The sequence below is a fragment of the Heteronotia binoei genome, chromosome 7 (genome assembly GCF_032191835.1).
Source record: "Heteronotia binoei isolate CCM8104 ecotype False Entrance Well chromosome 7, APGP_CSIRO_Hbin_v1, whole genome shotgun sequence".
In the NCBI taxonomy this organism is placed as follows: domain Eukaryota; kingdom Metazoa; phylum Chordata; class Lepidosauria; order Squamata; family Gekkonidae; genus Heteronotia; species Heteronotia binoei.
In genome coordinates, this window is record NC_083229.1 from 37,856,267 (window position 1) to 38,919,558 (window position 1,063,292).

General features: G+C 41.9%; 9 protein-coding genes across 16 annotated transcripts; 5 read left to right on the forward strand and 4 right to left on the reverse strand.

Moving 5' to 3' along the window:
- Window positions 1–51,812: 51,812 nt before the first annotated feature.
- On the forward strand, window positions 51,813–111,144 carry RNF19A (ring finger protein 19A, RBR E3 ubiquitin protein ligase). Of its 2 annotated transcripts, none has more exons than XM_060243431.1 (11): window positions 51,813–51,999; window positions 56,210–56,359; window positions 85,589–86,339; window positions 97,338–97,546; window positions 100,505–100,649; window positions 101,861–102,023; window positions 103,854–103,968; window positions 104,577–104,738; window positions 105,260–105,473; window positions 106,310–106,453; window positions 108,935–111,144. In XM_060243431.1, exons 3-11 carry the CDS (start codon window positions 85,744–85,746, stop codon window positions 109,623–109,625), a joined length of 2,439 nt encoding a protein of 812 aa, XP_060099414.1. In that variant the 5' UTR covers window positions 51,813–51,999; window positions 56,210–56,359; window positions 85,589–85,743; the 3' UTR covers window positions 109,626–111,144. The 2 variants fall into 2 exon arrangements, with proteins under 2 accessions (XP_060099414.1, XP_060099415.1); XM_060243432.1 differs by lacking the exon at window positions 51,813–51,999 and adding an exon at window positions 52,211–52,380.
- A 4,043-nt stretch (window positions 111,145–115,187) lies between these two features.
- Window positions 115,188–166,327, reverse strand: SPAG1 (sperm associated antigen 1). The gene is made up of 19 exons (XM_060243433.1): window positions 166,045–166,327; window positions 162,363–162,504; window positions 153,616–153,775; window positions 152,340–152,465; window positions 150,714–150,778; window positions 149,382–149,491; window positions 148,329–148,434; window positions 145,941–146,071; window positions 144,219–144,325; window positions 143,082–143,244; window positions 138,451–138,870; window positions 137,999–138,098; window positions 134,939–135,091; window positions 123,097–123,272; window positions 122,056–122,197; window positions 121,511–121,637; window positions 118,714–118,878; window positions 116,817–117,191; window positions 115,188–116,668 (listed from the first exon to the last, which is right to left on the reverse strand). Exons 2-19 carry the CDS (start codon window positions 162,500–162,502, stop codon window positions 116,537–116,539), a joined length of 2,898 nt encoding a protein of 965 aa, XP_060099416.1. The 5' UTR covers window positions 162,503–162,504; window positions 166,045–166,327; the 3' UTR covers window positions 115,188–116,536.
- Window positions 166,328–169,423: 3,096 nt separating this feature from the next.
- Window positions 169,424–172,277, reverse strand: POLR2K (RNA polymerase II, I and III subunit K). Its single transcript, XM_060243439.1, has 4 exons — window positions 172,164–172,277; window positions 171,864–171,927; window positions 170,546–170,638; window positions 169,424–169,576 (listed from the first exon to the last, which is right to left on the reverse strand). The coding sequence occupies exons 2-4, from the start codon at window positions 171,922–171,924 to the stop codon at window positions 169,554–169,556; spliced, it is 177 nt and encodes a 58-aa protein (XP_060099422.1). The 5' UTR covers window positions 171,925–171,927; window positions 172,164–172,277; the 3' UTR covers window positions 169,424–169,553.
- Window positions 172,278–174,600: 2,323 nt separating this feature from the next.
- Window positions 174,601–190,832, forward strand: FBXO43 (F-box protein 43). Of its 4 annotated transcripts, none has more exons than XM_060243436.1 (7): window positions 174,601–174,776; window positions 175,320–175,393; window positions 178,783–178,860; window positions 183,359–184,890; window positions 185,376–185,478; window positions 189,063–189,248; window positions 190,333–190,832. In XM_060243436.1, the coding sequence occupies exons 4-7, from the start codon at window positions 183,380–183,382 to the stop codon at window positions 190,579–190,581; spliced, it is 2,049 nt and encodes a 682-aa protein (XP_060099419.1). In that variant the 5' UTR covers window positions 174,601–174,776; window positions 175,320–175,393; window positions 178,783–178,860; window positions 183,359–183,379; the 3' UTR covers window positions 190,582–190,832. The 4 variants fall into 4 exon arrangements, with proteins under 4 accessions (XP_060099419.1, XP_060099421.1, XP_060099418.1 ...); XM_060243438.1 differs by having other exon boundaries at window positions 174,775–175,128; XM_060243435.1 differs by lacking the exon at window positions 174,601–174,776 and adding an exon at window positions 174,797–174,985.
- Window positions 190,833–199,802: 8,970 nt separating this feature from the next.
- Window positions 199,803–280,639, forward strand: RGS22 (regulator of G protein signaling 22). The gene is made up of 26 exons (XM_060244327.1): window positions 199,803–199,832; window positions 203,759–203,787; window positions 207,417–207,479; window positions 211,995–212,216; window positions 213,617–213,702; window positions 215,042–215,207; window positions 218,353–218,494; window positions 220,602–220,685; window positions 221,207–221,855; window positions 223,581–223,742; window positions 225,903–226,077; window positions 228,553–228,716; window positions 231,392–231,500; window positions 233,393–233,518; window positions 236,746–236,847; window positions 247,504–247,698; window positions 251,288–251,380; window positions 253,346–253,512; window positions 255,948–256,110; window positions 257,900–258,058; window positions 259,345–259,413; window positions 266,786–266,947; window positions 271,016–271,195; window positions 275,504–275,656; window positions 277,931–278,041; window positions 280,427–280,639. The coding sequence occupies exons 1-26, from the start codon at window positions 199,808–199,810 to the stop codon at window positions 280,637–280,639; spliced, it is 3,969 nt and encodes a 1,322-aa protein (XP_060100310.1). The 5' UTR covers window positions 199,803–199,807.
- Window positions 280,640–297,586: 16,947 nt separating this feature from the next.
- LOC132575039 (cytochrome c oxidase subunit 6C) lies at window positions 297,587–302,199 on the forward strand. Of its 2 annotated transcripts, none has more exons than XM_060243440.1 (4): window positions 297,587–297,787; window positions 298,919–299,047; window positions 299,284–299,423; window positions 302,082–302,199. In XM_060243440.1, the coding sequence occupies exons 2-3, from the start codon at window positions 298,934–298,936 to the stop codon at window positions 299,407–299,409; spliced, it is 240 nt and encodes a 79-aa protein (XP_060099423.1). In that variant the 5' UTR covers window positions 297,587–297,787; window positions 298,919–298,933; the 3' UTR covers window positions 299,410–299,423; window positions 302,082–302,199. The 2 variants fall into 2 exon arrangements, with proteins under 2 accessions (XP_060099423.1, XP_060099424.1); XM_060243441.1 differs by having other exon boundaries at window positions 297,654–297,782.
- A 14,276-nt stretch (window positions 302,200–316,475) lies between these two features.
- VPS13B (vacuolar protein sorting 13 homolog B) lies at window positions 316,476–888,833 on the reverse strand. 2 transcript variants are annotated; one of them, XM_060243442.1, is made up of 62 exons: window positions 888,595–888,833; window positions 887,424–887,590; window positions 884,652–884,795; window positions 833,077–833,194; window positions 832,111–832,278; window positions 830,769–830,950; window positions 823,101–823,275; window positions 810,003–810,259; window positions 807,401–807,496; window positions 806,880–807,002; window positions 806,460–806,597; window positions 804,485–804,572; window positions 795,947–796,138; window positions 794,301–794,470; window positions 793,494–793,688; window positions 793,005–793,129; window positions 765,405–765,586; window positions 721,226–721,360; window positions 719,823–719,996; window positions 644,991–645,100; window positions 629,569–629,710; window positions 619,939–620,069; window positions 607,824–608,058; window positions 601,568–601,788; window positions 587,816–588,022; window positions 575,127–575,298; window positions 574,219–574,333; window positions 568,815–568,956; window positions 565,793–566,201; window positions 562,355–562,457; window positions 538,557–538,760; window positions 523,710–523,836; window positions 517,261–517,404; window positions 479,127–479,829; window positions 466,594–466,731; window positions 448,882–449,289; window positions 420,231–420,433; window positions 415,897–416,104; window positions 415,390–415,574; window positions 392,753–392,949; window positions 389,948–390,129; window positions 387,705–388,054; window positions 378,069–378,230; window positions 362,522–362,677; window positions 360,739–361,002; window positions 358,121–358,204; window positions 357,776–357,951; window positions 357,388–357,558; window positions 356,008–356,209; window positions 354,074–354,262; window positions 351,458–351,604; window positions 349,915–350,195; window positions 345,225–345,352; window positions 344,518–344,717; window positions 336,898–337,013; window positions 334,970–335,793; window positions 331,785–331,961; window positions 330,261–330,431; window positions 322,683–322,859; window positions 317,945–318,047; window positions 317,099–317,348; window positions 316,476–316,975 (listed from the first exon to the last, which is right to left on the reverse strand). In XM_060243442.1, exons 2-62 carry the CDS (start codon window positions 887,568–887,570, stop codon window positions 316,727–316,729), a joined length of 12,072 nt encoding a protein of 4,023 aa, XP_060099425.1. In that variant the 5' UTR covers window positions 887,571–887,590; window positions 888,595–888,833; the 3' UTR covers window positions 316,476–316,726. The 2 variants fall into 2 exon arrangements, with proteins under 2 accessions (XP_060099425.1, XP_060099427.1); XM_060243444.1 differs by lacking the exon at window positions 568,815–568,956 and adding an exon at window positions 569,504–569,570 and having other exon boundaries at window positions 888,595–888,825.
- Window positions 888,834–1,016,585: 127,752 nt separating this feature from the next.
- Window positions 1,016,586–1,021,494, reverse strand: OSR2 (odd-skipped related transciption factor 2). Of its 2 annotated transcripts, none has more exons than XM_060243446.1 (3): window positions 1,020,744–1,021,494; window positions 1,019,212–1,019,311; window positions 1,016,586–1,017,056 (listed from the first exon to the last, which is right to left on the reverse strand). In XM_060243446.1, exons 1-3 carry the CDS (start codon window positions 1,021,469–1,021,471, stop codon window positions 1,016,982–1,016,984), a joined length of 903 nt encoding a protein of 300 aa, XP_060099429.1. In that variant the 5' UTR covers window positions 1,021,472–1,021,494; the 3' UTR covers window positions 1,016,586–1,016,981. The 2 variants fall into 2 exon arrangements, with proteins under 2 accessions (XP_060099429.1, XP_060099428.1); XM_060243445.1 differs by having other exon boundaries at window positions 1,016,586–1,017,138.
- A 29,414-nt stretch (window positions 1,021,495–1,050,908) lies between these two features.
- LOC132575513 (uncharacterized protein F54H12.2-like) lies at window positions 1,050,909–1,052,177 on the forward strand. Its single transcript, XM_060244328.1, has one exon. The coding sequence runs from the start codon at window positions 1,050,909–1,050,911 to the stop codon at window positions 1,052,175–1,052,177; it is 1,269 nt and encodes a 422-aa protein (XP_060100311.1).
- Window positions 1,052,178–1,063,292: the final 11,115 nt, after the last annotated feature.

Sequence of the window (1,063,292 nt, forward strand, 5' to 3'; positions counted from 1 at the left end):
CAATTTAAAACTACAGTCTAAAAACAAAACAAAACCAAGCCGCCAAAAAACCAAGCCCCTAAAAACACAAACCATTATATATAAACAAAATGTAAACTATCTTTAAACAGAAATGGTCCAGTAGCATGTTTAAGACTAACAAATTTTAATATAGCATAACCTTTCAAGGAACACAGCTCTCTTCATCAGATGCATTGCATCTGACAAAGAGAGCTATGTTTCTTGAAAGCTTATGCATCTGACAAAGAGAGCTGTGTTTCTTGAAAGCTTATGCTACAATAAAATGTGTTAGTCTTAAAGGTGCTACTGGACTCATTATTTTGCAGCAACAGATGAACATGGCTAGCTCCTCTGGATCTATACACTTAAAATAGAAAACAGAAAGACCATTCAAACGCTGAAAAAAAACTAATTAAAAGCTTGGGTAAAGAGATACACTTTAGTCTGGCGCCTTAAAGAAAGCAAAGCAAGTTGCCAGGCAAGCCTCAAGGGGGAGGGCTTCCTGGAGGTGAAGTGCTGCCATAGCAAATGCCTCTGAAGATGGGGTCACAAAGAGCAGGCCTTGAAAGGCTGATCTTAACTGGTGGGCTGGATAGTAAGGAGGAGGCAGTCCTTAAGGCATCCGGATCCCAAGCTGCTTAGGGCCTTAAAGGAAAGAATCAGCACTTTGAATTGTGCTTGGAAACAGATGGGTAACCAGTGCATATCTTGCAGCACAGGGATGTGATGATTGCTGTAACTAATCCCTCACAGTAGTCTGGCTGCTGAATTTTAGACCAGCTGAAGTTTTCAAAGGCAGCCCCACACAGAGTGCACGCCAATAATCTAGCCTGGATGTGATCCAAGCATGGATCACTGTGGTCACATCACGCTTTTTGAGGAATGGCCATTGCTGGCAAAACAGCCAGAAGTAGGGTTGGCAGCCTCCAGGTGGGGCCTGGAGATCTCCTGCTTTTACAACTGATCTCCAGCTGGCAGAGATCAGCTCCCCCAGAGAAAATGGCTGCTTTGAAGGGTGGACTCTATGGCATAATACCATGCTGAGGCCCCTCTCCTCCCCAACCCCCAAAGTCTCCAGGTATTTTCCAACACAGACCTGGCAACCCTAGCCAGAACTCATAAAAAGTGTTACGTGCCACAGAGGAGACCTGTGTCTCTAACCGCAGGCCAAGATCTAGTAGCACCCACACACTACAAACCTGCTCCTTCAGGAGTGCAACCCCTCCCTAGGACAGACTGACTCTGTCCCTGAGCAGCTTCTCTGTTGACCAAGTGCACCTCTGTCTTGTCTGGGCTGAGCTTAAGTTTATCGGCAGCAGTTTCATATAGATGTTAAATAGCATGGGGACACACAGGGACATGCTCCCTCATCACTTTCCCAGTGGAGGTTATCAGTCAAGGCAAGGTTATTTCCATGTACTAAAGACAGCTTGAATCCATATTGAAATACATCTAGATAATCTATCTCCTCTAAGATCAGTTAAAGTTGACCAACCACTTCAGCACCTTACCCAATAACGGAATATTAGCCTCTGAACAGTAGTTTCTATGGCTGCCAAGCTTCTGGAGGCTGCAGGGCATCCATATCCCCTGGTTCCACTGCTTGCCACCACTCTGAGCAATGGCAGAAGAAAAATTGGGGGTAGGAATATTCTTGTGTTCATCTTAGAAGTTGGTATAGGAAGTGATAAAAGTAGTTTTCAGAATCTCTGGAAACTTTATGGTTTACCATAGATTTTTTGGTAATTCCTAAAAATGGGAAGCCTGAGTGCAGAAGAATAGATGCTTTTGAATTGTGGTGCTGCAGAAGACTCTTGAGAGTCCCTTGGGACTTCAAGAAAATCAAATCAGTCAGTCCTAAGGGAAATCAACCCTGACTGTTCCCTGGAAGGTCAGATGCTCAAGCTGAAGCTCAAATACTTTGGCCACCAAATGAGAAGGCAGCACTCACTGGAGAAGAGCCTGATGCTGGGAAAGGCAGAAGGCAAAAGAAGGGGATGGCAAAAGATGAGATGGCTGGACAGCGTTACCGATGTAACTAACATGAATTTGAGCAGACTTCAGAGGAGGGCCTAGTGTTGATAGAATAAATATAAGATTCATTAATTCAATGAAGAAGGAGATATAAAGCCTAAAGAAGCCCCCACCCTTCCCCAGTTTTTGGCAGCTGAAGGGTGGGGGCTTCTTTAGGCTTTATATCTCCTTCTTCATTGAATTAATGAATCTTATATTTATTCTATCAGTGTGACTTGGTCCATGGGGTCGCAAAGAGTCGGACTCGACTGTGCAACTGAACAAAGAGATACTCTTGCTACTTCCTGTATCAAATTCCAGTAAGTACATGAGACTGTATTTAAAAAAAAAATTTCCTGCGAACACTAGTTTTCAGGCATTGCTTAGCAACCCAAAGTTGTTTAGGTCACTCGGGTTCAGAGATACCATCTTCAGGAGGGGTCTCATAACTGCCACTTTCAAAGCAGTCAGAACCATACACCCGTGATACAACTAAGTAACATCCTGAGATCAAATCATTCTAACTGCGATATCTCTGTCATGGGGGATATGAACAATTTTATCTGCAAAATGCATTGTAAAGGACTCATAGTGCACTTGTGTGAAATCAGGGGTTTTTTTTAGCAGGAATGCACAGGAACACAGTTCTGGCTGGCTTGGCGTGGCCTAATATGCAAATGAATTCCTGCTGGGCTTTTTCTACAAAGAAAGCCCTGTGTGAAACAATGGTATCAGCAGGGGGCATGGCCTAATATGCAAATGAGTTCCTGCTGGACTTTTATACAAAAAAGCCCTGTATGAAATAAATGTGTAGCAGAGTAGATATGGCCCTAAGGGTTGTGATTCAGATAGACTTGCCAATTATTTTTTATTTTCTGACAGGATTCCCACATCTTTCATAATACTTTAGGCAGTGAATGAGTTAAGGTGAGGGAAATCCTTCAGCTGCTCAGTGGCTGCCTGCCCTGTCAGGAAAAAAAACAGTTGGTGATCTTAATCACAAACTGTATAGCTCCCCCAGCTTGATGCCCTGTGCCAGCTAGACCTGCCAGGATGTTAGAGTTCAGGGTGCTGTGTGTTGAACAGCTGCATAACAAGCAGCAATCAAGGGGTGATGTATTGCTAGGGAATGTGGCACCTGGTCACTGTGGCACCTCTTAAAGTGTGATCCTCTCAACAGGCATAGGCATGATACTTTGGCCTCCGTGGGACAACACAGCTAACAAGGCACCATTCAGAGTATTCACTGCTGGCTTCCCAGTATGACCAGAATGGTGTCCAGAGAGAAAACACCTGCTTTTTCCTATAATGCATGCTAACAGTCATGCTACATGGTGCAGATTGGGACCTTAGGTTTTGAATCAAGCTGAACCACAGAAACTGTTTGCTCTTGGCCACCAGTGGTCTTTCAGGGCAGTGGCCGAACAGGGACCTTTCTAGTAAGCTAAAGCACCACTGAGAGGGAAGATGGTATGATCTCTCTCTCTCTCTCGTGGGATGGTACTATACTAGAGTACATGGACTATATGCTATGGGAACTCCTGGTTCAAATCCTCGCTTAGCTATGAAGCTGTCTCCAACTCTGATCTCCTCTGAGATCAAAACTGACAAAGGAGAAGGTAGTAGTCACCTGGTGCTTTACCAAGCCCTTGATCTTCCAAGACAAAGGAGCAGGGTTTAGTTAATGCAGTTGGTGAGTTAATGTATAAAACCTCCCTTCTATGTATCCAATATTCTTCCATCATTCCTCCTTGGATACAAGCTGTTCTGAAATGCTCATCGGACTTAGAAATAGATTTCTCTTTCTCTTGGTTTGATTTTTGAGCATGTGAGTTACTGGCAAGAGGATTCCCCTGGCTTAGAGTCAGATGTGAGAAGCAGCCTTCAAAAGCCCCGTATAACAGTCCTGGAGACTGGTTGTGGCATCCAGCTGAGCAGAGAATTCTTGGTTACCAGCACGAAACCAAATATACTGGAGAAGGAAGTGAAAAAAGTAAGGAACTTTGGCACAGTGAGTTACATTCTCTATCTCATTATATAACATTCATAGTACACACACTACACCTGCCTTGGGTCCTGAAATGCTTAGGAGAAAGGTGGACATATAAATATTTGAAATAAATAAACACATGACAACAGTTTACCTCTTATGGACATTCTGAATTCCACCTAAGCTGAACAACACTCCATTTGATAGTAGATAAATGGGACTTCCAGAGGCATTATACTTCTGAATGCCACATGCTCAGACTAGTAGCAGGACAGAAATGTGTTATGGAGGTATCCAAGTGGCTGTTGTGGGGAACAGGATACTGGGAGAGATGACTTCTTGGTTGAATACAACAGAGCTGTTCTTAATTTAATGTAAGAGGGCACCAAGAGGCACTTCTCATATTGGAGACAAATATTAGAAACCAAACCAGTACTTACTCTGCATGCTTGTGCAGTGGGGAACCACAGTCAATCCCTGAAGTTCCCTGCTGTGCATACCTTTTGCAATATACACAGTGCTAAATGCACTGAGTCATTCACTCATTCAAGCAATCTATATTAACTACAAAGAGCTACATGTTTCCTAGTTCAGCGCAGTTACAAAAACAAATAAAAACCCCAAACAGGTTTTCCAGGTTAAAATAAGGAAGAATCTGCATGCAAAAGGGAAGTCTTGCTGCTTTACTAATCATTTAGAATGGTTGGTTTTTAAGAAGTCTCAGACTCAATATTCCTAAGGCAATTTAGCAGTCGTGGAGCAGGAAACCCACTGATCACTATACATATCTACACAACTCCAGTAATCTCTCAGAACACACCACATGCCCCATTGTATGTGATCTTGGCTACATATGCCCACATGTGTTCCAGTTTCTTTGACAGACCTGAAGGATTTACAACCAGTGTCATGTAGTGGTTAAGAGCCATGAACTCTAATGTGAAGAGCTAGGTTTGAGTCCCTCCTCCTCCACATGTAGCCTGCTGGGTGCAGGGCCGGCCCTCCCACTTGGCAAACTAGGCAGTTGCCTAGGGCGCTGGGAGGGTGGGGGCAACAAATTGGGCTTCCCCACTCCCCCTCCCGGTGCCCCAGGCAAGCACCTAGTTTTCCTGTCTGCCTCCCTCGTGGCTACCACCGCCTGCCACCATCGCTGCAGCTGCCTGCCCCTCCATTCCCCTCACCTCCCCCCCTGTGACTCCATGCCTCCCCCCTCCCTGCCATGGCTCTGTGCCCCCCTGCCTCCGCCCCAGTTGCGCCTCCTCCCCCCTCCCTTCGGAGTTCGGACCCTTCCCCCCCCCCCCCGTGTCATTTTCAATGTCGGAACTGGCTCTAGCGCTGCGTTCCAGCTCTTTAAAGCCCGCCCCTCCCTGGCTGAACACTCGAAATGCGGCTAAAACCGCGCCGTGCGGGCAGGGTGCGCTCACCAGCTCTCAGGAAGAGCGTGCTGAAAGGATGACCCCCACTGCTACTGATTCCTCCCGAGAGGAGTCAGTAGCAGCGGGGGTCGTCTTTTCAGCACGCTCTTCTTGAGAGTCAGTGAGTGCGCCCCGCCCCCACAGTGCGGTTTTAGTCGCGTTTCGAGTGTTCGGACGGGGGGGGGGCTTTAAAGAGCTGGAACGCAGCGCTAGAGCCAGTTCCGACATTGAAAATGACATGGGGGGAAGGGTCCTAAGGGATAGAGGAGGAGGTGCAGGGGGGAGGGGGGCGCGGTGGGGGGAGGAGCGGGGGTGCTTGGGGGGCGCCAAACAGCGAGTCTGCCTAGGGTGCCATGGGGTGTTGGGCCGCCCCTGGCTGGGTGACCTTGGGCCAATCACAGTTCTCTCAGAACTCTCAACCCAACCTATCTCACAAGGTGCTTGTTGTGGGGAGAGGAAAGGAATGAGGGTCCTTAGGACAGAAAATTTATTTATTTATTTATTACATTAAATTTCTGTCCCGCCCTCTCTGAAGCAGACTCAGGGTGGCTAACAACATTCATTTTCACAAGTTAAAAACCAATAAAACCATTAAAACATAATTACAATTTTAAATTTTTAAAAAACCATTTCATGGTGCTGTATCGCCACAATGTACAATATAGGCGAGTTCTTCTTTTCAGACGGTGATCACCAAGTACTCTATATGATGTCAGGTGACAGCTCTCTCCCGGTTAGATATCAAAGGCCTGTCGAAACAATTTGGTCTTACAGGCCCTGCGGAAAGTAGAGAGATCCCGCAGGGCCCTTATGGCCTCTGGCACAGCATTCCACAATTCTGGTTTTGAGAATATTAAAAAAACTAACAGAAACCAACCAACAACTTCAGTCATTTTTAAAACTAGAATGAAATTAAAAAAACAGATGAGTAAGGCCAAACCGGTACCCAGGAACAGCCTACTATGGGACACACCCCAAAGAAAAAAGTAATAGAATGCCATTTGGCATATATTGCTCTAGATTAAATTACTATAACATGGTGGTGGTGGTGGTGGTGGTGGAGGTAGGAAGAGCCATCAGGTCTCATCTGACTTATGGCGACCCTGTAGGGTTTTCAAGGCAAGAGATGAGCAGAGGTGATTTTTCCATTGCCTGCCTCTGAGTAACAACCATGGAGTTCCAACCCGGTTTAACTTTCAAGATCTGATGAGGTCAGGCTAGCCCGGGTTACAACTTACCATCAACAATTGATTGGCAGTACTTCAGGTAGGGCCCGGATCTCCACAGGGAGCTGATTCCACCAGGCAGGGGCCAGGGTCGAAAATTCACTCCCTCATCCTCCAACATGGCCCTGTAGTCATCTGCCAGAGTTGTGCTTTGGCTGTCTACAAAAGACTAGCAGATCAGTCTCAATTTTAAAAAGGAAAAAATGAATATGACTCTTACATTTTGTTAAAAAAATTACAACATTCAGAAACCAGTAGAAATTAATCCACAAAACTCTTAGGCCACATAAATCTGAGGTGTCACAACCCTGTTTGTTTTGGCTGCAACACAACAGCAAGGCAGTTACGCTGAAGGAATTAAGCCATGACGGAGGATTCTTTTACAACAGCAGGCTTGCCTCTAAGCTCCTGCGAAACACTTCCACATTCTCCGGCTGAGTCATCTCTTGTTGCTTTATTTGAAAGGGGAATTCGTTTTCAAAGTGAGTCCCAGGGACAAGGGCCAGTCACATTGCTTGGCTCCGTCTTGTCAGGCAGGCAGAGCAGAATGCTTCCATTGTCCTGTCAGTCAAGAAAAGGATCCCCTTTAACCTGTGAGGGGAGCTTCTGATGTGTGGATGTTAAATACTTCAGAGTAGGGTCATAATTTTGATGACAACTAAAAAGCAAAAAGGCCGTGGTGCCTGTTCAAGAGAAGAAGGTGCTGGAAGGGACTGGGTTCATTCTCAGCCAAGGAGGATCAGTGCCCTGATCCTGACACTGGAAATAAAATGCCCTTGTAGTGTTGAAACTTAAAAACTGTACAAGTGTCTTCATAAAGTTACTCGGATATATTATGGGGAACTGTGGCCTATACTACAGTATATATTTTGCTGTAGGTTTGACCCTATTGTGCAAGTTTGCATTATGTGCCACGTCAGCACTACGCTTTGCTTCAGTTCTTTTTTTTTTTTTTTAGACTTCTGGTTGGTTTTACAACCCAAATTCTATTTCGCTGTTTATTGAATGTCACATTGTGTTGATTGTATTGATGCACTCCGTGCAGGACTTTTTTTGGAGAAGGAACACACAGGAATGCAATTCCAGCTGGATTGGCATCGGGGGGTGTGGCCTAATATGCAAATGAGTTCCTGCTGGCTTTTTATACAAAAAAGCCCTGTGGGAAACAATGGTGGTGTCGGGTGTGACATAATATGCAAATGAGTTCCTGCTGGACTTTTTCTAAATAAAAAAGCCCTGCCTCTGTGTGATCCGCCTTGAGTCCAAATGAGAAAGGTGGGCTATAAATAATGTAAATAAATAAACCTTCCAAAATATAACAAGGAGAGTGCTGCAGTGCCCATGTGTCAGAAGCAAGTGAAAAATTAAATAATACTTAGCATTTAGATCAGCACCTGCTGACATTTACTGTGGGCACAGATTCCCCCTCTTCCTGCTGCAGCCTGAAACGCCTCTTGAATGCTGCTCCTTGGGAGACATGGGACCATCCAGGAACATCAAGAGAAAATAACACTCATACCTCAGCTGTGAATGCAGGTTCAATGGGATCCAATCCATAGTACACAGGGCTTTTTTTTTTAGAAGGAACTCCTTTGCATATTAGGCTACCCCTCCACCCCCCCACCCCGATGTAGCCAATCCTCCAAGAGCTTACAGGGCTCTTAGTATAGGATTTGCTACATCTGGAGTATGTAGCCTAATATTCAAATGAGTTCCTGCTACAAAAAAAGCCCTCATAGTACATACACTGTTTTGTGATTTCTTGATTGTCCTAATAAAAGCTATTCCATAACATTTGTTTTTCAGAGAATGTATCTCATGTAGGGTTACCAGCTCTAGGCTGGGAAATTCCTGGAGATTTTGGGGGGAGGAGCCAAGGGAGAGCAGAATGTGTGGAGCAACCTCAGCAAGATATACTGCTAATACAGTCCTCCATCCAAGCAGTCATTTTCTCCAGGGGAACCAATCCCTGTGATCTCGATATTAGTTGTAATTTCAGGAGAGTTCCAGGCTTCAGCTGGAGGCTGACAACCACAGGGTGTTCAAAGTGGCTTCAGATGTTTTACCTCAGTAAATGATATGACAATTCCACAGAATAAGGAAGGATTATTATCCCCACATTGTGGATGGAAGGAGGTTGAAGAAACGGTGGTTGTTCAAAGCTAATGGCTACAGTGTGATTTTAAATTATGACTTCTTGGATTTAGGTTTGCCAATCCCTAGCTGGGGTCAGGGGACCCCCTGGTTTGGAGGCCCTCCCCGCAGCGGGGGTTATCAGAAAGTAGGGAGAGGTGTCCATTATACCCTATAATGGAGAATCAATCCATGAGTATCTGGAGTTCAGTGTGTGTGTGTGTTAGAGGCACCAAAGTCTCAGTATAGCATCTGGAGCCTCTCCTCAAACCCCAACCCTCCAAGTTTCAAAAAGATTGGACCGGGGGGGTCCAATTTTATGAGCCCCCAAAGAAGGTGCCCCATGTCCCATCCTTCATTAATTCCAAAGGAGTGGAAGGAATGGAGGCAACTGATATTGCCAACTGCAGAATTGGAGTTTGTTTTTAGATTGTTATATTGTTTTTAGATTGTATATTGTTTTATTATATATATTGGATTTTAATTTTGTATTACTGATTGTTGTTACCCGCCCAGAGCCCATTCGGGAAAGGGCGGGCTATAAAAAGGAAGGAAGGAAGGAAGGAAGGAAGGAAGGAAGGAAGGAAGGAAGGAAGGAAGGAAGGAAGGAAGGAAGGAAGGAAGGAAGGAAGGAAGGAAGGAAGTTCAATTGTGCTTCTCACAACTTTGCTCCTGGCTCCACCTCCAAAGTCCCTAAATATTTCCTGAGTCAGATCTGGCAACCCTATTCCTGGTTTGTACTCTCCTGGCCAACCTACACATGTTGAGCTTCCATAATAGAGTTGCTGTCTCTATCTTGAGAAATTTTCCAAATTTGGGGGTGGTACCATTTGGGAAGGGAACTCAGAGGTGATATGCCACGGAGTCCACCTTACAAAGCTGCCATTTCTACCAAAGGAACTGATCTCTGTAGTCTGGACAGGAACTGTAATTCCAGGAGCACTCCAAGCCCCACCTGGAGACTGGCAATGCCAATCTATGATCAAATATCCTGACATTCAATTTAAACTCAAAAAGCAGCTGCTATTGGGGGGCGGGGGGCGGTTAGTGATATCAACTGGTTCTGCAGGACTGGTCAAGGGGGGATTAGCTTCCGACCAATGCTGTTTCCTTAAGATAGAATCATAGAGTTGGAAGGAACCTCCAGGATCATCAAGTCCAACCCCCTGCATACATCCTGGAAGACTGCAGAGCCACCAGACAGAGCAATCAAACTGCCTTCCTAATTTAATTAACAAAAAGTAGGGCCATCTCCTGCCACTGACCTAAAGGTGCTTTTCAGTTACATTATCCGTACCCGTCCTCTCTATCTCAAAAAAAAAATGGAGATTTTAAAAGGGGAGTTCAGAATAGGGTTGCCAGGTCTGTGTTGGAAAACACCTAGAGACTTTGGGGGGTGGATCTGGGGAAAAGGCAGGGTTTGGGGTGGGGAGGGGCTTCAGCATGGTACATTGCCATAGAGTCCACCCTTCAAAGCAGTCATTTTCTCCAGGGTCTCTGGTCAGCTGGAGAGCAGTTGTAAAAGTGGGAGATGTCTAGGCTCCATCTAGAGGCTGGCAACCCTGATTCAGAACCTCAACATTAAGCCAGTTTCCCCTCATAATTGCCTTCTACAACAACTGCATTGAATCACAACACTGGAGATCCAACTCATGCTAAAAGAAAGGCAGGGCACATATGTCCTTTAACTCCACTGTCAGAGGTGGATTGGCTGTCAAGGCCTTTAAGGAAAGTCCCAGAGGGCTAATGGTCTAGGGGCTGCATCCATGCCAGGGTCATCCCAGTCCCAAGAAGGCAAGTGGCAGATGTTGACGCCATGAGTTGGCTGCCTGAGCTCCAAGTTGTGTAAGGGAAGGAGGTATGAAGCCTGGCTAAACCTCATGTCAGGCAGGGAAGGAGGCACCCAGCTAGGGTTGCGAACTTCCAGGTGGTGGCTGGAGATCTCCCACTATTACAACAGAGATCAGTTTCCATGGAGATAATGGACGCTTTGGAAGGTAGAATCGATGGCATTATACTTCACAGAATTCCTTCCCTCCCCAAACCCCTCCTTGCTCACCCCTCCAAATCTCCAGGAATTTCCCAACCCAGAGTTGGCAGCCCAACATCAAGCCAAACTCTATGCCAAGCTGGGGAAGGAGGCATCTGGCTGTCTCGCCCCCTCACCATGGCAAGTGAGACACCTAGGCAAGGCAGCCAGGGCAGGTTCTTTCTCCTTCCCTCTCTCCCTTTATGATGGGGCAGGGCTGTGGCAGGTTCCTTTCCCCAGGGGCTGTTCCCCCCCCCCCGCCCATCATCCATTCTTTCTCTCCTGCCCTGCCTCTGAACTCTACCTGTCTGCTTTTTCACCAGTTCTTACTGTACCCACCACCCCAACCTGACTTCCTCCTTGGTAACAATAGCTTTTCCCCCCTCCAACTCAACCTGATTTACCTAAAGGCTCTCCCATCAATAGCCTTCACCCTTGGAAACTCTTCACCCTCCTTACCCAATTCATTTGCTTTGGGGCACCCTGGGAGGGCTTTGTTAAGTTCCAAGCATAACAAGAAGTGTCTGCTTGGGCTGGGCCCAAGGGAGCAGTTTTGCTGCCTATACTGTGAATCACTGCATTGCTGACATTGCTGTTTAATTGCATTTTTGTCTTCTCTACCCTACTTCTATCCTTTGTAGCCAATAAATCTTAAACCTAATGACTGTAGAAGTCCCTCCTTTCTATTTCCCTAAATACCACTTCCAAACACACTTACACAGACTTAAAGATCCTAATGGCATACACTTGTGAATGCTTACACACCTGCGAGGCCGGCCTGCCACTAGGCAAACTAGGCAATTACCTAGGGTGCTGGCCTTCTAGGGGTGTGAAATTGGGTACCCCCCCATGTGACTCAGTGATATTATCGGTGCAGGGGAAGAGGCGCATCAGAAGTTAGCCTTGCCTAGGGTGCCAGACAGTCTAGAACCACTCTGCAACCTCTCCTCCCTCATTCTGTGATAACAGCCCTGGGGGAGCTGTGTCTTTTGTATAAACCTTCTTGCAACAAGGTTCTGTCATGTTGTTCTCAGAATCAAAACATTGCCCTTTGCTTCTTCCTCCTAAGTACAGAATGCAAAGAGAGAGACCTGTTCTTGGCATCCTGTCTCAATCAAAGACTTGTCTGTCTTTCTTCTCCCATGCCAGGCTGAGGTCAAATTATGCTATGACACAGCAAGAGCTTCTCTGGTAAGGTTGCCAAATTGCCAGCCACCTGCTGGAAAGATAATTAACTGAAAAAGATAACATTAACATTGTAGGTCATGAAGAGGAGGCTGCAAAAACTGTTATCAAAATGTATGCTGGTGACATTGTACCAGCTGTCTGAGAGGGCATGTGACTGCCGCTCAAGGAACAGACGCTATCTTTATGGAAATGGCACTGCTCTTTACCTTGCCTGCTGGCTGAAACCCCTCAGACAGATGCATTGTCAATCTGACTACTTCCTTCCCCCTCCCCATCAACAAGGATAGATTTTAAATAGTGGTTTTGTCAGGTTTATTTTTTACTTCATTTATACCATGGCTTTCTCCTCAGCAAGGATCCAAAGCAGCTTATGTCCTCCTCCTCTCTTACATGTTTATCCTGACAACAATCCTGTGAGGTAGGTTAAGCTGAGAGTGTTTGTGAGGGGTCCAAGATCACCGAGTGAGCTTCCAAGGCAGAATAGGGATTTGAATAGGGTTCTCCCAGACCCTAGTCTGACATTCCAACCACTACAGACCCATTGTCATTGCTGCAGGCCTGGGCTGAGGAAGAAGTATTGGGCTCCAGTTTTACAAGGAGTGTGATAACAAACCTTCCTCTAAAAGGCCTGGTCTGTGCATGCAGCAGATCCTGAGGTGGCAAAAATGACTGAACAACTTCAAATGACAGGTGGAGGGAGTCAAATTTTTAATTTCCCCTCATGTAAAGACAAAAAAAAAATATTGCTATTCCAACCTTTTGCATGTTGTACTTGTTTTCCACTGATAAGAGAATAATTAATGTAAAGGAATTTTGAACAGTGTGCCCTCTGCAGTTTGAAGTGATGCAGTCCCTTGTATCAAGACAGCTTTCGGCCATCTCACCTCACAATTTTTTTCTGCATGCTATAGGTTTGCCACTCTCCAAGTAAGGCTTGGAATTTTCCTGGAATTACAAGTGATCTCCAAACTACAGGTATTGGCTCCTGCAATACAAGCTCCTTTCTCCTTTTGAGAGCCACTATGATGTAGTGGTTAAGTGCACGGACTCTTATCTGGGAGAACTGGGTTTGATTCCCCACTCCTTCACTTACAGCTGCTGGAATGGCCTTGGGTCAGCCATAGCTATCGCAGGAGTTGTCCTTGAAAGGGCAGCTTCTGTGAGAGCCCTCTCAGCTCCACCCACCTCACAGGGTACCTGTTGTGAGGGGAGAAGATATAGGAGATTGTAAGCCGCTCTGAGTCTCTGATTCAGAAAGAAGGGCGGGGTATAAATCTGCAGTCTTCTTCTTCTCCTCCTCCTCCCCCCCAGACTCCCGTCTCTGCAAGCACCTCCTCCAGGACTTTCCCAAGCTGCACATGGCAGCCCTATCAGCAAGCATGTATAGTTCTGGCAAAAGCAAAGGGGAAGCACATGATTTTTCTTAATTCTTTCTTGTATCTTGGCTCTGTTAGGGTCTGGCGGTACCTCACATGACTGGAAAGCTACGACAGGAACTTGTAAACATTGATGGTCCTGGTTTCTCCCTAGGGTTGCCAACTTTGGGTTGGGAAATTCATGGAGATTTCCCGTGAGCAGGAGCCTGGGCAGGATGCAAGTAGGGCAGAGTTTGGGGAGGAGAGGGACCACATGTATAATGCCATGGAACCCACCTTCCAAAGCAAGCATTTTCTCCAGGGGAACTGGCCTCTTTGCCCTGGAAGTCGGCAACCCTCTTTCTCCACCTGACGAGTGAGACATCCAGGACTGGCCTCAGAGGTTTTTTGGCACCATAAGCAAAATATAGCTTTGGTGCTTCTCCTTTCCTTGCAATCTATAGAAAAATAAAACATCTCAAACAATTTCTGCTCATGGATCAATCCTACTCTGCTGTAGGACTAAAGCAAATGCTTGGGCCCAGTGGCATTCCAGAGGAAGCAAGGGTCCCAGTTGGGTACAAAATACCTTTGCAACTGGCCAGCCCATGTGGTTATGATATCCATGCACCCCACAGAAGTACAGGATCATACTACAACACACAGGCTTTGTGCAGCTGTGTATATGTGAAGAGAGAATCTGATCTCTCTCAGATCCATAAAATGCATCACTCGTCAAAGCAAGACTTTGCATTAGACCAACATCTGTTGGCTACAGCTGAAACTTGATCTAACAAGCAGTATCACCTTGCTTTTCATTTTCTGGGATCCAGATTGCAAACAGCTCCTTATACGGAGAAGTAGATGCTGCAAATTTAGCTTTCTCTTTTCCTAGACCTTTTTTAGTACAGAGCACCAAACATATTAGCTAATGATAAATGTCATCAAGTTCAGATTTCAAGAATGCATTAAAAAAAAAACATTTCCTGCAAAGCAACAGATGACCTGGATCATTTGTTGGATTTATTCCGTGAGCTTCCAAAACACCAATATAAATTACTGTTACTAAGCACAAGCAGCATTTATTGCATGGAAAGCAGCCACATATCTGATCAAGCATTTACAAAGTGTCAGCAAACAATCCTGTAGTCATTGTTAGAGATGTGTGTTTGTGGTCAGCTAAAGAGCTTAAAATGGGGGGGGGGGGAGGAGACACTCATGACTGCACTTGTCCACTTTGTTGATTGGCCAGGAGTCAAAATCTCTGCCCTTTTACTTTGCTTGTTTTTTAAAAATCAGCTCAATGGACTTTACGTAGGCGTGATGTGCAAAGTAAATACAGAACAAAAATGTAAATAGTTTTTACAAAAAAAGAGAAACCACTTTTTTTTGGCTACCCTGAAAGAACACTTTCTAGAAGGAAAAGAAATAAAGCAGGTATCCAGTCCCGGGTGTTGAAAAAAGCAGGATCATTTCCACTTCATTCCAGGATATCAGAATGGGCAACTTTTAGTCTTAGTTTCATTCCCATACCTTAAGAGCAACTTGAAGTATAGACATTAACAGGAGGCAATGCTTACCTGCATGGGGTGCAGAACTTCTCCCTCTGAGTCCTGCATACCAAGCCAGCAGTTAAAGACACACAAGCAGGCCAGGCCAGTTTTTCTGACTGACTACCTTGTACATAACATCCCTGTGCATTTACCTCTTTTCCTGTGTTTTCAAAGCAGTCTGACACCTAATAATGAAGCAGGAGATATTTCTACATCGTTTTATTATACCAGGAAAAGTGTTACCAGAACTGCTTCTGCTCAAGGTTTTTCCTCACATAGAATGCAGGAAGTCCCTGGATTTAAAGGGAACAGACGTCATAATGTCATGCTCCTTGTGAGCATGACTCATAGCATTTGACAGCCCCGCCCTTTAAGGTAGAAGAAGAACAAAACCTGTTTCCCCCCCCCCCTCCAGTTCAAAGGGGAAACTGTGGGTGGACTATCCAGCAGGATGTATTACCTGTAACCATTATGGGCAGGGTGCAGAGCTAAGCTTCACTTTCAACTTGGGGAAACCATATACCTCCTCCCCTTTATTTCTTTTCCGAGTTACACTACAGTGTTGCAGGGAGAAAGCAAATGAAGGGGGAGGATCATGGGAGGCCCAATCCAAATTGCAATTGCCATTCCACCAGGGTTGCCAGCCAGGTCCAACTCAAGACATATCTGGGTGGACTTTGGGGGTGGAGCAAAGTGTGACAAGCATGACTCCAAAGGGAGTTCTGAGAATCATATTTAAAGGGACCACATACCTTTTAAATGCCTTTCCACCATTTGGAAATAATGAAGGATAGCATAACCTTCTTTTGGAGCTCATAGAATTGGAGCCCCTGGCCCAAACTTTTTGAAACTTAGAGGGTGTTTTGAGGAGAGGCATCGGATGCTATGCTGAAAATATTTTGCTTCTCCCTCTAAAAACATCCTTCCAGAGCCACAGATACCCACAGATCAATTCTCCATACCCTATAGGAATTTGTCTCCATGGGGTACAATGGAGTGCCCAGAAGACATTCCCCTCCACCGCTTTCTGCTAACCCTGAAGTGGGGGGAGGCCTCCAAACTGGGGGGTCACCTGCCCCCAGCTGGGGATTGGCAACCCTAATTCTATCTGCCATTTTATGCAGGCATGATGGGGGTGAAGGAGAAGAGCAGGAGTTCGGGGTGGTGGCAGCAATGAACAGCCTGAGAAAGGGTGTGTGTGGCTGCTGTTTACAATCCCCACCCTGTGCTCCTTGCTGCTACCACTATGACCAGGGTGTATTTTCATGCCCAATATAAAACCAGCCTTGCTAGATTTATTTGTATCATGCTCTTAGTAAAGGCATAGGAATAAACCCAGAATGGCTAGGTTATAGCCCTAACTATTGATTAGGGCTGCCAATGTGGGGACAATTTTTGAAAATGCAGACTTTTTCATCTAGATGGCATGCTGACATGGTTGGAGGGCATTCTTTCCAGACAGAATGCAATAAATCATATTTGAGAAGGAGAACCCCAAGGACAGAGTTAACCTGGAAAGTGGAAAATTAGAAGATGATGCCATGTGAATGTTCCATTTTGGATGCAAAGGTAGAGAAAGTTGATAAAGGCTTTAAAGCAAGTCCATTTGGACACACAGGGCTTTTTTTGAGCAGGAACACCCAGCAACGCAGTTCTGGCTAGCTTGGGGTCAGAGGGTGTGGCCTAATATACAAATTAGTTCCTGCTGGGCTTTTTCTACAAAAAAAAGCCGTGTGGACAAACAAATGTTCTTTCTCAGGCGTGAGTAATCCTTGAAATAAATTCATGGCATTTTCTAAAAGGGTAGAACACATGTGTAATTAGTAGGCTGTGGTCACATGATCGTGTGTAGACTGTGGTCACATGATCATGAAAAATAATCAGCCTGTCCAGTCCACAGGCTATCAGAAGGCGGAAATAAGAAGGAAATAAGAAGTCTTCCTCTGGCCTGCTGAGACCCACTGTTGTTTCAGGGTTCTTCTATTAGCTTCCTTGTGTTTTCCCCCCAGAAAAGAAATGAAGACATTAATGTGAAACATTAACAACTACAAATAATTCAGCTATTAAAGCCTAAATGTTACTTATTTTAATACTACTTCACAGTACTTCAGCACAATCAGCACCAAGTTACATGATAAGCAGATGAGCAAGAAGTCTGCAGAACGGGGAATCTAATATTTGAACGCTCCTGACACATAGAAAGTCCTGATTTGGATGGTTCAGGCTAGTCATCTTGTAAAGTCTCATAGCTCATAGGCAGGATCTGTGAAGGACATGGTTTGTAACTGGATGGGAGACCACAAGGGTGTCCAGAGTGACTACACAAAGGCAGGCAACAGCAAACCACCTCTGTTGTCTCTTGTCTTGAAAACCCTATGGGGGTCACCAAAAATCTGCTGCATCTTTATGGCACTATACACATGCACACACAACTAAAGAGTATGTCAGGCTAAAGGCTAGGGTGGAACCATTTTCCTTGACTTGCTGGTTTTATGTGCAGGAATATTCATACATATAGGCTGGATCTGGCCAGCTTTTGCTCTCAGTCCTGCCCGGTTTCCCTCTTTATCACAGTCCCAATCCCACATGAGTTTTATTCCATGACTCCCCAGTGTAGCATTTTTGGGTGATCAAAGATCCCTCACTCCTTTTTTACTAGCTCAAAAGCTGGTTGGATGCCACCCGATGAATCTCACTCTATTGCTGAGATATGGTCCAGTAACAGGTCCTATGAAAATTCCTCACTGCATTAGCACAGACCAAACCCCAATAGCCCAGCTGTGTGGAGATTAGCTACTAGCAGAGAGGTCAGATCTGTCACTTTGGCGGGCAAGTTCCCATCCCCTGCTGGCTCCCCCTCCACCATTCAGCTGGGTGGTGGAGGGGGAATTGCTGGGGAAATGGGAAGGGTAATTGGCATCACCAGCCACAGCATGACATCACTTCTGGCATGACCTGGAAGTGATGTCATTGCATCAGGCATTGCCCTAGCATTCCCCAGACTCTAGTTTATGGAAGTGCTAGAGTGTCTTCCCCATGCTATGGCATCACTTCCAGGTCATGCTGGAAGTGACTTCACCACGTTGCTGTTGATGAAACAGTGTAACTAGCTAGACACACACCACCCCCCAAAAAAGAGAGGAAATCTTTTGCTGGTTGCCAACTTCAGCCAGGCAAACCTAACACCAGCCCACTACAAAACATGCTTTGTTTGAAAGTAAACACACTGGAGGACTTGAAACAAAGCATCTTTCACATTTTGCCCAGGGAGCAATTTTAACATCTTAAAAATGTTACAAGAAGCAACCATTTTTAATTGGTACATGCCAAATATGTAAGATCAGGAGTGAACCAACTAAAAGCTGTCCCTCATGAGTGAGACAGAAGATTACGTATTGTGGCAGAGCAGAGAGTACTGGGAGACAGACAAATTCAAAAAAATCTTGCTCTGGGGCAAGAAATTTACTGGCTGGAAATGTCTTTCCCTGGCAACATCAGTGCTTCGCTGATGTGTTTTTAATACCAAAGTCTGCAGCACAATAAAAAGCAATTAAAAATGCAGGAGAGTCATAGAGATAGATTTAAGTACTAACTAAATTGCATCAGGAATGTCTGGATCCTGTTTAGCTGCTATTTGTTTGTAGTATGTAGGTCCCCTCATGCAGATTTCAACAAACACATGTCTGTTAGCCCTGAACTGTGAGAACAGATTATATCCCCAATGGCATGTTTCATTTCCTTTTGTACCATTTTACATTAATGCTGTTAAAGTATTTATACAATCAGATGGATTCTTGCCATGGAGAGTTAAACATTTGTATCAGCTTCTACGTCCCAATTTTAAATCTGAAGCAGAAAGCTTTTTTATCTTCTTGGCTATTTTTCCTCTCAAGTACATCAAGTAAGCACTTTTTATTTAGGAAAAAGTTTGCACTAATTTGTTTCGCTTTCTATAGCGCTAGTCATTTGCTGACAACTGTCATGCTCAAAACGGCTTTTGGTTTCAGCTTACTTCAGGTTCATTTCCCCTTCCATGTCCTAATAGCAGCATCTAATGATCCTTGATAGAAGAGGCAGTTTGTACCATTGAATAAAAAGCCTTTTCAGTTTAGGATTTACAGACAAATTCACATATTATGTTAATACCACAGCTACTAGGCACATTATTCTCTTCTTAGATCTAATGGGTGTCACCCATTATCACAAATCTGTCCCTGGATGGATTATGGAACAAGTACCATGTGATTAGGCAAACATGTGGTTTCCATATGTTTATTTTGACATCTGAGCTGATTTAGTACTTGGGCATTACCACTCCAGGGCCCATTTCCTCTGAAGTGTCAACAGAAAACTGCAAATAATACAGGAACTGAATGTACAAATGGATTCATGACAGGAACATTGGGGTGCCAATCCCCAGGTGGGGGCAGGGGATCCCCTGGTTTGGAGGCCCTCCCCCCTTTCAGGGTCATCAGAAAATGGGGTGGGGGGATGTTTTCTGGGCACTCCATTATCCCCTATTAGTGTAATTTTGGGTGTAATGAAGAATTGATCTGCAGGTATCTGGGGCTCCGTGGGGGCTGTTTTTTTAGATAGAGGCACCAAATTTGCAGCATAGCATCTGATGCCTCTCCTGGCTTTACCCCCATGGCTCCACCCCCAAAATCCTCAAATATTTCTTGAATTGGACTTAGCAACCCTACAGGAGCAACATGAGCAGGAGATGGAGGGGCCCATAAAATAGGTGACTTAGGAGGAAAGTACAGACTACATACATTTGCACTTATTGAGACCCACCTTTTATTAAAATTAAAAGTAGTGATAGGAAGTTATGATTTTGTGTGGGAGAGTTACAGGTGCGTTAACTCACAAACACATGCATGCTCATAACTAACCCTTTCCCTGCTGGCCATTTTTTTCTGCTTTAAAATCACTCTACTTCATTTTAGCAGCCTCCAGATATGAAATTTCAGAGGTGCCGGTGTTATGTATTGAGCCTTGCTCTTAAACTGTTCAGTGTTCTTGTCACATAATGTTCTGATTGTTAGTAACTGAAGCATGCTTCTACCCTCCAGGATCCAAATGCCTACATTCCGATTGGCTGTTCTCTGTGAACCGGCCAATCGGGGCACAAGGCATGTATCAATGCACACGCAAATGAAGGATCCTCGAGGGACCAATAGGGTGGATTCCCACCAACTACAAGGGGTGTGTCTTGCCTTTCCCAACTGTATATATTGCCTGTTTTGCCTGTTTGTTCCCCAGTTCTGTGTTCTCAATAAAGAAGTTATGTTATCCATGGCTGAACACACTATTTAACAGCCAGTATCCAAACTGTCAGCCTGTGATTTCTGAACAGTGTCCATGTTCTGTTCTTAAACAAAAGTTGGTTTCAGATTTTTATCCATTTTTATCTCAATGTGAGCCATGCTTGGTCCCCATTGGAAAGGACAGCAGGGCATTAATTAAATAAACAAACAACTTGCCTTTTCGTTTTTTCTGACTAAAAACATCCTCCTCCTCCTCCGCTTCTATTAGTCCAAGAGGTGAGAAAAAGGCAAATTCCCTCCTTTCGAAAATTACCAACAGTACGGGGAAGTAGGGGTTATTCTCATTTGGCATAAGTGAATGCGGGGGTGGGGGGAGGTTTAAACCACATTTCTTTTGTATAAGGTCTTGTGTTTAAAAAATGCCTTAACAAAAAAAAAGTATAAGGTCTTGTGCAGATGCTGTTTACCTTTAGAGAAACCACTGGGAAGATCATTTCATGGATCTTCTCAAGTCGCATCTAATTTGGCCCTAAGAATGATTCTTTCATGATAATCAAAGCCACTGGTAAGTATAGTTATTACACATGCATTTTGAACATTGTGAGCAGCTTATGAAAGACATTTGCATTCTTATATGGCAACGGGAACTATGTTGGGACACATTTTAAAAATGCCTCCTTGGCTTCGTCCTCTCTCCTTTTTTAACATAGTGTTGCTATATGTGTTCTGTGAAGAAAGGATACCCTCTTTCATTTCCAGCTCCAGAGAGTGACATGATCGAGCAGGGGGCTCCAAGGCCAAAAGCGGGCATTCTGAAGAGACCAAAAAGCAGCTGGCTGAAAAGAGAAGGTAGGGTTGCCAGCCTCCAGGTGGGGCCTGGAGATCTCCTGCTTTGGCAACTGATCTCGAGCTGGCAGAGATCAGCTCCCCTGGAGAAAATGGCTGCTTGAAGGGTGAATTCTGTGGCCTTGTACCATGCTGAGGCCTCTCCCTTCTCCAAACCCACCCTCTCCTGGATCCACCCCCAAAGTCTCCAGGTGTTTTCTAAGAGAAGACAACACAGGAAAATTTGAAGTCCTTATTGCTGCTGGTTCTTTACATACCTTTTCTCCACACTGGGCACCCCTGAGGATATTCTGCTGCTAAGAGAAGGGTGGTTGACAACTTATACATGTATCTGAACACTTACATCTTATTTCCACACTCCTAAGTAAAACACGCCAAGCACTACCCATGAAACTGTCACCAGAGAATGGACCCTTTAAAAATTACCAGGAGAAAATACCCAATGCCTTTGAAACATTTTTTAAAAATCTACCACTGCTTAGAGATTAGATACATGCAATTTCTGTTGGTTGCCAGCCAATTAACTCATATTGAGAGTTTCACTTTTGGTACACAACGGCCAGTGATAGAAATCTGGCTACCATATACTGGAGGGGTCATGTACATACCATCTTTGTTCTTAATAGATATGAGTGAAAAACATTACCAGGCCAGCTGAGAACACACCCTGTGTTACCAAATCATTGGCCTTACAGATCCTCATTTTCCACCAGTGCAAGCAGTTACATAGGAACAACAACAACAACTTTATTGAGGAGGGAGGAAAGTACCGTGAACTTTGAAATGAGAGCAGGAAGCAATGAAGAATACTGTAGTCAACTAAAATAACATTTCAAAATGACTGTAATCATACCCTTAATCAAAAGTTCAGCTGCCATCAGGACTAAGTACAATTTCAGTTATTTCACTGCCTCTACACTAGAAAGAAGCAATCCTGAAAACAGTCGTAATAGACAAAAATAGACTATTTAGATGAGTATCACACCAACATGGTGCAAGTGTGTAATTCTTCATCCCAACCATTTTCTCTGCAGTATCTGTTTTTACCTCACAAATACATTATTTTATATGGTTGCTGAGTGCTTTTGGAAGGGGAGGGAGTGTTTTATTGGCTTAGGTTTATCATTTGTATTTAAGTTTAAATTAGACCTGTAATGTGAACATGGCTTATTGTACTTATTTTTGGAACATTTTACTTGTTGACATGCGGCTGATTTTTATAGAGGAAGTTTGCACAGCAATTAATAGAAGAGGCTTTGGCCAAATACATATTTCTTCTCTCTATGCTGCACCAAAAATTCTGAAAATCTACTGACATGCCCCATGTGACTTATTATTTTGAGCACTCTGCTAGGAAGCAGTTGTCATGGGGAGCAATTGTTTAAACAATTAAAAAAAAAGATTTATGCAGCCATGAACATTCATTTTATCTGGGTGATGACATTGCTTTTACATTGCTTTTTTTACCTCAGTATTTTCCACCAGGCTTCCCACCCTTTTCCTAACCTTAAAATATTGCCCAGAAATGAGTTTTAATTATGCTCATTCCATTCCAAGCGTTTCTGCTCTGAATATGGAAACATATCCAGCCTCCACAAGCATGATCATTGCAAGAACTGGATGTTGTCTTCATAGCAGTATATTTAAGTATTTCTGAAATGTTTTGAAGTGAGACCCACTGAAGGGGGACCCCTGAATAATTAATGAATACCTCTATAATAATAATAAATGAAAATATGTTTTTTGTGCCTTCAGAAGAGAATGTCTGATGCAACATTTAGAGTGACTGTTGGAGGCCACACCAGCCCAAAATGGGCCCCTTGTTAAAACTGATAAATGCATGAAGGCAGAGGGACTGTGGAAAACTACAAGAAATTACTGGAAGGAAAGCAGGAAGTGGGGCATTTGAATAGGTAAGGCTGGCGGGCTTGTCTGCTTGTTTTGGGGATGAATAAAAATGGTCAGAAGTCTGATGATTTTAACTTTGTCATTTTGGGCTTATGCCGACAAGTTCTACTTTGATATCGAAGTAAAATACCTCATTTCAAACCAAGCAATGTGTGGGGCTTCGTTATTTTCCTGCTACATCACTTCTATACCTACTGTACTTTCTGGGACCCACTTGCAAATTATCTCCACCTCCCCGAACACAAATTGCAGGAGTTTCACATACATTAACAATTAATTAACACATTTATGGATACTTTCTAATTTAGTAAAGATTACCAAGCAGCATTCTGAGTTTGATGGTCATTTAACTAATTACACAGGGGAAAACCCAAATTTGCCATCAAGCCTCACAGAACCAGTTCACCTTGTTCCATCCTACTAGGTGTATCACATAAGTACGGTAGGTGCAGAACCCCAACAGGAAACAGACACCCCTCAGGATTGTTGTACAGATCTGCACATCTGAATGTCCTTGGCTAATAAAAATATATATAGCCAGAGTCCAGGTGAAGGAGGAAGGAGGAAGGGGGGTGGAGTTTATTGCAATAATTGGAGAGCAGAGCCAAGTCAAAGGCCTGTATACCAAGCTGCTCTGAACTTTTCAAAATGGTCACAGACTTATATACCCTTGATGACACATTGGCACATGTTAGCATATACACAAACTTATTGGTTGCAACATCCAGCATAATTTCATCCCTACCAGCTTTTGACGGTGCGTCACTGATACCAGTGCGCAGGGTCAAAAGCCTGGGAGTGCTTCTGAAGCCTTCCTTGACAATGGAGGCACAGATAGCTGCCACTGCTAAAGCTGCCTTTTTCCATCTTAGGAGGGCGAAGCAGCTGGCCCCTTTCCTGGAACGCGGCGACCTGGCAACAGTGATCCATGCAATGGTCACCTCGAGGTTGGACCACTGTAATGCCCTCTACATGGGGCTGCCCCTGTACTGAACTCGGAAACTGCAGCTGGTGCAGAATGCAGCAGCCAGGCTGTTAGTGGGACTACCTCGGTGGGAGCATGTGCAGCCTAGGTTGCGGGAACTGCATTGGCTGCCAATTGTGTTCCGAGTTCGTTACAAGGTGCTGGTTATTACCTTTAAAGCCCTATATGGCTGAGGACCTGTCTACCTTAGGGACCGCCTCTCTCCATATATTCCCCAGAGAGCACTAAGATCTAGCTCCCAAAATCTTTTAAAAATCCCTGGATCAAGGGAGGTCAAACTGAAAATAACTCGGGAGCAGGCCTTCTCAGTAACGGCCCCTCATTGGTGGAACCAATTACCAGTGGAGGTTCGAGCCCTGCGGGACTATAATCAGTTCCACAGGGCCTGTAAAACTAGCCTTTTTCAAATGGCCTATAAGATTGAATCCTGAAATGACACCTAGCCATCTGATATACATCCAATATGTCCGCATTGTAGCACCTGAACTGAAACGGTTTTAACTAATTATTTATTAATTATTTATTCAATGTATTTTAATGTATTTTACCGTACAATGTATTAAATGTAATCATGGTACTTCCACGTCTGTGAGCCGCCCTGAGCCTGCTTCGTCGGGGAGGGCGGGATACAAATAAAAATTATTATTATTATTATTACATACTACTGATGCATTCAGCTAGGTTGGCAACAGCTCACAGACAGGGAAAAATTCTATTTTGCATGTGTCTTGACCAGATAAATCCAGTTTGGAGCTCTAAGAGCCCCCTACTTCCATTGTTGCCTAGGAACACAGTAGGAATTCAGTGAGACATAATGCAAGGTTATAGATTAGACTGGAATGTTGGTAACTCTTCTGTTTTTTCTCCTCAGTCGGGCCTACCTGTGTGTTAACCCTTCAAGATGTTACTTAAGCATGCTTGTGGCCTTCCCAACTAAAGCTGTGTCCCACAGGATCATTTCAAACCAGGAAGGCATAAGCACTCTCTTTCCTTATGCTGCAGTCCTAGGCACGCACATCTTAATGAAGATTTCAAAGCAGTAAGCCTTTAATCTTGACTTCAGATTCTGCGCCCCCCTATTTACCATTTCCCCCCCTCTGGGGTACTTATTCTGTAGCTAGAATTTTTTTAATGAACTTTTTAATATCAGGGTGGAATGTCACTTGTGATGTGTTGGGGGAGGTGTGCAAAGTTTTATTTAAAAATTACTCAGTTGTCCTATCACAGCTGCGCAGTAGCATCCAGCAAGCGCCTTCTATTTAAATCCTTGTTCAGGTTTTGTGCATGCATTTTAGTGGTGATTGGTTGAATGAAAGGGAACAGAAAGTAAGGCAGGCAAAGAGGGAAAAACCTATGCTGAAACTGACCAGATTTTTTTGAAACAGTGAAGTCCCATTTTCCATATTGCCAAGCACTAGGGGATTCTCTCCTGCCACTGTGAAAAATGGGAAAGAGTCACACAATCTCATAATATGGGGGAATGCATGGTAATCCACTGACACTAAAGCTGTGATCATTGTCAGCAGAAGACTCCCATCTCCACCAGGAGGTCTGGCAACCCTAGTGCTCAGAGAGATGAAGGTCCTTTTGCCCTCAGTCCTGATTGCAATCTGGTGCTTTTCCTGAGCTAACAGAAATCAATGGCAACCACATGTTTATTTATGTATTTCACTGATACCCTGACCTTTTCCATAATGGGGACCCAAAGCAGCTTGCATTGTTCTCTCCTTCAGTGAGGTAGGTTAAGTTGAGGGTATGTTCTAGGGGAGTCCACCATTCTAGAAGCAGGCTTCATACATGTTATATGTTCCCCTGGGTTCTCCCTGGATCCACATATCTGACTGCTTCAGTTCCCAGGCACACACAGGCCCTAATTCAGATTAGGTCCTATTATGCACAGGTTTTTTCCATTGCTTTCACTGTGCATGTCCGTTGGGTTTTCCTCATCATTCTGCATTGATTTGCCTCCTGTCAGTGTTCAGTTTGCTTTCTGGTCGCTGCTTCCTGAGAGTACTTTTGTGCTGATTTCCCCCTTGTTTTGCTTCCAAGTCAATTCAAAAGCGAACAGATTCCCTTTGCCTTTTTGCCACTCTTCAAAGGTCATTCTCCCTCTCCAGACTCCACTCCCAAAATCTCTGCCCACATTGAGGTCGTTCCACCCACTCTGCTCCTTCTGGCATCTTCCCCCCTTCATTGATGTACAAGCCTAAATTTTCCCTATTTGTTTTAAATTTTTAATTTTTTTACAAGTGGCATGAATCTAGCAATATGAGACTAACCCTAGTCTCAGATCGTTGAATTAAAAAAATTAAAACCGGGGGCAGAGTTTAAAAGGAGCTGCATGAGGTTTAGTATCCTGCAGCTATTGACTTGAAAGGGGGATTGGAGAGGAGGCAAACAGCAGCATCACCAGTGCAAAAAACCCCCCAAACCCCAGTGCTGCATGCAAACAGGAGGAGGAGATTGGATTTATACTTCTGTTAATTTTATTAAATATTTTAATCCTGCCTTTTGCCTCAAAAGCAGCTCACAACACAACTAAAAATATTCCTTACAATAAAAACAATAAGGTGATAAAACTGGCAAATATTTGCAAACAAGAGTGGATTTCTAAAAAGTTTAATGTGAACCTTTAAATTTACAGTAAATATAAATAAATTGATCTATAGAAATCCATACAAATGTTTTTCTTGCTTGCTTGAGAGACTTCAATTTGTAAGACCCAGAATGCTGTCAAATAATAGTTGGGTTGCCAGCCTCCAGGTGGGGCCTGGAGATCTCCTGCTTTTACAGCAAATATCCAGCTGGCAGAGATCAGCTCCCCTGGAGAAATGACTGCAGTGAAGGGTGGACTCTATGGCACTGTACCATGCTGAGACCCCTCTCCTCTCCTCCCCAACCCCATCCTCTCCCAGATCCACCCCCAAAGTCTCCAGGTATTTTCCAACACACACCTGGCAACCCTAAATAGTAAAGTATAATCTTCTGAAACTGTGGATACACTTGCTAGATCAGGGTTGAGAGATTCCCGGAGATTTGTAGCTGGAGCCTGGGGAGGGTGGCATTTTGGGAGGGGAGGGACCTCAGTGAGGTATAATGCCATAAAGTCCACCCTCCAAAGCAGCCATTTTTCCAGGGGAATTGATCTCTGTCATCTGGACAGGAGCTCTCCAGGCCACATCAGGAGGCTGGCAACCCCTGTAATAATGTAATGGGAAGTGACCTTTTGAGCCAGCCAATTCACATTATTTGGCATTGTTATATGTTAACAATGAGACATGAGTATTAGGTAGGGTTGCCAATCCCCAGGTGGGGGCAGGGGATCCCCCGGTTTGAAGACCCTCCCCCCGCTTCAGGGTCGTCAGAAAGCGGGGGGAGGGAAATGTCTGCTGGGAACTCTATTATTCCCTATGGAGATTTATTCCCATAGAAAATCATGGAGAATTGATCTGTGGGTATCTGGGGCTCTGGGGGGGGGCTGGTTTTTGGGGTAGAGGCACCAAATTTTCAGTATAGAATCTAATGCCTCTCCCCAAAATACCCCCCAAGTTTCAAAAAGATTGGACCAGGGGGTCCAATTCTATGAGCCCCAAAAGAAGCTGTCCCTATCCTTCATTATTTCCTATGGAAGGAAGGAATTGAAAAGGAGTGCCGTCCCTTGAAATGTGATGGCCAGAACTCCCTTTGGAGTTCAATTATGCTTGTCACAGCCTTGATTTTGGCTCCACCCCTAATGTCTCCTGGCTCCACCCCCAAGGTCTCCTGGCTCCACCCCCAAAGTCCCCAGATATTTCTTGAATTGGACTTGGCAACCCTAGCATTAGGCCATTTGGGGGGTTTTTTTGCTACCACAAAGTAATTAACTGGGTCTCAGTTTCATTGTCATATTCATAATCACATCAGTCTTACATGTCTCAGCTTAGCTACAGATCAATGGATTTCTGATACACAATCATCTCATGATTTGGTGTGGATTATAAGAGTTCTGAGCTTTGGCACTCAGCTCTCCTCAGGACAGTTTCAATGTTTCGAGCAGGTGCAGACAGGGCCTAAGAGCACTAATCCATGTTGTTCACAGTGAGAGCTGTTCTGGAGGATAGTCAAAACTGTCACTGTCCAGGCCCCGTTGCTCCATACCCAGAGAATAAGCGCCCCCCCCCATTTTTTAATTGTTCTTCACAACTTTTATTACATCCCTGTTGCTGAGTTTACTGATACAGTAGATGAAATCTCCCTGTTTCTCTTTTAGCGCTACTGTTAATAATAATAGGTCTTTAATACTGGAGTTTATTTTGGCATTTCCTCAACATGGAAGACAACATTTTAAAATGCATTTAAATGGGAAAACACAGATGATGTGTGTGGAGGGGGGCTGTTATTATCATACCATTCTGTCATCTATGTGGAAAATTGCTAGGGTGTGCTGTTACATATACATTTATATTAAAGCTGAGACTTGTGGTATTTAATGTGTTACCTTTTTTAACCCAATGTTTTTCTTCCACTATTTCTCCTTCAAAGTAATGCTTTTTAATACTCTGGTAGCTTGGCATTTCTCTCTCTCTCGGCTTGGCTTCGCGAACGAAGATTTAAGAAGGGTGCAATAGTCCACGTTTGCTGCAGGCTCGCTGGTGGCTGACAAGACCAATGTGGGAAAGGCAGGTCCGGCCACAGCGGCTGCAGGGAAAAGTCTGATTTAGGGTTGGTCCTGTAGCAGTGCGATTCTTCCTCAATCTCCTTTTGTCCTCAAGACCAGCTATGCATGCGTTCTCAAAGGAAGAGACAGCCTGGTGGATGGTGTGCCTCCATGCTTTGCGATCTGAGGCTAGGTCAGACCACTGGTGATGGTTGATGTGACAGGTGCTAAGGGATTTCTTCAAGGAGTCCTTGTACCTCTTCTTTGGTGCCCCTCTATTTCGATGGCCGGTGGAGAGTTCGCTTGGCATTTATTACACATAGAATAGACAGATATTGAAATTAAGGGGTAACAAGAACCAACATATTTACTACGAAATTAATTATTTAATGGATAACATGATTATTTCATTAGACATTTATTTAGTATTTCATTAGACATTTATTTAGTAGGTACACTTTTGTCATAAATTAACTTTATCTAAGGGAGATGGCAAGCATTGTGATGATTATCCTCCCTAACTAATTTTGAATGGCCAGTCTATGTATATGTCTTGAGTCAGACCCAGCAACCCTATCCTGTGCATTTCTGCTCCAAAAAAGCCCTGCAAATAATAAAAGATCTGGTTTCTAGTCAATTAGTTGGTCTTCTGTTTGCTACTGCATAAACTGGGGCCCTTGATAACAAAGAAGACAGATGTAATGTCATAAAATTCAGAGCCAGTAAAGGTGGTTGAGGGAAAACTCAGCAGTTAAGCAATTTTAAAGCTTTTGATATAAAGCAATTGTCAGAACTTCTTCTCACATTAGTAGCTCAATCATAGCAAGCAAACTGCTATGTTCATTCAGACGAAGGGGATATCTGGCAGTGTCAACATTTTATCTTGATTCCAGTCCAGAAGAACTTTAGAGGCTAACAAGATGTTGGGGATATGGCCTTTCAAGAGTCAAAACTCCCTTTGTCAGATTGATACCTGACAAAAGGAGCTTTGGCTCTTGAAAGCTTATACCTTCCAAAATGTTGCTGGTTTCTAACTGGACTGGCTACTGCAGACTAACAGAGCTACCCTCTAAAACTGTCAACATTCTGTCTGTGTGGCCAAATACCTCAGTAGACCTAACTACATGAGACACCGGCATTCTGTGGATGATTTCCCAAGCAGGGCATTTTTTAAAAAGCTGATAGGCAGTGCCCCTATTGGGAATTTAAAGTGCAAAAGGAGAAGGGTTAAACCTCTTCCCTATGCTTACGGTTGCCAACCTCCAGGTAGTAGCTAGAGATCAGCTACAGGGAGAAAATGGCCACTTTGGAAGGTGGACTATGGCATTATACCCTACTAAAGTCTCTCCCTTCCCCAAACTCCATCCTCCATAGGCTTCAGTTTGATATAGTGCCAGTTTGGTGTAGTGGTTAGGCTTCCCAAATCCCCCGCCTTGCCTTGGGACCCCTGATTTGGAGCCCTCTTCCCCCGCTAGCCAAAAATCTGGAAAGCGGGGGGGGGGGGGAATGGCGGCCCTTCCCACCCAGCCCCGATATCAGCAGCTTCTCCTTGCCCTGCCCTTCCCACCCAGCCCCGATCGCAGCAGCCTTTCTTCAGTTTTCCCAGGCTGCTTCCCGCCCCAGTCAGCTGGCTGGCGGGGGCGGGGGGAGAGGGAGCCCCGCCCGCAAAGGACCATGTGCCTTTGCACCTCCAGAGGCTTGACTTCAATTTAGGATGGTGTGTCTGTGAAGAAGCTGGCAGCAAATGGTGAGTAGAGAGGCTGATCCGCTGCTTCAGACTGGCCAGAAAGGTAGGGGAGAGAGGGAAACGTCTTCATTATTCCCTATTCCCGATTCTCATAGGGTATAATGGGGAATTGTTCTGGAGGTTTCGGGGGCTCTGGGGGAGCTGTTTTTTGAGGTAGAGGCACCAAATTTTCAATATAGTATCTAGTGCCTCTCCCAAAAGTACCCCCCAAGTTTCAAAACGATTGGACCAGGGGGTCCAATTCTATGAGCCCCAAAAGAAGGTGTCCCTATCCTTCATTATTTCCTATGGAAGGAAGACATTTAAAAAGGCGTGCTGTCCCTTTAAATGTGATGGCCAGAACTCTCTTGGAGTTCAATTATGCTTGCCACACCCTTGTTCCTGGCTCTGCCCCCAGTGTCTCCTGGCTCCACCCCCCAAAGTCCCCAGATATTTCTTGAATTGGACTTGGCAACCCTAGGTTAAGTGTGCGGACTCTTATCTGGGAGAATCAGGTTTGATTCCCCACTCCTCCACTTGCACCTACTGGAATGGCCTTGGGTCAGCCATAGCTCTGGCAGAGGTTGTCCTTGAAAGGGCAGCTGCTGTGAGAGCCTTCTCCAGCCCCACCAACCTCACAGGGTGTATGTTGTCGGGGAGGAAGGTAAAGGAGATTGTGAGCCGCTCTGAGACTCTGAGATTCAGAGTGGAGGGCAGGATATAAATCCAATATCTTCTTCATCTTCTTCCCCAAAATCTCCAGCGCAGAGCTGCCAACCCTACATATGCTATTTTCCTTACCAAAAATTGCCATGGGAATAGGGTTGCCAAGTCCAATTTAAGAAATATCTGGGGACTTTGGGGGTGGAGCCAGGAGACTTTGGAATGGAGCCAGGAGACATTAGGGGTGGAGCCAAGATTAAGGCTGTGACAAGCATAATTGAACTCCAAAGGGAGTCCTGGCCATCACATTTAGAGGGACTGTACACCTTTTCAATGCCTTCCTTCCCTAGGAAATAATGGATAGGGGCACCTTCTTTTGGGGCTCATAGAACTGGACCCCCTGGTCCAATTTGGGGGATATTTTGGGGAGAGGCACTAGATGCTGTACTGAAAATTTGGTGCCTCTACCTCAAAAAACAGCCCCCCTCAGAGCCCCAGATACCCACGGATCAATTCTCCATTATTTTCTATGGGAATAAATCTCCATAGGGAATAATAGTTCCCAGCAGACATTTCCCTCCCCTCCCCCCGCTTTCTGACGACCCTGAAGCGGGAAGAGGGCCTCCAAACCGCGGGATCCCCTGCCCCCACCTGGGGATTGGCAACCCTACATGGGAGTAGCAATTTGTCTCCTTGGGGCAGATATGTAGGTCTAATGAGGTCCTTATAATAACTTGCACGTTGTGTCCACCAGCTCCGCAGGTTTATCTCATGTAAGGAAAACAGTGTGTGTGGGGGGGTAAGAATTAACCCATCTCACCAGGACCTTAGTCCTTATGTGAATCAGGGCCTTCCATTAGCTTCCCAATCCCCAGGTCCCCACCCCCACAGTCACCATGTAGTTTTAGAACTCCTGCAGGTTTAGAAACCCGCAAACAGGTCCGTTTTTAAAATGTGTTCCTTTAAGGCTGAGCAGGAAGCAGGAAACAGGAAGAGCTTCATGGGAAAGGGTCAGTAACAGTTTAGTTGGAGAACGGCCCCTCCCTTTGTTTTGCTTTCAGTTTTCAGAGCAAGTAAAGTTCTGCAGGAACAAGACCCAGTAGGTATTTGTGTGTGAGAGAGAGGGAGGGGGGCAGGGGATTCCCTGGTTTGGAGGCCCTCCCCCCCCGCTTTAGAAAGCATTGGGGGGGGAAGGAAATGTCTACTGGGCACTCTATTATTCCCTATAGAGAACAATTCCCATAGGGAATAATGGGGAATTGATCCGCAGGTATTGGGGGCTGTGGGGGGGCTATTTTTTGAGGTAGAGGCACCAAATTTTTAGTATAGCATCTAGTGCCTCTCCCCAAAATACCCCCCAAGTTTCAAAACGATTGGACCAGGGGGTCCAATTCTATGATCCCCAAAAGATCCTTCATTATTTCCTATGAAAGAAAGGCATTTAAAAAGGTGTGCTGACCCTTTAAATGTGATGGCCAGAACTTCCTTGGAGTTCAGTTATGCTTGTCACACCCTTGTTCCTGGCTCCACCCCCAATGTCTCCTGACTCCACCCCCAGTCTCTTGGCTCCGCCCCCAAAGTCCCCAGATATTTCTTGAATTGGACTTGGCAACCCTACCTTCCATGTCTACTTTTTTTTTTTAACTACCAATTTAGGAGCTAATTAGAACTACCAGAGTTTTGTGTAGTTTGCTTCTGAGCAAAGTTCACAAGGTGGATAGGGCATGTAGTTACATCTGTTGTAAGAAGAAACAAAGGGGGAAGAAACACAACCATGGAAACAGTGTGGGTACTCAGAAGGCTGAGTTTAACAAACTTAAAAATAACGAAGTAAAAATAACAAACTAAAAAATAACAAAGTTCTTCAGTGTTACAATTGACAATTAAAAACAAGCTAAATTATAGATACATAGAAATGCTAAAATCCAACCTATAGAAATTGCACATCAATGGAACATGAATCACATAACAAAATATCTCATAAAAAGCCACTAGACCAGACGCATTTCAGCTATAAGAGCATTCTTCGGTGGCCTAAGATCAAGCAGTGCACACTTAAAACAAATTGTAAAACTTAAGGGCCATGAGGGTGGGTCTCACATGAAAATCAGACCTGTATATAATTCTGAGCCAACCCACAAAGAGGACAGTGTCTCTCTCCAATTTTTCTGTCTCTGGACAAGTATCCAACATCTCTGTTGTTCTAGTGTAAAAATCATGTTCAGTTGATCTGTAATTTCTATAGGTTACATCTGCTGTACCTTATGGTCAGAGGCATACTAACTCTGGAGGAGGTTATATTTCTGGCTTTCATGTTGTACTTGCCTAACCTTTTATTCAGGGCTTTTTTTGTAGGAAAAAACCATCAGGAATTCATTTGCATATTAGGCCACACCACTGACGGTGCCATTGTTTCACAAAGAGGTTTTCCATAGAGAAAGCCCAGCAGGAACTCATTTGCATATTAGGTCACACCCTGAAGCCAAGCCAGCCAGAATCGTGTTCTTGCTAAAAAAAAAAAAAAAGCCCTACTTTTAAATCCCCGATGCCAGTGGTTATCACATCTTGACAGTTATTTCTATAGGTCCATTGTTGCTATTGTTTTAAAGCTCTTGTGAAACAAGTGTCTGCTCCTCTTGCTTTTACTGTTCATATATCTCAGGCAGAATGAAAAGTGGGAGTTGTCCCTGGAAAAGGGAATGCTGAGAAGAAATGTCCCAACAATTCTGCCCATTTCCATGATCCTACTCTTAGCGGTTACTTCACTTCCATCATATGCATACTGACACAGAAGAACAAACGCCACCAAGTCGAATGGGACTTCCTTCCAAGTGTGTATGTGTCCCTAGGACTGCAGCCTTTAATTCCTCCAGTTTAAGAAACAGAATTTCATGTGGAGGGATGAAACCTGATGCTATACTGACTTGCAGCCTGATCCGATCCCTTTGCTTCAGCTATTGCAGTACAAGCAGAGGCTTATGCTGCGACAGCTAAAACTGAGCAGCAGCCACTGAGGACGTGTCTTGATAAGCACAGTCTCCCCACTTGCACTTCTGGCTGATTTTAATTATGGGGCTTGAAGGCGAAACCCTTCTGTCCAGCACATGGGGGAAGCTATTCTGGGCTTAATGGGAAGTTATAGCACTCTGTGTAAGAACTCTGATTTCCTGGTGATAAGAGTTTTAGAAGCAGGTGAAGAAGAGAAAGTACAGATGTTGAAGATGCTGATGCATTAGCAGCACCCAGCAATGGCTTAGACTTCATATTGGAAAGATAACAGCATTTGATGATGGCTACAAAGATGTTTTGAAGAGCCTTATATGTACCATAGTTTGAGTGACAGGACCTAATCACAAAACCTTTTAGAGGGATTGTTTCAGACTGGCTTGGCTTTCTGTTTTTAATCAGCCTGTTCCATTTTAGCACATGATGACTAGTCATGTGAACAGGCTTGCAGATGCTATTGCATCAGCACATCCATCTGTGAGTGTACAGTGAAAAATTGCAGCTGATAATAAATGCATTGCACTCCTCTTTATATGAACATGAACATATGAAGCTGCCTTATACGGAATCAGACCCTGGGTCCATTAAAGTCAGTATTGTCTACTCAGACTGGCAGCGGCTCTCCAGAGTCTCAAGCTGAGGTTTTTCATGCCTACTTGCCTGGACCCTTTTTAGTTGGAGATGCCAGGGATCTTCTGCTTACCAAGCAGATGCTCTACCACTGAGCCACTGTACATCTGATTAGTGCTATTTATTGGAAAAAGATTGTTACATTAATATTCTGTCCATCCTCCCAGAAGCCTAGAAATTAGTAAAGTAATAGAACAATGTAACCTATGTGTCCACAATATTAATTGCCAGAATTACATCATATTGACTCTTGTTGCAATCAGGTAGGTATAAGTCCCTTTAATCTTGAAGTTGCCAGTTCTCAAATAGGTGATTATCACTGGCTCATAAAAGGTTTATTTTTTTTTTAAAAAAATGCTTATTAAAAAGTCACATTAACAAAACATGTTTTCTGTGTATGGCATCAAGTTTTAAAGTAATTTATTTTAATTTGTTTCTATACTTACTTTCTGTACTAAAAAAGTGCACCCAGGACTATTTATAATAATAACAAACAATTTATAAAATGCAGGAGGGAAATCCTAAACAAATAAATACCACAAGGCAGCAGCAAAGCTTATCAATAAAAGCTGCACATCCACAGGAAAACAATAACGACAGCATCAGATTAAAACAAAACAAAAGAAAAGATAGCCATTCATTAGAACAGAGAAGTAGTAAAATAATCATTAAACATCCTCAAAGGCCTTCCAGAATAAAAGTGCCTGTAATCTATTCCAAAAAGTGCAAAATGATGGTGCACATCTCCCTGCTTGGAGAACTGTTCAATAACCTGGGAGCCAACGAACTACAGAAAATGCCCTCCCATGGGTCTCTGCAGACTAGGGTTATCAACCTCCAGGTGATGGCTGGAGATTTCTTGGGATTTCAGCTGATCTCGAGGTGACAGAGATCAGTTCACCTGGAGAAAATAGCTGCTTTGCGAGGTGGACTCTGTGCCATCATATCCATCAAAATATCTCCTCTCCCCAAACCCCTCCTTGGATTCCACCCGCAAAATCTTCAGGTATTTCCTAACCTGGAGCTGGCAACATACTGCAGGCATGTGATACAGGTGGAATCATTCCTTCTTCAGTGTTTCAGTGAAAGTACATTTAGCTGCAACCATGTTGACGATGTTTTCTATGCAGAAATGAAAGTTGAAACCTCTCCCCCACCCCCAATTCTGTATTCCCTACTTTCTTTCATAAGAATATAAGAACATAAGAGAAGCCATGTTGGATCAGGCCAATTGCCCATCCAGTCCAACACTCTGTGTCACACAGTGGCCAAAAAAATCAAGTGCCATCAAGAGGTCTACCAGTGGGGCTAGAAGCCCTGCCACTGTGCCCCCCCAAGCACAAGAATACAGAGCATCACTGCCCCAGACAGAGAGTTCCAACAATAAACTGTGGCTAATAGCCACTGATGGACCTCTGTTCCATATGCTTATCCATTCCCCACTTGAAGCTATCTATGCTTGTAGCTGCCACCACCTCCTGTGGCAGTGAATTCCACATGTTAATCACCCTTTGGGTGAAGAAGTACTTCCTTTTATCCATTCTAACCCGACTGCTCAGCAATTTAATTGAATGCCCACGAGTTCTGAGTTCTTGTATCGTAAGAAAGGGAGACAAGTACTTCTTTCTCTAGCTTCTCAGTCCCATGCATAATCTTGTAAACCTCTATCATATCACCCCGCAGTCGATGTTTCTCCAAGCTAAAGAGCCCCAAGTGTTTTAACCTTTTTTCATAGGGAGAGTGTTCCAAACCTTTAATCATTCTAGTTGCCCTTTTCTGCACTATTTCCAGTGCTATAATATCTTTTTTGAGGTGTAGTGACCAGAATTGTACACAGTATGCCAAATGAGGCCGCACCATCGATTTATACAGGGGCATTATGATACTGGCTGATTTTTCAATTCCGTTTTTAATAATTCCCAGCATGGTGTTGGCCTTTTTTATTGCAATTGCACACTGTCTTGACATTTTCAGTGAGTTATCTACCACGACCCCAAGATCTCTCTCTTGGTCAGTCTCTGCCAGTTCACACCCCATCAACTTGTATTTATAGCTGGGATTTTTGACCCCAATGTGCATTACTTTGCACTTGGCCACATTGAACCTCATCTGCCCACTCACCCAGCCTCGACAGATCCCTTTGGAGTGCCTCACAATCCTCTCTGGTTCTCACCACCCTGAACAATTTAGTGTCATCCACAAACTTAGCCGCTTCACTGCTTACTCCCAACTCCAAATCGTTAATGAACAAGTTGAAGAGCATGGGACCCAGTACTGAGCCCTGCATCTCCCCACTGCTTACCATCTTCCACTGCGAAAATTGCCCATTTATACTCACTCTCTGTTTCCTATTAATTAGCCAGTTTTTGATCCACAAGAGGACTTGTCCTTTTACTCCAGAGACTTCAGGTCTGTCTCATGATGCCTGAGGGTGGACACCATCAGTGTCACCTGGATGGCAGACAAATATGCACCCCACCGTTATTTCTTTCTCTCCCCTCTTCTCTGTCTATTTCTGCTCACCTGTGGAGCAGACCGGCGATAATTCACTGTCACCACTCCAGTAATCAGGGCTCAGCTTGGTGGAGCCAGAAGCTTCACCCCCCCCCCCCTTTCTTGTTAGCCCCCTGGCAGTGCTTTCTTTAGTACAACAATACTGACAGGACTAGAAAGCAAGTCTGAGATGTTAAATGCCTTGGGAGAGTTTAGTTTGACTAAAAGACTGCATTTAAAACAGGAAAAACAAATGGAGCATGAAGTTGTTAGTACGTCCAAAAGTCAGCGCCAGGGCAGGGTTGCCAACTCTGGGTTGGGAAATTCCTGGAGATTTTACAGGCAAAGCCTGGAAAGAGTGGGGTTTGGGGAAGGAAGGGATCTTAGTGTGGGAATAATGAAATAGAATCCAGCCTGCAAATCTGCCATTTTCTTTAGGGGAACTATACTCTGTTATCTGCAGATCAGTTGTAATTCTGGGACATCTCCAGGCCCCACCTGGAGGTTGGCAACTCTAAAAGTGCTTTATAGTTTCCTCAGATTGTGTGTCCCTCACACAAGATTGGACTGTTCTTTGGATTGGCAAGGGGCTGAACCTGAGGTCTGAATTCCACTGGAGAGATAGAGGGCAGGAATTAACACCTCATCCTGAGAGAGAGAAATATTCACTGTTAAACACACAGCTCCTTGGCTGTGATTAAAATGCCCAGGAAGGCACTCTGAATGTGTGAGATGCAAATTCCATGAAGGAAAGGAGTCAGAAAGTTCTGCAAAAGTAGGGGCAAATGTATGAATCCATACTCACAATTCATTACATTTATGATATTGGGTGAGTATAATCAATTATGATGCTTTCCAGAAGATAGTGTTATGGTTCAGGATCTGACCTGCTTCCTGATCAGCCATTTCTGTGGTTCTTGAGCCGACCTTCTTATCCATTCACTTTCTACCTTGGCTCAGGATATCCTTCCTTCCATTTATTAGCCAGTTTTGGACTCCTTGGCAAGTCAATAAAAGAATAATCCAGACCAATTATCCTTCAAAATGTTTCGCCACCATCAGCCCCTGCAGTTCACTTTGACAACACCCAGATTCATAGAAACCTAACACTCCTCAGAGAACACTTTTCCTAACTATGTTTAAGCACTAGAACAAAGTTTGAGTAAAGTGGCACCTTTAAGACCAACAAAGTTGAATTTCTGAAGTTTGTATTTTTGAATCTGGTATGTAAATTTTAGGTTTACCAGCCTCCAGGTGGGACCTGGAGATCTCTCGCTTTTACAACTGATCTCCATCTGGCAGAGATCAGCTTTCCTGGCAAAAATGGTTGCTTTGAAGGGTGGACTCTAATAGTCACTCTATGGTATTGTACCATGCTGAGGCCCCTCCCCTCCCAAAACTCTGCCCTCTCCCAGATCCACCCCCAAAGTCTCCACGTATTTTCCAACACAGATCTGGCAATCCTATATGTAATATGTTGTTTAATCTTCTGAAGTTTATTCTCTGTTCGAATTAGGGTTGCCAAGTCCAACTCAAGAAATATCTGGGGACTTTGGGGATGGAGCCAGGAGACATTAGGGCGGAACCAGGAGCAAGAGTGTGACAAGCCTAATTGAACTCCAAAGGGAGTTCTGGCCATCCATCAAATTTAAAGGGTCCCCACACCTCTGAAATGCCTTTCCTCCATTGGAAATAATGAAGAATAGGGGCACCTTCTTTGGGGGCTCACAGAATTGGACCCTCTAAAAAGACCAACAAAGATTAATTCTAGGTATAAGCTTTCGTGTGCATGCAGACTTCTTAAAATATGGCACACAAAACCTTATACCCAAAATAACACTTTGCTGAGCCACTGGATTCCAGCTTTGTTCTATTGCTTCAGACCAACATGGCTACCCACCTGAATCTATATTTAAGTACACAAAGGTCCGAGATTCCCTTCTCTACAGCTTCTCTGTCCTACTATCAAACACTTATTTCAGACAAGGTGTCTGTGAGGGCCTCTGCTAACACATTAAGTGGTACTCAAGAGGCTGAGTTTTTGTATTCAGAGCTTCAGATAAGCAGTCGCAGTAACATGAAGTGAACTCTTACATTTAGACCTGTTTCAAATGGCACTTAGGCTTTAGAGATTCCTTTCTACAATAGGTACATTACCTTGTCCAGGGCTTTTTTTGAGCAGGAACGCACAGGAACACAATTTCGACTGGCTTGGCATCTGGGTGTGTGGCCTAATATGCAAATGAGTTCCTGGTGGGCTTTTTCTACCAAAAAGCCTTCTGTGAAACAATGATGATGTTGGGGTGTGTGGCCTAATATGCAAATGAGTTCCTGCTGGACGTTTTCTACAAAAAAAGCCCTGACATTGTCAGATCTTAAGGAAACTTTAACCTACCACATGCAAGATTATACTGAGACCCCCTATTTAAACACAAGTATAAAATTATCAATTTAACTCAATTGAATAAAAATTATTTATAGATCGCTGCAAGCCCTCTAAGAAGCTTATTATACTGAGGTATAATAAAGTTGCCACTCACAGTCCCAAACATACAGCTAGATTCAAATCAACAACATTGGGTGGGTGGGGAGGATAAACTAATGAAGGGAGCTCTGACTCTTGAAAGCTAATTCTCCAAAAATCTTTTTGGTCTCTGAGATGCTACTGGAAGCACTATGGGACGTGAATCTAGCAGCTAGATTCTAGCTGTTCTACTGTAGACCAACATAGATCCAAGTGGGCAGCAGTGTTCCCTCTAAGCTGAGTTAGTGTGAGCTAGTTCACAGATTTTTAGCCTGCAGCTCACACATTTTTGTCTTACCTCAAAAAGGATGACCCAGAGCACAATAATCTATGCAGTAGCTCACAATTTTATACCAGTAGCTCATAAAGTAGAATTTTTGCTCACAAGACTCTGCAGCTTAGAGGAAACATTGGTGGGCAGCCGTGTTGATCTGAAGCAGTAGAACAAAGCAGGAATCAAACATGTAGTTGGTAGGTCACATGGCAAAACAGCATAACAAATTAGAGGACATACTCAAATATTGGCTGTTTATCTCATTACATATACTTAACCCATTTTCATTTTATGTATTCTTTTTTTTCTAATGGCAAACCAGAATGATGTTTATAATGTACAGGATGATGTTGAAAACTAAATCAGGTGGACAAGAACAAGGAAATACATGTCCTTTTGTTTTACCTAGACTTGCAGCAACACCAATTGGCAGGCGGCTTTTATTGCCTTTTATGGCTATCTAGACCAAATGGCCCTCTAGTTTGTTGCACTGTTTTGCCATGTGATCCAAGCTTTGTATCAGTTTGCAGTCTTAACCCACCAACTATGTGCATTTCAGCCCACTGTACCTTATCCCCTTGTCTGAAGAAGTATGCTTTTAGCACACGAAAGCTTACGTTCTAAATAAAACTTTGTTGCTTTTAAAGGTGCTACTTGACTCCTACTTTGTAGACCAACATGGCTTCTCTCAGAATCAAGTCCCCAGTATTGTATTGTTCTGTATACAAATGCCTGTACACACAATTTATTCATGGCACAGATTTACCAGTGTACATAACATGAGTTTTCTCAAGCACCAACACTGAACCTTTAGAGGTTTCCTGTTTGGCTGCTGCACTGGGGTTCTCTTTACAAATGCTTCTGGCTCAGGATTTGCTCATAGGCTGAAGGACAACAATAGTACTGGGATGACACAGAGAGGCATGACCAAAAAATTTGCACATTATGAAAAATGCAAGTTAAAATGCCAGTCAAAGGAACAGTTCTATTTTAGCAAGGCAGCCACTCAGCAGAGTGACTCAAACACATTAATAAGATTGTGGACTCAGTTTGTTTTCTTCTTCATGCGCCTTAAATAATCAGGATTTTCAAGGGAGGGTGCTGCTGTCATCATCAATGGCATCAAGGACCCTGCCTTTTCTAAATATTTCTAAATATTCCGCCAAAGCTTATATCAATATCATGGCTGCATTTCCCCCCCAAAAAGCACTAAAATATTGATATATCAATATACTGCTGTAATGATAAGTCAAGCAGGTTCTCTGAATTCTCAGCTTTAATTTTTTTTTAAAGTGTCTCTAACCCTTTGCCAAGGTATGCCATTTTCCATGTAGCTCTATGAGGGAATCACCTAGAGGTCCACTTTTTTAAAAAAATGAAAGCTGGGAATTCAGAGAACCTGTTTGACCTATCATTACAGCAGTATATTGGTATATTAATATTTATTGCTGCTTTAAAAAAATCAGAATTGAACCCATTTGTCTTTAGGGGAGGAGTGAGAGCAGTTTGACTATGACAATAGTCCAGTCATCTAACAGTGGGCTGGAGATGTGTGGGAGTGGACAGGACAAAGAAAAGTGACAGAAAGATTATGCTTGAGGGAAAACGTGACTCAAAATCAGCCTCCAGAAAAAAGAATCAGGGTAAAAATGGTCTCAAAAGAATTGGGTAGGGAGGGGTAAAAATTAAAGGCACAAAAATGCATACAGGAATCATGGGATAAACCAAACTAGTATGGGGCCACAAACACACACACAATGTGTAAAAGCCCTGGGTTGGATCCAGACTAAATTTTCCAGTGGCAAGATGAAAACTTTCCTGCCTCCCCCCCTGCCCCGCCCCTACACTTGATCTCCACAAATACTGCTCCCAAGGGACAGAGGATTCTAAGGAATTAGATGTGGGGGAGTCTCAGTGGGATGTGAAAACTGGTGGGAACTGCCATCTTTGTCTCGATCTCACCTACTGATTGAAAGTACTAAATTCTGTTTTATAAATTGCCATTAGAAAGAGTTGGTAGTCATGGATTTCCTCTTTATTCTCCCTTCCCCCAGAAGTCCATTTTGGCTCCCAGAAAATATATGCCTCAGATTGTGGTATCCCTGGGGGTTGGGGGGGGGGGGACAGGCAGACCAGGGGCTTGCAGTGTGAAGGGTATGTGCGGATGAAGTGAAATTGCTCCTCCTCAGTCTTCTGCCTGTGGAATTCTACAAGAAGAAGAGGGAGGAAAATAATTTTACCCAATCTTTCCAAGAGTCAAAAGGGACTACTAGAAGGAAGTGGAATGTAGGGAAAATCTGACTTAATACAATCTAGTATTTCCTAACCACTAAGTTAAATGTATGGTTCTTGCTTGCATAACATACTTCCTGTAGTGAAGCCAGCAATGACACAGCAAAAGTGTACCATAATTATATTTTAAAAACTAAGGTTGAATCTAATTTAATGCTTTTCCTCCACAGATGTATAAGGGTAAATGTAAACAATAATTTGTAATGCAAAATCCAATAGATTTTTCATTCTTGTACAACTGATTTTTTTTATGACTTGTGAAACCTTGAGAACAATATGCCTCCAACAATGTCTCTGGGTCAACTCGAGACGTGTTTTGGAGCTCCACACTTCCCTGGCTTATGCAGGCATTATTTGGATGGGAGGGACCATCCTGTGGTTTGGGTGAGAAGGAATTTACAACTTTCCTTCTGCCATTTTCCTGGCCTGAAATGCTTCGATGGGGGCTTCCAATGTAGTGGTGGGCTACATGTGTGGTCTAATGGTTAGACTGCTGGACTTGGATCTTGGAGACTAAGGTTTGAATCCCCACTCTGCTGCGAAAACTTGCTGTGTGACCTTGGACCAGTCACATCTCATCCAAATCTATTGCAAGAGCTGTGGTAAGGACTGTGGTAAATTTAGGCCCTAACTGATTTATTGTAGCATCAAGTTTCCTTTTTGTTTTGTTCACATGGCTTTCTCAGTAGAATTTCAGAATTAAGGAGATCACGTATATTTTCTTTTGTTGTTGTTGTTGAAGGATGGAATACACAGGAAGCTGCCTTACATTGAGTCAGACCCATGGTCTCTAAAGGTCAGTACCGTCTACTAGGGTTTTCAACCTCCAGGTGGGGCCTGGAGAGCTCCTGCTTTTACCTCCAGCCAGCAGAGATCAGCTCCCCTGGAGAAAATGGCTGCTTTGAAGGGCAGACTCTGTGGCATTGTACCCTGCTGAGGCCCCTCCCCTCCCCAAACCCCACCCTTTCCCAGATCCACCCCCAAAGTCTCCAGGTATTTTCCAACACAGATCTGGCAACCCTCATCTATTCTGACCAGTAGGGTCTCTTTCATGGTCTTTGCACAGAGGTCTTTCATATACCTACTACATGATCCTGGCAACTGAAAATGCTGGGGACTAGATCTGGGCATGCAAAGGAGAGACTCTATCATAGAGTTGCCTTTAGCTGCAAGCAGAATTCTGTCCAGGATTTAAATAGCAGCATATTTACCCTGAAAAATCTCCTAAGGCCCATCTCCAACAGTAAGATTTGATTTTTGATCACTTTAAAGTAATCTAGTTCAGCAAATTCTTACTCCCTTCATCAAACTTCCCAACAGTTTTGTTGCTCTGAGTTAGTTAGTTAATTGCTCCTTGTTCATTTCAGATGGCCCAGCTTCACTGAGGAGGCAGCAGAGAGGGCAGTGGCGAACTGGCCAGGGTGTCAGCTTGCCTGATGGCAAGTGGGTCCCTGATGAAGTGGGCCCCCTTAAACATTAGACAATTTGTTAAAAATGTTAATGTCCTTTTAGTAGCTTGAAAATATAATAGACGTTCCAATATTATTACTGTAATGCAACTGAAATTCACATTGTATTTAGGGTTGCCCGCCTCCAGGTGGGGCCTGGGGATCTCCTGCTTTTACAACTGATCTCCAGCTGCCAGAGATCAGCTCCCCTGGAGAAAATGCAATCTGTATTTACATTTAATATCTATTGCATACTGCCAGTAAAATGTACAATATATATACACTGTAATTACTAAAAATATATATACATTTATTTCACAAAAGTTTTAATTGTACCTTTTTCACTCATGTATTTTTTGAAAATTTTATTTATTTCTTATAGAAATTAAATGATAGCCTTATAGTTGTGGATGGGCCCCCTTTGTCTCCTGGCAAGCAATATTTTTAGACCCAGTCTGCCACAGACGGAGGGTATATGTATCATGCAATTTTTCATAATTGGGAGTTGTGCATTAATGAGCCTGTTCAAATAAACAAACAAAATGAAAGAAACATTGCAACCAAGACAAATGCAGTAGTGGAAACCTCTCTCCTCTGTAAAGGGAAGTACTTAAAATGCATTCAGGAAGTAATCAGTTAAGCACCACAAGGAAACTGCTTTAAAACAACAGAGACAATGATGATTTAAAAGGGGGCAGCTTTAAAACCTGTGTCTGTTGTTTTGGAAATAGACTCAGATCCACCATTATGCTTAATTAGTTACTTCCAGTTCACTGGTGGCACCCCAGCTTAGCTGAATGCATTCTTAATCAGTTGAGGGGGGGGTGCGGGGGGGGGACTTCAACTGGTAAAATTTCTTGGTTACAACATGTATGCATTCAAAATGTTTTCATTTATGAATTGTGCGAATTGGGGGGAAATTAATAATCATATTTACTGCAAAGATAAAAAGGACTGCTTACATATTTTCTTCATTTAAAAACGAGGAAGTAATTGGGCAATCAGATGCTTTAATTTTAAAGGCAATAATAGGATTTAAAGAGACAGTAACCCACAAATGCCTGAATAACACTGTGTCAAACCACAGGTCTGGAGCAGCACTTACATTTCAAGTTTAAAAGAAAATTCACAAAAATTAGTTCAGAAAAAAATGAGAAAACAATACAGATGAAAATAAACATAATAATATTATCTGAATGATCCATAAAAACAGTGAAAAAATCATATCAGTAACAGATTAAACTACTAGTGTGGAAACAGCCATAGAGAAGTAAAAATCTTTACATTTTAAAGCTAGATGCACTTATGAAGGATGAAGAATTACAAGTAATTATAGAGTGGAATGCAATCAGGACCATTTTAGCAGTGGAAGAAGTACACAACAGTGTTGTTTCACTGAAGTACTTCAGTAGTTTAATCTCATTTCTACACTTTTACAGAGATCAGCTCTGCTGAAGAAAATGGCTGTTTTGAAGGGTGGACTCTATGGCTGTTACTTGGCACATGTGGTCCTGCTGGAGAATAGGTTGTAAGAAGGTGATGGTTGAAGATGCTGCTCAGCCCCTTGGCTTTTGGGGACCCACAAAGTGTTATCGTCCCCCTTATGCTCTTTGACATCTACTTGAAAGCGCTGGGTGAGGTAATCAGGAGGTTTGGGTGGCACAACTGTATTTCGCATTTCTGGCTGATCCCAGGGAGGCTGTAGAAACTCTGAGCCAGAGCCTGGAGGCAGTTTTGGAGCAAATGTGGGCTAATAAATTGAAGCTTAATCCTGACAAGTTAGAAGTGCTACTAATGGGTGGAAGGTCTGATGTGGTGGGATTCAAGATGTCACCTGCATGCCCCTTGAAGGAACAGGTCCACAGTCAGATGGTGATCTTGGGCCTAGGCCTACTATTGGATAAGCAGGTGATAGCTGTGGCCAAGAGTGCTTTTTACTAGCTTTGACTGGTTAGCCAGTTGTGGTCTTTCCTGGACAAAAAAGATCTGGCCACTGTGGTACATGCCCAGGTTATTTCTTGATTAGGTTACTGCAGTGTGTTCTATGTGGGGCTGCCCTTGAAAAGTGTTTGGAAACGTCAACTGGTACTAGGGTTGTCAATCCCCAGTTGGGGTCAGGGGATCCCCCGATTTGGAGCCCCTCACCCTGCTTCAGGGTTATCAGAAAGTGGGAAGGGGAAAAGTGGGAAACACTCCATTATTCCCTATGGAGCCTGATCTCCATAGGGTATAATGGAGAATCAATCCGTGAGTATCTGGGGCTCTGGAGGGGCTGTTTTTTTAGGTAGAGGCACCAAAGTTTCAGCAAAGCATCTGGTGCCTCTCCTCAACCCTCCCCCTCCCCGCAAATTTAAAAAAGCTTGGACCTGGGGTCCAATTCTATGAACCCCTAAAGAAGGTGGCCCTTCCATTATTTCCAGTGGAAGGAAGGCATTTAATAAGAATGCAGTCCCTTTAAAATATGATGGCCAGAACTCCCTTCAGAGTTCAATCGTGCTTGTCATGATCTTGCTCCTGCCTTCACCCCCAAAGTCCCCATATATTTTCTGAATCAGACCTGACAACCCTAACTGGTACGGAATGCTGCAGCCTGGAATGAGCTGTAGGGACTATATCCTTCTGATCGTCACCCACCTACACTGGCTTCCAGACACAATTCAAGGTGCTGATCTTGATCTTCAAAGCGCTGTTTGGTTTGGGACCAACATATCTGAAGGACTACCTAATCCCTTATGAACCCACATGATCATTACTGTCATCTTTGGACACCTACTTCAAGTGAACTCCCTCTGAAATGAGGTGGGTTGCAGACTGGGAGAGGGCCTTCTTGGTCATGGCACCAAAGCTCTGGAGCTCTCTCCCCAGGGGACTTCATCTGTCCCCTTCTTTTGGCTTCTTCTGCCGTCAGGTGAAGACTTTTTAAATCTCACTCGGTATTCTTTCTATTATCCCTCCTTTCTAACCAGTGTTTTAATGTTTTGTATGTATTTTAACTGTTTTGTACATACTTAACTTTTTCAAAACCCTTTTTTATTGTTTTAATGATGCATGTTTTAAATGTTTTTATTATAATGGTTTTATAACATAGATTTTAATTATAGGTTTTATAATGTATATTTTTAATGTAATGATTTTATAATATATTTCTATTATGTATCTTTTAAAATTGTCAGCTGCCTTGGCAGCCCTTGTAAGGGCAGAAAGGCAGGATATAAATTTTGTAAATAAATATATAATCAATATAAAGCATTTTAGTACATGCCACCAGGGCCTGCCACTAGGCAAACTAGGCCTAGGGCTGTGGTCCCCAACCTTTTTGGCACCAGGGACCGATTTTGTGGAAGACAATTTTTCTAGGGATGGGGGTGGGGGTAGGGAGGTGATGTTTTGGGGATGATTTAATTGTGCACTTTATTTCTATTAGTTTGGCATGGTGGTTTAAGTGTGCAGACTCTTATCTGGGATAACTGGATTTGATTCCCCACTCCTCTACTTGCAGCTGCTGGAATGGCCTTGGGTCAGCCATAGCTCTGGCAGAGGTTGTCCTTGAAAGGGCAGCTTCAGTCAGATCTCTCTCAGTCCCACCCACCTCACAGGGTATCTGTTGTGGGAGAGGAAGGTAAAGGAGATTGTGAACCACTCTGAGACTCTGAAATTTGGAGTGAAGGGCAGGATATAGATCCAATGTCGCCGTCTTCTTCTTCTTATTATTCCTACTACTACTACAACTACATTGTAATATATAATGAAATAATTATACAACTCATGGCCCAGTTGCTAACAGGCCACGGACTGATACCGATCCATGGCCTGGGGGTTGGGGACCCCTGGCCTAGGGCACTGGCCTTCTGGGGATGCCAAATTGGGAGCCTCCCCATGTGACTTGGTAACATTATCAATGTGGGGGGGGGGGGGGTGTGTGCCAAAAGTTAGCCTTGCCTAGGGTGCCAAACACTGAGAAATCAGGGCCTATACTAACAGTCAGACAGGAAGTCCTGAAATAATCTGAGCCAGACACAACCAGACACAATCAATGGATCCTACATTGATTTTAAGAATTCTTGTTAAGTGGAGATAAGTGGAAAAGATAATTGGATCCATATAAAGGCACGAGGCTTCAGTGTAGCCTCTGTTTCCACTATTGTGAGGGATTGTATACCCCCAACCCAACTAAATACCACTATATCTGAATTGGGATTCCTCTATACAATTTAGAGCATATTTATCTCAAAAAATCTTTTTGATTCATAACACTTTTTTGCAAACTTGCAAATATAATCAATGTAACATATAACCAGGGGATTTTTTAAAATTCAGTGATAGCTGCAAAGAAGTGACTATTTAAGTCTTTTCTATGGTAGACATTTATTTCAAGTTCATATAAAGCTAATACTCATCTTGATCAGTCATGCTACAGAGCATGGCATATGGTCCCTCCTTTTGGTGACTGTGGTTTTTCTTGTAGGACAAAATGATGCAGTGGTATTTTTAAGAGCACAAAAGCATTACATTTGGACATGCAGAAAAACAGGGTCACAGTGTGATGTCACCCTGCAAATGCATGAAATACAAAAGGTAATCTGCAGCCTAATCCTGTGCACATGTTGTCAGAAGGATATCCTGCTGAGCTCAACAGGACTTACTCATGAATTGTATGTGCAAGATCATCCTATTAGATCTTTAGTTAAAAGATTTATACTCTGAGTTGGATCCAGCCAGCTTTTCCAGCCCTCTTTCTTTTCAGTACTGGTTCTCAAAGGGGCAGAGATTCAAAATTAAAACCATGTAAGAATAAAATATATAATAAAATAAAACTGAACTCAAGAATAAAAACAGAAATGGGCATGCACAATTATGTGATTATGTCCAAGCAAAACTCTTGAGAATAAGGCAAGTTTCACCCTAAAGGACAGCGAGGGAGACAAATAGGCTTAGGAGGGAAGGGCATTCTATAATTGGGATGCCACAACAGAGAAGACCTTGTTCCTAGTGGGTAATTATTTAACCTATGAAGATGATGAGAGTTTCCTAGAGTCATATTTCAGAACATACATATTTAATATGGGAGAAGGCAGTTCTTTACATATCCTGATCTCAAGCCATTTAGAGCTTTTTAGCTGAAAATTTGCACTTTGCATTCTGGCTAGAAACAAACTGAAGGCTTCTGAGGTCTTTCAGTATCAGCAAAATCTGGTCATCCCAGGTACTGTCTGCTAGTTTTCAAATCACTTAAATTTCAAAATAGTTTTTCATAGGCAACCCCATTCCTAAACCATGGATGATACTTGCATATCCATAAACAAGGCTAAAAACCAACCCAGCCTACAAACTAACCTTTAAGGGGGAGGCCAAGTCATCTAAATATCCTCTTTGCAGCCAACTACACCTGCCAATAGCATATCAATCCTTCACTTTATTAGCCTTCATCCAACTCATTCTTGACTCTAGGAAACCATTAAAGATAATTACAATCACACGAGTTTGAGGAGAAAGATTGTGTCATTCTGAACTATATCCCTGGACAACCTTACCCATATAGATGTTAAATAGTTAGTGGACAGGACTGAACTAGGACTAGCATCTTGCAGCATAAATACTGTATGGCTGAGTAATAGTCATAGTGCCACATTCTGGAACTGATCCACCTTCTGGAATATGGTACCCCCCTCCTGCTCCCTCCAAAATTTTGGAACACCATTCCCAGGTGAATCTTTCTTCCTCTTTCATTGTCTTCCATCAGCAGGTGAAGACATTTGTTTTGTTTGGCATGCCTTTGTTAACTCTTACTAGCCTTCCTCACTCTTTGTGTGCATATCAGTTTAAAGATTTTTAAAAAATATTTTAAATATTATATATTTTTAAATGCTATTTTAAGAAATGTTTGCTGCCTTGGCACCCTGAGTTGGGTGGAAAAGTGGCAAATAAATGTTTTAAATAAATAATCTTGAAGATTATCCAGAAGAATATAACAAAGAGCAATCCTAAACCAGTCTCTAGAAGTAAGTCCCATTTTATCCAATGACGTTTGCTCTCAGGAGAGCGTTCTGAGGAGTGCTGCCATAGCCAATAGAATGGAAAGACATAACAACATCCAGGAAAATCAATAGAACAGCAACCTGTCCTGGCAAAGATCACTGGCAACCAAGCAGTTTCAGTTCCAAAATCAAACTGCAAGTCACAAAGCAAGAATTGTTCTAGATTATTTGTTTCATAAATCATTCTGATGAGTATGTACGGTAGGTGTTTTCAACTTTTATTCTGCTTTCAGTGTTGGTAGTTGAGACTTTAATTTATAAATGGAAGATTTCCACACATCTGAGATGACTGAGAAAATATTATTTTTAAATTATAAAAGGTCAAAAATTAAGGAAGATTTTTTTAAAATTCTGGCGGCACAATTTGTGTGTGGGTGAGGGTGTGAAGTGGCATGTTCTACTTGCTTTGGAGTGGTGTCTAAATGAAAGAGTTCTAGCACCCTGATGTTTACAGAGAAGTTATGAAAGTAAGAACAAATAATGAATAAAATTAAAAACTAAAATATACTTCTTCAGAAAATGGTGGGGGAAGTGGTATTTGCATAACCTATTACAGTATGTGTTGGCTTCATCCATATGGTGGACCAGCCATGGGGAGAAGTAAAATAATGGGCAAAAAGGCCAGATTAGGCTCAAGCATGCCAGTATTTCCTATATACCATTAAAAATTCAGAAGAGTGTTCCTTGACATTTTCCAGAAGCTGTAACCCATAGTTTATACATAGTAGAATCCAATGATAAAGCATTTCCTGGACTATACTACACTTCTGACTATTGGTAGAGGCTGACTGATTCCATATAGTTGTTTGTTCTTCTGTGACTTCCAAATAGGAGTGGTCTTTTCCCCAGCAGCCGCACAGCTTCATTGTACATATCCGCCTGCTTTGCTGCAGTATTACCTAGATATGCTTTGGGACAGCTATTTTGAAAGACTGCAGCCAAAGCATGTTTGGGCAAGGAATGTATGCATTGTTTGAGTTTCCAGCTGACACTGGAATAATTTTATTTGCCCCAGTGCCCTGCAGTTACCGTAGCACATCTCCACCACACCCCAGTCCACTGGATAGGTTTAAAAATTGACCTAAAGCAATACTGTTATAATGCTATTGTGATTTGTCAATTAGGAGGGTTTTTTAAAAAGCCCCATCAGTGGCTTGTGAGGAATGACAGCCGCAGGGAGCTGAAAATGGCAGGGGAAACCATCAAGTAGATACTCCATTGCCAGTCCTAATGCCTCTCCACATTATGATAATGTGGAAGCACCATGTTTGAATACTTCCCTCCAAACCTTGTTTATAGAAAGCCAGTACCTCAGTAAGCAATGTTCTGTATCTCTACTGCACTTTTATCTCACCTTTCCACTAAGCAACACAGAGAAACAAATGAGGCTGGAAATGCATATTTAGTCCAGTGAGCTTCATGGCTGAGTAGCAACTTGAACCCTGGTCTGATATTGTAAGTGGTACAGCATATATGTATACTGTCACTGATTAACCACTACAGGGCATTTTTTTTCCTGGCATGCCATCCTTCCAGAAGCCTAGATTCCACGCCCCACCCTGCCCCTAAAGGAGTAGCTACTGAGAGGATCTCAGCTCCTACCTGCAGTCTGAAACAGTACACCCCAGATAAATTTATTCTGCTACTCCTATATTTATTGTTTGATTAAAGCCAGGATCTGTATTTATACTCCAGCACACTAGAAGGAATTTTATATTTTATCGAACCTCTTTATTGTAAATAAGGCTTCCTAGAATTGTTTCCCTCGCTCCCTGGGAAGGCAGCTAGTTGTGGTTGCGTGTGTGCCTGACAGGCAGAACTCCAGCAGGTGAAGCTTCCTCTGTCCCTGAAAACAAGTACTGATTTCCTGCTTCTTCATTAGTACACAGAAAGTAAGCAAAAAAACAAAACAAAACAGATCACTCCAGCGTAGTCACCTTAACCAAGAAAAGTGTTTCCATTTTCAGCTGACACACGCTGGAAAAGATGATGCATCCAGGAGCCAAGCGGGGAGACTAAAACGACACAGGTAACTTGGACAAGCAGCCTGAAACCGCCTCCTTCTCCCCCCCCCCCCCCATCGGGGCTTCGCCGCCTGGCAGGCCAGCCCGGGCACCGGGTTCAACTAGCAGGCGGCCCCGCCTCGACTGTGATCTCAGCGCGGGAGGAGGAAGCCTCCCTCGGCCGGGTAAAGCCCAGCCCAGCCCAACCTGCCTGGGGCCTGTAGCGTCTTGGCCCTTCCCCCGCCCGCCTCGCACGCTCGCTCGCTCTCTTTTTCCCCTCACAGGGACTTCCTGCGCGGCGCCGGGCCCAGCTGGGCGAAGCGAGCGGGCTGTCTGGCGGAGCTCTGCCGAGTTGAAGGTAGCGGGGCAGGGGAGGAATTGCTCGGGCAGGCTTGGAGGCCTCGGGGGCGGCGAGGAGCTGCCTGGCGGCGGCGGGCACTAGTAGCCAGGAGCCCCGGGAGAAGCCAGCCGTCGGGGGGGCGGCGGCGGCGAAGGGGGGGGGGGTTTGGCGGGAGAATCTCCTCGAGGGGCTGAAAGGGGGGAAGAGCCCCTCGGAGCGCCCTGCCCGTCGCCGCCCCTTCGAGGGGATTAGGCGGCGGCCGCGACTCCTCACATTGCTGGAGGGTGAAGTCATCGTGGCCATTGTCTCCCCTCAGCTCCCCGGCTGGGCCGCTAGAGGGGGAGCCCAGAAGACGCGACGCGGGGCCCCTCCTGCTTTTCAGCTCTCCGGAACCACCCGGTAAAATCTCCCCCCCCCCGGACAATCTCGGGAAAGACTGAAGACCCCCCTCCCCCCAATTCTGCCCAGACAGATTTCTGCCTCCTCTACCGCCAGTCTTTGGGGAGAGACCCACCCCCGGCTCCTAGACCCCACTGGATTTTCTCTTTCTGGCCTCTTTGCCCTCCTCCTTTTCTCTCAAACAGCCTCTGTTCTTGCACCTCCCTCTGGCAAAAAAAAGGGGAGGTTATTGCTAGGAAATATAGACGAAAACTTCTACAAAGAAAGGGAGGGTGAAGTTAGTAACAGCTGAAAAATATGAGGCTTCCTATGGCACTAGTACAACTCATGAGAAACGTATATACACACAACCCGGACTGAAAGGAAGTCCAGTCCCAGGAGAAGAAGGGTAGGAACTTTTCAACTCCGCCACAGTTTCACTTTGCTGTAATCTCTTTCCAGATCTGCTGGCTAAAGTCGACTGGGCTTCTCTTTCTCTTCCAAATTGCAACATTTAACCGCTCCCCCCTCCCCTTGTCTCATGGAGAATTTGTAATAGCTATATAACATTGAATGTAGCAGTTTTCGGGAAACTGCTCTCAAGGGCAAATAGAAACATTTTCAAATTTTCAAATAGTTTTAGTCGAAGGAATGTTTGAAATAGTTTCTTTTTTAAAAAATATGCACAACACTGATGACCAAATAAGCATCAACACAGTTGGCCATAGGGGTGTCCACTAAATTTCACTCTACCACGGTCTAAAACTGTGCATCTGTTCTGTTGATATTTGGTCCTGACTGTACACAGGCTAACATTTTCAAGGCAAAACCAAGAGACTTTATAGTAAACACACATAAGTAATAATTCTGGATGGGTAGCTGTGTTAGTCTGTTGCAGAGCAATTAAACAGAAGTCCAGAGGCACTTTAACAAACAAGGGCATATACTTCTGCTTAAATTTTCATGAGTCACAGCTGCATCTGATGAACTGGTCTCTGACTCATGAAATCTTATGCTGAATTTGTTGAAATAAATTTTGTTAGTCTTTAAAGTTCAATCCTGACTAGAACAGATCAAACAGGAAGCATCTATATGTAAATGGCATGAAGTAATGCTGAATTTTCTTATTAGTATTTCAACATCAAACAAGTTTGGCTGTTCTGTAGGAGGGTTTTGTCTTGGTTTTTCAGTTAGAAACCAAAATAAAAGGGCATGCCTTCATTTACTTCACTGGAATACTGTTCTTTTTGAAATCAGGGAAGAAAGTTGATGGGGAATCCTTTTTGATTGACAATATTGTAACTGACTATAATTAACTCTTTTCAATGTAGGAGACACTGCAGTAGTTGCTACTGTTAAACTTTGTAGGCAGTGGTGTTTGATTTCAGCTCTTCAACATACAGTCACTAAAAGACAATGTAAAAGTCAAAAGAGTATTAGTGTAGTGAGTGTTGTGTCTTATTTTATTTCTTATTCAAATCTTTATAAATGTATTTTAAAAATATTGTTGCAGTTGTAAGTAGATGATCTGGTGTTTGAAATTTAGCCTTCACAATTAATTTAACTGATTATAAAGGGTTTAGTATTTATGATACTTGAGGACAAAATGTTTCCATTATCTACTTTAGCAAGTGTATCTCAAGGAATATAGCCACAGTTCAGAGGTCCATATTGTTATGATTTTGAAACTGATCGAAGGCAGTGATTTTAAACACTAGTTTAATATTGTAAAACTTGACGTTTAGGGTGAAACTCTAATAATGGATTTAGTACTATAGTTGTGGGTCAACAAATATGCATATTTTTAATATATAAACCTCAGAATTAAGCTTGTGAAACTTAACTTAGTTTCTTACGTTGAGTAGGTTAGAAAGTCTATAAAGAAAAGTTGTGCTGGAAAAATACATGATGTTAATGATAGTTTTTTCATAAATGAGTTTATCCATTAAAAGATCTAAATACAAGGGCTGACTATTTTTAGTTATGTGTAGTGTGACTGTGGTCTGTTTATGGAATAGCTTAATGTTGTATGAGTTGGGGGTTGGTTTAATCATTAAGCCTCAAAACAGTTTTTGTGTAACTTTCAAGCCAGGGGGAAAAAATTGTGGGGTTTTTAAAAAGTTTATTAGGGGGACAGGTATTACCAGTCATCTCTGTTTTTATGTTTGTTTAAAGCGAGGCCTGGTTTTCATTCTGTCAGTAGTAAGAAGTGAAAGAGGATGGGTGAAAACGACAGATTTGCTGCTTCAAGTGATAACTTTGGGTTACATTTTAAATGATGCCAGTAATCCTTAATTAATGTGGAGACCACATCTAGCAGTGACTCATTGTGTGAGACATAAGAACGCTATGATAAGAAATGAAGCCAAGTCTGCACAGTTCTTCATTTCCATCATCCTGTTCTTTACATGCTTGTACATTCTTTCTGTAATACTTCCTGTAATACCCATGGTTTTTGCCTTGTCCTTGTTACCTGCTCAAAGCCCATTTGGGAAAGGGAGGGCTATAAATTGAAAATAATTAATAATAAATAAAAGATACTTGAATTATAAACAGAGTGGTATTTTGACTTGGCCTAATCCTTTGTATATTTGATTTAAATCTATATCAGATTAACCATAATTACAATACTAATCCTGTCTTCCCACCCCACCCCCATCTAAATCAATTGACCTGATAGTGGCAGGTGTTTTCAACCAAGTGAGGCTGGTTAATCCATTTGGGTACAACTGTGTATGACTTAAGAGATATGATCATTAGTGGTTTACTTGAACTAAAGTTTTCAACCAGAATAGCAAACATTTCCATTTACAAAAAATGGAACACTAGATTTTGAATTTGAGGTTATAGAAAATGGGAAACTGGTCACTGACAAGCCCAGGTTATTTGGCTCTAGGTGTAGGGTTTTGTAAATTGCAAAATGTGTTCTGATATGTGTATGGGTTGGGGGGGGGTTGGATGTTGACACTGACATTTACTTCTAAAAATGTGGGGAAGGAATGATGTAAAAGGGATGTAGCTCAGTGACTTTTCAAGATTTTTCTTTTGGCTTTCCTTAGTAAATACGCTTAGGCTTTAGAATGACCTCTCCCCTCCCTTGAATCTAGCATATACAATATAAATTTGGCACTCTCAAAGAAGTGTCCCAAAGTAGACTAAGGAGAAAGTTCAGTCTGTGCAGGTCCTATGCATGTGCAAACTCAGAACTTTGTGGTCATGGCTCACATTATTTGCTTCTGAGAAGTCAGCAGGTGTAGCATGCCAAAAGCAAACCCGTCTTGACACTTGTTAACCCACGTAGCCTTCATATTTTTTTCATTTGACTCAAATGTAAGTGACTTCTGTTTAATATTTAGGATAGGGATGTTAAACATACAGCCCACAGGCCCCGTCCAGGGCTCCTATCCAGTCTGTGAGCAATTGGTGCTGTTCTCAGACCATGGGCGGGGGAAGGGTCATGAGAGAACAAAAAACACCCCCTTGAGGTTTTGGAAACAGCGTCTTTGTCAGGCCTTCTCCTTCTCATGCAGGAGGATGAGAGCTGGGGTTGGGGGCATCTGGGAGAGCCAGGCTTTTGTGGATTCTCCAGTAAATCAGCTGCTTTCATTGCTAGGAATCAGTTGCTTTTCTTTTTCTTTTTAGTAAAAAATAATATAATTAATCGAGTTTGCCTGTGTCCTTTGTAGAGTTTTTATCTCCTGTACCTAGCATTACTTTTTTATGGCATGCGGGGTTCAGTCATGTCAGAAGAAATGAGTTTGACACCTCTGATTTAGAAGATTGTTTCTATTTTCTGTGCCAATGTATTCATAAACAGCTAAGCAGAATTCTCTCTGTGTCTATATTTTAGGTGCAAGTTTCCATTTTCATCTCAGCTAACAAATATGCAACTCATTAATTCAGCTGATGGCTGCCTTACAAAACTGAGCGTGGTATTTGATATTCCGTTGCTGAAAATGTATTCCTGAGAAGCGCATGGAAGTAGACTTCCTCCAAGAAGGTAATAATGAGTTCCTTTGCAATGACAGTGACTGTTTTTCTTTTAATTCATACACTTTTTGTTTTCTGTGGAAAAACAGAGGAACAGAGTAAAATGTTGAACTTATTGTGTGATTCTTTTTTTATGAAGATGTAAATCTTTCTGAGTGTAAAAAATGACCAACAGTTTTATCTTTCTCATGCTTTGTTTTTTGTGCTTTTATGAATTAACAAAACTACAGTCAGACATTGCAAATGCACTGGAGTTTGCTCATGTCAAGCATGGGGCTTATGTATTCTGCTCCCACCTTACCCTCATTATCACTGTTGAAGATTTCCTGGCTTAAAAAATCTCCACTTTGTTGTACCCTCTCAGTTCAGGCACTTCACCAAAGTAGAACTTATTGCAGTTTAAACAATTGCAGTTTAAAATGTTTACTTATGGGTGTTACAAATTGGAGTTTGGAGATTTTCTAAACTAGGAATTCTTCAGTCATGATGTGAGATGAAGGAAGATGTGATCCTGAAAAACAGGTTTATAGTTGTCACAAATTCATTACTAGAGCCAGATACTGACCATTGTCTCATCTAATTTAATCTGTTTAATGATAGCTCTCCAGGATGTCATACAAAAAATGGTCTTTCCCATTGCTTGCGGTATAAGCTCCTTTGACTGGGGATGTTAGGGACTGAATGTAGTTTTACATTTGCCAGTAGAAAAATCATGTCTTTGTATGTCACTTAGTTCACATTGTCATGCAGCACATACATGTTATTTAAATTATAAATGTTGTTATTCACTTTGGATCATTTTAAAATACCACAAATTACCATATTAAAAAGAAGTGGTTGGTTTTTGTGTTGCAGCAATGTAGAATAATAGGGTAGAAGACTTGAAGACCATAAACTCACTGCCCTGACTTTTACACACAAACTCAGATGGTGCATACAGTAACATAATGCAAAAAGAGATCTAGCATGAACTCAGTACTTGCAGAACAACTAACTGTTAAACATGTAAGCTGTGTTAGATACATGGGGAGGACCATTGTCATTGATCAGTCAGACCTGACACAGGTTTTTTTCCACAGCTTCTGCATATATAAAAGTCGAACCTTAACGTGAACCAAACCTAGTGTACCATATCTCTCACAAGAAAGTTATTAAAGATGTGTGCATGTATGTAAAATGTGTAAATACATGATCTATAAACACTGTGGTTTGACCAGTGGAATAATCCATTTCCTCCAGAGGTCACTGGGCAATTATTTCTGTGTCTCCTTCGTGTAGTCCTAAAATATAATTCAAAGTCTAACAAACTCACAGTGGTCCTGCTTTGCTGCCACTTTACAGGTGGAAGTGGACATGTTGATGGTAGAAATGGCAGCATAGTAGACTTGTAAGAGAATGTTAGCTTTGAATAGAGGGAGAAACAGGTAAATCTTGTAGTAGAACAAGCACTCTCTTGCTTCCTTCTAATTCAGAAGCAATAAAAGATATATGCTTAGTTATTCAACTGTTACCTATATTTCTGCCTGTTTTCTTTCCTTTGCCATTAAAGGCTAGCCATATCTCAGCTCAGCCAGCATGAAGCTGACTGGGAAGTTATGCTGCAACATCTGTTCTTGTTGACCCAACATCATGTTGTAAGACAGAGGTGGGAGCACCCTGCTTGGTGCCATCTGGCAGCCCTCCATGAACTGAATTCTGCTTGTGGGCTGCTAAAGTCCTATTCTGTCAATACTGCTGATACACAGAATTTGTTCTAAAAAACAAACCCAAAGTCCATTATGTACTCATTAAATCTTTTTAAAAGATTTATGCATTCATTTGTTAGAAGCTGTCTAAATCACCTGTCTTAGGTAATAGACATAGGCATTTTTAACTGTTCTGCAAGGGTGTTCCATTACATTTTTAAAAGCATAAAATATCCCAACAAACTGAATTGTTTTATGGTATAGGCCACCTCTCTAGGACCTGCTATTTAAACATCCTACTGATGGTGGTGACTCGTTAGTGGTTTTCCCTCCACAAGGGAGATCATAGCAGTCATTCAGCAATATTCTATAGTTGTTTGGATCAGTCTAGTCAATTTTAGGCCTACAGTCTTGCCTTTACAAGGCATTCTTCTTTATTTATTTGTTATTTATTAGACTTTTTTCTTGGGGTATTTTTATATATTTTGTGTGTGTGTCTGCACCTGGAAATTATGTCCTTAGGTGACTGATCCAAAGAGTCTATTCAGGGAGGTGGCTGAATAAGCCTGCCTCTGCCTCTCAACTGGGTATTTCAAGGACGGTCTCCCATTCAAAGTACTAACCATAGTTGACCCTTCTTAGCTTCTGAGATCTGACAAGATTGGACTTACCTGGGCTATCCAGATCAAGATTCTTCATTAGACTTTTAGATCGTCCTCCTCTATACACACACAGAGCTCAGAATGGTGAACAACGATATAAAAGGACATTCATAAATCAATAAACCAGTTAAAAACAAAAACAATTTAAGACAATTTCAAAGCAGTTTCAGGTGGTGCTAAAATAATCAGTTACATTATCAAAATAGATCTTGAGAGATTCCCAAAGCATTAATGGGAGAAAATCTACATCTTACATGTTTTCCTTGCATGTTCTCACATATGGATCATTCCCTGCAGAGGTTAGTTTCAGAACTCACTCTTTATATGAATACATGCAGCATTTTACAGATAGAACTCTCCCTTAAATCTGTCATGTTTTTATTCTGCCTTTCCTACAAGGATTATATTACCACCTTCTCAGTATTATCTTCAACAACTGTAGGAGGTAGGTTGGACCTAGGTCACCCAGCAACTTTCATCACACGATTTGAACTTGGGTGTCCCAGATCTTAGTCTGAATGTTGCCTGACCTTGGAAATAGATGCAATAATGGTCTAGTAGAGGCTTTACCAAGAGCTCTTGTTTCATCTAATGTACACAGCTGCTTCCTTTATGCTTCAGAACTTCCTTCCTCCAGTTCTCAGAAGAGAGCCTCATCAACAAAGGCCTCTTAGGAACTGGGAAGTGGCAAACAGCTCAGTTGATCATACCTAACTTTCCTGTACATTTCCCTAGTGAAAATTCCTGGATGGCTGATTGTTTATCCAAGAATAAAAGGAACTACTCTACCAAATTTTTGTGGCTTTTAGTAGCTGTAACACAACTGATTTCTTTCTTTGCTGAAAAACTGTAAGTTAGTATTATGGCCACCTTAATATTGGCCCTGTGGATATGTAGGCTCTCTGAGGAAGTAGATTTTCTTTAAAACGGAAGCTCCTGTTCTATCCCTTCAGTAGTTCTGTACATTTTTGAGGATAAACTTAGCCGTGCCCTGGAGGCTGCTGCAGAGAGAAGCTTTATTTTTTCATATCATTGCTCAGTAAAAGCTGCTTACGTCAACAGAGGAACTTTGATTGCAAAATTTGATACATCTGTATCAGTTCAGATAAATTGCTACCTCCTGCCTTTGCATATAATTCATTTTATACAGGAAAATGTTACAAGGCTTCTACTGTTAATTATTTCCTAGCCCTAGCATATTGGACAGGCATAATTGTCTGTTTTATAAACATAGATTACTTTGGATAAAATTCTTTCTCTTTGGAGGGGAAAATACTGGATAGACTTCTTTTTAAACAGACATCAGTACACCTAACTTGTTTCTCCTACATTGCTGCTGTCTGGTTATCAGCTTTTTCTTCATGTAAAGCATGATAAAGGGAGAGAGTGGATGGGTGAATGAACTAAAGTCCCAGACCAGTGCTTTCCAAATCGGTGTCTGTCAGTAGGTTTCATGACTTCTTGGACAAAATATATCTTTTTCAAAGCAAAGAGCCCATCTTGGCTTTCCTGCTCACTGGAGAAGTTGCTTTGGAAGAACTCAGTCATCACCTATGTATCTGCAGGTAGCCACCTATTCAGAAGCAGTTGTCTCCATTATAAGAGGATGCTTGGCTTACAATCTCCCAAAATTGTAGGATTGTACCTTGTATCCAGCTTCCCTGTTAGGCCCAGGCTAGCCCAATATTGTCAGATTCCTGAAGCTAAGCAAGGTTGGCCCTATTTAGTATTTGGATGGGAGACCACCAAGAAAATCCAGGGTCCCTATGCTAGGCAATGACAAACCACCCCTGGGTGTCTCTTGCCTTGAAAACCCAATGAGGTTGCCATAAGTTGACTGAGACTTGGTAACACTTTCCATCACCACACATTATTTGTCCAATTATTTTTTCTTCTGTCTTCCAAGGAGGACTGGAAAATGTAAAGCAAACATGTTCAATTTATTCAGCATATTGAACTTTTAAGTTTAATGTCCACTGATTGTAGTTCATGACTCCTCTTTTTTTTTGTACACATAGTACCAGAAAGTCTCAGTTGTAGACACCTGGAAAAGTATATTGATCTAGGAATACCGTAGTGGTTTGTACCGTGCCTTCCAAAAATGGAAGGGCATTTATGCCTTTGGAAGGAGGTGGCAATTTTAATCTGTTCTCCTCTTCCACAGAAGACCTTGACTTTGAAGGGTCTGCTGACCCCAGAATGAAAATGGTGGGGGGAGTGCTTGGTGGGGTGCAGTGTAAAGCAGGTAGGACCCATTAAGTGCTGTATGTTGTCTTCAGCAGTATCCAACTTCTGGAAGCATTTCAGTTGAAGTATTCAATTAATAATAAGATGATATTGGATTTATATCCCACCCTATACTCTGAATCTCAGAGTCTCAGAATGGTCACAATCTCCTTTACCTTCCCACCCCCCACCATAATAGACATCCTGTGAAGTAGGTGGGACTGAGAAAGCTCTTACAGCAGCTGCCCTTTCAAGGACAACTCCTACGAGAGCTATGGCTGACCCAAGGCCATTCCAGCAGCTGCAAGTGGAGGAGTGGGGAATCAAACCCGGTTCTCCTAGATAAGAGTCTGTGCACTTAATCACTACACCACTCTGTGTTGAAGTTAGAATTCAATGGCACCTTTAAGACCAATTTTTTTTTTTATTCAGGATATAAGCTTTTGTGTGCATTCACACTTTGTTAGACAATGAAATGGGATACAGTGAACAGTGCTACATTTAGGCAGTGGGCATTGAATAAACATGCAAAATGGTGAAATTGTTTTTTTTTTTAACAAATTAAAAGTTAGCTAACCTTTACCTTTTTAACATGTTGGCTGCAGTGGCTTTTATTAAATATATGCAGATAATAGGAAGACACATGGTGGTACTAGCATAGCCAGCAGTGTTTGTACTGTAAGATATTCTGAAGATATCTGAAGAAGGGTGCTTGCACACAAAAGCTTATACCTAGAATAAAACTTTGTTTGTCTTAAAGGTGCCACTGGACTCAAACTTGGTTCTGCTGCTTCAGATCAACACAGCTATTCAACTGAATCTGTGAAATATTCTGTGTGTCATGTAGTTCTGAATTTGATTTTTAAATATAATGCTTAAATCTTTAATAATTATTTGTCTCCCTGTTTTTATGCCTTGGATATGAGGTGTTGTTGTGTTTATACATTTGAAAGTATGGTGGAGTTTGTTTGGGCTCACCTTACAGGTAAATAAAATTGAAACAATGTAATGAGAATGTTTTGCATCATGGGAGATGAAGGAAGTAGCCTGATCTTGTCAGACCTCAGAAGCTAAACAGGGTCAGTCCTGGCTGGTATTTGGATGAGAGACCTTCGAGGAATACCAGGGTCATGATGTGGAGGAAGGCAATGGCAAGCCACCTCTGAATGCCTCTTGTCTTGAAAGCCCCATGGGTTCACCATAAGTCAGTTGTGACGTGATGGTTTTTTTTAAAAAAAAGGGTTGAAGGAGGGATGGGACATTGGTTGGCTAAACAGGTAACAATTGTAATGGCACAATTGCAGAGTTAGTCTGAGGATTTTGAGATAGAATTCTATATGGCAGCACTCAGATGAGAGTGAGCTGAGAAGTTCCAAGCCTCATAGACTCCCACTCATCTCCCCATTAAGTCTTAACACCTTCCTGGTTTGAAACCAAGTGTATGTCATCATGACATCAGAATTAAGAGAAACAACAGACTGGTTTGTTTCCCCCCTTTTTTCTTCTTCTTCATAGTGTGGTTTTGATTCCCGGTTTGGCTTGGTGAGAATGCCAGAGGCAAAATGCATGTTATGTTAACACTGATGTGTAGCAAAGCAACTGTGTAGATACATTTAAATGCTACTAAAGTAAGCATTGGCTGTTCTGGTTCTTGTAGAAGCTTTCCTGCCTCTGTAAAAGTATTATGAATGTTGCCAAATTGCCAAGGAGACTGAAAAAGAGTTCTCTTGAGAGGAGGTTCTATTTCATTATACTGGAAAGCCCTCCCCCTTCCTTTTCTGTTGCACATGTTCACACTGCTGTGAGATTTAGCTGCTGGATGTACAAGTGCAGCTGTAATAGGCATCTTTCATGAGCTGAGGCCTTGACTGATACATAACATTGTAGAAACATTTTGTGTACAGAGAATGACATTGACTTTTAAATTTTATCTTGATAGCCCTGTGGGTGTTATACAAGTGAGGGACTTGCAAACAATTATGGAAGCAGTCTCAGTTCTCACTCCCAATTCTTTGCCTTCCCTGAAAGCCCCTTAGCCTGTCTACTTTCCCTGCTTCCTTCTCTTTCCCACTCTCTAGCCAAGCTACCATTATGTCCCACCCCTGTCTTTGCCTTTCTCTCCTTCCCTTCTTTGGTAGGCTTTTGCTCCCCACACTATTTCCTCCTTTCTCCTTCAGTCAACCCCCTATCCTCACCTTTTCCTGCTTCCTTCTCTCTTTCCCACCTACCAACCAACCTACCTTTTACCTGTCCGCTCCAACTATATTTGTTATTAATTTACTTCATTTATACCCCACCTTTCTCCACAGTAGGAACCCAGAGCAGTTTACATAATTTTCCTCCATTTTATCCTCACAACAACCCTTTGAGGTAGGTTAGGCTGAATGTGTGTTCACTGGCTGCCCAGTGACCTTCAGTGGGAGGTAGGAAACTTGAACCTGGATCTTCTGGATCCTAGTTTGGGACTCTAATCACTACACACTATGCATGGGCACAGACCAAATTACAAACCGAAATTTGTCACAAGCCAGGCTCGGTTCATAGTTTGTGAGCCTCAGTTCATGCTTATCTCTATATGAACCTCCCAGGACCATCAACGTGGTTTTGGAAGTTTGTAGTGGGAATTGTGAGGGATGGGGGGGGGGGGATGAGATAGCTCATTGAAAGGGTGTGCATCTATTTCAGCCTAACAGGCTGAAATAGATGCAAGGCATTTCAATGATCCTTCATGCTCTCCCCCCCCCTGCTTCTGTGTTCCCTTTAAATGGGTTTTTAAAGGGAGAGCCAGTTTGGTGTAGTGGTTAAGTGTGCGGACTCTTATCTGGAAGAACCGGGTTTGATTCCCCACTCCTCCACTAGCACCTGCTAGCATGGCCTTGGGTCAGCCATAGCTCTGGTAGAGGTTGTCCTTGAAAGGGCAGCTGCTGTGAGAGCCCTCTCCAGCCCCACCCACCTCACAGGGTGTCTGTTGTGGGGGAGGAAGGTAAAGGAGATTGTGAGCCGCTCTGAGACTCTTCGAGAGTGGAGGGCGGGATATAAATCCAATATCATCTTCTTCTTTTGAAAGATCTACTGCCCTTTCATTCTGCTGGCCTCAGGAAACTGCTGCCAGCAGAAAAGAGGGAGGGAAGATCCACAAACCTCACAAACCCAGACTGGTTCACAAGGCATGGGATGTTCATCCCAGTTTGTGGAACCTCATGAACCACAAACTGACATGAACCTCCATTTTCCCAGTTCATGTCCATCCCACACTGCTTTTTGAGGGTGCGTGTGTGTGTGTTGAGCAGTAGTGAGCCTGGGAGAGTCATGCAAGTTGTGTGGTAGCAAGTCTCCTGGTGGTTGCTGTTGGGCCTGGCCTAGATATGTCTTCCTCCAATGACTAAAAAGGCCCTGCCCCCTTTCGCTGTCTTTTATCAACCAAGGCTTTAACGGGCAGTGTTGTTGTAGTTGTTTAGTGACAGCCACAGAGGGAATTTCTTTCATAAAGGTACGTGTACTGCTTTTATTAACATGATTTTTAAAAAAAACAACAACAACAACCCTTCTCCCATCTCCATTTCAACCTTTTCAGATTTTTCTGCAAACCTGGAACTTTTCTTAGGCTTGTGGGAATATCTGTCTTTGGTTTGACCAGGTTGAAAATTAGGTACATTGTTATGCTGTTAGCTTATTTAGAAAAATTGTATTTACTTGACTCTTAAGTGTTTGTCTCAGTTGCAAATTGTATATTTGTCTGTTCTGTTCTCTCATTAATTGGAGAAGATGGTAAGCAGTACTGGATCCAGTGTCATGTCCTACAGAATTACTGTATCTAAGAATATCTCGTGGTGTGTTCATGGATTTCTCAAAATTATGTCTATACTGCTTACAATAGGTCAGTAGACTTTCTGCATTATTTTCAGGATGAGGCCAGCTCTTTGTGTGTTCTTAAAGAGCCAGATATGATAGTATGGTGGTTTGTGGCTTAAAACAGGATAACTGTGTGTATGTAGCTCTGAACTCTTTGAATGAAAGGCAGGTTACAAATGTGATAAGTTGTGTTTCTGAAATGTAAGTCCTTCAGAGCCCTTGAAGGAATATCAGTGTACTGATTTGAATTCCTTAATATTATCCAAATGTCATTATCCTTCTACGCTGTCAGGTCAGACTTAGGACTTTGTGGCCAGCAGACAGCCATGGGACTGTCTCACATTTTGATGTGCTAAGGGCATGAAAAAAGGATGTACTTTTGATAGCTGTTTGACAGTGGTCTAATTAGGACAAGGTTCTGACCACCACAGGCAGTTGGTTCCACCAATGGAGGGCAATGATTGAGAAGGCTCTTTCTCTAGTTGTTTTCAGTCTTGTCTCTCTCTCAGCCCAGGGATTGATAGTAAATTTTGCGTTCCAGACCTGAGTACCCTCTGAGGAACATGTGGGGAGAGACGGTCCCTAAAGTAGAATGATGAGCTGTCTAGGGGCATAGCCGTGGTTCCTCCTTGGTATCCCCTTGCACTGTCCAATAGGACACCCAGTACATGGCTCAAAAGGGAACTGAAGGATATGAAGTGAATCATAGAATCATAGTGTTGAAAGATACTCTCAGGTCATCTAGTCCAGTCTCCTGCACAATGCAGGAAATTCAGAAATACCTCTCCCCCTTTGCACCTCAGTGACACCTGCTCCATGCCCAGAGGAGGTCTTAAGTAAATAACCTCCAGAATTGGTAGTTAAAGCACTAGTAGCAGAAGACTTGGAACGAATGGACAAAGCACATTAAATGAATCATTTGCAGGTCTATGAGGTGGTAGTGATGTGTGTGTGTGCGTTTGTCTACTGAATCTTGTCCAGCTCAGTTGTTTAAGATGGTTTGTGATTTGGTAACACCAGAGTCCAGCCAGACTAATGGTGTTAATCGGATATCTTTGTTGGTTCCTTGTTCTTAAAATCATTCTGATAGTTCTGACTTGTAGGCCATGCTGAGAGTATGTCTCAAGTGTCACAAGCACCTGCTTATCTTTTCTATGGAAATGTTCAGATTGGTCTTGCCAATAGATGGTGCAAAGTTCTTGTGGGTATGAGAGCTACCACTTATGCTCATGATCCACGCTAGTCCTGGCTGTTGAAATTTATGGGGAAAAGGTATTAGAGCTTTGATTAAGTTGTTAATGTCTTGTTAAGCAAATGAGTTTTGTCCAGATCTCTGAAGGAAGCAGTTATTAGACCTCGCTTAAAAAACTTTAACTGCATAAGTGTGAGGTGGCCAGCTACAGGCTGGTCTCTAGTTTCTGGGGAAAGTGACCCCCATATAAAATATGGAGCAGAGCAGCTTTAAGGATTTCTGTCTGATATTAACTGGAACCATTGTCTGGTTTCATACCTGAATTTGGGAGGGGCTGTGGCTTAGTAGAAGAAAGGTTTTTGAACAAAGGTTTTGTATGCTGGAGGTTCCCGGTTCAATCCCCAGCATCTCCAGTTAAAAGGATCAGTTAGTAGATGAAAGACTAGACCCTGGAGAGCCACTTCCAGTCTGAGTAGGCAGTACTGACCTTGATGACTCAATGCTATGATTCATTGTAAGGTAGCTTAATGTGTCTTCATGGTTTGTAACCAAGATAACTTTTATTACATTTAGTTTAAAGTTGGACACAGGACAATCTTAACTGTTAATATTGTTACATCTATCAGCAGCCTTTGACAAAGATGTGACTACTCCATTTTTATCTGTTGGCAGGAAATATGGAGTTGACACTGGAGCAGTAGCCCTTTGGTTTTTTTTTTAAATAATTGGACAGTTTCTACTGTAGGAACAGTATCGGTGGGCTGGGACCGCACTTGTGGAGTACCCCGAGGCTCCATTTTTTCATATCTGCACCTCAATATTTATATGAGGCTGCTGAATTAGATTGTCTGGGGCTTTGAGGCTGTATGCTATCATTATGTACATGACACCCAACACTATATTTCGTTACCTGAGCCTTCAGATGTTTCTGCCCTGATTCTGAACTAATGTTGAAGCTGTGGCCATCTGGTAAGGTAGAACAAGCTGAATCTAAATCCAAACAAGATGGAGATAATGTTGTTTGGGAAGGCTTCTATACATTTTTACCTGAAAAGTACATACGATTGATTTCTGTGAAATTTTTTAAGACTAGAGTTTGAAGCAAAGTGGATATTAAATAGTTTGGCCATTTCTTTATCTTCTTGTCAATGTATCTCATAATTAGATTATAGAGCCAGTATATCAGCACTGTGTTTCCTTTTTTTTTCTTAAGTTCTCCCGCTAACAGAATTATTTTTGCTTGTGGAACATATCAATGAAAGACAGATCATCAAAAATAAAACATACAAAACATCTCTCAAAGCTTAATCTGCATGAAGTGAAAGGTGCAAAAGATCTAATTTTTTGTTTCTGTTTCTTCCAAGGTCATTAATTCATCAATGAATATTTCTACCTGTTTTGTGATCTCTCTTTCTTTCTCTTTTTGGATGTTATATAAATGAATGTGAAAATGGCTTGTGCTTCTATCTCTTGTTTAAAGTACAGTGAGATGTGTGTGTTTAACCAGGCACAGAAAATTGGTGAGCAAAAGAAGAAAGAATGAGCATTTTTGTGTTTGATCGTATAATTGTATGGTTTCTGATATAACAGTTGCCCGGTCTTGGGAAGGCAGAACAGAAAGTGTGACAGCTTTAAATGAGAAAAAGTATTATAGTCTTAAATGAGAGAAATACAACACAGGTCCAGCTATACTTTTAAAGACTAACATTTCTTTCAGACTAACATTTCTTTCATGAATCATAGCTCACTTCTTTGGAGTTTCTATGTTAATAATTAAAGGATAACATCTACATGGCATCATAGGCTAACTTTCCCCGAGTTAAAATGGGCAAAAAGCAGGATATACAAATTATTGTTATCTACAGATGATGAAACTGTCTTCAACAGACCTTCAGTGAGATGTAATCAAAAGATAGTACCTACAAATGAATTCCATATATTTTTCCGGTAGTGGTGATTACAGAAGGGCAGCCTTTTAATATCTGCAGAAGTTAATAACTTTCCTTTTTATACATGCATATTGTGTGTCTGTCACTTGCAAAGCTTGTCTGTTGACTGCTTGGAAGCAATTCTTTAATCTGACCATTTGAACTTGATTTGCTTTTTTCTATTTTAAATGTGTGACATTTCTTATAACATCTTAAAGAGTGTTGCTCTATAGCATTGGTCTGTGTTATTGTCTTTTAACAAAACTAAGACACCAGTAAACCCCAGCTTTCTAATTGGAAAATATTTCCTTGCAAAATGTTTGGCAAGACTATGTATGCAAGTAACAACTAATTATAAGGACAATGTTTGTATGATTAAGGAATCAACTGAATTTAGGCTAAAATGCCTTCTTTTGGCATAACATTAATGAATGTATTGGTGGCATGCCAGTAGAATATTTGGTCAATGAGTCATGCTTTTGTTTTAATGTCTTAAACCACCGGAGAAGTGCAGTAATAGGCATGAAATATGTGTATTTGTGTTTTGTCTTTTGTGCTGAAGTACTCTATGAAATACAGAAAGAACATCTATTTAGTACTTTATTTGTCTTTTGTGTTATATTACTCCACGGAATAGAGAAAGGGCATCTACTTAGTACTTTATTTGTGGAGACAATAATAAAGGGATAGTTTATGCACTCTTACACCAAAGTAGTACTATCTGTTCAATTTACATTAAATTTTAAACAGAATATATGTGTATCTTGCCAATTCATCAGGAAAACTATGCTGTAGGCGTCCAAAACTGCTTGTTGTTCAGTTGCACAATCGAGTCCGACTCTTTGCGACCCCATGGACAAAGTCACATCAGGCCCTCCTGTCTTCTATCATCCTCTGAAGTCTGTTCAGATTCGTGTTAGTTACATCAGTAACACTGTCCAGCCATCTCATCTTTTGCCGTCCCCTTCTTCTTTTGCCTTCGGTCTTTCCCAGTATCAGGGTCTTCTCCAGTGAGTGCTCCCTTCTCATTTGGTGGCCAAAGTATTTGAGCTTCAGAACGATCATATTGTAATATGGTGTTTCTGACTTTGTACTATTTAAGCCAGAGGTGTTGAACTCATTTGTTACAAGGGACAGAACTGACATAAATTAGACTTTCTGGGGCCAGGCCATGCATATCATAAAATGTAATGTGAAGTAGTGGAGATACAAACTTTATAAAGGATACAGAGAAACACAATTAAAGATATTATTTTTCACTTAAAATACGAACATGTTTAAAACTCTTGCGATGTTTTGTTTAAAATGGAAAGGTGGGGGAATAGTGGGATTTTGCAGTGCACTTTTAAAAATAAAATGTCAAGAAAAAGCACAAGGATCACAGCAGAAAATAAAAATATAAACAAAAAATATAAAATCCTCTGGGCTTAGGAAAACATGAAATGGCTGGGCATTGCAAGCTTCTCCCCCTACCCCCAGGTCTACTTAGATTGGCAATGGCTCTTCAGTGTAATATCCCCTTTGATTGTGGGTTCCCAGGTTAAAGTACTTACTAGGCACCAGTTCTCAGGTCCATTCAGCAGAGACATGCTGGCTCAAAGCATCAACCCTTTATTTGCAAGGTCACACAGCTCCAGGAAGAAACAGCTTCTAACTGGCCATATAAACGCTAAAAAATGAAACTGAGCTCCACTCCATTAAAATACATTGCAACACAGACAAAGGTGTAAGGAAAACATGGAATGTATTTTCCATTAAATTCTCTGGGAGTAGTCTGTCTGGGCACAGACCTTACTGGAAAGCCCATTCTGCATTTTCTTTGAAGCTTTGCAAGCCCAGAATTGCTTCCTGCTTCAGCCTGCAAAGACAAAGCAGAAGGAGCTGGGAACTTTGGCAGCCTTGGAGCTTCAAATGGTGAGGACAGGAGGGGGGAGAAAAGATCCACGTGGGCCTGATTAATGCCCGGAGTGGGCTGCCTCTGGTCTGTGAGCCAGGCATTTGACACCCCTGATTGATACCCATGTACAGCTTCTCTGTTTTGCATATGCTTGCTCTTTATTTTTCTTTGTCTCTTCATTTCTCTTATCTGAGATGCATGAGCATAGATTTGTCATCTTTTGTCATCCCCCCATTAAAACACTGTCAACCCTGTTTGCTTGTTTGTTAATCCTCATCTCACAATAAAGCCCAAGTATCCATAATTATGTTTGTTTACATTCATTTCTTGAGAGCCAGTTTGGTGTAGTGGTTAAGTGCGCAGACTCTTATCTGGGAGAACCGGGTTTGATTCCCCACTCCTCCACTTGCAGCTGCTGGAATGGCCTTGGGTCAGCCAGGAGTTGTCCAGCAGCTGCTGTAAAAAGCTCTCTCAGCCCCACCTACCTCACAGGGTGTCTGTTGTCGGGGGAGGGGAAGGTAGAGGAGATTGTGACCGCTCTGAGATTCAGAGTATGGGGTGGGATATAAATCCAATATCTTCTTCTTCTTAATCGCTATTTTCCTTGCTGTTTTAAATTTAGGGTGTAAGGTCTTCAGGGCAGAGAGCTGCCTCTTTTGTTTATAATAACTGGACCATTTTGTTATTTTTATGAACAGTATTGTTAAAGGAGGGCAAAGAAGGAAGAGAGACTGAGGACACAAGGATCACAGTTTTTTTCCTTTATTCCCCTCTCCTCAGACAGTACCTTGCAAAAGTTTTTCTCCTGGGAGTGTAGAACTAATATAGCCATGAAGGTTTGGCAGCTGTATTGGGGAGGAGTAAAGGGGAAGATTGCATTCTCTTTCCTCTTCCATCAGTGCAGTGCCATAACAAAAGAGGTAGTTTCCTTCCCTTCCCCTTGAGACCTCCCAATTTAAATGGCTATTAATCTCTCTGGGTCCTGCAGTCCTGGGAATAGACTTTCCTGGGATTGGAAAGGATTTAGGAGAGAGGAACATGGGAGAGATCCCTATCAGTGCCTTCAACTGAGAGATTACTGACTTCAGCCTAGGGACTGGACCTTTTTGTTCCTGGGTCCAACCTGGTGGAACTCTCTGCCAAATGACATCAGGGTCCTGTGGGACAATACAATTCTTCAGGGCCTGCAAGGCAGGGGTGTTCCACCAGGCTTTTTGGTTGAAGACAGTGAATGGCTTTATTATGGCTGTCACCCTCCTCCTCTCTCCCATCTTTTCTCTTTTTTTCACTTCCTCGTTGTCTTGCCTGCAAAGCAGCAACACAGTCTGGAACTGTTTTAAGATAAAGTTACATGCCATCTGGGGACTGTGTTTATGAACATAATGAGTGACCTGTTTATATGATTTTAACATCTACAATGTATTTTATTTTACTGTTGTTCATTGCCCGGAGCCCTTGGAGTGCAGGGTTTGGGCAATCCATAAATCTATATAATAAATAAGAACCGCAAGCGAAGCTGTGCCCACAGAATGCATTTTTCCTGCCTTCCCTTGTCTTATTCAGATCTCCCACCTTCCAAATGGAAAAACTGTTCGTGAGGGGCAGGAGTCCATTGGATCAGTGTGAGATGTAGTGTTTATGGGGGTGGGGGCTTCAGCTCAGCTGGGAAATGTGTAAAATTGTGATATTTCCTCCACTGTGCACAGAAGTAACTTGCATGGGTGCAAGAGCGCCACAATTTTAAATTCTTAAGACTCTGTTTGTGTCATTTTATGTTTTTGTGGTTTGCATCCTAACTGCATTTTTAAAAGGCAGAACCTAAGTTCTTTTGGGCTAACAGAGACCTGATCTTTTGGGCAAGGCCAAATTCTCTGCAGTTAGTTTTACTTAAATGGGAGAATTTATGGGGGTATCCATATCCAGACAGGATAGATTCCTAGAGATCTGACTTTTCAGAGGGATCCTTCTCTGTGGTCCTTACCTCCATCAAACATCCATTTCCCTACAGAGAAAACTGACTCTGCAGGCTGGAACCCTTGCAGGAATTCCAAGAGATCTCCAGGTCTCCCCTGGAGAACTGGTCTTGTCTAATTTTAGTCCCAATCCTTTACTTTTCTGTTTCTGTTTAGCTAAGGGGAGAGAATTTCTGTCAGTTACAAAGACAAATTTCTCTTCCCTTAATTTCTCTTTTTAAATGGACTGTTGCTGTTTGGAGCAAAGTAAGAAGTTACTTGGTTTTCCTGCATGTTGTTTAATATTTGCAGGGTCTAGACATATCCATATGGAGCTGTCTCTTTGTCTTGTCAACGTTTTAGTGTTAGTGATAGGAAATTTCTTTTGCTTTCTTGTGCAGCATTTGTTGGTATAACTGATTTTGCTTCACTTCTGTGTACCTCCCATGGAGTACTTGTCTACATTTTTTGTTGTATAACAATCAGAGATGACCATTTATAGTGCTGCCATAATAAAAGAATTACTCCTTTTTCATGGCTAAATCAGATGCTTTCCAATGCATGTGTTTTAACTTTAAGAGTTATTACTGTAGTCTGAACCATTTCCTGTTTTTCTGCTATTGCACTGCCAAAAGTAGAAACCAGCTATTTTCAGCCATTTTTAAAAACTTTGAAAGTAGTTATAAAGGACTACTAATTGTGAAAAAAAATTTCTAAAGTTTTTTCCAGTCTTTAAATGCAGCATAACATGTGATATGGTAAATTTGAGGATACATGAAAATAGAATAAAAGAGATAACTGAAAGAAAGTCCTGTATTGTTTTCAAGTATTTTTGTAATAACCTCTTTGCTTTGTTTTGTTCTTTGAATGCTGTTCTTGAAATGTTAGGGTTTTAAAAATTAATGCTACACAGTACCCACCTCTTTGTCACCAGTAATCTGTTCCATAGGGGAATGTGCAGAGATGGTGGCATGCAGGCCTTCATTTACTTGTGACAATCAATGGATTGGGATGATAATTATTTATTGGTGGATGGGGGGGAACCACATGAGATCTCTGACTTCCTGCGAAAGCCATGCATAAGAACATAAGGGAGGCCATGTTGGATCAGGCCAGTGGCCCATCCAGTCCAACACTCTGTGTCACACAGTGGCCAAAAATATATATGTATACACACACACATATATATATACACACTGTGGCTAATAGCCACTGATGGACTTCTGCTCCATATATTTATCTAACCCCCTCTTGAAGCTGGCTATGCTTGTAGCCGCCACTACCTCCTGTGGCAGTGAATTCCACATGTTAATCGCCCTTCACATAAGTACTAACAAAACTTAAGAACAAAGCAGCTTTTTAAAATACTGTGGGAAAATTGTTAAACTTGTCATATCATGATCCTGTTTCAGTCTTGCATTGCAGATAGGTCTAGTATGATTTTTGCTGCTGCTGTCTTTTTATTGGCAAACAAGGCATTTGATTGTAAGTGTTAATTTCTGGTGGATTACTCTGTTTGCTTTTTATAGTTTGGATGGTATTACCTATAGGTTGGTTGCTGTTGGATATCTTTCCTGTTTCTGTTCCTTTTTACTCTCTACTGATAAGTCTTAGCTGAAGCTTTCTTAACATGTCATTTAAAAAATTTATCCTTTCTGGAAGGTTGCATTTTATTCTTTGGAAGTTTGCTTTTCCACCTCTATTTAAAGCAGTTTTTATTTAATGCCGATAGTTTTGAAGGCTGCTACTGTGGCATGCTTACTGGGAATGGCTGCTAAATAACAAATGAATCTCTTCTTCTTGTACAACAGACTTGCAGTAACTTTTAAACACAAATAATTCAGGTCCTGCCAAGACCTGAAAAGCTGTTAGGCCCTTGGCATCTTTTGGGAAATGTGAGGAGAGTTCAGATTAATACAAAATGAAAGGATTGGCTTCTCTGTTGCTGACTCAATGCCTTTTTTCACTTTGAAATAAATACGAAGGTCTGAGCTGTATATTCTGCAGCAGACATGAGTGTCAAGGACTTTTTGGGCATAGACACATTCAGGAAGGCTCTGTTTAAGGGCAGGAGAGTGAAAATGTGCTTGTTACACAGCTAAATCCTTCTTTATTAAAAGGAACTATATTAACAGTAGCATGGAAGATCTAGAAATAAATTCTTTGTGAGTGTTAACAATAACTTTAATGGCATAAATAATATCCCCTCTACTCATTTGGGAATTTTATAGCACCATTTTTAAGTTTTAAATTATGAATTGTTTATATGTGTTTGATTTTATAATCATAAAGTATTGTTATTGTTGTATTATGATTGTGAGCCTCCCAGAGTCCATATGTGGACTGGGCAGCATACAAATTTAATGTAAATAAAAAAAGAATAGTCAGTAAGGATATTCCTGCATTTTATAGGCAAAGTAAAGTAGCTGTTTTGACACCAGAAGTATGGTTTTCTTCGTTGTTTAAAGTTACTTTCTAAGTACTCTGCACTGGTTTCCAACAAGCATTTTGGCTAAGCCCTTTTGTTATTGAAGTAACCTGGTTAATTCGAACTGCCTAAATATTAGGCTTGAATTCCACAAAATACATATAAATTATTAGCCAGAGAATCCAAAACCTTCCCTGGTGTCTTCTGGGGATAGTCTTTTCAGCAGGTGTTTGATTTTATTAAGGCAGAGCATGATCTTCTGGGACTTTCAGGAATGCCAGAATGTTGTTCCTGTTAAGAACATAAGAGAAGCCATGTTAGATCAGGCCAATGGCCCATCCAGTCCAACACTCTGTGTCACACAGTGGCGACACACACACACACACACACACACACACACACACACACACACTGTGGCTAATAGCCACTGATGGACCTCTGCTCCATATTTTTATCTAAACCCCTCTTGAAGGTGGCTATGCTTTTGGCCACCACCACCTCCTGTGGCAGTGAATTCCACATGTTAATCACCCTTTGGGTGAAGAAGTACTTCCTTTTATCCGTTTTAACCTGTCTGCTCAGCAATTTCACAGCTGTTTGCAGCTGTGATACTCTGCAGCATTGGTGCCAAAAGTGGCAGGTTTGGTGGTGGTGTTGCTATTAACTAGGAAGAATTTCTTTTCAAAGGGGGAAAAATTGGACTGAAGCAGCAGCTGATTGAGGTTGTAAAAGCGAACTGTGAAGAGCAGCTACCTGAATGCCAGATTTTTAGGGGACATGTTGTGGGTGATGGGTATCAGAAAGTGTTATGGGATGTGTTCCAGCTTTACAAACTTTTCCTCACCCTTTGGCACCATCTTGGCGAAGGCACCCAAAAGAAGTACCGGTTCATTTCACGTGGAGAATGTTTACAACTGTTGTTCTCTGCATACATGTAGCTTTATTTAATATTGTTCGGTATTGGGGGGAGGGGGAGAAGTAGTTCTAGTTTAAAGAAGCAAGAAGTCTGCAGTTTGTCTAGGTGCCACTTCATATGCTGGGTTCTGTTTTTCTTTACTTCAGTAAGAGGCAATATATAGAAGTTCCACACCCCTTCCAGAAGACTTAGACATCTTCCACCTTAGTGTGTAAAGGGTGGGCTGTTTGTTTCAACAGGCTTCATACTCACTTGGAGGAAGAAACAGAAGTCATCTAGATCACTAGAGGAGAATGTTAGAAAGGTGAGCCTTTTCAATCCTCAAGCCAATGCTTACTTCATCTTATGAGAGGCTGACACCAGTATGTGGCTTCCCTGCAGATGGCTTTTCTCACTCACATTAATTAACACTATCAGTTGCTCTCACCATTGTGCCTTGAGCCTGTTTGGAGGATCGGGCAACACACCATGATGACTGCAAGATATCATATAAGCATTATCCCATGACTTATTGGGAGGACAGATCCCTGACTGGAAAGGAAAACTGGTAACAGAATTGAGCAGGATAGTTCTGAAGTTGCATGGGAGGTGGAAAGGCCATTCTAAGAAGCAGGATCCAAACAGGTGGTCACTCAGTTGGAATATTTTTGTCCTCGTGATTAATCTCTTAAGAGTTCTGACAATAGATTTGTCTGTGTCCCTACAAAACAGGAGTGTTAAATGCTTCAGAAACAAGGGATGTGTTATGAGTAGCTATTTTCAGTAGATAACATCAAAATTATTCTCATTTATGTCTATTCTGAATGTCCACCTATCAACTTCACTGGGCACCAAGGAGAAAAAGCGCTCTCTCCATTTTTTCTACCTCCTGCATAATTTTTATAAACCTCCTTCATATTCCCTTTTTGGAGAGCAAACCTAGGCAAGTCTACTCAGAAGCAAGCCCAAGTCCACTATTATTCTGTTGGGCATACCCCCAGGAAATTAAACAACCCCACATGTCTTTAGTCTTTCCGCTTGATCATTTGTGACTGACTTTTTCTGAACTTTTTCCAGCGCTACAGTAACTTTTTTTAGCATTTGGCAAGCAGACCTTTAAACAATATTTGACATGTACCTGCTTACTGTGTTTAAACAGAACAATTAAAACAACATATAAAGAGTTAAAGTATCTAGCATTATAAATCTACTAAAATAGCAGCAGTTAAAATACCATTAAAGAAGCAGTTAAAATACTATTAAAGAAGCAGATTGAAACAGACAGTTGAAAAACACCAATAATAAAATTAATGATATTTAAACAATGGGGTGGCTCCTATCCCAATCCTACCACTCCGCAGAGCAAAGTATATTTATTCAAATTCTTACACTCTGTCTTTCCTTTTGGGTTCTTTTGGTTTGAAGCCCTGCTTCAAATTAATGACTCTTCCATTGGAGGAAGAACCACTTAAGTTAAAGGAAGGCTCTAGGCTGGAGAATAACTGCGTCTAACCCAGTCATAGTGCTGTAAAGACATCCATGTACTCTAAATTGGTGAAAAGAAAGGTCGAGTAGGAAAAAAGCAAACTGAATAAATGGCCTGAGCAAACAAAAAAGGGTTAGATGGTACCAAAAATATAACTGACTATATTAGAATAACTCTGGGAAGGGTATTCAGCAGTCATGGTAGGCACTTCAGCAGAAAACTGTGAGTAGAATGGCTGTCCACCTTTTTTTTTTTAGGAAGTCAGGTGTCTGTTCAACCAAAACATTCTGATTCTTAGTCCCTTAAAATTGCTTGTAACACCCTCAGTACTACTAGGTCTTTGACAGCTAGTCCTACAGCTTTCTATTAGTCATTATGAGTCTCAGATCTCTTTAATTAGCCCACACATACATTGATTCACCCTCATCTCCCTGGCCTTAAACATGGTTCATCATTTTGGATGAAAAAAGGAGGCTGGCTGTATGGTCGGCACTGCAAACATACTACAGTCAGACTTTTTTTTGGCAGCTGATTTATCGCAAATTTAAACTATAGTTCTTGAAGTTCAGAAGGTGAACTTGGATGGAATTCATAATTCATTTTAGGTTTGTGTTTTGAATGAAAATGGAGTATTCTCACTACTCTGTTGCTAGTGTCAAGCGTTTCATCTGCTCTGATGGTTTCCTAAATTCATTTACCCTCTGTATACTATTTATTCTATCTGCGGCTATTTCTTGTTGCCTTGGGCTTTAGATCTGTTATATAAAAACCTTTTCTTTTGTCTGTTGCCTGGAACATATAGTGACTTGGAAGGCTTCTTCATATATCTGACATATGCCCTGTCCTGTGATAGTTGAATCAATTTGTTAGTCACTATGGAGTCATATTGAAGGGTACTTTTCAGTTTTTGTTTGGAGCCAGAACATACAGTCTGTCCTGAGTTTCAGCAAGAAAGCCTGTTATAAATTAAGTAAATAAATGTCTGTCACTGAGGGGGGCATATTAAACATTAGGGAAACCTCTGATGCATCTATGCATGGAATAAGGAATTTTGCATCTGATCCTATTAGTGTCCTGAAAGATGGTTAATAACCGTTCATGTGCTCCCATGTTTAAAACTAACATAGATGGTAAAACATTTATGCTGCATTTGTTGAAACATCAGCAGTTGGAACAAATGTTGTATCCATAGTACTGTAATTTGTGTGCATACATCTTTGAGCTAAATTGCTGTGTCAGATGTGCTAGCCACATTTATTTCAGCCTTATTGCTAAATGCAGGAAGAAGTGCCAGATGGTATAGGCAGCAAAAAACTTTGAGATGGAAACATTTCACTTTTTCAGAAACACTAGCAGAAAATGTTAATATAAAATTAAAGAAAGAAGCTACCAATTAGAAAGCTTATGTTTAATTTGTCTGTAGATGGAACATAATTAATTTATTTAAGTGTCAAAAGTGAATCATTTGGATTGCTTTAAATCTTTTCCAAGTTTGAACTTGGGTCTTCCCTGATCAGGAGACCCTAGCCTTTCTGAGCCTGTAGGCACAAGGTATGAGCACAGCGACATAATGGCTGCCATGGGAGGTTATCTCACAGGAAATCCAAATTCAGGGCAGAAGACAGGTAATTTTTAAAAGATACAAGACCAAAAGTGCGAGAGGGAAACAACCCAATACAGGAAAGATAACCAAGGAGGTTAGGGCAGGGATTCCTAACAGGATGCCCATGGGCACAGTGTTTCCCACCAGCACCTTACCTGACACCCACCAAGTGTTTTTGGGAAGTAGGTAGAGCCAGATGGGGCTCTTACCCAGTACAGCATCTGATATGCAACTGGAGATCTGATTGGTTGTGCAGATGAAAGTAATGTTGTTTCAGCTGCAACAACTATCAGTGTTAAAATCTGTCTCTCACTCCTTTTTCCTGGGGTATTATATATGGTTTTGTATATAAGTACCTATACTTTACATCTGGACAAATGTCAGAATATATAAATACATGCTGAAAAGTACAAAATGTGTCCAAATAAAAGAACCAGATGCGTTTCAGCTAAAAAGCCTTCCTCATTGATAAAACACAAGTTGAGCTCACCATAAGTTAAACATCAGTATATTTAAAACATCATATACTGAATGGCTGTAAAAAAACCCAAACAATGATCAAATACAATGTAGAGATCTTACTCAGACAGAGATGTTCACCTATTGAGTAAGTAAGAATAAATATTCTTAAGATGCAACATGAGCCACTCATCCAAGTGTGTTTTATTTCATATGCCTTTGGAGCTAAAAACCCCCAACTGTTTAGGCACAATCTACAGTATTGAAAATCCAGATTCTTTTTACATTGTACCTGAGCTGCAATCTGGATTTTCAATATTGCAGATTGGCCCTAAACACTTGTTTATATTTTTACACCTCTCAAGCACAGACTGCTCTGTTTCTGTGTGGTGGTTGCCCACAGAGAAAAACCTGATTTCCTTTCATGGTTCAAAGAAGAAATATACCATATATTCGAGAAGCATAGCACATTAGAAGGATTGCCTCCAAGTTTGGTTGTTTCAGAAAATGGAGCAAGGGTGGCAATGAGGGATTCCACTGGTGCTGACTGATTCTAAAAGGTTCAGGCTTATATTACCTTTGGAGCGGCAACTGAAAAGCACACTAGAAGGCATTATTGTTTCAAGTGGAGTTACTGCATGGATTGGTAGAGATAGTCCTTGTGGTTATGATGGCTCCAGTTCATACACACATACACAAAGCTACCTTATACTGAGTAAGACTGTTTGTCCATATTGTCTTCTAAGACTGGCAGTGGCTTTCCAGAGTCTCAGGCAGAGGTCCCTCACATGACCTATCTGGCATTTTTAACTGGAGATGCCAGGAATTGAACCTGGAACCTTCTGCATGCCAAGCACATGTTCTGTCACTGAGTTCAGCCCCTCCCAACATCATTAAAGACTTAAATGGTAAGCATGAACACCTTCAATTAGCCTTGGAAACCAGTATCATAACCATGAAATAGGTATAATGTGATCCCTGTAGCCAGATCACGATATCAAGTAAGCTGCTGCATTTTGCACTAATTGCAGTTTCTGAATTGCCTTCAAGGGCATAAAGTTGTCATAACCTCAGAGTTATTGTTGTTTGGGTAAATGTGGCAAATCAGCAGTCTCCAAGAAGGGAGAAAGTTTACATGCCAAATGTAGTTGGCAAAAAAGCACACTTAGCTACCACAGCTACTAGTTCCTCTAATAATATAGCTGAGTCCAGAAGGACGCCACAGCTCTCCAGTGTCTGTCAGAGAAATTTGAACCCCATCCAACATGAGGAGTAAAACATCCTTCAGCACCTTATCAACCAGCCTCACCTCTGTCTTGTGAGGAATAAGTTTCTGTTTATTCTGTCTTAACTACTTGACCAAACGTGTTCTGTTTTTCTGGAACGGCTTTAATCTGCTTTCAGGTCACCATTTGTGTAAGACTAAGCAGTACATTTTGTTCTTGGAGGCCAGAAATAGTAGGTGGAAAATGACACGTTTTGGAAAAATGTCCATATTTTTAGAACTTTTTTTTTTAAACTGGAAAAGGGTATTTTAGTTCAGTGGTTCCCAGCTTTTTTGGTATGGTGGTGTACAAGTCCAAATTTACTTGGTACGATGACTACTTAAAACAACACTAGCAAATCACTGAAACTGCAAAAGCCTGAGACCCCCTCTCACAGCCTTTGCAACAGTTTTTGGAACTGGGGCCCAGTTTGGGAAACACTGTTTTAGTTGTACCTATTACGTTCACTTTCCCAGTACCTCGGTCTTGTTTCTACATACATTGTTGCTTCTAATATGACCTATTAGGACTACAAATGCTAATCAGTAGATTAAACACATTTAAGCTTACACATCCTTCAGAGTCTCAGAAAGCAGGCAAGTTATTTTACATTTTATCATAACAGGCTAATCAATTAGTTATAGATATAATATATTTTAGTCATGTAGTTCTAGTCTTTTTTTTTTTTTGCATCTTTCACCTTGGTGATTCAGGGTAAAACATCTTTCGCTATACAGCAGTTTGTGCATTTTTCCTTTTTTCTTCTTTGATGGGAATGCATAGATCTTTTGATTTGAATCCTACTGGACTAAGCTGTGCTTGTACACCAGTAACCCTGGCTGTGATCCCAGAGGCTTCAGAAGCAGCATTGCAATGAAGTGCAGAGAGGTCTGGTTTTGCTGAAAAAGGAAAATAGGCTTGCACTTCCTTTGTATGTATATAAATGGGCTCTCTGGATCACAGCCACTGTGTTGTGTTTTTGTGCTGACTTCATTCATATTATTGCTTCAATATGGCGATCTTTTTGTTCTTTTGTTTAAGATAAGCTTTCTATAGTGTTGTTCTAGGAATGGGCTCTTAAATACTGAGCCAGATTAGAGCAGAGTAGTTGTTTTCAGTGGCTGCCTTGAAATATGAAGATTTGTGTTCCAAAATCAATGGCAAAGTTGCAGTTAAGAGTAAAGTCTTGGTCAGAAGACTTAAAATGCTTAGTCCCTGCAGTTACACTAGGTGCAGAGAGGCTCTGAGCACTTTTCAAGCTAGTCAGTAAGGATTGGTTCCTTTGACTGTTCTTTTAAGAACCCAAAAGACATCTAAATTGAGCTTTTGCAGTACATACATTTTATTTAAATTGTGGTGCCTAAAAGCCAGGTGATAAACTGATTTATAAGTCTTTTGGCAGTGTGTTTTACTTTTCAGTGGAGAATAGTATCCAGATTCATAAGTAAGCCTAATCTTAAATGAGAGATCACGGAAAAGGTTATTTGAAAACAAAATACTGAAATTTCATAAAAGCCAGCAAAAGAGCAAAGTAAGTTACTTTCTTGTTCGTGTGTTTAAAGATAGGCCAAGAATAATTCTGTTAGGGTGGCATTCACTGTGATATTTACAATGCACTGATTTTACTTCCCGTCATTCTCAAATTATAGTTCCCTGGTGGTGGTTAAATAAAATTAAAACATAGCATGCAGCTTAATTATGATGGCCTTTGAGGTGTTGTAAAACACAACTTTGTTTTAAAAACAATTGCATAAACAACAGTTGTCTCGTGTTGCTTATGATTTATAGACAGGCACTTTTTCACACTCTATATCTAATGCTAGATAAAACATATATAAGAAACAAACCAGACTTCATATTATTTCAATTGAAATGAGCAGCCAGAACACCTCAGGCTACAGTTGGCTTGACAAAATATGCCAGCTAAAATATAGGTCAGTAGGTTTTTAAAAATTCTATTAAATGAGATTTCTTTGTTTGAGTTTGTGTAATGTGAAAGCTCAGTGGAAAAATTCTAAGAAATATTGCAGACTTTTTAAAAAAATGGAAGCTGGATTTCTGAAATTCAAATCCTAATTACTAAATTTAGATGTCATATTGTCTTCCAGTCATCAGAGAATGGAATTATGCTGTAGGCTGTCTCTCTCTTAAGCATCATTCACCCCTAAGTGATAGATTCACACCTCCATTTCCTTGTTTTGCTCTAAGTATTGTTTGCTGTTGTTTCCAAGTATAGTGAGCTATTATGACTAGCTGTGGCTTGCAAAGCCACTTTGTACTGTTGTGATTTGTGAGCTCCATCAGACCCGGTTTGAATAGGGCTGCATTGCTGCATCTGCAGGAGAAGGTATCTGCTGCTGTGTGCCTTCCCTGCTGCGATCATTCCCCCTTTCTTAACCCTTTGGAGGATCAGTGGCAGCGGAGACTGGTGCCAATGAAGTCGTCATGCCCAGATACTCCCCAGGAGAGTCCACTGCTGTTGGGAAGTATGGGGAATGCATGGGAAAACAATGTTAGTGTTTTCTAATTCAGTGGAACCATTGAGGACCCCATTTTCTGTGCTTCCCACCAGAAGTGGACACCCCCATTCTTATTTCAATAACAAAAAAAATTCCTGGAACACCAGTTCAGTCTGCAAAGAGAGAAGAATGCTCAATGAATCATCCATGTTTAAGGAAACTGTATACAACCTTAATGTAACAAAATGACCAAAACAAATTAATTCAGCATCCAGCATGTCTGCTTAAATTGGATACTTTTATTATAATAAAGCTAATGTTTCAAAATACTTGTGATTAATATTGCACAATGTTTGATTAGTTGACTGACCAAATTATTTGACAGGTAAAATGTACAACTGACTACCATTCAAAGAAATGTCCTGTGCATGGAAAACTAGCATATTTGGGTCAACTAAAACCTTTCTGGTGACTTACTGGTTTTCAGTAGGAGAGGCATGAGTGGTGTGAAGGAGCCATTCAATGATGTGAACCTTCATCTGAAGCAGTACAGCAAAGGTCCAGACTTACCAATTTAGTAAGAAGTAGATTTTGGTAACTGTCCTGAATTAGCTTACATTCATATAACCCCATCTTAGACTGTAGCCATAACTGATTATACCTCACTCAGATAGTTTGATGGACTTCAGCCCCCCATCCTCAGGAAGTAGAAAAGCCATATTTAAAGAACTGTCTCATGGATCTGAACTTCTTGAGTTTGTGTGTCATTTGTTGATTCTCAAAATACGTGATCAAATATATGGGGAGACAGCCAAACTTAAGTATTTTTCTATTTCCTTTTTATCATAGCCACAGTAACTTTAATTATACTGTTTTAAAAGTGTCAGCTTTGTTAAAGTGCTTGTGAGAGAAATGGGGTAGGTTTACATATGTTTTTAGTTATTAATTTATTTCCACTTATGGGCTTTTTTGTTTTATAGGAGATAGATGTGTGCTGCTTTTAAGATCTGTTTATTTTAAAGGTTCATACCTCACATCTCAAATGAAAGTTTCCTTATCTAGTATTTCTGCTATTGGGACATGGATAGATGCTAGGGATCTGTGCTTTGCCATGTTCCATGTGATAGAACCTTGAGGAAAAGAGCTTGTCATAGATTTAATATAATTCTTAGCATTTATTGGTGGAGCACTTAACATACATTGTTTTTAGCGTTCTTTACAACAGTGGTCCCCAATCTTTTTGGACCCAGCGACTGGCGCTAGGGCTGGCCTGCCAACCACGGCCCAGGAGCCGGCAGGGTGGGGGCACCCAATTCGGCCTCCCTCCCACGGCTCCTCCCTCCTTCACCCCCTGCGCAGCCTCGCTTCCCCCTCCTCCCCGCGTTTCCTCCTCCCTCCTTTGCTGCCCCCCCATGCAGCCTCACCGCATCCTCCCCCCATTTTCACCATTTTAAGGCTGGGGAAGGGGCAGTGATGTGACTCCAAGGCTGCCTCCTCTCCCGCTGATCAGCTGATGGGTGGGAAAACCGCTGCTGCAGTAGCAGCAGCGAGCAACGCTGCCCTTGCCTCCTTCCCTTCCCCAGCCTTAAAATGGTAAAAGCAGGGGGAAGAGGAGGCGCCGCGGGGGGGGAGGCTGCGGGGGGCAGCGAGGCTGCATGGCCCGTTTCAGACAGGCCGCGGACTGGTACTGGGCCCCAGCCCAGGGGTTGGGGACCCCTGCTTTACAACAGCCCTATAAGATAGGTTGCTGGAAAGTTCATATTCCATGTGGGAATGCAAAACAGTGACTTGCTAAAGACCATCTAAAGCTTTGGTGCCGGAAAGGTCTGAACTGGAGGATTCTTGATTCATAGTTTGTACTTCGGCCCCTACAATGCACCAGTTGAATTTTATTGGAATTGCATGTAATGATTCACTTGTTATAGTCTGTTTGTGCCTAACTTTCAGTATGAATCTTGCACAGACTATTCACCTCTCTTTCTATTCTTTAGAAGTGCCAACGTCAAAAATAAGGTCTCATCCATACTGAATGATGGGTTTGGGAAATAGATTGTTTTGCTTACTTTTGAGTATTCTGAAAACTTTTTTCTATGTTTCATAGAATCAGTATCTCCAGGGTCATCTAGTCCAACCCCATGCACAATGCAGGAGATTCACAATTACCATCCCCCACCATCCCCAGTGACCCCCTGTTCCATGCCCAGAAGACTGTAAAAAAAACCTTCTAGGATCCCTGGCCAAACTGACCTGGAGGAAATTGCTTCCTGACCCCAAAGTGGTGATTGGCATTTCCCTGGACTTGTAAGAAAGCGCCATGATAACCCTTCCTGCCCTCCCTTTCATGATCTGCCAAAGTTCACAGAATCAGCATTGCTGTCAGATGGCCATCTAGCCTCTGTTTAAAAAACCTCCAAAGAAGAACCCACCACCTTCCAAGGAAGCCTGCTTCACTGGGGAACCGCTCTGTCAGGAAGTTCTTCCCAGTGCTTGTGATAAATTACTAAATTTAGATGTCACATTATTGGTTCTGATCCAGCCTTCTGGGGCAACAGAAAACAGCTATGCACCATCTTCTATATGGCAGCCCTTCAAGTTATATCACCTCTCAGTTGTCTCCTCTCCAGGCTAAACATCTCCAGCTCCTTCAGCTTTTCTTCATAGGACTTGGTCTCCATACCCCTCACCATCTTCATTGTGTTTCTTTGGACATTTGTCTGTATCCTTAAATTACGATGCCCAAAAGTTTCAAAGAATTTAGAAATTGTTCTTTTGCTTGTCCCGTCTCCTCAGTTTCCATTTGCAGCATGTGCATATTGATGGGGATCTTTATCCCATTGTGTAAACCATATGAAATGCATAAAAGACAGTCTTGTCTGTTGATGATATTAACTTAATTACCATCAAGGCACAGCCAACTTATGGTGACTCAGTAGGGTTTTCAAAGCAAGATATGAACAGAGGTACTTTATCTTTGCCCACTTTTGTGTAGCAGCCCTGGACTCTTATCCAAGTACTAACCAGGCTTGACCCTGCTCAGCTTTTGAGATATGGCAAGATCAGATCGCCTGAGCCATCCAGGTCAGGGCTGATCAACAGCTGTGCAAAAATAGTTGGAGGCAGAGAAGATGGAGTGAGCTGATGAGGAAGCAGTAGTGCAAATTAAAGTAATATAAATCCTTTGAAAATTATAAGCAAATCATGTCCTTTGTCACACTAATCTCTTGTTTATTTCCCCCTTTTCCTAATTTAGGGTCTCTGAAGAATTTTCTGGAGTTACATGTTGGGAAGAATTTTCTGCATGAACAAGACTTGACCCTACACAACATGACTTAAGTGTGCTGCTACTTAATACCTACTTCATCCTTAAAATGGTTAGAGTTGTGTGTATTCTTTGATTCCTTTCTGATGAATATTTTAGCCATGAGTTTACATCGGCAAATGGGATCCGATAGAGACCTCCAATCTTCTGCCTCCTCCGTCAGCTTGCCTTCAATTAAAAAGGCACCAAAGAAGAGAAGAATTTCACTGGGATCTCTCTTTCGAAGAAAAAGGGATACAAAGCGCAAATCCAGGGATATAAATGGAGGGGTCGATGGGATTGCAAGTATTGAAAGTATACACTCAGAAATGTGTACAGATAAAAACTCTGTGTTCTCTACATATGCGTTATCTGACAATGGAACAACTGTTAGCAGCAAACAAAGTGGCGACTTCATGGAGTGTCCCCTGTGCCTTCTGCGGCACTCGAAGGAGAGGTTCCCAGAAATAATGACTTGTCATCATAGGTCTTGTGTGGATTGTTTACGTCAGTATCTCCGGATAGAAATTTCTGAAAGCAGAGTTAATATCAGCTGTCCAGAGTGCTCGGAACGATTTAATCCCCATGATATTCGATTGATATTAAATGATGACATCTTGATGGAAAAATATGAAGAATTTATGCTTAGACGCTGGCTTGTTGCAGACCCTGATTGTAGGTGGTGTCCTGCTCCTGATTGTGGGTAAGTGTATTGTTTTTGTTGTTTTCTCACCTAAGTTCCAATAGTTCTGTAAAGTGCACAACACTTTCCTTAGAACTTGGTAGCTAGAATCTACTGATATTTTTCTCCTTAAGTAATAGATAATGTTTTTGAACTATATTTCCGGTAATCGGATTTTTTTAATTAGCCATTTTAATAGTGGCATTTGAAGAGGGAGGGGTTTGTGATATGCCTTGGAATGTAGCAACTAGGTTTTCTGGTTGATGAGTAACAGGTAAAACAAATGGAGAGAACAAAAGGAGACACGATAAAGTGTACACCACACTATGTAGTGCTGCTGCTTCATGTATCAGAGAGTTAGTTTTGAGAGAAGGCTTTACTTTCTTTAAGATCAAATATAAATGGTCACAGGTTTTTTTGCAAGGTATTTTTAGAAATAAAACTTCCTTGAATATAAAGTTGGTTTTTAAAAGTCTTTAATTTAGGGTTGCCAGGACTGACTCAAGAAATATCTGGGGACTTTGGGGATGGAGCCAGGAGCAAGGTTGTGACAAGTACAACTGAACTCTGAAGGGAGTTCTGGCCATCACATTTAAAGGGGCTGCTACCCTTTTAAATGTCTTCCCTCCATTTGAAATAATGGAGAATGGGGCACCTTCTTCTGGGGCGCATAGAATTGGAGTCCCTGGTCCAATCTTTTTGAAACTTGGGGGGGGGGGTTTGAGGAGAGGCACCAGATGCTATGCTAAAATGGAGGATAGGGGAACCTTCTTTGGGGGCTCATAGAATTGGACCCCCGGTCCAGTATTTTTTAAACTTTTTTTGGGGGGGGGTGAGGAGAGGCACCAGATGCTGTGCTGAAAATCTGATGACTCTTCCTCAAAAAACCCAGCCCCCCCACCCTCCCGAGCACCAGATACCCACAGATGGTTTCTCCACAGGGTATAATGGAGACTGGTCTCCACAGGGTATAATAGAGTGCCAAGTGGACATCCCCCCCACTTTCTGATAACACTGAAGCAGCAGGAGGGCCTCCAGACCAGGGGATCCCCCACCCCCAACTGGGGATTGGCAACCCTACTTTAATTATGCTTCCTGTCATCAGCAGTTTTAATGCTGAGAACACCAGCTGTTGGATGCCAACAGGAACTCTGTGTATTAGATCTGGAAACAACTTGCTGTTGTTTGATGTTAGGATCATTTTTTCAAAAATTTTTAAATGATTTATTGGAATATCAAACATCTTCTGAACGTTGTTATTAAGATTTATGGTTTCCTACCTGGACTGTGCAATAAACTTTCATCATCAGCGAGATTAGCTTCATGTTACAGGAGTACACTTGTGTGTGTTACTCTGTGATAGTGCCTGTAGATCACATCTGTATCACAAAAACCATTAAAAAAAGTATATCCTATTTTAAAAGCGCAAAGTAAGGCAGTAACTTTAAGAACCACATATCACATTGGCAGATTGTGGATGGAGAAGGTGCTTGGTGGGGGACCATGTAGATGCTTTGGAAGCAGATGTGAATGAAGTAGGTGCAGGTGACATAAGGATAAAATAAAGGCTTAAATTTGGCACAGAAGAAGCTTAATGAGAATAAATTTGTGACTACCTAAGAATTTGTCTTGTAGATAAACAAGATGTTTTATTCCCATTTTCTTTTTCAAATAAAATGTTTGTGCCTTGCATTTATCCATTTGTCCTGCTGTGTTTCACTCTGTATTTTAGTTTCTGCAGTCATATAAAATCCGAAGTCATGAGAGTTCTGTTTACTTATGTTACAGAACTGGTATTGTATTTTTAAAACACCTTGTTGTCTATGGCTTCCAAACACATGGTTTCAGAGCATGCTGTAGTTGTTTGACTTGCTGATTCAATGAATTGTATCAAAGCTGTTCTTCACAGTCCTCAAACAAAGAAGCTTCAAGGGAAAACTACAATGCAAGATTATGGAACTTGAGTTCATTCACAGAAACACACACACATACACATACACACACACACACACACACACACACGGGCTGAATAGGGACATAGAATTCTTATCTCACTATAGATTCTAAGTTTTTGCTCCCAAATATTTCCCCTCTAATCAAGTTGATTACAATATGCATTGTACCTAAGCATTGTTTACAAGCATTCTTTACAACACCCCTTCCACCTTCTGGCTAGGATACCCCCCCACTCCATTTCTACTTCTGTTTGATGGTATGAATTTGGTAGGGATGATGGTCATGTGGGGTTATGGGAGTAGGATGACAAGATCATAGAGGACTTCAGACAAGAATTTGTGTGGAAATGTAAGAGGGTACAGGAAACTGGTGGGGTGAGCATTAAGAGGTGGATGATTTTGGCCCTGAGTGTGAGTTACAGGTGAGGGGATTGACTTTTATCCTTCTGAGAAGGAGGCTGCAGTAATCAAGGTGCAAGACGACAAGAGCACTAATGTGGGGTGGTGGGTGTCAGGGAGCGATGTAGTTTTTGTATTTGAGTTAAGTGGGAAGTGACCTATTTTAGCCACAAAGATATAAAGAAACTTGGTAGATCAGAATGTATACTAGTTAGCTGGCACATAATCAGAGAAGCACTTGTAATGGAATTACTCCCTGAAATGTCTAACTATTTCACATTAATGAAACTCCAGTCCTTCTCTGGATTGGGCATGTTTCTGTTGAGAGGCATAAACCAGTTTGGAGAGCCAGTTTGTTATAGTAGTTAAGTGCATGGACTCTTATCTGGGAGAATCGGGTTTGATTCCCCACTCCTTTGGATGCACTTGCTGGTGTGACTTTGAGTAAGTCACATGTTCTCATAGAGCTGTTCCTCTCAAGAGCAGTTTCTGTCAGAGCTTTCTCAGATCCACCTACCTTGCAGGGTGTCTGTTGTGGGGAGGGGAGGGGAGGGGAAAGGAGATTGTAAACCGCTCTGAGACTCCGTTGGGTAGTGAAGGGTGGGGTATAAATCCAATCTCTTCTAAAAAATTGCCATGAAATCAGAAAACTCCTTCCCAGCTGATCCCAATCTGCTCAGCATTAGCTATGTATTTTTCCTTGCCCTTCTATTAAAGTAGTATCATGCTATGAGTCTTCTTTTTAATAGTTTTTGTCCCTAGCTATGAATCTGGTGTGGCCCTCTCAAGGTTCTTGTTATGTACCCCCACTCTTAACTTTTTTTCCCATCCATCTCACCTTTTTTGTTTATACTTTCTAACATCTTTCAGATTCTAAATATATCATGGGAGTAAGTCCTCCATATTCTTGTTTTTGTTAGTATTTCATTGGAATTTGATTTAAAAAAAAAATCATTTATATCCCACCTCTCTCCTCAGTTGGGACTGAAAGCAGCATACATCATTCTCTTCACCTCCTGACAACAAGCCTGTAAAGTAGGTTAGGCTGAGAATGTATAATTGGCCCAAGGCCACCCAGCAAGCTTCCGTGGCAGAGCTGGGATTTGAACCTGTTCAGTGCTGTAACCATTTCACTTGAAGAAATGTTCCGGTCTATCTGCTTGGGCTGGGCAGTATTTTTTTTTTTAGATTATGAGACCAAGGACTGCTGTTGACCTCATGTTTCCATATGTATGTGCCTGGTTAATTGATCTTCCACATCCAATTCAAACGGTTGCTGCAGCAGCAGCAAAGCTATAGGAGCAGACATGGGAAGTGGGCCAGGCATCCCTTAAAGAACTGGGTGCTGTTTAGTACTGAGTACTCTTGAAGAATGTCTGCAGTTAGAGGGGAAAGCTGTGAGGCTGTCTTCTGAGATTGGCCTGTTACCTTCTAAGATTAGTGTCCGAAGCATTAGGAAAGTAGTTGCATAGTGTCTGTTGTATGCAGATTAGCTGTAAATCCCTTTAAATGTAATCAAGTCTAAATGAATTCCAGCTTGTTTAGAAGAAGAAAATCTCTTCTGAGAATACAGGCATATATATATTGCTAATGTTTGTCTGTACAGAAGGCATAATTGGCGATCAGTAAAACTCTCACCACCACCACACAGATGTTTTCAAATACTTTCATGCTGGCTTGAAATATTTTTGGAACAATTGCATCATAGATGATGAATATAAACTGCTAAATATTTTAAATACAGTTGTGTTAATGGGGAATAGATCACAACGCTTGTGTCCCCTTAAACACTCTGTCTTGTTCTTGATGGTTGGAAAAGAATAAAAGGGAATCAAGAGTAACAACCTTCTGGACTCTCTTTAGAAGTGTTCAGTTGTTCCATTCTCAGTCTGTGCTTTTTGAGAAAGGAGTCTGCTACAGTGTTCCACACATATGTTAACTGAGCATGGAATCTCAGACTAATTAATGGACCAGCACAAATCAGACTGCAAGGTTTTGATACCACAATAAGTGCCTGTCCTGTCCCATTCTCCAGTTTTAGTCCTGCTGTGTAAAACCCTAAGGGTAGAAAGGTTGCTAAGATAGGAAGAAAACTGTTGGTGTGGTCCTGCATTGCTTGCAAGGAGAACATATATGTACTACTTTCCTATCAAACCCAAACTTGGGGCATTTTTTTGAACAGGAACACACAGGAATGCAGTTCTGGCTGGCTTGGCATCAGGGTGTGTAGCTATGCAAATGAGTTTCTGCTGGGTTTTTTCTACAAAAAAGCCCTGTGTGAAACAGGAAGAAGAAGATGATCATAGAGTTATACCTTATCCTTCTCTCTGAATCAGAGTCTGAGAGCATCTTACAATCTCCTTTATCTTCTTCCCCCACAACAGACACCCTGTGAGGTGGGCAGGGCTGAGAGAGCTCTCATAGAAGCTGCCCTTTCAAGGACAACTCTTGCAAGAACTAATGCTGACCCAAGGCCATTTCAGCAGCTGCAAGTGGAGGAGTGGGGAATCAAACCTGGTTCTCCCAGATAAGAGTCTGCACTCTTAACCACTAAACCAAACTGGTGACATCAGGGTGTGTGGCCTAATATACAAATGAGTTCCTGCTGAGCTTTTTCTACCAAAAAAAGCTCTGCCCAAACTTATTTTACTGATTTAACATAAAATGCATATTTTATAATTGAGCATATGAAGTTAGACTGTTGGGCATATTGATGTTAAAAATACTAATGTATTAATTTTCTACAAGCAAATTTGCAAATTTGCAGTTTGAGAGACAGTTGCAAACTATGCTGCCTAATTACCTACATTTTTGCCATTGAAGAAACAGGAAAAAATAAAAGCTGAAATTTGGAAAAAAAAAACCCCATAATAAACAAAAATAGATTACTTAGGCAGAAATGGGCCTATAGAGTCACAATAATATTTGGATATCAAGTTAAATTTTATAAGATTGAGAACACTGAACTCTAATAACATGTTCATATTAGACACATTACAACATACCAATTATTGCCAGAATTCTTCACATAAACAATAAAAATACCCTTGAAATTTTAATGTCCATATTATGCATAGGAATTACATAAGAGAACATAAGAGAAGCCATGTTGGATCAGGCCAACGGCCCATCAAGTCCAACACTCTGTGTCACACAGTGGCAAAAAATGTTATATACACACATACACTGTGGCTAATAGCCACTGATGGACCTGTGCTCCATACACTGTGGCTAATAGCCACTGATGGACCTGTGCTCCATATTTTTATCTAAACCCCTCTTGAAGGTGGCTATACTTGTGGCCGCCACCACCTCCTGTGGCAGTGAATTCCACATGTTAATCACCCTTTGGGTGAAGAAGTACTTCCTTTTATCCGTCTTAACCTGTCTGCTCAGCAATTTCATCGAATGCCCACGAGTTCTTGTATTGTGAGAAAGGGAGAAAAGTACTTCTTTCTCTACTTTCTCCATTCCATGCATTATCTTGTAAACCTCTATCATGTCACCCCGCAGTCGACGTTTCTCCAAGCTAAAGAGTCCCAAGCGTTTCAACCTTTCTTCATAGGGAAAGTGCTCCAGCCCTTTAATCATTCTAGTTGCCCTTCTCTGCACCTTCTCTAAAGCTATAATATCCTTTTTGAGGTGCGGCGACCAGAACTGCACACAGTACTCCAAATGAGACCGCACCATCGATTTATACAGGGGCATTATGATACTGGCTGATTTGTTTTCAATTCCCTTCCTAATAATTCCCAGCATGGCATTGGCCTTTTTTATTGCAAACGCACACTGTCTTGACACTTTCAGTGAGTTATCTATCATGACCCCAAGATCTCTCTCTTGATCAGTCTCTGCCAGTTCACACCCCATCAACTTGTATTTGTAGCTGGGATTCTTAGCCCCAATGTGCATTACTTTGCACTTGGCCACATTGAACCGCATCTGCCACGTTGACGCCCACTCACCCAGCCTCAACAGATCCCTTTGGAGTTCCTCACAATCCTCTCTGGTTCTCACCACCCTGAACAATTTAGTGTCATCCGCAAACTTGGCCACTTCACTGCTCACTCCGAACTCTAAATCATTTATGAACAAGTTAAAAAGCATGGGACCCAGTACCGAGCCCTGCGGCACCCCACTGCTTACCGTCCTCCACTGCGAAGACTGCCCATTTATACTCACTCTCTGCTTCCTATTACTCAGCCAGTTTTTGATCCACAAGAGGACCTGTCCTTTTACTCCATGATTCTCAAGCTTTCTAAGTAGCCTTTGATGAGGAACTTTATCAAAAGCTTTCTGGAAGTCAAGGTAAACAACATCTATCGGATCTCCTTTGTCCACATGTTTGTTCACCCCCTCAAAGAAATGCAACAGGTTAGTGAGGCAAGATCTTCCCTTGCAGAACCCATGCTGAGTCTTCCTCAATAACCCGTGTTCATCAATGTGCCTACTCATTCTGTCCTTGATAATGGTTTCTACCAACTTTCCCGGTATTGAATTATTAGCTAATACAGCAGATGGTCTTACATAAAAATGTTCATACTATTCATTTTGAGTGAATTCAACTTTGCATTAAGAAAGCATTTAACTCATTCCAAAAGGAAGAATATTTAATGGGATATTTTATTGTCACTCAGAGCCTTCAAGTGTTAAAAATAAATCCCTAAATGTTTCTCCTCCTTTATGTCCTCCGCCCCTCCCCCCTCCCCTGTACATAGCATCTTAAACTGACTTGTGCTGTTCAAAGCAAACATTCATGGGTCCTGAACAGGCCTGAGGAGCTGCAAATGCAAACATTGTGTAGTTAGGTCTTTTGTTATATTAGCTGCTGGCTGCATTTCTAGCAAACAGCTTCAGGTAAGATAAAGAGAAGTTGGACTGTTCCCTGAAAGGTGAAATTGAAAACTTATTGATTTTTCTAATACTGTTCTTAATTTTTGTAGCAATGATGATGATGTACATTGTCAAAGGAAAACAAGCTCATTTCCATGTCTGTGTGAAGTTTTGCTCAGTATCAGCCAAGAGGCTCTTCTGATGAATGAAGAAAAAACTTTTATTGAGAGATCAGTAGCAAACACTCAGCAAGGTCATCCTTGCCAGAACTGACACAATGAAAACTAAATGAAATTTTATAGATGTTCCAAACCATTACCATTGCACACCCAATCTTTCGCATACATAACACTTTTTAAAAGATTCTCAAGCCTGGTATCATTTACGTCTGCTCCAAGGTTAAGTACAAACAAGGGCAGCCTCTGGTGGTACTGAGTCTGTCTCCTAGAAGATTAGATAAATGCATTCCATTGAGGTAACTCACAAAGCCCTTCGTTCCCACCAAGCGCCCCCCTTTTATAACAGCGCTAAAATAATATCCAACTACAATAAATTATTATCTGTAAGTAGGTTACATTAAAAGGGAATAAGATTACGTGATATAAATGTCATAAAGAATCAGAAGGTATGAATACAATACAGAATATGTGATTAATGAGCAAGGAAAATGATACAAAATACAGAACATGTTATAGAACATGTGATTAATGAGTAAGGAAAACAGTACTGGAAACTAAGAACTCAAGTCAGGTGGCCATTGACAGTCTAGCGTTAGTATTGTGATGCTTCTGCCCTAGCATTTGACAGGCTGCTATCAGAAACCAGTAGAGGGAGAGTTGATTTGTCTGAGGGTAACCCACTCTTCTCAATAAAAATCCCTCATCATTCCTACCCTTTCCTAAGAGGTTTGGGGGTTCGTTCCATCATCAGCTGCTATCACCTTGATCTGGGTGATAATGTTCACCAGAGCCAAGGCACACAGGAAGTAAACCAGTCAGACTTTTAATATATCTTAAAAAAATACAAGCAACATTCTACTGGTACACCTCTAGAGTAGGGATGTGCGGTCAAATATAAATGAGCCAAATATATATAAAAAATGCCTTATTTTTTAAATATTCTCATCTCTCAAACGTATCTGGGATTTTTCTGGATGTTGAAAAATGGGTTCCATAAAATCCTGGAAGATTTGGAGTTAACTGGGAATATTGGGAATATTGGTAGCTGGTGCTGTAGACTCCCCAGGACTGTTTTTCCTCCCCCCACCCAATGATTCTGTGTCTTTTGGAGGTTGGTATGGGCTTCTCAGGCTGCTTAAGTAAAATTCTGTCCATTTCAAGTGCTTTTGTTGTTTTTACAGTTGGATCTTTGCTGGAGTTTGTCTGTGTCTAGTTCAGTTTTTCATGGATTCTTGGGTTTTACATTGGTTGTATAAAAAGGCCTTGGCCAATCTGGATCTTGGGTTCTGACTGCCTGGACCGTCCAGAACTCATGCAGCTGATAGTCAAGTGCTGGTATATTAGAGAAATCTAGTGCTTTCACTCCTGGCTGTGAAAACCATTCCAACTGGCAAGGTTTCTCAGCCTCACTGTTGCCACAAACACTGGCCAATCTCAAATGTCAGCCTTTTCTATGATGAAATGGGTCCCCTTCTGCTGTCATCCATGATTAGCGTAACTCAAGAGTCTGTCTGATAGTTTTAGGTCCCAAGTTTCAGTTCCACACGTTGATAATGTCATGGAAGGAATCCCTGTATTTCAGAAAGAAATGTCTGTTTAAGTTTTCGGTTGAGTCAAAAACCCCATTTTACACTGCTGAATGCAACAAATAAGTCTCCCATATTGGGTATGTGGGAGGAGGGACAATCAGTATACAAACATCATACTTGTCCTGGCACAATATCATTGTCAACTATTCAACTCAGGGAGAGTTAGTGGAGAATTCAATGTCTCTGACATATATTTCTTCTTTTCTGTACCACGCACCGTTTCACACTGCACCACTTTAGAGTTACGTGCAAGTCTTCCTAGGATCCTCAAATAACAGTTCAGTGGTCATAGCATCTTTTGGCAAGAAATTTGAAAGCTTATCTCATTTTTCTTATTGGTTCAGCAAGAAGGAACTCCCTGATCTTAAGAAACCCATTAAATTATGGGTCAGAAAGAACCCAGCTGTTTGTGGGTGGAAGAGGGTAAAGAAGATCCATTTCTGAGATGGGGAAAAGTCAGAAAAGCATGAGAGTTAGCAAGAAACTGTATTTCCCTTTTCATTTTCTGTAGTTAATCTTCTTGAATTTCCCAATAGTTGGTTGTACGTCCATACAATAAACTTTTTACAGCTTATGCTTTGGCTTTGAGGTTTATTATTCTTGTGAGCCTGCTGCTCTAAACTCACACTACCAAACAGACTTGAGAAAGGGGTGGGGTGTGGATCCCAGCCTTTTCTCACACAGGCATGCAGACCTGCCCTTAAAGGGTAAAGAGTGACTGGCCTGGAACAATCTATCTGATAAACCTAAAACTCCAGGTGGTGGGAGGGACTATTGATTGATATTTCTGGGATCCAAGAAGCTAGGGGATGTAAAGATGTATGTGCATGTGCTATGGGGCTTAAGAGAAGCATCTGGCAATTTATATGCTGCTCTTTGATTCTTCAAGAAGTGGAAAATTTCTTTTTTTTTAAAAGGCACTGTTTTATTACAATTGGGATATAGAAGATTTGAGGAGAAAATCTAGGGTTAACAACTTAATTTCAGAGTCAAACTCCTGCCTGTTATAAGAGAGCAAATGTTGTGTATTCATTCTCCTGGCTGATTTCCAGTTACATCTGTACTATGTCAGTTGGATACAGTATTTCCCTGTTGCCTCTTGATGTCCTATTGGGATGTACAATTATGACTGTCATCACACTGCACTTTGTATTCCTTACAGTGATACATTATAGCTGAATTTGGGCCCTAATGGCTACCTGGCCTATAGACCATAGTGCTCTCCTCCTGAGCCATGGGAGGAGGTAATGAGTGCACTAAGAGATCCCAGATTTGTATGAATGTATGATTTCGGGGGGCGGGACTATGCCTACATGTAGGTATAGTGGGTTTTCCTGGCTTGGCTATCCATGCTTGCCTTCATCATGGGAATAGTGTTGGGGAGCTTTTATGAGTTAAATCATCATTACACCATAATTATAATCTTTGAAGACTCAAGACACATACATATGTTTCAATTGTTTTGTTTTGTTTTTAAAAAATTGATTTGTATCTTCTCTTTTTGAACAACTAAGCTTAAGGAGTTTTTATGATGTTTTAGCATTGTATACCTTTCTAGAAAGCACCTATCCATAAGTAGCTCTTCTATTAGGTTTCTAGCTTTGGCTGCTCTCAATGATTTCTATATCACCTGGGATGTGGATTTTCTAGGTAGGTTTTTGTGACTGGCAACATCTGTTGATATTGTATATACAGTATACATTTTATAGGCTTGGGAAAAGCCACGTAGCAAAAATGAGGTTAGGGTGTGCTACCCGTGCTATTTGTACCTGACTATACAATTGGCCTTTTGTTGTATTTTGCAGTGTTGTAGTTGTTAAATGGTTTAAGAGATTCAAAGGGGAATTAATAAAAATAAAACCTTATGTATTTATGCAACTATGTAGCATCACTTTAAGAACTTGCTAGCTACTGCCTTTTACTTCAAATCTTGATAAATATGGTAGTGTTTCCAGTTACATAAGGAACAGTATTTTAAAATTTCCCCACAGAATGAACTATTCTGTGTAATATTGAGAATAACAACTTTTCTTCTTGTTCCTCACCTACTCTTCAATATTCAAGGTATGCTGTGATCGCGTTCGGCTGTGCAAGCTGCCCGAAACTTACATGTGGGCGTGAAGGCTGTGGTACGGAGTTTTGCTACCACTGTAAACAGATTTGGCATCCAAACCAGACCTGTGATGCTGCTCGCCAGGAGAGGGCTCAGAGTCTGCGTCTGCGAACAATTCGTTCTTCATCCATTAGCTACAGTCAGGAGTCTGGAGCAGCAGGTACTTAGAATCTAAATTCTAGATGTCTTCAAAATGTTGTTGCATGATCTCTTGACTCAGATTACTAGTGCTATAAGCAAAGGACAAACCAGTTAATAATCAGTGTTTCTATAATTTGTTGCTGTTGTATTTCTATACTGCCCTCCGCCAAAGGCTTCGGGGTGGTGTACAATATTGTTTAAAACACAGTTTTACAGGTATATATAAAATTAGCCTAAAACCCATTTAAATTAAATCTTAAGAACTTTCAGATGACGTAGGAAAGTATTAATTTCTCTTATTTGGGGGGGAGGGGGACATCAGGCCAGATGGTAAACCGTTGCTATCCTCATCCATAGGCCCTGCAGAACTTTCTCAAGTTCAACAGGGCATGGATGTCATCAGGTAGAGAGTTCCACTAGGCAGGAGCCAGGATCGAGGAGGTCCTGGCTCTGGTCAAGAATAGCTGGATGTCCTGTGGGCCAGAGAACCACCAGTAGATTCTGAGCACAAGACTTTCCAGGGGGCATACTAAGAGAGGTAGTACCAAAGGTACACTGGTCCCAGACTGTGTAGAGCTTGTTGATGACAGGATTTAAAAATGAGATGTTCTGATACAGAATGATTATAGCTGACCTTGATGGGAATATAGAAGGCAATGCAATGGTGAAAACTATACAACTTTGTGTTCTGTCTGTTGCTAGAACTCTCAGTTTAAAGCTTCCAGAATGGACTATAATGTTTCTGATCGAGCTTCAGGTTCTAAGTAATTCTTTATGCTGAGAAGGCAGAGCCTCCCTAGACTTTTTTCTTTTCTTTTAAAAAAGCCTTTGTGGTGGTAACACATCTGCAGCACAACAATGACTGTCCACCTCTGTTCGTTCATTCATGATAATAATGCATTGTTATCTTTGCATGCGATGTACCTGCATTTTTTTATTTTTTTTTGCCAGTGAAACACTTTCTCACTGAACAGCAGAAAATCCCTTTGGAGCGTTATTGGGGTAATACTTGGCTATCACTTTAGTGTAGAATGATTTGTTTGATATATAGAAGAGTAGTTTGTTTGATAGATAGAAGAGTGGGAAAGCATTGGTGTACTCTTCTTTCCCATGAATGTTTACTTAGATATAGGTTGGTAGTTTAAACTTCTAGATTTGAGTACAGATGCTGGATTATAGCAACATTATGGGACAAACCCGAACCCCTGTCTGTTTTCTGTGTGAGTAGAACACACTTCTGGATTGGGGGGGGGCAGTGTTTAGTAATTTTTACTTCTCTCTGCTTTATACACCCCTCTGAGCCACTTATCTCACTCTCTGTGGACTTCTTTCCTTTGAATCATTGCTCTACCTCAAAAAGGATATTGTAGCATTGGAAAAAGTCCAGAAAAGGGCAACTAGAATAATTAAAGGTTTGGAACACTTTCCCTATGAAGAAAGGTTAAAACACTTGGGGGCTCTTTAGCTTGGAGAAACATCGACTGTGGAGTGACATGCTAGAGGTTTACAGGATTATGCATGGGATGGAGAAAGTAGAGTAAGAAGTACTTTTCTCCCTTTCTCACAATACAAGAACTTGTGGGCATTCAATAAAATTGCTGAGCAGTAGGGTTAGAACAGATAAAAGGAAATACTTCTTCACCCAAAGGGTGATAAACATGTGGAATTCACTGCCACAGGAGGTGGTGGTGGCTACAAGCATAGCCAGCTTCAAGAGGGGTTTGGATAAAAATATGGAGCAGAGGTCCATCAGTAGTTATTAGCCACAGAATATTATTGGAACTGTCTGGGGCAGTGATGCTCTGTATTCTTGGTGCTTGGGGTGGGGGGCAAAGTGAAAGGGCTTCTAGCCCCACTTGTGAACCTCCTTTTTTTTTGGCTTCTGTGTGACACAGAGTGTTGGACTGGATGGGCCATTGGCCTGATCCAACATGGCTTTTCTTATGTTCTTATGTTATGTTTCTGAAGCTGCTTTGCTGAGAAAAAGCAGATTCCTCAGTTTAGTTATACATTTGTGCATAATATATAATTAGACCCTAAGTTGGGAGAGAACTGGAGAGAGGACAGGATTGAAACTGCAAGATATTTTGGGGGGAAATACAGAGATGGTCAAATTTTTAAATATGTATCTCTCAGTTCAGGGGGGGATATGAATACCTCAAGTTTTATTTGTGAGACATGTTCATTTGTTTTGTTTTGTTTTCTTTTGTGGCCTGAAAGTGAAAATCCACTTAGTTGTAAGCTGCTAATAAGGATTTTTATAGCAGACAATATTTAGGCCTCAGATTTACATAATCTTCCACGGTCAGTAGGGATTTCATGTGGGAATAGGGTTGCCAAGTCCAATTCAAGAAATATCTGGGGACTTTGGGGGTGGAGTCAGGAGAAAGGTTGTGACAGGCATAATTGAATTCCAAAGGGAGTTCTGGCCATCACATTTAAAGGGACTGTATTCCTTTTAAATGCCTTCCCTCCATTGGAAATAATGAATGACGGGGGTACCTTCTTTGGGGGGGCTCATAGAATTGGACCCCCTGGCCCAATCTTTTTGAAACCTGGAAGGTGTTTTGAAGAGATGCACTGGATGCTATGCTGCAAATTCAGTGCCTCTACCTCAAAAAGCAGCTTCCCCAGAGCCCTAGATACTCATGGATCAATTTTCCATTATACCCTATGGGAATTCGGTCTCCATAAGGCATAATGGAGTATTCAGCAGACATTTCCATCCCCCCCGCTTCCTAATGACCCTGAAGCGGGGAGAGGGCCTCCAGCCCGGGGAATCCTCTGCCCTCACCTGGGGTTTGGCAACCCTATGTGGGAACAAACTAAGGGCTTTTATACCATATTATGATAGTTTGCAAGCAGCTCTGCAGTTAAAGTTCAGAAATGTTTCCAACCATATTTCGTTTAATGTTGTTTGAACACAGAAGCAATAAGGCCATTATTTTTCCCTCGTGTTCTTTTTTTTTAAACACAGCTGATGACATAAAGCCATGCCCACGCTGTGCAGCTTATATAATAAAGATGAATGATGGTAGCTGCAATCACATGACATGTGCTGTCTGTGGCTGTGAATTCTGTTGGCTGTGTATGAAGGAGATTTCAGACTTGCATTATTTAAGGTATGTATGAGAACTGTAAAAAGTTATGGAAAGTGTATTTGATTTGACGTGGAATTCTGATCCTGTACCCAGCTAAGCCTGTTTTAGAATGACTTGATACAAGAAAGAACTTTCTGAGATAAGACAAAGGACCTTTCTTTGAATGAAAATATGTAATTAAAGGAGCACCCTACTCCAAAGCCTGCTTTTGTACCAGCATTTACTGTGCGAAGTGCACATGTATACATGTCCATGCAAGTTTTTTATCCTCTGGGGAGACAAAGTAATTCAGGAAGCAACAGGAGTTATTTTATTGTAGAGCATGGACAAATGTACTTTCTGTAATAAGCTGCAAGGGGATGCATCCCAGCAACCCCTTTCCTTGCTAGGGGTCTCGGCTGCTGGGAGGAATCTCTTACTATCATTAAATAGAATTGGTTGTTTGGAAACTGGTTGCTTGGTTTCTTGTAATTCCTGGCAGTGTTAGGGAATAGTGGAACATCTTGTGTTCTCATTCTCTCCACTTCACTTTAATATCAGTCATGGAGTTTTTGATGAAGCAGTGTTAAAGCACATCTGTAGTTGTCCTCCCAATTTTTTTTCTTTTGTTCTGTATGTTCTTATGCCCTAGAGGTACACAGAACACAACTTTTACAATGTTTATCTTGGTTATGTTGTCTCTGTTCTTTCCTCCCCATAGAGGTTCATAGAGGCCTGGAATTCTCATGACAAACCTGAGTGGTTGGAAAAAAAAATCCTAGTCATTTGATTTTTTTTTTTTTTTACCATGGAAAGGCATGGCACAGTCTGATACAACCAAAGTGAATGATGCGTCTTGACCACTCATTCAGATATTTGTTTGTTTGAAATAATAAAAGGGTTTTTTTTCTTTTATTTATTTTCACCCCTGTCAAGTCACAGCAGACTTATGGCAACCCTGTGGGGTTTTCAAGGCAAGATATGTCCATAGGTGGATTGCTGTTGCCGACCTCTGGGTCACAACTTTGTTATTCCTTGGTGATCTCCCTTTTAAATCCTGACCAGGGCCTGACCCTACTTAGCTTCCAAGATCTGACAGGATCAGACTCACCTGGGCTATTGCCCCCGCAATGCTGTTTTAAAACTAATAGTTGTATAGTTATAAAGTTAAAGATTCAGGTGTGTTAGAAAAGGATTTACTTGGTACTGTGACTCATTGGTTAGTCTTACTTATGGAAAATTTCTTCTCCTAGCCCATCAGGCTGTACATTCTGGGGGAAAAAGCCATGGAGTCGGAAGAAGAAAATATTGTGGCAGCTGGGGACACTTGTAGGTGCACCTGTAGGAATTGCCTTAATAGCTGGTATTGCTATTCCAGCTATGATTATTGGAATCCCTGTGTATGTGGGACGCAAGGTAAGGTGGCTGTGGTTGCAGAATCAGGCTTAATTTGCATGCACATTAAGAGCATATTTGCAGAACAGTTTTGTATTTAATATTTAGTTTTGTTTTGTTTTAAACTTGCTTATTCAATTTGGCCTGTTCTGTCTTTTCTTACTTCATGCAGCCCTGGTATGTTACCTGTGTTCTCTCTGTTGCTGTCAGGAGAGGCTGAACTTTAGAATGCAACAAACAGGTTGTTGACAGGAACTAATGAGAGGGAGATTATTGCATCAGTCCTGAAAGAGCTGCTCAGTTTATCAGTTAGTTCCAAGTATAATTCAAAGTGCAGGATTTGACTTTTCAAGCCATTAAAGACGTACTTTGATTATCTGATGCCTTGTTTGTCTTGTGCCCCCTTCCCTTCCTCTTGTAATCTAAGAACATATGAGGAAGCTGTCACGGGCATATATGAGAGATCATGGTAGCATCCAGGATCTTTCTTGGCAAAGGTTTCAGTTTTTTAGATTTCTCTAGGCCAAGGAGACCTATCTTTCCAGCTCAACGCTGTTGTTCAGATGGGCCTTCTGATTTGAGATTATCCAGAAATGAGTTTTTAAAATAATTACAGACAATTGGTTTTATAATTCTTGCTGTTTGCATTTGTTGATCAATATTTTTGTCTTTTTAGATGAATTTTTTTTGTAGTAGTTTTATTTTGTGTAAGCCCAGACCAAAGCCTCAAAATATTCAGCAATTCATGCCATGTTATATTCTGTTTATCTAGCTGAACCATAATTTGTTTTCAGTTCCATTCTGTCTTCTCTTTGTGGGCTACTCTGTTTACATATTGCAGCCTCTGAAACAGAGAAAATGAGTGTGTACTCTTGGCAGTGACAGTGCAGTGACCAAGAGAAATTTGAAGTGTTTCACCCTCTAAAGTTATTGCCTTGCTTGCAAGTCTTTGTCTGATACAGCAAGTTAATTATCCATTACCCTTTGGCTGAGGCATTTTTGTTAATCTGGTGACTGTATCTTTACTGCATGGCTTCAATATGGCCTGTGCTTGGTAGGCTAATGGTCTAAACAGAACAATGATAGTTTGGAAAATGATGACACTGGGTGAGGAGGGTTCGGGTTCATTAATATGCACCTGACAGAGGACAAGAAATAAGTATGTGGTGTGTAGAAATAACTCTGTAGAAGTCTACCACATTTTTTACCTCAGCAGTTGTATATGCTATGCAATAAGCAACTGGAGAGATTGTCATGACAGTTGCAGACAGCTGTTAAACATTTCCATGTTAAAATATTGAAAAGATCCCCAATCTGCTTGAGCCAGTGGCCACTGGAATTTTGACAAACAAAATGGCTGCCATGAGAGGGAGGAGCCTCTCACAAAATTACTGCTATTAGGAAGGCTGTCACAAAATGAAGGGAAGGTTCAAGGTAATGGGGAATACCTGTTTCTGTTTGGGTGCTCCCTACAGAACTGAAAGTGAACCCTCTTACTTCCAATGAGTTTGAGGAAAGCCAGGATTGGCTGTTTGCTTTAGGAAAGAATTGCTTTTGGAAAGAAACAAGCATGCACCACTGTGTCTGTGGGTGCCATGCTGGAGATCACTGAAGTAGAGGTTTCCCAGATCATGAGAAAATCTCCATGCATACAACTGATGAAATAACTGGACCCTTTATATGAAGCCTTTTCCAAAGTTTTAGGGTGTAATCAAAGATACTTTAAACTCATTGGTTTTAAAATGTTACGGCTATACAAAGTACACCTGCTACTTCTCACCTTAGTTTTGCAGCATGCTGATTGTGGTGAGTAACACATCCTGAAGTATCTTTCTTTTTCTTCTCCGTCAGATTCACAATCGCTATGAAGGCAAGGACATATCAAAGCATAAGAGGAACTTGGCCATTGCAGGTGGTGTAACCTTGTCTGTAATAGTTTCACCAGTTGTAGCTGCAGTGACTGTAGGTAAGTAAGAATGTTTACAAGGAAAGTTTTGGAAAAGCTCTTATAATGAATTAAAACCATTTGCAGCACTTTTACTGTAAAAGTGGGGCATAAAATAATGGCCGTTACTGGTGATATTAGTAGTCCAGGTTCTGACACAATGAACCAAAGTTGTATTAAATGTTTTAACAGAAAACGGTGTAACGTAATTCCTTCTCCAGCCTTCCCCAGTTATTTTTTCTAAAAGTAGCTTTTGTAGTTTCCTCTTGGAGAATCAGAACTCTAAGAGATTCACATATGCTCAGATATATACAAAAGCCTTTTGTGTTCACTGGTCCAATAATTTCATTGAAAGAATGAGATCATAAACAAAAAAGAGCTACGTGAAAACCTGCTTCCTCCATTGAATTGGATGGGGAAAGCATTAGAAGCAGAGGATCTTCCTGGGGATAGGGATCCTCTTCTCCCCAAATGGTGCTGGCAGGGATGGGGGCAAGCAGCTTTTGCATTTCTTTTTCTGTGACATTATGTAGTGATTACAAGAAATATGTGCTGGTTTATTTGGAAGACATATGGAAAGTGGTTCTCAATCTGTATTGACTGTAGTATCCTACATTTTTTCCCTGCAGGTATTGGTGTCCCTATTATGTTGGCTTATGTGTATGGAGTAGTTCCTATCTCCCTCTGCCGAAGTGGAGGCTGTGGTGTGTCTGCCGGCAATGGAAAGGGTGTCAGAATAGAATTTGATGATGAAAATGATATAACTGTTGGTGGAACACATGCAGCAGTAGGTAAGGAAGAGGGGTTTTTTGGATGAGGAGCTGGAATGGTAATATATAGCATTCAGTGGATTAGTTAGTTCTAGATTTGTGCATAATATGCAGACAGTCAAAGTGTAGGACACTTTGCTCACATGCATGCTTGAATATCTGAACTGTGGACTGTCTGGAAAACTGAGGAAACCACCATGCATAAACAGACTCTACTCTTGCATTGTGTGTCTGGGAGTGATTCCCTTCTGACCCAAGATGGTGGCTGCACCTATTTGAGTTCTTGAAAGTTCTCAACAATTTTGACTGAAGGCCAGTTTGTGTGTCTCTTTCAAAGGAACTTAAAATCTGTAAGTACTGAATTTTAGGTACCTTTGCTGTAAAGTGAGCCAGTTGGAAAAGCTTACCACTAGCTAGCACAGCAATTACTGCTATAATTTTTCCAAGAGCAAAGTCTTCCTCTACTTCCAAAGAAGGTTGAATGTAATATTTTTGCCACTGTGAGCTTGAAGCACCACCTTTTAATTTTTTTTTAAATACAGATACCACGTCAGTAGCAGAGGCACGTCACAACCCTAGCATAGGGGAAGAAAGTGTGGGCGGAATGACCGGAAGCCTGAGTGCAAGTGGCAGCCATATGGACAGAATAGGAGCCATTCGAGACAACCTCAGTGAAACAGCTAGCACAATGGCTCTTGCAGGAGCTAGTATAACAGGAAGCCTGTCGGGAAGCGCAATGGTCAACTGCTTTAACAGGTAAGAAAGTCCACTCCCTGCCTTAAAACATAGCTTCTAGTTTTTTATGTGGCTGCAGTTGGGTTTTGGTATTTGCAGCATTTCAGCATTGTGTTAGATCAAGATGGGTAGCTGTGTTAGTCTGTTTGTAGCAGTATAAATCGAATAAAATAAATAAAATAAATAAGTAGGAAAGAGTTAAGAACATCAGCAGCTTAAAGACTCTGTGGTAGTATATGTGGTAGAATATGGTTTTTATTTAGTACTTGTGGGCCTTCTAGGGTATCTTGTTGACCACTGCAGAAGAAGAAGATGATATTGGATTTATATCCCGCCCTCCACTCCGAAGAGTCTCAGAGCGGCTCACAATCTCCTTTACCTTCCTCCCCCACAACAGACACCCTGTGAGGTGGGTGGGGCTGGAGAGGGCTCTCACAGCAGCTGCCCTTTCAAGGACAACCTCTGCCAGAGCTATGGCTAACCCAAGGCCATTCCAGCAGGTGTATGTGGAGGAGTTGGGAATCAAACCCGGTTCTCCCAGATAAGAGTCCGCACACTTAACCACTACACCAAACTGGCTCTCCAAACTGCAGGAGGAGGATTGTAGACTAGTTACAATATTAGTCTGAGCCAGCAGAGTTTCTACCTTCTTAACTAATGGGGAAGTATTGCTTGAATTTACTACATATGAAGATTGATTTCTGTTGCTAACAAAACAGGGGTAACACAAGAGTGTTCCACCTCGAAGCCATTGAGTGTTAGAAGTTCCCAAAAATCTGTCAATTGTAGGAAATTGGCTGGTCAGTATCCAAATGCGTATATAATTACTAAAATTAACTTTTCATTTTCTCCTTTAGGTTGGAGGTCCAAGCAGATGTGCAGAAGGAGAGATGCAGTTTGAGTGGAGAATCAGGCACTGTTAGCTTAGGGACAGCTAGTGACAATGCCAGCACCAAAGCAATGGCTGGATCCATTCTCAATTCCTATATCCCATTGGACAGGTAAGACTAAAGCAAGGAAAAGGGTGTGTGTGGTGGTGGTAGGAGGAGAATCTAGCTCAGTTCTAGTAATTGGGGGGGCAGTGAGAATCACTGGGGGGAAATTCTGATCCCTCCCCCCCCCTTAAAAAAAAACCCTTTAGGAGATCTTAAGGGACATCTCCCTCCATTTTGTTTTCTTTGTTGTCCTTTGGCAAACTTGCCACTGCTTCAAGAGCAACAGGCACATTCAGTCATTGGGGGTTCTTTTAAATTTACTTTTTTTCATCTTGGGAGGCCTTGTCTGCAGATATCCCACTCTTTCTCTGCCTTTGCAAACTTGACTGCACTATCATTCTCTTCAGTAGTCAACTTCACACTTGCTACTTTGAACTGCTGCTGCGTTGATAGGTCTGTTATGACTATGGTCAGGTTTGTGAATAGCCACTTGCTAAGTCATGTAAGTCAAATAAGAACTGTTCCCAACTAAGCAGGATTGGGAAGTTCATGCCCAATGTCAGCATCTGAGAGAGTGGTCATTTTCCAGAACTCAGAGCCTAGACAGCACTACCATGTTGTTTCCACTAGTAATCATAATTTATGTACTGACCAGCAACTCTCTTTCATTCCTCTGCCATTCCTGCAGTGTATCCAGTGAGTGGTGGGAAGCAGGGAGGGGACATAGCATGGTGGCAGCATCTGTGGAGACTGCAGCAGAAGAGGGGTTCTGACTAACTGCCTAGCACTGTAGCTCCCCATCCCTCTGCTTGGCTCACTTAGCTTCTACCTGCCAAGCAAGGCCTAAAAGCCAGCTAGTAGTTATTGCCCACTCTTATCACTGTAAGGACTGCAAGCAACAGCACAACTCTGCCATTACATCCCTGTGCAAGGAGGTTCTTGCCTTCTCATACTGAGGATATAAAGAGGGCGGGGTGGGCAGTTTGCAGCTGTCTAGTGGGCTTGCTCCAGAAGTGCCTTCCAATTTATACAAGCAGGAACCCCAAGACTCACGGAGGAATTCTACACCCTGCCTCCCCTCCCCCCATGTTTACTGGCCAGCCTGCTTGCCTCACTCACACAGAGGTGGAGGCAGCAGTAGCACCAGCAGCTCCTGCTTCTCCTCTCCTGCCTGTAGCAGTGGCAGCTCCCACTTCTCACCCAGGACCTGACTTACTGGTGGCAGCTTCCACTTCTGCCCACAGCATCCTCTCCTCTGCCTGAGGACTACTTGATGGCAGTGGATGTTGCCAGACCAAGAAAATTCAGAGAAAGGTGCAATCCAGGCAATATTGCCATGTCAGCAATTTAGGAATCAATTGCACCTTTAAGACCAACTTAGTTTTATTCAGAACGTAAGCTTTTGTGTGCATGCACACTTCTTCAGTGTACAGTTAGCAGAGATACATATAGCTGGTGGGGTTTGCAATGCCAAGTGGTACAAAGTTAAAAACCAATAGCAATAGCAGAATAGTAAAATTAACAAATTCAGAAAACCTTTGTTCTGGGTTGTCAGAATGTGAGAATGCCTGTTAATTATTCTGTTGCTAATAAACCTTGGTCTTCTTTCTTTCCCAGAAGTTTTTCCTGTCCAACTAATTTACCTTTTAACATGTAACATAAATATACACATCATTCTAGTTTGCCATTAGGAAAAAATAGTGGAAGATGGGTTTAGTATATGTAATGAGATAAACAACCAATATCCCTTGTTTGAGTATGTTAATACAAAAGCATTATTCTGATACACTATCCTAAAAGAGAAATACATTGGAATACTGTGGATATATTGCCATACTTGGTGAAAGTGGGTTTAGCATATGTAATGAGATAAAAAAACAAAACAACACCTCTGTTCAGTCCTGGGGAGGTGTTTGTTCCAAGTTTCATAATAATTTGTAATTCAGCAATTTCTCTCTCCATTCTGTTCTTGACGTTCCTTTGCAGTACAACAGCTACTTTGAGGTCACCCATTGAATGCTTTGGAAGGTTGAAGTGTTCCCCCACAGGTTTTTCAGTTCTGTAATTCCTGATGTCAGATTTGTGTCCATTTATCCTTTGGCGGAGGGTTTGTCCTGTTTGCCCTATGTAAAGAATTGAAGGGCATTGTTGGCATTTAATGGCATATATAATGTTGGAAGGTGAGCAAGTGAATGAACCTGAGATGGTGTAGTTAATGCTGTTAGGTCCAGTGATTGTGTTGTCTGGGTGTATGTGGCAGCAAAGTTGGCACTTGGGTTTATTGCAAGTTCTGGTAACAGTGTCCATGCTCAGATGAGATGTTGTATTGTTGTGGGTGAGGAGTTGTTTGAGATTAAGGGGCTGTCTGTGTGCAAGGCACACAGCATTAACTACACCGTCTCAAGATTAACTACACCGTTACCAGCGTTTCTAAACCACCTACTCATTTTGTTCTAAACAACTTTGATTATCTTCACAATAAGCAAAGACGAGTCCATAATTTGCATTTTGCTACATTTTAAATGATTTCCTCCCCTTTCTGTCTAGAGAGGGCAGCAGTATGGAGGTGCAAGTAGACATTGAATCGAAGCCATCGAAATTCAGACACCACAGTGGAAGCAGCAGTGTTGAGGATGGCAGTGCTCCGTGCCGTAGTAATGCCGGTTGTTCATCGACCTGCTTGTCGGAAAACAAGTCTAGCTCCACCAAGTGGTGCAAAGATGCAACAGCAGGGAAAAAATGTAAAGGTAAACTAAGAAAAAAAGGTAGCATGAAGATAAATGAGACCCGAGAGGACATGGATGCTCAGTTATTGGAACAGCAAAGCACAAACTCCAGTGAATTTGACTCTCCCTCTCTCAGTGACAGTATCCCGTCTGTAGCTGATTCCCACTCCAGTCACTTTTCAGAGTTTAGTTGCTCTGACATGGAGAGTATGAAAACCTCATGTAGCCATGGCTCCAGTGATTACCATACTCGCTTTACTACAGTTAGCATTCTCCCAGAGGTAGAAAATGACCGCTTAGAAAACTCTCCACACCAAAGTGGCAATTCTTTGCTCTTTCCAGTTACTCCAAACTCGGAAGTTCCACAGTTGAGTTACATTGCTGAAGAATGTGTTTATAATGGGACCTCCAGCAGTGTGGACATGGGTACTAGTGAAACATTGAAAGAAACAAACAACAACCATTCACAGCATCCTGTGGAGTTAAACACTGCAATTCAGACTGAGATTTAAGCCTGTTAAATGCTGCAGAAGCTTATGTACCACTAATGAGCCTTTGTCTGATAGCTGGCTGGGTAATTTTTCAAGTGGCCAGCAGAAGCAAGGCTTCAATGCAATTTACATTTTATATGTCTCTATAAAGATAGAATGTTTTCTATGGAACTCTGTTTCAGAACTATGTGAAGTGACATGAAGGTTTTAACAAGTGCATTACAATGAAACTTTGTGGATCTTTTGTATTCTTGCCATAACTTTGCTTGAAGATCTGTGGTAGTGTACTTGGGGGGAGGAGATGAAGGGTCACTACCATTTATCAAACAAGTTGCTATTTCGTAGAATCTTCATGTAAAACTTCTGCCAGTGAACTTGTAGGTGCACAGCTGTAATTTAACATTGTGCTACAGAGAACAGAACATACCTGAAGGAGTTGCAGTAACCATGCCAAATAAATTTTAGTAATAATTTTGCCTTCTACCTGGGGAAAGATGTAATTATTATTTGCATTGGAATGAACCAGCTTTCTGGAGTGGAATGTAATCTGTTAATGCTGAGGCACATTCTTTGAGCAAGGTTATGGCATTTATTATAACTTTAAATACAAAAAAAATGGTACTTGATATATGGTAGGTAGCAAGGTGACGTCTCCTTTTCAAGAGAGCAGGGGAAATGAATTATATTTGCAACTGACAGCAGCAGGTAAGGTAATTATATGCTGTATAAAGTTTTTGTAAAATTTAAATCATTTAATTTGTAATCATTGTAGAGAAGCTGATACAGTCACCTTTTACTAGGGGACATCAGTTATGCTGTTTAATTCTTGGTGCCTTTGGAGGAGACTGGGGTCTTAAACGCCTGGTCTGTTGATGATTTCACTGTATGGTTTTCCAGAATGTCCTTTTTTTGCCACCTCTTTGGAATCTGAAGGAAAACTACAGAAAATCAACCGACTATGGTAGATTTAATGGGTATCATAATACTGAAGTATTAGCCTACCAAAGACTCACTCAGGCTTTTAGTCGATAACTTTTCTCACATCCCTTTGGGAGTCACATGCACAGAAATAAAGCACAGTGCAGAGCTTGCACAAACACAGCTGATGGGCTTCAAAAAATCACTGGCTTTGGGGTGGGGCGGTGTCTCCCTCCTCTTGCTTATGGAAAATGTTCAGCTGAATGAAGCTAGCTCAGGCACCTGCACTGTTAGATGTCAGCTATACAATTCATAATGAAGCGTGCCCCCTCTCCCTCTTTCTGTGTGAGAGAGAGGTGGATCTTCGCATAACAGTCTCCAATATTGTTTGTGTTACTCGTATGTATAGCCATAATGGTGCTACTGAAAAGTTTTTGATTTTGTGAGAAGAATGCCGCTGTGAGCTGCAGTTCTTTTTCCCCTCACCAGTTTCTTCAATCTGCTTATAACACTAGTGCCAGAGATGTTATTTGGTAACGCTTATGATATTTGTATATTTGCTGTTCCATTTTGCTCAAAGATGAGTGTAAACTGCATACCTGAAATAAATGTCTGAGTACTACTTGAGTTGTGCTTTGTCTATTAAAGAAAGAGGCCTTTATTGATGGTACAAGTAATTCTCAAGAGGCTCTAAATTATCCTGGAGTGTGCTGGGCTCATCCCTCCCATCGAGCTTATCTGCATCCATCTGATTAGTCTGAATGAAAAACCTTTTCAGAAGATGATACTTGAAAGCAGCATGTGTTAACTGTTATTAAATTCTTATTTATTATTCCTCCCTTTTTCTGCCAGATTAACCTCCTATGAGGTTGGTTCCATTAAGTAAAAATATCCTAATTTCAGTGCTGATTATTGAAAAGAACACACACTCAAGGTATTCTAAGTGGGGTATTGCTTGTGAAAACAAAAATTCTAGAGTGGAGATGATCCTGAGTAATGGGACGGGAAGGTACTTGGAGTAGATTCAGAGTACACGTCACACAGTGCATAATTTAAATAAGAAATTTGCTGCCACACCTCGCACTGAGGACTACTGGTGTGGATCCCCTTTTGAATGGACTTTATACAAGTTCATGAAGGATATGCCTATCCATGGCTATTTAGCCATGCTTAGATAACTTCCAGAGAAAACCTATCACATGCCGAGGTGCTGCTGGGGAGGGTTGTTGCCTTCTTGTAGACAGCAAGGAAACAGCTGTTGGCCCTGTTGCCAGTAAGATCCGTGACCAGATGGATCTTCTGGTCTGATTTAAGCAGGGCTTTTCCTGTAAACCGCCTACTATATCAGTTCCATGGATCACGATAGTGGGGGAAAGGACCTTTCCATGAGCTTTGTAGAGCATAGATGTCAACTTTATTGTGAAAGTCCTTGACTTTGTTTGCTCACTCGTAACTTTATGTGACTACAGGTCTACAGCTAAGACAGAAGCAGCTACCGCAGCAGAAAACTGATAAGCGCTCTTCGTACTCCATACCCAACTAAGTGCAAGTAGTCGTGGATTTGCCTTTGAAGTGCCCTATGCATGAGTCTCTTTCTGGCAATGATGAAAGCTTGGCATTTCCCTCACTTGCGTTTCAAAATTACACCATTAAAATTGCAGTTATGGAAATATTGTTCAGAAATGGTAGAAAAGTGTCATCTGGGATTCATTTGCACTATCCTTTCAAACGTTACAGCTTCCTTATAATCCCTGATTGAGTGGCCCACGTTGACGCTTTCCCTTCTTCATGTTCTAGAATCTGTGCACTTTAATGAAAACACAGCTGCATGGCTAGGATAGTCAACCCAAGGAGTAGATTTGTGTGTCCTCTTGAGAAAGCAGCATCATTGTGAAAATCAGACCTACAGTCAGATCTAAATGTAGTGGAGTACCTAAACAAAATGCTGTCCTCTGGGGTTCAAATTTGTTTGCTGAACTAAAATGTTGTACAAGTATGTGTTTTTTTTATTTTTATCTGTGCAGTCCTGCAAAGAATGGTATAGCAACTGGTGCTAAACAGACTAATAACATTAGTTTTCTGCTCAAAATCAATTGGGAAATTCTTATTGATGCAGAACACCACAGCTTGACTATTATTGGGCGCTAAATGGAGCATGCATATTACTCCCAGACGACAGTCACTCCACTGGCTGCCCATCAGTTTACCAGGATCAATTTAAGGTATTGGCTATCACATACAAAGCCCCTTATGGCTCTGGACCCTCACATCTGCAAGATCACCTCTCCCTCTGTGCTCCATCATGAGAGCTTTGCTCATCTGAGCAAGGCATTCTATAGGTGCCAACCTGTGGTCTCCTCCTGTTCCTGGTGGAACAGCCTACCTGAGGGGATCATGAAGGCTCCCACTCTCCTGGCTTTCTGCAAACTATGCAAAACTGAAGTATTCAAAAGGGCTTTTTAATGTAGTTAATATTTTAGTTGCACTGTGGTAAATGATTCATAGAATTACTTAGATAAATTGTTAAGGACTGTGGTCTGCACGACTGTTTAGATTGCCAAAACTGTTTCCTATGGTGTACTTTTTGCATTATGTGTCATATTAACATCTATGCTTTGCTTTTGTTTAGATTTTTGATTGCTTCTACAACCGTAGTCCTCGTTTATTGAATGTTCTAGCTTGTTGATTGTATTGACTAATCTGCTTTGAGTCCAAGTGAGAAAGGCAGACTATAAATAACATCAATAAAATAAAAATAAAATAAAGCAAGGTGCAGTCGAGGACACTTGAATTATCCTGTACCTCAGATATAAATAGTATTTAGATATTTGTACTGTTTTTCTCCCCAGTGGCAACATAAAGTGGTTTACAATGTTGTTGTTAGTTTTCTTCTTGCAAAAAACTTGTGAGGGAAGCTGGGCTGCAAAAGAGTAACTAACCCCAAGGCCACCCAATGATATCAAAGAATGGAGATTTGATTGACCATCTCCCAGATCCTAGAACAATACTAACCACCAGACCTTTTTTTTGAATAGGAACACAGTTCCAGCTGGCTGTGTCAGGTGTGGCCTAATATGCAAATGAGTTCCTGCTGGGCTTTTCTACAAAAAAGCCCAGCTTACCACTAAGTATCAAGCAGCTGTTTCCAAGTTTTTCTCTAATGTTACAAGACCAAGATGCTTATTTTTGATTTAAAAAGCAGCTAAACTGCTTAATTATTCATGAAGTTTTTATAGTGAAAGAGCTCATGTTGGAGAACTGGACTTCACACTAACTTATTGTAACCTCAGACATCTGCTAAGCAACAACAGTTGAGCCTCTGGTGTAGCATCCTCATGCATATAGTCTCCTGGTGGTCCTGTTAAAACTTCATTTTCTGACATTATGCCATCGAAGTGACCTAAACCTTTGTAAACCCACATTCTGCCTGGGCAGCTGGCTCTTCACACTGCTAATTTCATATTACTAGTTCTATTGCCTTATCTATTTGATGTTCTATAACATCGTTTTCTCTTCTCTGCACTCTGTAATCCACCCTGAATCTAAGTGAGAAAAGTAGGCATCAATAAGTTATAGATCACTGGTTAGAAGATACTGTGCAAAACACAACTTTGTACATTCTCCATTTGTGGGTAGGTTTTATACCCTGCTACTAAATTTTGTTTTAAGCTATAAGAAAATATAAATTCATGCAAAGCTGCTCAATTACTTAGACTGTGGTAAATTTGTTTAAATAATACACTGCCTCATATCTTTTGTGTACTGCAAGCTGAGTCCTTCACAGAATCTCCTTAATGTGTTTAAAGTTCAAAGGGAATACCATGCCCAAGCAGCTTTGCACTTACACAGATGCTGCTTCATATGCTACAGAGCCACAAGGGAAACATCAGAGCATCTCATCATCATGACTCATAACAAAAGAGTCACACAGCTACATGGGAAACAGAACGTCTTCTTTCCAAAAACTACTACTCCCATGAAGCAGTGTAATAACACAGTTTGAGAATATTTTCTGATCTGAACAGCATGCTTGTTTTCTGTATTTACAAACAAAGCTCATGTAGGCATGATGGGTAAAGAATATAATTGGAAAGCACCACAGCCCAGCAACTTCTTGGTCAAGTAAAATAAGACTGTAGGGCAGGGCTTTTCTTTGAGCAGGAACACACTAGGATGTAGTTCCAGCTAGCTTGGTGTTGGGGTGTGGCCTAATATGCAAATATGTTCCTGCTGGGCTTTTTCTACCAAAAAAGCCCTGCTGTAGGGGGTAGTAAACTATAGCTCCAATGAGGCTGTGGGAAAATGCACATATGCAAATAGATCCCAGTCCACCTATTTAGGAAAGTAATGAGACAGGCTGACTCCTCACAACACTAACTGAGAAATATTACATTTTTGTTAACAATGTGGCAAGTAGACACAGAGCTAATGGTAGCACTGGATTGATAGAAGCTACAGGAAGCAACATGATATGCAATAAAGACATTCTACATGATCAAACGTGAACAGCTTAGGCACAGGCAAACAGTTTATCAAATGTTCAACATCAGTGATCACAACCGATCAATTAGCAGGTGTCAGAGCATCCCAAAATGAGTTCATTTAATACAGTGAGAAATAAATATGGAACTGACCAAACAAATGATTAGGCGACAAACCAAAAGGTTTGATGCACATAATATGCCAAATATCTTTATTTTTAAATAGGAAAAGAACTACAAGTAGGTAAGCTCTTTACCTAAACAGAACATAAAATTTTTAAAATTCTTACCTTTGTTAAAGGAAAAATAGCCACTGATAAATTATACCACCTTCAAAATAGTGCAAGTACCTGAGCGACCCCTCCATAATAAAATGTGGTATGCACACTAATAATAAATTACTATTTTCCAGTTTATTTAAAAATGTTCTATTGCTTCAAAACATTTAACACCATAGCTTGTTCTGCTTCTCAACTCTGCTGTTCATAAGAATTGCACAGGAAGCAGAAAAGGGTCTTTGCACAGCCAGACAAGTAAAACATCGTTCACACAGCTGGCTGTAACATGGGTTGAATTATCCCTTGTTACAGCTCCTCCCCCCGCCCCCCCCCAAAGGCTGATGTAGCCATACATATTCAGACCTCTCAAACACAAAACGGCATATGTTTCAGTTAGCAGCACTGATACAGGATAAGAATAAAATAATTAGTGTTGTCCTCTAAAGACAACATAGCAGTGCACTCAACAGGAGCTGGATGGGAGTGCCTACACAATGCACTGGTGGCAGATGGGAAAAAGGGTGGTTTCATCTGTGCTGCAGCTAGATACACAGAGTAGTCATTTTATCTGTCAAGAAACAAAAAGCAAAAGCCTGTGTGCATAATGCCCTGGGAATGGCTTTCCATAGAAGTCCCAGGAAAATAAAAGCAGCACAGAATGCCCATTCATGCCAATGGGGCTTGTATGAGAGATTCCCACCCCCCCAGAACACTAAAACAGAACTAAAAATGGTTTCTGAAAAGCAACTTTAGAGTGTTGTTCAGAATAGCAAGAACAAAGCAATACGGCCAAAAAATATATTAACAAATGGGTGGCCACATATAGCCTCCTGAATACACTTCAATGTAGTTGAAAATATTCTGAAGATCAATATAGGTATAGGAGCTACATTGCTAGGGGTTGTTTGCTTCATTAGGAATGGTTTCATCTCTTGCACCTTCATGGTTCACATGCCCCTTGCCTCATATTAGGGTCTCATCGATTCAATCCATTTTTTGTCACTGAATGAACAGCCCATAAATATTTTTTTAAACAATGCATGTGTACTCTGTAGGATAAAAATATATGTTACCATAGGATGGAAGAGCATATTTTCAATGTGCATGAACAGTTAAAAAATAAACATAAAATTGCAGCATACGCAAAAGTCCAAGTGAAACTGACCATACCTCATGCAGATCTGCATAGTTTATATGCCCATCCAACAGGCATCAAGGGAATGCATGCAAGAGGCAGTTCCAAAACAAAGTTGTTTTAAAGTTCAAAGTCTCTTTTAAGGCTTTCCAGATCATGTAAAGAAAATTGTTCATTTTGCTCTTTGGAAAGAGATTCAAACAGCTGCTGAACAGGTTCCATTGCATTCTTACTAAGAAGTTTCAGCACCAGCTGAAAAGAAAAAAACATTTTTGTGACATCAGTATTTATAACCAGCATTTTCTAAACATCCAGAGACTACTAGTGTTAGCAAGCATTTTATTAACTCACTATTGGTACATTTTCACAAAGACATTAAACGGAAGAAATAGTTGCTCACCTTAAACCTTTCAGCTTTGCTCAGGTAGAGAAGGTATTGATAAACCAGCCCAGGATCTTGACAAAATGCATCAGATTGCAGAGCTTGGATAAATAACAGGAAATTGTCGCCATCAAGTTTGTTGCTAAGCAGCACTGGCAAATCTTTTGGTACAATAACTGTTAAGAGCTCTGCACACACAGTGATGTCTTTATTGGCATTCACAGCATTTATCATCTGGCCAAACTCATAGGCATTTGATGGCTTAGAAATTACCAGCTTTTCTGGGGTTTTCAGTGGCACTGAAGTTTCAAGCACTCCTTTTGACCTTTGGTTGTTAATTGCAGTGTTCTCTGAAGTACAAGTCTGAGTTTCTTCTTCTTCACACTCATTCACCTTAATAAGGAACAACCACAAACTTATTTCCAGCAATATGTATGCAACACAAAGCATTTCATAACTGACAGAATTTCTTCTACACAAGCCCCAGTGAAATTAATGTGAGCTGTTCAAGAACACAGTAGGAAATACTACACTGATTTAATACCTCATCACAACAAGCTAATATTTACAGTCTCTGGGGAAAGATCTTCCCCAGTCCCCCCCCTCAGATTTTCATTTTATTCTCTTTTGGGCCTTCCTAAATTTATTGTCTGTAGCTCCCTTCACACATACAGCCAGCAGCAGGAAACTTCTGAGTGATGCACTCCAGTAGTGCATAGTAAACAACATGATGACATAGAAGGGCCAAATGCATGCAACTGACATGCACTAAAAGAGAGGGGCCAAGCAACCAGGAAAGACTCATTCCATCAAACCCACCCATGAGGTCATGCACAGCCAAGCATCACACTATACGGAAGCTATTTGTTACTTGGCAATGTATGAGCAATGATTTATCATCTGGCACACTCAAGAAATCGGAAAAATAGCAAAAACAAAGTCAACTTCACTAATATAAATGAATAGAGGCTGTGCCTAAACCTGATGACAACTATCTGTGTTCGGAAACCAAGTTGGCCTGTACAAGCAGCTTGGAGCAGAAGCACAAAAAGATGCCACAGGGGACAGGAAGAAGCCCTCACATTGAGCAATAACTTATGAACTTGCAACTGATCTAATTCCTGTGTAGGCATTATTTTCAGCTCCCATTCTGTCCAACAGCTGATCAGGAATTCTGCTTTCAGTTTCCATAGCTTGCCAATAACCTGCAGACTACTAACAGGTCCAAAAAATATTCTGCTGAACTCTCTTCTCTGGACCAAGTCCAGAGACTCTATTTTCACATTCCAGCAATAGTTTCTATACTTAGATGTGTGTGGACCTAGCCTGGCCTACACAATTTTTATGTGTGTGTGTGTAAACATCCACCCACAGGAAGGTCTTAAGTTATTCCAGGGTTTTCTTCCCTTTGGGCTATTCGGATTGTCTCCCTGCCATGAAACAACTTGAGATGTTTCCATAGGCTGGAGTACATATGTGGAGATTCTAGCCGATTCCCTCTTCTCACTGCAGCCCTCCATGCCACCCAGCATCAGAGTTCCAGAGTGTAATCCAACATTTCCAGAAAAAAGACCCACTTATCAGTTCATAAGAGAGAGAGAGAGAGAGATAGCCACAATCTATATCTTAATGTATATCTTAATGGAACACCAAATCAGAAGCTCTAAAATATGATCAACCAACATGCAGGCTATTGAGATTCACAGCTCTGCACTGATTTGTCCAAAATGGACCCCTGAATTCCCAGATCAACAACCCCCAGGTCTTGCAACTTGAAAGCTCAAGTAACTTGTCAAACAGCATTTGGGGCCTATTATCCCAATTTAGAGTACTTTTTAAAATGTTCATGCAGTGCTCTGAAGCTCAAACTGTTCAGGCCCCTGCAGTTTTAATACAAAACAAAACCAAGGAATACCTCTTGGATTTCAATTTTTTTCCTTTGCTTTTGCTGGCTGCTGTCTGTACCATCACCTTTCAATTTAAGCAATTGGGTTGTCTCCTGTAGCTCCTTCTTTGCTTCATCAATACTTGGATCTTTTAGAAGAATTTTATTTAGATCATCAATGCTAGCTTTGTAGTTCTGAAAGTTAGAAAAGTATTGATCATCAAAATTGAATGAGTATGAAATCTCACTATCTTCATAAACACACACAGAACTGTGTGATGGCAGGACTTTAGTGGGAAGAACTGGAATTGAGATGACTTCTTTATGCAGACTGATAGACACAGAGCTTGTGATATGATCCTGCAAGGAAATTACTACATTCCTAGGAATCCATCAGAGTAGCGAGAGATGGAACTCGCTTCTGACTGTCAGGAATTGGTAGCAAAACACCACCTATTGGGTCCCCTCTACAAAGCTCCTGAAATCCTATAAATATATAGTACTCAGCCCAGTTCCCAGAGAAACATGGAAGGTGGTTTATTGAGCATCCTGATAGTAAACCCCCAGGAATGCTGCAGTATGAAAAGTAAAGCACAATAAAGGCTGGAGCAATTGTTTACACAAAGACAGGAAGATTCAGCAGGGATACAGCGTGGAATACAGATTTTTATTCCATATGTTTTTTATTCCTCCAGTTCTTTTTATGCCTGACAGTAAGAACGTGGTAAAGGCAGCATAAATTCTGAATGATATTTTATGTTTGCCTAAAGTGGGAGGCATATTCTGTATCTTATACTGAACCTGACTCCATGCAGACTGATAGACACAGAGAATGGGGCCAGGTTCAGGTGGGGAATATTCTCGTGCAACTCCTTGGGTTTGGATGCAAATGCACCCCTCACCCCCCCCCCCAAAAAAATAACACTGTCTTCACTTGTGCACAGAATATAATGGAGCATTCCTTTACACGATGGCTGTGGGGAGGGTGGAGGAGCAGGAGCTGCCCCTGCCACCTAAGCCGGATGGACAAGAAAGAAAGAAAGAGAGCTGGAGCCACTGTCTCATGTGTCAAGCAGGCAAAAGGGGCAACCGGAGCCGTTCCTGCTGCTGCCTATGCTAGAGAGGTGGACAGCTAGGAGGAGGGGAAAGCAAGAGTTGCTGGGAAAGCCACCACCTTATGTGCCAGGGAGAGAGGCAGGTGGATGGAGAAGAAGGGGAGCTAGAATCGTTTCCCCCCCCCCCAATCCCTGCCATTGCCACATGAGACAGGGAAGCACTGATGGTAGCTCTGTTGTGAGTGGGCTGGCTGTTGAGTGGGTGACCCAGTCAGGTATATGAGACAAAAAAGATGGAATCCCCCTGCATGATCTTATACAGATTGCATGATATTTATTCCCAGGGTCAACTGCAGATGTCTTATATTGCCTAGATAATGTGAGGATGCATTCTTTATCATCTTGTATTGCACTACTAAGGGCAGGCATGGAATCTGCACAGCTCACTCTGATTTATCCAGGCAATATGAAGGCCCAATTTCTTTCTCCTTCCCTCCTTCCCACAAGACTGTGGCTTTATTCACCTTCAGTGCCTACACTACAATAGCCAAATCAGACTGGCTAAACTGCATTGCGATATCTAACTCACTACATGATGCCTGACTTGCTAGAATCATGCAATCAGTAAAATGATAAAATAGTACCATAGCAGAAGAAAGGGGGAAAATGTATGCGTGTTTTTTTGTAGGGGGCACTCATTTTTTCAGGCAATAAGTCAGATTGGCCCTGCGTGAAATCTCAGAAACAACATTCACAAGAAAATACTGAAGATATTGTCCAAATTAGCCTAGTTCCAGTTATTCTTTCACATTACTGCCAAATATCACAAGAAAAGGAGTCCTGGGGTAAAGAGTAGCATGACAGAGGTATTTCCCCAATAACAGCTTCCTCATCAGGGCCTCCTCTCTGGGACAGTAGTGGTTGCCATAACTCCCACTTTCTTTGCTACTTGGCATGGCTTTAGTTGGCCTCAACGCCAGTCTTCTGCTGCTGGACAAACTCTTCAAAGGCAGTCAATCAATCTCCTAGTTACTGTTTTCTTCTATTACTCTATCCCCTTTTCTTCCAGCCTCTGTGACTCTTCCAAACCTTCTATAGGTGTCACAAGGTCTGTTAACCACTTCTGGCATTGCTGCTCAGTGACATCTTTTTTTGACTACCATTCAGAGTGACTTCCTTGCCATATGGAGTATGAGGCAGGGCTGTAACTTCCCCTCTTAGCCCTGATAGCAACCAACTACCCCACTTAGTTTGTATCCAAGTCCCATACTGGGTGTCTCCAAACCAGCAATAACTTTCAAGCCCCATTTATTTCTTTAAGTAATAGGAATATAAACCTGTCACTAATGGTAAGGGTAGTCCCCTGTGCAAGTACCAGTCATTTCCAACTCTGGGGTGACATCGCATCACAACATTTTCACGGTAGACATTTTACAGGGTGGTTTGCCATTGCCTTCCCCAGTCATCTGCACTTTACCCCCAGCAAGCTGGGTACTCATTTTACCAACCTTGAAAGGATGGAAGGTTGAGTCAACCTTGAGTTGGCTACCTGAACCCAGCTTCTGCTGGGATTAAACTCAGGTCATGAGCAGAGCTTGGACTGCAGTCCAAGCTCTGCTCACCACTCTGCACCATGGAGCACTAAATTGCAGCTAAGGTTTATAATGATTAGGGGGTTTTTTTATACTGCTCTTACATTCCATGCCATGTATTACTGCTATTAAACTGAACACCTGTAAATTAATGACAACTTTGCTCTTGTCCTTCCTTACCTGTAGTCCTTTGTATGCTAGAGCTCTCCTATACAACGCTTTTATATTGGAGTCATCCATACGAAGAACATAATCACAGTCCTTTCTAGCCTCTTCATATTTAGATAGCTTCAAGTAACAGAGGGCTCTAATACAAAATAGTTAAAAACAGAACTGCATAAAAACACACTGAAACACAGGATCCCAGGGAAGACTCTCATATTATAGTTTTCTGCATACTTAGCTGCCCTGAGCCTGCTTTGGCAGGGAGGGTGGGATATAAATTGAAATAAATACTAGTTTGACCCTATTTGGAATCTAATACAGGGATCAATCAGCCTTAATGTTCATCAGAATGTGGGGGAAACCAACACTGGCATAGATCTTTGCTACAAAATATTCATTTTTTCACACTTTCCTAAGAACCTTTGTAAGCTCTTGCTTACAATCATAGTCTTGTAATAGATAATCTACTTTCTACAAAAATCAAAGGCAGAATCTTACCGGGTTTTTTAAATGAAGCTGGCTAGCATGCAAAGCAGGCATTGTTATAGATCCCGACTTACCTGTTAGTGTAGATGGTACATTCCTTAGGATTTAATTCCATACACTCATTGTACTTTCTCAATGCTTCTTCATATTTACCCATCTTCACAAATTCATTCCCTTTATTCTTAAGAGTTTTGAACATCTCCTCTGTTTTTTCACCTGTTTCACAAAAAGGACAGAAAAGATTCACTAACCACAACTTTGGCCAGAGAAGAAATTATTGTACTGCTTCTGTAGCACTGACAAAGCAACAATGAAATTCATGGAGTAGCTGTCTTTTCATTCTTCAGGGAATCTCTCTTTACAAGGTCGTTTTTTCAACAGTACAATCTATAGTGTGAACTGTATTGGCAGTGGAAGTTATTGAGCATGCAAATAGTTTTCTACTATCAGCCAAGATTAAAACTGGAAACTGGAGATCTTATTGAATGGGATATAGAAAATACATTTTATCACCAAACTATTAAATTCCAAGTAACAGTTACAATTAATCAATACTGTATGCACATTCAAGGGCTTCTCTGTACACAATGAGTTTTCCCCCAATTTTAATTCTGACTGAAGCTCTTTGGATTCTGCTAGAGATCTTCAGAAGATCCCCTGACTTTTGGAATGGCTTCAGGGGGACGGGGGTAAAGACCTCTGGTACATGCAAGCATACTACAGAAATCACATGGAAACAGCTCTTCAGATAATATTCAGTATTCTAGAACACATTTGTTTTACTTCATTTATACCAATCTTTCTTCACAACAGAGACCCAAAGTGGTGTATACTGTTTTCATCTCCATTTTATCCTCACCACAACCTTGTGAAATAGATTAGGTTGAGAGTATGTGACTTGCCTTGGGACACACAGCAAGCTTCCATGGCAGAACGGGGCTTCAAACCTGGGTCTCCCAGATCCTAACCTGACATTCTAACCACTTTGCAACATGACTCTTAATATTCTAACCACTTTGCAACATGACTCTTAATATTATTTATAATAATGCCTAATTCTTTTTAAAAATAATTTGTCTGCTATATTGATACACACTAAAATACATTAAACGTACCAGAAAGCTTTGGGTTTTGATCCTCACGACTGGATGCCATTTTGTTTTGCTTTGTCTCTGAAACAAAGTTTTCTCCATCCCACCAGTGTAACTGAGCAGAAACAGGAACAACTGGTATTGGGGGTAGCTTCTCTCTCCAACTTGGACCATCTTGATCTATTAACGTTCTTGTTATCCTAGAGAGAAAAAAATATTTTTTTCCAAAGATATGAATGATGTCTTTTAAAAAACCCTTAGTAAATTAATCACATGATTATTCTCAAGGAAAGCAAATTAAAAAGACTTAATTTAAAACCGCAGTCCCAAGTTTTTAAAAGACTTGTTTTGGTCTTTATTTATGAAATGTATATCCCATTCTTCAAAAACCCTCACATTTACACTCTGTGGGCTGATTGCACACAAGTGGGGGGTTCTATGGTGGTCATGTTGTGGGTGTGATTATTGTTCAATTCACATATGCAATAGAGATTTTCCACACAGCACAAGGCAATCCTTCTTTCACCTTTTATATCAATGTGGAATGCATCACACACACACAGGCACATCCTGTTGCCATGCTACTGTCATGGTACTCTGCCCACTGTTTGATTTTTGGGATGCAAGCGTGCTGCTCAAGAACAGCACAATGCTACACTTTAAAAAAACCAACCCCTGGAAAACAATGCAAAATTTGAATCCTTTTGTAACACTAATTTCTAGAAAGGACTTGGTGTCCCATTAGGGTCATCTACACTGAAAAGACTAATTCAGCTCCTATTGTTTGGGTGAAGCAGGGCAGAGAGAGCACAGCAGGAAATTTTCAAATGGTAATTGAGAAAACGATGTGCTGCTTGTATTCCTGTAATGTAATAACAGCAGGTACTATGTTGCCCTGAGCCCTCCAGAATAGAAAAATCACAATTTTGTTGGTGTCAACAATGACACCAAGGCAGTTCATAATAAATGCAGTGAAAAGGGGTGAAGGGGGCAACTCTTTTAAGCATACCTTCCTTTCCATGCACATGAAAAAGACTGTCCCAACAATGCCACAACAGAAAAGATCTTTTCCCTCAGGGTTTTTTTTTTAAGCATAGGGTGGGTGGGAAGATTGGGCTGTTTACATTTTGTGCAGGAATGAAGAATGGCAACATGTGGGGGGAAAAAATAAAAGGTGTACAGTTAGAACTGCTGAAACAGAGAAAACCCTCCGTGTGGAATCAGCCTTGGTTGAGGTTGGAGTGGGGTGTTGAATCCAACCCAGCAAAGTGCACACTTTAAAGGACAAGCTGAATTCTGTATCTCTTTCAGGCCCAGCACTAGTGCCAGACTGCCAACCCAAAGCAACTGCCCATAGTACCAATGCACAAGAACCCATGAGGACTATCAGGGACGCCATGGTTGGATGTGTCGGGTAACTAAATTCTATAGCTATGACTAGGCTACACGATTACTTCCTCTTTTAAGCGATGCAGCTTTCCCAATACAGGGTGACATAAAGGGTTAAGAGCTCTAAGTGCAGGCATTAGTCAGCATGACCAGCAGATTGAGCATCACCAAGAATCATAAGTCCTGGGAGGCCGAACACCTACCATGCTGAGGGGAGTATAAAGAAGGAAAAGGAAGTAGTATTAAGGGGGCTTCATCAGAGACCAGAAGGAACAAACTAGGCTCAAAGGCATGTTCATTGCTGTAGGAAGCTCCCAACAACTAAAAGGGACAAAAGAAACTGTTTGTTTTGTGGTCTGTTTTTGATTAAACCACATCCACAGAAACAAGTTATCTTGTCTGTGTGAGATAGTTTTGGGAGGGCAGCTGTGCTGGACTGCAGCAGAACAACTGGAGCTTTGATTCTCAAGAGCTTATGCCCTGAAAATCTTGTTGGCCCCTATGGTGCTTCTAGACACAAATCTAGCTCCGGCCTCTTAAGTTTTCTTGACCATCACAATCCCTTAAAGGACCCTCAGGCAAACTAGTGCCACTTAGGCTACACTATGCCTCCTTCCTTCCCAGGCCAACATTATCCTCTCCCTTCCAAATGTGGAAGTAGCTACAATTAGTGCAACATCTGCACTGATGTTTTTAAATGAAACACAGTCAGCACTAAAACACAGTTTGAAGTTCTGGTCAGAAGACAGTTTTCAAGAGTGGTTTGGGTTATAATTAGCCAAATTTAAATTGCGCCATTTCAGACCGAAGCCCATTCCTGCTTGGTGAGTCATCACCAGCAAAGAGGGAAGGACACAGAAAGAAGGCAGAAGAAAGGAGGGAGTGCCCTGAGAAAGCCGGACCTGTTGGTTTGTTCTTTTCCCTTTGTGCAACGGAGGCTACATGGGGTGCTGCATTCAGGTTTCATAAGAAACCAGAGTTACTACAAACTTCACTTTAACAAGCCAGGCACATGCTTGAGAATCCCAGTTCAGCACCAAGCAGCAAACCAGGTTGTTTGGCAGCCTGCATTCAGATATCATGCTAGACCTGGGCTTAATCAAAGCATGATACTGATGCCCCACTTTTCCTCAATGAAGACCACAACGCAGCTTACAGCACTCTGCTCTTCCAATTTATCTGAACAACCACCTTGTGGGGTAGGCCACGCTTATTGAACTAGAGAGGCACTAGAGTCTTATCATATCTGTGGTTCATCATGATAGCCAAATGTAGCCATGTCACAACAGCATATTTCTATTTGCCGGTGTGTGTGTGGAGAAATACAACTATTCTGAAGAATGTCCTACACAGCATCTCACCTTAATATACAGCTTCCAGTGTACAGTCAGATTTGTACTTTGGCAAGCTTCTAAGGGAAGAAGCAGCCATGCTTGGTATTCAAGCCTGAGACATGGATAGTGCTATTATAAAACAGCTCAGAGTTCATCTTAATAACCAGAAAGCATGGCAGTGTCTATTTTACATACATAGGATCCAAGTTTAGGATCTAAGTAGTCACATTTAATTGTGCCCTGGCAGAGTATGAAAAATGCCTGAAGTGATGGTTTGAGGCATTCCCAGAGATGGGCCACTGCTTTTTGTTCTAGATGCAGCTTTCTGGTCACCTGAGATTAAATTCCATAAACAGATATTACTATTCCCCTCATGTTACAGGGCCCGAGGAACATTACTACTTCAGTTTAGTCTAGATTTCATATTTCAGCAACATACCTGCATTGGTCCCTAGCGCTAATGAATACATGCCTTCTTAGCAGGGTAAATCATGGAGAATCAAGGAGAATCCAGATTCAAGTAAATGTGGGATCTCCCAGTTTAATAATTTTTCATCTACTCAGCAAAGGGAATGTGCAATTCCAAGTCCAATCTCACTTGAAGTACAGGTACAATGTGGATTTTCAGCTGGATACAAAGTATCCATCCAGCTTTTCCACTGGAGGGAAGAGGTGGAGGGGATCCCCTTCGACCACTCACCTACACTATGCTGGGGATCATGGAATGTGCTTGGATACAAACCAAGGGGGTTCAGGGGGCTGTGGTAAGGAGGAGAATTAGGTAAGATTGAATGAAAAAGTTGGCTGGATCCAACCCAAAAGAAACTCAAGCTGAATGAATCCTCTGAATACTAACCAAAATTCATATCAGAACTTGGCACAGCCTCATAAGATATCGAACTAATGAGAATCGAAAGAGAATCACAATGTATTTTGTTCACAAGATCAACTTTGTAAAACTTTACTGACAACTCACATAACCAAGGCCACAGAATCAGTAACGATAACTCTGCTAAATCCCAAACACACAACTGGAGGGTAAAATACAATTCAGTAATTTTTCTATAAGATGACATACATATGCTGGACATAGAGATAACATAGAGAAATTCAACCTCAAAGCTTTCTTTTCGGGTAGTTCACATTACTGCAACAGCAACCATGCCATCCTATACCCCAGCCTCCAAGTATTAACCAAGCAATGTCATCCCTTCTGGAGTTGGTGTCAGTATGGAAGGAACTGTACCAACTCACATGGGGAATTTAAATATAAGTTTCTGGAGTTAACACTTGGGTGATGCATGTATCAACACAAAGATACTGAAACTCCCCTTTAATTTTGCATTGCTGGGATGATTTCAATAGGGTTCTTTACATTAGTTTATTTATTATTTATTGAATTTTGTTTCTAGACTACCCTCCCCTGTGAGACAGGGCTCAGGGCAGTGTACAACAATAAAACAAAATTAATATATACCGTAATTTCATTGTTAAAAACAATAAATACAATAAATAGAGGAAGTCAGTATGTTACGGGAAACCAATTCTCATCAGCCCCTGAAAGGAGATTTCCCCTAAGCCCCACGATTCATATATTTCAGTTCTATTTCATATACTCCAAACAAATACTTTGCAAGCTGAAAATGAATTACCAGCAGGAGGAGGAAGAAGAAGCTGCTGAAATAAGGAGATGGATTGTCAGGAAGGAAGCAGGAATAAGCAGTGAAGCAAAAAGCATAAATGAGGCCTAGAGAGGGGGGAAAAGGTCAAAGTGTTAAGAATTAACACAACAGAAGCAATCTTAAAGAACTGAGCAAAGAAGCAGAAGGCAAATTTGAATGTGGCTATATGCAAGTGTAAAGAGCCCCCTGGCGCAGAGTGGTAAAGCTGCAGTACTGGTCGGAGCCCTCTGCTCACGACCTGAGTTCGATCCCAGCGGAAGCTGGTTCAGGTAGCTGGCTCCAGGCTGACTCAGCCTTCCATCCTTCCCATGTCGGTAAAATGAGTACCCAGCGTGGGGAAGGCAATGGCAAACCGCCCCGTAAAAAGTCTGCCATGAAAACATGAAAGCAACGTCACCCCAGAGTTGAAAACGACTGGTGCTTGCACAGGGGACTTCCTTTATATGCAAGCGTACAGTCAAAAGCATGGGACGAGAATAGTTTCAGGCTATTTCACATGACAGAAAGTCACCTGATTCCATACAATGAAGCATAACACAGATAAAAGGCATCCTTTCTCATAACCAATGTTAAATAAAAATGTTCTCCATTCATCTTCATATCTTAAAGCAAGAGTAAAAAGACAAACAAACCATAATGAACTTTCCAAAAAGCAATGAGCATCAATCTCTAACAATCAAACCAACCAGACCAACAATTCAAAACATTTTGAAAACATAAAAGATCCTTGACCCCAAAGATTAATCCTTGACCCCAAAGGGGAAAGAATTGCTTTAATCAGAAACCCACTGGTAGGAAGTTCCCCATCGGTGAATCTACAGCTGGTCCATTTCTGGGGGAGCATCTATAATTTCAGAATCCTACTGCTGGTCTAGATAGACCTTGACAGGACCCTGAAAAGCAGTTTCTTAGCTATGCCTCAGCTGCTCAGAGACTGGACAGGCATCCTCACTTTATACATTTAACATCCTTTGGATTAAAGCAAAATTGTGGGGTTGGATCCCAAAGATACTCTTCTGCTCAAAGTGCACTTTTGGATTTAAACAAATTTGTAAAACCCTACAATTTGTTGTTGTTTTAAATGTAGACAATAGTAGTCTAAAGCCATCCCAGTACACTAACCACAGTTCTGAATGGCTTAGTATAATTCTACAAGTTAAAAAGCCATTATATGGCAGCAAAATGCATACATGGATGAACATTAGATTAGGCATGTTGCAAAGTGATAAAGACAAGGTAAAATTGAAGTGTAGCACCCATGATTTATTCCCAAAGTTTTAAACTCAACTCAACCTCAAATGTAAGTTTCTCATAAAAATCCTAAAGTGTTTGGAATCTACAACTATCCTGACAGCAATATATTTTACAAAACTTAACACATGCATTGAAATAGACAGCTAATTATAGAATGAAGATCAAGGAGGAGGAACATGCTACTTACAGGATTCATATGTAATCATCATAGGAAAAGAAACACCTTAGCAGGGAATGAGTTGCTTCTTATGAGAACCAACTGCATATTTTGAAAACCGCACTTTTTTTTTAACATTTCCCCCCAGATCTTTTATAATGACTGAACTGATATAAGAGTTTAACAACATCCAGGTTTTAATGGACAGCAACTGTTTGCTGATGAGAACTGGGAATTAATTCAAGTCAGTTGCACAGAAGAATGATGTTAATAAGGTGGTTCAATGAAATATTGGCTGGGGGTACCAGAATGTTGTAGCAGTCAGAATGTCAGACAAGGGCCTGGGAGACCCACCTTCAAATCCCCATTTAACTATGAAGGCTCACTATCCGCCTAACCTACCTCACAGGGTTCCTGTTGGGAGGATAAAATGAAGGTGGGGAAGAATGACACTTTAAGCTGCTTTGGGTCCCCCACTGGGAAAAAACAGGACAGAAATATCTAAATGAATAAATACCAGGCCCAACACTAATACAAAGCTTTCACTGCTGGCAAGTAGGCATGTTATGCACACCTTTGGTCTTCAGTACAGCAGCACTTAAAATTGCACAGTCAGTAACAGACTGCCTGTCTTGAACACTCATCTTGCAATGTGTAAGATTATCTGGAGAATAATTTATTTATTTATTTATTTGGGATTTATATCCCGCCCTTCCCACGGATGGCTCAGGGCGGCTTCCAACAATTAATCAAACTTAAAAGTAAACAATTTCAAATGTAAAACAATTAAATAATTTAAGCAGTTAAAACATTAAAACAGAGTAATTCAGTTTCCTGTGAACAGATGGCTGGCCAGTTTCCTCCGGTTGTTGTCCTAGCTAAATGTAGGCTAGGTATAGGCTAGCCGGAAGAGGGTCGTCTTACAGGCCCTGCGGAACTGCGCTAAGTCCCGCAGGGCCCTCACCTCTTCCGGCAGCTGATTCCACCATACGGGGGCCATAACGGAGAAAGCCCTTTCCCTGGTGGCTTTCAGGCGGGCTTCTTTTGGTCCGGGGATAGTGAGGAGATTTTGTGTTTCTGACCTCAGTGCTCTCTGGGGAACATGTGGGGAGAGACGGTCCTTCAGGTAGGCAGGTCCCAGGCCATATAGGGCTTTAAAGGTAATAACCAGCACCTTGTACCGGACTCGGTATATCACTGGAAGCCAGTGCAGGGTCCGAAGACCCGGCTGAATGTGTTCCCACTTTGGGAGACCCAATAACAGCCGGGCCGCGGCATTCTGCACCAGCTGCAGTTTCCGGGTCCAAGACAAGGGCAGCCCCATGTAGAGGGCGTTGCAGTAGTCCAACCTTGAGGTGACCGTAGCATGGATCACTGTTGCTAGGTCGTCGCGCTCCAGAAAGGGGGCCAGCTGCCTTGCCCGTCTAAGATGAAAAAATGCGGACTTGGCAGCGGCTGCTATCTGAGCCTCCATCTTTAAAGAAGGCTCCAATAGCACCCCCAAGCTCCTGACCCTGTCCGCCGCCATAAGCGGCGCACCATCAAAAGCCGGCAGGGGGATCCCCCTCCCCGGGCCGCGGCGGCCCAAGCAAAGGACCTCTGTCTTCGTAGGATTTAACTTCAGCCCACTCAGTCTGAGCCACTCAGCCACGGCCTGTAGTGCCTGGTCAAGGTTTTCCGGGGCGCAGACAGGTTGGCCATCCATCAGCAGATAGAGCTGGGTGTCATCAGCATACTGGTGACACCCCAACCCATACCTTCGGGCAATCTGGGCAAGGGGCCGCATGTAGATGTTAAATAACATCGGGGAGAGAACCGCCCCTTGGGGCACACCACAATCAAGTGGGCGCCTCCGAGACAGCTCCCCCCCAATTGCGACCCTTTGTCCCCGACCTTCCAGGAAAGAGGAAAGCCACTGTAAGGCCAACCCCTGAATCCCTGCGTCAGCGAGGCGGCACGTCAGTAGCCGATGGTCGACCGTGTCGAACGCCGCCGACAGGTCTAACAACATCAGCACCGCCGAGCCACCCCGATCCAGATGCCGTTGAAGGTCATCCACTAAGGCAACCAACACTGTCTCCGTCCCGTGTCCCGGGCGAAAGCCGGACTGAAATGGGTCGAGGACGGAAGTGTCATCCAGGAAGGTCTGTAACTGCTTCGCCACTGCCCTCTCAATAAGTTTACCCAGAAAGGGCAAATTTGAAACCGGCCAATAGTGTGTCAATTGGGCCGGATCTAGAGATGGCTTTTTTAAGAGGGGTCGGACCACAGCCTCTTTAAGTGGCGTTGGAAAGTGCCCTTCCGTTAGGGATCTATTTATGATATCCCGCACGGGATATCTAAGGTCCCCCTTGCAAGATTTAATAAGCCAGGAAGGGCATGGGTCTAATTTACAAGTTGTTGGGCGAGCAGATACAAGAATCCTGTCAACTTCCTCCAGACTGAGGGGGTCAAAGCCATCCAGTATATAATCCGAGGACAGGCTCGGGGCCTCAGGTTCGCTAACTGTCTCCAAACTGACAGGGGAGTCGGGGCGGAGTGATGCGACTTTATCCGCAAAAAATTTCGCAAAAGCCTCACAGCCTATTTCCAATTCAGTAGAATTTAACCTGCCTTGCGGCAGCGTAGTAAGTCCTCTAATTACGTCAAATAATTGTGCCGGGCGCGAAGTTGCGGATGCAATCTTAGCCGCAAAGAATGCCCTCTTTGCGGATTTGATTGCCATCTCATAGGCCTTCAAACTCTCTCTATAAGATGCTCGGGTCACTTCGTCTCGAGTACGCCGCCATTGCCTCTCTAGTCGTCTGAGCCCCCGCTTTTGTTGCCGCAGCTCCCGGTTAAACCAGGGCGACGGTTTCGGGCGGGGGCGCAGAGGGCGCCTGGGTGCGATCTCCTCGATGGCCCTGGAGAGCCCACTGTTCCAGGACTCTACCAGACCATCCAGGGAATCACCAGTGGGCCAGGTATCCCGTAGAGCCGTTAGGAACCGTTCCGGGTCCATCAGGCTCCGCGGGTGAGCTAAAATACGCTCTCCGCCTAAACGGGTTTTAGGTGATACCTCCATACGGGCCTTGAGGGCAAAGTGATCTGACCATGGCACTGCTTCCATAGCAATATCAGTCACTGATATTCCGGCCGCAAAGACCAGGTCTAACATGTGTCCCGCCTGATGGGTGGGTGTTGTAACAACTTGGGAGAGTCCTAGTGTCGCCATGGATGACACCAGGTCCATCGCCTGGCTGGATGCCGCGTCATCGGCATGGACATTGAAGTCACCCAAGACCAAAAGCCTTGGGTGCTCCAACGCCCAGCCCGCCGCGGCCTCCACCAGGGATGGTAAGGCGCCGGCCGGTGCGTTAGGCGGTCGGTACACCAGCCAGATCGCCAACCCCTCCCCAACATCCCACATCAGGCCAACACATTCCACACCCGGGATCTCTGGAGCCGAAAGAGCCCTAAAGGAGTAAGCCTCTCGTATGAAGAGTGCCACCCCGCCCCCCCCGCCCGCTAGTCCGTGACTGGTGAAAGACCGAGTATCCCGGGGGAACGGTCTGGGAGAGAGCTACCGTCTCCCCTTCGCGCACCCAGGTCTCGGTCACGCAAGCCAGGTCCATATCCTGTTCAATCAGGAACTCCTGCAGGACAGAGGTCTTATTATTAATGGACCTGGCGTTGCATAACACCAGTGACGGAGGCGAGTAATTCAACCTGGCCCCACTACCTGTCACCGTCGGGATGGGACGAAGGCTGGAAGGGGGTCGAGCACTGTTGCGTCTCGATCTCCTTCCTTTATAGTGCTGCCTCGTCCCACCGTCATATCTTCCCCTCCCCAGGAGCACTGGAATCCCCAGGCCGTTCATCTCCAATTAATGTCCCCTTAAATTGATGGAACCGTCCAGCTACCCTCTCTTCCGCCCCCTCCTCCCAGCTGATCTATCTATTTTAACTAATCTGCCATTTACTAATCAGCTATTTTAACTAAATCCGCTCTAAACTTCTCAACAATTATTAGCTAAATTTAAATTAATTTAATCTACAGGCTTATTAATTATAAAACCCTCCCCAATAATTATCTTCCCTAATCAATTTGCCACAGATCAATTTTTAATATCAGAAGCTCCTTAATCATAAAAAACCCTCCCAATAAATTCTTCCTTAATTAATTCGCTATAATCAACTCTCACTTTAGCCAATAAATAATTTCCAATTTAAATAGCCTATAACCACAACTAATAATAAATAATATCTCTCAATTGGCAGTTCAGATCTGATGGGACAGGGGTTGGGGGGACAGAGGGATGTAAACAGTTGAGTAACAAGCAATGATTTTAAAGTGCTAATGCCTTTGAGCAATGGTTTTAAAGTGCTAATGCCTATGAGTGCAATGTTCTTATTTTTGCCGTGTTCTTATCCTTTTCCTTCTGGCGTACTGGTATCCATATGGAGCCTGCTTCTTGTCGAGCGGTAGGGGGGGGGGGTTTTGCCGAAAAATAGATAGCTGGGTAAGGGTCATTGGAATGTTCTTATGTTGGTCAAATGGCCGACTGGCCGACCGGCAGACTTGGGCAACTCTCCGTGCAGACTCAGGGGGCCATCCAGGGAATTAAACTACTGTCGAAAGCTACGCTCACAGTACTGATATTCCACTCCCTCAATAAGCCCAAAGGCTCTGGCCCCTTCATAAACCTACAGCAAAGGCATAGGGGGCCACTCCCACAGTTGGGAAACAAACAGCTGTTCATTGCGTGACAACCATGCTCTGAGTTTATGGCCAAAGCATTCAGCACTGGGAAGGATAGCAAGCATAAAGAAAGCTTAAATTTAAGATGAATGGGTTGGATACCACCAAACAAAGGAAAGTGAATCTTTGCCATGTTCTCCTCCACTCTTGCCATCTTTCCCAACACTCAGAAAAGTATGTTTCTGGGGATGTGGGACCTGTGTAGATCCACAGCAGAGTTCAACTGCCAGAATAAGAAGTACAATTTTTCCACCTTCCTCCTTTCCAGTGCACCTCCCCCCCCCCAATTAATTCATGCAGGTCTCACAGCCCTGGGAATCTATTTTCTGGGGGTCACCACTGTGGGGCATGGAACACAGTAAAGATCCACACTTCTGCTGGTGATAGGCAAGATCTAACCCAGTCCAGGGTAACAGAGCCCAGAAAAGAGATTTTTCTTGTATGTTGCTCAGCTTTCTATCTTTGGTTACTGCAAGCGATTTTCTGTATAAAAGGACACTTTCTCTTTCCACATCCCACCTGCTGCCTGGTTATATGGGCTGATTTTGGAGGAAGTTAGCAAGCTGTTGGTACCACCATTAACCCAAAAATTTGCTCATATAACCTGTGTGGTCTCTAACTTCCTAGTAACAAAAGGGTATCTTGCTATAAGGATTAGCAATTTAATAAGGAAGCAACTCCCACAGAATATTGATCCCAAATCCCAACTAATTAGGAATTCTTATTCTTATGTAAATAGCAGTGATCAAGTATGAACTTGGGTGTTCTACCAGTAAGATAATTTTCCCACCGCAGCCTCCCAGTTCTGACATGGAACAGCAAACTAAAATCAGACCTATTCTTCCTGATAAAACTAAGCCCATACAAGTTTGATCCACAGTTCACTTTACTCCTGAGTAAAATACTCTAAAGAAACATGGAAATGCTCATGAGCAGGCCTAGCACCTTGAAAAATAATATATTCATGTAAAAAGAATGCATGGTAGTTTTGCAATAACAAACATCATGACTGTATAAACAATCACTTCTACTGACTCAACTAGATAAAGCAGTAGTTATTATACCAGGTATTCATTTACTGTTGACCAAGTGCTAGAAATCGTATAAATACAAATATATCACAGGCCCTATTCCAAGTATCTTAATTACAATTACTAATAAAAAGCAAAGAGTAAATTATTTTTTCTACAAATAATCAACAATTTTTTTCCAAGTAATAAATGCTTAGATGGGCATTGCAACCAATGCAATGACATATCACAAAAGAGAATGTTACATTACTGTTTACAATAATTTTAGAAATACCTACCTGTTAACACTGTCATTAGCTGCCTGGATCCCACTGTCTATTTGCAATAACGTCTTGTAATCCACATATGCCTGCCTGTATCGCTCCATGGACTCGTAGGCCATTGCTCGACGCATAAGTGGTTTGAGAGAATACGGATGAAGTTCCAGGGCTCTAAAGAAAAATGGCCAAAATCTGTTAGCAGAGCAATACTCAAGAAGGCTGTGAGCACCAAAATCCTATTAGCATAGATATGAACATATACAAAGTATATCTCAGGTTTTTCAAATCATGGCTCTATCTTAAAATAAAACTGGAGGGAGGAAAACAGGACTGATTTATTCATGTGGACTATTATTGTTACACGCTTCTTGTATCCCGGCAGTATTCTGAAAAGCCTATTAATCAGATGGCCAAGGAACAGATTTAAGCCAAGTGATACTTAGTAACAGAGCAGTACTATAGAGGATTAATGCTTATTCTGCTTAAGTACTACCTGTGAATGTACCTTTTAGTATAGCTGTTGTATCTGCCGAGCATTCGATACATGTAAAAAACCTATCTAGTTGATAATGGCTATCAGTTGTCTCCTTGCAACCTATCTCAACTGCAAACTGTATTTATAGGTAGTAGGGCTTCCCAAATGCATTGTCCTACTTCAAGATGTATAAGAATTCCACAGAAGACTTTTAAATGCCACAGTTAAGTATCCAAATATTTGATGAACTCTATTGCTACCAAGAAAAGTACCATTTGCTTTTAACAATTAAAACTTGATATTCATGCCTAGCATTCTGAGAATTCTGATCACTTCATAAGGAAGGCAACTCAATTCCTGTGTAAATTATGCAGGTTAAGGATATTTGACAATATTTGCTCACTTTGCATAATTTATATTATGTCAGTTGGTCATAATTTATACTTAGTCACATTGAAGGTAATCAAACCTCAGTCTTGAACACTTCCTGTACAGACCACATTCTTCTAAGATGTCACCAAACACTATCCACACCAAGCCAGCATATCCTCATAATTTAAAAAGTTCATTTATCTCAGATGAGGACAGAGGTTCCCATGCTGAATGCTGAATTCAAAGGACTGCAGAATTTCACACATCCCTTACCCTGCTCTTTCAGGCTCTCTATAACAGGAGGGATCCCAGGAAATGAGTGTTTTCCTCCTGGTAGCTCCACACTCTCTCTCTCATAATAGTAATTAGCAGCACACTGCAAGTCACTTGTACAAAAACACTTCAGATATGGTGTGGTGTAAGGGCTTAGAGTGCTGGACTAGGACTTGAGATGACCAGGTTTGAATCCCTTGCTGGACCACAGAAGCCTGCCAGGTGACCTTGGGCCAGTCACAATTTCTCAGCCTATCCTACCCTCTCACAGGGGTGTTGTGGGAATTAAGTGGAGGGAACAATGCAAAACAACATTTTTGAGAGCCAGGGTAGCATAATGGTTAGTGTGTCAGACTAGTATCCGGGTGACCCAGGCCTGAATCCCAGCTCATGCCATAGAAACTTGCCATGTAACCTTGGGCCAGTCACACTCTTTCAGCCTAAACTACCTCACAGTTGTGTTGTGAGGATAAAATGGAGGAGAGGAGAGAACGATCTTAGCCACTATGGATCTCCACTGGGGAGAAAGGTGAGATATAAATGAGTTAAATAAAAACAAAATAAATAGCTTTTATTGACAGAGTTTCAAGTATTAAAGTAGAAAGAAAATGAAAACCAGAATGTTTCAATATGCAAAAAAAATATGAACAGCTAACTCACTGAAGTGACAGAACTCATTTTCAACAAAATTTGCAGCATTGTTAAGGTTTACTGTCTGCCCCATCCTGAAAGCTTGGGAGAGGTAATGCTAGCAAAAATCTGAAAACCAGAATACTGTCATTATTCCATATGATCATTTACCCTTTCCTGATTTAGTCCTGAGTCTCAAAGACCAATCCAAATAGTCTGATCTTACTTTCAAGGAAGATTAAACTACCTGTCCATACCTCTTGATGCTCTTTGTAATTCAAAAATCAGGCAGCTCTTCTAAACCAAAACAGAAGATGGTCCAGTAACCTGGGCTTTTTCTGTAGAAAAAGCCCAGCAGGTACTCATTTGCCTATTAGGCCACAGCACCTGATACCAAGCCAGTCAGAACTGAGTTCGTGCTAAAAAAAGAAAAGCCCTGCCGATAACAACAAATAATGCTGATCAATTACTATTTTAATAAAGATTCTGACATTTCTGATTCTGAAATACTCCTGTGTTTTTGAATATTTAGTTTTCTGGGACCAAACTAACAAGGCAGTTGTCTAAGACTATGAAACGTAAAAGCTCATAAGCAGTCGCCAACTAATTATGAAGAACAGTTTATTATTAAGAGAAAGTTAGAGAAGTAAGAAGAAATAATTTGACTTGAAAAAAATTCTTAATTCAGATGAAGGTTTAGCATTCTAACATGCTAATATCCGAGAATCTACTATCCTGTTATTTTTACAATTTGGAAAACAAGGTCAGCAAAGCTATGACTTTACCACAAATCTCATACTCTTAAAGACTAACTCAGATACTAGCTAAAATAATTAACAGAAGACTTTTTAATATGCTAGTTACACTTAAAACACCACATTATAGAGAGAAGGGACTGAAAGTACTACTATGCCCCACACTATACCAGTTAGAAACCAATGTTCATCTCAGTTTCTGGTAAGGACTGCAATGTAACTTTGAAACTATTTCTTGATACGATGCAACTACTTGTAAATATTCCAGATCACACGCAATTCTAGGTTCTGTTATCAAAGGAAAGTTTATGCAAAAATATCTATAAAAATTGGTCACTGGTTGTGAAAAGAACCTACTTAAATTTTACATTCAAACATGTTTACATAAACTGGAGAAATATGAGCTGTCTTCTTCCTCCCCCGCCCCTTATTGAGGAAGTGATTTGCAACATGTCTTACAAAACACATAAAATAGGTGTTATATCTTCCAAGCTATTTAAATACTAAAAAACAGTTAAAATACTACTATAATTATAGGGAATTATGTCTCCTTGCAAGAAGGGTGCTATTTACCTGTTACAGTCCTGAACGCAGTCAACACAGTTGCCTTCTTTTAGGTAACATGCTGCTCTATTAGAATACAAAATACTTATATCCTCTGGACTCTGAATTCCTAAAATTATATAAAATTAAAACAAAAGTTGATTACTGAAGTAAAATTTTGTTAGTATTTTCCAAAAGCATTCTTTGGGTTCCAAGTTGTACTGCAGTAATGCAGTTATGCTGATGAAGCAAAGCTTCAAGGACCTTTTGTTTAATCCAGCAACCTATAAATATATCATTACTTTAATATGCAACCATATTGATCTGAAACCTACATGAAAGATCTGTTTTACTTCACCAATGTATACGAAATAATTTTTCACCACTGCTTATGTATTCCAGGAACAAATCTGAAAATATTATACACTCACAAATTACCCTTTAAAGTTACCAAAAAATCACTCTGAAGGATTTGCACTTACCTGAATTGCTGACATTTTCAACTGCCTCTGAATACTTGAGAATTGCCTCTCCAAACTGCCCATTCTTAAACAATGCATTTCCTTCAGCTTTCAATGCTGCTGCAGTAGGGGGGAGCAGAGTGGAACTCCTTTCTCCCGCTAAGGAAGATTCTACATCCTTTGGTTTAGCATTACTGTCTTCAATATTATTTTTACCAGTGCTGAGATAGCCATTTACTTCACTCCCACAGTCATGCGGAACTTTAGCTGTCCTTTTTTCAGGGGTGCCTTTTTTAATGCTCGTTTCAGAAGGATCTCTGTTCTTCTGTGCTTCCTTATATTCTGATTTACAGCCATCTCCTTTGCCAGGGAACTTCTTTTGCGCATTCCCCATTTCAGTCTTCTCACTTGTGATCTGTCCTCCCACTAGCACAGCAGTTTCTATAAGGAAGTTAATCGGCTAGGTTATAGTCTGCATCATCAGAAGGAACTATTGTAAAAACAAGAGGGGAGGACTAGAACAATCTATTGGCAGATTCTTAAGGCACCCTAGCTTATTTAAATTAGCTTACTCCCAAACAAATATGCATTCTCAAAGACAAGCATAAAATATTACATATAAACAATATGCTACAGCCCGGTAATGTTGTCAAATCAGTTTCCCCTCTTAATAATGTACAGTACCCTGTTCTAAATGGTATTTAAGCTTCTTGAAATTAACCTTTTAAATGCTGTATGCTCACAACTATGTGCCAAGCCAGATTTAATGTTTACTATTATCACTATAAAAATGTTGAAAAATATTTTGAAATTCTACTATATTGTAAAATGGTACATACAAATACCCTTTTTTAGATTATTGTTTCAAGTCCACTGAAGAACTAGCCTTTAAAAAGCGTATTATTTAGATCTAAACACATTAAAGATATTCAGCAGTTTTTAAAAATTATTTTTTTATATCCCACCTTTCTCCACCCCAATAAAGACCTGAAGTGGCTTACATCATTATACTTCCCTCCATTTTATTTTCACAACAGCCCTGTCAGGCAGGTTAAGCCATGTGATTGGCTCAAGATCACCCAGTGAACTTTCATGGCAACTACAGGGATTTGAACCTAGGTCTTCCAGATCTCCTGTGGGGCAGAGTGGTAAAGCTGCAGTACTGCAATCCGAACTCTCTGCTCATGACCTGAGTTCAATCCCGGCGGAAGCTGGGTTCAGGTAGCCGGCTCAAGGTTGACTCAGCCTTTCATCCTTCCGAAGTCGGCTGGGGGAAAAGATGACTGGGAAAGGCAATGGCAAAGCACTCCATTAAAAAGTCTGTCATGAAAACGTCGTGATGCGACGTCACCCTAGAGTCAGAAACGAGTAGTGCTTGCACAGGGGACTGACTACCTTTACCTTTTTTACTCCCAGATCCTAGTCTAACATGCAATATAAGTTACTGAACTAACCAAGCACAGATAATTTATATCCTTCATCTACAAAGCTAGCAACTAAAATATTAACAGGATTGCTTCAGTCAGCAATCTGCAAGTCAGAATTTTTACTGCTAGATTAATAAATGCCAAATATATGGGGGGGGGGGGGACAGGTAGTATATGGTTTGTCTCAGTTAAGCTTCTACCAGAACCAAAAATAATCCTAAAGAGAAGAAAAAGAAATTTTTGGAGGAAAAAAATGCTAAAAGGATAAATGCAGTGTCCCCTTCAGAAATAATAAATTCTGCTGAATGTTCTGAGTTTGACAAGGCAAAATTCCATACAATCATAATTAAAAGGGGCATTTCCCTACTCTATAGGTCCTTTTAGAAACTGTCCCTCAGTAACTTCAGATTGTTATTTAAAATTATTTTAAGAAGCTGCTTGGGTTTTTGTTTGGAAAACTTTTAAAGTGAAAAATTGGGGTTGTGAAGAAAAAATATGCATATACAAATAGCAAATTTATTATGGATAAAAATTACAGATTAGATTCCACAAGCACCAAGGCAGGTAGTCCAACCTTTCACTTCCTCCTAGCCCCTAAGATTATCCCTTGCCCCATAAATAGCTGATGCTGAGAGTCAGGGGACCCTAGAGGACATAAGAAGGTTATAATGAAGAATGGGAATCAGATAAAATCCCTCCTCATTCTTCTTGAAAAGCAGAATTCTTACTCTGCCAAATTTCCTTTGCTAATGGCAGTAGGAGACGATTTTACCCTATTAGCTCTCTTTTAACTGCAGCCCCACGCCCCATCACTTAGCATTCCATCCACAAAGGTGTCTCCTGACTCTTAGCGTTAGCTTTTCAGTGATCACACAGGGTGGCTAGGAGAAAGAAAATAAGAGCCCCTTTGTTCTTAGAATGTGTGTTTCCTAATACAAGTAAGCATCTTAAGCAGTAAGAGAAAGAAATCCTGATAGTCATTTTCTCAAACTTCATGTCAATAACACAGCTGCCCACCTGGGTCTAACTTCATGTCAATGAGAATAATATAAGAATATAAGGGGAAAAAAGGCTTTTTTTGAGCAGGAACACAGTTCTGGCTGGCTTGGCATCAGGGGTGTGACCTAATATGCAAATGAGTTCATGCTGGGATTGTTCCTTTGTGAAACAATGGTGACATCAGGGGGTGAGACCTAATATGCAAATTAGTTCATCCTGAGCTTTTTCTACAAAGGCCCTGAGAAAAACTTGCTGGATCACACCAGTGGTCCACCTAGATCAGCATCCTGCCTCACACAATGGCCAAACAATTACTCTGGAGGGCCAACAACAGGGCATACAGGCTGAGGCTATCTCCTGATGTTGCCTCCTTGACTGGTATTCTGTGGTTTACTGCCTCTGAGTGTGGAGGTTCCCTTTTGTCACTACGGCTAATATCTGCTAACAGACCTATCCTCCATGAATCTGTCAAAACCCATTTTAAAGCAATTTAAAAGAAGAGATTGGATTTATACCCCACACTTCACTTGGGGGTCTCAGAGAGGCTTAAAATCTCCTTTCCTTTCCACTCCCCACAATCGACACCCTGTGAAATAACTGACCTCTCACCCTGACAGAGCTCTTTCAAGAACTGTTCTTTTGCGAACTGTGGCAGACCCAAGGTCACTCAGCAGATGCATGCGAAGGAGTTGGGAATCAAACCCAGTTCTCCCAGATTAGAGTCAATGCACTTATCCAGTACTCCAAACTGGCTCTCTATGTCTTGTGCCATCTCTTTCTATATAATTCTCCTATGCTGGTGGCCAAATGGAGCACTCCCACTGGCATTCTATGCACTCGACAAATAATTGTTCCATCATGCATCAGTCACCACCTCTGGGTTCTTATTGGCTGACTACCCTATCCCCTGCCTACTGCAGGCCCGGGAACACTGAACAGACCGCTGAAACAGTCTTACCTCAGACAGACACATCTCAGACACTTCTCTGTGTCCTGTCCATCAACCCACCTCAGAAAGGGCTGCTACTCTACTGCAGCCTCACAGAGAATTTCCTCAGGGACCATGGCGACCACCTCTTTCTTGTCACTCCCTTCCTTCCTCCCTCCTTCCCACTGGGGAAGTTGCTAGCCAGAGGCTGTTGCTAGGCAACCTATGTTGTCCTCAGCTGAATATAATGCCATAGAGTCCACCCTCCAAAGCAGTTATTTTCTCCAGGGGAAGAGAGTTCTGTTGTGATTCCTGGAGATCTTCAGCTTCCACCTGGAAGTTGGCTACACTGGAGAGCCAGTTTGGTGTAGTGGTTAAGTGTGTGGACTCTTATCTGGGAGAACCAGGTTTGATTCCCCACTCCTCCACTTGCACCTGCTGGCATAGCCTTGGGTCAGCCATAGCTCTGGCAGAGGTTGTCCTTGAAAGGGCAGCTGCTGTGAGAGTCCTCTCAGCCCCACCCACCTCACAGGGTGTCTGTTGTGGGGGAGGGAGATAAAGGAGATTGTGAGCTGCTCTGAGACTCTTGAGTGGAGGGCGGAATATAAATCCAATGTCTTCTACACTAGTTCTGGCAGCACCCTCTGGGTGACTTGATGCCACCTGACTGGCATGGCTTAATCAGGCCTGGCTACTTGCTCCTGTTCAGCACCAGTGTGACTTAGCAGTTGCTAAGAGATTCCTGGAGATCTGAGGGGTGGAGCCCTGAGAGGGTACAGTTTGAGGAGGGATGGGACCTCCCATAGGTACAAGGCCTTAGATTCCATTCTCCAAACCAGTAATTTCCTTCTGGGCAAACACTGCTGCCAATCTCCAGGTGAGTGATCAAAGCAACTTGGTGGTTTTGATCAGTCTACTAATTACACTCAAGTGCCTTTCAAACAGCAGTCTCCAGGTGAGGGCTGAAGATCATTCAGAATTACAACTGCTCTCCAGATGGCAAAGATAAGCTCTCCTTGAGGTGGGGGGGAGTGAATGTCTTCACTTGGGTGGGTGGAAAAACAGCAAGGGGGGGGGCACTCGCCCAGAGCCTCTAGAGTCTATTGTATTTTCTTCACAACAGGCCTTATTCCTAGTAATTTTATAAACTTCTATTATGTCCCCTTGGCCATCTATTTCTAAATTGAAAAGCCCCAGCCTCCTCAGCCTTTCCTCATACAACAGGTGCTCCAATTCCTTTATCATCTTGGGTGATGCCATCTCTATGATCCAAAAAAAGCAATTAAAAGTAATGTTACTTTTGTCTCCACTTCCATTTTCATGCTCTACAGCATTTTCTGCTTGTTCTTCAACACTTTCTGATTCTTCTATGTCCTGAATAAGAATTCTTTTTCCTTTGATCTTTGTCTGAGATACGGGTTCCAAATCTTTCAGAGTCTTTTCAATATCGGAGAGATTTTTCTGACGTACAAGAAAACATTTTTTGTAAACATGAAACATACAAAGGACTGGATTCAAAAATTTAATTCCACTAACAGCAGAGCCCTTCACTGAGGGCTCTGGCACATGAATTACTCTAGTAGAAAACTTCACCATTATCAAAAGGTTTTACATAGCTTTGATTTTTAAATTCAGGATGGTAATTTTCCTACTAGAACAGTAAATAATTGTACAAGGATTATCTCTCTCCCCAGACTATGTAGGCCAGGTCCAGAATGGTATATGAGCTTCAACTGTTAGTGTAAAATGATATACATTTGGAAAAACATCTTAACTTTCTTGTACTCTGATAGGGTGTGAATTGAATCTAAGAACCAAAACACAAATCTTGATTCATAATATCATTGCCTAAATCTATGATGTACTTGGAATATTGTATGCACTACTTTCTGCCCCATCTCATTAACAAGAAATGGAGAAGGTAGAGGAGATGAATAAATTGCAATGAAAAAAAGGAATGTCATCTCTTCTGAAAGAAGCGTTATGTTTAAAGACCTCATAAGAAAATTATAAATAAAATAATTTTATTTTTAGATTGTGACTAGATCAAAACCTGAGCCATAGTTACAATTAGAAACAGATTCTGATGATTTTTTTAACCATGGGAAGATGAACCATTTGCTTGAACAGTCAATGGAAAGTATTTGATTTCCAATACGAAAGTTTAGAATTTCAGTCTGAAATTCGAAACCTACTAATTCTAAACAGTTCTACCAAAAGAAATGGACTTATTTTGGCACTGGTTGGTTGCTGTACACAGCATTCTTAAGAGAGAATTTGAAATTGAGACCCTTATGGTTATAATTGCATACTATGCCTGAAAATAACTATTTTCAAACACAAGCAACACAACATTTTGCAAACATAATTTACGCTACAAACAGGAAGTCAGCAACTGGTGCTTACCTTTGCTACAGCATTTTGCTACAGCTTACCTTTGCTACAGCATTTTGGGGCTCAGTATGTAATACTTTTTGCAGATCTTCTGCAGCTGCCCTGTAATTCTGAAGATTCTTGTATACAGTGGCACGGCGCATAAGAGCTGCAATAAAGAAAGGGCACATTAAGGCAGTTATTTCAGTTATATAGTACATAATAAATCTTCCTTAGCAACCTATACAATAGAATTGTAAGACAGTTTTCAAATTATCACTAGTTAGAATTATCTATTGCAAGGATATGTAATATTAACAGCTTAAAAATTAATTTAATTGGATGTGAAACAGATAATCTTTGTAGGACAAAGAAAAGGGGAAAAGTTTACATTTTGGTAGTATTGTGATTTTACTATGTTTACAGCAGAGAGAAAGTCAACTTTCTTTTGGCCCAAGTATCCAACAAATGCCTGTGAAGATGTTGATGTGCTGAAGGATAACCCACTAAAATATATGTAATTATAGCTGCACAAATGTGTATATATATTTTTAAGAAATGCATAATGCACATGAAAACCTGAAAAGAGGTTTTAGTTATGTGATTTACAACATCATCTGTCCTGGGAGAGGGGGCAGAAAACCTTGCCCAGTTCCGCAAGGCCTGTAAGACCACACTCTTCTGGTTGGCCTTCAACTGATTCTGAGTCACCGTTATTGTCGGAGAAAATTTAAGAAATAATAAAGTCATTAGAAGTGAAACAACACCAAATGATGTTAGCACCAGATTGTTTTTAACTGTTGAATTTTAAATTATGATGTATTAATGTTGTGAAATTTTAATTGTTTATTGTGATATTATTGTTGTGAGCCGCCCTAAACCTGCTTTGGTGGGGAGGGCAGGATATAAATTGAACGAAAATAAATAAAAAGAGAGCAAGTGAGCATGTGTGCATGGGAAGAGAAAAGAGATCAAATTTCTGTGTAACAAGGATCATTTACTATCTCCTTCTCTTCCTGGTAAAAACGTATTGTCTTGCCGTGTAGGAACTTTCCAGAAGATTTCACATGTGCTAAGACAGTATGAACCTGCACAAACAGTAGGTGTTTTTCTCTCATTCAAAGGGGAACATCTTTGCTCTTTAGAGTGAATTTTCCTCCATCTTTTCATGGCTTGCTTGTATCTCAGACCCTACATTAAGTTAAGAGGAATGAGTTTTTGGAGTAACGTAGGTGGGTGGAGGTTTCCCTCTAAGCTGAGTTAGCATGAGCTAGCTCACAGATTTTTAGCCTCCAGCTCAAACATTTTGGTCTTAGCTCAGGAAGGATGACCTCAGAGCACACTAATTTATACAGTTCTAACAATGTCAAAAATTAACAACTTTAATGCCAGTAGCTCATAAAGTAGAATTTTTGCTCACAAGACTGTAGCTTAGAGGGAACATTGGTGAGTAGTGGAGAAAGTTTCAACAGTCTGTTAGTACAACACAAACACTAGGCGGCTACAGGCTTCCTTCAACACAAGACTTAATCAGTGTCTTAGAGTAAACAACTTGTTTCTCACTGTAACAAAGGCAGAACAAATATATTTGGGACTTGCTGTTCCACACTACTTTTGATCCTTTGTACTCTGAAGATATATGTTACATGGCCTGAACCAGTGGTTGTTAAAATAGGGTGCATTCCATAAAGCATTTAAATTAGTGCACTTTGTCAGTTACATTCCATTCATTTTAAATGGGTGGTGTCAGAACTATGTTTTCAGAAATAAGTATCTAAATTTACCTTTTATATTTCCAGGGTCCATTTTTAATACAGTCTCACAATCCTGCAGAGCAGCTTGCCAGTTCTGAAGTTTTATTTCTGCCTGAGCTTTGTTATTGTACGCAGCCACACTGGGGTACACGGATATGCTTCTACAAAACAGGAAACCTATTAGGCAGCCTGAAATTAACAATAAACTTCAGTAAGCTCGATGTTTCAAAGATCACTGAGAAGCTAATTGTATAAAATATGGAACAATGAATAAAAGAGCCCTAGATTTTTATTATTAAAGAAAAGCAACTTTGGAATGGGGGAGTTTGGAACACAAAAGGAACAGAGGAATGCTCCTCCTTTCACTAACAGTAATTGCTCCTCTCCCAATGATCCCTCCAGCCCACAAACTGCTTTCCTTTCCTGTGAAGTTACAGAATGTGTGTTTTTCTTTGCTAACACATGTTCTGCATTAGCTAGGATGGGGAGCAATTTAGGAAGGAGGACAGTGTTAAATATTGCCCCCATTATTCCTGTGTTCTCAATTCCTACAATCTCCCCTCCCAGCTGCTTGTCTTTTGAACACCTGTAAAAAAAAAAAAAGATACACTGGGCTCTCCTATTTCTGTATAATGTGTAGTTAGCTTCTGGTAAATTGGGAAAATAAGAGTTGTTAGTAAGGCAATTTCAAATATGAGCCTGAAGAATTCTGAGAAAATCCCTCATCATTTAAAGAACTCTAATTCTGTGCTATAAAACACACAGAAGTTAAGAGGATAATAATTCAAACTATCAATCAATCAGATTTATTAGGCCAATGACCAGCACAAATCACAGATTACATACATAAGAAGAAAACCCATACAAAGCTAAGTTGAACATAATAACCAACATACAACAAAGTATCAAATTATAAAATTAGCTAAAATTAGTAAGCAAGATATCCTGGCAGATTTTACAGATTGCTACTGTAAAATTTTGCACTACAGATTGTAATCTGAAGGTTGTTACTCATAAGAAACATCCTTAAAATATCATAGCCAGAATGGTCAAGAAACCTTCTAACCAATGGAAAAATATTTTAGGTGAATTTCCTGGTAAAACAACAATAAAGCAGAACATGTTCGAATGTTTCCACTTTACTGACACCACCTCTTCTGGAAAAAGTTGACCTCCTTTGGAACCAACGGTTATAATAAATAAAGGACACACCAAATCAAATTTGATTGTCTCTCCAAATGACCCAGAATTTTGTATAATCCAAACTATAATTTAAAAAAAAAGAGGAATGGGAATCATGTCATTTTCAGGACTCTCGCAGCTGTATTTGATTTCATTTCATTTTTGTCCTCAATATCTTGAAATTAATCTCTATACTTTTTACTGTAATTATACCCTTCTCCTGGAATTGCTGGTTTAGATTTATAATTTCTTTCTTGTTGTATATGGGAACAGAAGCACCCACATACACCCTGCTATATATGATTCAGGATATGCTGAACAGGGAGGGTGGAACCTCAGGAGAAGATCATGAAATAAATGGATACTGGGAGGAAACAGCCTCTACTGGAAAAAAAATGCAAATAAAATTAACAAGGACTGCAATCCTAAGAAATCCTTCCTAGGAGTAAGACCCACTGAATAATAAGCTTAGGTTTGCTCTCAACAGCCGAGGTCAGACGCACATAAACTGACAAGATGGGCATGGATGAAAGCCAGATGCAGGTGTCTCAAGTATCACTGTGGTGACAAGGCTAAAGAGCTGGTTTTGGATTTGGCAAATCCAGATTCCAATCCTTGCTCAGCTAATGATGAACATTAGATAGAATGGAGCATCACTCTGTGAAGTCCTGCAAGACCTGTCTGACTAGACACCACGGCAGAAAGCGGGGTGGGGGGGGGGAGAGTGATTCCCTCCCCTTTTTGCTACAGACAGGATTTTCGCAAGGCTTTACAAGAAGTAGACATGTATACATTTAAACTTCTACTAGCTGCCTTGTCCTCAGGCTAGAGCAATATATAAATCAGACTAAATCATGTTACTTCAAGCTTCTGAGAGGCTATTGTCTGCATAAAACCTTAGCCCAACCTATATCACAAGGCTGTTGTGAAATTAAAATACTGCACAATTTTTAAAACACACATACATATATTGAATATATGGCTGCATACCTACAATAGCCCAAATCCTCTAATACAATTCAAAAGAAAAATCTTTATTAGTTTTCTAACATGTGACTTCTTTTAAATAGAGACAATCACTTTAAGGCTGCATATCAACTCTGAAATTAAACACTCTGAAATTAAACACTATTTTCAAAATCAACTTACTCCATTCATTCTACAACACTTCATGAAAAATAAAGTAGTAAGTGCCATCAAAAATGGAAAACAAAGGCTCAAATTGTGTCTGCTCACCTAATATAGTAGGCCGTTGCTTCTTTATAGTCACCTGTGACAAAAGCTTCATTGCCTTTCTCTTTTTCACGATTTGCAATAAAAGTCTTCTCTTTTCTGGTCATACCTGGAAATAGCCAGTAAATATTGAACGAACAAAATGTACTGGCCAGACCACAATATCTAGTCATATTACTGGTGCCATTCCGTTGAAGGTTGCTATAGAGAGCAAGCTGCAATAGATCTCTCCCACACAGGCATGAGCTTCCTTTCTTCCTTGCTCTAGAAGTGCAAGCAGCAAGCCCCAGCTTTAAGCAAGAAGCCAGACCTCAGTCACAGAAAACATGCTTTGCATGCAGAAATACACCAGTTCTATCTCTATCTCTGGCATCTCCAGCTTAAAGCATTTCCGGCTGCAAAGCTGGTAAATATCCCTGGCTTGATACCTTGGAAAGCTACCGCCAGTCAGCACAGTGAGAGCAGGGCAAGACAGATCAATGGCCTGACTCAATGCAAGACAGCTTCATATAATCATCTCAATAAGGAATAAGCTGACTGCTGTTCATACATTTTTGCTTTCTTTTATAGAATATGCTGTTTTCACAGGGTTTTAAAAATTATCCTTGTAAAATGTTGTTTGCCAGTTGTCACACTGATTTCTTCAGCTTTTCCAGCAGGTAAAAAAAGTACACAACAAAAGATGCATTTTTATACTTCACCCTTAGGTGTTAAGACACCTAAGAATATTTGGATCAGAAAGCACCGGAATAACCTCACCCTTCCTACGGCAGCCCTCTGTATTTCCTGAAAAGGTGCTCCCATGGCCACTGTAGAACAGGTGAGGGACTCCAGTAGCAATCTTGTGGACCCAAGCCACCTTTACAAGTGCAGCGAATAGGTGACAAGGAAACTCAACGGAACTCAAGAAGTAAAATACAGATAACCAAGTTTGTACAAAAATCTCATTATTTTATAGGGTCACCATTCAATCCTATTTCTGAAAACAGGATTCCTTTTCTTTTTTTAATGAGATTCCACACTCACTGCAGTCAGTAGGCAATCAGTCACAGGTACCTGTTGTGTCTATGTTAGTTTTTGGTAAACACCTGCTAACACCACAGGCTTCTAACTTTTCTTCTTCATGGCATTCATCAATTTCGGAACACTCCTTCTCCACATCAAACCTTAAATTGAAGAAGAAAATATTCCAGATATCATTATAACAAAAGCTTTCTAGAACACAGCTTAAGTGTATGAACAAACCTACATGAACATGCCATGTAGAGAAACTTCCTAGTTGAAAGCAAACTGCACTATGCTCTAATAGAAACTGGCAAAATATTATTTGGTATCTTGCCTTCAAAGCAGAACTCAAAACCACTGCATCATCCTGATTTACAACCTTGCTTTGAATACAAGACAGCAAACTGCAGTGTTCCATTTTGCCAGATGAAGTGTCTTCAACCTACACTCTGCAAGCAAAGGGAGGCAGGAAGGAGTGCATGGGCCTGAGGACTTCCTGGCTTGTTCTCTCATATCTACCCATCATATTTTTATCCTGCCCTTTCTCCAAAGAGTTCAAGGCGGCACACATCCTGTGGAGATTAAGACGAAAGAGTGGACCAGTTAACCAAGGACATTCAGGAAGAATGGGGATTTGTTTGGGGGAAACATAGATTTTTTCATGATATCTGAATGCTTTATTAACAGTATAATCCTATGCAGAGTTACTCCAGCCTAAGCCCATTGAAATAAAAAAGATGAAGACTACTTCATAGGATTGTAGTATGGGTTCATCTTTACAAGTGCAGCGAATCTTATGTGCAGAAGAAAACATGCTTCTGTTGCATTCCTGCTGAAAACATCAGCACAGATGTGATTTGAGAGGAAACTTAAACAGACTACTATTTGACAACAGTTGCCAAACAGTACTGTATAGAAGCTGGGGGAAAACACAATGCAGTTGGGAGTCCAAGTCACAGTGAAACCACACAACAGAAATAGTCAGCTGTGAAAATATAGTTTATAAGAGAGTTTGTAGTTGATTCAAGACAACCAGGATTATACCCATAATTTTTTCAGAATACATACATAACCTTGGATCCTGCAAACATTGCGCCTATTCAGGATTCATATATGAATGTTGACAGCTGAAACTGTGATGTCTTATCCTAAGACCACAGATTTAATGTTCTCTTAAGTTTGGTTCTACAGTGATCACCAGAGCATATACAATAGTGAACTGGGCTTTAACTATAAACAAACCATGCAAATCTTATTATGCCTATTTTTCCTGCTACAGGAAATAATTATAATAAATATAATATCATCAATTTAAAAACTATCTACATAATAAAATATGTATATAGCTGACTTTCAAAAATTAGTTAATAGTATCTGACATACTTGTCCCACTCGCTGTAATCCCTTGGTATGTTTTTCTTCGTTTTTCTCTTTTTTGAAGCTTTGTCCTACAATAAAGAAACAGTTGCTGTTCTACAAAATAAAGAAGCTGTTACATTTGATCCACAATTTAAATTGCAAAAAGAGAGGGAAAAATAATCCTATGTTGACCAAGAACACTTGAATTAAAATTGTCTTCAGATGCGTTCTGGCCTTCTAGTTTTCTTCAATAAAAACATGGTGGAATAGCATTGATTCACTGTGTTTCTTCCAAGGATTAGGCTTACAGCATTACAGCAGTGCAGGTCACCTGAATACAGTTTTTATTTCCTCATCCTCTTTTTTGTCTTCAAAGGGTTCCCCAGAAGCTGCACTTCCACTAAATGAAAGGAAATTTGTCATATCCCCACAAGTCCCTTGTCAGGCTTTGGTAGCACTTCCAAGCATGGCTTTATTAAGGGACAGACACTCACAAAGCAGCCAAAATAAATACAGTTTGCAAGTCCACACTTTTGTGATCTCACTGGGGCAATGGTATAAATAGCTTTATTCACAGGAATTGCTGAATGTAACTATCTGCTGTATTTCAACCAACTTCTTCAGACTAACACAGGAAAATGAAAGTAAGGAAGAGAGCTGTCTAGGGGATGCAGACTTCCTCCATATCATAATCAGGATCTAGTTAACTCTTTACTATTCTTTTTACTATACAAATGACTTCTGAAATGAATGCAAAACAGAGGGACTGCTCTTCATTTCTCACACATGTCACTCACTCACTGCAAAGAGCTACATGGCTTTGCCTGCTTACCGTCCCCCCATGCAGCTTTCATCCTGCTGAGCTTTAAAGGCACACACACATTCCAAAATACAAACAGTTTGCAATCTTCTTCTAAATCTGTTGAGATTTAAAGGCACATCATGGTTGTTGGGGCCGTACTTCCCCCTGCCAGCCAGCTGGCTGGTGGTAGGGAGGCGCCTGCAAAACTGGGGGATCCCCTGCCCAGACCCGGGGGCTGGTAAGCCTAACTGGAGCCCATTCCTTCTCTATAGTGTAGGGGTGGCCAACAGTAGCTCTCCAGTTGTTTTTTGCCTACAACTCCCATCAGCCCCAGCCAGCATGGCCAATGGCTGAGGTTGATGGGAGTAGTAGGCAAAAAACATCTGGAGAGCTACCGCTGGCCACTCCTGCTATAGTGGAACAAACCTCTGGAGGGGGGGCACTGTTTTTAAAAGTGTTCAGGAGGCAATGTAAGGCCCTTTTTTTCTTCGGGCTTTTAAACTGCAGTCAATTGGGGGGGGATTAATGGAGTTTTATTGTGGTTTTGTACATTTTTAATCTCACAACTGTAAGCCACATGGGCAAGACAAAGTATAAACATTTTAATAAATAAATAAATAAAAGCAAGTCAAACTGAACACAGACTTACTTCTAAATATATATTCACAACTCGGTGGTGCATATCTAAAAGACCCTTCTGAATTAATTTGTAGATGGTCATTATATCATTTGCAAATATTTCAATGGGAAAAATCCTAGCAAAGACAAACACTGGAAATAAGTGTCTATTAGGCAGAATAAAATTCACATATAGATACTGAACAGGAAGTATAGAAGTCAAATCACACCTGGCTAATAGGCCCAAAGCTATCTGAATGACGAACTGGTGGCATGTTTTCCAGGTTCTCTTTGAATACTTCAGTTGTAGCATACCGCATTTTATATTCCTCTTCTTTCATATCTGTTAACCAGTTCTGAAGCATGAAGACAATATTACTGCATTTCAAGATCTGAAACACATATTTTCTCAGTAACCTTTATTTTTAATATGCATCTCTGGTTCTAAATTTTTTAATTGCAGAAAAAATGCTGGAAGCAAAAAGGTAAAATATCATCAAAATCGATCAGTGTCCAAACAACTACAACAAAGGATCTACATTAGGCAGGGGTGTTTTTTTTTTTTGCTTTAAGTGACATTCTTCTATCCAATCTTACAAGTTAAGAACTGCTTTTGAAATTCCCTTCACTTTCAAAAGTCATATGACACCCATGATGAATGAGGATAGTGCTAGTCAAGAAAAACATCTTAAATTGTCTTAGGTACATTGAACTAATTGTGCAGTTTGGACAGAACCAAAATGATATGTTGTTATTATATATAGATACAGATATACACACTATATTAACTGCATTCATACTTTTTTCTTAGTTTGTATACATTAAACACAACAGTGGGGGGTTTTTTCATTTCCAAGAATTGAAGTTTCTCCCTCCAACTAAACTTTTGATCTATATAGTAGATCTATAATTTTAAAAAATTATTGGCCAAAGTGATGATTTAACACAAGCTTCATAGTACATTTCAACTGCAAGGATCCAAAATAAAGCATGACAACAAAGAAGTAGCGAGATGAAGATAAAATTCAAGCAACACACTACTAAAAACAATATTGATCTGTCCCTTCATGACACTTAAGAACCAAATTGATACCATAATGAAATGTTTATGCAAAGTACATTAAACTCCTATTCCTGGATCTACTATAAAGGTCTGTTACTCACTAACAGTGTAATCCTAAAAAGAGTTACACCCTTCTAAGCCAGCTGACTTCAGTGAATTTATAACTCTGTTTAGGATTTGCATTATAAGGATCTGTGACCAGAAATCCAGTCTGTGACCTAAAGGAGAAGAGGTTGGCAAGAGTGAACCAATGCTGCATTGTTTTTATAATAAATTTTTTAAGTATGCTGTAAAATGCCTTGAGAGCTTTGTGCTACAAAGCAATATAGAAATAAACAAAGGATTTTGCACAGTATGTTAAGATGAGGACAGGATTCATGGGGTTACCTAACTAGATACTAAATAAGCACTTTAACACAATACAGAATGCAGCTATAAAATACCTTCATTTCATCATTTATTTTTTCCCATTCCTCAGCAGTAAAATCAGAAGCAGTAGCTGCTGGTTTCTCTTTTCGTAGAGCTCTGCTGTTTGGAGCCAACGATTCAATGCGTTTTTCACAAAATAACGTAAGATCAGGATAACAGCCTTCCTCACCAGACCTTGAAATAAAGACATGCCACATCACTGCATGATCTGAGCCTATACATATCAGTGTTTCATGTTTTTAAAGAATAAATAGTAATACTCACCTGCACTCATCTCTTACTTTTCAGAAGTACATAAGAACATAAGAGAAGCCATGTTGGATCAGCCCAATGGCCCATCCAGTCCAACACTCTGTGTCACACAGTGGCCAATATATATATATATATATATATATATATATATATATATATATATATATATATATATACACACACACACACACACACACACACACACACACACACTGTGGCTAATAGCCACTGATGGACCTCTGCTCCATATTTTTATGTAACCTCCTTTTGCAGCTGGCTATGCTTGTAGCCACTGCCACATCCCGTGGCTATGAATTCCACATGTCAATCACCCTTTGGGTGAAGAAGTACTTCCTTCCATCTGTTTTAACCCAGCTGCTCAGCAATTTCATTGAATGCCCACAAGTTCTTGTAGTGTGAGAAAGGGAGAAAAGTACTTCTTTCTTTGCTTTCTCCATCCCATGCATAATCTTGTAAACCTCTATCATGTCACCCTGCAGTCGACGTTTCTCCAAGCTAAAGAGCCCCAAGCGTTTTAACCTATCTTCTTCGTGGTCTCTGTGCATCACACTTGTGGGATACTGCGCCTGCGCCGGTCCCCAATAGGTATCTGTAAGAAAGCCTGGGAATTTTCTGCGGTCGGCGCCACTGGGCATGCGCAGGCGTCCCATTGCGCACGCCCAACAGCGCCATCGCGGTAATCCTGCCCGTTCCTTTCTGACCGCTGCACGAAGAAGCTGCGTTTCCTCGTGTTCCCGGTCGGTGAGCTTCGGGTTTTACCCTTTTTTCCCCAGCCTCTGTATATATAGCCTGTTTGTTGTTTTCCTTAGAGTAGTAGTTAGTTTCTTAGTTAGTTAGTAAAAAAAAAAGACTTTGTATTTTTCCGGGTGCGTGTTGTGGCGGGTCGCCCTCCGGGGCCTTCCCCCTGTTGTTCCCTAGCTTTTTTCCCCCTCTCAGAGGACTCTGAGAGGATCTTCCCAGTGACGATTGTCTATGGACAGTCGCTGGGGTTTTTTTAAGAGGTGCCAGGCCTGCGGGAAGAAGATTGCCCCTCCCGACGGCCATTCCCTGTGTCTTCTCTGCTTGGGTGAAGCGCACCGTGTGGAGGCCTGCCCACACTGCCTCCGCTTCTCCAAGCAAACCAGGAAGAACAGGGCAGCAAGGCTCTCGGCCGCACTGACTGCCTCGGCACTTCGTCCTCCGAAACCAACGGCGGGTCCTTCGGCATCAGTACCGAAAATGGCGGCCGCCCAACCCCCGACGGTCCCATCCACCGATGTGACTTTGGTCGAGGCGGAAGCTCCGAGGGAGCAACAGCCCGCGAAACGAGCCCTTGAGGCGTCGGTCGAGAGGCCTGCGAAGAAGCGACGGGAGGAGGCGGGCCGAGAATCCTCCAAGAAGGCGAAGAGCAAGGAGAAGCGAAAGCGACCACGCTCCACTTCACCTTCCCCCGACGTGTCGGCACCGATCGCCATCGAGCCGCCGAGAAGGGTTCCTCCCTCTCCGCTGCGCAGCTCGCCGACTCCAGGGGCCGGCGCGCATCGGCCGCATAGCCCTTCAACTCCAAGGGCTAGCGTCCATCGGCCACGCAGCCCTCTGACTCCAAGGGCTAGCGCTCATCGGCATCGCAGCCCGCCAATCCTCGGGCCCAGCACTCATCGGCCGCGACCCCCAGCATCGGAAGTGGAGATCGACCTAACCCGTCGATCTCCATCGGTGGCATCCCGTCGACGGAGCGTCGGCTCGGCATCCGATGTTGAAGCAACGACATCGGCCGATGTGGCGACGCCCACAGCGCCTAAGCGCGTGAGAGAGAGGGAGCCGTCGGTCGAGCCTCGCCGCTTCCCACCGATACCCCCCTGGGAGCAGCATAGATAGCAGTCGACCTACCCCTGCTGCCTGCAGTACCATTGGTACCAGCCAGCGGAGCACCCGGAGTGGGAGCATCGGTCCGAAATGTCCTCGTTCTCCAGGACATCGCACCGATCCAGACGACCATCGGTCTCGATCCCACCGGAGCGACGCGTCGCACCGACAGAGCCCCCGCACCGACCACCGACGCCGATCCAGTCGCCACGGAGGGAGCCAACATCACCCCTGTCGGCGCGCTCGGAGCACAGAGAGTCTTCGCCATCGGGGTCGGAGAGCGACGAGGAGAGAACCTGGGAACCCTCGCCGGATCCCAACACAGCGGAGGACCTCCCAGTCTCGCCCTCTGAAGACCTGCGGTCCTATGCGGAGATGGTTAAAAGGATGGCAACCACCATTTCCCTACCCATCTCCCAGCCCAAGCCAGTTGTGGACGATAACGTTTTTGATATCATCCAACGGGACACCTCCGCGGCTGTAGCCCTGCCAGTGACCAGGGTCATACTACAGGCACTCAAGGACCCATGGAAGAAGCCATCCTCGGCATCGGTGTCCTCGAGGAAGCTGGACCATATGTACAAGGTCCAGGAGACGGGGGCTGAGTTTCTCTTCACGCACCCAAAACCGAACTCAGCCATCGTCTCGTCTTCCTCGAGGTCGCGCAGGGTGCATTCTGCCCCCCCCTGACAAGGAGGGGAAGAAATTGGATACCATGGGCAGGAAGATCTACTCGGCGGGATCCCTGGGCACGAAGGTATCGAACTATGCGGCCTGCATGGCGAGATACCAGTACGCCATGTGGGAACAGCTGTCCCCCCTCCTGTCCTCCCTACCCGAGGACAAGAAAATGGCTGCCAAGAGACTGCAAATGGAAGGCCTGACGGTAGCCAAGCAGCAGCTAGCAGCAGCGAGGCACATGGTGGACGTGTCTGCCTCGGCCATCATGTCCGCCGTCTCCATCCGTAGACACTCCTGGCTGAGGTCTACCGCCCTACAGCAAGACACCAGGGCGCTCATCGAGGACTTACCCTTTGAAGGGGACGGTCTCTTTAGTACCACCACGGACAACGCCCTGCAGGAACTGGATAAAAACCTGAAGATCTCCAGGAGCCTGGGGGTTCAGGCACCCTCCAGACAACCCAGGGCCAGGCAGTGGAGCAGATCCTGGACCAGGAAACCTACCCACAAGCCACCCTCAGACCAGCAGTGGCGCCCTCGCTCCTCACAACCCGACAAGCCTGCCTACTCGGGTAACAACAGAGGTCGCTACAGCACCCAGCCCTCAGGCAAGCCTAAGGGGGCCCGCCCCTCCAAGCAGGGACTTTGACTTCTTTGTCCCACGCATCGTTGCCCCCACCCATTCCACTATCCGCCTCCGCCCCTTCCTGCCTGCCTGGGATCGGGTCTCCTCAGACAGGTGGGCCCTTTCCATCATCAGAGAGGGCTACAAAATAGACTTTGCTCAGATTCCAAACCAGTCCATAGTGATTACCACCCCTCCCTCCCCGCCTCTGCTGGCGGAGGTGGCCAACCTCCTACAGAAACAAGCCATAGAGATGGTTCCCTCAGGGGACATGGCGGGTGGTTTCTACTCCCGCTACTTCCTTGTTCCCAAGAGGGATGGAGGCCTGAGACCCATCATGGACCTTCGGAATCTGAACAAATTCATCCTGTACCAGAAGTTCAGGATGTCCACACTACAATCTATCCTGCCCCTCATCAACCAAGGAGATTGGATGGCCACCATAGATCTCAAGGATGCTTACTTCCATATCAGCATCCACCCAGAGTTCAGAAGGTTTTTGAGGTTTGCTGTGGGCCCGCAACACTTCCAGTTCACGGCCCTACCATTCGGACTCTCCACAGCACCCAGGGTGTTTACAAAAATGATGAGCGTAGTAGCTGCCCACCTCCGGTTGCAGGGAGTGATAGTCTTCCCATATATAGACGACTGGCTCCTGGTGGCCAGATCAAGGGAAGATCTGTCTGCTCGCATCACATCCACACTACGCCTTCTCGAGGCCCTGGGTTTGCAGGTCAACCTAGAGAAATCAAAACTCACTCCATCAAGGACAGTGCAGTTCATTGGGGCAGTACTGGACACAAACCTACATCGGGCGTTCCTGCCCGCCCAGAGGGCAGAGGACATCATCAACACAGTGCAGTTGCTTCAAAGACAAGGGTGGGGCACAGTACAACAGCTTCAGTGGATGCTGGGACTGATGGCGGCGACGACAAGCGTGCTACTCTTCGCGAAACTGAGGATGAGAGACCTGCAGCTATGGTTTCTCTGTCAGTTCCGCCCAACCAAAGACTCACCTCGAAAGAGGTTCACTATTCCTCCTACGACGCTCCAATCGCTCCAGTGGTGGGAGTCGAAGGACAATATCTGCCAAGGAGCGCCCTTCCATCTCCCGGCCCCCACAGTGACCATCACCATGGACGCTTCCCTGTGGGGTTGGGGGGCCCACATGGACGGACTGTGCGTGGGGGGCCAGTGGCCTCCCAAGCTGGCCCTGCACCACATAAATTACCTGGAACTGCTGGCGGTACACTTTGCCCTTCGTTCATTCCGCCCGAAGCTGGCGGGAAAGACAGTGGCACTGCTCACAGACAATACCACCGCCCTAGCTTACATCAACAGGCAAGGTGGGACGGTGTCCCGTCGGCTCTGTGCACTCGCGATGGACTTGTGGACGAAATGCATCCAGCACGACATCTTTGTGAAGGCCGCACATCTCCCAGGGGTCCTCAACATACAGGCGGACTCCCTGAGCAGAAGGGGGGCCTCACCACACGAGTGGGAACTTCAGTGGCGCTTCCTGCAACCAGTCTTCCAGCTTTGGGGGTACCCACAGCTGGATGCCTTCGCCACAGCAGACAACAAGAAGTGCCCCATGTTCTGCTCCAGAGGGGGGGCCGACCCAGCATCCCTGGGGGACAGACTCCTCATCCCCTGGGAGGGCCGTTTTCTTTACCTGTTCCCGCCCCTCCCCCTGTTGACGAGAGTAGTCAGCAAGATAGCAACGGAAAAGCCACGTTGCATCCTGGTAACCCCCTGGTGGCCTCGCCAGAACTGGTTCTCCTCCCTACTACAGCTGTCGGGGGGGAACTTCTACCACTTCCCAGCGGAACCAGACCTCTTGTCGTCTCAGGGGGGGCACGTGCTGCACCACAACGTGCCACACCTGAAACTGACAGCGTGGCTTATAGACCCATAGAGTTCTCGGGCAGGGTCCAAGAGGTCCTCCTAAATAGCAGAAAACCCTCCACCAGAGCGTCCTACGATAGGAAGTGGAGGAAGTTCTCGAACTTTATGGCTGACCGGTCAGGCACACCAAGGGAGGCAGGCCTGCCGGCAATCTTTGACTTTTTGCTGTCCCTAGTCGATGCAGGCCTAGTCTTCTCTTCCATTAAAGTTTACCTGGCAGCCATTTCTGCCTTTCACGAACCTGTGGGCGGATACTCCATTTTCGCCCACCCCCAGTCCAAAAAGTTTATGAGGGGGCTGTTTAGACTGCATCCACCATCTAAGCCTTTCACTCAGTTGTGGGACTTGACACTGGTCCTAGACATACTAACCAGGCGTCCCTTCGAGCCTATGGCCACATGCTCCCTGCAGCTCCTGTCCTGGAAGACTGCCTTTTTGGTGGCCATCACTTCCGCACGTAGGGTGGGGGAGCTCACGGCGATGCGTTGTGACTACCCTTACCTAGCCTTTAGAGAATCTGGTGTCTCCCTGGCCCCAGACATCAACTTCCTCCCTAAGGTGGCCTCCCAATTCCATCTCAACCTAGAGGTTTGGCTACCAAGCTTTTTCCCTAACCCCTCCTCGGACGAGGAGCGTAGGTTGCACGCCTTAGACGTCAAGCGTGCCTTGCTCTTTTACCTAAAGCGCTCTAAAGCCTTCCGCAGGGACCAGCAGCTATTCGTCTCATACACTGCGCCCAGACTGGGCTCCAGGATCTCGTCACAGAGATTCTCGAAGTGGCTGACAGAGACCATCAAGATCTGCTATCTCCTAGCAAAGAGGCCGCTGCCGGGACCTGTCCGTGGACACTCCACAAGAGCGATGGCGACATCGGTGGCGTTCCTGAAGGGCGTGCCCTTGACGGATGTCTGCAAAGCTGCTACCTGGTCTTCCCCGCATGCCTTCATGAAGCACTACTCGCTGGACGTGCATGCTCAACAGAGGACTCGGTTGGGGACTGCGGTTCTACAATCTGCTGTTTCCGGTTGACCGTCTTCCCACCTCCAGGTATGCCTTGCTTGCTAATCTCCCACATGTGTGATGCACAGAGACCACGAAGAAGATAGACAGGTTGCTTACCTGTAACTGTAGATCTTCGAATGGTCATCTGTGCATTCACACTACCCGCCCTCCTTCCCCACTGCTGACGGTCTCCCTTTAATAGGAGCTTTCAGCGGTTATGAAGGAACTGGCGGGATTACCGCGATGGCGCCGTTGGGCGTGCGCAATGGGACGCCTGCGCATGCCCAGTGGCGCCGACCGCGGAAAATTCCCGGGCTTTCTTACAGATACCGATCGGGGTCCGGCGCAGGCGCAGTATCCCACAAGTGTGAATGCACAGATGACCACTCGAAGATCTACAGTTACAGGTAAGCAACCTGTCTTTCTTCATAGGGAAAGTGTTCCAAACCTTTAACCATTCTAGTTGCCCTTTTCTGGACTTTTTCCAGTGCTGTAATATCCTTTTTGAGGTTCAGTGACCAGAATTGTACACAGTATTCCAAATGATACTGGCTTATTTGTTTTCAGTTCCCTTCCTAATAATTCCCAGCATGGCATTGATCTTTTTTATTGCACTCGCAAACTGTCTTGACAATTTCAGTGAGTTATCTACTATGACCCCAAGATCTCTCTCTTGATCAGTCTCTGTCAGTTCACACCCCATCAACTTGTATTTGTAGCTGGGGTTTTTGGCCCCAATGTGCATTACTTTGCACTTGGCCACATTGAACCTCATCCGCCACGCTGACGCCCACTCACCCAGCCTCAACAAATCCCTTCAGAGTGCTTCACAATCCTCTCTGGTTCTCACCACCCTGAACAATTTAGTGTCATCTGCAAACTTGGCCACTTCGCTGCTTACTCCCAACTCCAAATCATTTATGAACAAGTTAAAGAGCATGGGACCCAGTACTGAGCCCTGCGGCACCCCACTGCTTACTGTCCTCCACTGCAAAGACTGCCCATTTATACGCACTCTCTGCTTCCTATTAATGAGCCAGTTTTTGATCCACAAGAGGACCTGCCCTTTTACTCCATGACTCTCGAGCTTACTAAGGAGCCTTTGATGAGGAACTTTATCAAAAGCTTTCTGGAAGTCAAGGTAAACAACATCTATTGGGTCCCCTTTGTCCACATGTTTGTTCACCCCCTCAAAGAAATGTAACAGGTTAGTGAGGCAAGATCTTCCCTTACAGAACCCATGCTGAGTCTTCCTCAATAACCTGTGTTCATCAATGTCCTTGATAATGGTTTCTACCAACTTTCCCGGTGTTGAAGTCAGACTGACTGGCCTGTAATTTCCCGGATCTCCTCTGAAATCCTTTTTAAAGATGGGGGTGACATTTGCTACCTTCCAGTTCTCAGGAACGGAGGCAGATTTCAATGAAAGATTACATATTTTTGTCAGGAGATCCACAAGTTCAACTTTGAGTTCTTTCAGAACTCCTGGATGTATGCCATCCAGATCTGGTGACTTATTAGTTTTTAATTCGTCAATCAGTTGTAGGACCTCCTCTCTTGTCACCTCAATCTGACTCAGGTCTTTCAACACCCCTTCCAAAATTAGTGGTTCTGGAGCGGGCAAACACTTCTCATCTTCCACAGTGAAGATGGGGGCAAAAAATGCATTCAGCTTCTCAGCCATTTCCCTATCCTCCTTCAGTAATCCTTTTACCCCTTGGTCATCCAAGGGCCCCACTACCATCTATTAAAAAAAAGTTAACTGAGCAATTTTCCTCTCATACTTCCACCATAATCCCTATTTCTCTTTCAATGATTGTTGTTTGATTTTAAATTAGCTTACAGTTGGTATGACTATACATTTAGCATTCCCCTTAATCTTAGAAGCTGAAGAGATGTAAGTATTCATTTTAACGTATTTTACTGTTATACCTTAGGCCAAGGATGGCCAAACCTGCTTAATGTAAGAGCCACCTAGAATAAATGTCAGAAGTTTGAGTGTTGAAAGACATGAACATCAGATGTTTGGGAGGGAAGGAAGGAAGTCAAATAGATGGGGCAGGGAGGAGGGGGAGAGAGGTGGAAAGAAAGCAACTTTAACTTTAAATGCATTCTCCAAGCTGGATTGACTTGGATAAATGATTTAGAGAGAAATGCCTTCTCCAAGCCAGATGACAGGGCACTGGGAGCTTCGAGAGCCACACAATATGTGTGAAAGAGACACATGTGGCTCCCGAGCTGCAGTTTGGCCTCCCCTGCCCTAGGCACAAGGCTGTATAATCATGCTGCTGGTGTATGGCAACAGCTATGAAGAGATAGATGATCTGTTGGCTTCTCATATCCAAAACATCTTTTACATCTACATGTTAATCATCTTAGTCCGAGTTAACCAAAATTATTTTTTTAAAAAACATTTAAAACATTTACCGTAATATCCTGAGAATCTTTTCCAAGTGTTTAACATCTGTGCATTTTTCAATGAATTTGTAGTCCAGATGTTCAATGGGAATGTGATATGTTTTTGTTGTCCCTTGGCCCAGTAAATGTGAAACTTCTTCAGCACTCATAACTAGAATTGTGAAATATAATTTTACACCAGATTTTCCCAGTGTTTTTGAAGTATATAATTTATTTTATATATTTATATGCCCAACTTTCTATCAAGCAACTTAGGACCCAAGGCAGGTACAACAATACAAATATTAAAACAACAAATATAAAATACAATAAAATCACATTGAATACCAGTCTGACTCTAAAAAACATCTTATGTCCCACTAGCAGGATGTTCCTCCTTTGCCCAGGCTATCCCAAAACTCCTCAAAATATTTCTGTTTTACAGAAAGCCAGGAGCTCCACTGATCTCTTTCTTCACAGAAGTGGTTTCACAAGCATGGGGCAATTACTGGGCCCAAATTGTCCCAGAATATGCCTTAGGCAAAGGGAACGCCAATAGATTTCGCTGAGAAGCTGCCATATGGGGAAAGGATTTCTGTTGGAAGACAACATTAATAAAGAAACAAAAGTAGTCTGTAATATTATTTAGATATTTATACTCCACTTTTGTCCCTGAGACCCAAAGTGTTTATAAAATCATTTTGTGCGCATGTTAAAAGCTTATACCCAGAATTAAACTTTGTTGATCTTAAGGGTACTACTGGACTCAAACAAAAATCCTGTGAAGTAGGCCAAACCAAGGTAGAATCACTAGCATAAGGTCATCCAGCAAGCTTCTATGACAGACTAGAAACTGGAACTTGGATTTCCCTGACACTGTAACCATGTTACCATTCTGGATCTTAGAACAGTTGTGCCAAAAACATGCATTTAACTGGGTGGGCTGACTTCACACAGTATGGAATGCTATGGGCACACAACCTAGCCAGTTTTTGCCACCACAGCAAAAAATTCCATAGCCTCTTCAGCCTTCTACACAGCAAATTTTAATATTAAAATTTCTATAATATTTTCACATAAGGATTTATTCAATTCTGTCTTTATAACAACAATGAACTGTTAAGACAAATAATTATTTAATGTGCCACAGTTTTTGTTATTATCAGAAGAATCAGGACAAACGCCCTCTTCAGGTTAAAAAAGTTAAAGCAGCAACTTTTTCAACTGTTAGCAATTATTGCTTGGTACTCCAATGACCACGGTTCCTTGAGATCTCAGAAGGCGTTAGAGGTCAGGCCCAAACTCAAAAAACTCCCCCAAATGGTGGGTACTGCTTTCCTTTCCTTTTCACTGTGTGCTGCCAGCCCCAAGATAACATTTCAAAACCTTCCATCTTTGTTCAGCTCTAGAAGCTTAAAATGATTTCTACACTTTGCCCTCAAGATTAAGACAGATGCCAGCCACAGGCAAGGACTGGGATTAACTGCAGACACTTCCAAGAGAAATCATTCTCTTCCATCAGTCCCCATCCCCTTTAGCAACCCACAGCAGCTGGTTTCCACTGCAGTTTCTGCCCCATGGCTGTGACGGACACTGGACTGGAATGGGTCCAGCACTGATGTGTCTTCTAGGAAATTCTGGAGCTGTTCTGCCACCACTCTCTCAATTACTTTACCTAGAAATGAAAGATTTGAGACTGAGTGGTAACTGGAAGAATCCATAGGATCCAGAGATGGCTCCTTTAAGAGCAGTACTACCGCAGCCTCTTTTAATCCCTCTGAGTAGATCCCCAGATCGAGGAACAGATTGATAATGTCTACCAGGAGATTCTGTATTCCCTCACCACTGGCTTTCACCAGTCCTGAGGAACATGGGTCTAAGAGGCATATGGTTGGCCTAACAGCACCCAAGATCCTCTCAACATCAGCCCAGTAGAATTAGCTAAAGGTCAAATAAGCAGGAGTGGCCAACGGTAGCTCTCCAGATGTTTTTTGCCTACAACTCCCATCAGCCATTGGCCATGCTGGCTGGGGCTGATGGGAGTTGTAGGCAAAAAACATCTGGAGAGCTACCGTTGGCCACCCCTGAAATACTGAATCCAAGATGATTATGAAGATGAGGAGGAAGAGATTGGATTTATACCCTGCCCTTCACTACCTGAAGGAGTCTCAGAGTGGCTTACGATCTCTTTTCTCTTCCCCTTCCAACAACAGGTAAGTGGAGCTGAGAGAGTTCTAACAGAAACTGCTCAAGAGGAATAGCTCTGCAAGAACTTGTGACTGATTCAAGGTCAGATCAACAGGTGTATGTGGACTCCCAAGATAAGAGTCCACGCACTTAACCAAACACCAATTGTGCTGGGTGAGAGCTAGCAGCAGTTGCGATGGAAGCTGCATAAAATTCCTTTTTAGCAGCCTTCACTGCCACCTCATAGGAGTTCATAAATGTCATAAAAGAAGTTCTTGCAGCTTTATCATAAGTATGCTGCCACAATCTTTCCAGTTGTCTAAGTTCATCTCCCTGAGTTCTGTACTGTACCGGGGGAATAATTCAGATCAGGAGTGGCTAGGATATGGGGGAGCAATTTCATCAATGGCTTCAGAGAGATGAGAGTTCCAGTCCTCTATCAGCACAAATGACGTACTGTAAATTTCAAAACTTGCATAAGCCACTATTACAACTGTAATGAAAATGAGCACCCAATGCTACTGTTATTAGGAAAAGGCCAGACGAACACCTTAAGCATATATTCTGGACTGTACATCATGACTTGAGGAGGTCTGACAACAGTCCTGTCCTGCACTGGAGGATTTGTCTGGATAGTTTTGATCTTTTTGACTCAATAATTCCATGTACTATAATCTTTTCTGAATTCATCTCCAACAATTTGATTTCCAATATGGTCAACATTTCTCTGATCAGTTGCTGTTTTATGTGTCTTCTGTGCTTCCATGTTACTCATGCACTTATTGAAGACCTGGCAAATAGTACAGAATTCATCTTTTCAAGAACTTCCCCCAACTTTCTTAATTTTAAATAGTTTCAGTTTTTGAATATGAGGATTGGTTACGTTTTTATGGACAACACCTGATGAAGTATCAGAGTATCACCTACCATTTTGACTGTCACATACACTTTAAGTAGGTTAGCAACTTTAGGTAGGCCTCACTGCAAATATGAAGGTTACAGAGTAAGGCATATCAGGATACCTAATAACTTTTGTTATGCAAGCAAGCAGATGGAATGTACTATGCAAAGGTTTGAGTGCCAATATATACTTTGCTGGAGACCACTTTATAAATCCACCCACTCCCACCACTAAGTAGGTTTTTGGAGGAAAACATGGAATCTTTGAAAGAGGTTTCTTTGAAAGAGAGGGGAGGGGTGGCTCAAGGGTGCAAGTACTTTACATTTATTAGCGGTACCATGGGGGAGAGTGGGAGTGGGAGGGGTACCCAGAGTAAATCTGCAGTCTTCTTCTTCTAGATGGGGAGTTCAACTTCAGTCGCTTTCTGCACCAACCCATATTGGTTTATTTCAGGAGCAGGGCAGGGAGTGCTTTAAAGACAGTAAAAGTAGATTTTTGAAACAGAAAGGGGCAGTATTAAGTATCAAAATTGAAAGGACTTTGAAAAAAGAGTGGTAAAGCGGAAGTTCGGGACGACAAGGCTGATTTGAAAGAGTTAGAAAGGGTGCAGCTATCGGGCCTCACCTTCGCTTGCTCAGTGGGACCTGGGGCAGCAGTGTTGACGCCTTTCTCCTGAACTGGGTCTGTGGGCGGTGAAGACGCACCTGCTGGCTCCTGAAGCCCGACTGGCTGCCGACCTGGGACTGCAGAGGACCCGCTCCTGCCAGGCCTAGCTCCGAGAGACGCTTCCACCCACCTACTCAACATCAGCAGCAACAGAGCGGGAGAAGTGCTGGTTCACCGCGGTCTGGTTTCTATAGCAACGTAGAGCGCACACATGCGCAGTCCATTAAAATTCTGCTTGGGCGATTTCCCCCCCCCCCGCCCTCCCTCCATATGAGGGTGCAGGGCAGGGGGGACTGTTTCATTTTGTGTGCTTGAAGTTTTTCCCTCCGCAAGTGTGCACTGACCTCCCTCCCCTTCATGCCCGGCCTCGTGGAGCTGTTTTCATTATTGGCTCAGTATGCGAAGGGGTTGGAGCCCTTTGAAAACGATACAGAAATGCCCGCTACTGCTGTCGTTGCTTCTGCTCGCAACATTGTGCGCTACTGCCGCTATGCTCAGCTTCCTAACTTGTTCCCTCCATCCTAGAGTTTCGTTGCAAGCCCCAGAGCTGCTTCCCTCAATAGCTCTCATTGCTTCCATCGCCTCCCACAGCCACCGCATCCCTGAAAGAAACTCTCCCCCGCCTTTTTTAAAATTTCCCAACAATCTGTGATACGATACAACAAAGTTTGACTCCGATTGGCACCTTTTAAGGTTTAATTCTGGGTATAAGTTTTCGTGTGCGTGCACGCTTCCTCAGATACAAGGCAAGCTTATCTCCACGTCGTCTGAAGTGCACTGAAATGTAACGGGGAGGAGCAAGTATGTAGAATAGACAAGTATGTAGAAAGTATCTCGACACAGCGCTTAGGCCTTGGATGAGGCAAAAAAACCCCAAAACCCTGCGCCTGCAAGAACCACGCTTCACTTAAAGTCACGTCAAATTGCACTTTTTTGCTCTCTTCTGCACAGCGTAGAGCTTTCGAGCGCATGCGCGGAAAGCGAGACGCTAATTATAGCCGCCCCTGCTGACACTGGACAAAAGGGAAACGAGAAACAATTGCGAAGAGCGGTTGCCGGGGCGACGCTAGGTCGCTCTTAGACCTCTTGAGAAGGAGCATCACCTCCCTCTCCTATAAAGCGCTTACGAAGACCATCTCACACTGCAGAAGCGGATTTGATGTTAACTTTTAAAATCCACTTCACCAGTATAATGCTTAGGGTGGCTAACTAAAGCGATAAAGAACAATCCTGTGGCACCTTAAGGGCTAACATTTATTTCATGTGGGCAGCCATGTTGATCTGAAGCAACAGAATGAAGGAGTCCAGTAGCATCTTTAAGACCAACAAAGTTTTATTCAGAATGTAAGCTTTCGTATGCATGTGTACTTCGTCAGACAAGGAATGAGGTACAGCGAGCAAAGCTACATAAAGCTGGTGAGCAGTGGTTTAGAATGCAAAATGGTACAAAGTTAAACTCCAATGGCAAAATAGTGTAATTAAGAAATTGAAAGAACATTTGGTCTGGATAGCATTTGCATGGGAAACCAATAAAATGTAATAAAAGCTGACCGTTAATTGCCCTATTGCTAGCAAGTAGGGTTAACTAAAGACACATTTTTCTTAAAGATGTTCTTGTCCACATAATTTACTTTTTAAAGTATAACATGCATTATAAACATCATTCTAATTTATCATAAGAAAATGCTATCCAGACCAAATGTCAATTTGTTAACTATATTATTTTGCCATTGGATTTTAACTTTGTACAATTTTGCATTCTAAACCACTACCCACCAGCTATATGTATGCTCACTGAACCTCATTCCTTGTCTGAAGAAGTATGCATGCACATAACAAAAGTTTACATTCTGAATAAATTTTGTTGGACTTAAAGGTGCTACTGGACTCTGACATTATTCTGACATTTATTTCAATATAGGGTTAGGGTTAGTTCCTGGTTGGGAAATATCAGGAAATTTAGGGGGTGATCTGAAGATGGGGAGATCCGGAGCATAGTGCCTCGATCCAACTTCCCAAACAACAATCTTCTGTCACCTGAAGATCAGTTGTAAGCCTGAGATCCCTAGTCATCACCTGGAGGTTGGTAATCCTAGTCACAGCTCGCTTTCTCAGATACATTAAAATAAATGTTAGTAGTTAAGGTGCCACTGTATTTATACTGTAACAGCCTAAGACTTCTCAATCATCACAAAAGTAACTAAAGGAATTTATGCTATGCAACATAAGCATGTCCCCTTCACCTGCTGCTGAAAACAGATCAAGCGGCTCCAGCAGGCAGAGCAGATAGAGGAAAATCTTGGAAAAAACTTTTCTCTGTAGGAACTTTTTGAGGCTGAGCTCACATTCTGAAGCACAGAAGTCAAGTGTGCTGAAGGTTCCTGTCCTACGCACGTGTTCATGAATATTCATGAATATGAATCTTGCTGGATGAAGGCTAGATCAAGGCAGGCAACCTTCTGGGCCAAATGGAGGCTCAAAGAATGATTAAGCCACTGTGGGTCCTCATTGGAGAGAAAGGTGCATTATGAATATAATAAATTAATGATTTAAAGACTGAATATAGCTGAAGACATATGTAAGATAAAACTGGGATCTTAGTGCAGTTCATTAATAGCAAACTGGGGATGGACAAACTTAAAAGCTAAGCATTTGGTGAAGTCTGACACAAGTTATAGGCCTAAAGGAACATTAACTCATGTTATTTCTAGGCACTCAAACAGACAATGAATGGACAAGGCCATCCCCGAAGGCTTACAATCTCAAAGAATTTTTTTTAAATAAATCTTCATTTTACACTGTTAGCAGGCTTCAGTGGAGGATTTAGAGAAAAATATGTTATACCTAAACTAAACAATACTGTGAAAAATATTAGATAATCTGAAAACATTGACCAAACTTAGCCTTACTCTAAAGTGGGGCTGGTCAAACATGCTTAACGTAACAGCCACATAGAGTAAACATCAGATGTTTGAGAGCTGCAAGACATGAACATCAGAGGTTTGAGGAGAGATGGAGGGAGGCAAATTGATGAGGGATAGATGGAAAGAAAGCAACTTTAAATGCATTCTCCAAGCCACTGGCTGGCTTGATAAAGTGATTTAAAGAGACAAATGCCTTCTCCAAGCCAGCCAACAGGATGATGGGGACTTTAAGAGCCACACAATATGTGTGAAAGAGCTATATGTGGCTCCCAAGCCACAGTTTGGCTACCCCTGCTTTAAAGTATACTTTTAATTCGAAACAGAAAAAATATACCCACACTTGCCCCTAATGTGGTGGTGGGGAATTAAAACCAATCAGAAATCACTATTGGAGGAAAAAAGGAAACAAAATGTTTGAATAGAATTTTATTATGATTACTGAATAATTTACACTATCAGGATATGCTTTCTCATAACAAACACAGCAATAAATTTAGCATGTAAAGAACACATTGCGAGAAATCAGAAGCATCTTCAACTTCTTCATCGGGCATCAAATACAACCACTATAGGAGAGTTAAGGAAAAAAGTCGGAAAGCATCTACAAAAAATTGACTCTAACATATGTGGTGGACAATACAGACAGCAGATGTGCCTGTGCATATGGAAACTGATAAGCACAGAGCTTAATGGAGCCCACTTCCTTGCCTGTCTGGCCACTGGTCAATGCAATACATCAGCCATTCAGTAGTAAACCAATACATACCTCCCATACGCTTATGTATCGCAACTACTGCTGTCCTCTCCACTATTAAGATCAATGATAACCTACAGTAAACAACTAGAAGACTTCAGTGTGCACATAGGTGACATGTAGCTAGTGAGGGAGAAGACTTCTTTAAGCCAATTTCCTTATCTAGGTACTACATATTTTGTGCTTATACAAAGGAATTGAAATATGTCCTGCGCACATGTCTTAACAAACCAAAAAAGAAGCAAATGTGAAAATCCAATTTCTTGCAACAGCTTTTTTTGGAACAACAGCCTTCTGCCTTGGTGGTTCAATAGTTTATACTTTTATGTTCCTAATGCCTAAAATAGCTCCTCTCCCCTTTCAAGTTAAATACACTGGTTACACTTCATTTAAACTAAACAGCTCAATCAACACTTTAAATGTGACTTTACACAGCAAAGATGTGGGGTGAATAAGACAATAAACTAGGCATAAGCATTTATGTTTCTCTTCCTCACACATGTCCAACAGAACTTCTGCATCATCTTTAACCATGTCTTGTTCAAGATATATTGAATTTAATAGTGCTTATTTGCAAAGTAATGCATTTAGAATTAGTATATAGGTTTCACTGACTTCAAGGGGAGTTAAGCATTCTTAAAAAACCTTATGAGAAATAATTTTATCACCAATCATCAGATTCAGTTCAGAAATTACAATTTTCATTGGGGAGAAAAAAATGCTGAAAGCTCAAGCAGTCAAAACAGCATGTTAGAATTAAGATGGTTATTTAAAAGGATACATCTTTTTGTTCTCTTCTTGTACATTATTCTGTAACCACACTCTCTGCATCGGATGGTCTCTTTTGCATTTATTTCATTTTCTCTATGACACTCTGAAAATTAAGAAAAAATCAATAATTTGCTAGACCAACATTAGAAGAAATATAGGAAAGTCAAGTTTAATCAAGAACAAAACCATGGCAAAGTAAGAATGTAGTTAGTACTTTATGCTATGACACCTTCCCATTTGTATGGCTGCACAAAATGTTAGGGAATTTTAGTATAGGAACCTTTCCTAGGACTCCCATCCTACCTGGCTGGACGTGGGGAGGGGTTTGAAACTGGCAGAAATCCCATAATTTGAGATAGAAAGAGAAACCTATTCCAAAGTATTTATGATTTATTGAAAGAAAACCATATTGCACAAATTTAAAGCAAGAAACAAATTCAGTATTCATCTTACAGAAGGGAAAAGACAAATCAAGATTTACAAACAGAACCAAATCAGAGAGGACTAAGCAAATTCAGGTTGCCTTACAAAACTGCTCCATCTTGCCTATAATTCCACCACACAAAATATTAAAAATAGCCCAAAAATCTATCACAGAACAAAACACTGGCTGGATATTAGGAAAAACATTTTAACAGTAAGTTCTTCAACAACTGAATCAGTCACCTAGGGAGGTGGTGAGCGCCCCCTCATTGGCAGTCTTTAAGCAGTGGGCTGGACTAGATGGTCTGTATGGCTCCTTCTGTGAACTTTATGTTACTAAAATTCAACTCCTTGCTGTATTTTTGTAAACTGTGATAGCATTTCAACAGCTGGGACTTGTGACAGCAAACTCAATACTTCTTGTGAGTAAGCTCCAATGAATAAAATGGGACTTACTTCTCAGTAGACCTGCTTAGGATTGCTTCCATAGTTGTTGATGTAGTATCCAAATTCAAAATTTAAACTGGTCAGTCACTGAGGTATATTTCAAAAATGTACAAGATTCATGAGTACAGAAGAAAACTGCATTTCATTGACATTATCAGTGTTCCCTCTAAGCTGCAGAATCTTGCGAGCAAAAATTCTATTGACATTAAAGTTGTGAGCTAATGGCATTAAAGTTGTGAGCTACTGCATAAATTAGTGTGCTTCGGGGTCATCCTTCCTGAGCTAAGGCAAAAATATGTGACCTGCAGGCTAAAAATCTGTGAGCTTGCTCACACTAACTCATCTTAGAGGGAACACTGGACACCGTATAATACAGTCAACATGACTAGCAAGCTTACATTACACATCCCAACTACCAGTGACACATGGATTTTAGAACAATTATACAGTGAGCTTACCTCCACAGATGTATATCATGGGCTGCTGCTTGGGAGGTGGTGCATCTTTCTGGGTGTCCATATTCTGTTAGTAAAGTAAAGACATAATACTCACATTAGCTACGTTTTTAAAACAAGGCTTTCCTCATAAATCTTACTCCTAATGAAATGGGAGGCGGGGATGAAAAAATATTCTCGAGAACGCTGCGCCTGTTCTATTCAGTCTTTACTGGGTGAGAGCAGGTAACTCAAGAGGGCATTCAAAAACAGAGTATGCCGACAAAGAAAAAGAGCAGGCCACAGAAAGAAGCAGTAGCATACCCCGCCTCCAATACTAGCCTCATGGAGAGGACTAGAAAGTCTCACACCTCACCAAAAAATACAAGAGAAAGTATGATGACATACACAACAGAACACAGCCGACGCCCGCTTAACAGAAACAGCTCCGCGACAACAGAATAATTCTCCAGAACCAGCAAAACCCCGCTACCGGATCGCATCACACACGTCCGTGTGGCGCAGTGTGATGACGTTACACAGGATCCCGAAACAGCCAATCGGGCTCCACCTTCCCTGTAGGCGGCTTTTCAGTGTATCGAGATGCATGTATTTGTCTGCTGTATCGCCTCTTTCTGTTTGAGAATCTGATATCATATCTGCTCAAGAAGTTCCGTTCAGCATCTGAAATAATCGAAATATTTGTTTATATTTCCACTTAACAAAGAACCCTGAGGAGAGTGTGGAAGCTAATGATATTTTAGCAACATCTTTAGAGAAGAATGGTCCAAATATTACTTTCACGATATTGATTTCTAATTTTACTTCACAATAATCCTTTTTTAAAGCAGATATTACACATCTATATTTTATGTTCCTACCACATAGAGCTTTCAAAATATTAGGATGTTCCGAATTTGGAAAACCAGAAGGTACCATGCAAGACTTACAGTGAGATTTACAGAGCAATTATAATCTGTGTAGGTTTGCACTGTCATTTTCCAAATGAGGCTATTACAGAGCCCTCTAGAGCTTTAAATTAGATGGGACTGGGAATTACGTAACCATTTCTAAACCGTGTTATTTACTACTAAAAGGTACGAATCAGTATTTATATACTGTATAATTTCTTAAAACTTATTGGCTCATTGATTGAAAAATATATTGTATTCCATCATAACCCTGTAAAATAAAATTATCACCATCTGTGAAAAATGCTTAACTGAGGAAGCGATCGTAAATAAGTCTTCTCCGAGGTCCCATGTTATTTCGGGTTTACTGCCAGGAAGGCGTCATTGAGGACTGGAGCGTGAAAGTGAAAGTAACAGGTTTCGAACGCTGTGGAGCTGTCAGCTCTGGTACTGATATGCTGAGCGGTTTACTGCAATTTGTCAAATACAAGTACACACACAAACTTCTCAGTTTAAGGCTGCGTTTTTACATTAATTGAACGTGTGAGTTAATTGGAAAAGGCAGGACCAGATGCAAGAGTGCTATTTAAACTGGGGGTCATTAAGGTTTAGCACAAAGGTCCTACCTCATTAATTTTTTTACACTTGCAGGAAAGAAAAGTGGGTTTGTTGTGCAGTGTGCATCTCGCCCCCAGTCTCAACAAATCTAGGATGATGAAGTAGGAGACACAGCCTTCAGCCACGCTTGTCCTTTGCATTCTGGATCACACAAAATAGCTTGAGGTTACTGTTTGGTACTAGAACATCGGATTCAGCTCCCCACGCTTACTAACACCTTGGACCAATTACGCCCTCAGCCTCACCTACCTCAAAGGATTGATGTGAACATAAAATGCGGGAGGACTACCTGAGCTTCATATGGGAAAGATGGGATAACAAGGTACTAGGTTAAATAGCAATACTTTAGACAATAACCCTACGCTCACTTAACCGAGAATGTCCCATTGAACAAAGTGGGATTTATATGCGAACAGACATAGACTTGGGTGGCAGAAGCCTTTAATCATGTCATTCGGTGAAAGTAGTAAGACTGCTAATATTGACTAACTCTGCAGCCTATTGTGGGCTTACTGCAGCCTTAAATCCATTGAAATCACTGAAACTCTGCATAAGATCGCACTGTTGGGGTTCCATGGTTTTTTTTTTTTAACTGACATGACTATTTGACAGCAGTATTATAGGATTAGTGAGTATTATGACCCCCAATTTATAAAATGGGGATAAGACCCTGAACAACCTAACTCACAGACAGGGCAAAAAGTTTCAAGCAGGGACGTCCTAGCTCTGACTCTTACACCAGTTCTCTCTGTGTTGGTAGAATACATTCAGGTGGGAAGTCGTGTTGGTCTGAACAGATGATCAAAGTTTGAGTCCAATGGCCCCTTTAAGACCGACGAAGTTTAATTCTGAGTATAAGCTTTGGTGTGCAAGTTTATAGGTTACACAAGCACACTTCAGATAAGAGTGTGCACTTAAGCAAGAATTCTAATTCACTACAATAATGTCGAGTTAAAGGATCAGGCTGAGAGTCCTTGGGATTAACCACCACGTACTGTACAGCGTATCTCTCTGTTTTAAAAAATGGAGGAAGGAAAGAAATATGGAGTAGTGTTGTTAAGGCAGCCTGGAAGCAACTTGCAGAGATAACCAAAAGCAAAATAAATAAAGAAGCAAGCAGGTAGAAGTGAAATGGAGTAGAGCGGGATGATAAGAAGAGTGCGTCTGAAAAAAAAAGCCTAAATAAGAAGAAGCAAACCCAGACGGGAATGCCTTGAGATTAAGCCCCTCAGTAGCGAGCTCTAGAAAGAGCTCCTCTTCTGGCCCTTCTAACATCTAAGCACACAGTTGCAGTTTCTCCGCCTCCTCCTCGGCTATGCTTTTGCGCTTGGCGTTGCCCGGGGCTCCTCTCCGAGGAAGCCGCGCCGAAGGGGGAGGAAGCGAAGCTACAGCAGTTGGGAAAAGGCGGGTAGTTCAAAACCGAGCGAGGGAAACCTTCAAGCCAGTGCACGCGGGCAGCCGCTGCTTGGCCAGGGGGAGGCGGCTCTTCGTCCTTAGTAGGGCAACGCTTCAGGGCTGAGGCGAGAAGGAAGTTGCGGTGGCTGCCCCCCCCCCCGGTTTCGCTAGCAGAGAGCAGCGCCCCTTAATCTTTCGTTCAGAGCTTGTCTTCAACTTCTCGTCAGTTTGGGGAATAGTCTGATTTTTTTTTTTCACCTGACCTTATTTGCTTCTCTGAAGCAAATTTATCGCCCTTCCCACGTTTTGGGGTAATCTGTTTTCATCCCCTCCTCACCAGCTTGCAGGAAGATAATTCAAGACAGGTGACTGAACCCCTCAAGGGGTGATTAAGTTCATCCAGCTAAGAATGGGGTTTTATTGAATAATTAAGACACCAACTGATTTGTTTAAGCATACTTTTGACTATGTTCTCTAAGATAACTAAATGATACTCTAATGTATCTTGGATATTTCTCCCTTGCCCCCACCCCTGCATTTTACCCTGACCCTCTAGGTTAAAAGGACATTTTGATTTTAGCTGTATGGAAAACTTCATGCGAAGCATCTCCTGACCTTCAAGTTAAACAGGTAAGTTGGGTTACACCTGTCTTCCAGGTGGAGGAAATTTAACTATTGCCAGCAGCCTGTGTATCATCAGCTCAGGGTATGCTAGGCCAAACTGCAGCTCAGGAGCCACATGTGGCTTTCGAAGCCCCCACTGCCCCGTTGGCCAGCTTAGAGATGGTAGTTGTCTCTTTAAATCACTTTGCCAAGCCAGCAGGTGGCTTGGAGAATGCATTTAAAATTACTATTGTTTCTTTCTACCTCCATCTCCCCCATCTATTTTCCTCCCTCCCTCCTCTCAAACATCTGACATTCATGTCTTATGACTCTCAAACATCTGATGTTTATTCTTTGTGGCTCTTATGTTAAGCAAGTATATGCTAATTGGAGGAGAGTAATTGAGAGAGTAGGTACAGAGTAAGCAGTTTGAATAGGCACATGTATATTCCCAATGAACCACCACCTGAAGGTGACCATCTCCTTTAAAAAATTACTAAAACAATTTTGTCATTTCTTAAAACACACTCTGTTTTATGTTTTCTCTTAGTATAATAAGTAAATTCTCATGTACAAGTTATTTAAACAAGAAAGAAAGGCTGAGGATTGTATTCTTAAATTAAGATTGTTCTCCAAGGAATTGTGGAAAATGAAACTTGACATAGTCATGTCTCATGCCTTTTTCCTCAGCTTGTATAGTTCCCCCTCAACTTTTTCAGGGCATATACCTATTCTCTTAATTACTCCCCTCCAATTAGCATAGGCCAGGGGTGGCCAAACTTACTTAACATAAGAGCCACAAAGTGATAATCTGGTTGCTTATTCCTGACAGTATCATGTTTTCTCCCTCACAGGGTGTCTGTTGTGGGAAAAGATTGTAAAGGAGATTGTAAACCACCCTGAAATTCAGAGTGAAGGGTGGGGTATAAATTCAGCCGCCCTGAGCCTGCCTCGGCGGGGAGGGCGGGGTATAAATAAAATTTTATTATTATTATAATATAATTTTATTTTCAAAGTATAGATGGAATCTCCAGGCTTCAGCCTGACAACATAAAGTCTCTTGTGAATGTGGCCATTGCAACATAATTGTAACAATTAATTCTCTTAATTCTTCACCACCACCCCCAAATTTGCTAATTTTCATTTTTTCAGCTTGAAATCTACTGTTTTGTAAATAACTTATTTATGTTGGTGCTCTTTCTATATAATCCACAGCTATACAATTCTTCTTTCAGTAACATTTACTTTAAGGTTTAAAAAGATGCTCTAGCCTTTATTCAGGAAGATGACCAATAGTTTCAGTTCTTTGTTGTATTTCATGAAATTAGCACTTCAAGCAGATATCTAAATAGGAATATAACATAGATCTAAAGAAATGTGCATGCACACAAAAGTTTAAAGCCAGAATTAAACTTTGTTGGTTTTAAAGGTGCAACTGGACTCAAACTTTGTTCTGTAGATTAATATAAATATGGTAAGGGCAAGTATCATTTTCCTTCCCTTTCAACTCCCATTTGTATAAAATAGTTATATTAATATATTTTTATAGGAATAGGTCTCTCTCTCTCTGTGCCCTCATTGGAAAATATAGCATACAGATGGTTTAATAAACATGATGAACTCTTGCCTTACAGACCATGATAGGGCAGAGAACATGATAGAGTAGAGGTGAGAGTGAACTCCCTTACTTAGTCCAGCACACTTTAAAGAAGTCTGTAGGGGCCTTGGTGTAATGAAGCTGAATCCAGATAAGACATAGGTGATGCTTGCTGGAAGAACCACTGCTTTGAATGGGATTGTTCTTCCTATTGTTGATGGTGTGCAGCTTTCACTTAGTGATAAAAGCTGGGGAGTCTTGCTGGATTCTGATTTCTTATTGGCAGAGGTTGTTTTGTAGAAAAACAGGTGGTGGAGCTCATTAGCATAACTCATTAGCATATGCTTCCCCCCCAGCCAAAAGCAACCAGATGCAAGAAAGGAGAGTCCTGGGTGAGCGAGGCCTGCTTGGGCTGGCTAGAGATCCACCCCCCCCCCTCAAAAGGCCATCAAGCCATCCACTACCCAAAATCATATAAGAAGTGGAAAAAGTGTGGCATGGGCTTCTCCAGGGGTTAGTGAGGGCTGCTTGGGGCGTGACAAAGCTTCTGGTGGCTGGCTGGCTGCCTGCTCTCCTAACCCAGGGATTGTTATGCAGCTGCACCTACTATTCAATGGACAAGATAAGTGGGGAGGAAGAGGGGGAACCCTCAGAAAGGTTCAGGAGCTGTGCTCCTGTGAGCTCCCGCTGAATCGGAGGCCTGGTTATTTGAATAACAAGTGTCCATAACAGCAAAAAATGCTTTTTGCCAGCAACATCTAGATTGGAAACTGGTTCCATTTGCAGATAACTAATCTGGCCACACTACTCCATAAATGGGACTAGATTGCTGTAACAAATTCTACCTGGGGCTTCCCTTGAGGACAGTCCAGGAGTTGCAGCTGTTACAAAATGTGGCAGCTTGTTTGTTATCTGGGGCTAGATGACAGGACCATATTACTTCTAAAAATTATTATTAAAGAAATATTCCTACTCTTGAGGTCCCATCATGGGTTACAAATTATTCCCTGGTCTAATTCAAGGTGTTGGTACTCACCTTTCAACATCTTCATGATCTGGGGCCTGTATATTTGAAAGACTGTTTCTCCCTTCATCTTCCCATGTGTCAACTTTGTTTAACTCACTAATATCTGCTATCAGTTCCTCCACTGTAAGGCATGTTTTCCCACAGCCCAGATCAGGCTTTTTCAGTGGCTACCCCATGTGTCTGGAGCAGACTCCCCAAAGGGTTTCTGCCCTCCTGACTTGCCAGCAACAATGCAAAACAGAGCAGTTCCAGAGAGCTTTGGGGGCAGCCTAAGCTTATTAGTTGGGGTAGTTGTTTTTAGTCTTTTTTTAATGCTTTATTTTATTATGCTGTGTTGTGTTGTTTTTACACTGATGCTATTATCCTTGAATGCCTGGTAGAAAGATAGTATGTAACTGTTCAAAATAAATAAAAGAATTTTTGCCTACTGGTCTGGTCCCCTTTCTGCGGTTGGCAGAATGCTGCTGCAGCCAGTCAGGAAGATCACGATCAGGCATTTTTTTTTTGAGCAGGAACGCAGTTCCGGCTGGCTTGGCATCAGTGGGTGTGGCCTAATATGCAAATATGTTCCTGCTGGGCTTCTAAAAAAAGCCCTACGTAAAACAATGGTGATGTTGGGGTGTGGCCTAATATGCAAATGAGTTCCTGCTGGGATTTTTCTACAAAAAAGGCCCTGATCATGATACAGACAGTGCTCATTGCTGAAGTATAATCTCAGGTTTCAAAGTAATGAACATAACTTTCTATGCTTAACTTTGGTATGTTTTAATGTCACCTGTTTCTGTCCCTCAGCAAAGAATCACAATTGGGCAATGCCCACACAGTTCTGGAATGCTTCTTATTTAACTGCAATCTTCTTGTAAATCCAAGGCAAGTATAACATATTACTTTTTGTTAAGATTTGCTAAAGATGCTGCCTAGGGTTCAAAGAATGGTTCAACTAATTCTGTGATATCATGTGACCCCTCCCAAAACCCCTCCTGTTATTAGTGCTTCTGCCTCATATCCACCATTACTGAATGGCAAACTGCTTTTGAAATGAGTGGGAGTCTCAAAAACAATGTGCAATGTGGCACTATTCAGTATCTTTGTAAGTAAAAACTTCCTTTGGCTAGGAAGCTTAAAACAGGATGGATTTATTTAGGTTACCTCTAAAAAAGATCATTTTGAAACACTGATATAAAGCAAGTTTTCTGTTTTGAAATTTGTATGGAGGAAGGGAAAATGATGTAAGCTTCTTTGGGTCCTCAATGAAGAGAAAAGTATAAATGCCCTGCACAAGTATTATTTTGTTATTAAACAGAACTTTCAACCAATCTAAGGACATAATCTAAAATATTTAATCATGCATCTCATGTGTCTTGACAGCTAAGCACAGTTGCTTAGTTGAAGGCTCAGGCTGCAATTCTATGCATGTTTATATCAAAACAAATCCTAAAATACAGCATATTTCTGACCAAATATGCATACAATTGGTCTGTAAGTATGCAGAGATTCTGGATTTTGGTAGTTATAGAACCCTCCTCCTCATGAGATAGAAAGGAAAGCATAGAATCACAATTTGAAAACTATATTATGGACTTTGCCTAGTTGGGGGGGCATAGAATAGTAGCTTAATCCAAGGATCTCTTGGATCCTTGCACTTTCAGTGGCTTGATATAGTTGCTGGCTTCAGTAAAAAGTCCATAGCAATAAATACATGACAGACTGTGTAATTTCAGAATCCTGTCCCATTATTCCTTTTTCTACACGAAAACGCTTTTAAATGTGTGTTAGAGAAGTACAGGCTTTTACTTGTTTTCATTTTTGTTTAAATGAAAATGTTTACTTGTTTTCAGTTTTCATTTAAAATAGTTTCATTTACTTGTTTTCAGTTTTTGTTTAAAATCAGGTTACTGAAATTTGTAGGGGAGGGGAGAGCTTTGATTTTTTTTATCCACCTTGGTCTAAAGTAGTTCTTTGGATCCTAATAACTGTAGTCTTTAATGTTTCATCCAATCTGCCAGCAAGATTGTAATTAATCACTTCTGTCTGCTTAGAAGGCAGGGAGATTTTATACTATACACAACTTCCCATTAGAAATTTCAGTCCCATTATAAGAAATTGGAAAACTAGAAGTCAAAGCATTGTTATATATAAACAATTTTGCATTAGCAGAGAAACAAACAATATGTTGCAGTGAGTTTTAGAACTCCAAGGAATTTATGCCGATGCTTCTGAGTGTGATGGTTCTACAATAACTGTTTGTGAGAACACGCCTTTCACCTTGTGTCACTGACAACATGTGGCTTAAGTATATGTTGTTTCATCTGTGAGCAATGACAAATGCCAATACACAAAATTGTGTGCTAGCTTCAGTTTCAGCTTTGGGATTATGGAGCCCCCACCAGGTAGGTTATGAAATTCATAGCAAGCTGCCATTTTCAGTATGGTTTATGGAAGGACCTGCTGCTAGTATATAGCCATAAAGAACAAAGGTGTTGTGCTTTCTGTCATGCTAAAAAGAGTGGCAGGATGGATGTTCCTTTTTGGTACAGACAAGTTCAGAGATAAACTCCCCCTCTGCAGAAGCTCTCTTTTCTCTCTTGTTCACCATGGCCTGGCCATCTCCACTAATTAATTTTCTAGTTCTCTGTGAACTTGCACACCCCCCTCTCCAGTGAGGTCCAGCTCTTCTGCCTGTCATGTGACTTCCAGCTTGGTATGTCTTATGCCATTGGGAGGACAGTGAAAGATGGATCCTTGGAAAGATTGAAGACTACTGGTCTGAAGTTCCAGGATATGGTTTGAGAGAGCAGTCTTGTTGAAGTTGAGCGGTTATAAATCTGGGGCATAAACTATGGGGGGCAGCAAGGCTCAAGCCTCCTTCTTTGGGCTGTCAGGTCATCTGGGATTTCCCCGCAGGAGCAATGTCTTTCCCACCCACTGCAAGATAGCATAATGAAGTTAATCAGGCTGTCAGGTTCTCAAGTTCAGTCAGTCCTTGTCTTTGTAGCAAGTTAACAAGTTCATAGGAGGCATAGGGCTGGTTTTGTTTGGTTAGAGGAGATGTCCTTCAGTGGATAATACTGTCTGCAAAGAAACAATAGAAAGAGAAAACTAGCATAGAAGGGGAAAAGGAAAGATAAATCCATCTAGCAATCAGGAGGCCTTAGTGGCTGGACTGAAGAATGTAGATCCTGTAGCTTGCAACACAAACTGATGTAAATACAGCTAGCTTTGACTTCTATGGCACCCTAGAGACCAACAAGATTTTGGGGGTATTAGCCTTTTTTGTGAGTCAAAGTTTCATTGTTGGTATTTGATGAAGAAATCATGGACTCTCAAAATCTTATACCCATAATATCTCGATGGTCTGTAAGGTGCTACTGGACTTGAATCTAGCAGTTCTACTGTAGGCCAACACAGCTACTCTCTGAAACTATCTGCTATAAGTTATGTATCAAGAAAATTATGGTTTACTTTATAGATGAGATACTACTAAACATATTATTACTGTGCCCTGGTGGCCCTACCTTAGAGAAAGAAATAGTCTCATCTCTACTTTAGCTATAGGTATGGGGGAGTGCTACCAAGAAACCTCTTTCTACCTTGATATGTGCTCTTTGTCCTAATTCCTTCCTGGCTGGATTTGCCTTGGCAGCCATATTAGGAGATAACAATACCTTGCTTTGGAGAAAGGGAGGTCAAAACTCTCCTCAGGCTATGCTAATGAATGGCCAAATCCTTGGGTGGAAGACTGATTCACTGATAGGGCTTGCAAAGCCAGGAACTCACCTTGTTCTATCAAGGTAATTTTATCAGTAAATGTGAGCCTGAGTGCAAAATCTAATTATTGTCAAGCAGACAGGTGAGCTGATTACATTTTGCTGACCTTCTCTGAATGTCTCCTAACTTACCACCCTCCTCCAGGCATGAGGGAAGCCAATCTTTTTGTCTACCCTGCCTGGATGCAATCTCCTTTTGTCAACTTTGTGGGAAGCTCCTCCCTCTTTAACTCAGTCACAGCCATGAAATCCATAGATTCTCATCCTGGACTCACTGTGAATTCCTGGATCTTATGTCTTTGAAAGTCTTTTGTGTTGCTCTGCCAGCCAAAACTGCAGTCTCATCCTCTGCGCTTTCACAGAGGTTGCCAACACCACTTTTCTTTCTCTTGGTCTTTGAGAAGTTCTGCCAAAAGCCCTTATTCTCAACCTGTGGATCATCGAAGCAGACAAGGTACTTTAAATTAAGGTGATTTTGATACCACAGGGCCTGCAGCTTTTGAGAAAATGAAATGGAGGAAATGGGAATATGTCTTTCTTTAGCCATGTGTGTTTGCAGGTGGACAGAGGCCTGTAACTCAAATGGTGAAAGTTAAGGTGATTTTGGTATCCTGTGGCTTGTAGCTTTCGAGAAAAATAAATTGATGAGATAGGAATATTTCTCTTTTGCTGTTTTTTTCCTGTATGGAGGCAGGGAGATAAAGCTGGCTTCTCAAATATGGAAAGTGAGGTGATTCTGCTGTCATGTACCCTAATTTGACAAAAAAAAAAAATGCTCCCATATTTTCAGGCCAGGGTATTTGAGACACCAGTATTTACTGTGGATCCTGAGATGCATTTGGAGATTCATACTGAGTATCCAGTATGTGAGCAATGTACTTGTTAGAGTGTTGATCTAAGATTGGGGAGATCAGAGTTCTAATCCCCATTGAACCATAAAGCTCACTATGTGACTGAGGTCAGTCAGACACTCTCAGTCTAACCTACCTTGTAGTGTAGTTGTGAGAAAAAAGGGGGGAAGTATTTCCTTTCATACACAAATGAAATATTTATTCTAATTGTCTTACTGAAGGAGTTAATGGAATCTTTCCTCTCCTAACAGAGCCCTCATTCTTTGACTGAAATTCAGACTATTTTGAGTTCAAAAACTACACTTTTAAAACCATATGATTAATTGTTGATGGCATATGGTTTTTGGAAATATAAATAATATCACCTGAAATATTTCTGAATAAAAGCCTGGACCAGGTTTAGCTCATCCCCGTCCCCCAGGAAACTCAGAAGTTTACTTTGCTGATAATGAAGCATAACCAGAGTGACATCTTGTTAGGAACATGGTTAAGTCTCTATCATGCAACTTTATGCATATAACATTAAAGAACTGATTAAACTGGGGTGAATAAGAGGGATATGGGGGGCTTGATTCTGTATGCTTAAATTGTTATCTGTAAGCCTCCTTGAGTCACAAGGAAAGGTAGGGTAGGGATGCTAAATAAATAATCTCAAAGAATCTGTCTATACATGTATAGTAGTGTAGTTTACCACAGGATACTGGTTTCCTGAAGTAAATAAAACTTTATAATGCTGTCTTTATTTTACAGAACCTAACAAGCTCCATAGAGATGTCAGAAAGTCACTCGGTTCTATCTAATATTCTTAAAAGAGGCAGACTGATCTCTCCTGGCAACAGTGCAAGATATTGCAGCTTTAAAGAGTCTTGCTCTCCTTCCATATTTCATGACAGTGGATACAATGGATCATTAAAAGATCCCAGCTTTCATTATACCAGTGTAGAATATAAGGGAGAGCAGAATGAAAGAGGTCTACCTGAACATTCAAAATACTCGCATTCTAGTTTATGTACTTCAGTATCGTCTCCTGCTGAGCATGAAAATGTTATATTTTTATCAGAAAGAAGGGATCTTGGCCTGTGTACAGACTTCTTTGAAACACCCAAAGTTGCTAAAAAAGACTTGTCACTCCGCAGAAGACTGCTTGTGTCTAAAGCAGCTTCTGTTGGTGCTATAGGATGGTCTGAGAAACAAACTTGTTTGGGGAGCAGCCAGAAAAAAAAATCTGTACCTCACTTTCTTAGTTTTGATGAAAGAGTTTCAAAGTGTGCCTTGGATTCTCCGAGGGTGATGAGCTATAAGCCTTTGGCGACTAGTACCTTAAAAATTGAAGATCCTTCTCCTAGTTGTCAAAAATTAAGGCATGTATTTTCACAGCAGAGAACTTCCACAGTAGATGATTCAAACTCTCAGGGCAGCCTATTGTCAGAATCAGTCTGTTTATCTCCAATCCAGCCTAAATCTCCCATAAACTCTTTTGTTGCAAACACACCTTATAGCTTTGCTGACAGTGCTCTTACCAGTTTTAACCATCAAAGCACCTACTCAGAGTTAGTTAGGACTCCTAAACGTGTGTTGCCTGAGACCAGTGTAGATGGATTTGTCACACCCATCAATAGACTTATAGAAGGCTTTCATTTTAATACATCTGAGATAAACACTTCCCCAGCTAAAGCGCTAAGTGACTCCGACCTCTTAGCTTCTGATAGTAGCTGCAGTAGTTTACTTGGCTTAGATAAATCAGAAGATTCCTTGACAGATCAGGAGGGATCTTTCCAAGAACTACTTCAAAAACATAATGAATCACCTGTTGTTCTGAACTCTGGAAGAAAGGTAAGAATAAGAAAGCTGCAGCGTTCAAGAAGGCTATCCACTCTTTCAGAATGTGGCTCACAATCAGAAAAAGAAGAAGACTGTGCTAATGCTAATCCAAAATGCAAGCGGAAAACAGTAGATGGTTCTATCAATGAAGAAAGTAAATTGTTTTTTAATAAGGAAGACAAACACACAGTTTTGAATCTTGAAGATTTAACAAGAACCCCTGCTTTGCAAATGATTCATGAGGTCTTTATGCAAAGCAGAAGTAAAAATACAAAGCAAAATGACCTATCTAGGAATATAGATGGAACTGACATATCTGTTCTGAAGTGTATCATCGCTAGACTCATTGGCAAGAAAATGGGACTTGAGAAACTAGACATATTAACAGAATTAAAAGAGAGAGACTTAAAACATGTTCTTGGTATGATTTTAGGTATCATGACTGTGGAAGGCCTATGCAGGTAAGAGAGAAAATGGTAGATTATACATAGTCCTAGATTCTCCCCCACCTTACACCCCTGCCCCAGTCTTGGTATAAACAAATTGAAATTTACTTAATATATTGCTTAATGTAATTTTTTTCAAATTGACATTTGACAAATAACCATGACAATATTGTTTTGTTTGTTTGTCTCATAAATTGAAAGATTATGTATGTCATCAAAGTTTGAGAAATTGCTAGAGCTGGCTCTTAAAACACTTATAAATACTGGCATATGTCCTGACATCATTCAAAAGTATCTGAATTAGCATGTTCAGTTTGTCTTGTTTTGCTGTTTAGCAGCCCCAAAGCATGGTGTGATATAAGTGTTTTCCCCATCAGGCCCAATACTGCATTTATTATTGGCATGGCTTCTGCAGGCTTGCTAGTGTAGCCAAAGCAGTCCCATCCCTTGAACTGTGGCATTATGTTTAAATAGTGGCTGATGGTGGTTCTTTATTTCAGTATGTGGGAAGTAAGCAAAAACTGGCGAGAAATTGTTGGACAAGATAAACATGCAAATCAACGAAGGAAACTATACATAAAGCAGTTGAGAACAGGAACTAAGGTAACAAACCTCTACATGGGCAATTATTGAATGGTGTTCTGAAGAGATGGAATAAAGCTCCAGATTTACAATGGAAAGCTTCCCTCATAATGAGTCTTTCTGTATATATATGCTTACTGATTGAAACATACCATCTTGATGAGTCCAGCCATACTCAAGTTTATGTTAAAATTGTTTTTTGTGTACATAATTTGGAGATGCCCTTCTGACCCAGAAACAGGTTCTGAAGGCAGATTTGGGGGATATAGGATTTTTGGGTCTCTTGGCTCCTGTTCCATGCTCTGTCAAGAATCAGTGGCAGACTCTAATCTGGAATCCAGTTTGGTGTAGTGGTTAAGTTCATGGATTCTTATCTGGGAGAAATGGGTTTGACTCCCCACTCCTCCACCTGCACCTGCTGGAATGGCCTTGGGTCAGCCACACCTCTTGTAGAAGTTGTCCTTGAAAGGGCTGCAAGAGCTCTCAGCCCCACCCACCTCACAGGGTGTCTGCTACTGGGGGAGGTAAAGGAGATTGTGACTGCTGAGACACTGAGATTCTGAGTATAGGGCGAGATATAAATCCAGTTTTTATATAATTTTTATCGGTTTTAAGTACAAAAGAAAAAGCATAAGCACAGATACAAAAAGGAAAAACAAAAGGGGAGAGGGGGAGGACATATACAGAATGGGAAAGGCAGGGTGGGGGGGGGGGAAGGAAGAATACAAGTATATCTATTTTAAGTCTACCTCCAAATAAAATATCCAATTCGTTCTACCTGCAAGTATAAAATTCTTCATATATTTTGCCATCTTTATCTTCCATTATAAAACATTTTTACCAAACTGTTATTTGCAATTCAAGTCTAAACAGTTCTTCTTCAACACATATAAATCTGAACAAGTCAGAGCAGTCTCAGCACAAAACTTACTACTTTGGTTAACCTTGTTAAAAAAAACAAACTAATTTATCAGTTTATCACTATCATTAACAGAGACATGAAAAATTCATATCTTTATCCTTAAAACCCCCCCTAAAAATACAACCTGGTATAATGTCTATTTCAATATAAGCAGTTTCTCCTGAGAGACATTATTAACAAAAAAAAATCTAGCAGTTTACATAACATCTTATTGTCTACCTTTTTAACATTTAATCCACCTCTTGTATACCTATTGGGCTAGGAAAAACAGCTTTTTATGACCCAAAAATGAAAATCTCAAACCTGTTCTTATTGAGCGTTACCTACCCAACTATCCAAAATAAAAACATTTCAGGAAATCCTCTTTACTAGAAAGAAATTAATCTCCTAAATTATAGATTAACTTGTAAAATTACCCATATCTATAACAAACATGGAAACTAATATTATCTATTGAAAACAAGTTCAACAATTTGTCAAGAAATTATGTTATCTGTCTTCTTAAAAATTAAAAAGATTATTTTTACATAAAATTCTTTTCAAAAACTTTTTGGGCCTTTAACTTTTAAATTCATATTGTTTTAAGCAAGACAGCTTATTCTAGCCCAAAAACAAAAGGAAAAAAAAAGAAATTTCACAACCTAATTTCACATATCAGAATTTTTTACAGAGTCCCATGTCCAGCTCTCCACTGAGAAAAGTCTAATTCAGGAGAGTCTTCTTTTTTAAAGATTTCCACATCATGATTTTCTAAATGAAATACAGTATTTTTTGCACCATAAGACTCACTTTTCCCCCCAAAAAAAGTGGAGGGAAAAGTGTGTGCGTCTTAAGGAGCGAATACTGCAAAAAATTCACACAAATGCCTCTAAATTCTCTTACTTCTTAAAGCAGTCATCCTTCTTGAAGGAGATAAGAAAAATTGCACAGCCTTTGTTCCTCTCAACCTAGCCTGAGGCAATCTCCATTTCCGGTCCTATTTTTTTAAATGCGCCACAAGATTCCATTTTAATTTTCTTTTGTTGATTTCCCAACAGCTCACTCTCCCATTTCGATTCCACAGACATCACCAGGTTCTCTTCAGCACTCTGCTCATGTAGAGCTGAGATTTTGCTAGCTTTTAGCAAAAAAGCTGCCATTTGCTTCTCAACCAAATCAGCCAATAAACCAAGATCTTGCCTCAGAGATTTTAAACTGCTCAAAATGTCTTTATAAGGAATTTCACTTGGCAAAGCCATTTTTTTGTCAGCAAACTCAGTCCATTAATCCTGATTAAACAGTAGCTCAGAGTCCCAGATAGCCCGCCTTCTCAGACTCCTCCAACTGAAGTCTTAGATGTTAATGTATGAATTTCAGATCAGACAACAAGGAAAAATCCCTCTAACAGGTATCTCATTTTGTTCAGACCATATTGCAGCTAAATAATAGTCTCTTTAACAGATATCCAATTATGATCTGGGTCAATTTAAATGTCCGTATTCTGATTAATTCAAATTGTTTCCAGTGTTTAAAGATGTTCTTTGACTTTCCACGGCCTCATTCACAGGGAAATTAGAGACATCAATCTCTTTCCCTTCCTTTGAACTACTAAGTCATTAGACTATAAAAAAGACCCATTAACGTTTGGCAATTGAAAGCAAACTTACTTGCATTGCAGATTTGTCGTGCTTGAGATAGAGGGTTGATAGATCAAAAGCTTGTTAGAGAAAAGAAAGGCAAGCAGTCGAGCGTTCGTCTCTTGTTGCTGTATTAGCGGTCGCGACGGGAAGAGAAGGTACAGGAGCAACAGCCATTGCGCCCGTTCCGCTGTGAAAGCCCCATGCCCAAGAGACCCTCCTAGAGTCTCTTTGGGGGTGTCAGATCCGTGACACCCCTCCCCCTGCCCGATCAGGGGGAGTCACAAGCAGGAGAGCTCGCGATTCCACCTGCTAGCAAGACGTGGCCCAGAAGTCAGGGATATAAATTCAATGTCATCTTCTATCTAATCATCTGGCAGGTCACATCCCGTCAATTTCTTTTACTTGCCAGTTGCCACACATATATGTGTCATTTCTTTACTATAGAATTTTACATGGCTTCCTGAGGGTCCTTCTCACTGAGAACTCCCTCCAAAATATACTGATGCTCAGTAACAGCAGGCAGACTTCCCTGCAGTGGCCAGCACTGAATTCCTGTAATATGCAGCCTTAAATGAGAAGTTGGTCTGCACAGTTGAACAGCATTGTGAAGCCCCCAAAGGCCCAGACATTGTTCTGGATCAGGTTCAGGCTAAGACAACAGGAAATCCAATCAGGGATCTGCAACTCTTAACATTTCTATTAATTAATAGCAGCTATTGTGGGGCAGGAGAATTGAATTAGGGCTAACATTTTTTGTTTAAAACATTATCTGGGTACTCAGTTTTCCTGAAGACTACTGCTTTCCTTCCTTATGTTGCTCTTTGCCCCAACAGGAAAAACACATGGAATGCATGGTAGAATCCTCCCTCCCCCCCCGCCCCCCCGGAAATCTTCTGCATTGTTCTGTGGTTCCATGGCAGATGTATGCATTCTTTTTGTTATTGCTTATGTGATCTGCACAAGATTTATATAAAGTTTAAAGAACATGGCTGATGTAAAATTGTACACTGAGCCTTAAATAGATGGATGAAATAAAGTAAAGTAAGATGCTGGCAACTTAACAGGGGCGCATGCCAGAAGCTGAAGATGTTTCCACAAGACTTATGATGGCTAGATTTGCGCTTAGACCGGTCCAGGCTCAAGCAAAACCTGCAGTATTACAGATGGAGTCGTCTTGGATTGAGTTTTTGACACCCAGGGGATGCAGTCCTCTTCATCAATCAGCTAGTAAGCAAGAAGCATATGTAAAGGTAGGAATCTGCATCCAGCAGCTTAAAACAAAAAAGGAGGGAGGTAAAAAGGTAAAAAAGAGGTAAAAAAAAGTAAAGCACTATAGATGGGACAAATGTTGGGCAATCAATTTTAGTGGGCTATAAAAGGACAAAGAGCTCTGTGGCGCAGAGTGGTAAAGCTGCGCTACTGTAGTCAAACTCTCTGCTCATGACCTGAGTTCAATCCCTGCGGAAGCTGGGTTCAGGTAGCCGGCTCAAGGTTGACTTAGCCTTCCATGGTCGGTTAAAATGAGTACCCAGCTTGCTGGGGGTAAAGTGTAGATGACTGGGGAAGGCAATGGCAAGGAAATGAAAGGTCCCCTGTGCAAGCACCAGTTGTTTCCAACTCTGGGGTGATGTTGCTCTCACAATGTTTTCACGGCAGACTTTTTACGGGGTGGTTTGCCATTGCCTTCCCCAGTCATACTCGTTTTACCAACCTCGGAAGGATGGAAGGCTTGAGCTGGCTACCTGAAAACCCAGCTTCCACTGGGGATTGAACTCAAGTCGTGAGCAGAGAGTTTGACTACAGTACCGCAGCTTTACCACTCTGCGCCACAGAGCTCTTTGTCCAGTACTGCAGTTTTAACACTCTGCTGCGAAAACAGCTGTAATGTGATGTCACCCCAGAATCAGAAACAACTGGTCCTTGCACAGGGGACTATCTTTCCCTTTTTAAATGAGGACAGTGGTATCCTATATGTTTCGGGAAAGTGATAGACCTTCATCATTGCTCAACAGTTGCTTCTTGCTTTTATTTCTTCTGCAAATAAAAATGTCTTGATTATTTGTTCTTACTGGGTTGAACCCAGACTAACTATTCCATCCCTTTTCTTGCCTCCCGTCTCCTACCAGTCTCCATAAAATGCTGCTCCTGAGTGATAGGCACCTTGAGGAATGATGTGAAGGAGAGAATGGGTGGAAATTGCCTATTTGGTCAAGACTCAACCTATTGATTTTTATGTAAACAACATTTATGTTAATTCCACTGCAAATCTCTAGGAAGTATAATATGGGATTGATGAAATAACCTATAAAATGCCTGACTATTCTTCCCCTATAGGTTGCTAAAAGTCTCTTGAGTGATGAAGCTTTAAAGCCTTGTCCAAGGTGTCAGTGCCCAGCTAAATACCAGCCCTTAAAGAAACGTGGGCTCTGTAGCCAAGAAGACTGTGCATTTGACTTCTGCATTTCATGTCTATGTGCTTTCCATGGATCAAAAGATTGTTACAGTTCATCTGCTAAATGGAAAAACAGAAAAGATGCTCTGCCAGGAAGTGCCAAAAGCAAAAGAAACTTAAAACGTCTCTAAACATACTGGAATCAATGGAATGCATTCTCCTACCCCTATTCCCAAATCTGTATGATAGCATTTTAACAATTATGCATTTTGAAAGTATTAAGTTATTGTGCCCGTAAATCAAGCAAATAATTTCCCATATAAATATCCCAAATAACTTTTGATACATTTTTGAAAAAAGTGAAAAAATTTTAAACTTTGCCTTGTGTTTGTCACTTTGCTAGTTGCACTGAGTGATATTTCAATAAAGTACTTTCAATACAGTTTTGTGTCATTTAATCCCATTTGGGAATTTTAATTACACTGGCAAAGATGCTGTGGTACATTTTTTCCTGGGATGGTCATCCACAGGCAATATAGCAAAGATTAAAGTGTATTAGATCCAAGCAGGCAGCCGTGTTGGTCTGAAGCAGCTGAACAAAGCAGGAGTCAAGTTGCACCTTTAAGACCAACCAATTTTTATTTAGAACGTAAGCTTAAGCACACTTCATCAGACGAGGAATCCAGCACAGTGAACAAAGCCATACATAGCTGAGCAGAGTAGTAGCTGAGCATAGTAGATACGTTTAACTACTATGCACTGACTGAAAATGAGGCTACGCTAAGCCTTTCCTTAATGGGAAAAAAATTCCAAAGGTGCATGGGTGTTATGCCCTCACCTGCTCAGGCTAGCCCACTCTTGTAAGATTTTGGGAGTTAAGCAGGGTTGGCCTGGTTAGTGTTTAGACGGGAGACCACCAAGGAAGACCAGAGTTGTGATGCAGAGGGAGGCAATAGCAAACTACTTCTGAATGTCTTGAAAACCCTACAGGGTTGCCATAAGTCAGCTGTAATTTGATGGTAAAAAAAAGGTGGTAGTATCACTTTATTATTTTATCTAACTGGCTAACCTTTTAAATATTTTTTCTTTAATTTATTCTTGCACTATGGGCACTTGGTGGAATAACTGAATTAAAATTATACCTGGCCATGAATCACTGCAGCTGTTGCAGCAGATGTTTTATGGTAGGTTGTCATGTGTAATATATTCAGTATAAAAATGGGGCTTTAGGCAGCTGCTCTTCTGACAGACTAAAGATCTGGTAAAATAGCATCTTGCCTACAATTTGGTAGGCAGGAACCTTTGGATGAGGGCTACAGTACTTAAGAATTTCATCCCAAGTGGATGGAGTAGGGGGAGATCCAAAAAGATCTTATACCCTCCACTGGTCCCAGAATGGAGAGGCTTCAGCCTACTTGCTTGAAATTTTGGAGGGAGGTTTTTCTTTGCTGAAAGTCAGATTCTTGAAACACCTTGAATAACAAATTTCTGGCTACAAAAGTGTCTGGAAACTTGAGCTCACTTTGTCAAAGGCATGAAGTGACTGCTCTATCAGCAAGTTTATTTTACTAAACTGTAAGGAAAGCAAAATGGTTAATGATGGGTTTAAGAGGCTTTAAGTGGTGTTTTTCTTCTCTCTGATAGAAAGGTGACTTACCAGGAAGGTTATTATACCACAGAGAGAAGGGTGATGGGGAAGAACTATAATATTGCTGTAATGTTAATCCTTAAGATGCTTTAAGACTCTTGTTTTATGCTTCTTTGATACAATTACCTCATTAAAATCTGTATTTTTTGCACAATTCCAGTTCTTGAAAATCTCATTTAAGGGAGGGAATGAGGGGAGCTGATTACCCATTAAAATGATTACCAAACTGATTAAGAATTGAAACATGTGACACATATTACAAAATGCAAAGTCTTTTTACTAAACAAAACAACCTGAATCCAAATAAAAATGTAAATGTTTCCATTCCTGTTGGTGTTGGGAAATAATATCTGATACCTCATTGGAATAACATTCTATCTGCAAGGTCCCTTACTGCCTTTAAATTTTGCTTTGAAACATATTAAAAATCCTCTTTTCAAGCTTTAGGTCCCTTGAGTGTCACTAAGATTGTTTAGAAGGACCCACCTTGGCAATGCTGTTTTTCTATAGCTGCAGATGTATTGATATGTCACATAAAAGCTCTATGGACACTGCTGCACTAAGGGACTCTAGTGTGCATTCTAGGAACTTGAATTGTTTTGATTGCTTTTTGAAAAATACCACTTGGCATTTGCACAATTTACAGCTTGTCATGAAAAGGGGGCAAGCAGAATAAATCAACACATGTTTAAATGTTCTGCCTTTCTTGAGGCATCATGAACAAGACTTCCAAAAGGTCTCCCATCCAGAGCTTGAGCAGACTTCAAACTGCTTAGCTTCAGCCATATTGCCATAGGATGTGCCTTCCAGTAGCACACAAGAGTTCTGCTTGAAAGGAAAAACCTTTCAAATGCATAAAAGGGTTTTACCCCACTTTTTACTACAACTTTTTTTGTTTTATGTGAAGCTAAGTATTCGCCACGGAATGTTCTGGTAACACAGCTGTGTGGAAACATCCAGAATACTTCATACTTTTTTTGTTTTATTGAATTTCCCTTGTAGAGCAGCTGTCATCATCCCTGATCTGTTTAAGGTGCAGGAAGCTGAAAGGGCTCAAGCCTGTCTAATTCCTTTTTAGCCGACAGGAACGGGGGAGCTCACAGAAGACAGTCCAAGTAATAAATTATATCTGCTTCTAGTATGGCACTCCTTGGGGATGGCTTGTAACTCTAAGTGACAGAATGTGGCAGCGTTCTTGAAAAACACATTGTCAGGTTGGCTTTATTCCAGCAGTATGTTAGTTAGGCTTCTGGGTGCTGGATGTTTCAATGAATTTATTCAAGGTATTTTTGTGCGAGAGGGGGAAATGAGAGGAAATCAAATGTGAAAGAGTAATCAACAGTTTTTTTAAATCAAGTGTATTTACAGCCCACCTTGGTGAGACTCAAGGCAGATTACAGAACAAACAGCAGAGCCATCCAATTAACAGGGCAGCAGGAGTATGATTACAGAACTGGACACAGTGCAAACAACTGAACTAACAAACTGTTTAAGGCATGACACTATAAAACAAAGCAGGTAGCAAAGATAGAACACAGTGCAGTAAAAGGAAGGTTAGCTGCATACAAAAACATTGCAGTAGACTGAATTTATCCCTTATAAAGCAATTTCCCATGCTGTTTCCATTATTCTACAGTTCTAATCCCATTATAAAAATGCCTTCTTCAATACTTCTGTTTTGCACATACGGTGGAATTAGAAGCCGGGGAGGGGGGCTGACAACCTCAAGCAAGCTGTTCCACAAGGTGGGAACCACAACCAGGAATGCATGTGCCAAACGTACCCATTACCAGAGTGATAGGTTTTACTCACATTAATGAAGCTGTCACAGGGAAACATAATAGGAGAGGCGCCCCTGAAAATATGTGGGCCCAAGGCTATTAAGGATTACCAGAAACTTGAACTGGGTCTGGTAACTAACTGGTAACAATTAAGTGTCTGCAGCATGAGTGTGATATGCACATTCTGCCTACTGCCTGACAGCTGTGGTGTTTTGTGCCAATTAAGAGTTCCTGAATTGCTTTTAAGGGCAAACCCAGTGTATTGCAGTAGTCCAGCTGTGTAGTCATAGCACAGATTCAGGATGGCCAAACTGTGTCTTAGGAGCCACAAGTGGCTCATTTACACATATTGTGAGCCGGCTTGGAGGAGGCATTTGTCTAGCTAAATCACTTGTCCATGCCAAGCCAGCTGGTAGTTTAGAGAATGCATTTAAAGCTGCTTTCATTCCATCTTTACCTCCCTCCTCCATCAATTTGCCTGCCTGCCTTCTCTCAAACACAACATTAATTCTATGTGGCTTTTAGATTAAGCAAGTTTGGCTACCCCTGGCATAGATCAATGTGGCCAGATCAACGGAGTAAAGATAAAGGGCCGTCTTCAAGATCAGGGGTGGCCAAATTTGCTCAATTTAAGAGCCACATGGAATAAATGTCAGATGTTTGAGAGCTGCAAGACATGAATGTCAGATGTTTGAGAGCAGGTAGGAAGGGAGGGAAGAAAACAAATAGATGAGGGAAAGGAGGTAGAGGTGGAAAGAAAGCAACTTTAACTTTAAATGCATCCTCCGAGCTTCCAGCAGACTTGGCTCAGAAAAGTGATTTAAAGAGAGAAATGCCTTCTCCAAGCTGGCTGACAGGGTGGTGAGGGCTTTGAGAGTCAAACAATATGTGTGAAAGAGCCACCTGTGGCTCCTGAGCCACAGTTTGGACATCCCTGTTCTAGATTAAATGAAGCTAGAATGCCTTTTTTGCAGCTACATTAACTTGCTTCTCTAGCAATATTGCAGAGTCAAGTATAACTTCTGGACTTTAACTGAGTCAGTGAGTGTCAGCTGGACTCCTTTAAAAGTGGGAAGCACAATGTCCTTCAAGGCCCCGGCCTTCCCAGCCTCCATTACCTGTCTTGTCAGGATTCCCTTTCAAGGTGCTCTTATTTAAACCATTTGACAACAGTAGAAAGGCACTAGTTGAGGACCTCTACAGCAGCATCACCAGGTCATCTGGACAAAGAGATATAGAGCTAGTTAAGAACAGCAAGTGTATTGTGTACACAAACTATAAAATATTATAATTTGCTAAATTTGTTAGTAAAACTGCCCATAATGAATTCTAGAAAATTGCAAATATCAGCTTTCCTTCCTGCAGGAGGTATGCTAGTTCCTTTAGTTTGTATAAACTGTGACTAATCCCTCCATCTGAATAACTCATGTACTATTGAGTTAGGAGTAGATTGGTATGACAGCACCAGATATGTGTGTTCAAGCATGTGTTGTGTAGAGTATACATATCACGTTCCTGCTGGTATCAGGAAACACTGCAACTCCCAATGGATCATGTATCCAGGCATATCTGGGTTTTGTTGCCATTTAATATGTGCGAATATCTTCAAGTAACATCACAAAGCAGGAGTCCAATGGCATCTTGAAGACTAACATCATTTATTCTAATATCAGCCTTCATGAGTCAGAGCTCACAACCTCAGATACAATAAAGAAAATCAAGTGGCATGCCATGTGAACAGAGAGGTTACCTTCCAGAAATGTATTTTACATGACATTTCCCCCACATCAAAATTAGTCTTTTTTAAAAACCCAAACCCTGTATGCAAGCATTCTGTAGTTTAGTGGTAAGAGTTGTCAGATTAGGATCCGGAGACCCGGTTCAAATCCCTATTCTGCCATAGAAGTTCACTAGGTGACCTTAGGTTTGTCACACTCACTCAGCCTAACCGACCTCACAGCGTTGTTGTGAGGATAAAATGGAAGAATTATGCAGGCTGCTTTGAGTTCCAATAAGGGAGAAAAGTGTATTATAAAAGAAGTAAATAAATAGGACCAAGTGGCAGGATGCTGAAAACGCTGTGCTTCTTAAACTGTCATGGGAGGAGCAGCTTCTCCATTCTCTCCTTCTGAAGGTGCCAATATACTAAACAGAAAGCCTTTGAGGCAAAGAAGAATGACTGATCTCAGTGCTAAATGAGGAGAGGCAAAGGAAGTTTTAGGGTATTTCTAGGAACTGCACATATTCTGAAATTAAGCAGTGGATCCTATTTCTCTCTTGTAGGTAAGAACAGAGAAATTGCCTCTGTCTTCCTGCTTCTCCCCCTCCCACCAACAGCCCTCTGTTGCTGCTTGGTCTATGGCAACTTTCCCAGAAGCCAGTTGTGTAGGGGGGAAGAGATTTGGGCAGGGGAAGCTGGAGTGCTTTACAGATCATATTTTGCCTGCTTCTGATTTACAGTGAAAGTTGACATGGGAGTCAGCCTTACCCCTGTGTCTCATACAAACAGAGAATCTGGAATGGTACAGATGTTTATTCAAGATGACAGTATGTGTTATGCATGAAGTCGGTTCCAGTGCTTACAAAATGCATACAAAAGAAGACTGTTACCTTAGCACTAGGTATGCTAAAATAGATGATGATAAAATTAATAGTGGATGCCAGAGTCTGGGATGCACACGAAGCATGCCAGAGAAAATCCTCTCCAAAAACACTCTATCACAGCATGGAAATGTCTTGGTTCCAATTGCTTGTGTTATTCCATGACTAGAATGAAATTAATTACAGGAGAATCTATGCCATACAGAGCAAAGTGATATAAACCAGACAACTCAACGCCCACTCTCTCCCTCTGAGTACTTTAAGCTGCTGCCAGATGATCTGGTGAGAAATGGAGGGCATTCTTTCATTGTTGTATTTGGATCTTCGGGGGAGCTCTGTGCTGAGAAGCATGTAGGAGACTTTGGAGCAGAGGTAAAAACATCTACTGTTCCTGCTGCAGTTGACATCCACAGCTTTACTGTTCACATTGTTCATTGACAAATACTGGGTTCCACCACTAGGGGCCACTAAGGATTCATCTTCAAAATCTACAGATCTTTGAAAAACCCATTTTGTTACTTTTAGGTTCTGCTCCCAGGCTATGCAGTACATTTGTAAATGAACATAAAGGCTTCATGCTCATCTTCCCTGCCAAGTATAGCCAATGCATATTTAATGTTGAAAATATGTTTCATTTAACTAAAAATAAAAAGGTAAAACAAGCACCAGTCATTTCCGACTATTGACGTTGCTTTCACAATGTTTTCAAGGTAGACTTTTTATGGAGTGGTTTGCTATTGCCTTCCCCAGTCATCTACACTTTACCCTCAGCAAGCTGGGTACTCATTTTACTGACCTCGGAAGGATGGAAGGCTGAGTCAACCTTGAGCTGGTTACCAGAACCCAGCTTCCACCAGGATCGAACTCAGGTTATGAGCAGAGCTTGGACTGCAGTACTGTAGCTTACCACTCTGCACCACAGGGCTCCTTTAACTAAGAATAGCAACTGAGAAATGTGGGTTTATTTCAGTGATAACATTAAAATCTAAGTTTTATTATTTTTTTTTTAATTAACCTGTCTTTCACCTCTCTAGGAAGGCATGCAAGAATGTAGGTGGACAACTTTGGAGCATAAAGAGTCTGTTTCAGAGGAACATCTGCCCTGAAGGCAGCCAGACCTTTGAATATCCTGAAGGGAATTTTGAAAACCCCAACTAACTGGCCTATTTCAAGTAGCAAGGCTTAGGTTGGGCCTGAATAATTTCTCTAGTGTTTGCAGGTATTGATACATTTGTTTGAAGGGGACAAATCTTTGCTCTGTATCTTCCTTGGGATGATGGAATAATCAAGCATAAATCTACCCATTGATGCCCATGGACTGGATTCCAGAAACCTTTGGAATGCACCCCCTAGTTTCAGTGCCTATTTGGCTGATCAAGTGGTTGAGACATACAATAGTAAATGACCATGCTATCAAGGGTACAGTTATAGGTGAGTACTGTGCCATTGTTTGGGCATAGGATTTTTCTTTCTTTTGCCGTTGCTGTTAAGAGAACAAGTGATCAATGGGTGACTCACCCCGACTGCCCTGAGACTACGTTGTACTTGGCTTGACTGTCATGTGATTTTTCTTTCAAAGTACGCCATCTTGAACTCACAAGGGGAAAAAGGGCAGAACTGATGTATTGTCATAAGCAACGTTTGTAGATTTTTTTAAAAAAAAAAAGCTTATATTTGGCTTGATTTTTAATTGTCAGACTGATTTAAATTGAGCCAGAGACCAAGGCATTAGGAGTTTTAAGTACTTTGATCAATTTCTGTTCATCTCTTCCACAGATCTGGAGACAATGTTGGTGAGTGTTTAAGTGCTGCTTAGCCATGCTGGGGCAGCTAGCATTTTTTTCTCTTGCAAAGACAGGGTGCCAGAAAACACCCACTTAAAAAAAAATCAAATCCAACGTTTATGGTTGTTAACATAGGAGTTAGATTTTAGTCCTTTGGGACCAACAAGATATATAAGGTTTAAGCTTTTGAGAGTCAGAGCTCCCTTCGTCATACAAGCAGCAATGGGGTCCCAAGTATCTCCACTCCTACTTGTATCTGACGAAGGGAGCTCTGACTCTCAGAAGCTTAAAGCTTGGAAACTTTGTTGGCTCCTAAGTACTACTGGACTGAAATCTAGCTCTTTTACTACAGACCAACACAGTTATCCTCTGAAAGTTTCTTGACATAGTTGAGTCTGAGGTGATTCTGGACTCAAATCGATTCTACTTCTACTGCAGACCAACAGGGTTACCCCCTCTGAAATGCTCTTAACATAAATTACCTAGAAGAATTCACAAGAATTTTACATTCCTTGCAAGTAGGTAGAATTCCAGGGACACACAACTCACTCACGTTTACTCTGGGTCAGGAAATCTGGAGTAATGACCGCTTGCTAGTTTTGTCCTTAGAACAGAAAGAAGAAAACATTATCACATTAATTAGCCCTAATTTTGTTTACAAAGAGTAACAGCAGCTCCACCATAGGAACTGAACTCCCTCCCACCTCGACCTACTGTCTTTTGAAACTAGATCAGCTCTGCCAAAAGGCGGTTCATCTAAACGGGGGAAAGGGCTACTTACGTTCTTCCGGATAAGCCCAGATGAGCTTTCCCCCACAATATACTAGTCTCCAAGGCGGCATTATGTGTAACTGTTACTTGTGGCGCATCACAATAGAGGCTGCCTGTATTGAAGAAGCAGCAACTGCATCGCCCCCGGTGCAGACGTCAAACCAGCCTGCTTGAACGCGGGGAGAAAAGTGTGAACAAAGCCCCAGCGGGAACATACGTCTTGGCAGCCACCAATTACGGCCCAACCCCGGTTGTGAAGTTTGCAAAGCCATTTCAGACTATTCCCGCTGGTTAAACTTTTCCGCCATACAGACACGGGGCTGCAGAGGGCGCCGCCGCTTTCGCCAAACGGGAGGAAGGCTCTCGCGCCGCCTAGAGGCTGAAAGACGCACAAAGCCTCGCCAACAAGGTTATCGGCTGCGATAACGTTTATAAAAGGGATTCTTCTCCGATTAACTCACTGTTGTTTTTGGGTTTTTGCGCGCCCAGAATTTTTACGCCAAGCCGAGAGAACCCCCCTCAGTAGCCAAGAAGAAGACAAATGGTCGTTCATGGAGTCAGGAAAGCTGGTTCCCGTGCATCGTCTGTAGCAGCTCCATAGCAACCCGACTTTGCTGTGAGACCACACAAAACTGACCCACGCCAAGTTTTGTAGCAATTCCTGCGCGCCAAAGCCCGGTCGTGGTTTTTGTTTTTTCTTTGCAGCCTCTCTGCCCGGGTCCCAACGGAGGCAGCTGCGCTGAGGAGAATGCGTCTCTAACTCACTCAGCACTGGCAGGGATAAGCGTGTCTTTTAAACGCCGGGCAAGCAGGGACTCCATGCGCCCTCGCCATGCGAGAAAAGAGGCTGACCACCGGTATGTACTGAGACAGCAGAGAAATGAAGAGGCTCGCATGCCCTGCCCCCCTCAGTCATCCCACCGCCATAGCGAGAGGCTAAAGGGCAGTGGATGGAGCACGTGCTGCGTTTGTTCTCACCCTTTCTTCCATTAGGGAACTCAAGGCGGCGTACATAGGAGTGTTTCCCATCTGGTCACTGACCAGACCGCTTCTTACCCAAGGTTGCTGGTTTAAAGGCCGTCCACCTAGTCCTCTCTAACCTCTCTAGTTAGGGTTACTAGACTCCAGGTAGCACCTGGAGATGTTACAGTTGATCTCCAGACTACCAGGATCACTTCCCCTGGAGAAAATGGCTGCTTTGGGGGATGGTTTCTATGGCACTGTATCATTGCTGAGGTCCCTCCCCTCCTCAAAACCCACCCTCTCCAGATTCCACCCCCAAAATCTCCAGGTATTTTCCAACTCAGATTAGCCAGTTTTATCCCTAGCTAAAAGAGTCCTAGTTCAGGCCAGGTTCTTGCATTTCACCATCCCATAACTCATTAGCACTGGAACAGAATGCATAGCCTCTGTCATCTGGCAATAATAGCATGCTGCTCCAGACTACTGGTGGAGGGATCCCTTTCTTGATACACCTATGTTCAAAAGTCCCTTATGTTAAAAATGCCCTGACCTGGATAGTCCAGCCTAGCCCAATCCCATCAGATCTGGGAAACTAAACAGTGTTGGTTGGCCCTGTTTAGCATTTGGATGGGAGAGCACCAAGGTAGTCCAGGTTCTCCTACACAGAGGCAGGCAATGGCAAACCACCTCTGAACATCTCTTGCCTTGAAACTCCCCCCCCCCCGAGTTGTTAAACTCATTTGTTATGAGGGCTAAATCTGACATAAGTGTCACTTTGTCAGGCCAGGCCATGCATGCTATAAAATGTAATACTAGGCACCTGAGATATAAACCTTATAAAGGACACAAGAAAACCCAGTTAACATTTTTCTTTACTCCAAATACAAACATGCTTAAAACATGAACACTCGTACAGTATTTTCTTAATATATCTCCCTGATGCCCATCCTTCCACTTTCACCAGCCATTGCTCATTATTTATTTATCACTTCACATTTCTATCCCATCCTTCCCAAATGGTACACTGGGACAGTGTACAGGGACATAATGCACAGCCTCTGTCATCTGGCAATAAAGGTAATGACCAGTTGCTTTGGGGCTTGTTCTGGCTTGTGGGCTGTATGTTTGACATCCCTGCCCTAAGGGGTTGCCATAAGTGAGCTGTGACTTGACAGCAAAAAAAAAAAAGGAGGGGGGAGTGAAAAACTGCTTACAAGTGAAGAGAGTAGACCAAACATTTATCCTAGTCTGTGCTATTTTCTTATTTAGTATGCTGTTATTCTACATTGCTTGTAGAAACAGTATTTGTTGCATGCAGCGTTTAAGCTGTGTTCCAAATGTGTCTCACCTTTGGCAATTAAATACATAGTGTGGTGTAGCAGTCAAAGAGATTTAGCTTGCTTGATTCACAGGCTAGGTTCAGCCCTGGAACATGTGAAATAATAAAAAAGTTTGGACAGAATGTTCAGCTCATCAAGTAACCCCACAAATCTCACATGTATTCAATTAAGGGTAAGGGGTTTTTTTTTAGTGGGCCAGAATTCTAAGTATGCTTCAAGCCATCATCTCTCTTGAGTAATTAAGTACTTATCTGTAGAGTCAGTGCAGAATCCCCAAAAGTTGCTTTAGATTAATCTTTGTATTGAATGTTGGAAGAGAGAATCTTTTTTCCTTCTTGGAAATGGCAACATGAAGGAGACTTGATTGCAAGTATTATCTCATTAAGAGGATAACTTGTAAATGGGCATGAAGTTCCACAGGAGAAACACCATGTTTTAAATGCATGAAGGTCTGCAAATCTTCAAGACCCCAGGATCTCCAATTAAAAGGATTAGGTAGGAGGTGAAAGACCTTTACTAGAGTAGACAGTTACTAACTGCTTGCAAAGCAGATGCTCAGTCCCTCCTTCTTTATAGCTAATTGAAATCAGTGGCATTGTATCCAGGCCACACTTCAGTGCCCTTTATTTTGTTTTGGATCATAAGAACACAACATTTGCTACTTTTTCACTGAGCAAAATGCTTATTTTCTGCTTTACAACAGACTTTAGCTATGTAGCTTCTGACTTTAGGATTGAAAACTAAATCTGAAAGATAGTGGTTTGCAGCATGTGAAACAATGATTTAGTGTAATTGTCTGAATACAGAAGCCCACATTACCTGCAATGTTAGGGTACTCCAAACCAGGATCTGAAACTATGATTTGAAGTTTATTTATTTATTCTGGTTTTATTTTATGAATGAATATGGACATCTTGGCTTAGTCCTGGCTTGTTGCAGTGTCCAGTGCTGGATCTTATCACAGGGGCGGTCAAATAGTGGCTCGAGAGCCACTTGTGGCTCTTTCACACACATTATGTGACTCTCAAAGCCCCCACCACCCTGTTGGCCGGCTCTGAGAAGGCATTGTTTCTTTAAATCACTTCTCCAAGTCAGCTGGTGGCTTGGATAATGCACTTAAAGTTAGTTGCTTTCTTTCTACCCCTCCCTCCCTCCCTTCGTTCTTTCCTTCCTTCCTCTTGTTGCTCTCAAACATCTGATGTTTATTCTTTGTGGCTCTTATGTTAAGCAAGTCTGGCCACCCCTGCCTTATCACAGCGTAGGCCAAGAGGCCAGTTGGATCTCTTGGAGAGAAGGACAAAGGTGATCAAACCAGCCTTTATCAAGGCCAACCTGGATTTGAATTATTGTCTGTAACCTGAAACTTGGTATCCTAAACTAACAGCATTTAAAATTAATAATGATTCTGTGTTATGCCTGAATTGAACCATTGGCGTTACTCAAAGCTAGATGGATAGGGTTGCCCACGCTAGGTTGGGAAATTCCTGGACTCTTGGAGGAGTGGAGCTTATGGAAGTTAGGGCTTGGGGAGGAGGGAGAGGGACCATAGTGGGTTATAATGTCATAGAGTCCACCCTCCAAAGCTGACATTTTCTCCAGAGGAACTGATCTTGGTCATCTGGAGATCACTCGTAGTTTGGGAGACGGGCCTTACACTAACTGTTCCTTGTTCCAAGCCCAATTTTCTATCCTTTGGTTTAACAAGGTCAGTATTGTGTACTCTGACAGGCAGCAGTTCCACAGAGTATCGGGTTGGGGTGTTTCACATTGCCTACTATCTGATCCTTTTAGCTAGAGGTACCAGAGATTGAACTTGGGGATCTCTGCATGTAAAGCAAATGTTCTGCTTTTGGGCCATGGCCCCTCCCTAGGCTGTGATTTTTTGGGGGTGGGAATTAGCTCAGGAAGAAAGGGCTAAACATGCACATGTGCTACAATCCTGATCCACCAAATCCCTTGCTACGTGTGCCCACACTCAATGTGGCCTGCATCCAAATCACACTCATGTGGCTGCTTGTTAGGATTAAAGTACATGGCAATAGATCCAGTCATGGATCCCCAAGGCACTATGCCATTTTATTTATTTACTTGGTGTAGGTGGCAAACCATCAAATCCATTCAAACAGATTTTTAAAATTAGGTATTATAAACTAATTAAAATCCATAAATAAGACATATAAACAATTGTGTTTGGGCCTAATAAGTTATAGTAGGAAGCTGATACAGGAAACAAAACATCTGGAGAAGAGCTTTAGTAGTGATACTTTTACTTTAGATACTTTTATATTACTTTTCTCAATGAATTCTGCTTATTTCCCTCTCATTTAGCAAATCAATAAAACAGGAATTCTGTGTGTGTGTAATGTTTTTGTATTTTTATTGCTATACAATACTGTGAAATATATAATAAAATAATAACTGAGAAGTAATTAAGCTGATTAATTGTTCATGGTTCTGCTTTGTTTTTGTGTCTGTTTCAGTGCCTCCCTGTATCAGAGAAAACGAATTTGTAAGTAACCTATTTTCCCCTGTCTTCAGAAGAAGCAGGCAATCATTGAACATTATTTACTTCAGTAAACATTATGGTTGGCAATCATGTGCCTGCCATCTAATTTCTTCTTCATTTTTAATCTACTGTTTTTTATTTTCCACTTTTAAAATAACAACTTGTTTCACAAGGAGGATATGAACTAGTCAGGCACAGAAATTGAAAAGGACTGTTTGTATCTTTGCATTGTTTAATTGTAACAAGAATACACTTGCTTCTGTATCTTTGCAAGGCATAGGTGGTCTCTCAAGGGACCAAGTGTAAACAAATCCCACACAACAATTTTTGTTGTTCACCATTTGCCCCACCACCAGAGAACAATATCTCCGAGTGCTTTCCAGAAACGTTGCTTTTCTCAGACTCAGTTCAGGGCTCAGAAAGAATACACTGAATGATTTATGAACTTGTGGTTCACTGGCTTTGTTGATGAACTACCCCAGCTGCAAAGAGTCAAGATGAGCTCCCTGTAAGCACTGTCTGTGCTGATCTAGAATATACTATATGGTGTATCAACAAAAGGGCCAAATCAATTAATCATAAAACTTTTGGGGCATTCTTCCTAAGGAGAAGAAAGAAATATAGATAGGTTTGAGGCAATAGAGAAGAGAAGTGGAAGGCAAGATCTCAGCTGATGCCAAGGTAACATATATCCTAAATTGAATTCCAGTAACTGTCTCCTTCCCTACAATTCAAGATTTCCTCCACTGACTTCAGTTTATTGCCCCAGTAGCATGCCTTCCAGCTGGGGATGTTCTGGATCTTTTATAATTCCAAAGCAATCCAGGCTCTTCCGATGTTTAAACACAAAATAACTGAAAGCTAATTTGGCCTCTCTAATTGGGCAATTTAGTTATTCCAGGTTGATTACTGATTAAAAGGAAGTTGTCTTAGTAGATTCTTTGCCTCCCTTTCACTTCATGTTTAACTCTCCTGCTTTTTCTTTTTTACCTCTATGCTGTTTGTAGATTGTTTTGTCAAACCAAGCACAATTTTTTCCTTTCTGTGGCTGTCACTTTTTTTCTGCTAGGGCTCTGCCTCCACCTCTAACAGCTGCAAAACAGACAGAAACTCAACATGTGTTGAACTGTCAATGCACCTAATAAGCTGTGGAAAGGCTTCTCTTGTTAAGTCTGTTAAAGCAGAACTTTCTACCTGCACAACACCTTTTTCTACAAGATAATTTTGGAAAGCCCCCCCTCCCACATTGTTTTCCATTCAGAAAAAAATGTGCATTTTAGTAGTATACAGAGAACAAAGCTAAATATATTTTAAAACGAATTTTGAGTAAGGCTTCAGTACTAAACATATAATTACTTGGATATACTTTTTATGAATTCAGTATAACTTCTGAATAAATGTGTTTAGAATTAAGGGAAATAGAGAGATGATGTTTCTGGGAGCTGGTATAATGAAGTAGCTAAGATAATGATCTGTGATCCATGATCACAGTTTAGATTTCGCGTCTCTACCATAGACTTGATACATGGCGTTCAGCAAGCCGTTCTTTCTGAGCACCTCATCTACAACAGAAAGGATAATAATATTGGCCAATCGCACAAGATTGTTGTGCAAAATATAAAGTGCTTTGAACTTTGTGAAGTGCTTTCAACATATGAAAATACTGTACAAATACCAGATGTATTAGTTTCTGATAGGAAAGTTTAAAATCTGGGAGAAAGCCTGCGCAGAATCTGTTTTACTTTTTTTTGTTTGTCCTTCCCCATTTCATTTTCTGATGCTGCTATCACTGTTACAAAAATAATAAAAGTGGATTAAGAAATGAAAGTCCTATAGGGAATTTTCACTGTATTAAAAGTTAAGATAAAAGTGCAACAAGAAATCATATACAAATAATGCAATAAAACATATTGATAAAAGATGCAATTTTAAAACATATATTCTTTCTTTTTGCTACTTTAGTCTATAAATGACACCATTAGAGCACATAAAAGCAATTCTGAAAAAAAAGGTTAAGTTAGTTCCCTGTGCAAGCACCAGTCGTTTTCAGAAACATCAAGTAGGTTCACCGATAGGAATATGATGACCCAGTTATATTTCTTTGAGCAGAACTGATATTCAAGGATTTCTAGTAAGTTTCTGTGCCCACTTAAAAGTATTGGTCATTGAAGTCCTAAACAGTTAGGACTCCAGTTATCTGAAAGAAAGCCTCCTCCCATATTGACTTGCTTGAGTCGCTGAGATCTGTCAGATACACTAGAGATGTGAACTGGGCAAAAATTCATTATAACTTCGGCTCTGGGCTTTACGGGAGAAATTTTTTAACATGATTGTTTATTTTGAAGTAGGGCATCATTATTCTAGGATTTGAATCAATGTTATTTCAAAGGTAAAAAGGTAAAGGTAGTCTCCTGTGCAAGCACCAATCGTTTTTGACTCTGGGGTGATGTTGCTTTCACAACATTTTCACAGCAGACTTTTTACAGGGTGGTTTGCCATTGCCTTCCCCAGTCATCTACACTTTCCCCCCAGCAAGCTGGGTACTCATTTTACTGACCTCGGAAGGATGGAAGGCTGAGTCAACCTGGAGCCGGTTACCTGAACCCAGCTTCCGCTGGGATCAAACTCAGGTCGTGAGCAGAGGGCTTCGACTACAGCTTTACCACTGAGCCACGGGGCTCTTAAAAGAAATTCTACCTGTATATATTCACAGAATTTCTAATTTCTGCAGTGAAAAGTGATTTGTTTGACAGACTTTTCTATGGACAGAAAAGTATTAATGTTCCTTGTTAATTTTTTGTACCAGATCATCTACAAAACAACAGTTTTAAAGCAATTTGCATGCTATGAATAAGTGTGAAATATGTTGCATTTATGCACTAGCCTATTAGTAATGAAGCTTTTCACACAAAGTACTTCCAAATGTTTAAAACTCTGCTTGTCGTTTCTGCCACTGGGAATCTTTCACTTTCTTTCAGCAGTACCGTTGTGCAACCCCCACTGATTTCAAATGTTTACACAGAAACCACAAACTTTTGACATCATCATTATCTTGCAGGCTAATGCAGGCACTGTGATTTTCTTCATGGTGGCATTGGAGGGGACAGCTGTACCAAGATCCTGTCCTTGCTTTAAATGTAATAAGAGTAACATTTGCTTCCATGTCTTTGCAAGGCATAGATGGTATCACTGAGGAAACCCTAAAGCAGGAGTCTGCATGCAATCTAGGGCTCCAGAGCCAAATGTGGTTCCATACAGAACTTAATATAGGTATTTGAAAATGAAAATAAGATCTTTAAGTTGATGTACATACAGCTCTAAAATAGTATTCTTTATATGAAGATTTGAGTTTGGCCATGTCACTGAATAACGTGACCAGAGAGGTGTCCATTTTTAGCAGCGAACAGTGCCTATATTGCCCAGCATGGTAGCATCTTATTGCCTGACAAGGGAGAGCTGCAAAAGATGCCATTTTGTGGGCCATGTCTTGGAGCTCTATTCCATGGGGGAGGGGGGACCGGTCAGGGTACAGTTGATTATTTTCAGAAGAGTGATGCAGCAAAGTGGCCACCCGTATTCTGAAAAAGCAGTATTCTTATTCAACCATGTGACATGTTTTTTTTAACCTTCAGGAGGAGTACCTAGCAACTGATGACGTCCTTGTAGACTTCTTTAATGAATTCTTGAGCCTCCCAGTAAGTAGTTTGATCCAGGTTCTTCTTCAAATGCTTATTCTGAAATTTAAGAAAATAAACTTGATTTGCAAGATTGTATGGGTTAAGGTGGTAACAACTGTGCCCTTAAAAAGTAGAATAGGTTGTTTGTATAGTCGCTCCAGTTTGCCTCCATGTCACTGTGGATATAAAGCCACACATCTGAAGCATTCGCCCTTGAAACTCACACAAAACAAAATCCAGTGTTGACTGTGTGAGAAGAATTATCTCATACAGAAGACCCCAGAGGATTTTTAGGCTGAGAGAATAATGCAGCACTCCATGCCAAAGCACCAAAATGAAGTGTCTGTTGAGAAATCCTGATCTCATCATAATTTGATTTTCTCAGGAGAATTTTCTCTCCTCAGCATCACTACAGTAATGTGAACATTTTCTATTTCCAGTCTGCTGCTGCTCTTACAAGTTATTCAGTAAGAATGTGACACCCCTGTTAAAAACACTATTACAATTTTGGCCTTTTATTTTTTGTTTGTGCTTGTCCTGTTGTTGCCTAGAGACAGGACCCAGGTGTATGCATTAGTATGTAGGCAAGAGGTTAAATTAAAGAGTAGCATGTGACTGGTTGTTACCAACTGCAGGAAACATGGATGAAAGTCTGTTTCTCTGTTGATTTATGGAACTTAATTCAGCTAGTGTACACTGAGGCTCGATGTTATGGAAGCCTCAGGGATGTCACCAAAAGCAGCAGCCCTGCGTCTCTCCCTCTTTTTCCCAGTGATGTTTAGTCATACCAAACGTTTAACATTATTTTACTATGCTGCACATAAAGAGTTTTAATTTGAGCCACTCTTTAGCTTTGGAGCCCATTTTTGTTATATTTTTATCTCACCTCCTTCCTCCAAGGCATTCACACTGGAATACAATGGTTCCCATCCCTCCTTTTCTCCCTCAGAACAATTGTGTGAGGTAGATTAAGCAGAGGGATAATAACTGGCCTAAGGTCTTCCAGACAGCTTCATGGCTAAGATGGAGGCTGAACCCAAGTTTCACCAGTCCTTGAGTCCAACTTGCTAACATACTACACCAAATGACTTATGGTATGGATTAATTCTATGAAGTAATTAAAAGAGGGTGTATGAGCATGTTACACTGTGAGGTATCATATGGTTATTATGTAGTAGTGAATTTGTTTGCAGCGGCCTAGCAGGAACTGAGGGAAAAGGGGACACTGACCTCCAGAACATGTGGTTGCTTGGGTGGAAAACACTGTTGTGCATCAGCTCCAGAGGGGGGAGGGGTGCCCTTCAGATAGCTTTTAGCTGGAAGAATCTTGTCTGTGGCTAGTCTGCACAGGCGCAATCCCAATATGTCTGTACAGAAGATGTTGATCAACAACAGTTACAGGTAAGTTCAACCCTGTTTTTCTTGGAATTGTTTCAAGTGAGCTGTTGTGTTTTGTCTGCAGTAGAAGTGCAAGATTCATATGCATTAACACCATAAAGATCCACAAGATTTCCAGTACATAAGTGTTCAAATATCAAAGCTCACTTAGTCAGATAACAGCTTGTTGGTGTCTAAGGTGCTACTGGACTCGAATCTTGCATTTCTTTGGATTAAGTCACATTGAGTATGATCCTGAATAGACTTATTTAGGATTGCTCTTTTTGATTTATATCCCTGCCCCTCAAACCTGTGGTCAGAACTGTTACTCCAATCATTTGTTCACCAGCCCATGTGCAGTGCTGTGGGATGCTGGATGTAACCTTTCCCCTACTGCCCCACCATGCCTTATTTTTTATGTGTGGGGCCCAATTTAGAAGGGTGACCTACACACAGAAGCCAGTTGGACTGCGGCATGTGCCTTTCATTAACGTGACTAATCACTCTGGGGTGTTGTCATTGGTTTCCATTCCATTCCTGTATATACCTTGTAAATGACTGGTGGTCAAGCATTCAAAATGACAATACAATTTATATTTAAAACATTGTTATTGGCATCTGTTTTACTGCATAAAAGGAGCCAGATGTTTTCAGTTTAGCTAATTGGAATGCCTATTGGAAAACGGGTCCTAGAGCTCCATTGCTTGGGGCTGAATTAAAAATAGATACAAGTGATTAATTAATGTTATCCTTGGTTAGTTTTCTGTGTAAATATTATAGAGCTGAAATTTTCTGGTGTCTGTTCAAATAGTTCCAGATTTTGGAATTTACGTGCTTCATTTGCATGTTCATATAAGCTAGCAAGGGTTCAGTGATTTGGAATTAGGAGCTCATTCCATGCACGTTTAAATTTGTACATGTTGCTAAAGCTGCAGTTATTTTTTCCAAAGTTAAGGAAAACATCTGTATTAAATGTATGTGAACCATGTATATATTAAGTTAAAAGGAGTGCTCTGTCAGCATATGTTACACTCAAGTATCATCTTAGTGGAGCATGGTATGTTAGGAATGGATCAGAACATTTTTCAAGTCTTATTGGCAGAAATCATACAATTAGTCAACATTCAGTGTTTCAAGAAGTGGGGATATTGTTATTGTTGAAAAGGCTACCAATTGAGTACTGGATCAGTGGCTACCAATTGAGTACCGGATCTGTTTCAAGGTTTTAGTTTTAAGTTTCAAAGCCTTACACGGCCTGGGACCGACATATCTTTGGGACCGCTTCTCCCCATATATGCCTCTGAGAACACTGCAATCTGGCACTCAACATCTGCTGACCGTCCCTGGCCCAAAGGACGTCCGACTAGCCTCAACCAGGGCCAGGGCCTTTTCAGCCTTGGCCCCAGCCAGGTGGAATCAGCTCCCCTCAGAGATCTGGGCCCTTACTGAATTGTTACCTTTTTGTAGGGCCTGTAAGATGGAGCTATTCCATCAGGCATTTGGTTGAGGCAGCGGGCATCCTATCCCATCCATTGACCCTATGCTGCGGTACCACCTCTGCTGCAATACTGATTTTATACTATCTGATATTCAGTATATTATGATGTGCTCAACTGAGCCTCCAGATTGTATTGTCTACTTTTTTTGGTTTTAATTGCTGTTTAACTGTTTTAAAATGTTATTAACCACCCTGAGCCCGTCTAGGAAAGGGCAGAATATAAATTATCTAAATAAAATAAAATAAATAATAAATTAAATAATAAATAAAGTAGTTCTTCACTGTTGTGAGACTCTTTATGTGAAGCTCATTGGGTAACCAGTCACTCCCTTTCAGCATAACCTACTTTCACAAGGCTGTTCTGAGGATGAATGGGAGGATCATTGCTTGGATCTGCTGGTGCACTTTGGTGGACAGATTGATTTCTGCCTGCAGAGTGTGACTTCTTTGTCACCCTATTTCCACTGCCTCCCAAAATGCTGCTTCTAGACATCCAGGGGGAGCATTTATCAGTGCCTTTTGACTGTGGTAGGAGGCAAGAAAATTGCTCTCCATGGTTGGAAATTCTTGTGCCCAGAAAAAAAACTCTGGTGGACCCAAGGTGACATAAGTCTCACCAAGCTCCTTGGTGGGTAAGTACAAAAACAGATCTGATAGAAATTTTATCTGAAGAAGTGTGCTTGCACACAAAATCTCATACCTTGAATAAAACTTTTGTTAGTCTTAAAGGTGCCACTGGACTCTAACTTTATTCTGTTGCTTCAGACCAACATGGCTACCTACCTGGATCTAAAAAAAAAAAAAAAAAGTAGTCCCCTGTGCAAGCACCAGTCATTTCCAACTCTGGGGTGACGTTGCATCATGATGTTTTCACGGCAGACTTTTTATGGGGTGGTTTGCCATTGCCTTCCCCAGTCATCTACATTTCCCCCCCCAGCAAACTGGGTACTCATTTTACCAACCTCAGAAGGATGGAAGGCTGAGTCAACCTTGAGCCAGCTACCTGAACTCAGGCCGTGAGGGAGCTTAGGACTGCAGTACTGCACAAGCAATGTAGGAGCTTAGAGGGCAAGTTGTTGAACCCATGAATTCATGAAGCTGCCTTATACTAAATCAGACCATCAGTCCCTCAAAGTCAGTATTGTCTACTCTTACTGGCAGCTGCTTCCCAGAGTCTTCCCATAGTCTCTGGTAGAGGTCTTTCATATCACCTCCACTTTGATCCTTTTAACTGGAGATGCCAGGAATTGAACCTGGGACTTTCTGCCAGCCAAGCAGATCTCTACCACTGAGCCATGCCCTCTTGCCAAGTTCCTGCATTGAGGTATGTACTGAAGATTTAGCAAATTTAAAAAGAAAGCATTTACTTTTGGAAAATTAGAAAAAAATACAGCCTTATGCTTTAGATGCAAAAGACATAATTAGGGACACCCCTCCCTGATCCTTTAACTCTCAGAAGCTTATTCCCCCAAAATCTTGTCTGTCTCTAAGGTGCTACTGGACTAGAATCTAGCCCCCCCCATGGAAATTCTTACATCAGATTAATTGGAGAGAGAAAGTGAAATTCAGAATTATGAACCAATCCCTAAAACAGATTAATATACTACAACAAAGTGCTGTAATAGTGGGTGATCTTACTCTTTCAAACTTTTTAATAGGCCTTTTCAGAGAGAATTAAATTTAATCCTGATTATGGAATTTTTGAAGTTGTTAATGATGATCCTCAGAATTTGGAAGTTCAGCTGAAAAAGATGCTAGCAGAACAGAAACCTCGGAATCCCATTTACAGTGTTACAAGACCAAAATCAGAAGCTCCAGTTTTTAAAGACACCAGCCCTCCACCTCCAGACTTAAATTTTGACCCAAGTTACATAGCGAAGGTAAGAGTACATTTTCTAAATATGTTGATGTAAAAAGGTAAAGGTAGTCCCCTGTGCAAGCATCAGTCGTTTCCGACTCTGGGGTGACGTCGCATCACAATGTTTTTGCAACAGACTTTTTTATGGGGTGGTTTGCCTTCCCCAGTCATCTACTTTCCCCCCAGCAAGCTGAGTACTCATTTTACCAACTTCGGAAGGATGGAAGGCTGAGTGAACCTTGAACCAGCTACCTGAAGCCAGCTTCCACCGGGATCAAACTCAGGTCGTGTGCAGAGATGTTGCTGTAGTTATTCCATATTTAAGTAGCATTTTCATGTTGTGATGTATTTTATACCAGTAGTGTCAGAATTGGATCTAATATTAGGTTGACTTGCTGTGTTTATTTGATTAATTGGTTACAAACTTCTGGTGAAGGATAAAGATGGCTCCAGTTAACTGGAAAGCAGACTTGCGCGCGCACGCACACAACAGTGTCATAGAAGAGACATTGTCTTTCAGTCTCATATTGAAAAAAGAATATTTTCCAATCAGGATTATCATCTTATTCATTTTCTTACTGTTCCAGGAAACAAGAAGTGGTTTTGTCCCTAAGCTAAAACCAGTGGTGTTCAAATGTATTTTCAAGGAGCTGTTTTCACAATGGCTCACATGAAGAACCTCCTGCCTATCTGCCATAGAAAGAACCCTAGAGTGTTACGGTGGATTTTGGGACAAGTTCTAGAGTATACCCTTGGTTCATGCAGGACACAGGTCAGGCCCACTGAACCTCACTGTCTGTTACCCATGTGAATTTATTGCATTATAAAAATTTTCAACTGTTTAGTTCCAAAAAGTATTAAAGAGATATACAGCAGAATTGTGGAAATTCACAGCACTAAGAAATACACATGGGATTTTTTTAAAAAAAGCATAAAACACCACTATCATTGAAAAAGCAGAGTAAATAATTCTAAAGCAAAGAGGCGCCGTGGCTCAATGCCTTGAATGCAGAGGTCCCTGGTTCTATCCCTGGTATCTCCAGTTAAAAGAACCAGGCAGTAGAGCTATGTGAAAAACTTCAGCTTGAGAGCCAGGACAGCGGCTGCCAGTCTAAGTATACAATACCAATCTTGATGGACCAGTCTGATACAATATAAGGCAACTTTATGTGTGTTCAATATAGACAGTTGACAAAAGAGAAGATAGCACTGGAAGTGTGACCTAACATACTGCCGCAAAGCTTCATTTTGCTACATAGCAGATTGGAATGGGTTGGAATGAGAAACAGTAATGACTTCTTTGCCATTCAGTACTGATGCCTTGAAAAACTTCCATGAAGCCCTGTGGTTCTTGGAAACACAAATTGAAAACCTCTGGCTCATACTTATTTGGAGGGTTAATTTTAGATTTTCTTTTCATAGTGTCTGGATCGAGAGCAGGCCATTAAATGGATTAAGAAAGAAAGATTTCCAGCATTTCTAGAAAGTGATTGTTACTTTGAATACAGGTAACTACAGAATGTAGGTCTTAAAATTGTAAACACTAAAAATAAATTAATTTCAGACTTCTTTTTGCCTTGGTTACATAATTTAAATGGCTTCTGTGAATGATCACAATTAAACTGATGCTATTTTTATAGCCTCTCTGTAATTTCTAAGGCAATAATAATTTATTGCCTGTACATGATGTTCCATGTTCAATCATTACCAAACTTTACTGGTATGTATGTGTTTAATCAATTAATCTCCCCCACAGCATTCCCATGATGGATTATTTTACCAACGCTAATCCTTATGCCTATGTCTTTCTTAAAAGCAGGGTTGCAATCTTTAGTTAATTTTATGTATGTATATATTTATTTATTTTCCAGATTTATATTCTGCCCTCCCTGCAAGCATGTTCAGGGCAGATTGCAATTGATAATTAGACTGTTTGGCTTACAATAATACATTAATAAATAGTTAAAACATATTAAAACAACAAAGTTAAAAACAGGTTGCACCATTTTTCCTGTGAACAGTCTCCCAGACTGGTGCTGGTGGCCTCTAAAATTCATTTGATTTATTTGATCTGGGCAGCATAGAGTGATTGGTTACCATATTTTGATCTATTAAAAATGTACCTTCAATTGATCAGACAGTAGATTTAATTTAAAAAAAATAAAATTATCTTTAATATTGTTACAAATCCCTGGGTGGCATATGCCATTTTAGAAGAGGCATTTCCTCCTTCTAAGGATTGTGGTGCCTGCTGTGACACATCAGTGTATCTAAACAAATAAATAAATTATTTTCTTTCCAAACTATTGTTTTATTTCTATGCAGATTTAATCAATAGGCTGTATCCAGCCAGCTTTTTAGCTTTGGAAAAAAGAATGAAGGGTCCTCTTTCACTACCAAACAGTGCTACGCTGGGGATTCTGGGTTATGCTTGAACAAAAGACATAAGGGATGAGGAAAGGGAGGAAGGCAAAATTGAATGGAAAGGCTAGCTGGGTTCAACCCAGATGAACTATTCAAACTTGGATTTCAAATCTTGGTTAAGAATGAACTCTGTGGGACAGGTGTGTGTGTGTGGGGGGGGACCTTGCACAAGGGGAGCCCATGGTCCCTCATCTAAGAGAACATGGTTTTCCCTTCTCAGACTTTAGTTAAGAGATTTGGGAGTGTTACTTCTGCACCAGTTCTAAGAGGCACACATGAGACTTGGATTGTGCTTTGGTTTAAATCAAGCGGTTATCACTACTGTAAAACCTATACTGGCTGAAATGCAGACTTGAATTCTGTTCCTACGTGAATAACATTAACATGGATTTCTTAAATTATTTTTTTGTCATCCAACTGTAGGCTAGCTAAACTTATATCGCAGGTGGAATGGAGCAAAACTGGCATCAATTTTATTATAGATGAAAGATATTATCCTTGGTTCCAGAAAAGCCCACCACCATCTGAAGGCCCTGATGAAGATGCAGATGACTTAATTATGAAAAAATTCTACGTCTCTCTTGGTGAGGTAAAATAAGCTTAGATGTTTGAGAGAGCAGAAATATATTCATGTTGAATGGGATCTTGCACTTTGAAACAGTTGTAGGACAGGCCAAAATGCTAGGAATAACTTTTCCCAGTGTCAGGATGCGGCTATAGGGGAAAGCTTCATTTGGGCCACGGTCACACTCACCATTAAATCCATCCCTAACCTGTCACTATTATACCCCACAGCTTTTTTACAACGAATTTCCTGATCAGACTTCCCTCCATCCTTCAGTTCTAAGCAGCGTTGGTCCCGTCGTTGGTTGATCAGAGGTCTCAACCGGACCTCATTTTTTGAGATGGCATTCCACACTTGCGCAAGCGCAGTACCGTGGGATATTGTGCTTGGCTTTTTTTTTTTTAAGGTGCCAGAAAAGGTAGGCGATCTGTCCCCCCCCCCCATTTAAACACCCGGAAAGGAAGGGGAAGCCCAGGAGTTCTCTTTGCTGTCTCTCCGCCTGGCAGGGAGACAGCAAGGTGGGTCATCTTCCTCCCCCCCATTTAAACACCCCGTCGTGGTGTTTAAATGGGGGGGGGAGCACGGCAACTCTCTTTGCTGTCTCTCCAACTGGCGGGGAGACAGCAAATGTGGGGGATCTTCCTCCCCCCCCATTTAAACACCCCGCCGTGGTGTTTAAATGGGGTGGGGAGCATGGCAACTCTCTTTGCTGTCTCTCTGCCTGGCTGGGAGACGGCAGAGGTGGGTCATCTTCCTCCCCTGACAGGGAGACAGCAAAGGTGGGCGATCTGCCTCCCGCCCCATTTAGGAAAGGTCCCCTGTGCAAGCACCAGTTATTTTCGACTCTGGGGTGAAGCTACTTTTACAAAGTTTTCACGGCAGACCTTTTACGGGGTGGTTTGCCATTGCCTTCCCCGGTCATTACACTTCCCCCCCCCCCAGCAAGCTGGGTACATATCTTACTGACCTCGGAAGGTTGGAAGGCTGAGTCAACAATTGCTGGCGCAATGTTATCATTTGGAGTGGGCTCTCGCAGGGAAGCGGATGTGCGCTTGCGACGAGTCGGCTACAATGGAGCGTTCAAACATAGAAAGTACGCATGGGAGTTGTAGGAAGCATTCTTATTCCGGATTTAATGTACTATCAAAAAAATCCGCGTCTCAGTCGTGGCAGTTCGGGACACGAACGAGCCAACGTCCATTGCCAGATGCTGATGTTTGGACAACGCATAAAATCGACATGCATCTGGCTTTCATCCATGCCCATCTTGTCAGTTTATGTGTGTCTGACCTCAGCCTTGTAGAGTTTTTTTTTTCTTAACAAGCAGATGTTAAAGGAAGTGAGCCTCACCCTAAATGGTGTCATCCTCCATCTGGATTGTAGACATGGGTTTGGAAATGTTTATCATTGGTGCTCATAGTGTGTGACTGTGCAGGTAAGAAGATGAATATGGAATTATGGGATCATACAAAAATATTGAAGCACCTTTTCAGATAACATTCATGCAGTTGAACTTTTGCATGCTGTGAGAGGAGGATCAAATTACAGGTTTGCATTGTTCTTCTTCCACCCTCTCATTGTGCATATAGTGTAACACCTGAATCAGAGAATATTTCAGCATATGCTCTACTTCATGATGCAGCAGATCTGATGTAAAAGAGGGTTTGGACTGCAGGGTCAAGTACCTCCAGCTCTCAGATCAGCTCATTCAGTTGGATCTAGCTAGCTTTTCCATTGGTGGAAAAGGGCGGGAAGGCCCCCTTGGGCCACTCAAATAGGTTATGCTGAGGATCATGGGACCAATGTGGACAAAAGCCATGTGAGACAGGGGAAGTAGTAAGGAGGGGGAGTTGGACAGCATTGAGTGAAAAAATTGGCTAGATCCAGCCCAGTATCTTCCAGTTCATACGTTACACTTTATACATGATGACTGGGTATGGAATAAGACAGAAAACTGGAGAACTTATTGGTTGCTCAAAGAGGCTCTGGAAGTGAGCATCATTTGTACAGGAGGTGCCGCTTTATCCTACATATTGGATACTTATTTTTTCCTGAACATTTATGGAAGCAAGTTAGGTAGATGAGCTAGTATTGTTTCCAGGGTGGTGGTGGAAAGTACCATCAAGCCACAGTTAACTTATGGTGACCCCATAGGGTTTCCAAGGCAAGAGACACTGAAAAGTGGGTTGCAATTGTCTGCTTGTGTGTAGCAACTCTGGACTTCCTTCTTGGTCTCCTATACAAGTACTAAACAGGGCCAACTTTACTTAGGATCTGAGATCTGACAAGATTGGGCCCACCTAGGCCATCCATATCAGGGCCTCATGACCAGTGTACCCATGCACGAATAGGCAAGATCGTTAGGCCTCTAGAACAGAAAATGTGTGAGCAGCAATCTGCATGCCCAGTTTATGCAAACTTCAAAGGCAGCAAGTTCTTACAGTGAAATTCTGCACACAGTTACTTTGCTTGAACTCCACTGAAGTGAATGGAGTATCAGCTGTTTGACTGATTAAATAATACTAATTAATTGTGACTTAAATAGCATATCTCAGAGACTGAGAAAAGCCAGATTGGAAGATGTAAAGTTGCTGCAGAAAACAGCAGTCCTGAGGCTCATTGACTTCCTGGTGACATCTAGTAATATAAAATTTGTGGTAAGATGTCACATATTGAGTTTCTCTATCTCCAGAAGAAGCAGCCAATGAAGAGGAGCACTGGACTATAATGATGCCACATTATATGCTTTGTTTTTAGACATTTCTGTAGAGAGAGTAGAAGGAAGCGATTTGGGGCTGCTGCTTTGATGAAGAGCATAATGTTTATATAACATTTTTGCTGTAGCCAGGGGTAGAATTCTAGCAGGAGCTCCTTTGCATATTAGTCCACACACCCCTGGTGGCATTAATAACTGATTTTTGTGTGTGTGTAGCTTAGGAGGGATGTAGTTTATTTACATGACTTGACAAATGTACATTCGCATACTGTATTGTGTTGTTGGATTCTACACTGTGACCCCTGTGTTCTACAGATTCTCCGTTAGGATATTCCACAAAATTCCAAAGGAATGGAGAGGAAAGGCCTCTCTTCAAATCCAGAGCCCCAATAAGAACAAGAGCAAAAACTTAAACTGTAAGAAACTTAAATGATTGGCTGTTTCTTTTAATAGGCTACCGTCACCCAGACAAAGGACTGGTTTACACTAGCCAAGCAAAATCAACGCATGATTACTACAGATTCTATTACTCAGCCTGTATCATCTTCCCACGTTCGTTTTTCTCTGAGGCCTCCAAAGTTTTTTTCATATCTAGGTAATCTCAACAACAAAATGTTAGTATCAAGCAACACATATTGTCATGCATAATACTGCCGTCTCTCCCTCCCCTCTCCTATACCCCATGGAATAGCAGGGGATACATACAGGGGCATCTCTCTATCCTTGTATGACTGTGGTGAGAACCAGATGTGCCTGACATGGGCAGTTACAAGGGCTACCGGTTTAGTTTAATACCCAAAATGCATTTCAAGGGAAGTTACATGTGGTTGGGTGCTCCTTATGGAACAAATTAAGCAAGGCCTGAAATGTCTGCAAATCAATGTTAAATTACTCTCTGTAAGAGAGGTTGTATGATTCTTGGGATGTATTGCCTCTTCTACTTGGCCATGATAACAGGTGGTAAGTTTGAGTTTATTAAATTTATACCCCGCCCTCCCCGCCAAGGCAGGCTCAGGGCGGCTAACCAGCATGGGCTGTTTCCATTCTTTTTGATTGTTTTAATATTTACAATGTTCTATGAAGGGTGGTGCTCCAGTTAAAAGACTAGACACCAAACTAAGCATGATATAGCAGGGTGATGATCAGATCTTTAGATGTGTGATTTAACTTTTAAAAGCAATGGTGGGCCCCTCCCAATATGGATTGGAGCCATGGCACTGGGGAAGGGAGGCTCACTCTTTGTTCCTGTATTATTTCCCTGATTGGAATGGCCCTCTGGACTATTTTTAGCTCTGGTATTGAAAAAAAGGAAGGGATGGTAGGGATGTTTGTGTTTATTTCCTCTCCCCCACCAATATTACAGCTTAATGCAGCCTAGGAAAGCTGTTTCCAATCATGGAGATTGCATGCAAAAGCATTAACACCATTTCCTCCCAATGCCATGTCCCTGGTCTAGATTTCCCCTCCTTCGGGGCTTTTGTGGCTCAGTTCATAGAATCACAGAATAATAGAGTTGGAAGGGACCTCCAGGGTCATCTAGTCCAATGCCCTGTGCAGTGCAGGAAATTCACAAATACCTCCCCCTAAATTCACAGGATCCACATTGCTATCAGATGGTCACTAGCCTCTGTTTAAAAACCTCCAAAGAAGGGAGCTCACCATCTCCCAAAGAAGTTTTGTATTTAAATTATATGTCTAGGCAATGTGATATGGCTGATATGTGTACTTTGGCACAGGTTGGAGGACCCACTGGATGGAGGCTAATAATTTAAGTCAGGGGTGTCAAATGTCTGGCCCACAGGCCACACTCAGCCCACCCAGGGCTTTAATCAGGCCTGCGGGGCTCTTTTTTCTCCACTCCTCCCCCTCCTGTCCTAATCCTTTGAAGTTCCTAGGCTGACAAAATTCCCTGCTCTTTCTGCCTTGTCTTTGCCAGCAGCAACATGAACCAAAGCTGCAAGGAAAACTTGGAATGGATTTTATATTAAGGTCTCTGTGCCCAGATAGATAGGGCCCAGAGACCTTAATGGAAAATCCATTCCATGTTTTCCTTGCAACTTTGTTTGTGCTGCAATGTGTTTCAAAGGAGTGGAGATAGTTTCATTTTCAGCATTCCTATAAGCTGGCTGAAAAATTCATGCTTCCTGGAGTTGTGTCCTTGCAAATATAGTGTTGATACTTCAAGCCAGCTTGCCTCTGCTGAATGGACCTGACCTAATGGGTACTCTAACATGGGGACACACAGCCAAACAGGAATATTACACTGGAGAGCCATTGCCTTTGCCAATCTGAGTAGACCCCAAGGTGGTGGTAGGGAAAGCTTGCAATGCCATTTCATGGTTTTCTCAGGCTCAGAGCATTTTATATTTTTATTTTCTGCTGTGATCCTTGTGCTTTTTCTTGATGCTTTGTTTTAAAAATTGCATTGGCAAATCCCACTATTTCCCCACCTTTGCATTTTAAACAAAATATTGCAAGAGTTTTAAACATGTTTGCATTTTAAGTTAAAAAAAAGTTTGTTTTTGTCTGTGTCCGTTATAAAATTTATATCTCCACTACTTCATATTAAATTTTATGGCATGCATGGCCTGGCCCCACAGTCTCATTTGTGTCGTCTCCAGTCCACCTAACAAATGAGTTCAAAACCCCTGGTTTAAGCCTTTATTACCCAGATCTTTAATATCAAGTTTGTTTTAATCTAGATTTCAGGCAGCATCCAGGACTACATAGTAATTCTTCTACAATTCTTAGTGGACATCTTGATACCGTTTATGGTGGACATTTAGGTAAGTGGTATTTATAGTAGAGAACTTTTCTTTGACATTTGGTGTATGGGGGTGAAAAGGTTTCATACACACTGCTTCTCAAGTGGCTGGGATTCCCAGAGGCAGCCAGTCATAGTATCAACTCCCTCTTTTTTTGTAAATATTCAGGATGAGACTATTGGGATGAGATAAATATGCGAGAGGTGTTACTAGTGTGCTGAAGAAAATTACATCCAGCACTATTTTGCAAAGCTGTTGCAGACTGCCAGAAACCTCTTAGCAATTTTTTTTACAACAAGCTGCAAATGGATTCTGTTTTTTTCTCTCTCTTTTGTCACTCATGTACTGCAAAAACTGTTTCTTTCTGCCCTGACTAGGGCAGGTGGGGTGGTTCCCTGATTGGAGTATGCACTGGCCATTAAAGGCAGTTAATAATAAGAACTCTATAAAAGTCATATGCTCAATTGTAAACATTTTGTATGACTAGAGAGCACTTTATGCCAGTATCTTGCAGGGCTTTTGATTACTGATCTTGTTTGGTTTTCATGCAGAACTGTATCCCAGGGTTAAGCAGCGTTATTCTTCTCTGGCGTTTCTTGAGAAGGCAGAGACCTGGAACATTGTAGATGAAGGCAATTCAGTGTCACTTCCAGAGACTCCTTCACGCACTGTGCTAACAGCGTACCTGGGGCAGGACTGGAGCGCTGCTCCTCAGGAAGGACACAAGGCAGACTTGAAAAGTTGTGAAGAGGTTGTTACCTTTCAGACAGTGGATGACTTTTCATTAGCCTACATTAATTACGTAGTGAAAAACTCTGTTGCGATGCTCAGTGGGAAGCTGCCCGATGCCAGCCCATCATATATCGATTTTGGGAAAAGAACCAGAGTGTTTATACGGGAGATAGCAGATAGTCAGCCTTACATAGAACCATCCCTGGAGAAATCTGCACTTCTTGGGGATAATTTAGAAGATAAGAAAAGTGATACAGACATCAGCTTAAAATCTGAAAAAGAGCACTCAGAAGCCAGGGCTTCTTGGTGCCTCAGCCACAAGACCTATGACATTGGCAGCAGAAATGAATTTGAAAGGTTCAAGAAGTTCATCAAAGGAAGTGTGGGAGAAAGGTATTGGTTGCTCTGGATAGACATTGAAAGACTGAAAGTTCTGAAGGATCCCAGGAGGCAGAAAAGGTATTCTTGTTCTGTTACTTATAAACAAGCAAGTCTGTTAAAAAATGAAGCTGTAAGATCAGTGAAACAATGCATTAAAACTTTAATGCAGCATTTAGGCTGAAGGCAGTTTACAGTTTTTAAAGAGTGATAACTAGGGCTGATTTGTAAGATAATATTTTACCAGATTATTTCAGCAAATAAAGACAGTTTTAATACACAGCAGAGGCAAATACTTTTACCATTACCTTCTGAACATCCTTATAATACTATATTACGAGGTGATATAGATAAGATCAGGAAGGCTTCCCCTCTCCTGGCATTGCACAAACTATGCAAAATTGAATTATTCAGGAGTGCATTCTTAAAAAGCTAATAGGGTTTCTTATATTGGAATTGATTCAGGAAGAATGCTTTAAAAAGGGGAAATGGCCTATACTACTATGTACTATCTGTTGCTGTATGTATTATGCTGTTATGTAATAGTGCAACAAGACAAGTTATTACTTAGGCTTTGTTTCAGGTTTTTCACTTGGGTTTAATTGCCACATCCTAATCTTTTTTCCCCAATAATTTTTATTGGTCATTTTCTTATGTAGCAATACAAACGTATGTATTATTTAACAGTATTAATAACCACATCCTAATCTTAATATATCCTGGCTGGGATGGCCCAGGCTAGTCCAGTCCCATCAGATCTCAGAAGCCAAGCAGGGTCAGCTTTGGTTAGTACTTGGATGGGAGACCTCCAAGGTAGTCCAGGGTCTCTATGCAAAGGTAGGCAATGGCAAACCACTTCTGAATGTCTTTTGCCTTGAAAATCCTACCAGGTTGCCATAAATTGGCTACTTCTTAATGGTACTTTCCACCACCAGTCTTATTACATTGTTTATTAGATGTCCCATCCTATTGACTATGTTGACTTATACAATGCAGTCTGTCTTGACTCACAGTGAGAAAGATGACTTATAAATAGTGTAAATGAACACTAGCTAAAAGACCATGCAAGTTTGGCAGATGGGACAGAGGGTGGGATCTGTGTATGGAGATTTCTAGTAATTTTTTCCTATCCCCACCTCCCTGCTTCACCAGTACCCCTCCACCATCCAGCCATCTGGGAGCTATTGCCCCTTGCAGAAAGAATCTAGTCCTACCCCTCCCATGCTTCCAATCCAACATGGTCTCCATGTTCTGAAGTCAGCTGCATTCAGTGTAGGGTAAGGAAAGGACAGCCTAGGGACTGACCTTTTTTACCTCAAATAAATTAAAAAATGGGTTTAGTGAGAATCATTGAACAACTCTCCTCATAATTAAGGTTACATATACTTACAGTGCTGTCCTAAGGGAAGAATTGTACCTTTGTCAAAATTAGAATTCTTTTTAGGAAAGGTTTCACAGAAGTGCTGTCTCTTCTTCCTCTTATATTCTTTGTTGGTGTGCAGTTTAGCACCCCAGGAACAGCAAAAGTGTATCTGGTGATCAGCTACCTCATTAAGGTACAATGTGGGGGTTATTTTCTCAGGGATACTTCTCTGCACATAACCCATGTTCTGTGGTTTACTGTTCAAAAGGCTTGATTTCAATTTTTAGAACAGAGCTATTCTACCTTCTTCTGCTGTAAGGAATTTGATTCAAAAATGTTGTTTTGCTAATGGCCATTTCTTGATTTGTTGGGATGAATCCTTCTGAATGATTAACCTGTGTGTGTACATGCATGTTCTGTGTGTATATTTTTCTTCATTCAAGACAGCTTGATAGAATGAAAAAAATCTACTTGGTGAGCAATGGAGATCATTATCTTACCTCTGAGGTTTTGTTCAAACTAAACCTGCTGGATGGAGATCAGTGGCAAATGTATAACCTAAGACGTATCCAGACTGAAGTACTGAAACCCTTGCTTCTTTACTGGTAAGATGTGGAATAGGGGTTTGTTTGATAAGTCTGTTTCCCCCACTCATTGTAATAGAAACTGCAGTGGAAAGGAAGGAGAAAAAAGAAATTTATGCTACTTAAGAGCTTTTCAATTACTGACTAAATTACTGAAGTTTCACAACTCATATGCTAATGCACCATTGCCAACTGTGATATTTTATATGTCTGTCTGCCTCTCTCTCTCCCTACCTCCCCCTTTGGGTCCAAAGTGGCTTATGTAATTCTCCTCTCCTCCATTTTGGTCCTCATAACAATCCTGTGAAGTTGGTTAGACCGAGAATCTGTGACTGCCCCAAGGTCACCCAGCAAGCCTCTGTGGTAGAGTGGGGATTTGAACCCAGGTCTCTCATACAGAAGTCTGACACTAACCTCTTGGAAATACTGGTGATCTATGCTTTTTGTTACCTTGTAAAAAAGGGTCCTTAGATTTTTCAGGTTTCAGATGTTATAGAAGGTGTTTCAGATCCAAATGCTAATGTTTACAATTGCCTTCTGTCTTTTTTGTGTGTAATATTAGCAGTGGGCGCAAATAAAGTCTGCAAATACAACAATGTTGTTGGGTTGTTTGATATAATACTATATTTACCCCAAAGGAAGTCTAGTTTTCCCCCCTCAGAAGTGTCAACAAGAAAAAGTGGGGAGGCGTCCTGTGTTCACAGACAAATTATAAGTATGTGCTGTAACAAACAGTACAAGTATGTACTGTAACATTTTTAGGGTGTTGTCTTCCTTTTGGATAAATATGCTAATTCAGTACATAAGCACCAGTAGATGATAGCTTCCTCAAGAAAATAGAACCAACACTGTGTTGGAGGCATTGACTGTCTTTAGCTAAATTTGAGTCTGGTAACACTTAGAGGCAACAAGATTTTTGGAGTATAAGCTTTGAGTCTCAAAATCTTATACCCTTCAATATCTTATTGGTCTCTAAGGTGCTACTGGGCTCAAATCTAGCTTTTCTTCTGTAGACAACATGGCTTCCCTCCCCAAACTGTCTTTTGCTAAGTTTCTATCTGGTGGAGAAAGATTCTGAAATAGCATTACTGGATCCAACCTTTTGTCCTAACTGCAAAGAAGAGGAAAAAGAACTTTACTGATGAAAGGAAGAATCCCAACAGACAAAGCCGATAGGGAGCAATTGCTTCATGTTTTAATGTTAAGTCACTCTGTAGACTGGTAAGCCAAAGGAAGAACATTAATTTTTATAGTCAATAAGAAATATAATTACAATTAGTGAATAAATCCTCAGTTGTCCTCTGCAGTTTAGGCTTTGAAAGTCTGGCTTACGCAAGGCTTAATATTCAGTGAACATTATGGCTGAGTATGGATTTGAACTGGGGCTTCCATGTTCCCAGTACTACTGCCGCTCTGAAAACAAATAATGCTTTTGCCTGATACAATAAATGAGACAGTAAATGCCACTATGAAGTATTGACCTTGCCACAAGATCATGTGACATTCCTCTTCCATTTCCCTGTCTCTAACCTCCATCTATCTGTCAGTTCTTGAAAAAGTTGCCAACCAGAAAAACAAAGGCCTGACTGTTTTGGTTTTTGCTTTCAGTCAGTAGCCACAAGAACAGATGTAAGGTTGGGTATGTCCCCCAGCCCTGTTGCAGCCTTTTTTCAAAAAATCTGCAAATCTTAATTCTACATCTGGCCCTGCTGAAAACCTCTGTGATTCACCATTGGACCTATCCAAACCTACTGGGCTTCTTCCCTCGACCCATCAAAATCTGCCCTGGCTCAGTTAGTGGGTCTGCTCTGGACCCAGCCTGAGTAGCAGAATTCCACCCATCCCTCCGCCCAGCATTGGCAGCCAACTCATTAGATGGATCGTCTTTCTAAATGAAAATACTGATCACCTGAAAGCCCAAATGTTTTGGGCAGATCCGTCTTCTGATTACTGCTAGCCCAAAGCAGCGGTGTTTGCTTTAAACCCTTGCAGCAGGCAGAATCTTTGTACCAAATTATTTCCTATTAAACTTCATTTTCCCTGGTACCTTCGCCAGCCAGGGCAGTGTATAGAAGTGCCCCAAGGCTGGCCCTGTCAGTGAGACACAAAAGACTATTTTTGTGTTACTAAACTGCAAAACCTGTTGCTGACCTTCTTCCTTGCATGTTCTGCTCTCTCCAGGGGTCCCAGGTTTTGCGTCACTCACACAGCTGCCATAGAGGCTGCCAGTGCCAAGCTGAAGATCTGGCATTCTCGACAACAGAAACCACGGCTGGATGTCGATCCTTTCCCACAGATGGTCTCCCTGTTGCCCCTGCGAGCTAAATCATGCATGCCAAGAAGGTCCCATGAACAGGTATTGCTGTTGCCACTGTTATGGTTTATTGCTGTGTCATCAACATAGGTGGTGATTTACAGAGTAAGAGGCAGTGCTCGGCTGTGTAAACTGAGCCCTGAGAAACCCTGATAGCGGAAAGGCAGGTCAAGTGAGCACATGGGGAGCATAAGATTTAAAAGCTGGGAAGGGAACTAGCCAAGAGCAGAACTAAATATTGAGGTAGGAATAACAAAAGCACCTTAGCAACACATTTTAAATGTATAACAGTGGTTAGCTACAGGTTTGTCCAGCAGGCCAGTCTGGGACAGATCACAATGGTAAAGTGCAAAGACTTCCTCTCTGCTTTCTAGGCCATTCATTGTCAATGCACTCAAAGCTGGTACAAGAGCCCATCCAGGTCAGCATCCTCTTTCCCTCAATAGATAGCCAGATTCTTCTGGGAATCACACAGAGCACAGCATGGAGACCATATTATACCCCTATCTGCTCTTCCCGCCTCTGCAGTGGGTCTTTAAAGTGCTTTAAAGTGGCTAGCAGCTCCCAGCAGTTTTTCCAACTTAATTATGAGGCACACTGATTTGGGACAGGGGCACAAGGGAGTGGGGCTTTTAAGCCCCCACCTACATTGTTTTGTTGACCTAAAATAACACTGGGAAGCCATTATTCGTCCACTGTGGGAACTACATTTTCTGATAGAGGTGCACATAAGTTTCCAAAGCAGGGCAAATATTCTCTGGTATTAATTTAGATATACATCCTTAATGAATTAAAATCAGATTTTGTTAATCTGAAGTTCCTAAGCTCAGTATCTTTGTTTATATTAATGTCCGACAGAACTAATTTACAGGTATTTGGCTTGGTTCTACCTTTATGGTTAGATATTATGAGTGTAAACAGACATGCAGAAATAGTAGGTGAAAAAATGCCCTTTTTTGAATGGTGTGCTGATGCATTTGGTGTTTACAAACTCTCTATTCAGCTTTTCAGCCAGCACTCCTAAAGTGGTGTGCAGTCCCTTAAAACAATTACTTGTTCATTTCAATTGACCACATTCCTTTGGATGGTGACATCCTGCCTGTGAGGAGGGGGCAAGCCCCCCTTACCTGCCTACCAGGAGGTGCAATGAAAAGGAACACCAGAGGGAACACTAGACAGAGCATGGTGGAGTGGTTAGACTGTTGGACTGTGATCTGAGAGACCCAGATTCCTCAGTCTGCCTTGGAAGCTTGCTGGGTGACCTTTGGTCAGTCACTGTCTCTCAGCCTATAACTTACCTTACAGGGTTGTTGTGAGGATAAAATGGAGGACAGCCATGCAAGCCACTTTGGAGACCTTACTGGGGAGAAAGGCAGGGTATAAATGAAAGAAATAAAATTAATTTCTCAGAGATGGGGCTTCTCCTCTCTTGGGCCAAATAGAACACAGCTCTCAATTTGCTTCTGTGGATCAGGCAGTTATGACATGGTGCTGGAGAGACACAACATTAAAATTTCGTCCCATTTCTTTGGTGTTACTGCTGTTGCTATCCTTATGGGACCCTAGCCCCCCTCCTCAGAAGTGTCCTGCCTAGCAGCAATGTATGTATGTAACTGTGAACAGGGGCTTCTCCTTACGTGGGCAATCTCACTGCTTATTTGAATATTTCCCTGTACGAAAGAGAGAGTGTTCCACCTTGTTTCCACCCTGTTTGGTACCTTTCCATATTTAATGGGAACCCAGCGTGCAACCTGCATCTGAAAAGGACTGTAACACATGCCTTTTCTCTGTATTTGAATTGGTCATTAGATGGAGCTCCAGTTCTTGTGAGTAACCACTTTGGCAGAGCTGCAATGTTTTGGCAGGTGCCCTCCTTGTCAAATGCAACAAAGCAGTGTTGCTCAAAGCTGTTGCATGACATAGAATTATGGACACAGATGTTACGGCTCTGCTATGCAGTGACTCATTTGTGCACCACCTACTGGTTTGTGGTCTCCCACAAAGTTTGCTGTGTTGGCACAAACCTGCAGTCCTAATAATTGGTAAATCGCTTCTTTATAAATGGATTGCATTATAAAGCAAACATAACATCTGCGCATTTATACTTCTTCATATACACTAGTACAGTTTGTTTTAAAGTATGTGTTCACTTGTGTGTGCTCATCAAGTGATGCTTTCACATACGTAAAATAGCCATTGCTAGTCAGATGCTTTATAGAAAGGGTTTTCATATCAGTTGAGGCCAGAAATTTCATTTTTTTTAATTGAGACAATTCCAGATGGTCAACTTTGAGTCTTGCAGTTTGATACAACCATCTCTGAATGCCTCTTGCCTTGAAAACACTATAATTCAGCTGCAACTTGATGGTACTTTCCACCACAACTGCAATGCTGAAGTGGTCTTTAATTTTGGATTGATATAAAGGAAAACTATTGACCATTTGATGTATTTTGTTGTGTGCATGACAGAACAAAAATTATTTCTGAGACGTTCTCTACTCCCATTATTTTTATTAGAAAGGCGAAATCAGCTCACCATTACCTTTGTCAAGAGCTGTGGTACCTGATACATTTTACCAAAGGCCTCCTAGGTTATTATCAGCAATCTTGCCGCGGAGTCAAAGTCCCATCAGAGAGAATCCTGATGCCTGGTTCTCTTTAGGAGACACTAGTATAAAGAGGTAAGCACTCAAATTTTACATAGAAAAGAGAAAATGTAAAGGTAGTCCCCTGTGCAAGCACTGAGTCATTACTGACCCTTGGGGTGGCATCACATCACAACATTTTCTAGGCAGACTTTTGTCACAGGGTGATTTGCCATTGCCTTCGCCAGTCATATACACTTTACCTACAGCAAGCTGGATGCTCATTTTACTGATCTTGGAATGGTAGAAGGCTGAATCAACCTTGAGCCATGAGCAAAGCTTAGACTGCAGTATTGCAGCTTACCACTCTGTGCCACGGGGCTCCTACACAGAATATCTATTAAGGGAGATAGGCCATCTTCTCAGTCACAGATACTGTTGAGACAGAAGAGTGCATGTATATACAAAGGGAAAAGCTAGATTTGGCTCTTTTTTTGTTTTAAAAATTTGAGCTGGATTCTTTAAAATGGTAATCAAAGCTAGTTGTTATATTAAAAGATTAATCTTAATTACTGAAGTATTTTCTGTTGTTTTTAAACTTTGAAACATTTCTGAGTGTAAATGGGATGGAATTAGATGCTTTCTCTCATTATACATTTCCAACTCTTTTGTTGTCTTCTAGTTTTGTAAACTGGCTGTTCTTGTTAGTCAAAGAAGCATTTCATACCCCTGTGGTACACAGCTCAGCCCTCCAGCCGCACATACAGAAGCCATACTTCAGAGTCTCCCCTAGATCCACTGGCCTTGCACAGCCAGGGGTACAGAGAGTCCATGGTTTCATATCAAACCAGAAAATCATGATCAGACAAAACAGTATCTTGGGCTGGTTTCCCACCCTTGTCAAGACCCTTTTCTGTGACTTTCCAAGCCTTCTTATATTCAGGTCATGATTAACAACTCATGTTTGTAGGACTGGCCTTTCAGAACCCTCAGAAATAGCCCTAGCAATGTAGATTTCTACAGAACCCTAATCAAATTCCTTGCCTCCTGTCCAGGGCTTGTTTTGTAGAAAAAAATCCAACAGGAACTTATTTGCTTATTAGGGCACAACCCCTAACATCACCATTGTTTTGCACAGGGCTTTTTTTTTTAATAGAAAAAGCCCAGCAGGAACTCATTTGCACATTAGGCCATGTCACCTGATGCCAAGCCAGCCAGAACTGCATTCCTGTGATTGCTGCTAAAAAGAAAAGCCCTGCTCTTGTCCCATCAGCCTTCCCTGGGCCAACCATGAGCCACACCATTACCTCACCAGAGTCCCAATGCCTACCATCGTCGATTACCTCAGCCACCCTATGGGGCATTAGTCCTGCAGTACCTCATGCAGGTCCTCCTGACCTCTTCCAGATGTACCCACCTTCTACTAGTCAGGCAAGAAAGCGTAAAAGCTCTCCCCAAACCCCACCATTTGGAGCGGATTTTGCCCTCCAGACCCTTTTCCACCCTCCAAACCCTTGCTCCACACACAGAAAAATTGGGTCCCTTCTTCAGGGCAGGCAAAATATGACCTAATTTTTCCCTTTCTACCACCCTCTTCTGAACTTTCCCTCCATGTCCATTAGCCTAAGTATTACCTGATTTCCATCCTGCTGTTGAGCTGACTGGCTCTACAGCCCACCAGTTCCTCATGGCCTTCCCTAGCCTTCTTGTCCCAGCAAAGAACTCCCTTCTTCTCTCCAAGCCTCCTTTCTCACCTGCTAGCCACATCTTTGCACCCTGTTGGGAACAACTCAACACCTTTCTTTGCTTCTGGATGGTAGTTACCTTGGGATAGTCATGTGGGGGCAACATGTTACTTCAAGTTAAAAATAATACTAACTGAACATTAGGATTATGCACACTAAATGGTTGTATTGGATCGCCACAAATGAATATCTAGTTATTGAAGTGCCTAAAATTGCCACCTTGTTTGTTAAGTTGTAGTTTTTCTTTTTCATTCTGTATTTTGGTTAGGACAATAAAGTTATAGTCTATTTAAGCTTCTGTCTTTCTTCTTCCTTTTGATGGTATATCAATTCTTGGCATATCTGTGTATACAAATACCTAAAAGATACCACAAAAACTAGTGTCTAAATCTTCTAACGGATGAAGACTTACATATGTACTTTCACATAGATCTCCTTTGGGTAACTTGTCTGTGGCAGTTGAATACTGAGTCCTTTGGTTCAGCTCCCATTGTAGTTCATCTCCACAAATGAACTGAATTCAAAGCAATAGTTGTGTAATACACAAAAAGTGTTTTTTTCTGTTTTTTCATAATATATTTTGTAGCCTTTTAGTTCCATTTGTTGTCTACCAACTTCTTCTCTTGATGTCGTCTTTATTATTTTGTTGATGTACATCTGGCATAAAGAAAGTTGCCAGATCCTATCCCCATGCTTTTAATACTCTCTAGGCACCAAAGGAGCATGTGGCTGACTTGTTCCACCAAGTCCTGTTGCCTGCTCTTATCTGTCTTCTGCTGCTAGCAGGACACTAATTGTGATCATAGCAGGTAAGTGGAATTTGCTGAAGGCACAACTTCTCTTGATCTTTTGGAGCAGTTGAAGATAAAGACACCACTTCTGAGCATAGTTGTAGCATTCCTAGTCATGTGCTATTTATTTTAGTTAGGACAATAACATTATCATCTGTGCACCTCTGCAGTACTTTGCATAATCTCTAGCTATTCTCCAGCAACTTTTAAATATATTTGTTCTTTGTGAATGCAGGCCAACAACAGCGTGTAGCAACCTGACTCATTTGACCATGATTTCTGACAAAATGGACTATCTGAAACCACAGTTGGATAGAAAATACACTTATGCAGAAGTGATCCCTGTGAGTAATAAATGAACTTCTTGGATCTGCTGAAAATGGCTTGAGGGCCTAAGCTTCTGTGACTTTATGCTACAAGATGGGCTTGTATCTTTCACAGTCTTGCCTTGGGTGGCCATATTTGTTCTCATTATGAAATTAAATCTGGCCTTGCTAGGGGAGGGATGGTCAGCTTTCCTATTCTTGGTGGCCAGGTAGTAGTTTGGGGCCTGGAAATATAATGTGCTGTTTCAGGAGCAGCATTTCCTAGAATTTGCTTCTTAATTGTTGAGGAATACTTATGGTAGAGCATGGATGTCTGCAACAAGACAACGTTACAGGGCTACCTCACACTAGAATACCAGAGGAAGGGGAACTCCTGCACTCTTAAGTTGCTTCTGCCAACTCAAGCCAAATATCTTCCTATGATGAAGGCAGGTTTATGAATTATGAATGGGTGCTCCCTGCAGACATAAAGATAATTGTTCATGAAGTACTTCCTGTTCCAATGAGGAGGAAAGTCAGGATTGGCTCTTTGCTTTGGGGGAAGGAGGAAATGGGCACTAGGAAGCATATTGGTGGGCACCATATTGGGGATCACTGCTGTATGCTATACCCTAAACCACTTTCAAGTCTGCTTAAGAGTTAAAGTTGGACACAGATGTTTGTACAAAGCCTCAGCAGTTTTTTTTTAATGAAAGCAGCCTTACAAAGGAGGAACTTAGGAAAGGGGGGGTGAGAGATGTTTAACTCTTGCATCTGTATTGGTGTTTCAATCCCTTCCCCGCTGCTTTTCATTCCTCAGAGTTCTAGATGTGTAAATGTCATTGCAAACAAATACCTGGAACTCTAAAGCAGATGGATGGAGGAACCATTCTAGCAAAACAGCATGCAAAATCCCCAAGTGTAGGGGCCTGTGGATACTCTAAGTAGCTCTCTCAGACCTATTATGAAGTAGTGAACATTTATTTATGAAGTGCCACTGAACAAGAGCAAAAAACCAAAAACCCCACCCGTTCCTGCACCAAGGAGCATAAAATCTTATAATTTTACAGTGAGAAGAGTCCAGGGAGAGAGGAGAAGATGGGAAGACAAGTGCCAACTTTCAAAATTAGAGATTTTTTCTTTAAAAAGCACAGCTTGAATCAAGACTAGTGTTTCATGGGCACAGGAATATCCAGTTTTCCCACCTCCTGTAGCACCCCAGAATGTCCCAGGCTTTTCAGTCTCCAATTGGAGGGGGAAGGCACAAAAGCCATGTTCCACTGATAGAAGTTCCTTGTTCCTGCAGAAATGTTAGTTTGAATCCAACCCCTAACAATCTAACTATCTCACAATAAGACATCAGATGCCAGCCAATGTGGAGTAAGGATTAGAATGGCAGACAAGGACCTCGTAGCCCCCAGGTTCAACCACTTGGCCATAAAGCTTACTGGGTAACTGTTGGCCAGTTCCATTCTCTCAGCTTAACTTACTTCATAGGGTAGCTATAGGAGAATATGGGGAAGTGTTTGGAATAAGGGTGGGGTAAAAATGTGCTAGATTAATATGTTTTATTTATCATATAGAGCACCATACAGAGTACCGATGGTCACCATCGAACTTTCAGAACCGCTATACTGTACTGTATTAATACAGCACCATGAAATGTTTTAAATAATTTAAATATGTAATTATGTTTTATATGTTTTATTGGTTTTTAATGGAAGTAATGTGATGTTGTGAGCCGCCCTGAGTCCGTTTGCGGAGAGGGCGGGATATAAGTTTAACGTACTAAATAAATAAATAAATAAATTATTTGACCTCCACACTTTTTTTTTGTTATGTGAGAGAAGTAACAGCAGTTTTAAAGCAGTTATAAATCTAAGGCTCAACATAATGTAATGTTTTGCAGAACTGTGCTTTTCATTGTCTAGGGTAAAATGTCCCCAAATTTTTGTGAGCTGGGGAGTTCTAAAATGGAAAGAATGCTGCAGTCCCTATACACAGAGAGTAGAGCTGGCTATGTTTTCACTGAGTTCTGTGAGAAATCAGGAAATAAGGTATGAGGTTTTTCTTACCAATTGATGTATTGTTTCCATTGGTACCTTCTTTTCCTTTTGTCATAGGAATTTGGCACATTTTTTAACCTGTTGGAGAAGGTAAGTTAGATATGGTTGATCATGGTGCTCCTAGTTCGGCACCTAGGGACATTATGCTTCCCCACCACTGCTTCCCTGATGCCCCCCAAACTTTTCAGAAAATGAGTGTGGCCATTGTTATTGGCTGCCCTCATTCAAATGAAAGAGTCTTTACAGTTGCAATAGCCACCATATTCAATTTAGCTTTGCCTCCTGTGGTACCCATTCCTTTCAACATCCTAAAGGTGCCCATAAGCAACTCAACTGAGAAGCACCACAGGGACCTGATTCAGATTGGAACTACAAAAAAAGTTGTGTGGGGGGAGAAGGGAGAAGCCCCTTCTCTTACTTTGTACCGCTGTCCCAGCTAGAATTAGACCCTCCTGTGGTGCTGCTAAGTTGTCATGGGCAACTCTCAACTCAAATTCTTCTGTTGAGTCATGTGTTACCATGTTGTTTGGCTCTCAGATTAGGCTGAGAAAGTGGCAATACAGATTACAGTTACCTCCTGCACCATCAGTGGTTATAAGAAAGCCAAGCCCCTATAGGGCATTAACACCTTTCTTTGTTGTTCTTCCCTATGCAATCACTTGGGTGGCTTGGGTTGAAAACGACCTGAATGTTGCTGAAGAGGAACTGACTGGAAAAGGAAGGTTTAATGACTTGATTAATAGTCCTGGGAATTTAATCCATGTATCTTGGAAAAAATAGGCCTTATATGAAGCGCTAAAAATGACCCCTCCATTGCAAGAATCAAAATGCCCTTTGTAATCCATCAGATGTGTCATTTATCACTCATTGTTTCTATAAGATCCAGATGTATTCTGTCAGTGAAGGCTTTGGGGTGTAACACATCTCCCTGATGTTCAAACAGCTAGCTGTTGCTAGAAAAAGATTTTTCCACCAGCTAGCAAAGCCCTTTTGAAATGAGAGTAGTATGTGAAATGTGATTACACAAGTGTTACTTGCATCTATTGGCTAGTGCTCATGACATCACTGGTGATGATGCCATGGTTTCCCACTCCCTGTATATGCCATGCCATGACTCTGATATCAGGGCTTTCAAAAAATCTGAAACTGACTAGTCTCAAGGTGGTGTGTAGAACTCCTTACAAATTTGCTTTCCCCCTGCCCCCACGTTTTTAGACTTGAGCTTCACTACCTGCCAATATAAAATCTACTTGTGTGTGAAGGTGGGGGTGTATTCATTTTCAGAGGCAATTAACTATCTTGGTTCTTGTCACATTAAAAATATGAAGAAACCACCAGCATTTATTCAAAGGGATCTCTTTGGGGTATTGGGAAACACAACCACATTCCTTCTCTGAAGTCAACCAGGATGAGTTTCACAGTGGGATGCATATGGCAAAAACAGGATGAAGTGATTAATCACTTAGAGTCTTTGTTCAGAACTTTTGCAGAAGATTCCATTTTTGGGATGGGCTGAATATGAAAAGAGAGATGACTTGCCTTGATGGTATTTTGGCTACTAAGTTGGAAATGTGTCTCTGATTGCAATGGATCTTGCTTCCAAGTAAGAGAGGGTAGAACTGGTTCACCAATTTAACTGCCACTTGGAGTGCCAAAGGGTAGCTCATAGGACAAGGTGATAGCCATGGCTTGCTCCTTTCTTCTACTCCCAGATCCATGCTTTTGCCACCAGGTTCACAATGGTTTGCAAGGTGCTTCTGCAGCCCACGTAGGAGCCAGTGGGGGCATCACAAGAGGAAGGTACTTGGGCAGCGATATGTGTTGCAGCAGTGCTTTTTTGTAGAAAAAGCCCAGGAGCCCATTTGCCTATTAGGCCACACTGCTTGACCTGGGAGCATGTGGCTGCCGCATGGTGGGTCAGGCCAGTCAGAGTCCTGGCCAGGACAGGCGGAGCTCTGCTCCTGTGGGCTCCGGCAGAATGTTATGGAAAGATCATACTAATCATGATTTGGAAAATCCATGACTAGGATTTTACCTCTTCTGTTTTGACTTCAAAGCATCTGTATGGGTCTAATTGTGGAATTAACTAATTTGATTGTAGCAGCGTCACTGGGGTGCTTAACCTTTTGCTATCTTGCTGTTTTAGGATATAAATAACATCTGTCCATCCTGAAGATACTATTAGTTCCACTGTGGACAAAGAGCAGATATTGTATTCTGACATTTCCCCCCGCTTTTTTGGGGGGGGTGGTGGTTCTGGTGGTATTTAAGCAGGTCAGCCCTGGTTAGTACTTGGATGGGAGACCATCAAGGAAATCCAGAGTTGCAGAGACAGGCAATTGCAAACCACCTTTGAATGCCTCTTGCCTTGAATACCTCATGAGGAATCAGCATAAACTGGCAGCAACAACAGCACTCTGCCCACACACATGTACCTTTGGAGCTCAAAGCAGCTTCAGGGGGCCATTTAGATCACTTTAGTTCAATTAATTTTTCTGGATTACATCTACGTATGATAGGAGCTAGCTAACATGCAGAATCTCTAAAGAATCTCTCTCCAGAATTCACACAGTGTACAGTCTTATGGTTAAAATGGACATTTGTCTCATCTTTGAGTGGATAAAATGTTCTGTCTTGAATGCCTAAACTTCAGACCTGGCTCTTTTTTAAAATTTAAAACTAAAATCTCTTGATTTTTGTAGGAGAGCTTCTGAATTAATGGGGTTCAGGAAATGCTGCATCCCTCTGGAAGTATTTAGTTCTATGCAGCTTAACCAAACTGTAATGAAGGGTGGTTGAGAGATATGTCATAAAAAAGTAATGATAAGTCAGGTTGAAAACATTTAATGATCTCAGCAATTGCTGAAATAAAAAGAATGCTGTCCAAACACAGCGTAAATTTTAGTTGTGCATTATGAACTACTGGCTTAATTCCATCCAAATGTGGCTAATCTTCACATGTTAGCAATTTTAATAGCCAATTATGTGCAAAAGGGATACCATAAAAGATACAGAATGTATTACAGTGGCAGCATCTTTACAGATGCTGTCTTCCTGCCAGTATAGAACACATGAGTCAAGCTATTTTAAATGAAGTGTGATTTACAGTGGCCCCCAAGGAGCTGAGCAATTACTCACACTGGAAATTCAAACTTTAAAAAATAAATAAATCTGAACACTGTATAGCTTTAACTTTACTTCTCCCTCCCCATCTGTAGCTGTGGAAGAACAGCACGTACTTTTGGTTTGACCTGCAGGATTATCATCATCTTTTCTACCAAGAAACCCTTCATCCTTATAAACTATGCAAGCAAGCGCAAGTAAGTCTTAAGTCCTATTACAAGATTCTCTAACCCCAAGGAAAATTGCTTTGTGGAATGTGATCAACAAAAGAGACTTTAAATGGTTTCCATGGAGAGAGATGATTTAAGCATTTACCAGGCATGTTTTCCCCTTCGAACACTTTCATTTCAGCTCCCATTCCCATTTTACATAGTGCATACAGGGCTGCTTTGTTGCCTCTGCTCTTTGTTATTTTGAACAAGCATCCTCTTATTTTTCATAGCAATTATACTTTTGTTTAAATGGAATGGTGGAATTGTTACTAGGTTATACTTTTCTTATAAGTTATATTCAAGCCCGTATCCAAAATCCCATAGGGTCAGTAAAAAGCACATAACGCAGTATGCATCTTATCCCGCTCTAGAGAGCTATTCAGACTGAATAGATTGACACATCTAAGGTGGAATTTGCTCTTGTTTGTGTTATATAACAGGGCCAGGAAGAATTTATTTATTTACTTTGGATTTATATCCCGCACTCTCCACGAATGAACTCAGGATGGCTACCAATCAACCAGAAGAACAGTATTAAATTACAGTATTAAAATCAATAAACTTAACAATATTAAAATCAATTAAAACAACATTGTGGTGCTACTCAGAAAAAATTAAATAGATGGGATCACAACCTTCTTTGGCAGGCAATTTAGTTCATATTGGTTTTACAAGTACTTTTACAAGTACTTTTACCATCATATGCACCACTGTACTTTTATCTGACAGTGGTCCCAGTTCCTCATAGATGATGTTGCTCAGCCTATATTAAAGTGTCAGTCCCTCTCCCATTTAGCTATTATAGGCCAGTTGAAATCATTCTGTCTTGACAAATGCCCAAGTAAAATATCAGTCTGTAGACTGAAAGAGTATTTCCTTTAGTATGAGATGAATAATTTACACAAAGCATTCAAAGAAATGAATTAAAATGTTGAATTGTTTGCTAATAACTATACACCAACTATTAGAGAATTTCTTAGGACTGATTTACACATTGCAAAGGCCTCATATCCCCCATGAGTCTGCCCTAGTCCTTTCAATCATGCAAGCACTGGGAATTCCATGCTCTGAACTTAATTCTCTGTGGTAACAGAGGTCTGATTCATATTGGGAACATTTTGCGATTTGAGATGGCCTTAAGTTTTTCCTTTCCACAATGTTTTCCTGACCTGCAATGGCCCCAGGGGTCTTCTTTTTTTCCCCATTAGAGAAATTTATGTGTAGCCAATATAACTTTCCCTAACAGGGCAAATAGTGGCTCTTTGGGGCTGTTTCAGATGCAGAAAACAGTGTATGTGTGTGTGTTGCAGAGGAGACCAAATGTGGCATAATTCCAAACCAAACTGGGCTCACGCACACCTGGGAATTTAGTTATTGAGCATGGAACTCCCAGGAATGGAGACAGACATGAGGACTTTGTAATGTGCAAATCTTGTGCAGGTGATAGATACAGTTCCTTTGAAGATTGTTTTTGCCCATCTTGGAATAATGACCAATTGCATTGCACCTGATTCCTCTGCAAGAAAAGCAAATAGAAAGCATAATTAAAAACATGAGTCCAAGGAAAGCACCATGACCAAGGGTTTTTCCTGAGACCAGGTACAAAAAAATGTATGTTGATTTGGTTTCTGAGGGCCAGATTTAAGATGCTGCACCTGAAACCGACCCTATTATGACTGATAGTGATTACTTCACCCAGAGATCAGTGCTGCACTTCCCGCAGTTTTAGGGACTATTGGGATTTGTACTCCTGGAGGTGTCACTGTTCAGCTTAGTACTGATTGAGGTCCCCCGCTTCCCAGACTCCTGAAAATGAGCATGACTTGCCCTCTCAAGAATATGATTACTTTGGTGTTGGCTGTCAACTTGCTAAGAGTAACCTCCAGCATTGTTCTGCAGCTACACCTCAGACAAACATTCTTGTCCTTTGCAGAACCCTCCCTTTGGAACTGACTACAACTGTCTCATGCCCTCCAGGGATTTTCTCATTTATTTTTTAGAGTTTATTGCAAACAGTCCTGGAGGTTTTAAGTGCTGCTGCTACTTTGAGTGTATGCTGCTGCTTTTTGGAATGCATCGTTTTAAATTTGTTTTTAATTATGAGCCACCTTATTTACTGATTTTCATTTACTGTCCACCATTCTCAGCTGGGACTCGAGGCAGATTGCAAGTGCAGTAGAACTATTCGATCAATCAGTAAACTGAATTCAAAATCTGATAACATTTGAAGGATAACTTTAGAATCTAAGAGCAAAGATTCCTCGTAAAACAACATAATGCGCTGGGGCTGAAGAGCTGGAAGAACTGACTGTCTAGTGAGGCGAAATGGCAACAGCATGGCTGGCTCTAGAAAGGATTGTCAGCTGCTCCAGCTGCTGGGTGAGGGATGGATGACGGTAGTCAGTTTTTCACGCAGTCAGGGATGCTGGAATGAAGTGGCACCCTTTGCTGATCTGCCATGGGGCATGCAAATTTCTAAAAAAATTACATAGATACAAAACAAAGCAAAAAATTACAATGGCTATATTAGGTGAGAAAACTTCATTTCTGATATTCAGTATTTTATTTATTAAATTATTTCTATGCCATTTTTCTTCCCAAAGGGATCACTTATATTCCTCTTTTCTTTTGTAGGTTATCGCAGTTCAGATATTTTGCACATATCTAGGGCTATCTATAAGAGTCCCATGGTGCAGAGTGGTAAAGCTGCAGTACAGCAGTTGGAGCCCTCTGCTCACTACCTGAGTTCGATTCCAGCGAAAGCTGGTTAAGGTAGCTGCTCAAGGTTGACTCAGCCTTCCATCCTTCCGAAGTTGGTAAAATGAGTACCCAGCTTGCTGGGGGGAAAGTGTAGATGACTGGGAAAGGCAATGGCAAACCACTTCCTAGCCTCCCAGCACATTTTTTTATGAACAAAAACAAATTGTGCCAAAACAACCTTATTACAAAATGCTGGGTTGGGTGAATTTTTAGGTGTACTTCTTAAGTTCTTAGGTAAAGCTGCAAACTCTGAAATACTTAACACCAATGATGTATGCCTTAATAGTAAAGAGATCTTGATTATGGCCTTTTGCATTGTAGATTTAAAACACAATACACTACAGAGGTCCTAGATTTTTTTAAAATATACTGTTAGTTCTTTACTTTCTAGGAACACCTAGCAACCCATATCTGAGGAACTCTTAGCTCTTGAATTCAAGTTTCCCAAGTGTGCGTTTTTATATATGAAAAATTTATTAAAAACTATTCAGTCCTTCACATAGGATATCCTGTCAGAACAGAGGTAAATGCACATGTTGATTTACATATATATATTTGTTTCAGGACAAAATGTTCAAATTTTATGTTGTCTTGTAATGAAAAATTCCCAGGAAGAAATAGGGGCAAAAATGGCTGAAAGTCTAGAACTTCCTTTCATATTGAAAAATTACTTCCATTCCAACCCCGTCTTTAATCTGTTCCTCAAAGAAAGAAACATACAGTTAATTTTTAGAGTATGTTGAGCTCTGTCCATTATCCAAAGGTAACACAGTATGTGCTTGGGATAGTCTGCTGAATGCTCTAGGCTTCAGGAAAGATTGAGGAAGTATTTGTACTATAGAGCTAAATTGATTTAATACCAGTTTAACTGTTATGGGTTCTCTAAAATGGGAACTATCTTGTAAGAGATGTGTGACTCCTTTTTTAAAGGTTTCTAGCTTTCCTTAGAGCTACAACTCCCAGAATTCCACAGAGCTAGGAAATGGCGGTTAACATGTTTGTCACATAAATATTCCCTGAGGTACTAATTAAAACTGATATTTTAATGCCGACTACATTGATATATGGAGTTGGATCCCACAGAAGATTTCCTGCCATTCCCATAGACAGAAGAGATTTCTTGCTCATAGATCAGTTTTTTCTCCTCAAGATCCATCTAGTCTGGTGTGGTGTTTTCAACAACAGACAGTAAGCAAGGCATTAAGGAGAATGGTTTTTCCTAGTGTTTCCCCACAGTGGCTGGTATTTAGAGATATTCTGCTTTTATACATGGAGGTTCTATTTAGCCATCATCGCTGTTGAAAGACCTGTCTTTCATTTATTTGTGTAGGTCTTTTTAAAAAGCCATATAAACTAGATAATAGATACTATTAGATACAACTAAATATTAGTACAATTTCAATGCTAATTGAAATTTACAAAGTTGGGGCCTGTTCCCTGGGAGAAAAACTGCTTGCCCATGGCTTGTGTTATGACATTCAGTGGGCGGGACCATGGGTGGGTTATTTGCCCTCAGTTACAGTGGAGTAGTCCTATCAAGATCAACGCAATTACTTAAATATAAGTAGCCTATGACTTTTCTCCAGTCTTTTCTCCCTTTTTAATCTTATTTCCAGGCTGAGCCTGGTGGTGACAGCAGAGCATTGTCCAAGGAGTATAAGTAGGAAATTGCAAAAAGTGATATCTGCACAATCATTAAAAGCAAATACATCAAAATGCAATATGTGAAACTGTTCCATTAGCATAACTAACAGCCAAAAATGTGACATAACAAATCAACACATGTGCAGTAAATTTTGAGATCATGCTTGAGGGTTTTTTTCAATAGCCATACAGGTATTTTTCAAAAAATTCATTGGGACATGGATAAGACCAACTAGAGAGGTGTCTTGTTATGTCCATTGTGCTTTTCCAAATTCTACATTCACCTTTGGCACAAAAAAGAATGGGCATATTCTGATTACAGAGCAGACAAGGAGATTCTTGCAGCATGTTCTACATTAACATGTTCACTGTTTATATGCAACACTGTGATTAGATGCAGAATTCAGTAATCTGGAATGTTCTGTTTTCATTTAATCAAAAGCAAATTTCTAGTCTCTTTTGGTGAAGGGACAATTGATAGGGTATGGATGAGGTCTGGGTCAAATTTCAGAAACCAGAGGAGTAGGTGAGTACAGTTTTCAGTAGTCAGGAGACACAGCCTGGTAGTATGCATAGCTTCATAGTGTGCTCCTATCTTTCCCCATAACTATGCAAAGCTGAATAAATTATGTGTAATGAGCACACCTATGTAAGTCTCCTGAAAGAATCTAAAATATGTGAGTTACAGAATTCAGCTAATTCTGATGCAGACTTTTGCCTACTTCAGGGTTCATTTTTTTATTGGAGAGTAGTGGCAATCTTAATGTCATTTGCTCCTTTGTTCTGTAAGTGTTGAATTCTAGGGGAGCACTTCTGTGTTTCGTTTTATTTCAGTGTGTGAACGTGTATAGGTTGCCTTTGTAATCGTGCTTTATTTACAAATATATAAGCAGAGCATAAGTGGAAGCAAACCGATGTGCCCTCAAGGTGACAAATTCCCTACAACCTGGGCGCTACCCACTCTAAAAACCAGCTCTCTGGGTAACATAAGAATTATTGGGTAATTGTAACAATATGGTAGTATTTATGTTGGGACCTTTAAACTAGAAACGTTGAGACCTGGACATGATAGACTGACTTCTCCTATTTTCACTTTGTGTCAAGTGCTACACAATCTCCATCAATGGTCACCTCTGTGATGTAGTCAAATAAATTTTATTCCTTAATGAGAAGCTGTTACAGTTCCAAGATGAAGTCTTGGCAAAATGGAGGCCCCCCCCACCTCAATACATAGAGATATAACCTTGGGTCCCTGTCGTTACATTAAACTCAAAATGCCTTTTTTCTTTACCAATAAAAAGCATCCCTCTCCCCCTTCCACCTGAGCTAGCTGATGCAGGTTTCTCTCAAAAGTGAAAATAGGAGTCTCTGGGTAGCAGATAATGGCCGTGCCATATTACCAGGATAGAACAGGTTACTTATGTTTGCTACAGACAGAACAGGATAGATTAGCAAGCAAGCAAACCTATCTAAGACAAGTCATAATGATTCACATAAGCCTGGACCAAGATAGATACACCCACGGCAAGAGCCATTCTTGACACTTTGAAGCAGTACTGTTTCATCAGAGCCCTGTACAGTCTTTGTGATTGTTGTGTGAATAGGGCTTACACATAGTTTCCAGCTTTCCAGGAACGAGTCACACAATGGCTGCTGACTAGAAGCCATGAGCCAAGATCCCTTTGGCTCACATCAAAAGGCTCATGCCTCTAGCTTTGCCCACGTTTTTATACCCACAGATAAGGAGGAGTCACCTATATGTTATGAAGCTGGCAAGATGTTTCCCAAATCTCCCTCCCTCTTCTTGTCACCTTGTGCAAGTACAATAGACATGAAGAAGTCTCCTGTAATCTGCCATGGGGGATTACTCAGGAGAACATCATGGCAGCTTGTATCCAACATTTTTCTTTCACGTCACCTTAGCTCATTGTGCCACTGAAAAAAAGACTTCAATGTGATTATTCTTAAACATTTCTCATTTCTTAGGTATTTCTGTAATAGCTTGTTGATAGCTAAAGAAACAACAACACATTCCAGGAGGTGTGTCACTTATGTGCATTGTGAAAGGAATGCATGTGGTTATTTTGTTCTGAGTACATATGCTAAAGTGTAAAATGAATTGGAATAGGAAAACAACAAACACATGTGGCAACTGGCTATGAGGGGAGCCCTAGCTATTGAGGGGGGTGGGGGAATGGAAGAATGTTATAAGAAAAATACTGCTGTTATAACAGATATGGATTAGATGGAAGAGCTACCTTGTTTCGGCATGCACAAATTAAATTGCTCAGGAACAATACCAATGATCTAAGTAGCATGTATAGTATATATGATTTAACTTTCTGATGTCTAAACATGTGTTTTTACTCTGTCCCACTGAATTCTGTAACACTTAATGTTCAACAATACTTTCTGCTATTTTGGAGTTAGAAAATACAGACTTGAAGAGCATTTCTGACTTTACTGAGCAAGACAATGTCAATTTATCCAACTAGAACCAGGATTTAATGCCTACATATTAAACTGGTTTTGGATTGGGGGAAGGATTTGGATTTACTATCTCCAGATTTTGCCTTTATAAATTATATAAAGATGCAGACCCTGAGCGGAGTCAACATCTGGAGTTTGCTTTAGGACCATCTCTAATACAATATTATATTGAAATATATAGAGGTAATATAGGGAAATGCATTCTTCTTTTTACTGAAGGGAAGAAAATTGCTGAATAAATGAAAGTCTGGTATACTTGAGTTATAACATGTACTGTGACTTTTGTTTGAACTTTCCAGCAATTTATAGACACTCAGTTGAAAGTTTCTTTTTCATGTAATGGACAGTATTATACTTTAATTCTTTGGAGCACTGTCATATACAAGGGTCATTTAGGAGCTTTGCTACTCCATCAGACATCTGGAATGTACCAATAGGGCAGGAAGCAACCTTTAACACAAAAAGTGGATAACTTTCTTTCCCATGAAAAACTGCACTGGGGATTTTTATCATCGTGTGCTTTAAACTCATCTTTGTGACTATGAGGATAATGGGATTTTTAACAGACCTGAAAGTGGTATGATCATTGTCCTTATGTGTTTCATCCCACTTCCATCTCTGTTCATGGATTTTGTGGCTTTTTGTAGAGGGCTGCAAACCACCATGGCCTCTAGTTGACAGTGGGATAACAGAAACGAGTGTACTTAATGCTTGTATCACTCCACTTCCAACTCTCTTAAAGGCCCTGTAAGCTCTTGGAGGATTGGCTACATCAGGGGTGTGTGGCCTAAAATGCAAAGGAGCTCCTGCTGCAAAATGAGCCCTGGTTAAAATAGAACAACTGAGAGTAGTTGCCAGAATTCTGATGAGATCCTACAGATTTAAAGAAGTAACTTGTATGTCCCTCTGCTAAAAGAGCATGCAAAAAAGATGATTTCATGTGTCACTTTAATGTCATGGCAGAGGGTGCTCAGTGTATGGCTGGGGGGGGGGCGGGCTGCATTCAGATTCTGGACACCCATCACACTCCACTTCTCCTTGTGCTGAGATCAGGTAATGGACCCAACTCTAAATCAAAATGATGAGTGCTGTCAAGTCACAACCAACTTATGGTGACCCCTCATGGGGTCAGTTTTGCAAAGCCCAGATGGTTTGCCATTGTCGTTCTCTGCATAGCAAACCTGATCTTCCTTAGTGGTCTGTGGACCTTGGCCCGACTTCAGACTATTACAAGCTTGCAATTTCTGACAGTCTCAGGCTAGTCTGGGTTATTCAGGCTGCAAATCCAAGTCCAGCGATTACTTTTTTGTGCTGTAATGACAAAATTATGTATTTACTTACATTATTGATACCTTGCATTTCTCCCAAATGGGGACCTAAAGTAACTTATTTGTCTCTCTTTCACTTTATCCTTTGTAATGCTGGTTAGGCTGACACTGTGTAACTGGCCCAAAGTCACTCAGCAAGATTCCATGGCAGATCTCCAGGCCCCACCTGGGGACTGGCAATCCTAACTCTCTGGTGGCTCCTAAATCCACATCAAAGTAAAGTTATAAAGGCCTTTTTCTAGCTCAGACAAAACTCAACTCTTTTGGAACTCTGATTCAGTTGTACTGAATGAGTGAGATAGTGGATATGTGTACACACTTGGTGCTTCTGGGGCCTAGCTGCATAGAAATGGAGAAGGAAGTTTTTGAATTCAGTAGTCTTTCCAACAGCTCGCATATGGCTGTTGCAGTGTGAGAGAACACAGCGGCCTGCATAGAGCCATCAAGCCAGACATTGATCTGTAGAGAAGGTCTGAACTCAATGGCCATGCTACTTTCCCAGCGTGTAAAACAAGAAGATGATAACTGAGCCACTAAAAACACAATTTGGTAAGAGAACATTTCCAGCAAGGAAAACTTTTTTCTTTGCCCTTTCATCCTTTCCTATTCTCTCTGCTTATGCGTTGGTTTATGAGTCACTGGAGGGCAATCAGTTTAGCTTTGAAGCTGCCTTGCTTATAGCCTGAATAAAATGGCTAATCCTTTTCTAAGAAAAGCAGTTTTTTCCCCAGAGATGTTGTATTGATTAATATCTGGCCACTTTTTTACTAGCCTAGCTTCTTGCATGTAAAAAGCTTGGACCACATTAAAAGGTGACATAAGCGTAGCCTTATTAGTATTTAGGATCCTTCCATATGAACTTCTAGGTTTGGTACCATTCTGTGCCTAATTAGAACTGTATTTGCTCACTTTTTTATTTAATAATCTGTTAAGTAAGTTAGGAGATCTCATACATTTGATTCAGTATGGCTCCTTTAAGCTCTGTATTGATTTAATTCACTGCCACTTCTGTACAAAGTTTGTGCACATGCAAGTTGCGCGCATATAGACTTTGTCAAAAGGTCAGATGAATGCGTAGAGGCCAGGACAGTGAACATGATCTCACTGACCCTTCCCTTAAAGACCTATTTTGATTATCATTTGAAACCAACCTGGTTCCTATGCACTTAATAGCTATAGGGTCTCCAGCTTCAATTGGTGCCTGAAGGTCTCCTGATATTACAACTGATTTCTGGATTAGAGAGCACAATTCCCTGGAGAAAATGGCTGCTTTGGAGGGAGGACATTACATACCCTGTGGACATCCTTCCTGACCACAAATTCCACCCTTCCCAGACTCCACACCCCAAATCTCCATGAATTTCCCAAACCAGAGCTGGCAACCCTGTCAGTATATGTCATAGAAAGATATGGCAAGCTGAGGTTGTAGACTAGACTGTAATTTCTGGCTTAATGCAGACAAGGAGACAACACCAGACAAGATCCTTAGGGCTACATTTTATTCTTCTGTCTGTTTTATAGCCCCTGATTTCTTTCCTCCCTCCCTCCCCCCCCCTTCCCCCTTCCTCCCATAAAGAAGACTAGGGTTTCCCTAACGGGACACACTTCTAAACTTCAGCAATGATATAATTTGCAAAACTGCTATTACCCATTGCACCACTTAATAAAGCCAGAAGAACATTTTTAATTCTTTAGTATATGATAAAACTCTTTGCAAGTAACCCCCGCCCCAACTAACGAAACAGATTCTAGCTGAGCCTGTTTCTTGTTGTGCTGTTATTTCCTCTTTTGCAGTCTACTCCAGGTCTCCTCAACCTTTTTGATCCACAGGCACTTTTGGAATTCTGACACAAAATGTCTGCTTCAGGAGACAGAAGCAGCCACAAAATGGCTCTTCATTCACACAGTGAAGATCCTTGTGCTGTGGTGGCAACTGCTGCCAAAGCAACTTATTTAAAAATCTGCACAGCCAATCAGAAGCCTTGCTGGTCAAAAGTCTCCCCCACTTTCTAAAAGTGTTTGGTAGGCATTAAGAAAGGTGTTGGTGGGCACCGTGACACCCATGGGCACCATGTTGGAAACTTCTGGTCTACTCTGTCACCTTCATACTCTGCCATCTCATTCTGATTTCATTTTGCTGTATGTGATGTTCAACAAGCTTAGATGCACTGATGGTCTCCATTAAAAAGCATTGTGTTTCCATGATGAGAAGTTCGGTCTGTGGTGTGGCTCATTCATCCATGTCAGCACTTGCTACTATGGTCTTCAGGCTGACATCTACAGTGGATCCTGTCATTTAGAATAATTAAGAGTAGAAAACTAGAGCCGATGCAGCATAAAATGCATCCCCCCTTTGATTTATGTGTTCACTGTGGGGCAGATCATTAAGCAGCTGTTTGCTTCTCTTCCACTTAACCAGTTCCTTTATGCCACTTATATTGCTCCTTCTGCCAGTATGGATATTGGACTACATCATATAAAGAAAGATGAGATTTATCAGAAAATTGAGCCACCCTTTGAGGATCTGTTTGATCCAGCAGAAGAATATATCCTCAGCCTTCTTTTGGTTCCATGGACGAAGATGTTAGAACAAGACAGAATTACATATGAAAAGGTAATTAAAGAGCAGATGATGCCAGGCAAGAATGGTGGAAGCTGCATTGGTGTGAATTCTTTATCAGTCCTTTTGATGTGTCAGTTATTGCATTTGAAGTCCCTGAATTTTGAGGTAATTTACAGTGCATTCCTAAGGAATGATGCACCTACTGAATGAGCCCGGGAGGGTATACCCCTGTTTAGGATTGTACTTGCAATGCTGAACCATGCAAGGAGAATGTCCAAGAGTAACAGTCCTTTGCATTTCACCAAGTACTCAACATAAGTTCAGAGTCTGTGTTTAGCTATTTTCAATTCAGAATTGATTGTTGAGCCTGTAAGTTAGTCATAACTATTTAACAAAAGCAACCACTACCACAATTGTAAAAAAAAGAATGTTGTTAATTTCTAATATAACTGTCAACTATATTTCTGTTAAAATATTTTGGTGTAGTGGCAAGAGAGGTAACCCTTAGGGCTTACATCTTCATCTCTAACAGCAAGTAATAACTAGTAATTCAAGCCAGTAAGTATCTAGGCCAGATTATAGTTCTGAATATATTCATATATGGAACAGATATGCAAATTGTAAAGGTAAAGTTACTACAAACTCCTGGCCAATCCCATGAAGCAGGGAATGTATTTTACTACTCTGTCTCCCAAAATGCAGATTCTGTGGTCAACAGATATTTTCAGAAACTGACCTTTTAGTGATGGCAGCTGTTTTCCAGTGCCTTTATTTTGTGAGGTTAAATACTTTGGCCACCAAATGAGAAGGGAGCACTTACTGGAGAAGATCCTGATGCTGGGAAAGACAGAAGGCAAAAGAAGGGGATTGCAAAAGATGAGATGACTGGACAGTGTTACTGATGTAACAAACACGAATTTGAGCAGACTTCGGAGGATGGTGGAAGACAGGAGGGCCTGGCATGACTTTGTCCATGGGGTCGCAAAGAGTCAGACTCTACTGTAGACCTGAACAACAACAAAAGGCTAGGCATGGGCACAAATCACGAACCATGAATCACTATTAATGCACAAAGTGGGCTGTTTTGTGGATTGTTTCAAACCACTTCTGACCATGGTGCTTCATTTGTTTCATGTTTGCAGTCTGTTTTCCCAGATAGCCTCACACTGATTCAATCAATTGCTAGGCAATGCTGGGGGTGGACTTCCAGGAGCCCTAGATGTACCCATAGCAGTTGTCCATAGCTTGATTGGCAGCTCTGGGAGCCAGTCACAGAGCTCCCGTTCCGCAGTATGATGAGCTGTCAGAGCTGAAGCTGAGTTTTCCTGGGGGCACATGCTTTGGGGCGGCGGGCGGGGGGGGGGGGTAGAACTCAGACATTCCAAATCTAATCTTTGTCAAACTTGGAGGGTGGGTGGAGGAGTGTCTGCTGAAGGCTCCCAGTGAGTTTAACACCCCATACCAACAAACCATGAACTGAATCAGAAAATCGAATGAATCATGAAACAAACCACCATTTCCCTTGGTTCATGCCCATCCCTAGTTAAGACCAACTAGTTTGTATGGCCTCCAATATATGGTGGAGTGATAGGGTCTACTCAACACATATATGGTCACTTGGTTTTCTCCTACACTATGTAGCGTGTCATTATTTATTGTTGGGGGAACTGGAGACACAGCCATCCAGTGCATGATTAGAGACATAATTGGTGTGGAGTATGTAGTTGCTTGAAAAGCCAATATTTAGCCTCCTATTCTGCTGTCTACCTTCAAGTGTTCTGGTCAGATTGAAGCCTGCAGGAGTTCCATAAGTCTAGAACTGGAACTTCCAGGATCTCTTCAATCCCCAAGTTGAAAAATATTCACTAGGAAGAGTGTCTTGTGTCAGGGGAGGGCCCCTTCTACTGGAGGAAAACACTTCCATTAGTAGAACAAATCTGAAGGCTCCAACCCTTTGTTTAACTGGCTAGTATAACATGAAAGATAGAAAGAGGCTGTGTGTATGTGTGTGTGTTTTGGCAAAGGCTGAATAAGCTCAGGACAGGATGAGGATGCTTGGTTGCCTTTATAAAGCTAATAGGGATCAGGTCAAGAAGAGAGGAATGGAGACAGAGGAAGGGGAAAATGGAAAGATGCTCTCCAGGAGTCCAAGAAGAATAAAAGTTGGAACACAGCATCGCATGTCAATATTTTATCCTTGCTACGCAGAGGAAGGCAATGGCAAACTACCTCTGCTCAGCTCTTGCCTTGAAAACCCCGTGGTCATGGGGTTGCCACTGAGTGAGTTTTGACTTGGTGGCACACAGTTATTTCTTCTTTTTAACCCCAGACACCTGCAGGAGATTACAGTGTAGATAGGAAGTGAATGCCAGGTTGGGAAGAGGAGCTTATCTCTTTCCTAGCAGGTCATATTTTCTGAACAAAATCACTTCAGAAGGATACAGGTGCTCATTTCCATATAGGCAGAAAGCTACCAGAAGGGGAAATTTTGGCGACAAAAAGACTTGCATGGTAAAAAATATGACTTTTCTCTACCCATTGCTTGAACTTTTGATACAGATTGCAACTTCTGAAAGCTGCTTTGGCTGCAAAATGTCTCGAGAACAGTCTCATGACTGAGCATCACCTGTAGGAAACAGTTGTTAGAGGCTGACATCCCCTCGCCTCCATATCTGTGATGCCGCTTCTGTCCACAGCCATTCTCAGCCATTGGGTGTTTAATTCCTGGCTGCTGGGCATGAAGTTCCATCCACTGCTGCAGTCAGGGTGAAGTGAATCTTCTTAGCACACTGTAGAAGAGCAGTTTTTTGAAATGTTGTCAAAGTCTGCTCCTAGTTGGATGCTGTCTTCATGTTCATTCTAGTATTTTCAAGCATGCTAGATATTCATTGAGCATACAGGGGCATTTACAGGTAATTTTAAAGAAGAGTTTTGTCATTAGTGCCATGTTTGTGCTACCTTAGTGCATGGTAGGAAGATGCATGAAACAGCATCCTTACTGAAATTAAGCAGGTTGAATGTGGTCCATGGCTGAATGGGAGGATCCTTGTGCATTTTGCCTTGTGCTCCATGGAAGAAAGGCATGATATGAATATAATAAAAATAAATATCTTGCCCCACTACAATGGATGTGCCTCTCCTTAGAGATGCTTAGGCGATTTGACAGACTGTGCTAAATTAATATTGACCTGTGCTCTTTTCACTGATGTTAAAATCAGGAGAACTCCCTCTCTACTTTCTTTTGTTTCAATGTAAAACAGTCCTTTGGCTAAGGTTATATTAAATTATTAGATGTTCCTTTTGAACACAAGTCTTTTATCTGTTCTTCAGTTTGTGCAAAGCCCTAGTGTCTTTTCAATGTTTCCTTTTTGTATTGTAAATGACCCCCCCCCCCTTAAATTAAGAGTCTGTTCCACTTTGAGAGGAAATTTTGGTTCAGCCATTTCAGCAAATCTTCTGCTTGAATCATCTACTCCAGGGATGCAACTTCCAGAGATAGGCCTTCTAAACATCTGTCTTGTTATTGGCAAACGTCTTTCTTTTCTACCCACTGTCACTGGCAGCCTGCCGCTCCTGCCCCCTTCATCTCTCTTTCTATAATGTGTGCTGTGTGGATGACATAAGATATTATTTTTATTAGGTGGAGCTGGTGGAAGAAACTCGACAGCTGGACTCAGTGTACTTTAGAAAGCTGCAGGCTTTGCATGAGGAGAGCATTTCCAAGAAGGATGAGGTAAGACAAGCACCTATTAACAAAAACAAACTCTTTCTTTCTCTCCCTCTTGCCGAGCACACCAGGAGGTTAACACTTCTGTGTCTTAATTGTGGCCAAATTCTGAGGAACTTGTAGAACTTTACAGACCGCTCCTCAGCATGATTGGTTTTTAACGGACAATCATGAAGACCCAGTTCAGACAAACTACCACATAACAGCTGCTTGAAGGCCTTTAATGCAAATGCTGGTGTTGGGGGAGAGAACATAATCTGGTTAGTATTAAAGAAATTCACTGGCTGCCATTTTGTTGTCAGGCATAAGAATCTAAGAAGATCCCTACTGAATCAGACCCAATATGCCATGTATAGGCCTGTATCCTGTTTCCCACAATGACCATCAGATTCCCTTGGAAAACTACAAATTAGGAGAGGGGTTTCCAGTGTGGTGCTTGGGGGTACCATGATGCTTGCAGACACCTTTCCTGGTGCCTGCCAATCTTTTTAAGAAAGTGGATGAGGCCAGGTGGGGCTTTTCCCCAGCAGGACTTCTGATTGGCCACCAGAAATCTGATTGGCTGTGCAAATTTTTTGTGCACAAGGATCAAGTCACTGTGTGACTTGAAGGTATATGCAAGAAAATATTTTTGAACAATATATTCATTTTTAAAGGCATCCTGTGAAAACAGAGTTTTAGCTAGAAATGCTGAAGAAGTTACTATTAGAGTTAGGCATGACCTCATTGCCTACATTTTTTAGCTGGCTCTGCCCCTTGCAGTAGCCATTTTGTGGTTGCTCCCATCACTTTGTGCTAAAATTCTGAGGGTATCCATAGGCTGAAAAGTGTTAGAGACCCCAAGTTAGGTCATAGAATTGATCAGTTGTTGTCCACTGTAGTAACTGGTGTTTGGAAATACATTGTCTCTATTTAATCAACATAGCTAATAGCAGTTCCAGTGGCCCAGTCTTCCATGAATCTGCCTAATCTTCTTTTCGAAGCCTTCTGTTCCAGTGACCACCAGTACATCTTGTGGCAACGACTTCAATAACTTATTGATATTGTGTGCAGAAGTTATTTCTTTTGCTTGTGTTGAATCTTCTGCCTACCCATTTTATTGGGTGATCCCATGTTCTAATATTCAGGGCTTTTTTTGAGCGGAAATGCACAGGAATGCAGTTCTGACTGGCTTGGCCAGGGCTCTGGCTCAAGAAATGGTCACCAGCAAAGGGAAGGCACTAGGCAGCTACGCACTCCCAGACCATGTGCTCCGTCCTCTCTGCTGCTTCCAGCCCCCAATGGGCTTGCAAACAGAGTGAGAGACAGGGAGCCGCTCATGAGCGCCCCCTCCTGGGAGAAGCTAGGCCTGCTGCTGCCTGCTCCACCACACATGGCTTTCTCTCCTGCACACGACATGATGTCACTTCGGGGGGGGGGGGGGTCAGAAGTGATATCATGCTATGCCCAGCTCCAGCAATTTTAAAAATTATAGCTTAAGACCCAGCATGAATGGTAGGATCTCTGTGGCCTTCAGATGGGCGTGAGCATGTCTTAAGAAATGCAGTTGATTTGTATGTTGTTGATTCAAAGTGATGATGCTATAAATATAAATACCCAATTTGGTTGATTTGTCTTCTTTCTTAGTCTCTAAAGATGGGGGCTAGACTTGGACCTCTTTATAGTCATATATAGTCATCTCAGGGCCCAGAATGCTTTGAATTTCAACACATTTCCTCTCCTGCTCATTAGTTATTTGAGTCCCACAAGCCATCTCGTAATGTCAGGGAGTTGTGTAGCAGCAGTTCTTGGCAGAGTGTTCCCTGTCCTAGATCTTTGTACTGGTGACCTGGCCTTTAAGTTTGGCCCTGAAAGACAGTCCTGTAAAAGCAGAGAAGGTGCCAACAATCTGTAGGAAGAAGAGGTATCAATGGGGATTATGAAAAGGGTTACTCATTTTATTTAGATTGCCTTGTGCAATTCCTTCATTAGGAATTGGCTGTTGAAAAGAAGGTCCCAACGCATGCTGATTCTGCTAAAAGCACAAAGCTTCCAATCGAAGCCCCTGAAGAAGTTGGGCCAAGCAAGCTTGCCGACTTGACACGCAACAGACTAGATTTGGAACAGTTCCGATTCTTCCTCCAACAACACTCTTCAAGGTATTTCCTCTGCATGAGCCTGGGCCTTGTCTTGCTGAGATAAGTTTGTGTTACTGATATTTCTATCTCACCATATATTTCTTCTTTCAGAATGAGATAGGTGCAGAGAAGCAAGGCTTTTTTACTTTTATCAGCAAAGATCTCCCAGCTGTTTTGTGAAGCACTGTGTTCACTAATGGGTCTCAGCAGCGGGGAAGGAATGTCACACTGACACAGATGTGTTCTGCACTCCAAAGTCCCACTTACCAGAGCAAACGTGGAGCATCTTCCCTCCCTTTCGGGCCTGTTCATTTCATTCTCATCAATGGAAGAAGTGTGAGATATTCCACTTTTCAAGCTGAAAATATTAGAGTGGTTCTGGCCCAAGACATTCTGCTGTCCCAAACAGCTGCATCACTCAGTCCAAAAAGCCCCTCCTTCCTGTCCTACTTACCACAGCAGATCCTGGAATGCATCTCTTGTACTCTACAGCTGCTGCCCAGTCCACAACAGGTGGTGTGGCAGTATATAGGAGCAGAGCTTTTTTTGTAGAAAAAGCTCAGCAGGAACTCATGTGGATATTAGGCCATACCCCATGATGCCAAGCCAGCATTCCTGTAGAATCATGCATTCCGGTAGGATCATGCTCAAAAAAAGCCCTGCATAGGAACTTGGGGAGCATCTTGTAGGTCACATGCAGCTTCTGTTCCCTTGATTTTGTACTAAAGAGTGAATGTCACCCTCCACCACTAACTTAGAGACAGATTTCCACTCACCTTATGCCACTCTCACGTTCGTCTTCTCAGCGGGGCTTCCTTCCGATTTCACGCTGTCTGCCCCGAGGCTGCAGCAAAAGTCGGGGTTTTGCACAGCAAACAGAAACTGGGTTTTTAGCAGTTTTTGTTTGCTCCACGAAGACGCTGGCACTTGCTGCATTCCCAGGGCAGATAGTGTGAAATTGGAAGGAAGCCCTGCTGAGAAGACGAACATGAGAGCAACGTAAGGTGAGTGGGAAATCGATCACAGTGACCCTGTGTGGTTTTTAAGGCAAGAGATGTTCAAAAGAGGATTGCTTTTGCTTTCCTCTATGTAACAGCCCTGGTATTCTTTTGTGATCTCCCATCCAAATACTAACCACAGCCAATCCTGCTTAACTTCTGAGATCTGATGCGACTGAGTTAGCCTGGCCTATTTAGGTCAGGGCTATAGCTTTATATAGCTTTATTTTTTTAATATAGCATTACTAGCGTAAATGATGAGTTGTAATGTGAGTTGCTCCACTAATGATGGGAAGTAATGACAGATCCTTGCCCCAAGAAGCTTACAAATATCAGTTCAAATGGGAGGGGTGTGTGCAAACTGAGGTGACAGCTGTGGGATTGGACCAAAAGATTTATGAAATCTGGGCAGCTACTGCTGTCATGAAAAGGCGTCAGCATCCAGTCCAGAAATATAATGGGATGTGAATTTCTTCTTATGGGCAATTAAAGGCCCCTGGACATTTTATAGCTGTAGACGCCTCTTTAGTTCATTCCAGGTGGTGTTAGTTTCCATGCAGTGAACAGTCAGTGTGCATCTGCTTGCCACACAGATCAGGTCACTTTCACCACACAAGTGTGCATGCTGTCCTCTGACCTGCTGCAAGAGTGTGGTAAAAAACCACCCAGCCTGTGTAGTGAATTGCTTGCTTACACATAGAATGAGGTTAAAGTGATGGGCCTGTCTATAGAATCACTGTCCATGCTTACATTTACTGCTGCATTCCAACAGATCAAAAACAGAATGTTAGACATTGAGCGCCAGAAGTTAAGCAGCCTGGCTAACAAAATCTGCTCCCCTCTGAACTTTGAGATTCCTCTCAGCACAGGGAAGATGGCCTCTTACCTATCGTCTTTGCAGGTGCCACAACAATGCAGAGCGTTTTCTCTTGCTAGGTGCAATGCTATGCCCTCTGCCATTCTTGATGGCAGATTCAATAGAATAGCCTATTCAGCTAGGTATTGCCCTTGTAAACAAAAATGTGTTGAGTCAATGACTCATGTTTTCCTGCACTGCCATCTGTATACAGATCTACATTATACGTATTTATACCCTGTTTTAGCCAATATGATTGACTGCTCTGATGCACTTAAGGTCCATACTCTTGAATGATTTTTCTATCGATGTTACTGAGAGGACAGCCAAGTTTCTGTACTCTACTCTAAAGTTGCACCGAAGGATATCACAGAACTAATTTCTGTTTATACAAGTGTACATGAAAGTTGTGTTTCTATCCTGTTTTACACTATATTAATTTTGTACTGTTCTTTTTATGCCAATAAAGGCTGACTTGACTTGACTTGAATTGCTTGCTGCACACTAACAATTCTCCAGGTGATCATAGCTGCGTGTTTGGGTTAAAATCTTAATTTGTTCAAAATGCCAAGACAAAAGTTTTTTCTGTGATTTCTTTGCAGCATCGACCTCATGTGCTGGATTGACATCGAGCAGTTCAGGAGGATGCTCCACAAGGACAAAAGACAAAGAGACGAAAAAGCTAAGGAGATCAAAAATAAGTATCTAAATAAAATGTATTTCTTTGGACCCAACAGTCCAGCTACAAAAGAGGAACAAGAGCAGGTCAGTGGTTGCTTTTAAAGCCTTCACAAATGGTTATGGTGGTGTGTTCCTTCTCGCATTGCTTTAAAACTTTAAAAAGAGATTTACATTAGCCAGATGCTAGCCGGTGCATAATATGTTTTAAGTTGGAGCTGCTATATGCTGAGTCTCATTATTGGTCCATCTAGCTCAGTACTGCTCACTCCAATTTAATGGGAGCTAGCTGGGGTCCCAGGCAGAGAAAGATCTTTCCATACATCTGTTCTGATGTTTCAAGTCACACATTACAAAGAGCTCTGTGGCACACACAGGCAGGCTCAATGGCACACAGAAAGAGGGTGCTTAAACCTCCCCCCCCACCAATGGGGAGGGACGGTGGCTCAGTGGTAGAGCATCTGCTTGGGAAGCAGAAGGTCCCAGGTTTAATCCCTGGCATCTACAATAAAGGGTCCAGGCAAATAGGCGTGAAAAACCTCAGCTTGAGACCCTGGAGAGCCGCTGCCAGTCTGAGAAGACAATACTGACTTTGATGGACCAAGGGTCTGATTTCGTATAAGGCAGCTTCATATGTTCATATGTACTTAAGCTTTCCCAACCTTAAAGAGCCCAGAGCCACTATTTGCAGGCTGGCTGCGAGAAGTAGGAAGACAAAGTGAGCAGGATGGAAGGGCAAGGGGGGTGGGTGTCCTCCTACTTTGAAGTCAGCTGTGAAAGCAGAAAGACTTGCCCCAGGAAGGCCACCTCTCAAGGGCATAGCCGGGATTTTTTAGGTTGGAGGGCTTTTAAAAAACTCAAGCCCCCCCCTCCCCCCTTTTTAAAAAGCTCCCCAACCAAAAAAATCGTGGCTATGCCCCTGAGGTTCCTTAGCTGATACATTGATTTGGAAAAGGTTCTCTCTTGGCAGGACATTTGAAAAGTACTGCCTTAAACTTCTGTTAGCCAGTCATCTGAGGTCTTGGCTTAGTGTTATTTCTCTGAAGCTGGTTAGATTGATCTTTCAGTTGGAGAGATCTGTTCTTCTGCAGCCAAAGCAACATTTCACACTTGGTAAATGGGGAGGATTGGCTGTGTCCCCTGTCCCTGGAGTTCTGTAAAGTTCCTTGACATATAACTGGCCTCATCTGGTGACTGATGATAATTAAAATTCCAGTGGGAGGCTTCATTCTCAATCATTATCTCTGATGTGGTTAATATCACCTACTGCCCTGCGGGGAGACTTTGGTTAGAAATACCCACAAGGTGAAATTGCAGTGGTGAAATAATCATGCAGTGACTTTAACCACATCCAAAATAAATGAGGAAATAGGGCTTCATGTTTATGGCCTTGAGACAGGGGACCCTAAGAAAATCCTCGCCAAAATATTTTGCGAAAACTGCCAAGACATTCCCTGTTGCCTGATGAGTTTACATCTCGTAGCCAAGATGTACAATCAATTTAATTATATATTTTTAAAAATCACATAAAGTATAGCCCATAAAGAAACCAAGGCTTCTTTTGAGCTCTTTCTATTATGTACAACATTGGAATAAAACTACTGAAGGAAAAAAATGACTGCTAAAATTGTTCCTCCATTGTATGCCTTCACTACTGTGACATTAGCTATAACCAGTGTGAGTTATTATCTGAATATACTTTTGAGAAAGTGTACTATTTTAGGATAAGGTGAATCCAGCTTCATTTTTCACAGAGGGCACACACAAGGTCAGAAACTCAGCAGCATCAAGACTATGTTCAATCTTTCTGGGTTGTTTTATTTATTTATTGGCCATAAAGTTTCTCCGGTCTGCTGTTGTGTTTGCAATTCTTTAGGTAATGAAAGTAGGTGGAGGCTGGGGAAGTGTACTTCATGATCAGGTTCCTCCCTTGATCCTGCTGGAGGTTCAAAAGTATGTCCAGATGAGACTTGAGAGAAAGTGGTTGCCACTTTTTCTGAGAAGTGAAGAATCTGGGCCACAGAAAAAAATGAAGGTAAACTTTTAGCATATCCACCCTGCAGCATTTTTGGGGGGCGGGGGGGGCTTTTTGTGGCACCCATAGAGAAGTGTCATAGAGAAGTGATGACTATGGTATTTTGGGGGTCTAATTGATCCCCACCCACCTCCCATCTTGCTGGTATTTGTGTTGAAGACTTAAGAGGCAGTAGAAGTTTGATTTCACATCTGACTTGTTTCCTGGAGTGGGAGGCAGGGGGTTCAGAGAGCCTGATCTTAGCTGCAGAATTCCATTTTCCATACGCAGTCGTTCCCCTCTGCGGAGCACACAAATGAAATCCAGCCTCACATAGAAGCTGGAAGTTGCTGACTAGCTGAGAAGAAAATGAGCCCAAAGAAAATGAGCTGGGTTCCCCCAACACTCTGCCTCGTCTGTTTCTCACACTGCCCACTCCACAATTTCCCCCATCTGGAGCTGCCTGTTCTGTTAGGAATGGTTCTGAGTTCTGCTTCATCCACACAATGGCTAAACAGGCAGAAGTCAGGGACTGGCTATCGGCCAGGCCCTTGCCTGACTATATGAAAGAATTATTATTTGTTATGCCGTTCAATGAGTCTTCTGGGTGGGAAGAGTGTTGAGCCTGGTGCCACATCAGAGAGGAAAAACTGGTGAGTTAGCAGAGTCGTCAGGTCATTGATTTTTATGGCAGGGGAGCTGGGAGAAAATGGGCTGTTCACAGGCTGCCAAAGGGAGAAACAATAAAATCCTGTTATTTTTTTAAAAAAAGATTTCTTACAGCTTTTCTTATGTTTGCCTTCCCCCCTCTTTTTGCCCCTGAAGGCACCTGTATGTTTTGCTTGAAAGCTTGAACGGGCATGTAAATTGAGAATCTGCACAAGAGGAAGGTTACTGTCCTCTGCTCTCAGCACTACCAACACCCCACCCCCTTTAATTTCAGTTTTTAAAACCCCATGGGAATTCCTTACTATGGATTTCCTGTGTATTCTCTATTTTGACTGTGGAAATGACCCAGTTAAGATATTTCAGGAAGCAAACCAATGTATTTTCGCAACACACTTTTCTTTAAGGTCACTGGTGCCAGCAATCTGGCCAGCCAGACCGTATGCTTCTTGGACTTTGGTGGAAATAGTAATATCCTTTCCTAGGGATGATGCAATCAATCCAAATTTTGTAGAGTACACAACTAAAGAGCAGAGCAGCCCACTGCTGTATGTAACAATGCTTAGTATTCAAATACAGAGGTCTGGATTTTGCCTTGAGCATATTAAAAATAAGCATACTGCTTTTCTCCCCCCATTCAGCCACACCTGCAAGATGCTGCAGAAGATATCTTGATTCAGAAACGTGAGAAGAAAATGGAAGCATGGAAGGCAAGCTGTATTTGTTATATTTTCCTCTTGGCTCTATTCTGGGCTTGCACTTCTCTAGATGATAGGTGATCCAGCCATTTTTACAAACATTTGAGACCTAAGGGTGCTCTTCATCAGTGCAAGGGCAGACATCGTTATGTACATAATCCTATAAACCAGAGAATCAGATTGTAATTGATAGTAAAAACAGTATGAACTACCCACCAAGAGGTTCATCCAGATAGATTAGTTCTTTTTGGACCCTTAGCACCAAGTTGGGACTTAGTGGATTTTGTGTAATTGTGAAAACTAACCTCTAAGTGCTTTCATTCTTAAGTACTAAAGTTTTTAGTCCTTATAGGCATGATGGAGGATTTGAAAGTAGATGGTCAATATCTTATGAAATCTTCAGAACCTGTGAGGGATTCCAGTAAATTTTCAGAGCCAGTTTGGTGTAGTGGTTATGAGTGGCAGACTCTAATCTGGAGAACCAGATTCAATTCCCCATTCCTCTGCATGAAGCCAGCTGGGTGACCTTGGGCCAGTCACAGTTCTCTCAGAGCTCTCTCTCAGCCCCTGAAAACAAGTCTAGTTCACCACTAGCATAATGCTATGAGGTAGAACTTGTAGCTGCCAGACAGGGTCTCCTGGCTGTTCTATGCACAATGACATATGACAATTAATTAATTTCCTGTGGGTATAGCTTCTTTCCCCTCCCAGTGGCTACCATAAACAAAATACCTAAGTCAATATAGGCAAATATGCTTGTTTTGCATAATTTCACTGAGTTCGTTTGGCTGTAGCTGCTTGCTGTATTCTAAATTAGTCAGCTTTTAGTTTAATTTCAGGCTATCATGGAACTACTGCCAGAAAACATTCCAAGAATATCATCCAGGGCTTTTTTGTAGAAAAATTCCAGCAGGAATTCATTTGCATATTAGGCCACACCCCTTGATGTCACCTTTGTTTCACACAAAGCTTTTTCCCTGTGAATTAACATTTTAGTGAATTTTATTTTTTAAAAAGAACCATATACCAACACAAAACCAGATTTTTAAATAGTTTAGCATAACAACATCAAGAATTGAAACCAAATATAAAAAATAATAGCATGCAAGAATGCATAAAGCCCAGCATGAACTCATTTGCATATTAAGCCACACCTCCCAACACCAAGCCAACCAGAACTGCATTCCTATGCATACCTGTGCAAAAAAAGCCCTGGTATCATCTATCTGCCTAATGAAACCAACTACCCAAGGACAGATATTTGGAAGCAACAGGTAGCGCAGGTAATATTTAAAAGAGAATTAAAAATCTAAAATTGAAGGCAAGTTGCAGATGTGGTGCAGAGTTGTAAGCTGCAGTACTATAGTCCAAGCTCTGCTAACAACCTGAGTTTGATCCTGGGGGAAGCTGGGTTCAGACAGCTGGCTCAAGGCTGACTCAGCCTTCCATCCCTCTAAGGTCGGTAGAATAAGTACCCAGCTTGCTGGGATAAAGTGTACATGGCTGGGGAATGCAATGGCAAACCCATAAAAAATCCTGCCATGAAAACATCGTGATGCAACATCACCCCAGAGTCAGAAACGACTGGTGCTTGCACAGGGGACTACCTTTACCTTTTTAGCAGATACCTTTTTGCTGTACTCTGCTCTGAACCCCCAATGGGGGAATGGGTGGAATATAAATAAACTAATAATAATAATAATTATGGATACCATCATCACTTGTTGAGTATTAGTCCTCACAAGCTGGGCTATCCAGATTTATCAGACTGTGAATATACTTATGGCCGTTAAGACCATAGAGAGGCCATAATGGTTTAATTCTTCAGATTAATCATAGTTGATAAATTAATTGTCCTTTACTTGCTTTTGTTCATTACACTACATATGGCTCCCATGCTGCTACTGGTGAACCATGCCCCAGAGAGCCAAGCAAAGGAGAGAGGCATTTCAGCTACTCCTCTGACTCTCTTGCTCCTTGCCTGGCTGCCTGATTTACCAATCTCTGCCCCATACATGCAGTGCCAATCTCTTGCTGAAGTCTGCAAGTAATTGGCTTCACTCCAGTGCATTCTAAGGTAGGGGTGGACAGCTAGCATGCCAGGTTTGGACCCAGGGTGCCTTTTTGTATGCCCTGCACTACCAACCATGTGGCAGTGTTATGTATCTGAGAGTTCTTCCATGGGCAAGAAAGCAGCTGGGCTCCAGGCCGCGCAGCCAAGATTGTCACAGCTTCAGCCTTTCATGAAATTTAATTGCTCACTGCTGCTGTAAAGTTAAGGCTGAATGCGATATCCATATTGCACATTTAGCTGTACTTTGCATTGAGTAGACTCATTGGGACAAGCTGTTCACCCCAGCATCTGGAAGATAATTTATTACGGAGTGCAGATTAAACTCAGTCACCCCAAAAGAATCTGTACTATGCAGCAAAATGGGCAGGCTTCATCGTATCTCACAGTATCTGTTTCATTTAGTGCTGTGTTCTAATGTGAAGATCGTATCGACTGCTAAACATCTTTGTAGCATGACATTGCGGGAGGGTTTTTTTTTTGTCTGTCTTGTTCCATTCTCAAAGAACAGTACACTCTTTATAAGACACGTTGTATACATTTATGCCAGGTTTGAGAAATATTGGCATGGGGGAACAAATGTCTGTGCTCCATATTGCTGGTTTGTTAGGACCAGAAGCCAGCTGAGATGAGAATGATTTGTCAGATGAGAGTTGGAGAGATAGGCAAGGGCAGACGAAGATACAACTTCAGTAGAAGCAGCAAAGGGAAAGGTTGAAAGGAAACAAGGCTAGAAGAGTGGACAAATAAGGTATGTCCAAGCTATAAAGTGGTCAGGGCGTGCGTTCAGACGTACCATTAGTAGCGACACAGCTCCATCTCGCTGACGGATTAAATATGTTCATCCAGACATCCACATCTGGCAATCGAGTGTCATCCGGGGTCATCCTGGCTTGCTGCGGATCAATGCCGCGTTAATTTGATAGCGCAGAAAGTCCGGCCCTTTTTCACAGAAGCGGGCCACGATCGGTTTTTTCCTGTTTGGACAGCTCATGCGTGATACTGCCCCTTGGAATGTTTACCGCCCCTCCCACCTTTTTTTTTTAAAAAAAGCCCCAGCAGACATGCGCATTGCCAGATCATCCGGGAATCTGAGGTGATGCTTCTGCTTCTCCGATCAACACAGGATTGGAGGGGGAGGGGAACATTATCCCACTATTCAGAACAGGAAAAAAATATTTTTTTTCAATGTGGAGGATTTCCAGATATCATCGTCACTGCCAATTTCTAGGAAAGTAGTTCCTGGCAATTCCCTGGTTTGAATCGGCAACGTTAATTCTGGAAACTCCCTCCCCCCCGGTCTGATCGGCCCTGCATCGAATCAATATTCCGCGGTTCAAATTTGAGCACTACACACCCGCTTTTAATGTAACGTGTGACCTCACCCAGGATGATCTGAGCAAGCCCTATCCTATCTGCAGCAGCTCTGCTTCTTGTGGAGGCCAAGATGACTGAGCTGAGAAGTAATTTCTTGACATATGTGGACTTCACCCACAAGATAACAGACATTTCCTTTCCTACACACAGGTAGCCGTAGGTAGCCTTGTTGGTCTGAAGCAACTGAACAAAGATTGAGTCCAGTTGGCCCCTGTAAGACCAACAAAGTTTTATTCTGGGTATAAGCATGCACAAATCTGAAGAAGTGTGCATGCACACAAAAGCTTATACCCAGAATAAAACTTTGTTGGTCTTAAAGCTGCCACTGAACTCAAACTTTGTTCTACTGAACACACACAGTTAGTGTACTTCTAGGTCTTGGGAGAGAGGAAGGAAACGAGAAGCTGGGAGTTTCATGATTGGATCCCCTGTTGTTGTTTTTAAATGCAGCTGTTGGCCCTGTAGGTCCCAGTTCTTATTGGAACTATGCTGGTGGGGATTTGCCTTCTCTGCATGATTTTCTCAAACCAAAACTATTCCCGCAGGAGCTGCTTATGGATACAGATATATGGGATTGCTGAAACATCATACTGGAATAATTTCCATGCCTTCTGTCATGATGTGACACATATAATCTTAGTAGATTCAACCATGGTGTGACAACAAGAGGACATTTAAGTGGCTTTCCCCAGGATTCAGATGCATACATGGGGGAAGGCTTCATCTGCTAAATTCTGCCCCCATGCAAGGAAATCTCTTATTCTCACACTCTCTGTTCACTTCCTTTAGCATAAACACAAATGGTCCATCCCTCACACCCGGAACATCCATTTATGAATCTGCATAATATTTGATATATAAAGGTTCTAAAATTCACCCACTCACTTTCTGTTTCACAACTCCTGTACTTTTCATTTTTTCAGCAGTATGGTAAACGGCGGCAGAACAGGTAAAGGAATCAATCTGCCCTGTGCACTGCTGTGTCTGTTGTGTATTTGTTATCTACCACTTGATTACCCAGAATGCTCAGTTAACTGGCATCATCCAGAGGGCAAGCTTCTCCCCCTCAGCCACCAGACTCCTGTAACTTCAGATGTGTGCATGCACCCCACTCTGCCACCTGGCCAGCTTGATGCCTTTGGTCACTGCTGAACTTTTGATAACTAGTGTTGCTAGCTGATGTCGTCCTTGGGCATCTCTTTTCCTATCAGCCTGCCAAAGCTTTTGGGAGTAAACTCTGTACGAGGGACTCCCAGGCACCTGATCTGCTTGTCTATCTGTTATGAAGGATAGCTCTGTGGCTTGGGAGGAAGGGGAAGCTATGGGAGCTATTGGTATGGTATTTTCAGTAGGGTGGGGTTTGGTGTCTGGACCTTTGGGTAGGAGCAAGGACAGAGCAGTAATCATAAGAATCCAGCACTTTTGATAAGCTGGCAAACCACATTCCCCTCAAGTGCCCGATAATAAAACTTTTACTGTATATATGTGTGATAGATGTGCTAAAATAAAATGCAGCATCTGCTACAGATATAAGTGATGTAGTCTCAAAAGCCAGAGATCAGGACTTGCATGAGTTTCAGCGCTCTGCTCAGCTCTTCCAGTGTCTTGTGGGATGATTGTAGGAAATGGCCTCCCACCCAGCAGCACCATAGAACTCAATCCAATGACTTGAGCTTTTTCAGAGGAAGTTCTAGGAAAAAACTTATCCAGCTCAGAGATCTGGGATAGGAGAGGGGAAACAGGGAGCCCTTTTGCCTATTGCTGGAAATGCCAAAATAGGAGGCACAAATTATATGCAGGTATTGTTTTTGGGGTGCAAAGTGGAAATCTACACGTCTCTTCTGTGTAAGGTGGAGGTGCTCCAGATGCAGATATCACATACATTTGCACATTAAAAAGGAGGGCAAGAACGAAAGTTCCATAAAGACCTTCTCTAGAGTAAAGATGGAACTCTACCATATTACGTAATATTGATCTAATATTTTCTTAAAGTGTAGAAGCAGAAAGAGTGAGCGAAACCCAGACCACAGGTCTATGAAACAAATGATGTTCCTGCTCCATCTATATTTGTTTCTTTGCAACTGTTATTTATGTATTTATTCATTCATTCATTCAGTTTCTAACACACCTTCCCCACAAGTGGGGTCAGGGTGGGTAACAACAAATCCAACATTCCATGATCTTCCATTATCTTTGCTTGTTTGGCATTATCCTGTCATTTTATTTGGTGCTACCCAATTGTCAGTCCCACAAGATGTATCAGCAGGTGTGATGTTTGTAAAAACAACAGCTACTACTGCTATTGAAACATTTTGGCTTCAGACATTTCTTGTGGAAGATGAAAGCAGTTATGAAAACAACTGAGTCTATTCCTGTAACAACTTCTTATCTTAAAGATTTTCTACAGGTAGCTGAAGGAAGGTAGCTGTGTGTTATTGATATTGTTGTTATTATCATCTTCAATTATAGCCCAGCTTTCTCACTGTGACTCAAAGTGGCTTACAAAACAGGTGTTTAGGTAGATGTTCAAAGGCTGAGATTCATCTCTGCATTTTACAGTGCAAGGAATTGCTGATGATGTGTTAACTGCTATCGGGTTGCTTCTGACTTACAACGACCCTAGGAATTAATAACCTCCAACATGTCCTATTGTTAACAGTCTTTTGAACGGAAGGCCGTGGCTTCCTTTATTGGTTCAATAATCCACCTCATGTTGGGGCTTCCTCTTTTCCTGCTGCCTTCAACTTTTCCTAGTTATTGCCTTTTCCATTGAGTCCTGTCTTCTCATAATGTGATCAAAGTATAATAACAATTTTAGTTTCTAGGAGGAGTTCAGGCTTGATTTGATTTAGAACCTGCTTATTTGTCTTTTTTTGGTGGTCCAACATCACATTTCCAATGAATCAGCCTTCTTCCTGTCAACTTTCTTCATTGTCCAACTTTCATGCCCATACATAGCAGTGGGGAATATTATAGTATGACCTATCTCTTGAATTTCACAATGCAAAGAACTTCTGATGGTCTGGCCCCCAAAGCTGACATATTTCACTGGACTCTTAGGATTTGCATTCTATTTAGTCAGATACTTGACCAGAAAGAAGGCACACTCAGGGACTTCTTTGATAGGAATTAAATGATTTATTACAGGACAGTGTTGTGAAGAGTACAGAGTTGAGGAATGAAATCTATCTTGTTAAAGAGAGCATGCAAAACTCAAAGCTTTTTGGCCTTCTAATTCCAAGGTATCATAGAGCCACATTAATAGAATGCACTGCCTTCCATACTTAATTTCTTTTCCTTACCTTTTGTTCTTTCTACTCATTCTCACCTGCCTTCCACACTGCCCTTTTCTCAGCTTGAGGATCTCCTACATGCTTTGATGGCATGAAACCACTTTTTATTGTTGGCAAAACTTTGTTCCAGAAACAACAAACTTTTCAGCTTCTGTTGATGATCATGGCAATGGATTTCAAAGTGGCTCTTGTTAGCAAGACTGCTGTCAAAGGGAGTTTTAGATTTCTAAGCTTGTCTGTCCCTTCCTTTCTGTTGTTTGTTTTACAAAATCTTAAGCTGATCTTCTTTCCCTATTGTTCCAATCACCCCCCCACACACACACACACCAAGAACTCTCTTGCCATAATCAACAGTAATGGCTGTTTCCATACTTATTCTACGGAGTCATATGTTCTAAATCATTGTTAGTTATTTCCTTTTCCCCTTTGTCCCTTCCAAAGGAATGTTGCCCAAATCAAACAGGAGAGTGGGAGAGAGAAAATGGCTGCCAAGTTCTATTGTGTCCACGTAATAAACTACTGAAAGTTGGGGTCAGTGCAAAGATAAGCATCAGACAGTTCAGCCTAACATGCTTTTGTTATTGCTTTTGGAAATGCAGTTTACTCAGTGTGCTTTCTTCTTCCTCCCCTCTTTTTTTGACAGCATTTGGACAATAAGTGGGTTATTTCATCTAGGGAAGTAATTACTTTCCGCAAAGCCTTGTTGAATCCAATCACGGCCTTTCAGTTCCGACGCTTCGTGTCTTTGAAAGGAGATTTACTGGAGAATGGAGTGCTCTTCTGGCAGGAGGTGCAGAAATACAAGGTACAGCAACTATCCAAGTCCAGAAATGATATGGCCTCTCACAGACTGTGACACTTCTTTCTAGAATGACTGCAGACCTTTGGGATCCTAGAGGAAGGAGAAGTGGAGGAATGGTGGGCTTATTGGAGTAAGTAGATCTCCACGTTAGGGTGAAGGATAAGATAGAGGGCCTCTGCTCTGGACCCAGTGCTTAGAAAGCACACTGCAAGATTGCCAGATTCAATGTGATATTCGGACCAAGGCTATCTGCTGTATCTTTGATAAGCCACACCAAGAGTAGATATTTAACAAGATTCAGGAATCTTGGCTCTGTGCAGAATTCCTGAACTCATAACCTTCTGGCGGATTATAATTACATTGGTGCTAGTCATGATTAAGCACTGAACTGGATTGACCCCATAACTAGAGTTTTAGCACAATTGAAGACCTGGTCTAAAACTCTAGTCATACACAATTCAAGATCTGGTTTCAATCCTGGTTAGCATTAACCAAAGTATCTGCAATGGCATGCCATGGTTAAACCAAATGATGAGAACTAGGGAGCTATATAAGAGAGGAGAGAGGGCTGCAAACCCATGCCATGCTTATAACCAGGGTTAGGAGGTTGAGCACATTTTACCTGCTTTTGACCACTGAAATGAATAACCTTGCCGGTTGTATTTGCTGATGAGTCTATGGTATTTTATCTGGTGCGTGATGTACATTTCAGCCAGATAGCTCACTCTGTGCTCTGAGCCTAATCTACAGCAGGATGGGAGAACAGGAACTAAAATAACAGTATCTATTCTATTTGAGAAAAGGATAGCTAACTAGCACTAAACTTGTTTTGTTACTTACCTGAACATGTACTAGAACTGGCATGCTGGGTCTAGCATCTTGGAGACCTAAGGTGCATTCACACTACACTAACTAATGCATTTTACATCCGGATTTTTACTGTGTAAGAATAGCAAAAATCTGAATGTAAAACGCATTAGATAATGTAGTGTGAACACACCCCCAGATTCAAATCTCCACTGTGCCATGGGAACTCACTGGGTGACCTTGAACCAGTTACACACTCTCAGCCTAACCTACCTTTCGGAGTTGTTGTGAGGATAAAATGAAGGGGCAGAGAATAACATAAGCTGCTGAGAAAGGCAGAGTATAAAATGAAATAAACAATTACAGGTCACAACTCAACAGCTAGTTAGGTGTGCTGAACAGCCAACTGTAATAAAATCAGCTTAAGTGTCCTAACTCCATGTTGAATTTGACCATCAGATAAATTCTATAAAATTCAAACACAAACTATATATAAAATGACATATGACTGGGAGGGACCAGTGGTGGCTCAGTGGTAGAGCATCTGCTTGGTAAGCAGAAGGTCCCAGGTTCAATCCCCGGCATCTACAACTAAAAAGGGTCCAGGGAAGTAGGCGTGAAAAACCTCAGCTTGAGACCCTGGAGAGCCGCTGCCAGTCTGAGTAGACAATACTGACTTTGATGGACCAAGGGTCTGATTCAGTATAAAGCAGCTTCATATGTTCATATGTTCAAAATCAAACTTGAAGAGAAGAAACCACTGCAGTTTTTTTTAAAGTCTTCTACAGGAAATGTACATTGTCTCTCACAGTCCAGGGATAACAGCAATCTCCCAAGGAGGAGAGTTCCACAGAATCAGGTTAGTGATTCAGAAAGTTGTTCTTTGCATCCCTGCTAGTCTTTTCAGGGAGGAAGATGCTTAAACAAAGAGACTCCTGATTTTAGAGGGCAGATGGGGTCTTATGGAAATATAATTATATTCCTTACTTCCTGCTTTATTTCTTCTTTTTGCCATTGACTAGGCTGCTTTAGCAAAGCTTGTACACAGCAGCTTATGTCTTCTCTGCAGGCAGGTCACAGCTCCACAATGATCATAACAGAGCTGCCGTATTTTTTCTGCTACCATCATAACAGCACTTTGGTGTGCTTTGCTCAGCTTCTGTTTTTCCCCACACAGTCTCCATCCTCCACTGTGATGCTATGATTCTTGCTAGTGCAGTTGTTTACCTGTGTGTCCAAGTGTTAGGCTCTTATGTTTGAGAAATCTGATATGTCCACTGGAGTCTGAGCGTGTGAGCGGTTACTGTCCCCAGCCTGAGAGGTATCTGGCTGTCCTCAACCAGCCTGGTGAAACTCTGCCGAATAATGTTCATGCCCTGCAAGACATAATGCAGTTCTGCAGGGCTTGTAAAGCAGAGATGTTCTGCCAGGCATTTGGCTGAGGGCAGCAATGGCTCCATCAAGCTGGCACTCTTGTCTCTCCCCTGGTCTCTCATTCACTGGGCAGTGGCATATTTTGGGCAGTTTATCACCATCTATTGGAGGCCCATGGCGCAGAGTGGTAAGTTGCAGTACTGTAGTCTGAGCTCTCTGCTCATGACCTGAGTTCGATCCCGGAGGAAGCTGGGTTCAGGTAGCCGGCTCAAGGTTGACTCAGCCTTCCATCCTTCCGAGGTCGGTAAAATGAGTATTCAGCTTTCTGGGGGGGAAGTGTAGATGACTGGGGAAGGCAGTGGCAAACCACCCCATAAAAAGTCTGCCGTGAAAACGTGATGCGACATCACCAGAAATGACTGGTGCCTGCACAGGGGACTACCTTTACCTTTATTGGTTACATACAGGGCTTTTTAAAAGCAGGAACACACAGGAATGCAGTTCCGGCTGACTTGGCATCAGGGGATGTGGCCTAATATGCAAATGAAATTCTGCAGGCCCTGGTTACATATATTGTTGATTTAAGCTGTAAGTTAAACTATGTTCTTGGAAATTGTGAACTTGTAAATGGCTTTGAGGTACGCTTCTCTGAGCCCTTTTTATAGGAGAGGGCAGTTTAAAAATGTAATTGCATAAATAAATAAATAATCTACCCACGGCTGTATTTAAGCTGAAAGTGATGCAAATACAGCCTGCTAGGAAGCTTCATTCCCTTTTCTCCATGAAGATGGTTCCTCAAGCAGAGCTGAGGAAGAATGTTTGTGCAAGCCAGAGGCCTGCGGCTAATGTTCGCAACTTGTGCATGGAAATCGCCTTACATCCATAAGACTTGCACAACTGTGCCAAAGATCTTGTATTCTTCTGCAATGACAAATTGTGTGGTTCCTAATGAGGGCCAGCCAGCTGTATTGAACAAGGAGCCCATATTTGCTGACCACAAATATTTCTCGTTAAGAGATCACTTGCTCAGCATCAGTTTACAAGCAAGCTATGGAATTCTGAGGCTTGAAAAATACTAAGTATGAGGTCCTTGAATGTATCTCAAGAATCTCCCTTACTGCTAAGTAACAGTGGCCACACATGCAGTTGGTCTCGTGGCCACGATCCACAACTATGCAAGCTTCTGGTGAACACTTGAAATAGCTTGCCATGCTTCCTTCACTACTGGAGAATGTGCCATGCATGAAATTGTGTGTATAGAGTATTTGTCAGTATTGAAATGAATGTTGTATGAAAGTCCATGTGCTCGTTGATGCTCCTTGCTTGTGTTCCAGAGCCACTGCATTAGATTGGGTAACAGTCATGTGCTTTGCAGAAATTAGAGAACATAGAAAGGGGAGATAATACTACATCCCTCAATACTACTATGAATTCCTTGTGTCATCAAGTCCTGTGTTCATTCAGCAGCATAGTCATAGATGGGCACTGTGAAAGGAGAATTTATCTGTTGGTACTACACAGTGGCTTGGATCCAGTGGAGATTCTTCTTTTTTTTCTTCTCCTCCTCCTCCTCCTCCCATATGGGACAATTTATTATCTCCTGGTAGATATGTGATGATGCTTGATAGTCAACATTAAGGCACAAAATACGGTTAAGCTGTATATCTTGACAAGTTCTAAAAGGTTGAAGGCTGAACAGAAGCTATAATAAAGTCTAATTCAGAGCGGTCTTCTGACATCTTAAAAAGCAGTGATACTTTTGAATGCCAGAGCCCACTTTGTTGAATGCCATCTCTTTTTTTATAGAAGGCAGAGGATAAGAGCTTCCTTCTCTGCATGTTGATTATATTATGCATGAATTCCCTATGTATTGTACTTTCCTCTTTTCAGGACATGTGCCATTCCCATTGTGATGATGCCATGCTCCAAAATAAGATCACAGCCATCATCAACTGCTTCATTCATTCCTCCATTCCACCGGCTCTGCAGATTGACATTCCCAAAGAACAGGCCCAGAAGATTATTGAGCAGAGGAAAGAGCTGGGTCCTTATGTATTCAGAGAAGCACAGGTACAAGAATGCACACATTCATTTTGGTAGGGAGGTCATGAGCCTGAGTATTAGAAAGAAAAAAACACTGGAGTTGTAGGGTAAGATGCATGCAGTTATGTGGTTGCAAAGTTGCATTAAGTCTTGGATTGGCCAAGGCCAGATTCTAAATTGTAAAAAGTAACTAATTTGAACATGAAGAATTGGATCTTAAGAGCCATGTGCAGATTTCTCACCTGTGTGTCAGATGACCTGCCTGTGCTCTGGGATTTCAGGCTCTCACCTTCCCACCCCTTTGATCTTGAGAAGCTGTTCCAGAAAGTCAGGAGACCCTCTACACTAGTCCTCTAACGGAGACAAAAAGCTGCACTTGGAATGGAAATCCAGTTTATACTCAGGCCATCCTATGGTAACTGCAGGACCTAGTATCAGCTAGAAGATTTTGGGTTCATCGACTTGCCCATTCTCTAATGTGATACATGCCATTAAAAGCTTAGCAATACCTTTTTTTCTCTCTACTTAGGTCAACCCAGTTGATCTCTGGACAAAACAAGAAATTGACACAAATCTGACATTAAAATTTGCAGTGTTCAGTGAAAATTTCAGTCTTCCAAGAGATTCTGTTGTTAATTTAAGCCAGTGGTATCAAACTCATTTGTTATGAGGGCCGGATCTGACATAAATGAGACCTTGGAGGGCTGGGCCATGTTGGGCCGGGCCAGGCTGTGTGTGCTCCCATTTAAAATTAGGCAGCAGAGATAGAAACTTTATAAAGGACACAGACAATTAAAGATTTTTTTAAAAAAAACTGAAAAACATGCTTAAAATATTAGCACTCATTCAACTTAAAGGTGTTTTCTTTATATTTCTCCCATGGAATCCAAAGAACTGGGCAAAGGAAGCTCTGGCTCTTTCCTTCCTTCCCCATAGGACCAAAGGGGGAGGAGCCTCAGCCAATAGAAGGAAGAGAGGCTTGGCTCAGTAGCTCCAATGTGCAATTGAAAGAACCTAACAAAGCAAGCTCTGCCTTCCTCCTCCTCCCTCCCCAAAGAAGGAGCCTCAGCCAATGGAGAAAACAAAGGTTTTACTCTGTAGCTCCTGTGTGATTGAGCAAACCTGGCAAAGCAAACTATGATGCAGAAAGAAACAAGAGAGAGGGAGAAGGAAGCAGATGACAGCCAATTGCTCGGGGGCCTGATAGGAACCCTTTGAGGGCCTGATTTGGCCCCCAGGCCAGATGTTTGACACCCCTGATTTAAGCCACATTTTTCCTTGTAAAAGATCTTCAGAGGGAGAAACCATCATGAAAGTGCTGAATTAGAATTTGTTATGAAGTTTTATACTCTTTTCCCATCACCCAGTGCTGAACTTGGTCACTATAGGTGTCAGTTTCTTTAGCAAAATTTGGGACTCCTAATTGATTACAAGGGTAAACTAGCTTAACATAACTACTGAGCAATTTCTGTATTTTTTCTGAAGTTTACATAATTACATTTTACCCTGTCTTTCTTGCATTACATATCTCCTTGACTCTACTGTGCATGTGTTCTTTTTTTATACAAAAGGTAGCCATTCCAGTCTTATGGATGATTGCCTGTAAAGTAAAACAAGTCTCTCAGGCTGGAGGATTATGAATCACCTCACCTTGACTTTTAAAAGATTCCTCTTCAGCTTTTGGAGTGTCAGACATAGTATATTTTCTCCTGTTTTTTTCTTTTCCTTCATACAGGATCACTTATTCCTTGTAAAAGAGAATGGTGCTGATATGAAATAAGGGGCTTTCTTCCTAGCTTTCATAAAGTTGGTGGGCATGAGTTATATAAGTTTGACAACACTAGCTAACAAATGCCCTTTAGTGTGTAAGCGTAGCACTTAGTAGGGCCAGCATAGGTAGTGGAGAGGACCGTGATTTGGGTCCAGGGGGTCTGGATTAAAATGTCTCCTCAACAATGAATTCACACACAAACCACTGAGCATATTCACAAGCATTTTCCCCTCAGTATCCCATATTTAAAGTGCCCTTACATCATTATGGTGAGCTACAGACCAGTGGCTTCTCCACCAGGCCATGAAACACCTTTTCAGTCTTCCTCCCATTTCTTGCTAATTTTTACTGAACATCCAGCCTCTATGAAGGATTCTGAAGGAACTGCACTGCCTACCGTTTTGTGACATTTTGGTTGGTCCTACTAAAAATATGTGCTACTGTGATTTGTGGAGATTTTTCTAATGGACTGACACAGCTGCCTATAATCTTGTAATATAAAGAAGGACACTGACTGTAAAATATTTGCTGCATTGCTTCAAAAGTGTAATGGACCTAAACTTGCGGCCTGATGGTTGCTGGAGAAGTTCAAGGGAACATGGCATTCTCCCATCCACTGGATCTCATGGCCGCTCTGCTTAATATGAATTAATTGTGCAATTTGAGAAGTACCCATTTGATTCAGTGCACCAGAACTCATTTCATTCTGATTCCTTTGAAAGACACATGGAGTTCCCATATACTGAATCAGACCATTTGTCCATCAAGGTCCGTATTGTCTGCTTCAGGGGTGGGGAACCTCCATCCTGAGGGCCATATGTGGCCCTCGAGGTCACTTGGTGTGGCCCTTGGGGATTGCTGGGCCGAACCGAGCCATGTGGCAGCCTCTCTGGGGCCTGGCTGGTCAGCGAGGATTGTGGGGCCCAGCCACAGTGTGCAGCAGCCTCGCCAAGGCCAAGCAGGGATCACAGGGCCCAGATGTACTGTGCGACAGCCTCCCTGGAGCCTGACCGGCCGGCCAGAATTGCTGCAGGGCCTGGAAAAATTACTGTCACCGTTTGCACTTGATTATCCCAGGTGGTGTGGCCTAATATGCTAATGAATGTGTGACCTAAAATGCTAATATGCTACTGAGTTCCTGCTGGGCTTTTTCTGGGCTTGGGATGGGGGGCATTTGCCTAGGGCAGCAGGCCGTGTGTGTGTGTGTGCCAGATTAGGCTCTCCCCACATGACTTCAAATAGAAAAACAATTATTTGCATTAATTTTACTGGCCTGAATCATTCTCTCTCAGTGGAGCACTGTTTTTTAAGTTGATAATTTTTATGGCCTGCGAATGATGTTATAAATATCCGTATGACCCTTGGCAGAAAAAGGATTCCCCACCCCTGGTCTACTTAGACTATGGGTGTGCATTTGGATATTCCTGAGCTGAAAGTAGACCAAAGGTTAGCTGCTTTGTGTCAGCTTAGAGCTATCCAAAACTATCCAAAACACTCCTGTAATCACAGGAGTAACAATTTATCCCCCAGAATTTCTGGAATGTTTCAGGTTTTGGGAGGCATAGGAGTGGGAAGAGAAAGAGAAGTAGTGCTGTGGCAAACTGGGTAGCCCCAGAAATTTTTCTCTTGCCCTATAAACACAGGTGACGTGAACACTGATCTGGCTACATTTGCCTCATAATGGTTATCAGAACTGTAGAGTGGAGATTGGCTCTAAACGTTTCTTTAGAACTTTGCATGAGATGAGATTTATGGCCTCACTGGAGATCCAACATGAACATCATTTGACTCTCTGCCATTGCTTTAGAAAGGGTTGTTCTTCTTCTAGTTCAAAGCAGACACTGCAAGAGATTGTATCTCTTAAAATTTACCCTCTCCCAATTGTTATATTGTTTAGAAGCTTGTCCAGAGGCAAAAAATCCCAAAGGGTTTCAAAACAAATCCTATCATCTTTGTAAATGGAATGTATTGGATAACAATGAAGGAACAAGCACATGATCATGACTTGTACTGAATCAGACTCTTGGTCCATCAAGGCCAATATTGTCTGCTTGGGGTGGCAGCTGCTTTCCAGGGTCTCAGGCAGAGATCTTTCACATCACCTTCTAACTGGTCCTTTTAACTGGAGATGGCAGGGATTTGGCCTGGGACCTTCTGCACTCAAAGCAGATACTCTACTACTGAGCCATAGCCCCTCCCCAAAATCCTGATGTGTATTTACTTAAGGGGAAAAGGGGTTTTATAAAGACCAATTCTGTGTTTTTATTAATGCAAGAAATTATTTAGGGAAATATTGTGGGTTTTGTTTTTTAAAAAAAGGAGGAAGGGATTTGAAAGTGTGGTTTGGGCAGATTTCTCATCAGCAATAAACACATGCTGATGAGAAGCATGTGCAAGTCTGGACTAAGCTGCTAGAAGACAGTGCAGGGGATGGCTGGTGCTACACATGAGAAAATAAATGTTTGCTGCATTATGATGGCCAAACACTCTGATAGTCGCCAGTCTTGTTTTGTTTCCATGCAACATTGCATGTGACACTTCCTTTCTTCTTCCTTCTGCTCCAGATGACTATTTTCGCTCTTCTGTTTAAATTTTGGCCAAAATTTTGCGAGTTCCGAAGTAATTTGACGGATGAAGACATTTTGGCTCTTTTGGAAAGCCAAAGAGGAAGGAACCTAGAGAAGCAGAAAAAAGCAAGAGCAGAGGAGGTAGAGAAGGTGAGCAAAGGACAGCAGCCACACAAACAAAATAGGAACCTCTGATAGGAATCTGATCTGAATTCTGCCGGGGCCACTGAAGCCAGAACAATCCTGTTTCATTTATTACGTTTGATTTCAGCTCCCTAAAAGCTTGTGGCAGATAACAATGCTGTAATATAAAACATACATGGAAATGTTGATGAAATCTAGCATGCAGGCTAAAGCGTACACAAAGAACCCCCCAAGGGAGAAACATCTTCCAGGAATGCTTTAGCTTTGATGGGTCTCCAAAGAAAAAGGAGTTCTGTACTTGCAGAAAGTTGATTCCTTATGTTTATGGGTCCAGTAATTTGTCTATCTGTTAATGAAGGGAGTGTTCCATAGGCTGCAAGCTCAACTTGGGATGGGGGGCAGCATAGACCTGGTGTGTAGTAGATGGAGCGCTGGATTAGGACCAGGGAGATCCAGCTTCTAATTCCCAGAAAGCTTCCTGAATGGCCTTGGGTCACTCACTCTTTTCCTGCCTAGCCCCCCCGCCCTGCTTTGAGGAGAAAGTAGTCAGGGAAGACTCCTGTAGGCCACCTTGAACCCCTTGGAAGGACGTAGGCCACCTTGAACCCCTCAGAAGGATGAAAAGGTAATATGATAGCTAATTAGAGATTACATGCCCTTGCAGGGAAATATGGGGGAGGGGCAGAAGTGGCCTCCACTCCTGCTTCCCCCTCCCACCTTTCCTCTAGAGTTGCCACCTCCAGGTTGTGTCTGTAGATCTTCTAGGATTACAACTGATCTTAAGGCCACAGAGATTAGTTCAGCAGGAGAAAATGGCTGCTTTGGAAGGTGAACTCTGGGGCTTTATACCCCACTGAAGTCCCTGCCCTTCCTGTACTCCATCCCCTCCCCGCTCCCAGTCTCAACCCAGAGTATTTCTCAACCCAGAGCTGGTAACCCTATTGCCCTCCCAGTGTGATTTGGCACTGGGCAGCAGATGAACATTCAGGCTCTGAGGAATATTCCTGAGAGCAGACAGCAGTTGCCAAGCTACGCAGGTTGGGGAAATTAATTGTGTTGACTGAGATGTTGGCACAGCTCACTTTGCTCAGCCATTCTGAGCAGCAAATCCCTCCCCCATCTCCCCGCTCCAGCCCACACGGTACTTTCAAGGGCAAAAGAAGGAAGGCTTGTGCCTCTTTCTCTTTCCTAAGCAGCTGCAGGGCAGAGTGGAACAGGCTCTGAGGATGCACCTTCTGCTGCTTATGAAGCCTGCTTACTTTGTGTAGATGTAATTTCCAGTCTCTCCTCAAACACAAGTGCAGTCATTTCCAGTGTTGTTTTGTAGGTTTTTAGAAAAATTACACGAGCTGGATCCTAGATTTCGGTAATTTTCAGGGCTATGAGTTCCATGGCTTAGGGGCAGTGGCCTCTGTAGCCATCCCAGATGCCTCCAAGGGCTTCAGATGGTATTATTGAGGCATTGCCCTTGACTGACCTTTGATGAAAGAAGCATGAAGTGACAGAGCAAAGGTCCTCAGTAGGCTTGCCAATCCCTAGGTCCCAGCGGGGGTTCTTCTGCTTTCCCAGGCTCCTTCCCGCCCCCAGTCAGCTGGCCGGTGGGGGGGGAAGCCCTACCCCCAGATGCCATGTGCCTTCCCACCTCCGGAGGCTTCAGTCTCCCATTGAAAGGCTTCCTCTTGGAATGGGGTGTTTGTGTTACTTTGAAGAAGTTAGCAGCAACTCATGAGTAGAGAGGCCAATCCCTCACTTCAGAGTCACCAAAACGAGGTGGGAGGGAAACGTCTGCTGAGCACTTCATTATTCCCTATGTGGAGATTGATTCTCATAGGGTATAATGGGGAATTGATCTGGAGGTTTCGAAGGCTCTGGGGGGAGCTGTTTTTTTAGGTAGGAGCACCAAATTTTCAGTACAGTATCTAGTGCCTCTCCCCAAAGTACCCCCCAAGTTTCAAAACGATTGGACCAGGGGGTCCAATTCTATGAGCCCCAAAAGAAGATGCCGCATCTTTCATTATTTCCTATGGAAGGAAGACATTTAAAAAGGTGTAATGTCCCTTTAAATGTGATGGCCAGAACTCCCTTGGAGTTCAATTATGGTTGTCACATCCTTGTTCCTGGCTCCGCCCCAATGTCTCCTGGCTCCACCCCCAAAGTCCCCAGATATTTCTTGAATTGGACTTGGCAACCCTAGTCCTCAGAAATGTCTGGCATTTTCTTTCCTTTATTTTCAAGCAACCTTGAGCAGCATATAATCAAAATTTTATTTTTTACTGTTAGATACAAAGGAGGAGATCTATCACACCTGTGAAGTCACTTTCCACTCCTGAGGGTAAAGCAGATAAAAGTGATCTTTCATCTACACCAAGCTTTACAGGATACGGCCGACAGGTGAATAATCAAGCACTGACCATATAAAAATGACGGTTTCTATAACAAGCAAGAGACCGTCTTCCTTGATGCTGCTGTGCCAGTGTTCCCCAAACCAGCACTGGTACAAACCAGGTTTCCATGCACGCAACCATGCACATGTATTTAACTCCTCTCTTTGTTCTTATCAGTGAAGTGATACAATTGCCTAGACCAGATTATGGACTATTTAGGATGTAATAAATTTCAGTTCTGCAATGCAGGCAATTGAAATGAAAGCTGACAGTACAATCCTAAACAGAGTTGTATAATGTGTATGTTAAGTACCATCAAGTCGCTTCTGATTTATGGCGACCCTCTACATTAATGACCTCAAAAATGTCTTATCATTAACAGTCGTGCTCAGGTCTTGCAAACAGAGGGCTGTGACTTCCTTCATTGAATCAATCTATCTCATGTTGAGTCTTCCTCTTTTACTGTTGCCTTCAGCTTTTCCTACCATGATTGTCTTTTCCAGTGACTCTTGTCTTCTCATAATGTTTTAAAAGTGGTAAAGTACTGTTATAACAAATGTGTAACAAATTTTTGACTTACTAGCTTTCATTTTGTATGAAGTTGGTCTCTATCTGCTTCTGTTGCAGAAATACAAGGGGGAAAGAGATATCTCTGCAATGGAAGAGGCTAGAAACTTTCTATTTTTAAAAAGGAGAGCTGAGAATTCAGAGAACTTGTTACACACATTGCTATAATAAAGATGTTCAGCTGATAAAGATGTTCAGCTGCCAATTTTTAAAACAATTGAAGAAACCCCCATGTCCAGGGGAGGGGGATGGCCACTGCTGGGGGACTGGAGTGGGGAAATAGTGGAAAACTTGCTACGTGAAAATCCTGTTGTTTCTCCACTGTACTAGTGGCAGCAACAGGGAAACCACAAGAGCCTCCCACTGTGGAGAAGCCACCATAACAGTAGTGGTCAAACTGTGACTCAGGAGCTACATGCAGCTCTTGCACACATATTGTGTGGCTCCCAGAGGTCAAGGAGGAACTTAATGCAAGCTTACTCTGAAGTAAGCATGCTTAGCATAAGGACCTCAGTCAGCTGATTAGTGCTGACCCTATAGGGAGTCAACGAGTTCTGCTGTCCATGAAGCAGAGGAGGAGGGGGAAATAGGCAGGCTTGCAAGCTCTTCTTCACCACAGAGGCTGCCCGGAGACCTAGAGCTGGGAAAGAGAGTGCAAGAGCTGAGGGAGCCGCTGGATGGAGGGACAGAATTAAAGAGGGCAGTGGAGGATTCCCCCTTAGTTTCATAGCTCTTGTAGGAGCTGTATTTACTAACCCTAGTGTCAAGGCAAGAGAGGTGCATAGTGATCCAATGGTGGTCAATGATTTATATGGTACATGTGTGTTTCCTTCTTCCACTGATACTAAAAAATAATTCCCTAACCTTTTCCTGTGCTGGTTTTATGGAGACTTTATTTGTAGCTTTTGTTTTTTAAAAAGTCTCCTTCTAGCATAGTTATGTTGTAAAATTCATACATATGTATTTTATCTTTCAGGGCAAAGAAAGTATTAAGAGTTCAAATAAAGGTGTGCGGTGTGTGTGATATTTGTCCATGTCACACGGCTCTCAAACATTTGATGTTTATTCTATGTGGCTGTTATGTTAAGCAAGTTTGGCCACCCCTGCATTGTAATAACCTTATTTTCTTTGGCAGCTTCAGAAGTAAAGGCCTTTCTTTTAAAGGACTGCTTCCATTGAGAAAATGTTGACATTGGGTGCTTTTACATTGACAGTTTGTGACTCTCTATCACCGCATTGGAAACTCACCTTTTACATTACCTAATGTTCTTACAACTGTTTTACATCGTTGCTGCCCAAAGCATCTACATTTGTTTTGGTGAGATGCGTTTTGGAGCTGCTCCTGCAATGTTTTTCTCAACATTAGTTTTGATCTGGTCTTTTCTCTACAGGTGTTTCAAACTTGTATTGTAGAAGTTTTCATGCGTTTTAAAAAACTCCTCCAAAAGCCACAAGGTGCAGTAATTTGCATGAGAACTGACAGTACTTGAAATTTTTACATATCATTGCTTGCCTCATCTAGTAATTTAAATTTGTATTGTTTTTGCAGTGTTGACACGATTTCCAAGCAATCGTATACATTTAACTAAGCATTGGTATTCTGGCTGCTCTCTGATCAGAGACCCTCCCCCCCAAATTGAAAAGGCTTAAATGCAAAAGGAAAATAATTAAAGCGTAACAGTGGCAGGCGATTTGAAAACTCTAAAACTGGATCAAATTGAATGTAAAAATACCCATTGTTTATTAGGAAAACCTCCTGTGGGCTCTTTCTTACCAAAAACCCCCCAGAACACAGTGACTAATTCTTTTGCTGTTTAATTTTCAGCAACTTTCCTGGTCATATTCAAAGTACTTGGAAGCTCTCCATCAGGAAAGAGTACTCCTGAAGATACAAGACGATCTAGAGAAAAGATCATTAGCATCATCACTTTATACAGGCAAGTTTTTCATTGGATTTTGTGACTGGAGATATATGGTTATGGGTCCAGTTACAGTTCTCTCTCTCTCTCTCTTTGCAAATGCACAAAGCACCATTTAGGTTTTCCATATTTTTTCACTTTTATCCAGACTCTGTTACTTAAGATGTATACAGATATACATCATTTCAGCAGTAGGTTTTCTGTGAAAAAACGTTCACAATATATTACACACACATAAAGCCTGCCTCTAAGGATTAAGTTTAGGAGAACCTGCTCTTCAAGCATAAAAGACAGGATGAGTAACAACAGGCATCCTATATTTTGCCTGTCATCTCCTTCTCTAGGCTTAATAAGAAGCTGGGAGTGGTTTCGATTAGCAATGCTACATGTAGGACTGTAGAGTTAAAAAACGAGAATGGTGGATCCACAATAACTTCACAAAAACCAGAGTGCTAAAAGGATTTTTCACAAGTTTTAGTTTATTTAACTCAGCATTGGCCTGTACCCCTGTTTGTTGGCCCTCCAGGGCAACTGGTTGGCCACTGTGTGAAACAGTATGCTGAATGATATCAACCACTGGTCTGAGCCAACAGGGCTGTTCTTATGTTCCCATGTTTATAGTTCCTCCTGAGTCATGAAATCAGCTCTGTGGTCTGCTATTGAACCTGTCTCAAAAGGATTTCAGACCTTTGGATTGTGTCTACTTGTCTCTTTATACTGGAAGATTGATTGAACCTTTCTCACTGCCCTTCATAAGCTGTCTACAAGTCAGCTTACTCAGAGAGCCAGTTTGGTGTAGTGGTTAAGTTCACGGACTCTTGTCTGGGAGAACTGGGTTTGATTCCCCACTCCTCCACTTGCAGCTGCTGGAATGACCTTGAGTCATCATCCTCTTCCTCTTCTTCCTTCTCTCCTTCCTGGGTAGCCACTGTCTTCCTCTCCTGTGCTGTACATGTTCCACATTACAATGCTTGCACCCTTTGTTATTTATTACATTTTTATTCCATCTTCTTTCCTGGGAGTTTAGGATACATGTACATGTTCTCTCCCCTTCTTGTCTTCACAACAGGCAGATTAGGCTGTGAAATAACGAATGGGCAAAGCTCACGGAATAGGCTTCATGGCAAAGTGGGGCTTGTGAAGCAAGGGTGTAACTGTGTATGGTCAGAAGATGTGTATACCTTGGGAATACATCAGTGTAGATACATCTTGCTTTCCAGTTTGAACAGGGCTGCTGAGACCCCATGATCAAAGATTCCATCTGGGGCTCCCCCCATATGACCCTGGTCCAAACCTCGTGTCTAATTTTGTATTTTTTAAAATTTGTTCACACATATATATATACAAAAGCAGGAGGAAACTTATGTAGTGGTGCTAGATGAGAAGTACTGGTATCGTTGGGATTGATTTTGCTGACATTTTTGTTCTAAAAGAAGATCTGTTGTATAATATGAAGCTTACAGTAGCATTTACAAAGTGCTTAAAATGTAATTAAACCTAATGTGGGAGTGGGAGAAGAAGGAGTTCTAACCTCTGTTCTACACGTGTAACACATTAACATTCCATTACAGTTCTTGTAAAGGGAGGAGAAAAGCATCTTTTACTATTTTGGTCATGGGGAAATATTAACACCCCCGCCTCTTCTGTACATAATATTAAGGGTTTGCTGCTATTCTACTATTAAGTACATTCTAAGTTGCCAACCAAGAATGGGAAGGAGTTGAAACCAAGACTGACTAATAAAATTGCAGGTGGGGAAGAATAGAAGAAATAGGAGAGAAAGGAAGGCATATCTTAAGGTTGCAACTTGCCAGGTTTGTGTTGGGCTACTCAGTCCTAGTCTAACCACTGTGCAAAGCTGCTGCTTGTACATCATTGTGGTACTGCTTTCCAGATCTTACTGTCAATTATAATCATTATATTGGGCTGAATGTGCAAGTCTGCAGCATCTCCTAAAGCTTTGAGCTTCTCTGTGGTTCTCAGATGTGTTTGTTTGTTTTGAAATCCAGGTGTCTCATCTGTATTCACTCTGAAGAGCAATCCGCCATGGGGACCAGAAAAACGAAGTGCCTCATCCACCTTCACGCCTGCTTTTGTGAAACAACGCAGCTTTCACTGAGACCCTGGAAGTATGTCACAAAGAGATTCATTGTGTTTCAGTTTGGTATTTTTGCATTACGTCACCAGTTTCTTGGTGGTCTTTATTTTTGTATTGCAAACGCATTACAAACACATTAGGTTTGGCAGCTCTGGGTTGTGAAATACCTGGAGATTTTGGGGGTGGAGCCTGGGGAGGGTGGGGTTTTGGGAGAGGAGGGACCTCAGCAGGGTATAATGCCACAGAGTCCACCCTCCAAAGCATCCATTTTCTCCAGGGGGACTGATCTTGGCCGCCTGGAGATTAATTGTAATAGTGGGAGATTGGCAACTGTAAATACATTCCCTTGGAGTATTATTGATATTGTTATTCAGTATTCAATATGGAACTGCAGTGCTTTGCATCTGGGGCTGCTTTCCCATTAATGCTTTGCTTACTGACCGCAGCATTGTTTTGTGGTGTATCTATAAGACTTGGTTGTCTGTCCTTCTTTTCCCCTGCAGTTCCCCCCAACTTTGCTGCAATCTTTCTTAAAGCTGGTTTGGTACAATTGTTTAGGAAAGATCAGAGTTAAAGGGCCTTGGGATGCCATGTAGATGGTGTGCATTTTTGTATGTCCCACCCATATTGGTGCCATTTTCATTGCCTCAACCTCTGTGGCATCCGTTGTCTCCCTTGAAAGGATTGGGCAGGGCTTTTCAAAATTCAGTAACTGACAGATTGCTGTAGTATTATAGCACTATATCAATCTATTGCCACAATCTACTCGTTCCCAGCGTTCATTTTTAAAAAGAGTATGTCCCTAGCCTTTTTTGTTGGTTGTTGTGGAGTAGTAATGTGAAAAGTGCAGGCGGTGCATTTCCTCTTATAACTTTGCAAAAAAAAAGGTGCTAGAGAGTTACCTTAAAAATTAAAGATGGGAATTAATATATCATAGCAATAGATCATTTTAATGCTATAGGTATCTAGCAAGTCCCAATTTTTTTTTTTTTAAAACAAAGTTGTTGTAGGGCAAGGAAGGGAGGCTACAGGGGGCTGAGGCAAGGGAAGCATCAGGGAAACTGTGGTATGGATGCTCCACTGCTCTTGCAAAAGCGATGTGGAAGCAGCCTGGATTCAAATAAATACCTAATACCTTAATTATGCATTTTCTGCTGGCTTGATGCACTGTTAAGTTTTGATGCCTTAGTCACATCCTTCTTCTTGGGTGTATAAATCTGTCCAGGTGTGTTTGCTGATTGGCAGCAGCAGGCCAGCTTTGCTCCTGCCTGTCAGCTACAACTCTCTTCTGTGTTCCCATCTGTGCAGCTCTGACTTCATTCTCTTGAGTTTCTGCCTGCAGTGTGGAAGCGCTGCTCCTGCTGGGCTTGCTGCTTCCTTTCTCTCTCTTGCTTTGCCAAAGTCTGCTTTCCCTAGAATAACTGACATTGGTTTTGTTTTTTCTCCCCATCTGCACAGTGACGTCACACCAACACCACCAACTTCTTGGTCCAGTATTAATATTGTTCATGCTCTCATCCAAAGCGAAGTACGTCTAAGCTGCACATGATTCAGTTAAGCTTGTTCCTGATATGCCTAATGTTTATAAATTTTGGCTCAGACTTGCAACTGTGTCCACGTTTGTTGTGTGTAAAGTCGCAGCCAAGTTATGGCAACCCTGTGGTGTTTTCCACGCAAGAGACATTCAGAGGTTGATTCCTGTTGTCTGCCCCTCTGCACAGCAGCCCTAGACTTCCTTGGAGGTCTCCCATCCAAGCACTAACCAGGGCTGACCCTTCTTAGCTTCTGAGATCTGATTAGATCGAACTAGCCTGGTCCATCCTGGTTTGAGTATTATGCACATTTATTTATAATTCAGTTAAGTGGAACCTATTCATGAGTAAATATATATAGGATTCCACTATTTTCGCTGTTGCAATATTTGCTTTTTTAAGATTCCCCAAACCATCTTGGTTCAATGAAGGCTGAAATCCTATGTCTGTTTACTGTGTCCCATTGAATAATGTGGAATTTCTTCTGAGTAACCACACATAGACTTAAGCTATTCCTTCACACAATCTTTAGGGCCAGGAAATGCCATTTTTTCAATAATAAACACAGCAACCAGCACCCATTAGCACTATGTGTCTGTTTGCAAGAAAAATACAATGTGCCCCCCATGGTTCTTTTCAGCTTGAAAAAGACATTTATGAGGATTATTCTTCAAATTAAATACCGGTTCATACTCTTGAATGTGTGTTGTTAAATTACATCCCTGAAATTCCAAAGAAGTTCCAATCAATAATATTGATTGATTATGGCTGCACATTTAACATTTGCACACTATTAGAAGTCAAAGGAGATTCTGGAAATCAGTAGGTGGATTGTTAAAATGAAAAAGGTTTATGGATCAAAGATTAAACTTGCAGCTTTTCAAATAAATGGGAATTTTGATGAAATGCAGTCCAAATGGTGTAAGAATGGTTAATTTTATTAAGTTGAAATTTGATGAACTGTGAAAATGTATTTTGTTTGCATTTTTTGATAAAGTTGTACATTTGATGTTCAAATAAAGTGCTAGAATAATTTTAAAACAATAAATAATATGTAATGTACATTTGATGTTTGATAAAGTGCTAAAATTATTTTAAAATAATAAATAGTATGTAAAAAATTAAACACTTGTTTAGTTGTTTGTGGTAGTGGTGTTCTATGCAGTACTGTGAAACATTCATGCTTTTACATTTCAAGACTAATATGTAGTATTAAAGTAGGATGATGTATTTGAAAACCAGGCCAGCAGCCAAACAAGTACATACCTATAGCTGAAGGACAGCCTTTTCCCATTCTGTCTAGCCTGGTGGTGAAGATCCTTTTCCCAGGCTCTCTGTGAAGAAATGAAGAGGATGGTAAGCAAAGACAGGGCTTTCTCAGTGGTGACACCTTGCTTTTGGAATGCCCTTTCTCTTTAGGCTGTCTTGGCCCCTACCTTACTGTCATTCAGGTGCTGCCCAAAATGTTTCTTTTAACCCAAGCTCAGGGGTTCCATCTTCTTTTTATGCTGTGCTGCTAATCTAAGGACTGTTTCATGGTTGTTTTCATGCCCCTGGCTTGTTTTTATAGCTTGATTTATTATCGATAATTCTTTAAAAAACTATTTTAGTATACTTTTTTTCCTTTGTGAGCTACTTTGAGCAAGGCTTTAGGTGGCATATAAATTTTCTAAATAAATAAACCAAATAAACCTTGGCATTTTTGTTTCCCAAACAGCTGTCTTCAGTTTTGATACAGGCCAGACCACAGTGCCAGCCTTCCCAAGATCTTTTCATGAGCTCTCTCAAGCCTGACCAAAACATTCATATTCATTGAATTTAACTGCTCATAACTTTAAAAAGGTTTATTTCTGATATTACATGTCTCATTAGCATATAATGGGAATGGGAAGGTTGGGAAGCATATAAGATGTTTAAAAAGGCGTTTTTGCATGAATAGAATAAAAATGTAATCGCTTGGTATTTTTTAAAATCATAGCTTGAGAAAGTTTTTTTCCTGTTTGACGCATTAATGCATGTATGTTAACATGCATTGTTTTGTCTTATTAGGAATCTTTGCTGTTAGATTCAAATGTACTGTATCTTGTTTGACTGGTATGTTACTGTATTTTCTAATCTACATAACTGAAAGTTTAAAAAAAAATTTGCTTTGTCTCCCAGTGAAAAATGAAAATAAGAATAACAGTAATAACGACAACAATTGATTTTTGTTTCAGGTCTTAAGTAAGGAATTTGATGATGGAATTGTGGATTTACAGCCGCTCGTGGGAGCAGTCTACAGTAGAAATAAACAAATGTAGGCAATGGACTGCTGTTTTTCACAGGACATCAAGAGACATCTAACAAAACCAGCAATGGAGAAGCCACCTACTCCTGGTCATTCAGTGGTAGTTGGAGTGCTCTTATTTAGCTGAATTTTGCAAATTCAAATAGGTACCATTTATCTGGAGATCAGGAGCTGTGCATCAACAGCCTGCATACACACACACTGTGAAGTTCAGATCTGAAGTGGCAGTAGTGGTCCAGATGGAGGAGTTTGCTAGTGAGATTGAGCTGCTGGGATCTTGAGAGCCAGTTTGGTGTAGTGGTTAAGTGTGCAGACTCTTATCTGGGAGAACCAGGTTTGATTCCCCACTCCTTCACTTGCACCTGCTGGAATGCCCTTGGGACAGCCATAGCTCTGGCAGAGGTTGTCCTTGAAAGGGCAGCTGCTGTGAGAGTCCTCTCAGCCCCACCCACCTCATAGGTTGTCTGTTGTGGGGGAGGAAGATAAAGGAGATTGTGAGCCACTCTGAGATTCGGAGTGGAGGGTGAGATATAAATCCAATATCTTCTTCTTTCCAGGATACAAAACACCTCCTCTCACTGTCTGGCATATTGAAGCATCAGCAGGAGTTGTTTTGTATCTTGGAAAGCTAGAACAGACTGTGCTGAAGCATCATGAATATAGCTCAGTGGCAGAGGCCATCCTGAGGCAGTAGCTCAGTGGTAGAGCACTCAATCATTAATTCCTAGTTTTTAAAGGATCTTGAGTACAAGGCTGGGAAAGATTCTCACTTGAGACTTCAGGGCATCAATCAAACCATACTAGGACACTTGAACCATCCATGCCAATCTGCTGATGGTGGACTTCCTGCACAGTTCTGAACTTTTGTTTGTTTCTCGTTCATTGCACCCAGTCTTCACATTTTCCCTCTGCAATTGTGGTGAGGGGATATTGCATTTTCCTTTAAATGTAGGAGAGCATGATGTTTCATGGTGAGAACCTGTTTGTTGCTTTTATCACTGCTGTGTGGAACATGGTTGCATAAGTGTTGCAAACTCAGATGCTGGGTAAATATGTCTTGCAGCTATCAGATTGTTTTTGTCTTTTCCACTGTTTTCTGGCTCGGATGGAGAAAGGATTATCAGTTATTTCAGAAAGTAGAGGAAAGCACGGTCCTGTCACTTTGTCAGCCTTTGGGGTTTCTTACTTATTCAATTACCAGCAAAAGGCTTTTCATTATGAGGATAGGTTATGAGTGAAGGTAAGGCTTATGTACTGTAATGCCTCTGGGGAAATACAATCCTGTTCCTGAGTAATATAACTGTAGGCTGGGATGCCCTCTGTCAGGTGTGAGGGGAAAGTTTTATCCTCACCCAATAGCATAGCACTTTTCCTGCTCCCCACAAGTGAATGGCAACTATATACCCTTATATGGGCTGATGTGGAAAAGATTAATTAATCTCAATTAATGCTGTGAATTAAATTTATATTCTCTCCTGTTGCCTGCAGCCATTGAGAATCAAACCTGCTCTTATCCCTATAGCTTGATTCTGGGCTTGGGAGTGGGGTTGGTCACAGCTGTGTGCGACGACATGTTAAGGAAATGAACACATGGATCTCTTTATACTGAATCAGACCATTGGTCTATCAAGGTCAGTATTGTCTACTTAGACTGGCAGCAGATTTCCCTGGGTCCCAGGCAGTGGTCTTTCACATCACCTGCTACCTGGTCATTTTAATTGGAGATGTTGGGGATTGAATCTGGGACCTTTTGCATGCCAAGCAGATGCTCTGCCCTTGAACCACAGTCCCTCCCAACTGGCTTTTATGTAGAAAAATGTTATTTATTTGGTTCCATATGCTTATATTCTGCTGCACTGGAGGATGCATCTACCCAAGCTTTAAAAAAAAATTTTAAAGGAAGGGTACAACAGCAATTATTGACACCTCTTCATTGAATGCCAAGGGATTATTGCACTTTTGTTCTTTGAAAAGGAATTGCTGGGATACTAGGCATGCTTGCGTTTATTGCACAGAAAACTTCTTAGTCTCTATCCATGATCAGGCCATGGCCAAATGTGGCCTCTACCCTAAAAAGCTTTGGGATCAAGATCCTTTTTGTTGCTGAGTATTGGCAAGATGGGGGTGCAGCAAGATTCAAGTGTCTTAGATCTTCCTTCCCTTTTTCACCATTCCAATTAAATGATGGAGAACTTGAGTGCTGATAATTAGTTCCAAATTTGTCTGTTGGCACATTCTTTTTCTTTGCCTTACGATAAACACTTGCGGTCTGAATGGTTTCCTGGTTTCTTTAGTAGCAGAAGGGATTCAGAATGGGTAGCCAAGTTGGTCTGAAGCAATAGAACAAAGGTTGAATCCAGTGGCACCTATAAGACCAACAAAGTTTAATTCTGGGTATAAGCTTTATGTGCATGCATACTTTATCAGATACATGTTCATGCATATGAAAGCTTATCCAAAATTAAACTTAGTTGGTCTTAAAGGTGCCACTGGACTCAAACTTTGTTTTATTAGCAGAAGATAGCATACCAGTGGATCAGTTTGGTGTAGTGGTTAAGTGTGCGGACTCTTATCTGGGAGAACCAGGTTTGATTCCCCACTCCTCCACTTGCAGCTGCTGGAATGGCCTTGGGTCAGCCATAGCTCTTGTAGGAGTTGTCCTTGAAAGGGCAGCTTCTGAGAGAGCTCTCTCAGCCCCACCTGCCTCACAGGGTGTTTGTTGTGAGGGGAGAAGATATAGGAGAGTGTAAGTCACTCTGTCTCTGATTCAGAGAGAAGGGCGGGGTATAAATCTGCAGGCTTCTTCTTCTATATGAGTAGCTTTCTTCCCCCCTGCCAAATTTAATGAGGAAGTACGCTGCAAAGTCAATGTATACCCATTTTTTACAGTTGGGTTCCCCCCACTGCCATCATACATGTCAGAGTGTTCTTCCTTTGTCCCCTACCATATTCTCAAGCAGCTAATAGCTAACATCTCTGTTTATCTTATTTGGTGTCTCTGCTCTGCGTCATCCTTGTTATACTTGTTTCTAGGAAAGATATTGTCCAGAGATCTGTCAGAGAGGATAAAACTTTACATGAATACTCTCCAGTCTTGTGGAGTTATATCTGCCCTTGCAGTAAAACTACTGTTTCCCTCATGGCCCTGATGGAGGTGGTGTAAGTGAATGTCTTATTCGCTTGTCATAAAATTTGCTTTGGAATCTTTGCTTTGGTGCATGGCCATAATTCATTAATTGCCTTTTTTTAAAACACAAAAAAAATCAGCAATGAGACTTTCGGAGTTCAGCTGAATGTTGATTTTCCTAAGGATGTCCAGTTTTTAGGCTAAGTGGGTCTGCACTGAGTTCAATATGGCTTATTTTTGGGTAAGTGTGTGAAGGACTGGGACCTAAGACTGCACTAAGCTCTGTGGGACTTATTTCTGAGTAACTATTTTTAGGGTTGTGCTGCAGATTTAGCTGAAAGGTACATATATTATGACCCTGATCTGGGCAGCCCAGACTAGCCTGATCTTGTCTGATCTCAGAAGCTAAGCAGGGCCAGCCCTGGCCAGTATTTGAATGGGAGACCCTTCCAAGGAGAACTAGGGGTGTGACGTGGAGGCAGGCAATGGCAAACCACCTCTGAAGGTCTCTTGCCTTGAAAACCCCATGGGGTTGCCATAAATCAGCTGTGACTTGACAGCACTTTGCATGATCACATTTATTACCTTGTGACCAATGTTCCCTCTAAGCTGCAGAGTCTTGTGAGCAAAAATTCTACTTCGTGAGCTACTGGCATTAGTGAGCTACTGCATAAATTAGTGTGCTCTGGGGCCATTTTTCCTGAGCTAAGAGAAAAATGTGTGAGCTGGAGGCTAAAAATCTGTGAGCTAGCTAATGCTAACTCAGCTTAGAGGGAACACAGCTTGTGACCAATTAAAAATACAGATTTTTAATACAACTTTTCTGCTGTCTCATAGATCCAACATAAAGTTAAGCATGCTTTGAAGATACTTAGTAGTATTCTGATAAGAACTGCAGAGTTTTATTTTTGTGGCATAAATGGGTTGCCTGGCTGGCTTGGTGTCAGAGGGTATGGCCTAATATGCAAATAAGTTCCTGTGCAAAATAATTGTGATATCAGAGGTTGTAGCCTGATATGCAAATGAGTTCCTGCTGAGCCTTTTCTACAAAAAAACCCTGTCTTTGTGTATTGGAGTGGGCTATGAAGATTATTGCTGCACATTCCTTTAAAATAATGGAATGGTAATAAAAATAGCTTTAAAACTCCTCCATCCTTATTTCCTCCCTCCCTTTAAATTCCATTGTGGTCAGAGCTCTCGGCTGTGTTGGCAAGGCTGAGGAACACAGAGCTCCTTCTATCACATGTGCGAACCTGTGAGATAATCTGAAATTTTGCTATCAGACATACCCAAGAAATCTACAAAAGGAGGAGGCCAAACCATTAGCCTAGATCCTGAGGCCATCTCTGCTGGGCATCTTCCCAGAGGAATTAAAAGTTCCCTCTTTTCTGGAAACATTGCTCAGCCTTGCTGCATGTATGGAAAATGCTAGGCAATGTGAAAGCAAGAGCCCATTCATGTTATGTGTGCTATCAATGCACATGGAATCTAACAGCAGGATTTAATAGCAAAATTGACTCACCAGATATGCATGTTAAGTGCCATCAAGTTGCTTCCGCTTTATGACAACCCCATGAATTGTCCCCCAGTCAGCATTAGGGAGTTGTGGTGTTGGTGGTTTTTTGTGGGGTTTTTTTGTCAATTGGTTTTGCTGTTCATGACCAGTTCAGTCTTTCTGTTGGGTTACTTTTCATGTATTCATACAGCACAGTGGAATGTAATCAACTGTGTTTCACGTATGCATATTTTCACAGAGCCCAGTGGGAGTTCCTTCTCTCCCACCAACCTGTTGATGTTGCACAGTGCTCAGAAGCTAATCATGTAAATATACAGTGAACAGTTAGTCAAATATTATAAACATCTTAAGTCTTATAGTCTGGTTTTGCTTACATCCATGCTATCAACATAATTTCATGTATTATGTTTGTCTCAAAGTCATATTTCCCTAATCATGTTATTGAAGTCCACAAAGCACCCAACTATGACTCTAGATAGGGTCCTCTCACCTCCTGTCCTGAAGCAAAAAACCCACTCAAGGGAAGAAAATAAACTCAATCGCCACAATTACTGTACAGCTGTTTGACAGCCATTCAAGACAGATGACAAACAGATCAGAGGTGATCATGGGTGTTGAACACACACAAAGTTCACTTGTCAAACATGTTTGCCACAAAGTTTGCATCATCCCCTAGAAAGTGGGAATGGCATCATTCAAAGCCATTCGTGGGCCCACTGAATGGCTTGAGAACACCAAACACTGCACTGTTATTAAAGTTAACCAGATATGGAACTGAATGAAAGACCGCTGGGAATCCCATATAAGGATGGGTTAGACACATAATAAATAAATGCATACATACATACATAAAAACATCATAGATTAGAGATGGGCAGTGGGTCACTTGAAAGAAACCAGGCCAAGCAATTAAAAGTAGCTCTCCACCTCCTCCAACTATCACTTTCTTATCATTCCCTTTGAAGCTACCCTTTTCCTCTTTTGTGTGAAGAAGGCTGTTCTGGATGGGAAAAATTACAGTGCCAGCATTCTTTCCTATGAGACTACCCTCCTCTTTCTTTGTGCATATGCATACAGCATTGCTCGGGATGAGAAAGGAGCATGTGCTGTTGGCTGCAGCCCTCTGCATCAAAGCTGCAGTTTGCCTCATCCCCAGAAAAAGAGCTCTCAGTGTATTAAATACACTGTATTTCCATCTTGCAGAGGATGCTTCAGAAAAAAAAGCAGAGGGAAGGTTTACTCATCCAAGCATAGCAGACCTCCCCTGAAGCACTGTAATTTTTGTACAAGCCCACATTTTGTGACCAGTTTGACACACCAAGCTGCCATTTTGTGACTGGTAGCTGCCAAGGATCTTTTAAAAATTAAGTAGGACCCAAAAGCATATAATCTGCCTTCTCCTCTCATAAGTAATGGTGGTGGAAAGTACGATCAAATTGCAGCCAATTTATGGCAACCAATTTTAACCAATTTTAAGGCAAGCGATGTTCAGAGGTGGTTTGCCATTGCCTGCCTCTGTGTTACAACCCTGGACTTAATTGGGTGTCTCCCATCCAAATACTAATCAGGGCTGACTGTTTAGCTTAAGAGATCTTACCAGATTGGGCTAGCATGGGCCATATCCAGTTAGGTGTCTGTGACATTTTCATAACTATATTTTGTATTATGATTGCAGTAGCCATGATTTTGCTATGTTGGAAGAATACTGCAGTTTTCCATGTACAGAATGTTTTGATTTGCCTAATAGGCACGAAAGAAATCACTTTTAAAGAAATACCAAAGGATTCTATGCAACAAATGAGTAACATTTACTGCATGAGAACATTCATGTAGAGGAGACAGCTTGCATTCCATCTTGGGTTGGATCCAACCAACTTTTCCACTGGAGAAAAAGGGAGAAGAAAGTCCTCTTTGCCACCAAAAATCTACAGGGGGGGGGGTCATGGGATCGGTATGGACAAAAGGCATGTGTGATGGGGCCTTGGAGTGAAGAGGGGAATCTGGTGAGATGGAATGAAAAAGCTGCATCCAAACTCTTATTTGTAAAAGCTGATGAAGGTTGAACAATCACGATCAAACAAGCAGGCCCTAAACATCCTGGAATATGTGAATGTTTAAACTCCACATCACATGAATTCTGTATAGCAATACACCTTGCCATTATGGAGGGGAGATAGGAATCTTGGCACTATAGACTGATTATATGTGAAAGAGATAATTCATAGCAGTTACAGCAAATAAACTGGTATTACCCATAATGTGCTCACAATTTATTGTCATGGTAACAAAAGCATCAAATTCTGTACAACCCAAACGAGACCCATCAAGGTGAAACCACTGTGTATATAAAATCCACATTTATTATTATTTTCCATACTACTAAGAGCATTTGGTTTATTTGGGATTCTATGAATCTTACTGCTTGAACCCCATAAAAAATACTGGCATGGGAAACTTGCATTCCCTCCTTGCTCACAAATCTTATTCAAGCTGATGATTAAAAATCTTGCTTAATAACAACTAATGCATTCAATAGCTGTGGTAATAACTGGTAACCATCAACAAGTTGATTCATCTCCAGTTGGTCCAAAAATTACAAAAGCTGTTCCTGCATTTCTTGCTTCTATCTATCGTCATATGATTACCCCAAAATTAAACCATGCAGTACTTGAAACAACTTCAAAGGCCAAGCTTGCACTACTCCTCGTTCAGCCTTTTTATTGGTTAATGTTTTAATGTTTTCCATTTGGCTTCAACATTGTGCTCTTGCTGATGGCTTTCTAGAGTTTCATTTATTTATATATATATATATATATATAAAACACACACACAAACTCTAGTTGGTGAGACAAGCTAATTAATATCAGGACGGGCTATGGATCTCATGCCTCATGTTTGGGGGGGCGGGTGCTGCATTTTTTTCTGTTCCGTATACATCTCATGCTATTTTGAGTGTGCTCCAATGTGCCTTGCAAAAACTCCCCACCAAATTTCATTTAATCAAAATACATTTCACAGGGATTGTTTACACTGTTATCTATTGCCAGCTTTGTTAATCACTAAGCTTAAACATGTCAACACAGAGGAAACATGAGATCCACTATTTCTTAATTAGATTCTTTTCTAACAAAACAATAAAGTAGAAACAGGCCATGTTACAATGAAAAAAATGATGCTAAGTGTAGTCTAAGCTTTTAAAAGCTTGATTCCCTGGAGGTTTGCAAATGGTGCTGACTAGGACCCCTGGATTCTAGGCCCAAGGTCACTGTGGTATGGATCCCATTAATTTCCATAATACCTCCCTACCCTCTCTCTTGTTTAAGGTCAAGAATCAGGCAAGATGGCATTCTAAGCAGCTAACTGTACTAAAAAGGGAAGAATGCCCCATTCAAATGATCTGAGACCACTTAAGACATTTCATGCAGTGACGGTCAAGAAATAGGCTTAAACCAGATAAAACACTGAACCAAGAAATGGCAGTGAAGTTGAACGTACTTTTAATTCAGTCAACATTTGTTGCAAAGGTTAAAATTCTATCTCCCGTTAATAGGAACGGGAGTGGGGGAGAGAGTCTCTTTGCAAGATCAGAATCTATGTCCATTTCATAAATATAGAGTTATATTTTGAATTAGGTTGGAAGGACCAAAGAATGTGAATTCCAGTCTCTAATTCCTTTTTTCCCTACATGGTAACAAACTTGGTTAAAAGTGTCTTTACTAAAGGTCAGTCCTGTTGAATCTATGGCAAATGTTAAAGGGTAGGTTTATGTGTATGCCAAGGCTACAGGCATGGATGAACAGTAAAGACTGGGGCTCAAATGTGTCTAAACTACAATCCGTATACTTGTGCTCGGAAGTAAGATCCATTGGACACAGTGGAGCTTATTTCTGAGTAAATATGCATAGGATAAGGATTTAATTGTAATAAATTTTTAAAAGCTTTGAACAGAATTATGAGTTTATTTAGACTAGAACAAAGTGGATGTCCAATGGCACCATTAAGACCAACCAAGTTCTATTCAAAGTGTGAGCTTTCGCACAAATAAAACTTGGTTGGTCTTAAGGGTGCCACTAGACTCCCACTTTGTTCTATTGCTTCAGACCAACATGGCTGCCCATCTGGACTTATTTAAACTAGTTTTTGCTTGTTGATACCGTCTCAAGTATAGTTGCTCCATGTTCTGGCCAGATTTTTGTGATCTAACACTGGAAACCTTATTTTTTTTCTTTATTGTTGAGATGTCATGATAAAACTATGGGTTGTGCCCTACCACTGGGATCAGCTACCGGTGATACCTACTCCACTATCAGGAGTAGGAAGTTCTTTGAAAGAGCTTCATACCCTGGAGGAAGGCTCCGTGCTCTGAAGGAATGGACTGAGAGCAGTGGTAGGATACAACCCAGACCCCTAAAAGCCACAGATGTCACCAAGAATATGGTTGTGGACATAGTAAGTTAATAAATGCAGCAGTGAACTTAGGATGTAATTGGAAGAGAGGAACCATTTAATGGGTATGCATCTCACAGGTTTACAGCGGCAATCCTAACTATTGCTCTCATTTTACTTTTGTACTTTGGTATTTAATAACTAATTTTATGTGTATGTATGGCATCAGTAAACAAAATGCAACACTTGTGGTGCACACAATGCAAAACATCTTATAGAACAAAAAGAACAGACTGTGATGTAAATTTCTTATTTCCTTCCTCTACAACAATCAATTACCCCCTACCATTTTCTCTGAATAACATAATAAGAAATAACCTTTGCTCCTTTTTTCTGCATTGTGTAGGGTGAGTTTAATATTATGTTGCATCAGATTTGAATAATTTGCCAACTAAAGAATCATCTATTCACTCTGGTTACTGCGGGTTTGTAATGCATGAGATGAACATGGCTGTTTTATGGAGCTACCAGCTTTCATATAGTGCCATGAACAGTTGGCCCTGATGTTAGCTCCAAGGCAATAGTTTTTAATAAATTTGGTTTTGGCTTATGCTAGAAGAGGAGTAAATCTGATTTTGCAAAGCTGGCAAATGGATGTCTTTGTAGTTAACAGTACAGTGTAAACTGCTGGGAAACTTACTAGGGCAGGGCCTTCTGAAGTAATCCAGTTTCAGACTTCTAAAATGTTATTCACATTGTATTATTGCGGCAACAGGTAAGTACGCTGTGGTTCTCTGCAGTATTCTCATACAACATCAGTACTCTGGTTGCCTAAATACTGGGAGGATCCAAAGTCTCTTCTCTGCCCATGCACCACACAGGAGAACCTAACGCATGGGGCAGGTGCTGGTAGTGTCAGCGGCACTTGCTACGTGAACAGAAATAATATCATACCTTTAGTAGAACAGCTTTGAAATATAACAGAACAATGTTTTTAATTCTAATAAATATATTACTGTTCCGGTATGGATCCCCCTCCAAGGAATAATACATCTTTAAAATAAATAAATAAACATAATGGAAAGACAAAGACAGCTTTATTATACAGTCAGCACACAGCCCTTTCAGTAATACAATCATTAAAACAAAGGAATTATGAATGTTTTAACATATTTTTCAAAATTCAAGAATGGATTTGGTCACTGCTTTGCAGAGACGTGTGTAAATATAATGGAGTTCCTTTCTTTTTTTTCAAATTTTGAAAAGCTTTATTAATATAAAGTTCAAGGTACAATAGTGATGAGACAGAGTTCCTTTCTACCTCAGATTCTCTCAGACAAGAATGTCAGCCTGTCTTGATTCGGCTAAGCAAGGCATTTTCCCTGTTCCCAGACAGCTGTAATCACTTCAGCAAGAGACTGTGCCTTCCAGGCTGCTAGAAAACGTCACAGGTGGCTGTGGTGTACTCAGCCCCTCCACTCCAGGGAAGATGTGGGTGCGGATCTTACATTTAAACAGTAAAATCTTGGCACCTATCCCGGTCAAGTTAGTCATGACAAGATTAATGGAACAAGTGAAACGGAATCAATTGAGCAACTCTCATTTCTTTCACTGTGACTGTAGTAATGACTAACTTTAACTGCAATTATTGGTTCATTTTAATTAGATTTTTAAAAAGATGCTTCGCTCACAGATTTAATTTGAATTACTTTACTACAAGTGTACATGAATAGTCCTGCAAAGAAGTTAACGCTGTCTCTGCTGCCAATTTCATGCAGCATAGTATTTCTATTAGAAATCGCAGTTTGCTTTGTGCTGGCACAAGCAAGAGGTGCAGAGTGCGTCCCTTTCTAGTTCACGGCGAGGCTTCTAGCTAGGATTTCCAGAGACTTGCTCCCCTGCCCCGCTTTCTCGAAGTGTTAGCATGGGGAATCATCTACACGGCCCAGATGTTCTTCAGACTGGTTATACTGTATACATCTCATCTGTTTAAAAACAGACACTGGCTTTATGCATCTGATAAAAAATGCGGCTCAACTTCCTCAGAAAATTTTCCCGCTGTTTTACTCTGCACTGCTTAACAAGCAACTGATACGACCCGCGCACGCGCCGGCCCTTTCAAGCGATCTGTTGCGCTAGACGCCTAACGCTGCTCTCTGTCCTGTTTGATCCAAGCGCCCTGCCGTATCCGAGTGGAAGCAGTGCTATCGAGCATGCGCAGAGCTCAGCTGCGCCTTGAAAGGTGAAAAAGGAGGAAGGGCAGCGGCATCTTCTCGGGAGGGTCTCGGGGTTGTTTTTGCCAACAACCTTTGCTGGGTGAGGTGAGGCCCCCTCGACGTCGTCGCGCCTTCTTCATCCCCGCCTTTTGCCGCGCTCGAAAAAGTGCGCTCGCTCGCGCGCGCTGTCTCGTGACCTGCGGGCCGTTATTGGCCCCTGCGAGGGAGGGGGGCACCTGGAGGGCGCTGGGCCACCCATGGTTGAAGGCCAAGGTCACCCAAGGGGGGAGGCGGAATTTCTATACTGGGGGCAGGGTTATTCTCTATAGGCCCGTAGATTGGCTGCGGAGTTACTTCTAAACCCCGCAAGCTATACGTACTTCTGCTTACTATGCCTCATTCCTCGTCTGAAGAAGTGTGCACGTAGCACACGAAAGCTTACATTCTGAATAAAAGTTTGTTGGTCTTAAAGGTGCTACTGGACTCCTGCTCTTTCTGTGGTAACTCTATAGTGGAAATTCTCCACGCCTTGCCTCGTTAATGGCTAACTGAATGCTGGAAGTGCCAAGCGGGAAGGAAGTCCAGTAGCAGCCTAAAGAGAAACATTTACTCCATTGTAAGCTTTCCCGAGGCGAGCTGTGTGTTACGGAAGCTCATACTGGAATACATGCTTGTCTTGGTTCAACATTACGGTGTTCATGTGTGGCCGCCTCGCTGGTAGGCCGGCCTGCCCAGGACCAAAGAACTGCCTTATTGGCAGAAGTGTTTGTGGGCTCTGTGGCACAAGTCAGCCGGGTTTTTTTTTTAAGTAGTAGGGTCCCCGTGCTTGGGAAGAGGCCTCCCTGGCAGTTTAAAACAGCGCGCAGAAGTTATTTGTTTGCATGGGGATGTTGGGGTGGCATATGCTCTCCCAAGCATTTGACGTTTGAAATAACTGTACTTCTGCAGTAGATACCGTAGCTTTCCTGCAAACTTTATAGCATGTAGGAAGCTGTCATACACCATCTGTTTAGCACAATATTGTGACTTCAAGTCACTCCTCAGGGTTTAAGCCAGAGATCTTTCTCAGTACCTGAAATCCTTTAACTGGTAATCTGCTGTGTGTGTGTTGTGCTGTTTGAAAGAAAGGGAAAAAATACAATGATAAGAAAATGATTACATATGTTGAAGAGATGTGTGTTGGTTCTTAATATCAGGTGAGCAGATGTGGTTCAAGTGCATGTTTTGTTTCTTTAGGGAAAGCTATCAACCATGTCATCTGCTTTGTTGCCCAAACCGCAGATGAGAGGCCTGTTGGCTAGCCGTCTAAGGAAACACCTTATAGCAGTGTCTCTCATGTCTCTTGGAATTATACTTGGATTCAAGGTCAGATTTTTGTCAGTTTTTTACAGATCTGTCTACCAAAGCTTCTTTCCAACAATGTAGTAACCAGTTAATTTTCTGTAAGCAGCCCCCCCCCAGCCGCTAACTAGTTTACGCTGCACACATTTGTGTAATTTTTTTTGTTTACAGAAATTAGACTAAAGGATCTTCCAAAAAACCCACTTTATTTTGCCAGTTTAAACCTAGTTTGGGGCCTTCAGTCTTCTCTTTCATTTCAGTTTGGTGTGTCTGAACCCAGGAAGCGAGCATATGCAGAGTTCTATAAGAACTATGATGCCACAAAGGAGTTCGAGGCCATGAGAGACGCAGGCATATTTCAGAGTGCACCGCCTAAAAAAAAATAAGCCAGCATCTCCAGGTAACTTTTGAAAACCTTGTGTTGCCAAACTTGGGGTGGGGAGGGGGATACTGCTGCTTCCCTTTGGCCAGCTGGTAGGCTCCATAGTGTGTATTCCTTAAGGATTCATAGTACATAACAGCAGTTTTTAAAATGTTTCTTGTGTAGCAAAACTCTTAAGGCTGTTTCCGCACAGCCACCAACTCCGACGCAGCCCAGTAAAGTAATTCGGGGTTAGGAAATGATTCCCCACATGCTGAACAGGGTCAAGGTTTTGGTGCGGTTTTATTGCTTCTACCTCACAGTTGTAAGTGGGGAATTCCTCCATTTGTGCCTAAATTCTATTTGCATAAAAGACAATCAGTCTCATTATTATGTTAAAAAATGCAAATACATGTTTGTAATACATGTTTGCCAAGTTTCAAGAAGCTCCTTGAACAGAGCAGAATGTTGTTGTAAACACAAGTTTTGAAACTAGGAGATGCACCAGAAAGCTTACATTCCCCTCCCACCTTGCTCTTTCACTAGGAAAAGTGCTGCCATAAAAGACTCGCTTTAGAAAAATAAATATTTATTGGATAACAACCCAGTGCCAAGCAACACAATAAAGTTACATGGTTTTCTATAGGAGGGAAAAAACAATACTGAACTGGTTCACTTGCAGTACACAGGAAAACTTATTTACAGACATGTGCTAGAGCTTTTGTGGTGGTGTAGGTAGCAAGTCTGTCTAGTAACCAGAGGGTCCTGTTTAAGCCTGAAGGTGGTCAGTTTTCCCCCTCTCTTTAAATGGACAGTTTTTAGAAGATTAGAAGAAGATATTGGATTTATATCCCGCCCTCCACTCCGAAGAGTCTCAGAGCGGCTCACAATCTCCTTTACCTTCCTCCCCCACAACAGACACCCTGTAAGGTGGGTGGGGCTGGAGAGGGCTCTCACAGCAGCTGCCCTTTCAGGGACAACCTCTGCCAGAGCTATGGCTGACCCAAGGCCATGCCAGCAGGTGCAAGTGGGGGATCAAACCCGGTTCTCCCAGATAAGAGCCCGCACACTTAACCACTACACCAAACTGGCTCTCCAAGCTGGGCAGTTTTTAAAAGGTAAATATTATAAGTATTATGATACTTATTATAATACTTTAAAATAACTATAAATACTTTTAAAATAAATATAAAGAAGTTATTAAGCAACTAGACATTTAGAGCTAAGCGGTGAGGGGAGGAGAGGAGAGACAGAAAATGCAACTTCAGTCTTGGTGCCTTGTTGACAGGAAAGGTTATTCATGTTTAGTAGTATAAATAAGGCACCGAAGTTGAAGCTTTTTAAAAACTGCCCATTTAAAGAGGAAAAAAAATTGACCTTCAGGCTTGAACCCAGGACCTTCTGGTTGTTAGATTGGCTTGCTACTCACTACAGAAACTTCAGTATTTACCTCTGAATAAATTTTCCTGTGTATTGCAAGTGAACCAGTCCAGTGACACCCCACCCCCAATAGAGAACCACGTTGCTTTATTGTGTTGCTTGACATTTGGTTGTTACCGAATAAATATTTATTTTTCTAAAAAGAGAGTCTTTTATGGTGGCACTATTCCTAGTGAAAGACTAAAGTGGGGGGATGTAAGCTGTCTGATGCATCTCCTAGCTTCATAACCTGTGTTTACAACAGCATTCTGCTCTGCTCAAGGAACTTGAATCTTGGAGTTCCAACATGAACACACAAGCATTAAAGCGTTTTTTTTTAGTCACTGGGGAGGGATTAATGAGCCTGATGGGAAGGGGGTGTGGTAAGAAATCTTGCTAACACTAGAATTGTGGAACTCAATATGTAGAGCAAGACATGACAAAAGTAACTATTGTGGAATCAGTGATTCAGGTCCGGGCTCTATGAAGTGCTGGGAATGAGAGCTAAGTTCCAGGTGCAGAAAGAGCCTAAATGTCTGGTAATGCTTGAGGTTGCAACAGTGTATAAAATGCTGTGGTTCTAAAGCCATACTTAATGTGCTGCTGTCCCATAAAGTCATGCATGGGAGAACTGTGTAAAGAAATATTTCAAGTAATAAAAGGGAGCTGGTGTAAGGAGAATAGGAATTACGGTAGCTCCAGAAGTTAAAACAGCATAATATAATGTTAACAGTAGCATTTTGGAAGCCCTGTTTCTGAGCAAATAGGGTTTATGTCTTTGGCTATGTGTACATCCGGATAGTAAAACCTTACTGTCAAACTGTCTTGTGGTTTTCAACTACCCTACCTTTAGCTTTTATTTTTTATTATGTCCTAACAAAGGCTTTCACTTATGCAGGCATAGTGCTCTCTGGCCTTCTCTCTTCTCTTCCTGATCGCTTCCTTTTTATCTTGACTCATTTGCCTTGGCTGCTTTAATAGAATGCCTATGCTGCACTTGCCTTTCCAGATCCTTTTCACAAGTCCAATGCATGGCTTTAGTTCTTCTCTTTCCTTTAGATCCTCATGATACTGCATTAATTGTGCACTTTCATGTGCATTGCTAGTTCATATCTTGCTTGCCCAGCTGTAGTCTGTAGGTTCCCAGGAAAAGGTGTTACTTTGCTTATCTTGGAGAAAGCATTTTGTTTCTTGGTTTTAATGCAAACATATATGTATTCTGCGTATGCAAGAACAGATTTTTTTTTTTGCTTTTATAACTCCTGTTTCTCTTTTCAGATCCTTTTCCTTAGCAACCTGAAACTGAACATTGCTGTTTCTGTGAACTAAACTTTTGGGTCACTTCGGTACTGGTCATGCTACGATTTTGCTCATTAAATGAAATACTTATGTCAAATGATGCTTTGACTCTTTGTTGGTGGCAGAGCAGGATTTCAAGCCTGCATGGGGGAGGGATTAAGTATTTATGCAGCCATGCTATTGGACCAGACGTTGCAGATATTGGAGATGGAGACCCTCCTTTTGTGCATCCTTTCTAAGCTTTATGCAAGAAAATCTTGGTAGGAAGGGGGTGAACAGAGGAGAGAGAGGGAATTATTGCTTCCACTGAAGCTGGGCTGGCAGGAACAGAATTCTCCTCTTAAGTCAGTCTGCTTTGTCTTGTCTCATATTGGCCTCTAAGAAAGCCAGGAAGAAAGTGAATCAAGGCTGTGCTGTTAGGTGAGACCTAATTTTAAAAGTACTAAGAGCTGGACAAGTGGCCTTTTCATATAGTGGAGCATCTGAAAACCCATTAACAGTGTTCTTAGACCATATAAGTGGGGTCTGCAACAAAAGAGAAAGTTTGGCTCTGGGTTGGGAGAAGAATCTTAGTGTAGCACTCATTCTCAAGATTGCCAAAATATTCTGTGAAGTCCATAGGCACATGAAAGGTAGGCATGTGAAAGCTCCCTTGCAATTGAGGCTGAAGTTAGTTGTGACTAGAGCAGGGGTGGCCAACGGTAGCTCTCCAGATGTTTTTTTGCCTACAACTCCCATCAGCCCCAGCCAAACATCTGGAGAGCTACCGTTGGCCACCCCTGGACTAGAGGCATGTGAACTCTGTCCCTATCTTTGTGCTGAAGTTTTTCTGTATTCCTCTCCATAGTATAGCCTTGAATCTCTACAGAAATTCCCAGAAGGGTTAGAAGGCCTCTCTCAACAACTTCAAAATGAAAAGTTCTTAATCTTTCCTGTTGTGTGAACCTGTTACACATGTACCAGTAATACATGCTGATTGTTTATAATGCTTGAAAAGATATAACCAGTGTTGCTAGTTATGTCACCATTTAATGCCTATATGCTGCCCTGGCTTTATGAGTAAGCAATTGTCCCACTGGAAAAGGGTAGAAGAACAAATTTGGATCTACAGGTACATGTGCCATCTCAGACATTTCTTGTACATCCATTATCCCAAAGCTTGACTGGCAAATTATATGGTGTCCTCAGTCAGGACTTTTACTATAAATTGCACCAGAGTGGGGAGCAGGCACATTAGACTAAGACCTGATCGCTGTCCATACTCCTGTTGCCTCCAGCTGCACACAGGACTCCAGCTGGTGTCTAACAGAGAGAATGTGTGTGAGTTTGGCTATTAGAAGGCCTTTCCACTATTTAAGTTAAAAGGCCAATAAAAATGTATTTCCTAACTAAAGGGAAAGACTTTGTGCCTGGAAAGTCTGAAGATCCCTGTTACTGTATCTTGTGTTTTGAATCAACTGAGAGGTTACTAAGTAGCTTCAGAATAGTGAATGGTTTGGGATGGTGCTTATATGAATTCCAAGTGGTGAGATGTTAATATGGTGCATTTGAAGATGTTTGGCTATCAAGATTTGAACTTACAAACCTGAAGCAGATGGCTTATTTTGGCACTGTGCTTTATGTGAAGACTTTATAGCTACCTTACTATTAGGATTACAAGCCATCATCTTTTGATTGGTGATTGTGCTAGTCTTTAGCTGTATAGTTATGCTGGAGCTGTTGGAATTAACTATTCACATACTTGATTCTGAAGAAAAGGTGCAGTTTCTTCATCAGTCCAGTATACAGTTGTTGCATTTTAAAGCTCTTATTTAAAAGCTGGAATGGATTTCTAGAACCATGAAGGTATCTCCTCCCCCCATATAGTAGGTATTCACAAATAAATTGAGCAGAATCCAGGACTGACCAAGTTAAAAGTGTTGGTCCAAGACTAACACACAATTAAAATGTAAGCCTGGCTGGCGAAAGTGTCCAGTTGTTTTTATGCATAATGTACAGACAGCTCAAACCCAATGAAAACATTCTACCATTAGCAAATAAGTAGGTTAGAACTTGTTAAATAAATTTTTGATAGGGTCAAGAAAGATACAGGTAATGTGGACTATAATGTGGATTTCATACTTCCCTTCTGCTTGTGCAGAGTAGTTCTGCTGATCTTGAATGAGAGGAAAGTGCCTAGCTCTAAACAAATATGCCCTACAATGGATCCTAAGGCTAAATTACTGGTTCTTGAATAGTCTCATTTGCAGTATCTGGACTGAAATGGCTTTTTAGTTATGGAACTGTAGAGTTCAAGTTGCACCACAAATAAAATGAGCTTTTCCTAAAATTTATTAAAACTAGCTGAAACTAAAAATCCCCCATTAATATGTCTGTTTTGATGGTCAGTAGGTGTAGATTCTACATAAACTGGTTGACTTTCTCTGCTGGTGGTATTGTAGTATAGTAGAAACTTCTTGTTCTAGAACTTCAGCAACATTGGTAGTCAACCAGACTTTCCAGCTGAGTTAGGCTTCAGTCAGCTGAAGTTCTTAGACTAATTTCTGTAGTCCAGTATTCTGCTGTGTGAGAGTACTCTCGATCATCATTATCCAACTGCAGAGCAAATGGCCTGGCAAATGCTGTAACTGTATTAACTTATGACAAAATATAACTGAAATGCACCCCCATACGCACTGTAATATAAAATGAATGGTAATATACACAAAAGACTGATAGGTGCTGGATGTTTTGGTCAGTATGTCCAGAACAGTATAATCCTTGTGTTTTCCACATCCCATACACTGTAACATGCAAAGGAATGACATTGACAGCAGAGTCATTGTGTTTTGCTAATATGATTTGTATGTCAGACAAACAATGACAAGTAGAAGGCTTGTTTTCTTTCAGCCATTGGATTACTGGCCAAAACATTCTGTGGGAAGTAAAGACAACACCTGGCTTTTTTCAAGATATCTGACACAAGCAGTATCAAACTGATCTGTGAATGTGTTTGAGCTATTGTGGCCAATTGTGGGGAAGTGGATACAGTTTTTACTAAAGTTTTCTCAGCCCCATATTAGTCCCCTGTCTTACCGTTCAGGAAGAGAAAGCTATTAGAGTCTACGTATTTCTTTTTGTAGATCAATAAGCTTCAGATTCCTTTCCTACTAAAAGGCACATAATCAAGGCATGGCAAACTTTGTTAGCTGCTGTGGCCCTCTCATACCATGCATCTTACAACATTCTTAAGTTTCTTTTATGGCAACATTCCTTCACTCTGTCCCCATGTGACCTTGAGCGGTTGGCCTTACCTCTCTGTAACAGTTATGTACAATATCATATAGAAGGAAACCACTCTGACACATAAGAGGGGAGTGGCTTTCCTCAGTGGACTCCAGCTGACTCCACTACTGTGTTATCCCAGAGTAATCAATCATATTTTAATGATGTTAGAAAAACAAAGTTTTTAAAAAAAATAAAATCCCTTGAACAAGGAACAAACAGAAAGATGGATTGGAGGTTGTGACCCTTCCAGTCTCAATGAATAGTGTGAGAACAGGTAAGTTTCAAAAGTAGAATCTGAACAGTTTTTGTCACGTTCCAAGGAAAGCTGTAAAATCACAGGTCCCAAATGGCTGCATCTGGGAATGGCAGACTTCCATCTGGCACAAAAGGCAGTAACTACTTTCTGCTGCTTAGAGTCTCACATAAGGCTTCAGAATTGCCTTGCCAGAGCATAGCAAGGTCGGTCTAAGCCCCAAACACTTTCTAATGAGCTGCCCAGCTGCCTGTGGAAACCCTAATTAGAAGGACTCAAAGGTGATTGACATCCTTTGTAACTCTAAGCTGGTATTTAGTGGTATACTGGCTTCTGTCCAGAGGTACTCAATTTAGCTATCAACTACCCCACTGCCATACACTTCTTTGGAATACCCTAAAAACCACTACTGTTCTAGAAAAGAGCGTTTTTAAAAAGTTGGGTGGCAAACCACTTAATGCCTATGTGTTCTGTTCCAGGTCTCTGTGTTTTACATGTGCTCCTTGGGTCTACTAACTGCAGTTTGTGAATATTTGGAAGTGCCGCTCGATACCTGTAAGCTACCAAGCAACAACGCAAACTGCCCCTACATGCGTTGTTGCTGTGGGTAGCCCAGTCTAAGCACAGGATTAGCACAAAGCACTAGAGAACATGATACAGCTTCCTCTTTGAGGTACACAGGTTCACAGCATTATGTGCCAGTACGTGACTAAGAGGCATGGCAGAAGTTCCCATCTGAGTGCCTCTTATGCCCCTCTCAAACACCATTCTCCATTAAGTGCATTTTAATGCAATTAGGAATGCATACCTTGAAGAAAAACAGGTTGCTTACCTGTAACTGATGATCTTCGAGTGGTCATCTGTGCAGTCCCACACATGGGTCTTGCCGCAGGCAACGGATCCATACCTCGGAGCTCCAATAGCTCGTTTATAACGTCTTTTGGTGCGCTTTCCTCCCGCCCTGGGGAGCAGGCAGCGACTGCGCATGCCTGGAGCGGGGGGAGAGCGCCCATTCCACTCAGTTTCTTCCAGCCGCCACTGGCAAGACTAGAAAGGTTAAAGCAAGAAGTACCAGAGGCCAGCAGCGGGGAAGGCTGGGTGGGCGTGTGTGACTGCACAGATGACCATTCGAAGATCATCAGTTACAGGTAAGCAACCTGTTTATCTTCTTCGTGGTCTCTGTGCAGTCCCACACATGGGTGACTAGCCAGCTAAGAGTCCTGGAGGAGGGTGCTGGAAAATAAAAAGTTAGTCACCTGACCCATACCAAAGACTGTGTGGTATAGGAGTATAAGCGGATGCACTCACCTCCATTTCAGTGAAAGATGGATCTGAGGACCGCTTGTCCGAAGGAGGCGTCACGTCTCGCACGAACGTCCAACGCGTAATGGGAGACGAACGTGGAGGGAGAGGACCAGGATGCGGCTGCACAGATGTCCTCCATGGAGACGCCGTGCAAGAAGGCCGAAGACGTCGAGACCGCTCTAGTGGAGTGCGCCTTAAGGCCTTCGGGCAGAGCCTGCTTAGCCAGTTCGTAGCACAGCCTAATAGCACTCACTACCCATTTTGAAAGTCTCTGGGTAGAGATCTTGTGTCCCCTGCAAGGGTTTCCGTATGCCACAAATAAATTAGGGTCCTTACGGAAAGGCCGTGTACGATGGAGGTAGAAGGATAATGCTCTTCTTGCGTCCAGAGAATGCAAGGCCCGTTGTCCCTGGTCAGTTGGGTTGGGAAAAAAAGTCGGCAGAGAGGTTGCAGTCGACAAGTGGAACTGGGAGACAACTTTAGGAAGGAACGCAGGGTCCGGTCTCAGGACAACCTTTTCCTTGTGGAAAATGGTGTAAGGAGGATCGTGGCGGAAAGCGCATAGGTCACTTGCCCGCTTACCAGAGGTGAGGGCAACGAGCAACGCTGTCTTCCAGGAAAGAAGGTTGAGGTCTATGGTGGCCATGGGTTCGAATGGTGCCTTCATAAGCGAGGAAAGAACTAGGGATAAACTCCAAGTTGGAACAAGAGGTTTAACAGGGGGATTGAGGTGCAACATGCCCTTGAGAAAGGACTTGGACAAGGGATGAGAAAAAACTGTCTTGCCGTCTACCGGATTGTGGAACGCGGAGATGGCGGACAGATGAACCTTGAGGGATGAGTAACAGAGTCCTGATTTCTTCAGTGAAAGCAAATAGTCCAGGATCATATTGAGAGGTACCGATTCAGGAAGTAGATGGTTAGTAGCCGCGAACGAGGAGAAGCGTTTCCACTTCCTTCGGTACGAAAGCCTTGTGGAGGGCTTCCTGGCATTAAGAATAACGTGAGCTACCTCTGCGGAGAGGTGGGAGGTCGAATTCTCCATGCCGTAAGGGCCAGAACCTGAGGGTTGTGGTGCAATATCTGACCGTTGGCTTGGGAGAGGAGGTCGATCGCGAACGGGAGACGACGGTAAGTGTGATGAGATAACTGGAGAAGTCTCGTGAACCATGGTTGCCGTGGCCACCAGGGGGCTACCAGGATGCAGTCCGTGCCGTCTCGTGTTATCTTCATCAACACCCGAGTTAGTAGAGGGGTTGGTGGGAAGATATAGTGGAGAGGACCTGTCCATCTGTGTAGGAAGGCGTCGTTCCGCCTCCTGGAAAAGTAGCGTGGACACTTGGCATTGTCCTCGGAAGCAAAAACATCCACCTTGGGTGTTCCGAAGCACCTGAAAATGGCTCGAAGGTAGGTCGGATTGAGGGACCATTCGTGGTCGTCCAGACGAAACCTGCTCAGCGAGTCGGCCAGAACATTGTCGACACCTGGGAGGTGAATCGCGGTCAGGTAAATGTTGTGCTCCAGGCACCATTCCCAGAGTGAGACGGCTATACGGCAGAGCCGGAGCGACCTGGTGCCTCCCTGCTTGTTGATATAGTACACCGTTGCCATGTTGTCCGTTGAAATTTGGACATGGCTCTTGTTGATCAGTGGGAGAAAGGATAAGAGGGCCCTGTGCACGGCAATCAGTTCTAAGCAGTTTATGTGCATGGCCCTCTCGGAGGGGGTCCAAAGGCCTCTGACGGTTTTGTCCTCTAAGTGGGCTCCCCATCCCCACTTTGAGGCGTCCGTTGTCACAACAGCCACTGGGGGTGCCGGTAAAAATGGCATGCCCGCGAGGAGGTTGCTGGGTATCGTCCACCACGTTAGGGATGAAAGTACTCTCTGGGGGACCATAAGTAGGACATTCTGCGGTTGCAACTGAGGATGGTAAGCTCTTACAAACCAAAGCTGTAGTTGTCGCATCCGTAGCTTGGCAAAGAGGATGACGGAAGTCGTGGCAGCCATGAGGCCCAGCAAGCGTTGTATGATGAATGCCGACTGGTAAGGCTGATGCTGAATCGACTTGGCTAAGGTGATGATAGTAAGTGCTCGATCCCCTGGGAGGAAGGCACGGTGGAGAGAAGTGCGGAGGAGAGCCCCTATAAACTTGATGTCTTGGGTGGGCTCGAGATGGGATTTGGATGCATTCACCCGAAGCCCTAAGGAATCGAGAAGAGAGAGTGTTGTGCTGATGTTGGCCTGCAACCGACGCTGGCTTGGTGCTATGAGGAGCCAGTCGTCGATATACGGGAAAACTGTGATGTTTCGAAGTCTGAGAGCCGCTGCCACCACCGCCATGCACTTGGTGAATACCCTTGGCGCAGTGGAGAGGCCAAAGGGCAGGGAGACGTACTGGAAGTGGTCTCTCCCCACAGCGAATCGCAGGTACTTCCGGTGCTGAGGTCGAATTGTCACATGGAAGTAAGCGTCCTGAAGATCTAGGGAAGCCATCCAGGAATCCCTGGGGATAAGAGGCAGGATGCCCTGTAGGGAGATCATTCTGAACTTCCTGTATTCTATGAATTTGTTCAGCTTCCGAAGATCGAGGATAGGGCGCTTCCCTCCATCCCGTTTGGGGACCAGGAAGTATCTTGAGTAGAATCCCGTCCCTCGGTGTTGAGGAGGAACGGGTTCTATGGCATTCTTCTGGAGCAAGTCCAGGATTTCCTGCTGGAGGAGTGCAGATGGAGGGGTGGCTATGAAGTGGTGGTGGTGTGGTGGCGAAACGAACTCTATTGCGTAACCTAAACGCACGATGGTAAGGACCCAAGAGTCGGTGGTGATGGAACTCCAACGAGGGTAAAAGGGGAATAGTCTGGTCTGCCCCTTGGGAGAGTCAAAGAGACTGTTTGCCTGTCTGGGACTGCTTCTTAGAGGGCTGAGTCCGTGGCCGCTGATGAAAGGGCTGTTTAGGCAGGGGTTTCCTTTTCCAGAACTCCTGAGATTTAGGCGATCGTTGACGACGCTGAAAGGATGGCTTCCAGGGTCTCTGCCTGTTAGAGGGCAGGGAGGTAGGTTGTGTGACGCCGAGGCGTTTGGCTCCCTTACGGCCGTCATCGACCGAAGCTAGGACCTCGTCCGTTGACGCATGGAATAGACCCAGGCCATCGAAAGGAAGGTCCTCTATACGCTGCTTGATATCTGGTTGAAGGTTGGTAGAGCGGAGCCAGGCATGGCGACGTAAGGCTACAGATGTCGCAAACACTCGGGAGGAACAGGAGACCGCATGGCGAATGGAGTTGATCTGTTGTTTGGAGACACGGGAAAGCTCAGAGACGAGAGACGAGACCGCTTTCTGAGAAGAGTCAGGCATGGATGTGATATGCGGGGTGATCTGGTTCGCCAGGTTGAAGGTGTAGGCAGCAAAATAGGCCAAGTAATTGTTCAGCTTGGAATTAGTCGAGGAGAAGCTATAGATCTTTTTAGCCAGAGTGTCCAGTTTACGGCCCTCGCGGTCAGGAGGAACAGGGTGGCGAGATTGTTTGTTCTTGGTGGCCGAATGAACAACGATGGAGTTGGGCGCCGGGTGGGAGGCGAGGAATTTGCAGTCAGCTGCTTGAACCCTGTAAAGGGAATCCAGGCGTCGGGAAAGCGTAGGGATCGAGGCCGGCTTATCCCAGGCTTCTTGGAGGCCCTCCAAGTGTACAGGGAGCATAGGAAGCGAAGAGCTGTCAGGGAAGTCTGAACGGACTAGGTCATGTACCACATCCGAGATCTTGGGTGAGTCAGAGGACATAGGAATGTTTAGTGCGGAAGCCATAGTTGTGATGAGATTAAGGTAGGCCTTTGAACTGTCAGATGGTGAGAGCCTAGGAGGTTGGTCCGATGCGGGGGAGGCTGGGGCCTCCTCGGAGTCGGAGTGATCAGAAGTGTCTCTGTCAGAAGTCGAGAGTGGATGCTGTGGTGACTTGGGCTCGACAGGTGAAGGGTCCCGAGGGCGTTTGAGAGGCGAAGCAGTCGGTTTAGAAACCGATGCGGATGCGGTTCTAGGAGAAACCCGGTCCCGAGGACGGACAGGAGGCTGCAGAACATCGTGTGGATCGGGTGCAGTCTGGGAGTCGAAAGTGTCTCGGTTCCGAAGGGCTGCCGTATCATCTCGGGTGCGGGGAGTAGGCTCCCGTCGGGGGGAATAGTAATGTTGGTAATCCCCATAGCGATCCGGAGACAGGTGACGGTGCAAAGGAGATCGCTGATCGCGTGCACGATAGTAGTCGCGGGGTCCGAGAGAATAATAGTCCCTGAGTCGAGGCATATAGACATCTCTGTGAAAGGAGTCCGGATCGAAGTCAGAGAGATGCCTGTAGCTGTGGCGCGAAGGCGAACTCTGGTACCGATGGTAACGTGAGTAAAGGTGAGGTGACGGAGACCGGGATGGAGAGCGGTCTTGTCGATAGTCGCGATAGTAGTCGCCGTACCGGGACCGAGAGCGGTCGCGTCGAAAGTCATGGTAGTCCTCCCGATGTGGAGAATTGGGAGGATGTCGGATCGGAGACCTGGGACGGAGCGGAGGATCTCGGATCGGAGACCTAGGACGAAGCGGAGGATCCCGGAGCGGAGACCTTGGGCGAAGCGGAGACCGCGAGCGAGAGCGGGGCCGCGGAGATCGAGATCGGAGCCGATGCGAAGAGACTTGAGTAGAAGATTCGACAAGCAGTGGGGTAGAATTGTCCTTAAGCAATGGCGCTGTGGAATCCTTGAGTACCGGAGTTGTAACGTCCTTCAGGACTGGCGTAGTGATGTCGAGGAAGGATTCCGGTCTGAGAGGTGGAGCCTCGGAGTCGAGGATATCGCTGGGAGGAAGGCTGTGCACCGAGGGCGATCTAGAGCCAATCGGGATAACTTCAAGAGAAGTTTGAGTGAGGCTAGGCATTTCCGAGATGACGTCAGAAGGAGCCGAAAGTTCGATAGGTAGAATCGGAGTCGACTGCGCAGAAGCCGCTTGTGCCGCCGAAGCAACTGATTGCGATTGCGCAGCCGCCGAGGCCGATTGCGCAGCCGTAGCAAAAGCAGAAGTAGTAGGGCGCGCGGAGGTAGAAGCTGACGGGTCGTGCTTCTTAGGCGCCAAGGTGCTCGGACTGGAGGTTTTCGGAGCCGAGTATTCGCCCTGACGGGCTTGTTTAGGCGCCTTATGCCCCTCAGAGTGTTTAGAGGCCTTTTTGTCGGACTTATGTTTCCTAGGAGCGGTAGGAAGGGCCGACGCTGCCGAATCTCCCGCTCTAAGTGGGGGAGGCGGCGGATCTGAAGTAGACATCCCGCGGAGAGAAGACTCAATGAGGAAGCTACGAAGACGAGCCGCTCTGTTCTTACGCGCCTGCTTACCGAAGCAAGCGCAGTGGTGACAGTTATCGGTTCTATGGGATTCCCCCAAGCAAAAAAGGCAGAGCGAGTGACCGTCGGATGACGGGATTTTAGCAGCACACTGCCTGCACCTTTTGAAGGTGATTTTCCCTTCCATCCGTTCCGGACAGGGGAAGGAGGGAAGGGAGAGACGGGGTTGGGGGGGGGGGGGGTAGAAAGGAAAAAAGGCAAAAGCGCAGAAGTCGGATCTACCTTTTTTTTTTTTTTTTTTTTTTTTATATATTAAAGGGACGAAGAAAATAGAAAAGGAGAAGTAAGAGAGATAGTACGATACCAAGAGACGAGCCAGAGGAGGAACGCAACGAGGTAGGTGTTGTCCGGGCGGCGGAAGGGAAGAAACTGAGTGGAATGGGCGCTCTCCCCCCGCTCCAGGCATGCGCAGTCGCTGCCTGCTCCCCAGGGCGGGAGGAAAGCGCGCCAAAAGACGTTATAAACGAGCTATTGGAGCTCCGAGGTATGGATCCGTTGCCTGCGGCAAGACCCATGTGTGGGACTGCACAGAGACCACGAAGAAGATCCAAGAAATTCTGGGTATTGTTTAGCTGGTTACAAAGGTTCATAACTCAATCCTTTCTTAGTTGGAGAGCAGCAAAGAAGTCTGTTAGAAGGTTTGCAAAGATGTGTTGATTTAATTAGACAGTTGCTTCAAGTTGCATAAAACAATCACCAATAAAATGGTTCTGTGAACAGATATGTGCTAGTCTCTGCAGTTACAACAAAGTGTACATAATAGAATATAGAACTTTTATTTTTCTTGTACATAATTATTCATAATATACCCAATCCATATGTAAAACTAGCAAAATAACTCTGTATTTACCTTAAAAGATTCATGAATGAATTTTAAATAGTTTTTCCCAAGGTAATGACCATTTTGACAGATGAATATATGAAATGTTAACCATGGGAAATGTTCACTTTACACAAGAAACTTGGTTTCCAGGGACAACTTTAAGAAGGGGGGGGGGATATAAAAAGCATACCAAAAGCAATATATCCTTCATTTCCTGTATTTGACTGCCAAGGAGACACAGGAGACATAGATGAAAAAAAGGGGCTTGAGTTAATTTCAGTTCCTTAGCATACTTTGAGTGTATCTTGCATAGGATTCTAAATAGTACTATGCAAAGTAAAGGTTGTTTTCTGCTATTATAAGTCAATTAACTCCAGCAAAGGGGGAGGTTCCACTAATCACCACACAGCCCTCTAAAATCTTCCTCAGGAATAACATGGATGGTGAAGTGGGGGTCTGCAGCGGGTTGGGGGAACTGTAAAGAATATTCCTTTCCTCTTCCCTTTTCCACTGTTGGATAATAGCCTTTTGACTGTCTGCCACTGAGCTCCTGCCCTGGAACCTGAGCATGGTGAAGAACTGTTTGGAACAAGAGTTGTCATGCAGAAGCAGGCAATATCCAAGAATCCATATCAAGTGCCTTTTCCCAAATTGACACCTGCTGAGTCCGTTTCTATCACCAATAAATCTAATAGCTGTTATGGCAACAGAGTTCAGGCTGCACAACAGAATTTAAAGTTCCTGTTATAAAAGCATAGTCATCAGAAAACACCCAGTATTGGTCTAAAATATTAAGTGCAGTGGCGCCAATGTGGAACACTGAAGGCACCCAAGGTGAGAAGCCACTGGATTAGACTGATAACAGATCCAGTGACATATCTGCATGCAGAAGGTGGGAGTGAGTCTCTCATCAATTTATGATGGGGTTTTGTTCTGTGCGGGGTCTTAAATGGGACTGGTAGGAGCTGTAATGAATGAGGGCAAAGATTGTTCTCCCCCCTTCCTGTCCTCAAGTAACACTTTGTGACTTTTTAATGTATGGGTCTTCATTATAGGAAGAAAAACCTTTAAAGAAAGCCACAAAGCAGCACCAGGAAAGAGCCACAAAGTTGCTGGAATGCAATGTTAGGGTTAGTAAGTCCTTTCTGATTTCTGTCCTCACGGCAGCAGCCAACATTGTAAAAAGGAGTGGGAGGCTGGGTTCTTGCTGGGCTGCTCAATGAAGTACAGGGTTTCTCAAACTCCCCCCCCCCCCCGTGGCCTGGTTATTTTTACACTTCTCCTTCGTGGCCCACTAATATTGGGGTGGAGCCGGGAGACAGGAAATGATGTACAAACAAGCCTAAAACTCTTGCAATATTTTGTTTAGGAAAGGTAGGATAATGGTGGGATTTTGCAATGCAGTTTTAAAAATAAAAAAATCAAGAAAAAGGACAAGGATCATACAGCAGAAAACTAAAAATATAAAATGCTCTCATCCTGGGAAAACATGAAATAGCAGGGCATTTCAAGCTTCTCCCCCCCACTCCCAGGTCTACTCAGATTAGCAATGGCAAGGAAGGAAGGAGAGAGAGACGGGAAAAGTCTGACGAGAGAAAGAAAGAAAAAGAAAAAAAGACACGAAATGGCAGTGCTGAGAAAACATGAAATGGCAGGGCATCCCCCCTCCCCCAGGTCTACTCAGATTAGCAAATGGGAAGGAAGGAAGGAAAGAGAGACAAGGGAAAAGTCTGACAGAAAGAGAGAGAAATGAAATGGCAGTGCTGGGAAAACATGAAATGGCAGGGCATCCCCCCCCCCCCAGGTCTACTCAGATTTGCAATGGGAAGGAAGGAAGCAGACAAGATAAAAGACTGACAGAAAGAGAGAGAGGAAGACGGGAAAAGACTGACTGACAGAGAGAAAGAGAAGATGGGAAAAGACTGACAGAAAGAAAGGGAGGGAGGGAGGGGGAAAGAGTTGGAAACAAATAGGAAAAAAGAAAGAGGAAGAAAATAGGAAGGAAGGAAAAGGGAGGGAAAGAGTGAAAGAAAGGAGGGATGAAAGGAAGAAAGAAAAGAAAGGAAAAGGAAAAAAAATGGTATGGGAGCAACTCACCTTTAAAACTGCTGACTCTCCCTGTGCAAGCACCTCCTTCTCCCTCCCTTCTCCACACTTCCTGGATGGGAAGGAAGTGTGGGGGAAGGATTAGCTGCGTGGTCGTTCTAAGCATGGTCCCTTTGAAGTGCCGGCAGCCTGCCCCAGCGCTGAGTTAGCTCAGTGCCGTTTTCCTCGCTGAGGAGGTGGTCGGGGGAGCTTTACAAAGCCTGAAATTTACCAGCGGTGGAGAAGGGAGGGAAAAGGAGGCTGGGGGCGTGATGCCGTGGGGGGGAGGTGCGGGGGTGGCAGCCAGGGGATGGGAGGCCCCAGGGCCCAGCATTGAGCCCCGCATGGCCCAGTGCCGGGTCCCGACCCTGCAATTAGGAAATGCCGAAGTACAGGATGGAGCTGCCTTCAAATCTGCACAGATTTGGCAAGAGAGACTTCTGCTTGCTCTCCACTGAGTATCCTCCCATAGAGAATGACAAGTAATGCAGGCTGCAGAAGTTAATGGTGAAGATTAACACGACTAAGCACAAGCATACAATGCCACTTTCATTGGGACTGGCTTCCAAGTAATGCACCTCAGGTACAAGACTGCATTTCATCTAGATTTGGTGCATCTGAGTGAGAACTCTACTCCACAAGATTTTTAAAAGGAACATTGCTGGTCCCCAAATAAAATAAAGAACTGATTACATTTCTTGCATAATTATGTATTGCCAGTCCCCCTCGCCCTGCATATACTTTAGACAGTTGTGAGAAAAAAAATTGACAGGGAAGTAAGATTACTACAGGCAGGAAGTTTCAAAAATAAATTAATGCTGTAGTTACCATTTTGCTCTCCAAACTACACAAAGGCACTAGTTTATATTAAGGACTAAAGTCCTGCAAAATTTCAGTCAAATAAAGAAAGCTCTTATAAGATCCAAGCAGTGCTAAAACCCAGCTGTCACTAGTAACTTAAAACAGTCACTTCAAGGCTTGCAGAATGAGTGGGAGGAAATGTTTTGCTATAGGATGGAGCACTTGGAGTAAAAGTTTCAGCCCTGAGCAAGTTTTTACAGCTGAGTTATAAACCTTGCTTATAACAGAAACTGGCAGGCCTTAAAATAGGATACAGCAAACAGGAATATTCTTTGTGGGGCGAGAACACCTCAGTGTGCCATGCTTCTCCAATCCCCACATGGCTGATCTTCTAGTGATAAAGGATTCTCACAATCGTCTCACAGAGCTCTCCATTTCCCTTTACTTGACAGCTTAGCCTATTACAAGATTTGACACAACACTTTAATATTTCCTGCAGGTTTGCCTCTTGAGTGGAGATCAGGCATCACCACATTCCAGAGAGGCTATGCATAAAGTGTACTCCTGTGTTACAAAATATTGTGCTACTCCACTCTACCAGCCCACAAAGTTTAAAAAGGTCTTTTTTGTGGGATGTGGAATTAAAAATTCACATTAGGCAACTGCATGGAAGACACTACACTTTTAAAGTGGAAACACAAGTCTTGCTAAAGGCTTTTCTCAGTGAAACCCTTTTCTTAAAGCTTTATTTTTTACTGTAATAAATTTACTGATGAACACTTGGGCAAAAAGAGGATCCACAAGGTATTGGTATGTCTTAACTGTTGTAGGAATGGGCTCTGCAGCTACAACATGTGCTGGAGTTTGCACAGATACAGTGCTGGGGACAAAATGGCAGGAAGATTTTGTGATGTAATCCACAAGTCTGTTGTACTGTTGTTCAGACAATCTTTCTCTGCCTCCATCGGCCTAAAATTAAACACAGATTTACTAAAATTAGCAAAATATTCACTCTGCCAACTCAAGAGAAAAAAAATTAAAGCTTTCTCAGTATGTGTTAAAGGCTACAAATCAGCATTTAATTAGGTTTACCTCCAAGTCACAAGGGACTCTCTGCTGTCTGAGCTGCACCTTCAGCAAGTTGTTTTGTTGACTATCTTGTAGACACTCGATTTCGGTCACTGGAAATGCTTGTTGCTGCGTGTCTTCACTGACACTGACCACAAACAGCACCTCTGAAGTAAGCAGCAGACATCCTTCATGTTCCTGGCCTGATCCACTCACAATTATCACATCCAGGGCCATGTGGGCCTCTGGTCTCCCTAGAGACTGAAGCATTTTCCTGTTTAAAGAATGTCAAGATTAGGAACTTGAACTCAAAAAATATTGTCAATTTCACCATGTTTCTCAGTAAAGCTGCCCTAAAAAAATACAGCAAGCTGGAGGGAGATTCTGCACCACAGTTTCTGCAAATCCCATTTCAGCTTTAGATGAAAAGGATGTCATGCTTCTCTTGTAACACTATCAAAACAGATGATTAATCTGCTGCAAAGCTGACCTAATAATCACATTCCCTTCATCCAACTCATTTCTCATCCCAATGGAGAATCCACCCCAAAAAGCTGGAACCAAATACAGAAAAGAAACCAGCGGCTATTTCTGGGAGAGATGCTTTTTCATGGGCTCTGGGCAGAGGTAGCTAGCTAAGGAAGGCATTTGTTCAAGCAACACAGACTAGCCTCAGAGTTCCAAAGCTGGAAGGAGCTCATCACTGTGAAGTTGTGCCTCAGTGCTGTAGTTTTGAATTTAGTATCACTAAACAAACTTGTAAACCCAGCCTTTCTTCAAGCAAAAGCCTGTTAACTTGACCTCAGGCCAAAATCTATTATAAAACATTGTGGGTATTAAAAAAATGAGCAAGTGTCTCAATAACTTTACCAGACGTATTTGACATGACTGTTTGGAGCCTGTTCTGCATGTTGATCACTCGGAGGATAGCGCTGTTTGGGATGCTGAGAAAGTCCAGCTCCGTGCAAAATACCTGTGGTAAAAGAAGTTAGGGCTTTTTACTAGTTGTTCTTTTTGGAAAACAATAACATGTTGCAGTGATGTCATCTTCTTAGAGCAGTCCATAAAACAGTGCAGATCCCAAAGTGATGTCACATCTTTGGATGGCTGGAGCAGAGATAATTCGTTCAACATTACAATATAATAATTGTGCACTTAACCCCTAGCAGTGCTTAACATTAGCTAGAAATAAACAAAAGACAGGACGTCAGTCACATACCAGCAATTAGGGGGAAACACAATGCTCTCGAGAGCTATCATTCCAGAATGGGATTGAAGACGTCATTTAACAATGTATGCATAAAAATTCAAGACCACTGGTTAACTTTCTTGCTTCATATTCAAATACTTTTATGTCTATGTCACGATTAGTAAACATTAGAAGGAAGGCAAGCTTGCCCTGGATACTGCATTTCAACATATAAGTTACTTTGGTCCAGCTGTTAAACATGGATCCCAAATGTTTACGAGCTCTCCTGGGGCACCCAGAATATGAGGAGTACTTCTTGGTGCCAAGGTAGAGCTCTGCTGAGCTGCTTCTTTTCCTGTTTGTTCGAAGCAGGATTGCCAGAGCTGACGGGTGACCTGGCATATGTGCTTTTTGATGGCTTGTAAATTTTTATAAATGAAGGCATGGTCATTAGACTGAGAATTAGCAGGGTGTAAAAACTTCACAGATATAATAAAAATTTTACAAGACTGATCGAAACTAGGGTAAGCCTGATGCTGCATGGAACTGGAGCACTACTATGTAAGGGATGGGGGTGGGGTGGGGTGGGGAGGAGAATGGCTTTAGCAATTGCACACTCCAGTGACACTGTAGGCATTTCTCCACCAGGGTGTCAGCAATTCAGAAGCCTTTTAAAAAATACAATGAATACCAAATTAAATAATGCATTGGTTTTGTGGGGGGAAATACAGCTTAATATTTAGCACACAGGCTGATGGTAATGCTTAAGAAAATGCATTCCAATTGTAACAATTAGCCTACTGAGGTTTTTTTTTGACGTTATGCGAATGAAAATGTCATTTGCAGATGGAGAAAGAGAGAACATGTGTTGACTTCTGTGTGGTCTCCCACCCTCTAGTTCCCACCCTTGGGCATAATCCGCAGTCTAGATGGAGCTAAATTACTCACCCATGCGCTGTCATGTATTATTGACAAAGCTTGTGCATCTTTTCTATGGCTCTCTTGTCCAATGGACATAGAAAGCACCATGTGTTGCATGCATTGGGTAGGATCCAAAAAAATTGTGCCACTATTTGGTTAGTCCAAGGTGGCTTTGGGGAAGTTTTCTTAGCTTCATTGCATTGCATTTCTAGCTAATACTGCATTACAAACCATTTTTCAGAGACAGAGGTGTCTCAAAAGCAGTCTGGGACAGGTTATGGGGTCTACAATTTGAGAAATGTCAAAATTCCCATGGCGTACTGCACACTATACAAAGCTTGCCTAAAATAATTCCCTGGATCCCAGCCACTGCTTACACTGGGCTGTTTCTCTGAATGATTAAGACTATCTTCCCTCCCTCATTGATAGACAATGTATAACCCATAATCATATAGAAAGCTTGCAACATATAGAATCTTCCTGAGTCTTGCTACTTGTAGATTTCAGAGGGACTGGTTTACCTCACTTTATCTTTGGTTTAAATTGTTATTAGAATCAAGCTGAAAAATAATCTTTGCACTGGGCTTCTAATCACCCAACGGGGCTGAAAATTATTTTACACACACAGACACATAAATACATTTTTCCCAGATATACTTAGTGGAAAATATTAGGGAGATGCAGAGACATGGTTGCTGCCCCTCCAGTGCTTAAAAAGGCATATAAGAGACCAGTGGATAGATGGTGTGGTTAGTCTTTGTACAACCTTTTGGGTGCAATGGTGTCCAAAGATTTAGTTAATGGAAATCTAAAAGCTTAACTGGGACTAAGCCAGTGTAAGTGGTCAGTGAGTCACATTTTAAGGAGGAAAATATTGACCCCATTAAAAGTAATGGAACTCCTGCATTAGGCAAGTAGAACTTAAAAGTATTTGCAAGTCTTTGGATTCCTTAATTTAATGATTCTCTGTTAAATCATTACTGGAACAATTATGTCCACAGGGCTACAACAGAGTAAGTGGTTAGCTTGGTACACTATGAATCAGCTATCTGACACAGGAAAAATCAAGAGCATTCCTCACTGTGTTCCTCCCATCCCCACCCACCCTTTGGAGCAGATGCTGCAGTTTGCATTCTCGCTTAGCTTAGCTATGGAAATTCTGAACAATTTAGGTAGGGAGAGCCAGCTTGGTGATCCCTATGTTAGCAGCTGCCCCCTTCCTACCTGAATCGTTGAGAGTTTAGAAGCCCAGTGAAGAGATTATACAATTTGCAATCCATGTTGGTACAGCAGCACTGAAAGAAGCTATCTTTGGCAGCTTCAAACTTATGAAACCATCTATCTGCTGGAGAACTGCTAACATCTAACCATCTTGAAGACATGTTAAATTTCCTCTTTGGATTAACTCTTAGTGGCTAGCAGCAAGGAGGTATTTAATAGTTTTATAATTAAATGTTATATATTTTAACAATTTAGTTGAGCTGTGAGAAATTCCCAACAGACATGCTGCTACTGAATCTGTTAACTGTGTAATCCATTATGGTTTTTGCAAAATATTTGCCTTGCCCATCCAGTTTTCTTGGGTCCTACTTACACAACAGTTGATGATTCTGTTGTATTTCTTTCATGTACTCTTAACTTTCTTTGCAAATGCATACTGTGCTCAGCCATGCAGCATCATGTGTTTTGCAGCATTTAATTACTGCTTACATCAGGCAACTTAAAAGGGGTCTGACCAGAATCCCAAAACTTCGACCCCCCCCCCATTTTAGAAACTGATTTTGCATAATGTACATCCAAATTTTCCCATGATTCTGTTTCGCATAAAAACCAGTAGCAACACATGTTTTATTGTATACACAACTCCTTTTAGCAGTATTGTTACTCAAACAAACTTTGTCATAAAAAAGGCTAAAAACGTTAAGTAAATAAATCTTTGGACTGGCTTGAAAGAATCTGCAAGGTGGATCTTTTCTTCCTTGCCATAGTAGTCCCCTGCCCCTCCCCCCGAGTAAAGCTGCTAAAGAGGGCTAGAGAAACCTCATCAGCAACAGGACATACCGAAGGCTGCAGCAAGAAGAGGGAATCGTACAAAATCCCCCTCCCTCTCTTGTGTGAGCTTTGGCTTTATTCATTGAGCTTGCTGCACTTGTACAAGGCATACATGCATGATTTTGACCAGTGCCTTGTTCCTCAAGCTGCATGGCATTCTGCCTGATCATCAGGGCTGGGGAAGTAAGGAGCGCAGGAACCTTTTCAAGGACTCCCATCCCCACTGAGTTCACTGGAGAGGGAGAGAAACTGGCTTCCCAGTTGTTTCAAAACACCTCTTATTTAACTTCAAGCCCAAATGTAAAACCCTTTAAAACATATAAGAATCTGGTATGCAGTATACAAAATTAAATACCTAATTAAGAATGCACTGTAATTTTACAAAGCATATATCCTTGTTGCCTGCCAAGAGCCATAACACAGGGTGGCTGGCATACAACCCTGAACAAGACTGAATTGAGACAATTAAGTACCTTTCCCCATCTACAGGAGTTAATGTAACTGTCAAGTCAGATCTGTTGCTAAGCATCTGATATACCTGGCATACATGACAAAGCTCAGCCCTTTCTTTCTATCTGTCTCTGGGATCAGGAAAGTAAGAGAAAGCTAGGGTGACTCAGAGAGTCCAGAAAACTAGTTTCAGATACTCTATCTATTTAGAATTTTGATAGTGGCATCACTAATTCCTAGAATGTATAAAAATCCTCTCAGGCAAAAATAATGTAAAGGGTTATCAGTACCAGAAAGCCATAGTGCCAACAGAGTTCTGCAGCACCCTGAGAAACAGAATCAAAGATTCAACAATGGAGGTTAATTTACTATAGAAATTAAAGCAACAGGTTTAGCAGGAATGAAGCTCAATCCAGGCCCTAATTCTGCGACCACCAGCAGTGACCTTCCAGCTTGGCTGTGATCACACACTCTAAAAAAATCCATGTTCAATCCACTTTCATTGCACCTTCCAACTGGATATTGCCTGTTTACACAGTAAAATCCAGTTGGAAAGTGCATTATTTAGTATGCGTGATCACAGCCCTTGTGTATGCGGAGAGGCCAGGTCTCTTACTTTGGCAGGAGACCTCCCACTCTTTGCTGCTGCCAACCAGTTGAGCAGTGGAGGAAGATGATAGAGGTGATCAGTGTTTTGCCAACACCATGATGTTACTTCCAACATCACCTGTAAGTGATTATGTTGAGTGACACTCTAGCATTCTCCCCAAACTCTGTGGTTAAACCATAGATCCTGGGGCATAAGTTACAATGTCACCCCTATGCAATGATGCCATTTGAGGGTTGCAGCAGAAGTGATGTCATGGGGGTCACTGGTGATGGCACGACATCACTGGTGAGGGCCATTCCCATGTTAAGTCTCCTACCAATCAGCAGCCTCAAGCAATGATTCCTGAAAACAGTTCATATTGCATTTCTAGAGTCAGGAAAACCTACCATAGCCAGTCTGTGAGACCAGTTCAGCTGCTCCTCCAATGGGTTTCACCAGAACTCCCATTATTCCTTTTCCGACACCAGAGATAACACCTTTGGCCTTATGTCCAGCTGAAGCCTGAGCCTCTGACGTTTTCTGGAAGTTCTGCATTGGCTGATCTACAATACCAGCGATTGCACCTGTAACAAGAGTTTTCAAGTATGACAGAAGCATACAAAATCTAGAACAAGAGGAAAACTTAGTCTTGAAACAGGGAGTTTTGTTTGGAGTGAAAGCTGAACACTAAAAAGCCCAATATAGCTATAACAGAATAACTCAGCGAATGGTCTTATCTTCTGCTTATTCAGCCTTATGTTTCTCAGTCATATAAATGTTTAAACTTTCTGTCTTCATAATGCAATCTCTTCTCTGAGGTGCTTGCTTGCTTAAGAAGGTTTGTTGACTTGGTAGAATTGTATATTTTAGATTGGAATGAATGTCTGCTAGCGGAGAGACTTTTGGCTGTTATGAAAATGAGATTTTGTATGTAAGCCTAAGATTGACTTTCTAAGAAAAAAATCGTCTGTGTTCCATATATCATTTTAATATCCCCTTCCATTGCCAGAAATGCTCATAAACTAATGCGACCTCTGATATATTACTAAGCTTAGCAGAATTAGGCTTTGGAACTTTTTGTTACTGTCTTTGTGAACACAACCATATTTTACTTTAATGTGCATGGGTCAAACTTTTACAAGTGCCTTAATGACCCCTCCGGCTTTTAGTATCAACGCAGGACTGCAGCTTAAATCTTCCTAAATGTAAACAGGTATGTAAGGTGGGATCTCTCTTTGATCTTAAGTTTACTCAAGCCACTTACCACAGACATGTCTCTAGTTGTTGTAACTTTGATGAATAAGCTATTTGGAACTCACTAAAAGGACAATGATTGAACAAAGTGACAAGGTGTTATGTGACAGCAACTGGAATCTGAACTGCCTGGGCTCAAGGTCGTTATTCAGCACAGAGGAAATCACTGAGTAAAGTCTGCCGACCTCACCAATTTGCAGGGTCTTTACACAAACACTGAGATCAAATAGCTTGTCTGGAAGGGACATTTATTTGGTCCTGACCTAAGTGGACAAGAGAAAACGGTGTACTTGCAGGGCTGCAATTCAACACACACACTCAAATCAAATGGAATTTTGATTTCAGCTTTGAAATGATAGAACATAGTTGCTATTGAGAAATTCTGGCTGCCCTTGAACATCATGAACAGTATTTTGGGAGAGGGAGACAGCCAGGTTTAAAAACAAATATCTCTGCTCAGCCATGAAGCTCATGAGGTAGTCTTGGGCATGCTTAATAACTTCTTTCACACATGGGTTGTGACTATGAAATAAAACTAGATATATACTGGAGTTGTAACCCCTCCTAAACACTTCAGATAGGATGGGAAAAACACACTCTAGCATATTGGTGGCTACAATACTAGAACATTCCCTTAATTGGTCCAATGTTCAAAAGCCTGTGAACAAATAAAAGAGTAAGCATAGACTGAAGTAGTACTCTGTGTAAGCACAGACCGCAGTGGTACTCTGGTGAAATACTAATAGTTAGCCTGGAGAGGAGACAACTAAGTGGTGATATGATAACTATTTTCAAGTACTTAAAGGGTTGTCATATGGAGGATGGTGCAAAACCAATGGGTTGAAATTAAATCAAAAGAGTTTTTGGCTAAACATCAGGAAGAACTTCCTGACAGAGAAGTTCCTCAGTGGAACAGGCTTCCTCAGGAGGTGGTGGGCTCTCCTTCTTTAGAGGTTTTCAAACAGAGGCTAGATGGCCATCTGACAGTGATGCTGATTCTATGAACTTAGGAAGATCATGAGAAGGAGGGCAGGAAGGGTTGCATCAGTTGTTAGTTCTTGTGGCCCTGTCTTATACAGCCAGGGAAATGCTGATTGCCACTTTGGGGTCAGGAAACAATTTTCTCCAGGCCCATTCAGTTAGCAAATTTGAAACTTAATCCCCATAATAACTGCTTTTACTCCTTATCTTCAGTGTGCCAGCTTAATGTTTACTTCACAAACCAGATCTAGACCCTACAAAAGCTGCTAAAATGGGATTTTCTCCCCAGACAAACTCTGGCTGCTGAAACTCAAATTCATTCTGGTGCAGTCCATTAGGGCCACAAAGAGTTAATGCCTTGATGAAGGCAGTTCTACCCAACAGCAGATGACCCAAAGGATGGAGTGTGGTTCTTAACGCCTCTTTAAATGCATGCACTCCACAGTGAATCCTGCCCTTATTTTCATGGCTTTCATAGGGCTCAGATCTTTGAGGTAAGTGTTAATCTGGAACACTGACGAGAAGGATAAAAGCAATTATGGGAATTAGTTTCAGAGGAAAAGCCTAAACACAAATTTCCTAAACTTCTCCAAAAAGCACTTTGCAAAGGAGATGCACTGCAGAGTAAGAGAAGAGGCCGGCAGGGATTCATTACATGGCTCCAGACATTATTTTGTTGGGGGGGGGGATTACTTTTCACTGACATTCTGCCTCTTCTGCAGTTAATCGTTCCTATTGTCTGCCAGTTTTAAATTGATAAGTAAATCAGCTCTTCCTTGCAGAACAAAACACCATCATCTTTCCAGGGGCTTTGCTACCACCGCAATCTATCTGAAGACCCAAACAGCCCATTCTGTGCCCTTCTCTGTGGCAAAATTATGTTACTCTGCTGTCATCTTTCATTCTATCAGCCACAGAGACTGCACAGAATTTATTACCTTATTAAATATATTTAAACATCCTTAATGCTGCAACAAGGACATTCTTTCTCTGGAAAGCACTCAAATTGTATTATTGTGTACTAATAAATGCCTTCTGTTGACTCCAGGCTCTTCTTTCCTATTAGAAAGCCTGGAGGGAGAAGGCTAGAGAAGGCTCGTGTGACTGGCAAAGGGATAGAGGGCCATTTATATTTTTATAGGATGCTTCCACTTCGCTAGTAGCTTGTTATGATGTGCTGTCCCCTCCCAAGCTCAACCACACAATGTTGCCACATGGAGAGAGAATGGCTGTCAGTCTCAAGAACTTCTTCATTCAGAGTTCTGTGCCACATGGGCTGCTTTGATGATGCCCATAAGAAACTGCAGTACTGGGCTACTGCTAACTTGGGCAAGAGGGAGAGAAAAATTCAACTCAAGCCATGCATGCGCTATAAATAAAGTTGTAAAAACACTGGGTTGGATACCATGGATCCCCCTTCCACCGTTGAAGGTACTTCCCACTGATGTGTGTGTTAAGTGTAGCCCTTTCCTTACGCAATCCTAAGGAATCTGGAGTCTAAGAAAGGCTTGGGGGAAATGCCATTTAGAATCCATTTAAGGTTGCAACAATCCACTGAGTATGTTTCCCCCACCAAAATTTTCTATGGAAAAACATTGTCTTCCTGCAATTTGTGGAAGCTGGAAAGGGGCAAAGAATAGTAACAGACATTCCCCTCTTCCTTCTAGAATCACAGGATGGGGCATGTTTTCTGTTTTCATGTAATGCAACATCAGGACAAACATCAGTGCACAGATCCTGAACTCTCCCTGCACCCCCAGAAGCTTTTCTTCCTCAGCACCTTGCTTCTAACCTCATGTCAAGACTTTCCTCTTTGGGAGGGTATTTGGGAATGGAGAAGCCTTGAATATTAATGATTCTGCTGTTTGGGTTCTTTTGCCTAATTTTTTAAAATTTCCATTGCCACTGGTTTTATTGCTGATTTTATTCTGCAGCACATTTGAATTTTTAAAAATCCAGTGAACACCTTGGTTTTATTTTATATACTAGAAGAAGCATGATAAGAATGCTCTAAAACCAAATAATGAAACAAATATGGCCAGGCAAAGGAGCCTTCTGTAATGTACCTCCACTGCCCAGACATGACTTTGATTTGCCCACAAATACTACAGAGCCTTCTTTGGGGAGACGGCTGTATGCTTTGGTTCCCTGCAAAGAATGCTAGGCACTTGGAACTTTTCCAGACCCCATTTGAGCAAGCTTCTTTGTGACATCAGAACAAACAAGTGAAGGCACCTACATGATCATGGTGACAAATCAACATGTTCAGTGTCACGGTGATATTCGAATGCATTAGCCATCAAGAGAGGCATAGAGTGGTGCAGATATGACTAGATCGTATGGGGAAGTTTCATGGCCTCTTATACCAATGGCCAATTGTTTATATAACTTCATAAGCATGCAGGGTTTGCACTGGAATGAGATGTTCCAATTGTTTTTATGCTATCAAATGTTAATAAAGCTTGATGTCCATAATCAACGGTGACTGCCCCTCCCTCAGATGTAATATACAAGCTGGGCACTTGCTCATTCACATTACAGTGAAGTTGCAGATATTTATTTAGGTGGTTAATTCTTTTTTCCCCCTGTGATTCAGAACAGTGGGCGTTATTTCAGCAAAAAAGAATTTGTAAACAGAATCAGAGAGACTGGGGATAAGTTCCTCACTGTTTTAAGTAAAACAGTGCAGGCAATTGCAGTCATGGCCAACTTGTAAATGAATGTTCTTCTGTATCTTGAGTAAAGGCAGCAACTAAGAACAAGAAGCAATCTGGTATGCTTAAACAGAAGAGCAATAACTTCAGATTCCCAGCCCAACGTCTGACCTCTTGAAGAATGGAGGAGGCTCCAGTGTTCTATTTCATGTCACTTCCACAAGCCAAAGTCAAGAGTGCTCAAATAATGAGAAGCTTTGAGGAAATCTCCAGAGCAAGATAAATTAAGCAGCTCTTCTGTATGCCAGTGCTCAAATATCGAGAGCTTGGGCCCTAACTCTGGCACCACTCCCACCATACAGAGGACATGCAGAGAAGCTGGTTCCATTCAGTTCTCTGGAACTGTGGAGTGCATTCTGGTAGTGTAAGCAGGGTGTGCATTAATATATACAAAATTCCTCTTGTGCTCCCTGTTATTAATGCTTAAACAGAAATCTGTGCTGTTTTAAATACCAGAGTTATTTCATATGATCTTTGCAGTTGCATACATGCCAAGGCAACCACCGAACTAAGCAACTAACTACTCTACTGATTCCATTAACTTCAGTAAGGCTTGTACAGAAGAACCTCCCAGAGTATGGGGGTCTTTAGGCATTTCAGATCATCATAACTTGGGGCCATAGGTATTTTCTTTTACAGCTGCATCTTCTTCTAGGACATCTGCTTTCTAGTATACGGGCATTTTTCAAAGGAAGACACTCCAAGTTATATCATTCTATGAAACATCTTCCCAAAAGAGCAACCCAGTTTCTAATGCCATCAATCTGCTGCAGGGCAGAACAACATGCTAAGAGAAATTTGGGGTTGTTGTGGAGGGCGACATCCCTGCGTTCAGTTCTCATCCCATAACATATGATGCCACTTAACATGTGTCCTGCTATACTTCCTCCCTCCAGCCCTGCTCCATATCTCTGGCTGGAAGGGAATGAAACGGAACCATATGATACTAGAGGGAGGGAGGATTTCACACATACTACTCTTCTGGACAGTAGTCCCTTTGCTTCTGTATCACATTTTTCTGCCATTAGCCTGAATTGTGTGTGGCATTGAAAATTAACATTTTTTTTGGAAAAAAAATTTAAGCTCTCATCTCTTCTAAATGTTTATATCGAGGCATTTGAAATGCATAGGATGTTACACTGCTAGTTTAAGAAATAGATGCATTTCTCAAACAGAGTGGCTTCTCACATAGTCTGAAATCCTACTTTTCTTTCAGTGATTCTTTCAATCTGGTTAGTTCTAAAACTTGATTGTTAAATATCAGTAGAGATTTTCTCTCCCAGCCAAACCTCTTGGCTGCTGCCAAGTATTGTGTGACTGTTTTTGCTACAGAAATGTTATAAACCCAAAGTTTGTCCTGTCCTCCGGTGTGCTTAAAAAGCAAACTCAATCATCTAAGTACAAAAATCTTTTCCCCATACATATGACATACAGATGGACACAGACCTCCTACATTTCCATAATTATTATTAACAAGAATAAAAAAATCAGACCTTTATAATTGTTGCTATATAGGCAGTTTGCTTTTGTTGTCTGTACTGTGTGTCCGACTCAATGATAGTATTATACTTGTTTTAGTTAATTGATTTAATGGGTTTTAAGGTTAATTAATGCTTAATTTTAATGTTTATAACGTAACTGTTCATAATGTAACTGTTTTATTGCTTGGTGCACCATTGGTTACCGCACTGTTAGCCGCCCTGAGCCTGCTTCGGCAGGGGAGGGCGGGGTACAAATAAAATTTATTATTATTATTATTATTATTTTCATTTAATGATTAGTGAACAATTATTCTTGCAGAGCATGGAATGGTATTAACAGTGCCTTAAAAATTAGGACACAATCTCTTCTGTCAGACTGGCAATGGGTCCTTAATTTGGGCACCTGAATACGATGGGAGAAGGCTCAGCCCCTGCACACATCAGAAACTACAAGATGGAAGGATAAAACAAGATGGAAGATGTACAGGGTGGATGGCCAGACTTGCAGGAAAATGACTGAACAATGAAAGTGCTGTTAGAAAACCCAACTGCCTTCTTTTCTGTTGATTTCCATCTTTGGCCTGAGCCCATTTCTGTCAAGCCTTTTAACCATCACCCCTCTGAATTTACTCTACCTTCTGCCTTCCATCCTCATCCCAACATAAATAATCTGTTCCACAGGTGTGGAGATGCTCAAATGACATTGCGAGAAGTCTTTTGGGACAGCCTTTCTATGATTCTATAATTTAAGAGGAGGTGTTTGTGAGTTTCCTGCATTGTGCAGGGGGTTGGACTAGATGACCCTGGAGGTCCCTTCCAACTCTATGATTCTATGTGATTATTAGTAGATTAGGACACTAATCTGGCACTGACTTTTAAAAAGGATTATTAGAATAGGACATCTCTGGTCCCTTCATAAAGACACACACTGATAAGTTATTTAAGTGATGGGTCTTCTAGCCTCAAGCTGCTGTTTCCAAATCAGGATGGGATAACAGAATAGTGAATTTGCAGTCCCCTTCATGTCCAGTATGGATGTGTGAGAGTTCTATGTCTACAGGGCATTTGATTAGTGGAAGGTTCTACCTGCTTCAGTACTTCAGCCTTCACTGGAACAGTGTCTGCCCTACATCTTCAGATGTCCTGCAATCCCATGTGGAGTCCCCACCCCACAGTTTGAGCCTACCACTAGTCTAATGAACAAGCAGATTGCTGCTATTCCTGCTATAGGTTCACTTTTTGCCTTTTCCCTCATTTCATCTTCATTTTGCCTGGTCACAACAGCTGGTTTTGTTTCCTGGAGTCCATTCCCTTAACATGGCAACAGTTAAGACTTGAATGAGCATGCATTTGAAAAAGTTCCTGGACCCCAAGAATTTGGAATTGGCGGGGGGGAGGCGGGGAACAAACTGTACAAACTGTGATACAACTCTGAGATCTTCACAGCCTAAAAACAAGAAGATACACTTGGAAGCCACAATAACTTGGGGCTCAGTTTTCCCTGTCCACTTCTTCCCAAACACCAGGGTCAGTGCCATTTCAGACGTTTCGTTACCTAGAAGGCTGATGCCTAATCGAGAGAGGCCCTGTCTCAGTCCTTCACCCAGATTCTCAGGGAGCTGTCTTCTCCATTCTTCTTGCCTGTTATAGTGCTCCTCATCCAGTGACAGCCTGTCCATGTTTCGAGCAAGGCTGGTAGCCAGGTTGGTAATTGATGTCAGTGTGCCTAAATACAAAAAGGTTGGAAATGCATAACATTCATTGGTTTAAGACTTTGCATGTTACAGCTTATTTGAAACAATACACTAGTAAATTCATCTGTACAAGCTAGTCCTCTGAAACAGAAATGCATCATAAAGTTCAAGACTCATCAGTTATGTTCAGTGGTGCAGTGTGGCTTTTACACAGCCATCCAGCCTTACGTCTTAAAGGAGAGTCAGTAGTGGAAGTGGTTAGAGTGTCGGACTAGGATCTTGAAGACCCAGGTTTGAACTCCCACTCTGCCATGACAGCTTGCTGGGAGACTCTGGGCCAGTTATACACTCTTAACCTGACTTACTTCACAGGGTTGTTGCAAGGATAAAATCAAAGAGAGGAAAATAATATAAGCCGCCTTGGTCCCCCACCAAAATTTTCACCAGTAATGTTTTATTGTTTGTCCAGCAGCTGACACCAAACAGACAGACATGCTAATCACAGAAACAGAGAAAAGCAGATGCAACTTCACAAAACGTGTCCTCACTAAAACTTCCTTCTTTCCTCTAAGGAAAGGAAAGGTCCCCTGTGCAAGCACCAGTCATTTCCGACTCTGGGGTGACGTTGCTTTCACAACATTTTCATGGCAGACTTTTTACGGGGTGGTTTGCCATTGCCTTCCCCAGTCATCTACACTTTCCCCCCAGCAAGCTGGGTACTCATTTTACTGACCTCGGAAGGATGGAAGGCTGAGTCAACCTTGGGCCGGCTATCTGAATCCAGCTTCCGCCGGAATCGAACTCAGGTCGTGAGCAGAGAGTTCAGACCACAGTACTGTAGTATTGCTGCTTTACCACTCTGTGCCATGGGGCCATTTCTTTTCTCTAAAGTGCTGGTTAAATATTATTTTCTCCCATTTGGACATTCTGCATCTTGCTGTGGGACTCTGAAGCCACAAGATGGCACTGTGAATGTATCTATGTCCAGGAAAATCCAGCTGTATGCTTGCTCCAAAAACATGTTTGGCAATACTTGCAACAGCACCTACTTTTTGCTTTTAAAGATTACATATGATGAGACAGTATGGGGTAGACTTGCTGAGTACAGCACAAGTACTAAACTTCTTTAAGGTCTCCGTTCATCTGTATGCGAGCATGCAGAAAAGCTTAAATTGCCAGTGTACCTACATTGCTGCTGTTAAAGAAATTACCAGTTTTTAAACATAGAGGGTAGATTGAGGTTTGCTACCCTCCCAACGTTTCACTAAAAGGTAACAAGTTGTGACATATTTGAGGACAGCAAGTTGACATTTAAAAAGTTAACACCTTCTTCAGAAAACTTTAACAAGTGGGCAGCAGGATAAGTAGCAGAAGGAAATATCTACCTTTGGAAATGTGTTTTACAAAGGATGTGGTTCCTCGGGAAACGCCACTCACAAATGCTCCTGGCCCACGAGTTAGTCCTTCATATGGGAGCCTGAAGAAATCAGCTATCCCATTTCCTATGCTTCTTACCAAGCTGGCGGGGCTTCCAAGGATTTCCAGAGATCCTACGACCCATCCTATGGAAGAGAAAGGGGGTGGGGAAGACGCTTTTCAAAAATAACAAAAAACCCCCACAGTTGCAGGAAAGAAGAACAACAACCATCTACTCTCCTTCTCCCCTACTTTTATACTCAAATTTATCACCTCATGAATTTCCTTTGAGAAAAACACGGGAAATAGCTCATCCACTATGGACTGAGTCACTGCAATCTTTCATGCTTTCTAAATCAAAGAAATCCCGCTGGCAAAAACACAAATAGCTTTAAAATGACTTCCTTCCATGAGCCTCCTGAATTTCTGCTAAAACTTTTGTGTGGAGAGATGGATGCTGCATGAAAATGGCTGGAAGTCATAGGAGCGGAGGCTGATTCCTGCTTTGGAGGCTTTACATCTTGCAAAGCAACTTTGTTATTTCACATCCTCATGGCGAAAGAATCATGACAGCTAGTTTACAGTGATACAGTGTGCAGCCTTGGGGGAGTGTGAAGGTCAACTGCTTGATGGGGTGTTGGGAAAGGGGATGCAGGTTTTTGACAAGTGCATAAGGAATTATTTTAATGCATCTCAACAGCTCTGGGCTGATCGCTTTCTTGTAGCGTCTAATTACAGCCAGATAAATGGCTTCTGCTCAGTGTGGCTGCATAAACAGTAATGGCATCTGCAAGATGATTAATACTCACAGGGGAGGATCCCTTATGAGCATCCCCCTTAGAGAATGAGGGTGGAGGAGTCCTTGGATTTAGTTTTCTACATTAATTTATGGTTGCCAGAAGATAGCCTGCATGTCCAAGTGCACTGCCCTTTTGTTTTTTGCATGACTGGTTTGGAAGCCAGTGCTATTAACAGGACTGTAGGCTCATAACAGTTGCAGCATGAATTTGGGAAGGCTACCTGGAAAGAACCCACGATCCTGGCCCAAAAAGCACTAAACTATGGATTACAGCAGGTGCAGGCACCACCTATTGGAAGCTTATGTGTGAAATAAATCACAATGTGGAAAGGATTCCTACCAATTTCTACTCATGAGCCAAGCTTGGCTATGTGGGAAATCCAGAAACAATCTGAGATTACTGACTGATGTACAAGTGGACAAGTATAAATCATTTCCAACTACTGATCCCTACAGGAGTTGCTCCTACAAACAAAAATCACAGAAAGAAGAAAAACAAAAACTATTGTGGTATCTTGAAATTTAATTAAATATATTGTGACATAAGTGAAAGTCACCTTGTTGGGTGCATCAGTGCAGACACTGTTTATTCCATCTTGCAGCTGGCCATGGTGGGCTCCTAATGTGCCAGTAGCCACAGAAGGGATCTGAGGTGTCGTGGATGCTGTTCCAGCCTGTTCCCATACAGCTTGCTGCTGCTGTTTTCATACCCACATGTGGCAGCAAGCCCCATTGTGTGCAATAAAACCGGCTGGTTCTAACACAGTGCACATACTGTAAATGAAAATGGTATATGGCCCAACAGCCATAGGTATAGAACAGGTGTTTTAAGTAAAAGCAACACTTTGTGGTGGGTGATCTAAGAACTCTCCCTCTGCACTGTGACATACGTGTTCTTGTGCAGGCAAAGTTTCAGCAAGTCACCTTCTGAATGCACATGTATGGAAATCAGAGAAGGTATCCATTAATCTAATAGTTTGCTCACTATTGATCTTGTATGGGAAAGAATCAGTAAAACAAACACACTACTCAGATCAAAGAGCAGTAAACATCTGCGTGCCAGTCTAGCATGAGGATTCTATGAAGAAAGACAGATTGCTAATCATAAACGGCAGCCAAAAAGAGATTGAACAAGAAAACAGTGTTCAGTGGCATAATTTGCTTCAAATGTAGAGACATACTGAACAATTTCACAAAAAACTCCCTTTGTCGAGTTCATGTTAGGAATTAGCTGTTTGCTTCTACACAGTACATGCTAGGATAGCAAAGAACAACAACAACAATGGATATGTTTTCTCTGCTTTTTGCAATCTTTAGGAACATCCTACAACAGTCCAACCGTTGTTCTCCACTGCATACTGTTTATGGCGCTTTCAGTTCACCACTGTAGTCAACTCTTGCCACATCTTGCTTCCAAAGACAGTGGGTTAGAGCAAGTTTGTAAAAATGTTATTTATTGCCTTTCCTCCCTGCAGAGCCCCCTACACCTTGGGGAAATAGTGGCTGAGGGCTAGGGAACCTACCCGAACAGGATGCCACATGGCATGAAAGGGGAATTAGCAAAAACCACCCCCTCATAAGAACATATGAAGAGCCCTGCTGGATCAGACAAGTGGTCCATCTAGTCCAGCTTCGTGGTTCACACAATGGTCAATCAAGTTGCTCTGGAGGGCCAACAAACAAGGCTCAATGCTTTCCTCCTAGCACTGGGTTCCCTCCTAGCACATTGCCTCCTAGCACTGGATTTCAGTGCTATGGAGGTTCTCTTTGCTCACCATGGCTAGTAGCTATTAATAGATTAATCTGACTCACCCCATTTCAAAGCCATCTATCCTCGCACTGTTGAATAGTTTTGAGGGTGACTTTAACTAACTCCTCCTTGGGGCAGACTCCCATGCTACATACTGTTCTGGAGGGTCTCCAGTTCTTACTGGCATACAAAGCCAGGCAGGAAAGAAGGAAAATGTGCTTAAAACTGCATCTGTGAATGTACTCCTATTCATCAGAGCTTTAGATTCAACCCAGTATATTTCTTCAGACACAACAGTCACCATGCAGCACCACAGCAATAAGGGAGAAGTGTTAGGCTGTCAAGTGGTCATTTTGGAATGAACCAAAGGCTCAGTTCCAGTGGTCTTGGCCGGTGTAATGAGCCCACACTAAAATTCTGGTTTACAATGATGACACACCTCTGCATCCCAAAGCATCTGGTTATGCTTGTAGCAGTTGTGTATGCTGGGAGCTGGTTGGTCATTATGAAAGTGTAACCCGAACTGCAGAAACAGTCAAAGACTTCCAATACGTGGCCACTTCATCTCAACACCTACAGAACAGTAATAAAACAGATCAACATACCTGCTCTGAATAATGCTCCTGCAGCATAGTGCATGGCCAACGCATGAATCAGCTGCCTGGCTGTTGTGAAAATGGGTCCACGCTCAAAGACAGAGAAGGAGAGGGGTGTGTGATCTGAAGCAATATATAGCTTCAGTGAAGCATGGATGCTGACCAAGAGGCTAACCGGCTGAATTGCTAACTTCCTTAATTTCACTGGATTGAGCAAAGCGTCTGCATGCTGCCTAACCCTTTCAGGCAGTATCTGGTTTATGGCATTAGCTTTTGTGGAACTGCAAATTCCTCTGTTGTCTGGCAGGTATGTCTCAAATAAAGTCTTAATGTAATAAACAAATGTGTCTTCCACATACAATCGTGCTGGTTTCATTTCAAAATTGAGGTCATTCACATGAAACAGCAAATTCTGCTCTTCGGACAAAGTGAAGCAGAGTTTGAGGAAGGAGTTCTCACTGTACTCTTCCAAGTCTTTGTTGGAGGCCATGAGGTTATATACTTTAGTCCACTGTGTGGATTCATTTTTCTCTCCCTGGCAGAGCAGGACCGGAAAATGGAAATTGGATTTGTTGTAAAGCTGGTTGTCCACCTGCAAGTCTCCGCAAAAGATCTGGAGAGTATAAAACTGCTGAAGGTCGCTGGTGGTCTCCCCATGAAATTCATGAGACAGGGGCCTGAGATAGCTGGCAACTGGAACCATACGAAGGTAAACATTGTCCAATGTGAACCGCACAAGTTCAGATGATGTTCTGGGGTTTGTGATATCATCGTAAACAGCAAGGCTGAGCTGGTTGATGAACATTTGAAACATGAGGCTCTGCTCCTGAGCTCTGTAGAAGAGAACACAATAACTAGGTTCCTCCCATTTCAAGCAGCAAAAGGAGCAAAAATGATGCAGTAATTCAATGTTCATATCTTATTAATATGAATTAGATAGATTCAGGCATCAAAATCCCTATGGCCAGTAAATTAAGAGGCATTATTGATAGAATGTAACAAATTCAATCTTTGCTATCCATTTTTCACATCAATTTATATTTGAACTTCACTCTAACATTTTATGCACAGTAGTTCTCTGTTATGCTTGCAATGTAGCATGAAGCTGAAGCAGACAATGGAAAATATCCTCACACATTGTCAGATGTTATGTTTCTGGCTGTTTTGCTAGAGACAATATGGAGTGTTTCTATTATGGATCATTAACTTCACATTATGGAAGCAATATATTCCTCTATTAAATCATCGCAACTATTTTAAACTGATGATGGGTTGCTTGCTTTATAACATTAACTGCTCTTGGCCAAACTGAACTAACAAGTGGGCTATTAAGCACCAAGAACTGCCATTTTCACAGGGATTAATACTTCATTATAGGGCATGGTGTCTCCCCCCACTCCAAATCTGCACTCACATGCATTCTACTGTCTTTGGAAGTTAAGCACTTTGATGACTGTAAAGAGGTAAGATTACAGTCCAAGTTGAGTGATGCTTGCAGCAAAGATTTCACAACAGTAGGGTGCATGGAAAGAGCATAAGGAAATGTCATAAAGATGATCGACTGCATAGTTTGTATGGGACCATTCTCCTGCCCTTTATCATGAGAACTCCCACAGACTTCAATGGGTGTTCTGTGTGAGGAAGGACCGCCAGTCTGGCCAAATAAACTTTAAACTTGTGAGTCCTCTCTGAGTTTTGTTTATTGTACCAGACATTTTCTGTTTATCCTAGGGTGACATGACCTTAGATGTTAGATTGTCATGTTTTACTGTGATATACCAAATGTTAACATGTGGTCTAAACACACGCCACACATACGCAGCTACACTAGACAAAACAAACAGTTATGCCAGATTTAATAAGTCACTTCACACCTAGAAGGATGAGCAGCCATATGGGACAGTTTTTGTTATGGCTTCCCATGAATTTTAATATACCTGTTCAGGTTGATCTGATGTCCAGGTTTCCCTTCAGGGGCTAAAGTTATCACTATTGTTCCACATTGATGAGCAATATCCACGTAAACATATCCAAAGCCAGTTAAGAAGATGATCTGGAGAAGGGGGAAAATCCCATTTAGAAATTTACAATGGCTGTAAAATTAACTTTGGCTCTCAAATACTTCCTTCCACAGTAATCCTAGTGACATCCATTCAACTATGCTAAAATGAGTGGTTTCAGGATTGAAACCTCTGGGTTTAACTCTCCATTTCAAATGAAATAAAACAGGACTGTGGTATCAACCAAAAGTTCCACCAAACCCAACATGCAGTCTCTCTGAAAGTCATCAGCACTGGATGCTTGAAATATAACTCCTATGGGCACATTTCACCCCAATTCACTCTTGTTCTCTTACTCACATTGCCATATCATTTATAATTCCCCCATTTCTGCAATGTTTCAGAGACAGAAAACACAGAATGTCTGTCATGCACAAGGTAGGTCACATACACGTTATCTGCATTTCTCATACACAGCTAGATTTCCAATAGCCAGGAATGGAGGTGAGGAGGGCAACAGAAGAAGCCAACTCTTTTAAAGGAAGCCAATTCATTTCAGTGAGGCAGAAAACAGACTGCTGTGTAACTTAATTAATTTGACATGGAACCCTCACTTCAGAAATCCTATTGAAATTCTCCTTGACTGCCCATTCACAGGTTATTATTAGTATTCCCATTTATGTTAGCAGAACACTTCTCAAATGAATACACTACAGCAGTCCTCTGTCTTGCTGGCACTGTTCAAAATCATTTATGCGCAACATCTCTCACAATAAAGGATAGAGTTCTGTTTGAGAGGATAAACCTTTCATTTTTTTGCTTGGTGGGCTGCCTAACACAAATTATTCCACATACGAAACTGAGGTGGTTCAATCCCTGCTTGAGGACTGAAACACTAAAGGAGTTAATGTAAAGTTTGGCTTTACTGTGAAGGCACAGGAAAATGCTGTCCTCCCACAGGTAAAAACTGGCCCCCAGGGACAGGCAATCTTCCAGGTCTGACTGGTTTTTTCAGGAAGCCACTCCATCCCCGACACTGTGTTCATTGCAACAACAGGGCTTTTGCAGATCTGATGTTGGGCTAGGGATGCCAGCCTCCAGGTGGGCCCTGGGGACCCCCCCCCCCCCCATTCATCTCAAGACTACAGAGATCAGTTCCCCTGGAGAAAATGGCTGCTTTGGAGAGAGGGAGGGCACTGTACCTTACTGAGGTCCCTATCCTCCTCAGGTTCCAGCCCCAAATCTCCAGGGGTTTTCCAACCTGAAGTTGTTGATCCTTGCCCTCCACCACCTCGCCGATGGTCAGAGAAGGCCTGACAACTCAGTGTTGGGCATAGGCTTGCCAATCCCCAGGTCCCAGCGGGGGTTCTCCTGCTTTCCCAGGCTCCTTCCTGCTCCCAGTCAGCTGGCCGGCGGGGGGAAGCCCCATCCCCACAGCCCCCATGTGCCTTTCCATCTCCGGAGGCTTCAGGCTCAGCTCGGAAAGGCTTCCTCTTGTGTCTCTAAGGCTGAATGGATGGTGTGCCTGTGTCTTTAAGGCTGAATGGGGGCGGGGGGGGGGGAGTAAGCAGAAGAACAAGGCTGCTCCCAGTGGCTGTGGTTGCACAATCTTTTCAGAGGTCCTTTGCATAGGAAAGGTAAACTTGAACCTTTGGTTGCTCTGTATTACTTTGAAGAAGTTGGAAGTTCAGCAACTTGTGAGTAGAGATGCCAATCCCCCGCTTCAGAGTCGTCAGAAATGGGGTGGGGGGGGGAAGGGAAATGTCTGCCGGGCACTTCATTATTCCCTATGGAGATCGATTCTCATAGGGTATAATGGAGAATTGATCTGGGGTTTTCTGGGGCTCTAGAGGGGCTGTTTTTTGAGGTGGAGGCACCAAATTTTCAGCGTCCACTGCCCTTCCTCAAAACGCCCTCCAAGTTTCAAAAAGATTGGATCAGGGGGTCCAATTCTATGAGTCCCAAAAGAAGGTGCCCCTATCCTTCATTATTTCTAATGTAGGGAAGTGTGCGGTTCCTTTAAATGTGATGGCCAGAACTCCCTTTGGAGTTCAATTGTTCTTGTTACAACTTTGCTTATGGCTCCACCCCCAGTGTCTCCTGGCTCCACCTCCAAAGTCCCCAGATATTTCTTGAATTGGACTTGGCAACCCTAGTTGGGCATGGCTGTACATTGTCAGTAAGTGTGGCATTATGTTAATCCAACCCCCTCTTCCCAGTTCTCAGTGGCTGAAAATAAATCCAGTTATCAAACACTTATTTAGGTTATGCAACAATTTCACTCTGATCATTGCTATGCTGGCACAAGCTTCACACTCCTCTCACCTCCCATTGTGCACAGAGCTTTATATAAAATGGAATGCAGATGCCTCAGTGGTGTTTCTTTATTTTTCGTACAATGAGATTCTAAAGTGGATTGATATGAGGCTCAAAAATTTGGTTTGGGGAATAAACTAACTCTGCATTCACTGAGATGCCTGCATTTGAACATCATGGTGAGTTTGATCTAAAACGCCTCATGTGGAGGAAAGGAGAGAGACAGAAGAGAGGATTGTGCATAAGCATAAACTGTGCTCATGCACAACTGAAATTTAATTATGGTTTGTTGTGGTTTCTCAATCCAGCCTTAGAGAAACCAAAAACAGGTATATGAGGGGACACTCCTCGATAAACTTCTCAAACAGAGAATGTGTGACTGTCATCTTGGGACAAGACACTTTCCTCAAAACAAGCTGGGATATGAGTTTGAATCAATACGTAGTTCTTAAGGCATATTTTAAGGGTTTACTTCTCTTTTTGTTTATTTGGCTATTTTTGTTGCTGCTCTCCTTTTTGTCTGAAGAAGCAGGCAAGTAGGTCCTGGATGTTCACAATTTTATTTGAACTATGTATTATTTAAAATCAGGAATTTTCTTTGTGTCTGGAGAAAGCAATCATAGCTATCTTCTTGGTTTAAAAAAAAACAGCAGCAGAGGAGGAAGAAAAAAATCAAGAAAAATAGCAGAACTTGGATAGCAGCATATCTATGAACAGGGCAGTCATTTGCCTGATAGAATCTGGGATTGCTGGTGATGCTGCTTGGGAAAAGAAGAACTCAGAATGACTCATTAACACCTCAGATATAGGATTTCAGGATTAGCACTGAGGGGAAAGCTTGTTTTCTTAGAAAATTACGAAGATAATATTCAACAAAGAACAATTTCAATTTTCTCAGTGTTATTCTTGAGCAATAAAAGAAGCCAATAGCTTGGAGTGGGGGAAAAACTGAGAAACTTTACAAATACAAAAGAAACTTTAACAAAAATTGAATCAGGAGAACTGCTTGATATAAAACACAAGTATTTATTTCAAAGACTTTGGAGAAATTATTTTGTATGCAGAAAACCTCTGTATGAGTTTCAAAGAGCATTTGCTGGGGAAAGTTAACATTAAAAGCAAGCAGGAAACTCAGCAGGCATCTCTGTTGAACGCATGGCCTGACTACTGACAAGTCAACAGCAAGAACATCATATAAAACAGAGAAGTTCACAAGACAGAAAACTTTACAGTTGGCCCTTTCATTTGCATTATGGTTGCTATAGCTGTAGTCCTATTTACTTTTTTCACCAGTGAAGTATAAAATGTGTTTTTATGGAACAAGAAACCAAACAGTAGGATGCAGAGCAAATATCATCTGCAGCTACACAGTTTCAGGGAGGACATTGGTGGGATGAACATTTTCTGGATGCGAGTTTTACAATACTTGCACAATTATCTTTTCCTGATAAAATAATGCAATATCATGCCCACCAAAAACTTCTAGGGTATGGGCTTTTAAGAGACAAGTAAAGGGTAATCATACATAAAGCTGCCTTATACTCGTCAGACCACTGATCCAGTATTGTCCATTCAGACTGGCAGCAGCTTGCCAGGGTATCAGGCAGAGGTCTTTCACATCAGCTTTCCACTGAACCTTTCCGCTGGAGATGCTGGGGGTTGAAACTGGGGCTGTTTGTATGCCAAGCAGATGCTCTGCCACTGAGCCACAGCCCCCTCCCAGGTACACTGGAAAATTCTGTCACTCTTTAAAGTATTACTGGACTCAGTTTTTGTTCTAGTGCTACAGACTAACTGGCTACCCACCTGAAAGTATCCTGACCACATAATCTAAGTCTGTGGTAAACAAGGTTTTTTTTGTTGTTTTTTTCATGAGGGGGAAAATGCAATGTGCACCTGTGAAGATGTTGTACTAACAGGGGTAGGGCTGTACTTGGTCAGATGCATGTGGAGCAAGCTGAACCCTAGGGGTATCACAGGTACTACAGAGGGCTCATCTCAGACCCAGATGTCATCTGTACAGATCCAGGAAGTGATGTCAAGCATAAGGCCTATTGCTTTCCTCCATGTTGCCAGCCAGGGAACAGAAAGATGATCTTAAAAAGGAATGGATGAAGTGCCTTTGTGGGCCCTGAGAGTATGGGATATAAATACCACACACAAACAAATAGCTAGCCTGGCCCACAGCCATAGTTCTCTCAAGGATATTGTAGGTATCTTCCCTTAATATTCTACTTGCATTTTTTAAAAAGTTAGTCTCTTAACTATTTTATTTGTGGAGATATAATGAAAGAATCCAGCAGAATTCAACTCAACTATTTATCAAGAAGTAACTTTGCCCTCTCCTTCTAAGGTTCTAGCAAGTGAGCATAATGATAGAATGATACCCAAAAAATGCTATCATATCCAAACTGGCACACTATAGTTTGCACTTCCCCTCAACACCAAAGTTACTAGGCAACACTGGGGGTGGACTTATGAAGAGACACAGAAACACCCAAGCAGTTGTCCATAGCTTAACTGGCAGGTCTGGGAGTCAACCATGGAGCTTTTATTCTGCTGTATGGGAGCATATTATATATCAGTATAATATCACACTCTGACTCAGCTGCTTTCAGTTTGCAGCATAAAGAGAGAAGAGTTAGTTGTCATGAGAGCAGAAGAACTGTTTGCTGTGTGGCTGATTTAGGGGAGACTTTGAAAGACTCCTTTCCCCCACCACACACAAATCTCCCAGCTGGGAAGGTGTTTCTTGCCATGGTTTCAGGGACCAAACTTGAAGCTAGAGTTGAGCTTTCCTGGGGACACCTGCTTTGGGGGCCTATAACTTGGGTATCCCAAATCCAATCTTCACCAAACGTGGAGGGCGGGTGGAGGTGCTGAAGACTCCCCGTACGTTGGTATATCTAACTTGTGAGGGGGCTGTTCTACCACCTCCTGAACCAAATGAACCATTAACTGGTTCGGGAAACAAAAAAAGATTGTGCAAGTTGATGGTTTGTTCAATCAAATGAACAATGAACTGACACAAACCACCACTTTCCTGGTTTGTGCCCATCTCTACTGGGAACCAACTCTGGGTCTCTTGGAAGATTTTAAAATGCACTTTGTGGGCTAACATAGGTAAGAGGTTCTGCATGGAAAACTTTCCAAAAATGTAGGTGTTCATGAACAGTGTAAGCACAGCCTGCTGGATCATGGCCAATACTTTTGGCATCTGAGTAAAATTAGCTGTGCTCATTCACTTTTTGAGGTTTCCTCTGGTGTGGAAGAATTTGCCAACTCCACTAAAGAACTTTCTTTTGTTCTTCAACAGCCATGGCTCACATTAGAGTTTATAGAATTGTACTGGCAATGAAAAAGTTGCTATATTTAAATACAAAATTCCTGATACAGAAATTCACTAATCAATTGTCCCACTTTATTGCATAATTATGCTATTGGCAGCTCTAGCTCATCTCTGGTTTGCTTCTACCAGTGTCCAATTATCATTTACTTCTGGAGTCAGCTGAATAACCCTGCAATGAACTAACTTTGCTATGTAGAGAAAGGCTCTTTTCCAAAGGCAACCATGTTACTAAGAGCTGGATGAATTAGTTTTCATTTCCAGACTACCCTTATCTTAGCTTACAAATGTTATTAGTGGTCACAGAACAGGTCTGATATATTAACAAACATCTTGCTAAATTATTTCTTTGAAGCTTTCCTGAAGGCAGTTAATTCCACAGGTCAAATAAACATGCTGGAGGAAGTATTTCTATCTATTTTCTTTACATTTACAAATACTCTCTTACCAAATATTCTTTTAATCTAGTAATGTGAAAGCAGAAAAAGCATTTCAATGCCCTCTTCCCTTCAACTCCTGCTTCTTTCTGAACACTTCAATCCAATAACTTTGGAATCTTAGCCAAGGGTGTCTCTGATAGCGGATGGCAGATGTGGATTTCAGTAAATACATACAGAACTGTTTTGTGAGTCAAAGTACAAGGACCTCACTCAAATTAATACTGGGACTGAAAAAGCAAATGATCCATGATCCTCTAAGATATGTATCCAGTGCCAAAACAACAACTGCAACCTCAACATTTGTGTTCACAGAGACGGCTCTCACGCTCCAAAGAGAACATAAAGTCCATTAGAAGTCTCGGAGCTGTGTCTTCTCTGACGAACAACTCATTTTTAATATGTTCTGTTGGATGCTTCTATTTTTCCTTCTTCTTGACAGGAGACCAAAGAGGCAATCAGACACCAGCTCCATACGACACCATTTTATCTGTGCAAACCCCCTCAGGAGTCTATGAAGGATACTTACAAGACTTTAACACATTGACATATGCACCCCACCTCTTTAACATTCAGCCTGATGAAGAAGTCGGGAGAACTTGAAAGCTTGCAAACCATTTATTAAGAAAAAAGACCACAACTAGCCTTAGATTAATGCTGAGGACTTTAAATAACATGTTACTGGAACACCTCATCGAACTACCTATTAATACTACATTGTCCCCAAAAGGATGAGTAACAATCACATTTTTAAAACCAAAAGTTGTTTCTTATGCCCCTACTGATGACCTCCCAAAAGAAAAAGTCCCCTTTAATTTAAAAAAACACTATTTAAGTGAATAGTGTTAAAGAGTTTCTACAATTACCATATTTACTCAAAAGGAAAATGGCCCTGATATCTCTCTGTCTGTCTAACTTGTATCCAAATGTAAGATGACTCTCTCTTTTTTTGTGATGGCATATTTGGGATAAACCTAATCCTACATTTGAATAAATATTGTATAAACAAGAATGACTTGCTTTAATATAATTAAAAGCAGAAGAGGTAAGAGTAAAAATGATGATCCTGCCAGAGATATGCCACAAAGAAGAAAAAGAATTCCACTAAGTGCTGATTAAAGAGTTTGAAAGCAATGCTGGAACAATCGGGAAACTTCACCTTCCCTGGTTTTAATCCAAGTCTCTGCAAATGGGGTGAGTTAATGGAAGTGGATCTTTCTTGCCTTGGCCCAACAGCTCCATGTATCACCAATGTACCATATTTACTCAAAAGGAAAATGGCCCTGATATCTGTCTTCCCAGTAAGTTTTCACAATGGATTGGACCCTAAGTCTCATCATCATGTTTATGATGCAGCTTTTAAATATGCATTTGCCTCTGTGTTCATGTTATCTTCTTATAGCGCTGGTTCAAAAAAGGTTTACACTGTAAAATTAGAAGTTAAAAAAAATCACCAACCTGTGTGCCTTGATTATTAACATCCACAAAATCACTCCATTCATTTGTTAATTCTTCTGTTGAGATCACTTTCAAAATGATGCTGGGAAGCATGTCTCTGGTTTTGCAGTCTGGATAGCTGATAACTTGATGATAAAGTTCATGGTGCACTGAACTGTCTGCTGGGATATGTTTGCAGTAAACATCAAACCTTGGTGTATCTGAAATGCAATAAAACATCCAGCAGCCTCTTTAAAAGAAGGGAGGGACTGTGGCTCAGTGGTAAAGCATCTGCTTGGGAAGCAGAAGGTCCCAGGTTCAATCCCTGGCATCTCCAAAGAAAGGGTCCAGGCAAATAGGTATGAAAAACCTCAGCTTGAGACCCTGGAGAGCCTCTGCCAGTCTGAGAAGACAATACTGACTTTGATGGACCAAGGGTCTGATTCAGTATAAGGCAGCTTCAAATGTTCATATGCTTGCACTTACAGCACAGTTCCATGTTATATCGAAGGAGAATACACAAGCCAGCTTCTAAGGAACTTTGTCCAGTATACTATGAGCCCATATAATTATTACTTTTCATTTTACAGATTCCCTTTCACCATCTGCATGCAACAATGTGCTACCTGGCTTACTATATGTTAGTTTCTAATAAGTTTACTGAAATGAACATTTTAGATGCTCTACTTTGATATACAAGCTTAAAAGTTAAAGCAGAAGTTAAATACCTTTGATGTTTTCTTTTAAAAGCAAAGAGACAGGACACCTGTTGTGGATAATTATGCGAGGACTCGGATCTTCTGATAGAGTTAAATACGTCACCCCAAGATGCTCCTGATAAGTTAGCACTATAGCTCTGAAGTGAACAACAAAGTAACATTAAGCACAAGTTAAGTTAACTTCATTTACTGTAACAAGCATCCATCTACATTTAAACCAATATAGTAAGAATAGCCACACAATTTTTTTTTTAAAAAGAAATCAACTGTGGCCGATAATGGAAAGCTTAAAATATGAAAAAGAATGCTAGAAAAGGAAGCAACTAAGTTCAGACTTTGTAAGAGATTGCACAGTGGATGTCTTGGTTTTCATAGACACTGTTTTCCAATAAACAGTTTGAGAATACTTCTGTTAAATAGCTTTCTTGAAGCATACCTAAGAATTAAGGTACATGCTTTTAAAAGTACACAACTCCTAACAGACAGCTGGCACAAAAGAAATACTAGGAAATATGGTAATCAAACAAACTAGAAAGTCAGCATCTAGGGCTAGAGCCTATGCAGTGCAAGTAAAAACCATTCCCTCACATCTTCCTTCCTCCAGCAGTTGTCTGTGTGCCTTGAAAAGGCTGTACTGAGGACAGGGGAATTACACAGATGAAAAGTCATGCAACACAGGAATCTGCACTAAGAAACTGACCTCCTGTTTGTTCTGCCTGTGGCACTTCTGAGACAGAGAAAAGCAATTTCACTCGTCTTTCTCTCCTTTAGAATGTTGTGTGGATTTTCATCCTTGTGAGTCCCCCAAGCTTCAGCATTGCCTTCCTGAGGCTCACAGGCAGCAGTTGACAAATGGGGAGATGGGGAAATCTACCCTCACCACTACCTTCTTGCACAGAATCCATCCCAGAGACATGGTTGAGGCAGCGAGTGTCCTATTCCAGTATCTATTCCATCAGTTGACCTCCCTTGTTGTGACATCATGCTTTACAACTTTGTGGTGCTGTATCTTACTTATTATCACCATTTTCTTGGGCCGAAAACTGCTGTATTCTGTGAAATGTGCCCTTCCTGCCTGTGATGCCCTTTATTTCATCCTATTGTTCTATTGTCTTTGGTTTCTAATTTTATTATATTGTTTTTAAATTTAAATTGTAGGTTTTTATTGTTGTTCAGTTCATGTTGTGATCCACCCTGAGCCCTTTATGGGAAAGGGCAGAATAAAAGCCTACTAAACAAACTTACAAGCACACCCATGATGGCGAGTGACAGCAAAACTGGGCTTGATCATTTAAGGCAACATCTGAATGCTTAAAAAGAAAAAAAGAAAAACCCTTAATGTATGCTCTAGTACAGTGTTTCCCATTTGCAGGGTTGTGACCCAGTACCGGGCCACGGAAGCCTCACTACCGGGTCACAAGAAAAGCCAAAGCTAGCCCCGCCCCCAGCAAAGCATGACCTCTGCTCTGCTTCCTTCCTTCCTCCATCTCTCTGTTGTGCAGAGAAAAGCCAGTCTTGAAGCTGGACGCAGGCTGCAAAGCCTGCGCTCCATTTAGCTTCCTTCCTTCCCCATCTCTCTGTTGTGCAGAGAAAAGCTAGCCTTGAAGACTGACACAGGCTGCAAAGCCTGTGCTCCGTTTGGCTTCCTTCCTTCCCCTGTCTCTGTGTTGTGCAGAGAGGAGCTGGGCTGCCTCTCCTTCCTTCTCCCCCCCTCCCAGTGTTTGAGAGAAAAGCTGGAATCCACTGGAATTTTAGACCCATGAAGTGTTCTTCAAGGTATGAGCTTTCCTGTGCCTTGCAGTATGTTCTTTTGAGGAGATTTCCCCCGGAGGCCTGGGCTGCAAAGAAGGGTGTGTATGTTTTTTTCAGCCGGGAGAGGCGGGGAATGGGCATGCCAGTAGCTATTTTTTTTTTTTTACCAAACAACCCCTGAGCAGAATTGTTGCTGGTTGAGGTCATCTGATGGTGAGGAAGGCTTTTTTTCCCTTGCCCCCCCTCTTTCTTTCCCTGCAAGTGATGCTCTGTCTGTATTCTTGGTGGTGGGAGGGGGGGAAGCAACAGGGGAAGGGCTTCTAGTGTCCTGGCCCCACTGGTGGACATTCTGGAAGCGACATCACAGGAAAAGGTGGAGTTTTGGTTCAGTGTGCCTCAGAAGTGACATCACTTGGCCCTTGACACCACAGGAAATGACATAATTTCTGTCTCCCAACTCCAGCCCCAAAGTCTCCTGGCTCCACCCCCAAATTTTAGTGGGTCACAAAGGAGAAGTGTAAAAATAACAGGGCCATGGGAAAGAAAAGTTTGGGAAACCCTGCTCTAGTATATGGTTTCCCTACTTGTTCATGCAAACATCTGAGCACCTATTCTGAGCTGACATTTTTTAAAGCTGCCTTTTCACATATATTCAATTCAAACAGTTTCCATAAAAACCATGTCAGTTTGGAAGATGAAATCTTTTACCTCTTTTTCTCGAAACACCTGAGGATAATCTGCTATGTCTCCTGTTCTCTCTTAGCTTTTAGGATCCCTGTATTTTGACAGCATCCTTTCTTCTAAGGCCAAAACTGGAACCTCTTTGAGCCCAGCCACACCATTCATCAGTCATCCAGAAGAGTTACTGATGAACGACTGAAGTAATATAAGGTATTCCTCCCCTCAATGCTCAAGGATTGAAACACTTCTCAAAGCATCTACTAACAGGCTCGCTACAAGGGCAACTCCACATTGCTGAATTTGAGCTCACTGAGGTTGCAATTGCTCCTTATTTATATCTAAGAACAAAATCAGTTGGAACCAGGTAATGGAAATAATACCTATTATGACACAATGTATGTTTCATTTTACAGGGCTATGTATTTTCAGAGGAGAACACACCACTGGATACAGCCAGCCTTTTTAGACTTGGTAAGTTTGTCCCTTCTATATTCTCAACATCACTGCTTCTTGGACTGTGTTCTCCCCTGTTCTTTCCATTTGATCTTATTTTCAAACACATTATGCAATTCTGAATAGTTCACATTCTTCCTAAAATGCTGTATTGGACAGAGTCACCAAACTGAATTATTAAAATGAAATTGTTCACAAAATCTCTGTGAGCAATGGGTGTCTCAAGTTAGCTAAATATTACTGAAACATCTGGATGGAGAACAAAAACATTTACTACGTCAATAATTAATGAATCAATATATCAAATTCTCAACATGGCCCCATGTATAGATACTTAAATCTGTATATTGGAGCTATGGACAAACATAACAGATCTTTCTACAAACCATAGAAAAGACCCAGTTTGCAGAAAACCCAGAAATCTAAAACAAATAAACAAGTAAACAAAAACAATCATTGGGGGAGTTAACCCCACAAATAATAGGAGCAGTACCACTGGCTTTAAGGAAAATGGGGCTGCACTTACCTGTAACTATTGTTCATCTGGCGGCCTTCTGTTCAAACACATATAGGACTGTGCTTTCACAGACCTGCCATGAAGAGGAGCTATCAAGCTTTAAAAAGAAATTAATAGAGCCCAAGAGTGCTCCCCCTCCCTTCAATCCTCCTCATAGAGTTTCCTGTCCAAAGGGTCACATGATACAGGAGGGAGAGCACTCTTCATTCAGTTCTCCCTTCGCTCTCTGTGGCAGGCATGTGAAAGTTCAGTGCCATGTGTACCTGCCCAGAAGCAACAATGATGAACCAATGTTCTCAGTGGCTGTTGCTAGACCACAACGGTATTGTCAAGCCTTCCAGCCTTGGCTTTTGTAAGCAAAAGGAAGGAGGAGGGGCAAGGCCCTTTTCAGGGCTGTTTCGGCCTTTGAGGGAGGACTCATTGGGTCAGGACTGATAGCAACTACTGGGCAGCTTGCTATTGCCATGACTTTCATGACTTATCCAGGCCATGGCTGCTTGCTACTGTTTAACAGCAGCCACACCATGAAAGCCAGTTTTGGGCTAGAATCTGTAAGGCTCAGATTCAAATACCCATTCTACCATGGATGCTCACTGGATGACCTTGAGCCAGTTACACATTCTCAACTTAATCCATCTCACAGGACTCTTCTGAGGAAAACATGGACAAGAGGAGAATGCTGTAAACAGCTTTGAGACTCCACTGGGGAGAAAGATGGAGTATAAATTAATTAAGCAAATAATAAAAATAGCTGAAGATGGAGGTACAGATAAAAGGTTGGATGGTGTATGGAAAGGAAATATGAAACATGCAGAAGTGAAGATACGGAGGTTGCCAAGAGGAGGGAAATAAGAAATAGTGTGGGGAAGGGTATATAGTGGAAAATGAAGTGCCCTAAGCAAGTGCTTGCGTATTCTCCACTGTGCATATGGACCTGGCCTGGCAGCCAGCACTGTGCAACTGGGGTGGCAGCCAGCACCGCACAGCAACTGGAACCTAGTAGAGTTTTCCCAGGGAGTGGCAGCTAGGATGAGGGAAAACTAAATGCAGGGGGCAGATGAAAGTAGGTTGATTGGTGGGTGGGAATCAGGAAAAGAGAAAGGCTATGGGGATTTTCAGAGAAGAGAAAGAAGAAATCGGGGGGTGGGGGGCAGAATGAAATGCCCCTCCTCTGTAAGTCTTGGTGGGCCCTCTGCTTGTGCTAATATAATTCCAGCCAACCTGTCCCATTTATTTTGATCTGAGCTTTATATTGGCAGTCAGCATGTAGTACTTTTTCACACACATTCCACATACCTGGTGCAGAAGTCATTTCCATTTTTATCTCCAACAGGAATGGCTATACTCTGCCTTGGAAATTCCTGCCTGATGATGGCCGGTGGACTCCAGCATAAAGTATTGGGACCATTTATGCCAGGTTTGAAGCTTAGCAACATATACTTTTGAAGAGGCAGCACATCAGAGCTTGATGGGCTAATGTCAGGCATCAGGTCCCAGAAAAGAATGGAGCTTGTTTTGGCAGTGTCTGACTCCGTTGCAGAGCATATACTAAATATACTACCTGGAATAGGCAGATACTGGAAAGCAAAAAAAGAAAAGCACACAATTATTGTCTTAAATTGTTTAATGTATGCTAGTTGCAGGTTCTGAGTTTCTACAGGATCAGTAAGATGCAGAAGATTATTAATCATGGTGAAGTAACATTAGATTTAACACCACCCCCCTCCAGAGAACTTGCTTGAGGCTTCTACCCACTATCATGTAAAAATATGATATTAGTGACATTTTCCAGTAATAGTTCTCTGACAGTTGTAAACAGACTCCATTACTGCACTCAGTAGAAATGCCTCCTAGGCCTGTCATGAAGAACACATATCCTAAGCAATGATTCATGACTTTCATAGAAGCTCACATAACTCTTTGAGATGAAACTTGTATTGAGCTATGGTGGGACAAGATCGTCTGCTAGGGTGTTACGAGAGAGGTAACATGTTGGGGCCAATGGAATACATGCAGATGTCTCTGCTTTAATATAAAATAAGTGCAGCTGATATACAGCGTTAAAATTTTACCCTAAGGCATTTTATCCTATGACATTTTGCTGGTAACAGGAAGCAATGATTGTTGAATTGCTTTAAGGCCTCTGAAGCAACAATGAGCTTGGGAGTGCTGATAAAACTTGGGCCGAATCCAAAGGTACTTACTTTTCTGCCAGTGGAAGGGGAGTGGGTTTTCACTGATTCTCCCTTCCACTGCAGTCCGTCACTTTGCTCCCACACTGTTCTTGAGGAGCTCCCGTCTCTCCCGGAGCAGCATTCTGGGAAGCTCAACAGCCAAAACAAGGAGAGGAAGCAGGAAAATCCTATTCTAAAATAAGTGCTTACTGTTGGTGGAAAACAACCTTTGGATCCAACCCTTTTTGCTCTAAGTTTAGGTGTGGTAACACGATTTTGGCCTTCCAGGAGGATGATGCACATCTTCTACACAAGAACTTTGTACAAATTCTCAGAACTGTTTCGACAGCTATTACAGATTATGTTGCCTCCGTTACGGCAGCAGCAGTCTCCAGCTTCTGAACAGATGGGGACCAGGCAGAACTAATTCTACAGAGTATCTGGATCTGCCACTTTGCAGAGATCACAGTTAATTACTATGATTGACTATATTGTGGCATCCATGTTTTTAATTAAAACAAGCTAAAATAAGTGACTTGTTTTAACTCTTGACTAGTTTTTTTCCTTTCAATTAGAAGTTTAAACTCACAAGCAGTTTCAACTTTGTACACATTACAGAAGTTATATAAAACCCCCCCCAAAACACTCCACAGTTAATATTTTACCTCCTCTTTCAACTGGGGCTTCATGACAGAGAGCTGGGGCTTATAATATATTTGGTATGGAGTGTTATTGACAATGATGCTCTTATCTTCAATTTGCAGGATTTGAATACCACGTTGAACAATGGAAGAAATGCAGAACTGACACAACTGCAGGACAAAGTAGGGGGGAAGTTAGCAGGAAAAGAGCATTCCTTCACAAACACATCAAAAATGAATAAATTGTGTACATCATCCAAAACAACTTGATTTCTACCACCTCCCTATCCTAACATAGTATGTTTATATATGACAGTTACAGCCCTCTAATCTCCAAAACATCTCAGAGCTTTGATGGCCAGGGTAGTGTAGTGGTTAAGAGTGTCAGGCTAGTATCTGGAACATCCAGGTTCAAATCCCAACTCATGTCAAGGAAGCACACAAGGTGACCTTGGGCCAATCACTGTCTCTCAGCCTAATCTACCCCAAAGGGTTGTTGTGAGGATAAAATGGGGGAGAGGAAAATGACTTTTGACTCCCAACCCTGGATGATACATCTCTTGTGTTGGCTCAGAAGGTAAAGAGTCTGGGAGTGATACTGGATGCCTCACTTGCCATGAAGGCCCAGGTCACAGCAGTTGCTCGAAACACCTTTTACTATCCTTGGCAGGGCAGACAGCTGGCGCCCTATCTATCCCCCCAGGACTTAGCTACAGTGATCCATGCTACAGTCACTTCCAGGTTGGATTACTGTAATTTGCTCTACACAGGCTTGTCCTTGGGGCTGATCTGGAAACTCCAGTTGGTGCAAAATGCAGCAGCATGGCTGTTAAATGTATTGCCTTTCCAGGCAAGCATTTGGCTGATGCTGCACCAACTGCACTGGCTACCAACTGAGTACCGGATCCGCTTCAAGGTTTTGGTACTGACATTTAAAGCCTTACACGGCCTGGGACCGACATACCTGTGGGACTGACTTTCCCCATATATGCCCCAGAGGTCATTGTTATTTGCTACACAACACCTTCTGACCACCCCTGGCCCGAAGGATGTCTGACTTGTCTTAACCAGGGCCAGGGCTTTCTAGGTCCTGGCCCCAGCCAGGTGGAATCAGCTCCCTATGGTGATCTGGGCCCTGCCTGAGCTATTACCATTCTGTAGGGCTTGCAAGATGCAGCTATTCTACTGGCCTTTGGCTGAGGCAGCGGGCATCCCATTCCAGCTACTATTCCATCAGTTGGCCTCCTCTGTTGTGACATCATGCTGTACTATTGTGCTATCTTATTTATAATTATCATCATTTTATTCTTGGACCAATAGTTGTTTATTCTGTAAAATGTGCCCTTCCTGGCTGTGATACACTAATTATTGTTTCTGGTTTTGTTAATTTTATTGCATTGTTTTTAGTCTTGATTTGTGGATTTTTATTGTTACTTAAATTATGTTGTGATCTGCTCTGAGCCCACTTACAGGAAAGGGTGGGATATAAGCCTACAATAAATAAATGAATAAAATAAAAAATAATGTAAGCAGCTTTGGGCCCCTATGTGAAAGCAACAAAATTCACTGTTGAAGTCTGAAATTGACTTCTGACATACACTCCAAATTGGAAGTGGTGATTTCTTTGGATATCAGGTATGTAGAGCAGAAATCCATGAGCTGATGGACAAACGGCAACAGTAGGGCACATCCCTCCAGACTGAAGAGAGTTTCGTTAATACTCTTTTCCAATTTTCTCCCATAGATGGGTTTGAATTCACAAAATACTTCCTCAGAACCCAATGTGAATGGACGCAATTTTAACAATTTAGACTCAGCTTGCAGTCAGCTCTCAACATGCTTCTCACAAAGGCTGTCCACCAGCATTGCTTGAGCTGGTTACTTTGTATGAAACTATTTTGCCTATAATATAAACTGGAACCAAATATGCTGTTCTGAATATTTCTATGCAGTCATTTGATTTTGTTAAGAAATTAACAAAATAAACCATGTTTAATGGTTCATTATTTCAGTGTGCAGTTTATTTCCTTACCATTGCTTTATTACACTAAAATGCCCTTTATTTTGTTGACTTACCGTCATGAGCACTAGCATAGCAGAATCAATACAGGGGCTGTGTGTACTCTGTAGTGTCATAGTGCTTAGCATTAAGAGTGCACTTTCAATATTGTGCATTTCATACATATTATCACATTAATCCATACAACACCTGTGTAAAATAGGCCATAATTATTATCCCTCCACATGGCTTATTCTTCTAGTTGCTATGCTACACCGGCTCCTATCCAACATTTTATATATTTAGCAGACCATTCCAAGTGATTATTTTCTTTTGAATAGCTTAAATTTTAAACAAACTCAGGTGGGAGGTATTGGTCTGAAGCAGCAGAAGTTTGAGTCCAGTGGCACCTTTAAGACCAACAAAGTTTTATTCAAAGGATAAACTTTCATATGAATGCACACTTCTTCAGATAAAATGAAATGGAAATTACCAGTCCACACATATAGATAGAGGATGAGTAGTAAGTTAAAGGTAGGATATAAATAAATAATGTTGCAAATATTTTTGAGTTTGATGGCAGATGTGTGTGATTTAATGATTGCCTTGTAAACATTAAGAAATAATAAGCAACTTCTAACCTTCTGATGCCCTGGGAAGGCTCCAAGTCTTATCTCAGCTTCCACAAACCCTTCTTCATCCAGTGTTACCACCTCCTCATTGTCTCCATCTTTCCATTTGGGTGATGTCACATTGTGGACGAGTTTAATTGCTACTGACTTGTGCACAGTGTTTGTGTTTGCCCAATATATTCCAATTTGGAAGGCTTCCTAAAACAAAGCAAAAAACATGCTCAGTGGTTGCTAGTTTTATTTACATGCCCTATTCAGATGAGAGAAGCATGCAAGTTTAAATCTGCTCACAATAGCTACATGGCTGGTCCCCTCACCGATCATGAATGCCTGCAGAAAATACAGGCTGCTCACAGTCAAGGTAAAGGTTCCCATACAGTTGGGCAGCTTTCCAGATATGCAGAAAATATATATTTTCAAATTTAATTTGTTAATTAATGAAAAAGATCTCCCTTCCAAAATGACCTGATGAAGAATGATTACACACCAAGAGAAGGATGGTAAGAACAGCTGCAGGTCAGTTAAAGTAGAAGAATGGCTCAGCCTGGTCACCTTATAACAGTCTGAAGAATCCCAATATGGGAGATTTGGGAGGTGTGGTGGGGTAAAGTTTCAAATAGGCCCCAACCATGTTCATCCTGTGATTCTTTACAAGTCCCCAGATTCTCTAAATTGTATAACTGCTGTTTAAGTAACTTTTTTGTGGTTTAGACTTTGTTATCTATCATAGCAATTTTGCCGGCTGTGCATGCCAAACATCATTTCACCATAAGATTTTATAGTCCTGTTAAGGTATGAACCCCTGGCCATTCATTCAGTATGAGCAGGGCCACGAGAACATTATGGAGGTACAGTGAAAGCCCCTTCTTTCCACATGCAGATATTCTCCAGTGTAGTCCTGGCCCTCTACAAGAACACTTGATCATGTAGACAGCTGGCTTCTATTATCCCCTCCCCCCCATAAGAAAAAGTGGGGAAAGATCATGGACTGGGCCTCCATGTGACTGTCCTGAGACTGGAAACAATCTGAGCAGGCAGAGGAGAGAGGCTCCCACCACTCATTGCCACATTATTACTATGCTGCCCAAGCGAAGGGTTTAGATTATTCTTGCATTTCCAATATAACACAACCTAAAAATGCCTCCTGCAAGCCAACAAACCAATAATAAACATACTTATCTTCAATACTTGGCTATATCAGTTGCTGCATACTTACAGATGGAGCAATTCTACCAAAGAATCTTAGTACCCACATATTTAAAACTTCCCCAACATTGTCTGTAATTTTAAAATTCTCCACAGCTCAGAACACGATGGGGGCTCACATATTACATAGGGGGAAAAAGTTAGACTGCTTCTAGAAGGAATTTAGAACATTTATTTATTTACAAAGCTTATACCCAATTACCTATCCTATACTCAGATTTTAGGTAGAGTAGGTGGGAAGAAGTCAGCCTGTGTGTGTGTGTGTGAGATGGAGAGATACAGAGAGAGAGACCGATTGGCTTATCCAGCTTACCCCGCAGTCATGTTCCTCTTCTCTGCACAGCGTCCGTCGGATTTTCCACTATCTGCGCTGGAGTTACAGGAAGCATTGCAGCTTTTGTGCAGCAAATGGAAACTGCTAAAAACCAGTTTCCATTTGCTGTGCGAAAGCCGTGACACTTCCTGCAACTCTGGTGCAGATAGTGGGAAATCCAACAGATGCTGCGCAGAGAAGAGGAACGTGACCATGGGGTAAGCTGAGTGCGAAATCGGTCATAGAGAGAGAGCGCATACATGTTTGCAACTAACAAAAAAGAAAAGACATGCAATCATGGTTCAGCCACTGTACTCGTTGACTTAGTCCCACCTGCCCACACCTATATATGGACTACACACACAGAATGGAAAAATAATGCTTAAAAGAAAACAGTGCTTGTTGATCTGAATAATATGCCTACCTGAAAGTTTGGAGGTATCATTGTTTTCCCAGCAGGTATCTGCAGAACAATCTTCTCACCTTCAAAGAGCCAAAGATCCCATTTGGAGTGATTGATCAGCAGAGCCCATGGCAGGAGTTCTATCAGCAGAGTTTTCACACATGGCTTCCACACTGACAGCTTCACCCGCATGGGGCTATCCCACTGAGTGAGCTGTTCGCTGCTGTTCCAAGTAACGTATCAAAGGAGAGATAAAAGAAAATTGTTAATTCATTGTTAAGATTTGCAGTTTATCATCCTAGTCATTCATAAAGCTTTTGTTACATCTCAGTGCCTCTCGATAACAGATTCAATTCTGAAATACAAAGAGATTCTGCCATGGCCAATCTGTCCCTGATTTTGGATGGTTTTCTTCTTTTATAGAAATAGGCATTCACTAAAGGATCAAACAGCCAGTCACATTTTTAAATAATTGAAATAAAAGCACACCACCTGGAAGGAGAATCTTTGCCAGTTTTATGTCATTGCAAATTTAATACTGTGCACCTATTTTTTTTAAATGAATTTCCATGTTACCATATTAAAAAAACCCACAGCACTTGCATTGGAATTAATGTAAGATATAAAAGAAAGATGAGGGTGTTCTGTCCAAGGAGGCAGAATGGACCTGATCTACTTGGAGAAGCTTTCCAGTAAAGTATCAGGGCACATCTACAATTTAGCAATAGGAATAATCTCAGAACTGGGAGAGTTTGGAAAGACTTCCATTAGGAGTTGGGCTACTACTTTAAAATGTATTGTGTTTCCTACTAACGATGGTGTAAGATGAAAAGATTGTAGAGTCTTGTTGGATCTTTATCTCCTACTGGAGAAACTGCTGTCCATAATAGTGAAAAATGCTTTTTTCTGGTTACCTCTAGTTAGCAAGCTGACTCCCTATTTGTAAATGCCTGATCTGGCGATGCTAATCCATGCTTCACAAGTGGCAGTTCAAGTGTCATAGAAGGGTCCTGAGTGAAGGGGAAAGCACCAAAAAATTCATTCTGTGAATCAGCAACCCTACATTCTCCTACAAATGGACCTTGAGCTTGTTTGGAGGTTCTAGCAGAGATCACAGCTATTTTATACCCTTTGACTGAAGAACAGTACACTCTTTTGAACTGAGATGGTCATCCTCTTCCACTGCACGTGCAGTCTCAGGAGGGATGCACTTGAAATGGTGAGGGAGGTAGGAGACACCTGCCTAGCCAGCCAGATCAGCCAATCAATCCTGTTGATCAGTGGGATAACAGTTGTCACAGCCAGATCGTCCTCACATCCAAATTTGCAAACTCATTCTTTCAGGATCACAGATCCTTTGCAAACATACTTCTTTCACTGCATTTTAATAAGACACAGTACCTGACACAATCCTTTTTTGAATAAGGCCATGCCGACTGAGGGGAACTACAACACCCATAGAAGTCAGAAAGTATTTCATTTGCAGTGCCTCCAGTGTTTGATTTTGTAGCTATCTGCTTAATAAGTGCTGTGGAGATGGGGACAGCACATTCAGATGGATCATCTTCTTCCCTGTCATCAGAAATCAACATATACCAGACATGACATTCAATGCATGCATTTTAGAACAAGCTACATACATATGGCTCTATGGAATGGAATTCTGAACTATCATTTCAACACAGAGATGACTCTGTGAAATTTCATAGTCACACTTCAATCACGCTGCATTTCAACATGCATAGAAATTCTTTAAGGCGTGTGTGGCCGGGGTGAGGGGGAGTTATACCTAGCTTGGAAGGTCAGATGATGGGTTAGATCAGGTTCTATGTTTTGCAGTGATTTCTCTTGCCCTCCTCCTGGAATCACTTGTATTTCATTTAGTCCCAGACTCCTTTTCTCTAAATGTATGATGATGGGATCTGGAAGATGGCTTCTCATGATAAAAAGAGGGCTGAAAACAATCTATAAAATCAAAAGAACAGAACAGCTTCAGTTTTAGTTTTGGATACAGCATTCCAGCTGCAGCAACAAACTGTCGATAAATCTACTCAGGGTCAATCTGACCTTAATTTATTTTATAACATGAGAGGTCATATCCATTAGCAACTTGGATAATGGTGAATGTACTCACAATTCGTTGCTGTACTTGCGAGTTGGGCTCCAATGTCAAAACCATGCACCATACAAAAATAATAGAACTCTTTGAAGATGGCACCTGCAGACAAGAAGACAGATAGCTATTACTGAAGTTACTGTATGCTCATAAAGCTGAGTGTTTTTAGGTCAACAAGTGTACCAAGACATTGCAAGTCTCAAAGAAAATCAACTTTCAGAAAACACTGTGTGTGTGAATTCAAGACAATGAACTGTTAGCCACTGGATTTTGAGGCTTGCAATTTATTGTATGTGGTGCTTCCTTTGAAAACTCTTCAGAAACATCAAGTAGGTTCACCGATAGGAATATGATGACCCAATTATATTTCTTTGAGCAGAACTGATATTCAAGGATTTCTAGTAAGTTTCTGTGCCCACTTAAAAGTACTGGTCATTGAAGTCCTAAACAGCTAGGACTCCAGTTATCTGAAGGAAAGCCTCCTCCCATATTGACTTGCTTGAGTCGCTGAGATCTGTCAGGTACACTAGAGATGTGAACTGGGCAAAAATTCATTATAACTTCGGCTCTGGGCTTTACGGGAGAAATTTTTTACCATGATTGTTTATATTTGAAGTAGGGCATCCTTATTCTAGGATTTGAATCAATGTTATTTCAGAGGTAAAAAGGTAAAGGTAGTCCCCTGTGCAAGCACCAGTCGTTTTCGACTCTGGGGTGATGTTGATTTCACAACATTTTCATGGCAGACTTTTTACAGGGTTGTTTGCCATTGCCTTCCCCAGCCATCTACACTTTCCCCCCAGCAAGCTGGGTACTCATTTTACTGACCTTGGAAAGATGGAAGGCTGAGTCAACCTGGAGCCGGCTACCTGAACCAGCTTCTGCTGGGATCGAACTAAGGTCATGAGCAGAGGGCTCCAACTGCAGTACTGCAGTTTTACCATGCTGCACCACGGGGCTCTCTATTTCAGAGGTGGTATAGCAGAAACTGCTGTCAAGTCACAGCTGACATGGCAATGCTGAAGGGTTTTGAAGGCAAGAGATGTTCAGAGATGGTTTGCCATTACCTGCCTCTGTATCACAACCCTGATATTCCTTGGAGGTCTGCCATCCAAATACTGGCTAGGGATGACCCTGTTTAGCTTCCAAGGTCTGATTAAACTGAGCTAGCCTGGACTATCCAGGTTTCAGAGTTAGGGGCCACTGTTTTCAATGGGAAATGTATATGATATCTGGGGCAAGTGTTTATAAAGATAATGGCATCAAATTTACACAGAACATATTCCGCCTTGTAATCTAAAGACCTCCCCCCCCTTCCCCCCCGCCATTACAAGTGAACTGGACCAAGAGGCTCAGCTTTATAGATCCTCAGAGTAGATGCCTCTTGGCACAGACCTCTCCATTGATTCCTAAATTGGTGACTAAGCATAAGAACATAAGAGAAGCCATGTTGGATCAGACCAATGGCCCATCCAGTCCAACACGCTGTGTCACATAGTGGCCAAAAACATGGGAACCATCAGATCATCATCAGTGGGCCAGGAAACTAGAAGCCCTCCCACTGTTGCCCCTCCCCCAAGCACCATGAATACAGAGCATCACTGCCCCAGACAAAGAGTTCCATCAATATGCTGTGGCTAATAGCCACTGATGGACCTCTGCTCCATATATTTGTCCAATCACCTCTTAAAGCTGTCTATACTGGCAACTGTCACCACCTCCTGTGGCAGTGAATTCCATGTGTTAATCACCCTTTGGGTGAAGAATTACTTCCTTTTATCTATTCTAACCTCACTGCTCAGCAATTCCATTGAATATCCACAAGTTCTTGTAGCTTATCGTTGGAACTCTCTGTCTGGGGCAGTGATGCTCTGTAGTCTTGGTGCTTGGGGGCGGCACAGTGGGTGGACCTCCTGAAGGCACTTGGCTTTCTTTTTGGCCACTGTGTGACACAGAGTGTTGGAGTGGATGGGCCATTGGCCTGATCCAGCATGGCTTCTCTTATGTTCTTATGTTTCACTTAGAATACTGGATTCCTAATACTATTCTGGAACATCATGGTAATGACCAGAAATAGAAATTTCCATATATCTCTTTGGCTCACGTATTTTGTTATAAACACCCCTAGTTTGCTCCATGAGACGTTAGATAAGCAGTGATAAGAATGGGAGCCTTTATGGTGGTAGCACTTTCTCTATGGAATATCCTTCCTGAATAGATACATGAGATTTCTAATTCCGCCCCCCCCCCCCCCCGGATGTCCAATTAGGACATTTTTGTTCTACAGAGTTTTTTGGATGGATGCTTCTGTATGTCCCCCCCCCCCTCCAATTTTGATTCCATGTCGAATTTATTGTCTTTCCCCCTCAATTGTTTTGAATTGTTTAAATATTTGTTTGAATTTGATTTGGAGAATAACAATACAAAAGAGGCCGTAGCTGTTTTAAATAAATAAACTGTAAATCAGCTGACAGGATAATTGTAATATGATGTTTCCAAGCAATTGGTTTTTTTAGAGTGTTTAGTGACTCAGCATTGGTCACTGGTAATCTACACATTTAGAAGGCCTTTGACTTGGAAATGCTTTCTTATTTAATTAAAATATTTCTAAACCTTGGTTTTTTAAACTTACATACCTGAATGACTGTGCTGTATTCACTGTGCTTGGGCTCAAGAGTGACATCTCTTGACCAGTCTTCATCTCCTTTAGCTTTCACACTCAGTTCTGTTAACTCATTGTTTTCTAGGACATATGAAGGTAGCTTCTGTTTTGGTGCAAGGCAGTCAAAATGTTCCTTCACAACTGCCTGTCCATCCTGCCCAATATAATGCTGAATGACTTTCAATTCAATGCTTTCAGAGAGATAGCTGCACACAGTCTGTCTCCCACAAATAATGATCTAAGTTAAAAACACACAGAGGGGAATATTCCATATTAGTCACTTCCTATAAACATCTATATTTTTGTCTAAGTTAAGGAACCATTCCTGAAATGCATTAATTCACAAATGTACCCATTCACAGAATAACCATTATGGATAGGGTTGCCAACTTCAGGTTAGGGGTGTGGCCTGGAGAGGGTGAGGTTTGAGAAGGGATAGGACCTCAGACAGGTACAATGCCATTTCCTTCTGGGGAGGCAGGTCACTGAAAAAGTGTCCAAGGCTTTACTGAAAAAGTTCAATTTGGACAAAATACCAATAATTCCATATTTAAACAAAATTCCAAGATCAGTGTTCTGAATGTTAAACCTAAATGTATTATGCCAGTTTTTGTAGTATAATGAATAATTCATTAACAAAAGTCAAATCTTGTATAATAATATTGGTCCTGAGGATCAGAATGTAACTTAGCAGAACAAGTTTCTCAGCTGTACCTCATCAAGCCCAGTGTGGGGCTTCTGTTTACCACTCCTTCTTAATGGTGTCATCATCACAGATTTCTTCTTGCCATGATCCCCCTTCACTTAAAGAACTCAGGGGGGGGGGCATTTGATTTTTTGCTGATTCATCCTTCCTCAGTCCCCCCCTAACCCTAACCCTCATGTTGTTCTACTGGGTCCCCTGTCCCCAAAGAAAAACATTTCAAGGAGCATTCTGGGCTACAGGAAATTGGGGAAGGTGAGAAAGTCCCATTTTATTGACAGAAATACTCTCAACTTCTCGAAATTTCTTTATCTGCACAATAATGTTAATATTGTGGAGTAAAACTGTCAAAAGGAAAAAAAACCTGACTTGGGTTGTAACATTCTGGCTTTTAAATATAAACACAAAAAAGTCAAGGTTATGGCTGGAGTGCAACCTTAGCTCTTCTACTCTCTAGAGGAATTTCCCTACTATCCTCCATCTTCAGAGTTAACCTTAACTCAGAGTTATCTTTGCAATGATGCTGACAAGAGCTAACACAACCCATGGTTCCTATACAAAGTGAACTTGAATTGACTCAGCGAAGCTCATATAAGGGATTCCTGGTTTGCTTTAACGATGGGTTTACATTCCTGCATGCAATACTAAACTATGGTAAACAATGAGATAGGAAAGGAAAAGAGGAACAAACTCTGAAGACGGGAGGATGAAGCATGCATTCAAAGGCTGAGTTGACAATAGTTTTACTAGAAATCAGCATTATGTCTCCACTGGGACAAATGTTTTAAATGGTGCTAAAATATGTTAAATTAACCTACCATCAAACTGCAGACTAGATTCTAACTATAGGTATAGCTTTCAGAGTAATTTTGTTAGGCTCTCTGTATGCATATGTGAGAGAAAAAATTCTTCCATGTCCCAATCTGATCCTAAGGTATCAATATCTCTTAGGCAATATATGGTATTAATGGTGCCCTTAGTCAACGTAATGTTTCACAAAGAATCAATCTCTGTATAAAAAATCCCCACGGACTGCCCATGTAAGGACACTTACTTGTTTTTGCACCCCATTTAGCTGCTGGACCTTGATGATAAGAGATGCTGTCCTTCCCTTGTACTGAATGGTTCTGATAAATGTTCCCGGGTTATCTACACTGAATGGCTCAGACCACCGCCAGTTTCCCCAACCTTCAATACAGATATGCAGCAGCTGGAAAGGATAAAAAAAAATTCAGAGCAATAAGCACAGTAGTGATGACCTGTAAGAACAGCAAAATCCAGGTTCTATTCAGGTTGAAAAATTTCTCATTAAAGCAGTCTAATGTGGTTTTTTTGGGAAAAGAAACATCTGATCCAGTGAACAAATTTACTACAGAACTTGATAACAAATGTATCATACTTAATCAAAGGCTTGAAAGGTAAATTCCTGAGCATACTTCTCTGTTTTACTATAGGCCAACACAAATGAAGTAGATCTACTGTATTTGCTAACCAAAACCAAAACATATAAATATTATGCCCTTCAAATACTGGGGAAAAAAATAGATCAAGGTCCAGAGGAATGAGATATAGCAACCTCAACACATGAAGGACAAGAAACCAAGGCTATTGGATTTAATACCTTTAAATTATGTTTTCCCCACTGAAGTCTGACTTTGACCCAAGAATAAACTATGATAAAAAACTGCTAAGATGTCACAACTCAGTAGCCTCCTGGCAATTTTTGTCCCTTCAGCACATGTAAAGCAAACATGTTCCGGACTGTGGGTGGCTTTTGAGTCAAGCCTTAACTACCAGCACAAATATACAAGATGATGTTTTCCCTTGAGGGAAAATGTACTCCATGACTTAAAACCTTCTAATGGCTTTGATATTTAAATCTAAGTTACAGAACAAAGGAAAACAATACCTGGCAGAAACCAAGTTGCTTAAAAGTGCAATGGAGGGAAAACACCACACCAAAAGAGAAAACTGCCAATCTGCAGAGAGAAGCGTAGCTCAAAACACACACAAACTGAAAATAATCCATGATGTTATACCAAAATCAATCCCATTTAAAAACATATTTAAAAAAAAACTTTGCCCCCCCAAACACAAAATGCTATGTGTTGACTTGCCCCTGATAATAATTAGTCTGATAACAGAAACTCTGTCCTGCCAAGTTCTTCCACCTTGTATAAACTGCTAGACTAAAAAGCATTAAGGACTATATTGCCAGTTTTCACTGAGCAGCCATTAGCTATAAAAAATGTTAACGTAATAATTTATAACTCTGCACTAAAAAAAAAAATCTGACATTAAGACTTACCAACAAAAATCATGAAAGAATCATGTTGGGGTAAATATCTCTCCACAGTTATATGAAACTATTGAAATTATATTCAACTAGCAGTAAAGCCCATTGTAAGAAGAAATACAATGGGCCCTAGAAAAAAATATTTGGGAGGGGGTGATGAAAGTGTAGGTGGCAGGAAGGAAAGAAGATAAAGAGAATGAAAGAAAGAGAGAGAGAGAGAGAGAGAGAGAATGGTAGGGAAAAGATGGGGAGAAAAGAGTGGAAGGAAGGTAGACAGAGGTTGCAATCACACACGTTAAATAATGCCGTTTCAATCCAGTTTCAAAGCACTTTCTATCTGGATTTTGCCAATTCACACAGCAAAATCCAGTTGGAAAGTGCATTGGAAGTGGATTGAAAGTAGGGTTGCCAATTCTGAGGTGGGGACAGGGGATCCCCCAGTTTGGAGGCCCTACCCTCGTTTCAGGGCCATCAGAAAGCGGGGCGGGGGGATGTCTGCTGGGTACTCCATTATTTCCTATGGAGACCAATTCCCGTAGAGTATAATGGATAATTGATCTATGGGTATCTGGGGCTCTAGGGGAGTTGTTTTTTGAGTTAGTGGCACCAAATTTGCATCATAGCATCTGATGCCTCTCCTCAAAAAACTGTCCAAGTTTCAAAAAGATTCAACCAGAACGTCCAATTGTCTGAGCCCCCCCCCCAAAGGTGCCCCTTTCATTATTTCCAATGAAGGGAAGGCATTTAAAAGGTGTATGGTCCCTTTAAATGTGATGGCCTGAACTCCCTTTACAGTTCAATTTTACAGTGTCACATCATTGCTCATGGCTCCACCCCAATGCCTCCTGGCTCATCCTCCAAAGTCTCCTAGCTCCACACCTCAAGTCCCCAGATATTTCTCAAATTGGACCTGGCAACCCTAATTGAAAGTGCATTATTTAGTGTGTGTGATTGCAGCCAGAATGAAATAAGACACACAGAAAGACAGATACAGAGAAAGAATGAGAGAAAGAACAGAAGGGAGGTAGAAAAATGAGGGAGGAGGGGAAAGGAGTGAGAGCAGGGGTCATTTTGTAGGAGAAGAGATGCCAGAGCTCATTAGCACAACTCATTTGCATAACTCTTTCCATATACCACATCTCCCTGAGATCTCCTGAAGGTGTCCTTAATTATATGAGCTCAGCATCTCCTTTAACATGTTTCTTGAATTATAATTGTCACCTTACTCACCATCATACTTTTAACATTACTTTCTCCTATGTGGCTACAGTGTCATGATGAAGATTTCCATCTGTCTGCTTTATATGTTTTGGTTATTTCCCCATTTTTTGTGGGGGAAAATATTAGGAAGTTTGTCAAATCTTAAGAGTTCCACAAAATTCTCATAGGGGGTTTGAGCAATGGAGCCCAGAAACAAGATTTTTTTTTGGGGGGGGGGTGTTAAGAAATTTAGAGGTTCTGGAACTCCACTCCTGTGAGCTCTGGCTCAAAATGAAAGAAATAAAAAGGAGAAGGAAGATAGACAGAATGAAAGAAAAAAGACAAAGACAGAGAAAGAACGAGAGGAATGAAGGAAGCGAGAGTTATGTTAAAGTTGGGGAGAAAGGAATAAAATAAAGGAAAAGGAAGGATGGAAGACAGGGAGACAGATAAATGACAGGAAGACAGGCAAGCAGGCAGGAAGGTAGGCAGCCATTAGAAGTCTGCCTTTCACCCCCTCCCACTTGCAGGTGGGGGGAGGAACAAAAGGGAACCTTCAAATGGCTTCCTGCCTTTTAAAGCAAGCAGTCCACTGTAGCCTAATTTGAATAGAAAGAGTGAAGACTATTTGCAGGTGGAAAGGGGGCTTGAGTATAGAGACTATAGAATATAGAGAGTTTATTTCTCTGGTACTGAACTTCCACCTCCCCCCATTGTGATGGAACATTCCTTTTCTGTCCGTTGACGATATTTAACTGTTTTCTGTCAGAGTTTCCTTCAGTGTATATAGTTATTAAATGATGTTCAATGTTACTTAAGCAAGTATGTCTGCCACATGATATTAGTTCACACTGGATTCAAGCACATACTGTGCTGTAAATGAAGAGGTGGAATATTGCCCCATAAGGAGGAGTTTCTGGCATATTTATAAATAGAATATACATACCTCACCTCCTGAACAGTAGGGGTGGGAGGTGCACTTGGCAAGTGCAACTTTGGCAGGAAGTGTTAGTTGGAGGTGGCAAAATGGTAGCAGTGTTGTTGGGGGGGGGGGAGAGATGGACTGAGGAGGGGCAGTAGTAATCAGTAAGACTCCAGGAGAATCTCTCAGCAGAGAATTGTCTCGTTCAAAGGTCAGTGGCCTTCTGATGAGGTTCTGGCCTGACAGGGTTGGCAGTAGGGGGGTCACAGAGAGACTACCCAATGACAGGGGGGAGTGGTGACAGACAGAGTGTCAGCCAATACTTGGTGCAGTACAGTCCCAGTGACTGCAACGAATCAGGATGCCAGAAATTGCCACCATGGCTTTGGTTTATGACTAAAGGATTCTCTTGTAAAACTTTTATAACTTAGAGATTATATACAAAGGAAAGCAGTTAAGTTGCTTTTGAGGGGGGACTCCACAATTGAGGGGAGGATTTATATTTGGCTTTCCAGTTTATGAGGAGCTCACTTCCACCATACTGTTCTCTCACTGTTGCCTCATCCCCACCCACCCCTGTCCAGTGATGCTTGCTACTCCTCCACTTGCCCGCCTGGCCTGAAGCCACTTGCTTTACATTGTTGCTAGGGTTGCCAACTTCCAGGTAGAATGTATTAAAAACTCACCAATGTTCTACAGTTCCAGAAATACAATGCCACCAATCCAATATGGACAGCACTCAAGACTTAATTAAGCTTTTTGGTGGGGAAAAGTGATTACATGCATCCCCAGTATGTTCAATCCAAACCTTCTTCCTGGCCACAGAAATATACACTTTAACTGGAACCAGTGATCAGAAATGCAATTTACATGAGGAGTAGCTGGCATCAACTTCCATAGGCAAAGAGGTTCTCATCTTTGAACACACTGGACTTTGAAGAACTGGACTGATTGAGATATTGTAATAACTTTGGAAGTACTCAATGACGTTTGTGTTGTATACTAAGGATACTGTTGTATGTATGCAATAATAACACATTAGTAGTTGTTGTACTGCAGTGTTGGCTTCTGTTTTGGTTCATACTATATACTGTGGTTCACCCAGTTTTGTTGCTGAACTTCCAGGTGGGCCCTGGAATTACAACTGATTTCCAGGTTACAGAGATCAGTTTCCCTGAAGAAAATGGTAATGTTGTAAGGTAGACTCTATGGGTCTGTTTCTTTCCCAAATGTTGTCCTCCCCAGGCTCCATACACAAATTTCCAGGTATTTCCCAACCTGGACTTTGCAACCCTAATTGCTGCTAGGGACTATCTCCATCCTACCATTTTAAAAATATGAACATTCATTCACGTTATGTTTAAAACAGCCTCTGTAGAAATCAAACCTGGTAACACTCTTTTAACACCAGAATCAGGAATTTTAACAAGCACAAATAGGTAACATACTCAGTCAATAAAGTTTAAAATTTCTTTTAACGGATTTCCCCCTGGCTTTGAAGTTTTCTTTCCAAAGTTAAAGGAAATAGCCCCCTCCCCATTTGTACAGCTATAACTTCCAATGCATTCCTTCACTAAGATCTAGATTTACAGTTATTTTCTGGTATCTTTATCCATTCTATCAGAATTCTATTATTTACTCAATTAATATTGATATTGCTTTATTCAGTATGGACAAGAGTGGTAACACATTCCTGGCCAGAGGACAGAACAATTTATTAATAAAAGAGGAATGGGTTTGTGTCACAAATAGTGGGGCTGTGGGAACTGTCAAGTAATACTGAAGAAATGGCTAGAGTGAGGCTAGAATGATTCAGGAAAACTTTATTAGTAAAATATCACTGGGAAATGTATTCTCCAGTGGAACGGGTAGAGGAGGCAGCATGTCATAAGACACAAACACAAGAATAAGAGGAGGAAATAGAAGATTAGGTTGTGGATCAACAAACTATATCAAGGGGGAGATAAAAACTGATGGCATGGTGCGGAAGAATGGCTTTGTATGCTACAGAGAAACAGAGAAAAGGATATGTGAGGGCTTTGCTATGCCTCCAAAGTAATGTCTGAAGGGGAAAATGAACACCAGAAGCCAGTACGACGCATGCATCTCTGCAGGAAAAATTTGCAAGCTTCCCTTTGGTGTATTACACCAGTAATATGCAAAACAGATGTGTATGTCACGCCTCTAACATCTGAAACTGTCCTCAGGCTGACATTCACCCTGACTGGAAATAAATGAGATAGGATTACTAACTACTGTACTGGTACACCATCAAGAATCTGGTATTATCCTGGATCTGCAGGCAAACACTCTGGAACAAATGTTTCACCATAGATTGCCAGAGTGGAAAACATGATGAACAGTTCTTTTGGTCTTGAATGTAAGATCCATAGAATCTCTTACAGATTGTTCTCGCAGTTCCTATTTAATTGTAATCTGCTGTGTATGTTCTATTCTAAACTACAAAATTTAGATTTAAACTAATGATTGTCTAGTCTGCTTACAGATCATTTTGCCCCAGTTACTGTAATGGATGCCGATGTGATTCTGGAATCTGTAAAAATGGCCATTTAAACTTTGGATGCTGGTTCATCCTGGTTGCCAAAATCATGTAAGGACCACATGGATGTCTGTCAGAAATCAGTCACTCACTCAGGACACCTTCTTCAGCCACCCAAAGTGGTAGTAACCTGTCCTCTACTTAAAAACCAGCCCTTCACAAAAGTGATGAGGCCAATAATCTCTCTTTCTCTAATTTATCCTTTCTGGGCAAGGTAGTTGAGACAGCAGTAAATGACCAGACCTTCCTAGATAAATTATATTCTCTAGACTCTTTTCAGTCTAGCTGCAGGACAAGCTATGGGATAGAGAAACCACTGGTGGCTATACACCATGAGTCTCAGTAAGATAGTAAACAAATTAACATAAATAATGACATGGTATCTGGCATTTGTGCCAATAGTGCAAAATGAGAAGCTGTGATTGCAGAGAAATGGAACAAATAATAGAAAGAAAAGGACTCCACCTCGGATCAGCGGAATGGACATGGCTGGCCTGCCCACTAGGCAAATTAGGCATTTGCCTAGGGCGCCGGACCGGGGGGGGGTGCTAAATCAGGCATCCCCCAAGTGAATTTACTTTTTAAAAATCTTTGTTTCCCCCCAATTCTCCCATCACTGGCCAGCGCCATATTGAGAAGGGCTGATTGTGCTGGCACCATCTTTAGGAGGGCTTGTGTGGTTGTGCAGGGCTTTTTTTGAGCAGGAAGCACAGGAACAGAGTTCCTGCTGGCTTTCAGAGCATTCCTGCAGGCTTGAAGAGAAGGCAAGACACATAGAGGACTATCTCATAAAGTGTCTGCATCTCCAAACCTGCTTTCTCCAGTCATTTGGCTTGGAGAAAGCAAGCAGGCACTTAGAAAGGCTGCCTGCCTGCCTGCCTGCCTGCCTGCCTCTTAGGCTTGCCAGGACCCCAGGCCCTTTTTTGCAGGCTCCTCCCCGCTGCCAGCCTGCTGGCTGACAGAGAGAAGCTCCAGCCCCAACAGCCACCATGTGCATCCTTTCCAGGCTGAGGCGTTAAATCCTTAAGAGCCAGTCTGAATGGAGTGGGGAACAATAGCTAATAACCAGTGCTGGGAGTAAGAAACTAGCCCAGTCCCTGTGTTTTTTATTTTTGCATTCCTTTTAGTTAGAAGTCATTGCACATTACAATAGAGAGACAAGAGTAAGCTAGAACCTTTGCTTTCCCTGTGTTGGTCTGGAGAACTTGGTTGCATTCAACAGCTTTCCTGTGTGTGTGCTGTGTTTATCTTGGCTGCTCTGTGTGTGTCTTAATTCCTAGAGCTATCCTCAGAAGTTTATTCTATATTATTTCTTTTTTGAAATTATTAGTATTGTTATTTTCTTCCCTCTTCAGAGTTCTATCCACAGCCCGTTGTGTCACTCTGCTTTAAATGGTTCTTAATAACTAGGGTGACTTCATTTGAATAGAACATGGTTATTTCTCCTTTGTCACAGTCATTACTCTATGTTTCTTCCTTTTGCTTTGGGGAGGGGGGAGCTGAACAACTCTTTGGATGATTTGTAGCCTGCTTGTGAATGTTTTCTCTTTTAAAATGTTATAATTTGATATCTCCTTCAGGTACCATAGGGCTTTTAGTCTCTTTGAACATGAATCTTATTTGACTCTGTACTAAATCTGGAGTCACAGACAGAAGACCCTGATTCCAGAGTATTCCCAGCAAGCAATCCTGACTGATAGAACAGATGACAAGACTAGTGTGAATAAAGTTGGAGTCCAGTGGCACCTTTAAGACCGACAAAGTTTTATTCAAAATGTAAGCTTTAGTGCACTAAAAGCACACTTCATCTGCCTCTTATGTGTGTTGGTCAGCTGTAGAAGAGCTGGATTCAAATCCAGGAGCAAATCATAGAACCACATAGTTTGCATTTCTGTTCTTCCTAAGGCATTATGTGTGTTTCAGTAGAAAAATAAAACAACTCTAGTCTTCAGTCTTGCAGCATTTATAGCTATTGCATAGCTTTTGGATTCAGTATCGGAGTGCTTCTGTATGTTCCAATTGCAACATGCTGTAGTGCTTGGGGGGGGGCAACAGTGGGAGGGCTTCTACTGTCCTGGCTCCACTGGTGGACCTTCTGATGGCACCTTTTTTTTTTACCAATATGTGATAACAGAATGTTGAACTGGACAGGCCACTGGCCTGATCCAACACTGCTTCTCTTGTATTCTTAGGGACCCTGCCTCTTAAGTATGTTGGTCAGCTGTAGAAGAGCAGGATTCTACTATTATATTCATCTCTATAATATATTATCTCTATATTATGTTTAGAAAGAAAATGAAGGATTGTTGTATTATTTTTTCTCACTTTAAAAAAAAGAAATTTCAAGTTGGTTAATTTGCTATTTGTGTGCGTTTGTGTGTGTGTGCACCTAGAAGTCATGGTGATAATTCATCTTTTTTTCAGAAATTGGTAATGGGGGGGCAGTAGTTAGCCTTGCCTAGGTCACCAGATAGGTTAGGGCTGGCCCTGGGAATAGAGATAATGGAGAGGGGAGGTTTAGAGCTAGCAATTATTTGACTGCCACAAAAGTTATTTTAAATGTAGACCTGAAAGGAGGGGTACTACCTCCTTGATTACATTATAGCAGTAATTGCTCAAAAAAGTATCTAAAGGAAGAAAAGGTTCATGAATGTCTCTCTTCCCTTTAAGCCTGGATCATAAGGTTCTTTTGCAGAGGGTACCAAAATTATTGGACCTAACAAGAATGCAGTTTGCAGAGTGCATTTGCCTCTTCTTGATATGGAGCAATTGGTGGATAGGGTTGCAGTTTCCTGTCATGTCCTTTGATTGGTTGTCTGATCATAGCATAAACGTTCCAGCATTTGAGACAAAAGAGAGGCTCCTGCATCACCCCTCAGATGAGAAAAGAATGCATTTGTGCTGACATCAAGTGAACCTTTTACATCTGCATTGACATCAAGTGACAGAAGTGTCTTCCCACTCAAATACGTATTGCCATGATGGAATGCAGCAGCAGCAGCAGCAGAAGAATTTTTATATCACCCTTTACTTGGAGTCTCAGGGTGGCTTATGATCGACTTTCCTTCCTCTCCCTATGAGGTAAGCGGGATTGAGAGAGCTCTGTTACTGACCCAAGGTCACCCAGCTGGCTGCATGTGGAGGAGTGGAAAATCAAACCTGGTCCTCCAGATTAGAGTCCACCACTCTTAACCACTACACCAAACTGGTGACATAGCCTTCTCTACTTTTTTGATTGTTAGTCATCTTCATGATTTAGAATATCACTACATGCACCTGTCCCTCCCCACATGTTTATGAATGTAGCTGCAGGTTGAAAGTCACCTTTAGGGCCAGCAGGGTATATTGCCATACAGTCCACCCTCCAAAGCATCCCTTTTCTCCAGGGGAACTGATCTCTGTTGTCTGGAGATCAGTTGTAATTCTAGGAGTTCTCCAGGCCACATCTGAACGTTAACAACTCTACATATAGGCAAGCAGTTAATCTCAAGATACTGCAACCAATACCTTACCTGCTACTTCAAGTTACAGTGTGATTAAATGCTTCTCTGACCTCTTTATATCTTAGCAATGGCTATGCTGTTGTTTATTTCATAGTCATTTAATCAAAGCTGAAGCAGCAGCAAGTTCAGAATCTCCAAAACCCCAAGGCCTCCTTTTCTCACTATCAAGTTACTGCTGCCTTGAATTAACCCAATAAATCTAGACATTTGAGTATGTGAAGAAATTAGAAACTGATAAGAACTAAAACACTGCATTTTTAGGATTATGAGTCATGTAACCAAGCTCCTAAAAAGCAAGGCAGGAAAGAATTACAAACAGAAAAACATGCAAGGAATGGACATGCTGGCCTTCCCACACAACCAGGATTTTTTTTTTTTTTTGTTATTCTGTTATCCTGGATATTTTGATGACAGCAGGATGGATCTTAGCTTACTATACAACACATATTTATGTGCAAAAAGATCCTTGGTGTTTCCAAGCATATTCTGTAACAGACTTCTAGCTGAGACCTTGCTGAAGCCCTGTCAGCCAGAGTAGACAGTACTGGGCTACAGGTGGTCTGACATAGTAGGTGTACAAACAGTCCACCTTCAAACCTTACCACAGAAAACTGCTTGTCTTTTGAGTAATACAAACATATATTAAAAAGCAAAATACAAATTAGTCTACCACTTCGTTCAGTGATGAAATCATGGATGAAGAATTTCAGGAGATTAAGCTGGAATTTTTACATTGCAAAAGGGAATGATAGACTGTATATTCTTTTGTAATGCTCCTCTATTTCAGGGAAGTGATTTGGGGTGTCTGACATTCCTCCCCCCTTGATTATGTTTCTGATGCAGGACATGGCAGCTTTTATGCTGCATTCTGAAAACAAAGCTCCTTGATGAATCAATTGTGTTGCCATGATCATTCAGTCTCAGTTTTCCTGCCATTCACCTCCACTGTTTAGCCTGTTACCAGCCCATCTGCCTGGTAAGCTCAAGATGATCTGGCAACTTAGGAAGGCGGATAAGGGTAAAGGTAGTCCCCTGTGCAAGCAGAGTCATTACCGACCCATGGGGTGACGTCACATCACAGACAGGAGCAAATCCACATTTCATGGCTGAAATTTTAGCCATGAAGTACAATAGCTAATTACCTTAGATGTAAACAGATATACTCCTGGCATGAAAGAAAAGCTCAGAAAGTAATGATCCAGTCAGTCTCTGCAAGTATTATTCTGTTTCATCAAAACATGGCACTCTTTGGCACAATAGTCTCTTGCTGTCCTAGGAGGACAGGGAATCATATGCCCAGAGTTGCTCCCCTTTAAAGGAACACTACCACCTCAACAACTCAGCAGCAGCAACTGGAGGTGACCTGGAGTGAGGTGGGGAAAGTGCCATGTCTGACCTTTGCAAGGGAGAGAGACTCATGAGTAATCAGAAGCAGTGAGAGGGCATGCACAGGTTGTCATGACGGCTTCAAAGAGGGCTGAAAAACAGGTCAAGGAGGTGGCGTCCAGCTTCTCTCCATTGGCAGCACTGGAGAGAGTTGGGACGGTCAAGAAGAATACAGTACCTTAAAACTCCCATTTCTCATTCTAACGCCTTGCAGACCAATGGAGATTGGACAGATGGAAGGGCAAGACTCTGACACTTCCCAGTCCCACTCTAGTCTTTGGGTTTGCCTCCCAACTAATACTTCCAAAATAATAAACTTTATTCCCAAAACTAATCTCTTCCCTGTTCCACTCTTTTACCTCCAGATAACTTTCCTACCATAATAGGCTGTCCCAGGCACACCTTCATTTTCATTCAAACCTCCCTCCCACCAATAAAAAGGCAAGCTTCTGACTTCACCCAGGGCCAGTGCATGGGAGTAGGCGAGGTAGGCAGCTGCCTAGGGTGCCACCTCACCACAGGGATGGGCGCCCCCTCCCTGTTTGCGCTGACCCTAATACTGTGCAGCATTCTTTCTACACTCAGATCGCTCGGAGTGAAGAAAGGATGCTGCACCCCCTGCCCAGCAGCCCTCCTGCTTTGGAGGGAGCTAAGCCGGGGCTGCGGGGGGCGGTTTCTTTGTTCTGAGCAATCTGAGTAAAGAACATTGCCCCCGCGGCCCCTGCTCAGCTTCCTCCAAAGCGGGAGCGGGCTGCTGGGCACAAGCTCATACCTTGAATAAACTTTTGTTTGTCTTAAAGGTGCCACTGGACTCAAAATTTGTTTTACCAATAATGTGAAATCTTAGCAAAAGTTAATACAGTTTGTTAAGAATCAGTCTTTTAAGGAGTACGGAGCAAAGAAGGAGGGTTAAAAGGATAACTTTGAGAAATTCTAGGTTAAAAATAAAACTAAATTGCTCCATAATCATCAAGATTTTTAGAAGACCACTAAAAAAAGGTAATTAAGTTTTAAAAAATAAGTAACAAATTTAAAAAGTTTTCTTTTAATCCAATGATTCAGTTTTCATGTAGATTTACATCTGAAACAAATGTGTTTTGAGGTCTTAGCTTCATCCTTCCACAGCAAAACCAAAAGAATTTAAGACTGCTTTCATTTATTTTTATTATATATTTTAAACAGGCAATTACAACACCTCTCCCTAAACTTTAATCAGTAAAAGAAAAATTAAGACTTTAGCTGATATGAATGTTAAAGAAACCCAATCCTTTGAAAACTATTTATTTTCATTTAACTGAACTGCTTTGCCATAGGTTTTTTAAAAACATTTTTGCAAAGGTTAAATAAAGTATTTTATGGCAACCGCTGCTGCTTAGTGCCTGTGTAACAAGAAACATGAGCCAGCCAAAGTTGTGCAAGTTGGTTTTCTTTCCCAGTAAGAGAATGTGGTATCTGAGACCTTGTCCTAACTCATTTTATCCCCAAGTGTGAGTCAAGTAAGTCAAGTATGAACTAATGCCTAGAGGAAAGTCCCTGACTCCAAAAGTATGGATTATTTCATATTTCACATTTATCTTACAATCTGCTCTCAGAGTTCTTAAAATTCACTAACTTGGCAAGACGAGAATTATCATGAGAAATGAAATAACTTCAAAACTATGAAGTCATCTAGCATTCCATTAACCTGACACTCACATGGCCTGTCCAGGATTGGGCAGTATTCTGACCTTTGGATAACAAGTTCCTCGAGAACCACTCCAGCTCTGAAACAATTTGGCATGCACCACACCATAACAGGCACATTAACCCCAAATTCAGATTAAATTGTATTAATACCTTTGAACACTACAGCGTGTGTTAAAAACAAAACTTTGCTTACCTAGGAATATCACGTTACTTATGGCCCTTCTCAAACACATCCACATGACTTCTTGTTTAAAAGTAAGCAGACAAATGACAGCCACACTTGGATGTAGGGTTCTCCCCACCCTCAAAGCAACAGCACTTGTGTGTAGAAAGCATCCTAAATCTCTGGTATGTAAAACTACTCAGATGGTTCATTTCCATCGCTAAATTCTGGTGTCATGGGAGAGGCAATAAAATGTCAGTAGAAAAATAATCATCCAGAGAGTATTACAAGACTTGGGCATTCAACAGCGTTACTCATTTAGCACAGTTCTTGCCAGAAAGCATTCATGGAATCCATCGTTTCAGAGAGCCAAGAGCTCCTGCCTGGCCAGTGACAGAATCTACTCTACTACTAACCTGCTTTCCCTCATCTGTTTCTATCTCTGCTTCATACTATATGCCCCTTCTGGCTGTTTCCTGGCACATCAGATATTCTTTAAGCACTAATGACAAATAGGGTTGTCAGCCTCCAGGTGGAGGTCTAGAGTTCTCCCAGAATTACAACTGATCTCCAAACTTCAGAGATCAGTTCCTCTGAAGAACATGGCAGCTTTGGGGAGTGGGGTCTATGGCATTATACTCTGCTGAGATTCCTTCCCTCCGCAAATCTGGTTTTCCCCAAGCTCTACCTGCCAAATCGCCAGGAATTTTCCAACCTGGAGCTGGCAACTCTGATAAATGTAGTCAATTGACAGAATAAAGTCAAAAGCCCAAGAACAACACAGCAGATTTCAGATCTCATAATGTCCATTGACCAAGAATAAAGAAAACTCACTCAGCTCTTAACTAAATCTTACTATATACACTTTTATTATCTGAAAAGCCTTATGGTCTTTATTGTGGGGTGTTTTGTTTTTGGTCAAAATCACCATGCAAGAAAGGCCAGAAACTCACACTTATAATGGAGGATCAAAGTAATTTCCTAGGGCTACAAAATCAAATCTAGAGCAGCAGTGGGATTTGAACTCAGATTTCCAATATCTTAGCCCAGACCTCTTTATCCACTAGACCTTCTTTATCTATACTGGCTCCTAACCAGATTCTACAGGTGTATCCCACAAGTAACAAGTTGAGAAATTTTAAACTCAACAGGACAATACGAATAATCATATACTTATAAGTTAAAATTACTTGTGAAGTGCCTGCCTATGTGCTCATAAAGTTTCAGAGTCAAAAAGTGCATCTAATCCAGGTTCTTGTTTCCTGCAGTGACTCTGGAAAGCCCACAAATACGGCATGAAGGCAACAATCTTCCCTTTGAACAAGAAGCATTCCCAGGCACAGTTCCTCTTGGAGATTCCATTTCCCCATCCTGGCTAACAGACCTTCATAGACCTCTAGTGGCCATCACTATATCTTGTAGCAGTTAATTCCAAAAACTGATTATGCACTACTTTCCTAAGAAACTCAGGAAGAAATGCTGGCCCTGACTAGGATTTTTGGGAAATGATGAGCCACCTGCTTCCATGGATGTTAATGATCTCTGGTCTTGGCAGCTAGCAGTATTATGGGGTTTCTGGGTGTGATGAAATGCACATATAGAAGACCCTTCTGCGTAGCATATAAGGTAGCCTGTGTGCAGATGGCAATGTTTGACAATCACACTCTTGTGTTGTTCTGCAGATACAAGTGCTCATTTATAGCTTGCCATAATGTGTGCAGTGCAATGAATAGACACAGTGCTATATATACTAGTGTTTGTAAGGCACCAATTATCTATATGCAGGTTACCTATTGGAAGTGCTCTCTTGGTGCGCATTTCATCATGGCTGTGGCCACCTATGAGTTAGTAAAAGGTTTCCAATTCTGATTCCAGCACGTGCAATAAACTGACATCTCTTTATAGAATAAGTTCTAGTAGGTGAAAAACTTAAAGTGAGACTAATTTTCAGATCACTGCCTCTGCAAGTTGGCTCTGCCACAGAAGCTGAAAAGAAAAACATGCATGCTAGCAAAAGCACCCATACAACTGTCAGCAGTAGGATTAGTCACTTCCTAGAAGGGACTTAAAAACCAATTCTGATATTTTTTCATAGGAAAAGACATGAATCAGAATGAGTTTGCACTCTTACAATGCTTTCCATGTGCATGTTCTCGTTACTGCTTCTCAGTTGTAGAAAAACACTTTGTTGGAAGGAACTAATACAATACGCATTGGTAAATTTTAAGGTGTGGCAATTCCACATGAAGCATTTTTAATGCATGTATACCCACACACTATGAAGCCCAACACAGAGGCAACTGTAGTTCAAATCACATGTAGACATCTTATGTAATATCTATGTGAAGAATTCATATGAATTACATAGAAATTTTTAAACGGCTTAGTCAGGGGACAGCATCAGTGTTTGTAAGGATGAAAGGAGTAGATCATCCAAATTATACTAATTTGGCAGTTCCCCTACCACTTTGACATTGGCACTTCCTATCAATGTATAGTCTAATTTCAGCAGGAATTTGTGCCCACAATGTTAAGAGTCAACTTCCAAAAGTGGGAGACAAAAAAGGGAAGTTTTTTAAAAACCTGGAAAGTTATTATTGTACTTTGGTTCAGAAGCCTGACGTTCTAAGAATGTTTTATTTTTCAAATTGGAAACGGTGAGGGTGTTCAGTTCCAAACTTGAATTAAATCTAAACACTTCTGGGTTTCCTCATCCTTTCTGTTTATCTCTAATGTCTGTTGTAGCTAAAGCGTGTGACTCCAGCTGGAATCTGGAAAGCTAAAGATAGCTGAATGCATGAATAAAAAAACAGAATCAATGATTAAAACACCACCCAGCTTTAACAATCACTGCACTTGTAGGGTTCCCCCCCTTCCTGACATACCTGCGGGGACTTGTGAGAGCGCCAGCTGTACTGGTGACTGTGGAGGCTAGCCAGCAAAACATTTTCGTCAGTATCCACCTGGCCAAACCGCAGTGTCTCCTGTGTGTCATTACAGATTACAAAATGGCTGAAGACCAATTCTTCTGCCTCGGGGCACTGGTTCTGAAAGGAAAAGAATATGAAAGCCAAATAAGCGTCAGATTAATTGCAAGATGTTTGGCAGCTGTCTGCCCAGTGGCAAATGTTTCTACACCAAAAAAACTCTCCTGTTGCAAGCTTTGCCTACAAAGTTTTCCGTATCATAAATGGCAAAGGAATTTATGGATCCCAAACATGTATTTTCATTTATGGTCCTTCAACTGTAAACCACAAACAACCCAAAGCTAAAGAAGACAATGAAATTTTGACTTTTAAAGATTTGTTTGAGACAAAATAACATGTGTTGGAAACAAGGCATCGTTCACTACAGATGAGTGTACTGGAGACCAGCTTGAGGAGTAAAATACAACATAGACATGCTCCATCAGGATACTAAAATCATCATTTGAACCACAGCTGAATTGAAATTTCAAAATTTAGCACAAAGTCTTATAAAAATAAAATGCCATTCTTAGAACCTCTTTTGAGTTCAAAGGAAACAATGATATCAACATTTGCATTTAGCCACTGACCTTTAATTACACACAAAAATATCTCTGAAGTACAAAAGCATCAACAGTGTCCTCTAAGACTGAGAGCCGATCTAACAAGGCCACTGAGGCATAACATTCCCCTCTATAATCCTCCTACAATATTCTAAAACACTTCAGTGGCCTGGAACTACATTCTTATTTCAACATATTTACCTAGCAGGACATGTGGGGGTGAAACTTGGACAGCAGTTATGAAAATCCACACGGGTATTCTTAAAGTACATCATGAACTTCTGACAAGATTACACTATCCAGCTCACTTTCAAAATTCATCTTAAAATGGTGCAAAAACACCCTTCTTTACTGTAGTGATCATCCCACCCCCTTTCTACTTGTATTTGGCCTCTTTACTGTTCTGAGGGATCAGAATGGAGCAAAGAGCATTCTGGGCATCTTTCCACCAGTAACAATGTATGAATGATGAGTTTGACAGTTGTATAACTCTCCTAAAGCCTTGGGGATTCATTCATCCCTATAATAATGTGTATTTGGAGAATGATTTGGTGCCAGTGGAAGACCGGGTGGCTCTGTCAAGATACAGTTCTTACAAATTATTTAAAAGAATTTTTTGTCCAGTCTCTCAGTTCAAGCCTGCTAACTACCATTTCACGACAATCACTTTTCAACAAAGTGACATAATTACATTTTTTTCTTGCCCCTTTCAAGGAGCTCACGGCAGTTGACATAGTTCTTTTCTCCAGTTCATAAGAATCCTAAAGTTCTTCATGTGGGAGAATAACTAACACAAAAGTAAGCTTCATGGGATAATGGTGTCCTAGTCTAATACCATACTGGTTTGCTTACAAAACTCTTGTTTTCGTCCACCCCTTAAATTTGAGTCAGCAGTTCCAACAGCTGAGCTCTACATTTTCTTCTTTGCTCCCACTGTCCACATTTCCCTTTTCCTTTGTTGTCTTCCCTCCCATCCACAGCATCTTACATCTGCTTTGAATGCTTTCCCCCATGTAGGATTGCTTGGCAGCTTCAAGATGGCCTTCTGTCTGCCTGAAAGCTCTATTTATTTATCGGTATTGTTTTATTTCCACCGCATCTTCTCTAAGCACCACCAACAAGACGGGTTCTTCCCTTGTTGTTTACAGATATACTTCAAGGTTCTGTCAGCAAAATGCCTGAGAACTCATACAAGCATATAAAAGCAAGGAAGATGGCCAGGTCTCTCTAGCCAGCCAACTCACCCTTGGCCACCAGTTTTCCACAGAGCACAGTCTGGTAGCTGCTGCTGTCAACACTTCATTTAGGCAAAAACAGAAGGCCAAATTTTCAGTTCTTAGGTGTGTGTATATATGTGATCCATTAATTTTCAGCTTTGCAAAATATGAACATCGGTAGGATGCCTATGCATCCCTAAGCACAACTTGGTTTCTGTGGTGATGGCATACTCTAATGTGTATACTTTCTTATCCATTATGCATAACGTTTTTTACTGCATTCCTGTGGTTCTCTTTTATAACTTTCCCCCTTGGCTTCATTATTTTTTTAAAAAGCCAGAATTAGGAATTCATAGAAAGGGTAAGGAGCCACGTGAACATGCAACTTACAAAATTCTCACCTAACCCACTTAATACTTGTATGCATGTGATGTACTATTAAGTCACTTTCCAACTTTTGGTGCTTCTATGAATTAATGACCTCCACATCCTATCTTTGACAGCCTTGCACAGATTTGCAAACTGAGGGCTACGGTTTCTTTGATTGAGTCAACCCATCTCATGCTGGGTCCTCCTCTTTTCTCTGCTGCCCTCAACTTTTCCTTGCATTATGTTGTCCAGTGAGTCTTGCCTTCTCATAATATGACCAAAGTACAGTAGCCATAAAAAGTCTGCTGTGAAAACATCATGATGCGACATCACACCAGAGTCGGAAAAAACTGGTGCTTGCACAGGGGACTACTTTACCTTACAATAGCCTCAGGTTATTTTAGCTTCTAGGGAGAGTTCAAACTTGATTTGATCTAGGACCCACTTATTTGTCTTTTTGACAGTCCATAGTATCTTTAAAACTCTCCTCCAACACCATATTTCAAATGAATCAACTCTTTTCCTGTCAGCTTTCTTCATTGTTCAGTACGTAAGACTTACTCTTGTGTTTTCTGCCAAATGTATTTATAGAAATACACTCATTCTCTTCTACTTGCTGAAGTCACTTGCACACAGTGACATCTATAAAAGCCAGTTAAAATTATCCTCTAGTTCTAAAGCTTATAAAGATGATGAGTGAACATCTGTCCTTGAAGGCCGAATGAGAGATATAGGCCTAGTAAATATGATCAAAGTCTATGTGTGCAGAAGAAATTGATAAGGATAACTGGAACAGTGCTGGATTTAAGGACTCCCCAAGGTCACAGGTTTTTTCCTTTAGGACTCCCCAAGGTCACAGGTTTAAGGCTATACTATATATCTCCTTAAATCCAGCAACATTGGTTTTTATAAGTAGAAAATATTACTGCAGAGAATCTGTATGTACTGTATACCAGAGTATCTGTAGAAAGCAAGGCAGACATTCCTTCAGCTATTTCAGAATACAGAGTTTGTTTTGGCATTCTCTAATGGCAGATCTATGACTTCACGCTGTCAAACTGCCATACCCACATGCCCACAGATCTATCCAAAAACATGGATTTTCTTGTTCTGTATTTATGAAGTACTCTTCTTTAAAGGAAGGATTTAAAATCTAGAGGAACTTAGTATGCTACAATAACACTTAGAAAAGAATTTTCTGAATGAAAGAAAGTATTTTCCACCCTAAAGAAATATCAGCTGGATTTTCTTGTTAAGTCTATAGCTAGCAATACTGCTAGAATAATATCTAAGGCTGCTAGCCTAGAATTCTCCCAGAATTACAACCCATCTCCAAACTACAGAGACTAGTTCTGGAGAAAATGGCTGTTTTGGAGGGTGGGCTCCATGGCCTTAGACCCCACTGAGGTCCCTCCCCTGTTTCTTGAAATCCTGTTTTCCACAAATCCACAGGGATTTCCCAGCCTGGATTTAGCAACTCTAATAGCATTACAAGATGCTGTTACTGGGATGTGTTAATGGTTTTTCTTGTAGAATACTGAAGTGAAGAATACAGAAGCTATAATAAATAATAAAATTATATAAATAATAACATGATATTTGCAGGGTTATGGGCCTATGATTACAAGTAAGGTTGCAAGCTCCAGACTGGGAAATACCTGGAGATTTTGGGGTTGAGGGCGGGATTTGGGGAATAATGCCATAGAATCCACCTTCCAAAGTTGCCATTTTCTCCAGGTGAAGTAATCTCTGTTGTCTAGAGATCAGTTGTAATAGCAAGAGATCTCCAGCAGCCATCACAATTCAACTGCCCCTTTTCAATGGTATTGCTGGGTCATCTGCTAAGGATCCCTTTTTCAGTTTGTTTATGTTCCTGTCCCCACTTGTCAGTGGATTCTCTTGTACATATTCTCCTGCAATGTCCTTATATGCTCCGTATAGGCTAAAATGGATTATACCATGCCTTGATAAATGGACTATGCTTCCTCTAGTGACATTAGAGCAAAAGGTTCATTTCTTCTTAGAAGATTCCCAACATACTTATTTTGTTGCTCGATTTCTAGGGGCTGCAGAGAAATATTGAAAAGAGGTGTCTTTCAATACTGGTTTTAAGTTTTTTGTTTTTACTCTTCAAGACTTTAGTCTAAAACCAGGAGATGTCAGAAAGAAAGAAGAGAAAGGAGAAGCTAAGCCAGCAGCTGATGTCTCCTCCTGATTCCCAGCAGGAGGTACAGTCAAGGGCCTCCAGATCGCTCAGATGTCAGATGTGGAAGGGAGGGGGGTTGTGCTCATCTGGGTCCTTCTATCAGGGTGCTCCCTGTTTCTCTCTTCAGAATTATACCCTCCTAAATCCATTACAGTCAGTGGCCTTAGAAAGTTGTAGGTCCACTTAGGATGCCATTGCAAAATATTAAATAACTGAAGTAGGGATGGAGAACAAGCCTGAGAGGTAATAACTTGATGGTAAAACCCCTGCTTTTCATGCAGGTCCCAGATTCAGTTTCTGAATCTCCAGTAAAAGGAACCTAGGTGCTAGTACATGCTAGAAGAGGAGATAAAGCACCTCCTACAAATGACTGAAACAAGCAAGAATACTCATTTAATCGATCAAAAAATCAATATGCAGATGATTCCACATAGCTTTGCAGGTGTTGGAAATTCCAATTCTCAAAAAATTACTTTGCTTAAATGACAAAATGTGAATCTTATTGTGAATCCAATAATTCAATAAGTAAAAGATTATGAACCAGATGATACATTTTTGCAGGAGTCCTAAATTTTAATTTGTTATGTTCTCAAATAGTGACTATGTTGAATGCTGTATTTTTGGGTACTCCCTCTAAAATGTTTATTTATGCTAGGGGATTTGCCATTTGGAGATTGTTCCTAAAGATTCTCTTTAAGCAGCCAATCATTTTTGCTTTCATGTGCAGTTATTCAGAAAAACCAGTGCATTCCAGTTTGCTTACCCTTAATATCAGAGCAGAAAAGATTGGAATCCCATTTATATTTACACAAAATATACAAGCCTTCCACTGAAGATAGGAACACTTGGCAAATAGGTGAAACAGATTTTAAAAAGGGGTGAGAAAATAAGAAAGAATTGTGGTCAAGATGTGAAGGTGGGGGAATGGTGCGTCTCACCTTGTTTGTATCTTGCATCCATCTTGTGTGTGCATGTGCACACACAACACACATGGGTAAGGTTACCAGGGCTTAGTGTTCAACACTTTGGTCATTAGGCAAAAACCTTGCTTGAATATAGCTCCCTTTCCTATATGCTATTTCTGTTGCCAATAACAGCGGATTGAACAAGCAAAGGACAGAGTGAAAAGCCTGGCTACTCCTCCCTCCCTTCCAAGTAGCCTTCCAGATTATTAGATTGCAAGGTAAGGCAGATTGCAAGGTTTGATTACTGATCTGCAGGTCTTTGTGAAATTGTTCGCTTTGGCAAACTGCTCATATCCCTACAGTATAACCCACAAAGCTATGAATGTAACATCACTCTCCACTAGGCTTCCCAACCCCTCCGCCCTGCCGGGGGACCCCTGAATTAGCAACTTCCTCCCCCGCTCTCCAAAAATGCTTCACGAGGTGCATGCTGGGACTCGTAGTCCTTGCGTCCTCTCTGGCTGCCACAGGTGTCTCCTCGGGCAGTCTGGCCGGCGAAGGGGGGGGAGCTCCGCCCCCAGAGGACCATGTGCATTCCAGAGGCTTCAGTCTCTGATTGAAAGGCTTCCTCTTGGGATGGGGTGTCTGTGTTACTTTGAAGAAGTTGGCAGCAACTCGTGAGTAGAGAGGCCAATCCCCCTTCAGTGTTGCCAGAAATTGGGGGGGGGGGGGCAAGTCTGCTGAGTACTTCATTATTCTCTATGTGGAGATCGATTCTCATAGGGTATAATGGGGAATTGATCTGGAGGTTTCAGGGGCTCTGGGGGCGCTGTTTTTTGAGGTAGAGGCACCAAATTTTCAGTATAGTATCTAGTGACTCTCCCCAAAGTATCCTCCAAGTTTCAAAATGATTGGACCATGGGGTCCAATTCTATGAGCCCCCAAATAAGGTGCCCCTATCCTTCATTATTTCCTATGGAAGGAAGACATTTAAAAAGGTGTGCAGTCCCTTTAAATGTGATGGCCAGAACTCCCTTGGAGTTCAATTATGCTTGTCACACCCTTGTTCCTGGCTCCGCCCTGATGTCTCTTGGCTCCACCCCCAAAGTCCCCAGATATTTCTTGAATTGGACTTGGCAGCTCTACTCTCCACCCTCAGAAAGGTATATGACGGCATGGTTTCCAGGTTGTTCTAAAGGCAAATCCTTTCTTGCCTGTGCCATCTATCTATTCATGAAACTACATTTTAGATGTGGTCAAGATCAGGTTGACCAAAAATAATGCTTGAAGCAGCCTTCCAGTCGGACCAGGAAGAACTAAACCACTGTAAACAAAGAAATACAATGTTCCAAGAGTCCTGTTTATTCTGGCATATATTTTTTCCACACTATCTTAACCTTCCTGGAAGATAACTGATAATTTGATAATTGGTATTATGTGATTCATTAGTGTTTCCTTAATTAAAATGGGATTAACGTGCTAATCACAAAAGAAGTTAAACCACAGCGTGAACCATGGCAGGAACAAATCTTTGGATTCCCTTTGAAGAGGATACTTCCTGTGGCTTTTTAGGAACCATTTTTTCAAGACAGCGTGTGCTGGGATGATTTACAATGTATTCATGATGTACACTGCCCTGAGCCCTTCAGGGGAGGGCAATTTAGAAATTAAATAAATAAATATCATCCAAAGAGAAAAGACTCTGAAGGTCTTTCATTCTACTCATCTATTTTCCACAGCTTTTAGTTTCTCATAATTTGAAAAAAATAAGTCATTTTGAATGGTAAAATATACTGGAAAATTCTGTATAACTGTAGATGTACGGTCTTCTTATCTATTTTCATTTTATTTGATCTTATGGAATTAAAAATCTCCAATGCATCAACACTGGATTTAATCAAAAATTTAACCATAGCTCAAAGTACGCAGCTCTGGTGACTGGACAGTTTTATTAGGCCAACAGTCTGTTGGCAATGAGATGCAAGCTCTCAACCATTCTACAACTCTTTTCTGTAGTAACATTTGGCCTTTAAATATGCCATTATCACTACTTGGGCAAAATCTTGCTAACGTTCAGCACTTTGATGCTCACTTACTTCAATGTGTCATGAACTTAATCTTTCCCATAGATGTTACTGGGACACAAAGCTTAGCTTTGGCTGGATTATGTCCTTTCCATTTAAGAGAAGTGTTTTCTGTTATAATGTATCAGACTTTGAACTGGTTGCCTACATAAGGGAAATAAGTGGCTTTTAAAAAAATCCATTTTCTTGAATTTCAAACATGTGATCCGGAGTTAAAAAGCAAACAGCCTTATGGTGTCTTTAATGCCTAATCTACTTTTGCAATTGCCATCATTACTTAAGAAAAAAATTAGCCCACATATTGGGAGAAACAAATACTGACAGAGGCTTCTGTTAATCTTGAACTCTTGACCTAAAGGTGCAAGGCCAAATTGCTTTATGCTTCCTATGTCAGCTCCCATCTGCACTGTGCGCAAAATTACTTGTCCTAGATACTCAGTTTAAAATGTTAAGAATGCAAGTAACTGCAGCACCCATGATTTTGTCAGGCAGAATACTATACTGAGAGTCAGCCATATGCACCAAAGAATGTTTACCAGTGGGGAGCTAATTTTCTGTATGTGGCAGAGAGGAAGCCACTTAAGGTACACGTTGCTAACAATTAATTATAATGAGCAGTTCTGAGCCCACTTCTAGGTCTGGTGTCTCCTAATTTAAAAGTAGGGCAAGTTTTTAATCTAGTACACTCTGGGCTAGAGACCCACCTACCACATCAGAAGATGGTGGCAAGAGCTCCTGACCTGAGAGGAAATGAGAAAATTACAGCAACAATTACGGAAGCATATCCTCCTGTGGGTCATTTGAGCATTGCTATCTACATGTATAAATCAGACCAAACTATTCATAGAATGTACCTGTCAGGACCATGCAGCTATGAAACATGTGGCTCTACTTAATCAAATATACAATTCTGTTGTTTGCAAAGCAGAGGGTTCCTCTAAGGAACCCTGTAGTCCAAGTTAGTCATTCGCATTCTGAAGTGGGCAAGAACATTTAAATATTTATACAGTGTATTTTATTTATGTGCATATGCTGTCGGAGAAACTTTTTAACTGCACAAATCAACTGACCTTTCTGAAGGCCATTTTGCAGTAGTTGCTACCCCACCAGCTCATGCGGAACGGGCCTCATCCAAAGCTCTCTTTTCTGTTTGCTTGTTTTCTGCTAAGCACATTGCTCAAAAATATGACAAAAAGCAGAAATTGGAGCTACAAAGACTCTTTTTTCACAGTGATATTTGAACCAGCTGTAAAGATTTAAATCACACTAGCTCTTGTTTTATGAACGTCCTTTTACAATAAGAAAGCCATGGAATGCCTTGAAAAAAGAAACTCTGATATGAAACAGATGTTTTATCTTTTCTAACTTTAGTATTGTAGTTTTGTGATGGGTAATTAATGCACAGACTCGGTTTAGGCATTTGGACTGATAAGGAGAATGGGTTTTTTTTTTGCAGGACAGGATAGCTTGAGCTAGCTCAAGATGTTCTCAGTCCTTATTGCAGAAAGGAGAATCTGCACATGTTCAGACTCTTTTGAACTATCAATTTTCCATGTAATGAATGCAATGAAAAATATAGCAAACACCTTCAGTGATATAAAAAGGAGAAGTAGGTAGGCATATCACCAATGGAATAAACAAATCTAAGTTGCCTATCACATATTACTGATCTGTTATAATATATTAAATTTAAATGCTGCATATTACAACAATTCACCGTGTCGGATTCTGATCTTATTTCTAAAGGTTTAAATTAAGAAAAATTAAGAAAATTAAATTAAGAAAAAAAGCCTTATTAAACCCAGATTCCCTTCAAAATCATGTTGCAAGGCAATTTTTAGTAGGCTTTCCTGACAAAATTTATCCTTTATTAGCAAAAATCAATAATAAAATGATTTTAGATTAGACTTCCTGAAGCTATTGCCAAGCTTCCTTCAGACCTGTACAGGATGTCAGCTGTCTGCTACTCTGGGAGAGAAAGCCTACCAGCATAAACCCCAACCATTCTGCCATCAGTTACTCTATGTACCTATTTGTATCTGACCACTGTTTATATATTTTCAATCATGAGGGAGTGGGCAACCACTTTGGAACATCCTATCTCTGTCCGTTCCCCTGAGTCAGTTTTCTACTTCTTCCAGACTTTTAAAAATGTGAATAATTTAAAAAATAAGGCTTAGGATTTTTTCATTCATGTCCTGGTTATCCTACCTGTTGCCAAGCTTGTATTGCTTTGTGAAGAGAGTGAACTGCATGTTGACCAAAGCTGACAAATATGGGATCCATCATCACATTGCAGTCCAGTAACTTTTCCACTAAATTGCCAGAAACAGCAATCTGTCCGAACATCCCAAAGGGCTTCACGATGGGCTGCATTGTTACATTCCGATACTCCAAAAGTTTGCAGTCAATAGTGGTGGAGAACTGGATCTCTTTGAAGACTGAGCTGTCACTCCACTGCCGTAGATAGATATTTGGTTCTTTGAATGAGATAATCAAGTGTTCGAGCTCATTTGGCACATTTTTATCAGAGATAAATGGATGAAGGAACTTTGGTGTCACTGAAACAATAAAATTCAGCAGTATTTCTCAAGATGTATTTTCAGTACTGAACAAGTGTTAACTTAATCAGATCACTGAATGTATATATGCATTTCCTAAATTTATATATATTTTCTTTACTACAGATTATGTTCTATCAGTAACAGCAATCATTCTTGTCTGTTCCAAGAAGCTTATCTCCAAGCACTGGAACAGTACCATAGAAATCTTTATTATTTATTTCCCTCCAAATCATGAGAAAAAAATTATACATCAACATTTGAATCCACACATTACTAGACTGATTCCAACTGTTCTTCAAAACAATTTTCCTTTTGTATACATGTAAGCATCTAGTGCACAATATGCAAAAGTGAGCATAATTTGGATCCAGAGCCAATAAATATTACTGGCAGACGCTACTAAATTGTGGTGACATGGACAGCTGCAGATAAATTACTGCCAACATCAAACAGTACAACAAATACAGTCAATCAAAAATTAGCTAAGTAGCTCTTACTATATATTAGAGCCACCAAAAGATGCTAGAAAGTAAAAATGAGAAACTACATTAGAGCTGAGGGAGAAACAACCACCATCTATGGGTCAACATTCTCCAAAAAGAACTCCATTTTTAATATTATTTATTTATTTTTGCTGGCTTGTATTCTTCCCTTTCCCACGAGTGGGCTTAGGGCAGATAACAACACCTAGGGTGGTCACCACCACTATTATTTATCGTATAGCAACCATTAACTAAATGCATGGCAAACTAGGTAGCAAAACTATTTAAAATGTATGCAATTTTCAAGTCCCAGAGAGAGAGGGAGAGAGAAAGATGAGAGGGGGGGCGGCGGCGGGAGAGAGAGGGAGAAGCCTCAAGACTACTCCAGCACAGTTATCAATAACTGGAATTATTCTGTATACAAAAGTGTATTTTATGGAACAAGTACACAGATAATTTTCGATCTGAAGAAAACCATATCCCTAGAAAGGCCAGGTATTATCCAACTTATATGCAAGTCTTTTCGTATACATAATTGCCCCACTGTGCATAAACCAGCAAAGAAAACAACTATAATTAATAGCAGCCTAAGCAAAATTCTTTTATAGAAAGATTATATATGCTACCACAGCTGTGTTTGGTTCAAACTATGTTTGCTTTTATCATAGCTTATCATTTGAAATCCTAAAATATGGAAGTATTTCATATTTTTACAATATTAGCTGTTGTGAGGAGCTAAAGAAGGCATGGGATTTTCAAGAATGTATTAAACCAGACAAATTCGTCATTAATTATATTCAATTGTTAATAAAAAAATATGAAGTGACTTTAGTAAAAAAAAGTTCTGTCTTTGAAAAAGTTATGTCTGTGAGAAGTGCTTAGATATTTCCTTATCTTTCCTGGAAAGCATTATTTGAAATCACACAATCTAACTTTTTTTGGAAATAAATTTGACATTCATGCTATGGCAGAGACTACTGAACAAAAACAGATGGATTTTTCTTCTCTTTGGAATAACAACTAAGGTCTCAGTGCTTACAGTTTCCTTTAGAATCCGTCTCTGAAAAAATTGCAAAAACCTTTGGAAACAAGGATGTATATTAGAAAATTTGAAGAGCTGAATTTGCTCAGGTAGCCTAGAACATAGGGAAGAGGCACTTGTGGCCACCAGACAGAAAATGCAACACCTTCTGTAGTTAGTGAGTCTTGCCAGAAACAAATAGCGGGACTGATTAGCCAAGCACACGATCTTTCCTATGCATTCTTGCTACCGATAAGTAGATGGAAGTTATCTGAGCATATGGTTCCATGAACCAAGAAACTGCAAATGTAAAGCAGGTGGCGTGATGAAGAGCAAATGTAAAAACTATGTTTTTAGTTGTATTATTGAGAAGTGTAAGATACATACCTGTGCCTAGCTGATCAAGATGGTGGCAAAGGTGAAGTTCCAAATGAGCAAACTGGACCGAAACCCCAAGGGCAGGCACAAACCAAGGGGTAAAGCATGAGTCCACCCTGGTGCAGGCTGCTAATGCAGTAGGAGTTACGAGCTGATCACACACACTTTGAGAGCCCGATTCACTTTCAGAGCTGCAGGAGGGAAATGCAGTGGCAGTGTTACTTCTATGTATCCAGGCGTTTTTCACAGGATTTGACCATTTGCTATTATAGGACTCTTGCTATGGGCATAAGCATCGAGCGAAACAGGATTTCTTTGGTTAACAAAAATGAATGGTGCCCATATTTCTTCCAGGCATAGTTTGTGAGACAGTTATTACAACTTGCTGAATTTTTTATATTTGAAGAGAGTGAATTCAGTCGTTTTCAAAAACATTAGCATGTTTCAACCAGAATGAACCGACAGAGCAAAATCAACTGTGCATATTTAAAAACTTTAAATAAGCTGCAGGGTAAGTACTGTCTAATCATCTGACAAAGAAAATACAGATTTTTTTAAAAAGTGCAATCATCAAGTGAAAGAAAATATACACTTTCCCCAGAAATACTCTCCATTTTCATGTTTGTACCTATATTGGACTGTGCTGCATGGTCATTAATTTTTTAAAAAAATCTCTTACCAAGCTTTGGTAAAACAGACATTTTAAGAAATCTAAAGCTGTAACTTCACCATTATTATGCTACCTAGTCTGTCAGTAAAAATGCTTGTGCCGTTAAATTCATAAAAGATTTACATGGCAATTATTTTCATAGAGCTCTAAATTTTATATCAACCAATGCTGTGTGCTGTGTGTATGTATACTTTTAATTTAAGACAATTCTTCCTGCATTTGTTTGTTTTGGAACTTATAATTGTGACTTTAAAAAAAACACCAGAGGCTCTCCTCCATCCATAAATATTATATTTACAGCCTAACTGTTAAGGGCGAGCACAATGCCACTGAGTATGGCTGGGGAGGCCCCCCTCCTCAACAGCCAGGCAATGCCATACAAGTCCAATCATGAAATAATGGCAAAAGAGGATATGGGGTCATTGACATCTGTGGTATATGGACATCTCTCCAGTCTTGTATTCCCATCGGCTATACAAGCAGGTACAAACTTGAACCTTCCTTACAACAGAAGCAGAGGTTGTATATTCAGGGTGCAGAGAGAGGTGTGCCAAGCACAGGATATTTCGTCTTAAGTCACAAAAAGGCAAAGGAAAATCAGCAACTGCTAGCAACCAGCACTAAATGCTTACCACTGTGTTTCACAGCTTGAAGAGGAACATTAGGGGAACTTTCACACATGCTAAATAATGCAGTTCCAATCCAGTTCACTGACTATTTGCAAGTGGATTTTGTCATTTCACACAGCAAAATCCAATTGCAAAGTGCAATGAAAGCAGATTGAAAGTGCATTATTTAGTGTGCGTGAAAGAGAACAGCATAATGTTATGGGAAGAGAAACAGAGAAAAATATAGTATCTCTTGAATTTCATAATGGATCATTAGCTAATGAGGCTACATGCTAAGATGTAGAAATCATACTGATAGCTAAACCCATGGATTTTGAGGTCTGAGACTCTGGACACACAGCTAAGCAAATGCACAGAAATGAAGTGCAATTTCTTAATGCGTGCAAGTAGCTTCCAAGTTATATTATCCTTTGGTCCACAGAAAGAAATACTGAAACTTTTTTTACATTTTAAGTAACACTAAATATTTTTCATATAATAGGATCCCACATAAAAAGGTTAGTACATTAGAATTGCCATTGACAAGACTTTTACAGAAAACACTTTTTATGAAATATTAGATAACAGCTAACAGCCGCAAATGAACAGATAACAAAAATTCTGACTGTAGTTCTAAATGCTTTGATGAAAAAAAATCTCCTGAATTCCATAAGCTTTCTGCTTAATTCCCAGAGAGTTCACATTTCTGTGGTACTAAGCTGACCATTGAGGTAATTTTGTGACGGTCCCCACATTCAAAGGAATTAACCTTGTCTAAAACACTTAACTTCTAAATGATGAAAATGCATTCCTTCACAATTAACATCAAGAAATAATTTCAACCTGATATGATTAATGGAAACCAGATGTTCAATTTTTTGTATTGATTTGTTATCCATTTTCTGTCTCTAGCTTCTGCCTGAATTATATAACTTCTGAAGCATGTAAAGTGGCTATTGAAACATACAAACAGATACAACCGAGTTATGCACAAAGTTCAGTCTCCAGATACATCAGCTGTTTTTGAGAAGTGTTTCTATGTACATTTTTAACAGCACTGCATCCCCACCATATGTCCAAACTCTTTCTTTTTCCTGTATGTAGAGGGAGAAAGAGCCACATGAGCACATGCTAGGGTTCCAATGCCTTCAAAAACTAACCACCCATATTATGTTGGTCAGGTCAACTAGGTAACTACACAACACCTTCTAGTGGTTACTGTGCTTTTGGAAGAAAAGACTACAGGACTTCTTTTCTTTGTGGTCACATCAGATAGTCACTACACTTGACAGAAGCTGGTCAGGCACAATTTAAGCATAGTGTACTTCCCTGCAATACTAGTGATTGGATTAGATTTTATGTCTACACATTCTAGTGACAAACTGGAGCACTTTGTCGTGGTAGATAATTGCCCAACAAAATATATGGATTGGATAAGTTATATATTCCTTCCCAAAATGCTTTAGCAATCGACCTCTGTGTGTGAAGAAACACCTAAATGATCTGTGACTCTGAAGCAATAGTAGCAATGATTACCTTTGGTCATCTCCTGAATTCTGGTTGCTGTTCAGGACAATCCTCCAAAGATCTGACGCTACAAGCTCTTTCTGGTCAGTCATTAAGTCAATATTAGGCAGTGGAAGTTCACAGACTTTACTTTCTGATAGGCTGAATTCTCTGAATGCTACAAACGATTTCTGGAGTTCATCCCAGTATTCCAAGCTGCAAGGAATCTGTAAGATTAACAAGCAAAATCATAGTTGCCTGGCATTTCTAAACAAATATAAAATCATGTGCACTTTAGAACTACTACAATTCTGAATTTTTTTAAAAAATGGGACAAAGTTGAGATTTTCACTCGTCATCTTTCAAGTCTTAATATCTTATACTTAATTCCCCAAATGACTCCCTGTGTGCAGGTACTTATTCCCATAGATTGGGAGCACATGGAGGGTACAGAGATTTTCCTGCACACTTGGGGCACTCCCCAGGTTTTCAGAAAAATATAAATGGGCTGGGATCTGTGCACCACCTGGCAGCTGGGCTTGCATGGGCCCAGGGGGAAAGAGAGCTTCTGACGCTTTCAGGAATGGCTCTCTCCACCCTCCGCATCCATCCCTCTTCCATGGATTGTGTTGGTCTGGGTAAGGAGAGAAAAAGAAGGGGGGAAGGAAAGTGAAAGTGAAATGTGATCATATTTGCTTGGGGGGAGAGAAAAAAGGGGAGATTGATTGGGGGAGAGAAAGAGAAATATGGGGTGATTGGCTTGGAGGGATAAAAAGAAGGGGCTTGGGGGGAACACAGAAAGAGAATAGAGAGACTGGATGGAGGGGAGGAGAGAAAGAAGGGGTGTGACGGTAATGAATGGGTTAACAAGAAAGCTGAGGATGCATAGAGCTTGCGTCAGGTGACCTGAGGGTGGGGGCCAGAGTGCTCGGAACTCTCAGAGGTGATTGACAGCTAACGGCTGAGGGCAGTTAGTGTCAGACGGAGTCTGAGGGAGACTGCTGAAGAAAGCAGTTGGTCTGAGAAGGAGCTGAGACAGGAGCTGAGGAGAGTCTTTGAGAGAAGCAGAGCTCACTGTTCACTCTAGAAAGACAGCCAAGGGGCTGTGTGTGACTAGAGAAGAGTCACAGTAAAAGAGCTGAGAGGTCACAGACACAGAGACACTTCTCTTAAGGTGGTTGAGGGAAAGAGGTAGTTGAGGGAAAGATGTGGGTCTAGAAGTCTGAAGGGCTGGGAGAAGAGACACCAGTCGACTTAAAGGACTTGGCACATTATACCCAAGAGGCCAACCCAGAATAGTGTTGGAGAGTGAAATCTATATGATCTGTGAAACCTGAAAGACCTAAGCGAAATTGATATTATAAAGCCTGAACTACGAAGAAACTGTTAACTGCTTGAGATACAATATAGCCCATGTATATATTTTCCATTCCCCAGTTGAAGACGGTTTACTTTCTGTGGTTTACTTTAAAGTTCTCTGGTGCCAGTATATTGGGAAAGCTATAAAAGCTGCTGTGGTCCCCTACCTACAAACTGAGTTTATATCCATCTGAAAGCAAACCAAAAGCCCCGAAGAAACTAGTAGTGAGAAATCCATATTACACCCACCCCTTGAGTTTCATAGTCGTGAGGTAAAATTCAAAAGGAAGAACTGAGGTGGAAGAGGGGCTGGGGTAGCCATAAGCCGCATATAGAAGCGATCCAGTGAGACCGCGAGGCGTGCTGTTACAGAACACAGAAAGAGAATGGAGAGACTGGATGGAGGGGAGGAGAGAAAGAAAGGGGATTGGCTGGAGAGAGAATGGAAATATGGGAGTATTGGTTAGGCGATAGAGAAGGAAGAGGATTAGCTTGGGAGAGAGAAAGACAAAGATGGAGAAATCGGCATGGCGGAGACAGAAAATATAAGAAGGGGATATTGGCTTGGTGTGGGGAGGAGAAGAGAGAAAAAGAGAAATTGGCTTGGAGGGAGAGTGAAAGAGAAAAAAAGACAATTTTGGGTTGGGGAGAGAAAGAAAGGGAAAGGAGGGGAAGGGAAAAGACACAAAGTTGGGAGAATGCCTCCTCCCTGCAGGTTTCTTGTGAGTCTCCACTTTTATTTATTTTAAAGGTTAAATATTAATCAAATTGACACTAACAGGGTTTTCTATTCACTTCAGGGGGTCAAGATATATAATCAGTTATTACTACAAATGTCAATAAGCACAAAGATACAAATATATAATGAATAGGTTTATTAATGAGTCAAAAGCTTCATGGGATGTGGCTACACCACAGCATCAAAAGTCATTTTCTAAAAACTTTAATTGGCTAAAGTTTTTTATATAGTAAATACATGTAAAAATAAAAGTTAAAGTGGTATATATGGATTGTAACACTTCCATTACCTTTTATATGATCTGAAATATCTGTACTGCTGCCCATCTGTTTCTGGGCATCTTTCAAGGTGCTGGTTATCTTTGCCCTAAAGGGCTTGGGACTAAGGTACTTGAAGGACTGCCTCCTTTCATACTCCACCAACTAAGATTCTCCTCACATTCTCTGCTGTATGTGCCTTCTGTTCAGAGGTGAGGCAGGTGGTGACCAGACAGGGCTTTTCAGTGGCGGCACCTCACCTGTGCAGTGCCCTTCCACTTGAGACTCACCTAGTCCTACACTATTTTTCTTTAGATGCCAGGCCCAAATATATCTGTTTACCCAAACTTTTAATTAAGAGGTTTATTTATTCATTCGTTTTATTTATAAACTACCCTTTTCCTAGAGGGCTAAGAGTGGTGTACACCATAGATAAAAATACAATAAATTAAATCATACATAATAATCCAATTAAAAGAATAAAACAATTAAAACACAATCTAAATCATTGATGGCATTTAGTATATCTTTGTCTCCCTCCAGGGGAGGGGGGATGGAACAAGGGTCAAATATGATAGGGACCATTGCTGTCCACAACCATAAGCCTGGCAGAACATCTATGTCTTGCAAGCTCTGTGGAACTACACTAGATTCTGCAGGGCATGTCACCAGGTAGAGAGTTCCACCAGGCAGATCCAGCTGTCCTTTGGTTGAGGACAGCTGGACATTAGGGATGGGCATGAACTGGGAAAATGGTGGTTTCTGTTGGTTCATGGTTTGTTTGACTGTCTGAACCAGTGGTTCGTTGGTTTGTGGTTTGTTTGATTTCCCAAACCGGTTTGAGGTTTGTTTGGTTCAGGAGGTGGCAGAATAGCCCCCTTGCAAGTTAGAGATGCCAAACTCATGGGAAATCTTCAGCAGGCTTTCTTCCACCTGCCCTTCAAGTTTGGTGGAGATTAGATTTGTCTGAACTAAAAAAGAACCACATTTTTTCCATGGCGGTTCATTAGATTCATTTTTGAGGTTCCTTCTCCAGACAGCCTGGTGCTGATTCCATCAATTCCTAGGCAACGCTGAGGGAGAACTTGTGGAGAGCCCTAGAAGAGCCCAAAGCAGTTGTCCATAGTTTGATTGGCAGCTCTGGGAGCCAACCAAATTCTGCTCCCATAGTCTCCCATTCTACTCTATAGAAGCAGCCTATATCTATAATAATAATTCCCCTATAGTGGTGGCCAAATGGAGCTCTGCCATTGGCTTATGGGTACATTCCATGCACTCGACAAATAATTGGCCTATCATGGCTCACTTAGCATCTTTGGCCTCCCACTGGCTGATTCCTCTGCCCCTGCCTACTGCAGGCCCGGGAATGTTGAACAAACCACTAAAGCAGTTTTACCTTGGCGACACACATCTCCAACTCTTCTGTGTCCTCTCTGTTAACAGACCTCAAGAAAAGCATTGCCAGCAACAGACCTCTGCCACCCCATCAACGGCCCACACAGGCCACCGAAATAACCAAGGAGCCACTGCCGTCATAATGTGAATAGGCAGCAAGGCCCGGCCCCACTGGAAGCATTTCCTCAGAAGCCGCTTAAGAGCTGAGTTCAGTTGTGATCCCAGGAGATATTCAGGTTCCACCTGAAGGTTGACTACCCTAAGCCTGGCAGCAGTCTCTGGGTGACTTGATGCCACTTGACTGGCATGACTTAACTAGGCCTGACTTCTTGCTCCTGTTCAGCAGCAGCCCCCCTAGGACAGCCAGTGTGACAGTTGCCAGCTCCAGGTTGGCAAATTCCTGAAGATTTGAGGGGTGGAGTATGGGAGTGGGGTTTGAGGACAGGTAAGACCTAAGACAGGTACAATGCCAGAGACTCCACCCTCCAAACCAGCCATTTCCTCCTGGGGAACCTTTGTTGCCAATGTCCAGGTGAGGGCTGGAGATCACTCATAATTACAACTGCTCCCCAGATGGCAGAGATCAGCTTCCTTGAGGTTGACAGGGGGGTGAATGCCTTCACTTGAATGGGTGGGAAGACAGCAAGTGGGGGCACTCACCCAGAGCCTCTTTCCAGAGCCATTGTATTTTTCTCCACAATAGACCTTATTCCTAGTACCAGTATAATATCACACCCTGCTTTCACTTTGCAGCACTCAGACAGAAGAGTTTGTTCAGTTGTCGTTCCTGTGTGGCTGATTTAGGAGAGGCTTTGAATGACTTCTTTCTTCTCCACACAGTGGGACAATTTTTTAAACATCTCTCCTGGCTGGGAAAGTACTCCTTACAGCAGTTTCAGGAACCAAACCTGAAGCTAGAGCTGAGCTTTCCTGGGGGCACCTGCTTTGGGGAGCTATAACTTGGACATCTCTTGTATATTGTTTTATGGCATTATGCTTCTGTACATTGCTCAGGGCCTGGCATAAGCCGGGATGGGGCGATTAACAAACAATAATAATATTAGGTCGCACCCCCCTGATGTAGCCAATTCTCCTGGAGCTTACAGTAGGCCCTGTACTAAGAGCCCTGTAAACTGTAAGAGAGCCAGTTTGGTATAAGAGAGCCAGTTTGGTATAGTGGTTAAGTGTGAGAACTCTTACCTAGGTGAACTGGGTTTGATTTCCCACTCCTCCACTTGCAATTGCTGGAATGGCCATGGGTCAGCCACAGCTCTCATAGGAGTTGTCCTTGAAAGGCAGCTGCTGTAAGAGTTCTCTCAGCCCCACCTACCTCATAGGGTGTCTGTTGTGGGGGGGGGGGGAGGTAAAGGAGATTGTGACCACTCTGAGACTCTTGAGATTCATAGTATAGGGCAGGATATAAATCCAATATCATCTTCTTCTCTTGGAGGATTGGCTACATCAGGGGTGTGTGGCCTAATATGTAAAGGAGTTCCTGCTACAAAAAAGCCCTGCCTAAGGAGATGGCACAGAAATTTTCCAAATAAATATAGAAAATATATCCTCAGTGTGCAGCCGTTAGAGATCAGTAACTATTACAGTAAGTGGATAAATAATCCCCTTGGACATATTTCAGGCTCGGTGTCTGGAACCCCGGAAGACTTTGGGTTGTAGGACATGTGGGGAATCTATAATTGACACAGTGTCACTTCTTGCTAAATCCCAATAGTGATGTAACACTCTAAAGTAAACCACTGATCACTATGGTAGAGAGTATTGACATCCCCCCATTTCTTCTCTCTGCTCATTTGAGAATAGGGGTCAGGAGACTGATGGAGATTACCCACTATAGCAAGAAAGTTGGCAATCCTTAATAATACTCCTCATATCAGCAGTTACAGAAGATACATTGAAAACATAATTTACATTGAAAAATAAAAACTGCATTTTCATGAAAGCTTTCAGTAGTTATATTTTGGAAGCTACCAAAATACCAGATTTCATAAAGTGAAATATTCAAAGCAGCTAGAAACAAAGTGAAGGCCAAGAAAGGGGGGAAACCCCTATTGCAGTTCATGGGGCATACAGTGGCATAGAGATTTTGTGAATTAGATTGCCCCATGATTTAAAAGACAGGTTGCTTACCTGTAACTGTAGATCTTTGAGTGGTCATGGGTGTGAAGCACAGAGACCACGAAGAAGATCTGTATGTTTTGAAATATGTGGCTTTATTCTTGGAGGCAGATGAGGGTTATTACTAATCTTTGTAAATTTAAGGGAGACTATCATTCTGTGCAGTAGCAGTTGCCAAAAATAACAGCTCAAAACTTAGATATCAAGTGTATACCGCAAAATGACTCATGGGCAAGGGAAGTGAGGATATTAGTTGTGCTAGAAAGAGTCTCAAGAGTAAAATCAAACTGTAGTCTTGAAAAAAAAATTGATTGATACTCCACCAAAATTGCAGATACTCCACCAAAATTTCCTGCCACTTTTACAGTATGTGCAAGGAAAGTGCACTGGCATAGGGTAATAAGCCATAATAAAACATGTCTCATTTTTCCATATTTGTGCTGACTGAGGTATAAAAGAAGGCTCAAACGGAGTAGAGCCAGTCAAGGTGGAGCAATGATAATGGGAATTTGGTCTCTCACTGCCAAGAGGGACCAAGCTGCAGCTGCTGCAGTGAATGAAGAGCAACAGGCTAGAGAGAGTTGAGATCCAGCAAGTCTCGGTGTCCAGAGTGTACTGACTGGGTCCTGCTCACAGGGGACTACCTTTACCTTTAATGAGGATTGCTGGCTAGTACAACCCATAGCCTAATGATTCACAAGTCAGGTATTGGCTTCATTCATTTATAGAGGTGACACCTTAGCGTATAGAGCTGAATCCTCACCATGGTAGAGGTGGGTATACATTACTATTTAATCACACATCTGCACCCAGTATTTAATCACACGTCTACTTAGTAAAACAATCACAAAATAATCAAATTCATGGATCTTGTCATGAATGGCTATTGCAAAAATGTGGAAGGAAAATACAATATAAAAATTCTGTTCACATAGACTGTAATGTAAATTGCAATGGCACATTCAAAAAGCTACTAAACTTGTGTCTGATCATGACTACAGCATGAGACAAGGCAGGATTCAAGCCTCCTCCATTCCTACCACATCAGTCCTGAAGAGAAACATACATACAGCAATGAAGATCCTGTGAATTTAGGGGGAGGTATTTGTGAGTTTCCTGCATTGTGCAGGGGGTTGGACTAGATGCAGGTCTTGGATTCAGCAGAAGCTCACAGGAGCACAGCTCCTGAACCTTTCTGAGAGTTCCACCTCCTCCTTCCCACCTTGTCCATTGAATAGTAGGTGCAGCTGCACAGCAATCCCTGGATTAACTCCACCACCTATTTTTCTACAAAATGACCCCTGACTAGAAGACCCTGGAGGTCCCTTCCAACTCTATGATTCTGTGTTTGCTGCAAGAGACACCAGTGGATTCACGGATACATTTCATGAAGTTATACCGAAAACCATTATGGTGAAGTTGTAAGAGTGTCAGACTAGGGTCTGGGAGACCCAGGTTCAAATCCTCACTCTGCCATGCTGGGACAGTCACATATTCTTAGCCTAACCTACCTCACTGGATGGTTTGTAAGGATAAAATGGGGGAGAGGAGAATGATGCAAGATGCTTTAGGTCCCAATTGGGGAGAAAAGTGTGGCATATCAATGAAGTAAATAAATATGTATATTTTAGGTCAAGAAAGTGGGTGAGGTTAGGAATTACTTCTCATCTTGTTCTGTTATCTTAATAGAAATAGGGACCCCACACAACTGATTTTTTTTTTTTTTTCAGAAAAAGCATCTTGTGTAATGCTGCATTTAGGCTCCTTGCAAAAATACAATACTTCTGAGCAACTACTTCATGGCAAATGCCTCCTACGGCAGCCTACATGTCACCATCTGCTGAAACCTAAATGTATTCTTGTTCTGAATAATACAACAGCTGAACATCACTTGTGTAAATCAGTGGGGTTTCAAAAGGACAGTAAGGATAAACACAGAAGGCAAATCTTAACATACCACACCATCAGTGATCAATTTGTAAAATGAGGTGCCCGTGACTGCATGGAATTTGGGCCTCTAATCTGAAAGCTTCACTCTCTAATCCTTAATGTGCACATGGAAGTTTAGTGGGGAAAAGAGAGTCTTGTCTAATGCACTGCAAATAAACATTCCACATCTTGATGTTAAATTTCTGAAACAAGTTCTGGATACCAACAGAGATGTTCAGCCAAACAACATATATTCTGTTACAGTTATAAAAGTGACCAAGCCGAAACAAGAATGTTTAATTTGTTGCAGTTGGGTGTATGATGAACCATGTTTCTATGGGCCACTAACTAGCAGTTTTCATAATTTCCACTGCAGCCGCTAGACTGCATTATATTTTGTCTAGGAACATCCCCAGCTTGCTTTTAACAGGTCACAGGGTGTTGCTAGAGAAGCCTCTGCAAACTCCTTTCATAAGGAAGTTGGCTATTTAGCTGGACTTAGAAATCATTTTTATGTTTTGAATTACAAGATTTCCTAATGAAAGTATCTTATGGATTTGAACCTCTGTGCCAGGCTACATGTTGAAATGCTCTGCTGTCTTAACTATTTTCAGCGTATATTTTGGTTTGATGTAGGAAAAGAAAACACCATATGCTTGGTGGAAAGACTGAAAGTATCAAGGCCCTTTTCAAAGGATGGCAGTTTAGAAGTACATTTTTTGAGATTAAAAAAAAAATGATCAGGGATGGACTGAATGCGCCGAGATTAAGGTATCGGAGGGTGGAACTCAAAGCTCCACAAAGAAAAAAACCTGTAATTGTTTCCAGTTCTTATGGAACAGGAGAAACAGTGCCTGGCGAAGATCCTAGAAGATAGTTCCTCCTATGTTAGAAGATATCCCTGTAAATTTGTAAAACTACATGTCACATTTCAGTGACAGTTCTGGCAGGTAAGCTCAAGTAAGCCCTTGTTGACAGCTCTGGTGACTAGTACATCATACAATGTTCTCATCTCCCCTTCTCTGCCCCAATCAGGTTCATTCCAGGCTGTGAAGAGAATGATGTGAGACAGTTCCCTGATGTTTCAGAACCTTACTGCAGCTTATGTATATTGCCACATATGTGCACGTACAGAGACCAAAGGCTGTTGTTTTGAGTTATCTAAGGAAGGCAGTATAAAATAATGATTTGATATAAAAACACACCAGAACTGAAAGGAAGGAACAATAAACCCTCAATCCTTGCCCATCTTGCCTCTGCTGTGAGGGCACACCTAGTCTATAAATTTTTTAAAAGTTCCCTGTGAGAGGTGAGAATGTCTGTTAGGAGACATTAACCCACTTCATAAAAAAAGTATAGTTCCCTGGGTTGGGAACCATACATGTTAAGCAGATCTGAAACAAACTTAAATATTTTAAATACATAATAGTAGAGTGTGCATTTGTAGATAGACAGCGATAGTTATTTTGGATATGGTGTTGTCAGGATCTGGGAAACCCAGGATTGAATCCCTAATCTCCATGAAAGCTTGCTGGTTGACCTTGGGACAGTTACTCACTCTCTCTCTCAGCTTAATCTAAATCACGGGGCTGTTGTTCAGAGAATAAAATGGAAGACAGGAAAATTGTAACATAAGAGAAGCCATATTGGATCAGGCCAATGGCCCATCCAGTCCATCACTCTGTGTCACACAGTGGCAAAAAAAATTATATACACACACACACACTGTGGCTAATAGCCACTGATGGACCTCTGCTCCATATTTTTATCTAACCCCCTCTTGAAGATGGCTATGTTTGTAGTCGCCACCACCTCCTGTGGCAGTGAATTCCACATGTTAATCACCCTTTGGGTGAAGAAGTACTTCCTTTTATCCATTTTAACCCGACTGCTCAGCAATTTCATCGAATGCCCATGAGTTCTTGTATTGTGAGAAAGGGAGAAAAGTACTTCTTTCTCTACTTTCTCCATCCCATGCATAATCTTGTAAACCTCTATCATGCCACCCCGCAGTCGACGTTTCTCCAAGCTAAAGAGCCCCAAGCGTATTAACCTTTCTTCATAGGGAAAGTGTTCCAACCCTTTAATCATTCTAGTTGCCCTTTTCTGCCCTTTTTCCAATGCTATAATATCCTTTTTGAGGTGCGGTGACCAGAATTGTACACAGTATTCCAAATGAGACCGCACCATCAATTTATACAGGGGCATCATGATACTGGCTGATTTGTTTTCAATTCCCTTCCTAATAATTCCCAGCATGGTGTTGGCCTTTTTTTATTGCAATCGCAGACTGTCTTGACATTTTCAGTGAGTTATCTACCACGACCCCAAGATCTCTCTCTTGGTCAGTCCCTGCCAGTTCACATCCCATCAACTTGTATTTGTAGCTGGGATTCTTGGCCCTAATGTGCATTATTTTGCACTTGGCCACATTGAACCGCATCTGCCACATTGACGCCCACTCACCCAGCCTCAAAAGATCCCTTTGGAGTTCCTCACAATCCTCTCTGGTTCTCACCACCCTGAGCAATTTAGTGTCATCCGCAAACTTGACCACTTCACTGCTCACTCCCAACTCTAAATCATTTATGAACAAGTTAAAGAGCATGGGACCCAGTACCGAGCCCTGCGGCACCCCACTGCTTACCGTCCTCCACTGCGAAGACTGCCCATTTATACTCACTCTCAGCTTCCTATTACTCAGCCAGTTTTTGATCTACAAGAGGACCTGTCCTTTTACTCCATGCCTCTCAAGCTTTCTAAGGAGCCTTTGATGAGGAACTTTATCAAAAGCTTTCTGGAAGTCAAGGTAAACAACATCTATAGGGTCTCCTTTGTCCATCCCCTCAAAGAAATGTAACTGGTTAGTGAGGCAAGATCTTCCCTACAGAACCCATGCTAAGTTCCTTTGGGTTCCCATCAGGGAGAAAAGCTGGGTGTAAATGTCTAAATAAATAATGTTCATCTTAATGACTTCAATAAGAGTTCTTTACATTAAATACAAACCTGCAGTTTTGGTCTACTTGAAATTGATTTGTACTGCTTCACTGTTAGTAAAAACTAAATTAAAGTTGAAAGGTAAGCTGCAATTATATTGCACAAGAAATTAGCTTATTGTCTATACATTTTAACACCACTTTGACACACTACGTTCTACAAAAGGAACAACAGATCTGAACTGTCCAGCTGAAATGATTGAAAAAAGTAAAATTTGCTTGTAAAATATAAAGTTCTCCTTTTACATAACTCTCTGCCTTTTTAAATGACTTCAGAAAGAGGCTCTATACATCTTCAACTAATATAAGCCATAAAACCTCCTTTGTAATATTGGAACGGTTGAGAAACCACAAGTATTCAAATGCAGGAAATCATGATTTTATAACATTTTAATGTGATCTACTCTTGGGAAACAAAAGTTAACCAATCCCTATTTCTGTATAGGAAATATTTCACTGTACAGTTGTAATACATTGTGGTACGGGGTACAGCTGCGTGTTTTTCACCTGTAATGCCCCACTGGTATTGTGGCTTGCTGCATTGCATCAAGATTGCCTTCCTGTCCGGAAAGCCCTCTAAGTACAAACAAGACTCTAAGCTGAGGTTTTATTTTCCCTTGGTATCAGAATATGGTAATTCAAGAGCCCTGAGAAATACTTTTTAACCTTTAGGAAGAAATATGTAGCATTCCTTTATTTTTAGGAAAGCATGTGGCTGGCTTATCTTATCAATTCATCAAGCTACTAGGTTTAGAGCAAATGCAGGTGTGCTGAGTGGAACTGTGGATCTGTAATGTGCCACAGAGTCTGGTTTTATACTCATTAACAAGCAGAAAAAGAGAACATTAAAAAAAGTTTCAGGGAAAAAACAGAAAGGCAACTGGGTAGAATACTGCATGGTATATTATTATGCCTCCCTCTCTCTGTATATCTATATGAACCAAAATATGCTAATATGTTGATAAGAACCAAACAAATTTCATATGACAAATGCCTGTTTTTGTTCTTTACTGACACACATCCTTAGAGACAGCCGGAAAATCTGATTACAAATACAACCAGCACACTCTTGGTATTATCTGACTTTGCAAATGTACTGATCTGTAACTGCTACAATGTATTTCCTATTGAATGGCTTGCATTAATATTCTATATTTCGGTTCAAGTTGACTGGCGAGGTATTTTGGCTCACAACCACTTCTGAGGGCAATCGCATTGAATGCAAAAAAAAAAAAAAAAGGAACAGTGGGTTCAGAAAGACAAATTGATGTGTAATGAATACAGGTCAAGAAGCAACAGTGCTTTGTAGACAGTACTTAGGAATACCTGATGCTGCTTTGTGCTGAGCCACACCGTTGGATCATCTAGGTCAGTGCTGTCCACCCTAATGGGCAGTGGCTCTCCAGTGAGACAGGTCTTCCCCATAAGTTATTTTTGCATTGTTTCCTGAGCTCAGGGAATTTGCCATGTATGTATCAGTATTTAGGAGGATTTCACTTAACACAGAACAAAACCTGTTTTTCACATTTTTAATCAGAGCAGAGCACATTTTACAAATGACAAATGTAATAAAAGAAGAACTGCAGATTTATACCCCACCCTTCTTTCTGAATCAGAGACTCAGAGTGGCTTACCATCTCCCATATCTTCTCCCCCCACAACAGACATCCCATGAGGTGGGTGGGGCTGAAAGGGCTCTCACAGCACCTGCCCTTTCAAGGACAACTCCTGCGATAGCTATGGCTGACCCAAGGCCATTCCAGCAGCTGCAAGTGGAGGAGTGGGGAATCAAAGCCGGTTCTCCCAGATAAGAGTCCGCACACTTAACCACTACACCAAACTGGCAAAAATGTTAACACTGTTCCCCTCTTATCCACAGTTAAATCAGGAGCCAACCTCAAGAATGTGTCTTGACTCTTCTCAATTAACTATGGCCCTCCAGGGCAACTGGCTGTCCACTATGTGAAACTAGATGGACCACTGGTCTGATCCAGCAGACACCACTTATGTTCTTAACCACAGTTAAGCATAAACACCAACATTAATTGTAATTAAAGCTATTCAATCTTCCCTCAGTGCAGCATCACCCTGCATTTTGTACACATTTCCTTTAAACACAAGAATCTCAGAGCTACAAAATCATGGTTTTTGAAACTAAATGACAACACCCCAAATGAGGTGAGAATGTAATTGTTTCTGAGCTTGGGTCCAGGTGAATATTTCCACTGTTAGCAGAACATGACTTCATGGCCTCCCTCTTCTGCTGCAGCCCAAAATGTCCCCTGAAATGCACTGTTCATGGGAGTCAGGGGATCTCCCCCAGTAATAGCATGAAAGGGGAGAAGGAGGTCTGGCAAGGAAGGGGAACATGAACAGAAATCACTCCTCTTTAATCCATGGAAATAATCTATGGTATTCAACCCATACCTTTGACTATTTCACACATAAACTTCAAGCCAGTAATCCTTGCAGGCAAAGGAGCACCAGTGAGTCCATATGGGCTTTCCCGTTCATTCCAATAAACCTCTGTGCATGCAAAACCACAACTTTGCACAGCAATCTCCCAGGGTTCAAAATTTGCAACAGTTAATATGTAAGGTCTAATGCATTCATTTCATTTACCAATCACATATTCAAAAATGTCTCCTCAATTAAATTACAAGTACTTTGATATGACTGCAGGTTTTTTAAGCAGGCAGGCATTACCACTTGCTGTTGATAACTGTGGCAGATCTTTTACAGCTTCCTGTGCTAATGCTATGAACTTAAATCACTACCTTGTCATACACAAATTATTTGGACTTCCAAAATACTTGCTTCTGAAATGTGAGAAATGAGTCAAACATCAGTGAAATTTGTGGTTTTCCAAAAAGCCCTTTTCCCAGACTCTCAAATGCCAGCTCAACATTGCAGTCTCAGTGGGGAATGCAAAACAAAAAGGAAATGGAGTCAGCCAAAAATGAGGTATTCTCTGTTAAAAGGAAAAATGAATGCCTCTGACGTTGATCATAATTAGTTTCCTGTTGACTTGTCATGTCAAATCGTTTCTAAAGTTATAACTTGGAGCAAATCTCAAGTCAATTGCTCTAAAGCCCACACTTCCCTTAGCCACTGTTTAAGGCACTGTTAAAATTGACCTACTTAAAGGTTAACATTGTGTTGAAAACAGCAAGCATGCAAAGTCTTAGTCCAATGAAGTTTTACTTAAAGCATGCATAAAATTAATGAAACAAAGATAATTCATCCAATTCTCCAAATTTCAGGGATAACAAGTATATCTATATAAATGATATTGCTTTTATAGTCCTTATCCAACTTCTGTTCTTTTATACAGAGATCTTCTTCTGCCTCCCTGAATATTATGAACACGATTCATTTTCAAGGAATGGGTTGATTAACATGGTTTTTCTTTGCTGATGCCCAGTTACAATTGAGACTGGCAGATCCAAAATTGGATCTTACATCATTTTATAAAGAGAAATAGTAGCCTTATTAGGCCCAGATTTGGATCAGGGCTGGTGGCAGAAGGGGTTCAGCTCTCCCAACCTTGCATGGTTTTGTCCATTAAAACCATCACCACTACTCTGTGCTAACTCACAGAGTCAAACAAAAACCAGGCATTTTCTCTTTTTCCATCTTCCCCCCATCCAAGTATAACAGTAGCATGTGTACTGGTCCAGCCCTGCTTGAAGCCAAGTAAGCAGGGCAGATCAAAGGTAGGGGTTACAGCATTTGATCAGCACCAAATACAGTCCAAAGTCAGGAGTTTAGAAAGCAAGTTGTTCACGTCCAGTCCAGGGTCAGAGATTCCAGGCAACAAGAAGTCAAAGAACAGTCCAGGGTCAGTGGTTCCTGAAAGCCAAGTGTCTATGCCCAGTCCAGGGTCAGAGGTTCCAGAGATCAAGTAATCAAGCAAGGTCAGTGGCAAGTGTACTTGTTGTGTCCACACCCAGTAGCTGCTCTTGGCTGGTTTTGTAACTAGGCCTTAATGAGATGTGCTTACAGCCAGCTACTTGGCAGTCATCCAGCAAGTATTTATCTGCCTAATCTGTTGACATCTGGCTTTGGCCCAGGAGATGCACACTCATCTTCTTAGCTGCAACTCCATATGCCACTGACATCTCCAGCATTCCAAGGGTGTAGGGGGAATCAGGTGACCTGGGAACTGCCTCTGGAGGCTTGTTTGCTGATTCAGACCTGCAGGGTATTGGATCAGCCACAGCTGTGGATTTTGAGTCATAATCTGCTGGCATCTCAATCCCTTGTCGATCACCTGCTGACTTTGGGCTCGCTACAGCTGGCTCCTCTTCTTCTGCTATTCATGCCTTACCAAATCTAAAATGTCAAGTGATCTGGGTGGAAAGGATCAACTTGAACCCCCACCTTTTGCAAGCCTGATTGTACAAAATGCCTACAGAGAACTAATTGCCAGCCAGTCAGTAGGACTCACTCCCAAATTAAGTATATAAAATATTACAATTTTCATATGGCATTTAGATCGGTCTTCATTTTTCCAAAGTCAGTAATTCCAATGTAAAGCCAATATTGATGGAATTACTTAATTCAGTTTTAAAAATGGCTTTCCTCTTTTTCTGCACCCAGAAGTGGCTGATATTCTGGTTGAGTCTAGGCATGAGAAAGTGCCCTGTCTGAAGACTGAGAAACTAGCGTCCTCAGCTGTTGCTGCACCTTCTCAGCTTCCCTTCTCACATTTGAGATGGGATTAAATTAATTTAAACAGTCCTCTAAAGCAAAACCTAATAAAACAATACAAAACCAATAGATAAGGATACAGCACACTTTTAAAAAAACATATTTCCTACACTCTATGACTAGCACCACATAAAAACAGCTTCTGTGTACAATTCCTAAACTTCCTAAGCATCTTTTGATGACAAAAATAATGTTATAGGACCTATTAGATACAAATCTTGCCAAGCAGTTTTCTGAAACAAGACCATAGTCCACTTACTTCAGACTTGTAAATATGTCCACAAAGTTGGTCCACAGTTCTTTTCCCTGCCACCTTACACAATTTGTGTATGGCCTAAAAGGTTAAAACAAACAAACAAACAGCATCTGGAATACTTCCCTGCCTGGAAGCAACTGCTACAGGCCAGGAATAATTAGACCAGTAACCAATAATTAAGACTCACTTACACAGACCTTTCCATCCACTTTCCAAGCTAACCCTACCAGACACTGATTCTAGATTCAGTGTAGGGTTGCCAGCCTCCAGATGTGGGGTGGGGAATCTCCTGAAATTACAACTGACTGTCGTTCCCCCCACCCCGGAGAAAATGGCTGATTTGAAGAATCTACAGGAATTTCTCAACCTGGAGTGGGCAACCATAATTTTTAGCGTCAGTACACATATATTTATACCTGATGTACAAATAACAAGACGTGACTGGTAAGTAACGAATTAACTTTCTTCTTTATATAGTGCCAGTTTGACATCTTAAGTGCGGAAACTTTACTATAACACAAAATTAGTACAAGTTGTCTGAGGGAGAAGTTCTATACAGCTGAACTGCATGTCCTAGATACCTCCTATAATTCTAGGCAATTAAAAGGAAAATTCCATTTAAAAAAAATTCTCTGCAAGAACAGTGAAAAGGAGTCAAGAGGCCTGAGGTTAGCCAATTGCTATTGTATGTCATATTTACCATCGAAATAAAAAGCTAAAGACATTTCTAATAATTCTGCACAGCAAATATAAACAGCATTCTAGTCTTGACACAAAGAAAAAAAGGTTCATGTTCACTATACCAGATTCTAACGTGGCTGATCACTACAGCTTTGATAAAAGATCCGAAATATCAGTTGCCCACTGATGAGGAAACATAAAAACTTTTCTCCTTAATATATATGCGTATCATTTCTTATTTTAGTGGACAGATCCAGAGATTATCCCTTGCTATAAAAGGACATACTCTTGAGGTTTAGCATTAATGTTGAGAGGTATATTTGATAGGATATCGTATTTCTGCCTATTAGAACACCAAACTGCTGTTGCTGTATGTTATGTCAATTCTTTGTAGTTTTTCTTTTACGAAGATAATTATGTCTGCAACTGGGATTTTAATCACCAAAGAACTTTAAAAAATGTTACTCTATTGTGTAAACAAAAATTAACATTAGATGAGATTATTGCCTCTCTTATGGAAAATGAGGAGTAGAAAGACCATTTGTCTTGCTCAACGTACAAGGGATCATACAAATAACTACTTCCTCTAAGTCAGCTAATTAGGGTTACCAGGTCAACTTATCTGGCCAGCAGGTATCTTCTGATATCCTCCCGGGAGACATCAATGATGTTAGGCATTTTTAGACCTACTTCCAGTCAGAGGTGGGGGGTGACACTGATTTTTGGGCAAAACTCTGTGGTGAATTCAGTTTCAAACCATGAGTGTTATTATCCCCAACTGAAAGTAAGCCTGAAACCGGAAGTAGGCCCAAAACTGGAAGTAGGCCAGAAAAGGTCAATTGGGGGTGGGATTTTCCACCATTGGCCAGTGGGCAAAAGCCTGTGAAAGCGGGGATTCCCACACTCCCACTGGGGGACTGGCAATCTTGCAACTAATCAAAGGAGACGTGAGAGGGGGCAGAAAAGCATTAAGTATTTCTTTAAGACAAATATACAAAGAGAGAAATAAAAGAGTTTACCACACATATATACAAAAAAATCAGATAAGAAAAAGAGACATAAAGAGGCAAGGGAGAAAAATGTTTGTAAATTTGTAAAAAGTATATATATATAAAATTTCAATTTATATACCACCCCTCCCCCACAAAGTAGGGCTTAGACCACAGTAGCATAAAACCAGAAGTAATAAATATAGAAACGGTATAAAATAGAGAGCATAAAAAGCAAAAAGTTTACAATTGATAGTGGTAAATCCAGCATTAAAAGCCCCCCAAATTAACTTCACTGGGGACAGTCTAAGCTCAGCCTTACAGCCCTGTGGAACCTAGAGTGGCCCTGCAGGGCCCAGGTCTCATCTAAGAGGGCATTCCACCAGGAGATGGAGCTACAATTGAAAAAGACCTTGCCCTGGTGGATGCCAAATGTGTGACTTGAGGGCTCCCAAACCACCAGTAGACTGCAGTTATAAAGGGAGAGGTGGTCCTTCAGGTCTGATGGTTCCAGATCATTTAAGGCTTTAAAGATTCTAAAAAGCATCTTGAATTTGACCCAGAAACCAATAGGTAGCCAATGTAGCTGCTTCAGGATGGCCTCTATATAGAATCATAGAATCATAGAGTTGGAAGGGACCTCTAGGGTCATCTAGTCCAACCCCCAGCACAATGCAGGAAACTCACCCTAAATTCACAGGATCTTCATTGCTGTCAGATGGCCATCTAGCCTCTGTCTAAATTCACAGGATCTTCATTGCTGTCAGATGGCCATCTAGCCTCTGTTTAAAAATCTCCAAGGAAGGAGAGCCCACCACTTCTCGAGAAAGCCAGAATCGCTCTAACGGTCAGAAAGTTCTTCCTAATGTTGAGCCAGAAACTCTTTTGATTTAATTTCAACGCGTTGGTTCTGGTCCTACCTTCCGGGGCCACAGAAAACAATTCCACATCATCCTCTATATGACAGCCCTTCAAGTACTTGAAGATGGTGATCATATCACCTCTCAGCCACCTCATCTCCAGGCTAAACATCCCCAGCTCCTTCAACCTTTCCTCATAGGACTTGGTCTCCAGACCCCTCACCATCTTCGTCGCCCTCCTCTGGACCTGTATGTATGTATGTATATATATATATATATATATATATATATATATATATATATATATATATATATATATATATACATACATACACACACACACACATACACACTGTGGCTAATAGCCACTGATGGACCTCTGCTCCATATTTTTATCTAACCCCCTCTTGAAGGTGGCCATGCTTGTGGCCACCACCACCTCCTGTGGCAGTGAATTCCACATGTTAATCACCCTTTGGGTGAAGAAGTACTTCCTTTTATCCGTTTTAACCTGTCTGCTCAGCAATTTCATCGAATGCCCACGAGTTCTCGTATTGTGAGAAAGGGAGAAAAGTACTTCTTTCTCTACTTTCTCCATCCCATGCATTATCTTGTAAACCTCTATCATGTCACCCCTCAGTCGACGTTTCTCCAAGCTAAAGAGCCCTAAGCGTTTCAACCTTTCTTCATAGGGAAGGTGTTCCAGCCCTTTAATCATTCTAGTTGCCCTTTTCTGAACTTTCTCCAATGCTATAATATCCTTTTTGAGGTGCGGCGACCAGAACTGCACACAGTGCCCAAAACTGAACACAATACTCCAGATGAGGTCTTACCAGAGCAAAGTAAAGCCATACCATCACATCATGTGATCTGGACACTATACTTCTGTTGATACAGCCCAAAATTGCATTTGCCTTTTTAGCCACCGCACCACACTGTTGACTCACGTTCAGTGTATGATCCACTAAGACCCCTAGATCCTTTCTGCACATACTACTTCTAAGACAAGTCTCCCCCATTCTATAACCATGCATTGGATTTTTCCTACCAAAATGCTGATCTTTACATTTATCCTCGTTAAAATTCATTTTATTGATTTTAGCCCAGTTTTCCAGCCTGTCAAGGTCATCCTGTATCCTGTTTCTGTCTTCTTCTGTGTTTGCAACCCCTCCCAATTTAGTATCATCTGCAAATTTAATAAGCATTCCCTCTATTCCTTCATCTAAATCATTGATAAAAATGTTGAACAAAACAGGTCTCAGGAGAGATCCCTGAGGCAGTCCACTTGCCACTCCTCTCCAAGAGGATGAGGAACCATTCACAAGCACTCTTTGGGTGCGATCTGTCAACCAGTTACAGATCCACCTAACAGTAACAGTATCCAAACCACATTTTACCAACTTGTCAACAAGGATAGTGTGGAACCTTATCAAAAGCCTTACTGAAATCAATATAAATGATGTCTACAGCATTCCCCCAATCCAGCAAGGTAGTCACTTTCTCAAAAAAGAGAGATCAGGTTAGTCTGACATGACTTGTTCTTGAGAAAACCATGTTGGCGCTTAGTAATCGTATCCATTCTTTCTAAATGTTCCAGGACCGACTGTTTGATGATTTATTCTAAAACTTTTCCAGGTATAGACATCAAGCTGACGGGTCGGTAGTTACCCGGATCCTCTTTTTCCCCCTTCTTGAAGATGGGGACAACGTTCGCCTGCCTCCAATCTTCCGGCACCTCTCCTGTTCCCCAAGAATTTTCAAAAATAATAGCCAGAGGCTCAGAAATTACATCCGCAAGCTCTTTTAGAACTCTTGGATGCAATTCATCCGGCCCTTAGTTTCATTTAAAGAAACTAGGTGTTTAGGTGTTTATGTACTACCCCTATGCTGATCCTAGGTTGGAACTTCATACCCTCCATATTGTTCTGTTTTTGCCATGCTGAGCACCGTTCCCCTCAGAAGAGAAAAGTAGGAATTGAGCAGTTCTGCCCTCTCTTCATTACCTGTTACAATTTCACTTTCTTGCCCTCGCAATGGGCCTACCATGTCCTTGCTCTTTTTCTTACTCTGAACATAAGAAAAGAACCTTTTTTTGTTATTTTTAGCATCTTTGGCCAGCCTAAGCTCATATTGAGCTTTAGCTTTCCTAACTTTTTCTCTACAAGCACTGGTGATTTGTTTATATTCATCCTTGGTTATAAGGCTCTCCTTCCAATTCCTAAAGGAGTCTTTTTTATTTCTCAAGTCTTCAGAGAGCTGTTTATGGAGCCACTTCGGCTTCTTTAGGCTTTTTCCATTTTTTCTTCTAATAGGAATCGTCTGTAATTGCACTTTCAGTATTTCGCTTTTAAGAAACTCCCACCCCTCCTGAACCCCCTTCCTCCTAAGTATTTCTGGCCATGGGATTTTACTCAGCATAGTTCTAAGTTTATCAATGTTTGCCTTTCTGAAATCCAACCTATAGGTCTGACTACGTATAGCTTTTCCCTTCCCTAAGACTATAAATTCCAAAATCACATGGTCACTATATGAAGACCAAGATGGTCTAGTCAGAAGCCTGGTAGACAACCTGAAGTTTCCAAACTATCTTCTAGTTCAACTCTGTGTAGAGTGAATTGCAACAGTCTACTCTGGAGGTGCATGAATCACTTTGGCCAGGTCCAGCTGAGATAGACAGGGAGCCAACTAATGGACTTGGTGTGGGTACAAAAAAGCTTGCCTGACAGCTGTGGACACCTGCTTTTCAAAAATAAAAGAGGCATCCAGCCAGACCTCCAGACTCTTTACTGAGTTTACTGATGAGAGTTGGACCCTATCCAGAGATGAAAGCTGCAATCCCACCATTGGCCCAGTCTTACCCAGCCACTTGACTTCAGTCTTGGATGGAATAAGTTACAACCAGCTCTGCCTCAACCATTGCATCCAGGTTGTTTATCCAATAGGAGGAAGAGCTGGGTGTCATCAGCATACTGGTGGTGACCAACCACAAACCTCTTGACGAGATCTATTAGAAGGTACATAGCTGTTAAACAACACTGGGGATAGGACCAATCACTGGGGTACCCCACAACCAAGGGCTGCCCAGAAGGTCCCCTGCCCCTGAAGAGCATCCTCTGACTGTGTACCTGGAGAAATGAGCCAAACAAATATAAGGCCATGCCACAAATCCCAAGGGAGGCCAAATGGTTGAGCAAAATCAAATGAGCCACTGTATCAAATGCTGCAGAAAGACCCAACAGGATCAGAAGCACTGAACTGCATGGAGTGCGGAAGACTCATCTAAAAAATCCTGAAGCTGTTCAGCAACTGCTCTCTCAATCACCTTTCCCAGGAATGGAAATTTGACACTGGGTGGTAATTGGCTAGTTCCTTTTTATCCAAGGAAGGCTTTTTCAAGAATGGTCTAACTATAGCCTCCTTTAAGAAACTAGGAAGCAACTCTGACAGGCTAATTAATGATCTCTCTCAAGAAGCCTCCTGTCACCTCCTGGTTAGATTTTAATCAGCCAAGAGGGACAAGGATTCAAAGCACAAGTTGTTGCTTTCACAGCATTCAGAACCCTGTCCTCTTTCCAACTTTACGAGCTGGCTGAACTGGTGTAGAATGGATGTCTGTTATAATTTTTATGCTGTAACCTGCCCTGAGCCCACTGTTGGGAGGGTGGGATAGAAATTAATTAATTATATACATAATAAACATGAATAATGCATCAGATGAACAATATGCTGAATTATTTCACGGTGGGGATACTTACTAGCTACAAATGCTACTCCCAAACAGAATAAAACCAATCTGTAATAGCTAGGAAATTAGAATATGGGGCTGGTTTAGCTTGCATGTGTTAAAGTTACAGTTGAGGGAGGAAGTCTTTAGTGACTCTTTGAGAAGTCCCATGAATAAGGACAAAGTACTCAATTAATCCATTTTATTGGTAACAATCATACAAACGGAGATTGCAATCTCATCCCTGGTATCCATTCAGAGAGCAGAATGGGTTTCTGTCATCACTTTGAACTGGCTTTATGATGACGCATTAAACTGGAGATAATTTAATTTGGATTAGTTAACATTCTCAGGTTAACAAACACAACACTTTTAGAACAGATTTTGATTAGGTGTATTCCAAATGCACATCCTTGTCTCACGGCCTTGCTCAGATCCCTTAACCTTGGGCAGCATTATATATGCATAGACTTAGCCAAATAAAAAGCTAAACATAGTTTTGAAGCAATCCAAAATCAATAGCTTTATTCATTATAAGGCCCTTACTAATTCTTTATAAAACATTAATCAATTTCTGTTTTTAATTGCTTTAAAAAAAAAAGAGATATCTTTTAAAGTTAACAAACTGCTTCCTACCTGAAGAACATCACCAAGGTCTGCAGTGCTAATATCTGGATCTTCTGTGGTGTTAAAAGGAACTGGAGTAATTCTTACAAGGGTGAGCACTCTGGGCTCTGGGTATCTCCATAACATCATTCCCGGATTATCCTCCGTTTCATTGTAAAACACAACTTCATAGGTATTGGGCAGTTTCTGTGCCTCTATCAAATTAGGAAGAAAAAGGCCATAATTGGTTATATAATTTCTAAAAGGGAGCATGCTGGTTTATGAGACCAAAGCAGTTAAAAACAAATCCCTTGTGATCAAAAGGGTGGAAAATAAAAAAGCAATTTCCCCGGGTTTTAAAAGGTCACAGTAAAATGGAAAGAAATCAAAATAGTATTTTTCTAACAGATGCTTTCTTAATTACTGGGGGGGAAAGTTAAACAGGGAAGTGATATTTAATAGGCTACTACTGAATTTATTTTGTAACAGAAGTGGATTTTAATAACATTTAGTGCATTTTAATAATATTTTCTCTACCTGCATCTTGTATGTATTGAAACAGGCCTGTTCTTAGATCATCTGAATTATGTTCTGTTTTAGAACCCTGGTTCCCGTCTGCAGGACGTGGTGCTGTATATATATGATCAGAGTTCTGCCTCTCCATTCTCTCTTCTTGCAGAAGGTAACCTTGCAGAAGTTCATGTATAAGAACTAAGCAGTTCAAATGCTCTTGACCCCAGAAAACCTTATAAAAAACCAAATATTTTAAGTTCAGACATTATGTGTTGCCAATAAGTTTATGCTATGAATTCAGATAACCAGGAATATGCTTCTTGAAGGGCTTGAAAGATCCTGGCCCTGAAACACCGAAATGGTCACAGTAAACCTCATTAAACCATGAAAAGGAACTTTTTTTGCCAGAATAGTAAGAATAGAAAAGCCAAAATATTTTATCACTTCACTACACAACAAGCATTAAATTAAAGGAGATGATGAAGGGGTTGCAGTATCCACTAAAGTTCATTAGAGGCACTGCAGAAGTGGGGAAAGGCATAGCCCACAGCATTGCCAATCAGCAAAATAGGATGTAGAATTTGCAGGGCAGATAGGCATCCTCTGGTTGGGAACAGAAGAGTAGGAACAAGCCAGCAGGAGCAAGTACGGTACTTGGCTCCTGCTGGCTTGCTCCTATTCTTCTGCACCCAACCAGAGGAAGTACCCTGTTACTTGTCCAAACAACCAGTATTTTGCTTCCACTGCCTTGGGAAGACTTGCCCTGTTCCTTTCACTGAAAATCATTGGTTACTGCTGTAGCAGTTCTTATTATAGGAGCATTACAAACATAACACTTACCATAATATCAGTATGTAATGTGGTTCAGTCAAGGCTACTCTGATGCTGGGGATTTTCTGAACCAGTCACTTTCACTTATCTAATGACCTAAGGATTTGAGTAGAGGATATGGAGCATCTGCTGGTTTACCTTGTGTTGAAACAGTAAAAACTGAATGTTCACTGTGCAAACATCCTGAATTTGTATGACAGGGACACACTGTGTCTAGAAATGCAATCTCCCCCCGCCCTGAAATGATTCTGAAAATGAAATAAATAATTTAATAGGAAAAATAAGTAATGTGGAAAAGGATAAAGTGCTCAATGAATCCATTTTATTGGTAACAGCGGTACAAATTAAGACTGCAATCTCGTTCTCATCCCTGAAACTCAGTCAGAGAGCAGCAATGCTTTCTGTCATCACTTTGAACTGGCTTTATGGAGGGGCATCATCACAAAGCCAATTCAGAATGAAGGTTTCAGGACATGAAATTATCAGTATGAGCTAGAAGTGTTGGTTGCCTTTACTGGATGGAAGTTTAAATTATTCCAAGATTAAATGGGGCTAATCTATCTAGATCCAGAGAATGCCATGTGTGGAAGTGGTAGTTTATTCCCCCCTCCTCACATAAAAACATGATTTTTAACATCTTTAAAACTGTAAAAATAATAAATGGAATCCTACGCATGGAGCCCACATTAGCAGCAGAAGTACTAATTATTCCATAATCACTTACTTCTGGGTCTTCTGTAGACACCTTGCTGCTCACATGCAAGGACAGGCAAAGTTGAATGATTTGCACTTTAAAATTATGTTACTTTTATGACCTGACCTTGATTCTCCCTGTGAAGAAAGTTTAACTTCCCCCGACTGGGTAGGTGCAAAAGCTGCAAAACAGCAGTGAGAAAAGCAGCCACAAAGCTGCTCAGCTAATTATTTGGGTCAGGCAACAAATAATGATGCAGGTTATGCCTATCTGAAGCTTGTGTAGGTCACAACATTCAAATGAGGATAAATTACACTGGTGAACAAGCTTGCTGTAAGCTCTCAGCATGCCTGCGACCCTAGGTGTTTGTATAGCCCTTTCTTAACCTTGAAAGTTTGCTGCCTTCCCTTGCTTGGCTTGCTTACTTGAATCATCTGGTGTGACTTGCTTATTAATCACCTTTTAACAATGCACCAACTCTGGGGACATAATACACTGGCTTGGCTTGCACAAGTTGATATATAGGGGTACTGACCTGCCGTTATGGCAGAGGATTAGATTTACAGCAGGTGTCCCCAACCTTTCTGAGCCCTTGGGCACCTTTGAAATTCTGACACAGTGTACTGGGATCAGCCACAAAATGGCTATTGCAGTTGAGTTATCCTTCAGTCAAACAGTGAATATTCTTGTGCTGTGATGAGAGCTGCTGCTGCCAAAGCAATGTTTTTACAAATCTGCACAGTCAACCCAATCTCCAATGGTCAATCAGACGCCTTGCTGGGCAAAAGCCCCACTTAGCTCCCCCTTTCTAAAAACAGTGGGCATCAATAAAGGTGCTGACAGGGACCAAGGTGTCCACGAGGACCACACTGGGTACCCCTGCTTTACTGCATCTGGCCCATTTCTTATCATTCACTTTTATTTGTTTATTTAAAGCCTTGCTCCTGAGAATCTCATTTAAAATGGCAGATCTATATCTAATCAAAACAGAATGAACAGTGCTAAAAGTATTGGGATAAGCAATGTTGATCTCTGTGGGACTCCACTGCCTACTTCCTTCCATTGAGAGAACTGTCCATTTATTTTCTACTCTCCATTTCCTGTTGTTTAACCAATTTTTAATCCAGAACAGGACATGTCCTCTTATCCAACAAGCGTCAAAGTTTATTCACGAGCTGTTGGTAAGGGACCTTTTCAACAGCCTTTTGGAAGCCCAAATATATCATACATTCTTATTTATGTGCTGGTTAACTGTGTCAAAGAAGCTATGCAGATTTTCCTTCAGCAGGCATTGTTCCACTTAATAATTTTCTCTTTACTAATAGTTTCCACTAATTTGCCGGAAACAGAAGCAATGTTCATTTATGAAAGGTGTCTTAAGGCAGTATCATGTACACATATGACAGAGTAGGTAGATGGTATTTGCTACTAATCTGATACAAGGGGATATGCAAACCTTTATGCCGTAGGGTTGCCAAGTCCAATTAAAGAAATATCTGAGGAATGTGGGGGTGGAGCCAGGAGACACTGGGGGTGGAGCAAGGAGCAAGGATGCGAAAAGCATAATTGAACTCCAAGGGAGTTCTGGTCATCACATTTAAAGGGATAGCACACCTTTTTAAATGCCTTCCTTCCATAGTAAATAATGAAGGATAGGGGCACCTTCTTTTGGGGCTCATAGAATTGGACCCCCTGGTCTAATCTTTTTGAAACTTGGGGGGTGTTTTGTGGAGAGGCACTGGATGCTATACTGAAAATTTGGTGCCTCTAACTCAATAAACAGCCCCCCCCCAGATCAATTCTCCATTACTTCCTATGGGAATAATACTCCATAGGGAATAATAGTGTTCCCAGCAGACATTTCCTTCCCTTCCCCTCGCTTTCTGATGACCCTGAAGTGGGGGGAGGGCCTCCAACCCGGGGAATTCCCTGCCCCCACCTGGGGATTGGCAGCCCTAGCTACGCTGCGCTCTTTCTCACACTCACACCCACCCATTTACTTGCTGTAAAACAAAAGCAAAACAAACGGAGGGGCTGCCTCCGAAAAGCTTCTGCTACTGACCCTTCTCCATGAAGTACTTCCTACTCAACTTTAAAGGCACACATACACACAGGCATTTTGAAACCGCACCTGTTTGCAGGTTTCTAAGTCTGCCTGAGATCTAGAGGTACATGGTGGCTGTGGGGCGGGGTTTCCCCCGCCAGCCAGCTGGCTGGGGGGTGGGGGGAAGCCTGTAAAACCGGGGGACCTGGGGATTGGGAAGCCTATTATGCCAGGATGTCTAATTCACGAGGGCTGGATCTGACATAAGAGGGACTTTGTGGGGCCAGGCCATGTGTATCATAAAATGTAATGCCAGGTAGTGGAGATATAAACTTTATAAAGGATACAGAGAAAAACATGGAATGGATTTTCCATTAAGATCTCTGTGCCCAGATAGACTACTCCCAGTCTGGGCAGAGAACCTAATGGAAAGCCCATTCTGCATTTTTTTTGGGGGGGGGAGCTTTGCAAGCTCAGAATTGCTTTCTGCCTACAAAGACAAGGCAGGAGGAGCTGGGAACTTCAGCAGCCTTGCAGCTTCAAAGGGTGAGGACAGGAGGGGGGGAAGGGGGGGAAGAGCCCAGAGGGCCTGATTAAGCCCTGGGTGGGTCGGATCTAGCCCATGGGCTGGACATTTGACACCCCTGCTTTATACCATTCAACCATTTTGAGAAAATTCATACAGTTTTTTTTTAAAAATCCTCAAATCACGTGAATTTTCTCACATTGCAGAATTTATGCTGCTCAGACAGACAACCAGAATTAATGAATGCAATTTCAGTTACAGACCTGCATCAGTCCACCTCTCACATCAACATGAACTTTTGGAACTGACAACTCCGGACCAGGATTACCACTGTGCTTACACCATTTAGCGTCCACAGCGACAGAACAACAGACAGGTCCAACCAGTGTTTTGCTTTTTTCCTTGAGACTCGTTTTAATGAGGAAATCATTGATATCAAGCATAAAAGATGCACCATTAATGATACCTGATATATAAAAGAGAAAAATGTCATTCAGCAGAATTGAGTATAGAGGTGTTTTTCCAAAATAAATCTATAGCACAGGGATGGCCAAACTTGCTTAACAGAAGAGCTACATCAAATAAATGTGGGATGTTTGAGAACTTCAAGACATGAACAAATATTACACACACATCTTTATTAAAACTCTTAATACTTTTTTTGCACAGAAAGATAAAATACATATGTATACACTTAACAACATGACTATGTGTCTCAGGGATCCTGTTAACTAGTTTAAGAAAATAGTTTTAAGTTGACTTCTAAGCAAACATTAATTTAGTTAGACTATAAAAATGTTTCTGACCTGCATGGGCTAGGCTAGCTTCCTAAGCTGAGTGGGGTTGGCCATGGAGAATATGTTGATGGGAGACAACCAAGGAAGTCCAGGGATCCTACACAGAGGCAGGCAATGGCTTGAAAACACTACCATAAGTTGGTTGGGACTTAACAGCACTTCACACCATGATAAAAATATAAAAATGGATACAGTGATTTCATTTTGCCTCTGTATACAAATACACAACCACATTAGGACAGTAGGAACCACATGCTTCAATGGCCATATATATGCATCAACATGTGCATACTTTCAGTTTTGCACATGTTGTAGACTGGGCAAAAAACAATCTTTGGTGTGCAACACTGAAACACATGTTTGAGTCTGTAAATAATTAGAGCTCTGAAAATCAAATGTGTCCCACTGCTCAGCCACAGCCTCCAGTGTTTGTGGACAGGAATGCTGCTAATCTATAGAAGAGGATTGGAAAAGGAACACTGGAAGTAGTTTTTTCCCTTCTCAAATGGAAAAGAGATGGTGTGAAGGACACACATTTAACAGAAACAAGAAGGGCTTCATTTTATTCAGCTATAAGAGTCCAAATCCTTTCAGTTTAGAAGAAAAAACCTGTATTGCTGGTTCTGTCTATATTGGATTTCTCTTTCCACTACTGTTTTTTCTTCTGCTACCCTAGTTCACTTGCACCAAGAGTGTTTTTGTCTTTACTTTCACAAGACAATGACTTCCCTTTGGCTGCATTCTAGCCAAACATCCCCACCCTATCTAACAAATAAAAACCCACAACAGCACCAGCCAGGGCCGGATCGGAGGGGGGGGCAGAGGGGGGGTGCTTGTGTGGGTATAGAGTGCATTGTGTTCTATGGGACCATAAGACAGAATGGCCCATAAGGGGGTGCCGTTTTTAAATTTTGCGCCCCCCTCAAAAAACATGTAAATCCGGTCCTGGCACCAGCCATACCACATTTCCCTTTATAGGCAGCACTGTACTCACACTTCATATACATATACAATTCTGAATGTGGCTTTGGAATCATAAGCATACCAATGGTCATCTAAAGGCTTACAGAAAATCATCTCACATTGCAATTGCAGCACAGACTACCACTTTACCACATCTTTATGTAGCTACACCTTTGTCACTCTGTTGTTTTAAGTTGCTGATGATCCATGAGAACACATCAAGACATTTATATGGTGCTTTAAATCAGGGTCAACAACCTTTTATAATTTAAAGAGCCAAACTACATGGGAGTTATGAGCAAGAGCTCTACAAAATCAGTGTAAGAAAGGCTATTTGCACAACTGAAAATACAGAACAACATCAGTGATAATTGGCCTGGATAAATTGGAGGAGAGGTGAGTGATGGAAGAATTAGGACTTGGGGTTCTTTAACTTGGAGAAATGTCAACTGAGGGGTGACATGATAGAGGCTTACAAGATTATGCATGGGATAGAGAAGGCAGAGAAAGAAGTACTTTTCTCTCTTTCTCACAATAGGAGAACTCATGGACATTCAATGAAATTGCTGAGCAGTCAGGTTAGAACTGGTAAAAGGAAGTACTTCTTCACCCAAAGGGTGATTAACACATGGAATTCACTGCCACAGGAGGTGGTGGTGGCCACAAGCATAGACAGCTTTAAGAGAGGATTGGATAAGCATATGGAACAGAGGTCCATCAGTGGCTATTAGCCACAGCGTATTGTTGGAACTCTGTCTGGGGCAGTGATGCTCTGTATTCTTGGTGCTTGGGGGGGGGCACAGTGGGAGGGCTTCTATTGTCCTAGCCCCACTGCTGGATCTCCTGATGGCACCTGTTTCTTTTTTTTGGCCACTGTGTGACAGTGTTGGACTGGATGGGCCATTGGCCTGATCCAACATGGCTTCTCTTATGTTCTTAAGAAGCCTTGGGTCCCCACTGGGGAGAAAGCTGGGGTATAAATGAAGTAAATAAACGTTAATCTATAAATTTTCTGTAGCCCAAACATGGGTTGTTGTGAGCTCTTTATTAGGAAGTGACACACCTCAGGTCTCATGATAAGTCATATACTGGAGCACCCTGCATGACTGTTTCAGTGCATTTATCTGCACATGGTTCACACTAGCAGCTGTTTCACCTCTATCATTTCCCTTTTAGTAAAGGATCTCCAAGGAGCTATCTAGTCCTATAAAAATCTTACTCTGCTATTTTCTTCACATACTGTTTGTTTTAGCATCCCATCTAGCCTTCCAACACAGTGCTGGTGGTGGTGATAGAAATTGCCGTCAAGTTGGAGCCAACTATGGTAACCCTGTAGGGTTTTCAAGGCAAGAGACAGTCAGTGATTGTTTGCCAATGTCTGCCTCTGCATAGCAACCCTGACTTCCTTGGTGGTGTCCCATCTAAAATACTAACTAGGGCCGTTCCCACTTAGCTTCTGAGATCTAATGACATCAGATAGCTTGGCCAACCAGGCCATGGCCCTCTCCAATATACCTTAAATTAATGATCTGACTTTCTTATTAAAAGAGCCATATTTGGTTCCCTACCTGAGCAACATTTGGCTCTAGAGCCACATGTTGCAGACACTTACCCTACACAGCTACTCTGCATGATGTGACAAATGTGCCTCAGGACCAACAAATGCTCCAGAAAAAACTCAGACTTTGCATTACACATCTTCTCCAGTACTGAAAGGGATCTTATGCCACACCTCTTGGGCCATGTGCTGCTTCATCAGCACATCTAAAACACTTCTGCTTGAGATAATTGGTCCAACAACATGCTTTAAAGCCAGAAGTTAGACACTGCTTGGCATTTTGTACCTCTGACAGATGAGTCACGTTCAGAAGCTTGCAAATAGCACAAATGCTGGGAAACATTCTATTCAATTCCATACAGGGGGATAAGGGATGGTGTTGAAAAGACAGAACTTTCTTTCCAAGCGGTATGAATTTCATTCAAGCCCCTGTGATCCATAGCAGATGAAGCCGCCATGAATTTCAAATGAAGATGATTTACACTGTGGAAGGCTTCAGCGCTGGGATGCAAGGCAATTTTAGAACACACTATTTTCTTTTTTAAAACCTCAGTAAGAGCCAGCATTTTCCTCAAGGACATTATAACGCTCTTTTTCAGCTGTTCTGCTCCCTCCTTGGGAAGAAATAAATCTTCTTGTATAAATCATGGTGCACCTAATGAAAGGGGGGATCCTTAAAGGAATATGTAGTCAGAAGTCACACAAAGTGCAATCATGAGGGAACTAAACGAATCAGTACTTTAAAAGTAGCTGAAGACAGACACCTATGGACTCACTACAAGAGTAATGGTGAGTGAAATAAGACATGGGCTTTTCGGCAAAGCCTCTTTTCATTGGAGCACCATGTACAGAGTAATCCCAGGAGACTGACACTTGTGGATACTTGGAATCTGCATCTAAAAGAAGCGAGTGCTGAAACATCATTGGACCATATCAGAATGCCCTGGAGTCTTATTTTAGGATTTCTATGCACCTGGTTGAATTACCAAGTACAAGCCAAGTTCATAAGGTTATGGGGATGGTTTAGGTTGGAACAAAAAAATATAGAGAGTTAATCACCTCCCCCTTTCTTCCCCACACAGGTCTCTACACACTCCCCTAGGCCTCTAAAATTTACAGTAGAGTTCTGTTCCACTTAAACAAATTAAATCATAGTAACTGTTTAAACTCAAATTGCTATTAGCAGGTCCCAGAATCAATGCATCATCATAAACGATTGTTGGGATATGCAGATCATGACACACTCAGCTGAGAACGCTGCTTGCCAAGCACTCACATAATTTCTTGGGGGCAGCAATAACTTAGCACCAAGAGCAAACCATTTCATGACTTTTAAAAATAGTAGCCCTTCAGGAGACTAATAAAAATGAACCTCTTCTTTGGATGATGTTTACAAAATGCTGCCAGTCTTACTTTGTCAGGCTTTGCTTTGATCTATAATGGTGCTCGGATGCACCACCATGCCGATGGAGTGAAAGGCAATCAGGATTCTCTGCAATGAGGGCTTCTGTATGTCATTATAGAGATTAGGCTGGGATGACTTATGCAAGCAAGGAATATACAGGTATTCCCTATACAGCTGGAAACGATCTATGACTCCTTTTTTGGGGGGGGGGGAACTCAACTGCAAGCATATGGGGAAACTGCCCAGAAGCTTGTTTGTATAACAAGGCTGTTGCTAAACTTTCATAAAAACCAAAGGCAGTCTCCTACTTTGATGTTACCCGTATTTTTCAAATGGAATTTATCTTTCAGCAAATAGTGAAGGGGGACCCCTGAATAATTAATGAATACCCCTATAATAATGAATGAAAGCATGCTTCTGCCTTCAAAAAGAGGGTGTCTGAAGCAATGTTTGTTAGACACACAGACAGGGTGTGTATTCACAGATGTGTATTAGGATAAGACAAAGGGGCCTCATTGAGAAGCTTCTTGCTGGAGCTGATAAAGGAAGCAGACAGGAGGAATGGAAAAGTACTAGAAGGAGTTGCAAGGGGCTGGAGAATGTTGAATCAGATAAACTTGTGAGCCTGCCTGCTAAGCTTGTTTTGTGCTTAAAAAGACGGTCTGAGGATTGGGGGGGGGGGGAGGTTCAGTATTTTGGAGCTATGCTGCTCAATTGGACCCTGCTTTTGGTACCAGAAGTAAAAAACCTCGCTTCATACCAGTAATGTGTGCGGCTCCGTTATTTTCCTGCTACAATAGCACAGAGATAACTGACAAAGTCAAATAAGTAAAGTACTACAAATAAGTAAAGTACTAGAAGGAGTTGCAAGGGGGTGGGGAATGTTGAATCAGATAAACTTGTGAGCCTGCCTGCTAAGCTTGCTTTGTGCTTAAAAAGACGGTCTGAGGATCGGGGGGGGGGGAGGGAGTTCAGTATTTTGGAGCTATGCTGCTCAACTGGACCCTGCTTTTGGAACCAGAAGTAAAAAACCTTGCTTCATACCAGTAATGTGAGCGGCTCCGTTATTTTCCTGCTACATTAACCTGGTGCGATTGGCCAGGAAATTACGGGGCAGGATTTTTCCTTCCCCTTGGGCTGGTTGCATAACCGTTCGCCTTCCACCCTTGTGGCAGGAAGAACAGACTAGGCGCCACAGTCACATTTTTGATCGAGTCCAGCTCTCTTCGCCCCGGTGGGGGAAGGTGCCCGGCCAGCCGACCAAGATCCTGCACCTGGTTGAACCAACATGTGCAGGGAATCGGAAGATCTTCAGGATTGTGAGTATGAACTGTCTGGGAATCTGGATTACCTCTCCTTAGGAGAGAAAAAGGGTCTGATCACCCCTTAAGCCCTGTTCAGTAGGCTCTGTTCTGGCACTGAAGCACAAAGGCTAGGATCTGGGAGGATTTCTGTGATGTTTGTGTGTGTGAATGAGAGGAGGCGCAGCCTCTAAGCGATTTTTGTATCCACCGGTACCAAAGTTCTCAGCCACGCGAGTGCGTCTGAGCCGGGGAAGTGAGGAATTGATTGGGTAAGGTTTCCATTGTGTCTGGAGCTGTCAGAATCTCACTGGCAGCTCACCCTCCCTATCCTCTGTGTTTTAAAGTGTGTCTTGTCTAAACGTCTGGTGCCATGGGTGGAATTCAGTCAAAAACTCCACTAGAATATATGTGTAAGAATTTTAAGGAACATTTCTGTGATGATTATGGAGTCAAGCTGACTCCTGAAACTCTGAAAGCATTATGTCAGAAAGACTGGGTGACCTTACATGTAGAATGGCCGCCCAAAGGTAGCTTTGACCAAGGCTTGATTCAGCGAGTTGATAAGAGTGTGGCACAGTTTCCAACTCATGAAAGTCAGTTTCCCTATATTGATAGTTGGGCAGCTACGGTGCAGAAGTCTTACTGGTGGCCAGAGAAGTTACAGACCATGAAGAAAAAGTGGGCTCAGAGGGCCGCTGATAAAGCTGCAAGTCAAGTTATGGCTTTGTGTTGGGATGTGTTAGTAAAAACAATGATCCCTCCAAAGAAGGAAAAGCCTCCAGTGTTAGATGCCGATCCCGAAGACCCCTTGGCTAGTCCCCCGCCATATGTTTCAGTATACCCTCTTCTCCCAATGCAGCCAGCAGAAGGAGGTACTGATGGCAAGGATCAAGTGCAGCAAGCTAAGGGCGCTTTACAATCTTTGATGAAGAGAGCCAGGAAATAGAGATGAATGAGGGAGTTAGAGCTGGAAAAAGGCGAGTGACACCCCTGCGAACTCTAAATTCGGTTCAGCAGTTGTTTTCAGAGCAACCCTTTTTTGCAACAGCTCCTCGTTACTCTACCCCTGTGTTTAATAGTCAGAGGTTGGCTGCAAGTTTTAATTCACCTCCTGAGCCTCCCCTGCATACAGAACTTTCATTAAATACTGAGAAAACTTCCAGTTCTTCTATGGCTTCACCCACAACTTCTCCAGGTTTTACATCCAGCACAGAGGACTACACATGGCTGAAGCTTTGAGGCAGCAGCCTTGTCCCAGTCACACCCGGAAGCTGGCTCGTCTACGCACCACCGAAGCTTGAGAAAGTCTTCTGGAGCCATACAGAGTTAGATATTCCTTTGTATTAGTTTGCTGAACTTCTTGAATTGCTTATTTTTCTGTATTGAATATATTATTACAAAAGTGCTATTTCGCTATAAGCATTTGCTGTAGGACTTAAAAATCATGCATGCTTCAAAAGCACTTATTGCTGTGCTTTCTTGCTATATTTTTGCTAGTGTGCCAATGTGCTGTACTCAAGCAGTGAGATTTACTAGAAGGAAAGGATTCTAAACGTATGTTGCGTGTCCAATCTAGGGAAGTGCATAAAACCTAACACTCAGATAGTTTGTGTAGAACATGGAGTGTTTTATTATCAAGCAAAAATAGAATATCCTGGATCAAGCAGGACAATAGCTTTTAGAGGAAGTTTCCGCTGCACAACGTCACAGTGGGTATGCTGGCCGGTTGATTTAAAGTCTAACCAGGTGAAAAAGCCCAAGCCTAAGCTACTTGTCCAGGAGAATAAGAAAATTTTGTATAAGACTGTGTTTAATGATGCTCAGGACGAGAAATTTGTCATTCCTGAACCTGGGAGTAATTTTTTAATAGCCTTAGCTGAGCAAATAGCCGCGTCCCTAAATATTTCAAACTGTTGGGTGTGCGGAGGTCCACTAATGAGTGAGAGATGGCCTTGGGTTGGCACTGAGGTCTTGCCTTCTGACCTAATCTGATGGAATAAACCTAGATCAGAGTCAAGGCCAGAAGAGAGAAAGATCTGAGAATTGCAGACAGTGGTCAATGGAAAATTATGGATTTCCCGGGCTGTGCTGTGGATGAAAGGAAAACATGTGAACTTTGTAAGTCAGCTCCACTAAGGAAAAACCGAAATGGGTAGAGGCGAATGGCACTGTTATTGAGGATTTTCAGCCATGGGGAAATGTTAGCAGTATAAATAAATATTCTAATGCTGTTTCAGATTCCTCTGAGCAATGGATGACTCCTGAATGGTTATATTGGATCTGTGGTAAAAGGGCTTATACACTCCTGCCCAGGAGATGGCATGGGATTTGCATTATTGGAACAATACGTCCCAGCTTCTTTCTTTTGCTATTAAATGTTGGTTCTGCTTTGGGAACCCCAGGGTTTGATGATTATGTTAGATCAAAACGTTCCTTGGACATCAGAGGTATGCAGTGAGGAGATGAATGGCCCCCACAGAGGATCATTGAATACTATGGCCCAGCTACTTGGGCACAAAATGGGTCTTGAGGTTACAGAACGTCTGTGTATATGCTTAACCATATTATTAGATTGCAAGCTATGGTAGAAATTATTACGAATATAACAGCCATGGCTTTAGAACTGTTGGCTAGACAGCAGACCCAGATGCATGCAGCCATATATCAGAACTGTTTGGCTCTGGATTATTTGCTGGCTGAAGAAGGTGATGTCTGTGGGAAGTTTAATCTTTCAAATTGCTGTCTTAATATAGATGATAATGGAGAGGCTGTGCAGAATATAGCATCTAAATTCGTAAAATTGCTCATGTACCAGTGCAAACATGGAAAAATTTGGATGCATCACGGTTTGGACAAATTACGGGAGATTGGGAGCATATTTTATTCTTAAATGGTATTTCCATAGGAGGTTTAATGCTATTGCCATGTTTAATTCCTGTTATAATTATTAATATTATAAAATTATAAGTATTAATAATGCTGTAAAGGCACTCCATTTGAAAAAAATGTCAGCATCTTGTACATGTCTCCAGAGGAAAGGAAACAATATTTCATTAATTTGTGTGATGATGGTCAGACTCTTTCAGACTTAAATTAGCTTTCAGAGGCTGAAAGGGGGGAATGAAGAGGGACCCCTGAATAAAACCCCTATAATAATGAATGAAAACATGCTTCTGCCTTCGAAAAGAGGGTGTCTGATGCAATGTTTGTTAGATGCACAGACAGCCTTCAGTGGGTGTGTGTTCACAGACAAAGGGGCCTCATTGAGAAGCTTCTTGCTGGAGCTGATAAAGGAAGCAGACAGGAGGAATGGAAAAGTACTAGAATGAGTTGCAAGGGGGTGGGGAATGTTGAATCAGATAACCTTGTGACTCTGCCTGCTAAGCTTGTTTTGTGCTTAAAAAGACGGTCTGAGGATTGGGGGGGGGGGAGGTTCAGTATTTTGGAGCTATGCTGCTCAATTGGACCCTGCTTTTGGTACCAGAAGTAAAAAACCTCGCTTCATACCAGTAATGTGTGCGGCTCCGTTATTTTCCTGCTACAATAGCACAGAGATAACTGACAAAGTCAAATAAGTAAAGGCTAATATAGTAGAGTCTTCTATTAGTGAATCCATATCAATATAAGTGCAAAACTCCACTGATCCATACTTTTAGTTTTGTATTTTTCCAAGAGCATTAGCGCCATCCTGCTTTTTATTTAGTGCCCTTGCAACTACCTCACAATCTACAATTTAGCAATATTCTGCTTTTCAGCACTGCTATTACTGAGAAGGTGTGGTATTCTGAAGGACACAAGCAGGTCACAAAAGATACATTTGCTTCATTCAACAGTCAACAGCAACTTCCCTGGAGAGGCTCCCATTGGTGTCGAACTCATTTGTTATGAGGGCCTGATGTGATATAAATGGGATTTTGGGGAGCCAGGCCATGCATATCATAAAATGTAATGCCAGGTAGTAGAGAAATAAACTTTATAAAGGATACAGAAAAACACAATTAAAGATATCGTTCCATCCCAGTGCTGTAGGACCTGCTGGACCTGGACAATAGGCCATGTTTGTAAGGCAGAATTTGCCATTTTAGTCTCTACTGTTACTATGTAATTTTAGATTTTATATATTTTAAATTGGTTTTTAACTGTTGATTGCTTTTATGATGTAACCAGTCCTGAGCCTGTTCTATGGAAAGGGTGGGCTAAAAATTAAATAAATAAATATTTTTTTTAAAAAAAACTTAAAATACAAACATACTTAAAACTCTTGTGATATTTTGTTTAAAATGGAAAGGTGGGGGAATAGTGGGATTCAGAAATGCAATTTTAAAAATAAAACATAAAGAAAAAGCACAAGGATCGCAGCAGAAAATAAAAATATAAACCAAAAATATAAAATTCTCTGGACTTAGGAAAACATGAAATGCCTGGGCATGGCAAGCTTCTCCCCCTGCCCCCAGGTCTACTCAGCTTGACAATAGCTCTTCAGTGTAATATCTCCCTTTGGCTGTAGGTTCCCAGGTTAAAGTACTCTCTAGGTACCAGTTCTCAGGTCCATTCAGCAGAGACATGCTGGCTCAAAGCATCAACCCTTTATTTGCAAGGTCACACAACTCCAGCAAAGAACAGCTTCTAACTGGTCATATAAATGCTGAAAAATGAAACTGAGCTCCACTCCATTAAAATACATTGCAGCACAGACAATGCTGCAAGGAAAACATGGAATGGATTTTCCATTAAGGAAAGAGACCTTGGAAAGCCCAGTCCATATTTTCTTTGCAGGTTTGCAAGCCCAGAATTATTTCCGGCTTCAGCCCACAAAGACAAGGCAGAAGGAGCTGGGAACTTTGGAGCTTCAAAGGGTGAGGACAGGAAGGGGGAGAAAAGAGCTCTGCAAGACTGATTAAAGCCCTGGGTGGGCCAATTCTGGCCTTTGGGCTGGATATTTGACACCCCTACTCTATACAACTTCCAAACAACTGGTGCAGATAGGAAAGGGTGTGCATGTGTATCAGAGAAACCTGTCATTTGTGGGTTAGGAATACAGAATGTATAAGATTGGGAGAGAGTCAGAGGTAGAATCAGTGTTCAAGAATGTACTTGAACGGGGCCTAGCTCATAATATCCTTCCATCACACTAATGGGAAGCTACTTCCCTTTGATATTACCCTACAGTGACTGTGAATCGTGCACAAATATCACAACCAAATGGGAATAACCACCAGGAGGTTATTATTATAAAATACTTTGGCTCAAATACTTTGGCCACCAAATGAGATGGGAGCACTCCCTGGAGAAGATCCTGATGCTAGGAAAGACAGAAGGCAAAAGAAGAAGGGGACAGCAAAAGATGAGATGGCTGGACAGTGTTACTGATGTAACAAACACGAATTTGAGCAGACTTCAGAGGATGGTGGAAGACAGGAGGGCCTGGTGTGACTTTATCCATGGGGTCGCAAAGAGTTGGACTCGACTGTGCAACTGAACAACAACATCAGAAGGGAGAACAACAACTGGATAGGAAAGAATGCATGAGATTGGCCCATAGGATAATGATGCTAGTACATGACCAGTCAATATGACAAACATAGTGATTACAATCAGGTGCAACACAGGGAAGCACCCCCCCACATGGCTTGTGTGCATGTCTGTGTAATTCTCACCTCTGTGGATCTGCTTCTGGCCTGTTACTCCCCACTCATCTGTACTAATACTGTCAGCTGCTTTCTCCATTGTCTACACTTTGTCCTTTTTTGCAGGTTCAGATATAATCAGAGAGGAGTCACTAACTGTGATTTGGGAAATGGCAAAAAGTAGAAAGCGAAGAGACTGTGAAGCTGGCTTTCCTCAAAGGTTCACTGGCCTGTACAAATTTCTGAAGGAAAAAGGTAGCCCAACATAGCATGTTCCTTTCTAGATTCTCCCCTTATCCCTCAAGTGCCTAACTGAAAATTGGCAATGTGGTCCTAGACAGAAGAAAAATGCAGTGCCATACACATGAAGATTAAAAGATGGAAAAACACAGCTATTGGACAGGTACTTCAGTTAATAAAAACTGCCATGCTAGATGCAATGAACAGACCCACACCATCAGCAATGAAACAAGACATCTAGTTAAGTGAAAAATCCAAGGAATGACTGAGTTGAATGAATTGGACTACTGGATTTCTCATTAGTATGGAACAAAGACTATTGATGGTTCATTGTCCCCAGGAGTACTATATTTTTTACATTACCAATTAACCATTCTTCATTGAGATTTTTTTCAGCATTGTATATGGCCACATGTGGGCTCTGTAAAAACACAAGATGTGTTACCAATGGTAAACAGAAATTAATGACCTTGAACAGACCAACTGTTTGAATTCATTGTTAATGAACATCCCAGCCTTCATTACAGCAGCACTGACAGCCTGAGAGTATGTTTCGGTTGAGTACTTCAAAGATTAAAATTTCAGAGACATCCATTACTTTTAATTTGTTGAAGACTGTGCTTGATTTTACTTTATTGGCTATCCTGGTGGTAATGGACATATATATTTGGGAGGGAGGGAAGAAGCAATCCTCTCTTACGCATCTTTTCAAAAGAACTTAATTATATTTTATAGCCTGGGCCAAGAGTCCTGCTTGTTTTGCGGTCTAACAAGGTTCAAATGGAGTTCAGGCCAGCGATGAATCAGAGGGGCAGTCAGAGATGGTTATCTCTAAGAGATGAGCTCATCTCCATTTAAGAAAGGCTAAGCAGGTACACCACGTTCAATTCAAAATGCCACAAGAGCCTAGAAAAAAACCCTACATTGTCATTTAATTCTTTTTCACTTTTGGTTAACTACTATATTATGCACACTGTTTTATGTATACAACTGCTATGCTGGATCAGCCAACAGTGTATTTTATTTGTTGAACTCTAATACTAGTTTAGCATCCAGCTATACAGTAAAGAAACAAACAGGAAATTCATCCTTAAAAACAGATATGCATATAAAATATCCAAATATTATAAGTACTTTCTACTTCTTGTTACACAAGCTTCAATAAAGCTTGTCTCCTGAGTCCTTCCCACATCTTCTATTTACTAGATTCCAGCTGCTCCAGAAAATGCTAACAGCTAACAGTATTTCAATAGTAGTATTACTATAGCAAAATATAAGGTGTGAGATCTAGGACTCCGACATACTGCTATCATGCACTGCACATACATCAATTTAATAAACAAAATGTTCCTTTCTCAGAGGATATGTGATTACATCCATTATGAATGTAGCAGTAGGGGGAAAAGTTTAGAAAGAAACAAAATAGTTTGGGTCAGTTCCATCTGAATGTCATGCCTGCTCTGCACTTTCCTAAATGACCTGGCAGGTGGAACTACATTAATGGACTCTCTCTATATATATTTTGAAAATATTCTTGCTCAGTATCAGCATGCTACAGTTAATTTGTTTTTTGTTTTTTTTAAAGGACATGCCAGTTTACCAGTAGCAACTCTGAACTCTATTATAAAGTAACAGTAGGGAACCTGACCAGGATTAATAGTGGTACTCAGTCCTGGGATTAGGGGTGTCTTATTTCATGGATTTTTAGGCCATCTGTTCTTCCCTCCTACATTTAGTCTTGCAGAACTATAAACGCACCTCTACCTCAGGGACTATAGAAAGGAATTAGAATTGTTCTGCTTTTCATTATCACAAGATTCAGTAACTCATTTCATTGTCAGGATAATCCCCTTTTACTCTTTCTTTTGCGCTTGTAGGGTATGCCAAAATGACAAATAAAATCCCAGATGTTAGAGACCTGATGAGGTCTCCACCTTTCCTTGAGTGTTGTGTTTAAGCTACTTGGGACACAGTGTCAAAACTGACAGGACCCTGATGCCCACACCCAATATTCATTATGGTTTGTTAGTGATTTGTATAGTTGTCTACAGCCTGAACTTCCACTTCAATCCTTAGTGGCCATTAAAATGTTTAGTTTGTCCTCTGGCTTTTACTGACAAAGAATTCATTTCCTATTGTTCAAGTGTTGGAAAGAGTTTACGGTTCATTCTAAAAGTAACAAAGGTCTTCTGGGTGCTGTAAATGGATTGATACTCTAGCATATTATTTTAGGTAGTCAAAACTAATTTGAAGTTTTATTTCTCCTTAGGCAGATCTTTAGCATCCCATCCCATGGTGACACCTTGGCAGACTTTTCTCAAGACATCAAGTTAATTCTGAAAGGGAAAAAGTGGTTTCTGCTTAACAACCATCATTATCCTGTATTTCTTTCTAGTATATAATTGAAACCTCTAGCATATTGCTTTTTGAAAAAACTTGTGACTAGTTAAATTTATACAATTTATAGGCATCACTGTGGCATATTTAAAGAAGACAGTAATATCACAAACAACAAGAACAACAATGGAAGTGTTTCTGAACTGCATCTGCACAGTTCATTGCATTTCTTTCTCTAGCCTGAGCCCCTATGGGGGAATGGGCGGAATATAAATAAACTAATAATAATAATATCGTAGGTTCTCTTCTTAGCTAAACAGAGTGATTGTAAAAATTAAATTTCCTCCTTTTATTTTGGAAATTGCATATATTATTCCCTTTTCTTTCTTCCCTCATCTCAGGTACATAGCACACTGTTCAGAACTATTCTAAAATTATCTTAGGGGCTAAATGAACTGTCACAAAATATGTTTCCAAATTTGCTCACATCATTAGGGTTGCCAATCCCCAGGTGGGGGCAGGGGATCCCCTGGTTTGGAGGCCCTCCCCCCGCTTCAGGGTCATCAGAAAGTGGGGGGAGGGGAGGGAAATGTCTGCTGGGAACTCTGTTATTCCCTATGGAGATTTATTCCCATAGAAAATAATGGAGAATTGATCCACGGGTATCTGGGGCTCTGGGGGGGGGGATGTTTTTTGAGGTAGAGGCACCAAATTTTCCGTACAGCATCTAATGCCTGTCCCCAAAATATACCCCAAGTTTCAAAACGATTGGACCAGGGGGTCCAATTCTATGAGTCCCAAAAGAAGGTGCCCCTATCCTTCACTATTTCCTATGGAAGGAAGGCATTGAAAAGGTGTGCCGTCCCTTTAAATGTGATGGCCAGAACTCCCTTTGGAGTTCAATTATGCTTGTCACAGCCTTGATCTTGACTCCATCCCTGTCTCCTGGCTCCACCCTCAAAGTCTCCTGTCTCCACGCCCAAAGTCCCCAGATATTTCTTAAATTGGATTTGGCAACCCTACACATCACGCAGGGATACAACTTCTGGAGTTGGCAACCTTTGAGAACTAGTAGTGTATATACTATGAGGGGGAGCCAACAGAAAATTATCTGCCACAGAGCTGAAGCCTGGTTCCTGGTCTTCATGGTCAAGACCTTCATCTGGATTAATGGCTGGTTCCTAAAAATATCCCTAGGGGCTTGAAGGCCAGCAGCTGATCTGTTGATGTAGAGTTTTAAGTCTCTTAATCATTCTCTGAATCAGACCCAATCCTGACAACATTGTCCTTGGGAGGATCTGACAAGAGAGCATTCTGAATGTCTATATGGAAGACAGGTCGACCTTCTTGCCCAACATAAATGCATGTATTTCCAGTAGAGGCATTCAAGGCTGACTATGGTTATGGAAGATTACTGAAACTGAAGTAAATGTGTTTCTATAATTATTAGATAGTTTGTTATTAAAACAAAACGCCACCATGAACTGAAAAGACGACATGAGGACTGAAACAAAAGCATCATTTATGTGAATAAAGCACCCCCCTGGAAAACATGTCCTACACTAGAACCAGCAGCTTGGGATCTCTATGACTGTTCTGTCTTTGTAGTTCAGCAAGTCTCATATGCACGGTAGAATGTGGAACACACAAGTGAAGCATTCCAGAACTGTAATTTGAAATTGTACAATGCATACATTTCATTCTTTAATATGCATAGCAGATTCTTCTCTATTAATTCAATCTCTTTTCAATTCAATCTGAATTTAAGCAGAGTATACTTTTTCCAGAAAATGATAGAGTATTAAATGTCTTTAAAACATTAGAGTTTTTCAGTGTCGATGTCAAAGGAAAACAAATGAGGGACATTCAAATGTTAGGAAGACTTCAAAGGAAAGTACTGAAAGGTAAGTGTTTTTGGTACTATATGCACCACAAAAATGAGTAAGATGAGCTGGAGTTGCTTTCAGTTGTCTACAAGTCAATCAATCTTAAAATTAAGATCAGTCCTATACCTTAACTTAATAAATATAGTTTAACTCTATAAGCTTGTATCTACCTTTTAAAAGTCAACTTTGGCCTCAACAGAGAGCTGAAGAGCAAACGAGCAGACTTTGATGAGATACATATCCACTTTGTGTTAAAATATGGATAAACTAGAACAGACATGATCCTCACTGCCATGCCTGTTTTTGATGTGGAAAGATCTATCAAGTCTGCCAGGCCAGATGAGATTCTTGTATTACCTGCAAAATATGGATTGGGTTTCTCTATACAGAGAATGCTGAGTAGAGGATCTACTCCTCTATCATTTCTGTACATGTAGCTTCCCTATTAATGATAGAAGTGGATTAAGGCAAATATATTTTTAATGATATAAACTGCTATTAGCAAAAGAAAACCACTTTCCCCAGAATTCCTAAAGTGTAGAAAGTAGTAGTAGACTAAAAGTAGTAGAAAGACTATTAGAATTGCTGGTTACAAGGTCCTAATTAACAGTATCTGGAACTCTGAAAAAGACTTCACTTTAATACAAGGTTATCAGTTAATTAAAAGTCATTAAATGTCATTAAGCAAGGTCATAGGCTCTTGTTTTGCCTCCACAAGGGAAGAAACATGCCCACAACACATTCCCAAGTGAGTAAAAAAAACCCTATTCTCAGCACACAAGATTCCTCTTACATTACAAACCAACTTCCATCTCTTACACAAAGACTCATCTGGAAAAGGGGCCGTTTACACTGTTTATAAAATACTGTCACATAAAATTTGTAAAAAAACATATTTCACTAAAAATAGCTTGCGTAAGTATGGGATTAGAGTAGTTTCTGCTGCTATAATTGTTCCTTTGTAGTTTTTTCCATGATGTTTTTTGAAAGTGCCTTTTGACTATGTTTATTAAAGTCAGCACATCAAAAAAGATCAAAGCCACTGCTAGTGAGAAGTAAAAAACCCCTTCAAAAACCCCAAGTGTGTTGTGTTGTCTCATGGGGGAATTATGCAGATTCAAGTAAACAAGTGCAAATTGTTGAGGTTTTAATGAAAATTTTCTACAATTATTGAATCTGAAGTCATTCGGTATTATAACATCTGTACAGCAGATGGCCATTCTGTATAAAAGGCAAGCAATGCTACTTTGTCTGTTTTAACAGTACATCTGAGATGACTACTTTTTGTCATTGTATGCCGTTTGCTTCAGAAAATAATTCGTAAAACACAGCTGCTGCAGATGGTCACCATAGTTATGTGATTGTAAAAATCCGAAACACACAGTGAAGTATTTGCGTATTAGTTTCATTTGCCAACATCAACTCTGTTCAGCTCGAAAGGTATATCCATAAAATTTTTAAAATAAAAAGAGACCAATTCTGACGTGTTTTTTTTTAAAAACTCACACCTGAATTCCCTTTTGTTACACAGCTACTGCAATTTTATGTTCAAACTATACCTACCTGTGGAATCTCTGTGAAGAAAAATGAATTCTAAATTAGTGCTTTAACAAAAATATGTTTTGCAGTAACCTATTAGTGTTTTAACTGATAAAAATTAAATGTGAGAATAATAAATTGATGCAGTTGTGTTATATTTTTACCAAAATCTTCTTTTGAAATATAATCATGCAAAACACTTGAGAATAATGCATACCATAAAACATACACTTGCTTAATTATTGCACTCAGAGGGAAAAAGTTTGTGTGCCTATTGCTATTTAGGGGTAGAGCAGTTATTGAGTGTAGTGGAATGAGATTACTCTCTGAAGTACTGATCTTGTATTTAGATTATTTAGACTTATGATGAAATACAAAACCATTTTCTCCATATAGAAAACTAGCATATAAACTGTTAGATTTTGTCCACTCTTTCACAGCTAGCTTTCTGTGTGGAGGGATCATCATCATCAGTTGTCATCGTTGTCGTCATCATCATCAAGCATTCAGCTATGCAAACACTACTGTTACCATCTGAAGTTGTATTATTAGATGTAGGGCTATTATCTCTGTGAGGCGAGGTTGCCAAATCCGCATTGCAATATTCCTGGAGATCTGTGGGTGGAGCTTGGGACACTTTATCAAGGTATAATACCACCAAGCCTACACTCCAATGCTGCTGTTTCCCAAAGGAGAACTGACCTCTGCAGTCTGGAGATCAATCATAATTCTGGGAGATCTCCAGGTCCCACCTGGTTGCTGGTATCCCCACTGTGAAGGTTCAAGCAGACTGTAGAGTGGGTGAGATATGACTGAATCCCCATTTTTTTAAAATTCTAACTGAAAGGAATTTTTGGATTGGGTTAATCTTCCTGCCTCCAGCTGTGTTTCCCCCAATGTATACTGCTCTCCCTTGTGGGGCAAAACATGTAGGCACTGATCATGGAACTCCCAGTATTTCATCAGTTTGCACTATCTCTGAATTTGCTGGAATAAATTGATTAAGCCAGCAACAGTATGTGATATGTACTGCTGTGTCTGCCAAATTGCTCTTTTCTGTCCCATATGTCAGAGGAAAGACGTTCGGATTTGACATATAGGAACATGCTGTAACATTTCAGTGAAAGAATACTGTAAGAGTAGCTTACAGCAGAGGAAAAGGGAAAAAAAAGATTAAAGTAGACAAAATAGGCTCATAACTATGCAAAAAGAGTTAGAAATGTCTTGTATTAAACTCTTGCTGCTGGTTTTTCCATGCTGTAACTGAAGTATGACTAGAAAAGCATAGGAATGCATTTGTTGTATGTACAGCAGTTTATTTATAGATAAAAATGATTTCCGCCTCCAGCATTTCCACAGTCTTTCATGTTCTATGAACCTTAAATTTTTCATTTTTAACTTTTAAAACAATAAAAAAGCACTAAGATTTATTAGCCCAAGTAGGAATATTCCTGATGAAAAAGCAATAAGTCACCTAGCTTGGCCTGGAACTTATACTTCTCAGCTACAAATTGCTATCTTTATCTCTTAAGCTACTTATGCCAGCTCACTAAAACTTGGCTAACATCCAGTCAGGAAGAATGCAGTTTAAATGACTTTTACTGAGAGACTTCCGAACACAGCAAACACACATATAAATGTAAAAAGTAGAGCAGAAGATTATTTATGACTATTATTTATGATACTTTCAAGTTAAGCTTTAGGCTGGTCTTCATTTTTGAAGTGGTAAAAATAGTCATACAACAAAATACTTTTTATTTCTTTTTGGTTGCTTCTGATGATGAATTTAGGTGTGAAAATTTGGAACATAATAGTTTTAATTTACAGATGAAAGTCTTCCAGCCCAAATTTGAACTCTGAAAGTTTCCAACCTAAATCTATAATTTATTTAATTACCACACAAACTTTGTGCTATGTTTTTTTTCTGTGATTAAGTCCTATGAGGTTCTGTCACTCTAATTTTGGACTAAAGGTACACAAGATGGATGCCAGGATGGCAGGCCTCACATACATGGGACCCTGGGAAGGTGAAAAAAAACATGTCTGAACAAGCACTATGGTTCCCTTCACTCCAAGATATGTATAATAATAATAATAATAATAAATTTTATTTGTATCCCGCCCTCCCCGCCTAGGCGGCTCAGGGCGGCTAACAACATTTCATACATTTACATAGATAGGTAAAACTTTAAATGTAACAATTAAAAATTAAACATATAAAAACCCGTCAATAGAATTAAAATACATAATTTAAGTTAAGTTAAATGTATCTGGCAGCAATAAAAATATTCTGGTGCTGGTTCTGCCAGTTTAAATATTTCCATAATAATATTATAGATGGCGGTTCCTTTATTCCTAGCAACTCAGCAGTCGATATCAATGTAAGCTTGTCTGAAAAGGATAGTCTTGCAGGCCCTGCGGAACTGGTCAAGGTTCCGCAGGGCCCGCACTTCCTCCGGAAGGTGGTTCCACAGTGCAGGGGCCGCAGCTGAAAAGGCCCGTGCTCTGGTGTTTTGGAGCTTGACCTCTCTCGGTCCGGGGATGGTCATTTTATCTTTTCCCATTGACCTCAGTGCCCTCTGGGGTTCATATGGGGAGAGACGGTCCCTTAGGTAGGCTGGTCCTCGGCCATATAGGGCTTTAAAGGTAATGACCAACACTTTGTACTGGACTCGGTAGATAATTGGCAGCCAGTGCAGTCCGCGCAGCCCCGGCCGTATGTGCTCCCGTTTCGAGAGCCCCAATAATAGCCTGACCGACGCGTTCTGCACCAGCTGCAGCTTCCGGGTCCAGCACAGAGGTAGCCCCGTGTACATGGAATGTATCAGCTGGAACAATACACGTGCCTCTCCCCAGAGCTAATACAGTGCACCTGGATCTACGATTGCCAGGTCCAACTCAGGAAATATCTAGGGACTTTGGGGGTGGAGCCAGAAGCATGGTTGTAACAAGCATGACTGAACTCCAAAGAGAGTTCTGGCTGTCACATTTAAAGGGACTGTGATCCTTTTAAATGCCTTCCCTTCACTGGAAATAATGGATGATGGGGACACCTTTTAGGGCCCATAGAATTGGATCCCCTAGTCCAACCGTTTTGAACTGGTCTCCATAAAGTATAATGGAATGTCTAGAAGACATTCAAACCACCACCATCCCTGCTTTCTGATAGCTCTGAAGTGAAGGGAGGGCCTCCAAACCAGGGGATCTTCTGACCCCAATTGTGGATTGGCAACCCTACTTGGATAATTAATCCTTTCAGCCTCCCATCACCATCCTTTTACCCACACTTTCCCTCAGAAAATAAGCCCCTAACATAGGCTTTCCATCTAACACAAAAGAGGGGTCATCAAGCAATGTTTTACATTTTGATTAGTTTAATTAGACAGCCATTAGCACCCTAATTCAACTGGAAGAAGCAATCAGAATCTCAAGTCAAACTTTGTTTTTCATTAGGAGATCCTCCAAACCATCTTCTGCAAAAAGTCACAAGTTTTCTAGGTCTTCATTTATCATGGGAAAGCCATTTTTGGTATAATTTTAAGGCACAAATATCAGACTGCCTCAGTTCATATTTTCCCTACAAAAATAGCACCCACAGCTCAGACTCTGCATACCCAAGATGCTGGATGTCTTGCTCTTCTCCTGGATCTGACCTCTCCTGAACAGGTGCTATAGCTTTTAAAACCCCTGCAATTTTATGCTTGCAGACTGCAGTATAGCTGCTAGGCTGCATGAGCAGAGTTTGCTTCCCTGGATGGGAAGGGTCAGGGGGTGCCCGTTTCGGCGCACAGAGAAAAAGGCTCCTCGTCGGTTCCTTCATCTTGGCAGACGATCGGCTGAGGCTTTTCTTTTGTTTTTGGTTGGACATCGGGGGTTTTGGGGGCAGTCAACTGGGCAGCGGTGGGTGAAGCGTTGGCTGGAGCATCGGCTGCAGTGCTACAGGCTGGCGGCGGCATCGGAGGCGGTGGAGGATGTGGCGTTGTCCTTCTTGTTAGCTAAGTCTGCTTAGGGTTTGGGGTCTGCTGGAGCAGGGGTGGTGGAGCCCAGGGGTTGGTCTTTCCCCTTTTTTTGAGGGTGTGGGCCTGTGGGGCAACCTGGGTTTTTTATTATTGCCCTTGAGGTTGGCAGGGGACCATTTTGGAGAGCCTCCCCCTCCCCCCCATTTTTCTCCTACTGGGGACATTGGTGTGCAGCAGAGGCTTTTGTGGCCATTTTGAGTTCCCTTTCTTCTTCCAGGGGGAAGCCATTTTAGAGTGGAGCTGCAGGAGGCCATTTTGTGGTCTTGTGCTTGCTATTTAGATGGCTGGTGGAAAAGGGTCGGGCAAGCCCAAAGAAAAAAAGCCAGCGCCTAAGGCGCCCAAGGCTCCTGCAAAAAGGCCACCACCACCGTTATCCTCTTCTGATGAGGAGGGTGATATGGTGGTTGATTCCAATATTGCTTGTAGATTGAGAGCATTGGAACAGGCAGCGGGCATCCTTTCTCCAGGTGGGGAGGATGGTGTGAGGCAATCTAAGAAGAGTAAGCAGGCGAGTATTCTCACCAGGCTGTCTATTCTTGAGGGCAGGTCTGGAGGAGTTGTGCCTGGCAGGGATGCTGGCCTTTGCAGTCCGGATGTGGGTTTGATGGCGGCGGCTGGAGCATTGGGGGTCGGTTTGCCATTGGTTCCTGCTGGATTCGGAGGTAGGTCGGGTGATAATTTACAGGCGGGGCCTGGGCAGGTTTGGCCATGGGGAGCATGGATGCCTGCTTTGGTGGCCGGGCAGGGCGCTTCCATGTCAAGCACGGAGGCGCCTGCCTCCTCTGCATTGGGCACATTTCAGAATTGGGCTTGGCCATGTGGGCAAGGCGTTCATAGTGTGTATCCGGGCGCAGGGCATCCTGGCATGGCTGGTACCTTTATTGGGGCACCCTCAACATATGGGATAATAATAATAATAATTATTATTATTATTATTTTTATTTATATCCCGCCCTCCCCGCCAAGGCAGGCTCAGGGCGGCTCACAGACATGGAAAGTGCCATGATTACAGCAATACATTATACAATAAAACACATTAAAATACATTTCATTAATTAATTACAATTACAATTAAGGTGCTATTTTGAAAAACATATCAGGTGGTACCTTTTGCTGCTTTGCTGTTTGGGGAGGTTGCCTTGCCGCTGGGGGACCACTTGCTTCCCGTTACTAGGAAAAAAATATTAAAAGGGGAGTACGTGGATATTTTTTTTCTTCTCTTTCGGGAGGTTGAAAAAAAAGACAAGGAAGAATTGGATGAGAAAGAGAAGGAAAAATTGAAAAAATGGAAGGTGGACAGGACCTGGGCTAATTGGCTTCCTAGGTTCTGTATTTATGCCGGGGTAATTGCGAGGCCACAGCCATGGCAGGCAGCATCCCTGTTCCAGTATTTGGACATAATTTATAAAGGCTATACAGCCTTTAGTGGACCAGCCTGGTAACAATATGATCAGGAATTTAGGATGAGGGCTGCTCTGTATCCATCCCTTCAGTGGGATCGGATCCATCAGCAGCTTTGGCTGCAGGTTATGTCCCCGGCTAGGCCTAATCTGGGTGATCGCTCTGATAGTGGTCACTTGGTGAGTAGGTCATCCACATCCGCTGCTGGTTCATTAGGCTCTCCCTGAGGTGCAGCGGGGCAGGCGGTTCAACCCCGCATGCTCTGCTGGGAATTTGGATCCCTTGGGGTATGTAATAGGAAGGCATGCCAGTTCAAGCATGAGTGCCCCATGTGTGGTGGTTCCCACTCATTTGACAATTGCCCTAGAGTCCGTGGGCATAAAAATACGAAGAAGCCTGGTGGGAGCGGAGGTGCCTTTCCAGCTAAGAAAGGGGCCCAGCCCAATAAGGGTGGGACCTCTTGAGCAGTGGCTGTTGAGGTACCCTTGAAGGGTTGATAGTTTGTATTTGTTAGAAGGTTTTAAAGTTGGGTTTAGGATCCCTTTTTAGGGTCCTCGAGTTCCGTTTATGTCAGGAAACCTTAAGTCAGTTCAGGGCTTGGAGCAGGTCGTTAGGGACAAGATTGCAAAAGAGCTGGCTGAGGGAAGGATACTGGGTCCTTTTTCACATCTTCCAGTGAGTACTCTTAGAGTCTCACCTTTGGGTGTGGTGCCTAAAAAGGCACCTGGTGAATTTCATTTGATTCACCATTTGTCTTTTCCTAAGGGGAAGTCCGTGAATGATGGGATCCCGGAGCACTTATGCTCTGTTAGGTACACCAGCTTTGACCAGGCTATTGCCGTGGTGAGGCGTTGCGGGGTGGGGGCAGAATTGGCAAAATGCGACATTAAGTCTGCGTTTCGCCTTTTACCTGTCCATCCCGATGATTTTAAACTTCTAGGGTTTTCTTTTGAGGGTCAATTTTACATGGATAGAGCATTGCCAATGGGCTGCTCTGTGTCATGTTCGGCTTTCGAGCGTTTCAGCACATTTTTGGAATGGGCTGTGCAGGAGAAAGTGGGTTTGCAGGATGTCGTTCATTATTTGGATGACTATCTTTTTGTGGGTCCCAAGGGGACTGGGCGTTGTGGGCAGTTGCTGTCTGGCTTTGTTGAGCTGGCGGCGGAGCTTGGGGTTCCTTTAGCGCCTCAGAAAACTAAAGGTCTGACCCAGAGGTTGACCTTTTGGGGGATTGAGATTGACACTATTGCGCAGTTGTCTAGGGTGCCTCTTCAGAAAATAGTGGAGCTGAGGGCTAAGATTTCTACCTTCTTAAAAGGAAGGTTACTTTGTTGGAGTTGCAGCAGCTAGTTGGGCACCTCAACTTTGCTTGCAAAGTGGTTGTTCCTGGGAGGGCTTTTCTTAGAAGGCTGTGCGATGCTATGGCAGGGTTACGCTTGCCTCAGCATAGAACTAGGGTCACCTGCAGCATGATGGATGATTTGAGGGTTTGGCAGGAATTTTTGGAGTCCTTTAATGGAGTCTCTTTTTGGAGGGACGACATGAAGCTCGAAGCTGAGCTTCAAGTCATGTCTGATGCTGCTGGTTCCTTGGGTTTTGGAGTCTATTTCCGTGGACACTGGTGCGCAGATAGTTGGCCTGACTCCTGGGTAAAGGTTGGTGTGAACCGGGATATTACGTTTCTTGAGTTCTTTCCTATTTTAGTTACGGTTTGGCTGTGGGGGAAGGATATGGCCAATCACACTGTCCATTTTTGGTGTGATAATATGGCAGTGGTCCACGTCATTAATTCCCTTTCATCCAAATATGGCTTGGTTATGAGATTGGTGAGGGCCTTCACTCTGCACTGTTTGCGGCTTAACATTTTGTTTTTAGCCAAACATGTTCCTGGGGTGAGTAACGGGGTGGCTGACGCTCTATCTCGTAAACAGATGGAGAGGTTTCATCAGCTGGCCCCCGATGCCGACAGAGAGCCTGTGCCAATGCCCCAGGAGCTATGGCTGATCGGAGAGCCGAGGCCTGCAGAGCAATAGGTCTAGCCATTGCGCCCTGCACCAGGAAGTCTTACGAACGGGCTGTGTGGCAGTTTGAAGACTTTAGGGCTGAGATAGGGTATTGTGGGGTTTGGCTCATCCCGGTGGAGCATTTGCTCTATTACTGTGTTTCGCTGCGAGGTAAGGGGTTGGCCGTGCAATCCATTAGGGGGCGCCTGTCTGCATTGGCTTTTGTCAGTAAGGCGCTGGGTTATAGGGCTGACTTTCGTATTCGAAAGATGCTGGAGGGGTGGGCCAGAGAGGCCGGTCCCAGGGTTGATACGCAGAATCCTGTGTCTCCTTTGATTCTGCGGGGTTTGAAGAGGGTTTGGGACATGGTGTGTGCTTCGTCATTTGAAGCATGTTTGTTTCACGCTGCGTCTTTGTTAGCTTTTTGGGGGGCTCTTAGAGTAAGTGAGCTGGTGGCACAGTCTAGAAACGATGTTTCTGGTAAGGCTCTGTTGTTAAGGGATCTGCAGCTATTTGTGGGTAAGGCAGTCATCACTGTCCATCACTCTAAGATGGATCAGTTGCAGAAGGGTACGGTGCTCGAGTTGGGTAGTTGTTCAGAGCTTGAGCTGTGTCCAGTTACTGCATTGGCTGCTTATTTGGCAGTTAGGGGGCCCATGAAGGAGTTTTTGTTTATACATTCGAATGGTTGCCCGTTGACGAAGCATCAGTTTTGGGCAGTAACGTCATTGGCTTTGGGTGAGTTGGGGTTGTCTGGGGTGCGGTTTGGGACCCACTCGTTTAGAATTGGGGCAGCCTCAACAGCGGCTGTCATGGGGTATCCTTCCACTTCCATTCAGAGATTGAGCAGGTGGCGTTCTTCGGCCTATAAGGCTTATGTGCAACCTTTTATTAGGCCGTGAGTGACTTGGTGTCTGTTTATTGTTGGTTCTGTTCTTGTTTAACTGTTTTTTAACTGTTGGACCTCCCGGTGGGCGCTAAGCCCTAAGTAGAGACTTGGCCTTAGTAGTGGCAGGTTTTTGGGGTTTAGGGGCACTATGCGGCCAGGGGAGGACTGTGAAGCATCCCCTTTTTGGGGAATTTGGGGTCTGGCATGATCAGCCTTCGGGTCTGAAGACTCGGGTTTGGAGAATGCAGACTGTCCGGGAGGCTCGGCTAGAGGGTGCCTTTCTGGCAAGACGTGCATCTGGGTTTGGGCCCTCTGGTGCGTGCCTCCCTGCTGAGCCTGCCTGGAGGGAGCTGAGTAACACTCAGCTCCGACTGGGGGGCTGGGTCTCTCGCCCGTTAATGGCAGGGGAGCGGTCGCGGTAACCCCTAGCCCTGGCCAGGCCACTGGTGGGGTACCCTTGCTGTTTATTAGAATATTGAATAAAGTGGCCCAATTTTATACCAATACTCTGTGTCTGACTCTTTATTCCATCCTTGGGGAGCAATATTACTTCTCACCCCTATATTTCTGCTAGTTTGTGTGCTTGTTTTCAGTGTGCATTTATCTTCTCTATGTATGTTATTTTGATACCATTTTCCTTCTTTCAATAAAACAATCTTACTTGGTTAAGCAACAAATTGGTTATTTCTGAAAGTTCTCAAAGGGAAAAAATCCATGGAAAACATAGGTGGAGAATCTTACTAGTTATCCCCCTCTCACAAGCTCTCTGTCTCCTGGCCAATTCTCCCAAGAAAATAGGAGACAGTGCCCACTTTTGGGCGACTAATAGCATTTGGGGTAACAGCAGAAAGTGCTGAGAAGTTGCTGCTGACTTATGGTGACCCTCATGGGGCTTTCATGACAAGAGGTGATTTGCCATTGCCTGCCTCTATGCAGAGACCTTGGACTTCGTTGGTGGTCTCCCGTCCAAATACTAATCAGGCCAACCTTGCTTAGCTTCCAAGATCTGATGAGATCAGCTAGCCTGGGCTATCCAGGTCAGAGCATACATATATTATAAAAGCAACTAATTATCCCATATTATTGGATGACAACCACACATTACTCACAAGGCCTTGGGGATTTTAGGGTTTGTGCAGACCACAGATACATACACACACATACTCCTTTTATCTTTCTTATTACTCCCATCTTTCTGTATCCAGTTTTGTTAATGATCACTGAGTGAAAATCAGGAGTGCTCTTAAATTCACAGCCTCATTTTAAGCTTTCACATGTAATGCCAAACAGATACAGGGAAGTAAAGGCAGTATGTGCAACAAGGGAGATCCTGGTGTGATAGTGTAAGCCATCTGACCTTTAAATCTTGAACCTCTTGTTCAACTGAACTCATTTGGTGAAATGCGTTCTACTATTGTGAGCATTAAATATGCCACAATGTTGTTGTTTTAAAAGAACATTGATATAGGTATTACTGATTCAAATGTAGAAGCATATTATTTGAGGTTGAATTCATTGTTTGGCACTTTTACATGCATTACTGAGCCAGTTCTTCTCTCACTATGACAATTAATACGAACACACTGCATTATTAATGAGAGCCTAGAAAATATTATAATCCCTATTTCAAACATATTAAAGACATTTTTCTTCATTTAATTGCTATAAACAAGTCACCACAACTGTGTTTTAATACACAAAGTTCAAACGCAAGCACAACACTGAAGTCCTTCTTTCAGTCCCCAATTGCACAACTGTTTGGAAATCCCAGGCTTGAATACAGTTATTGGCAATGTAGGTACTTGGGAATCCCACAACCAGGTAAAGCACATTACTGATCATACACTGGCTGGATATCACTGGTGAAGAATTTCCTTTTTCTTTCGAATACATTAACCATGAAAAAAAGTATCACGTGGATGACACGATGTAAGGGTCAGCCTTAGCTCACTTGTTGACACAGCCCAAAAGACTGAGTGTACCCCATCCTAGAAGGTCACATGGTCAGACTTTTAAGGTGAGGAGGAACCACATGCAAGGTAGCATTGGGCATGCATAGGTCTTGCTAAAGTAGCGGCTCTCGAATTTGGCCCGTAGCCATGGAAGAGGGCCGGGGGGCATGGCCCCTCTATTAACCCCCGCTTCGCCCTGTAGGGTCCCTCCATTCAGTACCTCCTCTGCCGGCCCGCCATCACTCACCCCTTCCCTTTGCACACACACCCCCAGCACGCCGCCCACTCACCCGCCACCGCAGCCTGTGCCTCCTTTGCTGGCTCGCCGTGGCCGCTACTGCTGCCCACCCCTCTTTTCCCCATCCCTTCCTTTCGCCTCCCCCTCCACACGATCACAGCAGGGGAGGCGAAGGGAAGGGATGGGAAATGAGGGGTGTGAGGCGGCAGCAGCCGTGGCAAGCCGGTGAAGGACGCACAGGTCATGGCAGCGGACGAGTGGGTGGTATGCTGGGGGGGTGTGCCAAGGGAAGGGAAGGGGTGGGTGGCGGTGGGCCAGCAGAGGAGTTACAGGCCGCAGCTGGGGGGGTGCAAAGGGAAAGGAGGTTTTTAGTGGGTGGGCAGAGGAGGCAGGGAAACTTGTGGAGTTTGTGCGAAGGGTTCCTCAAGAGAAGCCCTCCATGCAAATGGGGCCATCGGGCCCCGTGGCCCCCCCCACCAAATTTCTTACCTCGGGGGCCCCTCCACCCAAAATTTTCTGGCTACGGGCCTGTCTCAGACAGCAGGCATTAGACACAATGCCTCTCTTTGACCAACTACTCTAGGAAGCCTACATGCATTCCCTTTTCTTCTATGGGATGAACTAAAAGTCTAAAACCCCATATCCACTCTTTGGTTCTGCTAGATAGCTTGTATTAACTTCAACAAAGCACTCAGGTTCATGAAACATTATTGTCATCTTAATGCTACTGTCACAAAAAGTAGGAAAATCTCTTACCTTTACTTTTAGAGTTAGCTTTCACATTCAAATGTCCACTGAGGTTTGATAAAGATGCCAGTAAGCAGGGTTTACTGGGATTTGGATGAGGTTCCATAGAGACCACCATCTGAGTGGTGTGGACAGAAATTTTCTGACAACAGGAAATACCCCTCCACAAGTTTTCTTGAGTTGAAATATTTTGAGTTCCATCACCATGATCTTCCAAGCCAGAAACCCTGCTTTTGTAACATTGGGATATTAAGGTGACACTCTTCTTTGGAAGGCTATCAGCTGCTGAAGCATTTTTCTCCTGGGTTTCATAATCACATTTGCTTTTGATCTTTTTCATAAATTGTTTTATTTGATCTAGTTTAACAAAGCTGAAATTGACTTTCAAAGGCTTTGATATATCCACATTTATGTCAGCTGTGGGACAAGTATGAAAGAAAAACAAAAAGGAAAGAAAAGAATATATTCCATCAATAATTTCTTCATTTATGGAAAGTAAAATATTAATCAAATTGCAAATTGTTTCTCATAGTTTTAGTGCAGAAAAAGAAGTTTCATAATCTTACACATTTAAAAATAAAGCACTAGGATGCTAATAATGTAACTCATTTTTGACAACTGAAAAACAGCTAACATTTTAACTTTTGCAGATTCAGGATCCCAGCCATGGTTAGATTAGGAATGTGTTGTGGACTCCCTCACTCCACCCTACATGAACTGAATTCTCCCATTAATTGCAAAATCCCATTGTTGTTCAGCACCACATATTTTCAAACACATGTGCACAGACAGGAGTGTAGTCCTTATCTGATCACTAATGAGCTGGAGCCAGTGGCATCCCTCGCCAATGGAAAAAATATTCTTCCAACAGAAGATTCCTCAAAGAAGAAGGGAGCCATTAAATACTTCTCTATATCCAGCTGACAAATATGTCAAATGAATAGTTATGTTAAGGATTGTTCTACTGGTACAAGATTGATGCACTAATGTTGCAAATGTAAATTTTTACCTTTCCCCTCTTTTTCTTATTACTGCTTAGGAGGTTTTCTTTAGAATTTGGGGACAGAAGCTGATTAAAGACAACTCCCTATCACCCATCCTGCTTTATTAGAAACATGCATTGTCTATCAATTTTCAGTTCTACTAATAACACTACAGAAGTCAAACAAACTAGGCTAAATAGATAGTTCCCTGTTTTCTACAGTAAAACTTCCCACCACAAAAAATTCATTGCGCTTGATAAACAAGTTCTTGGGTAGGCTTTTCTTGGCTAATTATATGTATAACTGCATAAATATTCAGACTGGAGCCTTCACAGCAAATGTTTCAACAATCACATAATGACAGAAGGATTATTTTTACACATGAGAAAAATTAGGTAATAAATTCATTTGGCATTTTTAAAGAAAAACATATGAAGCAGAAATAACATTGTGCAACTAATGTGCTTTCAGGGCACAATGATATTCTTACAGAACTCAACAGTAAACTTTTCATTGGATTTAATGGAGCAGGATAGCAGCTTTAAACTATCTAATCCTTTTATCCACTGTCATTTGCTTTGAGAACCCCGCGCCCCCATAGACAGCAGGCTGAATACAGGATTTACAGACGATGCCACAAGAAGAAACAGCAGCATTTAAGATTGTATATTTCTGTATTGCTTTGATTAATAAAGTTCATGTTAAAGGAATATCTGCAACCACCTTATTAGCATACCAACCCTGATTACATGATGTGGAAGTACCATCACCATTTTTGTGGCACTTACTTCCATGTTATGGCCACAATCCTAAAACACCACAGAACCCAGGTGGCATATTTAATGTTACTATTGTAGCTCCTGCCCACAAAGGAGGTTTTCAGGTTGGAATGGCAGGAACATACTGCTTTTATGAGAAAGAGACAAAGAGAATTTCTACTAAGTTCTGCTTATATTTTAACAAAATATCTCACAAATACAAATTTTCTTCTTTTTTACTGTTCATTAATTTGCTTTCTTTATAGTACTTCTCTATTTTTAGTGCTAATATTTCTCTTACCAAAACAACATGAATTTCAAATTATGTTTGTTTATTTATTTAATGGTCTTTAATCTACTTCTCCCAAAACTTGAAGCAACCAATAATTTAAAAGCACAATACCTAATCTACTTCTTCAAAAACTTGAAGCAACCAACAGGTTAAAAACACAATACCTACAATAATGATCTACAACAGACTATACTACAAATTAAAAACAGCAGCAAAACAACACCCTTTCTCTTTCATATGTACTCTGAAGGATGATACAAACAACCTGAACAGGGGAAATGCATTCAACACCCTCTGGTATAGAATTGACTATTAACCTGACTTTAATACAGAATATTTGAGAAAGATTTAATCTGTAAGAATCTAGCACAAGTGTTGAAGTAAGCAACAGCAGCAACTTCCTTGGAAAGGCTGGAGTTTGTGCCTAAGGCTACCAATCTGAACAAGATCAGCTAGACATTATACAATTACAGTTTGGGGGGGGGGGGACTTGTATGTCACTTCCTCCTCATAGGCCTACAAATGGCCCATATGGTCTGCCCTATTACTTCATGATGTTCAAGTCACCTTCCCATGTGATTCAAATCTGCCAAATCCTCTGCATGGTAGTTATGAAGCAATGGAAGAGGACACTGGAAAGCACCCCTGTCTATCACCCCAGATCAAGAGCTTTACAGAGGCAATCTGAAAATCCCCACTAGAACTCCAGGAAATCATCAGTACACACAAGTTTCCTAGGGCAGAGTTGTATCTGAAGAGGGTAATGTTTTTATTTGACTAGTACCTTTTGGTTAGTCTGTTTTAACATTGATGTTTGCAGGGCTTTTTTATATATATAGCAGGAATGCACAGGAACGCAGTTTCGGTTGGCTTGGTGTCAGGGAGTGTGGCCTAATATGCAAATGAGTAGCTGCTGGGCTTTCTAAAAAATAGCCCTGCATGAAACAAATAGCCCTGCATGAAACAATGATGATGTCATGAGGTACAGCCTAATATGCATATGAGTTCCTGCTGGGCTATTTCTACAAAAAAAGCCCTGGATGTTTGTAATCATGTCACATGTTATATCCCAGATAACAACACGTTTATTGCCTTTGCTATTTTCTCATGCAACTAATACTATCAAGACCAAACCTGTTAGGGTGAGGGCCCTGCGGGACCTTGTCCAGTTCCGCAGGGCCTGTAAGACGACCCTCTTCCGGCTAGCCTATACCTAGCTTGAGAATTTAATGCACTTGCCAGATCTCTTTTATATATATTTGGAATATTTATTAATCTTTAAGGTTTTATCTGTTTTACCTGTTTTAAATGTTTAATCCTTTACATGTTTAAATATTGTTTAATTTTATGTCGGATCTATTATTGGAAGTTGCCCTGAGCCACTCGTGGGAAGGGCGGGATATAAATTCTAAATAAATAAATTCTTTCAATTTGTTAATTTAACTATTTTGCCAGTGAATTCTAACTTTGTACTATTTTGCATGCTTAACCACTACCCACAAGCTATATGTAGCACGGCTAACTTTACCCCATTTCATTGTCTGATGAAGTGTGCATGCATACGAAAGCTTACACTCTCAATACAACTTTGTTAGTCTTAAATGTGCTACTGGACTCCAATTTTGTTCAATTGCTTCAGATCAACATAGCTGCCCACCTGGGCAAAATGTATGATCAATGCTAACTGGGGCACAAACAGAAGGCTTTTAATTACTACTCACAATTTTCCAACATCTGCTAGAACACAGAACAATAAAATATCAAAAGAGATCATACAAATACACTCTCATTTACTGTACACTCCCTGATAGTGATTTAATAGTGAAAAGGCAGAGACTCACATTTCAGTAACAAAATCAGAAAGGGATTTTGTATCCTAAACATACACATACACACATCCTGTGGGAGACAAAAAATCAGAGTAGAGAGGCCTTTCAATGATTTCACTTCATTTTTAAAGTTTCAACTTCATTTGACTCACCAGTTATTAAATTACTTACATTTACAATGTATTTTGAAATCTATTATAAACACTGATAGATTCAATATGCCTAGTTTTAAGAAAATCATAACATCAATAAAGAAAAATTATATTCCTCACTCTTGAGAATTCTGTCTCAAATGTCGTGTTCTGCCTTTTTAATCTAATGAAATAATATCCATCAGATAACTCAATGCACTGTGACTACTCTTAGCCAAGCAATATTGGATTCTTTGACTCTTTGATTTTCTAAGTACAACTCAAGAAAATGTGAGAAAGCTGCCAGATATGTTTATGGAAACAATTCACAGGACAGTTATTCCTCTGCCCCCTTAATATCATTTTTTCAGATATCCTGACTGCGATTACGTTTACTGTGCACAATTTGTGTGTGATCCAAAGCCATACTAAGCAAATACCCTTTTGCTAGTTCTTATCAAATTCTAACACTTAAAAACAAAACTCTCCTGAGAGACTGCTCAGAAAGTCTTAAAAACTTCAGTTCTCTGAATTCTTCCTGGATTAGAAAAGTTGTTCACTTTTATCTATCAGCTTCAAAATACCAGATATTTGTTGCTAACCCATAAACATATTTCCTTGGAAGTAGTGGCTTGCTTACAATGAAGTGCCCTTACAAAAGTTCAACTAAAGTTGTCTGATAAGTAAGCTCCTTAAAACATTTGAAAAACTGCAATGGGAAAGCTTGTGGTTTATTTTATATATGAATTGTAAAGGCTGAAGATGGACAAATTACTTTACCTATTTTCTGAGATTATACTGGAACTAGGAATAATGTTCAGTGTGGAAATATATACAAGTGGCCCTAGAAAGAGGTTGTGGGCGAGTGTCCTGGCCTCGGGTACTCAGGGTTATTTGCTGTGGCATCACAGTATGACCACGATCACGCAGACACTTAAGCTCAGGATTCCTTTTGTCCGCAGTGTGTTCTTGTTGCTTTTTCCTGTTGTATATAGCCTTGCAGCTTTTAGCATCAGTGTGTGCTTGTGGTGTGATCTGGGGTTTGGGGTTTTTTTTGGCTTGGCATGGTTGTGTTATGGTATACCATAGAGTATGTGCCTCAAGGCTGCCATTTTCTGTAAGGGAATTTATCTGACTTCTGCTTTTTATATCCTCCCCATTCCCTGCAGCCTCTCCTAAGAAAAGTACAGTCTTTCTGCACAGTGTGGACCAAAGCAGTAGGAAAGTGACCTCAGCAGAGTATAATGACAACCTGCAAAGCAGCCATTTTGTCCAGGGAAAGTGATCTCTGCCATCTGGAGAGCAGCTGTAATTTTGAGTGATCTCCAGCCCTCACCAGGAAATTGGCAACAATGGTTCTCCAGGAAGAAATGGCTGGTTTGGAGGGTGGAGACTATGACATTGCACCTGTCTGAGGTTCCACTCCTCAAACCCCACCCTTTCCAGGCTCCACCCCTCAAATCTCCAGGAATTTCCCAACCTGGAATTGGCAACCATATCTTCTTCCCAGACAACCATCAACCTATCTTTCTCTACCCCTCTGACTTCAGATTTCTATCATCTCCCCCCTCTCTGCAGCCTCTACCAAGGAAAAAGACAGTCTTTCTCTGCATTGAGAACCAAAGCAGGTTACATTATTCTCCTCTCCCCCTTTTGATCTGCACAACAGCCCTGCGAGGGAGGGTAGGCTGAAAGGCCTAACTGCTTCGCCACACTGGCTGTCATAGGGAGATTAGGTGTTGAACAGTAGCAAGCACCCAGACCTACTTTAGCCAACCTCCAGGTGAAGCCGGAAGATCTCCTGGTATCACAACTGAACTCCAGACAACAGATCTCTCTCTCTCTCTCTGGAAAAAATAACTGCTTTGGAGGGTGAACTTTACAGCATTATATTCAGCTGAAGTATACTCTTATGTTAGTTTTTATATGTTGTAAGCCGCCCTGAGCCACCTGGTGGGAAGGGCGGGATATAAATTACAAATAAATAAAAATAAAATAAATAAAAGTCTCTCCCCTCCCTGAACTCTGGCTTCCTTAGACTCAACCACAAAATCGCCACAAATCTCCCACCAACTTGGAGCTGGCAACCCTAGCCAGAACTGGCCCCAGTGAATCCTCCCGCAAAGGCCAAATTAGGCCTGAAAAAGGCTTCCTCCTTTTACTAACATAATCAAGCTTGGAATACTATGGTTGCCTAGCAACAGCCACTGAGGGAAAATGGAGGACCTGGAGGGATGGGTCAATAGGATGCAAAGACAGCTTCCCAGTGGCTCAATCCTTGTCTGTCTTGGGGCTGGAGGGATTGCATGACAGTGGCTCACCAAAGGGAGGGTATGTGAATCCTCATCAGCACGGCTTGGCTTTTATATCTATTGAATAATGATATGATGGAAGAAAACGAAATTTCAGATCCTATACTTTCACCTCTGCTTCTGCCCATGAATCTTCTCATCAAGCTTTCATCCATTGCCCAGATTTATTTATTTATTTATTTATTTATTTATTTATTTATTTATTTATTTATTTATTTATTTATTTATTTATTTATTTATTTTCACAGGGACTCAAGGTAGATTACACAGACTGAGTCAATACAATCAACAGAATGGAACATTCAATAAACAATGCATTAGGATCATAGAGGCCTAAAACCAACAAGAAATTGAAAAGACAGAACTGAAACATAGCTTAAAAGTATTAACATGACAGACTGTTAACTTTTAATTTACTTTCTATTGTTTTACTAAGTCTTGAGAATAAATTCACCTTCTGTTCTATTGTTTTACTAAGTGCTAAGAACTAATATTTTGTATCCAAGATTTGCCCCTTAAATTCCATTCACCGGTCCCATACTTCTTCCCTGCAGTGTCTTTAAAATTCTACAAATGTAGACATGACTTGAATGTTATTTAAAAAATTATTCCCTGCATTTGTGTTTAATAACTAATATTATCACAGGATTGGATCCTAAACAACCACAAATGGAGCAACCACAAATGGAGCAAACTCTCCAGAGCTGCTATCTGCACCACCACCTATTCTTGAGGTCCAAGGGACCCTCAGGAACAGTGTAGTATGCAAGTGGGAGAAAGACATAAGGTAGAAGTGGAAGAAGTAATGTGGGGGCAATTTCCAAAATATCATTGCACAAATAGGAACTGGGCTTGTGCACAACAGCAGCAGGGATTTCCCTGCTGCAACATCTACAACTTGGACACATGGAAGGTTGCTTCATTATGACAACAATGGAAGTAAAATCAGCTTTTGCAGTTCCAGATGCAGAAGCCCCAAGTTTGGTTACCTCCCACCCAGTAAAGGGAAAGAAGGAGACTTTATTAGTTTGACTCTTTTGCCCCAAATTGTGGCAACTTGGCCCTGGAAGGGAATCTGTTTTGCTCCTTGCTGCGAATTTGGTATCCTTGGCCTCAGGAATGGACAAGTTGCCATGCCTTTCTTTCCAGAACATAAGAGAAGCCATGTTGGATCAGGCCAATGACCCATCCAAGTCCAACACTCTCTGTCACAAAGTGACCAAAAAAACGAGGTCTATTAATGGGGCCAGGACACTAGAAGTCCTCATACTGTTGCCCCTCCCAACAGGAATACAGAGCATCACTTGCCCCAGATTCTAATCCCGGTACAAATGGGAATCAAGAGAAGAAAAAACAGAAAAAAATAAGCTAATCAAAAACCCACAGGAAATTTGTAAAAAAATTTCCTGGATGAGAAAGACTGCACCTTGCAACCAGTTTGTTCTAACTAATCCATCACCGACAGGGGATACTACTGTTATGGTTTTTTTGTTACTGCTGTTTTTCAGGTTTCTCCAAATCACTGACCTCTCAAATGGGTATAACTGCTGTTTTTCAATGGAAAACAACAGGGAAAATGTTTTTCAATGGAAATATGTTTTTATGAACAGTGGATGTATGTTTGAGGTGATGGAAGACAAAGTGAGCGAAGTACAGAGCAATGTGCTAGCTAAATTTGGTAAGAGTCCCAAAACTAGAAGCTGATAAGCTTCTAGTTGATAAAACTAGAAGCTGACCAGTTTAAGCAAAGAATAGAAACTAGTGTTTTGAGTAGCAAAAGATACATATGATTAACTTATTATGCAACTAGATGCTACGAAAATTATGGAACTGAATTTAGCCCCAATCATCGCTAGGATGTGGATATAGAGAAACAGGTGGATGCATGCAACTGCATAAACCAGTTACAATAATACCAGGGAAATGATTTATTGATTAGTCTAACCTGATTCAGAATATTAATAGTAAAGATGAAGCATGCAATCAGTACTCTTATTCCAGATCCATGGACCAGCTATATGTAATTAATCCTAAATTAATACAAAATGCAAAAAAAGGTAAAAACTTATGGGGAAGGGGAGAATAACAGTAGAAATCAAAAATAGAAAAAGAAGTCAAATGAACAGATTTGTAACCCTAACTTCCTAGAATTGTGCTCTGAAATAGATGAGGCAGTACCTGTCTTAATACATATTATACCTCTTTGAAACCCACTAGAGACATCTGCTACATTTATCTTCCTTCTATTAAGAAATGCAGTTATATAGCTATGTCACTATTTTAAAAACCTATTTGTAAAACAGCAATGAAAAAATAACCCTACCGGAGCGTTCAAGTGTTTTTGCAAATGACCTTAAGTTAATTAGAAAAGTCTGCACCCCGGTCAGTTCCCCTTCTCACATGTCAGTTCTCATTAAATCAAAAAATTCTCATTTCAAAGTTAACCAACACCATGGTTAACAAAACTGTTAAACTGGGATCAAATGGGCACATTCCTAGGTTTATATATGATGTCATGCTAAGCAGCCCACAGCTGAACTCGCAAAAAGTATGAATGATTTTTCAATATAATAAGTATCTGATCTAATGCTAATTCTCTTTCCATAGGCTAACTATGCTGGGAACAGGTGGCCCTGCTTTCAATTATGGAGGGCTAGCATGCCAGTGTGAGGCCTGGATTAGTTCACCTTCTCACAGGGAATTTGCCTCGGTTGGGAATGGATTTATTATGGCTTCACACATGGAATGGAGCTCATGTCAACTGAGGGCAGTGACACATCATATGATTCAAATTAACCTGCTGTGGACTGTTCCACAGGGCTGAGATTGTGTATTAAAATGACGACATTTTAAAACAGCTTGAAAGAAACCAGGATTGTCGAAGTGCAATGGTTCCAATTTGTTCCAACTAATCTATCACCTGCTGGAGATATTATTGTAGTGGGTTTCTGGTAGCTGCTATTTTCCAGGTTTCTCCAAACCACTGACCTTGCTAATGGGTACAATTGTTGCCTTTGGAGGTAAAGGCAGACACACCTCCCCCCCCCCCCAACACAAAGTGCCTTTTTATGTACAACTGGATGAATGTTATTCGTCACAACATGAAAGCACAGAAAAATGAAAAAAAAAATCAGACAAACATAACTTTTGTAGCCCTGTTTGCTGAATGATAAAACACTGATCAGCACACTCCTTAATCTGATTGGATAAAATATTCCACTGAAAATCATTCCAAATGGCAAAAAAATTCAACATTAATAATTTCATACACAAAGCTGTTTTTAAAATATGACAAAGGATGAGGACTGTGGCACAGAAGGGTATGTATTCTTGTTAGGATTGTAATTATTAGGTATGCTACATTTTATAACTCACTGGAGCTTTTTGTAAAATATTTTGATAAAGACTGGTAAAATATATTGAAAATAAAAACTCCCACATTTGATGGTTTTATCTTTGAAAACAGAAGTTATAGACTAGAAATAACACTAAAGTAATAAAAGAATATCATCATCTTTTGGATGGCCAGTACCACTTACAAAATCCTGTATGTAATCAAATATATGACATTATGATCAGTTTTAAAACCAATAAAATTATGGTGAATGTTCACCTAATCAAAATTAAAGAAACTTGTCCATTCACACAGAAAAACAAAAACAGCACTTGTGGCGTTGATCATACAAGTTTATGAAATGGCTTCCTAACCTGGAGATTTTTTCTCAGGTTCTTCACACTCAAGAGGGAGTGTGAAGATTTCACACCCCCTCTTTCTTACATGAACATATATTTCTTACATGAGAAACTCCCTTGCCTTGACTCCACATCATTAGGGGAAGTTGTTATCATGTTAGCGGGCCTTTGACACCCCCCCTTGAGGAAGGATGCCAATCAGGTGGAAAGACCCACATGAATGGACCCACTCATATGGTCAGAAGATTCACATGCACATTTGAGTGTCATGGGATCATGCTATGAGAAAGAAAGTGTATGAAAATGTGTGTTGAGAAGGCACCTCAGGGCAGCTTCAGTCATGTGCTTACCTACCTATGACCAATAGGCAACATCAGTTTAAAGAAAAAAATGCTAGCATAAATCCTGGACTGTATTGCTTCAGACTGCAGGTGGTAAAGGGTTGCATATTTGAATTAAATAGAAGCTATATTCAAGCCTAGTTTATCAAAACTGAAATCTGAAACTAATTTCTTCTTAACTTTTTACATATGAATGGAAGAAAATGTTTAAACACACAGAATAGCTGACATTTATTTACTCAGTATATTTTGAAGAAGTGGAATAGTTCTATTTTGCTAGCTTTGGTGGAGTTTAAACAAATATGCTGTAAAACAAATTTAGTTCTGTTGCCTACATAGCCATCAGTAATGAACACACACACTTCGGAGTATTTATAGTTGCAATATAATCTTTAATGATTGTTTAATGCCAGCCATCAGCCCACATATTTATAGCCTGACATATATTATAATCATGAGCATTTGTTATCAGCATATTTATTTATTCTCTTTTTGGCATGCATCTCTAATGGCTCCTGCTGTCTAAGTGCTGTACATTGGTTTTGATGCAGCCATTTGAAACTAAACAATCAAGCAGTTTTGTTGAGATAAAGCACAGAATTTTGCATTCTTGTTTGTTGTGAGTCATTACTGACACTACATTATCTGAAACTATTCTGAGAGTACAGGTAAAAAATTGCACAGGCTTTCTTTCAAAAATATGAACCTATGTGATAGCTTATAGGGTTTCCTTCTAGTGGAGCTCTCTTTAAGAGCTATTCGTTTGACAACATGTAGGCTAACTGATTTACAGCAGCAACCTCAGCCATCTAGAACAGTTTGCCAGAAGCGTCTCAGTTCTACTGAAGGAAATCTGGATGGGTTTTTAAGGGACACTGAGTGGGGGATGTATTACGCCTGTCAAGGATGGAGGGTTGTTTGTGGGTGTTAATGTTATGTTTGTTCTGCTTTTGGTTATTAAAATTCTGCTTTTAATTTTAATAACTAGCTTGGCTCCCCTGACCTGGATAGTGCAACACTAGCCCAAACTTGTCAAACCTTGGAATCTAAGTGTAGTTGGCCCTTGTCAGTATTAGGGTGCAAGACCACCAAGGATTTCTATGCAAAGGCAGGCAATGGCAAACCACCTTGAATGTATCTTGCCTTGAACCCCCCCCCCCCGAGTCACCATAAATCAGCTATAATTTAGAATCATAGAATTGGAAGGGACCTCAGGGGTCATCTAGTCCAAACCCCTGCACAATGCAGGAAATTCACAAACACCTCCCCCCACAGCAGATACACCTAGTGACCTTTGCTTCATGCCCAGATGGCAAATAAAACCTCCAGGATTCCTGCCCAAACTGGCCAGGATAAAATTGCTTCCTGATCCCAAAGTGGCAATCTGCATTCCCCTCGCGTGTAAGAAAGAGCCACAAGAATTAAGCACTGATGTAACCCTTCCTGCCCTCCCTCTAATGATCTGCTGAAGTTCACAGAATCAGTACAAGAATCCACAGTTAAATCTATAAATACAAATGGGATAAAAACCTGTGTAGCACTACAGTACAAAATTTCAATAGGCATTTACTTAATAAACATTTGGATACAGTTCCAATGTGTCTTTGCTTATTTTTCCAAGGTACACAAAAATCCTGATAGCAACAACAAATTATACAAAAACACTCTAGTCAATATGGCTTATTTCATGGGTCATAATAAACAGTCTCTTACAAACACCCCAGAGTGCACTATTGCAAATCAGTAGGAGTTCACAGAATTAGCATTGCTGTCAGATGGCCATCTAGTCTCCAAAGAAGGAGAGCCCACTACTCTCGAGGAAGCCTGTTCTCCTGAGGAACTGGTCTAACTGTCAGGAAGTTTGTTCTAACGTTTAGCTGAAAACTCTTTTTATTTAATTTCAACCAGCTGGTTCTGGTCCAAACAGCTGGGGCAATGGAAAACAATTCTGCACCATCTCTGTATGACAGCCCTTCAAGTATTTGAAGGTGGTGATCATATCACCTTTCAGTCATTTCCTCTCCAGGCTAAATATACCCAGCTCCTTCAACCTTTCCTCAAAGAACTGTCTCCAGACGCCTCACCATCTTTGTTGCCCTCTTCTAGACACATTTCAGCTTGTCTATATTCTTCTTAAATTGTGGTGCCCAAAACTGAACACAATACTCCAGGTGAGGTCTAACCAGAGCAGAGTAAAGCGATGCCATCGCTTCACATGAACTAGACACTATGCCTCTGTTGATATAGCCCAAAATCGCATTTGCTTTTTTAGCCACTGCAACACACTGCTGACGTGTTCAGTGTATGATCCACTAAGAGTCCTTGATAATTTTCGCACATTCTACTGCCAAGACAAGTCTCCCTCACCCCATAATGATGCATTTGATTTTTCCTACCTAAATGCAGAACTTTACATTTATCCCTGTTGAAATTCATTTGTAAAGATATTGAACAAAACATATCCCAAGACAGATCCTTGAGACATGCCACTTGTCATTCTTCTCCAAGAGGATGAGGAACCATTCACAAGCAATCTTTGGATGCAATTTGTCAAGTAGTTACAGATCCACCTAACAGTAATAGAATCAAAACCACATTTTACCAACTTGTCAACAAGCATAGTATATGGAACCTTATCAGAAGCCTTACTGAAATCAAAATAAACTATGTCTACAGCATTCCCTTGATTCCACAAGGTAGTAACTTTCTAGAAAAAGGAGAGAAGGTTAGCCTGACGTGACTAGATCTTGAGAAGTCCATGATGGCTCTTAGCAATCACAGCCATCCTTTCTAAATGCTCGAGGATTGACTGATTTGTTCTAAAACTTTCCAGGTATAGACATCAAGTTGACAGATCAGTAGTTACCCTGATCCTCCTTTTCCCCTTTCTTGAAGATGGGGCAACATTTGCTCACATTCAGTCTTCTGGCACCACATCTATTCTCCAAGAATTCTCAAAAATAATGGACTTAGAAATTACATCAGCAGGTACTTTTAGTATCCTTGAATGCAATTCATCTGTCCCTTAGTTTCATTTAAATAAACTAGGTGTTTATGTACTACCCCAATGCCAATCCTAGGCTGCAACTCCCTTCCTTCATCATGTGTTCTGTTTTTGCCATGTTGAGCACTGTTTCCCTTGCAAAAGAAGATTGAGGAAAAATAGGAATTGAACAGGTCTGCCCTCTCTTCGTCACCTGTTACAATTTTACTTTCCTGTCCCCACAGGATACTTGATGACAAAAGAAAAAAAACCCTAGCTTGGCTAGTACTGTAAGCTTCCTTGATTCACTGTTCTACAGTGAGAAAGGCTGGTTACAAAAATATCAATAAATAAAATAAAGTGTTCTTATTGTTCTCATAATTTATTATGTGCTTGTGCAATTTCCACCTGCATATTAATATTAATGACTGCATTTCCTCCTTCACAATAATCTCTGGAATCAGAAACACCCAAATTGTCCCTTGTAAGCATTCTAAAAGAACTGCAGTGTTATTAGACATATTAGTCATACACATACAGTCTCTGTTACTGAAGGACAATCTTTACAAGGGTTTAGATAAAAATATGGAGCACAGGTCCATCAGTGGCTATTAGCCACAGTGTATGTGTGTATATAAATTTTTTTGCCACTGTGTGACACAGAGTGTTGGACTTGATGGGCCGTTGGCCTGATCCAACATGGCTTCTCTTATGTTCTCTTTACAAGGATAAATTCACATCATATTCAACACATCAAATTATTGAACAGTTTTTTCAATATCACAGGCGAACAAAAAAACAACAACACCTGGGGTGGATCCCAATCATCCTCCAAGTAGCACTTCTCCATCTTAAGGAGCCTTCCTCCAATTTAAGTGGCTCTTCCTTTTCTGGTGGTCTGGTTCAGTGCGTCTGAGTAGGCCAGGTAGGTGACTGCCTACAGGTGCCACCTGGCTTACAGGGGCGCCAGGCACTCCTCCCGCCCCCACCCTCTCCCTGCAGGTTGCCAAGCTGCCAGTGTGGCTTCCCTGGCTGTGCCAAGGAACCTGCAAATAAAAGCAGCTGGCTAGCAAGACAAGATGCAGGGCAGAAGGAAGGAGCTTTCAGCTCCTTTCCGCTGTCGCTCTACCCCTTCCTGCCTTGGTTGGATGCCATTGGCAGCTAGAGGAGCTTCCTCCTGCTGCTGCTGAGAGAGAGAGGGAGGCTGGAGAGGAGCCAGCCAGCCCTTCCTGACAGGGGCTTGATGTGGCAGGGGGTGGGGGGAGGGGGTGTGGTGGGCAGGAAGTCAGGGGTGAGGGGCACCTTGCCTGGGGTGGCATGAGGCTGCCGGCACCCTAGCGCTGGCACTGCTGGTAGTAGGATAGGGGAGGCAGGATAAGGATAGGACCCACCCTATTTTTTCTGCTGTTTTTGATCATTACTTGCATGACTCACCCAGAACTGGCTGTTTGCTATTGTTTAACACCAGCCATCTCATGAAAGGCAGTGTGCTATAGTGGCTGGAGTTTCAGACTAGGATCTGGGTGATCCAGGTTCAAATCATCACTCTGCTATAACAGTGGATAACCTTGGAGTAGTTGAACATTCCCATCTTGAACTACCATACTGGGTTCCTGTGATAATAAAATGGATGAGAATGTTGTAAGCTGTTTTGGCTCCCAATGTGGAGAAAGCAGGGCATAAATCTATTAAAAATAATAAATACAGCTGAAGATGGAGGACAGATCAAAAGTACATTGGTTGGTGGGTGGGAAGGATGGAAAGAAGCAGAGAAAAGTGAACATATGCAGTTTGCCTGAAGAAAAGAAAGAGGAAATAGCATGCAGAAGGGGATACAGAGGAAAGCGAGGTGTCCCAGCAATGCTTGAAGGTTCACCATTGCGCAACTTGGTCTGGCCTGTCAGGCAATCAGCATTATGTATTTGGCTGGAGTGACAGCATACACTGTGCAACTGCCATAATTTTTATATGTACAGGCTGCTGGTGGAAAGAAATGAGGTAAAGCTCAAGACAGGCAGCAGATAAAGGTGGCTTTGGTGGTTATCGGGAAAGAGAGAAGGAAGCAAAAAAAGGGGGGCGGGTATGGGGGCTTCCAGGGCAGGGAAAGGAGACAGTGGGAGAGGGGAAAATGAGATGCCTCTGAAAATTACCCACTTGTTTACATTTAATGATTAAATCTATTTTGTCAATAATTTGTCTATTACAAAACAAGTTCCCTCTAAGCTGAGTTATAGTATGAGCAAGCTCATGGTTTTTTAGCCTCCAGCTTATACATTTTTTATCTTAGCTCAGGAAGGATGGCTCCAGAGAAAACAAATTTATGCAGTGGCCAAATCACCAGGGCCATCCATAGGGTGCATGGCGCCCCAGGCAGACTCACCGGCCACTGCATCCCACCCCCCATGGTGCCTCCCCCCTTCCCTTCTGCACCGCCTCTTTAAAGCCTCCCCCCGCCAATCAGCTGATCAGCTGCCACCACCTCCTCCCCTTCCCTTCTGCAGCGCCCGCTCCACCGCCCCCCTGGCACGCTCAGAGGAGTGCAGCTAGAATTGGCCCTACCCGCTTAGACTCAGCCCGGGCCTCTCAGCACTCTCACGTCTGGCAGAAGTGACGGAGGAGTGAAATTTCATCCAGCACTCTCTTAAGAGAGAGTGCTGAGGGGCCTGGGCTGAATCTAAGCAGGTAGGGCCGATTCTAACTGTGCTCCTCTGAGCACACAGGGGTGAGGGGTTGGCAGAGCACAGCACTGCAGGGGAGAGAGAGAGGGGCGGTGACAGTGTTTTACTCTCTGATCATCTGATCAGCGGGGGGCTTTAAAGAGGCTGGGAAGGCACTCCACTGCCCCTTCCTGGGTGGTACAGAAGGGAAGGGGGGGAGGGAGGAGATGGTGCAGTGAGGTGATAGCGGGGGGAGGTAAACTAGGCATTTGCCTTGGGTTCAGGGAGGGAAGGAGAGCCCAATTCAGCACCTCCCTCCCAGTGCTCTAGACAAATGCCTAGTTTGCCTAGTGGGCGAGCCAGCCCTGCAAATCACTCATTTATAACTTTAATGCCAGTAGCTCACGAAGTGGAATTTTTGCTCACAAGACTCCACAACTTAGAGGAAATATTGTTTGGTATGGGTTGCATTTTGTATTTTGGGTTTTTTATAAGATTTTTTTTATTTTATTAAACTTTAAACTTTTTAATAAGCTGCTTCAGTCTTTGGATAGGCAGAATATCAACAGTTCTTTCTTTGCCATTATTCTCCTTTGTAGATTCTAATAAGTAATGAGCTATGCACTATATTCAGCAAGGCACTTTCATAAATGGAACAGGACTTTCATCTATGTCACTGTTTATTATATGTATTAGCTTGCTTTTATTGCATTGTTTTCTACTTTTATAGTGTCTTTTTTAGCACTATTTGACATATCTTGTTGAATATTTTGTTTCATTTTTTCTATCCTAGTTCTATTGCATCATTTATTAGAGGTCTCATGCTATTTGATTGCATTGTTGGATAGGAATATACTCCCTTTGAAGATCAGATAACACTCTGGGGGTACGTCTGAATTCTTCGATGTCCTTACATGAACAGATACCTGAATTTGCCAAGAGTGCCTTTTCAACTAATCTAGCCTCATACTCAGCATACTTTGTTACCATGTATACCATCCTACTAGAGAAGGCAGAGCTAGTTCGGAAAGTAACAACAAATGTCTGAGACTTGTTTTCATTATCAAACTGATAAAGTTATTAACTGCACTGTTCACCAATTTCTTTCCTGCCATAAGTAAAAAAGCAGTTATTGAGATGCTTTGTGGTCCATAACATCAAGAATGAGAGGTGGCAAGCACAAGGCAGAACATAGCATGGCAAGTGGGCTGCATTTGTTGGGTCACAAGCTGAACAGACTTAGACTAGGTAGAAAATTCAAAACATCAGTTTTTACTTTACTCTCATTTAAGCTATAGTTTTCAACTCATTAAGAGATATAATGCACATATTAGTACATTAAATCACTCATTTGGAGCTAACATTGTTCAGTTTTGCAGAGCTTCAAGTATGAGAAATGCCTGGTAATCGCAACTTGTCAACGAGTCTCACCAATTTCAAGAAAATATTTTGGGCTTCCTCAAAATTCATAGAGACTTCCCTGTAATATTTCTGTCTTGTACATGAGAGCAAGAAAGTAGGAAGTTGGTGTCAAGGTTTCTAACACCTTCCAAGGGGTAAGATCTCTAATAAATAAAAGAAAAATTACAGAAGCCTTTCCCAATGAACTGCGATTTCTATGGTAATGGGGAAAGATTTGTATGTTCTTTAATAAACGCCGGCACCTCTTGCTTTGAGACTCTTTGGTATATAATAAACTAAATGTAAAATGTTCCTTCACATCTAATGATGGTATTCTTTACCTGGTCCATTGAGAAAGTCTTTTATCTTGAATGTGACGAGAGGAGGTGGGATGCCGTTTTTAGGATCTATTTCTCCTGCCACCGTCTGCAGCCATGTCCTGCAGTAGTCAAGAGTTTCTGGTAGAGTTTTTCCAGGATCTACAAGTGATAAATCCCAATTATGACATGTAATTAATACAACAGCTAAGAGTGTACTGGAAAAAATATATTTCATACTTAAATATTTTAAGTGTTTATGACTGATATTCACATACCATTTACTCTGTACAAATACAGAAAGACAGAATAAATGTACATTGTAAATTCTTCATTATGGTAACTTCACATACTTTGTAATAGCTGCAAGTCACCAAACACTATCACTATCAAATGTATAAGGGCACCATATATGGACAATTAATCTTAGTTTACATAATCTGATAACTGTACACACCATTTCTAAAACAGGTCTATGATCTCAGTTTGAAAGTAACAGTAATGCAATTTAATTGTTCATAGACATCCTTTAAAGAGATCGGCACAAAAATAAAAGCAAGCTAATAAGAGAATGCAAGAGAGAGAATAAACCATAAACAAGTCTTAAAGATCAGAAAACCACATGCCTGGAGATGCAGTAGAGTGGTTTTACTTATGGGATATTTGATACAGTTTGCATTTTCACTGACATTGCAATCACTTTTTACAGCTAGGCTTTTGAAGTTAACTTCAGTAGCTTTTCCTCATGGCCCTCTTTAATGGAACCCCTTTTCTCAATCCTTAATATTCCCAATTGTGACTAAAAGTTCACATTTGGTACTTCTCAATTCCGTGTCTTTCTTCAGGTCCTGGACAATGTATATGAGACATCATCACTGCATAAAACCTTTTTAATCTTTGGCAATCCATAGCCTTTGTTATAATCTCTCTTTCTTTCATAGCTGCAGTCCTTGAGCATTCAAAAATATTTTTTAAGAATTTAAACAACCACATTTTCGGCTATAGGTTTATTTTGGGATGATGATCATAAAATCCATTACCATCATAACCCTTAATCCTTATAGTGATGTTTACAGAGACTGCCCTCCCTAACAGTCAGATAATTTCACTGTGTTACCAGCTGTGCTTTTCACCTTTAAAAAAGATTGGCCATTTTCTTTTCGAAAACAGTAGTTTCATGCTTTCACTTACAGTCAGCATATGGCAGTGTGGTATAAACTAGGTGCATAAAGTCTGTCTTGGAATGTCTTTCTTAACCTAATCCCATGATTTATATAAAAACCTAGCATATATGGACCCTTGTGCAATTTCAAAGAACATACTGAAACCAAATGATTGTGACTTCAGAGCTGTATGGAAAAAGATTAAAAGTTAGCAGTTCTGAGGGGTTTTTTATTTGATCAATTTTCAGTAACTGATTTTAGAGGAGCATATGTACCGTTAGCGGTATACATTACGTTTTCCTCTTTTCATTTTTCTCTTCCTTAGACTAGTGCATTTCTGTGGTAACTACAAAACAATATAGTATGGAAGAGTATAAATTTTTTTGCACATTTTCATATTGTAATAGCAAGCTCTTCATTTCTATTACTGGGTTTCTGTAAAGGTAACACTTGAAGTTGCCTCTTTAATAAATATCAGAATTTATTTTGGCACGCTAATAGTAATAGAGAAAGTAGTCAGAGCAATGCACAACAAAGTGATAAACAAAAACAAATTAGTTATATACTGTTATAATACATTATTTTTAATGGACCCAAATCATTAACTTAAGTATAATACAGTTGTGGGTGAAAACTACTAGAAAGTTGACATATATTCATTTTTGAACTAAATAAATCAGCAGCACCAAATTACATGAAGGCTCATCTTTAGGAACTCAAATGTAAGACTTAATTTTTAAAAAAATACTAGGTAATAGTCAGCCTCCTTCTTAGAGAATCAGAATGCAGTCGATTTTTAAGAAAGGCACCAGAAAATTACAAATCTGCCATTCTAATGGCTGTCTCAAGTTGGCAGAAAGCATGATTAAAACAAGAATTATTAGATGTCTCAAAGAACAAGACTTGTTGATAAATTGATCAGTAAGCATTGTTCATAGAGAAGATTTGCCTCACCAAACTTTTAGGTCAGTATACAACTATCAACACAGGCACACATTGTACAAATTGGCAGCTGTTTTAGTGTTCAAAAGGATCTGGAATTGTGGCCAAGTGTGCAGATGAACATATGAAGCTGCCTTATACGGAATCAGACCCTCAGTCCATCAAGGTCAGTATTGTCTTCTCAGACTGGCAGCGGCTCTCCAGGGTCTCAAGCAGAGGCTTTTCACACCTATTTGCCTGGACCCTTTTTTGGAGATGCCAGGGATTGAAGCTGGGACCTTCTGCTTCCCAAGCAGATGCTCTACCACTGAGCCACCGTCCCTCCCCCCACTGATGATTCAGAATTATTCAGGATAGTGAAAACCAAGACTGACTGTTAAGAGCTCCAAAAGGATCTTCCACAAACTGGGTGCCAGAGCAACAATGTGGCAATGAAGTTCACTGTAGGCAGGTGTAAGATGATGCACACTGGAACAAAAACTCCCGACTTCACATATGCGCTAACGCAGCCTGACTTGCTGAAAATGAAAGGGAAAGAGAACTTGGGGTTGTAGTGGTAGCTCTATGAAAGTGTCAACCCAGTGTGCTGCAAAAGTGAAGAAGGTCAACTTTATGCTGGGAATTATTAGAAAAGGATTTAAATAAAACAGAAAATATTATAGTGCCCCTGTGTAATTCCATGGTATAGCCTCATTTGGAATACTGTTTGTGGTTTTGGTCACTATATCTCAAAAACAACTCTGCAGAGCTGGACAAAGTACAGAAGAGGGCAAACAAAATGATTAAAGGATTGGAGTACCCCTCCTATGATGGGTCTGGGACTTTTCAGTTTAGAAAAGAGAAGACTAAGGGGGGGACATGACAGAGGTTTATTAAATTACATAAGTTGTGGAGAGTGCTGATAAAGACAATGTTTTCTCCCTCTCTCAAAATACTAGAATTCACGGGCATCCAATTAATTTGATATGCAGTAGATTCAGGATAGACAAAAGGAAATTCTTCTTTATACAATGTGCAATTAAAATGTATAATTCACAGTATGTAGCAATGGTCACAGGCACATACAGCTTTAAAAGAAGATCTGACAGATTTATTGAGGATAAGTCTTTCAGGATACGTCAGCCATGGTGACTAAAGGGAACATCAACGTTCAGAGGCAGTAAACCAGAAGACAACATCAGGGGAATGCGTTGGCCACTATATCCTGCTGTTGGCCCTCAGAATAACTGGCTGGCTGGTCACTATGTGAGACAAGATGCTGGACTAGATGGACCATTTATTTGATCCAGCAAGGCTCTTCTTATGTTTTTACACAGACAGATAAAAAGTTTCTCACAAAGCCATTCACCAAAGATTTTCAAGAAAATTTAGCAATCTGAGACTGGGATGACAGACTCTCTCAGGGATGTTAACTGGCTAAGAAACAGGACAGTTTTCAAAACAGAGGAAAGGAGTATTTGTCAGAACAAGGCACAGAGATAGGAAAAGAAATGTCATCCTCTAACATCTCAATGTTTCCACAGATCAAGGATAAAACAATTCTGGGTCATGAGTTATAACTTCACATGACAAGCTTCCTTAGCAGCTTCAGCATCAAGAAGCTCTGCACGTATAAGAGGGAAGTACTACACTCTATTTTTTCTTTTAGAACCCTGCATTTTATTTGGAAGACACAGCTTTATTTGGAAGACACAAAGTATTAGCAGATGGTCCATCAAACTCAGTTGCAGAAATTGGCCTGAATATTAATGTTACAAATAGAATTAAATAGTTCAAACACTGTGCATGGTTCCCATCATTGTATTTTCTGGTAATAAATAATGCAGTACATGGCAAATGGCCTTGAGATATTGTGGCAAATCTAAAAAACTACTTTGCCAAACTACTATGCTACCACAATGGGATGACCACACTACTAATGACTGATGGAATGATGAGTTTTGAGTACATGTTTTCCAAACCAAAAAGCAATAAAAGCACACTGTAGCCTCATCATTGCTTATTTGGTTAAACCCACATATTTGTTTTATTTTCTTAGCATTTTGTGTTTTATGAGTTGAAGCTGTAAAAAGAAGTGACATTTTTTTTTTTTGCTATTTAAATTTCAATTATGGCTTTTTATGTGATCCGTTATTTGATCAAATGTCCTGAACTTGCTTGAATCTTGGATTTGTTTATATGTTTGAGGGGTTAAGAAGAAGCCAAAACACACTGAAAAAAGTGAGAATAAGATACTCTAGTTAATTATGGGCTATTGACCTGCTTCTGCTTCATCTCAAGAGAAGCAATCATACAAACAAGAGCACAGTCCCAAGCACACAGAGGAGAGGGAATGTCAGGGCTCTCTTTCTAGAGGCAAAGCAGGCTCTGTATGGGCAAGCAGCCAAGTCAGTAAACAGACAGTCAATTTGGTTAGAAGGTAAGCAATCAAACCAGGAATCAGGTAAGAAGGGCCAGGCACTAAGAACAGCTTTGTAAGAGTGGATTGAGCAGCTAGTCAGATTCAGAGGTTCAAAGGACCACATGGAGACCCACTGGCTTCTTGTGTAACCTGCCCCCTACTGAGATGGCAGCTGTGAACAGCCGCAGTACCAGTCTCTATCCACCTGTGGCACCAAGGCACAAAATAAATAATCCAGTAGCTCTCACTTCCACCAAAACATAATTGTGGCATCTCTGTGCTGAGAATCTAGTAACTTCTAAGATCAGAAAATGATCTAAAAATAGAATGCTGGTTAAAATAAACTAAGGTTTTAGAATGAAATCTGAACCGAAACACAGAGATAAAGATCCAATATTCAAACAGAGAGTAAAACATTTGGAAGTATTAGTAAAGCAGATCTTGGCATTGCCCGGGCAACAATGATACTAACAGGTCAAAATAAGAAACTAGACTGCTCTGAGACTATGATGTTAAACAATCGCAACAGAAACGTCAGCTAAGAGCAGAAAGATTTTCAGTTGAATCCTGCATGAATAAACCACACCTGAAACCATTTTGGACATCTCTACATAAGCCCTTATTGTCAGTAATAAATGCGTACATTCACTCCCATGGCTCACTGAAAATACCAGTAAGAAGGGCTATCCACAAATCACTGAGATTGCAGTAGTCAAAACTATCCCCTGCACTTTAATGCAGTTTCTAGGATACTTCAAAAGTCAAGTATTGGTGGATTACAGCCAAGAGCTAACTGCTTCTTTCAAAGAACCGGGCCCAACTTTCCTTGAAGTCAAAACATACATTAGTATCTGAAAAAAATGACATAAAACTAAGCCATGTACTGATAGGATTTTATAAGGAAAAATTAATAGCCATGTCAGTTTATATTTGTTTTTTTTTATCATTGCTTTATCCCACTTAGGCAACCTTTCTTCTAGAAGATCACTTATTAACTTAATGTAGGCTGTGGCTAGAATCCAAAGAAACACACAACACAATTGGATTCACCAATGATGGCCTCACGTGTCACCTGGCAAAACTAAATTTGAAACTGAAGGGAATTTCAAAGCAGTTTGTGAATTGAAGTAGGAGGTCTGCTGGTCAAAGGGCACTGGAAGAAATCCCTGGATAGTCCTGAAGACCTTGAGTACCTTAAAGCAGTTCTGTCTTTTACTACAGGTGGAATTTATTCTTACAGCTTCATATATTTTATTTTTGCTAACAACATTTATAAAATTAACTGTGTGCGATTTTTTTTTAGGGAAATGAAAATTAGGTTAATTATAATATAGATCAGACGGTCCGAAGTTCAGTCTCCAGTATTTCCAGCTGTAGGGCTGCCAGATCACTGGGGGTTCCCCCCATTTTGGAGGCTCCAAGGGGAAGCCCCAACCCCAAGTAGCCCCCTTCAATGTCAATATCATTACAATGATGTCACACGGAAGTGACATCATCATGACAGGCATGTTGCATGGCAGCGCTCTAGCATTTTGGCCCAAACTCTCATTTTGACCAAAATGCTAGACTAGAGCATCACCATGCAATGTGCCCAGTGTGATGACATTACTTTTGTGCCCAGTGTGATGCTGCCACACACAGTGACATTGCCCAGTCTTCCCCATTCCTGGAAGGCTCCCTCCCTCCCACTCACCACCCACCAGTCAGGTAAGTAGACCTGACAGCCCTAAGCTAAAGGATCTTGGATAGCGAGTGCTTTGCAAAAGCCTTTTCTTTGCCTGAAACTCTGACTTGATCTGACTTGGTATATGGCACCTCCACATGTTCAACTTGCCCCATTTTATTCTTGTTTCTAGCAATGCCTTTCACAGATTTCATTGAAATGATATACAGACTTGCTGAACCATTCCAGTTAACTCTCTATAATATTATTAGTATTCATAAAAGGAAACATAGGCTGTGGCAAATAAAATGCAAGTCTGTGATCAGGCAGGCAAAAAGGGACTATGAGGAGCATATTGCAAAAAACATAAAGACCAACAATAAACATTTCTTCAAATACATTAGAAGCAGGAAACCAGCCAGGGAGGCAGTGGGGACCTTAGATGACCAAGGAATAAAAGGATTGCTGAAGGACGATAGGGAAATGGTTGAGAAGCTGAATGCATTTTTTGCCTCCGTCTTCATTGTGGAAGATGAGAAGTGCTTGCCCACTCCAGAACTGCTGATTTCAGGAGGGGTGTTGAAAGACCTGAGTCAGATTGAGCTGATGAGAGAGAAGGTCCTATAACTGATAGACAATTTGAAAACTGATAAATCACCAGGCCTGGATGTCATACATTCAAGAGTTCTGAAAGAACTCAAATGTGAACTTGTGGATCTCCTGACAAAAATACGTAATCTTTCATTAAATCTGCCTCCATTTCTGAGGACTGGAAGGTAGCTAATGTCACCCCCATCTTTAAAAAGAGTTCTAGAGGAGACAGGGAAATTACAGGCTAGTCAGTCTGACATCAATGCTGGGAAAGTTGGTGAAAACTGTTATTAAAGAGAGAATTAGTAGGCACATTGATGAATAAAAGCTATCAAGGAAGACTTAACATGGGTTCTGTAAGGGAAAATCTTGTCTCACTAACCTGTTAGTGGACACGTAGACAAGGTGGACCGAATAGATGTTGTTTACCTTGACTTCTAGAAAGCTTTTGATAAAGTTCCTTATCAAAGGCTCCTAAGTAAGTTCAATAGTCATGGGGTAAAAGGACAAGTCCTTTCACAGATCAAAAATGGCTAATTAATAGGAAACAAAGAGTGAGTATAAATAGGCAATGGGGGTGGTATAAACAGTGGAGGGTGATAAACAATGGGTTAGCTCAGGGCTCAGTATTGGGTCCAATGTTTTTAACTTGTTCATTAACCATTTGGAGTTCAGAGTAAGCAGTGAAGTGGCTAAGTTTGTGTATGACACTAGATCGTTCAGCGTAGTGAGAGCCAAGGAGGATTGTGAGGCACTCCAAAGGGAGCTGCTGAGGCTGGGCAAGTGGGTGTCAATGCAGCAAATGAGGTTTAATGTGGCCAAGTGCAAACTAATGCACATTGGGGTCAAAAATCCTAACTATAAATACAAGTTGATGGGGTCTGAACTGGTAGAGATTGACCAAGCGAGAGATCTTGGAGTCATGGTATAAAACTTACTGAAAATGTTGAGGCAGTGTGCGACTGCAATAAAAAAGGCCAATGCTATGCTGGGGATTATTACGAAGGGAAATGAAAACAAATCAGCCAGTATCATAATGCCCCTGTATAAATCGATGGTGTGGCCTCATTTGGAGTACTGTGTACAATTCTGGTCACCACACCTCAAAAAAGAGCATTGAAAAAAGAACAAAAAAGGGCAACTAGGATGATTAAAGGGTTGGAACACTTTCCTTATGAAGAAAGGTTAAAGCACCTGGGGTTCTTTAGCTTGGAAAAAAAGATGACTGAGGGGTGACATGATAGAGGTTTACAAGATTATGCAAGAGGTAGAGAAGGTAGAGAAAGCAGTACTTTTCTCCCTTTCTCACAATACAAGAACTTGTAGGCACTTGCTGTTGGATTAGAATGGATAAAAGGAAGTACTTCTTCACCCAGAGAGTGATGTGGAATTCACTGCCACTGGAGGTGGCAGCGGCTAAATGCATAGACAGCTTCAAGAGGAGACTGGATAAACTTATGGAGCAGAGGTCCATCAGTGGCTATTAGCCACAGGGCATTGATGGAACTCTCTGTCTGGGGCAAGTAATGCTCTGTATTCTTGGTGCTTTGGGGGGGACAACAATGGGAGGGCTTCTAGTGTCCTGGGTCCACTGATGGACCTCCTGAGGGCACCTGGGTTTTTTGGTCACTTTGTGACAAAATTGTGTGAGTGTTGGACTGGATGGGCCATTGGCCTGATCCAACATGGCTTCTCTTATGTTCTTATATTTTCTTATGTTCTTAGTTATATTTCAACCTTTGTTTGCCAATAGCATATACCTTCTTAGCTAGGGCTGTCAACCTCCAGGTGGTGGCTGCATATCTCCCACTATTATAACATTTCCAGGCAACACATCAGTTCACCTGGAGAATATGGCTGCTTTGGAAGGTGGACTCTAATTGAAGTCCCTTCCCTCCTCAAACCCTGCCACCCCTGAAATCTCCCAGTAATTCCCAGAACTGGCAACCTTAATCTTAGTACCTCTTACCACCATTTCCCTCTGGATTCTGTTTTCATCCTTTTCACACAATAGCTCTAAAAATTTCCATGTACACAAAGGCTAAAGTGAAGTCAGAGTGAAATCAATCCTTAAATAAAATCAACATGCTTTATAGGAAGCTGACAATGTCATGTTCTCAGTAGCAATTAACCATGCTAAGAACTTCTTTTGGAATTCCGGTATGTTTGATTCACAAATAGGAACAGAAAGGAAAAAACTCTAAGCCTTTGAAGCCAGGCCATGAAAGCCTCTCTCTCTCTTCTGGGATTCTGTCACCTGGCCATCCTTCATATTGTCTCCACCTTAACAGTTTTCTCCATCACCTGACTGGCATGACTGGCACTTACAGTTTTAGATGTAGTTATGACTTGTGGGAGGCAATGTTATAATTGAAAAAAATGAAACGCAACACAGCTTTTAAAAAGAAATTAGCAGCAGAATAATAATCCCAAATAACCAATAAAGGTAGAAAAGCAGGGAAGTCAAGATGGAATTAATGCCTTTTTCAATGTAGCACCATCTAATAAATTACTAATACTCAAGCAGCAAGACTAGAAGAATGAACAGTGGAACATTTGCGAGGATGTTCCCATTCAATTGCAGTTACTCTACCCTGGGAAGGAGGGTGCAATGGAAGTTTGGTAAGTGAATTTTCCTTCTTAAACAAAGCATTGTTTGTTGATGGAGAAAACTATTAAGGTGGAGACAATATGAAGGGTGGCCAGGTGACAGAATCCCAGAAGAGAGCGCGCAGAAAAAAAAATCAAAGGTTTTATAATAATAATAATAATAATAATAATAATAATAATAATAATAATAATAATAATAATAATAATAAGAAGAAGAAGAAGAAGAAGAAGAAGAAGAAGTTTATTTTTGTATCCCACCCTCCCCCGCCAAAGGCAGGCTCAGAGCGGCTCACGGAGCATGGTGTATACCATGTTTACAGTTTTATGGGATGAACCTGGGAAATTAACAATTGAAAAGAACAGAGGTAGAGAACAGCAAATGGACTGAAGGAGAGAGAAAAGTGTCTGACTTAAAATGGAGGATTAATGGAGGATAGGTCCCCATCAATGGCTTCTAGCCACGGTAAGTAAAGAGAACCTCCATATTCAGTGGGAGTAAGCCTCTGAAACTCAGTGTTGGGAGGCAATACTGGGGAAGATATTAATCTCTGTGCATGGTTGGGTGGGCCTCCAAAGTTCCTCTCTTCGTGTGAAAGAGGATGTTGGACTCCATAGACCACTTATCTGATGCAGCAGGGCTTCTCTTATGTTTTTCTGTTTCAACAAAAAAGGGCACCAGCATGGAAATGGAATATTGAATTTAAAAAAAATATATCCATACTCATCTTTGAAAAATAGCTAACAACGCATAGCAAGAGAATGCTTCTTCTCAGGGATGCCACCAAGAGAAAAACTGAACAATTTATATTTGATTTGAGTAGGCCACTAAAAACTATAGTCTGCTTCCAGTTTTTTAAAAATGCAATTGTGAGTGCCTTCAAGCAACAATACTCCTTTAAAGCTGACAGAATTCTCTCCACTGTGCGCCCAACAACGTGTAATTTGGACCCTTGCCTATCCTGGCTGATTAAAGCGTGCCGGATGGAGCTTCGATATCCTATACGGGATATTGTAAATAGGTCCTTTCTGAGGGGCTTTTCCCAAGGCCCCTCAAAGAGGCAATAGTCCATCCCCTCTTGAAAAAACCGACATTAGACCCGGCCGAATTGGCACACTATCGGCTGGTCTTGATTTTACCCTTTTTGGGTAAAATCATTGAGAGGGCTGCAGCGCTGCAGTTACAGAGCTTTCTGGAGGATACTTCCGTCTTAGACCCATACCAATCTGGCTTTTGCCCAGGCCATGGAATGGAGACAGTGCTGGTTGCCCTGGTAGATGATCTTCAGCGGCATCTGGATCAAGGCGGGTCGGCAATGCTGATGTTGTTGGATCTGTTGGCGGCGTTCAACACGGTCGACCATCAGTTGCTGGTCCACCGCCTTGCTGATGCAGGGATTCAGGGGTTGGCCTTGCAATGGCTCTCCTCTTTTCTCCTTGGTCGGGGACAAAGGATGGTGATCGGGGGACAATCGTCCCAGAGACATCCGCTTAATTGTGGGGTGCCTCAAGGGGCAGTGCTCTCCCCGATGTTGTTTAATATCTATATGCGCCCCCTTGCCCAGATTGTCTGGAGATTTGGGCTGGGTTGCCATCAGTACGCTGATGACACCCAGCTCTATCTGCTGATGGATGGCCGGCCGGCCTCTGCCCCATAAAAACTAGTCCTGGCATTGCAAGCTGTGGCAGGGTGGCTCAGGCTGAGTCATCTGAAGCTGAATCTGATGAAGACAGAGGTCCTTTGTCTGAGTCGTTGCGGTCCGGGAAGCGAAATCCCTCTACCAGCTTTTGATGGGGCACCATTAATATCGGCACCCAAAGTCAGAAGCTTGGGGGTGCTACTGGAGCCCACATTGGCTATGGAGGCCCAGATAGCCACCACTGCGAAATCCACCTTTTCCCACCTTAGGCGGGCACATCAGTTGGTCCCCTTCCTGGAGCGCAGCGATTTATCAACTGTGATCCATGCAATGGTCACCTCGAGACTAGACTACTGCAATGCCCTCTACATGGGGCTGCCGGATTCGCTACAAGGTGCTGGTTATCACCTTTAAAGCCCTATATGGCCGAGGACCTGTCTACCTTAGGGACTGTCTCTCCCCACATGTTCCCCAGAGGGTACTTAGATCTGGATCGCAGAATTTACTGTCAATCCCCTGGCCGAGGGAGGCGAGATGGAAGGCTACCACAGAAACAGCCTTCTCAATTGCTGCCCCCCACTGGTGGAACCAACTCCCAGAAGATGTAAGGGCCTTGCGGGACCTTGTCCAGTTCCTCAAGGCCTGCAAAACAGCTCTATTTCGACTTGCCTTTAGTTGAACTACAGTATAAGTAGATGCCCAACATCGCTGAACATAACTGAATGTATGGTACCAACTCTAGCACCAAAAATTGTTTTAATTAATTTAAACTGTTTTAAATTGTTTAACTGGTAATTGATTGTTAATTTTAATTGTTTGCTCACTGTTTTATTGTTTGGTGTTCAATTGTTGTTAGCCGCCCTGAGCCTGTTTCGGCGGGGAGGGCGGGATATAAATGCGAAGAATAAATAACAGCTTTTAATTTATTTATTTATTTAAACATTTCTATCCCACCTTTCATCTTGGTTAAAGGTAGCTTGCAATATTAGATTAAGAACAAAGCAGTAGACAAATGCACCTTTAAGACCAACTAAGTTTTATTCAGAATGTAAGCTTTCGTATGCTCTAAGAATACGAAAGCTTACATTCTGAATAAAACTTAGTCTTAAAGGTACACTTGTCTACTGCTTTGTTCTATTGCTTCAGACCAACACGGCTGCCTACTGGGATCTAATATTAGATTAAAACATCCCCAGCAAAAAGAAGCATCAAATCCACCCCCCCCCCCCAAAAAAAACTATACAAAACAGAACACTCAAATTTAAAAAAGATTTTAAGTGCATTTGTTGGGTTGGGAGCGTGGTAAGGAGAGAAATCAACAAAAGGAAAATTCTACATGTTCATTATATTGAGATAGTGGTTTGTTTTTCTTTCTGAAATTTAGTGGTAAAGAGACTGTGCACACAAATGGAATATTCCCATGTTAATGAGAAAGTAAAGGTCAATTATTTGGTTTGGATAAATAATTGTCTATTTTTGGTCATCTTTGAGCAGCAGAATGATTGCTCTGCCCATCAGTATACTATTTCAAGGATGCTAAACAGACTTACCTGTACACTTGTAGTCCGATGTTACGCCTTTGAGGACAGCATCAAATACAGATACTTCTACTTTCTGTTTTCTGTGATGACAGCTTAAGATCAAAGAAGGTTGGGAGACAACAAGGTGCAAAAATGGCTCTAACTGCAGGTCACCAGTTCCCCTGCGACCAGGCTGCCGAACAATAGTTATACCCAGGGCTTGTCTTGCAGATGATCTTGTAGAAGCATGAAGGCTTTCCAGGGACAGAACACCTGCCTTTTTAGCAGAGGTTAAGGAACTATTACTGTTCAGGAGATCATCTGCTGTTACTGATGAAATGCCTGCTCCAATGGGCTTCTTGCAGTCATGATCCATGCCCATATCTGTTTCTGGATGCTTTAATGAACTTTTGCTTGTTTTTTCACCATCCTTCTGATCCTCTAGTGCTTTTGATTTAGCTAGTGTGGTACATGAATAAGTCATGAAGGAAATTCGGCTGGCTGTAATAAAAATGTCAAAAGGAATAAAGTTCAGGTTCTTCACAATAGAAGATTGCCGGGAAGGGCGGGCAATGCGGTGGTGGCTGGTGCCACTATGTTGTTCTATTTGAACTATTCGTATTTTAACACTGTCACTGCCAATACCGCTGTCCTGGGCGCCACTATAACGTGAAGATGTTTCAGCAACACCTCCATCAGAAGTATCCATTTTTTTCTGCTCCTGTTTGGTAACCTGCAAAGGGAAATTAAAATCTATTTAAAAAGGCATATCCCCAAGTTTTATATATGATTATTTATACAGAAGAGAGGTCAAAACAGAGAAATATATAAGTTCCTTTGTTAAGTTTTTAAAGCAGGAATCACTCATGGAAGCTCAGCAGGTGTCTGCTCTGCAGAAATGATGACTCACATTTAATTACATGCTAGAGAATGGTGTGACTGGAATTCCACATGGAGAGAATGTTTCCTATGTTCAAACTAATTTTTCTACTACAACTGCAGATGTTACAGTTTATTTAGGAAATAATAAAGCTGAAATTAGCACATATTCAGCTATCAGCCAATTAAAAAAGTGTATTGATCATCTGCAGTTTAACTGATTAATCAAATTTAAATAAATGTCCATTTATTTATGTCCTGTAATTTATGCAAACTACTGAAACCTTAATATAGATGCTTTTTAAAGATGTTTGACATAGCTTTCGGTTATTTTTTTTTAAAGCTGCCACTGTTTGAAGGAAAAAAACCCCATTTTTGATAATTTTTTCATTCAATACCTAATTTGATAAATACAGGAACTCTACAAACTCAAATGATACATAAATGTGTCCTTAACTACCAGCCATACTGATGAATATTTGCACACTGGTTAAAATTGATCCTTGCCACTACCAGTTAAATAAACCAAGAGCACAGCACCATACATATTTTGGCAATTTTAAATCCATTTGTTTAAATGGGTTTATGCACCTCATTTTGGGTTAATTTACAAGTTAAAGCAAATGATGCTTGTATCTTAAATGTATGATTATCTACAAAACTGACTGCTAGATAGGCTGGATTCTAGACAGTAATAGCTAATGACTTAACAGAAATTTAACTTCAAAGGACTTAAAGAGTATGTTTAGAAATGCACAGTAATTCTCCTGGATTTTTAAACATTGCCAAATAAAAATAAGCAGCACTACAAAGACGGGGATCCACACTCTATTTAAGTTAATGGTAAAACTCACATAGGCTTTAACTATTCTAGATTACATTTTCTATGGAATGGAAGGCTGTAATAGGTGTCTTAGTTGATTTGTGCGTCAACAAATTTTCTGCAATGAAGGGGAAACTTCCAAAATGGACATCTGGTAACATTACAGTCTTACCCAAGTAATTGTAAATGTTTACTGGAGAACATTTAGACATCACCAGTAAAATGTAAACATTTTTATTTTATTAAAATATTTATCCCCATACTCTCTGCACACAGGATCCCAAGGCAGCATCCAATCTTATTTAGTTAAACAATAAAACAGCAACAAAAATATGAAAAGAAAATATATTAATTTGATAGTATCTTATATCACCAGAGAAAAGTCTATGAATATATATATATATATATATATATTCATAGGGATCAAACAGTCCATAAAGACTGGGGGTTAAAAAAATAGCTGTGGGATGGGTGTCACAAAGCTGAGTCATCACAGTGAAGATCTCATTTCAAGGTCCTAAATTGTTGGTGGATGTGTATAGGTCACAACTTCTGAAGATTATCTAAAATTGTGGGCAGGTGCATATGGGAGTCCTTTAAATACTTTGTTACCAGGCCATTTAGGATTTTAAAAGAACAAGCACTTTGAATTATGCCCATAAACAGTTTAAATTATTAAGTTTGAAAGACAGTTTCTCCATGTTTTGTAACTATCAAAACAAATACTTAACACATGCTGTTGTGTTCTCAAGTTTGTGTGATAATGAGATAGCCCAATCCAGATCTTTGGGAGGAACAAAGTCTTGCTTGTGCTATTCATATAACTTGCCCTTTGGAAGTGGTCTTAGAAAGCAGATGGATGTACAACTTTTTTAGAAACTTTATTCCATAGACCTGAAACTTACAGCACAATCTTAAAATAGCATTACATTCTTCTAAGTAGGATTGCCAGATCCAATCGTCACACCAGCAGAAGAGGGAGGATGCTTTCAGGGAGTGGGGAAAAACGTTACAATGTGCCTATGAAAATCAAAAATGACAGAAGCATGTCAGGGACATTAAGGAGCAATGCTCTGGGTTTTGGACAAAACTCCATGGTAGATTTCGCTTCAAATCATAATGTTTTGCCACAAAACCAGAGTATCACCCCTGGTATCCCTGATGTGCCTACGTCATTTCTGGTTTTTGTAGGCACATCACAAGCGATTATTTCCAGGCTCCTATTGGAAAGAGGGAGTGATATGGGGAGGAAAGGAGTGCCTGAAACCAGGAGACTCCCGCCTGCACCAGGGGGTCTGGCAACACTGCTTCTAAATCCTCTGAGATTAATGGGTTTAGAAATATGTAACTCTGATTAAGACTGCATTGTTAAAGTTTTTTACTTTAAATAAATAGTTTTGATTATATTTAACCTAAACCTACCTTCTTGTAATTTAATGCCATTGCGTTTCAATTTACCTAGAGTGGAGAGAATGAACATCCATTCTGATAACCAATTAAAGGGCATAAAAAAGACGAACCATCTCATAATTCCCATAAATTAACTCTTTTTTTGTGTTGTCAGTTTTAGTTACAGACCATTCCTCTAATCTTCCCAGATAATACAGTTGTCTCCCCCCTCCAGCATGTGCACATGTACATGACTCCAGTGGTATGCAATAGCATAACTTGGGGAGGAGCTGTGGTTTACTGGTAGAGCATCTGCTAGGCATGCAGAAGATCCCAAATTCAATCCCCAGCATCTCCTCTTAAAAGGATCAGGTAGGAGGTGATGTGAAAGAACTCAGCTTGAGACCCTCAGCTTGAGACCATGCTGCTGCCTGTCTGAGTAGACAATACTGCCTTTAATGGACCAAGAGTCTGATTCAGTATAAGGCAGCTTCAAAAACAATGCCAGCCCCTCCTAACAGGGCAGGAGATACAGAAGGAACTATACACTTAAGTAAATGCTGCACATCAAGTATGTATTTTAAGAAAAATAGTCCTTATACCCTTGAAATGTGTCCATAATGTGGTACGTATGAGTCAAAGGGAACAATACTATATTTCTTTAGAAGAATAAATCTACTGAAGCATAGCCATTACTAAGGAACTCTGAAATAGAAACATTATAATGATGAGTTTTGTTTTTCTGGTTTTGACATTTTCCAGTTTGGATGTTTTACATATTTTTGAAACTACCACTAGACTGTGACAGTGAAAAGATTTAAATATGGTATGAATTTTGAAGCAGGCTGTGTAATAACCCAGTTCTCCAATCCACTGTCCTCTCCTTGCCCAAGAGAACTCAAAAGGTGGACAGGGATGGTTGCATATATGTGAGAGGGTTTGCCTGATTGTCCCCCTCCCTTCCTGCTGTAAAGAGTACTGCCACCACTCCAGCTCTGCCCTTTTTCTCACTATTCACAGGCACAAATAAGCATACATGGGCACTGCTTCACACACCTCTTCCTCCTGGCCAGCTAGGAATTTCTGGTCTATTTGTGGATAAGCAGCCAGGCTGCCTGGGTGAGATATTTTGAAAGTAGTCTGAGATATAATCTTTATGTACTAAATTAAAATATCAATTAATTAGAGCACAAAAACACCATATCAAAACACCATGTTGCATTACAGAAGCAAGAAAAGAAATAAAATGTGAGACTAAGTTGTATGGTCACTGCTTAGCATTCTCTTTCGTGGAATGGACACAATCCAGTTTGTTTCCATAAAGGAAAACTCATCTCCTCTCAGTCTGAAATATAAAAATTTTATTGGTTTGATGCCAGGGAAGAATGCTTTATCTGACATCACGGCCTCCCTGAGCAGCAGGGATTTTTTTTTGTAGAAAAAGTCCAGCAGAAACTCATTTGCATATTAAGCCACACACCCTGACACCAAGCCAGCTGGAACTGTTCCTGTGCATGCCGGCTTTTAAAAAAAAAAAAGCCCTGCTCAGTGCTAATGAAGGCATGCTGCATTACCTTACCATCACAGTACAAATAAATGATATGGAGGCTTAATTTAGTATAACTAACCTGTCATAGATTGGATATGCTTGTCAATTTGGCAACATCCGCCAGTGATAGAACAACATGGCTCCTTGTTTTGCTTTCATTGTTCAATTTATCCCTGACATTGCACAGACAAGATGGAAGTAATGCTTGGTGGAAAACCTAAGGCTTAAATGACATCATGCTTTCCACTTTCAGTGGGGTTTAGCTGACCCTTTCTGACTTGATTGAGAGCCTAGGGATTACACTGGACCCAGTATTACTACTGGAGAAGACAGTTAATGCAGCCACAGAAAAAAATGTTTTATCCAGCTTAGTTTAGTACACAAAACGGATGCCTACCTTGACTCATCCGATCAGGCTACCTGGATTTATGCCACAGTAGTATTGAGACTATGCTACTGTAATGTATTCTATGTTAAGTCTCCTCTCAAAATCCACTCAGATGCTCCAGATGGTGCAAATACAAGTTGATGGGGTGTGAACTGGCAGAGACTGACCAAGAGAGAGATCTTGGGGTCGTGGTAGATAACTCACTGAAAATGTCAAGACAGTGTGCGATTGCAATAAAAAAGGCCAATGTCATGCTGGGCATTATTAGGAAGGGAATTGAAAACAAATCAGCCAGTATCATAATGCCCCTGTATAAATCGATGGTGCGGTCTCATTTGAATACTGTGTGCAATTCTGGTCACTGCACCTCAAAAAGGATACTATAGCATTGGAAAAAGTGCAGAAAAGGGCAACTAGAATGATTACAGGTTTGGAACACTTTCCCTATGAAGAAAGGTTAAAACGCTTGGGGCTCTTTAGCTTGGAGAAATGTCGACTGCGGGGTGACATGATAGAGGTTTACAAGATTATGCATAGGATGGAGAAGGTAGAGAAAGAAGTACTTTTCTCCCTTTCTCACAATACAAGAACTCGTAGGCATTCAATGAAATTGCTGAGCAGTCGGGTTAGAACGGATAAAAGGAGGTACTTCTTCACCCAAAGGGTGATTAACATGTGGAATTCACTGCCACAGGAGGTGGTGGCGGCTACAAGCATAGCCAGCTTCAAGAGGGGGTTAGATAAAAATATGGAGCAGAGGTCCATCAGTGGCTATTAGCCACAGTGTGTATATATATATATATATATATGTGTGTGTGTGTGTGTGTGTGTGTGTATATATATATATATATAAATTTTTGGCCACTGTGTGATACAGAGTGTTGGACTGGATGGGCCATTGGCCTGATCCAACATGGCTTCTCTTATGTTCTTAACACTGCAGCTCTGTTAATGTTGGAAGCTAGGTGAAACATCCCTGACCTATATGGCCCAGGCTAGCCTGATCTCATCAGATCAGGCTAAGCAGGGTCAGCCCTGCTAGTAACTGGATGGGTGACCACCAAGTCCATAGCTGTTACACAAAGGCAGACAATGGCAAACCACCTCTGAACATCTCTTGCCTTGAAATAATACAATAAAAATATAAATGTTAAGTTATAACAATAAGACATTAAAAACTAGTATGCAAACAACGGAAGAGAGAGTTTGAGCTCTCTCAGATGGGGCAAATACTGTCTCCAGATACAGCTAGGCTGGGGCTCGGTCTTTTAAAGGGACAGAATGCTATAGCTTGGAAGCTACCAGCACTGGATCCCTCATCTCATGTTCTAAACTTAATGCAGGCAACATTTGCAGCAGATCTCAAATGTTATGGAAAGATACCATTCTCCTTTAGACCTGTTGGGAATGCTCTCCTGGAGTATATATATCATTGCATGTCATATAACTGGTTACCGAGTTAGGATTTGCAGCTATTAACTTTAAAAAGCAAGCTTGGTAATAAATCTGGGCATCAAATGAATATCCCTTTACACTAGTGAACAATTCCAAATGCAAGAACTCTAAAAAAATGTCTCTTGCTTTGTTATGGAAGAAATGGGCCAATACTTTAAAAATGTCAAAAACACCAATATCAGCTTCCTGATAGCAAATGTAATGGTAACGTTTATCATTGAACTGCATTTATATCAGTTCACTTACTCTTTACATAACCCATTTAAAATGAACAATAAAAGTTTTCTTTAATTAGCTACTGGTGTGCATTAACATGATCATGATTAAACCATAAAAACCAACTGTACATTACTCAGGTCCCCTATCACATGTGTTTTATATTATTTTAGTTGAAAATGTACTTTGAGTCCCTTTTAAAAGTTCGACCTTCTGCTTTCAGAGAATTAAATGCATATTACTGCAGTGGAGAAGATAATGTTTCAGACCTCCAGGCATATATTAAACACATTGGCAGCACATTAGACAAAATGCTTTACTTATTAGATACTTCCTATTCTAAACAGTGTCATCAAAGGCTAAAAACAAAATCCATATAAAAGCTGCACAATGCTTCCACACAGAACCTGTGCCAAAATCCCTGTACTTTCCAACTAATGAGGAAAGGATGTGCACTCTTAACATATGAATGTAAGATTTTCCAAGCATTTACTTTAGGAAACAGCACTATTGATTCCATATGGCTTATGTTAAATGAAACTGTATTGGTAAAATAACCTTTAAGATATCTGGCATGATAACCATAATTAAACAGTATTCAAAGGAATAAAACAAAAGGGAATTTGGTTTCACAATGGCTAATTAAAAGAAAATGAAAAAACACAGCATGTCAGCTATCAAGATAAATTGGTATTTTTTTAAAAAAGAAAACTACTTAAAATACTGTTAAAATATACTTTTTAGATAAAATCAAAATGTACTGGAAAAATATTTGTGGCTTAAAAACTGATAGTTTGGCGAAGAAAAGTAGTACAGGACTCTGAAATTTTTTATGTTAAGAGAATACTTTTAAAGCTTTGAACATAACCAGATGGGTCTTAAATCAGAGGAATTTCTACAGTTTCTCTGTCTGTAGGAATTGTGTTGGGGGAAAAAAGTTTTCAGTCGCTAAAAAATGTCAAGCTGTTAGTTTACTTATTAAATCGCTTCAATGCATTTTCTCCGTCTTTTCACATCGCAGTAACCACCACTGAGAAGGTGATGAAAGCTATGCTGGTAGCTGGGGGACTGTGGCAAATTCTTCCCTGTCATGTGTTGAGATAAGTGACTTTATAGCTTAACCTCTCAAATTCAAAAGCATTTAGGGAAGATAAAGAGATAAGAGCTATAGAGTGTGTCCACCCTTGTGAATACACAATGTTGCTGGGTATTCTAGACCATCAATGTAAATGTGCTCAGGTGCCTTTTATTACTAGAACCACGCTATGGCATGAATCAACCTGTTTGCTTAGGCAGCTATATGATCCCAATCATTTAAAGAACCGTCATTTAGATAGGCTTTGGGAGGGGGGGTGGGTTGCTAGAGAGATTTTATTTCGAAGACTAAACCAAAACAGGGAAACAGACCCAAGCCAAGATAGCAAATTAATTGTAAGCCAAGCTGGATTCTTAAACTACTTCACAAGCACATGTTGTAATTTTTTAAAAAATAATACAATTATATTTCATTTAATTACCATGAATTTACAAACAAGAGGCAGAGTAAAAAAATCTGTTTTGTGAAAAGCAGAGCAGTGAAGCCAAGAGCATGCAAACTGGACATGCAGTTTTTATAACAATTCTTCTGCTAGTTCTCTGATGAAAAGCACTTGAACATAAACCATAGCAAGCAACAAATCCAAAGCATACTGCTATACAAAGAATATTTATAAACTTGCAGTGTTCAGCAGTACCCAGTTACATTGGAGGAGTCATCATAAATTAATGTTTTTCAGTTAATGCTTCTCTTCCATCAAGAAACATGGTGGACTATTGCTCCTTCAGTGAGATATGCATGGGACTGATGTAACCATTATATTCCATTCAAGCACTAGCCATTTCAACAAGTTATAATTAACTGGACCAACAGAAATAGATTATTTATTATTTATTCAGAAAATTTATATTCTGTGTCTCCAGAAATCTGTTTAAGATTGCTAACCTCCAAGTAGAGGCTGGAGATCTCTTGGAATTACAACTGATCCCTAGACTATGCAGATCAGTTCCCATGGAAGTACTTCACCCAAAGGGTGATTAACATGTGAAATTCACTGCCACAGGAGGTGGCGGCTACAAGCATAGACCGTTACAAGAGGGGATTGGATAAGCATATGGAGCAGAGGTCCATCAGTGGCTACTAACCACAGCGTATTGCTGGAACTCTGTCCGGGAAAGTGATGCTCTGTATCCTTGGTGCTGGGGGGGGGGGGTACAGTGGGAGGGCTTCTAGCCCCACTGGTGGACCTCCTGATGGCACTTGGGTGTTTTTGGCCACTGTGTGACACAGAGTGTTGGACAGGATGAGCCATTACCCTGATCCAACGTGGCTTCTCTTATGTTCTTCTCTTATGTTCTTATGGCCGCTTCAACAGATGGATTCTATGACATTACAGCCCACTGAGATCCCTCCCTTCTCCAAACCTAGGGCTGCCAAGCTCCTGGGCCAGGCAGGGGTTCTCCCGCTTGGCAGGTTCCCAACGCACAGGCTTGCATTGGGCCAGTGTGGGGGATCCTCCCCTGATGTCACCGGCATGATGACGTCTCTCACAAGTGTCATTGAGCCAGCAACATTGTGCGCCGGCTGCTCTAGGAGCTTCCGGGAAAAATCTATGGTTTTCCCGGATGCTCTACCTATTTGGGAGGAAAATATGAGTTTCCCTCCCAAACTGCTAGAGCATCCGGGAAAACCATAGAGTTTCCCCAAAAAGTGGCCAGTATGCGGCATTGCCATCATGATGACATCACTTGCGATTGACATCTGCATGCAAAAACTATCCTGTGCCAGAGGCCGCAGGGGACTTGGAAACCCTATCCAAACCCCATCTTCCCCAAGCTCCACCCCTGAATTTCCTAACAAGAAGTTGGAACCCTAGACTTGTGGGACGCAGTTTTCAACTAAAATGAGTCAGGATAAGGCTGAGAGATAATTAATCAAGACTACCAAGTAAATTTTTACAGATCAGTGAAAATCTGTATTTAGGTCTCCCACCTCTAACATTCAATCCCTAACTTGCTCTCCTCTTCACTTCTCTCTTCTCTTCTGCTCCAGCATCCTTCCTGGGGAACCACTGTTGCCAATCTCTAGATGAAGGCTGGAGATCATGCAGAATTCCAACTGCTTTCAGATGGCAGAAATCAGCTCCCCTTGAGGGGGAGTGAATGCTTTCACTTGGGTGGGTGAGAAGACAGCAAGAGTGGAGGGGGACACTCATCCAGAGCCTCCTTCTAAAGCCCATTTTTTCTTCACAATGGGGGCCTTACTCCTAGTATTTTATAATTTTCTGACTGGTAACAGCAGCCTGATATCAAAGACAGTGCTTTGCACATGATTAGTGAACTCAGCTCATTACTCCCAGAGAGGAGGCTGGCTTAGATCAGATTTCATTGAACATAAATATCCAAACACTGGGTATTTTCCTTGTCTTCAGCAAAAACTGGGGTCCACAGGAGGCTGGGTAAGGGTTAAAAACTCCATCTAGTTACTGCAATGAACTCTACACATATGGTGTGTAATCTGCTACAACTCAAGTAGCATGTACTTAGCTAATTCAACTTTATTGATGTTTATTTAAATATTGCTGTGCTGTATTGTTACGGTAGCAAGTCAGCCGGTGGTTGTTGCTTGACCTGGCTCCAATTAGTCCTCCCTCAAACACCAAAACAGCTCTTTCCCCTGCCGTTTAATGGCAGAAACCAAGACTTGAAGGCTGATAATAGTTTTGTTGTTGCCTAACAAAGACATTTGTTTCTTAAAGCTGTAGGCACCACTTATATCATTTTGGGTGATTTTAAACCCCTGGTTTTGTTTTCTTTAAAGTTTTAGATTATTCTGCAAACCTCAGGGTTCTCTCAGGTTTGTAAAAAGATATAGCTTGTCTGTTCATGGACCCAGTCTCTGGATTTAAGTATCCACAGATTGGGCCATGCTGAGAATTAGTTATATTGATTTTTCTCAGCATATATTTCCCAATTTGAGGGCTAAGCCCTACAACACTTTAGAATATATTTATTTCTCCTCATTTTATATCTCTGTATTTTCATAAAACTAAAAACAATTTACTGTCTCCCTCTGCCTCCTTCTATAATTCTGCCCAATGTAACATTTGGAGTTTGTTGTATAAACAAAGACTTACAGATCCCTCAACCTGGGACTGGGAGGTGCATACGTGAAGGTCACATCTGTGAAATCCCCTCACTACCTTGGTAACAGCCAGCCTGCCAAGAGCACCTCAAAAACAAAACAGCTCTTGCCTTCTGCCAGCTCTTGTTAACAAAACAACCCAAAGGTTATAGGGATCAAATTACTAAGATATAATTCAAAATTTAAAAAGAATACATTCAATACAAGGATTAAAGGCACAAGACCCAATAAATATAGTTCCAACAAAGGAGTCCTGACGAATAAATATAGTTCCAACACAGGAGACCTGACATACAGGAGGTTGACTTGAATGTTCCTGCTTCGATCACTCTTTCAGCATAGGGTGCTCCACTGATAACAAAAAAGCCTTCAATGTTCAGAATTAATTTACAGCACTATTTTCACTACATTCCGCAGCAGCCAAAAAACTTCCAATAAATAATAGGGACTCAAACCAGTCTCTAATGCAATTTCCAAACCAGCACTACAAGCAGAAAGGCTCATGTTATCAATGGAGCACCCTATGCTGGAAGAGTGAGTGAAGCAGGAACATTCAAGTTGACCTCCTGTACATCAGGACTTCTTTGCTGGAACTATATTTATTCGTCAGGACTCCTTTGTTGAAACTATATTTATTGGGTCTTGTGCCTTTAGGCCTTGTATTGAATGTATTCTTTTTGAATTATATCTTAGTAATTTGGTCACTATAACCTTTTGGTTATTTGCATACAAGCTCTTGTTAACAGTCAGCAACTCCCTGCTCTCATTTCCAAGTCTATGCAATACCCCTGTCTACTTCCGTCCCCCAGAGACAAGATATTCCCTCTTTTTCTTTCTCTGTCTGACTGAGCCACCCTAGTAATGCGTTTCCTTCTTTTCTAAGGTTCTTTCCCCACACTGTCACAATACAATACTTTGGCTGTTTGTTCAGTCCTGACAGAAGGACTGGGAGCCCTCTTAAATTAAAATGGCACTTGAAGCATTTTTATATTCTGAATGAATAAAATGTTTTAACATAGAAGGGAAAGGTCAGGTGAGATCACAGGTTGAAAGTTCTGAGGTAACTCAATATAGATAATTCTGAGGTGAAACCAGTACACGAACAAAGGTTAGTTCTTATATTTTGGGCTAATGAGAGTCTCTTAAGCCATCCACAGTTATTTCAAATCTTTAGGTTGAGAGGCTTTTATTTCAGTGTTTTCCAAACACTCCAGCACACTTTCTTTGAGTGTCTTCTGACTCTTGGTTTCCAGGAGGTTCATACACTCTTTCAAGTACCCAAACCTCTTAACTTGAAACACTAGTACCGTTGAGTTTCTAACCACACCAGACGAGGGATCTCTGCACTCTTCAGAGCTAACTGCCTGTTTACTGGGTAGAAAAATTCCTTCTCTCTAGAAGATCTGTCCTTTTTCCTTGGCTCAAATAGGAGTCTCAGCTTAACTACCCACTCATCCTTGCCAATCTTTCCCAGTTCTCTAGACTGTGTTAAACTACTCTCAGTTAGGGCTGAATTATGAATGAAATCTCTTCCTCAGCATTCAGCTCTAAAGTCTCTCTTAGTTCAGCTGATGTTAACCAATCAGATCTCTTGGAACAGCGTCACTCAAGACTTTCTGGCTTTGTGAAGAATTAAACCTCTAAGTCCTTTAGCGGTTTATACAGCACTTCTAAACTTTTAAAAGTGCAGTCTGTCACAACAGAATTCTCTCCACAACTGCATATGCTTGCTTAAAAACCCAGCAACGTGTCATGTTCTTTTCACACATTCATAAGGGAAAACCACAACATCAGTGATCCCTTAGCTATCTTCAGGGCTGGAATTGTAGCAGGAGATTCTTTGCATATTAGGCCAAACCTCCCTGATGTAGCAAATCCTCCAAGAGCTTACAAAAAAAGCCTTGTAAGCTCTTGGAGGATTGGCTACATCAGGGCTGTGTGGATTATTCAAAGGAGCTCCTGCTAGAATTCCACCCCTGTCTATCTTAATTGTCTTTGTTCTATCCACTATGTGCTCCATTGATAACATGATTACAAAAAAACACTTCAGTGTTCAGAATTAATTTACAGCACTATTTTCACTGTGTTCCGCAACAGTCAAAAAACTTCCAATAAATAAAAGGGACTCAAACCAGTCTCTAATGCAGAAGGACCCTATCCACAGTTATTCCACTAACACAGTGGACTTTTGCAAAGCTCAATGGAGGGAAAGCAAACAGGACTGCATCTTCACATGAACTCTACCCAAGTCTCGCTGCTGTCTTATCTTTGGAGATAAACAGTTGTTTTATCTGTGTCTTGGTCATCACATGATAAATCACTTCTTGGCACCCTTGTCCCCAACTTGATAATAGCTTTTCCTAGAACATTCCAATAAAGCAATTAGGCATGCATGAGCTTAAAAAACAAACACGTCTTGCCCACTTAGCCTCCTCCTGCAAAACTATATTTCTGTCTATGGAATAATCAACTTGAACCGTATGGCTGCAATAAGGTTTGAAATGGCAATGTCCACACAAACAGTATGGCAGAAACACACTGCCAATACAAACACCAGAAGACAGTACTGCAACTATACATCTCCTCCTTACATGCAGCAACCACCTGCTGTGCAGATGTTCCTGCCAACTGTCACCATAAATCCACCAAGACACACTTCCACCTCTGCTTGAAAGAGGTGTGCAAGCACACCCTTCATAGGAACTCCATGTCCCTTGGAAAGTAGTTACATCTAAGGCTGCCCTACCAATCGGTTTTTATAGTCTAATTATTTTCCTCAACAGTCTGAAAACAGAGAACACACTGTAAAAAGCAGCATGCTTTTAAAAAAGCTGTTGACCACTGAAGAAGCTTGATATAGTAAAGTAGAAAGCTTGATATAGTAAAGTAGAAGGGGAGGGGAAAACCTACTAGCATATCTGGTGAAATAGATTGGTGGCACCAGATCAACAGAAGTTGTGATGTGCTAATGTACTGTAGTGGCCCAATATGATTTTCAGTGTACGAATCAAAGACCTGATTTCTCTATAATCATAAATGTTTTATGGACCATTTATCCTGTTACTGTTTACTGTGTAAAAAAGTCTCTGCTTGAAGTGAAATCTGAGCACAGTTCACTTGTATGCCTCTATTTGCATTACAAATGCATTCAAAAGTGCACTATTTTATTTATTTATTTTTTATTTACATTAAACTTTTATCCCGCCCTCTCCACAAGCGGACTCAGGGCAGCTTACAACATTCATTTACACAATTTAAAACAATAAGTCAGTAAAATCTATAAAACATTATTACAATTAAAATTTAAAAACTATTTCACAGTGCTGTACCATTACTATGTTGGCGGTTCTGTTTTTCAGATGGTTGGTCACAGGAAACTCTAGCTGATTCCAGTGGCAACTCTCTCTCAGTTTACGCATTGAAGGCCTGTCGAAACAATTTGGTCTTACAGGGCCTGCGGAATGTAGGAAGGTCCTGGAGGGTCCTTATGGCCTCCGGGAGAGCGTTCCATAACTCTGGTGCTGCCACTGAGAAGGCCCTGGCTCGTGTCAAATGCAACCTGGCCTCCTTTGGTCCAGGGGTGGACAGCAGATTTTTTGTCCCTAAACGCAGTGCTCTCTGGGGAATATATGGGGAAAGGCGGTCCTGCAGATAAACAGGTCCCTGACCATAAAAGGCTTTAAAGGTCAATACCAACACCTTGAAATGGACTCAGAACACAATAGGTTGCCAGTGCAGCTCTTTCAGCATTGGCTGAATGTGCTCCCATCAAGAGAGCCTCATTAACAGCCGTGCTGCAGCGTTCTGCACTAACTGCAGTTTCCGAGTCAGCGTCAAGGGTAGCCCCATGTAGAGAGCATTACAGTGATCTATTCCTGAGGTGACCATAGCATGGATCACCATTGCTAAGTTATTGTGCTCCAGAAAAGGAGCCAACTGCCGCACCCGCCGGAGATGAAAAAAGGCGGATCTAATAGTGGCTGCTACCTGGGCCTCCATTGAAAGGGAGGACTCAAGGAGCACGCCCAAGCTCTTTCGTGTTAAAACAATTTTATTGGTAACATATGGTAATAAATCTATTTCTTACATCTTTACAATAATTTCTTTTATTTATCCCATATATTACTTTCTACCCACCCCTCCCCCTGTTACTTGATCCCTGCCAGTGTTATTTACTTAAAATGCTAATATTTAAAGGTACCCTTAAATAATAATAAAAAAGTTTATATTCTTCTTCTTTTTAAAACTTAATAATTATCAAAAATTATCCAATGTTTTTTTTTATTTTCCACTCTTTTTCTACATATCTTTCTAAACTTTTTCCACTCCGTCTTAAAAACTTCTAAATCATAGTCTCTTAATATTTTTGTTAATTTGTCTATTTCACTCCATGTCATAACTTTTATAATCCAATCCTATTTCTCTGGTATTTTTTCTTGCTTCCACAACTGCACATATAATGTCCTAGCAGCTGAAAGCAAGTACCAAATTACAGTTCTATCTTCTTTTGGAAATTTTTCAATTTGTAATCCCAACAGAAAAGTCTCTGCAACTTTCTTAAATTCATATCCCAAGATCTTAGAAATTTCTTGCTGAATCATCTGCCAATACTTTTTTGCTCTTTCACAAGTCCACCACATATGGTAGAAAGAAGCTTCATGCTTTTTACATTTCCAACATCTGTCTGGCATCTTATTGTTCATCTTTGCCAATTTCTTAGGAGTCATATACCATCGATACATCATTTTAAAACATTTCTCTTTAATACTATGACACGTTGAAAGCTTCATAGAATTCTTCCACAAGTATTCCCAAGTTTCCATCTATATTTCTTTATTTACTTTAATTGCCCATTTAATCATTTGAGATTTCACTACTTCATCTTCCGTAGACCATTTTAAAAGTAATTTATATATTTTTGAAATTAATTTTTCATTATCTCCAAGCAGAACTTTTTCCATTTCTGTTTGTTCTTTTCTTATTCCTTCAGTTTTGATATCATTATCCACCAAACTCTCTATTTGTTGCATTTGGAACCATTCATATTTATTATTCAACTCTTCAGCAGTTTTCAATTCTATTTTGCCACTTTGTATTTTTAATAATTGATTATATGACAACCACTTTTCTTCACCTATCTCAGCCATTATTTTTATTACTTCAACTGGCACTATCCATAACGGTCTTCTATCATCTCCATATTTCTTATATTTCATCTATGTATTTAGCAAATTATTTCTTATATAACGGTGAGAGAAAAAAACGTCCATCTTCTTTTTTCCATAATACAAATACGCGTGCCAGCCAAATTTATTTCCGTGACCTTCCAGCACTAAGAGTTTTTTGTTTAACAGCATTATCCATTCTTTTATCCACACTAAACAAACTGCTTCCTGATATAATTTTAAATTCAGTAGTTGAAATCCACCTCTCTCTTTTGCATCTGTCAAAATTTTAATTTTAATCCTTGGTTTCTTCCCAGCCCACACAAATTCTGAAATTTTTCTTCGCCATTTATCAAATTGTTTACTATCTTTCACAATGGGAATAGTTTGAAACAAATACATTATTCTTGGTAGAATATTCATTTTAATTGCAGATATTCTATCCAGCAATGACAAATTAAGTTTATTCCATTTTAGCATATCTTCATCCATTTTACGCCATAGCCTCTCATAATTATTTTTAAACAGATCAATATTTTTCATTGTTATCTCCACACCCAAATATTTTACCTTGGAGGTAACTTCACAGCCCGTTAGTCTCTGCAATTCTTGTTGCTTATTTATTTGCATATTTTTACATAGAAGTTTTGATTTTTCTTTATTAATACATAGTCCCGCCAACTTCCCATATTCTTGTATTTTGGCTAACAACAAAGGTGTGACTTGTATGGGGTTTTCATTTATAAACATTATATCATCTGCAAATGCTCTGTATTTGTAAGTAAATCCTTTTATTTTTAATCCTTCTATTTCTTTATCTTCTTGGATCTGATCAGTAATATTTCAAGAGTCATTATAAACAACAGTGGAGAAAGTGGACAATCTTGTCTTGTACCTTTAGAGTAATTATCATATCTTCTGTAAGATCAGCATTTATACATTACCTTGCACGTTGTTCAGTATATATTGCTTTTATCATTCTTATAAAGCTTTCTCCCAGCTCCATTTTCTCCATTACTGCAAACATAAAATCCCAATTTAAATTGTCAAATGCTTTCTCTGCGTCTGCAAAGAATAATGCTACTTCCTTTTCTAGATGTCTTTCATAATATTCTACAATATTTACAACAGTTCTGATATTGTCTCTTATTTGCCTTTTGGGAAGAAACCCCGCTTGATCTTCCTTTATAAAATTTATCAAATGTTGTTTAAGCCGTTCTGCCAAGATTCTTGCATATATTTTATAGTCATTGTTTAATAGCAAAATTGGTCTGTAATTTTTTACATTCGTGACATCTCTATCTTCCTTTGGTATCAACGAAATAACAGCTTCCTTCCATGTATTTAGTATTTTCCCTTTTATTCTTATCATGTTCATCAACTTCTGCAATTTCGGTATTAACTCATCTTTAAAGGTTTTAAAATATTTAGCTGTATATCCATCTGGCCCAGGTGCCTTTCCATTTTTCATTGCATTAATTGCTGCTTCAACTTCTATTTTTTCAATTGGATCATTCAAAACTTTTCACATATTTTCTGTTAAGGGTTCTATTTTTATCTTTTGTAGATACTCACCCATCTTTTCATTCTTTATTTTAACACCTTTAAACAACTTGGCATAATACTTAAAAATTCTCTTTTTATTCCCTCTTGGTTAACCACCTCTCTTACATCTACCACAATTTTATTAATAATTTTATTTTCTCTCTTTTTCTTCAGTTGCCATGCCAAATACTTTCCAGGTTTGTTTGCACCCTCAAAAGATTTCTGCTGCAGTCTTTTCAAATTCCATTCCAATTCTTTATTTAACAAATGTCTCATTTGCATTTGTAATATAGTAATTTCCCTTGTAATTTTCTTTTTCCCCTGGCCTTTTTCTCAACTCCCCTTCTTTTTTCTTTATTTCATTTTGAATGTCCAACAGCTGTTTTTCTTTTGTTCTCTTATCTTTATTATTCAAAGTGATCAATATTCCTCTCATTACTGTTTTGTAGGCATCCCAGACCGTCTGAAATTCTATATTCTCTTTGTCATTCATTTGAAAGAAAGCTTTAGTTTCATTTTCTAGGTATGTCACTATTTCTTTATTCTGTAGTAAATCTTCATTCAATCTCCATCTTCTCAACTTCTTAGACAATTTTGTAATCCACATTATTGGGTTATGGTCAGCCCCAATTTTAGGTAAAATCTCTATTTTCCTTGTTATAAGACCTAAATCTTTAGTGCCCCACAACATGTCAATTCTGGAAAAAGTTTTATGTCTTGCTGATAAAAAGGTATAGTCCCGCACTTTAGGGTTGAATTTCCTCCATATGTCCTCCAAATTTTCTTGTTTGACCAATTCAAAAAAAGACTTTGGCAATTTTCCTTCTTTGTTATTATTTCCCCCCCCCCCAGACCTATCCAATGAGTTCTTAATTGTTCCATTAAAGTCTCCCATTATCAAAACTTGGTCATAAGTCAGTTCATCATGTTGTTGTATAATGTCTTTTCAAAAAGCATCCTTTGCACCATTAGGTGCATACAGTCCCAATAACAACGGGGTTTTTTTGCATTTAATATTATTTCTACTGCTACAAATCTTCTATCTTTATCTTTAAACACTAATTTTGGTTCCAATTCTTGTTTAATATAAAAAATCACTCCCCTTTTCTTCTGTTCAGCCAATGAAAAAAAATTCTAACCCCAATTGTTTATTCCATAAAAATTTGTAATCCTTTTGTTTAATGTGTACTTCTTGTAAACAAACTATATTACAATTTTATTTTTTAATCCAATGAAACGTTGCCCTCCTTTTCTGTGGTGAATTTAGTCCATTTACATTCCAAGACAATGATTTGTAATCCATCATGGTGCAAATTCTTTATGTTCTTCATAAAATCTACGCAGTTCCTGTGCATTTGTAATTGTGATTCTTTTCCCCTGAAGTTCAAAGCTCAAACCTTCAGGTATTATCCATCTAAACCTCATTTCATTGTCCCGTAATTTTTCTGTCAGTTTTTTATATGTTCTTCTATCATTTATCACTTGCTTTGGCAACTCCTTCATAATTCTTACTCTGCTGCCTCCCACTATCAATGTCTTTTCAAAGTTTTTATTCATTATCTTTCCCACTATTTCTTTTGTTGTGTATCTTGGGAATTTTTTTTTTTCATAGAGTTCACTCTATACATATAGACATATATATTTTTAGTCTCTTCAGGATCTTCCTCTAAAAATTCTGCAATTATTTTTATTATATATTCTTTCAAGTCACCATCTTCCTTTTTAGGTACCCCCTCAGACATATCTGAGTCTCCATCAATTTGCAGTCATGGATTGTCATTTTTTCTTGTATTTTCAACAAGGTGGAGTCATGTACTTTCATTCTCCCTTCTACCCCCTGCACTTTCTTAGATGTTTCCTCTGTCTCCTTTCTGAGATCCTCCATATCTTTTTTAATCTCTTCTATAATTTCTTTTTTTGATGCAGTTATCTTGACCTTGGGGGCCAGTATCAGTGGCACCCCGTCAAGAGCCGGCAGCTGGACCCCTCCCCTTGGACCACCCCGGCTCAGATAGAAAACCTCCATCTTCGGAGGTTCTATGCTTATTTATTGCATAGTCTTCTGAAGACAAGGGTTTTACAAACATTTTAAAACCCTTACAAACATTTTAAAATAAATTTAACATTGACTTCCAAACTAAATAACATAAATTGTTCAATTTACTATCAGTTCACTTTTGAGTTATTGTTTAAATAGACAAGACATCTCACATATAAGCTGTGTTTAAATATTCTAAATTTTTCATACGTTTGTGTGAACATGCATATGTAGTGCTGGTTGTCTAAAAATATCTTCCAGTTTCAGAATCTACTGGTTATTATAGCATTATTTTTAAATGCAGTGAAAAACTCCTTAGACCACAGGCAGAAGATGCTTCTGAAATGAATCCATTACATATGCCTAAAACCTTTTTACTTTTATTTTAATGATGGTTATGTAATAGTATTATTAAAGTAATGTTTCCATTCTGTACTACAGTCATTTAAAAACTCTCATCTAAATATCTCCAGCCAATCATGAGCTCATTTTTCACATCACAAATTATGGAACAAGTCACAAGCATGAAACCACTGTGTCAAAGTGCCAATCACAGTTACTCCATCATAGTGGTGTTTGACTCAATTTTAACACTCCTGTTAAAAATTAAGTTTTTCCTTAGAAACAAACATCTTGCAGCATGAGCATTGGTTCTGCCTTCCTATAATAGAATTATAGTGAAAAGGTTAATTCAATTCTCCTTCTATTGGATTTTTTAAAGTGTACATTTCAAAGCAAATATGAAAAGAACCCCTGTAAGCACACTGTACCCAACCTAAGTACACTTAACACCCATTAAAATCCAGTGTAATTTTCCTTCCAAAATGTGGTTTAAGAGCCCAATCTGAAGACTAGTCCAAGGGCAGTTATCCCAGGATAATTATCGTCCAACTTGATTCAGGGCCAAATTACATATAGCGTGGGAAAGAGTATAACCAGACCTCCTGATGTTTTCTTTAATATTAAGAAATAGCTACAGAAGGAAGGGAGGAATTAGATCAAGACTTCAGTACTGGGGCAGTTTACCAACAGAAATAACTTCCTGTAGATAACATAAGACACAGTACCTGGATCACTGGTTGTACAGCAGTGCAAGCTCTCAAGTGAGTTCAATTATTGTCTCAATCTACTATTGTTATACTGCAGGAGCAGAAAGCTCACCGTGCACAACACTAGATTAGATTAGATGAGCCCAACAAGAGCTCATTTGCATATTAGGTCACACACCCTGACATCACCATTGTTTTACACAGGGCTTTCTTTTGTAGAAAAAGCCAGCAGGAACTCATGTGCTTATTGGGCCACACCCCCTGATGCCAATCCAGCCGGAAATGTGATTCTGTGCCTTCCTGCTCAGAAAAAGTCCTGGCTATGTCTATCTTTTGGGACTGTCTAGGGAAACACCTATAAGTACATGTCATCACTTTCTCACATAAGATTTAATTAAAGTACTGCATAGCATGTTGTAATTATATCTATGGTTGTACAACATTAAAAACAAGGTCTCTCACAAGCAGTGTTCCCTCTAAACTGAGTTAGCATGAGCTAGCTCACAGATTTTTAGCCACCAGCTCACACATTTTTTGTCTTAGCTCAGGAAGGATGACCTCAGAGCACAATAATTTATGCAGTAGCTCACAACTTTAATGCCAGTAGCTCACAAAACAATTTTTGCTCACAGGACTCTGCAGCTTAGAGGGAACATTGCTCACAAGTAGCGTTCTACGGTAAATGTAACATGAACTTCATTCAAAACTCATAACCACAAGGAGGAGTGCAAGGCACACATCATAATAGAGAAAGGCAATTATTTTGAATCCAAAATAATGCTTTCCCCATAACCTCTCTTGTAACCAATATACCCATGATGCAGCAAGCAGCTGGAAAGGAAAAATATACCCTTCTGATAATAGCTTACATATCTTTACACAGCATGATCTGTGCCCAATATGAGAAAGTATCTCTTTTTCCAAGAACAGAATAATCCAATACTTCTCCTCTTACCTGGGCATCTAGAAGCAGCAGTGGCTCCCAAAATGCCTCAACTTGAAACAGCTAATAACAATTTGCCTGACTCAAAGAAAGCCGAAGTTCACTCACTGTAACTTTGTACCTTCGATTCCCCAAATTATTTCTTCTGTGTCTTTGATCAGGGGACCAGACAGGGCAGAGGAGAGATGTCCCATGTTGCCATTTTATTCTGGTTTAAACTTTTCTGCATCTCAAGAGATACAACTCTCAACAATTCAGCTGGTCTCGGGATGAAGCAATGCATCATCCCCTCCACAGGCAAACTGATACAAACCACATAAATGCTTTTTGGCATTTTTATTTTACAGATGAGCAACATGTGGAAAAGTCTAGAATAAAGATATTTAGATGAGGGAATATACAACATAAGAAACCAATTATTCTATTGGAATTATCTTATTAAAAGTTCTATAATTGTTAATTCAGTTGTGGATGCTGTACATATAAATATAGTGAATTAATGAGGGCATCAGAAGTTATGTTGATGCAGAATCTTCCTTGGGAACAGAACAGAATAAGATTTCATATAATGTAGTGTGTACAATTTTTTTTTTAATTAAAAATAACACAACTAGTCTCCAAATCTGTGGTAATGTGAAAAAGCAATAGTAGAAACACAAAAATCAGAGGGTAGAACTTCAAAGTCAATTATCATGGCTAATTACAAAGGCAAAAGCTAAAGACATAGTTTTGCAATATTTTCTACAAAATGCGCTGTCACAGTGAAAGGAAGCAGCCTTGATTTCTACTACTGACTGAGGGAAAAAAATGAAGAAAAGTTTGCAGGGGAAACTACTTGGGATGAAGCACAGTTGGTCAATAACTTATAAGTATGTCAGGATAATGTGAAAAGCTGCCAGATCTCAATTTAATTCACTCTTTCTTATTAATATTATTTCATTTGTTTGTTCATTTGTTAACATACAGTATCTTTGTTGTACAAATAGTGGTATTTAAATGGTTTAAATAAAGAAATATTTTCCCATTTCAACCGTATAAAGAAGCAACTTTCACCTTCCAAGGACAACCTCTTCCAGAGCTATGGCTGACCATGTAAACTGTTGTCTGTTTGGTTGCCTGAAATATGTGGTTGCTGTCTTCACAGAATTCTGTGAGTCACTCTCCTGCTCCACATTGCATGAGAAGACAGCCCCAGCCGAGGTGGCATGAAGCTTTCAGCTCCTGCTGTCCCAGCTGATCCTGGGCTGGCCTGAGTTTAAACCAAGCTACAAGAGAAGCCAGCCCCAGCTGAGGTGGCAAGGTGGCAAACAGCCTGGAGTCCTTCCGTGACGGGTTTGTGCGATGAAGGCAGAAAAACAATGCCCGCTTCACGTCCAGGGCATGCAGACGACGTTCCGAGTCGTCAGCCGGCAACGGAAAATAAACCGGCAGGAAAATCTCCGAGTTGAGATGGAAAGGCGAAATCACCTTGGGCAAAAACATGACATCAGGACGGAGCATCACCCCGTCCGCAGAGTAGATCAGGTAGGGGGCGTCGCACCATAGCGCCGCCAGCTCCCCCACCCTCCTGGCAGATGTAATGGCCACCAGGAAAGCCGTCTTCCAGGCCAGGAGGTGAGGGGAACAAGAGGCCAGTGCTCAAAGGGCTTCCCCATCAGCGCCCTAAGCACTAGAGGCAAATCCCATGCTGGGGCACCACGGGGTACAGCCTCGTCATGCCCTTAAGGAACCTTTTGGTGTCCGGGTGCATAAAGACCGAACGGCCATCAATCTGAGCATGCTGTGAGGAGACGGCCGCCAAATAAACGCGCACCGACGACTGAGCCAGACCTTTGTCAAGCAGAGCAATCAGGAAGTCGAAAATCACCGGCAGGCCCGCCATTTCAGGCCGTGATATACGCCTCGCTGCAAACTCTACAAACTTCGCCCACTTAGAAGCATATGACTTCCTCGCAGAGAACTTCCTGGAGTTCATCATGACGAACTGAGCCCTCTCGGAGACCCGGGGGGTCCCAGCCACCAAGCAGTCAGCCGAAGATGAGGAACATCGTGGTGCAGGACCTGACCCTGATGGGAAAGCAATAGGCCCGGGACCTGAGGAAACTGATGAAACGTCCCGTTGGATAGGCGTAGGACCAATGGAAACCAGTGCTGCCTCAGCCACCATGGCATCACCAGGATCCCCTGTGGACGCTCCCTTAGGAGTTTCTGCACCACCTTGGTGAGCAGTGGAATGGGTGGAAAGAGGTACACTGTGTGGAAAGTCCAGGGTACCAGGAGGCCATCCCCGAGTGCCAACGGGTCCGCTTCCCCCCTGCAACAGAACAGTTTGCACTTCGCGTTGTGCCGTATGGCGAAAATGTCCAGCACCGGGGTCCCCCACTTGTAGAAGACCGGACTCAGGAACTTCCAGTTCAGCTCCCACTCGTGGAACAGGGTCCCCCCACGACTGAGGAAGTCCGCCTGCACATTCATCTCCCCTGGAAGATGGGCTGCACGAATGAAGACCCCCAGCGACCTGCACAACTCCCAAATTCTCAAGGCTAGGTGGCAAAGTCTGCGGGATACCGTGCCGCCTTGCCTGTTGATGTACGCCATGGCGGTGGTGTTGTCGGTCATCACAGCCACCGACTTGCCCCTTAGGAGAGGCTGAAACGACTGAATGGCGTGAAAAATGGCCAGCAGCTCCAAAAAACTGCTGGGCATGTTGGCTCGGCCACCGGTCTCCCATGCACACGCCCCCCCCATGTGGGCTCCTCAGCCCCACAAGGATGTGTCCATCGTGAGGGAGGGCGCTGGTCTGTGGAAAGGCGCCCCCTCCACCAAGCGCTGTTTCCGCCCCCACCAGTCCAGAGATGCCAAGACGTCCGGCGGCACCGTCAGCAGGCGAGAATGTGGTTCGAGATTGCATTTGAAATTCCATAAGAACCAGAGCTGCAGAGTCCGCATCCTCAACCTCGCAAATGGGATCACTGCCATCGTGGCTGCCATAAGCCCCAGAAGGTGCTGAACCTTCCGCGCGGAGACTGTAGGATTCCGCTGGAAAGCCCCGACCATCTGGACAATGGCGTGCACCCGATCCGGAGGAAGAAACGCCCTGCACTCCCGTGTGTCCAATATCGCCCCGATGAATTGCACCCGCTGGGCAGGTTGGAGATGGGACTTTTTCAGATTCATCTGAAGCCCCAACTCGTCCACCAGGGCTAGGGTGACTGCTATGTGCTGCACCAACGACTCCCTTGTCTCCGCCACCAGGAGCCAGTCGTCTATGTACGGGAAGAGTGTTATTCCCTGCAGCCGCAGGTGGGCGGCAATCACCACCATAGTCTTGGTGAACACCCTCGGAGCCGTGCACAACCCGAAAGGCGGGGCCCTGTATTGGAAGTGTTCGTCCCTGACGGTGAAGCGCAGGAACTGCCGGTGGAAGGGATGGATTGAGATGTGAAAATACGCATCTTTCAGGTCGAGCGTGGCCATCCAATCTCCCCGCCCCAGAAGAGGAAGGATGTATGGTAGAGTGGTCATCCTGAACTTGTCGCATCTTACGAACGCATTCAGAGCCCGCAAATCCATGATGGGCCGAAGTCCCCCATCCCTCTTCGGGACTGCAAAGTACCGGCAGTAGAAACCGCGTCACAGTTGGTTCGTGGGGACCTTTTCAATGGCCTGCTTGAGGAGGAGGGAGCAAACCTCCTCCCGAAGGGTCTGTGAAGGAGCGGTAGAGATGAAAGTCGGGGTGGGAGGGGGGTCGCAGAATTTTATTCCATAACCCCGCCGGATTATGGAAAGCACCCAATGGTCCGAAGTGATACGGGCCCAGGCAGGGAAAAAACTGGCAAGGCGGATAAGGTCTGAGTCCACAGGGCCAACCAAAGGTGGGAGGCAGTCAAAGACCCTGTTTGTGCTGCTTTGTGCCCTTCTGCCTAGGTGTCTGGGCAGAAGGAGGAGTGTCATGGGTGCTGGGGACCCTGTAGAGGAAGTTGAGCCTGCAGCAGAAACTGTGCCCCTGCCACCTGCACCAGTGCCCCTGCCTCCTGCTGGAGAAGATCCCAGCCCCCCTGCCTCGCCCTCTCGGGTGGCGCGTGTGTGTGACCGCCTCCGTCAGGACCTCAGGGATCGGAGGAGGGCGGCACGCTCACAAGCAAGACGCTCCCTGAGCCCTGAGTTTTGAGAGGATTCTGGCCCTTCTAAGAGCAAGGATGCTTGAGTTGCAACAGGATCCTGGCTGCCTCTCTGAGCCAGCAATTAGCCCAAATGGGCAACAGCCAGCAGAGGGCTATATAGCTGTAGGCTTTGGGAGGAGGCTTTGTGGAAGCAACTAGTCATCTACCTGACGTCCTAGCATCCACTTCGGCTTTTGACTTTGGACCTCCTGACCTTGGCTTGACTTCTGGACCCCCTGACTACGGCTTCTGAACCTCTGACCTACGATACCTGGACAACGATTTGGCTTTGGCACCTTGGACACTCTTGCTCACCGGTTACAGACCTTGGACTGCCCCTGGACTTCGCCTGGCCTGGCCCCAGCTCGTGACAGATTGCTTCCACCCACACAAACACCCATTCCACAGGATGGATGCTGAAGCAAGTGGAACCGCAGGACTACTGGCTGCCCTCCAAGCCCAGGTACAGCAGCTGACACAGGCAGTAGTGCACTTGCAGCAACAGCCTGCAGCCAGTGCTCCAGCCAAGTGCCCAGTTCCCCCACCTGACAGATTTGGGGGTGCTGTGGAAGAATTTCCTGCGTTCCTGGCACAGTGTCAGCTGTACTTTGAACGAAGAGCACGGGACTTCCCCAATGACAAGACGAAGGTGTGTTTTATCATTAGTCTGTTAAAGGGGCAGGCGGCCAAGTGGGCCACACCCCTACTGGTTGGGTCCTCTCCCCTACTGACTGATTACCAGGGGTTTGAGGCCCACCTGTCTGCTGCCTTCTCCAACCCAGTCCAAGCAGCCACAGCCAACCGGAAAATCAGGGCCCTGAAACAAGGCCAGTCCTCGGTGGCTCAGTATGCCACCGAATTCAAGCTCCTGGCCCAAGACTTGGCGTGGAATGAGGCTGCTCAGATGGACCAGTTTACCGAGGGGTTGGCAGAGGAAGTCCTGGACGAACTGGCCAGGGTGGAGCGGCCCCCCACGCTCCAGGAACTTATCACCCTCTGCCTCCGCATCGATGGCCGCCTGGAAAGTCGCCGCCAAGCCAAGACCCGAGGGCGCCAGCTCTCTGCGCCATGCCACTTGGCTCCTCTCCCATCCCCAGCTAGTACCAGAGACGAGGGTGAGCCTATGCAGCTTGGAGCTGCTCGACCCCGCCTGACTCCAGAAGAAAAGGCCAGACGCCGCACGCAGAACCTGTGTCTCTACTGCGGCACGGCAGGCCACTATGCCTCTGGCTGCCCTGCTAAACATCGAATACCCAGACCTACATTGCCACCGCCGCCAAAAGGCCAGCCCCAGGCGTAAGTGGACCCTCCAGCCTGGGGCGACTAGCTGGGTCCTCCGAACAACAGGCTGATACCCCAGGCCCGTTCCTGCTACCAGTCAAACTCCATCTGCCCGATGGACGCTGGCTGTTCGTGTATGCCATGCTGGACTTGGGAGCGGCCCACTGTTTCGTAGATGCCGCCTTTGTAAAGCAGCACCAGATCCCAGTGCAGCCAAAAGAGATTCCACCGCTGGTGGAGGCTATTGACGGGCGCCTCCTCCGTTCTGGCCCCGTCACCCAGGAGATCTGTCCCATCACCTTCCACGTCCAGCAGCACCAAGAACAGCTGCAGTTTGATGTCGCCCGCATGCCTCGCTTCCCGCTGATTCTAGGCCTTTCCTGGCTGAAGCTGCACAACCCCATCGTGGACTGGGCTCAGCAAGAACTACGCTTCCGAGACCCATGCCCCCATCTGACTCCTCCCACCACTCTAGCAGCCGGCATCCCGAGTGGTGGTCCTCAGCTCCCTCAGAAGTATGCAGATTTCGCCGATGTCTTTGAAGAGACAGGAGCAGATCAGCTTCCCCCTCACCGACCCTATGACTGTGCCATTGATTTGGTACCTGGGGCACCACTCCCGGTGGGGCGTCTGTACCCAATGTCAGAGCCTGAGTTGGCAGCTTTGCGAGACTACCTGGACAAGAACCTGAAGCGCGGATTCATCCGACCCTCAACTTCTCCCCTGTCTGCTCCAGTCCTCTTCGTGAAGAAGAAAAGCGGGGAGCTCCGGCTGTGCAATGACTACCGGGCCCTGAACAAGATCACCATCCGCGACCGGTACCCTCTACCACTGATCCCTGAACTCTTGGATCGTTTAAAGGGGGCCCAAATCTACACCAAGCTGGACCTCCGCGGAGCGTACAATTTGGTGCGCATACGGCCCGGAGACGAATGGAAGACCGCGTTTGGGACCCGATACGGGCAGTACGAGCACCTGGTGATGCCCTTCGGATTGACCAACGCCCCCGCTGTCTTCCAGAGGTTCATGAATGATGTATTCCGGGACCTGCTCGACCGCTTCGCGATCATATACCTGGATGACATTCTAATTTACTCCCGCAATCCTGCCCAGCATGCCGAGCACGTCCGCCAGGTCCTACAGCGCCTACGCGCCCATGGCCTCTACGCCAAGCTGGAGAAGTGCGACTTTGACCTGCGCTCCGTCGAGTTCCTTGGTCACATTGTGTCACCACAGGGAATCCTCATGGACCCGAAAAAGGTGGAAGCGGTCCTGACCTGGCAGTCCCAGATTCCTAGAGGTTTTAATACTTTTATCCAGCTCTTGCAGGATTGAATCTGTATTTGAGCTGAAGAGGCCCGTGCCATCGAATGGAAGGTCCTCCACATAGGCCTGCGTATCCTGCTGGAGCGCAGTAGATCGAAGCCAGGAGTGTCTAGGGAGAGAGATGGCCGTGGTCAACGCTTTGGCACACGTTTCCCCTGAGTGCTTGGCAGAGTTGAGTTGCTGCTTTGCCAAGATCATGCCCTCCTTCTGTAGTTTTCGTAGGGCGGTCTTGCTCTGCTCCGGAAGGGAACCCATGATGGTAGAGACTTGGTCCCACAGGGCGTATTGATACCTGCCCATGCAAGCTGCATAGTTTGCGAACTTTACCCCCAAGGAACCCGCAGAGTACAGCCTTTTGCCCATCGCATCTAGCTTCCTGCCCTCCTTGTCGGGGGGCGTGGAATGGGTCTTTTTTGCCTTCGAGGACGACGACACCACTACCGAATTTGGCTTGGGATGGACATAGAGGAACTCGGCCGATGACTCTTGGATCCTGTACATATGGTCCAGCCTGTGGGAGGACACAGGCGTGGACGCTGGCTTGTCCCAGGAGGACTTGGCGGTCTGCAGCATAATGTTGGTGAGTGGCAGCGCTACAGCAGTGGAGGTATCTTGTTGGACAATGTCAAAGACTGTGTCCGTGACGATCGGCTGTGGTTGGACCGTCGGGAGGGAAAGCGTTTGTGCCATCCGTTTAATCTGATCACCGTAAGACTTAAGGTCTTCCGACGGCGAAATGGGCTGCTCCTCCAAGGTCTTCACAGGAGGCGATGGCTCATCATGTGACGAGGTCTCTCTTTCAGGCGATGAACCCTCTAAGGACCTGAGAGACTCAGACTGCTGAAGCGGCTTCGGAGACACCGGTGCGGCCGGGGTGGACTTGACCTTTACCGACGGGGTGCTCTGATCAGACTCCCTCCGACGCACCTCCGGGGGCTTCGACACCAACGGAGCCTGCTTCAGGGTACGAAAAGGCGTACGGGACCGATACGAAGTCTCCGACGCCTGGTCCCAGTCCATCTGACGTGGTGGAAGCCACGGGTAGGGTGGCTGCATGGGGTAGGCTCCGTACAAGTACTGCCACTGCCATTGGTCCCATGGGATCTGGGCTGCAGCTCTGCATGGCGAGCGGTCCCCTTCTCTGTAGCGAGGAGAGCGGCTGCTTGAAGAGCGATCCCGATGTCGATCTCGCGCCCGAGCCGATGGGCTGCTCGTGCGCGGAGTAAGTCGACCGAGCGGGCTTCGATCGGTATCGACACGTTGGGCCGGTTCGATCTCCGAGTCCGAGTCCAAAATAACAAGCTGGGTCGACCTCGATTCCAGCGGGGTGCTCGGCTGGCGGACCGGGGAAGCGAAAAGCTTGAGCAGTGGAATGACTGGAGCCGTCGGATCCGATGGAGACACCGGGGCCGACTGCGTCGCCGATTTGCCGTGTCTCTGCTTCTTGGCCTTCTTCCCTTTGTCTGCAGGCGCCCCTTTGTCCTCCTTATGCCGTTTAGCTAGCACTGAGGACTCCGAAGTCAAAGCCGAGCCCGATCGTTTCCGAGGGCGATCGGCATCGGAAAAAGCCTGGTCGGTATCGACCGGTTTCGATGCCGACTGGTCCGACTGACCAGTCGGCTGTTCAGCCTGCTCCGGCGATAGTCGACGCGAGGAAAGTGCCTGCTCCATCAGCGCCACCGCAAGTCGAGCCGCCCTGTTCTTCCTAGTTTGCCGCGAAAACTTGGCACAATGGACACAGGAATCAGGCCGATGTTGCTCGCCCAGGCACAGCAAACACAAGGCGTGCCGGTCTGGAGGGGCAATTTTACTCCCGCACAAGGAGCAGCGGCGAAAAAATCCCCACCGTCTTTCCATACGAGGAACGATAGCAGCGGGAAAAAACAAAAGTAGGGAGAGGGGGCCCCGCAGGGCGGGAAAATAAAAACCTCGCTCTCCCGCAACGAACAACTATCTATCTAACAGCTAACTATAACTATACTAACTATACTACAACTATTTAACTACCTGAGGGACCGTCTTTCCCCATACGAACCCCAGAGAGCACTGAGGTCAGTCGGGAAAAATCTAATGACCATCCCCGGGCCGAAGGAGATAAAATATCAGAGCACCAGAGCACGGGCATTCTCGATTGCGGCTCCTACTCTGTGGAACCGACTCCCCGAGGAGGTGCGGGCCCTGCGGAACCTTGAGCAGTTCCGCAGGGCCTGCAAGACCGTCCTTTTCAAATTTGCACACCCGGACTGTTAGGAAGATCAGAAATTAAGGAGCCGCCAATGCGGTTGAAGAACTATACCGCAGAATAACTGTATTTATTGAACTGGTTTTTAATGTTATTAAGTTTATTGTTGATGTTTTATATTGTTAAACTTAAAGGTTTTATTATTATTATTGTATGTTTTTATAAAATGTTGTTAGCCGCCCTGAGCCTGCTGAGGTGGGGAGGGCGGGATAGAAATAAAATTTATTATTTATTATTATTATTATATTATTAACTAACAATAGCAAAAATACAAAGTTCACCGACTGTAGCAAAAAAGATCGACTGATCAGTGCGGTGGTCAGAAGAGAACTGGCGGGATGTCCGCTCCCGTCCCAGTGAGCGTGCGCAGTGGGGCTTCGGGGCATGCGCACTGGGACATCGGCGCGGAAATCCGCAGCTTTTGAAGTTTACCCATCAAGATCGGCGCTGGCGCCTACTCCCATCAGTGTGATGCACAGAGACCACGAAGAAGATCTATTATAATAATCAATGTAAAGAAACAGAGCAAAAACACAGCAAAAAACCCCAAACCAGTAGGTAGAATACCAGGTTTTTATATCCTGCTTTCCCCTACACTCAGGAATCTCAAAGTGGCTTACAACCAGGAGTCTCAAAGTGGCTTACAATCACGTTCTCTTCCTCTCCCCGCAACAGGCACCTTGTGAGGTAGGTGAGGCTGAGAGATCCTGAGGACTGTGGCTGGCCCAAGGTCACCCAGGAGGCTTCATGTGGAGAGATGGGGAATCAAACTCAGTCTTCCGAATTTAGAGTTTGCTAACTCCTAAAAAGGAGCCCCGTGGCGCAGAGTGGTAAGCTGCAGTACTGCAGTCCAAGCTCTGCTCACAACCTGAGTTCAATCCCAGCAGAAGCTAGGTTCAGATAGCCGGGTCAAGGTTGACTCAGTTTTCCATCCTTCCGAGGTCAGTAAAATGAATACCCAGCTTGCTGGGGGTAAAGTGTAGATGACTGGGGAAGGCAGTGGCAAACCACCCCATAACAAAAAGTCTGCCGTAAAAACATCATGAAAATGCAACATCACCCCAGAGTTGGAAATTACCAGTGTTTGCACAGGGGCCTACCTTTAACTCCTAAAAAGAACAAGAGCTCTGTTCTGTGAGCACCTCGCCCACTCCTCCAGACAAGACCCCCTAGGGTAGTAGTGTCCCCCTTTTACTTTGGATTTAGTTATTTTAATAGGTATTCCCTTTTACAGCCTAAGTGTCAAGGGGTTCTGAAACTTGGTGAGTCTCATAAACGCACGTTGGTATAGCCATGATATTAGAAAATCTCAGGGATAAAGAGGAAGGGTGTGTGGAATTAGAAACTGATTAAGTGCAATCTTCCCCAGTTCAGTGGCATATTGTTCCCAATAACAAAAGACTTTTACTATTGAAGATATCGCTCAATAACCTTACATATCTCAGAGGTGTCTGCTGAGTCCAAGGAAGTTGCAATTTATTAATTAATATTCAGTTCCTCTTTTTCCCTTTTTCACTCAATCAAGAAGGACACTCAAGTCATTAATTTATGCTTTATCCTGTTCAGGGCTCTTTTTTTGTAGAAAAAACTCAACAGGAACTCATTTGCATATTAGGCTACATCCCTTGACATCACCATTGTTTTAAACAGGGCTTTTTCTACAAAAGAGTCCAGCAGGAACTCATAAAATCAGAGTTGGAAGGGACCTCCAGGGTCATCTAGTCCAACCCACTGCACAATGCAAGAAATTCATAAATACCTCCCCCTAATTTACGGGATCCTCATCTGCATAGTAGGCCACCTTCCCAGATGCAAAGCCAGCCAGAACTGTGTTCTTGCTCAAAAAAAGGACGCATCCTGTTTCAGGAGCTATACTGGCTCACCAAAGTTTTTGTGCCAATGCAGATCTGGCTCAATTCAAACTAATTAAAATGTTAATCATGTTTGCCTCAGCCAGGCTCCTTGTGTCCATGCAGATTTAATCACAATAGCCTAATCAAAATAGCTGAAGCTGCTCAATGGTTATTTATTTCAGCAAATGATTGGCAGCTTTCTCCAGGAAGTGTAGCACCCCAAGCACAAGGTTCAGGGTGGCAACTTTGATTATCAGAATTCAAAGGATGGCTCTGATAGTGATTATGCAAGTATCAACATGCAGATATGGTAGAACTACAATCTAATAAAAATTTGGAGGGAAGTTTTCAACCAAAGGAATGTTGGTCATTCTATATATTCTCCCAATTAATACAGATAAGCTAGTGGCAGAGATTCCTGCTAAAATTCTGCTTCCTTTTCTGTGCTTCTATTTTATGTCTGTAGAACAATTAGAAGTTTTATACGATGATTTCTGCTAATTTTTTAAAAGTCAGTTTGCGACATCTGCCAATAATTCAGCTGCCATTTGGCAACTTCTTAAAATTGCCTTCCCACACCAGCTGCTCAGCGTGTTTAGCTATTTTCCTTACACCACTCTGCCACATATATGGGTCCTTCATTTCAAGATGCCTCACAGTGCCATCAGAAGGAAAACTGCTAGCACTGTGGAGACAACCCATGAGATAAGGGTAAGAAACTGCATTTAACAGCCATTTTGCAGCAACTTTTGGTAGGCTCTTGTAGATCATAGTGTCGATTTTAAGAAAATTAAGTAAATCAAAATTATTTTAATTATAAACAATGGCAATGCTGTTTAAATAATGGGCCTATGATTTTTTTTTTTTTAAAATGGGTTTCTTAACGCATCAATATTCCATGAAGCTTTAAAAATTCTGATTAAGCAGCTGACCTAATATTTGAGTGCTTTACAATATAATATCGAATAGTTATAAACTGTTCATAGTCTAAAACCAGCTATTTGAAATGTAAGTTTAAAAAAGGACATAATCCACTGAGCAACTACCCTAAGCTTCTGATGTTATAACAAGATTTATTCAGTTCAAGCATAAAACAAAGATCCATCACATTTCATCCAGTGTCTTGATAGACCTTGAAAAAGAATGGCTAGAACATTAATCTCTTTTAGACCGTTATACCAAATTTAGAAAGAAATGAAAGAAATACAACCCTAACAACAAAGAGGTCTGTTTCAGATAACCAAATAACACTGAGACCAATGCTGCATTTAACACTCACATTAGAATGGCTGTGATCCTAAAGGTTTAAGTTCCTGAACACATAGAAAAATAAATACAAATAACCAGGGCTTTTTTTCTGGAAAAAAAAACAAATGTTAGTCTGGATCCAGACCACTGAATACAGAGTTTTATACAGTAGTAATGAGTACCAAGATACTTTGAAGTATTTTATTTCTAGTATGTGATTCAGTTGACCCTGAACAACCTAATAATTTGAGAGTCTCTTTAAAAAATGTTGACAGTTAAAAATTGTAGGAACTACAATAGAAAGATTATTGGAAAGCCCAGAATGATACCCAAGGACAGCTTGCTATAGCACAAGCCCAAAGAAAATGACAACAGAATACTACTGATGGTATACAGCTCTCAACTCAAGCTAGTTAAACATATTTTAATGACCTACAATCCATGCTGGATAGTGGCACTTGCCTCACACAGGCACTGGAGGGTCGACCTTTTCTTACAGTCACACTGCTAACTTAAAACAACTTATTGTCTGCAATGATCAATTACTTAACAGTAACATGGATTCTGGTATCAAGGCCTACAACAAACCAAGATGCCAACTTTGCTTTCATATAGATCCTTGCAACACCATCACTGGACCCAGCAACATCAGTCATACTATCTCAGGTTCATACACATGCTCATCCTCTAATGTGATTTATTTCATCATGTGTCAGCAGTGCCCTTCCACCCTCTACAAACAGGTCAGTCCCTATGACAAAGAATAAATGGACATAAGTCTGACATTAGAAACCACAACATTCAAAAACCAGTGGGAGAACATTTTAATTTTTCAGGATATTCAGTTGCAGACTTAAAAGTAGCAGTTCTCTTACAAAGGAATTTCAAAGGGAGACAAGAAAGAGAGACCACTGAATTGCAACTGATACTGAAGCTCAAAACAGTGCATCCTCCTGGACTGAACTGAGACCTAGGTTTCCTGTCTCATTACCAATGCTGATTTCTTCACGCCTGCCACCCCTCTGAATATCATACCTAACTGAATCATCGCTGCTACTGTCTTTCAGTATCTGCAATTATTCCACTCTCCAAGATATAAGGACAGATGGACTCACATTCTAGCTGTATCTGAAGAAATTGGCAGTAACTCATGAAAGATCATACCCTGTCACAAGTTATGTTAGTCTTTAAGGTGCTACTGGGCTCTTACTCTTTTCAACTACAACAAACAGACTAACACAGCTACCCATCTTGATGCAGCATAATCTGCTATAAAGGGTTCCTGATCTTGTCACTAAAAATTCTAGTCTAAAAGTCGGTATCTGAGATCTAGTAAAGTGAAGCTCCCCCCCCCCCCCGTTTATATCCTGCAAGTATTTTCAGATTTATGACTTCTCTTTTCCATTAGTCATTTCTTAGACTATATGTGTAAACACACACACATACACACACTCTCCTTCAAAACCCTTGATCATAAATCATCCAAAATTCCTGAATATTTTTGTTGTTTTCCTTTGAACACTGAGATTGTGGGTGCTTTAAAGGGATGCCTGCTGGAGGAGGTGTTTGCAGCTCAGATAACAGAAGATGGTCCTTCTTAACGGGTGATGGAAATGTGAGGGAGATTCTAATGGGAGCTAGAAAACCTATGACCTGTATTTTTTATTCTTTATTTTTTGCCTTTCTGGCTCCTCATTCCTCAGGGAAATGAACCCATGGCTGTAAAGGGGAGCAACAGGAAAACAAAATCCTCCTTCTGGCATATAATATGTATATCTCCCACGAAACTAACAATACTACTGGAGACCAAAGCAATGACATAAATAATCGCTATGCCTAAATAATTTCTTTAAGTACTCATGATGATGAACTCATTTTGATTGTTCAGCACAGGACCTGTTTAAAGGTGAATCACCAGGAAGCCTGGATCCCAATATTCTGACAACGAATGTCTCTCTTTTGCTGTATTGTGGCTTTTGTGAACTCATCTGCCAAGGCAATGATTGCAGCACGTTTTGTAGCAAATCAGGAGTTAGCCATGCTAGATGTTAATGGACAGATATAATGTTGTTTCTGATGCCCAAAGGATGTTTGATTCTTCAAAAGGTTAATCATGGGATCAAAAAAATCAATATTCTGTGCTGTAGTTCATGAATACCCTGAGATTGGAGTCTTTCAGTGTACGCAACAAGCACTTCATGTTCTTTTATAAACTATGATGGGCTTTTAGAATGCATCTTTAACTCATATGAGTTACTGCCAGTGAGCTATTACCACTGTCAGCCATTTTAGTGATTTTCAGGTTTCTCCTCTGTACAATCTGTTCTTTGTATAATGTAATCATATTTTTGTATCATTATGTTATTTGATTATTCTATATTATTTTTTGCAATAAAAATATTAGTATACCTCTTCCTGGTTTGTTTAACACAACTGAATTATATACTGGAAATGAAGCACTTGGGAGTATCTTGAGGGGTCCTATACGGATCATGCAATATACCTTTGTACTGAAACCTATCTTATCGAATGAATATATCCTACATTAAAGGCATTCAATCTATTCTGTTTGCAAGCTCCATGAAAGCTTTGTGCTTTGTCAGTTTACCAGGGCTCAATGTTTCTACACTATAATCTCTCAAACAATATGTGTTTTACTTCAATAGGTCTACAGTAATCAACAAAATGAATCAAAAGAGCAAAGGACATTGTCAAGATATAATAAAGTACTATGCAAATAATTCTAAAAATGATTTTCATTGTCAGGTTTGCCTGCTCTACAGCCAAAGTGCATAATTTTTGAGCAATGCATCCCTAAATTAAAATTCTGGGCACACATTCAATGTTATGATTTTATCCATTCCACTAAGGATGGGAAACAGTGCCTTGTAAGTTATTTATTGCAAATATTCCCATAGTATACTTATTCTCAAAACTGACTTCCAAAAGAGGCCCTTCTCCTTGCATAATATCCAAGAAAAAGTGTACTGTATGTCTTGTTTAGTATTTCAACAATAATGAGAAGATTGTTCTTCTGTGTTAAAGGCGTAAATGCCTCCCACAGCAACTTCCTGTCAGAAATTGATATGTAGGTTGTAATTGTTCAGTTTAATCAACTTCACTTGGTAGGAACACAGATTAACCCCATAATCCTAAATCAATTCCAAATTGTTGTGAATACTGTAGCACTGAATGTAAGTGTGTGTCTGACCAATCTGTCTGACCAGAGGAGGCAGCTTGGGACAGTGCTTTTTAACATCCAAAGCATGTAAAAACCTCTCTGCTTCTGAGGAAGATGAAAACAAGATCTCAGCTGAAATATAATCAAGGTAACTGATATTGTTAATTTGAGGGAAATGGAAGGCCTGAGCCCTTAAAAAAACAAGCAAGAGAGAGGAGTTCTGTAACACTGCTGCAGCGGACAAAAAAGAACTGAGCAGGAAGTTGCAAATCTCCCTCCTTGGGCACATGTGGTTGGAGATGCATTTCTCAGTTCTTTTTTGAGCATAAAAACTAGCTCTATGAATTTCTGTTCTGCTCAGGTGCAAAGCTCCATCAGTGTGATGCTCAGAGACTATGAAGAATATTATAGTTAGTCTTATTATTGGAATTATCATTTATTTATGCTCCACTTTTCTCTCCACTGGGCCCCCAAAGCTGCTGACATCATTCTCCTCTTCTCCATTTTATCCTCCCAACAATCCTTAAAGGTAGGTTAGGCTGAGAGTGTGTGACTGATCCAAGGTGACCCAGCAAGCTTGCATACAGGCCCAACGCTATGGGTTCTGCTGTGCCCCTCCCCCCCAGCTCCCTTTTGGAATTTTCTTTAGTACACACGTGGCACATCGTGCAGGGCAGCGTGGGGGAGAGAGCGACAGGTGGTGCACTAAAATGCTGCTGCACTGCCGCTTTCCTCCTGTACCGCCTGGCCACTTTCAAGGCAAAAGCAGCCGCTGTGTTCTTTGGAGGCTTCCTTGGAAGCCTCCGAAAAGTGCAGTGTTTTAGTGGTGCCTGGCTGCTTTTGGGTTGAAGGTGCTGCTTCTAAGGAAGCCTCCAAAGTTTGGGGCGGCCAAGCAGTGAAAGTAAGGGAGCGCCCTAGGAAGCCACCTATCCCGCCTACTCCTACGCACAGGCCCTGCTTGCGTAACAGAGTAGTGCTTTGAACCTGGGTCACCCAGATCCTACTCCTGCACTCTAACCACTACACCACAATGGCTTTCATGCTACACATTGACTCTCAAGTTACAAGTATGTGTAAGGTAAGCCTACACTTCATGGGAATTAATTGACATGGGGATGCTATTTTCAGAGGCATCCTTCACAGTGTGTGTAATATATAATTCTCTCCAAAGTATGCTGACAAAATTTAAGTGATGTAAAGAAAATAGCAATATAAATTGCAACAGTGCTGAAAGAAAGCTGAATATGTTACCTCAGCAGCTTTACTAGACGGTTCCAAAGCAACCATATTAGCTTGTATTAATTGCTGTAGAAGTTGTACTTGAGCCACACTGAGGAAGAAGTCCAGGCTTGTTGTCATATTCACTTCCAAAGAATGGCCACAAACTAAAATCTCCTGTGAAAAACAAGTTTATAAAGCATAGTGAATGGATAACAGCTGTTTCTAGGAAATTATGTAATTTTCTTTTTTAACCAAGCATCACTTTAGTCTATTATATTTTCTAAACTGGGACTATTAACGTTTTCTTATCTTTTCAGGCAAAAAAAAAATGTACTGTGCACCGTCTGTAAAAGGAAATCAGGTGGGGGAGTGGTGGGATAAAATACCAAAATGCTTCCAACAGGATATTTGATGATTAAGATACATTTCGTTTGTTTCATGTGTGAGGTCCTGTTTCTTCGTTGCATCAAATTCAGAGCTGTCAGGGCCCTTTTTTTCATTTTCTTGGCTGGGGACTCCACTTGCTCTTTTTTCCAGTTCTTACGGAAAGATACACATTTTGGAAAAAGAAACTAATCTTGGTTTATAAAGAAACTGTGTATTGCAACTCAAGCTTACTTGATTTGGAACTGATTGTAAACCACAGTTGACATCTTGGCAGTGCAATAGTTAGAGTTTGAAGGCCATTATTCAATGGCTGCTATTACACATAAAACAAAACAACAACAAAAACTTTTGAGAATTGTTGGCAATTTTGGAAATGGAAAGCAGATCCCTCCCTCCCCCCACCTCAGCTTTGCTTACTAAGCAAAAACTTATCCCGTTTTTTCATGAAGAACATGTGCATATGTATTCAAGTTCTTGGTAATCTATAGTGGTGCTCTCCTTTCTTCACTAATTGTCACCAAGAGAACAGATTCATGGAGAACCTGACCAGCCAAGACATTTGCATTCTTCAATATAAACAAGTAAAATCTATGTTTCTTTTCACTGAATGCTCTTCTCTACAGCTCAGCAATTCATTTAATATTTTTTTCTGGATTTATAGTTCTGCATATTTGCAGTAGAAATGTGTGGACCACAGCTCAGTAGCAGAGAACATGTTTTGAATGTATATGCCTCAGGTTGTGACTTCGTTACTTAAAGGATCTAATAGATCAAAGTTAGATTTCTGTTCTACCCAGATTAAGAGCCTAAAGCCAGATCAGAACCAATCTGGAATAAAGATTACTTGTAGTATGGCTTCAGCAAGAAGCAGAATCAAGGCACACATATCCTCGCCAACCCCCCACCCCCATCTTCTCCAATGGAAATTAGCAAATAGTTCTGACTCACTGCTGGGTTGCTTCAGGATGTTCATCAAAAAGAGTCAAGATATCATTTCTAGCTTTGGATTATGGTGACTGTTACTCAGAGATATCTATGCGAAGTTCTGTTTAGTAAAATGGACTCTTTAAAAATTATACTGGCTGTGCAAAATAAGATTACCTATGAGGCATTCCATGCAGGCTAACCAGGCTAACTTGCTGACAAGAACAGCCATTATCTGGGCAGATGATGCAAGGGTTCGGCAGATGCTGGCTATGTGGAACACTGCATGGATGCATTTTTCTTACATGATTGGAGTTAAAGCAGATCCCAGGTTTTAAATTCAAGCTGACATAACTTTTGGTTTAAGGATATAGCCTTTTTGGTTGTAGGCATCCTGTTTACTGAACTACCACTACCTTACTAGTTCATTTAATGTCACGTAAATTACACTGCTGTCTGATGGTTTCTTTTTTAAAAATTTAAAAAAACTGTGCTTTGTTATGGTTTTGGTTTCAGTGTGCTTTGACAGATATTTGCAACCTGCCACAGAACTTGTCTTGGAAGTTGGAGTAAATTATTTGAATCATACAAATAAATGCACAAGTCTACCAAGGCCATGAGATCTTATATCAAGTCAGTCAATCCACAGACAGCCACACTGTAATTACCATCAACCAAAAGAGTGGCATCTATTTTCAGCCCTGGCATGAGACTTCTACCTTAGAAAGGTTCACAGCTTACCCATTCCTTTGGAGGTGGATGTTTCAAGGTAGGAACCAAGTGCAAACCACAAGCCCCACTGGGCAAGGGCTTTGCTCTCCTTCCTGAAACAGGGAGGAGGTACTACACTGAGCAACAGTACTCAGTAGAGCCACAGCTGGTATGTCAAAGAGCCACATACAGCTCCTGGGCCACTGAATATCACTGTATTAGCGCATTCTGTATTCGGGGACAGAAATGCATCTCCCTGGAAAGCATGATGCACACATTTTTGAAATGGTTTGGCAGGCTGGACCACAATCGCATTCCAGTATTTTGCTCCATTTAAAAAACAGTTCTGCCAAAGCATGACTATATTCTATTTGCTGTCTTCTATACTTTATGTGGTAAGCCAAATCCTGAGGGTCTCTCATTGGTGTATGAATCACTATGCTGCTTTATCTTTCAGTGGAGGTGAATTAATCATTTGTAATAAATGCTTGACTGAAGTCATGTGCATTCAGAGTTTGCACCAGTTCAGTTGTTTGCAGTGTCCCAAATATTTCCATTTATTTCACTCATAAATGGGGGGGGGTTGCTTTTAAATTTTTTGCATCTCATATGCTGCTCTCAAGCATCAGATGGTGGAGGTAAGTTAGAGGAAAAAAGAAACAACAGTATACTTTGAATAGTCATCCCAGTGGGGAGGGGAAAACTGCATGCAAAGGGAAAAAGGGCCTTGAGAGAATAGCTAAATTGACTCTTATTCAGCAGCTGCAAGAAATTTTTAAAAAGAAAACCCAGGTCAAGCATGAAATACCTGAGAAACTGCAGATATCTGAACTACTACAATCTTTGACTGCATTAGGCTATATCCAGGCATTCAGAAGCATTTGTTGTAAATGATTATTCCACTAATTACAGACTAATTTGACCAATGCACAGCTATCAGCCAAGAAGGGGAGTTTTGAAAACTGTAATTTAAAGGGAATAATTATATATTGCTTCCTAGAAGTGTATGGGTACAGGAAGATGAAGGATTATAGCATCATCATGATAAACACAAGCTCTAGCTGACAACTACAGTAGAATTAAAAATGAAATATATATTGGAAAACAGATTTTAAGAAGAAAAAACCAGTGGAGGTGGATTAATCATTTGTAACAAATGCTTGACTGAAGTCATATGCATTCAGAGTTTGCACCAGTTCAGTTATTTGCAGTGTCCCAAATATTTCAATTCATTTCATTCATAAACTGAGGTTTTTTGCTTTTAAATTTCTTGCATCTCATAAGTAACAGCCAATCCAGTTGTTCTCTCAAGACCCTTCTTTGTTTTGCTTACCACTTTCCCCTTCTCACTATGAAGAGGTGACCATTTGAAGTGTAGTGTCATGTCTCCCCCCTCCCCACTCACCTTGTAAAAAGCCTTTTGAAGAGAGGGTAATCCTAGCTATCTTGAAGGAGGTAGCTGTGAAATCCCTCCCGAAGAAGATACTTCTGGATTTGAATAACGTAAATAACTATCATTTTCTGGCCAATATTCCATTGCTAGGCAAGATGCTCAAGTTGAAGAGACAGATTATGCAGACCCATTTCAGTCTAAAGATCATTCAAGAGGTTAGAATGAGATACCACGAATATGACATTCTAACAGCTGAGTCAGATGAGGCTGTGAAAGTTTTTTTGGGGGGAAACTTTGATAAAGTAATGGGGACCAATGAAAGCCAATAAATTATAATTCAGTCCAGAGAAGTCTGAATACTACTGGTCAGTAGTAAAGCTATTTAGTAAATGAGAAGCCAGTATGTATTGGAGAAGGCTGCAGTCTCACTGAAAAGAAAAAGTTCATAGTTAGGGGGTACTACTGATTCCTCACTCACACTTGGAGGCTCAGATCTCCTCTGTGATATGTAGTGTCTTTTAACAGCTTTGACGGATATGCCACTGCAGTTCCTTGAAAGGTGTGATTTGGCTATGCTCATCTGTGCTCGAATCACATCAATGTTTGATTTACTTGACATGGCTCTGCTTTTGAAAACTGTCTGCAAACATTACGTGGTCCAAAACATGGCAGCCAGGTTGCTATCAAGAATGAATACTGTGCTTGTATCTCCTCTGTGCTAAAAGTCTGAACTAGCTGCCTACTTGTTACAGACACAAATAAAAATGCTAGTGCTGAGCTCAGGACTGAAGAACCTGAAGGACTACCTTTACCTATACTGTCCAGCTTACCAGATAAGGTCATCATCTCAAGCCCTGCCTTCAGTATCCAGCTCACAGTGGTAGATGGCAAATGGAGACAAGACTTTCTTTCCCTGGAATTCCTCTGTTTGTAGCTCATCTATTTACCCATGCTTTTAACTGGAGTTTTATTCCAGTTTTTCTCATTTTATTAATCCTAATCTGTTTTCCATGTCTGTTGATTTTTTTTTAAACTGCTTTCATGATCAAGGTTGTTTTATGCTGCTTGGTTTTGACATTTGCTGATTTTAAACATTTACTGTTTTACTGCAGGTTGATTAATCCTGTTGAATTATTTAAAAAATTCTATATATTGCTTAAATTTGCATTTATTAGTTTTTTGTTTTTGTTTGCTACTTCAAGCAGCTATTTAGGGAGATCAGAATATAAACATGCTAAATAAAATTAAACTGAGTAAAATGTAATGAGCCATTTAAGTTACAAACCGAGTGGGTGTTTCTTAGGTTAAAATGACAGATTTAAGAAACACTAGACAAAAGTAAATCCACACACAGATCATCCTTGCTGCTCTGGAAACTGAATGCTGCTGACCAAAACCAAGGAATCTGTGCAGTTTCTACCTCAATGTACATAGGACAAAGTGCATTTCTGTTCCATCAAGTGGATGGGAATATGCAAGGCTTCTGAAAAGGGAAGTCCTGTCTCTCCAACCTTTTGGAGTTATTTGAGAAAGTAAACAGGCATGTAGACAATGGTGACCCAGTAAACATTATATACTTGGCCTTTCAAAAGGCTTCTGATAAGGTACCTCACTAAAGGCCCCTGAGTAAATGTAATAGTCATGGGATAAGAGGATGTGTTCTCTTATGGATTAAAAATGGTTTAAATGACAGGAAGCAAAGAGTAGGAGGAGTCAACGGACAGTAAGTAGTGGAATTCTAAAAGGATCAGTATTGGGGCCAGTACTATTTAATTTACTAAAAAATGATCTTGAACTAGGGATGAATAGTGTAGTGATCAGTTTTGCAAATGACTCAAAATTATTCAGGATGGTGAAAACCAAGGCTGACTGTGAAGAGCTCCAAGAGGATCTCTACAAACTGGGTGAGTGGGCCACAATGTAGAAAATGAACTTTAGTGTTGGTAAGAGTAAGGTGACATGCACTGGGACAAAAACAATCCCATCTTCAAGTATAGGCTAATGTGGTAAAGTCATTTGATCTTAGCCAAAAGGCTGAGAAGTGATTGGCTAATGGTGTCTGAACCTGCTGAGACTGAGAGAGGAAAATATCTTGGGGTCATAATGGTTAGCTCAATGAAAGTGTCAACCCAGTGTGCTGCAGCAGTGAAAAAGATAAACTCTATGTTAGGAATTATTAGGACAGAGATAAAATGGCTGATATTATAATGCTCCTGAATAGATTTATGGTGCAGCCTCATTTGGAATACTGTGGTGGAGGGTGACCAAGATGATTAGGGGGTTGGAGCACCTTCTTTATGAGAAAGGTTGAAGAGTCTGAGACTTTTTGGTTTAGAAAAGCGACAACTATGAGACATTTTTCTCCATCTCCCAAAATACTAAAACTGATGGGCAGTAGATTCAGGATGGACAAAAGGAAACACCTCTTTACACAGAAAGTGATTAAAATGTGGAATTTGCTATCAGATGATGTAGTGAGGGCCACAGGAATTAACAGCTTTAAAAGGCGATTAGATAAGATTCATGGAGGATATCAGTAGCGACTAGCCATGGTGACTGAGGACAATCTCCACAATCAGAAGCACTAAACCTCTCAGTCCCAGAGGCAGGAGGCAACATCAGGGGACGGTCTTAGCCTCTATGCTCTGTTGTTGACCCTCCAGAGGAACTGGTTGGCCACTATGCATGATAGGATGCTGGACTAGATAGGTCTGCTCTAGCAGGGCTCTTCTTATGTTCTTATGCATCCCTACCAAATGGCCTGAAGCTAAGGACCAAACTAGACAATTCTGGTGTGAGATTTCAGTGCTGAATTAAAGCACTGAAGTAACAAGTGAAAACTGTAACCTCACTATCCTTATAATATATGATAATAATCACCATGTCAGCCTTATATACAAGAATCCATAAACAACAGAGGTTTTTGAATATCCAACTATTCGATAGTGTGAATACAATTCGTAGCATTGTTTAATGTTGCATTTTAACTACTGCCAAGTTGCTATCAAAAGATACATGTGCTACAAATAATTATAAGGAAATTTCCTTTTTATCAAATACTAACCTCGGTATGCAAATTCTCCGGTGAAATTACTTTTGTGAAAATGATGGCAGGAGCTGCAGTTATTCGTACTGTAAAGTCTGTTAAAATTGGTGTTAAAATAGCCCTCCGTTCTTGCTGTCGCCTTATGCTGAAAGAAAAAAAGAAATTTAATGTAGCCATACATTCTTGAGACTGGAAAGTGACTCTTCCTCCGTTTTTTTCAGAAGGTGAAGCTTTTTCAGAAGGTGAGAGCTTCACAGAAATTAACAGCAATTCGCTTCCCATTTGGGTTTAGGATCAAAACAAGCTACTATTCTAAGAAATTCAGTCAATGAGCTACTACAAAGATTCTTCTTCAAAATACATCAGCAGCAACATTTCATATTAGAGATCGAAAAACACCAGCTTGAAACAAGCAATTATTATAATTATAATATTGTCATCATCACCCTTCAAAAGTTCAAAGTGGCATAAATACAGTAGGTATCTCCCCTTTAACTTTCAAGTATCATATGAGGTAGATTACAAAGAGATACCTAAGGACTACCCAAGTTCATCCACAAAGATTTATGGCTGAGCCAAGGTCTCGCCAGTTAAATCAAACACTGTCCATAACAATTGATTCAGGTACCTAGCTGTGTTGATCTGAAGCAAAATAATAAAGTTTGAGTCCAGTGGTACCTTTAAGACCAACAAAGTTTACTTCTAGGTATAAGAATCCACTACTCTATTCTCTCCCAGAGGTAGAGTGAAACCAGTCTATCACACTCCAAGGCAGAGCCGTCTTTGTTCTCTCCCCTGAGACAAGAAGACTCAACTCTTTTCTTCTGTGCTTCCCTCCAATATTCCATCTTGCTCCTGAAAGGCAACCGGATGCTGGATCAGCACTCCCATAGGCTCAGATGAGTGGCTGTTTTTCCCTCCAGAGGCAGGGCAGCCTCCTGGCCATCACACCAGTTAACAAAGGGAAGTCAGCTTCTGTTCTTTTTCATATTATCCATCCCAGTCAGGCTTGGGATCACATGGAAACAACAGTAAGAACCGGACTTGAATACAAAGCAACAGTCAGCAGCAGCTAATAGTAATTTTCATATTTCCAGCAGTACTTTTTTCCACAGGCCATGATGACTGTTAGCTGTTGACTATCTATTTATAGCCCAATTAACAGTGACTACATGCTGTCCAGACCATATCCAACAACAACAACAACAACATTTTATTTATATCCCGCCCTCCCCGCCGAAGCAGGCTCAGGGCGGCTAACAACCTCAAATACAGTAAATTATACAATAAATATTTAAAAACAGTAGCTTATTTAAAGTCTAATTTAAAATTTCTAAAATTAACATTCTGGTGTTATTTCAGCATGATGGTAAAAATCGCTGGCGAGTCCCTCTGTCATTTTTAATTGGTGAAGGCCAACCCAAAAAGGATGGTCTTGCAGGCCCTGCGAAACTGTTCAAAGTCCCGCAGGGCCCGCACTTCTTCTGGGAGCTGGTTCCATAGGTGTGGAGCTACGATAGAGAAGGCCCGCATGCGAGTGCTCTGCAGTTTTGCCTCCTTTGGCCCGGGGATGGTCAGTTGGTTCTTCCCTGCTGACCTCAGTGCTCTCTGGGGTTCATATGGTTAAAGACGGTCCCTCAGGTAGGCAGGTCCTCGGCCATATAGGGCTTTAAAGGTAATAACCAGCACTTTGTAATGAATCTGGTATGTAACTGGCAACCAGTGCAGTCCGCACAGCCCTGGCTGTATGTGCTCCCACTTCGGGAGCCCCAATAACAGCCTAGCTGCTGCGTTCTGCACTAGCTGCAGCTTCCAGGTTCAACACAGAGGCAGCCCCAAGTAGAGGGCATTACAGTAATCCAATCTCGAGGTGACCGGTGCATGAATCACTGTTGCTAGGTCCTGACGCTTTAGGAAGAGGGCCAACTGCCTTGCCTGCCTTAAATGAAAGAAGGCTGACTTGGCAGTGGCTACTATCTGGGCCTCCATTGATAGTGAAGGCTCCATATCCAGAAATCTCCCATGACTGAACAACCACTGAAGCTCACTAGTGCAAGGGGGAGGAAGGAAAAGGTAAGAGGACAAAACCAACAGCATTTGCTTTACTGTTCCTAGCTCACTGTTGAAATGCCTTATTGGATATATGTATTGGTCTAAATTTGTTAGTAATTTTACTGTTATCATTATATCAGTCTTATTCCATAACTCTCTGCCCCCTACTTCTGAAGTATAAATTGCATTCTTTCACTGGAAAAAGTTTCCTAATTTAGATTTTTCTGTGAATATACTGAAAGAGTTGCATGAAGGATACCAGCATCAAATTAATGAACCTGAGAATACCTGACAATCAGGTCTAAGTAAGAACTTTGCTGCGCTATAATCCTAGATGAACAACCTTCTTACTCAGACCTTGAATACAACATCTCCTGAATTCAAATTCTGTTCAAGATATGATGGTTTACCCTCAGGATCACCCTCTGAGGCAACTGGTTCTAGAATAATTGTTTTATTCAAAGTAACTTGACTTATTTTTAATATAGTTGCTGTTTGGGGCCTGGAGATCTCACAGACAACAGAGATCAGTTCCTCTATAGAAAATGGCTGCTTTGGAAAAGGTGGACTCTATGACATCATCCCTTGCTCAGGTCCCTTCCCAAACCCTGCCATTTCTAGGCTCATCCCCCAAAATGTCTAAGAATTTCCCAACCTGGAGCTAGCAACCCTGGTTTCTCTGGAGAAATGGCTGCTTTGAATGGTGGACTGTATGGCATTGAGTAAATATTTATTTTAATATTGATTAAATGTTAATATTGTTTTTAACTATTCATTATGATGAAAGCTACCCTGCTGTGTAGGGAAGGGCAGGCTAGAAATTGACAAGAAAGAAAGAAAGAAAGAAAGAAAGAAAGAAAGAAAGAAAGAAAGAAAGAAAGAAAGAAAGAAAGAAAGAAAGAAAGAAAGAAAGAAAGAAAGAAAGAAAGAAAGAAAGAAAGAATCCCTCTTGGGTCACTCCCCAAACCCCATCCTTCTTAGACTCCACCCAAATCTCCAGGAATTTCCCAATCTGGCAACCCTGTAAAAGGGTAATAAAAATCTGTAGATACAGTCTGTGGTTTAACAATATTTTTTCACTGCAAAACTTTGTATGTCTTTCATAGTGTTTACAATAGGCCTAACAAGTAACACTTTGTGGATGACTGTGCAAAATAACACAAATACAGCTGCAATCCTGTTGTAGTTCCAGGGTTAAGTTTTAGTACCTAAGTTCTGCAAGATTCCTCACCTTCTGTTGCAAGCCCCAGGGTGGAACCACCAACTGCAAGGCATTAGGCCTTGATTGCCATAGAGGCTGGTGGGCTAGTAAAAGAGGAGATTTCTCCTCCTAGTTTTTTGTCTTCTGGGCTGCTTGCTTAGGCAAGGAGCTGTGATGACCTGAGGGTCAGTAAGAGTATTATTGGGAATCCTGGGGGATTTGGCCAGACCATCCCAGAAGGGAGTGCCTGTGGAACTCTGAACCTTTTAGCTCTCTTCAATTGGCCTGAGGGTCAAGGTAAATGGAAGGAAACGTCCCCTGTGCAAGCACCAATCGTTTCTGACTCTGGGGTGACGTTGCTTTCACAACGTTTTCATGGCAGATTTTTTACGGGTAGTTTGCCATTGCCTTCCCCAGTCATCTACACTTCCCCCCCAGCAAGCTGGGTACTCATTTTACCAACCTTGAAAGGATAGAAGGCTGAGTCAACCTTGAGCCGGCTACCTGAAAACCCAGCTTCCGCCAGGGATCGAATTCAGGTAAATAGACAGCTTTTAAAGCTTTTGTTATTTTGTTACATGGTGTTGGGAAAATACCTGTACTATCAGAATAAATTTTGTTTAACCTTTTGTTTGGTGTCAGTGGCTTCCAGAAGGGACCAGCACCTTTTGGCCTTACTCAGAAGAGAGTGTGAAAGCCATAAGTATCTCTTTGGTCACTTGGAGACTGTTGATCCTTCAGGGGAAACAGGGTTGGATTGGTTGAAAAATACCAGTCTGGTGGCAGCAACCTTGGGGGAAGGTAGAAGAGCTTTGTCTCCCTCTTGGGATCAGTCTTAAAGTGCTCTGGTAGTAAGTTCCTCATACTGGCCTCCTTGCAGGGAGCTGGGAGGTGGCTAGAGAGACTACTGGGCACCAGATCTGTGCATATTTACCTAGGAAAAAACTGCACTAAGTAGAATGGGACTTCCTTTGGAGTAAACGCACAAAGAATTGCAGTGGGCTGTCATATTCTGGTCAGCACATCTGAAAGCAGCTGGCCATTTGAAAACAGCTGTAATCTAGAAATGAAAAGCATTCTTGGGAAGGCCCAACTCTGGAAATCATATTCACACTAATGCAAGCAAATGCTTCATCTGAGAAAGTGCTCTCAGACTTTTTTTTAAATTCAATCAATACCTCTTCCTGTCAGTCAGCATCACCCTAGTCTTAGCCAGATTTCCTTTAAACCAAATGTTTTTCATTCACTCTTTACCATCAGTCATCCTACATATGAAATATAAGAAGGTGTGATTAAAGCAGACTCTCTCAGCACCACATTTTACAATAAACTGCGTGCATACAATTTTCACTACTTAATATTTTGGTTATTCCAATTATCATTTAACAATGGACAAACAAAGAAACAGCAATGCCCAATTTACAAGGAAACAGCCAAGTGACACAAGCAGAGTGGTTATATGAATAGCAATATTTGAGAGTCTTCTATCCAAATGCATCTCACATCTATAGAATGGTTTGGCTTAAACTCACGCAAGAAGTCCAATGCTATAATAAAAAGTAACACCTAGTCCAAATCTTTACAGCATTGATATTTTCAGACTTTTAAGTATTGTTATTTCTCGAATTTCACAAGTTAAATGGTGTATATGGAGATGCACAGATATCCAGTTTTACTGATACATTTCTACTGCACATTAGTACTTATTTCCTTACCAGTAACATTTGCATCATTTCAAAATTCTTTAGGAAATAAGCTAAAGCAGGTATTGAAATAAACGCAGGTGTAAAGAGAAACTGATGACAACATTGTCTTCAAAAGCAAGGTGTTCCTCTCAGTGGTTTTAAGGTAAAAAGGTAAAGGTAGTCCCCTGTGCAAGCACCAGTTGTTTCTGACTCTGGGTTGACGCTGCATCACAACGTTTTCATGGCAGACGTTTTATGGGTTGGCTTGCCATTGCCTTCCCCAGTTATCTACACTTTACCCCCAGCAAGCCGGATACTCATTTTACCGACCTCAGAAGGATGGAAGGCTGAGTCAATCTGGAGCCAGCTACCTGAACCCAGCTTCTACCAGATTGAATTCAGGTTGTGAGCAGAGCTTGCACTGCAGAACTGCATACTGCAGTTTACCACTCTGTGCCATGGGGCTCTGAAGGTTTTAAGGAGAGAACAAGAAATAAACCTTCACTTTCTTTATTAAGTCTTCCACACTGTAGTACCCGTAAGTATTCTCCTAACGTGTCACAGGTGTGTACCATATGAACATCCTCAATCAGGAATGGTGTAATGATGGTACTATGATCATACTTTATTCACTCCAGGTCCCACTTAGGCATCTGTTACATATTTATTGCTTTAAAGGAAAGACAGGACTTTCAGAAGTATTAAAGTAGATGACTGGTCATAGTATTCCTTTAAGAACATCTGTTTAAAGTAAGACATTGAGAAAACAAAAAGGCAGGTGGTATGTGGCAAGCCTGAGCATAGGAATTAGATGCACTTAAATACAGGAGTTTATGAATTCGTTTAACAAAAAGAGTGTTGGCTGAAAGTTTTATTCCCATGCACCCTACATTGTGTGCTGCATATTACTGGCCTGCATTGCAAAGGAAATGGGTCACATAGCTAGGTAACCATTCTGTAAAAAGAATGTAGAAAACAGTTCTCTCACTATATCCTTCTCATACTTTTAGACACTGAAAAGTACCAGTAAATGTAACAGGGTTTTTTTAAATGACAGAAAGTGTGACATAATATTGTTCAGTAAAAATAAGTGAAAATAGCATTGTACAGACCTGTAACTGCAGTTCATTGAGTGGCCTTCTGTGCAATCCCACATGAGGAATGCACAGCTGTAGGCCAGCCATGTAGAAGGAGCTAGTGAGCTTTTCAAGCAGTTTCGAGAGCCCAGCGTGTCCCCCCTTCTCTATTTCAGTGTAATTTTCCTGCCCAGAGGTCACGTGACCTGGGGGGGGCTCTTCCATTAGTTCTCCATTCATTGCCATAAGGACTTGAATATAATTTTGCAGCTTACAGCAGGGAAAGGAGGGGGGGGATGTGTGTGCCACCTGTATAATGATTAGAGGTAAGTGCAACCACATCTTCATCACTGTAGCCTTTCTGCAGTCCCACATGGGAGATTAGCAAGGTTCACTCATCAAGGAGGAGGGTATGAGCTATATCAGTGAAAGATTGAATGTAATACTGCTTTCCTCACAGCTGCCTCACTCCTGGAGCCAATGTCCATTGAGTAGTGCCCTACAAAAGTTACAAAAGTAGAGGGGTACAACCAGGTGGCTGCTTTACTGACATCTTTGAGAGGAAGCTTCAATGAGAAGGCTGCTGAAGAAGCCTGTGCCCTGGTGGAATGTTCCTGAAGACTGAAGGAGCAATCCATCTTTACTTCTGAGTTCAAACTGTGGACACTCTCCATCTGGACAGAGGTAGCCTTCTCCTTATTGTGACCTCTAAAGCACACAAATATATTTCTATCCTTACTAAATTTTCCTGTTCTAAATAATAAAGAAGGCCCTTTAATATCTTAACAGTGCCAAGTTGGTAGGGTTGGGGGAAAAAGTTGGGAGAGTAATATCCTGACTCTCATGAAATTTGGGAACAATCCTTAGGAGGAAACCAAGACTTGATCACAGAATGACCTTACCATTGTGAAATTTTAGAAAAGGAGACAGCACAGTGCACTGAGTTCTCCTACTCTTCTAGTTGAGATAGTAGCTACCAGAATGGCCATCTTGTAGGACACAATTGAAAATTCAGAAGTAGCCATTGGTTCAAATGGTTTATATAAAAGTCTTTGATAATAGGGTGAAGTCTTGAGGAATGGGAACAAGTTACATAAACCCTTCAAAGATTGTTTAGAATCTACACCTAAAAAAACATGACTCATTAACTTTATCATGAAATGCAGAGATAGCAGCTAAATTAACCTTTAGAAAGCCCAAGCAGGAAACCATTTTCTCTCATACTCATAAGAGTGACATGTGGAGCTCCTACACGAAGCAGACAGCACCTTGGTTCCCCATGTATTTAAAACAAAGAAGGATTGGTCAACCACGCTGTCAGTCATAGGGGGCTGACCCCTGGATAATGAATAGGTCCTATGTGCAAGAGGTCCTCCTTTTGAGGGAGAGATATATAATTCTCAATCACTAATTTCCGTAGCAGGGGAAACCATATTTACCTTGGCCATTAAGGAGTTATGAGTCTGCAAAATGTCCTGTCTGTGTTTAGTTTCACCACAACCTTTCGAATAAGTCCAAACGAGGGAAAAGCATAAAATAGGTGCCCATGCTATTAGAACTGGAAAGCATCCCCTATACTATAGAACTGATGTCTGCTGCTGCCCTGTAGTGGAATCACTGGCATTTTATGTTGGTTGCAGACGTGAATAGATCTATTTTTAGGGTTCCTCATATTTTTTAAAAATGGAATGAAATATTTGTCCTTAAGTAACCACTCTTGGGTTAATGTGGTCTGTTTGCTCAGGAGATTGGTTACTGTATTGTGTTGCCCTGTTATATGAATTGCCATCAGATGAACCCTGTGCTCTATGGCCCAGCACCAGATTCTTTAAGCCTCTGTGCAGAGAGTGATGGATCCTGTGCCTCCCTGCTTGTTTATATAAAAATTTGTCATAGTGCTATTTACGGCTAGGAGTACTCCCCGACCTTCCACAAATCTGAAAAAGAAGCAAGAGTGTTTCTTATCACCGTTAGCTCTAGAACATTATTGTGCAGCCGAGATTCAAACTTGGACCATCAGCCATTTGCTGTGTGGATTCCACAATGCGCACTCCAATCTGTGAGGGAAGCATCAGTAAATATTTGTAAATTATGTGGCTGCAATTCCAATGGAACACCCTGGAGCAAGTGTGGGAGCTTACTCCATCAGGGGAGTCTCCTGAGAGTAGACCTAGGTATTGACAACATCTTCCACTGTGGGTCTATACCAGGGTAAAATGGTCAAATAAGCCAATTCTGCAGAGGTCTCATAAAGAGTCTTGCATGCTGTGTGACAGCTGTTGTGGATGCCATGTACCTGAGGTAAAATATGAGCACTGATATACACCTAATAAAGACTCCTGGTGCTGTTGCTAGACCAAATGGCAATACATTGTACTTATACACATTTTTGTCATGGGTAAAATGCAGATATTTTCTGCAGGCCTTATAGATACTGATGTAGAAGTATGCATCCTTTAAACTGAGGATAGCAAACCAAAATCCTGGGGGCAGTAATGGAAGGATCTCTTGTAAGGAAAGCATCCCAAATTTTGAGACATGCAAGAATTTACTAAGAGCTCTGAGATCCAGAATGGGCTTTTGTCCACCCCCTTTTTTACTTATTATGAAAAATCCTGAGAAGAAACTTACAGATCTGATGATGAATACCTTCATGCTAGCCTCTTTTCTCAGTTACAAAGTAAACTCTTGGGTTAGGAAGTCTGAGCATCTTAGGAGCAGGGTGGCAAGGATGCAGAGACTGGAACTCCAGAAAACATTTACTAATTTATTACTAATAGAACTCATCTATCTTTATTACTAAAAAACTCATATATCAGAAGTAATATGTAATCAACAATTAGAAAACAAGGACAACCTATACCAGAGGAATAGGTCTTTCTCCCTAAGAAGTCAAATTTGCAGCCTTCTTTATCCATGGAAGACAAACGGGACGCAGACGTACCTTTCACTGGAAACACTTCTGCCTTCATGGAATTAGGTATTTACATGTGTTCTCTTTAACCTTATATAAGTTTGCGAGTTTTCTTGAGGAAGCTGTTGTAGAAGCTGGTCTGCTCCAAGCAGACATGGCATCATCTTGAAAGCCCTGGATGAATGGTAGGGCCACTGAGTCAGACTCCTAGCTGTACAGAACCTCCATTATAGGGTCTTGATTTTGGATCAGATGACAGATATTCAAGGTTGAGGCCTTTCACAATGTGTATTCTGGGCTCCAAGTAGAATTTCAAATCCTCTCAGATAGGGGGCTGATGGTTCAGCAACCCTGTCATCCAAAGAAAACAGGGAAGCACCTTCAGATTCTGGCTGTGAAGCTCCATCAAAGCCTTCTTTGGAATCAGAATATCAGAAACCCATATCAGTCTTTGAGGCTTGAGTCTCTCTGTTGTATCTCTTGGATGAATGGACAGCTGGACCTCACATGGAGAAATGCTGTTGGTCCCATTCTGCCCAATTAGTGGGGAGCATCATAGGCACTGGAATGTAAGAAACAGTTGATGGATGGTCTCTAGTATCCCATCCCGCTTGACGTCAAGGCTTTTGAAGTGGAGGCTGAGCTGGCTGAATTTCAAAAGTCTCCGGTTCTGACTGATCTGAGAACCCCGATGGCTCCTTGAAGGTGACGGTGTAGTTGGCTTTGGGGAACAATCGACTCCGATCACTGTCAATGATTGGTGTTGAGGACATGTTGATATTGGTTCACTTCATGCTGGAACTTAGTACCAAGAATCTTCTCCGTTTCGAAGATTGGCATGGAAGCTCTGATGGTACCAAAGTGGCCTGGACTTCCAAGAACTATCTATGGATGGATGTCAATGCTGAGAGTCCCAAGGGCCAGCAAAGTAGAACACACCAAAAACACTCTGATCAAATGCTTCAATTTCTTCTTTGATTTTTTAGCGGGAATCTCAGAGTTTAATTGCTGAGTGGCCCATCTCTCTGGTGGCTCCAGCACAAAGGCAGGCACTGAGCTCACAGACAGAGCTTGACCGCTCTTATCGAGGATCTTGTGGTTTCTGGCAGTGGGTTCTGTAGCACCTAGTGCTCTCTCACAACTCTACTTTTAAATGCACCACCCTTTTTTCTCTCACCTTAAGTGTTAAGAGGCAGCAAATTGGGCGTGAGGAGGTATTTTGTCCCTACCCAAGCATAATAAAAAAAAGCTTCATGCTCATAATTTTGTGCCATCTTGGCCCCACAGTCTTGGCCCTTTTTAAAAAGAGCCATCTCATCAGAATTCTGAGGTAAGTTAGTTTCAACAGTGCTTAAGGATGTCATAGTTCATCAGCACACATACACATCCTCTCTTCACAGCAGCAAGAACTGAGGGAAAAGTGCTCCCCCTCTGGATCATGTGATCTCTGTGTGGGAAAAATTATGCAAGACAGAGAAGGAAGAGGGAGGACTCATGGCCAGTAGAAATTTTTTGAAAGCTTGCTAGCTCCTTCTCAGTGGCTGGCCGGCAGCTGTGCAGTCCCCATGTTGGACAGCACAGAGGCCATGATGATGAAATATGTATGACCTACTGTTTAAAGTAACTTAGTGACAGCTATTAGTGACAGTAACTTAGTAACTTAGTGACAGATATTACAAATTACAAGTAGTCCATCAAAAGAGAGACTGGATGAAAAAGATGAAAGAATTCTTTAAACTGGATAGCCTTAACAGGCTGTCACACCCCAAGTCTGCCTCTGATGGCCGTCATCCCTCCTGCCCCTTTGGGAATCTACCCCCCTCCAGCCAGAGATCTCAAAATTTATTTATTTATTTATTCTATTTATATCTAGCTCTCCCCACCGAGGCAGGCTCAGGGCGCCTTACAACATAAAATTCAAAACAATAAGGTTAATAAATATTAAAATACATTGAATAATTTACAAGTTAAAACAATAAAATGATCTAACAGTGCGGTGCTAGTCTATTTTTATTTATTTATTTATTTATTTTATTCTGGGATTTATATCCCGCCCCTCCCACGAGTGGCTCAGGGCGGCTTACAACAAACAATAAAACAATAAAATCAGAACAGTGTAATTACATTTAAAATCAAACATTTAAAAACCTAAAAACCTTAAAAAAATTTAGCATTAAAACTATACAGTAATCACAGAGATCTAGAAAGCTACATTTATCCAGTCAGGCGTAGGCTAACCGGAAGAGGGTCGTCTTACAGGCCCTGCGGAACTGAGTAAGATCCCGCAGGGCCCTCACCTCTTCCGGTAGCTGGTTCCACCACATAGGGGCCATTGTAGAAAAGGCCCTGTCTCTAGTTGTCTTGAGACGCACTTCCTTGGGCCCGGGGATGTTGAGAAGATTTTGAGTCCCAGACCTCAGTACTCTCTGGGGAACGTGTGGGGAGAGACGGTCCCTCAGGTAGGCAGGTCCCAGGCCATATAGGGCTTTAAAGGTAATGACCAGCACCTTGTACCGGACCCGGTCCTTCGCAGTTCTTAGGTACCAGTCAGTTATATGCCAACCGGAAGAGGACTGTCTTACAGGCCTTGCGGAACTACCCAAGGTTCCGGAAGGCCCTCACCTCTTCCGGTAGCTGGTTCCACCAGCAGGGGGCTGTAATTGAAAAGGCCCTATCCCTGGTTGACTTCAGACGGGCCTCCTTCGGCCCGGGGATTACTAGCAGATTTTGGGAACCAGATCTAAGCACTCTCTGGGGAACATGTGGGGAGAGACGGTCCCTAAGGTAGGTAGGTCCTAGGCCATATAGGGCTTTAAAGATGATAACCAGCACCTTGTACTGAACCCGGTATATTATTGGCAGCCAGTGCAGTCCCCAGAGCCCTGGCTGAATGTGCTCCCACCTGGGGAGCCCTAATAACAGCCGGGCAGCAGCATTCTTTATTCAGAATGGGCGGGGTACTGGGTTACCCTGGTGGTCCCCCTTGCCCTCACTGGGGCTGGCTCTCTCTCTCCCTGGGTGGCCCAGCCCTTCCGCATCCTTAAACCTCTCCCTGGGCCTCCTTTTACCTCTCCTGTCAGTCTTCTTCCCCCTCCCTATTGGCCACTGCCCTTGGCCCTACCTCCCTTCTTAAACCTGGCCATGTATTGGGCATTGTCCAAATGGTTCCCTGCCTGCCCTTCCACAGCTCAACCTGTCCTCCAGCTGATCATGCTTGGCCCCGCCCTTGGCTCCAGTGAGGTCACCTAAATGGTAGGAATTGTGGGATTCGCCAGCTGCCAAGTTGTGCTGGGCCTCTTTGATGTTGACTGCCTCCTCCTACAGCTCTCCTGCAGCCTAGTGCTTTCCCTGGCTCGGCCCCTTCCTCAGCCATTTTTCTCTTGGCTGGGTGGCCTCAGCCTCCTCCTCCAACTTGCTGGCTGCCACTGGACTCAGTGGCCCTGCTGGACTCCAGAGTAAGTGCACCAGGGCCTAGGCCGCCACAGGTCATCAACAGAGCTCCAGGGGTTGTGGCCTCCTCCAGGTGAGGGTCATGGGGGGGCCCAGTGGCGTCCTGGCCAGGCGCCACCAGGACACTATCAAAATCCTAATGACTTTATTCAAAATATATGGAATGTTGTAGTGCAGGTGTGAAATAACAGTAATTTATCTCAATATATTTATGTAATAATGTTTATGATTTACCAAATTAAAAAAATCTGTTATCTTTTCTGGATCTACAAAGGCCTGCATAATGAAGATATTGAAGTGAATATCAGGAAAGAGGAGCCAAACAGTGTCTTTTCTCCAGAGCTTTGCTGAAAAATCAACTTGGATTTTCCATTCCATCTTTATACTTTCCACATGTTATATATTCCCACTGGGGAAAAATTATATTGGAACCAATCCTTTTCCTATTAAGTCCTTCAGGATATTGACAAAGATATGCCTGACCTAGATAGCCCAGGCTAACAGATCTTATCAGATATCAGAAGCTAAGCAGGGTCAATCCTGGTTAGTACTTGATGGGAGAAAGCCAAGGAATTCTAGGATTGCTGTGCAAAGGGAGGCAAATGGCAAACCACCTCTGAATGTTTCATCTCTTGCCTTGAAAACCCTATAGGTTCATTACAAAGTCAGCTGCAACTTGATGGCAAAAAATAACAAAAAAATCCAAAGAATACTGTACCTATTAAAATGACATTAGAAAATTATTGATACTTGAGTTTGGGGGTTTGGGGATTTTTTTGGCTAAAAATATTTTGGAAGAAAGTATTTTGGTGGCAGAAACCAAAAAGAAAGAAATTCTCTTCATTAAAACATTTGCATGCAGGACTGCTCCTTGATCTACATTTCTAATATTCTGAACATTATTTCATGTTCCTCATAAAAGCAGGAAAATATCTTGATCATTTAAATTACTCTTATTGATCCACTTGTTATGTGCCTGAACTAAAGGCTCCAAAGGAGTTTTTGATGTTCTACATTAAGATATCCAGAGATAGAATTATCAGCACATTTTATTTTTTCTAATAGATAAGAATAGTGAAGCACTTGCAAAGCTTTTAAAGTCTCTTTAATTTTCTGGGGACTGGATGGGAACCTCACTTGTGGCTTGTTTGTACAAATGTCCATGATATAGAACTATCATGATCACTTACTGGAGGGAACCTGTATAGACATTTCCATTGCAAACTGCACTCTTCAGTTTATAGCATTGCTATTAAAAGTCACTCCAGACTCAATCTTGGCAATCAGGTTCTCAATAATAGTTTATTAAAAATAGCTTTAAAAGGCTAACATGTTTTATTTAAAATGGCTTTTGAGAATGCCATAGTGACATAATACTTTAATTTGATGCATTATGTTTAAGAAACCTCCTTTACTAATGTATGTACTTTTAAGATTTCCTACAAATCAAGAACTAGACAAAAATTATAAAAGCAACCGGGAGGGGGGGAGGGTGGAGAGTTCTCTCACGGCTGCTACTTGTTTCCTATAGAAAATTTTGGAGTTAAAATATTGAAGCACAAGCATCTTTGCAATATCAATTTGGGATTTAATGAAAAAAGAACCTTTATGTCAGATCTGCTATGATTGCTTATATGGTTTCTCTGCTATGTTTTAAACAAAAAAGAGTCTTGTGCTGACACTATGGCAATTATGATGAATATATGTGGAGAGGAAGAGAGCTGGGACTACTGGCTTGGTCTTTCTACCGCCACATGTTCTGAATAGAACCTCTCCATTAGGAAGTATTCTGAAGATCAAATTAATGAATGGTGTTCAGAGGTGGGGCAAGAAGGCACAAACTTGATTCTGTCCTCCCCATATTATTCTGCAGATCATCTGTACAGGGCTTTTGTAACATCTAACTGAAAAACCACCAAAGTTTACTACAGCAGAATAAAAATGGAAGATATCAAAGTAACATTTCTAAGCAGATTTGAGCTGAAAGTCCTTTCTTTTTGCATATCAACAAATCAGCGGAAATTTGTCATTTAAAAAATCGCATCTGTTTTCATTTACGGAAGCACAAAAACTGGTTTAGAGCCAATGGGGAAAATATCTTTTTTGTCCTTTGCTGGCTTAAAAATGTCTAAAATGGTTTTATTCAAACTCTGTAAAACTACAAAGGGGATAACAACTTTCTTGTTTCTAAGCTGGAAATGTGAATGCCAGGTTCCAGCCTGGAGTCAAGTTTTACAGCCATATAATAAGCTATTATGGAAATATAGACATAACTATATCTGCATGGCAATTATAGTGTAACAATACTACAAACAACAATTTGAAATGTACTATTTAACCTCTAGTTCATGGAAAACATGTCTGCCTTGGAATGCAAACGTGAACATACAGATACCAAAATGTTTTGTTCAGATATACAGGATGCTATCATCATTGCTTGGCTTTTATTTTTAGAAAATCTAGGAGCCACAATTTAAAACTTCTTACCTACTAGCCATATTCCATTCAAGGGCTGGATTCTGAGAATTTCTTTCACTTTCTGGAAGTGTCCTTCCTTTACCACTTTCCTTCTCTGGCTTCAGCTGGTCCCACTGAGCTGTACCAATGTTGATGGAATGGAGATCTATTTGATATTGCCTGTCTTCTACCTCTGATCCAGGATCTCGAATAATTCCAAGATTCAATGCTCTCCTATGATGGCAGAAAGAAATTGAAGAGTTAAGAAAATTGTTCAGTTGTTTTCATTTCTAAACCATCAACTGAAGAAGGTTTCAGGGCTATATTGTAGGGGACAAAGCATAAAGTTCTACCCATTAATGGGGCTAATTAATTAAATAATAGCAGCTATCAGGGATATTAAATGCATATGTAATGTCATTGCCTTATATATTCTCTGTACACCGTGCAAAGAAAGATACGCCGGTGATCACTACAAACACCAGAACGCCGGTGATCACTGTTTGGAATTCTAATGCCGCTATAATGTAGGGATTCAGCACTTTAAAATGGTTTTAATAATTTTAATTGTAATATGTTTTTTAAACTGAAAATGTTAAATTATGGTTTTATATATTGTACTGGTTTAATTGTGTAGATACTGTGAGCCGCCCTGAGTCCGCTTGCGGAAAGGGCGGGATATAAATCAAATGTAATAAATAAATAAATAAATAATGTAATCTCAGAATACATTCAATGTTATGGTAATTTTCATACAATGTCAATTTTTGTTTCTCTCTTACCTTCATAATAACACATCACTACATAGTGTGTTATGCCTGCTCAAATGATTTTTTTGTGCTCTCAAGAATACTGCACTAACCATTTTGTAGCACAAGATTGGAATGCCCGCCGGGAAAATATTAACCTCTAATAATTCACATCTCATAATAATATACATTCCTCATTCACAGATAATTAAAAACAAGTAGGGATTTATGTATTCAGACTAGCAATTGGCTATTCCTGTGTTATAGATGCTATGCATCTTGAGGTGAAGAAATTAATAAAAAGCTCTCTGTTAATTTGTGAAAGAAGCCTTGAAAAAGTAAAGCTTAATTTTTCAAAGGAACCAGGGTCAAAGGTCACAAAATATGATATTGGGCCTCTTGGATAAAGAAATGCTATTTGAGCCTCCTTACTTCCCGCTCAGTGGCCACAGAATATTCTTGGTTGCAACCCTTTGATCACCTTCTTCCCATCATCGGTGGGACAGTTTCCTATGTGTGGGAAAATAAAATAGGCACACAGACTTTCCTTCTTAAGATGCTTCAGTTGGAGGATTTTTCAGGTTTCATGGCATACTGGTTAAATAAGACAGACACCTGCAGGCTAGACAGGGACTATGACAAACCTCTACTGATCACAGCTAGTCCAAAACTGCAGCATTGTGCTGAAATAACTGTCTACATGAATGACTGTTGAGAATAAATACTATGTTCTTTAGTGCTTATTCTCCCACTCTTAGATGCACAGTCCAAACCAATTAGCTACAATCAGCATTCAGTCTTGTTTCTGGTTTGAACTAACAGGATAAGTTGCCTATTTGATGTTCAGCCTGGCAAGGAAACATTGTTTAGAGATCAGAGATTGAAGCACAGGACTGTTGTAACAGAATAACAAGGTCCTATGCAATGAGGAAGCACTCACAACCAATGATCATCTGCCTCCTTCTCCACTGAGAATTCAGTTTCCTAAAGAAATTATTGTGGAAGTAAACACAAATAATTGGATCCAACTCAATGATGTGCAGAAGATGTTTCCAGTTGTGTGAGAAAAGGACAATTTCTGCAAATTTCTCTCTCCTGAATGTTCTCCATCACACAGAAGTAGCTTTGCAGGGCATGCATACGGTTGCAGGTAGGAAGGAGGAGGCTGGGGGGGGGGGCGAGAATCAGACCCATAAACAAATTTCCACTCACAGTTCACAGAATTCTGTCCAGTGAGATTTACTGGGAGGAGATTCACAATTACTGCAGATGCAGTTACATAGTCTTCCTTACCATATTTAGGAATAAACTAAGTATATTGTATATTAGGAAAACGATTCACAGGAATCGTTCAACACCACCACATAATGCTTGTAGTAACGAATACTGAATTTCTAGCACACAGAGATCAATTACCTCCTAGGAAGACATAAAAGCTATTATTCTAGTATGGCTTACATTAGTCCAAAAAGCAGGTACCTATTTTCTTAGAAATCCTGAAGTAACAACTTGAATAAACTTTACCATTTGAAAGTTTCTATTTCCCCCATCTTCCAATCACAGTTTTTTTACCTCAGATAGAAACACATTTGCTTTAAGTATATATGTTCCACTACAGATTATCTAGACCAGGGATATCAAACATACAGCCTTGATGAGTGCCCCTTCCCCTCCCCTTGATGAACGCTCCTCTTTGGGGGGAAAGAGAGAAAATGAGAATGTGTGAGAAAAGGACAACAACCTTTTAAGACCAACAACATTTTATTCCAGGTACAAGCCTTTGTGTGTGTGTGTTCACACTTCTTCAGAGGGAGGGAATGAGCGAAAGAGTGTCAGAGAGTTCCCTGGCATTTGGAGAAATCCCCTTTTCCAGTTCTAACAGATGGGGTGGCGGGGGAAAGAAATCTAAAAGTGCAGCTTGTAATCTTTATTAGTCATGCAGCACTTCCTGACATCACTCAAATATGCTTGAACAATAGTGGGGGAGGGGGGACATCTAGATCCAGTAATTTATCTTGGAGGGGTGTGATACTACACTACCATAAACCCAACAGAACAGTCAGAAGGAGGAAGTCTTCAGCCCCAGCAACATCATAGCTTTGGCAGGCAGTGGCAGCACAAAGTACTAGGGAAGCACATGACGAAAACCACAAGTAGTGGTCCTTGCTATAACCTTTGGGATGCTGCTGGAGGCAAGATCATAGACCAGCAGCTAGTTTTGGCAAAAAATACCATCCCCGTAAATTCCGCCAACTAAAATTATGCACATGATATTGCAGCAGCTGAATGTAATAAGCACAGCAGCCTCTCTTTTCCTAGTCCCAGGTAAAAAGGTGTTCATAACCATCTCTAGGGAGAGAGTGGAGCTGGAACAGTCAAATCTCTGTAGTCAGTATTAGAGAAGTTGGCAGATAGCAGGCCAAGGTAGGAAGCAGCCTCTCTACAGTTCTGTAGACACTGGAGAAAGAAGGGAATGTCCCATTCTATCAACACTGCTACAAGCCAAATAATACAAAACAGTGTATGACTATCTAGTTACATGGAAAGATGCCTCTGTAAACAGACCAGAATTTTATATATTTTTTCCTGCCATGTTTCACAATTTATCTCCCAATTCATCCTTAGAGATCTTTCTTTATCACAACTTGTCGTCTTGCATTCACTAAAAGCTGTGCGTAAGATCTAGTATTTGGACAATCTATCATAAAGACATACATTTTTGTCACAAATCCAATAAACACACAGCTTTGGCTGGTTTTACTCTATCAGGCAAATAAGATTTTATTTAAGACAATGTTTTTTGACATACAGAAGAAGGTTGGAGATTACCTTTCAAATACTGAATAACCACAAAAGTTATTAATTTGAATTTATGGATGAAAAAGTAGAAACCAAACGCTTTAATAGGCCTGGTAGCTTTTAAAAAAACCTGCCCCTCTTAAAAGGTCAAGAGTTCACATCTAGTGCACCTTGTTCAGAAGGAAAATCCCCAGACTAGGGGCTAGCACCAACAAGGCAGACAGCGACCTTCAAGGAAAGAACATGAAACTGCATTTGTCCAAGGCATTTAGGACATTAAAAGTCAAACATTACGTTGATCCAGAAGCTATATACGTCATAATTTCAGAGGCCTATTGAGGGTGGCTCATAAAATCTTAAAAACAGCACAAAAATTAATAATAAACCAACTATAATACCCAGCCATAAACTCTGCTGTTTTAAGCTGTTATGTCCTGGCAGTCTGCAGCCTAAATTATCTTCATAAAATTGGTCCAAGCTGTTAAAAAGGATGAAACTCCTCAGCAAGAAACCTATCACATAAAGGAGAGTGAGGCAGATTCCATGCAAAACTCAAGGGAAAGGATATTCCAAAGACAAGGTTCCACCACTAAAACAGCCTTTTCTAGAGAATGCAGAAGAAAGTGGTACTTCAAGCATCCTGGCGCCAAGGCATTTAGGGTCTTAAAGGTAAGAACAAGCCTAGACACAGTTGAGCAACCATTAGGAGTGATATGACACTGTAAGCCAGCCTTTGGCAGTAGCCTTGCTGCTAAATTATGGACCACTTGAATTTTTCCAGTTTTCTAAGGGCAGTCCTATGTAGAATGCATTACAGCATTCTAAATGGTATGTGAGAGCCCCGTGGCGCAGCGGTAAGCTGCAGTATTGCAGTTCAAGCTCTGCTCACAACCTGAGTTCGATCCCGGCAGAAACTGGGTTCAGGTAGCTGGCTCAAGGTTGACTCAGTCTTTCATCCTTCTGAGGTCAGTAGAATGAGTACCCAGCTTGCTGGGAGTAAAGTGTAGATGACTAGGGAAGGCATTGGCAAACCACCCCATAAAAAGTCTGCCATGAAAATGTCGTGATGCGATGTCACCCCAGAGTCACCCCTTTACTTTTAAATGGGATATGATCAAAGAATGGATCCTCATGGCCAGATCAAGTCACTGTTCTCTGGACAAGCTGAAGTACCTCGACTGCATTTATAGGGTGTATTATAATAGACAAATTATGAAGTTCCCGGCCATGAAAAACACTAACTAGGCCCTTATCAAAAAAGGGCACTTTTGACATAACAGCGTCTCCAGCCATCCTGCCCACAAATGTCTCCTGAAAATCCAGAAACAAAGCCAGATCAAGGAACTCTCTGAAGCGAGTAGAGGTAGCAAATACAGTAGAAGACACAATCAAGATTCAGGATAATCCTGACAGCTGGAAAACTGCGCTAGAACTAATAAAATTAATTTCAACAAAGATATATGAAAAATTCTGCATTAGATAGGGAAAATCAAATGCATAAGTATAGGATGGGGAAGACTTGTCAGTAGCAGTATATCTGCGAAAAGGATCTAGGGGTCGTGGTAGATTATACACTGAACATGAGTCAGCGATGTGTTGCAGAAGCTAAATATGTTTGGAATTCTGAAATGGTGGTGGGCACAACCACAAAATGGGTGCCACAGAAGGTAGCACCAACCACAAAATGTCAGGGAGTAAGGCTATGCATAAATCTAATAGTAACTCTAACATTTCAGGCAGAAGCTCTGCTTAACAAGATGCCTTTTAAAATGAATATATTGTTTAAAATATTTTCTTGCATTCACAGAGCTTACTTTCAATCACACAATGAAGGTCGTGCTGGGGTGGCAGTTACTACCAAAGCAATTTTTTAAAAATCTGCCGGGTTCAGTCAGATTGCCTGTGGCCAATCAGACCCTGCTGTGCAAAAGCTCCACCTGGCATTGCCCACTTTCTAAAATCTCTTGATGAGTGTCAGAAAAGGTGTCAATGGGTATCATGGCACCCCAACAACATGCTAGAGACCACTACCACAGTATATACCCTCCTAAACTGCAGTTTCCTTCAGAGGTAGTGATCACTGTTGTCTGGAGATCAGTTGTAATTCTGGGAGAACTGCCAGACCCACCTTGATGTTGGTAGTCCTTCTTGCAATAAAAATATCCAGCAAGACGAAAACCCACAATTCAAATTCTTGGGGTTTTAAACCCAATGGGTAGGACCAGTGCATTGATGGGAAAGGGCAATCACCACTAACCTACTTCACTAGACAGCTGATTGAACGACAAAGGCTTTGTACTTTGCTAGCTGTTAAACATAATGTTCTCTGTTTTCAAAAGTTTTATTGGTTTCAGAAAAGATTTGGGGTAGGAGATAGGGGAAGTGGGAAAATAAAAAGCACAGTACATTCTGACCTTATTTTGCATAAAAATACTTTCCAAGAACACAAAGATAATTCTACAATATTTTCTTTACATAAATCGTCCCATATTATTTTGTCTAAACTGTACATGATCCATTTAAAATTTTTATAGTATAAATCTTTTGTTGTTATCTAATGATTTTGACAATTCCAGTAAAGGTAAATTTTATAATATAAAATACAGGAAAAAAGGAAAAAAGAAATCAATTCACACCAGAGAATCTTAAGAGTCTTGAATGTCCAACAAGGCATAAAATTTCATCCAATATTTTCTTGCTTCTTCTTTAGATTTCCTAGCCATCAGCTGGGATAGAAAGTCCAGCTCTGCTGTCTCTACAACTTTTCCCACCAAGTCCATTTTGTGTGAATTTCCTGAGATTTCCATCTCTGCGCCAGAAGGATCCTAGCTGCAGTGTTAAAGTGTGCCAACAAATGCCTCATCTCTTTAGAACAGTCCTCAGGAAATATGTTCAATAAAAACAGTTCTGGTTTGAAATCGATCTGAGTCTTCATTATCTTCTGTAAGATTTTATGCACCATTTTCCAATAATCTTTCATCATCTCACATGTCCACCACATATGGTAAAAGGTACCAATCTATTTAGTGCATTTCCAACATTTGTTAGGCATATTAGTATAGATCTTACACAATTTCTGTGGGGCCAAGTACCATCTATAAAACATCTTGTAAAGGTTTTCTTTAAAGGTTACTGACCTAGTTAGTTTAACATTAAGCTTCCACAGTCTCTGCCATTCTTCTAATGTAATATTATAACCAAAATTTTTTGCCCATTGAACCATTCAGTCCTTTACAACTTCATCTTGTGTCTTCTTTGAAGTAGGTATGCATATAGTTTGGAGATTAACTTTTCTTTTTATCAAATATTGTTCTGTGTTAAAGCCTGTCGCCTTGTCTTTGGCATATCTAGATTCAACTTGCATTCTTAGCCACCAGTTCTTTTCAATGTCCAAATTTTCCAATTCTTCTTTGGTTTTCAATTGATTATCTTTTCCCAACAGGTCATCATACCTATAGCTCTGATTTAATTTTAAGATATTTGGATGGGTAAATGCTTCTACTGGTGAAACCCATCTTGGAATTTTTCGATAAATTCTAGTCTTTAACCATGACCACATATGGTATAAGGATTTTCAAAACCAGTGGTTCTTAAAATAGGAGTGGACTAACATAATGTTCTCTAAGGTAGACATTTTAGGCCCTTTCTAGACCTGTCCCTGAGAAATTAACAGCTCTCTTTAAAACTGATCTTTACTCTTTTCTGTGGCATGAGAATGTTAGTATTATGTAGCCTGCTGTGAAGCATGCTAGATAAAGAACTGTCAAAGTGACAGCTAATCACATGACAAAAGTCACAGGACTACCCAACCTGGCTGATGCAAGAACTGACAATATCTGGATCTGTCCAGAGGAGTCATCATGAGTCAGCAGTTTACCTGATTGGTGGGCAGTACTATATAAGCAGCAGAGTAGTTTTTCTATGTATATGGGTTACTGGCGAAGCACTTTGCTACTCTGGACTGTATCTGTATATAACTTCACTGTAAATATCTGTATAATACACGGTTTGTTAAAAATCCAAACTGGTGTGTTGGCTCTTCATATCTACGTTCCTATTGCTAAGGCAAGTTACTGCTTTGGTCTACCTGCACTCAGCGCACGTTCCTGCCGTCAGAGAATGCATCTAATGGCCAATGTCTGGGCTAAAATATATGACTTCTTGAGCCCTGCTATAAGAGCTGCTGTAATTGGCATGATGTATAAAATAAGATATATCTTTTATTGAATCTTGTAGGTTTCAACCATCCTTTTTTTCAGGTGGCATCAAACTAAAAGCCTATCCTAGTTGGTAAATAATACAGTAGTGTACTACATCCAAAGAAGACCTTAGGCATGTTACAGGAAATATAACTGTAATGTTTTCCTTTTTAACTTGATTTAGTGTGGGTCAGGCATTTTGTATGTTTATACAAGAAACAGCTTGTGTTGCATCAGTTACTACTCACTGCTGAATAGGCATAATTCAGAGGTTCATTGTAAGAAAGTTAAAGGTATTCCCTTACAAGTCAGATGAGACCTATGAAAGGCCAAAGAAACGAAAAAAGGATATAAGTAAAGCTATTGTATATTTAATCATGTTTATTACAAGAAGCTCTACTTTCACCCATTTCTGTTTTTTCCTAAAGGGTGAGGAGTATCCACACTATATAAATGCAATGGCTATTTTCAAAAGCATTGCTCTCAAATGTGTAACTCTCTGGATGATAACAGAAAAGCCACTGTGCCTTGGTCAAGCTTACTGCTTGGATGGTCATTATACAGATAAAATATGGAATACAGAAGGACAGTAAACTGCTCTGAATACTTGAAATTGAGAAGAAAAGCATTTGGGAAAGTTGAGTAAGAAAGTTACATGTGAGAGTAATAAAGTTACATAATCTTACCCACAATACAGTTTTCAAGGTTCAAAAAGCAGTTTGGCAATTAAGTACAAAGGGTTTCAGAATAAAAAATCCTGCTGGCACATGTGTACACACACATTTCTCTTTAAAACTCCAACATACAACAGCTGAAACTAAAGTTTTCAGTCAAATACCTGCTAAATATATGCATTTTGCTTTTTACTGACAAGGTAGATGCCTTATTATTATGTACCTCATTGTAATGCTTACACTACTTATAAGGTTTATTTTGGTTTTATTGTGCAAATTGTGTTTTATATATTTTCCCTTGTTAAAATTAATATTTGTACTGTTTACATTCTGAGTTAAAAATTGAAAAACTGTAAAAAAATTAAAATAGTTAAAAAAAAAAACACTCCAACATGCTTAAGGTTCAAAATAGTTCATGAGCACACAATTCTAGGAATAATCTGATGGCCATAAAAGAGTCATCTGTTTTTAAAAAAAAACATTTATATGTAGACTGTATTCTGGAATTAGACTATAAAGACTATATTTAATTAATGGAAATGTCTTTACTGAAAAAGTATACATCATTACAATGCTCTGAATCAGTTACTTTTTCAGTATAAACTTCATTTTTTACCTTGAAATGAATGTTTACTTAAGGTAGAATTCCCCTCTTTACAAATATACTCTGCCAGTCCTTACACTGTCTTTGCTTTCTGCCACCAAAACCATTTGAGATCAAACAGAATAGCAGCTCCACATAAGCAATCAAACAAACTACCTTATTAAAAACACTTCTCATGGCACAGTTCTCAACCACTGGCCTACTTGTGCCAATTAAGGGACAAGTGGAGGTATCTAGATTTATTTCAGTTTTCACTTGTTAGATTCTACTTAAAATCAAATTTCACTCACAAATGAAGGTCACTATGAGACTAGGCCTAGGGCTGCCAACTCCTGGGTTGGAAAATTAGTGGAGATTTGGATGTAAGGCCTGGGGAGGGAGGAGTTTGGGGAGGACATCAGCAGGGTGTAATGCCATGGCATTCATGCTCCAAAGCAAACATTTTCTCCAGGGGAACTGAGCTATGTAATCTGGAGATGAGCTATAATTCCAATAGATCTCTAGGCTCCACATGGAGGTTAGCAAACCTACAGTCAGGCCTCTTATTCACGCTGCTCTGGCTATATTGCACTCTCTGGAAAACATTTTAGGACAACATGAGAAGTTAAGTGCTGTGTGGAAAGAACACGAAGGAAAAGCAAAGCTCACAGTCAACTGCTGCAAAACGTTATCTTTATTTACAAATATCAAACTGCTTATAAACAGTAGAAATTCATATTCATATACTTATATACTGTGCAACAGTTACAACACGTTTGGGGTAACACCAGCAGCATGCATGACTCGAAATGAACCTGTGATTGTATCACCATCTCAATATTGTATATGCGCCTGAAGAAGCTCGCTGGGAAACAGTGTGGATACCGGTCTGCTGTTGTGCTTTTCCATCGAAATCGGGACTGGACTACACCTCTGTGCTGAGCTAAGAAGACTGAGCTGTGCTCTTTTGAGTGGATAAGTTCTTGGGACAATTGAAGCTTTGGCTTTTTTACAAAATAATATTTATTCGAGTCTGCATTGTGTAAATTGTAACTGTTGCACAGTATATAAGTATATGAATATGAATTTCTACTATTTGATATTTGTAAATATAGATAACGTTTTGCAGCAATTGACCGTGAGCCTTGCTTTTCACTCGTACTAATTTACTAATTTACACGGTCTACTGTAGTGTAGGTGTGGAAAGAACAGGCATACCAAGGATCCTTGGAAGTCTGACACTAATACAGGAAGGAATCACAGAGGCTCTCCTCTTGTGTGGTCTGCAACTTGTCACTTTACACAGAAGTACCAGAAATACCGATATTATAGTATCTGCCATTGCCAGAGTAACAAGACCTGGACCTAAAGAACTGAAATTTTTAAAACCTGGCTTTAAAAGGGTTTATGTTAGCTTTTGCAAATACATCAATAAGAACATACTGGATAACAGCTGGACAAGCTATGTAATTAAGGGATATTTATTAAGTTGTAACTGATTTGTTATAACTTTCCTGAGCAACCAATTTAATCTGTCTTTGAGATTAATTCCATTTGGAATTGGTTTGTTGGAAATAAATGACAAATGATGGAAACATATACTAAAGAGTTAGAAACAAATTCATATAGTGATTATTGTCATTCAAATCGTCAGTGGAGAAAAACACTGTTATTTTTTTTAAACCACATTTATAATTAAATATTTTTCTAAACATTACAGATCTCTTTCTTTCTCCTTTCCATGCAGGTCTCAATGCTCCCATCACTTGACAACCTACTTGTGTTCAAGGAAAGACTTTACATAGCTGCAGCAGATACTATAAAAGATACATCTTATTTTATATTCTGGGCTTTTATATCCAAAGACAGCAAAAATACTATAAAAGCAAAGATAGCAAAAATACTATAAAAGACCCAAAGACAGCTTTAATGTTTCCTTTAAAGGATTTGGCTTAGAATATAGATCTTAAAATTGTATTGAATTTATTAATTGCAACAAGTATATGTATGTCAATGTGCTTATTGGAAATGTATAAATCTTCCTGCAGTTTAAGAATAGCTATACAAAGCGTCGAATAAAAAGTTAACATGTTACAAAAATATGTATGTGTTAGTGAACCTTTTACTGTTAAGTTTCTTGAATGTTTTGGCATAGTAAGTATAACAATGGGATTCAACCATATGCATTTTTCCAACCTTTTTGAAACTGGTTTATTTTACAGGATGTAGATTTCATGTTTCTTTTAATGAATAAATAAAATTACATAAGGATCTATATTAAATAATATGTTATTTTCCCTTCCACTGAGGTAGAACAAGCAAAACTTTTGCAAGAAATGCATGTAGGTTTGGAATATAGAGAACAGGGCAAAATGTAGTTTAGAAGATCGTCTCATTCTAGCAGTACAAAGATATGTGAAGGCTAAGCCATTGGGGTTTGAATATATCAGCTGGCTAACAAATGTTTGTATGGTTTGAAAGCAAATTGCCATAAAGGCCAATCTTGGTTTAATACTGCACAAATAGGACATTCTGCTAGGATTCTTTTTTAACAGTTTAAACCATCAAGGAAATCTGGAACCAAATAGAATTTGCCAATCTAACAACACATCACGTAAAGCCAGCTTGGAAATAACCCTGAAAATCTACTGAACAGAGTAATATGATTGAAGAATTCTATTTTAATCTGCTGCCTAAGTAGTATCTTTTTGCATTAATAAGACATTGCTTTGTTGGTTGGGCAACTGGGATATTCTTTAGGTCCTCAGAACTGTGACTGAGGGGATACCAAGTTTAGCCAGTAGCACAGCAAGTACTGGGAGTCAGGGATAAAATCTTTCTCTAGAAAATATTTCCAGTAGTCTCCAAGGTAGTGTCATGGACCAGAGTACAGAATTCTCATCAGGCAAAAAGGCTGAAGACTCAGATGACAAAGCAGCTGGGCAGCTAATACACTGCAGAAGGAGTCAGCTGTGGTAGTTCCATGAGTCTCCTTTAATTTGCAGGAGGAACCCCCAGCCTGTAAATCAGTCCATTCATCCAGGGATACAGCCCCGGCCTTCTGATTCAGAACTGGATATTTAACCCTCCACCCCAGAGCTTGCTGCTGAACCAGAAGACTCTCAGCCTCCAGCCCCTCAAAACTTTCAAAACACTAAACCACCTCAGCCCCATCACAATACTCACCACTGTAACTAGGCATGGTGCCTTTAATGATGGCAACCTTCTGCTGGAGGGAAGGGGCCTGTATCTTTACCTTTTTGAAGGAATATTTAAGGTCTCATCTCACCTTCACCTCTGCTGAAACAACATCCATGCTACAGTCTGCTAGCTCTAGCTGCAGTAAACCTTGATTCTTGGACCTCAGCATCAAGCAGGACAGGGAGTAACTAAAACATCATTTCAAATCCAGACTTAAGCAATGTATAAAATTTGGGCTATAGATTCAGTCTGAAAGAGTTTTAGGGTAGGGTTAATTTTAAAAAGACCATGTTTTGTATGATACATTTTTTATACACCCATACAGTTCTAAAAACTATGGACTTGTTATTTCACAATAGGCCTTCCAAGTTATCATTAAAGGTTATATCAAGATATTTTGTTGAAAGCCACAATGTTGGAACAGAAGGGCATTAGTCTTCATCTTCTCCTCATATTGTTTCCCAAACAGCAATTTACCCTATTAGCGCAGCCTGGTCAGGGAAAAATAATAAGACTACTTGTTCCCGCCCCTCTTCTGGGACTAAGAGATTCTGAAGGTCTCTGATTCCTCTATGGAAAAAAGTAACGGGGTGGAGGCAGGAAGGGTTAAATCTATCCTGTCCAAGCCATGAGTAGTCTCTTGTATCTAAGAAATTGGCTATACAAAAGTAACCCTACTGTTTAAATTGTAAAATATCCTGAAGGATCTTCTTTCAGACATAAGAGCTGACTATGAAGTGCCTGGGGATTTAACTTAACAAACTGGGAAAACAATATGCACCAACTAATTGTTTAATTTAAGCAGAACTATACTTACTCATATGGAAACAAGTCCACATTTGTAAGAACCATTCTGACAGAACACAAATTGGTATATATATATATATATTTGGGGGGTGTTTGTCTCAAAAATACAGATTTCTGAAGAATAATTCCATACTACTCCAAATCCTTAGGCAGTAATTAAAATATCTGGTTTTAAATGTATCAGATGCTCCTCCTGCTCTTAGTATCCAAAATTATATTTATGAATCAAAGGAAACCTTCCCTTAAAACTTTTTGAAAAATCAACTTAAATGCAAAATGACAGGCCTTTCATTACCATGGTGGTGCCAGGTGAATGCCACTATATTATGAATTTGTTTTCCACTTGGGACAATCTGCTCAAATGAAACAGACCACAGAAAGGTCAGAATTGATTGTGGTATGTGGATCACAGAAAAGCCACTGAACACATGAAAGGAATTACAGTAGACCACACATCAAACATTTTGGCCTTGTGCTTCCTCCCTCTTATCCTCTTGGCAGGAAATACACTACATATCCTGTGAGGTGACCAGACATTTAAAAGTAGCCCCTTGTTCCAAAAGCTCTATGTACAGTAATTTACCACAAATAAGCAGAAGAACATTTTCCAACGCAGTTGTCTTCTAGACCTATATTTGGAGCACAACAGTGAAAAAGGTAAAGTATGCAACTATACAATATAGTTTCAGGCTAAGTGGGAAAGAAGGTTTCAAACTTAGGAAATATTCCACTGTTTGCTGTGTAAGTATAATCAGCCAGGTAATGAACTGTCTCTTATTTAATGGCTTCAACAACAATTAAAATAAGTGCAACCAAGTAGGGGATTGGTTTTACATTTTAGTGCTTATTTGATGTTTAAATGTAATAACACTTACTTTTAAGCCAGGATGCATACTCTAAATGTTTGTTTGGTAGCTGAATAAATTATATGTATTTGTAACTCTAAGTGGAGATTTGGAAATATGTGTGGATGATAAAACTCCTCCCCAGCTCGCAAGAGGAATTTCATTCTTCTAAACAGACTCAGAAAGGAGAACATAGAATAGGGAGTGAGTTTAACAGGAATATGAAGTATCCTGTCTTAAAGTCAGATGTAGGAACACATTCTTTACTGATTTGCTTTATGGGTTAAATAATTTTAGCTCAGATTTTAACGTTGCTAGTCTGTAACAGGACACTGAGTTTGGACTTTGCCAAACATTACATAAATATTTGGCTTTCTGCTTAACTGAGGCAAACAACTTCCTTCTGATGCCGCAGCTCTTTTCCTCTGGTTATTCCTGATACTCAATGTTTGCTTCAGGCTCTGTTTGTTTAGTGGTACAATACCTCAGCCTTATCAGGTGCTCTCTATATATATTCACCTGGAAATACTGAGGTTGAGTTTCACTGATCACAAGCATCACATTCTCTTTGTGGTACTTACTTTCATGCAGTATGAAAAAGACATAGCATCCACTGTGTGTTTGATAAGCTGACATGGGACAGGAGTCCTTTTTTGCTGTTGTGTCAGTTTATCAAACCCATACATGGACACCAATCATATTCTCTAAGAGGCATAGTGAAATTATTTAAGAAACAATTGCACATTATTTCCACTGAACTTTCTCTACATACTTGATATATAATATAGATGTATGTATCTAATTTACAGTGAAACTGTTTATTTATAATGCAGGTGGGACTTACAGATAGGCTGTTCAATAATTTCACTCACTAGGAACATAGGTGCATCTGTCTCTGATGCTGAAGATCTTCTTTGGGAGGAAGAAACCCACCTAAATCCAACTGATTTTACATTTTTTTAAAAAAAAAATTATCTCTGGAAGATACAACTGAATTAAAATGATGTAACTACAAGTGGAAAATTCTAATATATGCAAAGAAGCAATGCTGATAAAAATTGTTTAGAACCTCAGACAATTCATGGAACTAACTTCTGTGAATCATTTGAGGCACCTCTAGATAATGTGTAACTAGAAGTAAAAACAGTAGGTTGTGTATTTTGGAACAGTTCTACCAGCAGCACTGCTTCCTTGGCATAAACGGTGTTGAAAAGGATCCTTGCACTGGAGGAAAGTGATATCACTAGTGGACCAGATCTACAAGACACACCCCATCATTCTTTTGCATTTCAAGTGAAAGCAGTTTGTTTTCCTGCAGAAATATTAAAAGTTAAGTCCTGGGAATAGCTTGTGATGGTTTGGGGATAGAGACTATTCTAAACATCTGTACAGTACTTAACAGGAGAACACTAACGATGGTGTGGTCCCAGATAAGAAGGAAGGAAAAAAGAAGTGAAAACAAAGATTATGAAGACTGAGCGAACTGGTAAAAGGTGTTGGCAAGAGGTCAGTAGGCAGTGATATTCCATAGATATATCTAGTTTTTGAATGTTCAAAAAACTAAATGTACTTTCATTTGTCACTAATCCAGACAAACCAACCTGTAAAGCAGGCCATAATTATCATCCAAGTACTAAAAATGGGAGCAAAGGCTGAGAGACAATGGGGTACCAAAGGTTATCTAGTATGTCTTTGGAGGTGGTCAAATTTTATGTAGAATTTTTAGAAGTCACAGGATGGCTTTCTCATTTTATTTATCACTTTTGCAGTGTGCAAGAACCAGCTAATGGCAATATTTAGTGCACCTTTTTCATTGTGCAATGCCATCTATTCCATGACAATTATTTTACTGTCCTCTTCTGCCTTCAGGAGATGGGCAAGCTGACTTGCTCATGAATCCTTCAGCCCTGAATAAGTTTTGCCAACCTCCGAATAGGATTTGCAAAGCTGCCAAAATTACAACTGATTTCCAAGCCACAGATATTAGATCCCCTGAAGAAAATGGTTCCTTTGGAGGGTTGACTCTATGGCATTTTAGCTCGCTGAGGTCCTTCCCCAGGCTCCAGGAAATCTCCAGCCCAGAGTTGGCAGCCCAAGTCCTGAATCCGTCACAGTGGCTAGGCAAGAAGGTTCTGAGGAGGCTTAGTGTGTGAGTCCCCAGAAAAACAGAGACACAGTTCTGGTACCTCCCAGATCCTTTTGCTCATCAAGTTTTGTGGACTTACTGCAATCCAAGAGAGTGCATCAACCAGCTGTTTTGCAGGGAACAGAAAACTGTCCTATTGTATCTAGATTTCTGATTCCCCTCTGAACAGTAATATTCCAGCTTTGTTTGAAGGGTTATATGTGCAGCAGGCTGAACTGCTACATTATAAAAAGCCAACTATGCATGCAGTACAAATGTGTGCATGTGACTAGGGATACAGCTAGGGATATATACAAGGAAGCCTGCTCTATTCACTCTCTGTAGATTGAGGCACACAAATATGCACAAGGCATGCTTAAAATACCATGATCTGAATAGGATCCAGCTATGCATTCTGATTCTATATATATTTATGCAGAGTTCAATGGCACAGATTTCTTGCTTAATGTTTTCAATATGGCACCCTCCACTGTAAACATACAACTATTCAAAATGTACTATCTGAACTGACAATAGTTTTAAAAATTTATTATCCATGGCTTGCCAGGCAACTTCACTGAATAGATACTTTAAAAAAACTTTTTAAAAAAACCCTGGAATCAAGGAAGATCATACAATCCCAGTAATACACAAATGATTAAGACAAAACTGGAACATACACAGAAACATTTAAAACTCAGAGTTAAAACAACACATTATGCAGTCGTTTCCAACAGTATTGTTGAGGTAGATTTTGGCAGCAAGAAGCTACCCAGCTCAAGAAACCTATATCCTGCCGCAGGAAGCCACAGAATACACCATTACTTTTGTGACTGCAGAGTCAAACACAAAGCCTTCACATTAAATCATCCAAGCATCAGTGTATGCTGGATCGGAAAAGTCCGCGAAAGAAGCCTTTGAATGGGGATTTTGTGCCAGCTGCAGTTCTACATATGCCAGACAAGACTAGTCCTTACATGAGAAAACATTTTTGATATCAAGACACATGCCCAACAAGACTAGTGCTCACATGAGAACAAATCATTGATATCAAGACAGTCATACAGATTATGTTTTCAGGTTCTATTGTCAAGTCCAATGTTACTTTTTCGTCAACACAGATCTTGACAGTCATTTCAGCTGACACCCATGTTTGTGAAGATGACTTCTAAATTGTTAGAGACATATTCAATAATGATCCCAGAAGTGGTCGACAAATCTCAAAATGCAAAAAAAAGATTGATTGTGCTAGAAAACAGTTCTGAGACCTCCTTTCAAGAATTTGTAATATCCTAGCACAGAATACAGAAAAAATGAGGAACAGGTCACTAATTTAAGTGAGACAAGGCATTTCTAACTGCCTTTGGAAAACATGAACAATTGATTTACAAATACAATTTTTTTTACAAGAGTATCTCCCGTCTATTAATTGGTAGAACACTTTGGGGGGGGCGGGGTTCTACATAGTTTTTTTAATTAAGTAAACACTTTCTAATGTCATGATTTTCTTTTATAGAAAGCAATAGGAAATGCATACTTATGGTAAACTGCAAAGTAGTAAAACAAAGTTTGAGTTTAGTGGCAACTTGAAGAAGTACACTTGCACGTGAAAGCTTATACTTTGAATAAAATTTTGTTGGTATTAAAGGTGCCACTGGACTCAAATTTTGCTGCCTCAGACCAACACAGCTATCCACATGAAAGAAAAGTAGAAAGTATTTTGCAGTGGGTACACGCACACACATGTGCACACAGAGAGAGAGGATGCTGAATGTTTCCTAATAACATATGTGGCAAAAAAAAAAAGACTGTGAAGGTCTACATGGTAGTTCCCTGGCTTTTTCCTCCACAGAAATACTGGATTCACAGTGTTTAAATTATTTCAAAGGCAGATTACTTCAAATGCAGTTTTAAACAGTGACACATTATGATCCACAATGAGTCACTTATGATTCAATGATCAGTGTACATCTCTGATTAAAGCTAAAGCAGCTACAGGTGGCTTCAGACTGAGGAGACCAGCAAAGGTGGGGGCACTGCTTAACCCTTTTCCTATAAGACACTTGTACACTCCAAAGGACTCTTCCAAATGATAAAATTCAAGCATCTATATCTTTTACCCCCTATGGAGGGAAATATGATTCTGAACAGATAAATGGACAGGAAGGAAAGGTTGAGCAGGTCTTCTCTCTCTCCCTCGTCCCCTACCCTGGTCTTCCGCTCAATCTCAAACCATTTGCAGCTGCTTCACATAATACAAGAAACATCTGAGGTAAAAAAAAAAAAACCCAACAACACACCCACAGTAACTAAGTAGCAACAGAGCTAAAGGGAAAGAGAGAGAGAAAGATGTTTTAAAATGTACAAAGATTTTAGGGAACAATTTTGCAAAAAAAGAAAAAAAACTAAGAAAAAACCCCACACCCATTCTCACAAAGCACTCCAAGAGCTGCGGTCAAAATTTGTCATAGATAAAACCCTGCGAAGGACATCAGAGAACCCACAAATATTTAAGGAATGAACCACAGGCTGTATACAGAAGTTAACAAATGTCTCATTACAGTTAGGATATGGTTCTCTTAGTAACAGAAGCATAGTGTTCACATTACATTCAACTTAAAATTCCACCATAATTAAAAGAAAGAAAATAATCTGTTTTAAATATTATTGGAAAATATCTTCCAAGCAAAACATTTTTTTGAAACCAAGTACAATTTATATTATATTTACTCACAAACCATTAATAAAATAGGGAGGGAACAGTGAGCTTTGAGAAGCTTTTTTGAATTATTTTACAGTAAAACTGCTGACCACAACCAAGACTTTTAGATGTCAATTTTAAACATATATGGCACCAAAGTATCCTTGAAACGACTGTTCAAAAAAACCCAGAAAACCCTACCATGTTTTTGAAATCTGCACAAAGAGCCCAAGGGACTATGAAACTTTTTTTGTGCAGAAAGTAATCTATTTGCCTAACTGGAATTTATTTGAATTTATTTATTTAAATGCAAATACTGCAGCTAGTAAGTGCAGCAGTATATGAAGTTTTCCTATCCCAAGTACCAAGGATTTCTGTAATGCTCCAAAGAACACTCTTCACACACCAGTTCAGCCTTCATCTTGGATACTGAAATTCTCACAGCAGACACTGAAACAAGACCAGCTATAATGGCAGAGCAACAGTAAATTGAGCCTACTTGGATTGAGAACCAGTTTGGTGTAGTGGTTAAGAGTGGTGGACTGAAAACAGGCTTTGCGCCCTACACTACTGGCTTTTTCACCTTTACAGCAAAACCATCTATGCAAGCAAATATCAAAACTACAAAACTTAAGTAACAGCTGATTTATTGTAATACCGTGGTTTCCAAGACAAGAGACACTCAGAGATTGTTTGCCAGTGCCTACCTCTGCGTTGCAACCCTGGATTTTTGAGGTGGTCTCCCATCCAGGTATTACCCAGGGCTGACCCTGTTTAGCTTCCAAGACTTGAGGACATCAGGCTAGCCTGAGCTATCCAGATCAGGGGTATAAAGTTTAGGAACATACAAAAGACATTGTTCCCAACAGCATGTAAAATTCTCTGTGCAGTTGGGAACACTGCTTCCAAAGTTCTCAATTATGTATTATTACGTAATTATGTAATATTATGAAACTTGAAACAAACACCTCCCCAGGACTGAACAGAGATATTGTTTTTTTAATCTCATTACATATGCTAAACCCACTCTCGGTGAGTATAGCTATACACCCACAGTTTTCCAATGTATTTCTCTTTTATAATAGTGTATCAGAATAATGTTTTATATTGACACACTCAAATAAGGGATATTGACTATTTATCTCATTACATATACTTAACCCATTTTCATTTTATGTATTCTTGTTTTCTGATGGCAGACTAGAATGATGTTTATAATGTATAGATTGATTTTGATAAGTAAATTAGGTGGACTACAACTAGGAAATACATGTCCTTTTGTGATTTACCTAGATTTGCAGAAACACCAACTGGCAGGAAACTTTATTAACTTTTATGGCTATCCAGACCAAATGGCCAAGCCACACTGTTTTACCATGTGATCACAGTCAGTTTGCCCTCTTAATCAACAAACTGCATGTATTTCAGCCCACTATACCTGATCCCCTCATCTGATGAAGTGTGCTTAGAGAGCACACGAAAGCTTACGTTCTGAATCAAACTTGGTTGGTCTTAAAGGTGCGCTTGACTCCTGCTTTGTTCCACTGCTTCAGACCAACACGGCTGCCCACTTGGATCTATCTATGTAGAATCCTGTGTTCATATTCTTGTACACATGTAGGCTCTAAACAGACACTCCAAATTATGTACATAGATCAGGGTAGAGCATGGCATTATATTCCCTCTCCATCAAGCATACTCATTCTCCCAATTTAGAATATCTAAAACTAGCAACAGCAAATCTAAAGTACATTAACTGCCAGATGAAAATCCAGACACTGCTCAATGCTCTTTTTGACACTGGTGTATATCAATAATTCCTATGAACAAGGTAAAATTATATGGCCCACCTACATGGCAGGCTAGAAAGCTTGCTAAGCCTTATTCAAGAATGTATGGTTAGAATAACATCTCTCAAAACACGTATTTCTGGCAAAGAACCTGATGCCACAGGGTTACAAGGCAGCCTCACTGAAATATTGAAAGATCTTCAATTTGAGAATGGATGCATGCCAAGCAATGTCTCAGCTCTACTGAGAAACTGATCACATATTTAGCAAACTTTAGGCAATGCCATCAAAGAAACAAGAGGGAAAGACAAATGAAGATATGAGAGCCAAATCTAGTGCCTTAAGATTTCCATATATGGATTGGATGAATTAAACAAAAATTGTCTTTATATTCTTTGTTTTATATGAACTGCTCTTGGGCCCTCTGGGGTAAGGTGGGCTATAGGTATTTTAATTAACAAATATCTGTCACCAGCTCAGCCCTAACACCCTCTATGGACACCCTGTAATGCACCTCAGCCCCTTTCTCTCATACTGAGACCCAAGAAAGGGCCCTTCCTACAATGTAAACAGGAAGTGAAACTTTGGCAGAATCCTTCCTTCATATTTCTGAGCAATAGTATATATGGAGGGAAATGGTAGTAAATGGGTTAGATTAGGTTTGTTAGCTCTGGGTTGGGAAATACTTGAAGATTTTGGGGGTGGAACCTGAGAGTGGGGTTTGGGGAGGGCAGTAACTTCAATGGGGCATAAGGCCATAGAGTCCACCTTACAAAGCAGCCATTTTCTCCAGATGAATTGATCTTCATCACCTGGAGATCAGTTGTAATAGCTGGTGATCTCCAGCTACTACATAACACTAACTTAGACACCCTTCCTCCCAAAGAACTCTAAGGTCAACAGGCATTTTCCCAAAAGGGAGTCATTAGGCCAAGTCAATCATGCTAGCCCTTGACCCCCTATCCTAATATGAAAATATGCCTTACTGAAAAATTAGTTGCTTACTCCAGCTATAAGTATCTGCTGTATCAAAATCTACAGTGAGACTTTCCAGATCATTACTACAGGAAGCCATCTAGCCTGACTTAAGCTACTGGAAAGTGTCAAGATTTCACTTCACAATTCAGAAGTATAATAATGAGTTTAACACTGCATCTCACACGACCACTTCCTTAACATCTCTACAAATACACATACACACACTATATCATGTAACACATAGTGTCAACTCAACAGACTACTCAGAATGTACTTGTAGTGCTAAATACCATTGTAGTATAAACCTTGTTTTTCCTATACTGACTTTACTATAGTATTGAAAGCTTGGATGAGCAAAAGCTACAGGGAACAATTTAGCAAGCATACAACTTGTTCCTTGTACAACCTTAACTGCAGAGAATAATTAGGGCTCCAACCTGACATTTTAGGAGGCAATTAATTCATAGGGCCGTTGTTAAGTTGGAATGATTTGATGACACATCTCGTGCTTTCTCACCCACACACACCTGTACACACCAAAATAACAAATAAACTCCATTTTACAAAACTGTTTAATCCAAAGTGGAATACGCCGGCAGAATGCCTTAGTAGTCACAGTGTGGCCCAAGATGATGGAAGAACAACCATCGGGTCAAGAGTATGGTGCTAAAGGCTGCCAAGCAGATCCTGCTGACCTACTATCTGATAAATTGAGTTCTAACAGATTAAGAAAAGAGCATCAAGTAGATAAACTTCAAAATAATAGCCTTCCCTACAGCCAATATGGAAACTCTTTCTAGAATTTTGCTCATACAGGAATACAAGGTTGTAATCTATTTTCAATGCTTTTTAAGTCAATGTAATACAAGAAACTGCATTCCAAAGTTTATACAAATTGTAAAAGCAAAACTCTCTTTTTTGGGAGGGGGGATTCTCCTAGGCCTTTAGAACATTTGAAAAATAAATGCTGCTGTAGATCTCTACAATTTACTCTTATTTCCACATGTGTCTTTAGTACCCTCTTAATCTTTTCTTTGCACATAAATCCTAAATTCTTTAGGGAGACTTACCCATTGTTCTGTTGACTAGATTGTATGTGCAAATAACCATTCATGATTTCATGGGTTTTTTGACAAAATCAAAACATGATACTAGTTCACATGTTACAATTCATGCCTGCCAGTGTAGATATGTGACTGACAGGTAAACCCATCATTAAATGCATTATGACAAAGCAGCTCCTCCTGAGGCAGAAGCTGGAAAACTTCAAGGAGCCTATGCCACTCTCTAAGAATTCCTATGCTTGATTGAAAGGAAAATGTGTCAGTTTTTGAGCTATAAAATGTTTTACTGCTGGGAAAGGATTCTGATGTTTGCAACTTACTTCTATTGAAGTTTACTCCGAAGTATTTTTTCAAACAAAAATATTGCCACATCTGAGAAACAGACCAACAGGAAGTATAAGACACTTGTTCATCTGTATTTCTGTGACTTTTCTCACTTGGTATTATTTGCAACAATACTTTCATGTTTCTCAGCAGTGCCAACTCTAGTAAGGATCATATATTATTATCATCATGTTGATTACATATGTTCTCCAGTTTTGCTGCCTACATATGATTAGTGTGGTTTGCACAGACCCAGTGACACAATCCAGAGCACGGCATTCACACACAAAAATGTGTTTACTGTGAAACTCTGCCTTAGAAGTTTGCTTTCTTTCACAGCTTTGATCCACATGACATCAACAGTTCAGCATTTTGAATGTCTGCTAACCATTTAGCATTATGAAAATCACTTTCACACTAAACAGCTACTGAGAGATATGGTATTTGTAAAAAAAAGCTCACTGAAGTTTTAGCAAAATAAAAAACCCTTTTCAAATAATGCTCTTAGTATATTATTTAAATTGCTGTTCACCAGTCTCTTTTAAGAGAAAGTGCCTGAATAAATGTGAAAACATGCATCAAAAATGCCCATTGCCGATATTTTTAAAGAGAAAACACTAAATTAAAATGATTTTAACACAGTTCAGGCTCTATGGATCAACATGACACCAGCCATAAGAAGACATTCAGCCTTTGTCTATCTTGCAGGGTGGCAGTGGTGCTGAGGCAGCATCTATGCGGTACATCTACACTTTGTGTTTCAAATTAGTGTTTGAATGGGAACCAACGTGAATTCCTAATGTCATTGATAGAATCCGAGTTTTGGAGTACATCACACAGACAAGACCTACGTTGTGTATGTAGTTATTTAGACTGAACCCATAAACTGTCATGATTTTAATCATCAGTCACATAGACAGCACAAATGAGTCTATAAGAATTTCCTCTCAAAAAAGTACTAATGTGAATGGTTTTTTTAAGGTACTTACTGATAAATATCTTTTCTCAGCACAACTCTGCTAAGAGGATTGTCAGCCTGCGGAGCCATAGATACAGAACCAATCCTAAGAACCAGCGTGTCTTCTTTATTAGCTGCAATTAAGATAAGAAATAGTGATGGATGTAGATATCTATGCAGGAAGACATGCAAATTAAGGTATTAACATGATGAAGTTTTGTCACTTTATTTGTGCAAGAGCTACTAGTGGAAGAATCCAAAAGAAAGTAATACTACTTCTTGGTTCCAATCAATTTTTAAAACTGCTCCTCCCACCGATTTTCTCTCACTCACACACACACAGTGTGACCACTGCAACATAAATTAGCAAGGCCCATACAAAGAAAAAATAAGTAATCTGTAAGAAGAATGAGGCAGACAAGGGCTCTTGCCTCTAATACTGGAATAAAAATACTCTTATGTTTTAAAAGGTGGAAAGGACCCTTTCATAACTATGTAGGTATTTCAATATTTGAATGTATTCAACTGCAGGACAAGTACTAATGTTAAGCACAGGCTAGTGAAATGTCTGAAATCATGATGTCACAATGCAGTACCTGTACATTGCAAGAAACGGAAGGCAATTCAATACATCTCTCTGTCTGTGTCCCTTGATCATGCAAGAGAGTGACAGAATAGAGACAGTGGGACAGAATGTTGGGAACTGGCATAAGTGGAAAAGGAAAGGTCCCATTTGCAAGCACCAGTCATTTCCAACTCTGAGGTGACCTTGCTTTTCACAATGTTTTCATGGCAGACTTTTTATGGGGTGGTTTGCCATTGCCTTCCCCAGTCATCTACACTTTCCCCCCAGCAAGCTGGGTACTCATTTTACTGACCTTGGAAGGATGGAAGGCTGAGTCAACCTTGAGCTGGCTACCTGAAAACCCAGCTTCCACCGGGGATCGAACTCAGGTCGTGAGCAGAGCTTAGAACTGCAGTACTGCAGCTTTAAACCTCTGAGCCATGGGGCATAAGCGAGACCACCATAATAGGTTTATTCTAATTGTTTTTAAAGATTGAAAACTTCGAGTTCCTGTCAGTTACATTGGAAGGAACTGGTGCTTTAGTCATCTGTGGTTACAGCTGGTACAACATCACCACAATAAAAACTAACTTATCCATGCAATTAAAAATTACTAGGTAGGTCATGAACAAAGAGAGAATGTAGAATGCATTCAGTACAGGATTCTGCATTCTCTGTTGTATAACGTTTCTTTCAGCCTGCGAAGGATTGTATGACATCTTATAAGCTGACAGTGACATATGATATATACACGCAGGCAAGCCTAGTGTTCCTCAGAAGCATATACTTTGAGGATGTACGTAAGCTTTCAATCCCCCTTTCCCATCTGTGGCCACCCAGTGAGATATCCCAGACATCTTGTTTTGAAAACTTAGCTTTCAGCTACAGATGCTGAGAGTGTGGTGAGTGCTAAGTACTTTACTAAACAACACACTGCTTGATGTGGAAAGAACAAGCAAACTTCACATGCAGCTCAGAAGACTCACGTAAATAAATATATATGTAAACTGGCTTCTGCACACCATAGGGATGCATCCAGAGAAATCCATACAGAAACCATGATCAGCAGTCTGGACGCACAGCTTTAATGAGCAACGATTGCTGGTGTCAGATAATTCTATCCAATACTCATGAAGCACACAGAAAATAATTACAGAAAGAACCACACTAAAGATTGTGCATGGTAAGCTATTTGGAAAAATAAGAATGGTTTGCTTGAAGGAGGTCTTGACTATGGGGAAAATAAAAGCGAACAAAGCTTTTTGTACCTTAATCAGTCCATAAAGATCATCAAGTTGCAAATGTCTGAGCCAACTCCAACATTTTTTTAAACCACGAAACATTTATATTTATACTACGAGCTTTACACAACTTTTAAATCTTTGAGTTAACTTTTAGTTGGTGCTCATTGAAGTCCTGGGCCCTTTGTTTATGTGCATTACAATGGGAAGGATGCTTGGAAAAATTTTCAAAGGGCTTGTGATAGGCAAATCCACCAAACTAGAAATTTGATGCTCCCTCTAATTCATCTCTAGGCTTTTAAATAAAGTCTGCTAACTAAATGGAGCTCTGATCATTGTGTTTCAAGCACGCTTTCACCTATGATCAAATGGAGTATCATTCAGCAGTGCCCTTAAGGTACTGGCATTGCTCTGTGCATCACAGACTTTGAGAAGCAGCATTTGTTGATGGCAGACCCAGGGACAGTTCTCAAATTTCATAAAACAGGTCAACACTGGAAAGATTCCAAAGGGTCTTGCCAACAATTTGCATGAAAACATGATGAAAACCCTGGCTCCAAAGTGCTGATCTCAACAACAGAACTCTTCTGCTTCCTTCCTCTCACTGCAGCCCCTAAGGTGTCAGACAATGCACAGGAATGATGCTGGGTATTCTATAAGGAGTCCATAAGTGAAAGGAAGAAAACATTGAAAATTGCTCCCCCCTCCTCAACTGGTGGGTGCCCTTCCCTCTAGCAGAAAAGGAGGCTTAGATCCCATTTTGTGCCAAGAACGTAATTTCCTTCCGGAAGATAACAGCAGAGAAGATAACTGCAGGCAGGTAACAGCAGAAGAGAAAATCTGGCATTTTTTCAACTACGCCAAGTTAGGCAACTGGCTCCCTACCTGTTTCACCCTGACCTAGCCACCATAATCCATGCAATGGTCACATTCTACACCTTCTAAACTATTGTAATTCGCTCTTCATGGGCCTACCATTGCGCCTGACCCGGAAGCTGCAACTGATCTGGAATGTGGCCATCTGGGTCCTTACGGGGACCCCTTGGACTGCACACATTCAACCTGTGCTGCGCAAGCTGCACTGGCGCCAAGTGGAGCACTGAATCTGGTTCAAGGGTTTGGTTCTAACTTTTAAGGTCCTTAGAGGTCAGGGACTCACATACCTTCAGGACCACCCCTCTCAGTATGCCCCTGGAAGAACATTATGCTCAAGCAATAAGAACTGTCTGACGGGCCTCAGTCTGAGAGAGGTCCAACTGTCCTCAACTAAGTCTAGGGCTTTTTCAGCCACCGTCCCTGCCTGGTGGAATGCTCTGCCTGATAACATCTCTGCCCTATGGAAATCGTTACCTTTCCATAGGGCTTGCAAGGCAGAGATGTTCTGCCAGGCATTTGGTTGAGGACAGAGATGGTTTGGCATTCTCATATAACCCTCACCTTTCTTCTTACTCTTCTATATCTATAAAGAATTTTGTCTGTCATATGGATATTTGTACTAATTTACTGTTAATGTTCAATTATTTTAATGTTGTTTTAATTTTTTATTTATTGTCTATATATATGATGTAAGCTGCCCAGAGCCCTATTTTTTAGGGAAGGGTGGCCAATAAATTGAACTGAATAAATAATAATAGTAAATATATTGTATGAAAGCACATCATACCTTCAGCATTATGCTGCACTTCCTCCATTTTGGGAAAGAATATTCTGATTACCCCAGTGTTGATATAAATAAGTGGCAAGTTGCGAGATGTGAGCATATGAGTTCTCATAGGCTGGCCTGGAGATTTTCTTTTCTCTTTTGGGCTCCGTGGTAATTTTGTTTGAAATATACTTGCAATTGCATTGAGAAAAGGAAAGCAGAGAACAACATCAAATGCCTGAGCTGAAAGAAGGATCTCATGAAGGAAATGAGGAGAACCATCAGTGAAACTCTCAGATAGCTTATGCAAGATTCTCCGTTCATTTCTTGAAATCAATTTGTGACGGACATTTTTAGTGACTGCCTTTGTGTAAGTCAGGGAGAGAAATCCATGTTGTTGATGAGAACCATCCAAAAGTTTTGCAGTTGTCTAAATCAGAAAGAAAGAAAAAAGATATACACACAGCATTTCATAACAGCCTTTGTCAACTTGACCTCCATTATTTCTTCTTATAATTATTCTTCTTTTCAGCTCTTCACTTTCCCAAAGTCATTTTTATATATGGAGCAGAGGTCCATCAGTGGCTATTAGCCACAGTGTGTGTATGTGTGTGTGTGTATATTGGCCACTGTGTGTATATTGGCCACAGAGTGTTGGATAGGATAGGCCATTGGCCTGATAGGCCATTGGCCTGATCTAACATGGCTTCTCTTATGTTCTTATGAATATCTGGGAACTGATTTAGGTTTCCTTAACCAACTGAATTAAATTTGATTTCTCATAATACTGGTTTCCCTCAGATCTATGACATATAGCTAAAAGTATATATATGCAAGGAATTGTTCCAATATACCCTAGGTAAATCAGTAATAATAAAAATTTTAAAAGACATGGGAAACGTTTGAAGATGACAGACAACTATTAGACTTGGAGCTTAATACTGAACCTGCAACTTGCACTAGAACTATTTTATTTTAAAAGCCAAAATTAAAAAACTGCATTTATTTGGGCAGACTAGTGTAAAGCAATATTAACAGCCACTGGGGAGCGAAATTCTGTTAGTTTCCACTGGATTCATACTGAATCCAAATGCAACCAAAATCCCATAGAAGTGAACAGAAGCAATCAAGGAAAGCAACCTGGATGATTAAGATGTTGGTGCACCTTTCTTATGAGAAAGTCTAAAAAGGCTGGCGCTTTTCAGTTTAGAAAAGAGACAACTAAGAAGGATACAATAGTGTTTTATAAAATTATGCATGGGGTGTAGAAAGTGGATAGCGAGCTTTTTCTCCCTGTCCTGTAACATTAGAACTTGGTGCAACCATAGAAACTGATGTGCAATAGGGGCAGGACAGTTAAAATGCAATGCTTTTTTACTCAATAAATAATTAAATTTTGGAATTCACTTCCTGTGGATGTGGTGATGCCAATGAGAATATGTAGCTTTAAAATAGGATTAGGCAAATTTATGGTGGATAGGTTTGTCAATGGCTACTAATTTTGGTGAATGAACCTCCATATTCAGAGGCAGTGAACACTGGTATACCAGTGCTAGGAGGCAGATCTTAGCCATTATGCCATATTTATTGGCCCTCCTGGACAACTGTGTGAAACAGGAGTAGGTAGACCACTGGTCTCATACAGGAGTGCTCTTTTGTGCTTATGTTCAACACTGAATTATACTTTCTAAGTACAACTGAAAGTTCCATGGGAGCTTTGTCTAACATGTGGGGCTTCTGTCCACACAAACTTTCCCATCCACTTCCATGACAGCTGAAACTCAACTCATGTAATTGAGATGAGTGAGAAGAACTTTCCCTGACGGTTAAATTAATGGGGAAGACTGCTTTAAATGTCTTTTTCAGAAGCAACACAACTCCCATATGTTCAAGCAGCAACTGCATTGATTCAAATTTAACTTTTCCACTTACAAACATAGGCATCATTTCAATTTAACTAGCTACATACTTGCTTTTTCAACATTTCCAAATTTTGATATTCAGAAACACTTCTAGAATAGGTTTCAAAACCGTTTCATTATTTAGCTACATTGTAAATTCATTTTATGAAAAAGTAATAACTTCTTAACTAATATTGGACTTAGCACTTTGCAACATATTAGTAAATTAGCTTAATTTGTGTTAGAATTAAATAACTGGGATAAGTAGGAGCAATAACTTCATACATACATATATATATATAATACATACATTATAAAAATCAATCAATAACAGAACTTCCAGTAACAGTGAAATAAAAGAAGCCACCAGAATTGGTTCTTTAAATGATACTGTCCATTTGTTTCTTGCCATGGAAAAATCTTAGTGCAATATGAAATTTTAACTTAATTCACCACTCCCTGTCTGAGTAGAAACAGTAAAGGACAGTACCAGTCAAACTAGGATTAGCTAGAGATATGATGTCTGGAAAAAAAATGTAAGAAAAGTGGTTTCTGAGGACTTCCTATGTTTTTCCCAACTCAAAAAGGAGGGAGGGATTTGGAAAGTACTGAGAAAAAAACTATGAGTGATTCCTCACTGGCATTTGCTCCGAACCCGCTCTCTTCCCTGCGCTGGTTCAAGCAATGAATTCCCCACTAGTTGCTCCGTGGGTGCCTCTTACATCGCAACTTCTTCCTATTACCAGCGCAGCAACAGGAATCGGAAATAGCCATGAAGCAAAAAGCACTGCAGAGCGACTGGTGGGGAATCCATGGCTTGTGCGGATGTAAGGAGAAGCACGGGGGTGGAGCAAATGCCAGTGAGGAATCACTCTATGATTCCACCCCCCCTTTTGGAATGAGTGAAATGAAAAAGTTTAATCAAAATGCATAGCTTGCAAGGACATTCTTGACAATATTCTCAATGTTCTTCCACTGCTACTCCAACCAATCTACTGAGTAAAGACTGTAATTATTGTCAGTACTCTTAACAAATGGGAAGGGGGAGAAGCTTTTGGAGAGGATTTTATACCATCACCACACTCATAAATACTATATGTTAATGGAAGTTCTGCAGTAAATATGTAACATTGATTTCTTACAGAGGGAAAGAAGCCTGAGAAGTTACTGAAAGGATCCTGCTTGCTGACGGGTCGAACCAACAATGTACGTCTATTCAGCTTGTCAGTACAGGAAAGGAAGACACCTCCACATTTGCCAAGAGACCAAGAGTCTTCCCCAAAGCTTGAGGTGATACAGGCAAAAAAGCAAAAAAACAAACACAAAGCCATAAGGAAGAAAAAAATCAAATATTTTGAATTAAGCTGAATTGTGCCAAGATCCATCAGAGTGTAATGTAGATTTTGATCATTCTTAGATATCATAAGTCAGTAATATTGAAAAGGAAAAATCATGAACTCAAAAATACTTGCAGGTTTTTTTATCGGAAGCAGCAACACAGCAGGAGTTAAAAATTGATCAAGAACTAAAATAAAATAGGATTTCCATAGCCAGCAACTAACTATAACTTGATTTGCCTTTTCATTATAAACAAGAAACTGAATTAAAACAGAAAGAGGCAGACTGCAAGAACCAAGGAATGGGTAACAAAACCACAATTTAAAAAAAAAACCTTTCCCCCAAAAAACAAATTGACATCAAAAGGTACCATGGTAGTTTGAACTATAATTCTTGCAGTCATTCTCCCTTCTGTATAATAACAAAGAAAGTAATGTTTAGGTTTTAGGATAGTTATTTGGTTAAATGTCTTATTCTACTACAGAAATCTCACCACAAGCTTTTCTTTGCATTGTAGAAATATGCCTTCAAAAACTCCAGTTTGCCAGCCTTCTCCTGGTCTGGAAAACACAACGTTCACCTTATCTATTCTCTGCAATTGATCAGAGTCTACACATTTCAATTATGTGAATATTAAAATTACAAAATTACTAACTCAAATACAGATGAAGCCAGCTGGCAGATGAATTCATCGGGGGGACAAGGAGAGAAGAAGCAGAAGCCAATAATGAAGGAAAGAACATGAGGTCACTATTGTGTTGCTCAAATCAGGCCTTTAAATATGGATGTAGAGCCCTAAGTAGAGTCATACGCTTCTAAGCCCACTGATTTCAATGCACTTAGATGGGTATAACACCATTTAGGATTGTGCTGTTATGCTTATAAATATATTAATGAAATGAAGATCTAAAGCACAGTATATGTGGATTTGAGGAGGAGGGAAGAAAAGAAAAACTTTGGCTGAATGAAGTCATAAGAATTCAGGGAGGATAAAAGTGTGAGAAAAACAGATTGTTCATACACAGTCGACAATGCCTTTCTTACCTGTAACTGCAAGTAATCGAGTTGTTGTGATGGCATCAAAACCTGTCACGCTTGCTTCAGTTTACTGAAATGACCCTTCCTCTCTCCCCTAGCCACTGGCTCAGTTGTGGTTATATCATAAAATGCATACCAATAGAGGAGTCAACAGATCAGGAGGAAGCAGAATCAGGAGAAGGGAAAGAGTTTAAGTGTAGCAATGATCTAAAGGAAAGGAAAGGTCCCCTGTGCAAGCACCAGTCGTATCTGACTCTGGGGTGATGTTGCTTTCACAACGTTTTCAAGGCAAACTTTTTACAGGGTGGTTTGCCATTGCCTTCCCCAGTCATCTACACTGTCCCCTCAGGGTGCTCATTTTACCAACCTTGGAAGGATGGAAGGCTGAGTCAACCTTGAGCCAACTACCTGAAAAACCAGCTACCACTGGCAGAGCTCAGGACTGCAGTACTGCAGCTTTAACACTCTGTGCCACTGGGCTCTTCTAAAAACTTCCATTAAATCCCAGTTTTAATAACTAATCCGTGCTGCACAATGGATCAAGAAACAGACAAGTCAAGTTCAATAACTTTTAAAAATGAACTGTTGGCACCCCATCCAAAATATTTTCTGCTTGCAGTTATCATAGCTTTCATGGACAGACACTTCAGAAGCACTTTCACACCTAAATCCACACCAGCTCCTTGAAAAGAAAGGTAAGTCCAAGCTACATATCTAGCCATGGGAATGAGAAACACATATTGGATTTTTAAAGAAAAAACCTGTTCTTTAGAGTCAAAAACAAATAAAACTTGTTTAATTATGATAAAAATACAATGGCACATTAAAATTTCTGCACTTTGGAGTCTGTGGGGCAAAGCATTTCCCCTTAAGGTTTAATATGGATTGTAACGGGCCTAAAGTGTTCCACAGGTGTTCTTTAATTGGTTCATCAGCCTGCATATCTCTTATCAACAAAGTTAACAGGGTTCTCAGTGTTGTGAAGGTGGCCATTTGTTTTCTAAATCCCTGTTTCCTTGGTTGATAAAATCTTATGAGGAGGTGAGGGAGCTGTTCCAACTTATTATTAGCATTTCATGGACATAAGAGGTGTTTCCTAGATCTAGCATTAAACAACTCTTCTCGGGATAAAAAGATGTGGCTAATTATCACTCTGTTTCAAACTTACCCTTCTTGGATAAGGTAATAGATAAGTGGTAGCACAGCAACTCAGCATTTTCTGGATGACACATCTGCTCTTAATCCTTTTCAATATGATTTCAGGACTGTCTACGTGACAGAGGCAGTGCCGATTTGTCACGGTGGGCAATCTCCATTTATAAATGGGTAAGGATTGTGAATTTGATTTATCAGCAGCCTCTGTTACAGACAACTGTGTGATTTTATCAAAGTGTACAGTTGAGCCTGTTTGTTCAGTCTGTCTGATTCTGCAAGGAGTCTGGAGGTTATGCGGTATCTAGCTTTGTTATTGGAGAAACAGATCAGTTTAGCTTCTAAGAATGCTTAGCTTTACCTTTATATGGCTCAGAAGCTGGATCCTTAGTTTGATTAGGCTGATCTGGACATGCTGATCCATACTGCATCAACCTTGATCCTAGACTATTGTAATATGCTCTACACAAAGGGCTGTCCTGGAAGACAATTCAGAAATTTCCTCTGGAACAGAATGCAGCAGTTTTCATAACATATGGGGTTCACCACAAAGTAGCTATTTTCAAAGTGTTCAGTTGGCTGTTTTTTAATTTCCAAATTCAATTCAAGATTATGAGCCCTCTTGAGTCCAAGAAAGAAAGCGCTGGGATCCATGCATCTCAGGATCTCTCTCCAATCATGTTCTTCTCCCACATCTCTGCTCTGCTCTGTGAACCCAGAGGACAGTGTTCGCTTGGTCCAGAGCTTTCTAAGTATTAGCCTCTACATGGTGGAATGGCCTTCTTATTTACTTATTTATAAAAATATTTATATCCCATATTTCCTTTGGGCTCGGCAGCTTACACATCACAGTTAAAATGTTACAATTTAAAACCAATAAATTAAAATCCCAGATACCATCTCCCCCACACAATGTCTATAGGTCAGACCCCACTTAAAGTCCTAGCAAATAAAATGACCTTGCAGTGCCTCCTGAAGATTTATATTCCTCGCCTCCTCAGGGATCCTGATTCACAGAGTGAGAGCTACATTGGAAGAGGAAAAGGCTGTGGCAGATGCCAGGTGGGCCACCTTAAGTGGGGAAACAGATAGTTGATGGCAGCCTGGTGCATGGGGACACATGGGACGAGAGAGGCTTCTGGACATGGGGGTTCTGGGCTAAGAAGGGCTTTAAAGATCATAACTAGCAACTTGACTAGAAGCCATGTAGCTGTTAAGTTGGGCAAGATATGTTTCCCATGTTGCATTCTGAAACAGATGCTGTTTCTGAGTTGTCTTCAAGGGTAGTCCAACACTGAGTGGATTATAATAACTGACTGCAAGGTTACAAAAGCATGGATCAGCATGGTCAGAATGGCTTTCAAGAAAGAAAGAGCTGGCAAACAGGACGCAGATGAGAACATCAAGAATCCCCTTATACTACTGGTCTTCTGGAGTCTCTGGAAAGATGAGCTTTAAGATTAGTTATTTATTGTGAATTTTGATCTACTAATGCTCTGGATTTTTGTACTGGTCTGATTTCTTTTTTTTTTTACACTAATATGATTGCTAGGATTGACTCATACAGTTTTTAACATATCTTATATTCACACTGTAATCCACCTTGAGCCCTTGCTCAAAAATGTTGCAACAGTTGTGGTTTTCTTTCTTTTGTAAACCATGGGTCAGGTCAGATGCGAAACAAATCCATGGATTAAACTGTGACTAGTTAATCATCTGAACACAAACCAAACTATTACTGGTTAAGTGCTCAGACTCTTATCTGGGAGAACCGGGTTTGATTCCCCACTCCTCCATTTGCAGCTGCTGGAATGGCCTTGGGTCAGCCATAGCTATCACAGAGTTGTCCTTGAAAGGGTGGCTTCTGGGAGAGCTTTCTCAGCCCCAACTACCTCACAGGGTCTGTTGTGGGGTGTGTGTGTAAAGGAGATTGTGAGCCGCTCTGAGATTCAGAGCAAAGGGCAGGATATAAATCCAATATTCTCCTCCTCCTTCTTCTTCCTCCTCCTTCTCCCCACACCCCCTTAAAAACGTGAATCTGAAACCAGGATCTGAAACTGATTTATTAACTGATTTATTAATTGGTGTTGGTGCTTTGCTGGTCACTTGCTAGGACTTTGCTTATGAAAATGCTCCAGACAGGTAGCTGGCTGGTAGTGTTAGGGATAAAAAATATCAGCTGTAGAATCTGGGAAGCTCCAGGAAGTGGAGCTAGTGGGTTACTTTCGCAGTTGTAGCTTCAAGACTCTATTCTAGTACAGAGCAGAAGTGCATTTCTGGACAGGTGCTTTTCAACTGAATAAAGTGCTCATTGTGGAGTTAAACTGGGAAGGGGGCAAGTTGAAAGAGGTATGGAAGCCCTTGGATGTTTGGGCAAGACTGCATAATTTAAGGTCCAGTGACTGTCAGAGGGCGGCAGGATTCTTCATCTTTGGTGTGAAGAAAGGCCATGCTGCTTCCTTTGCAAATGTTTGAGAAGGGGCATTTGGATCTGCAGATGCTTCCTATGCTAGGCAATGGTAAGGCAGCTGATGACGCAGCAAGGTCCTAGTCAGACAGGACAAGATATCAGCCAGGGAAAGTTAAGGGTGAAGACACTGAAACCAACATTTGTTGTTGTAAATCCACAAACCAGATCAAAAACCCAGATCAAAGGTTTTCTGAATTTGTTAATTTTTCTATTCTGCTATTGGTTTTTAACTTTGTACCACTTGGCATTCCAAACACCACCAGATATATGTGTCTCTGCTTACTGTACCTCATTCCTCGTCTGAAGAAGTGTGCATGCACATGAAAGCTTATGTTCTGAATAAAACTAAGTTGGTCTTAAAGGTGCAATTGACTCCTATTTTGTTCCTCTGCACACTAGTCACAATTGAAATAAGTTATGACTTCATGTGATGGCATGTTAGTGGCTTAATTAAGACAACATTGTTTCAAACCTGTGCATTCCTCTATTCAAAATACTAATCTTATCTAGGGAATGAATGAATAGTACACACAGGATCCTGTAATTACCTGTTTCTGTAGTGGTCAATATTGAAGCTTTCTATTTTACATTTCACTTTAGTGTAGACATCTTGTATGTCTACTGAGGCACTGAGGTCTTCCAATTCACTCACGACACAAATCTCTGCAATACCAATGAACATTTACAATGAGATTCAGCTTTTAAAAAATAGTTCCACAAATTATGCTTAACTCTTCTTGTGAGATAACTACAACATTTTGATCTGAATGTCACATCCATCTTCCACAAAGACAAAGCTTTTAAAATAACTACTGCTAACAGTGATCATACAAAAGAATGGAATCTGTATTAAACATTTGTACTTCTCAACTGCATTAAGCATATAATTCTTCCGCCAGTTCAGCATGGTCCATAGGTACAAATGCTCCTAGTTCAAAGAGGGACTTTACAGACTCCGCCCCCCATCCATCAATAAACAGCTGTATATGCATAGCTGTAGAAACCTGTGGAAATTCCCATTCATTAATGTTCTGGTGCAAAACAGAAAGAATTGGATTCAGTCTTCCCTTGCCATTAACAAGCGCTACAAGTATGAACGCGACAATCTGTTGCTGTAGAAATCAAAATGAGTGCATCATGGTTAATCTCTGATGCATAACTCCACTACATTTTAAAAAGCAGCATATGCGAACCCACTATACATATTTAATAATCAAATGTCAAGGTGTGGTGCAACACACTGACAAATAGCCATGTTATGCAGACTGGGATGTACTGGTTGAGACAAGAACTTAGGCACAGGCGTACTGTTGATGGAGGATAGTTCATTGGCATTTTAAAATTGCTAGGATTGTTTATCTTGGTATTTTATTGGATCATCCAGATTATTTTATAATTTTAATTGTTTGGCATAAAATTTTAAAATTGATTTTTTAAAAAGTTACGCATGCAGTACCTGCGCCATTATTTTCTGGGTCCGGTGCAAATAACTTTATTGTGAGTTTTGGCAACATCCATTGCATCCATAAACTAACGCGTCCACTTGATATGCCAATATTGCTTGTTGTTTGCTCTAAGGTAACAGAATCTGAAAATGGAGAATCATCACCTCCTTGAATAGATTCACCCTGCAAATAAACAAACAAACAGGCATACAGTAACACAAAAAAATCCAACCTACAATCTTAGTATTCAGGTTAGAAAGAGAAAGATTAGGATATTAAAAAGGTCTTTATCATCCATAAAGATGCATCTGTAAGTCCTGAGTTCAACATCGTAGGTAATTTATTTCCCTAGCACTTCTAACTATGCCCCATACAAAAGACAAAGCCATTCTATTAGGAAATAGGTAGAACATTAAATTCTCTTTCTGCCTATAAAAGGTATGAGGAGGCCTCTAACTTGAGAAGATGGTGACCATGATCATTTCTTCTACTTACGATGATTTTAGATGACATTTTAGACAATGACTTAATTATAAAAGCAATCCTGTTTTAAGGTAAAATATCTAACCTAAGAATGGTAAACAATTTATTTTTCATATAAAACACATTCATGGCAATATTTCTTATTTATTAAATGGCTTTCTTGTTTTATATTCAACTCTGTGGGGGTGGGGTGTAAGCGTGCATGTGTATGTCTCTCTCGGCTTGGCTTCGCGAACGAAGATTTAAGAAGGGTGCAATAGTCCACGTTTGCTGCAGGCTCGCTGGTGGCTGACAAGACCAATGTGGGACAGGCAGGTCCGGCCACAGCGGCTGCAGGGAAAAGTCTGATTTAGGGTTGGTCCTGTAGCAGTGCGATTCTTCCTCAATCTCCTTTTGTCCTCAAGACCAGCTATGCGTGTGTTCTCAAAGGAAGAGACAGCCTGGTGGATGGCGTGCCTCCATGCTTTGCGATCTGAGGCTAGGTCAGACCACTGGTGATGGTTGATGTGACAGGTGCTAAGGGATTTCTTCAAGGAGTCCTTGTACCTCTTCTTTGGTGCCCCTCTATTTCGATGGCCGGTGGAGAGTTCGCCATACAGGGCAATCTTGGGAAGGCGGTGGTTTTCCATCCTAGAAATATGCCCTGCCCAGCGCAGCTGCGTCTTCAACAGCAGTGCCTCGATGCTGGTAACCTCTGCCCGCTTGAGGACTTCAGTGTTGGTCACAAAGTCACTCCAGTGGATGTTGAGGATGGTGCGAAGGCAGCGCTGATGAAAGCGCTCAAGGAGTCGCAGGTGATGACGGTATAAAACCCACGATTCGGAGCCATAGATGAGGGTTGTCATCACAACCGCTTTGTAAACATTGATCTTTGTGCCTTTTTTCAGATGCTTGTTGCTCCACACTCTTTTGTGCAGTCGGCCAAATGCACGGTTTGCCTTTGCCAGCCTGTTGTCAATCTCCTTGTCGATCTTGGCATCTGAGGAGATGATGCACCCCAGGTAGCTGAACTGCTGGACTGTCTTCAGAACTGATTCACCCACAGTGATGCAGGGAGGGTGATAATCTTCCTGGGGTGCAGGCTGGTGGAGAACTTCTGTCTTCTTCAGACTAACTTCTAGGCCGAATAGCTTGGCAGCCTCTGCAAAGCAGGACGTCATATGCTGCAGAGCTGATACCGAGTGGGAGACGAGTGCAGCGTCATCAGCAAACAGTAGCTCTCGGATGAGTTTTTCCATTGTCTTGGAGTGTGCCTTTAGTCGCCTCAGGTTGAACAGGCTGCCATCGGTGCGATAGCGGATGTAGACACCATCGTCCTCATCTAGATCTACTGCGGCTCTTTGAAGCATCATGCTAAAGAAGATCGTAAAGAGAGTTGGCGCGAGAACGCAGCCTTGCTTTACACCTGTGCCTATTGGGAAGGGCTCCGAGAGGTCGTTGCAGTGTCTGACTTGGCCTCGCTGGTCTTCGTGTAGCTGGATGATCATGCTGAGGAACCTTGGGGGACATCCTAAACGTTCCAAGATTTGCCACAGGCCTTTCCTGCTAACGGTATCGAAAGCTTTGGTAAGGTCGACAAAAGTCACATACAGACCCTTGTTCTGTTCCCTGCATTTCTCTTGGAGCTGCCTGAGAACAAATACCATGTCGGTGGTGCTCCTGTTAGCTCTGAAGCCGCACTGGCTCTCTGGGAGGAGTTCTTCTGCAATGGTGGGCACCAGTCTGTTCAGGAGTATTCTGGCAAGGATTTTGCCTGCGATGGAGAGCAGGGTTATCCCCCGGTAGTTGGAGCAGTCTGACTTTTCCCCTTTGTTCTTGTATAGGGTGATGATGATTGCATCGCGAAAGTCCTGTGGTAATTTGCCTTGTTCCCAGCAGGTGACAAGTACTTTGTGAAGTGAGCTATGTAGTGCTGTGCCCCCATGCTTCCAGATCTCTGGTGGAATTCCATCAACTCCTGCTGCCTTGCCACTTTTCAGTTGCTTGATGGCTTTAACAGTCTCTTCTAGGGTGGGGATCTCATCCAACTCTGTTTTCACCGGTTGAAGTGGGGTGAGGTGGATTGCTGAATCTTGAACTACGCGGTTGGCACTGAAGAGAACCTGAAAATACTCCGACCACCGGTTCAGTATGGATGCCTTGTCTGTGAGGAGCACTTGGCCGTCTGCACTATGCAAGGGACTCTGAGCCTGATATGATGGACCATATACTGCCTTCAGGGCTTTGTAGAACCCTCTTAAATCACCAGTGTCTGCACACAGCTGGGTTCTCTCTGCAAGCTTGGTCCACCACTCGTTCTGAATGTCTCGAAGCTTGCGCTGGAGGTTGCTACATGCAGTGCGAAAGGTTGCTTTTTTCCCAGGACAGGAGGGCTGAGCAAGATGTGCTTGGTAGGCAGATCTCTTTTTTGCCAGTAATTCTTGGATCTCTTGATTGTTCTCATCAAACCAGTCCTTGTTCTTCCTTGTGGAGAACCCGAGGACTTCTTCAGAGATCTTCAGGACGGTAGTTTTTAGGTGTTCCCAGAGTGCTTCTGGAGAAGGGTCTGTGGGGCAACTGAGGTCCTCAATTCTTGACTGGAGTTTTGCCTGGAAGGCAGCTTTAACTTCGGCTGACTGGAGGCTGCCAACCTGAAACTTCCTCCGAGGGATACCTCCTCTCCTGGGTGTGGGTTTAAAGTGAAGACGGAGATTGCAGCGTACAAGACGATGATCCGTATGACATTCTGCGCTGGGCATTACTCGGGTGTGTAAGACATCTCGAAGGTCTCTCTGGCGCACCAGAATGTAGTCGATAAGGTGCCAATGCTTGGACCGTGGGTGCATCCAGGTTGTCTTTAGACTGTTCTTCTGCTGGAAGATAGTGTTGGTGATGGTGAGCTGGTGCTCCATGCAGAATTCTAGCAGGAGGCACCCGTTGTCATTGCAGTTGCCAACGCCGTGTTTGCCAAGTACTCCTTTCCAGGCTTCCGAGTCTTTACCTACTCTGGCATTGAAGTCGCCAAGGATGATCACCTTGTCCTCTGTAGGGGTCTTCCGTACGAGGTTGCGTAGATCAGCATAGAACTTGTTCTTTTCTGCAAGATCTGCTTGAAGGGTTGGGGCATACACACTGAAGAGTGTTGCATGTTGCTTGTTTTGAAGTGGGAGGCGCATGGACATGATGCGATCTGAGTGACCTGTTGGAAGGTTTTCGAGTTTGGAGGCAATGGAGTTCCTGACCATGAAGCCAACGCCAGAAAGGCGGCTCTCAGCCTTTGACTTACCCGACCAGTAGAGGGTATAGCCAGCACCGTGTTCTTGAAGACTACCTTCCTCAGGGAAACGGACCTCACTGAGAGCTGCTATGTCGATATTCAACCTGAGAAGTTCGTGGGCAACTAGAGCAGAGCGTCGTTCTGGGTGACCACTGCCTACTGTGTCAAGCATGGTTCTGATGTTCCAACACGCAAGCTTTAGTCTTTGCACACTTTGTGAGGCAGGTGCATGCCTTTTCTTTGTTGTTATTTTTCGACCGCAAGTAAGGATGCCCGTTGACCGCGGCTAGCCAACTGGGGTGGGGGAGACGAGCTTCGTTTAGGCCACCTTTTCTAGGCCCCTCTCCATGTGGAGCAAGCAGTGCTGTCCCTAGATAAGGCTGCTTGGTCGTTCAGGGTGCTGCCGAAAGATGCTTTCGTCTCCGGGTTAGCATCAGGCGACCAATATCCTGAACCGCCTACATGCAGGATCGGGACTGCAGCTTCCAGTGGCACCTTCCACCTGCCGTTTCGCCCCTTGCCTATCGCTGCAGGACTTGATGCGTTGTGGGTTGTGTGTGTGGATATGCCCTTCAGGCCTGCGCAGAGGAATTTTTTAGGTGAAGCGCAGTGTGCGCGGTACTGGCTCCACCCTTTCACCTGGGGGTCATCTGCCATGGCCCAGTAAGCCGGGACGCCGGCAGTGAGTCCTCCAGGTGGTAGGTGTTACATTAACGAGCTCTATCTGCCCGGGTTTGATGTTAGAGTTTTCCTTCTCTTAGGCTGACGAAGTTGGTGGGCCCAGCCTGCCCATCCGGTTATACCGCCGGACAATTCGGTCGCACCATGTGTATGTAAGGAAATAAGGAATGGGCTATGCTTCATTGGCAGATCACCTGCTTTGCATGTAAAAGATCCCACATTCAATCCCAAACATTTTTAATGAGAAGAACCAGGTCAAGGGTGGCCATATTTGCTTAACGTAAGAACAACATAGAATAAATCTCAGGTGAAAAGAAGATAAATAGATGAGGGGCGGAGGGAGGAGAGGTTGAAAGAAAGCACCTTTAACTTTAAATGTGTTTTTCAAGCTCACCCACTGCCTCCATGCTCGTCAGCTTGGCTTAGAGAATGGATTTAAAGAGGCAAATGCCTTCTCCGAGCCAAGCTAGCTGGCCAGTGCAACAATAGAATGGGACTTGGAGAACACATTTAACTTGAGAGGGAGGGAGAGGTGGAAAGAAAGCAACTTTAAATGCGTTCTTCAAGCTGCTGACTGGCTTGGTTTTGAGAAGGGATTTAAAGAGACAAAACCCTTATTCAAGCTGGCTGACAGGGCGGTGAGGGCTTCAAGAGCCACACAATATGTGTGAAAGAGTCCTAAGTGGCTCCCAAGCCACAGTTTGGCCATCTCTGTGCTAGGTGATATGAAAGAGTCCTAAGTGGCTCCCAAGCCACAGTTTGGCCATCTCTGTGCTAGGTGATATGAAATACCTCTGCCTGGGACTCTGAAGACATATTATTAGACAAGATAACAGAGTAGACCAGTGGTCTGGATCAGCATAAGACAACCTCCTATGTACTTAAAGTGCTTGAAACTGAATGGATTGGATTATAACCGGTTTGCGGTGCCAATGGAAAAGCTCTTCCAACATGATGTCGGAAGAACACTAGTTACTTCAGAGGAATGTGATGGCACCAGTGGAACAGTCTAGTAGGATCCAACACAATGTTCTGAATCAATTTAATTAATTTATTTACACATTTCTGCCCTGCTATTCTTAAGATGTTGATGTTTAAATACCAAGAAATTATTTAAAAAATAAGGGTCTGAAATCCATTCTGTTAGCAGAGAACTTCCTCATGCACAAGGAGCCCAGCTCTGACAGAACAGGAAGGCTCTGCTGCTAGTGACATTTAAAAAAAATATAAACCTAAGCAGTAATGATGGAATGACTGATAGCACAACTGCTTCACAAAGCCAGCAATCTCATTCTTTAAACTCAATGGCACTACACTAGGGACAAGTGTCATCACCCAGTCCCACCAACCTTGAGTGCACTCACACTGCACTAACTAATATGTTTTACATCTGGATTTTTGCTATTTTTACACAGTAAAAATCTGCATGTAAAATGCATTAGTTAGTGTAGTGTGAATGCACCCCTCAGTCCTCAGACCCATACAGCAGTTTCAATATAAGTTTGATATTTAGAGCCTTAGGATGAAGATTCATGTCTTTAGGACGAAGACTCACAGGAAAGAGGAATGCAGATGCTTAAATCCAGAAACTCTGAAATTCAGCCACACAGAGAAATTGTCCAACAGGGTAGAGTGAGCAGGGCACGTAAGGACCTAATTCCTTTCCCCCTCTCCATTCACAAACCCTAATGGGGCCAATTTTTGAGCACTTCAGAATTGACGGGGACACCTTTCTATTTCCCTGATTCATAAACAGCAACATAACTGATTAACCTTAAAGGCATGTTGTCCTTTTTTTGCCACAATTTTTGCTGACTTATGGCAACCTCAAGGATTTTCAAGGCAAGAGACATTCAGAGGTTGTTTGCTATTGCTTGCCTCTGCATTGTGACCCTGGTATTCCTCATAGGTTTCCCATCCAAATATGAACAAGGGCTAACCCTGCTTAGCTTCTAAGAATTTACAAGAAAAAATTAAGTTGCTCCCAAATCTGCTTCATAACTCACCCCCCATATTGGATTGTTAATACATGCTATATTTTTTGTTGGGGGGGGGGGCAGACACAACATTTTGTTTCAGGTCCCTACTTGTATATTTGCCTACCATGCACTTTAAACACTCATTTATGTTACACTTAGCATTAAAGAATATGAGTACTTAATTCTCTTGCATGTAAGTCCAACTTTCAAGGGTGTGAATCCACATTCCAGTGCAGCTAACAGCAGATCAATCCTGTAGTAGCCAGCTCAAAAAAGAAGCCAAAACACAAACCTGCACCAAGGACATTTTCTATGTAATGTATGTTTCAGACTATACCAGTTGTGTGAAATGAATGTTGCAGATAAAACAGAATCTTGGGCCTACCCATGGGACATAAACAGTAACATAAAGCTTGGTAACTGTGAATTGTTCTGGCCACCTGAACCAGTCATAAGTCTTCTGGGACAAGTTCAGCTACAAGCAAGAATTGCTGTTCAGTTCTTCCTCTCAATAAATCGAGCACAGGTTTAATGATTTATGCTGACATTACTAGCATGGGTCACTGGATAAGTTTTGAGGTACACAGTATTCAACTAGCAGAAGAGTGGAATTCACATTGATAAGATTACAGTAATGATTATACTCATGACTCTAATATGCAGATGTTTCCCAAAATAGAGCTGGGTTTTGGGGGGGTTTTCACCATGAAAGCTGATTTAGCATATGAACAAAAGTAGGCTTTATGTCTTCATAAAAAAGTCAGGTCAAGTGTAAATATAAAGTAGAAATTCTCGGTTTCTGAGTGCTGAGTGCTGAAAAGAACACCAAGCTAAAAACAAGACAACTTTGTTTATTAGGGGGGAAACACTGAACACTAGGGCCAGAATCACTGTCCTGGAATCTTATTAAAATTAATCAGTGATTTAACATGCTTCAATGCACTGTATTTTGTTTTGCTTATTTTTCATTTATTTCTGACTATGAGAATCTCCAGGACTTTATAAACAATTATCCTAAGTTCCAGAAGACCTGTATTTATTTATTTTTTCATTTTACTTATGAACAAGAGATGTTGACACTCTTAAGCATATAAAAGAAATTTCAGCATTTTATTTTTTCCCAGTTTCATATAAGTAGCCATGTTAGTCTCCAGAAGAATAGCAAGATTTGAGTCCAGTAGCACCTTAAAGACCAATAAGCGCTCCAGGGTATAAGCATTTGAGAGTGAAAGTTCGCTTTGTCAGATCTTGCAGTTCAGTATCTGACAAATGCAGCTCTGACTATTCAAAGTTTATACACTGGAAACGCCCCTCTCTAAGTTGCTACTGGACTTGAATTTTGTTCTTATTCTTTTATAAACCTGTTAGGAAAATAAAATACAATTAACATTTTCACAATACAGGACTTATTGCTGTTAGCACATCACCGTCTTTTGCATTCAAATAACCACTCCCAGCTTCAACAGCACCTCTCTGATAGAATCATAGAATCACATAGTTGGAAGGGACCTCCAGGTCATCTAGTCCAACCCCCTGCACAATGCAGGAAACTCACAAATACCTCCCCCTAAATTCACAGGATCTTCACATTCTCTCAGCAAAATTTGGCTCCATAAGACGTGATTCTGCAGGCAGAGTACAAAGTATTATGCTGTTCTGTTTTAAGTATCCAGAAAGAGAATTGCTCTCTCTTACCTCATTCACTTCCAAATATCAGAAAAGGAGAACCCTCAATTGGAAAATTATTTCTCAAAGAATCTTTAATCTTTAACATTTAAAATGTTAACAACCTCATCATCCAAGCCAGAAAAACTGAAACAACTCTATGTACAAATTGAATAGGAATTCTGCAGCAAAAAATAGGAATTCTGCAGCCAAGAAGCTATTTCTAGTGTTATTGCTAGTCAATACACAAATACACAGTTTGGGGAATTTTGAGTAAAACTACAAAAGAAAACAAAAAAAAATAGTCTTGTTAATATGGTCTAAATTGGCCAAACACAACATCTAGGCACTTCTCACAGTCTCCCAAGCTTATTGTGATCTTGAAGAGCACCACTATAAGAACGGGTCCTACGATGCACGCTCAGAAAGTTTCTCAATCACAAAATTTAGAGCTGTCTGAAACATAATCGCTCTACAACCAAGTATGCAAAATCTAATACTTTTTTTCCAAAGGCAGTTTATATGTTTAAAAAATGTATAGTTCCAACCAAAACTTTAGAAACCGTGACAAAAAACATTTTATTTCTCATGCTGTTTTATTTTAGATTTCTGAACCCTAGCATGTACAGTTAAGTAAGTTTATGCATTAATTTGCTACTCTGCATACAGATCCATAGAAATAATGCCAAAATCTGGAAAGACTGAACTATTTTCCCACCCCTTCTCAAGCCAAGGCCTTAAATATACAATTTAATACTTTTGCCAGTTCTTGCAAATTGACCAAAATACATTGTTTATTTTTCTTACAAGAATTTATCTTTATTCATCAGGAAGAACCAAACACATAAGGCCTTCATCCTTGGCCTGCTTTAAAGCTCAGAGATGATCACAGTTTGGGGCAAATTACTGCTCTCCCTTATCAAAATAACTTTTGCATTTCTGCTCAATCACACTGCTTCCCCAAGGACTAAACACTTCCTCTACTGTTTGTACTTAAGTAAACAGTAACAAGTGGCCTGTTGTAGTCTGCTCTACCTTTGCTCTTGCTGGCCCAATGCAGGGGTGGTAAAAATGATTAACTGTTTCTAAGCCCTGGTGCTTAAGCCTCTCACTCATGTTTCCAAATCAACCACCACCCAGTTTGCAATTCAGAAATCCTGATCACTTTATCCGAACAGGAGTGCAGCACTCCCTATCAACGTGTCAGCATGAAAGAATTACCCACAGCTTAAAAGTATAAATCATCCACAGATAGTATAAATAAATACTTCATATGCTATTTAATACAAACAATTGTTGAAATAGGTCTTACCATCCCACCCTACCCCACGTTCCTTTATAGCAAGTTTGGTATGCTTAAAAGAGCTGGGAAACCTTTCAAAATAATCATTTCAGCCCAGCAGAATAGAAGTATTTTAACTGGGAAATGTCTAAAGTCACAAATTCATACAAAGCATAATAGCATTTTTTTATTAGACAATGATCAAGGCTTTAAACATAAATAGTAAGAGATGTATAAACACAACAGAAACAAATTTCAAAGTGGTCCCCCGATATGACAGTAATCTAAATACATCAAGGAAATGTTACACCAGATGACATTCCAGTAATGGTAACTTAACTAAAATATAATAAGCCCTGAGGAAATGAATTCTTCAGTAAACCTACAGTATTAGCTGTGTTTTTAAAAAGTTAATCTGCTTTAAATAACTACATTCAGATCTCATGATTCATGTCCTCCAATTTAATTTATGCAGTAGTTCCTTTTTCTAAAGATTTCTAGAGTCATCAGATTTTGAACTGCAACTGTTATCCCCATGCTCTCTTTCCCCTGGAGAGCTACACAACCATTCTATTTTCTTCGAATTAGTGCAGCATCATATCCCAGCTCCCACCACTGAATGCTGCTGAAGGAGAAGAGTAATATGGTGACCCTTACCAGAGGATTCAGGAAGAGGTGATGAAGGTAGTAACAGGACACATCTGCTAGCATCATTCAGGTGGCTAGCATAACCCAAAGCAGCAACATGTGATGACTACACTTGTGGCTATCCTGACATTCTTTCAAGGACTTTCGAATTGCTGAGCATGGTTCTCCCTTTTTTAAACTCTCCCAACAACTCAATGAAGTAGAATAGGCTGAGAGACTTGGGTAGTTGCCTGCCTCTGCTAGAATCCCCTGCCCCAGTCAGCATTTTCCATTGATGGCAGGAGAAAAATAAAATTTAAAACATGGTAAACCAGAAGTGATGCCATATCTCTCTAGGAATTGGCTGAAATTTTATGGTAAAACCATTGGGTTTTTGGCAGTTCCTAAAGAGGACTGGTGATACTTCTAGTTTAACCTGGAAATGATGTCACAGCATCACCTGAAAGGTAGCCAAGTCCCCGCCCCTTCCAGTCTCTGCTGGCTGCCAGACTGGCCTGTCAACCTACCACTATGTGAGTTTCTTGGCAGAGCGGGAATATGAAGCTCAGCAGCTACACCACACTCTTGCTTGCTAGTGTCTCTAAGAAATCACTTGCCAGTGCCATGTTCTACTAGCCATTCAGTAGCTATGGCTTTAGCACTTCATTGCTGCCTCTTGACGTACTTTAGTAGGACACCTAATACTGACTGAAAAAGAAATTATGTACACCAAGTTATGAAGTCCTTTGATCACTTAGAAGTGCTATATAAATTAATATTATTAATATTAAATAACAGAGCTCCATTAGGACACAAATGTGTCATCACCAAAGGTAACACTAAAAAGAACTTCTGGTGTGGTTAGAACCATGAAAATTTTTATCTATAACTTTCTTTCAGAATTAGTTGCCTACTTTTTAGTTAGATAAGGACACAATACTGTTTCATTAGAAGCAAGTAATTTGTGGGAAACTGCTCACCATTGTGTGAGGGAGGTATCTATTAAGAGAAAGGGAAGGGTTAAAAAGGAAAGAAAAATTATGAAGGGGGTATGTTTGTTTATAGAGCCCCGTGGCGCAGAGTGGTAAAGCCGCAGTACTGCAGTCGGAGTCCGCTCCTCATGACCTGAGTTCAATCCCAGCGGAAGCTGGTTCAGGTAGCCGGCTCCAGGTTGACTCAGCCTTCCATCCTTCCGAGGTTGGTAAAATGAGTGCCCAGCTTGCTGGGGGGGAAGTGTAGATGACTGGGGAAGGCAATGGCAAACCACCCCATAAAAAGTCTGTCATGAAAACATTGTGAAAGCAACGTCATCCCAGAGTCGAAAACGACTGATGCTTGCACAGGGGACTACTTTTACCTTTATGGTTGTTCTACTTTCCCATATATATCCAGTAGTGACTTTTGTACCAGTGACCATCTGCTCAGCCCTAAATTTGAGGGGAAAATCTCTACCTACTTACTTCGCGGAGCAAAAGGACAATCCACTGCACTCTGAAACTGGGACCTTGGAGCCGAGGCATTAGATCAACTCATCAAAATGATTGTAAAGGTTCCTTGTGTAGAAGATATCTCTTGCAGAAGAAGACTGCAGAAGAAGACCGCAGATTTATATCCTGCTCTTCTCTATGAATCAGAGACTCAGAGCGGTTTACAATCTTCTATATCTTCTCCCCCCCACAACAGATACCCTATGAAGTAGGTGGGGCTGAGAGAGCTCTTATAGCAGCTGCCTGTTCAAGAACAACTCCTACGAGAGCTATGACCCAAGGCCATTCCAGCAAGTGCAGATGGAGGAGTGGGGAAACAAACCCGGTTCTCCCAAGTAAGAGTCCGCACACTTAACCAGTACACCAAACTGGCTCTGACTCTATGCAAATTGTTTGCAAAAAACATTTCATTCTCTTAGGGACCTTTAAACATATACCCTCTTCCCTCAGTTGCTGGTAATTGAGCCTGTTGAAGGTTATTACAGTGTGAAAAGTCTAGGAGTGCTGGATGCAAAACCATGTTTCATTTTCCTCCCTTCCAAATTCCTGCTAACTCAGTCCCAGGAAGTGCAAGATATCATATTGCATGTTTGGTGTTGTGGTTAAGTGTGTGGACTCTTATCTGGGAGAACCGGGTTTGATTTCCCACTCCTCCACTTGCAGCTGCTGGAATGGCCTTGGGTCAGCCATAGCTATCACAGAGCTTGTCCTTGAAAGGGCAGCTTCTGGAGGAGCTCTCTCAGCCCCACCTACCTTACAGGGTGTTTGTTGAGGGGGAGGAAGATAAAGGAGATTGTGAGCCGCTCTGAGATTCTGAGTGGAGGGTGGAATATAAATCCAATGTCTTCTTCTTATGGTTGGTAAAGAGAAGATGGAAGTTTCTGGAGTGGAGGAGAGGTGTTGAGAAGAAAAGGAGTGGAAGAAACAGAGCTGTCTCCCTCCCTCAATCATATATCCAGCTCCTCACCACACATTAAACTGACAATCCCTTCATTAATTTGCAGTAATGGCAAGCCAACCATAATGTTAATAACTAGTATTTTCTCCTCCTCTTGTCAAGGTTTGACTTCAAAAAGTCTTTAATGAAAAACTTAGTGGACTACATGCTTATGAACACAGATACAGTACTTAACTGAATCCTTTCCCATGTTCACATCTTTTATCTTCTTCCATTTTTATTTTGCCACTGGCCCAGCCTCCATTTTCCAATACACTAGTACATGCTATATTGTTTAAGTACCTCTGTAGTTGTCCCAATGTCAGCAGATGGGCTACATGTGCTGGTATCCGGTGGAGCTGTCCCAACACTACTTTTAACAGGGGAACTAGGAAGTGCAGGCCCCGAAATGGATTCTGTGCATGCCGTGGACTGATGCAAAATGCTTTTCTTTTGAATCTTATTCCAGACTTTGTTCATAACATCTATAAGCTCATAGAGCAACTGCACCTTAAATAGAAAAAAAATCAAGATAAATAAATTCTGCAAATCATCAGACAACTTCCTCTATCCAAACCAAGTTTTCTAGCTTTCAGGAAGTGCCTGGAGATTACAATTGATCTCCAGCCGACAGAGATCAGTTCACGTGGAGAAAATGGCCACATTTGAAGGTGGCTAACCAAAAAGGTTGGAACAAAGAAAAACAAATTAAAATATAACATGCATATAGTGCAAATGTACAAAACATCATAAAGAATTTAATAATAATACATTCAGAAGTACTAAAATATCATTTAAAAACAACAGTCCTGTGGTTCAGCATGAAAGTACCTAACCCCAACATTAAGACAAATGTTCATTTCATAAGTACATTTTTAAAAGTGCATATTGTCTCTCAATACGCAAGGAACAATACCAAACATGTTTCGGCGCCTGGCCTTCCTCAGAAACGTAATTCAGACTGAGCATTCCATTCATTTAACAAAAACATATATAAGCATGATCATAAACAGAATGGACCTTATTTACATTAAGACGTTTATCAGAGGAGGGCAACTCATCAAGACGTAAAATATTTCCTTTGCCCATGGATCTTCTTAGGTCCAATCTGAAATCTTAGGTCCAATCTGAAATGCTCAAAGCTCCAATGGAGTGCTCAGGTACAACTAGAAAAGGTGCTGAAAAGGGTTTGGTATTGGTTCTTGTATACGGAGATAATATATACTTTTAAACCTGAATTTATGTAAATAGCCAGACTTACAATGGGGCCACCCACTTTCTGAAAAGCTCAGCAGCCACCATAGAAAATACTGGTGGGCACCACAGGCACCACACTGGAGAACTTTGGCTCAGAGGTTAAACACATAAATTGCTTTGAGGGTTGCGCTGTCTATCATTTTAAGTATCACACTGCATTATTAGAGGCATCTATAATTGTTGTTTATACGCACAGATAGACAAGCGATACAGATGAAGAAATACAGATGCATATTTGGGGGCAGAAATTGTTAATTGTGAGATTGTTCCCCAAGATGCTGATCTGCAAGCTGCTCCTGCAAAGTTTTTAAAACATGCATCAGACATAAACCTGACAACACGGTTATTTAATGGATGGGCATCTTCGAGCCACATCTTTACTGATAGTTTAATGCATAAAAGAAAAGGTGTGAAGATGTGAAAGCATTGTAACCAATGTTGCCATACAGAATATAAAAAGAGATATTTTCCTTAAAATATAAAGAATTTACAATTGTAAATCTAGCTTGAAATGTTTTATTACTTTGGCTGCATTCGATTATACAGGGGTAGTGTTTCTATTTAGAATGTTGGTGGCAATATCTCTAAAGTGAACTGTTTGATCATTCCCATATACAATCTAATAATTAAGAAAAGTGTGAGGTCTCTTTTATTCCCAATTTTGGCATTACTTCTTAAATGTTGTGGTGGTTTTGGTTACTTATCTTCAATATCAGAAGTGCAATATAACTAAAAGCAAGCCTAACAACGCTTCTTTCTTTAAAAATGCAAGCATCCCAATCAAATTTATTATTATACCAAGTTTGGTTATGCAAAGCATAACTAGGGTGGCTATCTTGACAAACAGACTAGTCAGTCTAGAGATTGTATTATTGCAAAAATACTAATAGCTTGTATAAAAATTACACAGCATCCAAAGAATTTCCTGTCACAACAAAAAAATTTTAACCTGCACATGCATCTTAAGCTAAGCTCATAACTATCCAAATAACAGAAACAACTGCACATTAACGAGTTATGGATCCCTGGAAAGAGAGGGCTTTGTGTCTCTTCCAAGGAAGCAGGGTAGAAATAGAAAGCTTAACTAAAAGGGGGTTAAATCATTTCCACCGTTCCAGTCTAATCAAAAGCTGTTCATTAATGCCTATCCCATCTCCTTAGAAGGAAGACACAACATGAGGGCCTGCTGCTATTATTCCAGCAAACCTTCTCCTATAAAACTAATTGCTGGGTGAAGCGGGCTGGCAACAGAGGCATCTATTAGATTTATCTTTAGAGATGCCCTTCAGAGTGGCCCAATGTGCATTAACAGGGGTCTCCCTGGATTGTTCTGGTTTATAGTATAGTATCAACACCCTTTGTGTTGGATCCAGACTAAACTGGCAATTTGTAGTGTTGCCAGGTTGCTGTTATGGTTTTACTGTAGATTTTTTTGTCCATATACCAGAGCATGCAGTGTCTCCAGCAATGTGCTGACATAACTTCTGGTGTGCACCGAAAATGATATCACCACCTCACCAACAGGGGCAGAGTTTTGTGGCAAACAGTGGCCAGTAGTGGTGATGGGAAGGCAGGAAAGTTCTGTTCCACTGATGAAAAACTTAGTCTGGATTCAACCCTCTGTCTCCAAGAAGGTACTTTAAAGGGGACCAAAAGGCAGAGGCAATGGCAGAGTTGGGGAAGGCAAATGCAGCAATAGCAAGTCTTCTCCCTCCCTCTGCCCCACCTCTTTAATTGTTAAGTGTTACATTAATGTCAAGAAAATATGGCTCCAAAATTTTATTATTATGGAAGCTATCATTTAAAATACATTTTAAAGGATCATCTAAAAAGATTAAAGTATTTGAACAATTGTTAACTGCACATAAGACTCAAAGCCAAGGAAATTTTGTATAGTTCTCCACTATAGTCGCAGCTGTAAATCCAAACAGTAGTTTAATTACATCTCTGCTCTTTTGGTGGAACATGGCAGCTGAAATACTAGTTTACACAAAGACAATTGCTGTCTTGAATAGACAGAGGAAAATGGAGATTGAGGAAATTGCTTGGTTTATGCTACAGAGAAACATTTGTTAGTCACAACATAGCCAAAATCTGAATCAGGGTGCTTCAGAATCTCTGTCACGGGTTTATCACAGATCAACTACTTATCTGCCACAGTAAGCATGAAAAGGAACTTTAGTTCTCTAAACGGTGAAACACATGGAACATACACTAGGGAACTGCAGTTATCTGCCATTTGTCATGTGCCCAACAATTTTTTGCCTTTTAGTGAATATTTTTGAAGAAAAAATTATTTGTTTTTGCATGGTATACTATCACAGTTTAACTGAAATTACAACTGATACTTCAAGAGGAATATCTGAGAGCACAAGATGATGCACAGACAATTGGTGGTCATTGATGGCACTCATGCAAGTAGAATTATCATCTGAGAAGTGACTACAAAACTGTATCATGGGAACGAAGCCATAAAACTTTCTTGCCTTTCAAGATGCATCACTGTCATTTGCATTTTTAAGTTCTAAACATTATTCTACTTCATAGAATCATAGAGCACGAAGGGACCTCCGGGGTCATCTAGTCCAATCCCCTTGCACAATGCAGGGACTTCATAAAAACACACACCCAGTGACCCCTGTTCCATGCCCAGAAGATGGCAAAACAAAACCTCCAGGATCCCTGGCCAAACTGGCCTGGAGAAAACTTCTTACTGACCACAAAGTGGTGGTCAGCATTCCCTTGGGTGTGTAAGAAAGGGACACAAAGCACTGATGCAACGCTTCCTGCCCTCCCTTTCATGATCTTCTTAAATTCACAGAATCAGCATTGCTGTCAGATAATCATCTAGCCTCTGCTTAAAAACCTCTAAAGAAGACCTCCCAAGAAAGCCTGTTCCACTGAGGAACTGCACTAACTGTCAGGAAGTTCTTCCCAGTTTTTAGCTGAAAACTCTTTTAATTTCAACCCATTGGTCCGACCTTCTGGGGCAACAGAAAACAATTCTGTATGATAGCCCTTCAAGTACTTGAAGATGGTGATCATATCACCTCTCAGTCATCTCCTCTCCAGGCTAAACATATCCAGCTACTTCAACCCTTCCTCATAGGACTTTGTCTCCAGACCCCTCATCATCTTCAGTGCCCTTCTCTGGACACATTCCAGCTTGCCTATATCCTTCTTAAATTGCGGTGTCCAGAACTGCCCAATACTCCAGGTGAGGTCTCAACATAGCAGAGAAAAGCAATAACATCACTTCATGTGATCTGGACATTATGCTTCTGTTGATACAGCCCACAATTGCATTTGACTTTTTAGCCACCATGTGAGGAAAAAACCCATTGCGTAACACTGTAATTACCAGCCTGGTTGCCAGAGCAACTGGAGAAGTGACTCGCACATGTCTGGCCAGAGAGTGTGAGCACACCTATCCAGGGGCAAAAGGGACTTATGCAGTACAAGCAGCCATAACGCTACAAAGGCACTCAAGACCGGTACAAGAGTGCCCATCAGGAGAACGGAAAACATACGTCGTTTCGTATGACGTCTATCCAAGCTATGGGACGGAGGAGACTGCGCCGCCAGGAGCTATCCAGGCGAACGGTTTTGAAGCGCTGACCATGGAATCCACTAAGGAGGGCTAACACCACCCACAGCCATCTTCCTACCAGGCTTGACTCCATTCCAGCGACGCGGACGGCTCATGTACACACCAGATGTCATCTGTGCCTGCAAGCAACCTACCCACCCCAGGAGTGGGTAATCGTCCAACCGCCACTGTCTTTGTCCAACGGAACTCAAGACAAAGACTGGTGCCAAGGAGAAGACAGAAGAAGAGGAAGACCATCTTCAGCCAGAGCCAAGTTCCTTTGTACAAACTGCGTGTTACCTAGGCCATGATTTGACTCTCTATTGTCACCCTTTTAGATATGTCTAATAGTCCTAAGTATCTCCCCACCCAAGTAATCTCTCTATTCTTCTTCCCAACTGTCATTTTGGAGCCTCCCCTTGGTCCATTTCAACCTGAAAGTTCACTCAGGTATCCAGGATCCAAGCAAGTCCATTGGTCAAGGGCAAGCACCCAATTAGGTGCCATCAATGAACTTCCTATTGGTTGTCGCAGTAGTCCAGCCCTTATGGTCACTGCGAAACCTCCCTTTTTCATGAGGTCATGCACCAGCTGACCACCTTCCTCCTCCCTCGTACTTCCCATCCCCTAAGGGCTCAAGAGAGCCCTTATAATCTGTGGACTAGCTACCCACAGGTGTGCTTCTATCAGTATTCCAATTCTGCTGCATAGATCCATCCCCGATTCCTGATCAGTTTTGGGTCCCTTCTCCCACTTCCTCGCTCGTCGCCACTGGAGCCTTCCTTGAAGACTACGATCAGTAAATATCGCCCTGTTTGTCTACCCATCTGTTCCCCTATCTCTCTATCTATTTTTCTTAGGACTGTGTGTATGATTTTATGAGTATTTTATTTTGTATGGAAGCCTATATTTTTCTTAAATTTTAATGTGTTTTACTTAATTAGAGTCCCTATTATTTTTTTTTTTTTTTAATGTCCAAAAACTTTTTTATTGAATTTAGTAAACATACAAATAAAGCAATCAATGACTGTATCTGCAATCATTCTTTGTGTATAAGCATAGCATACCAGCAGAAAACAGAATATATATATATACACAAAATACAAACAAAACAACACATACATACATTCACACATACATACATACTTGGCAGCTGAATTAAAAAATAAGTACTCTGTCCATATGTTAATTACATCAAATTAATAATGTCATAATATCTATCAGGAATACATGAACGCATCTGATCTACAGGACTAAAAGAAAATTTAAGAAATGGAAGCCACTTGTACATCAGAGAATCGTTACCTTCTGAATTATTTATATTGCATAAACTATCTGCTATCTTGTCCATAGCATAGACCTCCCAGATTTTAGCATACCAGGCTTTAACTGGAGGAATATTGGGAGATTTCCAAAATTGGGCTAACACCATTTTAGCAGCAGCTAGTAAAAGGGATATCAGGGATTTATTGAGAGAAGTAATAGAAATACCTTTCCAACAGTCAAGCAAAATGAGTTCCAATCTTAAGGGTAAACTATAGCCCGTGATATCCTTGATTTTTGCCACAATTACTGCCCAAAACGACTGCACCCTCGGGCAAGACCACCAGCAGTGTATAAATGTGCCCACCTCTCCACAATTTTTCCAACATTTGGAGGATTGATTTATCGCCATATGGCTTAATCTCTGAGGTGTTAAATACCACCGGAACAAAATTTTTTGAGTTTGTAATTGTATATTCAATGATTTTGAAACAAACGAAGGAGATGACCAGATTTGTTGCCAAACATCCTCCTGAAAATTAATTGAACTATTCCTTTGCCAAATTTCTTGATAGGATAACAAATCAACAGCATCTCACCAAGTTGTTAATTTGCAAGTATTCAAACCATGGGATTTTTGTCCCACCAGTTTTCTCTTCTAAAGATTTTTTGTCGAGCACTTTTCCATTGGACAAAATATCCACAAACCTATAAAGATTATATTTTTTCCAAATTGGAAAAGACTTGTAAAAAAACCCCGGTTGAAACCAAGAAACATCCATAAAATGAGATAGTGGAGACATAGGAGGGGCTAAAAAGAGGCGGCGTTTGTCCCAAATCTGAAAAATGGCTTTAAGGAAAAGGTTGGAGGAGATATTAGGAGGTCTCTTCTTTGGAAATTCCCATAATGTAGATTGAAACGATTTGTTATTTAGATAGGTATCTTCTAGGACCTTCCAGCCTGAATTTAAATCAGCATCATGGTATCTGACAAGGCCTCCTAAAATGGCAGCTTCATAAAATTTATGCAGATCCGGAAGAGCCAGACCACCTGAGGATTTAGAACGAATAAGAGTTGCATACCCTATTCTAGATAAGCCCTTGTTCCAAATGTATCTTAAGAACGAACGACGCCAACCCACAAATAAGTCCTCAGGAATAAGAATAGGAATGGCTCGAAATAAAAACAGAAATTTGGGAAAAATAAAAGATTTAATAATCTGAATTTTTTCATTCCAGGGAATGAGTGAAGAATTTTTATTCGTTTGCATAGTAAGAATGTCCTTAATCAATAAATGATGATTGACTTTAAAAATATCTCCCAATTTTAAAGGTATATTGATCCCCAAATATGTCCAATATCTATCCATTTTTTTGAAGTGATAATTTGAGTAGATGGAATCTTGGAGAGCATCTGAAATTGTGATGGGATAAAGAATGGTTTTAGATGGGTTTACTCGAAGACCCGATATAGAAGAAAATACAGATAATAAATCAAAGACAGCTGGTAAAGAAGTCTTAGGTTTTGTAACAAAAAGCACTAGGTCATCTGCAAACAAAGACACCTTAATTTGTTTCTTTCTAATAGGGATACCAGCAATAATATTGGTATTACGGATAGCATTAGCAAGAGGTTCAATTGCGATTGCAAAAAGCAGAGGAGACAAGGGGCAACCTTGCCTCGTCCCTCTGAAAAGATTAAATTCTTCAGAATCCAAATTATTAATAGAAAGAATAGCAGAAGGCAACTTATATAAAGAATGGATTATCTTCAGAAAATTCGGGCCAAAATTCATTTTCTGCAGTAAGGTTGTAAGATAAGGAACTTCAACGGAATCAAAGGCTTTTTCAAAATCAATAGACAAGATAAAGGAAGACTCAATATTAAATTTCCGGCAGTATTGAATAACATCAAGGACCATTCTAGTATTGTCCGTTAACTCACGGTGTGGGATAAAGCCCGATTGGTCAGGATGAATGTAGTTCCCTATAAAAGTATTAAGCCTAGCCACCAGGGCTGCTGTAAAAATCTTGTAATCGCAATTAAGGAGTGATATCGGCCTGTATGAACTAGGGTCTAGCAAGTCTTTGTCTTTCTTTGGAAGAAGAATGATTTTTGCCTGTGACCAAGTAACTGGAAAAGAACCAGACTGTACAAACTGATTACAGGCGTCCGCCAAGATGGGAGCCAACAAAGTATTAAAAAATTTATAAAATTCTGGTATAAAGCCATCTCGGCCTGGAGATTTATTGGATTTCATAGACTTGATAGTCTCCTGTATTTCAAGTGCAGTAAAAGGTTTGTCCAAAAGGGATTTAACCTCAGGAGAAACAGGCTTAATAACTGAGTGAGTGTCTAAAAAAGATGAAATAAGGTCTGATGCTGGATGCTGGGAGGAATATAGAGATGAATAGTATTTTTTAAAAACTCCTACAATATCCTTAGTGGAATGTTTCAAGGTACCGGATTTAGAACGAATGGAAGAAATAGCCATTGAGGATATTCTCTTTTTAACCTTCCATGATAGGAGTTTAAGGGATTGAGGAGTTCGAAACCAATATTTTTGTTTTATATAAGCCATTTGTTTTTGAATCTTGGAGACGTCAAAAGATTCTAATTTTTTCCTTTCTATAAGAAGTTTTGAATAAGTTTTTTTGCTACCAAATTTTTTAAATTTCTCTTCCAATTTGGTAATGTTGGCAACCAAATCTGATCTAATTTTGTCTTTTTCTTTTTTATACGAAGAGGCAATAGCCAAAAATCTGCCACGAATTACAGCTTTAAACGAGTCCCAAACTATATGCTGAGGTACTCCACACTCAGTATTGAATTGAAAAAATTCTTTAATGTCTTTTTCAATGGAATCTGTAACCGATTTCATAGACAGAAGTTTACTATCCAATCTCCAATTAAAAGAAAAAGATCTTTCAGTGATTCCTGACATATAACCTTCCAACCATGCATGATCAGACCAAATCATTGGGCCAATGTCTACTTTAAAAAAAAGGTTAGAAATAGAATCCGAAACTAAAAGAAAATCTATTCTGGAATAAGTTTGATGACGAGAAGAAAAGAAGGTATAGTCTCTTTCATTTGGATGCCTGCTTCTCCAAATGTCTGACAGATTATAGGATTGAAAAATTTGAGCTAAATCATTTTGGCCATTCGAATCTTTTGATTGAGACCATTTATTGGCAGATAGAGGTAGCAGGCTTTTTTGAGATCTATCTAAAGAAGGATTGACAACATAGTTGAGATCTCCTCCCAAAATAATGGGCCCTTTATGAAAAGTTTGAAGTTGTGACAACGTATCTTTAATAAATGCAATTTGTCCATCATTTGGAGCATACACCGATGCCAGAGTATAAGGGCTACCATTAAAGACCCCATTGATAAAAATATACCGACCCCTAGGGTCAATTGAGGAATTTTCAAAAGTGAATTGGACTGATTTACCTATTAAGATGGCCACACCTCTTGCTTTGGAGGACCCGTAAGCTTGAAATTGATGAGCAAAAAATTTTGACTGGAAGACCTTGGGCTGGTTACCCTTAAGGTGAGTTTCTTGCAAAAAAACTATATCTGGTTTCTGATGAGAGATGGCAGAGGCAACCCGTTTTTTCTTAATTAAATTATTTAGCCCATTACAGTTTAGAGATAGAAATTTCAAGTGGCACTCTGCCATAATTGAAAGAGGAAATAACCAAGGTTATCAAAATTATTGCAATTCATAGCTTTGAACCCAGGTGCCACCAGGATAGCTAGAGGCGAATCCTGTAGATCAAATTTCAAAGGTATGAGGACAGATTTCAGATCAAAGGCTTTAAAAAACTTCCAACTAAATCCATAATAATTCAATACAGTTATGCTGCCCGTAACACAAACAAAAAACCATAACCAACACCAGTGGTCTAGCATTAACAGACACTAGCCACTAACTCACCCTCCAACTCTGTTAACCCAAACTTGGGAAAACAACAACTATTTACTTAAAAGGATAAATTTGAAGCGGAAGTCTTCGTTACTGAAGACACCACACAACTAGCAACAACTACCAAATGGAGCTAATTAAAAAAAACTGAAGTTCTCCATTCTCCCTCTCTGCCAAAAATGCTTATATTTAACACTATCAACCCAGCAAAAATAAAATTTATAAACAGAATAACAGAGCCGAATGTATAGAAAGTTTATAATGAAAGGCCAAACAAAGCTGATCGAGTCAAGGCTAAAATGCCTAGAAAGCCACATATAATAAAACCTGTGCCTTTTACTCACTCAGGTTAGTGAATTAAAGATAATTACAGGCAAACTAATATACCATGTGTAACAGCATCAGATCTCGATCACAAAGTTATTGTAAGACTTAAGACACTATGATAAAAATACAATGAAACTTTAAACAGAACTATGAACGCTATTAAATACTGGTCTCCCCAAACACTCCCCACCAACTATCCTTCAGCCACTTATAAGCCTATGTAGGGAGATATGATGGTGAGGGAAACAAGTTTCCAAACCTTCATAGTAGCATAAGGCACAAACTGACACACACATACATTCCCTACCCACCCTCTGTCTCACAGATTCATTTCCATTCAACAATTCACACAGGAAGGGAAAAGGTCCTGACAATTCATTCACTCATAGTAGAAAGAAATATATTGATATAAAACCCTAATCATACTATTCAAGTTTCTCACTCTGATCTACCCCCCCTCACTCACTCTCTCTCCCTCCCTCTCTCCCACTCCCTCACTCAACACCCAGCCTCCCCATTCCAGCTCCTACTCAAACCATATGTTCCAAGTCACCCCATTCTTCCAATCATGCATACCCAATCAACCAAGAAGAATTCCTTTAATGAGTTGATTTGAATTAATAACTCCCTCACATTCATAACATTGTGTTCAAAAGATATAAATAACCAAAAAAAAAAAGGGGGGGGACCCCCCAATTTCATATATAAACATTGCTTCATAGGCACGAAACAATCATCAGCATATTTCTAAGCCGTGACAGAGTTACACGTAGGCAAAGCTTATAAGTCAGCAGTTCAGTAGGCAAAGCTTATATGTCAGGAAAAAAAAAAAAGAAAAAAAAAGAAAAAAAAAGAAAAAAAAAAAAGGGGACGTCAAGAATCCACACAAAAAAGGGAAGATTTCTGCATAGCAACAGTTCCAGCGTTTAGCTTCTAGGAGAAACAGGCCGATCAGGACGGTTCATAGGCACACGACGCCATCTAGTGTCTGAAGTTATTGAATGAGCATGAGAGCCTGCTTCTATAAGGCCGGTGGGAACAGGAAGATTCAAATCTCTCAGCATGCTTAGGCCTGAGTCAAGGCCTCCAGCGACAAACGACCGATCCTGTACAGTAACTTGCAGCTTGTACGAAGCAACCCATCGATATCTGATGTTTTCCCTGTTCAGGATTTCAATAATTGGCTTCAAAATTTTCCGCCTTTGCAAGGTTTCAGAAGACAAATCCTGTAGAATTTGGATGTTGTAATCTCCTAGCAGAAGTGGATTTATAGCCCGGGCTTTTTGCAGCAGCTTGGATTTAACTGAGGCAGAAGAGAAACGGACTAAAATGTCCCTAGGCAACGAAGTTTTCTGTCTGCGCAAAGGGCCCATTCTATATGCAGCCTCCAGGGCACAAAGATCAGATTCAGAAAAACCCAATGCCTTTGATAGCCAGGAGGCTATAAGAGATTTTAGGTCAGAGGGAGAGGCAGAGTTCTCGGGGAGCCCGCGAATTTTAACATTCCCCATTTTCAGTTGGTTCTCAAGTGCAATAATTTTATCAGTGGCCCATTCATCTCTTTTATAAAAATACTGAGTGTCCTCCTGCACAGCACATGCCATGTTAAAAGCAGAATCTGCAGTCTCTGCCACCTTCTCTAAGGACGTTTTGAAACCCTCCAACTGAGCAGAAAGGGGCTGGATCATGGCAGATATTTTGTCAGTCATATTTTTTTCCAGTTTTTGAAAAGCCTCCATTACCTCAGAACGAAATGAAGCTAGGTCTGCTGCTGTGTTTTCCCCTTCTCCCGACGCCATCTTGCTTGCAGGGCTGCTTGCTTTTCCTGAGGCCTTAGCCTTAGGCTTTTTGGGAAAATAGTCTTTAACAGAGTTCCTTGAGTTTCTTTTTGATCTGGATTTTTGACCATCTACTGTTCCCATACTAATTAAAGAAAAAAAAGAAAACAAACAACAACGCTGGGCGCTTGCTTAAGTGGATTTGGCAGGGGTAAGTAAGGAGCTCTGTTTTCAGGCGTCCATTCCCTATGCGTGCGACGCCACGCCCCCCTATTATTTTTAAGCATTACTTTCTGGACGTGGAATCCTGTATACACAGGTAAAAGATCCTGAGTGAGCCAGGTGCCCACCTGACAATTCCCCAACCTCGTTTTGAGGGCATTTTGGCTTACAACCACATCACACTGCTGACTTATGTTCAGTGTATGGTCTACTGAGACCCCTAGATCCTTTTCACACATACTACTGCTGAGACAAATCTCCCCCAATTCTATAATTATGCATTGGATTTTTGCTACCTAAACGCAGAATTTTACATTTATCCCTGTTAAAATGCACTGTATTTGTCTTAGCTCACTTTTCCAGCCTGTCAAGATCATCCTGTATTCTGTCTTCTGCTGTATTTGTGACCCCTCCCAATTTAGTATCATCTGCAAATACCATAAGCATTCCCTCTATTCCTTCATACAAAACATTTATAAAGATGTTGAACAAAATAGGTCCCAGGACAGATCCCTGAGGCACTCCACTTGTCACTCCTCTCCAGGAGGATGAGGAACCATTAACAAGCATTCTTTGGGTGCAATTTTTCAACTTAATGGAACTAAAGACCACATAAAAGTTCTGCTTCTAGGCAACCTAAATCACGCATGTTTTGTCTGCAATCTTATGGATTCTCCTTTTGTGCCTTTTATACAGACCAATCCAGGGGAAATCTGCTTTTCCTTGACCCAATCCTGATCCACTGCGGTCTGTTTTCCTACTGATCTATGCTGTACTGCAAGAGTTGCCAGTCCCCAGGTGCCAGCAGAGGTTCCCCCGCTTTTGCGGGCTTAAATCAGCTGCTGGCCAGTGAGGGAAACCCCACTCCCAAACAGGGATGCTGCTGTGTGATGTCCCTGATGTGATGATGTCACACAGCAACACTCTGGTTTTTGGGCAAATGCTGTGACTTTGAAGGCAAAAAACCCCATAGATGTTTGCCTCCAAACCAGAACATTGTGTGAGATATTGCCAATGCGGAAGTGACATCATTACACTGGAACCCCACCCCATCCCCCTGCCACTACAGCAAGGGAACCTGGGACCCTTATCTACTGCTTCAGATAGCAGTTTCTGGAACTGTGAAAAGGTAGCTTCATACCTGATGGCTGAGCTCTAGGGACACAATTAAAACTACCAGTACAGAGCCACATAACAAAAACCATCCAAATTCTGCACACTTAATCACGACAATCTAAATATAACAGTAAGTTCTCCCCCACTTACTGTCCTCTTTAAAAGAGTACCACTATTTTGCTTGAAAAGTTTCCACGGTAAACAATAGAAGGTATGTATTAATTTGCACAAAAATGACATTAGATCGTTTCATTAGATACATCCAAAGTGACAGCAAAGCAGGCCCCCAGCATTTAACAGTACATCTGCAAGTGATTTCATTCCATCAGCCAAAAGATGCATTTATGTACCATAGCTATTACACTTTGAAATGAATTTAAATTACAAAACTTGAAAGGGCTTCAAAGCGAATCTTAATCTAAGTCTCCTGATCTTGATGGCTGGGGGGGGACGGGCTTGGTAGGGGGATGAGGTGGGGATGCTTAAAAGAAGCGAATTTCCTCCCAAAATATAACAATCTTTAAATCAAACAATTTTAATTTACCCTAATAAATCAAATAAATTCACCAACCTGAGGATTTGAACATTTTACTTCTAATGACTCAAGGTCAACATGAAGACATACAACAAATGAGTGCCTATATTCAGATCCTGCAGCAAGCAGTTTTTGTGAAGTGACTGCCAAAGTAGAAGTGCAGCCCATGGGCTCTATTAAATTAAGGGTCATTTGCGGCCCAAGGAGCGTGTAGATACTGAAACGATTGAGGCTGATTGTCCAAGGGAAAGCATCGCCTGGTGATTCAAGAACAAAGAAAAACAAAGTATTAAAGAGACACACAAATAAATTCAAATGTACCAAACTAAAAAAAACTGTGGCTGGATTAATGCTGTACAAGATTTAACACAAAATATTTGCACATAAGCTTGTGTATCCCACTGCCAGCTCAAACTAATATCAGCTGCATTTTCTGTGTGAATAGAACACAGAATTTACAAAGCACTGACATAACCCATTTTTATTTTTACTACATATACACTTCATGCATATTTGCAACCATTCTCCAGAGTTTTAGTGCGTCTGTCCAAGTGATGAAAATCAGCTTTTTAATAGCAATCAGGAATGGTATTGCTAATACTTTTGTCCCTCAGATTTCAATGGGAGACTTTTAGAGATAGGCATCTCCCTTCAAACAGGATGTTAAAATGCTTAGCTCTAACAGGATCATTCCCTTCATTAAAAACTTCTCCCATAAAAGAAAATATTAATTATTGAGATTCCGAAACAAATAACTAAAAGTTCCTTCCTTACCCACTGTTACTAAAAAAAACACTAATATATTTGTAAAGTGTTAATAGAGCTGCAGAACTGGGGATTGCTTTGCTAATATATCACTGGTATGTATGCATTATACCTCTTTAAGCACTTAAATTCCTGCTTCATATCAGGTGAGGATTGGAGCCAATGATTAAAGTAAAAAAGCCCTGTTATTATCACAAAGCACACAAGTTTTTTTCAATGAAGACTGTACTGGAAACTCTGAATGAAGTTTCCAGATACATGCACTGCAGCAGCATCCAAAATGTAAGCTACAGGGATTTATTGTACTGGAAGTTCGTCTACTTTTTTTTGTGTGTGTGCGCTTTCAACCAGACTTTTGGGTTTTGTGCAAATTATGCTCAGTGAGTTCCGAGAACATTAGGTAGTAGTATTTGGAACGATGAGGTGAATGGCCACAATAGGATTCAACTTTTGTTTTTGGTCCATGTACACAGATTAGCACTAGCTTTACGTAAGTATCATTTATTGTGAAGAATATGAAATGAAAGGCAGGAGCAGAGGAAAACTGTACAAGGACAATGCTAGTTTCAGCCTCAGAGTGCAAACAGATTGCGAACAACACATAACCCCTATATTCTAAACCAGGGTCTCCAACCCCCGGGCCATGAACCAGTTCCAGTCGTGGCCTGTTAGCAACCAGGCCATGAGTTGTATAATCATTTCATTATATAGTACATATAATAATAGAAATAAAGAGCACAACTGTATCACCCTGAAACCATTGCCCTCCTACCCCGTCCGTGGAAAAATTGTCTTCTAAGAAACCGGGTTGGGGACCACTGTTCTAAACCCTGGCTCTGATGATAATGGAATATGCTGAACAAGTCTGCTACAGACAAATGATATGGACCTAAGTCTTATAACACTGGGGCCATAACAGTTTTTGTGTACTGATAAAGAGCTCTCTGCAGTTATATATTCCCTAAATTATTAGGGAATTATTAATCCAACTAACACTTGTTTCCATTAGAGACAATGTTGCACAAAATCGCAAATACTGCAAATTTAGGGGGATCCTGTGAATTTAGGGGGAGGTATTTGTGAGTTTCCTGCATTGTGCAGGCGGTTGGACTAAATGACCCTGGAGGTACCTTCCAACTCTATGATTCCATTATTCTAAATAAATTGCCATTATCTCTGCCAATGGCTCCATCAACTTCGCATGACATAGTGCAGAAGGAGAAAATGCACATAATGAATCCTGAAGGAGGACTTTTTGGAGATTTCCAATGTGTGCCACCCTAAAGCACATTCTGTAGCTTCTTTCCTTCCTTCCTGGTTGTTTTGTACCTTCTTCCGACTCAACCTGATTTATTCAGAAGGATCAGGCAAGACAACCTGATTTATTCAGAAGGATCAGGCAAGACAGCCTTATAGTCCTCCAACACTGGACTCTTATAGAGAGCGATCAGAAACAAGGGCCCTAATCCTCCTTAAGGAGCATCTGGGATGCTAGTATTCTAAAGTGAGCTCTCTGTTTTTGCTCATTTGCCTCTTGGCCTCTATACAGACTATTCTAGCAACACTTCTAGTCTGGATATGGCTCTTCCTGGTGAGTGTGAGAGAGGAAAAAAGCACAATCCCTACATTTGTTTCAGAAGTTGTTTGTATAGTTAAATAGATAGTAAAGAGTTAACTAGAACCTGATATGGGATGGAGGAAAACTCCATATCCTAGACCTCTGTCCCCTATACTTTTTATTTTCCTGTGTCAGTCTGAAGAATTTGGTGGAAATACAGCAGATTGTTACATTCCGAAACTCCTGTGAGTAAAGTGATTGTCCCAGTGCAAGCACAAAAGTATGGGTTTGCAAACTGTTTATTTTGGCTGCTTTGTAAGTATGTGTGTTCACTTTCATTTAGTAGACGTACAGTTGCTGAAGGATGAGGAAACTAAGACTATATTCAGGGGAGCTGCACTGCTGTATTTTTATTTATTTCAGGGAACAGGAAAGTCTCCAAGCTCCACCCCCAAAGTCCCCAGGTTAGATCTGAGTTAGACCTGACAAAGCTATTAGGCCTGCATATACTTCAGGAATGTAGATCTATGAATCAAGGTAAGCTAGATGTGGTCAAACAAGAGATGGCAAGACTGAACATCGACATATTGGGAATCAGTGAACTAAAATAGACGGGAATGGGTGAATCTAACTCAGAGGATCACTACATCTATTATTGTGGCCAAGAGTCCCATAGAAGAAATGGTGTGGCCTTTATAGTTAACAAGAGAGTGAGGAAGGCAGTAATGGGATACAATCTCAAAAATGACAGAATGCTCTCGGTCTGTATTCAAGGCAAATCATTCAATATCTCAGTAATCCAAGTCTATGCCCCAACCACTGATGCAGAAGAGGCTGAAGTGGACCAGTTCTGTGAAGATCTACAACACCTTCTAGAATTAACACCAAAAAAAGATGTCCTCCTCATCATAGGGGACTGGTATGCCAAAGTAGGAAGTCAAAAGGTGACTGGAACAACTGACAAGTTTGGCCTTGGAGAACAAAATGAAGCCAGGCAAAGGCTAATAAAGTTTTGTCAAGAGAACAAGCTGGTCATAGCGAACACCCTCTTTCAACAACCTAAAAGGCGACTCTACATGTGGACATCACCTAATGGGCAACACAGAAATCAGATTGATTATATACTCTACAGTCAAAGATGGAGAAGCTCCTTACAGTCAGCAAAAACAAGACCTGGAGCTGACTGCGGCTCAGATCATGAGCTACTCATTGCAAAATTCAGGCATAACTGAAGAAAACTGGGGAAGCCATTAGGCCATTCAGGTTTGACCTTGATCACATCCCTTATGAATATACAGTGGAGGTGAAGAATAGGTTTAAGGAACTAGAGTTGATAGACAGAGTGCCTGAAGAACTATGGACGGAGGTTCGTGACACTGTACAGAAGGCAGCAATCAGCACCATCCCAAAGAAAAAGAAATGCAAGAAAGCAAAGTGGCTGTCTGATGAGGCTTTACAAATAGCTGAGGAAAGAAGGAAAGTGAAAGCGAAAGGTGAAAAGGAAAGATTCACCCAACTGAATGCAGATTTCCAGAGAACAGCAAGGAGAGATAAGGAGGCCTTCCTGAAGGAACAATGCAAAGCAATAGAGGAAAATAATACAATGGGAAGGACAAGAAATCTCTACAAGAAAATTGGAGAAATCAAGGGAACATTCTGTGCAATGATGGCCATGATAAGGACAAAAATGGTAGGGACCTAACAGAAGCAGAAGAGATCAGGAAGAGGTGGCAAGAATACACAGAAGAATTATACAAGAAAGATCTCAATGCCCCGGACAACCATGACAGTGAAATCGATGACCTTGAGCCAGACAACCTGGAATGTGAAGTCAAATGGGCTTTAGAAAGCATTACTAACAACAAAGTGAGCGGAGATGATGGTATCCCAGTTGAACTATTCAAAATCCTAAAAGATGATGCTGTTAAAGTGATGCACACATTATGTCAACAAATTTGGAAAACACAACAGTGGCCACAGGACTGGAAAAGATCAGTTTATATTCCAATCCCAAAGAAGGGTAATGCCAAGGAATGTTCAAACTATCACACCATTGCACTCATTTCACATGACAGCAGGGTCATGTTAAAAGATCCTACAAGCTAGGCTTCAGCAGTATGTCGATTGGGAACTACCAGAAGTTCAAGCTTCTGGTTTCAGAGAGGTAGAGGTTTCAGAGAGGTAGAGGAACTAGAGATCAAATTGCCAACATTCGCTGGATTATGGAGAAAGAACGGGAGTATCAGAAAAACGTCTATTTCTGCTTCACTGACTATGCTAAAGCCTTTGTGTGGATCACAACAAACTGGCAAGTCCTTAAAGAGATCGGAGTACCAGACCATCTCACATGTCTCCTGAGAAACCTGTATAAGGGTCAAGAAACAACTGTCAGAACGGGATATGGAACAACTGATTGGTTTAGAATAGGAAAAGGAGTTCGACAAGGATGTATATTGTCACCCTGCGTATTTAATTTATATGCAGAGTACATCATGTGGAATGCTGGCCTGGATGAAGCACAAGCCGGAATTAAGATTGCTGGGAAAAACATCAACAACCTCAGATATGCAGATGACACTACTCTAATGGCAGAAAGTGAGGAGGACCTAAAGAACATCTTGTTGAGGGTGAAAGAGGAGAGCACAAAAGTAGGCTTGTAACTCAACATCAAAAAAACTAAGATCATGGCATCTGGCCCCATCACACCTTGGCAAACAGAAGGGGAAGACATGGAAGTAGTGACAGACTTTACATTTCTGGGATCCAAGATCACTGCAGATGGGACTGTAGCCATGAAATTAAAAGACATTTGCTCCTTGGGAGAACAGCTATGGCGAACCTGGGCAGTATAATAAAAAGTAGAGACATCACCCTGCCAACAAAAGTCCGTATAGTCAAAGCGATGGTGTTCCCAGTAATAATGTATGGCTGTGAGAGCTGGACCATAAGGAAGGCTGAGCGTAGAAGAATAGATGCTTTTGAGATGTGGTGCTGGAGAAGACTCTTGAGAGTCCCTTAGACTACAAGAAGATAACATCAGTCAGTCCTAAGGGAAATCAACCCAGACTTTTCATTGGAAGGTCAGATGCTGAATTTCAAATACTTCAGCCACCAAATGAGAAGGGAGAACTCCCTGGAGAAGATCCTGATGCTAGGATAGACAGAAGGCAAAAGAAGAAGGGGACGGCAAAAGATGAGATGGTTGGAGAGTGTTACTGATGTAACAAACACGAATTTGAGCAGACTTTGGAGGATGGTGGAAGTCAGGAAGGCCTGGCATGACTTTGTCCATGGGGTCGCAAAGAGTTGGATTCGACTGTGTGACTGAACAACAACATACCTCAGTCTCATCATCTGTAATATAGGACTTGTATAATAATTTTTACTTTACAATTTTAACTTAACGTATTATTTTCAGCGTGAATATAATACTGTGAAAAAAACTGAGCATGTTTCAGAAATGGAGACAAGGTCTGTGAAATGATAGCTTGAAGAGATTAATATTTTGTTACAGTTTACTGCTTCATGCCTTTGACAATAACAAAATCTTCAAAATATGGTTACTGCATTTAATTTTTCTATACTAGGAACAGTTAATTAGGGAACTTTTAAACTGCTCTTCACAAATACAGAATACAGACAAAATGTATATAGATAATACAGAAAGTTAAGAAATTAAAGAATTTAAGTAATAATATTTTAATAGTAAAGACAGAACTGTCTGCCAAAGATTGATATTTTATGACATGATCAGCATATTGTGAGAATACATCTAAAAGAAGAGGCATTATTAACATAGACAGTTCAAACTATTTACTACATAATTATAGCATATAGTATAATTTACAATACTAATCTATAACAGTACTATACTATATTTGCAGTGTTATGTTAAAGACTGAGAAGTTACATGATCAGACAAGAAAAAAATTATAGCCTATAATATTTCTTGACAGTGAAATACTCTACCTTCTTCAAGAACTGGTCTTTGCACAACAAAGGGAATCTCTTGAAGGGGCTCCATGTACTTGTGGCCAGCACTCATAATCTTTACCTGGGGCAAACAAAGAACAAGAGTTCCAGGCATGCTGGCCTGCCCATGATACCAACTTCGGACAGTTCCAGGAATATCTCCAGAGACAATTGTACTAGGAGATGGCAGGCTGTCATTTGGAATGAACACACAGCAGGACTGAAGTTCAAGCTGGAAAACAAATACCCATAAAAGGAATCTCACATGCAGACCAAAGAAAGATGTATTTATTGTATCTGTAGATATAAATATCATACAACATCAAGAACCAAAGCCAATTGCACACTGACCCACAAATAATGACTTTAAAACAGAAGGCACATGGCAGCAGGTGTTTTGCGTGGCTGCAATTTACATTTAGAAAAAGTAACACATGAAGGGGTATCATTTCAGTCTATAAACTTGTTCAGGAAAAAAAAATTGCCACAAAAAGATGACCATACATTCTACCTTTCCAAACCTCTTGCCAGGAGACATGACTGAATCAGAAACAGAGAATCTGCCTCCTTTTGCAGTTTATTAGCAGAGCTATTGGATTACTAGTGAATCCTTTAAGTATTCATCTTTACTTAAAAATCCTTACTGAAAGCAACAGTTTGTAAATTACTAGTCAGATCTGAATGCCTGCAAAATGCAACAATAGCCACAATTTATTCTTGGAAAAGATCTGAATTTACTTAATTAGAATAATTTTGAGTATAAGCAGCCCTATACTTAAGGGGGAAAATACAACATAAAAGAAAACTGAGTCTAGAGGCACCTTTAAGATGAACAAAGTTTAATCTGGGCATCTGAAGAAGTGCACGTGCACACAAAAGCGTATGCCTTGAATAAAACTTGGTTGGTCTTAAAGGTGCCACTGGACTCAAAACTTTGTTCTGCTGCTTCAGACCAATACAGCTACCCACCTGAGACTATCTTAATAGAAGAAAACTGTTCTATTTTAAGCCCTAAAACTAGATAGCTACGTAAAAAAAAAATAATGTAAATTTTAGTGGAATCTTTATTGTGAAAGTTGTCTGACTTTGGGAAAATGCATATCTGATTTTTTTTCATAATTGCAGTCCAAAGAGCTGACTGCATATGCTGCTGTTTATTTCTTCTCATCTTGAAAACAATATATGCACATTACATACACACTGTTACACTGCGGATCATATCTAGTCTGCTGGTGAACTAGTTCCCATTTGATACAATTTGTATTCATATAGCAAACTAGAATTCCAAATGGTAGACTACCACTTGTGACTGCACATTGCTGGGTTATCTCTGGAGCCACCAGACTGCCCTAGACTGCCCTTTCAATAGTACCTCACAAGGGAACTAAAGATATGTAGGACTGAAATACTATAAATAATGTGCCTGCTTGATAAACACTACCTAGATATTCATCTCTATTCCAGTTTTGCTTAGATAAACTGAAGATTTACTGTAGATAAATAAACTGGATTTGCAAAAATAAATACATTGCCACACGTAGTCTGTTTGTTTCTAATTGTAGGGCTATCTCGAGTTGAAAGACATTGCTAATTACATCTTTGATAAGTGTTTATTGATCCAAGTGTACAGAATGTACTTTAAACTGGGAAAAAAGAAACTGTGTATTTTACAAGTTTATGTATTCAAAAGCCCACTGCAATGATGTTTGCAGTGGCTATCTTGCAACTGGTGGCATGACTGCAATATATAATCAACACATCTTGTCTTCCAACAGTACGCTAAATTATCTTTTTAATAAAAACCCTCTTTTTTATATTTTAGAACACATTTCTTTCTTCTTACAAAGTTAAGACAAGAATAAAATAGACCATAGATACAATTAATTGACCATGACCTAAATTTTAGTCATAATCGGGAACCCCAACAACTTTTAGAAGAAAAACAAGCAAGAAGAAGAATTCTAGTCAGCCTTCTCACTGTTGCACTAGGTTTCTACTTGTAGAGGGCTGCTGCTTCTTTCTCTTCTTCAGAGGAGAATTTTAGTAAAGCAGGAACTGAAGGGGTAAAGCAGCAGCTGAAGGGAGATAAGCAATCTATTATTTGCTTCCACTCAGTCCAAGGAACACCTAGTAAAGTTTCCAAGATAAAGAAGGCCTGCCCATCTTTAAACAAATGATGGGGCATAGGATGCATCAACTGAGGAAATTAACATTGCTTGTTACACTCCCTTCCTCAATGCAAGACAATCCACTGCAATAGTCTTGAGTCCCAAGAAGAAGGAAAGTAAGTAGTCCTTCATCCTCAGGAACAGTGTAAAGATCAATGGCAATGCATCCCAAAGGCTCCTGAGATTGGACAGTTCTACTGCCAGTGGGTCCTTGCCCATAACGTCCCATAACAACTTCCAGATTACAGAATTCTGAAGTGGTCCAATGCTATATTTGATGAACTTGGGGGATGTGTCTAGCCTCCAAAAAGCTTCTGAAGTAAGAAAAAAGAAATTGAAAGGAAGAAAACCTTTCCTTCCTGTCTCCCCCACCCCGCCCTCAGCCTCTTCTCCTTTAGGAAGGGAAAATATAGAAAACTCCCTCAGCTCTCTGCCTTCCTCCCCATCAGTTCCTTACAAATCATTAATTGTTTATCCCTACAATATAGAATTGTAAGATTCTATAAGAGCCCTGTGGCGCAGAGTGGTAAACTGCAGTACTACAGTCCAAGCTTTGCTCATGACCTGAGTTTGATCCCGGTGGTAGCTGGGTTCAGGTAACTGGCTCAATGTGGACTCAGCCTTCCATCTTCCGAGATTGGTAAAATGACTACCCAGCTTGCTGAGGGGCAAACTGTAGATGACTGGGGAAGGCAATGGCAAACCACCCTGTAAGACGTCTGCCATGAAAACGTTGTGATGCGATGTCACCCCAGAGTTGGAAACGACTGGTGCTTGCAGAGGGGACTACCTTTACAATATAGAAGTTTGGATTTCTTTTTCTGTAACTTTATTGCATCAGAAATATTGAATAGTAAGGTTCTGTAATTAAAAGGAACTTAAGCCCAACTTGAATCACAGTAAATTTTAATATTTTAGTTGGATGTAACTTTCATCAGCACATCTGAAGCCAAACTACAGTTGATGGACATGTTGTACTTGCTCTAATTTTTACTGCCAAGCATGAAATGCATGAAAAATCCCAGGAAAGTCTTGATCTATGGACTTGGCATATGCTGCACCTTTTTTTCTCATCATGAACTTTTGGGCAATAGCATCACCATAGAGAAGAAGGGGAGACATGCTGTGATTCCTCTTTGCTAGCCAGATAACCACATTGCGGAAATCCTGATGATCACTCTCCACAACCTAGTCCCTTTACAGGTCAAGCACAGGGGCAAACAATAAAAAGGAGGCTCCCAGCCCATCCTCCCTGACAGAATTCTACATATCTGCAGCATATATGGTTCTCCTGTCCTCATTTTATGTTCACAACAACACTACAAGGAGACTGAGAGAGTGCAATTGGCCTTATAGTGGCCAGCAAACTTCAGAGCAAAATGGCATTTGAACCTGGATCTCCCAGATCCTAGTCCAACACTCTAACCACTACATCATACTGACTTCTCCTATATTTTGTGAAGGGAACACATGTACTACAGGAATTGCAAGCTGCACTCAATGAACATTGTCCATTTGTATTTCATCCTCCCTGCCCTACTACCTTTCTGTGTGCGCAGTCATGCACACATCTCTATATATGTGTGTGCATAAATACACACAAAGTAGAATATGCTCCCTGGAAAATCTATTAAAGCAAATTATAGTAAAAAGAGACGAACATTACTTCTTTAAAAAGTATTAGTTGTTGGATTAAATAATGAGAACATGTCACCAATCACGTTATTGATAGAAATATTGCTTTAAAATATATGTAATCCAAATATGTTAAAATTCCTGCACCTTTAAAGTTGCATCAATTGCATATATTAAAGCTATCAAATAAATCCTTTTACACTTTAAAAATAACTATTAAACTGTATGTCTAAAATTGTGAATTTAATGTGAAATGTGACTGATTTATATAACTGAATATAAATCTGCAGCAGTAAATCTTACATTAATGTAAGGATCTGACAATCCAAGGGAAAGAAAATGAAGTAATCTGCCAGTAAGAAGTCCTCAAGCTGGGGGTCAGATCCTGTTCATGGAAACCATCTGGTTGGGACCCTCTAAGCCACACCAAACACAAATGATCTTTTAAAAAAATATCCTATTCATTAATGCATCACAGCTGCACTGAGTGTTACTTCATTTTTCCATGGCAACATCCTTTCTGTTTCAAGGATCATATTTCAGTTTTGGTAGCAACGCATTCTTTTGCCAATACTGAACATACTTGTGCATTAAAGACAAGGAATTATTACAAATTCTTGAAATAGAATCACCTCCTGTTTTGATTACGTTAAGGGCTGTGCTTGCTATGCAATGCTCACCTAACAACATGCCAATAAAGCACAGCCAATTTTGCCTGAGAAAAAAAATCAGAAAAATATAAGAAAAACATGGTACTTATTGAGTTTGGGTTTGTTTTTTTAAAAAAGTAACACACTTTGAGAAGTGCACACATTTCTATATTGAGTTTATTCAGTACCATTTTAAGGTCTACAACAAGGAATGTTTTGTATTTCTTTAGCGTAAATGATTACCTGGTATTATATACTTTACAACAAACTTGCAAGTCAGGGCTGAATTTTGATCCCTATGTTATAAAGAACGAAGTTTAAATCATGTCTCAAGCCAATATTTGATTTAGAGCTTCATGGCACATTTTATGCTTTTAAATATGTCAGTCAGTCAGTCAGTCAGTTTATTGCGGCTCTAGGCCAATCAACAACAACAACACAACTAATCAATAACAGTACAACACAACACCAAGCTAAAATATAACATAACAATATAAAACTATGTACAACCATCAAAATAGTAATAAAATTATCTGACGTAGGCAACACTTAACTAAGGGCATCTTCTTTCAAATACAAACAGCATTAAATTTCTTCCTGTCAAGGTCGGTAACATATAGAAACTTAGCAAGATCCAGAGAAAGTTGATCACTTCCATCCCCTAAGAGGAAGTAAATGACTTGGGCCTGATTTAAAGATTTAGCGAGCATTAGATGGTTCCGCAGAAGTCTGTACCTTGCCTCTGTATGGAAAAGACAGTTCAGAATGAGATGGGGAACCGTATCGACCTCCTCCAGGCCGCACGGACAGATCCTGTCTTCTAACGGGATCTTGTGGAAACGGCCCCTCAGTACTGCTGTGTCAAGAATGTTCAGGCGTGCCAAGGACAGCATCCGCCTGATCTTAATTGGCTGTATCTTTTCTAGATACCTGGCACATTTAAGATCACTTGTAAAAAAGGTTGGGATATACGCCCCCCCAACTTTGGCCAGAGATTGTTTTAACTCCAATTCCAGTAATCGGTCTCTGATAATTACTTTTGCCCCGTTCTTGAACATGAGGGCTAGGGAATCAATATTCAGATCACATTCCTCTAGTTTGGAATTTAATTTCCTCAACCAATTACTAACAAATGAGTCATAGAAGATTTGATGTACTATATCGTCCGGATTCGCCAGCACCCTTAGAAGGAGACTCAAACCTCTATTCCACATTACTGTGGAGAGGCTTGGAAGCCCCGTTTCCAGCCTATTTGCTTTTAAATATGTTATGCCAGCTTCATTTGTATGACATACATCTTGTGTGTGTGTCTTATGTGCTGTCAGGTCATTGCGGCAAACCTTTGAATTAATGACCTCCAAAACGTTAAGTCATTAACTGCTTCGGTCATGTCTTACAAAATGATATACTTGATAGATTTACTCCATGAGAATTATGTACTGTAAGAAGCAAATGCTCTGAAAAAACACACAAAATGTTTACTATATTTTGTATATTACATGCAATATGCTATTTAATACAAGTAAGATATTTAACAGCAGCTAGACAGTAGGAATGAAACTGCAAGTTCTGAGCCAAAGCTTCTTTCTGGACTATCTAAGGGCATTGGCTTCTCTGCTTTCCACAGGACTCTAAAACTAACTTTCATCAGGATGATCCTCTGTGCTGCTCAGTTTGTTTTGTTGAGTGATGCTTCAAGAAGATATGCCATTATTATTGAGCAGGGACCCTACAGAGCCCAGAAGTTAGCAGATGCCAGCAGTTACAGGGTAGAGATGCGAGTGGTGGACCAACCACTTATATGCCTCACTATGTGTATGCTCACCTCCAGCTTCACAGTGTTCCACCAGGGCCTAACAGAGGCTGTAGTACTAGCTGGAACATCTTTCATCATAGAGCTATTCTTCTCTCTATAATCATTGGAATACTGATGGTGCTTTTACTTTTGAAGGTTCAACAACAGTGTGTAGAAGGAATAAAACTAACCAAGCAGGTGCAGGTAGAAAAAGAAACCAAATAGTGAACATGTCCTCTATTTCTCATAAATCCCTTTTATAATTTTATATAGTAAATGATGTAATTATTGCACTGGAAGCTAGTCTTGGAAGAAACGTATGGCATAAATGGGGATGGAAAGTGCTGTCAAGTCACAGTTGACTTATGGTGACTCATGTGGTTTTCAAGGCAAGAAATGTTTAGAGGTGGCTTGCTAATGCCTGCTTTTATGTCACAACCCTGCTATTCCTTGCAGGTCTCCCATCCAAATACTAGCCAGGGCCAACCCTGCTTAACTTCATAGATCTGATGAAATCCAAATACTTGCCAGGTCAAAGCAAGGAATATATACACTAAATAAATAAAATACTTATTCGATACAGTGTCAATCAGGTGGAATTCTACAGGTCAAATTAAGAGTAGTAAGATTGGTTTAGAATGGAATGTGTGCAACATATTACAGAGAAAGGAATGAGACATCAAATGGATAAACAAATCAAAGGGTTAAATAGGAGATGATCAGACAATGAAAGTGGGGAAGGATCCAAGGAAAAATTAATGAAAGGGAACAAAAAGTAAATCAACAAGTAACCTGTTGTGCATAGATCCTAGATGCATGCTTAGTTCATGCATGCTGACATTCTACTTAAAGAGTCAGAAAGCAGGAGAGAACAGGCATCTAAATCCTATGAAAAACAGAAGCAAGAATACTAGCAAATGCAAGATGCAAGCAAGAGAAGGCTTCGGATTTGCTGAAGGATACCAGGATAGCCAGTTAGACTCTAGAACATCTGAATAAAGTGTATTTATCTGAAACTTATTACCAAAATGTGGACTTACTTGGTTGGCACTGAATGCATTATTACTCATGATTTACTCATTTGGTTGAAATGTGGATGTCTTGTTATTCTCGTTGAAACTAAGCATTAACAACCAATTAAAAATAATTGTGTTTATGTTTCTTCATGATTTTTAGCAACTATTAGTACCAGGAACACATGAAAAGTGAACGCTTCCCTCCCCCGCATAACAGTTGCCAAAAGGCACTTTGCAAAGCTTACACTGAGCCCTTCAATGACTACAGAAGGAAAAAGAAAAGAAAAGCCGTTTGCACTTTAGTATGGAAGTGTTTTTCACTGACATCATAACAGCTTACAGAAAACCCAGTTAAGTGAGCTGTTATGCACAATACTACTATGAGCAAAAGGGGTCAAGGCTAAGTAAATACCAGCCTTAGTTCCAAAAATACACTTTCCAGGTGTTTTTGTTCTAAACACTAACTTCAAATAAAAAGAATTAATCCTTTCATGATTTTTGAGTTATGAAGAAGATCTGTTAACTCAGGATTTTTTTAGGCTATATTTAGATATCTATGTCCTATCAGTCACCATAACCAAACACTGGTGCCAAAGTAGATTTTACAGACTTTAGACCAGTTATAGAACTTTCTATGGGACCTGCATACATCTTACTGACTACAATGGACAGACAAAGCTTTTAAGTAGTTTCAGGTTTGCATTTCTATATTTAGGAACTGACAATGGAACTTGAAGAATGCTATGCCATTTTTGAAATAGAATTCATGTTACATAAAAGGATGGTAGAGATGTGATACTGGCTCCCCAGTAAGAACAGCAAATTGGAGATAGCTATGGAAATACATCCTCCCCGCAGCTGCCCCTCCTACTTTAGCTTCAGCAAAATCCCCACTCAACAGATGTTGTGAAGCATAGTAGTATCAGCAGGAACCATAACTGCAGTTAAAACTAATCAGTCTCCCTTAAGCCAGCATCCAAAATAACCATTTAAAGGGAGTCTCAGAAACCCTGTTATGCTGAACTATGGTTAACACCTTTGTTGAGTAACTGCTAAACTGTAGTTAAATTAAGAAGAGGAATATTTTTCAAGGATGCAAGAAGCAAAAGGGAGGTGGTTAGTCAAATGCTGACCCTAGGAAGCCTGTGTTGCATCCTTTTACACTGTGCAGATTTCTGTTAATTCGAATGTGCTAGAAACGTGGATAGCACCATGGATCACTATCTCTTGAAGCGCCATATGAGTGACACTTCCCCTTCAGGAGTGGAGGACCAGGAATTGGATCTGATGGGAAAGTATGCATTCTTCCATGGGATACAACATTTCCTCTTGTCTGGAGACTGCCAATCTGGTCACACTGATCCAAACAACAGTAATCCCAAGGCTTTATTATTGGAGCACTTTTTAAGTGGGGTTGCTGAAGAATGCAGAGGCCCATTTATTATCAGTTGCTACCCTAAAAGGACATATTAGTCCCATGTAATGATCATTGCAGTGATAATTTATATATTTCCAGATAAAATTCCAGGTGTTGGTTCTTGTCTTTAAAGCCCTTCACGACCTAGGACCAACACACTTGAGGACTGCCACTCCCAGCATGAGCCTATATGCAAACTCTGGTTTGCAAAGCAGCATTTAGTAGTTGTTCCCGCTCCATCAGATATTCACTCCACTGCTGCTCCTTCACACTTTTTTTAGTGACCACTCCAGTCCTAAGGAACATTGTCCCAGATGAACTGAAAAAGTTTAAGTTCAGTGGCATCTTTAAGACTAACCAACTTTTATTCAATTATAAGCTTTTGTGTGCATGCAGATTCACCCAAGGTGCAGTGAAACAAAGCTTCTTCAACCAGATTTCCTCAAACGTTATGTATTGGGGGTGGGGGCTGGGGGTTAGTTGCCAGGAAGAACTAATTAGAGTCGAGATCCATAATTAACTGAGCAATAAATGCAGCTAAGACTGGAATAACACGTTTGGTAACACCTCTGGATAGCAGCAAATTGGCATACAGATAATACCTCTAGGTAATGTTTAAGGAAATCTGTTTCAATGTACATATGAACATATGAAGCTGCCTTATACTGAATCAGACCCTTGGTCCATCAAAGTCAGTATTGTCTTCTCAGACTGGCAGCGGCTCTCCAGGGTCTCAAGCTGAGGTTTTTCACGCCTACTTGCCTGGACCCTTTTTGGAGATGCCGGGGATTGAACCTGGGACCTTCTGCTTACCAAGCAGATGCTCTACCACTGAGCCACCGTCCCTCCCCCTGTATCTGAAGAAGTGTGCATCAACAGATGCTAAATTTCTCAGTTCTTGCTTAACACCAAATCCTTACCAAACTTGGAGGGCAAAAAGGAGAGTCAGCTGGAAACTCACTGCGAGTTTGACATCTCTAGCCTGCAGGGAGTCTGTTCTACCACATCATGAACCTCACAAAATGAACCAGTTCAGTAAATAGGAAGGTTCATGGCTCGTGAGACCTCATGAACCACAAACCGGAATGAACCTCTATTTTCCCATTTCATGCCACCCCTAACCTAAATGGCAAGGAGAATGTAAACTACACTTTTTTCAAGGAGAATGTAAAATGAAACTAAGAGAAGCTGTTATAATAATGGAAGGATGTCAATGGTTTTTTTATGCACAATTATTATAAACGTTTAAAACAGTCAAAATAACCTATAGCAGGGGAAGCCAAACATGCTTAACGTAAGAACCACATAAAATAAATGTCAGATGTTTGAGAGCTGCAAGACAGGAAGGAAGGGAGGGAGGGAGGCAAACAGATGGGGGGAGGGGGAGGGAGAGGTAGAAAGAAAACAATTTTAACTTTAAATGCCTTCTCCAAGCCAGTCAACAGGGTGTAGGGGGCAATGAGAGCCATACAATATGTGTGAAAGCGTCACATGTTTGGACACCCCTGACTTATAGTTTTGAACAACCTAAAACAGAATTTGAAACGGAATTATGAACAAATGTTGAATGTGTTATTGCTAAAATTAAATTCAAAAACGGGAAGAACAAATGAAAAAAAATGATATAATGGGTGAAAACTGCTGGACACAATATACAAATGGAGCAATGTTAATATATGTGGGAGGAAGGTCTTACATTTACATTAAGTTATAGTTTTAAAGAGAATTTTTCAAAAATGATGTACTGGTGGTATATGTCACAAGAGAAATAAGCAAAAATGTATAAAAATATCTCAAATAGATGTTGGAAATGTGATCAACATGAAGGAATACTTTATCATTTATGGTGGACTTGAAAAAAAGGCTTTAAAATTTATACAAATACATTCATTAATGCAGAAGATTTTAAAAATTATGGTACAAATGAAACTAGAGGCATTTCTTTTGGGCCTAATGGACATTCAGTTGGCAAAAAAGTCATGGAACTTTGTCCTTATATATGACAATGGCAGTGAGATTACTATATCCACAAAAATTAAAATTTCAATACTGCCTACAAAAGTGGAATAGTTGATGAAGATAATAAAACTTGCAGAGATGGCTAAACTTTCTGCATGCAATGGAAAAAATGAACCGATTTGATGATTAAGAGAAAAATCTGAAATATGGGTAATAATTTGGTACAAATGGTACAAATATGGTACAAATGAAACTAGAGGTCTTTAAGGTGCCACTCAAACTTTGTTCTACTGCAGCCCCGCAGCCAGGATTTTAAATTAATTAATGCATGTGTCAGGAAGCAAGTGTCTCCCCACCCCCCAGAACTCTTCAGTCAAGAGGGGCAGGTGATGCAGAGAGTCTAAGGAGGAAAAGCCCTGGGAGAAGAAGTCATTTGCCACTGGAAAGTTTCAGAAGAATATCCACTGCAAAGGCCAGCTCTTGAGGCACTGTCAAATGTGCAGGTGTCTCTTGGGCGAGCCTTTCCTCAGGGACAGAGGACACCCAGGCTGCTCTGAGAACTGCTGCCCACCTGCATACAGAAGGGGGAAGGTAAGCACGGAGCACTGCTCCTGGCTGTGTGCGTGGGGAGGAGTTAGTTGTGCTGTACCACCTTTACTCAGACTAATGACTTATCTGGCTTCTGGCTCCTCCATACTTGCATCACCCCTGACACCACTCCTGTCCCACTCAGATTTATTTCTCAGAATAAAAGGGAGATTGGGGTGAGGGACTCTGAAAATACAATAGGGACTCAGCCCCTAAAAGGCCTCACCACTGGCTACAGCCCTGTTCTGCTGCTTCAGACCAACATGGCTACCCACCTGAATCTATCAGATGAACTGAGGCAAACTTTGTCTTTGCTGCAGTTTTCTACAGGGTTCCACTTTTTAGAGGGGACTTTTGAGTCACTTAGTTGTACTATAACTGGCCAGGTCTGTTGGGGCAGAGACCTATTAAACAAGCATTATTTATTATGGTTGCCAGCTTTTAAGAAATCATTTGATATTTATATGCTGTCTTGCTTTTAAATGGTTTAATTTTGTTACTCACCTAGGATCCTATAAGTTTGGGAGAAACTTTATTAATATTTTGAATGATGAATGGAGACTAATTAAAAAGTACCCAGTGCTGTGAGTTCAAGGGGTCACCTATTTTCTTTCCCCAGCAGAAGAGATGTATTGTCATTGTATGATGATATTGCCTCCTGACAGGGAAGATGTATTTATAACTAGGATGTTTGCCATTTTATTTCTGGTTTTAACATAAAATATGTTTAACTATTATTCTAAGCCACCATGAAGCATTAGGAAAGTGAAATATAAAAGTTTTAATAAATGAATAAATAAACCAATAAATAAATATGACAATGAAACAGCTGGGAAGGAAAGAAGAAAGTAAATCAATGCACTTACCAATGTTGCACATCTTACCTGAAGTGTAAGGCACTTGACTGCATTCCACACTACTCCAATAAATTCTTTCATTCTTTCCTCAGGACTTTTGCTGCAGCTTTCAGAAGAGCTCAGCATGGCTTTCACTGGAATTGATAAGGGCCGAGATTCTTCAAAACAAAACAAAAAGGTAAACAATATTCTTGAATGTTTCATACTTACTCTAAGGCACCAATCAAACTAAATCCCCCCCAAAACAAGTCATACTAACAATCATTGGGGTCAATAATTGAACACAACAGAAAATAATTATTTTCTAGTACCCATTATCTCAGATTTTCATTTACACAGTTGTTTTTACTCATGCAAATTCTCACAAAATATTAAAAAAAAATTCAAACATCAGCTTCAAATTAGAGAAAAGACAGGTTGCTTACCTGTAACTGTAGATCTTTGAGTGGTATTCACACTCATGGGATAGAGCGCATGCGCCAATCCACAAATCGGTACCTAAAAAGCCTGGGATTTGTTCACGCTCGGCACCAATGGGCATGTGCAGGCGTCCCAATGTGCATGCTCGCTGGCGCCAGCACGAGGATCCCACCAGTTCCTTCCTGACCGCTGGAAGCCCCTACTGGAGGGAGACCATCAGCAGTGGGGAAGGAGGGCGGGTAATGTGAATGCACAGATGACCACTCAAAAATCTACAGTTACAGGTAAGCAACCTGTCTATCTTCTTCGTGGTCTCTGTGTTTCACACTCATGGGAGATTAGCAAACAAGACATACCTGGAGGCGGGAAGATAGTTAACCTGGAGGCGGGAAGATAGTTAACCAGAAGAAGCAGCTTGCAGCACCGCAGCTCCCAGACGAGTCCTCTGTTGAGCATGCACGTCCAGCACGTAGTGCTTCATAAAGGCATGCAGAGAGGACCAGGTGGCAGCCTTGCAAACATCCGTCAGGGAAACACCTTTCAGGAATGCCACTGACGTGGCCATCACTCTTGTAGAGTGTCCACAAATAGGCCCAGGCAACGGCTTCTTGGCCAACAAATAACACAGTTTAATAGTCTCAGTGAGCCATTTCGAAAGCCACTGAGATGAGACCCTGGAACCTAACTTAGGAGCAGCATAAGAAACAAAAAGCTGCTGGTCCTTACGAAAACTCTTGGAGCGACTTAAATAAAACAATAAAGCACGCTTCACGTCTAGAGCAGGCAACCTACGTTCCTCATCCGAGGAAGGAGTAGGATGAAAAGTGGGCAACCAAACTTCTAAGTTGAGGTGGAACTGAGAGACCACTTTGGGGAGAAAAGAAATATCAGGAGCTAACGACACTCCAGCCTCCCGAAAAACTAGATATGGGTAGTCACAATGCATAGCCGTGAGCTCCTCTGCACGGCGTGCTGATGTGATGGCTACCAAAAAGGCAGTCTTCCAAGAAAGAAGCTGTAATCAACATGTGGCCATCGGCTCAAAAGGACGTCGAGTAAACCTGTCCAACACTAAAGTCAAATCCCACAACTGTGGGGGTTATCTCAATGGAGGATGAAGCCTAAGCAAACCCTTCAAAAACCTCTTAGAATGAGGGTGTGCAAAAACAGAGTGCCCCTCAACCGGTTCATGGAACGCAGAAATTGCTGCCAAATAAACCTTAATGGAAGAAAAAACAAGGCCAGCATCCACCAGAGATAACAAAAACTCAAAAATTACCGACAATCCCACCCTTTGGGGGAGAGACTGAGGGATCAACTAGGAACTGCAGAAACCTCCGCCACTTCCTATCATAGGAAGCGCGGGTAGAAAGTTTCCTGCTGTTCAAGAAAACATGTTGGACTCTGCTAGAGAACCCACAGGGTCGATGAACCAAGCTGTCAGCTTCAGGTGGGGCACATTGTGATGGAGAACATGACCGTCCTGAGCTGACAGAAGATCCGGTTCCGCTGGAAACTGGTAGACGACTCCCCTCGCCAGTTGGAGCAGGATCGGGAACCAGTTCTGGCGAGGCCACCAGGGAGTCACCAGGAAACAGCATGGCCTCTTCCTCGCAATCTTGTTGACCACCCTCGTCAGTAGTGGCAGAGGTAGGAACATATAAAGGAACCGACCTTCCCACGGGAACAGCAGACCATCTCCCAACGACTCTGGATCTGAGCCCCCTCTGGAGCAAAACAGAGGACACTTCCGGTTTTTGACTGTGGCAAAGACATCCACCTGGGGATACCCCCAGAGCTGAAACACAGGTTGGAGGAAGCGCCACTATAACTCCCACTCGTGCGGGGAAGCTGCACCCCTGCTGAGGGAGTCTGCTTGCCTGGAAGATGCGCTGCCTTCACAAAGATGTAGTAGTCCAGGCACTCCAACCACAGATCCAGGGCCAGCGCACATAACCATTGAAAGACTGTCCCGCCCTGCCTGTTGATGTAACACAGGGCAGTGGTATTGTTCGTTAGCAGAGCAACAACCTTCCCCGCCACCATGGGGCGGAAGGACCGAAGAGCAAAATGAACTGCCAGCACTTCCAAGTAATTTATGTGGCAGTGAGTCAATGTCAAAGGCCAGGGACCCCCTACACACAGATCGTCCATGTGGGCCCCCCAACCCCACAACGACGCATCAGTTGTGATAGTCACAGTTGGTGCAGGTAGATGGAAGGGAGCTCCCTGACAAATGTCCTTTGACTTCCACCATTGCAGCGTTTGCAGTGTCACAGGTGGAATTACAAACCTCTTTCGAGGTGAGTCCTGCAACGGGCGAAACTAACAAAGAAACCAAAGCTGTAGGCCTCTCATCCTCAGCTTCGCAAAGAGCAGCACACTTGTAGTCGTCGCCATCAGCCTCAGCATCCGCTGCAGCTGCTGCGCCATACCCCACTTTCGACTCTGCAGAAGTTCGACAAGGTTGATAATGTCCATCGCTCTCTGCTGAGGCAAGAATGCGCGATGCAGATTTGTATCCAGAAAAGCCCCTATGAACTGAACTGTCCATGATGGAGTAAGGTGTGATTTCTCCAAACTGACCTGCAGACCCAAGGTGTCGAGAAAACGAAGAGTGACGGCAATGTGGGATGACAAACTCTCTTTTGACTCCGCCACAAGGAGCCAGTCATCGATGTATGGAAAGACGACTATCCCTTGAAGCTGGAGGTGGGCAGCCACAACGCTCATCATCTTTGTGAACACCCGAGGCGCAGTGGACAGGCCGAACGGAAGGGCTTTGAACTGGAAGTGCTGAGAACCTACTGTAAACCGAAGAAAACGTCTGAATGCAGGATGGATGCTGACGTGGAAGTATGCATCCTTGAGGTCCAGCGTTGCCATCCAATCCCCTTGGTTGATGAGGGGCAGAATTGTTTGCAGAGTGAACACTCTGAACTTCTGGTACAAAATGAATTTGTTCAGATTCCGAAGATCCATGATTGGTATTAGACTCCTGTCCCGCTTGGGAACCAGGAAGTAACGAGAGTAGAAACCTCCCGTCCTGGCCTCCGTCGGGACCCTCTCTATGGCTTGTTCTGTAAGAGGTTTGCTTCCTCCGCCAACAGAGGTGGGGAAGGGGGAGTGGTAATTACCACGGATTGGTTCGGAATCTGAGCAAAGTCTATTTTGTAGCCTTCCGCTACAATGGAAAGCGCCCACCTGTCCGTAGTGATGGATTCCCAGGCCGACAGAAATGGGCGGAGGCAGATAGGCGAAGTGGAAGAGGGGATGGTGACGCGTGCTACCAGAAAGTCAAAGGCCCTGCTTTTGAGGGTGAGTGCCCTTGGACTTGCCGGTGGTCTGTGAAGCATAACGGTTTCTGTTGTTCCCCCTGTATGGAGACCTACTCTCAGGTTGAGCAGAGCGAGGTCTCCACTGTTGTTCCGGGGAGAACTTTTGGTACGGCTTCTTTGCCCAAGGCTTGTGCCACTGCTTCTGTTTCGCAGCTCTGGAATATGCCGGTACGCCCAGGTTCCTGGAAGTTTTTATACTTTTGTGCATTTCCTGGAGCGTGTTGTCGGTGGTGGAGCTGAAGAGGCCTTCGCCCTCGAAGGGCAGATCTTCGACGAAGGCTCTGGTGTCCTGCTGGAGAGCCATAGATCTGAGCCAGGAGTGGCGGCGGAGGCAGACAGCAGAAGTGATGGTCCTTGCTGAGACGTCGACCATGTGCTTTGCTGCAGCCAGTAGTTGCTTGGCTACAGCAAAGCCTTCCTTCTTCAACTTCTTTGCAGCCGATCTCTTCTCCTCACTCAGGGAAGACAGGAGGGGGTTAGTTGCTCCCACACTGAGTATTGGTATCTAGGCATGCATGCGGCATAGTTAGATATCTTTACTCCCAGCGCCCCAGCAGAATAGAACTTCCTCCCGACATTATCCAACTTCTTCCCTTCCTTGTCTGGGGGAGAGCAGTGCGTCTTGCGGGCCTTGGATGAGGAGGAAACAACCACCGAATTTGGCTTCAGGTGTGTGAAGAGAAACTCAGCCCCGGACTCTTGGACACGGTACATATGGTCCAACCTCCTCGATGACACTGGCGTAGAAGCAGGCTTCGCCCAGGGCTCCTTCATCACCTGTAGGATGACCTTCGTCACCGGCAGGGCAACCGCTGGAGACGTATCCCGCTGCATAATGTCAAACACATTATCGTCTACAACGGGTTGCGGCTGTGACACAGGAAGCGAGAGGGAGAGTGCAATCCTCTTCACCAGGTCCCCATACGACTTCAGATTCTTCAACGGTGAGATGGGAAGAACTTCAGCTGCATGAGACACCAGGGAAGGCTCCAAAGCCTGATCTGCATCGTCGGTACCGACCTCGGAGTCCGACTATGAAGACTCTCTGCGCAGAGATCGTTCTGAGAGCACCGGAGTAGACTCTCTGACGGGCGACCGAATTGACCCCGACGACCAAGGTTGGACTTCCTCCACCACTACACCGCATCTGTCAGGCGGGACAGCAATCGATGCCGAAGGACGCCTTCTAGAATGTTGAGACAGCCTTGACATGTGGGATGCCTCAGATTGTTGGTCCCAGTAACTGAACTCGCAAGGAGGGTACCATTGGTACGGTGGGTAAGGATAAAGGTAAGGAGGCCACTGGCACTGCTCCCATGATGGAAGCGGTGGGAAGCGACGAACTATTGAAGTCGGCTCCAGCTCTCTCCTGCCTCTCGTCTGATCCATCGGTGCCGAAGGCTCCATCGGCGCCGACACCTCCACCTCTGACACCGAGGCGCTCTCACTGCGACCCCTGGACCCTGAAGAGTGGGAGCACTGAGTCAGGTTGATCTCGTGCTCCGATGCCGATAGGCGCAGCTGCAAAGCACTGCCTCTCGACACCGAAGGGCTACGACACGGGGACGCCAAGATCTTCTTCGGTGCAGCTGTCGATGTCGAAGCATCATGCGAAGGCGAAGGGGTGCGGGATGGTTTCCTCTTCCGCTTCTCCTTCGACTTCACCTTCTTCGGTGCGGATGATCGGGTCCCCGAATCATCCCGACGCCTCTTAGCCGGGGTGTCCACTGACCCTTCAGAAGGCCGCTTCGTGGAATGCCCGCGCTCGACCGGCATCTCGGTCCTGATCTGCGAAGTCTCAGCCGATGTGACCGTCGGGGCCACGGCCTCACCCATCGGTACTGACGGGCCCGATGCCATCTTTTGAGGACGAAGTGCCGACTCGGCCAAAGCCGCCGAAAGCCTTGCCACTCGATTCTTGTGAGTTTGTTTTGAGAAGCTCAGACAGTGAGCGCAAGACTCGACTCTATGCCCCTCGCCCAGACAGAGGAGACAGAGGGAATGGCCTTGGGGGGGGCAATCTTCTTCCCACAGGAACGGCACCTCTTGAAAAAACCCCAACGTCTTTCCATAGACGCCCAGGAAAAAACCCCGCCCAGGAAAGTTTCTGAGGGGGAAAAACGAGCCCCGAAGTCCAACAAACTCTTTTTTTCTAAAACAACACGAACTAACTATCTAACTACTAACTAACTACACTAAGGAAAATAACAAACGGGCTATATACAAAGGCAAAAAAGCAATCCAAGATTACTTTACCGACCAGGGACACGAAAGGAGAACCTCTCAGTGCAGCAGTCAGAAAGGAACTGGCGGGATCCTCACGCTGGTGAGCATGCGCACTGGGATGCCTGCACATGCCCGTTGGTGCTGAGCGTGAAAAAATCCCGGGCTTTTTAGGTACCAATTCGGAGATCGGCACAGGCGCTCTATCCCATGAGTGTGAAGCACAGAGACCATGAAGATCATCTGCATTAGCCTTTGTATGTCATTCAGTATTTTCAGCAGTCAAACTGATATAAAATTACTAACATAAACAATGCTTAACTTATAAAATGGCATCTTTTTTCAGGACCATAATAAACTGATTTTCATATTAATGGTTCCTGCACAAATTAAATAAAACCCTTACATAATGTGCCTTCAATACATTATGGCAATTTCATGGTGAAAGAGTCAATCCTTTTCTTGTTTTGGATGACTCTAGTCAGTCTTGATTTAGATATAGGCTAGCACTTAAGAAGCCCACTATATCCACACACGTTGTATGTTATACATCCACTTGATAAGAGGGCTGACTAATTATCTTATAATTTCAAACTCTACAAAAAGATATCTATACCTGAATGCCTTCTTAAAATATATTAAAATCTGTTAGTTCATTCTTGCTACTTTTTATTATAACAAAGATTTTAAAATCTTATTACAAGTTTTTCAAAATAAGAATACCTGTTGGTCCCCAATCAATACACCCAATATTTAAACCATATTGTCACTTCTGTGAAGTTGGATATTCCTGCCATAGACATTTCTTGCACATGGACCCCAACACATATTATCCTTTGATATGGGTTAGACTGTTTCTAATCTATGAAAATCCATGTTATTGTGCTACTATTTTGTTCATTACCCTTTTCCAATCTATTCAACAATCTTATTATACCATAAGTCTAACGTCAGTATTGATTTGTCTTTCCATTTACTGGCAATGACTGTCCTGATGGCTACTAATAAAGAAGATATCAATTTTCTGGATGACTTGCTTAAAGAAGCATCCACCCCATAATTTAACAATAATACTTCAGATAGATCCAATTGTGTATCAGTATAATTATTTGTATCGACATACTCAAAATAGGGATATGGGCTGCATATCTCATTACATATGCCTTACCCATTTTCACTATATTGTATTGTATTCCTTTTTCCTATGGCAAACAAGAATTATGTTTACATGTTAAAAAGTAAATTAGGTGGACAAGAATATCACTATCCAATGTATTTCTCTTTTAGCTGTACTGATACACTCAAACAGGGACTTTGGTTGCTTATCCCATTACATATATTGAACCCATCTCCCATCGTCATTGACAGACAGTCTCACATTTTGACATACTACTGTTTTGTTGCTTTCGCATGCTCATGCTACTCAGATCAAAGGTTTGCTCAATTTGTTAATTTTACTATTCTGTCATTGTAGTATTTTACATTCTAAACCACTGCCTACCAGATAATTTTACTTCACTGTCATTGGTTCTTAAATTTGTACCATGTTGCATTCTGGGCCACTGCCTATCAGCTATGTATGGCTTTGCTCACTGTGCTGGATTCCTCATCTGATGAAGTGTGCTTAAGAGCACACGAAAGCTTATGTTCTAAATAAAAATTGGTTGTTCTTAAAGGTGGTCTATTAAAGATAAAAAAATCTCTGGGGAAAATGATGATCTCTTCAATCCCGTGGTCTCACTATTTACAACAAAAAAACTTAAACTTTAGGTTTAAGAGGGAGCTAGCAACCTGTGATTTTTTCACTTTGGAGTACTATCTTTTTCCAGAATTCAACAATAACTTTGTAGCTCCACCAACAATGGATATAACTTCTCATGGACCCACAATTTTCCCAACATAATGGGCGACAATTTGTATTGATGTGAGATTACTGCAATGGGGTAAGAAACTATTGGGTTAATATTTTAAAAGACTGGATTTTTATGGTAGTAATATTATACCTATATATTGACAGTGCCCAAAGTTCATCCCATTGTTGTTCAATTAGCTTGACCATGCCATCTTTTTGCCAAGATTTTTGATAACTTAATATGTTTGTAGCCACATTAGTAATTAAAATCTTATATTTTTTTGATGCCAACTGTTCAGTTTCTCTATCACAATTTTTAGCAATAAGTTCGAGATCTGTTAGCTGGTGTGCTAATGCTTTTGTAATGCTAGGCTCTTCTATGAGATGCTTTTGTTGTAAATAGTGAGACCACGGGATTGAAGAGATCATCATTTTTCCCAGAGATTTTTTTATCTTTAATAGATTTTTTTTATCCCACTAAGTCAATCACACGAGTTAATTTAGCTCAGTACCATTTGTTAACTATGCTTTGTTCCCCGCCCAGAGGTAACCATTTTTGATTTTAGAAAAGTAGAGATGGGAGATACCACTGGGACTAACTTATTCCTCCAACTTCCCCATATCTGTAACATGTAGTTAAGAAACCTATTGTTTCAAATTTGCAAAGGCCTATTTTGAGATTTGTTCCAAATAACGTCTTGGGGACTAAGGTAAAGCGAAACTACATTCTATTTCTAACCAGGCTTCTCTGGAATATAAACCTAACATTCTAGTTAAATTAGCTGAAGTAGAAGCTATCTGGTATAATTGTAAATCTGGATTATCCAATCCTCCCTGAGTCACAGGTCTGTGTAAAATATTAAAATTTACACATATTTTAAAACCCCCACAAGTCATTCAATAATTTTTGCCATCTCTGCAATGCTTTCACAGGGATCTCAATCAGTATAGATTTAAAACAAAATAAAAATTTTGGCGATATGAAGGATTTAACTACATTCAGTCTTTTGGGCAATGATAGTTTCAATTTATTCCAGGTTTTACATTTACATTTAGCATTTCTTGACTACTTTAATAGGATTGCTGGTTAACAGACAACTTAAATCTAAGGGGATATTTACTCCTAAATACCACCAATTAGTTGTGATCCATTTATAACAAAAATTATCTTTGATAAAAGCAGACATTTGTGACGTTAAATTTATTCATTCCAATTTTGATTTAGTTAATCACTAATCCCAAAATTGCACTAAAGTCCTTCATTAATTTTTGCATTGATGGATGAGAGATAACAAGGTCAAAAGTGTATAGTCATCTGCATATTGACTCATTCTATAGATCATATTGCCAATTTTAATGCCCTTCACTGAATCATTGTGATGTACAGCAATAACTAAATGCTCCTAGTAAAATAATTTCAAACCATTCACTTTCATTTCAGCAGTGTGCTAAGAGTAGATTGCTTGTATTATCATCAAAAATTTCTTGCCGAAATTCATGTGGATAACCAACTGTTTCAGGAACAATATGTTAAAACGCTTTATGTTAAAGCGCTTTCCCTATATCTAAAGATAATAGTATTATATCTTGATATTTTAACTTGCAATAATTTATGACATTTAAGGTTCTTTGTATATTATCCATTATGCTTCTTTTTGATATAAAGCCTGTTTGGTCTTGATTTATAAAATTTGGAGTAATTTGTTTTAGTCTATTTGCCAAAATTGCTAGCATATTTGTACAGCTGAACCTGCTGAAACATACATGCATTTTAAGAAGCAGAACTGAGAGAACATCTAGATATGAATGTAAAGAGAGCCATACCTGTTATTGTTTTTGTTTTGACAGGGCTGCTAGCATATTCTGAGGCCTGATTTGACTGCTGCTTAGCCAAAGGCGTGCTTCCAACTGACACCTCGTCCTCTTTCTTCCTAGTTACTGGTGTCCCAAGAGAAACTGATCCAGACTGTCAGATGAAAAAAAATAATTATGACTTATTCAGAAGCTGTGAATACCTTATAGGAAAGGAAACTTCATTCCACAAAAACTACATTACAAGCAGTTACTTTATTATCCTACGTTTCTAGGGAAAGCATTGACTTCACAGCTAAACACACAGCAGCTGTAGTGATTCCCCTCTTTCCCAAATTCCCTTTTCTTGTTCCTTGCTTTGCTGTCTGTCCCATCCATTTGTTTAAATGTATACAGGTACATGCTGACCCAGCCTAGGGAACTGTTCTTTTGTCTTTGTCTGAGAATGGCACACGAGAGGGTGATGATTATTCAAACTAGCAAACTGCTTTATTTCACTTTTGAATAGAAATGGTCAGGTACGTATCAGGTTTAGAACATGAGGTAATGGAGGATTTGTCTCACTTGCTGTGAATCTTTCTTCTGAGTAGACCTGAAGCAATGGAAAGGGGAGGGGAACGCTCCCAAGGGCTTATACCTATAGTTGAACTAACACACACTCTGAGAACAGTAGAGCCGGAAGGGATAATTCATCATACTCCATAAAGAACCTCAAATGATGGGATCCTCTGGAGCCCGCATAATACCAGGCAAAATACTGTCATCAGAACTGGCATAAAAACCCCAGGAAAGGACCTACAGCGTGCCCCCCATAATGGGAACCCTCAACAATGTTACTCTTGGGTGCAATTAGGCTGCCCCACCACAGGACCACCAAGAAGGCCCACCATTTGTCTTGGTGAAACAAATCTTCCATTCTCCAGTGGTCCAGAGGTGGGACAGTCTGCACCTTTGGGACCTAAAAGAGCATCTTGTCCCTGGGAGGGAGACATGTTTCCTAGATCAAGACAGCATGTTGCAGGACCAAAGGCATTCTCAAATGAGGCCAATCTATCTGTTCTGTAATGCCTGGTGAAGGAATGTATGGACTTCTACATGGCAGTCTTACAAACAACCAAGGATGGGAAGGATTTATATGCTGCTTAAGTTGCCGCCCCTCTAAGGGAGTGTGTTGTGATGCTGGGGGACAGATCTAGCCATGTAGACTTATAGGCTAGGATGAGGCAACCTTTAGCCCACCTGCGAATTGTGGTCACAGAGACCTTGTGCCCTAGGGATGACTTCCTGAACGATATAAATAATGAGTCCATCTTACAAAGAGGCTTGGTTCTGTCAAGATAGAAACTCAGGGCCCTCCTAATGTCCAGACAATGCCATTCCCTCTTTTTGGGATGCTTAGGATTCGGGCACAAGAAGGGAAGAATGAGGTCCTCCAAACCATGAAAAGACTAAATGACTTTTGAGACAAAGGTTGGATCTGGACAGTATACTGCCCTATACGTAGGAAACATACATAGCTCCATATCCACAGAAAGAGCCCTAAGTTCTGACACTCTCCTTGCAGAGGTGATGCCTATCAGAAAGTGGTCTTGAAAGTGAGCTCCTTTAGAGGACAAGTATCCATGGGCTTGAAAGGGGCCTTAGTTAGTGCCTTAAGCACTACTTTCAGGTTCTGGGTGAGAAAACAGTGAGCCCATGGAAGATTAATTAGAGTGCTGCCCTTTAGGAATTTCTTGACATGGGGGTGCTGAGGTAGGGGCTCTTCTTCTTCATTTCCCTAACCACCGAAATGGCTGCTGCCTGCCTTCTAAGCTGAAATGGCTGCTACCTGCCTTCTAAGACTGGTACTGCAACCCTTATCTAGGCCATCCTGCAAAAAGGCAAGTACCTCCCCCACCTTAGCAGTAAAAGGTTTCAGCCCCTGCTTAGAACTCTATCTAATTTGAATTGAGACTGTGCAACCTCCATGCTGTGAGATTTAGCAACTCAGGCTGAGGGTGCGCTAGGGATCCCTGCATAAGAAGGTCCTCCCTGATTCATATTGACCATGGCTCCATGACTGATAGTCTCATTAAGTCCTGGAACCATGCCCTGTGGGGCCAGAAAGGTGCTATCAGGATGACTCTGCCTGGAGATCTATAATTCTCTGAATTACCTTTTGAATTATTTGTGTTGGAGGAAATGCATGCAGAAGCAGATCTGGCTACTTGCCTTATGTGAGGAACGTTCAGAACAACAGAGTCCTGTTCCTTGTCACCCAACGGTAGGTTAGATTCTCTATCTAACCTGGAGTGGTCCAGCCTCCTTTTGAGGCAGGGGGGCAAGTGAGAGTTCCTGCCCATTTCTCAGATGCACTGCCTGAGGGGGGAGTGACTGCAAGGATTCTCTACTGCAAGAGGACCTGAAGGATTCTCTACTGCAAGAGGAATCTCTGGACTTGGACGTGGCTTGTGAGCTGGGCACTCTAACTTCCTTTTACATTTCACCCTTAATCCAAGCCAGGAGATTGGCCTGCACATTATCCCCAAAGAAGTCTAAGTTCAGGGCCCCGAGGGGGTCAGATGTCTGGGGGTCCCCATGGGCAAGATACAGCTGGAGGGAAGGAAGGCAGGGACTCAGATAAGCCTGCCTGTGCTGCCACTGTCCCACTGCTCTTACTGAGTTTCAACAGAGTAGAGATTGGAAGGATGCCAGGAACTGGAATCCCAGGGTTCCCATATGTGGCACCAAGAAGCTCTGGAGAGTTACAGCCACAAGGCGAGGAACTTGTGTACTGAGTCAAAATGTTAGTTGGTATTTCCGTAGTCAGGGCACTGGGCATACTCCTGGCATGAAGCTGGAGATCAGGCAGCCTTGTGAGTCCCCTGGGGCCCTGGCCTGAAGCGATGGCTTCCCAGCTACTGGTCATGGCCCGGGCCTTATTTAAATTTCTGGCAGCATTGCACTGGGTGGTGTCAAAAGTCCTTCCTGCTCCCACAGTGCTGGGGAGTGGGAATGAAAGTCTTTCTTGCTCCCAGTTGATCTCTGGGTACAGAAGGTAATGCCAACCTACCTGGCATATGGTGCAGCTGGGCCAAGAAAAAAAGAAACTAAAATTTAAAAAGACAATAAAAAGACAAAACTGGCTTTAATCGCAATGCTTAAGTGGAGCGCAGGCAACGGCACCCTACTGCCTTGAGGTAGGGCTGAAAACTGGAACCATGAGAAAGAACCCCCTCCTTTTTATGGGAATTATGAACAAAGGATCAGCAACCCAGCCTGCTGATAGGGAGGTACTTTTCCAAAGGCACAGACTGCCCCACTGGAGAACTTTGTTTTGGTATAGAGAAAGGACTTTAAAACTGGAAAGAGATTTCTTGATAGCTGTAGCAGGAAAAGTCCTGTGTTGTCCAATTAATAGTAAATCATACTCACAAACGAGGTCTGAGGCAAGGTCAGGAAAACAGCTTCTTTATTTAACGTGCATAAGCGCTCTATACACGGGCTCCAGACCCGAGGGTCTGAGCAATGATCACAGTTACCTGCCATCCCTTATAGGGGCCTCCGCCCACTCACTACCCACTCACTACCTTAAAACACCCATGTTCTCCAGTCCCCTGGGAGGATGCCCACGTCATACTTCAATCACAATTCCGGTTGTTTTTCAGCTCTCTGGGCCCCTCTTGGAGCCTCAACTGGCCCCTTATTTCCATATATAGAAGCATTCTACACACACCCACACATACCTTCTTGCTCCACTTCCAGCACCTGTCATAGTTCCTCTTAGGCTTCTTTCTACCGCTTTCACCCTGTGGTTTAGAAAGGTCAATGACCCTTCACAGTTCCCTTTCCCTCTCTGCAAGCTAACACTCCCTTGCTACACACTGCTATAGAAGATTATTTCTCAAAAGCACTGTTATTTAATCCTAGCATCGCCAAGCCATACATATTGATTAGATATTGGTATTGATTTTGGATTGATGCCACATAGCCACTGCTTAAATAAACAAACATAAGCTTATTGTCTTAAAAATACTTAAGGTTGTGAAGACAGGAACATTCCTACAAGTTCCAATTTTCCTTCTTAGTCACTTGATAGGGATTACCCCCTCTTACTAGAAGCTACTTCCCTCAGGGTAGGGCTACTCACCCCACATCCCTAATTCATGGTCCTCGATCCTCTCACTCTGCTTAACTCCTCTTCATTGTTCTCACTCCATTCTCAATAGTAATTCTTAACTGCCACACTTAACTAACACTCAAGGCTCTCAGACTAGGCTAATGCATTAACCATTGTCCATTACAGTAGCATACCAAAGAAAATTAAGAATCTGAACTATTAGATGCTTTTATAGCCAGATTTACTGCATCCAATTGTCTTGTACTCATTTGTATTTATCAAAAATGTTTTGATATATATTGGTTAAATCATTCAAAGTAATCACAATGACTGAGAAAATCCCAGATCCAGCCATGTACTTGTGCCACTCCTAGGGCTCTGCACATGGAGCCATTCTTGAGAAATAGCAGTTGTAGGGGGGGGGGTGAGGGATAGGGCAGGAAATCTGTACCTAGTCCTGCCCCTAATCAGCTGGCTGATATTTTTGGCAAAATTCTAGCAGGGATCTGTGCATGCAGCCCCGGAAGTTGGGTGAGAGGAAATGCATCCCTTATACGCAATTGTATGTGAAGTTTTGTCATATAGGTAGGGATATGTGTAATGACTGGGATGCAGATCAGAGAAAGCAAAATAAAATATCAGAAATCTTTTTCCCCTATTAGAAAAACAAAGGGCCTTCCCAGCATGTGTGAAGGACGTTTCCTAACTCATATGTGTTCAAGCGAAGCTCTGAACCTACTACAGACTGTGAGGTATACACTGAATCATGCCAAAGGAATCTTGAGATAACTGTATCTAGCATAAGACTTACATAGCAAAGGATGCTGATTGTTATACAAGATGCATTAGTCGCTTTTCAGCTTTAAAAGTTCTCCTAGCCCCTTGGCAGTAATAATACAGTCATGTTTAAAGGGAATTCTGAATATCTCTTGTATTGGATTTGCAGCAGCACCCAGAAAGATGGGAAGCAAGTATGTGTGAAGCAGGGTAGTGTGCTTTTAAAATTTTCCCAATCTCAAATAAAAAACAGTTAAATAGAGCAAGACGGTAAGAAAATGGATCAAACAGAATGAAGACCAGATGCTAAACACCTTCCATATCCTAATATGGTCTTAATAAAATACATTTAAACACACCTTTCCCCCGTCAGAAAACCCAAAATCTGCTGGGGAAATAGCATTTTTAAAAATCACTCAAATATTTCAGAGAGAAAAAAAGTTAGCCTTGAAGATGCTTCAAAAATATACAGAGATTATGCTGGCTGGCAACACATCACCCTACATTCAGGTTGTTAGCTCACTTACTATTAAAACTAGGGTTGTCAACCCATCAGTAGGATCTGGTGAAGAGCAGAACTGTGCAAATGTTTTGAGGTGCTTTGGGTGATGTCTAAAGCATCACACTGCAACATCATGACGTAACTTCCATGTTTTGTGGAGGTGACATATGCCAGTGCAATGTCAGTGCATATCCTGATTTCCCCTGTTTTTCTCCAACCAGTCTTTGAGGTACTTGGGGGTGGTTGGGAGATTCACCAGGAAGTCTCTTGATAGCAGGAGACCTCTCCCCTCCCCTCCCCATATGCACACTTGGCTTGTTTTAGGTAGCCACATGATTCATGGGATTCTAATGTAAGAAATGACCTCAAAGCAAATAGTTACTATTCAGCGTTTGTTTCTTGTGAGTGCCTTCATTATCATAGCAATTAAGACCCTTCTGCAGTCAGGAAATGAAGCTAAGGGAGGGTGGGTCTCCCAAGGCCACTTAGTTCCAGGATCTATGTTGCACAGAGGTTAAGAAAGAATGGTTGTTGGGAGGATCTTTTTAGGTAAGGCTAGGCTAGGCAGGTAGGGTTTTGTCAAGTAAAACAGTTGAAGATATTACTTACAGGATTAGGAAGCGTTAGATTTCTTGTTGTGGATTTTGAATTTCTTTCCCATTTGACTATCTGCATTTTTTTTCAAGTACTAAGCTGGAGGCTGAGAATAGTGAATGCACTTCTATATTCTATATGCTTTTTTAAAAAGTTTTTTCCCATTTAATTTTACACATATTGTGTCCTCAACAGTTGTTCTAAAATATAAGATTAATTATGTCAGGGTGACACTCATGTGCATTATCCTTAGTGACAAAAAAGGGGCTTCAGTTGGTATGGAGCCAGTGTTATTCTGGTGGCATCAAAAGTTGTAGGGAGAAAAAAAAGGTACAAAGACTGAAGGAAGTGCCACAGCAACATAGCAGAAAATAGACTGCACCATGATCCTGGAACTAAGAGGTCTTGGGAGACCCACCCTCTCTTATCTCCCTATCTGCAGAAGAGTCTTGAGAGTCAGTTTGGTGTAGTGGTTAAATAATAATAATAATAATAATAATAATAATAATAATAATAATAATAATAATAATAATAATAATAATAATAATAATAATAATAATTTTTAATTTATATCCCACCCTCCCCACCGAAGCAGGCTCAGGGCGGCTTACATGGCATAAAATGCAGACAATACAATAATACAATAATAAAATACACTAATTACATAACAATTATATTTCTCAATTAAAATATACTATTACATTAAAACCATCAATTAAAACTATCAAATTTAAAACCAACAAATCAATTCGGTGCTACAATCTTGATGTTACTCATCATAACAGTTTTACATGACAACGGTAAAATAATTCCACATTAAGAAAAAGCCAGCTGGATGAGGGTGGTCTTGCAGGCCTGGCGGAACTGGTTAAGGCTCCGCAAGGCCCGTACCTCTTCTGGTAATTGGTTCCACCAATGGGGAGCTGTAATTGAGAAGGCCCTTTCTCTCGTAACTTTCAGTTTGGCCTCCTTCGGCCCAGGGATTGTCAGTAGATTTTGCGAGCCAGATCTCAGTACCCTCTGGGGAACATATGTGGACTCTTATCTGTGAGAACTGTGTGTGGACTCTTATCTGGGAGAACTGGGTTTGACTCCTCACTCCTCCACTTGCAGTTGCTGGAATGGCCTTGGGTCAGCCATAGCTCTGACAGAGGTTATCTTTGAAAGGGCAGCTTCTGTGAGAGCTTTCCAGCCCCACCAACCTCACAGGGTGTCTGTTGTGGGAAAAGAAGATATAGCAGATTGTAGCCACTCTGAGACTCTTTTTCAAAAAAAGGGGTGGGGTATAAAGCTACAGTATTCTTCTCCTTAACTCCTGTGATAATGAAGGTGCTCACAAGAAACAAATGCTGAATAGTAATTATTTGCTTTGAGGTCATTTCTTACAATGGAATCCGATGAATCATGTGGCTACCCAAAACAACTGAAAAACCAAAAGCCTGCCAACCCCCCCCCCCCCAAAAAAAAAATACCCAACAACCAAAAAACAGATTCTGCAGAAAGTTACACCACAAGGTTCTAGACAACCTTGGAAATACTGAGAAAGCATTACTCAATCCAGTAACATGTCAGTTCCACTGAAACATACCACTGCTGCTGTGACATACAGTCCTATGCCAGCAATTGGCTCTCAGTTGAGGATTAGAGTAAGGATAGGGTGGAACAGGTGATCCTTTCTGCTGGCAGCTGAAGTTTGCTCCCAGTGCACAGCAGCAGACTGCTGGACTAAGACATTAATGATTTAAAATGTAATTTTAATTCTGAGAAAACTTGGGTGTCTGAACATTATTATTGCCTGGGAGGGACGGAATGCAAAAATTTCTTGTTAAAAAAACAAGGCATAATCTTATTCCAACTAGTATATTCTTATTCCAACTACTACAGAGAATGATAGATGTCCAATTGCCAAGAGGGTTTTAAAGAAATAAATACAAACAAAGGATGAAAATTAAAAAAGCACTGAAACTAAGTTCAATGTAAAATGCAGCTCAAAGAAATAACGACACTGGTACACTATAAAGAAGGATCGATGTTGCATGCTATTCTATTTGAAATGATGGTGAAACAAAGATTATCACAGCCAAAGAAAGCTGGAAAAAATTATAGCTATATATTGAGTGTTGATCTGGACAATGAAACAGCTGTTTCATCTTTGCTCACTGAACTCAGGCTTGAAGTTGATGCTGATGACACCCAATACAATTTTGCCAGCTTTCTGGCATTGCTGGCTGTTACTATAAAGTAAATGAAAGATCAATCTTAAACTGGATGGAAAATGATCAAGATGTTGGGTTTTAGCCACAAACCAAGCAAGGAAATTGCAGCTGGAGAAAATAGAGAATGACAACTGCTCCACAGCTGGAGAAGATGAGAACAGCTCTGGAGGAAGTGATACACTGATTTGTTATTGCTATCATTCAAGCAACCTTTTAGCAAATAATTGAAAACTGATCAATAGAAGTTCATCATCATTTATGTTTTTAATATTTTTAAAAGAAAAACACAAGGGACACCCACACCGGCCTCTAAAAATTATTAAATAAAAAGTTAAGTACTATTTATTTTATTTATTTATTTTATTCGATTTTTAGCCTGCCCTTCCCGTAGAACAGGCGCAGAACTAATGAAATTTATCTACATAGATTCCTTCATTTCCAGCACAAAGTAAGACTGAATCTCAAGTTGACTTTCTTTTTGTTTGTTTGTTTGTTGCTTTAAGACTACAAAAACATTCCTGCTAAACAGAACAAGCAAGAGACTACCTGTACCCATAAATTAAGAATTCTATAGATAGAATTTGAGCACCCCAGAGCTAAACCCATCACTTGTAATTTCCACTACCAAAAGTTATGACATCATAGAACCATCATAGTATAAAAACCCAGTATTTCATTCCATCCAAAAGACTTAGTATCAGTTTTGGAGTGAGTGGCACAAAACCTCTGAGGTCACAGAAAAGTATGTCCAGTTCCACAGAAAACAACGAGGCATAGGTTGCTATTTTCATACATAACATTTGTCAAAGGTACGTTGCCTATAATTTCTCTTTTAATTTCAGGAGCATTCCTCACAAACTGATATTTTAAGTCATTCCCAAGTTTAGTTCAGTTTTAGTTCAGTAAGAAAAGTTATTTTAGTTCAGTAAGAGAAGTTGTGAAGCTACAATGCACTGGAAGATCTGGCACCTGTACTTTGAACTGAGTCAATTGCAAAATTTTGCTTTCACACCTTCTATCTAGTCCAATAAATCATTTGTGTGAAAGAACATACCTCTGTAAGAGTGGTCAATTATTTTGTGGGCTCTGAAAACATCTGGGACATGGTTAATTGTAGCCGCATGAAGCAATAAAATGTTCAGAAGGCTAGGGATGTATGACCCAAATGAATAAACTCATTTCATAGTTCACAAAGTACTGCAATGACAGATTTATGCCTTTCTTTTGCCAGAAAAGCAAGAACTGAACTGGGCTCCTGAATAACTCAGGCTGTTTAATCAAAGCATTATTTTTGAAGTCTAAAATGGGCTGATCAGTAATTATTGAAAAGTGACATTTCAACCTCCTGCTTTACGAAAAACGCTTTTCTGCCAGAGATTAAAATTCAACAAAAAGCAATGGATGTTCAATTGCAGATTGCAAAAAAGTTTCTCTTACATGTATTATACTACCACTTTATATATATATATATATATATAATGCAGCATAGGAAAAAAAAGAAAGGCACACACACACACAAAAATGAATTACATTCACAACTCATTTTCTGTTTACATTAGGCACTGCAAACTGTGTAAAGGGAGCAGGGATATTCACAAACTCTCTCTTCCTACTGCAGACCCACACTTCACCACCCCTTGCTGTTCCCTAGGGAACAGAGGGAACCCTCAGGAACAGCAAGGGGTGGTGACAACACTCTTCATTTTATATATAAAAATAAAGTTATTATTATTTCATTTTAAAATGTCATTCATAGACATACACAAGGCTTTTTTGGCAGGAAAAGCCCAGCAGAAACTCATTTGCATATCAGACCACACCCCCTGACACCAAAGCCAGCCAGTACTGCATTCCTGTGCGTTCCTTCTCAAAAAAAAGTCCTGGACATACAAACAGCCCATAAAAATGAAAACATTCCAGAATTAAAAAAAAAACTTTTGAGGACCCTTCCCTTGCAACTGTTCCTGCCCAAAGGTTTACAAACTAGGAAAGACAAAATAAGAATATATGACAAAGATTAATTTAAAAAAAATAGAGAAAACATTGTTTCTTTGCAAATTACAGTCACCGTCATAAATAGTATAGGACTGATTTACAACTGGACCTCACATCAACAAACAAACCTATCTTCTTACATGAATAAAACCAGTAATTCTTACAGGTCTTATTTATGCACGCGGACAAACTGTAAATCCTAGGATGGCTTAAATCTATAAAGCCATCTGGAATACTGGTACAGATACTTGATTTTGTTCCCCAACTTTGTGTGTCTAATTAACTCCTACTAGAAAACTGTATTTCAAGAAAAGTTAACTGATACAGAATACTACAGTTAACTTTAATGCAGATATTTGTCTTGATGTAGACCAGATGGTTAGATTACAATGTATATAGACATATGCTACTTTTTTCTTTTGAACAGTTGTAAGATTGTATAGAATGCACCATAATTACATGGTTTTTATCTAACTTTTAAAATGCATTACCATGAAAAACAGTAAGCCACATAGTGAGCATTAGGGATATATTTTCAAAGTTGTGGAAGAGGATTTAAATTTGTTAAAGCCAATGGGATTTATGTGGTTAAACCATATGTACTTTTTGGAAAATTAACTGAAATGTAGCAAATACTAAACTGACCCTTAAAAGAGTGAATTTTATCAATTTACAATTGACATTTCCCCTTAATATATGCTAATTATTTTAAGTCACTTAAAATAAAACTCACCTTCAGACACAGATTTAGGAGGAGGAAAAGTATAATTTTAGATAAGCTTTAGTGACTTTTTTTAAAGTATACTTTATTGCAGTTTAAAGTTCAATTACAAATAAAGTTCAAATACAAATAAATGATATACAGTTGCTTATTATACATTACTTTGTTACTGCTATGTTTCGAGGATAGGTAATATAATAATAATAATATTACTATGTAGTAATATTCAATTGTAAAACACAGAACTTACCAATAGTCATATTTAAAAATAAATCATAGTTTTATATAATGGGTTCTCTGGTAGCATGTTGTTTACAGTCATGTAACTTAAGAACATAAGAGAAGCCATGTTGGATCAGGCCAATGGCCCATCCAGTCCAACACTCTGTCACACAGTGGCAAAAAAAATTATATACATATATACACACTGTGGCTAATAGCCACTGATGGACCTCTGCTCCATATTTTTATCTAACCCCCTCTTGAAGCTGTCTATGCTTGTAGCCGCCACCACCTCCTGTGGCAGTGAATTCCGCATGTTAATCACCCTTTGGGTGAAGAAGTACTTCCTTTTATCTGTTTTTACCTGACTGCTCAGCAATTTCATCGAATGCCCACGAGTTCTTGTATTGTGAGAAACGGAGAAAAGAACTTCTTTCTCTACTTTCTCCATCCCATGCATAATCTTGTAAACCTCTGTCATGTGACTCCGCAGTTGACATTTCTCCAAGCTAAAGAGCCCCAAGCTTTTTAACCTTTCTTCATAGGGAAAGTGTTCCAACCCTTTAATCATTCTAGTTGCCCTTTTCTGACTTTTTCCAATGCTATAATATCCTTTTTGAGGTTTGGTAACCAGAGCTGCACACAGTATGCACAACTTAAAAGAGGGAACCAAGTTGCTACAAATTTAGATTCATATCGTTCTAATGAAGCGTTTGAAGTTTGGTAAGAAATTTTGCTCAAAATAAAATGCTCCCATAATTTTGTTTGCCAAATGCCTATAAGTGGGTGGAGATTTAGCTATCCATTTTGAGGCAATAAGATAGACATCAATTCTTTAGTTCTCTTGCTAATGTCTAAGTCTGACCACTTATCCAACAAGTAATTCTCTGGTAATATTGGAATTGTGCAACCTGTTATCTGTGATATTTGAAGTGCAACTTGTTTCAAAAACTGAGCAATATATTGACAATTCCATTAGCAATGAAGGAAATTTACAGTATCTCCACATTGTTTCCTCCAGTGTGGGTAATATTGTTTGTTAATTTTGTGCATCATGGTCTTTAGTGACTATGGCCCGGTAAAATCAAGTGGGACTTGTTTGCTCACAAGGAGACTGGATACAGTCTACTAGTTCCCAAATGGAAATAGAGGTCTGGCCTTGTTCATTCACTGTATGAGAAACAGCCAGCCATGTCACTCCAGGTCCCTGGAATTGGGGGGTCTGATACACAGTGAGATTTGCTAACTCTGTGCTAGGAAATTCCTGGAGATTTGAGGGTGCAGTTTGGGGAGAGCTGGGTGAGGGGAAAGGAAGGACCTCAGTGGGGCAGAATGCCATAGATTCCACCCTCTAAAGCAGCCATTTTCTCCAGGGTAACTCCTTTATCCGGACATCAGTTATAATTCTGGGAGATTTCCAGTCCACACCTGGAGGTTGGCAGCCCTGTCCAAATTTACTAAATCCCTTTTTTTAATGGTTTAAGGCAACTGAGATAACATCTAGCTTCCCCAATGTTTCCAAGACTTTCTGAGTTTCTTTGTGTAACAAATGAAAAAAATAACATTTTTCAAGCGTTGTTTTCTCTTTGTGCCTTAACAATGGCATCTGAGGACATTTCATACCAACCACAATTTATGAAATGCAAGTGTGTTTGTGGGGGGTACTCAGTGATACTAAAGACCAGCACTTTTGGGGGGGAGGGGAGAGCTCTCCAGAGTGCTGAGGAAGGAATTAGTGGAAATCGATGCAACCTGATATATGAGAACCGTCCCAACCTCAGCTGCCCTCTTTAAACTCTGCCAGCTTAACTGATGAGTGGGAGCAAATCATTCTGGCAATCTCCTCTGCCATGGTAGGGCCTGGAGAGACTCCCAGCATCTGCAGCTGCCAGACCCAGAGAAGCTGCTAGCTAAACATAAGCAAAGCAAGCACATTGTCTGTACGTGCACAATGATCTTTTCTTTGGAGGGTATTTTTCTTTAAAAAGATTTCAGATCTTTCTGCAAACCTGGGGGGTCCCCCAAGTATGCAGGAAAATCTGCTTAGTTAGTGTCTGTGTTGCCCTGATCCTAAGATTTACATATCCACAGATGGGGACTACGCATTGCTATTAGTTATATACAGGGCTCTTTTTCTAGCAGGAGCTCCTCTGCATATCAGGCCACACCCCCTGATGTAACCAATCCTCCTAGAGTTTACAGTAGACCCTGTACTAAGAGCCCTGTAAGCTCTTGGAGGATTGGCTACATCAGGGGGCGTGACCTAATATGCAGAGGAGTTCCTGCTAGAAAAAGAGCCCTGGTTATATAGATGATTATGAAAGATTATGTATATTAGATAGAAGCACATAATTAGCTTTTAAGAAAGTGAAACCAAGCACTATTTTTTACTTTAGCCGGGTGGGAAAACCACCAACATGATTGGCAGATTCACTACATTACCTACCCAAATATATCGTAACAAAGTAATGAACCATTTGAGCCCTGGTCATAAAACCCTTCTGATTTTGAAGAAGTAATTCTCTCATATAAAATGCTGTTTCAAACAGAATGTTTGATCTCAAGCCAGGAAGTGAATAACAGGACAGAGTAGGATCCCTTCTATTATAAAATTAGAGTAAGAGTTTCTAAAAATACAAAACTTTTCATGGGATTTTAAGAACTTGCAGGGTGCATCAAGAAAGGAGCTGGACTAAGGCAAAACTGTATTCAGAACATGAATCAGGAAGACTAGTTCCTCCTTAAAGAAGCAGGGGCTCCTTTCTTATTACTAGTGTTGTTTGGGACTTAAAAGGCTATCTCTCAGTTTCCTTAAGAATCTGTTTCTTATGGCCTTTTAAAAAAGTGTCATCAGCAGTGACAATTAAAGTCTGTAAATTAAAGACAATTAAAGACAAGTATCTGGCATTTAAGCATAACAATGGTTAAGTGGACACTATTCTTGGAAAATTGTAGACTGGATTTTCTACCACCAAAACTTTTTTTTTAAAGAGCACATACTACTTTTTACTGGTGGTCAATGAAAGTCAGAAGGCATTATGCAGATTTATTCAGGCATCCATAAAGCCTGTCATGGCTTTTATGCATATTTTAACTGAATGTCCACATTGTTCATTACACCAATGAAAAAAATTGTTTTGAGTTCATGGAGAAGCCAAATGCGGATATAGGAAAACATCCTCTTTTACCCCTAAAGCACTAACCGCATAGTCGCAACAGGAACTACATAGATCCGCACTCAAATACAGAACAGCCGCCACATTTTGGCATGTATTTCAAATGCTGGGGGAAATCCACAAATATAATACTTTGTTATATTTTGAAAGCATTATCTCTCCTAACTTATAGTCTTCCTCCAAAAATCATATTCAAAGCTTACATCTAGGACCAACCGTGGTCTATCCTCTGCTATCCTATGTTCCTATCAAGAAGGTTAAAAAACAGAATTTCTAAAATTTGGCAAATACCGCTTACCATAACAGCAACAAAAAGTCCTCATGGAGCCAATAAATGTGTATTTCACAACGTATTTCCCGTCAGTAGCTTATTGCCTGAGCAAATTTGCTGGCTACCCAGATTTGCTATTCTGCCATTATTTATTCTTGAAATGGTTCCAGTTTTTCTTATACTATGAACAATGTAGTAACAAACATCAGATGTATTATGAACAATATACTATGAACAATATAGTAACAAACATCAGATGTATTATTTTCACAGGTCATCTTATCAAGATCATTGTAAAGCCCAGCCAGATTGGTCTCCAATTGCAAGTCAACATTAGGCAAGGTATTGAGGAAATCTAGCCTCTCCCCAGAGAAAGCTAGAGTGCCTAGTGGTTAGAATGGTGGATTAGGATCTGGAAGACCAGGTTCAAATCCCCATTCTGCTATGGAAACTCATTAGGTGACCTTAGACCAGTCACTCTCTCGGCCTAACTACCTCAAAGGGTTATGGTAAGTATAAAATGAAGAAGGAGAGAACAATGTAAGCCATTTTGGGTTCCTACAGAAGAGAATAGTGGGCATATATTGCTAAATAAACAAGTAAATATTTCTAGAATTTCTTTTTCATTACCATAAGTTTAATTGAGAGAATTGATACTACAAAGTAATGTTTAAAACAAGAATCAGCACTGGATAAGGACTATTGGAATATGAACAAACTATGATTGTCATTCCCTCTCTAAATGTTGCGTGGTTATTATATAAAAATGGAGAGTTAATCTACTTTTTCTGGAAAAGCAATACTATTGCCTTTTCTTATTATGTAACACACAAAATGAGAAGGTATGTCAGCATCTCCTACCTGTTGCATGGGTCTGTTGCTTCGTTTCTGCGGTTGGTATGTAAGCCACATATATAAGACTGGATCAATGTTGACTGTTAATCCTTGCATGTTTGCTAAAAGCACAGCTCCTGTATAACGACAGCAGAAACAAAATTACAAACTGTACACATTATACAGTGACTGAAAATATATTCCATGTATATAGGAACTGGTGCAGGTTCCATGATGGCAGCATCCACAAACAGCACTGCCATGTCAGTGAAGCCTGGTAACAAGACTTGTAGCTCTGCAGTTGTGAGACACTGAGGTGGGGACCTCCACATCGTCTGAAATGGCCTTTTATGCAGCCAAGTAAACATTAATGTGATAGTCTAAATATTGGCATTGAAATGTGTGAATGAGAACATAAAGTGACACATATTCTATGTTAAAGAGATGGGACAGAGCCAAGATAAGTTGGTGTTTAAAGGAATCAGGCTATCCAGGAGTTAGACAGACTAGTGGAAGAGAGGCCCCTTTGTGGCTACTAGTCATTGGCGACTACAGGGAACATCTACTTTTAGAGGAAGTAAACCTCTGAATACCAGTGCCAGGAAGTAACTTTGAGGAAGGCACTTGACATCTATGTCCTGCTTGTTGGTCACTGGTTGGCCACTGTGTGAGACAGGATGTTGGACCAGGTGGACCAGTGGCCTGATCCAACAGGGCTCTAGATTGACAATAGATTGCAGGGTTAACACTCCCATACGTTCAGAGATCACCACACATCTACTCCTCTCAGCCTATCTTTCTGAGCAACAATTTTCTTCTCCAGATATTGCTATGGAAAGTACTGTTTGTGTTTTCCTATTGCTAATACTTCCACACAACTTGATTCCTGTTAAGCAAATCATTTATATCCCTCTCACAACTCATATCATCAGATTATAACATGTCTTGCCAGCCAAGCAAGGGATACATGGATGAATGCAAACGTGCGGCCTTCACATGTGTACTTCCCTGACCCTGGTTTTGCAATCCTAACTACATGGGCACACAGTATTTGGAATGTACAAGAGAGAGAGAAAATAATTAACAAAAGCAGTGTTTATTGAGTACAGTAAGAGAAAGAGGGATAGAGTATGCAGGTACAGCTGGGCTGAAGGAGACAGATGGAAGTGGGGTTAGGTGGAGTTGAGGGGTGAAAGGGCTTTAATGATGCCTGGGCTTTAATTATAGCTGAGTCTAAGGGTAAAGCCTAAAATGGCAGACTAAAAGCTTCCCCCCACACACACACCTTTACCTCAAATCCACACCCTTCCCTTTCAGTGGCTGCAACCAGTTTTCTCCCCCTTAAGTTATTCCAGGAAGAATGTATGGGACAAGCAATGAGGTTATTGTCCCAAAAGCACATTTTATTCTAAGTGAATTTGCTATACAGGCTCAAATGAACCCAGCAAAAGATGAATACCTGCACAGTTTTTCTCTCCAGTGGGTTATGGACCTGTGTTCACAGCTCCCAATGATTTTTTTATAAATTTATCAGACAGGGGGCCCAGTTTGGATCCAAACAACAGACAGGGGAGGCAAGGTTTCAGTCTCCTCACTGTACTGTTTTCCCTACAATCCCAGGGAGCCACTGGTTGCCCTGAATCTGCATCTCGGTGGGGAAATTTGTTTTTAAAAGAATATCTGTTTGGGAGATTTAAATTCTCTCTCCCCTTACACCACTATCCTTGTCTGAACTGGGCCTCCATGCCCCGATAACAGATTTTTGAAATAATACTTACACAGACCTCCCTACTGATACCAATAAATTACACTTCTGTTAAAAGTAACATATGTTGATAAATTTGACTTTTGAAGTGAACACTAGAGATACTGATTATAATAGGCACAAGATCTCACAATTAGCTGACATACACACTAGATATAATGCCATTACAATATGAATAAAGTAACTGCTGTTGCACGTGTTTGCCTTATTCTGCATTCAGAGATTTTGAAGTGTACTGCTGCAGAAATTGTATTCAAAGACATTTAAATTCTATGTAATGCAGGGAAATCAAAGCCAAACTTAAAAAAAGAAGAAGAAGCAGGCTTGCTACATTCTTTAAGTGGAATCTCCAAACTCATGAAAGCAAGCTAGAAACAGAAGTATGGAGATGGTGCCTTGCAAAAATTTGATGGAAACACATGAAAACAGGTCACTGTGATGCAGAAGTATACAGATACAAGCCAAGACTTTCTGACAAGAAAAATGTGAATATAGGCCTTACCAGACTTATGGGGACAAGGGGATACAGTGAAAGCTGAAGATTCAGATGACAAATCCATTCCTCTGGAGAAATGGCAGCTTTGAAGGGTGGGCTCTATGGCATTATATGCTGCTCAGGCCCCTCCTCTCCCTAAACTCCACCCTCCACAGGCTTTGCCCACAAATCCCAGGAATTTCCCAACCTGGCACTGGTACTCTACATCACACTCAACTGGAAAAAAAGACTGTCTTCATTCAGTTGATAGAAGGGATTACTGCACACAATGTTGAGCACTAATTACTAAACAATAATTCCCAATGAAATTAATTAGCTCTATTAAGAATGAATATTCTTGACATTTTAGAATGTCTCTGAAGTTATTTCAACATGATAATCATTTCTAAAAAATAAATGGCTTTTGTTTCTAAAATTGTTCAACTTAACACCTGTCTCTAAAATTCTTCTGAAAATTTATGATGTGACCCTGATACCAGTAGATCCAATGGAATCTTTTTTACTAGCTGCAAGGCAAAGCAGGATCAGCTCTTCAGTTTTGGTATTTTAATTGAATTAGATACTATGTAACCATGACCTAGAATTCTTTTATGTTTTAATCTTTTGATGTGGCATTCCCATGAAAAGTTCTATGAACGCCTTGCATTCCTCTCACTAATATACATGTTTTGGTACCTAGTGCTGACTTGCTAGTTCAGTATTATATGAAGCATGTAGAACAACCTTATTTTCAATTTGAATTATTCTGATGAATCTGTATCCTGCATATTCATGGCTTTAAAAACGAAAACAAAAGTAAATATAATACATATAACTATACCACTGTACTGGAAAGCTAATAAGAGAGGGAAACATTCAACATTCTACCCTTGGCTCTTGTCCAAGGCAAATATTTAGATATCCCTTATTTCCAATGTTTGTGTTTTTGCCAACTAACCACAGCTAAAACAGTTAAAAATGTTACCTTCACTATTCATTTTAGGATATCCATTCCTTATATATTATTCCAATTTTAACCAAATTTCCAAGCAGATCTGATAAATTCTATATATATGTTCTTCTTGCAGGCTGCTTTAATGAAACCACCCTTACGTTGGCCTGAATTTTGCTGTTTGGCTCAGTCAGTAAGAAAGCAGACTGAGCTTCAATATTTTGATTAACTAATTTGTATTATTGAAATTAGTGCTTAGTAAGGTCAAGAATTTTTTATTATTTCTATATAAGTTTTATTGTTTAATTTATATATTAATGATCTGACTTCTGCTGTTTCTGCCCAGGACTGTTATTCTCCATCGATTGCAAACATTAAAATTTCTATCCTACTTTTTGCTGATTGTGCAGTTCTCTTATCAAGAACAACATCAGAACTGTTGTTTCTTATAGAGTCTTTTTTATCTCTTACTGTCTTGAAGAATGCCTATTAATTATCAAAAATCCATGGTCATAGTTTTTGGATAAAAATCTCATGTATACCCCAAGTGGAAAATTCATGGTAATGATAGTGACAACGTCCCCTATTTTAAATATTATGGGGTTTGGTTCGACCAGAGATTAACTTGGCCAGTGCAAGAAGCTCATGTTAAAAGATTGGCTACAGCAGCATTATCTGTTATTTTATTCATCTGGGGATCAGTATATTCCAGCCACCATCCAACCGTTCTAATGCCAAGGTGGCTACATAAAGTTCTTATGGAACTAGCATTTGGATTGATAAAATAGGGGAGTCCTTGGATTCATTCCTCTTAAATTCCTGCATTCCATCTCCAGAATTCCCAACTGGGTAGCAGTGGTGGCACTCTGAAATGAATTGGGATGGACAACCATCTCTTGAAGTTCAAGCTTGGTTGAAGGCTTTTCCCCTTAAAGTGAAAATTACATACTCCAACACCAAAGAGGAGTCAGAGAGGATCTTATGTTTCCCATTGGGATAAACTTGCTGAGCAATGACTTCAGCTGCTCAGTCTTTTCTTGGACTCCCTTCATTCAGTTACCAGATGAAAAACTATGAGAAAGATTAAGAAACATATATTTAAGAATGTAGTACAATCTGTAGCATGTTTGTTCTACTCAATTTGCTGGTATTCTTCCACTGTGAGAGCTTCTCAATCACTGTTCCTCAGTATAAGCCTGCTTTTATATTGGCATGCCTTAATGCCTTATCATCTAGTTTTTCAAGAGAAGTATCTTAAAATACCACTCTGACAGAATATGCAACTGTGGTGCAAATACTGAAGACATTCTGGAACACATGACCGCTGAATATAATTACTTTTCTGAGCCTAGAAATCTTTTAATTTTTACTGTTTCAAAATATAGATATGGAGACATTACCTCTTTTATAAGAAGATAATAGGAGACCTATCAGCTCTTTTAGTTGTAAAATATTATGTATTTGTGAGAGTTTGTAGCCATTTAAATGTGGTCTAGCTTTTTATATTTTAGTAATCTGTTTAGAACTATTAAGATAAGAAATAGTATGAGGTAGACAGATGTTTTATTTGAGTTTAGCTTGTGCTCTTATATTAGTGTTGTCTGGAATAGAATAATTTTAAGGGGGGGGGAGAATTGTGAGCATTAGGGCATTTTACTTTATGTTCCCAGAAATGGGAAAATAATTCCCAGATATATGTCTGCAAACATTAGGAAAACCCAACTGTCTGGGATCAGACCAAAGATCTGTCTAATTCTGCTTGCTGTTTTTCACATTTTCCAGCCAGAAGCCCCAAAACATGGTGTGAAAGTACCAGCCTCTTGTAATTATTGGAGGTGTTTTGTCTCTGAGAATGATGATTTAATTTAGCTGTCAAGGCAAATAGCATTTTGAGACAAACTTGGGGGTGTGAACTGAATAAAGTTAACAAATGTGGACAGGTGAGGCAGTTCGAATGGATAGAGTTCAAACCTCAGGACCAAATCTGGCTTCTGTTCAAACTGAATTATTACTGACATTTAAAAGTATCTGAGCACAACCTTCTACAGGTGTTCTTCTTAGTCCGTCTTCTTGCTTGAACCATTTGCTGTGTTGGTGATTTATTTCTCTGTGTTTCTCGTTCTTGCACACTGTGCTATTTATGCCTTCATTCACTTAATCTTGATTTGGTGGTACTGAATTTCAGCAGGCAGTCAAGTAGCCGGTGCAGTTTCATTTCTGTTCAGACTGAGTTTTGTATTAGGATGGATTTGCAAACTTCTTTTAATCACTGTGGTGGGAGCGGTTTTTGTTTGTTTGCTTGCAAACTTATGCTAAGGTAAATGTGAATTGGATTTAGGGGAATACTTAAACCTAATTCTGAATGGAAGGCCAACATGAATTCAGCAAGTTTCAAAATTATTAACTCATCAAGTACAAGAATTATAGACTTGTGGAGTGGGGGGGGGGGAAGAGAGAGAGATTTAAGAAGTCCTAAGTAACAGGTCTCCTTGTCACTGGCTTTCAAACATTGATCTTTTCCAGCTAGGGTTGATGCTCTGGGTGGGAGAATTCCTGGAGATATTGGGGGGGGGGGAGAAAGAGCCTGGGGAGGGTGGGACTGGGAAAGACATCAGTAGGGAATAATGCTACAGAATCTACCCTCCAAAGCAACCATTTTCTCCAGTGGAATTGATCCTTGTAGTGCGAAGCTCAGGTGTAATTTTGGGAGATCACTAGGCCCTACCTGGAGGGTGTCAACTCTAGAATCACAGAATTGGAGGGTACCTCCAGAGTCATCTAGTCCACTCCCACACTACTGCAGGAAATTCACAACTACCTCCTTCCACACCTCCAGTGTCACCTGCTCCATGCTAGAAGATACAAGCAATCAGAGGAAGCTGTGGAAAAGACCCACAAAAAACCTCAAAGGCTCATGGCTGCAATTATTGGCAAACCAATTGTATAATAATTTCAAAAAGTGTAATTATTCCAAAATTTCAAAAGTGCAATATAAAGAGTAAAAAACAATTTCATACAAATTTCACTTTGACCAGACAAACTCTGGTACAACCAGGAGAAAATAAATCAGCAGTTTTAAAACCAATGAGTTCCACTGCAATTATTCCATAAGTTCAAAGGAAAAACCCAGTGCCATTTTTCAAAGATTGTCAGTGGCAATAAAGCTCTATCCCAATTCCAATGGGGCCACAAGCTGGAGCTGACCATTTCACACGAAGGCTTCGTCAGATATTTGTACAGGGGTCATGCAAATCTTCAAGTAATGGAAACTGCAAATCGCTTCCTTTCCCTTCTGGAACTGTCTGAATTATCAGAGGAAAAGGAGATTGCTTTTCCTCCTCAGCTGGAAAGCAGGCTTCCCCCATGCTAGAAGATGGCAGCAAAAAAAACAAAAACCTCTAGGATCCCGGGCCTGGAGAAAATTGCTTCCTGAACATAAGAACATAAGAGAAGCCATGTTGGATCAGTCCAATGGCCCATCCAGTCCAACAATCTGTGTCACACGGTGGCCAAAAAAAACAGGTGCCATCAGGAGATACATCATTCGGGCCAGGACACTAGAAGCCCTCACATTGTGACTTTCCTGACTCCAAAGTGGTAACAACATTTCCCTGGTTTGTAAGAAAGGGCCACAAGAACTAAGCAGTGATGCAACCCTTCCTGCCCTCTCTCTCATGATCTACACAGTTCACAGAATCAGCATTGCTGTCAGATGGCCATCTAGCCTCTGTTTGAAAATCTCCAAAGGAGTTCTCTTAGTCATTGGTAAAAACAAACAGACTACAATGGCTTAAAACCACCTTCCATCATGCATAATATAGCTACATAAGCAAATTTTGCCGGATATTAGTGTCCTGTGTCAGAAGGAAAATGTCAGCTATAAATAAACATTTACCTTGTTAGAGATTGCACTAATAGGATTGCAACCTGAACTGGCTGGCCCACAGAATTAGTGAAACTATGAGCTTGGTCTGCTACTTTTTTTTCCCTGGCAAGACCCAAGTCCCTTTATCAACTACATAACATGATGAGCAGAAATTCAACAGGTGAAGCCTCTCCATATCAAAATAAACTATTATTGTCACTTTCCAGAAATGCACAGAGTGATACATCTGAGGAGAAAACCCAAATGTCAAACGAAACCATAAGCATTAACTTCTTTTGTGGCTCCTTTGTCCATTTCTATTTAAAAGATATAGGATTGGCTCCAGAGCATATTTTGCATTATTCTGCATTCCCTGCCCTTCACCAAGCTCTTTGAAAGAGTCCCCTGTGCCTCAGGAAGCTGCAGCAGGGGAGAGGAGACAGAAACACTCCATTAACCAAAGTGCCTTCAGTCTGGATCCAACCCATACAAAATATAGATACTATAAGATGTGGCTTTAAAAAAAGAGAGACAGAGCCTTATAAAATACTACCCTTGAAGTGTATTTTTACAATTTTTATATATCTTGCTGATCCTAAATGGGAACAAAGATTTCCCATTTCCCAGAAAAGTCGTCATTATACACAAAATCATGTCTTCCACCACCCACATCCTTATTCAAAAGTGGCACAGAGAAAGCCCAAACAAGTCAGTGTGTGAATACTACCCTCATAGTAGCATGGAACTATGGCAGCATAAGGGCTCGATGGCACTTCCTTTCAGTTTAACAACCACCTGTTTTCCTTCCATCATTAGATATAAATCTCTTGTCCTCAACTTTTTCCCTTTTCCAGTTCCTTTAAATGGTTGGATGTCTATTCCCATCATGGACTACATAGGGCTTTGGGATGGATTAATAATATGGGGGATATTAGTTATGCTTGGAGTCTCTGATCACAATAAATATCCCCAAGGAATGTCTATTCAGTGAAAGTGCCTTAAGCTGAAAAGATCCCAGGAGGGGTTGCAATCGAGGAGCAACCCCAAATTTCCTACTTGGGTTAGGCTGGATGGGCAGTAATTTGCAGGGAAGGGGGCAAGTAACCCCCTGTCCTGCAACTCCTAGAGGATATTCTTCTTGTTTCATATATTTTCAAGTCTTGAAAACTGTTTGCATTTCCTTTATGTTCCAGGAGAGAAAGCATATAGTAAGATATCAGTTACCACATTTCATAAAAAACTGAACTGATACTGATGGCTTTGCTAAAATGAGATGCTGCAAGAACGGAAGAACAATTATGCTGAGTGAGGAAAGCAAAGCCAATGATTGCCTAAATATTTAAGATGTTTTAAATGCAATTCAATTTTTTCCACCATGAGTATGAAACTCATAATTCATTATAAAACTTCCTATTTTTATACTGAATAGCATGTGTTGTAGTTCTACTAAATATGAAGGGTTGGCTTGTACCAAGGAAGGCGGGAAAATGTGGAAACTGCCGCAATCAGTATCAAAAATTCTTGATCTATGATTAGCTGTTACACATTTAGCAAAACAAACATAATTAGTTTCTAATCTGTTCAACAAGAGAAATTTGGAAAGAGATTTTTAAAATTAAACACCAGTGTGTGTTCATACAAAACTCTAATACTAATACAACCACACAGTACAATCCTATGAACAGCATACTTCATTAAAATACTCAAGCAAAATTCTTTTGTTTACATACAATATGATTCATAACAGATACACACCATAAATCTCTATATGGAGAAATATCTTAGTCTAGATGACTGGGGTGGGGGCCGTTGTGATGTTCCTGCTTCCTGCCAAAACACTGACATACACATTCCAAACATGCTTTACTATCAACTGGATAATCCAAAAGGGCTGTGATAATTTTCAATTATAGCCTGAGCTGCAGCGGAGTTTAGTCACACAGCATGAAAATCAAAACACACTTTTAAAGTTTTATCAGACACAAAAACAATTTTTAAAAATATTTTTACCCTAAAGATAGTTTCAGAGGGTAGCTATGTTGGTCTGCTTAGAACAGCTAGATTAGAGTCTAGTAGCTCCTTAGAGACTCATAAGATTTTCAGGTTATGAGCTCCCTTTGTCTTTGGAAAATCTTGTTGGTCTCCAAGGTGCTCCGGGATTCAAACCTAGCATTCTTACCTTGTTTTTCTCCTCTGGGTTTACAAAAAAGCAGAACACACTCATAATTTTATTGAAAGATATACAGCCCAGGAACTCTCCATGTCTATCTTTGAACCCTATGTCCACCCTGGGCTGGGACTGCTTTTGTTGGTATAGCTCACATGGGGCCACAGGTTCAGGGCTAAGAGTTCTTTAGCTCCCACTCATATGTTTGTGCCACTTTAGCTCCCACTCATATGTTTGGAAAATGCCAAATACCTGCAAGAAAGAAATGGTGTTGTTGAGCCCAGGTCTTATTCAGCGGACTCAGATGTTTCCAATGCCCTCCCCTCCTCAGCTTGGTTGCTCTATAAATGTCAACTTATCTGAGATGCAATGCTACTATAATACAACAGGTTGCCACTGACATCAGTGGGATGCGGACTCAACTCTTATGTCATATGTTTCATTTCTGAGCAGCAAAGCTAGAAAACATATATAACAACACTTCTTACATTTTCAACAATACTGCAACAGTACGCCCAAAATATATTCTCATTTGCTCTACAAAGGCTTTCTTTGAGGTGTGGGGAAAATAACTATCCTCCTCCATGTACAACTCTCAAGGAAGTCTTTCACTGTTCTCATTTTTAATGTGTCTATGGCATGCACCAAAAACATGGTTTCTGCTGCAGCTTCTAGAGATACAGAGGAATGGCCTGGCTCCCTTTTCCTCCCTGTAGCAAAACATTTCCCATTTCCCTTGTGCTAGTTTGGTGTAGTGGTTAAGTGTGTGGACTCTTATCTGGGAGAACCAGGTTTGATTCCCCACTCCTCCACTTGCAGCTGCTGGAATGGCCTTGGGTCAGCCATAGCTTTCACAGGAGTTGTCCTTGAAAGGACAGCTGCTGTAAAGGCTCTCTCAGCCCCACCTACCTCACAGGGTATCTGTTGTGGGGGGGAGGTAATGAAGATTGTGTTAGTATATGAACTCTGCTGTGAAAGCATGATTAGATCATGAGCTGTCAGAATAACAGGTGTCACATGACAGGAGTCACAGGACTGCTGTGGCTGATGCACCCAGAACCGGTAACAGCTGGACTTTCTAAGGGAGACACAGTGAGTCAGCAGAATTAGCTGATTGGTTGATTGGACTATATAACAGCTGAGTAGTCAGCATGCTTATCTCTCTCTCGATGTGGATGAAGGACTGGCGAAGCATTCTGTTACTCAGGACTATGTTTGTATATATCTTTACTTCTGTAAGTAATTTGTATAATACACCGTTTGTTCTGAAAGAAACTGGTGTGTTGGCTCTTCTTGTTGGCATTCCTACCAATAGGAGACTTCACGGTTTGGCCTGGGAGCACTCTGCACACACTCCAGCCGACAGATTCTGACCGCTGTGAGAATCTGGATTCAGAGTATAGTGCGGGATATAAATCCCATATCATCACCTTCTTCATCATCATCTTCTTCCATGGCAGAGCTCTACTGCTTACTTACTGCAAGTATGAAAGTTTCAGCCCTTCAGGAAATCACAAATTCTGCAAACCTCTTCAATTCAGGATCAAACACTGAAGTAAACACTAACATATTTTGATAATTTTTATTTGATTTCTTTTTTTTAAACTTTTTTATTGAATTTAATAAACATACAAATAGAGCAATCAATGACTGTATCTGCAATCATTCTTTGTGTATAAGTATAGCATACCAACAGAAAACAAAATATAAATATATATACAAAATACAAACAAAACAAAACATACATACATTCACTCACACATACATAATTGGCAGCTGAATTAAAAAATAAGTACTCTGTCCATATATTAATTACATCAAATTAATAATGTCATAATATCTACCAGGTATACATGTACGCATCTGATCTACAGGACCAAAAGAAAATTTAAGAAATGGAAGCCACTTGTACATCAGAGATTCGTTACTTTCTGAATTGTTTATATTGCATAAACTATCTGCTATCTTGTCCATAGCATAGACCTCCCAGATTTTAGCATACCAGGTTTTAACTGGAGGAATATTGGGAGATTTCCAAAATTGGGCTAACACCATTTTAGCAGCAGCTAGTAAAAGGGATATCAGGGATTTATTGAGAAAAGTAATAGAAAAATCTTTCCAACAGTCAAGCAAAATGAGTTCCAATCTTAAGGGTAAACTATAGCCCGTGATATCCTTGATTTTCGCCACAATTACTGCCCAAAACGACTGCACCCTCGGGCAAGACCACCAGCAGTGTATAAATGTGCCCACCTCTCCACAATTTTTCCAACATTTGGAGGATTGATTTATCGCCATATGGCTTAATCTCTGAGGTGTTAAATACCACCGAAACAAAATTTTTTGAGTTTGTAATTGTATATTCAATGATTTTGAAACAAACGAAGGAGATGACCAGATTTGTTGCCAAACATCCTCCTGAAAATTAATTGAACTATTCCTTTGCCAAATTTCTTGATAGGATAACAAATCAACAGCATCAGTGTCTAGCAAACCCTTATAAATAAATGAAATCAGTCCCTTCCGCTTTAAAAAAGGAGAATATAGCAAGTGTTCAAAGAAAGTAAGAGGTCGATTGAAATTGTATTTTTTAAAGAGTGATGTCACCAAGTTGTTAGTTTGCAAGTATTCAAACCATGGGATTTTTGTCCCACCAGTTTTCTCTTCCAAAGATTTTTTGTCGAGCATTTTTCCATTGGACAAAATATCCACAAACCTATAAAGGTTATATTTTTTCCAAATTGGAAAAGACTTGTAAAAAAACCCCAGTTGAAACCAAGAAACATCCACAAAATGAGATAGTGGAGATATTGGAGGGGCTAAAGAGAGGCGACGTTTGTCCCAAATCTGAAAAATAGCTTTAAGAAAAAGGTTGGAGGAGATAATAGGAGGTCTATTCTTCGGAAATTCCCATAATATAGAGTGAAACGATTTGTTATTTAGATAGGTATCTTCTAGGGCCTTCCAACCTGAATTTAAGTCAGCATCATGGTATCTAATAAGGCCACCTAAAATGGCAGCTTCATAAAATTTATGCAGATCCGGAAGAGCCAGACCCCCTGAGGATTTAGAACGAATAAGAGTTGCATACCCTATTCTAGACAAGCCCTTGTTCCAAATATATCTTAAGAACGAACGACGCCAACCCACAAATAAATCTTCAGGAATAAGAATAGGAATGGCTCGAAATAAAAACAGAAATTTGGGGAAAATAAAAGATTGAATAATCTGAATTTTTTCATTCCAGGGAATGCGTGAAGAATTTTTATTCTTTTGCAGGGTAAGAATGTCCTTAATCAATAAATGATGATTAACTTTAAAAATATCTCCCAATTTCAAAGGTATATTGATCCCCAAATATGTCCAATATCTATCAATTTTTTTAAAGTGATAATTAGAGTAGATGGAGTCTTGGAGAGCATCCGAAATTGTGATGGGATTTATTTGATTTCAAACACAGGTGTCTATTGACTATTAAATAAGGGAATGAGTAACGAATAAAAACAATATATTGGAGAAGTGGTCTACAATATCAAAACACCATTTAAAATAAATACATGGGATGACATAAAAATGTCATCTCATATCCAAGAAACTTGCGAAAAAATGCCTTCTGAGTTTTCATGTTCCATTTCACTTTTGTAGAAAATACTTTTCAGTAAGGTTGAAGGTGGCTACAAAAAATAAATCATTTGGAAAGTATGGGCAGTTGTAATATTCATTTTCATGGAAACAGGTGGTGGCCACTATTATTCTGTGAAGACATCACCATGAATACAAAGGTCAATTGCACTTATCTTTTCTCATTTTAACATTCATAAATGATGTACCAAAAGGTTGTTTTTAAAGACCCTGAATTACTAATTTGTTAGTGTGGTTAGAATATTAAAAACTAGCAAATTCTGGACATTTTCTGAGGAGCTTAGGGCAGAGATTTCACTATTATCCCTTCTCCACTTATATTGAACTGTAACCCTGTTGAGGTGCTTTAGAGTGAGATCATATCACTGGTCTAAATGTAACCTAAGACTATCTTCATGGCAGAGTGGAAAATGGAACCCAAGTCTCACCTGTCCTCGGTAAAGTTATTACATAAAGAACCACTGATTTTGGGTTTGTTATATGTGAAGAAAGGCAGAATATAAATGTTCTAATAAATGATCTAAATATGTCTCCTTAATCATGAGAAAGTGAAAATCCTGATGCAAATAATTTTTTCAATATATACAAGTGTTGGGATAGATCCTTCAGATGTGCTTTGGCATCTGCCACTTTTGTTGATTTATTAGAGCTTGGGCAGAACCACATGTTACACACAAATATTTATAACAGAATCCTCAGTCTTCCAAGGAAAGGAAAGATGTAATGATTAGACTGCTGAGGACAGGGGAGACTTGGGTTCCATTTTCCACTCTGCCATGAAGATAACCTTAGGCTACATTTAGACCAGTCATATAATCTCACTCTAAAGCACCTCAACAGGGTTACAGTTCAATATAAATGGAGAAGGGATAATAGTGAAATCTCTGCCCTAAGCTCCTCAGAAAATGTCCAGAATAACCATGTAACAAAAGAGAGGGGGGGCAGCTTTAGCTACAGGTGATTTCGAGCAAAGAAGGAAGATGTGCTTCTGCCGTTTGCCATATCTATGCTGCTCTCCACAAAACTGCTTCCTCCTCCCCCCCCCCAGTAGTATTTCAAGATATATTTGTGGTGGTAAGTGTGTATCTGAAACCCTGTCAGTGAGAGTTGATGCTTACAGAGCATGGAGCTGCAGCAGAAAGAATTATGCAGACAAATGCAAGTTATTTAGTGAAAGCAATCCAGAGGTTTCACAGAATGGTAACTGAAACACAACAAAACTACTACCAATAGTGTGGGAAATGACAGTATCTGTTATTTCACCAAAATTATCTTAAATGAACGGGCAAACTTTCAAGTTCTCCAGATCCTCTCATCAAGGATGTTAAGCAAAACCAGGGGGGAGGGTGTCTTGTAAATGATGGGAAAGCCTCTCTCTATGCAGAATGCAATGATCTAGGGGGGTTTTTGCCATCATGTTGCAGCCCACTTATGGCACCATAAAGTCCCTCCCCCAAATTGCTAGAGTGTCCCCATGCAAAACCATAGAGTTTCCCCGGAATTGCTAGAGTGCCCCTGTACAACGTGCCCTGCGCAATACATCATTTCTGGGTGATGTCATTGCACTGTGTGTCACCACGCATGACAGGCCTCTTTGGGGGTGGGGATCCCGCCAGTGGCCCTCTTGGTACCAGTGGGTGGGGAACCCTGAAACCGGGGGAAACCCCACCTCCAGCAGGAGCTTGGGAAGCCTAGCAGAGTCACTCTGCTCAGTATTTAGATGAGAGCCCACCAAAGAATACCAGGGTTGCAATGCAAAGACAGGCAATAGCAGACAACCTCTGAATGTCTCTTGGCTTGAAAACCCTATGCAGTCACCATAAGTGGCTGTAACTTGACAGCCAAAAAAAAGAAAAAAGGAAGGTTACTATTAAACAAGCAAATGTTACAGGAGAGGAGATCTACACTGCAGATGCCAGAAGTTTTAAATGTAATGTGAATTTGAAGTAGATGCAGAGAAATAGTTCAGATATTTAAGAATGGGGATGACATAAAATAACATGTATTGCTGTTTTTACAAATCCCGAAGAGGCTGCTGCTATTAAATATAATCCAAGGAGGATTTTGCCTCTTGGGCCACAATGGCACCATCCTGATTCAGACAATATATCAATGGAATAACTACTGTGTAGAGAGGCTTGTCCAATCCCCTTAATAAACCATATACAAAACTATATAAAAACAATCATTAATTTATTACAAAGTAACCTCAATATCTAACAATCAAAATTTATATCACTCAATAACACAGCAACAAATTATACTTCCCAGGACTAAACAGTTCTACACTTGGAGACCCAGCAAACTCCACAACAGGAAGAGGCGCCACAAGTTCCTATTTTTGGTTGTAGCCTTATCAAAGCCAAATATCTCTTCAGATGTCATTAACAATTTACAGCAGCACACAAAGTTGGCATAAAGACTCATGAAAGTTCAAAGTGCATATCATGCCAGGTCTCCAACTGCAGAACTGTTTAGTGGAGCTGGGTTTACTGAGGTTGTAACTACCACAGAAACTACAAAAGCAGAACACAGTAAAAACATTCAAATAATAAAAACCACTGTGTACTATAGCTGTATATTTAAAATACTCTATTAATTTTATTGCTGAATTTCCAAATATAAAGACTAGGAACACAACAGAGACTTCCTTTCTTATAACTGGTAAGTATAGTTCTCACAGCAGATAAGTGTCCATAATATTTATAACCAGCAAATGTCCAATGTGATTCTGTAGTCCAAAATGACAAACTTAAATATGTCTTCTGTCCACAGGATGCAATCTCACGAAGAGTGTGATCAATAATGGAATGTCATCATAATTTAATGCTGCCGACACATTTGCCAGCTACTTTTTGCGCGTTTTAAGGTGGCCCCCAGCAGCCAAGGCTTTATCAAGAGTTTCAAATGCTTCAATCTCACTCACTCTTCACACAAATACATTCTCCAAAATTTGGCAACAACTCCAACAGTTTGTAATGACAGCATTGTACACTGGATATGGAAGCTTTTGAGGAGGTTACATTGGTTGGCTGGTATTGAGAGTTAATATCACTGCAGTAAATTTTTTGTATAAACTGAATGGTTATATTATTGGCAAAAAAACTGCCTCATGGAATGTAGTTGGTTGAAGTCTAATCTGCTGCTGTATTATTGTGTGATATAAATTTTGATTGTTGGATATTGAGGTTACTTTGTAATAAATGAGTGATTGATTGGTTTTATATAAATAGCTTTTACATGGTTTATTAATGGTATCGGACAAACCTCTCTACACAGTGGTTATTCCATTAATATATTGTCCACTTCTAACACTGTAATCCCTATTTGCTTGGTCTGTACCATCCTGATTTACCCACTATAAACTGCCACTGCCACTGGCACCAGCAAGCCAGCTACCTGCCTTCTCTGATTTTCTTTCCTTTGATTAATACCTTATTTTTGACTTTGTGTAACTAATTTTAGATCAAACTTACATTACATCTTCCAAAATGCATGCAATCCATCACAAGGGCTTAGTGAAAATTGGAGCAAGATGATTCTTCAAAAACAAGGGGGAAATCTCTCTCCCAAATGCACTGATGCCTGAACCTCAGCATTTGTGACACATACTAGAGCTCATACGCTTGTCTCACACTCTACCCTTAAAGAATACAGTGATCTCGCAGAACACTAAGGAATGGTGATGTCACTGGTGTGCAAACTCCTAAACTCCCGTAAACATGCACTTGAGAGACTTAGAAACATACACTACAAGTTTAGAGAAGTCTTGGAAGTGTAAACTGCATTTCTGCCATTCAAACATAACACCTGCATTGGTGGCAAATATGAGTGTCATGCCAAAGATCAAGGGGAACTAAGACATGAGCAGCCCTTTTAAAGGTGCTATGCATGAAACATATAAAAACATACATGGCTGTTCCTGATACAGAACTTTATCCAGAGAGTCACTGGATCTAAAAATATACACCCTACAGAAATTTAATTTTGGCATATAGTTGTCAGGAATTAAGTGTGTGTGGTTATTTAATGTTTTAGGAATAATTTAGCTCAAGGTTTTTGGTCACATATTGTACCTTAAGAAAAATGGTAGAGAAAAAAAATATCTAGAAATAGTAAATCCTACAGATAATTTAGCTTTGAGCTGTTCTGAAATTATATAAACCTCATTTAAAATGTTATAAAATATTTTACATAAAGTATCTAAGACATCTGTAACATTATTTTACAAGACAGGAAGGAAGGGAGAAGGAAGCGGCCCAGCCCCATATTCCAGATGGAAGGGGAAAGGCCCAGCTCTCACCCACCCACCTTATGTAGGAGAGAGGGGTGGCTTTCATCTCACAAGGGCAGAGACCAGTGTCTTGTGTCTACCAAGAGGAGGCAGTTCCTGCATGCTCTACACATAGCAGTGGCTGCTTGCTCCAGGGAGGCAGAGGCCTGCAGCTGTGGAAGCACCCATTTGTCTGATGTGAGACCAGATAAATTTTAAAAAGTAGTAAACTGTGGCAATAGATTCTTATTTGGGGGGGGACCTTTGGTGTTGCAGTGAGCGAAATGGTGACAAAATAAGCTGACAAAGTAGGATGGGCATGAACTGACACATCATGAACAAATGTTTGTGACTGATTTTGGCTGGTTCATGGTTCACAGTTCACGAACTAAAGAGCCACCATGAATTTCCAGGAATTTTAAGGCAGTTTGTGGAGGTCCATGAACAGCAGAAAGCAGCACAAACCATGAACTGAAATTAACTGCAAAAATGAGGTTCATGCCCATTCCTCAAACAGAAGCAACATGGCATCACTGCAGGCAGGAGCTTTGAAAATGTGTGCTTTCCTGTCCAGATAGTTTGCAAGAGCCCTTAGACTGCATTCTTCCTGGAAAGAGTCTATCAAACCAAGAAAAAGAAAGAGCATACCAAGGACAAGAAAAGTCTGGAAAGTGGACGATTAGAGAACAACGGGATGTCGAGGGGAAACTTTCACAGATACTACAAAAAGAGTTGCCAGCCTGATATTTTGAACAAGGGTCATAACACCTGTGAATAGTTTCCCAATTCTCAATCAGTATAATATACCTAGCATTTAAAATGGATTAGCTAGTTTCATTTACATACTGTTAATTGATTCCAGTTCTTGCTTTTCTTTTCTCTCACACACACACTCATTGCCCTGTTATTTTAAAATTCACACTATATACTAGAGACAGCGGCCAAAACCATAGCTGGTTTCAAGTTAATATGCGAAGCATGGCCTCCCAGCTATGTATTCCTGTATGCTCCTGCCTTTTCTGTCTCCCAGTTTTCCATTCCCTTTCAGACAATTCCTTCCAATGCTCTCTTCCCTTTATTCCCCTAGAACCCTCTTCCAGTCTTCCTTTCCTGCCACTCTACAGAATAGGAGTATATTTTTGCATGGATATATGTATGCATACCTTTACATATATGTACACAATAGCCAAAGAACAGTACACACTCAGAACACAAGAAATGCACTGCAAATCATGAATGCAGAGGCTGGTACACACGTATCAATAATGTCTCTTCCGCTTTAGAGTGGATATGAGGGGGGGAAGATTAGCTGTATTTCAAGTACAGCTGGAGAGAGCAAACTGTTTTCTGACAAGAGCCATTTTAATTTGTTAATGCATACCCTGAGTTCTAGGGATGCTACCCCACTAACTGAGTAGAAGTTGAAAGAAGAATGACAGATGATGTTGCTATTTACAGATGACAAAAAATATATGTCCTTGTGTCTTTGCAAATGTAGCTATGAAGTTGCAAAAAGCAACCAGCTCCAAAGCACATGAAACAAAACCTAGAGTTAAGGAGGCGCAGTGTGTTTAGCTCTGACTTTGTACTTGTAAACATCCTTTCTACACTGGGCCCTCTGGGACAGTCAAAGAATTCAGTGAATGAGCTACTTGGAATAAATAAAGAACACTTGACTTGGCATGTAGACTCCTAACTAATTGTAAATAAGTAAGAATTGTTCCTCAGCTCCCCAGTTTTCAAACACACAGACACACACACACACACACACGAGTGGTAGCAGTAAATTTTAACATTATTAAATCCTCATAATCCCTTCATGCACACAGCTTGTTATAAAAAACTTTAAACTCCCACCAATTAAAGCCTGGAAATTTAGAGCAATCCAGTGAATCCCAAAAAACATTCAGAAGTGCCAAGCTGCAAAGTCCTCAGAAAATTCAGTAACTGTCAGCTACTTAGTACTAGGGGCACAGCTATAAATGTTTTTAAAAAATAAGAATGGGTGGCTTTGGCAGTTGCAGAGATTTATGAAGCCACCTCTAATCTGGCTTTATGTATTAGACAAATGAAACTAGAAGTTATTCATTAACAAAAGCTATCATGAAGATTATGCGTCAAATTCTTTTGGGGAACAAAAATATGGCTAGGGTTTTTTCAGAAAAAAAAGGTAAGGACATAAAGAATGAGAGTGCTTTACAGAACAAAAAATCTAGAATATTTATTACAAGGTGCCAATCAGACTAGATTAAAATTAAGGCTAAAAAGTATATTTTGGTATGCAAGAAAATACGTACAACAAAAAAACAAGCACAACAGCCATTAATAATATAAACTTTGGGGAAATTATAAATGTCTAATTACGAATTCATCTAGAACTTTTTGTTATCTGTCTATATTAAATCAGCATCATCATTAAATCTATATAAAACACAAAATACTTTACCTACATTGTTACTGTTATATTCCTTACTGTGTCCATATGGGGGCAGTAATGCTTAAGAAACTTTTTTTAAAAACCCTGCACTATAGTTACCTTAATTAATTTGTTCACAGAACTTCCTTGGACTTTCCCAATGTAAAAAACATATACAGCTATTAGTCAGAAAGGAGAAAATATGTAACATTTAAGGTTATGACCTATAAAACTGTTCTTTTAAAAAATATACCATTGAAGAATCATACTTAAGACCACCCAGTGTCTATGCCTCCAGAGGCTGTACAATTTCCCCTCAGCAAAATATATTAGCAATTTTACATCTTCATTTCTACATCTGAGTTGCTCTGTTAGCTATGATGTTATCCTGGATGGAGTATGTTTCCAGATTTGCCACTGTTCTGGTTTTTTTCCCTTTCACACCACAGTTTCTAAAATGGATCTAGAAAGCCACTACATTGTTTTACTTAAAATGCTGAAAACCAACAGAAGTGTTGGTTAATTTATATCCCACCTAATATATCTGAAGGTTTGGATTCTGATTATATAAATGGTGATTTATCAGCAACTCTGGCACTGAACTCAGTTCCCAATACCACAACAAATGTAGAGACTTCAGTGCAAGAATAAACACTGCTTTATCTGGGTTCCATTGGACCAAGGGGACCAAGTCGCACTGCAATAGGTGGTTAAGAGAGCAATCCTAAGAAAGTCTACTTAGAATACTACTCAGGCATATTCAGTTGGACTTTCTCCCAAGAAAGTGTTTTTCGGATTACACCATAAGATTTTTACCCTGTAGTTGCTTCTATGCCCTAGGAGAAAGTGTTGATTTGTTAGCTGCCATTGGTCAGAAGAGATAAAACAATGATTAGTCACATTAAACTCTGGTTTACCAAGACAGAATATTTTTAAAAATCAACTGAAACCAAAGACATGGTGTTCCAAGAAAGTGATATAGGCAGGGTATTTTTTGTATTAAAAGCCCAGCAGGAACTCATTTGTACACTGGGCCACACCCCCTGATATCACCATTGTTTCACACAGGGCTTTTTGTAGAAAAAGCCTGGCAGGAACTTATTTGCATATTAAGCCACACCCCTTGACACCAAGCCAGCAGAACTGCATTCCTGCTTTTCAAAAGCCCTAGATATAAGCAATGGACTGTCTACTGCTACTGACTATGATTCTTCAATGGTATTTTTTAAAAAGGGAGAAGATATAAGGGGAGACAGTCTACTGTCAGGATTCCGACAGTTCAAACTACTCAGGTTACTTTCACAAAGGAAGGTCAGCTCTGCTTTTCCTTTTCTCTGTAAATAAAATGCATACATTTTATTTTAATCAGATACTTTTCCATTATCACACAGCTTAACAGTCACAACTGGTTATTCTAAATAGAAAAGCTTTTTATGGTTACTCTGAAAATTCTCTTAAGGCTATACATCTTTTGATCAACTGATCAGCAGTGTCAATCCTCATTTCTTATTTAATTCTTTTTCCAACTACAGTTAGGCTTGCCATTTTCCCAAGGGATCTCCTGTCCAGAGATCTTTCCGCTTCCTCTAAGCTAGGCAGCAGGAGAAAAATGGAGGGGGGGGGGGTGGAATGAGGGACAATCCTCAGCATCCCAAAACACTGACATCAATGATGCTCTTACTTTCAGACAAAACTGTATGATAAAACCAAAGTTTGGACTGAACGCTAGAGTGTCACTCCGCTGTTTGCCAGCCTCATGCTGGCAACCTGAGACAATTTATTTGGATTTTCTTCTCCATTACATTTTTTTTTGAAGTTTAAATAACTTTATTGGAGAAAACTCACAACAATCATGGAACAGGTTAATGCAAAATTTGCATAAGAGATAGCAAAAGATATCAATACAATAATTAACATTAATTTTAACAGAATAACGAAGGTTCTTCAATCAATGGAAATAAAAAACACCAAAAATAATGCATTACAATAATGGTAGGGGAAAACTAAAATAAGATAATAATTTGATTATACAGTTAAATGTACCAAGATAAAGTTATAACCACAAAAAGTCTTTATACAAAATGCTCTTATTATAAGAGTTAATATAAAACGGATCACTGTCAATTTTTTCCAAGATGGGGAGCCAAGTTGCCAGGTACCTAGAGTAAGCTTGGTAGGGGTCATTATTGTCTAAAGCCGCCTGGATTTTGTCCATTGCTATATGCTCCCAAATTTTTAGGAGCCAGGTATCAAGTGACAATTTATTAGGATTTTTCCAGGACTGTGCTACCGTTGTTTTTGCAGCTGTTAAAAGTTTGACAATTAGGGATTTTTTTTGAGGGTGACAATTATATCCCAGACCAATGATTAAGAATTACCACAGTAGGGTTATCAGGAATTATGATACCCGTTAAGGATGAAAGGTGGGCGCAAATTGCGGTCCAGAAAGGTCTAACCTTGGGGCAATCCCACCAACAGTGAATGTAGGAGGCTCTAAGCCCACAATCCCTCCAACAAACAGAGGGGCCCAAAAAGGATGTATGCAAGAGCTGAGAAGGTGTGAGGTACCATCGAGTCATTAGTTTAAAATTCTGTTGTGAAATATTTATTATATTAGAATGTAGGGCCTCATTGGTCCAAACAGAGTCCCACTGTTCTGGAGAAAGTGTGATATTACAGTCTCTTTGCCACAGGGTCGTATAAGAGGGTAGGGAGGATTCCATTTTAGATAGAAAAATACGATATATCCGTGAAATTAGACCTTTTATCTTTTCCCTATCTTGCAGATGAAGGATCAGGTGCTCAAAATCTGTCTCGGGATGAAGAAAAGACGAATTCACCGTAGAGTCCAAGAGTAAGTGTCTAATTTGAAAATATTCAAACCAAGGTGATGGGGTTATCAATTTTTGATCTATCTTATCTTTAGGTAAAATTTGTTTGGAGGAAGAGAGAAGATCAAAGAAAAAAACTCTTGAAGAGTCTCGCCAATTTTTATAGGAGGAAGGTGGCTGGGCCGGAGGGAACCATTTTTGACCAATGAAAGAAGAAATAATAGAAAATCCCGGTGCTAAATAGGAATGCTCCGAGTCCGATATGGAAAGGAGCGCCCTGAGAAATGGGTTTATAAAAAGTCATAGTGGACGTTCAGCCACTGTGGCCGGACCTGCCTGTCCCGCATTCGTCTTGTCAGCCACCAGCGAGCCTGCAGCAGACATGGACTACTGCACCTTTCTTAAATCTTCGTTCGCGAAGCCAAGCCGAGAGAGAGTGGACGTTCAGATTTCTTGAGCCATAGTAGCTCATAGTATTTGAGAGGAGAAAAGTGGGCCTCTTCTATAGGTTTCCATACAGGCGGAGGATGTTGATATAGAATTCTGGTCATATGAGACAGAATAGTAGCTTTATAGTATCGGGTAATATCAGGAACCTCCAGACCTCCTTTTAATTTTGATCGACAAATGGTTATTTTAATTCTGGCTTTCTTGTATTTCCAAATAAAGGAGGTCAATACTTGTTGCCAGGATTTTAATACCGTCTGAGGAATCTCAATAGGGAGGGCCCGAAATAAATATAAGCATCTAGGAAAAATAAAAGATTTAATTATTTGAATTCTTTCCATCCAAGATAGTTGTAAATTATCCCATTGTTTTAATGTGGTAGAGACTTCAGATAGAGTAGCTGTATAATTTATGTTTAATAAACTAGAGAGATTTAAAGGGATTTTTAGTCCTAAATATGGCCAAGTTTCGGTGACCCAGTGGTAGGGGTAATTATTATTGATTTCTTCTTTAGAAGTAGGAAGAATATTAATTGGGTAAAGAATAGATTTAGAATGGTTAACAGAGAGATCATAAACTTTACCAAAATCACCCAATAAAGTGGAGATAACATCCAAAGATTGCAAGGGATTTGAAATGTATAAAACAATGTCATCAGCAAATAAACTGATTTTAAAGGTGGTCCTGAACTGTCACACCAGGAATCTTTGGAAAAAACCAAACCATATTCGCGAAAGGCTCTATAGTTATTGTGAATAGCAGTGGCGAGAGGGGGCAACCTTGACGTCTCCCTCTTTCCAGTTTAAATGTAGGGGACTGTTGACCATTAATTTGTAAAAGGGCAGATGGACATAGATAAAGAGTATCTATGACCGTCATAAACTTTGGCCCAAAGCCCATGTGATACAAAACTTTGTGGAGAAAGAGAGGCTCTACACTGTCAAAGGCCTTTTCAATATCTAGGGCAAAGATACATGATTCATACTGTTGGAAGGTGCAGTATTGTATTAAATTAATTGTTTGTCTTGTATTATCTGTAATGTTTCAGTTCGGAATGTATCCTGATTGGTTGATATGAATATAAGAAGCTATAATTTTATTCAGTCTGGCTGTCAAAATGGAAGTGAATAACTTATAATCATTATTAAGTAAAGAAATGGGGTGATAAGATTTGGTGTTTAATGGATCTTTGTCTCTTTTAGTTATGAGGATTATCTTCGCCTGAGACCATGAAGGAGGCATACCACCAGAATCCATCACTAGATTACAAACTGAAGTAAGATGGGGTGTTAGGGATGGGCCAAATTTCTTGTAGAACTCTGAGGGAAAGCCGTCCCTGCTCGGGGTTTATTACGTTTGGAAGATTTGATAGCGTCAATCACTTCAACGGGAGAGATAGGTGAGTCTAAAAAGTGTTGATGTTCAAGAGATAGATGACTAAGAACGTTTTGGCTTTGTAAAAAGTAATCTATTGAAAAAGAGGAAGGATTAGTTGAAGTATACAGCTTTTGAAAGTATTTGTGAAAGGTGTCTAGAATCTTTTTGTTAGAAGAATGCATTTTACCTAAATGATCAGTAATAGCGTTAATTTGTCTTTCCCCTAATTCTTTCCTGCGTTTCCAAGACAGTAATTTCAGTGAACGAAGATGATTGTACCAGTACCTCTGTTTTTTAAAAAGTAAATTTTTCCTCATAGTGGAGGATTCCATTAAATCTAACTTTTTCCTTTCTAGCATAAGTTTGTGATATATCTTTTTGAACATTTCCTTATGCTTTTGTTCTAATAATTTAATGTTATCCAATAAAAGTTGTCTAAGCTCCGATTTCTTTTTCATGTAGGCCGAGTTCAAGGAGATCCACTTGCCTCGTAAAACTGCTTTCATTGCGTCCCAAACTATATCTGTGAAAACCCCGCAATCAGAATTGTTTTCAAGATAAAAATTAATCTCTTGCTCAATTTGTGTGCAGAATTCTTGGTTTAAAAGGAGTGTTTTATTCAACGTCCAATTATAAGTGGGTCTATCTTGGGGGGCAATGTTTAATGTACATTCCAGCCAGGCATAATCAGAAAGAGTTCTGAGGCCTATGTTGGCATGTGAAACTTGATTCAATAGAGAAGGGGAAATAAGGAAATAATCAATTCTCGTAAAGGTGTTGTGCACAGCCGAAAAATAAGTGTAATCTTTAACCCCAGGGTTATGAATTCTCCAAATATTGCATAAATTAAAGTTTTGAAAAATAGCTTGCAATGGTGCTGGTGGTGTGGTTATGGGGGGAAAGATCTATCCCGGATAGGATCTATAATTTGGTTACAGTCACCTCCTATAATAACTGCCCCTTCTTGAAAGAGAGCAAGTATAGACAAGGTAGTTTTTATGAAAGTGAGTTGTGCCTTGTTGGGGGCGTATAAAGAAACCAAAGTGAATGGAGAGTCATTAAGCAAACCCTTTACAAAAATATATCTTCCCTGGGGATCAACTTCCTTGGCTGAAGGTACAAATCTAATTCTTTTGGAGAGAATAATGCCAACCCACGTGACTTAGATGAACCAACAGATGTAAATTGCGTTTGAAACCACTTTGAATGGAGAATGTTGGTATTTGCCTTTTTAACATGAGTTTCCTGTAAAAAAAAAGGTCAGGTTGTAATTTTGTTAATGCAGAAGAGAACTTTTTTACTTTAACAATATTCTCTACAATTAAGAGAAATAAACTTTAAGTCTGACATAACAATAACGTGTTAGAAAGTGATGAGGATGATGAGCACTAACATAACCAAGAGGCCTATTAAACATGAACTGGATTTCCTCGCAGCCAGAGACAAAGGATTTAATCAGGTAAATAGCAACCATAACTGTACTGTAACATCATGCACCTTTTGATGAAAACGAACAACATCTCTGAGAGTAGAAATAACAGAGCTAAGAACAAAAGTAAATGGAGTCAATATAGAAGGTAGTACATTATTTGCTAAAAGTAAAAAAGGGATCTGGTGTTCAGGGACTTGAACATGGTCTAGGTGTGTCAAGCAAACCTCAATATACCTCGGACTACACTTCAATATAAGAAAAAGGGATTGCAAAAGCCCTAACATGGCCAAAGGGATCCATTTGCTTCGTAAATTGTAGTTGAAAAAAAAAAACAAATCCGACCAACTGTAATTAGAACTAGCAGATTGAAAGAGCCAGTCCGTGGGCCATATCAGTGAATGATTTTTCCCCTTAAAAAAATAAACAACAATAAATACAACACAAAACTTTCTAAACTATTCATTGTCTCTAAATAGAGAACAATAATATTCTGCATAAACGGTTAGAACTAATCAATATGAGGAGGGCTAGAAAAAGGGACCTCCCGACTGCCCCTTTGAAGGAAAGCTGGATATAAGAGAAAACTCCCCCCCCCCCACACTCCCTTTAAAACTGTGAGAATAAAACATGGGTATGGTGAGAACAACAATCTTATGTTTGAAGTAAGAATATATACAAGGTGAGCTGAGTGTATATAATAAACTTAGCGTCGTCTTCTTGACTTAGAAGAGAATGGCAAGTTAGGTGGGCGAAATGCGTTAGCCAGATTCAGGTCAGTGACTGAAGGAGGGTCAATGTGCAGTTGTTTGAGAAGGTCACATTCAGAGGCAAAGTCAAAAGCTGTCAGTCGAAGACCCTGGTGAACCACCAGGATTTGAGTGGGAGAGGACCAACGAAAACAGATCTTATGTTCAGCAAGTAGATTTGTAATAGGCTTCATGTCTTTTCTGTATTGCAAAGTTTCTGGGGAGAGATCAGCCAAGACTAGGATCTTCTTTCCCTTGTAGAGTAAGCCCTCTTCAGAACGAGCTTTCCGTAATATCGTGATTCTGGTCCTGGAATCTGGGATCGTAGACAGAATGTCACGTGGAAAGTCTTTTGAATTAGGTTGTAAGGCACCTAAGCAATAAGCAGAGTCGATAAGGGGAGATATACCATCTTGGAGATTAAGAGCAGAAACAAGCCAAGATGCAATAAAAGATCTGATCTCCTGGTTCTCTTCAGCCCGCTCAGGTAGCCCTCTAAATTTCAAATTTACCGCCCTTAATTTATTGTCCAGGTAGAGCACCTTTTCATGGAGCCAGAAATCTGAGTGTTGGAGGTGCTCCACAGCGTCATGGGATTTAGTGGCCATTTTGAATGCTGCATCAGCAGTTTGGGTTACTGCCATTAATGTTTCATTTATTTTTTTAAGCTCAGATGGAATGGGAGCGATTGCATTAGAGATTTTGTCTCCAATGGTCTCTTCCAAACGTGTTATAGCCGCATGGACTGTTTGAGAAGTTAGTAGAATGCTTTCATCTGGGTCGGAGAAGGAGCCGGACACCATTTTTAAGAGGATAGGAGGCCCCGGAGAAGAAGAGGGAGCTACTGGCTCACTGGAGGGAAGGTCAGTACCTTTTGTGTTGTGGAAGAGGTCTTTTTAGCTGCCGTAGAGTTTCCGATGCTGCGTTTGCCCATATCCGATTGAAATCAGCGTGATGGACGGGAGCGGGGGGAGCACGAGGGGACAGTTAGCCGGGAGACTCTTCTTCAAGCATCTGCCATTACCCGCGTCACCCCGCCCTCCCTCCTTCTCCATTACATTTGAGGAGGAAGGACAGGTGTGTGTGGAATGGAATTCCTTAATTTTCAGTGAGATTTCCCTGATAGGTAATGAAAAAGTGAAACTGAAAAGGGAGAAGATATAAGGGGAGAACACAAAAGGGCACACACATACCCCTTCACAATATATATTTCACCTGACTGTGTTAAATGGTGTCATTTTCTTATGCACACTGTGAAGATATCAGGACATGGGATAAGTTGAATGTTACAGTGGGAATTACAGCGAGAAAGAACTCAACACTAATCTGCAGGTTAGGGCATTTTTTCATAATGCGTAGTTCTTCACCTTGACTGATCAGTTAATGGGATCTGGAGATTTCAGTCTCCCCTTGGAGATAAACATTTTGAATCCCATCGATTGGGAGAAAACCAGGAGAAAATTCTCAATAAATTAATACACTGGAGGGCATGACTGAATATAAATGATGAAGTATCTCCCTCTTTTGTCTTAATCCTAACTTTCCACCCATGAAAAGACCAGCCTTCAACTAGTCTCAGCTGCAAGTAGAGATGGACACAAACCAATCCACAAATCATGATTCATGCACAAATTGGGTTGATTCATGGTTTGTTTCAAACCAATTCAGCCCTTGGTGATTTCTTTGGTTCGTTTTTGGTGTTCATTTTCCCCAACAGCATGGCACTGATTCAGTCAATTCCTAGGCAATGCTGGGGGTGGACTTCTGAGAGCCCTAGAAACACCTAAAGCAGTTGTCCATAGCTTGATTGGCAGCTGTGGGAGCCAATCATGTAGTTCCTATTTTGCTCAATGGAAGCAGACACCTTGACTCAGCTGCTTTCATTTTGCAGCATGAACAGAGTTAGTTGTGGTGAGAGCTGAAGCTGAGCTTTCCTGGGGGTACCTGCTTTTGGGGAGCTATAACTCAGACATACCAAATCCAGTCTTTGCCTGCTGGAGACTCCTGGTGAGTTTTACACCTCCTGAACCAGAAGAACCAATGAACTGATTCGGGTAATAATATGAACCATGTACCAACGTGAACCACTATTTCCCTAGTTTGCGCCCATCCCTAGCTGCAAGGATTAGAATAGGAGGAGCTACTTGGGCTCATTCTTTATTACGATTTCTTCGCATGAAACTTTTTAATAGCACTGTAGACTACTTTGAATGCCAATAAGGAGATATTAAAACGCTTTAAACAAAAAATTTAAAAATGAATGTTTTCAAGTAGCAACCAGTGAGAAAGCCAAGGTGGTGCAGTGGTTAGAATACTGTACTAAGGTCTGGGAGACCCAGGTTTGAATTCCTCCTTGATGGGTAACTATAGGTCTGTTCTATACTCTTACCCTTGCCTATATCATAGTAAAAAGGAAAAGATAGTCCCCTGTGCAAGCACCAGCCGCTTCTGACTCTGACGTTGCAACATGGGCAGACTTTTTACAGGGTGGTTTGCCATTTCCTTCCCCAGTCATCTACACTTTACCCCCAGCAAGCTGGGTACTCATTTTACCAACCTCGGAAGGATAGAAGGCTGAGTCAACCTTGAGACAGCTACTTGAACCCAGCTTTCGCTGGAATCAAACTCGGCTCATGAGCAGAGCTTCAACTGCAGTACTGCAGCTTACCACTCTGCACCATGGGGCTCCTGACCTCATAATACTGTTGTGAAAATAACGAAGAGGAGGAGAATGATGTAAGCCGCGTTGCATAGAAATGCAAGGTACAAATTAAGTAAATAAATAACTAAAACTATCACTATGCAAAGCCTCTATGGAATAGTGACCATTAGGAATGAGCAACAAACTGGTTCACAAGTCAAAATTCAGCATTAACTTCCCTGAATATTCCCTGAATATTTACCAGACTTTTGTCGGGTTTGGCTGATTGGGTCATTTAAACCTAACAGCTAAGCAGCAAGAGTTCACAGTTGACCTGTTAGGTTTAAATGGCTGTGAACCATTTCACCTAACAGCAGGGTATGTCTGCCCATCCATTGTTAAGGTTAAATGGCTGCTAGCCATTTTACCCTTCCCAAGCAGTCCCCCCCCCTTTCCACTGCCAAAAGAAAGGGGGATCTGAACCAGCTGGTTCGGGGCATTTTTGGCTCAGTTTGGGATTCAGGCCAGAAACTGTCCTGAACCCCAACCCATAATTTTTATGTTTGCACCCATCCCTAGTGACCATTTTGCCTGAGTTTCCCTCAAATCACACACCAAAAAAGAATACCATTGGATGAGATTAAAATGTATCTTGCAGGGTATCTACAGATTCAAGAACCCACTGATTCCATACCACCTGATGGCAAAAACACTATAGCCACTGTGTTTGAAAGATCAACCACATAATCAGGTGGCGTTCTTACAAACTGATGCAGCTAAAGGTGCCAAATGCTTGGCTTGTACATACAGAAAACTTCATGAAAAGATTTGTTTGCTTTGAGTCACAGAAGAGAACTGTGACTAAATCACAACTTCACTAGGCCAAGGCCACTGTGGATTTCCAAAGCACAGAAAAGAAAAGTTTATCTGTGTCAGTTCGTTAGCTCAAAGAACAGACACTGCCCTATCTGTGGCTGAAGAGGGTCAAAACTACGGAGCATATCTGGTGATTTAGCTGATAGCTATCACTCCAGCTGACTGCAAGAGGGAACTGTAGGGTACATTACAGATGGAAGTAGCTTAAAGACTGAAAAGGGATCAGTTTTCTTTATAATTTGGAACTAATAAGGAGTTTCCTCTATGGCAGATGGATTTTCTCTGCCTTCTGGAATAGGACCTTAGCAGTTGCAGCTAAATACCTGGCACGGTCATAAAAAGAGAAAACTGACAACTCGGTCTAAATTGCAATTCAGGCTATATGAAATTTAGATCCACCAGAAACCTAGATCAAAATCACAGATAAAGCTACAGATAAAGCCAACATTACAGCCCTCTGACATGATTACAAACCAACCAACTCTGTAAGCACTGATCCTGCTCATAGTTATACATGCTACACTGAGGACAGACTTCATTCAACTTGTTTTCCTCATCACAATCTCTATCTTCACTCTCCCTGCCCCTGCTATTTGCCTAATGGGGGAAATTTGTTACTTAATACCTATATGTTATTTAACCTATATACACCCCCTCGCCCAGCAGGTCCTGGAGCTTCAGCTGGGATGTCACCAGTATGTGGATGACATCCAGCTCTTATATGTTGATGTATGGTTGTCCAGACTCTGCCACAGGACACTGCAGGCTGTAGATAGGTGGTTACAGTAGAGCCAGTTGAAATTTAATCCAGTGAAGACAGAGGGTCCTGTACCTGAGTAAAGGGAAGGGTTGAGTCAGGAATCACACTCACCACCTTGGACTGCACATCACTTGTGCCAGCCCAGAATGTGAGGAGCCTGGGGGTGGTCCTAGATGCCTCACTTTCCATGGAGGCCCAGGTCACCGCAGTTGCCAGGTCTGCCTTTTATCATCTTCAGCAGATCAGGCAACTGGCTCCTTACTTCTCACCCCAGAACTTTGCTACATGACCCACACAATGGTTACTTCCAGGCTTGGTTACTGTAATGTGCTTTATATGGAACAAAGTAGGAGTCAAGTTTCACTTTTAAGACCGACCAACAATGTTTTATTCAGAATGTAAGCTTTCATCCGCTTTAAGCACACTTCATCAGATGAGGAATCAGGTACAGTGAGCAGAGCTACCTATAGCTGGTAGGCAGTGGTATCTCTTTTTTAGATGCTTCTGGGGACTTGAAAAATGATCTCTGGCAGCACTGCATATTCTGACAATGTGCCGCTAGCTGTGCTCAGCCATTCACGATTAGCTTTGTCAGGCAGCGGACCAGGAACCTAAAAGACTAGCACTAGCCATTCATGAATCTCATGAACATTGACTCCCACCGGTATGGATGTTTTCAGGCAGAGAGTTTCACCAGGCAGGGGCCAGGGCTGAAAAGGCCCTGGTTCTAGTTGAAGACTTCTGGGAAGGAATCTCTCTTGGGCCAGGGCCCATCAGGAAGTTCTTGTTCTTGGAGCATGATACCCTTCTGGGGGCATACAGAAAGAGGCAGTCCTGAAGGTATGTGGGTCACTGACTGCTAAGAGCCTTAAAGGTCAAAAGCAAAACCTTGAACCTAACTCTGCTGAAGTCATCACTCATACATGGCCCAAATACACAAATCTCAAAGACTGGCAGTACTAGTTTGGAGGTTGTGCAAGTAACAAATGGTGTTTAAATTATCCTGTTTTAATGTATTTTATTTATTAATTTGTATATGTTGTGATGCTTAATGGCCTATCTGTTGTGATCTGCCCTGAGCCCGCTTGAAGAGAACACAGAATAAAAAATTGAATGAATGAATGAATAAAATTATAGGGGGCTATACAGTAATGGTGTATTTTTTTTCTGTGTCACAAACAGCACCCCAGGGATCAACTGATATAATGAAAACTATATGTGGTGAAGTATTAACCCCACTTCCGCCACACCACAGGCTCAATCTGAGTTACAGGCTATATATCAAAGATATTCGTTTGTGTAAAACAAACTATTTGCTTTATTTGTTGTTATGTACTTAATTTATAATCCAATGGGGACCTAAAATTTACAATATTGTCTCATTCTCAATTGTATCCTCACAACAACCCTATGAGGTAGATTAGGCTGAGATAGTATGTGACTGGCTCAAGCATGCCTCCATGGCAGAGTACGCAAATGAATCTTCCTTATACTGAATCAACCATTGGTCCATTAAGGTCAGTATTTACTCAGACTGGCAGCGGTTCTCCAGAATCTCAGGTGGAGATTCTCACATCAGCTACTGTCTGGTCCTTTTTTCAGGAGATGCCAGGGATTGAACCGGCAACCTTCTGCATGCCAAGCGGAAGCTCTACCATTCTGTAAATTACAAAATAATTTTACTTTCAGCCAGTTTGGTGTAATGGACTCTTGTATGGGAGAACCAGGTTTGATTCCCCTCTCTTCCACTTGCAGCTGCTGGAATGGCCTTGGGTTAGCCATAGCTATCTCAGAAGTTGTCCTTGAAAGGGCAGCTGCTGTGAGAGCCCTCTCAGCCCCGCGCACCACACAAGGTGTCTGTTGTGGGGGGAGAAGATATAGGAGATTGTAAGCCGCTCTGAGTCTCTGATTCGAGAGAAGGGCGGGGTATAAATCTGAAGTCTTCTTCTTCATCTTCTTCTTCTTATTTTAAGTAGTACTTTGCCCATCATTTCTAACATTTTATGGTGAAAGTTTGGGAAGTTGTGGTTCTGCCTCATAAAACTAGTGGAGGACTCTCTGCATGGGTTGTTAATGGGCTGATGTAATCAATGTGTGGGGGATAGATGGAAGAGAAAAAAAGAGGCACAAAGAGGGGAGTTGTACATGTACACAGTAGCTTTATTAATAGATAAAAGCAGTGGGAAGTTTGGTCACATTCTTTTTCTATAATCCAGGCTCTGAAACCAAGCACTGCTGTGAACATCAGAAAATCATTAAACCAAGATGCAGACATTGCTCTCTGCAACATTACTGAAAGTAGAATAAATGAAATAGGTTTATCAGTACCTAACCTCTCTTTCTTTAATTTTGTGAATTTTAAAAATGATTATTTTTACTGAATATTTATATGCAGAATCAGTAATAATACCAAATTATATATTCAAAGAAGAGCATCAGTAGTTCTTTCTTTGCATGTGTTACAGCTTTTAAAGGATTATTTTTTCAAATGTTTAGTAAGACACAACTACCAGCAGCAACCATCTGCCCCTAAAACTAAACTGTGCTGTAATAAATCTGAAGACTATAACATGTCAGAACCTGTATCAAATGACAGTTCAAAAACCAAGATAGCTCTGCATTCTGCAAAATACAAAGTTTCCCATAGTTAGTAATTTAAGCTGGTAAATATCTCTGTTACACTGAAGATTTTGCCCAAAATTAAGACCACTATCTACAAATAGTCAACACAGATTACAAACTGTATGTGATCACAAACTATACACCTCTGCAACACCCAGGAACAAATTATTCTAATCCAATACTCTTCACAATAACCTGTACTTCCATTTTATAATTTTTATTGATTTAAACTACCCCCCAAAAAAGCAATGCAGAGAATACACAAAACAGGGTTAATACAGGGTTTCCTGCTCTTCCCTTCCCCATGACAAACTCGGCTTTTGTTTCAATGGCTGGGAGGGAACTGATCTCACAGAAGTCTGAAATATGCTGGCAGCATTTATAATCCCTGAGGCTCAAAGGAACTACACGACAAGATGGCGACGAGAACGGAGCCCGGGTGCTAGGGCTCCGGCTAGCTCAGTAATAACAAGTTACTGATAAATACAACGAATACATCAACAACGATAGTACTTGGAGTGGCTAGAGAAAGGAAGAAATCAACCTATATCAAATTATACAGGGACTGCAGTAGCCTTTCCGTCACGCGAGAGACGAGCTGGGAGCATTGCTGCCGATCAGGCCGGCGCGGAGGTGGGGCGCGGCCACGGGCTATAGTGTGCGGAGTGACCAGAGAGAACGAGGGAGAGTACCATGCATGGCGGTGAGAAGTGGACGGCGTCGAGAGCAAAGCGCGACACGACTGGTACTCTGCAGATGGAGCCGACAGAAGTTGTAGGGGCGACGTGATTGCGACCGTTGCCAGAGCGTAACTGAACCCGACAGCCAGACGCCCCACGACCAGGAGGGCCAGTACGGGGCGAACGGTGTGTGGAGGCCTGGTGAGCCGGGTGCAGGGGGCTATATTACATCTCGAGGCAGCGACAGCAGAACCAGAACCCCCTCCCGATCGGGACTCGCAAGGGCTCAACCCGGACTGCTTGGGAGGACACAGGGGAAGTCTCAACTCCCCCTGGGTCACCTGAGCTGTTGGGATGAATTGGGCCCTTGGACAACAGACTGTATTGGCAGAAACTCCGGTCATAGGTTAAAGACATTTATGAGCACTAGCACTTTAAGAACTGTAGGATCACTACCCTAATTGGTAGCTTTGACTCCCACTCCCCATTGAGACAAATAATTTATATTGCTGGCAACTATAGAGACTGATAATTGGTTTAGTTATTTAATTAGTGATACTATTAATTGTTTAGCACTGAGGGTTTACCTATTTATTTATTAGCAGATTAATTTTGAGGGGTTAGAAATCGGGGGGGGGGTGTTATTTATTAATGTGCTACTGATGGAATCAAAGTTTCTAGCTAATCAATTAGAGGAGGTTAGGGTTGGGGGCTTTAAATTTAAATAACTATGGATTAAATTAATAGAGAACCAGGCAATTTTGGGATTGTGAAATAGAGGAGGGTGAGGGGGGGTTAAAGTTATGATAATATAACTGGGGAGGAAGCCAACTTGCTATTAGTGAAGGACTGGGCACAGGTGTGGATGTCTGGCCTGGGGATCCCAGTGCTCATGGGGAGGGGAAGGTATGACGGTGGGAGCAGACGGAGTTATATGGGAAGGAGGCAGAGACAAAACAGTGCTCGGCCCTCTTCCAATCTACGTCCCATTCTGACAGTGGCAGGTAGTGGGGCAAAGAGGGAAAGCCCGTCTCCGTCATTGGTGTTATGTAATGCCAGGTCCATAAATAATAAGACCTCAATCCTTAGGGAATTTCTGTTCAAACAGGATATGGACCTGGCTTGCGTGACCGAGACCTGGGTGCAAGATGGGGAGACGGTGGCTCTCTCCCAAATGATGCCCCTGGGTTATTTGGTCTTTCACCAATCACGGACAAGCGGGCGGGGGGGGGAGGGTGGCGCTATTCATACGGGAGGATTACTCCTTCCAGGCTCTCCCGGCCCCAAAGAGCGATGTTATAGAATGTGCCGGACTGGCGTGGGATATGGGGAGGGGTTGGCGATCTGGCTGGTGTACCGTACACCTAATGCACCAGCCAGCACCTTACCATCCCTGATGGAGGCCGTGGCAAGCTGGGCGTTGGAGTTCCCAAGGCTTATGGTCTTGGGTGACTTCAATGCCCATGCTGACGACATGGCCTCGAATCGGGCGATGGATCTAGTGTCTTCCATGGTGACACTGGGACTCTCTCAATTTGTTATCACACCCACGCATCAAGCCGGTCACTTGTTAGATCTGATCTTTGCATCCGGGATTCTGGTGGACGACATCGCGGTAGAAGCGGCGCCATGGTCGGATCACCTGGCCCTCAAGGCCCGTGTGAATGCGCCGCCCCAACCCTGTATGGCCGGCGAGCCTATTTCGGCTCACCCGTGGAGTCTGATGGACCCTGAGCAGTTCCAAATGGCTCTGCGGGATCCCTGGCCCCCTGGCGATTCCCTTGATGATCTGGTAGAGGCTTGGCATGACAGGCTATCCAGAGCCATCAACAAGATCGCACCCCGGCGTCCTCTGCGTCCCAATAGGCTTGCTCCATGGTACACCTTGGAGCTAAGACAGCTGAAACAGGGACTCAGACGACTAGAGAGGCGGTGGCGGCATACTCGTGACAAAGCGACGAGAACATCCTATAGAAGGTTTATGAAGTCTTATGAGATGGCAGTCAAAGCCGCAAAGAAAGACTACTTTGCGGCTAGGATTGCGTCTGCAAATTCACGCCCAGCACAATTATTTAAGATAATTGGGAACTTGACAACCCTGCCTCAAGGCAGACCAAATGAGAGGGAATTAGAAATAGGCTGTGAGGCTTTTGCAAAAATTTTTGCAAATAAAATCGCGTCGCTCCGCCAGGATTTTCCCGCCACATTGGATACAGTACAAGAACTCGAGGCTCCGTGCCTGTCTTCTGATTTAGTTCTGGATCGCTTCAAAACACTTAGTCTGGAGGAAGTTGACGGAATTCTCTCTTCTGTACGCCCAACAACTTGCAACCTGGACCCATGCCCCTCTTGGCCGATTAAATCTTGCCAGAGGGAGCTTAGATATCCTGTACGGGATATCATAAATAGATCCCTCTTGGAGGAGCGATTTCCAACATCCTTGAAAGAGGCTATGGTCCGCCCTCTCTTAAAAAAGAGTACAGCAGATCCGGCCGAATTGGCGAATTATCGACCGGTCTCGAATTTACCATTTTTAGGTAAAGTTATTGAGAGGGCAGTAGTGTTACAGTTGCAGAGTTTTCTGGATGACACTTCCATCTTAGATTCCCACCAGTCCGGCTTTTGTCCGGGTTATGGGATGGAGACAGTGCTGGTCGCCTTAATGGATGACCTCCAGCGGCATCTGGATTGAGGCAGCGCGGCGGTGCTGATGCTGTTAGATCTGTTGGCTGCGTTCAACACGGTCAACCATCAGTTACTGATCCGCCGGCTTACCGACGCAGGGATTAGGGGGTTGACCTTGCAGTGGCTTTCCTCCTTCCTTGATGGACGGGGACAAAGAGTGGCAATTGGGAGAGAGCTGTCCCAGAGGCACTCACTAGTGTGCGGGGTCCCGCAGGGAGCAGTTCTCTCTCCGATGTTATTTAACATCTACATGCGCCCCCTTGCCCAGATTGCCTGGAGGTTTGGGCTTGGGTGCCATCAATATGCAGATGACACCCAGCTCTATCTACTAATGGACGGTCGGCCTGACTGTCCCGAAAAATCTGGACTTAGCATTGCAGGCTGTGGCAGGATGGCTCAGGCTGAGCAGGTTGAAGTTGAATCCAACGAAGACAGAGGTCCTTTGCTTGGACCGCGGTGCCCTTGGAAGGGAAATCCCTCTTCCGGTTTTTGACAGTGTGCCGCTGAAAGCGGCCCACAGGGTCAAGAGCTTGGGGGTTCTTCTGGAGCCTACACTGTCAATGGAGGCACAGATAGCGGCCACTGCCAAGTCCGCGTTTTTTCATCTTCGCCAGGCAAAGCAGCTGGCCCCCTTTCTTGAGCACTGGGACCTAGCAATGGTGATCCATGCAAGGGTCACCTCGAGATTAGATTACTGTAACGCCCTCTACATGGGGTTGCCCTTGTGCCGAACCCGGTGGCTGCAGCTGGTGGAGAACGCGGCGGCTAGGCTGTTGTTGGGACTCCCAAGATGGGAGCATATACGGCCGGGGCTGCACGAACTGCACTGGCTGCCAGTGGGTTCGTTACAAAGTGCTGGTCATTACCTTTAAAGCCCTATATGGCCGAGGACCTGCCTACCTGAGGGACCGTCTCTCCCCATATGAACCCCAGAGAGTGCTGAGGTCAGCTGGAAAGAACCAGTTAAATTTCCCTGGGCCAAAGGAGGCCAGATTGAACACTACCCGGGAACAGGCCTTCTCTGTTGCAGCTCCACTACTGTGGAACCAACTCCCGGAGGTAGTGCAGGCCCTGCGATGCTTGGACCAGTTTCGCAGGTCCTGCAAGACCATTCTATTTAAATTGGCCTTCACTTAATGCTGAGATAAGATAGATACGCTGAAGATGTTATTAGCCACTGAATTTCATAAGATCTATAGTATAGCACCTTAATGTTAATTTAATATAAGCTGTTTTAAATGATGGTTTTATCTAAATATATTATTATGTATTATGGTTTTATTGTATACTGTATTATGTGTTGTAAGCTATGCGGGGAGGGCGGGATATAAATAAAAAGTTATTATTATATTATTATTAAAAAGGGGGGAAGGGGCATTGACAGAATGGGGAAAATAGAAACAGAAAGAAGTACAAATATATCAATTATAATTCTACCTCCCAATAAAATACTCCGATCATTCTACCTGCAAGTATGAAGATCTCCAAATATTTTAACTTCCTTTCTTTCATTGCCAATTTTTTTAAAATAAACTAATAGTAGCAATATGAATCTAAACAATTCTTCTTAAGCACAAATAAGTATATAAAGTTAAAAAAAAAAATTCAAAACCATCTCAATGCCAATTTTGTCTAATTTAACTTAACCCTATTATAGGCACAAATTAAATTGTTGGTTTAACAAAATCCTTATTAAAACAAGCACATAAAATCATATCTTTATCTTTAATAAATTACAAAAGATACAACTTAATAATTTGTCTATCTCAGTCTAAACAGATTCTCCAAAGGAGCATGTTAGAAATAAATCTACCAAATTACAAAACAATTGTGCTATCTGTCTTTTCAACAGTTAATCCAGCTCTTACATCAGTATGAGCATTTTCACTAAATAAGCATACTGTAAATAAATCTACTATATAAGGAAATATGTTATCTGCACTCTTTAGCCTAAATCCAAATTGACTATATATTTAATTACAATTTTACCAACTCTCTTACTTCTTTAGGATCTCCCTTATTCTTTTAAAATCAGATATCTGTTCATTATTAATAGTTGCAATGTATTGGAGAAGTATACTTGAATTTGAATAGATGAATGTATTTCAATATATTGCAAAATAAAAGTTTGGTTACCAGAGATTATTAATAGTTGCATGTTTATTTACCCACAAAAAAAATCTAAATTCAGGAATCCTTCTTCCCAAAAATTAAAAGCTTTTGAGTTCCTTTAATTTCTGCAACCATATTACATCAGAGACAGCCGATTTAATGTGACCCAAACATCACAGTTTGCCTTTTGAAATCGCATGCCACTTCTTAATCAGGGTTCCATATCCAACCATCCACAAAAATTAAAAAAAAAATAAATATCAAAATTCTTCTTCCAGAAAGCTTTCCACATCTTAATTTGCTGATCGGAACGTACCTTTTCTTTTCTCAATGTGGCCTGCCCCCTCAACAGTGGGAGGAAGAATTCACCGCCATTTTTCCTTCTCAGCATGACTTCACTGGATCTTAATTTCCGGTCTTGTTTTAATACTGCGACATAGGAGACGATTTTGGTTTTCCTTTGTTTGTTTCGGAGCATATCACTTTCCCATTCCAATTCCACAGACGTCAGCAGAATCTCTTTAGCACTCAACTCCTGTAGGTTTGCAATTTCGCTAGCTTTCAGCATAAAACAACTAATTTGCTCCTTAATAAGCTGCATAAATGAGCCAAGATCCTGTTTCAGAGATATATTTGAAAAGATATCTTTTTTATAAGACATTTCACTAGGCAGTGCCATTTTTCTCTGACAGCAAACTCAGTCTCTTAGTTCAAATTGTAAAGTAGCTTGAAGCTCCTGCTAATCCACATTCCACGACAGCTCCAACTGAGATTTCAAATGTTATCCTTTTAAATACAGTCAGGTGATAGAGACAGATCTCTCTAAAGTATATCTCCTTTATGTTCAGATCATATTGCAGCCTAATAATAATCTCTTTAGTATATGTACAATTATAATCCTGGTCGATTTTAGTAGTTGTATTCAATCCAATTTAAATAGTTACTAATACTTAAGACTTCTCGTAACTTTCCGAAGCCTCATTTCTCTGCTTTTGAGCTAATCTTTCGACGTTATGCAAAGTGACCCATTAGCCAGCGGAATTGGAAAGTCACCTACTTGTCAAGCAGAGCTGTCACCTTGGGAGAAGAAAGATGCTACATCAAAGGCATACTGGAAAAAGCAAAAGCAAGAAAGCAGGCGGGCGTTCTTTTTCTGCTGATGCGCCAGCTTTTCATGGCTGCGGAGCCTCAAGACATACAGGAAGCACAAGGGCAGCTGCCGCTGAACCCCTCTCTCTCCATGCTGAAGAAAAAGCCCCTCCAGGGCTTTCCTATGGGGGCATCACTTCAGTGACACTCCTCCAACAGCCAGACTCAGAGGTGCCGCAGGAGGACGATCTGCGGACACCTCTGAAGCCAAGAGGACGAAGCCCAGAAGTCAATAACCTGTACTTCAAGTTGATGTTAAAAGCTGTGGGTTTAGTTAAAACAATGGTGATTTCCACAGCAAAATACTGCCCTTTTCCAGAATTCTCTTTTTTGAAAAGGCAAGAAGAAAAGTACTGCCTTAAAAAAACATACTCAGGCACAAATCATTCTAATTTTTGGATTGATGTAATAAGCCAGTTTATCAGTATTGAGTGGACACAGTTGGCTTTTTCAGCCAATGCAGTTAGTTTAATGGAAGAACTTGCACGTAGACATTACTATTTTTCAGGGATCCAGCAGTATTGAGAATGTCTTTCAGAAATATACCTATGATTATCAGGCCACAGGCAAATCTTTCTTGTTGTCATGGAGCTTCAGCCTAAGCATAATATAAGTCTCTGAAACATCTTTTGACCACCAAGTTATATAACATTCACCTTAATGCAATTAGTTGCCATATTAATTTGGATTTTGCATTGCAGTGAAACTGCCTGGCTAATGATCCTTGTTATAAAACAAGCCTTGTTCTACCACAAAAGTTGTGGAATTTACATAGCTGAACCCAGGGGTCGTTTTGTAGAAAAATAGGTGGTGGAGCTCATTCAGGGATTGTTAAGCAGCTGCACATACTATTCAATGGACAAGGAGGTGGAACTCTCAGGAGGAGGTAGAACTCTCAGAAAGGTTCAGGAGCTGTGCTCCTGTGAGCTCCCACTGAATCTGAGGCCTGGCTGAACTGGGATAAAGTCCCTAGTCCCTAAGAGGTGTCTACTGTCCAGCTCTACCCCACCTCCAATACGAGTAAGATTCATTTGACTACTGCCACCACCAGAATATTTTAAAGATATGCCTGTCTAGTCTTCTGGAAACTAGACTGTTTTAGTCTTTTTAAAAACTCTTACTCAGACTAATAAACCAAGGCCTCTCCTGACCATCTATTTCAAATTACTATGACTGCATGCTAAACCTGATCAATCTCAGAATAATACAGACCCTGGAAGTAGCCTCCTCATCTGCTCATTATACCTTGGTATAACCATGCGCCAAGTTAGACTTTTTTGTGTCTGCAGATAGGTTTATGACCAGTTTCATAAGGGAGGGGGGGACTTTACTTGTATTTGCCGATATTGGTTATAAAAACAAAAGGCATATAACTGAGAAAAAAAACCCTTAAGCTATTGAATAAAGTAAAAGTAAAATGAACAATAAACACTACCTTCCCTCCCTAGGTTTAAAACTTACTGCTATATGATGGCAAATTAAGAAGCTGGAAAAATAATATTATGAGACTTCTGCTTCATCCTTTGGTACCTGTTCTCTCTAGGTAGACTTTCCTGATAGGTCAGACATTGGCCTCTTCTTTCCTAGCCACCTGTGGAAATTCCAATTCAACTTTTTCTAATATTTTCCTGTTCCTCAAACCATTTCTTTTTCCTAGTTATCCAGAGTTCCCCTTATGAGCAGCCTCAGAACCCTTCCATCCAACCCAATGGGTATGATTCTGTGGCAGAAAGTGCTTCCTCAGGCTGCAAGTCCTATTCCTTCATTTCATTTCATTTCATTTTATTTAGTTTATATCCTGCCCTTCCCACCAAAGCGGCTCACAACACAAAAGTTCTAACATAGGATTACGTTTTAAAATACATCAATTTACAACATTTAAACAATAAACCAGTAAAAACAGTAAAACAAAGCCATTTACCAAAGTACCATACTACAGCCTTCTATTCGAAATTTTCAAGTACCAATCAGTTGTATGCCAACCGGAAGAGGACTGTCTTACAGGCCCTCTGGAACTGCCCAAGGTCCCGCAGGGCCCTCACCTCTTCCGGTAGCTGGTTCCACCAGCAAGGGGCTGTGATTGAAAAGGCCCTCACCTCTTACTCCAATACGAGTAAGATTCCTTCCTTCCTTCCCAGGTTTTTCTCAACATCTGTAGAGGCTTTTCTGTCACTCTTGGGCAGCTCGCCATCACCACCTGACATTTATATGGAATTGCCCACTGGGAAGGTCAGGACTGCCAGCTTCCTTTCCAAGTCCTGAGGCCTTGCCTCTGTGTCTCCCACTGCCCAGCACTGGTCACCAGGGGAACAATCTACTGCCTTGCACACTCAAATCCTCTGTCTCTCCCTCTATACATGCCCACTATCAGATGTTAGAAAATAGGACAGGCTCTTTAGTTTAGGAGTTCTATACCTGTACAGATTTCCATTACCTTGAAACTTGCTCCAACTGCCTGCTGATGATGATCCCAGCCAGTGTTCCCTCTAAGCTGAGTTAATGTGAGCTAGTTCACAGGTTTTTTAGCCTCCAGCTCACACATTTTTGTCTTAGTTCAGGAAAAATGACCCCAAAGCAAACTAATTTATGCAGTAGCTCACAGCTTTAATGCCAGTAGCTCTCAAAATAACATTTTGCTCACAAGACTCCAAGCTTAGAAGAAGTATTGGTCTCAGCATGAAAAAGTCATCCTTCCTGCTGCAAGTAGTTTTTATCCTTTCTGTGTGTAACATTTGGAAAGGATTGTCTTGTATTCAGGGTCATTTTCCTTTTGGGTAATTATGCTATCTCACTGTGTCCTCCCTATTTTTTTTTTAAATCTACATTTAAAAGTTTCTTTTCTTGCAAAAAGTAGTTCTGAGACAATATATTTGAAACAACTGGTTACTGAAATTAACAAGTTGTTGATGTGTACATAAAAACTGGTTTGCATCACAACCGCAATCCAAATCAGGCCCCTTCCCCATGCAGATGTAAAATATGAGTGCTCCAAGCAACGATGTAAATATACGAAGACACACAGTTTATGAGATCCTTCTCTTACGGAAAGCACATACTAAAAGGAAAGGATGCACATGGATCCCAACATGAAGCATCCACATCTGATTTTACTTTAGGGACAACGGTGGAGTGCCATCCGTGCTGCTCCTCCACCATGCACAGCCTCTCACGACTAGCAAATGTGCAGGTCAGATCATGGTCTTCTGTCTCATGAAGCAAGCTTTTTCCTGCAGCAATTAAAGCTCCAAGTGAAGTCATGTGTGATTGTATTGCACATTCTGTATTTTTGCTGCTACAGACTCTTCTACAATTTGCCAACATAAATTGTACATTCAGCAGCATGAATAAGTGATATATCATTGACCACTCAGAATACTTATGGTGCAGTTTAAGGCAATTAGTCAAGTGCTGTCAGGGACAGATTCACTTGAGCAAGCCCCAAGTTTCTCAGAAGATCAAAGATAGCCAATGTAGCATTCAGTCCTAACCAGATCCAGATTCACACTTTCTATTAGGTATTTAAGTCGATTTCGTGACTACTGCTTTTCCAAATCCATAAAGAATAAGAGTGCTTTTGTTTTTTTTACTAATATTTGTTTAATTAAGTTAATTAATTACAGCTTAACTGAAGTATTTTAACTAAAGACCTCACACGGCTTTCAAAGTCGTCTCTGTAAGTTAATCCTCTTTTTAAAAAAAAAAAAACTGGCACTGAGGATGAAGTCAATAAATTGTCAATTAATAACATGCTTACTTTGATGGTTCTTCAAGTAATTTACTTTCATACCACTTCATAAATTTCCTAGCACAACTTCTGGAATTTTGAGTGTAGTACGTCTGCCATGGGAAAACTTGGTTTAAATCTGCTCTGCTGCCAATAAACCAATAAGACTAACTGGCTGATAATCCTCCCACACTGCACTGTTTAGGTATATGCAGTCAACCAGTGAAAGTTTAATTTGTTCTGCTAATGGCACAGAAAACTACTTGGAGTTATTTCACTGTAAGTCTAAACTTCAGCTTACTCCTATCATACGGTCAAAAACCTAAATCATTCCTTGCTTGGTAACTTGAGCTGTTTTATCTTTCTCTTGATCCAAAGCATAACAAGTATAATGAGCACTGCAGATAACCCAGATTGAATTGCACTATCAGTAAAAATACGTATGCTGTACAAAATCCCTAAAAAGTAAGTATCTGCTTGGGCTGCTATAAAATAAAAACTGTTTTACTTAATAGATTTCTACTATTATATCTTTAAATACAGATCTTGAGTTAAAATATAGCATACAAAAAATTGTACATATGTGACAGCAAAGGTAATTCAAATATTTTAAATTTTGTTAATTTATCATCAATTACAATAATTAAATGATTTAGCTTTTGCTGCATGGTCAACTCATGTTGGATTTTTTTTTGTAATAGTGGCATAGTATATGACATTTGCATACTTTAGCAGAAGTGGGTAAAGTTTAGCAATTCAACTCTCTCCCATATGTAGGAGGATCTCTTGTGCCAAGGGCAGGAAAGGGGAGGAACCAAGAGGTCATGTGGTAGTTACATCCTGCAATGGCTCCTGCCCACAGTGGTCCTACACTGCTGCACATATCATTGCCCTTTCTAGCCACCTGTACAGCATTGGGATGGGGGTAGGACTAGCAAACAGGATAGGAGAAGAAACTCTTTAGTCTGTGCTAGACCTTGAAACAGAAGTAGCTGGAGGCAGGCTGGGTGTCTGGTGCCCAGTCAGCAAAACACACCCTCTTATACATAGCTTTTCATCTTTGCTATGTTCACAGGGTACATTCTGGTCAATAGACACACGCATACAGCAGGTTTCATGTGGAGGAGTGGGAAGGGGGCTGGTTCTTCAGATGAGAGTCCAGCACTCTTAATCACTACACCATGCTGGCTCTCAGTAATCACTGTTGTATACCAATGCCAATCCAATCCAATCCAAATACCTTTATTGGCATAGAAATAAAAAGTACAGCATAGCAAATTTACATGGAGTTTCAGATATAAAAACCAGTCAAACATCAAGAAGGAGAGCTAGTCTTTTGTTCCCTGATTGTTATGGCAGCCAAAAGGTACTTTGCAACCAGGCTGGCGATACGGGAACATTGGTCAGATAGTAGAAAAAAAACTAACTTTGCTTCAGGTAATCCATAAAAATTAAACAGAATAGGTTTGATTATACAGTTCCGCACTTCCCCATAAAAATCACAATAAAGTAAGACATGAGCAACCATTTCAAGGTGACTTCCATTACATGGGCAGACTCTATCCTGATAAGGGATGTTGCAAACCTCCCAAACAATACCGCTGAGGGTAGAACATGGCGTCTTGCTAACATAAAAGAGCAGCATAACTGGGGTGAAGGTATACCAATGTAATGATAAGATATGAGGAATTTGCAATCAATAAAATGGTGGCCTGGTTTTTTCCACTCTGGTGTGTTTGTGTTGTCATTCTCTTCTTCCCCCATATACATGGAAAACATTTTTTTAAAACTCTGTGGTCATGATGTCCATTTCTTTCTGCATTAAGTGCTGGCATGTCTACTTGTACCCAGCCACAATTAGCATACTGTGTAGCTAGAACCTCTGTCAGGGACAGTTCAATCAAGACTGGTATTTTGGAATCCTAAGGGGCATGGAAATGTTCCCGTCCAAAAAGAACAATATTGTGAAGCAGGATATGACACAAGCAGATGTGACATTGTATCTCATATAATGTGCCTCATGTGATCAGGTGGTTAGCAATCTATATTTCATGGGCAATATGGCAATACATTATAGGGCATGTACATGTGATAACTGAACTAAAAACTAACTTGGATCTTGGAATCCAGCTACTAGCAATAGATTTCCATTGCTTCTGACATCTCTAAAATTAGGCCTAAATCAAATAAATGTTAAGAACATAAGTAGAACCTGCTGAATCAGACCATTGGTCCATTTAGTCCACATACAGTTTCACTTAGTAGCCAACCACTAAGCAAATCAACCAACCGACCAACCAGGGCATAGAGATGAAGGCCTCCTAGTGTAGTATTCAGAGATTTCTTGCCTCTTGTAGTCACTCAAAAGGCCCCATGAGGCCTGAGTAATGTCAGAGATGGAAGAAAGCACAGCCAAGGTAAAAGGAGTGACAGCATGCCAGCAGCGGACTGGGCCTCATTTTAGCTGGCCGCAGAGGTTAAAGGAATCGGCATGGGGGGAGGACTGGGGAACATTGCACTGGAGCAGTGAGCAAACTGTTAGCCAGAGGAAGTGGTGCAGGAGCTGCAAGCAAGCATTGATTTGGGTAAGGCGGTGCAAGAGATGCTGGTGAGCCACAATCGCTCCAGGAGATCTGGAGAGGAGATGATGGAAGCATAGAGGCTGGGCAAGAAGGAGGGGCACACCACTGGGGCCAATACAGGCAGATAGGGCCAGGAGCAACCCAGGAAGCCGGTCAAGGCTTGGCAGCCCAAAAAGAGGCCAAGAGCCAGAGCCAAAAAAAGATAAGGCTGAGGACTGCATTCTATTGATTTCATGGACCTGTCCTCCATGAATCTGTCTAACCCCTCTTAAGACTGTCTCTGTGTTCATGGACATCACTACTTCCAATGGCAATGAATACTACAGTTTAATTATTTATTAAGTAAAGACATATTCAGCTAGTAATTAAACTTTGGGATTCACTGCTGGTGGAGGCACTTTTATATATCCTTATTTAAATGTATGAAGTGTTTCTTAAATCTGGTAAAAAAACAACTGAGCAGGGAGACTCTTACAGATGCACAGATGTCATGCACAAACATGTAAAAATCACCCTGCAGGGCAGCAAAAGAAAAAGTCCTCTATGCAAAATTACATGTCTCCTTAAGATGCATGTATAGGCAAAGAAGAACAAACCTTCAAAATCTCATTATCATGAAGAGAAAGGGAAGCTAGAAAAGCAAATTGTCCCAATAGAACCTGGAAAGTAGAGGCATCTTGAGGGCTTGGGAAGATTTTCCAGTCATGCTGAACATAGTTCTGTCAGGGAACTCAAAATGTTTCCCTGTGACCACAGAAACATTTGTTGGCCATGCATTAGATTTCCTATCTAGTCCTTTCGCTTCTGATAAACTCAACTGTAAGCCCAGTTAAGCATCACAATCTACACATGACAATCTTTGTTTAGGGCCACTGCCTGTGAATGGGCAAAGATGAATAGCCAGTCCTATAAAACGAAGCCTGAGTCTAGTGGCACCTTTAACAAAGTTCAATTCTGGATATAAGCTTTTGTGTGCATGCACACTTCATCAGATACATATGGGAGTTAGTTACATATGGGGGCTTTAGTTGCCAGGAAGGCCTAGTTAGAGTCAAAATGCATAAGTAACTGGGTGATAAGTATAGCTGAGCTTGGATTAAAGCAGAAGTTAAAACCCATGAATGGCAGCAAATTAGCATACAAATACCAGAATTAACAAACAGATGTGAGAATTTATGTGAGTCTAGTGCAAACTCCAAGACCAACAAAGCTCAATTCCAGGTATAAGTGAAAACTGAGACTTAGCATCTGTGGATGCACACTTCCTCAGGTACACTGAAACAGATTTCCTCAAGTGTTATGTATAGGTGGGGGGATTAGTTGCAAGGAAGGGCTAATTAGAGTAAAGTTGCATCAATACAGCTAAAATTGGAATAATGCAATCGGTAAAATCTGTGAATACAAGCAAATTAACATATAAATTAATAAAAGTTAACAGATGTGAGAACTAAATTTGAATGAGTGACTTAGCATGTATAGTGAGATAAGAATCTGATATTTCTGTTAAGCCCTAGGGCTCTATTGCCCCGAGTGTTGTAATAACTTGTAATTCAACAATCTCCCATTCTAATCTGTTCCTCTATTCCTTTACAGTAAAACTATTACTTTATGGTCCTCCACTGAGTGCCCTGGGAGTCTGAAATGTTCTCTTACAGGTTTCTCAGTTTTGTGATTCTTAATGTCAGATTTGAGAAACCTATATTTCCCCCTTACCAATGATTTTACTACCTTGTACCTTGGTTTACTATAACTGAATTCAAAGTGTTCTGCGGCAGTGAAATAGATAACACAATAATCTCTACTTTCTTAGTTTTCTCCTGCTCTTCCTCCAAGGGGCTCAAAGATGTGTAAAAAGTTTTCCACTTGACATCCACAAAAGCCCTGTTAGGTAAGTCCCGTTTACATTGTGCTGCTAGGTAAATTAGGCTGAGAGAATGAGCAGCTGAAGTTCTGCACAGTTCTCATTAAGCATACCTTTATGATGTCAATCAAATAAGGTACTTTATTAAGACGTTACAGCCAAGATGCTTCTTGGAAGTACTGACCTCAGAGGGTCAGCCCATACATTTATACTGTTACCTTAACAGTTAACTACATAAGCAAAATTTGGCAGGTTAGCAAAGCAGGAATCAAGGTTCAAAACATTTTCCCAGGAGAAGAAAGGAACCCCTCCTGGAGCAGTGTTCTAAAAGCAGAATTTGGGAATCAGTGGTACAACAGATAATGTGGCCTTCACAGACCAGGGAAGAACGCAAGCTGTCTGAGTAGCCCATTTGTTGTCCTGGGCAGAATGATTACATACACATTACACAGCCAAAAACAGAGCAGGAGTTGGTGGTGCAAGCACAGCAAAGCACAATATCAGACATACGTTCATGGCAAAATTTGATTCTTGAAAGCGGCTTAAAGTCACCCAGTGAGTTTCACAGAAAATGGGCAACTTAACCAGTTTCCTCAGTCTCCAGTCACTATACCACACTGGTTGTCAACTCTGTCCTTAAAAGTCAGGTATCCAGTGGTGGACTGGCCAGGGTGTCAACTTGCCCAATGGCAATAATAATAATAATAATAAATTTTATTTATATCCCGCCCTCCCCGCCTAGGCAGGCTCAGGGCGGCTAACAACAGTTCAATAAAATTATACAATATACAATATAAGGTGATTTAAAACAACATTTAAATTATACATTAATTTAAAACAACGATCTAAAAACCAGTTCCAACTGTCTGGGTCGTTCCATAGTTTAAACGGCGGTGATCTTTCTGATGTTATTCTGTACACTTATATTATGGCAGGGGTCACTAGATAAATCGTTGGTGGATTAAATAGCCATCCTATCAACGTCTACAAAAGCCTGTTTGAAAAGAATGGTCTTACAGGCCCTGCGGAATTGGTCCAAATTCCGCAGGGCCCGTACTTCCTCCGGAAGTTGATTACAAAGGCACGGGGCTATAACAGAGAAGGCCTGTGCCCGTGTACTCTGTAATTTTGCCTCCTTTGGCCCAGGGATAGTCAGCATGTTCTTCCCTGCTGACCTCAGTGCTCTTTGGGGCTCATATGGGGAGAGACGGTCCCTCAGGTAGGCAGGTCCCCGGCCATATAGGGCTTTAAAGGTAATAACCAGCACTTTGTATCGGACCCGGTATGCAACTGGCAGCCAGTGCAGTTCACGCAGCCCCGGCTGTATATGCTCCCATTTCGGGAGTCCTAATAACAGCCTTGTGGGCCCCTGATGAAGTGAGGGCCCCTTAAACATTAGACAATATGTTTAAAATGTTAATGACCTTTTAATAGCTTGAAAATATAATAGAAGTTCCAGTATTTTTACTGTAATACAACTAAAATTTACATTGTATTACAGGGCAACTAGAATTATTAAAGGGCTGGAACACTTTCCCTATGAGGAAAGGTTGAAATGCTTGGGGCTCTTTAGCTTGGAGAAACGTCGACTGCGGGGTGACATGATAGAGGTTTACAAGATAATGCATGGGATGGAGAAAGTAGAGAAAGAAGTACTTTTCTCCCTTTCTCACAATACAAGAACTCATGGGCATTCGATGAAATTGCTGAGCAGACAGGTTAAAACAGATAAAAGGAAGTACTTCTTCACCCAAAGGGTGATTAAAATGTGGACTTCACTGCCAAAGGAGGTGGTGGCGGCCACAAGCATAGCCACCTTCAAGAGGGGGTTAGATAAAAATATGGAGCAGAGGTCCATCAGTGGCTATTAGCCACAGTGTGTGTGTGTGTGTGTGTGTGTGTATAATTTTTTTTGGCCACTGTGTGACACAGAGTGTTGGACTTGGTGGGCCATTGGCCTGATCTAACATGGCTTCTCTTATGTTGTTATGTTCTTATGTTGTAGTTAGGGTTGACAGCCTCCAGGTGGGGCCTGGGGATCTCCAACTTTTACAACTGATCTCCAGCTGGCAGAGATCGGCTCCCCTGGAGAAAATGCAATCTGTATTTACATTTAGTATCTACTGTACACTGCCAGTGATATGTACAATGTATGTACACTGTAATTACTAAAAATATATATATTTATTTTGCAAAAGTTATATCTTCTTTCCACTTAGGTATTTTTTGAAAATTTTATTTATTTATAACAGACATTAAATGATAGTCTTATAGTTGTGGGTGGGCCTCCTAAGTCTCCTGGCAACCAATATTTGTAGACCCAGTCTGCCACTGCAGGTATCCTTTCCCTAATTCTCCTTAAGCAACATAAAAGGCACTGCTGGGAAGATTCTACAATACTCCCTAGAGCCTTGCAACAAGCCCTCTTCCATCTCAGTTGTCAGCATAGTGGTATACACAGAAGACTGTAGTGAGCGATAGGGCTGAACCAAAACTAAGTCACATCTTCATCTACACTAGTGGTTCTTTTAGCTCATCTAAAAGCAGACTGCCAGGGTCTCAGAGTTCCCAGATACGTACAGTCCCTCTGCTAGAGATGCCAGGCTTTGAAACCAGGAATGTATGACTGCATTGAACAGCACCTCTTGAGCAGACAACAATACAAAGCAGATGTGGTTTTAAAAATGCTTACTACTCTCAAAGACCTGTTTATGGGACACTCTTCCTTCTGTCTCTTTGCATCCGGTATACATTATTATGAGCCCCACAGCAGCTTTTTTAAAAGGCTGAAGTTCCGCAACACAATATAAACATAGTACAGCACTGTAAGACTCAAATCCATACTCTTGTTCTTGCCTCTCTCCCAGTTAGAAAGTGGAAGAAGTAGCATTAAATAGACTAAAATGGTCTGCGCCACTCAATACTACATATGAAGAATTACATTTTTCTAAAATTCCCCTGCATTAATTATTCTGTTATTGGGGGGGGGGGTGACCATTAGATGAACTATTCTTAAATCTTGAAGAAGTTTTTATACCGGAGAATATTAAAAATGCAACCCCCTACTTGCACTCTAAAGTTATTAATATTAACTAATTCTGATCAGGTAACCATTTTAACTGATTCTTCCCTCTCAGAATTCTACCACCTAATTCTCCTACATGTGTAGATCAGGTTCTAAAGTCAGCCATTTCAAATGTTCATCTTGTAGCATCTTTCACTTCCTGATTATTATGACAGAGTAAGGAAATACACAATCTTGGAAGATCATGAATTTCCAATTAAATTTCATAATGCTGTGTCTTAACATACAATAGGAAGAAAAGGATTGGCTCCCATAGCATAAACGGACAATCACTATTTTGGAAACCTTTTAGAACTGTTTTTCCTTCCTCTGGTTACATGTTTCAGTACCAGTATTCCCTACGAGGGGCTGGGCCATGGCTCCATGATAGGCCATTCACTTTGCAAGCAGGAGATCCCAGGTTTAATTTACCCAGCATCCCTAGTTAAATAGTTCACATGGTGATGAGACCCAGGTGTACCACTGTCAGTCAGAGAAGGCAATACTGACTTCAATAGAACAATAGTTTGCGTCAATGTAAGGCTGCTTAATGTATTTATGAGCTCAATAATAATTTCTAACAGATTTTAGGATAGGTACAGGGGTTGAATCCAACCAATTTTTCTGCTGGTGATAAAAAAAGGAGGGACATCTGCTTTGACCACCAAAAAGGCTACAAGGGAGCTTAAATGAATGCAAGGTACTAATGAGGAGGAGAAGTCAAGCAAAAAGTTGGAGAACTATAACCTGTAGTATTTTTCATTATACCAACCACATTGCTTATAGAAAAAGTACAAATTTTCCATTAACTGTATCATTAACTTACTTTCAGAATTAGCCGTAGTACTTACCAAAAGAAAAAGTTTACTTACTCTTACACCTAGCATTTTAACCAGAAAAACCTTGTGTAACTCCACACTGCCTGTTTGTCAAAAGTAAAAAGTGACCTGTTAACCTCTAGTGTAGTTGTGCTTAAGTTACTAGAACAGTCGTATGGCTTTAGACAGTCATGCATTAAAAAAAAGGAGAAAAAAATTATATGTTTGGCCAACTGGATCTTGAAACTATAAACCAAGCGAGTTCACAAATTCATAATTTTACTGTGGAATAATAAAGCTGGGTAAGTAATTAAACTGATCTCATCTCCCTGAAGACCAAAATGTAGATAAAAGTAGTAGCTGACTAGTCACTGGAACATTTTCCAGCTGTTTAGAGCAAAAACTTTCAGAATGTATCCATGCATCTTATTTTCCCAGGATTTCAAAGGCCACATATAGGCTGCTGCTCAGCCATTATAAATGAGTAATTCAAGTAGGGCACGACTGCTTCTATTAACTTGATAAAGTTACTCACTACAAATGTATTAACATTTTTGGTTGTCATTCCTTTCACTTGCTGTAGTTCCATCCCATTTTAGTAATAATAGGGGGGAAACTAAGGAAGAATATGCACCGCACAAAGAATTCTAAAACTATTTCAGAAGTTTCATATGTATTCATTCATTTATTTAGAAGAGTTATATCCTGCACTCTCCAGATTCTGCCTGAGGCAGCCATTAAATTAAAATAACTCAACAAACTAAGCAAACAAAAATAGCAGCAATTAAACCAATTGTCATTCATTTGAAACAACCACTACTAAAAGCAGCACTAGAAAATTAACATAAAGCAGACAAATGCAAACTGCACAAAAGAGGGCAGAGAACAATGAAAAGAGGACTTTCAGACATCCTGGTACTAAACCATTTAGCACCTTATGAGAACCAGCACTCTGCATATGTTCAATAACAGCTGACCAGCCAGTGCAGATTTTTTCAGCACAAAAGTGATACGAACTTGAATCCTGCCTCCCAACAACAACTTAGCTGTCACATTTAGAACTAACTGGAGTTTCTGGACAGTCTTCAAAGACAGCCCACTGTAATGGGAGGGCTTCTAGTGTCCTGGCTCCACTGGTGGACCTCCTGATGGCATTTGGGTTTTTTGGCCACTGTGTGACACACAGTGTTGGACCGAATGGGCCATTGGCCTTATCCAACATGACTTCTCTTATGTTCTTAATGCACACTGAAGTAAGCTAACATGGATTTAATCAGAATCACCCAGCCATTCCATAACACATTATACTGTGTTATTAAGTGATTTCAAGTCGCTTCTATCTTATGGAGACTATGAATTAATGACCTTCAAACACCCTATCATTAACAGCCTTGTCCAGGTCTTACAAATTGAAGGCCATGGCATGCTAGTCTTGGTTTACTCATTTTAGCTTTCAAGAGAGAGTTTAAGACTGTTTTGCATCTAAAACCCACTTATTTGTCTTTTTGGCAGTCAAACTATGAGCACATTTTATCTACCATGATCTATTGATATATTCCAGGGCTTTTTTTGTAGAAAAAGCCCAGCAGGAGCCTGTTTGCATATTAGGACACACAGCCTGATACCATGCCAGCCGGAACTGCATTCAAGTGCATTCCTGCTTAAAAAAAAAAAAAGCCCTGGTATATTCCGTGCCAAATGTATTTGCTGCCTAGATCAAACTGCTAAATATTAGATCTACAAACAGCTATTTAAGAGGACTCTGTTAATGAAAACTACATATCTCCACTAGGTCAATTCCACAAGTTTTGTAAAGATATCAAGTATTAGCAACCAGCAAGAACCTTCTGCTTATTAGTTTTCAAATACATCGACTTCTCCTTGTCCAGCAACCAGCAAATGTTTGGGGTTAGAAGGGTATAAAATTTTCATACTCTCAGCAGTTAGCCTTGAGCACTTCCTTTCTTTCTCAATGGAAATAATCAGCTATCTATTACAGAATACATTCACAGCTGGAAACTAAATTATAGCACATGCAATTCATGCACAGCTGCTTGGATACCAGTATATGTACAAGTATGTACCAAATCAGCAGCAGTTTCCTAATTTAGGGGCAATTACTAAACAAGCAAAAAGAGGCCAGGAGATTTCTTAGCAATCTCATTCCTAAATCCCTCCCTCAAATGCTTCTCTCTCACACATATACTTTACCTTGCCTTTAAAAAGAAGTTCAAAGACAGAAGAACTAGTGGGCTGGGCAGCCGCACCACAGTTAGCTGTGACAACATTTCCTGCTGCTGGCACAAGCTTGGTAACATCTGAAGGGCACCACAACCACTGACCGGGGGATTTGAAAGGGAGAGGTGTGGGAAGTGGGGAGACTAATCACCCGGGGATCTGGGGAGGTCACTGCTGGTATAGCCTGTTTATTGAGCAGGAAGGATATAGAAAGATGGCCTTGAACCAATCACCATCTCTTGATACCTAATTGAAATACAGTTCACAGGTTTACTAATATCTAGGGTGGCCAGATCATCCCGGTCACCCGGGAAAGTCCCGATTCTGGCCCCCAATTCTCGCCTCCCGGGCTGGCTATACCAGGACCATTAGAGATCCCGGTTTAGCCAGCGGGGAGCCGGCAGGCCGCGCGCGCGGTCGGGGAAGGCGGGGAGTGAGGGACCAAGCATCCCTGCGCGTGCGCGCGGCGCTGTGGCGGGCTCTGCGCATGCGCGGGGCCAGGAGAGTGGGCGGTGTAGGGCCCGCCACACCGCCGTGCGCACGCGCAGGGACGCTTGGTCCCTCACTCGCCGCCTTCCCCGACCGCACGTGCGGCCGCCGGCTCCTCTCGCTGGTGTCGGGCCCTGGCAGAGGGGGAGGCGGCGGAGGCCGTGGCTGGAGCGGGAGGCAGGCCGGCAGCGCCAGCGTGGCGGGAGGCCCTGGGTCGGTGGGCTCGGCCGCCTCCTCCTCAGCCGCCGCCAGCAGCACCAGCCGCCGCTGCGCCTCTTGGCCAGCCCGCCTGCCCGGAGGGGAGGCCGCGCCCTGGGAAAAGGTAAGCCGGCAGGCAGGGAGGGACGGAGGGGGCCGAAAGCGGGGAGGGGCGGCTGGTGGGAGGGGGCGGCCTGCCTTCCTTCCTTCCTTCCCTCCTTCCTTCCTCCCTCCTTCCCTCCCTCCTTCTTCCCTCCCTCCCTCCTTCCTTTCTTCCTTCCTCCCTCCCTCCTCCTTCCCTCCCTCCTTCCTTTCTTCCTTCCTCCCTCCTTCCCTCCCTCCTTCCTTCCTCCTTCCTTTCTTCCTTCCCTCCCTCCTTCCCTCCCTCCTCCCTTCCCTCCCTCCTTCCTCCCTTTCTTCCTTCCTCCCTCCTTCCTTCCCCCCTTCCTCCCTTTCTTCCTTCCTCCCTTTCTTCCTTCCTTCCCTCCCTCCCCCCTTCCCTCCCTCCTCCCTTCCTTCCCGCCTTCCTTCCCTCCTTCCGTTGCTCTCAAATATCCGATGTTCATGTCTTGCGGCTCTCAAACATCTGACCTTTATTCTGTGTTGCTCTTTTGTTAAGCAACTCTGGCCACCCCTGGAGTAGACAATACTGACTTTGGTGGACCCAAGCACTGATTCAGTGTAAGGGAGCTTTGTGTTTGTGTCTTCTGGTGCAATTTTGTTCTCAAATCCTGTATTTACTTCATCAGTATATGGGATAAGGCACTTTCTCAACTGTGCTGCATAATGCAGCCTATTTATTTTGTCCTGTTTGCTCTGTTGGCTCTATCTGCGCCACCTTCATCACTTTCGGGGTGTGGATCCCCCAGTGGGGGGGCTCCCGACTCCCTCCGCCGGCTGTTTCTGATAGCCCTGCGCCCCCTCTTTCATTTGATATGTGTCCCGTGCGGGTGCCACCCTCCCGCCGGGAGATGCGGCAAAATGAGCCCCCTTGAGGCTTATGGCGGCAGGGCTCGGGGGAAGCGAGCTAGACTGCTGTTCTTTTGAGGGGTTATAGAGTGTTTCGAGCCCGTCCCTGTGGCATCGGTCCCATCGTTGTGGGACCCAGGGGGCCGGCGCAGCGGCCCGCTGAAGCAGCCTGTCGGTCACTTCCGGGTTCCTGTCCTGCATCTCGATCTGTGTTATTAGTGACAGGCTGCTTCGGCGGGCCGCTGCGCTGGCCCCTTGGGCCCCACAACGATGGGACCGATGCCACAGGGACGGGCTCGAAACACTCTATAACCCCTCAAAAGAACAGCAGTCTAGCTTGCTTCCCCCGAGCCCTGCCGCCATAAGCCTCAAGGGGGCTCATTTTGCGGCATCTCCTGGCGGGAGGGTGGCATCCGCACGGGACACATATCAAATGAAAGAGGGGGCGCAGGGCTATCAGAAACAGCTGGCGGAGGGAGTCGGGAGACCACCCCACTGGGGGATCCACACCCCGAAAGTGATGAAGGTGGCGCAGATAGAGCCAACAGAGCAAACAGGACAAAATAAATAGGCTGCATTATGCAGCACAGTCCCACTGGAGTCTGACTGGCTTCTCAGTGTGGAACCCGTTCTCTCTAGTCTTCTCACTTTGAAAAAAGTAAAAAAAGTTTTATTTAACTTTATTTCCCCCTTTCCCTCTCTATAAATAATCTTGGTGTTTCCGGCGGTGATATTTGGGGGATTTTTGGGGACGTCACAGGAAGTGCTGTGAAGTCACTTCCTGTTTCCGGCAGTGGCATTTTGGGGAAATGATGTCATTTGGGGGAAATGATGTCACAGGAAGTGATGTCACTTCCTGCTTCCGGCAGGTGGCGCGCGGGGGAAATGATGTCACAGGAAGTGATGTCACTTCCTGCTTCCGGCAGGTGGCGCGGGGGAAAATGATGTCACAGGAAGTGATGTCACTTCCTGTTTCCGGCGGTGACGTGACGTCACTGGAAGTGACGTCACCGGAAGTGACGTCACTTCCTGTTTCCGGCGGCGCACGCACACATTCCTTCCCCCCTCAAGGTGTCCCTGGCTGGCCTGCAGATATTATGGCCACCCTAAATATGACAGACTGCAAGGGGGGGGGTAGGATATACATTGCCTGAATTCTTCAGAAAAAGGTAGAATTAAAATGTGAGGAACGGACTAAGGAGGGAAAATGATGATGCATGCTCAGAGAACCAGTTTACTACCCTATTCATGCGATTTTAATATGAAGTTTTTGTTGGGTCTAGACAGAAAGACAGAAGAAATAATTGTTAGGGGTTCATAATGGCTTTCACCTGCCCTGCCAATGGCAACATGATTACCCATCAAAGTCTCAACAAGAGAGCCATAATCTTGATTACAGCCAATATTAATTAGCTGTTGGTCTTTAGTGAAAGGGCCACTACTTACAAGGCATAAAATGTTAAACAACCGGTTGTTGTATCAGTTTCAAACCAGTTCAAAATACATCATTTATTTACCCAATGTGTGCCAGAAAGGTAGGCCATTTATCTTGAGATGCACACACATTAAAAGCTAAAAAAGAAAACACGCAACCTGTACATTGCAGAATTAAAAATGTGTGATCTTCATTTTACTTTTATATACCATGTGCTGCCACGTAGTATTTAGTTCACTTTTATCCTACGTTAAGGACTGGGTTGGCTGCCCCTCTCCCACCTCAAAGATGTCCCCAAATGCCTTGTTGAAGTCCCCAACTGGATCCTCATTGGAGAACACAACAGTCAGGCTGAGAATGGTGGCCATTTTCCTGCAGCCCAACTGGATGCCAGGGACATGCCCTCAAGATGCAATAATGCTAACTCTTCTTCATCAGCCTAGCTGGCTTATGGTGCAAGATACCTCAGGCAAGATGATGGCCTTGCAGCGCCAAAAGTTGAAGCACTGGAAGCACAGCCTACTTGCCAGGGACTACCAGGGTGCTGCCTCAAGTGGAAGAGAAGACCTGTAAGAATGGGGAGGGCCCATTTAAACCTTCCCAACCCCAGGCAGAGAAGGTGGTGATTGGGATTGCTTCTTTCCCAAAGCTAGTGGAAGCATCCTTACAGAAGGAGAAGGATGACGATGAACATAACACCACTCCTTTCCATATCTGAAGCCGTGGGGATCTGACGGCCAAGATCCTCTTCAAACTGTTGGAGGAGAATCCAGCTGTCACACCAACAATTCCTTCTCAGCTTCAGAGCATCTTTAGGTTGGACTAAGCCACACTTCTCTGGTCAATCTCCAAGGAGATCAAGACAGCATACATTAGCCTCACTTACTCTATTTCACCCTCACAATCACCCTGTGAGGTAGGTTAGGCTTAGAGAAAATAGCTGGCCCAAGGTCACCCAACAGGCTCCATGACACGGTAGGGATCTGGACCTGGGTCTCCCAGATCCTAGCCCCACACCAAGTCACTTCTCATTCCCTGAGTTCTCTCTGGATGATGAATGCAAAACAAATTCTGTAACTAAGAAGCAATGTGGGATATAATATCTACCTTAACTGTACTTTTGTTGGTGGGGTGACAGGTCTGGACACCTACTTTTAGTGAGGACTACCTAATCTTTAAAAGACTGAAAAATAAATGTTAAAGTCACCTTTCAAAGGATGTTCTGTATGAGGTTGGGGGGGAATGGATGTTTTGGAGACATTCATAAAACATGGGTACAATTATATTTCTTTGTTCTTTTTCTTGTCCTTTTAAAAATGTAAGTTTTAAAATATTTATACAAGACCCTCAAAGACTTAGGTATAGGGTGGAATGTAAATATAAAATATGCAAACAATGCTGCATTTGTCATTATGTTCAATACAGTAACTTGGGGATGGTAATACATGGTTCTATTTATTTGTCAAGGCAATACACATAAAAACTATGGCTGCAATATGGTGCCATTTAGGTGCAATTAAGTCCCAAAGGCTTAAACAATATTTACACAGGTATAACTGAGTAGAGAATTGCAGCTTAAGTGTTCTACAAACACACACATCATGAGTTTGTCAAATGCAGCCATATTTGTTATGAATGTTTTGGCATTTGCTTTCATGTTTTCCTCCTTGCTAATGGTCAGCTTCCATCACCATATGAAGCACTTAAATCACAGGGATTAAATGCAGTTAGAGACACTGAAGCCAGTTTAAACATTAACAGAAAGTAAACAGCTACAGTCTCTTCTACTCATCTTTCGCGTGAAAGCAGATGGAAGTTAAAAGCTCTCAAGACCCTTCCCCACCCCCCCAACTGAGTAGGAGCTACTCCAGTATTCTAGCCAATACATGTTTAATTAAAAACAGCTTTTCATATTCAAATCTGTGCCTCAAGAAATACAGACCATAATGGCTGTCAAATACAGAAACAATATCTGCAATACTGATATATACTTACTGTGTTTCATGAAGTGTTTTATGACAGTTGTTTGATTAACTATGGTAAACATAAAACTCAAAAACTCTGATGTTTGATACTGCATGCACCCATTATTTTCTAGTATCCAAAGCATATTTCTTGCATTTAAATGTTATATCGCATATGAATATCTACTCTGATATTTAACAAAAGCTCTCCCTTAATTACGGTGAAATGCAACAAAAATGTTAGGAGGCCTAATAATATACTGAACATGTCTGATGTTGTAAACTAAGGAGGTCAGGTCTGGTTAGTATTTGGATGGGAAAACAACATCTAATTCGGCAGGATGCTTCTGCTCTTTAATAGTTATATGCCAACGCAGCACTGGCAGAACCTGGGCATTTGTCCTGATAGGCTTCCTAAAGAGGGCATCATCATAATTCTCAATAAATCAAATGGGAGACACATTTAGTTGCCCATTTTGCTGAATTCCAACAGTGCAGCTTATTAACTAGATACACACTTTTTCTTCCACCCATCTTATATTACTCCTGCCCTAAGGAAGGATGAATGGTAGGTGATGTATGGTGTGAAACAGGTTTACATGCATCCCTGCTTGATATCTATAAGACCTTAATATGAGTGTTTCTTGCTGCCATAGTCTCAGTGCTAAACAATGGTTGTCAAAATGCTTTCCTTCCTATAAGATCAATAGCAGCAGGTAGAAGGGCTTGTTGGCTATTATCACCGTTCCACAGAAATTTGTCACCCTAGGCATGATGAGGCAGCATATCTGAGAAATAAGTCCAGAATCCCTAATGTTGGGATTTTGTAGCAGACAAGCAGGGCTTCCTCAGCAATGAAAAATTCATTCTGAGGTTAAAGAAGTCTGGATTTCACTGGTACACCAATCCCCTTATATTATCGAATACTAACTAGAAAGACTAACATTAACTGGGAAAGCTACAGGAGTCTTTCTCAAAAAACCCTTCTAGAGTGAAGAAAAGAACAAGGCTATAGTTTTGATCTGCAACTGTTGTTATAGTGAAGAATTACTTCATTATATCCAAATGGCTTCACCAGCAGTAGAATATATTACTTATCTTTTCTGGGGGAGAGCAGAATTCTCCCTTGAAACAAGAAACCTCCCACTTTAATGCTTAACTTTTTCTAAGATTATTCACTGTGTATTGTGTCAAAGCCTTATAGAAACAGAAATCTAATATAGTCATTGCTATATTCGCAATTAGCAAAACTAATTTATCTGCTAGAGGAATTCAGTTTTTTAAATCTACATTTGTTACAAGTATATAGCATTTTTCTTGCAAAATTCAGACACTGCACCTTTCAGGGAACAGATTCTTCAACGAGCTGATAGATGAGTTATGACATATTTTGCAATGATGTTTTTTTTTATTTCCATACAGATACACACATTCAAAGAGCGTCATTCATAAACAAGAAAAAATGAATATCTCTTATGGGAATACATACAGAATAGCTAAAAGCAAGCCTTTTTTGAGCAGGAACACAGTTCCAGTTGGCTTGGCATCAGGGGTGTGGTCTAATATGCAAATAAGTTCCTGCTGGGGTTTTTCTACAAAAAACTTGGTGTGTAATATCTAGAAAATTCATTAAAATAATGAGACGTTTTACTTTACAAGCAAATTTTTGCATGCTCTTATACCTGAGGAAATACCCCGAGGATGCTTGTTCTTAATTTTGGCACAAACACTGAAATAAAAATACTTTCCAGTTCTTTATACTGGTTTATTATCAAGGGCTTCATCCTAAGGATGCTTGTGAATGATGATTTCTAAAAGTAACTGTTGCTGGTACACACAAACACAATCCTAAGTGCCATTTCTACAGTTAGCTGAGAGAAATAAGGTTTCTAGGATATATATGGCCTGAAATTCATTCCTGTTGTTCTGCCTACACAAACACACCGTCTCATTTTAGAATAGGACCTATGGCTGCAATCCTAAGGACACTTTCCCAAGAGTCAGCCTTATTGAATAATATGGGCTTACTTCTGACGAGACTTGCTTCCCTATCCAATCATGTGTGTTCCTCTGGCACAGAGAAAGCTAAATACATTTAGACCCTACTGAAGTTGCAAATGTTAGTTAACGTTAGTGAAGCACTGTCATCCCCAAGTATTCTAGCTCTATTATAACGGTTAGTATTTTGATCATGCTACTCAAGCATCTTTTCCATCTCCTGTCTGGGCACAGTGGTCATCTCAGAGCAGAGCTATGCTATCTAATATTGGTGCCATTATTCTCTAAATCAGCCCAGCTAATATCCTTGACCAGGCTGTTTAAATTAGCTATTTCATTAATAATTGTCAATGAGTATTTACCCCTGTGTAGTTGCTGCACAGATCTGGGACACCCTGAATGAATACCTAGCACGTCTTGGGACAGAATATTCCTTGGCAGAACTTACAGTGGGAGATTTAATGCAAGAATTGCAAAAGACAACCTATCCCTGGGCACTGCCCTCGGTATTGATCCAAAGGAATCCTCTTTTCCCTAACATAATGTGTTCCAAAGACACACAGTTCACCTCCTAGTCATTTCCTAGCATATTTTATCATGTCTACTGGCAAATCGATCTTGAATGGATCTCTCCCACATGACTTGCCTGTGAATTTACTTTCAGTTCAGCATATGGCTCAAGTATTATTGATTACATTATTGTATTATCCTTCTTAAGGAGGCTAGTCAAGGATTTCTATTTAGATGATTACACTGAGTGACCACTTTTCATTAATCACTATCTTTGCATATGCATGCTCCTGAACATTACCATATATGAAAAACACATCTGAGCAGCTATCTTCCTATAAAAAGACTTAGCTGGAATCAGAAGATGGATGAAGAGATCACTAAGGTACTCAAGTCTGAAACCAATGTGAACCAACAATTAATTAATGCCCAGAATGTGTCTGGGACCCTCTTTTCCTTTGGGGGATTTATTCATTTCATTAAAGCGGCCTGGCAATCTACAGCCCACAGACCTAAGTACCCAAGAAATAAATTAGACTCTTGGTTTGACAGTGATTGCTGGAAACGGAAAACCCAACTTTGGACCCTCTCTCATTTTCATTGTGACACAGACACAATTTCACTACCTGCCAGTTATTTTGATCTTTAAAAACTTCAGCACACAATCAGCCTCAAGAAGAGAATATTGCATTATAAAAATGGGATCTTTTAATCAATGCCTCAGTAACTAATAATAATAAACAGTTCTAGGCTCTAGTTGCAGGCTGCATCTCTGATAGAAGTCATACTCTTGATTCTCTAGTTGTTCCCCAGGCATGGATCGCCCAGTTCTCAAATCTATTCTATGATCCATCAGTAAACACTTTGGATCACCAAAACATCATACTTCAAGAGTTTTCCAAATGGCCCTCTGTCACGCCAAAAGAAATTAAATTAAATTAAAAGGTAAAAAAGGTAAAGGTAGTCCCCTGTGCAAGCACCAGCCGTTTCTAACTCTGGGGTGATGTCGCATCATGACGTTTTCATGGCAGACTTTTTACGGGGTGGTTTGCCATTGTCTTCCCCAGTCAACTACATCCCCCCCCCCCAGCAAGCTGGGTAATTTTACTGACCTCGGAAGGATGAAAGGCTGAGTCAACCTTGAGGCAGCTATCTGAACCCAGCTTACACTGGGATCAAACTCAGGTTGTGAGCAGAGAGCTTGGATTGCAGTACTGCAGCTTTACTGCTCTGCAAAATGGAAAATAAATGGAAAAGCCCCTGGCCCTGATGTTCTTCCTCCTGAACTGGAATGGTGGGCCTCTCCCTTGGCTGAATACTGGACTAAGGCTACAGGGATCCCATTTTTTTTAAAAGCAACCCTAAAAATCCTGGGGATTATTGCCCAATAAGCCCTGTCTTTTTTTAAAAAAATTTAAAATAAGCTTTATTGAGTTTTAATATTCTAGTTACATCCGAAGCTTACACCACATAACGTCAGATCCCCCAAAAGGGAAGATCTTTGTTTGTATACATACACGACAAGCTTATTAATGACAATAACCAGTACAAACTAGTAAACAAATAGAACAACTAGAACGATTACATTCGTTGGCAACATTAAACCAATTGCACAGTTGATTTAGTTAAAGAAAAGCAGGATTACGGTTAAATATATAGACTCACTCACGCTTAATAGAAAGCAAAGTCTAAGTACTTATGCGGTACTTTGAGCTCAGGTATTTGATTAGATTGTATAAACTCAAAAAACCCAAACCATTTTTCTAGGAATGTGTCTTCCTTGTTTCCAGAAGAATCCATTTTAACTAAATTTGATGCTATTTTATCCATTACGACTATATCCCATATCGTTGAGTACCATTTATAGAATGAGGGGACTGCCCTAGATTTCCACATTTTAGCTAATAACAATTTAGCTGCCAAAAGAAGTAGATAAGTGATTTCTTTTCTAGTGCTAGGTACATTTTGGCTGGACCAGTTATTTAGCAGAATCAATTCTGGGGTCAAAGGAAGCTTAACCTGTACAATTTTTTTCAATAATAGATATGACCTGCTTCCAAAAATGTTGAATTCGTGTACATTCCCACCAACAATGCACTAACATACCCCTTAGTTTACAGCCTTTCCAACAATATGGGTTAGATGATTTCTTAGCATAGTACAATTGCAAAGGAGTCCAGTACCATCTAGAATATAATTTAAACTGCAATAGTCTCAGATTTAAAGATACTGTGTGAAGTAGTTTTGATGCCCAAATATTGACCCAACTTTCTTCCGAAAGCGTATTTTTGTAATCTTTGTTCCATGCGTTTTGTATCACTGTAGTCTTTTGCCAATTTGAATAACTAAGAGGCTTGCAAATTATAGCTATTAAATCTTTTACTTTGTGTGTGTGTAATGATAAAGCTTTTTCAAATACGTTTAAAGGCCTACACACTGAAGGATAATGTTTGGATTATGCAAGAAGTGATGAATTTGATTATATTGCAGCCAATGTGAAGAAAAATTATAACGTCTTACCAACTGATCTTGCAAGAGCATTTTATTATTTTGGCATACTTGCAACAATCTAAAGATACCATTTCCCCTCCACGATAAGAAGGAACAAACATCCCTGCCAGCAGGGAACCATGATTGGCCTAAAAAAGAGGCTATGGGAAATACTCCAGATACAAGAATATGGTGGTATTTATCCCAGAGTTGCAAAGTGTGGGAAAGATAGGGATTAGAGGTTACATAGTGCGGTCTGTCTTTGGGAGAGTTCCAGATAGTTTAGTGTAATTGGTCGGGGAGAAGATATGACTGTTCAATATGTACCCATCCTCTGTCTCTGAGGGGAGATGCATAATAAACAATATTTCTTAACTGTGCTACAAGGTAGTAATTTTCTAAAATAGGGAGAGCCAAACCTCCCATGTCTAAGGGTTTTGTGAGAACTGGATAAGCCACACGATGTTTTTTATGATCCCACACATAGTCTAGCAGAAGATTTTGCCATCTTTTTAAATCCTTATGTGAAATGGCTATAGGCAAATTTTGAAAAAGAAATAAAAACCTTGGCATTATAAAGACTTTAATTTGTTCCACCTTTTCCAACAAAGATAAGTGTAGTTTGTTCCAGGTATTTAAATTGTTTTTTATAGATGTGATGAGTGGGTCAAAATTGACCTTAAAGATATCTTTACGTTCTAGTGGAATCATTATGCCGAGGTGTCTAAGTATTGATGTAATCCATTTAAAAGGATACTGGGTCTTAAGATGGGATTCAAGTTTGCCTGATAGATATATAGGATAAACTTCAGATGTGACAAAGTTTATAGTAAAACCTGAGATTTGTTTGAATTTTTCTATAGAGCTATTAACTGTGCCAGTGACTCAGAGGGATTAGAGCAGTAAAAAACTAGATAGTCTGCGAATAGGCTAAGTTTGTGACAGTCGGGGCCAATTTGGATTCCAGTAATTTGAGGGTTGGTCCTAATTGCATGAGCTAGGGGTTCCAGGGAAAGAGCAAATAAAATAAGGGAGAGAGGGCAGCCTTGTCTAGTCCCCATGGAAAGCACCCAATCTGGTGACCTGCAGTTATTCACTGCAATACAAGCTTTGGGTTCATTGTAGAGGGCATTAATAGAGTTTAAAAAGTTGGGACCAAAGCCCATGTGTTGTAAAGTTGCTTTCAAGAAAGGGATTTCTACTTTATCGAAAGCCTTTTCGGCATCCAGGGACAATAAAATGGAATCAATTTTTTTAAGTTTACAAAAATTGATAACATTGAGTAACTTTCTAATATCGTCTGAAATTGATCTGTTGGGTAAAAGCCCGGCTTGGTCAGAATGCACATAAATGGAGATTATTTTATTAAGTCTGGCTGCTAATACGGATGAAAAAATTTTAAAATCATGATTTAAGAGGGATATTGGGCAATAAGAAGCTGTGTTCAATTTGTCGTTACCAGGTTTATGTAAAACAAAAATCTTCGCCTCTTTCCACGTTTGTGGAATACACCAGTTCTGCATAACATTATTGCAAGAATCAACTAAGGGTTGTATTAAAGAGGGCAAAAATTTCTTAAAGAACTCAATAGGTAGTCCATCTCTACCCGGGGCTTTGTTATTTTTCATGTTGGCAATGACTTGCTGAACCTCAAAAACTGTAATCGGTTGGTCCATGAACTTAATATGTTCCTCTGACAGTTTGGAGCCAAAGCTGATATCTCTTAAATAATTACTAATTGAAGATTGATGTGGGTTAGAGGAGGTATATAAGTTTCGATAATATTGTACAAATTGTTTGGTAATTTATTTTGACTTGTTAATTATACTACTGCAGGGAGATTTGATAGAATGAATTATATTAGAAGTTTTTTTCTTCATTACTCTGTGTTTCAGCAATCTGAGATATTTTGAAGTTTTAGTAAGAAATTTTTGTTTGACATATCTTAGTTGCTTTTGAATATGTAATGTTTCTAACAATTCTAGTTTTTTCCATTCCTCAACTAGTTTTCTCAATGTTTTTTTACCTCCAAATTTGGAGTGCTTAATTTCTAAGTCTTTAATTGTGTTTTGCAGCTCTGAAATCACTTTTTGTTTTTCTTTTTTATAAAATGAGGCTTGAACTATGAGGTGACCTCGAAAAACCACTTCAAAAGCGTCCCAAATTGTCTCCCGAGGGACTCCACAATCAGTATTATTAAACTTAAAGTACTCCACAATTTGTTTGGTGATACCTGCACAGATGCTGTCCTTATTCAATAGAAAGGTGTTCAGATTCCAAGAGGTGTATGAGAAATCTGGCTTGCCAACATTACAAGTACAAGTGACCCATGAATGGTCTGAGACCGTACAAGATCCTATATTTACATCTATTAAATTGTTCAGCAATGAGTTAGAGAAGAGCAGATAATCAATGCGGGAATAAATATTGTAATACGCAGAGTACAAAGTATATTCTTTTACACCGGGGTATTTCACCCTCCAAACATCAAATAAGTCATTCTGCTTAAATATATTGTCCAAATCAGAACTTGTTTGGGGGTATATTAGTTTTTTTGTATGTTTTGTCCATCTTTGAATCCACAATCATGTTCAAGTCACCTCCAATAATGAGGTCTCCACTTCTAAAGTCTGAAAGTAGCGTCAAAGTATCCTTTATGAAACCTACTTGATTACAGTTAGGTGCATATAGAGATGCTATAGCGATAAGTGAGCCGTCCAGGTCACCCTTCAGAAAAATATACCGACCTTTAGGATTTGAAGAAATTTGTTTACATTGAAATGGAATGTTCTTGGAGATCAAAATGGCTACTCCTCGCGCTTTTGAAGAGCCCGGCACCTGAAAGCATTGTGTGAACCAGCTAGATTTAAGGACATAAAGTAGTGTTTTCTTAAGGTGTGTCTCCTGTAAACACAAGATGTTAACATGTTCTTTAAACATTATGTTGGCAATTCTTTTAGATTTTATAGGGCTATTTAATCCTTTGCAATTCCATGTGGTCATTTTAAGAGCGCTAGAAATTATAATTAATATATATATATATATATGTATATAGAAAAGATAACAGTTCCGAAGGTACACTTAAATTCAACTGTGCAAAAGTTTCCAAATTTGAACCCTTTATGAATGGGTCCAGTTAAACAGAACAAAAATTTATTAAACACTCAATACAATCCCCTTAAACAGAGGATAAGTTTCAAACCTTAAAACAAGGCTGTATAAAGGGATACCAAGAAAATGATCCCTACTTTGAAACCTTTATAGTAACCAACTTGGGGGGAAACTACTGAACTGTTGCTGAGAAACCATCTCTCCCTTTAGTTAATATTTGAAGCATAAAACAAATTTAAAGTGTATTAAAGGTTTTAGAAGCACCTGAAGGTATAAGTTTGCAAAGTCTTGAGCTTTATAACCAAGTATATTATGGTCTAAACAACATTACCAAAGATATAAGCAATATTAAAATAACGTGCACATGTTTGTTAACTAGTCCAAAATAGTGTACTGTAGCACATACACTTAAATGACCTCACATTTGTCCAGTCTGATATTGCTGCATTGATATGGAACTATAGAGGTTAGCATAAAGAGAAATATAAAAAAACAGTAATGGCACAGGTATCTAAGACTAAGGTTGAGTTGAGACGATTACCATTACCATTATGAACTTTTTGCATGAGGTACAATGACTAAAAATTCATTGCTTTAAATACCACCAAATAATAATAGTAGGAATGAAAAAAATGCCAGTATCAATGCATTTACCCAACTGCACCTCAAAAGGGAGAAATAATAACACTAATAATAAAAAAACTTATTCTTGTATTTTACAATCTTTTTTTTAAGAAAAAAAAACATGAACTCAATTTGAATAAAACGTATTAAAGCTTATAAGGACTTATATAAACTTTAGTCCATGTATAAGTTTGCTATTTAGTGGTTCTTAACATCTGCTATACTATAACAACAAATAAAATTAAAATTCATGTTGACATACAATTCCCTCATATAATTACTAAAATATAAATTCATTCTGACAATCATGTTAAACTATGTGTAGCAGCATTCATACACTATAATCAAAAACTCACACACCACACAACACAAACGTCTCTAATACATACACATCCCTAAAACACGTCCGCCATAGTGAAGTGACGCCCCGCCCCCCAATAAGCGTTCTCTATGCAAAGCGCTTGCTGGACAAATATACTCTTGGTTTTGTGATCAAAAAGTTTTGGGCCCTGAGCAGATTGGAGTCTGTTCTGATAGATCCACACTTGATCACTGTATTACACTTGGCTATCTAGTGGAGAAAAATAGAGATGCTGGGGGGGGGGGGGGGAATTGTACTGTGCTTTTATTAACTTGAAGGGAGCCTTTGACTTGATACCCAGATGTTTATTGCAGAGCAAAATTGGATAAAGCTCCTCAAGGACAAAAGACTACTTTTTCTTACTTACAAACTGTAGTCTTTAGCTGCCAGGTATGCTACAGCGGCTAGTGTGATTTAACCAGTGAGTTTCCCACCAACTGGGAGGTGTGTGTCAAATAGGGTTGCCAAGTCGAACCCCAAAAATATCTGGGGACTTTGGGGGTGGAGCCAGGAGACTTTGGGGGTGGAGCTAGGGGGAGGGGGGGAAACAGCGCCGGGGAGCATGGCGAGCCACCCCGCAGCTGCCACCTCTTCTCCGTTCGCCATGCTGCTCCTCCGAGATGGGCTCAGCCTGAGCCCATCTTGGAGGAGCAGCCACGGCAAGCAGAAAAGAGGCGGCAGCAGCGCGGCGACCTCGCCCGCTCCGCCTCTGGGGTGGAGGCGGGCCGGGGGCGTGGAGGCGGGCCGGGGGCGTGGCGAGCCGCAAGTCCGGGTCCTAGAAGGGCCCGGATTCGTGGCTCGCCATGCTCCTGGCCTGCCTCGCCCGCTGCTGCCGCCTCTTGGCTGCTCCTCCGAGATGGGCTCAGCCTGGGCCCATCTCGGAGGAGCAACTGCGGTGGGTGGGGAGGGGGCGGCAGCGGTGCGGCGGCCTCCGGGCTACTCGCCATGCTCCCCGGTGCCGTTTCCCCCCTCTCCCCCCGCTTCCATTTTTTGGGGGAGCGGGGGAAGAGGGTGGAAATCCTGGGGTCCCCCGCCAGGGCGGGAGGGTTGGGAAGCCTAGTGTCAAACAAGGATGTGCACTGGCCCCTTACTTGTTCAGCCTCTTTATGAGTGACCTAGTACATACTTTGAGGACTATAGATGGCCATTTTTCTAAATTTGGCCCTCATGATAACCTTCTTCTGCTCTACTCAGGAGATGCGGTGGTGCTATCCTGAATCCAATTGAGCCTTAAGCACCTTTTGACTAGATTTGTAAACTATTGTGATTCCAACCTACTCTTTGTCAGTTTTGGAAAACTGAAAACCGTGGTCATCTCCAACACTTAGGAATACAACAGCTAATGGACATACCACCAAAATCAGGCAAAGTGTAGGATGTTGGCTGTGGTACACTTCTTTTATTCCCATGGGGCCAATACATCCATGTGGATATTTGTGTCTTTCATGCTAAATCTGTAGTCCAACTGCTCTATGGAATTCCTATTTGGATTAGTGCTTTTAGTTAGAGAGTTGAGATTATTCAAGCATTATTCCTATGTTGTACTCTGGGCATTCTAAACTGAATTGGATACACAGCCATGTGCCTCAAAACCAATCTGTGTCTCTTAAAGACAAACACCTGGCTCTAAACCTTGAAGTTCTGTCTATGCATCCGAAGGGGGTTGTTTTATTATTAGAATACCCTAGTTACATATATCCTATGTTCTCTAATACTTATGCTAGCAATTGGTCATATCAGATTTTAAGGAAAAATAAATTGATTGGCATACCACTTGCTACACCAGGGGTTAAAGGATACTGATAGACTATACACTTAAAATATAGGGCAAGTTTTTCCACTTATATTTAAGCACGTATTTTAAAGTACTTCAAGTAAGAGTGAGTAGTGCTCCCACCATGTTTTTCAGGATGTTTTCATCATGTTTTTCAGTCAAGCAGCTAAGCAGGGAAAAAGATAGCTATGTTTTTAGGAACAGAGAGATATATGATGGAGAACTACAGTTCATGGCAATAACTTCCTTCTCTCGTAAAACTACTGCCATTTCCTGATCAAATTCAGATTGCCTGATATACCAGCAGTTGTGCCTACAGAAGCAGTTTAGACATGGCATGCCCCTCTGTGGGCTAGAATCACAATGAGAGAGTAGGGTAACAGATGAAACACAGAAAAGGAATTGTTTCCCACTTGGCTTTTAGTAGCTAGATCACAAAATTTCATAACCCTAAAACTTTCACAGAATTTTATAAGCCAGCAGATGCAGAAGTGATTTGGGGCTGAACAGGTTCTCTGAAGTATCAAAAGCCTTCTTTACAAAGTACAAAAGAAATCACTTACACTTGTAGAAACAACTTAAAGGAGATTAGACTCCTCTGCATTAGCTAAATCTTCTGAATAGGTATAATTTAAATCTTATGTCTGTTATTGTTTCTAAATCTGCAAGATTTTATTTTTTGAAAGTACTATATTTGCTCACACTCCATATGTTCCTCTTATTTAATCCTTATAAATCTAAAATGCTGAATTTGCTGTATCAGAATTTCCATAGAAACAGAACATTACATCATAAATACAGAACTATGACTTCACCACAGGATCTGGCAGAAGGAGAACCTACAAAGCATCAGGGGAAAAAATTCTCCCATAAAAGTATCTAATAGCAACTTTCAAACACAGACCCCAATTCAAAAATGTACCACAGCAAAATACAGTTTTAAGCATATAATAATCCATTAACTCCTCTTTAAAAAGTATCCCCTTAAAACAACATTAGGGGGTATTATTTTAAGACTGTGGATTCTAAGATTATAAGTCTTTAAATAGCCTGAACACAGAGTATCTCAGATATTGCATCCACCACATACCCACTCTTAACAGCTGAGATCATAGAGAGATGTGCTCCATGTTAGGGTTGCTACACTGATGGAAGACCACCACCCCCACCCCCCCACCCCCCATATTATAGCTGGTCTCCAAAGATCAGTTCCCCTAGAGAAAACCCTATAGAACGTGTTAGTTAAGAGAAGAGATTTTTAATATTGTGGCAAAACTATGGAATCCCCTCCCCCCAAAAGCCTACCAACACGTTTCATTACTGAGTTGTAGAAGGTGGGTTAAGACAAAGTTGTTCCACCAGATCTCAAGAGATGGCTAATTCCAGTTCTCTAAGCATGTAGTATCTGAGATACTCTGTGTTCAGGATATAAAACCTCAGAATTTTATTGTTTTAAGATTCTCTTTTCATATTTGTTTTTCCCCTCATTATGCTGTATCACATTATGGAGCTCATGTAAAACAACTTTTCATGCTCATATTTTATTGTTATGCTTTTAAAAATGTAGATATTTACAGTATAAATGTTTGTATGGCTTTTTGAAGACTGATATGGCAGAAAAGGCATTTTTATTAATGTTATAAATAAATAAATAAATGTAACATCATAGACAAAAAATTCACCAATATGCTTCTTGATATGATTTTGACTCAACAAGTGCAACCATTTTAATTATTTTAACAATTTTTGCTGTTTTAGACTTAAGCACCTGCTTAACTCTCTCCCTCTGAATTCAGCAAGATTTTAAAGTGCCTGTGTTTTACTGGATTGTTTTATTCTCCTCCATACAAACAAAGTAAATATAAAAATAAATAAATAAAGTGTATATCATATCTTTGTTTTTCTGGTACCAAACATTTAAAGATAAAGTAACTTTTCCCACCAGGAAAGAGTAAAAACATTCTGTGCCACTGGAAAAATTACTTGCAAGATTTAATCTTGGCAACTATTATAATCTTTTTTGCAATTATTCATATTAAGATTAAAGACCGCTTTGTTCCTCTATTCCCACAACTGGCTGGTATGGTAAAAAGATCAATCCCCTACTTTATATGTAACATCTTTAACATTTGCTCTCTTTTTCTGTGCCTGTGATTAAATGTAACATTTTGAAATCCCAAAGTTCTGAGAAAAGCATAAATCCTTGTCTCACAGCTGCTGTTTGACTCTGGAAACACATGCATTTTCTTTTCAAGCCTCAGCCATCAAAAAATCCCAATGGACTTGAGCCGGAGAACACCTGTATCTCTTCATTTAGCTCGAATAACAGAGTATAAACTTCAAAATTACAAAAATAGATGCTAAATTCAGCTGTAGTTACATTTTGCTGCTAATTCCCGTGAACAAAAATGGTAAGAGCATGAAATCACTCAAGCAAGCTCTGTCATCAGTAGGATAAGATTTTTTTATTATTATTTTTTGCACCGGGAGCCCAGTGGGAAAACGACAGAAAACTGGCAACAATTACAGATAAAATACAAAGTTCAGTCCTCAGGGAGAGAAGAGGAAATGTAATAAGATAGATGGGTATCATTTTTACACTTTTATACCCAAATCATAAATGTGAATTGGCTTTAATTACTATGATGTGTGCATGTGCATATGTGTAAAACTTCAGGACATGTGTGCCTGCGTGCATGCATGTTTCATTTCTAAAACAAAAAAGACACAATTAAAATGAGAATCCATTGTTTACATTTCAGACTGTTAACAGGGATGGTAGCCTTGGTTTGAATTGTGAATGAGAAAAAATAGCAACTTCATTTAACCCTCATTTGAGCTTCAAAAAAAGTGAAGCAGCAAACTTGCCTTTGGGGGGGCACCCCTTCCTTTCCAATTAACCCCACTGAACAAAATTAACCTTTACAAAGTATGGAAGTATCAAATAACGTTGTTGTTTCTGCACTTACTGCAGCACAGGGCTTGCTTTTCATACTCTCTTGAATGGGGAGGGGGGACTTCACACAAAAACACCAACATGCTTTTCATAAAAGTTATGAAGGTGCATACTTGTTTAAGAAAGGAATACAAGTTGTCACTCTGCAACTGAGCAGAGCCACTTTTTCATCAGCCCACTGAATAAAGTTACAGCAGTGCTACAACCTTTGTGACTTTAATTCAAAACTTTTTTCCTTACCATGTTTAAGCTTATAGACAAAACTAAACTGCAACATGCCTAACCAAATGTGATATCAACATTAGTGCACAATTAAGTAGATTATGACTACAGTAAAAGGTATTTCTTATAAACCATGGAAAACTTCCACTATACATACTTGAGGAACAACGAAAAGACTTATAGATTAAACTAGAAAGCATGACATAATTCTCCCAAGACTGAGAGATGTTTTATAGTTGTTTCCCCTTCTGCATGGATGAGGTCTCTATAGGAAAATCTATACTGTACTGCAACATCCAAAAACTGCACAGAATCAAACTGATAAGCCATACTTTGTAGAACATACTTTGCAATGCTTTGCTCAAATTTCAGCTTTCCAAATGAACTGACAGTGGTTTGGATGCTATCAAACGTAACCATAAAAACACTTGTCATATGGTACTTTCCCACCCACCACCATTCCCTAGTAGCCTTGGCAGCTTCTAAATGCTGAAGTGAGGTCCAAAGGAGAATCAGTGGGTTGTTTGGTTTACCGGTTTTTTTAAGGTATTGGTGTTGCTGGGAAACAGAAACACAGAGCTGGAAGGGACCTCGAATCCAGCCCCCAGCACAATGCAGGAAATTCACAACCACATCCCCCCCACCCTTTGTCACCCCTCTGCTATATGTCCAGAGGAAGGTAAAAAAATCTCCAGGATCACTAAGTAATCTAGCCAGGAGGAAAATTCCTTCCTGACCCCAAAGTGGCAATCAGCCTGGGCATGTAACAAAAGGCCACAAGAGTCAAGCACTGGCTCATCCCTTCCTGCCCTCCCTCTCATGATTTGTCCAGTTTCACAGGGGGGAAAGAGGGGAGAGTGAGAAAAAACAGCATCTGGGAATATGGTTGCCTTTGTACTTCAAAGGATCTAAGCCACTGTCTTTTGATACATGGAATACATTAAATAAATACTTCTTCTACCAACTGAATGGGACAGGGGTGTTGAATTCATTTGTTATGAGAGCCATATCTGACATAAATGAGACCTTGTTGGGCCAGGCCATGTGTGTCATAAAATGTAATGTCAGGAAGTAGAGATACAAACTTTATAAAGGACCCAGAGGCGCTTTCTTTCTTTTAAAAAAGGGTGTTTTCTTTGTATTTCTCTCATGTGATTAAGGGAACTGGACAAAGGAAGCTCTGGCTCTTTTCCTTCCTTCTCAGGGGACAAGGGGGTAGCCTCAGCCAATAGAAGGGAGGCTTAGCTCAGTAGCTCTGCTGTGCAATTGAGAAAGCCTGACAATGCAAGCTTTCTTCCCCCCCTTCCTCCCCAAGGGAGGAGCCTCAGCCAATGGAGAAAATAGTGGCTTTGCTCTGTAACTCCTGTGTGATTGAGCAAAGCAAGATGTGATGAAGAAGGAAGGAAGCCAAAGGGAGAAGGAATCAGACTTGCTTGAGGGCCTAACAGGAGCCCTCCAGAGGAATGTTTTTGGCCCTCAGGCTGCATGTTTGACACCCCTGGAATGGGATATTAGGTTCAAAAAGATGAAAGGACAAACTTTTTTAAAATGTGCTCACCTGAGTTATAGCTGTAGTCCTTATGCTGAGGGACTTGAATTGTAAAGGCCAACAAATCTGGAGCAAGCAAAGACTCTGGTTTTCGGCTTTCATTGAGCCATTTGCTGCTGTGTAAGTCTCTTGTATCAGATGGCCCTTGAATTAAAGGGATTAGCTTCTCCTTTCCACTGTCACCTAGGTGCATCATTAAAACATATTGTATGATTCAATTAATAACATGTGCAGTAAGCTCCACAAAACTGTTAAAAGATTCACTGTATTAAAAAAGCAAGACAATACTATCTATTACGTCTTAGAAAGTCTAATAATTCCCAAATCACATTTCCTCCAAAAAATAGTTAGATTCAATTTTCATGAAGGATTTCCTGATTAGTATGCATAAGCTAACCTATAGTGTTTCACCCTGCTTTACCTTTGAGCAGTTCTTCAATACTATAATTTGGCACAAAGTGAATAGCCAGGAAGGCAATGCACTAGACAGCAAGCCTAATCATACCAACTTTTCTTGATTTTAAAGACATTTATTTCAGTGCATTTTCTTTTGCACCAATGGTCTTTTATCCGTGAGTTGCCTTTCTGCCATGCAGCACAGCCCTCTATCTGGTTGCAATCAAAGTCCTGGCCTCATATACTGCAGCCTTAGAGGGAAACCAAGAGCAAGAGCAGCAAAATATACCTAAGGAATAAGTTCAGCAGGTGGCTTATTTTAAAGTAGCCATCTTGTTCTGTTTTTAATTTATCCAAAAAGAAGTTTTATCCACCAGTGGATTTATTCATTTCTTCTCTATTATTCTACTGCAGAGTCTCTACAGATATTGGTATCTATCGTCAACACAACTCAATTTGCATTATGAGATAAGGGCTTCAAGGCCCGTAATACATTTTGATATATTTTAGCAAGAGAAATACATCCAAAAACAGGAGCATTCTATTGCTCAAAAATTTTCTTCTAGTGTGTAAAACTTTAAGTGTGACTTAATCACTTCAAAGTGTGTCTGATATACATATATCTCAGGGATAGCTGAAGAAACCAGTTCAGTGTTTTAAATTAAAGCTTAGCCTATTTTATGATATTGCGTTCTGTCGTTATATCAGATTACTGTGAAAGTAGGTGTAACAATGTGAAAGTAGATTTAACTACAAAACTCTTGATTTTAAGCTGTACTGGTTTCAAACCTTAAGCCTTGTAATAACCAAAATACTTTAATAGAGTTTCTTATTTTCACTAGTGATGATGCTATGCTACATCATCCTGGCTCATTTCTAAAACCCAAAAAAATAAAATACACCTCCTATTCATAGGAACAATGAGTAAATTCTTGTTTCAGTAACTCTCCTTGTAAAAAGCAAGGCCAATTCTCCTACACAGGCCATAAACTTTTACATGGTCCAGCTGCACATACCTGGGGCTTTGGCACAAATTTTTATTGATCCCATGGTCCCAGAGGCACATTTGACCAATGATGTGCTGCAGTACTTCAATTCAACATTCTGGATTGAGCCCTCAAGAGTTGGCAGGGGATTCTTAGATTTCACACCTAATAAAAGAAAACTGCAAATGTACTAGCCTGCTGAATTTAAATATTTTTTTATTTTCTTTCACTGAAGCATTTAAATTTAATTATACTTTAATTATCTGCTTTAGTTAGTATTACAATATATCTGCTGTGATACTGATCTTTTATACTCTGGAATAAATCTCTTTATAGGAATATCACACTCAGATAAGTATACAGTATCTATGCAAGACACAAATGAGATAAATGTGAAAACACAAATTGAAACATTACATTGATTCAGTAATTATATGTATATCCAGCTTTGCTTTTATTTTACACTCCAGGCATGTTATGCTTCTCTTGCATGTTATCCTGTAATTCTGACATGTTAAAATGATCAAAACAAAGTTCTTACGTTACACTTAAAAACCATTCAATTCAGTAGCAAAATAAAAATCAAATATATACAGCAGAGCTGCACAGCAGGCAGCTGCACTGCCATCTTTTTTTTATGGAAACCCAAGTTCAAATTTTGCCTTAGGTCAAAAGTGGAAATAAGTTTGGTGGTCTCTTCTCTGCCTCCATTTGTACGCTTTAAAAAGGAAGCTACCCCACTCTGCGTTTGTTGGCAGCCTTTTCCGAAGAGGGACCTAGAACTGTAACAGTGGGGGATGTAACAGGTCAGGAACGCAGAACTTTGGCACAGTTGCACAGGAAAGCTCACTGAACACCCACCCACATTTCACTTGGCTATTATTTCACGAAGCGCAACTTACAGGAGAATGTAACGTTTACTTATAGTATTTGTAAAAATTTGGTGCACCTGTAATAAAAAGAAGACGCAACACAGACTTGACTCAACTTTCAACTTCCACCCCTTGCCTTGTCTTAAAAATACAAAATTCCAAAGGCAATTTAATCACGCTTGAAACTGAGTTTTCTGTCTTGCATTTGTGCTAGGAGATGCTTCAGTAATCTTTGGGATGAAAGTTTCTTCTACAGAAGAAAGTAAGACCATTTACCCTACTAGTAAACTTCAGTGCCAAAGACATATCACAAAAGGCAGAGAATGGGCCTGTACAAAGGCAGGGTCAGGATTTATGAAAACTTGGAGGACTTCTTGGGTAAACTGATAAATATTAGTTAGTAAACAGGGAATACAGGCGTAGGCTTGTGACACTTGCAGGGGGAAATCTCATCTCTCTCTTCCCCCGCCCCCATTTCTTGCTGGGGCTGCAGCAGCTCCCAGGCTCTGCCACCACTGTGCCAAGCATGGCTCCCAGGCTCCGCCACTGCTAGGCTCAGTGTGGCTTCCAGGCTCTGCTGCTCCCAGCAACAACCGTGCTGGAGGGAATTTAAACTCCCCGATGTATTTTTAAGATATCAGATTTTTCTGCAAACCTGAAGGGACTTTCAAGTTTGCAGAAACATCTGTTTAGAGTCAGTGTGGTCCCAATCTGCAGATCTGGATATCCAAAGATGAGGGAAACACTTGAGAAATAGATCCCCATGTACCCATTCAGAAATAAGCTTTGTGCTTTCCAGTTATTTATTTAGAAGTGTTGGTTTTTATACCCCACTACTTTAAGGTATCTCAAAGTGGCTCACAAGATCTTTCCTTTCCTCTCCTCACAACAGACACCTTGTGAGGTAGGCGGGGTAGACAGTAGGCTTCATGTGGAGGAGTGGGGAAATCAACCCTGGTCCTCTGGTTCACCTCTCTCAACCACTACACCATGCTGGCTTACTTCATTTACACCTCACCTTTCCCTCCAATGGGAATCCAAAGAGGCTTACATCATTCTCCTCTACTCCATATTATATTGACAACCATCCTATGAGGTAGGTAAGACTGAACAGGTGTCATTTACCCAGGGACTAGGGTTGCCAAGTCCAATTGAAGAAATAGCTGGGGACTTTGGGGGTGGAGCCAGGAGACTTTGGGGGTGGAGCCAGGAGACTTTGGGGTGGAGCCAATATCAAGGAAGAGCAGGGCTTTCCTGGCCACGGGGGAAGAGCGGGGTATCAAAATCTGCAGTCGCCTCCTTCTTCAACTGCAGGCTGTTGCAATTCCTTCCTTGCCGCGGGAGGCGCTCGCGGCGCAGCAGGGCTTGAGGTGGTAGCCATGGCAACGGGCGAGCGTCGGTTGGGCTGGGCCCGGGCCTACTGCTGCCGCCGCCGCTGAGGGGAAGGCATGGACAACGTGCGGGTAGAGTGGCTGGGAGAGCGGCTGCGGGCGACGCTGAACGTGGTGGAGGCGAAGCCCTTCAAGGAGCTGCTGAGCCGCGACAACGGCGAGAAGGCCGACACCCTCCTACGCATCCTCAACCGGCCCGACGACGAGGGCAAGGCCTCCGCCCTCCTCCTCCGCCAGCAGCTGGCGGGGCTGTGCTGCGGGGCGGCCGTGCTGTGCGGCACCTTCCTGCACCCCTGCAAGAGGTCCCTCACTGCCCTGGGCCGCGCCTGGCTCCGCCGCTCCGGTGCGCCCGTCCTCTTTGCCGCGCTCCTGCTGCCCCTTTGCTGCGCCAACGCTGCTGGCGAGGCCCTCGGCCGACAGCTCCTCCTCCTCCGCCGCCTCCTGCTGCTGGGCGCCGGCGGGCCCGCCGCCTGCAGCCTCACTGGGCGGGGAGGGGGCGGCAGCGGTGCGGCGGCCTCGCCCGCTCCAGGATGGGGCGGCTCACCATTTCCCCCCTCCCCCCGCTTCCGTTTTTTGGGGGAGCAGGGGAAGAGGGTGGAAATCCTGGGGTCCCCCGCCAGGGTGGGAGGGTTGGGATCCCTACCAGGGACACCCATGCAAGCATATATGGCAGAGTGGGGATTCAAACCTGTGTTTCCCAGATCCTAGTTTGACACTCTAACCCAGGGGTGTCAAAGATATGGCCCGTGGGCCATATCTGTCCCCTGCAGGGCCCCAAGCAACTGGCCCTCTGCTGCTTCCTATTTCCTATTTCTTGCATCGCTGCTCCTTTTGACCAGTCTCTCCTATTTCCTGCTTTGCAAAGGAGAGAAAAAAAGCCTTCCCTCATCTGGCTGAGGAGGAGGGTAAGAGTCAAAGAAAGCCTTCCCTTGATTGGCTGAGGGATCTTCCCCTTCCCCCTGCTCTAGGGAGAGAAAGAGCCAGAGAAAGAAAGAGAAAAAATGGCATCCCATGGCTGCAGACCACCAATGTTTTATTCCAGGTATGAGCTTTTGTGTGTAAACACACTTCTGGGGCGGGGGGGGGGGGGGAGAGAGAATTAAGTCCCCTGTTTAAGACTAACAACATTTTATTTCTGGTGTTTTTTTTTCTTCAGAGAGAGAGAAAGAGAGAGTGAGAGAAAGACCGACCCCTTTTCATTTTTTACAGGTGAGGGGGAAGAAACCTAACTGCGCAGCTTGTATTCTTTATTAGTAGAAGGGATGCCTACACAATTCAAGTTAGGCACATGATCCACCTGCAGCCACAAAAAATAACTGTTTTCTTTCTGAATAAGCACAAAGAATATTCCCTAAGAGCAGTATGTTGCTTTTAAAGTTTAGAGATGAAATTTTTATTTTCATGTTACAGATGCCAAAGGACAACACTGACACTTGCTAGTTTCAGTTTATTTCAATTTATATCCCGCCCTTCCCACCGAAGCGGCTCAGGGTGGCTCACAACATAAAATCTAACATAAAGTTTGGCTTTAAAATACATCAATTTACAACAATGGCTTTAAAAATACATCAATTTAGACAATTTAAAACAGTGAAATAATAAAACATAGAACAAGCGATCTGCCAAAATGATACACTACAACCTTCCATAAAGCTAGATGCTTATGCATCTCACAGATACAGAAGTGGACAAGTGCACTTGCACTTATGCAGTGCTTGTTACATAAATTCATGTTAGAATGCTACTTAGTGGTTCTAATAACATTTAAGTTATTATTTAACATGCTATGCAGACAATACTTTTTGAAACTTTTTAGTGCTGTAGTAGCTTTATGCAACCCAAAGTTAGTGGGGGTATGCCCTGATCACTATTTGACAAATGAAATAGATGAACTGGTTTCTTAAAATCTATGGGGCAAGATGCTGAAAGATGAGAACTTATTTTTCAAGAGAACCACACCTACTACAGAAAGTCAGCACAAAACCATATACTTAAACATGGCTACAGTGCCTAAAAGACCTCTACTTTGGTCAGTATTACTGACACATTTCCATTTATAATTATCAGGAGGTTTTGTGGCTGAGGAAGAGGAGGAGGAGCCTGGATTTATACCCCACTAGTGAATTGACTGTGACACTGTCAAGTGGGCTATGCCTTCCTGGGATCTCTAGGAGATAACAAAACCCAAAAGAGTAGTTTTGTGGTCATTCTGAAACCCAAGAATTTCCCCATTTGGTCTAAGGAGGGCATAAAAAGGTGCCTTAAGTAGAAAGCAATCAGTTTAAGTGAAAAGGGTGAACAGTCTTGAGAAAATTTTAATCACTCACTCACACATACATTTTTTTCAGTTTATCCTATAAGTTTGACTTACCCCTAGCTGTGGTATTGGAAATAAGAGGCCAGTGGTGGAATTGGGGTAGAAGTGGAACTTTCCTTATTAAGGTCAGGCTGATAAATATACCACACAGGTGAACCGGGGAAGAATAATTTAAGGAGGCATTGAAATTACCATTGGAAATTAATGTCAAATGATTCTATTTATCCCTGTCAGAACCCAGATTGTCACACCTGCTGTGCAAGGTAGAAGTTTACAACGGTAGAGCATGGACTAATTTTCCCCTTATTGTCCAAAAAGGCAACTTCACCCGCCAAAAAGATATAAACTTTTAATCTCCCAAAAGCATTAAATAAATGTTTGTGGGAGTCTTTTTAGCCTCTTTATCTGGTCAGAGCACTAGAAGTTAAGTCGTGCCTATACAAACCAATCATTTCACCAGCAGTTTTATATTTCTTTAAAGCCTCATATAAAAAGCACCTGCTTAAAGTGAGTAATGGAGTTTTATATTCATTGCACTTAGGAACAGCGTATGTAAACTATTCCGTTTTCCTCCCTTGTGGAATATATTTCAGCTTATGTTGCACAGCACATTACCAATGTGTATAAAGACTCTCTGATCAGCAATTTGGACTGCAGACAGCAACCTGCATGAGTGCATTTTTCCCCCTAAATACGGTATCCACTTGATTCACCAAGACAAATTGAAACCATTCTTTATTAGATGGTGATCTCACCTTCTCTGTGAATTTATGCAATGCAAGTATTTGGGCATGGGTCACACACAGCACCCTATCATACCCATGGGTATACAATATTCATCTGGCAATGTGAGCTACCAGAAGAAATGCTACTTGAATGATAAAGTTCAAAAGTTAAGCAAATCTCTCCCCTCCCCCTTTTTTTAAACTGAAGGAATTACTGCCTTCCCAATTTGCTTTCTGTTGAAAAGACTACAACTGGCATTTGTATAAGTGTTTTCCTTGCTGACAAGTAGTGACTTCTGCATTCTCCAGAGTTTTTAAAAAAGAAAGTTTCCTTAAGATACAGATTTAATAAAATATCCTGTTTAAAGATATAGTAACCCACTTATTAAATAAAAATATTAACTCTTATTAATAATTTATTCTAATAATCTGAAGCTTTTGCCACAATAAGAATTATGCATGTAAGTGGTTTTGTTAAATTGACTTGGCAAGAAAAAACCCTACATGAACAGTAGTGTATCCTTTTCAATAGAAGGATGTAAACTCATTTAGTGATCTCCTTTTTTTTCTTTCATCTTATCTCCTCTTTCTGTGTAGATTTATTATGTTCATTGTTTCCAATTTTAACAAACCATCTAATAGCAGAAAGGAAAATATGTCAACCTTGGAATTATTTGCAGTTGTAGAAATCCCTTTTGCCTGGCTCATATAAGGCCTGCAATCTGTTTAAAACACAGATTGTCTGTCTTTTGTCTGACAGCCACCAAGCTGCACAAATTACTTTCTGCCTGTTCACCTGTTTGCAGCTGCATCTGTATGCGAAGAATTCTGAGGCCTGACTTCAGCAAGCACTCTAGGATTGATGACATGTGCTGCTGATAAACCTAGCAATTTGAAGAAATTACTGGCCAGCTTTATTGAAAGACATCTGTGCATAAGCCAAGAACTACACATTTCCAACTGTATACATGTAACCTGCTGTGGTGGCTGTACTGTTTGAAGTTAAAACCTTTTTAAGAGTGTTGAAATTGTCACCAACTAAACTGGCCATCTTTGTTGCACAATCTCTCACAGGAGGTCGAAATGTCCTGTTTTTAAAAAAGAATGCGGGGGACTTTAAGTAAACAAGGAATTAAAGTTTAAAAATGGCAATATTTTATCTGATTTATTTTATCTCAAGTGGATTCTGAGGTGGAAGAAAGCCACTCCCTCTCCTGGATCAATTTAAAGAAGTTGTCCCTGTTTTAGGAGAAGGAAGAAACTTCTAGAGGTAATTGACTGCCCCACTGCCTGGGCCACTGGAGAACAGGGTTGCAAATTCCCAGTTGTGGGCAGGGGATCCCCTGAATTGAATTATGTTGCACAGCATATTACCAATGTGTATAAAGACTCTCTGATCAGCCATTTGGACTGCAGACAGCAACCTGCATGAGTGGGAGATTGGCCACCGGGTGCTCCATTATACCCTATGGAGACCAGTCTCCACTGCGTACAACAGAAAATCAATCTGTGGATAGCTGGGGCTCTGTGCAGGCTGTTTTTTAGAGGTAGAGGCACCAAATTTTTGATTTTATAATTTTTATTAATATTAACTACAAAAAGAAAAAGCACGAGAACAAATACCGAAGCATCAAGAGGAAGGGGGAGATACAGAGTGGGAGATCAGAAACAAAGAAAGCTGCAAATATATGTTATATTTTTACCTCAAAACAAAATACCTAATCCTTTCTACCTGCAAGGATTGAGTTTTCCCCTTATATTCTACCGTCTTCATTTTCCATTGTACACTTTTTACTAAACTATTACTTAAAATACAAGTGTGAACTATTCTTCAGCAAACATAGATATATATATATAAAAAGTCACCAAGGTCTCAACACAGAACTAACTGGATAAGCTTAACCATATTAAGAATACAAACTGACGTTATTTTAACAATGTCATCATTTTAGATAGGAATAAAAAACAAATATTTCTTTATCCTTCTTACATATTTCAAACGGATAGAGAAAAAGATCAAATTTAAAATAACGTAAAAAGTGGAGAGATAAGAAAGAAAAATGGTAAACAAAGAACATATTAGTTTATCTATCTCAATATAAGCAATTTCTCCAAACATATTAAGAGCAGATCTACCAGATTACAAAATAATTGTGTTATCTGTCTTCTTAAAAATTAATTCAAGTTAACTGTATTTATCTAAATTTTTTTTCAGAACTTTTCAATCCTTTAGCTCTTACGTCCATATTACTCAGAGAGGAACAAACCTATTATGTCCCAAAGATCTTACTTTGCCTTTTAAAATCGCATATCTTGCTGAGAGTTCCATGTTATCCAGTTAAGGGATAATATGGGAAAAAAATTAAAATCCTTTCTTCCTGAAAGTTTTCCACATTTTGATTTTTTTGATGAAATGTGCATCCTCTCTCCTTAATGCAAGCACCCCTCTCAGTAACGACAGTAAAAATTCCATGCCATTAGGTCCTTTCAAAAAAACTTCAAACAGCCTTAACTTTCGGTTCTTCTTAGTAACTGCACCATAAGGTTCCATTTTAGTTTTCTTCTTTTCGTTTCCCGACGGATGTTTTTCCATTTCCAACTCCACAGACGTCACCAAGATCTCTTTGTCACTCTGCCCATGTAGATTCAAGTTTTCACTAGCTTTCAACATAAAAGCTCCCATTTGCTTTTTATCAGCTCTGTTAACAAACCAAGGTCCTGCTTTAGAGAAAATATGATATCCATTGTATCTTTTTTATAAAACGTTTCGCTTTGTGATGCCATTTTACTCCACAGAATAACTCAGTCTAATAATCAAAGTTGAAAAGTAACTCAAAGATCCAATTAGTCTATCCTTCGAAATCTCCACCAGCAGTATATCTTGATTGTTGCCATTTCAGTTGTACTCAGACGACAAATACCAATCTCTTTGGAATATATCTCATTTGCTCAGACCAAATTATAACCAAATAATAGTCTCTATCGCTTATTCAATCATAATCCGGGTCGATTTAAGAATCTATATTCAGTCAAATTCAGATTGTTGCAGGCATTCAAAGTTATTCTTTTTATCTTTTGGAAGACGGATTCACGGGAAAGTGTGTGTGTGTGTGGGGGGGGGGAATTCACCTCTTTCCCTTCCTTTGAACTGACCCATTTTTGTTATGTAAAATGACCCATTATGAAAAGCAAACTTACTTGCAAAGTAGAATTGCCGTGTTTGAGATAGGAAAGCAATACATCAAAGGCTTGTTAGCAGCAAAGAAAGCAAGTAGTTGGGTGTTCACCTCTTTCTGCCATAATGTTGATCAAGACAGCGGAGCAGTGAAGCGCACAAGAAGAGCAGGAACAGCCGCCACTGTATCCCTGTCTCCCTGCAAAAGCGCCATGCCGAAAGGCAAAACCTCCAGGGTCCCCCCTAGAGGTGCCACGTCCGTGGCACCTCTCCAACTGCCCGATTCAGGGGGGCCGCAAGGAACGAGCTCCGCGGACCCCCGCTGAGCTCAAGGCGACGAAACCCAGAAACTCAACTTGAGGCACAAAATTTTCAACACAGGTGCTAGTGCATCTCCTCAAAAAGTCCCCAAGTTTCAAAAAAGATTGGACCATAGATTCCAATTCTATAAGCCACAGAAGAAGTTTCCCCCATCCTCCGTTATTTCCAAAGGAGGAAAGGCTTTTAAAAGAAACATGGTCCCTTTAAATGCAATGGCCAGAACTCGCTTCAGGGTTCAATTGCGCTTCTTCCCTCCCTTCTCCCAGAGCCTGCCAGACTGTCCCCTGCCAGCCTGTCTTCCTAACCTGGCAACCTTTCCAGAAAATAATGCCAAGCAATGTTATCAGTGCCTTCAAAAACGTCTTGGCTTCACAATTTTTGCAGTCTCACATTTAATCTCTAAGCACTTATAGTGTCCTATGATGCATACTATGATGCAAGCCACCTTGAGCCCGCCTCAGTGGGGAGGGCGGGATATAAATCAAATAAATAAATAAATAAATAATATTAGTATTTCCTTCCAATTCCATACCTCAATATTTAAATAATAAGAAAACAGGAATATGATACTTTCTCACCTTCTAGAAGCATGAAAGTATACTATGGACTCCACAGGCAAAGGAGAGAGTATGAGTTCCTAGGTTTAAAATCTAGAAGTTTATAAATTAGCTCTGCAAAGACTCCAAGTAGAAAAACTGTCCCTTTCCATTTCACTAGGCACCATTCTCATCTAAAGGAGTAGTCTTCACTTCCAGGAGAGTATGGCAGACACCGTGTGGAATAATGTTGGAGTTCTTCCTCACAGTTTAAGAGTGCAAGTGCCTTTTCAATATAACAGCAGCCTTTCCAAAGCCTGATGCCTGCCTATAACTATTGAAAATAGCTCCTGTGAATATGGCCACAATCTCCAATCTAATAAACTCACATTCCAATTATGGTTCTCTGTTCTCATTTTACACTCACAAACCCATGCCCTTAGGCATATAATATTGCCCTTACCATGTACAGAATATAAGTAATTGTAGGTCATCTGTAAAACAAAGTTCAAGTCTCTGGATTTTATTGATTGAGTTTCTGGCTAAAGACAGTGAGATACCTGGATTCTTATTTAATTTTGTTTCCTAAATAGAACAGAACCAGGCTTTCAGTTAGCAAACAAGAAACTTCCCACTCCATATTTGCATCTAATACACAAAATAGGAAGTGAGGGGAGAAAGAGTGCCCCATTCCGCATCTGCCATGCTTCCTTTGCAAACTGACTCCTCAAGTACAATCAAATGGAGTACAGCAGCTGGGGGAAGGAATTTAAATGAGAAATAGCAAGGGGGGGGAAGGTTTCAGCCCCCCTTCCACACTTTATATATCAGAAACTATGAAAGATTAGGAATCTTATGCTTGCCAAATGTCTGGTTCTGGCCTCTGTATCTGAGGAACTTATCTTGTACATTAAAGCGCTTTCTCCTGCTCTCCAGCCTTCCTTGTCCTAACCCCTGTGCTAATCTTTACAGCCTGCTATGCCGCTCCTGATGAGCTACCCAACTGGCTTTAATTTTCCTTTGTAAATTCTCACTTTCTTTCCTGGTCCCTGGATCTTCTTTTCTGCAGTTGTGATCATAAGTAATTGCTGGCTGTACTTTCATATTTCACCAAAACTTGATGTAAACAACGAGTCTATTTTTGGATTGTTAGCCTTGTATTTCTGATGGGGTCCTTGTGCCCCACCATTCAAACCCACAGTGTAATCAGTAGCAATTCGTACTCAGCTACAATTCAGTACAGAAACAATTACTTTTTAAAAGGCCAATCCCCCCCCCTTCAGCAAGTCACTTCATATATTTTATCTTACTTAACACTATGGAAACCCATTGTATGTCTACAAAAATTTAGCTGCTAGCATCTACAGAAGCTAGACTTCATTTTTACTGCTTTTATACACATTTGTTTTATGTGCTCATTCAAAAATATCCAGATCTTGTTCTCCAAAAAATAAAGCATATTAAATAAGCTGGATTTTCAAAAATAATGCCAAACATTTGCAGTGTCTGTCTGCTTGTTCATTTCAGTCTGTTACAAATTATATTCCTGAAAACAGGAAGCCAAAGCTTCCTAGTTAAGTAGCAATACACATTTGGCTTTCACATTTCAGAGCTCATAAAATGGATTCAACACAGAGAAGAAGTGGCCTACAGGTAAAAAGCTTCCATTATATACTGGATATACATACAATAAATCAGATCCTTATCATTATTTGCACCTAATAACTATATATCATTAAAATAAGCCACTTGATGTAAACAACGAGTCTATTTTTGTCCTTATTTTTCTTCTCACACATTCTTAAAAGCATTTTTAAATGACAGCCTTTATTTTAAAAGACACTTAAGTCGTGAGAACATTCTTATACACCACTTCATAACTCTGACACCAAGTATGTATAAAAAGATTAGCCTTTACTTGGTATAAAAATCAGTTGGCAGTTTTACATCTGCGCAATGCAACATAAATACCCCAGCTGGCATCTCAAGCTCTCACACATATGGACTTCAAAAACAGAAACTTCCTTATTTGCTGTACTGCCAGGGTAATTTTGTATACCGTGCATACTACAGCTATTTGTCAGGCCTCTGCAGGTGTGCTCTGCACATAAACACACAGCTGTAGCCTAGCAAGCCAAGTGTTCCATCAAATGCATAAAGGGAGACCTTAGCAGCTGGATTAATCATCCCTACAACAGGACCAGAGAGAACAATATGGGTTAGTATTTTTGGAAAAGCATGGATGGCAAATTTATGATTATGCTGTCCTTACGAAATAACTGCTGGATTGTGTCATTTTTTAATGCAATGTCTACCTTATTAAAGTTTTTGTTAGAATGCTGGAAAAAGGATGAATATTTTTGAATTTGTAATATAAACAATAAGGTAGTTTATATATAAAATAGTTTATTATGTGCAAAATGTTAAAAGGGTTTCAAGCTTGCGGTTGGTTTTTGACAGATGTTACCATTATTTGTATTGGCTTTCAGAGGCACCAATCACTGCAATCAGTTAAAATAAGTATATTGTGAAACTTATTATACTATATTTTGCCACATATGCCATAGTTATGTAATATTTTCTCTTTTCTGCTCTGTGCAATCAACTGACATTCAAGAGGCTCATGTATTTTATTTAAGTTGCCAAAAAGAGGACAGCATAAAGCAAATATTCGGAGGTATACATGAAATTGACATCAAATTAAGAGATTTCTAGTGTATGTTTCAAATTGGTATAACATGATTATGCAAATTTTCACAGCTTTGAATTCATTCCTGAATCTGGTAATTACAAAATAACCTAAAAATTTCCAGCCTCCAAGGCCAAAAATTAAGGGCACTTTTTAAGGAAGGCAGCTGAGTCAATATGTACCGCCTCAAAGTGTGAAATATTGCCTGGCTGTCATTTTAGGACAAGGCAGTCATGTCAAGAAAACTATGGTTCAACATCCCTACCCCAAGGACATGAGACACCTACACCTTTACATCTCCATAAAACAACACAGGGAGATAGTGGGCTGCTTCATAGGTTACCATTCCTTGATTTATATGCAGTAGAGGAACGTAACAACAGATTCCACAATGTAGCTCATTGAACAGTGACTGCCATGCCAGCACTGATAAGTCATTGGAGAATCTGGCTCTGGAGTCTCTAGTAGGAGTGTCCAGGGGTGGAATTCTATCAGGAGCTCCTTTGCATATTAGGCCACACACCCCTGATGTAGCCAGCCCTCCAAGAGTTTACAAAAAAGAGACTTGTAAGCTCATGGAAGACTGGCTACATCAGAAGTGTGTGGCCTAATGGGCAAAGAAGCTCCTGCTAGAATTCCAGCCCTGGGAGTGTCTCCAAAAATAAATCAGCTTTTTTAAAATTTCAGACCATAGGACCAAAAAAATTTGATATTTCCAAATTCGGGTATATAATTGGGAAAACCGAAATTATTATTTTTTTGGTCCAAAAACTTTTTTATTGAATTTAATAAACATACAAATAAAGCAATCAATGACTGTATCTGCAATCATTCTTTGTGTATAAGCATAGCATACCAGCAGAAAACAATATATATATATATACACAAAATACAAACAAAACAACAAAACACTATATATATATATATATATATATATATATATATATATATATATATATATATATATATATATATATACATACACACACACACACACACACAAAATTGGCAGCTGAATTAAAAAATAAGTACTCTGTCCACCGAAATTATTTGACATTTAAAAATGCCCTCCCTTCACTCATGGAGGCATACATTCAACCAAATATTCAACTCAATATTTTTTCGGGTTTTTTCAAGTATTTATTTGGTCTAATTCACACCGAATGCACACCCTTAGGCTGCAATCACATACACTAAACAATGCACTTTCAATGTACTTTCCAACTGGATTTTGCCAATTCACGCAATAAAATGCGATTGGAAAGTGCACTGAAAGAGGATTGAAAGTGCATTGTTTAGTGTGTGTGATCATTGTTTAGTGCCTTAGTCTCTACTACATAGTGGGAGACAGCCAACCATGCAGTTCCTCAGATGAAATAAATAGCCATTTGCAGAAGAGGAAAAGGCAATTTTCACCAAATCTCCCTCTTTGCATACCCCACTTTGCCTGCATGTTGTCACTGAGTATCTGTTGGCCCCAGGAATAGAATTTCAGGGAGCTCAGCAAGCTGAGACCTAGCCTGATCTTGTCAGATTTGGATGGTTAGGATTTGGATGGGAGATTACCAAGGAAGTCCAGGGTCACTACTCAGAGGCAGGCAATGGCAAACTATCTCTGAATGTCTCTTGCTTTGAAAACCCTGTGGAATTGCCTTAAGTCGGCTGTATTTGGTGGCACTTTCCACCACCAGTTAGCTGAGGCAGGAGGAGGAAGCAGGAAAGTCCTGCACTTCAAAGCCTAATAATAATTCAAAGATGGTTGGCTACATAGGATAATTCAAAGATGGTTGGCTACATTCCAATGGTATGTATTTTTCATATATTGTTACTCCATGTGGATATGCACACAATATTTCACCATGGTCCTAATACTACATAAAAACAGTATTACAAGTCTGAAAAATTCTCTTGCAGCAAGTTTATAACATTAAAAAAACAAAAACTAGATAGTCAGTTGTAGGTACCCAGAATCAGTTTCAAATCAGATTAATGTCAACACCTCTTCCCTTATGGATTCATTTGGTATTGCCCTATTCTACTACTGAAAAAGTTGTTGCCATTGTCCAAAAAATCTTTCATTATAGTTACATTTCTTCACTACCATTCAAATGAAGTTGGATCCTACAAATCATTAAACTCAGAGACAGATGATCCTCCACCTTCTTCCAGCAGCCCCTATGACCCCTGAAAAGCCAGTGTTGAAGGATGAGAGGCCCACATGGATAAAATGCTACATAGTAAAAAGGCTGCAGTGAAGAGTGGAAAATTGGGTGAAATTGTTCACTCCTTCTTGTACTAGTAGAAAGCTTGCTCTGCTGAGTTTCTTCCAGTAGCAGAAAGGCTATGATTTTGCCTGACTTCCCTCCTCCTTCAGCAATTTAACTTGTCTTATTCCTGTAACCTTCACTTCAGCATCAGCTTTCAGGGTTTACAAGGTGGGGAAAGAAAGTGGGAGGAAATCTGCCTCCATGAGCTCCATTCACTAGTGTTTCGCAGGATCCAAATGAAAGGTAATCTTTAAGATCATGTAGCATTTTTTCCTGAAGTTCCACTAAAATAATTCATTTTGTTTCCAGAATCCACCAATAATATGTTTCCTACAGTTGTTCATTGAACACCTACATTCAGTTTTCACACTACATTTAAAATAGCCAAATAAAATAATCATGGACTCACACCTAATAATATATTGAACAAATGTCAATATATTGTCTTCGGTATAAATACAGAATGGTGTCACATTGCTATTTTTGTAATCAGCTCATGGAGAACCATGTGCAGTGTGGTCTTGTGAACAGGTCAGATATGCTAAGGCTAACTCAGCCGCCCTGAGCCACTTGTGGGAAGGGCGGGATATAAATCTTAAATAAATAAAATAAATAAAATAAAATAAATAACTCACTACTACTTTCCTAGCAAATTCAAGAGGTTTGATTTTGAAGTTAACATTTTTTTCCTATTAAGTTTTTTAAATTGTTTTTCCACATAGGATAATAAATATAACAGCATGTAATACCTACCAGACCCCTCATCATCTTCGTTGTCCTCCTCTGGACATGTTCCAGCTTGTCTATATCCTTCTTAAATTGCGGTGCCCAAAACTGAACACAATACTCTAGGTTATGTCTAATATTGTTGATCCAATCATCCACAGAGATAGGAAAATGAGATTTCCAGTGCTGTAAGATAATTTGCTTGGCAGCCAAGGTTGTCATTTGATTAATAACATTTGATGTTTGGGAAGTGTCAATAGAGATAATATGTAACCTAGGATTATTTATTAGCTGGGAGGCACAACTGGGTAGATAATACAAGATTAATCCAAGATGTAAAATCTTGCCAGAAAGAAGCAATTTGGGGGCATCCTCAGAGCATGTGGACCAGACTGACTCCAGATTTTTGGCAGTGCCAACAGGTATCACTCTCAGCAACACCTAGGTGGTTAAGACTAGAGGGATACTCTGAGAGACTGCATAACTACGGGCTGAATTCAAAGGCACTCTAAAGGAAGGCACCTATTGACATTAAGCTTCCTGCCTCCTCCAAAAAAAGGGACGACATATTTTGCAGGATAAGCACAAATTGCTGTGCAGCCCATACAATGAGGAAGCTCTGGACAGGATCTTCCCAACCTTGCTCATGTGCCAATGGTGATATATCTGGCAGAAATGATGTAGGACATTTCACCCAGCCTCCTGTCTTTACTGCAGCCATGGAACCACATAGCCTTTTTTGTCTATGCAGACCCCATCACTCCCAGCTTTGGCTTTTCAGAAATCTCAGGGAGGAGGTAGAGAGCAGGAAACATTTGAAGCCATGAAAGTCTCTGGAAGTTGTTGCAGAAAGTGGGAAAGTTTCACAAAAGACTCACAAACACCCTTGAACTCACACTTCGTTGGATCCAACTTGTGGTCTTGATAGCCACAACCCACTGAGCATGCAAAAACACCTGAAGGTAAACAATACTGACAGTGTAGTTAGAAAACCCTTAACAAAGGTGATAAGTCTAGTAAAAAATGTGTAAGAAGTAGGTTGCTTAGGACCAGCCTTTATAGAAGTTCACAGACGCTAGATGCTCTTTCACCTTTTAGGGCTACTAGTCTTAATTAGAACAAAAAATGGTCACACATGATACACATAAAAACAAGTTGCAAAGCTTATGAAATACCAAAAAAAATTACCATAAACAAAAAGGTCTCTAAATTTGTGGCTAAGATGAAATGGTCATCCAGCCCCCCATTCGCTCTGCTTATGACATGGCTACAAAAAGACGGGCAAACAGATGTGGTGGGTATGGCCACAGTAATGGAAAGAGTACTTCTATATAGGAATGCAGCTAGCAAGTAAGCCTGCTAAACACTGACCAGCTTTCTGGTATTCCAGTAAAACTTCTGGTATTCATGTCTATTGCACAGGAAGCCATTCTGAAAATGTACCCAGCATGATCAGTCCTCTTTAACTGGGTTCAGATGAAATGATGTGTACTGTGATCACATCTAGGGGGTTTAATTTCTGTACAGGAGTTTTTACCTACCACTTGGTTTTATGGTTCATCCATAAAAATAACATCCATTATGTAATGAAAATCTCCCTTCTATTCAACCCTCTTTACAATTTTTCAAAACCTAAAACTATTCCTCTTTGCCTTGTCTGTGAATCCAGCTTGCATTTAACACAATTATAATTGTTTGCCATTTTCATCCTCATATTGTGCTGCCTTATTATTTGTACATTCGGTTTCTTATGAAAATTATTGTTAAAAACAAAGGTTTCTGATTTTTAAGATTATTGTTTTACATATTTTGATATAGCCTGATCAGAAGAACTGTCCAGTGCTACTAAAAAAGTGACAATTTGGGAAGGATCTTAGGGTTAACTCTGCAACAGTGCCTTAGCATACTCTCTCAACATCTATTTAATTTGCAGCATCTGCATAATGCATAAGCAGAGTGTACTAAACACTTTATAAGCTGAACAGATATAATATTTCACCACTACAAGATGTGTGCAGGCAAATTATGCATCAAATACAGTGGCAGTGTTTGGGGAGGGCCCAATGAAAGTCAAAACATGATATTATTTGGGGAACTTCCGGGGGAGGAAAATGCCAAGCTGAGCTGCTTCTCATAAAGGGGCAGGCTGGAACTTCTGTTCGGGGTAGTGGAAGGCAAATTAATGTCGACTGCCTACTTTTCTCAGTTAGAGATTAGTCCAAGATATGCACAGGAAACTTTGAGGAGATTTACCTTGGCTAAAAGGGAGTCCCGGGGGGGGGGCTCCTTTGAGGCTTTGAGGGGTCTCCGGAGAAGAGCTGCATTTTCATCATCTGCAGAAGTTCTCAGAGTCATTTATTTGACATAAGGTCGACAGAATCCTAACCTTCTTGGACATTGCTAAACATCTAAAGCTACACAAGACCGGTGGGGATCTGGATAATTGGCAGAAAAGGTTACTATCTTTCATTCCGGTACTATTTACAGTTAAACAGAATAAATTCAGAAGGTGGGAAATGGAAATCTAGAAAGCTTGGAAGAAGAGAGAAAGAGGTGAAATTTGGACTTTGTAAATTTAAACGACAGTGCTAAAAAGTGGGAAGGAATTTATTGTTTGGTCTACTGGCAGTTTTGAAAAAAGAGCACCATCGTCACAGACCTGCAGCATATACAATCACCACAGGAAGTACGTCAAGTATCATGAGATCTCTTTACCAGTGAAAACAAGATTTGGTGACAAGTAAAGCAGGAGGCAGCAGATGAAAAGTCTACTCTAGAATTTCAGACAGTCTTGGATGCCTATAAAGCAGTAATGAGAGGAATATTGATTACTTTGAATAATAAAGATAAGAGAGCAAAGGAAAAACAGCAGTTGGACATTCAAAATGAAATAAAGAAAAAAGAAGGGGAATTGAGAAAAAGACCAAGGGAAAAGAAAATTATAAGGGAAATTACAATATTACAAACGCAAATGAGACATTTGTTAAATAAAGAATTGGAATGGAATCTGAAAAGATTGCAGCAGAAATCTTTTAAGGGTGCAAACAAACCTGGAAAATATTTGGCTTGGCAACTGAAGAGAAAGAGAGAAAATAAAATTATTAATAAAATTGTGGTAGATGGAAGAGAGGTGGTTAACCAAGAGGGAATAAAAAGATAATTTTTAAGTATTATGCCAAGTTGTTTAAAGGTGTTAAAATAAATAAAGAAAAGATGGATGAGTATTTACAAAAGATAAAAATAGAACCCTTAAATGATAAAAATAGAACCCTTACCTGAAATGCTGTTAGCCGCCCTGAGCCTGCTTCGGCGGGGAGGGCGGGATATAAATAAAATTTTACATTACATTACATTACCTTAACTGAAAATATGCGAAAAGTTTTGAATGATCCAATTGAAAAAATAGAAATTGAAGCAGCAATTAATGCAATGAAAAATGGAAAGGCACCTGGGCCAGATGGATATACAGCTAAATACTTTAAAACCTTTAAAGAGGAGTTAATACCGAAATTGCAGAAGTTGATGAACATGATAAGAATAAAAGGGAAAATACCAAACACATGGAAGGAAGCTGTTATTTCGTTGATTCCAAAGGAAGACAGAGATGTCACAAATGTAAAAAATTATAGACCAATTTCGCTATTAAATAATGACTATAAAATATATACAAGAATCTTGGCAGAACGACTTAAACAACATTTGATAAATTTTATAAAGGAAGATCAAGCGGGGTTTCTTCTCAAAAGGCAAATAAGAGACAATATTAGAACTGTTGTAAATATTGTAGAATATTATGAAAGACATCCAGAAAAAGAAGTAGCATTATTCTTTGCAGATGCAGAGAAAGCATTTGACAATTTAAACTGGGATTTTATGTTTGCAGTAATGGAGAAAATGGAGTTGGAAGAAAGCTTTATAAGAATGATAAAAGCAATATATACTGAACAACGTGCAAAGCTATGTATAAACGCAGATCTTACAGAAGATATGATAATTAGCAAAGGTACAAGACAAGGCTGTCCGCTTTCCCCATTGTTGTTTATAATGACTCTTGAAATATTATTGATGCAGACTCAAGAAGATAAAGAAATAGAAGGATTAAAAACAAAAGGATATACTTACAAATACAGAGCATTTGCAGATGATATAATGTTTATAAATGAAAATCCCATACAAGTTACACCTTTGTTGATAGCTAAAATACAAGAATATGGGGAGTTAGTGGGACTTTTTAAAAACATTTTTATGTAAAAATATGCAAACAAATAAGCAACAGGCCTTGCAAAGACTGACGGGCTGTGAAGTTACCTCCAAGGTAAAATATTTGGGTGTGGAGATAACAATGAAGAATATTGATTTGTTCAAAAATAACTATGAGAAGCTATGGCGTAAAATGGATGAAGATATGTTAAAATGGAATAAACTTAATTTGTCATTGCTGGGTAGAATAGCTGCAATTAAAATGAATATTCTACCAAGAATAATGTATTTGTTTCAAACTATTCCTATTGTGAAAGATAGTAAACAATTTGATAAATGGCGAAGAAAAATTTCAGAATTTGTGTGGGCTGGGAAGAGACCAAGGATTAAAATGAAAATTTTGACAGATGCAAAAGAGAGAGGTGGATTTCAATTACCGAATTTAAAATTATATCAAGAAGCAGTTTGTTTAGTGTGGATAAAAGAATGGATAATGCTGTTAAATAAAAAACTCTTAGTGCTGGAAGGTCACGGAAATCAATTTGGCTGGCACGCGTATTTGTATTATGAAAAAAAGAAGATGGATGGTTTTTTTCTCTCACCATTATATAAGAAATAATTTGTTAAATACATGGATGAAATATAAGAAATATGGAGATGAGAGAAGACCGCTATGGATAGTGCCAGCTGAAGTAATAAAAATAACGGCTGAGATAGGTGAAGAAAAGTGGTTGTCATATAATCAATTATTAAAAATACAAAGTGGCAAAATAGAATTGAAAACTGCTGGAGAGCTGAATAATAAATATGATTGGTTTCAAATGCAACAAATAAAGAGTTTGGTGGATAATGATATCAAAACTGAAGGAATAAGAAAAGAACAAATAGAAATGGAAAAAGTTCTGCTTGGAGACAATGAAAAATTAATTTCAAAAATATATAAATTACTTTTTAAATGGTCTACGGAGGATGAAGTAGTGAAATCTCAAATGATTAAATGGGCAATTGATGTAAATAAAGAAATACAGATGGAAACTTGGGAATACTTGTGGAAGAATTCTATGAAGCTTTTGACGTGTCATAGTATTAAAGAGAACTGTTTTAAAATGATGTATAGATGGTATATGACTCCTAAAAAATTGGCAAAGATGAACAACAAGATGCCAGATAGATGTTGGAAATGTAAAAAACATGAAGGTTCTTTCTATCATATGTGGTGGACTTGTGAAAGAGCAAAAAAGTACTGGCAGATGATTCAACAAGAAATTTCTAAGATCTTGGGATATGAATTTAAGAAAGTTGCAGAGACTTTTCTGTTGGGATTACATTTTTACAAATGGAAAAATTTCCAAAAGAAGATAGAACTATAATTTGGTACTTGCTTTCAGCTGCTAGGACATTATATGCGCAGTTGTGGAAGCAAGAAAAAATACCAGAGAAATGGAATTGGATTGTAAAAGTTATGATGTGGAGTGAAACGGACAAATTAACAAGAACTTTAAGAGACTATGATTTAGAAGTTTTTAAGATGGAGTGGAAAAAGTTCAGAAGATATGTAGAAAAAGAGATTAAAATAAAAGGACATTGGACAATTTGGTAGGCAACAACAACAAATGGTTGGTAGCGGAGCAGGGAGAAATGAATATAACCACCTAACCATCTAAATTGAATATATTTTATAAGGTGAATGCAGAGTAGCCATTAAGAGGGATTTGGATCAGGGCTTCAGCACTGGGGGCACAGTGAATTAACTCCCCCCCCCCCAGTATTTGTCTTTAATACCCCTCCCAAGTGCTGAAGGAAATGGCTGGGGAAGGGGCTGTTGAATTTTTGTGCACAGAGCTCTACCACTAATCGAAAGTCTCCATCACTGAGGCTTTTTTTAAAAGTGCAGATCACAAGATCTGATCACAGATCTTGTGTATTTTAGTCTTGAGCTCATTAGAAATAATACAAGTGAAGTAGCAACAGAGAGAAGACTGTCCCAACCCTATATGCTGAACAAGCCAGACAATTCAGCAAGGACACAAAGTGCTATAAGATGGCAGGAAGGACAGCAGTATCTGAGATCAGAGTAGTGGGCCTGCCTGTATTACCCTCTCAAAAAAAAAGTGGAAAGAAGTGGAAGCATTTCATAAATTGTTTAGTTCTCGAATGTATTCTGTTAGAATAGGAGTCTGGGAAACATCATAATTAAATCTCTCTCTAGTCATCATAACCATAATTACTTTAAACAAAGTTGAAATGAAAGCTAAGTCAAAGCTACAGAAGTCTGCAGACTGAAAACGAATGTTCATCAAGACAGCTGGAGAAACAATTTCAGGATATAAGAGGCTACAGACCTCTTACAGGCATAACATGTATGGATGCTTTCCCTCCTACCACAGCTCTCTTTTCTATTTTTTTTTAATGCAGGGTATTTTATAGGGTGATTGTAATAGTATATCAAGATCACTGTTGATTGTTGTAACAAACAGACCCTTCTAATCCATCTGCACTTTACTTCAATGGGAGCTTTTTAAAAGCTACTTTGTAAAACATTATTGCTTCATACTCAAAAAACATTAAGTAAAGATTTTTGAAAATTCCATTGACTTGATTATATCAGCAAGTGCACTACATGTTAAATTTTTCATTAAAGCAAAAGTCTTGAGAACTATTTTCCAGACTTCAGTTAATACTGCTATGACACATTTGGTCAATGAAAATGGATGAAAAACAGTAGTGCTTTGAAGCAATAGCCAATAAATGCCGCTGTGGTTTACCAAGAGTGGGATGCACAACATATTAGACCACAGTTAATGAAATTAAGCCATGTCTTATGTTAGCGAAATGTGTGCTCTGTTACTTATTTGGAACCTACACAACTGCTTAATCTTTGAGAACTTTTTTGCCTCCAGTAAACACTATCTCTAGCATCTCTTAGTAATTAAATCAGTGTACTACCACTGTTTTGAGTTTGCATTATTTTAATGCAAAGGAATAATAAAAATATAATCTTTTTCGTTTCTATACACTTCAGTTATAACGTTCATGGATTTGCGCTTGAATGCAATCATGTATGTGGAGAAAAGATTAGCAGGATAAAAACTGTATCAAACTATTATGTTATTAAAATCAGCTAGACACAATGGAAACTGGTATACAGTCTCACTTCATAGTATGTTCTTTCACCAAGTACTGTGCTTCAGCTTGCTTTAACTGACTCACTGAAAAACTGACACTATAGCACAAAAAAATATTTTTAATTGTGTAAAAAGGTAAAGGTTGTCAGTCCCCTGTGCAAGCACCAGTCGTTTCCAACTCTGGGGTGACGTCGCATCACGACATTTTCACGGCAGTCTTTTTATGGGATGGTTTGCCATTGTCTTCCCCAGTCATCTACACTCCACCCCCCGCAAGCTGGGTACTCATTTTACCAACCTCTGAAGGATGGAAGGCTGAGTCAACCTTGAGCTGGCTACCTGAACCCAGCTTCCGCCTGGGCCAAACTCAGGTTGTGAGCAGGGAGCTTGGACTACAGTACTGCAGCTTTACCACTCTGCGCCACAGTGCTCCTCTTTAATTGTGTACATTAATAGTAATCAACTACTTTTTAGTAACATAGAAGGTCTAAGACATTTAAGGTCTATTTCAAACACTCAGAATTATTGTCCTTAATCTATGGTAGAATTTGCATTGGTCATTATGATAATAAAGGGCAAACAGACATTAAACTGACTTTGCAGTTTCCAGTTTGCCCATTAAACTGATTTTGTGCCTGGACCTGACTTATAGCCAGGTTCAAGCATTGCACCTGTGTCCCAATGAAGGAATTGTCATGTAAAACAAGCTCTGGCGTATACAAACATAGGCTGCAGGTTCACCAGAGTTAGCCTCCTCACCCTAGGAGCATAATCTAAATTAGATGCTGGGTTGCACAGATGGTAAGTGCTTTAGGCTCGCTCCAATACATGTCAACAGTGGACTGAATACAAAGAGGAATCACACATCCAGCCATTTTAATTTCTGAGCCATATAAACATTACGGATTTTGTACAGTCTGACACTTCATGTGTACTCCAACTTGGGCTTCATGTGGCAATACTTTCCCTTGCTCTTTCCATTCTCTTCTTTCAAAGGCTGGAAGTGCAAGAAGAATGGTGAGCTTGGTGCTATACACATGTTGAATAAGGGTGTGATTACATGTTGAAGTTACTGACACAAAAGCCCATGGGGAAAAAATGGATGCAACAGAAAAATTGACCCGGGAGAGGGGGAGAATCATAAAGAGCAAAGGAAACGGTACCGGGACATTGGCACAGATTACATGACTTGCAAGTTCAGCCTTACTTTACTATTTCCATATTTTGGGACTAGAAACTGTAAGTGCCTTGATTCTTTCATACTCTAAGCTTTAAATTTAGAATAGTATTTAAAACACTTACTGCATAAGAAGAACAGATACCAATATTCCCTTCAAAAGGAAGGCCTGACAGGCCATATTTCAAAGCAGAAGTTAAAACAGAAACAGTTTTGTCACAAGCAATGAAAATGAATGGAAGTAGTATGTCAAAACCTATTGCCAAAGGATCCATCCATCTATACAGTTTATCTATGGCTACAACTAGAAATCTCTTACCCAAGAAAAAGAGGAGACATTTAAAAATGGAAGAGATCATTACCCTCAAGAAGAACATTAATATGTCTATTAGGAGAGGTGTTAAATTACATGGGTCTTTAACAGAAGCCGTACTACATTCCAAACTGAAAAAAGTAGCTCAGATCCCATACCCTTATTTCCATAATCATTCTCATATGCAACGCATACATTAAATACTGTATTATCTTCAAAACAAGAAGCAGACATTCCTTTAAAAAATAATTCAATATTGAAATGCATCACACTAAGATTGTTACCCACATTTCTCTCAGGAACACTTGCAATGCAACCACACTACATACAAAAGCTGTAATATCACTTGCAAGGTCTCCATTCTGTCTGGTAAGAAAAGGCCTATAATTTGAGTGGTGTGCTGCTAGTCTATAGGTTTACCACCCTAGAGTCTGTCATTTATGTGAATTCAGCCACATACAAGTTCTTTTTAAAAAAATAAACATTAAAAATCCTAAACAAGAAGATACATGGCTAAACATACATGCAAAATCCAAACTCTCTAGTACTTATGCTATATACTCAGGTTCATTTTAATCAAGGTTTGCAATGGTGTCACAATGACATCCAGATGGAAGGAGGTAGGAGAAATTGTTACACAAGAAGGATGAGGAAAGTATCTATCTCCCATGGCTCATACCTTAGCCCTAAAGTATGGGTTCAATTGCCAATATGAACTGAACCCCCAACCTCAAAATCTTGTCAAAAGTTGGCTAAGCAAATAAAAGCTTAAGAGGTTACAGCTGAGAAAAGGGAGAATCCCAGCTGTAAAAGAAGGCCTTCAAGCTGAGAAGAACTGTAGTTAACCTAGAGAGATGCAAGTTATGGCAGGAACTTTTCAGTAAGTATCTGAAAACAAGAAACTGAACATGTTGGAGAGCTAGCACAGTGCAGCGGCTAAGAGCAGTAGACTCTAACATGGAGAATCAGATTTGATTCCTCACTCCTCCACGAAAAACCTGCTGGCCCAAAAACCTTGGGCCAGTCACAGTTCTCTCAGAACTTTCTAAGCCCCACCCAACTCAAAAGGTGACTGTTGTGGGGAGGAGAAGCAAATGTGATTGTAAGCCACTTTGAGACTTACAATCCTCACTCCTCCATGAAAAACCCGCTGGGTGACCTTGGCCCAGTCACAGTTCTCTCAGAACTCTCTAAGCCTCACCCAACTCAAAAGGTGACTGTTGTGGGGAGGAGAAGCAAATGTGATTATAAGCCACTTTGAGACTTGTTTGAGACAAGCAGAGTATAAAAACCAGCTTTTCTTCTTCATAAATCTCAGATAAAAAAAAATAAATTCTGAGGCTAAACTGGCCAGTTAAGGAATTTCATTTTTGAGAAGGGCCTCTCTGCATAAATGTCTGGAAAAATGGATAAACTGGCTTGTGCAAACTTATTATTGCTAGGACAATGATACTTAATATACTGGTTTGCTTAAAAAGTCTAATCAGAAGGGTACATGGTTTGTCTTGATCTCATTAGAATTTTGAAAAGAACCTGAGGAATTATGGACTACTCAGCAGAACGCAGCACAGCGTAGCACTGCCTAGAATGTCTTTGCCTCAAACTTATTTATATAGTATTCATTTATGAATAGTTTATTAAAATTAAACATAGATGTGGTCATAAAACTTGCAGTCTACTCCTATGGAGTTTTACACAGAAATACAGTCCACTTAGTTAGATCCCACAAATCTGTTCCAATAAAAACAGCATTTTCTTCAGCAGAAGGAGCTTTCCATTGACACTGTCAATGTAACTCCTTGTACCAAGACAGACACCTCTATTAGCAGAGGGGATCCATGAGATCCAACCAACTGATTTGAATGAGACTTTCTCCCAACTACATTTGCGTAGGATTACTGGCACAGACATATTTATTCCTATACCTGATCTTCAGACTAGATATTTATCAAATAAGATGACAGCTAGATATTTATCACTAAACAATATGAAGAGCACTGATGTACAGCTCTTTGAACTTTTCAATAGCACTGGAGCTGACAATTTCCTGCTAAAAGGGACCAGAATCTTTATCTCTAGTACATAAAAGAACTCAGAGAAAATGTGCCTGAAATACAGTACAGACATTGTTTAAATTTCTGCAACCTAAATGAATCACATTGTTATGCCATTGCCTTGCAATTTTAAATAAGCGTACCAGATCCATACACTAAAGAACACACTGTAGGAAGAAAAATGAGGAGGAGGAGATAACAGAAACAATGGAAAACAGTTGCTGCTCTTCCACCCAGTGACCACACAGTATGTGAACAATCTAACTATCTAAGCATTTAAAATAGAGGTTAACCCTTTCCCAAGAAATAAAAAACTCCTGGGGAAATGAAAAGGGTAAAATCAACACAAAGGAAGAAAATACCCTGAGACTCAACACCCCGAGAACTGCCTACTACAGCATGCATTACAAAGAGGAGTCCCCTAAGCTTAACAGCAGCTGTAGAAGAGGATTCTGAATGGGGAGCAGGTGTTTCACCAATGGAAGTTGTGTATAAGGGCTCAGAGAATCTGACATTTTTACTTAAGTAATCATACTTTATTACTTTACTGAAAGAATTGCACCACTTATTCAGTATTACAAAGCAGTTTTTATATTACTTTTAAACAGTAACTATTTTTTTACATCGAAAGGGAAATATAGACTGGATAGCATGAGAAAGGTAGTCCCACTCCATTTCAAAGGATCAGAACAGGTAAGTGATACTTTGTTTTTACCAATCACAAAAAAACCCTTAAATGCTCTTCTAGCGTAACCCAACTACCAAACGCCATTCCAATAAATATTGTTTTTGCATCACCTTAAAATTGTAGAGAAGCCTCACAACGTATCATGCAAATATTCAACAACTCAGAATAGCAGCATAAAAAACTACAAGAAATAAGAACCTCCTTCACCAAGTATTATTTTTATACTTTATATGATACTCATATTGAAGATGGAACACTTTCAAAAGTTAATCTCATTCAAAGTGTATTACAGAAGTCAAGATTTTCTTACAAAGATTTGAATCAAACGGAACAGAATTTTGCCTTCTTGCTAGGAGAGCTGATGAAAAACATCCTGAGATATTCACGCAATTTGATGGCTCAAGAACAACCACAAAAGATTCCATTTTTCTTACTCATCACACACGAAAATTCACTGGATGTAATTCCATTTTGAGAGAAAAAGCAGATGGGGGCAAGATGTCTAGAAGGACAGAGGTTGCCAAGAAAGTGGCCTCAGTGTGACCACACATCTGGGTATGAGTACAGTCAATTTATTTCCTACGGTACATACACTATTTTATACTCCATAAACAATGAAATGCTACAGAGTTACCCCAATTTAAGTCCAGCAGATTTATTCTTGAGTGACATGCATATGTCATGAGCCCTGATGAGGAGGAGCTGGAAGGGTTAACAGACCTGGAAGAGTTGCCAGCCAGTTCCTCAGCTGAACAAACAGCAGCTGGCCCATCAATCACTCTCCAGGCACCAGTGTCAGCTGTTGACGATCAAACTCCTCCAAGCTCTCCTCCTCCCATCTCAAGAGTTCAAAGCAGGCTCTAGAAAGAACTTTCAGAGCAAAGACAAGAGGCAAGCTGATGCTTCAGATCTCTCAGCCCTGAATTCTAGCACAGTCACTGCCACCCAGGGAGCAGGCTGATTGTGACTCCCATATAGCTCCCATCCAGGACCTGGTAACCTTGTGGAAGCAACAAGTCTATTCCCTGGCTTGTATTCACGCTCCTTCCTGATTTCTGATCCTGACCTGCTTGAACATATGAACATATGTAGCTGCCTTATACTGAATCAGACCTTTGGTCCATCAAAGTCAGTATTGTCTTCTCAGACTGGCAGCGGCTCTCCAGGGTCTCAAGCTGAGTTTTTTCACACATATTTGCCTGGACCCTTTTTTGGAGATGCCAGGGATTGAACCTGGGACCTTCTGCTTCCCAAGCAGATGCTCTACCACTGAGCCACCGTCCCTCCCCCGTGAGCCACCGTCCCTCCCCCGAGCTTGATTTCCTTGGCACCCTGACCTTTTGGCTTTTGGACAATGACTTCTGATTCCGGTTTGTGATTCTGCATTGGTGACTTGGCTCCTGCTTGACTTCCTGGACTTGGAACTTGGACTGGCTTTGGACCTTTGGACTCCTGCCTGCCTCCACCCTGAGAACGTGACAGATTGCTTCCACCACACATGCTCACTCCACAAGGTGGATGAGGAGGCATGAGGAGACTCTGGGCAGCTAGCAGCCTTGCTCACTCAGGTACAGCACCTCACTCAAATGGTGGCTCACCTGCAACAGCAGTAGCAAACCACTGTCGCTGCCCCACCCAAGTGCCCAGTGCTTCCCCCAGAGAAGTTCACTGGGAAGGTAGAGAAGTTTCTTGCATTCCTGGCACAGTGCAAACTGTATGTTGAATTACGTGCCAGAGACTTCCCCAACGACAAGACCAAGGTAAGCTTCATTGTCAGCCTCTTAAAGGGGCAGGCAGCTAAATGAGCTACCCCCTTGATTTTAGCCCCATCGCCCCTGCTGACTGACCACCAGGGCTTTCTGGATCATATGGCAATAACTTTTGCTAACCCCCAGCAAGCAGCCACCGCTCCGAACCCTGATCCGATCCCTAAAGCAGGGTAGGGACTCGGTTTCCCAATACTCCACCGAGTTCAAGCTTCTGGCCAAGATCTGGCCTGGAATGAGGCTGCCCTAATGGACCAGTATACGGAGGGGCTAGTCGACGAAGTCCTTGATGAGCTGGCACGAGTAGACCGACTGGCCACTCTGCAAGGCCTAATCATGCTGTGTCTCCACATCGATGGCCGCCTGGAAAGCCGCAGCAAAGTGCGAAGTAGGACCTGTCCCTCTCAGCTGCCCTGCCACCTAGTGATGGTGACAACCCCGATGCACACCAGTCCCGAGACTGACGACCCCGAGCTAGAGAAGTGTGCCTTCGACTTAACAGCAGTCGAGTTCCCTGGCCACATCATCTCATCCCATGGGACTTGGATGGACCCGAACAAAGCAAAGGCAGTCCTGACCTGGCAGACGCCGCGGAACCGCAAGGACGTACAGCGGTTCCTTGGTTTTTCCAATTATTACCGCCAGTTCATCCCTGCCTATGCTGACATAACCACGCCTCTGACCCAACTCCTCCGGCCCAAAGAGCCATTTCACTGGACTCCAGAGGCAGATCATGCCTTCACCACCCTAAAAACCTGCTTCACCACTGAGCCGCTCCTGCATTACCCAGACCCACAGCTACTGTTCACAGTAGAGACCGACGCCTCCAGCGTGGCCCTCAGCGCAGTGCTATCCCAGCAGGAGGACTCCTCCCAGCTGCTACAACCCTGTGCATACTACTCGCAGCAGCTGACGCTCGCAGAGCGCAACTACACCATCTGGGAGCGGGAACTCCTGGCCATCAAGACCGCCTTCAAGGTTTGGAGGCATCACGTTGAAGGGGCCCGCCACCCCATCCAGGTCCAGACTGACCACTGGAACCTGGAGCATCTACAGACTGCTCGACGCCTCACCTAGCATCAGATCCGGTGGTCCCTCTTCTTTTCCTGGTTTGACTTCTGGATCACCTACATCCTGCAGAACCAGAACCGGAAAGCGGACACCCTCTCCCGAAAACCAGAGTACACTTTGCTTCTAATGGAGGAGACCCCAACTGGGCTCATCCTTGCCCCCTCGGACTTCGCTGCCACCACGACTTGCCCGACCTTGGCTGCAGACATCCAGGTCAGCCAGGCCCAAGACCCCTGGGCTCAGCAATGCCTCCTGGAAGTGCAAGACAGCCCAGCTCTACCTCCAGCATGGCTTTCGCCTGCATGGGCTCCTGGCACACTTGATCTCAGACCGAGGTCCCCAGTTCACCTCCCGATTCTGGCAAGCCCTGAACTCCAGTTTAGACACCCAGGTGCATTTGTCCTCAGCATACCATCCCCAAACGGATGAGCAGACTGAATGCACCAATGCCACGCTGGAACAATACCTGCGTTGTTACACCTGCTACCAGCAGGATGACTGGGCCGCCTTGCTAGCCCTGGCCAAGTTTGCCTACAACAACGCCATACATGCGCCCACGCAACAGAACCCATTTGCTGCCACCTATGGGTACCACCCTTGCTTCTTCCCAACAGGCCTACCCCCCACAGCAGTCCCTGCTGCTGATGTGCACCTGCAGGAACTCCGGGCTCTCCAGGACTTGCTCTGAGAGCAGCTCCAACAGGCTAAAGAGGCCTACAAGACAGCCGCCGACCGAAAGTGACAGGTGGGGGCCCCAGTGAAGCCCGAGGACCACGTCTGGCTCTCCACCCGTTACCTGCATTGGCCTGGCCAGTCTCGCAAGCTGGACCCTCACTTTGCGGGGTCTTACCTGATCACGGACCAAATCAACCCCGCTACTTTCCGGCTACAGCTGTCGGCCACCCTCCACATCCACCTGGTCTTCCACCAGTCCCTCGTTCCTGCTACACCACCGGATCCCATCTGATTGCCGCCTCCAGTGCTGCCTCCTCCTGTCCTGGTCGATGACGAGGAGGAATACGAGGTCCACCAGCTCCTGGACTCCCGAATCCACTGCGGGGACCTCCAGTACCTCGTGGACTGGGAAGGCTATGGCCCCGAGGACCATTCTAGGAACCCACAGACAACCTACATGTCCCTGACCTCATGCAGCAGTTCCACATGACCTACCCTGACCGGCCTGGCCTGTCTGTGGTGGGGAGGTCCTGCGGGGGGGATAGTGTCATGAGCCCTGACGAGGAGCTGGAAGGGTTAACAGACCTGGAAGAGTTGCCAGCCAGTTCCTCAGCTGAACAAACAGCAGCTGGCCCATTAATCACTCTCCAGGCACCAGTGTCAGCTGATGATGATCAATCTCCTCCAAGCTCTCCTCCTCCCATCTCAAGAGTTCAAAGCAGACTCTAGAAAGAACTTTCAGAGCGAAGACATGAGCCACGCCGATGCTTCAGATCTCTCAGCCCTGAATTCTAGCACAGTCACTGCCACCCAGGAAGCAGGCTGATTGAGACTCCCATATAGCTCTCATCCAGGACCTGGTAACCTTGTGGAAGCAACAAGTCTATTCTCTGGCTTGCATCCATGCGCCTTCCTGATTTCTGATCCTGACCTGCTTGATTTTCTTGGCACCCTGACATTTTGGTTTTTGGACATTGACTTCTGATTCCGGTTTGTGATTCTGCATTGTTGACTTGGCTCCTGCTTGACTTCCTGGACTTTGACCTTGGACTGGCTTTGGACTCCTGCCTGCACCCTGAGAATGTGACAACATAAGATTGCTCTGCTAATTTTCTAAAAGCAGTTTTATTGAACCTCAATGCTGAAAAGTGCCTACTGCAGAATATAATTCTGTAAGGTAATAACAGATATGGATTTCTTACCAAAGGTTCTGCTTTTCTACATAAAATGCTTATTCAGGTTCTACAATCGAGAAATTCTGAATGCCAGACCATCACTGTAGGACTTACATTCCTTCTCAATAGACCTGGCAAACGGTCTTTTATAAGCAGAATCTGATGTAGTATATATGGTGTTATGACTTATATACAGCAATATAGCTTAAAATATATATGACACACTAACTTAAACAATCCACACCTAATATCCATTTATGATCCTGCTCCCTAATATCCACACCTAATCAAAATATTCTATATTTTTCTCATAATATATTATCTTTTATATTCCAGCTTACATATGTATGAAATAACATGAATAACCTTGTAAGAATTATTATAGAATTTTCACATAACAATCCTTATATCAGAAGTCACATAAATATAATACCCTTGTTATCTTACTGAAATTGTCATATAATATTATCATATAATACTAAACCATTCAAATGTGTAACTACAAAGATTGATTATAATAGTCATAGAAAACTTGCCAATATTTTCAAATTCATCTTTCGATCTTTGATGAATATAAGGATCCCCTAAAGAAGTACACAGACTTGGAAAATGGATAATCATTAGGGTGATATAGTAATACGAAATAGAATTATATATGCAAACATTATGAACTGCAAAAAAGGTTAATAGCCAAGCATCAATAAAGTTGTGCTTTTTAAAAAGAATCTATCTTCTCGTATAATAAAGGACTGTCCTCTGATCCATGTAACTGATACTACAAAATATTTTCGATGTTCGTTCTAATATAAAGCAATTACAGTATATAAAAACAAGAAGTAACCCACAACCACTTCAAGGACAAGAGAAGTTCTATTTCTTCTCCTGGTTGTTCTTGTCTTCCGCAGTCACTTTCTCCAACACCAATCACCCACCACCCTCCCTCCCCCAACCTCCATCTTCTCCTTTCCACTAGCTGTCACTAAGCCCCCCTCCTCCTAATCACCTCCATCTCAAAAACTCTTGGCAGGTTCATAACTAATTGGAGGAATTATACCCTCCCCCCCCTATAATTTCAGATATTCTGCACATCTGGTTTACAAAGTTCTAAATGGTAGCTGTGGCTAGTCCCCCTGTGGAGATACCACTATGCACGCAGGGGCAAGCTCTCTATTATTGGTTACAGTGATATGCAATTAATTCACATTGCCTTCTCCTACTCAACCAAATGTTTTTAACACATATACAGATGAAACCATATATGTAGTACTTATTGGTGTAACAGAACTCACATGTTGGAGTGTATGTAAATACAGATAACTTAGAAAAGAAATTACTGTCGAATTACTTAGTAAACATCACGAATTATGCCTCCACACAAAGACACTGCAGACTCAAATAACTAGCATCAACATCATCATAAAAACCCCCACTTAAAGACTAAAAGTTCTATTTAATAAAATAAAAAAACAGAAATGCTTCCATATGTTTTATGAAGTAGTCTTTACCCTCCAAATGAACGCATTCAGATTTAGTTCTGGCTTTGTTTCAGAGAAACCCCATCTGCATACTACATTGCTTACAGGCACATCTCAGTCATGCAAAAGCTATGTCACAGCTCATATATCAAGTAAAAATTGTATTCAAGGCCACACAACCTTGCATGTCCAAAAGTCTTCCATTCTGTTTAAAGTAATCCTCAGAGAGCTCTTATTGCACCTTAGTGATGATGTCACATGACTCTGGTTGGGAAACAGAGTTGTACAACTTAAATTTCAAACAGTCCCTAACACAGATGAAAACAATCTAGAAGACAACTCTATTGTGCACATAAATCCTAGAAAGAAGACTCCTTTCTGTGAAACAGGTGCCAAAGGGTACAAAATAACAGTATCAAACACCTCTTTGCAATAATGAGCAAACTTGAGTTGAAGAATAACTTGTGATGTTTGGGCACTAAGAGCCTGGAAATTCTGATGACTAACAGATACCGCAATTTTATTCCTATAGCCTGGATGTAAGAGTCAGCTTCAGTTGTAACAACACTTTTGCCATTGAAAATTCCAACGCACAGCAATAGAACTACACAATAAAACCAGAATGAATGGCCAATTATGATCTTGTTCCCTAATATCCTAGCACAGAGATCCCCAATATGATTCCATGGGTGTCATGTTGCCCACCAAAACTTTTCCTGGGTGGAACCAGGTGAGACTCCTGGCAAGCATGGCTTCTGATTGGCTGTGCAGATTAAAATTACTTTGTTTCAGCAGCGATTGTCACCAAAGTATTGGTTTTATTCTTTCATTCATTCATTTGTGTGTGTGTGTGTGTTTAATTAATCCTCTTGTCCCCTGCACTTAAGGCTTCCTCTGTATGTCTGTGGTTGGTGACCATTCTGTGGCAGCCATTTTGTGGTTGCACCCTATGTCAGAATTCCAAAGGCTCAAAAATGTGAACCCCTGCCTAGCACCTTTGGAAGTTGTGTGGTGAACTGGTTGTATCCCACTCATCATTTCTAGTTGTATCCCATTCATTTCTGGTTGTGCAAGGGAGGATGATTTTTAGCAGATCCCTATCTCCTGTGGCCAACCTCCAGTTTCCTACTCATGCTGTTTCTGGGGGGCCCCCTCCCACAGAAGCAGCATGTCAGCAGGCATCTGGGGCTGCAGAAGGAAGGAGAAGGCAGATAAGTAACATTCCAATGACTGAAACTTCAGTTTTCAGTGGCATCCAAACCATAGTATTTCTTTCCCTCTCTCCATGCTCTACAGTTCATGCAGCACAGTGTTTAAGAAAAAGTACAAAGTAACTAGTCAGCTTTGCATGTGAAAAGGTAACAGGTAAAGAAAGCACAGGATTAAGTGTGTGAGAAGATGGAAAAGAATCAGCTGACTCAGTTTGCCTTTGAAGCTCTTTCCACTGCCATTATTTGGAACAGCAACTCTTTGAAGCTAACTCAGCTGTCAGCATCTATCTTGGCTCAATACTACAGTGCATATTTCTTACACAGATTTGCAAAAAAAAAAAAAAGTTGTACTTGGCTGCCATCTTACTGTTGCAGTTATTTTAAAATCAGCCACAGGATTTTTCAGTTGTGAACTGGAATATCTACATCGTACTTTTCCGTGACATTAATATCCTAGATATCTAATGAGATGCCTGGGCACCCAGGAGCAAACGTGTAATCGGCTAACTGCAGTTACAGTAGCACAATTAGACAGAAAGCAAGGCAAACTGCCATTGCGGGACTTAGGCAGCAGCCACAAGACTCCATGACAAAGCTGTGCTCCAGACACAAAGAGGCTTTTTATAAAACCAAACACTGATGAACAATCCAGCTGTGCAAGACATGTCCCAGGCCAACAACACAACTGAGAAACATCAATAGCCTCTGAAATAAACCACTTATTCTGCCTCACTTTGCTGGTGCAGTGATGTAGCTTTCTGCCCTACCCACAGTACCCCAACCCTGAAATCTACCCAAAGGGCTAGTCCTTAATCTTCAGAGCAGAAGAAATCCCTTAAACTGCAGATGTAAAGCTTTTCAGTGGTCCCTGACTACTATTCTGTACGCTGCCTTGTTGTCTTTGCTAGTTGCATTAAGACTTCTACAGAGACCCTGAGAAATATAAAATGCTCCTGCACTGACAGACATCCTATAGCAATTTCCAGCAATATGAGAGGAGAAATGACAGCTTCTCTAGCATGGCATGCTATACCCTTGAAGACCCTACAGTGTTACAACAATACACCAGATTAAGTAGAGAAGGGCAACATGGAGGGAAAAAAACTCCGATGAATAAAATGATCCACAGAAGATAACAAAAAGTTTACACCCTTGCAGGTTGTTCTCGGCCCAACCAAGCGATTCCTCAGGAGAAACCAATCTTATATTCAGACTGCGTGTTGTTTAAAATCAAAACGTGCAGTGTACAAAATAAGAGCCAGCTTTGGCTGTATGATGTGGAACACACATTCCAAACCAGTACATTGGAAGGAAATGATTAAAGCTCAACAACCTGCATTACAACTGAACTCAGAAATGTTTTCAAAAGAGGGGGAGAAAGAGAGAGCGCAGATTTCAAACAGGGGCATTAGAACAGCAAATCACTATATTTCAATCTTTTTTTTCTAAGTGGTTAAAGAACTATGCAGCAACTCCAAAACCCTTTTTATATGCACACCTGGGAAGAATTCTGAATCCTGTTACTTTCCTCAGTATTACCCTGATGTGGTTTTGACCAGATGTTTAAATGTTACAGCATGTACATTTTCTTCTCTTCTTCCAAGGCAAAAGGAAAATAAGAGGAATATTTGACTTCACTCCACAAGAGACCTATTTAATAGTTTGGTGGTTATGTAAGTAAAGGTAGCTTGGCTAAGTCAATGTTGACGACATACAGAACGACATGATCCTAATGAGTTGGAAAATATTGGCTCTCCTGAGATTTAACCAGATGCTACTGAGCTGAGAAAGCTACTGTATTATTGAATTTCATTTTTATGAGGTAAAATTTATTATTCAACCATTAAGGTATCCCACATGAAGTCTTGCATAAAATAGTTTTGCAGTTACTTTCTGGAAAGTAGATTTTATTTTAACTTTATAACATAATTTACATGAGGGATTCAAATGCCTATTTGATCACCTAAAACACAGAAAGTTAATGTCTGCAAGCAATCTTGCAAAAATACCAGATTAATGGAACCGGACTGTCAACAAAATTATGAACAACCTGAAAAGGACAAGGAAAATGCAGTAGCAAATTCCAGCTTCTAGAGGAACTAAAGCCCATCTGCAATTGGGTTGTGATTTTCCTGGCATAGTGATTCACAGCTACAGCCAAACAATAATAATCTTATGAAAACTCAAAGTAGCTTAACAATGAGCTTTATTAATGCAGTTATTTAATAAAAACAATGATGCTATAAAACCCAGATGTTTGTGATAAGCCACTTCATACAATGCTTATTTTAAAATGCAACTTAAAATATTTTCAAGGTTACAGCTAAAAATATTCACTGTAATTGTGACAAGCAACACAGGTGCATGTCACATAGTAATGTGTTAAGACAGCATTTTTGCTACGTTTCTTTAAATGTCTGTCCATTTCAGAAATTAATTTACATACACGTGTATCTGTAGGTGATTGTGAGATAGATAATACACACTTTATCATGTATTATAATAAAATACATGTTATATAGTTACATTTTAATAGTGCTTTTGAGTGTTCCAAGTATGTTACACCACCATCTCAGACATTTAACAACCATAAAAAGTAGGACACTATTTTAATATGACACAAATACAGTTATAAGATAATGGCTTGTCTAAGGGCAACTCATGAGATCATGGCTGAGATGAGATTTCAATCAGAGACTTCCTAACTCACACATGGCCACCACCCTAAACTTGCTTTCCTTACACTAATCAGTATTTGACTATGCAAATCTGTAAGGAATGGATTCCAAAAATTTCGTTTCCGTAATCCCCACATATTATGTTCATATTCACATAGTGCAACCCTAAGCAGAGTTACGCCTTCTGAGTCTTATTAAAGCACATATATTAATAAAGTGTTACTGGAACATTACATTTTGTTAAGGTTTACAGTTTTCGGGGGAATTCACCTAACTTTTATTTATTTGTGTTATGTGCCATCTTATGACTTATGGTAACCCTATGAATTAATGATTAGGGATAAGCATGAACAGTGTTATGAACCAAAATTTGTACTGAATTCTCGTCGGATTTGGAAGGTGAGCTTTTGGGTGTGGCTTCAGGCTGTACAGAAAATGAAACCCACCCAGAAACTCTGGTACAAAATGCAAAAATGCTCTGGTACAAAGCTGGGGGTGGTGTTTTCCAGCTCTAGAAACACAAACAGGGACCCTCCAAAACTTGACAGGCACTGCTGTCTGGCAACAACAAAGTTCTCATTCATCGCAATGGTACTCAGATCTATATATATGCATAGGACAAGTGAGTGTTCCCTTTGTTGTTGTGGCTTTGGACAGAGAGGGTGTACTTGTGAAAGAATTTTGCTGCTGGGCGTGGGGGGGATTGCTTAGCTAGCTTATTCAGTTACGGGCCAAGGGGCTTTGCTTTGCCCTTGGTTCCTTTATGTTGCAATTTGTTTTGTTTGTTTGTATATTTGCTGCAAAGGTATGAAAAATCAGGATTGAATTCCTCTTTCATATAGCATATTTATTTGCAGGATCTTCCTGCTGTCTGCTTCCTTGGTGGTTTCAATTTATTATTCTTTTCATTTTCTCTCTCTCACACACACACATACACACACACACTTTAGATTGCAGTAAGATGAGAGATTGCTCTTTAGGTATTTTTGTTTAAGACTGCTATTTGGAGGTGGGACTTCAGTTTAGTTCTCTGCCATTTTATCCCACAAACACACACGGGGCCACTTTTTCTTTTGGGGTGGTCTGTGTTTGTCTTTACTGCCCATTGACTTGACTTTACTGCTCTCAATTTGAACCCCCTCCCCAACCTGCTTCTCTTGTCCTGTGTCCTGGAGTTTGAGTGTTCTTTCTCTTTTCTTTTCTGTCCTTCTTTGTCTCTTCAATCCTTTTGGGTCCTGACTCCAAGCCACCTCCCCTCACGATCCCCAGCCACCTGCCACCCCCACCAGGTGGGGTGATTACCAGACCCACACTATCAATCCACTAGCAAGAACATGTGGTGCGTATCAGAGACCCTTTGTAGTGGCATTAGCCATTACACCTACAGGTATAGGATGCTGTGGCATCCTCTTCACATGGGGTTTGGCTTGGGGTTTTCAAGGCAGCACATCACTGCTCAGTACTTGCTTTGGTGCTCAGTGGCTCCTCTTCTTGTCTGAGAAGGCCTTCACTTCATTCACTGGCCAACACTTCCCCCACGATGTTGACAGAGACAGCTGCATGACAGCTCCAAAACAAGGCCCTGCACCTAGTAAGCAACACCTTCTCAGCTGAGTGTGAGATGGGCGAAGGTTGCATCCAACATGCCAGTGGTGCATATGGGAGGGAGGGGTTAGCCAGGGTATGCTTAATAAGAGCCATCACAAGTTGAAGCAAGCAATGGGTGAGTCAGGGGATGGCTTGAGGCAAAATCCCCACCCAATAAAACAAATATCCAAATACAACCCATTCTGTTGCCACCTTAAAGAAAACATCGCGAACAGAAGGTATGGCTCAGGATTGAATGAACAACAACATCCATCTTCCCCCTAGTTCCAGGGTTCAAAATGTCCAGGGGTTCTTCCCTTTGTTACAGTTTCCCTCTTACTTACACAGCTGGTGACTGCAAGGAATGGTGATGATGAGTGATAATCCCATCACTGAGCTTGCTGGCTGGGGCTGGCCAAGTAATGCTTCCTGTATTCGTGCTGTTCATGGGCACCACTGCAGACACAGATCCATCCCCTCTCACTCTCTCCACTGGCAAGGTGACTGCTGTCTGCCAGCGCAGGGCCATCCTTCCAGGGTGTTTTGAACACAGAGCCAACCTGTGTTCAGGTCCACGACTGTGATAAATCCATGCTGTCAGGCAATCTTGTCATATGTTCCAAAGCGAGCCTCAGGCAAGGCAGGAGGGTTGGTCCTGTCCCACAGTGCACTACAGCGACCTACTGTGTGAATGGCTCCCAGGCCAGGGGAGAGAGGATTCGTGCTGCATCCACCTGGTTGTTGGAGAGGGGACAGGCCTAGCCATTGACATGTCCATCTGCAGAACCAGCAACAGTTCTCTTCCACATACTTCCAGGGGAGAGGGGGTGTCCATCCTGAAGAAGTCCATTGCAAGTTTAATGCCTCTCCTCTACTAGTCACATAGGGTCTGGTCCTGTCTGTTCTGTGGCTCAGAACCCACACTTGACAGCATGCATTTTACTGGAGGCACCTTCTTTAGCAGGCTGTAACTTGCACCCACCAAGTGGGGAGGGGGACATCCCAGGGATGTGCATCATGGGTTTGATGCCTCTAACTCAAACAGGGCCTGTTCTATACACTCCTGAAATTGCACCTGACATCTACCTGACAAGCATTTTCCTGGGGCCACCTTATTTGGGGTGTGGGTAACTGAGAGGTGTTGGGCCAGCACTGCCTGATGTGTGGTTTAAACCATGTTGCAGGAAAAGCTTTACCAGTGAGGTCTGCATGTGGCAAGGAGAAACTTCCCCACTACACACAGAGGAGAACGTGCCTGTCCAGCTGCTCTTGCTTTGAAGGCAAGAGCAGCCGGGCGGGCATCATTGTGGCTTCCCCAAGCCAGGCTTCCCTTGCAAGAGAGGCCCAGCTTGAAGGAGAATGCGCCTGGCCAGCTGCTCTCACCATAAAGGCTATGATCTTGGATTGTAATAATAAACTTGAACTACATGAACCTTGAAACCAATATGATTGAGGTGAAATAGTTAACAAAAGCTTTGTTAACCAGCACTTGCCTAACCAAACAGTTAGCCCAGGACTAAGAGGCCCAGACGCATCAGTCATGTGCACTCTTGCTTGGCATTGATGCAAGACTGATTCAACAGCATGTGAATGAGCAACTTGAGTAGCCTATTATGTGTTTTTTTTAATGTGGGTTTATTATTATTGTATGTATGTATGTATGTATGCATTATTGTTGTTTGAATTTTGGTCTCTGCCTTGAGAATTATTCAATGAAACATAGGTTATAAATTGGCTAAATAAAATAATGTAAAAGATTCTATTATTTACTAGTTAACAAAAATTAAGTCAGCTTTTTTTGTATTTATTATGAACAAAGGATGCCAGTTTGATTAATAGGGTTTGCCTATAATTTAATTTTTTGTGCTGTGGTGCTAGAGAAGAATCTTGAGAGTCCCTTGAACTGCAAGAAGATCAAATCAGTCAGTCCTAAGGGAAATCAACCCAGACTGTTCCATGGAAGGTCAGATGCTGAAGCTGAAGCTCAAATACTTTGGCCACCAAATGAGAAGGGAGCACTCACTGGAGAAGATCCTGATGCTGGGAAAGACAGAAGGCAAAAGAAGAAGGGGACGGCAAAAGATGAGATGGCTGGACAGCATTACTGATGTAACAAACACAAATTTGAGCAGACTTTGGAGGATGGTGGAAGACAGGAGGGCCTGGCATGACTTTGTCCATGGGGTCGCAAAGAATCGGACTCGACTGCGCGACTGAACAACAACATAATTTAAAACCGCAAATACATCCTTGAGTGATTATACTACTACAAAATATGTTTAGTTTAAATTCTGCACCAGATAGCTGCGAAAAAATAATCAAGATTCAAAGTGAAATACAACATGGCAATTTTTGAGACTAACTTCCTGACAAACTCTAACCAAGTAAATAGGGTTGCCAGGTCCGACTCAGGAAATATCTGGGGACTTAGGGGGTGGAGCCAAGATCAAGGTTGTGACAAGCACAACTTGAACGCCAAAGAGAGTTCTGGCCATCACACTTAAAGAGACTGAACTCCTTTTAAATGCCTGACTTTCACTAGAAATAATGGAGGATGGGGGCATCTTATTTTGGACCTCATAGAATTGGATCTCCTGGTCCAATCTTTTTCAAACACTGGGATGTTTTTTGAGGAGAGGCAACAGATGATATGCCGAAAATGTGGTGCCTCTATATAACAAAAAAAAAAAACAGCTCCCCCTGAGCCCTAGGTACTCATGGATTGATTCTCCATTATACCCTAAGGAGACCTGTCTGAAACAAGGCCTCCAAACCAGGGAACCCCCTGTCCCCAATGGAGGATTGCCAACCCTACAAGTAAACATTGCCGTCCCATTGCCACGCATCAATATAAAATGTAAAGTAGTGCAAAACTTTGGCAAATTTCCAGTACTTCCTTAATCTTAAGCAAAAGATTAAATATGGAATTGTAATAATAATCATCTTTGTAAAGATTATTGTCAAGTGGTTCTAGCATCATTCAAAGAGCAATTACAGCAGGTATCCTGTTGTCTTAAGCATGCAATGTTTAGCTGTTTCCAATTCTCCAGTAACTTCTTGATCTTTTTGATCCAGTAGTATTGTTTACTTGCGTGAGTGGAATTATTCTTGCCAAACTCTGAGTTGCTGTCAAGCTGGTACCTCAAAGGCCCAGCTGAGTGGTAGTAGCCTCCCTCTCCTCATGGTTCAGTTGAACATTTTTGAAGGTAGTGTGCAATGATCTTATAAGGAATGGCAGTTTATCATAGTTTTTTATTAAAAAACCAACACATGTAAAGATTCAATTCTAAGGCCTCCTCCATCTTCAGCTATTCATACAGCTTTCTCAGTAGTGACTCTGTACTTTGAACTTGGTTTTAACTAGCTGGACTACATCTTTTGCTTTTTTATTACTTACCTTAAGTTTGCAGAGATAAATCAGGGTATAAATACTTTAAATAAATAAGCAAACTCACACCCACCTCAGATTCTCCAAGTCTAGGAGCAAGTCTTGTTTAGAAAAAGTTAAATGTATTTTGGCTTGGTTTGTATGTATCTTATTTCTGCTTCTGTATGTACTATATTTGCATATTATGCCATTTTTCTTGCTTATTTTTACATTTAAGTTGATTTTTTTTAGCTGCTTCAGAAAATCATGCTGAAATATGGGAGCTATTTAGAATATTTTTGCTTTCATATTTCAACATGATTTTCTGAAGCAGCTAGTAGCAGTGTTAGTTGAAAGCTACTGAACTTGAATATAATATCCCTGGCTTGGAAAAAGTGAAATTGGTAACATTTGGGCTTATTAAATTTATGAAACCAGGACCATCTTTTAGAAGTTTGGCTTAACAACTGAACAATGATAAAAGTTACCATATCTGTGCCTCTTTTTCCCTGAAAGTATCCAGCAGATGCACTGGTGATGTCCAGCACACCAACCAAAACAGATTTAGGTTCTGTTACACTTGCCAAAAGGTGTGTTATTGCTCATTAACATTCAAATGTGATTCAAAATTACACCTAACATTCAAATGTGATTCAAAATTACATCTATATAAATAATGTAGCCAGAGTGAAACTCAAGAATTAGGGTGCCATCTTAGACAGATACATGACCCCCATGGCGCAGAGTGCTAAAGCTGCAGTACTGCAGTCCTGAGCTCTGTTCATGACCTGAGTTCGATTTCCGGCAGAAACTGGGTTTTCGGGTAGCCGGCTCGAGGTTAACTCAGCCTTCCAAGATTGGTAAAATGAATATCCAGCTTGCTCGGGGCGAAGTGTAGATGACTGGGGAAGGCAATGGCAAACCACCCCATAAAAAGGCTGCCATGAAAACATTGTGAAAGCAATGCCACCCCAGAGTCGGAAACAACTGATGCTTGCACAGGGGACCTTTCCTTTTTTTCCTTAGATAGATATCACCACTAGCACCTTCATAGACTCTTCTTATTACATTTATGTGTCTAATCTTAACTTGAGACACTGAATGTTTTGGCAAAATGCAAGTTTGGGTTAGCTAGTAATTTTGTTCCTTCAAATAAAACAGTCTGTAACTTTTGAAATTATAAAATAAACAGTTTATAAAGTCCAACACCAAAACAAAATCAGCAAAACAACAAAGCCTTCCCAAAGGAAAATAATAATTATTTAAGAAGCTACAGATCTTTTGGTTCCTCTCCATGCTATTTTATCCATATTCCCTAAAGAAGGAGCATTTATAGCACCCTTCTCCTTTAGAGTCCCAATAAGCTGCAACCTATTACAGATACACTGGTTTTGTTTGTGACTACTCACAAATTCTACAGTGTATCAAATGCAATAACAGTGTTGTTGAATCAATACTTTCTCCACTGAAAGATGACTTAGTAGAAAGGCGTCTTTGGATCCAACTTTATGTATATGGAACAAGTTTCCACATAGAACTACACCTCTATCAAATCTTATCCTCTCTGACATGTTGTCAAAGCTATTTTAAAGATGTGTTTGGTTTAACAAAGGCTGGCATTTCACCTGTACACAAAACTGCATATTTAATTAGTTTCTGCCTTTTACATTATTTTGTCTTGAGAAGTATAGCTTGTCCCACCTCACAACCAGTCACATTTTATAGCACTGTCCAACTTTTTTCCTGATGCGTGCATGCACTGTGATAGTTTCCAGAAGGATCAAACTAGCCCTTAAAATATGTAGTTAGACATCTAGCTAGTATCACTTACCACCTGACATTATTTGGCCACTAAAGGATTAACACAGTAGAACTGCAAGAACAAGACCACACTAAAACATAGCATCTCTCTAACCAGTTCAGCTTACTTGTAGTCTCTTTCCACAGAATCGCCAATAACTATAGAAGAAGACGACGACATTGGATTTATATTCCGCCCTCCACTCAGAGTGGCTCACAATCTCCTTTATCTTCCTCCCCAACAACAAACACCCTGTGAGGTGGGTGGGGCTGAGAGGACTCTCACAGCAGCTGCTCTTTTAAGGACAATCTTTGCCAGAGCTACGGCTGACCCAAGGCCATTCCAGCAGGTGCAAGTGGAGAAGTGGGGAATCAAACCCGGTTCTCCCAAATAAGAGTCCACGCACTTAACCACTACACCAAACTGGCTCTCTCCGTAGGTCTTCCTTTTCCAAGCTCAGCAAGTTAAGACTAGAAATAATGAATTAAATCATTTCTGCTGAAAACCACTGAAACCAGTTCTATCTATTTCATTCCACAGTTGAAGTGTGAATTACCATCAGCTGCTGCACTATACCAATTATGAAATAAAGAAAAAAACAGTTTTAAATATAAGTTCATCATAAATTTGAAACCTGTCGATAATCTTCAACTGTAAGCATAAAGGTATTAAACACAAATTGGCTTACAATTTAAATATGCTTTAAAAGTATGATTTAGAAGTATGTCAGTTCTCTTTGTACCCACTTACTAAAAGCAGTTGCATGTAGGGGTACAGATAACAGATCTACTATACAGGCTAGGGAGTGAGGGGAGACTAGTCTTTACCTGATGGCTGGAAGACCTCATTCAGCAAAGCTTCATTTACAACTGGTGAATTAACACTTCCAATATAAGCCCAGCTCTGCCAAATAGTCTGCAGTAGAAATGTCTGGGCTCTTGTTGCTTGGATTGTCAGATTTGGAAGCTCAAATATACATTCTTTCACCACAACATGAGACCGCTTAGACCTAGAAAATAAAAAAGTGATATATAAAAGATGCTTAAATGCTCTTGATAGTGCAGCCTTTATAATTCGTTATTTTAGAGCTATTTTTATCATCATTATCCTCCAGTAATTGAAAGCTCATTTTTATTCTCTCTTTGTAACAGATACTCAGATATTCATTCCTCTTCCACTATGACCATATTATAATAGGTTTCCATATACAGGATGCATAAAGCTAGTATAATATTAAGCACTGAAGAACTTCCAGCTGTTGCAGCAGCAAACTGAACAGTAGCTGAATCATTCAAAGGAGCAGTTCCTACAAGAACCATCATTATCTTCTGGCCTCAGGCAGAACTACACATTACAAGATGGGCCTGTTGTCAAAAATAGCAACCTCACATCAAGTTGTCCCCTTGTGCAGTAAGCTTTACCTGAGCCCTGATACCATCTCCCCTCCTGCCACTTAGTGAGATGGAGTACAGGTGGAGAAATGTAAAGACTGGTGTCATCTCGCAGAAGCAAGTTTTATTTCAACTTGCGGAAGAAAAGGGGGAATGGCAGATCTCCCCATGGGGCTGCCATTTGGGGCAGCATGATGCGTTTATATTATAATATTAAATATAATATTTATTACAATGCACAGTTTTACTCCCAGCAGATCAAAAGCTAACATTTGAATTGATTCTGATATGCCTACTGATACATATGAAAATTCAGTCATCATTATGCTGCTAAGTACACAGCAGACACATTAAAGTCTTTTGACTTCAGGATAATTCAGGCAGAAATTGTTGGCAGTTTGGTCTGGTGGTAACAAACCTGTCCCAGCAGCAGCAGTGAGATTATTGAAGGAAGGGTGCTCTGCCCCCTCCTTTTCATGGTGGAAAACAGCATGGAGGAGATGAATGCAGGTGTTTTAAAAGTTTCAAAAACCCCTCTGCAGTGGGCCTCCCTGGGCACAGGTGCCTATGTGGGACAGCACAGATACCACAATGTTGAAGTTAGAAATATTCCTATCCCCAAATAGTCAGAAGAGGAATTAATTGCATATTAAACACTATTCATGAAAGGGGTTTTACTACTATTTGTTGTATTGATGGGACATTTAATACCTGTCCTTTTGTGAATGCAACTTTACTACTGTAGGCATTACTGCATTCCACTTCATCAGATGTAAGAAGTGTATTTGTACTGGTAGACATATATGTGTATGTAAATATAAAATTACAAAATCAGACACACAGTTATATAGAGAGAAGAGGAGATTGGATTTATACCCCACTCTTCACTATCCAAAGGAGTCCAAGAGCAGCTTACAATCTCTTTTCCCTTCCCCTTCCCACAAAAGACACCCTGTGAACTAGGTGGGGCTGAGTGAGCTCTCCCAGAACTGCTCTTGAGCAGAACAGCTCTGAGAGAGTTATGACTAACCCAAGGTCACTCCAGCAGCTGCATGTGGAGGAGTGGGGAATCAAAACCAGTTCTCCCAGATAACAGTCTGTGCACTTAACTACTACACCAAACTGGCTCTCCAGTAAGAGGCACAGGCTATGTGAGTTGAGCAGTTGATATAGAGAATCTTCAGAACATAAGAAAAGCCATGTTGGATCAGGCCAATGGCCCATCCAGTCCAACACTCTGTGTCACACAGTGGCCAAAAATCACCGTTTGGGTGAAGAAGTGCCTCCTTTTATCCGTTCTAACCCAGCAATTTCATTGAATGCCCTTGAGTTCTTGTATTGTGAGAAAGGGAGAAAAGGACTTCTTTCTCTACCTTCTCCATCCCATGCATAATCTTGTAAACCTCTATCATGTCACCCAGCAGTCGACATTTCTCCAAGCTAAATAGCCCCAAGCGTTTTAACCTTTCTTCATAGGGAAAGTGTTCCAAACCTGCAATCATTCTAGATGCCCTTTTCTGCACTTCTTCCAATGCTATAATATCCTTTTTGAGGAGCGGCGACCAGAATTGCACACAGTATTCCAAATGAGACCGCACCATCGATTTATACAGGGGCATTATGATACTGGCTGATTTTCTTTTCAATTCCCTTCCTAATAATTCCCAGCATGGCGATGGCCTTTTTTATTGCAATCGCACACTGTCTTGACATTTTCAGTGAGTTATCTACCATGACCCCAAGATCTCTCTCTTGGCCAGTCTCTGCCAGTTCATACCCCATCAACTTGTATTTGTAGCTGGGATTCTTGGCCCCAATGTGCATTACTTTGCACTTGGCCACATTGAACCTCATCTGCCACGTTGATGCCCACTCACCCAGCCTCAACAGATCCCTTTGGAGTTCCTCACAATCCTCTCTGGTTCTCACCATCCTGAAAAATGTAGTGTCATCTGACTGCTTACTCTCAACTCCAAATCATTTATGAACAAGTTAAAGAGCATGGGACCCAGTACTGAGCCCTGCAGCACTCCACTGCTTACCGTCCTCCACTGCGAAGACTGCCCATTTATACTCACTCTCTGCTTCCTATTAATTAGCCAGTTTTTGATCCACAAGAGGACGTGTCCTTTTACTGCATGACTCTCGAGCTTACTAAGGAGCCTTTGATGAGGAACTTTATCAAAAGCTTTCTGGAGGTCTAGGCAAACAATATCTATCGGGTCTCCTTTGTCCACATGTTTGTTCACCCTATTCACTCAGGGGAAGATACAGAAAGGACAGGAATTTTGAAAAACTTTAATCAACAGAAGAGATGGGTATTTTTGGCAGGAATAGATGGGCTGGAAAGAAGCAAGGAAAGCTGCCCACACTACTTTTATACAATTATGTAGGGGGAGAGGGAGAGAGAGAGACAGAGAGAGAGAACACACTGAATGATGTGAATAATACAGCGCGTAACACTTTATTGAATAAACGCAGGGCCTTTTTTTGGAGCAGGAACGCAGTTCCGGCTGGCTTGTTGCCAAGGGGAGCTTAATATGCAAATGAGTTCCTGGAGTTGCTTAATATGCAAATGAGTTCCTGGTGGGCTTTTTCTACAAAAAAAGGCCCTGAATAAGCTATTAAATAAAGATGACATCCATTGATTTAGAAGACATTAAAAAAGAATTAGATGGATGCATGAAAGAGAACAGGTCCACGAATGACCATTAGCTAGCATTGTCAAACAGAATCTTCATGTTCAGAGGCAGTATAACTCTTGAATGGCAGTTTTGGAGGGCAATTGTGTGGGACAGCCTTTATTACCTGCTGGTGGCACTCCCAGAAGCATCTGGCTGGCCAGAATCAGAAACAGGACATTGCATCTCTAGTAAGGTTCAGCAAGTCTCTTATTCTTATGAAAGGTACAGGGCATGTAGCCCTCTCCACATTTTCACAGAGCGATTTAAAAATATAACTCAGCAGTCCTGTTGCCTCCTCTGCATCTTTAAGTATAATATTATTAGTGTGTGTGTGAAGAAATGAGACTGCCATTTTTCAATTTTGAGGGAAAGACATTCTACAGATGCCTAGAATTATTTTTCCTCCAGAACTCAGCCCATGCTGAAAACAAACTTTTGGGCTGAGCCCTAGGGAAATCTTAGCACAAACTGAGTTATTAGAACAGGCAAATTCTAGAGGGGAAACCTCTGTTGTTGCAAAACCAAAAAGCAATCTTGTGCCACCATAAAACAAATTATCAAACAAAAAAACAGCACATATGTATTGTAATTTCAGTTTTTATGGCTAGAATCTATTTCATCAGATGCACATAGATGATGAAGAAGAAGAATTTCAGATTTATACCCCGCCCTTCTCCCTGAATCAGAGACTCAGAGCAGCTTACAATCTCCTTTGTCTTCTCCCCCACAACAGACACCCTGTGAGATGGGTGGGGCTGAGAGGGCTCTCACACCAGCTGCCCTTTCAAGGACAACCTCTGCCAGAGCTATAGCTGACCCAAGGCCATTCCAGCAGCTGCAAGTGAAGGAGTGGGGAATCAAACCCGGTTCTCCCAGATAAAAGCCCGCACACTTAACCACTACACCAAACTGGCTCTCTTCAGACACTTTTCAGTCTGTAGATGTAGCTACACACATGAAAAAATGTTTGTAAGGAAAGGAAGCAGTTGTAATTCCTATTAAAAGACACTATGGAGCTATGCCACCTTGCAATTACTGAACATGATATGTTTAATTTTAAAAAGCATATGTTAGTAAAATAGGAGTAAGCCTTTTTATATTAAATGGGACTTACTTCTAAGCAGGATTGCTTAGGATTGCTCCCAAAAGATCTAGTCAGTTCTGTCCCTTCAACCTGAACAGGAGAACAAATAGGGTTACCCTGAAAATTATTTCCAAGGTTCATTTCAACTATCCAATCTGCCCCTAATGTCTCTCTTCACTTCCAGTTCTCTCTTCACATCCCCTTTCAGCTGCAGAAGGGGATGTGAAGAGAGAACTGGAGCTAGTTGCATTTTAGCATCCAGGGACCAGAATCACTTTCTAAAGTTAGGGCAGGTGCATGAAGACTACAGCAGAATTGGTTCACCTGCCTCCTCTCCCCAGAGGATATAACCAACTTTTCATACCTCCCCAATTTTGCTTCCCTTTTGAAGCATCTTCATGTTGCTGTGAATTTCCCCTTTTGGGGGGGGGGGGGGGACAGAAATATTTGAAAGCATTTTTTCCCCAGTGTATTGCCTTTTGAGAGGCCAATGTCTCACTTTATTCAATTAAGTTTATTCCCAGGTAAATTGTATCTCATCTATTTTTAACTGATAGTGCATTTCAGTGTTCTGGCTCAGTCCTGTTTCTGCTTGCTCCTGGTTTGTTGTTTTTTAGAGGGGCCTGCATTGTATTCTGTTGCAACTATTATTCTATTCACAGTTAACAGAAAGCCAAATGATTTGTTTTGTTAAAATACTTGTTCTAGATCAGGGTCCAACAGGGGGAGCAGAAGGAATTTTTATTTGGAGGCCAATGGTGGCTCTTGGCAGCCCTGTTTACTTCCTAAAGCCTTAAGACTGGAAAGGGTGATGACTTATCAACATGTAGCCAAATCCACCAGTCAGATTTGGGGGTGGGGGGGACGACCTTCTTGCTCAAATACAAAAAAAAAAAGGCAAAATGTGATAATCTTTAAGCGATTTACTGGTTTTAAATGCAGGAGAAGTAATCATGATCTGTACTGCAGAATCTTTGAATAACTTCATCTTAAAACAAGTCTCGTCTGACATGACGCACAGCTACTGTACTGAACTACAGTGACTTTTAAACTTACAGTTTTCACATAAAAAGTTCCCCAATGACTAGTAACACTACATTAAATGAAAAGTTTTAACAATATGCAAATTTTAAACTTACTGTAGTTTTTAATACTTCCCTTGAGACAAAGATATCAATTTTCAGTAAAAAGAAAGAATTTAAAGAAAATATTACACACTCAGCAACAGGACATATGAGAAAGTATATTTTACAGTACCATATGTGCAGCAAATGTATCTTAAACAAATTTTTAACTAGAACTGGCTGAAGATGAAACACTTTTATAATTGCATTTTTACTACAGTACTTTTGAAATATAAACAAATGCTTTGACACAAATGTTCCAACAATTAGCAGCTACCAACGTAAGAATAAAGAGAAAATGGGTTGGATTTAGAGATTCCCTCTGCAAGGTGAGAACTTCTCCCCATTAGCTGAAGGGAAGCAACCCATGCTACATGACAATTACCATTATCATCGTGCAAGCACAATTTCATTTACTCTGTCTTTACAATTTTGGTTACTAATTTGTACTAAAATAAAATTACTATACAAATTGATTTTTAAAGGTATTTTTAAAAGATCTAACCTACAAAATAGGGTTTTTTTTCAGCTCCTGCCATTAAAAATAGATGTGTTAACATATGCCAATTTAGGTAAATAGATTCAAAAGCTATCAATCTAATTATTATTCTCCAGGGTGACATAAAAATCTAGTGTAGCTAGGGGAATCTGTCATACACTAAACTTCAACTTGGAAAAAATCCAGTATAAATTTAGGAAGCAGCAACATTTGCTATGCAGCAGAATGATGTAATAAATATTCTGCCCTCCTTGAACTATGTTAAAATACATTCTTGTTTTACTCAATTTGCTCACCTTTATTCAGCCTTGGTTTGGTTAAATCTGACACTGTTAAACTAATTATAATAACTGCTTATGGATTAAAGCAAATATTGATCCTTGAAGCCAAGGTGCAATATAACCATGGCAAGCAGGTCCACAGGCTTGCTCTGAAATACTAGCAGCCTATACCTTTAGGACCAGCAGCCCATTTCTTTACAATCAACGCCTCCTATTGATTGAAAGAACATAGCAGTGAGCAGCTGGATCCACAACTATATACAGAGTCCCAAAATGTAATGCTGGAACATGCCGAGTATTTTTTTATATATATATATATATATATATATATATATATATATATATATATATATATATATATATATATATATATATATATATATATATATATATATTTCATATCCTGTACAATAAAATTAGATTAAACCAGCAATCTACTACTAGAACCAGTGACTACTTTAAAAAAACCTTGAAGAAAAGCCTGGGTATGTTTCTAGTTTATTTCAACATGCCTACCTATTTAACATTTAGTTCATCACACATCAGCTTAACTCTCTACTTAAAGCGAAATCATTTATATACACTTCATGTACAATTTTAAAACATGATTTTTGTCACCTCTAAAAACTGCATTAATTCGGGTTATAAATATTAATTACTTCACGGAATAAGATTGAAATAAAACATAGTACGCAGCCCAAAAAGTAACTTATTCATGGAATGTCTGCCTCTAACTTTTCCTAGTGTTATCGTCTTTTCCAGTTACTCCTGTCTTCTCCCAATTATGATACTTTCAGTTTGGACATTTTAGTTTCTAGGGAGAGTTCAGGCTTGATTTGGTCTAGAACCCGCTTATCTTTTTGGCAGACCAGAGTACATAAAACTTTCTCCAACACCCCATTTAAATGCAATCTACTTTCTTCCTGTCCACTTTTTTCATTGTGCAACTTTTACACACATACATAGTTATGGGGAATGCTATGGCATGAAATAACTTGACCTTGGTTTCCAGTGACACATCGTTACACTTAATGTCTGCCCTTCCCAGTCTCAATGTACTTCTTAGGTGCAGTCTAATTGATCTTTTCTTATTAAATGTTCTGCATACAGACCAAAGAGATAGTGAGATAAATATATCCTTATCTGAAACCTTTGCCAATTGTTTCTCTCAATTGCCCCCATTGCAGCTTTCACTTCACTGTCTAAAAGTATAGGTTCTTCTTCAAAATACTCTCCTTGGAAGGAATCTGTCATCCTTTTGTGCCTTCTGCATAGTTCTACAGTGTATTGTCCCCATCTTTTATTAATTTTGTCCTGTTCAGTTAATGCTTTTCTGTGTTGATCTTTCATCTTGCCTAATCATGTTTTAAATTTCCCTTTGATTTCTTAGATCTTGTGGAATAGAGCTCTTGTTTTTCCTTCTTTGTTCTATTTCTTTACCCTGGTTATTAAAAATATTTCACTTCATCTCTATGTGCAAGTTGATGAACACTGCATTTAGGCTTTTAATTCCATTTCTGTCACCTTTTACCTTTGTTTCTCACCTATCTTTAGCAACTTTAACTGTTTTGTCAGTCCTCTATCAAAGCTTTTATTTTCTTTTGGCTACAGGGGTAGTCCTTGAACATTCTTCCGTGATAATATCTCTGGTTTCAACCCACAGTTCTTCAGGTTTAGGTTCACTTGACCTTAGTAACGCAAATGTGTTATTTACATGGTCTTTAACATCTTTAGGAATGGTGCTTAAATTATATTTTGACACTATAACTGTTTTGGTGTTTTTTCAGCTTTATTCCAATTATGGATATTAACAAATTCATGATCTATGCCACAGTCGGCTCCTCGTTTTGTTTTATAATAATAATAATAATAATAAATTTTATTTGTACCCCGCCCTCCCCCACCGAAGCAGGCTCAGGGCGGCTAACAACACAATGACCATTGGTATATTAATAAATAAAACATTAATAAACAACATAGTAACCAATGGTGCATTAATAAAACAATTACATTAAGAACATTAAATTAAGCATTAATTTGACCTTAAAAACCAGTAGAACATTAATTAAAACAAGCTATAACATTATCATTGACGCTATTCTAGTTAGTGCTAATGGCGGATTTTCTTCGTTGTAAAATTGTACTTCAGCTGTTCATAAAAGCTAATTTAAAAAGAGTGGTCTTGCAGGCCCTGCGGAACTGATCAAGGTTCCGCAGGGCCCGCACCTCCTCTGGGAGTTGGTTCCAGAGATATGGGGCCGCAGCCGAGAAGGCCCATGAGCGGGTGTTCTGTAGTTTAACTTCTCTTGGCCCAGGGGTAGTCAGTCTGTTTTTTCCTACTGACCTCAGTGCTCTCTGGGGCTCGTACGGGGAGAGACGGTCCTTCAGGTAGGCCGGTCCTCGGCCATATAGGGCTTTAAAGGTAATAACCAGCACTTTGTACTGGACCCGGTATACAATCGGTAACCAGTGCAGCTCGCGTAGCCCTGGCCGTACATGTTCCCATCTTGGGAGACCAAGCAGCAGCCTGGCCGCCGCGTTCTGCACTAGTTGTAGTTTCCGGGTCCGGCACAGAGGCAGCCCCATGTAGAGGGCGTTACAGTAGTCCAATCGTGAGGTGACCGTCGCATGGATCACCGTCGCATGGATCACCATCGCTAGGTCCCGACGCTCCAGGAAAGGGGCCAACTGCTTCGCCCGCCTCAGATGGAAGAATGCTGACTTGGCAGTGGCTGTTATCTGGGCCTCCATTGATAATGAAGGCTCCAGCAGGACACCCAAACTCTTCACCTGCTGCGCCGCCTTTAGCTGCACACCGTCGAAGGTCGGGAGGGATATTTCCCCTCCTGGAGCGCCGCGACCCACACAGAGAACCTCTGTCTTTGCCAGATTTAACTTCAGCCCACTCAGTCTAAGCCACGTTGCGATAGCCCGTAATGCCCGATCCAGGTCCCCCGGGGCGGAGGCAGGCCGGCCGTCCATTAGCAGATAGAGCTGGGTGTCATCTGCATATTGATGGCAACCCAGCCCAAACCTCCTGGCAATCTGGCCAAGGGGGCGCATATAGATGTTAAATAACATCGGGAGAGGACTGCTCCCTGAGGCACCCCACAATCTAGTGTGTGCCTCTGGGATCGTTCTCCCCCAATCGCCACCCTTTGTCCCCGACCCATGAGGAAGGAGGAGACAAATTGTAAAGCAGATCCCTTAACCCCAATGTCGGCGAGGCGGTGGATTAGTAGCTGATGGTCGACCATATCAAATGCAGCCGACAGATCTAATAACATCAGCACCGCTACACCGCCTCGATCCAGTTGCCGTTGGAGGTCATCTGCCAAGGTGACCAAGACCGTCTCCGTCCCGTGACCCGGTCGGAAGACAGACTGGCACGGGTCCAGGACAGAAGCGTCATCTAGAAATCTCTGTAGCTGCAACGCCACTGCCCTCTCGATAATTTTACCTAAAAATGGTAAATTAGACACCGGTCGGTAGTTCGCCAATACGGCCGGGTCTGCTGTCGATTTTTTCAGGAGGGGACGGACCAAGGCCTCTTTCAGAGGCGTTGGAAGACGCCCCTCTAAGAGGGATCTATTTTTGATGTCCCGTAGAGGACATCTAAGCTCCCTCTGGCAAGATTTAATCAGCCAAGAGGGGCAAGGGTCCAGATCACATGTTGTTGGGCGAGCAGCGGAAAGAATTCCATCAACTTCTTCCAGGCTGAGTGGGTCGAAGTGGTCCAGCAGTAAATCTGAAGACAGGCGCGGAGCCTCAGTTTCACTCACTGTATCTAATGTGATAGGTAGGTCTTGGCGGAGTGACGAGATTTTATCTGCAAAATATTTCGCGAATGCCTCACAGCCTATCTCCAATTCTCTAACGTTTGGTTTGCCTTGTGGCAGTGTTACAAGATCTCCAATTACCCTAAACAATTGTGCTGGGCGCGAATTTGCAGATGCAATCTTGGCTGCAAAGTATTGTTTTTTTGCAGCCTTGACTGCCATCTCATATGACTTCATAAACGTTCTATAGGATGTTCTCGTCACTTCGTCCTGAGTATGCCTCCACCGCCTCTCTAGTCGTCTGAGCCCTTGCTTCAGCTGGCGTAACTCCAAGGTGTACCATGGAGCCAGCCTCATGCGAGGGCACAGAGGGCGCCGGGGTGCAATTTCGTCGATGGCCCTGGATAGCTGGTCTTGCCAGACTTCCACCAGGTCATTGAGGGAATCGCCAGTGGGCCAGGGATCCCTCAGGGCTATTTGGAACCGTTTTAGCAGATAGAATAGAACTTCTCCATCTTCTGATTATATAATCTATTTGATTTCTATTTTGGCTATTCTGTTTTGGCTCTACCCTGTGGAATGCATACTCAGATGATGCCCCCGCCCTGTTGGACTTGTGTAGTTCTTGCAAGGCATGCAAGGCTAAATTATATAGATAGGCCTTTGGAGGGTAACCCAGTGGTATGGTGATAACCACATAGTTTAATATTTTAATGTTAATATTTAATATTTAATATTTTTATTTGTTTTAACATTTTATTCAAGTATTTATTTATTAGGTTTATATTCCACTGTATTCCAATAAAGGAACATGCAGGTATAAACTAACAAAACCAAGTTAAAATCCAGTTAAAACTCACAACTTCAGTAGACATATAAACAGAAGAATAAGACTCGGGGCAATTCTTAATAACTCCTGTGGGATGACTAGTCATGTTGTTTCTAAAAGTCATTCTATAGGCAGTAGCTCTGCAGGGTAGGGAAGGCTGAGATGAACCAAACACCCACTGCTTCAGTCAAAGGCCCAGCAGAACACCTCCATTTTACCAACCCTGCAGAATTATAGCATGGGAGCATGTTCAACAAGGCCTGGGCCAGGGTGGGAAAAGCCCTGGCCTTAGTTGAGGCTAATCTTTCAGGCCACAGACTACCAGTAGATGTTGTTCAGCTCAGCACAAGTCTTTTCAGGGCACATATGGGAAGGCACTGTTCCATACATATGTTGGTCCTGGGCACCACAGGGCTTTAAAGGACAATACCAAAACCCTGAACCAGACCTAATACTCTACATGGAGCCAGTGCAACTGGCACAGCACCAGCTGAATGTGCATCCACATAGGTGTCACCATCTTCAAGCAAGCCACCACATTCTGCACTAGTTGCACTTTCTGGGTCAGGTTCAAGGGTAACCCTGTGTAGAGCAGTTACAGTAATCCAGCTTGGTGAACATTGCATGGATCAGTGTAGCTAGGTCCTGGCAAGTGAGATAGGGAACCAGCTGTCTGAACAGCCAAAAGTGATAAAAGGTTGACCTAGCAACAGCAGTGACCTGGGCTTCCACTGAAAGTCAGTCATCCAGAATCACTCCAAGGCTCCTCACCCTTGGTGCTGAGGTCAACAGAGCTCCAGCAAGCACTGAGGGCTGAATTCCCGATCCCAGGTCCCTATAACTCCTATAAAGGCCCTTCATCTTCATTAGATTTAGTTTCAGGTGACTCCACTGTAACCATCCAGCCATGGCCTCTAATACCCTGGCCAGAATGTTTTATGTTGTTTTTACCTTATAGGTTTTAATGTTGTAAATCAAGGGTGGGGAACCTTTTTTCTGCCAAGGGCCTTATGAATGTTTATAACATCATTCACGGGCCATACAAAATTACCAACTTAAAAAAAGGTGCTCTGCTGAGGGAGAATGATTCAGGCCAGCAAAATTAATGCAAATACCGGTAATTGTTTTTCTATTTGAAATCTTGTGGAGAGACCCTAATCTGGCACACACACACACACACTGCCTGCCGCCCTAGGCAAATGCATAGGTCCAGCAGGAACTCAGTAGCATCTTAGACCACATCCCCTAATATTAGCATATTAGGTAACACACTCATTAACATATTAGGTCACAATATCCATCTGGGATAATCAAGTGCAAACTGGACTGTGACAGTAACTTTTCCAGGCCCTGCAGCAATTCTGGCCGGCCAGCCAGGCCCCAGGGAAGCTGCCACACAGTACGTCTGGGCCCTGTGATCCCTGCCTGGCCCTGGGGAGGCTGCTGCACAGCGCAGCTGGGCCCCACAATCCTCGCTGGCCAGCCAGGCCCCAGGGAGGCTACCACATGGCTCCATTCAGTCCAGCAATCCCCAAGGGCCACACCAAGTGACCTCAAGGGCCGTATACGGCCCTCAGGATGGAGGTTCCCCACCCCTTAGTAAGTTGCCACAAGACCTTTCAGGAGAATGGCGACCAAAAAAATCTAATAAAATAAATAAATAAATCAGTGAGGTTCATGTACACAACTGATTGCTGGGTTGCCTGAAATGTGTCTGCAATGAATAAATTGTTGCCTTCACAGAATTCTCTGAGTTGCTCTCCTGATTAGTCATCAACAAGCAGATGACACAGCTCTATCTTGCACTATCAGCAGATACCAGAGAGGCTGTGGAAATTGTGAATGCGTGCCTGAAGGAATGTTTGGAATGGATGAGACCTAAAAAACTAAAACTTAATCCCGACAAAACAGAGGTGCTACCAGTGGGGGGAAGGTCTGACCTGACAAATGGGCTATCTTCTGCTCTGGAGGGGCAATCTAAGGGGATTGATTTGTTGTTTGGGAGTGTTCCTGGACCTGAGTTTCCTGTTGGATAAGCAGGTAGTAGCAACGGCCAGTTTGTCTTTCACCAACTTTGGTTGGTGAGCCAGCTGTGATCTTGCCACTGTGGTTCATGCCTTGGTAACATCTAGATTAAATTACTACAATGCACTCTATGTCAGCCTACCCTTAAAGACTGTCCAGAAGCTATAGTTGGTACAGAATGCTATGTTCAGAGCATTGACTGGAGTGGGTTATAGGGACCAGGGCTTTTTTTCTGGGGGAACACAGAACCTCTTTGTGGAAAAAAAATTCTCAAACAATATTTGAAAGTTCATGAGGGACACCCATGTGTTTCTCCTCCATTTCCCTCTTAAGAGTTCCATCACCTCTTTTTCCAGGGGATGTAAAAAAAAAAAAGGCCCTGATAGGGACCATATCACTAGTCTTGTTCCATTTAAACTGGCTTTCAATTTGCTTCCAAGCTCAATATGTTCCTAATTGTTCAAATATTTTCATGTTCACTGCCTTGGGAACCCCAATCAGGTGGAAAGATAGCATAAAAATATTTTAAATAAATATGCTTACCAGCTGCCTTCTCTTAGCTTCTTTAGTCCATTCCCAGTCTGTCTGCCTACCATCAGACAACCTTCTCATAACATACCTACTTGGCTAGGAACTCTTATTCCAAAAATATTCTCTCCATTTATCCTACCATACCTCCTGGTCCCTTTTGAACAATCCCACACCTGTCTCTTCTCTCTGAGCTGGTTTACTCTGCAGTAGCCACATGGAAGGGCCAAAATGTAGAATAACTTAAATTAGGTGTTTTACTTAAAGTAACAGAACCATATATTACAATTATACAACAGCAAACAGTTTATATGGGATTATCAAGTGTAAATAACTTAGTTCAACCTTTCTTAATGTTCCTCTCTCTGTTCTGAATTTGGAGAGCCTAATAAAGTTATCTAGTGGTTATGTATTTATCCATATACCATTTTTCATATTTATAACGCCAAATAGGAAAGAAAGTATAAAACTCATTTCAATTATCCCTTTTAGCCACAGGACTCTTTTTTTGCTTCTTCATATACAGTGAGTTTTTCACATGACAGATCTGATATAGGGAATGATTTGGACAGTAAAATTATATATTTTGCTAAAAGATCACTTCTTTAGAATTCTTAGATGATGTTATCTAGTTGCTGTAATTATTTTTATTTGATACATTACTTATAAACCTAGTAATATGATCAGTCAGCCATAACTGAGATTAACCAGATGACTAGCATCCTTGCCATTATGAAAAATATTTAAAATGCTCTGTTACATCTGCACAATCCTTATTAGAAAGAATAATACTACATGATCACAATGCGTACAAAGGCCAAAAGCTGTAGCCTCAGAGGAAAAATTATTGTAACTCTATCTGCTATGTGAGAACAAGAAAAAAAATCCAAACTACATGGGGAGAAAAAAACTTGGAATCAGAGGACAGGCAAGTAGTCTCTTCTGGGCTTCAGTCCAGCAACAACAAGCAAAAGATGACTCCCCTTTCTGAGCTAAACATTTCTGAATGAGTACTGCAACCCTATTAGTCTACCAACCTTTGGCCAAAAGCAATGAAGATCAGCTTAAATCGGGAGTTCTTTAAATTATTTTTATTTTTATTATTCTAAACATCAAAACGTTATGAAATGATATCACACATAGAAATGAAACAGAAACCAAGCATTAAACTACCAATTACTCTCGAGCTACTAATTAAACTATCAGTCACGTATCTTTGAATCTCAAAGTTAAAAACTTTCTTATGATTTCAATGTATTTCCTAAATCAAATAATACCCATCAATTGTTTCCTCCCCCCCCCCCCAATATATCAGGGAGCATAAGCTGAGCCGTCTCTTCCAGTTTATCTCTATTCCAGTCATTTATAAATGGATACCATCTCCGCACAAAGAAAGCCTATGGATTCTTTCCCCACCTTTTCAATTGTTTACAAATCACTATATATCCATTATCATAATCAGCCACCAGTTCCTGACCCACACATCTATAGCTAATGATTTGTTAACAATGTTTTGCAATCAGTAGCCTAGCAGCTGTTACTGTATTTCTCAGAATGTATCTATGCTTTTCTCTCAGCGATTCTTTCATTTGATCAAATAAAATCTGCATTGGAGTACATTTTACAACTGTTTCACTGAAGACTTTACATATTCCTTGCCAGAACTGATTTACAATAGAACTCCACTAAATATGTAGCATAAAGAATGTTTCACTGGTTAGTAACACCAGCATTGGTTGGAAGTATTGCAAAATATCTTCCCTGACTGCAGAATGGTGACTCACAATTACAGCCTGAAAAAGTGGCCCAGAAGACATCATGAATGATGGCAGAGGAAGTCCAAGAGACTGAAGAGGGTTGCACTCTTTCTGTCCATTTCTCACCACAGATCATCAAGAGTAAGTAGGCCATGTCTCCTTAAGTGCTTAATCTAACATCCCTTAGAGTCAGGGTCTTCTCTCTTTCCGTGAACCTACTCTCCATATTCCAAGAGTGCTTATCTCATCATCCCACACCTACAATGCAGCACTGTATCACAACCACAGGTGCTCCAGTTCTTTAGACAAGGTTCACACCTGAATGGTCAGGCATTTTTGAAATTATAATATGTGCCAAGTTAAGAATTAGATTCATAAAGCCAGACTGGTACCCTGAAGTAGCCTACTATAAGACAGGTACAAAATAGGTAACAACAAAACACCACTAGTTTTAGATTTTCACCAACAAAAATAGTTCACCTGACCAGATCCTGCAATAGCCTCATTTACCAACTCTGTCCCCACATCTACTTAGGCAACAGTATTAGAACCTTCGCTTTATACACCACCCCACAACAGACACCTTGTGAGGTAGGTGGGACTGCTGTTCTGCTCAAGAGCAGTTCTGGGAGAGCTCTCTCAGTCCCACCTACCTCACAGAGTGTCTGTTGTGGGGAGAGGAAGGAAAAGGAAGTTGTAAACCACTCTGAAACTCCTTCAGGTAGTGAAGGGCAGGGTATAAATCCAATCTCTTCTCTTCTTCTTTTTCTTATATCAGCTATATCAACTTGGACTTATCTACTTGCTCATCCTTTAATTTAACATACACCATCATTGATCTTTCTGCCTTTCTGCTATTTATACAGGTCAAACAGGATAGTCCCTATGCTAAAGAATATATGGACACAAATCCAACATTTTTAAAGAAAATCTGGGTGCCATCTCTCCAGACCTGTTTGAGGCAGTTCACAATTAAAACACTTCCAATAAAAACATCTAATAAAAATAAGACAGAATATTAATGCAATTTAAATGTTGCAGTCTAAATTGATGTTGATAAAACAGGCTAGCAGCAAACTATTAGATAGTTTTTTTAAAAAAAATATGGAATCCCTTAGCTAAAAGCCTGGTTAAAGAGAAATGCTTTGACCTGGTACCCAAAAGACAGTACCACAAGACTAACATGGCCATCCTCTGGAATTATTACCTCATGTTGTTTTTGGTAGACACGGTACTAAGGATGGTCTTGCTGTTTACATTGATGCCACATTTATACACTACTAAGGCAGCTCCACTGCAGCAGATTGAAAAAAAATTCAGCAGTGGCAGAGATTCAGCCAGAACTCTTCTCATAAAGCAGATACAGTCATATGGATTCCTGTCTTCTTTGTGTTGGGGATGGGGTGGGGGTGCAGTGCAACACAAGATTTGTATGGGGACATTATGAAGGGATCAACAGCTACCACCTGTTGATACCCTGTTTACTTACTACAGCTCTAATCTGCAACTACTGCAGCATCAATTACTGCAGATCATGAAAAACTATGGTATGCCATTAAAAGAATGAATCCTGGAAGTCCTGGGACTCACACTCTCCCCCTCCTCTCATAGGCTACCTAAGAACTTTTGGCTCAAACAACCATAGCAATAAACCAAAGCTTATTGTTTTGCATGAAAAACAAAATAAAACCATGATCTGAAGTACTAGTTTGTAGGCAACAAGTGTGTTCTTTCATCTGACTTGGACATCTCAGCCAACTGAGATGTTTTGTTGAGAATCATGAAGTCCTTAATATCCAAGACGGGTAGGAGATCAGAAGGAGAAACTATGCAAGCTTGATGACTTCTGAAGTTTGTTCTTAGATGAAAAACCATGGTTTTAATTGCATCTAAAATGCAGTCAAAGAAAAAGTAATATGGTTCTATTTCCTAATTCACTACATTATATATCTGTATTTTTTCTCTGTTTATAACTATTTTATACATATATTCATGTAACAATCAGTCTAGTTTACAAGAGATTAATAATATTGCATAGTTTGGAGCATTTGCTTACACTGTCTGCTCTGATGAAGTATGCCCTAGTATACAAACACTTATACCAGTGTAACAATATATTAAGCAAGTACCACAAAACTCCTGTTTCTTTTCTGCTACAGACTAGCTACAGACAGACAGTTCCCATTTCTTAATCCTACTCTCTGATGGCCAATTACAAGACATACAACTTTGCCCTAAGCAGCAGCTGTGGGATACTTATTATTTATTTGAGGCATTTGTATATTGCTTTTCCTGTACGGTTCAAAGAGATTTCCAACAATAACTTAATGCAAAATGCCCTAAAACCCTTCTCAAGAAGCATTCTTCTTCCATAGTTACGTTAAGGTTTTGTGTAAAAATGAAAGGTGCTCATACTGTGCTTGTGTTCGTTTCACTCTGATAACAATAACATTACTCTGAAGATCCAGTTTAGAAATAGTGCAGGGGGAACAATTAATTCCCCCTTCCACAATGCCATGACTGTTATCCATCTTAGCCCCCCATTCCCAGCTGCATTTGGGGCTAAATATCATATCACATGCAGTTAAGCAGTCGATTTTATGGAGATGTTTCTACTACTGATTTCAGTGCTTGCAACTGATAATGCCATCTCTAATAATGTTATTTCATCTAAGCAATGAAGTACACTACTCAAAGTTCTTCAAATACAGTTTGAAAAGTGCAAATATTATAGTAATACCACATATTAGATGTATATAATTTGGAATTATTTTTAAACTAGAAAAATGAAAGCTACTTTGCAGATTTATGTCAGAAATAAAGTTGAGATTTTCACCGCTAACTCAAAACACACTACCTAGGGGATTCCATAACAGTTCATAAAATGCCTTTGTTTTTTAAAAAAACTATGGCCTGTTGTGTATATAGAACATATGTATCATGAGGTGTGTACTTTAAGCACCTCTGGAATGTGAAATCTCAAAATCCAAATAAAGCAGGTGGTATAATTTAAAAGAGAAAGAAAAGGAAAGAGCAAGAGCGCTGAAGCTTAATGACATTACCAGGTTATTTTACCAGACTAGTTCCCACTCATTGCATGACTTCAATGCAGCTCTCAGTCCTCATGCTGATTTTGATTTAGTTCAAGTGCTATTTGATGTATTTCATCTGGAGTTTTATTCACTTCATACTACACTTCATTTAACAGCGTGGCTGCTGTACTCATTTATTCTACTTCATTACCCTCAAATTATTTTTTATTGAGATTCTTAGCATAAATTAATGTTCTTGTAATAAAATCATGAACAAAACAAAGTTAAAAAGCAAGAACTTAATCCAGTTCAATCATTAAACCAGTGCTGGCAAAAAAAAAGAAAGCAAATTATGATGACATAGCTTAATCATAATTAAATTAGCATTTCCTCCTTCTGAACTAATGCATCTGTTCTAGTTCAGGTACGTATCACCTTATTGTACCATATACTAGAGTTAGAAAATATAAATACAAAAAAATTGTCAGTAAAGGTATCATATTCTCAGTCAGTATTGGAAAACACAGATTGTTAAGAATCTTAATTGGGTACATCTAAAGTACAAATACACTTGAACTTGAACCTAATGCATGACAAGCTGTACTCTGGTTGAGGAATGAGACTTGCCATGTTTCTTCTCATGGCTGTCCCCTACACTCCCCCAAAAGCAACTTTTGAGGACTGGAGAACCTTCTGGAGTAACAAGGGATATCACAAAAGAGCAACAGAGTAACAAACAAAAGTCAAAGACCTTCCCCTCCTCTTTGCATGAGCAGACGTCCCTTTCGTTTACACAAGGGCATGTATACATCTGGACTTTCAACTTTACTATGCACATATATAACTAAATTCTACCCATCCGTTATTAAATCAGGATAACCGGATGGAGATGGGTGAGTGCCGTAGGACACTATTTGAATATAAGTACCAGACAGTCTCCATATAAATGCAGCCATGTAAAGTAGTTTGCCTTTGAAAACCCCTGTCAAGTTAAATCATCAACTTGATCATCAGTTTAAATTCTTGTCTATTGCACTAAAACATTTCCTTTATGCCAAGAAAAGGTAATTGTTCCCCCAGAAATCAAACAATTTAAATTAATTTATTTTGTTGTTTTGTGACATGCCAGTGAGATACATGACCAAGAAAAAAATAAATTCCTATCAGAATAACATTGTAAAACATGTAAATAAGGAACACATTCTTAGCATGCTGCTCATGATTACACTACTAATTTGAATAAAAAGAAATTTTCAAACACGTTTGTCTTGTTTTAAATATGGTATTCATCTCAAAAAAGGTATGACAAGCTATAAAGAAGATCTACTAAATATTAATACACCTAAAAAAATATTAATACACCCACAAAGATCAATACTGTGAGGAAAAACCCCTTACAGAACATCGTGATCACCACCTTGGTTGCCAGAGCACCTGGAGAAGTCGCTCACACAGGTCTGGCCAGAGAGTGTGAGTGAGCCTATCCAGGGGCGAAAGTGACATGCAGTACTGGTAGCCAGAACGCTAAGAAGGCACTCAGGAATGGAGGAGACTGCGCCACCAGGAGCTATCCAGGCGAACAGTTTTGAAGCACTGACCATGGAATCCACCGTGGAGGGCTAACACCACACGCAGCCATCTTCCTACCAGGCCAGACTCCATTCCAGCGAAGCGAACAGCTCACGTACTCGCCAGATGTCACCAGTGATTGCAAGCCATCAACCCACCCCAGGAGTGGCTAATCATCCAACCGCCACTGTCTTTGTTCAGCGGAACTCTAAACAAAGGTTGGTGCCAAGAAGACAGAAGAAGAGGAAGACCATCTTCAGCCAGAGCCAAGTTTTTTTGTGTAAACCGGGTGTTACCTTAGATAACAATTTGGCTCTCTATTGTCACCTTTTAGATAAGTGTGATAAACTCAAGCACACCTCCACCCAGTGGTTCTCCCCATTCTTCTCTTTGTTATCCCCTTGGAGCATCCCCACCCTGGTCCATTTCAACCTGAAAGATCACTCAGGTATCCAGGATCCAAGTCTGTTCATTGGTCAGGAATGGACAGCCAATTAGGTGACACCAATGAACTTTCTATTGGCTCTCGCAGTAGTCCAGCCCTTATGGTCACTGCGAAGCCTCCCCTTTTTGGGAGGTCATGCATCAGCTGACCACCTTCCTCGTACCTCCCATCCCCTAAGGGCTCAAGGTAGTCCTTATAACCTGTGGACTAGCCACCCACAGGTGTGCTTCTAGCAGTATCCCAATTCCACTGTCTAGATCCATCCCCTATTCTAAGGCTAAGTTTCGGGTCCCCTCTCCCACTTCCTCGCTCGTCGCCATTGGAACCTTCCTCGAAGACTACGATTGGTAAATATCGCCCTGTTCGTCTACCCATGTGTTTCCCTATCTCTCTATTTTTCTTAGGACTGTATGAATGATTTTATCAGTATTTTATCTTGTATGTAAGCCTATATTTTTCTGGAATAAATTTTAATTGTTTTACTTAATTAGAGTCCCTAATATTTTTAAGCATTAATTTCTGGACATGGAATCCTGTATACACAGATAAAAGATCCTGATTAAGCCAGGTGCCCACCTGACAATTCCCCAACCTTGTTTTGAGGGCATTTTGGCTTACAATACCTGCTACCACAGAAAATCAACACATACTTCTAAATATTGTAAACTGTGTTTTGAATTTTAGATATTGCAAAACAAAGTTTTACTTATACATCAGGGTTTTCTGCCTTTTTATCCCTTCACCCTGAAAAGCCACTTCTGAGGGTTAGGAAACCTACTCTAAAACAGCATTAGAAGGAAGGAAGGAAGGAAGGAAGGAAGGAAGGAAGGAAGGAAGGAAGGAAGGAAGGAAGGAAGGAAGGAAGGAAGGAAGGAAGGAAGGAAGGAAGGAAGGACTCTTCCCTCAGTGTCACCAAAAGGCACCTTTGAATTCTACTACATAAAAATTAAATACATAGAACTTGTGTAAGGTTAATAGTTGATGTATCTTTTGTGTCATAATGGTTGCTGTATATTTTGTGTCGTATTGTTTGTATGTTACTGTCTCTTTAAAACATAACCAACAGCAGGGATGACCAATGGCAGCTCTCCAGATGTTTTTTGCCTACAACTGCCATCAGCTTCAGCCATTGGCCATGCTGGCTGGGGCTGATGGGAGTTGTAGGCAAAAAACATCTGGAGAGCTACCGTTGGCCACCCCTGACCTACAGGTACTTTGTGGGGGGGGGGGGAGGAGAGTCAAGCAATAAAGTGAATTTAGTTCTTCTCAAGGTGTTACAGTTGATGATGATATTGGATTTATGTTCATGTTTGGTGTGTTCTTAAGAAATAAAAAATGATGTTTACTACTTTTCATGCTTTCCCCTGAACGGAATGCAACATTTTGGTGTGAAGTATGTGGATTTTAGCCTCCCAAGAGATGAACCTACAAAGCTGTGGAAGTAACACAAGATATACCCCAGGCAAAGAGGCCTTGTGAAGGTGTGAAGTGGTCAGAAATGACATGGTTCACAGTGAACTAATAACTGTTTACAGAGATGGAGGAACTTTTATATCAGCTTCAAGGGGAGGTTTGCAACTTTCTAGGCCTTTATGGGGCAGACTGCTGTAAGAGATACTTTACCTTGTTCAGGCATATAGTACAGTATCTGAACGGAGCAGATCTAAGAAAATTATAAAATTAAGAATGACATTACTGAAACTGAAAGACCAGATTTAGGGTTGCCAGCCTCCAGGTGGGGCCTGGAAATCTTCCATTTTTATATCTGATCTCCAGCAGGTAGAGATCAGCTCCCCTGGAGAAAATTGCTGCTTTGAAGTGTGGACTCTATGGCATGCTGAGGCCCCTCCCCTTCCCAAACCCTACCCTTTTCCAGCTCCACCCCCAAAGTCTCCAGGTATTTTCCAACACAAACCTGGCAATCCTGACCCGATTGCAGAGCTCAGTGCTGCAACAAGGGAGGCAGACCTGCAAAAGCAATATACTGAGAAAGTAAAGCTACTTGAGGCTTATTTTTACAAAAAGATAAAATAGCCAGTAAAATGTTGGTGAACAGGAAGCTACCTATGGCATGGGAATCGACTAGAGAAATTATTTCAAAATAAGTTAGCAGATAGGCAATCCTAAGCAATGAGAGAGGCTGAGCTTTAGTAGCCTGGCCTAACAGATTGAAAATGGGGGTGGTATTTTTTTTAAAGGATACAGTGAGACAGAGATCACAGAAGCTGTCATTGAAGTATTTCTCCTGAACTCAATTTGAGGAACTATTAGGAGGGGGAAAGGGACCTCAGTTTAGCAAAATTAAGGTAAATTTTAAGGTCTTATAATCAGGCAAAGGGTACAATTGAACTGTACTTTGAATTGTAAAAAAAAAAAAAAAGGACAGGAAACCTGATTTTATTATCAGATTGTAGGATCTGACACAAAAGTATGACACTACCGTGACACAAAACATGCTGCTGCATTCCTTTCTTATAGATTACTGAGATAAAATATTAAAATATTGTGTGCTAAGTGCCCTCAGTGCTTCCAACACATGGTGATCCTATGAAATAATGACCTCAAAAATGTCCTGTAGTTAATCATTCTCAGGTCTTGCAAACTAAGAGCCATGACTTCTCAGGTTGCACTTTCCCCTTTTCCTACTTCCTTCAACTTTTCCTATCATTATTGTCTTTTCTAGTGACTCTTGTCTTCTTATAATGGGACTGAGTGGGCAGAACTATCCTACACATGCAAGTGATTATTCTTGAGAAGCCTAGTGTCGGGTTCATTCTTGATTATTCTTGAGAAGCCTCGTGTCAGGTTCATTATATCATGAGTACTTGTACCAGCCATCTCCCTCTCAAGCAGAAGACCACAATGGTCAACTTAGTGGGAAAGAATTATCTGGTGTATTATCTGGTGCTTCTCAAATCAAAACTTCAGTTTTGAGGGATACAGGTATATACGGTATGCATGGCTTCTAGCCAGTGAGTGGAAAACAACCTCCCAGGATTGACCCTGAGAAAACTGGAATAACTGTTAGCAATACGAGAGAAACATAAATTGAAAGCAGCAAATGAGACTCTAGTGCACAATAAAGTATGGATCAAGACTTAATTTCATTTATCCTCACATTATACATCTTGACTGCTCCTTTTCTTGTTGTGGAATAAATGAAAAATGAGATAATCAGCTACAGAGTAACTGAGGAAGTAGCTGAATGCCATTGCAGTGTGCCTGTCAAGTGGAGCACCTAAACCCCACCTTATTCCTACAGGATCTCCTAACTTTTTATCCTCAATGGTCTGTATTTGGAAAAAATATGGAAGCTCCAGCTCTGTATAAATTATTGGGAACTGAACCTGACATGCAGCCTGTCCCTAGAATTAAAGATGTGCTTACAGGACTAGGAAGTAAATCTTGGTTTTCTGCCTTGGACCAGGCGAAAGCACAGCCCCAAAAGTATATCCCCTTATTACACCATAGGGTCTGTATGAATGGGTGCAGATTCCATTTGGATGGACTTTTGCATCTGGTAGCCTTCCAGACATATCTGGAAGAATGCCTTGAAGATCCTAGGGATGAAATCTGCCTTCCCTGCATGCATGATGTTCTAGTTCACAGTTGCAACTCTGAAGTACATGCAGAGAAAGAGAAGAAGGTATTACAGTGTCTATAGAAATATGGCATCAATCTCAAAACTTCAAAGTGTAATTTCTTTAAAAGTCCACTACTTAGGAATGGTGATGAATCCAGAATGGATCCATATGACTTTGGAGGTTCAGAGTCTGGTAGAACAAGCCCCACAAAACAGCCAGCATAGTGTAATGTTAAGAGCAGCAGACTCTAATCTGAAGGACTGCGTTTGATTCCCCATTCCTTCACATGAAGCCTGCTGGGTGACCTTGGGCCAGTAATGACTGTCTCAGAATCTCTCAGCCCCACCTACCTCACAAGATGCCTGTTATGGGGAAAGGAAAGGCGATTGTAAGCAGCTTTGAGATTCCTTAAGGTAGAGAAAAGCGGGCTATAAAAACCAACACCATCTATTCTTCTTATTGTTATTATTATTGGTATACTCCAGAATTTTCTTACATAACAAAACCCTTGCATTGCTGACTAAAATCTTGCCTAGGATTTATCACAACACAGTCTCACAGATCAACTCAGAGAAGTAAAGAAACGACTGAACAAAGAGGGACTTCTCAACATGTACCTTCCACATAACCAGTATCTTGGACAGAGCAACACCAGATTGCATTAAATGAGCTACTGGAGCATTTAATACAGCCTCCAGTAGTAGCATACTCAAGTATGCAATTCCCTTTTACTGTACATGTGGATGCTTCTAATAACAGACTCGGTGCAGTCTTCTATCAACTGCAGCAAGGTCAACTCCAGGTTACTGAATATGGTTCAAGGAAACAGCAGCAAAGAAAAATCATCATTTGCACTCAGGAATTCCTGGCCTTGAAGAAGACAGTTACAGACAAGTTCTTAGACTACCTCTATTATATGCTCTGATTCCTAGTATACAGTAATAATAACCTATTAACATACCTTTATACTTTTATATTTCTTCATGATTTAACACTACTACCCATTGCTGGGTAGGGGATTGGCTGATTTCAATTTCAGCATAAAATACTGCCCAGGAAAATCATATGTGGATACTGATGTGTTATCTAGGATGACAATGTCAAATATACACCTCAGATTACCAAAGAAACACTTATGATGTAGCTGAAACCATTTTACAATCAGATGAATAGGAAGAGGTTAATGTATCCTGGTGATAGGTGTTGCTTTCAACCCCTAGTAGTAAAAATTTTTTGCAAAAGGCTTTGCTTCCACACTAAAGTCCATTGTAAAGGATGACCTACTTACAGCAAAGAAAGAAGGTATTGAGATCTCCAACATTCTACAGCATAAGATACTGGGCATAAACCCAACTATAAGCACAATTAAGAACATCCCACTCCTCTGCCAGGATGGAACTGACTGCATGTTTACAATGAGAGCCTGTTTTATTGGAAAAACAAGTCAAGAATCCAAACAGTTTACCTGCAAAATACAAGCCCTTGGTATATTGTGAACTATATGAGGAAATGGGACACCTTGGTGGGAACAGATCCTTAATTTAGCAAGGGAACACTGAGGGGGAGGGGTTTGGCCTTACATGAAAAGAAACATTGAACATTATGTCACCAGCATTTGCAGCTGTGTCAAACAAAAGAAACTAAGCCACTCAGGCAATGCTCCACTTACTGTTGCAGTCACAACAGAAATTTCTGAACGTGTGTCCACTTATTTTTTGCATTTAAACATATGCAAGGGAGAATATGAATACATTTAATGCTGATTGATAATTTTTCGAGGTTTGTCCAGGCTTATTTTATAAAACCAACATCAGATAGCATCAGATAAAATCTTAAAAGATTTTAATCTGACATTTCATTTTCCAAGTCTTTTCAAAAAGCCTTTCCAGACAACTTCATACCATCCTCAAGGTAACTGCCAAGTTGACAGAACGATTCAGGTGCTGCTAGCTATGTTACAAACTTTATTAGAGAAACAATAATCTAGTTGGAAGGACTCTCTTAACAAGTTTATCCCCACTTAGAAATGCGCACAGCATAAAGCCACAGGGTTCTCACCCTTGAACATATGAACATATGAAGCTGCCTTCTACTGAATCAGACCTTTGGTCCATCAAAGTCAGTATTGTCTTCTCAGATTGGCAGCGGCTCTCCAGGGTCTCAAGCTGAGGTTTTTCACACCTATTTGCCTGGACCCTTTTTTGGAGATGCCGGGGATTGTACCTGGGACCTTCTGCTTCCCAAGCAGATGCTCTACCACAGAGCCACCGTCCCTCCCCTCCTACCCTTCTACTTGTCTGGAAGATTATTGTGCTTACCAATTGACATTGCACTTGGACTTTCAAGCCCGGCCATCTTCATCAGGAGACCATAATTTATATGTAAACAGGTGAAAAAACCACATGAAACAACCCTATAAATTGGCATTAAACTGTTCCCAATCCTGTTCTATAGGGAAAGTGAAATTATGATCAATGTATGCCATTTTGCTATCTAGTCCTTGTCTGTCATCCAGTGACATACACAGATATGAAAATTTTGTTTTTTGGGGGGGGAGGAGTATGAAAAATAATTATAGTTGCTAAACGTTATGTCATTGTTTATAACAGGGGTATCAAATATAAGACCTGAATCCAGCTTGCCTAGGGCTCAAATACAGCAACTTCCTTCTCCTGCTTTCTTTTCTAGGGCTGCTCCTGCAGCCACACAGCAGCTTGATTTTTTCCAGCTCCATCAGTGGCTCTTTGCTTTTTGCCTGTAGCCTCCCCACCCCCCTCATGCACACACACACAGAGGGAGGGAGAGAGAGAGGGAGAGAGAGAGAGCACGCTTCTGCTTCAATCTCCAAGGCTGCTCCTCCTCTTTTGTGGAGGAAGGGAGGAGTAGGAAAGAGAGAGAAAAAACAAAGTTGGAGTCCATGATGGTAGCTTCAAAACCAAAGATGTTTTATTCCAGGTATAAGCTCTTGCAAGTATAGTTCTTCTTTGGAGGGAGGAAGGATGGATTCTTCTGACAAGCACAATATACATGGAGTAAATTATTTTGGCTTATTCTGAAAAGTTGTTTAAAAATTGGATTTCTCTGTTTCTATCTGGATTTCTTTTCTTTCAAAAAGACCCTGATTAGGAATTAGATCACTTGGATTGGTCCTTATATCATGGAGAGTGGAGTGATTTCAGATGCCAAATGATAATAGCATACATTGGTAAGGAAAACTATCTCTCATTCAGCACAGGGGATTCTTTGCATCCTCCTAGACTTTGCATCCTCCTGGATGGAACTGAGACCAAGGTAACACACACGCACACAGAGAGAGAGAGAGAGAGAGAGAGAGAGTGCTTCTGCTTCAATCTCATTACATATTTCATTACCAACACTGGTATCTCCATGCCTGCTACCCTTCTGCATATCTCACCTAATCCAATAAAGCCTGTTCTTGTCATTCATCTGCTATTGTCATTCGACATATGAAATCACCTTTATAAAGTTTATATTTCTGGTACCTCATGTTACATTTTATGGCACATATGGCCCAGCCCAAGGAAGTGACATTTATGTCAGATTCGTCCCTCAAAACAAATGAGTTCAACACCTCTGGTTTATATGTTACTGCCTCTTAAGACATAACTTGAGGCATTCTGAGAAAAAACAGAGAAGAAGCAGAAGCGCTGAAGAGATTTTCATTCTGAAGGTGTTGTAGTTTATATCTGGTATGTTCTTAAGAAATGAAACTAATGTTTTCACATTTCCTGCTTTCCCCCAATTAATATAACAAACATGTGTGTCAATACTTCATAATCAGCATCTAATACTTACCAATACTTTGGAAGCTGGAGTATTTTGCCATAAAAAGCAGTACTGAATGGGAGAACAACCGAGACTGGGGAGCTGTATGACCCATTAATATCCAATGAGGACAGCCCTGCCTGAAAACCAAATATCTGAAACAAATCAAAAGCTCAGGTTATGAGAACAGTAACAGCAGAGCAGGAAGTATTAATTTTTATACTAAAACCAGCCACTTCTCATTTTTAAATGTATTTGTCATTATGAATTAATTATCAGTAGGACAGCATGTTTCTATAAAAATTAGAAAACATTATGTCAGAGAGAGAACAGCCTACAACATACTTTAAAAACTGGTTCAAATATCAAACTAACCCAACTTCAGTAAATTTATTTTTCATTTGTTTTAGGAATCACACATACCTAATGATTTTTGATAGTAATCAAATGTCTATATAAAGTTCTAGGAACTCAAAGGTATTAGCAGTGCACTAAATTAGTAAAAACATTTTTCTTTACCTTTAGATAGCAGTGAGCATAACAATAATGAAGTAAGTTATCAGATGGCTGGCTAATGCTGCTGACAGCTTGTACAAGCTGTTCAGCATACATTGGTACAGAGTGTTCCAAGACAATTTTGTCCACCAATATTTGGATACAAGGCAGAGGACGTGGAGGCTGAAGACTGGTAGTATTTAAGAAGTTGCTTGGACTCTTCACAGAACATATTGGAAAAAAGAACAGACACCCATAACATACATTTTAAAGAGAGAAACATATACTAATTTAACTTTTAAAACATTTCAGTACAGATATCTGCATAATCTGTTTTGCCATCGCAATATCAAATATAAAGCTAGCAGAAAAGAACCCCCTCTCTTATCCTGTCATCCCCTCTCCTACAATTTTGGGGCTTTTCAGAGTTTTGTGTTGAATGTTATATATTAAAAAAAAATTGCAAATTGCTATAAAGTTAATGATAAAATGTTAAGCTGTGTAAAATAAGAATAAATATATTTATTCTACTTCATTTATATCCTGCTTTGCTATTCAGTAGGGATCCAAAGCAGCTTACATCATTCACCTCTCCTCTTTTTTACACTCACAGCAACTCTGCAAGGAAGGAGAAGTTGAGACTGTATGACTGGTCCAAAGTCACCCAGTGAGCATCCATGGCACCCAGTGAGCATCCAAAGTAGGGATTTGAACCTGAGAATCCCAGATATCAGTTCAGCACTCTAACCATGCACCACACTGTCTCCCTATGTCCTGAGCTAGTGTCTATATGTTGATCCCACACCTAGTTCATGACAGACATTATTTTACCTTTTGTCCCATGATTATAGGTAGCAAGTGGCACAGCAAGTTAAATTCAGCCATAGGAATTGTAACAGTGCATTTCAGAATTGTAAAGTTGGTAATTCGAGTTGGAATATATTCCTCCAAAACAGATATTTCTTCTGAGCTTGGCATAGTTTTAGTTCCATCTACAAAATCTACAATTAATTAGAATTAACCAACTGTAGTATAGAAATCAAGTGAGTATACACAGTCATCTATAGATATACCTTGCTTCTAGTGTAAGCAATTTCCAACAATAAATATAAATAAAATATAAATAAATAGCAATAACAATAAATGAAAGCAGCATACACACACACCCCAAGAGAAAGAGAGAGAGAGAAAGAAAGAGAGCACAATCAAGCATTAATCTAATAGTACAGTTAGCAGGAAAATCTAAAACTGATACAGGAGAGGTTTTTTCCAAAGGAGAAATATCAGGAACAGCAGAAAAACCCCAATGGTAAGGAATTTTTAAAAAATATTGTGCCACCATTCTACATTCAATAAAGCTTCCAGAGAAAACTAATGCTCAACAAATATAATCCTGTTAAGTTCTGTACTACTAAAGTAATAAACAAATGGTTCTCAACATCTTATTTATTATATTTGTCTTTAAAATTTTTACCATAAAAAGACTCCCATGTTGAGGCTTTTCTCTGCAGGACCTTAAAATGTGCCTTTTATGATACCACATATGTGGCTGGATCCAGAGAGCTTTTTCACTCTTTGTAGAAACAGAATTCTCAAAAAATGTTTAAAAGTTCATGAGGAGCACCCATGTTTTTCTCCTTTGTTTCCTTCTTGAGAGTTGCGGCACCTCTTTTTCTAGAAAAAAAGGCCTGGGTGAGATTGAGGGTGATTCTGCACTCACGGTCCGGGGTGGGCTTCCATTTTGGGGCGGAGCAAGCTGGCGATTTCGCAGCAGTTGCTCCACGCCGGCATTTTGTGCAGGGCAAACCCATGATTTGCCCTGTTTTTTCAGGTTTACACTGCAGCGGGGCAAATTGCAGGTTTGCCCTGCACAAAATGCCAGTGTGGAGCAACTGGTGCGAAATCGCCAGCTTGCTCTGCCCCAAAACGGAAGCCCGCCCTGGACCAACATGAGTGCAGAATCACCCTCAATCTCACCCAGGTGCCGCAACTCTCAAGAAGGAAACAAAGGAGAAAAACATGGGTGCTCCTCATGAACTTTTAAACATTTTTTGAGAATTCTGTTTCTACAAAGAGGTTCCAGAACTCCATTCTGTCACATTTCCCCAGAGAAAAAGCCTTGATCTCACCTATTTCTCCTCCTTACAGCCCTCACTGCACTTGCTTTTTGTCCATGCAGGTCCCATGACACTCAGTGTAATCTTTTTGGCTGTTAAAGGGGACTTTCTCTTTTTTCAGAAGCAGAAAATCCAACTGTACCTACCTATCATTCCCTTTCAAAAGGTGCTGTACCAGTCAAACAGAAGCACAGCAAAACAGAAAGATCCCCTTTCAACTATTATCAGTGGCTATCCTAAAACAGTTAAAATTAATTTCCATGAAAATCTTCCTCCTTGCATATGCATACTATTTGTATTTAATACTTTTCTGTTAAACATATACTTGACATGCAAAACCAATATTAACATATAGCATACCTTGTTTAGACTTGCTGTATGGCTCGTATTCATGTTCTAGAGCACAAGCAATCATTTTCATAATCCTGTGCACTGCACTGCTATCAAGTCGAAGACTGAGAGGGCCTACAATCAGACTTTTTGTAGACATCTCCTGAACACTGCCAAAGTCTTCAATCTTCATGGAAGATACTTCTGTCTGATTTCCAGAACCTACCAATGCAGAATGTTTTTCAGACAGTGAAATTGGTGAAATGAGTTATGAAAAGATTCTGCTGCAATAGTGACTACACATATTCACACAATCGAGTACAGAGAATATACCACTATATTTAAAAAATGTGTAAAAATACTGTCTCTCTAAAAGTTACGGTATTTTCTTTGACATCTCCTTTTATCAACAATTTATTTTTCCTATTGGTATTCTGGATCTTCTACCAACTTGAAATTTACAGAACACATGTAGACTGATTACAGCTAAGCTTCTTCAACTGCATACAGAAAAGTACAACTGACAGTGAATACGAACAATGAAGTGACATTTGAACAAGGGATTTCATGTTCAGCCTCATGCTCTTGACCCACAATGCTATGTCAAAAATGCTGTCAAACTCTGCCTCCTGGAGGAGGTCAGCAACTGGGGTGAGTGTGCCCTCCAGCCTCCTCCTTTCTTAAGCACACATATCTCAGAAGAGGGGAGGAGGGTGGTTTACAGACCTATCCAGCCCTTGGCCCACCCTAAAATTGCTTAGGTATGGTTAAGTCTGTTCCTCCCAGACTGCCTTGAGATTGTGCCTAATACAGACCTGCTTGGAGGCAGGGCTACCCCAGTCTCTCCAATAAGGAGTAAGACCTGGCTATTCACAGTGTCTCGGCCAACGGGTGCCCCCTCTGTGCTTTCCTCCATCAAGAGCCCCACCCAACCTGATACTTCAATCTCCTGCTGGCTGCTGTTTTCCCCAGGAAGTCACTATCTCCTGGCCCCTCTTGTTGCCCTCACCGCAGGCCTACTCCAGCCCCCTTGCCCTGTGATGACTTTGTCACTCTATCCAGCTGCCCCTGTGTGTACTGGCAATGCCTTCTCTCTGCTTCCCCCTCTCTGCTTCCCCCTCTGTTCCTGGCAGATGACTCTGTCTTGGCTCCTCCTGCCTGCCTTCCCTGGCTGCTTTCACCACTTCACAGCTGCCACTGACCTCCAACACTGTTTTGACAAGCCAAATGGGTATGGGAAAGGTTTTTTCATGCCCTTCCAGTATTGCTGCAGCCTGGAGCTAATGGTAGGTGTGGGGGTGCTTCATTTGAACAAGGGATTGGTCAGCCCCCAGAGTTGTGCATAAGTACCAGCCTCAGACACCATCCTAAACAGAATTACACCTTTGTAAACGTATTGATTTTAAACGTACTTGGAAACTTAAGACTGCGCTGCAAATTTGTTAAAATTAAAAATTAGGACTTACAGCCTCCCAAAAAAGGTATACAGCATGTGCTGTGGAAGTGCAAAACCACCCAATCCCCAATCCAGTTCAGTCCAGTACGTAACTCCTTCAAGAATAAAAGAGTTGCTCAACTTTTAAATTCAGACAGGATTTGACTCTTAATTTCTGAAAGTCAGCAGAGTAGAAAATAAATCTCCACTGTATATGCTGGCAGGGATACACATTCAAATTTTGCTTTCATTTTATCCAGGGTACTGTTCTTCCAAAAAGAATGCCACAGTAAACCACAAGCATTTTTAAAATTGACAGAATGTTAAAGATCTGAAGTCTGCACAATTTTTTCTGAGTAAAAGCTATGTGGAATACAAATATATGTTCTATCATGAGTTACACTGTAAACATCTTATACCTGGTGTAGCCAAAAGGCGCTGCCTAGTTCATGGGAGCACCCTAAAAGGCAAAGGTCCCCATTATTGACTTGAACTGAAGATCCCAAAAATCAGGTTAAGTGTGAACACTCTGCATGAACCAAAGAGCCAGCCAAGGCTCCATATGAAGGATTTCTTTCTAAAGTTGCAAAAGGCATTCTCAAGGGCTACATTCTGTCACTCCCCCCACCATGCCATGGAAGGACAGTGACAATGAGTTCCATCAGGTAATGTATCTGCATCCTAAAAGCTGGCTGGCAATACCTGGCTAATCTTCTCCTGTCTTCAGAACACACACATACCCCATACCCGTGTTGTGAAATACCTATGCTAATGTAGAAATCCTTTGTATACAAACCCTTGCTTCTTGTCTTCTCCTCTAAGTACTAAAGTAAAATTAATCTTAAAACATCAAATCATCACGACCCTTCCTGACATGCATCAGGAACCTATTTTCACCTTTTGTTTCTAATGGGAATCTTTTCAATTTGCTCTGGAAAGGACATCGATGTTTGTTAAACCCACTGCATTCTAGGAGGGGAGATCACCCCTCAAAATACTATAAAACCTGAGAGCAAATCACACCCCAGCATACACTCTGAGGGTGCCTAGATAGATTCCATCCCCTTAGTGCTAGTTTTGGGCCTCCCTGACATGACACGCTGGTCATGCACATCTCTCTCTTCATCCCCTTATACATGGACATCTGCACATTTGGAAAAGTAGTATCACCCCCTAATTGCTCCTATACATCTCTATTTTCACTTGTTATTTTCCTAGTTCTTGATCGTGCATATATTTTGATTGACTGTGATTGTAAACCAATATGTTTTCAGTAAAAAAACCCCTTTAAAATCCTTTTAAATCCAGTCTTCTTACTGAGCCCAGCTTCGGTATACAAAGGTGTGCAATCTCTGTACCCTTTTGTCCACCCTGATTTTACAGCTAATCTCCCCAAAATCAAAACGGGGCCACTCCAGGTAGCACTGGTCACTCAACAAAGAAATTCCTGATATTATCAATCTAATGAATATTTGGTAATGTTATTTCTATGACCTTATTTTTCTGTAATAATTATTTTTCTGTAGAATTGTAATTTTTACAACCACTTACTTGATAATATGCAATCAACCTTTTTATGGTCTATGTCAACGTTTAATGTTTAATTTAATAATATATATTTTTTAAAGAAAGAGGATTATCCCAGCTCCTATGCACTGCATCTCAGAGTATCATGCAGAACACTGCCACTAAGTATTTAAGACAATTTTTCAGAAAACAAATCCACAAGTGCAGGCATATCAGGGCTAGGTGTCAGGATGAACTGCAACTAATGTTTATCTGTGGTGTTCAGGAACATAATATGCAAAGAACAGCAAATGCGCAAGGAGTGTGCAAAAAAATCTAACCGGCATTTTTGGTTTGGGTCTATTGGTCCTGAAAAAATTTCAGGATTAAAAAATATATATTTTGGGGGGAATTTTTTTTAAAATACTGATTTTTTTTTTTGTCCAATAGACCCTAGAAGAAAAATAACAGTAAAACAAACACACACACACAGTACAAAGCTGAACCAGCGGGGAACAATCTGTTTCCTGCGGGAACTACTGATCCTAGCTGGGCTTGCTTCTCCAACAGTCCAAATTAAACCAGGTTGCATAGGAGAAGCAAGCCCCAGCAGCTGCTGTGGCACATGGAGTACATTGCTCCATACAGCACACAAGAGCCTGGCTGTGCTTGCTTCTCCTGCAGTCTGGTTTACAGCACTCTGTAGGAGAACTGAGCCCCAGGAGCTGCTCTGCAGCACGGAGCACATTGCTCTGCATGGCAAAGAAAATCCTGGCTGGGCTTGTTTCTGCTGCAGCCCAATTTAAACCAGGTTGCAGGAGAAGCCAGTGTAAAGCCCAGCCTGCAGAGAGCAATCTGTTCCCAGCAGCACAACAGATCCTGAGCCTGCCTCCTTCTGCAGCCTGGTTTAAACTGGGCTGCATGAGAAACCAGCCCAAGCCAAGCAGGCAGGAACAGTCTGCACAGCTGATCCTCCAACTGTTTTCCATAGTTCCTTTAAACTTTAAAGTGACTGCAGTAGAAGCCCAACAAACACAGCAATCTGTTCCAGTCTCTGTTGTTTTCAGTCCAGTAATTCCTGAATATATCCAGGATTTGTTCAGGATTTTTTTTCTGGTTTCCCAGAAAACCTGGATATATTTGGGATGCTGAAATCTAGCTGAAAAATACCAGTAAGGTATTTGTCAGGTAATTTTCAACTCAGGTAGACCCGAATGCACACCCCTACAATACACAGGTAGACACTTATGAGGATCCAGAAGAGTTCCACATAAACTTCTTGACAAAATGCTATAGATCTACATTCTGCTAAGTTATGGAAGTATTATACCATCTCTCAAAATCTGAATTACATTCTACAGTTATACCCAGAACATTCAATGCAAATATTAAACATCTGATTATAGAAGATGATAACATTCCAAATATCCATCGTGTTGATTCAGTTTTTTAAAATGACAAATTAACCTTGAAAGGTGAATACTATCCAGGAGGCATATAATCAGTATGTGCATAACTCACAGAGAGGTTAAAATGGCAATGAAAGCGACAAAGCAAAATTGCCTTGACAGTTACCTTTCAGTCACATCTACTAATTCACCCTAAATGCCAAAATTAAATATAGTATAACACTACAAGATAACAAGGACAGAATTCCAATAGTATATAAAAAACCCAAATGTGCTTTTCCAAACAATTAAAGGAACAACTCAGATTTAAACAAGGGAAAGCCAGTGCTATTTGCAGACATAATTTTCTGAAGCATTTAATTTCATAGCAAGGAAAAGGCATTTTCTGAAAAGCTGAGTATTCTTCACCTGATCTTAGAATGCCTGTAAAATATTGCTGAGTATTCTTCACTTGATCTCAGAATGCCTGTAAAATATTAAATCAAGATACAAATATGCCACTAATTACATGGCCCTTATGCAGTTCTGGAGTGGTAAGGGACTCATATGTAAACGCCCTACCTCTCAAATCAAGTCTTACAAACTGTGTCATTGTAATGTGTAAATCATCATGCACTATCTTGGTAGTTCATTCCTTTTTTATCACCTAAAGGTGTTAGCTACCAAAAGTTCACAGGTTCCTACAAAAATGTAATGTAACCTAATATGAAAGGCCATTGGGAAATTATCCAGTTGTTGCAGTGGACTGACAGCTCATGTGTGCCATAATTGCTTTGAACTTTATAGTAAGACAACCAACTAAAACGCTATAAGTCCTAAGGCATGAAACATCAGCTAATATTTTAAACTTCTGACACCATTACAGCAGATAGATGTTACAACTGCAAAATCAGATCCCAGAAGCCGGGAGCCCAATCCAGGGGAAGGAAATGAACCTCTCTCCCCGCGCCCCCATCACACACACACTTTGATATTGCTGAAATCTAGCGCTAAATAAATGCCAACAGTCAAACTCTATGATGCAAATGAGTCCAGTCTGAAATCTGGGACTGGGTGAGAGGTGAATTGACCATTAATCCTGAATATGATTTGTACCAATGCATCAAGGAGCTTTTTACCCTCCCTATGCTCAATGGGTGAATTTGGGTAGGAGGAAAAATAGGGTTGTACTTATCCATTGTCATCGTGACCTTCTGTGCCGGCATACATGGGACTGCATGATTGCAGACCAGCTGCAAAGAAGAGCTCCCAAGATTTTCTAAAGAAGTTCCTAGGCTCTGGAGTGCTCCCCCTTCCCTCTGTCTATAAAGGTTCCTTTACCCAAATAAAGGGTTAAATGACAGAGGTGGGTGAGCACTTTGACCTTAGTTCCCTTTGCTGGTGTGAGAAGATTCATGCATGTTTGGCAGCCCACCACAGGGAAAAGAGGGGGAGTTGTGTGCCTGCACTGAAGGCCACTTGATGAACAATGAAACCCTGTTTTCATCATTGCGACTTCTGTGCAGCCCCACACAGGAGAATAGCATGCTCACCTACCCTAGCAGGAGGGTGTGGGCTGATCAATGGAAAATCTCTTGTAACACAGCTTTTCTCACTGCAGCTTCACTTCTGAAGTCCACATCCATTGAGTAGTGCTGGATGAATGTAGAGGGAGTGGACCAAGTCACTGCCTTGCAAATGTCCTCCAGCACAAGTCTGGTATGGAATGCTGCTGAAGATGGCTGAGCCCTTGTCGAGTGAGCTTTCAGGGACACTGGACAAGAGACTTTAGCTTCATTGTAAACTGTTCGGATTTCAGAGACCAACCAGCAAAGGAGTGACTGTGCTGATGCAATTCTCCCTTTATTTGAACCTTTGAAACATATGAACAAGTTTCTATCCTTCCTGAATTCTTGTGTCCTTTTTAAATAAATGTTCTTAGTACATATAATTTATGTAGTGTTTGTTTCAACAATGAAGTTGAAGGCAGGAAGAATACTGGGAGTGTGATGTCTTGGTTGAAGTGGAATTGTGATACCACCTTAGGGAGAAACTCTACACTAGGTCTGAGTATTATCTTGCCTGGGTAGAATTAAATAAAAGGAGGGTCACAGTGAGTGCCCATAGTTCGCCTACCTTTCTAGTGGAGGTAATCGCTACCAAAAAGGCACTTGCTATAGGTTCAAATGGTTTATACATCAGGGGTCTCCCAAGGAAGGACTTTGGTCTCTGAGGCACCCAGGTGCTGGGTAACAGAGGACCTTGAGACCAGGCCTTAGAACTGGAAAGCGGAGTTGGGAGTCCTGTTCCTCTCAGTCAGGAACCCTAAATTGAGCAGGTGGTGGTAGCGCATCCTACTCTCAGGAAGAAGAATAGCTCCCTCCAGGAATTGGCAACCCAAGAGGGAGCTGACAGGACTGGATCTGAAAGTCAAATCGGGCCAGTTCCATCACAAAGTCTAAAGAAACTCCAAAGATAAGTAAAGACCTAAAAAGGAAAAAAGTGGAGATACGTCTGTGGGGTCAGGACTCAATGGTTTAGTTTCCAGCTCCTAGAAGGAAGTAATTGTGGAAAAGACAACGCCAGGCAACATTGTGGACTCCAGAACAATACAAAGAACCAATCTGTAACACAAAGTGAAAGAAACAAGCAGATGGAGACACTCTCCATGAGGATGTAGGTCTATTTCCACAGATCAGCTCATAGAAACTATCACAAGATTATTTTTCCAAACCGTACACTCAATTAACTGAACAAAAGTAGGATTATCTCCTCTCTGCTTCAGTAAGAATTCACTGTGAATCATCCTTCAGGATAGAGACTCTCAGACAGCATTCTAGTATGTATGACCATACAAAATAGCATACTCTGACCATGGAGAAATCCATCCCTAGATTTAAAGAATTAAGTAGAAAACAAGGCAACTGCTATGGTTACACAGAATTTCTTCAAGGATAAGATGATTTTCACTAAAGCAGCAAACAGCTGCATTAAAATACTGTTCCTTTTGTTGAAAAGCAATGTCTGTTACTGAATTGTGCCTGTAGATTATGTAGAGAACCAGACAGTGTAGTGGTTAAGGGTGCAGACTCTAATCTGGAAGAACTGCGTTTGATTTCCCATTCCTTCACACACAGCTACTGGTGTGACCTTGGGTCAGTCACAAGCTGTTCACAAAAGGAACAGTATTTTAATGCAGCTGTTTGCTGCTTTAGTGAAAATCATCTTATCCTTGAAGAAATTCTGTGTAACCATAGCAGTTGCCTTGTTTTCTACTTAATTCTTTAAATCTAGGGATGGATTTCTCCATGGTCAGAGCAGTTCTCTCAAGAGCTCTCTCAGCCCCCCCCCCACCTCACTGGGTGTCTGTTGTGGGGAAGGGAAGGAGATTATAAGCTGCTCTGAGACTCCAAGTGAAGAGTGGTGTATAAAGCTGATCTCCTCCTCCTTCTCCACCGTGTTGGAAACTTATTTACTCCGGTTACTATCCTACAAACACTTACTTTGAGAGTACATGCCATGAAGGCTAGGATCAATCTGTCAATCTTATGACATAGATGACTGGGTGAAAGAGGGCACAGATGACTAGGTAAGACAACAAGAGAACAGATATTTAGTACATTAATATCTGCTCTTCATCCAAGGAGCTGAAGGCACCATCTTTCCCCCATTTTATTCTGTGTGGCAATTTAGGACTGAGACAAAAGGAGTGGCCCAAAGTCATCAGTGTACTGTGGGGATTTTAACAGGATCTCCTTGGTTAAAGTGCAGCACTCTAACCTCTTACTAAGTTTCAGGTCACATGGAGAAAGTTCTCATGAAGTTTCACATTTATTTCAGTCATTCACATGGGATATGGTCAAAAATAAGAATTGGGGGAAAGGTGTGAGGGAAGTACATGCTATAGCATTTTCATTTCTTAGCATTTCTTTTTTTTATTTAAAGTTTTTACTGACTTTTCCCTTCACAAATACAAAAATAAAAGAACATGAATTACTTCAAAGGTATCTAAGCTTTGGAGTATAATTGGAATATCTAAACAGCAATCAATAACAATCAAGAATGTTCAGATTACAAGAGTAATAGCTCTCTATTTCTCAGCATTTCCAACAAGTAATTCGATAGATTCTAAGTTAGGCCTTAAAGGTAAACCTAAGGACAGTCGGTCAAGGACCAGGTGCCTCTGAAGAAGTCTTTGTTTCTGTTATTCAAGGAGAAAGCAAACAGAGAAAGAAGTACCTTTGCCACCGGTGCTTTCCATTGTGTACAGATAATCCATGTAGAAAGCCCCAAACCTCTGCATTCCAGCTATCTCTGTGTACATCTCCTACCAACAAAGCAAAGTAAATACAACTAATGTTCTGTTAGGAAAGAATCTTGAGATTACAACCTAATGGTATCAGAGCTATATCCAAGAACCAGAGATATATGCTTGTTGGGTTTGCTCATTAATACATAGTAAAGCTTATCAAAACAAAAGGACAGAGGTTAGTCAAAGAATTCATCCTTCAGATAGCTAATGCACCATCCATACTAGGCCACACAAAAGGACACCTATAACTCTTCTGTATCTTTTGTCCACTTCAGCAGTAACTACTGGTTAATTAGTATCTTTAATGGAGCAAATAATCTCAATTTGACCTCTTACTTCCTAGCAAACTAGATGACTAATGAAAACTTGAAATGCAAAGTTGTTAAATTAGAAGATTTTAGGAAAAATATCCAGAAATAAATCAGCCATATTTGGGATCTGTTTTAAGATACTGATTGTTCATTTCTTTTAGAGTAAACCATCAAATCACAAGTGATATTTCCGTGTAATTAGACTTCAAGCAGGCTATCAAGATGCTTTAACAAATCTGTTAGATTCCTTCTAGAGTCAGGAGGTTTGCAGTGCTTTTCTTTCCTCCCTATTCTGAAATGCACTGTGAAGCTGATAAGAAGCTTATTTTGCATCTTGGTGTTTTTTAAATCAATGAAACAGACAGTGCTGTTTGGATCACCAGGCTGAATGATAGAGGATTTTAAAATCTGCTACATGCAATAGTTTTCACAGAAATTTCCACATTAGTAATGAAGTGCTCGCATTTGAGATTTGGTTCAGACTAATCATTATATTTAAATTTTATTCTCAACTGCACAATACAGGGCTGCACAATACAGAGCCCCTTTGGCTCCCCCAAAACTGGTGCTGCAAATTATAAGACTCATAGTAAAAAAAAAAAAAAAAAGCTGGCTGGAAGTGGAAGGAAGAAAAAAAAATGATGGAATTACCTCCCCTTCTCTGGCCAGTAGAATTTTTGAGCAGAAAATAGACAGTCTCACCTGATTCTCATCCTTATTGCATAACCCCAACCTACATGACTTTTTATCTTTGTAGTTCCCATAATACTCAGCAGCAGCTCTTCAGGGATCAAAAGGGGCAGTAACCTCAACCTTATTCCTCATCTGCCAGAAGCTGCTAGGATACAACATTCATAAAATAACCTCAGTTTCTTACTGAGTGTGCAGAATTGTAATTTTAGTTCTCTCTCTCTTTGAAGTGCTTGGAAGCAGCAAATAGGAAGAGATGCTTTTGAGTATCTTAAAGCAAGATATATTTGATTTTGTGCATGCCTGCATCTTCATCTTGAGCAAAGGCTTATGAATTTTGAACTGTGGAATCCACATCCAAGAACAAAGACATACAATAAGAATAAACTCTATATGGGTACACTTGCTTTATTTATCATAGTTCTAAATTCAAAACAGCTTACTGAAGTTTTATCATTTTTATCCTCACAAGTAAGCTTGTGCTCAAGAATAGTCATTTGTCCAATTAGCTTCAGAGCGGGAGGAGGATTTGAACACATCATACCAGTCCAGGTCTAACATGCTATCTATTGCTAAACACTGCCTCTTAGGCATTTTGTTTTACCCTGCTTGACCAAGCCCGCCAAATAGCTTAGCCATGAATAAATGCCACTTAGCTCATTACATCCTACATTAGTCATGGCCTCTATATAATCAAGTAAAATGGAGATAAATTCAAATAACCCATTCAGATACAACTCTGAAGAGATTAATGTGAAGCCATTAAGCGACAAAATATTTTAGGAAACAATGGGCAGTGTTGAGAATATAATGAGATCTACTGAGCATATAGGTGGATGAAATATACCTTATTAACATTACATTGCCATTATCTAAGAAGAAAAATAAATAAATATAAGACCTTGTGAGCAGCTGCATCTAAAATGAAATCTGCATGAACCCCATTGTTTTCTGGACTTCTGTAATCAAACAGCGAATTGGTGAGATATGTCATCCCTTTTGTGCTCAAATTTTCTCCACAACTGAAAAAGTAGGCCTCCTTATGCAAAAAGAAAAGACAAAAGTGAGTAGGAACACAGGACACCACAAGCTAATATTATTGTATCTTCTTTACAGAGAAGAAACTTGAATGACATTAAGGAATATTTGAAGCAATGCATAGCTCCCCTATACTTTTTTGTCTAATTGTTAGACAAAAAACCCCACAAGTTTCCTGTGTGAAATTAATCACGTCTCTTTGGATCCCAACTACAACCTTTAAAAACATCTAAAAACATATTCTTCCTAGTTACAATGCATCAGTGTTACAAGTTGTACTTACTGCATCAGTTCTATTCATGTTTTCTTCAAAATCTTTAATTCCCATAATTCCTTTAAGACAAAGAGCTTGACAACCAACAAAGCCTATCTGGCAATCAAAGAAGGGTCCTCCCCTCATGAGAACCTATAAGGGGGGAAATGTACCATGGTGAGGAATATTGTAAACTAAAGTAGAAGACCATTAGCCACAGCACACAGTTGGGCATGCCTACCTAACCAAAATTACTAGAGGTTGTTTTAGCTCCCTGTATATGCAGTTATTGCAGTTGTTCTATTACTTTACTCACATAATTAGGTATAAAAAGCATAATGCACATGAGATTTGAAAATTCAGTATTTAGTTTAGCATAGCTTCCCTCTAGAAATAGACATTCAAGTTATTACAGCCATCCAATAACAGAAGAATATATAATAAGCACCGTAACTGCCAGTTCAGTAATGATACTAATGAAAAAAAAATAATATAATAATGTCAAAACATTTACTAGACATTAATATATGGGGAAAGTAATGGAAAATTACCTCGACTGTAGTCCCTTCTTGTTCCCAGCGTATTATTTCTTTAGATTTTACTTTCTGTGGACTGTAATAACTACTTTCAGCTTGCATTTCAGTGAGCTGTGCAACAATTATGACAAATGTTTACCATTAGTCAACACTAGTGCTAAATACATGCAGGCCATCACTATTGCATAGAACTGATGGATTTACTATTTGTAAATATGATTACACAGGAAACAGGTGCTTTAAAGCTACTGCAACAGTGTATCCATTTTTTAAGAAAACCTTTAAGAACTTACATATGTATGGCATAATTTTTAAACAAGCTTAACATTTTTAGTTCATATTTTACTCTCATAAATTATGCATGAAAAAGTTAAGTTAAAAGATACACATACAAAATACTAATAATTTAATATTTGTAATTTTGTTACAGCAGCACAGGAAATAAATCACAAAAGGAATAAGTAGAAACACCAATTTTTTTAGAATCTCTTTGTCGACATACATAAAGCAGCAAGGAAAGATCAACAGTACACTTGTCAATTTAACATTGCTTATTAAATGAAAGCAATATAAAATAATTAAACAGCACTAACAGCTCTTAGCACTGAATGTTCAGACATCTTGAACTGCTAAAATAAAATCTCTTAATTTTCATACAACATAAAATTCCAAGAAGCTATCGTTACTTAGTTATTTCCAACTGTGCGTACACATGGTTGCTGTTTGGAAGTAAAATGCAAACTCTCAAGTAAATGAGGGAAGGGAGGGACATTATTCAGCTGTATGCAATTATCGTAGAGGAAAAGCAATTAATTGATTAAAAGAACTCAAACATTGCAAGAACAATTTTCAACATTATTAGGAAAATGCTACATTTAATTTGGCATGATTTTTTTAGCTGGAACAGTATCAGCTATTCAGGATGCTAATGCAGAAACTTGACCTTATTTTTGACCAAAATATGAACCACAAATTAATTCCATACATTCTTAGCATTCAAGCGAAACAATGAATTCTAATGTTTTCCTCCTAAGTGCCACCATAATTTCTTATACATCCCACTTTATAGTGCAAATATATAAAATGCAAGATGTTAGGATGTGGTAAAATTATTTTATGTATATTATAAATGCACAAAAATTAATACAAGGTCAAGCATAAAAAGTTCTTACTTTAACAGAAGGTACATTTACACTAGCCATTTATTACAAGATCTAATAGGGTTGCTATCTGAACCACAGTAAATTTCAAAATGTGCCATATTAAAAATGTCATAAAATCAGCATTTAAAAAGTTGCGGTGTCCTTTTACACATAATTCATCACACAGGCTCATCCTCCAACCTCACTGCAAGCAATGACTGTAACATCAGAGACATACAGCATAATGAAGAAATTAAAACAATCCAAGATCTTTGAATGAGGAACTTCCTAACTACTTCCCCATACCGCTGTACTTTGGACACTTGTGATTCATAACATGTATATTCATTTTCATGATCCAAGGTTTGGAACATTACTATTTGGCTACATGTGGAAAGTAACTTTCTACAAATAGCCTCCCCTTGCCAAGGCAAAAGTTTATTCAGCACTATCTAAAAACCATCCATCTATATCAAATCTTTCTACACAGCAATTAGCTGTAATAGTTTCAGAAGGTAGCTGTGTTGGATGGCAGTAGAACAGCTGGATTCAAGTCCAGTAGCACCTTGGGCACCAAGAAGATTTTCAGGGTATAAGCTTTCAAGAAGCAATGCTCCCTCCAACAGATACAAGTCAGAATATGATGATATTGGATTTATATCCCGCCCTCCACCCCGAAGAGTCTCAGAGCGGCTCACAGTCTCCTTTACCTTCCTCCCCCACAACAGACACCCTGTGAGGTGGGTGGGGCTGGAGAGGGCTCTCACAGCAGCTGCCCTTTCAAGGACAACTTCTGCCAGAGCTATGGCTGACCCAAGGCCATTCCAGCAGGTGCAAATGGAGGAGTGGGGAATCAAACCTGGTTCTCCCAGATAAGAGTCCGCACACTTAACCACTACACCAAACTGGCTCTCTGAGTCCTTCTGCCCCAATGGTGAGAGGGGTGTTGCAAATAAGTCAGGATGCAGAGGTACAATGCATACTGTAAGCTGTGAAAGAACTCACAAAGTGGGATTTGGGATGGGATGCAACAGAAGCTTTTCAATAAGATGCTCAGTTACTGGAAATTTGGTAAAATTTAGTAAAATTTTAGTTTAAAAATACTGAAAATCTTTATTGTCCAGAAAGGCACGAAAATTTATTATCCAATGTAAAGACTTGCTTTACCATTACTTTTATATGTGTTCAGTTTTTAATATTTTGCATTAAAATTAATCATGTTAATTCCTTTTTTAATTGTTCACTAGTACAAAGATCATTTAATTAGTATTTAGACATCATATGAGTGTTCTAATCTCTTCTATTTTAATGCAACTTTTTTCTTTGTTTTAAAGAAAGGAACTTACAAGCATTCATCCAAATTTGTACTTAATATGTATTTTTCTCATTATCAAGAGAATAGCCACAGGCAAGTATCTAATGCTGCAGTTCTGCTGAGGGCTGAAACAACTATATATTTGCATTAAAAATCTTACCTTGAATGTGATAGTGGCCTTTGTGCAGTAAAATCCAATAGAAACAACAGGATCCTTCACTGTCTGCGATTTCTGCTGATTCATTGTTATTTCGTCATCCATTCCAGCAGAGTCTCCCTCTTCATCATCATTACCCACAATTGCAGGTACGAAAGACCACGCCCATGATACCCAGCCCTGCTGCTGATCATCATCTTGCTGAACATGAGATTCCAGAGAAACATACTGCATATCATGGCCTGTTTCATCTTCCAGACCTTTACATTCAAAAATAAAGAAGCCGGGATTGAAAAGTAGTATTAGACCCAAACCCTGGAATACAAGCCAATTTATTGTTATATAGACCAATATAATTGTTATATGCTGTCTTTCAGGCTGAACATGTGAGATATAATTGGTATTTTAAAAAGACAGTGTACTCATTCAATCCTTATCTCATACCTCTTCCCAATAATCCTCTAAAGTATGCCACTATATTTCCAACTTCACTGCAGATGGGGTTAGATGTAGTTTTCCCCAAGGCCATGCTATATGTTTCAAGTCCAAACCTGTTGCTATACACCAGCTCTCATATATGTATGCAAGAAAACATACTACTTTATGGAAAAATTACTAGGAAAGTTGTCACCCATAGAAAATCATAGTTCTTCTATTCACTGCTGTTATTATGTTCTTAAATGTACTTTTAGCCTGCCTTTCAGTAAAAAAAAAACTTTCCAAGGTAACAAGAGCAGAAAAGGACAGCTGTCCCCAAAGGCCACACAAACACCAATTTGTGGATATCAGATTAAGAAAAATTAAAGCTTGCATTCTCTACAAGGAAAATGAAACAGTTTGCTTCCCTCACCCTTTTCCACTTAACAGAGAAATAATACTACAGCAGAAAGTAAGACCCCTCTTTTGCACTGAACTCTATTATACTTTGCCTTACTGTGATCTTCTGACCTTGGGGCAGATAAAATAACTGCATGAGGAACTGACTGCAAGAGGATGCTGAGAAGCTGATTCCTCTTTTACATGTGATGGGTAGTAATGAAAGAAGAAAAGCCAGCTTCTTCTTGCAGCAGGTTCCTTACACAATTATCTACCCAAAGGTCAAGAGATCACAGTAAGGCAAAGTACAAAAACAGAGAGCTCAATGTAATTTTTGATGTAGTGAATTTCCATGTTAAGCCAGGAGAGATGGGGAAAGTTAACTTTGTTTAACTTAAAAGAAGAAGATATTGGATTTATATCCCACCCTCCACTCCGAAGAGTCTCAGAGCGGCTCACAATCTCCTTTACCTTCCTTCCCTACAACAGACACTCTGTGAGGTGGGTGGGGCTGGAGAGGGCTCTCACAGCAGCTGCCCTTTCAAGGACAACCTCTGCCAGAGCTATGGCTGACCCAAGACCATGCTAGCAGGTGCAAGTGGAGGAGTGTGGAATGAAACCCGGTTCTCCCAGATAAGAGTCCGCACACTTAACCACTACACAAAACTGGCTCTCCAGAAGAAGAAGATTGATGATGATGATATTGGATTTACATCCCGCCCTCCAATTCGAATCTCAGAGCAGCTCACAATCTCCTTTACCTTCCTCCCCAACAGATACCCTGTGAGGTGGGTGGGGCTGAGAGGACTCTCACAGCAGCTGCCTTTTCAAGGACAACCTCTGCCAGAGCTATGGCTGACCCAAGGCCATTCCAGCAGGTGCAAGTGGAGGAGTGGGGAATGAAACCCGATTCTCCCAGATAAGAGTCCGCACACTTAACCGCTACACCAAAAGGGGAAATGAAAGCTTTTATCTGATTCGGAATATTTATCAGCTATCTCAAACCTAGTTTGTGGGCCAGAATTACTTGAGCTGAGATTGGGAGATACACAATGTAAGGATTTTTTAATATGCTGGCCCCCAAGCTTTGGACTTCCTTGCTCATTATGAAGCCCCTCACTGCCAGTCTTCTGGAAACTGAGGAAGACTTTCGGGTTTTGAAGGTTCTTTGAAAGAGGTTTCACACAACTGCTTCCTGTTGATTTTCAGCTCTAACCCTTCATTCTCTTTTCTTAACATTTCAAGTGACTGGTTTTATTGCCATCAATTTGGATTTTTATTGCTGCTTTTATTCTTGCTACTTGTTGCCTGGGTTTTTAATGCCATATGCAGCTTTTTGTTACTACTGTGCTTTTATAAAATAAGCATGGCTTGGTTTGTTTTCAGCTTTGTCAGCTTCTATAAATAACATTTCGTAGAAGGCTGGGTTGAAACATCTTTAAAAAAATGAATGCCTAAAATAAAAAATGAAAGGGAAAGACTCATGGGGCTAGTTGAGTTTTATTACCTCTCCCTTTTACCCAACTTAGTTAAAACAACAAAAATGAGGTAGGTATTGTGCTTTCTAACCAAATGAAAAGGCTGAAGTTTGTACTTTGCAAAGAATGGCCTGTTGAAACTCTAGGTGAAATAAGATAAAAAAAGAAACAGTCCAATAATAACTATAAAATTAGCTTAATATTCATGACACATTACCAAAGTATCACACCAAGTAAAGAGAACAGGACCTGGAAACAGATCCACCATCAGAAAAACTGACATGGCACAAGAGTAAAATTATATATATACACACACACACACACACACACATATATATATATTGATTTAGAATAGTTCTATGCCACCTCCTCACAGCCATGCTTGAGGTGACCTACAATTAAAGACCACAGTGATCACTTTTGGAGGCTCCAGTAAAAACCAACAAGCAAACAAAAAACTTCTTTAGAACCAAGGGCACCTCCAAAGAGAACAAATGGCAGTAATCCAGTGTAGATTTTATTAAGGCATGCACAGTTTTTCTTCCAAGAAAGGCCACAGGAGTGTGGAAATCTAAGCTGGTAAAAAGCATTCCTTGGAACCTTAACTCCTTGCCTTATAGGAAATAAGAGCTAGGTCTTGAAACAATCACAAACTACTACCAAAAATGAAGAACCTCACTGAGAACAAGATGCAAACCTAGTCTTACATCTAACCAAAAACATTTCTTTTTAAAATTAAAATGTCATTTGTTTGCCAATCTATGAGGCAAGAAGCAGCTCTATCATTTGCCTGGTAAAAATCTAAATTCTCAAAATTTGTCCAATACATGTATTACCTACTTAATAAGTTACAATGGAAAACCTCAAAAGCCAAATTTTGGCCATGGTTTGTTCTTTTACATAGACATGTAATAACTGGGGTCTCCAACATGTGCCTCGATCTGGATGGCTCAGGCTAGTCCAATCTTGTCAGATTTCAGACGTTAAGCAGGATTGGCCCTGGTTAGTAATTGGATGGGAGACATCCAAGAAATACCGAGGTCATGCCACTGAGGCAGACAATGGCAAACCACCTCTGAACATCTCTTGCCTTGAACCCTATGCAGTCACCATAAGTTCGCTGTGATCTAAAAGCACTTTCCACCCTAACATGTAGCTCATGAGCTACAAGTAGCTTGCTAGCTGCAGCAGATTAGCTAAAAGACCCAGAAAAAGATAGCAAAAACATCTGCAGTAGGCTTTTTAAAAAATATATTTTATAGGATTTTTCACTTTGCTGTTTAGTTGACACCTTCAATTCTGGTGCTTTGCCCAGTCCACACTCTGTTTCTAAGACATAGTAAAACTTGGTGATGTACTAGGGTGGAGTGGAGGAGTAACTTTGGGATATTTTTCATTATTTTTTCATTATATTTCCAGTAGTTCTTACTAAAGAAAAGATCAGCAACCTCTAAGCTATTACAATATGTTTAACAGAATGTCATGGATTCAGTTTTAGGAGACTGTGACTGCAGATGTTAATAAAGACATTTATATTACATTCAGAAATTTGATAAGCAAGTTATGTTTAAGCAATACTTAATATTCTTGATTCTTTAAAAACATTTAAAACCAATTCTAAATGTTAAACTAATTTATATTCTCTACTCTGTAAATCACCCAGCCCTCCACGGTTTTAAACCTCCTCAGAGTCTAAAAATCAATCTGGGAATTTGGCAGAACAGCAACATTTCTGAAAAAGAAAAGATTGGGAGAAAAGGGGGAAAGGCTTCCAGTCACTAGCTGGCTACATCAAAGTTTCAAAGATGCAGTTGCAAATACCTTTTTCAACATCTTCAGTTGTTGAATAAAAGATGAGCTCTGACAGCTGAATATTTTACTGCAAGACTTAGACCATGAATACCATAAAAAAAAATCCCTCCACTACTGAACACAGCTGCCAACATAGTGAAAGACTGCAGAATTAAAACCCACAAGATATTACAAGAGTCCCTACTTAAAGAATGTATTTGGAAGAGGAAACTATACTCATCAAGAAGGCAGAATTCACATAATGAATGCACTTCATATGAAATCCTCTTTGGAACAACAGAGACTGCTTAAAGCAGTTTTATTCCCATTTAAAACAGACATTTAAAAACGTTCCTTCCTATTGTAGCTGACAACAATAAGAATACAAAAGTGAACAAAAAAAGAAGGGAGATCACAGACAAAAGAAATCAGAAATATACCATTTGGACTTGGGTAACTGTATAGAATCACCAACCCACTCCCAACAAGTTCTGTAATATAAAACATCAGGGCAAAATCCCTTAATTTACAGGATCAGCTTTTCACATATAGCTGTTAACGCAAGCTGGACACAAGCTCTGGCAACCTTACAGGACAATCTTAACATAAGGATTAACTGTTCTTGAACAATTTCAAGTGTGTTATGTCCAAATGAGACTCCTTCAACAGCAGGAATACTTTTTTGTTCCCATTTTTTCTCCTTTAAAACGATGACAACTCGGGGATGGGGGTTTAAATCCACAGATTATAGGTAATGTAGAATAGTCTGGAGAACTTGCAACTAAAGTTTACCAAAGCTGTAATACTTTTTTTCAATCTCACAGAAGACAACTGCAATGAAAAAATAAATCCACATGATACACACACACAAGACACTTGAGGAATCGGATGTGCATTTTGTGACTAGGATGATCACTATGATGTTTCACTGTCCTTGCCAGAGAATTCAGGCAAAAAGGCACTGTCTGATCCAAGCACATTTGAATGGGAAGGATAGAAGAGAGCTTTGGCAGGGATTCTTTTTGCATTAGAGTACAAACCAGCATGTACACAAATCCCAGAGCATCACGCAAAGGAGTAGGAACAGGGGTTTTATAAGGCAGAGCTGGCTCCTTACCTTTCACCAAGCTTTGTAACACTGACCTCTACATGAGTAAATAATAACCCATATAAAGTATCATTGTTTATAGCAAGTAAGAAGTGAAAAATAAGGAAGAGTCTCTTGAATTTGAATTTAACCAATCCAAATTGTTAAATGCAGACTGAAGTCATAGTAAATACCATAACTCATAAAAAGTCAGAACCAGTGCTGTAGAGCTAGAATGTCAGACTAGGGTCTCAGAGACCCAGATTCAAATCTTCGTTCAGCCATGAGGTTGGACCAATAATTCTCTCTCTCTGCCTAAGCACTCTTACTGGTTTTGTTGGTTTTCGGTGAAAATAAGAGAGCTGTGGAAAATAAAAGTACTGCCCTAGTTTACTTGAACAAAAGGAAGAATAAAAATGTACACAGATCAGAAACTAGTTCAGAAAACAGATATTAGGAACAGACAATTTTACTGCAAATGCTCAAATCTTCCTATGATTTAAAGTACTATGATCTTAAGCTCTGATTTTCAATAAGTGGATGGAAGTCACACACAGTGCACCCAATATAAATCACTACCAATTGTACCACCACCATTTTCTTTGCTTATAGTTTGTAAAAGAGAGGGGGAAAAGAGAACAGAAAAGACAGATTGCTTACCTGTAACTGTAGATCTTCGAGTGGTCATCTGTGCATTCACACTCATGGGATAGAGCGCTTGCGCCAATCTCCGAATCGGTACCTAAAAAGCCTGGGATTTTTTTGCGCTCGGCACCAGTGGGCATGAGCAGGCATCCCAGTACGCATGCTCACTGGAGCCAGCGCGAGGATCCCGCCAGTTCCTTCCTGACCACTGGAAGCCCCTACCATCGGGAGACCATCAGCAGTGGGGAAGGCGGGCAGGTAGTGCGAATGCACAAATGACCACTCGAAGATCTACAGTTACAGGTAAGCAACCTGTCTATCTTCTTCGTGGTCTCTGTGCTTCACACTCATAGGAGATTAGCAAGCAAGACATATCTGGAGGCGGGAAGACGGTCAACCAGAAGAGACAGCTTGCAGCACCACAGCTCCCAGACAAGTCCTCTGCTGAGCATGTACATCCAGAGTGTAATGCTTCATGAAAGCATGTGGAGAGGACCAAGAGGCGGCCTTGCACACATTAATTAAGGAAACACCCTTCAGGAACGCCACCGATGTCGCCATCGCTCTAGTAGAGTGTCCACGAATGGGTCCAGGCAATGGCTTCTTCGCCAGCAAGTAGCACAGTTTAATAGTCTCAGTAAGCCACTTCGAAAGCCGCTAAGATGAAATTTTTGAACCCAATCTAGGAGCAGCATAGGAAACAAAAAGGTGCTGGTCCTGACGAAAACTCTTAGAACGACTCAAGTAAAAAAGTAACGCACGCTTAACATCCAAAGCGTGCCACTGACGTTCCTCGTCCGAGGAAAACGTGGGATAAAACGTAGGTAACCAAACGTCCAACTTAAGGTGAAACTGGGAAACCACCTTGGGGAGAAACAAAACATCAGGAGCCAACAACACTCCAGACTCATGAAAAACTAAGTATGGGTGGTCACAGCGCATAGCCATGAGCTCCCCTACATGGCGTGCCAACGTGATTGTCACCAAAAATGCAGTCTTCCAGGATAGAAGCTGTAGGGAACACGTTGCCATTGGTTCAAAGAGACGCTGAGTCAACCTATCCAATACTAATGGCAAATCCCACAACTGTGGAGGTGATCTAGATGGAGGATGCAATCTGATCAGTCCTTTTTGTGTTTTTTGCTTTCTTTGTATAATTGAAATTTGTATGATGTTGTTAGCCGCCCTGACCCTGCTCCGGCGGGGAGGGCGGGATACAAATAAAATTATCTATCTATCTATCTATCTATCTATCTATCTATCTATCTATCTATCTATCTTTCATAAATTGCTTCGAATGAGGGTGAGCAAACACTGAATGCCCTTTAACAGATTCATGGTACGATGATATTGCTGATAAATAAACTTTAATAGAAGAAAAGGAAAGTCCAGCATCCACCAAGGACAACAAAAAGTCAAAAAGTGGTAGGCCCATCCGTTGGGGTGAGACTGTAGGGTCGGCCAAAAACCAAAGAAACTTCCCCCACTTCCTGTTGTAGGAAGCACGGATAGGCAACTTTCTACTATTTAGAAATACGTGCTGGACTCTGCTCAAGAATTCGCAGGGTTGATGAACCACGCCGTCAGCTTCAGGTGAGGTAGGTTGTGATGAAACACTTGTCCTTCTTGGGCCGACAGAAGGTCCGGTTCCGCCGGGAACTGATTAAAAAAAACCCTCGCTAAATGAAGCAAAACCAGGAACCAGTTCTGCCGAGGCCACCACAGTGTGACTAGAATGTACCTCGGTTTCTCTCTTGCTATTTTGTTGACAACTTTTGTCAGCAGTGGCAGAGGCGGAAATAGATACAGGAACCAACCGTTCCACGGGAACATTAGGTCGTCTCCAAGGACTCTGGATCCGTTCCTCCCCTGGTGCAGAACCGGGGACACTTCCGATTCCGGGCTGTGGCAAAAACATCCACCTGAGGATACCCCCAGAGCTGGAACACAGGTTGAAGGAAGCGCCACTGCATCTCCCATTCATGTGGAGATGCTGCTCCTCTGCTCAACGAATCCGCCTGCAGATTGAGTATTCCTGGAAGGTGTGCAGCCTTAACATAGATGCCATGCTCCAGGCACTCCATCCGCAGTTCTATTGCTAGCGCACAGAACCATCGGGAGACTGTCCCGCCCTGCCTGTTGACATAACAAAGGGCTGTAGTATTGTCCGTCAACAGGGCCACAGCCTTCTCCACCACTAGAGGACGGAAGGACCAAAGGGCGAAATGAATTGCCAACATTTCAAGATAGTTTATATGGCAACGAGTCAGCTGTGGAGGCCAAGGACCCCCCACACACTGAGAATCCATGTGAGCACCCCAGCCCCATAAGGACACATCTGTGGTGATCGTAACTGACGTTACAGGCAGATGGAAGGGAGCTCCCTGACAGATGTTGTCTCTGGATGTTCACCATTCCAGGGTGTCAGTGTCCTATCTCTTTAAGATGAACTGGAACTGCCAAAGGATTGTGTCATCCTTGAGTACAGGTATTAAAGTGTCATCAGGTGTAAGCCTTTAACCAATTTGGACTGGGATTGGCTTATGGACATGAAAAGCAGTAGCCTGCTATCTGTTCAGTGTGGGATAGGAAAGGACGGATATAGCGTGGCATACTGTTGGACTGATATTGGAATTTGATGACTGTGGACTGTGTTTTGACTATTCTATTGGACTGTGTATCTGTACTTCTGACTGGCTTCATTGACTGTAAGTGTATGACTCTTGGACTGCTTCTTGACTTTGATATCTGCTTGACCCTAATACAATTTGTTGAACCGGCTGTCTTTGTGAGTGTCTTCATTAGAACTGTAACTGAGACTGGTCTGACCAGAGTGGCCCAGCAGGACGCATCTACTACTACTCTGTCACAGGGCCTGAAGGATCGAGGGTGGAATAGTGAACCTCTTTTGAGGTGAGTCCCGTAAAGGCCGAAACTTTCTGAGGAACCAAAGTTGAAGCCCTCTCATGTGCAGTTTCGCAAACAGCAACACACTGGTAGTCACCGCCAACAGCCCCAGAATCCGCTGCAGCTGTGTGCTGTGCCCCATTTCCGGCTTTGAAAAAGATGGACGAGATTGAAAATGTTCATCGCTCTCTGCTGAGGCAGAAAAGCACGATGGTTTGTGTCCAGCAGAGCCCCGATAAACTGAACTGGCCTTGATGGTATGAGATGGGACTTTTTCATGTTGACCTGCAGACCTAAGGTGTGAAGAAGATGAAGAGTGGTTGCAATATGGCCAGATAACTCTTCAGAATCCTCCACAAAGAGCCAGTCATGGATATACAGGAAAACATTATGCCGAAGCCGAACATATGCAGCTACAAGACTCATCATCTTGGTAAACACCCGCGGTGTAGTATATAGGCCAAATGGAAGGGCTTTGAACTGAAAATGGTTGGAGCCTATCACAAACCGGAGGAATGCCTGTAAACTGGATGGATGCTGACATGGAAGTAGGCATCCTTGAGATCCAACGTTGCCATCCAGTCCCCTTGGTTGATTAGGGGAAGGATTGTTTGCAGAGTAGACATCCTGAATTTCTGGTACACGGTAAACTTGTTAAGATTTTGAAGGTCCATGACTGGTCTCAATCCCCCATCCCGTTTGGGAACCAGGAAATAACGAGAATAGAACCCCCACATTCTGGCCGCTATCGGGACCGGTTCTATGCCTTCTTTCTGCAAGAGGTTGCTCACTTCCTCTAGCAGAGAGGGGGAGAGAGGTGTGGTAACTATCACTGACTGAGTTGGAACCTGAACGAAGTCTATCTTGTAACCTTCTGCTATGATGGAAAGAACCCATCTGTCTGTGGAGATGGACTCCCAAGCCAGTAGATTGTGATGGAGGCAGATGTGATAAGAAAGAGGGGCGATGGTACTTTTTTAAAATGTATTTTTAAAGACTTTACTCACAAAAACTGTATGAAATAAAAATATTTAAGCAGGATTTTTCCTAAATTTTTACACGGGGAGGGGGGGTGAAATCATGAAATTTTCCTTTGGAATTAGTAAAATGTGCTAAAATAGTATAATAGTATAAGTCTTAGCAGTTTGCAACTCTCTCTTGCTTTAATATTGGGTATATTTGCAAGTTTGCTTGTATAAAAGTTAAGCATTTGTGCCATAAAAATGCCAATTTTATATAATTATGAAACATTTATGTTGTTAGAGCAGCAAAACAGGTTTATGCATACACATGAAAGCTTATACCTTGAATAAAACTTTTGTTGGTCTTAAAAGGTGCCACTACACACAAACTTTGTTCTGCTGCTTCAAATCAACATGGCTACCTGAAGGTAAGTTATTGCGTTATCAATGTTATCAACACCATTCAGTAGCATTTTAAGTCATTACAGAATTCTGTGAAAAGCTGAACATAATGGAAAGGAGGGAAATTGTTTCTGGTCCTGACCTGGATGGCCCAAACTAGTCTGATCTTGTCAGATCTCAGAATCTAAGCAGGGTCAGCCCTGGATGAGAGACCACCAAGAAGGCCAAGCTTGCTACACAAAGGCAAGTAATGGCAAACAACCTCTAACATCTCTTGCCTTGAAAACCCTATGGAGTCACTGTAACTCGGCTTCAAGTTGACAGCACTTTTCACCACCAAACTGATTCTGGGAGCAAAAAGGAACTCCACTGACCTGCACAAATACTAAAAAGAAAAAGAAGGTTGTGTACTGCATATGTAAATTGCTTTGTCAATTTCTGAAGAAGAGACATGGACCAACACTATTTTAGCATATATATCAAAATAATGCCTTCATTAATTAGTCAGTTCATTATTTGTTGAATTTGCCCATTTTCCCAGATTAACCAGTTCTTCAGTTGCCACCACTACCCACTCATTTGGTAGAGTACCACTGGCTGTGAGAATAGATCCCAGCCCTCTATGCCACTGGAGTCTCATGCTGGCTCCATCTCCTTTCTGTGTTCACCACCTCACTTTCCCAAGCTCCAGCAAGAAACTATTACACACTGTTGAGGATAAAGGCATTATCTTGCCCCCTGGCCTTACTTCCCCTTTGGTTGCATGGTTGGGATGTGGTATTGACAGGGTACAGAAATCAGACCTCAAATTATCAAGGTTTAAACAAAAGAGTCAAGCTCTCCAGATTACTTACAAGCAGCAGGACTGAACAAAAGATGGGAGATAAAACTGTAAATCACAATCTGTCTCACCTAACTAGGCTGGTGCCTATCCTATATAATTAAAGGAATGGCACATAATTCTTGGACATACAGTCCTACAGAGAAGTTCCATTACCTTGAGTTTGAAGTTTGGGCTTCTTCCCATTGTGTAACTATACACAGTCTAAGTCGAGCATGAGTCCAGAGATGTAAGCAGTGCAAGAGAACCTGAGGAGAGAGAGCTTCCCTCTTGTGAGTAGGGAGCTAACAATCTATGCCAGGTATGTCCAACAGGTAGATCGCGATCTACCAGTAGATCGCGGAGGGGTCAGAGGTAGATCACCAGCCCCACTTGGTCTCATGGCTTGTTGGACAGGTGTTTGGGTTTTTTTGATGATTGTTTGGTGGGGTGGTGTTTGATTATTGGTGCCAGTATGATGAATTCTTATTTTTACTTTTAGAACTGCATGTGTGGTTTTGGCATCATCCAGAGGTCTTCAGTTCCTGTTGATCTTTAATACTTTGGGACAGTGATAGTTGTGGACCAGATTCAGCCAGTATTAACTTAGCACCCCAGCAACCCCAGTATAACGAAGATGAGTGTTCCAAAGAAGAGCAAAACCTACCACTTTCATGATGAATGGGAAATGGACTACTTTCATCATGGTGAAATACAAGTGTTCTTGTCTACTTTGTAACGCCGCTGTATCCTTGCCCCAAAAGGGTAATCTGGAGCATCATCATAAGGCTCTGCATAGCAATAAGTTTGATGCTGATTTTCCACCCAAAAGTGAAATTTGCAAACTGAAACAATAGTTGATGGTGAAGCCAAGGTCACATTCGGTCAATGCAACCATGGCATCCTTAAAGGTCAGCAACCTGATCGCAAAGAAATGCAAACCTTTCAATGAAGGAGAATTTGTAAAAGATTGTTTTCTTGAAGCAGCAGACAATCTTTTTGAAGGATTTAAGAATAAGAAAGAGATCAGAGCTGCTGTTCAAGATGTACAATTATCAAGAAACAGTCGTGCGGCAAATAGAAAAGATGTGTGGAGACACAACTGAACAAATTATTCACTGAACAAGGCATCTCTTGAAAACGAAATAGTAACCTTTAAAAATGACATTTTTCTCAAGACCCATGCTGAGCAAGAATCGTTTTGGAAGCTAGTGCCTAGAGACAAATTTCCCAACTTCAGAAGTTGCAGTGAAGCTGTACACTCCTGTTTCGGTTCAACTTATTTGTGTGAATCTGCATTTTCCCATCTGAAAATGACAAAGAGTACACAACATTCCAACATGACAGATGAACATCTCCAGGATTCCCTGAGACTGGCCCTCACGCAATATTCACCCAACTTCAAAAAGCTGGTGGATGAAATGCAGGTTCAGATGTCTCACTAATTAGCAAGAGCAAAGTTTTAAAGATTGCGCAAGATCAGCCTGGATCAATACTTGACCTACATTTAAAACAAATTACTCAATAAAAGTTAAAGAAAGTTGTTAAAGAAAGTTATAACAATAAAAATTTAAGAAAAATTGTTTGCAGTTCTTTCTGGATCTTCATCTCTCTGTTTTGTTTTTGCTTATTTTGTAAGGGGGGGGCGGTGGAACCCAACTTTGGTGGGTTAAAATCTAATTCAAAACTAATTTGAAACTTAATCTTCATGGTGGTAGATCATCACCACTTTTGTCCAGAAAAAATAGATCACGACCTGTTCGAAGTTGGACATGCATGATCTATGCCAACCCCCAATGGAGATGACCATTTGTCCCTCCCTGTAAATTGTATGTAAATTTAAGATGTTATATTTTCTTGATGGCACAAGAGGGGGGGAGAACCATGAAAAACTGCTCCAGTAATTGATCCATGTCAAAATAAAAATACACATATGAATTTATTCTACCTTTTCCATATGGCATCTTAAGGAACCAAGTGTGAAACATTACTTGCTATTTACTTGCTATCTAAACCCCAACAATACAATATAGAAACATGTAATTACGTTGTAATTATTTCTTTAAATAGTCAAAAATAAAGCTACAATTTTCTAAGGAGGTACTATAACAAATAGACTGCATTAGACCATAAGGTTTTTTAAAAAAAAAAATACTCTTAGGGGCAATATAATGGAGTACAATTTACATTTACCTGAGATGTTTCCTAAAACAGCTTTAGTGTGGCAAACCAAGTCTTCACTTTCTCCGTCTTTAAAGCTGCCTATTTCTCCATAGTACAGTGCAATCCCAAGTTGCATTATGCGAATAAACATAGGGAGTTGTTGGTCAGTAATAGAGAGCTTCAAGCTCTCAACTAAAGTATGAATCTGCAAGAACAGAGAATACACAAGCAAGACTGTTACAGCGTTTTCTTCACAAAAACAAATGGTTATTCAGAATTCTGTATGTGTCACCTTATAATGAACTATATAAACTGTCATAATTTAGTGGGCAATGCTGCCATCAAGTCTCCAAATTCACTGGCATCTCCTTCCCATTCCATCTTAGTGCTGAGGGTTTTCTCAACCAGTCATGTGGGGCCCTTAAATGCTTCATGCCATCTTCACAACCAAGAATAAAAGCCTGAAGAGTGACAGAATGGGACACCACTCCACAAGGTCCTATCACACACTGCAACAACTTCAGAAATCCAAACTCACCTGGCACTGGGGCATTCACACCATTAATCAGAACAGCTCTGTAATTACTCAAAAAGCACTACTATTATTGTATTAAATTTTAATTTTAATATTTTTTCCTAATAAGAAGGCATCAGTCTTTAAAAAGCATTGTCAGAGATGCTTAGGTAGCTGAGAGCTAGTTCTGCCACCCTCAATTGATGAGATAGCCAGAACTACCGTACACCTCCTGTCTGCCTTTCTGTTTCTTATTAGGAGGTGTTCTCAGGACCTGGGGAATTCACTTATCTTCTGCCAATTACGAAGCATGTTGAAAAGCTTATCTGGATTCCTTTCTCTTTTCCAAGTCCTGGAAAGTGAAATATTTTGGTTTACCATTCAAGCCCAAATCCTAACCTGGACGTAGAATCTGTTCTTAAAGTATGTTTTTGATGTACATCAAATGCAAACTAGGACAAGCAAGTCTACTCAACAACACACCTAACTCCATGCTTCAGAAAAGCTGACGCATTTAGAAGTCTTGGTGACTCCAATATAAAAATTAAGCATATACTGCTCTCACAGTAACATGCAAGTGACTTAAAAGTACATTACTTCATCTGGCTCATTCTACAGTTATTTTACAGAAAAAAGTTATCACAATTAGGAAATCTGCCAAACAGCAATGCTTTGTATTTCAAGAAAAATAAGTAGAATTTGATTTTATAACAAAAAGTAGCACAACACTAAGAATGGTAAAGGATAATGAAATACAACTGTACAAAAAGCATAATTTAATTTTGCACAATAGAGGAATTTTCTTTATGAAAATCCAGACCAAATAGATTATTCTTGTCATCTGAATGTGTTGTGTTCTTTCCAATACAGCCCGTTTAAAGCTAGTTGGTTTTCAGGTTGATTGAACATACATATTTGGCAATAATAATGAAAGTCTCAGGAGAATGATAAATTTACAAGCTGAAACAAATTTTTTTTTTTTTTACAAGAAAGCCTATGATGTTCCAGAACTTAAACCAAGGTGATATCAAAATTCAATCTACTTGCATGCATGATTTAAAAAAGAGACTGTTACAGAATGTAAATTACAGAAATACACATTTCTTATATTATTCAGATTGCCAGTGGTATTATAACCATTGTGGAATAACACCTATCCCAGAAGTCACTAGTTTCCATTTCACCAAGTAACAATACATGAAATCAAGAAGAATGTGACCATCAGCAAGATACAATAAACCAATACCGAAGCACGATGCAAACAGAAGGGTGCATGTTTTATGAAGAACACAGCATAATTACTTTTAATAGCTAAATATAAATTTTATAGATGAGATTTTCATTAATTTTAAATTGTATGACTTATTTTTATTTGCTATTTCACTTTGTAATTTAAGAGGAATATGTACTGACAGAACTTGCTATTTAGAGACATTGCTTTATATCTCACAGTGTTGTGATAATTTGTAGAATTGCTCTAAAATCAGTTCGTTCTAGAATGAGGTTTACGAATTGCTGTTTTAAATGTTTTAAACTGTTCTTCAAATTAAAGTTGTTCTAAGTCATACTTCATTCAGGATACCAGAAATATTACCATGATTTCATATGTCTAAGGATGCACTCCATGGAATAAGACCCATCAAATCCAGTGGAGCATACATAAAGGCACACAATCAGACAAGTCCCCAACCACTGGATCTGAAAAAGCTTTTTTCAAAGGAATTAGGTGAAAAAACAATCTTTTTTGTAAAAACAGCTATCTACTTTTATATACTAAATAGCAGCAAAGCAGGGGCTTTTTGTACTGGGACTCTGCTTGCCACCACACTTTTTTTCAGACCACCTTCTGCTACCACCTTTCTGTCTAACAGAAATGGAAACAGAAAAAAGATGCTTTGGGGCATGGAGCAGAAAGTAAAAATAAAAACAGCTGCATCTCTCACTTCTAAAGGAGCAGTGCAGGAAATTCCAGTGCTGTAAAGACAATGGGGGTGTTTTTCTGCTGCTGGAAACTTGGTGAGTGCTTTTGTGGAACCCTGAAAAGGACACAAGGCAAACTGAAATGTATTTAAATTTATTTCATTTACACCCCACTTTTATTCCCTATGGGAATCCAAAGTGGCTTACAGCATTTTCCCCTTCTCCACTTTATCCTCTAAACAACCCTGTGAGGTAGGCTAGACCAAGAGCAAGTTAGGCTGAGACGGGCCCAATGTCACCCAGCAAGAATTCACAACAGAGTGGGGGTTCAAACCCAGGTCTCCCAGATTCTAGTCTGATATTTTTAACCACTATACAACACTGTCAAAGTCTACAACCATGTCCACATTTCTTTTTGAGAGAGAGAGAATTTTCAGTTATATTAATAGGAATATGTGGCCACTAACAAAGATAAGCGAGCTTATAAATTTGCAATTTAATTACATTAATCTGAGCAATTATTCTGACATTTTATGCTAACGCAGAATTCATTAAAACAATCTCTGTAAATAATGAAGTAAAAGAAGCAAAGGTTTCATGATTACAGCCACAATACCAATTGACACTGGTGAACACTGTGTCAATGTTTCCATTATATGCTGTCAGAAGTTTGCAATTCTGCCATGAAAAAAATTGTTCTCTTGGCATAAACCTTGACAATCAAGTCCATGGCTGTACTTCAGCCTTAAATTAAAAACAAGAACTTGGCTACTTTTAAAAGGGGAGGAGCAAAATTTTGCATTCAGCTTTCAACAAACTTCTATTACAAGAATGTTTTTAACATATCATGGCTTATGACAATAATAATTCTATACAAGGACTCATTTATACTATAAAAACTAATGAACATTGTTATCTGAAAATAACTGCTGATTCTTTCCAATAATTTTAGAACTATTGTACAAATAGAATGTTTGTACACAAGCTGAGAAAAGCAAGACAATTCAAAGATCTGCCAGCATAAGTGATCTGACCACAAATGCACACTAGTATATGGTATTCAAATGCCAAAGTACATAGCCAAACCAGAAGTTTAACTAATATATATCTTGTATTACAAGCCAATATGGACACAGTGGACACAGTAAAAAATGCCAAGTCAACTGCCTTCTAGATGACTTGGCATTTTTGCAGAGTTTGCTAACTCTGCATGGCAAACCAATTAGATCTGGCCGCTTTCAGGGCTTTCTCAGGGACTCCAGTATGGGAAAGGAGAAGATTCAGTTACATCCTGGCCTTCCTTGTGACTGTCCAATCCTTTATGCAATGAAAATCAAACAGGGAGTACTACCTTTGTCCATCATGGCAACCTGTAGTGATCTCACACCCTTACTCCCATTCTTGTGAAACGCTGATGTCTCACCCCTCCTCTTTTGCCTCGACAATCAGCCTGATACTTGAACTGGCAGTGGATCTGATCACTAGCACTGATAGTTTGGAAAGCTGGCCCCCCACACTTCTCCAAGACAACAAACACACATTGCCATTGCCTACCGAAAGCCTATCCTAGTCTGTCAACAGCTTTTCAGGGTTGTGCCACCTATCAGCTATGCAGCAGCAGTTTATCACAGTGTTCTGTGGATACTCTAAACATCAAATCCAGACTGTTAACTTTTGGGGGAGAGACTGGGAAACAGTTTTTAAGTATCGAATAATTAATTGGTAGTCTGTACTCTGAACCTGCAGCGACACATTACAACATGAATGTATATGCAAGCAATGGTCTGCACAGTATCTGGCATTAATGGTATCAATAAAGTTAGCTACACAGTTCCACATCAACACCCACAAATCAGGAAACATTCCTGAAATAGATTACAAAGCTACTCAGCCTTTTCCAACTAAATAATGAAAATCCTCAGGCCTGTGAGACAGAGATCCTCCACCAGGCTATCATTGAGGACAGCAACGGTTTAGCATCAACCACCAATCTACCATCAAGCCTGGCCTCCCTGTCTCTCCCCACCCCCCCAGAGTAGGATAGGGAATATTTAACACCATCTGTTTAGCTGATTGCTATTTCTATTGTTTTAAATTTTATGCATATATGTATTATTACAGTATTTATGACAATGTATTTATAACTTGTTATCAACCGCCCTGAGCCCAAATGGGGGGAGGGCAGTATACAAATCAAATAAATAAATTCAAAACAGGTTAAATGTCCACAGTACACTCTGTCTTAAAAAGTATTTATGGAACTGCAGACTGATCTTCTACCACTACCTTAAATATATCTGGTATACTGGTTTCACAGGGCTATAATATACCATCATACATTAGGTTATTAAGTGAAATTTTTACTTCCTTTTAATATTGAGTCTAATAACCCATTAGCCTCTTATTATTAATAGAAATACTTCAATTCAATTCAATTTTTATTTGTATCCCGCCCTCCCCACCGAAACAGGCTCAGGGCGGCTAACAACATAATCAATACATTATACATTATACATAATCAATACATAACTAATTAACACATTGATTAAAATTCTACTAAAACTCTAAAATCAATAAAATCATTAAAATTAATATACTGGTGCTATTGTATAGGTTTAACTAGCAGTTTCCCTTAATCGGTGAAGGCCAATCGGAACAGGGTGGTCTGGCAGGCCCTGCAGAACTGTTCCAATTCCCACAGGGCCCGCAGATCCTCCGGAAGCTGGTTCTATAGGCGTGGAGCCATAGCAGAGAAAGCCCAATCACAGGTACTCTGAAGCTTTACCTCTCTCGGCCCGGGGATAGTCAGCAAGTTCTTCCCAGCTGACCTCAGCGCTCTCTGGGGTTCGTATGGGGAGAGACGGTCCCTAAGGTAGGCAGGTCCTCAGCCATATAGGGCTTTAAAGGTAATAACCAGCACTTTGTAACGAATCCGGTATGTAACTGGCAGCCAGTGCAGTTCACGCAGCCCCGGCTGTATGTGCTCCCACTTTGGGAGCCCCAACAGTAGTCTAGCAGCCGCGTTCTGCACCAGCTGCAGCTTCCGGGTTCGGCACAAAGGCAGCCCCATGTAGAGGGCATTACAGTAATCCAGTTTCGAGGTGACCGTTGCATGAATCACTGTTGCCAGATCCCTACGCTCTAGGAAGGGAGCCAACTGCCTTGCCTGCCTCAGATGAAAAAAGGCTGACTTGGCAGTGGCTGCTATCTGGGCCTCCATTGATAATGAAGGCTCCAGTAAAACTCCCAGGCTCCTGACCCGGCACGCCACTTTCAGCGGCGCCCCGTCGAAGACCGGGAGAGGTATTTCCCCTCCCAGAGCGCCCCGACCTAGGCAAAGGACTTCTGTCTTCGCTGGATTCAATTTCAGCCCACTCAGCCTTAACCAGGTTGCCACAGACTGCAGTGCCAGGTCTAAGTTCTTTGGGATGCAGTCAGGTCGGCTGTCCATTAACAGATAAAGCTGGTTGTCATCCGCATACTGGTGACACCCAAGCCCATACCTCCTGGCGATCTGGGCAAGGGGGCGCATATAGATATTAAATAGCATTGGTGAGAGAACTGCTCCCTGGGGCACCCCCACAATTTAGTGTGTGCCTCTGGGACAGCTCGCCCCCGATTGCCACCCTTTGTCCCCGATCCTCGAGGAAGGAGGAGAGCCATTGTAGGGCTGACCCCTTAACCCCAACATCGGTGAGGCAGCGGGTCAGTAACCGATGGTCGAAAGTGTCGAACGCGGCCGACAGGTCTAACAACATCAGCACCGCCACACCACCCCGATCCAGATGCCGCTGGAGGTCATCTGTCAAGGCGACCAGCACTGTCTCCGTTCCATGGCCCAGACGAAAGCCAGATTGGCAAGGGTCTAGGACGGAAGCGTCATCCAGAAAACCCTGCAACTGCAACGCCACTGCCCTCTCTATAATTTTACCTAAAAACGGTAAATTAGAGACCGGTCGGTAATTTGCCAATTCGGCTGGGTCTGCTGTACTTTTTTTCAGGAGGAGGCGGACCAAAGCCTCTTTTAAGGGCGTTGGAAAGCGCCCCTCCAAGAGGGATCTATTTATGATGTCCCGTAAAGGACATCTAAGCTCCCTCGGGCAGGATTTAATTAGCCAGGAGGGGCATGGGTCCAAATCACAAGTTGTTGGGTGCGCAGAGGAGAGGATTCCATCAACTTCCTCCAGGCTGAGTGGGTCGAAATGATCCAGGACTAAACCAGAAGACAGGCATGGAGCCTCCAGTTCATATACTGTATCCAATGTGATGGGCAGGTCCTGGTGGAGCGACGTGATTTTGTCTGCAAAGAATTTCGCAAAAGCCTCACAGCCTATTTCTAATTCTCTAACGTTTGGTCTGCCCTGTGGCAGTGTAGTTAAATGTCCAATTATTTTAAATAATTGTGCCGGGCGCGAATTTGCAGACGCAATCCTGGCCGCGAAGTAGTCTTTCTTCGTGGCCTTGACTGCCATCTCATAAGACCTCATAAATGTTTTATAGGATGTTCTCGCCGCTTCGTCACGAGTGCGCCGCCACTGCCTCTCTAGTCGTCGGAGTCCTTGTTTCAGCCGGCGTAACTCCACGGTATACCATGGAGCCAACCTCAAATGAGGGCGCAGAGGACGTCGAGGACGTCTTATTAAAGAGAGAATAGAAATTCATCCCTTATCCAAGGTTCTCTTTTCCCCCTTCAGGGTATATATTATTTATACAGGAAAGGGTTACTTGAAAGGGTTAAGCTGAACAATGCAAAATGTCTAAAGAGTGAAGAATGATGCAAGGGGAAAAAACAGTCTGACTGATGTAAAGTGCCAAACTGTACATCACAAACATATTCCCAGCAACTAGATTACCAGTTATGGAATACAATGGCTTGGGTCCAGCCAACTATATCCACCTACAGATCACAATTTTCTCACCTCCCTTCTCTACTATAGCTTAAAATGTCCCCAGAAATGGTGTTCCTGAGAGTTCTTCAATAAGCCCAATTTTGGGGGAGGAAGTATTTTGGGCTGCAGCAGGAACCAAGAAAGCCACATTCCACAGGCAGCAATCCTTCCATCTGTGGAAATGCTCCAAGGGATTCAGGCCAAGATCCTGGTTACTGACCACAATAAAACTGTTTTTAAACCTGGAGTTCAGAAATGAATCGTCTTATGAAAGAGAGAATAGAAATTCATCCCTTATCCAAGGTTCTCTTTTCCCCCTTCAGGGTATATATTATTTACACAGGAAATTTGAAACAAATCTAGAAATGTACTTACTTTAATAACAGATGGCATCTTTGAATTAAGGTTATCATAAGTGAAGTGTAGACGAGTCCTAAATGAACACTTGTAAAGTAGGGGATCTTGATAAAATTCGATTTTGCCACTAGCATTCCTTTTGTCTAAGCAAACAGTGCAGTCAGAAAAATTGATCACCTTCCTTAGTACCATATCCGTTGCTTGAAAAAGAAAAATATTAAACTGTTCAATTTATTTATATTTGTATCCCACATAATGAAAATAAATCCACAAAGACTGCTCAAAATCTAATAATATAAAAAGGATACTACAATAACCAAAAAAAACAAAACAGCAAAATGATAATTAAAATAGTGACAAGCCAAAAGAAAAAAACTGGTAGAATTGCAATACAGATGTAATACACCTCATGGAATAAAACAACTTTTGCTTGGCATCTAATGGAGCAATCAAGATGGGACACAGCAGAATAGAGCTTTGCAAAACCCATAAGTAAAAAATGATTGGATAGCGGCATAATCTCCAGCACCACCTTCTGGTGGAATCCTGATTCCCCCTGTCCCAGTGCAGCCAGGCAAACTAGAACACCATGGCTGATGCTATAAAGAACCAGAGAAAAGTCCACATGCAGTGCCTTTCTCATTGTGGAGTTCTTTAAAAAAAATAAAAGCAATCAAAAAAGTTTCAGTTCCAGTTTTTAATACGTTAAAGGGGGAAAATTACACTGCCTTCTATTTTTATATATAACTATTTGATACAAACATTAAAAAGGACCATAAATCTGTTTGTTGCATTTTTACCCTAGTCTTCCTCCAAGGAGCTGAAGTGGTCATACATAGTTTTCCTTGCCTCCATTTTATCCTCACAACAATCTTATGAGATAGTTCAGGCTGTGAGTGAGCAGCTGGCTCAAGGCCACTCAGGGATCTTCATGGCTAAATGAGGATTTAAATCTGGCTCTCCCTAGGCCTGGTCTGACATCAGTATATTATATTGGTTCTCTTCAAAGATAGCCCACACACACACACAAATGTTCCAAACTGATCTATGCATCACTTGGGAGACCATACTAGTGAAGAAATACAGTATATCCTAACAGGGGGTATTTCTTTCAACAAACCTGTGCAGAAACTGTAAAGCTCCTAGCTTCCCCATGTACCATCTTTCGCTCTCAGTCCATAATAACAGGAGCCCAGAAATAAACTCCCTTCAGAAGTTGATCAAACCTACTCAATAGGTCAGTTTCTCTTTGGTCTATCTTCTGTTTCTTCTCTGCTTTCATTTCACCAATTCCTCCTGTGCAGTCCTCTAGAAATCTGCCTATTCATTAACATCACTTAAAATTCAACTGACTGCTTACCTGATATATCCATAAATGCTCGATCCCAAAACTCATCCACTGTGTAACATTCTGCTGAAGTGATATTGACTGAAAGAACAATGTCATCCTCGACATATTTGAGTATAAGATTATTGATGACAATGTTGACATTGTTAACAACACGCCAAATTAAACTTTGTACATAGCCTAAAAAGGAAACACAGAATTATTCAGACCTTTCTTTGGAAACTCCACTGTAAAACACAGAACTGGGTTCACTAAATTCAGCAACGTAAGACAATCATACACACTGAAAACATGACTCATTAAACAGAAGAACACACTCTATCACATGTGTCTACTAAATAGTGTGCAGGTGGGTAAAGCAATAACTTTTAAAATTTTTCAGTTTTTTCATTTTAACAATATAAACAGAAAGCAGTAACAAATATCAGAAATCAATACATATAAAGTTGCACTGCACAGCTTTCCAATTTGTATGTGGGTAACCCAGTCACCAGTGGACGTTAGCTATTGCCCCACAACCAACAGAAGTAGACAATACTGCATGCATCACACAACACCAATAAGATGATCCCCAGTGCCAGGAAGCATCAGTACAGATGCCGTCCAAGTGCCCATCTTTCCTCTCCCACAAGAGAAACACACACAGAGTAAGCAAGGGATGTATTACACAAAAAATGATAATGCAAGCTTACAGTAAAAGATAATACCCTTACATTATCAACAGAAAAATGATGGAGCATTGGTTTCCCAAGCTTGGAATGATCTCCAGTGATTATACTGAAACTATACGTTCTGCACTACTTTTATTCAAGGGCTTATTTTGTTCCTGATTCTGAAGAAGAGACACATGAAGGGAAAATGTTACTAAAATGGCTACTGTGGTTCTGTTTAGGAAAAGGATAAGTCTCTCCAAGTCAAAACTGGATGTGCTTATGCCTTTTACTTTATTATATTTATTGTAAAATACCATGGCACTACCTGGTGGCAAATCAGGATCAGGAGTAGTCTGTTGAATTCTTCGTGGTCTCACTGATGTCTTTGTACTCTCTGTGGTGCTACGAGTCGTTGAACTGGAGCCACAGCTTTCATGGTCATCCTATAAATTGTAACAAATACTCATCATGAAATCCATCAGGACAAAGAAAGGCAAGCCATTTGACAACTGGGCCAGTTTCTCCACTTTGGAACTGCAGCATGAGTGAACAAATATAGATCCATCAAACCAAAGAGCTTTGGATTCATGTTTCTCAAACCACAGACCCTCTCCCCTCTATATTTTTACCTGCTGCTGGTCATTATGAGGGATCCTATATCAATACAGTCTACCAGAGTTATAAGTTTACTCTGGAGTAAACACTCATTTTTACATATATTCATATCTGTCTGGGCATTTTTTTTTTTTGGCAGAGGTAAGAAGATGGGGGTTTTTTTAGAATGTTAATGATAAGAAATAATATGAAATGTATATGGAACATCTAGGTTAATACACTAATTCTTGGGAACATAAACGTTATAAAAATAATTCCTTAAGTTTATTAAGAAAGCCAAAAAAATTAACTAAAATCTTTCAAATTATGTATTTTTAAAATAAACAGTCACTAATATTTTTAAAAAATCAGAGTTTAATTACTGGAAGACAACCATGTGGCCATGACCTTACAAGAACTGTGTTGCTATTTAGATCTTTTTATGTCAAAGAAATCTACAGTCACACATATTTCTGTTCAATGTTAACTTTGAAAACACACAATTTTTGAAACATATGTGGCTGCCTCATAAGACCAGAAATAAAACATGTTCATTAAAGAGATGTGAAAAAGTTCCAAGTTAACTGCCAAAACTAGCATAATTATGAAAATATTTAACACTGGAACCAACTGAAATCACATACTGCACAGAGATTACACTGATGTCATGACAAGCTTCCCAGCCAAAATGCACTAAAACTACTACAGCCTAATAAATCTAGGTCACACTATATGACAAACATTTTCAAACTTAAGAAATTCAAATGATTGTTTTCCATTAAATAAAAATAATTTTATTAGTTCCAATTCTGACAAATTATATAACAAAAATAGATTTCAACAGGTCAACAAATTATTCCAAAAGACTCAATTAAGATAGGTGCCTAAATTTTTTAAAAAGTATGACGTTTCTCTATAAGTATTTTATGATACATTTTGCTTATGCATTTACTCAATTGCTTTGTAATCACAACTGTGAGGGCTGAAGCTGTTTGAAAACAATTGCATTCTCTTGATCTTTGCTATACATCCAAGGATTTCCATAAACAGATTTTTTTTTCACTTTCACCTAGTAGTTACCATGTAGATTCAAAAAGCCAAATACATACAAGGAAAAAATCAACTATTTAAGTACATCAATAAATTATAGTGTGTTTGTGCAATTCCTTGATACTCTCAGCAGGGACAATATACAAACTTCTGTTTTCATTCTCCATTCCCAAGGAATCATAACTAGCTTTGACAGTCAGATATTATTTATTTACCACTGGCCACACACTTGTTCCAACTTCTCTGATTCATCCAGAGAATTTGGGTGAACAAAAAGAAAATCAAAGATTCACACCAGTCACTAAGAGTAAGGCTGGCACAGGAGACCTTAGGTCATCGCCTAGGATGGCTGCCTTCAGGGGGCACTGAAATGGGGTGGCAGGGGTGAGGGTGAATGTTGCCAATGCACAAATGGGGGAGAGTGCAGAGGCGATAATGAAAGGGACTGACTTTTCTGTTAACAAAAGAGGCTGTAGGAGCTGCAGGCAGCTGGAGAAAGGCAGGCTTCGCTGGGCAAGAAGGCTGTGGAGAAGATGGCCAGCCCAGCAAGCAAGTGAAAAGCAGGGGCAGGTTCTGCCTTCTGTGGCCTCCTGTCTGACCTGGAGCAGGAGGTGCAGCTGCCGGCTGGGCCCTTCCTTCAGCCCTGTTTTCTCCAGTGTTGTGCTAGGCAGGGAAGCAGGACTGGCCGCTCTAGCAAGCCCCAAGGAGCACAGCCAGACCAGCCCTCCTGCCTGTCTTTCCTCTCTCCCCTTCCAGGGCAGGTGACTGGGGGGGGGGGGGTTCGCCCCTTCGCAACATGACATGGGACGTTCCAGTTGGGGAGCAAGGAAAGGAGGTTTGGGTAAACTGCAACATTTAAACAAGTTCCTTCCTCCAATCCTGCAGGCAGGATCAAAATCAGACTGCTGCCCGATGAATGAACACTCCCCCAAACATCTTGCCGCCTTGTTTTGTCCCAGGTTCTTGTTGTGGGAGACCAGCTTTGCCTCCTCACCCCATCCCAGTTCCAGCAACATTTCCCAATGGGGTGAGTCTGCAAAAGGACTGTGTTCTGCATCCTGGCAGGAAGAGAACGTGGAGCAGAAGTTCCTTTCTGCTCAGTGCTTCCCCCCAGGCCCCATTACAAGCTGCCTGTGCCCCGTGGATTCTTTGGGGTCTAAAGGGAGAAGCAGAGAGATGATGGTGAACTGTCAATGTCCCTTTGCTGTGAGGGGACATGGGCCATTGTTGGGAGTACTGGGAAAAGCCATCAGCAAATGAAGCCCCCTCTGCCTCTAGCCATGCAAGTCAGGGGTGGCTGTCTTCTGCATTTTCCACTGCATTGGCTGCTCACAGATTTGGAGAATCCCTCTCCCCCTCCTCTTGCAATTTAGCACCCCACTGGCAGCCCCTGGCTCACTCACAGCAAATTGAGTAAAGAGGAAATCCAAACTAAGGGTAGTGCGCAAGGGAGATTCTTTTGCTTCTTTCCCCCTCCCAGATATTCTTAGGCAGACTGTTTTTTGAAAGCAAGTCCGATATCTTTTAAAAGAACCTGCCTTAACCCTGAAGGACCAGTCACACAGTCCCCCTACCAAAAGGCTAATGCATGCCTAAGACTGAGCCTCCTTACAGCAGCAGCAAAAGAATACAGGCACTGAGATGGGAAGTTTACAACATCGTGGGCAATTCTGGGGGTGAGAAATCCCGGCAAAACCCTGGTGGTGGCTCCAGCACAGAGTTTACCACTAAGAAAGAATTCCCAAAGATCCAGGTGTCTGACCCCCCACCTTGGCCAGCAAGCCACAGCACAGCCCCTAGCACCAGGTGGGGGGGCAAGCCGCAGGGTGGCCCCCAGAACTGTGATGACTCGCCTAGGGTGTCAAAAAGTCTGGTACCGGCCCTGACTAAGAGAAAAAGCCCAGGCAAGCTCAATTTCATCAGATTTCAGAAGCTAAGCAGTGTCAACTCTGGCAAGTACTTGGATAGGAGACCTCCTCGAAATAGCAGGACCAGGAGGCAGAGGCAAACTATCAAGCCACTTCTCTGAACATTCTTCATGCCCCAGTAGGGATCGCCAGAAGTCACCAGGCATGCACCCACACACACAGTTTTAAAAATAATACAAAAAAAAAATAAGGTCAAGGCCAACATGAATTTTATTACTCAGATAAAATTCCAAAGATTCCCTATGCATTTCACCAAGAGGCTTCTTCAGGGGAATCTGTAATATAGGATATGCAATCACATTACTGAGTTTACCTAAATAAAATTTAGTTAAAATAATATAAATAAATAAAGCATTGAGGATTTCAGTGAAAAAGGGGTCAGTCTCTTATTTCAGACTGGGTTATGGAAACTTGGGATACACTAAGAATCTTACTGCTTCCTAGAATCTTCCCAAATCCTAATGTAGAACTGAAACACAGATTCCCCTTCTCCCATGCGAGAACATCAAGGTCTGTCCCTCCCATCTAGCATGAAATTAGAGTCTTCTTCTGGAAAGCAAGAAGAAATTGCAGGACATATCAGGCTTGACAAACAAAGGCAGGTGGCCACCCAAAAGAGATCAATGGTGGCCCTTGGACATCTAGCAACCACATATGTGGACTCCTGTCTCTTCTGCAGGCTTTTTGTAGTGTAATCTGCTAAGACTTGTATTGATAAATTAATTTGACTTGTATTAATAAATTATCTATCCTAGATCCTGTTCAGGTTATTACAGCCAGTGTATCAGTATGGCATCAGTTTAGTGGCAATTCCTTTCATCTGTAGAAAACATCACAAGCTTATTCAGAAGTGCCCTAATAGAATCCCTGTAGGCCACTAGTGTGCTTTGCTTTTGTAACATAAATACATATTCAGGAAGTCTTTAAACCATTGAGGCATATCTAATTAATGTGCATTTCAGCTTAAGAGTGTAAGAAATAAGCAAAATAAATCTACATGTCATCAAACCAAGGTCCACCTAATCCGCCATTCTACAAAAGAATTTCAGTGGGCATTAGACAGACCTGCATAACTTAGCTAGCAGATGATCAACAGACATGGGTCACCTTCTACGAACTTCAGCCTAGTTCTTGAACGAGTGAATAAGTATACTGTGTATGGAAAGGGAAAGGGGAAAGGGGGAAGAAATGGGAGGAAAGGGGAGGGGAGGGGAGGGGGGAGAGGGGAGGGGGGAGAGGGGAGGGGGAGAGGGGAGGGGGGAGAGGGGAGGGGGAGAGGGGAGGGGGGAGAGGGGAGGGGAGGGGAGAGGAGAGGAGAGGAGAGGAGAGGAGAGGAGAGGAGAGGAGAGGAGAGGAGAGGAGAGGTCCCCTGTGCAAGCACCAGTCATTTCCAACTCTGGGGTGACGTTGCTTTCACAACGTTTTCACAGCAGACTTTTTATGGGGTGGTTTGCCATTGCCTTCCCCAGTCATCTGCACTTCCCCCCCCCGCCCAGCAAGCTGGGTACTCATTTTACCGACCTCGAAAGGATGGAAGGCTGAGTCAACCTTGAGCCGGCTACCTGAAAACCCAGCTTCCACAGGGGTACTGTGTACAAGAGACTGGATATTATATTAGTGTATTTCTGTTCGCCTCAATGCGTATCACAGATCCCAGATAAACTAACCAAGTTGGCCACAGAGAAAGAACTAAGGACAAGATGTGAACAGCAGCAACTACAACTTGTAAAAAGACAGCTGGCTTAAATATGGATACTAGGTTGACACGAGTCACTAGTATATTATACATAGCATCTTGCCTTGTTGATTTGCCAGTACAAAATAATTCTGAAATAATTTCCTGAAAAAATTATGAAGACTCATGAAAAATTCTGTAAGTGAAACATGAAAACTTAAGCCAAAAAAATTACTTTACTCACTTTCACCTTCTGTTGTCCTAATTCATTCATCATGTAAACTTCCCAGCCTACCTATCTTTCCCTGAAAGGGGATGAGCTGGCAACAGAGCACAGTGAAGAATGAGCAGAACCCATCACTGTATCAATCTGGCCTGGGGCCAACCGAATCCTAATGCCTAGGTGACAAGATTAGCCCCTGGTACTTCCTTCATGTGCCCAGAGCAGAGGAAAATATCATTTTAAAGTGCTTAACATTAAATAGAATGTTCTGGATTACATTTCAAATAACTAAAAATAAGATTATTTCTGCTAAACTGCAGCCAAAAACGATATCAAAGACTGCAAGGCAATATAAGCCTATTTAAAAGCTTGAACAGTTTGCTGGTTTACTAAAAATATAATTCACAAGGTTTCATGTTATATGTAGAGACTTCAAATTAGGAATGAGAAAATGTTGCCTATTTCATTTTATTACATTATATTATATATTTGTCATTGGCTTTGATTCTCCACTTTTCATTATTTTTATTTATGTTATTTATAGTCCGTCCTCCTTTCTCACTGGGACTTACACATAGTGAGTCAGTATAGCTGACTGGGACATTCCATAATCAATGTATTAGGATTTTACAAGCTGAGAACCATGAGAAAGAACAAAGTGTAGAAAAAATATTCACATGACACATTAATGGTACAGAAATTACATAAATTTACAATAAGCTATCCACAACAGTATAAACCACAGACCCAGTCATTTATCCAAATAAGTTTGTGAACCATTTTGTACCGTGCAATACCTGCGCAGAAAAGCCCTCTTGAACAGTTTGGCTTTGCATAGTTTGCAGAAAGCCAAGACAATGGGAGCTTTCCTGACTTTCCTTCCGAAGGCGAGAACCCTGAAGGAGAATGCACGTGTATGGGCAGTTCTTGATTTTGCCTCACTGGCACTGCAGAAACCCCTGCTAACAGCAGCAAAGTTGCTGTGGTGAAGCAAAGGGAGAAAGGCAGTCCTGCAAATATGAGGGATCAAGGTTGTGAAGGGCTTGGTATGTGACAGCCAGTAAACAAATGGGCAGCCAATGGAGGATTGGAAAAAAGGGGTAATATGCATGCTTTTTTCTAGCACCTGTAAATAGTCAAGCTGCAGTATTCTGGATCAGTTGGGAGTTTGAGTCCATTCCGAGAAGTGACCAATGTACAGTGCATTACAGTAATCTGGTCTCAAGGTTACCTTGGCATGCATCCAGATGGACAGTTCAGCCATATCAAGGTAAGAGTCCATCTTGTGGCTGAATTAGTCAAAAAACTTTTTTGCAGCTGCACTAACTTGCTTCTCCCATAATAAAATGGGATCCAGTATGTCCCCAAGGTTTTTAACTGCATCAGCAAGGGTCAGCTGAACTCCATCAAAAGTGGGGAGAACAATGAATGTCCTTCAAGATCTCCTCCTTCCCAACCTGCGTTACCTGTTTTTTCAGGGTTTAGTTTGTTCTTGCATTCATAGATTCATTTGTATATTCTACAGTATTTACAGACATATTCTGTAACATTTATATGCAATTTATGTAGTATTTATTAGCCAGTTTGGTGTAGTGGTTAAGTATGCAGATTTAGAGAATTAGGTTTGATTCCCCACTTCTTCACATGCAACCGCTGGAGAGACCTTGGGTCAGTCATAACTTTCTCAGAAATGTTCTGCTCAAGAGTAGTTCTTGGAGAGCTCTCTCAGCCCCACCTACCTCACAGGGTGTCTGTTGTGGGGAGGGAAAGGGAAAGGAGATTGTAAACTGTTCTGAGGCTCCTACAGGTAGTAAAGGGTAGGGTATAAATCTCTTCTCTTCTTCTTCTTTATATGAAGATTTATCGTTTAAAGAATTTTATTTAATAACATATGGTAACATTATCCATTAATAACTTTTTTTTATCTTCCCCATATGCTATTTTCTAAATCCCCCTCCTCCTGTTACTTGACTCCCGCCGATGTTATAAACTTAAAGTGTTAACACTTAAAGGTACCCTTAAACCATATGAACCATATAAGCCAAGATTCATATTCTTCTTTTTTCTAATACTTAATCATTATTAAAAAATTGTCCAATGTCCTTTTATTTTCCATTGTTTTTCTACATAACCTCTATGAAGATTTATCGATGCACATAAGAATTCACTGATTGATGTACTAATAATGTTGCAAAAATTGTAGCTTCGATGCAACAAATAGAAAACTGTTAAAAGTTGGTAAAAATAAAGAGTCAAGGGTTTATTTGCACAGAGGAGAAGTACAATTAAAATGATTTTTGGTTGAACCAACAGGGATGACAAATTCCAAATTACCCCTACTTTAAAAAGGATTACTCTAGGAAGACTAAGCAGCACAGGAGCTACTGCAGAGAACTAGTAGGTTTCTAAACATGGTAAAAAATTACAAACAGTCCACAGAATTTCAGCTTCTTCCCCTAGTCCTACTTCTTCCCCTAATCCCACTGAAACATGTGATCCTGTCTGCCTTTAACCACAGTTGTTCATGGCATGCAACAACATTAGCCAGAGCTGATAAAAATCAAGATGCCTTTTCGATTAGCTACAGTTTGAAACTCATTACAAATCCTCCTCTGTACTAGGAGAGTAGCCTGGTTAGCACTGAATGCTAATGTAGATGTAGCAATGAACCAAGATGAAGGGTAGGGGAAACAGACTTTGCCCTCACATGCAAGAGGGCAAAGTCTGTTGGGAGGCAGCTCACTCTTGGACTCAACTACTGTTAAGGACAACATACTATTAAATCTGCATCAGCCCAGGGCCTTTTCTCCCCTGAATTCTTTCCTCTAGCAATTCAATGTTCATTGCTCCTTGGGCAATCTCTGTTGAATTTGGTGAGTTTAGCCATTTCATAATCCACTAAAATATTTGAGAAATGTGGCGCTTCTCAAATCTTTCATCTAGACTAAAACAGCCAGTTCCTTCCAGCATTTGGTTATTCTCAAACCCATTTCCTGAATGTGCTTTTGTTTATCACTATGCTTTTTAATCATGCCACTGACAATAAAATACATTCTTAATTACTTCAATTTAAATCAGTTAAAACATTTAGTTTTGTATGCAACACAAGTCATTCAAAAATTACTAGGTGTATCCAATATATTAATGAGAGCAACTTTCACATTTCTTCCTTTGCTACTATATGATTTGTGTAATTATACCTTTAAAAATTATTCTTTTTACTAGGTACCTGCAACAGTTCTGCATGGAGAACATAATTTCTCCTGTCATCTCTTAACAGCTAGCAAAAGAAAAAATGGAAATGTAGCAAGAAGCAGCAGCAATCAACAAACAGATTCAACCACTCAAGAGAACTAAACTACAAGCTTTCTGCAAAACAGATAAGCAGTTACTCTCTGGTATTCAACTAGGCTCACTCACCATGTAGAAAATAAGGTCAAAAGGATGGAGAAAATAAGATTTATAAGTAATATGGGAAAACAGAGGAGTGTGGGAAAGTGAAAATTTTGGAAACATCTTCTAATTTTGTTATATAATGCCAAAGACAGAAGCTCAGGGAGTATTCAATGTCTAAAGAGAAATGAATGCAACTTGTTTCAAATTAAAGCAAACCATAGAATAACCTTTGTGATTTATGATACTGTGAGCTACTTCAGCAATAGTTCATGGCAAAGGTAAATTCAAACTTGAACATAGATTACTTATACCTATTCAACTATTTTAGCTCAAATTAATATTATATAGCTAAAATCTACTTTTCTACAAACAAAATTTTTAAATCTATATTGTTGTTTGGGCACCAGGAAGTGTTAAGTGGTTCAGATGAAGAATACGGAAATTCAGATTTCTCACATTATACAAAACCCCAAGTTACTGGCTGTCAGCAGCTCCCGAGGATGTCAAGCAGAGGTCTTTCATATCAACCACTGCCTGGTCCTTTTAACTGGAGATGATAGGATTGAACCTGGGACCTTCTGCATGCCAAGCAGATGCTCTACCACCAAGCCACAGCCAATCACCACCAATGGACAAGTGGGTCAGCCCAGCCTCCCAGAGATTTTTTTGTAGCAGGAACTTATTTGCATAGTAGGCCACACACCCCTGATGTAGCCAATCCTCCAGTACAGCTCACTGGATCTCTTTGGTACTGTAAAGAAAATCGAATAAACACCTGTTTGAATCTCACTTGCTGGAAGAAGTTCTATTGCCTTTATATCTAGGAGATGCTGGATAGCATTCAGTGTTATTTCAATTTTCTTTGCATTTCTGTGACCTGGGGACTGCAGAAACCTTTGAGGTGGAAAGGACTGAAATTCCAGCTTGTTTCTGTCGGCAATTATTTCCTTACACCGGCTGTCTGCAGGTGAGTCCATCCACTGCTGAGAAAAATGCTGGAGACGTCCGCCGACCAGAAGTTCTGGATAGTCATGCCTTTGGCTTAGCATCTTTGTCAGACTTATCTGCATGCTTGCTTCCGGACTTATTGAACCTGTTTCCAAAATTTTGCCTATGAAAAGGCTGTCTTGATGAGTCCCAGGAGGCTCTTCTGTTGTCTTGTCGGAATCTAGGTAGTGAATGTTGGGAACAAAAGGAAGAACTATACGGTTGCCTTCTTTCTTGCCTTCTCAGAAATTTTGGCATTGCTTTCTTTTTGTCTTTTGTTTCGACCAGGATTTTATCCAGCACCTCCCCAAAAAGGCATCCTCCTAAGAATGGGTAGGCCATTAAAATATTTTTTGAATGTGTATCTGCCAACCAGGCTCTAAGCCATAAGGTCCGGCGTGCTGCAGCTGAAGAGGAGATCACTCTTGAGGCAAAAACTAGAGAGTCCAATCAGTTAAAAATGATACCGCCTTTAAAACTCTATTGGCTCCATGGAGAGCCCTAGTATTTTCTTCTGGTATCATTTGAATTAGTTTTCTCTTTCACACAATACTAGCCCTTGCAATCATAGACCCAACTGCTGAGGCTCTGAGCATAATAACAGCTCCCTCATGTGATCTGCGTAGCACAAATTCTGCTTTTTTTGTATCTAGTAGGTCCTTAAGTGTACCCTGATCATCCTCTGACACCAAACCATATGACTGCAATGCTATAATGGGTGCATCCACTAGAGGTACCTTAAGGAACTCATTGGTGAAAGAGTAATGATGATATAACTTCCTTAAGAACCCTGGGTATTGTTTATTAGCGAATGGCTTTTCCCATGCTGCTCTCATCTGACATTCAAAATATGCTGGAAAGGGAAAAGCCTTCCCTGTGCCTGACTGTTTTGGGAAAAATTTCACATCTTCTTCCTTATGTCTCTTTTTGGGTCTGTTCTCCTCTTCCTCACTCACATCAGGGTCATGCACAGTCTAAATCAATGAGGGTCTTAGATAGTAAGAAGTTGTAATAATCAGCTCTGGAAAATCTAAGAGAAAGTTCAGGAATCTCTATTTCTGCCTCTTCCTCATCTGCTGAAAACTCCCCCTCTTCTCTGTCACTATTTCTAATGGGCTGCTCCTCCTCTGTTCCCTGCATGGAAACAATGTCTCTCTCCTGGCAAGCCACCTGCTTCTGTGCTGCCTTTGTGGGCCAGTGTGATTTTCCATATCTATTACCCCTTTTATGAGAGGAATGTGAGGAGGATGAAGATGAAGGAGATCTACGCCTCCTTCTGCCCCTGTTAGGACAGCAACTACGTAGCCTTATAATAGCTGGCTAGTAAGGGAAGACACAAATTCTGGAGGTAGTACTATAGAACCTACCACCCCTTGCACCAAACCCTGCATGTTTGTTCTTTGGTCTGCTCGTGAGGAGTTTCCCGAAGTAGATGGACCATCCAAAGGGTTTAAAATCACTCCAGAATTAATATGAGCCCCCACAAATTGCCTTGCCGGCTCGCATTGCTCACTACCTCTGTGCCTGTTCTCTGCACTTTGCACGCTGCTGTGGCGCCCACTGCACTATGCCCGCTTTTCGCTCACTTTTTAGAGTGACCATAAGACGTCTGGTCCGTTGGGGAGATCTGTGCAAGCCAACCACAGGTCTTGCCAGCTCCACTTGTAGGCCTAGCCGGACTTAAGGGCTCCTGTGCACCGGCTGACAAAAACCCATCGTCCTCCCTTCTGGGCATAGAGTAAGGTGCCCATAGTAAATTCATGCCTCAAATCCCAGTTAAGGCAGCAAAAACGGCTGCCGTGAAAGACAAGAAGCAAGGGAGGAAGGGGTTTAGAGTGAAAGCCAAAGGAAAAAGAGTACTCAGAAATGGAAGATATTAACAAAAATTAACATAAAACAGTAAGGACAAACATACAAAAAGAATTTGCTATTGAGAAGAAAAGTGTCTAGGCAGAGCCTGACAGTTGCTGCTCTCCCTGGTGAGGCAGAAAAAGAACTGAAGGAAGGTGACTCCTAACAGAATCAGAAAGTTTGAATATTTAAATTATCCTGCCTCTGAAAGGTTAGGAATCACCCGCAATATGTCCTCCTGCCTCAGAGGGAGAATATGGAAATTCAGATTTCTCACATTATACAAAACCCCAAGTTTTGAACATCTGCCCAAGCAGTAGTTTCCACAGAAAATAATAACAGTTTTATTACTATTTCCATGATATCATACAAACATAGTGATCTATTGATAACAACTTCAAACTGGTTCCATGCCAAATATAAGCAGGGAAGCTGGATGGTTAAACTTTATTAGTGGCTTTTTAAAAGCATGTATCATAATGCAAAATGAGAAATGCTACAGAGTAAATATTCACAGAAGATTGTGTTGCAACCCAATAGTAGCATTTGTTTAAATGAGTACCTTCTAAATCAGGAGTGCCAAATGTCTGACCCATGGGTCAAATATGGCCCACGCAGGGGTCAAATACAGCCCCCCCCAAGCAACCTCCTTCTCCTCCTTCCTTTCCAGGGCTGCTGCTACAGCTGCACCTTACCTTGCTTTTTCCCCAGCTCGCTCCCTGCCTCTTTGTTTCCTATTTCCTGTTTCCTGCGTCTTTCATCCCTCCTCCTCCCTTGCACTCTCTCTCTGTCATACACAGGCACATGGACAGCTCCATGGCTGATTTGCATGGGAGAGATACAAAGGTAAGTCTGTCTCTTTCTGACCCTCTCTCTCTTGTTGCCTCTCTGCCCCCCCCTTTGCCTATCTCTCTCACTACCTCTGTCTCTCTCTTTGCCCCTTTGCCTCTCTCTCTCCACCCCTCCCTCTTTCTGCCTCCTCTTTGCTTCTCTCTCTCTGCCTCCTCTCTGTTTCCATCTCTGCCTGTATTTGCTTCTCTTTCTTTACTCTCTCTCTGCCCCTTTTTCTTCCTCTCTGTCTCTCTCTCTCTATTTGCCTCTTTGCCCTTCTCTCACTCTCTCTGCCCCCCTCTCTTTACCTCTCTGCCTTTCTCTCTGCCCCTTCTCTCTTTGCCTCTCTGCCTCTCTCTGTCTTGGACTGGTCCTTTTATCTTGGAGAGTGGAGTGATTTCAGATGCCAACTGATAATAGCACACAGTGGTCTCTCTCGGCTTGACTTCGCGAACGAAGATTTAAGAAGGGTGCAGTAGTCCACGTCTGCTGCAGGCTCGCTGGTGGCTGACAAGACCAATGCGGGACAGGCAGATCCGGCCACAGTGGCTGCAGGGAAAAGTCTGATTTGGGGTTGGTGCTGTAGCAGTGCGATTCTTCCTCAATCTCCTTTTGTCCTCAAGACCAGCTATGCGTGCGTTCTCAAAGGAAGAGACAGCCTGGTGGATGGTGTGCCTCCATGCTTTGCGATCTGAGGCTAGGTCAGACCACTGGTGATGGTTGATGCGACAGGTGCCAAGGGATTTCATCAAGGAGTCCTTGTACCTCTTCTTTGGTGCCCCTCTATTTCGATGGCCGGTGGAAAGTTCGCCATACAGGGCAATCTTGGGAAGGCGGTGGTTTTCCATCCTAGAAATATGCCCTGCCCAGCGCAGCTGCATCTTCAACAGCAGTGCTTCGATGCTTGTAACCTCCGCCCTCTTCAGTGTTGGTCACAAAGTCACTCCAGTGGATGTTGAGGATGGTGCGAAGGCAGCGCTGATGAAAGCGCTCAAGGAGTCGCAGGTGATGACAGTATAAAACCCACGATTCGGAATTTTTACAGTACAAAATTCTGTAGTGGCTCTGTTTCTTTCCAAAGTGGGTAGGTCTTCAAAAATTGTGCTGGAACACTATTAACTCCTGTATCTGACTACTGGCCTGTGGGTGCCCACAGTTCCATCTTGTCTCCCATACAATCCAGTTTCTACATGAAACTATTGAGTGAGGGCATTAAAAAAACAAAAACCAGCACTGGCTTCATTAACACACTGACGACACTGAACTGCATCTCTCCTTTCAGTCTTATTGCAGGAAAGCTGTAGTGTCCTGGACTCAGCCTGGAGTCGACAAAGGCCTGAATGTGGGCAAACTAACTAAAACTTAAATCTGATATGAGTGATGTGGACTGGATGGTGAAAGTGATTCAGGAACAGATAGTCAAGCTCTTCTGAATTGTGTAACATTCCACCTTGAAAGATCAACTTATAGTTTGGAAATACTCCTGGATAACTAAAGGTGGCCTGGAGTAATTTTTTCCATCAAATTGCCAACTACAGCTGACCTGGTTACAGATGCACATGCCTTGGTAACCTCCAGTTTAGACTGCTGAACACACCCTACACAAGCTACATTTGAAGGCAGCCCAGAAATATCAGTTGCAGTAGCCAGGATTTAACTGGAGTTAACTGTAATTTATTCCTTTGTTTTGTTTTTGTTTGCTAGAGAAAGACAGACTATAAATAAGTAAATAAATGAACACACAGTTTCAGTGACATAAATCTTGTGTTATACCAACTAAACTGGCTTCCTATCTGTTCCTAGGCAAAAAGTGCTGACTTGATCTTTAAAGTTCTAAATGGCTTGAGACCAGAAAACCAAAGGATCACATCCACTTGCATGAATCTGCTCAGAATCTGAGATCAAAAAATTCAAAAAACGACTGCGCCAAGAATACCAAACACTTAATACAAAATACAAAACTTATATCTATTATGAAACTGCATAAGTATCCGAAAATTCAACATGAGTAATAAAATTGATAGTCCGATACAGGAAGTCCCATGTAGAATAAATCAATTTCATTGGGCGACTTCGAAAAAATTCACAAATCTGTTGAGTAATCCTACTCCAAAGTAATCCAAAAAGCAGAGTCCTTCCACCAATGTTGGCTTCCAAAGGAAAATTCACTATCACGTGATCACCGGCTTGTTACCACGTTCCTCTGCGTTGCAGCTTCTTCATAAACCAATTTACAAAGTACTCCAGACTAATTCTTTTACACGCCCATTTTCAATTTCTTAAATGACGTCAATGCAGCAGAACGTGGTACCAAGCCGGTGATCATGTGATAGTGAATTTTCCTTTGGAAGCCAACATCGGTGGAAGGACTCCACTTTTTGGATTACTTTGGAGTAGGATTACTCAACAAAGATTTGTGCATTTTTTCAGAGTCACCCAATGAAATTGATTTATTCTACATGGGACTTTGTGTATCGGACTATCAATTTTATTATTCATGTTGAATTTTCAGATACTTATGCACTTTCATAATAGATACAAGTTTTATATTTTGAATTAAGTGTTTGGTATTCTTGGCGGAGACATTTTTTGGATTTTTTACTCATACTGTGTTGCCATTGTTTCTGCTAATTGTGTCAGAATCTGAGATCAGCAACTGGTGTCCTTTTCCAAAGAGGCATGGGGGAAATCAGAAGGGTGTGTTTTCAGTTTCTTCTTGGATTATAGAGTTTGGACTATCCCTTTCCCTTTTGCTTTTTCATAACTGTCTAAAAAGCTTATTTCAGCAGGATTAGTTTTTGATTTCTTGCACTGGAGACTTTTTAGATCTCTCTGCGTTTTATTCCTGATGCTTGCTGTGTTGTTTCTACTTATACTGCTTTAATGTGTTGGCTTGTATATGAATGGGGATTTCTGGCTCAGCCTTGAATACTCTAGATTTCCAAATTAATGGGAATATTTCCAAATTAATGGGAATATTTCCAAATTAATGGGAATTTCCAAATTAATGGGAATATTTGTAGCGCGCTGTTAAGGGGCTTGAATTTTGCCACAATAGACTGAAAAATCTTGCAAGTAAGAATATGATTTTCCATCAAAACTGAAATATTGTGCTAAATTTAGCACCTGGATATTTCACAGCTGGTAAAAGTACAAATGAGAGCAACCAAGATGACTGTGGTTGTAGCACCTTTCATATGAGGAAAAGCTGGAGAATCTGTGACTTTTCAGCTTAGAAAATACAGCCAAGGGAAAATGTGAAATGTTTATAAAATTATGTTTAAGATAGACAAAATGGATAGAGAGAGCTTTTTCTACCTGTCCCTTAATACCAGAACTCGGGGGGACCCAATTAAGATGTTGAGAAATAGGTTCTTGACAGACAAAAAGGAAATACTTCTTTACTCAACAAGTAATGAACCTGTGGAATTCAGTCAGCGGATGTAGTGATAGCCACAAGAATAGATAACCTTTAAAGGGGGTCAAAATCATGGAGGATGTCTATCAGTGGCTACTAGCCATGGTAACTGAGGGGAGCCTTCATATAAAGAGGAAGAAGACCTCTGAATGCCATTGTTGGGAGGAAGCATCAGGAAAGGGCCATAGCTATTCTCTATAAAACTTCCCCATCCCATGTATAATTATATAAACCTCTATCATGTCTCAAATCAGATAGCTGCATAAATAGGGTCAACTTTCAAACAAAATTCAACTAAAAGAAAGCATTTCTGGCTACCATGTTTACCTGAGTTCTTTTCAAACAGGAGACCTGAATCTAATACGACCCCAAATATTTAATACTCCCAAACTACATATGATTGAGTTCAAGGATATTAAAAAATATGGAAGAGACCTGAACCTTGAGGGACCTCATCTAACCTAGAGCCCATGGATTTGATTCAACATCTTTCACTGTCTCAGCTTGAGTACAACGTGCTAAAACATTCTAATATTGTTCCACCTAGACTTCTCTCATTTCAGTGTTTCAGAAACACATATTCCAAAATGTCAAAGAAAAAAATGGAAACATCTATAAAAGTAGCAGGTATGTATTTCCTTTATCCATTTGAATACCCACTAATTTATCAATGCCACTTAAGTGTCCTGAAGCCAGTTCTAAAGCTTAATTGAAAAGGCTCAAGGGCATATGTGCTATCCCAATAGACCTGGCATGGTTCTGCCACTACTCATCCAATAATTTCCACAAAAAATGCACATGTGACACAGATGAGTAGATGACAAATGCTGATCACCTGAAGAAGCTCTAAAGGTCTAATGACTGCCTCCTTCAGGGGCTCTGGAAAGACCCCTTTCAGTAAACAGGTATTCACAGTTTTCTATATTACAGATCATGCCTCACTATAAAACACAAAGGACATGGGTCTAGATCAATGGTGTCTTTCATACTCCCCAGGATGTTGTCAACATCTCAGATGTCACAACTGCTTCGTGAGAAGCAATTTCCACTATGTATAATGACACAGCAAATAATAGCATGTGTTCTGTTGTCCCACTGCCATTTAAATATCCCCACAAGAGAGCCTGGAACTGTAGTATGTCTTGATCATTAATTACTAGCAAGGGCGCAGACAGCAAAAGCACCAGCTGGAGCAGTTAAGTTTTTCCATTATTCTGTGTAGCCATTTTTGTAGGCAGGAGGCTGAGAAGAACAGTGCTAACCAGCCAGCTACAAAAAATGGTTTGGAACTACATTTTTTAAACCACCAATGTATCACAATTCATTAGTCAGCCTGTATTCAGGTATCAAACTACACTAGAGTTTAATCAAACTGCAGCTCATGACAACATCAGAATGCAGTCATCTGTTCACAAATATTTTAAGAACACTATAAAGTTAGAAAAGCTAAAGTAAAAAAAAAATCCCACTTGTCAGTCAAAAAAGCTTTCCTTCAGCAAAACTATTTCTCTTATAGAATATCTATTTTTGCAGAACCTCTGAGATGTACCCAAATACAAATAGCTATGTGTTTGAAGAGTTTCATTATACTCATTTTAACAACATTACTCCTTTATTCATATGAACTGGAAGTTTACCAAAATAGCTTTGAAACACTTTTTGAAAACAACTCTGAGTGACAGCCAAACCAACTAGCATGAGAAGAACTCCCACAGGCATCTCATGGCACGATTTCAGTCAACTATATATGCAGCACTATAAAGTTCAAATGTATTGTTGATAGATGCCAGAAATCAAAAGTTTCACTGGCAGATCTCAATTCAAAGGCATGAACAAAATTAATAAATTATTTTGAACAGTTAACTACTACCACCACCAGCACAAAAGAAAGATTTGGGGAGGGGGGGGAATCTATAATTGTTTAAACATTTAGTTCTTTAAATGACTGTTAACAAGGGAGCAAAGGACAGGCTGATAGAGGTTGAAATAAACTAGACTGTGCCTTGCAGCAGCTGAGGCTACAGCGGTCTGATGCCCTAAGGAGAACACATGCAAACTCAGTCACATCTGTCTAGAGAGCAGAGAGATTGGCACATCTGGAACTAGGGTATTGAAGGACTGTGTGCCAGTTCGCCAGAAAGACAGTTGTTAATCTTTTTAAAATCCAAAACTCAAGTGAGTCCTTTTATCCTCAAGTAGGACAGAGAACTGCCAGAATCTTGCCCTTCAAGAGAAGTTACAATGATTACATAAGGACTGTACTCTGTTTTCACTGCCCTGCCACTAAACAACTTCATACTGGAGAAGGCAGAGGACAAACTTTTGGTGTACATGGACAAGCTTAGACTCTTCTTCTGCAAGATTTAAATTCCCTCTTCCAATCTGAGGATGTAAGGACTTATCTTGCCCATCCTTGGAGAGGCCTTCACTAAGTTTTTCTAGAACTGTGTGGCAAATTCCAAGGCTGGCAAATCTCCTGGGGGCAAAGAGAACAGCCATTACTGCTAGACACTTTTGTTATAACACAAACTCCCATTCAGAGTCCAAAGTCCCCCGCCCCCCACAGCTGACCCCAGTACTGTAATGGTTTAAGACAGCTCATATACATGGTAATATGAAGCCATGTTAACTCCGTCACTTGATAGCTAACTTGACACTAATTCTAGTTAGATGCAAGGATTCAGTACTTCATTTAAATAAAAGTAAACTGGCACAACTTGAATACTTGGTTAAATATCCTGGAAACAGATGGATAAATAAAAGAGAAAAGCTTGGTATTGCAAATGCCATTATCATAAGAAAGTCACAGAACTTCTTGCAGTTCAGCTAGATGGAACTGCTGGAATGCTGATCAAAGTGCATTCATGCAGAACAGTCTTTTCTTACTAAAACAGCCAAACCTTTGAAATTCACATCCTCATTCGTCTTCTCTTGGTATTGCTTCTTCTCTTGATATTGCAATAAGGACAGCAGAAGCCCTAGAGGAAAAAAACTGAGTCTTTTCCCTTAATGATTAATAGATATTGCTAGGTTTACCCTGATCTGATCATACTACCATTGGGGATCTTGATAAAAAGTATTTCCTTCTTATACATAGATTACTGTGCTGTGGGACTGCCACTGTTGCTTCCCTTATAAGTGAACAGTTGCCTAAGGAGCAGTGGGCTATACACATCTGCCACTTGCAGATCCAGCACTTCAAGGCTTGAATTCCATCCAAATTTCAAACTCTAGTTTTGCAGGGCTGCTTTCTTCTCTTTGCCTCAACCATGACAGCCATCAAGAAAGCTCACAAACATCTGCTGCCAGCAAAGGAATAATTGGTTCGGAATGACAGAAATGCCTGAGTCCACATCCTTCCTCCTAAATATACTCGTAACTAGACTGTACTAACTTCGATTCAGTCAATGGATCTGATATGAGAAGAATTATCCCCAACAGAGTTTTTTCTGTACAAAAAGCCCAGCAGGAACTTATTTGCATATTAGGCCATGTCCCCTGATGCCAAGCCAGCTGGTACTGCGTTCCTGCTCAAAAAAGGCCTGATTTTACAATAACACTCCAATCTTAGATCAAATTGGTTGAAAGTAAGTTACCCTGGTATAAATAAGATTATTAATCAACTAACGGATTAGATCCAGCAATCCTTGAGCACAAGGAACCAGGATCTTCTGACAGCAGATGGAGGAGAGGGCTATTTCACATCCTTGCCCTTCACCACCATAACCCCCTCACCCATATGGGTCCCATCATTAGAAGCCTACTTTCCCAAAGTCAAATGGGAGTGTTGGAAGGATGAGGACATGGGAAACATCTGCAGTTGTCAGTACCTGCTTCCACTGACTAATTGAGAGATCTGTCCCACTACATTTATGCAGCTTAAATTAACATTCTTAAGACTTTATATGTTTAATTTAGTTGAAGCCTCTGTGTACTATTAAAAAGTGGGTGTTTGACTAGGAACAGACATAGAAAACTTTTGTGATTTATCTTGTAGAAACAGGTCTTGTGTAAGTGGAAAGGTCTGCCTTTCATAGCTGTCTGACAGACATTCAACAAATAAATTTTTTTGGTGCATGATGATACAGAGATGAAAAGCTTCATCTGTTACATTTCATGCTTGTTATAGGCCCTGTTCACACAGCGTGCTGAGTCCGTGTTAAATTGACCCAATTCTGTTCCGGATATAATCGATCAGACTGCCATACTGCAATTCGAAGCGCTCCGCAGTGAAACCATCTTCTGCCGTCCACACAACAGCACTATGCAGTTCTTTTTTTCTCCATTATGCACATGCACGCATTATGCACACATGCGCATGCGAATAGGTTAAAACAGTATGTGGTTATGTGGTTATGCGCATATCGCTAAGTAGTATAAAAAATGGCGGCCGTAAACCAGATGTCTTAGGCTCCTTTTGCTCTGGGACAGTCTTCAGACATCCAGAAGTTGGTTAATATCGCAGCAGAACTATCCAGACAGAGAAAACTATGAGGTGAAACCGGAAAACTCAAAAAACACCGTAAAGGAGCAGGTAACAAAATAATCCAGTTCCGAGAAGGATTGGGGGGGGGGCCCTACCACAACAATATCGGGAGGTCGATGTTGCTGTCTGATCAGCCACTTTAAATCCGGAAGGAAACAGCAGAAACATCTGACTATACTGTGCATCTGAACAGTGTGTTTAAGGTGCAGGATCTGTGACAACAATTGTGAGGGGTTCAAAAGTGGTAGAGCAACTTCTTGTTTCCAGTTAACAGGGTCAGGTAAACACCTGTATTAGGGTTGCCAGCTCTGAGTTGAGAAATTCCTGGAAATTTTGGGGGTGGAGCCTGAGCATGAAGTTTGGGGAAGGGAGGGTTCTTTGGTGGGGTATAATATCATAAAATCAACCAAAGTGTGGTCATTTTCTCCAAGTGAACTGATCCCAGGAAATCTCCAGATACCAACTGGAGGTTGACAACCTTTACTTGTATGATGATAACTTTAAAAGGGGATTAAAAAGCTAAAGGTAGTCAGTCCCCTGTGCAAGCACCAGTCGTTTTTGACTCTGGGGTGACGTTGCTTTCACAACATTTTCATGGCAGACTTTTTACGGGGTGGTTTGCCATTGCCTTCCCCAGTCATCTACACTTTCCCCCCAGCAAGGTACTCATTTTACCGACCTTGGAAGGATGGAAGGCTGAGTCAACCTCGAGCCAGCTACCTGAACCAGCTTTCTCTGGGATTGAACTCAGGTCGTGAGGAGCTGTGAGCAGAGGGCTCCGACTGCAGTACTGCAGCTTTACAGGTTCATTAGACAGATTCATCAGTGACTACTAGCCATGGAGACTGAGAGAAGTCTTCTTAGAAAGAAGCACAAAACCCCTGAATACCAACATTGAGAGGTGGTAGCCAGGGAGGTCTTTGGCCTCCATGCCCTGTTCCTTCAGGGCAACTGGTTGGACTCTGTGTATGTGAAACAATATGCTGGGTTCAATGGATCAGTGTTTTGATCCAGCAGGTTCTACTTATGTTCTTATAAAATAATTTTGCCTGAGTCCCTGGAAAGTCTCTTACCTTTAAAGCCCTATATGGCCAGGGACCTGCATACCTTAGGGACTGCCTTTCCTCACATGTTCCCCAGAAAGCACTTTGTTCAGGGGCACAAGATCTACTCTCTATCCTTGGCCTAAAAGAGACAATTAGAGCCAGGGCCTTTTCTGTTGTAGCCCCACACTGATGGAATGACCTCTCTGATGAGGTTAGGGCCCTGCAAGAGCTCACACAGTTCCACAGCGTCTGTAAGACAGCACTCTTCCACCACACATTTGTAAATTAAGATCATAGGCTACAACAGACTCCGAAACAACTGGACCACATTGAACATGAACCTAAGATCGATCTTTCTATAGAACACCCAGCTGGAACAACAAATAGAAAATTTTAAAGATCATTATTATAGCACTTGAAATGGTTTTATGTTTTTACGTTCTTTTTATCTTTTCTATATCTCAATGTGGTTTTATGTTCCATGTATTTACATGGGTGTGTAAACCGCCCTGTGACTGCTTTCGTGGGGAGGGTGAGATATAAATTGAATAAAATAAATAAAAGCTGTTGCCAGTCAGAGTTGATTGATCTTGATGAACCGGTATAATACAGCTTCATGTGTGTTCAGCTACACATATCAAGTTGTATTTGAGGTTACTTAATTTGGCCACCAAATGAGAAGGGAGCACTCACTGGAAAAGACCCTGATGCTGGGAAAGACAGAAGGCAAAAGAAGAAGGGGATGGCGAATGATGAGATGGCTGGACAGTGTTACTGATGTAACTAACATGAATTTGAGCAGGCTTCAGAGGATGGTAAAAGACCTGGTGTGACTTGGTCCACAGGGTCTCAAAGAGTCGGACTCGACTGTGCAACTGAACAACAACAAAGAAATCCAGGGGATTCATGTACAGTCCTCACTAAATCCTTGACCCCAAATAGCCATTCCAAAGAGCAAAAAGGAGCATGAGCTGAAGTGAAAATGAAGGGCTGCAGTATTGAAAGGGTGGTGGGAAATATCATAACCATTTTTATCCTGGATATAACTTGGAATAACTGCCTTGACAGAGAAGCATTCACACTCAGCTGTCTGCCCTTCTGTGTTTAAATGACAGGAAAATTTCTGGAGTTTTTCAAAGCAACAGAACATCCCAGCCTGAAGCACAGGGAAACCAGGTCTGTAAACTGAAGTGAGAGGAATGAAGAAACTTCAGCTGTGTTTGGGAGAGATTGTTCCTGCAATTTTAGTACAAGCTGAGACTTCCCCTGTACCTCTTTTTACCCTCTACTTTGAACACATCCATGCTTCTTTCCCTCTGTCGTTCCCAATACGTTGTTCAAAAATATGCACCAGATCTATTTTACTATGCAAACAACTTCTAAAAGGAATGCAAAACAACAGAGGCTCTCTTACCTTTTCAAAGCTCACTGAAAACAGCCAAGTTGGCTCACCCCACCCCCATTCAGCTTGGCTCCTACGGAAATTTAAAGGCACACATGCCTTCCGAAAAGCAAGCCTGTTCCCCAGCATCTTCTAGCCTTCCAAGGTAGAAAGGCACATGGTGGCTGTTGGGGCTGGGACTTTTCCTTACTGGCCAGCTGGCTAGCAGAGGGGAGCAGTCTACAAAACCAGGACCTGGGAAATGGCAAGCCTAGGCAGCAGGCAGTCTTTCTACGTGGTTGCTTTCTCTAAGCCACACGATTGGAGAAAGCAGGCTTGGAAAGGGCAGGCACTTCAAGAGTCCCCTAAGTGCCAGAATGCTAGCCAGAATGCCCTGCAAGCCAGCCAGAACACTCTGCAAGCCAGCAGGAACTCTGTTCCTGTGCGTTCCAGCTCAAAACAAGCCCTGATCCTCAAGTTATTTTTGATGTGGTTGGAACAGTAGTCATAATTATAAAGAGATCATCTGCCCAAAATGTACATGGAAGTGGTAAACAACAATTTGGAGGTAGGACTTCATACTATCACAGCTGAACCTTCAAAGTACCACTTAAGTTCTTAGCCACTCAACTCCATCCTCTGCCATAACCACAGTTATTAAAACTGTCCCCTTGATTCTTCTCCTCACTACAATTATATAACACTGGAATAAAAGATCACAAATATTAGAATTTATCTTCTGTATTCCGTGCATTTGAACTAGAAATATTTGTATCTAATTCTGAGACAATCACTGGATTACACGGGGCCTACTGCTGCAACATATTAATTGAATCCCCACATTACTGGTGGGAAGAATTCATTTTCTGACACTTAATAATGAAGTCACTTCATTTACCATTCTCAAAATGGTTCAAAACACACACAACTCTTTCTCAAAAGTTGGTTTCAATTATACCATTAGTACATTACACACATCAATGTGGATCTTTGTTAGTTATCGTGGCCATGAAAAGAATGCACATTTTAGCTTTTGATTTATTGGAGATCAAGAAGTGGTTACAACAATTTCTCTGTGGCATATAAAACTACAGTTTATTACCCATATGAAAATGGAGGATTCCATAACATTTAAACAGCACAGAAAAGCTTACAGAGGCTTTAAAAAAAAAAACAAGACATAGAGTTTGACTTAATCCCAAAGCACATTCCAATTTTTCTCTGTCTTTTATGCATTACACATACATCTCTACTGGCAGTCAAATTTCTTGGCTATTCAATTTGTTTGCAAACAGGATGTTCATGCTAGTATTCTACCACTGGTTTTCATCTGAATTTAACAGCCGGGTGTTAGCACCAACAAAACTCTCAGAATACTACAATGTTTTTTTCTCAGAAAGCAGTACACTAAATATTGGGGACCCAGATCTGTCGGAACCAGCAGCATTGGTGATTTATTTTCTAAGGTGAGTAGTACAAGATCTGGCTTAGAAATTAGACACACACACACACTGTACATCCCAAATTCAGGTGGGATGATAGTGTTTTGTTTACTCAATTGTACAAAAAAGGGAACTTGAATACACTTAGTCACTTATTTTATTATTACAAATATTCTAAAGACAATATGCAGTATTAAAACCAGTTTCTGATCCAAAGTCTAATCAATCCCATCCCAGACATAGCGTAAAAAAACTAGTGACCATCTGTGTGATATACTTGTGAAGTTTATGTACAAATGTTACTACAGAAATAAAGGTAGTAATGATATTTATGAGACAAGTAACACTATGCTAAAATATTCATTAAAAGCCAATTAAATCTTGTTACTAGAAATGCTGGGGTCGCCTCTTTAGAAGGAGACTTAGATAGAGCTACTTTGTAGCAGGGATCTTTTACCAATAATACGAAGGTCCAGTATCAGAAGGAAGACTCCAGAGTTAAAATATTTTAAATGGTTACTTAGAAAAATATGTAAGAATATAATCACACATAAAACAATCAGAATATACACACAATCAAGAGGCTAGGAAGATAGAGATGAGTGATAGGGAATTTTAGGGATTGTTGAAGAAGACGGTACTACTTGTTCCAGATGTGCAGATGTCCATTTAAAAATTAAAGATAGAGACGTACACTGCCATTGTATCAAGTCTGAGGCCCATTACTTAAAGTAATGGGGGAACAACCTATGTGCCCAGATTGAACAGTGAGGTGTGGTTTGATCTGTTTAAATAAGGTTTGACAGAGTGGAGACCCTCTCTTGGCTCTTAATGCTCATTAATGTGTCTTTCATGGGTACCTGAATAGATTCCCAGGTCAAGACAATAGGCAAGAATGATCCTTAATGTTTGTCAGGATGGGCCATGATGGATCTAATGTTGGTATTAATTTAGTTTCGATACTCTGAGGAGGGGTCAGAGTAGAAAATAACTAGAAGTAGCAGCATGATCTATATTAGCATATAAGTAAACAAAAGAAGCTGAGTTGTAACAGGAAGTGCCATTAGCAGCTAGCCCAGGATTAAGAAGTGATCAATACTTTACCTGTGAACCCTCTTTATTTATTTATTTTATTTCCGTAGATTTATAGGCCACCCTTTCCCATAGTGGGCTCAGGGTGGCTTCCAACACAATAAAACAATCGAAACCCCTTCCAACCCTCCCAGCAATTAACACAGAACAATGGTCACATTCAACAGCCAGTTTCCTTATCACTACCCTTCCAGGAAGCCCCACCAAACAATGGGCACATCCACAAACCAATTGCCCTTTCATCACACCCCCTCCAGCCTACAAATAGCAGCTCTCCAGCAGCCCTGGCCCCACTCAATGCACAGCAGCCAAGAAGGTCTGAGCGCCTGCTCCGGCTGCAACGCCACTGAGGATGTTCTCCGCAGCTGAGAACGAAACGTCTGGAAGGAAAACTTTCTCCAGTAGAACACAGCACTTGATCCCGAAAGACTCTACAAACCCTAATGATGTTACCAGCCGTGAAAACCTGAAATCTTTGATAAAAGAGTTTAAAATTTGCACATTATGATCTTTGCCAGGTTTTGGAATCACAGTAACATAAGCATCATACAGTGACAACAGCATGAAACAGACTGGAAAATTTCATTGTACAACCGATATAATTTTGGGATTTAAAAAATCTGAAAAGGTTTATACCAGTCAATAGGCATTCCATCTGTTCCTAGAGACTTGCCAATATTCGTATGATCACTGCCTTAATTTCATTCCAGTGCCTCCTGAAGTCTTTGACATTTCCAGCTAAAATTCTACCCTTCTATCTCTAAATTCAGAGAAGTTATTTTCCCCTGCCTTTCTGAAAATTGGGGAAGAGTCCCCTTTCCCTTGTGTTTTCAAACCCCCAAAGTGGATATATTGGAAGAAATAAAAAAAAATGAAATTAAAAAAAAAGAAATATTTTCTCTTAAAATGAAAGAAAGATTTTACAATCAAATTCTCAGTCAGTTCAAACTTCCACAAATCTCTTAGACTCAAAATTAAAATGGCAGCAATGTTTATTAGGTGTTGCTAGTATATATTTGAATAAGTGATGCTCTTAAAACTATATATGAAAAGAATTACTTTCAAATGTAGTGTAGCAGTAGCTATGATACCACTTTTTCTTGCTGAGTTTGCAAGTTAACCAAGAGTTCAAACACTTTTCAACTGTCAATGAACTATGTTTGCTTAAAGTTACTTTAATCTTGGACAGTTTGAAGCAGTTACAGAAAAGTTAGATTAATTGCTTTTTAATAGGGGTTAAGAGTTGAGATTGGCCTACTTATCTTGCTATATCAGATGTAACATATGCACATGATGACTGGCTTATTTGTACTTGTGTACTTGTATTTAGTTATGAACCAATTATCAAGATAATAATCACATGATTATGATTTAGAGAAAGAAGACTGATTTTTTTTATAAATATGCATTACTGTGACAAGCAAATCAGATTTCTCTAGACTGAAGTTTCAGAAGAAGAGTAGGCAAAATTTTCACCATAGGTGAAAAACCCTAGGGTTAAAATAGGGAATAAAGGTGTTTTGGAGACAATGGATCTCCAGGGGTTTAGCACACTTAACTCAGCTAACTGGGGTTGGTTTCAATCCATTTGACATTTTGTCCACAGAATTTAATCTCCCATCCATGGCCAGCTGGCAATACATACAACTAAAACAGGGGTGGCCAAACTGTGGCTCAGGAACTACATACGGCTCTTTCACATATTGTGTGTCTCTCAAAGCCCCACAACACCATCAGACATCTTGGAGAAGGTATTTGTCTTTTGCATCACTTCTCTGAGCTAAGCCATCCAGCAGCTTGGAGAATGCATTTAAAGTTAAAGTTGCTTTCTTTCTTTCCACCTTTCCCTCCATCCTCCCCCCATCTATTTCCCTTCCTTCCTGTCTTGCGGCTCTCAAACATCTGATACTCATGTCTTCTCTATCTTCTGTTCTGGGACCAGAAGCTTTTGCAGCCTTGGAAACACACACACACGCACTATTTCACCTACTTTGATCCTTAGAAAACTTTCCTAGGAAACCTATTCTTATATATAATTTTCTAACACACCAAACCAATTTTAATTGGATTATATCTGCTCCCAGTGGAACCTAGAACTGAGCACTCCAATTCAACTGACTCAATAGCAGACTGCATTAAACCCACCTCTGTAGAGGTTTATCAATTTAAAAAAACTCTCTTGTGAGTACAATGGTACCACAGTAAATTTTATCATGTTGGTCTCACTAATAATGATTCCTGTTGGTGTCACCAGAAGCTTTAAACTGAACTTATTTACTTGTTTTGGAATTGTTCTGAAATCACATTCTGACAAGAGGTTATGTCCAGGATCAATCCCAGATTAGTTGTTAATTTAGACTTCACAGTCAATAATCTAATCCTAGGATATATACCAACTCTATGAGCACTCTTGAAATACCACATATTTAGATCCAAAGGGCAGATTTAGTTGCAAAGTGAATCATTTTCCAATAGTGGAAATCACAAATATCCCCCTCTGCAGATGTCTGAGTCAACTAGACCTTTGTGCAAAAGAGAAAATAGCATATAACAGGCAAGAAACCCAGAATCTTCACCTCCATTAGACATAAATTCCTGTATCTATTTGGACAGTGATATCTCCTCACATTTATTCCTTGTTTAATTGAATCCATAATGCTGCACCTTACTTTCCTAATTTACCTTTTTTCTCTTTTTCCTTCTCTGTTAATAGGACACATCAGGGAAAAGAAAAGGGTGAGCTATATGGGGCCTATTTGCTATGTTAACTTTTTTGTTGAAAAAATTAAAATCTTAATTTAAAAATTACCACTCTCTATAATATGGTTAAGAAATGCTAGGAATGGATAATTTCAGCATTAATAGTCACAGTAATTGTTGAGTTAATTTTTATTTGCTTGTATTTTTTGTTTTAATATAGAGAACTATTTCTAACCTCAGTAAGTTTTCTACAGATTTTCTGTCTGGTTTGCTGGTTGCAGTTCAAAGAACCAAACTCATCCCTTAGTCTTTTATATTATCAGAATCAAAAGTTGATGATCATCCTTAAATAGATAAATCCTGGAGAACTCTGCTGCTAAACAGTTTAAAGAGGCAAAGCCTTTGGGAAGTATTTAGTTCTGATTCTCTTAACTGAATGTGAGAAGGAATCTCTCATTATAGTAGCACAATAAAAAGCATATTCAAGTATTTGTTCTAGGAGTCAGCTTGAGAATATAAACAGTGGCAAGATTCTTTGTGAAGAGCTAAATTTATGCCAACCTCCATTTTGGGGTCCAAGTGAAATTTCAGAATAAAAAGTGACAGTATTTTTATACACTGTCCTCAGACAATGTCTGATCAGAGAAGTGAACTTGTAGTACTAGTGTCAATTATGAGTTGTATCCCATCACTCCATTTAAGTAAGTACAGAGTCCTTCTCAAGCCTAAGAGGCTTTCTGCTGGATGAAAACTCCCCATGTATATGATTGGAGTAATATTCATCATTAGGATGAAGGTATAATTCTAATAATTAAAAGGGTAAGCTAATTTTGTAGTTTACCCACTATTAGTCAGATCCTTAAAATCCAATGTTTACCAAATTAAAAGAGCCTTCCTCCCAGGTAAATGTGACTAGAATGGCAGCCTTATTATGTTTATTTCCCTTAATTCCCTTTTCTTCCTTTCTTTCTTTCCATTTCCCTTTCTTTCCATTTGTTCCACCTTTTCTTTATTTTCCTTTATTACCTTTTCTTCCTCCATTTCTTTATTTCCCTTTATTCCCCCATTTCTTTATTTCCATTTAATTCCCTTTCTTCCCCCCATTTCTTTATTTCCCTTTCTTTCCCTTCCTTCCTCTCTCTCTCTCCCTCTCCCGAGCCTAAGTGCTGAGCATTGTGAAGGACTACTGCTGAAGTATGTGGGTGCCTTTAAAGGTCTGCTGGGAGCAGCTGCAGCTTCTGTATGAAGGGAAGGGTGGCAGGGGTGGGTGCCAGCTATCACTTCAATTTGCATTTGATTATCCCAGATGGCGTGGCCTAATATGCTAATGAGTTCCTGCTGAGCTTTTTTTACAAAAAAAGACCTGGACCTGAAAATGTCAAGACAGTGTGCGTTTGCAATAAAAAAGGCCAACGCCATGCTGGGAATTATTAGGAAGGGATTTGAAAACAAATCAGCCAGTATCATAATGCACCTGTATAAATTGATGGTGCGGTCTCATTTGGAGTACTGTGTGCAGTTCTGGTTGCCACACCTCAAAAAGGATATTATAGCATTGGAGAAAGTCCAGAAAGGGGCAACTCGAATGATTAAAGGGCTGGAACACTTTCCCTATGAAGAAAAGTTGAAACACTTGGGACTCTTTAGCTTGGAGAAACGTCGACTGCGGGGTGACATGATAGAGGTTTACAAGATAATGCATGGGATGGAGAAAGTAGAGAAAGAAGTACTTTTCTCCCTTTCTCACAATACAAGAACTCGTGGGCATTCAATGAAATTGCTGAGCAGACAGGTTAAAACGGATAAAAGGAAGTACTTCTTCACCCAAAGGGTGATTAACATGTGGAATTCACTGCCACAGGAGGTGGTGGCGGCCACAAGCATAGCCACCTTCAAGAGGGGTTTAGATAAAAATATGGAGCAGAGGTCCATCAGTGGCTATTAGCCACAGTGTGTGTGTGTGTGTGTGTGTATATATATATAAAAAAAATTGCCACTGTGTGGCACAGAGTGTTGGACTGGATGGGCCATTGGCCTGATCTAACATGGCTTCTCTTATGTTCTTATGACCTGGGCATTTGCTTAGAGTGGCAGGTCACATGATTTCAAATAGAAAAAAAACAGATTACTCACCTGTAATTGATGATCTTCGAGTGGTCATCTGTGCAGTCACACACATGGGTTTTCCCGTCAGGACGAACCCTACCTCGGAGATTTTAAAAGCTAGCCTAGGCGTTATTTTTGGCGCGCGCTCCCTTCCGTCCTGGGGAGCAGGCATCCACTGCGCATGCCTGGAACGGGAGGGAGGCGCCCCACCCACCCAGTTTCTTTCCCCGCCGCTGACATAGTAGATGAGCGGTTGTAGAGGACCAGTAGCCAGCAGCGGGGATGGTTGGGCGGGCGTGTGTGACTGCACAGATGACCACTCGAAGATCATCAATTACAGGTGAGTAACCTGTTTATCTTCTTCGTGGTCTCTGTGCAGTCCCACACATGGGTGACTGATAAGCTGAAGTGCACGGCGGTGGGTGCTGGCACTAGAGTAGGAGAAAAAAATTAATGCAATGTTAATGCAAATCAGTCAAACAAGTATTGGACTCCAAGGTAAGTTGGTACTTACCGGACCCAAGTCGTATCTTCAGTCGAAGATAGAGCGAAGTACTGCCTGTCCAAAGGAGGCATCTTGCCTAGCACGAACGTCCAGAGCGTAGTGCATAGCAAAGGTCGAGGTGGAAGACCAGGCGGCGGTAGCACAGACGTCTTCCATGGAGACCCCTCTGGCAAAGGCAGATGATGTTGACAAAGCTCTTGTGGAGTGAGCTCGTAATGCAGTTGGAACCGGCTGCTTTGCGAGTTTGTAACACAGCGTTATAGCAGCAACCAACCATTTCGAAAGTCTCTGCGTAGATATCTTTTGTCCCTTATTGTGGCGTCCATAGGCCACAAAAAGTCTGGAGTCCTTTCTGAATGATGCTGTCCTATCTATGTAATAAGCGAGTGCCCTTCTGACATCTAGGCAGTGTAGGGCTTCTTGGCCCTTATCTGTAGGGCGTTGGAAGAAAGCAGGTAAAGTTGTGATCCTGTGCAAGTGAAACGTGGAGACTACCTTAGGTAAGAAGGTAGGATCTGGTCGTAGCACTACCCTATCATGATGAAAAATGGTGTAAGGCGTGTCTGCTCTAAACGCACAAATATCACTGGCTCTTTTAGCGGAGGTGAGTGCGACTAGCAGCGCCGTTTTCCACGAGAGAAGATGCAGCGGTATTGAAGCCATGGGTTCGAAGGGTGGTTTCATTAGCTGGCTTAATACTAACGATAAACTCCAGCTAGGGTACAGTTGTCGTGATGGTGGATGCAAGTGTAAGATTCCTTTCAAGAAGGATTTTGCAGCGGGGTGTGAAAACACAGATCGGCCCTGTATGTGAGGGTGAAAAGCTGAGATCGCTGCCAAGTGCACCTTTAAGGACGAATAAGTTAGCCCCTTTTCCGATAATGACAATGTATAGGCCAAGATTTGAGGCATAGAAGCAGATAGAGGTTTGAAGTTATGCTTGGTTGCGTAGATAGAAAATCTTTTCCATTTCATGGAATATGATTTTTTCGTTGATGGTTTTCGTGCATTTAATAGGACATTTCTCACTCCCTCAGGGAATTCTGAGAAAGTATCCTCCAAGCCGTCAAGCGAAGTCTGTCCGGGTCGTGGTGAAGAACCTTGCCGTTCTGTTGTGAGAGGAGGTTCTTGGCCCGGGGGAAGTGATGGTAAGTATTGTCCGATAGGAAAAGGAGCGTCGTGAACCATGGTTGGCGCGGCCACCACGGTGTGACTAGAATGCAATTTGTATTGTCCAGTTGAATTTTCTGTATTGATCGTGTTATCAGTGGAAAAGGTGGGAAGAGAAAATGCAGCGGACCTGTCCATTTCTGGATGAAGGCATCCCCTGCAGACTGTGGTGAGGGCGGACCTCTCATAAAAAAGAGAGCACATTGTGCATTGTCTGGTGCAGCAAACACATCTATTAATGGTGTTCCGAATTTCTGGAATACTGGTAGGAGGTACGGCCTGTGGAGTGACCACTCGTGGTCGTTGACGAGATACCTGCTCAATGTGTCCGCTTGTGTGTTCTGGGCACCGGGGAGATGTACTGCGGTGAGATGGATCTGATGTGCGATACTCCAGTGCCAGAGATGCATTGCTCTCTTGCAAAGGCGGATAGATGCAGTCCCTCCTTGCCTGTTTATATAAAACACCGTCGCCACGTTGTCTGAAGCTATTTGAACGTGGCGGCCGTGAAGAGATGGCAGGAATGATTTGAGAGCTCTGTGTACGGCTAGGAGCTCCAGGCAGTTGATGTGGAGCGACTGTTCGTATGCTGTCCATTGCCCCTGGACTGAGAGGGTGTTCAGATGGGCTCCCCAGCCCCACCTTGATGCATCTGTTGTGACTACCGCTGACGGACTTGGCCTTAAGAATGGCATGCCTATTAGCAGATGATCTCGTACTGTCCACCATCCCAGAGAGAGAAGGATGTCGTTTGGGACAGTTAGGAGGGTTTGTTGAGATTGGTGTTGGGGACGAAATGCACGGACAAACCAGATTTGTAGGGGTCTCATACGGAGTCTTGCATGTGGTAAGACCGCCGTTGTCGCTGCCATAAGTCCTAACATGCGTTGAATGAGAAAGGCTGTTTGTCTGGGCTGTTGCATTATTTCTGTGGCTAGTGTATGAATAGAGGCTATCCTGTCTGTTGGGAGGTAAGCCTTGTGGTCTGTGGTGCAGAGGCGAGCGCCTATGAACTGAATGTCTTGAGAGGGGATTAGATTCGATTTTTGCTGGTTGACTTGGAGACCCAGGTCTGCTAAGAGTGCCGATTGTCGAGGGGACCTGGAGCGTTTGAATGGCATTGGCTTCCATGGTCTGGATTTGTAGCCCTGCTGCTGCTGTTGAGTCACACCAAGTCTTTTTGCCCGTTTGCGGCTGTCGTCGACTGTGGTGAGTATGTCGTCTGTCGTGGCATTAAAAAGGCCCTGGCCGTCAAAAGGGAGATCCTCGATTTTAAATTTAATATCGGGTTGTAGGGAGGAGGAGCGAAGCCAGGCGTGTCTTCTCAAGGCAATTGAGGCAGCCATCGCCTTGGAGGTGCATCCCACTGAGTGACGAATGGTATTTATTTGCTGTTTGGAGACTCTATTGAGCTCTTGTAATAATGTGCATGCCTGTTTTTGAGAAGGTTCTGGCAGGGCAGAGACAAGAGTGCTTAACTGGGAGGATAGATTGTGGGAGTAAGCAGCAAAGTATGCCAAATAATTATTGATTTTGGCGTTTGCTGTAGAGATGGAATACATCTTCCTTCCCAAAGTGTCCAATTTCCTGCCCTCCTTCTCTGGGGGTACGGGATGACGGGTCTGCTTCGATTTGGAGGAAGAGTGAACTATCATTGAATTCGGAGCCGGGTGACTGAATAGAAACTTTGACTCCGTAGCTTGGATCTTGTATAGGGATTCGATTCGCTTTGAAGTGGGGGGGATAGATGCCGGCTTGTCCCAGGCTTCTTTAATGGCATCTAGGTGTACTGGAAGCATCGGCAGAAAGGAACCAGCGGGTAGGTCTGAATGGACCAAATCGTGGACCACATCCGTGACCTTGGGCGCGTCTGATGTAAGCTTAACATTAAGAGCAGAAGCCATGTTTGCAACCAAGTCCAGATATGTCTTGGCTCCGTCGGATGGTGACAAATCTGCAGGCTTCGCGATGTCTGAAGCCGGGGATCCAGGAGAGGACATCGATTGCATCGACTCCGATGATTGTGCTTCGGATTCGGCATCAGAGTTGTCAGGTACGGGTGCCTGTGGGTCAGGTCTTGTTGGACTCGTGTTCTTAGGCTTAGAAGTCGAAGTGGAAGGAGTCGGGGATGGCTGTTTCGTTGGGTGCTTACTCCGTTGGACGGGAGTTGCTTCCTTGGATTGGTCCCTGTGGTAATCGGCACGGTACCGAGAGTGGTGGTAACCGCAACATTGATGGGAATCCATTGATGGAGACCTCGAAGTGTAGTAGCGTCTTCTCGGGGACATGGATGGAGACCGAGATCTCGGGTTGTAGCGGTAGCGGTCCCTCCCCCTGCTAGGGGATCTTTCTGGGAAACGCGTATGATGGTACCGATGTCTCTCGATGCTTGGAGATCTGGCTGGGAACCGATGAGTATCAAAATACCGATGAGCGTCGTGTTGTCTATTGGGTATTGGATCCGGGTGTGGACGGATCACATTGTCTGTCGGGCTCGTGGGCTTTCTGTTGTTCCGAAGATTTGTTCGGGTCGGTAGGTTTCCTCGAGTCCTTCGGGTCGGTAGGTTTTCTCGGGTCCTTCGGGTCGGTAGTTTTTCTCGAATCCTTCGGGCCCTTCGGATCGGAGTGCTTGTGTTTCTTGGTGTGCTTCCCACTTTTCATTTTAATAGGCGCGGCCGTTTGTTCTGACGTTTTCACGCCGTCGCCGGTTTTCGCGGCATCGCCGGGCTTATGCTTGCTGGGAACAATGGCCACTGAAGCTGCCGACCTTGCGCCGTCCCCTTGGGGAGGCAGAAGGGGAGGCGACTTACTTGCAGTAGAGGATTGCGACATCTCAGGGTGAAGCACAGACTCCATAAGATGACTTCTTAGTCTAGCGGCTCTGTTTTTCCGCGCCTGTTTGCCGAATTGAAGGCAATGCGCACAGACGTCCACTTTATGGGTTTCTCCCAGGCAAAATAAACAGAGTGAATGTCCGTCTGATGTAGGGATTTTCGCCCTACAACGCGAACACCTTTTAAAGGTTATTTTACTGTCCCTTCCTTCCATACGCCCGGGGGGGGGGGGTAGGGGAAGGGAGGTCTGAGGTAAAAAGCAGGGAAGATATATTTTTTTGTTTTGTTTTTTTAAAGAATATAATAAGGAAGAAGAAATAATAATGCGGAATAGAAGAAAAAACGGGGAAGAACGAAGGCTAGGTTCTGAGGTAAAAGAGGAGCGCAGCGAGGTAAGACTATCCCGGGCGACGGTTGGAAAGAAACTGGGTGGGTGGGGCGCCTCCCTCCCGTTCCAGGCATGCGCAGTGGATGCCTGCTCCCCAGGACGGAAGGGAGCGCGCGCCAAAAATAACGCCTAGGCTAGCTTTTAAAATCTCCGAGGTAGGGTTCGTCCTGACGGGAAAACCCATGTGTGGGACTGCACAGAGACCACGAAGAAGATCAATTATTTGCATTAATTTTTCCATCCTGAATCGTTCTCCCTTGGCGGAACACTGTTTTTTAAGTTGATAATTTTGTATGGCCCACGAATGATGTTAAAAATATCCAAATGGCCCTTTGCAGAAAAAACGTTCCCTACCCCTGACTTACATGGACAGGGACATACTCTCCCAAAAGAAACAAGCTCACAGTTTGGGTATGTTACTAGATGCCTCACTAGATGCCTCACTGATCCTGAATACCCAGATAACAGAGGTAACTAGGAGTAAATTTTTCCAACTTAGACTGGTTCACCAGCTTTTCACGAAGATCCAGGTAGAAAATTCCAACAGGCAGGAGCCAGAAAAACCCTGGCTCTGGTTGAGAATGTCCAAATATCCTTTTGGGCCAGGGATCCTCCCCCTCTCCAGGGGACATACCAGGAGAGGCAGTCCCATAGATATGCTGGTCCCAGACCATTAAAGGCTTTAAAGGTTAAAACCAGAACCTTGAACTTTAGACATTTCAATGGTTAATTAAATGTTTTGTATGAATTGTAAGCCACCTTATTTTTAAATAATGCCAAGTATAAATCTTCTAACAAATACATGTTGTAACAAAATAAAGGCATTTTAAATTTCAAAAATATGCCAAACAATGCATTTCTAAATACCAAATTACAAATGCCTTTATGTTAAAAGAGAGTGGGTTACAATCAATTTTTTTCACATTGCCAGATTAGAGAGGGATAAAAAAGATTTACCCTTCATCATTTCAAAGCATGTCTTCTGGGAATAGTGCAATTCAAATCTTTTATTCCATGTTAGTAAATAGCAAGCCATACTTTTTACTTTGTATGTCATGACTGAAAGGAGATGTATCATGACAGTGTTCCATTATAGGTCTAAAGCCGCCCTGAGCCACTTGTGGGAAGGGCGGGATATAAATTCTAAATAAATAAAGCCAGTCTGACTAATAATCATTTCTTTAATGTATGTTCCATTATTAGTCAACCTAACTTCTAGACTTATAATTTCTCAATAAAGGAATGCAAGAAGAATGAAACAAACACCCAAAACTGAAATTTGAAATTCATCTACTAGAAAGTTAAAACACAAACAAGATAACCATTCAGTAATAAGGAGTGTTTAAGAGATTACTATTCTGATCTCTTTTGAGATTTTATCTGTACCAAGTTAATAATCCCCCACTGTAATACTCCCCCACAATTACAGAAAATCTGTAATTAGAGCTGTAACAGGCTCATAGCAAAAGAATAAAGACTCATTACATCAAAACATTATAGATTTTTTCCACCAGAAAATCTATAATTTCACCCAATGTGTAACAATAACTTCTGCTTTACCAAAGTGCTAAAAATGCATTCCAAAAAAATTAACTGTTTCAATCTATCATCAAACGGGGGGGGGGGGGGGGACAGGACTTACTTCCTCTCCAAGGTAAAAACTTTAAATGCATTACCTCACCTTTTCCTGTTAAACTGTACTAATTCAGGGCATTCATGAAACATAATGGGACACTAAGGGCCAGAATTTGATCTGTTTTAAACTAGTGTAAATCTGGAATAATTCCAGTATAAATTACTGAAGATATTCAAGATACACACAACAATAATAGGAATCATTCTGGGTATGATATTTTTGGAAGCCTGCCCTCAAAAGAATTTAATTCCTTCTCTGCAAACAGACACTGACCTCTTTTATTGCCATGATCATGACTTGTTATTATTCAAAAGCACAGGACAACTGCAGTAAATTTCAAAATTATATACCATTCTTCAGAATTCTTGCATGTAAGTATCAACTGAGAGTCAAGCAAGTACAAAATCCAAACCACAACTAGTTAGACTGCAACCTGTGTTCCCTCTAAGCTGAGTTAGCGTGAGCTAGCTCACAGATTTTTAGCCTCCAACTCACACATTTTTGTCTTAGCTCAGAAAAAATGGCCCTAAAGCACAATAATTTATGCAGTAGCTCATAACTTTAATGCCAGCAGCTTACAACTTTAATACCAGTAGCTCACAAAGTAGAATTTTTGCTCAAAAGACTCTGCAGCTTAGAGGGAACATTGACTACAACCCTCTATAGACTCAGCCACCCCAAATCCAACATGTCAGTTCATCTGCAGATCTAGCATTACCACCCAGCCAAACTAGACCACAGTTTCAAGCCAAATCCCTAGGCATTCCCCTCACTGTCTTCATGCTTCCCTGTCCACCATTACTGAAATTTGAACTGGAACAGGAATCCAAGTTTTGCTTATATTATTCTGGAGACCACTATGAGGTCTAGCACAGCTTTAAAAAAATACGTTCTTTATTACTCACAAAGCTGAAGGACATTTTCTACCCAGTAAAAGGACAATCAGGTGAACTATACATTTTTCAGTACATAGAACCTTCCGTTGAATTGTGCAGAGTTGCCCCATATCTGAGTCAGATTGAGGTGACGAGAGAAGGGGTCCTACAACTGATAGACAATTTAAAAACTGAAAAGTCACCAGGCCCGGATGGCATACATCCAAGAGTGCTGAAAGAACTCAAAGGTGAAATTGTGGATCTCCTGACAAAAATATGTAATCTTCCATTGAAATCTGCCTCCGTTCCTGAGGATGGGAAGGTAGCAATTGTCACCCCCATCTTTAAAAAGTGTTCCAGAGGAGATCCAGAAAATTATAGGCCAGTCATTATTAAAGAGATAATGAATAGGCACACTGATGAACAAAAGTTATTGAGGAAGACTCAGCATGGGTTCTGTGAGGAAAGATCTTGTCTCACTAACCTGTTAAGAGTTCTTTGAGGGGGTGAACAAACATGTGGACACCCAATAGAGGTTGTCTACCTTGACTTCCAGAAAGCTTTTGATAAAGTTCCTCATCAAGGGCTCCTAAGTAAGCTCAAGAGTCATGGGATAAACGGACAAGTCCTCTTGTGGATCAAAAACTGGCTAATTAATAGGAAACAGAGTATAAATGGGCAATTTTCGCAGTGGAGGATGGTAAGCAGTAGGGCACCACAGGGCTCAGTACTGGGTCTGATGCTTTCTAACTCGTTCATTAATAATTTGGAGTTGAAAGTAAGCAGTGAAGTGGCTAAGTTTGCAGATGACAATAAATTGTTCAGAGTGGTGAGAGCCAAGGAGGATTGTGAGGCACTCCAAAGGGATCTGTCAAGGCTGGGCAAGTGCGTGTCAACATGGCAAATGAGGTTCAACATGGCCAAGTGCAAAGTAATGCACAATGGGGCCAAAAATCCTAACTATAAATACAATTTGATGGGCTGTGAACTGGTGGAGCCTGACCAAGAGAGAGATCTTGGGGTCATGGCAGATAACTCACTGAAAATGTTGAGACAGTGTGCAACTACAATTTTAAAAAGGCCAACACTATGCTGGGAATTATTAGGAAGGGAACTGAAAACAAATCTGCTATTATCATAATACCCTGTATAAATCGATGGGACGGCCTCATTTGGAGTACTGTGTACAATTCTCGTCATCACACCTCAAAAAAGATATTATAGCATTGGAAAAAGTCCAGAAAAGGGCAACTAGAATGATTAAAGGGTTGGACCACTTTCCCTATTAAGAAAGGTTAAACACTTGGGTCTCTTTAGCTTGGAAAAATGTCAACTGAGGGGTGATATGATAGAGGTTTACAGGATTATGAATGGGATAGAGAAGATAAAGAAGTACTTTTCTCCCTTTCTCACAATACAAGCTCATGGACACTCAATGAAATTGCTGAACAACCAGGTTAGAACAGTTAAAAGGAAGTATTTCTTCACCCAAAGGGTTATTAACAAATGGAATTCACTGCCACAGGAGGCGGCGGCAGCTACAAGCATAGCCAGCTTCAAGAGGAGATTAGATAAACATATGGGACAGAGGTCCATCAGTGGCTATTAACCACAGCATATTGTTGGAACTCTCTGTCTGGGGCAGTGATGCTCTGTATTCATGGTGCTTGCTGCCTGAGGGGGGCAACAGTGGCTGGGGTTCTAGTGTCCTGGCCCCACTGATGGACGTCCTGATGGCACCTGGGTTCTTTTGCCACTGTGTGACACAGAGTGTTGGACTGGATGGGCCCTTGTCCTGATCCAACATGGCTTCTCTTATGTTTTTATGTTGTTTCTGAATTTAAAAAGAATAACAACTTGCTGAACAGCTTCTCTTTTAACTTGATTTTGTTTCATTGTAAAACCAGTCCCAAAAATCTGTATATATTTATAATCATGAGCTGCAGATGCAGATGAAAAACTCTTGCATCATTTTTTAAAAATCTGCAGATTCAGCACAACAAGGTATTCAAATCCTTTTAAAACTTCAAATGGATACAGTTTAATAATTACAACTGAAAATATGAAACATTCATGAGGGATAATACCTCCATATATTTTAAAAATTCATGTTAAGCTGTTCATCATTAATCACATATTAAAATACTGCTCTACAGCAATAGGTGCTAAAGCCAATACTGTTGTTAAATATACCCCTTTAGTATACTAAAAACTTTCATGCACTGATCATTTTGTTATGAACAGGTTTCATTGTATCATTTCAGACTGAGATACAAAGTAACACACACTAATTAGGACTTCAGGACATCTGCAACGACATCCTCATGACCCACCAAGACAGCTGCACTTTTCTGGGACAATGACATTCATGAATTCCTGACAAATGCATGAGATCCGGAGCTAAAGCATTATCGGTTGAGGGGATCTAACTACAGAATGCACTCCCATAGGAACTCAAACACTTGGAATTCAAGCAACTTCTACGATGTATGGCAAAAGCCCTGCTCTTTGATAAAATTTCCTTCTATAAGAGAAATTATTTTAAGTTTTTAAAAAAAAGATTGTATGCATTCTTTCCAACAGCAGCTTCCTAAAATTAAAAGAAGTACACTTTTAAATGCAAGTAAAATAAATTTTAAATTTGCACAAGTACTGTAGAAAAAGATAAAAGCATGTGGTCCAGTTTCTGATGGACAAAACAAATGCTCAAAAAAGTTAAGACATCAACATGATGAGACTTATTTGGCTTCAATTTTATTAAAGAATGTTGCAGTCCCTGACTGCACATTAACCAAATATTCAGAAAATAGATCACTTCTTATTTGTTTAAGCAACAACAACTACAAGTGTCACAGCATAATATTTAGTGGCTTATAAAGTTCACTATGCTGCCATAAAAAGAATGATATTAATAACAGAAAATGGCAAATCAAATGGGAAACATAAATTAATTTCTGGCATTTTATACCATTATGGCTTCCAACAAATTCACTGGTAAATTCATTATTTCATATTTTTGACTGGTCTTAAAACTATCCTCATTCACAGAATAATCTGAGCTCCAGAAAAAAATATCAGTACCTAGTGCTTACTTGCTTCTCGAGAAGCAAGCCCACTATAACAAAAGATTAGGCAGAATCATTTATTTAAGCCAGAGATACTGACTGGTTTTAGAACTGCCAGGCATCAGGCTGAATACAGGTTCAGAAAATAGGTTCAGAACAGTATTTTAGCATCTAGCATTGCATGGGAATTCTGGTTACCCTAATCTAACCATTGTTAGATCAACGGTAGGAGATAGGATTTATAGTCCACACAGGAAGGGATGGAGGATCTCATGATCTACTCCCAGTTGCTCAACCAGCAATAGTACATCAGCAGTAGCCAAAGGACAGGTAAATAGTACCTAAACCACTGGATCCTCAGTTTGTAGTCACAAATCTGAATTGACATTTATCCTACTTAAACATGGATTTATGATTATACAGGGACAGAACTTTTCCCTTTAAAATATGGAAATAAATTTAAAGTGGAAGATGAAGACATCATTAAATTATAGAACTGACAACAATGGTGTTGTATGACATTTTATATGAGAAATGTAAACTGAGGGCTGGATCCAAATTAAATTGACAATTTCCAAGGATTCCCCCTTCCCACTCCAGGCACACTCATGTCATTCCTATCCCTATATCACAGAGATCAGTGGGCTGCTGCAGTAGAAGGGAGAGGAGGCAGGAAAGTTCCATTCTACTTACTCTGCATCCAACACTGAAAATGTCATGCAAACCAACACATCCCTAATTTACTGAGAACTCTAAGCTCCCACTCACAAGTTCAAATGTGACTTTTAAAAAAGAGAAGCACAGTTCCAGGTTCCCCTTTATCAGTGTCATGTTCCTTTTCAGATAAAAATTCCTTCACTTTATCAAGCAAAGTCATATTCTTAGAAAACATTGCATACACGTTTTAGATAGTGTTTGTAAAGACTTAAATTTGTGATTATAACTGAATTGTTCCTTCCTTCTTCCTTAATTTTGTACACCTTCTGTTGCTGATTTTGTTTGTCCAAGAAAAAAAAAATTGTGCTACTTTTAAAGCTACTCGTTGCAAATTTTAAAAGGGAATTTTTTAAATTATTGAACGGAATCAAATGTTTTCCATTGTAGCTTCTTTAAATTCTAATGTCGCTCACTCTTTGGAACATCTTCTTACTTTTATGTCTAACAACCTGCTAGAAAGTAGTTTTTCCCCAGGGAATTCCTCAAATGTCTTGAAGCATAAGATAGTTCTGAACAGAGAAGTACTGCATTTTTTCTACATTAATTTAAGTGAGGAAAGTATCCTGAACTTTCATTTTGTAACTAAATACAAGCAGAGAGTACTTTTCTCCTTCCTATTGACAGGGAACAAGTCTCTTTTGAATTTTTGCAGCTCTAACTCTTCTAATGGCTGTGAATAACAATTTCCCTCTTATTTCAACAATTTCCCTGCTTATTATATTTGCAGTAACAATTTCCCTGCTTATTAAATTTGCAGATACTAATGCTTATTAAATTTGCAGATGATACTAAATTGGGAGGGGTTGCAAACACAGAAGACAGAAACAGGATACAGGATGACCCTGACAGGCTGGAAAACTGGGCTAAAATCAATAAAATGAATTTTAACAGGGATAAATGTAAAGTTCTGTATTTAGGTAAGAAAAATCCAATGCATGGTTATAGAATGGGGGAGACTTGTCTTAGCAGTAGTACGTGCGAAAAAGATCTAGGGGTCTTAGTGGATCATACGCTGAACATGAGTCAACAGTGTGAGAGGTGATATGATCACCATCTTCAAGTACGTGAAGGGCTGTCATATAGAGGATGGTGTGGAATTGTTTTCTGTGGCCCCGGAAGGTAGGACTAGAACCAATGGGTTGAAATTAAATCAAAAGAGTTTCCGGCTCAACATTAGGAAGAACCTCCTGACCATTAGAGCGATTCCTCAGTGGAACAGGCTTTCTAGGGAGGTGGTGGGCTCTCCTTCCTTGGAGGTTTTTAAACAGAGGCTAGATGGCCATCTGAGAGCAATGAAGATCCTGTGAATTTAGGGGGAGGTGTTTGTGCGTTTCCTGCATTGTGCAGGGGGTTGGACTAGATGACCCTAGAGGTTTCTTCCAACTCTATGATTCTATGATTTGTGGAATCATGCTAGCAATGCAAAGGACAAAACCAGGGTATGCCCATGTGAATGGAAAGAATGAACACAGAGCTGTTTGGTTGTTTTGTTTTTGGAACATTGAAATCCAGACATAAGATACTTGCTTCTAATAGTAGTGCCCACTCAAATAAGACTTAGGTCAGTGATGGCATGCATACTTTGCAACTAAGAGATTACCAAACTTAAATCCTCAATTCTACACTGTAACACACAGAAGGATTTTGCGGCAGTAGCAGCAGTCATGAAACTTCTGGCACCTGTTCACTAGACTGAAACAATGGTTGGGAATGCTCATGGAATTCAAAGCGCTGGAAGAATCAAAACAAGAACAGAGACATTGAACAGAGTTCACAGACAATCTGTAAAACAATGGAAAAGTCCTTTAGGCTGGGACTAAAATACCACACTGGCTCTATGGACAGAATTGTGTGGTCTACCACAAATTATGGAAATTAAAAGGATGGCTAAAGCTACAAGACAGTCAGCTACTGAATGAAATACATGAGTCTTGGAAAGAACAGGTAGATGTAGAAGAGACAGAAGACAGGAAATCAGGAGGGTAATAGCAGGGAGGCTTTTAAAAATAGAGAGCTGAACCTGGGTTTAAGAACGGAAAAAAATGCATATTACTGGCAAGAATTGGAGGAGCATGTGACTCAAGGGCCAGATAAGGCCTCCAGAAGGCTCCTATCAGGCCCGCAAGCAACTCACTGTCATCTGCCTCCTCCTCTCTGTATTCCTTCTTCTGCATCATAGCTTGCTTTGCCAGGCTTGCTCAATCGTACAGGAGCTTCAGAGCAAAGCCTCTATTTTCTGCATTGGCTGACCAACACATGAAGCAATTTATGTACAAAAAGCTTGCAATGCCCAGCCATTTCATGTTTTCCCCTGGGTCTTAGGCTCAAAGCATTGACCATGAGATGTCTGTAATGAATGTGAATAAATCAAAGTAGGTTTGCAATTTAACAGATACACTCCTGAACAATAGCTCAACAGCATACTCAAGACTGCTACGGCAAACATTTCTTCAGTTTTTGATGCAATAATTCAGAGCAAGAGGTGTCAGATCAGAAATAAACACAATATTGCAAGAGTGCTAATCTTTTAAGCATGTTTTAAGTTTTTTAAAAAAATCTTTTGTGTTTGTGAACTTTATAAAGTTTACATATCCACTATCTGGCACTACATTTTATAACACATACGGCCCGACCTGACAAAGTCTCATTTATGTCAGATCTGGCCATCATAACAAATGAGTTTGACACCCCTGAATTAGACTACAAGACAACTAATGATAAAGGCAACTTAAGCAGATTGACCAAATAGGCAGTGGGAGGAAAAACAAATGACTTCAAACAGGCTTCCTTTTAAAACCAGAATGATGGACAGCAGGTTTAGTTTTTCTTCTCTCTCGGGTGGCAATCAGCATGTCATTACAAAAATCAAATTCCAAAGAATAACTTTATTTCTATGCTGCCAAGTGTTGATCAATGGTTATTTTCTGTCCCTAAACAGAATGTAATGGGGATGGAGTGCCAAACAGAAAGGCTGCCTTCTTTGATATTATTTCAGTGAGCTACTTCAATCTGCTATGAAGTTATCTATAGAATTAAGGGAATGAGGAAGAAATACTTCAAACCCCATCAGCTCCTCGACCTTTGTTTTCTTTAGGTTGGAGTATGGCCTAAGGCAGACTCTATTTCTTCCAATCAAGGAGAAACCCCCAAACTTTCAATGAGGGGGTTCCAAGAATCAATTTGTTCTACTTCCATCAGAGCTGGCCAGGAAAAAAAAAAGAATAAGAAGTTTGTTTTTCATCCTATTTTGTGAAGATCTGTCATTTTCAGCAACCTGCTTTAACTTAAAACAAGGCTGGCCCTCAAACTCTTACAAAGGTAGGTTTTCTTTAATATAGAAACTTCATCCACATGTTTGTGCTTTTAACTAAAGACACTTCAAAACACAACTCTTTCCCTCTCCATGTTTCTGGCAACCAGCAGGTCCTCTATTTTCTGGGAGATCTATTTTGCAACTATTTCTATGCTGGTTCAGCTAATTGTTTTATTAACCCAAAAACTCACGTGTTATCTCCTGAGCTATTCTTACCTGCAGAGCTTTTACAGGAGTACTTAAGAAGTCAGTGGAACACACCTCTTAGCAATAAAGCACACACATTCACTTGTATAAAGTCTGTCTGGCCCTGATAAGTGTCTTGGTAAGTATCATGTCATAACCACATGTATCTTTTAAAGTTCCAAAACAGAATTCAGAATCTCATATTTCATCCCTCTCAGAGTCCCTGAGAATGGCCTCAGGGATACAGTGGCAAGTATGCAACCTCCCAATATTTAGTCCATTCTCATCTCTCCCAGTCTCTTCTACAACCTACCATGATGAGGGAATCAAAGTGGCATTGTAACTAGCAACTTCTAGACAAGTAGAAAGGCAGCTGAAGAATAACAAACTACAACCACAAATGTAGACTGCAAAGCATGTATGCTTTGACACTTCAAAATGTTTAAAGATTTTAATCTGTAGTACAGTATGTTTCACTAAAACATCAGCTTTTAAAAGTAAAGAGACACAAACCTGCAGTTATCAAGAGCAGCACAATCTTGTCTTCATGGTCATCCCCCCCCCTTGTTAATTATTAATCTATAGCTTGGGCTGTGCCACCCTTACCATGCAAAATACATCATTCATCAATAAGCAGAAAAATAGCTATCCATTGAGTTCACAGATGGGATTTTAACTACCTACCATACCCATTGTCACAGCAGTTTCCTGTGCTTTCCCAAAAAGCTACTGGTGAGAATTTGGGACCTTCCACAGCAGAATGAAACATGGCACAGGAAATCGGGGTGGGGGGGGGAAATCCCCTCTCCTCTCTCTTGCACAAGCCTTTTCTGCATTCCTGGATTATGCTTCATTTTGTCAAAACTGTGGGGAATAATCTCAGGAATCCCCTATTGTTGTTGCAGCCCCCAATGCCACTACCTACTGCTCAGGGGCAGGAGGCTTGGCAGCAACGGCCGAAAGCACTACGAGAGCTGCAAATAAAAGGTAAAATGCAGCAAAAATTCCTTATATGTTCATGAAAGGCTTGGACCACTTGCAATAATAAATGGTTTTTAAGTGGACTAGCATCAGTTAATTATTGAATTTTATTTTAAACAAAGGTTTTTGGAACCATCTACTTGCTTGACTATGCAACAAAATTGCTTTACTATAAAACAAACGGATATTCAGAATTTTTAGTACAAAGTTTTAAACCTATAAAATCATCAGATTTATTTTCTATTTGGAAAAGACAATAGAAAGTTTTGTGAAATAAAATGTGGTAATATGACATGCCCTATGTGTAAGCCATGTGTATAAATCAACCTTTATAAAAATGTAAAATATATTAAACTATAAAATATGAAGAAGAGGCTTTATCTAGTACCTGAAGTCCATGAGGGCAGCTGCAGAAGAAAAGCTTGGGAACTAGTATTCTAGGAGGAGTTATTTGTCATGAAATGAACTGAATTTATAACTTCCTAAATACATACTCAGAAAAGCAAAGAGATTGCTTTCATTTACATTCTTATTATTACAAAGATAAATCCTATTATTGGCACAAATCCAAATGTTACTCTCCAAGGGTGTACATACCATGGAATAATTTGTCCAAATGTCAGTTGCAATTTTCAAAACTCCTTTCTTTCTATAGGTTCTTAAACATCTGTAACAAATACTTGTTTTGAGAGTGCTTTACATTTGTGACATTTGACCTTTTGCTGTATGCACCACAAAATTCAAGTTTCAAATACCATGCAAACAGGAAATCTGATCATTCCAGCAGTAGCCATCTGCATGGTCCAATATCAAATATTAGTTCTGGGTTGCACAAAGTCATGTGTTACAAATCTGTTTCTGCAGCTTCTATAATTAGTTGTAATTTGCTGCTTCTAAAATGTGTTTCTTATGGGACATCTGGCCTTGAAACCTCCACCTTAACATTGGAAAAAAATACTTAGTGTTCTGGATATTTTTTTAAATATAAAAGCACTGCATGGGTGGCATAACAAGGACCAGACTACTTAAAACATAGATCCATTTTTATTATAACATTCTGAAATATTAAAAAAACAGAGATATATACCAAAAAATTCCAAGAATAGTTATATTTCTCAAAGCCAACTACTAAATACAACCTCATTAATGAGATTATGAAGTTTTATTTAGCAGCTTGGGTCTCTTCTGGATTTTACAAGAGCATCCAAATATAACATGAATAATTATTACAAGAGCATCCAAATGTAACATGAATGATTATTGAAAAAGAATCTGTAAATAAAAAAACCCCTCACAATGCAAGTTCCCTCACCAATAAGAGCTAATGCTTAAACAAAACAATACAATCACTGCAGTTCACAAATATATGTACAGCAATGTTAGTAATTTTTAAAATAAAGAACAAAATGTAGTAGTCACATCTAACGGTACAAAAGATAATTTTCGTGCAACTGAATCACAGCATGCTTTCTGCTTTCTGAGATACTATCATAAAAGAGCTTAGAAAGTACTCAGAAAGATCATCTGCTTTCTGAGATACTATCATAAAAGAGCTTAGAAAGTACATTAAAGTGTATGTTACCACAAATTACAATGGCACAAAATGCGATATAGCCATATATCCTCTAGATTATCCAGTAGAAAAATCAGAATTGCTGTCGATTTACTGTGGCACCCTGGTTTAAAGTGTACTAGAACTTCCTTTGGAGTAGGATTAGAGATTTGGTTTTTTCAGTATATGGCTTCTGAAGATCCCAGAACATCAGTAATTCAAAATCCACATGCTATGTCACATCATCTTCGGAGAGATCCCATGGAGATATGAATATTTCAACCTCCTTTACTATTTACGTGGAAGGCTCTTTAAGACTGTGAGGTACCTCTTACTGAGTCTTAGAAAAAGAGACCTTATAGGAACATTTCAGCCTCCTTTTCTGTTTATTTGAGGAAAGTTGTTTAAGACTATGGATTTTGTGGGCAGTCTCTTCTTGTACTATTTGATATTCTATCCTGATACATTTGGGATTGTTCACGTAGTTACTGGTAACACTGTATTTGTAAATTTATTATAATGTGATTTCTTGTATAAGAAATACACACAAATTGATGAAAAAAATGATTTATTATAGAAATTGTGTAGCATCTCAGTCACAGTATATAGTGTTTTGTTAGAAAGGTCACTGAGACAGCAGTTGTATAAAACTAAAGATTTATTTATGTTCAGGTTGCTTTTAAAGAACAGTTCGGCAGCACAGGTTTCCAGACAGTCACAGGAGAAGCCAAGGCATTTACGGTAACTGTAAACTGCGGTAGTTATGGCTTCAGATTGCAATCTGAATTCCCTTTAACACTTGATGTCACAAACAGCTCTTCACTGCCTAGTCACCAGGCTGGATCCTTTCATACACACAGGTTTCCACCCACACCAGTCTGCCTTATCCCAAGAGTCAGAGTAAATTTCTGGATGATACCAGGCTGGATCCTTTCATACACACAGGATTCCACCCACACCAGTCTGCCTTGTCCCAAGAGTCAGAGTAAATTTCTGGATGATACATTAGCGTTGGATCCATTTCAATCCAGCTTCTGCCATGGCCACAGGACAGAGATGGTGCTAGTCACCCTCACAGAAAATCTCTGCTGGCAGCTGCCCATGGAGGCCCAGGTCATGAAGCTTGCCAAACTGGTGTTTTTCCAACTACATGCCCCATACAGATCTAGCCATAATAATCCATGCAACGGACACCTTCAGAAAAGACTACTGTAATTCTCTGTATGTGGGCCTACCCTTGCACCTGACTTGGAAGCTCCAACTAATCCTGAATGCAGCCATATGAGTCCTCCTCAGAAGGCATATATTCAACCTGCAGTGTGTGAGCTGCACTGGCTCTAAGTGGAGAACAGGATAAAGTTCAAGGTTTTGGCTTTGACCTTTAAAGCCCTTAGCGGTCAGGGACCCAAATACCTTCAGGACCACCTCTCTCAGTATGCCCAGGGAACAAGAACTTAGTGGCAGTCCTCAGACTGAAAGAGATCTGGCTGTCCTCAACTAGGGACAGAGCTTTTTTGGCTCTGGCCCCCACCTAGTGGAACTCTGAGCCAGAGAACATCTGTGCTCTGCAAGATTTACTACCTTTCTGCAGGGCATATAAGGCAGAGATGTTCCGCCAGGCATTTGGTTGAGGACAGTGACATGACAGCATCATAACAGTGCACCACCTGGCACTCTCAGTCTCCCCCACCCCGCACCCCAGAAAGCTTAGGTATTGTAACCATTTGCCTTCTTGGAATGGGAACTGTTTTATCTGAATCTGGGTTTTAATGTGGATTTTTAAATCGAACTATCTATTGTGTATATATTGTTGTAAATCACCCTGAGCCCTGCTCACAGGGAAGAGCAGCCAATAAATCTAATTTAATATAAAATAACAATTGTTGCAAGGTATGCTAATCAGCAGAGAAAGTATTCACATCAAGGTCCTCTGTCCTCTCTCAGAGGTAGAGTTAAACTGCCACTCTACCAGGTACAACTACTTTTTAAACTGCCTGTTATCTTGCTGAGGCAGATTCAAACTGACTGCTGCTTTGCTTCCTTCCATCATTACATCCCCCTCTGAAAGGTAACTGGAGACTGAAGCAGCACTCCCATAGCCTCAGGTGCAAAATGGATGGTTTGGAAGTTTTACTTTTCAGATGAGAACAGTCTCTTGTCTGCCACAGGAGTCAATGCGGTTTCAAGGCTGGACTCAGCATACCCTGAGGTAAGGCAACTGCCAGGGCCATGGTTTCTGGTAGGGCTCATTTCTGCTGACCCCCTACTCACACATCTCTTCTAATGCCTGTGCCCATACTCCTCCGCTAACTGTTTGTGCTTTGTCCCCTTTGCTCCCAGCTACATATGCTGCCCAGCACTGCTGCAAAAGGGCATGTGGATGATCACATCAATGTTCCTGGTGGCTACAGCAGTGGCACTTCCAGCTGCACTCACCATCCGGCATCACTGAGGAAGTGACAACCAGGCAGCATGGACAGCTGTGACTGCATGTGGTTAAAGAGCTTGCAAGTGGAGAGAGGAAGGATATACAAGCAGGTGGGGGCCTCCAAGTGGGTGGGAAAGATGCAGGGCCTAGCAGTGGGCATGGGCGGCCCTCAAAACCTGGAACCACCACTTTGGGATTTCATTACATTTTGTATATTTTTAAATTTGGAATTGTAAACTACCTTCAGTCCCAAGGGAAAGGGAGAGCATAATAATTTAAATAAATTGTACGGAATCAAGGCAATATGTTCATATTCACCATTTCATGAATGTAACTACAGAGGATCCGCTTTTCCCTCCTGTAAAATGACTTTTGCTACTACAGGCCTTCACTCAAGTATATCCTCATCACTGTTATTGAAAACCACTCAACACTTCTACACCAACAAAAGAAAAGTGTACTTTTTGCACATTTCACATTTAAACTATAGCCATTTGTGCTTCAGGCCAAACTCAGGAGCTACTTTCAGACTGGCACTAAGAGCTGCAGAAGATGTGGGCAGAGGGAGAAGCAGGAAGGATCCACTCCATGAGCTCACAGTTCTTCATATCTGATCTAGTCACTAGGTCAGTTCCATACAACCTAATTTTTGATGCAAGTACAAGCTTCATCTGACTGAGAAAGTACACTAGTTCTAACAGATACAACACTTTTTAAAATCACTTAACTCACATGTAAAATATCTTTCAACAGATGTTAGATAATACAAGGTTTGAAGCTGTCGAATTCAGACCAGTTGTTTTTTACAAGATCCAGCACTGAAGCTGTTATTACAAGTGGGTTGGGTGAATACCACGTACATTGATAAAGTGTTCCCCTTTGCTCCTCTTATGACAAATCTTATAAGAGTGCACAGAGCATGCCAAACCTTCAACATGACAGCAAAGTAACACAGCAAAAACCTAATGCATTGCTTATTACTGTGGGGTTGTTGCCTTAAAGGTGCCCCACACGCAACTTAGGACCTACTCAAGACTCTGATTTCAGCTAGCACTCAAGTGGCATTTTCAGAGTTCCCAAGGCTAGAGTGCTGTACAGGCACTTGAACTGTTTTCCTGAGGGAAAGGAAGGACAGAAACAGTCTGGCTCAATTTTATGAGTAACTTCAATAGTGCAGCAATGACCACTAATACCTTTTAAACTGTGCACCTTGCTATGTCCATAGTAACTTCTTTGATGAATAGCAGAGACGTGCCAGTATGTACAACGGAATCTATGGCTTGCTCTGGGCATGGATCCAGCCTCCCTAAACCAGCATGCTCATTTGTAGCCTTGTGCACACAGATCCAATAAAGAAGAGAGCAAATAAGACTGACTTGGGTGAAAGCAGGGACTTCACAATCATAGGTTCCAAGTATTTCACAGCACTAGCTCAACATTTTCCACACCTCTTATGAGGGCAATATTGCCTCAGTTTTATTCTGGTGTATACAGATACTGTTGCATTCTTATATTCAGAAAAAAAATTAAAACCCAACATATGAAATTCAAGTATATAACTAGTGTAAAGATTTGTTGTTTGCTGTCTCAGAACTAAAGAGAAATTAAATAAAATGCAAATAAGTGTGCTTTGGGCAGACAAATTACAGTACTATATTAGAACTAATTTCTTCCTCAAAAACATTTCCTTGTCTGGAACTGTTGAAAAAACCTCACTCCAATAATGCAATACAGATTGCTAGCTGGCAGAAAGTGGAACAATTTGGACTACCATATTGCTCCGAAGATTAATTTGTTGCCTAGTCAAGGAAAACAGCAGACTTTCCATTTAACCACCTTCTAAGAAAAACATTATAGTGAAAGAAAAATATAAAACAGAACTGCCAATTATAATAATTTGATTATAGGAAAAGACTTTCAGAAAAGTGTGGCACACACAACAGATGAATAGGTTTTTGTTAATATGGCTGACAACTGCTCTAAAAACCATTAAGCCCATACTACCTTTATCCCGGGTTGACTTACATATTCTGAGATGTCTTACCTGGGCTCCATCCTTTAGCTTCAAGATGCATTCCATTGTATTAATTGTAATTACAACTGGCTCAGAGCCAAGCTTTGTCCATGGCACATGGATGCGTAACTCATGAATGTGTCCACTTAGGAAGGTAAATGGCAGTTTCAGCTCCTTAAAAACAAAATATGAACAAACAAAACAGAATAAAAACAATGACCAAGTCTGCTATTAAATCTTTCTTTAAGTAAGCATTTAAAGGAAATGGGCTACTATAGCATTATTATAGCATTAACAAAATATTGATTTTTTTTCTTTGAATGTTGCAAGGCTTTCCTATAGTTGAGTTTTAAATAGTTTTCCATTAATATTCATTTCTTTAATTCAAACATATAGACTGTGGCTCTGGGTGGTCACATCAGTCCACAAAAAATCCAAATGCAGAAGTTGTATAATACCTTTTATTAAGGACCAACCAAAATATTACAGAACGGTGTGCAAGCTTTTAAATTTACCAGAGCTCGACATAAGGATACACATTTTAAAAATGTAAGGCCTTTCCATCTTTTTTCTCCTCTTTCTCTCCCTCTCATTTTGTTTTTTTAACTGCAAGTCTGATGAAGAACTCTGGAGAACACAAAGGCTTGCACGCTGTTTTGTGATGTTTCGGTTGTTCCTAGTATTACACAACTTATGTCTTTCAATGTAACACCTGAATTCTACAGATTTCATACATAAGGGTACTTATCATTCATTAGCTAACAATTACATCATTGCTTATGGCAAATAACTGTCACTGAGCTATATGGTGACATCCCTATTTCTACCACTATTACATTACAGTCCCCCTGTCTTTAAAAAAAATAAAATACTCAAGTGTTGGATCCTATATGTATGTTAAATGTCATCAAGTCACTTTAGACTTATGGCGACCCTATGAATTAATGGTGTTATTAACAGCCTTGCTCAGGTCTTGAAAGAATGGCTTCCTTGACTGAGTCAGTCCATCTCATGTTGGGTCTCCCTCTTTTTCTCCTGCATTCAACTTTTCCTAGCAGGCTCCTTTTCCTGTCTCTTCCAATGAATCTTGCCTTTTCATAATATGACCAAAGTACAATGGTCATTTTAGCTTCTAAGGAGAGTTCAGACATGATTTAATCTACAACCCACTTATTTGTCTTTTTGACAGTCTGTGCTATCTTAACACTGCATTTCAAATTAATCAACTTCCTCCCATCAGCTTTCTTCACAGTCCAACTTCACACCCATACAAGGTAACAGGAATACTATGGCATGAATCGGAGATCACTTCTCGAACTAATTCTATACATCCAAAACTCTGTATGTACTCCTGTATATGAAAGGGGTCTGTTGAAACAAACTAGGAAATCACTGTTTTAGTTGAACAAAAAAGTATATTTTTTTAATGTATGACTGGCAAGTTTTAAATATATGATAAAAATGCAAGAAAGGTTCTGGATTCAATGTAGAAGGATTAATTGCTGAAAATTATCTACCAGTTCTACTTACTGCCGAGGAAGTTTATTAAATTTCCAAACACCAAAATCTGTGTTGGGATCCAGAACTATCTTAATCATGCCCAAGGGCTTATGTTCATCCCAAAAGATGTCTGCGTGTTCCTTCAAAGAACAGATCACCATATATGCACTAATAATTAGGAACACTGCATTGCCTTAATTTTAAAATTCCACATTCTAAAAACATAAAATGCCAGAAAGCAAGCACCTTAACAGTTTGTTTCTCTAGACTTTGTTGTAACATGTAGTACTCATTATGAAACTGAAAGCTGTCTTCAATATACAAATAAAGATTATAAATTCCCTTACCCTTTTAAAGGTGTTAACCTTTTATTTAAAATCAGAAATATGAAATTGTGCCTAACTGGCCCAAAAGAGGCTGTAGACATTTTTCCCTGCAAGCTGCACATATGGCAGAGGAGGAAAGAATCTGAGGACATCATTTATACTACAAACGGTAATAATGTTATTACTGCCTTTGATCGCTCAGAACAAATTTAACAGAATGCAGATAGGGAAAAATAAAGTATGCTATGTTAGACAACCCACTGCAGCACAAATAATCAAAAATATACAATAGGCTGATGTAACACATCCTACTCTTTATATAGGCTGCTCTACTGCAAACAGCTTATTAGTCAAGCAAATGGTTAAATATAGCAACACAAACCATGTTAGGATTTTCATCTATTGACATTAGGTTATGGGGAAGCATCATCCCTGAAGACACCATTAGCACTAAGTAGTAAAGACTAAATATTTGTGGCTTCCACATTTCCTAGAGTATATTTAGTGTACATAAAACAGGAAGATATACCAGACGCTTCTGAAAGGTCAGAAAACCATAATGCTCTGGACAGTCCTGGAAATGACCTGAAATCAGTGACAGAGGGCAAATGGTACAACAACAAAAATCAGAAAAATATCAAATGATTTCAAGGAGAAAAAATGTAAATAGCCCAAAGCTACCTACTGAGGCATGTTTTTCATCCTGAATTCAAAACATTTCCCCAAAAATTATTTCCTTCTAAGACATAGGATTCCAGCAGATTTGCTCAACAATAATAATATCCAGTAAAACAGTAATATGAATTTATAGTGTAATTCTAAAAATATTTTCCTGAGACTAAGTCTATCTAAATAGAACTGAATAGGATTCTGAGTAGACGATTTGAATTCATCTGCTTGGGTAGTGAATAATGCTGCACAGATTAAAACACACAATTAGATTTGATGTAAGCAGAAAATAGCTATAACAACATACCTGTTCCAGTACATCGAGTTTTAGTTCAAGTTTGCTAAGCACTACATCTCCTCCCCAAAGTGACAGCTGTAGGTCAGAGGGCTTCAAATTCTTAATGTAGCGATTTACATAACTCATCAGAATAGGAGTCACGTATGATTCCAACATTGTTCCTTAGTTAATCAAGTCTGTAAAAAACACAAACCATGCAAAATCTTAATACATGTAACATAATACATAACATAGTTTTGAAATATTATCTTGCTAGTAAGCAAAATATTAGAAAACACACCTATTACAGCTGCCAATAAGGCCAATCAAGTGCGTAACTTTAAACTGATGTAGTCTCATTTCAACGAGACTAGCAGCCTGATCCTGTTCATGTTTATATGAAAGTATACACTTCCATATGTACATCTACTTGGGGATAAATTCCACAGTAGAAATTATTTCATGTAAACACAGGAACTCAGACTGCAAGAAAGTATAAATAATGAATAAAGCGCAGTAAGATTGAACTGTGTGCCTCAATTTAAATTGTTACTCTGACATAAATAGTTCACAGATCAAATGGCCTGGCAACAACTGTAGAACTACAAACAATAGGCCTTCAGAATTTGATGATACCCAAATATGTTTTGTACGGTACACAAAAAATGGCCCTATTGTGTTAATTTAACAGTGTGACAGCACCCAGCAGAAAGAAACTGCTGTGGAACAAAATGTACAGTTGGGAGCTTTCAAAGATAATATATTACCGCATTTTCTTTTTGAATTTTTTGCTGTCAGACATGACATTTGTATCCCTAAATTACAACATTATTTAAAATCATGGCACACTCCGTCACTTCAGTGACAACAACCATAAGGTATTGATCCTTATTTTCTTTAAAGTCAGTTTGCAAACTTTACACTGTGATCAAATCAGCCCGGATAGCGTTAAGTGTAAAGGAGGAGGGAAACATAAGTAAACGATCCAAGAGGAAACTTTCAGCACCTTCTGCCACGTAAACTCTAAGGAACAGACCTTCACAGTTCGTCCGTTCTGCAGAGATGGTCCCTGTATACGCTGTCCGGAATAACCAAAGTAACTGAAGCAGCCGTCCAACCACCACCCTAACAAATATCTTCACCAACAAGACCACCACACACACCTGCACCCACCCTTCCCCCAAACACCTTCCTTTCTCACCTGTTCCGCACACAACCACCAGCTCCACTCCTTCCCCTCCTGAGGGACGACCTCACCGCTCCTCGTCCTCATGGGACTCTCCCTAGCAGCAGGGCTAAAGGCTCCTTTCACCGACTCATTCCCCGGCTGTCTACGGCACAAGCGTCAGGCTTCTCTGAGGGCCAAAGAGGCTGGGACTGAGCCGCCGCGGAGGCGGTTCCGGGTTTCCAGGGCAGCTGGTGCGTCAGTCTAAACTCTCCTCCTTCGCTTGTCCGGACATCTTTAAGGGTGACACCATCCGGCAGGAGCGGCTTGGCTTGAGAAGGGGGCGGGAGAGGCTCGCGGGGCGGAGTAGTCAGTTTCTAGGCAAGTGAGGTGAGAGGTGCGCGCGAAGCGGCTCGCTCAGAAGCAGCGTGTTCGGCGTACTGGCGGTTTTTCTGTGGAGTAGCAAAGGGAATTTACACCTTCTTTGTTGGGGACTTACGCGCCCTTGTAAGAGGGCACATCTGAATAGCTCCAAGCAAATAGCCCTATTAGTCTACAAGAGCAAGATAAAGTCGGAGTTTGTAGCGTTGCTAACCTCAAGATTGTGCCTGGAGATCTCTTAGTATTATGACTGACTGCCTGGAAAGATCAGTTCCCCTGGAGCAAATGGCTGCTTTGGAGGGTGGGTTCTGTGGCATTATACCATACTGAGGTTCATCCTCACTTAAGGACCCAGTGTTCCCAGGCTCCACCCTAAATCTCCAGGAATTTCCCAACCCAGAACAAAGCAGTAGACAAGATGCACCTTTAAGACAAACTACGTTTAATTCAGAATGTAAGCTTTCGTGTGTTTTAAGAAAACTTCATCAGACAAAACTGGAATGGCAAGCCATCTTTAAATATAGAGAAAGTGGGCAGTGAGTTGGTATGTAGAGTCATGGGAATGTTTTAGCAGATTAAAAGAAATGCAAATTTGGGTCTGTGTTTGTTTGTTAACTGGGCTGTAACAACAGTGGAGAGTGATAAAAAGCAGCCATGCCACCCTCCACTGTTGTTACAGCCCAGTTAACAAACACAGACCCCAGTTTGCATTTCTTTTAATCTGCTAAAAACATTCCCATGTCTCTACATACCAACTCACTGCCCACTTTCTCTATATTTAAAAATGGCTTGCCATTCCAGTTTTGTCTGATGAAGTCTGCTTAAAGCACACGAAAGCGTACATTCTGAATTAAACTTAGTTGGTCTTAAAGGTGTACTTGTCTACTGCTTTGTTCTATTGCTTCAGACCAACACGGCTGCCCACTTGGATCTTCCCAACCCAGAGTTGGCAACTCTAGAAGTTAGAAGAAATGTCCGGAGGAAGCACTTAAAGTGAGCTCCTACTCATGAGGGTTGGGCTTGAATAAATATTCAAGGTGCCACTGGACCCGTGTTTTATTTTATGTCCTAAGGAGTAAAGATATATAGAGCGGGGAGCTTCAGAAGGGGGGAAAAAACCAACAGCAGCTGAGTGGGACTTTAAAGACTAACAGTTTACTTAAGCATAAACCTTCGTGAGTCAGTTTACTTCCTCTGGTGCAAGAGAGGCCTAACTCACAAAGGTTTGCACTGGAGTGAATTTTGTTAGTCACTTAGTCGCTTAACTGCTGCTGGAGTCTTTTAGAGGGGTAACTGTCCTAGTAGCAAAGAACAGGTGGGGCTTAATTGCATGGCTTTCAAGAGTATATATCCTTGAAGCTCTGGGAACAATCTGTGTGTAGGTTTCCCAATTCCCAGGTCCCAGTGGGGGATCCCCCGTTTTTATAGGTTTCCCCCCGCCCCCAGCCAGCTGGCCGTTGGGGGAAGCTGTGCCCCCCACAGTCACCATGTAGTTTTAGAGCTCCTGCAGGTCCGTTTTTAAAATGTATGACTTTAAGGCTGAGCAGGAAGCAGAAAACAGGAAGGGCTTCATGGGAAAGGGTCAGTAACAGTTTCGTTGGAGAACGGCCCCTCCCTTTGTTTTGGTTTCTTTTTCAGAGCAAGTAAAGTTCTGCAGGAACAAGATCTAGTAAGTATTTGTGTGTGAGAGAGAGGGAGGGGGCAGGGGATTCCCTGGTTTGGAGGCCCCCTCCCCCGGTTTAGAAGGCATGCGGGGGCGGAGGGAAATGTCTACTGGGCACTCTATTATTCCCTTTGGAGAACGATTCCCATAGGGAATAATGGGAAATTGATCCGCGGGTATTGGGGACTCTGGGGGGGCTATTTTTTGAGGTAGATACACCAAATTTTTCGTATAGCATCTAGTACCTCCCCCCAAACCTCCCCCCCCCAGTTTCAAAATGATTGGACTAGGGGGTCCAATTCTATGAGCCCCCAAAAATGGTGCCCCTATCCTTCATTATTTCCTATGGAAGAAAGGCATTTTAAAAGGTGTGCTGTCCCTTTAAATGTGATGGCCAGAACTCCCTTGGAGTTCAATTATGCTTGTCACACCCTTGTTCCTGGCTCCACCCCCAATGTCTCCTGGCTCCAGCCCCAGAGTCCCCAGATATTTCTTGAATTGGACTTGGCAACCCTATCTATGTGGAATAAGTCCCATTCTATTCAATGGGGCTTACTTCCAAGAAAGTGTGATCAGGACCGAAGACTTAGTAAAGTATTAAGATTTGGACTTTCCAGCTGAAGCCTTTTCACACACTGAGACTTATTTGGTTTTGCATTTTGCTGTCTTCAGCCAGCACAGCCCTTATGAAAGGGTGGGATAGAAATTGAAATAAATAATATCAACAGTTGTCCACAGTGTGCTATTCCCTCTGTACATAAAGAAGTAAGTCCTCTTCTTTGTGCAGCTGCAAGACCAGTCATTGCTAGGACATGGAAGAGTGTTAACCCACCTTTGAAACGAAGTGAATTTTGTATTATGGACAAATTATTAGATCAAATATCGTAGACAGAAACCAGATCTTATATATCCAACTTTGAGATGTTACGGTCTCCAGTTTAAAATATTTGTCAACAAGCTGTAGAAGTTTTTTTTCCTGTTTTTGTTTAAATTTAAAACAGTTGTCCACAGTATCATAAAATAAGCACTCTTCTGTGACACATAAACTTTTGTGGATTAGACCCCACTTTGTCAGATGCATGTCCCTACTAGGCAGACATATTTATGAGCTTAACAATGGTGGACAGCAGGGTCAAGGGGCAATGAAATACAAGGTGAGATGCAATTAGCTGAAGTTCAAATGTAATGAAGAGAAGTACAGAGGCGATAGCAGTAATTGGCAACTGCCCAAGTTTTACTAAATTAGTTAACACCTTTGATGATTGAGGAATCCCAAGTCTTCCTTTAAAGCCTCAGGAGGTGGTGTCAAACCCTGATGAATTCTAATTCAGCAATTTGATGCTCCAGGCTCCCTTTGTAGTTCTTTTGCAAAAGAATGGTAACTTTTAGTTTGGCAACAGTTCGTCCTAGGACTCTGAGACTGGCTTATTCTCCTGCTGGTTTCTGACTATTGCCATTTTTAACACTGGATTTTGGTCCTTTTCTTGTTCTACAATAAGAGCAAAAGAGAATAGATTGTAGTGGGGATAAGCATATGAATAAGTTCAAGATAGTATAGCTGATGTTCATGAGTCCTGGAACAGCATTGCCTGTGTAGATTTTACCATTTCTATCTGGTTAAAGATGTAAAATTTTCAGCAGTGTTTATAAGCCATGAGGGGAAAGGGTTTTGTCCTGGGATGAGGAGTGAGAAGAGGAGCAAGCATAAGAATTTGGGGTGGAATTGAAATATTAACCATGGATGATGTCCCTTAGGAATTAAAGGGTGTCTGAGAATTGTTGGGATGCTTTTGAGACAGGATCTCTTAAAATGGATCCCTTGCCCTTTGATTTGTTTACTTAAATTGCAGAAAAGACTCACAAAAACCTTTTTAAGAGGACATAATGACACAAGGAAGTTATAAACCCACGTTAGCACTTCTTGTGTCTGTAGTCTGCATTCCGTTTAATTATTTTTATAATTTAAAACTGTTTATATCCCACCTTTTTCTCATCAGGATGCAAGGTGGCCTACAAAGACCGTTTAAAAGCAAGAATGCAGAGAGAAACCTTTTTTAAATTCAATTATCAGCCAAGTTTAATAGTGGACAACTTTCAAATCAGCTACTACTACAAGCTCTCAAATGCCATTTAAATGTTTTTGTTTTGCACTGCCTCCAAAAGAGCCTAAAGAGCTGGTGCCTTCATAATGGCTGTTCCATGATGTGGGATTCGTTGCAATAAAAACCCATGAACAGGTGGGAATGGTTCTCACCACCTTGCGGATAGGAATACATAATAAATATTGTGGAGATGACTCATAATGGCCACAGGGATTCTTACAGGAAGTATGAGGCACTTGGGTCATGAAGGGGCTTTAAAGGTCAATACCCATACCAAAAAATGTCTTGTCTCATACTTTGTATTCAATTATATTTCACCTTAAAGGGATTTTTAGCATCACCTCTAAATATCAGAATAAGTTTGTTGTATCATGAGCTTCTGTAAGTAGCAGCCTTCTTTGTTAGATGAGTAAAATGTAGGCTGATAGCTATGTGTATACACCCAAGAGGAAGGAAAAGTGAGATGCTCTCTCTGAGCTTGCAGAAGTGCTAGGAAAGGTGCTTTCTACTAGCTGGAGGAACAAGGACAATAATATACTGTTGTATAACTTCCATCCAAGCCAGGGAAGATAGCTTGGCCTAACTCAGTCTAAATTCTGGTACACTGATTTCCCTTTCCCTTGAGTGTCTGTTCATTTTATTTTATAAACCTGTGGGTAGAGGCTGTCACTCCATTGGCATTAGCTGCTTCTCTGGGGGAAATAGGATATAAGGTGCAAATTATTAGGTACAAATACTATGGCGGAATCACTAATAAAATATTATTATTATTATTAGTGATTCCGCCATAGTATTTGCACCTAATAGAGTAGCACTAGGAATGTTAATTTTAATTGGAATGTTTTTAAGTGAATGTGATTTTAAAACCTGTTGTATAATTTATTGTATGGATTGATGTTGTTAGCCACCTTGAGCCTGCTTCAGCGGGGAGGGTGGGATATAAATAAATAAATATTATTATAATTTCACCAGTCCCCAGCACTATGGAAACTCCCTCTTAGAACAGGGTAAGCTCTAAAACAGGGGTGGCCAATGGTAGCTCTCCAGATGTTTTTGCCTACAAAACATGCTGGCTGGGGCTGATGGGAGTTGTAAGCAAAAAACATCAGGAGAGTTACTGTTGGCCACCCCTGCTCTAAAGAAAGAGGAATCAGAGTTTGTCTTTATATATATTTTTAAAAAGCTGTAAGTAGAAACCTTTATATCCATAGCAAAATAGATATGCAGCCTATCCAACATTGTTTCATATATATAATAAATCTCCATATCATGAAAACAAAATACTATTATTCTATACCATGGTTCAATTTATATGAGTCTGATTTCAATATTTGATATTCTACTATGTCTTGCTCGCAGTAACATATTGTTGCAGAGACTTCAGAATTTAAAAAAGTATTAATGAAGTACTCTGGTGCTGTTTGGAAAATACTTCTAAATATATCCTGGTAGTTAGACTGAAGAACATGCACAATAGATACTACCTTTTCCACTTGTTTTGAGACCAAATATTCAGAATTACCTGTCCTTTTTTTTTAGTTAATATGAAGAAATTTGGCAATTTACCATTCATATTCCATGAATGAATTCCATTCATGTTTTCATTCCTTTAGATGAGAGCTTTCATTTAAACACTTCTGAATGAGTGCCTCAAACAGAGATACATCTGCCAAATAATTCTGTATTACTGGTTATAGTACATGAAGTACAAGTAGGAATAAATGCTCCATGATTTATTGTCACTTCCAGCTCTTGTCAGATTTATGTCCTTGCTCTTTCACACACTACTGTGTAATAAAGAGAATCTGTGAACTTGAAAATACAGCTTCACCTTGGAATTCAGACATTAAGGAGAGCTAAATGAACATTACTTCCCATTAGAAACTGAAGTTTTGAAGGTGGCATTTGTACTAGAATTACATAGTGTCTGCTTTAGAAGGACATCTAATGTTCTCGCACAGTGAAGCATGAATGACAGCTTCTTTCTTTGCAACCATTTGTTTCTACAGAGTATGAAATGGATGCAGGAATATAATAGATTCTTGTTGAAATACTGAATTTAATTAGTGCTTGTTCACAAATTCTGCTTTTGTATAGTCATATCCTTGCAGGATGCTGAATAAATCCTGATTACACACAAGCATGTCTGACAAGCGAGAGGAAGGGGAAAAATGCTTCCAGCATATAAGGTTAATGTCCAAATTCTTTCCAGAAACAAAACAATTTCTGCCATCTTTAGAGAAAGAGGGAAAGGTTGCTTTACTAATCTAGCAAACAGTTAAAGCTCCCATGTGAGTAACCCAGGCTTTCCAGCAGCAAACACTAAGGAACTGCTGACTTTTCCAAATCTCCTGTCTTTAAAGTTAGACTAAAGTCCATTTCCTCTCCTGAGCCAAAAATTCTAAGAACAGCCTGACAGTATCATAAATTGATACCCAGAAAGAATTTAAATCTGTATTCCCACCGTATGTCTACCAGCTCTTATTTCTTCACCCTAAAGACAAACAATTAGGAAAGATTGCTTAAATTAGATGATTCCACCCATTAATACCGTTTCTTTCCATTATTTCCTACCCAGCTGAATTAGCTGATAGATTATGTTATTATTATAAGTGAACTAAGAGGCATTGGCTAGATCAAATTCCTTCTTATTAAAATCTCCAAGAAGAAGAAATTCCACTTAGTTATCCCAGAAAAAATATATACATTTAAGTTTCTGGTCCCTATGTCACATTCATATTCTGTTTGCTGTTGTTTTTAAAGTTCACTCATTTCAGTATAGAATTCTAATATTCTAAAGAAGACATTCCTCTTCAATATACAAAATGTCTTCACCAGTTATGTGAGGAAACCCTGCTTGATGCCACCACAATCATTTCTACAATTTTGTCCTCTATTGTACATACTGTGGAGCTATAACCCATATATATATATGTAAGGGAGGGGTGAGATTTCATAAAATACATGGATGGGGAACAGAGGTTGCATTAAACTTAACCACATATTGTCCAGGCCTGTTTTATTAGGTTAAGTGAGTCATCAGATCTTGCAAAAGTACTCATAGATACATGAAGTAGACTCTTACATAGACAATATTATATTGTGTTCTCTAGTGATATTGCATAAGAATGTTTATATGCTCAGTATTTTCTACTGGATGTTGTTTAACTAATTATTCATATGTGTGTTCTGTGGTGTTAATAGAGCTAATAATAAAGTATTTGAAAAGTTTAAAAAATCTTGCAAAATTGTATGGTGTGATCAGAAGGCACATGAACTCTATATCCATTTTTTAATTTAAATTATTTATATCCCACCCTCTGTCCTTGAACTCAAGTTAGCCAATAATGCAACAAAAAGTTGCATGGACACAAAGTAGAGTAAGTCCATTAACAAAAACACAGCCAAATGTGTTCCACCAAATGCCATCTGAAATAATGTTATTGTGTACATTTTCCTACCCATCTCCCTACCCATTACTACAGAGAAAGCCCATGACCTGTCCATTGCCTGGAAAATCCTAATAGAAGGCACCATAAGAAGAATGCTATCTGAAGAATATAGCTGGCATGTGAGAGTGTAGTGGGAAATATGGTTGGATAAGTCCCGTGGCACAGAGTGGTAAACCTGCAGTCCGAGCTTTCTGCTTACGACCTGAGTTTGATCCCAGTGGAAGCTGGGTTCGGGTAGCCAGCTCAAGGTTGACTCAGCCTTCCATCCTTCCGAGGTCACTCAAATGAGTACCCAGTTTGCTGGGGGGAAAGTGGAAGGCAATGGCAAACCACCCCATAAAAAGTCTGCTGTGAAAACGCCATAATGCGGCGTCACTCCAGAGTCGGAAATGACTGGTGCTTGTACAGGGGACTACCTTTACCTTAAGACCCATTGTGAATGAGAGTCACTTTCCAATTCAAGCCCAGATCCACAGTATGATCCCTCCCTTCTGTCCTCCCCTCTCACTCCTGAAGCCTAAATAACAGCTGGGTTCTTGGCAGACTTTTTACTGGATGGTTTGCCATTGCCTTCCCCAGTGTTGGCGACTCCAAACCTCTGAATTTAACATGTATTTCCTAACATTTTGGTAGCAGATGATAAAAAGATTCCAACACCCAGTCATCTACACTTTACCCCCAGCAAACTGGGTACACCTGGATTAAAGAACATTCCCCAATCTGAGCGATGGTCTACACAACAGAACAGCACATTTGACAGAGTGGTAAATCTTGGAAAATTCATTGAGAATCTGGATAGAAGTAAAATGAGAAATATATTAAGGGGAACAGCAAATAAAGTCAAAATTATATTAAGCACACAGATATCAAAACCAGGAAGTTCACCATAAAAAGCCCATTCCAAGCACACACTATGGAAGCAGTTCTACTCAAGAGGGAGCACAACAAAGAGGTAAAGAAAGAGAGAAAGCAGAGATGGCTGCAGCTGTGCAGGTCCAAGCCCCAGTGCAAGGGTATAAGTGTTGGGCAGCAAATAACCTAACAAAAGAAGAAAGAGAAGGAACCTATAACAAATATTCCACAGCTCAAATGAGAAAGGTAGTTCTGTACAGGCAAATGCAAGTGAGTTTTTAAAATACATATATTTTTCTCAACACTGGGAAAGAAGGAAGAGGGAAGCTGAGGATTCAAGGGGTATCCAGGAGGGTGCGATTCCAGGTCCTGTAATAATTCCAAGCAAGGTGAAAGAGGGGAGGTTCTCAGGTCTGGAAGGTGCATGTTCTCAGGCAGTCTTGGCCTGATCAACAATGTGAGGATCTGAAGGGCAATGAGAATAATAGAATCATACTTGAGAGGGAGTTCCAGAGTCATCTAGTCCAACCCCCTGCACAATGCAGGAAATTCACAAATGCCTTTCCATAAGTTCGCAGAATCAGCATTGATGCCGGATGACCATCTGGCCTCTGCTTAAAAACCTCCAAAAAAAGAGAGCCCACCACCTCCTGAGGAAGCCTGTTCCACTGAGGAATCACTCTGTCAGGAAATTCTTCCTAATGTTTAGCCAAAAACGCTTTTGATTTAATTACAACCCGTTGATCCTGGTCTGAGCTGCTGGGCAACAGAAAACAATTCTACACCATCCTGTATATGACAGCCCTTCAAGTATTTGAAGATGGTGATCATATCACCTCTCAGACATCTCCTCTTCCTTCACCCTTTTAACAGGATTCCAGACTTCTCACCATCTTTGTTGCCTTCCTGTGGAAATGTTCCAGCTTGCCTACATTCTTAAATTGTGGTGCCCAAAGCTGAATACAATACTCTAGGTGAGGTCTAACCAGAGCAGAGTAAAGCAATACCATCACTTCATGTGAACTGGACACTATGCTTTTGTTGATGCAACCTTTTTAGCTGCTGCTAAAAAAAGTAGTCATAATTGGATCCTAATCATTCCAAGGTGGAAAAAAATCTTTCCTAATGCACCAAGTTCTTTATATGGCTAAAGGCGCACTGATGCATCACTCAGTCTTTAATTAATTACCTGATGACCAGATACTTGGAGTTAGCATTTTAAAAAAGATCTGCCCTTTTCCTTTGAAAAATAACCCAGAAGCTTCTTTTCTGGCTGGCTGTGATACACAGAAGACATCGACATGGAAGGATAGGGGTGGGGGGAAGGGGAGAGAAATCATATTAAAATGAAGTCTGCTTTGTAACAGTGGCATGTTAGAAACAGACTCCCAACCCCCAAACTTTTCTGAGTTGCTGCACAGAGGTGGCTGTTCAGACTACTTTAAAAAAAAAAATCAGTTACCTTATGGCTGTGCAGTTAAAGATGGTTGCTGTGGTTAGATGCAGCATCTGGTTCTGGTTGCACAGCCGTTGCTTCATTGCCAGCTGCTCTGTTACTTTTTGGTGTTGTGTAAGAGTTCACCAGTCCTAGCTGAGGCCTGCAAGTCTTCCGGTAAACAAACAGACATGTTTCAGCATATCAAAGCAGACCCTGTAGGGAGTGCAAAACCAAAGCACCCTCCCATTAGTAATATATTAAGGGAAATCAGCAAATGCAATGAAAATAATACCAGGCATGCAGATATCAAAACCAAAGTTTTGAAGAGTACAAACCAAAGCAATCTCTCATCTATCTTTTTGAGGGATTTCTGAAGATCATTGGGCTAATTTGTACCTATGGTAACTGTAATTGTGCCTATAGGTCCCTATAGCTAGCCCCTGAAAAAAGATATGCTAGGCTTGGTTCTGCCCCATCTGAAATTTCTAGATCAATCTGCAGAATTCAAGGTGACTAGTTATGAATGGACAGCTAAAATATCAGAGGTGACTTGAGATAATTTCAGCGTAGATTGCTTCCAAGTTTGCTGGGGCAATTGTCTTGATCTGAGCAGTTGTGAATACACCATAATTATGGATAGTCTTTGAAGCAATCCTTAATCATCCCTGGCAGATGGGTTACTTCTGCATGTCCTGTAATTGGAGACTGGTAACACCAGACTACCTGTCCTTTCTTCTTTAGACATCAGTTATTCTTTCAGGAAATTCTAGGATCTAGTATATTAAGCACTGATTTTATAGGACAAAGGTGTGTGGTGAAACCTGTCCATCCAGCTACTTATGGAATACAGACAGCTGAATTTACAGCTCTAAAAAGAATTAATGTGTTTACAGACTTGTGGGTAGCCTGTAGCCATATTGGTCTGAAGCATCAGGACAAAGTTTGAGCCCAGTGGCACCTTTAAAACCAGTTAAGTTTTATTCAAGGGATAAGCTTTTGTGTGCATTCACTCTTCTTCATATACAGTGAAACAAGACGTCCTCAACCCCCCCACACACACACACACCTATATATAATAGTTGAGGGTGTCTTGTTTCACTGTATCTGAAGAAGTGTGCATGCACATGAAAGTTTATCCTTTAATAGAATTTTGTTGGTCTTAAAGGTGCCACTGGACTTAAAGTTTGTTCTAATATGTTTATAGAATTTCAACACCTACCGTCAAGAAAAATCTACTTCTCATCCAAGGTTTCCTTAATTCTTATCCACTAATAATTGCCTGAGTTAAATAGGATTACATATGATATACTCATATACATGTACATTAATGTGATTTGCTGAGCGTTCCTATGCAGTCACTCTGATCTAAGTCGATTGAAGTCAGTGGCCTCAGAGGAGTAACTCTGCATAGGATTGCAGTGTTGTTCCCACACCCAGTTTGACAAGGGAAGATTGTACCACTGTTTCATTTACTCATGCATCACTAAAGCCCAGAGCACATGCTCTTTGCACAAGAGTTCATTCACTTTGTTTCAGACAACACAAACTATTGACCAAAGTCAATATCTACCAAAACATCCTGCCAATAGCCTTGGAGAGTTTCTTTTCAGGAGCACAGACGAGCCCTTATAACATTCCAAGACAAATGATTAAAATCTAAATATGAAGCAGAGGAAGTCAAGAGCAAGTGGGCAATGACTCATGTAGAGCCACATGGGACTGGGGTTTAAAGGCAACGCTTACACAGAGCAACAACCACATGTGGACTGACAAAGGGCACTCAACCCCTCTCTGTGGAGCTCAGGAGTCAATCATGCACAAATTGCAGCAAAATGTGTTCTGTAACCAGCCTGAAAGCAGAAGGCAGTAAGAGATTGGGATTGAAACCAAAACATTCTAGAAATAATCTTCAGAGAATAGGAATACACTCACATTGACCTCCCTGTGGCCAGCTGCACTGAGAAATTAGATCTCTCTGTTTCCAGACACTGGGAGAAAGGAGAATAGAGAACAGATGTGTCCTTTTTTCAGTGGACTTGACATCCTGATGGTCTGCTCTCCTCCTACTCCTTTCTAATCAGGGCAGGCACCTCCTCCTATCCTACTATTATACAAATAAGTGAAAAGAGTGATTTTAACTCATTGCTCCAAGGCACAAAATTGAAGGGTTTTGCAAAGTCTCCTTCCACGTGAGCGTGGAAGAAGCTGAACAGATTTATTTAATGTGAGCACAATAACCTTCGTTTTCTTATTTTATATTTCCATATGTTTGGTTGTACACCCCTCAGGAAAGTGCTTGGTTTTACGCTTTGAACAATCATTTCAGAACAAGGAAGATTCAAATGTGTGTAACTTTACAAAAAAACAAATTATGGAGCCAGAAACAAAGGAGGAATGTGGGCTTTACAAAAACATGGGATTGAACTGATCCTTGTAATGTGCATGCTTATACTCTGCCACATGTATAATAGCTATGGAAAATAAAAATCGCCATCTGTAAGTACTTTTCCGGCACTTTTTATGGACGTATTGAAGGGGACCCCTGAATAATTAATGAATACCCCTATAATAATGAATGAAAGCATGCTTCTGCCTTCGAAAAGAGGGTGTCTGATGCAATGTTCATTAAAAACACAGACAGTCTTCAGTGGGTGTGTGTTCACAGATGTGTATTAAGATAAGACAAAGGGGCCTCACTGAGAAGTTTCTTGCTGGAGCTGATAAAGGAAGCAGACAGAAGGAATGGAAAAGTACTAGAAGGAGTTGCAAGGGGGTGAGGAATGTTGAATCAGATAAACTTGTGAGCCTGCTTGCTAAGCTTGCTTTGTGCTTAAAAAGATGGTCTGAGGCATTAAGAGGTCTCCAGACTTTTTTCTGTTGGGATTACAAATGAAAAGTTTTCTGCTTTCAGCTGCAAATACATTATATGTGCAGCTATGGAAGCAGGATAAAATACCAGAAAAATGGGATTGGATTTTAAAAATTATGTCTTGGAGTGAAATGGACAAACTTACAAGAATCTTAAAAGACTATGATTTGGAGAAGTTCAGAAAGGAATGAGAGAAATTCCAAAAATATGTTGAAAAATACTGGAAGGTAAAGGGACATTTAGTGATTTTTGATAATAGCTGAAGCTTTGTGGAATAATGGACTAAATCCTATTAAGAAATAATTTCCTTATGTTATAAAGAAATAATCTCCTTTTGTTTTTATTTTTGGTGAAAGGATAAGAATGAAGGATGGACATATAGGGTTTGACTTCTTTTAAACTCATTATTTTCTTTTCTTTTTTATTGTGATAAGGTTTTAATATGAAGATTCTGGGTTTGATAAAATTATCTTGTATTTTTACCAATTTAAGTAAACACTGGCGGGGGTCATAAAAAGGGGGGAGAGGAGGAGAGGAGGAAATGTAATGTATTGATATAAACTTGCATTGATTCTTTTATTTCTTTAAGAATATTATAACAATATATTGCAAATTAATAAAATTGTTTTACACAAAAAGACAGTCTAAGGATCGGCGGGGAGGTTCAGTATTTTGGAGCTATGCTGCTCAACTGGACCCTGCTTTTGGTACCAGAAGTAAAAAAACCTCGCTTCATACCAGTAATGTGTGCGGCTCTGTTATTTTCCTGCTACATTAACCTGGTGCGATTAGCCAGGAAATGACAGGGCAGGATTTTTCCTTCCCCTTGGGCTGGCTGCATAGCCGTTTGCCTTCCATCCTCGTGGTGGGAAGAACAGACTAGGCGCCACAGTCACTTTTCACCCCGGTGGGGGAAGGTGCCCGGCCAGTCAACCAAGATCCCGCACTTGGTTGAACCAACGTGTGCAGGGAATCGGAAGATCTTCAGGATTGTGAGTATGAACTGTCTGGGAATCTGGATTACCTCTCCTTAGGAGAGGTCTGATCACCCCTTAAGCCCTGTTCAGTAGGCTCTGTTCTGGCTCTGAAGCACAAAGGCTAGGATCTGGGAGGATTTCTGTGACGGGGGGGTGAATGAGAGGAGGCGCAGCCTCTAAGCAATTTTTGTACCCACTGGTACCGAGGTTCTCATCCACGCAAGTGTGTCTGAGCCAGGGAAGTGGGGAAGCGATTGGGTAAGGCTTCCTTTGTGTCTGGAGCTGTCAGAATCCCACTGGCAGTTCACCTTCCCTACCCTCTGTGTTTTAAAGTGTGTCTTGTCTAAACATCTGGTGCCATGGGTGGAATTCAGTCAAAAACTCCGTTAGAATATATGTGTAAGAATTTTAAGGAACATTTCTGTGATGATTATGGAGTCATAATCCTGAAACTCTGAAAGCGTTATGTCAGAAAGACTGGGTGGCCTTACATGTAGAATGGCCGCCCAAAGGTAGCTTTGACCAAGGTTTGGTTCAGCGAGTTTATAAGAGCGTGGTACAGTCCCCAACTCGTGAAAGTCAGTTTCCCTGTATTGATTGTTGGGCAGCTACGGTGCAGAAGTCTTACTGGTGGCCAGAGAAGTTACAGACCATGAAGAAAAAGTGGGCTCAGAGGGCCGCTGATAAAGCTGCAAGTCAAGTTATGGCTTTGCGTTGGGATGTGTTAGTAAAAACAAAGAAGGAAAAGCCTCCAGTGTTAGATGCCGATCCCAAAGACCCCTTGGCTAGTCCCCTGCAATATGTTCCAGTATACCCTCTTCTCCCGATGCAGAAGAAGAGGTACTGATAGCAAGGATCAAGCGCAGCTAGCTAACGGCGCTTTAAAATCCTTTGATGAAGAGAGCCAGGAACTAGAGATGAATGAGGGAGCTAGAGCTGGAAAAAGGCGAGTGACACCCCTGCGAACTCTAAATTCGGTTCAGCAGTTGTTTTCAGAGCAACCCTTTTTTGCAACAGCTCCTCGTTACTCCACGCCTGTGTTTAATAGTCAGAGGTTGGCTGCAAGTTTTAATTCACCTCCTGAGCCTCCCCTGCATACAGAACTCTCATCAAGTACTGAGAAAACTTCCAGTTCTTCTATGGCCTCACCTCCAACTTTTCCAGGTTTTGCATCCAGCACAGAGGACTCACTGCTAGCTCCCCTTCAGGAAGTCCATATCCCTCAACAGCTTGGCCCCGGTATTGAGACCCGATACATGTATTTGCCTTTCACTTCAAGTGATCTAGTAAACTGGAAAACCCATATTGTTGCGTTTCTGACAATCCTGCCCCAATGACAAATCTGCTAACCAATATTTTGGCTACACATCAGCCTGCCTATGCAGACTGTCAGCAGCTTTTACTGGCCCTCTTCACAACTGAGGAGAGAAGCCGTATCATGCATCATGCTCGAAAACATGTAGAAGGAAAAGTTCCTCAGGGAACTGCAGATAGAGAGGAGTGGATAAAGGCCCATTTTCCTGCAACAGATTCAAATTGGGATCCCAATTCTCAGATTTCCAAAGAGCGTCTACCAGAATACAGGCAGGCAATCTTAGAAGGGATGAAAAAAGTAAGCAAAAAGCCTATTAATATGTCTAAAGTCAATGAAGTACTCCAGAAAATAGATGAAAGCCCTGGAGCTTTTGCTGAGCGCATGATGCAGGCATTCTGAATGTACACTCCATTCGATCCTGAGGCTCAGAGAACTTGCACATGGTAAATACAACTTTCGTTGCTCAATCCTATGCTGACATTTGCAAAAAGCTTCAGAAGCAAGATGGCTTTGCTGGCATGAATTTATCCCAACTGTTAGAGATTGCCCAGAAAGTTTATGCCAATCGGGATATAGACCAGAAGAGGGAGGCAGAAAGAAAGATGAAAAAGAAGGCTGATTTGCTGGCAGCAGCTTTGGCTGGGCAGCCACCTATAAGAGGCAGATGGGCTGCTCAAGGGCAAGGAATGAATGGCAGAAATCAAATGGTAATGACCAATTTAGATCCAAACCAGTGTGCATTTTGTAAGGATTTTGGGCACTGGAAAGATTCATGCCTGAATCGACCCCCCCCCCCCCTGTCCGCACACAAGAAATGCAAAACGCTCCTAGGCAGATGATAGGACTGGAATTTAAAGGCCAAAGGAGCAGAGGAGCCAGAGCGAGGGGAAGAGAAAGAGGCCAAGTCCAGAGTGGCAGATATTGGAGAAATGAAGAAGAGTCTGTCCAGGGCTTGGTTGGGTTGGAAGGATGGGATGACTAGGACAGACTGGGCACTGACAGTCCTAACCCTGCGGAGCCTATGGTCACAGTTGATTTTGAGGGTCGGGAGATCGTATTTCTTGTGGATATTGGGGCTGCACGATCTGTTGTGCCTGATAAGATTGTTCCTTCGATTAATATAACTGGAGCTACAGGGCATAAACAATTCAGACCACTTCTAGCCAAAGAACATGTACAGTAGGAGGTCATGTGGTCCATCACAATTTTGTCCATTTGCCTGATTGCCCAGTGTCTTCTGTGAGTCAGTGGGCATATATTAATTGTGTGAGTTCACTGACAGCCCAAGCCTCTGCACAATGTGTTACATATGCAAAGAATAATCCAAGGCTGGGTCCCACTCAACTCCCTGGGAGTCAGCCAGTGGGAGCAACACCTTTCTCCTCCCTAGTTGTGGATTTCACTGAGATGCCCAAAGCTGGACATTACCGTTACATGCTTGTATTTGTTTGTACAATGTCTGGATGGATTGAAGCTTACCCCCCACACACTGAGAAAGCCAATGAGGTTGTAAAAGTCTTATTAAAAGACATTGTTCCTAAATTTAGTTTACCTGTAATCATCGCGAGCGATAATGGATAATCGTTTATAGAGAAAACTGTACAGGGTGTATCTACGTTGCTTGGTATTACCTGGAAATTGCATGCAGCCTGCCACCCACATTGTTCAGCAAAAGTTGAAAGGGCTAATAGAACTTTGAAGAATGTCTTGTCTAAACTCAGTCAGGAAACCCATTTGCCATGGACTACAATGTTGCCAATTGCATTGTTTCAGTTGCACCGTTTGCCACACAAACGACTTCGTCTGTTACCTTTCAAAATTGTTTATGGAAGACCCCCCCCCCCCCATAGTCCAAGGAGTTCAAGGTGACCTTTTGCAGTTAGGGAGCTTTATAACTTTTGAGGAATTGCAGGCCTTGGGCAAAGCTGTAAAAAGGTGAATAAGTATGTGTTTGAAACTTTGCCATATCAAATTTATTCTCCTGTACATGCTTACCAGCCAGGGGATAGTGTGTGGGTAAAAAGCTGGAGGGCAAAGACCTTACAGCCTAGGTGGAAGGGCCCATTCACTGTCCTTTTAAGTTCCCCTACAGCCATACAAGGAGTAGCAGCGGGATCCATTGGTCACATTTAAAGCGAGCTGCAGATTACTGAAAAGCATAGACAGTTCCAGGGAAACCATTAACTTTGAAATATTATAAAGACCCTACCTAGCCTTATGCCACTCAGTAAAGACTGTTAAAAGTCAACAGCTTGTAGCTGGCTAGTCTACACACGGCCGAAGCTTGGGGAAGTCTTCTGGAGCCATACAGAGTTAGATATTCCTTTGTGTTAGTTTGCTGAACTTCTTGCATTGCTTATTTTTCTGTATTGAATATATTATTACAACAGTGCTATTTCACTATAAGCATTTGCTGTAGGACTTAACAATCATGCATGCTTCAAAAGCTCTTATTGCTGTGTTTTCTTGCTATATTTTTGCCAGTGTGCCAGTGTGCTGTACTCAAGCAGTGAGATGTACTAGATGCTGGGAAGGAACGGATTCTAAACATATGTTGCGTGTTAAATCTAGGGAAGTGCATGGACTCTGCAGAAAACCTAACACTCAGATAGTTTGTGTAGAATGTGGAGTGTCTTATTATCAAGCAAAAATAGAATATCCTGGATCAAGCTGGACAATAGCTTTTAGAGGAAGTTTCCACTGCTTGACAGTGGGTATGCTGGCCGGTTGATTTAAAGTCTAACCAGATGAAAAAGTCCAACCCTAAGCCTAAGCTACTTGTCCAGGAGAATAAGAAAATTTTGTATAAGACTGTGTTTAATGATGCTCAGGATGAGAAATTTGTCATTCCAGAACCTGGGAGTAATCTTTTTATAGCCTTAGCTAAGCAAATAGCCGCATCCCTAAATATTTCAAACTGTTGGGTGTGCGGAGGTCCACTAATGAATGAGAGATGGCCTTGGGTTGGCACTGACGTCTTGCCCTCTGACCTAGATCAGAGTCAAGGCCAAAAGAGAGAAAGCTCTGAGAATTGCAGACAGTGGTGAATGGAGAATTATGCATTTCCCGGGCTGTGCTGTGGACGAATGGAAAGCATGTTGGGCACACTTCGTGCCACCGAACTTTGTTAGTCAGCTCCACTAAGGAAAAACCGAAATGGGTAGAGGCGAATGGCACTGTTATTGAGGATTTTCAGCCATGGGGAAATGTTAGCAGTATAAATAAATATTCTAATGCTGTTTCAGATTCCTCTGAGCAATGGATGGCTCCTGAAGGGTTATATTGGATCTGTGGTAAAAGGGCTTATACACTCCAGCCAGAGATGGCATGGGATTTACATTATTGGAACAATATGTCCCAGCTTCTTTCTTTTGCCATTAAATGTTGGTTCTGCTTTGGGAACCCCAGGGTTTGATGATTATATTAGATCAAAACGTTCCTTGGACATCGGAGGTATGCAGTGAGGAGATGAATGGCCCCCACAGCGGATCATTGAATACTATGGCCCAGCTACTTGGCACAAGATGGCTCTTGAGGTTACAGAATGCCTGTGTATATGCTTAACTGTATTATTAGATTGCAAGCTATGGTAGAAATTATTACAAATCCCATCCTGGCTTTAGAACTGTTGGCTAGACAGCAGACCCAGATGCATGCAGCCATATATCAGAACCGTTTGGCTCTGGATTATTTGCTGGCTGAAGAAGGTGATGTCTGTGGGAAGTTTAATCTTTCAAATTTCTGTCTTAATATAGATGATAATGGAGAGGCTGTGCAGAATATAGCATCTGAAATTCGTAAAATTGCTCATGTACCAGTGAAAACATGGAAAAATTTGGATGCATCATGGTTTGGACAAATTATGGAAGATTGGAAGCGTATTATTCTTAATTGGTATTTCCTTAGGAGGTTTAATGCTATTGCCATGTTTAATTCCTGTTATAAGGTACAGTATTAATAATGCTGTAAAGACACTTACTCCCTTTGAAAAAAATCTCAGCATCTTGTACATGTCTCCAGAGGAAAGGAAACAATATTTCATTAATTTGTGTGATGATGGTCAGACTCTTTCAGACTTAAATAAGCTTTCAGAGGCTGAAAGGGGGGAATGAAGGGGGACCCCTGAATATTTAATGAATACCCCTATAATAACGAATGAAAGCATGCTTCTGCCTTTGAAAGAGAGTGTCTGATGCAATGTTTGTTAGAAGCACAGACAGCCTTCAGTAGGTGTGTGTTCACAGATGTGTATTAGGATAAGACAAAGGGGCCTCATTGAGAAGCTTCTTGCTGGAGCTGATAAAGGAAGCAGACAGGAGGAATGGAAAAGTACTAGAAGGAGTTGCAAGGGGCTGGAGAATGTTGAATCAGATAAACTTGTGAGCCTGCCTGCTAAACTTGCTTTGTGCTTAAAAAGACGATCTGAGGATTGGGGGGGGGGGGGGGGGGGGAGGTTCAGTATTTTGGAGCTATGCTGCTCAACTGGACCTTGCTTTTGGTACCAGAAGTAAAAAACCTCGCTTCATACCAGTAATATGTGCGGCTCTGTTATTTTCCTGCTACAGTATCCATGCAACTGTGCACATACCTACATATGTATTACTGTATGTTTCCTTCTTTGACTTACGCAGATAGAGCATGTCATAGAAGGGATGCAACTATATATTTCAGGGCCTGGAATTTCTTCTAAATCCCTATTGCACTGACTTCCAGCTATACCTTTAAGTTCCAGATCAACAAAAGATATCTAATATATTCATCCATAGTAAGCATGTTGGAAAAGTATTCAGTATCTAGTTGTGTATTTCAATCATTAGCCCATAGGAAACTGTTAAATACCTGTAGGGTAACTTTCTAGTGGTTCCAGACCCCTGAACACACTTGCATGTTATCAGTTTCAGGCAAATGTGCTCAAGATTCTGTGGTGCCATCTAGGCTGGACTTTGGGGCAGAAGTCCAGGGCCATGGCTCTTGGGTTCAAGAGGGGGCCTGAAAGTTGCTTGTAACTCCACATTTGAAGTATCACTTATCTATTGGCCATTCTCCTCTCCTTTAAGTCCATGAAGTCTAGAGCCTAAAATTATCTACTTATTTACAGGAGTGCAGTTTGAGATGCTGACTCTCCCATCCTGGCCTATTAATCTCTCCACCCCAAACCCATTATCTGAGAACTGAATTGTGCATCACCAGTCTTTCCTCACACCATTCTCTCTGCTGTCAAGATCACTGAGGAGATAATTTCCCCTCCCACTAAAGCCTACAGAGGGCCCACGTCAGCATACCCTGAGGTGAGGCAGCTGCCAGTGCCCATGGTTTCTGGCAGGGCCCACTACTGATGACTCCCTAATCACATATATGTTCCTTAAGCATGCATATCCTCTGATGCCTGCACTCACACCCTTCCACCGCCTGCTTTTGGGTGCTTTGTCATCTGTGCTCCCAGTTGCATGAGCTGCCTAGCACTGCTGGAGAAGAGCATGTGGGTAGTGCACAAAGCATCCATGTTCCTGGTGGCCATGGCAGTAGCACTCCTAGCTGTACCCAACCACTAGTACCTTCAAAGAAAGGGCATGCAGGCAATGTGGCAGCTGTGAAGGCAAGTGGTGGGAGAGCTTATGAGTGGGCAGGGTAAAGACACACAGGCAGATGGGAGCATGGAGGGAGGTAGGCAAGAAGGGAAACCTAGTAGTGGGCATGGGGGACTGAGAAACCTCTGCCCAGGACCCCCAAAACCTAGAACTGGCCTTGTTTCTTACTGACACTTCCATTGATTTAGTAACAGGATTTTCATTTTAAATCAAAGTTTTGAAGGTGATGATTACATGGCTTGCAGCAAGATTGCCTTGAGATGACTGATTAAGAATTGATGAAATAATTTGAGCTATGCAGGCTACGGAAATGTTCCAACTGATCTCTTATTAAAGGGACTGTGAAGACTCTGTGGTGGTGGTTCCAGTGCTTCCTGGAGGGCAGGACAGGGTATCTGATGGAATCACCCACTACCAAAAGCCCACCTCCCCCCCAACCCCAGAAGGCAGTAAAAGAATATATTGATCCATCACCCAAGGAAGGATGGACTTCTAAGATAACAAATCCCTCCTCGTAAGTCTGATGCCCTCTGACATTGAGACTCACACTTTCCATGACAGCAGAAGAGCTGTCTAGACAGGAGTAGGACTGTTCTGGTAAGTCCCTGAGGGTCTCTTCCCCAAACCTCTCTTTTTGCCTCAGCATCTCCAGGTTGCCAACCCTAGTCTCTAGAGAATGAACCCACTCCCTGAAAGCCAAGAGATCCAAGCAGTGAGCACACCCCTATGATTTCCACCCAGTAGATAGATAATCATACATGTGGCATTCTGTAAAACACTGGATACAAAACACTGAATAGCCCCTGCTGGCTCTCTACCTTCACAACTGGCTAGTCTTAGAGTGAAATAAGGTGCTTACCTGACCTAGTGTGGAAGAAGAAGAGATTGAATTAATACCCCACCCTCCGCTGCCCGAAAGCATCTCAGAGTGGTTTACAATCGCCTTCCCTTCCCCTCCCCACAACAGACACCCTGTGAAGTAGGTGATGCTGAGAGAGATCTGACAGAAACTGCTCTTGAGAGAAACAGCTCTGTGAGAACATGTGACTGACTCAAGGTTACATCAGCAGGAGTACATGGAGATGTGGGGAATCAAACCTGGTTCTCCCAGCTTAAGAGTCCACACATTTAACCACTTCTCCAAACTGGCTCTCATCAGGAATTTTGGAAGGATATAGTGGTACATCACCCTCCTTGCTGATGTGGAGCTTGTATGTCCTTTCTTATGAAATTCAGACTAAAGAGCTTCTCTCCTTCTCCTCCACCTCCCACACTGAACTCAAATCTGGCATCATTTTACCTTCTGCGTATTAGTTCTGGCAGGTTTATTCCAGAAAGCTACAAATTTGAATTAGAGGCTCTTCATCTATTAACTTCTGTTAGTTTTTGGAACAGTGTTAGGCTCAGGGGGTGGTTGTGACATGGTGTAGAGATGAGAATGTCAGAATAGATCATGAAAGCTCACTGGGAGCCAGTCACTTACTCGCTCTCTACTTAACTTATCCCACAGGGTTTTTGTTCAGATAAAGAGAACAGTGCTATAAGCTGCTTTGAAGTCCCTTTGAGGAGAAAAGTGGGGTATAAATATTTAAATAAATATATATGTGTTCATTTTATTGTTCTGGCTTTGTCTGCTATTTTTGCTGTTGCTTATACTAATGTGAATTTGATATGCTATGTTTTTAAATTGATTTTACCTGTAAGCTGCTTGGAATTTTCTTGCCTGGAAAGTTAGATTTAAATGTTATACTACATTTGATTTAGCAGAAGAAAAGGCTCTTTGGGTGGGAATCTAATACAAACACCCAAGAAGAATAAGGATGTTGGCCTGCCTGGCTACAAGTTTTAAATAGTTGTATCTTGTCATCTCATACACCAACCTTGCAGTGCTACCATTCAAACACTGGTGGTGGTGGTGGGGAGAAATGGAAGAAATAAGCACTGGAACCAATTATATTCAATAAATTTCTGAGTACGTTGAAAATGTTGCAGCATTTTTACTGTGCTGATGCATAACTAGATGCCAGCCAGTAGAGGGAGCACAAGTCAACCAAAAATTCTAAGGCAGTTTGCTACCAGCAAATGCAGCCATTTTGGTAAAATAAGGTAATGGAGGAGGGCCTCTGAGTTCCATAGTTACTTACATTGAAAGCAAGAAAAAGATGGAAAATAGGAAAATTTTTCCATGCTGTTGAGATACACTGTGATTATAGCATTATTGGAATTGCAATGACAGGAATGCAAAGGCAAATCCACATTTTTAGCATGTTTTAGCATAAGTCAAAGCTAGAAACTATCTCACCGAATTTGTCTCCAGGCCCTGTCACAGATGCCTTTCATCCATGCAAGTCACCTGATTCTAGGGATGCCAGCCCCTAGGTAGGACCTGGGGATCCCCTGGAATTACATTTTATCTCCAGATTACAGAGGTCACTTCCCCTGGAGAAAATGGATGCTTTGAAGGGTCAACTCCATGGCATTGTATCCCATTCATGTTCCTTTCCTCCCCATGCTCCACCCCCAATTATCCAGGTGCTTCTCAACCAGGAGTTGGCAACCCTACCTGATCTCCAGCATAAGCTTTTCAGTTGGTAAAGGATTCCCTCTCCTTTTTTCACTAGCAAAAAAGCTGGCTGAATCTAATACACTATTATGAATTTTGTAAAATGTTGACTAAACCCCCAAGATGAATCTGGGTTCCCTATTCAGTGCAGGTGTATTGTTGCAGTTCTTGTATAGCAATTGCAGAGGACACTTCAGCAACATGACTGATAAAGATTGTCAGTGTCTTCTTTTTGGCTAGCAGAATCTCATATTCAGGCAACTTTTTGTGAGTTTCTTTCATAGGTTATCTAACCATTAGATCTACAGTTTTTAAAGAAGAAAGGGTGTGTTCAAGGAATCCAAAGCCAGAAATTGACATTTTCCATTTTGTTCTGTAAACTGAATTAAACAGAATGATGAATGATAATTCTGTGCGTTGTAGGAAAAACTGATAATAGTACCTGTTTGGTAGAATGTGATAGTAATCAGATGTTGACATTGCTTGCATTTCCAAATCTTTTCCAATTTATCTTGTATTAATTGCAGAACCCGGTTCATTTTAAAATCAGAAGTTCTTTTAACACTGATTCTGATCGTCCATCTTTTCGTACTGTGATTGTAGTATTACAATGACAAGAATGCAAAGGCAAATAGCACATTTAGCATAAGTCAAAACTAGACATTAGCTAGAATCTAGTCAAACCTTGCATCCTGAATCCTAAAATATCAGTAGAACACATATGTAATCTATACTTTTCTTTCTAAAATACATAGAGTTGGTGAGCCAATTGATTTCTGATTATTGTAGTGTGAATTACACATGCATGTACCTTCCACAACTGATGCAACATGCTTGTATTGACCATTCAGAAGTTTGTTTTTAATAACTGCCTGGTAAGAAATTTTATGTATTAATTTACTTCATTTAAACCCCACTTTTCTCCCAAATGGGGACTGAAAGTGGTTTACAATATTACCCTCTTCTTCATTTTATCCTCACAACAACTCTGTGAGGTAGGTTAGGCTGAGTGTGTGTGACTGGCCCAGGGTCACCGAGCAAACCTCCATGGAAAAGTGGTTTAGTCACTACACCATGCTGTCTTTCAGAAAGACTATGATCTGGTTCAGTGTGGATGTCCTGACATGGAGTAGTTATAAGAATTCTGAGCAGAGCAGTATTTTCCAGAAACTGTAATAACTTTGGTTCTTTTCCTTGTCTGATTGTGCAAAATGCCCTTTCCTTGGAGTTTCTATCATAAAGGTCCCACATATGTGTGGGTTCTAAGTGTATCCAAAGAGATGCAGTCTCATGCTGTGTATCCTATTATCTGAGTGAGATATGGAGATCCTGCCTGGGATTTATATACCGCTAAGAGAGTGTGATTGGCTGGAAATTTAGCCAATATTCCAAGCCATACCATAGCTGTCAGGCATGGTGGGGGAAAGTTAGGGATAGGGGAAGTGTTCCTTCTTAATGCCAGGGTTTTCATCAGCATATTATGCTTGGATGTAAGCACAGGGGTCTTGAATGCTGATTGAGCCTCCCTCCCCCCCCCCCCCCCATACACACTCCAAGCCTCTAACACTGACTGTTTCTGCCCCCCCCCCATGCTGACATTTCTGTATCAACATAGGTTACATTGGTGTGGCACTACACTGCTGTATTTATGTGTTACAGGTGAGCCATGCCACCTTAGTTAATATAGTTTAGAAGTCAGCAACTGGCCTTAAGCTTGAGCTGTAGTCATGGCTGTCTTTCCTCATAACACCATGTCAACAAACCATATATAAGGAATTATTTTATGTTGTCAAAGGCAATGCAAATATGTTGAGTGGTACATGAATGTATCTTTCTTTCTAACCACTGAGCCTTTAATCCATAAAATATAAATATATATATTTACCTAAAATACAAATAAAATTATCTTTCCAGAAATCAGTTTATCAAGGCAATGATATCTCATACACTTCCAATGTACTTTGTACCTGTTTCGTTTAGTGTCAGTAATTGACAAACCTGGGGCGGGGGGAGGAATTGCTATTATCAGCACCTATTGCAATTCAAATGTATATAGCTGTTTCTACATCAAAAACACATTGTAAGCTCAGTTATTACTTGTTGATAAAGCTGGAGGTCATACACAGTGATGTAGAATAAAGCGTGTTTGTAAAATTGGTGCTTTGTGTGGGGAAAGAAAGACCCTTCTGAATAAAATATAGTTTCATTAAAAAAATACACAATCTTAAGATTTTGTCTTGTCCCTCAATATTTGTTGTTCTTATGACATCCTTTTCCAGCTATCCAAAATTTACTAAAATACCCAAATCTGCTGACTTTACTTTGGTTCTAATGGCAAACATAGATAAGTCTGTCTGCCTATCGGCTTTTGCATTTGTCAAATTAAATTGGGGGTCAAATCCCCTCCCCTTTTCTCTACCACACACATGGTAAGCAACATTGACAAATGCATTCTCCCAAGTGAGAAGGATACAAAAAATGTATTCATTAGTGTGAGATATAAAAATGTACACTCACACTTCTGAAATGTATGGCTGCTCCTTTCACACTTGTGCCAAAGCCAAACAAACATAATTCTAACTGGCAGCTGGACGACATTCCAAACAGCCACCACATTAATTCACTCACCTCGGTCCGAATTCACCTGCAACCTGCACAGCATGCTGCCAGGAAATCGGGCTATAAATCCTAGGTTCCCATACAAGAAAACAAATCCCCCACCCCCATACAATGCAAGACAGCAGCGGGGGGGGGGGGAGATTGCTCTTGTTCAACACTAGTAGCGAGCGTGGAAAAGTTTGTTTGCTTTTGCTGCTCCTGTTTTGGATTTGAACTAAGTTCCTGATCAATAAAAAGTCTTTTAAAACAATAGTTTTTCATAATTATGTATAAAAGTCTTTAAATAGTTGTGTATAATAGTATTTTAATAGTTATGTATAAAAGTCTTTAAAATTTTTATACATAAAGATAACAATCAAAACAACATTGGTATAATACAATCAACAGGTTGAATATTTGATGTGGGTATGTCCCAATAATAGTTGTTCAAATTAGTTTTCTTTGTGTGGAAGCAAGAAATCCCACTAGAGGTCACACAGGTTACAAAGCTGGGAATAGCAATGTTAATTATTTGCTGACTTCTGCCTACCTGAAGATGAGATTTTATCAGTCCTGTGGTAGAATGGGAAGGTATGTGCAGCATGCAAGCATCAGCAGATACATATCGGAAGTCAAACATGAACCTTATTATCCATTCTCCTCCAGTGAAAGAGTGTGTTACTAAATGCATTATCTAACTATAGGCTCACAAGGGGAATTTCTCCTGTAGGTAAACCTGTCTTGTGCATCTTGTAGTAAATGGATGCAACTAACAGCATTTCATGGGAGGGCTGCAACTGGGGAAAAATATACTGCCATAATTCTTAAAACAATATTGCCTTTCTTTCAAGGACTCCTTAAGTACTATTGTCCAGTTATACTATAATATTGTGTTAGTGTAGTTTAAGGCTATTTTCTTATGTATTTCACTGAGAGTTAGATTCATTGGTACTTAAGGAAATTTACTCGGATCAAGCTGTACCTTTAACAGCATATAATTTGTGGAGATTATTGTTAATTGTTTGTATAATCCTTTTAAATGCTTTGCAATTCTTATCTTCTTTTACCATCACGACAGCAATTGTACAAATCAGGGTAGGTAGAAATACAAAGTCCAATACACTATGTGCCTCAGCAGATTCTGAACCCGAAGGGGAGAGTTTCTGATACTGCATACTTTGTCATTCATAGTACTTTTCTTGGCTAATGCTATAATGCATTTTTCCCAGTTGTCAGTTCTGGAAATGTCAGTGGAACTATTTAGAATAAACTCCACTGTTTTCAGGTTTGTGTCATCACACACAATAAGTGTTGGATGATGTAAAAGTAGTAATTTAACTTCCTCACTTTCCCTTTTGATATGCTAAGAATGGTAAGTACAGTTTTGGGAGGAAGTTAGGAAAGAAAGTATGACATGTCTTTAACATAATGGCTTCTTTAATCTAATTTGTAATTGGAACTTTATTATTTAGTATTTGATGCCCAGGAAAAGTGCCCACTACTAAACTGCTAGCTGGGCCTGTTCTGAAGCACAAAAGGCAAGAAAGATGGGATCATTGTGCCCTTCAGCATAGCCTGACAATAACCCCATTTTTCCTTCCATTCCACTCCCTGAATTACTTGAAGCATGCTGCTGCTATGAGATCTATTCTGCTAAAATAAGTGTTCATCTGTTCGTGTTATATTTTTTTCATGGAATGCCAGATTTATGAGGATGTTGCAGGCAAGATCCATCCATGAGCTAGGGCACTGTGAGTTAACAAGAATCTTGTGTACAAGTCATGCTCACAAAATCCTTGCATATGAAGGCACATAAAGTATACAAATGTTTGTGGGATCTCATGTGAAAGGGGAACGTGCACGTGCTTGTGTTTCTTCCAAGCATAAAGTGTTGAAAATATGATAAGGTGTGCAAGTCAATAAAGGCTAGTGTACATAAACAACAGAACGAAGCATCAAACCTCATCTTAGACAGTGCCATTTCAAGTTTTATGTGAAAATTGCATGTCAGAAGGTTCCCCCAATGAAAAAGACTTATTTGTGACCCCCCCACACACACACACACTCCCCACAAGCAATGGCTGCAGAGAGAAGAGAAAGGTGGAAACACATCAACTTCCACCAGCAGAACAGTGATAGGTTCAAAGGACCGCAACAAACAGGAGAACTGGGTGAGATCACCCTCTCTCCTTCCGTCACCAGAATAGAAGCAAGATACAGTCCAAAATGTGTACTTTTGGCCATAAAAACAGTGTAGCACTTTGTTACTCTATAAACAAAGACATTACACATTGTTGTAAATATTATTTGTACAATCTAGTGTGGCACTTAGAAGGAGTCAGAAAGCATTTAAGGGGAACATGGAGGGCAGATGTTGCAGGGGAGCCTAACTTGTAAATTCCTTCTACATGGGGGCAAAATCTATCTCTGCAGCTAAATAATTCTGACTCTGACTTTGCACTTCACAAGAGTAAAGGCTGGAAGCTTCTGGCCCTCCCTAAAGTTGTTGCTTGGCCTTATGTAGCTGTGAGTTGCCATTTGTTTAAAAGCATCTCAACAGTAAAGTAGAAACAGATTTTTTTTCTTGACTAAGTGCTTTCAGTTAAATCTAAAAATGCTGCCTTTGTCAAAGGTTAAACTGTTGCTTGACTTGCTCTTGTAAGTATTTTAAGTAATCTACTTGATATGCCATAAGTATGATCTACAGGAAGAAAGGCACCATCTAAGCAAAAAGAGATGAAACAAAAAAAACCAAATTGAGATGTTTTGCTGCCTGTGTTAAACTGGTTGTAGAATATCTTATTTATTTTTTAAAAATTGCCTTCAAGTCACAGCTGACTTTCAGCAACCCTAAGCAAGAAACATTCGGGGATAGTTTGCCATTGCCTTGAAGGTCTCCCATCCAAATACTAGATAGGGCTGACTCTGCTTAGCCTTCAAAGTCTGACGAGATGAGGCTATAATGGCCTGTCCCACTCAAGGCAGAATATCTGCATAGCTGTTTATATTTTGACTACTAGGCTTGCATGTACTCACAAAAAGCAACTTTATGAATGGAATAGATTTAAAGAGTCTTGCTGGCCTCCTTTATGAGTAGGAGGTTTTGTCGGCACTAGAGAAGTCAGTGCTGCGGCTAAATGTTCACCAAGTGAAGAAAGCTGAACAGCTGTATGATCCCTTACACTGCCTTACACTGAGACAGATCAGTAATGCATCTGACAGTCTGTATGTGCTCCTTGAATCTTACTCACCATGATGGTTTCGAAGCATGCTTTTGCAGGATATTTGTAAGTGCTTTGTGCAATTCTTCTGCAAGTGCTGCAGAGGGACAGGATATAGAAGTATCTTGCTGCAGACTGTTTCACTGACAAGCAAGGTGAAATTAACAAGATCCATCTGAAAGAAATAACTAACCAAGGGAGTTAGCCAGATACTAGAAACTTGTGATGTCATCTTTCAAGAAAAGAGAGAGAAAGAGAGAAAGAGAAAGAAAGAAAGAAAGAGAGAGAGAAAGAGAGAAAGAGAGAGAGAAAGAAAGAGAGAAAGAAAGAAAGAAAGAAAGAAAGAAAGAAAGAAAGAAAGAAAGAAAGAAAGAAAGAAAGAAAGAAAGAAAGAAAGAAAGAAAGAAAGAGGGAGTTTATTGCCTATGTGCATGATAACTGGTTTAGAGGATTATCATTTTAGTAACTCAGACAGAGTCAATTTGTGATGGAAAATGAGTGAACACCGGATTTGGTTTGTTGGCATAGTGTCATGGTTATTCAGTGTTGTGTAATGGTAAAAATATTTGGTTGGAAGCCAGTCACTTTATGATTGACTAGTGAATATTGCACTGAAGAAGATCTCATTGAAGATAACGTTTTTTTCAGAAGGAGGAGATTGCTGGACCTTGACTACTGAGCTGATTCTCTGTAATATTTATTTGCACTTGTCAACTAATCAAGCTTGAATGCTGCTCACCTTGAACTTTCTGTAATACAAAATGTTACCTATCAACTTTTGCCTACGATTGGGATTTGGCTTAAATATTTCTCCCCCCCCCCCAAAAAAACCCCACCTGTATATACTTTCTAAAAGTAATGTTTAAATCCTTGCTAAGTATGTAATAATCATGTTGTGTAAATAATATAAAAGAGATGATAAAAATTTTAGTTGGGTAGATATGTTACTATGCATAGCATCAACAGCTCTGGCTGTCATGCACCAAGGTCCAGCTTGGTTGAAGTGCCTTCCCTCAGTCTTAGACAGAGAAAGACGAGAGTTAAGCAGCACTCTATACTTCCCTTCCCTGAGCTAGGAGTCTGAGCTAGTCTGCCGCCTTTGGCCTCCTCTTTCAAGCCTTTTGAAAGCCCTGCCAGGCCTCAGGCATGCCCAGTGGCCTCTTTCACCCAAAAGCATTACAGGGTACGTGGCCAAGCCTGTGAGGGATCAGTAGTAGCTTCTGAGCAATTTCTGCCCCCTTACTTCCCTTTCCCATCCCAACAGCTAATTAGCAGACAGTTGTCAAAGGTCCAGCTGTCAATGGCTGCCTGAGTCTTAAAGGGCCAGCTGTCATTGATCATCTGTGAGGATGTTTACAAGATACATACATCTATGACTAGGGTTACCAGGTCCAACTCAAGAAATATCTGGGGACTTTGGGGATGGAGCCAGGAGACTACACTGAAAATTTGGTGTCTATACCTCAAAACAGCGCCCCCCCCTCCCAGAGCCCTAGATACCCATGATTCAATTCTCCAGTATACCCTATGGGAATCATAGGGTATAATGGAGTTCCCAGTAGACATTCCCTCCCCCACCCCCCGCTTTCTGATAACCTTGAAGCAGGGGATCTCCTGCCCCACCTGAGGATTGACAACCCTGTCTATGAACCAACTAGACCATGAAGGAAGCGTAGAAGGAGGGGAGCCTGGTATTATTTTAACCTCCATAACCCCAACAGTCTGTAGAAACAAAAAGAAAGAGAAAGGGGTCTTGTGACACCTAAAGGCTAATAGATATATAGAAGCATAATTTTAATAGGTTAAGCCAATTTTGACAGATTAATCAAATGGATTCCCATTTGTATATGCATCAGAAAGTATGAAAAAAAATATGAACAGTGGGCTAGAAACCTATGAAATGTAAGGAATATAGTCACTGACAATTCTATGCAAACCTTAAAAATATGCAAAGTAAGACAAGTTCACAAAAGCCATAATTGGTGATAACAAGGTAATCTAGCAAAGTTAAGCAACCTAATTCCCGTTAATGACTAAGGAAGGTGTCAGCTCTGTTTCCCTTAAAAAATATGCGGATTAACTTCCAGGAAAAAGTTCCATACAGGCATTTAGCATTTTCTGCCTGTTTTCAAACTTATAACAAACATGGCTTGAACTACTCTGATATTTTGTTAACAGAAAATCATTTTTTTTCTTTTTAAGTAAAACTATCTGATAATTCTGGGTATCTACAGTGACAATAATCTTTTCCTTTTAAGGGAAACATTCATGCTTATACAACAAAGTGTATTATGCATCAACCAGTAAAAGTAACCTAAATGGCTGTATGCATTTGTACTTTGTAGTTTTGCTTCTGTTATTTTGACTTAAAAGGCTTTTTAAAGTTAATGACTTTGAATAGGATTACTATGCAAACTAGCATTAATTAAAATACTAATCAAGACTGTCATAGGCAAGTGTATACTGACAAGTCTCAAACAGTTGCTAGGGAAGGCCTACCATGATCCATCTCCAACCTCTCTTCCCCAAACCCAGGTTTTGCCATGTCTTGACTGGCTCAGGGGATGGAGAATGAGCTTCTTCTTTCTCCAATCCAGTCTGTGTGACATTAATTCCTATACATTTCCTCTGCTGTTAACTGATGGCGTTTGAGATGACAAGACAAATCTTAGCCTTTGCTTAGCCTTTCCTGCATTTTGTAAGTGCAGCACCAATGATGCATTGTGACGTACTGGTCAAAGAGACACACAGCAACTTAAGTCTGAGACAGATCAAACTCTAATGATAGCGGGACAGCCAGGTTACTCTGGTGTTGCAGAAGTGTAGCGCGCTGTAGTGTAACAAAAGAAAACAGTCTTGTGGCACCTTAAAGACTAACAACATTTCCTGAGACAGAACTCACTTCTTCAAATATATGAAGAAAGCTCATAAATGTTGCTAGTCTTTAAGGTGTCATCAGACTTTTTTTTTCTACAATATACACAGCAGGATGGGCAGCATTCCTCATTTGTGTCCAGTTTGTAGCCAAATGGAGGCCAGCTCAGAGTAAATACATGAATTATTAGCATAGTATCCTCAGTGCATTAACCGTAGATTAATGGTGTTGATATGCGTGTTGCCTCTTGCAAAACAAAAAGCTTATTTTTTTGTTTGTTCCTTTGCATTATTACATCTGATTGACAGTTGTGTGGGGGAGGACTGGGCTGTGTTCACAACTGTCAAGAGTGCTGTTGTGTGACATAAATGGGAGAAATAGATTTAATTGCCTTGGAAAGGAAGAGTTAAGAGAGCCCATTTATCTTTCAGAGACAGGAGGAGGCACTCAAGCACACACCCACCAAAGGGGAAAGGGGGGCTGCAGGAGGCTGAATGGAAAGGCTTCAGACACAGTTTATGATGGATAGCCGCTTCACAATTATGACCATAACACATGAGGATGATGTACTTCCTGAATAAGAGAATCAAGTACTCGCCACTGCATCAGGAACAAAGTTGTCAAGTGATGAAAAGCTCAGAGTAAAGGATACTTGAGAAGTGTAAATACAGGTATGGAATGGCTGCTCTTGAATTCAAGAGGCCAGCTGAATTAATGATTGAAGAGGGTAAAAATGACAGGTCATTCTTAAGAGTTTCTAAGAAGAAAATTACCGCACAGTAATAAATTATTTTGCCCCCTTTTCAGGTTCCTCCCCCCCCCCCCGGACCAATATTCTTTGTATTTGGGAAAACTATGTATGTGTGTGTGTATTTTAAGTCTGTTGGCAGCCAATCCACATGCCATACTTTATCGTCCATTTTATGAGAGTTGTGCATACATCACAAATCGATTCCACGGCCAGGCTTACTGAGCAGATATTTCATTGTTTCTGTTCAACTGATCAGGAAACAGGATCATGGACTGATGAGGCTGCTTGTCAAAGGCAGTACAACTCTACACCGAAGCTGAGAAACTCAGAGATTTCCCAGATGAACTGGAAGTTTCCCCCTTGTTTCTGGGTTCATCCAAAAGCACCTGTATTTGAATTCCTCCCCAAACACACACAAACAACTTGACTATCTTGACATCTGGTAATCCAGGCACAGGACAGGTAGCTTTTACAGGGCACGCCCAATGAGAATGCGGCAGTAGCATGAAAGCAGGAAGGCTCAGCCCAATAGTTAATTGTTTTAAAAGATGGAAAAGGGCTGTGCAGGGATGGCCTGGCCAGTGTTTGTTTCTGAGGTGAAGAACTTGTAAGGTTCTGAGCAACACAGAACTATACTGTAACCATCTCTGTTCTCATTCTGTACTGTTTGTGCAAAGGGTTCCATTTTTCCTGCAAAGTCCACATTTCTTGTGAAGTCCCCATCCCTGAAGCTCCCCCTCCCCATTTGTATGCGTGATACAATACCTGAGATGTGTCCTTTGCCCTGCCTTTTGTCCTTTCATCCAAGGTATGAGTGTCCTGTTTGGTTTTATACTGCTTGGGTAAGCTGTGATTAAGTGAAGACTTTACTTGTATCCTAAACTGCACTGTGGGTGGGTAGGCATAATGGAAAGCAGACAGAGGAACTTTATTTTCCCTCCTATTGAACATAAGAACATAAGAGAAGCCATGTTAAATCAGGCCAATGGCCCATCCAGTCCAACACTCTGTGTCACACAGTGGCCAAATATATATATATATATATATACACACACACACACACACATATGCTATGGCTAATAGCCACTGATGGACCTCTGCTCCATATTTTTATCTAAACCCCTCTTGAAGGTGGCTATGCTTGTGGCCGCCACCACCTCCTGTGGCAGTGAATTCCACATGTTAATCACCCTTTGGGTGAAGTACTTCCTTTTATCTGTTTTAACCTGTCTGCTCAGCAATTTCATTGAATGCCCACGAGTTCTTGTATTGTGAGAAAGGGAGAAAAGTACTTCTTTCTCTACTTTCTTCATCCCATGCATTATCTTGTAAACTTTTATCATGTCACCCCGCAGTCGACGTTTCTCCAAGCTAAAGAGCCCCAAGCGTTTCAACCTTTCTTCATAGGGAAAGTGTTCCAGCCCTTTAATCATTCTAGTTGCCCTTTTCTGGACTTTCTCCAATGCTATAATATCCCTTTTGAGGTGCGGCGACCAGAATTGCACACAGTATTCCAAATGAGACCGCACCATCGATTTATACAGGGGCATTATGATACTGAGTGATTTGTTTTCAATTCCTTTCCTAATAATTCCCAGCATGGCGTTGGCCTTTTTTATTGCAAACGCACACTGTCTTGACATTTTCAGTGAGTTATCTACCACGACCCCAAGATCTCTCTCTTGGTCATTCTCTGCCAGTTCACACCCCATCAACTTGTATTTGTAGCTGGGATTCTTGGCCACAATGTGCATTACTTTGCACTTGGCCACATTGAACCGCATCTGCCACATTGATGCCCACTCACCCAGCCTCAACAGATCCCTTTGGAGTTCCTCACAATCCTCTCTGGTTCTCACCACCCTGAACAATTTAGTGTCATCCTCAAACTTGGCCACTTCACTGCTCACTCCGAACTCTAAATCATTTATGAACAAGTTAAAGAGCATGGGACCCAGTACGGAGCCCTGTGGCACCTCACTGCTTACCATCCTCCACTGCAAAGAGTGCCCATTTATACTCACTCTCTGCTTCCTATTAATCAGCCAGTTTTTGATCCACAAGTGGACCTGTCCTTTTACTCCATGACTCTCGAGCTTTCTAAGGAGACTTTGATGAGGAACTTTATCAAAAGCTTTCTGGAAGTCAAGGTAAACAACATCTATTGGGTCTCCTTTGTCCACATGTTTGTTCACCCCCTCAAAGAAATGTAACAGGTTAGTGAGGCAAGATCTTCCCTTACAGAACCCATGCTGAGTCTTCCTCAATAACCCGTGTTCATCTATGTGCCTACTCATTCTGTCCTTGATAATGGTTTCTACCAACTTTCCCGGTATTGAAGTCAGACTGACTGGCCTGTAATTTCCCGGATCTCCTCTGGAACCCTTTTTTAAAGATGGGGGTGACATTTGCTACCTTCCAGTCCTCAGGAACGGAGGCAGATTTCAATGAAAGATTACAGATTTTTGTTAGAAGACCCACAAGTTCAACTTTGAGTTTTTTCAGAACTCTTGGATGTATGCCATCTGGACCCGGTGACTTATTAGTTTTTAATTTGTCTATCAGTTGTAGGACCTCCTCTTTTGTCACCTCAATCTGGCTCAGGTCTTTCAACACCCCTTCCAAAATTAGTGGTTCTGGGGCGGGCAAAAAGTTCTCATCTTCCACAGTGAAGACGGAGGCAAAAAATGCATTCTCCCCAGCATGCCCACAGGGCTGCCCATTTCCAACCCCCATAACTGTGTAGCACTGGCAAAGTGTCAGTGGGCTGCTATGCCAATGTGTTTTTATGATACTCCAACAGAGAGCTTAGTCAGTAGCCTAAGACCTAAGACATTTGCAAACTGGCCTTAGGATCACATTGCTATAGATATAAAACTGTAAGGCTGAATTGGTGCAAGGTTTGTGGTGGCTCTTGAGTTAAATCTCTGCACTGAGCTGGGATCATCCTCTATATACAAACATTAAATGGATTTTCTCTCCTTTGAGGAAACATTTGAACAGATGCTCTCAAATGAAAGTAGCTTGCTTAAAAGGAAAGTACTGCATGCTGCTGGTATGATTACTCCAAAGTTAACAGGAGTAGGTAATTGCTGCTATCCAGACAGTGTAGAAGAGACACACTATTATTCAGATTAATGCTGGTTTGGAAAACAGATGTGAACACACTGCCCGAATGTGACTCTAGTGAACTCAAGGTGAGACAGGTCGGTATGCACCAGGCTGTTTTGTTTCACTCAGCCAAGTAATTGGTAAAATAAAATCACGGGACAACATATTAAAAGTATGGACTCCCCACCCCCACCAGCAGTGCTATCTTACCCTTAATTTATGCTCACTAGGATGAAATAAGATCAAATAAGTCCTAAAATATACCACTGTAGAGAAACCATGCTGTTGTATTGACACTGGTGTACAAATTGTGGCAGGAGACCACTAACAGAAGGGAGAAGTTGATAAAGCAGGTAAGGAACAGCACCTAGAAGGAAACTTATACTGCTTATGGCCTGTTCTACCCCTTGTTCTGGTCCACAAAACACCTATGTAAAAATATCCATACTGAAGTCAGTGGGACATCCAAGATTCAGTAAGGCAGTTGTTTGCAAGAGTGAAGGAAGATGTCTATATAACATTGTAGTGTGTCAGTGATTCCTTTTTCAAGCTCTATCTCTCTGGAGACTGCAGATCACACTGAACATGTTGTTTCACTATAGTTCTGGGTTATATGGCTGGAAACAATGGCCCCACACATGGGGTAGTGCAGTGGTGGTGGACAGAAAGGTTTATGTCATAGATCCTGCCTGTAAGAGACTGCAAAGATAGCATCATTAATCTTTCTTCTCTCTGTGGCTCTTTGGTTAGGGTGTGTTTCTTGGTGGATACTGCAGCTACTGCCCTTTCCACTACACTTTCTGTGGCCTGCAGGTGGCCACTTGCAGAGGTCAATTCAGCAACTTCCAGGAGCAGAATTCAAATCACTCTCTGCCCAATAACACCAGCAGCTCATGTCATTCCCAAGTGTCCATGACTGATCCTAGGTATCATTCCATTGGCTGCCAGGGATCAAGAATCACAGGAAAGCTCACACTTTCCAAACACTTGTGCTTTTAGCATTGCTGAAATTTTCACTATTCAGCTAATCTTAGTAGGCTAATTAGGGCAGTTTTGAAGGAAAGCTATAATTAATTAAAACATTTATATTCTGCCTTCCCTCTTGTTTCAGGGCAGCTTACAATAATAATTATAGCATTACTAGCTAAAACCAAAGATAAAATAGCAAACCACAAGTCCTTCCCCCCCACCTTAAAAGATGTCTGCCATTTAAAGCCCCTCAAAAGCCCTGGCAAAAAGGCAGGTCTTGCAGCACCTCCTGAAAATCTTCAGAGAAGATGCTTCCCAGTCCCCCCTTCAAAAAGACAATTCAACAGGCTAGAGCCATGACAGAAAAGGCCCAGGCCCTGGCTAATGCCAGATGGGCCACCCTAAGGGGAAGGATAGCTAACAGAGAGCTGCCTGATGACTGTGGCACACAGGGACATGTGGAAGAAGACAGTCCTTTGAAAATGTAATCTCAGATGTATAGTTGCTTGCATTCCTCAAAAAGATGGAATCGAGCCACACCAAATCTTTTAACTACTCACATTTCACCCTGTCTTTCAATATTCAACTTCCTTTTAAATTTAAGATGTAAATATTTGCTCAAATGTGAATGTTGTATTTTTTTACTAAAACAGTTGATTTTACTGGATTTTATTTGTAGTATGTAACTATTCATCAAATTTGAAAATGAGTGATGAATCCATAACTTCCCCTTCCCCTTTCTTCCTTCTGTTGTTACCCTTTTTCTTTTGATAAAATAAAAATTTGAAAACAAGATGTAGATAATGAAGAATTAATGTAACATTTGTTTGTAATAATAAATTATCAGTAAAGAAGCTATGAAGATAACAGGGAATGTTAGAATAAAAAATATATATACAGATAATTTAAGTATCAAATAAGTACAAATAACCATATGATAAGATGCATATGTTTGTAGGTATTAGAAAATTGTAATAGATGATGATTAATATTTATGTTATATGTATTATGTGTGAGAGACTGTATTTCTTTGTGAATGTTTTTATGTTGACAATATAAACTTAACTTTAAAATGGGGAGAATGTATACTTGCATTCCTCAAAAAGATGGAATCCAGCCACAACAAATCATTTTACTACTCACATCTCACCCTGTCTTTCAATATTTGACTTCCTTGGCAAAGCCTGAAGCCCGATTTGGATATCAAGAGCCACATCTCCTTCAGATGATGCACCATTCCCAGGTTTAGCCAGACAAAGAGATGTCTGAAGCGTCAGGGTTATTATTCAGAGTGTTCTATTTGTCCTGGATAATAAAGTGAATAGATCCACCTACAATGTTTGTGTATTGTTAATCCATAGGCAAGCTGTTTACCAGGTAACTCCCTTGGAAAGGGGAAAAAAACAAGAGGAAAAGATTGGAAATTTATAATCCGTAATTACAGTCAAAGGGAATTGAAGGGATGCAATTATCCTTTAGGATCAAAGCTAAGCTGCTGTCTTTATCTGTCCCAGAAGAGTGTGTTGCTCAGTTGCATACAAGCTGTCTTTAATTAATGCATATGACATTCTGAGTCTGTGGTAGGTACAATTGTTTAAGCTGGACCATGTGAGATCCTACTTATGTTGCTATGTGCTCAGGTGGTTGTGGGCTCGTCCTGCCATCCAGACTGACTGACTATAAATTTTGTATTTTGTAACATTTCTTTGTTTTTATATCTGAGTGCACAATATAATAAAAAAAAGGTCCTCCAAAGTAAAGGAGGAGGTCCGCTGTGGTATACTCATCCCCTTAAATTTCCATCCAGACAGAACTCCCCTGGTGATCATGCTGATTAAGAACATGACAAAGGAGGAAGAGAAGAGGAATGGAAAAACAGAAGAGAGAGAAAGAAACTGAGATGAGAGAATAATTATCAGATAAAAAGGAAAAGTTGTGAGATGAGAAGCCACAGAGGCGTAGCATGGTACCAGGCTTGCATTCTGTCATTTTATCCCCAATGTTTCATGAGGTCTGAGCTTTTGACATTTTCACTGAACTCCATATTGCAGGCTGCTTTTGATGTTCTTGCTAGTATATGGTATGACTAGGAAGCTGAGATGTGAGGAACACAAGTTCAAAGCCCCCTTGGGCATGCAGAACTAGTTGAGTGGCTCTTTGGATCCAGGCCTATGTTTATATTGGGACAACTCCAGAATCCTTTCCAGATCAGGTCATATAAGTCCAAAATCTCACACCTGTTGCACCAAGTCTCCTCTTTCAGTTCTAGCATGTCTTCTCTCCAACATCTTTACTGACGTCTAACAAACAGAGAGAATAAGACACCAGAAACATTAATCATTATGTTTAAGATATATGTGTTTGATGTGATGTATCCTACTGATCATCCATGAACAAATAGCAAAGTATTTGCATCCAGAGTTGTACAGACTCTTCAGATTTTGCCAAGATGTATGTAATGGATGGTTTATTTCCTCTGCTCCCAAGAGAAAAGTAATGTCAGTAGCAACTCTCAGCCACTGATTTTCCTAGCTAAATTCATGGCTATTTTCTAATAATTTATTGCCTGTCAAGAGAGTCGTTAATTGTCAAGTGTGTTGACAAACAGACACTAATACCAGTTCTTATAACCCAACCTTTACATATCTTCATTTACCTGTGTAACTGTGCTTCATAATAAATTCTAAAACTAGCCCATAAAAAAAGAGAAAAACTTTCTGGGAATGGTGTGGAAAATCTTCTCCTGATAATGCCAGAATACATCCAAAAATACAAAAAATACAATTTGCTCTAGATCTAATGCTCATCAACTCTACAGCTCTCTACTTAGGAAAAGGAGTAGAACTTGTTCAAGCTTTTAACAAAGGGATCTAGGCCCAGTGCAGCAAGCAGTCATTTTTCATGTGGGAGAGCTTACTTTGGAATGTAGTTGGCAGTTCCTTTCTTGTTCTTTTTAGACCCTGAAGGAGGCGTCCTGTTTTCTTCAAAATAAAGAATCCTAGATCCTGGACTTCTCAGGGAAAGATGTGTCAAGAGGCAGTGTGTGAGACTGCAATTATGATGATTGAATTGCCCGAGGACAATCCCTGTATGAAGTTGATACATTCCACTGTTTCTCAATACAGCACAGTCTGTTCATGTTTTAAAGTGTTTGTTTTGCCCTGGATTTCGATAGCTTCTTAAGTTAGGGACAAACACTTCCAAGATGTAAAGCTTAGCTGATCAGAATGCAGATCATCATTTCTCTGTAATAGAACCAGGATTTATTAGCCCTGAGTATTCTTAGTAAATGAGACTCATGGCACATCCACACATGGGGGTGGATGGGTTGCTCTCTGTTGGATACATTCGTTCTTTTCTCGGGCTCTGATTCTCATGCTTTATTGCATTGAAGTACCAACCATTTCCCATATAGATAGAACTTATGGATTGGTACATCAAAGAACATATAGCCTTCCTACAGAAGTGGGGAGTCTCAGATTTCTTTTGCTTCTACAGATGCAGTCACAATACAGGCCTGGACAGCTGAGACATACTCTGCTTTGGTGAAGGAGACCACAACTGTAGCTTGCTTCCTGCTTGACCTGCTCATAGCTCCTTCTCCATTAAAAAAAAGTCTCCACTGGGGGATTTTCCATTTGTATTCTCTCCCTCCCAGTCAGAGCAATAAAGATTATTCTGATGAGAAGCAGAGAGCTTCTCTTTACCCTGCTGACTTAAAGAAAATGGGTTTCCTCAGATGTCTGGCTAGCTCTCCTGGTGATAAAGAGCTAGTGCCTAATCTTCAAGGCTTCTGATTTGAGCTCTCCACAGCCCACACCTGACAAAGGGGAAAATACCCCACTCCCTGGGATTCATTCCAGCCAAGTTGTGAAGCCCTTCACTTAGAGAAGGCTGCCCTTTAAGTCATCCAGCAATAAGGTGCTCAGGCAGGATTTGTTCTTCAGGACCTGGGAGAGTTCTCAAGGAAGGCAGATGTTACTTCAACAACTGTCAGAGCCCAAGAGAACTCTTAAGTTGTAGTAGTGACCTGTGGAATGTGTATGTTTTTCCTCTTAGCTGAAATGGAGCCAGAATTTAAAAGAGCACTCCTTTGTATGTGACTGGCTTTCAGGTCTGTTTTGGAGAGGACCTGGGTAGCTGGTGAGATGGCAAAGCTGCAGATCCTGGTACCTCACCTAAACCTCAGTCTCAAGAGCAGATCAGGCAATAAATGTGATGCTTTTCTCTGGACTCGGCCTTCTGCAGTCTTGGGGAATGCAGACAACTCTTCTGAATGGTCTGTATCAATATGGGCCCCCTCTGCCTTGGAGATACTATCATCTCCCCCCCAAAAAAAGAAAAGTCACCCAAGAAAAATGTAAACAATAGTTTCCAAAATGTACCGGAGCCAAATATATCCTTGCCTACACTTGAATTAGTCCAGTAGCTGACTTCCTGCAAGCAACAGTGCAATAACAGATCTTTTGCATGTACGTGCCTGTTTTTCTGAATTATGGGATTCTTTCTCTTCCCTCTCACAATGAAGGATAAATAATGATCTTAGAAGTATTATCTCTGTTTTGACATTACACCCTGTAGCATCTTATCAGGGTGTGATTAGTGGATCTAAAGAATGGCTTGTCAAGTAACGTGAAAATTAGTACTACTTTGAAACACGAGCACTCTAATACCATAACAGCACTCATGAAAGATACTTAACTGTCCAATACTTAAACTCCTCCCCCATTTATCTTCTTGGGGCAAAACTTCCTGCCAAACACTGATAACATTTAACATAGTTAAAAAAAAAAGAAGTGGTGTGAAATCTTGTTCAAAATAAGGAAGGTCAGAATTACAATCTTTTGACACACCATGAAACATAAATGACAAAAAACCAAACAAACCTGGCTGCATCACAGATTATCTGTCAATTCTGAGTGTTAGGAAGTTTTATACCTGCTAAAAGTAATATCAGATTTAGTCCATTCAATGCATAAATGTCATACCATTAAAATGAAGAGACATTACACAGAATGACATGATAGACTGAGCAGGTAGAATTCTGGACTCTATCACTTGAAACTGCAGGTGAGGCCATAGTTTTCAGAACACCCCAACATGAAAACCTCCTTTAAATATAATAAATTAGTATATCAAGGAGGCACCTACATTAAGCCTGGTATTCTAGTTTTACTATAAGGTCATAAGGTACTTTTTTTTTAAGCAGGAGCATTACAAATGTTTGCTTCCACTCATGGTCTGAAGTAATACACTACAAAATACAATGTTTCCCAAGGTTTTAAACACAGCCACTCACTTTCTAAACTGACTTTTTGAGGAAGCCTTCTGAGGGAGTGTGCCTGTGCATGAAAGCTCATACCTTGAATAAACTTCTGTTGGTCTTAGATGCCACTAAATTCAAAATTTGTTCTGCTCCTTCAGACCAACACAGCTACCCACCTGGATCTTTCTAACTTGACTGTATATTTTGAGAGGCAACCCAGGCTAATCCCACATTCCACAGGTGAGCACGTGAGACTTCTTGCATGCAGTTGAATGAATCTGTCTAGGCATTTGTAAATTGTGGTACTATCCAGGACACTGGCATTAGAGGAAAAATAAAATAAAATCTCTCTGTCATGTACTGAATGGAATGTATATGAGCTCCTGCTAGGTCATTCTCCAGTCACTCAGACTGTCAGGAAGGTGGTGTAGCATTGCTACCTAATGTCAAAGGCATTCATCAATTCAGAACCAATGTCCCAAGAAGTTGCCTTTGCAGTAGATGGGCTTCAGGGAATGGGTTTACTCACTTTTATATGAGCCTCACAGATGCTGATACTGTTTCCTCACACTTTTGCAGGTCTCTTTGGTGAAATTCCCTTTTTTTCTCTTGCACCATCTTTCTCAGTTGTCCTAGAAACACCTTTGTTCCGCTGTAATTTAGCACCTTCACCAAGCCTGATGCAGAAATGTATTGTGCCACCAGGAGTCTGTGTGTCATTGTTTACCAGTTTTATTGGGGTGGTCACTGGGGGTGCACCTAAAGGACTCATTACAAAAGATGTAGATGGAAGAGTTTGAATGCTTCATGGCCAACAAGAATTTGTCTGCAAGACTGGTCATATGCACATAGTATGCTGGCAGATATTACATGATGCATTTCATAATGAGATCAAAGATCTAATAGCATGAAGGTGCCAATTCCCCATTCCTCTTGTGAGAAAAATGCAGAAGAGCAAGTAAGCTATTTCTCACCAAGTTACATACATCCTAAAAGCCAACTGCCCTCCATTTGCTGCACAGTTGTAAGAATTGTTTCCATGGGTTATTTCACTCAGAAAACTCTTGGCTGTCAATCAGGATGCTACAATTGCCTTGGCACAAATCCTTAGCTATGCTACTTGCTTCTTTCAAAGCAATGTCGACATAAGAACATAGGAGAAGCCATGTTGGATCAGGCCAAGGCCCATCCAGTCCAACACTCTGTGTCACACAGTGGCCAAAAATGTTTATATATATATATATATATATATATATTTATACACACACACACACACACTGTGGCTAATAGCCACTGATGGACCTCTGCTCCATATTTTTATCCAATCCCCTCTTGAAGCTGGCTATGCTTGTAGCCGCCACCAGCTCCTGTGGCAGTGAATTCCACATATTAATCACCCTTTGAGTGAAGAAGTACTCCTTTTATCCATTTTAACCTGACTGCTCAGCAATTTCATAGAATGCTCACGAGTTCTTGCACTGTGAGAAAGGGAAAAAAGGACTTATTTCTCTACTTTCTTCATCCCATACATTATCTTGTAAACCTCTATCATCTCACCCCGCAGGCGACGTTTCTCCAAGCTAAAGAGCCCCAAGCGTTTCAACCTTACTTCATAGGGAAAATGTTCCAACCCTTTAATAATTCTAGTTGCCCTTTTCTAGACTTTCTCCAATGCTATAATATCCTTTTTGAGGTGCGGTGACCAGAACTGCACACAGTACTCCAAATAAGACCGCACCATCTATTTATACAGGGGCATTATGATACTGGCTGATTTGTTTTCAATTCCCTTCCTAATAATTCCCAGCATGGCGTTGGCCTTTTTTATTGCAATCGCACACTGTCTTGACATTTTCAGTGAGTTATCTACCATGACCCCAAGATCTCTCTCTTGGTCATTCTCTGCCAATTCACACCCCATCAACTTGTATTTGTAGCTGGGATTCTTGGCCACAATGTGCATTACTTTGCACTTGGCCACATTGAACCTCATCTGCCACGTTGACGCCCACTCATCCAGCCTCAACAGATCCCTTTGGAGTGCCTTACAATCCTCTCTGGTTCTCACCACCCTGAACAATTTAGTGTAATCTGCAAACTTGGTCACTTCACTGCTCACTCCCAACTCCAAATCAATTACAAACAAGTTAAAGAGCATGGGACCCAGTACTGAGCCCTGCGGCACCCCACTGCTTACTGTCCTCCACTGCGAAGACTGCCCATTTATACTCACTCTCTGCTTCCTATTAATCAGCCAGTTTTTGATCCACAAGAGGACCTGTCCTTTTACTCCATGACTCTCGAGCTTACTAAGGAGCCTTTGATGAGGAACTTTATCAAAAGCTTTCTGGAAGTAAAGGTAAACAACATCTATTGGGTCTCCTTTGTCCACATGTTTGTTCACCCCCTCAAAGAAATGTAACAGGTTAGTGAGGCAAGATCTTCCCTTACAGAACCCATGCTGAGTCTTCCTCAATAACCCGTGTTCATCAATGTGCCCACTCATTCTGTCCTTGATAATGGTTTCTACCAACTTTCCCGGTATGAAGTCAGACTGACTGGCCTGTTATTTCCCGGATCTCCTCTGGAACCCTTTTTAAAGATGGGGGTGACATTCGCTACCTTCCAGTCCTCAGGAACGAAGGTAGATTTCAATGAAAGATTACAGATTTTTGTCAGAAGATCCACAAGTTCAACTTTGAGTTCTTTCAGAACTCTTGGACGTATGCCATCCGGACCTGGTGACTTATTAGAATTCTTGCAGAACATGAGGCCAGTTGGATTCTTATGGCTTCTTGTGTAAAATGGAGGTATGGGGGCACACAAGTATTGGTATGAAGCACTTATGAGACTGGCAGAAATGGAGTTCAATGCATGGGTACATGGAGGAAGCCCTGCTGGAGAAAAAGGAAAGGCACAAACAGGGTTTCTGCAGCCTCCCTGGGATAAACCCAAAGTACAAGATAGAGCTGAGTGTCACCTGCATATTGGTGGAAAACCCAGCCAAAATCTCTAGATGACCTCACCCAGTGGTTTCATGGAGATGTTAAAAAGCATAGGCAACCATATGGAACCTTGCAAGGCCCCACAGGTTAGAGGCCAAGGGGCTGAGCAGCAGCCCCCAGCACCACCTTCTAAAATCTCCAGGTAGGAATGGGACCACCTCAAAATTGTACTATCTAATCCCATCCCATACAGGTAGAGTAGAATGATACCATGATCAATGGTATTGAAAGCCACTAAGATATCCAGAAGAATCAACTGAATCATACTTCCTCTGTCCATCTCCTGGAACCAATCATCCACCAGGTGACCAGAGCTGTTTCTGGGCCTAGGTTGCCATTCCCCAGTTGAGGGCAGAGGATCCCCTGCTTTTGTGAGCTCTTGCCCTCCATCACCCAGCTGGCTGGCAGGAGGAAATCCCCCTTCCCATAAAACCAGTAATGTTGTTAGAAATAAACACAATGTGTCTACATCACCCAGAAGTTACATAGGCAAGTTGGTGACATCAGGAGGGAATGCTCTGGTTTTGGATGAAAACTCTGTGGTTTGAGGCTGATTTTACCACAGTGTTTTGCCCCAATAAAGTTTAAAGCTTCTAGCTTGAGTCTAATCCCATCCTAGCAAAGCTACTGTCTCTTTCTTGATGTGATCAGAAGTGCATGAAAGCCACCTTTTAGATCCCTAAACCATTGCAGCCAGCTTTATGAATTCAAGACTGCTTCCAGAAGCCTCAAGATGATTTATTGGACTCCCCCCCCCCGAAATCATTGCCTGAGACCTTGCACTTCTGATCTCCAGCTTGTTAGCTGGTTGCACTTTTGAGCTTGCTGCTCCAGCTTCTTATCTAGTTGGTTCCTGATCTTGCATTTCATCACCACCCCCAGACTGAACTGTCAAAAACAGGTTGCTTACCTGTAACTGATGATCTTCGAGTGGTCATCTGTGCAGTCACACACATGGGTCTTGCCGCAGGCAACGGATCCATTCCTCGGAGTTCCAATAGCTCGCCTATAGCGCTTTTTGGCGCGCTCCCCTCCCGCCCTGGGGAGCAGGCAGCGACCGCGCATGCCTGGAGCGGGGGGGGAGCGCCTATCCCACTCAGTTTCTTCCAGCCGCCGCTGACACTGACAGTGTACAGAGTTAAGCAACAATCACAAGAGGCCAGCAGCGGGGAAGGCTGGGTGGGCGTGTGTGACTGCACAGATGACCACTCGAAGATCATCAGTTACAGGTAAGCAACCTGTTTATCTTCTTCGTGGTCTCTGTGCAGTCCCACACATGGGTGACTAGCCAGCTGAATGACCTGGAGGAGGGTGCTGGAAAAAAAGGAGAGTTAGTCACATGCCACACGATCATAACACCATCTACATGCAATGAAGAGATGAAAGCGAATGCACTCACCCATAACTTCAGTGGAAGATGGATCTGAGGACCGCTTGGCCGAAAGAAGCGTCTCGTCTCGCACGCACGTCTAGGGCGTAGTGGGAGACGAACGTGGATGAGGAGGACCACGATGCAGCAGCACAGATGTCCTCTAGGGAGACGCCCTGCAGGAAAGCCGAAGACGTCGAGACCGCTCTGGTGGAGTGGGCTTTGAGGCCCTCAGGCAAGGGCTGCTTAGCCAGTTCGTAACACAACCTGATGGCACTAACTACCCATTTCGAGAGTCTCTGAGTAGAAATCTTGTGCCCTCTGTGAGGCTTGCCGTAGGCCACAAACAGATTAGGGTCCTTACGGAAAGGTTGCGTACGAGCCAGGTAGAATGACAGGGCTCTCTTAACGTCCAAAGAGTGCAGGGCTCTTTGCCCTGGGTCTGATGGAGAGGAGAAGAATGCAGGTAAGGAAGTTGAAGCTGACAGGTGGAACTGGGAAACAACCTTAGGGAGGAAAGCAGGGTCTGGACGTAGGACCACCTTATCCTTATGGAAAATGGTGTATGGTGAGTCATGTCGGAAAGCACATAGGTCACTTGCACGCTTCCCAGAGGTGAGGGCAACCAGCAGTGCTGTTTTCCAAGAGAGAAGGTTGAGATCTATGGTAGCCATAGGTTCAAACGGGGTTTTCATTAAACATGAGAGAACGAGGGAGAGGCTCCAAGCCGGAACGAAAGGCTTGATGGGTGGGTGGAGACGCAGCATTCCCTTAAGAAAGGATTTGGAAAGGCTATGAGAGAACACCGTCTTGCCGTCAACAGGGTCATGAAACGCGGAAATGGCGGAGAGGTGAACCTTCAGGGAAGAATAACAGAGTCCTGATCTCTGCAGGGAGAGCAGATAGTCGAGAATCAGATTTAGGGGCGCCGATTCTGCTGAAGAGTGATTAGATGCCGCGAAGGAGCAGAAGCGCTTCCACTTGCGTTGGTACGAAAGTCTCGTGGAAGGCTTCCTGGCATTGAGGATGACGTTGGCTACCTCTGCAGAGAGGAAGGAGGGCGGATTCTCCACGCTGTCAAGGCCAGGACCTGCGGGTTGTGATGTAGTATCTGGCCGCTGGCCTGCGATAGGAGATCGTTCATTAGAGGGAGACGGCGGTAAGTGTGACCAGACATTTGCAGTAGCCGCGTGAACCATGGTTGCCGTGGCCACCAAGGAGCAATTAGAATACAGTCCGTGCCGTCTCGTGAGATCTTCATGAGTACCCTGGTTAGTAGAGGGGTTGGAGGGAAGAGGTAGTGGAGGGGACCTCTCCAAGTTTGTAGAAATGCATCCCTGCCCCTCCTGGTGTAAAATCGAGGGCATTTGGCATTGTCCGTGGACGCAAAGACGTCCACCTGGGGTGTCCCGAAACACCGAAAGATGGGACGAAGGTAGGTCGGGTTGATGGACCACTCGTGGTCGTCTAAGCGCAGTCTGCTGAGAGAGTCGGCCAGAACATTCTCCACACCTGGGAGGTGGATGGCAGTCATATAGATGTTGTGTTTGACACACCATTCCCAGAGAAGTATGGCTATGCGGCAAAGTCGCAGGGATCTGGTGCCCCCTTGCTTGTTTATATAGAAGACTGTTGCCATATTGTCTGTGGAGATCTGAACGTGGCGACCCCTGATGAGAGGGAGGAACGATTGGAGGGCCCTGTGTACAGCAATCAGCTCTAAGCAGTTTATGTGCATGTCCCTCTCTGAAGGAGTCCAAAGACCCCTGACAGTTCTGCCATCCAAGTGGGCTCCCCAGCCCCACATGGAGGCATCTGCTGTCACGGTAGCTGTTGGGGGGGTTGGTAGAAACGGCATGCCCGCCAGAAGGTTGTCGGGTAGAGTCCACCAGGTGAGAGAGAGAAGTGCTCTCTGGGGAACAGTGAGCAGAGTGCTCTGAGGTTGCACGTGAGGATGGTAGGCACGTACAAACCATAGCTGAAGTGGCCGCGTTCGTAGTCTGGCGAAGAGGAGGACTGCTGTAGTGGCGGCCATCAGGCCTAAAAGGCGTTGGATAGTGAAGGCCGTTTGGGTGGGTTGTAGCTGAATCGATCTGGCGAGGTTGATGATTGTCAGCGCACGGTCCTCCGGGAGGAAGGCACGATGGAGGGAGGTGCAGAGATAGGCCCCTATGAAGTTGAGGTCCTGAGTTGGGGTGAGGTGTGATTTGATAGCATTCACACGCAAGCCTAGAGAAGATAGGAGGAGAAGAGTGGTGTGAAGATTGGACTCGAGCTGCTGCTGTGTGGGAGCAATGAGGAGCCAGTCGTCGATGTAAGGAAAGACTGGGATGTTTCTGATTCGTAGGGCAGCCGCCACCACCGCCATGCACTTGGTGAAAACTCTGGGTGCAGTGGAGAGACCGAACGGTAGGGATGTGTACTGGAAATGATCCTGGCCCACTGCAAACCGGAGATACTTCCGATGTTGAGGTCGAATTGTGACATGGAAGTAAGCGTCCTGAAGATCTAGGGAAGCCATCCAGGAATTCTTTGGAATCAAGGGCAAGATGGACTGCAGAGAGATCATTCTGAATTTCCTGTACTCGATGAATTTGTTCAGCTTCCGAAGATCTAGGATAGGACGCTTGCCTCCATCCCTCTTGGGGACCAGGAAGTATTTTGAGTAGAAACCCGTCCCCCGATGTTGAGGGGGAACAGGTTCTATGGCATTTTTCTGGAGCAGGTCCAGAATCTCCTGATGGAGGTGAGGAGAGGGGGGGGTAGTTATAAAGTAGTGGTGGTGAGGCGGTGAAGTGAACTCGATTGCGTACCCTAGGCGTACGATGGTGAGTACCCAAGAATCGGTCGTGATAGAGCTCCAAGTCCGATAGAATGGGGAGAGACGTGTTGGGTAGGACGGCTGCATGGGAGGGAAGTCAAAGAGACTGTTTGGTAGAGGTGGAAGACTTTTTGGTTTGCTGAGGGCGCGGCCTCTGGTGGAAAGGAGGTTTTTGTTGTATAGGCCTTCTTTTCCAATAGTCGCCCTGCTTGGGAGAACGTTGGCGTCTCTGGAAGGCTGGCTCCCAGGACTTGTTGCGATTGAATGGTTGTGAGGATGGTTGAGACACCCCCAGGCGTTTGGCCCTCTTACGACCGTCGTCGACCGAGGTCAAGACCTCATCGGTAGAAGCGTGAAAGAGGCCAAGGCCGTCGAAAGGGAGATCCTCTATTTTTTGTTTGATGTCCGGTTGCAGATTGGTGGACCTAAGCCAAGCATGATGGCGTAGGGCGACGGAAGAGGCGAAAACTCGGGAAGAGCAGGAGACCGCATGACGAATGGAATTAATTTGTTGCTTGGAGACCCTGGACAGTTCGGCGACCAGGGAGGAGGCTGTTTTCTGAGAGGTGTCAGGAAGCGAGGGTATAAGTGGCGTAAACTGGTTGGCCAAATTAAAGGTGTAAGCGGCAAAGTATGCTAAATAATTATTGAGCTTCGAGTTGGTGGAAGCCAGAGTAAAGATTTTCCTTGCTAAGGTGTCTAGTTTCCTTCCCTCACGATCCGGTGGTGTGGGATGTCTGGAGGGTTTGGCCTTAGTGGCCGAATGGACAATTATGGAATTCGGTGCCGGATGCGAAGCTAGGAACTTGGCGTCGGGGGCGTGGACCCGATAGAGGGAGTCAAACCTCTTTGAAGCGGGGGGAATTGAGGCGGGTTTATCCCAGGCCTCTTGGAGACCCTCCAAATGCACGGGTAGCATCGGAAGTAAGGAGCCGGGAGGGAAGTCTGACTGCACTAGGTCATGTACCATGTCCGACACCTTGGGGGAGTCCGCTGGGAGTGGTATTTTCAGCGCTTCTGCCATAGAGGTGATCAGGTTGAGGTACGCCTTGGATGCATCTGATGGAGAGAGCCGGAGCTGTTGCGCGGAGTCAGAGGGTAGGGAAGGTGTGTGATCTTCCGAGTCCGAGGAGCCTGAGGACTCTCTGTCAGATAAGGAGGCCTCCCCCAAGGGAGAGGATGGAGGTATGAGCGGCTCCGAGGCGGGAGCTCGAGGTTCTGAAGTTTTGGCAGGAGATCTGGGTGGGGTGACCGGGGCAACGGACACAGTAGCAGAAGCTGTGCGAGGTGCAGCCACGTCCCGGTACCGAGGATGCTCCTGATGGTGTCTAGAGGGACCCACTTCCTGTTCCAAGGATCGAATTCGGTCACGGAGTCGAGGTGAGTACTGGAAATACCTTCCAGGAAAGTCACGGAGTCGAGAGGGATGATCATAATGGAGACGAGGTGAGTCGTCGTGTCGAGTTGGGCGCGTATGACGGGGTCGAGGTGAATCCCCGTAACGGATCCGTGGAGTGGAGACGTCGCGATGCAAGTAAGGCTCCGACTCATGGTATCTAAAATGAGCGTCCGAATCGGAGGGCGATCGGGAATGGAAACGACTGCGCCGAGGTGAAGGAGATCTTGAGAAGGGCGAATAGTCATACCGCCTTCTAGAATGGTAATCATGCTGCTCAACATACACGGAAGATCCGGAGTCGTGGCGGCTACGCGGTGAACGTGAGCGAACTAGAATCCGATGGGAAGACACTTGGGTTGCCGATTCACGGAATAGTGGCGAGACTGCGACGTCCCGGAAGGATCCTGGCCTTAGAGATGAGCGCAGGTAGGTCTGAGTCGGGTCGGTGGTGCGGTCGGGTTCGAGAAACTCGGAGGGTACCAGACTGTGCACCGAAGGCGATCGCGACCGGATTGGGATTACCTCCACGGCCGTGGAGGTATGTGGAGTAAGTTGAGGCATGTCCATGATGACATCCGCCGGGGTTGATAATTCAGGCGGCAGGAGTGGTTGAGTCGAGGTGGACTGGGAAGTCGAAGCCGCGGAAGTCGAAGCCATAGCGTCCCGAGGTTTTACGGGCGCCGAGTGCGACTGGTGAAGGCTCTTTGAAACCGAATCCGCCGATTCGGGATGCCGAGCCGATTCGGAATGGCGAGGTTTCTTAGGGGCCGACTCCGGAGTCGCCGAATCCGAATGCCGAGGTTTCTTCGGCGCTGAATCCGATCCGGAATGATGGCGCTTTTCCGAAGGTTTGTGGCCGGTCTCAAGGTGCTTTTGAGATCGTTTCCCGGACTTGTGCGGCTTTTGAGACTGAAGCGCGGCCGGGGTAGCCGAATCTCCCGCTCGAGGTGGGGGAGGCGGCGAGTCAGAAGTGGGCATAGCCCGCAAGGACCGTTGAAGGAGGAAGGCCTGTAGTCGCGCAGCGCGGTTTTTGCGTGCCTGCTTGCCGAAGTTTGCACAATGAGGGCAAGACTCGACTCGATGGCCCTCCCCAAGGCAGAAAAGGCAATGGCTATGGCCGTCTGTGGTGGGGATTTTGGCTCCACAGTGCCTACAGTTTTTGAAGGTAACCTTCCCTTCCATACGCTCCGGACAGGGGCGGGGGGGGGGAAGGGTAAGAAGAAAGGAAAGGAAAGCGCAGAAACGGTTTCTCTGGGTTTTTTTTGTTTTTTTTTTGTTTGTTTTTTTAGGGACGAAGAAAATTGGGAAAAAGAAGATACGATACCAGATGAAGAGAGAGAACGAGGCCGAGAAGAGACGAGGCGAGCTAGGAGAGAGCGCAGCGAGGAAGGTGTTGTCCGGGCGGCGGAAAGGAAGAAACTGAGTGGGATAGGCGCTCCCCCCCCGCTCCAGGCATGCGCGGTCGCTGCCTGCTCCCCAGGGCGGGAGGGGAGCGCGCCAAAAAGCGCTATAGGCGAGCTATTGGAACTCCGAGGAATGGATCCGTTGCCTGCGGCAAGACCCATGTGTGGGACTGCACAGAGACCACGAAGAAGATCAGTCTCTTCCTTTGGGATCAGAAGAAGAGTTGGTTTTATATTCCGCTCTTCACTATCTGGAGGAGTTTTGGAGCGGCTTACAATCACCTTCCCTTCCTCTCCCCACAACAAACACCCTGTGAGGTAGGTGGGGCTGAGAGAGTTTTGAGAGAACAGTGACTGGCCCAAAGTCACACAGCTGGCTTCATGTGGAGTTGGGAATCAAACCTGGTTCTCCAGATTAGAATCTGCCACTCTTAACACCTACACCAAACAGGCTCTCAGGCTTGTAGGTCTTTCTTCTCCTTCTAATAGACAATAACAAAAGTAAACTTCTGCAACGGGTTCTCATAGGTTTATCGCATACAACTGTTTACTGTGTTGTTTGCTATTCCTGCCATTCTATTCTTTACTCTTTGTCTTGCTTGGGGAATAAAGGGTTTTTTCCCCCTTTTTAAGAGCTGTTTTCTCCCGTGTTCTTTTGTAAGGGACCTTAAGTTGATCCTGAAGGTAATTACCCAGGACATGCATATATAGTCTTACCCATGTAAGGGTCTCTTTGTATCTTTAGCCCAGAGCTGGATTAACAATTGAGTCAAGTAGGCACTGGCCTATGGGTCCCCACCCACCCAGATTTCCCCCTGCTTCCAGCTTTCCCAGCCTGAGTAAGCAGCCAGCAATTCAGCTGCTCTTTGCCCAACTTGCCTGGTGTGGCTGTTCATGGAGTTGTCACCAAGTTTGCCTCTCTCTGCCTCTCCCATGTAGCTTAGTAAAAGGGGCTTTTAAGAAGGTGCCTGCAGGCTGCGGCAGGGGCCATGGGCAGTGGGGTGGGCACTCAGACTCTGAGATAATGTGCAAGGGGCCCCCAAGATTTTGACTGCCTAGGGGCCTCCACAGGGTTTAATCTGGCACTGCTTTAGCCCCTAAACAGGTATCTAGTTGGGTAACAAGGCCACCTGAGCTGCGGATCTCTCCAGAACCTCCAGCCCAAGTACTTGTACATTATCTAGAGCTGTACAACTTAGTCTGAAATACACGTCTTTGGCCCTGGAATTGAGATTAAAATACTGGCACACTGCTGATCACATAGAGCAGGGGCGTTGAACTAATTTGTTATGAGGGCCGGATCTGACATAAATGAGACCTTGTCAGACCAGTCCATATGTGTCATAAAATGTAATGCCAGGAAGCAGATATGTACACTTTATAGAGGACACAAGCAATTTTTTTACTTTAAAAATGCTTAAAATATGAACACTCTTGCAATATTTTGTTTATTTAACAGTCTCTGGTAACTGAAACATCTTGCTCTGAATTATTGCATCAAAATGTCTGTGCTGTAGCAATCTTGCTACTGCAAACCTACTTTTGATTTATTGACATTCATTACAGCGGCCCCCGCCTTATGGAATCAGCTTCCTGAGGAGGTGCGGGCCCTGAGGAACCTTGATCAGTTCTGCAGGGCCTGCAAGACTGCCCTCTTTAAACAAGCATATATCGACTGTTGTTGTTAATTAAGAATCTGCCAAGGTCCTGTCCAAGGACCTATGTTAACATGGAACTAATCACACTGGCAGAAATTAGCGTCAGAATGTCACCATTGCTGTCAGATCAAATTAAATTATGAATTTTAAAATGCATTAACGGGTTTTTATGATATTAGTTTAAGTTTTATTGTTAAATTTAAATTTTCTATATTTATTACTGTATATGTATAAGATGTTGTTAGCCGCCCTGAGCCCGCTTAGGCGGGGAGGGCGGGATACAAATAAAATTTTACCTTACCTTACCTTACCTTACAGAAATCTCATGCTCAGTGCTCTGAGCTTAGGATGATCCAGGGGAAAACATGAAATGGCTGGGCATTGTGAGCTTTTGTACATAAATTGCTTTGTGTGCTGGTCAAGAACATGTGACACAGAGTGAGGGCTATGTGTTGGTCTACAAAACTATAGCCTTCCCAGAAAAATAAATGCAACTCCTATGAGACAATGCAAGAACAGAGAGACAGCCATGTATAGTGGTCAGTATGAGCCTGTTATCTGGGAAGTCTAGGTTCAAAATACTCAGTCTACAAAGGAAATGTACTGGGTGAACTTGGTCTGGACACACACTATCAAACTAATCATCCTTTCTGGCTTGTTATTCCTCATCTAACATTGCTTTCCTACTGAGAAAAACTGGATCACAAGAGCATGAATACAGTGAAAAAGGGGAGGAAAATCGCATCGCATCTTGGAGAGCCACAGCATAATGAGCCCAACAAAATACACACACACACACACACACACACACACAGACAGCATAATGAGCCCAACAAAATACACACACACTGTGGCAAGACATACAAAAGCTCATATCTTGAATAAAACTTCATTGGTCTTAAAGGTGCTTGGTATTTCTCTCCTGGGATTGAGGCAGCTGAGCAAAGGGGAGGAAGGGGAGGAGCCTCAACCAATGGAAGGGAGGAACCTTGTCTTTGTCTTCTGTGCAATTGAGGCAGCCTGGCTAGGAAGCAAGCTGTGGCTCATCCTCTCCCTCCTTCTGGAAGGAAGAGGGGAAGGTGCCTCAACCAATGCAGAAAATAGAACCTTGCCTATCTATCTCTTCTGTGTGACTGAGAGTCTGGGAAAGCAAGCTGTGACATACCAGAAGCAGAACTGGAGAAGAAAGCAGAAACCAGCCAGTTGCTCAAGGGACAAACAGGGTTGGATCTAAGGGAGAGCAGAAGGGGTTCTTGTCCCTAGTGCTGCTGGGGTGTGTGTGTGCAAATTCTGTATGGAGTCAATTCTATTCTATTGGTCTATAAAATAGAATGGGTCCATAAAGGGGCATCAATTTTTTAATCCCTCCCAAAAAAACCCCATGTAGATCCAGTCCTGGGAACAGCCTGTGCCACATCCATCCCATGGGCCAAACTTGTTTAATGTAAGAGCCACATAGAATAAACGTCAGATGTAGGTAGGTAGGTAGGAAGGAAGGAAGGAAGGAAGGAAGGAAGGAAGGAAGGAAGGAAGGAAGGAAGGAAGGAAGGAAGGAAGGAAGGAAGGAAGGAAGGAAGGAAGGAAAATAGATTGGAGGAGAGAGAAGTGGAAAGAAAGCAACTTTAACTTTAAATATGTTCTCCAAGCTGCCCGCTGGCTAGGCTTGGAGAAGTGATTAAAGAGACAAATGCCTTCACCAAGCCAGACGATGGGGCAGTGGGTGCTTTGAGAGCCACACAATATGTGTAAAAGAGCCACATGTGGCTCTTGAGCTGCAGTTTGGCCACCCCTGATCTGGCAGAATATTGGCTGAGTACTGCTAAGGAAGTTCTGCATCCTTGCTTCCACTGTCCCACCAACACCACTCAGCCCTTTCTTACTAAAGGGTCTTTGTGCTGTCAGTTTAACTGCTGAGCAGTTAGAATATTCTTGAACGTTCCATAACATGATTGCAGCTCAAAGGCTCAGGCAAGGAGTCTCATGTTGGAACAGATTCTGCTAGCTATGATCCTCATGATTGTGCGGCAACATATCAGCTTCATTTATGGTTAGAGAGGTTTCAAAGCCTATAATCTGACTTTAACACAGATTTTGCCTTTTAAACAAAAATTCCTATGAGTTTTATTGGGAAAACAATTTTATTTTCAACAGGTCTACATATTGTGTTCTTTCAGTTTCTAAAGCCACAGTAAAAGCCATAAACATAATCCACACACCTTTTTTGGTGTGCTACTATAGTAGATCTGCTTCCTGCCAGGTGTGGAGGCAAGATCCATGGATTCGGTCAGGTGGAGGCAGAGCAGAAACACAGCAAGTCGAGGCATATTCAAAGGAAGGTGTGGTATGGCAGAGGTGAAATCAGGACTGTGACAAAGTCAAAGAATCATAATCACACACACCCTTGCTGTTCATTCAGATCAGAGGACTACTACATTCTGGAGGTGTTTATATGTATCAGGCTTTATCAGATTATCTCCTTTAGCCTATTGATATCCAAGAAGCTCTTCATTGACCTGACTTCTTTTCCTGCAGTTCTCTGTTATAGCTAAAACGTGGCAGTAATGCATATCACAGCTAAGTTGGTATCCTCAGGCTCAAGACTTACTGCAGATTTGTTTAATACATTGAAGTAAATGATAAACATATCTCAAATAATTATATTACCATGGCTATCAATTTAGCCTAAAAGGAAATAGATGCCTCATTTAAAGTGGTCATCTGGGTGATGTTAGAAAGTTATATTTCAAACCTATGTTCATTGGTTGTTCCTTACTAACATTCAGGTGCTGTTTTATAAAACTTCAAGAAAAAGTCCAAGTGGTTTGATAATGTGACAGCAGCAAGAGCATCTGTGTAAACAAGGCACTCCCCCCCCTTCTACCATTATATCGCCTGAAAATTCTATTCATCGTAGAATTAATCTCCTGCCAACCTGAAATGATGCATGGAGACTTTTCCTGGAACATGGAGAACACCTATACATTTTTAATCAATTGCCTTAATCTTCAAAAGTTTTGTGAAAACATATTTTGTATCTCTCTCTTTTTCCATTTTATATTCTGGCAAAAATTCACAAAAATTCCAAGGACCTTAATCTAACAGGTTAGTGGAACATATTCATACAATTTTGAGATTTACAAGATAAAAACTTTGTTGCAATATGAGTAAATTCTGAACACATGCTTAAAAACCTTATATGTGTACCTGTAAGAAAAATATCCACCATCTTCCCAGTCAAATGCAGACGATGCCAACTGAATTATAGTAACAGAGTCAGTTAATCAGATGGGGGTATGTGTGTCAGAATCATGCATAGATGAAGGAAAGGAAATCAGCTTTTTACAGCTGAATTTTTATTTTTTCAGGGTTTTTCTTTGTTTTATTGTGCACTAAAATGATTGTGGTTTTTTCCTTTAGTTTTATTGTGCATTATGCAATACCACAATATGCAATGGAGTAAAATCATATCAAGGCACCAAGCTGGATACAGTACAAACACAATGAAAGGACTGAATAAGTATTATTGATCTTCCCCACTTTCTCCTCCCAGCCTTTGCCGGCTTCATGAAAACTGGTTCCTGGGGTTATGGGATAAATATGCAAAAATAGTAGTGTGGGCTGGAAAGCCACAGAAGGCCAGGGGTAACACTGTCCTTCCTCAAACAAGCATGAAATGTCACACTGTACAATGTCTGTAACACTCCTGTGATTTATTTAATTGTGCTTTTTAAAATGTATGAAGAAGAGATTGGATTTCAACCTCTCCCTTTACTACCCGAAGGAGTCTCAGAGCAGTTTATAATCTCCTTTCCCTTCCTATCCCCACAACAGACACCCTGTGAGCAATATTCTCTTAAAGCTGCAGAATCTTGTGAGCAAAAATTCTACTTACTGTACTACTGGCATTAAAGTTGTGAACTACTGCATAAATTACCGTGCTCTGGGGTCATCCTTCCTTAGCTAAGACAAAAATGTGTGAGCTGGAGGCTAAAAATCTGTGAGCTAACTCATGCTAACTCAGCTTAGAGGGAACACTGCCTGTGAGGTAGGTGGGGCTGAGAGAGCTCTCCCAGAACTGCTCTTGAGCAGAACAGCTCTGAGAGAACATGTGGCTGACCGATGATCACATCAGCAAGTGCATGTGGGGGACTGGGCATCAAACCCGATTCTCCCAGATAAGAGTTTGTGCACTTAACCACTATACCAAACTAGTTCTCAGTCAAAACCTGGTTCCCATAGTGGGAAAGTATATTTAAAACAGTTGAACTTGCAACTACAAAACATTAAAACCATCAGATAACTACAAGAGAATCAAGCAGAACTAAAATTCAATAGATATTACTGTACAAGTGGGGAGAGAAAACCAAACCAAACATCCCATGTAAAAGTCTGGGAGAATGAATGTTCATATAGTGCCAGGAAAAAAGTCCAGCACCAGGTAAGTATATAAGAAGAGAGTGTTCCAAAACTGGGGCACCACAATTGAAAAGGCACCACTTCTGGCTGCTACCTACCTCAGCTCTGATAGGCAGGCAGAACAGGGTTTCTATTGATGATCTCAAAGGACATGGCACAGAACAGGGAAGCACAATCTTAACTTATAATTTCCTTGTTTGTTGGAGTATAAGAAATGTTGCAAGCCCCTTAACTCTTTTCTTAAACTGACTTTATAAAGTGTTAGAATTTTTTTATACAGGTCTATTCTGCAAAAAAAAAAGTCACCATTGAAAGTGGGCTGAGTCTTTTATGACTGTCACATGACCAGTATGGCAATGGGATCCACCAATCTGAGCCCTGCTGTAACTGCGCCTTTATTAATATTAAATAATTAAACGGGCCCTTACCAGGGCCGGCATGTCACAGTAGGTCAAGTAGGCGGCAGGGTTAAGGCACTTGGGGTTCTTTAGCTTGGAGAAACGATGACTGAGGGGTGGCATGATAAAGGTTTACAAGATTATGCATGGGATAGAGAAGGTAGAGAAAGAAGTACTCTTCTCCCTTTCTCACAATACAAGAACTTGTGGGCACTCAATGAAATTGCTGAGCTGTTGGGTTAGAACAGATAACAGAAGGTACTTCTTTTCCCAAAGGGAAATTCACATGGAATTCACTGCCACAAGAGGTGGCGGCGGCTAAAGCATAGATAGCTTCAAGAGGGGATTGGATAAACATATGAAGCAGAGGTCCATCAGTGGCTATTAGTCACAAGGTATAGATGGAACTCTATCTGGGACAAGTGATGCTCTGTATTTTTCATGCTTGTGTAGGGAGGCAACTGTGGGAGGGCTTCTAGTGTCCTGGCCCCACTGATGGACCTCCTGATGGCACCCAGTTTTTTGACCACTGTGTGACAGAATGTTGGACTGGACAGGCCATTGGCCTGATCCAACATGGCTTCTCTTCTGTTCTTCTGTTCTTATATAATACACAACAAGATATGGGGTTAATGAAGGATCTTTCCGTTTTCAAAAGGATGATGTTGTGTGAAATACAATCTATGGAGGCCTGAATTAAGAGCAAGTGAGAGAGGCTCCAAATTCAAAACACTTTTCAGTCCAATGACAGCTGGGAATGGCACCTGAGATCTAGTATCATTAGGTCAGATTCAAAGAAAGTCAAAACACTCAGCAGAGGAAAGACAGAAGAAAGTGAGGACCTGAAAAAATAAATCCTGCATGTTGAAACATATGCACGTCACACTTCATTTGTCTTTCAAATTTAAGAATAAAGCAGCCTGTCCTGCAGCAATTATTATACTGCATACCCTTGATTTTAAAAATGCAAGAACTTTGGCACAGAGAACAAAAAATATCAAACTGATGAAAAGCATTTATGTCATGGTTTAAATTAAGAGCTTTGTAACACAAGGATGACATCAGCAGGAAGCTTAGCTTAATGAAAGTAAGACAGTGTTGTTGTTTTAAAATCTATGAATGAACAAATCTCTGCGCACCAAACAACGTAGGAAAGGACAAAAGGACAAGTGCTGATGAAAGTGAACAAACACTTTGAGTGCTATGAGGTATTAATAGAAGGCTGTGAAGGTGGGCGTGGAATGGAGAAGAGTTCGGAGTAGGAGTCCAATATTGTCTATTATGATTCATGACTTTGTTGATTTACAGCTACCATTGAGCATGAAGAGAACTTGTGTAGGTTCTATATTTCCAGCCCTTTTCAGTTGTCACAGTTAGCATAAGGGGAAATCATAATCTTCTCAATACACACATTTTGTGTGTACAGGGCAACAGGCATATTTCCCACCTTTGGCAGGCTTGCAAGCATGAACTGATGCCCTCAGAAATCTGAGTTTTCTGATCACATGTACAAAATCAGAGAAATAGCTCATTGCTATTCACAGAACATGGCAACAGTGTGTATCAAGAGGACTGCACTGCATGTGATTTTCCCTCAAGGCAAAAAAGGGCTGTCAAGATGCCTCATTAGCACAGTGGATATATATGGATCTTCTTCGTGGTCTCTGTGCAGTCCCACATATGGGTTTATCCGCCAGGATCGGGCCCACCTCGGAGAATTCAAAGCAATCCTAAGCGTTAATTTTGGCGCGCCTTTAAGAATATAATAATAATAATTTTTTATTTGTATCCCGCCCTCCCCGCCGAGGCAGGCTCAGGGCGGCTCACAGACATGGAGAGTACAACAATACATTATACAGTAAAATACATTAAAATCCATTAAATTAATTAATTAATTAATTAAAACTCTCTCTCTCTCTCTCTCTCGGCTTGGCTTCGCGAACGAAGATTTAAGAAGGGTGCAATAGTCCACGTTTGCTGCAGGCTCGCTGGTGGCTGACAAGACCAATGTGGGACAGGCAGGTCCGGCCACAGCGGCTGCAGGGAAAAGTCTGATTTAGGGTTGGTCCTGTAGCAGTGCGATTCTTCCTCAATCTCCTTTTGTCCTCAAGACCAGCTATGCGTGTGTTCTCAAAGGAAGAGACAGCCTGGTGGATGGTGTGCCTCCATGCTTTGCGATCTGAGGCTAGGTCAGACCACTGGTGATGGTTGATGTGACAGGTGCTAAGGGATTTCTTCAAGGAGTCCTTGTACCTCTTCTTTGGTGCCCCTCTATTTCGATGGCCGGTGGAGAGTTCGCCATACAGGGCAATCTTGGGAAGGCGGTGGTTTTCCATCCTAGAAATATGCCCTGCCCAGCGCAGCTGCGTCTTCAACAGCAGTGCCTCGATGCTGGTAACCTCTGCCCGCTTGAGGACTTCAGTGTTGGTCACAAAGTCACTCCAGTGGATGTTGAGGATGGTGCGAAGGCAGCGCTGATGAAAGCGCTCGAGGAGTCGCAGGTGATGACGGTATAAAACCCACGATTCGGAGCCATAGATGAGGGTTGTCATCACAACCGCTTTGTAAACATTGATCTTTGTGCCTTTTTTCAGATGCTTGTTGCTCCACACTCTTTTGTGCAGTCGGCCAAATGCACGGTTTGCCTTTGCCAGCCTGTTGTCAATCTCCTTGTCGATCTTGGCATCTGAGGAGATGATGCACCCCAGGTAGCTGAACTGCTGGACTGTCTTCAGAACTGATTCACCCACAGTGATGCAGGGAGGGTGATAATCTTCCTGGGGTGCAGGCTGGTGGAGAACTTCTGTCTTCTTCAGACTAACTTCTAGGCCGAATAGCTTGGCAGCCTCTGCAAAGCAGGACGTCATATGCTGCAGAGCTGATACCGAGTGGGAGACGAGTGCAGCATCATCAGCAAACAGTAGCTCTCGGATGAGTTTTTCCATTGTCTTGGAGTGTGCCTTTAGTCGCCTCAGGTTGAACAGGCTGCCATCGGTGCGATAGCGGATGTAGACACCATCGTCCTCATCTAGATCTACTGCGGCTCTTTGAAGCATCATGCTAAAGAAGATTGTAAAGAGAGTTGGCGCGAGAACGCAGCCTTGCTTTACACCTGTGCCTATTGGGAAGGGCTCCGAGAGGTCGTTGCAGTGTCTGACTTGGCCTCGCTGGTCTTCGTGTAGCTGGATGATCATGCTGAGGAACCTTGGGGGACATCCTAAACGTTCCAAGATTTGCCACAGGCCTTTCCTGCTAACGGTATCGAAAGCTTTGGTAAGGTCGACAAAAGTCACATACAGACCCTTGTTCTGTTCCCTGCATTTCTCTTGGAGCTGCCTGAGAACAAATACCATGTCGGTGGTGCTCCTGTTAGCTCTGAAGCCGCACTGGCTCTCTGGGAGGAGTTCTTCTGCAATGGTGGGCACCAGTCTGTTCAGGAGTATTCTGGCAAGGATTTTGCCTGCGATGGAGAGCAGGGTTATCCCCCGGTAGTTGGAGCAGTCTGACTTTTCCCCTTTGTTCTTGTATAGGGTGATGATGATTGCATCGCGAAAGTCCTGTGGTAATTTGCCTTGTTCCCAGCAGGTGACAAGTACTTTGTGAAGTGAGCTATGTAGTACTGTGCCCCCATGCTTCCAGATCTCTGGTGGAATTCCATCAACTCCTGCTGCCTTGCCACTTTTCAGTTGCTTGATGGCTTTAACAGTCTCTTCTAGGGTGGGGATCTCATCCAACTCTGTTTTCACCGGTTGAAGTGGGGTGAGGTGGATTGCTGAATCTTGAACTACGCGGTTGGCACTGAAGAGAACCTGAAAATACTCCGACCACCGGTTCAGTATGGATGCCTTGTCTGTGAGGAGCACTTGGCCGTCTGCACTATGCAAGGGACTCTGAGCCTGATATGATGGACCATATACTGCCTTCAGGGCTTCGTAGAACCCTCTTAAATCACCAGTGTCTGCACACAGCTGGGTTCTCTCTGCAAGCTTGGTCCACCACTCGTTCTGAATGTCTCGAAGCTTGCGCTGGAGGTTGCTACATGCAGCGCGAAAGGTTGCTTTTTTCCCAGGACAGGAGGGCTGAGCAAGATGTGCTTGGTAGGCAGATCTCTTTTTTGCCAGTAATTCTTGGATCTCTTGATTGTTCTCATCAAACCAGTCCTTGTTCTTCCTTGTGGAGAACCCGAGGACTTCTTCAGAGATCTGTAGGACGGTAGTTTTTAGGTGTTCCCAGAGTGCTTCTGGAGAAGGGTCTGTGGGGCAACTGAGGTCCTCAATTCTTGACTGGAGTTTTGCCTGGAAGGCAGCTTTAACTTCGGCTGACTGGAGGCTGCCAACCTGAAACTTCCTCCGAGGGATACCTCCTCTCCTGGGTGTGGGTTTAAAGTGAAGACGGAGATTGCAGCGTACAAGACGATGATCCGTATGACATTCTGCGCTGGGCATTACTCGGGTGTGTAAGACATCTCGAAGGTCTCTCTGGCGCACCAGAATGTAGTCGATAAGGTGCCAATGCTTGGACCGTGGGTGCATCCAGGTTGTCTTCAGACTGTTCTTCTGCTGGAAGATAGTGTTGGTGATGGTGAGCTGGTGCTCCATGCAGAATTCTAGCAGGAGGCGCCCGTTGTCATTGCAGTTGCCAATGCCGTGTTTGCCAAGTACTCCTTTCCAGGCTTCCGAGTCTTTACCTACTCTGGCATTGAAGTCGCCAAGGATGATCACCTTGTCCTCTGTAGGGGTCTTCCGTACGAGGTTGCGTAGATCAGCATAGAACTTGTTCTTTTCTGCAGGATCTGCTTGAAGGGTTGGGGCATACACACTGAAGAGTGTTGCATGCTGCTTGTTTTGAAGTGGGAGGCGCATGGACATGATGCGATCTGAGTGACCTGTTGGAAGGTTTTCGAGTTTGGAGGCAATGGAGTTCCTGACCATGAAGCCAACGCCAGAAAAGCGGCTCTCAGCCTTTGACTTACCCGACCAGTAGAGGGTATAGCCAGCACCGTGTTCTTGAAGACTACCTTCCTCAGGGAAACGGACCTCACTGAGAGCTGCTATGTCGATATTCAACCTGAGAAGTTCGTGGGCAACTAGAGCAGAGCGTCGTTCAGGGCGACCACTGCCTACTGTGTCAAGCATGGTTCTGATGTTCCAACACGCAAGCTTTAGTCTTTGCACACTTTGTGAGGCAGGTGCATGCCTTTTCTTTGTTGTTATTTTTCGACCGCAAGTAAGGATGCCCGTTGACCGCGGCTAGCCAACTGGGGTGGGGGAGACGAGCTTTGTTTAGGCCACCTTTTCTAGGCCCCTCTCCGTGTGGAGCAAGCAGTGCTGTCCCTAGATAAGGCTGCTTGGTCGTTCAGGGTGCTGCCGAAAGATGCTTTCGTCTCCGGGTTAGCATCAGGCGACCAATATCCTGAACCGCCTACATGCAGGATCGGGACTGCGGCTTCCAGTGGCACCTTCCACCTGCCGTTTCGCCCCTTGCCTATCGCTGCAGGACTTGATGCGTTGTGGGTTGTGTGTGTGGATATGCCCTTCAGGCCTGCGCAGAGGAATTTTTTAGGTGAAGCGCAGTGTGCGCGGTACTGGCTCCACCCTTTCACCTGGGGGTCATCTGCCATGGCCCAGTAAGCCGGGACGCCGGCAGTGAGTCCTCCAGGTGGTAGGTGTTACATTAACGAGCTCTATCTGCCCGGGTTTGATGTTAGAGTTTTCCTTCTCTTAGGCTGACGAGGTTGGTGGGCCCAGCCTGCCCATCCGGTTATACCGCCGGACAATTCGGTCGCACCATGACGTAGCAAACTCTGTGAAAACGGGGGGGACCAGCGAGAAGGTGTTGCTACGGATGCAGTAATGCAGGAGAGGCCATTGCAGTGACCATCTGCCAGGCATAGCCAGACAGTGACCACGCGGCGTTCACTACACCGGGAGAGGAGAGGCTATGTATTGCGCATGCACTTTCCCTGGGGGGGTAGGATTCCCAGAGGGAGCCCACCCCCCACCCCTATTACACTTACAATTAAGGTGCTATAATACAAAACCTATTGGATGTATGTCAGATGGCTGGATGTCATTTCAAGATTCAGTCTTGAAAGGCCATTTGAAAAAGGGTGGTTTTACAGGCCCTGCGGAACTGATTGTAGTCCCGCAGGGCTCGAACCTCTGCTGGTAATTGGTTCCACCAGTGAGGAGCCGTTACTGAGAAGGCCTGCTCTCGAGTTGTTTTCAATTTGGCCTCCCTTGGTCCAGGGATTTTTAAAAGATTTTGGGAGCTAGATCTCAGTGCTCTCTGGGGAATATATGGAGAGAGGCGGTCCCTAAGGTAGGCAGGTCCTCGGCCATATAGGGCTTTAAAGGTAATAACCAGCACCTTGTAACGAACTCAGAACACAATTGGCAGCCAGTGCAGCTCCCACAACCTAGGCTGCACATGCTCCCACCGGGGTAGTCCCACTAACAGCCTGGCCGCTGCATTCTGCACCAGCTGCAGTTTCCAAGTTCGGTACAGGGGCAGCCCCATGTAGAGGGCATTACAGTAGTCCAACCTCGAGGTGATCGTTGCATGGATCACTGTTGCTAGGTCGCCATGTTCCAGGAAAGGGGCCAACTGCTTCGCCCTCCTCAGATGGAAAAAGGCGGCTTTGGCAGTGGCAGCTATCTGTGCCTCCATTGTCAAAGGAGGCTCCAGTAGCACTCCCAAGCTTTTGACCCTGCGCACTGGTATCAGTGACGCACCGTCAAAGGCTGGTAGGGAGATCTTCTCCCCTGGTCCACCGCGGCCCATGCAAAGGACCTCTGTCTTCGCTGGATTCAACTTCAGCCCACTTGACTTGATCCATCCTGCCACGGCTTGCAACGCTCAGTCCAGGTTTTCAGGGATGTCTCCAGTCCGGTCGCCCATCAGTAGATAGAGCTGGGTGTCATCAGCATACTGGTGACAGCCCAGCCCGTACCTCCGGGCAATCTGGGCAAGGGGGCGCATGAAGATGTTAAACAGCATCGGGGAGAGAACTGCCCCCTGGGGCACCCCACAGTTAAGTAGGCGCCTCTGGGACACCTCTCTCCCAATTGCCACCCTTTGTCCCCGACCTTCAAGGAAGGAGGAAAGCCACTGTAAGGCTAACCCCCGAATTCCTACGTCGGCAAGGCGGCGGGTCAGCAGCCGATGGTCGACCATATCGAACGCCGCCGATAGGTCTAACAACAGCAATACCGCCGAGCCGCTTTGGTCCAGATGTCGCCGGAAGTCATCCATGAGGGCGACCAGCACTGTCTCCGTCCCATGGCCCGGGCGGAAGCCGGACTGAAATGGATCTAAGGAGGAAGTGTCATCCAAGAAGCCCTGTAACTGCAACGCCACAGCCCTCTCAGTAATTTTGCCCAAAAAGGGCAAATTTGACATCGGCCGATAGTGAGCCAATTCGGCTGGGTCAGATGTAGCTTTTTTCAGGAGAGGGAAAAGAGCCCTCTGAAAGAGATCTATTTATGATGTCCCATATGGTGTCCCCTTTCCCATCGTCCCGGGGAGGAGGCATCGTTTGCGCATGCCTAGACGAGGGGGAGGCGCCCAACCCACTCAGTTTCTTCTTTACCGCCGTCCGGAAAACACCTACCTCGCTGATCTCCCCGCTTTCATTGCAGTCCTTTGGATTTCTACCTTCTTCCTCGTCTCTTCACGTCCTTCGTTCCTCTTCACTCTTCACCTGGTATCGTTAAAAAAAAAAAGTCTTTCTCTATCTTTCGCTTTTCGTCCTCCTCTCCCCCCCCCCTCTCCGGGCGGATGGAAGGGAAGGAAAAGATAACTTTCAAAAGGTGTGTTCGCTGTGCCACGAAAATCCCGTCCACTGACGGATATTCTCTCTGCCTTTTTTGCCTCGGCGAGGCACACCGAACAGACTCTTGTGTGCATTGTAGCCAGTTCGGCAAGCAGGCGAAGAAAAACCACGCGGCAAGACTCAAAAGCCATTTGCTAGAGTCATCACTGCGCCCAGTAATGTCGCACGCATCGGGTTCGCAGACCTCTCCATCCTCCCTGACTCAAAAGGGAACGTCTCAACCGGTGGCTTCCGTGGCGCAGGTTCCCAGTAAGCCTAAATCCGGCAAACATCTAAAGAAGTCTGACGAATCCAAGAAGCAGCACCGCACCAAATCGACCTCGAGAGACCCCTTGGATCGGAAGTCTCCTAAGAAGTCCAAGACTAGTCATAAGCTTCTGTACCCGAACTCGACGGCTCGACCTCCAACACCTCATCCGACTACGACCGTTACGACCTCGATTCAAACCACTCCGGCTTCGAAATCGACCTCGACTCCTGCCATTACGCCACTTGAAATTGTCCGCATCAGTTCCAGATCACCTTCAGTGCACGAGTCCCTGCCTGATCAGATTCTAAGTACTGAGTCTCCGGGTTTGACAAAGAGCCAGCACCTTAACATCTTAGACGCGCACTCCTTTCTAGAGGTCTCCACTCTCCGGCAGACAATAACGGCTCCTTCAATGACCAGAGCACCTTCGACTCTGAGAGAACCCCCTCTGCGCCTTCAAGAAAAAAGGTCCAGAAGCAGTCACAGAGACCGCTACTACTACTACACTCCATCGAGGTCGAGGTCACCGTCTCCTCGTAGGTACCGAAGATACCGCAGATCGCCCTCTCCTGGCTTCTACAGACGTCGCGCCCATGAGCACTCTCGATCCTGTGAAGACTCTCGACACCGAGAAATGGCCTACTATCGAGATCATTCTCGTGAAGACATTCGCCCTCGCTATAGAGACGCCTCTCCATGTCGAGAGCATTCTTACCACAACGACCGCCCATGGTACCGTGAATATGTCACACAACCAAAACCACTCTCACCAGCTGCTTCTATGGCTGTCGAACCCGCTAAACAGCGCACACAACTCCCAGGGCCAGAACAAATCATCAGGACCCCAGAGGTGGATACCCTTGACGACTCGGAAGCAGAACAATCTATATCGTCCCACTCCTCAGCTTCAGGGCTTCACTCCCCAGCATCAGACATTGCCAAACCGTCTGATCTCTCTCCATCTGAGGGACCTAAGTCTTACCTAGACTTACTATCTAATATGGCGAACTCCCTCAACGTGAAGCTTACAACCGATGTGCCTAAAGTCTCAGACGTGGTCTACGACCTAGTGCATGCAGATCTCCCTGTTGGCTCATCCTTTCCTATGCTTCCAGTTCACCTGGAAACTTTAAAAGAAGCCTGGGACAAACCAGCCTCTGTACCAACGTCTAAGAGGGTCGAATCACTCCTCTTCAATCATCCTGCTCCTAACTCGATGATAGTTCATTCGTCATCTAAATCTAAACAAACCAGACATCCTGTTCCTCCTGAAAGAGAGGGCAAGAAGCTTGACACCATCGGGAGAAAAATCTATTCTCTCACCACTGCCACTACTAAAATTCATAACTATATGGCATACTTCTCTGCATATGCATACAATCTGACTACTCAACTCAACTCTTTAGTTACAGCTCTTCCTGAGGCTGCACAGAAGCAAGCTACTCATGCTCTACAAGAACTTTCAAGAGTCAGCAAGCAGCAAATAAACACGGCTCGTCATGCAGCTCAGTGCTCCTCTAGAACCCTAGCATCTGCAATCGCCCTACGCAGGCACGCGTGGCTCAGGTCCTCTTCTTTACAACCGGACATTAAGTTCAAAATTGAGGACTTGCCCTTTGACGGGCAGGGCCTTTTCAATGCCACAACGGATGATATCCCGACTAACGTAGATGACAGCAGGAAAAGGGCTAAGAGGCTGGGAGTCACCCAACCACAGTCACTAACCATGAAACAAAGAACCTGGAAGCCAAACTACTATAAACGCTCCAGATCTCCTCGCCAAAATAAACCTTGGAGGCGTAAGCCTCCTCAGATAAAACAACCCTTTCAACAGAGGGCTCGCCCTCAAACTGCAAAGAAGGCAACACCGACCAACAAACAGTCTCTTTGACTCCCCTACCCCCCTCCAACAGCCCCAACATCGCCCAGACATCAGACTGCAGCCGTTCTTCCACAACCGGGAGTCCATAACTTCAGACTCTTGGGTTCTGACAATCATACAAAACAGATACACCATAGAGTTCAGTTCGACTCCAAGACACCACAGGTTCATAGCTACCCCCCCCCCCCCGTTCCCCCTCTGCTCCTAGAAGTAGCAACCTTGCTGGACAAGGGAGCTATAGAACCAGTTCCACCTCAATATCATCACACCGGATTCTACTCCCGCTACTTCCTGGTCCCGAAGAGAGACGGTGGGCTGCGCCCTATACTGGATCTCAGGAAACTCAATCTCCATATCCGTCATAAAAAATTTCTGATGGTCACACTCCAGTCCATCTTACCACTGATTCCAGAGCAAGCATGGATGCCATCAATAGATCTACAAGATGCCTACTTTCACCTCACCATCAACCACCATCACAGGAGGTTCCTCAGATTCGCCATAGGAAATCAGCACTATCAATTCCGCGCCCTTCCCTTTGGCCTCTCAACAGCACCAAGGGTATTCACGAAGTGCATGGCGGGGGTAGTAGCAATTCTGAGACAGCAACGAATCTCCATCTACCCGTACATAGACGACTGGCTAGTCGTTGCCCAATCCAAGGAACAGCTCCAGACCGATGTCTCCGCCACTCTCTCTCTCTTGACTACCTTAGGCCTCCAGGTCAACACCACAAAATCCAATCTGACCCCTACTCAATCCATACAGTTCACAGGGGCACAACTCTCAACAGTTGCATGCAAAGCCTATCTGTTAGCAGACAGAGTACAACACATCAAATCTCTGGCCAAAGAGATAATTTTACATCGTTCTCAAACAGCTCTCACCTTTCAAAGGATGCTAGGACTAATGGCGGCCACCACCTCCGTCCTTCTATTTGCCAAACTCCACATGCGTCCTCTTCAGCTGTGGTTTGTACGGACATTTCATCCTCAACGTCAACACCAACTGACCGTACTGACCATCCCAGCTCACATCATTCCTTCTTTGAAATGGTGGACAATAGACCATCACCTCCTGAAGGGAATGTCATTTACCCAGACTCCTCCCTCTGTGATTGTCACCACCGATGCTTCCAAGTGGGGATGGGGAGCCCACTTAGGAAAACTCACTGTACAAGGCCAGTGGACAGATTACGAAAGATCTCTCCACATCAATTGCCTAGAATTACTGGCAGTTCACAGGGCATTGCGATCCTTCCTTCCGCCTCTTCACAACAGACATGTCCAGGTCACCTCAGACAACATAGCCACTGTCTTCTACATAAATCGACAGGGAGGCACGGCCTCCACCAGATTGTGCAAACAAGCCCTAGCCCTCTGGCACTGGAGCATTGCCCATGGCATTTTCCTATCTGCAGTGCATCTACCCGGAGTCCAGAACATTCAGGCGGACGCTCTGAGTCGACACTCCATCAGCGACCACGAGTGGACCATCAACAGTCGTTATCTTCACCCTCTGTTCCAGAGATTTTGTACCCCGGAGATAGATGCATTTGCATCCCCAGACTATGCCCCCGCTTCTACATGCGCGGCCCTTCGTCTCCACTGTTGGCAGGGGATGCCACTGCACTACCTATTCCCGCCAATACCACTCATCACGAGAGTATTGCAGAAAATTATGACAGACAATACCAACTGCATCCTAGTGACCCCCTGGTGGCCCCGCCAACCCTGGTTCACCACTCTCCTTCTACTATCCAACGGCACATTTCACCGATTCCCTCAAGCCCAGGATCTACTCTCCCAACAGGGAGGCAAAGTCCTACATCACAACCTTACTCTCCTTCGCCTTACAGCATGGAGAATCAGTTCATGACCTTCCCACCAGAGGTCCGACATATCCTACTTAATTCCAGAAAACCTGCCACTAGAAAATCATATTCCTTCAAATGGAAACGCTTTTCGGAATACGCAAATCAACATAGATTCAAACCCGAATCAGCCACAATCAACCAAATTCTGACTTACACTCTAACTCTCTCCAACGCTGGACTCTCCCACTTCTCTCTGAAGGTCCATCTAGTGGCTATCTCCGCGTTCCACCCACGAATCGAGGGCTCCAATGTATTTTCTCACTTTGCCACCAAAGCCTTCTTGAAGGGGATCCTTCACCTCCACCCTCCAATCCACAAAATCCAGCCTGCTTGGAGCCTATCACTGGTCTTGAGTCAATTAATGAAGCCACCCTTTGAGCCCATGGCTTCCATCACTCTGCACCTTCTAACCTGGAAAACGGCCGTACTTGTAGCCCTTACTACCGGCAGAAGAGCCAGTGACATCTGCGCTTTCAGAGCAGACCCCCCATAGTTTTCCACAACAACAAGGTAGTACTACGCCCTGACCCCGCGTTCCTACCTAAGGTGGTCTCACCTTTTCACTTGGGGAAGCCCTCCATCTTGTCGGCTTTCTTTCAACATCCCACAGATGTGGGACAGCGCACCCTGCATAACTTAGATGTACGTAGAGCTCTGGCTTTCTACATTGAAAGAACTAAGCAATTCCATAAGGACAATAGACTCTTTTTAACTTATGCAACCCACAATCAGGGTGCCAAAATCTCAACACAGAGATTTTCGAAGTGGATTGTAACCACTATTGCGCTATGCTATGAACTGGCAAAACAGCCCATACCTGAGCACTTGCGAGCTCACTCTACCAGAGCCGTCGCAACGTCAACAGCCTTCTGCAAGGGCATTCCAATGGAGGACATCTGCGCTGCTGCGGTTTGGTCGTCCCCATCCACAGTCGCCTCGCACTACGCTCTAGACGTTCGTGCCCGGCGTGATACGTCCTTTGGACAGGCTGTGCTGCGATCGATCTTCGATTGAGCCTTCTGCTATCTATATTGTGAGTACAAATTTATTCTCTTGAATAACTAACAGTGCTTTCACTTACAGATCCAGCACCCGCCTCCTGACAAATAGCTTGCCAGTTACCCATATGTGGGACTGCACAGAGACCACGAAGAAGATGGACAGGTTTCTTACCTGTAACTGATGATCTTCGAGTGGTCATTTGTGCAGTCACACATACCCACCCAGCCTTCCCCGCTGCTGGATGATCATATCAATTTTTTTACTACACCTCTACGGCAGCGGGAAAAAACTGAGTGGGTTGGGCGCCTCCCCCTCGTCTAGGCATGCACAGACGATGCCTCCTCCACGGGACAAGGGGAAAGGCGCGCCAAAATTAACGCTTAGGATTGCTTTGAATTCTCCGAGGTGGGCCCGATCCTGGCGGATAAACCCATATGTGTGACTGCACAGATGACCACTCGAAGATCATCAGTTACAGGTAAGAAACCTGTCCTTCTTTTACAATAATTTCTAAAAGAAGGTTAAAAAAAATAAGCTAGTAGGAAATCCTGAGGCATAAACCCCATTGCTGTGAATGGGAGCAGCACATTTCTTTCTGAGGGATTGAGCTGTAAGGTTTCGCACTCATTTCTGCCTCTTGGAGGTTTATCTTTCTCAAAGGAGCGGTTCTTCCCTAAATCCATTTTATTCTTGCAAATCTCTAGACTAGATTAGGCTGAAAGCTGAAGACTGGCTCAGTCACATCATGAGATACATGTCCGTGTGTGGATTTGAACTCAGGTTTCCCCAAGCCCAGTCTGGGAAGGACCCTTTTCCTTGAGGATCTGAGAGAGGTGGATTACAAATTAAAACAAATGATGCTAATGATATCAATTCAGATTTTCCTTTTGCAGTTTCTATTGAATTAACGATTTTAATAACCTTCCCTTTCTAGAAATGTATATTTGTAGAGGCAAGTCTTAAAAATGCATCAACAAACTCACCCTGTTATGGACCCAGTGATTTAACTTGTCTTTGCTTCCTCCTGGACTGGGCTGGCTGTGAGCAGGGTCTCTTAGGTTTATGTGATGGTCCTATTTCTTCTAGGCATTCTCAGCTTAAAAATCATTATATTGCCCCTGTGCTGTGGTATCACACTGAACCACACACTGAGTCTGAAAGAGGGGGGGAGTTGAATCAGGTTCTCAGTGGTCACTAGGAAGCGGTTGTTGCTTCTCGGGAATTAAGACCTATTTAGGAGTACAACCCTAGTTGGAGGAGAATGAGAAAACCAGAAAGTTGGCACGGCAGGGAGGAAGTGGTTAAAAGACAGTGGCAGGAAGAACCAAGGAAGGAAGGGCCAATGTCCTGGCAATATCAGGAGGTAGGGTTGCCAATCCCCAGTTGGGGGCAGAGGATCCCCCAGTTTGGAGGCCCTTCCCCGCTTCAGGGTTAGCAGAAAGCGAGGGGGGAAGGGAAATGTCTGCTGGGGGCACTCTATTATACTCTATAGAGACCAGTTCCCATAGGGCATAATGGAGAATTGGTCAGTGGTTATCTGGGGCTCTGGGGGGCTGCTTTTTGAGGTAGAGGCACCAAATTTTCAGCATAGCATCTGGTGCCTCTCCTTTAAACTGCCCCCCCCCAAGTTTCAAAAATATTGGACTGGGGTCCAATTCTATGAGCCTCAAAAGAAGGTGCCCCTATCCATTATTTCCAAATGGAGGGAAGGCATTTAAAAGGAGCACGGCTCCTTTAAATGTGATGGCAAAAACTTCCATTGGAGTTCAATCGAGCTTGTCACAACCATGCTCCTGGTTCTGCCCCTTAAGTCCCCAGATATTTGAGTTGGACCTGGTAACCCTAGCAGGAAGGAAGGCAGCCAGTCAGTGGATCAGGCCTGGAGAAGTCACAGCCTCAAGGGACCAGACCAGATTAGACCTTCCTAACCAGGACAAGGAGATAATTACTGTCTACTCCAGCAAGAACAGTGGAGGCATAGCTGCCTTTGGGCCTAATGCTGAGGTAAAGATGCAGAAGCCAGTTTTCAGGGCAAAGACTTGAGAACAGATCCCACCCTAGAATAGATCTGAAGATTGGCTTGAGCCCCATCCTCCATAGAACAACCAAGGGGTGAGATCCGCCCTCCATAGCACAACCGAGGGGTGAGACCCACCCCCACCCTCAGCACACCCTCACACACACATTGCAGGCTTTTGCACAACTCTTTTGGATGCTTCTCAAATACAGACTCCTCCAATGGCATAACTTGATGGAGAGGTATTCAAGAAGGGTCCAAATCAGTTGTGTAAAAGGTTGCAATGGATGTGCTATCATTCTCATCTGTGGGTGTTTCCAAACAGGGCTGATGCTCCATGGAGCTCTTATTGCAGCTATGATAGAGGCATTTACAGTGGCAATGAAACAATCACCTGATGTATTTCCCACAGTCTGCCCCCCCCATGCCACTGGTAAGGTAAAGTATGCTGTCAAGCTAAAGCCAATTCATGGTAACCCCATGAAGCTCTACCACATGAGGTTTTCAAGACAGAGATGAGCAGAGGTGGTTTCAAGACAGGAGATGAGCAGAGGTGGTTTCAAGGCAGGAGATGAGCAGAAGTGGCTTTCCATTGCCTTCCTCTGCATAGCTGCCCCTTGATATCTCCTCATCCAAGTATCAACCCTGCTTAGCTTCCAAGCTCTGACAAGATTGGGCTAATGTAGGCTATTAGGCTGGTTACATGCCGCTGGAGGGCTTTTTAAAAACAATCAGAAATTCCTATATATTGCTATAGAATTAGGTTATAGTGTTATGTCAATTACTGCTTTCAAGCTATTTCAATATGTCAGCTATGCTGGGTAGCTGACATATTGCCATAGTTTAAAATCAATAATTGACATCACTATAGCAATTTACTGTAAAAAGAAATCCCTCCAGTGGTACGGGAGGGGAGAGAATGGTAGTCACAGGGAACTGAGACAAGAAAAATGGCATTAATCCAAGCATGCTTTGGTTGCAGTCTTGGGGCAGGGAGGAAAGAGACATATTAAACCAGATTTTGAAAAGATCAGGCCAAAGCAAGGGAAAGCTTGGAAAATGGACCGTTAGAAGGCAGAGTTCAAAACAACAAGAGCAAAAAATATACTCCAGTTCAAACACCAAACAAGAGCAAAACCTCAGTGTGGAAGCAATTTATGACAAATACAAGGGAACAGAGCTAAACTTTCAGCTCTTTAGGGTGTGGTTGATCTTCAAGGTGAACATCTGTGACAGCTTCATCCAGAATGAACAGAGCTGGTTGAACACATGATGCTGCTCTATACTGAATCAAACTATTGGTCAATCAAGAAGGAGAAATCGGATTTATGCCCTGCCCTTCTCTACCCATAGGAATCTCAGAGCAGCTTACAATCTCCTTTTCCTTCCCCTCTCCACAACAGGCTCCCTGTGAGGTAGATGGAGCTGCGAGAGCTCTTCCAAGAACTGCTCTTGAGCAGAATACCTTGGCAAGAACTTGTGACTGACTCAAGATTACATCAGCAGGTGCATGTGAAGGAGTGGGGAATCAAACCCGGTTCTCTTAGATAAGAGTCCATGCACTTAACCACTATCAGGACTTTTTTTGAGCAGGAATGCAGTTCCAGCTGGCTTGGCATCAGTAAGTGTGGCCTAATATGCAAATGAGTTCCTGCTGGGCTTTTCTACAAAAAAAGCCTGATCACTACACCAAACTAGCTTTCAACACCAAATCAAGGCAAATATTGTCCGCTCAGACTGGCGGCAGCTCTCCAAGGTGTTGGACAAAGTTCTTTCACACCACCTGCTACCTGATCTTTTTAACTGGAGATGCTGCCAGGGATTAAGCCTGGGGTCTTCTGCATGCTAAGCAGATGCACTACCACTGATCCCATGGCCCCTCCAAGCTGGTTAAAAAATGCCTTTTGATAAATTATTTCATCCTATAGGTTCTACCTTTGTAGAACAAAAACCTTTCTATTATCCAAGGCTTTTTTTGTAGAAAAAGCCCAGCAGGAACTAATTTGCATATTAGGTCACACACCCCTGATGTCACCATTGTTTTGCACAAGGCTTTCTTGTAGAAAAAGCCCAGCAGGAACTCATTTGCATATTAGACCACACCCCTGACACCAAGCCAGCTGGAACTGCGTTCCTGTGCATTCCGGCTCAAAAAAAGCCCTGCTACTATCCAATCTAAGGCAAGCAAGGCTCACTCACATAATTACTATCTAGACACAAACAAACCTATTTTATATAGAAATATAGTGAATTTGTTCTTCCAGAAAACACATATTACAAGAAATACAATCAAGTGTGGGAAAACTCCATCAATGTGTACACTTGAAGCTACCCTTGTTCTACAGCTTGTCCAGAATGCAGCAATGAGGGTACTTCCAGGTACTCCAGTGTCAACACACATTCATCCTATGCCTCGCCAGCTACACTGGCTGCAAGCTAAGTACCAGATCCGCTTCAGGGTTTTTGTTCTGACCTTTAAGGCCCTTAACTGTCCAGGACGAGCATATCTGTGGGACCATCACTTCTAGTATGTCTCCCAAAGAGCCTTGCTCAAGACCTGCTGGTGGTCCCTGGCCCAAAAGAGATCTGGCTGCCCTCAACTAGACCTTGGTGTTTTGAAAGGTGTCCACTTAGGCTGGCAGTAACTCTCCAGGATCTCAGGTGAAGGTCCTTCACATCACCTGGCTTTGACCTGGTGGAACACCCTACCTGGTGACATCCATGCCCTGCAGGGCATGCAAAAGAGAGATTTTCCGCCAAGCCTATGGTTGAGGACAGCAATGGCCCACACTGTGGCTCTCATCATGACCTCCTCCATGACCAATTTCTGAAACGCCTGACAGAGAGAGTGAAGTGCAATTTTATGTCATCATCAGTCCAGTTGATTTTATTGTAAACTAAAATTGAATTATTCTGTTTATTTTAACCTGTTGTGCACTGCTCTGAGCCTCCAGGGAAGGCAGTCTATAAATTTGACAACAAAAACCATAACAATAATATATTTCTTGTAACTGGCATTTATTCTGATTTTGTTTTTGTTTATGGAATAAAGAGCTGTTTATCTTGATTGTTTTTAGCTGCTCATGTTGGATCTTGGGCTTCAGTGCTCACTTTTGTGGATTTAAGATGTACAGTAGAAGGGCTATCAGGGTATTTCCTAGATGTGGTCCCTTCTATATCACAGGTTTAGTCCACCACCAACACCAGCCCCCCTCACACACCTGAAAAGTCTGCATCCCTGCTGTTAAGCTGAGACTACACTCATTGTGTTGTGATCTGCTTGAGTCTATTCACTGGGTAGGGCAGAATATAAATTTCATAAATAAAATAAAATAAACTGGCAGATTATTAGATAGTAAATGCATATTTCTGGTAGATAAAACAAAATACCTCTGTAGAAAGAATAATGATGCAATTAAATTGCTAGACAAGTATTAGTTTCAATTGGATATGATTAATGGATAGTTGCATTCTTCTCCTGACTATGCAATTCATATGGAAGTATAAACAACTGCATTCCAAGGATGCGCAATCCCTGCCTAGAGGAGCTAGTTGGCAAAGGTGTTCACAGTTTTACGTATATAAAAATTTAAAAATGCACTTCGTTCAAAGGGAAACAGGTAAAAGTCAGGCCGCTATAAGTTGCAGGATATATCAAAGAGTTAAAAATATAGATGCATCTGTTTACTTTATTGTGTGAAATTCATCACTTTCTCAGGAATAGTACTAAATATGTTTCTGACCAAACTATTTTTAATGTAAATAGCTATAGATGATCCAATCCTTTCCTTTAATAGCAGTGTTTTCCTCTAGCACTAGCAGCCATCAGCCACACACAAGAGCCTCTTGAATTCATCCATCATTGCTAAATCAGACCCTTGGTCCACCAATACTGTCCACTTAGGCTGGCAATAACTCTTCAGGGTCTCAGGCGAAGGTCCTTCACATCACCAGCTACCTGATCTCTTCAAATGATGATGCCAGCAATTGAATCTGGGACCTTCTGCATACCAACCAGATGCTTTACTACCAAGTAACAGCTCCAAAAGCACCTTGTGCTACAGGAAAGTGCTGCCATTAGCCGAACGAATTAATCCATTGGGCCCAACCCACCTTTGTTCAATGAACTGTCAAAGATTGGGCACATGAATAAAAGAATCCACATGAATAAAACCAATTATTTACTGTGCTCTGTGTTGTTATCTATTTATAAGGTTTCAGCATCATTAGGGACAGTTTAGGATCAAGTCTTTATGTATGTCTAAGCCTCTACATTGTTTCTGGTTAGAAACTACAAGCACCTGACTTTCCAAATGCACTATATGTTTGGTTCTGCAAATACACGCCAGGCTGTCGTTATTTATGTAAATGGTTCCTTTGGATTTAATTGCTGTCATCAGCAAAGTGGATTGTCTTTGTAGGTGTTCGCAAGATGGAGCCAGTGTGAAAGTACACAGTCTCAGAAGTAATCTCTTGAGAGAATGATGATTGAGAAATTGCAGCCTAACTGCTTTTTCTGGAATAGCAAAAGAAGGGGCCAAACCTTAGAAGTATAAGAATAGCTGACAATTTCTCTGATAGTCTATTACACATTTTAAGAAACCAAAATCAACAACCAGGAACTCTGGGCCTGTTGTATATCAACATAATTTTAGACGGACAGCCTTGAATCTCTGTTGACTCATTTTCCTCATCCAGTGAGGAAATGTTTTATTTCTGTTATGGTTATCTGGAATGGTTCCACACGTACATCCACACACAAAACAGGCCAATGAAAGTGAAAAGAAAGGGGCGAACAATAAATGATAGACGGATCTCAGGAGTGGAGGACTAGAAGTAGAGGGGAGCTACTTAACCTTTTCCCTGCCAGCTGCTTGTCAGAGAAAAGTTGCCCCTTCAAGCTGCTTTCCTTCTGTGGATGGAAAGATAAAAGATGGAGTTGTATTATGTGCAGTATGCAAGCAGGAGAGAAATGTAGAATGAGAAACAGTTTAAAACATGTATGTTAATGAGCAAAAAGAATAATAATCTGTTTTAAATGTAATATCCTGAATTTAAGTGTATGCAAGGAAGAGGACTCTGGGGAGAGCATCTGTAATGATTTGAATTTATATACATGTGTTCCTTTAATTGTTGGTAAGTTGCAGTAGAGAAAGAGGGGTGAAAGAGGGGGATGAGTAAGTGTGGGTGGAGCTAAGAAGCATGTGTTGGGAGAGAGAGACAGGTCAGCAATGAACTCTCAGCAGAGATAGCAGTTAACAGACATTTATGGTCAGTAAGCGGTCTACAGAGGCAGAGAAGCAGTCTTCTGATTAGAATCCCATACTAGTGCGATTAAAGATATTAACATTCTAGGGAAGAAAAATAGAATACTTTAGAGGACATCTTAAGGGCAAGATAGACAGCCAAAACCTAATATTGTCAGAGTATTATAGGAGTGTGGGAGACAGACGCTGTCAGAAAGTTGAGTTAGGAAGAGAAAGGAGAATTTGAGAGTGAGGAGTGTGTGAAGTGAAAGAGTGACACCTCAATCATAAGTTATTTTTGTTCACTGAAGAATTAAGCTATAAACATCTTGAAACCAATACACTTATTGTACAAATAAAGATATATTTTGCTGGAGACCTATAATATAAATATAGTTATATTTAAGCTGGAGTCCTATGATATTAAATTATAAGAGTCTCATTCTCAGGGCCACATAGCCCAACAAAGAAGCCCTAGAGCCTGGGCACAATTCAGTTGGGGAACATAGGAGTAAGGCTCGTTGTGAAGAAAAATACAACAGGCTCTAGAAGGAGGCTTCAGGTGAGTGCCCCCCTTACTGTCTTCCCACCCACCCAACTGAAGGCATTCACTGCCCCCCCTACCTTCAGGGCTGATCTCTGCCATCTGTAATTCTGAATTACCTCCAGTCCTCACCTGGAGATTGGCAACAGTGGTTTCCTAGGAGGAAATGGCATTGTACCTGTCAGAGGTTCCACCCCTCCTCAAACCTCACCCTCTCCAGGCCCCACCCCTTAAATATCCAGGAATTTCCTAACCTGGAATTGGCAACCCTATCTCCTTCCCTTTATCTGCCCCTCTGACTTCAGCTTTCCATTGCCTTCCCCTCCCTGCAGCCTCTACATAGGCTGTCTTTCTCCATAGTGTGTGTGTTTGCGGGGGGGGGGACCAAGCTTGCATCATTCTCTTCTCACAACCCTGTGAGAGGGGTTAGGCTAGAAGTCTGTGACTGGTCCAAAATCACCCAGTCAGCTTCCACAGCAAAAACCTGGATCTGGCAGACCCCACTCTGAAGCCCAATGCCCTCTTCAAACTCCACCATAGAATCTTCAGGAATTTCCCACCCTGGAACTGACAGCCATAGCCAGGACTGGCCCCAGTGAGTTCTGCCTCAGAGGCCTTTAGTAATACCTTTCAGAACAACACTCTGCCTCTGATAACATTGTTGGTCGTCTTATTATTATTAGCAGGGCTTTTTTTTTTAGCAGGACTGCTCAGGAACGCAGTTCCGGCTGGCTTGGTGTCCAAGGGTGTGGCCTAATATGCAAATGAGCTTCTGCTGGGAAGTGATGGCGTCACAGGATGTGGCCTAATATGCAAATGAGTTCCTGCTGGGCTTTTTCTACAAAAAAGGCCCTGATTATTAGTATTAGTATTATTTTATTTATATTCCACCCATTCCCCCGTAGGGGCTCAGAGTGGCACCCTGCTTATCTGTCTACCCTTTATGGCAGCCATTTTATTCAGGGAAAGTGATCTCTGCCATCTGGAGATTAGTTGTAATTCTGAGTGAGCTCCAGTCCCCACCTGGAGATTGACAACCATGGTTCCCCAGGAGGAAACTGTTGGTTTGGAGTCTATGGCATTGTATCTGTCTGAGGTCCCACCCCTCCTCAAATCCCCCCTCTCCAGGCCCCACCCCTTAAATATCCAGGAATTTCTTAACCTGGAGTTGGCAACCCTATCTGTTTCCCTTTACTTGCCCCTCCGACTTCAGGTTTCCAGCACCTCCCACTCACACAGCCTCTACATAGGAAATGGACAGTCTTTCTCTATAGTGGGGGGACCAAAGCAGCTTACATCATTCTCCTCTCCCCCATGTGATCTGAACAACAGCCCTGTGAGGCAGATTAGGCTGAAAGTTTGTGACTGGTCCAAAATCACACAGTCAGCTTCTATTGTGTCTGGCAGGCCCCACTCTGAAGCCCTGACTCCTATGCCCTCCTCAAATTCCACCATTGAATCTCCAGGGATTTCCCACCAACCTGAAACTGGCAGCTGTAGTCAGCACTGGGCCCAATTAGTTTTGCCTCAGAGATCTTTAGGGATACCTTTCAGACCAACAGTCAGTCTCTCACTTTCTCTGCTGTCTCCCTCCTCCTTCCTCCCTCAGCCAATCAAAGGAAGGTTTTCTTTCTCTGTGAATCAGTGTGACAGGCAGCTCAGCCAATGGGGAACAGTAGGGAGAGCTAGTAACTGCCAGATTTAAGGTTGGTTGCATTTTACTGACAAAATCAGCTTTGCTGGGTATCAACAGCTACTCGAGCAGAAGAGAGGAGCGGACTCAACCAATGGCACGCAAGTACTCTTGCTTGATAGTTTGATGGGCCAAAGGCTGATGGTGCAGTCTCAGTCCCAACAAATCAGGATGCTGGGATTTGCCAACATGAAGATTATATATCTGCAAAAATTAATAGTGAATATGCAGTTAATTGTGATAATGAGGAAATCAACGATGTAGTTGCAAAACAGACATTGTTATGAAGTCTGAAATTTAAGACGCTGAATATAACTGTAAGCCAACAGATGTAGGACTATTGTATGTTATAATACCTTAATAATTATAATCAAGGGGATGTTGGAGAGAAATATTTTCTTTCATACATTCTGTTAAATATTATTGTTCTTTACATGTTGTATAATCCCATTTTTTCTGTCTTTATCCTTTCTCTACTATTATTCTGTGTCTGTCTGTCTGTCAGTCTCTATCTATCTACCTACCTACCTACAAAAAATAGAGAAAGGATACAAACAGAAATAAATATGGATGCAGAGAGAGAGAGCACTAAGTTAGAAAATTATTTAAAGGAATTATCAGACAAATTCATGGAAGATAGGTCTAGCAGCACCATGGTGGACAAAGGAACCTCCATTTTCCAAAACGGTACATCTCTGAATAACAGGGTAAGGGGAAGGCAGCCATTTTCTTTGTTTTCTGCTTGTGAACTTCCTGGAAGCTGGACTGGGCAATGTTGTTGAACTAATGTAATATTAAATGGAGCCAGCAGTCTGATACTGCATGGTTCTTCTGTTCTTCTATTCTTCAGTCATACACAATTCAAATGTGCATAATCCATGCAACTTTCTTATACTGTGCCAAACCCACCGATCCACAGTTTAGCTTTCTTTATTCCAGCTGGCAGTAGATTTACTGAGAAATACTACAGACTGGATATTTCCTATGTGCAGAGCAAGTGCTCAGTCACTGAGAGCCAGGTTAAGTGTGCAGACTCTTATCTGAGAGAACCAGGTTTGATTCCTCACTCCTTCACTTGCAGCTGCTGGAATGGCCTTGGGTCAGCCATAGCTCTCCCAGGAGTTGTCCTTGAAAAGACAGCTGCTGTGTAAGAGTTCTCTCAGTCCCATCTACCTCACAGGGTGTCTGTTGGAGGGGGGGGGGAGGAAAAGGAGATTGTGACCACTCTGAGATTCAGAGAATAGGGTGGGGTATAAATTCAATATCTTCTGAGCTGTGGTCCAATTTCTCCAGTACCCTTGTTTAGACTTCCATGATCCCAGGGGTGGTATTTCAGTAGGCAAGAAACTGTCATAGGGAGAAGTTCAGATTCAAGAGCAAGTACAGGCTGTCATAAGAAAGACTACCCAGCTGATAATAGCTAAGGAACAAAATTTTAAATACTTTAGGGCTGTTAAAAATTAAATTATTTCAAATCACAGCTGAAGTATAGCAACCCCAGGGCCATGTGGTTTTCAAGGCAAGATATGAGTAGAGCTAGCTGCCATTGCCTCCCTATGCATAGCAACCTCAGTCTTCCTTGGTGGTGTCCCATCAGGTATTAACCATGACCAACCCCACTCAGCTTCCCAACTATGACAAGCTCAGGCTCATCTGGGTTATCCAATTTGTTTCCTCATATGAACTTTAGTTCATTAATTAATTTTGATTAAATTTATGCTTGATTTTTTTTTAAAAAAACATATTTATTAAGACAAATATGAGCACAGTAGGTGACATTGGGACAGGCTATGTGTTACTTGAAGAGCCATAAATCAAGCTCCCAGCACTGTTTTTTCTGGCATTGTGATTCTATGTATATTTTTCACATTCTCTTTTTTTAAATTAAATGTTTAAAAATGATATACAAGTGCAGTCAAATATTCACAAAATCTTAACCCTTTAAATCCCCCTCTCCCCAGACAAAAACCTATAATAACATGTATATTTGAAAATGAATCCCACCTAGATTCAGAGAATTTGAAGGGACCTCCCAGGTCATCTAGTCCAACCTCCTGTACCATGCAGGAAATTAACAAATACTTTCCCTTATACACATACCAGTGTTCCCTCTAAGCTGAGTTAGCGTGAGCTAGCTCACAGGTTTTTAGCCTTACACGTTCTTGTCTTAGCTCAGGAAAAATGGCCCTAGAGCAAACTAATTTATGCAGTAGCTCACAAAGCTCACAAGACTCCACAGCTTAGAGAGAGTATTGACAGTGACCCCTCTTCCATGCCCAGAAGATGTCAAAAAACCTCTAGGATCCCTGGCCAAACTGGCCTGGAGAAAATTGCTTCCTGACCCCAAGTAGTGATCAGCATTTCCCTGGGCATGTAAGAAAGGGCCACAAGAACTAAACTCTGATGCAGCCCTTCCTGCCCTCCTTTTCATGATCTGCCTAAGTTTACAGAATCAGCATTACTGCCAGATAGCCATTTAGCCTCTGTCTGAAAACCTCCAAAGAAGATGAGTTGAATGAAGCTTGAGAAGCATCCACACAGTATGGAACCTTAATAGCACAGCCCACTAACTGGTATCTGCTGAAAAGGAATGTACTGCATGCTGGTAAACACCAGCAGAATATGTGAATGGAGGATGTATCAGGGGAGAAAGGTGAATCAGAGACAAATTATAATAATTGTGATGTGTGAATGTTAAGATATTTGATCAAAGGCAATCTAAGCATGTAGGCTTAAAGACAATAGACAATAATATGAGAATGGAAGTACAGAACAAGGTTCCATTCACCTGCAGCAAGTCCTTGACAGGTGAGGCTTACCAGATTTCACTGCATAGCCCACAGCAACCTCAGCTTTTGAACAACATGCATTGCAGGCCCTGACATATCTCAGTCTCCCCTCTCCTAATTTGAGCAAAGATTGTCATGCAGAGATAAAGGAAAAAATATGAGAAGTCTTTGTACTTACTTTGTACTCCCTCTTCACTTTGTTCTTACTGTGCTCTTGAGAGGTTCAGAAAAATACAATTCTTACCAGCGTAGGGCTTACTTGGTGAAGAATTCCCCAAGTGTCAGCAGAAATATGTAGTGGATGGCAATGAAGCACAGCAATTCTCCTGCCCCAATTTATCACTCCCTTTCACCAGTAAAATCTCTGCCCCTGTTCGTCATCATACTATAAGAAGGAAAACATTCACAAGAATAAATGTATATTGGGGGGGGGGGGCGCACTCAGGTACCTACCAAGATTCTCCAATGGAGGTGGCAATATCCATGGCAGAATTTTTCTTTCAACCAGGGCTTATTTTTTGTAGCAGAAACTCCTTTGCATATTAAGCCACACACCCTCTGATGTAGCCAATCCTCCTGGAGCTTACAGTAGGCCCTGTACTAAGAGCCCTGTAAGCTTTTGGAGGATTTGGCTACATCAGGGGTATGTGGCCTCATATGCAAAGGAGTTCTTGTTACAAAAAAAGCCCTGCTTCCAACTATAATGGTAACTGTGATATACCAGCATAATTTAGGGCAGTGATTCTTAAGCTTTTTAGAGGTATAACCTACTTTTAAACTTGCTCTAGTATGTTACCTATTTACAAAACAATTCCCTGTTATTTTGTCCACCGCTGAAATAAAATATAAACTAGTTCTGTGTTAATTGATATGAAATGTCTTTTTAAAAAAAAGCAATTATAAATATATAGCATTACTGAGTAACAGGCTGTAATCCATGGCCTTTTTGTACATTATTCAGAGACAAACCCAGATTTGCCATCAGAATTGCCATCATAAATTGTTCAGGGTGGTGAGAACCAGAGAGGATTGTGAGGCACTCCAAAGGGATCTGTTGAGGCTGGGTGAGTGGGCGTCAACGTGGCAGATGCGGTTCAATGTGGCCAAGTGCAAAGTAATGCACATTGGGGCCAAGAATCCCAGCAACAAATACAAGTTGATGGGGTGTGAACTGGCAGAGACTGACCAAGAGAGAGATCTTGGGGTCGTGGTAGATAACTCACTGAAAATGTCAAGACAGTGGGCGTTTGCAATAAAAAAGGCCAACGCCATGCTGGGAATTATTAGGAAGGGAATTGAAAACAAATCAGCCAGTATCATAATGCACCTGTATAAATCGATGGTGCGGTCTCATTTGGAGTACTGTGTGCAGTTCTGGTCGCCGCACCTCAAAAAGGATATTATAGCATTGGAGAAAGTCCAGAGAAGGGCAACTAGAATGATTAAAGGGCTGGAGCACTTTCCCTATGAAGAAAGGTTGAAACGCTTGGGACTCTTTTAGCTTGGAGAAACGTCAACTGCGGGGTGACATGATAGAGGTTTACAAGATAATGCATGGGATGGAGAAAGTAGAGAAAGAAGTACTTTTCTCCCTTTCTCACAATACAAGAACTCGTGGGCACTGGATGAAATTGCTGAGCAGACAGGTTAAAACGGATAAAAGGAAGTACTTCTTCACCCAAAGGATTATTAACATGTGGAATTCACTGCCACAGGAGGTAGTGGCGGCCACAAGTATAGCCACCTTCAAGAGGGGGTTAGATAAAAATATGGAGCACAGGTCCATCAGTGGCTATTAGCCACAGTGTGTGTGTATATATAAACATTTTTGCCACTGTGTGACACAGAGTGTTGGACTGGGGGCCGTTGGCCTGATCCAACATGGCTTCTCTTATGTTCTTATAGAAGGTTCTGAGCCTCTTCTCCCAGATCCCCCATCTTGGCTTCACCTGGCGAAAGTGTTATGACCTGCTTTGGGGTCCTAACCCTCTGGCTGAGAACTGCTGATCTACTGGAAGGAACAAGAAGTAAAGAAAACTAATTTAGCCATGGAAGGGGCATTAATAACCCTCTGTAATCTCCAAGAGATACTTTAAAAGTCCATTCTTAGCTGGGCAGCAAAAGCACCTTGACCAATGAGATCACTTTGGTCAGTTCTCTCAAGGCAGTAGCTGACCAAGGAACCACTTTCAGTAAGCATAATGTGCAACTGCAAACATCTTCAACAGAGCCACATATTGCACCAAAGCCACCACCTCCTTTCCAAGGCCATGAGAACAGAAAGAGTAACAACATGAGGCTTCAGATTCAGAAGGAGCTCACAGGATCGCATAGGACTGAATAGTAGGTGCAGCTGCATAACAATCCCTAGGTTAGGAGAGCTGGTTGCCAGCCAGCCACCAGGGGCTTTGCTACGCCCCCCGCCCCCCACCAGCAGACCTCATTAACCCCCAGAGAAGCCCATGCCACCCTTTCTCCACTTCTTATGTGATTTTGGGTAGCGGGTGGCTGGCCTGCCTTTTGACTGGGGGGGGCAGGAGCCCCAGGCGAATAAGGCCTGCTTGGGCTGGCTGGATCTCTAGCCAGCCCAAGCAGGCCTCACTCACCCAGAGCTTTCTTGCATCGGGTTGCTTTTGGCTGGGGAGGATGGCATATGCTAATATTATGCTAATGAGCTCCACCACCTATTTTTCTACAAAACAACATCGTTAGAAATATATCCTTTTATTTTAACTACAATGTGGTGGTGGAAAGTGCCATCAAGTCACAGCCAGATTACGGCAACTAGGGTTGCCAATCCCCAGGTGGGGGCAGGGGATCCCCCGGTTTGGAGGGCCCCCCCACTTCAGGGTCAGCAGAAAGCGGGGGGGAGGGGAGGGAAATGTCTGCTGGGAACTCTATTATTCCCTATGGAGACTTATTTCCAAAGAAAATAAGAGACAATTGATCTGCAGGTATCTGGGCTCTGGGGGGCTGTTTTTTGACGTAGAGGCATCAAATTTTCAGCATAGCATTCAGCGCCTCTCCCGAAAACACCTCCCAAGTTTCACAAAGATTGGACCAGGGGCTCCAATAATTCTATGAGCCCCAAAAGAAGGTGCCCCTATCCTTTATTATTTCCTATGGAAGGAAGGCATTTAAAAGGTGTGCAGCCCCTTTAAATGTGATGGCCAGAACTCCCTTTGGAGTTGAATTATGCTTGTCACACCCTTGCTCCTGGCTCCACCCCCAAAGTCTCTCGGCTCCACCCCCAAAGTCCCCAGATATTTTTTGAATGGGACTTGGCAACCCTAATGGCAACCCAGTAGGTTTCCAAGACAAGAGATGAACAGAGCAACAGCCTAGAGTTTCCTTGCTGGTCTCATATCCACATACTAACCTTATTCAGGGCTTTTTATGTATCAGGAACTCCTTTGCATATTAGGTCACACACCCCGATGTAGCCAATCCTCTAAGAGCTTACAGGGCCTACTGTAAGCTCCAGGAAGACTGGCTACATCAGGGGTGTGGGGCCTAATAGGCAAAGGAGTTCCTGCTACAAAAAAAAAATCCCTGACCTTGCTTAACTTCTGAGATCTGACAAGACTGAGCTAGCTTGGGCCAAACTACAGCTTAAATATTCTTTATGTGATTTACTATCTGGATGCAAATGTATGGACCTGGGATCTTGGGTTAGTTGCTTGTGTATTTGATTTACATCTCACCAATCTATTGGTATGCTCAAGGTGACTAATATATATATATTTTTTAAATCCAAATTATATTGAGTCCATGCATTAGAAAACCAAGAAATGGCTATTCTTTCTGCAGATGGGCAGTGGTTGCTTAAACTACTAATGGCAGCAATGCTGGAAGTGCCAGGGGCAGACTGAGGCCTCTCTGCCTCTGTGCTACTGATGCTTTTTTTTTTTTTTAACGTTTATCATTCTTTATTTCTTCAACTATTATCAACTTATAATCTTCAGTAATTCGAAGAAGAACATAATATGTAACTATGTATACAAAAGGAGTATGAATGTGGCCTTAAACAAATAAAGAAAAGAAATATATATATAAAATCTCATAGTCATGCTACTGATGCTTGATCTTCTTAAACTGGCGGCAGGATAGTAAATGGAGGGAATGAAATTCCCTTTCTCTTTGTCATTTCAATAAGATGGCCTCAGGGTGGAATGGGGAGAGTCAGTAGCTCTAAGGCAGAGCATCTGCTTTGCATGTAGGAGGTAGCAGGTTCAGTATCCCGAAATCTCCAGCTGAAAAGATTGGGTAGTAGGTGATATGAAAGATCTTTAACTGAACTTGCAGAAGCTCTTCAAGTCAGAGCAGTCAGTTCTGGCCTTGATACAACAATGATTTGACTCAGTAGTCTTGTTCACAAGTTACAATAAACTTGATTGTTTACCGAAGGTCGCAATGCCACATTGGATCACTACATTGAATGATTTCACCAGAGAGTCCAAACTGATGTGATCAACAAACAACACCACGCACAGCAGAATCCCAACCATGCTGAAAGGAAAGCCATAGACAGTCTCAGGAACAATATGGATATTACAATTAAAGAGGCAAACAAAGGAGGAGCTGTTGTCATCATCATGAACACATCAGACTACATCAAGGAGGCTCAAAGACAACTCTCAAATACTTCATTTTACAAACCACTGGACTCAGACCCCACACAGGAATATAAAAAAGAACTAAACAAGATTACAATGGAATTACCATGGAGTATTCAGGAACAGATCCTGTCAGACACATCACGGGAACCTCGACCAGGTACTTTTTATCTTCTCCCCAAAATACACAAACCAGGCAACCCGGGACGTCCCATTTTGTCAGGGATAGGCACCATCACTGAGGGGGTATCTGGATATATGGACTCTATTCTAAGACCCTATGCCACCAGTACTCCCAGTTATATTCATGATACTACAGATTTTCTGAGGAAAATACAATCTTTGAACAACCTTCCAGAAAACACTACTTAGCCACCATGGATGTGGAATCTTTATATACCAGCATCCCACACCAAAATGGATTACAAGCTGTAAGTAATATAATCTCTGATATAAACTCAGCTGACTTTGCCACCAAACTGTGCCATTTTGTTCTCACCCATAACAACTTCAGATTTGGCAATGAACTTTTCCTACAGATCAATGCTACAGCCATGGGCACCCGCATGGCCCCACAATATGCTAACATCTTCATGGCTGACTTGGAGCAACGCTTCCTAGACTCCCACCCACTCCTACCTACCTTATACCTGCATCACATTGATGACATTTTTATGGTCTGGACACATGGTAAAGAAGCCCTGGATACATTTCACCAGGCATTCAATGACTTCCACCCCACCATCAACCTGACAATGAACCAGTCTACGCAAGAAATACGTACATTTTCTAGACAATCACTGTTAAAATACACAATGGATGCATAGACACTACCTTATACCAGAAACCTACTGACCGACAAACATACCTGCATGCCTCCAGCTACCATCTCAAACGATCCACTGTATACAGCCAGGCTCTAAGCAACAGCTGCATTTGCTCCAATCCTGCTGACAGAGATTCTCACTTGAGGGATCTACAACAAACCTTTTTGCAACTAAAGTACCCACCTATGAAATCAGGAAACAGATTAACAAAGCCAGAATGATACCCAGAGAATACCTGTTACAAGACAAACCCAAAAAAGACAATAACAGAACACCACTAGTGGTCACACACAACTCTCAACTGAAAACAGTTCAATGTATCATCAACACCTTACAACCTCTATTGAATAGTGACAGCTCTCTTTCAAAGGTACTGGGGGGGGGTAAACCTTATCTTGCACTCAGACAGCCCCCTAATCTCAAACAACTCACCCACAAAATACAACATCTCATCTGAGCATTGACACTGGTACCAAAGCTTGGACACTGGTACCAAGTGCCAACTGCTGCCACATACACCCAGACAACACAATCACTGGACCTAACAACATTAACTATACTATCTCAGGCTCATTCACTTGCTCATCTTCCAACATTATATATGCCATTAAATGCCAACAATGCCCTTCAATTCTCTACATAAGGCAAACAGGACAAACCCTCCGCCAAAGGATAAATGGACACAAATCTGACATCAGGAATTACAGAACCTTCCAAAGCATTCAATGGGTGACCTCAAAGTAGCTGTTTTACTGCAAAGGAACTTCAAGAACAGAATGGAGAAAGAAATTGCTGAATTACAAATTATTATGAAACCTGGAACAAACACCTCCCCAGGACTGAACAGGGATATTGGTTTTTTATCTCATTACAGATGCTAAGCCCACTCTCAGAACTTCAAGAACAGAATGGAGAGGGGAACTGCTGAATTACAAACTATTATGAAACTTGTAACAAACACCTCCCCAGGACTGAACAGAGATGTTGTTTTGTTTTTTTATCTCATTACATATGCTAAACCCACTTTCACCAAATAAGACGATATAGCCACAGTATTCCAATATATTTCTCTTTTAGGATAGTGTATCAGAATAATGCTTTTGTATTGACATACTCAAACAAGGGATATTGGCTGTTTATCTCATTACATATACTGTACCCATCTTCCATTATATTTTAATGTATTTTCTCCTAATGGCAAACTAGAATGATGTATATATTTATATTACATGTTAAAAGGTAAATTAGTTGGACAGGAAAAACTTATATGAAAGAAATGCCTTTTTGACCCAGGTTTATTAGCAATAGAATAATTAACAGGCATTCTCACATTCTGACATGTTACTGTTTTATGGTTTCCCACACTAATGCAACCCAGATCAAGGGTTTTCCGAATATGTTAATTTTACTATTCTGCTATTGGTTTTTACCATTTGGCATTTCAAACCACACCAGCTATATGTGGCTCTGCTTACTGTACCTCATTCCTCGTCTGAAGAAGTGTGCATGCACACGAAAGCTTACGTTCTGAATAAAACTAAGTTGGTCTTAAAGGTGCAATTGACTCCTATTTTGTTCTACTACTTCAAACCAACACGGCTGCCTATTTTAAGAACATAAGAGAAGCCATGTTGGATCAGGCCAATGGCCCATCCAGTCCAACACTCTGTGTCATACAGTGGCCAAAAAAATTATACACACACACACACACACACACACACATATATATATATACACACATATATATACCTCTGCTCCATATTTTTATCTAACCCCCTCTTGAAGCTGTCTATGCTTGTAGCCACCACCACCTCCTGTGGCAGTGAATTCCACATGTTAATCACCCTTTGGGTGAAGAAGTACTTCCTTTTATCTGTTTTAAGCTGACTGCTCAGCATTTTCATTGAATGCCCACGAGTTCTTGTATTGTGAGAAAGGGAGAAAAGGACTTATTTCTCTACTTTCTCCATCCCATGCATTATATTGTAAACCTTTATCATGTCACCCCGCAGTCGACGTTTCTCCAAGCTAAAGAGCCCCAAGCGTTTTAACCTTTCTTCATAGGGAAAGTGTTCCAAACCTTTAATCATTCTAGTTACCCTTTTCTGCACTTTTTCCAATGCTATAATATCCTTTTTGAGGTGCAGTGACCAGAATTGCGCACAGTATTCCAAATGAGACCGCACCATCGATTTATACAGGGGCATTATGATACTGTCTGATTTGTTTTCAATTCCCTTCCTAATAATTTCCAGCATGGCGTTGGCCTTTTTTATTGCAATCGCATACTGTCTTGACATTTTCAGTGAGTTATCTACCACAACCCCAAGATCTCTCTCTTGGTCAGTCTCTGCCAGTTCACATCCCATCAACTTGTATTTGTAGCTGGGATTCTTGGCCACAATGTGCATTACTTTGCACTTGGCCACATTGAACCTCATCTGCCACGTTGACGCCCACTCACCCAGCCTCAACAGATCACTTTGGAGTTCTTCACAATCCTCTCTGGTTCTCACCACCCTGAACAATTTAGTGTAATCTGCAAACTTGGCCACTTCACTGCTCACTCCCAACTCCAAATCATTTATGAACAAGTTAAAGAGCATTGGACCCAGTACCGAGCCCTGCGGCACCCCACTGCTTACCGTCCTCCACTGCGAAGACTGCTCATTTATACTCACTCTCTGCTTCCTATTAATTAGCCAGTTTTTGATCCACAAGAGGACCTGTCCTTTTACTCCATGACTCTCGAGCGTTCTAAGGAGACTTTGATGAGGAACTTTATCAAAAGCTTTCTGGAAGTCAAGGTAAACAACATCTATTGGGTCTCCTTGTCCACATGTTTGTTCACCCCCTCAAAGAAATGCAACAGGTTAGTGAGGCAAGATCTTCCCTTACAGAACCCATGCTGAGTCTTCCTCAATAACCCATGTTAATCAATGTGCCTACTCATTCTGTCCTTGATAATGGTTTCTACCAACTTTCCCGGTATTGAAGTCAGACTGACTGGCCTGTAATTTCCTGGATCTCTTCTGGAACCCTTTTTTAAAGATGGGGGTGACATTTGCTACCTTCCAGTCCTCAGGAATGGAGGCAGATTTCAATGAAAGTTTACATATTTTTGTCAGAAGATCCACAAGTTCAACTTTGAGCTCTTTCAGAACTCTTGGATGTATGTCATCTGGACCTGGTGACATTAGTTTTTAATTCGTCTATCAGTTGTAGGACCTCCTCTCTTGTTACCTCAATCTGACTCAGGTTTTTCAACATCCCTTCCAAAATTAGTGGTTCTGGAGTGGGCAAATACTTCTCGTCTTCCACAGTGAAGACGGAGGCAAAAAATGCATTCAGCTTCTCAGCCATTTCCCTATCGTCCTTCAGTAATCCTTTTACCCCTTGGTCATCCAAGGGCCCCACTGCCTTGCTGGCTGGTTTCCTGCTTCTAATATATTTGAAGAAATTTTTATTGTTGGTCTTTATGTTTTTTGCAATATGCTCCTCATAATCTCTTTTTGCCTGCCTGATCACAGTCTTGCATTTGATTTGCCGCAGCCTGTGTTCTCTTTTAGTAATCTCTCTTGGACTAGCTTTCCACCGCTTAAAGGAGTCCTTCTTACCTTTTATAGCTTCCATTACTTTGTTTGTTAACCATGCAGGCCTTTTGTTATACCTTATTTTGATTGTTATTTGTTCATGCATTAATTCTCAGATTACCGTAAACACATGAACAGCTGAACATGTATCCACAGGTATCCCACAGGTATCCAAGTACTGGTCCCCAGTTCCATTTATAATGTGAATGTTCACTGGCTCTTTCTTACAAATAGATGTTTGCACAGGGAGGCCACACATGCATTTGCTGTAACGTGAATGGGGCTAGGCAGCTTATTGGGTTCATGTAACTAAGCTCAATAATTTAAGCAACTGCTGCCCATACATGAATCTACTAACCATTATACAGCTAGGGATGTCAGCTTCCAGGTTGGACCTGGGGATCCCTGGAATTACTGGTCAGACTACAGAGATCAGTTACTTCTGGAAAAAAATGGATGCTTTGGAGGGTGACTGTATGGCACAGTAACCCACTGAGATCCCTGTTCTCCACAGGCTTTGCCTTCAAATCTCCATGAGTTTCCCAACCTGGATCTGGCCACTCTCCTTCCCCCTCCCCTGCCAGTTGCCAGAGGGGACCTTCCAACCCTATGCAGACTCCTCCTGTATGTAAATGACAGGTTTCCCAAAATCTAGTCTGTCAGTTTCAAGCTATACAATTCAGTGTGTTTCCCACCAACACAAAAAAAATCTAATTCATCTTCAATTCATTCTCATTTATCCTGTTAAAACAACACAGATAAACATATTGTTGTATCTTGCATTTCAGTCCCGAAATTACAACACAGCGGACGCTACGGAGGTGACCAGTGGAAGTCCATTGGTCCCCGAATGTAGCTCCGCAAATATGCTCCGCCAATCAAGATCTGTGGCGGGAAGTTTAACTGGCCAGAATTGGACCTGGCCAGACTGAGGGTTGTTCCGGGGTATGTATATAATCGGGACCCGGCCCGCGTTGCCTTGCCTTGTGATGTACTTGCTAATAAAGCATGTTGCCTTCAACACGTCTCATCACTCAGTACATTACAGTGGCGATGAAGGTGGGATTCTAGCCAGGTAACTCCCCAAGCGGGACTTCGCTGACCTGGCCGGAGACGAGGAAGGCATGCATTTGAGGGAGATGGAAGTGCCCACTGCCATGGCTAACCTAAGTGGGACGACGGGCCACCTTGCAGAATTCGACCCCGCCAACCCCGATAGGTGGGAGACCTACACGGAGCGGGTCGACTGCTACCTATGAGTGAACATGATTACAGATGACAGCCATAAGAGAGACGTGCTCCTGAGTGTCTGCGGGGAGGCCACATTCGAGATTGCAAAGGGTCTCTCGGCCCCCGCGAAGTTCACGGAGAAAACGTACGAGGAGATAGTCAGAATCCTGACCGGGCACTTCTTGCCCCAGCCTTCCATCATCGCCCGCCGATTCCTCTTCCACAAAAGGGATCAAGGGGTGGGAGAGACAGCCGCCGTCTACCTGGCTGCCCTCCGCCAAATCATGGGGAACTGTAGCTTCAACAAGCTGGATGAAGCCCTGAGGGATCGCTTCATCTGGGGCCTCCGAGACGAAAGACTGCAGCAAAAGCTCTTTGCAAAGGAAGAGCTCACCCTCCAACTCACCTTCAACGAAGCCAACGTGTTCGAGAGAGCAACCAAAGCTTACAACAACCCACTAGCGGAAGCCGTCCACCAGGAGGAGATGGCACTGGGCAACCCAGAGAAGGAGGAGGAGGCAAACCATCTACGTCGCCAACCAGGAATGGGGCCGAGAGCACCCACTCAGCCATGAGCGACAGAGAGACCAGCCAACACCAAGTGCGCCATCTGCGGGGATCCACACGAGCGCCGGGACTGCCCCTATCGCAACGTGGACTGCAGGAACTACGGAAGAGTGGGCCACATAGCGCGGGCTTGCCAGGCCAGGGCCACCTGCAGACACCAGTCCACCAATCACGACCGATGCCTACTCGACCGCATCGACTAGCCTGCAGGTAATGAACTTGCCCCTCACCACCCCAGATAAGGTCAGGGTGTCGGTCCTAATCGAGGGCGCTCCATGCCTGATGGAGCTGGACTTGGGCTCCTCCATCTCCATAATTTTGGAAGGAGTCTCTAAGAAAACTTTGTCCCCGTGGCCGGCCCCGGCTGTGACCAGCGGACTTCATACTGCGGGACTTCCAAAAAAACCCTGTACAGATTTTGGGTTGGGCCACTGTAAGGGTAGAGTTTAAGAACTTTAAAGGCAAGCTGGACATTCTCGTGGTCAAATGCCAGCTCACCACATTACTGGGGCTGGCCTGGTTTCGACCGCTGGGTATTCAAATAGTGGGGGTGCAACAGATGCGAAGACAAAATTTCGACCACGTGTGCTGGGAATTCCCGGAAGTGTTTGATGGGTCCCTGAGGTGCTACAAGGGGCCTCCCATCACCTTACCCCTCGATCCTCACGTGAGACCGATAAGGCTGAAGGCCAGGTGAATTCCGTTCGCTCTTAAACCAAAAATAGAAGCGGAGCTGGACCGCCTCACAGCCCAGGGAGTGCTAGAACCGGTATCCTATGCTGCATGGGAAACACCCATAGTCACTCCAGTGAAGCTGAATAGAGATGTGCGCATATGCGCTGATTATAAGTGCACAATAAATAAGGCACTTCAGGACAACCCATACCCTGTTCCGGTGGTCAGCCACGTACTGGCAGCCCTAGCAGGCTCTAAGGTTTTTGGGAAACTGGACTTGGCCCAGGCGTACCAGCAACTCCCGGTGGACGCCGAGACAGCAGAAGCCCAGACCATTGTGATGACAGGTTATGCTTTGTAAATATCTAAATTTGCATCAGTTCCCATTTATTCCTTTCCCATCCCTCCCTCATACAGAATTCAGCAAAGCAAAATGGTTCCCAGGACCAGTCATTGCTCTTGCTTTGGGTTGCTTGTGATGGCCTTTTGACAAAGCTGTTCACTGGATCAAAATAGAGGAATTGAATGGCGGGAGGGTGATTTATTCCCTTTTCCCTCTCTTGCCCCTGGGCTAACTTTTCCTTTGCTACCTTTTCTCCACACCCCACATTGCCATGTCAGAGACTGCTGTGCATTTGGCTGTTTGGACATACTCAATACAGCTCTTCCATTAAGAAGAACCTGTTTTTGCTTCTCCCAAGGGGAGTATAAGGCAAAACACATAGCTTACTAAAAAGAAGAAGAGTTGGTTTTGTACCCTACCTTTCACTACCCAAAGGAGTCTCATAGTGGCTCACAGTTGCCTTCCCTTCCTCTCTCCACAACAGACACCCTGTGAGGTAGGTGGGGTAAGAGAGAGCTGAGAGAACTGTAACTGACCCAAGTTCACCCAGCTGGCTTTATGTGGAGGAGTGGGGAATCAAACCTCTTTCTCCAGATTAGAGGCTACCAACCTTAACCACTACACCACTCTGGTTCTCTAAACACACACAAAAAAGCCTTCAGAGAACATCAGTGTTGGATATGAGCCTCACCAGTCTATATCATCTAAGGAACTAAACAGGAAAAGTTTTATGAAATCCTTGATAACATCAGCCACGGTTTACACAATTGCTTTTCTTCATATGTGTGCCAACACATGAACATAAGTTTGCCATAGATAAGGATGATAGTAGTACACATATTGCAGGCTTTTACACAACTGATTTGGATGCTCCTCAAGTGCAGCTTCATCATGATATGCTGATCTGACTGCATACCTTGGTAAAGCCATGCTCAAGAATGCTGTTGCATATCTCAAGGGAACAGAAAATTAAACTTCCATCTCTTCATAATTAGGTTACTCGCCCAAGTAAGAAAGCAGAACGTCTTTGAAAGCTCCCTCTAGAACTGGCAAAACTTGTTAAAATATGTGTCTGATAAGTGTCCTCAAGTAGCTTCTGACATATAGTGTCCTTATGAATTAGACCTCCAAAACACCCTACTGTGAACAGCTTTACTCAGGACTTGCAAACGGAGGTCCATGGCTTCCTTCATTGAGTCAATCCGTTTCATGTTGGGTCTTCCTCTTTTTCTGCTGCCTTCAATTTCTCCTAGTATTATTGTCTTTTCTAGTGACTTTTTGCTTCCTGTAATGTGACCCAAGTATCGTAGCCTCATTTTAGTCATTTTAACTCCTAGAGAGAGTTCAGGCTTAATTTGATCTAGAACCCACTTATTTTTTTGATGGTCCATGTATCTGTAAAACTGTCATCCAACGCCACATTTCAAATGAATCAACTTTCTTCCTGTCAGATTTCTTTCACACTTTCACACCCATATATAGCAACTTTCACACCCATATATAGCAATGGAGAATATTATGGTATGAATTATCTTGCCAGTACACATCCTTACACTATGAGGTAGGTGTGGCTGAGAGAGCTCTGGCTTTATGTGGAGAAGTGGGGAATTATGTGGAGCAGTGGGGAATCAAACCCCTTCCTCCGGATTAGAAGCCACCAACTTTAACCATTACACCATGGTGGTTCTCTAGACACATACACAAAAGCCTTCAGAGAACAAAAACATTGAATCCTGCCAGATTCCTCGTTGCTCGCACAGCCATCATCAGTCGAGACCTCCAGTGTTGGGAACCAGGAAGGATGCTTTCTGGGGGAATCAGAATTCTCTGGGGAGGCGGTTTCCATATACACCATAGCCCTACTCCAGTCTTTCAGGAAATTAATAGGCTCTCTCTCTCTCAGACCTGGCTGTCAGAGAGGTTTTCTCTCTCTCAGACTTGGCCGTCCCCTTTCTTTCCCTTGAGTGGTTTTTCACGGTCCTCTCAGCATTCCCCTTTTATCCCCCCCCCCCACTTTTCGCAGGTTCTCTCAGCTGAGCCAGTGAGGTACTTCCCTGCCTAATGACTCGTGAGACACACCTGGATGATCCCTGTCATTGTTTCTCACACCTCACATTTTGCCTGGGAGTCTCCAGATTCCATCAGTTGGATCTGGTCTCGCCCAGCTCCCCTATAGACTTTTTCCCCTTGCCTGATCCTTTTCTGACCCTGCTCGATGATGAGAACACCTGTTCTCTGGGCTCTTCTCCACTCTGCTCTGTTGATGCCCCTTTTTTGGTCTCATCTGGAGATGTCCCTGGGCTACCTGACTCTGGCAGGCTTGCTCCAATGCTGGGTGCCCTCACTCCCTGCCCCTCCCCATTGGGTGGAGCATCGGAGTCTGGGGCGAGACCTAAAGGACCCGGACAAACCTCACCAATCTAAAACATCTAAGGAACTACAGAGGAAAAGTTTTTTCTGAAATCCTTCATTACATCAGCCACAGTTGCCAGTAACAAATCCTTATGTTTAAGCATCTTTTCTAGCTTCTTCATGGTTGCCCTAACTAGTCATAATCTTCAGATTTCTTGGTTGCAGTCTCACTTCTAGTTAATGGTGGAGCCAAGGCATAGAAAATCTTTTAAAACTTCTTTGTTGTCAACCTTAAAACTGTGTTATTAAAACAGGCATTACTATATTGGTTTCATCCTGTACAGTAAGATCATTCTTATAAAAGAAAGATCTTTCAATTGCTCAAGCATGGGGAAAGCCACAAACTCAATCATGGAGGAAGAAGTGAGCAGTGACTCATGGAAGCTCATACCTGACCACACATTGTGTTAGTTTTTAAGGTGCTACTGGACACTTACACTTTTCTACTGCTACTCATCTTGATCTGTCTTCATGAAGTATGTCTTATGCAGGACAGGCATCTTAGTAGCTACTAGCCATGGTGATTTAAGGGAACCTCCATGTTTAGAGGCAGTAAATCTCTTCATACCAGTGCCAAGAGGCAACATCAGGTGAAGGCCTTGGCTTTTATGCCGTTGTTGGTCCTCCAGAGGAACTGGTTGGCAACTGTGTAAAACAGAATGCTGGACCCAAGTGAATTGTGTTGGCATAAAATTGTCCACTGCAACTCAGTAATTTTGCACAACACGATGGTAGCAAATTGCCTGGTGTTTGTTGTTGGGCCTGGTCCAATAAGTCCTTCCTCTAGAGGAGGGAGGGGGACAATAGAGGACTGGGAAGTCAAAATAGCTCTAGTAAGGACTCTCTCCCTCCATTTTATTGACAGAAAACAAGGTTTGAAGGCTGACAATATTGTTGTGGTTGCCTAATAACTCCCACAATTGACACGTGTATTTCCAAGATCATGCCTTTCTTAAAGGCACAGAATTTAAATTCCAAATTTTTATTTTTAAGATTTCAGATTTTTCTGCACACCTGGGGCTTTTCTCAGGTTTGTAGAAAGATCTGTTTTCTGGATTAAGTATACACAAACGGGACCATGTTGAGAACTAGAGATATTGATGATACATTGAATGTAGAAGAATTCTATCAGTGTATACTCTACATGTATTTCTTTTTAGCAGTATTTCTTCTAATTTGGTTTTAATATATGAAATATTTATTTTATTTATTATATTTTTAATCGCCGGTGACCCAAAGGGTCTTGCAGCAACTTACACCATTAGAACCATATAAATAAATTTTAAAACAACGTAAAACAGATAACGAAGATAAAATATTGACATTAAAATGCTAAACTCAAAATATGTGGCTATTAGAAATATCCAGAGGTGGAATTCTAGCAGGAGCTCCTTTGCATATTAGGCCACACCCCTCTGATGTAACCAGTCCTCCAAGAGCTTACAAAAAGAGCTTTGTAAGCTCTTGAAGGATTGGCTACATCAGGGGTGTGTGGCCTAATATGCAAAGGAGATTATATGCTAGAATTCCACCCCTGGAAATATCTATTAGAAATATAGATCTTTTTTTCCCTCTTTTAGCTGGGCATTTGTGGGGGGCAGAACAGATCTTTGGCCCTGTTTTGTAGATTCAGGTTATAGCCATCCAGGCTTTTCTCAGGTTCAATTCCTCTCCTGTCACAGAAATGGCTTAACTCCCACCCCTGGAAATTGGAGTCTATAATCCTGTTCACAGGGGTCTGATGTTGCTCTGACATAGGACCTGTTCTCATGCCCCTCCTTTAATTACAAATGAGAATGTTTCAAGAACTGATCCTTCACTCTCATGTCGCCCACCTGCGGAAAAGAAAGAGGCCAGATTGCTAGATGTAAGTATCCTTGTGCAACTAAGTTCTGTCGTTCTTCTTGCAGGATTGATCTCCATACCAAAGAGACAAAATCTAATTCCCCTCTTTGTTCTGTATGTGAAAAGCAATCCAAGTCAATTGTGTAAAAGCCTGCAATGTCTGTGTTATCATCCTTACCAATGGCAAATTGTTTGTTCATACATTGGCACATATCTGAAGAAAAGCAATTATGTAAACTGCTACTGATATTATCAATAGACATAGATAGCAACATTGATCCACAGATATCAACCCTGGTCCATAACCAAGTCCAAAAATATAAATGGTTTTATTAATCAAAATATGTTTGATTAAGGTTAAGCAAAACACCCAAACACAGTGTGCAGGTGTTTTAAGCTCCCCTGAACCCTTCATCACGCTGGATGCTAAAAAGCTAAATGAGGGGGGGAAATCAGTCAAGGCCTCTGTCTACAACATATATAGAAACTTCAGGTTGCACTCATAGTCCTCTTGGGAAAAGATACAAACAGACAAACAACAAAAAGGATAACATCCAAATGAAAACCCAGAGACCAGCAGTTGTTCATAGGTCTCTCTGATGTCAAACAAAACACATAGACCAGCAGCACAGTCCTTACATTTGTGGTATTCCTTATATTAACAATATTGGACCAAGGTCTGATTCAGCATAAGGCATCAGTAGTTGATGCACTAACAGCACAATCCAGAGGAGGGGGCGAAAGTCTTTTGGGAGCAGACGAGCCGCTACGTGGCGCAGGAAGGGTTTGCGCCAACGTACGACCGGCGCCACCACAGTGGAGGAGAGTAACATGGGTGGGGGGCCTCCCGAGTGCCACTCCACCCAGTGGGCGGAAGTGAAGCGGAGCGCGGCATTCAGACGGAGGAGGGGATGGAGTTGGGGCGTGGCCAAGCTTAGACGGCATCCTGAGCAGTTTGGGCCATGACACACACCCCGAGAGGCACAATGTTGCGCCTGCAAAAACAGTGGCGTGCCCTATAGGCACTCGTTGAAACCAAAAACAAAGGTCACCTCCACCGCTGTGGAAGCTCGCAAACCCCTTAGAGGGTGGCGTGATTGCCTCATCAATCCCCTCGCGCCTCAGCCTGGTGAGTCCCCTCCCCGGCATTCAATTGCGGTCCCCTCCCTCCTTGAAATACTATCACTCTGCCTCGCACAACTCAGTTGTTAGGGAGAGGAGTGCATGGGGGGAAATTCTGCCAGCGAGCTCTCGGCCATACAGATTTAGAGTGAGGGACAGGCAGGGACGTTGGTGATGGGTTTTGCATTGCGCCATAGCTTTGACAGTATCTTTGACTTGTGCAGGGGAGAGCGAGGTCTCTCCCCTGGAGCTAACTGCTCTTGTTTCCAGGTCTCCACAGGTTCCGGGCTCCCTGAGGCTCTGCATGTGAGTGAGGACTGTCGCCCATGGCTGGGTAAGTTTCACTGTGCACCCCCACTATCCTCCCCCTCCTCTTGCTCTTGGCTGCTTGGTGTGCAAGTGTCCCTGGCACGTGAACCAGGCAGGTGGCTCTAGCAAGGGACATTTGCTGAGCCCGTTCCCCTGTGCTGCTGCCTGCCCCCTTCCCTTGGTCTGCCCTCTGCCACATTCCCAACCCCTGGAAGGGCATGGGGGATGTGTGGCAGCTGTCCCGATGCAGGGAGGTGGGTCAAAGTCTGTCCCTTTAAGAGAGCGCCTGGCTGAAACACAGCCTGCTCTTCCAGCTGCGGCCTTTGCAGGTGCTCTTGATCTCGGTCTCTTATTTGTAGGTGGGACTCCAACACAGAGGCTTCTTCGTGTGTCGCTCCATCCCTCCCACCATTCCCTCAGCTGCTTCTGCCTGCCGCTTGGAATGGAGCCCCACCCACGGTGAGACTGCCCAGCGTGCACCAGGGAAACTGTTGCACTCTTTTCCGGAAAAATAAAGTCTGAGCTGTGCCCTCTGTTGTCTCTCCTGCTTGGCATCTGCTGCACATTCCCGGGGCAACCCCCCCCCCCTCCGTCAGTGGCCTCTCCGAGGGAATTCCTGGGAGGGTGGGCAGACTTGGTTCTTGGAGGGGGGAATGGGCTATGAGCTGCCACACTGCCCCCTGTGTGGCTGGCCGGGGGGCGGTGCCGCCCCTCAGCCTGCCCGGGCTGACAGTCTACCCGACCGCACAGGGCTGTTGTGCGCTGGGCACTTAGGGGGCGAGTTTTCTACTGTTCAAAGTTATTTCAAAGTTTCTTTTTACTTTCCTTGATAGAAGCAAAATGGAGTTAATTTGAGTCTGACTCCTCCCAACCCTCTCCTGCTCATTCTTCTGGCTGAGATTAAGGATTGTATTCACTTTAGTGACTGAGTCCTTGATATTGCTCCAACTATAAGATAGGCAAGTTTAAAGTATGGGACATTAATTTGTTCCACTTGGTTGGAAAGCCCCCCACAGCTGATCACTGTATATAAACTATAAGATATCTGGGAACTATGGGGATTATGGTTGACTGCGTGTTGGGGGGAAAGAAGGGGAAGACCTACTTTAGGACATATCATGAATTGATCTGAATAGATGGTGAAGGCCTGATTAAACAAAGTATTGCAGAGTTTGAAACCAAACGCCATCCTCAGACAGGTTCACAGCCACAGGGAGGTAAGGTAAAATAGAGAGAGAGGGTTAAATAAAGCCAGAAGAGCAATTTTCATATAATTAAAATGTTTATATTCCCACTTTCAAGACTTTTTTTTGTAGCAGGAACTCCTTTGTATATTAGGCCACACATCCCTGATGTAGCCAATCCTCCTGGAGCTTACAGTAGGCCCTGTACTAAGAGCCCTTTAAGCTCTTGGAGGATTGGCTGCATCAGGGGTATGTGGCCTAAAATGCAAAGGAGTTCTTGCTACAAAAAAAGCCCTGCTTCCAACTATAATGGTAACTGTGATATACCAGCATCATCTAGGACAGTGAGTTTCTGGGGATTCGTATTTGTTGTCACTTCTGTGTTGTAGCACAGAATTCTCTGACTGCCACTCTGAGCAGCAGCAGACAACAGCAACAATCAGTTGGAGGATCAGCAACCTATCTCCAGGATCTCAGGTGGACGACTTTCAGATCACCTACTACCTGATTTTTTAAACTGGAGATACTCAGAGACTGAAACTGAGGCATATCCCCCCCCCCCCCCCCGCAAGTCTTGTGCCTGAGGCAGATTACTATAAAGTAGAACAATGAAATCCCATCAGTAAATCTCTGGGAGTCTGTCGTGAGATGCCTGAAACCCTGATGCGCCTTTTCTTCATATGGAAATTCTATGGCAGCTTAAGAGCTTCTCTGATAACTCTCCTTCCTCTAACTTTTCACAGCTAATCAGAGACTATTGCATACTTAATCTTCTGTCCGGAAATGAAAATCACTTCTCTCTGGCAGTTGCCAAACATACCTTGGCTGCACTAAAAATTTAAACCACAGCCATTAATTCAGTGCCTACTTAAATATGCAGTAATGTGTTTATTTTAATTTTAATTCAATATTTTAAATTATGTATTCAATACTTAAAGATAAAGGTAGTCCCCTGTGCAAGCACCATTCGTTTCTGACTCTGGGGTGACGTCGCATCACAACGTTTTCATGGCAGACCTTTTATGTGATGGTTTGCCATTGCCTTCCCCAATCATCTACACTCTACCCCCAGCAAGCTGGGTACTCATTTTACAGACCTCAGAAGGATGGAAGGCTAAGTCAACCCTGAGCTGGCTACCTGAATCCAGCTTCCGTTGGGATCGACCTCAGGTTGTCAGCAAAGCTTGGACTGCATTACTGCAGCTTACGTCTCAGCGCCACAGAGCTCGTCATTCAATACTTACCTTTTTCTACAGTGCCAAATGTTCCTTTTTCTCATATATTTTAATTATTGTTACGGTATATTATTTTGACTATGTGCTATGTAGATTTCCTTGAATAAATGAAACAAAATGGGGTATATGGTAGTCTGCTGTTGAGTAGAGGATTCTCTGCCCTATAGGAGTGCCTCTTGGCCTGTGGTCATATTTGTAAATAAATCACACATTACAGAAACCACAAATAATTCTACAGTATTCTGTCTTTTAAAGCCCCTCTTCACACTGCCCCAGAAGTTTTTCATTGCTCAGAGAAGTAGGGATCAATTCACAAGGCACAATGTTTACTTGGCATTAAATTCTAGTTAGTTTAGTGGTGCTTATACCCAACTGAGTATGCATGAGATTGCAGCAATAATGAAAACTTGGCACCTACAGCAAAGAAACTGAAGAAACAATCTATAGTAGCAATCCAGAATTGCTTGACCTACATTCTCTCGACAGTTTTCCATGTAATAAGCATCAACCTGGCTCAGACAAGACCAAAGATCAAAAATATTTTTGGCACAGCAGAAGTATGTGCTAAATGTTATTATGATTTTATCAAAAGAGCAGTAGGATTATAAAGTTTAAAAGATAGGCAACCACATTATAACTTACAATAACAGTGAACAACAAAACAAGATGTATGAGAATCAAAGACTGAAAAGGCTTGGTGAAAATAATAAATGCTTATGGCAGCAGTCTTAAAGAAGGAGATTTCCCAAAGAAGGTTCGCAAAAGCTGGATTCAGCAAAATGGCTGCCAACTAGCACAAGACTGAAGGAATGCCTATGGCCAGCCTTACTATAGCTGCTTAGTAAGGGCCCACTAAAGGCTGCTTCAAGGGAAGCCATTTAAAGACAAGTGTGATTGTTGATAGCTGGATACAGAATTGCTCTGTTTAATAGCTTCTGTGGAAGGCAGCAGGGCTTTTTTTGAGCAGGAATGCAGAAGAACGCAGTTATGGCTAGCTTGGTGTGACCTAATATGCAAATGAGCTCCTGCTGGGATTTTTCTTTAAAAAAGGCTTGGAAGTTAGAGTTGAGAAATCCAACAGCTCTGACATGCTACACACAAGGCCTGGAATTATGCTGATCATTCAACTGCTGGCAACATCTCAAATAATCTACATGGATATTGCACTTTCCTCCCCAAGTGTAATGGGGAATGCCTCTTTGAGCCCTTGAAGAAAGCAAATTTTGGACATTCATATGTGAGTGGCACTCACTTTATTGTTTCTTTGTTTGTTTATAGTTTACCTTTCCCACTTGGTCTCAAGGTGGATTATACAGAAAGAGTAATGTTCAATGCACAATGAAATAGGATTAGGGTTGTAGAATCAACCAGAAGTCTGAAAAAAAGAAGTATTAACAAGACATGTTAAATGATGCAAATTCTGTAGGAGGATCGTAATTTCAGCAAGCAAAACACAGTAGTACAGGCCACAGTCCCTAATAATTTTTCCAAGTAACTTAGTAGATAATTCAGGACAGAGCAATATTGCCTGCATAGAAAAGCCTTCTTGAATAATTCAGTTTTGCATAGTCTGTGGAAAGGCAGGAGAGTGGGAGCCTTCCTGACCTCAGGCAGGCTGTTCCACAGGGTGGGGGCCACACTGGAGAAGGCATGTGTAGGGCCAGTTCTTGATTTTGTACATTTGCAGTTGGCACCTGAAGAAGCTCTTGCTGACACAGTGGAGCATAGTGGGAGAAGTGGTCTTGTAGACACAAGTGTCCAAGGCCATCAAGGGCTTTGTATAATTGAGGCCACTGGGCAGACAGTGCAGGGTGGGAGTAAATGCAGGATGGGAGTAATATGTATGCTCCATTTAGCTCCCATTAATAGCTGATCTGTGGCATTCAGCCCCAACTGGAGTTTCCAGACTGATTTTGAGGAGAGACCAATGTATGGTGCATTACAGTGGTCTAGTCTTGATGCTACTGTGGCATGGCTGTAGGTGGCCTGATCAGCTGTATCAAGGCAAGGGCCATCTTTAAGGGTAGGCTGAATCAGAAGAAAATATTTTTTACAACTGCATTAACTTGCTTCTCCAATTATAAAGTTGGGCCCAGTATAACCCCATGGCTCTTAACTGGGTCAGGTGAACTCCATTAAAAGTGGGGAGCACAATGTCCTTCAAGATCTCTGCCTTCCTAAATAGCATAACCTTTGACTTTTCAAGGTTTAGGTTCAATTTGTTCTCTCATAGCCAATTTACCACAGCAGCCAGGAAGTTATTCAGAACCTCTACCACATCACCCGAGGGGTTCAGATAAGGAGATACAGAGCTGGTATAATCTGCATATTGATGACATCCAACCCCAAAGCTATGAATGATTTCTCTACACTCAGACGAAGGTCATCAGCTAAAGCTAACAGAACTATCTGTCCCATTGCTGAGCCGGAAGCCAGACTGAAAAGGGTCTAGAGCACTTTCAATTGTTGCATGGCTAGTTGTACAGCTGTTCAGAACTATTCTTTAGTTTTTTCTGTAAAATCCATTACGTATTTAATAAACCATTTCCCCAAAAAATAAATAAATAGGTTAATGGAACAGTAAGTTTATCATCATCAAGGATCCAGAGGAGATGAGTTACCCAAGGAACCTGGAGATGGTCTGCTACTGCTCTCATCACTTTGCCAAGAAAGGGCGGGCTAGAGACTGGGCAATAATTTTTCTGTAGGGATGTTTTTTCTAAGAAGTGGGTGGATAACCACCTCTTTGAGTGGTCAAGGGAAGGTGCCCTTAGTGAGTGATTTATAATAGTTACTAAGGATTTGTTGATGTGGTCCTTATGTTTTTTTAGCAGCCAGGCCCTCCTCCTTGGTTGTGCTTGTTTTAGTAGAAAAGAGTAAGAGTCCAATAGCACCTTAAAGACAAACAACATTTGTGGCAGGATATGAGCTTTTATGACTCATTGCTCACTTCTTCAGATCCAGCTAGAATGTGAATCCAGCTGTCCTATATATTGGAAAGTGGAGTGATTTCAGATGCCGAATAACATTAGCAGGCAAACAAGAAGTTGTGCTTGTTTGCATGTCTGCATGCTTTCTCTTTACCTTTTAATGCTTTCTTGTATTGTTTATTATATGTGTATGCATTTTAAATGATGTTTAATGTTTTAAATGTTTTAATGCCTGATGTTTGCTGCCTTGAGGACCCTATTAAGGTAGAAAGGTAATGTTTTAAATAAATAATGTCTTGACACTTAATACCCGTGGGCCCATGCCCCAATCACAATAGTACAGATGATTATGTGATCCAGCCCCAGTTCCCGCTACATCAAATCCATAGGACAAACTTCAAGTGAACAGGCACATGATGTAATAGACAGGGCAGTTAATTCAGACTGAAGAAATCTGAGTTCAGATCCACTCTTACTGAGTAGTCTTGGGCAAGTCATTATTGCCTAGCATAAACTATCTCAATTACACAACAGCTAGTCTGAACATTGATTGTATAATGCATCTGAAAGTGTTGTATGCGCCTTCTGCAAATATACTACACGTGTTGCCACTGTAACTTTCATGCTGTTGAAGGCAGTAATTTTTTTGATTTGATTAAACTTATTTAAAATATTTATATATCTCCTTTCTAAATGAGATATACAAAGTAGCTCACTTGAATACAACTGTGCTGATTTACAGAGAGGGAAAGCTGTATTAATATGATAGGCAGAAGTAACTGCATTCTCTCTTCAGTGAACCACAGATAATGGGTCACTGGAAGATTGGGTAACAGTGCCTTTAAATCTGTGCCAAAAAGATACAACAGCATTGACAGATATTGTAGTTGAAACACCTTGAAGCATTCCCCAACCACCCCAGGCAGTGAGTCAGCCCTTTTTACCCAGGTGGCAATGAAGCTGAAGGGTATCATTTGACAGTCCAAGTAGTTGAGCTTTGTAAATCAACTGAAAGGTTTAATTTTTTTTTTTACTTTCTCTTCTCAGTTAGCCCCTTTGAGTCACAACATACTAAAAAGGTAAACTTTCCTAGGAAAACTGCAATAATTAGATGGCCTTTTGACCTCATAATTAAGAGCTGCTGGTTGACAGAATCTGTTTTTCCCCCAGATGAGTTCAAGAAGCGCATTGTCACATTATTGTTACCACCCACAACTAGAATCAAAAGGCATGATTCTAAATGGTTCTGCTTGATTAATGGAGTATTATCCAGGTGTCAAGGTTTGATGTGCTGATAAGCAGAAGGTTATTATGATCTTAGAGTTCCATTCGCTTAAAAGTAACCTCTGCTGATTGTTTCAGTTTTGTAATTGTGAGCTTGCTAAGTCTTTGGAATTAGCCACTGATATGCAGAATTCTAATGACTGGAGTCTATCCATTCATGTTGGCTGAAGAACCTCCTCGATATGTACTGAGGACCCTGATGTATTAACAGAGGATCTTGGAGCACATTTGTAGGACATGAATGTTCTTGATTTCACTAGATGCCCACTGGATGTATTCTGCTTTGGTATTATGTCATTGGCTCCCCAGTCTTTTTTGAGCTGCAGGCACCTTTGGAATTCTTTGGACAGAGCATGGTGGGCACACAGCCACAAAATAGGTGCCATGGTTCACCTTCAGTCTCACACAGTGAAGATCCTTGTGCTGTGGTGACAGTTGCTGCCAAAGCAAAAATTTTAAAAATATGCACAAGTAAACAAATTGCCAATAGACAATAAGAAGTTTTTTTAAGCAAAAGCCCCACTTGGCCTGCCCACTTTCTAAAAACATTTGGTGAGCACCAGGGAGGTGTCAATGAGCAGGGGACTTTTGTTTCATACAAACTGAGAATAAACCTACAGTTTCCCAAATACAGTCTTTCAAGTGTACATTTCAGAGGAAGGTGGGTGGTGCAAATTGGTTGAGCCATCTTTCAGAGAGAAGTTTCATTTCTGTCTGACATAACCCTCCCTCTGGAAATTTCTGACGAACAGATGTTTGTATAAGAATGCAATGGGGGGGGGGACATTTCCATCAAATTCCAGTACCCTTAAACTTCTAGATGTTTGTACTCTGTGCTTAAACTGATAAATATAACAGTTTATAGCCAATGCCATAGTATTGCAAGATTTAATTAACCAGAAGAATTACATTATCTCACTACATAATTTCTCAGAATAGTTTTTTAAAAAGTTTTTTTTTTACACTGAAGGATGCAAACAGAGGACTTGGATATATGATGGAAGGACCACCTAGGCAGATTGAAATGTGTCTTTATTCCAGAGCCAACCTAAAACCAAGTGAGGTGTAGAAGGTGAAATGCTGGAGGGGTCCTTAGCACTACAAATAAATGATCCCTCATGGCTCCATGCTCTCCTCAGCCAGGTCTGTCAATGAGCCTTTTACTGTGGTGTGGAAAAGTTGCTGTTGCTCTTAGACACTCCACCCACACAATGAAGAATGCTCAGCTCCTGGTGCTTCTGGATGAGAGGAGATTTGTCATTCCATTCTGCAGCACCCCACAATACAAGCTGGTTAAGAGATTCCTAGTAGTTGGGGCAGTGAGCCCTTGAACTCCGGTGCTGGAAAAATAAACAGAGAGAGATCTGAGCCTGCTATCTAGTATAAAGAGGCCATGAATCCTACATTACCAGCAACAAACACTCTGGGGGCTGGACCTGATCCATTGCCCAGGGACTGGAAACCACTGATCTAGCAAATTCATGTCATTTATATTGCCCACAGAGTGAGAAGGGAGTGACACAGGGATCATGCTGCATAAGCTTTCCATGCTTATTTCAAATGCAAGTTTTAATCCCTTATGTTGTAATAACAGGGATTAGTCATTACAGAGAAGAACTTCTAGAAAAACTGTCGCTTCACAAGACTGCTTTCTGCTGTTGAAGAATGCCGCCCTGTGCTCTCTGCCAGTGGAGACAAGATCTTGTTCAGAAGGGAGAATTCCCTGGGTTTTTTTTGGACTTCAATCAGATAACCTAACTTAAAAAAAAACCTATAATTTTTGTTTTGTATTTAACAGAGCTGACATTTCTCAGACAAACCATTTCTCCCCCACTCCTCCTTCATGAATGGCTACATCTTAATCCAAATAACTGAAAAAGCATTTCTAAACAACTGGAAATTTAACCTTTGATACATTGGTGTTTTAATCAAGTAAATATTTCTGAACTTGCTATTAAATTTATGACTAGGAAAACCTGAACATAAGAAAGTAAGAGCAGCAATGCTGGATCTAACTACTAGTCCAAGGAATCCAGTATACTATTTCACACAATAGCCAATAGGTTGCTCTGGAGGGCCAGATAACAGGGAACAGAGGCCAGGGCCTTCCTCTAATGTTGCCTCCTGTTGCTGGCATGCAGAGATTTACTGTTTCTGGATGTGGACATCCGCTTTAGCCATCATGGCTAGTAGTTGCTGATAGACCTATCCTCCAGGAATTTGTGTGATCTCCTTTTAAAACCAGCTAAACTGCCTCATGTCTCTGAACTCTGTAATTAAGAATATAATAATGATGAGCAACATAAACTGTGTAACATTTCTCATAGACACAGTTTGGGTTAGGTCATGGCTTTTTTTGTCGCAGGAACTCCTTCGCATATTAGGCCACACACCCTGATGTAGCAAATCTTCCAAGAGCTTACAGGGCTCTTAATACGGGGCCTTCTGTAAGCTCTTGGGGGATTGGTTACATCCGGGAGTGTGGCCTAATATGCAAATGAATTCATGGGTTAAGTAAATCATGTTTAAGGGGGAAAATTGCACCAATATTCATCTTTACAGTGCAATTGTAAGCATAATTATGCACACCCCTAAGTCCACTGAAGTTGAGGGATATCTCCATTTAGGATTGCATTATTAGTGAACTAAGATCCACTCTTTCTGGGAGATGATTTTTGCCAATATTATAATGCAAAAATGAGTTTAAATTATGAGGTATTTACGTGCTAAGGTTGAGGAAAGTGTTTGTATTTGCTTTTTAAAAAAGAAATCAACATCAGCAGCATAGATGAAAAAATGGAAAATTGCTGAATGGATCCCAAATATATGGGATCCACTGGTTATTGATAAAATAGTTTGAATCCAACAGTGAAGGGGGCAAAGGAATAATTTTCTGGAATAATAGTGGATGTCATTATATTTAAGAAGATGAAGCCATCAAGCTGGGCAAAAGCAAACGAATCCAAGATTTATAGTAAGCAGATCTGTTTTTGAGTGAGGAATATATTGGGAATGTGGTTTGTTAATTGTTGATGGTTTGTATTGTCACACTGTTTTGAAAAATTCTAATAAAACACAAATTGTCAAGAAACTGCTCATAGACTGTAGACATAAATGGCCAAGAATACTTTATTAACAGTGCCATCCTATGCAGAGTTTTTCCAGTCTAAGCCCTTTAGTATCACTGGATACTCCAGTATTAGATTGGAGTAACTTTGCATAAGATTGTGCTGCTACCACCTTTACTTTCTGCCTTTTGGACTTATCTGAAGTCCCCAAGGCAGCTGACAACTGTAGAAATAATTAAAACTAAAAAAACCCAGCCTACATATAGGAAAAGAGGCCTATGGCACTATCATCTGTTAATCCGTCCAAAAAGCCTTCTGGAACTGAAAGGTTTTCAGTTTTCTGCAGAAGGCCTGAAGATGGTACCAGTCTCATCTCCTGGGGAAGGGAGTTTTATAACAGCTGAAAAGTGGCAGCTGAAAAGTCCCTGCCAAGGCAGGTTCCCACAGGAGAGCCTCATTTATTGTGCTGAAGGTTCTGGCAGACAGATGTGAGTGGAAGCCCTTGAGGAACTTACAAACAAATGCAGGGTATTAAAAGTCAAAGGTAACATCTTGAATTGGGCCTGGATGTAACTATAACACCATAAGCAGGGACTGCACAAGGACATGTTGGGATCACTTTGTTTGCCACTGTATTTTCCTCCCCACACTATTTCTTCTTTATCTCCTCCTGGCAGCCCCCATATCCACTCCCTTTCCTTGGTTTCTTCTCTCCTTCCCACTCACCAAGCAATTTTTCTTTTATATGCTTCCCCAGTCTTCAATGTTATTATTTATTTACTTCATTTATACTCTACTGTCTCCTTGATGAGGGGATCTAAAACAGTTCACATCATTCTCCACTCTTCCATTTTATCTGTACAACAAGCAGATGAGGTAGATTAGGCTACAAGAAAGTACTAGCTCAAGGTCACCATGCAAGTTTCTATGACAGAGTAGGGGTTCTAACCTGGGTCTCTTAGATGCTTGCCTAACCACTGCATCATGCTGGATTTCAGGTTTCCCTTTTTCCCTCCCACTGGCAGCCTCCCCTTAGGAAAAGTTTGGCCAACTTGCAAAAGTCATGCAGTAACAAGTCACTCAGGTAAATTTTGTGTAGTGAGCCATTGGGAGCAGGGACACGGGCATGCATCATCCATACAACATGTCATGTCACTTCTGGAATTGATGTAGTGCCACTCGAGGAATCACTGGAACCTCGATGGTAGCAGCAGAGTTTCCAGCAGTTCATAGACTGAAGTGACATAGCTGTGGGTTTCCCCTGGAATTTATGTGATGCTATTGCACCAACAGCAATTTTAAAATGTATTTTTCTCCTGTTGGCCAATAGGGTGAGAGTGTGCAACAATGGTTGCCAATGGGAGGTCACCTGTTGTTGCAGGAAACCTGGCAACCCTTGATGTGGTGGTTACTTCCAGGCCCAGACAAGCTGCACAAGACATGTGGAGGCTGCCTCTGGGACAAGGCAAATTGTATAGCAGCAAGTCATATCCACTACTGTAATAGGGCGAATTGTGCAGATTGCACAGTATTAAGATACCTGGCAGTTACTGCTGGGCCTGGCCATCATAAATCTGGCCTTCAAGACAGAAGGAAGGAGAACAGGGTGGACTGGGAGACCAAAATAGCCCTTCAAAGGATCCTTCCCCTTCCCCCTGTCTTTAAACAGAAATCCACCAGTGAGATCTCAGAGGGTATCACTCTGTAAAGGTACAGATACTGCTTCTATTACTGGGGGGGGGGGTGCTAACCCGGATTTTATGTAAACCTGAGGCTTTTCTTAAGTTTGCAGAAGGATCTGCCTAGTCTGTTAATGGTTCCAGTCTCTGGATTTAAGTATCCACAAACTAAATATCCACAGGGCCAAGTTAGGAATTAGATATGGGGACCCATGAGATTCACTGGTGGGGACTGATGGGCTGTAGGGTTGCCAGGTCTGTATTGGAAAATACCTGGAGACTTTGGGGTTGGAGCTGAGAGAGGATGGGGTTTGTGGATGGGAAGGACTTCAGCATGGTACAATGCCATTGAGTCCACCCTTCAAAAAGGAGCCATTTAAGCTGCGCCTTGCCAGAGGCGCGAGCCTTTGGCGCGAGCTGAAGGATGACCGCATAGTGACTTGCCTGCCTGGTGCGAAGGTAGTGGACATTACGCGTGTTGTAGATAGGCTGATAGACAGTGCTGGGGAGGAGCCAGTGATCGTGGTGCATGTTGGCACCAACGATGTGGGGAAATGCAGTCATGAGGTCCTGGAGGAAAAATTTAGGCTTCTAGGCAGGAGACTTAAGGCCAGGACCTCCAAGGTAGCCTTCTCAGAAGTGCTACCTGTTCCACGTGCAGGGCTGGAGAGACAGGCACAAATTAGAAGTCTCAATGTGTGGATGAGACGATGGTGTAGGGAGGAAGGGTTTAAGTTTGTTAGGCACTGGGATGCTTTCTGGAACAAGCGGGAGTTGTACAAAAGAGACAGTCTCCACTTGTCCCCAGATGGAACCAAGCTGCTGGCGCTTAAAATCAAAAAGGTAGCAGAGCAGTTTTTAAACTAAATCTTGGGGGAAAGCCGGCAGGAGATGAAATGTCTCTGGTTCGGGAGGACTCATCTCAAAGAGATGAAGGTTTAGCTGTTACTTTTCTACCAGATAATGGATCATAGTTGTCCACTGAGATGGTGACAAACAGTATGGACTGTCTGCCAAAGTCTTGAGGCAGCAGGAGGAAGGTTGTGGACCTAACTTGCCTGGGAAATTATAGATGTTTGTAAACAAATGCTAGAAGTGTTCAAAGTAAAATTGGTGAGTTGGAATGTTTAGTGTTGGGGGAAAACACAGACATTGTGGGAATTTCAGAAACTTGGTGGAATGAGGAGAATCAGTGGGGCATGGTGATTCCTGGATATAAGTTATATCGGAAGGATAGGGAGGGAAGGGTTGGAGGTGGGGTGGCTCTGTGTGTCAGAGAGGGTATACAGTCCAGTAAGACTGAGGTCAAAGAATTAGATTCCCTTCTAGAAATGCTTTGGGTTGAAATAGAGAGCCCAAAAGGAAATTTAACTATGGGAGTTGGTTATCGCCCAGCAAATCAAGAGGATGATTATAATATGATGGAAGGATTAAAGATAGCGGCTAAACGTAAAAACTGTATCGTAATAGGTGATTTTAACTACCCGCAGATTGATTGGGTCAATATGTGTTCAGATCGAGAGAAAGAGATTGAGTTTCTAGATGCTCTCAATGATTGTGCTATGGAGCAGATGGTCACAGAACATACCAGGGGTGGGGCGATCCTGGATTTGGGCCTAAGTAATGCCCAAGACTTGGTGAGAGATGTAAAAGTGATCGCACCGCTTGGGAGTAGTGACCATGTTATTGATTTCACCATTTGTATAAATAGGGAGTTGTCCCAAAAGACCAGCACAACCACTTTTAACTTTAAAAGGGGTAAATTCTCTGAGATGAGGAGGCATGTGAAGAGGAAACTGAAAGGAGAGGTAAATACAGTCAAAATCCTTGGGGAAGCTTGCGGGCTATTTAAAACTACAATCCTAGAAGCTCAGATAAAATATATACCACAAGTTAGGAAAGGCACAAGCAGGTATAAGAAAAGGCCTGCATGGTTAAAAACAAAGTAAAAAGTAAGAAGGACTCCTTTAAGCAGTGGAAAGCTGGTCCAAAGGGAGCATAGGCTGCGGCAAATCAAATGCAAGATTATGATCAGGCAGGCAGAAAGGGACTATGAGGAGCATATTGCAAAAAAAATAAAGACCAACAATAAAAATTTCTTCAAATATATTAGAAGCAGGAAACCAGCCAGGGAGGCAGTGGGGCCCTTGGATGACCAAGGGGTAAAAGGATTACTGAAGGAGGATAGGGAAATCGCTGAGAAGCTGAATGCATTTTTTGCCTCCATCTTCACTGTGGAAGATGAGAAGTGTTTGCCTGCTCCAGAACCACTAATTTTGGAAGGAGTGTTGAAAAACCTGAGTCAGATTGAGGTGACAAGAGAGGAGGTCCTACAACTGATTTACGAATTAAGAATTAATAAATCACCAGGTCCGGATGGCATACATCCAAGAGTTCTGAAAGAACTCAAAGTTGAACTTGTGGATCTCCTGACAAAAATATGTAATCTTTCATTGAAATCTGCCTCCGTCCCTGAGAACTGGAAGGTAGCAAATGTCACCCCCATCTTTAAAAAAGGGTTCCAGAGAGATCCGGGAAATTACAGGCCAGTCAGTCTGACTTCAATACTGGGAAAGTTGGTAGAAACCATTATCAAGGACAGAATGAGTAGGCACATTGATGAACACAAGTTATTGAGGAAGACTCAGCATGGGTTCTGTAAGGGAAGATCTTGCCTCACTAACCTGTTACAGTTCTTTGAGAGGGTGAACAAACATGTGGACAAAGGGGACCCAATAGATGTTCTTTACCTTGACTTCCAGAAAGCTTTTGATAAAGTTTCTCATCAAAGGCTCCTTAGTAAGCTCGAAAGTCATGGAGTAAAAGGACAGGTCCTCTTGTGGATCAAAAACTGACTAATTAATAGGAAGCAGAGAGTGAATATAAAGGGGCAGTCTTCGCAGTGGAGGACAGTAAGCAGTGGGGTGCCGCAGGGCTCAGTACTGGGTCCCATGTTCTTTAACTTGTTCATTAATGATCTGGAATTGGGAGTAAGCAGTGAAGTGGCCAAGTTTGCAGATTACACTAAATTGTTCAGGGTGGTGAGAATCAGAGAGGATTGTGAGGCATTCCAAAGGGATCTGTTGAGGCTGGGTGAGTGGGCGTCAACGTGGCAGATGAGGTTCAATGTGGCCAAGTGCAAAGTAATGCACATTATGGCCAAGAATCCCAGCAACAAATACAAGTTGATGGGGTGTGAACTGGCAGAGAATGACCAAGAGAGAGATGTTGGGGTCGTGGTAGATAACTCACTGAAAATGTCAAGACAGTGTGTGATTGCAATAAAAAAGGCCAATGCCATGCTGGGAATTATTAGGAAGGGAACTGAAAACAAATCAGCCAGTATCATAATGCCCCTGTATAAATCGATGGTGCGGTCTCATTTGGAATACTGTGTACAATTCTGGTCACCGCACCTCAAAAAGGATATTACAGCATTGGAAAAAGTGCAAAAAAGGGCAACTTGAATGATTAAAGGTTTGGAATACTTTCCCTATGAAGAAAGGTTAAAACGCTTGGGGCTCTTTAGCTTGGAGAAACGTTGACTGCTGGGTGACATGATAGAAGTTTACAAGATTATGCATGGGATGGAGAAGGTAGAGAAAGAAGTCCTTTTTTCCCTTTCTCACAATACAAGAACTCGTGGGCATTCGATGAAATTGCTGAGCAGTCAGGTTAAAACAGATAAAAGGAAGTACTTCTTCACCCAAAGGGTGATTAACATGTGGAATTCACTGCCACAGGAGGTGGTGGCGGCTACAAGCATAGCCAGATTTAAGAGGGGATTGGATAAAAATATGGAGCAGAGGTCCATCAGTGGCTATTAGCCATAGCATATATGTGTGTGTGTGTATATATACACACACACACACACATATTGGCAACTGTATGACACAGAGTGTTGGACTGGATGGGCCATTGGCCTGATCCAACATGGCTTCTCTTATGTTCTTATGTTCATTTTCTCCAGGGGAATTGATCTCTGTCAGCTGGGGATCAGTTGTAAAAGTGGGAGATATCCAGGCCCCACCTGGAGGCTGGCAACCCTACATGGGATGTTTCCTTGCTGGTTCCCCACTTTCCAGTCTGTCTGCATCACTGTCATTTAGCGCAGTGGTGGCTCTTTATTTCCCTGCCTTCCTACATTGCTGCTCTCTATGACTTTCTTGCTCGCATGTACAGCTGCATCTTGACAGCTAAAGCAACAGTTCCAGTTCCTACTCCTCCCACTATTTGCCTGCCTCCATTGCTGCCCCTCCACAAATCACGGAGATGGTGGTAGCAGTAGCTTCTCTGTCCTCACCCACCTGCACTGCTGCTCTTTAGAAGTTCACATAGCAGCTGGGGTGGTGATGGCTCCCACCTCTCCCCTGCTAACTTGCTTTGCTGCCACCTCTAAGGCTCAAACAGCAGCAGCAGTTCCTGCTCCTCCTTCCCTGCCCTACTCCAGTTGTTAGCAAGGTGAGGTGTGTTGCATGTGCTTCTCCACCTGACCCACGAAGGTAAGAATCCACAGATGAGGCTGTGTTATTACATATATTAGTGTTCTACATTCACTGCAACAGGTTCCAGTAAGAATTTGTATTCTGGACAAGCAGAAGCTTCCAACCCATTTCTAAAGGCAACCCACACAGAATTTGTTGTAATAGTCTAATATGTTACTAGCATACATGTGACTGTGGCCGGATTGGACTTTTGCCAAGCTGGGGAAAAAAGCAACCCCATCGTTCTTCCATTGACCTTCTTTCCAGGCCTCAGCATCTCCATACTGTCTGTATTTACTTTATTCACCCACATCCAATTCCTTACTGCCACCAGGCCTTGGATCAGTACTTCCGGACCACAACCAATCTGGATTTAGATGGAAAAGAAAGACTGAGCTGTGTGATATTTGCATATTGCTGGCATTGGGCTAATTCCAGATGATCTCTCCTAGTGGTTTCCCACAAATCGTGGGTAGGCAACTTAATCTCAGCCGGGACTCAGCTCCAAAACCTATTTGTAATGCTAGAGACCAGCAATAGAATATGTCATGCAAAGTAAGGAAAATGAATGTTTCTTAGCCGTGGTGTTTCATATTCAATGAGTAAGCATGGTAAAGAAAAGAGTTTCTACGTCAGGTGCTTTCATAAAGGGCCAAACAAATTGGCTTAGACTTGATGTAAAAAAAAATACAAATGCTGCCCTACCAAAGTAAAAATATAGGGCAGGATCCCATGACCCATGAGTGGGCTTCTGTTCATATGACTTTCCCACTTCCTTATATGCCTTTCTTTCCAAGGGGAACACAAAGCAGAATTGAACTTAGTTGGTCTTGGAGGTTCTACTGGACTCAGACTTAGTTCTCACATCTGTTTGTTAACTCTTGTGTTTGTATGCTAATTTGCACCTATCCACAGATCTTACCAACTGCTTTAATTCAGTCTCAGCTATACTTATTGCTCAGTTACTTATGCGTCTTGACTCTAGCCCTTCCTGACAACGACTTGAGGAAGTTTGCTTCACTGTATCTGAGGAACTGTGCCTGCATACAAAAGCTTATACCTGGAATAAAACTTTGTTGGTCTTAAAGGTGCTACTGGACTCCAGTTTGTTCTGTTGCTTCAGGCCAACATGGCTGCCCACCTGAACCCATCAGATATGTTAGGTTGAGAGAGAGTGACTGGCTCAAGGCCAACCAGCAGGCTTCCATGGCAGAGTGGAGATTCAAACCTGGGTCACACAGATCCTAGTTCAATACTCTAGTCATATACCACACTGGTCCTTTTCTCCATACCTGTGAACTCCTCAAACAAAGCCTTCCTTGGAGCACTGGAGGTACTGTAGCATGACATGGGATTTGGTAGGGGCTGCACCTGGAAGGGGCAGCTGGCTGAAGAAGATGTTGACTTTCTCCTTGTGCAAGCCTGGGTTCCAGTGCCTCTCTGTATTAAATACTGTGACAAAATTGCTACCTCCTGATTAAATAAGAAGCTTCCTTCTCTCAGTCTTGTGGGAGATGAAAGCACTTATTCTTCAGCATGATTTGCCTTGGCTGACAGCTCCATATCTTCTTGAGTGACAGTTTGGGTGCAAACGGCTCTCCAGTTTCTCTGTGCAAATGAGCTGAGATTAGTCTCATGTTAAGCCTAGTCACAGGGTGCTACCAGACAAGATGCATCAGATCTTTGATCAACACCTTTAAATTTATTTAAGAGCTGCCATGGGGAGCACCCACTTTGGCTCCGAGGCAAGAGGGCTTATCTCACGCACTTTTTTTTTTCCTTACTAGGACTAATGAAAACTCTATCCTAGGAAAAAAGCATAGAAGGAAAGGATTAAATTCTGCTGCCCCAGAATCAAGGGAAAGGGCTGTGGCTCAGAGACAAACTGTACTTTGCATGTAGAAGATCCCGGGAGTATTCTAGTTGAAGGATCCCAGTTAGCCAGGACTAGGAAAGATCTTGCTCTGTCAGAGATCTTGGTTGGAGAGCTGTTTTCAGTCAGAGACAGGGCTGCCAAGGGACTGCCTAGCATACCCCCCCCCACCCCCGACAAAGATTCCCTCAGAATCCCTTCACACCACTTGGATCTGAGTCAAGCATCTTGTGAAAACAAACCAAGGCCCTCCAGTGTTTTGTCCCCTCTCAGCAACTCAGGTCAGAGAGGATAATACTGATCTAGCTAGATTAATGGCCTGGCTGGATTTAATCCAGCTTCTTATATTTAACATAAATGGGCCTCCCATAGCTGCTTTTAAGTAAAATTAAAGACACTGGGAGGTTCAGTCTCTCATGCCTCTTTAACCCTTTATGAAATGTCAAAGCTGTGTCTGCAGTGATCACCTGCTAGTGCAGGGTGGGTTCTGATCCAAACAAAAAAGGGTTGCCAGCTCTGCCTTGGGAAATTTCCTAAAATGTGGGGGCTGTGCCTGGGGAGAACAGAGTTTGGGGAAGGAAAGGAGCTCAGTGGGAACATGATGCCAAAGCGTTTTCCCCTGAAGTTGCTGTTTCCCCCCGAAGGAAATTATCTCCGTAGACTGGAGATGGGTTGTAATGCCAGAACTCCAGCCTTCACTTGAAGGTTGGTAGCCCTAGTTACAGAAAGGGGTTATAGTGGAGCCTCTCCCACTGACATGCTATGGGATTTTTTTGTAGGTACAAATGTGGAAGCATTGTGTCTTGTGGGACCCCTGCTGTAGTCTTAACTGGTTCCACCCAGATGCACATCTGCCCCCCCCCCCCCATTATAATTTGACTAGCTATACAGACTTTTGAGTTCTATCTAAAAGTACTTTTTGTTATTCATTTGTTTGGCTATTAAGGGAACATGAAGATGTTTTTGGTGTCTGTAGGACTGGCTTCCCCTTGGCCAGATAAAATCTGTACACCATTCCCTGTAGCCTTCCCAGCTGATTTCCCAGCTAGGGTTGCCAACTTCCAGGTGGGGCCTGAAGATCCCCCAGAATACTACTGATCTCCAGGTGGCAGAGATCAGTTCCTCTGGAGAAAATGGCTACTTTGCAAGGTAGACTAGAAGGCATTATACTCTGCTGATGTCCCTCCCCTTCCCAAGCCCTGCCATCATCAGGTTCCATCTCCAGACCTCCAGTAACTTCCTAGTCCAGTGTTGACAACCCTGTTTCCCACTGAAGGGGATGCTCTTGCCAGCCTGCCCATGCAGAGCAGATGACTTCACTATGCACTGTAGTGATCTCAATCAACAGTGGCAGAGCACTTTTTTGTAGCAGGAACTCCTTTGCATATTAGGCCACACCCTCCTGATGTAGCCAATCCTCCAAGAGTTTACAGGGCTCTTCTTACAGAGCCTACTGTAAGCTCTTGGAGGATTGGCTGCATCAGGGGTGTGTGGCCTAATACGAAAAGGAGTTCCTGTTACGTTACAGTGGACTGGAGCATCAAAACAGCCACAGAGCAAAATGAGCCAAGCAGTCCCTGCAGTGCTGGCAGCACCACAGGGCTGCTGCTTGGCTCAGTTCCAGGCAGCAACAGCCTTGACAATGAGCACAGGCTCCTGTGGGTCCAAGCTGAGCACCTCTGTGATGCTGCCAGCTAGCTCCTGGCCACCCTCCAGGACTGCAACCCATTGGGAACTTTCCAGGTAAGAGAAATGAGCAGACTGCCCTTCTTCTTCAAGGAGAGGTTTAGAAGCCTGGTAATAAAGCCACAGTAACATTCAGTGTTAAAGCAGCACACTTCTGGTATCCAGGACTGGCAATCTGGGCTCCTGTTTTGGAGCAGCAGAATTGGGTAAGATTCCCGTGGACCCATCTCCTTGCCAAAGCGCATTTGCCCTCCCCTCTGGGCTCAGCCCACACTTTCGCTTGAGAAAGAGGCTGAACTGAAGAGGGGAAGATGCTCATTGTTGTCCCCACCCCATCCCCACCACTGCTCACTCACTGGAAGAGAGTAGACAAGTGTGCTGCAGCAGCTTCAAAGAGGAGATGCGGCGTGGCCAGAGAGAGCTCCAGGGGTTGGCAGTGGGCCCCCTGCTAGGGTGTGGGCTTTGGCAGGTACCCTGCAATGCTGACCCTCAGGACTGGGAGGGTCGGGAAATTTCCTGTGGTGCACACAGCAAGCAGGGTCTGAAGCGGGAGGAAATCCCGCAGATGTGGCAATCACACACCCACTGACATCCATTTGTTACCTCTTGTTTATGGAACGTCAACAGTGTTCTCATGTACAAAAGCCATCTTGGGCAGGTCCCATATGTGTCAGCTGAACGGAACATCTGTAGAAATTAGGGAGGTAAAATACTTTGAAGGTTTTGCAACCCATTTATGTATTTAAAATATTTATACACTCGCCTTTCTCCCAAACACTCAGGACCCAAAGCAAGTAACAACAAATTCTAAAACCACAAAATGCACACTGCCAGTTTAAATAAAACCACTGTAAGATCTTGTGCTGTTAAGGATCATAAATGCTGTCTGTAAGACAGTGTGGTGTAGTGGTTAAGAGTGTTCCACTAGTACCCAGGAGACCCAAGTTCAAATCTCCACTTGTGCCCTGGAAGCTCACTAGGTGACCATGAGTCAGTCACACTGTCATCTCTAACCCCCTCAAAGGGCTTTTGTAAGAATAAAAAGAGGGGGGGGGCAATATAATAAGCTGATTTGGGTACCCACTGGGAAGAAAGGTAGGATATATATGAATTAAATAAATACTCTTATTTTTTGTCTCAGCACAAAACCAAATATGACTCTGTGAATGCATGGGGGTTGCTCTCCCTCTGACAGACATACGAATCCCTCTCCTTGGTTGGCCTATAGCAACAGCAAACCAGGAAGCCATTTCAGGCTGTCGTGGGAGCTCCAGATGGCAAGGAAGTAGAAGTAGTCACTTCTGGCAGGGGTCGCTCTCTACAGTGTGCCTTTGCCTATCTACTCCCAAAATGGTGGCTTCCTGAAAGTGACCTAGACAGGTGGTGAGTCCAAGGATTCTGAAGCCCCAGAAGCTAGGAAGGGGAGGTGGAAATGGGTGCAGAGGCCTGGGGGAAGGGAGGTTTACAAGACAGGATGGGTTTATCACTGCATGTAACTCCAAGCCTGTGTCATTTATGCTTTTATTAACCAGTTACTAATAATGTGGTTGTCAACCAGATGCCAATAATGTTGCATGTTTCCCATGATGCAAATGGACTTTCTTAGACTGACTTGTCATTGATCTCTTGCTCTGAATTTTGATGCCATTTGGCTCTTTCATGATAAAAGTTGACCATTCTTGGAGAAACTGAACTTTAAAAAGCAGTTTTGGAAACTGAAACAAATGACTGGACAAGTTCTCAGTGGGCGTACTGCAAAAATTGAGGTGATGTTAAAGGGAACTGTGATCGTGTAGCTCTTGCCAGGATAGAGAACAATCTGAGGCTATAGTCCTCCTATGCATATTTATTAGGTAATAAGCTGTACTGTGTTTAGTACAATGAACTTCCCTTGTTATCTTCTTTGCTCTTATGGCTCTTGTGCAACCTGCTTAAAACCTTTCAAATTGATTTTTAAAAACTTGAGTGTTGACTTAGTTTCTGAGGCATTGTTTTCTACCTCATGTCTAAAACCATCCTATTCTACCTGATCATTTTGAGGTGGTTGAGTTGAATCAGGTTATAAAGGAAAAATGGTTGAGTAGAAACAGGGGGGAGAGATTTCCACCTGTTGGCAGCAGTAAAAGATCTCAAATGGGACTGAGGAGAATTCAAAATGGGTCTGGAGAAATTGTTTTGGCTTGCAGTCTCTTCCTGTCACAGGTTAGGCAAGTGCCTGAACCTTCAAAACATTGTCTTGTCTTGGTTTCAGTTTCTTTGCAGCCTTCTCTGCCAATGTAAGCCTAGCACATACACTGCCAAAATGAAACAGCAAGTAACACACAAAGCCTGCTCCACTGTGCTCATATCATAGTACTTTGTCAAGTATAAGCATGTTCTCAACATTATGATATCCATGTGGCTTAGAATCACATGGCTTCAGACGGATCGTATCAGTTCTCAGCTTTCAACAGAGCTTTGTTTCTCAGCTCTCGGCTGTGGTGAGCGCAACAACTCCAGATGCTCATACCACTTAAAACAGAATTTTGAGAAGGGTCTATGAAACAAGCTGTCATTATTGGAGGCTGTATCATAAAATGCTGGAAAAGAAGAGTATCTTTGTTAGGCCAACTTGGATCTGGCATGAGTAGTTAACATATTTTAAGATAATATTTCACAGATTTCTCTCACAATATGCCATCTCCCTTAGTGTGCATGGTTAAGTAAACGTAAAAGTAGTGTGGGGAACTGTATAAATATTAAGAGGGGCAGTATACTATAGGGTTTAAAGGATTTGGGAGACCTGGGTTCAAATTCCCACACTGCCATGATTTCACTCAGTCTAACCTACCTCACAGGGTATTTACTAAGATAAAAAGGAGAAAGGATGCTGACCTGACTCCTTGAAGAAAGTGAGAAAAAAATACACAAGATATATTGGGAAGTGATAATTGAATTTGGTATAGCTTATTACCTCGTCTAAGTGTTCAGAATCACAGCTAGATTCTAGTTTGCCAGGTGAAAAGATCACCTTGAGATTAGTCTATTCTGTTCAGAAACTGCAGAAAAAGTTTTTGATACCCAGAGGAAGATATAGGGACCAAACATGGAAAGGAGACATATGCATTTTATTGGGATCCAGAGGGACTGAAAGCTCCATGCTGTAATATGGTGAATTTATATCATTTTAGAAATGAAACAATTGTTTTCTTTCATACCTCACAAGACTGCAGATAGGATTTCTCTAATATGTGTTGTATTAGAGGTATGACGCTTGGGACCTGCTAGGGTGGCAAGAATAAGAGCAAAGGGCAAGAGGGAAAGCAAATAGAGGGAAGCCAGACAGTATATAGAAAAGGCTGGATAAGGAAACACCTGAAAGACCATAATGCAGCAGAAGGGGCGCTCAGGTCTGTGTGAGTCCTCAACAGCTAGGAAGGAGACAAAGGAACAGGATGGGGGACAGCAGAACAGAGACGGGGTACTCAGCCTGGGAAAAGAGAATGAGCTTTAGACCTCTCTCCTGGTCCACTGTGAATGCCTGCCCCTCCTCTGTTGCATCAGGTTTCCCTTTTCTTCAGTCTACCTCAGATGCCACTTACAATTATTTATCCAATGGGAGTTGTCTGAGCTTGAGAAAAGGCTGGAAAACTTTCCCTCTAGGTCCAAACGAAAAGGACTAACAGTGGCTCTGTGTTAGGGAGCAGCAGGTCATTTCCTGGTACTCAAACCCTCTATAGTTATGTTATGTATCGAATGACTGTGGCCAGGCTTCAGAAACAGCTTCTGAAGTTGAAGCTTGGCTCCAACTGGACGCTGTCCTTGCCTTATTAGTCTGCTTTGTTTCAAATATTTCTCTGCTGCAAGATGGCTCCCAGTAGCGAAAATAATAAAACTAATTTTAAAAAACTACCCATGTTGAACCAGTTAAAACACAGCAGCAAAAGTCTTAAACATTCATAGTTGCAGCAAACCCGATCAGGAAATTCTCCAAAGCTCTGCTGGCTGCCTTGAGAAAACAGGAGGAGACCCCAGTGCTCAAAAGTGGATGATGGATCAAGTGCAGAGGGTGGTTATGGGGCACACAGGCTCCTGGAAGTGGCGTCTCCAGAGTGCAGCTTTCTTCATTAGGATTTCAAATGTCAGATGATTGGTTCATACCTGTAAGGTGGTGATGTGACAAGTAGCTATACTGCAGGGCAACAGGTTCATTTTTGTGTCCTCCTCACTTTCTTGTAAAGTGCTCCAGGAGAGGCTGGCACATGGCTAATGATCTGAAACTGGATCTTGGTGACAACCATCACATACATGCTGGCTCTCAGAATCTCTCAGAGCCCTGGATAAAAAGAGGTCTTCATTGGGACTGTTGTCCTCTCTTCATTCTAGCACTTAGTGGCTAGCATACTGGACTACAGTTTGGGATCCACTCAGGCACATAATGATCACTGCATGACACTGCATGGCAGTCATTCTTTCTCAGTCTAACCTACCTCACAGGGTTGTTGTTGTGAGGAGGAAATGGAAGAGGGAGAATCCTGTGCACTGCCCTTTAAGAAATGCTGGGATAATGATGTGACAGAGGGGTAGTCAGGAAATGAGCTTCTGCGCTAGCACCTATCAAACATTGGCTGGGCTAATAAACGTAATATTACATTGACCCTGCACTTATTACATAAGAACATAAGAGAAGTCAACTTGGATCAGGTCAGTGGCCCATTAAGTCCAACACTCTGTGTCATACAGTGACCAAAAACCACGTGCCATCAGGAGGGCCACCAGAGGGGCCAGAACTCAAGAAGTCCTATCACTTTGGTCCCCCAAGCACCAAGGATACAGAGCATCATTGCACCAAAACATAGTGTTCCATCTATACCTTATGGGTAATAGCCACTGATGGACCTCTGCTCCATATGTTTATCTAATCCCCTCTTGAAGCTGTCTGTGCTTGTAGTCGCCACCATTTCCTGTAGCATTTACTCTTTGAATGAAGAAGTACCTCTTTTAATCTGTTCTAAATCTGCTGCTCATTAATTTCACTGAGTGTCATGAGTTCTTGATTGTGAGAAAGAGAGAAAAGTACTTCTTTCTCTACCTTCTCTATCCCATACATAACCTTGTAAACCTCTATCATATCACCTCTCAGCTGTTGTTTCTCCAAGCTAAAGAGCCCTAACCTCTTTTATACATAGGGAAATTTTAGTTGCCCTTTTCTGCCATAATATCTTTGTTGAGGTCCAGTGACCAGAACAGTACACAGTACTCAAACTGAGGCCACATTATTTATTTATACAGGGCCATTATGATACTGGCTGGTTGTTTTCAATTGCCCTCTTAACAATCCCCAGCATAGCATTTGCCTTTTTTATTGCCGTTGCACACTGGGTTGACATTTTCAGTGAGTTATCTGCTAGGACTCCAAGATCTCTCTCCGGGTCAGTCTCCACCAGTGTATTTATAGTTAGAGTTTTTTGCTTCGATGTGCATTACTTTGCACTTGCCCATATTGAACCTCATTTGCCACGCTGATGCCCACTAGCCCATTCTAAGCAAAAGATCCACAGCAGCTCAGTTATGGAATTCATTAAGAAATGTGCATCTGAGCTTATGCAAAGAGCCTCCCCTCATCCCCAAGCAACCCAGCCTTGCCTGCCCAAACTGATATGGTGCTAGATATGGGACAGATAGCATGTGTTGTCAAGTTGCAGCTGCCCCATAGCAACCCCCGGGGTGCTCCAGGCAAGAGACAAACAGGTGGCTTGCCACTGCCTTCCTCTGCATAGCAACCCTGGACTTCCAGGGTGATCTCCCATACAAGTACTGACCCACAGCTGACCAGCACAGCTTCAAAGTTCTCACAAGTTTGGGCTAAGCTTGGCTATTGGGACTGCTTAATGTAATGGGACACCCGCGCTCAAATGCCCATTCTGCCATGAAGTGTGATGGGTAACTGCCCAGTCACTATCTCAGCCTAACCCACCTTACAGGGTTCTTGTGGAGATAAAACGGAGGGGGGGCAGTATATGCCACCCTAGCCCCCTTGGAGGAAAGGTGGGTAGGCTAAAAGCATCAGCAAATAAAACTAGCAGTCAATAGGAGGAGAGACCATTCCGGGAAGAGAAAGGCTTTCCTGTCCAAGGGGGATAAAGACGGGAACTTCTACTTTCTTGGACGCTTGGGTGAGGGTCCCGCACACGCCAGCACGCAGCACCTCTCCTCTCCTTCCAAGCAATCAAATGGGCCAGGGTCTGGGTGTAAATCCCTTTGCTCGGAAAATACAGCAGCAGGGAGGTAACTCCACGGCCTGCCTGGCTTCATCGCTTCGTTAGGAGGCATTCACGAGTTCCCTCCTCGGCAAGCATTCCCAGCCCAGGGGCGCGGGGGGGTTTGCAGCAGGCCGCCCAAGGAGGGCACCCGCGTCCAGCCCGAAGCTTCCACGCGCCCCAGCCGAGAGCCTGAAAAAGCCTGCCCCCTCACCCCGCCCCTGGTTCTCCCGGCTCTCTGGGCAGGGGGCGCTCCCTTTCCTCTTCGCGCCTTTCCCCACCAATCGGGGTGGAGGGGCCCGGAGCTGTCAGTTTTGCGGGCTGGGCGGCTGCCGCACTTGGCCTGGCTGTGCCCCGCGGGCCCCCGCTGTCTGATGCCCTCCTCCGACCCGCGCTATCCCGGCGACGCCGGGGGTGGCTTTCCTGGCTTTCGCGCGGGTCACGGCCCAGCGCCTGGCCTCGATGCCGCAGCGGAGCTCTGATAAGACGCCTGCCGCCCCCCCCCCCCCCCCCCCCGCAGATCGCGGAGCCTGATAGTCGGTTTGGATGAGCTCTCTGCGACAGCCGCAGCAGCAGCTTCCGGGAGGAGCCAGCGGTGACCGTCAGTCTGCGGGGGTCGCCGTCCAGTCCGGGCCTGGGCTGACTCCCCGCCCGGCCGCTGTTTGTTTTCGCGGCGTTATCAGGCCCGCAGCCTCCTCTTCGGCAGTATAAAGTCCCTGTCTAAAGCCGCGAATTGCTTCCCGCGTTCAAAGTCTAAGCAGGAGGCTATCGCAGGCAATCGGGAAAGAAGAGCCGATTATTGCTTCTGATGGCCAATAAGTTACTTATAAATTGCTTTGGGGTGGATTTGTGCCGCATTTCCCAGGCCCCGTGTTTTTCCGCCTTGAAATCTCCCTACAGCCCCCAGGTGGGGAGAAGACACAGGTCAATGGAAAAAGAATGCAATGGGCTGGAAGAGATTTTGTGGTCTCCCTACAAGTGAATGTTTACTGGGAAGTGATTTCCATTGTGTTTGATGTGCCTTACTCCCCAGTAAATACACACAAGGTTGTAGCCTTACACTGTCAAAGAAAAACTTTTTACAGACATGCAGTAAAAGCAAAACAAATATTTTTTTAAAAAAAAGCACCAGACTTTAAAAATCTGGAAACACAACAGGCTTTTAAAGACTCACCAAAGGAAGGAAGGAAGAATAAAGAAACAAATTATTTAACACAAACCAAATACCAGAGATTTTCTGGGGGAAACATTTCTTTTTTATTTTGAAGTACATTTTTAAAAAGACATTTTCACTCCCATATTTGCTGTTGTTACCAACGTGCATTTGGTAAGGAAGTAGGAAACAAACACAAGACACACACACCAAGTTCTGTACAGAGCTCTAAAATGAGCTGTAACATTATCTACAAGAGATCGGCCTGCGCTTGGGAAACATGGAGATGGGAGCAGTGTCTTCCTCCCCTCCTCACTTTCCCCCAGAGGGTCTGGCCAGAAGATCAGGCCCCTACCCGATCTGTGCCCCTGTTGCCTGGGCTTTAAAAGGTTTGTCTATAGTCAAGTCCCGTAGCCAGAGTTAAGCTCCCTGTGGAGATTCTCGGCTGCTCTAGAAGTCCTGCCGTGGCGTGTGAGTTAGACTGTGCCTCCGCAGATCACAGTTTCGCCTGAACACTTTGCCGCACTGCTCACAGTTGTAGGGCTTGATGTCTGTATGGGTGAGAAGGTGAGTTTTCAGGTTACTTCTTTGATTAAAGGTTCTTCCACATGTGGGGCATTTGTGTGGAGATTCCTGTTCAGATTTGAAGCAAGCAAAGGATTAAACCTTTACAAAACTACCCGGATTATCCAGCTTTCTTTTTCTCTTTAAAATAAATCTCTTTTTACACTATACCGCCATCACCACCCCTGTGATTTTGGCCTCCGGCTACATTGCACAACAATGTCTCAATGAAAGCCTGCGATGGCAACCCTGAGTCTTTTTACTCAAAAGCAAGTGTCTTCTAATTAAGGGTGCAATCCTAGGCACACTTACTTGGTACTAAGCCTCATATGGTTTACTTCCGATTAAACATAAATAGGATTAGGCTGCCCTAGCATTAAAGTCTGCTTCCCAACCACAGGCATATTTACTGGAAAGTAAAGCAGGTTGCATAGGGGAAGAGATGGATTCAGATTCTCCCTCAGCTGCAAGGCTCATTAGGCCAACTAGCATCAGGTGTTTTGGTCTGTTCACAGCAAAACTAAGCAGCCATCCAACTAAAGACTAGCACTATTTATTCCCACATGGGCTTCCCTGAGCCAGAACTCACTTCAGGAGATGCACTGAGTCTGTGTCCATAGCAGATACATCAGCAGAACAAAATCTGAGTCCAGTAGCACCTTCAAGACCAACAGGGTCTTGAGTCAAAGGGTTTCCTGAGTCAAAGCAAGCATGTATATGATCAAGCAAGCGCTCTCACTTTGTATCTCACAAAGTAAGTATTAACTCACGAAAGCTACCAGCCCTGGAAAATTGTGTTGCTCTTGAAAGTGCTGCTGGACTTCAATTTTGTTCAGTTACAACAGACTAATATGGCTTTCCACCTAAAGATATATTGGCAAATTATATATTCAGACTTAAGCTTGCAAGCAACAGAAGGGTGCCAAGATGTTCCAAAGACAGGCCACTATGAAACAATAAGCCCTCAAAGAGAAAGTAATCCATTCGGAGAAAGCAATGACATGTTCATCAAATACATCTCTTTGCCTAACCTTCATAAGGAACCTTCTTCATAATTGGTACTGGTTGGGAAGCAGTCATACTGCCCCAACCTTCAGTGGGGGGAGGAGGCATTAAGGAATGCTAAATAATAGGGCAATCTTGCCAAAGTATATTCAAAACTGCTGCTTTAGTTGGAAGTATGAGGTATTGGGATCAAAGAGAGTTTGCTTCCAAGGCAAGTGTGTTTGGGTTCCGGGGCAAGAAACCAGAACTGAGACATTTTACAGTCTGGTCCTTTTGATGTTTAGTTGGAAGTTATGCCCCATTGCAGGTCTCAGGACATACACTCTTCTAAAGTGTCTCTGAAACTCACATCCTTATCTGCAAGGCCCTATCTAGCTGTCAAGGTCAGTTCCTCTCACCTCGTCACATATCAGGATCTCTGAGATATACAGAAAAATGTTCCCCACTAATCCTTTGGCTTCCAAGGGACACTGGCCTCCTCTCTATTGGAGAGAAGCTTTCGGCAGAACAAGCCTTTGCCATTGGAGCTTTTCTACCAGAAAACGCCCCTAATCTGCCTGTTTTATGGGCTGTCAGAATGCTGAATGGACCTTGCTCACAAGGCCAGAGCTTGTACATGTTTAGTCAGAAATTAGTCCCCATTAATTCAATGCAGCTTTCTCTCAAGTAAAGTAAGCACCATTAGATTACAGACAATTTTGTGCACAGTTATTGAGAATTTATCCCCACCATTCACCTAAGGAATTTATAAAATTGATTTACGCACACCCCCAGCAATGCGTTCCTTATCTAAACAAGAAATCAGAACTCCAGTCTCTTCTACAGACCATACGGAGAGGAGGGGAAGGGAAGAAAGCGAGAGGTATTCAGATTCAAAATTGAAAATCAAGCTTCTGGTATGCTGAGGGTTTATTTAATTACCCAAGTTTAACTTTACACCATTCACTATTGAAAGCAGAAAAAGAACTGCTCTTTTTATGCTGCTGATATCCAATGGTTTGTATTTTAATACAGAGGTTTTTAATTGTAAGATGCCTCAAGTGGGACCCTGAAGAAGCGGCCCAGAAATATTCTAAACAACAAATAAACATTAAGACTGCAAGTAAACTGGCTAAAAGTGATCAGTTCTAGCCTTACCTGCATGTGTAATGTTTTATGAACTGCTAAGGTCCTGGATTGGCAAAATCCTTTCCCACATTCCTGACATTTGAACGGTTTTTCTTTGGAATGGATATACCTGGAAGCCAATACAGATGTTTGGAATCAATATCGGAAGACCCTTCCAGAACCCAAACAACCCCAGTCTCCCCCAGCTCAAACATCTCAGGAAATTAACCTCTGGGCTCAGCCAAATTGTGCTGCACCTTCCCCCGCCCTTCCAAACATCCACAGCAATCTGACTCCTGTGCTCCTGTTGTCCTTTCCCTCTACAAATTCAAGGTAGAGGAAAAACAGGGATCTTTCTCAGTTGATGTCAGTAGGAATACTGCCATCAGTTTGACAGGCCCTGAAGGATTTGCCTGGAATTGGGGCAGACTTTTTTACATATAATGTACAAATTGGTTACTGCTCCTCCGTATGGAAGAAAAAAAAGTACATTGCTCTAAACCCAGGAGGAAATATTTATTCAGGGAAGAATAGTAACCCCTCCCCCCCATGTTTGATCTACACATGCTGCAGTGAGTTCACATATTTTTTCTGCCACTCCCTCACCCCATTTCTTATAAAGCAATATAGTCGGAAATAACCATAACGCTGCAGGATCCCCATTACCAAGCTACACTTGGCTTTTTGGCTTTTTAAAGCAACATCCAAAAATGCGTAAGAGAGGGGCCGAAAAGGGAAGCTCAGAGCTGTTTGATTGGTGGCAGAAAATATTTCTTTTGGAAAGCGATCCGGGCTGCTATTCTCAGCTCCGTCAGAAAACAAGTTCCGTCGAAGGCCACGAGGCTGCATTCCAAGTCAATCAGGCCCACTGAAGCCAATGGGATTTCCTGCCAAGGCAATCGTCCCCTTTCAGATCAATGGCACTGACTTCCAAGTCAATCGAGCCGACGGCATCCCCCCCTCCTTAATTAAATTTCCGTGGAAATAAATCCTACTGGGCCAGCCACTAAAAAGAACCATCCCCCACGTAAGGCCGTCCTAGCATTTATAGGGCGCTTCAAGTGGCAAAGCGCTTCCCCATACATACGTTCTCATCCCAGTGAGCCTTACAGCGCCTTTGTAGAATGTGAACGGCCTCATTATCCGCCCCACCACCCAACAGACAAACAAACAAATGACAGACGGGAGGGAGGGAGCCTGAAGCGGAGAACCTGTGCCAGCTCGCAGATCCTTTCACAGGGAAGCCCTGTTGGTCTGGAGCAGCTATATTCGAGGGAAGTCGCCCCTGGGAGACCAACTAGATTTTCATGGCACGAGTTATGAAGAATCCAAGTTTCCTGGTGGAACCTGGCGAAGGGGGTTTGGGCTCTGGTTGGTCTCCAAGGGGCTACTGGACTCAAATCCTCTCGCAGTGGCCTAATGGCAAAGCGCCTGGTGGTCCGGACGACTCACTTCCGAGTCGACGTGCCCCGTGAGATCGGGGCCGCCGCCACGTGGCGCGGGGGCCGAGCGCGCGCGCAGTAGCAGCCGGCGGCGGAGCTGGCAGTAGGGGGGCCTCTGACCTGTGGTCGCGCAGGTGGTCCTGCCTCCGGAAGGCCTTGTGGCAGATGTCGCACGTGTAGGGCCGCTCATCCGTGTGGGTCCGCTCGTGGATGAGCAGGTTGTAGGACTTGGTGAAGTGGCGCCCGCAGAACTTGCAGATGAACTCCTTCTTGGTCTTGGAGGGCAGCCTGCCACGTGCCGGCTTCCGGTCCGGGGAGAGCTTGCCCAGCGCCGCCGACAGGGGGCCGCCCAGCTTGGCCAGCTCGCTGTGCGCCTGCGCCGCTGCTACTGCGGCGGCCTGATGCGCCTTGGGCGGGTCCTCCTGGGTGGCAGCGGCGGCCAGGTTGGCGAAGTCGAAGCGGGGCCGCTCCTTACGCAGGGCCGGCAGCACGTGGGCGATGGCGGCGGCCTGCTTGGGGTGGAAGAGGTGCGTGGCGAAGGGCAGCGCCGGGAAGGGGAAACGCTCCACCAGGCCCTGCGCCGCCGCCATCTCGCTCAGCGCCGAGCAGCGGCTGAGCTCGGCCGGGCCAGTCGCGCCGCCCGTGGCAGTGGCCGTGGCGGCGGCGGCGGCGTAGCAGCCCAGCGTCCAGTGGTTCATGTGCATGGTGTGCACGGCGCTCAGGCCGTAGAGGCCTTGCAGGTGGTCCACGGCGGCCGGGAAGGTGTTGACGGCCTGCAGGAAGGAGTAGTTGGTCAACTGCAGCGAGGGGTGCAGCGGGATCGGCGCCGGCAGGGCCTTGCTCCCCATCGTCCCGCGCCGGGCCTGGCCTGGGCCGAAGGGCGCCTTATTTCGCGAACGCGTCTCCTGCAACACACACCAGAAAAGGGGGTGGGGGGGGAGAGATGCGGGTCAGTGTGGAACCCAGACAGACGAGACAGGCCTGCGAAAGGAGGCGGGGGCTGGTTTCGAGCAGGAGGACCCTGGAGGTAAAGCCCGGCCTGCAGTTGGGGGACCACAGATGGCAGGGCAGAGGAGGGGGCTAGAGGGAAGTTGAAGGCGGGCGATCTAGACTTGGCCGGCAGGGAAGGAGGGAAACTCCTGGCTGGGGTGAGGCGAGGGGCGTGGGAAAGAGGGGGACAGACGGGGCCTGGCTGACCACGGGCAGGGTTCTTGGGAGGTGCTGGCCCACCAGCTGCGGAGATGAGCAAGGCTGCAGTCTGAAGAGCGCGCAAGAAGAGCCCTGCCGCCGGATCAGACCCAAGGCCCGTCGAGTGCAGCCTTCTGTTCACACTCTGGCCCGCCGGCTACCTCCAGGAGGAGGCCTGCTTCCGAGTCCACCTGCCTACGGATCTGGCTGTTGATTCCCGCCGGTCTCTTTGGGGCCTTATGGCCAGGAGACGAGGCGGGCAGGTGGAAACCGCAGACCGAGGCGGCCTCGGCGTTGTGTGAGCAGGAAAGCGAGGGCCAAGCAGTGCAATGAGAGCCCTAATTGCCGCCCTGCCATAATTCGGCTGAGCTCATCGGGGCGCCTCCGCTTTCCCAGGCCTGCAGGGAGGAGAGCGGCGATTGGGACACAGCTGCCAAACCGAGGCAATCCCGCGGGGACGCGTCACCCGCCACCCACCCGTCCAAGTGTCGAAAGGAGCCGACGGCGACAGAAGTTGGGGAAGCGGAGAGCATCTTTTTGCAAACGGGGAGCGGTTTGTAGACCTTGGCCTTGGGTAGTCTCGGCGTCCTTTGGGAAGCCCGAGCGACCCTAAAAGCCGAGTCGTCACCCTCATCCCCGGTGGGCGAGTTCAAGTTTTCCCCGGCCGTCTGCGGTACTCCCCAGGCCTATTGGCCCAAGGGGACTCACTCCAGAGACTCCCAAGAGAGTCCTCGGAGTTGAAAGCTGGACATGTAGGAAGAGCTGAAGTCCCCTCCCTGATGGCCTGCGGTGCTTTTTTTTTGGGGGGGGGGGGGAGAGTCCAGCTGAAGGAGAAAAACGAATTCCTTCTCTGTGTGAAAAAAGGAATCGAAGGAAGGACAAAATTCTGAACCCAGCGCCTTTTTAAACGGCTAAAACAGAAGTAGGACTGATCCCAAACACATTAAAATGTAGCTTCTATCTGCTGGCTTCTCATTTGCTGGAGAACATGTGCAGGTGCTCTATGCAACCCTGCTTCAATTGACAAGAGATTTAAATGAAACTACATCTAGAATCCATATCCCGGGTCTAAGCACGCGTGTGGAGCCCGACTTTGTGGGTGTAGGTTCGAAAGGACTACTGAATCCTACGGATCTTACTAGCAAATTAGCGCGCTTAAGGCCGCAGCGTAAACTCTCCCGTGTATTTCCTAAATTATTGGTTTTTGCTTTTAAGTCAATGACCACAGGATCGTGACCGAACCCTTTTCTTCCCTGGCATTATTGCAGCACCAAACCTGCAGGCCATGGCAAGCCACCTCTGAGCGTCTCTTGCCTTGGAAAACTCACGGGGTCACCATCAGTCAGCTGTGACTTGACGGCAACCCCCCCCCCCAAAAAGAATTGACTGGAAGGGCGCCAATCTAATTTCTGTCCTGCGTTTTGAGATCGCTCGACTGGCCAAGGCTCCGGCTTAAGTCCTTGCGCCCCGATCCCGTGAGCGCGTGCCACTGGCGGCCCGGGTGGTGTCTTGACAGCAGCGCTCCTCGGGTCCTGTTCGCCCGTCGAGCTTTTCATTCTTGGAAAGGACCTCGAAGCGCTGCTGCCGGGCCTGGCTTTTTGAAGCCGGCTGCCCTGGAGTTAATTGCGCCGGGCCGGCCTCCTGGGGAGAGAGGCCAGGCCGGGCCGCCGGCAAGAGACGAGGGCGGGAGAGCCCGAGAGAGAGCGCTTGCCCTCCAGTAGGCGTCTGGTCTTGACAGCTCGGCCCGCTTTATTCGATCCGGAAAGCTTATTTTTCTTCCGTCACCAACAACTCATTTATCAAGATAATTGCAAGAGAGAAAAGCAACACTTCGCCCTCCCGCCCGCCCGCCGCCTGGGCCCCGCCAGCGCCGCAGGTTCTAAATAAATCCAGAGGCCTTCCAGCTGGCCGAGGCCCCGTCGCCACCCAGGCCGGCTGCCGAGCGAGCCCTCCCATCTGCCCCGAGCTAGCGAGGACTCGCCTCCCACCCGCTCTCGGTGGGGCCGGTCCAGCCCGAGTCCCTCCGCCAGCGGCTCCGGTTACGCTCACCGGCGGGAGGAAGGCACTCCTGATTGGCTCCCACGCTCAGTCCCCCAGAGAGGGTCCCAATTCCGGCAGCCAGGTCTGGCTCGGGGTGGGCTGCGGAGGCCGCAGATGTGCCAAGAGAGCTCCCCGAGGAGTCTGTGTCGTCGGCAGAGGCCGCCCGGCCCGGGCGGAGGGCGTGAGACTGACCCCCCCCCTCCCCTCTCTTTTGGGTGCTGGTTGTTGTGGCCCATTTCTGCGCCAGGAACTCGCCTCTTCCCTGCTTCTGGAACCTCTGAAAGGAGTGTGGGAAACGTGATAGGGGGAGGGAAAACAATAATAATAAAAAAGAGGCCCTACAAGCCGATGGGGAGGTAACCCTTGAAAGGCTGCGGGGAGGAGAGCCCGGCTCAGCCACATCTGGCGGCTTCGTCCTTTCGCTCGCTGCGTCTGGCGCACGGAAAGAGAGATCCCCCACCCCAGCCTTCGGATGCTCTTCTCTGGAGCTGCTGCCCGCGGGCGCTCTCGCCAGCCATCCCCAGGGAGGACACAGGCGCTGCCTAGATCAAGGCCGGTGGGTCGCCTAAGGGCTCCTTTAGCGCCGGCAGCCAGGCGGCTTAAAATCAGCAGCGCAGAGAAAACAGCCCGCAAGGTTTGGGCCTGGGGGAGCCAGAGAATACGGCGGGGAGGGAACAAACACAACCCCTTCAGCAGCAGACCCGGCTGGCTACTTGCTCAGCATGTCCGGGTTGAGGGATCTGGAAGGAGGAGGCTGCAGAAGGGGGAGCTTTTCCAAAGGGCCCCAGTATCCCCCCCCCCCACCCCCACGTGCAAAGACACCACAGCTCTCGCCAAGGCTTTGGGTCGAGACGGGGCTGATACAGGAAGCCACGCTCTGGGGGTCTCCTGGGCCAGCGCCCCTTCCTTCTCGCGGCCTTTGGAATGCAGGCACCAGCCACCCGCCGCCCCCTTCGCGCCCGCTGGAATGCGCCCTGGGAGCGCCCCGGGGGAGTTAGTGGAGGAGCCGGCTGTGACAGTCAGAGGGGCCATCTCAGCCCAGTCAAGCGCGACTCTCCAGCCCTCCTCAACTTTCCCACCGCTCATCCCTCTTGCCTCCCCCCCTCCTCGCGTCCACTACAGAGAGGCGCCTCAGGCTAGGGGGCAGAGGACGCCAGGCCAGGGAAGAGTGGGCTGCGAGTCAGGGTCAAGGAGTGGCTGCGATGATTGTCATGACCATTAGTATCTGGTTGGCGTGTCCATTGTTTCGGGAGAAGTCCGACCTAGGGGGATTTTTCACCACGGATGAGCGGAGGATGCCCCAAATATGGGCCAGGGGATATAATGCAGCCACAACAGAAGGGGGGGGGGGGGGCAGATGTTCTGTCCGCTTAGCCGAAGAAAAATTGGACGCGTGTTTCATCACCTCACTTTTTTCCAGGACCCGAGATTCAAAACAAGCTTCCGTTCTGTATTGAAAGCGTCCTTAGGCGCAGCAGCAGCAGCAGACTGGCGACGGTCTGTGCGCCAACCTATTTCCCCTCTTCTCCTGCCCCTCCCCGGCCCCCTTGCATGGGACACCTGGAGCAGGAAGTCAGTCCCACGGATCCCCACGGGGCTGACTTCCAAGTGAAGGCGTTCGGGGCTGATGCGCTTTCAGCGAACCGCTTTCCCTCCAGCGGCTTTCAAAATGGCCTGGCAGAGAGATGCTGGAGCGCCCTGACCAAGAAGACGGTGTCAGTTCTTTCGGGGAACCCATTTCCCACCAGGGCGCTTGAGGAGGTTGTGCCGTTGAACACCTGACCGGACTGGGAACACCTGGAGTTACTCTCAAAGTAAACTCATTTAGGATGGGTGGGCAAGACGGAGATGTTAGGCCCTTCGCATGAAATCAGCGATAGTTATTCGCAGATTTTTTTAAAAAAATATCCTCTATTGGGTTTTCTTCTCTGACCATTATTTCGTTTGTAATTAGAATTAGAGTGAAGTATAATAGAAAATTATGTGTGTATTGTTTGGCTTAAACTTTGATTTAAAACAAACAGATTTAGTGTCTTCCGTTGCAAGCCGAAAGGGGAAAGGGGGAAAAAAACACTCCTTAGCCGTTCACTTGGAAAATTAGCCTTGTTTTTTAGTAATGCTTCTCGCTCAAAACTGAATCCTTACAATTCAGTCCTAACCATATTTTTTTCAGAAGTGTATCCCACGAGTCAATGGGATCCACAAACCCACGTTCAATCTTTTTTAAAAAAAAAATATCTCTGTGACATTTTCTTAAAAACACGTGTTTAGGGTGTGCAACGTTCCTATGATATTTCAGTTTGCTGGAAAAGGTGATACAAGAAAACACGTTTTTAAAAACCTAGCAGGATTTTAAAATATATATCATTGTACTTTATCCTTTTTAGTCCTTTCAGTTTCCACCACACAGGGGGTATAGCCACAAAGCCGGGGAAAACGTCGATTATTATACTATGTTCCGGTACAAAACCACCACAAACTGGTTTTCTACTGATCCCTCTAGGAAACTGATAATAAAGTAATTATTCACACTTTATAGGCCTTTTCAGAATTCACTCGTTTCCTTTCCCTGAAACCGATAGGACTACAATGCAAAGTAAACCCACTGACGTGTCACACTTCACTTTAGAACTAGAAAGGGGGGAGGACTGGGGCCCCCACCGCGAAAGCAGCGCTGTCCTCTGAGAGTTCACTGGTAGCCAGAGTGCGAATCAAACACGGATGTTATTTAGACCCCCTGTCACTTCCCTTCCCTTTCCTCTCTGAATCCTTAATTGAATTAAAGCCGGGGTCTCCATAACAAGCTTCTTCCCGAAGTGACATATTTCTTTTTTGGCCAGCGTTTCGAGTGCAAACGAAGGGAAAGTGGCGTTGGCTTTGATGTGGGAGTGAAAGACCACAACGGGCGCGTGGGGAGGGGGGGGGCGAGTGTCCTGGGCCGCCGCCTGCAGGTAGAGCCATTGCCGGGAGATCTTGGGTCAGAGATAGGCTCAGCTGCAGACCACGTCCCTCTCCTTTGCCTAAGCGGAGCCTCTGCCGCCTGCCTCGCCGCCTCCGAGAGGATTGCCTTGAGCGGGCGGATCAAAAGATCAAGAAAAGAAGAAGGAGATAGACGTGGGGCCGGGGGCGGGCGGGGTCCCTTTCCTACGAACAGTGATCAACCGGCTTCCCTGCTGAAGACACCGGGCGGCAGGTCGCGCTTCAAGGAGGCCGGCGGCGGAGCGGGCCAGCCGGTGGGCACATGTGCCCTTGTTCGAAGGCGAAGAGCCGCAGCCATCCAAACCGAAAGTAAACGCGGGTCTCCTTCCCTCCCCGTCGGTCTGCTGCGGGCCGAGCTGAAAGGCGAAGCAGAGGGCAGCCCAGCCCTCCCGCCGGCCTCTTCCTCGGAGGAGGCCAGCTCCTCGGAGTCTCACGGCTCTCTCTCACTCCCGCACGGCAGCGCAAGTAAGGACGGCTCTGCAGCCTCCTCCGCTCCGCCTCCCGTACCCCAGTTCTCCTTGGACCGCGTTTCGCGTTGCCTTGGGCAGCCCCTCTTTCAGGGCCGTGTGAAGGGAGGGCTGTGGGCGGGCAGGGGGAGCAGAGAGCGCAAGGGTCCCGGTTCTGCCCTTGGAGCTGTGCAGGGGACTTCGTCCGCGCTGCTTCGACCCAGGCACCTCCCGCAGAGATGCCGCCTCCTCCTCGGCAGGGCAGGTTGCGGGATCGCTCAGACAGGCGAGGGGAAGCGACTTACCTCCCGCTGGCGACCTCCTTCTTTCTTTCCTTCCTTCCTTCCTTGCGGCCTGGCAAGATGCAGCTGGCCCGGCGACCCTAGAGCCTCGGCCGTGTCATTAGATCCAGGCGGGACGGGCGGAAGCCCCCTCGAGGGTGCAGCCCAGGAGCTTCTGGCATGTTACGAGAGGCGGCCTCGGAGGGGTCAGTCGGGCAGCCGCTCCTGGGCTGGGGCAGTCTGGTGCGCGGGAGCGAGTGGAGTCCCCTGGCTGGCTGGCCGGCGTCGGCGTCGGGGGCTGCCCCTGCTGCATAGACCTCCTGGCCAGCCGGGCTTCCTCCTCGTGAGCCGCTCGCCTTCGACTCCGGCGGAGTTTGATAGGAGTCTGAGGCTCCCCCTCCGCGGTCCATCACATTTCAGCAGTGCCAGTGGCGTGGAGCTCAGTCCCCGCCCGCGATCCCTCCCCGAGCCGCGGCGAGTCGAATGCTCAGGGCCCCAGCGTTCTGGCCCCGCCCCGCGCCGAACGCTCAGGAGGGTGTCAACATTCTGAGACCGCCCCTCCAACGAGGCCCGCCCCCCTTCCCGCAGCTCTGTTTACTCGTGTTTGGATGGCAACTCGGCCTTTAAAGGGGCAGCGCTCGCCACCCCCCACCCCCACCCCTGCGAACACGTTACCTAAGGTGACTTTCTTCCCTTGGAGAAAACCCCATCTGTCCATAAATCAGACCTTCCTTCCTGGACGCTTCTGTCCCCCCCCCCCCAGCCCACCCCGACCTACTCACAGCGGCAGAACCTCAGAGCTTCCCGAAATTGAACCTGCCTAGAACGGAGTTTTTCAAGAGACTTGACAAGGAGGCGAGCTTTATGCGCCATAAACTTTTAGCGTGTTCTTTGAAGCACTTACATTTTCCCTAGCTAAGACAAACAGATCATTGGAAATCCGATCTTTTACAAGCCTTTTGAAAAATTATCTTTTATTTTAAAAAATTATAAAAAATTCTCACGGGCCCCTCTTTAATTGTATGATCTATTAGATCTGGGGGACTTTTTAAAAAGCACAACGCCGCGGATTTAGGCGCTGGATGATGACGATGACGATGATAATAATAATAATAATAATAATAATAATAATAATAATAATAATAATAATAATAATAATAATAATAATAATAGCGGTGATTATGATGATTATACTAATAGTAATACGAATACTAATTTAAAAATAGAAAAGAAACCCGCTGACTTCCGAGACGGAAACCATGCATTTACTGCCACCTGAGATAGGAAACAGTCCTCGATTAAATATATTTTTTTCAGCGTAAAAAGACTTCAAAACTAGTTTTCATTCTCCCTGACCTGCCATTGCCGCGTTTTCTGAGCAAGCCCTCCTCCCCCGATTTGTTAAAATTATTATTATTAATAATATTATCATCGCCTGTATGTGAGTATATCAAAGTTGATGGGATCTCTGGCTTTCTGGCCATTTCGATTCGCCAGGGGTTTGTTTTTAAAACTTTCAAAAAACCCTTCTCTCAAATGACCAATCACACGTTGTTTAACTTGCGTCCCCGGCTAAATTGAGAGAGAGACCTGTTCTTGGTTAAGTTGCGGTCGGGCTGCCTTTGTCGCTGCCTGCAAGTGGTATTCTAGGCTAGCCGAATACTGCTCCTGAATGGAGCGGAGTCTGGCCAGCGGGACCGATTCTGGCCCCCGGGCGGAGTCCTCCGACCGGCTCCCGAACCCTCAAAGAAGCCACCCTGTTTCTCTCCCCAACCCGACACACACACCCAGCCCCGGCAAGGTCAGGCTGACCCCCTGAGGACGAAGGACAAGGAGATCCGGCGATACATTGCCCGGATCCCGCCGTTTGCTTGATTGAAATGACGGCCGTGGGACAAATGAGATCAATAAACGGCAGGAAGAAGTCAGAAATCTTTCATTTACAAGGAACCTCTTCATTCAGTGATTCGTTCCTAACAAGGACCTTCCCTAGAAAACAATTACTTTAAATTAAACACCGAAACACCCTTCTCTCCATAGGAAGGGGAAGCGGTAGGATCCCTGGGAATAAAATCTCCAAATGTTTAAAGAAGCGAAGAACCTTCAAGCAGGATACAACAACCAATTAAGGATTCCAATGCGAAGTGAGGGAGGCATTAGATATCCGCGATTGAGATCGATTCCCTCGCCGTCCTTCGTCGTCAGTGGCCTTGCGTTGGCACCGCACCTCTGCGCCCGGCTGAAGGGCCAAGGCAGGGCTCTGCTCTGGAAGCCCCGTCGTGGCCCTACAGAGCTGGCGCTCAAATCAGGCCCATGGAAAGCCCTGCGGCTTCCTTCTCAGGGGTGCGGGGGGGGGGCTGTCGCTGTGCTCGAGGGGCGGCTCAACAGGGTCCCTTGCAAGAGCAGACTTCCAGACGGAGCTCTGGGACGCAGCCGAGGGCACCTCGGGGAGAAAAGGGGCGACTCCGCAAGGAGGCTTCGCTCCCTTCCCACAGAGGGGTTTCAGGGGTTGCCTTGCCTGCTGTTCGGAGCTGCTGCCCGGTCTGAACGGAGAGCTCCTGCTGGCAGATGTGCGTCTCTTCAGAGGGACTTGCTTTAGGGACGCAGTTCGAGTCGAGCCCTGTCGCACCTGAGAGAGGCGCGGGAGTTTCGGGGCGCCGGGGCCGCACAGTCGAAGGCCGCACGCGCTCGCTGGGCTTTGGAGCAGCGCAGCCGCCCGCGTGGGGCCTGAGGCTGGCCAGAGAGGAAGCTCCTAAGGCGACCTGCTCTTTCGCTGCTTCCCAACAGAGATCCATGAGGCGGCGGCAATGCGAGATCTCCGGCTGGGGAAGCGGGAGGTTGCGGCTTCTGGTCCTTTCCCAGCCCCTGCCTTGCCCAGGGGATTCTCCCCGCCGGGACCAAACCCGCTCTTGCCTTCGCCGGGGGCAGCTCTCTCTCTCTCTCTGCGGAGGCCCAGAGGACCAATCCTCAAGTCCTAGTTCCCCCAGAGATTTATTAGTCTTCTCCCCCCACCCCCCTTCCCCGGCTCTTCCACAGCCTTTGCCACGCGGGGTCCGGTTCTCCTGTCTCCATCGCTGCGCGCTGTGTCCACGGAAGGAGCCCACGCGAGGAAGACCCTTCCAGCTCTCATCCCTACCCCATCTATTTTTTTTCAGCAATGCCCTCTTTGGGTTTCCAGCAGCAGGGGCAGGGAGGAGGGAGCTCGACGCCTTCTTCTTTGGGACCCAGACCCTATCCCAGCCTGGGGCCCGAAAGCCTGCTTGGACGCTGCAAGGAGCCCGGCGGGGGGGGGGGGGCGGCAGCCCAAAAGCAGGAGGGAGATGCTGGGCTCTCCCTTCCGTCCCCACGACAATGAGATCGCGCTGGTGGCCACAGAATCTTCACATCGATCTGCTGCTGTAAGAGACCGTCCTTCCTGGAAAGCGAGCCGAGCTGAACTCAGACAGGGGGACTCAGTGCGGGGGGCGAGAGGGCTGAGACCGGACAGTTGGGATCCTGGCCTTGATTCCACCCCAGCCTGCTTGGGAAGTCTCCCTGTGTGTCTCCAGCCCCCCCCCCCCTCCTGTCTTTCTGTCTCGTTTGTGTCCCTCGCAGCGAGGACGCCAGGCTGGCTCACACAGAGACCAGGCGGAGCAGGCCGGCGAGGCTGCAGGGGAATGGCTCTCAGGGTCCCCCCCCCCCAGGAGTTCTGGGCTGAAAGGAATTTGAACTCGACGCTGACAGGCAGCTGCTCCCAGTCCTCTCCAGCTGGGCCCCCCTCGGGACAGGGGACCCCCGCAGTGGAGGCCTGACCGTTGCAGCAGCATCTCCCTGCCTGACTTCCCAGCAACAGCACAATCCCGGCTGAAGCCCACCCTGCCCGGCTACTGGGAAAGCGGCTCCCAATGGAGTGCCTGTTGGGGCGAGAGGGCCGCCGTTGCCCTCGGAGGAGAAGGGCTGGGCTGGGGGGGAAGGCCGGGCAAGATTTGCCCGCCCGTAGCGAAGCTGCTCAGGACTTCTGGTCTTGCGCTCGGCGAGGAAGCCAGCGGTCCTCGGATCCCCAACCTTCCCCCGAGGGCCGCCCTTTCCCTGCCCCGCGCCCTTCTGCCCTGAGCCAGAAACCGCCGCCGCCAAGGGAAGCTGCCTTCCTCGGGGCTGGCGGGCAGGCAGGCGACCTCCGCCGGGCAGCAGGTGTCCCTGGCCGAGGGCAGGCTTGCAGGTTGCCTCTCGACGACCTCGCAAGGATTTTCAGCCCAAAGGACGGCTGCCGGCGGGGAGGAGGAAGAACAATAAGAGAAGCCATGCTGGATCAGGCCAATGGCCCATGCAGTCCGACACTCTGTGTCACACAGTGGCCAGAAAACCCCCAGGTGCCTTCAGGAGGTCCACCAGTGGGGCTAGAAGCCCTCCCACTGCCCCCCCCCCCCAGCACAAGAACACAGAGCATCACTGCCCCAGACAGAGAGTTCCAATGATAAGCTGCGGGTAACAGCCACTGATGGACCTCTGCTCCATATGCTTATCCATTCCCCTCTTGAAGCTGCCTGTGCTTGCAGCCGCCGCCGCCACCTCCTGTAGCAGTGAAAACACTCTGCACATGCTCGGAAGCCCTCTCGCAGACCAACACCTGCTCTGGCCGGAAGGTGGACGGCCTAGTCGACATCGGCCGCGGGTGGCGGCGGGACTGGCCGTGAGTACTCAGAGTGGCTGGCTGCCCCCCGCCTGGCAGGCGCTCCGCGGAGGAACTAGCCTCGGGTCTGGCCGAGCCCGGGGCCATCAAGCCCGGACAGCCAGCCCGACAGAAGCAGCCTCCTTTCCCCGGAGGAGGAGCGCGGCGCTGGCGCAAAGGAGTCCCTGGCCTGGCCTTGGAGCGGTGCGGCTCCTAGCTGGGCCCGGAGAGGAGAAGGAGCCGCAGCAGCAGCAGCAGGAGGGCGCCCCCGGCGGGGCTGCTGGGCAGAAGAGGCGTCGCGGCTTTCTCGGGTGGAAGAGCCGCCAGCCGCAGAGAGCGCGCCACCTACCCCCGGCCGGCGCGGGCAAGGGCGAAGAGAGGGCGGCCTTGCGGAGGCCTGGGAGCTGCCGGGAAACGCAGGGCTCCGGCGCCCTCTGGAGGCATCCGCAGGCACGACGCAGCGGGAGAAGCCCGCGCCCAGCAGCCAGCCAGTCAGCTAGGAGCCTCATGCGCGCGGGCAGGTGGCAGGGAAGAAGGCCCGGGCCAGGCAGCCGCTTGCGCTTCCTGCTGCCTCCCGCCCGCGGAGACGGAGAGGGGGACCCCGTGGCCCTGCTGCTGCTGCTGCTAGGCCTGTGCCCCGCCCCTCCCCTCCCCGGGCTGCGGCCCAGATGCCCCGGGATTCCCCAGGGGCTGGCTATTGGCATCTGGACCGCAGCGCATCCCTCGGGGTCAGGACTCGACTCCCTCCATAAGTTTTTGTAGTTGCCATTCCAGGAACATGTGAAATCCGAAGGAAAACGAGCCTGCAGCCGAAGGTGTGCAAATGCAGGAAAATACAGTTTAGGGTGGGTGGAGAGGACGAGGCGTGTCAAGATCAAAGGATGTGGCTTCGAGTAAAGCCGAATCCTGCAGTCTCCCTCGTTTGTTTTTGCCCCCCCCCCTCCCGCCGGCTTCTTCCAGAGAGTTCGGACTGGCTTCTGCGGTGACCCGCCGAGGAACCCCTCCTCGCAGGGGAGTCTGCTAGGCTGCGTGCTTGAGTGCCTCACGTTTGCGCAGTCTTAGTCTGACACAAAGCTGAAGCCAAGGGGCACCTTTCATACCGAGGCTGTGACCAAACACACAAAATAATGCACTTTCAGTCCTCTTCCAGTGCACTTTCCTGCTAGATTATATTGTGAACTGGCAAAATCCAGTTGGAAAGTGCATTGAAAGTGGATTGAAAGTGCATTATTTTGTATGTGATCGCAGCCCAACGAGGTTAACTTCTAGGTATAAGCTTTCGCATGCAAGCGCGCTTCCTCAGATACGTTGAAAACCTGATTGCACGCTTAAGCTTCTACTCAGAATTAAGCTTTGTTGGTCTGAAAGGTGCCCCTGGGCTCAACGTTCTGCTTTAGACCAGCACGGCTACCCCACCTGAATCTAGTCTGACACCGTAAGCATTAAACTGCGCGGTGAGGCATTATTAGCTCAGCGCTCCACCTTCTTGAAATGGACGCCGTAAAGGTTGCGTTAACAGCGCGCTTAGCTTTTGCAGAATAAACTGTACATGGATTTTTACAGCACTTTGTGCATCAGGTTCAACATGCACATTATTGCAAATTGTGTGCGGGCGCACAACGATCAAAATTGTTTTTGCATTCTATGCATGCTTGCTTAGGAAGTAAAGCCGGGTGACTTTATTTCCAGGTAAGCAGGAGTTTAATGGAAGTTTTTTTTTCCTGAAAAGAAAGGAAGGCTACTGCAATGTTTCAACTATTGCTACGATATCATTGTGCTGGCGTCAGCTTTTTAAAACAGACCTCTCTTGCTTGCTACCAGTTTCCTACTAGAATAACATGACTTAGGGTCAGCGTCTAAAGGAAGACGTTTACGTGGGTGAGAATGCGTGTCAAAACGATGGGGCCGGGAGGCCACTTGAGCTGCCTGCCCGGCGGACCCGCGTGGACTGGAACTCCATTCATCCCACGCGGCAGATTTATGACTGTTGTCTGTTGTTCCTGCTGAAGCTCTGCAGATTCCCAGATGTGCTTCTGCTTGGGAGGTTGGAAGGAAGGATCCCGGGCTCTCCACGCGGAACTGCGCCGAAGCCTCACCTGGCCGGCCAGCCTTCCAGGTCGCCCTTCCGGCCCAACTCCCAGCGCGACCGCCTGCTGTCTGCCTGGGAAGAAGCAGCCTCTGGCGAGGCGAGGCGAGGCTCCCCCGCCGCCGCCCACGGACGACCTGCAGCTTCTGGTCAATTTCATCCAGCTTCCCAGGCGGCTCCGGCGGAAAGGAGAAGGGAGGGGGAAAGGGACAAACCCTCCCGCAGGAAACGGGGAGAATCGCCCCCTTTTTTGCCTCCTGCTTGCTAAGCGACCACGCCAAGCCCTCTGTCTCCGGAGATCTGGCGGAGCCGGGGGACCGGAGGGGTGGGGGTGGGGGGCTCTTCTGAACGACTCCCGCCGCCGGGGCTTTAAAGGTCGATGGAGAAAGAAGGGCGTTCAGGTTCCGCAGAAGAGCCAGGAACCGTCAGCGGGCGCTGCTGGAGGAGACGGCAGCGAGTTGGATCGGCTGCCCCATCAAACATAACGGCTGGGATCACACATGCTAGATAATGCAGTTCCAATCCACTTTCATGCACTTTCCAACTGGATCTTGCCAGTTCACACAGTAAAATCCAGTTGGAAACTGGATTGAAACGGCATTATTTAGCATGTGTGATCACAGCCAACGAATGGGTTTTAAACTCTACATAATAGAATGGTTTGTTTGAGTTGGGTTTGGGTGGGTTGAACGCTGCCTTTGCAAAGTTTTCCAGTTGCATTGTGAACCGGCTCGGGGATGGGGCGGGGCGGAAAGGCGATGCTCAACTCTAATAATAATAATAAGGCTCCTGCTCACCAGAGTCCTCTTGGAGTGAGGCGCTCTCAGGCGCATCAGTCTGGGGGCTGAACCGGTGTGGCTGGATGGAGCCCTTCTGGGCGTCAGGCTTCTTGCGCGCAGGCACAGGAGGCGGTTGTTGCCTCAGGAAGGGCCAGGCGGGCAGCCGTCATGGTCTGAAGCAGTAGAACAAAGTAGGAGTCCAGGAGCACCTTTAAGACCAACAAAGTTTTATTTGGAATGCAAGCTTTCGTGTGCATGCGCACTTCTACAGGCGTCTGATGAAGTGCGCATGCACACGACAGCTTACATTCCGAATAAAACTTTGTGGTCTTAAAGATGCTGCTGGACTCCTACTTTGTTGCGTTGCCTCAGGAAGTTCCTGGGCAGAGGCGGGCCGTTGCCTCTCTCCTCTCGAGGGGGGGGGGGAGCGGAGTCCCTGCCCGGCCGCTTTCCTTTCCAATGCGATCTTGCCCTTACACTAAATGGCTCTGTCCACTCCGGCCAGCCCAGAAGCAGGGCAACTCCGCTTTGAGCCGCAGGTCGTCACTTTTGCTAGGCTAGCAGGGGCGAAGAGCCTCCTCCGACGCTCCTCGGGAGAAATGGGGCAGCCAAACCCTTTGCAGTCCGCGGGGGGGGGGGGGGGCGAGGATCCTTGAGAGATGGCGAAGTTGTCAGTTCGGCCGAGGCTGCCAAACATCGCCCCTTTGGAAGCCATTCGGGAAGCGCAGGAAGGGAGGAGGCGGCCCAAAGGGCAGCTGCCTGGCGGGAGCGGGAGACCTGAGGAAAGGGCCGCAGGAGCCAGGCAGTCAAGGACATTCCACCGAGACCGGCCCGGCTAAGCGGGGTCATCTCCAGAACAAAGTCTGAACCCCCCAGCGGCACCAGGAAGGCGCGCAAAGTTTTATTCAAGGTCTCAGCTTTGGTGTGCACGCGCACGTCTTCAGGCCCAGCGACAAGAGACGACCTCCTCAACCATCCCATGCGGGGGGGGGGGGGGAGTGGGGGGGGGAGAGGGGTTGAAGACGTCTCGTTTCACTGCGCCGTCCTGAAGAAGTTCTCTTCTTGGTCTTCAAGGGACCCCTGCAGACCAGCACGGCTACCCACCGGCATCTAGGCTCAGCTTGGATGGGAGACCACCAAGGAAGTTGGTGCTTAGAGCACACGAAAGCTTACATTCTGAATAAAACTTCGTTGGTCTTAAAGGTGCTACTTGACTCTTGCTTTGTTCTCCTGCTTCAGACCAACACCACGGCTGCCCACCTGGATCCACCAAGGAAGTGGAGAGTGGTGCCGAGGCAGCCAACAGCAAATCACCTCTGTTTGCCTCTTCCATTGACAAATCGACCGGGTCTCCATGAGCGTTCCCTCTAAGTTACCCTTCGTTGTTGTTTCAGCCCAGTTAACACTAACTAACAAACACCAGACCCCAATTTTTGATTCTTTTAATCTGCTAAAAACATTTCCATGACTCTGCATACTAACTCACTTTCTAACCCACTTTCTCTATATTTAGGACTGCTTGCAATTTTTGTCTGATGAAGTGTACTTAGAGCACACCAAAGCTTACATTCTGAATAAAACTTGGTTGGTCTTAAAGTTTCGACTTGACTCTTGCTTTGCTCTTTCTAAGCTGAGTTAGGGTGAGCTAGCTCACAGTTTTTTAGCTTCCGGCTCACATATTTTTGCCTTAGCTCAGGAAGGAGGGTCCCAGAGCAAACTAAATTACGCAGTAGCCAAGTCGCTTGCGCACAACTTTCATGGCAGTAGCTCACAAAATAGAATTTTTGCTCCCAAGACTCCACAGCCGAGAGGGGAACACTGGTCTCCATAACTCGTTAGCAAAGGACCTGGCCTGGACTCTCTGCCAGCAGGGGAACTCTGGCGATCCCAGCTTCCGCAGCGTGGCCTGACTTGGCCCAGTAGAAAAGGCAAGCGGCCCGAATTTCCCGTGTCAAGCTAAACTGGGAACCGGCCATGGTGCTTCTGGCATACAGAACTAGGGCCCCCAGTGGATCTGAGTCCAGCATTTCCAAGGAGAGGCGCTGGGCTTCAGGCCTTTCAGGAAGTGCTCCTGTTTGCCCAGGAAGCCCTGCTGCTTCTGAACTCGGAGACTCTGAGCTGGAAGGGCCCTCTGCACATGAGCAGAGGCATTCCCAGGACTCAGCTCCGGTGCCAAGACCGCGTGTGTGGGGCCAGAGCCCCGCCCCCGGCACCAATGTGGCCCAGTCCCGGCCTGCCTGAGGCGCAGTTCCCAGAGGGGTTTCGCTCTCCTTTAAAACTGGTCTCTGTCTCGCGGGCTGCATTTGTCAAAAATACGTTTGATGGAGACGGGGAGGCGGAAAGGGGGGGTATCTGTCCATTTTAAATGATAGATGCAAAGGGTGTTGCGGAAGAGGCACAATTTCTCAGTCGGCTTATTCCTACGTGCCTCGAGGATCCATTCACGTGATTAGCTGCGTGTCTGAAACACTCGTCGCAGATCAAACGAAACACCGCAGGAACAATCACACCGGATCCAAGAGACTCTCCCTCCCCCCTTTCTAGCCAATCCACATCTTCAGTGGCCGATAGACAAGAAGCGGCTTGCAGTCCGTCTTAGGGCAGCCTTTCTCGGGAATGGGGCTCCCTGAACGAAGCACCTGAACTTACTCCCTGAACAACTAAGTTCCGAGTAAATATGCATGGGTTCCAATTTTAGGACAGGAGTGGTAGTAATCGCAGAATCAACTGACCCTACTTTGGTCTTCATGTCTCTTCATTCACATTCTCAACATACGGAAGGAAGGAAGGAAGGAAGGAAGGAAGGAAGGAAGGAAGGAAGGAAGGAAGGAAGGAAGGAAGGAAGGAAGGAAGGAAGGAAGGAAGGAAGGAAGACCAAGTGACTTCCCCAAGAGACTTTGAGATATTATTTGACAAGTTTTTGGACAAGTTTGGTAAAGAAGCTTTTCAAAGGAAGGCGAATTTGCTTCAAAGGGGCGACTGGAACGGCTGTCGGGGGACCGGTTATTCTATTTGCGATTCTACCTACATCGATTTCGTTCGACGCGGAGTTGCCTGGCCATCTGCGTTTCTGGGAAGGACTGAAGTCCATTTTCAAGACCCGGTAGAAAAATTGCTCCTCTCTTTCACTGGCCTCTTTTAGCAGAAGACCCGAGGGAAGGTTGGAGAGCCAGTCCCTGCCCGGGGGCTCCAGCGTTGCCTCTTTTCAGCTCGGGACCATCGGTAACAAGCCTGTAAAAAACCCCCCAAACCCCATCGTCCCAGGGGACAGCTGTGTCCGTGTTCAATAGAACAGCTGGATTTAAGTCCAGGAGCAGCCCCGGAGAGACCAACAAGATTGGGGGGAGGGGGGCATTCAGCTTCCCAGAGTCCAGGTTCCTTTGTGGTCAGGCTCTACTGGCATCATTCTGACCAAGAGAGCTTTGAGCTCCCAAAAGCTCACACCACTCCCCCCAGCATTGTTGGTCTCTCAGGAGCCACTGGACTCCAGTCTCTCTGAAAATACATAGACGCCGGTGGCGCCCCCCAAACTAGCCAAGGCCTCGGAGTACTGGAGGCGCCCAGACTTTGTGCTGCGATCACACACACAACATAAAGCACTTTCAATCCACTTTCCAACTGGATGTCACTGTCTGAACCGGCAAAACCCCGTTGGAAAGTGGATTGAAAGTGCTTTATTTTGCGCGTGATCGCAGCATTAGAGTCCTCTGGGGCCGGGGCAGGCAGCCACCGCGCGTAGCTAAACGACCCGCCTCCCTCCGCAGGCGCTGACTGAGCCCAGTGGGATCCGGTGGAACCGAACCGCGGAGCCGAGGGGCGCCCCCAGGCGGTTGGAGAGGGGCCCGGGAAGGGGAACCGGATCCAGGGAGGGAACTCCGCGCGACGACGACTCTAATTGAATTTCTTGCCTTCGCGAAACAAAACGTTTCTATAATCTTTGGACCTCGTCCCGGAAGCCTGCAAATATCTGAGGCTTATTTATCCCTATTGGGAAAGGAAGAAATTAAGGAGGTCGGTTTGTTTACCCTGAACCGTGAATCCGAAGCGAGGCTCCCCCATCCGCCCCCACCCCAGGACGGGGATTGAGTTGCAGAGAGAGAGACCCCCCCCCGCCCCGCCCTCCACCCCGGAGCTCCCGCCTGGGCCTCGGTGGTCCTGCTGCGCTGACCATCCGGGGGTCCTGCCGGTGGGAATGCCTTCTTTCCGGGCAGGGATTGCCCGCAGGATCCGGGTTTTACCTGACCTGGAGGAAAGGAAAGGCCAGCAAGTGGAAGGGGCTTTTCGCTCCTAATTTTATGTGGCTACCCCAGACAAGCAAGCCCCGCACTGATACGAGTGGGACAGACAGCCGAAAACATTGAAAACCAGGCTGCGAGGCAGAGTCAGCGCCCCAATCGAGGGGAACAGACGTCCCAATCCGAGCTGGGGAAAGACCCACGAGGGGAGGAGGGGGAGGCGCTGGGTCACCCGCCCTGCCTCGCTTGCTCGCGAGATAGCCGAGCCGGGCCCATCCACGTCCGAGCAGCAGCGCCTGACTCCCCCCGGGCTCCGTTTCCCAAAGGGATTCGTTTGCTCCTTCCCCCCACGGAACAGACCCAGGCAGCTGCTTCGAAAGGAAGCGCCGTCTTTGGGGTGCCTGGGAGGCGGCAAAGAAACTGCTTTGAGGCGCTCCTGCCAACAAGGGCAGGGTCGACAAAGGCCGATTTATCCTCGGAGGGGGGGGGGGAGATTCTACTGCAGACTCGCGTCCCTTCCCTTCGCTTTCATTTAGCAGTTTCGCACTAGACCTTTAATCCTGGTTTAACTCTGTCCCCAAGCTGATATTCTACTGTAAAATCATAGAATCATAGAGTTGGTTTCTCTGATTCTAGTGTAGAATGTCAGTTTGGGGACAGTTAGACCAGGATTAAAGGTTTAGTGCGAAATTGGTTATTGTGTGCTCCGCCTCGAGTCTTGAGAAAGGCGGACTATCAAACGAACGAAGTAAGTAAACAGCGGCCAAGTATTTCGGATACACCGCTCTAGGGCCCTGGTCTTGGGCACAGGCACAAACGAGTTAATCGGTTTCACAGAAGTTTAAAAGCCAACCAGCTTTTGTTCGTTAGGTTACAACATAAAAGACCTTTGCCGGACAAGTCATTGCTTCACCCCCAAAGAGAGAGACGGAGTGATTTGTAGCCATTTCATTGCACTTGAAATCGCTCTCAAGAAAGTGGCAGAATCGCTCTCGGGGCTTGTGGCTGCAACACCAGCAGCTTGCAAAGCGCAGGAGCACCCAGGAGACGGTTTCACTTGACAACCCGGCGGAGAGAGGCAGGCGAGATGCGATCCTCTCCACCCCCGAGGGTGGGGGTGAAAAGAGCAAGGAAGTCTCCAAACCGGGCAGCTCCCGACCCTATCCCCCGGAGCGAAAGAAGGAATGCTAGCCGTGAAGGTGTGCGGATGCTTTGATCCCTGGGATGACTCTTGAAAACATTTGGCAAGAAGCACTATCTAATTTGTAATTTATTTTTTAAAATATGCAGCTTCCTTGTCAGGCGGGACGGCATTTCTCTTGCTTTACACCAGGGGTGGCCAAACTGTGGCTCTTTCACACACATTGTGTGGCTCTCCAAGCCGCCTCCGTCCTGTTGGACAGCTGGGAGAATGCATTTAAAATCAAAGTTGCTTTATTTCCACCTCTCTCTCCCCTCCATCTATTTTCCTCCCTCCCTCCCTGTCTTGCGGCTTTCTAACATCAAGCATTCATGTCTTGTAGCTCTCAAACATCTGACGTTTATTTTGTGTGGCTCTTACGCTAAGCAAGTTTGGCCACCCCTGCATATACTTTTCTACATGCTCAGTTTGCAAGGTAGAGGTTTGCTCACCTCTCCTGCAGCGATCTGTAGAGGGAGCGATCGAGGGTGCTGGGAGGGGGAACTCTGCTGTCCTGACCACAGAGAACCTCCGTGCCGAGGCCTTTCCCCGTGCAGCCAATCGCCAGGGACCTCTCGCTCCAGTTCCCGCCTCCCCGCCTGGGCGTGGCCTCGCAGTAGAAGCCAAGCGTGAGGGAAGGCGCGCGCGCCGGTGCTTTGCCGCAGCCTAGGCTGGTTCAGCCGACCTGTCAGGTGGAATTGACCGACTCCGGTTGCCCCCTGCGAAGCTTGGGGATACACAACGCCGCTAGGACTCCATGCGATCTCTTTCGAAAAGAAGTGGCGTTTGTACTCTGCGCACAACAATTCCGCAGCGCACTGTGATAATAAGGGTTACACCCCTCTCTCCCCCCGCCCCTCGCTTTGCATTTCAGTGCGGATGGAGGTCAGTTTCTCATTCAAACACGGTTAAGACTGCTGTTGAGCTTCTCATCCCAAGTGAAACAAACGCCAGCCAGGGTGTCCTGCGTTACTCTTTTCCTGAGATAAATATTTAACCTGTCTACAAACAACTCAATGCAAAAGGGAAAGTTCTGGTTGGGGCGGGGGGCGGCACTGGATCTTGGCATGCCTTTTATGTCGTCTTGTCCGGTTTCACTGTGGATCAGATGTGGTTAAGCATCCAGAAGCTTTTAGGCTGCCTTCTTCACCGCATTCTTTGAAGTAAGGTCCGTGATGGAAGCCAATAAAACTCCGTCTCAAATAAAAGCCAATAAAACTCCGTCCCAGTCTTACCATTTATTACATTTGCCATGAAGAAGAGGTGGGACCCGGGAAGCTCCTGTGAGCTCCCAACTGAATAGAAGGTGCTAATTTTGCTTCTCATTGAAGGGCCACGTAAAAGTCACATGTTTACCAAATAGTTTTTAAAATTTGGACCATCCAGATTGCTGAATCTGAGATCATGTGAGAAGCCATCTCTAGCCACCTTTTCCAAGCCTTTTCAAGAACATGCAGCAACAATAAATAAATTAAAACAACAACAACAACAGCAACAACAACAACAGAAGAAGAAGCCAAACTAGGGATGTCAGTGGGCCAGGAGAAGAACTTCCTGCCCCTTCAAGCATGGACCAAAATTACCTAACACATTGTTAGCTGTAATAGCACACAAGAAGAATATAAATAAAGGACAATTTGCATTAATAATAGCAGAATCTTATAACATTGCGCACAATATTATCACAACATATGGCATTAAAGCAACAGAGCGCATAAAATCCCATGAAAAAAGAAATTAATTTTTTTATAAAAAAAAATATTTTACAAGGTCCATTATAAATTCACACTCATCAGTTCTCAAATGGAATCCATCAAGTCCATAAAAAGTCCACTATGCAGTCCTAGTCCACATGAGGATTCTAGATAGCTGCCCCTCATTCCAATGATCTCTTTCTCAGTGAACTATACAAGTAATAAACAATGTTTTACTCCATGCACTCCATGCATGATTTCTTCACTCAGTGTAAGCATTTCTAAGCATTTCTTCCCTGCTCTAATCAAGCTGATTACATGTTACATGGTGCCTTGTCTCCTGATTGTGATAGAAGGTGGAGGGATCTCCATTCTTATTTTGTCTGATGAAGTGAGCTTTGACTCTTGAAAGTTTATATTCCAAAATCTTGTTAGCCTCTAAGGTGCTGCTGGACTCAAATCTAGTTCTTCTACTGCAGGCCAACATGGTCCTCCTCCTAAAACTATCTTCATGCAGTAGGGCATCCATGAAGATCACAGTGTTTTCAGGGGTTATCAAAACTTTATATACCCTCCCCTCTGATGTCCTCCTCACCATTCTTTGTCTGGGGGTACATACACCCCCCCCGATGTTTTAAATGAGATTAATGATGGACTGAAATTCTTGCTGGCTATCCTAGTATTGGATTTGATTTTTTAAAAACTTTATTATTTTTATTTACTTATTTTCAGGGCCTTTTTTTTGTAACAGTAAGGCCTGTGAATATTAGGCCACACCCCCCTGATGTAGCCAATCCTCCAAGAGTAAGAAAAGCCCTGTAAGCTCTTGAAGGATTGGCTACAGCAGGGGTGTGTGACTTAAAATGCAATGGAGTTCCTGCTACAAAAAAGTCCTGCTGTATTAGGAAGTCTTAATTAAGGGTATTCTTAATAAGTGTTATAGTAGTGAAACATTTTGAAAACTTTTAGTAGTTATACCTAGTGTAAAATCTGGTTTTAAAAAGTAAGCCTACAGATTTGGACATTTAAATATCTTATTTAAAACATTTTTAAATGCTACCTTTCCACTCAAATAGTATTTCCAGGGCAGCAAACTTAAAAACATATAACACTTTAAAAAGGAGCATCTAAAATCATATATAATTCAATAAAAACAAATACACACAACACCTGGAACCAGGGCGGAGGCCAATAACAGCTATTGAAGGTATGTCAGTTTTTTTAAAGTAACAGGTAAGAATGACCTGTTATAATACCAATGATAAGAATGATATAATACCAAAATCTCCAGCATTTTACTCTCTAAATCCATTTCAGCACTACTGTTTGGAATGCCATTTCCCCCCTAAGCAACATAACATGTAGGGTGCTTAGATATTTAATTGCTAACTTGTATTCCTTCTTCCCTCCCTCCCTACTAAATCTACAAGGCCTTCTGGAAATAGATAAAAAGGAACTACAAATGTGATTTAGAAATAAACAGCAGCAGGAAACATCAGTCCTGTTCAATTTTCAACTCCCTTCTGCTCAGTTATCAGCAGACTCCCCACCCCCTTTCCAAATCAGCAGCATGTTTTCAAGGACACCGGTTCTTTATTTGGGCCTTGACATATTACAGCCGTTTCTGTTTTATACAGGGATAGTTGTGTTGCCACTGCAATTATTAATTTTACTTATCGTCATCTCCCACTTTCCCTTTGGGCCTCTTGGAAACATCTGGTGCCTTGATTATATGACTAAGCAAGATGCCAACTACTGATAGTTGTGGGGAGGAACACAGCATTGCATATAATTTGTAGTGGAAAATTTAGCCAGGGATATGGGCTGATTTATGTGGCATAGTCTGCTTAGCAGGATAAAGCTTTTGTAACACCATCCCTTCTAATCCTTACCACCTTCAACCTAAGCCTGTGCCAAATTTTCATCTTGTATTGCTGCAGCTGTGGGTTTCTAACACTAAAGAGAAGTTCTCAGGTAATTCCAACTTCTTAACAAAAACATATTAAATGCAAAAGGAAAATGGACCGAGCTGCATAGCAATATGATGGGAACACATTTGGCTAGTTATCTCAAATTGCTCCTCAGCGAACTACCTTTCACCAGAGATCTTGAGCAGTAGGAAGAAGCCTCTTTCTGTGCATGAAGCATTCAAGTATTCTGTTTTGATGGAAATAAACAATTTAATCTAGTTCTAATGGCTGAATCCAAATCTAGGGCAGTCTGGGCAGAATTACAAAACTCATCCAGAAGTGATCCTTGGTCTGGCTTTTCTACTGGATTTCCCAGTGATGTTTGTAGCTACCAGAGCTTTCAATCAACTTTGTTTAGTGTTCTGCCTGTGCCTCTGTGTGAAAAAGAAGGATCTAGTCATAGTCATCCATTCTTGTTCTAGTTCAGTGATTACTGTAATCTGTAGTCTTGTCGTTTTCTTCCATGTTCAGTACCAAAATGCTACATCTTGAATTGTGAAGGTGAAAAGTCTTCTTTTCAGAGCCAGTTTGGTTTAGTGGTTAAGTGTGCGGACTCTTATCTGGGAGAACGGGGTTTGATTCCCCACTCCTCCACTTGCACCTGCTGGAATGGCCTTGGGTTAGCTCTGGCAGAGGTTGTCCTGTGAAAGCCCTCTCAGCCCCACCCGTCTCACAGGGTGTCTATTGTGCGGGGGGAGAAGATATGGGAGATTGTAAGCCATTCTGAGTCTCTGATTCAGAGAGAAGGGCAGGGTATAAATCTGCAATTCTTTTTTGATTTGATCCTTTCTTACTGTTAATATCTGTTGGATTAGATAAGTAGTAACCTAGAGCAGGGTCTTGTCAGTAGTGGCATTTGTGCCTATGGGTCTCTTTCTTTCCAGTGTTTGCCAGACAATACCTTTGTGGAATTTCCCCTTCCAAATAAGATACATTTTCCCCATGAGGTCTCTGCTTGTGATACTGCTGCTTAGTTTTAAAATTCTTGATTGTGTTATTGGAAACCTGTTGATGTTTTATGCTTTCATTGTTGAGTTTTTAAAAGTTTTTGTTCACCGCTTTGCACTTCGGAAAAAGCTGCTTATACATTAATAAATAAATGATACATCTGTTTTTGGATCCAGTGTTCTACACCACAGCAGAAAAAGAGTTCAGACATGCAGTCAACAGCCTTGGGGAAAGGCATTCAGCAGCCAAAGCAGATCTTGCTATATGGGAATCTCTGAGATTTGTTAACATATCTGAATCAAAAAGTGCCTATTTTTAAAACTACCAGTCTGGAAATATTTTCTTCCATAAATGAGAGAAATTATACCAATATATTTTAGGGTAAAATCCCAAACTTCAATTTCATTTAAAAAAACATTTCAGGTCTAAATTGTGGGGTACTTTGCATATTGCCAGTCACACATAGTATGGCAGGGAAAAAACAAAGCCATTACTACTTTTGAGTTGGGCTGCCTCTAAGATAGTGTATCATGGCACACACAATCTTTTTCACACAGAGGCACAGGCACACACAGAAGCAGGCAAAATAGTAACATGAGGTTACTGAGCAGTGGAGATTCCTTTTAATCACAAGCAAGGCTTTTCATGTTCCTGTCACATAATTGTTATTTCCAGGGGTACTGCCAGTGATACTGGAGCCCTGAGCAGAAGTCCAAGATGGGCCTCCAAAATCACTGCCATCCCACCACTACCCCCTGCCCCATGCCACACAAGGAGTGGCCCAAATGAAGTGGGTAGAAGTCATAGCCACTGCCATAATTTGCTGCTCAAACCCCAGAAGAGTAGAGTCACCAGTCCTAGGTTCAGAAATACCTGGAGATTTGATGGCGGATAGGGAGGATAGGATTTAGGGAGGGGACAGTTCTCAGTAGGGTAAAATACCATACAGTCCACTTCCCAAAGCAGCCATTTTCTCCAGCAAAAATGGAATAAATATTTCAAATAAATAAGTAGTAAGGAAAGGAAAGATCCCCTGTGCAAGCACCAGTCATTTCCAACTCTGGGGTGACATTGCTCTCACAACGTTTTTATGGCAGACTTTTTACGGGGTGGTTTGCCATTGCCTTCCCCAGTCATCTACACTTTCCCCCCAGCAAGCTGGGTACTCATTTTACTGACCTTGGAAGGATGGAAGGCTGAGTCAACTTCAAGCCGGCTACCTGAAAACCCAGCTTCCACTGGGGATCAAACTCAGGTCCTGAGCAGAGCTTAGGACTGTAGTACTGCAGCTTTACCATTCTGTGCCATGGGGCTCTATAAAAAATAAGTAGTAAACAAACCAATAAATAACTGATGGATGTAGTCTTTGGTCTTAAAGGTGCCACTGGACTCAAACTTTGTTCTGTCGCAGTCTGTTTAATCCTTCCTCTCCTTTCCCCAATGGGGACCGAAAGCAGCTTATGGCATATTCCTCTACTCATAACAACCATGTGAAGTAGAGAATGTGTGACTGGCCCAAGGCCATTCAGCATGCTTTCATGGCAGGGTGGGGAATCAGTAGGGTTACCAACTCCAAGTTGGCAAATAGCTGGAGCTTTTGAGGGTGGAGCCTGAGGAAGGACTTCAATAGGGTATAATGCCATGGAATTCACCTTCCAAAGTGGCCATTTTCTCTGGGCAAACTAATATCTGTCGCCTAGTCCCAGGAGATGTGCAGCCACCAACTGGCAATCCTAGGAGTCAGACCTGGGTCTCCGAAATTCTAATCTAACACTTTAACCACTGCAGCACACTAGAGTAGTAAATAGCTCCCTGTGCATTTTAAAGAAGGGGGCGTGGCCAGTGACGTCTCCAGAAGTTGTGTCAACCCCTTGCATAATTAATGAAGGGGGCATGGCCAGTGACATCACTTCCGGTGACATCACTGGAAACTCTGTCAACCCTTGCATAAGTAATGAAGGGGGTGTGGCCAGTGACATCACTTCCGCTGATGTCACCGGAAATGGCGTCATCAGGGTCATGACCCCAATGATGTCACCCAGGTCATGACCCCACCCCCACGTGACCTAACCCTCACCAATCACCATCTATGCCCCACCATGACGTAGCTACCCTGCATATTTAATTAATTAAGCACCTCCTCCAGGAAATGACCTTACTGACTCACACAACGTGGCGTAGCCAGGCCAATCAGCGTCTATGTCCACCCCACTGTGACCTAGCAACTTTGCATATTTAATTAATTAAGCACCTCCTCCAGGAAATGACCTTACTGACTCACACCACGTGACGTAGCCAGGCCAATCAGCGTCTATGTTCACCCCGCTGTGACCTAGCAACCCTGCATATTTAATTAATTAAGCACCTCCTCCAGGAAATGACCTTACTGTCTCACACCACGTGATGCAGCCAGGCCAACCAGCGTCTACGTCCACCCCACTGTGACCTAGCAACCCTGCATATTAATTGAGCAGGCCGGAAATCACATGTGTAGCCCCCTCCCCTGCCCCCTCCTCCAGCGCCACCCACTGCAGCGTCATTGAACTTCTGCCTGTGGCACCCCACCCCAGAAATTGGGGGCGACCACTGAGAAGGCCCATGTGACCCCTCTAACAACACGCCCAGTCACCCCTGGCCAATAGCAAATGGGGCTGGGGCCCACCCCCACCCAGCCCATCCTCACCAGGTTATTTTAGGAAAGAAGCCATTTGTGCTTGAACACACGTGCGCAGGCTCTTGCTGAGAACATGAAAACTCCGGCCAGGTCCAAGGTATTCACACCACCGCCATTGGAGAGACCTAGCTTCAACAACATTGGCGCTCCTGGAAGGCAGCTGGTATTTGACATCCCTTCTGCATCTACTATGTGCTTTGGCAGCATTGTCCCTATGCGCTGCACTTACCGGGTCTCCAATGAGGCTGCGGAGATGCCCGAGCACTCCGCAACTCCAGAGGTAAATGGCAGAATAGAAAACACGATGATGCCTGCATGGGGAAGCTGGCATGATGTGTGGACAGCGCTTTCCAGCCGCCCTGAAGATGAGATGGACTTGGGAATGCCCAACCCACTGTGGTGTATTTACCGGGACCCTGCTGTGCAGTTTGAAGATGATGATGAAACTCCAGAGGGGGGTGAAAATGGAGAGGTTTTAGACGAATCCACGGAACAAGAGAATGTGGTGTCAAACTCGCAGGTAATCAGTTAAAGCAGTGTTTGTGAATGGGTGTATAATGAAGGCGGGTGATGGGCTTTTTCACTGAGCTGTTCTTTTTATTTTATTTTGACAGCTTGATGAGAATTTTATCCAGGCTTTCAGTAATCTTCACATCAGTAACCCTGTTGACGTGAATCTATCGTGTGTGTCATGTTTCTGTACCAAAGTTACCCAGTGCGACAAGAAAAAGAAGAATAAAATGAATAATAAGCGGAAGAGGTAGTTCTGATACAATAAAGGCATTTATTTTATAACCTTATGTGATCATTTCTGAGTTAAGCGGGGCGATGATGGGGGCAGTTGATGAAGAGGAGGCCTTGTATTATACACCCGGAGAAGCAGGGAGCTTTGGCGGGGCAAGGCCTCTCTTCCAGGCAGCCAAAAAGCAGTGTAAAGCGCTCACTCAAAACCATGTTACTAACTGGCTTTCAGAGCAAGATGCTTACACATTGCATAAGCAAGCCTGCGTTTGCTTTAAGAGAAACAAGATCATGGTTTCTGGTCTCGATGCCCAGTGGCAGGTGGATTTAGTTGATATGCAGAAATTTTCCAAAAATAATGATGGCTACAAGTACATTTTAACAGTTGTTGACATATTGTCTAAATATGCCTGGGCTTTGGCCTTAAAAGACAAGAAAGGGGGGAGGGTGTCAAAAGTCCTTAAGGGAATTTTCAAACAAGGTAGAATACCTGCCAAGCTTCAGACTGATGCAGGTAAAGAGTTTCTAAACCAGTCTGTAAGCAGCGTGTTAAAGCAGCACGGAGTCCACCACTTTTACACCCATAATGAAGTCAAAGCAGGTATTGTGGAGCGCTTCAATCGAACATTAAAAACAAAAATGTGGAGGTATTTTACTGCCAACAACACCTTCAGATATATTGACGTGCTGCTGCTGCTTATTAAAAGTTACAACCACAGCTTTCACAGGACATTCGGAGTCCGTCCTGCAGATGTAAACCACACCAACGCGCAGACCAAGTGGAAACGCTTTACGGAGACTGTGTTGGGACAAATGTAAAGGAGAGGCCTTTCATTAGAAAAGGAGATCATGTGCTTGTGTCTAAAAGCAAAGGAGTTTTTGTAAAATGATATGAACTATTTATAGTAGAACAGGTCATCTGTAGAGGCAAAAGGCCTGTGTACTTGCTCAAAGATTATGCCGGAGACCCAGTCTTAGGCTCATTCTATCCTGAAGAGCTACAAAAAGTTAAGAGTAAAGCAGACAGAGTGTATCGAATTGAGAAAATCTTAGCCTCCAAAGGCAGGGGGAAGAGAAAACAGCATCTAGTGAAGTGGCTAGGGTGGCCTGATAAATTTAACAGCTGGGTTCCTGCTTCTCAACTCTGTGATCCTATATAGAAAGAAAAAAAAATGGCTGACAGCAGCTTTTTTATTATGCTCCCTAGCAACTCTTGCACAAGTGTTTTTCCACAGAACACTACAGCGGCCTTTATCACACATCTAGCATGGTCACTGGACCTTCCAGGGGCCTGGGAGGTTGGGCTTGTGGAAATACAGTATCCTCACAGCTGGAAGACACTCATTGAAGATTCCACCGTTGTAATCGCTACCAAGGAGAAACAGTGGAAATACAGATTCAGTAGCAGCTATTATAAAAGCATTCCTGACCTGGTGGTGAAACTGAACAACACCATACAGTCACATTCCCCCCCCCCCCCCCCTGAAATGAGCATGGACTATGACCCGCTGTGTAGGAAGATCGGTCTAAGAGCACCATCTACTTATACCTTTTCAGCTTCTAAAGAATTGGCTCACCTTTTAGGGGTATCCCCAGATAAGGCAATCCAAAATATAAACTTTACAGCAGACATCACAGGGGGCTTCAACACTTTGTACATTTACACAGACATTGTGGATCACCAAATTGTGGGTGATGCATATGTTCCATTACTGCGTTGTATCACTGTGCAAGGGGAGACTGGCGACTGTATCAATAATATCTATGACAAGCCACACTATATTCCTGTGAATAAGCACCACATAGACACCATCACTATTGAAATAAAGACGGACCAGAACAAGAACGTGCCATTCCAGTTTGGTAAGGTGATCATGAAGCTTCACTTTTGACCGCGGAAAAGCCTGGTCTGTTAAGCACGCAAAGATGATCATCTTAAAAAGCTATGGGGATCCTGACCTCTATAGGAATTACTACAAGAACCAGGCTGGCTATGCTCTTCCTTGGTACCATGGTGCCCCAGTGATGTATGGGGCGGGGGTAGGTGGAATTTTTCGGAGCCTTTTCAGAAAAGCTGTCCCTCTTTTGAGAAGGGGGTTTGAACTCATGAAGCCCCATGTGAGAACCACTGCCAGAAATATAGCCAAAGATGTAGTAGGTCACGTTTCTGGTGCTGTTCTAAATAAAGTGAGTCCCCCTATGCCACAAGAGGGCTCAGGCCTCATGTACCTTAAAAGACAGTGCGGAGTTGAAAGAAAGGCATCGCGGGCGCAACTAATTGGCCCCCACGCCCCTTTAAAAGAAAAGCTGTGAAGCGCAAAGTCCCTCAGAAGCAGAAGGCCAAGAGAAGGGCAGGAAGATGTCTCCCGAGCCCCCGAGATATATTTTAAGCAGCAATGGCTTTTATTCACAGTGGGTCAGAAGAATGCGCCAAATCTGAACTGGACCTATTCCAAATAGCCCCTACGCAAACCAGCATTGAGAGATGTCTATATATTGAAGTTCCTCCCCTGGCTGCTTTGTCAGAATCAGCGCCACTTGACTTTTTCATCACTGGAAATGGAGATGATTATATGGATTTAAATAATACCCTGCTTTACCTGTGCTGCAAAATCGTGAAAGAAGATGGGACAGACCTTGACAGAAATGCAAGGGTTAGTCTGGTGAATTACCCTATCACGTCCATCTTTAGCCAGCTGGATGTGACTCTGGGAGACAGGCTCATCTCGCAGTCGCATAACGCATATCCATACAGAGAGTTTATAGAAGCTATACTGAATTACAGCAATTCTCAGTTCTCTGCAGGCTTGTTTTACAAAGACACAGCTGCTCAACATGAATCAACTGCCCTGGATGGGGGCAACAAAGAGTTTGTTAAAAGAGCAGCTCTAGCAGCTGGAAGCAGAAAAATAGATTTGCTGGGTCAGCTTCACAGTGACCTGTTTTTCCAAGAAAAACTGCTCTTAAATGGTGTGGATGTCAAAATTAAACTGACACGCAGTAAAAATGCTTTTTGCCTCATGGCAGATGATTTAAACAGGGGTTGCAAATTAAACATCTTGTCTGCCTCCCTTTTCGTCAAGAAAGTCAGAGTAGCTCTGGGTGTCCGTTTAGGCAAGTATCCTGTGGACCGTGTGGGCATCAAAGTGTTTAGCATTCCTGCTGAAAGTCGGGTCAGCAACCAAGAGAATTTGTTTTGGGGGCAATTACCCAAGCTGCTGGTTATTGGACTGGTGGATAACAAATCCTTCAGCGGGGCCCATAATAAAAACCCATTTAACTTTAAGCATTATGACATCAATTTCTTTGCTCTCTACTTGGATGGAGAACAGGTACCTACAAAACCACTGCAGCCGGACTTTGAAGGTGGAAACTGCGTGAGGGAATACATGCAGCTGGTTCAGGCAGCTGGAAAGCATATGAAAGACAGATCTTTGTTAGTAAACCATGAGGAGTTTGCAGAGGGCTACACATTATTTGCATTTGATCTTTCCCCAGATCAGGAATGTGCAGACCACTATTCCTTGATTAAAACTGGGAACCTGCGGGCTGAAGTGCGGTTTGCTAGAGCATTGCCTCACACTGTCAACATGATAGTCTATGGTGTTTTTGACAATGTTATAGAGATAAACCACAGGCAAAATGTTTTGTTTGACTATATGTAACATGGACACCCTGCAGCTAACAACTGTGTTATCTACTAACCCTTACACCAAAAAGACTTTCTTGGGAGTGTATCCAAGCGACTGGCTCCCCAAACAGAGAGTGGATCAAAGACCAGCAGGGCTAGTTGTAAATACCCACCCACATGACCTCCCTGGAGAACATTGGCTTGCCATATACTTGACAGAGGATGGGTGCCGTGAGTTCTTTGATTCATATGGACATGCGCCTAGCAGTGTTTTATTTCCTAAATCCATAGTGAGATTTTTGAGAAAAAATGCCAATGAGACTGCATTTCAACCAAGGCAACTACAGGCATCTGACTCTGTGGTCTGTGGATATCACTGCATATTTTTTCTACAATTTCACAGTAAAGGCCTTTCTTTTGAGCAGATTCAAGAGCTGTACTCTGATGATTTAGCACAGAATGACCGAATGGTGGAGCAATTTGTAAAAAAGAAGAAGGGCATGCCCAGACATGCTCTAAACTTCTTTGTGCAACCCCAGGCATGTATATCTTGCAGTGAGTTCCACAACAACAACATTGTATTTCAATAAAGCGTCCCCTTGTGGACTTAAAAACTGCCCTTTTGTCTGTTCATTTTTGAAAAAACTAACCAAACAAAATTTCTTTTAATTAAAAAACATTTATTTACATGATTACAAGGTTATCCAGCCAGGGGGTGTGACAGCTTTGTATTTTTTAGATGCTCTGCGAGACAACTGTGGCATCTCTGGAAAGGAGGAGGGGTTCTTTAGGTATTCCAAAGCATGGCGATTAGCCGTGTTGCCCACAACAGAAGATGGAATGTTTAGTTCAGCCATAGCCTTCATGAAAACATCTCAACCTTTAGGCTGGTGACGGCTAGGCAGATCATGTGTTTGAGTGACGGCCTTCACCAAATCCATAAGATGAGACCCCTTTATATTTTCACCTCGATATACAAAGGTTCCATTGCTATCCCAAGAAGAAATAATTTTGTTCTGTTTAATTTTGTTTAACAGTATCTTTGCACGGTTCTTAAACCTGTCAGGCAAGCTGTCTATTATTTCCTGGAAGACCACGTCAGAACTCGTATTGGTTTCTCCAGAGGCTGTCTCTGGCTGAGGCAGAAACAGGTTCAGTTTAGATTTTTCAGTTTCCCCCTGCTTCACGTGAGCTAAAATTTTTTGCAGCAGAGTATCAAATAGGCTTACTTTTTGAAACTCTGTTAAATCTTGCCTTCGAAGAACGCTCTTCATTTCAGTATCTAGGGAATGCATTGCATTAGCTCTGTTCTCCTCATTAAAGGGAGGGGGGTTCCTTAATTGTTCCAGCTGATGGCTAGGAACCAAGTACATTTTTTTTGCATATTCCATCACCTACTTGTTAAAAGGCCAGTTAAGAGAGGAATAGCAAAGCTTAACAGAGACCCTATAAAGCTGCAAGATTGTTTCACTAGCTGTTTCTTCTTTTTCAGTGGTACTCTCTTGTTACTCAGTTTTTTAATGAAATGTTGCCTTTTCCTCAAGGCGCACACCTGACGTGGTGAAAGAGGAATGTTCCCTTTTAAAGCATTGAGTGCAATTTCTGATATAGCCGCAACCAGATCATCTGAAGCTGAGCATAGAATGACTTTCTTTTGTTGCGGGGTAGTCTTGATAAGTAGTTTTAGGAGGAGCATATTCTTCTTTATACAGCTGGACATGTTGACCCTTTGGAGGATTGGAGGTGACAGACTGTTTACTGTGCTATCTGTTTCCTTTTGTGCCCACTGGGGGCTTGTTTTGTTTTTAAGACATATGCAGCAGACCACTGGGGTGGGAAAAGCCCCGTTATTAACCTCAATTAATCTGGTGTGCACGCATTTAAATCCACCAGCAGATATCCATAAGGTTTTTGTGTTGCATCCTCAAAGGCCTCCAGAAAGAATTGGGACTTCCCTGGGTACATTTGGCGGGCCAGAGTGGCAATCTGTAATTTGTCCCTGGGGTTTTTAAACAGAACCATGTATTTTGTATTTAAACTTATGGTTCTGGTGCTTTTTCCATGAAAGTAAATATTCTGAGTAATAAATATAATGCTCAGATTCCGATGATGCACGCATTTGGTAAAGGCTCTCTTAATTTCAGGGTTTTGACAAGCAGAGTCTATCAAATCATCTACTATAATCAGACTTACTTTATTACCGGGGAACAGTTGATCATCATTTAGGGTTTCAGGCAGCCCTTCAACAAACTTTACAGATGTGAATTTACAGAGGATTTCATCATACAGATTCTGCCAACAGCTGAACAGTGTTTCCAAGACACGCTTGCTGTTTCATCGTCACAACATTATAAGGTGATACAGAAAGCACATGTTGAGCATTGTCCAAAATATTTTTTACAAAGACGCTCTTGCCACAATTGCTAGGCCCTGCCAGTACTGCAGAAAATGGATGTTTCCATCGTACATCCATTTTAAAAGCTGTATGGCAATGTTCTGTAGTTGTCCACAAGGACCGTCTTATCATAAACTACTTTGAGGGTTTTCTTAAGTGGCCCTGTCTCAATAAGCCACTGATTGTTTTTTCTTATGATGGAGGGTTGCTGGACTCTGATCTCTTTAGATGTCTGCACGGCAGTGTAATCTAAGACCAGGTCCTTCAATGTATTAAAGTTAATTTTTTCACAATTAGAAACATTGAAGGTGATGCCTTTGGCTTTCATGCACACCTTTCCACCCGACAATTTGTAACCATAGGTTTTAGGACCTGCTGACGTGAACTCTGGGATATGTTCAGATGGTGGGAATTCCGACGTCAGATCTCCTAAAAAATCTCCAGTAGCTGGAATAAAATTCCCCTCCCTACTGACAAAGATGACTGAATGGGTGTCATGGTAAACGATGCGGTCCTGCAGCCTGTCTAAACTTTCATACAATTCTAGCCTTGCATAGGATGTTGTAAAGCATGCAATCAGAATGTTTGTGTTGCCAGCTAAGGTAACTGTATCTTTTGCGTGTTTCCAGGACACACTTGCTGTTTCATCGTCAATTATGTCAAACCCTGACACATCATATGCTGGGGAAACGGCAAATTCTAGAAGTTTGGTAGCATCCCTCACTATGGTAGTGTTTACCAAGTTTGAACGCTGTCCAAACTTGCCCCACAAGAAATTAAAAATAATTTGGCAATCTGCCTCTTTGCAGGATTGACAGCTATGTGTTTAGGGCACAGCTGAACACCCTCTTTCTCTAGGTAATCCTGTATGTATTTGGCCCTTTCCCCCTCATCTGTACACCAGCTAGGATAGCCAGAAGACTCCTGTTTTTGGCGGAGGTGCACTTTAATGTATTCCGAAAACAGGTCTTCAGAGCTTTCCTCAAAATGCCAAACCTCGCTAATAGAAATAATCTGGTACCCCTTCTCGAGGGCCTTCATCAGTTCCACTGTGCACCACACGCCTTCTAACACTCTTTCCAGTAAAGAATGCATACAACACTCGTTGCTTAGTTTCTGCACATGTGCGACAGAAAGGGAACAGAAGTTTGCCCCCCAACTTGTAGGGTAATACAGGGAAAAAGAGACCTCGAGGTGGCAATACCTTCAGTTTGACCAGACCAAAATATTCAGATATGGGGGCAAAGTCCTTTGGGGGGTGACAAATTGGATATTTCTTTGTCTTGTTGACAAAAGGGTACAGGCTGATGAAATCATAGTATTGTATTTTTTCACCAGCTTCAGCCTTGTAATAGAGGCAAATGGCATTTGTTCTGCCCCCAAAGAGAGCATCTCTAGGGAGCAGTGCTGATGGAAATTTCTTTTCACTCAGAAAGCCTCCAATCTCCCTGTCAGCTGTAACCATCTCCCTCCACTCGTGTTCCTATATGGACCTAACAGCATACCCCTGGCTTTTCAAGTAACTTTCTTTCCTCAGGGTTCTATAGTGTAAGTCAGCAAAGAATAAATCTGTCAGCAGGTTTCTATCACTGGTGCTGTAGCATGTGAGACAACCATGGAAAAAGCACCCGTTAAATTCAAAGGCTGTTGGCCACCCCCCAACCATCGCAAATCCATCAAGAAAATAATTTTCTACTTTTAGCTCGCCACCTTTCAGGACATGCTGTATCTGGAGACCCTCCTTGTGCTCAATATACATTAAGCATTGTATGGATGGGGTTGAAAAATGCTTTTCTTGCCTGAGGTAATGGTCATGTGGCAGGAGGGCAATTGTACCAGGCTTCAAAAAACATGTGCCTATACATTGCCATGCAAACCCCAGCGAGAGTTATGTGATTAAAGGGGTCAATTCCTGACATGGATATAATTTCCTCCCTGTACAAGAGACAAGCCTTTCTCAGGATTTTAACATCTTGTTGACAATAATAGGCCAGATCTTTTTGTAGGTTAAATTAATTGCTTTTGTTCTCTGTGTAACAGGAAAGAAACTCTGCTTTCTCATCCTTCATCATGTTATCAATCCCGTAATCCACCATCTTAGGCATCGGCCCAACATACTCCCAATTAGCAGCTGTGTTAAAGTAATGGGGGAAGAACCCCTGACATCCCGAGACGCCCATGGCCTGCGGCAATTTGGCTAGCTTCATTGGCAAGAAGTTTAAGCTATCCAGAAATCTGATGCCTAGCTTCTTAACCATGATGCACATGAGCTTCCCCCCTTGTGTAAGCAGGTCGACTTCCATCTTTTCTGCTAATAATTGCCTAATGATAAAGTAATTATCATACCCCTTCACATTATGAGCTAGGAAGCTATAATTCTTGAATTTCTTGTTGATGAATTTTTTTAACAAAGCTTGTCACACAGCCCTCTCCTTTGAATTCCCAGGTATCACTTTCCTTTAGCCCCATTGCATAGATATAATTTGGAATATGTACGCCGGTCTCTTGCATACATTCGAAATCATAAAAAATATAATTGTTGCCAATTTCAACCTTTTTAAGAAGAGGCATAAAACAGCGGTGGCTATTTATATCCCCAACAGGTTCTTTGCATTGCTTACACCAGCGAACACGGCATGTGTGCTTCTTTGGAGCATAGGATTGGCATGATTTACAATATATTTTTGTTTTGCAGATATCTGGCATATCCCTGTGTTTTTCAAGACAGATCCGGGATTTACAATAAACTTTGCAGTTATTGCATTGTATCTCCTGCTGAGGCCTACATTTGGGGTCCAAGCACACGTGACAGCTGTATTTACACAGATGTGAATGGCTATAAACATTACCACACATCTGACAATAATTTTTCTGGCCATAAAACCCTTTCAAATTAATTATTCTGTAATAATGATTCTCATGATTCAAAACAAAATGGGTTCTCTGGTATACAGGGGGCCCTGTTCTAAAAATTTCCCAACCTTTACCGCCATTCAATACCATTCCTATATTTACTTTTAAATGTTTTTCAAAGATGGCAACATCCAATAATAATATCTTCTGCTCATCTGAAAACCCAAGCTCTCTGTACAACAGCCGTGCCCTGTTAATTCGGAGATGGTTACCAACTTCTCTGACATGACACCAGTGAGACTTATCCCAAAGCAAAAAATACGGTTCCCATGATCTGGATTTAATAAATGCTGCCGCTTCTTTTTGATAACTTCGCTATAGAGGACGGTACTGGTGACCCTCTTACCCCTCCCTCCTTTGTTCCTTATTACCGTCATAATTAAGCGCAGGGTTCCATGAAGATGAATTTTGGCATTACTCTGCATGAGGTCTGACATCTGATTTATAAATTCATCAGCAGGAAAGCCACCTGCTGGCCTCCTTACAGAATGCAGGGGATCACTTAGTCGTGCCCCATCAATATGGAGCTGCACTAAATCGCCATCCTGGACTCTGGCTCTCATATCTTTAAGAAGCCCCTGAATAGCTTCCCATATTGCCTCTTGTATGAGGACGGGGTTGCTTAACTGCTCTAAGTTTACAAACCTGAAGGCCTCTGAATACTGATCCATTGGCAAGTTTGCAAGATGTTGTTCCCACTCTCCAGCTTTTTCTAGGTAAACCTTTGGTGTGTCGGGGTTAGAGGACTGCTTTTGTGGGGGTGACGAGGGACCTTGTTCAGCAGCAGCATTGTTATTTGCCAAAATGAAGGTGGTAGCAGTCCCTGCCTCTGGGCTGAGAGGGGCACCGCGAACTGAATTACCATTTGTACACTCAGAGGCCCTGACTCTGCTAAGAAACCTTAAAAGAGAGTCACTTCTTTTTTGTCTAGATTTAAACTTTTTTGCATTCCTGAGGCACCTTTGAAGGACTCTTTGCCAGACCTTTCTCAGTTTCAAATGTTTGCTTTTGCTTTTGTGTGTGTGATGAGGCCCCCTGACCTGCCCTGCGCCTATCTGCAGGGCTCCCCCATTTGGACATACAGTAGAACTTTGTAAAATTCTTTCAAAGTCTTTCCAGAAACCAACAAGGCTATCTTTTAAAGCAGTATTTAAGGGTTTGCAACAGCCAACTATCCCCAAAGAATGAAAGCTTGTGGCTTGGCTGTTAAGTGTTTGCACAGCAACTGCTGTAATGCCAAGCAATTTCAACACACGCTCACATATCTCGCTAAAAGGGGCATCTGTAGTGATATTAATGTGGGGCTGACAGCCTCTAACCCTGCTTGCACCCCTTTTCCTGCTTTTACACACCGAATCAGTTTGTAAAATATTTTCAGAACTTTTTCAGAAACCCATAAGGTTGCCTTTAAAAGCAGCAATTAAGCTGTCTATACCCAATGACTGCAAACTTTTTGCATGGTCAGCAATTGTTTGCATTACAGTTGTAGCAACCATCAGTTTTTGCATGCGTTCACACGTGTCCCTAAAAGATGCATCCACATTAGAATTGTCAATTTTCTGTTTCTTAGAGGTTGGTTCAAAAGCACAGTCTGTTTGGGGTGTGTGTTTCCTTTTCACTTTACCACATCCTTTTGGCGGGGGCAGGGTGGATGATCCTTTCATGGAAGTCTGCAGCTTGGCTTGCTGTGATAAGGCTTTGTGGCCGAGTCCAGACCTCAATGGGGTGGAGAGCTCCTTGTGCTCTGAGGAAATCTCTGGTTTGTGACATCAAATGCCAAACCTCAGCAAAAATATTATTAACACAGCAGGCCAAAACAGTCATGCAGTTTATATATATATATATACATAAACACACACCTTTCATGGTTCCTTTGTGTTTCATAGCACCCCCTAGCGTTTGCTGGTCTGTTCTGTTTTGCTTAGAGCCCACATGTGGTTTATCAGATTTGTGCCTTTTCTCATCTACAGTGGAGAGTTATTACATAGGCACAAAGTTAAAAATAATTTCCCAACCATATAAAAACTGAACATTAAGCTTGCTTTTTAAAATGACTCAGAACAGTGAAGCAAAAATTTACCAGACAGTGATTTCAGGCGTCTCTTGGTTTCCAACAGGGATAAGGGAGGACAGAAATTTTTCTTAGAAGGCCCAGCATCATCTTTGTCAGGGGTATATTGGCCTAATGAAAAAAAATAGCTTTTTCAAAATGTGTTTTTTTTAAACGAAAAAGCCCTTAAATTCATTCACCCTCTCCCTCATACACAAAGGCAAATCAAATATTTACCACCTGGTATTTTTGAAAGTATCATTTTCCACCACTCTTCACAACCATGTGGTCTCTTCTGGCCTGCATATTAAAATGCCAAAAATATAAAATATAATGCAGCCAGCTCATTTTTAAATTATCACACACCACACACCCCTCTTAAAAACAACAAACTGATTTTAAAACCGAGAGGAATGTAAAATATACCTTTGTTTTTTGAAGATTTATCTTCAGCCATTTTTGTTCTTTTTAACCCCCAAGATTTAGAAAAAATATTGAAAAGGACTGATCACAAATAAGCCTTTTACAGCGTTAAATTATTATTTCCATTTATGAAGCTTAAATCTCCCTTTACTGCCTCTCTGTGAGATAGAAAAGGATGTTCCTGCCCCCTTAATCTAATCAAGAAAAACTGAAACAGGCCATACTATTCCCCCCCCCTTCTCATTAAGCATGCTTGGGGCAAACAAGCCATAAACTATCTGCTTTAATGGCAGTAAAAGGGGTTGAAACAGACAAAATTTAAAAGCAGTATTAATTTCTAATCACATAGAGAAATCGGAGCACATGGCTAACCATCCTAGGAATTTTAAAATGCTGCCAGATTTAATCAGAGTGCAGCCCCCTCTTTCTCCCTTGCAACCTCCCCACTTTAAAAAAAAAACAGCAGCCAGTAAATAGGGACGGGGGGGGGGGGGGGGCTAACAATCCTAGGAATTTTAAAATGCTGCCAGATTTAATCAGTGTGCAGCACCCTCCCTCCCTTGCAACCCCCTCTAGTTTTTTTAAATACAGCAGCCAGTAAAGGGGGAGGATTTTAAAATGCTGCCAGATTTAATCAGAGTGCAGCCCCCTCTCCCTTGCAACCCCCCTCACTTTTTTTAAATACAGCCACCAGTAAATAGTGTGTGTGTGGGGGGCTAACCATCCTAGGAATTTTAAAATGCTGCCAGATTTAGTGTGCAGCCCCCTCCCTCCCACCAGGCTTTCATGGGGGCATGACCTGGGCATCTGATAACAATATGGGGACATGTCTGGACATGTTATGACAGCACTGGTTTCTTTAAAAAGGTTCCTTTTTATTTACAGGATTTTTCATTTACGGATAGTGACAAATGGAGTTGCAGTCTATTTACAAGGTTTATTTCAAAAACAGACATTAAAAAGCAGCTGCAATATCTTTTATTTACATCACAGAAACGCCATTTTATTTTTTCTGGCGCAGAAAAAAATGAACGAAAATGCAAATCTTTGCTATAGCCTTCAACATATTTAACCATTGCGCTGTCAGAGTTTTTCAAAATTGTTTCAAGCGTTTTACATGAATTTGGGGAGTCTCCAACTCTATTCAATAAATCAAATATTTGGTCCATATTCTCTTGTGTGAAGAGCAGACATTTCAATGCATAGGCATCCGAGGTCACAACTTACATTACTGAATGTATTGACATCTCATCGATTACAATTTCACCTTGCGGTCTACTATTTGTTCACACCAAAAAACACATGCACGAGATTTCTGCCTGGGCGATTGAAGCTGGCATCCTTCACAAGAATTATATAAAAAATCATTGATACAATGCATTGTTATCGAATAGACAGCAGCACGAACTAATGCTGACATTGCTGATTTCCGTTTTTGGGGTGGTATGCAGTCAGAATCTTCAAAAACTTCCATGTTTAAAAGCTTTCTCATGGCAATGACTTGTTCCCTGGGCGTCATGCCAAATCGAATTTTTGGCTGTTCCTGTTAAAAAGACAGATTTATTTTAGTTATACAAGCCTTGACAAGCCCCCACACCCACCACACAACACTAAACAACTGGGGTCCTTACCTGCGTGGAGATTTTTGCCTCTGAAGGAATATTCTCAATTCCTTCAGCCAATTTTAAATCTGGAATTTGTGGCTCAATGCAGGCAGAATACTAGAACATTAAAAGCAGGTTTTTTTCAGTTAAAAGCACTATGTCAAGCCTGCTTCCAATAACCTTTTCTACTCCCCCCCACCCCTTTCCCCCCTTTTCCCAAATTACCTGTGCCATAGAGTTCTCGCTTGGAATCAGCTCTTGGGAATCAGGAATCTCTTGGAAAATATGGGTACTGTAGGGAATAAGTTCCTGAGTGTGGATGCGCGTAGAGAGACCCAGAGGGTGATGCTTAGCGACACAAGAATGAAGGCTGTACACAGTAGCTGTAAAACCACTATATACATTTATTTACACCAACTCACTCTCCTGACTGACAAAACGCTCTGCTGCACTCCAACTCCTTTATCCCACAATCACCACAGTTGCTCTGCACATTTATACAGTGAACAGCCAATCAGCAACTTGCTGTGTCATGCTGACTCTGCTTGGCTGATGCAATCCTTCTGGCAGCCAGCCACCAGCTGTCAGGTAGATCATCTAAGCCTCTCAGATCTACTTTCTGTTTTGCAGCACATGCTATAAGCTGTCTGTTTACAGGTAATAGTGACACTGTCTGGGAAATCTTCCAGGAGGCCTTGCAAAGTTTGGGAAATGCCATTTTTAGCTAGCATGTCAGCTGTTGTCTCCCCGCTGTCCATACTAACGCATGTCTCTTTGTCAAAAACAGGCCCCGGGAAATGGAGCTTTGTGGGAACAAATTCTTCATCCTCAGAACTGCCCCCCAGCCCCATTTGCTATTGGCCAGGGGTGACTGGGCGTGTTGTTAGAGGGGTCACACGGACCTACTCAGGCCTTCTCAGTGGTGGCCCCCAATTTCTGGGGTGGGGTGCCACAGGTGGAAGTTCAATTACGTTGCAGTGGGTGGCGCTGGAGGAGGGGGCAGGGGAGGGGGCTACACATGTGATTTCCGGCCTGCTCAATTAATATGCAGGGTTGCTAGGTCACAGTGGGGTGGACGTAGACACTGATTGGCCTGGCTACGCCACGTGGTGTGAGTCAGTAAGGTCATTTCATGGAGGAGGTGCTTAATTAATTAAATATGCAGGGTAGCTACGTCATGGTGGAGCATAAATGGTGATTGGCAGGGGCTAGGTCATGTGGGGGTGGGGTCATGACTTGGGTGACGTCATTGGGGTCATGACCCTGATGATGCCGTTTCCGGTGACATCAACGGAAGTGACGTCACTGGCCACGCCCCTTCATTAACTATGCAAGGGTTGACAGAGTTACTGGTGACATCACCAGAAGTGATGTCACTGGCCAAGCCCCTTCAATAATTATGCAAGGGTTCACACAGCTTCTGGTGATGTCACTGGCCACACCCCCTTCATTAAAATGCATGGGAGGGCTATTTACTACTCACTAGCTCCAGCCACCACCCAGAGAATATTCCTGTTTCTCTAAAAACACTGCAACAGGGAGACGGAGCAGATTGCAGAAGCTTCACCTACCACAGGTTTACTTGTCCAATCTTTTATTGGGAAGCAAAAATGATATTCTGCACAATCTGGCAGAGTGATGTTCAAACTTTCCAGATTTGGAACCCAGAAGGCCACATGAGTTCAAGCACGTGACATCAAGTAACATGGTATCACAGTCATATGGCATCAGACATAACATAGTTACCCTACCTCACAAAACATA

Excerpts from the sequence above, each read along its gene's own strand:
- SPAG1 (XM_060243433.1), bottom strand. The coding sequence starts at position 162,502 with ATGAGTGCTGAAGAAGTTTCACATTTACTGGGCCAAGGGACAACAAAA. Across the intron at positions 123,273-134,938 it reads GCTAATGACAGTGTTAACAG|GATAACAAGAACGTTAATAG; the intron begins GTAGGTATTTCT and ends TTTTCTCTCTAG. Across the intron at positions 121,638-122,055 it reads TGTACCATCTACACTAACAG|AGCCCTCTGTTACTTGAAGC; the intron begins GTAAGTCGGGAT and ends ATTTTGTATTAG.
- FBXO43 (XM_060243436.1), top strand. The coding sequence starts at position 183,380 with ATGTCAGAAAGTCACTCGGTTCTATCTAATATTCTTAAAAGAGGCAGA. Across the intron at positions 184,891-185,375 it reads ACTGTGGAAGGCCTATGCAG|TATGTGGGAAGTAAGCAAAA; the intron begins GTAAGAGAGAAA and ends TCTTTATTTCAG. Across the intron at positions 185,479-189,062 it reads AGTTGAGAACAGGAACTAAG|GGGCGCATGCCAGAAGCTGA; the intron begins GTAACAAACCTC and ends GCAACTTAACAG.
- RNF19A (XM_060243431.1), top strand. The coding sequence starts at position 85,744 with ATGAATATTTTAGCCATGAGTTTACATCGGCAAATGGGATCCGATAGA. Across the intron at positions 97,547-100,504 it reads TCAGGAGTCTGGAGCAGCAG|CTGATGACATAAAGCCATGC; the intron begins GTACTTAGAATC and ends TTTTAAACACAG. Across the intron at positions 104,739-105,259 it reads TGGAACACATGCAGCAGTAG|ATACCACGTCAGTAGCAGAG; the intron begins GTAAGGAAGAGG and ends TTTTAAATACAG.
- POLR2K (XM_060243439.1), bottom strand. The coding sequence starts at position 171,924 with ATGGACACCCAGAAAGATGCACCACCTCCCAAGCAGCAGCCCATGATA. Across the intron at positions 170,639-171,863 it reads CATGATATACATCTGTGGAG|AGTGTCATAGAGAAAATGAA; the intron begins GTAAGCTCACTG and ends CTTAATTTTCAG. Across the intron at positions 169,577-170,545 it reads CAAGAAGAGAACAAAAAGAT|TGGTTGTATTTGATGCCCGA; the intron begins GTATCCTTTTAA and ends ACTCTCCTATAG.
- RGS22 (XM_060244327.1), top strand. The coding sequence starts at position 199,808 with ATGCGAGAAAAGAGGCTGACCACCG. Across the intron at positions 251,381-253,345 it reads GCATTTCCAAGAAGGATGAG|GAATTGGCTGTTGAAAAGAA; the intron begins GTAAGACAAGCA and ends TTCCTTCATTAG. Across the intron at positions 278,042-280,426 it reads TTACAGGATACGGCCGACAG|CAACTTTCCTGGTCATATTC; the intron begins GTGAATAATCAA and ends TTTAATTTTCAG.
- LOC132575039 (XM_060243440.1), top strand. The coding sequence starts at position 298,934 with ATGTCATCTGCTTTGTTGCCCAAACCGCAGATGAGAGGCCTGTTGGCT. Across the intron at positions 299,048-299,283 it reads GAATTATACTTGGATTCAAG|TTTGGTGTGTCTGAACCCAG; the intron begins GTCAGATTTTTG and ends CTTTCATTTCAG.
- VPS13B (XM_060243442.1), bottom strand. The coding sequence starts at position 887,570 with ATGTTGGAATCATACGTGACTCCTATTCTGATGAGTTATGTAAATCGC. Across the intron at positions 810,260-823,100 it reads TGTTTTAGGAAACATCTCAG|GTCTGGAAGATGAAACAGGC; the intron begins GTAAATGTAAAT and ends TTGAATGTAAAG. Across the intron at positions 568,957-574,218 it reads ATTGACCACTACAGAAACAG|CTTTGGGGAAGACTCTTGGT; the intron begins GTAATTACAGGA and ends TATCACCTCAAG.
- LOC132575513 (XM_060244328.1), top strand. The coding sequence starts at position 1,050,909 with ATGGCTTTTATTCACAGTGGGTCAGAAGAATGCGCCAAATCTGAACTG.
- OSR2 (XM_060243445.1), bottom strand. The coding sequence starts at position 1,021,471 with ATGGGGAGCAAGGCCCTGCCGGCGCCGATCCCGCTGCACCCCTCGCTG. Across the intron at positions 1,019,312-1,020,743 it reads GACCACCTGCGCGACCACAG|GTATATCCATTCCAAAGAAA; the intron begins GTCAGAGGCCCC and ends ATTGGCTTCCAG. Across the intron at positions 1,017,139-1,019,211 it reads ATAAAACATTACACATGCAG|GAATCTCCACACAAATGCCC; the intron begins GTAAGGCTAGAA and ends AAATCTGAACAG.